Source organism: Nilaparvata lugens, chromosome 4, assembly GCF_014356525.2.
Source record: "Nilaparvata lugens isolate BPH chromosome 4, ASM1435652v1, whole genome shotgun sequence".
Lineage (NCBI taxonomy): Eukaryota > Metazoa > Arthropoda > Insecta > Hemiptera > Delphacidae > Nilaparvata > Nilaparvata lugens.
In genome coordinates, this window is record NC_052507.1 from 16,377,278 (window position 1) to 17,476,191 (window position 1,098,914).

The 1,098,914-nt window shown below is 34.3% G+C and overlaps 12 protein-coding genes, 3 long non-coding RNA genes and 2 other non-coding genes across 30 annotated transcripts; 6 read left to right on the top strand and 11 right to left on the bottom strand.

The window, feature by feature from the left end:
* The first annotated feature begins 135,111 nt into the window (after window positions 1-135,111).
* On the top strand, window positions 135,112-140,390 carry LOC111049183 (DNA mismatch repair protein Mlh3-like). The gene is made up of 5 exons (XM_022335200.2): window positions 135,112-135,174; window positions 136,668-136,771; window positions 137,398-137,525; window positions 138,533-138,686; window positions 140,164-140,390. The coding sequence occupies exons 2-5, from the start codon at window positions 136,685-136,687 to the stop codon at window positions 140,368-140,370; spliced, it is 576 nt and encodes a 191-aa protein (XP_022190892.2). The 5' UTR covers window positions 135,112-135,174; window positions 136,668-136,684; the 3' UTR covers window positions 140,371-140,390.
* Window positions 140,391-152,344: 11,954 nt separating this feature from the next.
* On the top strand, window positions 152,345-156,674 carry LOC120350814 (DNA mismatch repair protein Mlh3-like). The gene is made up of 3 exons (XM_039425695.1): window positions 152,345-154,126; window positions 155,112-155,247; window positions 156,460-156,674. Exons 1-3 carry the CDS (start codon window positions 154,118-154,120, stop codon window positions 156,672-156,674), a joined length of 360 nt encoding a protein of 119 aa, XP_039281629.1. The 5' UTR covers window positions 152,345-154,117.
* Window positions 156,675-157,484: 810 nt separating this feature from the next.
* On the top strand, window positions 157,485-165,387 carry LOC111047612 (DNA mismatch repair protein Mlh3). The gene is made up of 3 exons (XM_039426763.1): window positions 157,485-157,682; window positions 163,077-163,221; window positions 164,576-165,387. The coding sequence occupies exons 1-3, from the start codon at window positions 157,560-157,562 to the stop codon at window positions 164,713-164,715; spliced, it is 408 nt and encodes a 135-aa protein (XP_039282697.1). The 5' UTR covers window positions 157,485-157,559; the 3' UTR covers window positions 164,716-165,387.
* An 11,415-nt stretch (window positions 165,388-176,802) lies between these two features.
* Window positions 176,803-625,505, bottom strand: LOC111048211 (atrial natriuretic peptide receptor 1). 5 transcript variants are annotated; one of them, XM_039426765.1, is made up of 21 exons: window positions 624,833-625,505; window positions 592,210-592,485; window positions 588,441-588,690; window positions 576,482-576,656; window positions 553,999-554,204; window positions 337,672-337,786; window positions 331,774-331,912; window positions 326,539-326,725; window positions 322,777-322,868; window positions 316,569-316,701; window positions 311,093-311,174; window positions 300,140-300,266; window positions 298,232-298,306; window positions 290,670-290,747; window positions 287,492-287,668; window positions 285,250-285,418; window positions 280,641-280,796; window positions 241,188-241,353; window positions 188,876-189,025; window positions 177,885-178,077; window positions 176,803-177,087 (listed from the first exon to the last, which is right to left on the bottom strand). In XM_039426765.1, exons 2-21 carry the CDS (start codon window positions 592,393-592,395, stop codon window positions 176,815-176,817), a joined length of 3,129 nt encoding a protein of 1,042 aa, XP_039282699.1. In that variant the 5' UTR covers window positions 592,396-592,485; window positions 624,833-625,505; the 3' UTR covers window positions 176,803-176,814. The 5 variants fall into 5 exon arrangements, with proteins under 5 accessions (XP_039282699.1, XP_039282698.1, XP_039282702.1 ...); XM_039426764.1 differs by lacking the exons at window positions 553,999-554,204; window positions 576,482-576,656; window positions 588,441-588,690; window positions 592,210-592,485; window positions 624,833-625,505 and adding exons at window positions 385,167-385,562; window positions 410,181-410,912; window positions 517,286-517,493; XM_039426768.1 differs by lacking the exons at window positions 553,999-554,204; window positions 576,482-576,656; window positions 588,441-588,690; window positions 592,210-592,485; window positions 624,833-625,505 and adding exons at window positions 385,167-385,562; window positions 517,286-517,492.
* A 37,533-nt stretch (window positions 625,506-663,038) lies between these two features.
* On the bottom strand, window positions 663,039-720,768 carry LOC111045239 (gastrula zinc finger protein XlCGF57.1-like). 3 transcript variants are annotated; one of them, XM_039426770.1, is made up of 3 exons: window positions 672,437-672,885; window positions 665,730-665,907; window positions 663,039-663,217 (listed from the first exon to the last, which is right to left on the bottom strand). In XM_039426770.1, the coding sequence occupies exons 1-3, from the start codon at window positions 672,446-672,448 to the stop codon at window positions 663,159-663,161; spliced, it is 249 nt and encodes an 82-aa protein (XP_039282704.1). In that variant the 5' UTR covers window positions 672,449-672,885; the 3' UTR covers window positions 663,039-663,158. The 3 variants fall into 3 exon arrangements, with proteins under 3 accessions (XP_039282704.1, XP_022186290.2, XP_039282703.1); XM_022330598.2 differs by lacking the exon at window positions 672,437-672,885 and adding an exon at window positions 720,642-720,768 and having other exon boundaries at window positions 663,039-665,907; XM_039426769.1 differs by having other exon boundaries at window positions 663,039-665,907; window positions 672,437-672,876.
* Window positions 720,769-725,981: 5,213 nt separating this feature from the next.
* Window positions 725,982-787,314, bottom strand: LOC111045236 (KAT8 regulatory NSL complex subunit 1). The gene is given in 12 exon segments (XM_039426772.1): window positions 725,982-729,291; window positions 730,882-731,019; window positions 733,698-733,939; window positions 735,080-735,239; window positions 735,858-735,877; window positions 735,880-735,986; window positions 739,656-739,791; window positions 740,647-740,760; window positions 742,124-742,507; window positions 746,232-746,539; window positions 749,691-749,897; window positions 784,894-787,314. Coding segments are annotated over 12 exon segments (3,354 nt in total). The 5' UTR covers window positions 786,282-787,314; the 3' UTR covers window positions 725,982-729,141.
* LOC120351222 lies at window positions 736,714-736,804 on the bottom strand. The gene has a single exon (XR_005571248.1). It is a non-coding gene; the product is annotated as a small nucleolar RNA SNORD70 (small nucleolar RNA).
* A 5,705-nt stretch (window positions 787,315-793,019) lies between the features above and the next one.
* On the bottom strand, window positions 793,020-797,507 carry LOC120351015. Its single transcript, XR_005571160.1, has 3 exons — window positions 797,206-797,507; window positions 796,259-796,369; window positions 793,020-794,427 (listed from the first exon to the last, which is right to left on the bottom strand). It is a non-coding gene; the product is annotated as an uncharacterized LOC120351015 (long non-coding RNA).
* A 1,661-nt stretch (window positions 797,508-799,168) lies between these two features.
* LOC111045240 (transcription elongation regulator 1) lies at window positions 799,169-839,089 on the bottom strand. 3 transcript variants are annotated; one of them, XM_039426773.1, is made up of 20 exons: window positions 838,793-839,084; window positions 837,591-837,963; window positions 836,528-836,677; window positions 834,947-835,273; window positions 832,809-832,977; window positions 831,477-831,991; window positions 830,592-830,724; window positions 829,245-829,382; window positions 827,809-828,136; window positions 825,614-825,876; window positions 824,067-824,224; window positions 821,315-821,523; window positions 818,499-818,649; window positions 809,398-809,688; window positions 807,168-807,362; window positions 805,180-805,334; window positions 804,073-804,181; window positions 803,522-803,599; window positions 802,557-802,764; window positions 799,169-799,551 (listed from the first exon to the last, which is right to left on the bottom strand). In XM_039426773.1, exons 1-20 carry the CDS (start codon window positions 838,945-838,947, stop codon window positions 799,517-799,519), a joined length of 4,140 nt encoding a protein of 1,379 aa, XP_039282707.1. In that variant the 5' UTR covers window positions 838,948-839,084; the 3' UTR covers window positions 799,169-799,516. The 3 variants fall into 3 exon arrangements, with proteins under 3 accessions (XP_039282707.1, XP_022186291.2, XP_039282708.1); XM_022330599.2 differs by lacking the exon at window positions 838,793-839,084 and adding an exon at window positions 838,615-838,739; XM_039426774.1 differs by lacking the exon at window positions 799,169-799,551 and having other exon boundaries at window positions 800,423-802,764; window positions 838,793-839,089.
* Window positions 839,090-841,369: 2,280 nt separating this feature from the next.
* LOC120351226 lies at window positions 841,370-841,476 on the bottom strand. Its single transcript, XR_005571250.1, has one exon. It is a non-coding gene; the product is annotated as a U6 spliceosomal RNA (small nuclear RNA).
* Window positions 841,477-844,997: 3,521 nt separating this feature from the next.
* On the bottom strand, window positions 844,998-913,789 carry LOC111045241. 2 transcript variants are annotated; one of them, XM_039426775.1, is made up of 9 exons: window positions 913,128-913,789; window positions 860,636-861,239; window positions 858,166-858,402; window positions 856,810-856,925; window positions 855,833-856,001; window positions 854,553-854,703; window positions 852,341-852,584; window positions 850,209-850,397; window positions 844,998-849,304 (listed from the first exon to the last, which is right to left on the bottom strand). In XM_039426775.1, the coding sequence occupies exons 1-9, from the start codon at window positions 913,401-913,403 to the stop codon at window positions 848,054-848,056; spliced, it is 3,237 nt and encodes a 1,078-aa protein (XP_039282709.1). In that variant the 5' UTR covers window positions 913,404-913,789; the 3' UTR covers window positions 844,998-848,053. The 2 variants fall into 2 exon arrangements, with proteins under 2 accessions (XP_039282709.1, XP_039282710.1); XM_039426776.1 differs by lacking the exon at window positions 850,209-850,397.
* Window positions 888,598-909,241, bottom strand: LOC120351017. The gene is made up of 3 exons (XR_005571163.1): window positions 908,868-909,241; window positions 902,943-903,009; window positions 888,598-888,828 (listed from the first exon to the last, which is right to left on the bottom strand). It is a non-coding gene; the product is annotated as an uncharacterized LOC120351017 (long non-coding RNA).
* Window positions 913,790-913,879: 90 nt separating the features above from the next.
* Window positions 913,880-922,308, top strand: LOC120351016. Its single transcript, XR_005571161.1, has 3 exons — window positions 913,880-914,082; window positions 915,398-915,635; window positions 921,621-922,308. It is a non-coding gene; the product is annotated as an uncharacterized LOC120351016 (long non-coding RNA).
* A 2,478-nt stretch (window positions 922,309-924,786) lies between these two features.
* Window positions 924,787-933,623, top strand: LOC111045242 (histidine triad nucleotide-binding protein 3). Its single transcript, XM_022330601.2, has 5 exons — window positions 924,787-925,268; window positions 925,776-925,896; window positions 931,418-931,484; window positions 932,705-932,831; window positions 933,546-933,623. The coding sequence occupies exons 1-5, from the start codon at window positions 925,107-925,109 to the stop codon at window positions 933,570-933,572; spliced, it is 504 nt and encodes a 167-aa protein (XP_022186293.1). The 5' UTR covers window positions 924,787-925,106; the 3' UTR covers window positions 933,573-933,623.
* Window positions 933,624-937,899: 4,276 nt separating this feature from the next.
* On the bottom strand, window positions 937,900-1,031,113 carry LOC111045243 (putative epidermal cell surface receptor). 5 transcript variants are annotated; one of them, XM_039426778.1, is made up of 18 exons: window positions 1,030,723-1,031,036; window positions 968,263-968,543; window positions 966,652-966,871; window positions 964,099-964,231; window positions 961,773-961,903; window positions 960,131-960,448; window positions 958,050-958,272; window positions 956,770-956,981; window positions 953,767-955,284; window positions 952,362-952,418; window positions 951,517-951,640; window positions 950,548-950,741; window positions 949,628-949,782; window positions 948,055-948,223; window positions 946,268-946,487; window positions 944,783-944,892; window positions 944,029-944,234; window positions 937,900-939,725 (listed from the first exon to the last, which is right to left on the bottom strand). In XM_039426778.1, the coding sequence occupies exons 1-18, from the start codon at window positions 1,030,841-1,030,843 to the stop codon at window positions 939,651-939,653; spliced, it is 4,467 nt and encodes a 1,488-aa protein (XP_039282712.1). In that variant the 5' UTR covers window positions 1,030,844-1,031,036; the 3' UTR covers window positions 937,900-939,650. The 5 variants fall into 5 exon arrangements, with proteins under 5 accessions (XP_039282712.1, XP_039282713.1, XP_039282711.1 ...); XM_039426779.1 differs by having other exon boundaries at window positions 944,004-944,234; window positions 949,628-949,785; XM_039426777.1 differs by having other exon boundaries at window positions 949,628-949,785; window positions 1,030,723-1,031,031.
* Window positions 1,031,114-1,036,480: 5,367 nt separating this feature from the next.
* LOC111049860 (beclin-1-like protein) lies at window positions 1,036,481-1,059,317 on the bottom strand. The gene is made up of 9 exons (XM_022336038.2): window positions 1,058,898-1,059,317; window positions 1,058,297-1,058,457; window positions 1,045,860-1,046,011; window positions 1,045,025-1,045,082; window positions 1,043,574-1,043,761; window positions 1,041,530-1,041,803; window positions 1,039,769-1,039,986; window positions 1,038,810-1,038,942; window positions 1,036,481-1,036,699 (listed from the first exon to the last, which is right to left on the bottom strand). Exons 1-8 carry the CDS (start codon window positions 1,059,007-1,059,009, stop codon window positions 1,038,822-1,038,824), a joined length of 1,284 nt encoding a protein of 427 aa, XP_022191730.2. The 5' UTR covers window positions 1,059,010-1,059,317; the 3' UTR covers window positions 1,036,481-1,036,699; window positions 1,038,810-1,038,821.
* Window positions 1,059,318-1,073,980: 14,663 nt separating this feature from the next.
* Window positions 1,073,981-1,094,359, top strand: LOC111049866. Its single transcript, XM_022336044.2, has 3 exons — window positions 1,073,981-1,074,094; window positions 1,075,595-1,075,718; window positions 1,086,072-1,094,359. Exon 3 carries the CDS (start codon window positions 1,086,122-1,086,124, stop codon window positions 1,092,878-1,092,880), a length of 6,759 nt encoding a protein of 2,252 aa, XP_022191736.2. The 5' UTR covers window positions 1,073,981-1,074,094; window positions 1,075,595-1,075,718; window positions 1,086,072-1,086,121; the 3' UTR covers window positions 1,092,881-1,094,359.
* Window positions 1,094,360-1,098,914: the final 4,555 nt, after the last annotated feature.

Below are 1,098,914 nucleotides of genomic sequence, written 5' to 3' on the forward strand. Positions count from 1 at the left end.
ATCATAATATTCTGAAATGATGGTGAATGAAATGACATGGAATTGATGGTTGAATTAGTTGTCCACGCCTCCGAAACAAAGGAGCTGCCTGATTGGTCAATGGGCTGATTAGCCGCCATTTCACCTCTTGGAAGGTCACTCACTACCAATTTGAAGCAAGAAGCTCGAAGACGTCACATCATGTCCAATGGAACTGCTCGTTGAAACTTTGGGGCGTATCTCACGTTAGCATAACTACTCTTATATTTCATACTTTTCTGTCTCATGATTTAGTCCTACCTCTCACCGCTATAATGAAATTATTCCTCTCTAAAATTCTGCAAATGAGCTGATCAGCATATTTTTTAATTAGAAAAAGAATATTCAAAAGTTTATTAAGTCGCGATATAGTGTTCAAGCAATTTAGTTTCTCAATATAGCATATATTATGATTTCGGGAGATAACACTAAGTTTGAAAAAACTTGGTCTAATGGCGCCAAATTGCAGAATCGGGCTCTGCGTACTACTCCGGTCTCCCCCATATAATATTAATTTGGAGAGACCGGGTTTCGATAGCTTCGATCATAATGGGATATTCAATAATTGATCATTCTGAACAAATAATGAGATCTACGATAGAGGACAATGGGATTTAAAGTTATTAAATCGAAAGTTTATCAATTTTTCAAACCTTATTTATGAAAATACTTTTGCAGATCAATTTTGACTTAGTTCGCGCCAAAATTAAGGTAAACATTATCAAACTTATGTCTACAGATTTTGATCCACTGAGTTTGAAACTAGGTGGAAGTGAAAGGTAAATTCCGAATAAGCTCCAGCGGTGCTCTTCATAGCAGTAGTTTGAGATGTAAACAAGGTGAAGAATATTACTGGTTTTTATCAAGACATTCCAGAAATTTTTTTGATGTATCATTGAATAATCCTTCTGCAATCATGAGGTTTTGGTAGAAATCACGTTTCTAAGAGTGAATTTTCAAAACGAGGGACCCTGCGCGTCTGAGAGGGTCAGTCCAGTTCACGATTCCAGAAGAGAAGAACGAAGACATTTACTATCTATATCATTCATTATTATACATCAAGCAGATTTCCAGAGTTTAAATTTGTTACCTTGGCTTACAAATTCAATAGAACGGATCAACAGAAAGACTTGATTTTCAAGACTTGTGTTCATCCTGATCGTTTAAGATTGTTATAATTGAATATCAATCAATCAATCAAATCAATATCTCATTAGAATCTCTAGAATATTTTACAGGATGCAATGAGTACATCATTACAGGTATTCTCCAATATTATGGGCAATCATACAAGATGTGGGTGTCTTGGATGTGGGTATCAGGGCGAGCTCTGTGGACCTAGGTAATGCCCCTATTATTTCTATAAAATAACAGATATCCTATTAAATAGTTAAAACTTCAGTTTTATTGAAAGGATTAAAGCTCAGGCCTGGCTCCATGCAGTGTTTCCGTAGATCTGATACTACAAGCATTACTTTCCTGATTTCCTACCTCCTGACAATGATCAATGCTTGTATTTGCCATTTAATTATTGCAGCGGCATGAAATGTGGGCGATGCGACATATGTGGATGTGACACTGTGGTAGGATATCATTGTGCACAATGCTAATTGACTTGAAACACATTGTCTTAGGACAATGGCGACGGACACGACAGCACTAAGGGATAGTTGAAGGGTCTAAGGGATGGCACAGGGTCGAAGGGCTGTCACTTTGGCCGAATGGTCTCGGGCGTGTTCTGTGATCTTGTTGACAATCTAGGACTAGATCAGGATGCGATATGATTGGCTACATCAATAAAGCATTGCTAAAGGACCTTCAATATTGTATGGACTGAATGTGGTCTCGAAATGATGTAGACCTATTTGAATAATAATTCGAGCATTGCAATTTCCAAGGTTAGATAATGGTATCCTGTATGAAAGAGTATCAGCATTGAATAGCTTGAACTCTCAATAATAAAAGAATTGAATATTTCAAGTACAAAGAATAGTATAATATGGATATTTGAAATAGGATTATGGATTTATACTTTATAATCATATAATATAAAATAGTATTCCAGACTATGTGTGACCTTATCTAAATTTTGGAGAGGAATAGCACAAGGTTACCTTATTTTTTCCTCTCCCTATCATTTTGATAATGTTATTACTGTATGAATCAAAAAAGAGTAAAGTATTAGCATTACATTACTCGAACGCTTCTTGGATAGGCTCTTCATAGCAGATTAAGATAAACAATCATCCTGCAAAGATTGTCGAAAATAATAAGTAGTTTAAATCGAATAAAAATTATTCCCTTACTGCTATAATGCAGAATAATAGTAGTTCAACATAGCCTACCATAGAGTTCGATGGGATTATTCGTCTGAAGAATTGAATTAATTTTGTGCTATGTGAATAGCCTAACTAGCCTAATAGATAAATAAATAATTAGTCAATAAGTGAGAAACATTTTTTTTCCAATTAGATACCTATGCAAACTGTATTCTCATGATAAAGAGTTAGTTGAATTTTTTTACATTGGCTTACAAATACAATAGAACAAATCAACAGAAAGACTTGATTTTCAAGACTTGTGTTCATCCTGATCGTTTAAGATTGTTATAATTGGATATCAATCAATCAAATCAGTATCTCATGAGAATCTCTAGAATATTCTACAGGATTCAATGAGTACATCATTACAGGTATTCTCCAATATTATGGGAAGTCATACAAGATGTGGGTGTCTTGGATGTGGGTATCTGTGGACCTAGGTAATGCCCCTATTATTTCTATAAAATAACAGATATCCTATTAAATAGTTGGAACTTCAGTTTTATTGAAAGGGTTAAAGCTCAGGCCTGAATCCATGCAGTGTTCCTGTAGATCTGAGACTACAAGCAATATTTTCCTGATTTCCTGCTGCCTGACAATGATCAATGCTTGTATTTGCCATTTAATTATTGCAGCGGCATGAAATGTGGGCGATGCGACATATGTGGATGTGACACTGTGGTAGGATATCATTGTGCACAATGCTAATTGACTTGAAACACATTGTCTTAGGACAATGGCGACGGACACGACAGCACTAAGGGATAGTTGAAGGGTCTAAGGGATGGCACAGGGTCGAAGGGCTGTCACTTTGGCCGAATGGTCTCGGGCGTGTTCTGTGATCTTGTTGACAATCTAGGACTAGATCAGGATGCGATCTGATTGGCTACATCAATAAAGCATTGCTAAAGGACCTTCAATATTGTATAGACTGAATGAGGTCTCATTAGGCCTACTTGAATAATAATTCGAGCATTGCAATTTCCAAGTTTAGATAATGGTATCCTGTATGAAAGAGTATCAGCATTGAATAGCTTGAACCCTCAATAATACAAGAATTGAATATTTCAAGTACGAAGAATAGTATAATATGGATATTTGAAATAGGATTATGGATTTATACTTTATAATCATATAATATAAAATAGTATTCCAGACTATGTGTGACCTTATCTAAATTTTGGAGAGGAATAGCACAAGGTTACCTTATTTTTTCCTCTCCCTATCATTTCGATAATGTACTTACTGTATGAATCAAAAAAGAGTAAAGTACTGTATTAGCATTACATTACTCGAACGCTTCTTGGATAGGCTTTTCATAGCAGATTAAGATAAACAATCATCCTGCAAAGATTGTAAAAAATAATAAGTAGTTTGAATCGAATAAAAATTATTCCCTTACTGCTATAATGCAGAATAATAGTAGTTCAACATAGTCTACCATAGAGTTCGATGGGATTATTCGCCTGAAGATTTGAATTAATTTTGTGCTATGTGTCAGAGATTATCAATAGCCTAAAAAATAATAAATAAATAAATAATTAGTCAATAAAGTGAGAAACATTTTTTTACAATTAGATACCTATGCAAACTGTATTCTCATGATAAAGAATTGGTTGAAGTTTTTTACATTCCTGTAAATGTTAAATCAGCAACCACTACAGAAGGACTGTGAAAGATTAGTTTGAGTTATAATTGTAATTGGATTAGTTTTTCAATAGAGAAATATTTCAAAATGAAATAATATATTCTCTATCAGTACTTTACTTCCAATAAGAAGTTATCGCTATCGCATAATGCCAAAGTACAAAACTTGACTTCAGATTCAATATTAATCTATTGCAGAATAAAATACAACATCGGGGCACCGAGCTTCGCTCATTATTCTTATCTATTGAAAAACAGAACATAATTCTCTAAAACGATCGTGTTTATATTTTACAGCTGGCTATACGTCAGCTTATGAATTTCGGGGATGCGATATTTTGATTTTCCACAGACTCATTCGCTCATTCACTTTCTTACTATCCACAGACGAAAAAAGTCTCAGCTGTTTCAGCCAAGGATGAATTATTATCCTTCAATGTCGTTCAGCGAGTTTTCCCAAGGATGAGACCTAGTGCAATCGAATCTTTATATCATAAATCTACTATGTTCCAAATTTCGTGAAAATCGTAATAGTCGTTTTGGAGACCCGTTGAACATAAATAACCAGATATAAATATACATAAATTGCTCGCTAAATATAATAGGATTGGGCTTACGATATATTTTAATTTAGGCACTTCAAATCGGACACTTTCAATTCATATTTTCACATCATTCCTGAGCGTTTCAATGCTCCTTCAAGCAGGTAACACATTTTGCATTCCTAATAGATTTATTTCGATCATCTGCTTCAAAGACTCTGATCCTGAAAGGAGTAAACTGCTTGATTCACATCCAAGAGTGTCGATTCCATACACTTTCACACTTGATTTCGCAATCTCTTCCAACAGTTGATTTCGCCCAGAAGTCAGACATTCTCGGGATGGAAGGTCAGACAATTTTTAATTATCGGAAAGGAAGCTGCTGCTCGGATCGGAAGTCGATATACGAGGGAAGGAATGAAGTTTGGTTGGTTGGCTTGGCTTCCAAGATGTCAAGCTGATCCCGGCCTAATCTTTTTCCCCTTGCTCTCATGACGAACAACTTTCCACATGGCTTGTCTAATTTAATAGCAACCCTTTGTTGCTCGATGCTTGATCTCGGTGACGTCACTCGGTTCAATCGACTTGCAAGAATTTAATATTATGCGACACTCTTTCGCACGGTGGGTATCTTATCCCTTCTTTATTCTTTGGGAAGCTTTAAAATAGCTTACAGGCACTCGTTATAGTAGGATCAAATGATTCGACTCTTCTTATTTTTGAAGAATATCAAGGTGATCATTCTCCCCTGTTCAGGATTGGTAATATTGATGATATAAGGTACCAGACATATTCTGAAGTCGAGTCTTCACAATAAAAGGATGAGATTCAAGCATTAAATATTTCTTGATAATCATATTTCAACCATGTAATAAATATGAATGCTCAAAATTCTATATGATTGCCTACAACTGAGGAAATATACTTTAAATATAATTGAGGATCAATTTCCACATCATGGTATATTTTGAAACTTCTAAATACATTTAGAGATAACTAAAGGATTTCCCGAGAAAAAGAAGAGATGGGATTGACAGTGTTCGATTTATCAACAACATTTCTTGATAGTTTTCAGAACTGAGAAAATATACTTTAAATATAATTGATCAATTCCCACATCATGGTATATTTGAAACTTCTAAATACATTTAGAGACAACTAGAGGATTTCCCAAGGAATAGAAGAGATGAGATTGACCGTGTTTGATTCAACAACATTTCTCGATAGTTTTCAGTATTCAATGACTCTCTCATCATCTCCAGAGACATTTTCCTGTATGATATACGATTGGGCTGAGCAGATTTGATTGATGAAGATTCAATCAATTCTTCAGCTCCGATACCTACAATCCTTCACTTAATAATAGCATTGGATGATAAATATTATTATATGACTTGAAATAGAAAGTATCGATCAGCTTTAAAACCGTCATGGTAGAAATATGTTGATATTTGAAAGGATATGAGAAAATTCTCATCGTCAACTGCGAACCTTCAGCTCATTTCAAAGTATCTCTATGATATCACCTCTCATCATCATCTTCACTTCAGAGATTGCATTTTAAAATAACCTCTTCCGTGAGCTATCTCTTCCACGGCTTTCGCAAATCTAATTGTTTATATATTTCGTAAGGTTTTTTGTGTGAACTACCTCACTGGTAGGTCTCACCCAACCTTATTACAACTTAACAAACTCTTGAATTTAAATATTTTAATCGTACAGCGTAGAGTACAAACAGAAACAGATACAACAGACAATGAACAAAATCTTTCGGATCACGACAGGGTACAGTCATTCCAAACAGCAGGCCTGGGTATTACAAGTTCTGCCTTTTGACGTCTGGTAAGTTGAAGAGAATTACTACTTTGATGACAAACAACAGGTAACAAACAATGACGGGAATGCTGATGAAGAGAGACGCTGTAAGTGACGGCAAGTGCTGAACAGGGTCAAGGAGTTTGGTGAAGCAAGTATTTAATTAGAATTCCATAGAAAGTCCTTTGATTTGTTCGAAATGCGTTCACGCCTGAGCTGTTGGCGTAATTATAACGCAGGCAGGTGAACACAGGAGCGCCGGCTGCTTTTTCGCTGACGTCTGCAACATCTTAAACATGTATTACTGTTTTTAAGGGTGTCTGACATTCAACAAAGGACCTTGCCTTGTTGCAAATGGAAACATTGAACAAAGCTTACCTTGTTCCTTGCCATAACCTCTCCTCATTATTCCTAACAGCGATTCTTGCACTACTCAGTTCCACACGAAAACGGCTCGAACTGCTTCAATAGACGACAAACTTTGACAATACAATTGGTGTGCGCTGGTAAAACAATATATTCTCCAAAAAGTTGTTACACTCACAGTTACCTCAAACAGACCCGGTATTGGCATTACTGCTTATTCAGTGTGTATCCACACCAGCTTTTAAACTTTGTTGGAATATCACTTGAAAATTTTTGATTCAAATAAATAATCCTGTTTCTACAGTAAGCATCGATTTATCCAATAAAAGTATTCCCATCTCAATCATGTGGAGCAGCATTACATGATAATACAAAGTTATCCAAGAACCTCATATTATATTGATAGAAGTATTTTGTGCAGTTATAGAGCAATCTGCTGAAGTAAGATTTTTGGTTCAATGTGATACTTTCTTGACTGCGAACATCCAATCTGAACTTATATTCCCCATTTGAAGGTGACATAATTCATCATCCTTAATTTGAAGAGTAGGCCTATTCAATTTAAATCTTTAAGGACCTGATGAAGGATTCTTCAACACGAATAAGACCATTGCACTCAGAAAAACCTTGACTTCAAATTTTTGGTAGATATAGAGATGAATTTGCGAAAAGTATATTTGTGATTCATGGAAAGAGTTTCAAGCGTCAAATTTTTCCGAGTCATGAAATCGGGAAATCTCATTCACATAAATAAATTCCATCTGAATCCCCTTGATGATCGGATTTCAGAACTCATGAATGAAATGTTACATCAGGATAAACATAGAATGGAAAAAACAGTCTCATTACATGATTGGATCACACTACGTATTATTATATCGGATTTGAATAATCATAGATGAATCACAACATTTGAGAAAAAATCAAGGAAGAATATCAACCAACTCATCATATCATTCCCATAAATTAATTATTCAATCACTTAGTAAATCAGTGAACGTACTTAATTGATGAGGATAATTCTATACTCTGATAGTTTACTTGAAAGTAAGATATTGTGAGTGAGTGAGTTCTTTGTTGTTGGATTTTAGATTACAGATGGATGTTAGAGTTATGGTTTCATATCGCTACCCCATTCAATTACAGTCAACTAATGGTCATTGAAACATTTTGAGATAAAAACTTTAAAAACTGGGAACAAGATTGATTTTCACGAAGCCAAATGTTTCTTATAAATATTGGAAACTGAATGTAAGTTGAAGTTTCTCAACTTTGTAGAGAGTCTAGTTGGAGCACCGGGGGCGGATCATTCATTGATAGTAAATGGAGATATAAAGATCTCAGTAGAAATGTAGCTGGAAGTGTCAGGGAAAGAGGAAAACATTGGATCGAGAAATCGCCAATAGCGCTTGAAGAGGGTTCAGTCACTCAGATTTATTCAAAGTATTTTCGAAAATGGATTTGTGGGTAGAATGGGGGGTCGGAAGAGGGTTTCGCATCAATCACATGAGATTGGGGCTTTTCAAGGAAGGGGTTCATGAAAGGTCGGGAACCCATAGCGAAGTAAACCCGGTTACTCCACGCACAGGCAGTGGTTCGACTCTTTTAAGGCCACGTTACTTCTTGTAGATGAAGGAGCTCTGTCATTTCTCTGAAAACTTTCTCACTGAAACGAAAGAAACACTTTTTAGTGCCGCCGCTCCAAAAGGAGCAATGAGGGAAATAATGATATCCCTTTTTGGAGCTGTACATCTCGTTCGTGCAATGGGGAGGCTTGCCTCTTGCCATAGTCAGTCGTCTGTGGAAAACTGCTTGATTATCTATAACGATTGCATTTCCATGGAAAACTCGGTAATTGAGATATCGCTACTCTCATCATTTATCCTTTATACTATCTACATACTTCTCTATTGGAGTACTCCACTTGCCTGTGCAGGTTTATCACTTTGTATACACTCCAGGAAATCTCTGACTGATGATACCCGATAAAACGAATGAAATTTGTCAATACGTTTTTTCCAGTCATGGCTTGGGTCCAAAACAAACGTTTGATTAAGTTAAGTAGCTTCACAGATTGAGCAATTAACGTCAGCATTACTTAAATTAAGGTTATAAGAATTTGAGTCATAAAATAAGGTTATAAAGTTGAGTCATTTTTATTTACTTAGTATCGTCATAGATAGCCATGGCTATAGCACAAGAGCAAAGAGTTCAGCTGTATATCAGTACCCCGCTCACAGACTGACACTTTTGGAAAAAGGACCATATTATTCGGGACTCAAGCTCTTCAATTGTCTACCTGAAGGAATACGGCTATGTGGTAGTCATAGGTTTTTCTTGTCTTCAATTACTAATGTACTTGTGGAAGCGTGTCCCTATACAATGGAGGAATGTTGTGGTGCCTTCACACTTTGAGTTGATGCAGATGCAGCATACAGCATACAGTTTGCATAGAAAATGTTCATGACATGTTACATGCCACTTGAGCTCTGCTCAGATTTGAGGCTTCACGTAACAAATGACAACAATAATGATAATAATAATAATCCTTTTCCTTTCCTTTTTTTCCTTTTCCTTCGTCCTGGTACCCCCAGAAGAAGGGAGTTTATTATAGAAAATATAACAAACAAAAATGAGAAATACACTTATGAAAAGAAATCTTACAAACAGAACAAATGAAGAATAATAAAAAAAGCAAGAATGACAAAAGATAAGAAGACTCCTTTCAGTGGAAAATTTCAAATATTATAAACCAGACGAAATATAAATTCTCCAAGACCTTTTAAAGAAGGTTTGACTGGAGGAGTCAAGTTCTACATTATATTAAAAAAAACCTTCAAATTGATATAATCAATCAGTGATCCCAAAATAAATAATTTTCAATTCAAATCATATTAAAAGAAAAATAGTTGTCAATCTAATAATAATAATAATAATAATAATAATAATAATAATAATAATAATAATAATAATAATATAATAATAATAATAATAATAATAATAATAATATAATAATAATAATATAATAATAATATAATAATAATATAATAATAATAATAATAATAATAATAATAATAAACGTAATCTCCAGGGAAGATTGAATCTGTTGTGGGGAATGAGAGGTGCCGAATTTATTGGAATTACTCATTCTCTACCACCAGGCTTTTAAGAGCCACAAAGCCTGATGTTGTCCTCCTTGACATCACTTCGAAGACAATGTATGTCATTGAGTTTTCAGCACCAGCTGAGGGTAACATTGTCACCAAAGAGGAGGAAAAACAGACGAAATATCATGACCTACTAATGGAGCTGCGCAGGCTAAACCCAGGCTACTCTGTGAGAATGGTGGTGTTGATTGTAGGTGTACTGGGAGGCATGAGACCTTCATTTTTGGCCAACCTTAGAACGATTCCAGCCTGTGAGAGACCTGCTGCTGTGCTTGCAGGTCAGATGCAGAAGGCTGTCATTCTTGGTTCATTACGTCTACTCAGAGCAAACGATTTAATGGTAACGGACCCAGTATGATTGTTTACCACATGGACATGTGGAGCACTCACTCTGGAAAAATCGCTTGTCACTCTTCCTTGGGGGTCGGAGCCCAGGGAAAGGGTGGTCAAGCAAAACCTCAACAACATAATAATAATAATAATAATAATAATATAATAATAATAATTCATAGAATTTTAGGTGTGCTCTGATTTCTATTCTGTATAATTATAACAAATAGGTTCTACTCTTTGTTTCTGGGAGCTATGAACTACATATCTATTCTCTGTTCTGAATACGTTTTTTTCATTTGTTCCCATTGAAATGTAGTGTTAGTAATGAGTCTTGCAAGACGTGGCAATACATCATAATTTGTGATAAAGAATCAATCAATCAATGAAGAATTCCAATCAAATTGGCTTCACCAAATGTTCATTGGATACATTTTCCTATTTACACTCCTTGGCTTCACCCAATGTACCTAGAATACATGGAAATTGTATTCTAGGTACATTGTCTTCACCCATATTTTAAAATCAGCTGATTAATTAATGCATTTTTGGATGAAACTTATTCACTAAAATAAATTCCCTGAGATATAAAGCCTATGGTCTCATAAGAATTAAGCCCCGCACACACACATCGACTTTTGTTCGTACGATATTTTGCTGTCCTTATGAATTCTATCAGATTGAACAGAACTTGACAAACAGCATCTGTTCAATCTATATATATATATATATATATATATATATAAGCAAAATGGCACTCATTCACATGACTGACTCATTCACTCACTCACTCACTCACTTACTTACTCGCAGAACTAAAAATCTACCGGACCAAAAACGTTCAAATTTGGTAGGTATGTTCAGTTGGCCCTTTAGAGGCGCACTAAGAAATCTTTTGGCGATATTTTAACTCTAAGGGTAATTTTTAAGGGTTTTAAGTTCGTCTTTTAGCATGTATATTCTTCTTATTCCAACATCTTAAAATAATTTAAATTGAAATGACCATACCATATGTTAATATAGGACTATAATTTAGAAAGTATATAACCTCTTCGAAACAGTTGTTCTGGTAACTGAATTAAAAATTTTGTCAGGTTGGCATTAAGTTTAGTAGCTTTACAGATTAATCAATTAACGTCAGCTTTACTTAAGGTTGTAAGAATTTGAGTCATAAAATAAGGTTATGAGGTTATAAAGTTGAGTCATTTTTATTTACTTAGTATTCATAGAATTTTGGGTGTGTTCTGATTCTTATTCTGTATAATTATAACAAATAGGTTCTACTCTTTGTTTCTAGAAGCTATCAACTGATCTGCATATCTATTCTCTGTTCTAAATACGTTTTTTTCATTCGTTTCTATTGTAATGTAGTATTAGTATGCAATGGGTCTTGCAAGACCTGGCAATACATTGTAATTTGTGATAAAGAATCAATCAATCAATAAAGAATCCCAATCAAATTGGCTTCACCAAATGTGCATTGGATACATTTTCCTATTTACACTCCTTGGCTTCACCAAATGTACCTAGAATACATGGGAATTGTATTCTAGGTACATTGTCTCCACCCATATTTTAAAATCAGCTGGTTGATTACTGCATTTGGATGAAACTTATTCACTAAAATGAATTCCCTGTGATATAAAGCCTATGGTCTCATAAGAATTAAGCCCCGCACACACACATCGATCTTTGTTCGTAGGATATTTTGCCGTCCTTATGAATTCTATCAGATTGAACGGAACTTGACAAACAGCATCTGTTTAATGTAATATAATTTTTAAGGACGGCAAAATACCGTACGAACAAAAATCGATGTGTGTGTGTGTGTGTGTGTGTGCGGGGCTTGAGTTGTTATAATTTGTATAAATATCTCTCCATCCCCAACTGGAGCTGGAAAGAGTGCAGGAGCGTTTTGGAAATTCATGTATTTTGTTCTCAAAGGGCTTATTCAACAATGAGATGAAATGATATTCCATCATTCATTCTTACTGATGAATGTTTTATTCAGCTTTCACAATATTATTATAGAGACGTTGATTAAGTTCGAATGTCATCACTTAGTAAGTAAATTCATATTTTTTGTTGCTGGGGAGTCCCTTAGGGAGATACTCCATGATAATGTGAAGATCAAGTGTGGATAATTTTTCAGAATAATACCAGATTGGCAGAGAATGAATGTTTTCTGTGAATATATTTTTTGCGTTTGGATCTTAGTGATGGTCGAGTTGAATGAGAAATCTTTGAACTTTGTTCAAACGTGATTTTATTGACGGAGATAGTAATCAAAAATGTATCCAATTTTCAAAATATTTGAATTCTCTTAATGATACTCATTATTTTGAAAAAATTCAGTGGTCGAGTACGGAGTAATTTCATGTTATTCCTGACAATTAAGTCTCCCTTTATTTTTACAGTTGAGACATCTCAATTAATTTCCTAAAACTAATATTATGACTCTCATGAATTTGAGTTCCGTTCCGTATTCCATTTCCTGTGCAAATGACTGTTGAAGTAGCAAATTGAATATCCGGTCTGAGCAACATTTTTTTTCTCTAATTTATTCTGCAGTGGACACAGTGAGTTTGCATTTCGAACCGTCAGCAGCGAGATAAAAAATAAAATTTCTCTTGTGAATGTTGCTTCAGACATTAATTTTTGAGTAATAAAATGGTTTGTTCTTCCTTGCTGCAGTCACTTTACGCCACTGCCTTTGGATTTCAAGCAGACTTTAACGATCGGACCCTTTTTTATTTTTAATGGTACATCTCAGACTCGCTTCAACCTGTCTGTCAGAGCTTTCTTCTGTCTAAAATGAAGCAATTCTCTCTTCTTGACTCACATAAATACGATCATTGTCATAAAAATCTTCATTCGAATATTATGTTCTGACAGGAAACTTGTGAACTACTGGAGGATTATATTTACTGAAACTTAAAGAAAAACAGGAATTAACACTTCGTGTTGAACGCTGTGTTGATTATCGTATTGATCACAAAGTATTATCATTCAATCATCTAATGCATTTTTGGCAGAAAACTTTGGAATTACTAGAAATTTAAAGCTACTGAAACTTTCAGGAAAACAGGAATCAATTATTATCAATTGATCAAATCCATGATAATATTATTCGTGAACGTTGGGGTAGCTTGTGATTTAGATGATATATTATTTGTGAAAGGAGTTGTAAAAAGTATTTAAACGTTCCCCATTCTTGATTTACTTATTCTATTCCATCCATTGATAAGCGAATAAGGAAGCTCGAAGGAAGCTCTCTTCCTTTGTTCAGTTATCTTTCATTTCCCTCTCTTTTTTTCTTTTCATTCATGACTCATGGATTCATTCCACTGTATGAAAAGTTCACAAAAATGTTTTCGTTTCAACAATGGGAATACAAGAGTTAATGAAATACTGTAATTCGATTAGGAGAGTCATATCCCTTTAGCTTACGCACTATTGTTCAAAATGGAATTTTTCACTATTTCATCACTAGATTGGGAATACGTCCAATCAAATATTTTTACTTGTATAGTGAGTATGGTACGAGTATTATTATTGTAACATTCAAGTCATTCCCCGTACTCATACGCTAATCAGACCGTAGGCATATATTATATTGTATAGCAAGTGTGTCGGAGGAGACAATGTTCATTGTGCAATGCAACTATGCCGGCGGTGAACTTGAGAACAATAGCAATACCTTTGATCAGTATCTTGTCACAAAGCTCAAGTCAGGCAACCGTTGACCCGGCGACGTTTGAGCTGAGAAGTCGACAGTGGATAGAGATCGCATTAAGGAGTAAGTTGGCGCGAAATCTAGAACTACTGTGAACTTTGGTCGTCGCAATCCGTATTGAAATATGGGCGTTAAGTTTCAAATCGGATCTTGATCCTGGTTTCATTGCTTTCTGGTGAGTTTTCTTGTCATAGTTAAGCCTTGAGCTCTGACCCCGTCTGCTGCAAAGCCCGGCTGACTACAACTCCACCAAACTCAGCAACGGTGTCGCCAAACACGATGCTGCGGGGTATCCCAACATCTTTGCCACTTAAATCCGTATAGTTCTCTCACCCACACCTCCGAACACCACACATACACTCACTAAAAGAGAGAAACAAAGAAGTTTGATAGAGGAAAATTATCTTCAATAGTCTCAACTTTGTATTTTCAACTTTACCACAAGATTTTCTATAAGATGGTGAAGATATGATTGACTTAAAAAAATTACAATGCTTTTTATGTAAAAGGAACATTGTAGAATGTTTTAAATCTGTGATCTACTTGTAGATCTACTTGTTCAACACAAGTTAAAGACTGTTCATCTTCTGTTTGAACATCTTACAGCTCAATCTATTCTTCTAACTACTTTTGTTAGATTCTTTTATCCATGATGAAATAATGTACAATTTATCCACCTGTAGCACTGTTCAACTGAATTGAATTCTCAATCTTCTTCTATTTTAATATACTGAGTATGAATAATGAGTTTGAGAAAACCGGAAGGTGTTTTCTTTAGGTAAGGTTGGGTGGGTTGGATTCAACCAAAGCTTTAACAAAAACATATTATTGTTTTTCATAATATAAGAATGAGATTAGTTTTTTCTCATTAGTGTCGGGATGATCCCTTCCATCCTTCTTTTCATTGACTTGTAGAGTAGAAAGTGTGTTGCGAATAGAAAATATTCTTCATGGAAATGCATTTGATGGAGCGAAAATATTGTAGATCCTTCTACACCTATGAATAAATTACGTCTGTGAAGTTGGCCCGGATGATGTCAGCCCTCTCAATGAAAATGTTATAAATCGTTAGTTTAGCGTTAGTTTAGGTTTGTTTTGACAGATTTGACGTTCGTTTAGGTTTCTAAATACCAAATTTGAAAGTTTCAAATTTTCCGGGCCAACTTCACACTAGCCCGGAAATTTTCATAAAATTAGTTGAAAATAGTCTAGATCGTTAGTTTAGCGTTAGTTTAGGTTTGTTTTGACAAATTTGACGTTTGTTTAGGCTTCTGAATACCAAATTTGGAAACTTCAAATTTTCCGGGCCAACTTCACACCAGCCCGGGAAATTCCATAAAATTAGTTCAAAATAGTCTAGATCGTTAGTTTAGCGTTAGTTTAGGTTTGTTTTGACAAATTTGACGTTTGTTTAGATTTCTGAATACCTAATTTGAAAGTTTCAAATTTTCCGGGCCAACTTCACACCAGCCCGGGAATTTTCATAAAATTAGTTGAAAATGATCTAGATCGTTAGTTTATGAATCGTTTATGATCGTTTATTCTGTCTGAATTCATTGTGAATATGGTATAGGTACAAGTATTAGAGCATAGCTCCCTTCAATAGAGATATCTTGGTGTTCAATGTTTAGAATTGAAGTACTTCATCCTTATCTTCGAATAATAAAGAAATATCAAGACATAATCTAGATTCACATAGAACTTAAATATAGTAGGTATATGTAATATCAATAGAATATTGATATTATATTTATGAATAAATTAATATTATCCTAATAAATAATGAAAATCGTTGATTTGCTTTACATCTTATCTGTTAAACAGAATATTCTTAGTATTGTAGAATATCACTGGTATGGAGTACTTAAGCACTCCAAGAAGATCAGAATTTCAAACCATGGGAACTTTTCCAAATGTGAAATACTCTTGCCAAATATGACAATAGCAGTAGGAATAAAACTACAACTAGAACATTTATAAGTAACTATACAGACTGTCAAATATACATTGGAGTATTACTTAACAAAATCAAAATTTATTGTTAATTTATTGAGTATGTGCCAGTACTAAAAGTGAATCAAGCACTCCTAATTAGAAATATACTATTGTTGAAACAGGGCTACCGTTTGCTATTCTAATGAATTGAACATCTTTCATAATCCATTATAGCATTTATTTGAAAATGAAGATTATTGTGAAGTTCACAAATGTTATGCATTATCGAATATTCATGTACGGTAATAAAGCTAATTATTCAACATCAATAATAAGATAATACTACTTTCCAACATTTTTAATATATATTATATATAGATAAATAAATAAGATTTATACAAAATTTAATAATTTTCAAAGATTACTGGAGTTGCTTGTAGCATTAGTATCAGAGAAATGTGTGTCACTACAACCTAATATAATTAATGGTATTTACTTAAATTCATGTCAACATTAATAATCAAATAATAATATTTTTTAACATTTGTAATATGTTTACATAGAAAAATAAATAAGATTTATACAAAAATAAAATACTTTCAAAGTGTACTTGGGTTGTTCATTGCATTATTATCAGAGAATGTTTCACTACCACTTAATGGTATTGACTTAAATTCATGTCAACATTAATAATCAGATAATACTATTTTTCAACATTTGTAATATATATATATATATATATATAATATATATATATATATATATATATATATATATATATATATAGAAAAATAAATAAGATTTATACAAAAATATACAAAAATAAAATAGTTTCAAAGTGTACTGGGGTTGTTCATTGCATTATTATCAGAGCAATTTGTGTCACTATACCACTTAAAATAATTAATGGTATTCACTTACATTCATGTCAATAATTATAATCAGATAATATTATTTTTTAACATTTGTAATATGTATGTACATAGAAAAATAAATAAGATTTATACAAAAATAATATAATTATATATATATATATATATATATATATATATATATATATATATATATATATATATATATATATATATATAATATATATATATATAATATATATACTAGTTTGTATATTATTGATTATCACATCAATAGAAAATCTAATGATCAAAAATACAATAGAACTTCGATAATTCGTAGTAGAGTAGTTCTTCCCCTGACAGAGTAATATATACCGTTAATTGGGGAAACTTGAAACAGTGGGGTAAATTGAAACATTTGGAAATATTTATCTATAATTATTTTTAATTAAATTAATAAATAATTATTGCTTGGTACTGACAGCACTGCAAATGATATTTTTCAAGTAAGACCGCTTGGTATACACTTTGTATGATTGACAATATCTTCTGAAGTTATTAATTAATATAAAAAGAAAGCATTCTTTATTTATTTTCCAAAACCCCAGTGTTATTTTTCCTACCATTCCTGGCAAAACTTCATGTGCAAATCATACTAGAAATTATTGTATCATATTGGTATGAGATGTAACCTAGTCATATATATCTCTTATTCTGTTAATGTGCATTAATTAGAATGAATTAATATGAAAAATGTATATTGAAAAAAATCAATAAGTAAAGTTTCGGGGTAACTTGGAACACATTTCAAGTTCACTTTGTTGATTTTTATCGTTCTATCTGGCCTCAACATTAGTAAGATACCTCCAAGTGTCATATGAGTGACAATAGTGATGAATCTGATGTTATTCATGATAAATATGATGTTGTTCATGATGAATGTGATGATTCTTTGAATCAAAGTGATAAACTGACAAATGATCTCATTGATAATGAATTTGTATTAGTCACACTGATTAATGATGCAAATATGAAAAAGGCAGCATATAAAACATTTGTTGCACAAATTTTCTCTATTGATAAGACTTCTGAAAAACTTTAATTGAAGTATATGCGGAACTCTACATAATATAAAATATATACATTTTTCGTGCAATAGATCACAAAGTTTTTCCAAAAATTGAGTATATTGAACAAATAATATTATTATACAACTAATATTCTGTTTCAAGTTACCTCCTACACATCCAGCTTCATGAAAACTATTTATTTGTATGCGTATTTCAAGTTACCACATATGCTGGTGTGACTTGGAATATGCATAAAAAATTATTATTTCAATTCAAAATAAATTTTTCAACGTATAAACACATTCTTAGGAACATGGCCGATATAATATGTGAATACTATTCTAATAGAAAAAATCATTGTATCAATAATTGCAAAATGTTGAATTAAAAAAATGTTTCAAGTTACCCCTCTTTACGGTACTCATGTACTTTTGATGCAATCTGTCAATTCGGAAATTATTCTTCAACATAGAATAAAAGATGAGGTGCTACTTCCTCATCTTCCTGGCAACATTGAATTCTTGTACTTGGATCGTCGAAAACCTCCCAGGTGTTTTCAGACGTAGGTCTTAGTACGTACGCAATGTAATGCCCTGGTCTATGAGCCACTATTCCAAAGAGACTGTAGCTGTGACTTGAAAATCGGATTTTATTAGGGAGTGACCCTAGAGCAAATGGTTTGTTGGTCCCGTCATCTGTGTTTATTATTGTTGTGTGTGTGTAGAATTCCAAATCAACAATAATTATTGCTTTCATTTGGCAGGTAAGCTCTGTTGGCATGCTACAAGTGAAACATAAGTTTTTAGTTGTTTCTGAGTTGATCATTTCATGCGAAACCTCCTCTTCGCGGCCCACCAATCTCAATGTAACACATAGGCCTTTAATGAGACTGTTCAATCCCTCTGCTAAAAGAACGTTGTTATTCGGCTCAATTGTAACGAATGTTTCTGTTTCCGGTAGAACACACTTCGAATTCTGACAATTCCGTGAAATTTCTACTAAATTTTCATTGTAGAAAAGTTGCCCAACAAGAGTGGAGGCATTGGATAAGCAATTGTATTCAATGGCAACAGTGTTGCCATTGAATACAATTTGATTCTCACTCACTCACACTCTCGTTATCACGCTCTCTCCCTCTCTGAACATCTCCAACATCATTATGAGAAACTTCCTTGTGGCTGAGAAAAATGAAGATGGGGGAATTGACTTCAATCAGAAAACATTGATGAGTTAGTTGATCATTTTTGTAAATTATAATAACACGGATCACATTGGTTTTATTTATAGACTATTATAAGACTTACTAATAGACTATTCATATAATACTTTTCTCCTTGTAAATAAAGAATGGAATGAACTCAAGATCTCACTGCTATTTGTTTTACGAAAGTTATTGTAATATATAATACTTTTCTACTTGTAAATGAAGAATAGAATAATTGATAATAAGTTTTCAATTTTTTGGGTGTCTTCTACTTCTTCTCGATCATTACTGTGTGTACAAATTAAAGTAAGTAACTTCTTTCTTGAAAAATGCGGATTTACAAAAGAGCAAAACACAAGATTTTTTAAAATTAGAATTAGATTTATGCAAAAATTGATACATACCCAGGAAAATAGATTGATGCCCGGTTCGTCAGACTCAGGTTACTTTATTCCTTGGTTAACAAATAAATCAATGAAATAGGATAACATTTTATCACTGGCCTATTTATTCCATTTGTGATTCAGTTAACCAAGGAATAAACTAACTGGAGTCTGACCAACCGGGGATTAAGGTTTCAACTCATCACTATTCTCTAATTAATAGTTCAACTGAATTTATATATATATATAATATATATATATATATATATATTTATTTATTTATTCTATTAAAAGAAGTGCGCTAAGTTGGAAGATTTGATAGACTTATTTACAAAATGTACTAATTTCATTATTTTCACTGGCCATAGAAACGATTACAACATTCAAGTTACGTGATCAGTGAGTTCTTATGTAACTGGAACTCTCATTTTCATCCTTCAATATCAAAATTTTGTGAACTACTGACTCATGTACCAGATTTTCCGATTACTCAATTTTCGAATAGCCATACAAAAATTTCCGTTCAACTTATCGAATGTCCACTGAAACTTCCAGGTCAACATTTGAAGTCCAAAAATTAAAAACCTTATGCTAAACTAACGATCTACACAGTTTTTAACCCATTCCATTGATTTTTGTGGACTGTGGCTGGGGTGTGAAGTTGGCCCGGAAAATTTGAAACTTTCAAATTTGGTATTTAGAAACCTAAACAAATGTCAAATTTGTCAAAACAAATCTAAACTTAAGCTAAACTAACGATCTACACAGTTTTTAACTCATTCCATTGAGAACTGGGGTCTGTGGCTGGGGTGTGAAGCTGGCCCGGACGAAAATTTGTAACGCTAAACTAACGATCTAGACTATTTTGAACTAATTTTATGAAATTTCCCGGGCTGGTGTGAAGTTGGCCCGGAAAATTTGAAGATTCCAAATTTGGTATTCAGAAGCCTAAACAAACGTCAAATTTGTCAGAAAAAACCTAAACTAACGCTAAACTAACGATTTATAACATTTTCATTGAGAGGGCTGACATCATCCGGGTCAACTTCACAGACGTGAATAAATTGGCAATTCATCTCACAAAAATCCTGATAGGGGAGAAATGTTAATCATATTGAGAGGAAAAGACTGAGAAATTGTCAAAAACCACTGATTTATTGATAATTAGAAAGACCGGTTTCGGTTATTACACCATTGTCAATCTCTGATGAACTGAGTTTATCTGATAATCTCTGAGTTTATCGGAGATTGACAATGGTGTAATAACCGAAACCGGTCATTCTAATTATCAATAAATCAGTGGTTTTTGACAATTTCTCAATCTTTTTCATTCAATATGAATAATTACCACAATATCAACTTCTCAACTACACAAAAATTGGAATGTTAATCAATTATTGATCGATCTTCCTATCAATAGTTCATCTAGTAGTGGGGTCCGATGTAATTTAAATGAAAACTGACTATCAAATGAATATAACCTAATTATGTATTTTTTCATCCCAACATATATGGAACACTATAGCAAGCTGTTACCACTAGTTTCAACTGAATTTCTCACTTGAAGAATAGGACCAAACTTCAAAGAATAGATCCAGCACAATTACGTTGTCCGAGTGACCATTCTACGTGAGGTCATTTTTCTCAAGAGATTAAGCCGTGAGTGGTGTAGTGGAGCCGGATGGCAAATGGCCGAATCAAGTGGAGTGGACGCATTTGTCTCGGTGAGTGGGTGGACGGACGGACATCCGTTACAAAGTTTGCCGGACGTACATCACTTTCTTGTGCATCAGCTAGATCTTTAGCCCATCAATTTCAGTCACTTCCCGGGCTGCTCTTGGGAGGAGTTGTTTGAAAGTGTTTACGTAATACTCTCGGGTGTGATCAGGCTTGTCCAAGGGCTGTGAACCACCGCAGAGTCGCGTCTACCACCAGAGGAGAGGCTTCAGCCGCTCTATCCTCCTCCAAGCGTGTGTCTCATTGTCTTCCTCTTCCTCGAAACATAATTTCCTACTACTTCTCCTTTTTCTTAATTTTTCCTCTCCATCTTCTTCTCCTTCTTCTCAGTCCTCCTACTCCTTCTCCTCCTCCTCCTCCTAATCCTCCTCCTCCTCCTAGTCCTCCTCCTCATCCTCCTTCTCCCCCTACTCCTTCTCCTTAAACCCTCCTCCATCTCTTCCACCTCCACTCCTTCTACTCCTCCTGCCTTTTAATTCTCTTCCTTCCCTCTTTTTAATGGGTTATACCCTCGACACATCTAATTTTCTCTTCCCACATTACTTCTCCAAGTACATGACAATTTGAATGACTGCTTTAACGTTCTAAATGCAAACTACAGTATGTGCTCTTCTCTTATAATTTGATCATTTGACTATTGGTTTCGAAGTAATAAAATTGGGTAGGTAAGTCAAACTGATATCTAACAATCGAAGGTCAATTTCACTTGAAGGTTGGAGTAAGGAAATGGAATATAGAAGATTTGAGTAGTGATTGTATTTAATGATACAGTAACATTGAAAAATCCTCCATAGAGAAATACAGTGACTATTCTATAAAAATGATGTTTTAAAAGTGTAGCTTAATAATCTTTTTCATTTACTATTACTTCATCAATCTAATGAGAATCTGATATTTCTTTAGCTACAAAGTCCTTGATGTTTAACTGACCTTCATTATTTTATTGGATTTTTTGTTGTTGTTGACAACAAGCTTCAGGTCTTAAAAAGATCAAGTAATGCTTCCGTGAAATTATATTCTTGATACTCCAATATTTATTCGACGATTATTCTTTTATGCATGATCTTCATAAAAAGCGAATAAGAATAGTGTATTGATGGATGATACAATATTACTGACATTCTTACAAGTATGATATTGAACAGATGACTCTATAGATTGATTTGAACATACAATAGTGAATTTCGAGCATGAAAACATTTTATCCTCAAAGATCCCCAATACGAATCCTGGCAAGAGTAGATGAACCAGTCATAGATGATGACGTTGTAGAGTACGGTTTCAATCAGTTTTTTCGTCTTGATTTTCAACCTGCATTTGATTAAAATATTGAAAACTCAGAATGGAGTGAATGATTCATTGGAATTATGACAGGCATAACGAGAAGCAGCAAAGGTAGTTGGCGCCGGCGTTGCAAGTCGACATAAATCCGCGAAATGGAAGCTGAAAGCGAATGTGATCGTCGCTTAAGTTGAGGTAAAGAGTCACTTTTTTCAAGGCAACCACACACTTTATTCAGCGTTTCATTCGTCCCGCATACAATATTCAACAGTTTTTGCGTTCTATTTTATCTTTCTAGCCGTCTGTGGGGCTCATCCCGCTCGGCCGAGAAAAATTATATGAGGACAACCCGTTGAAGTAGGATAAATGCACTTGGGTGAATTATCCCCGTAATATTTCATGAACTGTTGAAACTTTATCGGGGAAGGTAGTAAATGTCTGGACTGAAGAGCAAGAAAACTCAGCCTCGAAGTGTGTGTGTCATTCCCTCGGATCACATTTTTCACTTTTAGTGTGACAGCTCTCCAGTTTTTCTCTTTAAACCTGTTGCATCTTGATTCAGTTTCTTCCTTATCAATCCGCTTCTTTCCTACTTTCAAATTTCATGACTGGGAATGAATAGTATTGATGCTCAGTCTTGATTATCTTCTTCTTCTTCCTTCATTCAAGGTTTAGGCTCCTGCCTGTTCCGACTCACAACTGTATGATTGTATATCTATCTATCTATTACAGTACGGTTAACTGGAATAATTAAAATAATCAATAATTAGGTTACTCATATTTTATATTTTATAGCCATCTTTTCCTAGGTCTACCTATATCTCTTTTTCCTATAGGGTGGTAGTTAAGGTAGTTAAGAATTTTCAAGGAAATCCTTTCTGTTGGCATTCTGTTGACATGCTCCCTCCACTGGTTGATATGAATGAAAAGTTATATCAAAGTCTTGAACATATCATATTAATCTGATTGGGAGTGTCTGATAGGTTGATAAGTGTTTGATAAGATATTATTAAGACTCATCAATCAACAATAATGAAACTCCAATAATTTTTGTTTCATTAATACTTTTGTTCAATTATGTATTTCACAACCACATTCATCATCAATATACATTATAACAGTTCCAAGCTACTCTCAAGCTCTAAGTTATCATTATCAATCTCAAACGATCTGCAATCACTGATTGGTCATCAAGTTAAGTACTTTGATAAATGATATAGGAGCTATGAAAATAAAATTCAAGAATATCTTTGATTGATTGATGAGGATTTTGATCCCAATACTGAAACAATAATGGAGAGAATATAAAGTTTAATTTTCAAAAATGTCAGGTATCCACGTCCACAATCAAAGGGCGTCATTTCAGACGGTGATTCAAGAGTAGATTGGCTGATTGCTTTGGACCTTAGAAACGCTTAGTATAGTTTGGCCCTAATCCTAATATTCATGATGTGCTTCTGTGATCATTCATCAAATGTGAGTTTACTGGAATCAGTGAGATTTGATGAGTCTCTCACAGTTGTAAACTGATTTGATTCAAATATTCATCTTCAATTGATCAAAGTTCAAACAACAACATTTCCTCAATATTGCAAGTAATTTCAACCATTCAATATCAAAAGTGCAAGCGGTCGTTTTACGACGTAAATACTAGTGTAATGTACCCAGAGAGTATAGAACGTAATTTCTATCCTCACTGAATGTAGCCGATTACTTGACAGGCATTTCCACCGTCGTCGACATTTTTAATTTTTGAACAATGGAAACTCTCGGATTGAGAAAATGCATGTCAAATAATCGGCACACTATATAACACTCCAAAACTTGCCTAATTTGATTTGTGACGGATCGATATGTCTGTCATTCGGCAATGATTATTCAGTGGTGTCTAATTACACATATTGTCTTGCCATCACCAATCGGCTCACCATTAATCATCATCATAATCATAATCATCATCGGATCTTGGATGTGCTTTGACAAGTATCGATTAGCGCTGACTGGCACCAGTTACAAATTAACGTCACCGGTTACTTGAAACCATACAATCAGCCACACGATAATGGACCTCTCCACATCAGATCTATGCTAATACTGTTAATATTCAAAGTTTCTCAAATTCAACTGAAAATAGGCCTAATAATAAGGTTTGATTGTAATCTTGAAAAAAAAATGTAATTTCGTTCTGTCGTGATAAATATTTAATATCGGGGCACCGATCTTCGCTCGTTATTTATCTATTGATAAACAGAACACAATTCTTCACAATGATTGAGGAAGGACTAACAGGCACAGCCCAAAACTGTTTCTCCTCCGAATTTTGATTTATACACTATAAATAGTCCAAAAAGTAGGTAATATTCCATACACTTGAATTCGGGTCCAATTTTCAGTCCAAACATTTGAAAACAGAAAAGTTCTAATTTGGATTGTTTACTAACCAAATTGAATAACAAAATAACACTCAAAACTGTAAAATAATGATTAACTTTGGAAATTATGATATCCTCCTATTTATCCGGCTGTGCCAACAAGTAATATTTATTTTGTTCTATTGTAAAAAACTTAAATTATTCGAATTGTATTGTATAATTTAAATTATAGTAAGTTTTATAATGTAATTTTGTTTTTGGCAAATAAATTATTATTATTATTATTATTATTATTATTTAGAATGACATATTATATCATGTCAGCAAATCAGATCATTTTGATAGAGTCGAATAACATTTTCAGATAATAATTCTCGTTAGATAAGCTGATTGATTACACAGTTGAACATGATCCTGTCTCTCTTCCACACAGGCACACGCTTCGGTTATTGACAGACGATGACATTATCATCTGTTTTTCCAAGTGTGAATAATTATTATCCTTTCATGACCTTCAGCAACTTTTCTCAGAGGTCTCATCTCAGAGATGAGACCTAGTACAATCGAATTTTTATATCACTAACCTACTACGTTCCAAATTTTGTGAAAATCGTTAGAGCCATTTTCAAGATCCGTTGGACATATATAACCATAAATATAAATAACCAAATATAAAAATATATACAGATATTGGTCGCTTAATGTAATAGGATATGAAAAAATCGGATCCATCTAAGTTCACATGCATTAAGGTTTAAAATTTTCTGTGATCGCTATATTACAATAATTGATTATTATCAGAGTCATTAATTTGATTATTCGAAACTTGGAATGTTAGAAGTTTGATTTTTGCAAGCCACTGCAATGGAAGCAATTCAGAGTTTATATTATGTGACCCGTTGTAAAGTTGAAAAATGACTGGTACATACTTTGATCAGTAGAATAAATTATGAGTAGCCAAATTCTCAAATGTATTATTACAAAAATCAAAACCCTAGAACTATTACTAAACCTATAATTTTCAGCTTAAATCTTAGCCACTGAAGGATAGTATTGGATTTTCTAGCTAGGTACTTGAGCTGGCCTCATGAAATAGACAACTCTTCAGCTAATGAGAGTGGGCTACTTGTAGGAAATTACATAATTCCAACCGCTTTCCATTCGAATTCAGCCACGTTTCATTTCATTCCATGTAGAAGATTGTTGGTTTTATTATTTTGTAGCAAGTAACCCGTGTTCCGCAAGGGTCCAATTATTGGAAACTTTAGAAACTGAAAACTTAACGTTCTGAAATCTTGAAGAATTTTAAATAGGCCTATAGCCAGCCTCGGTAAATTAGAAATCAATATGCAAAATTTCAAGTTCATCAGTTCAATTCGTGTATTCCCTATCCCGTAAATGTATAAGCCAGTTCTTTCCTCTATTATATTATAAAGCATTCTGTTAGTGTTTTTCCGGGGGCAAATAGTTTTCTGCTCTGGTTACCAAGTTCAAATTGTCGATTCTGGCGGAGTGCTGGTGGCGGCAACACAAAATATGAATGTTAAAAGGTTTGCACAAGCCCGGCGGTGACGGAGGGGTAAGGATGGAGGTATTAAGAGTGAAGAGCGGTGGAGGGGTAAGTGTCAGCCATCGCCTGATTAATGGCGTGCTGTCAAACCGAATCACATTCTTTGCTATCGCGGATGATTGATTTTATAAAAATATACAAGCAACGATGAAAATCAATAATTCGGCTATTATTCTTTCCGGCGTAATTCCGGTGCTGTGCTTCTTAGAAGCGAGCAGAGAAGCGTCTTGGGCGTGTGACGCGGCCTGCTAATGTCGTTCACTAGGGTGCGAGAGAGAGAAAGAACATAAGGATGAGGGAGAGAGAAAGAGTGACTGATAAAGAGTGAGGGTGTGGAAGGAGGGATGACGGAAACTGTCGAAGAATTTAGAGCAATAGGGAGGAAAGTGGTTTCTCCACAGATATGACGTCACGAAGACAAGAACATAGAAAGAGAGGTTAATACCTTGAAGCTTCTCCAACAATAATATTGCAACTCTCCTCAACCGAAACCCCTCGAAAATACGATGGATCACAAGAGAAAAACTCCAAGAATCTGATAAAACGTTCACGGAGAAGAAATAGTAATAGACGAAACGAGGAGTACAAAAAACAAGCTCATCATTGCCAGAATTCCTTTTCTTTTTTGAAGGTGGTGAATTATTCGTTTCTTTTCCACTTCTTCGCTGCTCTCCAAATTCAGTTCATTCTTTTGTTGGCCGCGTCAGAAGCGAATATTGACTAATGGACTGATGCGTTGATTGATTGTTTTTTGTACCAATTACATCGATGATCTGAATGAGTTGGAGGCACTCCTGGACTTCAATAAACTATAACGGTACAATGGCACAACTCTAAAAGATGATTGAACGGTTGAGGTTTTCTCCTCGTGAATCTTTAAAGAATCTTTTTTAGGCATTATGATTGTATTCCGATTAGAATAAAATTGGGAGGAAATCAAATGATATACCAGAAAGACTGATCTCACAAAACAATGTACCACATATTAATTTATGTTGACTCGTAGAAAAGCTACCGTATATGATGATTCATCTATGAAGGTAGTAAGATAATTATTATTGTGTTTAAATTTCTTCTTGGCCTCCATTTCAGCTATCTTTGGGTTATTCCACATTATTTTAGCTTATATTCCACATTATTTTAGCTTATATTCCAGTTCTCTTTTTGAATTCGATCTTAACCTGGTGATTCCAGGTTTCACAGCTAGAATTGAAAACTTGATGGATTTTGAAGAAAAGTTACTTGGAGTTTATGTTTTGTGAAGCAAGATAGAAAACAATAATCTCATTCAAAACTTTGATGCTTCCTCTAAATTCGAAGCCAATTTATTCGTATTTTGATGAAGTTATGATTGACGTTTTTGTTGAAAGATGGAATATTTTGGGGTTCTAGATGTTTCAAGGGAGGATCGAATCCATCAATCCACATCTCATTATTTATTCCCCTCTGCACACTGTCAATACTGACCCTAAAACCATTCGATTCTTGGATGTTCATGACTTTATAGGTATTTCTATAACATCACACCACAGAAATTTGTTGTTTTAAATCTATCTTTCAATTAATCAGACAGTTGAGAAAGGAGCTTCTTGCACATTCAGGAATTTTTTCCTGATCCCAAGTTTCCATGAGAATGAATCTCTGTTAACATGAAATCTATTTTTGTGAAAGTATGAACTAATGATAATTGGGATATTTGAGTAGGAGGAATACTCCAATCGAATGGTGGTCCTTTATTTAAATCCTAGCTATATTTTTATGGTGAGCCAAATAGCAAAATTTTCAAAATTATTGTCCAGACTAATACTGCAGAATCATTGCACGGACAATTTAGTTGGTTTGGAATTCATAATTCTAAAATGGTCCTTTTTTAGTACCTGATGAATGAGCTATCTACGTATTAGCCTACGTTAAATCAGTTTCAAATGTTGAATGACATAATCAAACCATTCATCAGACATATTCCGGTATTTATTCATTAGATAATCTACTTATCTACTTATCTACTTATCTACTTATCTACTTATCTACTTATCTACTTATCTACTTATCTACTTATCTACTTATCTACTTATCTACTTATCTACTTATCTACTTATCTACTTATCTACTTATCTACTATCTACTTATTTATTGGATAAAAAATACAATATTCCAATTAACTAACTAACTAACTAATATTCCAACTATTTCAACTAACAAAGAGAAACTATCATAATCACTAATTGAAAACTAAAATCCTACCACTTATTTTTCAGGTTATTGTATTGGCTTCAAGTCTCGGATAAATGCACTTTATCAAAATCCTACAAGGTCATGTATTGGAAAATATCCAGATTATTTGAAAAATGATGTGATGATTTGCATTGTTGACAGAGAGGTTACACAAACATGTCAGCAAACATTCAAACAGGATTCAGCTCCTTGAAACACATGTAGAAACACTGCACGATCTTTCTGCATGTTTATCGATCTATCCAATATTTTCACTGGATGATATTCATAAAATAATATGGTTATTCACCTGATCAACTATATTCATTACTTGGTTCACCTAGTTATTATAACAATCATGTAGAATGTAATAGTGGGAATAATAATGATAATTTATTGGAGAAGGACACTATTCATAGGACAGTTTCAATCTACTTGTAAAATAATCGTTGGAGTAGCACTCTGCAGGCTATAAAGAGAGCTGTGCTAGGCAAGGAAAAAAGGTTTTGTGTACTTTTTGACTGGCTGCTCTGCACTGCACACGGGTAATGCGGGCCAGATAATGTCCTGCTGGGACTCTAACTGATATCTGCTAGAACAGGCCTCTCATATTCAACTTCACACGTTCAAGCGAGATTTTCTGTGCCTTCGTTGGGAAATTGTTCACTTTTGCAACCCATATTATACCTAGTGTTTGCACTAGATTTAAACTTTTGCGAATCTGAATACTCATTCTTTAATAGGATACATGAACATTCACTTATTTATAACAAAATTTGATGTTTTGAATGTATTTATTGGATATTTTTTTAGAAAAATTAGGAGAAATACAGGATTTGTATACGAATCAGCGTTATTCATCCTTTCACGTCATCTCCAATACTTCCTCTACACAAAAGCTATGGAGTCTATGCAGAAACTTTGAACGTATGTTGTAAGAATACGGCAGCAAAGTTTACTTGGAATGCCTTACTTGTTCGAAGGCAATAAATAATCGGCAAACTTCATGAAAAGATCTATGACAATGAAATAATACAAGTGAGTCTGTATTCATATTCGGTGACTATGTTCTGTTGATACATGTGCTGCCGTTGCCGTGCTGGCGTATGCAGAATAGTTCCCAACGGAAGATTTTGTTGGTATAATAACTTTGAACAGTTGCACTCCTGGCATGCCTACTTTGAAAGTGCTCCATAATACTTATTTTGAGGGCGCCTACCCTCATAAAGCTAGCAGTAATATTTCTTGATAGTTGGCAAAATTGTTTTCCATACATAAGTTGTTCGCCGAGCTTTGGTGTGAGGCGAAAGATTTATGTTGAGAACCGGTCAAAACTCATGAATGTTGAACTTTCCGCGTCAGTAAATGCTGTAAATCGTTTCTTCCAGCCATTCGACGGCGAACGTTCAGAGTTCATCTTCAGTTTTATGATTTATAGCCGTCAAGATTTTTCTCGGTCGCCCAATCTTCCTCTCAATTCTGAGTTTGAAACTCGGCAAAGTGGCGGAATGGAGAAGAGTGTTTCGGCAGTGATGAAGAGCTTGCCAGCCAAGTGGCCGTGTCAAAATAATAATCACCATCAACCGAAAATCAATCACCCGCGCTGCTGCAGACCACATCTGTGCATCAGAACACATGCAACATACTTCATGATAGAACCTCGAAACATTGACTTGCTCTGATTCCTCACTTTTTACTAAATTCTCATGATTCCATGATAATCATTTACATTTATATCATCATGGATCTCAGAATAGATTGGTTAGTTCTTTCTCATTGAGAGCCCATCTGAACATTGACTATTTGTGTTCATTATTGTTTTATTTTTGTCTCTTCATTTTAATTGTATTATAACTATCGTAAAAGGGTGCACAAGGGAAGATAGGCTTCATAATGTCGATATAAGAAGCGAGCTCAACAAAATCTCCATATGGCAGAAGATTGAAGAAAATCGGCAAAACTGGAAAGATCATGTTGAAATGATGGAGAGCGACAGGATTCCCAGGGCAGTCATGTTGTATAACCTGGTTGGGTGGAGAAGTTTCGGCAGACCCCGTAAAAGATGGATGTGATGGTGAGTTTGAAGTCGGAACATGCAAATTGCCTAATCATTGAAATCGCAGGCTGTCGTATGGGTTTTGAAAAGAAATTTTTGTTAAGATAACGATTTTCTAAAAATATTGAAATAATTTATAAATTATTCATAATCAGTAATATAGAAAACCCTATTACTAATTATTCGGAATTCTCATCTAATGGAATGAATTCAGGAAAAATTCAATAAAACACATTGAATGTTTAGAAATTCATTATTAAAAAAAATATTACCACTTCATAAAATATTATATAGATGACAATATCCTTATTCTAAATTGATGATGGGCCCATATATTTGTTTAATAAAGTCTTTGATGAATCTCAATTCCGGAAAATATAATTTGATCGTCACATTACCTCGGTACCGAGTTACGTCGCTGAGTATTTGGTAATGATGATCCATAAGTGCTTAAAAGAAAACACAGCTTGGCAATTATCTCCTATCTTCCATATCCGTTTCAACCTGTTCCTCGTATGATGCACTTGGAGTCCCTTGTCTCTTAATCATAATTGTGGATTGATATGGCTGAGTAAGCACAAATAAATAAATGCTCTCTTTGTTCTTATTCTTCTTCCTAAATGTTAATATTTATTTGCCATATTATAAAAGAAAGGGAAATGAAATTTGATTCATAATCAAAATTCGTTTCATCCTCGTAGGAAGACGACGACAATATAATATTGTTTTTGGTGTCAATCCAGAAGTATCATTCGATTGATAGAAGTATTATACAAACATGTTAACAAAAAGAAAGAATGTGGGATACCGGAATTACTGCTATATTACAATTAAGAAGACATGAGAGAACGATGGTATTCAGGAAAGATAAACATGAGAATAATTATCATGATATTATAATTCATTTGTAATGAGATTTGAAAGAAGAAAGATTTTAACATAAGAATGAAAGGGGAAGAAATAATCATGAGCTCCTATTCATTGTCTTATAAACATAGCTGATCTCACACGGTTACCAACACCAAAGACCCTATCTGTGAAAAACTATCAATCAAGACTATCTTATTTCCTGTGATCCACTTCGCTAACAACTCTATTTTCCAATTAGCGGAGTATCAAACCCATAGAATAAATAAGAACCAGACTGTTGATGCAGCATGCTGATATAATACCGTATTCTTCCCATTGAAACAGCTAGTATTCTTTTATAATGACTTGTTACAGTGAGTATAGAATGAATACATTATTACATTCATTCATACATTACATTCTATACAAGTATAGTATGTAATGTAATACATTAAATTCTATACTCACTGGTTACAAGTCCATTAAGTACCTATGATTACCAATACTCTAAAAAGATACTGTGAGAACAAACTTGTCTTGATGAACAATTTTAGAAGATCACTTGTTCAACCAAAAAATGCGTGAAGATTAGATATGGAAAAAGCGAAGCATTCTAGGGAATGAAAAGTAGAATTTAAAAATAAATACTACTGATATTTTTTTTATTCGTTGCTACAACTTCCCTGGAAGTTTCTTGAGGATCACTCATAAATATATATGTGTTGGCTGAAGCACCCTTGTTGTTCTTTCTGGTCGGTAGTGCAATCAGAGTTTAGTTGAGCGTAGAAGAGTGCACAAATAATAATACAGTAATACCGTTGTACAAGAACTAGATTGTGGGACAAAAAGCGGCCACGTCGTCATGGTAGCAGTTTGTTGGTCCTAGAATGATCTTCACAGATACGGTTGTTATCGTTTAATTTCATTGCGGCTGGTGAGAGGGGGCTGGGCGACCATGCGAAACTCGTCATCTGCTAGTCTAGCTAGTCTGTGAGCCATCAGTCTACTGCCATGATGCCACCGGCGTTTTCCTCAACGAAAACAGAACCAACGAACGCCTCCTTGAACCACCGTGGGGGGGGGGGTATTCCAACCTCTCCATCACCCTAACCCCCCCCCAACCACCACCCACACTTTTTCCAACTCACCGAAAGACAACCATGGCTGCAAAGAACAAGAGACTCAACATCGTTTTCCAATTAATCCAGCCCACCCGCCAACAGTATAAGACAATTAGGCGAAATCTCATTCCACAAACTTCGTCCACCGATATGATTTTGTTCTAGACCCGTTTTAATAAGCTTGCCTCACTCCTCCGCTTCATCTCGGAGATTGAGAGAAGATATCTTCGGCTCGTGAAAACACAGAAGCGCAGCATCTCTGCAAAGTTTGTTCGGTTCGAATCAAAATTTGATTAGGATCACTTCCTATGTCTGTGTCTATGTTTTATAGGTTATCTACATTTCCCGCTTGATTTTCTCGGAAATCTTCATCGCTCAATCAATTCAGTGCCAAAGTTTGACGTGGAGTTTGAATTATTATTTGATGGAGTTTCGCGTATTAGATCAGAAAGTCTTTATAGAGATCTAATTATTGTTTTTTCCCTTCTTAAGAATTTAAAAAAAATGTAATTATTTCTGCAAAAAGGATACCCACTCGGAACTCAAACTATACTGCCTATAGGATAAACTTAATCATCATTGTCATTATTAGACAAACCACGTTAAAGAATATCGGCAGAAAAGATTCGACTACAAGCTATGTTATATGAACCTCAGTGAAAAGAGATGTAGGAAGACCATTAGAGAGTATACAATAATCACTTGATCAGCACATGAGCAAAGTGCAGTTATAGAATTGTTCAAATGGGAGTTGAAAAGTGGAGAATTTTGTTAATTTGCCAAACATAATACCCTCAGCATTTACTCTCAAGATTTACACGAATAGAGCAGAGTGATTATTGGAATGTATAACACCAATTACAAACTCCAATAATAAAATAGACCAACTTTATGATAGTGTTGAAACTCCTCTATGTTGATTTTTCTCAAAGTTCAGGTTACCAGCGAAACCAAATTTTGAAACTAGTTTGGCCTAGGTTGAACCACTCCATCCTGGTCGTCCCAAGATTAGCTAGTTTAGTTTAGGCTATTAATAGATCAAACCTGTGGTAGGCTAGTTTTCCGTAGTTGTATTTCTGGGCTTTACAAGTATATAATAAATATGTACCGTATATTATATCAACTCGATTTGACTGTCACTGAGTCCTGAATTGGAATTGAAATTTCCGACTACATCAATCATTTCTATCATAGCAGTGAAAATATATGCATGCTCAAAGTGGTCCGTAACTTCTTGATTCAATTGAATAAGATCAACTAAAACTTAATTATTTTCAATTTAGTTCTGTTAACTTTTTGATTCAATTGAATAAGACCAACTCAAACTCAATTATTTTCAATCAAGTTTGCTACAATACAATAACTTTCAATCACTTCCAATTATTAACAATATTGTACGGTTTAACGGTTAACTGCTTCCAATTGCCAAATCAGGAACAAAGTTGTCTCCTGGGACAAGTTTCCTCCCGAGAGTGATTTTCTCCCCTCGGCAGTAATGCGGTTAACAAGGGCGACTCACCACCACCGGTGAGGGAGGCTATATAATATCGCTGTTATTTGCATACCGGTGCAAGTATTTATGTGGGGGCCTTCGGATTAACACCCGAAATAAATTAGTCATAAAAAATTTCGGGAGAGCTCTCCATTTTTATGCGCTAAGGGTGGATTAGCTATGCAAACTGCGTGATCCATCTTTATGATGAGTTTACAGGATGAAGGGATGGGAGGTGGCTAGGAATAAGCATTGTCTGTTGTGCAGTGGTTTTTTCAATGCACTGAATCGGTCTCTTCATGGCAGAGGCAGCAGCCATCATCATACACCAGACATCATTCTTCAAGCGGGTCTCCCTGCATCCGACACGGCGCCCCTACCGGTCGTTGGCGGAACTATCAATCTTCTACCTCCCGTGAGCCCTTCAGCCCTGGACTGGGACCGATTAAAGCTCCCGCTGACAATTGTCGCTGAGGTCGCTCCCCCTTCAATCCCAATTCACGACTATTTGAATCAAGAAGCAGTAGCCATCATATCTTCCCATCCTCCAAGGATCATAATATCTTAATTGATCATGAAGAAAAATTTTAAATGAAGTGGTAATTTAGAAAATGTACAATATTTTAGCCGAAGTTAATTGAATTTTGGTTCTAGTTATTTTTTTCATGTTGGTTGCCATTAAAACTAGTCTTCGATAGTTACTATTAACATAGAGAAACGATAGCATAGATATCCCATGGTATAGGGCGTTTATGTCGCAACTTTTACAGTTATCCCAAGCTGATAGTTCACATAGTTCTTTCCTATGCAGCTGTGTGACGCTGGTAGTCTCTCAAATTGTGCCGTTCATATACTATCACCCTAACAAAACAGTGAAAATTGACAATAATCGACAGTAATCGGCTTGAGATAACAGTAAAAGTTGCAACATAAATTCCCTATACCATGAGATATCTACTTACGCTATTGTTTCTCTATGCTATTAATTTCCATTTCACTATAAATCTTACACGTTGAAAAACTATATGATTCCAGTTATGAAACTTCTTTATTGAAGCATAAAATTATACATTATATTATTGATGTACAATTCTACAATTATTCATTCAAGAACAATGAAGCCCATATGGATACTACCTGTATGTTAAACCTCATTCATATATTTTTTAACAAGAGCATATCCCTCAAACATCAACATTAATTGAGCCTCCAAAAAGAAAGAAATTGAATGTTAAGAAAGATGTTACCAAAGATGTGCCAATCACGTGCCTCAATCTTAAATCAACGATTATCATGAAGGATAGTTTTTGAAACAGGGATTCCCATGTTTAGGCGATTGATCATGAGAGCAAAATCTTAGTCTTACCTTCCTGAATGACATATGTGATGAATTTCTGGACTCTTAAAATTGAAAACGAAATATCTTGTCTTTGTCAAAAAACTGAGGAAATGAGAAGCCTATTGAATAAAACTATGAGTACTCATAATATGAGGGATTTACTGGAACATTAAATAGTGAGGAAAAATTCAGATTAAGCTTTCACTATCCATACCAGTTTTGTCCTGGCAAACAATTCAATCCACTCTTTTGAGTTTCACCTCTCCATATTCTTTTCAATTATATTTTCAATGTTATTTGTTATGGAGAAATACAAATTATTATAGCTTGTTGAATTTTCATAACAGCACAATTGAATGATTCTACATCACTTATACAGTTTTCCCACTTCGACAAGGTTTACTTTTCTGAAGCAACAATGAGCTACACATGTTTCTAGCATGAAGCTGTTGTAATTAGTGGAATTATCGTACGCGGATGCAAACTTTTCTTGAGCTAAAGTAGAAGTAACAGGGAAACGAGACTGCAGACTTGTAGGTGCGTGAGTGTGTGTGTGTGTGTGTGTGTGTGTGGATGAGTAATATGAAGTCTTGGCAACATCTGTAAAAGGCAGCAATGAGCGTGAATTGTATGTGAGTGAGTTGTGGTGTGAGTGATATCCGTGCAAAGTTGTTAAACGTATTCAATCTGGAGTTTAGACGTTTAACTAGAGTTAGTTATTGTTTTGATATGGAGGGAGCAGAGCATAGTAGAGTAGGAATAGTTGGAATGAGAAAAGACTGGCGTGAGTTCCTCGCTCAGTTCCAGGTGAGATATCAAATCTTATTACCCTGAGCGCTTGAAATCTTGATCAAGCTACTTTACTGCACAGTTCATCTGTTTAATAGTAAGCTCCAGTTCTGAGGCGTTAATTGGATTCGAAACATTCGCGGTTATTTTGATCGCCTGGACTTCTCAGTTGATAGCGGGAGAAACTGTTTCAAATAAGAAGTTGAGTGAACATTCGATTCATGTGTGGAATCTATACCTGATCTTTTGAATGATCGCACCTGTTCAGCAGTTTAATTCTGCTGAGATCATGAGGCTATACATAAATATAATATGCACAAGGCTGCACAATACATTATTAATATAGAATGATAATCATGAATGGAAGTGGATGAAATAATTCGAACAAATCAAAACCCATCTATTGTCAAAGACAAATAATCTACTTTACGTAGAGGTCATTGGCCTCGTTATGAGAATTTCTTTATCATATTATGCAATTGAATTTAAAGTAGAGACATAATCATAGATTAGAACTGTAGGCTTCACTGGAAGACTTTAACAATAAAAGTTAATATGTTAGGATAAGAAATAAGAGAGCAAAATTAATGGTGAGTCCTAGTGACTAGTTTTAATAGAAATAATTAAAAAAATTTCATGCAATTATTGAATAAAGATCCTAATGCAAAAACTCTTCAATGAAAATTACAAGCAATAATAACATCAATATTTTTGCACTCTTCTTATTGAAACTGGGATATGAATTATTATTATCAACATCATAAAAACCATCTCCAAGAGGAATTGGTTTCTAATCTTCATATTATCGACCATCGTGAGTGGTCATCGTGATCTTTATTCCCTTCAAACATTTTTTCTTCTATTATTTTTAAATTTCTATTATCATGATCCATACAAATTTTTAAATCTTGCATAAATAATTATACTTTTCAACCTTCATATAAAACTCTTGTATGTGTGTGTTGCTGCTTTCTAATACCATCAAACGTCAAAGTACTGAATTAACCAAACATTTTTTCTCTGCTTGTCACTCCACAACCAAATAAAAGTAGGATAACTGATATTAGAAATGTGATTACATGAGTATATGGATATGATTGATGGAAGGAATACGGGAAGCCCACAATCAAGGTTCAATGATAACAAAGATTTCTGGAAGAAACATTAAGTTTGATGACAAGTACTGCATTAAACTAGTCGATACGAGATGCAAATCAATTCCGGTTTGAGAGCAATTTATTGGTCATCGCACCGTTTATCGTTGGCAACGTAAGGCCATATTTCCAAGGAACGGGTTGGTCGGGCAAATCATAATGGATATTCATATCGGCGCCGCACTTATAGGCTTTAATGCCAGTCGGGGGTTTCTCGGACCCAACATTTTATTCGGGGAATGCGAGGTGGAATCGAGGGTAGTGCCATAATTTAGGGCTTTTGGAGAGGATACCGAGCAACCAAGTTAACGTTTATGTTGGTGTCCGGCGAGCTAAAGACGCGGCATTGAGTGGCTAAGGAGTGGCTCCTTCACTATCTGGTCCAGCCAGGCTCTCTTCCTTGTCAGCACCCTCACTCCTCTCTCCTTTTCCTCTCTCTCACTCCCACCGTTCAGCTCGAATCGAATGCCAGCTTTTCTGTTGACACATTCGACCCTCAGTAAACGACGAGTGTGCTTTGCATATCAAAACTCACTCGCCTCAACCCCTCAGCATCATATTTATCGGTGCCAGCCTTATCGCAACCCGCTTCGGTCAAGGAAGAGTCCATCACATCCTATCTAGTTTCTTGAACTAGTTCTAGTCTTGACCACGAGAGGCTGCTTAAGAATAGGGTTCACTGTTCAGTAATTTATAAATAGTGTTGGGAATAAGGTGAGTTTCATAATTATATTATACTATTTACTCCCAATAAAACATTTGCTCAACTCTTTAGAGCTGGATTCACAAACAAAAGTGGACATCAAAATATATGATTCTCACGAGCTATTCAATTGGGTATTCACTTCCAGCCCGGCCGAGCAAATACGATTCATCTCATAAGAACTTATGGGAATCATCTCTACTGTTCATTGTAACCATTGAGTGTGAATCCAGTTTGAATCACTATTTCGCTCTCATTTGCACAAAACTTGGAAATCCATTATAGAATTATGGTCAGCCCTTTCGGTTGTCAATAATATAACCGAACTTTTTGTGTAGTTGAGAAGTTGATATTGTGGTAATTATTCATATTGAATGAAAAAGACTGAGAAATTGTCAAAAAACCACTGATTTATTGACAATTAGAAAGACCGGTTTCGGTTATTACACCATTGTCAATATCTGATAAACAAGAGATTGAGATTGATCTGAGAGTTTATCAGAGATTGACAATGGTATAATAACCGAAACCGGTCTTTCTAATTATCAATAAATCAGTGGTTTTTTGACAATTTCTCAGTCTTTTTCATTCAATAATCGAATTTGTTCAAAGTGGTTCTGTTTATTAGAGTTCAATAATATCCGATAAAATAATAATGGATTCGATCCATTCAAAAGATATTCTGAGCAGTGTATTTTTATGCTAATTATTTGCTTCCACAACAATACTCGTATTATGAGAATTGAGTATTACATAAAATTAAGGACATAATATTTATTACATTGACATTGTCTTTCATATCAAAACATCACGTATTGGGTAAATTCATGGATTCAGTATTGTACAATATACCAATAACCAAATTCGAGAAAAAATATAAGAGATTTTAAACAGTTGTTCATTGAACAGAGTTCACATAAATTATCCAAAAAAGTTATTATAGCACAATAGTTCCTGAATACGAAATCTAATCATTTAAGCTTTGGAGAGCATGATCGATCATAATTATTTATCTCACTCCACGAGATAAGTATTTGAAATCGAAGGTAATTTTTACTTTTCTTGCCCTATTACCATAAGTAAGGAAAGTACTGCTTTCCGAAAAAAATTAAGGTACCCCAATTTCTAAATTTCTATACGTTTCAAGGTCCCCTGAGTCCAAAAAAGTGGTTTCTGGGTATTGGTCTGTATGTGTGTGGGTGTGTGTATGAGTGTATGTGCGTCTGTGTACACGATATCTCATCTCCCAATTAACGGAATGACTTGAAATTTGGAATGTAAGGCCCTTACAATATAAGGATCCGACACGAACAATTTCGATCAAATGCGATTGATCGATGGCGGCTAAAATGGCGAAAATGTTGTCAAAAACAGGGGTTTTCGCAATTTTCTCGAAAACGGCTCCAACGATTTTGATAAAGTTATACCTGAAATAGTCATCGATAAGCTCTATCAACTGCCACCAGTACCATATCTGTAAAAATTTCAGGAGCTCCGCCCCATCTATGCAAAGTTTGATTTTAGATTCTCAATTATCAGGCTTCAGATACAATTCAAACAAAAAAATTCAGAGAGGGAAAGGATTCACCATGAGAATCTCTACAACTAATGTTCAGTAACATTCTCACCTAAAATTAAAAATAAGCTCGAAATTCGAGAAAATGTGATTATCCAATTGCGAACTGTTGGCAACTGTTGATTCTATTAGATGATTCACTATGAAGAGATAGCACACCTCGTGTGTCTTCAGCGTTATTGCCCTGTCACCAGCTGGCTCAAATCTTTGAATAGTAGACTTGAGATGCGCGGGAACACTAGCGTCAGGTGATCAATTTCCATAACGGCAAGGAAAGTTGTGTGAGTGCGCCACACCAGATTTTTCCCATAGTGCTGTGTGCTATAAAATAGAATCAGTAATAAGGTTCGAGATGTGTGAATCACAAATTTGTTTTATTGAAATCATCGCATTCCATTGTTAATATAGGTTGTCATTTACAGTGCTGGAGAAGCCACGAATACCATATATTGCTGGAAGTTATGCGAAGCATCGGTTTACCATGAATTCGATATTATTCAAATATTATATTATTGCATGCAATAATGATGATTATTATCACATTTCACTCAGTGCCGAAATAATTGCTGTTATCCTTGTACTTTATAATTATTGACTCACCGAAATTATTATCAAACGAGAATCCCAATCAAATGCTGTTAATCACCTCGAAGACTGCAAATATTGACAACAGGGTAAACAGCTAGATGAAAATTCGATGAGCGCTACTGTACAAAATTTATTTGTCAGCCCGTGACTCACCATAGTTTTATAGATACAAAAGGCTATTTTACTTCTGCACCTACGTTTTGTGAATTGATACCCAATATCTAATTGAAGATACAACATTGTTAGTTCAGGAGCGATCAGATGTGAGCTGGTGATCCCTTCCCAGCACAAGCTGCACTTGTTCTTGCTTCATTATTACGCCTGACAGCCACGTCATACAATAAGGAAGATTTCATGTTTTATTAAAACATAATGATGGAAATGGTGCGTGACATTTCTCGCAGAATAAAAAAGACAGTATCTTCTTCTAATTGGAGCGGACGGGCGAAATTTTCAGAGCTTGGAGAAAAAATTTGGAGCTGCTGGAAGTCCAGAAAAAATAATAAGTGTATTCTGGTTGGCAATGGAGTGAGTGGGAGATAGGAAATGGAAGCGAGAGCGATGTTCAGCGCTTCAATGGCTCGTTTGTTGCTTTTCAAATGACTGCCATTTCTTAGAAAGGACTTAATTAGAGAAGTTGGCTGGTCTGAGAGGAGGAGAGGAAGAGACAGCTCCTCCTCACAAGATGCGCTCTGTGGCGGGTGCGGGCGCGCGCGCGTGCTAATTAATTTGAAATAAAATGGAAAAAGGGAAATTGCCACCATCGCCGCCGCTTTTGCTTGAATATGTTCTGCACATCACGCTCAATGAAGCTTGTCTCAGGCGCGGATAGTTCTCATTTATTCCGCTAGGATATCACCCGACTCCGTCCACAACACACCAAGTAATCAAAACCTTCTCAAACAAAATACAGGACTGTACTCTGACTCCGCCAGCAGTCAGCTGAGCGTGTCCAATGCAAATTCTACAATTTAACAATCGTACTCAGTGAACTTTCCGTCCGCTGTTTCCGCCACAGTTTCTCGGCGCCCAGCGATGATATAACAAATCGAAATGATAATAATCTGCAATCATTTGCAAATGAATGAGCGCGTCTTTCCATCACACGCTTCATTGAGTACAATCAAACTTCGTTGATTCAAGTTTTCCAACTCTGTCCCGCGTCGACAGTTGATTACAAATCAGTAATCAATGTTACAACTACTTTTGGTACACAACATTCTCTGTATATTTTGTATTCTTTCACAAAAATTACGTATGAACCTTATTTTCTGGAATTTTCTTTAAACCGATTGTGACTGAGGTTAAAATCCTTTGTTGATGAGGTGAACTTCATGATATGGATCATCAGTCAAATCTAGTAATGATTGTACGAAGCAAGCCGTTTTCATTTGTCTTCAAGATTTCATCCCATAGAGTTTGAAAAAAAAATTGTAAGGTGCATGTGAAGCGGTTTAGGAGACTAGGTAAACTATCTAGTTTTTCTTGTTTGATTCAGAATATATCATCTATATATTATAATATATGGAGCATCAATCAGGACCTCCTATTATAGGAAATAAATCAGGTCCTTCTTCATGAAAGAGGTCCTGATTGATCTCATTCTTAAGTAATTGCAACTTCAAACACAACAGTTCAAACAAACAGATAAACTGGACGGATAAAATTATGCATGAATTATGATATTTTCATTATTAATATTATTTCAGGAAATATGACATACACAAACCTCAAAAAAAGAAACGAGAAAAATCACCTGAACTTGTAAATTCAGCTACACTCTCACGCTCACTTCCATATTTGAGCAGCCTATATTGGGTACCGAGCCTCTATAATCAAGTCTGTGAAGGTTGAAATGGATATTTTTGTCTGAACAAGGTTCAAACTGTGTAACTGTCAATGTTGACTGTAGGCGCCTATGTGGTAGCAGGTAAATAATGATTGGGTCTACGTTGAATGTAGGAGTACTATGAATATAATATAATGACGTAGGTCCTGTATTTGATTCAAAATGTTTACTTTGTACTCTATCTCAAACTGGATAATGAAGTGGTATGAGTTTCCTAGATACTCTACACACTCTACACATTCACTCATATTATACACTCTATATTCACTCTACACATGATAAAAAAATAAGGAATATGACTAGAGTTTATTGTTCATTCTGTCAACAGTCTTGAGATGAGTCCTGAGTGAGGGAAAATCGTAATAAATTAAAAGTTCAAAAGAATCAATTATCTACATCAATCATACTTCTATTCTCCATAGTAAGATTTCTCATGTGACAATTAATAAGTAGGTAGTTCAACTTCTTTAAAATGCGAATGAGATTATAAAACATCATATTAATAACTTGACAGTGTGATTTTTTTAGCTTTGGTTGATGAGTAAATATCATGGGGAGGCTTCCTTCAATATTGAATTACCAACGGAGGTAACTGTGGTGATCTCTTTGAATTGATATTCATTAAACTTATTCCGAATATTTTGTTATGGATATATTATTCACTTTTTTATGTGAAGTGGATTCATTTGTAGATGGATTGTAATATTATTCATATTATTTATAATAATATTGTTATTTGTAATTCATATTCATAATCTATATTCTATATATATATATAAAAGCGAAATGGCACTCACTCACTGACTGACTCACTCACTCACTCACTCACTCACTCACTCACTCGCATAACTTAAAATCTACCGGACCAAAAACGTTCAAACTTGGTAGGTATGTTCAGTTGGCCCTTTGGAGGCGCACTAAGAAATCTTTTGGCAATATTTCAACTCTAAGGGTTGTTTTTAAGGGTTTAAAGTTCGTCTTTTAGCATGTATATTCTTCTTCTCCCAATCTCTTAATTATAATTGAAATTTCCATATCATATGTTACTATAGAACTATAATCTAGATAGAGTACCTCTTCGAAAAAGTTGTTAACTGGCAACTAAATTAATAATTTTGTCAGATTGGCATAAGTTGAGTTGACTTTGTTAGGTTGGCACCAAGTTGAAGATTTAAATGTATTTATCGCGGAAAAATTGATTGGGCACTGCTACTTCAATCCTGGGAATAATATATTTCTAGCCGTCAGGCTCGCTTCGCTCGCCATATCAGTTTAGCCAGACGTTTAGTCTGGACCCCCGACTGGATTGTCCTAACATATGATAAAAATGTTCAAATGAAAAATGCAGGCGAGCGAAGCGAGCCTGCTGATCTCATTCTTTGACGATCCAGTCGGGTAGACGGTTTGGCTAGACGGATATGGCGAGCGAAGCGAGCCTCACGGCTAGTATAGAATATATTCATAGTGTTCAAAATAATTGACCGAACTTAGTGAGGTCTATGTTTTTAACTCGGATTTTCTTTTGTCTGTCTGTATGTAACGCGATTACGGCCAAACGCGTTGATAGGATTCGATGAGATTTGGCAGGAATATTCCTTTTTCAACTGTACGTTGATGTAGACACAAAGTTTTTTTCTTATATTATGCATTTTTAAGGATAATATGAAAAGAAAAGGAATTCCTCCATACTCTGATATCACTATTATTATAATTATATCATCTACTTTGAAGATAGGATCAATCAGACTATAGAATTATTCATAATCAATTAGCTGACAATTGGATCATTCATTGCATGAATTACACAGATTTCTGGCCGTGTCTCTTTCTATAAGGTAGGGTTTCAATATTTTTTATGATGCGTGCCCATCAGTATTAATATTCTCACATCTGAAGAACAAATTTAATAAGTGGTTGAAAATAAGATAAAAATGATAAAATTAACTAAATAATACTGAAGAAATTATAATATTCTTGATTGAAAATGATTAATTTTAAAATAGTTGAGAAATATTCTTATCAGATGGAAAGATTAACACGGAACTGGATAAATTACCATATGGGATAGAAATTCAAACGTGAACTGAGTTTATTAACATAAGTGAGCTTTTTGATCTTGAAGAAAACAAATAACAGTTTTCAAGAGTAAATTATGATTCAACTGTGAATTGTGATTCAACTGAATCAACTAGAACAGGTGAAATCAGATATAGTTGTGGATGAGAAAACTGCGTGAGGTCTACTTCCACACTTCTACTGTTCACAGTAGAAGTACTGAGTTCTACTGTTCACAGAACTACTAGTAATTTAGGATGATGGATCAATGTCATGTATGATATTTCATGAATTGTGAATTTTTTGATTGTGACTGTTCAATTGTAATATGTGATGCGATGTGGAATGAAAAATTATTGACAGGATAATTTTGGTATAGTGATCAATAATCATACAAAATAAAACCCTGAAGCCAACAGACTGATCAATAATGCTGATTTTTGCAAGAGAATTTTGAAAAAGACTGGTGGTGGAAGGGTGGTATTGTGCTCAATGTAGCAACTAAAAGCTTGAACGTGATAGGCCGTTGGTGGGTTTTTTGTAGTAATGAAGACAAATGGTGTAAGAAGGAAGACCTTGATTTACTGCTACAGTCCTGAGGCATCATTCACTTCACACTCTCTATCCAACATTCACTTTCTTAAAATATCTCTCGTTCATTGAACCTTTCTTTTTTACTCTTTTAAGCCTCTTTTACTCTACATCTTCACTTCTTCTACTGAATCAGATTTCGAGTCATGCGTTGCTTGACTTGAAATTATTGAGATGGAGTATTTGGAATGTGGATTAAAGTTAAGTGGTATCAGGGTCAAATAAATAGTATATTTACTCCATATTAAATAGTATCTTTACTGTTAAATAACTACTTTTTTCGGTTTGGTATCTTTATCAATGGTAGTAGACCATTATTATATAAAACCTTCAGATAATAAAGACTCAAGCCCCTATAGTGAGGTCCACGTTATAATGGCAGTATGTGATTTGCAATGGTGTTGCTATCCTTGTCTATCATTCAACAAAGAAAATTTCTTTCACGCATTGCGTTGTTGCCATATCGTTTATCAACAATGTAGAAATTCAACTAATTGACAAAATATCTAATCTCAATCATGAAAATTTATTATTACATCTTCAAAAAATAAATTTTCTTGACAAATAAAATATGATAAACTATTTTCAACAATAGTTAAATTCATCAGATATACCAGTATTAGCTGTTTGGGTGGCGAGCTAAGATCTGGCAACCTTTTTCTCCCATCTCCCCACCCTGCCATTATAGCTTGGACCTCACTATAATTCAAATTATAAATGAGGCTTTTTATTTTCAATCAAAGAGGAACTTTAATGAATGAGAGATCAAATTCAAAGCTAGCTATAACCGCTATGATTCTCTTTGTAGGCTCAATATATTATGTATTATGCTTCCCAAGGTTTTTTTTCAGCACTACAGCCCAATATGTGCTTTGGCCGCCTCCACTACAGCTCTCCACGCTTCTTGGTCGTCTGTTAATTGTCTCCATCCTCTATATCCCATTTTTTGGAGATCGTCTCTAACTTCATCTTTCCATCTTATTCTCGGCCTTCCTATCTTTCTTCTTGAATGTAGCCTCTCTTTGAATATTATTTTAGGCATTCTGTTTTCGTTCATTCTACAGATATGTCCAAACCATCTGAGCCGCTGTGCCTTTATAAATTTCAATATTTCGGCCTTTTATCAATACCACTCCTCTCCTTCTGCAACTGGACCATAAAGGATTTCCTTTCAAAAACGCCTAAATGGTTTTTGTCTTCTTTTGCTAACGTCCAAGATTCACAGCCGTACGTTACAACAGGTCGAATTAGGCTCTCATATATTTTAAGTTTCGTGTTTCTACATATGAGCCTGTTCTTCAAAAGTTTCATGTTAATGAAGTATCCTCTATTTCCAGCCAATACTCTGCTTTATGCTGTAACCCATCTTGTTCTCGTTATTTAGTTCAACCCCCAAGTAGCTGAAGCTCCTTACACCTTGAAAGATTTTATTTCCAATTCGGAGGTTTTGTGAAACTCTTCTTGCTTGACTACTTGATATTTTCATATACATGCTTCCCAAGGTAACTTGTTTTAATTCAATTAACTTTCTATTCTGACCATACTCAACTACTACTACAATATTGGAATAAAATAAATTAACCAGTAGTTACTATGACTATACTAGTACTATACTATTACTACTACTTCTAATACTACATTCAAGTCAGTGATACTACAAACATTCACTTTATATCAGTATACCTTCTTGAATAACAGAGATACTAGGAATTGTTTGCACTGAAAGTATTGGAAAAGGTTGTATAACGTAGAATTTCTACTGTTTCAATGAGAGTATACTCAATAACGCTCATTCATACTTATTTATTCAACTCACAATACCACTATTACTCAATATATTATCAGGAAACTTTCTCAAATATAAGAGGGATATTAGGGAGCGTTTGCACTGAAGGTATCGGTGAAGCTTGTGTAACGTACAGTACAATTTCTACTGCTCCAAAAAGAGTACTTAGGTGATCGGGTTGCCCTAAAGGCAGTGTACTAGATGAACAGGTGAGTTATGGTTGTAGGGCAAAGTAATAGAAATGAGTATCAGCGACTGCCTAGCATTGGTGGAAACGGGTTGAAGTGAAGGGGGTGGAAACGGAGGAGCAAGACGGCTATAGATAGAGGGATGATGGGGTTCGAGCTTATTTATTCCTGGGGGTTCTTGGCAGAAGGCAATTAGTGTAACGGGCTAGTCCCCTCCCCTCCTCATCTTGTAAACCACTACAACCATCCAGCCAATACAGAATACACTGCTCCTTGGCTTGGCGTAGTACTAACCTAAGTCAGTTTCGCCATTCCTTTTACAAGGTAGAAAGATCCCATCGAGCCTCAGAATCGATTATAAGTAATGGAGAATTCGCTCTCATTCTGTATTGCTGATTTGGCTTTTTTTCTTCGTCCTTCTCAGGATTAACTTTGGGTCGCAAAAATTTGAACCGCGCCCTACCCCGCTGAATCAATGAGCAGTAAGTAGGCACTTGACAGGAATGTTGGTGATATTTTTTCTCTGAAAAACACTTCATCTGATGAATATGGTTGGAAAATTGATTTGAGTTGAAAATTTGTTAATCTTATAGGATAAAATCACAGAAAATCATGTATGAATCGTTTTATTCTTATTAATCACAGAACAATACTCATACTTTCATCAGAGAGACCACAGTAATCTGTATGGGGGAATTAACATTGGTAATATATTGTAAGACAGTCTTCATGTGCAAAAATGCGTGACTGAGAAGGATCTTCATTCTTATAATAATACTACGTACAAAATGCCAAGCACATTTTCAGAAACAGGTAACTTTGAAGTAATATGGAATCTTCTAACTCTTTTTTTTGTATTACAGCAGATTGTTTTGTTTTTAATCTTCTGCAATCGCTTCCATTCTGGATTGCTGATTTGGCTTTTTTCTCCCCTAATTCTCCGGATCAACTCTGGGTCGCAAAACTTTGAACCGCGCCCTCCACGCTGAATCAATGAGCAATAAGTAAGCACTTGAGAGGAATTTTGGTGAGATTTTTTCTCTGAAAAACCCATCTCATGAATGAGTTGTAGAATTGATTGATATCTATTACAGTTTTGCCAATTTTGTGTGAATCACAGAGAACTATTATGTATGAGTCGAATAATTTTTGAGCAATTTTCAAACCTTCTTTGAGAGAGAACACTGTAGTCTGTATAGCAGAGGCATTTGTAGAATAGTCTTCATGGGCAAAACTGCTTCAAATGAGCATTCATGTTATACACACATCATGTTAGTTAACATGATTTATGGATTAAGAATAGGGATTTGTTCGAATAAGAAATCAAAAACAAGATCAAATATATTCATTGATCCAATCGTTCATTTATTTATCACATTGTGTACAAATATTCAACATGAAGAAAGGCGCAACAGGCTCGTGCTCGAAATTTATAGTATACAATCCGAATCGCAATGTAGGTTATGGATGTTTTTGATGTTACTTCTCATTATCTTTACAACTTCAATGCAATGAATGAAATTTTCGAATAAGGTGACTGTGAAGGATCTTCATTTTCATAATAATACTATGCACCAGATGCCAAGATATGAATAGCACTATTTTAGAAACAAGTAACGTTGAAGTAATATGAAATCTTCTGACTCTTAATTTTTTTATTACAGCAACATTTTGTTGTATTGTTTCCAATCATCTGACAATCCACACGATCTTCTTTCACACTATTCCTATGTACTATCGTTAAAATCATACTCGATCCCAAACACCAATAAAACATAGATTCTATATTATATTGTTTCTTTCGTCCCTAGAGTCGTTAAATCTAAGGAGAGCTTGATTCATGTTAGATGCGACACCAAATATAAATCAATTTGTAGGATTTGGTCTCTTGCTCATCGTGCACTCTATGTCTCTGATGCGAAATATTTCATCCGCTGATAACAATGGAGTCGATTATTGTTTGTTATATAGCACAGATTTCAATTAAGATAGCAGTTCTTGGTGATTCATTTCTTCAGGCCGAATGAGCACAGGACATGAGCGCTGATAACGTATCACTGCTTTTTTGGACATTGTCTTCGGATCGCCGGAAGACACATCACGAAACACACATTCCCCAAAATACACACATGTTTCCACACACACACACACACAGGTTTCCCAAAACCCACACATACTCAGGCGTCTCCTGCTTCTTGCTCAGTGTGATGACAATACTTTGAACGCCCTATGCTCCGGTAGTCTTTGAAACATCGTATATCAATGTCATCAGTCTCTTAGTCGGTAGGATATCTTCTTCCTCAATCCAAAGATGCGAAGAAACATACTGTGACATGGATAGTCTCGTTCTGTATGAGAATAATAATTATTTATCATGTCAACTACGCGTGAGAAAGAGATCCTTGTTTTTCCCATTCAACTATACTTTTATTTTCGCCTTATCTTCCTTATTCACTCCAAGTATTAGTAGTAGCACAGAGAATAGATATCGTTAATTATTATTACCATTGCATCACTAAATCCATTATTAAATTTATCATTGATAACATTGCATTATTCGTCTCTGGTAGTAGTTACTAGTAGCTACTGGAACTACTCGTATTTGTAGTTATCGAAATTGTTATCTTGATCGAATGTTGTCCTCGGACTCTTGGTTGGAGACCTCTGATCTGAATCATTACGGATCGTATCGAAGAAGATAAATTGTATTTCGGAGTCAGCACGATGATAAGGATAATCAATAATTCATTCCAAATAGTTGACTGTAAATTGATGAAGCTTGATATTCTTGGATTCTCTCCTTAAAAGGAATGAGTTGAATTATATTAATGAAACAGAAATAATTGTTCATTCACAACACTATAATCAAATTCTCAACAGTACAATATAGAATCATAATCGAATATTATTGATAAATGGAGCATTGCTTGTAAATGGTATAAAACGCCATTCAAATATTTACTTTTTTTATCTACAACACTAAGGTCCTGTAGATACGAAAAAACCGAAATATTGACTAGTTATTTGAATTCTGTTAAGATTATAAGAATTGATGTATGGTAAAAAGTTGTTCACCCTTTACAATGCTATAGAGAGCAATGCACCATTCATCAATTATATTATATTATGATTCTAGATTGTACCATAGAGAAACAATAGCATCAACTTACGCTATTGTTTCTCTATGATTGTACTTATTATCTCATGTTCAATGGAAAGTTGTGTAATCACTCTTAATTGCTTCAAAAGTCGAAGATGTAATGCTTGTGAGTACTCATTCAAGGAGAAAATTATTGTTTTGGCATTTGAAATTTCTCAGTGTTTAATGACATTTTCAATAATAATTTTCCTGAGAGCGCAATTAAAGCTCATCAAAAGACTTCATAGAAAACAGTGCTTAATAAATCAAAAATATTCCTTTATGGTGAAAACATAGATTCTTCCAACTCTGATATTGATTCAGAGGGAGAAAGAATGAACTTGAACATAGCAGAGAGAAAATATTGACTCCCCCACTCCAATAATTTCTGTAATAATTTAGGAGGGATTTCATGAAGAGTGTCCCATCAAGGATGATTGTTGCTAAAAATTAAATTTCCAATTTCAACATTTCTCAAAAGTCTGCCAAAGACCAATTTTTTATTTCTCCATGTATCGATTTGGAACGACACTGAGCCTCGTATACTACTTCCTAGAGCAGCAAATCCTCTCATGATTTTCTGCCTCAGTATTTCTTCAAAATAGAAGATGGAAGACAAGCAATGGATGGAATTGATCGCTGTACTATTCCTCAATTACTAGAATGATATTTTTTCATCATATATGATGGTATATTCCCTCAATGAAAGAAGAGTATGCTTTGTATAGTATTAATTATTGTTGTTTTGTTATTCGGAATTGATTGATCATTAATTTAAGTTTCATTATAAATGAATAGTTGCTTTTGCAACTATAGATTGCTCTTGGATAGTAATTATATTAATTATAATGTAATACATTTTTGTTTTTGGAATATTTTAATTTAGTATTTCGCTGCTTTCCAATGTAGCCTATAATAATTTGATGTGTACCGATGTGAACAATAAAACTTGATTTGATATCCTTTACAATTAATTATTCTGAAAAAGATATCAGGAATTCTCTTAATCCCTTATTGAACAGTCATTTGGGATTGAAAACGAAATTCCAGGAATTCTCTCAATTCCTTATTGGGCAGTCATTTGAGAATAAAAACTCCTTTTGTTTGATAATCTATTGTACTGGAATAACCAGGAATATTGAATAGATAATGGCTGAACAGCTCATCCGTCTTCGTCCTTACAGCTGATCCGTGTTCGTCCGAACATTGTGGTTTCGTGATCAGGTAACTCCGGTCTCGAACATCGGGCCCGTCTTCAGCAAACCGCTCCCGGAAGTCGATAATCACCGCTGACTTGCGGTTCGAGATAGGCTCCCGTCATCGGCTCGGCATTATCGAGAAGGTTTCGGGAACACTCTTCAAGTAACCGAGACGGGATTCATCAATTCTCCACCCACAAGGGATGTAATCCAGCGCCTACAAGCTCTGTCAAGTCGAATTACACCGGTACAATGGTTCCTACCTAATCTGTATTCAGTTACTAATACTGTATTGAGTCCCACTCAGCCTCCACGAGCAGCGGATACTGGCTTACAACTACTTACACAATAGATACATCTGTATGAGGCGAATTACCATTCCCACTCATGACTCAATAAATTAGAATAACGGTTGAAACTTACGATTATAACTCACCATATTTCGAAGATTATGAATATCATATATAATAGTAATTCAGTGAAAAATTCACTGTAATGTGAGAAACGATAAAATGTTATAATACATCGAAATTGAAACTTTTCATCATACTGCAACATAAGACTATTTCTCAGTCTGATGTTACAAAGTCTCATGTTGATATGAAATTCTACAGAATTGAAAACATTTTCAGTGTGTTGAGTGATATGCAGAAGCTCGAATTCATGTGCACTCATTTTTCTATGATTAAAATACTGGAGGGATACGAATATCAGGCACTCTGACACCAGACCTGAGCCAGCCAGGTCACTCGATATTACTATTATTATTAGCAGGCAGTTGTGTCTTTTGGAATGAACATTCCCTTAACTAAAATGAGGCTTTATATAATACAGCTTCGTTGTTACACTGTTTGCACTTGAGGCATATTCAAAATGCTCTAGTCTCCTATCAATACTAATGGATAGATTAACGTTTTTTTATGAATTCACTATATTCTGAGCAATATTATTTCTTGTCTTATTATTGTTCTCATGTTCTCTATAAATTTGTAAAAATAAATTTTTTGATATCGATTGTCCCAGTAATGTTTTTGGAAACGCAGACGTATCCTTGAAATCATGTGGATCATGTTCTTCTAGCCACATGCGCTAGAAGAACATGATCCACATGATTTCAAGGATACGTCTGCGTTTCCAAAAACATTACTGTAATAAATCATCATGTTGATTCATTCATTTATCATTTCATAGAATCATTGATATACAATCGACTGTCATTAATAAACTCGTACAGCACCTTAAAGATTTTATTTTCTCAGTAGGAAAGATAATCTTCTCATGAAAGAATATAAGAATATACATTAAAAACTGGAAATGGAAAGCACAAATTCCATTCCACCCTACTTACAATACTTCGTAACAATAATTATAGAAGTCTCATGAGTTGGAAAATGACCAGCTCTGGAATTCAACGGCTTCGAGTTATCAGAATCAAACTCGATGATAATCAACATTAATTAGATGCCCGCAAAACTGTTCGAATCCAAATCCTAAATTCGGCATTAATTGAAGCGTAACTCACGACGAGGAGAAGTTTGCGATGATTTATGGGAGTTAATTGAATCGACGTGAGGTGAGGCGGTTGTTGCGCATACGTGAGAGGAGGCGGCTCAGCAGATGCTGCAGAAACAGTCTGCACGATGGTGTGTGCTGGTGGGGCGATCATGCATGAAAGGAAGGCAGGGTAGATGCTAGCGTCATCCCAGGGTGTTGTGGTGTGCAGAATAGAACGTTTGTAAGGCTGACTTGGCTGTATCGGAAGAGAGCCAGTAATATTATGAATTTCCGCCGGCTGAAGCTAACACGCTCCACTGTGCACGGTCCGGTCCACACGCTAGACTTGGATTTATATTGTAGTTTCAGACTGGCAGAGACAAAAGCGGAGGACTCGTTAGCTCCCAACCTTTATGTCTCGCCATGACCCTCCCAATATTTTTTTTGCACGTTTTCAATGCACTGATATGAAAAAAACCTTGTATGAAAAGGTTCTAGGGTCTGGACTATTCGGTCTAGCACTTCAACTTGAACGCTCACAATGTACAGCCCTAATCCCGTTTGTATGAAACAGAGGAGATAAAATTTTAATTGATGGAGAACACATCGTGTGAAGCGTTGAATATTTTCCGTATGTTTGCATTTCGTACTCATTCTTTGTCTATGAGCTTGATATTTTCTCATCAGTCGATTTGAAATTCTATTCTGTTTTCGATTGAATCAAATTGAGTTACTAGAGGTACCAGAAACTCATTGGATATAGGAAGAAGATCTGGAATATGTTCTCTCAATTCCTCATTCATTGAAATTTTCTATGAACTATGCACAGTATATATGTGTCATTATAAAAGCAATATAAAACTTTAAGTACCCTTCCATTTAAAACATTTTCAACTATAAAATAAATAAAATGTTGCAAATAAAAGCGTACTTCATGTTTTTATATTTATTTTAATAAAGAAGCCCATATACGAAAAGTGATTCTAGTATTTATGTCTTATTTATTGAGTTATAGCAATAACAGTTGAAGTGTTGAATGTGGAAACTCTCTCTCCAATATATTCAAAATCTCTCAAACTTGATAGAGAACTATAGGCATTCCAGTACAGACATTACAAATCATCACTGATGCTCGATGTTGAAGAGTTCTAAAATTCACGTAAGAATTTAGAATTTGAAACATTGGATTATTTCATGTAACAGAGGATTATTTTCCTCTTGATTCTTCTATGCTCTCACTGGAATTAAATTTCATCCTTATTCATCATAGGAATGTACAACAAAAATATGCAACCAGTATGATGGAGAAGGTTCCTCACATGGGCTAATGTCTATGGTTGAGGAGCAAGTTTTTTTATTCTACAAAAAGAATAACTGAACTCACTTCTAGGCAACAAGTGATAGAACTACCTGCTTTTAGTGCTACATTATATGAAAAATTTACAAGAATAGTTGCCTCCTATCTGGGGTTTGATGATTTATTATTCCCTCTTCGAAATAATGCAGTCATGATATTTTTCCCATGATATTGACCAAGTCAAATTTATAATAGGTTCGAATTGGAATAGGTATATATAACTCTCATTTCATAGATATAGTTCGCTTTATGAATATATCTTCATGCAATGTCCATCCAGAGAAATTATTTCTTCTTTATTTCGAATTCAATTATTCTTATCGTGCAAGGTACTCGAATGACGTGTGTATCCCAAGTTGAGCCTGTAAATTTGTCGTCGAAGACGAGCGGAGAGACATCGCTGACAATGGGACAGTAGCAAGGTACCCTTGCCCTCTCCGCTCACCGGGCATCAAATCAAGTCTCTCTGAATGGAGGACAGTCGCAGTTCGATCATAGAGGTCGAGTTGTTGAACAAAGGGTGCGTGTGATGAGCCCTGAGCCCCCCCGGGGAAGGGGGCGCATCAAAGGGCCAAGATAGTGAGTGAGTGAGCTGGAGGGTTGGGGTGATCTTGATTGGCCAAAGCAGAGCTGTTTGGTACGCGCCTCTTGTTGTCCTAATTATACGGCTCTGGGCACTCGTTCTAGTTTTCTTAACTCGTCTCGAGAACGGCGTCGTTAAGGAAGCGCCTCCCCCCCCCCAACAACACACCCCAAAAATCCAACAACATACACGAGGCCCAACCACACCCACACGCAGCTACAACCACTAATCTCCTTTCCTCACAAAACTGCTATAAAACCCTAATTGAATCTCTCGACTCAACTTCCCCTCGTTTCTTGATGTAGCCATCATCCGGCTGCAGCCTCTGCTCCACACTGAACCCTGGCCTATGTAATGAATCGATGAACAACACCACAAGCGTGATTGTTACCAGCATTTTCCAGTACAAAGACTTTTATAGCTCGTCATAAACAACTGGATTGAATAACCTTATTCTGAAGTATCTGTATCAGTTTCATGAGATTTCTTCTAGTTGCTACATACGTATTTAATATAGCCTACTTCTCCAAGTTTGCAATTTAAAATTTTGGAAGAAAAACTGAGAAAGTGATATTTCTTACTGTTTTCTTGAATTGTGACTTTTGCCTATTACTGCATTGTATATGTTATTATCTTATCTTATCTCATCTTAAGAGAGATTATTGCTAACAATAATAATATATTTATTTATTCATTTGCGGATATGATTACAATGATCTATTTGCATCTTCATAACAAGTAAAAGCCATGTTGTCCAACATTTGTGAATAAATGGTCAAATATTAATATCATTGATGATACTGAATGCATTATTCAATAGCTTGTAGCTCCAAGATTAGAGAATACAGTAGTGTGATTTTCAAAATCTTTCTCACAAGCTGAATAGGTTGAAGCTGAAAAATTAATATCAAAACTTTATTGTTGTTATGATTGATGATATCTGATGATAGGACTTATTCATGAATTTTCTTGAAACAGACTGATTCTATCAAAATTCTGATGACTCAATAGTTACAAACCCAGAACAAGACTCTCAGGGAATATTCTGGTTGCACTCGGATGTGGAATCATGAATGAAAGAATATATATCCTCTTTTCGTGTAGTTGAGAAGTTGATATTGTGGTGATTATTCATATTAAAAAAAATACTAAGAAATTGTCAAAAAAGCACAGATTTATTGATAGTTGGAAAGACCGGTTTTGGCTGTTACACCATTGTCAATCTCTGAAAAACTTTATCAGAGATTGAAAATAGTGTAACAACCAAAACCAGTCTTTCTAACTCAATAGATATGTGCTTTTTGACAATTTATTAGTATTTTTATTTTATATATTCTATTTGATTGTTCATAATGAATCCCGTCATGTTTTTAGACCATATATTGAGCAAATTCGAATCTTTTTATGAGAATATGACAATCACTGAGCATCAAATTATGAATAATAATAATAATAATACTCTCATATTATTCCTATTAATACAATCCCCACATGAAGATCACCTATATTCAAAACATTAAACATAAACATCATTAGAAACAAATTGATTTCAATTTATTGTATGAATATATTTCATAAAAGGTTTAACTATTTAACATACTATTCCCATTAATACAATCCCCTTATGAAGATCACAATATCCAAAAAATTGAACTCAAATCATTGAAAACAAATTGATTTCAATTTATTGTATGAATATATTTTATAAAAGGTTTAACAATCTGTTATTCCGAATACTGTTGACATTCTCAGTTCCGTTCGGTAGGAAACATTTTTCTAACATAGAAACAAAGGAATATTATTTCTAGCTTTTGCAGGTAACAAGACTAAAGGTGGAGTGAAGAAATAAACTTGCTTTCCCCGGTAAGCCTGTAAAAGGAACAGGAGTTGCCAAAAGGATTTGCTTCCACCGCAAATTTTCAATCGGAAATGATTGGAAGAAGAGGGCATAAGGCAAGCTCAGGCGGGAGCTCCGTGTATTCTACATTGTTCAACTCCCCTTCCTTCACCTTGTAAGTAAATGTGAGAGCAAATCTTTGTTTAGTTCTTTCGTCTTCTCAGGAAGTGAAACACGACTGAGGTAGAGGAGGGGTGCGGGCTGTGCTAGAAGTCTACACAGAATGTACATTTAAAATATTGGAGTAGGCTGGAATATGGCAGCTTCAAAACCTCCTCGTATCTGGTATACTGTAACAGTCATACGCTGACTCTTTGAGCATATTATTCAGAGTATTCTCTCGCCAGGTTCCCTATCTTTTCTCTTGTTCTTTTAAGGGATGATTGTTCTACCCTTCTGGTACACACACACCCTCCATATCCTTTTTTGAATTGCAGTGCAAAAACAAGCAAAAGCTCATCCCTCGCGCCACCCCTGCCAGGGAAGCCTTTCACTTCTCAGTCTTCACATTCTTCCTGCTGCTGCTGGCATTTGGGAAATACGTTTTTAGCTTGGCAAATGTTTGCACAGGAAGCAATAGTTCATGATGGGAATGAGTTGAAGGTTTCAGCCATCCATAATCGTGATGAGCCCCAAAACAATGCATTTATGTGATTACAACAGATTCTCAGCAAGACAGTTGCAATTGAGACAGTTGCATGGATCAAGCATCTCACAACGAGTATCATTACAACACTTCACTCACATCAGCTACTTTTCAACAAATAATTAAAAACAATCTACAAATCTTGAAGTACCCTTTATTTTTTAAAAACTTTAAAATGTATTTTAACTTGAAAATGACCTAAGCTAGGGTCGAAACTAGTTGTAGAACTATTTAAGTTTCCAAAAATAAAGGGTACTTTAAGATTTGTATTTTTTTATCAATTTGCGAGTATCAATATACTCGTAAGCATAGTTCACAGATAAAAATACAGCATCTGATTGATTCAATATTTTGCTTCTGCTTGCCTACAAGATGTCTATGAATAAACTATGTTCATGATCCATTTATATTGATTATTCTGTAAATAAATATCTGTGATCTGATTTGGGATACATGCGATGATTAGGAATGATTACACACTTGGAAGAAAAACACAAGAAATCGTTCGGCTTGTAAATTCATTCGTCCGCGAAGAAATTAATAGTCAACCGTTCATAATTTGAATTCAGATTACTCCACTGTTACTTTTTCCACAAGAATAAAGCTCAAGCTAACAAAATTTGACTTTTATCAAGCCAATTCCATAGTTTCATCCAAAAAATATTCAGAATGCCTTAATATTGTAAAAAAATATATTATCATGCAGGAGGATTCTTTGAATTCCATTTTTATACCTCAAAACCCAGTAAGACCTTTAGACTTTATCAAATTCCATGACAAGATTCAACTGTAATTGCATAGCTTTAAACTCCACTATACCGTTATTCGGCTCACCTCGACAGTTCAATGTCAAAGAGATTTTGCCATGCTGAGCATGAAATCCTTTGAAAACTCCAAGCTCATGGTGTTCTCAATAATGCAAAAAAACTGAATATATTACATTTTGTGACTATCTCTTCTTCATATTCCGTCTATCTAGACATGTTTTCTTTTTCGAGGACAGGATTCGTTATTAAATTTCTCTGAGATACACTTTATCAATAAAGTACAGTACTTCCAAATGCTTCATACTTAAAGAAAGGTTGTATTTTTCAAATCATCACTCGAAGTGATATTTTTGTAAGAAGAACTAGAAGTTTTGGGAATAGAATACAAGTTTGAGCATTGAATTCATTATCCTCCTTCAATTTCAGATTATTGTGAGATATTGATATGTTGTGTCCATGACACAATATGATAACACAGCTTGACATTGTAAATATGAATCAGAGGAATCATCAATTGACATTCCCTACTCTCATAATTCTACAGGACGCAACATTCATTCGACTTAGTAATCATAGTTTTATTAATTTTTGCAAGATCATCAACTGAAATCAAGAAAGAATATTATCATACATCAATCTCACAGTACTTTCATATCATGGAATTAGAAAGATATATGGTCAAAAATATGCGTACTGAGAGTTAGGCAGTTATAATGGCAGCACAGGTGGTACTTGAGTATGAATATTGGAGTTAATAGACCGACGTGTTGCTTGAATTATGCATGGATATATGAAATGGTCCTTGAGGGAGCCTGAAGAAGGTTAGTCCATCTCGTTTTCACTCAATTGCTTCCTCTTTCTCTGTCACACTCTCACATTCCCCCACTCTCTCCTTTCTCAGAAGGTGAGCTCCTGATTTGCCTTGCATCTATCTTGTGCGTTCCTTCTTCGTTCATAACCAATCCAGATTCCTTAGTAAATCACATTTATTAGCCTCTTACTCAGGATAAGTTGGTATTTCCAACAATATAGAAACTATTCCGAGGTTATGCGAATTGTAGTAACATGAAGAGCAGCTGAACCTACTAGAGAAAATAGTATATGGCTTCTCAATAATAGGGTTTAATATCTATTTCTGAATCAATCTTCATGTTATTATTTTGATAGTATTGACTCTACCGAACTTTTTATAACTTGCGTCACATTGAACTTACAGTGAAGAAGCGACTCAATTTTTTAATTTGTTAAAACCAGTCAAAAAGTGAGAAAATCCATGAAAATCCGTGAAAAAAACCAATGAACCGAATTTGAGAATAGAATACGTTTTGGTCTGCAGCCTATTTTCAATTCTGGTTTTCCATTTCTGTTTTTCATTCTAATCGTAAAGTTTGCTTTTTTAACCTAATGAATGAGTATTTACGCCGTAATAAGCTAGATTTGGTTGTATGGTGAATTCTTTTATTCACTTGAAGAACGAATTTGGGAAATTTTTGAAGTTTATCTTCTTGAAACTCACGTGTCTGTAATGTAAGAGTATCTCACAATTCAAATTTTGAGTTCTGGAACGGCCGTAAAGGCCTCGATGACAACGCTCTATATGCATGGCCAACTCGATCTCCTCACCTGATACAATTTCTAACTTGTGGTTTCATTGGATCGAGCTGGATTAGGTAGCAATACTGACAATATACTTATCTGTGATTGAAAACTTCATAGAGTATGAAATTTAATTTACACAACTTATTAGTAGAATATGAAGTTTTATTTATTTAAATTCCATAAAATATGAAGTTCTTTTTTATAAAGATTTATTGATCGAATATGAAGTTTTATTTTCACAGTAGGCTCTATTTTCATAGCCTACTTATTAAGCTGGAAACTTGAGTGTATAATGCGAAAAATGGTCACCATAATATATTGAACATTAATAAGATACATGATAATTATTATATTTATGATGAATTTCTCCTAGCTGCTTTCTATTTGACATGTAATTTATAACCGTAAATTTGTTATAACAGATATTATAAAGATTCAAACCCCCAATGTTAATTTATAAATTCGTGGTATTCCAATTGGATCACTAAATGATAAATCATTGTGGATAAAGTAGAAACTTCGAGGCCTGCTAATGGATACAACAGCTCTTGAAATTGACCCAACCATGGTGGAACACAAAACAGGCTAATACGAGTCCGAATAACGAGAACCAATCACAGAAAGCCAGTAACGATGTCTGCCTGCGTATATGGGTCGGATAAGAAAACAATGAGCTTTTAAAATTCAACACGACATTGGCGCTCCGCCGTGAGAGGCTGCGCTCTATTTTAGGTTTCCTAACTTGGGCCATTAGAGATGTTAACATATCTGCTTAATGATGCTTCCGGCGAATTGACATTCTGGTCGAATGCTGCTCGGCTCGGAGAAAAGACAAAGAACGTCTCCGGTTGTCTCTCTCGTTTCATCCTCTTCTCTCACCGCGCATCTAGGATAGGAGAAAGGGCAAAGGCCACCAAAACGCGGCGAGTGCTGTGTTTACAAGCTGTATCTGTGTTCGCACTAATGCGTTCGTTCGGTACACTCGCCTACTGCTGAGGAATTTTAACGTGCTTCCCCCACAACCCCCCTCCTGTTTTCTCAGCCCCCTATAAATGCTTTCTTCATCCCTTCCCCTCCTCCACTCATTTCATTCCTTCTCTTAGCTCCTTATTACCACCGTATCACAAGATACTCTAAAAAATTTGAATTTGTCTCGGGAAGCATTATCTTTATATCTCTACAACTTCATCCCACGTTCATTTGCATGCGGTGTGAACGTAGAAACAAATGAATAGCTCCTTGGAGATCGTTGTTGATGGAATATTTCGATGTTATGTAGGTCACGGAGGTTGGAATGAAGATGTAAGTGATTCAGAACAATAATCGAATTATTTGCTTAGAAATACTCAATTTCCTTGATTATTCACACACAGACTCGTTCTAGATGAGGAGTACTATTCTATGAAATTATTGTTAAGTTAACATTTCAAATGTTTGTAGCATATTGCTTTTTGAGAATAGAAACTTGCTCAATCATTCATTCAATTATCTTCTGGAAAACCTGCGTCAATTTTGAACACAATTCGCTTTTGAGAAATTTTGAACGTATAAAACTATACATAATCCCAATAGAAAAACGTTTTCATAACCGGTTTTATTGTTTTTTTACATTATTTTATTTAACAAGTCACAAATGAAAACATGCAAATAACGTTCACATGACATTTCCTTTTAGACGCTTGTAAAGGATCGATGGATACAGAACAACTCAGTTTATAACTCAACTTCCAGAGCTATTTTTTTATCAGGATAGGTTCAATGTCTACTGTCTCCCAATGTCAACCATTCTCAATTATTGTTCCACGTGAAAAGTCCAATAGTTAGTCAGTTCACTCTCAACCTTAGTTGTTCATCATAGTAGTTTCATTATAGTAGTTCATCATAGTTGTAGTTTCATAAGTGATATAAAATTCAATGCAGAGAGGGAACCTAACCTACTTTTGAAACTCATAATTATAGAAATTAATGGAAAATATTTGGGTTGATAATTCTGTTGCCGCTTCAATAATCAATCATAATATGATTTGCGTATTTATGAACTGATAATCAATGAAAACTTGTTGAATTCGACAGAACTTCAGAAAAATTTCAAATTTGGTTCCCATCGATATTATTCACACTATTACTCAATTAATAATTTGAAAGCAGAGAACCCATATCCCCCAGACTGGTAGTGGTGACATTTTTGTGCGATGAAAATATGCGATCGCGGTAATTCAAAGGCGAGCAATAACAGTATAGGCGGGTCGAAGTGTCAGCAAAGTATTTCCGCGTGAATACCGCCGGACTTTGCGATATTTTTAGGCATGTGTTGAATGTGGGAGATGTATGGCAGTGACCACGAAAGATGAGACTAGCGAAAAAACGAGCACCATGCGGAAGTCCCGTACCGACCCGACCCGACCCGACCCGTCCCAGACCGACTATTTCAATGGCCGTACGTTACAAAGTCCGGCAGAATGTGTCATGCAGAGCCGATTTCAAATTAAAACAATAATTTTACTCTACCTCCTCGATCCTCCTGACGCACGCACTCATAAAAACGCGCGTCCGCCCCACCGGAAGTTGGCTCCCTTCCTCTCAACGCTGTTCGGTCGTCCCTTCGGCGAACATAAATTCGCTGATTATTGGACGATAAGTCATTTTCTTTTGCGCAATGTATAACCAATTAAATTCCGCTTCCGTTTGCATTTGTAGCAGCGACTCATCTTTCAATAGCTATGGATTGCTGCGCACCTAGGCAATGGTTTCCATAAGATTGTTCATATCACACGAACAGTTCGTGTTTCTCTAATAATGGATCTCAAAAGAGAATAGAATTGATGTGATGATACAAAAGTCACTTTATTGCTGCATTGTTGAACCTGGGAATCTGATACAGAGAATAGCAGTTGTTGCATATCTATTCTTCGATCCCGTGAGAGCTGATTTTGAATTGAGAAGAGTGATCTCAAATAGACTGTTCTTATTCGTGATCACTCTTCAAGAATCTCCAACTCATTTGGACAATACTCAATTTCTATTGAGCAGTCAATTTTATTCCATTGATAATCCAAAACAGGACATTATCATACTTTCCGATCATCATGATTGGAAGGAACTCTTTCACTCACAATGTGAATTTTTCCGATCTACTACTATACATGATGACTCCTAGAAACTATTTTGATATAGTCTACAATAATGATCAATAACCATTTTCCAACATCAATTTCCTACATAACTCATCATATACCTGAATTACATCCTGTTATCAAATCAGCTATTTATTAGGTGAAGCCAGTGACACAAACATAGATTTTTTGCCGTCCTCATAAATTCAGATTAAACGGAGCTTGAAAAACACATGATGGGTATCTGCACATATCATGTAGTTCATAGGCTATGTTATCATTCTGATACAAGGTCTATAGAAACTATAGGTTTTATAGACCTTGATCTAATAGAATTTATTAGAACTGCAAACAATCGGACGACCAAGGATTGGTGTTTGTGTGTTATTACTGGCTTTATAAGTTCTCATTTCAATTTCAATGTCCAACCAAATCAATATTGATCATGGTTCATAATCTATCGATAGTGATCGTTTATACACTAGAATCCAACTATCATTGGTTCATTCATATCAATCTATGATACAAGAATTATTTCTTAAGTCAATAACATAAATACAGATGAAATCAACTATACATTCTTGAATTAATACCAGTAAAATAGTAATCAAGAAGTAACTTATTCAAGAATCATTTGAAATGTAAGCAGTAAGCACTCAAGATCATACCTCTGTTTCTTGAACATCTCTTTCCAGATAACCTTCAACCTTGTCTGATTCCTCATTTTATTCAAATAGAGGCCAAGTAACGTATTCAAGAATCATTTGAAATGTAAGCAGTAAGCACTCAAGATCATACCTCTCTTTCTTAAACATCTCTTTCCAGATAACCTTAAACCTTGTCTGATTCCTCATTTTATTCAAATAGAGGCCTACTATAGAATAAGGGAGTCAAAGAAGAAACTTATGACTAAAGAACAAGTTATGACTGTGAGCCAGCCATTTCTGGAATTCGAAAAAACGATGACACGGCTCAGGTGGCCTGGCCAACGACTGCAAACTTTGTTTCAATCCAGCTGAACCTCTTCACGGAACTGACAATGTTACGGATAACCGATTCGCACAGAGTTCAAACGCTCGTAAGAGTTCCATTCTGAGCCTGCTCTCGAATCGGCTAAGTTTCTGCTGCTGCTGCTGTAGTGTCGTAAAGAGGGATAAGTGTGAAGAGGCAGACATCACGGGGGGTGTACGGTATCCCCCTCCCTGCTAAGCATCCCTCCCAGTGGCTTAGCCCTTTCCGGAGGAAACTTTGGAAATGTGAAGCGCGAGGAAGTGAGCAGTTGAGCAAGTTGGAATTATTGTCCAGGAAACAATTGACTGTTCGATGTGCTCTCTCGCTCTGGCTGTTTGCATTGCTCATTCCGCGCCACTGAGCAACATAAAGAAGCCAACCGTAAGCTGCCCCTCTAAGGCTTGCCCAATTCCAAGCAATACTGTATATGTTTCCGTATAAACATCGCTGTTCGGCACGAGCCTATGCTATCTCGAGATCTTCCCCTCTGACTCGATTCTCCTCTCTGATATCTCAACATTTCTTGCAGCCCACTCAAACTCTGTTCCTTGTTTAACTCCAAAGTGGTGTGCGGATCTTATAATTTCTTACTTATTTCACCACCATTCACATTCAAGAATGAATAATAATGTAATCTAATCCAATAAGGAACTTGGATATGATAGGATTGTCTGGATTTATAGCACATTTAACTAGCTATATATTATTCTCTCATCAATATTCAAATAGTAACCAATAATCATACAATATAGTACATTCATCTAATAAAGGTATCTATAAAATAACAGTGACTAAGTTTCTACTAGAATGCAATTCGATGGTCACTATGTTTTTTTAATAGAAAATTACTCCTGCATCTATAAAACAGTCACATCATATTTTGAAACTACTCAAAGTGAGAGAGAAGGCTGCAGGAAGAAAGTTTTCTTCCAACCTTCAATTCAATCATTAAAAATTACACAACTTCTAGAAAAGTCCCACACACGTTAAATCACAAAACTATTCCAAATTTGGAATTTATCTTTTGAAAGATTAATAGCTATTAACTTGAAAAAAAAACATATTATTTTGGAATTTTCGTGTGTGAAGATAATTCTGGGAAAGTGTTGTATATAATTCTATTGAAGTCACATTGAAGAATCAGGCTATAAACAATCTATTGTTATGATAATTCAAACCCAAACAATAACAGGAATACTGTAATTCGTTTCAGGCGAATGTAGGCAACCCGCCATACAAGTTCCGGAGATTGAATCTGGGAATATCGGAAAGGAGCCTCTATCATCTGTCAGTGTGTTTGTGAGTTAGTAGATGGAGTTATTGAGTTAGTGGGTCAAGTTAGTGAGTTAATGGGTCAAGCTGTTCTACAAGCTTATTGAGCGCATATCTTGTCACTTGCTGGTAACAGTGATTTGATTTACTTGGCTTCTATATATTATTCTCCATTCCTTATTTAAAATGATTATTATTATGAATGTCTGAATTTATGAGCGTTGCTATGTCAAACGTACTAAGCTGCTAAGGAACTTGTTGTACCAAGATTGTCTCGTACAAATCCAGAAATTCTGGTAGAATATGAAACACCTTTGGACACTCTTATGTCGAACCTTTATCAAACTAAGTTTTATCAAACTTTCCTGTTCCTGTTTTCAATGGTGGTGACTTATATAATGTTCAATAATTTTATATTAATATAACTCCAAAAACTACACATTTCTCATCATTGATGGAACTCTTTTACGGCTAGTTTTTGATTTGGATGACTTCAATGAGGAATTTTTAATAAAAGTTATCAGAAACATCACTCCACATTAATATAATTAGAGCTTTTATCATTGATATTCAACAATAATGGAAAAATATGGTAGAACGTTTTACATTTCTCTTCGGCTTTGGAGGCTTTCAATGTAAAATCCATAAATAGACGGTTTGACAAATCTAAATGAGCTAAAAGCCCTCAACAGCTTTTGGGCAATGACACCAACCTGCCATCGCACTGTGTGAGTCAATACATTAAGCAACGGCAGAAAGCCTCTTTTGGCCAATGACACCATTCGCCCACAACTGAACGACCGTCCAGTTGAGCCATGTACCAATAGATTCCTCATCACCGATATTGATTGTGCCCGTTTGTCAGGCAGATTGTCGTTGTAACGACACGACACGATCCGCTATCCGCCATTGTTTCTGGAGTGTGTCTCGGGCTTCAAGCAAAGTCTGACATTATGTCAGTTGACCCAATTCGAGTCATTGGTCCGACATTACACTAAACTTGCACCGTTTCACCCAACCCATGCACCGCAACACGGCCCAGTAATTTATTGCGGCGCAATTTGGCTCTACAATAATAACGGTGGCTGGACCCTAGCCCATTCACCCTCCCTTCGACCAACCACCCCAACAGCACCAATCACCCTATCCACCTTCAGTTCGGACATTACTACAAGCTTCGAACTTCATTAGCACTCCATAGGCTGGCAATTGAAAACAAGCAATATATCACGCTCCGATGATCATAAACAGTCACCTTTGACACAATCTAGTAGGTGTTTTGTGTTGCAGTCAATGAATGATCGAAATTGTGAAACACTATAAAATTGCTCTCATACAGCAACATCGACCTATTCGCTATTGATGGATTTAATAGCGTTATTCCACGGATCTATTTTTGGGAAGAAACAACTAGAATTTTCTACTTTCTTCAAGATACAAAAACATTTTATTATACTTTTCTCTTTTTCTACGTTTCTATTAAAAAAATATCCAGTTTTATTGATATGTCTAGTAGTCTTCAAATTTCCAATATCTATTCTTATTGATGATTTTCTCAGTGTTTCTGGATGTAAACATATGTATGAAGAATATTTCAAAAGTAAATGTATGTTAATTTATCTTCCAAATAATATCATATTTGCTGAGTTTTATCGATTTCTCTCTCTCTCTCTCTTGATGTTCTAAGCGATCTTTCCTGATAATATCACGTTCCATTGATATAATAATGTACTCTTCGAAAGTATTTTCACCTATTCCCAATTGCATTATAATCATCACTGCTCACTCTACGACGTTTGTAGCAACTGAATCAATAATTTCTATAATGTAGTAAATAAACCTGTGCCAATATTTTTTTGACGGATTTTTGTTCGATAAAAGTTATTACATTTTCTTCAAAACTTCGAAATGTACGTGACAATTTGTTCCACAAAGCTAAAAAGTCTAGGTGAAAAACTTTCTCATCGTGATTTGGACCAGTATGTAACTTACTTGAAAAACGCGTGGTATATTATGTTGAAACAATGTTCATGTCAAATGCAGTCTAGAAAACTTTGAATGAAACGAACACTATCTCCTCTCCATGTCAATTTGAACACGAATCATTTAACATGTTCAGCTTTGCTGAAAGCTCTTTGGAAGGATTCTGTAGAAATGATTGAATCTTCATTCAATATTAATCTTGTTTCAAAAGTGGTTTGACCTTAAGGTGAGCATAATTAAAATTTTTTCAACTCAGTGGTTGTATAACAATGTTACTCAGCAGTGTGAACCTCAAGTGTATTGCACTGTTTTGCGAGAATGATTCTGTGTTCAATCATTCTCACAATGAGTGAATAGACCTACATCATCGAAATGGTAGGGTGAGGAGAAATACCTTGAATATTTTGGGAGAGATAACCTTGTGCTTTTCCTCTCCCAAATTTAGATAAGGTTACACATAGTCCGAAATTGGTTAAGTCTTGTAGTTCTTCACGTCACAAAATTTCAGTCCTTACATATTTTCACAAAGTAGATTATCAAATCTAGTTGCTTCAAAACCAAGTATAGAAGAAATATTTAACATTATTATAACTGAAATGAATTTCAATTTCAATTTTGTTCTAGTACCTATATAAAATATCTTACTCAGCAATATTATAGACTAATCATTCCCAGTCATTATCATTCTTCTAAGCTTGAGATAACAATATCAAACACTTGACATTCCATGAATTTGTAATTTGAGCTCATGTTAAATGATGTAAGTTCATCTGAATTCCACCACCAATCCTAGAACCTCATATGAATTCCAACGCAATCCATTGACCAGCTAGTTGCCACGGTCAGTCCACAACAATAATAGAAGCTGGTTCTTTCGGGCCCGATGATTGGAATGAAGTGATCGGTCCACGGCTAGTTGGGAAACCAATTACGCTAACAGGGCGGCTGCAAGTCGGTGATCTCGGCGAATGGAGCGCATTGTCCTCACAATTGTCTTGACATAACGATCAGTGGTCACACGACCATCCTAACGATCTTCAGTATTGTCTCTTACAGCACTTCCGTGGAATTCGATCGTCAGAGTTGTGAATGTAGTCAGTGGTGAAGAAATGCTTTGGTTAATGAACCGAACCTATAAGTTGTCCAAAATCATAAGCTGAAGCATCTTTACAATTTCAGCTTCTATTATTAGATCATGTTCAGTAGAGTCTTCTTGGAATCAACCCTCAAAGTTGTCTTAAATCATAAGCTAGAGCATCTTTAGAATTTCAGCTTCTATTAATAGATCATGTTCAGTGGAGTCTTCTTGGAATCATCCCTTCAAGTCGTCTAAAATCATAAGCTGAAGCATCTTCAGAATTCCAGCTTCTATTATTGGATTATGTTCAGTGGAGTCTTCTTGGAATTCGTTCTATACATATGTATAGAACTTATTGGAAAGCGTTCTATACATTTGTTTTTACTCCTCAAGATTGATTGGATTCAGATAACCCCTTCCTTCCACTTCAATGAACCTCTCAGAAGGACCTCTCTCACTGACTGAATCTGAGTCAGAGCAGCTTGTGGTTTGAACCCAATTTAATATCACATTGAATGAAATTACCACAATATCAACTTCCCAACTACACAAGAAGTGATATCACATTCTGATAAATGATGAAACATACCATGATATTTGATTCAGAAGTGTCTCAGTTTCTGTTACAGATCAGGAACTGATCTGATATCATTAAAAATTCTTTCGTTTTCTTCTGATATCATGAAAAATTAGATGAACGAATGACTCACTTTGAATTGTAGTTTTTAAATGCACAATAAATTGATAGCTTGCATACAGATAATACAATGTAATTTTTCTTTAGGGCTATATTTCATATTAATGAAAATATTAATCTCAGTACCCTTTTGAATCATTTTGTCACAACATTAATGTCCGAAACATGTTGTGACAAAATAATTTGAAAGGCTACTGAGATTTATATTTTTATTTGGATAATCTAATGTTTACTGTTCAGAAATTCGCTTCATGAGTTGGGTAGTGATTTAGCTCACAAAAATCAACTCTTCTAATGTATGGTCTCACAATCTCAGATTGACTCAAATATGAATCATAGCTGTTCATGAGATTTTGGTTTGAATAATGCAATAGCTCATCTTAAACTCCGATTGGATTGTATACAAAGAACGCCTCCCTTGTATTGATCAAATAAGCATTAAAATAACAGTATCCTGTGATCTTTATTATTCTCTGAAGTGGAGTTGTCATATACGCAGTGTAGGAGAGTAGAAGTATTGTAATAGAAACTCAAAGAATGGTTGCTGTTGGTAAGAACGAACACTTTGTGCGGAATTTATTTGCATGCTGAACTTGGATGATTCAGAGGAACACCAACCACAATCGTACGCACTCATCCATCGAATGAATCCTATAAATTGAATAAATATTCAAACATCATCCAGTTTTTCGCGTCATTATTTCTGCTGCAAAAATGTCATGGAACAGACGACGGAAGGAACAAAGAGACGAGAACTCACGTTTCGGCTGTTAAAATATAAATGATGCCGACCAATGCAGAGGATGTAAACCAGACCAGAACAGAACACGGAAGCCGTGTGGTACACAAGTCGAGCTGGGCTTTGATTTCTGACTTGTATGCAAATGTAGACTGGCTGATGCTGTCCCTTGAATGTCGTTAAAATTTCATGATCACGCCACCTGGCAGGCCACATTTCACACCTTTATTTTTTCGAGAAATAAATGTTCAGAAATCGGAGGCGAGAGACTTTTATAAAGTTCGCAGGAATAGGCTCTCAGCTTACGTCCGACAGGGCTTTCTTCCACACTCGATTTATTAGTCGATGGTCAGTAAAATTTTTCAAAAGGCAGTCTTTTCCTGATGAGAATAATTGATGTCGTCACATAGCGAGAGTTTTCAGGGAAATTTTTTCCTGGCCTTGACTTCGCAAATTTTCATGATTTCCACGTAAACACGCACTCACTCATTCGCTCTAACAGATGCCTAGAAAATTAGATAATGTTCAATATTTGTCACGTTACATACTGGTTGGGTTGTGATGAAAATAAAAGGGTATTTGATATATTTTATTCTGTTTTAATAATCACGTTACTCAATGCAATGCATTGCATAGTTTTAATCAATGGTAAACTTATAATGTTGATGAATAACAACAGATGATTATCAATAAAAAATATATTGGAAGTCATCTCAAAACCATCATTCTGCTTTCCTCTCTCTTGAAATCATATTCATGAACGATTGACTTCCTCAACGGAACTTCCCCAAACTATCAATTATCGGTTGAAACAAGTTGGTTAGAATCGAACAATCCATTTCATATTTGTTGACACATTCCATCGTGAGTGTGATATGAATTTGGGAACAGTGGGGTTGAAATAGTTGTAAACAAGCCAGTTGGCATGATGTTATTGTTGGTGTAATTTGAAGCGAGAGATGCAGCGCTCCGAAAGAATAGATAAACAGCTCTGCATGGCAATCAGGGAAGAGTACAGCTGTGTTATTTCGTTCCGCAAGTAATAATAGGATAGATGCGAAGAAGTTTCAACAAACTTTCACCCAACAATAACTCTTTTTTACGGCCTTTTGCGGTCATTAAACGCACTGTGAATGGCGGCTTTGCGTTTTTATCTGCACTTTAGTCTTCGGAGATTCTGCTCGCAATTGCTTAGTACAAGCTCTAATCCGCCGCCCTAAATCCGATAATGATACTCTCAGTAGCTGATAAGTATTTTGTAGATGGCTAAATAAAAATGCACTTCATATTTCTCGCTGATTGGATCTTCCTAAGTAGGGAAATGAAGAACTTGAAAAATTGCGAAGTAGATGGAAGGACACATTGCCAGGATTTCAACTGGTAGAATTCTTGTGAAAAATCTTCATTAGAAACCAGCAGACTGTAATAGTGTGATATTGAGAGGATAGTATTGTAGTTGTTTTTTTGTGTGTCTTATTTTTCAGGTTTTTGAACTAGGATGAACTTTGATTCGTACTTTCAGATTTTAGTGTAAGAATATTTGACCATGTTCATTGAATTTGCTAACTTGTTGCTTACTTGTCGAAATTAAAGCAATTTTCGTGCATTTTTCAAGTACAGTTTCAATATCTTGTCAAAAAAGCTACTGTATTTGGGAATTGTACGACCATTGACCTTTTTGCAGCTTTGGCTTTTCGACTGGAAGTTATGCTCAACGCTCGTGGAGGGGGAATAATTTTCAGTGAAAGGGCCACTGTTCGAATTGAAACGTAACCGGGAAAACATGTAACGGTGTGCGAGCCTCGGTCCTCTGAATGGACCTGTTTTCCATTCGGGGGGACAAATTGACAAGTTCTCGTTATATCAAAGTTAATTTTGATTTAGTTTGAAGAAGAAACCGATAAAATTAGTAGAAGTAGAACTAGAAGATTAATTGCGAGGGTGAATCAGATTAAAGTATAGAGAGTTTTCTTAAATCTTATGAGAGTGTTTCTAAAGAGTCGAAGTTTAAATTGTACAAATGGTGAGTGCCAAACTTTTGTTGTTTTCGTATTATAGCAAAAAAATTAGTAACATAGAATGACCGAGGCCCGAATTTAGTTGCAGCAAGTTAGCAAATTCCCAAAATGTATAGATTAAAAATTGAATATTCCTTCTGTTCTAAATCAATTACTGGATAACGTTGTTTGAGAATGTTACATGTTACATGCCTTTTATTAATTCGTTTGATTTAGAATTCAATAAACCTGACGTTAAATTATATTAGTATTTTTAATTGAAGTTCCTGGCTCGTACTTACTATAGTTGCTAGAATAGGTGGCAATTAGTTAATGATGATAATCGGTGCATTTGAATGAACGAATCCACTAGAAGCTCCCAACCAATCAAGGATTCAAATACCGGTAGATGGATTGATAGCAGTAAACTTTAGCGAATATTATAGAAGAGAAGAAACAGCCCCCTCCGTTTACAAGACAAAAAAGATGTTGAGAGACGAAGGAAAATATGGTGAGCGGGCTAGAGTCAATAAAATTTAAATTAATCTTGCCATGCCTTAATAAGTTTCTACTATAAACTAACACTTCACTTTGAAATAATTGGAAAAATACAAACAACTTCAATAAACATTGGCTGCACAAATCGGACAAAGGAAGCAACAATTTCGTGTTACTTTGTTGACATTCTTGATCTGATTTGGGGGCGCATTACTATCCCTTGTTTAGATAACAATACGTCACAAAACCTAACAATATCAGTCATTAAATAACAAATTAATCTCAATGCAAAAACTCAAGAGAGAAAAACCCGTTGAACCCAATTTTCGTCGATAATAACCCATATAACCCATTTCATAAATTTCGAATCCCCACTTTTGATTGACATTGTTGATTGAACCTTTTGTTTCACAACACTGCACATTCTTTGATCTGTACGTCGCTTTATCGTCGAGGTTACGGTACCTTGTTTTCGGCGGTGAACTTCACACCAGTTGAATTTGGCTTGACGGCGACGTCATCTTACGTCCCTAGACCTGTCATCTAAACGGGTGTCTTGAAGAGGTGTTACATAAAGTTGCAGAACCAAAGGGGTGGTACATGAAGTTGGTTTGGGGTCACACATAAACCGCTGTAAATAAATATGTATTACAGCATCAATTCCTAGCTCTTCATACAATTCATCAAAAGCTAAAATAGGATCTATTGATTACAGATTATTCGAATTCTCTCATTCTATTTGAATCCTCATTTTATATAGATTTTTACCTCTAAACTACTAATTCTTTGTATCAGAGTTAATGGATCTTCCTTCACAAATAATTCAAAAGTTCTGGTATAATTTAATAATTAGCGTTTAGTTAAAAGCCTTAACGCCATGAGAAAACACAGTCAGAAAAATATAAAACCTTAGCAAGTCTCAAACTTAACATAATATTAAAAATTACATTTCAATTTAAAGACTATCTTTCTGACTTTCATCAATATTATTCTCTACAATAATATATCTTCAGAAACAATAGCTCAGATGTAACTGAAAACTTTCTTCTCTACTTTCTGTACTTCTTTAGAAGAAAATATAATTATCTTCCATCACTAATAAAATCAAAAGGACTATTCTCAATCAATATTATTGACTCCATCAATAACAGGCTTTGTTGATACAAAATTCTGATGGAAGTTTCAGTTAATTAAATTCCCTAAATAATATTTTAATCTTATTTTACGTACCTTAGCAGTTATTTGAAGTAACAATTATTCGTACATGAAGAAGAAACACGATTAAACTCCTCAGGACATGACACTACTAGACAATTTAAACTTTAATAAAAATAAAACTAACTCCTAAATTAACTAATAATATTATAAACTTGCCCAAAAAGGGCGAAACAAGTTAACTACATCTTCACTCTCCTAGCAAAGTGTCCTCCGAAACGTAATCTGGTCTCTTGGCTGGGGAATCGCCCCACTACTGTATTTAGAAACAGGTCTCCTATTGATCGACTGAAAATATGGGAATCATATTTGACCAATCGTCGCGTGGCTTCTAGAGCCTTAGGACCAAATAGTAACTGCAAATCAGTAGTTTGTTATAATATTGTAATATCTTGCTATTTTACTCTTTATCGCACTCTATGTCGCGACAGGGAGGCTAAGTTTGAGAGATAATTTCATAATCTACATTCCTCGACGACTCGGAGCCACAATTTTTAAATATCTATCCTGGAAAACTCGAAATCATGGCCGTTCATCATAGAGAGAGAAAACAATAACTTCGCTAACTCACTTACAATAATAGCTCCAGCCTATTGCGTAATAAATTTACTATTATAACTTGGGAAAAGGCCTGAACTAAAAACATTGCACGGCACTAGATAACAAACTGATAAATTGTTTTGACACTTCTTGATGATAGCGTGATCGGCTGAATTTAACCGTATCTGGAATACAATAAACAAAAGGATAATAGTGATTTTTTTATAATTATTGATTCAGATTGGAATTGATTCCAATCGAATTCACTCTCTATTACTCACAAACAGCATGTAAGTTGAATACTTGGAAGACTTCAGCCACTTTCGAGTGCTTCTTCTTTCCGAATTCTCACGCTAATCTTGCCAAACATTTCAAGAGGCGACCCAGAGCCTTTTCCCCGAGGCGATGTTTGCTTTGCGGGTCAGCCAATCCCTTTCAGACTGTAAATCCCCTGCAAGGGGATCAAGGACAGGCCTGTTGGGTGGGTGCTCTCGAAAATTTGAAATTCGCGGGCTGTCATGGGAGAAAGTGGGCGGTACACAGGAGAGTTTATGAAGTAGAGGACAATTTTATAACAAACAGAGACGGGTCACATTAACGGTGTTATCAGGTAACCGGCGCAGATAAGCTGAATAGCGAGAAGTGGAGGGTTTTGTTATTTTAGTGCCGCTGTAATTCCGGATTCTCCAGTCTCCCGGTTAGCTCAGGGCACTAGCCTTATCTTTGGTGGTGGCTCCAGCTACTCATCCCCCTCCTTCCCTCCCCCATGACCTTAGCTCCTCACCCACTCACCACCACACAGGAATCACAATCCCCCCCTCCCCTCTTACGACCCTTCACCCCTTGGAGGTCGTCGCTTGGCGATAATTACATCGCAGTCTTTATACAACGCGTTCCCATTTTACTGCTTCATCGATAGTGATAACTTCTTCCTTCCTGCTTACCACTCACTCTCTCTCTCTCTTGCTCTTTCCCTCTCACTCTCTAGTCTCCTCACCAGCCAGCCTCCCGACACGTTCATTTTAATTCTACTTTCACCATTACTCGTGCCGATAAAATTTAAAAGCCACACCCGTTGTGTAACGAGGTAATTTCATTAATTTTCAACTTAAACAAAGCGCTGATAACATTGTTAAGATGATTTCGCTGCTCTCCTCTCCGGCATTTCTACAGTGCAGAAAACTTCGTCGGCCTTCTAATTCCTGATAATCCTTTTCAAATTGATATTGTCGGGACCAAGTTTGAAGAGACAAGCGCTGAGATAACGGGAAAAGGAAATGCTTCCGAGGAGGAAAGCTCCATGTAATGGAATGGTGGTTGATTTTTAGACAGAAGCGGAAGGAACAGATTTATATAGAAATTATCTCTCTTTTCTCCAATATGATGTGGTTTCCAGCATTTTTCAAGAGCTTTATAACTACAATCTGTCTCAACACTCCCCTCACTAGCACTCTCTATGAAACCTCCTATGAGTTTCATGATGACGCATCAATAAAAATTTATTTCTTTTATTAAAATAAGAATCTATTTATCCAATTATGACTGAATAATCAATTTGGTTCATAAATTACGTGGATGATAAGAATACGTCTTATTATTGAAAAAATTATCATGTAAATCACTTACATTTGAGACTCATAAAAAGTAATCATCAATCTCATTTATCAATGTCATGAATAAAATAATCAGCATTGTCATATTCTACAAATTGGACTCTTGTAAGCTCGAAGCATGATTTCTCATTTCTCATAGCAACAGATCTTGAGTGGGACCATGAAAAGTCAACTTGGAGAATGATGTTGTTATTCCAACATCTCTACATGCATTAACATTGTGAAGCTCATCTTTTTTTCAAATCAAAATCATCTTTGAATTAGCAAAGCTAAATTGGAATATTATTTGAGACTAATGGACTAATTTTTTCCAAAATACAAAATTATTTTGGCATCAAAGCATCACATTCGGAGAAGTTGTGTGATGTCTGTATTATCTAAAATACAAAATTGCGGCTTCAAAGCATCTCATTCGGAGAAGTTGTGTGATGTCTGTATTATCTCACATGAGTTTTGCAGTAGGAACAATGGAATATCGACCAAGAGCTTTGAGGCTCTCGGCATTTGTATTCATCCATGACCTTCATTTGAAGTCGATCAATTTGATCTGTATATCAATCAGTTGATCTGTATATAAGGCTCTAAAATGATTGATAAAAAACACAATAAACAAGGAGGAATTCCTAACACAAAATTTTCTGAAACCTCCTTAGTGCACAAGTGAGATAACGTACGCTTAGTAGAAACGTAACGATCGTGTAGAACAGCAGATAAAACACATTGCGTGCAATGGTTTCTCTGCTGTATTAGTCTTCAGTGAAGTTTTTGCAGTACGCTACGTGTTGATAATGTCTGCTCATGTACTGTTTTTATCTCAATGTCTTGGCAGACGAAGACTGAGTAGTTTGTCTTGGATTGTTTTTCAAATTATTGCTAATTGCTATGTATTGTTTGATAATGATAGTAGTTGTAGAGCGTCATTTATCAAAGCCTTCGAGTCAATATCATCTATATATCAGGTTCTAGAATTTGGAAACTCGAATTCCTCTACACTATGGTGAATGATTTCTACTAATAGTCTCCAAACTCCGTACCAAGTGGTATCACTATTCGCACATGGACTTTTGAAGAGAGAAAGATGAGTGAATATATGAATGGAGCATTATGAAACGTTTTTATACTGATCTTCCACTTGCAAGAAAATCAATTATAATTAAAAAAAAAAATAGAATGTTAATTATGACTGTAATTACCTGTAAACTTTTCTATCATAATCGACTGTAGTTAGTGATAGTAAAATATTTCTGTTATGATGACGACTATAAAACATATTCAGTTAAATACATGCGGAAATGAAGGATATTATTATAATTATTTAAAATTAAGTTGTGTTTTTGTCAAAAAATAACAAGATTTGATTCAATTTGGTTTCTCAATTAATGGAAACCTCAGTCACCAAAAAACTCAATCTATACCGTTCCTTGAATCACACTCTTGTGAAATTTTACCGTGATACGAACAATTCTTCAGTTCTTGATCCCCCTCCAAGTAAATCTTGTTTGCTGTTGACACTTGAAAAATCAGCAGCGCAATCCAGAAATAACAACGCGCTAATGACATAAAAGTGACTGCGAGCTTGCTAATAGAGCTCACATTCGAAAGAGGTTTTTGCAGCAAGATGCATTAAGACTCCTCTGATGCAAATAATTGATTCAAAGTGGGTTCCTTCAGGATTAAGAGTAGTGGCTGCAGTCCATTAAGGTGAGCTTTTGCCAGTGCGCATGCGCCTAACATCCAAACCAATTAAACTCAAGTGGCTTGTCACAGCTTCTCCTGAATTAGTGAACAGATATTGGCATAATCCCTTACCTCTGCGTTGCATGCATCTAAAGAAAGCTTTTCAACCCACCAAGCCCTTGATACGTTCACCACGGATTGTGATCGTGGTGTTCTTGGAATCACCCCCCCCCACCACCGTTTCGTCAATTCTGCAGAATACAGTAGTCTTCGTTTGTGGTACTTCAAGGCACATACATTAATACCAACACATTTGACTACAGCTTGTAGTTTTCTTCCATGACTCCATACAATCCTTCTCAAAACTCTCTAATCAAACGCCTACCAAATACCAAGCCTGTGATTTGTAAATTATAATGATGCATAGATATGGTTGAATGATGTGTGTTTAATTGTTGAATATTGCGTGGGTACAGCAAGTCAGATATGTATCCTATAAGCTTCTTGGAACTATAGCAATAACACATAGCTGTTGAACTCTTGATTGTGGGTGGAAGATCAGCTTCAATTCGTAACTGATCAGGATATTATAACTTCCAAGAAACAATCTCCAAGTCCATAGAATTTCCTAGAAACAATTATTCCCATAAGGGTTATTACTTGGCTACAGGTTCGAGGGATGCAATTTTCGAAGAAGATTCCAAAGTATCGTACTTGTAGAATAATAGTTATTGCAGTTGTATCATTCATTCTCCTCGGAAACTCTTTTGTGACTATGCAGATACTGTCTACCCTCATAAAAATCAATTTTGAGGACTGTCTTGTTCAACGTGCTAGTGTGAGAATACTTGGAATCATGTATTCAGGATGAGCATGCTCCTGTAAAATATATTTTTTTTTAATGAAGTGGAATATCAAAAAAATCTTAATTCTTATTCAATTCATCTAAAAATTCTCTCAATTCTACATTCTGATTTAATTTCCTAGCTTGTCATCTTGAATTATTCACTTCAGTCTCAAGAAGGTCCGTATAAATTGTTAAGACTAGTCGTTAATCATTCAAAGCTCCCGCAAAACGACTGAAGAATCCACAGAAATCAAGTATATTTGTGAACTGTGGAAGTCACATGGAGAGTCGAAAATATTTATCGGATGATCCTAACCAAGAAACATTGCTCACCTTCCGCTGTTTGTACAAGTGGAGAGGACATTTGTCCCTGAACCTGAGTTTAACGGTCAAAGGGCTAGAGTCAGGATGAGCTAAGAGCCTTTAAATCTTACAAAACAGAGTGGACGGCCGAGAAAAGTGGGAAGGAATTTTCTCACAAGTGCAAGAAAGAGGAACTGAATTGGAAAAGGACGAGAGAAAAGAAATGGTAGACACCAGAAAAGTGGATAGCAGGTGGCCTGCTTGCAACATAGGACACACATTAGCAGATTGAACCGTATATTACCGATACAACATATGAGTGGAGAGACGCTGCTGAGTGCTGCTTTCTGCAGGCTTAGTCGTTAACTTAGCTTAAACTCCAACATAAACTACCGACTAACTTACTGTATTGCTCTCGACGACCGGAAAAACTATCACTATCAGTTACAAGGCGATAACTTGAGTACGCAGTTGCACTACGTTTAAGTATTATTTGCCTTGAGGGTAAGTTGGTTCGAGTATGTACTTACGGTGCTGATGAAATGAATTGTTATGCTTAATGAAAACCATTTCAACACAGAGGTGATTTCGATAATAAGGTTAAATTCGAAATTGGATGAAAGTCTTAGTATTCAATTTGAAAATATCAATTTCGTATTTGTTAATATCTTAAGAAGAAATACAATAGGGCACTTATGTACGATCCTGGAGAAATTAATTATTATGCTGAATGTAAATGAATTCTCAGTTAACGATACATATCTATTCACATTACATGGCTGATTTTTCACAACGTCAAAAGTTGTTTGAAAATTTTGGATTTCAAATTTTAAAAAATATTGATCTCTCATTTGTGTATAATATGTTGAGAATCGAGAAAAAAAGTAGAAACAAAGTAGGCACTCCTACTAGTGTGATACGCTAATATTGATAGAAAATGACAATGCGAACTTTATAGAAACAGATAAAGGAGTTCTTATGGAAGCAAGTGATCAATATTACTAATGCAATAGCGATACAGTACTGATATATCTTTAAAAAGTTGGCTAAATCGAATTTATTCCACATTTTCACATCGCTTCGTATTGTGACACAATCCATGCCTGAGTCATCAATTTTTGTAATGGATTGGCAGTTGCGATCAGTGAGGATAGAATGTCCTAACTCCGCCTAATAAAGAATTTTTTCATTTTATTCCATTTCATTTCATTTCAATGTAAATAGCTAAGGGATTACATTCTATACTCTCTGGTTGCGATAAGAGAAGCCGATCATGAGATTATGACCTTCTATGAGGCTATAAGTTCCAGAAGTGGAAAAACATACTAAAATTCTAAATGTAATTGGTTGAATAAACGATTGATTAAAAGGGACATTATTAAATTGTGAATGATATACGAGGCCTAGACTGTGAAAGTTTGACAATGAGCATCATATTTAAAGAGATATATCTACATAACTTAATCAATTCCTCATCTTCTATAAAATTTCTCATGTTTTTCAAATTTAAGTCTTTCATAAATTTAATTCACACGTCTGTGGATCAAAGGACGATGATAATTGAATATCTCTTTAAAAATTCAGAATGCTTTATAATAACATATTATATCTATATAAAACGATTCATATAATTGAGAGTGTATGAATATTCTTTATTGTAGTTATCCAAGTCTTCTTGAAGAGGACTAGTGAGGAGGAAGTTATGTTGTAAAAAATATTCTCAACATTGATTCAATGACAATAATTTATTGACATAGCACATTTCAAGTTGCCTGATATAAGAGTTTCCGTTCTGTTGGAATAAAGATTGTTTTCCAAAATTTATTTCACTGGTAGTCAGTGTGTTCTCAATGATAAAATTCCTACATCGTTATCACTTCTTACAGTTGAAAAAACGCCAAATCCATTCTCAGACTTATCCATTCACAACACGAAGTTCAGTAATTGAATCTGTTGGGACATGAATATAATATCTTGTTCCGAAGCATTCACAAGTATAATTTCATTTCTCGCGCTAAGTGTGATTGATGCTGAATTGCAAGTGTTGAAGAAATTCTTCGCTCGTTGAGAGCTTATTTCACAATGAATTCTGAGGGAAAGCTCTCCTGAAAATTATTAATGATCTCATTTAACTTTCACACTTCAAAACTCTCACTGCGAAATGATAAATGACAACAAACATGGAGTCCGAAGTTTTTCTTACATTTTTATAGAATGGATTGATAAAACCGATGTCACTGGACGTGGAAAGGGGCACGATGGATGTGTGAGTGCTGCAGATTCAGTATGTCTTCAATATTACTTTTCTCGGGTCGAAAACTTTTGTCATTCCTGGAATTATTAGTCAGCATTGAATAATTGAGAAAACTAGATTGCTTTTTCGTCGTTATAATCATGTGGTCTAGTTTAATATCACATAAGTTCTTGAAACGGTGTTGAGGATATATGACATACTTCAAAGGAAATAATATTGAATATTGGATGAATATGAATATTTATCTTATTTATTTATTCATGGAATCAATTCAATTAATACAATAGAATGATAAAGACGAAACATACATAGTCCAAAACTTCCCTTCTCCCTAATTTTGATGTATCAGAAATTAATATCGGGGCACCGAGCTTCGCTCATTATTTTTCGCCCCACTTGAATGTAATGAGCTGGTTTTCGTGCGTCATATGGAGGCCGAAAATGATTGTTTTCTGACCAGGCCGGTAAAAGTTTTACGGCCCTAGGGCTGTAAAATAACCTTGAAGTCAGCTGATTCTGATTTGATGTGAACGTGTTTACAAAATGGTTTATGAAACGGAATCAGTTTATGCTTCTAGAATTGAATAAGTATTCTGCAATAAGATACTATCATTTTATTTGGATGAATAAAATACAGATAAGATATATATTATAAACTATTTAAATTCGATTTTCAGAGTAGGATAGAACTTCTAACCTAAACTTCCTAAGTTCCAAATTTCGTGGAAATCGTTGGAGCCGTTTTCGAGATCCGTTGAACATAAATAACCAGATATAAATATTCAGAAATTGCTCACTTAATACAATAGGATTTTCATGGTGAATCAGGGAAAACCTCATCATTCTTATACCACCCTTAAAAAGCTCAGTGAATGATAAATAATGACACCATTAAATGAATAGAGCATCTGATTCTTGAATATTCTTGGATTTATTTCAATCCACAGAATTCATTGCTTTAAACCATTCAACTAAAAGCATTGTTGAAGTTATACAAACAAAAAATGTGTCATATAATAAGAAATAAAAGTATATAAAAGAACGCAATCACGAATTACCTGAATATGTAAATCATTGGAGATGTAGGAAATCGGTAAAAATAATCTTGGGAAGAAAGATTTTTCGATTTGCCCAGCAGCCAAGACACGTAAAAAGGAAGACAGATTGAAGAGCGATATTGGCCGGAAAGCTGCAGAGAAGATCGGGAATAAATAATTCGAGAATATTCTTGTCCCACTCGGATTGTTCGATTCCTAGGAAAGAAAGGCCGACTGGGACCAAGATGGAGAAGAGCGGGAAGCGCCAAAGTGAATTATGTTTTCTGCTCTTTCTTCATTTCGTAGAATACGTCATAAACGGAACGCGCACCAGCCTCGAAAATTATGGGATAAAATTTAGTTTGCAAAGTGGCGAAGAATAAGAAGTAGTGCTCTCGCTGGATAGAAAGAGAAAGTGAAAGGGAGGAGAAGGTGGAAAGATAGAATGGGCTGTGAGTGTCGTTGAGATATGGAGGGGTGAAGAGGGGTTGGTATGAGGTGAGGATGATGGAGTGGTCCCGAACCTGAAACGAGAAGATATCCGCACTCTCACCCCAATAACTCCTCTCCTCTCCAGGTTTCAATTTGATTTGGTAAGCGCCGTACATCTTACCCCATCTTCCCCCTGCGTGACCTTCCCCCCACCACATGGTCACTCGGTCACCCCGACCCCAACCTCTTTTTATCTTCTCAGCACTCTCTCCCTCAGCCCCAATCTCCTCTAGTAGAAAAACCTCTTCCGGTCCCCCTTTTCACCTTTATCCACAGCTCCTCGGTTTGGTTTTTATGATTCAGTTCAATCCAATCTGCCCGGATATCCATGCAAACTCTGAAAAGGAAAATCGGAGCATTCATATTTCATTATTTGCCACCCCTCTCTCCCTATTCTTCTCTTCATCCCTCTCCCTCACTCTACTTTTTTCTCCTCAGCGGTCCCATTGAAAAATGTCGACCATCCTAATAATGCCTGGAATTAGTGATGCGACTCAATCTGGCTTGTTTTCTTACAACATTTCGGATTCATGTTGCTTCCTCGCAATTCAAGCTGTTACTATTCAATTATTAGTGTCCTTTGGTTGCAAGAGTGGATACTGAATTTCAATAACCTTCCAACTGAGATTTGGATGACAATGTATTCGCATCCACTTTTGAAATGGAATAATATTTTTGGGATTGTATCATTATTATTGTCCATTAATAACTACATTATTGTTGTGGTTGATCTCATGTCGAGACCACGCCATGTTTAGTTTGATTGGAAATATTCTATCAATCTAATCCATCTAGTGAATTTAACGGCTAGCTTACCATGTAGCTTCAATAATGAACTTATTTTCTCAAAAAATATAGAATTATTCCAGTGGTAATATTCGTCTTAGAGATACATTACTAATTGGATAAGAATGATGATATGATCAAAAGTTTATGAATGATTATGAAAGAATTCTAAATAGTGAGAGTTGAATGAGAATGAGAATGGAACACACTGGTCAATGACAGTATGTGAATGGAAGTAGAAGAATAGACTGCTGCAGTGGAATAATAATTGTTATAGACGTCGGCAGAATATATGGAAGAGATACAATGGAAATGCAAAATAATATTGTATGGGATATTCCATAGTACATTTAAATAGTTAACCCATAGACATTACATCTGCCAAATAACCTTCGCCTAAACAAATTTGACCGACAGAAGGTAATATCAATAAGAGTATCCAGCATTATTCTAGTCTCTGCTCAAAATTTCAGGTACTGTTATTGAACAACAATCGTAATATCAGCCAACTAGCCTTGTTGATTACAATTGCGATGGAACTATAGATCAGAAAACAGAATTTGTCACTGCCACAATTCAGAGAGCGGTACTGATGAAGTGTTAGGGGGGGGGGGGTTGGTTGATGGGGGAGGTTCGACCTCAACATCTCAACAGAGAATATTATGATGATGAACGATGTGCCCAATACTAGCGCTTCCAATTTTCTGTACGTTCATCATCGAAACTACACCGGCTAGTGAGTAATTGAAGCCGTATTCATCTCGAATAATAGGACATGCAGCCAATTTAATATCGGCTTGTGTACAGTCTAAATAACCAGATGATTACAACCGGTCATCCAACCCCCTCGCCATCGCATTCCCACCAACCCTTCAATTTTATTGACTCGGTTCCAATTCAGTTTGTGCAATGACGATTCCTGTATCTTAATTAACAGTCGTAATTGACGGGTATGTACACATGACTCTTGTAAGAGGTGGGTCATTCAGTCGAGCGCTATTATAATAATCCATTATTGTAAACAATCCAGGCCAATCAGTGTATGCAGATTTTATCAATTGATGAACTAGACTGGATTTGTTTACAGCGGCAAACAGTATTTCATAAAGTAAATAGGATCGAGTTTGTTTTGTGAATTGTACGACTCCATTGTTTCGGGGAAGTTCGATTCTCATCTCAGATCAGATTCAGATCATACAAATTACTAAGATTATAATATAAGGTCATTTTACAGAACATCATGTAGATTGTCTGCAACATTCCTTTCTTTTAAACTAAACGTTCGTGCATGTAATTTCGGGAAATTATCATGGAAGATGAAAGCACTTTCAATGAGATTTACGATTTCAAATTCAATAATTCATATAAAGCATATCATCATGTTTATACATTAAAAAAGAACTTTCAAAAACAATGAGCTCAACTCAATGTATGGCAACATACAAAAGTATTTCCCCATACAATGTTTGGTAGCCTCAACCGTGTCACGACCAAAAGATGAATCTCCATACATGAAAAACTAACAGATGATGATTGACCGAGCGAAGTGAGGTCTAAGATTCTAGTCGACGGTTTTGCACTTCTCTTTATGTTCATATTATCTATGTTCCGCATTTACAGCGGAACGAAGCAGTAAATTTTCCTGAAATTTGACAGGTATGTTTGTTTTGAATTTCGCGTTGACGTATACAAGGTTTTATTTGAAATTTACATTTTAAGGATAATAAAAAAGGAAAATAAGTTTCCTTCGAATTCTAATATGACCTTAAAAATCAGACTTTAAAATCTATATAAATAAAAATCGAGCCTCAAATTTTGACATTCAATAACTTTTTATGTGTGCACCGAATTAGATGATTTTTTTTCAGCTGTGTTGGTTATGTTCAGGACCAGGTTTATGGCCTATCAAATTTATAATCCGACCTCAGGACTCTTTACTACGGTCCTTCAAAGTTCACATGTAATCCTTATGGGAGAAGATTTGTGAGCTGGCCACACACAGGAATAAAAATTAGCTGTTATTATCATTGCGTTATACAACAGCCGTCGGTACATAGTAGACAAGAGAGTAGGCTGCTCCATAACCGCCCATGTATTTCATACTGGACGCCCAAACTAAAAACAAAATGACTGTTCTGTGAGTAACCATCCAGCAGTGCGGCCTCAGGTTAAAGACTTACATGCTATAAATACTAAAAATTCAATATTCATATACTAAACTTTTAATATTCATATACTAAAACTTTATTATTTATATACTAAATTGTTAATACTAAATGTTCGAGGAGAATAGAATCACTTTCCAAATAATAAGTAATGAAAAAATACGAACTGCTGCACAACTAACTAAGCACATAGGAAGTCCATATTGAGATATAAATGTAAATACTGATTCTTGGATAATTTTCATAAAAATATAGTGTAATAGTGATGCATCAGATCAAGCTAACGCTAAGCACACCTGAGAAGGCGAGGCTTGGTGATACAAAGTGTTGATCTTATGAAGATTGCCTTATTACACCGTTCATGCCCGTTTCAGTGTGAGTGTTTTCTTCCATTCAAACCAATAAGCTAGAAGCACCTGGATGCAAAATGCCGCATCGCCCCTCCACAGGTGTGCATCCAGCTATAGTTTGTCATGAGATGCGACGGTACGAAGTTCGCCGGGCCAGCTTGTTCATCATGAATCATCTGTCGATTGGATTATTAATTGCATGCAATGACGCATGCAATTAAAATCTCAATGTAACTTGTGTGAAGTTGTGCTCCTGGGGGGGTTATCTCTTATGATAGAGTCCCACGTTATGAAGCTATTATGAGAAGTTGTAGATTGTAATTCCTTCACAGATAATACGATGTTTCTGGTATTTATAAGAGCAGTCTCTAAATTCCCTCTTTTGCGAATAAATTCACAAAAAATTAAGGCCTTCCGGCTCGCAAAATTACTGGGTTCAAACCTCAGCTCTAGCTCAGTGGTAGAAACATGAATTTTATAAATACAAATAATCACCATAAGGTTCAGTGATCGGTAATTGGTAATTCTTACCGCTGCTTCTATGAAGTTCTTGAAGAATACCAGTAAGGAAATTAAAAGAATATTTGATGACTGATTATCAGTAACCATGTACCACTAGAGAATAATCAGGACCAACTATAGTTGTTTCTAGTTGATTCTTAAAACGCTCGTCGTGAATACAAGTATTCACCAATATACCCTTTCAAAATTCCTTAGAACTTACAACGCCAGTTCTTGAAGCTCTCTGGATCCTTATATGATATAACTGGAACCTTATTAATATAATTTCTTAATATACTTGTTCTGGCTGATAAAATGAATATCATCAAAGGATGATAAATATTGAGTGCTCTGAATAAGGTTAATATTATTTGATTCTATGATTTTAAGTGCTGCTAAATATTTGTTGGTACCAAAACAGCTCAAACTATATAACACGAGATGAGTTGGGATATAATAAAAAATTCTATAAGTTTGTATGCTGACATAAAACACAAAATATATTCCCATAAAACAGATATGCATAAATATTCAATATCTCTATAATTCACTTAAATAATCTATTCCTAAAATCTGAATAATTATCACAGGCTTTGCTAACATTCACAATGGTGAGTTTCAAATTCATAAATATATTATTTTTAATACTGGTATTTAGACTTCCAGTCAATACAAAATTCTACCAATAAAAACCTGTTCGGTCTATAAGTTTGATATGATATACTTGATTCAATTAACAAATTTAATAATTAATAAATTAATATTCAAACATGAGATCTCAGGGATTTATATGAATTCGGGCTGTGCATGGAAGTAAGCTTCCTACATATATTAAATAAATTTATAAAATGTTCTTATGGACTATGTGATATTGTTCAACACGTGGTGACTTTTTATTTTAATTCTAATTAATTGGAATAGCGCTTTTTGTTTTAATAATTACCCCCACTGAACGTAGAAAAAATGAGCTCATTTGGTTTGACTTATCACTCACTGACTGAAGTTCTAGATGTTCTCGTGGATTGAATTAATTATTTCCAATAATTAATTAGGTAGGCTCCTTCTCGTCACTGCTGGGCTAACGCGTGATCCAGATTTTTATAAGTTTCTTTCGAATTAAAGCTATTTTTATGGAATCTTTACAATTACGAACTCCTTGACAGCACTGAGTTCACAAATATTAACATTCAACAAACATACATTACATTTAAAAAGGGTTTGGCTTAATAGTTCATTAAAAATTTTTAAAAGGAAGAAGAAAAAACCCTAAACTCCATGTGCATCCTCTCGGGTTGGGATCTTAAGCCAGAAGAAAGAGGTTTTCAGAAAAATTTGCCTCTTCTTAGAATAATTCTGTAAGCTACTCTCTGATTGGCCTTCAATTTAATAGACTCAATACAATTGGTTGCCTTGGGAATCAGGGCTTCCTCGGCTTTATAATAGAAAAAATTAAATAAAAGAAGTTTTTATACAAATATATGGAGTATTTATCTTAAATTGAATTCATAAATAAATCGTAACATGCGATTTTAATAGATAATACATTTAGTTTTTATATGAGTTTTGTATACTCTTGATTTATCATGCTTTTTTGGATTATAATAAATATTCATACAGAAATAATAGTTGTTTGTATTTCTACACATCGACTTCCTTTAGTATACATAATATATCCTTTATGAGTGAATTTTATATGATTCAACCGGTCATATGGGTTGATCGAATAATCAGCTGATTCGTTCAGTATTGGTTCTAATAATTATCGATTTATCCAAGATCGACTAATTCTTTTCAAAACGTAAACAAGTAACTCTAACCTCAATGTTCATGCATTTTATTTATTTATTTTTTTTTTTATAATCCGCCAATAATAATTATGCCGCTTTATAATTTTTTGATCTTACCAATGGGTTCTCATAATTATTAAATCACAATAATACATGTTTTCTTATCGTTGTTGATAATGCTATTACTCCTAATCGCTAATAATACTTGATTTGAGTTGATTTACTCTTTGGATAGGTCTAACCTTCTTTCCAATTTTATAGTTCTATTACATTTCATTGGCTCATTTAAAAATATTTGGTGGTTTCAAATTACCACGTGACACAAAACGCCCTCTGATTTCTGATTTAAAACGACAATTCGAGAATATAATATAAATTTTATGATCCAGTTGGTTTTGGATCAGAAATCATACATGTTACAAAGTCTGCTAATAACTCTACTGAGAATCCTACCTCCTAACAATTCAACAACATATACAACAATAAATAAATTCAATTCAAATACATACGCCTTACATCGGCCAATCTCCTTCTACACACAATACACAATATAAACTATCTCCTCCTCCATACATAATATAAAATTTTTTTCTAATCCACGCTCCGCCCTCAGGCCAGAAGCACATTTGAACGTTGGTGCAAAATCATTGCCAACCTAACAAACTGGTAATTCTCCGACTTGCAGAGTATAACATATTTTCTCCCTCAACATAGAACAGTGACTTGTACATTTTCATTTCATTCTCTTGCAGAAATTGGGCTTTGTTTTCATATAATGGATATTTTTTAAGGATAATCTTTGGTAGGTTTTATCAACAAGAACTTCTTATTCCTCTAATACATTGAGACTTGGGATTAATGCTTTTGGTGGTAACTATGCGGTTTGATCATTTGGCGGATAATTTTAGTGATTTTCTTAATAGTTTATACATAAATAATAATAATATAATATTTTTATAATATCTCTACATGCAATTCACATTTATATGACACTTGATCTTCTTATTCGGGGTATCAACTTTGATGATTTAATAGGCATTGACTACTCTGGTTTTCGTAGTGGACAGCTGGTTTACGTTGGCTTCGGTTTGTCACTTGTCGCCATCTTGATGTCTCTTCCTGCTACATGAAGGTAAGTTGGCTTTTAACATTAGAAGTTATTTATTCTCTTGTTTCATTAATAAGAAAGGTGTTAAAAATGGTTTCTAAATTTTTATTTCTTTATTTTCAGGTGATGTTATTCGAAGTGGATACTCGTCTGCTAATTAAGTTTATTGTTGGCGTTCGTCTGGTATGTATATCTTGTCAGGTAGGCCAATGACGTTTAACCAAAATATTATTGTTTATATCCTTATCGCTTATTGTCCCGATAATACGGCTTGAGATTATAAGTATTTGGCTTTGATTCTGTGAATTGTTTGGCGGCTCTGACGACCGATTCTCCATCAGCTCTCTTATCTTGGATAATTTAGAATATTTGCTTTGTCTATCCTCAACTTTTCTGGGTTTCAAATTGGTTTTGAAAATTTTTGAATTGATTCTCTTAGCATATATCACGCCCTCATTCATCAGTACTTTAATAATATTTTCTTTAATTGCTATCACAGCCATAATAATAATAATATTCACGAAATAAATCAATGTATTTATTGTATTTCTTCCAACATAACCTTTCCATAAACAACAATCGTATAATTCCATTTTCGATAAACAATGTACTATTCCTTTCGATTTTAGTTCACACGTTTTACCCTCCATTATTATATTTGCAACATAATTTTTACCTGACATCATAGTCGTACTAATAGTCATAACAAAATGAATCAGCATAATTGTTAAGCTTGTAACATAACCTCTTGGTGAACAATACACAGATGTTCTTTCCTTCAATGAACAATTCATTCCTTCTTTAAATTTTAATGCACATATTCCATCTTCCAATAGCTTCCTATAATAATTTCTTCCTTTATCATTTTCTAAACCCGTATCCGTTATTACTTTTTCCTTGTTTTTGAGCCTGTTCCTTTTCTTTATTCCGTAGGTGCAATCACGACGGTAAGCGGCTTGCTTGAACCGCGTGTGCTTCGGGTGCATGTTGGTATCATTATCCACTTCATTCTGGTGCCGGTATTCCTCCCTGCATGTTGCCTTCTTTTCCTGGTCGCTTGGTTCCTGTGCCTCTTTTTTGTGGTGTTTGAATTTGGCATGAGGACGGTAACCTCTCTTCCGGGGCCTTCTCTGTCGTTTTTTCCGGTGGGCCTTCCGGTGTTGGACTCTAGGGTTCGCTCCGACGTCGTCCTGCCGGTCACACTTTCGGCTTGCTTTGGTAGCGGTTTGCTCCTTGAACCTAGTGTGCCGCGGGTGAATCCAACGATGCTTGGGTGGTGGCTGCTCAAACCGGGTAGGTTGTGGGGTTATTACATGCTTGCATACAGGTTCGGTGCATGTGGGCGGTATTTCATTTTCAGATTTTACTACCTGTGATTCCTTAATTATTTCTGTGTTGATGCTGTAGATTATTTTCGGTGGTGGGCTGGTTACTGGTGGTAGATCCTCGGAGGGGAATAACAGACTTAATATAGGTTGTTTTTTGCATACCGAAATTTGATGCATGTTTGGCTTCTTTATTTGGTGGCGGGCTGGTGCGGTGGTGGATTTGTTCTGGTGGTTGATTTACTGTAGGTTGTTGTTGGTCTGTTTTTATTGTGCATGCCACTGTATATGATGTATTTGCTCTGTTATTATTTTGATTATTTTCGTCCTGATTCGTGAAATTTATGTCCTGTTTATTATTTCCATTCCAATGATGTCTGTTATCATAATATGTTCCTTTGTGATACCGTTTACTGTTTCGGTATTGAAATCTGTTTCTGTAATTATTTTCAGTGTACTTTGCACTTTGCGCATTTGCTCCAGCGTTTGCAATATAAGTTTTACTATTATAATTTTTTCTGAAATGACTATTATTATTGTTTTTAGATTGAGTAAAATTTCCTGCTTGTCTATTTATATAAATTTGGCTCAGAAGTAGCTGACTGGATACAATGTAAATGTTCTATCAATTCCTCACAACTGGAAATCGAAGATACTGCCAGTGTCATACGAACATTGAAAGGAAGCTTTTTTGATAAGATGTGGACCAGTGATGAATCAGTTAGAGATTCGTCTAACTGATCGTTTCTGCTCATCAGATCTGTTATAAAATCAGTGTAGGATTGTCCATTTCTGCTATCGTAAGTGCATAAAATAATTTCTGACAATGCGTCCATCTGTTTACATTTATTCCAATACTGTTGCAGGAACTGGGAGATGAAGTCCTCCAGGCTGTTGATATCTCGCATCCGGCCCTGGAAAAACATCAGCGGCTCGCCAAGTAGTAGACTGGACAGTTGGAAACGCCACATTAACCAAGAGGTGGGTATCAATTCCTGAATAGCTTTTATTTGATCTATGAATGGTCGGGGTTGCATATGACGGTAGGAATTATCAAATTTTCCAAGACTTTGAAAAAGTTGAGTGCCGTTTACTACTTCATTCGGTGTATACTGCACTCGACTGACTGGGATATTTTCCATGCGTGTTTCTATTCTGGAGACTCGTTCTTCATTTGCGATCCATTTATCATTCATAATTTTCTTATGTGTATTCACTTCATCATACAATCCGGTTAGCTTCAACTGCTGTCCGCCTATAGCATTCTCCAACATGCCGTATCTCTCACTTGATTTTGCCCCCTCCTCCGCTAAATTTGCCATACATGCCTGCACGTTACTTTGTTCCTTGACTATCTCTATTATTTTCTTATTATTCTCCTCCACTTTCGACTCCATCTCGCCCTTATTTTCTAACACCTTTCCCATGACAGTTCCCATGATAGCGGTGCCCAGCTCCTTACCCAATACGTCCACCTGTTTTTCAACTTCCTTTGGTACGTCATCCAACCGTTCATTTATTTGACAGGTGACGTCATCTATACGAGTTTCTAATTTTTTGATGACTGCAGATTGTGTATCTATTTTGGTATCTATTATATTTCTCACTTCCTCCCTGAAGCTAGAAAATTTTTCATCCATAGCTTTGACATCCTGTCTGACTGTTTTGATCTCTTCTTGTAGGACTTTGGCATTTTCTTCCAATTTGTCCTGGATTATTTTGATAGTTTTGCTGTTTTCCCGGGCTGTTTCCGCTCCTTTAGCTTGTCCTGCTAAGAGTTGACTGAACATGAGTTGTATTTCGTTTGTAGACTCATTTGCCATAAGATTGGTAACATAACCGACTGAAGAGTCTAATGTTGTATTGCGTTTTTCCAGGTTGGTGGCGGCTGGTGGTTGACTGGTCACGTCGGATGGCGACTGGGTGGCGGCACTCTCCGTTCCCTCGGCGATGCTTGGAGCGATCTGCGAAGACGCCGGTACCGGGTTGGACGCCCTCACTCCCTCATCTCCCTCAGCCGGACTCTCATCGGAATTAATCGCATCGACGACGTTATCAATCTTCGTAGAAGACAATTGGGCTAAGTTTTGCGGGTCGAAACTGATGGAGCATATGCTGCCTCCCTCTCTCTCTCGTGGGGTCTCCGCGACGTTGTCCTGTGGTTGTTGATTGGCCGGTGTCGTAGTTACATAGTTTTGGGGGTGGTCGCTGAAGTAGGAGATTTGCGAGTTAGCTGGTGACTGGTTCATGGTGACGTTATTATGGAATACTTCGAGTAAATAGCCAAGTGTGTTGCCAAGTCTCAGGAATATTAAAATGGATTCAGTGATAGTGCCTATTCTGGATAAAATTGTGTTGTGTTAAAGTTTCAAGTGTCATGTACATATATTACAAAAAGACCTTCGAGTGCTACAGGTACGCTTATCAACATAGACAGATATGGCTTATAAATTACACTAATATAGTTCTTAAAATTCTAATTAGGGTCTTATCCTCCTGAATAACGATAGTATTATAATGCCTCAAATAACCTATAACCCTGGTCAGCATACAATGTCTAGATTCAAAGATCAAAATCAAAATTTTACTATAGACTTTTATGGAAATTTCCATCCAATTTTCTCTATTATGAGAATTATGTTATCAAACTCGTGTGATACAGTTTGTCTGTATTTATGCAGCTTGAAAAATTTTAATTTGAAGAGCAACTCAATTATTTTAGCCAGAACTTACAATAGATTATCAGATATATCTTGTCGAAACAACTTCAGATTATGTTTCTTGCAGCTTTCAGTTTTATCAATAATTTCATTAATCATTGATAGTAAGATTGAGTAGGTAAGCTTTTCATCACGCTCCACTGGTTGGGTGCCATAGTGTGAAGTTGTGCTCCTGGGGGGGTTATCTCTTATGATAGAGTCCCACGTTATGAAGCTATTATGAGAAGTTGTAGATTGTAATTCCTTCACAGATAATACGATGTTTCTGGTATTATAAGAGCAGTCTCTAAATTCCCTCTTTTGTGAATAAATTCACAAAAATTAAGGCCTTCCGGCTCGCAAAATTACTGGGTTCAAACTCAGCTCTAGCTCAGTGGTAGAAACATGAATTTTATAAATACAAATAATCACCATAAGGTTCAGTGATCGGTAATTGGTAATTCTTACCGCTGCTTCTATGAAGTTCTTGAAGAATACCAGTAAGGAAATAAAAGAATATTTGATGACTGATTATCAGTAACCATGTACCACTAGAGAATAATCAGGACCAACTATAGTTGTTTCTAGTTGATTCTTAAAACGCTCGTCGTGAATACAAGTATTCACCAATATACCCTTTCAAAATTCCTTAGAACTTACAACGCCAGTTCTTGAAGCTCTCTGGATCCTTATATGATATAACTGGAACCTTATTAATATAATTTCTTAATATACTTGTTCTGGCTGATAAAATGAATATCATCAAAGGATGATAAATATTGAGTGCTCTGAATAAGGTTAATATTATTTGATTCTATGATTTTAAGTGCTGCTAAATATTTGTTGGTACCAAAACAGCTCAAACTATATAACACGAGATGAGTTGGGATATAATAAAAAATTCTATAAGTTTGTATGCTGACATAAAACACAAAATATATTCCCATAAAACAGATATGCATAAATATTCAATATCTCTATAATTCACTTAAATAATCTATTCCTAAAATCTGAATAATTATCACAGGCTTTGCTAACATTCACAATGGTGAGTTTCAAATTCATAAATATATTATTTTTAATACTGGTATTTAGACTTCCAGTCAATACAAAATTCTACCAATAAAAACCTGTTCGGTCTATAAGTTTGATATGATATACTTGATTCAATTAACAAATTTAATAATTAATAAATTAATATTCAAACATGAGATCTCAGGGATTTATATGAATTCGGGCTGTGCATGGAAGTAAGCTTCCTACATATATTAAATAAATTTATAAAATGTTCTTATGGACTATGTGATATTGTTCAACACGTGGTGACTTTTTATTTTAATTCTAATTAATTGGAATAGCGCTTTTTGTTTTAATAATTACCCCCACTGAACGTAGAAAAAATGAGCTCATTTGGTTTGACTTATCACTCACTGACTGAAGTTCTAGATGTTCTCGTGGATTGAATTAATTATTTCCAATAATTAATTAGGTAGGCTCCTTCTCGTCACTGCTGGGCTAACGCGTGATCCAGATTTTTATAAGTTTCTTTCGAATTAAAGCTATTTTTATGGGAATCTTTACAATTACGAACTCCTTGACAGCACTGAGTTCACAAATAATTAACATTCAACAAACATACATTACATTTAAAAAAGGGTTTGGCTTAATAGTTCATTAAAAATTTTTAAAAGGAAGAAGAAAAAACCCTAAACTCCATGTGCATCCTCTCGGGTTGGGATCTTAAGCCAGAAGAAAGAGGTTTTCAGAAAAATTTGCCTCTTCTTAGAATAATTCTGTAAGCTACTCTCTGATTGGCCTTCAATTTAATAGACTCAATACAATTGGTTGCCTTGGGAATCAGGGCTTCCTCGGCTTTATAATAGAAAAAATTAAATAAAAGAAGTTTTTATACAAATATATGGAGTATTTATCTTAAATTGAATTCATAAATAAATCGTAACATACGATTTTAATAGATAATACATTTAGTTTTTATATGAGTTTTGTATACTCTTGATTTATCATGCTTTTTTGGATTATAATAAATATTTATACAGAAATAATAGTTGTTTGTATTTCTACACATCGACTTCCTTTAGTATACATAATATATCCTTTATGAGTGAATTTTATATGATTCAACCGGTCATATGGGTTGATCGAATAATCAGCTGATTCGTTCAGTATTGGTTCTAATAATTATCGATTTATCCAAGATCGACTAATTCTTTTCAAAACGTAAACAAGTAACTCTAACCTCAATGTTCATGCATTTTATTTTTATTTTTTTTTTTTTTATAATCCGCCAATAATAATTATGCCGCTTTATAATTTTTTGATCTTACCAATGGGTTCTCATAATTATTAAATCACAATAATACATGTTTTCTTATCGTTGTTGATAATGCTATTACTCCTAATCGCTAATAATACTTGATTTGAGTTGATTTACTCTTTGGATAGGTCTAACCTTCTTTCCAATTTTATAGTTCTATTACATTTCATTGGCTCATTTAAAAATATTTGGTGGTTTCAAATTACCACGTGACACTTGGTAAAAATCAGCTGTCGTGTGGACTATTAATTGCAAGCGATGAGGCATGCAATTGATAATTCAAAGTAGCATATTATTTTTTTCCCGACTTTTCTCTGATTTCTACTCGGTAAGCTTTCGATGATAATAGCATAGTTTTCTACAACGAATTATTGTCGATACAACATCCCAAACAGCCATTAGTTGTTTACACACCGATATGCCGTCAAGCACTGCCGTTAATAATTTGGAGATTATTCAAAATAAGTTCTTGAGTTATCTTTATTCCAAAAAGTATAATACATTTTGTCCAATAGCTTTTTCCACTGAAACTTCGCGGTCAACATTTGAAGTCCTGAAATTAAAAATTAAAGGATCCATTAGAGCATTAATGATATAATATGAAATTCTAAATAATAATGTATATTCAATCCAGATTTCATCAATTCTTAAAATTTCCATGTTCCATGCAATAGACTAAGACTTCTTGGTGAAAAAATTTTGTGAAAAATTATGCTGCTCAATTGATAATTGAATTATTATTTTTGATCTCTACTAACTCTTCTTTTTTCAATTATTTCTTCATTCTTTGTATATACATATTTTTCATACCCCTTCACTAACTTTCCTAAATCTATCTAAAAAATATCGTTCTCTTCTAATCTTATTGGTTATACTGAATCGTTGTGAATATTGAATGGAGTGCGATATCAATTTCTTTTGTTTTTCTTTCTAATATTGCAAAGCTATGTATAACTTTACATCGACACGTCAGGACAGGACATAATTCACTCTGATGGACAGTATTAGAGGAGGCTGTGGTTTTCAACTGCGTGAGGTCTACTATTCACAGAACCATTAGTAGTGTAACAGAATAAGAACTGAAAGGCTATCATCATTTATTCATCAATGCCATATGACAATAAGTCACACATAACTCAGTGTATATGACTAGGATAACAGAAATTCGAATAGTTTCAAGGAGTGATGAGTAACTTGAGGCATGGAATAAGACTAAATCAGACAGATTAATCAATTGATATTCTCCATAATAACATATTATAATATTTTATTTCTTTCAAAATTGTTCCAGTACTTTCATTTGAAAATTAAAAGCCTTCTCCGAAGTATGGATCCGATCATCTGGAAGGAATTATAATCATTATAAATGATGTAAGAGAGAAATCATCAAAGAGAGGAAGAGATGTATAGGGGAAAATAACTAATCATTGATCAGTTATTGAGAGTTTAACAAAGCCTCAACTTAATCTGTGATACAGCCACATAATGTTATGTTTTGTTTTGATGCGCATCCACCACAGAGCCTTGTCCAAACATGAAAAATGAACAGTTGCAAGGAAAAAAGCATTTAACCATTTACCTCCATTATTCTTCGGAGATGTTCCACGATTACAAGAATGAGGAAGACGAATCAGAAGGAGTGGAGACGATGCAACAAAGCGGAAAAATAATAAAGAAGCAGTCACCCTCGATGATAGGTCTTCTCGATCGCGGTGTAACCATATCGTTCTCTCTCCTTTTCTTGTCTCTCTTTCTCCATCATCGTTTGTCAATATTGCTCTTCGATCCCTCGTCTGTTTTTATTATCGTCTTCGTTCGTTCGTTCCTTTCACCAATATTTGCCTTATTTTCATTTCTCCTCCGACGGATTTCCATCATATCATCACTACTTCTCTCTCACTATTCCTCTCACTCATCTGTTCGCAGACTCCAGCTCTCGAACAATGTATTTAGAAATGAAGACTTGAAATTGTGTTTACATTTCGAGAATACATCGCCAATATAATTTTTGGAATGTAGCGTGATGGTGGAACGGTGAAAGCCCTGCGAAAATACATGGATCTCTTCGGGTACATCGCATCCACATAAAAATCAGGCTATGTCATTTCTAATTTGATTCATGCGTAGTCCAGTCTATTCATAATGTTTTTGTTCTTTTAATGTATTTATCACACGTATATGAATTGTATAAATTTATAAAAACAGCTACTGGATTCTGAAATCTGCTCTCTCCAAAAACTAGAAAAACAATATTTAGAAAATTTATTCAGAATTCAGTATCAGAACTTTTCTTGCCGAATATACACTATGGTGAATCCACGTTATAATGGTAGTGGAGGAAGATAGGAGAACAACGTTGCCGATCCTCCGTGTTGTCAATGCCTTCCATAGACGGTAGCTGATACTGGTTTATTGATTTAATATTAACTGTCTATTCTAGTTTAAAATAATCAATTATATTTTATTTAGCAAGAAATTCTATTTTTCAATAATTTCATAATCAATTTCCATAATCAAGATGAAATATTTTGTTAATTAATTATCGATTCTACATTGTTAAAAGACGATCTGGCAACAGAGCAAAGCGAGAAAGAGATAGCGCTATCCGCTTTGTTGAATGATAGACAAGCATAGCGATACCATTGCTAATAAAATACTGCCATTATAACGTGGACCTAACTATAGTAGATACTAACTGGCATATAAGAGGAAAGGATACTTCAATCTATTATTTCTAAATTCGAATCATCATAGAAAGGCGATACTAGTCAACTGAATCCAAAAGTATGAGAGCGTATGGTGAATTTTTTAACAAGGACATTTCAAAGACACCTTGATCTCTCAGTTTCCTCTTCATCGGATTGTATTCACTAGTTTCAACTGGCTGTTCAAGACTTATAGAAACTTCTCCTTGATTTTTTCTTCATAGACAAATATGGAGTAGATGATTAGTTGAAAATCGTTCAAAAGTCAGCAATAAATTAAATGTATAATTGAAAGAAATTTGTCAATTTCAATTTGTCTCGTATTGTCTGTTTCATTCAAGATTCAATCAATTTACGTTGATTTATTAGTATGTCGAAGCACGAGGGTTATCGTATTATCACTTCACCTCATTGAAATTCCAGTATAAATTTCATAAGAAATTTCCATCAAAAATTCCAGTTCCAAAAAATAAATAAAGTAAGATGACCACAACAGTAAGTTGTGGTTATTTACTAAGCTCTAGTTACTAAGCTCCTATCCACTCAGAGAAAACATACCTGAAATCACAAGCGCTCTCACCACAGAAGAATTACAAAATTGCCTTTCCATGCTGCCTGTATGTGTTGACAGAGAATTAGGCCGAAGTGTACTGAAAGCACTCAAAGCAGCAGCGTAGATGACACGAGACAACAAGTTTAGCTGCTGAAAGTGGAGTAGAAGTGGCGATAATATAACGAGATGATCAGACGTGGAAAGATGACGCCGAATGTGTGTACTTTAGTTAAAAGCAACAAGGACACAATTAGTGCTACAGTAGATAGTGTAGAAGGATGGAGAGCTGGTGATGATTATGATGATGATGATGAAGAAGAGGAATAAGAAGAAGAAGATGGAGAAGAAGAAGAAGAAGAAGAAGAAGAAGAAGAAGAAGAAGAAGAAGAAGAAGAAGAAGGATGAGGAGGAGAAGGAGGAGGTGATGCAGGAGGGGGAGAAGAAGGAGGGGAAGGAGGAGAAGGAGGAGGAGAAGAAGAAGAAGAAGAAGGAGGAGGAGGAGGAGGAGGAGGAGGAGGAGAAGGAAGAGTATGAGTAGGAGGAGGAGGAGGAGATGGAGTAGAAGGAGAAGAAGGAGGAGGAGGAAGAGGAGAAGGAGGAGGAGAAGGAGGAGGAGGAGTAGAAGAAGAAGGAGAAGGAGGAGAAGGAGAAGGTGGTGGAGGAGAAGAAGAAGAAGAAGAAGGAGCAGGAGGAGGAGGAGGAAGAGTTTGAGTAGGAGGAGGTGGTGGAGGGAGGAGGAATATGAGTAGGAGGAGGAGGAGGAGGTGTAGGAGGAGGAGAAGGTTGGAGGGGGGAAGGGGAAGAGGTGAAGAAGAAGAAAAAGAAAAAGAAGAAGAAGGAAGAGGAGGAAGATGAAGAGAAGACGAAGAAGAAGCAGAGGAAGATAACGGGCGAGAGATGTTGTGGGTGGGAAGATGATGATGATAATGATGATCATGATTAAGCTGATGAGGCGGAATAAGAGTACCGTACGTGTGGCGTGTTTACCTTTCGTCAGACCATCAAATTGTGGTCTCCCATATGCCTCAGCCCAGGGGGGGTTGACGCAGCACCGATGGAGAGGGGGGGGGAAATGTTAGTAACATAAGCAGCCACTCTCGAAACTTTGTCCAGAAATCAACAGCACCTCCACCCCACACTTCCTTGACACTCAGATGATTCCCCTACAATACCCTTCACACTCGATGCAACCGCATGGAACCATAACGAAACCAAGCATATCAATAAATCATCATTATTACAAAAAAGGTGATTAGTATAAAGGTTAAAGGTGAGTCATTTAATACTTGTATATCGTCTATGGATGTTTTAATAAATCTAATATCCAATAATATTCCTTCTTCATATACTCTGATACATGGGAGAGATTTAGTTTGAAATCTTCACAATGTAATTGATACACTAAAGCCAATATCCCTCTGAAGTGAAGATGAAGTGGAAAAAGTCAATTTCTAATAAAAAAGAAAGAGCTACCTTAATCGATCAGTTCTTAAAGTTCAACAATGACAACATCAGCTGCTCAGAGGTCAGCCACATATTTAGGACCAAAAATTTTCAATAAACTGCCAATAGCTATTAAAGAAACAGTTCCAATCAATTCATTCAAATCGAGAACAAAAAACCGGCTCCTGTCCAATAGAATCAATCATGGAGAACAATTAGTTCTATGAAAAATTTTCCATACTGTTTCATTCTCATTTTCTTCATTATAATGATTTTTTCCCATGAGTATTATAAATATCTATTATGTTAAATTTTTATAAAATTTCTACATCTTAGGTTATCAATTTTCTTTTTTAAATTTGTGTATAGAAATGTGTTTTTTTTAACTTCTAATGACTCGCAAAATGTTTCTTTATTAGAATTTTTAACTTTTGGCATAAAATCTTAAACAATAGCAAAATTAGTGGCATCCCGACACATATTCATATATAGTGGGGGCCACATTCTTTCAGATCAGCAAATAACCAATTGTATTAACACTTTGTAGCTTATATGATTTTTGTAATCATGTCTATAATTTGAATAAACTCCTCTGGTCGAGGGTACAACACGACGACTGGTCGTGTTGTACCCTCGACCAGAGACATTATTATTATTGAAAAATATTTTTTGTCTTAATAACTTAGTAGCCGGAGATCAATTCTGATCTCAAGACTAAAATAGTTACAATTCAAAGCAGAGACTCATTCACTCTTTTCCAGATCAGAGGCTTAGAAACTTACGTACAATATTAGTTGTACCAAGAACTGCTGCTTTCTGCATAATTCTCATATGCCAGTTCTCCAACTGCAGCTGTTCCATTGCTTGTCTCCATTCTTTTGTGACCAGTCCATTGGCAGACACTACTATAGGGATTATCACCACCTTCCTTAATTTATACATATCTTTCAGTTCAACTGACAGGGGCTGGTATTTCCTTCTCTTTTCGGCAATGGTACTCACAAGATTCTCATCAAGGGGCACTGCCACATCAATTATGTAAGCCTGTTTATTCTTTCTGTCAAACAAGACGATGTCTGGCCTGTTAGCCTCCACTGCTCTGTCAGTTGTCATCCCAAAGAAGTCTTCCCTTTTCACCATTCAAGACCATTTCTGGCATAACACTTGTAATAGGGCATCTCACTCGCTATCAACTCATATCTTTTCGCCATTGCCTGATGAACCACTTTGGCCACATTGTTGTGCCGCTGCAAATACTCTTTATTAGCTAGTACAGAGCAGCCACCACAAATATGCTGTATCGATTCTATGGCTTTCCTGCAGAGCCGACAGCTACTATCCACTGTGAGTCCCATCACATATCTTTTGTAAGCTCTAGTGTTGATTACCTGGTCCTGAATGGCAAACATGAAACCTTCAGTCTCACCGAATATTCCACTAGTCTGCAATCATTCAATTGATTCTTTTCTGTCAACACAATCGGAATGAAGTGCTGCAGCAAATCTTCCATGCAGCTCTTTCTGCTTTCACGCTTCCAGCCTCTCTTCTACTGTGCTGGCTGTTAGCTGTTGGACTCCATGTGCCAGCTGCAATGGGCTGTACTCCCTGTCTACCCTGTCTCCATGTCTACCAGACAAACGGCCTTTAGTAGACCACTGTTTGCATTCTGGAAGTATTTCCGCAGTCTGTCTTCCTGTTGACGACACATAGTCTCCAGACTCAAGAGGCCTCTTCCACCAACACCTCTAGGCAGGTAGAGCCTCTGGATTGAGCTACGGAGGTGATGAAGTCTATTCTTTGTCAAAGTTGTTCATACCTTTCTGTCAAACTCTTGCAAAGCTGTATCTGTCCACTTGACTATGCCAAATGTATACATGCCCAGGTATTTATAGCAGATATTTTATTCCTAGAGCTAAGCCCTGTTCTGCATACCTTCTCAAGTCTTTGCACAGTCTTCCTTTAAATTTCTCTTCTTATGACAGTATCAGCTCTGCATAAGAGCTGAGCAAGACCCAAATACTTGTATTCATCTGGCCTGCCTAAACTCTGAATAAGCACTTCCTCAGTCAACTGTATAGCTCCTGATATTTGGCCCTCTCCTGATATTTGGCCTCGTTTCACATGCAGCATTTTACACTTTACCAAACCGAATTCCATACATATTGAATCACTGGAGTTCTTAACAAGCTGGAGCATATTTTTCAACTGGTCTTGGTTGGCAGCATAAACCTTCAGGTCATCCATATAATATATGAGAAATGTGATACCTTCACCTGAGGATTTCTTTTAAGCAAATACCCATAGCCTGAGTCACGGAGCATTCTACTCAATGGGTTTAGAGCCATACAGAACCACAGGGGGCTCAAACTGTCCCCCTGGAATATGCCTCGCCTGATTGGGATACCTTGTGTTCTGTATAATCCACTACCCCATCCCACCTGTAGTGTGGTCGTCCACTGAGTCATCACACCAGACAAGAAGTTCACAATTCCTGGGCTCACTTTATACAGGTCCAGCACATGCCTCAGCCATGAGTAAGGGACTGAGTCAAAAGCTTTTCTATAGTCCACCCAACCTACATATACATTATGGGATCTCTTTCGTACTTGCTGGGAGATTATGCCATCAATCACAAGCAACTCTTAACATCCCTGAGACGCCTTGCGACAGCCATTCTGTCCAGGTGCTAATAGTTCATTATTTGCTAGATGCTCATGGATTTTCGCAGTTAGGACTGATGTAAGCAACTTGTATATTGTTGGCAGGCAGGTGATTGGGCGATAGTCCTTTTTTTGAATTTGAATTTGAATTTATTTCGCCAAAAAAGCACATTACATCATTAAAATAAAATGAAACAAAATGAAAATTTAACTATACAAAACAGAAACAAAATTATAAATTATACTAAATACTTATGTATAATAGATTAAGTAAATAACTTAATAAATAAACTTGACATAGTACAGTAGTAGAAGTGAAATGAAATGTTCAGTTAACTTCATTGTAAAAGCAATTTTTCCTTTTTGGAACTGCCAACATAAGTAACACTTGTGTGTTGGCAGTGAGTCCTTTGGATCAAGTGAGTCTTTCTTCTTTGGCAGCATGTATGTTATTCCCATTGAGAAAACATCTTTGAGTACTTCTGGTTGTTGAATGCTTCCTGGAACAGTTTTGCCAGTACAGGATTATTATTATTATTATTATTAATTTTATTATTATTATTATATTATTATTATTATTATTATTATTATTATTATTATTATTAACGTTAGTTATGTCTACTATCTTTGATTCAAGTTAAGCTTCAGTAATCAATGTTAACTTTCATTATTCATTCTTTTCCGTGATTATTTCAAATTTTGTATTTGGATTGAAATATGAATCAATAAATTATTAAGCTGTACATCAAACAGTGGTGGAATAGTCCTTGAACTTCTTAATGAATCTCTTTTCCCAGATTCACACAATAATTGTTCAAGTCTACAAACTCACCACTCAGGATCAGCTCAACGACTTAATGATTTCATGCCCAATTCATTTAGCAATGAGTGAAGCTGACATTCTGATATGGAAAAATACAAACATTAATAGTTTGTTGAGATTTTATCTCAAGCTGTAAAAACCTGGTCACTGAATGAACTCAGTTGAGCAAATGACACAATAACATGCTAACATTCATGCTTCAGGAGTCAGTCCTGTTCTACAAAGAAAATTCCTGGCAGATATTTTCATAGTTGCGTATTCATGTTTCACATTGGAGTTGGTAAACTACAACCCTCAATTCGGTAGATTGGTATCATAAGCTGCTGCAATTACATCAACTACAGGCTGAATTGAATACCATACACGCGATAAAAATAGCTTTTGCATTGATTATAGTGTAGCTTTATTACTTGGTAGTCCTACAAATCCGCATAAGCCTCAGTAATGGATAACCACCGCATATTTTTGTTGTGTATGCACCAGCATATTAGTTGAACACAAATTGTTCATAATTTTTCAATATTCTATGTGACACGTTGATATACTGGCCTGTTATGAGCAGTGGATGAATTGCAGATTTATGTCAATCTTAAAATGGACAAGAGTATGGGTTGGAAGTAACTATGACGTTACCACGTTGTATGCTCAAATAATATTCAATCACTCATCACACCTCATAGATTATTCTCTATGATACAGTATAGAATCACTGATTAGTGGAATGAAAACCTCTCAAAAACAGGAAATCTGAATGAATAATGAACAAATCTTTCATGTGGCAGATAGTATCATGAAGAGAGATTGATCTTGTATGGTTATTCTATGATAATATTGATATTGACTATAATGAAACCAATAAGCAACGTGATTGGAATAATAATTGTTGTTTTTTTATTTTATTAGATTTCATGATTTGTTCTACTCATACTATTGAAGAACACTATGTGACAAGAAACTTTTGCAATCTGAAAGAAAATTTCACTCATCACGATCATAATGGATGCTTTAATGTTAATATCAATGTGAGAACACAAGGACTGATGTTAGAAGATAGTAAAAGCAGGAAGGTTGTTGAAATTCTCTGGTTAATATGCACCCAAGGAACCAAATAACCATATTGTGATCAAAAGAGACTCTATAGTCTATAAATGATCTTTTTCACTCTATATGAGTCAGTGATTTTCAAGTTTTTATCAATATTGAACATTTTTTGTGTAGTTGAGAAGTTGATATTGTGGTAATTATTCATATTGAATGAAAAAGACTAAGATATTGTCAAAAAACCACTGATTTATCGATAATTTAGAAATCGCTAAACTGATTGCAATAGTGTCTTGTCGAATAGTGTTGTACAGTTTCTTATTATCAATAAATCAGTGATTTTTTGACAATTTCTTAGTCTTTTTCATTCAATATTGAACATTTTGGAGCATGCTTCTAATTGCCTATTTTTCAAAGAGCAGAACACCTGAAGGATTCATGAAATTTGAGGGAACTAGCCCACAGTATTCTTGAAATTGTAGAGGGTTTTAGATTAGTAATTCCCACATCATGAAGTTCCAATGTGAAACTTTTGTTTCAATGTGAAACTCCTGTGGAAGAGTACAAACATTCAAAGTTGAAGATCATTTCTGTTTCCTCTCTTGTTTTTCTTGTCATATAGAATCATTTTTCATACTGTGATGCAAGTATATTATTTCATCAATGAAAATGATAATAGTACTATCACATTCATTTCACTCCATGAATTGTGAATGAGGGAAAAGAAAACTCACTTGTTTCAACTGAAACTGAACTAAAGTCGAATTCCATCTTAAACTCACATTCTGAAGGATCTCCAGCCGAGTGGTAGGGAATGGTATTATTTTCTACCTGTGGAAGTTGTAAAGGAGATTTCACAGTGTCATGAAATATTCAATCCTTGTCGAGAGACTTCTAGCCAAAGTTTGCAGAAGTAAGGCTTTCTGTATTATGCATATTAGTAGTTCGATGCAAGATGCTTGCTAACTCTTCCTCCTTCTCACTCCAGCTCTCCTACTAGCTCTCTCTCTCACGCACTCTCTCACCCTCTCCTCTTCTGCATGTAAGCCCACTGTTTAAACTTTGAAGGAGTCAAACTTCAATACAGTCGAAGATTGCAACTAGTCAGACAGATTGACAATTTGCCAGTCTGTTGTAAAGGAAGTCGTGGATCGCATATCTCACAGCGAATAATAGTATTTTGAGATTACTTTGACTGTGCAAACATTTGATTTGATAAGTAAGCTCAGTTTAAACACATATTACCATTGTTAGATACCTAGTCTTTGTGAGATCATGTCTTGATGAATTCTAATGACATAATAGCTTCCTAAACATAAATTTATTTTATTTATTTGAAGAGAAAAGAAGTGAGTTACAAAGATATACAATATAACAATCATTTTTTTTGCAAAGTTATCCAATGCAGCAGAAGAGCTTAAAAATATGCTGCACACGTCAGTATGGTAACTGAGGTGAAGTAATTTTAATCTTATATAGTAATATGTAAAAATGTGTATGAATTGTATAAAAATAAGATTGATTAAGAACTTTTTTAATATTATAAGCTCGATGAAGAATGTTCCTACTGAAGTCCCAGTATCACGAGTATAATGTATTCCAAGTATTAGTTGTTATATTGAGAATAAAAGTGCATGGATGTTGGAAAAAAACTTATGTGGATTGGGGATAGAGAGACATGATGATAGAAATATAATAATGGAATATGAGCAGGATTTATTATTTCCTCCACTTTCGAGTAAAATTTGAGGAAAGGATAGTTTTGGGTCTTGAGCCTGTTGTTCCTTCCCTAATCAATCATAATGAGTAAAGAATGATATTGTATCTATCAATGTATGAATAGGCTAGAAAAAATAACAATTGATTTGTTCGGCTCTAATTGTTTTGATCAGTTAATTTTTCTTCGTAGTTTTTGCTATAAAATCACCTCTAGAGATTTGAAACTTATAATGTCACAGTTATGTGTTCATGATTTATGATAATCATTCAATGTTCACTGTTGATATTGCAGCTACGTTTATCATTCGCAAAATTTATTATTGTCGGAGGTATTATCATTTATAGAGAGTTGAGATTTCCAATTTCACTCTTTTATAATAAAATTTTGGAACAATCATATTATTTATAGTCTCCATTACACTTGGGTACGAGTGAGTTTATTTCTATCATGTTTGTGACATGTAGTTGTAAACTTTGTAACAGTTTTCTCTTTCTATTCCTCTATTATTGATTACAATTATATTGATTTCAGTCTGTTCAATTTAAGTCCTATCAGATAATGTTTTTTTCATATTTGATAATCATTGATCACAATTTCATATTGATTTCAGTCCATTCAATTTCATTCTATTGAATTTTAGTCTGGTTTATGAACATAATTCGTTTCCTTATTTTCTGATATAGTAGTTCTTAGCTCTTTTAGACTCATCAAGCTTGCTATTGCAGGGAGCAAAAACTGGAAATTACTGTAGTTCATATTATGAATCTGGGTGCATACACTGCTAGCCGAGTTGGTTTGGGACAAGTTGATGATGGAGTGAGATGGGAGTATAGTAGTGCGGTCGCCTAGCTGTATGTTATTTATCGGGTAATGGTAACTCCATGGAAGATGCAGGGGCCACGACCGACCGCTATGAATATTTGCATAATAACGGGGCTGCCTAATGTCTTGGTGGCGGTGGACCTCCCAGCCAGGGGCTTGGCACCCCCCGTTTTTTATGGCATGATAATAGAGGGCTGCTAATATACACCCTCATCCTTCAGACGACACGAACCCTTGGGACCCCACTCCACCCTTCTCCTTGACCGCGTGCCCTCAGATGACTTAGCCACGTCCACTATTAGTCATTTCTGTACACTGCATTCAATGCTCATTTCATACACTGTTTTCATTAGGTATCTTTTACTTATCTTGGTCTACATCATCTAGTCAACTTCCTTTATTTTTCCCGTAAGATCAAAACTTTCATTCCGATTTATATGTATGGTATCTTGACCCTTATCTTGACTGTGTATCCTATAGCATACATTTCATATTAAATTAGCTATTGATAAAAACAATATAAAAACTTGTATTACCCTTTATTGAAAACATAATAATATTTTAACGACTTGTTTCGACCATTGGTCATTCTCAAGTAAACATAAAGACTTATAAAGTAAGTAATGACTTGAAAATGACTAATAGTAGAAACTAGTCGTAAAAATATTTTAAAGTTTTTAATAAAGGTACTACAAGTTTCTATATTGTTTTTATCAATTTGAATAAAGTAGCCCATATAAGTGAAGTGATATTATAAATTAGCTATTTTTAATTCACCTTTACTCCTCCTGAATAATCATCATAGAGTAATATTTGTTTTGAATTATTTTGGTCTCTCATTCATATTGATAAAGATTACACCATAGAAAAAATATAGCATAAGAAGATAGCCTATCCCATGATAGTTTATGTTCCAATTTATTTCCACTGATAACTCAAGCTAATAGTCCTCGTAGTTCTTTCTCGTGAAGCTCTATTATGTGACGTTCTCTCATACTGTGCCGTTCTTAAGGTGCGTACAGATATACGCGCCGCGAACATGTGCAATTCACTTCTAATCAGCTGATGCCAAGCTTTTTATATCTGTATCTTACCGTTTCTGTAAAAATACAGATATAGTCAGCTGATTAAAAGTGAATTGCTCATGTTCGCGGCGCGTATATCTCTACATTAAGGTGCGTACAGATGTACATAACGCGCCGCGAACATGAGTAATTCATTTTTAATCAGCTGACTATATCTGTATTTCCACAGAAACGGTATAAGATATAGATATAAAAAGCTTGGCATTAGCTGATTAAAAGTGAATTGCTCATGTTCGCGGTGCGTATATCTGTACGCACCTTTAACACTCTCACTCAAACAAAACAGTAATAATAGACATCAGCTTCAGTTAACAAGAAATCGGCTTGAAATTTGGAACATGATTACATGAACGACCTACATGGGATATCTTTGTATACTATCCTATCTCTATGATTGGAAGGTGCTAAATTAAATCGACTGAATCAATATGCTGAATATTCATGATATTGTATGGTGAACATTAATCAATCCTCTTATTTCGAGTCGTTCTCTATCTTTCATTATATCAAAGCTCATCGCTCAGAAATAAGAAATACACCGAACACACAATAAGAAAAATCCGTCCTAATCACAACTTCAATTATTAATATCAATGGGAATATAATTTTGTTCTACCCAGTCATTGTTTGAAAATTTCTTCACTCAATACTAGTTCTTCTTCTAGTATACCAACCAATTTTTCTAATCAGATCACATCATTTCTGTTTATCAGGTCAATTCTGCCTCAATACTAGTTCTTCTTCCAGTATACCAACCAATTTTTCTAATCAGATCACATCATTTCTGTTTATCAGGTCAATTCTGCCTCAATACTAGTTCTTCTTCCAGTATACCAACCAATTTTTCTAATCAGATCACATCATTTCTGTTTATCAGGTCAATTCTGCCTTACACTTCTGTTATGCTACTTATCTCTTCCACTACATATCTTCAGAAGTTTTATTTCTCTATCTTACTGGTGACAGAGGTTTATTTATTTATTTTTTCAATTATTCTTCGCATGTTATATATTTACTGTGTAGATGATTAGGTACTTCGAGGAATATGTATATCTTGTTTGTTTTTTTTTTACTAGTGCTCTATTTCTATTTGTGTGAGATTGACAAAGACTTATTCTTTTTTTTAGTTATCAAAATTGAGTGACTGTCTCGTTTATATTATTATGTACAATACTGTAAACTTCAACCACAGCCACTGAAGTTCTCTTGTTTCCTTCATGATACTGTTTCCATATAATAATTGCATTGTAAAAATATTTGTAAAACATGTCAGTGTTGTGAATAAATTTCAACTTCAATTTCTATTGCTCTCTCATTATTTCTCTGTTGATACAGATAATACAATAATAAATTTATCCCTGAAATGTTATATTTCAGAATCCAGGATGAATTTGAACATAGCTAAAACGACATCCTGTCTTTCTTTGTCTATCCAACTCATCTTGATCTCTTTTCCACTGTTGAGAACTATTTTCTCTCACAGTCACTCACACTAATAGTTTTCTCTTCTCAAAAACGTAGTCCCTTGTATATCTTCCACCCTTATCTAGGGTGCATAGCTCTTAATATACTTGACAGAGTGTTAGATAGCACTGGTATCTGCTCAATACACACATGTCCGATGTAATGAGACTCTGCTATCTCTACAGAAACCTCTCTAGAGTCCAGATGCGAGAGTGGAGATGAACATAATTTGCAATTCAAAAATCTGCATGTCCGAGCGTAGTACGCTGATGCAGTGACTCTAATTGAATATGTCTGAATGAAGCAATAATCAGCATGCATCTAGAGCTACATTGTTCATTTCACGAATATCACAGGCACACTACTCGTGATTGTCGCATTGTGGACGCTTCTTTGCAAGTCATGATTCAGACTCCCACGTTGGGAGCTCAACGTACCTCATTTCATATGTGAATCCTTCTCGTCTTCAATATTATCATTCATTTATTTCAAACATCATTCATATTAAATGTCAATTTTCTACTTCCATGTAAATGTGAATGTAGTTGAATAGTACCTTGCTAAATAATATACTGATATTCCACTATCACTTTTATAATTCATTGAACGAGCGTAAGCGAGTTCCTCACCTTTAACTAAAGCCAAAATCGTTGTCCGTCTGTTTGTATGCTCAACTATAATGCACGCTTTGATCAATCAGCTTCAAATTTTGAGCACCAACTTATTCTTTGAACCATTATAGAGACCAAGTTCGTGGACAAACGAAATTGACTTAGTCCTTCGTCCTTTCGTAGACATAATAGGATAATATTGGAAGTGCATACAAAAAATGTAGAAATTTATCATTAGTCACCTGAATTTCCAATCGCATGCATTTATCACAGTTTTCCCCCACATAATTATAACATGAAATCAACAGCTTACGATGTTTGGGAGTTATCACACTAACTGTCCCTTATTAGTGAGCCGATACGTGATTTCAGCTGATCAAGACACATTTTAAAAAAGTTCACATCAACTGACTTTTGCTAATGTCTGTCTGATCGCTGTTGTCTGTAGTTTTATTCATTTTACTAGCCGTTAGGCTCGCTTCGCTCGCCATATCCGTCTAGCCAGGGGGCTCCGCCCCCTGGACCCCCGACTGGATCGTCCAAGAATGAGATCAGCAGGCTCGCGGGCATATGTTAGGACAATCCAGTCGGGGGTCCAGACTAAACGTCTGGCTAAACGGATATTTCCAGGATTGAAGAAGCAGTGCCCAATCAATTTTTCCGTTATAAATGCATTCGAGTCTTCAACTTGGTGCCAACCTAACAGAGTCAACTCAACTTAATGCCAACCTGACATTAGTGGCCAGTTAACAACTGTTTCGAAGAGGTACTCTATCTAGATTATAGTTCTATTATAGTAACATATGATATGGAAATTTCAATTATAATTAAGAGATTGGGAGAAGAAGAATATACATGCTGAAAGACGAACTTTAAACCCTTAAAAATAACCCTTAGAGTTGAAATATTGCCAAAAGATTCCTTAGTGCACCTCTAAAGGGCCAACTGAACATACCTACCAAATTTGAACGTTTTTGGTCCGGTAGATTTTTAGTTCTGCGAGTGAGTGAGTGAGTGAGTCAGTCAGTCAGTGAGTGAGTGAGTGCCATTTCGCTTTTATATTTATAGATGATTTCGAATTTCGACTGTGACTTATTCACCCATACTGAATAAACTATTATTTTATGCATTCACATATTATAATTATCACAAGTTACAAATTTGAAAATAAGTGCAATAGTTCATGAACTCGCTCTCCGACCCGAGGGACTCTCTAGTTATCATCATATCTTAATTCCTCAAGCTGTGAAAAAACAGGTTCCATACCTATCCAGTCAGAGAATTATTCACAATCCATTTCTACCACAGCGAATCATACAAGTGTTGAACATTTTACAAACGATTTATACACTTCTCTCCTCTCATTCTAAATTGGAACTCATAACATGTCTCAATTCTTCTTCGATAGCCTACTTATGATTCTTACAAATTCTTCATCATGAATAGTTATGTCTTTCACTTTTTGTGTAGTTGAGAAGTTGATATTGTGGTGATTATTCATACTCAATAGAAAAGGCTAAACTCCAGTTTATCAAAGATTGACAATGGTGTAATACCCGAAACCGGTTTTCCTAAGTATCAATAAATCTATGGTTTTTTGACAATTTCTTAGACTTTTTTCATTGGATAGTTATGTCTTTGATGAAATGTTTTTCACCTAATTCACAACACAATTTCATTTTTTCCTCTAGTATTGCCATCAAACTTACATACAGTATAAAATATGTTTTCCTCACTTCCACCTTGATTGAATTGTATAGTTTGTTATAATTATTATATTTTAGCTTACATTGTTGAATCAAAGTTTTTCTATTGGAAGTAATAGTATCGTTTTCTGATTTGGTACTCGTCACCAGCACTTAAACTGTGATTTTGCTGGTTTCGCCGAATTAGTATATTATTATGTTGAAAATTATACTTCTTATCCTAAAATATTACATTTTGCAATCTGTATTAATTTGTGAACACTTTTTGTGAGGCAATAAAATTTGATTTGATTTGATTTGATAATTCAACTTATGAGATATCGCGATTGCATCTCTATCAAGCAAATTTTACTGGTAATTTAAATTTCCCTCTAGAGTGTAGATAGTTTCCACGAGGAATGCCAATTAATCGACGCCAATTGCTGCCTGATGAATGACGGGAGGTGATGTTTGATGGCCGGTGTAGGCGATGCTTGTTTTACGCGCCGCTCCGACAGTCATTTGCGGCCATTCACGGCGTTCCTTGAGGCGGTTCCGCTGCGACTCTGGACGTCGGATTTACGGCGGTGGCCGGTTTACGACTCTCCCCGAGGCGCCTGAGGCTTGCCTCACGGTGCGTCCTCGACGCCTCACGGCGCCACATCGCACTCAGCAGCTAGGGTCGTAAATCTCTTACCTCATTTTCTGAACGTGAAGCTGTCCCATCTAGGGCTTCAAGACGCTTTCTCCCAACTGCCTCTACTGTTGTTGTTGATTCTGTAACCGCTTTCGTCTCTGTACAGCTCCCAAGGATGTTGTGCCTTCTCAGCATTGACAACAGTCTCCAACTCACTTGCTCTTATGCCTGTAACTATCACTCCCTCTCACTCACTCTCATGCCTGTAACTATTATCATCACTCATTCCCTCTCACTCTCTCTCATGCCTGTAACTATCATCATCACTCACTCCCTCTCATGCATGTATGCTTTCATCATCACGATTCTGTTCACGGTGTGCTCCGGAACGAGCGCTCAGCATCCGTGAAAATTGCTATATTTTATAACTATATCTCGTTTTATACGTTGGTAACGCCATAAAACTTGTGCCGTGAAATCTACGTCATCTCACACCTCTGGGGGACCAACGCTTGGCGCATGCCACTGACTTGATGTTTATACTGGAGCTATCGTTGTAATATCTTGTGTATGCTTGATGTCAATTTCTGCAAAAATAATCCTCAAAGAAGTGAACAGTAACAGAGGTACTATTACGAGAAAAATGCAGCTTGTCGATTCAGGAACTTTGTGAGAAACGTGATTCAGCAACCATTTCAGGCAGGCTGCTGATTCATTTAAATCATATGCTTTCATCATGTAATCCATAAACTTAGATACTAGTAGTTCTGTGAACAGTAGACCTCGCGCAGTTATAAACCACAGCCTCCTCTTATACTGTCCGTCAGAGTAACTCCTGTCTGTACAGGCGAGATATCGGTGTGAGAACGGCTAATGGCTGTTGGGGTTGGTGTATCAAAAATGCTAAAATCAAAAGCTAATCTCCTTCAAGACATACTGGCAACAGGTCACCCCCAGTTGAAAGCAGAAAAAAGGTCGAGAGGAAATACTATGTTACTTTCAGTGCATTTGATAGTGCATGAAAATTGCATGCAATTGATAGTCCACATGACAGCTGACTTTTTACCAAGTTACATTTAGATATCAATTGCATGCGTCATTACATTCAATGAATAATCCACTCGACAGATGATTTATGATGAATAATTCTGTAGTATGATTTTAACGGAATCATAAGTTCGAAGGAGACTCCTTTTTATTTTGAATTATCCTTAAAATGCAAAATTTCAAAAAACCTTATATACGTCGAGGCGAAATTCAAAAAGGAACATACCTGTCAATTTTAACGGAATCATAAGTTCGAAGGAGACTCCTTTTTATTTTGAATTATCCTTAAAATGCAAAATTTCAAAAAACCTTATATACGTCGAGGCGAAATTCAAAAAGGAACATACCTGTCAAATTTTAACGGAATCATAAGTTCGAAGGAGACTCCTTTTTATTTTGAATTATCCTTAAAATGCAAAATTTCAAAAAACCTTATATACGTCGAGGCGAAATTCAAAAAGGAACATACCTGTCAAATTTCATGGAAATCTATTGCCGCGTTTCGACGTAAATGCGGAACATATAAACAAAAAGAGAAATGCAAAACCGTCGACTTGAATCTTAGCCTCACTTCGTTCGGACGAGAATAGAATTAGTCAACAAAATATTCAATCTCAATTATAAAAATGCATTATTATTTATCACCAGCAGGTCACCCGTGCTCCGCAAGGGTCTATTTTAAAACTTGACCGAGTGGAATCTTGAAGAGTTTGAAGTAGGCCTAGAACCATCCTCGGTTAATTTAAGAATCTATATTCCGAATTTCAAGTTGATTTCAGTCCAGTAGTTTAGACGTGATGATGCGTCAAACATAATTTTCCTATCCCGTACGTGTATAAGCCAGTTCTTTCCTTTATTATAGTATGTATAAATTCTTCAACTTGGCAGTAACATAATAAAGTGACAGAACTCGAATCTTGTTTAGAAACCTTCCTCACATTAATGCTAACCTGCCAAAATTGGACTGGATAATTAATTTAATTGCCAATTTTAACCATCTGTTCCAGAGAGGTAGTCTCTCTAGATTATAGTTCTATATTAACAGTATTGTATGTATTCATGTATCATGAATGAAATTTGAATATCGATTATTATGGAAAATCTAGAAGTAAAATTGAAATTTGGTCTTCGAGGTACACGAGATTTTTAGAATCTATGTGCAAAATTTGGAGATCAAAATCATTCCCGTTTTCCCGGTATGTAATCCACAAGTTGACATGTTTTGATGCAAGCAAACGATTAAACACAATCCTACTCTCTCTCTTATTATATAAAAGATGAGAGTATTCATTTTCTTGTCACATGACATTTATTTGAGCTGTAGTGAGATCCACGTTATAGTGGCAGTGGAGAGAGATAGGGGAACAACGTTGCCGATCCCCTGTCTTCATAATGCCATCTATAGACAGTAGCTGATGCAGGTTTATTGATGTAATATGAAATATTCATCCTCGTCTAAAATAATCAATTATATTTATTAAGCAAGAAATTATTTTTCAATAATTTCATAATGTATTTTCATAATTGAGAGTAAATATTTTGTTAATTAATTATTAATTCTTCATTGTTAAATGACGATCTGGCAACAGAGCAAAGCGAGAAAGAGATAGCGCTATCCGCTTTGTTGAATGATAGACAAGGGTAGCAATACCATTGCTAATCAAACACTGCCACTATAACATGGACCTCACTGTAGAGTTGATCACTATTAACCAGAATCAACAATTATTATCAGATCAGATACGGGGATGACAAATGAGAATATAAATGACAATATATTTGCAATTTGTTATCAATTTTCAGCTTTTCATTTTTCCCGTGTTTTTGGCAAACTCACAAGGTATAGTTTTATGTCGAGCAAAGGCCTCCTTGAATTATATTCTTGGCTGCTGGAGTCAACCGGAAGTGCTGAGCTTGTTGAAACACTTGCAAGCACCACACCACACTGTATACAATCATCTGTGATCGGATCTTATTTTAGTATTTTAATGAGTTCTATGAGGTTCGTGTAATTGGGTTGGAAGGAAAGTTTAGAAGACACCCCGCGTCAGTCTGTTGCCTGGAATTATTATCTGAATCTATAACATCAGCAATCAGCAAATTCAGACGTGGAGTGATCCCGAATGATTACTATGATTACTGATCACTCCCAGACTGATTACTCTGGATTCATTTAATTCATTCTTTGTATTAATCTTCCTGATCCCGGGCGGAGGTGAACCTCAACAACGTAAAGTTTATTACAAGATGGTAACCCCCCAGGAAGATCTTTACAATAAATAGCTTAGGTTTGAATAGTCGGAACTAATTATTGTAGCTGTTCCATCTCTTATTAAGAGGCACTTAAGGTATAATTTCGTATATATTCTCTTATCTAATGAAAAATTCAAAAAGGAACATACCTGTCAAATTTTAACGGAATCATAAGTTCGAAGGAGACTCCTTTTTATTTTGAATTATCCTTAAAATGCTAAATTTCAAAAAACCTTATATACGTCGAGGCGAAATTCAAAAAGGAACATACCTGTCAAATTTTAACGGAATCATAAGTTCGAAGGAGACTCCTTTTTATTTTGAATTATCCTTAAAATGCTAAATTTCAAAAAACCTTATATACGTCGAGGCGAAATTCAAAAAGGAACATACCTGTCAAATTTCATGGAAATCTATTGCCGCGTTTCGACGTAAATGCGGAACATATAAACAAAAAGAGAAATGCAAAACCGTCGACTTGAATCTTAGACCTCACTTCGCTCGGATGAGAATAGAATTAGTCAACAAAATATTCAATCTCAATTATGAAAATGCATTATTATTTATCACCAGCAGGTCACCCGTCCTCCGCAAGGGTCCATTTTAAAACTTGACCGAGTGGAATCTTGAAGAGTTTGAAGTAGGCCGGGAACCATCCTCGGTTAATTTAAGAATCTATATTCCGAATTTCAAGTTGATTTCAGTCCAGTAGTTTAGACGTGATGATGCGTCAAACATAATTTTCCCATCCCGTACGTGTATAAGCCAGTTCTTTCCTTTATTATAGTATGGATAAATTCTTCAACTTGGCAGTAACATAATAAAGTGACAGAACTCGAATCTTGTTTAGAAACCTTCCTCACATTAATGCTAACCTCCCAAAATTGGACTGGATAATTAATTTAATTGCCAATTTTAACCATCTGTTCCAGAGAGGTAGTCTCTCTAGATTATAGTTCTATATTAACAGTATTGTATGTATTCATGTATCATGAATGAAATTTGAATATCGATTATTATGAAAAATCTAGAAGAAAAATTAAAATTTGGTCTTCGAGGTGCACCAGATTTTTTAGAATGTATGTGCAAAATTTGGAGATCAAAATCATTCCCGTTTTCCCGGTATGTAATCCACAAGTTGACATGTTTTGATGCAAGCAAACGATTAAACACAATCCTACTCTCTCTTATTATATAAAAGATGAGAGTATTCATTTTCTTGTCACATGACATTTATTTGAGCTGTAGTGAGATCCACGTTATAGTGGCAGTGGAGAGAGATAGGGGAACAACGTTGCCGATCCCCTGTCTTCATAATGCCATCTATAGACAGTAGCTGATGCAGGTTTATTGATGTAATATGAAATATTCATCCTCGTCTAAAATAATCAATTATATTTTATTAAGCAAGAAATTATTTTTCAATAATTTCATAATGTATTTTCATAATTGAGAGTAAATATTTTGTTAATTAATTATTAATTCTTCATTGTTAAATGACGATCTGGCAACAGAGCAAAGCGAGAAAGAGATAGCGCTATCCGCTTTGTTGAATGATAGACAAGGGTAGCAATACCATTGCTAATCAAACACTGCCACTATAACATGGACCTCACTGTAGAGTTGATCACTATTAACCAGAATCAACAATTATTATCAGATCAGATACGGGGATGACAAATGAGAATATAAATGACAATATATTTGCAATTTGTTATCAATTTTCAGCTTTTCATTTTTCCCGTGTTTTTGGCAAACTCACAAGGTATAGTTTTATGTCGAGCAAAGGCCTCCTTGAATTATATTCTTGGCTGCTGGAGTCAACCGGAAGTGCTGAGCTTGTTGAAACACTTGCAAGCACCACACCACACTGTATACAATCATCTGTGATCGGATCTTATTTTAGTATTTTAATGAGTTCTATGAGGTTCGTGTAATTGGGTTGGAAGGAAAGTTTAGAAGACACCCCGCGTCAGTCTGTTGCCTGGAATTATTATCTGAATCTATAACATCAGCAATCAGCAAATTCAGACGTGGAGTGATCCCGAATGATTACTGATTACTGATATGATTACGAATGATTACTGATCACTCCCAGACTGATTACTCTGGATTCATTTAATTCATTCTTTGTATTAATCTTCCTGATCCCGGGCGGAGGTGAACCTCAACAACGTAAAGTTTATTACAAGATGGTAACCCCCCAGGAAGATCTTTACAATAAATAGCTTAGGTTTGAATAGTCGGAACTAATTATTGTAGCTGTTCCATCTCTTATTAAGAGGCACTTAAGGTATAATTTCGTATATATTCTCTTATCTAATGAAAAATTCAAAAAGCAATAATTGTATTAATTTGAAGTTTGTAAAGATGATTCTTGAATATTTAGAGCCATCGTCGGTGAAGTCCTTTGTAGGCTTTTAAAGAATTTATCTTTGAGAGGCATACATCATAAATAGGGAGGAGATCCGATGTAAACTTTGGTAGTCTTATGATAAGAAGTATTTAGTATTAGTTATATTTAGAATAATATAAGTTGTTAGTACTGTAATAGAGAGCTTTTCTACGTCTCAAACCATATAGTCCAGGCAACGAATGCTCAAATAAAGGTATGGAGAGAAAAGTTTGGAACACAATTTTTAACTCCACAACTCTTTTAATGATAGTTAGAGGATCAACATATCAAAAGTCCTCACCCCTACCCCCTGTGCTAAAGGGGTAGGGGTGGTTTGAAAGTACCATTCTTTAATTTTTCGCATATATCTCCTGTGAAATAGTCGAATTATACATTAAATGAAAGATAATTTAATGCTCTACAATCTAGTAATTAGCACATTCTCGTTTCATCAATTGTTGGAAAGTTATAAGACTTGAAAGAGCGAAAAATGGAAGAAAAACTGGTTTTTTGAAAATGCATCACTTTAGAACATAAATTCCTCGAAAAGTATCGAATTTATCGAAAACCTCTACCAAGCATAACTTGTAGGGAATTTATTGAGCCTCATTTTTATGAAGTTGATTATGTCAATAAAACACATTGCTCCCGAGATATAAGCATGTAAGCAGTAAGTTGAAAATGCAACTTTCAAACCACCCTCATTCCTTCAGCACATGATGTGAGGGTTGGGATTTTTTATATGCTCACCTCCAAACTGGTCTCAACAAAGCTGCAAAGTCGAAAATTGTGTTCCTTGCATTCCCTGCAAATTTCATTGCCAACTGATCTAGTTCAAGTTGCTGAACAGAAAATTTCACTCTCAACTGAAACTGCTGCAACAGTCGTAGAGAAATGCATAAAATAGTGAAAATATACATCAAATTGAAGATAATTTGATGCTCTATCAGCTCATAATAAATACGGATTTTTTTCATCAATCGTTCGAAAATTATAAAGCCGAAAATATTAGAAAAATGGAGATAGAAGTGTTTTTCAAAAAATGTCTCACCTTCAAGATCATATATCTCAGAAACTATAAGAGATGTGGAAAAAATGTGAGGGACAAAACTTGTTGGTAATGTTGTGATCTTCAATTTTGCACGGTACACAAATCTTCATAAGATGCATAGTTTCCTAGATATATGCGGAAAGTTAAAAAATGGTCCTTTCAAACCACCCCCACCCTTTTAGCGCAGGGGGTGGTGGTGAGGACTTTTGATATTTTAATCCTCTAACTATCCTTGAAAGAGCTGTGGAGTTGAAAATTGTGTTCCAAACTTTTCCCTCTATAATCTTTCGTTGACTGGACTAATATTGTTGCTATGTTATGTGATCAATTCTGTCAGATACGCCTCTGTCTGATTTGTCTCATGCATGCCGGAAGGAATAAATGAGTTGAGTCCTCATCTAGAACATAATATACTACCCTACAAGATCAGCAATCAGCAAATTCAGACTTGGAGTGACCCTGCCTCCCAGACTGATTACTCTGGATTTATTTAATTCATTCTTTGCTTCCTGCTCCCGGGCGGAGGTGAACCTCAACAACGTGAAGCTCATTACAAGATGGTAGCCCCCCAGGGAGATCTTTACAATAACTAGCTTAGGTTCGAATAGTCGGAACTAATCATTGTAGCTGTTCCATCTCTCATTAAGATGCACTTACAATATAATTTCTCATATATTCTCTTATTTAATCGAAAATTCCAAAAGCAATATTTGTACTTGAAGTTTGTAAAGATGATTCTTGAATATTTAGAGCCATCGTCGGTGAAGTCCTATGTAGGCTTTACAAGAATTTATCTTTGAGAGGCGTACATCATAAATAATAGGGAGGAGAGATGATGTTCGGTAAACTTTGGTAGTCTTATAATAAGAAGTATTTAGTATTATTTATTATTTAGTACCGTATAATATAAGTTATTAGTACTGTAATAGAGAGATTTTCTACGTTTCAAACCATATAGTCCAGGCAACGAATGCTCAAATAAGGTTATGGAGAGAAAAGTTTGGAACACAATTTTTAACTCCTCAACTCTTTTAAGGATAGTTAGAGGATCAACATATCAAAAGTCCTCACCCCTACCCCATGTGCTAAAGGGGTAGGGTGGTTTTAAAGTAGCATTTTTCAATTTTTCGCATATATCTCGTGTGAAATAGTCGTATTATACATGAAATGAAAGATAATTTGATGCTCTACCATCAAGTAATTAGCACATTCTTGTTTCATTGATTGTTGAAAAGTTATAAGACTTTAAAGAGCGAGAAAACGGAAGAAAAACTGGTTTTTCGAAAATGCATCACCTTAGAACATATAAATATCTCGAAAAGTATCGAAAACCTTTACCAAACATAACTTGTAGGAAATTTATTGAGCTTCATTTTTATGTAGTTGATTATGTCAATAGAACACATTGCTCCCGAGATATAAGCATGTGAGCAATAAGTGTAAAATGCAACTTTCAAACCACCCTCATTCCTTCAGCACATGATGTGATGGTTGGGATTTTGTATATGCTCACCTCCAAACTAGTCTTAACAAAGCTGCAAATTCGAAAATTGTGTTCCGAACATTTCCTCCAAATTTCATTGTTAACTGATCTAGTTCTAGTTGCTGAACAGAAAATTTCAATCTCAACACTAAAACTGCTGCAACAGTCAGTCGTAGGGAAATGCGTAAAATAGTGAAAATATACATCAAATTGAAGATAATTTAATGTTCTATCAGCTCATAATCAACACGGATTTTTTTCATCAATCGTTCGAAAATTATAAGGCCGAAAAGATGAAAAAATTGGAGGCAGAAGTTTTTCAAAAAATGTCTTACCTTCAAGAGCATATATCTCAGAAACTATAAGAGATGTGGAAAAAATGTGAGGGACAAAACTTGTTGGTAATGTTGTGATCTTCAATTTTGCACAGTATACAAATCTTCATAAGATGCATAGTTTCCTAGATATATGCGGAAAATTAAATAATGGTCCTTTCAAACCACCCTAACCCTTTTAGCACAGGGGGTGGTGGAGAGGACTTTTTATATGTTAATCCTCTAACTATCCTTGAAAGAGCTGTGAAGTTGGAAATTGTGTTCAAAACTTTTCTCTCTATAATCTTTCGTTGACTGTACTAATATTGCTGCTATGTTATGTGATCAATTCTGTCAGATACGCCTCTGTCTGATTTGCCTCATGCATGCTGGAAGGAATAGATGAGTTGAGTCCTCATCTAGAACATAATATACTACCCTAAAAGATTTTTGTCCAGAATGGGACGAAATTGCTCTATTGGAGAATATCGAAATTGAGAGTGCTGACGAAGAAAGAGTAAGAGAATTCCTATTCCCATAAATGTATTTCGTATCCTGTCAGTGTAAACGAGTTTAAAATCCTGTCACTGCATAGAAAGCATGGAAACCTACAATTTTATAAAAAAAATTGTGAGCTATTTATTTTTAAGTTTTTAAGTTAATCGCTTATAATAATTCTATTAATCTAATAATAAGTTAATTTTTATCTTGAGCTATTTCGCATCTTAAGTTACTGTGGTAGCTTTATTTCATCACTATCGCCAGACAATAGCTATAGGCTGTTGATTGTCTTTTCTATGCCATTGCCAATAAGCTTGCTCTTTTTAGGCTGCGGACTGCGGATAGACCAAAAGAGCGAATGCTTGTTTTGAATAAAGATTAATAAGAGTCTCGATGAAGTCATCTTGACAGCTCTAAAACCATGAGCACTAACAGTGGATTAATACAGTTTTGGAGACATTATTCATCATACTTTTCATATTCTGGTTGTCTCCACGTGTTCCATGCTCCAGAGTTCGTGCTCTAGCTCTAACCTCAGCATTGGTCTAACGGTGTAACCTCAACATTAAACTTCACATGAACCACAATTATTATATCAACTATCAATCACTTTATGACGAGGAATTTCCTCATCATATTAAATTTGAAAATCCTGTTGAAGGAGCCTCAATAAGAGATTGCTCCTGAACCGCTGATGATAATATTCATCAGAGGGATACGAATTCATACAACAGGTGCTTTCATGATAAGAATTCATGAGGGAAGGATCACCGAATTTCTATAATGGTAGCATGGCTGCAGCATAGCATTCCTTAGGCCCGAATTAATCTGCCGCCGTCCTGCTAGTGGTGAAACTGATTGTACTCAATATTAAATTCTCCAACTCTCGACTCTCTCGAAATGCGAGTCGCTCCCAGATTTTTCCCCACAATTCATGAATAATTCATAGGTTTAATGACATTTTCAAATAACGAGGTATAATACATTATTCCGGTGAAATTTCAGAGCAATCGAATTCATCTATTATTAATGAAATCTGTAGAGGGGCTTCTATTACTTGGTCCACATGCATTCAATCAATTATTAGTAGTTCATGTTAAACAGGAAGGAGGCAATGTCCTCGATATTTGAATTTCTGATGAATACTCGCCCAATAATATTGGTATTTTCCTAAATTTTGTGAATTATGCAGTTTTGGTATGTGGTCTGGTGTTTCTCCCCAAGACCAGCTTGCAAGATCACTCAATGTTATCAAAGTATAAATAACTACGTGAGATACATATCACATCATATTCACGGCAAAGCTCGTCACAATATATGATTTATCTTCTTCTCAAACCCTCACTGCTTACTACTTTACTCTCATAGTTTATTCTATACGGTTTAATTCGACTTTTATCCTATTGTTTTTTTCACTTTCCCTCCAAAATAAATTTGCTTTATGGGGTTTTCCGCCTTCATACCGCCACATCAATCATGTTTATCAATCACCGCCACATCAATCACCGCCACATCTTTCATGTTTACTGCCAAACATATTTCATTATTTTTTTCTCTTTTATTCTGTTTGATCACATTATTTTTTCCTTTCAAAGTAAGTTAATGCTCTCTTCTCTCTACTACATCTTCAAACCTCACTCAGATTCCTATTCTTTCCCCTAAATTATTCTCCTTTGACTTCTATCATTCTACAACATTCTCTTCCATATTTTTCTCAAAAAACTCAAACTCCATCTTCTTATCATTTTCCTCTTCTCAAACCCTCATTTCTTTCTCCCTCACCTTATTTAATCTCCACACAACACGCGCTATCATCTGACTTGTCTTTCTCTCTATGTTTTCTCTCTCCTCTCTCTCCTATTTTGGTAGAGAGTTAGTGGGAAGGATATTTTGAATATTCTTTCCAAAGAATAGACATTGATATGTCCAAAGCTCCGCCAATTTATATAGATGCAAAACAAATATTATCTATAGCTATTATTATTTGTTTTTTCCATATCATATGCAGTTCAAGAATCTGGTGTGGTACACTCACACAACTTTCCTTGCTCACATTTGAAATTACGATCAGACTTCTGTATATGTGTATAATTGTTTTCAGAGTACTTTTTCCTTTGTATAAATTGTGAAATTCGATGTTTTTTTAGTCGTCATTTTTTTAAAGTCGTCAAAACAGCTGTTCTACAGATGAAATATCCCGACTAAGTGTTATTTTTATGAACTGCGCTACTACCTACCTCATGCACGAGAAGGAGGTTACTAAGTCCATTTCTCAAGGATGGGGTGGACCCCCATTATTTTTCCAGAAAGGAGACTCATTCCAGTTGATAGAGCTGATAAATAAATATACAAGGTATTAATTTGAAAAAAATCGGTCAAGTTATTTTTGAGAAAATCGTGAAAAACATTATTTTTTAGTAATTATCCGCTATTTTTCTCAAGAATATTACGGAGCTCCTGCAATTCTCCTAGAAATGAGACTCATGTCAGTTGATAGGGCTTATAATTAGCTATCCATGGTATAAATTTGAAGAAATCCGTAAAAGCCGTTCTCGAGAAAACCGTGAATAACATGGTTTTTTAGTGATTATTCGCAATTTCTCTCAAGAATATTACGGAGCTCCTGCAATTTTCCCAGAAATGAGACTCATGTCAGTTGATAGGGCTTATAGATAGCTATCCATGGTATAAATTTAAAGGAAATCGTTAGAGCCGTTTTCGAGAAAACCGTGAAAAACATGTTTTTTTAGTAATTATCCGCATTTTGTCCGCCATTTTGAATTCAATTTCATTGAATTTCTTATTGTCGGATCCTCATGGAATAATGACCTCAAGTTAAAAATTTCAAGTCAATCGGTTGATTAGGAATGGAGTTATCGTGTTCACACACATACACACACACACAGGCCAACACCCAAAAATCATGTTTTTGGACTCAGGGGACCTTGAAACGTATAGAAAACTTGAAATTAGGGTACCTTAATTTTTTTTGGAAAGCAATACTCTCCTTACCTATGGTAATGGGGCAAGGAAAGTAAAAATCACTTTCTTAGTCTATATTATGTAAATTCATCTATAATTTGGCTGTATTGTAAGCTATTGTATATAAATGTAAAAGTCAGTATATATTGTAATCTACATAAAGTACTCAATTAATCAATCAATCCTTTCTTTAATTACTGTCCAAAACTCTACCACTCTTTCTCTCTCCCTCTCCTCCACTTCCCTTTTTCAAAACCTTACCAACTATTTTTCCTCACATACTCCATTAGCTTCTCCTTCTCCTTCTCCTTCTCCTTCTCCTTCTCCTTCTCCTTCTCCTTCTCCTTCTCCTTCTCCTCCTGACAATCTCTCCACACTCCTCTCTTCTCTCTCCTCTCTCCTCTCTCCTCTCTCCTCTCTCCTCTCTCCTCTCTCCTCGCCCCTCTCCCCGCTATTTATCTGTACTCATTTCTGAGATCTCTCCTCCCCTTCAACTCCCCAACAAAATGCTAACTCTCTCTTTTTTCGCCTTCGTCTGCATTCCTGTGCACTCTTGGTCCACACGAGACGACGATCGTTTCACAAAGACTGCGCGCGCTCTCCGCCCGCCCTTGTAATAATATTATTATTACACGCGCCCACGGATTCTATTCACGGTACTTGATCTGCACAAGGTGGAAGAAACCCTCGTGTATGTGTTTGTGTGAGTGAGGAAGAGCTAGGGGTGCGAAAGAGCGATCTGCGCCGAGAATATTGATGACGTTCAAAATATTTCACCCTGTCGGACGTGAAACGAATGGCAAAATCTTCGGGGCTGTATTTCTTGGTTGCGCTTGAACGTCTACAATCGCTACCGGAAAAGCTTACTGTATCGGCCGAATAAAACAGTACAGAGGTGCCGGTTACCACGTGCTCTTAGTTTAGCTTTCAGTTACTATACAAATACTGTATCAATACTTTATAATAAATTATTCTTCATTCAGTAAAGTACAGTTCGGCTCAACTGTAGACACCTTTAATATTATTGACGCTTTATGAACGTGCTATTTTGAGATTCTTTCCTGCTTATTATTAATCTTTACTATGAATGATTGTATTCTAGAGCTGTTTTGGAATTGAATCATATTTTTTGTGAACTGAGAAGGTAAGTATAGGTTTACACGTCGATGCAATCCAGATATTCAGATTCCTCTCCTCATACAGGAAAAGCCTCTGTGATAGTGTTGCGATGTTTGATGTTCACATACTACTTTCAACTAAATATTTTATGTTGTGAAGTGTTGTGTTCCTTTTCTGGCTCAAAATTTTGCAAAATTACTCAAAAATTTCCAATCTGTAGAGATTTGAGTGAAATATGATTGTTTTTAATCAGTTTTTAAATATCAAAATTCAAAATTTTTAGTTTAGTCTTTAGTTTTGAAGTGGCAATTGGACTTTTTGAAGTGAAAGTGACTTGACCATGTTCAAATGTCTTGAACGAGCTTTGTGAAAATGGGCATCAGTCAAAATTTTGAAGCCTTGTAATACCCCTGTACTCTATTTCACTTTTAATGGTGGTGGAGCTGCTTAAGCCAGTATATACGAGTAATATGACAACACACAATAAATTCCAAGAGAGTTTTATTACGTACAGTTATATTTTCGATTGCAATGGTGATAGCGGTTGTAATAAACTATTACACCCACTATAAATCATGTAACATCCGACTTGATTTGAATAGATTTAGAAAAAGATATAAAAGCGCCATCTCTCAACATGTGACTGGCAAGTACCTCTGTTTGCATGCACAGTATGCTTGAATCGCCCTTTTCAGCGTTCAGAAAATGTGCCAGAGCTGGATATACTATGAGGAATAACCCTTACTACTATACTTCTCTTCAACCTCCTTCTCCTCCTCCTACTCCTTTACTCCTCCTACTTCTTCACCTCCTTCTCTTCCTCATCATCACTCTCCTCCTCCTCCTCCTCCTCCTCCTCCCCCTCCTCCTCCTCCTTCTCCTTGTCCTTGTCTTCCTCATCCTTCTCTTCCTCCTTCTCCAACTCCTCATTCTCATTCTCTTTCTCTCCCTCGTCATCATCCTCCTCTTCCTTCTCATTCACCTACTCCTTTTCCTCCTCCTACTTCTCCTCCTCCTTCTCTTCCTCATCATCATCCTCCTCCTCCTCCTTCTCCTTGTCCTTGCTTCCTCTTCCTCATCTTCCTCTTCCTCCTCCTCATCTTCCTCTTCCTCCTTCTCCTCCTCCTAATTCTCCTTCTCTTCCTCTCCCTCGTCATCCTCCTCCTCCTTCTCCTTCTCTTCCTCCTTCTCCTTCTCTTCCTTTTTCTTCTCCTCAACATCCTTCTGCTTCTCCTCTTACATCTCTACACTCAACTCCTCATCCACCTCATCTTCCTGTTGCTGTTGCTGTTATTGTCTCATACAACTACTTATCTTTCTCCTCCACAATTTTTCATCTCCTTTCAATTCCCCTTCCAATATGGATGAGACAGTTCCACTGTGAATGCGAATTTTCGATTTGCCCTGTTTAAATCGAGCCAATAGACATGGAAGCACTAGCAGGCTCTGGTGGGTTATTTATATTTACGATTGGATTTATGGTCGGCGAAGCGGTTTTGTTCTCAAATTACCGTTTATACGACTTTTCAAGCTATGAGGCTGGCGAATGATCCCACTAGGTGTTTGTCGTGAAGGAGGACAGAGTGATAGAGATGGAGATATGAGTGTTAGTGGGGGTAAGAGAGAGGCGGCAGAATACGAGCTGAGTCGGTAGTTTGATGACTATTGAGACTCATGAATTTGTCCGAGTGACACTGAAAATTAAGACGGGAGTTTAAACTCTCCAGGAGAATCCTCTTACCAGAACCAATTGTGGAAGCTTATAGTAACAATATCAGTGCTCATTATAACTTCTGAGCATTTGTTTTGAAAACTGTACTGGACATAGACTATACAATATAGTTTATACTGGACTTGAACTATTATTATTATTATTAGCGTATGGCTTTGAATGGTGGGGAGACCCAAGGGTAGTTCCACCTCGCCGTATATAGTCCAAAGTTCCCTAATGGGAAACCGGACACTAAGGTTATATAGTGAGCACAATACTTTAAATTCACACTTTTCACTTCGAAATAGAGTTCATTTTGATGTTAAAAAGTCCAAACATATACAAAACCGAAACAAAACACAAAACCACTAAGCCAAATTTGGAAAATATTAAATTTAGACAATAAATTTTGAGCCGAAAATTTATAGCACGTTACAATTTATAGCACGTTACTTGAACTATACAATATACAAAATATCAGTATTATAGTTAGGAATCAATAAGTCAGTTCGGTATTCTCCTATTTTCATCAATATTTGAATGTAAAATATACTTACATTAAAAAAGATATTTGATTGAATAGGATGGAGGATGGAGGAAGACAGGCTACCAAAATTGGTCCTCAACTACCAGCCAGTAGGCAAGAGAGACCGAGGCCGTCCAAGGAAAAGGTGTGCAGATATGGGTTCGGAACAGACAGAGATGCCCAAACCCTGAATGGTAGAAGAAGAAGAAGAAGATTTGAATGTAATTGTAGTGGAGCAGCTTCAATTTCCAATTTGAATTACTTCTTTAGAGATTCAGAGTTCAATAAAGAAATCATCCTACATTTCCTATTATTTTGTTTTCATTATAATTATGTTTGTTCAAATATAATTGGTGATCAATGTTTTTCTCTGCTCTTAGAAAAATTATAGATTCACACCGTCACAAAATGTTCTAGTTTCATGAAATTTCTATAACTGTACCTATAGTTGATAGTTCACATATTGTATCATCAAACTTTGCCTGGAAAGTCACATTCATGTGGCTCAAACTAATAAATTCACTTGTCATCAAAAACCTTCTGATACACATAACAATATATTACTCACTTTCTCGTGGAGCTTAGATTCTGTCAAGGTCGAAAATCTTTCTGCTACTGTGTTTTTCATGGATGCCAAAATTATTGCCTGGGAAAATCTCTATCATCTATTTTTCTTTGAGACTGATTGGGACTTTTGAAACCTACATGCAGATGAAATAATTCAAGTATCATAGTTTACTTTCAATTTGGATTCTCCCAATTCCTTATGAACTCTGTTACTCTTGTTACATTCTATATCCTTGCATACTTTTCCTTTTCTCTCCAATCGACCAAATCAATCAATCAATCAATCATTCGACCAAACTCTTCTTCATCCTTTATCCTAAATCCCTTTCAATCATCATCATCATCATCATCATCTTACGTACAAGGATTAGGTTAATGCCTGCTCCGACTTACAAACAGCTTATTGATATCTATATTTCAATCACTAAATTACGCTATAATATATACAAGTAGTGTATTTATTGCCATCTCTTCCGTGGCCTACCAATAGATCTTTTCCCTTTCAATCATTCCTTTACTATTCCCGTCTACTTCTATAAGAGACTTCAGCCAACATAACTCATTTTGGAGATATTCTTCCGATCCGTTGCCGGTGGATGACCAATTCAAATTCTTCCTGATATTTATGACACAATAGGGATGGCACATTATTAAGCTACGTGCACCTGGATAATATATTTTATCAGACTTTTTGGTATGTGAGGTATTCTCATTCTCCTCTTAGTCCATGAGCAACTATCACTCTACTGCATTTCCTTCACGTACACTCTCTTCTTTGAAAACTCCTGTATTCTCTTTTGGATCTAGATCTGATATGTCATATTCCTCTTCTATCTTCTCATTATTCACTGTACTCCTATTCTGGTCCTTACTTCTTATCGCTTCTATCGTTCACTCCTTATACTTCTTATCACTCCACTATCGCATATCCTCCATACTTTTCTCCCTCTAACCTTACTCAATTTCTCATTCTTTCTCCACTCTCTCACTCTTCCTTTCCATCTATCCGCTCTCATTCAACCTCGATTACCCTCTCTACAGCTCTTCACTCCCTTAAAATATTTTCCCTCTCCATGCACTTTTTTCTGTTCATCTTCAACTTTTATAACTTTTTCCTTCCTCTCCTCCCCTCAAACCTTGTCTTAATAATTTACTCGATTATCTAGATTCTTCGCTCCTCTTCTCATCAGTTTTCCAAGTATCATCATATCTATGAGAATAAAACTTGAAACTTGGAATAGTCACAATCACTTATGGCATGTTCAAACAATGGTTGTGGCATTATCAAGTTTTCATCTATAATTTTAATAAAGGAAATAATAATTGGCTTATACATGTACGCAATAGGAAATTCAAGAATGACGCATCATCACGTCTGAACTATTGGACTGATTAACTTAGAATTTCGCATATTGATTCTTAATTTACCGAGGATTGCTATAGGCCTATTTTAAATTCTTCAAGATCCCAGTCGGTCAAGTTTTCAGTTTGTCAAGTTTTTAATTCAACCCTTATGCAGAGTACGGGTTCCTGTTAGTATTCAATAAATACCGAACACCTTGGTGTACCATATCACCTTCACTACAACACTGAGAATGTAATATTTCTCATCACTCTATCTATCCATCTCCTTCCAGTTGATTGATATTTGCTATTCTATTTTCCAAATTTATTGTTACTTCTCCTCTCCAACTTCTATTTATTTCTCCTACATCTCCCCTCTAACTATTCTTCTTCTTCTTCTTTTCCCCATTTTCTTCTTTTTCTAACTGAGCATTTCATCCTTCATTCTCCTTTTTCAATCTTCTTTATCCTTTTCCACCATGAGCATGGTCCTATGAACAAAAAGACAAGAAAGGGCAAGCGGTGAACTAGTAGGGACGAAGAAGCCGATACGTCGTTGACCCTCCCTCCTTCCTCGTACCCTCTCTGCTCATCCACAGTGCGTAGTCGTACGACCGAGCGAGGTCGTTGGTCGTTACCCGACGATGGATCCCATCTCCGACCTGCAACGCACCAGAGAAAAGTTGCCGACCGGCATAATGTGTCCGGCTGATACATTTTAAAAATCCCCACTTCCCCGCCGCGATCCCTGAATGTCTATGAAGGGTTCACGTGTGTGTGTGTCAAGAAGTAAGAGAGAGAGAGTGAGTGAGGAGTCGGCTCTCGGTGATAAATTCGCCGACTCGGATTGAGAAAGTTGGCGCGCTGACCGGGACCCCTCCCCCCCACCTTCGCCCCCTGAAATCCCCCAGGGGACAACCCTATCGAGTCCCGCTTTACGACTTTCATCTTCGCTCCGCACATAAAGATCACATGCCGAGGAATGAATTTCAACTAGCCTCTTTCTCCCTCCCTCCCAGGCAGAAACCATCTTCAGTTGTCGTCTGATAAGTGGAGTGGCCTCTACACTGCCCCTACTCTTCAACCTCCTACAATCTTTTCCAATCCTGTACACTGCTGCTTCAGTCCTTTACTCACTACTCCTCCTCTTCCAACTCCTCCCACCAACCGAAACTATTCTTCTGTCTGTTCCAATTTATCGATGTGCCCACTGCTGTTTTTCTGACTGCGGACAGTTCACCTAGACCTTTTGCATTTGTTACACATGACTTCTAGTAATCTGGAACAAGAAAACAGTTCGATTCGTGAGGAATAATGATTAGGTGTCAATGTATTCTTCCAATTTGTTAATCCTTTGACTCACGTTCACACTTGATTTATCAACTGAGATTCCAAAAAATTCGGCTACTAATTTGTTGCCAAATTCTTTAGAAGAAAGAAAACCAATGTACCCAGTATACATTGTAATCTAGGTACATTGAAGAAAAATATTCTGTGAATAACATTTTGTTGACAACTCTGGTATATAACGTAGCTACCAGAATATGAATCTCAATAAAAACAGCAGTAAATATTTAACATTTCACATTCAATTCTCTAAATAAATTCAAGTTATCACAAAATTGACATTAGAAACTTGAATAAGAGATTCTTGCTACTGAAAATACTTCACTAAGCTCCATTCCTCATCATTACCTGAACTTTATAGACATAGTATGTCTATTGTTTTCTAGTATCTTCAGGGTCAGTTGCTGGTGAGCCAATATGATTCCACTCATCAAGATTACATTGAAGAATACTTCTCTAGGATTCACACCACGTGTAAATGATGTAAACAATTGTGAATAAGAATAATGATAGCATATTTCTTTTATATTGTGCATGCTGCTCCACACAATTAATTTTCATTAAATTCATAAACTGAAACCCGGTTGCATGAAAGTCTGTCAACTTCTAATCCTGATAAAAATACACGATAACAAAATCAGAAGCCTTCTTCTCAGGGAAACCTTCTCTGGTTTGTTATCGTGGATTTCAATAATGATTTATATTCAATAGGCTTTAGAGCAACCGGGTTTGAGGATTAGAACAATTAACAGGCTCAAGAACTGAATTTTCATAGTATAATATTGAGACACTACGACTGTATAAAAACATTCCATTTAGAACTTCCTCAAACATATAGTCTAAATAAATTGAGATGAAACAGACTTTTACTTTTTCTACTGCTAATTCTGTCCAGGAAAATGGATGTCAGTCGCTTTTGGTAGTTGATGTGTCACCAAAACACGGGTCAAGACGCGCGTTCCACCCACAAGGCGGAGGGAATGCAAATGAGTGCTGAAGTGTTTAATGAACAGGAAACGATGTGCCTAATGCAAATTTCGGGACGAGGGTTTAGGAGACAGAGAGAGGTTAAGAATGAGAGTGAAGCGACAAGCTTCCTGGAAAGTTTTCATTTCACGTTTAGCTTTGTCTTTTTCTGGGGTTTGTCGAGAGTATTCGAATGACGAATGCCGATGTGGAACGGAGTTGTTTCTCCTTGCTACGCCATTAGCGACACCTTGAGGAGGTTCCCTCCTCCCTGTACCTTTGAAACCACCTTGATAAACAATGCATAATGACAAGCGACGCCCGACCAACGCCACTTGCTGTCTTGCTAATTAAATTTGCCCTGCAAGGGTGTATCAGACTGTGAGTTTCCAGTTGTGAGCGGCCGCAGAATGACTTCACAGCCCCGTGGGGTGAACTTTTAATCTCGTTAGGTAAGGGCTTTCTAGTAACGCGAGTCGCGCTCACCTTGTCGTTAGTTACAACCTGCTTTGCTTCTCTTTGTTGCGGCTCTTTTCTCTTCACTCTGCGAATCTCGTCTTTCTTGACCTCATCGTTGTTTAGTTGTTGCCTCTCTTCTCCCGTTCGCTCAAACACCCACCACAAGATAACAATCTGTTGTCAACTGGTATGTGAATGGAGTTTGCTACTCTGCCACTGGAGCTCAATTGCCAATTATTTATTGTTGCTTGTTATGATACTTATTATTTCTCTCAAACATTCAATTTTGTGCACTTCTCTCATAATTATTCCCATCCACATTCATTTCTTGAAATTAGATGGAGATAATACTTTATATTAAGTTTTATTGAATTATTCAGCTGAGAATGATGCTGCTATAGCTATAGCATTCGAAATAATTATATAGTCTATGAGACTATAATTATTTACACTATAGTGTATAGTATTCATCGTGGTTGATGGGAGGGATGATTATGATAATGATGAAAAATGAATGGGTAAAAAACAGTGGAAAGTATCTTTGAAGCTCATAACATAACAATTATTTTTTCGAGCAATATAATATAGTCTTTCAACAATAGAATATGATAGATCTCGGCAAAAAGGGAAAATATGAGTGATTCAGGCCTACTTTATTCCCAACATGAGTTCTCACATCATAGAATACTCGTACAATAAACAGAGAATGTGATAATAAGTCTCATCAATGAAAGAGTTGAGTTAGAAGGAAAACTATTGAATCTAGTGTCATTGTTAAAATCCATGATAGTTTGAATCAGAACATGTTTCCAACATTCTGATGTTATTACCATTGCACGCTTGAAATACGGCACTTTAGGAACCAAAGTCTACCTCCTGGGCATTCTATGGCTTAGAAATCATTGTAAGCTCTGCTGCTGTGAGAAAAGGTCCGTTCATCCGTTATTATATTATTTGAGTATTATAATGACCCCGGGGTTTGCAGGCATTGAAATAGTTTTTCAATGTAGCATGAAAGGGACCGTTCCGTCGTCCGGCTGCAGAACGGGTTTTGATTCATGTTCAGTGTCTCCGCGCGCGTTTGCAAAAGCGCTATAGAAACAAAACGGGCCAACTCCCCCCCCCTCTTCATCACAACGGGTACCCTTTTACCCCCTCGCGTACCCTTCCTGCTAACAATAATGACTTCCGCACGCACCAAGAATGGAGCCCGGGAAATTTATTTTTACTTTATTCGATCTCCTAAATATTAAAGCCTAAAGCCTCCATTCTCCCATTCCAGCGGCACTTATAGGACCTGAACAATCACAGCCCTTTTGATAGAAACATTGTTATTATATATGCGTTCTCCTTGACTGTTGATAAATCAAACCTTTTCAGAAACTTCGGATCCAAAAAATGTGAGCTCAAGCTACAAAAGCATCCTGCTTTACTGAATAGTTTGGGTGACTGTCATAAAAACGCTTAGTTTTTCATGCTTGCAGAACAGCCATTAAAATCCAAAATCTATTACAGTATTGATATTTTTCAATTCAATAAATACGCTTTGTCTTTTTCTCAATAGTCAAATTGAATTATTAGAAAAATATTTTTATTTTATATGCAAAAGAAAATTAGTTACAAACATCATGAATAAGACATAAATTTTATAGATTTATACATCATACAAAACTGAACTGACAAGTGAATTTCTTTTTACACTTTCAACAAAAGAGAAACATTGAGTTTTGGCAGTGAATCATTGGATGCCACTCAAAATAATGAAAATTTTTCTCACATAATGTTCCAAGTAACCGAACTATATTTCTACATGAATAAGGGCAGTTAATGTATGTGTAAATAACAAAATGAAAATAATAGGCTGCTAAATAAGAAGAATAATAGATGTGATATATAAATAATACAAAGTAGAAATGCCCTTTTTTAATCATAGTAAACGAAAAGTATTATTCCCAATGTAATGATATACTTCTAAGAATAAGCAAACTTTTTCCTTTGAAGATTTTGCTCTGAAGTTAATTTTAGAACCCTCAAATCTCTACAAAATCATGAAAAACAGAAAGTATAATTCATATTGTGATGAAACTTTAAAGAATAAGCAAACTTTTCCCTTTAAAGATTTTGCTTCTAATTATATTTCAAAACCTTTAAATCTGTAGAATTATGGTTTGGAACTCATAGAAACAATGATATTCTGAATTATGAACCCATAAAAATAAATATCCACAAGACTGCTCGAGTAGCCTACTTATTTCAATGAAATGACAACAATAGTCATACCAATGGAAATAATAAATTTTTTGAGTAATTATTGTACCTCACCACCCAATTAATCGGACCATGGAGAGGCTCACATTAAAATGGCAGACCTCTTGATTAACATCGATGTTGCTATAGTAAGGTCCACGTTATAATGACAGTGAATAAAGATAGAAGAATAGTGATGCCGATTCTCTGCATTGATTAATCATATTTCTACACTGTCAAAAACTTAATTGGCACCGTTGTGGACCTAGAAAAGGATAGTACCACCGGCTTTGTCGAAAGATAGACAAGGATAGCAAAACCGAAGTTGATCAAATACTGTCATTATAACGTGGACCGCACTATATATTTGTCTATTATTTGACAAAGCAAATGGCACTAAACTTTTCTAGCTCTGAAATGTTGCCAGATCGTAAAAATGTAAAAGTATAATTGATTGGCGAAATTTCAGCTAGTTAACATACAAGATAAATCACAACATTTACATTAACAACCTGATACGGGTTGAGCGAGTTCTCTAACACAGGGAATCACCAGTTTATTGCTGTAATTTGATTTTTTTAGTTGACATTCCACCCACCTGGAGCGCTGAAGAGTAACACATGCGCTTCACGAACCTAAAATATCGAGTCTCGACCTGTATTGACTTTCTAGGCTTTGGCCTCGACTCTCGATCTTGATATCATCGATATCGATATCGATTGATAGAGAAGTGAGTGGAACAGTTTACATTTCGTATTCGTTGGTTTCGTCTCTTGGATTGTCATGAAAAGTGCCGGTATTTGTTTTTTTCTGTAAGTATCCATATTTATTTATTTCATTTGTTTATATTAGTTATTCACCAATATTCCATATTTCACACTACATTTTTCGTAAATATAACAGTATTATTCTTGCTAAATGTTGATAATCTTTGTTACCTATCTGGTTACTAAAATATAGGTTATGTTCTGTGTGTATTGTTTATCCAAAGCATTAATAATTATTTATGAATTATATTGATGTTATTGACTACTTTTTTGTTCTAAGAAAAGTATCAAGTGCATAAAATATCATCGTTCTACATTATTACCGTATTCTTCTCTTGTACTGTTTAAATTGATAATTTTAACATGAAAGTACCCGTTATAGGTCAGTAACGTTTTATATTCATCTAGTAATTTCAAATTTTATAAAAAACTAATTTCCTCTTGTTATGCATGAGTACATCTATGAATTTTTAATTTATGAGTACAGTACCGTACCTAATACCGGTAATCCTATGCTACTTTCAATATATACTTTCCTATTATGTTCGACTAAAGTTCTTTTTGTTTAATATTTCAAAAAACTGTCAAAAGTTTTGAATATATTCGCTTTAAAACTTTAAATAAATGAATTATTCATCATTATGTATTTACTTAAAATTTTATTAAATTTATGCATCCAATATACCTAGGCTATATTTTAAATTTTTAGGTGAACCTAGGTAGGCCTACCTACAACGTTGTAACTTGGGTCTACTTAATACCTTAATACCTTAATACCTTCAGCTTCATCCATTACCCACAATTGTGGGATCGATGGCGTCAAAAAATCAAAACACGTACAAACACATGAAAAAAAAAAACTGTAACAGTTCAGATGGCAGTGATCCAGTGCTCATGCTCTCAATAAAAAATTCAAATTATCACTCATAAATTCGTTCACACTGTAGTATGCCTTTGCACACAGTAGCTTCCGGACGGTTCTCCTGAAGGCGGCCTCATCCAATTGCTTCACACTATTAGGCAGCTTGTTGTAAAATTTCAGGGCTGAAATCCTGTAACTGGCCTGTGATCGGTGGAGGCGTCTCCTGGGGATATCCAACAGCTCACTGCGCCTGGTGTTGTGGCGGTGGATGTCACTACGGGCAGCTAGAGTATGCTGTATCTTCTTGACATACACCAAGCACAGGAGGATGTAATGGCTGAAGACAGTCAGTACACCAAGGCGAGCAAAGATGGGCTTGCAGTGGGCAAGATGATCGCTGTCTGTTATAATTCTTATAGCCCTCTTTTGCAGTCTCAGCACATCAGCAGCCCCCGCTGAATGACCCCACAGAAGCAAGCCATAGGTAATGTGGCAATGGAAGAGCGCATGATACATCATTATCAGGTACTTCTCAGTCACCAGGCCCCTCATCTTGAGCAGCAGAAAGCAAATGCGGGAGAGTCGACTGGTTACTTGCTGTATATGATTGCTGTATATACTACCCATCTTGTACCTGATGCAATTGAATGATATTTTTCCATGCTCTGTTTTTCAGAAAAACACCTCAACATAATGATTTCTAAACTACCACCTGAAATCCAATCAGCTTTTAGAACTGGAATCACGATAACCAGCCTTCCCCACTGTGTGATCGAATTAGTAAGTTTGATTGTGTTGATCATTGTTTAATAAATCATTATAGCCTTATTAATCTTACACTTTGCCAAATTCAAGTTAAAAGTGATAAGAGGAAATATGCAGACTTTTTTACTGATACTCTTATCATTAGCATTAGTAGGCTATATTTAACTTATAAACTTTTGTTTAGTGACTTAGTCTTTCCAGTCACTTTGCAAATTTCATATTAACTTGAAAGGCATATTCAAAACTAATGTTACATGATAGTCTCTGAAAACGTTATAAGTTACCGTACCAAATTACACACTGTTTCTGCCAAAACAATATTGGTAGCGGTCCGTACGTTCAGTGTGCCGCGTGAGTGTGCAGCTTTCAACTTATTCATATTTTGAAAATTATTCCAATTGGTCGTAAATATTGTGAAATGAGTAGATATTAATGGATGCACCATCTTGTGAATGATTGACAGAAGTGGTTGCATGTGAATGCCAGTTACAGTATCAAGTAAAGCCAGACTATTTTAAACAAAGAAATCTCTGTGGGTTTCAGTAATTTATTAGAATTGAAATTACTTAATAGAAGGCTAAGTTAATGAATGATTTAGAACTCAATTGCTACAATTTTGTTAATATAACTTTACTTGTTAGATCCTGAACAGCCTTGATGCTAATGCATCCCATATTGGTGTAAGAATCGACCTAGAAAAATACAATTTGCAAGTGGTGGATAATGGCTGTGGAATCGAACGAGCCCAACTGGAGCTGGTCGGTGAAAGGTAAGATACAATACTCATATTATATTATGTAATCAAAGTGTTAGTATCTCTCTGCAAATTATTTCAGCCAGTCGTGTCAAGAGGATAAACTTATGTAGGTTATTCAATATTTTCTGTTAATTTACTTCACATTAACAGCAATTTCTCGAAAATATACTGATTATTTTTGAAATTAGAACATGATCTATCAATAAATCTGTTCGGATGGACACGTTTAGAAGTAGTTATAAGCGGTCAAGTCATTTTGGTGAGTGTTCAGTGAGACGCAGAATAACGTCGTGGTTAAAGAACCTGAGTGGAGCATTCAACTGCACGTCATAGGACCTCCTCCGAGCAGCAGTTAACAATGTTAGAATTTCCATGATGGTAGCCTACCTCCTCCGTAATGGAGAAGGTGCCTGAAGAAGGAGTCATATCAGAATAATTGAAATTGATCAGGTGCAACCTTGAAACTCTTACACCAGACCTGAGCCAGCCAGGTCACATGGCATTATTATTAATGCTATTACTATGATCAAGCATGGAAACTTATCAGTTTGTGAAATATAAATCTTGATCATTCAACACTAAATCGGGCCTTGATTACTAATAATCTATTCATAATAACTTACACCAACTTTCTCTATCACTACAGTTTTTGTTGACTATTTTCATTTAAGTTATTCATCTATCATACTCCAACGATACACATGCCAATTTTATCAACTTAAAATGATCGCAACAGGGGAAGGCATTGCATAATAGAAATAACAAGGTATAAGCACAGTATTGACATTTCAAATATAAAATTGAAAAAAATATTAGGCAAGCAATAATTCTCTGGCTTAGCAGAGAATAGATAACATCAAACACAGTAAGCATGGTATTGCAGCTTCTGTTATTCTATTCATTTATTTTATGCATTTTTCAATACCTGTTGACATGGCCAGTTGTAAAGTGTTTTTGGCTTAATAAAATTGAATTTTGATTTTGTTACGGTACTGAATTTTTCGCATTCATTTTTCCAGATACATGACGAGTAAATGCTCATCTCTCGCCGATTTAGAGGGCAATGTAAAATACTATGGCTTCAGGGGTGAAGCTGTAGCTAGCATTAAAGATGTTTGCGAGGCAATGGTGCTTATTTCCAGACCGGAAGGTCATTCATCAACTTTCAGCAAGGTATTTATTGTTTGATAGGATGATTTAATAAAATAAGTTTTTATTAATAGGCCTATATTTACTTCTGGAATGATACACGATTATAGCTGTGAGTTTAATGCGAACCGTACTCAGCTTGATTATTGAAATTGAATACGTCCAACTGATGAATATTATAGATTCCAAATAGGCTAATATATTATATACAAAAATAGTTGATATCAATAAATCCAAAATAGTTAATAAAGCTTCCGAATAGTTAATTTTAAAACTATTATAGCTTCCAACTGATGAATAAGAATAATCCATCTGTCGAAGTAATTCGTTTCTGCATTCTTATAGTTGTATTTGAGATAACTAGATAAAATTTGTTATAACTATATTATAAAAATAATAATTCATTTTTAGGTACTACCACATAATTTCTTACTATTATAAGTTGCTACGGAGAGATGTTGTTAGTTCCACATGATTTATTTGAGTTAAACTATAATTTCAATGCACTCGACGCATCATCGTTTAACAGTAGTCTTTTTTGGTTAGACTGAGAAGAATGGATAAAGGAGTCATGTCAGAATCATAGCTGGTCACTTCAGGTATTATCTATTACATATTATGTTGCCACACCTGAAGTGACCAACCAGAATGTCCTTCCATGATCCATTTTACTTGGTATTATAAAAAATACCACTGTTATGATTATGATGCCTTAAGTCCATTGAAACTATAGTTTTGCTCGAATAGATTATGTGGAACTGACAACAACTCTTTCAAATCACCTATATGGAGGTGTTTCACAACATCTCTATTTCTAGTGTAAATTTTAATTTATATCATTTACTTCCTTCATATAACACAAGATCAGCTTGCTTGTGATGACAAGTCTCAAAATCTTCCATTTTCTTCTTGTCTGTACCAAAATGTTTTCTTGTACTGTGTAGCATGTATACCATAATGTTCTGAATAATATATTATACATGTGCCCAAAATATTGTCTTCTCATTTTATTATTGAATACGGTATCCAATCTGATTGAGAGCTGATTTTTCATAAGTCACTGTTTCCCACTTCATGCATAGCTCATACTAAAAGGACATTAAGTCTCGGTCACGTATGATCCAAATAATAATTAATTATTTAATAATTTGTTAAAGTAATTAAAAATTAATTCTCCGCATGTCTTGAAATTACAAAGAAAAGAATATAATTAGCCTTTGTTCTATATGAATCACCAGTTGATATAAAATAAAATGATTATGTACCATAAGAATCACCAGTGAGTTAAATATTGATTCTAAATTGCATAGCCTATTTGAAGTGCAACATTTCTGTTACTGGTTTCTGGTGCTAGCCCTCTCCATCACAAAAAGAAATGAATAATGTTTTATCATTTTTAAAAAAATCATTCAATTTTGTGTGTAATCATTCTCAAACACGTTTTTTCTGAAATAAGCTATCTCAATACAGATAATGTATTTTGCAATGATACTTTTTACAGGTGATGAAAGGTGGATCGGAAATTAATAGCAGAGTGTCAAAAGCAATGCTAAATCGTCCTGGAAATGGTACTACTGTGGCTGTAACGAATCTATTCTACAATCTGCCTGTCAGAAGGCATCGCATGTATAGTGCTATTGAGCTTGAACAGTTGAGACATCAGATGCAAGCTATTGCTTTGATTCATCCAAAGGTATGTGAATTATAGAAACTACCATAAACTGACTTGTTTGTGAGTTACCTCCAATTGGATTAGAACCCCCCCCCCCCCCCAAATACTTCAAGTGACTAAAATAATAATATAATAAAGTTCTATATGCATTTGGCTCATTAGAATTTGTACTTTAACAATAGCCTTGTCGTAGTAATGAAACAATTAAATCTAGTTTGACCATAATATAACATAACTTGAAACATATCAAGTTACAGGACTAAAAATCATAGCAATATTACGAAACTGTTTAATTTGTTGATAATAGTCCTGCTTTTATGCTATACCAACGTGAGGAGAGTCTACTAAATCCTAGGAGAAGGTGTTTGTAATCATACAATACAATAAGGTTGTTCTCAATAAATTAAACATTATTTTCATAGGATAAATTCTACAAAGAAATGTTTTCTTAATTTTGTTTATGCATATTCATTGTTAAATGTAACAGATTTGATAATTTAGTCATAAAAATGAAACAATGAAATCCAGTTTGGCTATAATGTAACATAACCTCAAGCACATCAAGTTACAGGACTAAAAATCATAGCAATAACACGAAACTTTGTTTAATTCATTGATCATTGTCCTGATTTGATACTATATAAAAACTTGAGGAGAGTCTACTACATCCTAGGAGAAGGTGTTCGTAATCATACAATACAATAAGATTGTTCTCAATAAATTAAACATTATTTTCATAGGAAAAATTCCACAAAGGAATGTTTTCTTGATTTTGTTCATGCATATTCATTGTTCAATGAAGGTTTGAACAGATTTGATAATTTAAATACGTGAAGATCACCTTCAGTCTGATCCTTCAGCCGGTTTGAAGGCCAAAAATATTTAATTTTGTAGTATGAGCTATTTCTGTGCTGGTTTCAAGGTTTGATTCTCACATGAGAAATTTGCCTCCAGTCTGGCTAACGGGTCAGACTAGAGACTAATCTCCACGTATAGAAGAGCCTTTTATCTATGAAATAATACTGTAGAAACTTGTTTTGTTCAGTGTACCTCAATGGTACTGACCAACGCCTAATTTCACTTTACTCACAGTATGTTATATTTTTTGTTGCAATACAATCTGCAAATCATGATGATTAAAATGAAAATGCATGTTATATGAAGATCCACTCGTAAAAATTCAAATAAATAATCGATAGTCGTGAAGGAACAGCTTCTAGCCTCCGTAAAGTAGAATTCATGGTTGAAAATTAACCAATTCATTTGTATGAATTACGTTTTGGTGACTGGAATTCATAAGGTAATTTCCCCATAACCGTTTACTTTCTTAAAATGTGGTCACTTGTTTATCTGACAATCTATTTTAGAACTAGCTGGCCCGGCGAACTTCGTACCACCGAATAGTTAATGCATCTCATGACAAACTTTAGCTGGATGCACACCTGAGGAGGCGCGATGCGGCATTCCAGGTGCTTCTTACTTATTGGTTTGAATGGAAGAACTCACACACACTGAATCAGGCATTGCGTGGAACGGTGTGTTAAGGCAATCTCCATAAGATCAACAATTTGTATCACCAAGCCGTGCCTCCTCAGGTGTGCTTGGCCTTCGCTTAATCAGATGCACTATATTTTTATGTAAATTATACAACAATCAGTATATCTCAATATGGACTTCCTATGTGCTTTGTTAGTTGTGCAGCAGTTTGTATTTTTGAATGTGCTGGAATTGAAATTTTGTGAATCAGTAAAAAGTAAATATTTTACTTGTGAATCAGTAGAAAGAGAATAGAAAAACAGATCTACCGACTGTTGGATGACGCAATGATTATAACAGCTGATTTTTATTTCTGTGTGTGGCCAGCTCACAAATCTACTCCTATAAGGATTACATGTAAACTTCGAAGGACCGTAGGAAAGAGTTCTGGAGTCGGATCATAAATTTGATATGCCATAAACCTGCTCCTGAACATAACAAACACAACTAAGAAAAAATAATCAAATTCGGTGCACAAATAAAAAAGTTATTGAATGTCAAAATTTGAGGCTCGATTTTTATTTATATAGATCTTTCAGGTAGACTACTGTAAAATAATCAGTTTTAAAATGGTTTATGGAAACTACTCTATAACTTAGTCTTTTAGAACTTTATTTCATCTCATTACATTTTTATTCATAGATGAATCCAATTTCAAATCCTAGTACATACGGCATGTAGTAAAAAACAGAAAAAATACATTATTGCAAACCAGTGATGAGGAAAACTATTATTTATCCTTTGTTTGAATTTTACTTATGGATTGGTTATTATGCAACTGATGAATTTCTAATGACCTCAATCTTTCTGAAACAGATTCTTCTGGAAATATCAGAAGATTTCCTACAATAGAAGATTATTATCCACTCAGGTAATCTCTATACAATAGGAAACAAGAAATATAGATTTTAAAACATTTTTACTTGAAATTTTGATAAACTGTCGGAATTGAGAGCAGGTATGAAAATATAATTGATCTTTTCATTCAACAATAATTCCTCTTCCTTAACAAAAACTTTATCTTTCAAAATGAACTGTAAAATTGTATTGACTGTGAATTTTTGCGATTTTGTAATGATTATAATAGATTATTCTCCTAATATCTTCTGAAATTTTGACGTTTAGAATTTTAACATGAGTATAATTTGTGTTTAGATTTTTGTTTATATTTGTGTTTTGAAATTAATTAATCTGATAAATTCAAAATTATTATAGTACATTCATTTTTCGGACTCAAAATAGTGTGTGAATTAAGTTATCATTTGCATAACCTCTAGACTGTGCCGTGCTACCAATTTTTCCTTAAACGGTTGGAATAGCATTTAACACCTATCAACCTAAGAATAGTTGTCGGCTCCAATAAAATAGATTCTTGATAAACCGTGAATGGATCTATTGCCTATGAATGAGAAATCCAGTTTTCAGAGCAAATTAACTTATAATCTTCAGATGAAAATACACAAAATACAGAAAGAGAAAATATCTATTAAGCCTAATTATTTCAAGTAACTACGAACTAAAATACTTATCTAGTTTACAGTTGAAACACAGTGGCTATTGGCTTTGACTATACAAACAGCAAATTATGCACAAAAATTTATATAAAACTCAATTTAAAACATTAATAAATTCACTTAAACAGACAATAATTCAGAGCACAAAATTACACAAGCAACAGCCAGCCATTTTTTAGAGAAGAAGGGAAGGGCTGAACAGGAAAAGCAAAGTTGAAAGTCACGAAGCCAACGCCTGTTCAATATCGATCTCCACAGACACGTCATCAAAAAATTATAACTTATAAGTTTAGAATTCACATTCTACATCTGTTCTCAATAAAACTTTATTTTGAAAATGTTATTTTAAATTGTTATATATATCTCGATTTAAATAAACGATTTATTTAGTAATTTGTTAACCCTGCCTCGGTGACACCATGGAACAATGCAACAAACATTTACGATAATAAATTCTCCGTCAAAAAGTTTATCCGTCTATTGATAACTCTGACATTTACTATAAAGTTCCATAGATCTCGAATTGAAGATTCGATTCAAATGTGAGAAGAAAAATGTAATATTACAAATACCCCCCTCTTGACATAAAAAAATTTTACTGTTTGAAAATTTAAAGAAAAAATTTACATTGACCCTAATGAAAATTGTTGAAATTTAAATTTGAGAACAGTAACAATTTTTTCTAGAAAAACATTACATGTCATCCAAAAATATTGAAATATATTATAAAAATTCATCTATAGCGTTTGTTATATGTTTCCAAACAATATCTCAAAATATAGAATATCAATATTACTTTTGATTTAGCTTTATAATTTAACGAAAAATATCTCAACAGAAAGTTTAATATGTAAAGAATAGTTTTTTGAAATTGCACATAAATTTAATAGATAGAAAAATTTAATTTTTATTGCATAAAAAAAAATTTTAGTATGTTGAAATAAAAAAAATTATTATTATTATTATTTTTTTTTTTAAATGAATTGATGAATTGTTACATTTAATTTTCACATAAAATTTCAATAAATCAAAAAATGTTCATTTCTTTCACTATTGATGCGGTTGATTTTATTGATGCACATTTTTGAAAACAGTCCGTTAAGGCACTCAGTATGATTTTCAGTTAAGTGTGACTCCAATGTGATGACGTTAAGTGTTGGGCTGATCTGGATGCACGTAGTGTTGGGCTGATCTGGATGCACGTAGTGTTGAGCTGATACTTGTAGTCGACTGATGCATATCAAACTCGATACAGGTGACATCTCATTTAGCATTGCCTCATGCTTGTAGTAGACGGCTGCACTCCAAATTCAATACAGAGTCACATAAATTTTGTATCATATTTGTAATTATACAATGTACATTTCAGGCTTGAAATGACAATGTAATTCGTTTTTTTTTGTGGAAAAGAGATAGACGCTGCATACAGGATTAATTTAGGTGAGGATTAATTTAGGTAAGGTTTGGTTTTTTGATATTTTCAGCTTTCAAGGTTTAGAGTTCTGCATACAGGAATAATTTAGGAGAGGATTTTTTGAATCAATTCTTTCATGATACTGTGACTGTTCTTCTGAATTCAAAGTTGTGAATGTGAACATGGATGGCCATTACCTCCAGGTAATGCAGTAGTGTTGAAGTTTGAGATACAGAGTCAGCAATAAGCATTGGCATTGCTATTGGTGTATGCTTTGGTGTCGGCTTTGGCATCGGCGTTGATATTGGCATTGGCGTTGGCGTAGCTATTGACATCAGCACAGGCATCGGCGTTGATTTTGGTGTTGGCATCAGCATTGGCGCAGGCATTGGCGTAGCTATTGGCATTGATTTTTGTTGTTGGCATTGGCGCAGATTTTGGCTTCGGCGTAGCTATTGGCATTGGCGCAGGCATTGGCATTGATTTTTGTTGTTGGTATCAGCATTGGCGCAGATTTTGGCATCAGCATTGGCGCAGATATTGGCTTCGGCTCAGGCATCGGCGTAGATATTGGCGTTGACATCAGCACAGGCATCGGCGTAGATTTTGGCGTAGTTATTGGTGTTGACATTGGCGTAGTTATTGGTGTAGGCCGCAGCGTAGATTTTGGCGTAGATATTGGCGTAGTTATGTCACACTAGTTCGAAAATCACCCAAATGTTCTTAACACTCTTCATGGCGTTCACTTGTTACTGATTTCGAGATTCACATGATAACTATTTCAATGTTAATGTCTGTGCTGTACCTGTTATCTTAAAATGCTTATAAACTAAAAAGAAAAACTTGATTAGGCTATCAATACAATCTAATACACATGAAAATTATTTTAAGTATCTATGAAATTGAAATTTGTTAACATCTTATTATACAGTCAGCAATACATAAATTGTGAAATATGGACATATCAATGATAAATTTAAAAAAAAATCATTCATTTTCATCTATTCACTGTTCAAATATCAAATTTTAATCCATTTTTCAAAATAGAAATATAATTTCATAACACCCTGTATCATTATCAAAATTGTAAAAAACATCAGATTATCACAACAAAAAATTTAATTTCAATACATATTTCAATAATTTCAGACAATTGGTCTTCTATTCACAATCATTTCATAATATATCTGCATTTCATTATCATTTAGTATAACATTTCATTTATAGCAAGTTCATTTCACATTTATGATTTATCATTCAGGGTTTCAAAATTATTTAGTTTTAATTTTGTTCAAAAATTGTATAAAAAGCAAGTTATTTAATATTATTAATCATCGTTTGTTGGATACTATAGTTTATTTCGATTTTTCAATGTTCTAAACACAAACTACATTTCATGACAAAACTTTACTATCAATCATTAAACAAGAAACCATTCAAAACATCAATAATATTTTGCTTCAAAGGCAAACAATATTCATCATTTTGCATCTATGGCAATCAACATTATTAATCATTATTTTGCATCTATGGCAATCAACATAAGTAATCAACACAAAAAATATTATCTCATTACTGCCTCTCTAAGTCATAACCTCTGTTATTCCTTCTTTAGGCAATAATGGGTTTCCATCTCAAAAAACAATCACATACCAGCAAAATTCTAATCAACAAACCCCACTAAAAATTCTACATACACTCCAGCATCCATTTCAAACGATAATCAATCATATCAAAATTTATAGAACAAACAGTTTTAAAATTAAAAAAAATCAATTACAAAACACTTATTTCAATTAATAATATAACAAAACGTTTTAAATTAAACCAATTATTTTTTAAAATAATTTAAAATTTAAAGACTGTATAATAAGTATAAACATTTCAAGATTATAATACAAAGACGATCAAGATGAAATATGGGTAAATAAGTTCCCTAAAAAATACAAAAAAGAGAAATAGAAAACTGGGTAAATAAATTCCCTAAAACAATACAAAGAAGAGAAAGATTAATTAGAGCCTATCCTACATGTCAGTACTGAACTTTCATGAGGAAGTATATTTAATAAAATATACTACTATGGAATTTTGTAAATTCCAAGTATGACTCTAATTTGTTATAATTGTGAGCTATCACTCCCACAAAAACAACTGGTGAAGGAAAAAAATGTTGACTATTGTGACTGGGTGGAAAGTTCCTAGATGTCTGTAAGGCAATGTGATAGCAGACTCTAGTATCGGACCACAAAAACAAAAGTATGCAAAAGGTTTTACAAACATTTGTTGTTGCAGTCATAAGGTTTTTATATCGCAAACAAGTAGGTCAGATAATCGAGTCCAACCGTATGTGGTTCACGCCCACACCTCTAAAAAAAATCACACCTACTTGTCTACCAAAAATCCAAAGTATTGGACAGCAAAGAAAAAATAAAATGCAAAATGGGTTAAAAGCCCAGAAGAAAACTATAACCTAATTACATATGGCTTATGGCACAATATGCAATGAAAGATGAGAACATGGGACATAATTGCTCTGAAAACCTAATTACCTAATATGATACCTAAAAAAAAAATAGACATGATTAAAATATGTAATACATGATGAAAAAATATACCGCAAGCAAACAATTATTTACACTACAATGGATAGATTTTGGAAAAGTTAAGTTTTATCAACAAATTAAAGATTAGGAAAATAAGCTACTATTTCAACTTCTAATATTATTTCAGAAAAAATACAAATTTAAATGACTATGGACAAGATTGGTTAAGATATGCTTCATAGAAGAAATTTACTGAATATTACACAAAGACAGGAAAGAATCGAAAATTGAAAAGATTAAGGGCCAAGAAAATAGGCTACAGGAAAGAAAAAAGATACAATTATGGACTCTTACCATACGTAGTATTTACGGTCATTGCTATTCTGAATCCCGGCATGACACAGGATTCCTAATCATTATGTGTTGGGGAATACCCTTTCATCATGTGATTCACAGTCATCATCTTGTAAATAAGCAACTTGAAACAACCTTTGAATACTAACACATCAATGGAGACTTTGCGTTTTGTTTTCTTCAAGAACATGATTTTATTATTCATGGGTTCATTAGTTTCAACCAAGCAGTTTTGCCTACAAAAGTTCGTCATGTTCACTTGAGGGTGCATTGCATACACCTTTTCAATTCTCAGTTGAAAGATGAACTCATCAACTTGACTCAAAGCAACATTCATTTTGTTCACATTATTCCTAACCTCCACAGAAACCTGTCTCATGTAATCATTCACTTTGTTTACTGTTTTCCTAACTTTCGATGTAGTAATCTGATCCATAGAAACATTCGATTTGTTTACTGTTTTCCTAACCTTCAATGTAGCAATAGTACTTTCTTGATAGTTGACTTTCAATGAAGACAACTCCCTACCTACTTCTTTACTCAATTCTACACTTTCACTATGGTTGACTTTTTCAACAACAGTAACTAGGCCTACATTGTCAGAAACTTGAATGAGTTGATCTTGTAACTTAACACTACTATCATCCTGCTTCAATTTGTTTTCATCTTCGTGATTATCTTTCACTGTTTCATTTGCATTTTTCAATAGAAGGTTTATACTAACCTGCTCTAGTCTAATGCTAGTACATTCTTGCTTCATATCATCAAACCTAGCATTTTGATTTTTAAACATTTGGTCTAACTTAGCATTTTGCTTATCAAATTTAGCATTTTGCTCATCAAACTTTTGTGTTAAGAATGCTATAAGATTCAGATCATTATTAATGTTTGCCATTTTGTAATATGCACTGATTCATTAAAACTTGATCTCTCTTGAACCGACTTCCCACTCAGCAACAAACCATTCATAACCTATCAAGATATCTATCCTACTAATAATTTTTATAACCAGGGATTTCATGGTGTACCATTTGGGACATATTTATTTTGTAATTCGGTCCCACCAGGGGTACCATTTGCTGTGCTACCAATTTTTCCTTAAACGGTTGGAATAGCATTTAACACCTATCAACCTAAGAATAGTTGTCGGCTCCAATAAAATAGATTCTTGATAAACCGTGAATGGATCTATTGCCTATGAATGAGAAATCCAGTTTTCAGAGCAAATTAACTTATAATCTTCAGATGAAAATACACAAAATACAGAAAGAGAAAATATCTATTAAGCCTAATTATTTCAAGTAACTACGAACTAAAATACTTATCTAGTTTACAGTTGAAACACAGTGGCTATTGGCTTTGACTATACAAACAGCAAATTATGCACAAAAATTTATATAAAACTCAATTTAAAACATTAATAAATTCACTTAAACAGACAATAATTCAGAGCACAAAATTACACAAGCAACAGCCAGCCATTTTTTAGAGAAGAAGGGAAGGGCTGAACAGGAAAAGCAAAGTTGAAAGTCACGAAGCCAACGCCCTGTTCAATATCGATCTCCACAGACACGTCATCAAAAAATTATAACTTATAAGTTTAGAATTCACATTCTACATCTGTTCTCAATAAAACTTTATTTTGAAAATGTTATTTTAAATTGTTATATATATCTCGATTTAAATAAACGATTTATTTAGTAATTTGTTAACCCTGCCTCGGTGACACCATGGAACAATGCAACAAACATTTACGATAATAAATTCTCCGTCAAAAAGTTTATCCGTCTATTGATAACTCTGACATTTACTATAAAGTTCCATAGATCTCGAATTGAAGATTCGATTCAAATGTGAGAAGAAAAATGTAATATTACAAATGTGTATCTCAAATTAAGGTTTAGACCAGTTTTGGGCGAATGCCCGTTGTTTTTACCTGCATTGTATCTATTGTCGATGAATGAATAAATTGAATGAAATGAAATAAGTCAAACAAAAAATTAACGATTTTAGGTTTAAGGAAAACATTGTAGGATTTGTTGAGAAGAAAGAAGAAAAGTTGAAATCGGTTACTACCGAAATGATTGAAGAAACTCCGAACTCATTGGATGTTGATGTGAACAACGAAATATCTAATCCTGTTAAGAAAATTTGCAAAGGAGCTAAAAATTATAAAATGGACGACGAAAAGGATAAGGAACCCTTTAATACACCTTCCCCTCAAATAGTTCAAAATAATACGCCAATGACTGATGAAAAAATTTCGAATGTGAATAAGAAACGCGATCATAAGCATCTCATGCTTCTTAATAAGAAAATTGATAGAACTATAAAAAAAAGATCCAAACATTCAGAATCTACTGCTGCAAGAATCACCAAAAATAAAATGAATACTTCCTATGAGACCGATGACAAGTTCGTCAGTAATGATGTCACAATCATTGCTAATAGTAAAACAGATAACAATTCCAAGTGTAAATCGTGCGCAGAAAAGGTTCACAAAGAAAACTCTCCAGGCTTACCGTCAGAGTTAGGTAAGGAAGTGAGTTGTATGAGAAGCCCATTATCTCAAGGACATTCAGAGCATATTTTAACTCAATGCAAGTTCGATTTCAGTGCAAAATTTCGGAAAAGAATGAGGCTTGGTTGTGTGGAAACTAACAACTACCGTACTATCCTTCCTGTTGTTAATGCTAAAATTTATGAGACGAATTTCAATGGGTTCAAGCATTTGTCAACAAGGCTGTCATCTGGTGTGCGAATAAGGATAACAGATGTAAGTCAACGTAAAAATAAAACAAAACCTGTAATTATTGGTTCAAAAATGAGAGATACCAAATTATCAAATCATAAAAAGCTGGATGAAGCTCGCCCTAATAAAGTTGTGAAGTTTAATGATGAACTTTGTAACGACGATTTACTGTCAAAACGTCCATATCTTGATGCACCCAAAGGTCTATTCTCAAATAGCAATCACAAGAGAAAGGATAGGACTGATATCATTGAGAAAGATTTCCAGATTGACAATCATCAACCATTTAAAAATCTTGACAATCATCAACCATTTGAAAATCATGACAAACATCAATTCATATTTGATAAAGGGATGAATGCAGAGAAACAACCTCATTTTCGTAGAGAAACGTTCAAAGCAAACAGAAGAGTTTTTGAAAATAATGATTCTATCCTTCAAGAACAGACTGTCTTCGTGAACCATAAAATCGGCCTAGATAATGACAAGGAAGGAATCATAGAAAAATCGGTCAAAGAAAACACTGTTGAGGATTTGTTTTTATCCAGAGCAGCTTTAAAAAGACGTACTCCAATTGGAGGCAGTGTTCAAAAACCTCCTGTAATGCCTTCTCCCCAGAAAAATAAGAATGGAAGGATGCCAGAAAGTTGCAGAATTAAACCTCGTATGTCTCAAGTTGAGAATAATGCTTGCAAAACTGTTGATAATTCCCACAATCTTGGAAATTCGACGAAAAATGTAGGAAGGTTTGAAAATTATATCAATGTTTTTGATGCGCGAGACCCAACTTTTGTTAAGTCATTGCATGATACATTTGGACTCATAGACTCACATGTACCGTGTTTTGTTTCAAATAAGCCAAGTTCCAAATTGGAAGCTATCTCTTGCTTTAGTGATAAAAAAGATTCTTCCAGAACTGTTATCAACCCAGAGAGGTTGGAGATCACTCCTGCTTTTCCCCTCCACAATAACATCACTGATGGAAATAACAATGAAGATCACACAATAATAAATAATGATGTTAGGAGTTTTGAGAATTGTTCTTGTGAGGAAAATGAGATTATTTCGTTCTACAAGCTGAAACGTCATTGTTGTAGAGGAGATAAGGTTTGCGATAAAATATCTACAATCAATGAAAGCAAGAATCTTGCATCTAAAGTTGATGGAGTGAAACTTATACTCACTAATAATTGCAGTCCATCGAATCTAGAACAAGGCCGTTTGGCAGAAAATCATCTTAGACCACCTAATGAAGGAAATAGAGATTCCGAACAAATGATTGTTGACGCTGGAGTGGGAAATGTGGATGTTAGTGATAAATTATTTGTTATTCGAGAAAACACTGACAAAAACGATAGCCAAACAAGTGATGTGAATAGAATACAAGAACAAAATTCCCTGGATAGTTTGCAGGGAGAAAATGATGAATCCATTTGTTCATCTGCCACCCAATACAGAGTGGATCATTCAATTTTGAACAGAATTGGACATTTGAAAACACATCCAATGCATTCAAATTACGATTTCACAAATGAAAATCAGCAATTTAGTTTCTACTTCCAACCAAGAACATCCAACAGTTTCAAAATGTTCGAAAATGTCAATGATTCACAAGAATCATCAGGAGATGGACATCCTTCCCAGAAAGCAGTTGATATTGAAATTCAACTAAGTCATAGCCTTGATAGCTTTCGTTGTGAACGTTTTGATGAATTCTCTCCTGTTTATGGGAATTTTCAAAGAGAAAATGAATTCACTTATAGTGAAAACCAAAAAACGATGAGAGTATCCGAAGTTGAAAACTGTTTAGAAGATGCATGTGAAAATAATATTGAATCTCAAAGTGATTATGTGACGTTTAATTCTCACAATAGAAGTAACTTTTTCCAATTTAACGGTTTTAGTGATAAACGTACAAACATATCAAATTCTCCATTGAAACTTTCTAAAAGTTTGTGTTTGAATAATGATGTCAAAAAATGTGATCAACTTCATGAGAGAATATCAAACTTTCCAATAAGTTATGGAAAGAGCACCAATTCTCAAGAACCATTTGAAAATCGTGATCTCAATGAATGTGTTGCTCCTCATGAAGAGCGTCCAATGAAACTAGATTCTCCATTGGAACCTGTCAATAAAAATAAATCCAGAAATAACAATTCAAAACATCAAGACGTTCGTACTAGTAGTGGTTTGAAATATTCGATGGACAATAGCTTCCCTTTTGAATTAAATCCAATAGTTCATGAAAGTTTAGGAACCAACTCAAAAATAAATAAAGAGAAGGGGGAATTGGATGACCCTGAATTGAACATGGAGTTGTATGAGGTCCCCAAAAATTCTAGATCGAGCAATCTGGAAGGTTCGAAAAAGCATTCCTCACCTCAAACAAAATCAATTTCCCATGACATTTTGGGAAGTGAACTTAGTATAGTACCTAAAATAGACCATGTCACTACTTGTGAAACAAAATCAATTTTTCATGACAGCTCAGAAATCAGCAACAACATCAATCCGATTATTGATGAGAAGAGTAATAAAGAATGTAAAGTGAACTTGAATATTGAGCTGTGTAATACCAATAATAGAATTCCTAGTGCAGGTGAATCAGAATCTCCTAGAAAACTTCTTCCATCACCTCAAACCATCTCAATTTTTCATGGCAGCTCAGAAATCAGTAACAAAATCAGTTCAATAATAGATGATAATAAGACTAGTGGAGTAGAAGTGTGTAATTCTAATGAAGGTGGGTTAGAAATTTGTAAAACTCGACTCACATCTCCTCAAACGGTTTCAATTTTCCACGAAAGTAGCGAAAACACTCACGAAATGAAGTTTTCGACAAGTTCCACTACTGGTGAGGGGAAAATCGGAAATGAGATTGGTTCAGGAAAATCATGTGGTGAAGCTATAAATTCATTCAGTCCTAATACAGGAAATGAGGCGTTCTCACGCTTTTATGAGTTTGATGTAAAATATATTGTGTCTAAGACAAAAATTAACAATAAATCTGCAGTTTCAGAAAGCATTAGAAATTTTGACGGAAAAGAAAAATCAGGAAGTGATGAAATTGATCATTCTACGGATAAACCATTTTCTGAATCTAAGCCTATTGGTGAAGATACACATAACTATTTTGCGAATGCTACTGGGTTTACTTTCGATTATAATACAGATGTAATGAATGTTGGAAGTTTTGATAATAATTATAAAGTTTGTGATGAAAAGAAAGAACAAAAAGGAGCCGATTCCAAATCCAGTGTCAATAACTCAAACTTTCTGGTTAATTTGGCAGGAGCGTACAATTTTCAGCTTACTCCTAGCTCTAAATCGAAAGCGGAAAATGTCCTGCGATTTTTTGATTCCCCAAAAGAAAAACAAACATCTCTGGATTGGGTTGAACAAATATTACCATCAGGCGCGAAAGTTTTCATTCATAAAAGCACTGGAATGTCATCATATGTAGATCCTTATGTTGAGCATAAAAAATTGTTCAATACTTCTGCTAGAAATCCTCTATTACCTCTAGGAATGTCGCCAATACTCATAACGCCCAGCAATTGCACTAATGAAGGTTTACCAGATTTGACAGGTGATCAAAAACAGAACATTTTGGATGTAGCCAAAGAGCAGAAGATATCAACATCGGAAGAAATGGAGAGTTTTTTGAATGAAAAAGGTATTTATGATGCAAATATATTCTGTAGATGTCTTTGATACTTGAATCCTAGTTGAGGGTTGACGATAATTGGTACGTTTGTTAACAAGATCTCAATTAATATCAATAACTAGATCTTGTAATTGGCTCAAAAGTTGGTTTATTCCTCACATATTGGTTATTAGAACTTAGAACTCAGTATGCAATTGAGAGATTGATGCTCACTGATGGATAAGTTTACCTTGTGTCAAGGTGGGTAATCCAGGATTAGAAAAAAGAAATCTCATGAACATTTAGGATCCAGCTAGAAATTTTGATGCATTCAATTCAGTTTTTTCATTGTTAGAGTTCATTCATACATTATTATTTATTCATAGAGTGTATTCATGCAGTAGTAAGCTTGACAAAATACTTGTCACTGAAATGTTTCAACAAATATATTTTTCAGTGGCTACTGTTAGAATCTCACTACTGTTCAGAATCTGGAAGAAGTACCTATATAAATCACCTTATTATGATGTACTGCAGCTTTTATTTTACGGTAAATCAGGGATCTCCAACCTTTTTTAAACAAGAGCCACATTGTTAATTCTTGGGAGGCTTAGAGAGCCAATAACAAGGATGTACGTGGAATTTGACTTGTGAGGGCACACACGACGGGGGATTTGGGGCGTGTAAAATTATTATTTCTCCATTAAAATAATATGAGCAGTTTTAAGTAGGTTCAATTAAAACACAGGAAACAACAAATTCATTTCATTTTAATACAAAGTCCAATTTATTGAGTTTAAAAAGGTCATGAGAAAACTTGAACAAATTTTCTACTCATTTATTATTTTCCGTTGTTTTTCAACTTACTAGTGAGTACTGTAGATTATTTGGAAAATAATATCATTTTCGTTTCTCACATGAAAGTTCGCAAAAGTCTTATTTTCAATTATTCATTGCTATCTATTCTACAAGAATTCATCGGAGCAATGTTTAAATGTGTTTGTTCTTATTACAGGTTATTGGATTATTGGATAACAGATTTATAGTAACAATAATCAATGTGTCTCCGACCGAAACAAAGAAAAATGTTATCACATTATTCGATCAGCACGCTGTCGATGAGAGAATAAGATTTGAGAATCTACTTGACGGTAAATATCATAAATAAATCATAACAATAATATCTTAAAATAACCACTTCCAATATAAAAGTATATTGTTGGTCGTCATATAAATTCATAATATCATATTTTATCTCATTACTCATGCACAGGTAAGTCATGAAACAGCAAAAACAAATCTCCAAGTAAATCATCCAAGTTAGATATAGGTGACTCAACTCATGAAAGGATGCTTAAAATAGACTGGACTCTTATTGTGCATCATCATAATCAGAATCGATAAAAATCATTTGTTGATTGCTCGTTAGTCTATTAGTTGAACTGCTGTAAAATGACGTCATGATATTGTCGCCCAATTCATTCTTTGGTTCTCCTTAAAGGTATAATAGAAGGTCTAAGAAGGCATACATAAGTAGATCTTACTTGGTCTCAAGTCCGTTAGATCACATCATTTCGCTGAGTCTAATTTTAATAGACGTACGAGAATGTGAAGCCAGTTGTCAGTATTTTATTTTAATGGTGATCAGTGAGTATAATAGCAATACTGAACGTTATAATTATATTTTCTTGCTCACTACGAATTGTTTTTCTTTTATGTTAATTAGTAGTTTTAGTTAGTTCTGCATAATCACATTACAAGAGCACTTGGCCCAAACTTTTGTATTCGGTTATTGTAGTTTTGAATTAAAAGTTGAAAAGTCTCCTAATATATAGCAGATGATATCAATACTTGATGACAAATAAATAAAATTATTTCATTGTTGTCCATAGACTAGCCTATATCAGATTTGAAATTGCATTAGTAAACATAGAGGTACCTGAATATAAAGAAAATAAAAATCTCAGTACCCTTTTTTAAAATATTTTATCACAACTATTTAACAAAAAGAATCAGATAATAAAGAGCAAATAGAGAATCATTTTCATGCCGAATCAATAGATGAATTCAAAATCCACTCTGATTTATTTATCACAATAAAATGTTATTTTAGTATTAATAATTTTATTTTGTATTATTCATTAAAAATGTATAACAAAATTGAATTCTTGAAAAAACAATACAAAATATAAATGATTCCTGAAAATAAATCATTGGCCACACTTACCAGTCACTAATGCTCAAAATAAACAATAATGAAAGTGTATCAAATACTCAGTTAATAATATATTTAGTGGCTTGCTTTACTTTTGTCATCTTTTATTGTCACATTGGATAACTGTATCATTTTCCTGTTCACGCAGGCTATAGAAGTCACGATGGTGGCTTCCTCAGTTCGGATTTGGTGTCTCCCATAAGTGTTACAGTCGATCACAATCACATGAAGATCATTGAAGAATTCATCGCCAAATTCGAATTTATCGGATTAAAATTCAAAATTCTTAATAATACGCTAACTGTGACAAGTGTACCGAAATGTCTGTTGAAAAGAGCCGAGAAGGAGGTAAGTAATCTATAAATACAGAGTCTTTACTAATAAATATTCCAGTTTTAACTTTTATAATATGTGTTACGGTCCATTAAATCTATTGGTATGAATAAAGCTGCTATTACACCAAAGTTATTGACATAATGTTTATTTATCCGTCCTTATAGATTCTATTAGATTGAACATAACTTAACATACACATGATGAACATATGTGTTTGTCAAGTTTCGTTCAATCTAATAGAATCTATAAGGACGGAAAAATTAACATTTTGTTAATAACTTTGGTGTAAACGCACCTTTAGGCTACATGTCAAATGTAAGAGCAACTCTATGCTGTTTTATGCTAACAGTACAACTCTGCTAACAGTTTTATTAATAATTTGGTAATCAATTTCTTCCACATCAGATTTATAAGATGGTTAGGTTAGGCTATCAAAAATAATTGATTAGATTTATTCCATTTATTTATTTCTATCATTCTGTTTCATTCGAGACTCATGGACTATATATGTGTTGTGTATCTGCCATACTCTAAATAAATAAAATTTTCTCTCTGATTTATTTATCACAATAAAATGTTATTTTAGTATTAATAATTTTATTTTGTATTATTCATTAAAAATGTATAACAAAATTGAATTCTTGAAAAAAAATACAAAATATAAATGATTCCTGAAAATAAATCATTGGCCACACTTACCAGTCACTAATGCTCAAAATAAACAATAATGAAAGTGTATCAAATACTCAGTTAATAATATATTTAGTGGCTTGCTTTACTTTTGTCATCTTTTATTGTCACATTGGATAACTGTATCATTTTCCTGTTCACGCAGGCTATAGAAGTCACGATGGTGGCTTCCTCAGTTCGGATTTGGTGTCTCCCATAAGTGTTACAGTCGATCACAATCACATGAAGATCATTGAAGAATTCATCGCCAAATTCGAATTTATCGGATTAAAATTCAAAATTCTTAATAATACGCTAACTGTGACAAGTGTACCGAAATGTCTGTTGAAAAGAGCCGAGAAGGAGGTAAGTAATCTATAAATACAGAGTCTTTACTAATAAATATTCCAGTTTCAACTTTTATAATATGTGTTACGGTCCATTAAATCTATTGGTATGAATAAAGCTGCGTTTACACCAAAGTTATTGACATAATGTTTATTTCTCCGTCCTTATAGATTCTATTAGATTGAACATAACTTAACATACACATGATGAACATATGTGTTTGTCAAGTTTCGTTCAATCTAATAGAATCTATAAGGACGGAAAAATTAACATTTTGTTAATAACTTTGGTGTAAACGCACCTTTAGGCTACATGTCAAATGTAAGAGCAACTCTATGCTGTTTTATGCTAACAGTACAACTCTGCTAACAGTTTTATCAAGAATTGTATGTAGCTAGATTCCACATATCAGTATCAGTGTATGTGCCTGGTACAGTGAAAATATTATCCCATTTAGTTATAATGGGACTTTTCTCAATCAACTCGACCAAGCGAGTATGAATTGTCTCATTAAAACTCTTGCAAATAATATTTTCACTGTAGCTGACGCATGCACTGATACTAATATGTGACAATCTAGCTTGAACGTTCAACCAATAGTACTCTGGAAGTTGCATTATTATCGGAGAAAAGTATCCAATCTGCAATCAAAAGATGAAAGCCTAGAGTAGCTCCTTGGCCTGATTATATTCCTTCCTTCATTGTTAAGGGTTGTGGTGAGCTATTAATAAGACCGTTGAAATATTTATTTGACCTGTCACTGAGAAATGGAGTCTTTCCAAGTAGAGTAGATGGAAGGTCTCAAAGATAATACCAATCTTCAAGTCTGGCAGGAGAGATGACATCATGAACTATAGACCAATCAGTATATTGTCTGTCTTTGCTAAGGTTTATGAGAGGGCTCTTTATGATGAGATTCTATGGTATTCACCAGGGGTCTCCAACCTTTTTTAAACAAGAGCCACATTGTTAATTCTTGGGAGGCTTAGAGGGCCAATAACAAGGATGTAAGTGGAATTTGACTTGTGAGGACACACACGACGGGGGATTTGGGGCGTGTAAAATTATTATATTTCCATTAAAATGATATGAGGAGTTTTAAGTAGGTTCAATTAAAACAAGGGAAACAAACAAATTCATTTCATTTTAATACAAAGTCCAATTTATTGAGTTTAAAAAGGTCACGGGAAAACTTGAAAATGCATGAATTTAGCAAGTTCAAGTTCAAAAATGTGTATACATAATATTTTTTCGAAAAATCTGTTGCAATATATGTTGCGGCTCTTGGCGGGCCGGATAAAAACTATTCGCGGGCCGAATGTGGCCCGCGGGCCGTAGGTTGGAGAGCCCTGGTATTCACGACCAATACTGTCTGAAAATCAGCATTTTTTTCTTCCTGGAAGATCTGTTGTAACAAATTTATTGGAGTTTACAGTATCTGCCTCCAATGTACTTGATGCTGGTGGAGAAATGGATGTGATCTATACTGATTCTAGTAAAGCCTTTGACCGTGTTAATCATTGTATATTGTTGAAGAGGCTGTCACAGCTAGGATTTAGTAGTGCTTTGGTTGATTTATTCAGAAGTTACCTGTTTCAAAGAAAAAAATTTTGTAACTGTTCAAGGAAGGGTTTCTCATGCTTATTTCAGTAAGTCTGGTGTCCTCCAGAGTAGCAATCTGGGGCCCCTTTTGTTCTTGCTATTAATAAATGAGTTACCACTTCAGATACCCAACTCCAAGTGCTTGATATTCGCTGACGATATGAAGATCTACAAAGAGGTGAGAGGATTGGATGATTGCTATTCCTTGCAGGCTGATGTTGACAGAGTTGCATTGTGGTGCCATGTCAATAAGCTTGATATCAATGTAAAAAAATGTAAATGTATGACTTTCTCCAGAAAGGTTAACCCAACTCGTTATCCCTACTCAATCAATGGTGTGTGCTTGGAGAGGGTAACAATGTGTAAGGATCTTGGTATTGTATTCAGTTGTACATTGTCCTTTTCAGCACATGTTGATACCATCATTGGCAGAGCGAATAAGCTACTGGGCTTTGTTCTATGCTCAATTGTAGGCCTATTCTTTTTATAACTTATTAGATAAGTTAGATTAGTTTTTATTCTGTATTTATTACTTATGCTCAGATTACTTTCAATTACTTATGCTTTCCTCATACTTTCCTCATACATTTCTTATTTATTTGTGAATTGCATGTACTGTATCTCTCATTTTTATTTCTTTTAGTAACTTACTTTATTCGATTGTAAATGGTAGTGAAGACTGTTTTGGGCTTAATGCCTGTAGTCTTTTTTTGTTCTGTAATAAATAAATAAATATGACTTCACAAATCTCAATAGGCTATATTGTGACCAGCTGCTGCAATTATAGGATCGTGTCCTGATCTCTCTCTGAAGACCGTGATGTATTATGAACATGGATTGAAAAATTATGCTCAAATTAATTAAAATAGTAACAGCTATGGATCGATACACTGGGCACAGCGTATGTGCCGTTCCGAGCGGTACAACACAAAACAGTCAAATGGCACACATCAAGACCATAGTCATATAAAACTGCTTTCTAAAATATTGATGAGTGTGTTTTCAGTTTGTCTTGTTTTCATATTTCCAGTTTACTGTTCACTCTCTCTGAGTAGCTTTTCACTTATTGTTATTTCAATCTTTTTACCATTAAGGTCGATTTCTAACCTTACAACAAGTAAGAAATGGGATAGCCTACTTTGCTTGAGTGGTCGTAGATAAAATAGTGTATACAACAGTTTTATAAGGTCTTATTGTGTTCAATCCTGCTCCTTAATCCGGCGAGGTCAATTGGTAGCGTAGACACGTAATGTAAAGATAGTGTTTTGATGAAGCCACGAATGCAGAATTTGTATGTGGCTAGGTCAGGAGTACGTGGAGGCCATCCTTAGCAAGGCCTGTCATTCTGACCCTTAAGCATCTTATAGACGATGAAAGTAGAGATGGCAAGTGAATAGCGACCAGTGTTTTTTCATTATGTCACCTCTTAACGACCCCTCTTAGAAAAAGAAATATTTTGCCTCTTATCGAAATTTGATTGATTAATTGACTGAACGATCTCTCGGCCGTGTGTTGATGAAAAGGATATTATTTTATATACTTTTCAGATAATCGACAATTATTTGTTGAAATACCGCCGATTTATTAAGTTATATCACAATATTAAGGTGCGTACACATTTACGCGCCGCGAACATGAGCAATTCACTTTTAATCAGCTGATGCCAAGCTTTTTATATATGTATCTTACCGTTTCTGTAAAAATACAGATATAATCAGCTGATTAAAAGTGAATTGCTCATGTTCGCGGCGCGTATATCTGTACGCACCTTTATACTTTCGTTATTCAAATTGCATTCAATCTTCATTCTCATTGATTAATTTTTCATACATTGTCAAATTTGTTGAATAATTAGCCATAGGCCTTCTGTCATTTTATGTAATAGTACTTTACTTAACAAGTCCGGTAACGATAATTTACCGCATAAGTATGATTGTTTCTGCCCGAAACGTAGTTGAGGGCAGAATTATCATACGAATGCGGTAAATACGTTACCGTACAAGTTATGTACAATATTTTTTGTCATACTTATATGAGAAAGAATAATATTGCTAAGAAACAGAAATCATGACCTGCTGCTGCTCGAGCTACTGCATTCTATAAAACATGACCTAGCCCGTAGCGCCTAGTTCATAACAGACAGACCCTTCGAGCTCAAATAAAATAATAAAGGCTCAAATTATAAGATTTCAGATGAGTTCTCATAACTTGAAACTCCTTGAATGAGTTCTTTAATATTTGAGTTAGTATATTAATTACTCAGATGTTATTAGGACTCAGTAGAGTCCTAACATACTCGACTGTAAAGAGAACATGATGATCTCTTTAGTATGCTGTAATGAAAATCACATGTTTTCTTGTTCTGTAAACAGCTGTTTACCGGCTTGATTTAATGCATGGAAAACAGCTGCAATTGAGTAAGTATCACAAAAATTATTGTATGTCAGTAGATATTGTAACACACATAGTCTGAATAAAGAACTCTAATCTAAATTTCTAAATAAAACATCAGTCTGGATGGAATCTGATTGAAATGACGAAATAAAATTCTCCAGTCACCAGTTGTAAATTGCCATCTTAACTGTCCCTGTCTATAAGCCGCTTTACAGACTATTCCAACCAATTCTATCTGATTACAATGTATTCTGTCCGTACATGCGCACTGTTGCCAAAAAATATAACGGTTTGAGTTGCTTTTTCTCTTGATGTAACATTTTCAACTGTAAGTCTAATGTTACAAATATTATAAGTTAAAAATGTGGTATTCATTTGTAAATACCCTGCACTTCAGAGAACATAATCTGAATATTCTGTGTAATAGGCTATCATTGAAGAGACTTGAAATATTGTCAAAAATTTGGCTATCCAAGTCACAGGACCCAATAATGTTTTAAAAAATATTAATATTTCCAATGAATTTCAAAAATGAAAAATCACAAATTGTAGTCGAGCAGAATAAATTTTATTAACTGTTTACTGGGTTCTGTTCCATAGAAGTTTTGTAATTCGGAAACAGATGATATGTCTACAATACGGCTTATCGAGGTGATTATGCTATCAAGCAACATTGTTTATTATACACGTAAGATTATATCTGTAGTTATAGTTGAATTATAGGCATAAAACACTGTTAGATATAAAACTGTTCACGCAACCTAGATTGAACGCACTCTAGATATTAAAGATTTTGTTCACTATTACATTTGACTTTCCCTATTTTTTACTATTTGTAGTATTGGCCACATATAAATTATCGAGTATTTTTGACATACTATCATAGAGAAACAATAGCATAAGTAGATATCCCATGGTATAGGGTGTTCATGTCGTAACTTTGTCTGTTTTCTTAAGCCGATAGTCCACGTAGTTCTTCCCCATACAGCTATGTGACACTGGCAGTCTCTCATATTGTGCCGTTCATACAATCTCACCCAGCCAAACCTTAAAAATCTACAATAATCGACAGTAATCGGCTTGAGATAACAGTAAAAGTTGCGACATAAATGCCCTATACCATGGGATATCTACTTACGCTATTATTTCTCTATGATAGTATGTAGAAATTTGTGTTTTTCCGGGATTTTGAGGTCTCTGTTTTTTTTATATATTATGCCCACACAATACACTTTCTATTCAGAACACCGTCAATCTTGTCTGATTTGCAAAAACAAAATGTTGAAATTGAAAAAAAAAATGAAATCGGTTTTAATAATGCTAATAATTAATTATCTTCAACTTTCATGCAGAAATAAAATTTAAAATATGTTAATTAACTTGTTCTTCATAAAAACGTATTCTGTTCTGTTTCAGTCATCATTGCAGTGTAAAGAACTATTAGAGCAAGGCATCAAAAATCTTCTACACGAACAGATTGAGACTCTGTTGAAAACCGGAGGTGTCGTTCAATCAAAACCAGTCACATTGACTTCTATAATCGCTTATGAAGCGTGCAGAGGTGAATAGTTATACCTATTATCGTTGAACCAAGTACATATTACATCTCTGACAATCAAAATATCTATAAATTTGTTTTATTCGTATAGGGCTACTTAATACTTGATTAATTGAAATACTAGTATTTTTTTTATTTGTGTCCGTAAATAACCTATTATGCATTTTTGTTTTGAAAAAAGAAAAATGAGCACTAGTTAATAAGTTCATAAGTTTGGTCGGTGCCTAGCTCAGCTCCTTTGAGTTTACTATTTTATTATTTACTTTAAATTGATATTTCATGTGAATACTAATTATTATGAGAGAAGAAGGATGACTTATGTCTGCCTTCTTAACACCCTTGAAAATTTATTCATCATTTCAAATTCTATGATTTTCCCCTTCATTACTTTTGAAAATTTATTCAACTCAAACTATACTGAATTAGAATAAGAGATATCAAGTTGGTCGTACACCTATCACTTATTATCAACAATTCGTTTTTTTTTCAATATTTTTTTCAAAGTTTAGTGCTATATTTCAAGTCGTTTCAAAACTTCTTTAGAAAGCAAGATCCTTCAAGCAAATTTCCAGCTGAAAAAGATTCAACAAAATTGTATTGAATAATAATTTCCGTATACATAAAGACAAACATACACAGCAACAGACAGACTTAGGGTTTATCACATTGGATGTGTATATGGGCAATTACACACTTGGTTATCCATGACCAAGCGCGCAGATGAAAACCAAACTATGGAAAGAGCAATAGGGACACACACTCACACTGAACGCTTGCACTTACTGGTTGCGTTCAGTCTGAGCAGCTGCAGACAAGTCACAACGTGTTTCAATGACTCTTTCTAGATTCTGTTCTTCGGCTCAAACATATCTGACGGGTGCACTTGTATATATACGCATTCAATGTGATCATAACTCTATGCAGATAGTCGGGAAAAAATAAACGTCTGCATTCAGATATCAGCAGACATAACAGACAGGCGGACGTATGTGTGCGTTGCCACATTCGAATACCTGGGGATGGATTCTTTCTCCTTCTGACATCATACGTCCGTCTGATGATGTGTGTGTTTGCCTAAAAGGTACTTTACTAATTGGCTCTTGACTTCCTCGAAGTCAAGTGTTAGTGTTGTTGGAGTCAAGGCTTTTGTCAATCGTGTTAAAGACAAGGCTTCATGAGTGTTATGAGTATTCGTGTACAAAATCATTAATTTGTATATCACGTACCGGTACATTATTAAATTTTCGAAAACTACAGCTTTATCAATAATTCATTTGTTGATAATCTTTTTGCAATTTACTTCTAGTTTCCCTAATTAATTGAATGCCCTTTCTCAACCATTTTATGATTTTTACAGGTGCAATAAAATTTGGAGATGCTATTTCATTAACGACAGCTCAGTGTCTGCTGAAGAAACTATCGCAGTGTAGAGCGCCTTATCAATGTGCACATGGCAGACCTGTTTTGGCACCTATTATTGAACTGCCCACAACTTGAAAACTAAATCTATGAGGTATTATGTACTGTATTTCTAATTATCATTTATCAATTCATGTTCGTCAATTTAATGTTCATTTATCTGAGGTAATACTTGTATTAAGTTTAAACATACTATTAAAATATTTTTATTTTCTACTAGAATTATCAGGGGAATGTGATGATATTTATACAATTTTTCTTCGTACAATAGAGGGGATTTTGTTACTGCACGATTTGTCTTTGTTATTCAAAGATGAACGTGTACCGGTATCTTTGTATACACCTTTTTGTAAGAAGACACAACTTGTTACTCGATTCATTCTATTTACAAGTAGGTGATTAATTATTTTCTAACGTACTTGATTCATATTTGTGAGTAATTTATAATTACTCAAGTTCTATTTGTATACTTTTTACTGTCAAGATTAGTATTTTATTTTGTTTATCTTGCAATATTATTTGTTTATCAGATTGCTTCATGACTTCTTAATGAAAATTCATTGTCAGGACGTCAGGACCTATTCAAGGTTGAGTAAAATTGCTTTGATTTTGTTCTCTATGATGAAACTTTTGTCAATAATTCTATTAAAGATACGACTTGTATTTTTTAGTAAATAAGACTGGTTACTCTACTTTAATGGCATTGCAAAATTGCTGATTCATCAAGAGTAAAAAGAATCCCATTCTTTAATGCCAAAAATCAAGCTTGCACTTGTATACATATCATATTTCACATAATATATGCATTCAATGTGATCACACCCTTAGGTTGTCAGTGACTTGATTTATTATGTCTCTTCTGTATAATACGACTTCCAATAATGCTTTATCAACTTATTTGCATTAAAATGAATCAAATTGGTAGTTAAAATATAATTAAATTTTACGGTATGGATATTATTGATGTATGTTTGATTCTTAATATATAGAGAAGCCAAACAGTCTATAATCTTAATTTTCTGGCTGTCTGGATGAAATCTCTAATTATAAAAATATTTCTCAAAAAGTATCAATAATACTGTATCTTCCTACTTTAGTTTCTGTTTGAACCTAATTCATTAACCTAGAACCTAATTCATTGAATATGAGATTCTCTAAAGATTTAGATTTAATGTTATAAAGTGACAAAAATATGTAAATCTCTATAACAATAGGTAGAGTCGTCTCTCTCACAGTAAGACCCGTATTACATTGGACCAGGCTGAGTCGCCAGTAGAACAGTAGAGAGACACCATTGGTGTCCGTGTGTAAAGATTTTTGGGACAGCAATGAGACACCAGTAATGGTGGTCGAGCTGGCGACCGGAGTGGGACACCAACCGGCCACCAAAATGACCGCTATAAAAATTCTTATAGTTAATAGTTCAGATTGGTTAATCGTCGCGACTAGCTTGAACATTTGGTGTCCCAGTGTAATACGAACCTCAACCTAATTTTCTCTCATAATACATCAACAAGATTGATATAAATATTAAATTCATTGAATTTTTGCTTGCTCCAATCATGCTTCCAAAATTGATCATTGTAATTAGATGACAGTATAATATTAGATTAAGGCCCACCGCAAAGTAGACCCACGCTAATCAACGAAAAGCAACCCACGCTGTGGGATGTTTTGTAAACCATTGCTAGGCTTCTCTAGACATCTGTGTAATACATGCAATGGATAATCCACTTGTCAGCTGATTTATTATGATTAATTCTATAGCAATGGTTTACAAAACATCCCACGGCGTGGGTTGCTTTTCGTGGATTAGCATGGGTCTACTTTGAGGCGGGCCAAAGGCTCTATCATATTATACAGTATTAGGTAACTACTATCATTGACTGGACGATGTAACCACAACAAGAAATAATTACTCTCTGTTATAAACAAATATTTTATTAAAATCAAAAACATCAAACTACCTGAACCGAATTCGTGGAATGGTAGGCCATTTAAAGTGCTTTCAAATTATTTTTAAACAACATGATTTGGATTCGTTCTACAAAATGGTTAATAAATAATTTATTATTGGCATGGCGTTTTGCATAAGTGTTTGGGGTACATGAAACTTTTATACAAATATAGCATATACATTATAAAGTTATGATATCTGCGGAATTATTATACTAATAGAACAATAATTGGTGACGTTTTACAATAATTCATTATTTTTCGTGATTACATCAAAAATTTTAGTTTAGAATATGGGACAAATAATACATCTTATGTCAATAGTAACCTGGCTAATGAAATAGGAATTCTAGTTTTGAAATCCGCTTCACGTACTTTATTCATCACGAATAAAATATCTCAAATGAAATACTGTTAATCTAGTTAGAATTGTCTTTAGAACAGTTAAGATACAAGAAGTAATGGATATATTTATTTCGTCTCACTGTGGTATGATAATTTATACTCTAAAATATTTCAATTATAATTACAACAACTTTTCACGGTTCAAAATATTTTACAAAATATCATATTGCTGAAGAAGGTTCAGATCACATTAACTTACACACGCTTATCAACTATTTATTACAATTTTTTCATTATTACAAATTATAACTACTTGTAGGCTTTACTCTGGTCGAACACTGGGTCTGAATCCAATTAATAGAACTCTCGGAAACGAATATACATATAGACAATAATTCAAACATCTTTATATTCTTTTTAATATTTAACGAGGTTTCAACTACATTTTTATAAATAGATTTCTTGGAAATCAATCTTAAGTAGATACGAGTGAATATATTTCTATGCTCTGCCTTATATAAGTCAGTACATCCTATTAACAATACTTTTCATGTGGATGAATATAATAATCTTATCACAATGTCTTCAATCTTCTGCTTGATCCATTGCATTTCAACAGATATTAAACAATTTTAATGGCCGGGACACACATATCCGCACCGAGCCCGTGCCGCGGCACGGCCGAGTGACGGACGTACTACGGCGAGTGAGAAAACAACTGCTTTCAAACATATAGGGACACATACTACCGCACCGCGTCAGCACCGTCACCGTGTTTGTTGCCCGAGCCGTGCCCGCGCCGTCACCGACTAGTTCAGTTTACTTTTTGACGGAGACGGTGCGGGCTCGTGTAACATGGAGAGTGAGAAACTAATTGAAGAGATACGGAATTTTCCAGTTTTGTACGATCAAAGTAATATGGTTGAGCGGAAAAACAAGTTGCACCAAAAGAGAAAGTATATCCAAGTAATAAGTTAAGCCAAAGGGATAATAGACATAATATAATAAATTATAAAATAAACAACAAAAAGTATAAAATAAGGAACCCGTGACTGTGTCTTGAATTTTAAATTTCAAACTTATTACGTTTAGATACATAGGGCAGAAGATAACAATTTTATTGCTGATATATATTCACGATACATGACTGATTGTGGTATTGCTATGCACCGAAATATATACCAGCATTATGATTCTCATCTTCTGTGTCTACAGGTAATTAGTTTAAAATTGAAAAATATAAATTTAAATTGGATGTAACAATCTTTAATAGTGTTATATTATTAACAATAGTTTAACACATTCAGAAATCAGAGCACAGTAGCACTACAGAACTGAGACACTGCTGCCGCTCGGCTGTCGCACGGATATGTGTGTTCTCCTACCATCATCACCGTGTCGCGGACGTAGCTCGGCCGTACCTCGGCTCGGGTTCTGTGCGGTTATATATGTCCCGAGCTTTACTGGTCGGTCTTCTTCTAGTTGAAGATACAATAAAGTGGAAATAACTTTCATGTAGATACAATATTTTTATAAGGAAATTATTTTCAGTGTTCAATTCAATTATAAGAAACACGAATGAAGACTATGTCTAATTTATGTTAGATACATTTTACTTAGCTGCAATTTGTATTTATCTCTTTTCTGTATAGGGCTACTTGTAATATAAATATAAAGAAAAATAAAAATCTCAGTACCCTTTTTGAAATATTTTATCACAACATGTTTCATATCACTTACATGTTTCATTTACTTCATATCAATTGAAAATGGCATCATTGTCCGAAACATGTTGTGATAAAATATTTCAAAAAGGGTACTGAGATTTTTATTTTTCTTTATATTCTGCAATTTGTAATTTAATAGAACGAATTCTTGAAAACAAAGAAAAAACTGCTTTTGATTGTGTAACATACTGTTTTTACAAATACTCTACTGATTTGTTACTATAAACTGATGTATTTCCACAGCACAAACCTAAAATTCTAATCAGTTTTCTGTTTGAAAAATGGTTGACTTTTTATTGGATCAGATAGGACGCGATACAGCCGCTATCAATGATATTAATAACGTATTATCCTAATATTGTTCGCCATATAGGCGAACAATATTTCCAGTGTGATAGTCTATAATTCCATAATAAGGGATTATTCACCAGCTCAAATAACATTTTAAAATCTAAATTTGCTAACAAAAGACTGTCAAATTTTAATCATGATTGAATACCACGATAACCAATCAGAAAAGACGGTTTGAAAATAAGGCTTCTCTGATTGGCTCTCGTGGTATCTAATCACGATTAAAATTTGACGAGCTCTTGTGCTAGATAGGTTCTTATATGATTCAAGCGACAGAGTGATAAGTTGTTTGATCACAAGGCACCCTTGCCCTGCAACAAGCTCACAACCATCTAGAACAATAACGCTTTCTAATTCAATACTGTTGTTGGTCATGTACAATTATCCATATAACACTTGAAGTTTTTTCTACAAAAAACGTATTTCTTATAGTAGAAAACTACAAAATATTCTGTTTTTATCTCAATAATAGCACAATTGCAGCTAAGAAAATGTAGTTCAATGCACGCACAGCCAGATATCAGTGAAACGATTCAATAATATTATATTATCTACAGCATAAATAATAAGCGTAGAAAGAGGTCCGAGGTAATGGCCTTGACGAGTGTTTTTATGCCGAGGTTTCACCTTGCAGTAGGGGTGTGGATGCTGTTACATTGTCGTTAGAATTTTTCGTGGCACTGTTTAACGCAGTCTTAATGTTGCTGATATTGTTCAAGTGTTTGGCAGAGTTATTTACAACAGTGGGGGAGGTGAGAGCGGGAGGGGGGGAAGCGGGGTTATGCTGTGTGCTATTGGCTGTTTGCTGTACTGCCTGTTTCCTCTCACCAAGTAGCCAGTACGTCACCATTACGCCTTTGCCCTGTAAAATTCGAAAAAAAATGAATTTATTCACTCCGTATAAAAAATCACCAAACAAACAGAAAGCATTCCCTAGTGGCTTAATTTGGGAAAGGAACAGTTTTGGGCTTTAAGCCTGTTGTTCCTTTCCCAATCATCATTCATAGTTGAAAATGATATTGTATGTACCAATGTATGAATAAACTCTTGTTCAAACTATCAACTGAAACACATTATAATAAATACGACCGTTTAATAACTGATTAAATGGGTTTATAGTTAGGAGACTCCCCAACAAGAATACTTCGAATATTCTTTCCAAAGAATGGACATTGATATGTCCAAAGCTCCGCCAATTTATGTAGATGCATAACAATATTATCTATTTTATCTATAGTTATTACAAATTGTTTTTTTTTCATATTATATACAGCTCAATAATTATTTTCTTAATTTATATTTTGTAAATTCATCCATAATTTTGCTGTATTGTAAGCTATTGTATATAAGTGTGTATAAGCCAGTATATATTGTAATCTACATAAAAGTAGTCAATCAAACAATCAACTTTGGAGAAAGCGACCCTAAGGCCGATATGTACCATCTCGGTTAGAGTGGAGATAGATCGGCTGTTTGTTTAAACCTAGAAAGAAACACATTATAATAACTAAACCTTCATGTAATTGTGCATTAGTGTTGAACGTTTATGGTGCATATGACCCTAAGATGAAAAGTGGAGTAGAATGGACATAGTACATAATTCCAATTCCAAACAATTACTGAAGAGCACAGCTGAGAAATAGAGAAATGAATTAGGTGGGAAAAATCATGTCATTTCAAGTTTTCACCATGACTTCGTCAGGTGATTATCAAAGTTTTGTCACAAACATTTTAAAAAAGTAAGGATAATGTAGTGGCGGCTCAGTAGGTTTTCTTGGCGATTTGATTTGACTTGTCATGACCAGAGACTATTTATGTAAACTACTTCACAAAAATCGGAAATTCATTATTACATTGTGTACTCCCTGGTCATTACAGGGTTTCCAATTTATCATCAAGAAATGGATTACTAGTGTAGATAGTGGTAGATGTATCCCGAGCTTAATATGGACAAGACGAGCTGCACTTTCTAAATAACCAGCTCCAGGACACCTGAAAAGGTTGTTGCAGTGAAAACCCTGTTATAATGAGTAGATTATTTGGCCTGCAAATAACTTTGCGTTGCCACCTTTAAAGAAGGTTTCTTTGACTTGACCTTGATGCCCAACTGACTATATGGCATCGTGACAACTTGAAGTAGCATTAATGCCCCCACCCAATACCACAAGTCGCCCTGCGCTATGTTGCATGAGGCTAAAAAGGAGGACCCGAGTGCTTTTCATCCTCCTTAGCCACTTTCATATTTTTGTCAATTCTAGGTATAAACTGTTCATATTCACGCCACTTTCTAGAAGTTGAAACTTAGCTTTCAAGCATGTAGGAGTTTTTCTTCTCGGTACAGCCCTCTAAATTAAATTGGTGACTCATGCTCCATACATAGGCTATTGGGAGGTTATCCACGGGACTTTCTTCTTGTTCCTCGTCTTGGACAAAGATTTGAGTGATGTAGAGATTGATATGCTGACAAACAGTTCGTGGAGGTGCACAAAGTGTTTAGCAAATTTTCGTAAACAGCGTTGCTCTAGCGTAGACCTAACACCTGTGAAAAATTTAAATTCGGTTTCCTCTGGGCCTACTACTAATAATCCTAGGGATTCGTTAGATAGTGTTTTGAATAAATTCAAAGAGGAGATTCTGGCAGGTCAGAATAAACTTCAAGAATCACTCAATTCTTGTCATGGAAAACTCGATTCCAGTTCAGCGATGTTGGCCAAGCAGGAGGAGTTGATAAAGAATCAGCAAAAAATCATTGAATCATTGCAGGCTGAAAATGGGACACTCAGGAAGAAGTTAAGTGTTGTGACAATGAAGCTGGACGATTTAGAGCAGTATGGACGTCGTAATACTGTTGAGCTTCACGGTATTCCTTCGGCTCCTGACGAAGATATAATCGGACTGGTGGTGAAAACATGTGAGGCCGTCGGCATGCATGTTACAGCTGATGCGATCGACGCCTGTCACCGGCTGCCAGTGAGGGGACCTCGCAAAGCGACACCACCTATCATTGCCAAATTTGTGAGGCGTACTGACACGCATGCAATATTACAGGGTCGCAAAGTGGTAAAGGGTCTTTCTACAAGACATATTGGACTGCAAGGTGAGCAACGACAAATTTATATAAATCTATCATTAACTGCTCAACGTAGAAAGCTCTTTGCTGAAGCTAGGAATCTCCAGAGACAATTTCAATACAAGTATGTTTGGGTGGATAAATCCGGTTCAATAAAAATCAGAGTAGTACCTGATGGACGTATTTTTTCTATTAATTCAGAAGAGGACCTCAAAGCTTTACCTATCACTGCTCAATGCTAGATTACTCTAACTGTGGTTGTTTCTCTCAAAATTTTTGTTCACTTAATTTCTTACTTCATACTGATAAATTTTTGTTATTTTTGCTCTTCTCTCTCTTTCTCAAACCATTTCATTGGTGACGGTTACTTTTATTTCAATTGTTTATTTACTGTTAAAGCTTAAAATACAGTGTGAGGTTACTTACTCATTTTAGAGTGATCTTATTTTACATTAATTTATGAAGTGCTCATTTATTGTTTATTATAGTGAACTTTATGATATGTTCGATGTGCTGTCGAAAATGTTTGGAATCTTAATTTTTCTCACGGAATTTCATTATTCATTTTTTGTTCTGAATTACTTTTTATAGCTATATCTAGGTTTGTTTTTTCACATTGAGCTATGTATTTATTGTATTGAGCTATGATTTGTTTTGTTCCATATTTTATATAAAGGGATATGATTAATGAGTTGGGTTGAATGTTTTCTCTCTCAAGTGGAATCTGATTATATTGTTATATTATTATCTCTATCAGTACTCTTTTTTTTTCTCAATACAATAAAGGATGCATAGAAAACATATTCTTGCAGAATGAGGTATCATAATGAACTTTATAATCCACCGGATGTGTTATCGGAAATGTGTAGATTCTTAATTCTTTTCACGTTTCTTTTCCTTCGCTTTTTATTTGATTAAATTTCACTATTTATTTTTTTAAATTACTTTTTACAGTTTTATCAATATTTCTGTTTTTTTTTCTACATAATCAGCTTTGATCATTTTGTACCGTGCCAGATTTTATTTATAGGGGTGTGATTAATGAGTTGTGTTTTTTCTCTCTCGAGTCAAATCTATCTACATTGTTATTTGGATTATTACACTTTTTTTCAATACGAATAAGGATGTATAGAAAACATATTTTTGCTAAATGAGATTTTATATACTATGCTTATATGAGTATATTTCACTTTCTGAATAACCAACTCTCAAATACTTTTCTGTTTGATATTCCTTCTATCTTTTGAGTTAGTCGTACAAAATTGTTATAGAACTGTACCGTATTCCGATATTCTTATCGGCAGATAAGCTGCCGGTTGGATTGGAAGTAAATCTTTCGTTTTCTGTGAATGGATAGAATCATGTTTTTCAAGTTAAATTTAACTTACATCCATGAACGATCAAAGAGTTTTTCAAATGTCCGTTTTATTTTCTATCTAATATAATTTTTGCGGCTGAGGATGGCTGTAATAATATCATACTTATATATTTGTCTTTCATTTCTATCTTAGTCTTTTTCTGGGGTATCAATACTCATTTATTTATTTATTTATTTTTATTTATCCTATGTCATGCATTTCTTGTTTGTCTGTGTACTACCAGAATGTCAGGGGACTTCGTACTAAGACCTTAAATCTTCATGAATCTCTTTTGATTGCTAATTATGATTTGATAGTTTTGACTGAGACCTGGCTGCATAGCGGCATACTCACTCAGTTGTGAAATTTTTGATGATCGCTACACTGTCTATCGGAGTGATTGGGGAGGGGGTGATGGTCGTCAGAGGGGAGGTGGAGTGCTAATCGCAGTGAGAAAATCATTGCAGTCTGAGCTTTGTAGTGAGCTTTGCGAGAATAATAATAATTCAAAGGGAAGGTCATTATAAAGAGTTATATAATACCATATTATAGAGAAACCCGGTATATTAATTCATAAAATCTATCTATTCTTATTCTACCAATACAGTACTAGGCTATTTTCGAGTACGGTAGTTCTATTAGAAAATTCCAGCTTTTAGTAAAGAGGAGTCTCTTCAGAAAGAGGGAATTCACCATTCTTCGAAATACAGAAAGAAAGAAAGAAATATTTATTGCCAAAATCATTAAACACAACTTTACAAATGTGAAAAATATAAAAATTTCCATATACAATACATTACAAAAACTTAAAATTAAAATATTTTCCATTTAAACATCGATTATAATATTATCATTGGCGTTACCAGCAAAACTAAATAGTTTGAGCGATGGCAACGAGTAATCAGTCGGCTATAATTAGTGGCTTGAGATTCAGTCGAAAATAGAAAAAATATAATAAAGAAAAAAGAAACATATGGAATGTATGAAAAACTAGAAAAAAAATAATAAAATTTCAATCCGAAAAGAAGAAGTACTAAGAGTGAAATACTAAGAGAGTAGAAAAACTAGAATGAATTCATAATAATTTAAAAACTCAAAAGAAAAAGAGATGATTCATGTAATTATTAATCTACAATTCACTGTACATATGTAATTATAGTAACATTTAGTAACATAATGTAATTCATTTGTAGCATATATGCAATTCCTTTTGTAAGCAAAAAGAGGAAAACAATACAATACAGTACACATGACACAAAAAATAAAACTTAAACTCAGAGAGAGAAAATTAATCTGGGAGTATAGCCCTACTAATAATAAATTCAGAGGAACTGAGGAAGACAGTATATGTACATCAAATTAAATATTTTAGGTATAATATCTTCTGTCTTTATCCAGCTTTCAATTTTTAATTTAAGTGCTTTTGTAGGTTTTCCTGCAATGAAATGTTCTGGCATAAAATTAATAAGCTTTTTTGTTGTATAGTTGAATTGTCTTCTGCATATAGTTAGATCTGTTCGAGGAACAAAGCATCTATTTACTGATCTAAAACTATAATTTGTTGAATGAGGTGTAAAAAGATTTATATGGTTGCTGATATATTTAACAAGATTTCTGATATACAGTTGCCTAACTGACAGAACTCCGAACTCCATAAAAAGTTGCTGGCTAGGGTACCTTCTATGCACTCCTAGTGCTGCCTTGAGTATACTCTTTTGAATAATATTTAGTATTTAACTAAATCATGTTAGATGACTTTTAGATGAGAGATTATCATGATTGAAAAATCTGGTGTGGTACACTCACACAACTTTCCTTGCTCATTGAACTTATTCTTAGAAACGAGAATAATTTAGGGGAATAACTTAATGACGATTGGCGGGAACATAATTATTTGAAACTACGATAAGACTACTCTATATCTATATATAAAAGCGAAATGGCACTCACTGACTGACTGACTGACTGACTCACTCACTCACTCACTCGCATAACTAAAAATCTACCGGACCAAAAACGTTCAAATTTGGTAGGTATGTTCAGTTGGCCCTTTAGAGGCGCACTAAGAAATCTTTTGGCAATATTTTAACCCTAAGGGTTTAAAGTTCGTCTTTTAGCATGTATATTCTTCTTCTCCCAATCTCTTAATAATAATTATTAAGAGATTGGGAAAGAGATTATAATTATTATAATTGAAATTTCCATATCATATGTTACTATAGAACTATAATCTAGATAGAGTACCTCTTCGAAACAGTTGTTAACTGGCAACTAAATTAATAATTTTGTCAGGTTGGCATTAAGTTGAGTTGACTTTGTTAGGTTGGCACCAAGTTGAAGATTTAAAAGCATTTATCGCGGAAAAATTGATTGGGCACTGCTACTTCAATCCTGGGAATATTATATTACTAGCAGTCAGGCTCGCTTCGCTCACCATATCCGTTTAGCCAGACGTTTAGTCTGGACCCCCGACTGGATTGTCCTAACATGATAAAAATGCAGGCGAGCGAAGCGAGCCTGCTAATCTCATCCTTCGGGGGTCCAGGGGGCGGAGCCCCCTGGCTAGACGGATATGGCGAGCGAAGCGAGCCTGACGGCTAGTGTTTATATATAATAATTGTTTGCAGAGTACTTTTTCCTTTGAGTTGATTTTTTAAAAGTCGTCAAAACAGCTGTTCTACAGATGAAATATCTGGACTATGTGTTCTTTTTACAAAGACCTTAAAGAGATGCATCTTTAAGGTCTTTGTCTTTTTATAAACTGCTCTACCTACTTACCTCATGCACGAGAAGGAGGTTGCAAAGTCCATTTCTCAAGGATGGGGTGGACCCCCTATTAGTTTCCCAGGAAAAAGACTCATGCCAGTTGATAGAGCTGATAAATAACTATACAGGGTATGAATTTAAAAAAAAATCGGTCAAGTCATTTTTGAGAAAATCGTGAAAAACATGTTTTTTTTAGTAATTATCCACAGTTTTTCCTCAAGAATAAATATTACGGAGCTCCTGCAATTTCCCCAGAAATGAGACTCATGTCAGTTGATAGGGCTTATAAATAGCTATCTATGGTATAAATTTGAAGAAAATCGTTAGAGCCGTTTTCGAGAAAACCGTGAAAAGCATGGTCTTTAAATAGCTATAATGGGAAGTTGGAATCAAAACTTTCGATGTTTTGTTTTATGAAATGTGTAAATTCTATAGTTACACTCACGTCAAACTTCCTATGATCATTGGTTGAATATAGAGATACTTTCTAGATATGTATAGATATTTCTACATACTATGATTTGTAGATACTACAGAGCTTTCTGGTGTTGTCAGTTCTTTGGACATGGCATTATAAATTATAGGTGGGTACGATTGCACTATTTTATACTTCATGATAAAATGTTCTATCTGTAAAATTACCTTTATCTGGATGTATATATTTTTTCAATAATTGTGTGGTAGTAGTTTGTAAAATTTTACCTGTATGGATACCAATTCGAAGTTTCAACTGGTCTTTCGGTCTGTGCCGAATGCTGAAGCTCTCCACGGCACTTTTCAGAGCGAGTGCCATCCTGGCTATCTCACGGGCATGCAGGTTGCCATTTCGCACTGGCAAACCTGACACCACCATGTAAGCATCACCTATTGTTTCCACCTGCACACATCAGCCAATGTATTTTATTCATCAAATAATAATCACAGACATAATATTCATGCATACAATTGCAAGATATAAATGAAAATACAAATCTCTGTGCCCTTTTTTGAATTATTTTATCACAACATGTTTCGAACATTCGTGCCATGACTTGAAAATCCATCCAATCCTACTGTTTTTTTGTTATTCAAATTATAAGCTGACATGATAATTATTTTTTATTAAAACCTAGCAAATCATAGGTAGGTGAGTAGATGTGTTGAAATCTTCGAGAATGTATTGTGAAGCTTTAATTTTCTGTGAGAGAATATAAACGATCTCAAGAATAGAAAACCAATCAAATGAATACGGGAACGACAAAAATAGAGGATATTTTTGGCATCAGATTTCCAGTTTTTCTTATTATTCCCACTCACTGTAGGCTGTATGAAATCTATACTTATGGGAAATCAAAGGTATTCCCCATGAGTGTTTGCTATAGCGGTACGGTAGAAAGACATCCGCACCACACCATATCGTCGAATGGAGAGGTTATTATGTTAAAATTAAATATAAAAATAAATAATGTAGCCCCTACCAAGAAAGTTAATAAAGAAGTCATTATATTCTATCTTTATCTTAGATTACAGTTCTCTAGTAGGGAAGATGATGGGCTCACAATAATAGAGTAACCTAAATTTTGTAAATTATTTTTTACACCCTTTTGAAAAGTTAGAAAATCAATGTACTAAACATATTTTATTAACCAAAGAAGATATGGTACTATTTGTATTTTTTTAATGATAGTGACTCACCTTATATACATCGAAATTCTCTATAATAGAATCAAAACACGTGTAGAGGTCGTTGAGGAGCTCGACCACTTGTAGAGGTGTGCTCTCGGCTGACAGCGACGTAAACCCGACAATATCACTAAAGTAGATTGTAACATTATCATAAGTTTCAGCAACTACCGATTGGCCCATTATCAGTTGACTTGCAACAGTTCTGCAAATAAAAATGAAACACAATCATTACAATTCAATGGATTAAAATACTTAAACTAGCATTATCGGTCTCTCTCTACCTCATTACCTCTTCATGTACTAAGTACTTAAAATTCGAAAACCTTTGTCTGCAAACTAGCATTATCGTTCATTACCTACCTATCTTATTTGAAAGAGTATTGCTCGTAAATTATAGCAAAATACAAGCTAAACTTACAATTTATTATCATAACCCTATCTGATCCACAAAATTTGATGAACTATGAGGTTTAAAGGGATTTCCACATAGATAAAGCGTAGGTAAAATATTTGAGTCAAGTTTAATGATAAAGCTGTGGCTGTGGATGTGTCTGTTAACATACTGTGAATGAACTTTCCACATACAGCTAGATATGTCAGTTCTCCTTGGAGAAGCTATAAGAACACGATGAATGTAAGAAAAAATCATACAAATCTACTTGAATAAGTGATTTGATTCGAATAAGTTTGGTTAATCGAGCAAATTTGATTAAAATAAGCATAAGGTACCAATTTTCAATCTCTCAAATTTCATTGTACAATCATTTCTGTATCATGATTTCTTAATATTACAAGTGGTACAAATCAATAATTGAGTGTTTCAGTATAATGAATTCACAATTTTTTGTAACATCAATTTCTATTGCAGAAAAAGTTAATTGGAATATTATCACTCAAAAAGTTCTAAAACTTCCATACAATTTGTAACATATTAAATCTGGGTAGATAAAAAGCCCTAACAGAAATAGTAATAGGTCTAAAAATAAAGTAATTGGCTAATATCGCCAAGCAGATAATAACCAAGATTAGATAGCATCAGCTTGTTCTGGCTAAATGGTACAAGAACCTAAAAAGGATTTGAAGGAAGTTTATTGCTCATAAATAGATTATTATATAAAATATTTGAAGATTGAGGTTATGTAGATGTATTCACGGATCGGTGACCTAGAGATCGATCAAACCGAGGAACGTAGAATCTGACCAAAACCCCTTGGCAGAGCTTTATTGCAATCAGATGGTGTGCAACATGAAAAAACACCCGTCCACGTGGCTAATTATTAGGTAGCATGGAATTAATATTAATGTATAGAATATTAACTAGCATGCAAAGAGCATAAATAAAAAACCAAATAAAAATAATTTAATGTATTCAGGAAATAAGAGTTACCAGGCGCATGAATACCGAATAAAATTTGCATGCACCAATAGTAAAACGGCAGTTAATAGGCGGCAACTGTAGGCCAATTCAAAAATATTTATATATATTTATATAAATGTACTAGATTTTGTGTAAAAATTTGTGTAATCTATGTTATCGATATGGCTCGAATGCAAAGAAATTATTAATCATATAATCTAAGCAATATTTTGGCATTTTTTGTAAGATCTATTTGAATTTAATGGCGGAGGATTGGGATATTTAAATTTTATGCTAATTTGAAAGTCGGAAAGAGGATCTGTAAAACTTGAGAAGGAAGAACCAGCACTCGCCAGCCAGATGCCACCATAAGAGGACCCCAAATATTTTAGAGCGAAGTACCTTATTAATAATTTTGTAAAAATTAAAGTTAAAGTAAATTATTAAATTTCTTAAAAGACTTCGTGATGCTATTGTGAAGCAGAAGTCATTTTTCATTTTTAATTAAATTTATAACCCCTTGGAGGAGACGATTCCGGCTACCATATTCCCGGACCACATGGAGTTGGATCGACATCGGCGGCTTACAAGAAGATTTTCGACACGTGAGTGATTAAATTTGAATTTAGTGATGGGCGCCCTAGTGCTTCGAATTAATCTGATGATCAAAGCTAGCTCGCCGAAAGGGTTATTATAAATTGAGAAATTAATAAGAGTAATACTTGCGCAAGTAAAAATTAGTATTAAAGGTATTTAATTGAAAGAAAAATATATAGATCAATATTTTTAGAAATTTCTATTTAATCAAAGAAGTACGAAATCTAGGCTATTAAAACATATGCATATAATATTTAATTTTTTGCAATACAATTTGCGATAATTTATCATAGTTCTAATTCACTAGATGAATGGCTCTACCTATTCCGTCAGGTGCCGAATCTTGCACCCTGAGATGAAAATATATATTCGATACAATAAATCTACTAAATACTAGAGATTTTAATATATATATATATTTGGATTATTAGTGGCTAATTTATCAAGCTGATCTTAAAGCACATATTTTTAATTGAATTGTCCAAGTCGACAAGTATTAGCAAGTGCATATCGCAGCTACATGCAAAAGAATGCATATGATTTTAAGATAAAGGCACATGGTAATGATTCGTGCCATAAATCTAGAATATAAAGTTAGCCTGTGATATTTTATTGATTTCAATTATTGTTCTATTTTTATATTATATTTTTTTATCGCTCTATATATATTTTTTGCCTCGATTGATCTTTGCATTATTTATGTAATATATGTATGAAACTTTCATGGTGTGCAATTTATTTTTTATTCCTCAACTCTATAGTATAAGTATCATTTATATATATATTTATTATTTATTGAATTACAAGAGTTATTGGAGAAGCCCATATCTAGGCCTATCAAGATTTTTTAAGACTGAATACTATTAGAAAACCACGACCTAATTATATTAAATCTCATGCTTTACCGACTGATGCCAAGCAGGAGGCTAATCGTTATTTAAATATAAGAATAACGTGACACAAAGACATGCCGTACCAACGTGGGACTGATGATGAGAGCCAAGCTCATTGAATAATTATTTGAAATTAAGTCAATAACCATATTGAAAATTATAGATAACTTATACGAGTTGTGAGGAAAACTGGCGAAGGGAAATTTGTATTACTTTTTGGGGAATCAATAGCTTTAAATAAAGAGAAATTATATGTTTTAAAGAAAATTTTATATTATTAGTACTGTAGAAAATATATTTTATAGAGAGAGCTATTATATTTTATGGGCCTAAACTGCTAGTCAGAAATCAATGAATAGTATTATTATATTATAAGAGCTTAAGTAATAAATAGGTTACCTGGCTTGTAATGTCCATAGGCCTATCCTCATTTGTGTCCTTATTAATGCCTTGTTGGCCAAAACTTTCACTTTTTTAACAAACACTTGACACTTAATCCATTTTTAAAATATGAGTCTCTTTTCGTCCACGCAAAGTAAGGTAGCAGACACACTGCAGACGGCGATGGTAGCGGAGATCGACGCTGAGGGGGGCGCAATGGAGTCCAACGCCCAGATCTCTTCAATCACCGCCAAGAATCCTGTGAACAGTAATAAACCGTTAAATGTCTCCCAAGAAGCAATAAGAAGGGTTATAGTAGAGGGGATGATCAAGTCATTTTCTAATAGTTTAGAAAAAACAATGACCATGGCAATGAAGGACTTGAAGGCGGAAATGAAGGAAATGCGGGAATCACTGAAGGATACATCGGTAAGAAGGGTAAGGAGACTGCGGAAAGAATAGATAACCTACCAGCACAAAACACTTCACAAATTCATGAAATAGCTACAAACAGGAACAATAGTCAACTTATTTCCATAAATAAACAACAGAATAGTAAATCTACACAAATAGCTCACCTAAATTCTGATATAAATCAAAACAAAGTACAACTTAATTCATTGGAGACAGCCGTTGGAGAACAGCAATTATTTTCATCTGAATTAAATGCCGAAGTAGTAGATAATGAAACAGAAGCTTCTAGTCATTGGAAACAGGCCCAAGAGAAGTTAGTACAACTTGAAAGTCAAATACATCAATTTCCGCACAAGAATATAGAGCCTATTCCCATAGCAACGTTTGATTCACTACACAGTTTCAATGAATTAGGCCGTTTTGACAATACAGACCGCTATCTCCAACCTAAAGAATTTATAGATCAGATAAAACTAGTTCAATCATTAACACCCACCTCTTGGAATTTTTGGCGTCTTCGTTTGACTAGTTTATTGATTGGCGAACCCCTGATGTTCTTTCGGAGTAGAGCCCATGAATTTACATCATTGGATGAGTTTGTAGCTGTCTTCCTGGAACAGTATTGGAGCAGAAGTAAACAGTTGGACGTGCTAGCGGACATCATATCATGCGATTTCAACCCTAACTTAGACGGTGCATGTACCACTTTCGTCACTGCCCTACAGTTTAAAAATTCTCAATTGAGCGAGCCCATTAAGGAATCGGCATTAGCAAGTATTATTTTAAAGAAGCTACCGTATCAAGTTAGAATGGCTCTCGCCACACAACCCATTACTGATTGCAAACAGCTGATAAATCATTTATATGGCATACAGTCTGTGATGGCAATATCAAACCACCGTTCAGACCAGAGATACGCACAAAATCAACATAACTCAAAATTTAATCAGTATAACAGCCAAAATTATGAATCAGTACCATATGATTGCTCACGATCTACCCCTCAATTTAAACGCCGCTATAATCATAATCAAAATAACAGCTGGAATAATAGAAGTTTTCAGAATCGTCAAACAAACCATTATCCACAGCAAACCTATGAAAGAAATTATTATTATGGCCGTGATCGATTTAACACAAATAATGATAACACTCAGAATAATTACGACAAAAATTACAAACCGCCACCTCATCAAATAAGTACAAACTACACATTAGAGCATGCGTCCAGATCAAATCACCAAAAAACACAGAACCCAACACCCAACAACCCGCCACCAGATATGCAGAAAACTACAGCTAATAACCAGGACTATATGATACCCCCGATATAACAAGCACAAGCTCAAATGAAACAAACCAAGAAAAGCAGGATATTTCAACGTCATACACCACATTCAGAAGTGATTTACCGAAAACATTATTAGAAGAACCGAAAATATTAGAAAAACAGATGTTAATACAAGATAAACCACCACCAAAAACCAGCTGTAAGCATCAATCCCTACTGAGCATCCTGTTCCCTACCGAAGACCAATCACCGCCGGAGAACACCAACAGCCACCAGGATCATGCTATAATTAAGGAGTCGGTGAATACAAAACAAATTGAAAATGTATTAGATCCGCGCACCGAACCTACAACCGCTTATCAAGGGACACCACCGAAGCAAACCAAGGACCCCATGGAAGAACGAGAGGACGGCATCCAGGACAAAAGGAGCGACCACCGCAAGGCCCGGAGACGGAGGCGCCCGAGGACACCCGACCGACATCAGGACGAGGAGGACGGCATACGGGAGAAGAAGAAGATGCATCGCAAGGCCCGGAGGCGGAAGAAACGGAGGAACCGCGCGCGCCGATGGAGGCCGCATGCACGGTTCAAACGCCCGAAGAGGACACCGGACCGACACCGAGGAGGACAGGAGCGGACCGACGGCGTGCATCCGCGGCACATACGTTTTAAAGGCTATGATCAGCGATGTGACCGGCAAAATGGGCTAAAGAAATGTGACAAAAACGGATTGAATGAATGTATTAAGAATGGAACCGATAAGACTACTATGGATTCGTGCATGGGCAACAACGAAATGGACTACTTATTGAGATTAATTAAGGATAAACGGTGTTTGAGAAGAATGGAAGCAATAAAAAATAATATTATGAAAGTGAAAGTACCTGGATATTATGCTATTGAAAAGATGATAAATGTTTTGTTATGGTGTTTAATGTTGGTTATGGCTGTGATATTAATAAAATACTGTGTTGTAGATATGAGGGAAAATATTGTATTGTTGGTATTGAAAGAATCTATTATTGATAATTGGAAATTTAATATTATAAAAATGTTTATTGTTGTAAGCCTAATGAGTTATAATGAGCCGAAATCAAGAATATCAGATGAAAATAAGAGGAAAGATGAATTAAGATTACAGGATGAATTGGAAAAGAACAGATTAAAAGAAATTATTATTAAAGGAACAAGGAGTTATTTGAAGAAAGAGTATACCAGATACATGGGCTTTAAATTTGAGAAGGAAAAAATTATCAATTAGGACAGCCTCAACAATCAACAAATGGATAGCAGATAACCCAACCGGCCTATAGTATAGCTACAAGCAGAAAACCAGAAGATACAAGTAAATCACAAAATTTCTACATGCTATATCGTCGAATTTGAAATAATATGATAAGAAATCAAGGAAAACATTATTATCAAACCGATTACTAACCTTCCTTAATAAATTTAATCTTGGTATAGGACCGCGTGGCAACAATCCAATGTTTTAATTCCTTCCAACCGTTAGAAGCCTGCAATAAGAAAAAGAATAATTTTTAAATGTGTAATTAAATTAGCTACATCCACTAAAAAAGGACACAAGCGGGGATAATATATTTAAAATTTGTAAATTACCTTTTTAAGAGAAAAAATTGAGCAGTTAGGTTAATAATTATGAAATTCGACAGCAAATTATGTAGAACCAGTGACCAGCTGGGCAAGGCCACCTGAATCAAATATGTAATGCCTGCAAACATATGATTATGAAAAAGTATGGTAACCCAAAATTGTTATTTATTATTGTTATTTATTATATTTATTAATGTCGATATATTTATTTATATGTTTTATATTTATTACTTTTAATTATGCCACGTTTGTTACCTGAAAAAGACCTAAAGTGAATACCAGCTACCAAAACCAAAGAGCCATTAGCAAAAGAAAGTATTGTACCTGATGTATAGAAAATTATTTATATTAAGACCTAAGAAATACTCTAAGACATAAGCCCAGAAGTTTGTGAATCGACATTATTGTCTAAAAGGAATCATTTGTGAGAATTATGAAATGTGTGTAGTTAGGTTGGTGGCCCTGCAAGCGGCGAATTTAAAAATTACTATGTTTTAAGTGGTGTCAGGAGGAATACGTTTAGAAGTTTATATTTATGATATTTTATGTGTGTTGAGGAGGAGAATTTGTTATTGTATTTGATAAAGGTATAAAGGAGATGCAGCAAATATGTCTGCGAACTGTGATAGAAGTATGAGAGTATAATTTATAAATAAAGTATAGTGTATATCGATGTATTGAAGGGTGGGTTTTCATTAAAAACATTGTGATTCTCAAATATTTTGAATTCAAACCCAGGGGCGCGTGTAACATATTAAATCTGGGTAGATAAAAAGCCCTAACAGAAATAGTAATAGGTCTAAAAATAAAGTAATTGGCTAATATCGCCAAGCAGATAATAACCAAGATTAGATAGCATCAGCTTGTTCTGGCTAAATGGTACAAGAACCTAAAAAGGATTTGAAGGAAGTTTATTGCTCATAAATAGATTATTATATAAAATATTTGAAGATTGAGGTTATGTAGATGTATTCACGGATCGGTGACCTAGAGATCGATCAAACCGAGGAACGTAGAATCTGACCAAAACCCCTTGGCAGAGCTTTATTGCAATCAGATGGTGTGCAACATGAAAAAACACCCGTCCACGTGGCTAATTATTAGGTAGCATGGAATTAATATTAATGTATAGAATATTAACTAGCATGCAAAGAGCATAAATAAAAAACCAAATAAAAATAATTTAATGTATTCAGGAAATAAGAGTTACCAGGCGCATGAATACCGAATAAAATTTGCATGCACCAATAGTAAAACGGCAGTTAATAGGCGGCAACTGTAGGCCAATTCAAAAATATTTATATATATTTATATAAATGTACTAGATTTTGTGTAAAAATTTGTGTAATCTATGTTATCGATATGGCTCGAATGCAAAGAAATTATTAATCATATAATCTAAGCAATATTTTGGCATTTTTTGTAAGATCTATTTGAATTAATGGCGGAGGATTGGGATATTTAAATTTTATGCTAATTTGAAAGTCGGAAAGAGGATCTGTAAAACTTGAGAAGGAAGAACCAGCACTCGCCAGCCAGATGCCACCATAAGAGGACCCCAAATATTTTAGAGCGAAGTACCTTATTAATAATTTTGTAAAAATTAAAGTTAAAGTAAATTATTAAATTTCTTAAAAGACTTCGTGATGCTATTGTGAAGCAGAAGTCATTTTTCATTTTTAATTAAATTTATAACCCCTTGGAGGAGACGATTCCGGCTACCATATTCCCGGACCACATGGAGTTGGATCGACATCGGCGGCTTACAAGAAGATTTTCGACACGTGAGTGATTAAATTTGAATTTAGTGATGGGCGCCCTAGTGCTTCGAATTAATCTGATGATCAAAGCTAGCTCGCCGAAAGGGTTATTATAAATTGAGAAATTAATAAGAGTAATACTTGCGCAAGTAAAAATTAGTATTAAAGGTATTTAATTGAAAGAAAAATATATAGATCAATATTTTTAGAAATTTCTATTTAATCAAAGAAGTACGAAATCTAGGCTATTAAAACATATGCATATAATATTTAATTTTTTGCAATACAATTTGCGATAATTTATCATAGTTCTAATTCACTAGATGAATGGCTCTACCTATTCCGTCAGGTGCCGAATCTTGCACCCTGAGATGAAAATATATATTCGATACAAATAAATCTACTAAATACTAGAGATTTTAATATATATATATATTTGGATTATTAGTGGCTAATTTATCAAGCTGATCTTAAAGCACATATTTTTAATTGAATTGTCCAAGTCGACAAGTATTAGCAAGTGCATATCGCAGCTACATGCAAAAGAATGCATATGATTTTAAGATAAAGGCACATGGTAATGATTCGTGCCATAAATCTAGAATATAAAGTTAGCCTGTGATATTTTATTGATTTCAATTATTGTTCTATTTTTTATATTATATTTTTTATCGCTCTATATATATTTTTTGCCTCGATTGATCTTTGCATTATTTATGTAATATATGTATGAAACTTTCATGGTGTGCAATTTATTTTTTATTCCTCAACTCTATAGTATAAGTATCATTTATATATATATTTATTATTTATTGAATTACAAGAGTTATTGGAGAAGCCCATATCTAGGCCTATCAAGATTTTTTAAGACTGAATACTATTAGAAAACCACGACCTAATTATATCAAATCTCATGCTTTACCGACTGATGCCAAGCAGGAGGCTAATCGTTATTTAAATATAAAGAATAACGTGACAAATTTCATATTTTTCCCTTCCAATTGATACATTCATCACATGTGAATTCCAATAATCACACTGCAATAATCCATTGATCGTACCCTTGGAGTTTTACACTCGAAAACACTCGAGTTCAAATAATAACTAATAATAATACACAAATTAATATTAAAAACATCATCAAACCAGCTCATTGGAACAAATAATACATCTCCTTACTCCTCGATGTGATGCGGCTGTGAGATATTATCAGAACCCTCATACTTTTTCTACACTTGAACAAGATAGAAGAGATTCAGCGTTTGTAATGAGTAGCTCATTAGTGTATAAGATTGTATGATTCATCGAGTACGTGAATTTTATCTATAAGTAGTGTGAGTAGTCCTACTCTGTAAATTTCAAGAATGCAAGCAGGAAAAATAATTTTTGCCTTTTTGAGAATGAACCACTTTCCACCAATGTTGATGATTATTCTTATCGTACCTAGGATTGAATCTAAATGTACATATTGAATGAATCTGGCACGTGCTTTGAATTCAGAATATCACAGTGAAGTGAGTTGCCATGGGAGGTGGTGCGACTTGGGAACGTGAGTATATGGTGCTGTACCAATACTATGCTATGCTGGGCCACCGAATACATTTCACCCTGCTGTCAACAGCACTCCTCCAAATTCCAGTTGACACTATTGTTCACGGCGAATCACGGCTAAGAGACGCTTCGATGGAAAGCTGGTTGCTCATAGTTTATGACAAGTAAATTAAGGTTCCCCAACGTTATGTCTACTAGACCTTACTGAGCGGCTTCTTGAAAAGTGTCGATTTTTGGTTGTAGCATAGTACTCAATAAAAGTCTTAGAACTATATCAATATTAAAATGAATCCAATTAATTTCTCAATATTATTGTAAGTATGTGTGGAATTTATTGATTGCCGCTCTTGAATCTATTGAAAGCTGCTTTGCTTCATCAATAATCCAACACTGTAATCACATCTTTAGAGTTTATTCCCTTGAGTTACCTACTCAATATCTGATCATTACAAATACCACAAAATGAGGAAAGATTGCCCCTTGTGCTAATACTGAATAATTAATGGAAAATATTAATTAATTCACTCACTGACTTGAGAATACTTTTAGATTGTTCGAGATAGGAACCAATTGTGAAAAGCTACTCTGACCATTTACTCTGATCCAAATGCTTCAATGAGATAGTTTCTTATTCTCCACAGAAGAATACATAGTTTGGGATATATCGTTACAACGCAGAAAATGTCATGATAGTTTATATTAAAACTTTATAACATTAGTTCAAGTTTGAAAGGATGAAATTGTTAATAACTAAATATATTATAATTTATCATAGGAAAATTGACTATCACTACTCACTTGGCGAATGACTAATAGCCTACTATTTTTTGTTGTTCTCGCTATACTCGGTAAGATATTAATTATATTAGTTGCTCTATCATGAGGCATGTTTTCGAGGGGTGAAATAATGAATTACTGAACTTTTGAATGGCCTATTTCATTCATGGAGAATTAACAAAGCAAATAACGTAAGTAGAAACACCTCGTAGTTACTTAGAAAATAATAATCCTGGTTATCCTTCTGGATAAAAAATTATACTAATAACTCTTTCACGAAGTAATGTTTTGAGAGGAATTGAATGGAATGTGTCTCATTTGACACAATTATTATCGATTAATTATAAGAAAAAATGTACATACTTGGGTAGAAGTTGGTACAAAAGCTCCTCGCACTTCCGTTTTTCCTCGAGGTAATCTGATGTCCTCTCTTCCACTAGTGTTTCTAGATTGTCTGCATATTGTTCCATACGCGAGAGTAGATTATCGAGGATGTTGTTACTCTCGTTGTCTCTGTAACAAAAGAAAATGGATTTGTTAATTATATTATTTTCTTTCAAAGATGGACGAAAGTATCTTCCATTAGCTATCATTGTTGAGAAGTGAATTCAGTAAAATAGTTAAAGTCGATTGCTATTGAAGTACTATAGAAGTGCTATAGCACTAATAGAAGTGCTATTGAGAATTATTGAATTCAGAAAAAATTGTCATAGAATTGTTGTTTAGCATGAAAGAAACGCGGGTTATACAAATAATGTTCAAGACTGCTCATGTTTTAGAGTAAGATTTAATTTGAAAATTTTATCAATTCACTCAAACAATTCAGTCCTTGTTAGGGTACAGTAGCGTAATTTCAACTTCAAATCCGATAAAAAGTTCTTTGTTGAACAGTTAAATTCATAAAAATTTACAACTTGCGTAGCCAATCCACTTAATCCTCCCTGTTCGATGCATAAATAACTGGAACTATGTCTCCGTTTTACAAACTAGTTTACATTCTAATGGAAGGAATAAATCACGAGTAAATTCGGAGGAAGTTTCTTGCGTTCAAACAACTTTCGCTTCTGCTGGAGACGAATTGTCAGTTCCAAGCAAATTCTCAAGAGCCGAACTTTGGTAATAATGGAAGGCGCCCTCTACTCATTCTATTTCTCGTTCAGAGTTGGCCGCAAAAACCTCTCCTCTCCCTACTCTATTCACAACATTTTAATGCCTCAATTTGTATTAGTGAACTCGGACCGAATCCTATGGAGTAGTTTTCAATACTTTATCTAAGTCATTAGATAAAAATACAATCCATGAATAAAAAACATCTTTCTACTCAAATGACTACAGCCTTTAAGGCCCAGCCACACAAAGCGTTTTTTCAGACATGGAGAGGAAGCTCTCTGATTGACTAATGCTGATTATTATCAACTGATTATTGAATGCCAACCCAATCAGCCAATCGGAGAGCTTCCTCTTCACGTCTGGAAACGCCAGGAAAAACGCTTCGCTTGGCTTGGCCAATAGAACTGTAGTCGACTCGATTCCAATAGATTAGCAGTTTTGTAGCACCTTATCAATATCATTGAATGTGGAATGGAATAAGAAAGCTTCCAATAGTGCTAACATTGGAGTAGCTTACTAGTATTCTTTTATTGTATTATTATTGACTAGCAGGTAACTCGTGCTCCGCAAGGGTATATTTTAAAACTTGACAAACTGAAAACTTGACGTTATGAGATCTTCATTAATTGAAAATAGGCCTATAACCATCCTTGGTTAGTTGAGGATCTATATGTGAAATTTCAAATTAATCAGTCTAGTAGTTCAGATGTGATGATGAGTCGAACATAATTTTCCTATCCGGTACGTGTATAAGCCAGTTCTCTTCTTCATTGTAGTATAGATAACTTGATAACATTATTGAATGGAAATAGAATAGAAAAGCATTCAATAATCCTAAAATAGGAGTACTTGATAGCTTGATATCAATTATTGAATGAAAAAGCATTTCAATAACTGCAAGATTGGAGTGTAAAAAAGACTGTACTACTTGATCTCGGTAACTTGTTGGCTTGAAAGCTACCTTTTATCATAATTGGGCTGAGCTTGGTATTGACTTTGGGCTTGACAGCAATTCGTTTGTGACTTTTGGGAGAATTTAATATGAGACATTTTTTATTACTACGAATAGCACGATTTATTCAGTGAGTTCAGTACAATATCTCAAAGGGGGTGAATTCGATTATACAAGAAGTGGATCGGTATTTCTAATTATTATGATATAATATTGATTAAAATTTATTATCATTCTTGGATACTTATTAGAGAGGCGTAAATGAACGTCTAACAAGGCAGGTAGATACCCTTAGCTTTGCATGTCGAATAGTTGGGATAAATCCAAGCAGTGATAACTTTCCAAGCAGCCTTTTCATAGCAAAGTTTCTCACCAGTTTCGGGGGACACATTTTTCGCCAAAAAGAAAAGGCATAAATTCTACTTTAGTGAAAGGGCATCCTCTGCTCCACTCTGCCCTCGAATCTAGGCGACGACGGATGCTTTGTGACTATGGGCCAAGGGCCCATTGCAATGGCAAAGGCCCATTGTAGTCCCCATCCAAGCCAGCCTGAAATACGAGCCACACTACCAAGTTACCAGCAAACTGGGCCCGACCCCGACAGAGTAAGCGAGATAGTTTGAAAAAGAGACCGAGTGGACGAGAATCGGGGTAGTCGAAATAGTGGTGATAAGGGGTATGTTAAGAGAGAAAGAGAGGGCGAAGAGTGATAAGGAAAACGATAGATATATAAGTGAGAGATTGAGGAAGAGAGAATGAGTGGATGAGAAACGGGGTAGTCCAAATAGTTGAGTAAGAAGGGGTATGATAAGAGAGAGAGAGAGAGACCAATGAGTGATTGGGAAAACGATAGATATACGTGAGAGAGTGTGAAAGAGAGAGTGAGTGGATTCAAAACGAGGTAGTCAAAATAGTGGAATAAGAAGGGTTATGATGAGAGAGAGTGGTGATGAGTGATAAGGAAAACGATAGATATATTAGTGAGAGATTGAGAAAGAGAGAACGCTAAATACAAGGCTAAATAATTACTAGATTAAACAAATAAAATTCAGAAAAAAATATATATGCAATATTACAAACAAGGTAAATAAATATTATTGAAATACAAAAATAATAATCAATGGAGAAAAAATAATAACGAAACCTAAATTATAATTGAGATATGAATAGAAATTAAAGAATAAAACCTGAAAAATAATACAATGTAGCCTAACAGAAGAAGAAGTAGAAAAGAAGAAGAAGAAGAAAAAGAAGAAAAAGAAGAAGAAGAAAAAGAAGAAGAGGAAGAAAGAGAGATAATAAATATTTGATTGTTTTGAGAAAAAGAAAAAGAAAGAAAAACTGGCCGATGAACCATGTACTAGGTCCAGCCACCCTAGGTCCAGAGAGAGAGAGAGGGAGATAGAGAGAGCAATGAGTGATTGGGAAAACGATAGATAATAATAAGTGTAAGAGAACGAGTGGATGAGGAACGGGGTAGCCAAATAGTGGAGTAAGAATTGTGAGAGAGATAGGGTGATAGGTTAAAGATAGATATGAGAGGGTGAATTTGGTTGGTTGCTAAATGTGGACTGGAAAGTTATTCTCCTCTTGTCTCCGACCATTGAATCACGTGTGTTCACGCGTTTCCAATGTCCACTCATTTGAATAATTTGCTCTTCATCAAACTCTTCCTCTCTCCACCTCTCCACACACTCCATCCCTCCATCTCTCTTCCATGCTTCCTCACATTTTGCTCTTTATGAATCTCACTTCAAATTCTATTTGTTCCTCTTCTTCTCTCAATCTCTCAATCGTGGGTCAAGTGGAAGAGGAGGCTCCTATTGAAAATGAAAATGTTCTATTGGCAGAAATATAGAATTACAACATCTTAGAAATACATAATAAAAGCAATACAAATTTTACAACATGGGAAAATACTATTACAAAATAAAATGCAATGCCAATTAAGTATTTGCATCTCGAGGTACTAACCCTGTTTGCCTCAACTTCGCCCACATCACTTGTAATATTCCAAAGTGCAAATAAAATATCTATCTCCTATCTATTGTCACGGCATATTTTCCAATAAAAATAGAAACAGCCTGAATCAAAAGAATTTTGAAAGTAGGCGCCAATCTCTGAGTTCATTATCTCCTATTGCCGATAACAGAGAGCGCTCTTTCCATACAGCTGATAAATTGATCTGCCAAAAACAAAAATATTCTACAGATGATAATATTTTCCTAATTATTGAAAAATTAAGGTAATTCGGAATAAAATAAGGAAATCTGGTGTGGCGCACTCACACAACTTTCCTTGCCGTTATGAAAATTGATCACCTGACGCTAGTGTACTCACGCATCTCAAGTCTACTATTCAAAGATATGAGACAGCTGGTGATAGGTCAACAACACTGGAAACACACGAGGTCTGCTATCTCTTCGTAGTGAATGGTTTAATAGAACCAGCAGCTTGCAATTTAATAATCACATTTTCTGGGATTTCAAGCTCATTTCCAATTTTAGGTGGAAATGTTACTGGACATCAATTGCAGAGATATTCATGCTCAATCTTTTCCACTTGAATTTTCTCGTTTAAATTGTATATGAAGGCTGATAATTGAGAATCTAAAATCAAACTTTGCATAGATGGGGCAAATTTTTATAGATATAGGCCTTGTTGCAATCGATAGAGCTTATCAATGACTATATCAGGTATGAATTTGATCAAAATCGTTGGAGCCGTTTTCGAAAAAATCGTGAAAAACCCTGTTTTTGACAACATTTTCGCCATTTTAGCCGCCATCTTGAATTGCATTTGATCGAAATTGTTCGCGTCGGATCCTTATAGTGTAAGGACCTTACGTTCCAAATTTCAAGTCATTCCGTTAGCCGGGAGATGAGATATCGTGTACACAGACACACATACACTCATACACACACACATACAGACCAATACCCAAAAACCACTTTTTTGGACTCAGGGGACCTTGAAACGTATAGAAATTTAGAAATTGGGGTAGCTTAATTTTTTTCGGAAAGCAATACTTTCCTTACCTATGGTAATAGGGCAAGGAAAGTAATATCAAATTATATTCACCACCCATCCTATTACCCTTCCTTAATTTAGCAATTGAGTGTGACGTCACATCTCGGAAGTGCGGTGAAGAAAAATCTTATCAGTTTTTGTCGGGTATGTGTCGGATCGTGCCGTATGATGATGTGCTGAGAACTGAACGTGCTTCACATGTGAAGGAAAGATAACGCATATACGACGTTGCCGTATCGTGTCGACCGGTCTTATGAGGACTATATATAAAGCGGTGAGTTGATCAATAATATATATTGCCAAATTTTCCTGCATATTCCATCACCACCACATGTATTAACTTAGGCCTATTAATTGATTGAGTTATTCGGAGCAATTATGAAATATAATGAACCTTTTAAAATATAAAAATATGGAGCCAATTTAAATTTATTCAATAAAAATAGGCCGAAGTAGTAGTGGATATTTCTAAATTGGGATTTCAAGATTATAAACCCCAACACTATCTATACCTCATTAAAACCCTCCTAAGCAATCCGCTTGTCGGTTTACAACTCCATTTCTTGCCTCCTCAACATGGAATTAAATATTGATCCCACTGTGATTAAGATGGTGAGACACCTGGAAGAGACGTGCACCAAACTAGTTGGGAAATTTACATGATGGAATGAATTTTGTTCGGTTGTAGAAACTTGATGAATATTACAGTATCACAAATAATATCGAATATAATTAATTCTCATTCGCATGTTGCAAATTAAAATGGATTCAAAGATAGTTACATGAAAATCTAGAGATCTTCTTAACGGAAACAGCTAAAAAGTAAATTGTGAACACGCAAATTGGTTTAACATCATTTATTAATAACATTATTATCGTATTACGATTTTCTAGTATGAGCACTTCCGACTGCTGTTCCCGTTTAATGTTTTCAACTTTTCCTGTTTCACTTGGTTTCTGCATACCCAGGGAACTCATCCTGCAATCTCTCTGAAGATTACCGACTTGAATCTAATTCGAAAAGTACGAAAGTTCAAGAAGGGCATAGGGCTAATATTCGGAGAGTTCTGTCAAACTTTTCCGAACTTATAATCAGTGCAAAAGTGAATGAAATTTGCATTCCCTTGGTTTTACCTGTCCTTCAATCTCTAATTCCAATTACTATTCTTGACTAAAACATTTTTAGGTTGGGTGCCGTAACAGATGTATAGAAGTGGTAGAAGTGAGCTTTATCAGCATTGTGCATCTTAAGCTAACATAACTTTTTGTACAGTGAAGATGACGATAATGTAGAGCAAATTCATCAAGTTATATTTATGGAGAACAATGTTTTCGTTATTCAATAAAAAATTTAGTTTCAAATCTCAATTCAGTTCTTTGAAAAATCTCAATTGGAATTCTTCCATAATATTATCAAAGTTGTATTTGGAATGAGATTATCATACTGACTGCTTCCATAAAGTTTTCTTTTGTCGGTCGTTATGATCAATCATGATGATAATTTTCCTGAGTACAGAGTGGTTATGGCTGAAACTCAAAATCTGTATTTAGTAATATATTTGCTGATTAATAATGAATTACTAGTAAGTACGGTATTCATTGAAGATTCTTTTTTAGTTTAAATTTTATATCCTCATATTGAATCTTGAATTTTTTTAAAAAAGTGATTCAAAAGGTATAGTATAGCATCCGGGATAAATTATTAAGCAGAACTATTATTAACTCCTAAACTCTAGAAAATTGCCAAAAATGGAGTTTCCTTGTTCACTTATCATTGTCAACAGTGAAAAAATGAAGGAAATAGGTTACTCGCTTATCCTTTGTATGCAGAGTCTTCCTTCACAGCAAGATGATGGATTGCCGTACAAGTCATTAAGCGGTGAAAAACTTAGCGTCTCCTCGCAATTTCCATGCAAATTTATAGCTCAGCAGCGGAATACTGAATATTGAGACCATGCTAATAGATTCTCTGACAGAATTGAATCAATAATTGTCATCAGAACCTAATCTCTAAACATTGTCGCTTGGCATATATTGAATATCAAGAGCTGAGCTACATACTGAACAAAAATAGGAATAATGGGACAGACATCGTCGGCCAATTAAGTCAAATAGGTAGCGTTCTCACCATCAAGTCATACAACATGTTTTTATATGCAGATAACAACAGATTGAAAGCAGATAACAATTTGTAAGTATCTATCAATATTGGAAATTTACTCTTATCTATTCGGAAAGATGTATTGGACATAAAAAATATCATAAAATACTGATCTAGATTTTTGATATACGTTTTAGGAGAGCGACTTTAACTGGAGTCGGGGCGGAAACAAAATTGAGCATAGGGGCGCCAAACTGGTACTGTTGCTGTCAGAAATAGTAAATTCATCAAATTTTGCAGTAATAATTTATGCATGGTTTGTAAATTCAATAAAACATACAAATTCGTATCAACTGAGAACTGAATTAATTCCCTTATGAATAGGTAAATCATCACTTGCATAGTACTCGTACCTACTACAAAAACTACTACGTAGGTCTACTTAAAAATAATATACAGAATATTTTACGCCTATTTTATAGGCCTACTTCAGGGCTGCAGTACGTCCCCAACTCTTTTCAAAATCTATTTGGAAGACACCTTGAGAGCATTGAAAAGGAAATGTCAGGGAATGGGAATACCTATGAGAGAGGAGTATCTGTTCACCCTTTGCTTTGCAGATGATCAAGTGGTCATAGCCCAGGATGAGGAAGATCTGAGTTACATGATGCGTAGGCTGAAGGAAGAATACAAGGAGGAAATAAACCTAGACAAGACGGAGTACTTGCAAACAAATAGTGAAGTCACGCAGAATCTCAAAGTAGACGATGACGTTGAAATTAAAGGCACAGATAAATTTAAAAACTTGGGTTATACTATTACGCAAAACGGGGGTACAGATGAAGAAATAAAGAGAAGGCTAGGTCAAACTAGAAGTTGTATAAGACAACTGCATCCCATAATCTGGAGTAAGAGTATCCACAGAAAGACCAAACAGATGATATTCCATACAATAGTCAGAAGCATAATGACATATGGTGCAGAAGTAAGGGGGACGAACAAGCGAAGTAGGGGTAAGATTCTGGCTGTGGAAATGGAGTGTGGGAGAAGGTGTTGCGGGGTCACCAGGTTGGATAGAGTAAGGAATGAAGAGATTAGGAACAGAATGAAAGTTCAATCGGATATAATGAAGTTCATTGAGGACAAGAGACTGGTATAGTATGGGCACGTGAAAAGGGCTAGCGCAAGTAAGTGGATCGGAATTGTGACGGACTGGAGCCCATTGGGTAGACGGAAGCGAGGGAGGCCAAGGGGATCTTGGCGAGACGAGGTGGACGACGCCATGGAGGCTAGAAATTTTACAGATGGGGAGTGGAATGACCGACAAACATGGAAAATCCGACTAAAAGAAGGAAGGCGGTGATTCACCGTAAAATCCTAATATATATTATATAATTATATTTTACGAAGATAATTTTCAATTGCAGTTGCTCAAACTTGCTATTCTCAGGAGACATGTTTCGTTTCCATCTGAGTGCTTTCTTGCAGGTTACAGAATGAAAGTCTTGTCAGATTGTATTAAAATAGTTTCAATAGTGAAAAACTACCATCAGTATCATTTTATAATATCAGTACTGATCTATAACTAGTTCAGTTCTATAGGATAAATAATAAATCAGATAACAATCAATAAAATATACTGATAAAAAATCGTTAACAATCTTCCCCAGTGTGTAGCTTAAATCAGTTTTGTTATTGGTCCTTGTAAGATATACGTCACATACTTGCATTGTTCCAGGGAATATACTTTGATAAGGTTGAGAGAAATCAGTGAAATTCTCATTTTCATGGATATGCGCATGCCAGTAGATGAATGGCAACTGCAATTCACCAGCGTCGTGTGAAGGAAGGGCAAGCAAGTTCAAGCTACTGATATCACGTGAGAGGGCGGGCGTCTCATCGCGCCAGTTTTGAGATTCGGATAGCGTCTGAAATATTCAAGACTCTGAAAAGCGAGTCATCTACTGACAAAGCGCCTTCCTAAATAGTAAACGGTCCAATATAGTGGATGAAAGGCGAGGTGAATTCAGGTGCGCATAAAGCAAAGCAAAGCTGCTACAGTTTGACCTTTCATGAAACAAGAGCTTGAATGAATGACTGGTATTCAGTGTTAGCTGGAGTGCTACAGATGCAAGAGAGGTTGTAATTCAAGCGAAATTTTGTTTCTATTAACATTGTTCATGTAAAGGCTATGTACGTCCAGGAGAAATTGAAATTAAAAACGGGTTCAACCCGAATAATTAATTTTGATAAATGTGTAGTTGTAAAAAAGCTAATTGTTAGCCAATTAGCTTGTGCAGTATGAAAAGAACTCGAGTGTAGCAATGTGAAAAAGTCCCATTGAACTTTTTCCTCTATCTGGAATCGTCAGAATGGAAAAGAAGTCACCAAGTCCAGTGACACGATTAATTATGTTCTATTCTATTTCTTCACGTTTCCGTTAATATATTTGAAAAAGGTTCATCCCCCATACAAATTATTTCCAAGTGTTTGTAGCAGAAATACTCAACATGTATTTTTTTCCAATAATATGTACCTAGCTGAGTACCGTATCCTCTGCATATTCTATACATATGCGTACCGTATTCATGATCTACATGTTTGTAAATGCATGCGTGTATTTTGAAATTTTGTAATCTCTTCAAACTCATGTGAATCATTATACAGTGCTCTTGTATCAAATATTCAAACATGAGATAATGTTGGATATTGTTCTGAACAAAGCTCAGGCTAGAGCTACTAGAGGACTGTAATTTACTATTCAAATAATCAAATACAAACAAGGGGTAAAATTTAATCTTCAATTTTGAGCCAGGTTATTTGTACAGTTAAACTCTGCATTAATGAACAATAAAAAAGTGCAAAAACTCACCAGATTTAATCCAATATTGACTACTTGCCCTTTTAAGCCTTTATTAGGTGTTTTGGTCAGATTCAGGGTGGGATGAAAATCTGGGAATAAGACAGGTCTGGCTTCCGGGCTGTCTTTTCGTTGATTCTGTGTTCAACTTGCAGGCTATGTACTGGGTTTTGAACAAAGCTCAAACTGGATTCTTTATAAATTCAAATCTGATTCAAATTAATTCAATTCAACACTATTTACGCTGTTATATTCATAATTCACACACACTACACTCAAACAATCAATTACAAGGAATTTCTGATCGAAATTACATGACAAAAATACAAACTCGGTCTTCACAACAAGACAACGGGCTGACAAGACAAGACAAACGAATCGACGAAACAAGAATGACAACTAGGATGACAAGGCAAACAGCTGGACGATCTGCGCTGGCGCAAACAAGCCTGCTATTGGCAGAACTGTAGTCTGGGATTTTGGCGCTACGATTCGAATGCTCTGGCCAAACCATACCCCTGCCTCTGAAAAACTATTTTTCAGTCAAGTTACAAAAACTGAAAAACCAAGGAAGGGAAAAATCCAGACATGACAAAAAGAACAAAACACCAACACCAAAAAAACAACACAAAAGAAAAAATGCAACAATCACCACAACTATTGAGTTGGGAGTGGATATAATTTCATTATTACTAGGTCGAACACGGAAACAACGATTACACTTAAAGATACAAATACGAATAATAGAGCGAGCAGACAGTATCCAGAATTTCTGTCTGATCAAGGACAACAATAACGAAGGTCCAGCATGACAGTTCTTCTTGTGATGATAATCAATCAACATCGATACGAAAGCGTCGGATTTTGGTAAGATCATCTGATGACAAGTCTCAAATTCCAGTCCAGCATGAGACAAACGACCGCCGACGCGAATCACACCTTTATCATTTATCAATGAATGGAGACAGGCGATGTAGGCGCATAGAACAATCTTCTCCCTTCTCCAATTGCACAAATCCAGATGAAAAATGTATCTTCTGTACCACTTTACATAGATACCTCTCAGCAACATCGAAATCTGATTCTTCTGATTGGGGTAAGATTCGTAAGAATTTGAGAACAAGAATTACAATTCTCAAAAGATGACCATAATCCGAACAACGACCAATCAATGAATATATTGCATTGCTATTACAATCAGGAGATTTTGTGACTGTCAACACTGACGGTTTTTTCGCCTCCGGTGGATCCACGATCTCTTCCATTTGAGTTCGGACGGGCCAATCGCATTCGTCCTCTGCTATCCATGATGGACCTGAGAGCCACAACAGAAAGTTCACAAGCTCAACTGGTGATAAACCTCTAGACAAACAGTCAGCGGGATTTTCAATTCCGGCAACATGCATCCACTCCTGTATACAAGAATCCTGTATTTTTGCGACGCGATTACCAACAAAAGTTTGCCATTTCGCGGATGGAGCATTAATCCAACACAAGGTGACTGTAGAATCAGAGAGTGCGACAATACGAGACACATGACAACGTTATCTAATAATAGTGACTACTGAATTCATGAGTTCTGCCAACAAGAGTGCCGCACACAACTCCAAACGAGGTATTGAAACAACTTTAGATGGTGCTACTTTGGACTTTGAACACAATAATACAACTCTTGGCTCCTCGCTCTCCTTCTGCGACTTCACGTAGATAACTGCACCATAACCAGACAATGATGCATCACAAAAACCAATCAAACTGATGTGAGAATCCTGAAACAAACCAACATGACGTGGAACAGCAAATTTCAACAATAGAGGCAACTCTTTTTGACAATTCTCCCAAAGAGTGCAGATAGACTCAGGCGGCTTCTCGTCCCAATCCACTCCTAATTTCCACAGTTATGGACAAGACATTTTAGAAATAATGTAATGGTGACAAGAGACCAAGTGGATCATAGATACGAGCCATCACTGACAGAATAGAACGCTTAGTAGTGACGACCTCACCACTCTTGACTGAAAACTGAAACAGATCAGTACTAGGTTGCCAATTCAATCCCAAGATAGCCAAGGAGTTGTCTGCTTCGAAATCCTTGTACGAAAACGATTTCTCTCCTCCGAGAATTTCTCCAACATTGATGGTGAATTTGAAGTCCACTTTGTGAGCGAGAAACCTCCTCCCTCAAACAGCTGCTTGTACTGACGATACAGCTCCGCGGCCTCTGACTCTGTGGCGACAGATGTGACTAAGTCGTCCATGAACATGTCTCTTGGTATTCTCGCCTTGGCTGCTGGAAAACGATTTCATCCTCCTCTACAAGCTGGTGGATGGTGCGAAGCGCCAAATATGGAGAGCTTGAAACACCAAAAACAACACAATTGAGCTGATAAATTTCGATCGGATCCTCCGGCGAAAATCTCCACAATACACGCTGATAACGACGGCAGGAATCCTCCACTAATATCTGTCCATACATTTGTTTACAATGTCGGCAGTTAGTGCGATTGGGAACAAACGAAAATTAACTAACAAAACAAAAATGTCAGTTTGCAATTTGGGACCAGCATGAAGAACCTGGTTCAATGACAAACCGATGATGTTCTGGAACCAGCATCAAATACAATTCGGATGGGCGTGGTAGTGCTGCTTGCTTTCACGATGGCGTGATGCGGTATGTAGTAACCACCTCGGTCTGTCTGATCTGCTACAAACGACATGTGACCCTGACATAGGTAATCGATCAATATTTCATGATATGAAATACAAGTATTGCTGTCAAGCTCTAGTCGTCTCTCCAAAGTCAGCAGTCTGCGTTCGGCGACAGCATACGAATCTCCCAAGCTGCTGGGCGGCTCCGCAAATGACAAGGCAACAACAAAACGACCAGAATTCACACGATGTACAGACTTCCGAAAATTTACCTCACACTCCAACTCTTCCGGTTTCAGTTGACAGCTTGGTGCAGGGCACGATTCCAACTCCCAAAAACGTTCCACAAAACTATCCAACGATGGACTACTAACGAATGGACTACAGATGGCTGTAAAACAATTCGACACATTCGTTGTTGAAGTGAGAATCGGCGCTCTCCCCATCAGAATGTGACCAAAGACACTATTAACAGTCATCAATTCGTGCGATTCACCTATACTAGGACTCCCACGTAGCAAGTGAGGAACTAACTCCGCACCAATGATGCCATCTATTCTACTAGGAAGGTAGAATTTGTCGTCAGCCAGTGTGAGATTTTCAAGATGATGAAGTTTGGATCTGTCGATTTCACAAGAAGGCAACTTGTCGATGATTTTATCTACCACTGTGGCATCCATCGAAAACTTGACGGTAGGATCCAACTTCGACTGAATCGACACACAAGTACGACCTCGAACTTCACTAGTACCACCACCGAATCCACGAACAACGGTTTTCATGGGCTGGAATGGTAGTCTCAAACGCCGACACAATTTGGCTGTAACAAAATGACACTGACTCCCGGTGTCAACCAAGAAACGAACATCACAAAGCTGATCATTACAATCTCGAATATGTGCAGTGACGGTCGACAACACAACGGTCGAATTTTCTACATCGTTGGATGTAGAACAACAACTAATAGGTGATGTGCCACCTGCCTTGGAGTTCGACGAGGACGCAACCCTTCATTGGAACTTGATCTGGAAAAGTGCAATAAAGAATGATGAGATTCTCGACATTGAGCACACTGAGTTTTACTATGACAATCTCTACTCAAATGATCCACATCAAGACAACGAAAACAACAAAACTTTCCTTTAATCAAACAATAACGATCCCAAGGAGTCATTTTCAAGAAACTTGCACAATCTACTAACCGATGACCCGTTTTGAGCACTTCAGACAATTGGGATTTTTACTAGATGCATCGTTAGATGAATCATTAGACTGAACCACAAACACCTTTGATTTATTATCCTTTTTGTGCTCATATTAAACGATTCAGTCTGTTTCTCATCAGAAGGAAGAGTCTTAATTTGCTTTTCAATGAATTTGACATAATCGTATAAGTTGGCATAGCCTTGTCACGGACGGCCGATTCAAAATTTCTACGAGAACTTGGATCCAGCAATCTCAAGCCATGATAGAGGAATATCGAGTCTGACAAATCAGTGAGTCACAATCTCTTCACTGCATTGATTGAACTACAAAACCCATCCAAAATCGCAATACAACCTGCCTTTGATTCTGATTTTATTGGACGAAATTCAAAAATTTGTTTGAAATAGGCATCAACTTGCGCCCGTGGATCGTTATAGCGGGTCAATAATGCCTGCTAAATTATTTGATAATTGTTAGCCAATGGTGGCAAATGACGACAAATATTTGCTGCTTGTCCAGTAAGTCTACTTACAAGATATTGGACCTTCTGCTGATCGTTCAAACTCTTGTTGTCATGTACCAATGCCTTAAATAGTTCATAAAACACCGACCATTGAGTCTGGTTCCCTTCAAATTTCGGTAGGTCGATTTTAGGCAGTACCGACTCGGACACGACCGGCTGTGCACTAGCTGCTGAAGCTGACGAAGATTGAGCAATAGCATCAGTCGCCTCTCTCTGTTTGAGAGTGTTAGCCGCTACTTCAATATACTGAAACAGATCTAGATGTGAGTCGTTGAATGCTACAACATGGTCTTTATTCAACTCAAGTTCCAACTCATTGACCACTAATTCTGTCTTTTCATAATCCGAAATGGTCTGAGACACCCGAGGATACAAGATTGAAAATTGCTCAGCAACTTTTGGATCAGAGACATTTTTAGACAGTTCATAGATTCTTTGCAATCTGGCATACAATTGGTCCAGTTTAGCGCGATGCACCCTGATTTGTTTCTGTAATTTTTCCTCCATCTTGAACTCATACACAAAACAATTCAACCCCGACAATACAAACAACAGACAATAAAACAAGAATGAGTTCAAAACTAGATGGAAGGAAGAATCACGACTAGTAAGTTATCAAAGTTAAACTTCGATTATCAATTCACAAGATAAGTTACTGCTGAAGACAAAACTATATGATTAGATAATGTTCTTCCAACAACTCACAAACAAACGATAACTTGTTGAATTGAACAAACAAAATCATGCTGTGATTAACCTTCACTAACATGTATAACAAAATGGACAATACAAAATTCCAACAAACAAATTCCCGAAAAAGAGCACAATGAGCCTAGTTTCAGGAAAATTACAATTTTAACTGAAATAATTTAATTTCAGACAAATACAAATGACAAGAAACCTTGCTCTAGAACAAGGCTACAACAAACTTAAGTTGAGCATAGATCAGACCATTCTCAACATGCCAACATTGGACAAATACGAAACTGCTTAAATCCAATGTGTGTGAATTAATGCGTATATTTTGAAATTTTGTAATCTCTTCAAACTCATGTGAATCATTATACAGTGCTCTTGTATCAAACATGAGATAATGTTGGATAGAAATTCTCCTTCTATGTTGATAAATGGTTAGTTTATATAATAGAGTTCATCTCCTATCTAAGTGAATGAATTTATTCGCCTATATTATCTACTCAGCTATTTTTCATGTTGTAGATACAGTATTTTTGCAGTACCAGACTTACCAGTTGTTTCATGAGTGTTTGGTAGCATATACTCATGATAGCAATACGTTATGGTCGATCATTCTATCAACAGTTCTGTATTATCAATATTGAATAACACTTCTTTAATCTCATCCACATTTTTTAACTATTCACGGAGCAGCCAGAGTATGTGGAGTGTCATGATTAATCTCCATCACAGGCGAACAAACCGTCTCCTGCCATGAGACCTTTTTCGAAACTCAATTTACCAAGCTGAATGATCTCGATTAGCTTATTTAGCTAGGCCTCTCGAATGGGGAAGAGACTCATTGACGCTCGAACGAAGAGTGACGTTGAAATAGAAGGCGCACGCGTCTAATTCGGTTAGCAAGGCAAAGATTAGAGAGACAATCGGCGTCGTAATCAGTGTTGTACACGCGGCTCCATTCACAATGCAAATTATTTTCTCTCAACGCGCACGAAATTCGAATTTCAACTTGTAGCCGAAGTGTCGCTCGAACGCGAGCATCTATCAATCGACGTTCACGATGACATTGCAATTAGTGAGGAGGAGAATTAGGAAAGGAGAGAAGATACGAGAGAGAGTGAGAGCTTGAGTTCATGAGAGTTAGTGGAACGCGCTCCACCACTCCGCAAATGATTCCAATTTCCAGCGCCATTCACCACCGATAATCAATCTCGCACATAGATTGCAATTCGCTTCTAATTATCATTGCCAATTCCCTTTTGCCTTGCGCTCTCATAAACCCTATCGATTACAACGTCTGAATGCTCTAGCCTAAGGCTTAGCAGGTACTGAATGTCTTTCGGCAACCATTTATACAGCAGTGACCTTTGAGTGCTACATCTCGTATCACCAAACTATAGACCGCATCAGTTTCCTTTCAATTAGCTACGCACAATCCATAGAATATTAAGGGCAAAATCCTGAGAAGAAAATCAAGCAAGAATATCATAACTTTCCTAGTTTTGCGCGTTCTTCATGGAGTCAATGCAAGTAACATGAATGTTTTCAGCGATATTTGTTTGGAAAAATATACTCAACCTAGCTTATTAATTCACGGTATAAATCCAACTAAACTTTTTAACAATTTCACCTACCGCTGCATACATGTGTACGAACACGCGTATTGCGTTTCTCATCAGCTGAAGTTTAGCTTATTATATCTGTATTCGTAGAGAAACACCAAGATACAAATATAATAAGAGTAGCATCAGCTGATAAAAGTGAAATACAATATTGTGGCACTCAAGTCTGTATGCAACTTAGCATGTCTCATACACTATGAGACATCATGAAGACAACTCTACTCTTCTTCTATAGCTGTTCTTGCTGAGAATCTAATAGGTATTTTCATAGAGAGAATACGAGTTTATCACCATGTTGTTAGAAAAAAGAGGCCTGGATGTTGAAACTTTGGATTGCTACCTGTTATGAATCTAAGTTTCCTGCTCCACTTTGGTACTACATGGAATAGCGAATTCAATATTCATGTGTAAAAATTTGTGATTCAAAATAAAATAATATTTGGTCATTCATCAATGAGTTTCAATGATCTACTGTAACCTAATTATTGAATGTATTTCATGAGCACTCTCCTTGTGTTGTAGCCTAATTAGAATCTGAATGATGAGTTTCACCTCTCGGTAACCGAAAAGCGACATGAAACTTTGTGACATGTATGAGAGTGTAGCATCCCAGCCAAATCACACGATACCGTATTTATTATCTCAAGTATCTATCTAGAAAGTGGGGGAAAGTTTAAAGCTTGGGGGAAACATGCTTTATTTAACGTCAGATTTGACGGACGAGCTACATCAATCTTCTGCAAAGGCTGGGAAGGCTTACCAACTTCAAGTCGCTGTTTCTGAACTGGAATTATCCCAGTTATCATTCTGCTAGGGGACCTCCTCACCTGGGCTATCTCAATTATTGATCACTTGGCTTGATTAATTGCAGAGAAGATTTTTTGCTCGTATAGTATCGATTAAGATAATCTTTCTCACGGGAGTTCGCCAATCATCCACGCATTAATTTCTCAATCACATAAATTTTTTTTACTGAGAAACCAGTGAGGTGATCACTAATACAGATGACGTGTATCAATAGAATTTTCTATTTATTAAATAACAAGCCGTCAGGCTCGATTCGCTCGCCATATCCGTCTAGCTAGGGGGCTCCGCCCCCTGGACCCCCGACTGGATCGTCCAAGAATGAGATCAGCAGGCTCGCTTCGCTCGCCTGCATTTTTTATTTGAGCATTTTTATCATACGTTAGGACGATCCAGTCGGGGGTCCAGACTAAACGTCTGGCTAAACGGATATGGCGAGCGAAGCGAACCTAACGGCTAGTAATATAATATTCCCAGGAATAGCTCTGATTGAAGTAGCAGTGCCCAATCAATTTTTCCGCGATAAATGCATTTCAATCTTCAACTTGATGCCAACCTAACAAAGACAACTCAACTTAATGCCAACCTGATAAAATTATTAATTTAGTTACCAGTTAACAACTGTTTCGAAGATGTACTCTCTCTAGATTCTAGTTCTATATTAGCATATGGTATGGACATTTTTCAATTATAATTTTAAGATATTGGAATAAGAAGTATGTACATGCTAAAAGAACTTTAAACCCTTAAAAACCACCCTTAGAGTTAAAATATCCCCAAAAGATTTCTTAGTGCGCCTCTAAAGGGCCAACTGAACATACCTACCAAATTTGAACGTTTTTGGTCCGGTAGATTTTTAGTTCTGCGAGTGAGTGAGTGAATCAGTCAGTCAGTCAGTCAGTGAGTGAGTGCAATTTCGCTTTTATATATATAGATTGTGTCCAATCAGACTATGTTCGCAAACACATGATTTGTTAAAAATATATGTTCCTGAACGTTGTTGCCACAAGCATGTTTGGAAGGACATCCACATCCTTCATGCATACAATGCGGGTTATCTCCTCAATTTCCTTGAGATTCTACTTGTTTTATATAATTCCATCTCAGTTGATGATTGATAGATTATGTATTGAACACAAATCCTCTAGAAATTAGGGAAATTCGATCCCTGTAATAATAATCGGGCATTATCCATTATGAAAGCTTTATGGGCATTACTCCATAATGATAGCTTTCAATTCCAGTTATGATACCGGCAGCCAAAATAATATTATTATGATACATGAAATTACTTTCAAATACAATATAGATCACGAGTAACGGTTCTAGATGATTGAATGATGCTAGAATTGTTTAAGTTTCATGATATTCCAATATACTAATCCATGTCCCAAAGTAATATCGATAAACATTTCATAAATGAAGATTGTAATTGACGTTCTCAAAACAAACAGCATGTTCAACTGTTTCCAATATTACCTGATTATTTAAATTATATTCAATTCCAAACATTCTCTTATTTGGAGAGTCAAAGCAATCACAAACCATATTATAATCGGAGAACCATATGGGATCCTAACAGGATTCCAAAATCAGATTCCCATTTAGTTAGCTACAGGTACACAAAGGCATTGCTGGAGTTGATGAAGATTGTATACGTCACGCTGCATACAAATAAGCACGGGGGACTCAAATGAATACATATATCACATACATTCCCCTGTATATAATGTATTGATGTTACCAATTTCATCAAATTAATACTACTGTATTGGACGTTGATGAGTTTGTATTCTCACTTGGTATTGGAATTCAGCTGAACACTGAGCACATATTGACAGTGCAATGTTGGGCAATTGACGAAATCAATTATGAAATGTGAAGCTCGAATGTTTGTATAACCATTAATACCTGTTGATCGGGATTATGAAGCTGGAATGGAAGTCACAGAGAGAAATTAATTGATCATCATTCATCAAACATTTTCTGTCGCCACTACTCTGCAGAGTCGTCAGTCTTAGTGTGATTGAACGATTACAGGAAGGAACGTTTTCCAATCGGAAGAACTTTTGGTTTTCTATCGAAATTCAAAATCAGAAGTATGTAGCTAAGTGTAATCCAGTTATTTATTTTTCAAGTACAATTTATTGTTATGTGAACTTGAACCTTGTGATATTGTAATTGTTTATCCAAAGAAAAAATAAATGAATTAAATAGGTATCTATTTTTTCTTGGCAAAATTATGATTCATTAAGAACTCTGCTCAATTTCATAATTAGATTTTGATGAACTCTCCACAATATTATAACGGCATAATATTGTTCGACATTTTCTAGCCAGGAACAATACCTACATAATACCACAGAAGATTTTCGAATGTAATAGGGTTTCCTCTGTAATAATTTCACAATGGATGAAATTCTGTACAGAGTTTCTGATTAACAATCACACAATTTAGAACACTCTGGATTCTGATTGATTCTAGGAATAGTATTCCTAATAATCAAGATGGTAAACTAGTACCGACAGTTGCTACATCTGTTACATGAGTTCTCCCACTACTTACAAGTCATCATGCTGTATCATTCATCGTTTTATGATGAATGCAGATTATATTATATATACTGTATATTATTTATATCACAGTGAATATGGACTTCAAGACTCAGTACAATATTGATTCTGAGAATATCATTCTGTATTCTGAGATTGCAGTGCTGCACTATAGAATGAATGGGAGAATCATCTTCACTGGTGAATATTCACCAGTGAATATTGATAGGGCGAACAGATCAAGATAATAGCATCAAACGGTTCACGCTTGCCTATGAATAGACTTCCAGGAATTATCTATCAATTGATTCAGGAATGACAAATGTATATTAAAGCTGTAAGCAGAGCTTATGAGTACTGGTATTGATGTACTAACACAGTTTCAGTCAGGAGTGCTTTGAAGCACTCCATTTGATTCGGTAGCCTAAAGCATAATTCATTATTAATACACGGAGGCTTAGCTTTATAAAGCACGTTTTGATTTGAACCAATCAACGGACTCTGTATTAATTAGCATTTATTAGCCTTGAATCAATATTCTATCAGCTTATGATTTCATGATTCATGAACTCAACGAGACTTAATCCGTGCAACAAAGAGCATCACTAGCTTTCAAGTGCCTTGTTCTAAAACGTTGTATCTAGTACTTATTTTTATTCTAAATGAAAATGAATTTTCAAATATTATAAATGCAGATTCCACTACGTTTTCTAAGTTTTTTTTCAATTCGATATCAGTAAATCCCGTAGGATTGACACTACAGGGATTTTACACTTACTACTTATCGAAAATATATTTTGAAAAATTCGTCAACAAGTTTTCCTTGTAACAACATCTATTTGAAACAATGTCCAGCGTTCAGGAGAAACTTGGAATTATCTCAACCTCATGTAAAATTCTGTTTCGGGGTCCATGAAATTAGATCCGTGTCACAAACTCAGTGGATTGTCATTACTGGAGAGAAATTGTAACCTACACTACTGTGAAAATAACCAGAGCCTTTCAATGAATATCGCTTTATATCACTGAAACTTCTGAAGTATCGCATCAGATCACTGAAACCTCTACTGTCAGAAAGCAAATCAATTAGTGGATGGAATTTTCATTCGTTTGCAGAATTGGATAAAAGAGTTACAATTCACAATTATTCACGTTGTGTAGAAACCCAGAGAGAAATAATAGAGCCGTGTATAGCTACCCAATAATGATTGCCATTCTCAGAATTTGTAACGTGAAGGGAATGCACAACACACTCGATCATGAATCACTGCAGTTGAATATTCGTGATCCAATTTAAAACCAGCAAACAAACTTTATTAATCAACAGGATCCAGTTGAATTCTGTGAAAAATTCAACCAACGTCACTGTCGACTAAAGCATCATCATTCAACGCAAAAAATAAATAATGGTTGGAAAGTTGGGAATAAATGTGGAGATACATCTCTAGTGTGTCACTTTCAGTTGAAATTACTGAGCGTCAGTAGTTGTATGTACCCAAAAAACTAGATGGATTGTTCTTACAGTGTCATTCTGTAATGAATGACCCCACACTGTCAATTCTCCACAAAACGTTACGATTAGTGCTTTCTCTAAATGAGAAGTCGCACAGTTTGGAAAATGTGCATTTGTGAAATATTTCTCTCAAATTTCTTTTCACACCTTAATTTTGGTTGATTATTCTTCACTAATAATTTGTAGATTCTGCATTCTCAATACTGGTTGATCAGTAATCAACTAATTATTTAAAAACTCTGCATCCTACTTTTTGTTTGAAAAAAACGTTGATTATTCGTCTCTGCAACTGCAAATCTCCACCAAATTGAGAAATACATTCAAAATTGTTGACACTACATGTACAATCAGAAGAGAAAAGGCATTGTTCCGACTATGAATATTTTCCGTGTGTCCTCAAAGACAATCATAAGTAATATCAATTCATAGAATATGATAGTGTGCATGATTGATTATACTAAGATGTGACTTCGGCAATGTAATTTTCTCAGACCTCCTTATTCAATATATGATCTTCATTCTTATTTTCCATTTTCTCAGCAATTTATCCTGAATTGTACTTTTTCACAAACCATTCCACCAACTTTCATACTGTGGTTACACAATTCCTCTCATCGCGGTCTCATAATCTCTCATACTTTCCTACTTTAATATTCAGTCTTCAAAAAGTTGAAAATGTGATATTCTTGAACCAGGTTTCAAGTAAGTGTTTTAGTAGCAAGCTTGGATATTGTGCTTCCAACAAGATTGAATCTGCAAAAGCCAACATCAAAGATCACCGCGAGAAGTTACATGAGTTGTTAACGCACGGAAAGGGATGCACGAACAGATAGTATATAAATAGACAACTACACTCTCTCACTCGCTCTTCCTCTCTATTTATCACGCTCGATCACACTGTCTTTCTCACTCACACACATTCTGCACAAGCATCCTTCAAGTCGGTTGTCAGACAGTTTGATTAGATCGAAAGTGTTCCACCTTCCACGTGTTGCATCGTCGCCCCTGGTAGTGATGTGGAAACAAACTTGGTCCAAACTTCAACCACGTGACGCCTCCACTTGCATTGTTCTCTCGTAAAGGAAGGAAACTGGTTGGAAGTCATCAATGACTTGAGTTTTCTTGAGATTCCCAATCATTTTAGCCTGAGTGAGTGGGTGGGATAAATACCTCTCTTTAAGGAGGTAGTGGTAGGATTTTAAATACGAACATACTATCACTGAGATCAATAGAATTCAAACGGTTCTGGATGTTTTTAAAATGAATTACAGGAGTTGTAGTTAGCCTATATCCACAGGAGTTGCATCCGAATAAAATTGTTGAATCTATATGATCATTAAATACCAGTAAAACTGAATTCATCTAGTGAAAGCTAAATTTTAAGCGATTTTGAAAGTGTTGACTATTCGAATTCTATGAGGTTTGAATATTTCGAATCGGTTTTGGAGATTGGCGACCTTGTCGCAAAAATTCTAATTTTTCATAAGTTTTTCAAGCTGAGTTCCAATTTGCGTACCGGTATTGATGTTTTTCATGTGTAAGTAATAGAAAACGAATATGACTTACTCAAATCTAATGTAATGTCTCCATTCAGACTCCAAGTTTCTAAAAAACCTTAGGCCTAAGCTACAAAATGAGCGATGTACAATAAGGAGGAGTCGGCAAAGCTCCTTCATATTTTTGGTGAGTTGTTGAGATGAAATTGATCTCTATATTTGATAAAACTGTGCTGAAAATGATCACAATCAATATGTGAAATGACTTTTGATTGATTGAGAATGGGATATCTTGAATACTTCACCTGTAGGGACATTAATTAATTCTTTTAGTGCATTAAATTCGCACATAGTAGTGGTTCGTGACTTCATTCCATATCACAATTGAATCTCACAATAGAACGAATACCCACTAAATTTAATGGATATTTTATGTCTCATTTGAAACGTATATATGTTGGTTCTCCAAAATTCATCTCGTGACCGTGCGTAATATTATCTATTAGATTAAAAACGTAACTTTTGTATTTAAAATTGGTAAATTATGAGTTTGTATCGAGCTACCTTCCAACTGAATCTCTAACTAGAAAATCAACTCATTGAAAAGTTGCATTAGAATGATAAGAAAAATAATAATTAATCTGTGATTTTATTGTAGATGAAATCCGGAGAGAATATATCATTTTTCGCAACCATTCAGTAGGCCCATAAATAAGAGATTGAATTCTATGAGAAACAAGTCCGGATATCTGAATCGAGTTTAGCATTTTCCGATCATTTTTCCTCAGAGTGATTTAGAATCTAATCTAGTGGAGCCTACAGTTTCTCCATTGACCAATCCACTAACACTGTAGCAAGCGTACCACGCATTTGTGAATCAATCATTCTCGCTTACATTTACAATTGACTACTTGTTCACATGAATCAATCAACAAAACAAGATAATACATCATGCATTGATAAATCAATACATTCTCAGTTCTTGGAACACCTTCTCTGTCTAATACAGGATACAGACTAAAATAGGGTATATGGAGAAATTCCTTAGTATTCCAATGAAAGATTATACAATTGTGACATTTCAATGAATATCTAGATCTGAGTTAGAAGAAACTAAAGTAAATTAATTAAACAGAGTTCAATAATACCGTAGTAGCACGGAGTGTATTAACAATGTTTCTTTTATAAAATCACTCCACTTATATGGGCTACTATATTCAAATTAGTGAAAACAATATAAAAACGTGTAGTACCCTTTTATTGAAATATTTTTAAAACTTTAAAACATTTCAACGACACAAGTTAAGTTTTTTACTTGAAAATGGCCAATGGTCGAAACTAGTTTAATGGTTAATATTTTCAAGTTTTTAGAATATTTTAATAAAAGGGTACTACAAGTTTTTATAATATTGTTTTCATTAATGTCTTTTTTCTGTTTAGTTTCTTTAGTTTCAAGCTTTGTGAGATTTTCAAATGCCAGTACCAGTTGTATTCAACAGCTCAAGCTATTTGAATATATAAGCTCAAATATTTATTTAAAAGCCAGTCTACAGTGGATAGTAGAGTGTCCTAATTGAAAAAACTGAAAATTTCAGATTCATTCCTTGTTCATTCATTGGATGGACTGATTTACTTCGCCTGGGAAAACTGCTCCTGTTAATTTTTTTTTCTCGCAATGACAGAGATCCCAAGAACAATGAAACAAAGCCTTTCCTTGAAGATTAAACGGAGCAGAAGCTAAGCATCCTTCACAAATCGAGAGGAATTCCATCAAATACACTAATTGACTGAGCAAATAACATTCTTTCACTCTAAATTATCAAATGTTTTTCAATTATTGTCATAGGGGTAATAAACAATAGACTTTTGTTCTTGTAGTATGGTGTAATAGGAACATTTTTAATAGGAACCCTCATATCAGTAAACCGTATAAGTTGAACCCTCATATCAGTAAAACGTTTCCATCAAGTCTTTTCAATAATTTGCTGAATATAAAACGATTTAAAAACAGGACTATTACAGGTCAATAAATATCATTATGTCTGCAATAATATATAATTCGAGACTTGAGTATTTTCTATTTTATTCTTTCAATACCTTCTGTACCTACTGGTTCTGCTCTATTCAAACACTCAACAAACTACATTCCTGACCCCGTCTACTTTTGACTGAAATCACTTGGAAATAAATTGCTGGAAGAAAAAAGGTAAACATGGATTGTTTCCAGATTGGAGAGAAGCAGATTGAAGTACTGAGATGTTGAGAGAATTCCAAAGATGGAATGAAATAGGTCCCAATTGTTCGGTGCTGTATCATCACAAGGATATAATTCCTGTTCCCTCTCCCTTCCACCGCAGGTATTCGTGATGATATTCCTGGTATGGCGAGGCCACTAGAGTGGATGAGTTCCGCTGTGATACTGAATGGGAGGTAGTGGGTGTGAGACTTTTCATTAGAGCCCGAGAAGAAAATGTTCCTATTTCACCATACTACAAGAACAAAAGTCTATTGTCTATTACTCCTATCCTGAGTTCGTTCCTCTTTGTCACTGCTTCGCAAAAGTTTTCTTAGTTCTGATAACTCTTGTTTCTCTGATACATCCTCAAATAGTAAGAATGACTATTATTCTAAAATTTATCCGATATTTTTCACTGATATATCAGATAAACATTACAATCATCCTTCACTCGATTAACTCCCCTGACTCAGTCTCATTCAACGAGCATCTAAACAATTAAATACATTTCCCTTCTGATACTGTATTAGGCGAGTTATAGTGATACTTATCGATAGTAAAAACACAAGAATATTGTCTAATATCGCGAATTTATAAATAATAACGGAGCACCGAGCTTCGCTCGTTATTTTTATTTATTGACTAGCCGTCAGGCTCGCTTCGCTCGCCATAACCGTCTAGCCAGGGGGCTCCGCCCCCTGGACCCCCGACTGGATCGTCCAAGAATGAGATCAGCAGGCTCGCTTCGCTCGCCTGCATTTTTCATTTGAAAATTTTTATCATATGTTAGAACAATCCAGTCGGGGGTCCAGACTAAACGTCTGGCTAAACGGATATGGCGAGCGAAGCGAGCCTGACGGCTAGTAATATAATATTCCCAGGATTGAAGTAGCAGTGCCCAATCAATTTTTCCGCGATAAATGCATTTAAATCTTCAACTTGGTGCCAACCTAACAAAGTCAACTCAACTTAATGCCAACCTGACAAAATTATTAACTCAGTTGCCAGTTAACAACTGTTTCGAAGAGGTACTCTATCTAGATTATAGTTCTATAGTAACATATGATATGGAAATTTCAATTATAATTGAGAGATTGGGAGAAGAAGAATATACATGCTAAAAGACGAACTTTAAACCCTTAAAAACAACCCTTAGAGTTAAAATATTGCCAAAAGATTTCTTAGTGCGCCTCTAAAGGGCCAACTGAACATACCTACCAAATTTGAACGTTTTTGGTCCGGTAGATTTTTAGTTATGCGAGTGAGTGAGTCAGTGAGTGAGTGAGTGAGTAAGTGAGTGAGTGAGTGAGTGAGTCAGTCAGTCAGTCAGTGAGTGAGTTCCATTTCGCTTTTATATATATAGATAGATAGATAAACAGAACACAATTCTCTAAAATGATCGTGTTCATATTTCACAGCTGGCTATCTATCATCTTATGAATTTCGGGGATGCGATATGTTGATTTTTCACATACTCACTCGCTCACTCACTTTTTAACTATCCACAGCTGTTTCACCTAAGGATGAAGTATCCTTTCAATGTCGTTCAACGAGTTTTCCCAAGGATGAGACCTAGTGCAATCGAATCTTTATTATAATAAACGTACTATGTTGCAAATTTCGTGACAATCGTTAGAGACGTTCTCGAGATCCGTTAAACATAAATAACCAGATAACCAGATAACCAGATATATAAATACAGAAATTGCTCGCTTAATATAATAGGATTTGTGACATTGAACAATATTCTTGTGTTTTTATTACAATAAAATGTCTTCTAAAGCCTTCTATAAAAGATTTATAAATCAACTGACACTTTTTCACAACTACAACGAAACGTGGGTATTAAACAGAGATTGAATTATTAAGAAATTTGAAATTAACTGAATGAAAAACTGTATCCAAGAACTGAACATTTCTCATAGCTGTATGAATTTCAATACTTTTACTGTTATTACGTGGAACATACTTCAGGTGGTAGCCTACTACTCTACTTCAGGCATTAAATTGGTCTTTTCGCTCCTCAACCACAGACATTGGCCCATTTAAGAAGCCTTCTTCATACTGTTTGTATATTGTGTAAATATATTTTTCGTACACTGCATATGAGCGACGAACAATTAAATTAAATTTCAATTCCAAATCCAATGAAACTGAGGAATTATTTTGATTTAATTCTATTATACATAGCGATTTATAATATCAATGAAAATTCTAAAGGGGATAATATGAAGATTGTATGATCTTCATGAAAACTGATTCAAGAATACAATTGATCAAAATCTATACGATTTCATTTTGACTGGAAACAACTTGATACTATCAAAACCACTGATTTATTAAAACAATAATTGGAATAATAACTTCGGTTGTTACACTATTATCAACTCTTGTAATCTGAAAGCTTCTGCTGCATCGAGCATCAGAATATTATGTGGTGTTGGTGAAGCAAGGACCAAAATAGGTAGTATATAGGAAGTCCTGGTAAAGACCTACAATTGACCATCACCTGTGACCAATAAAGTTTGTTCTCTACTGTCGTTGGCAAAGGCTAGACACGCCTAAGTATACCAACCAAATAGTATGGTCGTGAGAACCGTTTAAAACCAACATAAACCATTCCATCATGTTCATGAATGTATTTTTATTCGTGCATACCTGTTTCGTGAATGATAGCTCAAGTTTGATGGGATAATTCATTTGTCTAAAGAAAACTAATTCAAATGAAGGCAGATTCAGATCACGAGTTCTGTCAATAAGGACAATTAGAAAAATCTCAGTAAATGACAAATCGTCATACGAATCACTTTCACTAGAATAACAATATGTGCTTATGCTTGAGCAATTTTCAGGCTTCGAGAGCTCGAACATTGTGTTAGAATTGGTTTATTATTCACTAGAATTCCGAAAATCCTCTTATTAGCCGAAATGGAGACTATCTGGACTTTCAGTGGCATTCTTTCCGTTGAATTAAAGCGATTCTCTTTCTCTCTCGAGCATCGACTCCCACTTACTCGAATTCTTCCATCGAGATAATGAAAATTCCGGCGTCGATGAAAGTTAGTGGACCAGCATTTTCGAAAATAATGGATTCACCTCTTAAGACCGAGAGGTGAGTCGAATCATTTTTGTTCTAATCATCAGGTCATCGATATATTACGATTATCATCATCATCAACATCACCATCATCATGCATCAACAATACAATCATCAACATCATCTTAAATTGAAACCATAACCTTATTTCAGACTTTTAAAATTTTATCTAAATTTGGGAGAGAAATAGTGCAAGGAGTATCCTTAGTTTTTCTCTCCCAATCAGTGCTACTTTGTAAAAATTATAAATAAATACGTGACACATAGTTCACATTTTACATTATTTGGACTTTATCCAATCCATTACATTCATTATGTAATCCATTTATTTAGATAATAAGACGTTGATGTTGTCCATACCACGTTGACAACATGAACGTCTCATTATTAAAATTATGGAGAAATACTAAAAAATCTCCTCTCATTCAATCAGATTACATTTATTGGCATAAGAACAATTTTGGGCAAAGCCTCTTATGCCATTCCGAATGTTTGAAAATATTTGTGCAATATTTGAGGACCAAATCATTTATTGAATATTCTTGAGATGGTGTCTAGCCAAACACTCTTTGATTGTGCACTAATCAATGACTGAAATCAATCACAATGATTGTAGTGCTGTAGTAGGCCTATAGCTCAAGATCCTCAATATATTATAAAGCTGATAATTAGCTCCTTATAGTGATTATTTGACTTGTACTTGGTTCTAGTAGTATTCAGTATGAATGGTTGAATTGAAACTGATCCTGAATGAAACTAGAATTTTGCTACACTATTAAATGTCTTTAAATAAAATCTCAAGTTTTCATCAATATTCAAGGGTCTGGAACAATTTTAATGAACACTTTCTAAAGGTACTTACGAAAATGATGCAAGAATGATGTCACAGAGATTTAGATATTTGCGCAAATGAATAAAAAATAAGTGATTTATTCCCATTCTCTCTATTTGATATTATTATTTGTACTATCAATGTATCTACGACTACTTACTTAACACCTCTACCTAATACTCAATCCAATATATTCATCTCTCTACCTAGTATTTCATGAAACTCAATAAAACTTTCCTCACTCTAATCAAGTTTCGTTATGTGAATTCACATTTTCACCCATGAAGAGTTTTTTTTCTAACCTCGTCATTCTGTTATTCCACTGCACTCGAAATGCCAATCAACGATAAAAGTTCACCAGCCATTGTTCCATTAGCACTAACGAATGTACCTTCTGAATCTGTATTGAATCTGAGGAAAAAGAGTTTTCAATGATTGTTTTTCCAGGATGATCAATTATTGCTCGTCGAAGCTCCCATTTTCGCCTCAATGGAAAAAGCAGCGCACACAATCTCTCATGCACTTTTCACGCTGTCACCACATTGTTCAACGCAAAAAACATTTCTCCAGCGAATGATTCATGAAGCTATATGCACATTTCCATATAGATTCAACTGAGACCTGCTGAAAAGCTTTTAATCAGCATGACAAGCGTGTATTATTCAAAGGAATATCTCAAATTCCACGTTTCTCCTGAATTCAATATCCAAATTGACAATCGAATTAGCTTACACCCTCAAGCACATAAATGCAACTCATTCAACAATAATTAGTGTCAATTTCATCTTGCATCACAAAATCTATGGAATCGGTATAAAGTAAATAACAGTTCTTCATTAAGAAAAGCTAGTTTATTTTCCACCTTCATCACTCTTCTAACATTTATTCATTTATTTATTATTTGGCTAGAGATAAATCTTTAGAGCTGATAATTAGCTCCCTGAGGTTAATATTTGAGTTAACATGCATCTATCTCTCACGAATCTATACATTGGTAGACTCTGTAACAGATATTCCAGATTTTTCATGAATAAGGTCATTATAATTTCAATTTAGAAATTGATTGAAAAATATACAGCAGACGAGATTTGAATCATAGTAGAGTTAGTTGATTGAATATGAATCATTTGACTAATTTTCCACATTGTTTTTTGTTTTTATGTTGATTTTTTTCAATTATTCTTTTGATCATTATGAAGAGAATATGAGTTTTTCATTGATATTCACTCAATTTTTCCACTCCCAGGAAAGCTGGATTATTTTCCACCTTCATCACTTGTGACATGCATCACGCATTGATCTCTCACGAATCTATCCACGCTATTCACAAAATAGCAATGATAAAAGCAATGATAATCGTTAATTTTTACATCGAATCTACAAGTTCATAGAGCTTTTCCAGACATCTTTTCCATTGAACACTTGAGAATTTTTCTCATAAGAACACTTATCCTCTCTAGAAAGAAGACGAGGAGTCTTTCTCAATCCTCTTAAATTCCGTTTCCCAGTAATTTTAGAATATATTTTAGAATGGATTCACTAAAGCTGAGAAAAACTAGCTAGAAACTGAGTAGACAAAATAATGTTTGAGCTAACAAAATAAATGTATTGCACTCGTTTAAATATTGGATTGTAACGGAGACCACCCTTTTATGTTTTACAATATATCATGTTTGAATTTGATTTTGTTTTTCTAATTATGTGTTTCCCATGATGTTGCAGCTTTTGGGTCCTCACTTTCCTGTTAGCTCCCACTCACCGCCATGAAGTTAGGATAGTGCTGGAAGGGTGCCACTTATATATTATTTTATTCGGATTCAGTTGAACACTCTGTGTTCTGTTCATACTCGTATTTACATAATTACTATGAAACCCATTAGAATGTCATGATGTGATATAATTATGATGAACATCACATACACACAATCCGTTTTCGAGATTATAATCACTCTTATCCGAGAATTTCAATGTTGTTTGCTGATGGGGAGATTTCTGGTTGTTTATGTTAATTATTATGGCTAGACAATGCTAATAACACGAGTTGTGGCTCTGTGAGATCGAGATGCACACAACGAAAGTAGAGCAAGAGAGAAAAGAGCAGAGAATTTTGCGGGCGTAAAACAGTAAAATAGAATTAGCAATGAACGACCATGGATGGACAGCAACCATAATAAACCATATAAACCCGCCACGTTATCTGAGTATCACAGCTATAAGCCAGACCTATCAATTCTCTCATCATCACTGGAAGACTGGACGTGGTGCAACAAAATGGTCCTATAACTCACACCTCCAGCCTAGCTGGAGTACGGTACAATATCGTACAACGTACATCCATAAAATAGGACGGGAGTCGGGAGACTATGAAAAATGAAGTTTTCATCTGAACATCAATTTCGCCAAAAAACTTGCAACATTTCGTTAGAGATATGAAATTGCAACCTGAAAAGGAGGCTCATAATATAATATACTATTTGAATTAACTCTATGAATACACGAAATAATTAAAACATCTCAAACTGTCAATATTCTGCAGAGGAACGTTCAGACTTTTATTAAGTTTTTTATTGCAATACTTGAACGAAATTGAGTTTCTCAGATAAAAATATAGACTTACTACCAGACTCGTGAGAATAATAATACTTATATCTTGCAACACATCATATTATTAATATATAAATACTATATGTTACATTATATTAATAATATATAATATAGTCACTGATAAACGCAATTATATTATATCAAGAAACTTAAAAGACCACTACTTGATCTAAAGTTTCCAGTTTTGATTCTCAAACTACGTATACTGGATCCAGAATATTGAGAACCAACGAATGAAACACAATTTTGTGTATTATACTAGAATAGCCAAGAATTTGTCAAACATCTGGGGATATTATTATTTATTTATTTATTCATCATTTACAAAAAACTTAAGGACAAAGAAACAGACTACAGTCCAAAACTTCTTTTCATCCCAATTTCATAAAATGAATTGTCCAAATAAAGGTTATGTGCGACTTTTCAATTCTCCCTAACTTCCACATTGAAACAGAACACAAACACTTGAAACAATTAATTTTGAATTTAGAAAGATTATGATCCGAATTGATAACAAAATTCCTTCTACCTATCACTCAAAACTGTAAAATGGATATTTAAAATATTTTGTTCCGAAAATTAAAACAATCTTCTTCACTAGAAGCTATTATGTATCCTGACATCTAATATTTTTCGAAGTTATCGTATTTTCAAATTCCCTCCTTTACTTTTAAACAAAGATAAGTGTTTCACTGTGTGTGGGCTGCATTCCACACACTCAAACATGTCTGAGTGACTTGAAATAAATGGTTGAACTTGAAGACAGTACGATATATAGAACCAATACATACACTGTGGAATCTCCACATACCCAAGTTCACAGCTATACAATCCGCCGCCCTAGTAGCAATGCACGTTCTTTGGGCGGTCAGTGTTTTTCTTGAACCTTGATCGCTTGACCTAGTCGAGTTGTTGGAGCTTTTCCAGGGCGTGAAAAACACACGACAACTCTGGAAAAGCCGATAACTGATACTGCACGTGCTTCGGTTGCTGACCAGAACATTATGAATTCACTATTGCAACTTCACAATGCCATCTCGGGCACGGCTTGTGCTGCAAATCACTTGGAAGAGGATGGCGAATCGGTACAAACCCCTACACAGACGCATTCAAACAGCACAACATGCTAGTAGTCTCTTGAGAGTGCACTTCACTAGAGGAGGAGACCTTGAGGAAAGCATATCTGTAGTCTGAATACTGTCTTCAGTCGATACTAGTTCAGTACAAAATCTCATTTAGGGATACTGTCACATAAGCCGCTAAACTTAGGAATACTCAGAGGAATTTGGAAAAATTGATTTCTGTTTCAATACTCTTTCTCAGAACCAGACTGGATAAGCAAACAATAAGGATCAGCATCCGGTGACCTTGCGTGCTTTTTATGACAAATTTAAAGTTGAGAACAAAATTACACTTGGATTCACTGTGAGGTAATATAATTCATATCGTGGAGAAATTAGTTTGTCACCAAATTAACTTTCTTTTATCTCTTTTCTGTATAGGAATACTTGTAATATAAATAGAAAGAAAAATAAAAATCTCAGTACCCTTTTTGAATTATTTAATCACAACATGTTTCAACATGAAAATGGCATCAATGTAGGCCATGGGTGTGCGCTCGTGGTATACACACACACTCAAAATTCGGTGTATTTCATCACAGCTGCCTCTAGTAGCCTAGCGATTCACACTAGCCTTAATATTATGCTTTATTAGTTCTAGGCTGTGATATGAGTCATAATTATTCTCTCTGAATTATTACTTTTCTTGCCCTATTACCACAGTTTTAAGGAAAGTATTGATTTCTGAAAAAAATTCAGGTACCCCTGAGTGTATGTGCGTCTGTGTACACGATATCCATCTCCCAATTATCGGAATGAGTTGAAATTTGGAACTTGAGGTCCTTACAATATAAGGATCCGACACGAACAATTTCGATCTAATGCAATTCAAGATGGCGGCTAAAATGGCGAAAATGTTGTCAAAAACAGGGTTTTTCGCGACTTTCTCGAAAACGGCTCCAACTATTTTGATCAAATTCATACCTAAAATAGTCATTGATAAACTCTATCAACTGCCACAAGTCCCATATCTATAAAAATTCCAGGATCTCCGCCCCATCTATGCAAAGTTTGATCTGAAATTCCCAATTATTAAGCTTCAGATACAATTTAAACAGAAAATTCCAAGTGGAAAAGATGAAGCATGGAAATCTCTACTATTAATGTTCAGTAACATTTTTACCTAAAATTTAAAATAAGCTTGAAATTCGAGAAAATGTTATTATTTCAATTGCAAATTGTGATGAAACGTGCATGCCTTTTCGATAGGATTCGGTGACGTGCATGTCGCTGGCCCGGCCACATTCGAATTTCACCAAACAAACTATGCCAAGATTTACTACCTATTTTCTACTATTTTCTACCTCCAATAACCGATTTTCTACCTCAAAGATAGCAGAGATATTGAATAAACTAAAGTGCCGGGCCAGGGACATGTTAGCCCGGCCATCTCTGAATTTCACCAAACAAACTATGCCAAGATTTACTACTTATTTTCTACTATTTTCTACCTCCAATAACAGATTTTCTACCTCAAGGATAACAGAGATATGAGCAAAAATATAGAAAGGTCAATGACCTCTCAGCCCGGCCATCTTTGAATTTGACCAAACCAAATATGCCAAGATTTACTACCTATTTTCTACTATTTTCTACCTCAAACCAAACTGAAATCTAACAATTCATAACGGAGATATTGGCGAAAATATGTGTAGGTCACGTGCATGTCGCTGGCCCGGCCACATTCGAATTTCACCAAACAAACTATGCCAAGATTTACTACCTATTTTCTACTATTTTCTACCTCAAACCAAACTAAAATCGAATCACGCATAATGGAGATATTGGCTAAAATATGTATAGGTCACGTGCATGTCGCTGGCCCGGCCACATTTGAATTTCACCAAACAAACTATGCCAATATTTACTAAATATTTTCTACTATTTTCTACCTCCAATAACCGATTTTCTACCTCAACCCAAACGGAGTTATAGGGGATTGTAAGTTTTCACCCACCCCCCTCGCCTATCACCACACACGAAAAAACGTTTCTAGCCTTGTTATGATTGAATTTCTGAAAAACTAAATGAGCCAATATGTAGTACACAAGCTCTGCTATCATATTCCACGAAGAACGGAATCGATAGCTCATCACTAGACAAAGTTATTGAGTGTTTAAAGATTACCCCCCCCCCCCTCGTAACAGCATGTCTCTGGCCCGCCACATTCGAATTTAAACAAACCAACTATGCCAAGATTTTCTACCTATTTTCTACTATTCTCTACTTCCAATAAAAGATTATCTACCTCAGCCCAAAGGGAATTATAGGGGATTGTAAGTTTTCACCCACCCCCCTCGCCGTTCACCACACACGAAAACTCGTTTCTAGTCTTGCCATGATTGAATTTCTGAAAAACTAAATGAGCCAATATGTAGTACCCAAGCTCTGCTATCATATTCCACAAAGAACGGAATCGATAGCTCATCACTAGTCAAAGTTATTGAGTGTTTAAAGATTACCCCCCCCCCCCACCCATCGTAACAGCATGTCTCTGGCCCGGCCACATTCGAATTTAAACAAACCAACTATGCCAAGATTTTCTACCTATTTTCTACTATTTTCTACCTCCAATAAAAGATTTTCTACCTCAACTCAAAGGGAATTATAGAGGATTGTAAGTTTTCACCCACCCCCCTCGCCTATCACCACACACGAAAACTCGTTTCTAGTCTTGCCATGATTGAATTTCTGAAAAACTAAATGAGCCAATATGTAGTACACAAGCTGTGCTATCATATTCCACAAAGAACGGAATCGATAGCTCATCACTAGACAAAGTTATTGTGTGTTTAAAGATTACCCCCCCCCCCCTCGTAACAGCATGTCTCTGGCCCGGCCACATTCGAATTTAAACAAACCAACTATGCCAAGATTTTCTACCTATTTTCTACTATTCTCTACTTCCAATAAAAGATTATCTACCTCAGCCCAAAGGGAATTATAGGGGATTGTAAGTTTTCACCCACCCCCCTCGCCTATCACCACACACGAAAACACGTTTCTAGTAATAATTTGTTACTCACACTACTATCTCAACCAAGGAATCTTAGACAGTTTCAAAATTATTTGTAGATTAATTTTGTACCCTGGAACAGTGCCTTGAATATTGGTAGGGAAACTTGGGATAATTGGTAGTTGTTGATTTTAAAAATTAGCATGTATTGAACTATGTTTTGAATCGTTTCTGATGAAATACCATATAACAAATAATAATGTTGGGAAATAAACATAAAACAACTTATTACATAAAAAATGCATTGCAAGACGTACCTTTATTTCATCAATAACTATAATTGAACATAAGATACACTAATTAATATTTGAAATACCTTTATGCAATCAAAACTAATCGTTCACATTTTGCAAACTGAAAGAATAGAGAAATCATCCTAATTTGCAATTGATGGAAATTGCAAACTATGTGAACATATGATACACAAATTAATATTTGAACTACCTTTATGCAATCAAAACTAATCGTTCACATTTTGCAAACTGAAAGAATAGAGAAATCATCCTAATTTGCAATTGATGGTAATCGCAAACTATATGAACATATATGATACACAAATTAATATTTGAACTACCTTTATGCAATCAAAACTAATCGTTCACATTTTGAAAACAGAAAGAATAGAGAAATCATCCTAATTTGCAATGATGGAAATCGCAAACTATATGAACATATGATACACAAATTAATATTTGAACTACCTAGTATAATTATAAATTTGATTCAAGTCAATGAATCAATGTATGTGAGAGTAACGTATTGAAGATTTAATAAAATAATAGAATAAATTTATTTGTTTCAAGCACATATGCTAATACAAACGAGTTGAGTTGAATACAGTCATTACATTCTATGATATCACATTACTGGTATGTCTTAAATCATGCTTTAAATATATATCACAAGTAAGAGTACTTTAGTAAGTATATATGTTCCTAATATACAGAAGAATAGATCTATCACATTCGACAAATTTGAAATTTTAAAATAAAATATCTATCTGTACATTTTCATGTAATAACAATCCCATATCTATCAACCATAGCACTCCCGTATAATATATACCTATACATATGTTATAAACGTGCAATAACAGTTCAACTACAAAAATAATGAATTTTTTGTAAAATTTATCCAATACTACATTTCTCACATACTAGAAAAATACCATTTATAGTAATCAACAATAATAACATTCCAGTTTTAAATATCTACCTATTCCTATTTTATAAACGAAACGAGTAATAACAGTATTAACTTCAACAATAATCAATTCTAGACAAATATATCCAATAATACATTTTTATATAATAATCCGTCACACATACAATAATCTCTTCCAACTATCTTATTTTTAGAGCTCATTCTTTGTGGAATATGATAGCAGAGCTTGTGTACTACATATGGCTCATTTAGTTTTTCAGAAATTCAATCATGGCAAGACTAGAAACGAGTTTTCGTGTGTGGTGATAGGCGAGGGAGGTGGGTGAAAACTTACAATCCTCTATAATTCCCTTTGGGTTGAGGTAGAAAATCTTTTATTGGAGGTAGAAAATAGTAGAAAATAGGTAGAAAATCTTGGCATAGTTGGTTTGTTTAAATTCGAATGTGGCCGGGCCAGAGACATGCTGATACGAGGGGGGGGGGGGTAATCTTTAAACACTCAATAACTTTGTCTAGTGATGAGCTATCGATTCCATTCTTTGTAAAATATGATAGCAGAGCTTGTGTACTACATATTGGCTCATTTAGTTTTTCAGAAATTCAATCATGACAAGGCTAGAAACGTTTTTTCGTGTGTGGTGATTTGCGAGGGGGGTGGGTGAAAACTTACAATCCCCTATAATTCCCTTTGGGTTGAGGTAGAAAATCTTTTATTGGAGGTAGAAAATAGTAGAAAATAGGTAGAAAATCTTGGCATAGTTGGTTTGTTTAAATTCGAATGTGGCCGGGCCAGAGACATGCTGTTACGATGGGTGGGGGGGTAATCTTTAAACACTCAATAACTTTGTCTAGTGATGAGCTATCGATTCCGTTCCTCGTGGAATATGATAGCAGAGCTTGTGTACTACATATTGGCTCATTTAGTTTTTCAGAAATTCAATCATAACAAGGCTAGAAACGTTTTTTCGTGTGTGGTGATGGCGAGGGGGGTGGGTGAAAACTTACAATCCCCTATAACTCCGTTTGGGTTGAGGTAGAAAATCGGTTATTGGAGGTAGAAAATAGTAGAAAATATTTAGTAAATATTGGCATAGTTTGTTTGGTGAAATTCAAATGTGGCCGGGCCAGCGACATGCACGTGACCTATACATATTTTAGCCAATATCTCCATTATGCGTGATTCGATTTTAGTTTGGTTTGAGGTAGAAAATAGTAGAAAATAGGTAGTAAATCTTGGCATAGTTTGTTTGGTTAAATTCGAATGTGGCCGGGCCAGCGACATGCACGTGACCTACACATATTTTCGCCAATATCTCCGTTATGAATTGTTAGATTTCAGTTTGGTTTGAGGTAGAAAATAGTAGAAAATAGGTAGTAAATCTTGGCATATTTGGTTTGGTCAAATTCAAAGATGGCCGGGCTGAGAGGTCATTGACCTTTCTATATTTTTGCTCATATCTCTGTTATCCTTGAGGTAGAAAATCTGTTATTGGAGGTAGAAAATAGTAGAAAATAAGTAGTAAATCTTGGCATAGTTTGTTTGGTGAAATTCAGAGATGGCCGGGCTAACATGTCCGTGGCCCGGCACTTTAGTTTATTCAATATCTCTGCTATCTTTGAGGTAGAAAATCGGTTATTGGAGGTAGAAAATAGTAGAAAATAGGTAGTAAATCTTGGCATAGTTTGTTTGGTGAAATTCGAATGTGGCCGGGCCAGCGACATGCACGTGATTCGGTGGGATCCCGCAACCATGTAGCAGACTGAAGGGTGCAACGCCTCAGTCAACTCGGGTTTCTGGTCGCCAATCAACTAGTCATCCTTTCTAGAGTCATCTTCTCTTATCCAGAGAACAGCAACTAACAGCCTTACAAGCTAAGATGAGCGATTGTGTTTACAAGAAGATACAAATATGTTGCATCTTTAGTGTGTTGACAGTATGTTTCAGGTTGAAAAATACCAATAGTTCTGTGAACAGTAGACCTCACGCAGTATTCTCATCCACAAGTACCTGATTGAAACTATAGACCTTATTGAAATACAGCAATAGACTGGCTTCTCCACACATCTGTGTAATCACTTGTCAGCTGAATTATAATGAATAATTCTAGTCTGATTTTACTCTAATATTGGCGTATGAAGGAGGCTCCTTTTTTCCTTTTATATTATCCTTGAAATGCAAAATTTCCAAAAAAACTTGTATATACGTCGACGTGCAATTAAAAAAGGAACTTACCTGTCAAATTTCATGAAAATCTATTACCGCGTTTCGCCGTAAATGCGCAACATATAAACATATAAATATTAAGAGAAATGCCAAACCGTCGACTTGAATCTTAGACCTCACTTCGCTTGGTCAATAACATTATATTGTCGAATTTACACTCAAGAATATTGGAACATCCTTGTTCGTCGTAGTTGTTTGAATTCCCAACATTTTTCTAAATTGATTTTCAGCATTTTTGTGATTATTGCAGAATACTTCACCATCTAAAATTAAAATCAAATTCTCTACGAAGACGATTTATCCTACCTATCCTTGCACAGATCAACAGACTCAGCAAGAAAATTGCGCATTCAGCCAACTATTTTTCAGATTGGTGGGAAATTTTCTATAAGACCGTTTCAAAGCTACCCCGAGAGGGAAACGGAATTACTTTTGAGATTCAGCACGCTTTCGCTCTCTTTTTCAGCACGCTTTCGATCTCACTTGCTCTCTTGTTTTACGTTCGCGTTCATCAGATTCTCATCACGTCTGCAAGTTTTATAGTTTCTTCTAGACACTGCTGCCAACACACCACTTCTGTGATGAGCTTCTTCCTTCCAGTTTTTCCTTCTTTCTTTCTCCCTTTCCAGATCCATTTCCGTTCCCGAGTCAGAATCCATTGCATCCTTGGCGTTACACCAGTTTATATGCAATACTCATAACCTATTATAAAACACATAAAATTATTGTCATAAATGTCCCATAGTATACGAGAGTATCATCTATCAACACTACACATCATTTTAGATCTCTGTTTGAAGCGAATTACAGTATATAATTTTGAACTTCGAGGAAACAATATATGATACATTATTTGTAGCCAATGATTGTATCAGAGGAAACTACTATAATATGATGTATTCTATGATTGTATTTATATATTCATCTATTTGTATTTGTTGTCACTGTTAACAGAAAATTCTACGCGAACTTCTGAAAAAAAATATTCGAAGAAATGAGAGTCCTATCTCAAATAGACATAACGCATCATTCAGTTCTTGATCTCGAACTATCCAGGTGTGAGCTGAATGTATTGACACCAGAGATACAACAAGTTTATGAGAGAAGAAAATTTCAAAAGAGCTTCTTGGAAAATCCTTCAAAGCCAGGGAGTAAGAAGAATACACTGTAGTTCAATCTCACTGACTCGAAGCTTATAATATGGCCTTGATAACTTTCATGGGAAAAGGAAATTGAATAAGAGTTGCCATTTCGCTGTAGAATATTGAGAGAGTTGAAAGAGTATCCAGTGCAATGTCACTAATTCGATGTGCACATGAACTTGAAAATGTCTCATCAAATACTATAATTAATAGGAGAACACGTAACACGTGTTATTAGTCTAAATTGAAACACATTATATCATTTGAAGCCTTGAGGATACAAAATAAATGAATTTATAGCTTTATATCCGCTAATAACAGGAAATTCCAAACTTTCTTCTGAGAAGAGACTAAGATATCTAGAATGAATCAAGAGGAGAAAAACATCAATTCACACTTTCACGATATGATATCTTTTAAGGATTCAAAATGAGAACAGAAAATAATTTCTGAACCTTCCTTTCTTCAATATTACAAGATAAACAGTGCAACATGAAAGAATTCTTTAATTTTTTTCTCATTTCAACTTTAATATGTATATTGCATGTAATATAATTCAATCACGTAAGCGAGTACAAATACAATTTCAGAAACTCGACAAGCTACAGGATGAAATAATATTTCTGGGATGATCATTTCACTTCTCACCTATAGAAACGGAACAGAGGTGGATTTCACTTGACACGATAGAAAAACCAACTTCTTTCCAAGGAAGGACTTCATCCTTGAGAAACTCTCAAATCCCCTGACGATTGAAAGTCTCCTGGAGAAATATCCACGAGAAATAGTGTCAAGGCAAGCTTAGCCTGGACATTCTTTCCAATTATCTAGCTGGACGTTTCAGACCAACTTGCAATACTGCTCTATGACCCATATTCCAAGCTGTTCTCAAAATATCAGAGTGGATAACACAGTAGTATGTATGAAAATCGACATGAGAAGATTATCACGAGCAAAGTATACATAAAAACTGGAACTGAAATAAATTCAGTTCTACGTTACTCAACAAAGGAATAATATTTTTCTATAATGGATGTAGCAAATATGGAATGACTTTAATATTCTATAATAATTGATTTTTATAAAATTACAGAACCTGGTCCCTGATGATGAAATTATATTTTTAAAACTGGCTCTGTAATATTTCACAATAGAAGCGGTACGTAAAATCAGAGATAAAATATTACTTTTTGAAGAGTATTTTCAGAATATTAATAATTTACATCCTCTATGATAGAATGAATTATCAATTTATCTATACTACTGTAATTGTTCATTGAATGGTTTAATGAAGAGCACAGCAAAATACTATACATTAACCACATTCAATCCATAAAAGTGCAATTTTCAATAACTCATAAATACAGGTATTATATCTGTATAACATGAAAAATATCGGGGATATTTTTGATTTTTTATACTAACTTAGTCCGAAGAGCTCATAAAGTCGATGGTGGAGGTTGCTCAAGTGGATTACATGCTACTATAATTCATTGAGATGCTCGTATATTTGCTGATGGCTTTTAGAAACTTTTAGATTATACGTCAAGAAACTCAGAGACATTGAATATCAAACAACTTTCCACAACTTGATTCTCATTCGAATGCTATTGATTGCTGCATAACGAGTGAATCGAACCGGACCGAGTGATACTAAATTCCACAAGAACTTAATCTGAGAACGTATTGGGAAAGCTCGAAACAAAACTTTGACACGAACTTCAAAGTGATCAGCTGCGTCAACTTCAACTTCGTACTTCGAAGAATTGGTTCAAAGTGAAAGATCAGTTGACGGAAGTTCCTTTTCAAACTTTATCTTTACTCGAGAAGAACTCTCCTGTCACATATCACTCTAAAGTTAAAGACATCTATTATTTATCAATAAACACTACGAATTGATGATCTTTCAATGATAGATTATATTGATGACATCTCTATCATAAAAGCCAGACACTGAATTCAAGACGACTGCCTCTATTGAGACCCTTCCAAATCTATATTTTCTATAGGCGTCAAATCTGTAAAACCGTAGAAACCAATCCGAAAAAAACAATAAAGTACAGTATGTCTATCTATACCAAACGTCAACTGATGCCAGGAAGCCGAACTTATTTATAGTCGAGCAAGCTTGAACAATCCCACAGATATTTTCAATCAATCTATGGTCTTTCCTATCAGGGAGGAATTAATGAGCTGAGAGAATAGTATTCTACCTTCTTCTGATCTGGACTGAGAAGGGAATAATGTTCTTCTAGATGAATTGGATTGATGATCCAACAAATAGTCTGAGATTGACAGTCATCACACTGCAGCTATGTATGTTAAACATTGGAAAAATATAACAGGAAACTGAATCCCTTATTAGTGATTTGTATAATATTTCTTCTATCATCAATACCCATGAGAACTCTATCACTCACGTACATTATATCCGTATATTATTACATACATGCTTACTCCGCTTATTTCAACTTGAAAATGGCCGACGTAGGTCGAAACTAGTCGTTGAATTGTTTTACATTTAAAAAATGTTTTGAATAAAAAGGGTACTACTAGTTTTATACCGTCTTTATTATTGTATAAAAATTTGTTTACTTCTTATCACTGGTTCAATTCTTCAATCATTGGTATATTAATTTGTAACATCTCAAAATTTATATATTCAGGGCTAATTAATCACTTGTTTGTAAAAAAAAATCATTGTACCCATTTTTGAAAATTTTTTATATAAAATAACAAATAAAAACACAAATTGTTTCAAGAACTAGTTTCAATGTTTCACATCAGTTCCAAGCTTTAATTTTTGAGAGAATTTGTGTTGCTTAGCAACAACCCTTCATGTGAAAAATATGCTTATCAGTAAATTATTAGTGAACAATATTCGGATTTTTATAATTCATGTTAAGTCATCCTAGTCATTTCTATAGTAGAATCGCTAGAGACGCTTCCCACTAGAATCACAACCCACTTTCAGAGAGAAGATTCGTCTTCTCTCAGTCTGGGGAACTCGAAAACCAACAGATTATTCAATCAATGAGTTTCAGTCTTGTTCAGGACTTGACTTATTCTCCGATAGAGTTTCCCACTCTGCTCAATTCAAGTTCAAAACAGTTGCACAAGAAACAAATGGCCTTAATAGCGTGTAGCCAACCTATTAGCATCCATTGTTGGGTTAGAGGAGAAGAAATTGTAGCTGATGGTTGGGATTAGATTGGAACTTGGTGGAAGGAAGGAAGGTTTTCCTAATTGGGTTCGGAAACTCTGTCTGCTCTGCTCATCCTGTTGCTTGGCATGCAGTTCAAGACAGCTATTTCCTTCAGCTTTGGTCAGAAGTTCTATCTGGGCTATGAAGCACCATGTTTCAATTTGACCCCTCCCAACAACGGCAACCTCAAAGATAAATTCTATTCGTCAAGACTGTTGCCCACTGAACCAAAGCTCTGCGGGGTTCAAATGTGCACAACTGAATGGAACACTTTGTGTCTTCTATTTCGCAAACTGATTTACATCCGGTTTGAGAACATTCATTCAACCGCAGGGAATTCAATAGCCTTCATCCACTATTGAATAAATTCCATTAGTCAAACTATTCGAATCATCAGATATTCACACTATATTCCGGTACACAAAACAAGGGACATTCTATTAGTCCAAGAATTATGCGGAGAATGTTTGGAAGAGAGGCTATAGTGGAGTCCCAAACTCTGGAGCGATGAATTTTACAAATAAAAAATCATAGCAGTAGGACACCATGGCATTGATTTCATTGGTCAATAATTTTTTACAATTATGCTGTGGATATCAAGCAATGTGTCAATGGTTGAGATTCATGCAAAATTGTGGCAAGTGCCATGTGCCAAGTGCATCTCTATTCAACTATAGAATCAGTCGAATTCCAAGTCTCGTTGAAATATCTTCAAATGGAACAGACTTCAATAGAGAATGTCACATGCAAACCTTCACTACAATAATTTTAGCTTCTCCGATACTTAACAAGTAATAATCAAGACGTTAATGATAAAAATCCGTATTTCTGAATTATAATAAATAGCTTGTTGTAGTACATCCGTGTCTCATTTCATTCCATGCACAGAATTCGAACAATGACTGAGAGTCGAATTGTGACACTACTTGGAATAATGGATCAATATACTCCAAATAATCGTTAATTCTACTTTCCACAAAATAAATTAGCACAAAATTTCACGGTTCAGATATGCTTTTATGGGTCTGGATGGATATAAATCTCTTACAGATTCAATTATGAAATCAAATATGGATATTAGAAACGCGTATTCCTTGATTAAATCCTCTCTTTTTATGTGAAGATTATTTCCTAAGCTCTTTTTAGCGGTTAAAATGTATTCCATGAAAATAACTACATTTGGCAAATGCACCCCTTATGAAGCAATGAAATTAAAGCTAGTCTCGTGCGGATGAGTCCAATATTCATCCAACGAACTTTTCCCCGCTAGAATCAGCTCATCCCCGCAGAAAGTGCAGCTCTGGTCCTGTTAAATATTACAGCCCAGCTTTACTAGTACGGAACGTAATTTGCATTCTGATTGCACTACAGTGTGCATGCGCGAGATCTGATGATGAAGCAATTTGCTCAGGTTCTATGTTCTAACTTTCCACGTAGAGAGAGAATGACGAAGACTAATGTAAAAAGAGAATGAGAGGTAGAAACAAAGATAAAGTTAGGTTGTTAAAGAGAGAGTGGATGAGAGGAAAGAAGAGAAGAGAGAGAGAGAGAGTGTGTGTCTGAGTTGCAGCAATTTGGTTGAAAGAAATTAACGTTTCACTTCTCCCCTTCAATTCTGAGATGTTTTAGAGCAAGAGTTCATTAAATTGTGAATGATATGATAAAATGAACAATGTGCATTTTGAATACTAAGTTGTACACTCACATATAATTTGTATATAGTGGCATTCACTTACAATTTTCTCAAATTGGGGAAATTCAATTATCTATAATCACAGTTTGCATATTTCATGAATTACAATGTACTATAATATGAATGGAAATTCTACTTCTTCTTTGATTCAAGGTTTAGGCTCTTGTCTGTTCCAATGGATGGAAGTTTCAAGTTGAATAGAAGAAGCTTAACAATTATTATTGATCATCAAAATAGCACAGAAAGATTCAATGATTGTTAAGTCCAACATCAATATAAAATAGTTTGTTTAACTAACAAAATGTATTCTCCTCCATCTTCCTCACAAACAATGATAACAAAATCAAATTGATGATCGATTAATGTGTGGAAAAGTATTATCAAACTCACTATAACTGATAACTTGGTACTCTATTCAGGATTTATCATTGAAATTCATTTAGTGTTAACAGTTAATTCTATCACTTGATCAAACTCAACCTCGACTATCCCAGAATCACATTTGCTTCATAAATCACCAAAGAGACTCACTGTGATTGAAATCTATTGATTCAAGTTAAATTCAAATCGATGAAATAATAGATACTGTGGGCTATCATTCACTATTTCTTTATCTGTAGAGAATAGGCAAGATAATACAAATATCGTACACTCATATCATTCACTTTATATATTAACTAATTATTAAAAGTACTTTCACTCATGTGGGACTATCACCTCACACTCACATTACCACATCAATAGCTCAATACAAGGACAAAGCTTACTATTTTATAGGTGAGAGAACTGTGAAAAGCATTGAGCGAAGTTTAGCAGGCCATTTCCTCGCGAGACAACTGCATGTTTTATGCCAGCTAAATTCTATTCAGTCGGTCCAAAGTTATGTGTGGTGGTAGGAATACGATAACGTGTGTACTGCTCCCCAGTTGAATGAAGCTAGAGTTTCCTCTTGAGCGCGGTTGTCATTGTTTATTCCAGGTCTCACTCCCATTTCCTACGTCAAGTTTTCTATCTCACGTGAAATACAATATCCCACCTGATACCGCAAACTCACTAACCTTCCATGAACAACGCTGTTTCCTTTGAAGGAATATGTAATTGAGTTGGCAAATGATCAGCGAAAGTTGATATGACATCTGACATGACTATGTTTATACCACACTGGTTACTAAAGCTGGTACGGTTAGAGTGTTCCTCACAGTTTTTATCGCCTTTTTCAAAATTTTACTTACTATCTATACTTTTCCTATAATGACTTAACTGGAGTTAAACCTCAGTATTTTTTGAAGTAATGTTACTCAGGGGCAACCAAGGAGTATAGAATGAGAATTACAGTCTATTCTCTCCGATTGCAATAGCATGAGAATTTAATATAGGTTTTTGCTATCTACTTCTATGACACAACAGCTTCATATTGGCTCTTAAGAAGGAAATACATGCTAAAAAGAAGAGAATAGAAATCCAATCATTGCCACTCATTGCCACTCATTGCACTGTTAAAACATTATTCATTTATAGTTCTCGAATTCGCTGGTGGTGGCAGCACTTGGTGGGTCAGCTCCCACCAGTAGTCAAACGCCTTGTGAATGGTTGGCATTGGCCACGCCTCTTCCTCTTCATAAAACGCTTCCTATTGGTCCTCCCATTCCCAGTACACTCATTTCCAATCTTGCTACAGATGGCACCACTTCATGGATTTAGACTTTATAGTGAGTCTATTCACTTTGAATTGTGAGCATTGTCTCCTATCATCAAATCAGCTCTGCCAATACGAATGTTAACTTATAATATACATTAAATAGAGTGTTTGATATTCATATTTGATGTTTCTTTCATTCAAAATTTATTTGGATTACAATTTAATAATTAAATGTCATATTGTAACAGTATGAGGAGACTTCTAAGCCTCATTCAGCTGGTCCAATAATACTGTATTCACAAATTCTAATAATTAACTGGAGTTTAGTAGAAGTTTAACTGAGGATCAACTGAGGTTTATTACGATTCAAAGTTGCAATGTTTATAATGTTGCCTCCATCATGAATGGATGTGAATATATCTCCAAATAATTGATCAACCTATGAATCTTGTTTATTCTTGTTGATGAACGCTAATGATAAGTTGAAAATACTAGATAATTATTGAATTCTGAATATTGAAATACTATTAACATTCATTAGAGTTATCTATTATTTATAGAGCAAAAATGATGTAGCCACAATATACATTATGATAATAGTGTTTATTATACAGTTTTCTCAATGATCCTGTACAAAATATATTGCAAAACAATATTTTATGCTACATAAGTAAAACTTCATTCTGTTGCAGATTTCGATTCATACTGGTTTGAGGGAAACTATGAGCAACAATTTTAAATTCCAATGGAATGAGCATCAATACATGAGACAATATTGATGAATGGAAATTATTAATAATTTCTGTGCCCTCCTGATTCCTGGAATCTGAAGTTAGTTAAGTGGATTTAGCTTGAAACTGCATAGTATCAAGGCAAGTGCTGCACGACCTACTTCCATTAACAAAAAAGTTTCAATTTTACAATATAAGCTCTTCCTCTCTTCACAGAATCGAAAATTGGCAAAATTGGAAGGTATTATGATAAATTGTGAGCTGAAAAGAACTTCAGCTCCTGGCTGGAAACTTTTCAATTAGCGTTGACTGTGGAGCAACATAATTCAATAAGCTAGTCATTATTTATTTATTCGCGTGCACGGCAAGAGTAGATTTGAATTTCTGAAAATTGAATTGGAAAATTTGATGAGTTGATGATAAACTGAATGAGAAATCTGTTTTCTCACGTTATCAATCAGATTAGATAGCTATGATTCTATTAATGTGGAGTTCCAACACGACTTGCTAACTTGTAGTAGCTAACAGCGAGAGTAATCTTCTTGTACAGTACATTAAAAGTATTAGTAGAAAAAAATGTATGAGTTTGAATAAATATGCTCATTCTTATACTGTACTAAAATATGAGATTTATAGAGTACTTTATCGATTTTAATATATCATTTAAACTTAAAAAAATTAATTGATTTCATAAAAATTGGAGAGATCCTCATTTAGACCCAGTTATCACTTGATAGTTCTCCATATAGATCAATGATGGTTCTGATCCTTGATAATTCTCATCCTTGTATAGATCAATTCTGGAAATGATAATATTTCTCTGGCTTCTATTAATTGGTGAGGAGTCTCTGACGGAAGCGTTACCTCGCCCAAGTATATAATTCAATGGGACCGACAGTTCAACGTACTTATCCAATAACATGATGAAATCATCCGATAAATCTGTAGAACATCTTGCTTGATATAATATCATCAGTTAACACTGGGGCCTCTCCGATAAGCACAGCTTGATTAGCTCGAAATGTTGTCAACTTACGTTTCTACATTTCCATCTCATAACAGAATAATATCCGTTATTCACATCAACGATTCCATCTCTCAAAATAACCTTTGAGGAGCGAACACTCTCAAACTCTCTCACATCATAACACTGCTGTTATATGTTTAAACAAACAAGTCTATCGTTGTCAATTGTTCCAGGTTGTCAAACAAACTTCTGCTCCAATACGTTGTTACTACAAAGTGAGAGACCTGAATTCGTTGTCACTTATTTTGCTATTTTACAGACGTCATCTTGTTCGAGATAGCTATATGATGCATGATGGAGGTTTATGTATGGAAACAGCCTTTATTTTCTCAATATTATAGAATGACATCAAACTCGACAGGCTGGTAGAACAAAGTGAGTACGTCCACGTCAGACTGCAAACTTGTCCCATTTGTGGTTTCTGTATTCACTCACCAACAGTCACTTGAAGTTTACCAACTTCGCTCTCCTGATTGAAAGTGAATTGAAACTGCATGCATTACGAATTCGCGAGATAAATTTCAAACCAAAACGTATAAGTTTTGAATGGAGGTTCATGCGGCCTGTTTTGAAAGCTGGTTTACCTGAGTTGTTTGACATGTGAATTGTAAATAGGAATGTTTCGATGGAACATGAATTTGATTCAATAGATTTGAATGGGAATCATTTGAATGAAAATCCATTGAAAGTTTCATAGTTTTAATAGCACTCCGTAGAATAGGAAATTTTTAAAAACTCCTTTATAGATGAAAACTAAGTTCTCAATGGACGCGGTTCAAATTTTGAGAACAATGATTGAGAGAAACCTCAATGATTTCACCGTAAAGACTGATTGTTCCGAATTACAAACAACCGTGTTTTGGAAGTTCTATCAATAGGGTAATATTAATTACAGAGGTAACTTGTATCTTTTATTAATCTGTGAGGGATTCAACGTCTATCAAGGATGATCCAAGAGCTCTTTGAAAGCTTAAAGCTTAACAAGGCAACAAATAAGCTTACCGCCTGTCGGTTCATGAGGAACGAGAGATTTCCGAGCTCAGTAATATTCTGACAGTCGAGAGGTTTCCGTTATTACAGCAAACAAAGCTTGATGATCCACTTTTGTTTACACTTGGTTGAATGGGTTTGAACACAGAGCGCGCAGCAAAACACAACATTTCGAAATATACGGTGTTTCTATTCGCGGATTACTCAGGCGTTCCTTGTTAATGTTACCTTGAAGGAAACTGAACAATATAGAATGTGCGCATCCTTCCCCTCATTAAACCACTTTCCTCGCTGGCTTTAGAATTCAGTCCCAAATCATTACACGATTCTAATTCACACATTAATCATGTTATTTGAGAAGTGGTAGCTTATTTTGAATGTAGTTTATACGATGTGATAGGAATGGTTATTCAAATGAAGATTGAATAGAAGGAATCAAGATTCAGTACCGTAATTGATATTTTAAATCTAGGTTGCACTGTGCAATCAAAATTTGGTGGTGATGATATTTTCGAAGATAATAATCGAATGGATTGATGATCATACACGAGTATTTGCGATTCCAGATAATGAACAAATATTCATCATGATTAAGAGCAAAATCCATTTTCATGAAGCAGAGCGTTCTACCCTGATTGACGACTTCATGTGAAATATAGAAGTTCCACGTTTCCCTTATATCATTCTCTCAAACTGAATGACGGATTGAAAATTGATACACATGTCTTGTTGAGAACTTGAGAGGGAGGGATGAAAAATTTTCAATATTTCCCAAAACTTACACTGGGAGACAAGATTTCCCTTGGCTTTTCACAATAACAATGAGACTGAACGTCTAGAATAACTGGTGAGAGAAAGGAGCCTGCTGGTAGTTTCACCGGTTTCAAAGCTTATGACATCCTTTTAGATTGTTGGAGAGATGTAGTGAATATAATAGCATAGAATAACCAATATACATAAAAGGTTTCTGATGATAGCCTATTTCTAATAGGCTATCTATTCTCTGATGATAACCTATATGTTGAAATAATATTGGAATAGTACTCGGAATATAGTGATGCTAATTTTGTTGGCTAATTCAAGTGGAGGAGTACGTTAGTAGTATTTTGTAGAATTTGGATGATCTACTAAAAGAATGCCCCAAGTGGAAAGGGACGAATATGTGGACTGGAGTTGGGATTTTAATTGAGGGCGTCGCCCACCATCGAATGGCAATAATGTATGGACTGCTATTATCCTAGTCGAGCGTTTTCAATTTCCTCTGTTCCAGCAGCGGAATCGATAAGGCGAACGATGAGATGAGCGAACTGTATTAGAAAGGGATGAGAAATCAAGAAGAGAGAATAGGATTGAGATAGAAAGAGAAATAGGAAGTGAATTAAAGTGGGAGCAGATCCTCAAGCAACAAACCAAAACCACAAATCTTCCGAGGACTCAAAATGATGACGAATAGTCGTCATCAAACCCCAGATCATCATTTTATAGTGGACTTTCTTGTTGAGCCGTAATATCTCCCAACTTCCGATAAAGTTTTAGGCCAACTTGGAAATTGGGTCAGGACTATATTCTGCCATCGCCAACTTATTTGTTTGGGACAAGTGGATCATATCAACTGCCATCATATTATCAACTCTATCTGATGAGTATCGGCAATATGGTCATCAATGCATTCCAAACATTTATTAGTTCAATTGTTCAGCTAACCTTCATCATTTGAACAAGAATGAGGATAATTGTTTTTTGATATTAGTTGCTGAAAATTTTCGTGTTAGGAAATTAGATAACCTGATGACCTAGAAATCGGTTCGTTTAGTAGCATCTATCCAGTTTCTCGAATCTGAGAAACTTTTCCTGCATTGAATATTTCCATACATATTTAATTTTCTTCTCTATTTCCCAGTACCAAAAGTTAAAGTTTCTTCTACAACAGAAAAATTAACAATCACGATATTCATAGAAAATCTATTAAATGATAGATTCTCCCTAATTACATAAAAGTTTCCCTTGAAACAATTAAATTCTCGAAGTTTCATATTATTGACATGCAGAATGTTATATTCTTGTTTATTTCATTCTCATAAGTAGTATTACTGATCATTAAGGGATATATTAAGTGATCATTAGTGATAGATCTAATAATTAGAGAAGATTACTGAGCAAACTTCGCCACGTAATCAAACGAAAAGTTCTATTCTATTATAATTTTGTCATGTCACCTGGAATTTCATGGTGAATTGATATTTGAAATACGGTACCGAAAAGCATGATATAGATAGGAAACCTATTCGACAATCTTCTCGTATCACTATTTGGTTACTGTGTGAAATTTGTAAAGTGTAAACTTTTAGCGAAAAAACTTGAAGAACCCAATATATAACCTATAAACTTGAGTGTTGATATGAAATGGCATTGGGATTATAATACGGCAAAGCAGAACATCCAAAAGGATCTCTCTGCCGATAAAAGCCATATGAATGAATAAAACAAAAATTTTGGTTACTGAGAAACCCTTAAATTTATCGACTCATATATCGATACTCAGATTCATTTGTCTCGATTTGAATGATTTCTAAAATGTCTCATACTGCAACCAAAAATTTCTTTTTCAACATAGATTTACAATAATTGTTAAGATTGTCGGATAAGAAGATAATGCTACAAATAAATACCGGATACCGTCAGTGATAAGTCGGATATTGGTATAGGATATCTGAAAATTACGAAATAAAATAATATGATAAATACATAAAATATAATAAAACATGATCTGAGAAGTAATATATAAATTCCTTTCTCAACAATAATTCACATTGAAAAGTGAAAAGTTACTTGTTCTTACTTGTTCAGCTTCCTGATGACGGCTTTGAGAGTGGCAAAGTCGAACCTCTCGGCGGGATCTTCGGCCCAGCACCTGGTCATCAGTGTGGTCACCTCTTCCTCACAGGTCAACTCGCTCGTGCTCGGTCTCATGCATTCTGACCCGTTGCGGATACCCTCCACGATCTCTGCAATCATAAAGAAAGGATCGAAAATTGAATTCATTATCCATCACAATATCAATAGAAGAGTATTACAACTGCCTGAAATATTATAATCTTGAAACGGAAAATGTTCAATACCATAGTAATCAAATGCACCACGAGATAAAACCTCGTTACTTATCAGAGATCAGCATGATGCTCAGGTCATAGTTTAATATATTTCATCCAGTGACCTCCTGTGGAAGGGATATAAAAATTTGTAATTTTTTACTAAAACTCAGTTTCCTAATTGAACGAATTAATAACGAGTCATCAGAGTTGAAGTCGATTATCTGGTGCCGGCAAAGTGATCGTGGATTTCTGAAATGGAATAGAAGCAATGCTTCACCAGCTACCTCTTCAATTCCATTTTGAATCTTCTTGACTCCAGCCCTTCATATTATCAGGTGTCATAATGAAGATTTATCATCAGTACATCATCTATTTCAATTTTTATGTGACTATTCATGTGACTACGGTAGTAAATATTTCAATTGTAATTTTGACCAGGATAATATGTGATAATATTGTGATGTGTTGTCTGTGATTGTGGATTATTCTCAACTTTATAATATATCATGTTTTGACGCGGCCTCTACAAAAATTGTAAAGTAGTGTTTGTCTGTCGCATAAGATTTATTTGAAAATGAAAAAGATTTTATTCATCCAAAAAACAGTACAATAACAGGAAAATCTGTTTCTCATCATCGAAACATAGAAATGTACAGTAATATAATGATCTAACATAATGATGAGGCTCTTTTATAAGAATTAATAAACCAAAAAACACCCCGAGGCCTAGCCTGTTTGGGGTGGTATGAAAATGAATCGATGAAATTGCTCTTGGTTGGTGAAGCCTTGCATAAACATAATAATTGTTGTAGGGTTTGTCAAATGACGCAGTACTACGTTCCACTACGAATTATATTCTTTAATTAATTAATTAATTAATTACGTTCTCGTATTGCCGAGTTTACGAAATGTAGTTTGGAATACATTTCAATGCATACTGCATAGTACCATAGAGAGACAATAGCGTAAGATGCTGGGGCTAATATGGTATGTATTAGTGCTAAAATATGTATTAGTGCTATTAAAATATGATATGTATTCATGCTATTGTTTCTCCATCATAGTACTTTGTAATGCAATGTACATTTTATGGTTTTACTCATCTCGACCACTCAAATTTCAAGGAACAGTGGTTATGAGAAAGGAAATCATGAATTGAAAAGGAGAAAACCATTGGATGAAGCTGTGAATTTGAATCTTCACTCCAATACAAAACAAAGTGGGGAATCAAGTGTTGCCCCAATTTCCTTTTAATTGTATATAGATCTGGTTCAATTCCAGAGTAGCTTAACATCTCTCCAAGGAAAGTATGTTTTGCTAGGAAAATACTGCCTGTCCCAGTTATTATATTTGTTGGAAACTGCACAATTTCAACACAAATCGAGCCTGGAAAGTTATCGAATTGGATGCGGGACTACTCGAAACTCAAGTTGGGCATTGGCAACGTCCGGGTTCAAAAAAGGGTTTATGGATTTGCAGCTACGACTACTGTGGTTGTTTACCACATGATTTTGCGAAGCGGGTCACTGCTTCACTCTGGTCGAGTATCGGCACAGAAAGCTATTCATAATTTATGAGCAGTGGTTACTGAACTTTATCAATATTCCAAGGATCTCGTCTGAACTAAAGTGCCTCTCTACGGAGCATTTCGAAACAGATAACAAAAATACTCTCCGATCCCAGATCGAACTCAACTTCCCCATTCCCCATTACTAATAAACCTACTAAAATTGTCAATTTATACAATTATTCAGTTAATATCATGATAATATTGAGTTTTCAAGTAAATTCTTGTGAAAATAACTTTCACTGATACAAATATTTATATGCTTTGAATTCACAAGTTCTGTATATATGGTACCTTGTCAAGCACACAAGCTGTCTCTTTTTAAGGTTTGCATAAGTCAGTATATAGCTAATTTGATTCAATAAACATTTTTTCCTGTTCTAATTTATTCTTTATTGATTGATTAATACAATAAGTACATCATCAAAATGATAGGGAAATGAGAGGGGAAAATAAGGTAACCTTGTGTTATTCCTCTCCCAAATTTAGATAAGGTTGCACATTTCAATTTCAATTTATTCACAACACACAAAAATACAATGAGTAAAAGCAATATACAACAAAACAATAACAGTAACAATGATATTAACACATTAAAAGACAATATTGCTAAAATGATGTGTGCTGGAAGAAAGAGGAGGAAATTACCTATTGCCAACTATGGTTTCCCCCATGTAATAGGCAGGTAAGGTATAACTGAAAGGGAAGTGGAAGAAGGTAGGTAGATAGGCATGGCTGAGGGAAGGGAAGATAGGATGTGAATTAACGATCCAGGAAACGGTTACAATAATTCAAAGATTGAAAGAATAATTTATTCTTATCCAATTAATGATTTCCTGCTTGATTTTCTTCATAATTTTAGCATTGTTGAGATGATCCGGAATTTTATTGATTATTATAGTTATTCTTAGATGAATAACATAGTCCGAGATAGGGTAAGTCTTGTAGTTGTTCACTACTTCTATAGATGTACTCTCAATTCTACTTTTTCATTTCTACAATCTTCAAAAATCGTACCTCAATGATATTCTTATTAATAAGAGGTGAAAGCTCTCATGCCAGCCGTCATAAGCAGTGTCAAATCGTCAAATCAATGTGATACTTCTTAATATCATCCTACATGTTTTCTGAGTATTTTGTTCCTTGAATATTTTCCAAATATAAAAATTATTTAGGGGCTCCACTTTAGTTCCAAGAATTGAATATCAAAAAATATAAATTGATTGAATATCGATACAAACCCAGGATACCAAGGATGTCAGAATGGATTTTAATATGCAACACTTTGGAAACTGAAGTGATCTAGATGCGAACAAATTTCCAACATTTTTTCCGTTCATTCTTGATGCCTTGGGCTCTCTTCTTAGTACCGTATCGCTAGTGGAAGCTTTTCTTCAATTCTTTATTTAGTCAATCACCGTAGATGAGAATTCCTCAAGGTATGATAAACAACAATGGAAATCATATTCAAAGATTTCAGATGATCAACTATTTGGATAAGGCTACTCGATACCTGGATCCTCATGAACTATCTTAAAATGAAATTATTATCAAAGACTAAATACTTTCAAGTCATATTGGTATACTTCTATACCTTTGGTGTACCTTTTCTATTGAAGACTGATATTCAATTGTAACCTCTTCTATTGAAGACTCATATTCAATTGTAACCCGATAATGTATAACCCAATACGATAATGTAAAGTCATATTATTAATCAATAATTAATATTAATTAATCCGTACACTGAAACGTTTCAACCTAATCATCCCAATGTTAAATTGAAATACAATAACCAGATGTCGGGACAAAACTCATGATTATCCTCTATTGTTCACAATTTTTTACTTTCAAACCTCAAAATTGCAAAGAACAATATCCCAGCTGGGTGTCCTGAAGAGCTCTGTTCTGCAGCAATTTCATTTTTCTCCCAGCACTCTAGTTCCTTTAGTGGTCTGGCACTGACCTGGAATTAACCTCACCAGAGGGAACCCTCTAGAACTAAAGTACATCCATTTCACCGTGCAATATCCAGAACATATTCTCCACTATGCTTCTTAGAACATTTTCAAACATTGAGATGAAAAACAACTTCAAAATATAACTGGCATAATAAATAAATTCACTCGATAATCTCATCTGATTTGACTTTTTGTGTAGTTGAGAAGTTGATATTGTGATAATTATTCATATTGAATGAAAAAGACTAAGAAATTGTCAAAAAACCACAGTTTTATTGATACTTGGAAAGACCGGTTTCGGTTATTACACCATTGTCAATCTCTGATAAACTAAATTGTTTAGTTTATCAGAGATTGACAATGGTGTAATAACCGAAACCGGTCTTTCTAAGTATCAATGAATCTGCGGTTTTTTGACAATTTCTTAGTCTTTTTCATTCATCTGATTTGGTATAGGAATTGTTATTCACAAGAATCCTGCATATAAAATTGAACTAGTATGAACGAAAATAAACTGAAACTTTAAATACAATTTGAATTGTTGTTTTACTCCAGGATAACATTCTCAATTCACATCTTTATTGTCAAAATTTAACAACGTAACAGATCAAAGGTTAATAAATCAAACACTTATCACAAGAGAATGAAATAAAATTAACTACCCAGAACGAAAAAACTTAAAAATTTTTCAGGCACCCCCAGCAAAAGAAAAGTCTTTGACCGCTGATGGGAGCAGTTTTATTTTTTTAGAAAAATGAATGATATTTTTGTATAAATTAGTCATGATATTGTCAAAGTATTCAATAATGCATAAATAATAAGTCACTGAGTTGTCGAAGTGCTCAATGCTTTTTATCCAAAATCATTCATTATGAATAGACCAAACTGTTTGAATGGATGAATGATATTCATGTAAAATTGCTTGGAAATTTCTCAAGTACCTGACTCAAAAGATTATTTCCAATTCAGATACAGTGAATGAACATTGCAATGATATTGACTGTTTTATTTCAATAGAAAGGGAGGATTAATTGATTCCCAATCTTCCCGAATAAATTTCCGAGATTTATCCAAAATCAGTGAGTCGGAACGTGGGCATGAATTTTTACTAGCTGAATTATTTATCTAGTTTTCAAATAAATTAATATCTTCAATGTCTATCACTGGAAATAGAGTATTGATTAGAGCTAAGAAGTTCAAAAGAAATCATTTACTCTTGATAGCGGTCTCCATAAAAGTTAATTAGTTAATTTTCTCTTCCTCTTTCAAACCTTCTTGACTAATTGGAATCATTCAGTCGGTTGAAGAGGGAAAAAATTCGACTTCAAAGGGGAAAATAAGCAATCACGTCTTTTATAATCCCCCATTTATTAAAAACAAAAATATTCTCATATACCTTTTTAGAGAATCGTCATGTGTTCAAATGAAACATAATTCTCTCAATCAATTCAATATTTCAAGAAAATCTCATAATTACTTTCCTTGCCCTATTACCATTGGTAAGGAAAGTATTGCTTTCCGAAAAAAATTAAGTTACCCCAATTTCTAAATTTCTATACGTTTCAAGGTCCCCTGAGTCCAAAAAAGTGGTTTTAGGGTATTGGTCTGTATGTGTGTGTGTGTGTGTGTGTGTGTGTGTGTGTGTGTGTGTGTATGAGTGTATGTGCGTCTGTGTACACGATATCTCATCTCCCAATTAACGGAATGACTTGATATTTGGAACTGAAGGTCCCTACAACATAAGGATCCGACACGAGCAATTTCGATCTAATGCAATTCAAGATGGCGGATAGAATGGTGAAAATGTTGTAAAAAACAGGGTTTTTCGCGATTTTCTCGAAAACAGCTCCAACGATTTTTATCAAATTCATACCCAAAGTAGTCATTGATAAGCTCTATCAACTGCCAAAAATCCCATATCTGTAAAAATTCCAGGAGCTCCGTCCCATCTATACGGAGTTTGATTTTAGGTTCTCAATTATCAGGCTTTAGGTACAATTTAAACAAAAAATTCTTAATGGAAAAGATTGAGCATGAAAATCTCCACAATTAATGTTCAGTAACATTTTCACCTAAAACTCAAAATAAGCTCGAAATCCGAGAAAATGTTATTATTTCAATTGCAAACTGTTGATTCTATTAAATCATTCACTATGAAGAGATAGCAAACTTCGTGTGTCTCCAGCGTTACTGTCCTGTCACCAGCTGGCTTGGATCTTTGAATAGTAGACATGAGATGCGCGGGAACACTAGCGTCAGGTGATCAATTCTCATAACGGCAAGGAAAGTTGTGTGAGTGCGCCACACCAGATTTTTTTGATATTCAACTCTTGAAAGTGTTTTAAAACCGGAAAAACTCAAACCCATAAACATAGTATCGGTTTACCATGAAATGATTCACCACCGAATATAAATTCTTTTGAAAAAATATTAGACACAAATTTAATTTCCCATATAAGGAATATGAGTACAATATCCTATAGGAATAGGAATGCAGTATACAGTAACAAAGATAACGATCTATTTTGAATTACGAACCAATTGATATTGGAGCAGGAACAATAGAGAAATTATTGGAAATTTAGATGATTTATCCAGAAAACTGTACTCTCAGAATTGCTGGGAGGTAATAATAAATGTGAGTAATTCTACTTGAGCGGAAATTCAGATTCAATTAAGCATTTTCCAACAGGGGAATAATAATGGAATGGAAGCGTGGCCCGAGGGTAGAAAAACGTTTCTATCTGAGGCTGACTAAGTTTGTTGGGAACGTAGCAAGTTGTACGTGATTTGTGTCAAGATCAGACTTGGCTTACATTCGCCAGTTTAGAACATTTTAATGCCACGGCATTCTATTCAATGGAACAGTGATTCTGGTTACTCTTGCAACCAAGCATTCACCAACTTAGATAGTTAGGAGATTGATGTATTGCATTCCTTCAGTCGTCCCCAGTGAACACTACTTTGAATCGCCTGACTTGCTGAATGTTTTAGTATTTGAACATCCAGCAAGCAAGTTGGGGAAGAGATTCGATGAACTTTTGAGATTAGAGAGCAATTCCTTCCGTTATTTCAAGGTGAATTGATAATATTCTTGGAAATTTTCTTCGTTTGTAAACATCAAGAAACCCAGAAACATTCAACTGAGGTAATAATGTTTCACCCAAAATGCGTACAGGACTGATATTTCACTAGCCGTAAAACTCGCTTTGCTCGCCTTATCCGTCTGGCTAGGGGGATCCCAAAAAATGGAAAAAATACTGGAAAACGTCGACTCATGTTTATTTTTGGTGTAATATCAAAGCACTCTAGACACATTTTCACACCTTAGCTGAAATTGTTACCTGTGTTGATCCTTTGACGCCTTTGAATTTTTTTATGTTATTTAGTTTGTTCAAGAACAAACTGATAAAACCCAGAAAAATGTTGGAAAACGCTGAAAAACGCAGAAAGCCTGCTGATTTCAGGCCGTTTCATTGGCGTTATTTTGAAACTGAATCCTTCGAATTAGAACATTTCCTGTTCATTTTCACTAGAAAAAACGCAGAGAACGCTGGAAAAGACATATTTTGGGAAAATCTTTAATTTTTTTCTAAATCCGCTCGTAGTGAGGTTCGAGAGTGCCAAGCAATCAAATTTGAACGTTTTTGCTCCATCAGACTTTTATTTCCGTTGATGATTTAGTGAGTGAGTGAAAGCAATTTCGCTTTTATATGAAATATACATCTATGGTGAGGTCCACGTTATAATGATTGATTACGTTGTTTGATTAGCAATAGTTTTGCTATCCTTGTCTATCACTCAACAAAGCAGAAAGCGTTATCTCTTTCTCGCTTTGCTTTGTTGCCAGATCGACTTTAAGCAATGTAAAATTAATAATTAATCAACTAAATATTTCATCTTAATCATAAAAACTCATTACGAAATAATTGAAAAATATAATTTTTCGCTTAATAAGATATAATTGATTATTTTAAACGAGAATGAACAGTTTATATTACATCAATAAACCTGTACCTGCTATCGTCTATAGACGGCATTGACAAGACAGATGATCGGCAACGTTGTTCTGCTATCTTTCTCCACTGTCATTATAACGTGGACCTCACTATACATATGTAAATGAATTCGTATTATTCTGTGAGTGGATGCCCACATAAACCAAACGTTTAAGATATTTCACCTCTCAACATCTCATGACGAGATGTGAATAAATTCAAGTGTGTTCCAAACCACCGGCAAGAGATTTTGAAGCTCATGACTGCCTGTTTCTTTACTGGACTCAAGCAGCCACCCTCTTAACGGGTTGAGATGCTGCCTGACCTATGTGAGATATTAGGTCTCTGACTACTGGGACTGCTGTTCGATGAAAATCATTGACCCCCAGAGAGTTGATAATTATAATCACGGTTTGGTATCAAGTGATTAGATTTTGTGAATCAATAATTGGTAGGCCACAGCAGACGGGAATCGAGTTTAAAAGCTGATTGAAGAGCTTTTATTTGAAGAAGGTAATCCAATTAGTGCCGGTTGTTTAGTGCGTCGGGCCTCAAATTAGATTGACTAGACATAGTGAACTAATAATTGGACTTCTGAGGCTCCAATTTGGTGGAATCGAGTTTCGTGCAAGTTTGGACGTTTGTGTTTGTGTATAGGACGCGCATCACTGTGGTCTGCCTTTATTCCAAACACAGAACTGGAGAAGCATTTCACTTTCAATATTACTAATAACATACAACCAAAAGCAAGGTCAACTGGGAAGAAACATATTTTGAATAAATTTCTTTCTTGAGGGGATTTTCAGACTTGTAACTTACTATTATAACGTTTTTCAATGAATAGTAAGGCTCTTATATCTTTTTCTAAAGTATGTATATAATATTAAATAATGTATGAAGAATCATTGTTGCTTTGCTATATGATCTGAACAATCACCATATTATATTTGAAGATTATTATTTCTTGATCCACTCCGAATTGTGATGCATACATTCTTGTCGGTATAGGAGTGGATAATCGATTTGAGAATCTCCATTCATATTATGACTTGTTGTTGCCTTTATTATACATTGACATATAACTATAAATTTGATATGGGAATCTTGATGTAATCATTCAAATAGAATGTGAACTGAATAATATTGCAGAAATGCGTTTTAAATATTCAATAGAAATTTTCAATATATCAATTCTCCACTTAAACTGTAGATTGATAGTAATATAAATGAGGTGTCTGATAAAAATGTATGGTACTTTTTAGGCATCTACTGTAGGCATGAGAAGAAATCTGTTCTAATCATTAGGAAGTAAATATTTATCATATTAGTTCAATTAATTAATATCAATAAAAACAACTTAACAAAATTTCAATTGGATTACCCGTTCAATTGTATTATCCTTTGCTATCCTTCAATGAGTTTTTCTCACCTTGACAAACTTTCCCCTCTATGTCTATATTATCAGCCACTTTCATCGTGAATAATCTTGTTTTTGTATAACTTCTCAATTGTTCTGAATAATTGCCGTCTATCGACTTTCAAGAGGAAGTTCACGAACTAACTTACTGGATGCTTACTACTGTATTTAAATCATTCTCTCACCTTCAATCTCTGCTTGCTCTTTAATCACCTCCCTCTGTAGAAGAGAATTCGATCACTTCTTCATCTTACCATGTTGTACTTCCACACCCATTTATTATAATCACACTATTTATCATAATCAACCTCCCTCAGACTCTTAACCTTCTGACTCTCCCATTTTTTCAACTCTTAACTTCCACTAAACTTTTTCTTTCTTAGCAGCCGTGGAAATCCAAATAGGCTACCATTTCTCTACAGCCATCCCTCTCCAATATCTCTATTCCTCTCTACTTTCCCTGTCTAATATCCTCTCCAATTCTTTCACACCATCTCTCTCTAGCACTCTGTTCTTCTATCCTTCTTCTCCTCATCCTCTGCATCACCAATCTCGTTGAGTCTCTGTATTGGTGTCCTAGTAATAAAAGCAGCTAGAATCATTACTTGGAGTGCGTAAAGGGCATGGGGACATCAACCTTGGCCACATTCCAATAAATAGGCTACCAACCCTCAAACTTCATGTATATATTTACTGTGTGGCGTATATATCTTTGTGATATATAGATATACAGTAATGAAGGATTTTACACTTTACTCAGTCGTTGTCTGCAGGGTACAAACTTATCCACACAAACCTTACTACCATGTTGTATATATGTACTAGAATAATTTCTTACTATGTGGTATACAGCAATATCTCAATCACCATCTATCTAGTCTACTCCCATAGTCTAGGGTCTAGGCCATAAGACTACGTTGCAAGCTGTTGCAAGAAACCAACTTATGCTATGACATTACCCTATCGAGCAGACGGGAATCTTTTCTTTACACCTCGATTCACATTTATGTCAAGTATTTGCACTCTTTCTTCCCGTGTTGGAGACGGTGTTTATTCAGTGAGTTTTGCTGATTCAGCAACCTTCTGGAAGTGAGAAATGATAGAAGGATTTTACTTTGCAATTTAAAATCATATTCATCGTATTCCGATATTGAATTTTGTTGACTTTATCAGCAATGTTTAAGTTGTGTTCCTAATCCTATTCTTATTCAGATTTTTGAATATAACTATAAGAAATTGAAGTACAAAGTGGTTAAAGAAGATTGACGCTTTGTCGAGTTTGTCAATTGATTCATAGTTTGAATCATCTCAATATATTTCGAACCTGTGTCCTCAAATACAAATATAATTCACATCACAATATTTATATGCCTTAAATCTGTGGATACCTTCCACCAGTGAGCTATTAACTTGTTTTGAAGTAGCTACGGGATAAGATGAATAATAAGATTGATATGGAATGAGATTACTATAATATGCATGTCAGTATACGAATAGAGGTAATACTCATGTAATACTAATTTTTGTCGAGTGATAATTTCCTCATGGGGTAATGTATAAAATGGATGTGAATCCAAATGTTTTCACCAAATTATCCAAATTAAGGTGGAAGTGAACTAGCCTACTTTTTTAAATGAGAGTACGAGTTCGAAGACTCGTTATTAGTTTCCATCTGTGTTGTAGCAAGCGAGTGAGGTAAACTATTAAGAAATATTCCACCAGTAAGAAGTAGAGCGACATTATTGGTGGAACACTCAACGAAATCTTTTGAAATCTATAACCGAGATTGTCACTTAGATGAATGAGAAGGAGTATGGAATCCATAATACTAATATTTTGTTTACAAGGATTGAATAATTCATATTTTCATCAAGAAGGTCGTGGCCCGTGCCCGACATCAGTGTTCATTCAGAGAAGAAACTAATTCAGAGGCAGTCTCATTCCTTCATGAAAAGTGTCAGTTCTTTCTCTATATTTCGAGAAAAATGCGAGCGACAAAAGCAAAGGGCTTGGGAAAATGATTCCCTGGAGGTCTGAGTGAGTGCTCATTAGCCTACAAGCATCAAGCGTCAACTGTCGTCCGCTCTCTCTCTCACTCTCTCCAACTCTGAAATTCCTGCCTCACAATGGAAAAATGCACCTTTCCCAGACAATTTATTTCTATTCCTCAACTAGACGTCTATTTAGAATTGCACAATGAAGTTTATGTGCTTGATAAATGCTTTTCATTTTTTCTAAGCAAAGCATTTCCATTAGAGTTACATTGCTCAACATGAATCATTCCGCTACAAATCATTATGAAAAAAACAATAAAAAGGTCACATAGGAGAGGACTGAGGTTTGTTATGTATTGTATTGTTATTTGGCATTTCAAACATCTGGATACTCAATATTATTTAACAATACAAACATTCACAAGACTAAAATAATATTATTCAACATTTCAATCGCCCTCGAGCTGTTTATTGCTTAAATAAATAGAATTAATTATATTTCGTTCAAAATACAAACAAGCAATGAAATTAGTGAAATGTACTTCAAATTGTATTGAAATACAATGAGAGATTCAATGCTGGTGTATAAAATATTTTTTTTTCGGAAATTAACTAACTTTTTAGTAATCCAAATACTAGAGCAAATACGGTCCAAATATGTTTTTCCCACAGATACATTGAAAAGTGACCATTTCTGCAATGATTGCAGGCCGCAAAGAATCACTTTTCCGCTCAAGTATTACTTTGCGTACTGCAGATTTGAGAATATTTATAGATATTTTACGCAAAATAGTTAGTAGGTTATATGGAGCACCAGTGCAGGAGAATCAAAATTAAGTTGGTAACACTGACTGTGGTCCACGTTATAATATGGCAGTGGAGAACGGCGTTGCGTATTTATTATGTGCCTTAATAATAGTCATTTCAATCCTTACATAAGATAAACCCCCTTCGAGCAGTCAGATAAATTTTTAAATTGAATTACTAACCATTATAATTTGATTATTATTGAAGATTAAATAAATTAAGGTTTTTATTAATGATAAAATTACACAGAAAAACATTTGATGGATTTCAGGGAATTTTACCAATGATTACCCACTTTTCATATTCAATGGTAACTGTAGGAAAAAATTAATGTGAAATACGTGCGCAAAGTTCGTTTGCTGCACTTAAGAAACCATTATTCCGCCCTCGCCTATGGCTCGTGCTTAAAACCTTCAATTGTTAACGTGGGGTCTTGAAAGACCCCATCACTACAAATGTGGGAATTTTTTTCTTGTTCGGTTGGTAGCAGCTCTGGCACTCACAGTACCTTTCTTCTACCTCTAGGCTGTTTAGTTGACAGCCAATCTACTCAGCTCTGCGTGTTTCCTGATTAACTACAAGTGTTCAAAGTCATTGGGGTGTCGCTGGACCCCCATGTTACCATTCACGTGATAGTTCTTGTCAACTACAGGATCATCTTTTCCTACATCTCAAGTAAGTATGAATCATTTTTCTATTCTTAGAATAAAGAATTTTTATTTGTAAAGAATCAACACACATTAGGCCTACATTCTACTTGGATCATGGTGTTAATATTCTAAAAATCCATTTATTTTGTTTGTTGCAGAATGGATCCTGATGCTGATTGCGAGAAGATTCGAAACCTTCTCCAGGAACTTGATGATGATTAGGATGAAGATCCCATCAACATATCTGGTGAAGATTCGGAACCAGATGAAGAAATCCATTCTGAACATGACTCAGTGAGTGAGCAGTCCGATGAAGAGGAAAGTGAAGGTGATTGTGATGGACCAACTTACATAGGTAAAGATAAAGTTACCAAATGGAGGAGGCATAAAATACAAAAGAATGTTAGAACTAGACAGCAGAATATTGTAACGCATTTACCAGGAGTTCGAGCAGAGGGTAGGATGTGCAAAACTCCTCAAGATTGTTTTTTATTGTTCATAGATGATACTTTGATTCAAGAAATAGTTAGGTGTACGAATTTGAAAATTGAAAAAGATGTAGATAAACATGTGAATGATCGTAGTACTTATCCTACAAATATCATAGAAATGAGAGCAGTTTTTGGATTGCTTATCATTTGTGGTCTGGTGAAATCAGGTCATCAAAACTTAGATGATATTTGGAATGCTGAGGAACTTGGGATTGAAATCTGTCATACCACAATGAATCTGAAAAGATTGAGATTTCTACTCAGATACTTGAGGTTTGATGATGTAAATACACGTACTGAGAGAAGACAACATGATAAATTGTCCCCAATCCGAAATATTTTTGAGGAGTTCAATTCGAACTGCAAAAAATATTATTCTGCCTCTGAGTATTGTACTCTGGATGAACAGTTAGTGCCATTTAGAGGACACTGTTCATTTAGAATGTACATTCCGAGTAAGCCAGCTAATTATGGCTTGAAGGTGTTCACTCTGGTGGATGCCAGAACATGGTATGTACTCAACAGTGAGGTCTATGTAGGGAAGCAAAATGATGGGCCCTTCAATGTTTCAAATAGTACAATGGACGTAACAATGCGTCTGACAGTACCAATCCATGGTACAGGTAGAAACTTGACTGTGGACAATTGGTTCACTAGTTTTCCTCTTGCAGACAAATTGTTAGAAAAAAGAGTAACAATGGTAGGGACAGTGAAGAAAAACAAGAAGGAGTTGCCACCAGTTCTACTTTCTAAAAATCGTCCATTGAAATCTTCAATATTTGCATTTCAAGAAAACAAAACTATAGTTTCATATGTTCCCAAAAAAAATAAAAATGTTGTATTGTTATCTGCATGGTCTTGGAAGATGACACAATTGATGAAACAACAGGAGAAGCATCTAAACCAGAAATAATTACTTTCTATAATTTGACAAAACTACAAAAAGAATTAGAGAAGTATAAGAAATATGGGGTGGTAATAATGGGAGATCTCAATGCAAGAGTTGGAGTAGAACTAATCAACAATGTAGTCGGAACTTTTGGTGAAAATGTGAAGAACAGAAATGGAGACAGCCTTAGAGAATTCTCAACTTTTAATGAATTGAAAATTATGAATACTTTCTTCCGGAAGAAAGAAATACACAAGTTTACATGGGTAGCACGTGGAACAAGATCTTTAATAGACTACATGATAGCTAATCAAAATATAGCAAGACAGATTACTGATGTGAATGTGCTCCGTGGCTTCGATATCTTTTCAGACCACTATTTAGTTGTTGGTAAAATTGATTTGTTTACACGATGGAAGAAAACCCATACAAAAAAGGAATCAAACAATACAAATAGAGACGAAGTTTTCAAAGTGTATCTATTAGAGGAAGATAGTATCAGGCATCTCTATCAACAACGCATAAATTCCTACATCCAGGACACTCCAACGGAAGAAGATATTGAGACTGAATGGAACAATATTAAAAATATAATAGTAAGAAGTGCGAATGAGGCTGTTGGTAAGAAAAGGAGATATAGAAGTCGGAAAGGTTTTAAGATTTGGACAAATGAGATAGAGGAAGCAATTAATGAGAAAAATAAAACATACCAGAAATTTTTGGGAAATCAAAATGAACAAAACAGGGCCATATATCGAGTTGCAAGAAATAAAGCCTCAAGATTTGTGAAAAAAGCTCATCAGGAAGCATGGGGAAAATTTATAACAACCATTGAACATGATCTACATGGACGTCAGTCATTGGCATACAAAGTTATGAAAGTTTTGAATAAGAGTGAAAGAGACATGGTGAAAACTGATTGTATTGGAACTGACGAATGGATTAAACATTACAAAGAGCTTTGGTGTGAAGAAGTAGAGCCAAATAGGTTGGAGGCCATATGTGAGAACTGCTGTATTGATCCAATTACAATAGAAGAGCTATTAAATGCCTTGAAAAGCACAAAAAATAGGAAAGCCCCAGGTTTGAATGGGGTAAATATGGAACTGTTGAAGTATGGAGGAATCCTTCTACACCATAGAATACTACATCTTTTCAATATGTGCTGGAAACAACACCAAGTACCAAAAGAGTGGTTGCAATCCCTGGTTATATCCCTATTCAAAAAAGGAAGTAGAGCAGATCCTCAAAATTATAGAGGTATCAGTCTTCTGGATACAACATACAAAGTCTATGCCAGAATTCTAAACAATAGATTGAAAATAATCACTGATGTACTTCTCCTGGAAGAACAGATGGGCTTCCGAAAAGGTAGGTCATGCACTGATGCAGTTTTCGCTTTGAATCAAATTATATCAAAACGAAGAGAATATAATCTAGAGACACACTTAGCTTTTATAGACTTCACAAAGGCTTTTGATTCAGTAAATCGCAACTTACTATGGTCAATTCTGGATTCGAGAGGATATCCCAAGCATATAATTCAATCTTTGCAGAGCCTATATGTAAAAACGACTATACGTTTACAAGTAAAGGACGGTTTGAGTAAGGTCATTGATATAAACAAGGGTGTAAGGCAAGGATGCTGTATATCTCCGACATTATTTAATATTTACGTGGACGACATGTTACGAACATGGAAAAATTTGGCTGACTCAGGTATACAGCTATCAGCCCATACATCTGTTAACTCAATCATGTATGCAGATGACCTTACAATAATTCAAGAGAATGAGGACGCCTTACAGAAAGCGATGTTTATGCTGGACAGAGTTTCTCAGAAATATAATTTAAAGATATCAGCTAAGAAAACAAAATCAATGGCTTTCAAAGGTAAATATCCATCCAGAACCAAGATAGAATTGAATGGGAAGATAATAGAACAGGTGAAAAATTTCAATTATCTTGGCAATGATGTAACCTATGATACAGATAAAGATATTCATAACAAAGTATCAAAGTTCCAACGAATATGTGGCAATATTCATAGAAACCTCAAAAATAAAACAAGGCAGGATACTAGAATCAAATTCTTCAATACCATCGCTGTACCAACGCTGCTTTACGGAAGTGAGAATTGGATCCACACACGTAGAGTAGACAGCAAGATTCAAGCTGCAGAAATGAGGTTTCTAAGAAGTGTGTTTGGCTGCACTAGAGCAGATAGAATCAGAAATGAGGAGATAAGAAGAGCTTTATCTGTTACACCTTTACATGGAAAAATCATTCAAAACAGAATAAATTGGTGCAGTCATTTGAATAGAATGCCTCCTGGACGAATACCTTTGGAGGCTAAATGCTATAAACCTACTGGGAAAAGAGACGTGGGAAGACCGAGGAAAAGATGGGTGCCGGAACAGGTTCTTTAACAAACCTAATCCTTGAAGTGAAGAAGAAGAAGAAGAATTTGACAAAAGGTGGAGTGGATGTGGTAGACAAGTTGTGTGCAACCTACTCAACAGCCAGGAAAACAAACCGCTGGCCTCTCACACTCTTCTTTCGAATTTTAGACATTGCTGCAATAAATAGCTATATTGTATATCAGGGTAACTTCCCCCAGAGTAGAATTTCCCGTAGAAAATTTCTTCAGAGGTTGGGCCTAGACTTAGTTTCAGAACAACTGAAAATGAGGGCTAGTAATAAGCACTTGCCAAAGAAATAAGGGGAAGAGCAGCTAAGAGGGCTAAAATGGATCCTCTAAATGTTCCTGCTGATCCTCAAGCAGGTCCTTCTGCTACTCCTGGATCAAGGTCCAGATGCACTATATGCCCCAGGAAAAAAGATGTGAAGGTAAAGACCTCATGTTTCAAGTGCAAAAAACAAATGTGTATGAAACATATGAATACTGTTTGTGAATCCTGCTTGGAGCATGAGGTTGAGGTATCAGAGGAATCAGAGTAGTGACATTTTTATGAATATTCAGATTGAAAACATTTATATGTAATTTGTGTAATGATATGTAATAACAATTGAAATTAATCGAATTGATGTAATGACATTCTTATCAAGATTAGTATATATTTTTTGTGTTTTCTATGAAGAAATATTGAACTTGTGATAAATATTTTTGTAAAAAGTTGGATTGCTTGTTTTATTATTATTGCTTGAAATGAAGTCATATTTAACTTGAAAATGAATTCTTATTTTCATAATTATTCAGATGAAAAGCATTTATATGTAATAATATGTAAAAACAATTGAAATTAATCAAATTGATGTGATGACATACTTATCAACATTAGGCTAATATAAAACTTTTGTGTTTTCTATGAGGAAATATTGAACTTGTAATAAATATTCTTGTAAAAAGTTAAATTCATTATTATTGCTTGAATAAAAGTCATATTTAACTTGAAAATGAATTCTTATTGAAGCCTTATCACTTTCAAATCCTCAAAAGTTGAATATTCTAAGCAATAAACAAAAATTCTATGGAAATGTGTTGGGGGGCCTAAAAGACCCCACGTTATCAAATTTGTTCCAACTTGCTACGTTACCACTTAAAGGTTTCTTTCGGTGCAGCAAACTGTCACTTTGCGCACTAGTTGCACAAATAACTAATATTAATATTATATTATATTATATTATATTATAATATATTATATTATATTATATTATATTATATTATACTGGGTAAGTGAGCTCATATTTTTTTCGAATATATTGTTTTTATCATTATCAATATCATCCAGTCTCATATTTTGCAAATATAATAATTAATACATCATGAAAGCTGGCATTAGAACCAATAGATTGATTTCAGTCTTCAAAAATTCGCATGTTTGCTTTTCCCCTTTGAATCATAGTGCTGATTTATCTGTTCTTTCTCTCTGTGCAGAGATTATCTATTTTCGCGATGCAGCCTTCATTTTCTCTAAAATTAATGTTATTTTCATAACAGGAATGATGATGCAAATGAAGAATTTGAATAGAAAAAACATAAATCATCAACTAATTGGTTTGAAATGTTAAACTATAGAAATACAATGAAGATGTAAAAGCACCCGAAAACAGTTTTATTGTCTTGTTCTGATACTTGAAACACTTAACCAGACGATTACAAATGGAATGCGATTTGAATAGTACAAGAATCAATAGTGCAAGAGCCAACGCGGGAGAATTGCTCGCTCGCATTTGGAAATCTCAAAGAATAGATGGATATTGAAGCATTCAATTGGTAACAAGCTTCCGGTTGATAGGTAAGAGATTGTTCACATCAGTGGAGTGATGAAAGACATTCACACCGCTTGGGAATGGTTCAATTCAATGCAGCACACAATAGTCTGCAATCCCCTGTGCTCAACTTGTGCATTGTCGGTAGGTATGTTATGCATCGCAACACCTCCAATTGCATCATCAATTGTCAAGGGGTGGTAATTGTAATCGAAGTTTCGCTTTTAAAAAAGATATTTCAGCTTTATCAAATTTTACATGCAATCTGGAATTTTGATATCATAGCGAATGAGATACCAAGGTTTTTTTCTGCAACTGTGATAATGTATCAGTTTTGTTCTGCAATGAGAATATCAAGACTTGTTTCACAACGATTTGGTCCATACATTTTGGAAGAAACACATTTGTAACTCTTGCATCTCAACTCATATTTTCGGTGCATTGAACCCAGGATTTCTCTCGTTTTAATTGCGGATTCTCTCATAGAAATCTCACACACAAGCCTTTTCCAGATTTTGAGGCCTCGATATAAGTATAATAACTTCTAGATTTCTCAAGATTTTTTTTCATTCTACTAAAAAGGAAACGCTATTGATTTATCCCGCTTGATAGAGTGCATTTTTGATCTATTGTCATTTTGGTCAATTTTATGTTTGATTAATCATTTAAGAACGAATTTATAGAAAGGCTATATAGTGATTAGTGAGGCTTGTCTGAATGAACATTACTGGAATGGACGAATGATGAAATCGCAATTTATCATCCCCTAATGATCGTTCAGGGTTGGGAATTCAACCTAAAAAACAGTAACTATGCATTTCCAATGCCAGTGAACCGAATATATATCAACAGTATATATATTAAAAATATATTATAACAGGTAATCAAACAGCTATTCAACAGTTATTCATATTGTTAACAGTACAATTTTTTGCGGGAAATTTATCAAATTCAATGATTTCTCAGTGATTTCCAATAGTACATCGAACATACACTTTATCCACTCAATTCTACTATTGTGCAATTCTATTCCTAGATCGTGAAATCCTCCAAGGACGTCATACACTGTGTATCCGATCTAACAGAAATAAAATGTCTCTCACGGGAGAACATTGTGTAAATAAAGACAAACAGAATGAAGTAGGCAGAAAAAGTAATGGAAGAAGTGTGAGTGGAAGAGTGATGGGTTCAGGAGTAGCAGAAACGTGTTGAAAGTTTCGGATGAAGCCTTGTAACAAGCACTCTAACAAGACCGCTTGACTCGAGTAAACGAGAAAAGGTGTTCACGGTGCACATCCGAACAGAAAATCGTGTTGATCCTTCTCACATTTCAGCCTTCAATGCCATCAAAAATTGAGGAATATCTCATGGCATGATTCATCTGCATTTCAAAGTTATCATAAGAGATGTTAGGATTGATGTCATCCATGAATCAAAAGAAGTATGATCTTTTAGTCTGTGTTGATAGCATAATCGTGAGGAGCTGAGCGTCAGTGACGCGAATGCTGAGACTATCTTGATCAATCAAAAAGTGTTTCAGAAGATGAAACTGATCGTACTCCTTATAAAGGCACATTATTCCAGAACTAAGAACTTTCAAAAGTCACACCGTTACAATATGGAAAAATAAACTTTGGTTAGAATAGGCCCACCGCAAAGTAGACCCACGTCAATCCACGAAAAGCAACCCACGCCGTGAGATGTTTTGTAAACCATTGCTATAGAATTATCCATTATCAATCAGCTGACAAGTGGATTATTCATTGCATGTATTACACAGATGTTTAGAGAAGCCTAGCACTGGTTTACTAAACATCCCACGGCATGGGTTGCTTTTCGTGGATTAGCGTGGGTCTACTTTGCGGCGGGCCTTAAGGTGTGAACAGAACGAGTGGATAGCGGTGCAGCTTTCAGCTTGTATCAATACCACTAATCAGCTGGCAATGGTAAAAACATTGTCATCGAGCTTAAGGCGAGGCCACACGAGCATTTTTTCAGACGAGTCGGCAAGGCAGATAGCTCTCCGATTGTCTGATTATCAGCTGATTCCCAAACGCCAACCAAATCAGTCAATTGGAGAGCTCCCTACTCTACAGACTCATCTGAAAAACACTTCATTTGGTTTCGAATGTTTTTTGACAGCATGATTCAGCAAGGGTAATATTTTTTCCTAGGAACATCGTCAGATTAAAGCGTATTATTAGTCTTCAAATGAAATAATTAGAAACGGGGAATATGATACATACCCCGAAGGTGTAAACGCTCGATTTACATGGTAGTGTTATAATTCAAACTGTAATTAGAGAGATTTCTTGAGACTAATTAATGTGGGGAAAGCTGCGTAGGTGTAGGATGATAGATCTGGTGAGATGCTCTTAGATAATGTTGCTCCATATGTTTATTCCATCTATCCTTCTCATCAAAATCATTATTCTAGGATTGAATAATCAAAGTTTTCAAGAATTGAATAATACGGTTTCAATATTCGTCTTATAAGACTATCCTAATCTCACATTCCCATCCTTTCGACGTTTGAAAAGAATAATTCAATTAGCAATACCATAGCCTACTATAGATAGAGTAAAAGTAAGCCATGGCAATACACATATCAAATGAGGATTGAAAGGTTGAGGGAAGAATAATATTACTAAAAAAGTATTGGCAGGCCATTTGATGGTATAAGAAGATCAGGGAGAATATGGGGGTTGAATGTTTCAAGTCACAACAGTTACTTTTGGGCCTGAACCTGAACCCTAAAATCATCTTGACTCAACTTTACAATGGATGAGTTATGATCATTTGATATTGAATCTCTTCAACAAAATTGTGGATGCGATGAATTCTTTCACCAGCGTCACATAGCTCCACCAAAAACAACTACTAGGACTATCGTATGAGTTAACAATGAAATTTGGAACATAAACGACGTGGGTCCCCTTAAATTTTCAAGTCCTCTTATCATTTGACATTTGAGACTCACTTTTAAAACTCAAAAGAATGGAGTAGCATATCAGTAGAACTTTATAAAAAAGCTTAGATTACAGAAATTAATGTGACCGCGGGTGAAACTATAAGTCCCAACAAACATTCAATTTGAAAGTTTTATTTCTCATGCAAAGTTTCTCTAGCTACAGTTGCAATATGCAATTGGCACAGTAAATGTCATGAATGTGGGTGACTGGTATGCCCCTAAGACACAATAATGAACACGCTTCCCACACTCTATTGATCATTCAACAGTGGGTGGATAAATGATATGACAGGTTAATATACTGTGGAACTAGAATATACTAAGGAGGCTTCAGAATCGTTTATTAGCCTGAAGTAGCATTTCATTAAGATAATATAAATCTCAATCAAGTATCTGATTCATGTACAACAAGTTCGAACTATGGAGCTATGGAGCTTTCCATGCACACGGACTTGTCGTCCAAGCATGGAGTTATTCATTTACTTTTTACTTGTTTTTCATATTAATGTTACAAACTAATGTATCGTCTTTACTTTGTTTTTACATACTATGTAATGTATAAAGTTTTTGAATAAAATGAATTGAATTGAATTGAATCTATTGTTTTTGTCGTGAAGTATAAAAAATTTATCCCAATAAAAACTGATTTTTGTCTTTGCTGCACTCACATAAGCTACTAAGGCTTGAGAGTGGTTTTTGGGAAAGATGATAATGCAAGTTTTGCAGGCCGGGATACAATATTTCCAACTCAGTAATAGTACACATATTTCTACAATTCTATAGTATGTAGTATAAAATCTGCCTAGAATCATTGAATAAGAATTGAAAAAAAAACTAAATCATTCATATCATTGAATAAAACTTGATTTGATTTGATTTGATTTGCCTAGAATAAGTTAGTGAATGAGATCAATGAATAAAATATTTTTCATCTTGAAACGGATAAATATAATGGTACTTCCTATGAAGAAACGTTTAGTATTAGTACTGTACTTATACAGAGTGTCTATAAAAGAGCTCCGGGGTTTAAAAAACTAATATTTTTTCAACTATAAAAGATAGCAAAATTTGATCAATTCCTTTGAAACAAGCAGCTCAAAGAGTTTTACTCATACCAATTGGGAATGTTTCTCTCAACAGTTGGCAGCGCTGCGGAGCGTTGACCTTGAAATGACGTAGCGGCTGCGGCAGGCAGTCAGTGTCGTCTGGGCTGCCGCGCTATGGCGACGCCTCAACAAAAGGCTCAATGTGTTATTTGGCTCATAGAAACTAATTCTGTTTTTACTGTACAAAGAAACTTTCGACGTAGCTATGGTGTTGACCCGCCTACAGACAAAACAATTCGTCAGTGGTTAAGTGCCTTCAAGGAAACAGGAAGTGTTTTGAAGCAAAAGTCGCCGGGTAGGCCGCGTGTGTCTCAAGAGAATGTGGACAGAATCTGAGCTTCATGCACTCGAAGCCCTAAGAAATCGTTAACAAGACGCAGTCTGGAGTTGGGGTTACCAAGATCGACAGTCCATAAGGTAATTCATAAAAGACTTCGTTTAACTGCCTACAAGATTCAACTTTTACACCATATCAAACCGGCAGACAAGGTTAAGAGATTCGACTTTTCTGTTTCCATGCTGGATAAAATTGATGAAGATAATGATTTTTTAAAAAGTGTGGTTTTTAGTGATGAAGCTACTTTTCATGTGAACGGAACTGTAAACAGGCATAATTGCAGAGTTTGGGGTTCAGAGCCGCCCCATGAGTTTATTGAGTACGAACGTGACACGCCCAAAGTGAATGTTTGGTGTGCTCTTATGCATGACAGAGTCATAGGACCCTTCATTTTTGACGAAAGGAATATCAATGGTGATGTCTATTGTGACATGTTAGAGGAGTATGTTTATCCTCAGTTGGATGACATTGAGGCGGAGAAAGGTTTAGTTTATTTCCAACAAGATGGGGCGCCGCCACACTTCAGTTTGCGTGTCCATGAGTCACTGGACGCTCGTTTCGGCAACAGGTGGATTGGAAGGGAAGGACCTATTCCATGGCCACCAAGGAGCCCTGATATGACTCCGTTGGACTTTTTCTTCTGGGGGCATATCAAGAATCTTGTATATGCGGAGAAAATTCGAAATGTTCGCCATCTCAGGGAACGAATAGTGAATTGCGTGGCGTCCGTTCCCCCAGACATGCTCGCCAGGACATGGGAAGAGGTAGAATACCGTTTCGACGTGTGCCGTGCCACTCACGGAGCTCACATTGAACTTTACTAAGTTGTTAAAAAATCTTGAAAATATAGGCTTTCTAATCATGTATAAAACATGTATGTACGTTTTTTAGTTTATTAAAATATTTTGTCTTAAAACCCCGGAGTTCTTTTATAGACACCCTGTAATTTGAAAATACCAGTATATTCACTGTTGAACAAATTTTTATTACTCTACATCCATGATAATTCTACAATATATGAATAGAACAAACATGATTGAAATAGAAAAAGAAACAAAAAATAACCCCGATAAACTATTATTTTAGATTCCGGTATCACTCTCATGAACTAGAAATGGCGACAGGCAACAGAAAACTTGACCACCCGTGAGCTCCATGGTCATGAAAATATAAATCGACCTTGATCACGGCCAAGCAATGAAAGTGAAGCTTTCAAGCGGATTCAGTCTCCCGCAGACCAACTCTATAAGAATGGAAGACAAAATGCAGCAGATAAAACTCCTGTTGCGATGAATCAATATCATGAACAACAAAAATTCTTTGGTAATATACCGCGAGCATGTTCTCGTGAGTCATTTAGATAAAATAAATTATAGGGAATAGATTAATGCTGTGGAAAAGATCATAGTGAAACGTATGGTGATGAAAAACTAGAATGTAGAATTGCTAGTAGATAGAAAAATCTGCAAAGTTCAACACTCTGAAATCGTTTTGAAGTAAATAATTAGAGTTGGTGCTGCATTGATTTATTACATCATTTGAGATCACAAGGGAACCAAAAATTAGATAATTACAACACAGAAATTTATAGCAGCATTTTCAATTAACCAGACAAAATTATAGCACCTATCTTTCATCGTCCATGGTTGTTTTCAAAGATAGCACTAGCTCTCCACCCCTTCCCTACTGCTAACATCTTTTGGGAGAGTTGATGAAACACTTATTTCTCCAGAGTGCAATCTTCTATTTGATGGCGTATTCTGCCATTATAAACCCGGATACCCGGCCACAGAATGCTATTGCTCGCTTTTGAAATGGGTCCGCGGCTTTGTAAGGTGGATTGAGAAATGAAATTGAGTGCACACGCTTTTCATGGTGCTCTATCATATAAATATATATTATACTATACTTTAACACAACGAAGCCACACGCGAGAGGTTATTCCTTTCAAGAGTATACAGTATTAGTAAATTCATATCACCAGGGAACAATGTATCAGAGTTGATGAAATTATTTTCATCAAAACAATAATCTTGTTAACAACCTCCTCATCACCCAGACACAACTTGGAAAACTTTGTTCATCACGCTCTTCATAAAAAGTTTTTTCTCACCCCAAATCGACATCCGACATATAAGCAAAATAATAAATAAACGAAAACTGATCACAACTGGCACTGTGTAGCAGAAAGTGTGTGGAAATATAGGTCATTGTGATATGTTGCAGTTCTTAGCGTAGCTTGCCAACTCAGCAGATTTAGAGTGCAAATTCATGTTGGTCCAGGCGGCTTGTAGTAAGTGCTCGGTGGCACACAGCGCAACTGTTTCATACATTCTATTGGATGCATTATTCACTGGATGTTCGTTTACATTCTACCTGCTACCACACCACCCTCCCCCCTCATCACACAAACCACAACAAGTCCCTAGTCTGCAAACAGTTCTAAAAACGTAATGCATAGAGCTCCTGCACTCTCCAGCATGATTCTTGCACTTTGGTCCCTAGGGATGCACAACTGCATGCTATGCAACTTCGCATCTTAATTGGTGGATTACTGCACTTGTGTAGGCTACTGTGCAATGTGGAGACATTGCTGGCATGTCAAGTAGTGCATGATCTCTGGAAAACGAGTCTTGGTTTCCAAAGATGGAAATATTTGAACTGAATCAATTATGTATAATCATTTATTGAGTATTGGTAACAATATGTGAAAAAATTTTGAAATTTTCTGCGCACATACTTGCCGATTCAAGGCGAATTGCACATCATATTACGTTTATTTGTCCCAGCGCATGTACGAGTATGTATATGAAAGAGAAATAGCGGGAATATCCATAACATCATCATTAACCTTCAAGTCGTGACCCTGGGTCCCAGGGACCCAGGCAATTTTTGTTTTAGTTTATAATTTTGCTTCCGTTTGCTTTACGGTCTATTGTGACCCATGTGAATTTATGTCAGTATACACTTAAACCTGATGTAGAGTGTTGGAGCTCTGTAACTTGTTGCTTTCTTGAAATGACGCTTTTGGGTCCCCGTGACCCAAGGGTCACGACAAACGCAACTTTTTTGTTGTTTTAAAATGCACATTTTCATGCAATAATGATTGGTTTCAAGCAGTCAATATGTACATTTTGAACAGATGCTTCAACAGAGGTTTTAGGAATAATAATATTCATAGTATTCATCACTATAATTTCATAAGTTTTACAAAGATTGTGCAACATTAACTTGAGGGTAGGGTAAAACTACCCCAAGAGTGAACTATTTTCCAATTTTTTCTTATCTTTCCAGTAGTTTTGAATGTAAGATCTATAATAGTATTCATTACTATAATTTTTTGTTCACTTCATATAAAATAATAAACAAACGTTACTCTTCACTACCCTAAAAATACAAGGTTTCATAAACTCATTTTTATAATTGTAATGATGATCAATTCCTGCTTTAAATGATTGCTTGTCGCATTCATCAATAACCCTTTGGCATATTAGAATAATAGAATAACATTATATCTTAATATATATTGGAATATTCAATATGAAAGTAGTTGGTCCCCGGGACCAAGTGTCACAAATAATGTCAGAAAAAATAGGATCACTACTCGAAGGTTAATCTTTCATCTTCAATTGAACTTTAATCTTCCAATGAGATTTATTCATTGAATGGATCTGAAACTATCGATTTTCATTGACCTAAGTCATATATTCTAAACGTAATCAGATTATACGTATATTTGGGAACTACATTGAAATTGTATTTATTTCTACAGGGCTACTTAATGAAAATGTTATTGTGTAGTATCGATAGTACTCAATTACTATTTTCATTCAAGACACGACCTATTCCAGGTATTCATCCCACTATAAAGTGTTCAAATGATTTCATCGAAGATAATAGGAGGGCACTAAAGATTATAGAATATATTTAATGAAAATACCTCAATATTAATAATTGATACAACGAAAAACTTGTTCCAGTTATTGAACAATCATGACACTTACTCTAAAAGTACAGGAAACTTAAGAAGTAAACAATAACTGAGAAAATTTAAGGCATGAACTTGTCAAATTCTATTCAGTAACAAAGACTTTATTTAATTCTGTTTTGATACTGGAATATTTGTTCCAGTTTGGAACTGGAAGTAAACTCTAGAAGATTAGTGAAAGAGGATGAAAAGTTTGAAAGGGTTGCTCAGCTCAATCGATTCATTCTAGCCAACAACATCATCATCATCACCATCATCATGACGATCAAATTCTTGAGTGCAGCAAGATGTTGTTCGTTAATTACATGAATACGAAATTTATTCTGTAACACGATAAAGGAAGCAGAGTGCTACTGTCTCTGTGAGGCACTCAGGCAGTTACCGGCAACTTTGCGATCACAGGAATGGATAAGTAGTACGTTGGGACTCCAATTATCCAGGTTTATGATTGATCTGCTGAACAAAGTAAACGATTATCCAGATTCTGGATCTGGCTTAATCTGGAATTGAATTGGACAGAAAATCCAAGTTTGATCCTAGTGATAACTACCATGGGTACAGTTCTAGTGGTGGTACCCTTCTTAGTGGTGGCATTAGGAAATGAAATTTGGAAAAAGATTCTGCTGTTGAGGGAAGAGGGTGGAAATAGTGAAAAGGAATTAAAATTGTGTATTATGCAATGAAGTGTTTGGAAAGTTTCCAAATAGATGAATTACACATTCATGTGACAATCCCATGTCCTTAAAGATAGATAAAGAAAAAATGACGATAGCAAGGAAATGCATGAATAAGAGGAAGAAGAAGAAGAAGAAGAGGAGGAGCGGAAATAAATCAGAGACAATCTGAAGCCGAATGAGAGATAGGTGGCCGACTTTTGCAAAATGACTAGCGCCAAGTGCAGTGTACTGTAGTGGCTGAAGGAACCACTTATCGCTTCCTAGCTTGGTTACTCATCTCAGTGATCAATGAGGCGGAGTCAAACTGTTCTCCATTTTTCATTATCAATCAGTAGGCTACCGTATGCATGACCAGCAACTGTGACCGGGGACGTTTTACCTTATCCCTCGCGAAATGAAAAAAGTACTCTCTTTATGAATCTTTCAAACAAAATTGAGTTTTTTCTTCATGAAGTAGCATGCGAGCTGACAGGCCTCACTTTTAGTATTCCATCCCTGCTATGCATGATTTATCAAAGCGATACCTTATCATCATGATTTAGTAATGGAGTACGTGTTGCAATAAGAGATTGAGTATTGATTCAATAATTCTGTATGCATTAGAAGAGTCTATTGATTTTTTTATAGACTTACTCACTCATTATACTTCGTCAGTGATAAGAATAAGTGAAGATAAGAATAGTGATAATGACCTTATGATCACGATACGATAGGACACGATATTGGTCATTGAACATTCTCAAACTAAAATATTCAAAAATTATGAGCTCTCTTAGTGGAAATCATCATCATCTATTTTCATGGAGTATTATAGGCTTACTCATGTAAAAGAAATACAGACTCTTCACTAGTATTGATCTCAAATAATCATAGCTCAAGTGTTTACGTTCCTCTAATTTATTTTATCATAATTTTCTCTAATCTACGTTTCTCCAATTTATCGTATTTGAAAACTATAAGATATCTTTTAGTAGAAATCATTATTAATCTCCATCATATAAAAGAAATACAGACTCCACACTAGTATTAATCTCAAGTAGATTATAGCTAAGTGTTTACGATTCTCTAATTTATTTTATCGTAATTTTCTCTAATTCACGTTTCTCTAATTTATCGTATTTGAAAATTATGAGCTATCTTTTAGTAGAAATAATTATCAATTTCCATAGAGTACTCATGTAAAAGAAATACAGACTCCATACTAGTATTACTCTCAAGAAGATTATAGCTCAAGTGTTCACGTTTCTCTAATTTATTTTATCGTAATTTTCTCTAATTTACGTTTCTCTAATTTATCGTATTTGAAAATTATCAACTATTTTTTAGTATAAATCATTATCAATTTTCATGGAGTACTCATGTGAAAGAAATACAGACTCCATACTAGTATTAATTTCAAGTAGATTATAGCTCAAGTGTTTACGTTCCTCTAATTTATTTTCATATTAATGAGCGTTCCTATAACAAATATGTATATAGTATGAATATTTCATCATTGGTGGAAGACGAAACTCATGGTTGCATAATCTGATGTTAAAATTTGAAAATCAAACACCCTTTATCAATTTTATTTCATTTCTCACAACATGTTTTGACTTATCACTCACTTGAAGATGACATTATAAGTCATTCCAATCATCACAATGGAAGTGAGAAGGGTTTGAAGTATATAAAGCCCATTCAATTGTCTAAGCGACATAACAACTAAAGTTTTAGTCATAATCTTGTATGGTAGCCAATATCCAACACAGATTGGAACTGGTAGAGGAAGATTATATTCAACCATTATTTTTAAAACGGCTCAAGGCTTCTGCCCAGGTGAATCGATATGATGAACTGTCTATTCTCTTGATGATGATAGAGTGATGAGTTTCTCTGATAGAAAGATATGGAATGTTTCTCCTCTCAAATTTCCTGGACTATGAAATGTTTCTCTTCTCAAATCTCCTGTACTCTCATACAAACTACATGTAAATTCAATAGTTGCACTACAGAATTGGACTTCACAAATTGCCAAGCTTTCATAATCGTATGAAGTCCAGTTCACAAGGTCAATAGAGTGCAAGCATTGTAAAATGAGCATTGAACCCGTGTAAACGCAGAAGCTACATGTGGCACGGTCGTTTACACAGGCAACGGAATGGCTCATTACACGGCGCATGTGTCCTGGCTCCTGAGTCCACCAAGTAATGGTCCACCAAGTAAAGAAGAAGCAATCCCTGTTACGTCGTATGGCTTAATTACTGCTTGCTTACATGGTAGTGTAGTCTTGCTATGGCTGGACAAACGATGAAATTTTCGAATTGTGTTATAACCTCCATAGCTTGAATGACCTATAGGTGAAATGGAATCATGATGAGCAAACACATAAGAGAAGAATTTCATTTGAAGGAGGGACTTTTTTAAATTTTTCAATTTATTGGACAATGTAGTGTACGGATAGGACTTTATTCCCGGCTTGAAGCTTTGATTCCCTAACACAATGGAGTGAATAGATTGGAAAAGAATGTTGGTGATTGTCAACTATAATGATTATCTGTGAATTCCAGTAGGCCTATGTTCAGTACTGTAGATAATCAATAATTTGTCATGGAAATATAAAGAATAATATTGTTACAATTTTGTTGGTTATAATGAGTGATCGTTCCATCATCGGCTCATCTATGTAATATCATGTTTGTGCCATACTCTGAACTAAGAGTTTCCTATTTTTCTATTCAATATGGATGGATAAAATAATAGGACTCTTATTTCAGAGACACGGTACAAAGATAATAATTCTCTTGATGTCATGCCGTCTCAACAAAATATATTTGAGGATTATTGGAGAAAGGAAAAGGATTATCAGCAGGTATAGGAAAGTATGGGAGTAGAATAAAGTCGAAACAGGTAACTTTCAGCATAATCCTTGAAGGAATACGACGACAGAGAAAAAAATATTGAAGATTCAAGGGACTTTTCTGCTTTACTAGAAGAATATAATTTCAATGGATAAATCGAATTTGAAGCAATTGAAATTGTTTGGAATCCACTAGTTTCTATCAGAATCGATCAGCATTGACTAAGACATCAACAATAAATTATTATTGGCAACTTTTTCTTCCCATTTTTGGAAAAGTTCATTTCCATTTCTCGAAAAAATGAGAGAACTGAACAGTACAGCTTTGTAGCCTACTCATTTTCCAATGTAACTAGTCTATGAGTTTATAATTAGGGGATGATTTTTCACGCATTAGTTTATATTTATGATTAGTAATTTCCCTTTGACTCCAACAAATACGACACTTTGACTTTGAATACAACAAATCATACAGCCAAAGAAAGGAACACTGTATATCGACACATATGTATTCCGAAAACATCATGTATTTCATTTGATCAAATTATAGAAGTGAACCACCTAATCACAATCACAAATTTTATCATTCTATCGTCGGATGAAGACCAACTACTTTCAAATTTCACTCCATAATATGGGACAAATCTAGTTGAATAATGTTAACGCAATGTTGCAAGTAGAAAAACACATCCTTTCTTCAGAACAATACATTATGAAAAGTATAAAAAATTGAAGAGAAGCTGTTACGACTCCACAGATTTTCTTCCAGCACAACTGTGAGGGCATAAGGTGTGGAAAAGTGCATGTTATCACAACACCTATTATTTCTAGTTAAATCAGTGTAGTCAGAGACTTCCTGTGTTGTTGCGAAGGTGATGTGGAAAGTGTACTTATTCAATTATTGGAGAAACAATTCCTTTATCCAGAGAAAGATACTACAATAAGGAAAACAGTCTCTGTTCTGAGTACAAGGGGGGGGGGGAGGAAATGTGTATGTGGTGACATACTCTTTGATGAGGACGCTGCTCCGGCACAGCTGATTTTGGCGCGAATCTGCTCCATTTGGAGGAGGCAGGAGGGGCAGTTGAGCGTGCATCGCACCCGTCGCGGACTCTGACCCGAAGACATCTTCAACTGCTGTCACAACGGCAACACTGCAAAGTGCCAGCACAGCAAAATTCAAATCTGTCACAACGCAGCATTGGCAAACGGTCGGCGAGCGCTCGGCCAAACAAAACCCTCCTCCACTCTGAGACGGTCCGACTGACTACTGACTCACTAGAACGAGTGTGAGCGCAATCAATGCAACACTAGCGCCCCTAGCGGCGCCCCTTCCAACCACAAAAACCACCCTCAAGTAGTATCAGCCCCCTTTCCCACACACTCACAAACGTCAACTCATTTCCACAACCCTGTCAATGTAGTCTCACACAAGCACACTCGATGTAGTCACACACAACAATGAAACTCTGTGAATGTAGTTACGCCAACATCGCACACAGACGCCGACAACTTCAAAAACAAACACAACAATTGTGAGTCAAATGGTGTGTAGTCAGGCGTTAAACGGACAAGTCAATTGCAATTAGATTGTTGTGTTTTGAGAGACGGCTCTCGAACAGGGAAAGGATTTCGTGATACCCAATAGGTGTTGAATTGTGTTCCATTTTCAATTCCTTGTTGCTTCGACCTGTTGACACTGTTACTTTGAAATCACAAATTTAAAGTAAGCATCTATTAAAATTTAATGGAGCTCAAGAATGGAGAGCGAGTCAGAATATTGTGTACAGAGCAGGTTTATTAAGAAATTGTAGAGACATAATTTTTCAATGTAATCACGCCCACTTGTATCACGTAGTACTATTATATTATTCATTCAAAGATCGTAGAACGATATTCATTTATTGGGTTAGCACAAACAATGAAAAGATCGGAAAAGGAAAAACATGCTATTGCCTAAAACTTCTTCAATTTCCCAATTTAGTTTTAAATTGTCCAAATATTATACATAGGTTCATATTCATTTATCATTCCAATATTAATCCCTATTAACTCAATAACAGGATTTTCAAGACTGGAAACTGATAAGGCATTGGATTGTCCAGTAAGAATCTCTTGAAACATAAGTTACTTATGGAATATTGAATATGATTCATTGTATTCAAACTTATTCTATCAAATACTGGGATCAGCTATCGATACTCACATAAAACGACTTGCCAGTTCATAAAAATGAGAGTTCATTGTATGAGGAATTACAACAGCTCAGTTAGTGGATTCTCATGAATTTATTTCCTTCGAATACCGGGTTCATAGAAACCTATTATTTAAAAAAACGTTCTTATGTGAGTTTCCAATCTAATGTTTCCTTACATGACAGTATAAATATATGATTAATATATCAATAGTTTAATATATCATCCACATTGGCTTGGCTTGGTGGAATCGTGTTCTTTGATTGACTGAGTGGGCGATCAAATTTGATTTCATGCTCTCTTACATTGCGTCTATTTTGAAAACTGAGAGGAATCTTATTCTTCTCGAGGTGTTCAAATTCAGGTGAGAAGATACACTGAATAGGAAATCTACTGCCCGAACTCGGACTTCAAAAACGCCGGAAATGTAACGCGTGTGGGAGGATCTACTCAAGATATTCAGAACTTGAACATTCGGCTGCCGTATGATTGTATAGGCTGAAATACATGTGATATTTTTTCTCCAGGGCAGTTTCTCTAGAGTCTGAAGACTGCACAGGCCTACATCGTTTAAAAAATGTACAATAACTGAAGTAAAATAAAAAAAAACAGGGAATGGTAGTCATTCCAACAGAAATGCCACGTTGAACACTGAAGAAATATCGAGAGAGACTACAACAAGAGACAAGAAATATAGGGTTACGCTTATCCTTTATCTATGCTACAAGATAGAATGGAGAGAATGGAGGATGTTTTTGAACAGGTAACATTTTCAAAACAAGATAATCGATAATTTATTGCGTAGCATTCACCTGAGAGTGCAACTGAAATGTATCAATTGTTACATGTGTGTGATTGATTGATGGAGTAACCCGTGGTAAATTTTCCGTTTGAAGTTGGGATTCGTGTAGCCTACACATCACAAATTTGTGAGATTCACTAATTATTGAAGAAAGTTGTACTGCTAGTAGACTTCTTTGTACTTGAATCTTTGATTCCCTAACACAATGGAGTAAATAGATTGGAAAAAAATGATGGTGATTGTCAACTATAATGATTATCTGTGATTTCCAGTAGGCCTATGTTATTCAATGTTCAGTACTGCGGATTATCAATAATTTGCCATGGAAATATAAAGAATAATTATCACAATGTTGTTGGTTTTAGTGAGTGATCGTTTGATCATTGATTTCATCTATGCATCATTGATTAAAGCTCATCTATGAATTATTATGTTTTATTTGTCACGATTTTCACCAGTGTGAAGTTGAAAGAGCATTCACGAGAAGTACTTTGAAAATAGACAGCTAAAGATAAGACTTATTGTGAATATTGTAAATATATTATTGTATTGACTGTACTGAACATGTTTCATCAGCTGCTGTCACAAAACAATATATCATTCAAGGCTAAATACTATGTGTTTGATGCGGTAACTAGATCCACACTCTGTTATGGAGCTCTAGTGTGGGGTGCAAGGATATAATATAAAAATGTAGAAAAGGTCCAACATATTATCTTCATTAAGAAAGTATTCAGCCACCCTGTGTAGGCACCAGACTATCTATACCTTACTCTTGGAAACTGGATGTCTACAACTTCTCTTGTATATAGTGAAATTGCATGAGAAATAGATAATAAGGTGCATGAGAATACTAATTGATCGTTTATTACATCATTGTCAATCTCTGATAAACTAAAACTGAATACAAGAGCAGGAGAATTTATACTAGTAGGCGAGTACTGCTATTTGTCAAGGGCATGAACGCCTGCCATTGACCTAGCTAGACAGTCTCCTCCCATTATAACAGAAACATCACAAAATGGCGGTTCAAGCAACAGACCGACAATGATAACTTAATTTACTCGCAGTACAAAATGAAACCCAAGAAAACAAGTGAAAGATGATAAAACAATTATGAAAATAGAAAAAATATCGACTAATGTAGGCTAACCAGGTTATGATAAAACTAAATTCGTAGTGTTGTATTGGTTGGAATGAATCTGGTCATTTACACTACACTGAGAATTATCCCTAATTACTCTTGTTATTTTTAAAGCATCTGGATCTATGAATATTCTCGAGGCTTTCTATTGTTTGGATACATGAGAGAAGTCCAGATCCAATTTCGTGATGCAACATTTTCATGAGCTAAATACCAGATGGCCCAAAAACCTTGTATTTTCAGTTCATTATTCAGTTTTCAGCTATTCTCCCCAAATCCTGTCATTGGTTGGAAGAAGAAAATCGCTTTCGCGTTTTTGTTTAGATTATGAGATTCTGAATAGAATAAAATCATTCGGAGTTCTGTATCTTCAAAGAGTCCTGAGTTACATTTTTTTTCAAAAATGAGTGAAATTTCAAGAAAAAATAAATTTTGATGAATTTTAGTTTTTAATCAACAATATCTTTCTATTGTCACCATTCGGAGTTATAATTCCAAATCACTCTTGGCGTAATTATGAGCTCTATAAGCTAAGACCAGGTAAAATAATACTCTATTTCATATAGATCTCTAGGTACTCCTGATGACAATGCTTCTTCTATTTTGAACCATCCCAATTTTTAGCTTGAATCATCAACAATGATTTCATGACCTTCACATTGAGATTTTGCATCATGACAAAGTTTCATAAGATCATCTTCTATCTGAACCAACAGTTAGATGCACTCCATTCCAGGATTACCTATTGCAGTGGCTTGCATGAAGGACACGTCAAGGATCAAAATTTCATACACTCATAACTTTCGACACAATTATCGGATCCCCTCGTACCAAAGCTTATTCTTCTCAACTTGTCAAAAACATGCATCATGAGTCGAATTAAGATATTTATTGTTGAATTCATTTCAACTCATATGTCCCTATACAAACAATGAATAATTGCCATATTTAAAGCTGCGTATCTCGAGCAATACTTCAAAATTTAGTCGAGGTTGTGAAGAATTGTCCCCTGTTTCCACTCCAATAGACAATACTTTTGATTTCAATACCATTAGAAAGTTATTGCTGATAAATTATATGGCGTATTTCATTTATTCATTTTCGCGATCGTCATCATCTTACGCGCAAGGATTAGGCTATCGTCTGTTCCGACTTACAAACAGCTTATACAACCGTTATTTAAATATTCAAGTAAGTTATATGAATTTTCATTTCAATTTATTTCCACGTGGCTTTCCAAAATTGATCTTTCACCTTCTGGTCCATAAGCAAGCCACCTGTAGAGGAAGCCTCTCTGCAGACATTCGTTTTATATGTCCCTTCCATAGAATTCGGTATTCTAAAACTTTTTCATTCGAATAGTATATTCCCATCGGATATCGGATATCTTTCGCGATTAACAGTTAATCAAAAGTCTTCAAAACGATTTTGATAAATCGAAAGAGAAGAATGATTGATTTCAAATTGTGAAGAGTTTCATCCTCTGCAAGTTCAGTTGTATTGAATTCATCTTGAACTACTGTTTTCATTATAAAACTGCCGAGACCGTAAAAATCAAGGAACCATCTTCAATTTTTTGATTTTTTTTAATGAATGAAACCTACTCTAGTAACATTCTCTCCATTACTCCAACGATAACCTATAATACATTATCTTGAAACGTCTTGACAAACTGTAAACAATAAGCTGTAGAACGAGTATACCCGATCAGTGTTTTAAAAGCTATGAGAGTTTGAAACTTAGTATTTAGATAGTAATATGATCTTATGAACCTATAGCATTAAATTTGTCAAATCTTGATGTGAAGCGAATGAAGTTATTGATTATGATTGCAGCTGAAAATTAGGTATTTAAATCTATAATGAGATTGTTGAGAGTGTTCAACCTCGTCTCAGGTTAAGAAAAAACCGATATTACAGCCAGAGGTAATGGTGACAAACGGAAGATGTTTTCGATTAAGAACCGAAATTTATCAAAAAATTGATTCTTTCTTGAAAAATTTGTAACTCGGTACTTGTTGAAGATGTATATAGTGAAGTTCTCGTTATAATGACAGTTTAAAAAGATAGGAGAACAACGTTGCCGAACTATAGTCAATGGCTTCTATAGACGGTAGCTGATACAGGTTTATTGATTTGTTTTATTAAGCAAGAAATTATATTTTTCAATAATTTCATAATGAATTTTCATAATCACGTTGAAGTATTTTGTTAATTGATTATCAATTCTACATTGTTGGAAGACGATCTGGCAACAGAGTAAGGTATGAAAGAGATAGGACAATCTGCTTTGTTGAATGATAGACAAGGATAGCAATACCATTGCTAATCAAACACTGCCATTATAACGTGGGACTCTCTATAGCTCCAAATGATTTCATTCTATTCGAAATCATAAAATCAATCATAGAGGTGGGAGTGAATTTTTCTGTCCGATGACTGGATTTGGCAGAAATAGCTGGAAACAGAAAAATAAACAAACTCGAGGTTTCTGGGATACTCTGTAAGGCAATTTTGCATGAGAAAATTGGTTCTCAACTCATTGGTCCAACAATATAATATAATATTAGATATCTAAGCAATATAATGAAAAATCAGATTTACACTATTTATTGCAAGCACCTTTGTATATAGTGATTTTACTACATTCATATACTGAGAAATCATAATGCCATTTGATGAAAAATACCTTGAGAATCTATCAGAAATATTTTTTACTTTCAACCAATTCTGAAATGATTCACCCCCAAGTTTTCAACATTCGAAATGTAAGAATGATAAAAGAAAATTTCAGAAATTTATTTCATAAATGTGAAAAAATAATGTACTATCCACTTGTGCATGTACTTGATACTATCAACATCTGATGACGTTGGCATGCGACAAGAGCAAAGTGAATTTGAAGTAAATGTCACCAGAAATATTTCAAGAGCTACTTGTATGATATGATTGTGTGCTTTGTACTATCACATATCTGTATACTTGGTCCATGGTGCTATGTACACCTACTGATTGAATATTATGTGCCTATGTGCGTTCAATAATATATTATTCACTTCATCAATTTTTGATCACAAACAAAATTATTTCAGCAGGAGGAAGAAACGATTTTTGTCTAAACCTGTTGCTTGCATGTGGTGTTCAGCGTGAAAATCGAACTGAACTGACATTTCAAATAGTTCCAGGGCTTCTAAAGAGATAGCGTTCAAATCGCTGTGAGAAAACCTACTGTGGAATGAAGTTCCAGGATTTTCCGCTAGATCGCTACTTTTTTGAAGTGGGGACAAGGTCTATAAATACAGGTCATGACACTCGTGTTCCTTATGGTGCAGCCATTATGTGGGGTCTTTTTGGCGGTACATTTGAAATATTCAAATCTGCTCATAACAAAATCATGAATTATGCTTTTTAAAAACAATATTCTGGTTCAGATAATATGTAAATTCAGGTTTTCGATTTTTTAATAATGAAATTTCAATAATAAATGGTTCAATAATTCATTTTTTTATTATTAAAAATTGTTCTTATTCTTGCAACATGTTATGATTCATAAGGCATTGGGACAAAAGGCAAACCCCAAAAAGAGTTTTGAAGTTCCCAATCTAAAAATCAACAATTTTCAGTTCCTAGTTGGAATCTAAATATTATCATTCTGTGGGAAGAATTTATTTTGCAATTCAAAGCCAAGCAATATTCCTTGGTCAATATAACAAAATAAAACATCATGTTGTTCAATCTATGATGATAACAGCTGATAAATTTGAAAATTGGTGACTAGAACCCCGCCATAAAATGGCGATTTTGCAATGCATCACGGGATTGAATCATTACCTGTATTTGTAGACTTTGAGTGGAGATTATTCGGAAAACTCACTATGGATCGCATGAGAAAAAATAATGTTGGAACAGAAAAAATACTTTAGATTCATATATATCCAGATACCAGGCATAATCCCTTCTCATAATAGATCGACTAATGATGTTTTCCTCCACCTACTGTCAAAAGTGCTCACTTTACCCCCTGGAACATTATACTAAAGTGCCACTTTTTCGCTCTGGGAAGGAAAAAACAGAAAAACTCTCTAGAGCGTAAAAGTAACTCCATTTAAATAACATGGGGAGCATCTCTATTTTAAAAACTTACATTTGAAATAGATTAGAAGGTTTAATCTCAGATGAGGAAGCATATAGAGTAGTCATTAAATCAACTAAATTCAATACCGTCCTCAACCAGACATTTGATCAATATATGAAATATATGTTTGTATGCTAAATTTATTAAAAACTTCATATCAGTACACTATGAAAATGTATCAATATTTTTTTATATTCCAAGTTATTTAAAATACCAACCAACGGATATTCCTCATTAACTAATCAAATTTGAAACGGGAGCTTCATCATAGTTGTAGTTGAGTCGGCCATTGTTACAACTTTTGCCGACAGAAAGCGCATAGTGCTGTCGGCAGTGAACTCTTACAAGCCAGCTGTTCACTTTTTAGGTTATGTTGTAACACATTGTTACTGGTCACGTAGGGTTTTAAAAATTATTTTATTTGCAGTTATTATAAAAATGTAGGTGGAGGAAAAAAATGTTGTGTATATTACGAGTGAAAAATGCTTATTCTCCCTCAGGGAAATTGTTGCCCTCGGCTTCGCCTCGGGCATCAATCTTCCCCTTCAGGGAGAAAAAGTGGCTTTTTTCACTCTCGATGTACAAATAACTATTTAGAATTATTGGAAGTGTTTTCTATCCAGCTTATAAATATTAAGCTGCGTGCAGATATACGCGCCTCCAACCCGCTCCGCGCACGCTCCGCACTCGTTCCGCCATCGCTCTGCAATCGCTCCGCCCCCGCTACGCAGTCGCTCCGATCATGAACGTTAAGGAAGATGTTAGCTCTTCTCGTGTTCCACTCTTGCTCCCCGGTCGATCATCAATCGAGTCGCTCTGCTCGAGTGACGTTCGGTTGCGGAGCAGAGCGAAAGTCTGTACGCACCTTAAGCCTATCGCTCATAGGCCATCTATCATTCTCTCTGGTTGATCAATGGACATGTCGCAAATAAAAACCGATCATCAATATACAATGGTAGTTACTCTCTTACTAATTCTTGGTGACTTTTCCAGTTCCTACCTTTAGGTGAAAGATTGATATCTCCCATGTAGAAAGGCCCTTGTCTGGTCACAATCTCATGAACAATTATGGCAAACGAATAAACATCCCCTTTCTGCGATCCTTCTGGAGGAGGATGTCTCATCCTTAATAGTTCTGGAGCGGTCCACAGAAGTTCTGGAAGAAATCATTAATCAATATTATTACACATCCTCTACAATGAAACATGAGAGCACATTTTCTCGAGACATTTCTTGTTCTTGCACTAGAATTAATATAGAAATAGAATATAGAGCATATAAATTACTACTGTTCTAAAGAAGAAAATACCTACAACATTATAAGCAACATGAACTAATATAATAAAATTTGCTTTTTGTGTAGTTGAGAAGTTGATCATCATCATCATCATCCATCATGGACTAGGCTTGTAAAGCCTGTTCCGGTGTCCACCGCTTCCTCGGTCTTCCGACGTTGAGAAGTTGATATTGTGGTAATTATTCATATTAATCATACTGATAAAGACCGATTCCAGTTATTACACCATTGTCAATCTCTGATAAACAAAAACTTAATTCATATTCACTAAAATAAACTAAAACTAAGAGTTTTAGTTCATCAGAGATTGACAATGGTGTAATAACCGAAACCGGTCTTTCTAAGTATCAATGAATCTGTGGTTTTTTGACAATTTCTTAGTTTTTTTCATTTAATAATAGAATTTGATTGTTTTATTTGATAGTATAGTTCTGTAATACTGTTCAAAAATGACCGAGAGTTGTTGACAACAGTATTTTTTTTTTCATTTTAAATTAAAAAGGGACGATTTTTCCAGTTGACTATATAGACAGACAGACAAAAGATATTTATTTCAAAAAAATGCACTTTACATACAAAGTAATAATCTTATGTACTCATTATCAATATAAAACAACAACAAAGAATAAAATCAACCTCATGAATACAGTATAAACTATAGTATATCCACATCTATAGTTTATATTTTTGATTCCATTCATTCTCAATTCGTACAAAAATAATAATAAAAATTAACGTGAATATATCCATTGATTTATAGTAAAAATAAACGTGAATACATCCATTGATTTATAGTGAATAGATTCAGCTCTCCACATATCTACAAAAAATGTATGAAGCCTTACGTTCATTAGAATAAATAATGTTCAGTTTCCTATATATTCAAGGATTGAAGGTGGATTATTATCATTGCCATTGTACGGATGCAGCTTCAGAAAAGCTTTGTGTAAATTACAAACCAGCAAGATGCTCTCACACCTCTGAAATCTCAAATCGTTTCGTCTTCGAACATATTCAAATGAGCAGTATAAATTGGGTTATTACATCTGTATCCCGCGACAATAGCGAATCGTCTATTCAGCTCAACTCCTTGCAAAGTTGAACAAAGGCTCCAACTCTGCTTGTAACTTCGGCCATTAAACAATTATACAAATAGGATTTAGACGGTGAAGTCTGCAGTGTGCTGATTTGAGAATCGAATACTCGGAAGATTCTAACTTCGAGAGAGCAAATCCACTCCTATCAATCTGAGTACCTTCCCCGATAATGTTGTGGAATCGTGTTGATTGAGTCACGTGAAACATGTTTACGAAGCATGCTCACCGTAACAGAATCATTTGTAGGATTGGTTTTTTGCTAATTGAATTTTTAAAATGCAATGAATGTTGATTAAACTCAATCCATCTACTCAGTTTCAATCAATTACTTAATTGACCTCAATCAATTATCATTTGGTTATCTGTATGGTCAAAAAATAATAACTTTCATTTGCAACTTGGAAATGAGAGATAGGAGATTAAAACTGAAGATTTTTAGAGTAATGATGAGTTGAAAATAATTGGGAAGAGAAATCTGTTGTCCCAATATGATTGAATAAAATTATAATATCAGTTTAAAATGATGAATAATAGTAATTTTTTATACAGTTGAAATCCTTATAATGTGAACCATATCCAGCAAAGAGTAAGTCCAAAGTAAATTCTGAAAACTCTAGGAAAAGTATACACACAAGATCTACAAATTTCACAAAGCTTCACGAAGTCTACACAATCCATAATTGCAGTGATTTTCCATCGATTTGAATCATTCAGATTCCGAAGGAGGAAACATAAATAAATTATACTGGAATATCGGTTCCATGTGATGTGGAAGGAATCTTTGATCACTATAGTATCTACAGTATTCCAAATTTATATTTCGAGAAACGTATTTCAATGCGTTTCAGAGGAGATGAGTTAATGACAAATTGAATTGCTCATGATTGTCATTAATACGGATTCAATGGAGTGTTTTTCGATGCATATATTTCAAGATTACTTGCACATTTTGTCACAGTGGAGTAATAATTGGAATTATGGTAATTGAACAGAAGTTCTATTATTTTTGTTGAAATATAATATTGGCTGACAACATGATTGCTGTGTGAACTGCAAATCCGTCATCACAGGGAACTATTCCCACTGAAAAGGATCGGGTGAGAGACTCCGAACTCGAAATTTAAATCTGGAATCATGGTTCCCTTATTTTGAAAAAAGTTATATCAAGCTTATGAGATTTTTGAGTACCTAGCTAGAGAGAATCAGTGATATGAAGTATTTCTTTTTCCATCAATGAATTTGAAGATTCCAACAGCATAACCACTAAATAGTGTTTATCTACAGATTTCTCCACAGACTTGGGTTTCGTAACTGGGGAGTTTTAGATTCAGGTTCATAATGACGAAGAAGGCAATTGAATTTCATAACTCATGACTTTTCCGTCCCATTCGCTGAGTCGAAGGAGCATGCTAGGCCTCCATTTGGATTTCATCAGATAAAGTGCCGAGCAAAGAAAGTATCTCTCCTGGGTAAAATCCACGCCAGCTCGGCTACTGGACCATTTACTTACTTTTCTCCGCAGTAAGTAACGTAGAGAGGAAATGACAGAGAAAAAAATAAAAGAGAAAGATATTGCGAGAGAGAAGAAAGCAAACATGTGCGTGTCATCTTGTCTTGAAGATAAAGTCTCGTTCTCTTGTTCAGAGATGCGCTTTTCTAAGTACAGTTGAATTTTGGAATTATTTATTGGCGATTCGAAAGAATCATTCAAATGATATTATGAAATTTGAGTTTATGAGTGATGGAGTTGTGGTGAATTTGAGAAACAAGAATTGTACACCTGAAATATTGACATACCATTATAATGGAGAAGCTTCATAACTTTTCTAGATTAAGTTTAAGTTGAATAAATGAACAATTTTCATGAGTGAATAAAATTGAGAAATACGTAATGGATTTCAACAAGGGATCCAATTTCGCATTATTACTAAATGCCATGGGGAACAATGATGATACTGTGTTCTTATCTGTGTTAGAAGATTGTCAGGGGTTTACTGATGTGTGAAATAGCCAATATTGTATATTTCCAGTGTAAATTCTCCTTGAGGTAATTGTATTTGTGTTTTGATGATGGGATGATGGGGTACATCGTACAATAATTACTAGGTTAGAATAGCACAGGTGCGATTGCAAATTGTGTACAATTCAATCAACGCAGACAATCTTCAATCATAAGTGAAAATATAAATCTGAGTACCCTTATCATTTCGTCACGACATGTTTCGGCTACTAATGCCATTTTCATGACTTGAAAGTGGCATTATAGTAGCCGGAACATGTCGTAACGAAATAATTTTAAAATTGTACTCAGATTTGAATTTTTATTTATATTCAAAAGTAGGACTAAAGAAAATAAGACAATCTTCAATTATTTTTTGCTTTAACACAAATAAACATGTGAAATTATGAGCAAGGTAATAATTAACCGACAATCATTGTGAGGTTACTATGGTGAAAGTTATCAGTTTGTCCTGAATTATTGATAAGAAGTAACAGAAATATTCATACAGGACACCTCATAAATCTAGATTAAACCTTATACTCACTTCTCACATACTAACTCATTCAGTCATCATCATGTGCTAGAAATTTTGGTCCATAATGTATAATAGATTAGCCTCTAGGATGTGAGCACACAGAGAGCGGTTAATGTGTGTAAATTGATAGATATCTGTGTAAATTGAATTTCAATATACTTATGCGAACTCTTACTCACGAACAGACCGACAGGTCCATGTGAGTACAGTTTCAATTATTTTGTGAAATAGTTTAAACATAGATATGATTTTCTTTAAATTAGTACATTTACTTATGTTTTATAAGTCTTTTTTTTGTGAAACAATAAATCAATTCAATTCAATTCAATGCTCAGAGTGGTCTTGTGTTTTGATGATGGGATGATGGGGTCTTGGGAGGATATTAGATAATAATAATTATGTAATATCCATTATCCAAGTGAACAGTCATAATATCTATAATACCTTTCTAAACCTCAGGAATTTGGAACGCCTTACACTCTCTGTGTGCATCAATCACACTTATAATTATATTAGTATTATAAGTATATAATTTATATTATATATTATAACTATTGGTTTGTGTTTGATTCCACTTAATTTTCATCACACACCCTGTGCCCTACTTGCTCAACTAATTTCAGCCAGCAGACTCTTTCTAGACAGGCTAATAAACTCCCCAAATTAGTTGCTACTCACTTCGCCAGAATGCGTAGGAGTCGCTCTGGTCACCAGCGTCGTCCGATTCGCGGAGAGTGCGCAGACCAAAGTCGGCGATTTTCAGCACAAATCGCGAGTCAACAACGCAGTTGGACGATTTCAGGGAGCCGTGCGATCTAATATCGCTACTATGAAGGAAGCACATACCCTAGAAGAGAAAAATAAATATTTTCATCGAAAGAATGCATGAGAATTGAGAGGAATAATACAAGAAATGCATAATGTGATATGCAAATTTAATATAAATAAAAAAGAAGTTGAATATACTGTCATAATATTTACAAGCAAATTATAATCTGAAATTATGATGAGTATGAAATGAAAATAATAGCTTTGGATATTACTCCAATCAATAAACGAATCGGTGTTAATGAGTTACAGCAGAGAATATGGAATGTAACATTGAATACCCTCTGATTTACAAGAGCTACTGGAAATGAGTAGAATGTAGTAAGATGCTTACTGATACAAGAAAATTCAACGAAGTAACGGTATTATTGATATGAGAGCTTGCTCTAAGTTCATGTTGAATGTATTCGAATATCCAAAATAACTCATTCAAGAACAGTTCTAAGAAATACAGGTTGATTATAAAAGGACTTTTCAACTTTGAAAGCACATAAATATTTATTGTCATCACTTACAGAATTGAGAAATGCGTCATTTTGTTACAAAAAACTTCAAGTTTAAGGTATGGGTGTTATTTTGGTGCTATTTGGTGTTATTTTATGTGACAGCCGTTGTTGAAGGTGCGTACAGATATACGCGCCTTGAACATGAGCAATTCACTTTTAATCAGCTGATTATATCTGTATTTTTACAGGAACGGTAAGATACAGATATAAAAAGCTTGTCATCAGCTGATTAAAAGTGAATTGCTCATGTTCGCGGCGCGTAAATCTGCACGCACCTTATTACAACATACATCCCACAAATAATCGGTTTCTTGCCAAACTTGTACTAGCATATCAGGCGTAACTTGTACAACCACAGCAATCCGAATGTGATCCGATTTCAGAGATCATTACGATTGTCTGGTGGAGGCGCAACATGAACCTTATCCTTAATGAAACCTGACAAATAGAAATCCATCGGTTTCAAGTAGGTGTTAAATCCGTTGAGCGAGGAGGCCATGCAATTGGCCCTGCATGGTAAATCCAGTGAATTTGAAAGCAATTGTCTAGAAAATCCCGAACTTCTCTGCATAAATGAGCTGGTGCACAGTCATGCTGAAAGTAGAAGGGCACTTGTTCATCTTGTTCAGCATGACAGTGCACCACCTCATTTCCACGGAGAAGTTCGGGATTTTCTAGACATTCACCTTAAACTTCGCTGGATTATTGGCCACCTCGCTCACCGGATTCAACACCGATGGATTTCTAACTGTTGGGTTCGTTAAGGATGAGGTTTATGTTCCGCCTCTACTGGACAATCTTAATGACCTCCGAAATCAGATCACATTCGGATCGTTGCGGTTGCACAAGTTACGCCTGATATGCTGGTACGAGTGTGGCAAGGAATCGATTATCGGTGGGATGTATGTTGCATTACCAACAGCTGTCACATCGGAACAAAATAACACCCACACCTTAAACTTGGAGTCTTTTGTAACAAAATGACACCTTTCCCAATTCTGTATGTGATTACAATAAAACATTTATGTGCTTTCAAAGTTGTAAAATCCTTTTATAATAACCCTGTATAATTTATAACATGAAATATAATCCTTCCAAAATATCATCACACTTTGATGAGCTGCTGAACAGTTGATCAGATCAACAGAATCCTTATATCCTACTAAAACTATTTTCTTGTTATTTGTGAAATAATATGAGAACTGAATTACAATAAAATAGTAAATTACTATGAAAAACTGAATCCAAAATCATGATTTCTTGATTATTATATATTCACTGTTGGCTTTTTATGAATTCATTTAGAATAATATTTCACTAGATGGTTATGCTTGAAAATAATGAAGGACCTGGATTTAGTGTCGCAGTTTAAAGCGACAGTAATGTTTGGAAAAAGTATCGTTTGTGCCTGAATGCACTTTTCCAGATGAGCACCAGACCTCCAGCCTGTATTTGCTTCTAATCAGTGAGAAACCTTTCAATTGAAAATCTAAACCTTGAAGGAAGACGACGACATCTCAGTTTATAATATATTATGAGTTGAAGAAACTGTATCGATTGGAACTTGACTCTGGATTTATAATAACCTTGACAATGTCGTGCATGAGACTGTATCTGAACATCCAGTCCAACTTGATCTGTTCATTCTCTAGGATGTCCTGTAGACTTCCTTTGGGACAGTACTCAGTGACTAGACAGCAGTCCGGTGGATCTATGCATGCTCCATAGAATCGTACCAAATGATCGTGATGGAGATCTTTCATCTGAAATCACAAAAAACAAGTGTACATTGTATAATAATGAAATCATTTGAATAGAAACCAACATTGATGAGATAAGTCCAACAAATGGATAGAAAAATAAAAATCTCAGTACCCTTTTTTAATTATTTAATCACAACATGTTTTGGACATTGATGCCATTTTCATGTCCGAAACATGTTGTGATTGGATAATTCAAAAAGGGTACTGAGATTTTTATTTTTCTTCCCATTTCTATAAAAAGTAGCCCTATTAATACAGAAAAGAGATAAGTCTAACAAAGTATGGAACACGAGAATATATAGGTACCATTGAACTATACAAAATGAGATTATTATAAATGAAACTATTCAAAATGAGACTATTATAAATGAGGTTATAATTCTTCCAATTTGGTTATACAACACAGCACTAGGGAAAACTACAACTCTGATGTGTTGGCGTATTGTTGCTAAATTGATGGGAACACCATATAATCAATCATCGACCTTCCCTTGGTTCGATTCCCTTTTCGTTTGTTCTTTCCACCCTAGACTCTTAGCATATCAATTGAGAACTACAGACTGAAGACAAATGTTGACATGGACATCATCCAGGATGACAAAAATCTAATTTAGGTTGAAAAATATTTTATCATGACAATTTTGATAATGTTTTTCTTCTTCTTCTTCTTCTTCTTCTTCTTCTTCTTCTTCTTCTTCTTCTTCTTCTTCTTCTTACAATCAAGGATTAGGCTATAGCCTGTTCCGACCCATATTCAGCTGCTATTTACGATTAGTTATGTGTCATAATATTTTATTTTTTGGTAATGAAAAATAGTAATTAGCTATTAGATGAATTGTATCTTCTCATTTCATTCTAACGTTCTTCATGAGAGTATCAGATTCATTCATAGTATTATGTTGTGTGAGTCACACATCGTATCATAGTGTGTCCGTTCTAGTGCTGAACGCAGACTATGTTCGACCTCTATCATTATATACTTATCATTATTATACTTAATTTGCTATGTAATGCTTCATGTGAGTTCTTATTGGAAGAAAGTGGTGAAGACTGGACAACCAAAACTTGATTCTAAAATGAGAAAAGACGCAAACGTGAACTGGGCTCGAGAGTATTCATGTATGACAGTACAAGTTACTATTATAACAATTGTTGTGGGCAGATTATTAGGATAAGAATACTGTAAGGAAAAGAGACATGGGCAACACTGTGAAAACTGAGTGAATATAAAACATTTTCCACCATGAATGAAAGAAAGCTCATAACCAAAATTCAAGAGTGAAAATGTAATTGGGAAAGTTGAGTCCATCAAGTTAAATTACATCGTAGGCAGAGGGAGTGAGGGGGAAGAGCCTCTCAATGGAGTTACCAGTAGTTGAAGTGGAAAAGAAGGAGGAAGTTTTATTCGGGACTCATCATATTTGAACGAGAAGCATGTTGTAACAACAAGGGATGACGTGAAGCAGCTTACCAACTGCTTCAACTTCAACTTCATCAGACTGTCGAATCGTTCAAGTTCAACAAACATGAACAACTATAACGTCATTAACACTTTTTTTATTGGAGGAACACCAAATTTCCTCATTCAACACTGTATTCCTGTTCTTCACATGGAAATAGAGAAATGAATAATATTAAACAAGCATGATCTTACAATCATGAATCAATAATCATCTATTGTTATCTCTTTTTTTTCCTACTGATTGTGTGAATTCCATTTTCAAATGTTTTAGATAGCATATGAACAGTTCTGAATGATTCTTATAAGCTTAGGCCTTTCTGAAAACTTGGTTTCCTGATTATCTTCTTCAGATGAACATAATGTCACGATTTGTAAATATCCAATATCTAATTGTGTTTCATCTGTTAGTATTTCACTGCTAAATTTATTGTGCAATAATTGTGAATGCTATCTTGATCTTAAAATACAAGTTTAGTGTTATCAGAATCGATTTCACAGTATTTATAACGCCTTTCATATTTTTAAATTATATAAGTCTCATAAAATAATATGTTAAATTGACCTACTAGTTATGGATGTTTTTTACTTCATCACACTATGAGGAACTTGTTCATTTTTTCTATACATTATTCCTTAATATTTCCTCATTATTATTGTATGATATTCCTTTCGATAAATTGCTAAATTTTCTCCGGAACACATTATTCAATTCGATTTTTTCTATCTCCCAATTCTCTAGATCCAATATTCTACTTGTTTTCAATCATAATTATAATCATTCTGAGTCTTTTCTTCGTATGGTGATCTTTCTTGAAACTCAAATGTTTTGATCCCTAGAACTTCATGGGTTTGGTAGAATGTATAGTCTTATCAGTGTATTATTATGTGTTACTTTTTTGGTGGGAACCAACAGCTCAAGATTCAGTTTAAACTTAGATTGGACACAGATATGAACATTAATATATATTCTGTATAATTATATAGATCTAGCAACTGGTCAAACACACAAAATTCATCTACTCTTTATTGAGATATTCTCAACTATTTAATATATTCGACCATCCTCTGTTGTTATCATCTATTTTTTTCAGAATGAACATGAAATGCTGAGAACGCAATAGATGTCGAGATTGGCACGTCAGTTCCAGTCATGTCAGCGACAATGAAATAAACTGAAATTTCACTTATTGCGGTCAAATAAACAAACGTACGAGGATTGCGGGCAGTGAGCGGTGGAGCCTTTTCCAATGACGCTTCAAACAATAGTGACAAATTCATGTTCCAATCATTTGACAGTTCTAAAAAATTCTACTATCCATTTTAAAGTTGAATGTTCTGAGGATTCAAATCCACATCACTAGATATGTGGAATTTAAATATCAACTTCAAATTCAAAAATCTGGTTCGTAATATGAATGGACGGGATTTGAATCAGCATCATGAAAAACATTTTATCAAACATGAGGAGAGCGCATTATTCTGTTGAGATAATGACAATGTTTCAGAAATTATACAACATAAATGCATGCAGTGGCTCACCCTTTTCAGTTCCAATAAGAGAGGCCTTGTCAAGTCTATCCTCGACTTGTCTAGAGCCTTGATTGCCACTTTGTTTCCCTGGAACAAAAAATGCAAATTCCATTTGAAACTTTCTCACATTTGAAGCATATTATAATATTTTGGATTATGACGTATTATAAGTTTCGGATATGGGTTTGAAATACATACGGTAATCTATAAACTTAAACTTATGTGTAAGGAAGTGTCATTGGGTAATTCGACATGGCAAAACATTCTGGAGGATCTCTCCATTAATAAAAGCAATGAATAAATAAATACATGGATTTTGAATTGGACTGACTTGATTACCACACATTCATTGAATCGATTTCAGAAATACTGGTTTTGGTTGTTACATAATTTTCAATCTCTAGTTAACTGAAAGCTTAAACATTGATGAGCAGAATATATCAATGAGTGAAGATTCACTATTGGCAGTTGACTGTTGACCAATGAAAGTTGAGCTTGACTGTCATTGGCCGAGACTAAACACGCCAAAGTATTTCAAATATGGTCATGAGAACCGTTGAACAAAAACACTAGTAACTATCAGCCAAAGGAACAGTGTAACAAATCTCGACAATTTGAACTGGTTTTCATTTTCATATGGATATCCACTAAATCAACACAGTAAGATATGGGTTTTATTGAAGCCAATGTTTTCAATATTGGCTGGCTCCCTATATGAACAATTCTCACTGAATCAATATTGAAAACAGCTATTAATGACATAGATAACGAGATATAATTCTTATAGAGTGATGTAATTTGGAATAATAATAAACGATGACTTCAAATTTTCCACATTATTATATATCCTAACTTCACAGATTTAATTACAATCTCAAACGGATAATCATTCATGCTTAGAATAAAAAATTAAAATGAACGTTAAATTACATGCACAACAAAGTCATCTCAGAATTGCTGCAATTTCATAATATTATAAGCTACCAAATTAATTTTCTCGAAAAGACTCCATGAAGTATTGAATTGAGAAAAATACTATCAAGTGGATAATAACAATATCTTATGATTCCTTTCTATGCCTGATATAAATAACAGCATTATTCGCGATAAATCGGAAAGTTGTAATATAAGAATTTATATTCAATAGTAAGTCAAATCATGGAGATAAGAGAGTATGAGCTATCTTTTCCTTTTTGATAAAATGTATTCATACAGGCCTCTATTTATATTAGACCTCTTTCACATGGCAGAATCATGTCTTCTGCAGATATTCGAGCTTAAAAAATTCTTGAGAAGAACAGAAGAAAGCCACATCAGTTCATTATGATACTCCATCTTCTTCTTCTTCTTCTTCTAGTGCGTCTCATATCGGACTTTCGCTATTAGCACATACGCTATGTGGATGATACTCCATGCACACTACTTTTTGCTCTAGCATCTCAAATTCAGGAATGAAAGCAGATAGTGTCGCTCTACACATGACACAGTGGTCAGGACACTAAAATAAAATGTTCTGCTCTTTACACTGAACCATATTAGCGAGCACCAGCAATTCAAACATGGTTATGCAGCATCCGAGTGAGGCAGTAGAGGAGATTCATTTGAGAGAGAAGAGATATGAAAGAGACAGATAGATGGAGAGTGAATGTGTGGAGGCGAGAGAAATAGAGAAGAGTAAATGGATTAGCGAGAATGTTGTGGTTTTTACAAGCCTGGTTGGTGGCGACCTGATAAAATGGCGAATTCCACCGCTGACGCGGTAGCGTGAGATTTTCATTGTGTGAAATTTCAGTAGAGCTAGCAGATGTTGGATATATGTTTACTAAGCGGGATGATGAAGGGGGAGGGTTGGTCGTTCCTGACCGTATTTATAAATTTTGAGATTGTCGTTTACAGAGCCGCGACAGTTGAAAAATTCGGCATCAAATTCTCTCACACTTCTGAAAACTAGAATATTCCATGAATTAATGTACTGTGTGGATATACATCTGAATTTATTCAAATAATATTGATAAACATCTATCTATGATATTTTCATTTAAAATCCTCGAATCACATCATGTGAGTTTGATTTAGAGGGAATGTATGATTCAAAATGAATTGAATAAGAAATATCGTCATGATATACTGAAAATTGTAAGAAATGATGTGTAGTGATAATTAAGTGTAATATTCAACTATAATTTATGGTATCTTAATTCTTCTAAATTCAAAATTTCTAGCATATATGTTTTTGGACGAAAATTGAACTTGAACTTCTTACAGTAGAATCATAGCCTATTTTTTTGAACATTTCATTATCAAAATTTGGGAATGGAATAGTTTTGGGCCAAGCATGTTGTTACTTTCCAATCATATTATGATTGGTGATTGTATACACAAATAAATAAATAAATAAGAAATACTTCGGGGTTATCTTCATGATTAGATATAAATTGGATTCATGATAGCTTCCACCGTTCTGCCAATCTTCGACAAGAAGAAGATTGCAAAGTGCCTGAAACTAGGAATAAGATATGATTCTGTCATGGAATATATTGCCATATGAAGCTTCATGACATCTCCCAAGAGCAAGGAGAATGAAATAATATATTCATTGAAATGAGTTGGGACTTCAGAAGTGAGCGAAATGTATCGATGTGATTCTCTGAATAAGAATGTCTAATATGTGGTAGAATGAGATCTCGGATGGTTCTATCATGTTCATTTTCTCATTCCGGCTTGTTTTTCTTATCATCTTCTTGATAGTAATCTCCTCACTATCTCTACTCCTCCATGTTCACATACTTTAATAATTCAGTTATAATGTTATTCCTTGGTTTGATTAATTCATGCTTTCGATGGGTATATTATGTTTGTTATATTTTTGGAGCTTTTGTTGAGGATGCACATCATGGGTTTAGAAATTGTTTCCATGAAAACTGTGAGTGAATGAACGTGACAGTTCTACATCCTGATAGCAATTATAATAAATAATAAATAAATTGATCACAGTAGAATCATCATAGATTGAACTCTTCAATAAATACTTCATTTTAGAGAGAAATCACTCATATTATTGTACCATGATGAGAGAAGATTTTGACGGGATTTTTTGCACCCCTAGATATCATCTACAGTAATGAACCTGAAGAAGGTTCAGAAAATAATAAAAAACGTCATCAATTTGGAGTGGACATCAGCACCTGCTTCATGACAATTCTCTTTTCCAGCCTTTTTCTCATTTTCTCAACGAAAGTTTCACGGTACTCAAAGAATGTAAGTAAAATAACATTCATAAAAGTTACATATCATTGAGAGGGAAATTCAATTTTATTGCTTCTTTCTTTAGCTCTAGATGTTTTCCTACTGTTATCTTTGATAGCTCTCCCAATGAACAATGAACGCATTGATTTTTTCCACTTTGATCCCAGAATATGAAAATGAATAGTCATGATATCATGGACTGAACTCATCCAGGCTGCTACGACTGAAGTGTGACTAAACTGATACAAGGGGAGATATAAACTTGATTAAACATGAGGGAAAAAGAATAATAACTAGAATAGTTCTAGTTGTCATTCCTACAAAACTCCCCGTGTAGAATTGCCTGTCATGTTCAACTCACATTTCTCAACAGAAAGTTAGTCAAGTCCATGAACATAGGACAATAATTTTCAAATCAATAATGATAGGTTTTGAAAAAGTTCAAATGAAAATTTGGAATGTTCGTTCGAAATCAACAAACAGTTGTTATCTTAAATGACTATTAAAAGCTAATAAAAACAATAATAAATTTGTAGTACCTTTTTATTAAAACATTTTAGAAACTTTAAAACATTTTATCAGGGACTACAAGTTTTCTATTGTTTTTATTAATTTGAATAAATTAGCTCATATAAGTGAAGTGATTCTTTTAAAAGCTGTATATTCTCGAATATAGGTTGTGAATCCTTCACCTAATTTGGAGCTTTGTTATTTCAAATCAAAAAAAATTCTCATGATGTGGAGGAAGACAATACTTTTCCATACTTCGGGAATCATAAACTATCATAAATTCTCCACATAATCTCCTTCCATAGATTTTCCATATTCTTCAACTATATGCGCTTTTCCAATCCATAATCATAACGGCTGCAAATCTTGCATTGAGCTTTAGAACTCAGCTCATCATAGCGATGCGTGACGCCATATCTGCTCATAACTTTGTTACCCGAGCAGTCAACGGTTCGTAAAGTTCAATAAAAGCCCTCTCAAGTTCGCTCATCGCTGCTTGTTCACTAAGATCTTGACGTTCGAATAATAAAGTTGAGTACACCGTGAACACAAACACACTTGATCTCTGGAGCATCTTGACTCCATGCATATCAAAACATAAAACCTCCTCATCACGTAGGAAACAGTCGTTGCAATCATTGGTGGAAGCTGTATTTCAAGCTGCCAGACATAATACTTCAATACGGTGGATATCAATCTAAGTCCTCTTGATAAAATGTAGTGTGGCACAGCAGTGAAGAACAAGGGAGAGGCTTGAGAAAGGCAGAAGAAACACTAGACATATACAATAATTACGAGCTTATTGTAGCAGATACTAATACATAGTTTACCAGCATTGTCTAGTGGAGGATTTTCCTTCAATATCACGATATTCAAGTTTTTCAATATTATATGTTTATGCATAGAAATCAGGAGGAACACAAACTTCAATAATGTAATAATATAACGTTCCCATGCACTAGATTTGTGTAGCAAATCAAGTACATTTCTGATCACATTTACTGTGTAATCACAAATTCCATGAAGAAAATGAGTTTTCTGTGAATTACTAGCACCATGAGCTATTAACTACAGCTGAGTTACAATGATAATACTGAAAGCTCCATTTGAAATCTCCTCTTATTCAATCCCTAGTTTCCCACTTGTAGAGAGTTTTAGTTGGTTGTAGGAGCTGAGTAACGTTGTCTATCTATAAATCTTTGTTCTGTTGGAATAGTTTTGTAAAGAGAGTGGGGTTCAACGTGATATAGTTAATTTTCCTCCATTCGAGAGAATAATGTACTAACAAATTATCATTTGCTATACACGAGATGAATTTTTTCTGAATTGAGAATTGCATGTGGTAGGAAAGCGCGGCATTGTTTGAAAATTGAGATTCCAACTGTCAGTGCAATAATTTTGTTTATATGTTCATCATAACTCATTTCACTTCTCATATATCTTAATCATAGAATATCATAACTCATTTCTCATGAATATCATAACTCATTTCAACTCATAGTTTCCTCAGTTAACTCAGAAGCCAGTGAATCACAATAATATTTTATTTATTTATTCATTTACAATGCAAATAACACTAATGTAATAAAATTGAAAGATAAAATAATAAGGTAGCCCTTGTGCTATTTTTCTTCCTAATTTATAGATGACAAAGTCCAAGATAGAGTTAGAATTTCACGTGTACAATATTTTTATAAAATGTTGGTCCAAAATAAACATTAAAACTATAAATTTTGAATTTAGATGGTTCATTCTCGTTAAAATTGATAAATTAATTAGAATAATAATTGGAAGAAGATGGTTTTTGTTCTCAGAATCAATATGAATAATTTCATTAACTTCATATTAATATGATAAGTCGAATTTCATGTAAAAAAATGACTTTTATATGACTGTCAATTTTCCGTACAGGGAGCTTACATAGTTTATTCCTCAACATCGATAGTAATAACTTGGATAATATGGAAAATTACAGTATTGTTTCTCGACAACACTTCATCCGAATTCATGATATTAGGAGAACTTCATGAGAAACTGGATTCCTCATACGTCCATTTCAGATTCACAATATCAAGTTGATTCAAAATCTCACATCTACATGGTTTTGAATAGTTTTATCTGAACAGATACAGATTGAGAGAGTTGAAGAGGCAGAAGAAGAAACCGTTTGATGTAGAGGCATTAATTTCATAATTATTCATGGAAAGCTGTAGGAGAAAGTTTTCAACAAGTTATAAGACGAGAAGCGTGAATGGTTGGGTGGAAAGGGAAGGGGGATTATCCCCTAGGCTTATCCTCCCCTGAGACATGTCAGTGTTTAATTGAAGAGCTCCCACAGGGCTCAGCGATCTCAAAGAGATTGGGATTGCAACTACAAGGCAGCAGCAACAACAGCCTCCATGATTGCGTTATCATTGCTACACTTGTGATACACTAAACTCACACCGCACATTGATAATAATTAATTTCACACGCACCTGTCGAGGAGACACTAATTACACAACTAAGTAATGACTAAGTGGATTACTTGAGAGCTTTCAGACTGGTGTAACCAATCTGAATTACTGTATCTAAAAAACAGAGTTTCATTGAGAAATAGAGATCAAAGAAGTGTTGATTCAAATTGTGAATTGGGTATTCTTCTCTGTATTACTATTGTATTCAAATACTATTGTAATTCTATTCAAATACTATAATCTCGGTATTACTATTGTATTCTCTCCACAGTTTTGAATCGTATTCTTCTTCACAGTTTCACTGTATGACTTTTGTGAAATAACATGAGTGTCTATCTATCAAGCTATTTGTGTCCGATCAAATCTGTATCCTGATCACAAGACAATGCTTCCTCGAGTCAAATGAATTGAATACAGCCTCCGATATTAATTCCGTTATCCATGAACTCAAAATTCTCAAAAACAATCCATTCAGAATCTCCAAGGACCATCCATTATGAACCATCCCAGTTTGAACAGTTATTGATCAGCTGTTGACTTGAACACGGAACGAGATTTCATTGTTATAGATGCGATTCATGTGAACCTAGTTTAGTGTTAAAAGTAGGTGATGTAGATGGTTCTAAGTTCTACGGGAAATATGCTACATATACCATCTATGTCAAAAATCCTGGACCACGTTTACTCGTTATGTTCGCATTCATTCCAATGTGTTACATTCAGTGTGTGAATGATCATCTGATTCATCTCCTTTTAAACTGAGATGGTTCATAATATGGACCTTAATGCTACTACGGAGTAGAGAATAATAGCCTTCTCATCTCCAGTGGTGTAACTATAACGAATAATTATGAGATTAATAATACTTCTTGGGGATGATGACCCTTTTTCAGGTTCTGGATTGAGTTCAGAGATCCGTGAAAAGAAGACTGCGAACCTCGACGTTGATTTCGCCGATTATTTTAAACTGTAAGATTAATAGTAGATTTTTACATCCAATTCATTGTGAGGGATCCTAGAGAATCATTCCTAATAATTAAATGAAGAATCAATGACTATTAACTATTCTAATGAGACTTCTCACATGAGATATACGAGAATGAAAGAAAAGAATTTGACAACATTTTTATCAATACCCTTTCTGTTATACACTGTTTACTCAAGTCATTCGAACAGAAAAATATCAGTTCAGTGAATTTGATACTCCCTTTCAATCGAATAGCAGTAGATTTAGTGGAGTATGAGATGATTTTAAAAGATAGCAAACCCAATACAATGATGTAGATACACCGTTTCAGTAAAGAGGTAATCATAGATTGAGAAAATAAAAAAATATATGAATAGAAAAAAATAGCAAACCTTATAGAATGCTGTAGGTACAAACTGCTGTCTTCCCGTGTCACAAACACTCATGCCATCTTCCGAAAACACCGTCTGCAAATTAGATTATTTTCATTAGTAAAAACTTCAATTCAACTATTTTTTGAGATTTGAAACTCCCAAATGAATTCCCAAACGAAGCGAACAGAGCTCAACAGAATTGCTAGATTCAAATAATTTCCATAAGTAGTGAATTTTGATGAATTAAATTAAAATCAAGTAGATAGAATTTATGATAAATCGTAAGAGAATCATTATTATTATGAAAGAGCGTCAATTGAACATTCAATACTGGATTATTTGTGAAAACTATTTGAGGGGTAATATTGCTTGAACCAAACAGTGGCTATTGAAATTAGTTACTCAAAAGCAGTAGTATACGGATCAAATGGTAGTACACAAACAATCGCAATCCTGTCTTACTAATTGATTGAATTGTTCCAATCATGGATTGTTCTCAATGGTGAAAGTCCAAGGGGAGGTGGATGATCGACTACAAACAAATGGGATTCAGAGAGTTCAGCTGACACGACATGGAGCCGATCTCTAATAGAGAAACAAACAATAGGACACCGGAGACATTGTATATTGTCAATAATCGGTTCATGAAACCACACAATCACTGTAACCACAGTGGAGACTAACAAGGAACTTAGATGGAACACAATAATATCGAGATATTTGTGTGTCGAGCATAGAGCATGACGTTTCATTACTATGGTAACAAATCAATATTATTATCAGATCATCTTTTAAAATTTCTTGCATGTATACTATAATAATACTTGGGAAGATGAAGTTGTGAAATCATCTCTCAAGTTCTCACATTTATAAAAAGCTATCCTTCTATCTACAAACCTTGATATTCTACAGAAAGATTTATAAAATTATTATAAATTACTGGAATTCATCAAAGGATATTGTGTTTTCAATAACTGAAAAACAAGTGTGCAACTCAAGAGGTTTATTTTTGGATCCAATTAATTATTGCAATCGTTGATTGTCACAATTATTCCAGAATTCGAGAGTTATGAGTGATATGACTGTTTCAAGCTCGAAGATGTATAGAGGAGGAGTTGAATTACTATGATTACTGCCGGAATTTATATTTCGTCTGGTTTATAATTTTTGAAATTTTCCACTGGAAAGGAATTTCCATTATCTTCTGTCATTCTTGCTTTTTTTATTATTCTCAATTTGATTTTTTTGTAAGATTTCTTTCTATAAGTGTATTTTTCATTTTTGTTTGTTATATTTTCTATAATAAACTCCCTTCTTCTGGGGGTACCAGGACGAAGGAAAAAAGAATAAAAGGACATACAATAATATGATACATACAGTTAGGTGAATTTAAACCGATTCTATCATTATGATTGATGCCACATCATGAAAAATTATGATATCTATACAGAGTTCATTTAACAAATTATATTATGTCCAAAATGAGAGTTGTATGGACGTATAAACCTATTTAAAACGTCAATCTCAGCTAATTCGCGATAATTTCAAGTCATGTAGTCCTGAGGTTTCGAGAGCAGCTCCTCTGCGACTCATTCAATAGAGAGGCTAGTTCTATTTTATAATTAATAAATCTTGAAGAGTGTACTTTTTCATCTGTTATCTTAAGTCTGACTATTAATTACAGAAATAAACTTAATTTATCTCAACTCTTATTGAGTTTTTGTGAGAATAACACAATATTATTGTCGTATAATATTATCTGTGTGATATTATGGTCAATTTGAATAATGATAGTATTTGAAAATTCGACTATAATAATATTCTACCTTCAATAATTATGTGTGAATATTCTAATTCAATGAAATAGTGAATTATCTATCATGTTTATCATTCATTCACATTCACAAAAAATAAGGTCCAACTCACCGCTTGACTTGTACGCCTCACAAGACTGTAAACACTACCTCTCAACTTCTCAGATGGTACTTTGACGATTTCACGATAGTATATCCGCCATGTCATAGAAGCAATTTCCGCCTCTAGCTTGTAGTGCCTGCAAAAAACCAACAGCCCTCATCATTCAGTAACTCCATTCTTGGAAATTCAATTGAAGTCAGCAATATAAACAATAAAATAATAGGAAAAAGCTATCGAGAGAGATATGGGACAAAAAGACAGTACACTTTGGAGTACAAAGGACAAATCGTATTAATCTGGTTCGTGACTCGAATAGAGGTAATTGAGTTTTCCACAAGATGATATCATGGTTCAGAAAGGACAGTTCGATAATGGTTTTGTATCGAGGAAAGACATTCTCCCGTGAGGAAACGGTTAGGCCTTAGCGTTCGCCCATCCATTCCATATCAATAAACAACTTTAGATGCTATTGTTGGAGGAAGAAGATGTTTTCAAAGAAATCCTTAAGATTCCAATTACACTTTTACTTCGTTCTGAATGGAATTCACTACACAACAAATATAGAACAGGCCCTGAAGGTTTTATTCTTGAATTATTGGTTCCCATTCTAATCGTACATTGATTTATCCATTTATAGAATTTAGGTATTATTCATCCATCTTGAGGAACATGGATCTATAGAGAAGAACAGGTTCAAACACAAAACTATAGTCCGTACAAAATTACTTCTGAGTTGCAGGAGTATGCAGCACAGAAAAATTGAGGGAGATCAGCCAACTACAGTGATTGATGGAGTCATAGGTAGAAGCGCAGTTGCGAATTTGGCAGTCGTCTGACTACTTTCTGATAGGAAACTTCGCATGTGTAACATGAGCACATGAACAGTCACTATAGTGAGGTCCACGTTATAATGGCAATGGATAAAGATAGAAGAATAGCGATGCCGATTCTCTTCATTAATTAATCATATTTCTACACTGACAAAAACATACCTAGAAAAGGATAGTACCACCGGCTTTGTCGAATGATAGACAAGGATAGCAAAACCAAAGTTGATCAAATACTGTCATTATAACGTGGACCTCACTATAGAAGTTTGAGAAAGCTTCAAAACGGCAACATCGCGCCTCTGTATCGCTCCCGCTGTATGCTTTCTCTCCTGCGCATGTCCATCCTAAGTGAGATGTAATTTTGTACAGAGTATAAAATGTATAGTTCCACGAGACAGATTTTTTTCAATTTGACATTCATTACTTTTGTAGTTCTTCAAATCCATCCACATTCGATCTTGATTTGATGAAGCCCAAAACAAAACATTTTTGTAGCAGACTACACTTGGAAAACATCATGTCCTTGAAATAAATTGAGTGAAGCATTCATGGATCCACTGTACAAACTCTCTTCAGTCACAATTTAATAAGTTGCATCTCAAACGTCCAATGAAGACTTTTAAAATGATGATAAAACCATCAATGCAGTAATAGACTCAGTCAAAAACAAAATACAGTTGAAAGACTATACTCTGTACAAAATTACTTCTTACTTGGGATGGACATGCGCAGCAGAGAAAAGCATACAGCGGGAGGGATACAGAGGTGGATGTTGTCGTTTTGAAGTGGCCAGCGTTCTCCAACTTCTAGTGACTGTTCATGTGCTCATGATACACATGCGAAGTTTCCTGTCTGAAAGCAGTCAGACGACTGACAAATTGGCAACTGCGCTTCCACGTATGACTCTATTAATCACTGTAATTGTCTGATCTCCCTCCAATTCTCTGCGCCGCATATTCTTCCAAGTCAGAAGTAATTTTTGTATGGACTATAGAAGAAAATCTATTGAATAGATTTTGAAGAAATGGTTAAAGCTGATTGCTCAGATTTTTATTCATTTTTGAATAACATTCGATAATAGCAGAGCAAAACGAAAATAGCCACTCAATAACAGTGTATGAATCTGTATTGATGAGATGATATTATATAATTTTTTGTTGATATAATCTTATTCGAAAGTACCAGTAAATCATGAACTGTGCATGAAATTCCACATAGCATTGTGTGATTGAATCAGTAATAATATTAGTGATAGATTGATAGGAAAAAGACAACCAAAAAGTGAGTTTCCCAAACGTGTTGAACTTTGGCAGCAGTCGAATAGTTACCGAGCACGAACCGTCATCAACTGCCGAATATAACTGTACTTTCTGTGGAATAATCTAACAATGAATCCAGCGGCACGTACTGTCAGCCAACTTTGACAACAGCGGCTCAACCAGGGTTCAACAATCAAAGTGCTGAGTTTGTGTTTCAGTTGGTCGAAATTGAAGTTTCAGATCTGGTTTGTAATTGAAACGTTTCAAAGTATAAATGAGCGGTTTGTGGCTGACTATCAGTTGGTGTTGAATGTTTTGCACAGTGGTGATCCCTCCAGCAATTTATACAGTTGTCACATATATGGGTGTGTGCCGAAAGCTATTCCAGCGATTATTTAGCTGTTTACATAGTTAATTAGAATGGTTTCATTTATTTTCTGAGCAGTTGTGAAGGTAGTGTATTGTGGTAGTTACTCATACTGAATAAAAAGACTAGATATTGTCAAATCACAGATTCATAAGGGATTGAGAGAGAATTAAGCCTCAATTTTTCATAGATCTGTGATTTTACAATATCAAGTTTTATTTATTCGTGGCCTGTAGTGGTGAAGTAATTATAGTACATCTGGGTAGTGGATGGTTGATGCGTGCTCTTTAATGATAAGCTGGTCTATATTTGAAAATATAATACAATATTATGCTCAATACTACACTACTTTCTGTCTCCCTATACAGCGCAACAGTACATCATGAACTTCGGCCTCCGTCAGCAAGCCTCTCCACCAATCTCTATCTTCTACCCTAGCTTTCCATCTCCTCCTACTAATGATGCGCACAGCAATCATATTCTTTATCTACCCTGTCTTGAAAACAACATTAAACCTCTACATGTAAACAACTTCCGGCAGCCATGTGCTCTCCATTCTTTCAACATGCCCCAGTCAACTTAGTCTCAGTGACTTTATTAATCTGACAATATCTTCATTCAACAATCTCATTCTAATCCGTCTTTACCAATCAACACCACTCCATTCACAGATCCCATAATGCAATTTACAATCTGCATCTTTCATTGTGATTGTCCACACGTCAGATCCGTATGGGATTAAAACACTACAAATACTAATCTGAACTTAGCATCAAATAGTATAGTTGTAATAGAGAGTTAATTCATATTATTTCAACAAAATATAATTATTGAGGAGGACTACACTATGCTGTATAATTCATTCATGAGAAATTGAATGCTTTACTTGAAATAGATGAATCTATTCAGTAGCAAGTGATGCAAATAGTGAAATCATAGCTTATTTCAATGAAGTAATAGCTTAATTATTAGCTTAATTCATTCATAGCTTAATTCATTCATTGGATTAATGTAAAATATTCAATTTATATTCATGAAAATCTCGAACAAGGATTCAGAGCAATAATATGTCAAGAAATAAAGATTATTCTGGAGTTTATATTTGGACATGTTTATATATGAATAATGAGTTCTCCTGTTTTAGCTTCAATTGCTTTGTTCATCAATATCATAATTGATTTTTTCTTAACTCACCAATCAGTCTAGAAATTGGTTAATGAAACTGTGGAAGGCCTCGAGGTACTTCATCTCGAAATGAATGACAGAAAAATTGGTGAAAAACGTTTCAAAGAAATGAATTGAATTTTTTTTAACAAAACATACGTTTTCCAGTAACACACAGAACCTTGCATTATCCTATTTTCACACATTTCTGACATAATTTCACAGACAATAAACTTCTTTACCTTTGGCTTTCTTCAGCCTGTGCATGCAAAATACAATTGAAATTGTGCGCTGTATAATGTACGAAGGGGTAAATTTATGCAAGCCATTGACTATAAGAAAGACAGCCAGCCATAGACTGTGAAAATTGTAGAATGGGAAAAGGAAAATAGAGAATGAACAATGAAAAAAAGAAAAAAGAACAGTGGAGAAGAGAATGGTGGTAGGTGCGCGTGTGAGAATATGTGTGTGTAGGTAACGGGAGAAGCTAATGGCGAGGAAGAATTCGCTTCCCACCACATCCTGAATTGGATTCAACTCTCCGTGAGAATATTAAAAAACTTCCCTCGCTGTAGGAGAAATTAGAGCTTCGCGTTCGATCATTTGAAACTTGCATTTCAGTTCGTTTACCAATACTGCTTCCCAGCTTGAGATTGAATGCTCGTGTGAATAAAACAACGGTTATGTAGATGATTATTATTAATCATTGTTCAATATTCTTCATTTCCTCAAAAAAATGAATCTATAACATATTCTCACCAACACATTTTCTTACTTCCACAGGAGAAATCGTCGATGTGTTACTTTAGTTGGGCCAAGTCTCAATGTCCAGTCCAAGAACTGTAGTGGTGAAGTTGTATTATAATGATTAGATGGGTAATTTACCATTATTATTATATAATTTATCATTTTTGTTTACAATTTTCTCATCAAGTCAACTCTACATTAGATGAATGATGTAATTTTTCATCATTGTAATCTCTGCTTTCATCACGTGTTGAAAGTCAAATACAATTCTTCAAGTCAAGGATTAGAGTTTGAAATTGAACAGTATTATTACTTCCAGAATATTCATCCATTATTTAGTTACAAACCAAAGCAGTGAGCCAAAACTTTCTTCCTTCCCATATACCATTTCTTCTGGATTCAGTTAATCTAAACTATAGAACATGCCATACAGTATGAACATGTAAAGTAGGCTACCTAAATCTTCGGAGAAAATAATGCCGATTCATCAAAAATATATATCAGAATTATCGAAATCTTTCTAATTCAGCTCCATCATAATCTCATTAGAGGTGGTATGAAAGTTCAGTTTTCATTTCAAATTAAAATTGTTGGAGCCGATGTGTAGCCACGTCTAATAACTTCTTCGTATAATCTCATTTGTGTCTTCCAATTTTTCAACTTCCACCTTGAATTAGGGATGAAAGTTGAAAAATTGGATTTGAGCTTTCAGAAACAATTATTCTGTCCTCACTGATTCAACTAAACTTCTAAGATCATTAAAAATGAGTCCATAGACTAACTTTCTTATGATGCTCCTAATCTTTCCTTGAAACAAGGATGAGATAAGGAAATAATTCTCTCTTGATAAGAAAATAATTGGGGTTGATGGAACTAGTCATAATATCTCATGTTGTATTATTCACAGAAAAAAAGTTGAGGGATTGAGGAGAATCTAATCATAATTAACTCCAAGACTTTCCAACTAACTTTCTGCTCGAATTATTAAAAAAGATAATATATTTTTCCTCTCACTCAACTTTTCCTCACCCACTTCTCAATCAATTCAAGACAACTTTCCAGTAGTTTTTGATTCAATAAAGCTTTAGCACTTCATATTCCAAATTAATAAACGTTATACTGAGAAACTTCAAGTAAGGTGATTCTTTAAGCATATTGATTCTTAAGGAACTTTGAGTGGAATTCCATTCACCCAAGTTGAATATTATATGATTTTTATCTGATGAGTTAAACATGATAAAAAATGTAAGTTGTAACATGTAATCGAGTATGAAGAGCAAACACGTTGAAATTATTCTTTATAAACACTTCAACACTCAGAACTCAGAAGATGCATCAACTTTTAAAGATTTAAAGCCAAACCAAACCCTCCCCCAAGCTCAAAGACGCATCACCTTTGGAGTTGGAAAATCCCCCCCCTTGAATTGGAAACCAAAAAAAAGGATTCGACATTGAGACTTCTCCCCCCCCCACGATAAATTTCAAGGACGCAATCTGCGTTCAAGTCCCCCCTCCACACTGTGGGCACCCCTCTTTGTTTATGATATAAGTTTTTATTCTCATATATCTTAGTATAGGGCTGTGTTAGTATTTTCGTAGTGTGGGATGAATGAAGAATGATGATGAGGGAATAGATAAGAACTCTTATCATCGAGTCAACCAAATATAATATACTTCTTCATTTATGTTCACAATTGGATTACTGTGAGTGCTTTAGTATGAATCAGCTAGCAATTATTTGACACAATTTCGCTCAGAACAGTAAAGTTGATAGAAGCAGCATCAGCATTTCGATCAGCGCGCAAATTTGTAGGATGGAACTTGTCACGAGACAGGGATAAAAGATGATTAATTTGTTACCGGGTTTCCATCCGAGCCATCTCATTAAGCTCTCGGTGGAAAAACTTGACGAGGGATTAAGGACAACCTCTATTACCGGAAAAATGCTTTAAAAAGTGGCAGCGAGAGAAAAATAAGAATTGCTATAGTCGGAGATGATTAATACACGAATTGGCGGCACAGCTCAATTCCCACCCACTTAATTTACTGTAAAATTTTAGTTGGCGGCCCTTCGGCACTGCATCCCCTCACTCCCCCACTCAATCTCTCTCTCTTTCTCCCAACTCTAGAATTTGCAATTTGTTCTTGTGAGCTGGCTGTGAGGATTTCCACTGAAATTGTTCGGCTTGCATGAGAGGATTCATTTGAGAGGAAACCAGCTTGGATGATGGGAATTCTATAACTTGGATGCACGTGAATATTCAGCATCAGCCAGTAACAATGCGTTGTGTAGTTCTGTAATGATTGGGGAAATGTTGACATTCTCTCAGATAACTAGCAACAAGATTCTCATCCAGTCTCCTCGAGGCATTTCATAAGCTCGAGTACTGGGAACCCAGAAAATATGACTCAATACACCGGAAATTGAGTAACATAGTACTCGATTTCAATTAGTTAGAGGTTTAAAAGTATTTCGACATCTCCCAATAACAAGCTGGCAGAGTTCAGAATAGGAGATTGAAATAAATTCAAATATTGCATTGGTTGAGATATTAGGTTTCGAGTTATTTCATCCAATCACAGTGAGGCAGAAACCTCATTACTATAGAACTTACAATTTCGGATCTATCTATACTCCGCAACTCCTCATAGATTTGATCGTGTATTGCAATACTCGAATTATTGTGATATATTCAATGATTTGTGTGGATGCGAAAATTGCAAGCTCAACTTTTCGCAAGCTACAGACATTATAATTCGTTTATTTTTAGTAAACTGGGACTAATTTTTCTTACATTACTCTTAAATCCAGTTCGGGATCTTTATGAGTTCTTAGTTCGAGAGTTGATAAGTATGGTGATAATTTCTTACTGGTACTACTGCATGTGTTTAAAGACGTACAACTAATAACTGAAACTTATTTATGAGAAAATAGAAGATTTGCAAGAAACAAAGAAAAAACTGCAAACAAACTCAACCTGTGGAAATTGATTGAACTCACTGCATAATATGTGAAGTATTTGATCAGATTTTCTCTCAAGATACTAGGAAATACTATTGAGGTCAATGGAACGAGTATATTAGAGCTTCAGTCTAGCATATCTATTGGAAACAAAATTGAGTTACTAGACCACTGTAGACTATTAAAAGAGATGAGAGGTGGAAGAATCTTTGAAAGAATTTGAAATATAGGGAGTTACAGAAGTTAAACTTTACTCACTCTCGCATGTCAGTAGAAATTATTTTCATCCCCCACTTAGTTCATGCAATTTAATATCCTTTGACCTACTGGAACTTTTCTCATATTTCGCTTCTCTTCTTGCTTGAATCCTCCTCATCATGTGAAGATTTATTGCAATAGAAAGACAAGGAAGAATTTCAACTTTAGGTTACCTCCCTATGGGTATGCGTGGTTGATAATACGATCACTATTATTAATACGTTTATGAATGAGGGAGATCTCGTCCTTTGGGTTACCATAACAGCTACAAAAATATCAGTCTTGAAATTCTCAAGTTTCTTCATACATTAATAACTGCGATATGCATCAATAATTATTTCAAAACTTCTCGTTACTCAAGACTATGGAACTAATCTATATTGTATATTGGTATTTTTGGGCTGAGTAGAAGAGGGGGCTCTTATTGCCTCAAATTGCCATAACACTTGTAATATCTTAAAGTTTGATAAATAAAGGCAATCTATCTATAGTTTTGAGATTAGAACAACAACAAATGTTAGATGTAGTTGATCAAGCTAGTCTCAAAAATAATTAATGCAATTTATTCAAGATTTTAGAATATCACAAAAGATGCGAAGAAAAATAATCATAAACGTGGAGAGAGAAAATATGATAATGTTGAATGAAAACTTTTATAATGATTGGATGTGGCATGTGGTATGGGAATTTTTGTATGAAATAATTATATCCAATCTATGGAATAACTCAACTTTTGACTATTAAATCAAATCAAATCAATTTATTTTTAATTTTTTCACAGTATATACAGAGCATGAAATAGCTACGTAAATAATTACAATATAACTAAAATTCACAATCATACCCTAAAGGAAATCATTATTAAAAGGAACTTCAATTTTGAGTGTGGCAATCGTTGCTCTTTCCCAGATGATTCCATGGAATTCATCTGAAATTATTCTAAAACTCATGGAATTCTAAAACTGAGCACAAGCATTTAAACTTTTCAAGTTGAAATGCTTCTTGGGGGGATGCTTCTTAAAATGCTTCTTCTAGTGGAATTTTCATCAATTACATGTCATTACCACTTTCAGGCATAACTTAGCCCTGGATTCTAAATTGGGCCTCCCAACTGGATTGAGCCGAGAAAAGCCGACGGGAAACAGAGCAGTTGATGTATTTCCTGGCTTGAAGTGCTGCCACAAGTTAATTGAAAAGTGCACGAGATAGCGGTTTGCTTTCTTAGGTGATTCGAAAATCACTCGAAGAGTCGGACGCCGGTAATTCGCGTCAGGACATTGATTGATGACGCTCTGGAGCTGCAGGGATTCTGATGCGGAACACGCGACCTACTGGATAATCTGGAAAAGCTTTGCAAGCTCGAAATAGCCTCTGTGAAGCCTCGGAATCTATTACTAGATTCCACTATCATCTAAAACATGGGCCTATATTGGAGGCAATAATATAGAAAACATGGCATAAATGCTACCTTTTCTCACTGGTATGATACAATACTTTAGTACACAATATCGGGGACCGAGCTTCGCTCTGGAGTACAAAAGCATAAAAAATTGATTGCGAAAGAAGAAATTATAATAATATGCATAGTACATACAGAAATCACAGTCGAATTGAGATTAATTCCCAGAGTAATGCAGAAATTTCCCTCACAAAGGCCCGGTTGCGAAAAAGCCGGTAAAATTTTAATCCTGATTAATTTCACGTGAACCAAATCAGAGATCATTTCAAAAAGATCAATCTACTGGAATTAATAAGGATTGAAAATAACCCAGCTTTTTTGCAACCAGCACTAAGTACCTGATTGATTTATTACAAAAGTTCAACAGCTGAGTCATAATTTTGACACAGTCCCACACACATGAACTCGCTTCCATCATCAACAGACGACGAAATAATCATTATCAGCTGTTTTTCCAAGGATGGATAATAGTTATCCTTTCAATGTCCTTCAGCAATTTTTATATTATTATAAACCTACTATATTCTGAATTTCGTGAGAATCGTTAGAGCCGTATTCGAGATCCGGTAAAATACAAACATCTAAACATATAAACAGAAATTGCTCGTTAAATAGTATAGGATAAAATATTGAAATTCCACAACTATTATTATACGCTTACAATAATTTGATTTGAGAATAACAGGTGTCTTTGGAGAATTCCACTGCTCGTTTTTCTTATTGGGTGAGGTTACAATGAATATTAATATTGTGATCGTTCTAAGTGATGTTCTTGAATGCTCCTTGTAATCTATGAGATAAAGTGACGTTCAATACTAGGTGGGAAGAGTATAAAATCTTAAAAAAGTGAGCGATAGCATGGGAAAAGCTTACACAAGTATGTGTATGCTTATTCTGTGGTGATAGATAATAGATGTTTGTGCTAAATTTAAGTATTTTAAGTTTGAGGCCAATTTGTGGCACTGCTTAGTTAAGATTTTTCATCAGTAGGGAATTATTCATAAGTATCACTCCAGCAATAATTTCTCCATCCTGAGAGTTTTCTTATCCTACAAGCATTAGGAATGACATTGCGAGAGGCTATGCAGTTGAAATATGCACTTGGGGATATTACAGTCCCCAGCTATGAGATCGCGTAAAAAGTGGCTTTTTTGATAGATACATCTTATATTTCTTAATTATTTTACGTATAATACTTGGTGAAAAGAGTATAAAAACTTAAAATAGTGAGTGATAGCATAGGAAAAGCTTACAGAAATACGTGTTTGCTTATTCTGTGGTGATCGATATTGGTTGTTTGCGCTCAATTAAAGTATTTTAAGTTTGAGGCCAATTTGTGGCACTGCTTAGTTCAGATTTTTTATCAGTAGGGAATTATCCAAGTATCACTGTAGCAATAATTTCTCCATCCTAAGAGTTTTCTTATCCTACAAGAATTAGGAATAACATTGCGAGAGGCCATGCAGTTGAAATATGCACTTGGGGATATTACAGTCCCCAGCTATGAGATCGCGTAAAAAGTGGCTTTTTTGATAGATACATCTTATATTTCTTAATTATTTTACGTATAATACTTGGTGAAAAGAGTATAAAAACTTAAAATAGTGAGTGATAGCATAGGAAAAGCTTACAGAAATACGTGTTTGCTTATTCTGTGGTGATCGATATTGGTTGTTTGCGCTCAATTAAAGTATTTTAAGTTTGAGGCCAATTTGTGGCACTGCTTAGTTCAGATTTTTTATCAGTAGGGAATTATCCAAGTATCACTGTAGCAATAATTTCTCCATCCTAAGAGTTTTCTTATCCTACAAGAATTAGGAATAACATTGCGAGAGGCCATGCAGTTGAAATATGGTGCAACCAGTATAAACATTCAAAAATAAAATTTCAGTACAGTACACTAACTTATAACTCACCTGTAGATGAACAATAAACCCACAGCCAGGGCAACGACTATTGAGCTCAGGACAATACTAAGTATTGCATAGCCAGTCATCTCTGGAAAATAAATGAGTCCAATCATCAAGAATGAAGTTCACTGTACAAAGTCAAAATGTATTTAGCATTTGAATATGAAAGCTATGAAAAGCTGGGACTACAATCTTTTTCTCGAGTAATGCAGCGATGGGGTTCAACCAAATACAATAAGGAGATTCAAGCAGGACTTTATTTTTACACGATTTTATCAGTTCATAAGTTTGTATCACTGATTCTGCTTAGTTTTATGTTTATTGCCTTCTAGCGTGGCATAGTTCTGATCATCAATGATCAAAATGTAAGCTTTGCGCTGTGTAAAACAATCAAATTTGGTCTTATATCACGGTTTGTAGAAATGAATGGTATAGGGTTCATGAAATGTACACAGTGAACAAATCGATCAACCAAAAGTCAGATAGTCCAGTAGTTGATATTGTAGCTCAAAACCGAGGTTTCAGATTGTCAACTCTATTCATTCAACTACTACATCAAGAGCTCATTTTCAAATTATATACTGTGATTGAGGTGTTACTGGATTTAACATGACTTTGATTGAACTGTGGAATCTAATATGTGTAAACCTTGCATTTCTAACTCCATTAACTAAACTATAAAGCATGATGGAGTGGATACGTGTTCTATAACATACAGCATGCTGATTAATAATTATTATTCTAAACGCTTGGAGAACTCATCAACTCATGGGTCACTGTCGGTGATAATACATTCAAACACCACAAATCACAGCAGATCACTGCTGAATTGATTGTAAATGCCTTGTAATTTGGTAATGATGTTATGACAGTGCATGGATCATTAAGCAACGCCATTCCGTGATCCACAACTGAATGCAATGTTGCACATCACTGCTGTGATTGTGAATTAGATAATTGACAAGCTCGATTGGTTACAAATCAGTCGCAATATGAGCAGCTTAAACGCCAATACAATCAGTGATAATCAGTATTCCATGATTCCGCTGCAGTATTATTCACTAGCAATTTATCTCTTATTCAATAACCCTATCATCATGCTTGAGAATTCATCGACGTCAAGCAACTGAGAATGTGATAAGCCAGTAGAGATATTATGAAATTATCTTACTGAATCTTACTTTTTTACATCATCTACAGAATCTACAATCATTATCATTCCTGAATCCAATTTGAGATTACTAGAATTCTCTCAGAAAGTTAAAAGATTATAATAGCATTTGCGTATTATTCTATTCTGTTCAAACATTAGTTTTAGTATCTTTTTCTGCTTTGATTAAACTGTATACTGTACTTTTTGTTGTGTTAAGGAAACATATTTGGGTCATAACCTGTCGTTTCCGATGTGGTATTGTGAATGAATGAATAAATAAATTGATAAACTCACTGAAAAGTATTTTTGCAATTGCAATGATCTCGTTGAAAATTGATTTCCAGTTTTTCCAAGATTTTTTTTAAATCTACTGCATAAAATTTCAGGCGTAAAACATAGAAGCCACTTGTAGGCTGGAAAATGAATTTCTGTATTGGAAAAGCTCGGGAGATAACTGTTGGCTAAGAAAGTGTTAAGGGAGGAGGGGCATTTTCAATCTTCACTTTCGATTGCTTCACGTCCCCTGGAAACCCATTTCCTCCATCGGGGAGGATTTTGTTCCCCGAAGATGATGAAGAATAACACGGGATGTGGCGCTAAACCCGAGAAAAGGTGATAACCTTCAGTTTGTATTCTTCATCTAACCACTAACTGGAAAATATATCATGTCAATTCTTCATATTTAATGATATACTTATAATTGATTCTTCAAAATTATAGAACAATCGTCTGGTTCTACTTGGCCAAATAATTTTTCGCCCAACTAGATATTTCTGTGGAGTATAACAAAATCATGATTAGTCATTCGAGAATCGACAGAAAGACAGCAAAGCAAAGAGAAAATTGATGAGTGAATAAAAAATTATTATAAGCTCATTCATGGAGATCCAGCGAACAGACTCTGTCATGGAATAGAACAATTCACTAATTTCTATTTATTAATATGATTATTTCTAATTCACAATGGAGATTTTCAGAAAATCAAAACACTTTATTCGAGAAAAAAAATTTAAAACACTAACATATTATATAGTTTTATAGGGAAACAAGAAGAAGTGAAATACTGCATGAGCTTTTACTGAAGCTGACAGGAAAGGAAATGTGGCTATGGAGCATAAGTAAAAACTGCTGGCTGTAATGAAAGGACAACCATTTTTTGAAGAGTAAAAACTTGAATAATTAAAATAGAAATTAAGAGAATCTCTCAAGCTCTAAGAGTGGAAATTATTATCCTGAGAGAAGAAGAGGACTATGATAACTATCATCGTACAGCTTGAGAAACTGATAAGCATTAAACTTGATTCTAATCCCTAACTGAACGAAAAGTTCAACTTCAATACTGGATTCTTCCTAGTTTGGAAGTGGATTCTATTCGGAATTGTTAGTGAATTGAAAATGGATTGTAATCCATTATGATTATATCACAACATGTTGTAGAATTTTCGGGTAAATAGTGTGAACGAATCAACGGTCTCGTCTCTTCAACAGTCCTCAATATCTAGCCCAGAGTCTAGATCAATCTGAACTCTGTATTTTTAGGAAACTTCTTGTAAAAGGCAATGATGAATATTTTCTGTAATTCTGTGACAGGTACTGGTACTGAAAATAACTGGTGAATTTGAGAACAAGAGGGTTTGCCGATGTGATTTATAGAGCTTAAAAAACAGAGTAATAAATTAATCGATAGGCTTCATGTCAAAAAAGATGAGTACGCATGTTACGTTTCACAGCCTTTTATTCGTTTATTGGAATCCAGTTGAGACGATTCTTGAATGTTATGTTCTTTCACTTGTTTTGTACAAAAAGCTATGAAGGTTTTTGAAAAAATCCCTAGAATTATTGAGAAATCAGAGATTGTGGGAAAATGGTGATGTCTGTGCAAACATTTCCAGCTCTGCGGTCAGTAAAATGAAATTATTGAATGTGGGCCACCTTCCTGGCAGAATATTTAGTGGAACGTGAGGAGAAATACGAAATGCTCTTATTTTCATCCCTTCTCAAACTTACGTCTAGCATGGACTACATCATTCATTGCTTCGTACAACCATAGTAGAATAAAAACTAAGAATTATATAATAATTTGATTCAACCAAAACTAACACCAAACTAATATTTACTGCAAAGAGGAAATGAATCAGGTAGGTAAATAGAACAAGATAATGAAACATGGTAGAGATCCGTAGATTAATGCAGGAATAGAATGGAACATTATAAATTTGGCTCGTACTTGATGTAATAGAGTGAGTTGACTTGGAGGATTCAGATTCAGATCCAGATTCAGATTCCTTTATTCATTTGTGTTTAACAAAACATAATTCAACTTACGTTCTAGCGTTAAACATAAATACCAGTAGCGGTAAAATGACATTGTGAATCATATTAAACTGATGAATTCTACAATAATATTGAGCAAGAATAATGATGAAAAATGCAAAAGTTAAGGTACTACTGTAATGTTTCCACATGAAACGGTGAAGTTTGGACCTTAAGAAGTCCATTCTCAGAGAGGGTATCAATGATACCCTCCCCGTAAAAAAAAAGAAAGTTGAAAATTCAAACGAAATATCATGTCTAAGCGAAAAAAAATTAAGATAATGATATGATGAGGAATAAATGATGAGACTGATAGAAGTCAGTAAGTCCTAATTTCCCTATAATTCAACACTTCAATCTATTCAAAATAATCCACTTTCTACTCGTGTGATAAAACTTTTGTGAAATTAGAGGAAAATTCAATTGGACATGAGGTATCAAATGGACAACAAGAGAAAAACAATAGAACTACAAGAGTGCACTCATGAGATTAGCATTGTACTTTTCAACAAGTTGAGTCCTATATTCGAGCAGAAGTGAGGAAGTGAAGAGGTCTATTATAGCACTCATTATTATGCTCTCAGCGTTCCAACAAGTACAAAAGCTCCCTCGCCACTTCCTTAGATCACTTGAAAAAAGTTTTTCACTACAGTAATTCAGGGGTCGTTATAGGATGGAGAGCAGAGCAGTCTCCTGGGAGAGCAATATAATAAAAATGGTAATTTTCTCTATCTAGAGAATCATCATAATCCTCAATATATGACTTTGACTCTTAAATTGCGATTGATAGTTCTGCTGGATCAATTGTGTCATTCATCAATGGTTGATGATTCAGAACACTTCTAAATACTATTAAAATAACTCCCTGAACATAACGATGTGATATGATAATATGGAGAGTGAGAGAATAATAGTCTTCATAATATATGGAGAGCGGACGTCATTTTTTATCATTTATATAAACAATTACTCAACTTAAATTGGTTCGTATGTCATATAGTAGCAGTCGTAGTAATGTTACTCATGAGTCATAGCTCTCACAAAGTCTGATTCAATGTAACTAGAATTCTAGAATGTATTCTAGGTAAACATAATACTAGAATGTATTCTAGGTAGATTGGTCGGAGTGAACTTCATTACCCGAACAATAAAAGAGATTGAATTATCAGGTGGAGAGAATTTCAAAGTCATAGAGCTTGAACTATAAGTAGTGTTTTCAAAATTAGTAGAAATCTCAGGTGAAGAGAATTTCAAAACCATAGAGCTTGAACTATTAGTAGCGTTTTCAAATAAACAAACCTACTTTTGTTTTGGTGCAAACCGCACATCAAGATGGCCAATCTTGGAGACCACATTGACTCACATTAGTTATGCAAGATTTCATTAATTTATATAATTGCTTGTATAATGGAAAATGATAATTCTTGCAGTAAATATGTTGCGTGAATATTGATGTTGTGGAACTTTTCCATAATGGAAGAGACTTGAAATGATGTCAGAAATAAAGTGGATTCAATCTTGCAGTAAATTGTGTAATATCCAACACAAGGATGAGACAAAAAACTACTATTGTTATCTCTATGTGTTGGAGACTTTTTGTTCCAATACAGGGCTTACTCAGTTGGAGAGTGAAGGTAACGAAGTTGAAGAGGGAAGTTGTTTACTGAAAGAAATAAAAAGGAGAAGAGCACTAGTTGGTCATATTCTTCGACATGAGGGACTACCAGAAATGATAATGGAGAGGATGATTGAGGGAAGGAATGCGCGAGGAAGGCCAAGACTGGAATACATAGAGCAACAACTGAAGAAGGATTTGAGATGTTTCAACTACAGTGACCTCAAAAGTATGGCGGATGACAGAGAGGCATGGAGAGTTGCTGCCAAACAGCCCAACGGCTGTTAACCGAAAAAGAAGAACTACAGGGCTTTATAAAAATTATTGTGGAACAGTTTATTGGGTACTTTTTTACGAAATCCAGATCAATTCTAATAGAGGGATGTAAAATAGAAACTCACGTCTGCACAAAGATCCATCGAAGCCACAGTGGGGTGTATCTGGTGGTGGGTCCAGTCTCCCCCCCGCCCAATGTATGCTTGTATGTGGCACGTATTCCAGAGCATGCTTCACTCCTATGTAGTTCGCGACTATCTGCAACAATTTAAAAATAATACAATAAATAAACTTTGGATGAATTCCTATTGCACTTCCCCCACTTCCATACATTCCATTAAAATTATATTATCCGTTACTTACTTCTAGTACTCAACATCTTCTAAAATAGTTCTGAATAGGCAACCAGCTTGGCTAGCCTAAATTTGTCCACGGCCATGCGGAAGAATTCAGCTGATGTTTTCCCGGTTCACTTCCTAAGGTTATGCAGCCTAGATATTCTTCTCCTTCCAGGACCTGTTCTTCTATAGATTTTCCACTGTTCGTAAATATAGTACACTGGAAAGGACTATAGTGAAATGGAAGGTACGTTATCAGGCTGGTTCTGCCAGAGAACTTGAGAATCATTCATTGTTCCAAGCAAACTCAAGGGGATGAAGTTTCGAGGTTATAAACTATGTGGAATAAATCAGTAACTGAGGAGTCAGTACATTACAACATAGGAATCAGATAAATAGATATGAGTAAGTTAATGTAGTCTAAATATAAGAGGTAGATGAGGAAGCTGAATTTCAGCTTTTTAAAAAAAAATTGTGTAACACTTTAAAGCATTGGAAATATTGAAGAGTAATTAACACGTGATAATAATAAGCAGCTCAAGCTGAAATTTCATATTTTAAAGTTGACTGTTGAAATTTAAAATATACTTTAGCAGTTTTGGTAGTAGGAACTATAGTAGAAATATTACAAGAATGAATATGTCATCAAAAAGATGCACTTTGTATTTTGTCACAATAATAAATTCAAATTTCCCAAAGGAGTGCCAAGCTTATTTTTCTCAAGTTCAAGAAGCACAGCGTGCTCTACTTTTACAAAAACAAGAAATTAATTATTCATCTGTCAGCGCTGTCCTATTAGGAGACTGCAGTCTGCAGCTTTTGAAAAATGAGCTTTCAACTCAACCACTACACACAAACTCTTCGAAATGTGTTCAGAGCATGCCCGTGACCACGATCAGTTACCAAGCTAATTGCAATTACGTCTCCTTGCAATAGAAGTTTCAACCAACAAACATTAATCAAACATCTCGAAACTGAACGTAAATGAAAAATTGAATCAACCCACAGTTTTCTGTGATAAAGTTTTTAGAATTTTGAAATTCATTATCAAAAGTTGTGGAGAATAACTTGTTGGTCAAGTGAAAAGTGTATTTCTATTCATAGAAAAATCAAAAGTGATTTCCTGTTAACTTGAGATGGTTTAACGTATTATCAAGGCATGAAAAGGTGTTAAATAACATACGTATTGGATTCAGGCTACAGTAGTTGAAAATAAACCACGACGATAAAATCAAAACATCGATTTCCTGGATCACTGTCAGTTTACTATATCTTTTCGGAATATATATTGAATAGCTCTGGAAAGCAGCATTATGAATAGAAATTGATTGGAGTAATAATGAGATTAATTAAGTGAGTTTTCGATTGACCGACTATAATTCTTGAATAATATATCTATCATTTCCATTCATTGATAAAATTGAGTGTGTTGAAAGGTCAAGATGATTCTGTTTTAATTCTATGAATGGAATTTTTGCATCAAACCTTACCGCATTACACACAAACTACAAGAATAATTAAGTCATTGGCAGAGTTAAAATGGAATTGTATATGGAAATTGTAGCTCTGTGCACTAGTCCAGTACAAGCAAATTGTACGATACAAGTACATCAAATAAATGAATAAATAAACAAGTTACAAAAATCTCCAGGTCGTCGACACAAAATGAGAGCTGAGAGCTTGCACTCATTATCAGCAAAAAACCCTAGTTTCAAAATGCATTTACAGCAGATTAATTTTAGTTTAGCAATAAGGAATGAATGACCGCATCCACTGTTAAACTTGTATTATTTAGCGTTTGGTCACAGTTACAACCTCACACGATGTAGCAGCTGACTCCTTGTATCGCCTTGACTTGATCCTTGCTCTGCGGTCGGGGTTGGACCAATAACACGTAAGGCATTGGCAAATGATAAATGATCGCACCAAATTGCATTTTGTGACGTCATAGCGTGCTATGCTCATGTACAGAGTGGCATCACCCCTGTCCACAGATTATTGCTTCACAATGACGCACTTTTATTCCGATGCAGCATAGAACCATATTATACCAAGCCGAACGACAGAATTTACAAGTGAAAATTGATGAATTTTCAATATTATTTTCAAATTAATGAATCCTCATGCTATTTTACTCACGACTCTTACTTCTCGCAAATAGATATTTTCATTTTTTTCCATTTTCAATCCAATTCTCAATAAATATATTCCAATTTAAATGAATACAAAAATCCATTTGTGTCAATAAACAATTAATTTGTATTGCAATCCTGTGCAATATTCAACAGTGTCAATGAAGGGTCGAGTTACAGGAATATCTATGTTATTGTAATATCTAAAGCAGTTATCATCAATTGAATGATGTTTAAGCTACTCTATCATTGTTATAGGGCGCAATATATTATGCAAAAATGCAGCAACTCTTCAAACTCCAGTTCAAATAATTTGTATTTCAATTTTGTGCAATATTTAACAGTGCCAATGAAGGGTCGAATGTTACTGGAATATCTATGTTATTGTAATATCTGAAGCAGTTGTCATCAATTGAATGATGAATAGGCTACTCTATCATTTATAGAACGAAATAGTATTATGGAAAAATTCAGCAACTCTTCAAACTCCAGTTCAGTACAGGAAAAATTAACCGAACAGAAACCCTTCCTCACAAGGATTTAATAGAATTTTGTGTTGATCCAATAGTTTCACCATATGATGAAGTTCATGACGGATGATGGAATTCTATTACAGTACTGACATTGGTTTTATAGACTAACAAACCACCACTCAAAATCCATCAAACTTTTCAACGCTGCATTTGACGTCCACAACGAGAAGAAACCGACTGCTGCGAACTATTATGGCATTTCAAAATAGGGTCGGTCAAAACTACTCCCGCAGAATCAATTATGCTAAACACAGTCAAAACACATTGCAAATTAATGGGTTTCATCCAGTGTTACGATAAAGTTCTGATAGTAGCATTATTACGTCGCAAATTGGAAAAGCTATCAGTCCAGTTCACAAGGAAACCAACACTCCATTCCACGAACGGAAGTTCTATCATAAACCAACCAACATCTAGTTCATACACTCCACAATGACTATTATTTATTGACAATTGTTCTACGATTTCAACGTTGAGGCTGTAAAATTGTGACCAATATTGGTTATTATTCGAAACTGGAATAAACTTCGCTTGAATTTAAATTCGTAGAAATCAAGATTGATATATCATGAAAGATATCTAGAAATCAAGTATCACATATATTGAATATGATATGACATATCAGACATTATACCTTGATTGACATATCAAGGAATATGATATTCTTAATAGATACATTAAGAGGATATATAGAAAACTGATATCATTGGAAAAATAAATAAATGTGTCCTCAAACTTTCATGCACAGTATTTATTTGCTACTAATTCTGGAATGACTCATTTGAAAGATAACAACCTTAGCCGCCTTAGCCGCTCATATATCTAGGAGTAAAAATGTTGATATGATTGTTATTTAGGATTTCCTCCTTATAGATGACTTAGATATAGTATCCAAATACTAATATAGTTGAAAAAGATCACCAGTGAATTGTTTTTAAATGGGTAGTGCACAATGTTAATCACAAGATCTACAATATATTATTATCAATCAAAGTTCCAAACGTTCTTCCAAATGACTGATAATAAATTATGACTGATAGTTAATGATGTCAAAAGCACAATAAATTTATTATGGAGTTTTCTACCAAAATTACATAGGATCCAGGCTATTAGATAATTGTTCCTTTGAGGTTTGAGATCTAGATTGAAACTGCCAATGTGACAGGAATTGATTTTGCAAACTCAATACAGAAGTTCTAAGAAAGTTCCGAATCAGAAATAGCGTGTAGAATAGTGTATTCAGCTACAGACATTCACTCAACTCCCGCCAGGTGTTCATGAACGAGCAATATTTCGAAGAAGACTTGTGAATGGTTGGTAAAGTAAGTTAGTGAGTTCCCCGTGGAATTTCAATAGAGACTTAAACTTTCCTAAGAATTCGCATGAGATTTAAGTATATGCAAATGCGTCTCGACAATTGGAGTGCGGAAATAAGGTCGTTGAATGACTCTTGGAGAATGAAAAATGGTTATAGCTGAGTCGTATATTGATTGAATGAGCTGAGAATGAAAACATTCAAACTTTAATTCAAGTAACTCTTTTCAAAAAGCTGGAATCCATAGTAGCTCTCTAAAGCAAAATTGGGATTAAAATTCCCCTAATACCACAACTTCTTCATTCAACCATGTCTTATATTCAAAAAACTGCCACTGATTTATTAGTTTTCTTTTATTCTTCTATTGATTCAAAGATACACAATTATTTTTTAAATGATTTGGAAGGAATCAACGCCATTTTTTAGCTACTTTTGAGTTTTCGGTACATATAATATAAATCAACACGATTTTTTTTCAACGAACCAAAGACATTTTTTTTAAATAATTTGGAACGGATCAACAGGCTCAGCTTAAAACTGTGTCTCCCCCGAATAGTCATTAAAATAATCCAGATAATGTTTACTCCACTTTAAAATGTTTTCTAATTTTCCTTCCACTTTAAAAGGTATTGAATATTCAAAAAACACATCGAGAGAAATAATTAATAGTACCTATCAGAATAGCTATATTAGAGTTTTCTCCTATTGTTTTCGGACCTAAGTAAACGTTTTCTATATTTCACGAATATGATTATAACGCTCATTGTGTTTGTTCGATGTATCATACAATATGACTTTTTATCTTTCAAAGTTTATAAGGTACTGATAAATATCTCTCAAAGCTGAAATTTATTGGTCTTTTGTAGGCCTCCTTTGTCCAAGAAAACACTGAATTTGATTGACAAGGCAACAAATACAAAAGTGGGGAAACCGCAAGGAAGAACAACATGGAAACTTCTTATCAACTGAAATACTCTAAACAGTTTGAATGGAGGAACTAGGGGGAAACATGATAAGACTGAACATTCAGTTTTGAGAGAATGATTGAAAAAGTTTCATTCCAATCAACATTCTCAACATTAATGTTAAAACAAAATGTTCTCAACATTTATGTTTTTACAGAATGTTTGTAACTATAGGACTTTCACATTCACACCCTCATTATCAGACAAACATTATCCATCAACCACGCAATGAGCATGGAGCTATTATTGGTTTCTGTTTGTTTAAGTATATCCATAAGAGGATGACTTCAAACGATGTTGTGATTTTTAGTGATTTCAATCAGTCTCTACCAATCGTTATTGATGATTATTGCAGGGAGGAAACAATGATCGAATCCATTAAAGAACTCGAAGTTTACACAAAAAATATATAATATAATAATACTCATGTTTGTTTTTGTAAAGACGAGGAGTAGGCCTATCCAGTGTCAATGAGAAGCCTAACTACTTGTCAAAGCTTCGTGAGCTCACTTGAAGTCTGACTGATACCTGTAATAAAGTGATGACATATTGAATCCTTCAACAACATGAGTCCTTTGAAAGTAGTAAATTCATATTCCAACTTGACATGCTTCCTGGGAAAAATCTCGTCACCGGTAGCCAATAACGAAAATATTGACAGATATTGGATCGCATCCTTTGATCTGACTTCAAACATTGATATTCTGACAAGCATGTGATGCACTTCCTATGTGGAATATGGGAAAGAGATAATATTTGGTAAAACATAAAAGTCAGTGAGAAAGACGAAGGGATAATATACTCGTAGACTGGGAATTATTCCAGGAATTTTCTCTTTGGAATTTCCTCTTCAGAGAACTCAAAACCGATATGAAGCCTTATCAGTACAAACATTTTTTAAGTGGATTTATTCATCAATTTACCCAATCATGCCCAAAGCTGTTTTTCCAATTTATATGACAGTTGAAATGTTATGCATGAAATTGATTCGCGCAATAATGTGGATATGAGGCTAATTGATTGAAATGAATGCTGTTATTGTAGACTTACTCTGAATTCAGATGTTACTGGGTCCATGTCGAGAAGAGAGTAATCAGCAACTCTATCGCCATTTGCATCGATGTTGACATCACCAGTAATTCCTAAAACAGAAGAAGCAATTGATTTTAGAAAGATAATCATCCATCTAATACATTTTTCCAAATTTTTCGATTTTGATCAGATCAGGAAAATTGGATGGCACTCTATTACTTTAGATCAAGGACCAATACTTCTTTCTCTGGGCCACTCTAACAAGTCATTTACAAGTAGAGGAGATATCTTACAAGTAATTCTTTGATCGAGACTTGAATTCTCCAAAAATATGAACAACTTTTTAAATAATTATATTATTCTAATGATGGTCTGCTCAAAAGTCCTAGAGAATGTGTCCATTGAATTAGATAATCACGCTCTGAAGCAAGTTAAAATGTTTAAATATCTTGGAAGAATTATATTAGAAGATGGACAAGATAGACTGTATATAAAGCGCCGAATCAGAAAAACTGAGGGTATGTTTATTAGTGAAAGACAGCTTCTTTCCTAAAATAGTCTAACGTTGGATATAAGAAAGAGACTAATAAAGAGTTGCATTTGGAGTATAGCTCTCTATGGGTCTGAAACGTGGACTATTGGTAAGGCTGAGGAAAAGACTCTAAATGCTTTTGAAGTGTGGTGTTGGTGGCGAAGGCTCGAAATGAAATGGACTGACTGAATTACGGAAGAGGAGGTTTTCCTGAAGGCAGAAGAAAAGAGATCTCTTCTGGATTTTCTCAGAGAAAGTCGACATTCTTGGATTGGACACATTAAAAGACACGAAACATTGACGTCAAGTATTCTGGAAAGTACAGTTGATTGACAAAGGGGTCGTGGAAGGCCCCGGCTACAGCATTTAAGACAAATGACGAAGGATCTGGGTGATTTGAGCTATGTAAAATGGAAGAGTGAAGCAATGGACAGAATTAGATAGAAGGCTGTCAACCAATCAAACGATAGCGCTGAAAGAAGAAGATATTATTGTTATTAATAATTAATTCCCATATCCTTCCGATATAAAGATCCTATTTACTATAACTGAATCAATAATCTATATGGTAAATAAACGGAACATCCATAAGATAGATGACATCGTTATTGAATGTAATGATTATAAACAAGTCCATGTCCATCAATAATTTTGATGAGTTAGAAGAAGTTATTATAGGCTAGTATAAACTTCATAAACTGAGTTCTCCAATCAGGAGAAGGGGAAAAGCGATGAAATGGAGGTGGAGCAGAAACACATTTAAGGCATAATGAAGTAGTGGAGAGAATTCAATAAGGAACTGAGAACGGGATTTGGAAAAAGGAACGACGATATAAGGTCATGTGTGGAAAATGAGAGTTGAGAGAGTCGAGGAATACCGGAAAATGCGGAAAAGGTCGGGAAAGCGTATTATGAAAGTCGTGTAGTGGGTGAGTTCGGTTCATGAACAAGATGCTTCGGGTTTATTGTACGAGCACTTAACAAGTATGTGAGCTTCAAAATGAAAGGGCTAGAATAGATGGTTGAGGGGAATGTTAGATGAAAACTAAAAACGGACATCTGATTCACAAAAGACTCTCTCTAAGCTCTGGCTCGAATGGGGCTGACAGTGCTAAATATCTCTCGCACTCTGTTTTAACTCTGACTTCAAAAAGTTCCGTAGTTGTCTCAGGAAGCTATAAAAACTTTCAACATGTGTATTCGAAAAAATAATTTATAAACTTGCCTTTTATTTCATTTCCGACCAATCTAGGAGAAATATGGAAGATAGTAAAACGATTAACATGAAAAAGAAGAACCTAGAACTCGAACTAGAAACTACTGGATGAAAGAGAAAAGTCGGTAAAAACTTATTAATTGGTTTTAGAAAGAGATCTTCCACAACCTGTTTCAACCTGCGTTGAAGTTATTATGAATGCAGTAATTAAAGACGAGAAAATGGAAGTTCCATTCAGGAATCATGAATATTTTGGAATATGAACAATTCAATTCTTCTTCCTTTTTTGTTTCATGCACTCGTGAATTTTTCTCTGTTTGAGGCTTAAATATTGTAGAAGGTAGAATAATATCATATTATTATAAGATGATCCACATCATCTTCGATAAGACTTATGGTGAAATTGAAGTGACTGAATGTCAGAGATGAGAATGAACAATATATTATATGTTAGATAGTGGAGCATTGTTATTGGTGCAAGTTTTGAGATAAATTTTCCAAGATACTCCTAGAAGCAATATTTTTCACACTTGCTTCCTCACTGAACGTAGAACAAACACATAAAAAATGCATCGCTGAAACGCTAGATCCAATAAAGCTGAGCAAAATGTTTATCCACTGCAAAGTTGAGCATTCTACTCGTTGCGCAGGTAGTACACGAATATTGTCCGTGGGGATTTTCAAAGTTTTCCATTCTCTATAACTGAAAACACGCCATGAACCGGGTGAGAAAACTACTATTCAGCTATAGTCTAGCGTTTTATTGCTCTTCGGGATATTGAAGGTTGCATGGGTCGAGATGGGACCAGTAGTGAGATGTTTTCAGAGGTATTCCAGTAACATGTCGAAAGAAGTATTTATTGGTTGAGGAAGAGCGTAGATAAATCATACACAATCACATATATGAACGATGTATATATGTATGTTCACTCACGTATAATCAATCATCTAGGACGGTTTTACTATCTACAATAGGCATACTAGGAATGTTTTACTATCTAATAGGTACGATCTACTCTAGAGCGTACCTATTCAGATTTATTATATCTTACGACTGAGTAAACTCTATAAAAATTGATTTATACTATTGAAAATATTTGTGTAGTCTACAGTGATATTGCAGAGAACATGATAGGATTGTTGATGGAATGATTGGAAATTGGTAGTAGAAAACTGGAGCTTCAGGACGATGAAAACTAGGCTGAGGTACTGGCCTCTATGGTGTTCGATACAATGAGAATTCACCACATCAAGGAATTCGGGATATTTCTTTACACTAATCAGATGATTCTTTCAAAAATGGAGTCGTGAAAAATACTTGGAACCAAGTAGAATTGTAAATTTTATTATGCTCAACTCCCCAAGTTGTTTCACACTAAACTGGAAACCACACCATTTATTTATTCAACCTACGTTTTGTCTTTTCCTTCTGAATTCTCCAAAAACGTATATTATACGCCTTATAGTTGTAGCTGTACTTATGAGTATAACAGCGAGTGATTTCATGGTTTTCAAAGGCTTCAAATTTTCTTAAATAACTCAAAAATTATCAACTTTGCAGTGACTATCCAGTTGGATATTCTATTGTTTGTTTTCCACTTCACTTAAATGTTCTATTTTCCATATTTATTGAAAATTTTCTGATTTCAGATTAACACAATTAAGTGTTGGGAAGCAATTGAATGAACTCCAATATGAATATAGTTTTAGTAAGAATATATATTATAGTATACTAGTTCACCGGTTGGAAGTTGAAACATAACTTATATATATGTAGCATAATTGTATTCCTGTCCTTTTCTCTCCCTGTTTTCCCTTCTCCTATTTTATCATTCAGTGTTCTACTATCTTCCTTGTCACCAATCTTTTTCTTCAGCCTTCTCCTGTTCCCTTTTTAACTATTCGTGAATAGTTTTGAACTGGCCAGTTTTGAGCTGAGCCGCTGAACATGTTGTTGTCTCCCGATCCTAATATGTGCATGATTTTTAAATGTATTGAGGCACAAAAATTGTGTGAGTTAAGTGTTTCTCACCTGGAATGGTTCTATTCCACATGCGCTGCGTGATGAGCTGACCGTCAGCCTGCGTTCCGCCGAGACGCAGAGTTTCGTTGAGCGCCAGTGAGTAGAGCAGAACCGCATCATAGAACGCAGTCACAAACGTAGACACCGACTCGTTGCCAAACGTCAGGTTGTACTTCTCCTCTGCTAAACGCTTCACCTGCAAACATCACACCAAAATTTTTCAACTTGATTAAAAATTATATCAGTCAGGCTCGCTTCGCTCGCCATATTCGTCTAGCCAGGGGGCTCCGCCCTTTGGACCCCCGACTGGATCGTCCAAGAATGGGATCAGCAGCTGCATTTTTCATTTGAGCATTTTTATCATATGTTAGGACGATCCAGTCGGGGGTCCAGACTAAACGTCTGGCTAAACGGATATGGCGAGCGAAGCGAGCCTGACGGCTATTCCCAGGAATAGCTCTGATTGAAGTAGCAGTGCCTAATCAATTTTTCCGCGATGCATTTCAATCTTCAACTTGGTGCCAACCTAACAGAGTCAAATCAACTTAATTCCAACCTGACAAAATTATTAATTTAGTTACCAGTTAACAACTGTTTCGAAGAGGTACACTCTCTAGATTATAGTTCTATATTAACATATGGTATGGACATTTTTCAATTATAATTAAGAGAATAAGAAGAATATACATTCTAAAAGACGAACTTTAAACCCTTAAAAACTACCCTTAGAGTAAAAATATTGCCAAAAGATTTCTTAGTGCGCCTCTAAAGGGCCAACTGAACATACCTACCAAATTTGAACGTTTTTGGTCCGGTAGATTTTTAGTTCCGCGAGTGAGTGAGTGAGTGAGTAAGTCAGTCAGTCAGTCAGGGAGTGAGTGCCATTTCGCTTTTATATATATAGATACGAAATATGATATAGTATTTTAATAGGGCCACTTGATTGTACAATTATAGAAGAAAACATTTTTTTTATATACACGACTAGTTTTGACATTTAATGTTTCTCTTCTCAAAAAAAGTTCAATTTATATGGATAAGTAGTTTTTTTAAATACTTGAGAATGACATGTCGGAAATAGTCGTGTATAATTTTAAATAAATATTCAAAGAGTACTAGTTATTTTCTATGGATAATGATGGAGATGATTAAGCTTGGTAGTGGATGGTGGAATGGTTTTTCGGATGGATACCGAAAAATTGAGAATGAATAACGTTGAACAACATTCATCAGAGGATGCAAATACACACATGAGACAATACTTATAATTATACTTATACTTATACTTATAGGCTACTAAACCTGTCAAACATTATTGTGATAGTATGGTGAAGATTCCATGAGGATATGGAAAGTTACTTCCTGTTACAGTAATAAGACTGGTTTGACTATCTGTAAAAATAGCCATAGAAGCCTTATATAGAGACTGCAATGACACCTTTGAAATCCGTTCAAGCAATAAGATTGCTTGAAATAATTCTAATCAATAAGATTGAATTGCTTCATTCATCACAAGGTTAAATTTTCGTCAAGATTCTCTACTCTACATGATAATGTGAATCAGAAATTTTCCTGGAAGATTTCAAAAGGCATAAACTAGAGAATTATTACTCTACACTATTAATCAATGATGAGAGATGCATTTTATACAGTAGGTCTGAATGTGGATAGTATTTTTATATTGATATGAAAAGGAAGAGTTTATAACATATCAATCCACTCCCATCCTCGAAAAAGCATGTGGAAGAGAGAAGGGGACATTTTTTCAATCAGGAGACATTTTTTTGGAACGAAAACTCGAAATTATTATTTCAAATTGGAACAGGTTCCACCATAAAGTATATTATCATGATATATATTCCATCATATGTTATCATTATATAGTTGAATATTATGTTACGGCTATCCATCGACTCACGTCGATTGACTATTTGATACGATTGTGGAATTGAATCCATTAATTTGAACGGATTCTATATCAAATTCAAATTCAAATCTTTCCTCAAAATTCAAATTCAAATTTTATCCATCAAAGAATACATATTTACAAAATTATACTGTAACAATGATAAATATGAAGAATATACTCCCTGCGTGGATGATTTGTGCGTGTGCAGGGAGGAGTAGAACTGAATCGGACACTTAAAATACACTGGTTTGAATTGATGAAATTATGCTACTTGAACATAGTTTGGAATATTGAAATATGAAAAAATATATATTTATATGATATTGTGTGGGCGGGAAAAAAATTAACAATAATTGTTGAATAAATTCAGTTTCTGTCAATTTTTCCAATAATCTGGAATTATATTTTTTGGAAGTGTCCATTGGTTACTGATAAGATAAGCTCTCCCACGGATGACTTCTTTACTCAAGTCATATGTACAAATTATGTGCAATGCGTAACCTCCTGATTGAATACAATTCATTGTAAATCAAATCATGTTAACTTTTATTCTGAAAATCGATTCTACACTTTTCAAATGTGTTGTTAAAATTGAAGTTTCAGCATGGAATGGTCAGAATAACAGTACAGCTGAAGTGGAAGCGCCTGGGAAATTCAGCCCATCATCTCGAGTAGGTGTTGAAGGGTATAAAAAGAGACAGAATGGTGTTGGAGATTATAAATAAGGCTGAGGAACTTGGAAAAGTGTCGGAAAGGGGGAGTAGAGAAAGGGGTGAAGGAGAAAAGACAATCCGTTACGTTTTGTCACCGATGAGAGGAGAGCAGATGTTACAACGCTGAAAATAATTACAACAGCGAAAGGAAACAGCCTGAATTGAGAGACAGTTCACAGTTCTGAACGAGCCTCTCGGAGATGTTTGATCATTTACAAAGTTCACATTTTCAGAGTCGCTGCTTCTTCTTTTTTCGCGTCGACGAACAAAAGATTTCTGTTTGTTGCACGGTGAGATTCATTCTGTCGAAAAAATGTACGCACACAGGGGACTTTATTTGTAAACAGAAAATCCGCTGCTACTTATAACACGTTATATTTTTATCTGAGCATGCTCTAAATTACAAATCTTCATCAAAATTATCTCGGATGTCAGCTCGCCGTGTTCCTTCCTCAATTCATTATCTCCCCTGTTTTCACGCTCTTTTTATCTTAGTTTCGAAGAGTATTATTATTCTCTGATATTCTTGAAGTTTTGCAAAAGGCATGTACACGATTATGTAGCCTCGAGTGAACAGTGTTCACTCGAATTGCATTTTCCCACTACAAACATGAATGATATTTTTAATTGGTTAATGTGTCAGAAAAATCAGTGATCGTTTTGTGTTAAAAATTTCTCTGGTTCATTAATTTGATAATATGATTGATAATCCCATCCAAGATTACAGTAGTAAACATGAACAAATATAAAATAGATATCTGCATAAAATCAAAACTGCTAATGGTATTTGATATAGGAAATATGGTTTTAAATGGTGGGCTACATTCATGAACCTTCACAGCCTTCTATTTATCCATAAATTATTGTTCGCATTATCAAATTGAGAAAATATTTAGTCATTACTAATTGATATAGGATTATTCTCACTGAATTTTCGATCAGGATTATTACTCGTTGTAGAACAGTAATACGAATTGTTGCTTCGAGTCACTCACTCGTTTTTTTCACCATATCTCCAAAACCAAATGATCAATCAATATTTTCGATCTATTTTTTTAAGAGCATTATATTCTCTACAATTTTCATCCCCTAAACGTTTTTCTATCTCCAATAGGAAGCGAATTATAACTCGTCGGAAATTGGTAATTTTTTCAACATTGCGAAAAATCGCTAAATCCATGTTTTTCCTTTTCACTTCTTATAAAGTCGTATGTGGTATTTTTTGATCGTGTTTTAGAGTATTACTAAGATGTTAATACAATCACCAATGATAGAGTTGAAACAAATAAGGTATATTTTAGGGTAATGATTTAATTTATGAGACTCATGTTTTGGCGCTAACTGTCGTTGGGTGAATTCAGACTGAATGCTAATTGCTAAAAACGGCCATTGTTGGGAATAGAATTGTGCACGTTATACAGTGTTATAGTGTAAAAATTATCAAGTAGGCTACTTACTAGAGTAGATTTCATGAAATAGTCCAGTTGAGGATTATAATGACTATTTGACTGGGTTATCTACTTTTCCATAACAATAAAATTCATGAGTCATCACTGAATCATTTAGACCCATCACTGAATCCTAAGCAATCCACGATAGACTTCTTCGAATAAGGAATATGAAATAATCTCTTAACTCCAAATAGGAGCATGAGGTTAACCCAGCCCACAAAAGAATTCCAATCCCTCTAGAAAGTATAACCAGGACCGTCGTGAAGTGAGGGATTCTGCGACAGCCTTATATATTTTTATAAGGAGCCACGCTTCATGTAGGCGTATGATAAATGTGAATGCGCAACTTTCTCTTCCACAAAATATTCTATTCCAGACCGAGTTTAACCGAATATGAACCATCTTGACTTGACTTAAACGCCATTGGATTGAACCAAAAATGCAACCTCCTTTCACAAAGTAAATAAAATATCATGTAACTGTAAAGTAAATCAGACTTTATCGTGTGTAATATAGTCAATATAGTCTCTATTTTGAAACACTAATTTGATTGCATTTGAAAAATCAATAATTACATTTCAAAATCCAGGTTTTCTCTCTGGCATGGAATTGCCATTTTCCTTCCTCATTTAACTACTGGTTGTTTCTGACAATTGGTACTTGAAATGAGAGATAGTTAATTAAGGTGAAATTAAGAAATTGAGGAATTCCACAACATCTCTATTTCTAGTGTTGATCGGATAGTCATTTATTTTACAATATTCACCATTTCCAAACATCAACGCTTTCCTCTCTTGTCTAATGTCTCAATGGAGAAAGTCACTGAGAAAAACGTGGAGGCTGTGGATCCGTACCTGAATTTCTAGAAATCGTCCAGTGCCAACATATATTTCAGTGATAAGAGTTAATCTCATTTTATAATTTTCCATAGCTTTTCTCTGTCTTTAAGATTTCAAAAATGTTCCAATAAAGCGTTTATAAAGTTGGAACCATGTTCAAACATTCAGAGAGATGAGAGAATTTTTCCAGGAAATCGGTGATGACACTCTCAGCGATCATGGAAATAGAGAGAGATGCATTCTTATAACACGAAAAAGATCGAGTAAACGGTTTAATAATTCAGGATGAGAAGGAGAACAGTTAGAGAAGCGATGAATTTTTGATTACTCACTTCTAACGAGAAGTTCAAGTAGGCCTCATTTGTAGGGGTTCTCGACGTGATTGTTAGGAGCGCTGTGTACGCTTTCTTGGCTCTCTCGTTGCGCTCCACCGTGTCGTTCTTCACATTCCACGGAGTCGCCGAATTTCCGCTGAAAATAATAAAGCAGATATGAATTTCATCGATTGGGAACTCAACAAGATAATCGGTTGGTTTGACAGCTGATTTCCTCTTTATGTTGCACATTGTTATATTGCTTAGCTAATCGCTGAAAGTTATGTTTTGAAGTATAATAATATGCTTTAAAAGCTTGTTAGAGTTTGGGAATAGGTAGAATAGTCACCTCCAGGGTTGGAGAACTTGCTGAAAAACTTACTGTTGTATTGTAATCTTTGAAACCCGCAACTTCTAATTATACACAGTTATTGAAATAGCTAAATATTCCTTTCACAAGTAAAATTATTTGATAGCACGTTTCATTGGGGATCCTATTTGAAATAAAAGATTACTCTATCACTTTAATATTTTTGTCCCTCATATGAATTTCAAACTCATTTTTTTAAAAGAGAAGGTGGTCATGTAATACATGATTTCAATACAGAGTTCCAAGAGCAAATGAATGCCAAAAACCGCATATTGATATCTCAACCCGTATCATTTCGTTGATCTAAAAGTTGTAAATTATGTTTTATAGCTAAAATCATGAGTTGGCGCATATTATGAATGAATAAATCGAAAAACTGTTGTAATTGCATGCAATGAGTTCTTCAGCTGATTAAATGATAAATTAAAACAATTTTTTTCTTATGCACTTCCAATGTTATCTGTTATATCCTGAAGAAGGACGAAGGAGTGAGTCGTTGTCCAACGAGCTTGGCCTGTAAATGCTTCGAAGAATAGGTGTTAAAAATTTGAAGCTGATTGATCAATTCTCTCTAATGTTATTGCAAAACATACAAACAGACTGACAACGACTTTGGCCTTCAGTAAGTCAAAAGTTAAAACTCGCTAACGCTCGTTCAACAAGAGACTTGAAACTCATATGAACTAATTCTGGACTCAATACTGGAATACTGCACCATAGAGCTATTCACAAATATCGAAACATATTACAAATATTTGGACATAGGCCACAAAATTAAGACATAATAACCAACTAGTTGTATTGTGAGTGATGCTCTGGTATTTCTCAATAGTAATAGAAGTGATGTTTATTAAATAGTGTTGACAACATTTTCTCGAGTTTATTCATTAGTCACGTAATTTTCGAAATTTTCCACCTCGTACCTCGTATAAGTTTGAGTAGATAGATTTTTTTATTTATATTTAAGAGTAGCCCTGAAGGAAAAAAGACAAGTTTGAATAGGTTTGGACAGAAACATGTATACCTAGTTTATCAAGTCAACTGTGTATTTTACATTAGTAAAATGATTCATTAGTAAATGATTAGTAAAATTATTGGAAGCCATGTAGTCTGATTTGACAATTATATTGATTCAAGTTATGAATAAAATCTACTTGATCTTGTGAAAACTACTTATTTATTGGAACTATATCATACTACTTTCGGTTATTGATACCCATCAAATAAAACTGAGAGCATTAACATTGGGTAGCAGAATAGATGAAGCACTACGATTGACCATTAGCTGTTGACAAAATGGAGGTTCAGCTCTACTGTCATTGGCCGAGATGATAGTGTGGGTGAAAACCTGTGATTGGCCATTCGCTATTGACGAAATGGAGTTTCAGCTCGACTGGCATTGGCCGAGACTAGCCAGTTGCAAGAACTTGGGCGATCTAGTCTCGGCCAATCTCAGTCGAGCTCAACCTTCATTTAGTCAACAGCTAATGCTTTACTCATACTTCAAATTTTGCTGCTCAATGTTTAAGCTTTGATTTGACTTGATAATGGTGTAACAAAAAACAATATCTCAGACTGTTTGAATTAGTTATTGGTTCTGACAATATCGAGTTGTTTTCATTCAATATCGCTTTCATTAACAACATCACCTTCAATAATTTTCTTTTAATTCACTTTTCAATAACTCAACATCAATTTCTAGGATTATTGCTATTATCATTGTTGCTGTTAATTTCAATTTAATTATTATTTTCTTTCAAATCCTATAGATGATTATCAATTATTATTACTCTTTGATGAATTATGATGTTTTATCAATATTCTCAATATGAGGTAAATTGATTTTTTGTTGTTCTGATTGGTAATTGAATTGTGATATGCGATATTCAGCTCTAGTAGGCTTCAGCCTGGTAACATTTGTATTGATAAAAATGTCTTGATTAACTATCATAACACAGAAATTCATCGATTGGAGACTGAGTTAAGAATTCATGTAAAACATAAATAATGAACATGAGGAATTGGACTACTCTTTAAGGAAATGAAAAGGGGAATTTTCTGCATATATTTCTAGACTCAAAATTTTATTCAAAGTGAAGCAACATAACCTATGTTTTAGACACACTTCTATCAAAATTCGGAAAGGGAACAGTTTTGGGCTAGGCCCGTTGGTCGTTTCCTGATCATATATTTATTTGCTTTGTGTATTAGGAAGTATGAATAAATAAATACATTAATTTTCATTCAGGTCCAATATCTAAAATTCACCACTATGCAGCCCGAAACTGTGAGATGTATACAGTGGAGTTCCAACATTGCAAAAGAAGGATTTAGTAATTGTGGATGCTATAAAGTAAAGTCTCCAAGCATTTGCAAGGGAAGAAAGAATACAGAATTATCCTTATTTCTCTCCATTGCAGAAAAAAGAAGGAAAATTGAACTGGCCGAATTTCAAGTGGAAACGAAGCAAGCCCAGCTGAGTCCTTATGAATATCTCATAGATGTACTAGTAAAGACTGCCGCAGCGGAAAAGCTTAGGATTCCCTTGCCCTGACAAGGCCAGAGGCATTTAGGAGTTTCCTGCTCTCTTTTATGCCCTTTCCAACAACAACGGTCGAACATTTAACGATCAAGCTAAAGGATTTATGAACTTCCTATTGAAAGGGCACCCACAATTGTGTGCTGTGGTCTGGTTTACGTGTACACCAACATGAAAATCTCTCTCCTCTAAGATTGAATTTATTAGTTAACCTTGAAAGAGTAGATGAGAAAAGGTACTTATTGTTGAATGGTTTTTTCGCATGAGTTTGTGAGTGATAACAACATTATCTGAAAACTCACAGAACAATAATAATTATTATAAGTTTTTCCTATTATCAGTTCAGTAATGTTACCAGGTAGTGTAGGCATGGGTGTAGGCTAGAAAATAGTGTTGATGACAAAAGAGGTTTCCTCATGACAAATACAAAACGACTTGCTTGTTAAGTTATTCATTTATATTTATCCATTCATTCCTATGTTATTCATCCATCAAAAGGTTTTCATTCAACGTTGTATTCAACTCTAAATGTGTATCAGAGATCGAAATGTAAAAGTAACTTGAACAATCAGTAAGTACGGCAAAATTAGGCATAAAATTGAAATATTGCGTCCCTAAACATCGATGGAAACTGTAAATTGGAAATCAAGCAGAAAATTGTGATTTGATCGCCACTGGAGATATCACATAATCAGATTGAAATTTCACTTGATATGTGAATATCATAATATTCACGAAAACTATTAATTATCTACAAAAACCAATTTTTTCCCATAGAAACTTCATTCTGTGTTCTAGATTGAGGATGAATTTGTAGACCATCCATCTTCCAGCTTCAATACGGTATCAATATAATTCTTGAGGTAAACAAATGCTATTCGATGTATAAAGGACACCTTCATTAAAATTGAAAATGTTTATCAAGAATGTTAATCTAAGGGAAGTTACCTCACCCTTACCCATATGAGTACGGATCAGTTATCATGCTGTTAGTTTCAATTTGAAGCACCAGCCTCAATCCATACAACAGAATGAATGCACAGATATTTAGATATTTAGATTCAAGTATCAAATCGAATACTATTAATCACGGTCTATTCAGTTGCATGTCAATAATCCAAGCATTCTTGTGAGATACAGTTGCCTTCCTGGACATGATTGTATGCCCTATATAAATTTGGCATAACCATTATGCCCTATCCAACCTAGAGCCCTGAGCCCAGATAAGGCGAGCTGAGGCCAGCTTCCATTCAATAATTATTATTATCAAGCTAGAATGTTTGCTTTATATAATATAACTTAGCTCCCATCCACATAATATTGCGAACGATGCAATATTATTATTGACACTATTTGGATGATTATATTATCCACGATACGACACAGGGGCCACTGATTTAAAACAGTGTATGAGGTTTGATTGTGATTGTAGAATACTGATTCTCGTTGTATGTTGACGTTGAAAGGACAACTCAAAGGATGTGATACAGACCATACAACCATTTCACATAAACTACACTACATGAAGATGTATGATGTTGAGTTGTATTGTGCTGAACATGTTCTGCATACGTGGAAGGTGCTTTCATCCATCAGTATGAATGGCTTGTACAGTAGGGGATCGTACTCATGAGTAATATGAGAGAGTATGCTGAACCTGTACTCAGATTTATGAATGAAAAATGAGCAAACTCTGAATGGAAACGATCTGAATGGAGCTGTGTGTGAGAGGAAATGGGATGTTAATGAAAAGATCTATTTGAATTGAATCAAATTCAAAAACTTCCCTCATTTATTAAGTTTGGGCCAAACTGGTACCTGGAAATAATTATCTCATTTTGAAGAGACTCAATCCCGTATCCATCAAGAATGGGCCAATGGTACCTGGAAATAATTATCTAATTTTGAAGAGACTCAAGATACCAATAATACTTTTCGTGTAGTTGAGAAGTTGATATTGTGGTAATTATTCATAATTAATAAAAAATACTAAGAAATTGTCAAAAAACCACAGATTTATTGATACTTAGAAAGACCGGTTTCGGTTGTTACAACATTGTCAATCTCTGATAAACTAAAACTAAATACAAAAGCAGCAGAATTTATACTAGGAGGCGAGTACTGCCAATGGCAGGCGTTCATGCCCTTGACCAATAGCAGTACTCGCCTACTAGTATAAATTCTGCTGCTTTTGTATTTAATTTTAGTTTTCAGAGATTGACAATGGTGTTAAACAACCGAAATCGGTCTTTAATCAATAAATCTGTGGTTTTTGACAATTTCCTAGTATATATTTTTTTTAATACCAATAATACGTGGAACATTCATTATTGTGCTAATCAAGAATCATGTTTCTATAATGTTTAATGGCTGATAAAAATTCTTATTATCATTCAATTGAATAATTATTATATAATTTTTGCAATTAAAAACAAATTAATTCTCGACATTCATACAATGAGTTCACTGCAATGAAACGCAATGCGCAAACACTGCAATGAAGTACGTTATAATAGACGAGTATTTCTTCCAAACATGACAACATGGGCTATGAATATTTTAATATTCAATATTTCAAAAATGTTTGTTATATTCCATCCAGAAACGTCACACGGTTAGTACGTTAAATAGACGAGTATTTCTTCTAAACATGACAACATGGGCTATGAATATTTTAATATTCAATATTCAATATTCCAATAATGTTTGTTTTATTCCATCCAGAAAAGTCACACAGTTAGAGAGTATAGAATCAACTTTCATCATTTTAATAACAATCTACAATTAAACTCAATTTACTTTCTTCAAAAATTTCTCTATTCCAAGAATTATTATTAGAAGCTTTCAAATACATCTCTTGCATCTATTCAATTTTAACAATAAAACATCCTCATCAAACTGAGTGAGTTTCATTAGGACAAACATAGCGATTCAATAAAACTGTATAGTAATGCACCTTGCAATATCGATAAAATAACAGAGAATAGTGATAGGGAAGTCTACTCACGTATCAAAGAGTTCAATGTTGAAGAACACATATTCTCCGCTGTCAATCATCTTGAGCTCTTCAGCGGCGAGCATGATTTCTCGAACCGTCAGAGGATTGGCACACAGCACGACAACTGCAACAAAAAAAACAATATTTTTAAAATATACAACAATTATTGATCATTTGAATCTAATAATAATAATAATCAAATTATTTAAATTTGGGAGAGGAATAGCACAAGGTTACCTTATTTTTCCTCTACCTATCATTTTTATTATATACTTATTATATGAATCAATCAATCAATAAACAACGTCTTGAATCACAGGGATAACATTTTGAAATATTATGATGAATCAAATTGACCACAGTGTTTAAACAATGCAAACAGGGAAACAAAAATTAAAGGGAAACGAGAAATGTTTTCAGTTTGTTCTAGTGACCATGTGTGTAATAGGAAACAGTTATTTCGATGGTTTAAAAGACAACATCCCGCTTGGGGATGTTTATCTGAGAATTCCATTCTAACGAAAGATTGATGAAAGTTGAAAAATTGTTATGGGACAACAACACGATGTTCTCTTTCATGCTCACGTTTCGTGTTATTTTTGGGGCAATGTTTTCTCTGCTGCTCGTACCTATGTGTTGTTCAAGATAACCAAGGGATGCAAGTTGTCAAATAATCACAACATGACGATCAAAAAGGTATTTTTCGTTTGCATGAGTCTCTGCAGCCTCTCTCCAACACAATCCTCTCTTTTTCTTTCCTTATTTCGTGGTTGAATGGTAGGTTGGTCATTACAGTCCAAACTTCACCACGTCATGGAATAAAAAAGTCATTATTTCCTCACAAGCTCTCTCTTTCTCTTTTTCACACTCTCTTACTCTCAATTTCTCTCACACACACCCTCACTCACTCTTTCTCTCTTTAGTCATTATTTTATGTTCTTCTTCGATCTCTCACTCACAAGCTCATTCTTTCTTTTTTACTCCCTCTCTGGCTGTCGTGCATGGAATGCACTTCCTGTTTCTATCAGGTCCATCGAGAGCCGAGCGAGCTTCATCCTGACTTTTAAAAAAACATCTTTTGGAACAAATGACTACTTACTTTTACTTTTTCATGTCCGGTCTTTCAAATTTTTCCAGCCCAGAAGTGGGCCAGGTCCTCCGCAACTGCATTCCCTCTCCAGAGGTCGTCATTCGTGCAGTGAACAGGGCACAGTGGGCACTGTGTGAGGTGGTCGATGTCCTGTGCCTCTCCGCAGTCACAGTAGATATCGTCCTCCGCTAAGTAGCCCCACCTCGCTAGGTTGGTCTTCACAGGGGCCACGCCAGTTCTTATCCTATTTAGCGCCCTCCAGGATTTCCATGGCAGACTGGTTCCAGTGGTCTCAGGATCCCGGAGTGGGTACCAGTCTGGAGGTTCTGGCTGTGTGAACCTCATGAAACTTCTCCTGGATTTGAGTCGGCTGCGCGATGGCTCCAGCTGACCGTGCATCACGTGCCTCTCATCGAAGGTCTGTTTGAACCTCTCCAAGTATTCGTGGTTGGCTCTTCTGATCTTGGGAGTGTTCATTCCTGCAGCCCTGTAGAGTTTGTCGATGGGAGTTGGTTTCATGCAGCCGGTTGCAATGCGACACGTCTCGTTAAGGGATGTATCAACCTTCTTTGTGTGGGCTGACCGACACCAGACGGGGTAGGCGTATTCCCCAACAGAGAAGCAGAGAGCCTTTCCTGATGTCAGGAGCACGCTGGGATTTGCTCCCCATTGGCTGCTGCATAGCTTCCTGATGATGTTGTTCCTGGAGTTGACTTTTGATGATGTATTCTGACAGTGCTGTTTGTATGTCAAAGTTCGGTCCAGGGTCACGCCAAGATATTTTGGTGAGTCGGTGTGTTCCAGGGCCTTGCCCTCCCAGGTAACGTTCAGTCTTCTCCTAGCCTCCCTGGATCTTAGGTGGAAGGCGCATACCTGTGTTTTCCCTGGGTTTGGTTTAAGGTGACTCTCCTTGTAGTAGGTTGATATTTCCTCCAATGCATGAGTCAGTCTTTGTTCCACTCCTTCAAAAGAACGATCTCTGACCAATATAGCCAGATCATCGGCGTACAGGAAGTGGAGAGCATTGGGTGTGATGGGCTGGTCATTTGTGTAGACATTGAAGAGCAGCGGTGCCAAAACGCTCCCTTGGGGTAGACCGTTCTTCTGGATTCTCCAACGACTCTTTTTTCCATTCAAGCAGACATAGAATCGTCGGTTCTGAAGGAGGGTACGGATGGTACTTGTGAGGTGCTTGTCTCCCGTCATCTTGTAAACCCTGGAGAGCAAAAGATTATGGTTGACCGTGTCATATGCTGCTGTTAGGTCTATTAGAGCCATGCCTGTGACGACACCTTCCTCAAACCCATTCTCAATTTGCTCAGTGAGGTTCAATATCTGGCTTGTACAAGATTTACCTGGCCGGAATCCTGCCTGCTGTGGGATGAGCCTCCCCTCATAGAACCGCACGACGCGCTGAAAAATCACACGCTCATAGAGCTTGAAAAGATGGCACAGAAGTGAAATTGGCTGGTAGCTGGAGTCAGAGTCTTGAGGTTTACCTGGTTTCAGAAGTGCGATGACCTTTGCTTTCCTCCAGGCTTTGGGGAGGGACAGCGATGACAGGCAGCTATTAAAAAGGTTTAGGAGCCAATTTTTAGCCCCAGTTCCAAATTGTTTGATTTGTTCGGTGCAGATGTCATCCTCTCCTGCAGCCTTCCCATTCTTCAGTTGGGTTATTCAGATGGGTTCCTCCAGTAACTTGGGGTCTGGCTGTTCTTGTTGCTCCATTTTGAACTTCTTTGCTCGGCCCTCTGTCTTTCCATTCAGGAGCAGCCGGTGTGCAACTTGGTTTGCTGTTACCTTACCAGAGTGTGGAGTTGTTCCTTTGTCGCCACTGAGTCTTTTCAGCAGGTTCCATGCAATCTTGCTGCTATGTGTCATGTCCATGCCTTCGAGGGTCTCAATCCACTTGGCTTGTCTGGCTTCACTTGTCATCCACATGATTTCTTCTCCAAGTGCAATGGTGTCATCGTTGAATGGGTCCTCCTCATAGCGTTGCTGGTACTCAGTAAGTGCATCCTTCATTTCAGTGGTTGCGCCCGGGATGTATCGTTGTCTGCATCCTCGTGGGATGTGCTTGCATGACACCTCTCTTAGGCACTGCACAAACCTGTCATAGTTCTGCGGAGTTGGTGGGATTTCAGCCACAGCCTGGTCCAGGTCTTTGGCAAAAGCGTTCCAGCAAGCCTTTCTGAAGTTGAAGCGCCTCCTATAAGGTATAACATGTGTCTTCACAGCAGAGTAAACTTTGATGCCAATGGGTCGATGCTGGCTCCTTGGGATGGGATCATACACAACTCTTTCACACTCAGCTGACACTCTACTTGTGACAAAACACAGGTCTGGGTTGTAGCCACGCCTCCAGGCACGGCTGTTGAAGGAGTGTGGGAGTTTGTGGTCGTGCAGTAGAGATAGGTTGTTCGTCTCAGCCCACTCTTCTAATTTGTGTCCATTTGGGTCTGTGTTGTCGTAGCCCCAAGAGGTGGAGTGGCAGTTGAAATCTCCAACCACAAACTGGATCTTTTGAGCATGAAAGTTGTTTGTTGGTTCAAGAGAGAGGTCCCTGCTGGGTGGCTTGTAGATGGATGACACAGTACAGTTGCTGAGTTCTACTGTGATGAATTCTATGTCGTCTTGTTGTTTTGTGTCAGTGGATGTGATGGTGAAATCGCTTCTGGTGAACATAGCACTGCCGTAGGCTTTGTGTGGAATCTCAGCAACTAGAGTCATTCCCTGAATTCGAGGTCGGGCACTGTTTTCGTCCCTGTGTGTTTCTTGTAGGCACAGTACATCTATTTTCTGTTCACTGCATAGTAATGCTAAAATATCCTCTTTAGATCTAGATAAGCCTTCAACATTAAAGCTTACTATCGTCAAAAATGGGCCTGATGTTCTGTTGTGCATTTATTTGAAAGTCCGGTGGTAGAAGGATTGGCCGTCACTATATAAGTGACGTTTCCAGGGGACGCCGGCAAAAAACTTTTCGTATATAGCTTGGTAATTGCTTTTTGCTCGCGTGGAGGCTCCTTCTATGTCCCCCGGAACAAATGACTGAAGCTGTACAGCCCTAGAACTATCACATGACAACCATCCCTCACCCATCCCACCAGTACAAACCTATAAACCTGTTATAGAATAAATTGTATTTATTGTATATTCTATTAACTCATATTATTTTAATTATCCACTGCATACTGCTGTATATTATTGAAAGTTGATTACCCTGATCTACTTTCAGCCTACTCCATTTTAATAATTAATGATTTGATCTTACTTATATAATTATTTCACTTTGATTTTCTGTTTTTTCTCTTAAATCCTCATATAATTTAAAACTTTTACAATATTTTCATTTTTAAATAAATCCTTAGTTGAATTAATGAAATTAACGTTTTGGTAGAGAGTTAGTGGGAAGGATACTTCGAATATTCTTTCCGAAGAATGGGCATTGATATGTCCAAAGCTCCGCCAATTTATGTAGATGCATTACAATATTATCTATTTTATCTATAGTTATTACAAATTGCTTTTCTCATATCATATACAGCTCAATAATTATTTCCTAAATTTATATTTTGTAAATTCATCTATAATTCTTGTGTATTGTAAGCTATTGTATATAAGTGTATAAGCCAGTATATATTGTAATCTACATAAATAAAGTACTCAATCAATCAATCAATTTCACACTCTCTTACTCTCAATACTCACACACATACACTCTCACTCACTCTTTCTCTGTTCAGTCATTATTTTATGTTCTTATTCGATCTCTCACGCACAAACTCTTTTTTTGTTTCTCTCTCTCTAACTCTTTTCCACACTCTTTCATACTCTATTACTTTAAATTTCTCACACACAAACACACACACACTCTCACTCGCTCCTTCTCTCTTAAGTCATTATTTTATGTTCTTCTTCGATCTCTCACTCACAAGCTCTCTCTTTCTTTTTTCTCCCTCTCCAACTCTTTTCCACACTCTTTCAAACTCTGTTACTATCAATTTCTCACACACACACTCCCACTCTCTCTTTCTCTCCCCTTCCTTCCCTTTTCCCCCCGATTGTTTGTTAATGGAAATTATATTCTATCACCGTATATTCATTTAATTTTCACGAATCAGCAACTACTTGGTGAAACACCGGCTATTTATGTAATCGCATTACAATAATTCAAATATCGAGATTCAAATTGCATTACATTTTCTTTTCAATGGGCAATTCTCCTCATTGAGCTTGACCATCCATTGAAGCTCGGTTGACAAATCAAGGCACCATTATATACAGTATAATTCAGTACAGACAATCATTGCATTAGAGGGTACTCTCATAAAATCAGTTATATTGTATAAGAGTGTGAAATATACGTTACTCCTATGGGAGTCAAATCATACATATTGAATATAAACCAGTCAGAAAGAAGTAGTTACTTATTATTGTCTGGAACTTTTTTGATCTGAATATGCATTAAATCATTTTATAAATTTATATGAGACATTTCCTGCCTTATAATGATTATTTTTACTAATATCACTTCTACTTTATACAATCTCTCATTATCATTTATTTTGCAAGAAATTGATATTAATTGTATAGTTGAATATAGAATGTTGGTTGTTCCAGGTAATTGAAAATCAATAGATCATGAACCTGAATTGCAGATTACAAAGAAAAATTACTTGAAGCTGTAGAGCTGTGATAGTTATGTGGAAGGTGATCCAGGTTTGAAGGAATTACTACTTTCAATCCTTATGAAGAAGTTGCTGCCGGTGTAGTTTGAGACAGCCAGAGTTAGTTCACTCGAGATTGCAGGTATTCTGTTAGAGAGCCTGTGGAATTCTCAGAAGAGATAATGAATTCATGGTTCTATTTATCTTGTCCACCAATAAATAAAAGAATCCAAAAACTTGATGCACTAGTTGGAGTTTCAGATCCGGAATGATTACTTCGAAAACAGGAAATTGACAGGAATTATATGAGATCGAACAGCTTTGAGAGTATGTATAATATAATAATTTCATTATATTCCCCAGTCATATGGAGCTCTTTCATGTAAGAGTTGTCTGGAAGCTGGTGGTCAGAATGTACTTTCAACTTTTAACTTGAATTTACGCTATCAAAGCACTTCTCGTTCTCATCTTTTTGGTTGTTTCCAACTCTCAACCACAACGGTAGCTTTTCAAGCAAGAGCCGATGTTGGTTCACTTCTCTATATCTTGCTTTACTTGGCTTTCAAACACTTCAGAGATTACACGGTCAATCCCACTTGAGTTCCATTTACTTTGGAATGCTTCCACTCGTCAGCTAATCAAAAGTTTCGACTTGGATTTTGCAGAACGATTCAAAATCATTGAGAATCGAAATCACAATATTCAAAACACTCTACTACAATTACTTCTAGTTCGTTGGATTCAGCTAAATCCTATTTGCATGGAAAGTCGGATTTTGCTGAATACATTGAACTCTGGTGATTGTAATAGTGATTAAGAATGAAAAACCTTTAAACCTTCTAGTGATTTTGAATGACTAACCTTCAATGACTTATTTTTGGGATGAATTTTATTTTATACCATGCTACTTTATAATATCAGAGTTTCAGGATCGCTATGAATCCCATATTAGCTAGAATTCCGTAAACTAGCTGGAAGATAACGATTGTATAATCTGATCAAGGAAGATATTTATATACTAGATCTATCTTATTTATTGAATAACTAACCTTTAAATGACTTATATTTTGAATAACTTTTATTTTATACCAGGCTACTTTATAATATCAAAGTTTCAGGATCGCTATGGATCCCATATTTGGCTAATTATTTTTTGTAGAATTCTAAATTGAAGATCGTATTGGGGATAGAACTTAACGCTGTATTCCATGTTAAAGAGATTCATACGGCAGAAACTGGATGCTAAGAATTATTATATTCATTACGTCTCGAAGAGTTGAATATCTGGAAAAATTCATGAAGTTTCAATTGTGAAGAAATTGGATGAGATAGAAGTCTGTCAAAGCCTAGAAAATACTCGTATTTATACCAAAATGAATTCCAGTAATTTTATAATACTTCGAATATGAGCTTCGAAGTACTAATAAAATGAAGCATTCAGGAGAGCGAATAAAATCTATACCACAGCGACAATATTATGAGAAAATATGCGGAGAACATTGGTTTGATGGAGAGGATATTGAAAATGAGGCACGCTTTTGAGAGATTTTAATTATAGTGAGTGAGTGATCTTTCATGTCTGCAGCACTAATTTTCCTAGAATCGCGGGTTATTAACAATTCTAAGGTCAGTGCAAATGTATAGTTCAAAATCTTTCACTATTCACAGGACTATATCCAATACCAAGGAAAATATTAACTTTCAATATATTATTATGAGCTTACTAAAAATCATTGATTTAAAAATCATTATTTTATTTCTGATTAGTCTAATGCCGATAAATGATATAAGTGTTCTATCTGTCTGCTTCCTTTATCCATTGCTATTTCGACAATTTTATCCTTATCGTTCGATTCACTACATTGCTACTATAATGATTTGAGGGTCACCTCTTCTTTTGCGTCTACATTTCACATTTCACAGGAGAGCATCCATTTTAATTGCATATGTTTTCAAGTTTATCAAGCTATACCCTTAATTATTTTAATCTAAATGGATGATATAATTACTAGTTTTTATTCTGATGCGTTGGCATTCAACAATGCTATGTGTCATAGTGGATCACTCTTTATAATGCACCAGAATATTAGGAGTATCAGTAGGAATTTTGATTCGTTCATATCATTTGTAAGCACGTTGTATACTAAGCCCGATGTGATAGTTCTGACTGAAGCTTGGTTAAAGGAGGGCGATGATAGTCTTTATCAGTTGGATGGCTATCAATCGTTATCGGTGGCCGGCCGCACACGGGCTGGTGGCATCGTTGTAATCTATTCTAAAGATAAGCCTCTCACTTGTAAACAAACAAATGTTCTTATCGAAGGAGCTGACTCTTTAATGTTCGACTTGCTGTTGGGAGAGTCTGTTTACTGTACTATTCTGGCTATCTACAGGTGGCATAGTCAACCTGTTGCTGACTTCCTCAATAGTTTTTCGAGCGTAATAGCTGGAATAGGTACTAATCGTACCGCAATATGCGTAGGTGATTTCAATATTGATTTGAACTTGGATAATGAGATAGTTGATAGATATAAGAGTATTTTTAGTGGCAACGGTTTTGAGAATATGATTAACTTAAATACGAGAGTGACAGACACCACTTCCAGTTGTATTGATCACTTATTATTCAGAAGTAATAAGCCACTTATGAATGAGGCCTTTGTAATTGATCCTCAAATAACTGACCATCGAAGCATTGGTTGTTTATTGGCATGCACTTATGAGCATACTACCCACAATGTCAGTGATGAGAGAGTAATTGTTGATTACAATATATTGTTAAATATCCTTACTGGGGAGTCGTGGTCGTCCGTGTACTCGGCTGATTGTTGTAATAAATCATTTGACTCTTTTATTAAAATACTGAATGATTCAATTGCTGAGAGTAAAGTAACTCTTGCTCGTCCTAGTGATCGCCGCTTGAAGAAACTGAAACCTTGGATGACGGATGGGTTATGTCTGGCAATATTGAATAGAGATAAGCTAAGGAAAAAAGTATCAAGGTCGCCTGACGATGCTCGACTTCGGCTTCAATATAATAATTTCAAGCGCAAAATTGATCTTTGGATTAAGGAAACAAAGGAAAGATACTACAGTAGGCTGTTTGAGAAGGTCAAGGATAATTCCAGAGCTCAGTGGAGGGTCATTAACTCTTTAGCTGGCAATAATAAGGCGAAAAATTGTGTAAAGAGTCTCCAGATTAATGGTAAAACTGTTGACGACCCAAAAGTTATTGCTGAACAATTCAATGAGTATTTTGTTAATGTGCCTAATTCATTGTCGACTTCCCTTATTGCTCCCAGTATAGACCAAAAGGAAGCATATGATAGAGTTTTTAATGCAAATCACGTTTCAAATTCTTTCTTTTGGTCTCCAGTATCTTGTGAAGAAGTAGAATTAATTATCTCAAGACTGAAAGGAGGTACAGCGACAGGTGATGATGGTATTTCTACAGCTCTCGTCAAGACAATTTCACATGTTATTTCTCCTGTGCTGGCTTACATTTTCAACAAATCATTCGCAGAGGGCATTTTTCCACAAAATATGAAAATCGCTAGAGTTGTTCCCATCTTCAAGAAGGGACAAGCTGCTTCGATTGGCAATTACCGACCAATATCTTTGTTGTCAGTTTTTTCAAAGGTGTTTGAAAAAATTGTAAAATTTAGATTGATTAATTTCATGGATAAGCTGAATGTGATTTCTGATGTCCAATTTGGTTTTAGGGAAGGTCTGAGCACTGAGATGGCCCTTCGGAGGTTCATGATGCTGGTTCATAATAGTTTGAACTCTAATGATAAAAACCGAGTCACAGGTGTCTTTCTTGATATAAGAAAGGCATTTGACACTGTTAATCATGATATTCTCCTCAGGAAGATGGAAAGGGTTGGAATAAGAGGACTGGTACATAAGTGGTTTGCATCGTATCTGGAAGAAAGGCATCAATATGTTTTCCTCAATGGTCAAAAAAGTTCACTGAGGAAAATTAATAGTGGAGTACCACAAGGTTCGGTCCTTGGGCCAATATTGTTTCTTATCTTCATTAATGATCTGTACTCTTCATCATTCAAAGGAGAGTTTACAGCTTTTGCGGATGATACGGCCCTAACCTACGGTGAAAAAACAACTCAATTGCTGATGGAGAGTGCTACTTACGATGTTAAAATGCTGTCATTGTGGTTCACGTGTAATAGGCTAAGTCTGAATATTGAAAAGTCTGTAATTGTTAATTTTTCACTGTCTCAAGGTTTTCAAATGCTCACTCCCATTAAATATCATTCAATTGATTGTCAGGGGCGGCTAAATGATTGTCCTTGTAGCAGTTTTCCACAAACGGATGTTGTAAAATATTTAGGTTTAATGGTCGATGAAAAGCTCAGTTTTAAGCAGCACATCCTATCTCTCAAAAACTATTTATACATGTTCATGCGCAAATTCTATTTTTTGAGATCTCTGTGTCCATTGAGTGTCATGAGGCAGATTTATTTTGCATTTGTGCACTCCAGACTAAACTATGCTATTACTTGTTGGGGTAGTACTTATCATACTCATGTGAAGCCGCTATCTGGATTACAGAAGTCTTTTGTAAGAATAATGATGAAGAAAACAAGATTGCATGAATCCTTTCCTCTCTTTTTAAATTTAAATATTCTGCCACTTAGATATATGTACGTTTTTAGAGTTTTGCAGATGTTCTTTAATAGGAGTGGCAATGCTGGCGCAGTCGTGGATACTATGCGGTCTTCATCGCGACATGGTAATAGAGCTCAATTGCCAAGACCAAGATCCACCATGTTCCAAAAATCTTTCTTGTTCTTAGGTCCAAAATTCTTCAAAAATTTGCCTGACAATGTAAGATCTTGCCAATCGTACCCCTTGTACAGTAGATTGATCAGAGAGTGGCTATTCGGTCTTCTTCCGGAGGCGGTCGAAGCTATGTTTTTTGTTGTTCAGTGAGAGATCACATTTCTCAAATTCTAAAAGTTATTTTAATTACTATTTTCTCTGTTGTTAGCTTTCATCTTATTCTTTATTTGTTGTATGACTTTTATTTTTGTTTATCAATGCCTTGTTTTTCATTTCCTAGTTATAATTACTGGATACATTATGTAAGGAATTCAATAAATAGAATGATTTTTTTTTTACTATAAGAGAGTTTCTAGGGTCTGCAGCAACTCCTCCATGCGTACAGGGAAGCTTCCCTTGCATGAGAGTATTTATTGTCAAGACAATTAAATGTATATAATATTCATAATTGTATTATTTTTATTATTATTAGTTTATGCTCTAGATGATTAAGTATTATTTTGTATGCATTGTTTTTGGCAATAAAATTTATTATTATTATATTATTATTATTTATATCTTGGTACATGAAGGACTCAGGTCCCGTATCGGACAAAATTTGCTCTCATTCACAAAGAAATTATCTGTCGCACGACGTAAGTCTGAACGCTTTGAAGGATTTTGAGATCCTCAAAAGGATTTGAGAAAGTCCTCAAATAAGACCTCCTCCGTTTGTAATGCAGTGTTTCTGTTTACTGTAGTAGAATATTATCTGTAATTAATACTAAGCAGCAAAGGAAACTCTTGGCTATGACAGAAGAAATTTGCTCCGAGACATTCTGACAACTACGAGTACCTGAGACCAATATTTCGTTATCCCAATAATTTTTTGGTTGTGATAACTTGAAGTACTCTTATTAAAATAATTATGGATCGCCCCCACAATATATCTCTCACTGGAAGATAAAAAGTTGAAGATTCAATTAAAAACAAAAAATTTATCAATATTTAAAATATTCAGTGTCTGTGAGTTATTATAATGTGGGAGAGATACGGGTTCCTTCAACATTATCCATCAACATTATCATTTTAATTATATCAAAATGTTTTAAAACTCTTTTACCATTCCTTATCAACACATAACGTGATATAGTCGGAGAGTATAGAGTGTATTTCATGCATAGTTCATCCTATACTCTCTGTATAATATAGTCACAGATTCAAGACTCAAGACTAAATACTCTTCTACTTCTTATCACCAAATAACGGAATATAATCAGAAAGGATAGGATGGATTCAATGTAGAGTTCATTCTATACTCTCTAGATAATATAATCATAGATTCGAAAGTCAAGATTCCATACTACTACTCCTTATCAGGAAATAACGGGATAAAATCACTTTATCAAAGAGTATAGGAAGTATTTTAAGTAGAGTTCGTTCTGAATAATATAGTTCAGTCCCAAATTATCAATTATTTTCGGGGATCTTCAGATATTTTCCTATGAAAATCCAAGAAGCAATCACTTTGATTATCACTGATTCATAGCTGGTGCAATGATGTCATCATCATCAAGGTTTTACAACACGTATTGGTAATTCATGGAACGCGTTATGTGTTATTGTTGTTCAGCCATGCAATCATCTGCTGTCCATGTCACGAATTCGGCAACCATGCAATCATCTGCTGTCCATGTCACGAATTCGGCAACCATGCACTCACACACTGAAGCATCTCATTGTTCCACTCTCACATCCATGTTTGCCACAGCATGTGATCTCCCTGTAATCCTGGCCGCCCTATTGATGTTGGGCGTATCTCATTGTGTCCTTTGCTCAAAACACAGCCGTAAAATTTCTGCAAGATCATCTCAATATGGAGCTCTTCTTAGAGCAAACCGATTTCCTTCATTGACTATTATGTTCGCCCTTTATCTTTCAATAGCCTCAAAAGAAGCATTAAACTGACATAAAAACAAATTCTCTAGGAGGCTGCATATTTGTGTGTATATGTGCACACAATCATGCACATTAAATAATTGTATTCTTCGACCTTTAAATCACTGCGACACCATACACTGATATTTATAATAGCCTCAAATTAAAATAACAGGTTAACTGTAAAAAACACAATCATTTCAACTTTTCATGTTGAATTATCCTTGGGCTCGACAAAACCCGTGTGAAATCCTTTATTTCATACCAGATTCTATGAATATTTTCATCGGATTCTTATACCATACCCTCACAATAATCAACTATTATAATATTACAAGAGTGTATCATGGAATTGCTTGCAAAGTCATAATTGAAAAAAAGTGGTCGAATTATCTACTGGACTGAAGAACGATACTTATTTTTTCTCAAGTGAATAATTTTCAAAAGATTGGAGTTTCTACATTCAAAAGTACATTCGACTGGTTCAATACCTACAACTTTCAATGATGTTATTTTACTATATAGCTCGTTTACTGTGATTGCATTATTCGTTTACAACAGTGGTACAGGCTACAGGCTACATAAGAAGAGAAAAAAATGAGTTGTAACTAATAGAAGCTAGTTGCAACGTAACTCAGTAGAAGGAGCTCTATCCTTACTGGATACTGTCATCTAACGGAAGACTTCATAAATAGATTATCCATCATTGGCCAACCAGGAGAGGGTGAATGAAGCTCCAAGGGGCTTCTGTAGGCGTGATCTTCAGAATATGTAACTCTACTTTACCTTATTCTGCTGTATCTGAATTTAATTGTAACCTGTATCTAATTCGTGAATGGCTCATAGCTCTTATTATTGACCCTGTTCAATTATGCCAGAGACTTGTATCGGCTATCATCCAATTTTTTCCCATGTTTTTCGAAGTTGACTGTTCCAGATCTAGCTTGTGTCTCTTCTTATCCTCTTTTCTACCAATCTATCATTTTTCGGGCTTCATTGATTATCAGCGTTCTTCCTGCTTCTTCTATCTCTAAATCAGCTATATTGTACCATCTCAATCTCTCCTGTGCTATAATTGAGCAATCCTATTCATATTGTTACGTCTCAATATACCTTTTTGTATAACTTCAACTTTTTTCTTCTGGGATGTTGCTAGATTAAGTTCAATATCACATATAAATCTGATATCGATTCATAAAGCAGATAAAACACCTTCTACATGAAGTAGCTTGTGTGAGTAAGATATATGATGATACTACCATGACATACCATTGCATTGAATGAAATCATTAATAAAGGGTGAGTAATCCATGTCATAACTCATAAGTCACTTTATACTTTCCAAGTAAAATGCAGCTCTCAAAAAGTAATATAAATTCTCACTCAATCATGGAAGCATATTGAATTCATAAGGGAAGGTTCAAACGAGAATTGATGGATCAAATACTGAATAGTGGCAGAGTGAGCACATTGCAGGATATATGGACCCGTACTTGGGATACGTGATATGAGTCAACTGTATAGCTTTCGCTGGCCAGGTTAGCCGAGTCTGCTAGCATAGCCAGGTTGTGGATTCGAATCCAGTTGGTAGACATGAATGAATTTTCCCATCATCTCATCAATCACCAACGTACTTTTCATTACCCAAGCACAAGTAGAAAGCCCATGAGGCCATCATTTACAGTGAAGGAAAAATGAAATAAGATGACACTTCTGAAAAATATCTGCATAAACTGAGTGGAGTATTTAATATAGTAGGGTACGGGCATAGAGGAAAATTAAAAAAATATTATATATATCCTCTATGGAACAGTCTACTACTAGAGTGAGTTTTGAATAAAAAAGTCGTATACTTTTGATGTTGTTGGATGATTGATATGTAAGGATGAATCCAAGTTTGGATTAGGAGAGGAATCAGATTCATTATCACGATCAACCGATTATTACCAACTGATGAATCAACGCGAAAGGTTTTTTCTTTGTGGAATAAATTTGAATTTGAATGTATCATAAATCATGATAAGAATTTCCATATCTCTGCCAACTGTTCAAGAGTGATTGACAAATTTGTTATAATTTTGTTTAAGAAAATCTTCAAAACAGGATAAATGAGATACAACTTGCTTAGTGCATGCGTTGGATACTTTTAGCCAAGTTGTAATGAAAAATACAGCTATTAAAGCTAATGGATTTACATATATTAAGCTCGAGAAGAATATTGAGAAGGGGATAAAAAAATATCTTATCATGGTTTGGTGTTGGTAACATTGGTGATATTATCCAAACCTTGACAAATATTCATAGAAAATGATCAATAATAATCCTCCAATTCCACTTTGAAGTGATATCCAGCTCACCTTTATCTTGATTGAAAAATAGGTTTCGATGGAATAAAGTTTAAACTACTTATCAACTTTGTTTCCGTAGGATTCAAACTTATCAACTGAGTCAATTGAGAGTGTCTATCTGATGGATAAAATTATAAACTATTTGATTAAAAATTTGCACATTTTTGAAAGTTCTAATTAAATTTGATTAGAAGTTGAAATATTAAATAATATTGTCTCCCCATATTCAAGATTGGATTAAAAACAAAAATATCATTCCTGAATGCAAGAGAAAATTCTCTGTTTGTGCACAGAGATCAGAGAATCGAGAACGGAATATTTTTGCAATACTCGGGCACCGTAATTCTATTACCGTATTGGGAATTCAATTTATGATCAGAAACATTGGAGTATCATCAAAAAAAATTCTTGGTGAATACAAAACTCAATTTTTGAATATAGAGATGTTCTTACTCCGTTCAAATGAATTTCAAATGGAACATAACAACACTGACCACACTCCTACACACTTAATTTTATCAAACCAACTGAAAAAATCTGGTGTGGTACACTCACACAACTTTCCTTGCTCATTGATCTATAAGCCTCATTAACGAGGATAATTTAGGGAATAACATTATGCCGATTGGCGGTTAAATAATTAAAACTACGATTATACTATTGTGATTGTGTTCAGAGTACATTCTCCCCTGTTTGATTTATAAAATTTGAGGATTTTTCAAAAGTTGTCAAAACAGCTGTTCTACAATAGTACTTTACGTCACAAGTCCGGTAACGATAGTTTACCGCATAAGTATGATTGTTTCTGCCCGAAACGTAGTTGAGAATTATCATACGAATGCGGTAAATACGTTACCGTACAAACTACGTACAATATTTTTTGTCATACTTTTCTCAGAAAGAATAATATTTCTGAGAAACAGTAACCATTACTTTACCTGCTGCTGTTCAAGTTATTGTATTCTATAAACATGACCTAGCCCATAGCTCCTAGATCATAACAGACCCATCTAGCTCAAATAGAATAATAAAGGCCAATTTTAAAAAATGTCAGATGAGTTCCTATAACCTGAAACTTATTAGATGAGTTCTAATAATATTTGAGTTATTCTATTAGTTACTAAGATATTATTAACTCACTCACTTCTTCTCACTAAAGTTCTCAACAATAAGAAGTTTAAATTATTGTTACCAATATAACAACTGAAGACTATAACGCTAAGACTATATAGCTATTATTTGAATCAATTTGAATGTTCCAATTTCGGAACTGGGAAACATACTCGACTGTAAAGAAAACCATATGATCTCTTTACAGTATAGTATGCTGTAATGAAAATCACATGTTTTCTTGTTCTGCAAACAGCTGTTTACCGGTTTGATTTGATGCATGGAAGACAGCTGCATTTGAGTAAGTATGACAAAAATAAAATATCGACATGTGTTCTTTTGAATAAACTGCTCTACCTACCTACCTCACGCACGAGAAAGAGGTTACAAAATAAATTTCTCAAGGATGGAGTGGACCCCCTGTTAATATCTAAGGGAGGAGACTCATGCCAGTTAATAGAGCTGATATATAAACTATACAAAGTATGAATTTGAAAAAATCGGTCAAGCCATTTTTGAGAAAATCGTGACAGAAATTTAACAAAATTCATTTTTCTCAGGAATATTACGGTGCTCCTGCAATTTTCTCAGAAATGAGACTCATGTCAGTTGATAGGGCTTATAAATAGCTATCTAGGGTATAAATTTGAAGAAAATCGTTAGAGCCGTTTTCGAGAAAACCGTAAAAAACATGGTTTTTTAGAGATTTTCCGCCATTTTTCTCAAGAATATTACGCAGCTCCTGCAATTTTCCCAGAAATGAGACTCATGTCAGTTGATAGGGCTTATAAATAGCTATCTTGGGTATAAACTTGAAGGAAATCGTTAGAGCCGTTTTCGATAAAACCGTGAAAAACATGGTTTTTTAGCCATTATCCGCCATTTTCAATTGAATTTTATTGAATTTCCTATTGTCGGATCCTCATGGTATAAGGACCTTAAGTTTAAAATTTCAAGTCAATCGGTTAATTGGGAATGGAGTTATCGTGTTCACAGACACACACACACACACACACACACACACACCACACACACACACACACACACACCACACACACACACACACACACACACACACACACAGACGAACACCCAAAAATCATGTTTTTGGACTCAGGGGACCTTGAAACGTATATAAAACATGAAATTGGGGCACCTTAAATTTTTTGGAAAGCAATACTTTCCTTACCTATGGTAATAGGGCAAGGAAAGTAGAAAGGGAATCATCAAAAGCACTATTTTTCTAAGGTAAGTAGCAAGTAGCACCAATCTCTATCAATTGACAAAATTCAATAGAGCACAACAATACTATCCATTTCAAGCCTACTTTCAGTCTTCATCGTTGATGTTCATTACCTGCTGTGATACAGTGATAAAAATTAGTTTTTCAATATTCTTCAATTTCAATAGTAATTCATGCACATGTTCATGCTACTTGCCGAAAGAATTCGGAAATTGTTCTATGGAATCCATGTCTGTCTATCATCCATTGTTACTCATGAATTGTAAATGAGTCATAGAATACACAAACAAGGCTTCTATCAAAACTACATTAATCGGCTGGATGTCACTAATTGCCCTTGAATAATATTCAAGGGTTATTGTATGTTCCTATTGATCATATTATGCTCAAGAGGAACACACATCAAAAATGTCCATCATTATCAAACCGAATCCGAACTGATCTGATTGTCATATTAATGAATAAATTACAGGTAGCAAAGATTTCTGCACATGGTTTCTGATATTAAATGTGAATTAATATCCTACTGTGCGTCTCCCTAAATAGTTTAACAATATCCCTCACGTTCTAGTGAACGATTTATAATCATCATCCATTCACTTATAGACCTACAGGCTGTGGATTCTTAGAAAAATAGCTCCTCCTTCTCCTTTTGAGGAGAAATAATACTTCAAAAACGTTAAGAAAGCCGAGACCGTTCAATGATGGAGCGTTCAACGAAACGAAACAATAATCATACAACAATCACTTATTGACAAAAACCCTGATAGCTGTCTCTTTGTTTCCTGTTGTCGGTGGAGTAAGTGGGATTTTGTAGAAGAAACCGAGTAGTCTGGCAATCCCACATCCCACAGTTCTCACACGACACCCGGTGAGGGAATCCACAGAGCAATACAAAGAGGATATTCCATCAAATCGAATTTCTCGGTTCTCTCAGTCACTCTCTCTCAAACACACTTATTCCCTGTCTGTATCTCTTTCTCATGATCTCACACACACTCTCAACTCTCACCACCTCTCACTCTATCAAACACATCTCCAACTCTTACACACTCACTCTCTGACAATCCCTTACAAACACTTTCAATCTCTCTCAAATATACTCTTCCTCTCTCACGTGCTCACAGTAGGCACCATCATCACTCACTCCGTCACTCTCTTTCTCTCTCTTTCCCTTTCACAATCTCTCTCTCTCTCTCGATAAGACGTGCACGTCTCAGCTCAGAGACCCCCCTCACCACCAGAGAAAGGCCCCTGCACACGGTAAGTGAACCACCACACACGGCACACGGCACACGGCACATTGGGCAGAACGTGTGCAGGTTGTAGGCTACCTCACCTTGTCTGCTCTTGGTACATTTCCAAATTCCCCTCACGACAATTCTGTGCAAACACAATCGACTGGGTACACCCCCTCCACCCCTCGCCACCAACACTCCATCCCTATCTGTCTCGTCAGGCACAAAGTGTACTGTATTTATCTCGAGATTCAGTTGACTGCTATGCTCACAACAAGCGGACCTGATTTGATTCGTTGGATACGTTGTTATTATAAGTTAAATGAGTATTGCTGATTGATAGATGGTTCATTTGAAATAATCAATGATGATATGTTGATGGCTTTTTCATGGTGGGACTTTTTTCCGAGTATTGTTAACTACATATGATAGGACTATTTATATATTTTTGTTTCACAAAGGCTTATAATTCATTTCTTAGTCCTACTTACTGGATACAATCATCATTAGTAGGTTGGGAGTTCGATAATAAAATTAATTTTTCAACTATAAGATAGTTTCTCAGGTCTGCAGCACTCCTCCATGCGTACAGAGAAGCTTCCCTTGCATGATGAAAATATTTTCAAAAGAATAAAAAAAAATATAAAGAATATTAGTAGCAGATAGAAATTCCAAAGTAATTTGTACTTCAAGCTGATCAATTTTATAAAGTATAATAGCAAAGGTTAGCCTAATTGATGTGAATAGGGAAATAACAAAATTCTTTTTCCTCCACCTACTGTCTAAAGTGCTTACTTTACTCCCTGGAACATAATACTAAAGTGTCACTTTTTCTCTCTCGGGACGAAAAAACAGAAAAACTCCCAAGAGCGTGAAAGTAACTCCATTTAAATAACATGGGGAGCATCTCTATTTTAATAACTCACATTTGAAATAATGTTAGGTCTAAGCTCAGATGAGGAAGCATTATAGAGTAGTCGCTAAACCAAATAAATTCAATACCTCAACCAGACATTTGATCAATATATGAAATTTATGTTTGTGTGCTAAAATTATTACAAACTTCATATCAGTATACTAAAAAAATGTATAATTTTTTTTCATATTCCATGTTATTTAAGATACCTACCAACTGATATTCCTATTTAACCAATCAAATTTGAAACGGGAACTTCATCATAGTAATATTGTAGTTGAGGCGTTGTTGTTGCAACTTTTGCCGACAGATAGCGCATAGTACTGTCGGCGGAGAACTGTGATTACAAGCCAGCACAGCTGTTTACTTTTATGTTGTAGCACATTGTTTGGTCACGTAAGTATTTAATAGTTATTTGTATATCTAGAGTGAAAAGTACGACTTTTTCTCCCTGAGGGAAAAGTTTGAAGCCCGAGGCGAAGCCGAGGGCAACAATTTTCCTGAGGGAGAAAAAGTATTTTTCGCTCGTGATGTACACAATATTTTTCCTCCATCTACATTTTTTTATAGAAACTGCAAATTAAATCATTCTAATAACTTACGTATTGGTGACAATGTTTCCTAACAACATAACCTAAAAACTAAAACCTAAAAACCGGTCGTCTGATAGGCACTGCTGATTGCGCTATCTATCGGCCAAAGTTGTAACAATCATATCAGCTGAGCTACCAAAAATGGCTGACTCAGATGGCTGACGCGGTTCAGATTTGAATTGCAGAATGCAGATCAAAAATATTTGTTGGCTGGTATTTTGAATAGAATAAAATATTTTAAAAATTGTATAAATTTTTATCGTCTACCAATATTAAGAATATAATATCATACAAACATATATTTCATGAGTTGATCAAATTTCTGGTTGTGGTATTGAATTCAGTTGACTCAATGACAGACACCTCTATTACGCTTTCTCATCTGAGCTTAGACCTTCTAACCTATTACCATGTAAGTTTTTTAAATAGAGATGCTTCCCATGTTATTTAAATGGAGTCACTTTTACTCCCTAGGGAGTTTTTCTGTTTTTTACTACCTAGAGCGAAAAAGTGACACTTTAGTATTATGTTTCAGGGAGTAAAGTAAGTACTTTAGACAGTAGGTGGAGGAAAAAATTATTTTATTTGCAGTTTTTATAAAAATGTAAGTGGAGGAAAAATGTTGAGTATATCACGAGTGAAAAATGTTTTTTCTCCCTCAGGAAAATTGTTGCGGCTTCGCCTCGGGCTTCAAACTTTTCCCTCAGGGAGAAACAACAGTACTTTCCACTCTAGATATACAAATAACTATTGTTAGTCTAATTGTTTCTCTACCAATCGTATTTTACTATCAGTTTCACTTGCACAAAATTTGTTCGAAAATGTTATGTCATTACCAATTATTATTAGAGCAATAGATACAGAACTATTCAACAGCCAGTTTCGGCCTACGAAATTCACCAACTCTCTAAAAAGCTGGATTTATTGACTTGAGAACTTCGTTGACGTTTAAGTAGATAATTTGGTTCCTTTTGTTGGAAATCTGATAATCTCCATTCAAATCTTGTTATTCTATTCTTATTTGAACAAAAAATGGATTTGTCTATATCAGAGATAATCATTTTCAGGTTATTGGAGTATTTTCAGTTATCGTATATATAGGCTATGATAGTTTGACACCTTGTGAGACCAGACACCCCGGTCAAGACAAACATACATACAAATTACAAACAGTCATACTCTGTGAGGTTCGATACTACAAATTGAAAGGAAAATTGACTACAAAATTAAGAGTCGGTATATTCAAGTTTGACCAAATATCAATTTATATTCTTTGTTTCCGTATTCTAATTTGATCAGATCAGTCCAGAGAAAACATTTAATCTCGTATCACTTGGAATCAAATAAAGAATCAGGCTCTAAAAATATTCAAGAATAGAATTCCTGGTGAATGGATGGAGTCGAGAGACTGCCTTTTTTTAGAAAATACGGGCAATATCTATATTATCAGTCAATTTCACGATATTTTAGAATAAATTAGGGGCTTGGCATGAGTCCCTCAACAATAGAAAAATCCGAACCAATTTTGCAGAAGAATAACAAATATGCACAAGTGGAAGTATGGCCACTACCTCCTCAACTGACTCACTACCTCAAGACTGAGAAATATTGCTCGGAGGTAGATTTTATTTTTGCGACTTGACGGTTGTGAAATATATCTATAGAATTGAAAAAACAGGATTGGAAATGGGTTTTAGGTGCCGACAGCTGGAAGGCTGGAATAAATTGAATTTTGGCTCACGATGGCTCGCCTTTTTTCTTATTCATTTTCCTCTTCACCTTCTTATCCGCCCTTCTTCTCAGCTTGCTTCCGCGACAAGAAGAAGCTGGAAATGCTTCAACACTGAATGGGCTCACCTATTATCAGAGATTCAGAGCGGCTCCGTCTTATTTTCGATGGAGGATTATTTTCGATTATCCATAAGCAATGAGGCTCAGATGAAATTCGAGGTCACGATCCGCTTCTCTGAATTATCATATTCCTTATAGCAGTGACAGAAACCTCTCTACTGTTCTCTACGACAACATCATTTGTCTTCTCATGATATAGATTGGCCATTTGGATTGACACTATTTTCGCTATTCATGAATCATAATACTACATCTCGTGAGCTTTACTGATGATACCAATTTCAAGCATAGAAAATTGCCAATTTTGTCATCCTAATGCAATTTCTTGAGCGAATTGTGATATTGAAGAATTGAAAGCAATTTTGAAAGACAAGGAAAATTTTCCATTCATCATTCATCACCAGATCAAGACTTCCATTCCACATTGTGAAGTTATGGGGAATTATAATCAATATAAAATTTGGTATTAATAGTTATTATTAAACGAAAATTCAAATTAAATGCTGTAAATCACCCCGAAGACTTCTGCTACTGCATATATTGATCACAGGATAGACAGCTAATTTTCATCTGTATTTGGTATTAGTGAGTCCGTATGTGCTATGTTTTCAAAAATACGTGCATCTGCATTATAAAACTCCTCACACTACTCCAGATACAGTAGCTCAGTTCCAAACAGTATCAATCGTATCATAGGTTTCGTGAGATGTACTATTGAACCAGTCCTACATTATTGAGTCAAATAATACAGTAATAATTATATCGTCTTGCTGCTGGTAGAGTTGAAATCGCTCATGTATGAACAAAAATCATTCAAGCTGCATGTTCTGAACAAATCGTATGGCTACGGACGGGCATTGACGCATGAGGAGAAAAAATGCAATGTGAATCAAAAATTCAGTCTCTGATAAGGTACATAGGAAGAGGGCCACTTTCAAGTCAACTGTGAAATTGAATAGAGTCTTGTTTCGTGATCAAAATAGAGCTGTTGGATATTAATTAGGTGAAGTTCACCTTTTCCAGAGTGGTCTTTGGTTCAAGCGATATAAATGTCTACTTATTGAACAATTTATTTCTGATAACTCTGAAGTGGCCTTAACAATAGCCTAAATATGACTTGAAAATGAATAATAATATGAAGATAGGAAATGTATTTACTACTTGTGAATATTATTTTATACGCAAACCATATTCAATCATTGATTCCTAGGTTCGTAGGTCTATAATCAAAAATGACTGATCGAATTATTTTCCCTTGAAGTATGATATCGTTTTCTTTAATATGAATTAACATTATTAGTTTTTGAATTTTTCATATAGAACAGTTTTTTTGAACGCATACATTCCCAGCTCCTAAAGATTCCATATTCGTTTGATTCTTTCCAGAGACGACATACAGCTTTTAAGAACACCTGAACCATATATACCATAAACTGAGTACCTATATAGATTCAGTAGAATTACGGTTTTACGGTAGTACTGTATTTGCATTCAAGATTTTTCCTCTCGAGAATATTTTCAGGAGGTTCAAAAGCTTGAGAGTCACACGCATATTGAATGTATAATTCATGGTTGGAGACAGTTGTGAACCCTACCAAACACAGTCAAGCCATCAATTAAGCCTTTTGACTTCAGGAGCTCCCAAAGTCGGGCAACAGTTAAAATCACAACTCCGTCCGCGCAACATGTCTCATGTCGCTCGAGTTTTCGTTCCCAGACCTGAATATTTTATGACAAATCTCTCTTCATCAGATATGTGCAGAATTATCCCTCCATGCTGTGATTTTCTCAGCGAAAAAATGAATTATATAAGCGGACTCCTGAAACGTTCAATGAAGTTAACGGGCTGCGCTTTGAGTTGGCACCAAGAAAAAGCGAGACTTCCCCCTTCTAGAGTACAATCTAATAGAGGCAGCTGATGAATATGCATAAGGTGTTGGAGCTAGCATCTACAACGGCATGGAATCAGCTAATTCATGTTACAAATTCTACTCAATGGTCGACAGAATTCATCAACAGTTCTGTCAGTAATGTTAGGCGAATTCCTGGAATTGCATGACCTACTTCCAGATCGGTCAACAAATGCCAATAATTACGTATGGGAAACAGTGTTGATTCATGCATGCTCATCTCACAGAAGTTGAAAAGATAGAAAAAATTGTGTTATTCATGAAAAATCACTGTCTTCAGAGGGTAGTAAATAGATTATCATGGACAATTTCAGTACCCAGCACCTGAAAAATAGCCCATATGCAATAGAATAATCAAGAGAAAGAGAACAGAGGAACATATATTTCAGGTTATAGTGGATTGAGTTCAAATGTATTATTATTTCTTATAATTTATTAGTGGAGGTAGAGAGGACTCGACCTAGAAGATAGTCCAGGCGCTGGCTTACATTGAGCATACATGAGAGAGGCAGAGAATTTGACTTCGGATTATTGTTAGGGGGTCTTTAGTGTATATGAAACTCGATGTCGTCACGTCCCAGGGTGGTCGACAGCTTGGGGGGGAGGGGGGTAAGTTGTAAAAAACGCGCGTTTATAAAATCACCTGTCCTGCAGTTACTATTCATAGTACAGCTTTTAATTTTTTCTCAATATTATGTACACATAACTGGCTTTCAATGTGGTCCTATACATTTTTGCGATAAACCGCATAGTTTTTCCGTAAAAAAATAAAATATCTCGAAAAATGTATTTTTTTATTATGGACTTTTTGTTATTTCTCGAATATTCAAGTAATTAGCCGACTTAGAGGAAAAGGCTCCCAATAAACGTCGTAGGCCGTTTCTTGCTGAATCCAATGATATATATAGTTTGAGAGTTACGATCATTGATGCGGTGGTGGGAGGGGGATAAGTAGCACTGTTACGCTGCGGCGCGGTCCTCCCCCATGATTAATGCGCGTAATGGCCTGTCTATCGCATCGCTCCTACTAGTCTATGCATTCAAATTATGTATTTCAGGAACGCTATCTTATGTATTTTCGGTCGCTGAACACGATTTTTCAACTCTCAAGCCCTTATAATTGATAATTCTCATCATAATATACTAATTATGGTCAAAATTACAAACTTCATCTCATTATCATTATTTATGATTACATTGTAATGATAAACCATCCGGTTAGGAATCCTAATGTGTTTCTCAGTCGATAAAAAACTGATATTCCATTAGGAGAGAATAATTATTCGATTTAGTTCAATGATCACGTTGGAATTGCGAAAGTCAAGTAATGGAGTAAGTTAAACAAATAATATAGGCTACCCCCATTTAGAGCACCGTGTAACAGGAGTAAAATATTTTCTTTATATAAATTTACAGTTGAAGCACAAATAATGCCAATTACTCCCATGTGATATGACTAAATATTTGATTACAAAGGAAATACAACTCTAAAGCTGCGTTTACACCAGAGTTATTAACGAGATGTTAATATAACTTAATCTTTATAGATTCTATTAGATTGAACATAACTTATCATACATATGATGGACATATGTGTTTGACAAGTTCCGTTCAATCTAATAGAATCTATAGAGATTAAGTTATTAACATTCAATCTAATAGAATATTCTATAAAGATTAAGTTATTAACATTTTGTTGATAACTTTGGTGTAAACGCAGCTTTATCAACTGATTTCTGTAACTTATATCTACGAATAGATACTTTTCATCTGGCTGAGTTTGACTGATTGTCTTGGGGTGGTACTTGAATGAAAGTGGAATGAGAGATATCTTTGTTGAATTTAAAATATTTGGAGAGAATACTGTTGGAAATCTATTGAGGGGAGATCAGTATAATTAAGGTGTGAGAGCAAGCAATCAATTCAATGAAACAACTACAAGGACTCATGAACGGTTCAAATATGATAGATTGTCAAAGTATATTTGAAAGAAGTCAGGAGCTATTTGTGGAGTTTTTTAGAATCAAAATCTATGACTACTTGAAATTTATGACTGATTATTGTAACATAGCTTAAATTATCTTAAATTGTATTCATGCTCATAAGGAAGGACTCTGGTACTGCACATAGAAACTGTACGAGAAAAGATCCCATACTTTTTTCATTCAATCACACAAACTATGTTATAAAGTCTGTGTTATATCTAGAAAATATGAAAAAATACCCATAGAAGTAGAAAATAATTTCCAATAAGGAAACATTAGATCTATACAGTCAATCCATTGACTCTCTGTCAAATGAAACCTTTGGAGCAAACCCTCATTCGATCATCCAAAACTGAGTGATTGGAATAGCTAGTTCTTCAAGGCTTTCCTAAAATGGCTGCTACTATTTAAATAAATCTTCCATCAAAGATATTCTGTTCAAGTATGTTGACATTATTATGGATATCACTGGAGATTGTGAAGAAAGTCATCTAATGAAGTAAAACAAGAATAATGGGAGGTGAGAATGATTTCCAGAAGCATAATCTTCTCAAGAGAACATAACATATTTTCTTCAAGACTCTGATGGACAACAGAATCTGCATAATGTTATCAATGGTCTGGAAGCAAGTGAAGAAGTATGTGATTCTCTTTTGAACGTATAGAAAGAAATAGTTATTCGGTCTCCAACGATTTTTATCTGAACATAGTTGTGGCAAATTATAAAAAGTGTATTCTCACCTATAAAAAGAAACAGAGTTCTTTCATTCTCCACGATGCAATCAAACAAAAATCCTAGTCTTAGTTAATTCTAGAACAAAAAGATCTGATCTCTGTATTTTTACTGGGTAGCTGTTCAAAAATAATTCAGCATTGAAGTTTTAGTGCAGCATGCATTTCTACAATAACCGCAATCTCTGCCAACATCTGATGGATATTTGAAAAAAAACTCTTAATCTCACTTGGCCCATAAAATTGTAAGTGAAACTAGTTGTGGATTTGACTAAATCCCTAAATATCGTTGACAAATTCGCATAATGATGATATGGCTCTCCTGAATTCAACTCCTACTTCACTTTTCAAAACTTCAATACGCTGCAAGATTATGGTAACTTTGTGATGAGAAGAGTGTCACGTTATTCTTTATATTTAAATACCGATTAGCCTCCTGCTTGGCATCAGTCGGTAAAGCATGAGATTTGGTATAATTAGGTCGTGGTTTTCTAATAGTATTCAGTCTTAAAAAATCTTGATAGGCCTAGATATGGGCTTCTCCTATAACTCTTGTAATTCAATAAATAATAAATATATATATAAATGATACTTATACTATAGTGTTGAGGAATAAAAAATAAATTGCACACCATGAAAGTTTCATACATATATTACACAAATAATGCAAAGATCAATCGAGGCAAAAAATATATATATAGAGCGATAAAAAATATAATATAAAAATAGAACAATAATTGAAATCAATAAAAATATCACAGGCTAACTTTATATTCTAGATTTATGGCACGAATCATTACCATGTGCCTTTATCTTAAAATCATATGCATTCTGTTGCATGTAGCTGCGATATGCACTTGCTAATACTTGTCGACTTGGTTAATTCAATCAAAAAATATGTGCTCTAAGATCAGCTTGATAAATTAGCCACTAATAATCCAAATATATATTTATATATTAAAATCTCTAGTATTTAGTAGATTTATTTGTATCTAATATACATTTTTATCTCAGGGTGCAAGATTCGGCACCTGACGGAATAGGTAGAGCCATTCATCTAGTGAATTAGAACTATAATAAATTATCGCAAATTGTATTGCAAAAAATTAAATATTGTATGCATATGTTTTAATAGCCTAGATTTCGTACTTCTTTGATTTAATAGAATTTCTAAAATATTGATCTATATTTTGCTTTCAAATAAATACCTTTAATACTAATTTTACTTGCGCAAGTATTACTCTTATTAATTTCTCAATTTATAATAAAACCCTTTCGGCGAGCTAGCTTTGATCATCAGATTAATTCGAAGCACTAGGGCGCCCATCACTAAATTCAAATTTAATCACTCACGTGTCGAAAATCTTCTTGTAAGCCGCCGATGTCGATCCAACTCCATGTGGTCCGGGAATATGGTAGCCGGAATCGTCTCCTCTAAGGGGTTATAAATTTAATTAAAAATGAAAAATGACTTCTGCTTCACAATAGCATCACGAAGTCTTTTAAGAAATTTAATAATTTACTTTAACTTTAACTTTTACAAAATCATTAGTAAGGTACTTCGCTCTAAAATATTTGGGGTCCTCTTATGGTGGCATTTGGCTGGCGAGTGCTGGTTCTTCCTTCTCAAGTTTTACAGATCCTCTTTCCGACTTTCAAATTAGCATAAAAATTTAAATATCTTAGTCCTCCGCCATTTAGGTTCAAATAGATCTTACAAAAAATACCAAAATATTGCTTAAATTATATGATTAATAATTTCTTTGCATTCGAGCCATATCGATAACATAGATTACACAAATTTTAACACTTATGCCCGGTTTCTCAGTCGTTCAATAAACAACGCTATAGCTATTGATTCAATAACTTTATCAATTCAATAAATTTTTATTGGTTCCTTAAACATATTTATAGAATCCATAGCAATTCATCTGTTTAATGAATCTGGCAGCATGGCATGATTCCAAACCGACCACTTTCGTAAACAAACTTTATATGGTAGCCATGGTAACCAACTGAATCCTGTTTGTTTATTCCTTGCTGCTTGTTGTGAAGTTCAAGTTGAAGGTTTTTTCCTACGTTAATGATATTTTTTCAAGTTATTATTATAATTATGGCAGAGAAACGAGACCGGGGCAAGAATTTTGCAGAGGTTGAAAAAGAACAATTACTAGAGATCTGCCTAAAGTATAAAAATGTGATAGAAAATAAAAAGACACATAAATATTCAATAGAAGATAAAAGCAAGGCATGGGATGCAGTGAGAGAAGAATATAATTCTATTCAAATCTAACTCAAACACTCCATCATCTGAACTGCTGCTGTACCTAATTATATCTAGATCCATTTCAATATATTAAAATAACAGAACATCGAACACAAAACATTCCAACATAACCTTTAAACAAAATTATCGATTCGATATAAATAATTATTATTATAGGCTGGATTTTGGCACTATTTCGTTCAATAAACAAATCTATAGCTTATCCCATATGATTGTGATTAGGCGTACGGTAGTCAAAGAAGAAGAAGAAACAACGCTATAGCTATTGATTCAATAACTTTATCCAATCAATAAATTTTTATTGGTTTCTCAAACATATTCATAGAATCCATAGCTATGGAACGATTTATCTGTTCAATGAATCTGGCAACATGGCATGATCCAAAACTAGCACTTTCGTAGACAAACTTTATACATGGTTCCTATGGTAACCAACCAAATCTTGGATGTTTATTCCATGCTTCCTGTTGTGAGGTAATTTCCTACAGTACTGACATCTTTTGGCTGATGTCTCCAAAACAAGATGGCTGACACCAAATGAGGGCTATCAATGCTAAATATAGTGCAACTTTGATTCTGTTTTGTTTTTAAAATACTGGTGATCTACACTAATTTTAATTTTATTTTGTAATTTAATTTTTCTAACTTAATTTTTTGATTGCCACCAAAAATTTTAGAAATTTATCCATTCCATAAATATTTATAGGCTGGATTTTGGCACTATAGTTTATCGATAGATTTATAGATTCAATAAGTTTAAGGAACGTTCTAGAAACGCAATTTTCATATTTATCGGTTCAATAAAGTTATTGAATGGATAAACAGCTTATGGAACGACTGAGAAACCAGGCATATGGTGTTTATCGAGAGATTTAAGGATTCAATAAGTTTAGGGAGTGTTCTAGAAACGCATTTCTCATGTTTATCGATTCAATAAAGTTATTGAATGGATAAACAGTTTATGGAACGACTGAGAAACCGGGCAAAAATCTAGTACATTTATATAAATATATAGAAATATTTTTGAACTGGCCTACAGTTGCCGCCTATTAACTGCCGTTTTACTATTGGTGCATGCAAATTTTATTCGGTATTCATGCGCCTGGTAACTCTTATTTCCTGAATACATTAAATTATTTTTATTTGGTTTTTTATTTATGCTCTTTGCATGCTAGTTAATATTCTATACATTAATATTAATTCCATGCTACCTAATAATTAGCCACGTGGACGGGTGTTTTTTCATATTGCACACCATCTGATTGCAATAAAGCTCTGCCAAGGGGTTTTGGTCAGATTCTACGTTCCTCGGTTGATCGATCTCTAGGTCACCGATCCGTGAATACATGTACATAACCTCAATCTTCAAATATTTATATAATAATCTATTTATGAGCAATAAACTTCCTTCAAATCCTTTTTAGGTTCTTGTACCATTTAGCCAGAATAAGCTGATGCTATCTAATCTTAGTTATTATCTATTTGGCGATATTAGCCAGTTACTTTATTTCAGACCTATTACTGTTTCTGTTAGGGCTTTTTGTCTACCCAGATTTAATATGTTACAAGAGTTATGAAAATTCTCAATAAAGATGGAGTGATACAGGTGCACATAGCTTTTCATGTCTATGGTCTAAAATCAAACAAAGGTAGTGAACATATTAGAAGCAGCAGAGTAAAAGAATCACTCCAATAATATGCTCTCCAAACCATCGAGACTTGATTTCTAAATCTGTGGCAGAGATTTATTAATGTGACATGCAAGAATCTATAAAGGAATAATCCATACGTTAGCTACGTGCAGGAATACATAAATTCATTCATTTGTGGATAAAATTACAAATCATATAAATATGTTTGGGAATGAATAACAGGCATAGCCCAAAACTATTCGAATCCCAAATTTTGATACTGAATAACTTGTTACCATTTCAAAACAGTCTACCAAAAACAGTCTACAAAACGGGAATACCATAATGGATGAATCAATCAAAAGTTGGTGAAATATCATTATAATAATACTGTTAGAAATAATATGGATGAATATTTAAATTTTCATTTCATTTTGATTTGACACATACGGTATCTATTATTATATTCGATATAATTTCTCAAAAGTTCACGACAAACTGAAGATTCACGAAAGATTAACATTTTCATACTAAACATAATCATTATGATGATGAATGAATGATTAATTCCATTTCCACCATGAAGAACTAAGAAATTCCACAAATATTTCTTGGAAATTAACTGACCACTATATCAAGTAAGTGTGGCCAGTGTGCAATTAATAATATAATTTAGCCTGCAGCGCATCACAATAAATTAATTTGAGATAAAAACAATAGAACATAAACATATATGAATATTATCTTTATTCTATCCTAATATATTTCTTGAAACCCAAGTTTCGTTCATTTCAAACAGTCATTTCTTAGTTTCCTTGCAGAATGAGATGAAGTTTCTAATTTTGACCATAATTAGTACATTATGATGAGAATTATCAATTATTAAGGCTTGAGAGTTAAAAAATCGTGTTCAGCGACCGAAATACATAAGATAGCGTTCCTGAAATACATAATTTGAATGCATAGACTAGTAGGAGCGATGCGATAGACAGGCCATTACGCGCATTAATCATGGGGGAGGACCGCGCCGCAGCGTAACAGTGCTACTTATCCCCCTCCCACCGCCGCATCTATGATCGTAACCCTCAAACTATATATATCATTGGATTCAGGAAGAAACGGCCTACAACGTTTATTGGGAGCCTTTTCCTCTAAGTCGGCTAATCACTTGAATATTCGAGAAATAACAAAAAGTCCATAATAAAAAAATACATTTTTCGAGATATTTTATTTTTTTACGGAAAAACTATGCGGTTTATCGCAAAAATGTATAGGACCACATTGAAAGCCAGTTATGTGTACATAATATTGAGAAAAAATTAAAAGCTGTACTATGAATAGTAACTGCAGGACAGGCGATTTTATAAACGCGCGTTTTTTACAACTTACCCCCTCCCCCCCAAGCTGTCGACCACCCTGGGACGTGACGACATCGAGTTTCATATACACTAAAGACCCCCTAACAATAATCCGAAGTCAAATTCTCTGCCTCTCTCATGTATGCTCAATGTAAGCCAGCGCCTGGACTAAGAGGATATTTTTGGTTGGAATGTTGACGATTTTCATTGTAAGCCTTCAATTTCCTTTTTGAACATCATTTTATATGTAGGTACTCCTACTCACCGATTTTCATTTGAATTGCTCAATGAATCATTGGTTTCACAAACTATGTAGATGACTTCTGAGAGTTCTCATCGATTGGATCGATAGGGATCCAAATATCTGATGTATCTGTGGTAAGTGAGTAACTATATATTCAAGTTTCCTATTCTCCGACTCCATTTTTCAGCAATTTTGTCTTTTGACCGATCCAGTATAATAGTTTATTATCAAGATTATTCTTCTTTTGGTCAACAGCCGTTGAGCTGGTTGGCAGCAACTCTCTGTCATCCGCCATCCTTTCTACATCACTGTAGTTGGCACATCTCAGATCCTTCTTAAGTTGTTCCATGTACTCCAGCCTTGACCATCCACGCGCATTTCTTCCCTCAGTCAGATCAAGATTAAAATTGATCAAAATACATGACAATATTGATGCTGGAATACGTATCATATCGATTAAACTATGCTTCCTCAATATTGTTAACGAAATTCTAAATTTAACGATCATAATACATAGTGACACCGAATAGCGGGACTTTTAAAAACGCCATAAGACATTAGTGGGAAGGGCAAAAATGATTTTATTCAAACTAATGTAGAGTTCAAGACTTGCCAATTGAGAATTATCAATAACATCTATCACTTTTTGACAAATACTTCTTCAAGATGCCTTCCTCCTGCACGAATACACTCTTGGAATCTGTGTTGAGATTTCTGAACGATTGCTGCAACATTTCATCTGAAATATTGTTAATTTTATTTTGAATTGTCTGTTATGATTCAACCACAGTTATTGGTCAAGTTGTGAGAACGTTTTATTTGGGATAGCTCCACAAACACAAAATTACATGTGGACAGATCATGGGACCGAGAAACGCAGATGATGCAGCGATCAATGAGGAATCATCAATACAGATTTCAAGAATGGATTCGTTCAGGATGAAGCCATCTTAAAGAAGTAACTGTCAAAAAGTGATAGATGCTATAAATAATTCTCTAATGGCAAGTCTTGAACTTTACATAAGTTTGAATAAAATCATTTTTGCCCTTAACACTAATGTTTTATGGCGTTTTTAAAAGTTCCCGTTATTCTGTGTCACTCTGTATTTGATAAACTTGTTTTATTAGTAGTCACTCATCACTCACTTTGTGAATTTATCAATTGGAATCTGAATAATTTATTTGGCTTCCAAATAAATATCCTAGAGATCCAAGATCCCTCATCAAATGTATTCTACTGACTGCCAAGTTTATTCCACTGTGTTCGAATTGAAGCTTTTTAAAATTTTATCCCACATACAAATAATTCCTCTCATAGATTCATTCATCGATGCTCTCTACTTTGTAACTCAGCTTGAACCTAGAGTTCTAATGTTACATCAGAGACAAATAATCTAGGTATCTTCAAACGGTATCTTCACTCTACGGTTACATTCTATACTCTCTGAACCACATTCAATTTACAAGAACTAGATTGCAACTCGTCTCCAATAATATCATACTATTGGAATACCCATTTCCATGACGTTTCCTTTCCTCATTCCAGAGAGTATGTGTGCCATGTGTTGGCGCATGCGCACAATGGGATGAAAACAATGAGACTTGCCGGCAGCCACAGTGCCACAACTTTGCGTCAAGTATCAAATTGAATTTCTTGTTTTGACGACTAAACACGCTCGTGGACTGGATTGCGGATTATCATCACTCGCTGGCTCTGACTGATGAAATACTATTGTGGTAGTGATATATGCTGTGGTAGTGATATACGCTGTGATAGCGATATATGCTGTGATAATGGATCAGCCACGTTATTTGCATGAGCCGAGGCGACACATGTGAAAACTAATTTGCGGCCATTTCACATGCATAAATGTATATGCAAAACAATTCACAGACTGCACCGGATGTCCGATTCTAATTACTGAGAAATGATGGCTGCGATGAAACAATTCTTTGATGATTGCGATGAAAATAATCTCTGGATAATTTTCCTGCTCTAAATATTATTGATGTGGAATAGAACAATTTTCAATTACTGTATAATGTTTTTCTGGGATTCCTTATCAACCATTATTGAATTTGAATCAAATTTCAGTTGGCTTATCGAATAAGTATCAAACATTAGGTCAAAATTCATATAATTATATCATATATGCATCATTAAATTTGAATCACTCTGAGTTGCACAAAAGCTTGTTCAGTTCCAATCACTATTAAATATCATGAGAACCAATCAGAAAAAGCAGACTTCTCTGATTGGTTTTCGTAGTATTCAATCACTATTGAAAGTTAACAGACTGTTGTGTAACCAGGTGTGAAAATGCTCAATCGTTTTTTGCTTGATCGATCTTCTCTTCAACTCTCAATCTTTCAACTTGTTCTTTTCAAACTTAACATTTATATTCGAATACATTTTCCATGGAACTCTGGAATTTAAGATATTATGGACAATCTTCAGAGCTTCCTAAGCTCAAATAATTTGTTCAGATTGATCAGTGAGATGAAATCGAAACTACGATAATATTATATGAACATATGATTATTATTTAACGAAAATCCTAAATGAATGCTGTATATCACCCCGGAGACTTCTGCTACTGCAGACATTGACAACAGGGTTAACAGCTAGATGGAAATTCGATGAGAACTACTATTCAAAAATTAGTTGCCAGCCCGGGAATCGAACCCGGTACCTCCCAATCAAATGACCGGGTTCGATTCCCGGGCTGGCAACTAATTTTTGAATAGTAGTTCTCATCGAATATCCATCTAGCTGTTAACCCTGTTGTCAATGTCTGCAGTAGCAGAAGTCTCCGGGGTGATATACAGCATTTATTTAGGATTTCCGTTAAATAATAATCATATATAAATTAGCATTTGAATAAATGCATTCTCTATTTATTTCCATCTGTATATATGAACATGTTTCTGGATTTGGCCTGGTAAAATTATGATCCAATGGCAATTCATTCAACCATTGAATTTATTGATTCTCTTCAGTAGTGCATCTCCTAGATAGTGGAAACAAAGGAACTCCAAACAAGAAACTCAGAATAGAATTAGTAGAATGACTGACATCATCAATGGAGAGACATAAAAACTTCTATTTTTGATTGATCAATTATCTTTCATCAAGTCTTCGTTGAATATTTCTCAATTAATTGACATAAATACTCATTTCTTCATCTTCTGTCAGTAATGAATTTCTGATGGAATGAAGAATTCCTATTTCAACCATATCCTGTCTCGAAATTATTTTATCCCCAAAACAGAACAGAATGACATTCGTCCAATATAATTTTCATTCAACATCCATTATGAAGTAAGAGATCAAGTCTAGCATCTAGTTGCAACTCAAACATTACAAATTCAGTTTACCAAAATCAAAAAATGAAATTGAAAATGAGTTGAAATATCAAACTCACCCTTGGCGACATTATACGCTGTATGTACAGCTCCACCTGTGGAGAGAATCCCCACTAATATTGTATATTGAGTTTTTCAGATAGAAAATTACTAGGAAACTACTGTGAAAAATATTAAATTTCGAATGAAAACTTTGTGTAACTCATGCCTTGCATCTACAAAAAGCTCAAGCTCGAAAGGGAGTTGACATGTGTAGTTTTAATGATTGAATTCCGATATAAAGATAGACTCTCAAATGAAGAAGTGTAATATACTCAAATTATCAGTCTTATTTGTATGAAGAATACCTGCTATTTCAAACAGAGCGTTCAAACATTGTGTGGAATTATCAATTCGACCTTCAGCATACGAGTTCCCTCAGAAAAATATTAAATCATGTTCATGATCCTTTCCATTGCCTAAAACTTTTTTGGAAATCGGTTAATAATAATGAAAGAAAGCGTAGTATTGAGGGGGAACAAGCTTTATATATTCCCCCTAATCTTCTGTATCAATCTTTCTCTGCACATTTATTAGGTATTGACACAGAATGACTAGAATCGACTAACATTCACTACCGGTGTCTACTAGGTATTTACTGAAGGTTTGACACAGGATGTCTAGAATCGACTAACATTCACTACCAGTATCTAATAGGTATTTACTGAAGGTTTTTCAACTCCAAACATAATATTGTCAATATTCAACTTTTCAAACTTATGACATCTTAACACTTATCAAGATATGCTAGTATTTTTATCATATTTAGAACACACATATCATACGACCAAACATAATATAATACTCTATGTATTTGTAGTTTCTATTTTTCAATGATACGACAGAGCGTAGGTTTACGATGTTAGATGGATTCCTAAGAAGCTATCCACTATTGAACCTTTCTCAAGTTCACATTGAACGTGATAACTTACAACTTTCTTCATGTTATTTGGGCTTAATATTGTAACATTCAGTAATCCAAACTTGAGTCGACACCAATTTATCATATCAGCAATTTGTATCTTGCCTCCTCAATTTGTATTGGTTTACATGATAAATTTGTAAGCGTGACCATAATTATGCAGCACAATTTTATTCACAAAGAAGGATGAATTGCAGTTTTACTATGTTTACTTTTTTCTCTAGTTTACAACATAGTAGGCTCGTTTCAGTCCCCATTCTTCGAGTTTTTGATACAGAAATAGCATGACTCCTGGATTCAATACATGGAGCAATGTAGAGTAGCAAACTTTCATGATCAACTTTTCTTAGCACAGTAACTGTCTGACTCCATTTATTTTCTTCCATGGACCGAGAAATGTTCTTTCAAGTTGAAGTGTATAAAGAAGAGAAGCCATCCAAGTGTACTCGTGCAAACTGAAAGAAGCCCACTCCATAGAAGTTGAGACTTCTCAGAGTGGAAGAGATTAATAGTAAGAGACTCAACCTGTTGATTCTCTTTCTTAGCTCCTCTCGAGAATTACTGTTGCATAATGGGGGTATTAGCAACCAGATACAATTCTGGTGAAAATAAATTACTTCAGCAGTAGGTTTCATCTGTAATCTATCATGGAACTTGGTGTTCTCTCTGATGTAGAAGTTCTTTGCTATTAATCCCAGAAGTCGGAAGCTGGAAGTTAGTAAGTCGGACGTTCAAAAGAAGTACGACCAGTCTATACGTGCCTTGGAAATGAGGATTAATTTTATTAATTCGTAGTAAATTCTAGTTACGTAGAGTTGAGAGACGTTGGCTACTTGAATCTTTATCATGTCAATACAATATTAAATATATTATAATTAGAAGTATTAGTATACAATATTACTAGTAGTTCAGAGAACTGTACAATTCGCCACACTCACTAAAATCACTACTGACACACGCCCGCCTATTCACACACAAACTCACATACAAATTGGATTTAGAGTATGATGATATAAATGCAATAGGATCGGTGGTGGACGCTGAGAAATAGAAGTTCTTTACATTTTTTGAGCTAGGATGCACGGTTAAAGAGAAAATTGAATATCTGAAACTTGAAATGGGTCTTTGGGGGGGGGAGGGGTAATGATTGAATGATAAAAATTTTTCAACATGTAATGTATGAAATAAGACCGCCTTGGAGCGCTGGAAAATAAAAGTTTCTTACACTTTTGAGCAGGGATGCACAGCTAAAGAGATTAAAAATCTGAAACTTGGATTGGGACTTCGAAAAAATCGAATTCCAAAAATTAGAAAAAATTTTCAACATGTGATACATGAAATAATACCGCTTTGAAGAGCTGAGAAGAATGAGCCTAATTTGAACCTGATCTGATAAATTATTGAAAAGTTAGGTTGATTTTTAGGGTAAAATTTCTGAATAAAGGGCCGCCATCTAGGAACGGGGATGAATTTGAAAATTCTGAATACATACGTTTCTGCGCCTTGTTTCAAAGTACTTGTATACCAAATTTCATCCAAATCAGATCATAACTGCGGTACAAACAAACAAACAGACAAAAGCCAATTGACTCGAAACATAGAATTCGCTTCGCTCATTCAATAATATTGTATAGAATAATAGTAACGATTGAATAGAAATGGAATATTCTACACTTCACGTGGAAGAGATGCAAAAACAACGGAGAGTTCAAATATCCTAAATTAAAAGAAATACAATTTACAAAGCACGAAAAGTAATTCTGACAATTATTGTGAGCAAAGCATGCATATCAAGTGCACATGAAAAACAAACTCAATCCAATCAAAACCAATATTACAATGAGATGTTCTAATGAGCATGTAAATATTGCATTCAATAGACAGAGATCCAGAAGAATATGATATATTATCACAATTCTTGTATTGGAATTAACGGGTTAAGCCTGATTACCACATATCAGTGACACAGGAAATGATCGGCAAATATAATTTCCATGAGCTCTGATTGGACTTTTCCCACTCAGCACGGCCGAGCGAGTATGAATAGTCCGATTAGAACTTATGAGAGTAATATTCTTAGTGTACTGGTCACTTTCACTGTCACTGATATGTGCGAATTCAGCTTGAAAGTGTGATGAAGTGACCAAAAAGCATGCACATGCAACACCCACAAAAGAAACAAGCACAAGCTAAAAGTAGTAAGCTACTCACTTCTGGCTTTTTCAGACAGTTTAATCAGTATCTCTTTGAAATCATCGTAGTCAGCATCGTCACTGAAACTTTCATGGAAGTTGTCCTTCTTGTTGAGCGCGGCAAACACTTTTTTGAGTGTGAAATAGCACTTGGAATGTCCCTGCAGTTTTCTGCGATCTGTGTCGTAGAAGACGAGGCCAACAATCGACCATCCGAAGAGTTTGAGCACATTGTGGACCATTTCACTGATCAAACTGTAGCTTCCGGCCATTCGAGTCAGGGTGACGAAGTCCACTTTCTTGTCGAAGTAGTCCATTTGGGCGGCCGTAGTGAGCACAGGCGTGCCCCAGATGCCCGCGTAGCCCGCCACCTGGTTCACCACGTAGTCGCAGGTGGGGCCCAGGAACGCATCTGTTGCACAATGGCACGCACTCAGTTGTTATCGAATAGTTGTGGGAAGGGGGATTGGGATCAGGTGCCAAATCATGCCAATCATCAGTGGACGGGAATCAGACAAGCAGGGGACGTCTGCTTGTGTCAATGGTGTGGTAAAATTAAGGTTCCTAGCTTCCCAACCCAATAAACTCTATTTTTACTTTCCTTGCCCTACTACCATAGGTAAGGAAAGTATTGCTTTCCAAAAAAAATTAAGGTACCCAAATTTCAAGTTTTCTATACGTTTCAAGGTCCCCTGAGTCCAAAAACATGATTTTTGGGTGTTGGTCTGTGTGTGTGTGTGTGTGTGTGTGTGTATGTGTGTATGTGTGTATGTCTGTGAACACGATAACTCCATTCCTAATCAACCGAATGACTTGAAATTTTAAACTTAACGTCCTTATACCATGAGGACCCGACAATAAGAAATTCAATGAAATTCAATTCAAGATGGCGGAAAAAATGGCGGATAATTACTAAAAAACCATGTTTTCCACGGTTTTCTCGAAAACGGCTCTAACGATTTTTTTCAAATTTATACCATGGATAGCTATTTATAAGCCCTATCAACTGACATGAGTCTCATTTCTTGTATTGGAATTAACGGGTTAAGCCTGATTACCACATATCAGTGACACAGGAAATGATCGGCAAATATAATTTCCATGAGTTCTGATTGGGCTTCTCCCACTCAGCACGGCCGAGCAAGTATGAATAGTCCGATTAGAACTGATGGGAGTAATATTCTTAATGTACTGGTCACTTTCACTGTCACTGATATGTGCGAATTCAGCTTGAAAGTGTGATGAAGTGACCAAAAAGCATGCACATGCAACACCCACAAAAGAAACAAGCACAAGCTAAAAGTAGTAAGCTACTCACTTCTGGCTTTTTCAGACAGTTTAATCAGTATCTCTTTGAAATCATCGTAGTCGGCATCGTCACTGAAACTTTCATGAAAGTTGTCCTTCTTGTTGAGCGCGGCGAACACTTTTTTGAGTGTGAAATAGCACTTGGAATGTCCTTGCAGTTTTCTGCGATCTGTGTCGTAGAAGACGAGTCCGACAATCGACCATCCGAAGAGTTTGAGCACATTGTGGACCATTTCACTGATCAGACTGTAGCTGCCGGCCATTCGGGTCAGGGTGACGAAGTCCACCTTCTTGTCGAAGTAGTCCATTTGGGCGGCAGTAGTGAGCACGGGCGTGCCCCAGATGCCCGCGTAGCCCGCCACCTGGTTCACCACGTAGTCGCAGGTGGGGCCCAGGAACGCATCTGTTGCACAATGGCACGCACTCAGTTGTTATCGAATAGTTGTGGGAAGGGGGATAGGTATCAGGTGCCAAATCATGCCAATCATCAGGGGACGGGAATCAGACAAGCAGGGGACGTCTGCTTGTGTCAATGGTGTGGAAAAATTAAGGTTGCCAACTTCCCAATCCAATAAACTCTATTTTCCTCTGTAGCTCCGTAAACTTGATCGCCCACATTATATAAAACTTAGAGATCAAAGTTCTTTTTTTAAAGTATATCCTTTATGAAAATTATTTCCCAAGTACGGTAGCCTAACAAAAACCGCGAAGAATTGATTGCCTATCTCTGTAACTATTATCATAGAGGAAAAATACTATTTCTTGTATCCTTGAAGGTATCCTCTTAAATCTGCTATTATATTCCAATTTCAGTTCTGTAAACTGAACCTACAATTACATAGTATTGATACGAGCTCAAATCTATAGCAATTGGTATAAATGTCATGAAAGTCATAAAATACATTATTATTACTAGTTAAATTTGACTGATAGTGACTTGTACGAGTATCGTATATAATAGGGGCCCAGTTCAGGGGCTTATATTACAGGGGCTTCTCCTTCTCTAATTGGTTAGACTGAGAATTTCAAAGTGATACTTGTTCTTATAGTTGATATTTCTATAACATGATATTATGGTTCTATTATTACATGTTTAATCTTGATGTTTCTTATTATTGAGTGATATATCAAATGATCATTAATGACGGATGGGAATCAATCGCATGAATGTGAAATTTTAATTTAATGAAATATCCTAATAATGCGATCATGTTATCACAGTAATTATTTGTATGAATCTGTGAGATTCTACAATAATGATAGCTTGAGAGGAAGTGAACAAAAATCAAACTAAGCAGCATCAAGTCGCTAAGATAAGTTAGAGATGTTGATGAGATAATTTTCATATATTGTACTTTTATCGTACTTGACAATATTCCAAATTCACTTCAATATTCTTTCTCTCCCATCCTCCTATTTCATCAGTGATATTCCAATCTTCCATCGGCTTCCAATCGGTTCATCAATTAGAATGCCTCCAATACATGAATATTAATACACCGGATAAGGGAATATATTTAATAAGTTCGATTCAATGTAGAATGCCATTCGATCTTATCTATCGCGGCATCGCGGCAGTAGAAGCTCTTGTACTGCTTTGAAAGTTCATCAGCTGCTGCGCTCTATTAGTAAAGTGGGGTACTATTCTGGTAATTCACTCAGCTCCGAATGGAACCTGTTAGGCGAGTCACGGCAATACCTACTATTACTTCAGGCCCCACAACTAATTAATGACGTCATAACATGTAGATTGATTCTTCCTAGATCATAGTAGTTTCTACTAGCTTATCAATGTAACTTTTGTTACTGTATTGATTTTTTATTGGATGGAATACTATTTAAATTTCAGATTAAAGACACTTGTATTTTAATAAATATAGATTTTATTGAAATAAAAACACTTTATCCCACAAATGCAATAATTTAACCATACTTTCAGCTTGATAGACATATAGGCCTACTTGATTCAGTGATAGAGCTATTGATAAATTCATCTCAACCAATAATACTTAATAATAGCCTGTATCGGAGTCGAAGGAGAGGTAAATCAAAGATAAACCAAATTTGATATAATTCTTTTTTAGGAAAGAGGCTCCCACAAACTTGATCACAATAAATCTGTAGTACAAAGAAACCCACCAGGAGATGTTTTTCAGTTAGGTAAAACCTTTAATATTATGATGTTATGGACAGTTCCAACATTTTGCATTTACTTTTCAATTTATTAGTTTAAATGTTCTTTCACACACTTTATTCACACTGTTCTTCCACACTCTAATTACACTGTTATTTCACATTGTATTTACACTGTTCTTTCACAATTCAATTAAATTTTCCACTCACACTTTATTTACACTGTTCTTCTACACTTCATGTAAACCGTTGTTTTGGAGAATTAAAGTTCTTTCTTCTTATCGCTCGTATCCATTTTTGTTTCAAAGTTTCATCTCTCGAAAAAGAAAATACCGTTTTAAATTTTAAAACCGTACGTAAACTTTTGGAATATTGTTATAATTCCCGCTACAATTAGGTACACAACAGTATCCCATGATTTAAAACCCCAAATTCATTATTACTTTTCACAAACAAATATTAGAAGAATGATAAACAAACCATATTCATTGAAATGGAAGACCATGAAAATTGAATTTGTAATTCCAATTTTGTTGATTACCATATCAGATGTGATAGCAAGCATCAGCGCTCTTATTTCGCTTGCTAAACGCCAGTAGATCATCGATGATCTACATGTGATGACGTCATAGTTTATTAGAGATCGGTTGTGAGGCCTGAAGTAATAGTAGGTATTGGTCACGGCCAATAAGATTTTCTACATGATAATAGAGTGATGATATTTCTTTTCAATCTATCAATTCGTAGTTTATCTCATTATACTATTATATAACATAACTTATTTCCATTTATTCATTCTCTTTTCTAAGAGTATCATTATGATTTTACTCAACTGGTCACTTCTCAAATTCATCGATTCCTTAGGTTTTCATTAAAGTTCAATACCGATTAACCATTCATTTCAACCATACATAATCCATTTCAATGCTTTTGAAATGTTTGTTCCTTTTTATCATATCTGTTTAGTATTATCATTCATGTCCAAATAAGAACAACGTAGATAATGCAGTAATATTTGTCACGTGGTAAATTAATACCACCAAATATTTTAAAATGAACCAATGAAATATAATAGAACTATAAAATTGGAAAGAAGGTTAGACCTAGTCAAAGGATAAATCAACTCAAATCAAGTATTATTAGCGATTAGGAGTAATAGCATTATCAACAATGATAAGAAAACATGTATAATTGTGATTTAATAATTATGAGAACCCATTGGTAAGATCAAAAAATTATAAAGCGGCTTACTTATTATTGGCGGATTATAAAAATAAAATGCTTGAACATTGAGGTTAGAGTTATTTGTTTACATTTTGAAAAGAATTAGTCGATCTTGGATAAATCGATAATTATTAGAATCAATACTGAGCGAACCAGCTGATTATTCGATCAACCCATATGACAGGTTGAATTATATAAAATTTACTCATAAAGGATATATTATGTATACTAAAGGAAGTCGATGTGTAGAAATACGAACACCCATTATTTTTGTATAAATATTTATTATAATCTAAAAAAGCATGATAAATCAAGAGTATACAAAACTCATATAAAGACTGAATGTATTAACATCGCATGTTAGGATTTATTTATGAAATCAATTTAAGATAAACACTCCATACATTTGTATAAAAATTCTTTTTCATTTAATTTTTTCTATTACAAAGCCGAGGAAGCCCTGATTCCCAAGGCAACCAATTGTATTGAGTCTATTAAATTGAAGGCCAATCAGAGAGTAGCTTACAGAATAAATTATTCGTAGAAGAAACAAATTTTTCTAAAAACCTCCTTCTTCTGGCTTAAGATCCCGCCCTGAGAGGATGCACATGGAGTTTAGGGTTCTTTCTTCCTCTTTTTAAAATTTTAAAACTATTAAGCCAAACCCTTTTTTAAATGTAAAGTATTTGTATTAAATGTCAATTATCTGTGAACTCAGTGCTGTCAAAGAGTTCGTAATTTGTAAAGATTCCCATAAAAATAGCTTTAATTCGAGAGAAACTTATAAAAATCTGGATCACGCGTTAGCCCAGCAGTGACGAAAAGGAGCCTACCTAATTAATTATTGGAAATAATTAATTCAATCCACGAGACCATCTAGAACTTCAGTTCAGTGAGTGATAAGTCGATCGAGCTCGTTTTTTCTACGTTCAGTGGGGTAATTAATAAAAAAGCGCTATTCAAATTAACTTGAATTAAATTAAAAAATCACCACGTGTTGAATAATATCACATAGTTCATAAGAACATTTTATAAATTTATTTAATATATGTAGGAAGCTTACTTCCACGCACGGCCCGAATTCATACAAATCCCTGAGATCTCATGTTTGAATATTAATTTATTAATTATAAATTTGTTAATTGAACCAAGTATAGTATGTCAAACCTATAGACCGAACAGGTTTTTATTTGCAGAATTTTGTATTGATTGGAAGTCTAAGTACCAGTATTAAATATAATATATTTATGAATTTGAAACTCACTATTGTGAATATTAGCAAAGCCTGTGATAATTATTCAGATTTTAGAAATAGATTATTTAAGTGAATTATAGATATATTGAATATTTTATGCACATATTTTTCATGGGAATATATTTTGTATTTTATGTCAGCATACAAATCGTAGAAATTTATTTTATCCTAGTTCATCTCGTGATATACAGTTTGAGCTGTTTTAATATCAACAAATATTTAGCAGCACTTAAAATTATTGAATCAAGTAATATTAACCTTATTCAGAGCACTCAATATTTATCATCCTTTGATGATATTCATTTTATCAACCAGAACAAGTATATTGAAAAATTATATTAATAAGGTTCCAGTTATATCATATAAGGATCCAGAGAGCTTCAAGAACTGGCGTTGTAAGTTCTAAGGAGTTTTGAAAGGGTATATTGGTGAATACTTGTATTCACGACGAGCGTTTTAAGAATCAACTAGAAACAACTATAGTTGGTCCTTATTATTCTCTAGTGATGCATGGTTACTGATAATCAGTCATCAAATATTCTTTTAATTTCCTCACTGGTATTCTTCAAGAACTTCACAGAAGCAGCGGTAAGAATTATCAATCACTGGTCATTGAACCTTATGGTAATTACTTATATTTGGAATATTCGTGCATCTACCACTGAGCTAGAGCTGAGGTTTGAACCCAGTAATTTTGCGAGCCGGACGGCCTTAATTTTTTGTGAATTTATTCGCAAAAGAGGGAATTTAGAGACTGCTCTTATAAATACTAATATCATCGCTCTATCATGAGAGGTAACCCTCCAAGGGCACAGAGCACAATCTCACATATTGAATTACCATTTTAATAAAAACCTCTTAACTATTTTTAAAAAATCCTTACCTAATACTATTCTCGATACTAAGAAAATTTTACTTGATTCTTCAGTGATGGAGAGATAAAATGCTTCACTGGAATTTATTCCATGGGATTTGATCATGTTTCACTACTCGATCATATTTCATGGAAGAAAAAAGCAATAAGTATGATGTTTATACGAATACTTAATCAATACGTGATCATTAATAAGATTAATAGAGAAACTTCAGAATAGATACAACCAACGAGAGACGAGTAGAGAAATCCAGTAGTTAGGAGTATTTCGATAAACCTACAGAGCATCATAAACAGACCGTAGCTTCCCGGAATACTTGGAATGTTATAGTTAGATGCTGGCTCAACCCGGATTAGATGGATACTGTACTACTATATGTCTATGCTGGACACAATGTGATTCGACAAGGCTTTGTCCTCCATCGTTTAGTTGTTGATAGAACTATCACGATCAAGTGGCTCAAGTTCTATCCTGATGATGAGTCAGTGGAGCATTCTGGAACAAGCATTATTCAGGGATGATGAGCTTCGAACAGATAACAACCAATCTCAATAGAATCACTGGACAGTAATGCTTAATGCCTACAGCTTCTCACTCACTGGCTGCGGTTCGAGTGGTGACCAGTAGATAATGAGTCCCATTAAGAGCGACCAATGATAGTAGTAGGGAAATTCGGATAAACGGCAGTTCTGTAAACCTCAACCTGTTGTATTGATAAAACCTCGAGCTGTTGTTCTGATGTTTATTGAACAATGTAGAGTCGGCCAATACGCCTATCTACGAGTTGATAATCTTGCATGAGTGGTTCTCGAATTGAAAGATGCAACAATACATACAAGATACAACAACTATTATATTTTGATACATTGAGATGCTGTTATTCTTTTTTAAAAAATAATAATTTTCATCTTAAATACGGAACGATGGAATATTTTTACTCAATCTTGATGAAGATTTGACATAAGATCAATACATATATTCCACATCATTTTTAGTATATCAATTCACAACAAGAATTTAAACTTATAATCTATTTTATAATTCTTACAGGAGCAGAAGTACATTAAACTATTGGAGAGGTGATATTCTGACGATAAAGCTTCCACCACAATTACTCTTGACATCCACGTCTACCACTTCTACTTGATGCTTCTTCAGGAATTGAAAATCTACATGTTAAATGGAATTTTACAGCTTCTATTCTTTTAGCCTGAAGTCTACCCTTGCATCCTTTATGCGGTGTACAACAGACACAAGACAAAAGTATTGAAACATCTCCAGTAAGATATGATATTATTTGTATCAAGAAACATCGAGAGATCAAAAAGTACATGGTTGAAGAATCACTGGCACATCTCCATTGCTGAAAGCTGGAGTTTCAATTGAAGTGCGGTACTACCGCTTATTTTTTATTACCACAGTATTATTAAGAGCTTAATAATGAGATCTTAGATATAATAATAATTAGGATGGAATCAGAAGAATGAAACTTTTAACACGCTTACAATTTTCTACATTTTCATTTTTACAGTTAATTATTACAAAAAGAACTTTTACACTAAAAGTAGATAAATAATGTTCGAAACAAAAAACATGATTTCTGTTTATCAAATTCCCTCCTTTTCCTCTGTCCCAACGCTCTAACCATCTCAACATCAGCCTACTTCGCAGGTTTGCTAGAGGAGAAGCAAGTTACTTTCCTTTACTGATTTTGTGTACAAATTTCAATATGTCTACTCCGCGATCCTCCTTGAGTTTGTTTCAACCCCATTGTTAGCCTACAGGTGATATAAAAATACTCACATGAAATACAACGTACATGGAAGGTGATCGATGATGAATAATTTGACGTGATTATTTATCAATGCGCGTCCCATTCCTTCTGATGAGGGTTGGATGATATAGTAGTACTGGAGTAGTAACATTTCTTCATTCACCATTACTATTCTTGTAGATGTGTAATGTTGACTATTTGATTAGTCTATGGTGGAAGGAAGTAGGCCATACAACCATGGATGGCAATCGGCAATTCACCATAACTTTTCTCTTAGATGTGTAAAATGTTGACTATTTAATTAGTCTACGGTAGTAAGGAGTAGGCTATACATGGATGACAATCGAAGGAGGTCCAATTCTGCTTCTAATACTAAAGTTCTAAGATCTACGAAATAATTTGAGAGATAGTAGTTAGGAAGAATCAAACTCATTCCAGTTAGCAAGAGAACACAAAGCACCCAAACATAGAAGGAGGAGGTTGGACTTACTACGAGCACTCTCGGCCACACGCCGCAGCAGATCCTTGAACTCTTCGCGGGTGGCGTTGTCGGTGAAGCTGCGATGGAACATGTTCTTCTTCTCACCGAGCGCCACAAACACGCCGTGCAGCGAGAAGAAGCACTTGGAGTGGCCCTTGAGCGAGTTGAACTCGTGGTCCTGGTAGAGCAGGGCCGACACCGACCAGCCGAACTTGAGCAGCACATCGCGGACCATCTCGCTGACGAGGCCGTAGCTGCCGGACATGCGGGTCAGCGTCTTGAACTCCTCCTTGTGCGAGAAGTACTCGACTTGCGCCGTCGAGGTGAGCACGGGAATGCCCCACACCGCCGCGTATCTGCCCACCGGTGCCACCACGTACTCGCAGATCGGGCCCAGGAACGCATCTGCAGCAACCGACAACGCCACACCACTTTTAGACTCATTGGACACTCACTTTTAAACATTTTTTAGACACCATTTGCCACTAAATTTTCAACTAATGCGAAAAAGACTAGTCAACTACATCAATATTATTAGTCTATTAATTTTTAGTTGATATGAGCAGTTCTACCAAAAAGGGACCTTCACAATATAGTTTCACAGAGGGATACTTGATAGATGAAGGAACTAGTGAGAAAATGACAGATCAACTACTGGGCATCAAAATAATTAGTCTATTGATTTATAGGTGATATGAAAAATTCTATCAAGCTGTGGTTTCCTAAGAAAGCGGTGCCTAATGAATGTTTACCGAAAAGGTTCCTCCACCCTATAGCTTTTTATAGGGATTTCTTGATTGATAGGGAAACTAGTGGGAGGAAATGAGAAAACGACTACATCGAAATTGGCCTTATAATTGATAAGATGAGGTGAGAAATTCTATGATCCTGAACAAAACTTCACCGTAAAGGGACCTTAGCCCTATAGCTTCTCAGAGGGAAGTTTTGATTTTGAGAAGTTCTATGAGCCCAATGAGACTCCGACTGGAAAGGGACCTTTAGCTTCCCAGGGGGATTCCACGTTTAATAAAAAGGAAATTCATTATACAAACAATGCAAATTATAAAATAAGAATATTATGTACTCGAACACAGTTTCAATAACAACAGTAAAAAACAATGTGATGAATACACTAATGAGCTGAATAACTTCTACAAAAATGGGCAAATGCCTGTGCGCAAACCTGAGTTACGAGTTCAGATTTCAACAAAGAGGAAGGAAACAATTTTGATGCAATCAGGAGCTTATTCAGAGTATTGTTACTACTTTTAGTAAACTATTGAACAGCTGAAAAATGAGATTATTAATACTTCAAATAGCGGTAGTGATTTTAGAATCGAATGTCATCGTATGTCAAGTTGATAAAAACGTTTACTAAAGATATAATAAAATGTGAGGGAACTTTCACAAGTGAGAAATTTTAAATTCAATTATTAGACGAAAGGATGATGGTAAACAAACGGTCAGAATGCATTAAAAGGGATGTAGGACTTTCATGAATAGAATACTGGTATCCACTAGATGTCTCATCATGGAACTTCTTCATTAATGGAGTGCATTATTCATCATAAAGGAAGTAGACACAGTTAAAGGTTTCAATTTGATAATGAAATACAGTTGATACTCCACACAGTGTACAAGACGAAGATTCTACAGTAAGAGAATTGAGGATTTTTTTTTAACATTAATTAGTATTGAATAACTGTTTGGTAGAAAATTTGAAATAGAACCTCATATATTATGGAAATCCCTTTATGAAATAAATGGATTCAATATCCACCCATTTGTACTACATTATTATTTTCAATAATTCTATATTCAAATTCCCTGCATAGCACTGCGGAGGGAACAAAATATTTTTCCACAGCCCTATCGGAAATCAATATCTGCTCCAATTTCAGGTGTGCGGATAAAGGTCCGTGAAACGTGATACAATTACAAACTCTAGATTTAATCCCTATGAATATTCTGATCGAATAAATCCACATCAAATCATGATTAGATGAGTCGTGCGAGGTTTGAAAGTTCGGGTCTTCATTATAATATAATTATTGTATATTCGACAGTATCTATGAATGTACTATACTATATATAGTACTACAGAATACAATAGTATTCAGTATATGTAATATACTGAATACTAGATGATGAACACTATTATAAATTAATGATGAATGAACAGATGAACTGGCAACATCACTAGATGTTGAACAGATATAACATAATGTACTGAATAGATTTGAAACGATTAAAGGAACAGCTAAGGAAATTCAAATAATATTAATATTATTTTTTTGTCAAGATGATTCTTCAGACCTGGTCAATCTGTTTTTGTCTAGACGATATTGATCTCTTCCCCATCAGATACACCACAACACATGCCGAACTCCCCTTCTCACATTTTTTTATATAGAAAAAAAATTATTTATAATCCATTCACGAAAAATTCCACTTTCATTTTTTCCTGAATGTCATCATTATCTCCAATAATTATTCTCTATTTTTCGCTATATGCATATATTCCCATGAGTTCATTTTGTTTTTTCTCTACTTTATCTGTATGTTGCTTTGCTATTCTCTCTGTTGCTCATAAAATAACTCGTTTTCAACGTAGATTGCATATTTTTGGGTAAATTCCCATTGCAATCAGTTCATTATCGTATTCTGAATTGAAAGTAAATAATTTTCTCCTTCAGCAAGGCACAGGTAACTCAGCAAATTAATAATAAAAGACTCATTTTCAACGCAGGTTATACGCACATTCTCACAATTTCTCATTCTCATGGCTACAGAGACAATATTAGGAAAAGAACAAATTTGGCCTTCTTATTCTATGTCGACTTTGAACCACCAGAGAGGATATTATTTTGTCACATCTCGTCTCATTTTCCACCTCACTATATTATGCTTTTCTTTTCTCCGCTCGAGAAAAACTGCTCGAAAAAACTGGAATTGTTCCCAGACCTCGAAAGCTGGTTCTGTTTCATTGTTGAAATATAACAAAAGAATTTAGTCTGCTCCATCACAGCATTTTACAGCAGCTTAGAATGGCACAAATTATATTCTGATTATAGTTTTCATCTGTACCGGATTTTGAATTCATTCAATTATAAATTATAATAGCCTCAATATTTCTCAAAAACGACCTTAGGATAATTATGGATGCCCGTTTAATCTTCTCATTTTGAATAAACGTCTTTCAAGATCAAATGTAAAACTGCAGTTTTCTGGTATATTTTTATGTTATTTTCTTCATACAGATATTCCAATATGTAGCGAGCTGTTCATTCCTGAACTGCTACAGTAAGTACATTAAAATTTTCCTCTCGACCCTGATTCTTGAGTGAAATTCCTATGTGAATTAAAATATTCAACTTAATTAAGGATGTACATCATTGTCATAAAAATGTTCATTCTTCATTCATGAAGTTCCTGTAACAAATATGAATAAAACTATGAGTAGTATTTCTTCAAAAGGCTCCAAAGATGCTCAACATTGGTGAAGAAACTTCAAAGTGAAGCAGAGCTATTCAAATCTGATCCTCAATGTCCCAAAAACTACCTTCATCAGAAATCTTGTGAATTTTCATTTTTCATAGATTCTAACAAAGACCCTATAGTTTCTCGAAAGCCAAGAAGCTTATACGGTATGTTCAGGTTGGAAGCATACAGAACCGAGAATAAACAAACATCAATTTGTTATTAGATGTTCGCGAAGCTTCTCTGCGTTAAATGTGTTTGAGTTCAAAGTTTAGTTTGTAAGATGAGAGTTTACATTGGAAAATGAGCAAACCACTATGTTATCTCCCACCAGTTGTTATCTGCACAGCTGTTTGAAACTGTAACTTGCGAAAGGTATGAATGGTTCACCATAATCAACATAGCAAGACCCGAGAAAATGGTGCAGATGTACGAACCAATATCAAAAATATTATGACAAACCATCATCTGGAAATTTTATTTTAAGAGTATTCCAATTTTATTCTATTCAATCTTATTGGACCAACTTTTAAGCACTTTTTGAGGAATGTGAACTAATGCGTTAAGCTGCGTTTACACCAAATTTATACTCAAAATGTTTATTTTTCAAATGTTTAGATTCTATTAGATTGAAATTTACTTATCATACACATGATGTGCACATATATATATATATATATATATATATATATAATATATATATATATATATATATATATATATATATTATATATATATATAAAAAATAGTTTTATATATATATATATTTTAATATATATTTATAATTATATAATATATATATATATAATATATATATATATATATATATATATATATATATATATATATATATAATATATATATATAATATATATATATATATATATATATATATATATATGTGCACATCATGTGTATGATAAGTAAATTTCAATCTAATTAAACGGAGCTTGACAAACATATATATATATATATATATATATATATATAATGATCTTACTTCGCACATTAATGAATAATTGACGAAAGATTTTTATTTACTTTAGAAAATCGATTTTTAATGTCAATTATAATATAAATAATCTCAATAACTTAAACTGTACAAATATGAACATTCAATGATAGTTTGATAAACAACATTAGTAAATTATTAACAAGTCATATGGTTCATATGATTAGAAAGAAGAAGCGTGAATGTAGAGCAACCAGCTTCTTACATCTCCCCCCCTTGAACGAGAAACTTCCTCGAAGGTGTCAATTTGCTTGAGTGACAGATGATTGGTTCACTCCCATTGATTCCGCAGGCCACTTCATACATTGAGTTTGATATTCTTCTTATAATGGGGAACGGTCCACTTCTAACTTCATCTAATTTATTTCTATTCAACTTGTTCCCTTTTTCTATATACACTAGTTCTTTTTCCTTGAAACCATATATTCTTCTGTTCTTATCACATCTCAGTTTGTTCCGTTTGTGGTTTAAATTGGAATTTTTTATTGCTTCTTCTCTGTCTATTTGTAAGTTTCGTTTTTTTCTCAGTTGTGATGGTATTATTTCCAAATCCTCTCCCAATAGCAGATATCTTGGTGTAAATTTAGTAGTGCTATGGATTGTCTTGTTGTATTCTGATGTGCAACTTTCCGCTATTTTCGACCACGTCTGCGTTCTTCCTTCTGGACTATTCACTTTGCATCTAATACGATTCACCAATGTCTGGTTTAACCGCTCATTAAGACCATTTGATTGTGGGCAATCTACCGATGTGAACACCATTGTAACACCTTTTTCGAGTAGGTAATCTCTAAACTTTTTTGATTTGATAGACGCATATTGATCAGCTAATAGGATCTTGACAGAATGGTTTTGTAAGATAGGATCTAGCAAACGAATGTATTCTTAGTAGTTTGACCGCTAGAGCTTGAAGTGAATGCATATCTAGAGAAGTGATCGACCAATATGTGTAGGTATCGTTTTGTTGAGTTGTTTCCACCAAACCCTCCAACAGTATCTATCGACATGATCTCATACGGTTCACTAGCTGGACCCAATTGTGAAAGTAATCCTATTGAGCGACCTCTTCTTGTTTTATTCTTCTTACATATATGACACGAATCACAATAGCGCTTGACCATTTCATCCATGTTGGAAAAGTAGTAATGTGGACGTATGTGTAATAGTGTGTGGTGAGTTCCAATATGTCCTAGTTGAAAATGAATTTTCTCAATCAATTCTTTACCCTTTTCTTGAGAAAGGAAGATTCTTTTGTTTCCTTTCATACATTTGTAGAATATTTCCTCTTTATATTCAACATTCCTATTATTCATTATTGCTTCTTTGTTTTTTTCTTGATCGTCTTTTATTTCTTGTATAGATATCAAATTCACAACTGTTAAAATGTCTTCATTTCCTTCAAAGTGCTCTAAAACTGGATTTCTTGATAAAGTATCTGCTTCAACATTTCCTTTTCCTCGGCTATATATCAATGTGAAATCATATTGCGATAGGTAGTATACAAGATCTCCCAATTCTTCATCGGTTCGTGCTTTCACTCTAAGATTCTCCAATGGTTTGTGGTCTGTGATCACTGTAAACTTCCGTCCTATCAACCAATATTGCCAATACATAATTGCCTCTTTTATAGCCATACATTCCAGATAAATAGCTTTTTTCTTCTTTTGAGCAGGGCTCAGTTTTTTTGAAAAATATGCTACTGGATGAAGCTCATTATTTTCTTTTGGTTGTTTCAGTACAGCTCCAAATCCCTCTCCACTGGCATCGGTGAAAATGAATACTGGTTTTTCATAATCATAAATTTGTAATACGGGACTAGAACATAAGTATTTCTTCACGTTTTGGAAAGCTTTATCACATGTCTCTGACCAGATAAAAGGTATGTCCTTCCTCAGTAGATTGTGTAAGGTTCTAGAACTTTCACTGCATTCTCTATGTATTTATAATAGAAATTTATTTTCCCCAAAAACTGGCGTACATTCTTCTTGGTTTTCGGTTGTGGGAAATTTTCAATTGCTTTGAGATTGTCAGTGAGTGGACGGACTGAGTTATTTTCAATTATGTGTCCCAAATATTTAATTGAACTCCTTGCAAAGTTACATTTTTCCAATTCCAGCTTGAACCCTTCTTTATAAACCGCATCAAGTACGAGGTTTATATGTTTCAAGTGTTCCTCAAATGTCTTTGAAAATATTAAAATATCATCAATGTAGCAAGTACAAAAATCAGTCAACTTATTTTTTTGTAAAGTGTTACCCAATATTCTTTGAAAAATTGCAGGCGCGGTCTTCAAACCAAATGGTATCCGTAACCATTGATAATGGCCTTCGTGGGTCCCAAATGCAGTTTTCATTCTGTCTTCTTTTTTTATTGGTATTGTCCAGAATGCTGAATTAACATCAAGTACTGTGTACCATTTACAATTACCAGCCTTCACTGTTATATCTGCTATTCTTGGGAATGGTTGTGGCTCTGGTATTACAATTTTGTTCAGTTCCCGGAAGTCAATACATAGCCGTGATTTTTTTTTCTTCTCGTTTGAAGGCAAGTGTAACAGGAGATGCAAATGGTGAAGTTGAATATTCAATCAATCCTGCCTCTAAAAGTTTTGAAATTTGTTGTTCTATTTCTTTTTTATCTGGGATACACGTTCTGTATGGCTTCTTAATAATATATCTATCTTCTGAAAGTTTGATTTCTGCCTCTGCATGTTTTACCTCACCTACATCATATTTGTGTTTTGCAAATAGTGATTCATAACCTTCAATCAGCCTTGTTATTGTTTGTCTCTTTTCAGTATCAAGATAATTCAGATTGCTTTCCATATTTACAGAAAAGACAGATGACTCATAATTCAATCTTTCAACATCTGTTTTGTCATCAACCTTCTGTAAAATTTCTAAATTTTCATTCTGTATCAATTTAAACTTTTTTATTGCATCCAATCCAAGAAGTAAGTCATAAGAGAAATTATTGTTCTTCACAACATATACATCTAATATTTCTTCGATTTTATTGATTTTCATTGGAATTTTGGCCCGGCGATTTGTAAAATTCACACCACTAATAGTTCGAAAAAGGTTATGGTCGTTCATAAGTTATGTCTTCAGCTCATCAACAATTTTCTGATTTATTAGAGTGATATTTGAGCCACTGTCATAAACCCCTTTTACAATCTTCTTTTTATCAACTAGTACATTAACTGTAATCAATGGAATGAACTTACACGCCGGCTTATTCAGTTTTTTGAGTTATCAACATCGAGTGTATTTTCCTCACAGGTTCTGAAATTCACTGTTTTATTTCTATTCCTACAGATCTCTGCAGGATGAAAGCGATTTGGTTTTCCCAAGGCTGTACATACAGAACAAGGAGTCTTCTTTCTTCTTATCTCTTCCATCTTTGTTGAGTCTTTTTTCTGGCTATTTATATGACTATGTCCGTTTGAGTTTGTGAATGAATCATATTTTTGAATCTCATTCATCAGATCTTCTGTGGTCTCGATATTTTCCTTATCTAATCTATTCAGAATATGAACTGGTAGTCCCACAACAATATGTGAGATTCTAGATTCATCTGTCATAGTTCTCTCACATTCAAGCAATAATCGTTCCTTCTTCAAAGCATAATCAAGCATAGATCCAAAATTTTCAATGTATTTGAATGAATATGCATATCTCACATTTGACCAGCCTTTATTAGAAAAAGTTTGGAGAAATGTTTTTGACCACAAATTCCAATTTTTCAATCCTAATTTATATTTGTTGGAAGTATACCAATCTTCAGAACTCCCTTCTAAAAATAGTCTTAAACATGTTATTTTTTCTTCATCGTTGTGGATATTGTAACGGATACATTCTTTCTCAAAATCTTCCAGCCAGAATTTTGCATTTTGTCCAATTTTCCCCGAGAATTTTTCCAAAACAAATTTCCTATCAATATCAATTGAAAATTCACTCTTACCTTTTTTCGGCATGTTGAACAAAAAATCGATTTATAATGATCTTACTTCGCACATTAATGAATAATTGACGAAAGATTTTCATTTACTTTAGAAAATCGATTTTTAATGTCAATTATAATATAAATAATCTCAATAACTTAAACTGTACAAATATGAACATTCAATGATAGTTTGATAAACAACATTAGTAAATTATTAACAAGTCATATGGTTCATATGATTAGAAAGAAGAAGCGTGAATGTAGAGCAACCAGCTTCTTACATATATATATATATATATATTATATATATATATATATATATATATATAATATATATATATATATGTTTGTAAAGCTCCGTTTAATCTGATAGAATCTTTAAAGACAGAAACATAAACATTTTTAAATAATTTTGGTGTAAACGCAGCCCTAGTAAGGCACTGTCTGTTAACACTGAAGCCTATTCAGAGGTTTTAATTTAGTAAAATTAGGGTAGAAATGGTTTGATTTGTTGATTTTTGTAGAAATTGTTGACAGATTGTTTTTGTTCTCTCAAAATAATTCAAGATCAACTGTTCTTCTGCTGTTAAACCAATGAATGAATGATACATTAATTTGTATTATGAAGCTGTGATCTATTGATTGGAAATGTTCGAAAATGAATATATAGGCCAACTCACCATTTTATTGATCAAGATTTCTAATTAAAATCAGGAAAGGGAATATTTCCGGTTTGGAACATATTTCTTCTAAATATCGCTAAACTATTCAGTCATCTATTGTCGTCAATTGAAATTATGATTTGTAATTGTATGATACCGGATGCCTCCATCAACATGGATTTTTCATTAATTCTGAAAGCCACCCAATCAGATGATAGCTTCGTTTTTTGATGGAAGAGTTTTGTATGGATAATGGAATCTGTTGTTTCCTAAAGCTTTTCGAACTTCACTCTCTATGAAGTCCTACAAGAACAAACCAGTCGACTGTTGGTTGACGTGAATACTTTTATCGGATTATTCAATCGAATCTTGCTTTGACATCACTCAATAAACGTGACATTCAGTTTCTGACTTTTTATCGATGAATATCACTAATCAGAACAAGTGCTCTCCGTCCCTGTTCGTTTTCAGGTGGAGTCCCTGTTCGGTGGCCAACAAAGCCTCACAATATTATTGGTCGACGGTTCTAAACCACACAATGACAGCTCACAAATTGAATCAGACCAAAAACAAAACTGAGACCAATGTCAATTTTTAAAAGAGGATTGTTTCCTATAAATACCTTTGACTTGTCCCAATTATTATTACGCTCCATTTCAGACAGGAAGAGTTTGGGCTTGTTTCTTCTTTCATCGATTGAATATATATTTTGAACCACTTAAAACTCCACAATTCATGAGAGAAGAATTCATCAATCTACATGATATTGACGACTTCCTAAAAGCTCTTCAAAGTTGCATTCCAGAAAATTTTAAAATTTCATTTAATCGTCATCATTTCAAACAGTTTTGTTCCTGTATCTTACCATACGAAGTTGCATACAATAGAACAAAATTCCAAATAAATTAAAATTATTCAGTTCACATCATCAATAAAAGATTCAAGCAAAAATAATTTTTAAATTAGACTAGTTTCGTTTGTAAAACAATAAAAATTGATTGGATGGTAAATCTATATTTTGAATTGCATTGATGAGCACCTCCATTGATAGAACTGGTGGTTATTTTTTTGGAACATGAAATTTCAATATGCTTAGGCTCAACTCACACTTACGTGACTCAGGTCGAGAAGAGACTCGACTCTAGTCGAGAGCATGTGTTTTCAAATGGTGACAGTCGCGGAGACTAGAGTCGACTGGTCTGATTATCACCATTTGGAAGCACATGCTCTCGACTAGAGTCGACTCGACTGAGTTGAGCCAGGTTAGAATCGGTTGTACAGTGTCGCTCTACGCTTTCCACAGGTCAAAAATTCTCCAATGCAAATTATGTTATTGTTAAGCCCGGTTTCACAGAGCTTGGTCTAGTCATTCACAACGGGTGCATTGGGATCTACTCGGTTTGACCATGTTCAAAAGTCTTGACTGAGCTTGATGCTACTAATTTAGTATGATATACCATATCATGTCAACAAATCAGATTATTTTTTTCAAGTCGATTAAAATTATTTCTAGTTAATTTTTCTCGAGAGAAAAGCTGATTGATGGCAAATAAAGAATTTTTCATTTTCAAATAGTTGACCGAGCTAAGTGAGGTCTAAGATTCAAGTCGACGGTTTGGCATTTCTCTTAATGTTTGAATGTTTAAATGTTTAAATGTGTAAATGTTTAAATGTTTAAATGTTTAAATGTTTAAATGTTTAAATGTTTAAATGTTTGAATGTTTGAATGTTTAAATGTTTAAATGTTTAAATGTTTAAATGTTTAAATGTTTAAATGTTTGAATGTTTAAATGTTTAAATGTTTAAATGTTTAAATGTTTGAATGTTTAAATGTTTAAATGTTTAAATGTTTGAATGTTTAAATGTTTAAATGTTTAAATGTTTAAATGTTTAAATGTTTAAATGTTAAATGTTTAAATGTTTAAATGTTTAAATGTTTAAATGTTTAAATGTTTAAATGTTAAATGTTTAAATGTTTAAATGTTTAATGTTTAAATGTTTAATGTTTAAATGTTTAAATGTTTAAATGTTTAAATGTTTAAATGTTTAAATGTTTAAATGTTTAATGTTTAAATGTTTAAATGTTTAAATGTTTAAATGTTTAAATGTTTAAATGTTTAAATGTTTAAATGTTAAATGTTTAAATGTTAAATGTTTAAATGTTTAAATGTTTAATGTTTAAATGTTTAATGTTAAATGTTTAAATGTTAAATGTTTAAATGTTTAAATGTTTAAATGTTAAATGTTTAAATGTTTAATGTTTAAATGTTTAATGTTTAAATGTTTAAATGTTAAATGTTTAAATGTTTAAATGTTTAAATGTTTAAATGTTTAAATGTTTAAATGTTTAAATGTTTAAATGTTTAAATGTTTAAATGTTTAAATGTTTAAATGTTTAAATGTTTAAATTTTAAATGTTTAAATGTTTAAATGTTTAAATGTTTAAATGTTTAAATGTTTAAATGTTTAAATGTTTAAATGTTTAAATGTTTATTTATGTTTGTATGTTTTTATGTTGCGCATTCACGGCGAAACGCAGTAATAGATTTTCATGAAATTTCAAAACATCGAACATCTTGGAAATGTATCTTTCCATTAACGTTAGTGGACATTTGACTATAATGCTACCCATTCAAAAACATCGAACATCTTGAAAATTGTATCTTTCCATCAACGTTGTAGACAGTTGCAGCCAGACCTGATAACAGCGCTCACACTGACATTCCGGGACGACACGTCACGGTACGATATAGGACAGAAAGCTCTATGTTTTTTAGGATTTTTTCTAGAAAATTATTAATTAATTTTTGAGACAACATAACAACAGGTCAATGTACTGAGCGTGAGGTCTACTGTTCACAGAACTACTAGTTTAACAGCTGAACATAATTCTGTCTCTCTTCCATACAACACTCTCATCTTTTGTTATCGACAGACGACGCAATCACCATCTGTTTTACCAAGGATGAATAATATCCTTGAATAATAATGCTCAAAATTTCGTGAAAAAAGTTAGAACCGTTTTCGAGATCCGTTGAACATAAATAACCAGATATAAATATACAGAAATTGCTCGCTTGATATAATAGGATACTTGGGTGAAATCGGGCATTAATGTTTGTTTACGTTACGTTAATTATTTACATGGAACAATTTCAATAATCATCTGCTTCATCATAATTAATTTACTGCTCTAGCAGCTACCATCTGCTCAGAGCTTAATCTTCCGAATGTAATGAATCAAACTCACGTATCAGCTGTATTTCTACTTTTTATCGGATTATGGAGGTTATTGTATGTTACGTGAGTTTTATAAACGAGTTTGTTTCACATCTTTTATATGGCGCGTAGTCAGTTCTCCTATTCAAAGCTATAAATTAAAATAGGTAAATTGCATAAAAAGTAATAATGGACTATACGCGTATTTCAATGCTAACGAAATCATGGGCGAGAATGATAAGTAAAAGTGAGCCGAATGTTATCGGTATGTGTGGTGTTATGATTGGACTACTTCCAATGATTTTTGGCAAGAAAAACGGATCAAAATTCATAATTGAAGGTTTGGATATTGTTTGGCATTCGGAAATGGAAGGTTATCCAGTAGAGATGAGAAAAACTGTTAAATTTGTGGTGATTTTGTCAATTTTTACAATGGGACTAACGTACCATTTGTATCTGCTCAGTCATGCTTTTTTGTTGTACGCGCTGTGGAGTGTAAAGAGGTCTTGGGCGATACCTTGGTTGGGTTTGTGTTTCTTGAGGTGCATAGTGATTGAGCTTCTCGAATGTTTCACGGGGTGTGCGATATGTTCTTTATATGGTGAGCTGAAGCCGGCTTGTTTATTTTTTGTTACTGGAAAAGGAATCAATCTAGCATTCTCATTATTCCTGTGGTTCCAGGTTTTCGAGTTCTACTTGTCAGATCCCGACAATCCCAACAATGTGGTAGAGCGAAGAGTCTCACAACGTTCCACAGACTCTGTGTTGGCCGATGCGTTGTATGATTGGTTCATCAAAGAGGCGGAGACTTGTGAGAGATTCGACAGCGACACGGCTGTTGATGAGGATGTAAGAAGGTTTGAAGAACGTCTAGCCTATCGGGCAAGACAAGTTCTCAACATGTCACCAAAGGAACTCATCGCTTACGAGAAGGGAATGCGGGAGACTATGAAAGAGACTCCCAGAACTTCTCAAAGCTCAACTCAAACTGATGAACAAATATCGCAAAGTGATAGCATCGATTTTAAACTGCCTGAAGAAAACCGCAAGACTGATCCACTAATGAAATTCCCTTACATTACTACTACTTCCAATACAAGTAACGAAGATTTTTTTGATGCAGAATTTGATTCCTTGGTTGAGGACGTTGCTATGGGAACAAGGAATGTGGAGGTGCAAACCAATGTTCAGATTCCGTCACAAATTTCAGTGCCATCGGTTTTAGATGATGACAGCATCAGCCTTTCGATAGAGGACTTGTAGATTATAGGGCTTCATACACCTGAAGTATTGCCAAGAAATTCATTTTTTTAATAATAAAATCAAGTAGTTCTGTGAAATCCACTATATATCTAGTTATACTTGAAAATATTATTTTATGAATTTTAGAACGATATCTATGCTTTAAAGAATGAATATATCTGGAAAGATAATCCACATAAATGTATCTTTTGTTTTTTCATTTTCAATAAAAAGAATTACAGAATAATAGAAATACATTTTGATAATTCATACAATCGAGGGGATTCATTGTTGTCTCAGTTAGAGCTTATAGTGTTCAAATTAGTGGGATGGATTCAATACTATGATACTTGAATCATTATTTGATTGAAAAAAGTACAATGAAAATGATGGAATGGAAAAAAGTTCATGTGAACATGAGTGCTTGTAGTTGGGAACTGGTAATTCGCTCGGTACTGTGGACGAAAATCAAAACACGGGAAATAAAATAGCGTAGAATTCCAAACCATCAAAGCAGCATTTCAATGATTTTACAATCCCGTATAGTTGAAAAATCTGAACAACAGAGGCAAAACTTCAAAGCGTTCCATTTTTCAAAGCATACGTGTCAAATTAACAGCACAAAAGTCAACTGAGGGGTATTTCACTATCCTGTAATAGAGGGTAACACCGTTTCACAGTTCCCAATTACTACGAGTATTTCGACCCGTGAAGGAATTTTACAGGTGAAGTATTGCTCTGTCTCTATAGGAGATTTTAGAGATTTGGAATCATCCAAATTGCAACAAAAAGCACTCTTGTTAGGTAAGAGCAGGAGCACACAACAAATCAAGAACTGATTTTTCAGTTCATTGATGGCGATAAAAATAATATAATAATTATTATAAGTTCCAATTGTTCAATAGCAGAGGTCTGGTATAGTGTGGTAATATAATATAATTTCCATTTATTTATTGAATTATCCAGAATTGCAAGATGGTAGCACGATGTAAAAGATAGTGTTATAAGTAATATTCAACAATAAACTGAAACCAAATGAAGCAGAAATGCAGCATATTAAGAAGATTCAAATTAAAATTCATTTATTTGCCATAAAATAATACAGATTGATAAAATAAATATTCTAACTTACAAAATGGCACTATCGGCAAAGAAAACCTGTGCGCCGGCATTGAGTTCGAACAACTAGGTACAGCAAACATGTCAATAGAAAGGAAAAGAGCTTTCAAACCACTAGAATAAATAAAATTATGGAAACCAGGTCACATCTCAATACTTACAAACGATAAGACAAAGTAACAAAATCACAAGCAAGTGACAAACTCAAAAAGACCAATTCAAGGAAGCCATGGCAATAATATTTTTTTAAATTTATAACACAAGAATGAAATACTACATAATGTATATATATAATTTAAAATGAACATTTATCCTAATCCAATATGATGAATTTATTAACAGAAAAATTAAACGTCGTCTATATAACAGCAAGATCATTGGAAAAAGTTGAGGGTAAGATAAACCAAAGCCCCGTTTCTTGGAGAGTTGTAAAGTAATGTGAATTTATTTGATATTACGGTTTTATGCGAATAAAGCTGAATATCTGAAATATCACTGAGAAAGTTGTCTCACATACAGAAAGTTGGAACAGACTCACACACAGCAAAGACAACAGCAGATTGCAAACGCTAAGACTTTCTTCGCACTGACAGATTCCAACAAAGCACACAATCAATGGCCGATAGACAAATAACGTTGATAGGGGTAAATAAATCGGACCTAATGAAACTCCATGGATTGAGTTCCAAGACAAAGCTGAATAACAAGTGAAAACAAACAGCAACGCAGTTGGATTCAGACTGAATCAATAGATTCTTCAAATCACTGATTAGTTGGAAGCCCTCCCCCCCTCATCACTCCGACATCCAGAGCCTGAAAACACCATCGAAATACCCTTCTCTCTCGAACTTGTTTGAGCTCCACAACATACCCTTCTGTTTCAGTCGTTCATAACAGAATAACGCTCACAAGTATTTTTCAAATGGAATTTAATGTGGAAAATACTAATTATAAACAATCTAATTTCCAATATCACTAATTATTCTCGGTGGAAGAAGTTTATCGAGAGCTGAGATCAAATAGAACAATGAACAGATTTGATGTAACAAATGAATCATAGATTGATGTGATCGATAGGTAATGCATATTATAATATAATTATCATGGTGATTATACATTATGAATTGTCAATCCAACTTGTCAGTGTCAGTTGTATTATGGAAACCACAACAAAATACAAACATTTTCATTCCATAGATCTATAGGACTACTATGTAAAGTACATGATCTATTTAATGAAATATCATTGAATAGAACGAAAAATATTTCTTAATGGTTGTTGATTGTTGGAAATTTGATTAAATCATTATGGATATGGGGTATTACATCCTAACGTATGTATAAATTATTATTAAATATTTTAAAAGAATTATTTTATGCTAATAATAATTTATACTCCAAGTTAGGATGATATACTCCATATCCACAATGATTAGATCGGATTTTCAGTCATCAACAATCATCAAGTAATGCTTTTCCGTTCTATTCAATGAGCATTTCTTGTATTTAGCATTGTATAGAATATAGATCTATGGAATAAAAATAGTTTTATTTTGTTGTATTTTTCATAATTCAACTGGTATAAATTTCTATTGTCGTACATTTTATACTAGTACGTATATTTAAAGATCATAACATAGAAATATCGTACATTTTAAAATATTGGCATTTTATAAGTATTATTATCTTATCATTGTCATAAATCATGGATCATAACGTATGAACTAGTCACTATAATTGACAGCTGAATCATTATAATTTAGTTTCATATAGGAATAATGATTATACTTTGCTGCATCAGAATGAATGTCTCTTGTCTTCATGTAGTATGATTCCAAAATGACGTATATAATAATTCATCTTAAACCATAATCGAGAGAAGCGAAAAATACCACACAATCCTATCAAAATTGATGGGATTCTAAAAACTAGATTGCACTGAACCATGAACCTGTCCTATACTGGAATCAATTTGTACGATTGGAATCTGCTTTTTGATAGACCATGCTCCAGGAGACGATCAGCCAATCAAACCACAATACAGCCAACGGAATCTACGCGTCTATATTGCTGCTTTTAATTAACCAATTCCACACGGAACACCATAAGCCTGATAGAATATTGCCGGAATCATAAGAGCCCTTGGTTGAACAGACGCTAATATCACAACTCACCCCCTTATCCAGGCGCTTCCTTTCCAGAACGGACACCAAAAGGGCAGACCGCTCCTGGAATGGTGTCTTAGGGGGGTTCGACACCCATCTAATTTGATCACGTCTTTTGGGGGCTTGCAGGAGCACTCAAGGTGCATGCTTCGGATTGTCAGCCGACTCCCAATCTACCAGATTGCTAAATTAGCCTACCTCAAGTGTTGTGTTACTGGATTACCTTTCTGGCGATCGTGTTTCTGGGTAAAACTCAGGTTTCTACGAAATATGGATTATTATGAGTATATGTAATTTCAAAATTATCACTGTATTTCAAAAGCATATCCTGTAGCTTCTCACTCCAATACAAGCTCTTCCCTACCTTGAACCTGAGCATTTCAGATCATTTAAATTCAAAAATTTCAGATTAAACTTTGATGTGTCATATACTGCGGGATCGTTGCTCCCTTAATGCAGTTTAATAATTATGACGAACAAGAAAAGTGGAGTAAAAAGAGAATTAAGAAATAATTGCTATTAAACGAAAATCCTAATTGAATTCTGTAATTAAATTTATCGATAAACATATTGAACAAATGCAATTCCTAATTTATTTACATCTGTAGAGAATTGAGATATATCTCATCAAACCTCAAATCTATTTTGTAGAGAACTAGAGTTTGTGATATATTATAACATTGTAAACTCATTCATAAGTTCAAAATATAGTTGGAATTTATATTCTGTAGATTTAAGCTTTCCTTGTGAACTCGGTGGAATCACCCGATGCAGATGAACGTGTCGTAACTTCAAAAATGTGTTCAACGTTGCCTAAAAATTAGATCCTCACATTCAGAATCGAGTCTTCTAATGTTAATCTATAATACATTGATAGATACAATATCATTCTCAACTATGAATGATTGGGAAAGGAACAACAGGCTTAAAGCCTAAAACTGTTTCTTTCCTAAATTTGGAAAAAAATTGCTCAAAAAAGGTTATGTTCATCACTTTATTAGTTTTGTTCAAGTTTTAGCCCAAAATATATATAAACTAGGAATTTACAATTAAGATAGGTTGAAAACCAAATTAAATAACAATATATCACTAACTAAATCATCAATACGCTATTCATCACATCACGCTAAGGCCCGTTTTCTAGGACATTCATTAGATCCAATGGACCATTATACCTGTAGATTTAATAGGTATAGGCATGGGTATGAGATTTTATAAGTTGACCTATAGCTCTTTTGAAGCTATAAATTGAAAGGTGCATTGGAATTTATGAGTGTCCTAGAAACCGGGCCTAAATAAATTGAAATTGTTTTTGAAGTTTCCCCAAAGTAGAGAGAAATCCACTTCAGGTCAAATTCTATTTTTTCACATTATCTTGTATTATTTCCCTTCAATGAATCATCAAATATCCCTTTTCGGTATACATGATGACAGTTGTTAATAAATTCATCGATAAACATGAGCTACAATGTTTCTGAAACCGGGTGCTAAACTTGAGTGAATCCTAAAGGAAATGCCTAATTGACCGAGGGAAGTGAGGTCTAAGATTCAAGTCGACGGTTTGGCATTTCTCTTAATGTTTAAATGTTTGAATGTTTAAATGTTTGAATGTTTGAATGTTTGAATGTTTGAATGTTTGAATGTTTGAATGTGTGAATGTTTGAATGTTTGAATGTTTGAATGTTTGAATGTTTGAATGTTTGAATGTTTAAATGTTTGAATGTTTATATGTTGGGCATTTACGGCGAAACACGGTAATAGATTTTCATGAAATTTGACAGGTATGTTCCTTTTTTAATTGCGCGTCGACGTATATACAAGGTTTTTTGGGAATTTTGCATTTCAAGGATAATATAAATGGAAAAAGGAGCCTCCTTCATACGTCAATATTAGAGTAAAAATCAGACTATGGAATTATTCATCATAAATCAGCTGACAAGTGATTACACAGATGTGTGGAGAAGCCAGTCTATTGCTGTATTTCCATAAGTTTCAATCAGGTACTTGTGGTTGAGAATACTGCGTGAGGTCTACTGTTCACAGAACTACTAGAATTATTTATAGTGGTGACATTTCCACGAAAAACAAAGTTGAGGACATAATGTGTGCATGTATCAAGAATCCAATATTTGGACTTCGGCTTAGCTGGAGCTTGCGTTGATCAAAAACAACAAGCTGAACGTCGCTCTCCAGGACCTGGCAAGAAACAGGAAAACTGTTCGAGATACTAGAACCCACAGTAACTATATAACCAAGAACCGAGTACTTGGTGTTGTGAAAATTGAGGGATGAAATATTCATTCATTTATTGGCACAGCAAACAATACAATAGTCGCAAAAGATAAAAATGATAAAATTTCGAACGGATACTGATGTCAAAGCACGGTGGGTATTCATTGGAAAACGCAAGGTACCTAAAATACATGTGGAACTAGAGTTTTTCCCACTCTGTTTATTACGAGCTTAGCTATTTAGCTTCAGCTTGGGTCAATACTAGTAGTTCTGTGAACAGTAGACCTCGCGCTCAATAAGTAACATTGACCTGTTGCTATGTTTTCTCAAAAATTAATAAATAATTTATCAATTTAAAATGTCTAGAAAAAATTCTAAATAAACATAGAGCTTTCTGTCGTACCGTGACGTGTCGTCCTGGGATGTGAGTCTGGCTGCAACTGTCTACAACGTTGATGGAAAGATACATTTAAAAGATGTTCGATGTTTTTGAACGGGTAGTAATATAGTCCACTAGACAGCTGATTTATGATGAATAATTCTAAAGTCTTATTTTTACGGTAATATTGGCGTTCAAAGGAGACTCCTTTTCCTTTTGTTTATCCTTAAAATGCAAAATTTCAAAAAACCGTATGTATACGTCGACGCGATATTCAAAAAGGAACATACCTGTCAAATTTCATGAAAATATATTGCTACGTTTCGCTGTAAATGCGGGACATAAAAACATAAATATAAAAATTCAGAGAAATGCAAAACCGTCGACTTGAATCTTAGACCTCACTTCGCTCGGTCAATAATATTCAATGATCTGTGATATTATTTGTGTAACGGAATTTGTTATGTGAATGTTGTCTTTGAATAAAACTTTATTTGATTGATATAATCCAATATTGTTTTGTCATGGAGAATCTTTTGGGCCAAACCGAAATTCCACACGAAGACACGAATAATTTCTCAGACTCAGCGGATTCTTAGCATCTACTGGTCCGTCCATGTAGATCTCCAAATCTGAGTTGTTTTAGTTCCAAATCCGATAAACCTGGAATATACTGGACTATAAAATAATTGGATAAGGTAGAGCACAATGAATTCTCTTTCATTGGATTTCTTGGATCAAGTTCTCGAAACTGAGTTCTCTATTGATTCATAATATTTCTATCAGAAGATTCACAGATGAATATAATTGAATCAACGCTTTTGAAAAGCACCGAAAGGGTCTAGAGATAGACTCACAGTGGGCAGTTCTGAAAGCTTTCAATAGCTTTTCCCTCTTATCAGTGCAAAGCAGATTCTACTTCCAATTACTCTTTTTCGAGAGTGAGTGATATCACCTGGTTTCTTTGAAATTCTATATTCCCAATCTATGGGATCATATTCATAACATGCTGTGATAGACTGTATATTTCACTCGATACACTAATATACTGTGATAATAATATAGACTGTACATTGAACTAGATGCAAGTTATGATTATAAATCATAATCTATAAATCAATGTTTCAATCGTAGTCTCCGTTATTCCTCCTCTATATTTTTAAATTTGCTTTAGGTATGAGTAAAAAGGATTTTCATGAACTCTCATGAGAATTAAGTTTTTGAACGAAGAGCCATCTATTCCTGTTCAGACTACTGTAATTTTCCTCTGCCTCTGAGTCCAGAATTTTCATTGCTCCAGCCTATTTATTGCTCCAGTCTACACTATCTGTTCTCACCAGTTATCCGATTTTAGAATGTTTCCATCGTCCAGTAAAGCTGTTCCATTTTCAGATATCAAAAGCTATTTATGAACGCACATTTGGCTTTCCCAGTGCCCAATCGACAAGAATATGCTTCTCCAAACCCTTCTGCACTTCTGGTGGAAACGGACTTTTAAAATAGGATAGTGTGGATGTGGATCAAGCCTCGAAATATCCTTTCGGAAGCATTTGGTTTTCTCAAATCGGTAACATGAGTCGGTACTCACTCACTGAGTCACTCAACACATCCACTTTGAGAACATTGTTCCAGAAAAATCATGCAAAATAAAACTAACATTACATAATTCTCTATAAAAGGGCACTCTTCATTTGTACAAGATTTTTATTACATTCATGTTACCGACTGAGATCTTCAAACGGTTGATCGCAAAATAAATTTATCAAAAACATCATTTGAAGCTCTACATACTTTGCAAACTTGACTTCTGTCTGGAGTTGTGTATGTTAATGTTTGAGGTTACCTAAACTATCTGGTGGTCTTAATGGATTATTCACTCTACTCTAAAATAACTGAGTGAGATTTAAGACGATATCCACAATCAGCCAATTATAATTTTGTATACCTTTAAAAATTTTGTTTCTATCTTCAATAAGTTTTTGTAAACCCTGAATCCCTCATAACTCATTACAACAGCTACCAATTTTCTTCACAAATCCTATAAAAAGTGGCTGTAAGTCAGTGTTATCAAAGCCGAAGACAATTTCCGATAAAATCACAGGCTTTTCAAAGCCATGGAGCAGATATATTGGAGTGAGCCTACACTAAGGAATCAATTAATTCTAATCCTTTCCCGCCGCAAGCTTTTTTCGTTAGTGGATTTCATCCCCGTCTTTGTCAGATCATCTCTTCAAAAGAACCAATCAACCACTGCGGGAACTAATCACTGCACTATACATGTAGGAGAGATATAGATATAAAGAAGGGGTTGAACGATCCAATTTCCTCTATGCATGTACAAATTTTTATTCAGTCCCTCCATCAATTTCTTTCCCTCAAAGGAAGTAATAGAGTTGCAGTGATTGTTCCTCTATCCCTGAAGGTTCATTATTGGTGTATTTGATTACTATTTGATTCAAAATAGCTGTGATTGAAACTTTTACACATTTTACTAGGAAACTTTTCATGTTGTCCAAAGGATTCTACAATCCAAATCCATTATTCTATGATACTTCTCTCATGTTAACACATCTGCATGTCAATAGAATTCAAAAACTATTGAATAAGTAATTTATATTATGTGATTGAAACAGTTATATTTTATCTCCATTACAGAATAGATATTCAATCCTGCTACTGGTAATTGATGATATAATCTATTCCACTTGAAGATGAGAAGGTAGGCCTTCTTTTAGAATTGACTATATTATTTCTTGATATAATATTTTCTCATTATAACCCATTATAACAATAATTTTCTGTAAGAATTGACAATGCTGCATATGGTTATCTACAATCTAATATGATTTAAAGTATCAAGTATTCTTGTGTAAAGGGGTAGAAAATCCAAGTACAGTTGATTTAGAAAATTGAGGGTGGAGTTTTAAGGAGAGAAGTTTTCAATTTTTCACTAATTTTGGATATCCGATGCGGTTAATTTTTCTAGAATATAATGCCTACATTAGCATTTATACATTATAACGAATATGAAAAACTGATGATTGGCATGATAAATACAACAAACTGGGATTGGATAAGTAAATACATAAATAAGTTAAAATACCCACCAAGATATTGTCACGATCTCAAGCTAAGAGATTGAACAACTAATATGTATAATTTAGTACGAAATTTAAAATTATACACATAATTATTCATTCCATATGTGATGAATAATGTATATATTCAATAGAATGAATATATTTTCAGAACAGTGACAGAACTTACATGAAAAAATATGAATTTATCATAGTAGAGGTTGATGGTTGATGGTGAGTCACTAAATAATCACCAAATCCCGTGAGAGAAGTAGAACAGTTGAATGATGGGTTTCAATGGACCGGGAGTGAATTGTTTGAGAAGAAAAGAGAAAGATAATTGTATTTGAATAGTTAAATCTCTCTGTGATTGGACGGTAGTGATGTTGTGGTAGATATTCATATTCAATAAAAACTACTTGATAATGTATTGTAAATATCAATAATTCATTTAAACAATTTCAGATACTAGTTCTGGTTGTTGAATCACTATCAATCTCTAGTTTGTAGCTGTTAAAAAACTTGAACATTGAGCAATAGAATAAACAGTATGGGTAAAGCCCTACGATTGGACATTAACTGTTGACAAAATGGAGGTTGAGCTCTACTGACATTGGCTGAGACTAGACATTCCGAGTACTTGGACGTGTCTAGTCTCGGCCAATGTAGAGCCCAAACTTCATTGGTCGAATGGCTAATCATCAATTATATGGCTATCACCAGAAGGGCTTCACCAATTATAATATTCTGCTGCTGAATATTCTAGCTTTTACTTTACTAGAGATTGATAATGATGTAATAACCGAATCACAATAGTATCTCAAATTATTCTAATAAATCTGTAGTTTTAACAATATCAAGTTGTTCTCATTCGAAAAGTTCAAGATATAAGTAGCAAAATGTATTCGGGTGGGTACTAACTAGTTCTTAACAGGTTTTATTTTTCTCCTACTGAAACCATCCTGATTTAATTTGATTTTCTCTATATGTGAACAGTGACAATACCTTGGACATTCAGTTAAGAATGAAAGATAGTTTCAAATTCAATTCAATAACATGGAGCGAAATGCAAAACATATTCACAAAATGAGTTTCAGAAACTGTATTGGAAATTTTTGTGCCTAAGAAAGTGAATTATCACGTTTTTTGTGAATTGATCGCTCAGTAGTATATCTCCTCTTAGGAGATAAGAATAAAATGAAAATTGGTGTGCCAAAAATCATATTATGAACAATAGAAATCATTACAAAAAAGTATGCTCTTTTCTGGTAACCAACCCCAGCTCCAGATTTGATGTTCCTTTGAATATATAATCAGACACTTGACAAGAATATTATAATACTATTTTAGGACCATTCATTTAATCTTGAATATTAATAATGTCTCCTTGTCAAGTGAATAGATGGTAAATCTTGTCTGATATAATAGTCCATCTCGATATTATTTTAAAATTCTGAAATTATTCGAAACGTGTTTAGAAATTCAGTATATTCTGTGAATGAGGCGAATGAATCTGATCATTGTACACATATTATTGTAAAGTTACAATGCTCAAATAATCACAAATTTACTCATAACGGTTGTTAAGATTCTTGATAGAGATTTCAATAATAAATTATCCACGAGACTGGTGCTTTTGAGAATTTTGATCCTGTTAATTTAAAAACAAGATGAAAGATATTCATCAACATTTTTTCGACATCAGTGCTTGGAAGACTAAAGGAGAACCTCTATTTACCATATTTAGCGAAGAAGATTGCTTGTTACAAATACATTGATGACAATAAAAAGTGGTCAAGCTCGTATGAACGTGATCTGATAACTAATAAGTTATCATCAGATAAGATTTATATTTAGGGTGGCAATAAATATAGCGATGAAGAGAGAGTTGGATTCCAAATTTTGGTCAATAAATTCTGTTCATGATGTCGTATAAAGTCACAAAACCCAACATAATTATACATACTTGACCTCTTACTCTGAGATTGACAATAATTTTGCAATATTTTTAAGAAACATTATTCGACTGATACAAACAATAAATTATACAGGGTGAGGATAGAGAACAAGTTGAATTGGATCAACTCAATCGTATTAAGGACATGAAAAATGTGCAAATTCTCTTCCTCTTGGAAGATTTTCAAGATTGAGAGGACATGCAAGAATGGAAGATAATTAATAATTCGAGATGAGATGGTATATTAGAATACCAATACTACTTATTGATATTGACCTTTCTTCACTGATTGGATATAATGTTATTGCTCTAATCAGATAGCAATATTAATGCAATACTTATCTATCGTATTACTGATGACTTCAGCTATGAGTTGGCATGAATAATTAGAGGGACGTATTTATTCAACCAAAACTTCATGGTAAATCGCTAGTCTCACAAGCAGTTCACAATACTAGTTATGAACACTCAGTCTACTTTATGATTTTTGGCACACCAGTAGATGAAACCCTCATCAAATAATGACATAATTACCTGCAATTTCGTTGAGTTCGAACGATGCCAGTCCACCGATAGTAGACGAGCAATTCGAATTTCTCTCATATAGTTCGAAATCCCACCCGGGTAGGGTTCCTGTCCGATTGTTTGTCACAGATTTGACTGCAAGATCTATGGATGGTAAGATAAGCCGCAGCGGTTGCTCGTGGTCTGGTATGTCCGGGGCTATGATCGCTAGTCTAACTATGCCTTTTTCCCGCTTTTTCTGTATTGCTGTGGTTGCATCACTGCTGCACAGGTTAGTCAACATGAGGAAAATAATGAGTGAACGATTGGTGTTTCGGCATCGCTTTTTGAGGTAAAAATAGCGAGAACATAACGTTCCCCACAGCAATCCCAAAGATCTCTGGAGATCTTTGTGGAGTGATTCCGTGAAATTGTTGAGTTGACTAGTTCTTGGCAAAACCTGTTCTCCCTTATCATCCCCTCCCATGCCAGTGACACAAGAGTGACCAACTCTTCCACACACTTCCCTATCCTTCATCACTGATTCTAGTTCCCCCAATCCCAAAAATGAGCACTCAACTTTCCGTCACTATCAAATCGAACCACAGGATCTACAAATCACAGATCAACCTAACCCATTTCGTCACCCGACGTTTTCCTCGCAAAAAATGCGTATCCGAATGCTAGAAATTGCGCACCCGACGATTTTCCACACATATCACATCACGAACGGTCACATGTTCTATCCATATTCGACACCACCTGTGAACAAAATGTTGTGTCAAAATTGTTGGGAAAGTTCTCAAAAAATGGAAAGAGAAAGAGATGGACTTACTCTTGAGGATAGTCAGAGAGATATGTAGTGCAATAGTAACATGCATTGCCATGAAATTATCGTGATTATCATGAGTTTCTATGAGAATACGTGAAATATCATGCCAAAAGGAAAGTCAACTCCAAAGCTATGAGGTTTTTGAAATATTCAATACATGGAGACTTCATGCAAAAATCTTCATGCCAAGCATAATAATACTATATTTTCAAATTTCATCGTACTAGAACTAAATTATTTAACATATTAAGGGAACCAATAAATAATAATAAATCATTGAACTCTCTCACATACGATGTACACTCCATCGGTTTTCAGAGTACAGTTAATATCATGATATTACTTCTCACTCTTGAACTCCCTGTCTTCACAATTCAAATTCATGCTCAGCTATTGAGTATTTGGCCAGTAATGGAATGACCAAATCAAGCAGGACAATAATTATGTTAATCGAAAGGAAAGATGTAATCGGAAAATGTATCTTTTCGCACTAGTCCACATCATCTGAACCTATGTGAAAATTATTGAGCTTCATGAGCAGCTTCTTTGCCTTCAACCAAATCCAATTCCTTCCATTTCAATTCTTGATTGCTTTATAATATTTATGTGATTACAATTATTGATAATAGAGCCTCTGAACCTTCATTAACGATTTATATGGTTTTCATGGTCATGGAAATGGTGTTAGAGTTCTATGAGGAACACAATCTATGGATATATTTGATTCTGGGAGAAATATATCTCCAGAAAGAATCATGCTTGTCACATTCCCCCTACAAAAGGTTTACTGTCACGAAAAATTAAATGTGTACGATCAACAATAATCTGTGTGGAAAGCTTCAAACGTAACTCACAGTTGGACCACTTAAACAATGCCCGATGAAAAATATGGTGTGCTATGTGAGGTTATAAAAGAGGAACGTGCTTTTTCACGGTTTGTGGAGTGGGGTGATGATGCGTTCATAATGTTCCATTTTTCGAGATAATCCATCTTAGCGGTACAACATTCACTCTGGGAAAATAAGTGGTGCTTGATTTTGTGGAGTCTGGTAGCCATGATGGTGTTTGATAAAAGGCTGTTGGAAAACAAAAAAAATATATGGGGTCAAATTTTGAAAAGTCGACTTCATTTTTCAGGAAGGAAAAGGCAAAACACTCCCAACTACTGAATTTAACCGAGTTTTGAAAGCTTTTCGCATAGGATTGCATAGGATTGTTTAAGTGGATTTTCATGATTTTAATTGAAAAAGAATAATATTGGTTGGAGTCCAGATAAAACGAGGTCAATAATTCCGATGATTGTATCAATACTGAACAACAGTTGTACAGTGGAACATAGATTAATTGGAGTAATTGTTGCATAGCAGTGTCTGGATAACTGATAATCCATTTCAACTCAATTCCATCCCCGGCCAACAGTATCTAGAGTACGTGTTGTATGTAATATGAATTGGACAAAGGTATTATTCTTTCTCATTGTAGTGAAAATACACACCTTGTTGTGTAATTCAACTGGAGTTTAAATTAAATTGTATTATATCACCCAGCAGATGTTCAGATGTCCGGATAACCTGTCATCCAATGATGCACTATTGTAGAAAATCAGCGGAAAAATCAAATGCATATTCTGCATTCTCACAATGAGTAAATCATTTGAGTGATCGAGGGGAAAAATGAGATAATCTTGTGCTATTCCTCTCCCAAATTTAGATAAAACTAGCAGGTAACTCGTGCTCCACAAGGGTCTATTTTAAAACTTTGCAAACTGAAAACTTGACGCAATGAAATCTTGGAATATGGAAAATATGTCTATGACCATCCTCGGTTAAATTAAGAATCTTCATGCAAGATTTCAAGCCAATCAGTCTAGTAGTTCAGACGTGATGATGCGTCAAACATAATTTTCCTATCCCGTACGTGTATAAGCCAGTTTTTTCCTTCATTATAGTATAGATTACACAAAATAGGAAAATATAATGTCTATATCTTCATATAATATCTATTCATATACTTATTTATATAATATCTATATTATTATAAAGAAAATGTCATCACTTATCAGTTAGTGTCTAGTCTCTAGAAGATTTGAGATTTACTCGTATTTTTTAGATAGTTTTTTGAGTCATCAACTCCACTGATGAAGGATTTTTCAAATTTATCGCAAAATTTCACAAATTAATGGGAGATCCACCGACATTATAATGAAGTACTGTGCTACTTGAATTACATGAGTTGCAGTTGATTGAATAATGTTATCAAATCTAAATTGTAATTTACATGTAAACGCTGATAGTATAAGTGATTGCTACTGGTACTTGCACCACTACTTCTACCACTTGTACACGTTCAAGGAAATAAAACAGAACATCAAATCCTATATTATTTTTACCAATCTGGAATTATGCATTCTTGGTCTTGTTTAGCCTTCAATACTATGTATTCAATACTTGTGTATTCTCAATACTATGGAATGTATTATATTCATCAAGCAGAGAAGAATCCCATCAATAATAACATGATATCTCCTCATACCTTGAATCTTCTTCCAGAATCCTTCATAACTTAGCGTTTAAGAGCAAGAGAATTCATGCAACTAGAGCTGTTTCCCGATAAAAATTCCAAATTTATGACGAATATTTGCTGTGGGAAATGCGCGATAAAATGTTTTGCACATTTTTCATTGGCTGCTCAGTTATTCGGACAGAAGGAGGTGATAAAGTGTAGCTCGGCAAGAGAAAAGTGGATTCCTGGAGATGACTGAGTTCTCATCTGGGATTAGTTCTGGTGCGCATACAAATTGAGATGACAGCCGCAGTGTTAATGGGCACAAGCGCCTAGCTATTACGAGTCCATGATGAACAGAGGCTGCTAACGATAAGGAAGGAATCCATGAAGAAGAGAGGCTTGAAGAATAGGGAAGAAGGTGGTGAAGAAGAGAGATAGGTGAGGTGAATATGATAGGATAGAAGATAGGGGAGCAGAGAGGGAGAGAAAAGGAAAAATGTGCAAAAGATGAAGACGATTGAGAAGAAGGAAAAGGAGAATTAGAGGAAGGGATAGAGGAACTGGATATATGGATTGAGGAGGAGATGAGGAACAACTGAATTGTGAGAGAGATTTAGGAAGAAGGAAAACAGTGTGTGAAGCTGTAGAGGAGGTGAATAAGGAGATGAGCACGATGCAAAGATGAATAGATTCAGACGATGGAAGAGAGTCCAAAGTTAATAAACGAAAGGATGGGGTAGGAGATAGTGAGGAGGCGAATATAAATAACAAAAAGACGATAGGCAAAATGATGAAGAGTGAGAGAGAGTGTAAGAGATAGAAAATACGATTAGGGAACGGAAGAGAGAACTTCTGATGTTTTGGGAAAATGAAGGAGTGCTCGAAGAAAATTCTATAAGGAGGAAGATAGGTACAAAAATAGATGGAAAAGTATTGAGGGAAGAAGTTAGAGGAGATTATATAAGCAAAGTTTGAAAAGGAGAAAAAACTGAGTAGAGTAATGGAATGATAAATGAGAGATGGTGCTAAAATAGAGAAGAAGATGCAGAAAAGATTAGACAAGAAGGCAGATATTTGTGGGGGAGAATAAGGATGAGGAAAAAGGGGTGCGGAAGATGGAGGAAGGAGAAAGATACAAAAAAGGTTGTTCAAACGATAACCACAAAGAAGGAAGATAAGAAAAGATGACAAGGAAGGCGATTGAGAGGAAAAAGAGAAAATTAGGTTGGAGAAGAAGAATGATAAGGGAGAAAAGAGAACTGAGGAGGAAGAGAAAGAGGAATATTGATAGATGCAGCGCGGAATATCTTACGAGCATCTTCCAAATTAATGTTTTGATCACGTATACATGCCTGTCTTCTTGGCCTATAAATTTATTATAATTCTGTGCAACTATGGGCACAAGAGGAATATGATAATACAATGCGAATGATAATACAGTCATGGACTGAATTATATTGTATTCTCCCTACAGAATCATGGTAATTAATTGGTAGAGTAGATTAATGGTGGGAGTAGCCTATGGTCCATTCAGTATTTTCTAGTGAACTCTTTGTTGAAGAGTATCGAAATCTATTATTACTTTATTATTGATATGGTGACAATTCAATCTGTTACTATTGAATTTCTATAATATCGTGAAGCAGAAACATTTGAATGAAAATCTGTTTTGTTTTTCAATTTTTTGATTTGAGAATGCTGAAATCTTAGCCCACATCCTATATACTGTACATTTCATATATAAATATTCTATTAAATGGTCATCTAACTATTGAATATTAGTTACAACGAACATCTCTGTGGAGCTACCTCAGTAGAAATGTGAGTAAACCAAGTGTAGAATGCATTATTGTTGGCAGAGTTCAAAATTCAAAAGTCAGCTACCATGATTCGCCTTTGTCCAAGAGTCCATTCATGTGAATTTACATGAATTGATATGAATACAATACATGTGAATTGCGATTGGTATGGGTTGGTATCGTGTTTGGAATATCATTGAGATAGCTCTTGAGCAACACATTACATTGAGGAAGAACAGTAGTAATTAAGATGAAATAAAAACACATAGATGTTGTCAGTTTTCTACACTTTAATTTGGTACACGACCATGGTTTCGTGACCACACAGGTCACATTTTCAAGCTGACTAAAACTAAAACGGACATATTGGGCTGTTCAAAATAATACATGGTAGCCAACTTAACCTAAAGAAATAAAATAGCCTACTAAATAATTTGATGCATTGAGACAATAATAAATGGTGAGTTTCATAATCTAATAATGTTTAAAAATTCCAAAATATATTTTAGTAGAATTGAATAAATATATTAATCTATGAAACTAATCAAAAAGAAAGAATAATCATGTAGCCTAAGTAAGTTTGAAAGTTGGGAAACAGCTGAGAGGAGTGAATGTAGTCTGTTTACCATTCCAATCAAAATTGTAAATATAACCTATTCTATGAATTTAGGATCGAAGTTAATGAATTCCCACAGTTAGATTAATGGAAAACACAAAGAACTTGAAAATTAAAAGAACTAACCCTATAAATAATTAAGTAGAATTGAATAAATATATTAATCTATGAAACTAATCAGAAAGAATAATCATGTAGCCTAAGTAAGTTGGAAGTTAGGGAACAGCTGAGAGGGGTGAATGTAGTCTGTTTACCATTCCAATTAAAATTGTAAATATAACCTATTTCAATGAATGTGAGATTGAAATGAAAGAATCCTTATAGTTAAAGTAATTAAAAACATAAAGAACTTGAAAATTAAAAGAACTAATCCTATAAATAATTTTAATCTCAAGATAAGTCAAAAAGATAAGTCATATTAAAAACTGTGAAGCTGATATTTTAGGAAATGTGGTTTGATGGTCTAATTGAATAAATTGAATGGATGGCAAATGAATGAATGATTATGCTAGCTCTAATCACACTATAACCTGAATGACTAAGAAGTACATAAATTTTCCAACTACAAGTACATATTTATTCTACAGCAGATCTTAAGTTATCAGAAAAAATTAATCCTACTATTGTGTGTTGTACAGTTATTGTTGTGAGGTGACTATTGTGTTTGCTTAGTTACTTCTTAAAACCATTTTACTAATGTAGCAGTTAACAAATTCCAACTGTTCGTTAAGGTTGTCACTGTTTGGACATCCAATGATTTTTGGATTTCCATTGCTTCTAAAATATTCAAAAGCCTTCCTTTTTCGCATACATGTAGAATGTTCACATCTTTGGTGTGATCAAAGCTGTGTCCTGCCGTGATTAAGTGCTCTGCAAATTTGGATGTGTCCTTCTTGTGCTCCCATGCTGTTTTGTGCTCTAAGATCCTGATTCTGAATTTTCTTCCTGTCTGACCTACATATTGGGCATTGCACTCCCTACACTTCAACAGATACACTCCACTTTTATCCCATTTTTCAATTTTGTCTTTTGACATGTTCAACAGTTTGTGTAGAGTTGGAATGGTTTTGAAGGCCACTCTAAAACCATTCCTTCTAAGTAGCCTTCCTATCTTCTCTGAAACTAATCCTAAATATGGTATTGTGATCCATTTTACTTCATCCTGTGGGTTTGAACTTGTGTATATTTCTTTCAGTATCTTCTGGTTTTTCTTCTTTTGGAGTAATCTAATTATGAACCTATTGTTGTATCCATTGTTCTCTGCAATTTTTAGGATGGTGTCCAGTTCTGTTTTGAAATCTGTGTGATCTAATGGGATGTGTATTAGTCTGTCTAGCATTGAATGGAATGCTGCTGATTTATGTGATTGTGGATGGCAAGATGAGTTTGGTATAACTGTGTCCGTGCTCGTAGGTTTTCTGAATATTGCAAATTTGTGTTTTCCTTCTTGTTCACTAATAGTCAAGTCCAGGTAGTTGATGGAGTTGTTGACACCCACTTCTTTTGTAAACTTGATGTTTTGGTGGATGTTGTTGATAAAGTTGTGGAATAGATCTAGTTGTCTATTTGATCCATTCCATAAGCAAAGAACATCATCTACATACCGAAACCAGTACCCTATGTAGTTTCTGAAACGTGGAGCATTGAGGATTTCTTTTTCAAATTTGTCCATGAATATTTCCGCTAACAGTGGTGAAAGAGGTGAGCCCATAGCTAGTCCTTGTTTTTGTTGATAAATATGGCCATTGAACTTGAAAAAATTTTGGTTGGTGCAAACTTCCATGAGTGTCACTAATTCGTGGATCTGATCTGGGTTGATAGGTGAGTTTTCTAGGATAGTCTTGGCCTGTTCAATGCTTTCCTGTACAGGGACACTAGTAAATAAATTCTTTACATCAAATGAGACTATGGTGGAATTCGGTGGGAAATTCAACTTGGATAGTTTTTCTGTAAGTTCAACTGAGTTTTTAACACTATATTGTGGTTTGAATGCTGTGTAGTTTCGGAACAGACTGTTTATCTTGAATGAGAGTTTGTGGGTAGGTGAACCTATGAAGGAAACCACAGGTCTATTGTAGCTAAAAATGCAGTTAATAAAGCTAAGAAGTTTTGGATTATTTCTGAAAGGAAACATTGGTTCAAAGTTAGAGACTCTCTTAGTTTTTACTTGTATGTGCTTCATTCACAACTCACTTGGAAACTACACAAAATAGAATGGGATCACTTAGATAGTAAAGTGCGGGACTATTGCTTTATAAATCTCAACAAAAAGACCAGGATTCAAGAAAAGAAACTGTTCAATCTTGGGAAAAAAGAACCTCCACAAACCATAGTGCCAGTGTACAACAACTGTGATTTTCAATTTGCCGACAGAGTAGTCAATTTATCCAACACAAAATTCCACAAAAATGAAATAGAACTGTTAGGCAAAGGCAAAAAGTTTTGTGTGGAAAAAACTAACAGGGACAACCTACAGATACTTGCTGCTCACCTGGACAAAAGTGAAGAAGTCAACCACAACAAACTTTTGAGTAACCAGTGCATCGAAATTCTCAGTAAAACCAAAACCAACACACCACACAAAAAGAACAATAACTGTAGTGTCATCATCAAGAAAATTGAAGATAAAGTGAAAGAGTCTAACCTAGTTCTTACAAAATCAGACAAAGGAAACACAACTGTCATTTTGAAAAAAGAGGACTATGTGGAGAAAGTTGAAAACTTTATATCAGAAAACAACTTTGAGAATCTAGACAGAGACCCAACTGAAAAATACAACACAACAGTAAGATCCAAAGTGAATGGAAGCAGAATTTTAGGCAATACATGGGACAGAAGAAAACTAATCAACATGAACCCCCTGACACCTCGACTATTTGGTCTTCCCAAGTTACACAAGGCAGGAGCTCCTATAAGACCTGTGGTTTCCTTCATAGGTTCACCTACCCACAAACTCTCATTCAAGATAAACAGTCTGTTCCGAAACTACACAGCATTCAAACCACAATATAGTGTTAAAAACTCAGTTGAACTTACAGAAAAACTATCCAAGTTGAATTTCCCACCGAATTCCACCATAGTCTCATTTGATGTAAAGAATTTATTTACTAGTGTCCCTGTACAGGAAAGCATTGAACAGGCCAAGACTATCCTAGAAAACTCACCTATCAACCCAGATCAGATCCACGAATTAGTGACACTCATGGAAGTTTGCACCAACCAAAATTTTTTCAAGTTCAATGGCCATATTTATCAACAAAAACAAGGACTAGCTATGGGCTCACCTCTTTCACCACTGTTAGCGGAAATATTCATGGACAAATTTGAAAAAGAAATCCTCAATGCTCCACGTTTCAGAAACTACATAGGGTACTGGTTTCGGTATGTAGATGATGTTCTTTGCTTATGGAATGGATCAAATAGACAACTAGATCTATTCCACAACTTTATCAACAACATCCACCAAAACATCAAGTTTACAAAAGAAGTGGGTGTCAACAACTCCATCAACTACCTGGACTTAACTATTAGTGAACAAGAAGGAAAACACAAATTTGCAATATTCAGAAAACCTACGAGCACGGACACAGTTATACCAAACTCATCTTGCCATCCACAATCACATAAATCAGCAGCATTCCATTCAATGCTAGACAGACTAATACACATCCCATTAGATCACACAGATTTCAAAACAGAACTGGACACCATCCTAAAAATTGCAGAGAACAATGGTTACAACAATAGGTTCATAATTAGATTACTCCAAAAGAAGAAAAACCAGAAGATACTGAAAGAAATATACACAAGTTCAAACCCACAGGATGAAGTAAAATGGATCACAATACCATATTTAGGATTAGTTTCAGAGAAGATAGGAAGGCTACTTAGAAGGAATGGTTTTAGAGTGGCCTTCAAAACCATTCCAACTCTACACAAACTGTTGAACATGTCAAAAGACAAAATTGAAAAATGGGATAAAAGTGGAGTGTATCTGTTGAAGTGTGGGGAGTGCAATGCCCAATATGTAGGTCAGACAGGAAGAAAATTCAGAATCAGGATCTTAGAGCACAAAACAGCATGGGAGCACAAGAAGGACACATCCAAATTTGCAGAGCACCTAATCACGGCAGGACACAGCTTTGATCACACCAAAGATGTGAACATTCTACATGTATGCGAAAAAGGAAGGCTTTTGAATATTTTAGAAGCAATGGAAATCCAAAAAATCATTGGATGTCCAAACAGTGACAACCTTAACGAACAGTTGGAATTTGTTAACTGCTACATTAGTAAAATGGTTTTAAGAAGTAACTAAGCAAACACAATAGTCACCTCACAACAATAACTGTACAACACACAATAGTAGGATTAAATTTTTTCTGATAACTTAAGATCTGCTGTAGAATAAATATTGTACTTGTAGTTGGAAAATTTATGTACTTCTTAGTCATTCAGGTTATAGTGTGATTAGAGCTAGCATAATCATTCATTCATTTGCCATCCATTCAATTTATTCAATTAGACCATCAAACCACATTTCCTAAAATATCAGCTTCACAGTTTTTAATATGACTTATCTTTTTGACTTATCTTGAGATTAAAATTATTTATAGGATTAGTTCTTTTAATTTTCAAGTTCTTTATGTTTTTAATTACTTTAACTATAAGGATTCTTTCATTTCAATCTCACATTCATTGAAATAGGTTATATTTACAATTTTAATTGGAATGGTAAACAGACTACATTCACCCCTCTCAGCTGTTCCCTAACTTCCAACTTACTTAGGCTACATGATTATTCTTTCTGATTAGTTTCATAGATTAATATATTTATTCAATTCTACTTAATTATTTATAGGGTTAGTTCTTTTAATTTTCAAGTTCTTTGTGTTTTCCATTAACCTAACTGTGGGAATTCTTTAACTTCGATCCTAAATTCATAGAAATAGGTTATATTTACAATTTTGATTGGAATGGTAAACAGACTACATTCACTCCTCTCAGCTGTTTCCCAACTTTCAAACTTACTTAGGCTACATGATTATTCTTTCTTTTTGATTAGTTTCATAGATTAATATATTTATTCAATTCTACTAAAATATATTTTTAAACATTATTAGATTATGAAACTCACCATTTATTATTGTCTCAATGCATCAAATTATTTAGTAGGCTATTTTATTTCTTTAGGTTAAGTTGGCTACCATGTATTATTTTGAACAGCCCAATATGTCCGTTTTAGTTTTAGTCAGCTTGAAAATGTGACCTGTGTGGTCACGAAACCATGGTCGTGTACCAAATTAAAGTGTAGAAAACTGACAACATCTATGTGTTTTTATTTCATCATGGAACGTTTCTACAACATCGACCACAACTCAGTTGAAGTTTTAAAAAGTGCAAGTCAAGCACAACAAGTCAAATTATATTGTAAGTTGAAAGAGAAGTTTGGTGTTGCAGAGAGGAACATATGGTTCAATACAAAGTGTTTAAAAGGAAATCTAACCCCCAAGTATGTATCCATTAGAACAAACAACAAGTCTATTGTAGCTAAAAATGCAGTTAATAAAGCTAAGAAGTTTTGGATTATTTCTGAAAGGAAACATTGGTTCAAAGTTAGAGACTCTCTTAGTTTTTACTTGTATGTGCTTCATTCACAACTCACTTGGAAACTACACAAAATAGAATGGGATCACTTAGATAGTAAAGTGCGGGACTATTGCTTTATAAATCTCAACAAAAAGACCAGGATTCAAGAAAAGAAACTGTTCAATCTTGGGAAAAAAAAAAAAAAAGAACCTCCACAAACCATAGTGCCAGTGTACAACAACTGTGATTTTCAATTTGCCGACAGAGTAGTCAATTTATCCAACACAAAATTCCACAAAAATGAAATAGAACTGTTAGGCAAAGGCAAAAAGTTTTGTGTGGAAAAAACTAACAGGGACAACCTACAGATACTTGCTGCTCACCTGGACAAAAGTGAAGAAGTCAACCACAACAAACTTTTGAGTAACCAGTGCATCGAAATTCTCAGTAAAACCAAAACCAACACACCACACAAAAAGAACAATAACTGTAGTGTCATCATCAAGAAAATTGAAGATAAAGTGAAAGAGTCTAACCTAGTTCTTACAAAATCAGACAAAGGAAACACAACTGTCATTTTGAAAAAAGAGGACTATGTGGAGAAAGTTGAAAACTTTATATCAGAAAACAACTTTGAGAATCTAGACAGAGACCCAACTGAAAAATACAACACAACAGTAAGATCCAAAGTGAATGGAAGCAGAATTTTAGGCAATACATGGGACAGAAGAAAACTAATCAACATGAACCCCCTGACACCTCGACTATTTGGTCTTCCCAAGTTACACAAGGCAGGAGCTCCTATAAGACCTGTGGTTTCCTTCATAGGTTCACCTACCCACAAACTCTCATTCAAGATAAACAGTCTGTTCCGAAACTACACAGCATTCAAACCACAATATAGTGTTAAAAACTCAGTTGAACTTACAGAAAAACTATCCAAGTTGAATTTCCCACCGAATTCCACCATAGTCTCATTTGATGTAAAGAATTTATTTACTAGTGTCCCTGTACAGGAAAGCATTGAACAGGCCAAGACTATCCTAGAAAACTCACCTATCAACCCAGATCAGATCCACGAATTAGTGACACTCATGGAAGTTTGCACCAACCAAAATTTTTTCAAGTTCAATGGCCATATTTATCAACAAAAACAAGGACTAGCTATGGGCTCACCTCTTTCACCACTGTTAGCGGAAATATTCATGGACAAATTTGAAAAAGAAATCCTCAATGCTCCACGTTTCAGAAACTACATAGGGTACTGGTTTCGGTATGTAGATGATGTTCTTTGCTTATGGAATGGATCAAATAGACAACTAGATCTATTCCACAACTTTATCAACAACATCCACCAAAACATCAAGTTTACAAAAGAAGTGGGTGTCAACAACTCCATCAACTACCTGGACTTAACTATTAGTGAACAAGAAGGAAAACACAAATTTGCAATATTCAGAAAACCTACGAGCACGGACACAGTTATACCAAACTCATCTTGCCATCCACAATCACATAAATCAGCAGCATTCCATTCAATGCTAGACAGACTAATACACATCCCATTAGATCACACAGATTTCAAAACAGAACTGGACACCATCCTAAAAATTGCAGAGAACAATGGTTACAACAATAGGTTCATAATTAGATTACTCCAAAAGAAGAAAAACCAGAAGATACTGAAAGAAATATACACAAGTTCAAACCCACAGGATGAAGTAAAATGGATCACAATACCATATTTAGGATTAGTTTCAGAGAAGATAGGAAGGCTACTTAGAAGGAATGGTTTTAGAGTGGCCTTCAAAACCATTCCAACTCTACACAAACTGTTGAACATGTCAAAAGACAAAATTGAAAAATGGGATAAAAGTGGAGTGTATCTGTTGAAGTGTGGGGAGTGCAATGCCCAATATGTAGGTCAGACAGGAAGAAAATTCAGAATCAGGATCTTAGAGCACAAAACAGCATGGGAGCACAAGAAGGACACATCCAAATTTGCAGAGCACCTAATCACGGCAGGACACAGCTTTGATCACACCAAAGATGTGAACATTCTACATGTATGCGAAAAAGGAAGGCTTTTGAATATTTTAGAAGCAATGGAAATCCAAAAAATCATTGGATGTCCAAACAGTGACAACCTTAACGAACAGTTGGAATTTGTTAACTGCTACATTAGTAAAATGGTTTTAAGAAGTAACTAAGCAAACACAATAGTCACCTCACAACAATAACTGTACAACACACAATAGTAGGATTAAATTTTTTCTGATAACTTAAGATCTGCTGTAGAATAAATATTGTACTTGTAGTTGGAAAATTTATGTACTTCTTAGTCATTCAGGTTATAGTGTGATTAGAGCTAGCATAATCATTCATTCATTTGCCATCCATTCAATTTATTCAATTAGACCATCAAACCACATTTCCTAAAATATCAGCTTCACAGTTTTTAATATGACTTATCTTTTTGACTTATCTTGAGATTAAAATTATTTATAGGATTAGTTCTTTTAATTTTCAAGTTCTTTATGTTTTTAATTACTTTAACTATAAGGATTCTTTCATTTCAATCTCACATTCATTGAAATAGGTTATATTTACAATTTTAATTGGAATGGTAAACAGACTACATTCACCCCTCTCAGCTGTTCCCTAACTTCCAACTTACTTAGGCTACATGATTATTCTTTCTGATTAGTTTCATAGATTAATATATTTATTCAATTCTACTTAATTATTTATAGGGTTAGTTCTTTTAATTTTCAAGTTCTTTGTGTTTTCCATTAATCTAACTGTGGGAATTCTTTAACTTCGATCCTAAATTCATAGAAATAGGTTATATTTACAATTTTGATTGGAATGGTAAACAGACTACATTCACTCCTCTCAGCTGTTTCCCAACTTTCAAACTTACTTAGGCTACATGATTATTCTTTCTTTTTGATTAGTTTCATAGATTAATATATTTATTCAATTCTACTAAAATATATTTTTAAACATTATTAGATTATGAAACTCACCATTTATTATTGTCTCAATGCATCAAATTATTTAGTAGGCTATTTTATTTCTTTAGGTTAAGTTGGCTACCATGTATTATTTTGAACAGCCCAATATGTCCGTTTTAGTTTTAGTCAGCTTGAAAATGTGACCTGTGTGGTCACGAAACCATGGTCGTGTACCAAATTAAAGTGTAGAAAACTGACAACATCTATGTGTTTTTATTTCATCATGGAACGTTTCTACAACATCGACCACAACTCAGTTGAAGTTTTAAAAAGTGCAAGTCAAGCACAACAAGTCAAATTATATTGTAAGTTGAAAGAGAAGTTTGGTGTTGCAGAGAGGAACATATGGTTCAATACAAAGTGTTTAAAAGGAAATCTAACCCCCAAGTATGTATCCATTAGAACAAACAACAAGTCTATTGTAGCTAAAAATGCAGTTAATAAAGCTAAGAAGTTTTGGATTATTTCTGAAAGGAAACATTGGTTCAAAGTTAGAGACTCTCTTAGTTTTTACTTGTATGTGCTTCATTCACAACTCACTTGGAAACTACACAAAATAGAATGGGATCACTTAGATAGTAAAGTGCGGGACTATTGCTTTATAAATCTCAACAAAAAGACCAGGATTCAAGAAAAGAAACTGTTCAATCTTGGGAAAAAAAAAAAGAACCTCCACAAACCATAGTGCCAGTGTACAACAACTGTGATTTTCAATTTGCCGACAGAGTAGTCAATTTATCCAACACAAAATTCCACAAAAATGAAATAGAACTGTTAGGCAAAGGCAAAAAGTTTTGTGTGGAAAAAACTAACAGGGACAACCTACAGATACTTGCTGCTCACCTGGACAAAAGTGAAGAAGTCAACCACAACAAACTTTTGAGTAACCAGTGCATCGAAATTCTCAGTAAAACCAAAACCAACACACCACACAAAAAGAACAATAACTGTAGTGTCATCATCAAGAAAATTGAAGATAAAGTGAAAGAGTCTAACCTAGTTCTTACAAAATCAGACAAAGGAAACACAACTGTCATTTTGAAAAAAGAGGACTATGTGGAGAAAGTTGAAAACTTTATATCAGAAAACAACTTTGAGAATCTAGACAGAGACCCAACTGAAAAATACAACACAACAGTAAGATCCAAAGTGAATGGAAGCAGAATTTTAGGCAATACATGGGACAGAAGAAAACTAATCAACATGAACCCCCTGACACCTCGACTATTTGGTCTTCCCAAGTTACACAAGGCAGGAGCTCCTATAAGACCTGTGGTTTCCTTCATAGGTTCACCTACCCACAAACTCTCATTCAAGATAAACAGTCTGTTCCGAAACTACACAGCATTCAAACCACAATATAGTGTTAAAAACTCAGTTGAACTTACAGAAAAACTATCCAAGTTGAATTTCCCACCGAATTCCACCATAGTCTCATTTGATGTAAATAATTTATTTACTAGTGTCCCTGTACAGGAAAGCATTGAACAGGCCAAGACTATCCTAGAAAACTCACCTATCAACCCAGATCAGATCCACGAATTAGTGACACTCATGGAAGTTTGCACCAACCAAAATTTTTTCAAGTTCAATGGCCATATTTATCAACAAAAACAAGGACTAGCTATGGGCTCACCTCTTTCACCACTGTTAGCGGAAATATTCATGGACAAATTTGAAAAAGAAATCCTCAATGCTCCACGTTTCAGAAACTACATAGGGTACTGGTTTCGGTATGTAGATGATGTTCTTTGCTTATGGAATGGATCAAATAGACAACTAGATCTATTCCACAACTTTATCAACAACATCCACCAAAACATCAAGTTTACAAAAGAAGTGGGTGTCAACAACTCCATCAACTACCTGGACTTAACTATTAGTGAACAAGAAGGAAAACACAAATTTGCAATATTCAGAAAACCTACGAGCACGGACACAGTTATACCAAACTCATCTTGCCATCCACAATCACATAAATCAGCAGCATTCCATTCAATGCTAGACAGACTAATACACATCCCATTAGATCACACAGATTTCAAAACAGAACTGGACACCATCCTAAAAATTGCAGAGAACAATGGTTACAACAATAGGTTCATAATTAGATTACTCCAAAAGAAGAAAAACCAGAAGATACTGAAAGAAATATACACAAGTTCAAACCCACAGGATGAAGTAAAATGGATCACAATACCATATTTAGGATTAGTTTCAGAGAAGATAGGAAGGCTACTTAGAAGGAATGGTTTTAGAGTGGCCTTCAAAACCATTCCAACTCTACACAAACTGTTGAACATGTCAAAAGACAAAATTGAAAAATGGGATAAAAGTGGAGTGTATCTGTTGAAGTGTGGGGAGTGCAATGCCCAATATGTAGGTCAGACAGGAAGAAAATTCAGAATCAGGATCTTAGAGCACAAAACAGCATGGGAGCACAAGAAGGACACATCCAAATTTGCAGAGCACCTAATCACGGCAGGACACAGCTTTGATCACACCAAAGATGTGAACATTCTACATGTATGCGAAAAAGGAAGGCTTTTGAATATTTTAGAAGCAATGGAAATCCAAAAAATCATTGGATGTCCAAACAGTGACAACCTTAACGAACAGTTGGAATTTGTTAACTGCTACATTAGTAAAATGGTTTTAAGAAGTAACTAAGCAAACACAATAGTCACCTCACAACAATAACTGTACAACACACAATAGTAGGATTAAATTTTTTCTGATAACTTAAGATCTGCTGTAGAATAAATATTGTACTTGTAGTTGGAAAATTTATGTACTTCTTAGTCATTCAGGTTATAGTGTGATTAGAGCTAGCATAATCATTCATTCATTTGCCATCCATTCAATTTATTCAATTAGACCATCAAACCACATTTCCTAAAATATCAGCTTCACAGTTTTTAATATGACTTATCTTTTTGACTTATCTTGAGATTAAAATTATTTATAGGATTAGTTCTTTTAATTTTCAAGTTCTTTATGTTTTTAATTACTTTAACTATAAGGATTCTTTCATTTCAATCTCACATTCATTGAAATAGGTTATATTTACAATTTTAATTGGAATGGTAAACAGACTACATTCACCCCTCTCAGCTGTTCCCTAACTTCCAACTTACTTAGGCTACATGATTATTCTTTCTGATTAGTTTCATAGATTAATATATTTATTCAATTCTACTTAATTATTTATAGGGTTAGTTCTTTTAATTTTCAAGTTCTTTGTGTTTTCCATTAATCTAACTGTGGGAATTCTTTAACTTCGATCCTAAATTCATAGAAATAGGTTATATTTACAATTTTGATTGGAATGGTAAACAGACTACATTCACTCCTCTCAGCTGTTTCCCAACTTTCCGGCTGGCGATCGTGTGATCAAGCCGTAAATGTGTGTTTACTTATTGTGTATTTATAGTTTAATGGAGAATAAAAGCATTTTTCTATTCTATTCTATTCTATTCCATGAATCTTGAGTGAGCTCAGATCAAGAAGAAACAATTTGTGTAAATAATAATAGTAGTACTGAAATAAAAATTATCTTGAAGAATGCTCAAATTCCGGGAAAAAATTGAAGATTAATTTACATTGGACTCATTTGAGAACAAACTTTCCAATTGGTGTGTAAGTGAGAAAATCCTCAGAAATCTGTAAATAGTCTTTTAAAAATATTAAAAACTGTTCCAAATCTTGATAGCTTGCCAGACGACGTTCATACTCTACTTAAAACGCCTAGATGTACTGCAGTTCGGACCTTAATGAGTGGATAATACATATATTTAGGTATTGAAAATGGATTGAAGAGTATTTTGAAGTCTTTTCAGGTTTCTAATAATAGAACAGAGCTCAAACTGCTTTTTAATATTGATGGGCTGCCTGTATCTAAAAATTCAGGTGGTCAAATGTGGCGACAGCTTACAATAATTCGGTCAATAAAAGAGTTCACCGGTTTTTGTGGTAGTTATGGCAATGATAAACCCAGTGATAGCAATGAGTTCATGAGGAAATTGGTAGAAGAGTTGAACTGTTTATTTGAAAATGGGTTTTATTGAATGATTTATTTTTCAAAATGAATCATCTTGGGTTTGTGTGTGACATGCCAGCTAAAGCCTTTGTTTTACAAATCAAGGGACACACGGGTTATTACTCGTGTACTCGGTTCACAATGGAAGGAGAAAGTGTAAATAAGAGAGTGTGCTTTATAGATTCAAACTGCTCAAGTAAGACCCAAGAAAGGTTTTGTTCATTGAGCAAAGAAAAACATCACATTGGTGCAACAGTACTGACATTGTTGAACCATATTGATTTAATTCCAAGTTTCAGCTTACACTATAAGCACTCAGTTTGTTTAGGAGTTGTAAAAAAATTATCCTTTTGTGGCTCAAGGGTGAACTAAGATATAGACACAGCTCAAACCAACCTAATCAATGATATTCATAACATTCATTTTTCCTTTGAAGAAGTTTGAAGTGGAAGTTCAATTAATTATGACATCCTTAACAAATTTCCTCACTTCTTGAACAATCGAATTCATGACTTATTTTGGAGTGACGAAATTATTAATTACCTTTTACTTTCCTTGCCCTATATGTAAGGAAAGTATATTGCTTTCCGAAAAAAATTAAGGTACCCCAATTTCTAAATTTCTATACGTTTCAAGGTCCCCTGAGTCCAAAAAAGTGGTTTTTGGGTATTGGTCTGTATGTGTGTGTGTGTGTGTGTGTGTGTGTGTATGAGTGTATGTGCGTCTGTGTACACGATATCTCATCTCCCAATTAACGGAATGACTTGAAATTTGAAACTTAAGGTCCTTCCCTTATAAGGATCCGACACGAACAATTTCGATCAAATCCAATTCAAGATGGCGGCTAAAATAGCGAAAATGTTGTCAAAAACAGGGTTTTTTGCGATTTTCTCGAAAACGGCTTCAACGATTTTGATCAAATTCATACCTAAAATAGTAATTGATAAGCTCTATCAACTGCCACAAGTCCCATATCTGTAAAAATTTCAGGAGCTCCGCCCCATCAATGCAAAGTGTGATTTTAGATTCCCAATTATCAGGCTTCATATACAATTTAAACAAAAAAAAAATTCAAGTGGAAAAGATTGAGCATAAAAATTTCTACAATTAATGTTCAGTGACATTTTCACCAAAAATTGGGAAATAAGCTCGAAATTCGAGAAAATGTGTTCATTCAATAATGCAAACGGTTGGCAACTGTTGATTCTATTAAATCATTCACTATGAAGAGATAGCAGACTTTGTGTGTCTCCAACGTTATTGTCCTGCCACCAGCTGGCAGATCTTTGAATAGTAGACTTGAGATGCGCGTGTACACTAGCGTAAGGTGATCAATTCTCATAACGGCAAGGAAAGTTGTGTGAGTGCGCCACACCAGATTTTTTTATTATGTTTTCCCTTCTCAACGCTTTGTTTCGAAAAAACTTTATAACCATGTCTCTGTGCCACCTAATACATGAAATTTGTCAAATTAGAACATGTCAACGAAGACACAACTCAAACAAGCCAGATCTGATTAGTCTGACTTTTTGAAGCCTCGTCACTGGTGAAAGCCTTCAAGGTCATCTCATGTGAGATAAAGCCTCCTTTGTCAAGGTAAAGGTGAACAAAACTAAAAATAGGTTGTGGGCACCTTGAACCCTCGCGTGCCTCGGCTGAGTAAATGCATAGCGACAATGTGTAACCGGCGGGAAGGAAGTCATTCTGCTCTGAATGAAAGTGCTGTAATGAAAGGTAAAGACAGCAACAGCTATGTGGCCTCTACTGCGCCTAGACCGCGAGCTAGCAATCGTGCTAAGAATGATCATGAGCCACATAGACACATAGATAACACTGCCGCATAGCATGAGCTTTCCTGGATTCTTTCTTCGTGCAGTTGATTGGATTTGTGAGCTCATTCGGAATCCTAATTGACACCTTTAATAGTGTCTGAGCATATTTGAAACTGTAATTGGCAATAACAATAGTGTAACATATGGATAAGAGCTGGAATCTTAAAAGGATATAATTCTAACTACAATCTAATAAGGATATAATTCTATGAGGGTTGTTACTGTGATTCGTCAGTAATGTTAGCTGCATTCCATCTAAGTTATTTGTGAAACTGAGTATGCTCTTCCAATAAATGAATACAAATTCACAAGTTAACAATTAAATTTGGTTGATAATTATTGGTTGTTATAAAAAATATATATTATATTATAATATGATATAATGTTCTCCTCCAAAAACTATCATTATATCAAACAAATTTAATTGTTAATTTGTGAATTTGTATTCATTTAACAGCATTCAATCCAATTCGATTTGATACTATTCTATTCTAGAAGAAGATCAAACAAAATAGAGCTGAAAATGGTCAGTCAATCAAGCAACGTCACTGGTGCAAGTGAGCAAATAAAATAAACTCTAGAACATAAATCTTGAGTAAAAGTTTTGAGCAATTCGAAATGACTGATTTCAAATATGTAGCCGGAGACTCAAATCGATATAGCAATTTTGACTTGAACAACTTTGATGAGTTTCATCAATAGAGATACTTTGGGAGAGACTTAGCAATGCTTCTTATATATTTATAAAATAATATTATACTCGTAGTACCCTTTTTTCAAGTTTTTATTATAAAATAACAGAATAAAAACACAAATTGAAGCAACTAGTTTCGATGTTTCACATCATCTTCAGGTTTTAAAGATAAATTTAAATAATAAGAATGAAATTTTATTTTTAAAACCTTGAGATGATGTGATACATCGAAGCTAGTTGTTTTAATTTATGCCTCTCATATGATTTTCCATATTTAATAATATCAAAAAGACATATGATAATAATATCAATATTTAATAATAACAATATTTAATAAGAATTGTTATTATCTTATCATGAACGATTAACTTAATCATGATAGATGTTCATGGAACATGTAGCTAAACAGTAATATAGCTTAGAGGTTCTCACATGGTGGGGGGTCAGCAATGTTGCGAGGGTGTCTTATTTCAGAGGGGGGCAAGATTCCTTGGGATATTAGGAGAGGGTGCGTCATTGGGCTTGGGGGTGATCAACATCAAATGAAATAGGTCACCGATTTCCGTATTGATGAATCAATTATTATATTCAAGTTCTGATAAATCAGGTTTAATTCCGAGTTAGAAATTGAATTGTATTTTATAATATGAGTGTTCTCCCTGAATATGAACTACTTTGAGGAATGATATCAAGAACATGATATCTTCAATTCAACTGCACTGCAAATAGAAGCTTCCAAATAATCTGTACCGAATTGAGTCAGCCAGAATTGTATGGAATTGAGGTTGGTTTATGTGCTCAATCGACATAATTCCAGCAGTCCCACATCTGCAGCTCAATCAGCACGAGCCTCCCATGTTTCCTGGCCGGATTGATCCAAATCTAGACGAGTTTTGCAGAGCTAGAAATCATACTGGTGCTGAGCCATGATTGGAACTGATGTGGAGCAGCAATTAGATGTTGCTGGATGACGTTTATGAATTGTAACCACATGGTACGAACCGCACAGATCTAGTTTTGCTGCGAGGGCGGGCGCAGCGTGGGTGTGGACGTGCGTGATTTGCACGACAGAGAGAGAGAAGATTAAAGTAATTTCTCAACCGGTCTCGAATTAATTACAGGGATAAGAAAATTGCCGCCAGCAATTGTTCGAGTTTGCTGGGCGCACTGTGATGATGAAATCGCGCCCGTTTTCAATTGAAAGGAACCGCGCCGCGCCAATGCAGACTGCTGGGCGCCCCAGAACACCCCCCCCCCTCTCACCATACCCACCGTCAGACATAAGGTTAACATGCAGTTGGAGGCGACGTTGCCAAATGTGGCTTATCTCTTGGGTATTCACATTCACATCAGCTACAGCAAAGCACTCACACCATTTCTGTAATAACAATGTAATGCAGCAGTGAAACGGAATTTATAAATCTCATAGGGTACTTCTATTATGTTATCATGTTAGTTGGTATGACTGCATTATTATAGTTGGGGAGAATGAATCTGTTCTACCATCCGTTTATGATGAGAAGCTAATGGTCATATACTCACCATCTACGTTTAACGCTTATATACGATTACATGTAGTATGATGGTATTTATTATAATGTATTTTTTCTCTAGGACTACTTTTAATATGAATGAAAATATACATCTCAGTACCCAGTACCCTTTTAAATTATTTTATCACATAAAATAATTTATGTGTTTATATGATTTATATTTTTATTTATTATAATATGTATCATTCGCGGTTCAAACCAAAAGCTAATCTATCTCCCTTTGAAACGAGATGGTTCATGTAGGCGAATGAGTATGGAAATATAAGTGAAAAAACACAATAAGAAAATCAACTCAAAAAAAAGAATAATGAACAAAATTGAAGAACATTAACTTTGTATGAAAATTTGGGAGAGGAATGGGTCAGGCTTAGCCTAGTTTTTCCTCTATGTTCATAATTATTATATTATGATTATAGTGTTTTATATAATAAGTGAGTGAAATAAATAAAATAAATATTCAAACTCATCTAAGAGGTATCAGGAAACAAAGGTTACTCATGTAAATGGAGACAAACATAAAGCCTACTCATTTGATGGGTTACATGTTCATTTACATAACTCATTCCAGTTATGACTTGAGACAGTTGCAGTTGAATTTTTTTTTACATTATTCACCGCTAGAAAAGGTCGCTATGTCACTAAAGATGAAATTCTTGAAACTCGGACCAAGTCAAATCCTGACAACAACAGAACAACAATACTCCTGACAAAAAAAATTTAGTTGAGGAAAACTTCAAGCAAGTGTCATTTTGCACAGTGAAAGTTTAAACTGAATTGAATCAGGTCATTCACATTAAAGCAAATGAAACTAAACGTAGATTCAATCCAGTTAAATTCTTTTCTAACGTGAGGACTGAGAGTACCTTTATGAATTGAGTACTATTCACAGGGAGTACTTTCGGAACTGAGTGTACATCTGATATGCGTGATTAGATATGGTTCTGACTGCAACGACACTAACTCTCCTTATATCCATGATTCATACTCAATCCAGTATCATGAAAGATCATGGATGGCTATTTTGTTACTATCCAGAGGTTAGTTCACAATAATGATCAATCCAATGCAAACGGCAATGACTGAATAAGATGATATAAAATGGTGTCAGAATTTTCAGATCTCACCAAATTGATTTAGGGCCTCTAACATTGTTGAAAAAGAAGACTGTTGAAGACTGTTGAAAAAGACGAGGCGCTATCAAATTATGATAGAAGAAGTCTTATGAAATTTATATTGTTATTATCTCATCTTATAAACGACGCAGAAGTACTGTAATTATAAAAGTGGGAAACATGTAATAGGTAGTAATGCGGTTTGCAAATAGAAATGAGGGCCTCATTCATCAGAGATCAGCAAGATTTCTTTTGTTTGGATCGTTATATTTAGACCACGCCTTATGTTTGTGATACGACTTTTCATGACTCTATTATAGATAATGCGGTTTTTGTAGTACTGTGCAAATAAAACTGAAATATAAAAAAATCACAACTTCAGCCAGTGCATGCCGTTATGATTCATAAATAGGACAATATATACTGACTACTCTTCTATTTCTCTTTTAATAAAGTATGAAAATTTCTCATTATTATTATTATATTTGGAATTGAATCTACAGAAGTCAGGAGCACAAATCACTCTAGTTCAGATTCGACTGACTGAGCTCGCAAAATTTTGTGAAGAACAATAATATTTCTGCCTCGATTCCTCCACAATAACGTAGCCTCAAATATGGGAAGAAATTCTGTGAAAAGGCAGGCTTGTAAAATTGCCACTCAAAGTCCAATTCCAAGATAGCTGTTTCACGTAGGTTAATAACATATTACGGAGGCGGAAAAGATGTGGAGAAGAGATTCCAGCCTTTGCAACAATAAGAGTATCTCACAAACGTAGATATCACGACTTAGCTGCGGTGGAATGCAACAAAAGAGCCTCACAGCCTTGCAGATTACAAAGCCAAGAATTCACAGCCAGAAAGAAAGAGTCTTTATTCTTGCTCATCCTCTTTTATATTTCTCAAAGAATCCACCCTTTCAAAGCAATGCAATATCTATGAGGTTTTAATGAACTTCGATAGGGCTTGTACAAAATTCTTCAAAAGAAATGGTGGATTGTAAAGTTTTATTCCAGTAATAATTCAAGAGCAAATCTGTGGAACGGTACTGTTCTGAACTGAAAGTCTGAAACGCATGGTTTTATCACAAAATAAGAGAAAACTTTTCCTTACTCTGTGAATTTATTGTTCTGCTGTCGAAGACCCAATGAATGTATGATCGAGGACAGAATAAGTCTTGGAAATATCCAGTATTTTTTAAACTTTTGTTTTGTAATGATGATGTTTCGTATCCTACGGACATACCAAGTAGCCTATTACTTATTCTATTCGAGTTCGAAGATCAAGCACCATTTACACGATATTTGATCTCAAATACTTTGAATCAAAGTCAGTTCTATTCAGTCCGTTCCTAACGCCATGGGAAATAAAAAAATTCTAAGGAATAAATTAAGAAAAAGTCACGTAATAGTGTAGTATTATTAGTATAGTTATAGTAAAACAATATTGTATTCAGTATACTACATCATTAAATAATTATTAAAAATTAATATTTTTCACAGGAGCATGCTTTCGTGTGTGCTCACACATCATCAGCTGTAGGTAACAGTAAAGTTACAGGAAGTAGAAAGATTCCAACTTAACAAAAACAAAAGCAAGAGCTACTTGATCATTCTGACTAATTATCATTCCTATTTTTAATTTATGATTTTAATTTTAATTCTAATTTATATTCTTAATTCTAACAAAATTATTAGAAATAATATGATTTCGGCCTACTTTTTATGAAAAACTTTTTACTCATTATAAAACTAACAAAAAGAAAAGCAAGAGCCACTCGATCATTGTAATTGATTGTTAATTCTAATTTTCTTAATTTCAACAAATTATTTGGAATTACATGAATATTTCATATGAAAAAAAAATATAATAAAAATAAATAGGTGTAAGGCAGTAAAATAGGTTATCTAAGTTAAAAAGATTTCATAGTGGAAATTTGTAATAAAATGAAGAAAATTGTGAAATATCATCATCACTGTTGGAAATACTTATCAAGAATCCTACAAAACTACTCAAATTGGGTTAACTACCTAGTCTAATGTTTTCTTCTTGAATGTTCAATAAACTAATTTTTTTCCCAACATGTTTAGATTTGGTTTGGTTTATTCTAGATGGTCTTGAACTAACCTACTTATGTTACAGGGGAATATGTTAATATGATCATTGAGGCTTGTTATTGAACTGTCTTTCTCTATTTTTTGAATTTCTACTGTAGCCTGCTTTGTAATATTTAATAACCTATATATTCAATAAACTATTTTACTGCCTTACACCTATTTATTTTTATTATAATTTTTTTCATATGAAATATTCATGTAATTCCAAATAATTTGTTGGAATTAAGAAAATTAGAATTAACAATCAATTACAATGATCAAGTGGCTCTTGCTTTTTTTTTTTGTTAGTTTTATAATGAGTAAAAAGTTTTTCATAAAAAGTAGGCCGAAATCATATAATTTCTAATAATTTTAATAGAATTAAGAATATAAATTAGAATTAAAATTAAAATATAAATTAAAAATAGGAATGATAATTAGTCAGAATGATCAAGTAGCTCTTGCTTTTGTTTTTAAGTTGGAATCTTTCTACTTCCTGTAACTTTACTGTAACCTACAGCTGATGATGTGTGAGCACACACGAAAGCATGCTCCTGTAAAAAATATTAATTTTTAATTTTTATTTAATTAAAGTGGATTTTTGACAACGTTCTAAGTCTATTCAATTAAATAATTAGCTGGATGTTATTCAGAATAGGCTATATAACCCAAAAGTTTATTTAATTTATGTGGTTTTTATAGTACGATATAAATGTGTGAGCTGAGTCAGAGAGAACTTCTATACTTTAAATGGATTGTTTATTCTGTTTATTTTATTGTTCATATTAGATTGTTCATTATGAGGCTGAGTCTATTCCTCAACGATAAATACTATCTCACTTTTCCCTCTCCAATGCTACAGTGCATCATGGAAGTTAAACTCCAACTTCAAGCCTCTTCACCATTTCTATCCGCTACTACTCTCATTCTCTCTCACTCAATCCTTGCCATCCCATGATACCGTGATGCCATCAAGCCGATTCATACTCGAATTGAGTGAACACTTGAAGTTTCTTTATCCCCATTATTCCTATTATTCCATTACTCCATGATGGATTTGCCATTATTCCATGATGAAATGATTTCATCCATTCATCGTATACTACTTTAAAAACAACTTACTATCAACAAATACAGTCAGTCAGTCCTTCCGAGGTTCTGTCATATCCAGAATAAATGGAATTAGGGGACGCTGGAGTGGAATGCGGCAAGAATTGAAACCCAGTGAACCTTGATGAAGAAAGAGGTAAGCTGAAAACCGATTGAGAAAGCGAATCGTCGTAGAATGGAAAGAGAGAAATGTGAAGCCATTCTAGACCAGCATAGTTCAAGAAGAAGGAGCACAGATCAAGCATTTTTGGAATGGAAATTCGTTTGGTTGAGCGGGCACACATGCCTAGATTCTCATGACCCCCCAGCCGCGTCCCTTGCAAACCATTGACATTCGGCCCCAAATAAAGACAAGAAATATCGAACTACCCTTGTAAGATTGTTCCAAGAGATCTTCAGATATTCCCCATTTGTCCGAAGGAAAACCGAGATCCTGTTACAATTTGTCTATTCATGTTTGCAAATTCGAAAATATGCCCTGCTTTTCCCGATGGAAGTCATATTTCTCGACAAGATCTCCAATATTTCAAGTGATCCTTCACGATTCTCAATAATATTATCACCAGTCTTCCATTCCTCCTTGTTTCTTAGTCCAACGCTCTCTAGGACTAAAAAATGATGCATCTTACAGAGATGAATTCTACATCCCAATAATTTTGAAATATGATAGATATATTTTTTGCAAATCTCTGGTAGGATTTGTCAATCTCAATCATAAAAATGTTTGAATAAATCTGTTACAGATTCACAAACGTATTATTATATTGTGCAAAATACATGGTTTTATTCTAGATGAATCCCACATCGATATCGACTTGAAATACTTGTCATGAAATAAAACAAAAACTGTAAATGTATTTTTCGTCTGATTATTCAAATCTTCTCAATTCCAGAGATTTTCAGAGGTTTGATGTTTTTTGGACAGAATTTATTCTAGAATTATTCTACACTCTGACAGCATTTCTCATTAATAACATCGATGCGTCTCATTCAATAAAAGCTGACTGTTTGAAGTGAAACATCTCACTGCAGTGACTGACTGGGAAATAGAATATGGAATGATGTGATTATTACTTATTTTCCACAGAGACTATAGATGTATAGGACCGATAAAATATCTTCGTTAATGTATTGATAAATTGCATATTTCTTCAGTGTATAGAATGCAATGCCATTTGTGTATAAATGGCATTCGTTGTTGTAACATCCAAATAAATTTGACACATAGATAATTTGGCACTCCTCTGTAATTCACTCCTTCATAGAAACTCCTAAGCTCGTTATTCAACTCACAAGCTTGATAAAGGGATTCATTCATTCTCGTTACAAAGTAACTCAAAAATAAACAATTCTGCCCAGCCGTTGAATGAATGATTTAGAGAGTTCAACTCAGCTACACAGGAACCCAATTTGACTCATCATTGAACATACATACACATTACAGGGTAACCAGCACCCTGCCATTAGAGCAGCATCAATCTCCCTGGTTCATAAATTCCTGTTTCACAACAATCACATTTCCATTAATGTCCATGATTTCAGTCCAAACCATAATTGTCCTATAATCGCGATCATTATCCTGATCCGACAATCAATTACATGCCATTCTGACCAGGTCACTAATTATTCTACGTGTCAGTGTAAACATCGAATTAATTCCCACTCTAGAAATCGTTCATGCAAATGACACGTAACAGATAATAATATCGTATTAGCACATGATGTTTATCATTGTATTGTTAATCCTACTTTGATTTATAAGGAGGGATGAAGTTATTACCATACAGCAGGGGTCTCATATCAGTAAAGATAATCATTGTTAAAATTCATAACAATGACTTCACTCATAAATTTATTTCATGCTTACAATCTATCACACTCTATCATTGTTTTTTCATCAGCTCTATTCACTAAATCTGTACAAAAATATGTGTAATCTGAATTAAATAGAATCATGATGTATTATTTTATTGGACTGAGAGGTCTGCATGAACCTCTACAACCAAGATTCAAATTCAATGTAAGTTTAACTATATTAATATAACTTTTGTAAATTGATTTTTATTTGTGTTCCACCTTCCTTCGGGTAAGGGTTGCCGAGAACAAACTGATCAAACTCTTAACCCCACCCTAAAAAAAATCAAATCAAATTGTATTGCCTCAAAATAATACACAAAACTGATACATATTATATTTTTAAAAAAATCATTGGAAGTATAAATATTACATAATGATCAAATTTCTTCAAATTAATTGGCATTACCACCAAAACCTTATTGGTTTATGTGCTGGCGACAAATAACTAAACAGTTCGAAAATTGGAAACGAATATCGTACAGTTCTTAGGCCTTTAACTAAGATGACTAAGATGACTTCATTGTTTTTATTTGTGACTTGTGTTAGATAACATAAAGATTTGTGTCGTAGCGCTATACGCTAAATAAATAAATATATTAATATACATTCATCCTCTCACAATAATATTGTACTTGATTATACGTCGTAAGAATATAAAGCAGACCATTGAAAAATAATATGACAGCAATAATAATTGAAAATCAGTGTGCGTAAACTGTAACGTAATTGACAGAAATAAAACTAACGTAATTAGAAAGAGTTGGATAGATTTCAAAAAGTGTGAAATAAATTGTAATAAAGTAGGCCAATAGCAACGTTAGTAGACAAACTTGTCTATTAACTCTGTCTACTAACTTTGGGCCAATAGAGTGCATACGAGTGCATAATGACCTTGAATGATCAAGGCATCATATCAAGTGCATAATGACCATTGTGCTACAGTTTACTACTGTTTTTTAATGCAATATAGTAGACTTGACTATGAACCACCAACTTATTGAATATTTACTAATTTTAATGAACATTTTAATAGGAGTTTTGAAACATTTGACAAGTAGGCTTATGAATCTGGGATATCTGGGATAAATGTGTAATTGATGATTTGCATCGCGGTAATCTCAGATTTGTAGAACAGGAGTGGAAATATCATAGTATATTGAGAAGTTTCGATGGAGGGTAGATTCATACAATACTAGCTCTCAACAAAATTTGATTTTACTCAAAATCTGCTATTGGTGAAAATGAAAATTTACGAATTCTGCGGGTTTCACTGGAAAATGCTCATCATGAGTGATGAGGAATGCGAAATCTGGTCGTTAATGACAAATCATTACGGAAAAAGTAATTCGAATTCCAGGACAGATATTCAATATTTAATGGAAACCAGAATAAATTTTGGTTGTCTGATCCACATTGTAATCGGACGTTTCAAACGGTGGAATCTGATGAGCGAATGTATTATATTTTTGCTGTGCAATGCTCATTGGAGAAAATCATGGCAAAAAGCAATAATTTACATTTTCCTCGCTTGTGTTTTAATGAAGGAGGTTCGCTTTCCTTCTACTGCTCTCCTCTTCCATATTCATACGAATGAAAGTTTTTCAGCTGGAAAGAAACTGTTGGGAAAACTGTGGTTGAGGAAAAACCTTCATCACGAACGGTTGATGAAGAAGAAGTAGAGAGAAGGTCTCATTCGAGAGAATCACTCCGAAAAAAATCTACTGCATTTCTGTCACCACTAGCAACAATAAAAGGTTGGGTTTGAATATTTGAAGTTTGAACCTGCTTGAATGAATATTCTCGAATAGGATGAACAATAATTTTCAGGAATTCAAGAGAAAGTGTGAAACTGACACAGGTGCCCACTCATAAGCTACTGAAATACAACTTATAATATACGCAAAAGGAACCTTTGTGGAGACAAATTTTGAATTTTTTTCATTTTTTGTGTAGTTGAGAAGTTGATATTGTGGTAATTATTCATATTGAATAAAAAAGACTAAGAACTTGTCAAAAAACCACTGATTTTGTGGTCTGAAATCAGTGGTTTTTTGACAAGTTCTTAGTCTTTTTCATTCAATTTTGAAAATGATAATTTACCTCAGAAAATAAGATTGGAAATTGATCTGACCCAAATAAAGCTGTAAGAGCTAGCAAGAGAGTGCAATGTTTTGAATCGGAAACATGAAGATATTTATGATTTTTCACATCAAACAACTGTAACATATTGTACCTACAACAATATACAAATAATACCTACATCCAACAAGATAATTATCATATAGTTATTCAAAGCAATGAAGTATTATAATTTAAGCAATTTCAACGTTATCTTGCCTGTTATAGGGACCTGACGTGATGGAATAGGAATGGCAAAATGGATCACAATTAGCTCTAGGAGTGGAGCAAATAGTGTTAGCTATTTTATGATCGGTTAAGAACTTTAGAAACCCTCGGTAAGTGAGCACTTGGGAAGCTCATTAAAAGAATCAGTAAAAAGATTTTGTGATAAGTCGTGAGAGCTTACAAGAATACCATTATTTAAAATCTTGGAAATATTGTTCGCGTGCACCATTGGTGGTTTACGTGGATACCAGTTATCTTACTCCAACATTGGTAATAAACTGCTCGTCAAGTCAATCGATACTTTAGTCACAAACTAAATATTTTTTCACAAGAAAAGATAGCACTCAGATTATACAGCTTGGTAAGTAGACGGGAATTGGCAAGTTGTCCTAATACACTCAAACCTATCTACTTGTTGCAGGAAGTTTGTGAGAAAAGAAGATGAGCCCCTTCAATTGCGCAGGTAGGCAACTGGGTTAGCCAATAACCATGCCAGTAGTTGACCTTGAGAGAAGTTGTGAGTCATTACGCTAAACATCACTGCCATTTAATTACTTTTTATCAATTACTTTCTACCAATTTTCCTACTACATAGTACACTCCCAGGAAGATCCTTCTCGAATCCTTTTGAATACTACAAAAAACAATATTGGTTTTAGAAAGTCATGAAACAGAACATCTATTTATCTGAGAGAGCTCCATTCACTATCACATCTGCATGGAGAAGTCCAACATTATTGCATAGTTCTTCGCTGTAAATGAAAAATGTGATTATTAGAACTCAGAAATTTATTCTTGTACCTGATCCTTCATAATTATGTTGACGATTCAGATCTTCTCATCAAAAATGTTGCAAAATAATCTACTAAAAATTTTACGAATCTCTCTCAGCCTCATAAGTTACAATCCAACATGATTTTACACGAGTGTATGGTATAAAATTTGCAGAACAAATGAGAGAGTCTTTGAAACTATTTTAACGTAGAATAAGTGATGGTGCAACAGCAATAATAGCTGTATAAAAATCATAAAGCTCAGAATTACATTCTTTATTTGATTGGTTCACGTGCAAATGGACGATAGAGTTTCCTAGAATAATACATTAGTTGATGATTCTTATAGAAACGGATAAAATTCAATGTTGAGAATTTGAGGTAAGCTATCCCCGATCACACAGCCTTGAAAAACAAAATCAATGAGTCCAGACACCTGGAAAATTCACAAAAGAGTTTCTTAGAAAAAGCGAGCCAGGTTTTTCAAGCAGCCTCGCTGAATATCAATATTGAGATTGCTTCAGTATCAATGAAAATTGATAAAAATGAGCACGTGGAACGCATCACAGTTGAGTAAGCTATCGGTATCGGCAACTGACTTTCTATTCAGAAACAACATTTCACGTTGATGGAGGTTGTAACAGAGGGCTGGCGAGCTGTGTGGTTTTACGGTTGCGGTTTTTTCACTGAGTGTGTGAGTGTGAGTGTGAATATGTGTGATTGTGTATGAGTGTGAGTGTGTGGACGAGTGTTTCTCACGTCAGTGAATCCATCGATACCAGCTCGACGGTGTCGGATAACAAGATCAGAAACCTGGTCACATTCAAATTACAATGGTAGTTCTCTCCTATCGACACAAGAAGTATTCTATTCAAATCACTCACTTCCATCGACTTTCTACCTTCCGTCATTCGTCTATCGTAGCTTGGCAGGGGTCGATAGGGATCGGAAATCGTTTTTCCACATTCGAAAGTACTTGTTCCTACCTATCCTTGAAAATGCGGAACCCAGTATTTGGAGCCCCTGTGTCGGGAGGACATACTCGTATTGAGAAGAAAAGGAAATCTGAATCATCAATTTTCGAAAGTCGATGTTTTATTTTAAAATTCTCCTATCATTAAGAAAAGCGAAAGACCAAAAAGAAATGACTATTTAATGGAATACACACAGGCATGAGAGTTTCTTCCAAGAGTACATGCCAGTCAGAGAGGAGTAAATTGTAATCTCAACTTATGAAAATGACAAACAATATATCTGCTTATTTTGTAGTCAATTTAATAATATGCTAGTGTTGTGTGAACGTATAAATATGCGAGATAGACAAATTTTCAAAAAATAAAAATCTATTTCTGGTTTCACCAAACAAGGTCGGTCAAAACATTTGAGCATAATCATCCGGGTACGCTCTTCACAAATGTGCACTGGATTTATCAATAGAAAAAAATGGTTTCATATTCATTTATCACCAACTCACACTCTCACAATCTTTGGTTCTTTTATAATGGTATTCTATATTTTATTGAACATTATCATGAGTTTTTTTTCATTTATTGACATTATTGTTATTCGGTATTGTAAACCGTACCTGATATGACCGAGCTTGGTGGAACCGGGTACTATTCTAGTGAATACAGCAATACTCAATCAAAATGAGCAGCAAGCAAAGTTCAAGGAGCAGCATCGAACTTTTATTAAAAGAATACCTTATTCTCAGAAATGGAATTAAAGGATAGAAATATTAAACAGTATCACTCTTACATTACAGTATCACAGAATTATTCCTTCATTCTCTCATTGGCTATCCTATTATTTTCAGCAAATGTGGACTTTCCAAGTCTACTTTTGTTCAAATGCTTTCCTATAACAGAAGCGTACTACAATCTAGAATCAACTGATCATTATTACACAAGTACTCCAAAACAATTCCGAGTTGATTTCCTTATTCTGAACAGAATCATTATGTCCATAAGTTTACAGTGCGTTTACAGGAATGAACGAGATTTGTCAGATTTGATTTGAATTCTGATTTGAATCTGATCAAATACTGGCATCTGTGTCACTCCTGGGAAATGATCAGCGTCATTATTTGTTATACCGTCTTCATCAATTGAGATACCACAACTTCTGCAAACAAGACGACGATGGAGGCATAATCTTGGAATGTGATTGAGGAAAGCGAATTTACACTCAACTATTGATTGCCTTCATCAGCACAGTGAGGTGACAAAAACGAGAGACATCAAAGCTGAGTACAATTTTCCGGCAGTGAATGAGATCGTCGAAACTTCGCCGCAGCGCCGTTAATGCTATTTACAAAACTCTGAAAAGACGTCTCTGAAGTTGCTTAACAAAGTGAAACTCCAATATTCTTGGTTGGATGCATGTCAAAGAAATGGCAGACGATGCCAAGCCATACTGCAACCTCCCAACCCACAGCGAGGAATGATGCTGCTCCAAACAACTCCATTCCACATGCATTGCTCTTCAACCAAATAAAGAGAAAGGGATCTGGAAGGTATAAGCTTCTAGTGCGGTTCATCGTTATTTACTTATAGAGAGTCCCATAACCCCCTGGAAATACCTTCAAGTATTGTACTCAGTCGAATAATGAAAAACGCTTCTTTGAATATGATTAATGAAATAAATAAGTTGGGAGATAAACAATGCTGAAGAATGCACATTCCTTAACAAATGTATAATTCTCCAATTTTAATGGCTAAGTACAAAAAATGTATGGTATTCGAATGCCAGTATGATGTTCATTCGAATTGAGACTATAATTTACTCAACTCACTCGAATTTGTAGAGATATTATTACAATCTTATCTCAATCCACATCTCACCCACAAAATGAAAAATTGGCAACCTTGGGTGAGACTTAATATTATCACAACCATCTTTTAAAATGGATAATTTTGATACAATCATGATTCCAGACGAATATTCTCAGCAACAGTACCAGCAATATTTTATCAACAGTTTTTATTTCTATCAAATCTCATCACTCATTTTTTAATGATATAAAACAATATTTTTCATTTATTAATTGATATTGAATCATAATCATGAAGAAAAGCTAGTTGAGATAGCGTACTCTATCTTTTCCCTAAGCTATTATCTGTCTCTTAAAACTTGACAGCCAATACATTTATTTAAAATTATTCTGTCTCCAAACAATGAATCCATTTCTCATGATATTTTTTATCTATGCTATCAATCTATCTCCCAAATTTGATACAAATTTTAGTCAATACAGTCATTCAGAATATTATTCTTTGTCCAGTCAACACACATCTTCCAGGAATATTCACTCTTGAAAAACATTAGTCTAAACTCATTAACAATTAATAACTCATTTTCAGATCAAGTTTGATTGATCTTTGAATTCAAGATCACCACAACTCGAACGCTCCCGGCTACAATGAACCCTTTGAGTTGCCACCCAATGAACCCTACCAACAATGGATAGCGATGAGGGTGAGCAATATCCGACACAAAACCTGACTTGATCTAGCACCTCTCCTCGCTCGTGAGTGAACTGTTGACGATATTGACAGGCCATCGTGATGGATTAATGCCGAATTGAGGCGGAAGTGTGGACCGGCGGGGTGGTGTAACAAGTGGGAGACCGCTTTCAAGCTGTCTCTGTCATAATTTATCATCCCTGTTGAGGTTACTTTACTTAGAATGCCGCCTTTTTCCAACAGTCATGCTGATCGCGGGTAACAGCGTGCTGAAGAGCTGCTCGGCTTTAATTCATTTATCGCTATTAAATGCATTTTGCGAGAAAGGAAATGTGTTGTAGGGTTATCGATCCTCAATTGAATAGGAAGTCGAGTTCTGGGATGAACCTCGGTTCAGCCATATAATAATTGTATTATATTGTGTTCATTTTGATACGAATATAAATAAAATTTGATGCTGTACCTGAAATTTCTAGGTAGGTTTAACAATTTTCCAACATGTATAGCAATATGTATATTCAAAATGCCAATATTATTTTCTTCTACTCCAATCATTCATAAGATACATTTTTCTATCAGTCAGATTCAGTATCATTGTCTCCTCCCCCCCCCACCGATACAGAATAGTTCAAAAGAAAAAAGGTCAGTCGTCATTTTCAACACGGATTACCCTTTTCCGAGACGCCCAAGGTTTGTTGTTACCAACAACCCCCCCCCCCCACCCAAGAATTTCAAAGAAGCAATCTTGCGTCCAAACCTCAACCCCCCCCCCTGAGTTACATAAATTTTATTCAATTGATATTTGGAAGTTGAATTCTAATATTTTAACTTTCAGAGACTGATAGGCTTGTTTGATGTATTTGATGATATTCTTAAATATAGCTGTTTCTGAGACCACTAAACTCAGCGTCATCTATTTATAGCTGTTATTGGTGTGAGAGTGATGCAATCGTGATTCGAGATTTATTGATGCTTCATACTAAAAACAGCTTTGGTGAGTCAATGCAGCCTAGCCATAAATACAGTCTTATATAGTTGATCTAGAAGAAGATTCTATCCCCACTCTGTTTGACATATATTCTATCCTACCTCACCTCATCACGCATCATCACAGTAATATTCCGAAAGTATCATTGGAATGAGTAGTTTTGAAAAATGATTTTACCACAACACAGAGAGGAACGAACTAGAAAATGACGAAAGAAATTGGAATGAAGGGTGACTGCCTGAGGACAGCTTTACTAACTTTTCTTATCTGAGGTTCTCTTTTATTTATAATTGAGTGGTTATGATTTCATTAGCATTTAAAAATTAGTAGTTGAATTAAATGTCCTGAATAACTTCCCAGTGCTTCAGATGTGGTGCTATCCGTCACATAATAATCCCTCTGATCGCCTGCATACAAATCTCATGTGAGCATAAGCTTGGTACAGCAAGAAAAAAATATGTATAAAATATTATTCGTTGAGATTCTAACCTTATCGGGAAAACAGCATGGAACATATCCTATCAGTATTCTATTCTTGTATTGGTTATCATGTATTCAAGTTCAATCAACCAGACATCAAAGTTGAATATTACATCTGAATACGAAATAGATACGAATTAATCAACATAATGAAGATTAAATTTTCATTGAATGACTACTCTTCTCATTCAAATTAATCTGATTAAATATTCGTACAAACAAGGCTACATGCCCTGGACGCATCCGCTGTTTTCCACCAATACTTGGACATTTAATGAGTGGTGATCCAATTCCGGAAAATTTTCACCAAAACCCACCAAATGAATTTCAATCAAAAGTGTTCCGCTGTACTGCGCTAGAAACGCAAAAAAAAAATGATTAATGCTTTCAATGTCCGTTCGCATAAAACGCAGAAACCATTTAAGTTCAGTTTTCCGTGATCGAATTGCTGTTTACAAAGGCCGGTTGATCGGTGGTGTTTTGTATACATAAATCGGCTGCTACAGTACGGATTCCGCTCATAGAATCAGTAGACCGTAATCCGGATCGATATTTAGCGTATCATGGTGATAATTTTGATATAATGAGATGATCCTGTATGGAATCGTGTTATGAACTGCAGCATATGGAATAATTTGCGAGGTTAAAGTGAAATGAATCACTGGGCTAACATCAGAATCACTGATATTTTTAGAGCTCAGTGAAATGGATGGTCTTTAGAGTCAGTAAATATAATATATTTCCTATTTCTCACACAGTATGACAGTATTTCCAATAAGCAAATGCATAATTGACAAAAATTATATATGGATGAATTCTTCTTGAATTAATCTCAACAATGTGAAAACTATTTTCCCATTTATCCTTATTTAAAGTTCAGACTTCCTCAATGACATTATAACTTTGTATCATGAGAAAAGTGACTTTATAACTAAATAAGGAAAGTGGAAGTTTCAGGTTTGCAGTGTTTAGCTGTGTGCTGTTGTAACATCGCAGCTTATACGTTTTGATTCAACCTGTTATCCTGATGTCCCCAACACTAAGTTCAAGATAGATACTCTAACTCAATGTTTCCCGAACATTAGGACTACAGCAAGGTGGAACAGCTTCCGAGACAAAAATACTCACCAACAGAAATCATACCAAATCTAATAGTTTAAATAGTTGGCAAGTATTAAGTGACTATAGACTAAGTGACCAAGTGATCACTGACTACAGGACTAAGTGACTAGTTACTAAGTGACTATAAGCTATTATGTGACTATAAGACATTATAAACTATGTGATTATCCCATCTACTACAACTACCAATAAACAATTTGAACCTACTTTGATAACGTACATTGTGAAATAGTAATATTCTTCAATCAAACACATTGATTACTGTGATGATCAAAACACTTCACTCAAATGGGCTTCTTTTGTACAAATTAATAAAAACAATATGAGAACTTGTAGTACCCTATTTGAAGAATAATAATTTTATTTTAAAGAATAAAGGGTACTACAAGTTTTCATATTGTTTTTTATTAATTTTTGATGATTAATTTTATTCATTATAATAAATCGCTGTAGATATTTCTTTGCCGATTTCAATTCCTAAGGAAAAATCTCTTATCAGGGGAAGCGATACAAAAAGATTTCTTGCTTTTATAGGCTCAGAGAGGAACACCATCAGCTAATCCTTACCCGAAGAAGAGAAAGGCCGGTCAGCCTACCTTCTAATTAGTCCTAAAAAGTTAATTTATTTTCCTTGATACTCCAAAACAGAGAGGGGAGTTGATGATAGCGGAAAGTGCCTTTTAGAACGTGGAGAGCTTTTGCATGTACCTTTTTTAGTAGGATGAGAATTGAAAGTGATGCCTGGTAGAAGAGGTTCTAACGTGCTGATGATGATGTAAATACCAGGTTCAAATTGCATGAATCTACAAAAGTTTTCAACGAGTTGTAGGATTGAAGGGAAAGATTATTATTTGACACGATCACAAACTCAATTGATTTATTTTATCAGGAATCCCTGTCGATTGGTTTAAGATCCAGCATCATTGTAAGCTTACATCAAGCATGAGTAGCTATTGTTCTGCCATGACTAATGAAATATAGCACACAAGTATCAGCCAACATTCTTATAGGACTTTCATGCTGCGCCGCTTAGTACATAGTGAAACCTATTTATCTCTTTCCTGTATAGGGCTACTTGTAATATAAATATAAAGAAAATAAAAATATCAGTACCCTTTTTTTTAATATTTTATCACAACATGTTTCGGAATTATCACTTGGAAATGGCATAAATGACCGAAACATGTTGTGATAAAATATTTTAAAAAAAGGGTACTGAGATTTTTATTTTCTTTATATTTATAGTGAAACCTCCTTATAGTGTTCATTTCAACACAAGTTTCTACAGTTAAGCCCCGCACACACACAAATCAAATCAAATCAAATTGGTTTTTATTACACATGATTTCAGGGTACAAATATTCATATCATACAACAACTTTACATCTTCTGCAACCAAACAATCATAAATAAAACTTACAGTTGAAGACATCGATTTTTGTTTGTATGATATTTTGTAGTCCTTATGAATTCTATCAGATTAAACGGAACTTGACAAACATCATCTGCTTGAAATAATCTGTTCTATCTAGTAGAATTTATAAGGACGGCAAAATACCGTACGAACAAAAATTGATGTGTGTGTGCGGAGCATATCGAGATATAATGTAGAGTGTGAACACTTTACAACTTTATTATACTCTCTGGAGCCTTCAGATTGGATCGCTCTCTTCTTCCAGTCTGACAACTGTTTCTCTGGTGGATAAATCGAGTCTGGATTGGAATCTGATTATTTGAAAAATGAATTGAATCTGCTATGGAAATATTATGAACAAAGGACGAATCTCAAAAGTTGAATGTCCCAATAATAATAACACCTTACAATTTTAAGTAGAATCCTATTATATTAAGCGAGCAATTTCTGTATATCTGTTTATATTTTTATATCCGGTTATTTTTATATCTGGTTATTCATGTTCAACGAATCTTGAAAACGGCTCTAACGATTTTCAAGAAAATTGGAACATGGTAGGTTTTTATGATATAAAAATTCGATTGCACTAGGTTTCATCATTGGGAAAACTCGCTGAACGACATTAAAAGGATAATTCATACTTGGCTGAAACAGCTGAGACTCTCGTCGTCTGTGGATGGTAAAAAGTGAGCGAGTGATTCTGTGGAAAATCAAAATATCGCATCCCCGAAATTCATAAGCTGACGTATAGCTAGCTGTAGAATATAAACACGATTATTTTAGAGAATTGTGTTCTGTTTATCAATAAATAAAAAAATCTGGTGTGGCGTACCCACACAACTTTCCTTGCCGTTATGAAAATTGATCACCTGACGCTAGTGTTCCCGCGCATCTCAAGTCTACTATTCAAAGATTTGAGCCCGCTTGTGACAGGGCAATAACGCTGGAGACACACATGAGGTCTGCTATCTCTTAATAGTGAATGATATAATAGAATCAACAATAATTTGCAATTGAATAATCACATTTTCTCAATTTAAAGCTTATTTTCAATTCTAGGTGGAAATGTTACTAAACATTAATTGTAGAGATTTTCATGCTCTATCTACTCCATTTGATTTTTATGTTTAAATTGTATCTGAAGCCTGATAATTGGGAATCTGAAATCGAACTTTACATTGATGGGGCGGAGCTCCTGAAATTTTTACAGATATGGGACTTGTGGCAGTTGATAGAGCTTATCGATGACTATTTTAGGTATGAATTTGATCAGAATCGTTGGAGCCGTTTCTGAGAAAATCACGAAAAACCCTGTTTTTGACAGCATTTTCGCCATTTTAGCCGCCATCTTGAATTGCATTTGATCGAAATTGTTCGTGTCGGATCCTTATAGTGAAAGGACTTTAAGTTCCAAATTTCAAGTCATTCCGTTAATTGGGAGATGAGATATCGTGTACACAGACGCACATACACCGTAATGGAATAGATGAATATGGTTCAATTTAGAATTTATCACTGTGAAACGATGGAATGCTGAAATGAACTCAACAATCAACAGCTGCAATTCAAAAAATTGGAGAATCATAACAATAAATTAATGAGAAGAGACGCAAAACGAAGTGGCACCAGAATGATCGGTCCAGATGCAATTTGGTGGAATTGGTGATGAGTCATGATTGAGTTGCAGTAATAGCAAGAGTCCTTCTGAGTACTAATGAAGTAGCTCCACTGTACTAAGAGAATGGTGCAAGCACCAATTGCAATGCATTACAAATGGCCAGAGAGTGAGAGAGAGAATTCAGAGAGAGGGAAGTGCAATCAAGCAGGCCACCAAGGGATTCGAGCATCATCACCCTCATTTCACTCCTCCTCCTCCTACTTCTCCACCACCTCCTCACCCTCACAACAACGCCTTCCTCCTGTCATGGTAATGCACTGATATATTAGGTTATTCAACTTAAAGCCAGTTGCGTACCACACGTCAGTCAATCAGGCTACTTAATCAGCTGGCGGCATCACAATGCTCTTCAATCCAATGCTACGAAACGCCTCAACAACTATCTACTAGCTAATATCAACTGGAGTGCTTCAGTTGTCAGGCAATTTCGGTTTAATTTTCAATTAAGGCTACTCCAATCCAATAAATTGGAAATCGCATTGTCAGAAAATTGGTCGAGGACCAAGACAAAAAATTTACATAGTCTCATGTCTAGATGTATATACTCATTATAGATCATTCTTTTCATTTTTTCACGCTAAGCTTGAAATAATGGATGTCTTTGTTAGCTTTGTATCAATGGAGATCATTGTAAGGAATCTACAAGACTTAGTGCCAGTTGCACAAAAGCCGGTTGAGTTATAATCGTGATTAGTTCCACGAGACCAAATCAGAGAAGGCTTTTTTGAAAAGATGACATCATGAAATTAATCACGATTAGAGTTGCATAAAAGCCGGTCAAATTATAATCGTGATTAGTTCCACGAGACCCAATCGGAGAAGGATTTTTTGAAAAGATGACACCATGAAATTAACCACGATTAGAATTTAACCAGCTTTTGTGCAACCGGGCCTTAATATGAACAGTTGCTTCATAATATGAACTATTGTAATACTGACTTTTAAATATATTGTATTACTGTACAAATATTTCAAGTTGGAGAGTTCAAGTAATACCTACTATTACTAGTAATAGGTATTGGTTCAAGTAACTCATCTTCTGTATAATGACTCATTTTTTCTTCAATTTTCATGAGTTCTTCTACTTGTTTTTTGAAATTGAATTCTCAAAAAATACAAAAGACACAAAGTTACAAATTCAACGAAATGCTTAGACAAAAAGCGTCCAATAGTGAGAGCTTATTCCCAATCTGCAAGATGAAAAAACATATTTTTTATTTATTTATTTTCCCCCATGAGAAATAGAGATCGAACAAACAAATATTTCTCACTAGTACACTATCTATTTTCGAGAGGAATCTAATGGATGAGCGAGAGGCACAAGTAGAAATTGGCCGTTGCCTGGCAAGTATCTTCCCAAAACAGCCCACAAATGATAACAACCAGACCATGATCCAATTTGAGATGATGAGTGCGTGTGTGTTTTTGGTGAAACCTGTCCTCGAAGAGAGAGATGAATCAAGAGAGAGAGAGAGTGTGTGAGTGCGAGTGTGGGATCTAGGGAGAGTGGAAGTAGATGCGAGAGATAAAGCGTCCATTGCATCCCAACGGACGCCATTAAACAAACGACAGAACGCGCTCGTCCCGTCCACACTGATTTCGACGTTGATGGCGTCCATTGTTGTCACTGGCAGCACTTGGTTGCCTGGCAACGGCGGATTTCCCAGCCGAAATTTAAATTTGATTCAATATCGCCACTTAACACACGATAAACGTTGGCCGGCCGCGAGAAAACCTCCTCAAAATGTGTCACTCGAATCATTTCTCTCTTTCGCTGAGTATTGCCAGATTTTCTCTCAACAGCAAACGAAAATCACCCTGACGGAATTATTCTCGAGCCCGAAAGCATCATTCTAACAATAAGCTTGAATCCACTCCAAGGTTGCGGCTTTGTTAGTTGGGAAGATATCACAGAGGAATCTGGAGAGACATTTCCATCAAATTGGAAAACATTAATTATCACATGTCGTAGAGTGTGGTTCAGCACGTGTTGCATCTCTACATTCACTTCAATTCGATGAAAATGCTTGTGATACAGGTGAATGGTATATGTATTTCATTCATCTCTTGTACCTTGATGATAATAATTCAACCGTATACCATCCAAACTTGGTGTGAAACGAGCATAGCGTTCTTGTTTCTATACGTTTCATTCATTACGTTAAAATTTCGATCCTCCTTTCATCTCGGTCCTTTCAATTTTTTCATGCATGAATGTAGACTAGGTTCACACATGAAAGATTGCTATAGAGGGATTGATACCTCAATATTACTACGTTCTTATACACCTGTAGTATTCCTTTTCATTCTCCTACTAATGAAATCGTTCCATATTGCGTTTTATCAGGATATCTCATTGTTAATACTCATCATCAGTAATCAGCATGACTATCTTTTCAGCAAAAATCTTCTCCTTAATAAATTATGTCATGCAAGTTTCAAGAATATAAGTAAAGATACATGTTACTCTATTTTCATGCAAGAACTCTCCCCTATTCACAGACGTTATAGTCTTCTTGGGGGAATTCCACGCCATCTATATAGGCTTACTAGCATTAATGTAATAATGTATCATTTTCTATTTCAATTGATGTATTCTATTTATAATAATTGAATTCATGAAATTTTACATTTTTTTGAAATGCAATGTGGGAAGTAAATTGATTTGATTTGATTTGATACACTCCATCTAGTTTCTAATGGGTCGAATTTCTTGGTCAGTTATGAAAAACAGTCATTATCAACAGTGAGTATTAATAATATTAATTATTATACTATATAATAATTATCCAGTGACCTGGCTGGCTCAGATCTGGTTTCAGAGTTTTCAGGAGATATTTACGGTAAGTATTAAGAAGTATTAATGATGAGCAGTGAGAGATTCAGTCGTGAATAGCCGATATTCAAGAATTAAAAACATATTTTCACTGTTTAGTTCTAAGAATGGTGTTCAGTTTCGAATTGATTTCATTTCTTCATCATTATGGTTAGAACTTTGTAACCTTTCTTTCTTTGTGGAATGCAATATTGACTTTTAAATGAACATGCTTGTGTAAAATAATACTTTACAAGGTGGGAAACTATCAGTTTTGAAAGGTGTTCCCTACATCAATACATTCATGTTTATTTTAGTAACAGAAATATTGGGACAAAAGCTTTGATAAGAAATTAATTGTACTTGGAATCCAAAATGAACTATGGGAACCAATCAAATAGGCAAGTGCTCCTAAAATAGTCCAGCTTATAGTATCTAGCATTTAGTATATAGGATCTCTTACAGTAACGACTAAATTGGGACTAGTATTTAGAATTCTATTTAGTAATGAGAGAGATAATAGTATGGTTTATTGTTTTAACCTTGTTTTGTCTCACTCCCATTGGAACACATATATTTTAATCCTCAGGACAAGTTATCTATCTCAGTCTATCCCCGACAGGCACAATACCCGTTACACCTTCCCAATTGTTCAGCACGAAATTCTTTTATAACTTAATTCGGCTAAACAATTGTACAATTCATTCAAGCACATAATTCGCGCTGAGAGGGAATTAAAAAGTGAAAGTACACGTAGGTTACCGAGAAGAATAGAATGTTATTACGAAATTAGCGGTTATCTGAAAGGCCAACACTGACATTAGTCTAACGACGGAAGAAAAAGCCTAATTCAGTCAGTATCTTATACACTTTGATAATGTGAAAAGAGCCGAAAGCTGACTTGATAAAGGGCATTGTTTTCTGAATAGTAACCGCTGAAAAACAAAACCGGCTTATTCAATTAGTGTTCAATTTTGAGCAAAGAAAGGAACCCGTTTCTGGCGCTTATGCTTATCCCAATTCAATCTAACCGGCTCACACAGCGAATTATGCCAACAGAAATGAATGATTTAATCTAACAAATTGGCCTACACAACGGTTGATTAGGCGTGGGCTGCGTGATATACTGAGGTTTTGAGGGTTTTAAATAGAGTTCTAAGCCGGTGAAAGACCTGTCATTTCAAGGAGAAGACGGCTGACATTGATAAAGACTTGCTTTCATCTGCTAAGCTTTTGGTTTTACACGATTTTCAGGCCATATTAATATAATAATCAACAAATATTCTATGTTCCCGCCTTGGAAAGTATGTTTGACGATGATTATAATTTACTTAATATGATAGCTCTTCATTTTTAGGGCCGGTCTCCGAGCTCGGGATTTAGCTAAGTCCTAGACTTTAAACAGCTGGAAAATTGGTTTTCCAAAACGGGGCGTAGTCGCAGTCATTGTCATAGTCACATTTGAATTGAATTTCGAAAACTAGAAAATTGAACACAGAATAAAATAAAGAGAAAATAGTGTAAAGTTTCAGCTATGTTGAATTACTTAGGAATGTCTAATTTCGTCAAGGAAAAACGTTCCGAATTTATAGAAATGAGAAAATAAAAACTACAACTACTGTTATAGCTGTGTCCAGCTGTTTAAAGTCTGGGACTTAGCTAAATCCCGAGCTCGGAAACCGGCCCTTTATCTCAAGAGTTGGTTTTCCAACAGTGATCCCCTTCCTGCTATTTCCAGCAGATGACCTCTGAGGTGTCTACCTCCCCATGCACCTAGCATGTACATATTTTCTTCGAACATACAATTGAATCCACCAATTTGGGTTGTGAATTGATAAAGCTATTTTCATTTCGTACTCATTTATATGGTGATTTTTTAAGACTTCTAGCGAGATTATTGTATAGTTAAAATGACATTAAAAATCGCATGGATGATTTCCAACCTCCAATAGGAGAAGGAACCAGAAAAAGAAGAAGTAAAAATGCTGATGGAAACAATGTTCAACTGAATGATTGAATATTTTTTCTCATATTTACAATAATTGATTAATTTCTTCAATTCATTAGGATTGATATTCTCTATTGATCTGGAATTACAGGTTTGTTCCCACGGGAAATCGGTTCTAATTCAAGTTACAACCAACTAATTTCGGATGTTAGTGGGTTAGCAACAACTCCAAGAGTGTATATTACAAATCCAAAACGTGTATTGAGATGCTGTCCACTCCTTTACAGCTCAATCATTCAAAACAATCCACGGTTAATTCTGTGACAATATTGTGATTCCAACATACGAGCATACTTCTCTGAATAGGAAGACTTTACAAGTTTGCTGCCATTGTTAGTTGTTACCACCATTGTATCTTGAAACACAAGTTTGAGAGCTGCAGGTGTAAAATGCCGGTGAACAATGGATCCGGTGTTGATTAAGCAAAGTGGATTACACAGAATCAATCGAGCGAGGTGATGAATGAGAATGGGAAGTTGAGAATAGTTAGTAATTAAAACATTAATTAAACTTAGCACTTCCTTCTCTCCCGCCAATCCTTACAACGACACCCTCAGATGTGATTTGACTTTCGAGTTTGTGTGAGTGAGTCGCAGAACATCCGCTAGAATTTGAGGAAACTCTAATCTATTTCTTCGTTGCTGGCTCGCCTGGAGGCAAACTGCATCGTGACAGTTTTATCATTATCATCATTCATACACATCCAAGTTGTCTGGGCATTGGTATCTCTATTGTTCCTTCAAAACTGACAATGTTCCATTACAGAATCTTTTCTGTAGTACTTCCCCGAGGTAGTACAAACAAATATAAGCGTATTTGTCAGAACTTGGGAAAGAATACTATTCAACTTGGTACATTATAGAATAGAATCTTCTTCCAAAATTTCCACTTCCATGACAATATATTGTAAGTTGTTGTAGTTATTGTGACACTGAATGAATATCAATTGATTGGAATTTATATTGGATATAATTTTCAATTTATTTTAATTCATTTGAAGATAGTCTCTTCCAAAGCCACCAATCATATTTTTTAAGACAATGTTGGGTAGTATTCCAATGGCTTGAAAAGATTTTGAATTCAATCTAGTTGTCCATATTCAAAAAGAACCGAGTTTGAATGAACCGTGAAGAAACTTCCTCCGAATCAATAACAACAATAAATTTCTGTGTGAGAAATACTCGTCTTATTTCCACAATATCGGACTCTATAGCTTCGCCTCTTTCATGCAATAATTCTACTCAGAAATGTTAACAAGAACCGACTGAATGAATGAACTCTTTTCATGTCAAGCTCCTCCTGTTTCTTCTTCCACTGAGGCAAAAAGATGCAAGAAAGATTTTGAAATTTTTCTCGTAGATTTGCACTGATTCATTTGAGAGTTTATCATTATTATAACTCATCTCACAGCTTGTAGTTCCCAGTTTTAATCATTATCATTTGTGTAAATAAAAATCGAGCCTCAAATTTTGACATTCAATAACTTTTTTATGTGTGCACCGAATTGTTGAATTTTTTTAGTTGTGTTCGTTATGTTCAGGACCAGGTTAATGGCCAATCAAATTCATAATCCAACTTCAGGACTCTTTCCTACAGTCCTTCAAAGTTTACATGCAATCTTTATGAGAGCAGGCCACACACAGAAATAAGAATCAGCTGTAATAATCATTGCGTCATCCGACAGCCGTCGGTAGATATAGTTGCCAAGAGTGTGTGCTGCTGCATAGCCGCCCATGTATCTTATTCTAAACGCACCGACTAAAAACAAAATGACTGTTCTGTGTGTAACCATCCAGCAGTGCGGCCTCAGGTTAGACTTACATGCTCTAAAGACATTGATCTGTTTCGAATAGTTGTGCTGTTTCTGGTAATTAGAATTAATTGATTTTTAGTAAATTATTATAAAATATATATAACTGAGCACAAAGGAAGTCCATATTAAGATATAAATGTGAATAATGATTGTTGGATAATTTTCATAAAAATATAGTGATGCATCAGATTAAGCTAAGGCTAAGCACACCTGAGGAGGCGCGGCTTGGTGATACAAAGTGTTGATCTTATGGAGATTGCCTTATTACACCGTTCCACGCCATGCCCGATTCAGTGTGTGTGAGTTCTTCCATTCAAACCAGTAAACAAGAAGCACCTGGATGCAAAATGCTGCATTGCGCTTCCTCAGGTGTGCATCAAGCTAAAGTTTGTCATGAGATGCATTAACTTTTTGCCGGTACGAAGTTCGCCGGGCCAGCTAGTTGTATATATTTTGCATTTCACAATTGACATCTTATAAACCTTCTTTTTTTAAAACTAAACTGATTTCAATTGAATATAATTTATTCTTATCAAGTATGCAAAGTCCATTCACATCACCTTGTTTTTCAACAGGTCAAAAACCTGTTGATACTTACCTGTTGTATAATTTGTACATGACTTTAATTAATTGGATGAGACTGACAGTTTATTTGCAGCCGATTCAAGTACCCACATCCAATGGGATTACTTTGTTGCATCGTACACGACGACAACACCCACACAACACATCAGCATAACACACATTCACACCACTTTTTGCATTCAGTATTCATTGATTCAGCCGGCAACCATTTGCAAAGAGTAAAAGAGTGTTGTTGACTTTGTCATGAGTACGTTGACGTCTGGGAAGGTTGAGAACAAACATTTGAAATTGTAATGTCATTTGGTAGGTGAAACCGACAAGACGTACACTATTCTAAAAATTCAAAGATAAGAAAGACTGTGGAATAACAACGGAAGGAACGAGATAAAAGCAGTTGGAAGAGAATGAAAGTCTGTAGAAACAAAATATGGGGACAGTTCTGTTGATGTTTCAGCCCCAGTGACATAAAAGAAATGTTCAAATTATCAACTCCACCACAAATTTCGCGTATTTTTTACAGTGTATATGATGATAAATTTGTCGAGCACGTGACATACAGTCCGCAGAGCGTCTCCGGATGTTGTGTGTGTTGCTTGCAAAATGATGGCGCAGACTATTTGTCCGGTTGTTATATGATCGGAGAGTCGGTGTGGGAATTCCCAGGTGGTTGATGGAGCATTGTCGCCCGACATGACGACAACGATCCACTCCAATGTTGTCATATCAATGTCATCAGTCGTCCAGCAACTTTGCTCGAATTGTAGTGCATAAGCTTTTGTCTTACGAACAATAGATAGAGTGGTATATTGACCACTACTTCATGTAAAGTACGTGAATGTCCCTATAAATGTGAGTGAATGTGCCTCCGATATATCAAATATTTAATTTATGAGGGGCTACTCAAAATTCCAAATGAACTATAAGGGCCGGTTACCGAGCTCGGGATTTAGCTAAGTTCTAGACTTCAAACAACTGGAGTCAGAAAATTGGCTTTCCGAAACGGGACGTAGTCGCAATTTTATGACAATCTTTATTTTCTGATTCCTATAATTGGAAACGTTTTTCCCTGACGAAATTAAACATCCATAAATAATTCAAAAAAGCTGAAACTTTACACTAGTTTTCTAGTTTTTCAAAATTTAATTTAAACGTAACTATTACTATGACTGCGACTACGCCCTGTTTTAGAAAGCCAATTTTCTGACTCCAGCTGTTTAAAATCTAGAAATTAGCTAAATCCCGAACTCGGAAACCGGCCCTGAATGATTTATCCATCATCAGTAATAGATATATATTGTTTATATTTCGAAGCAGAATACAATAGAACTCCAATGAGAATTCAGTGAAATTGGAACTCAGAATGTGATTATTATGTGTAACTAAAATGTTGAATTGTGAATTATTATTGAATAGAGAAACTAATGTATAAGTATTGTATTAAAAGACACTAATCAATAAAAGAAGAGACACGCGCCTTTTATTTCGAAGAAGGAAAAAATCAATATAGGTTCACCTCTTCACCGTCGTGGAATAGCCATTCAAATAATGATTTTATTCAGCGATAAACAAATAGAGTGAGATCAACCAACACGCCAGTCTTAAAAATAACAGAGCGGCCGCTATATTTCTCATTTTGCAGCACTTTGTGACGTTACTTCAAGAAGAATAAACTTTTATGTTCTCACCGTCGTAAATCCGGACACTTTTCTTATATATATAAAAAAACTGAATGAATCAAGCTTTCCCGCCGGAGAAATGTCTACGGCGTGTGACATTCGCAATTTTTCGTGTGTCGTTTAGTCGATACTTTTCATCCTCTGAAAACTAATCCAACTTTTTTTAATCAAAGTCTTCAGATATCGTTGAAGGCGCGGAAATTAGACGGTGAGAATTTCTCCAGTGAAGATTTGAAACTTTCCAAGTCCAAAGTTGGGGAATCGGTTGACGATGGCTGTGATAATCTGTCTCGAACAATCACCCCTCGTTTTATGAAAACTTCACTTTTGGAAAAACGAATATCAAAATAAATTAATAGGAATTGTGATGGAGAGTGAGTTATGATTTACAGTTTTTTGAATTACTTCACAGGTGGCAATGCATGCACTTTCTCTTGCCAAGGAAGGGACCTCCTCTCCCCCGCTGCACTTACAAAAGTAACTACAATCAAAAAGGTTTGAAAAAAAATCAAACTATGTTTGGTAAGGTTTGAATCAAACTATGTTAACTAAGGTTTGAATCAAAAATTGTGAAACTATGTTACTACAACCTCTGTTTAGAATCTCATTCAAAGTTGTAAGGGAATACAAATAAAAACTTTATTTGACCATTGCTAAATTACCTAATCTCAATTTCCTGATGGACTTCACGCACACACCCCTTCACTCGACAAATAGTAGCATCGCTGCTTCGGCAGACAACTCGACAACCCCGACCAAGAACATTTTTTCCGAGATTTCAATAACCCGACTGTCAGTTTGAATGTCAGAGTTCAACCACTCTCATCCAATGAAGAACTGAAAAGAGAAGGAAATTTGATCCAAATACATGGCAGCTCAGAACAAAATTGAAATAGAGAACCAGGATTCAAAGACGAGGTTATAACCATTCTGAGAAATTGGAGCAGAATTTCATCCAATTTTTCTGTTCAAAATTTTCAAGTTTATTCCAATATTATTGAAACTTTCGGATTGTTTAGTATTATTTCCGGCTCTTATCAACCCTTCGAAATTCAAAATTCATCAGTCATATCTCGAATACGTATTCTCTGAGTGTTAATCTTTGGTGAAAACAGAAATTTTAATCTTAACCTCACTTTGGACTATTTATGTGCCAAAATCAAGGAATTGAAGAAGTTTTGGGCAATTGCCTGTTTCTCTTTCCAAATATCGTGTTTGTGACTGTTCTGATAAATAAATAATAATAAATAAATCCTTAAGTTCTAGTAATATCAAATCCCAGTATTTTTCTAGTCATATCAAATTGATGAGTATTATTCATGGGTAAGTTGTGCAAGGAGTGAATGATGGAACCAATATTAATGTTTGAGTTTGAAACTGAAGTGAAACTTGCAAGATCGATAAACTGATCAAAGACAATAATTTTCAAACTTATTGCGTACCCTATAAATTTTTGTTCAATCCCAAGTCAAAGTATAGCCACAGTATAGCTCGAATTATCCACAGTACTTGTAAAACTAGCCACAGTAATCATGCAATAAAATATACTTGTACTGCTGAGCAGCTTTAAAAAGTTTAGTCAGGATGTTTAAATAATAAGTCATTGGAAGGACGGATGTATTACTGTTGTATTTTTCAAATATAATACATTGTGGATTATAGAGAATAGTATAAACACAAATTATCTATGATTCCGAATCTATTATTATAACAATCTCAGAACTACTTGGGTCATGAATGAATGAGCTGAAGTTTTATAGTTTCTTCTTGATTTCCAGTTTTTGTGCACGATTTATTGTGAAATGGAAATTAATGGTTTGTCTCTGTGGCTAGTTTTAATGGCAAGATTGGAAAATATTAATTAGTGAGACTCATCAAGAATTAATGTTCTGAAAAAATGTATCAATGTCACAACTGATTTGAATCGGGTCGAATTGAAATGCAATTCATACTTGAACTAACCTACTGACTGAGAAAAGAATTATTGAAAATTGAATAAATCAAGTGATTAAGGTTGGTTAAGAACGTTGACAAGTGCAATATTGATGGCTTGCTTGTGTTTCGGTCACCCTTGAATTGATATTTTGGAGCATAATAGTGAATGACAATACGCGAGAACAATGGAGATCAATGGTGGCAGTGACCCATTTGTGTCTCGATTGTTGAATGAGTCTATTTTCAACTCAGTCGTCGATTTCACGCCTGGTCCAACACAATTTTGCGCTTCTGACAAATCTTTCGGAAGTTTTCAAAATATTTTTGGAACGTATGGAGTTGGATGGCGATACTCTTGTCAAACAATTTAAAAAATCGGACATGCGCTTGACAAGTTCCTGATTTGAATTCCACTTTCTATTTTCAAGATACTCTTTTGAAAGTTCTAAGAATTCGAAATATTGTTTATGGCAATATAGCAACCATAATTCTGGAAAATTAATGACATCCGCCTTTTTTTGAGAAAAGAAGTGAGAAAAACGACAAGTTCCATCTTGGTAGTCTATTAAGAGTTACTCGTATTAGAGAGAATAGAATACTATTCTATTCTATATGGATATTCGTTTGTCTCTGCTTCAATTTTGAAGCTGATGCATCATTTTATTATCTCAACAATTAATTATTAAAAGCCATAATAGAATTCTTGAGATATAATTCATTCATTTATTGTATAAAACACTATAATCATAATACAATTATGACATTGGAGGAGAAATTAGGCTGAGCCTGTACTATTTCTCTCCAAAAATTTTGATAAAATTTTAATGATGTCCAAAAGTTAAGGTTATGTAATCACACACTGCTTTGTCACTTGATTTTCGGTCCAGGAATAATGATTTGAAAATTTTGAATTTTGAACATAATGAAAAATATCAACACTTAATTATTGGTGGATTAATTGGAAATCTGAGAACTTTCGAGTTTTTCGAATTTTGGTTGATACTCTCTCATCTTCCTCTATTCAAATTTCTAATATTCCGCGATGATGTCAGCGTCACAAAAATATCCCAAGTAATATCTGTTTGTTAAACGACAATCATAAAAATGAATTATGATTGATGGCAACAACTATTACTTCTTGAAAAAGGCTCACGCACATTCGACAATAAAACAGCACACACATGTGACCTTGTAAGCCTCGTGTCAATGGTATGCAACATTCACTTTACAAAGAGTGTTTATTTTTAGTGCATGACACCTTTCCAGAAAGAGATTCCCAGGCGTTAATGTTTCATTGTACGAGAACAATAATCTAACAAGGTGTATTCGAGGCGATTTTTTCGATAATAATTGTTTTGTAAGGTCGCCGAACCTCATCAGCCACACCCTGGTGCAATTCTTCGGGCCCATTAGACTGTGGGTGGGTGGGTACTATAGTTGAGACAATAATAAGTTTGGCGCTAGATTAATATTGTGTATTGTGCACGAGCTCTTTAGGAGGAAGAAGTGGGAAATGGAGTCGGCAGAGGAGGATATGAAGGTGTGGGAGTGGGTTGATTCGATGGGTGAAGAGTGAACAATTTTGAGGAGGAAATCAGTTGCTCCTTAGCAATATGCATCAATACTTTTCCGTCCAGTGACAAATCTGTTTTATCCCAAAAAAATTATAGATACGATTGGTAAGATTCTCGAGTTTATGATTCTATGAAGCTTCAGTAGGGATTAGAACTAGAAGACTCACAAAAGTTTATAAAATCCTAAACAATAGTTCATAGTAATTAAATTTGTATTACACATTCTTGAATTCATTGATGCCTGAGATTATTCGATTCAGTTAGGCTATTTTTCCCCTATCTACTATAAAAAGGTGCCATCAGTTAAGTTATGTTTCAAGTTAATCGAAAATAACAGATTTTTGTAATGTCAAATCATGGAAGCAATCAACATCATTAACAGAAGACTTTTTATTCAACTCAACTGCTCATTCCTCCAATATGAGGAGGGTTAATATTTTATATACTATATTGATATTTATTATTTATTATTATTATTATTATATATTTTATATTATATTTATTATTTATATTTATCAATATTCATTATTTATTATTTATATTATTCATATCAATATTTTTTATATCACACATAACTCATGTCTACCATAAATTATTCAATGTATTTCAAGTAGTTAATTAAATATATATTTATTTGTGAAAAAATGAGTTGCTCATTCAAAACATGTTCAATGAAATAAATTGATACGAGATAAATTTGAATTTTTCTGAAACTATTATTTGCTAGAGTCATGAAGACTAACAATAATACCACACAGTGGTATATAATACAATGAGTATTTACAGAAAAATTTCAATCTCGTTGAATTCATGAGAATTTTGTTTTATGTTTCCACTTGTTGGAAACGTGATTTGAAACCTAACCTATCTGATATTAATTGATCGTTCCATCTCGAATTCCATTACCAACAAATGTGAACGTATCCACAATATTTCTATCTTCAATTTTCAGTCGCAGATGTTGAGGCAGCAATAGCTGCAATTGTAGAAGCCGGATTCAAGCAGCAATACAAGCAAGCAGGGAGAGTAGCTGTTGGGCGACTGCCGACTGGTGAGATTTTATCGCTTCAGCCTCGACCTTAGCAGCAGCTTTGTCGACTCAACGACTCCATTCGACATCTGGTCGGTCGGACGACGCTGCTTCAAATGTGCTCGTTATGTCAGTGCGCAGGCGAACCAACCGATTCTGCACTAATACGGCGATTTTCATGCCGAGAAAACCGCCATTTGACAAGAAATTATCTCTGTTTGCAAATATTGCCAGCCAGGAAACAGATATTGCCAGCGAACTGCAATATTGATATAATTTATCTTGACACATTGCAAACTCTTCTTACTTGTTACATCCAATCATATGTGCATATTTTTCTATTCATGAATCTGTATTTTTTGTGAATTTTGTTTTGTTATTTCAAGGGGAATACAAAATATTTGAAGTAACTTATAAAACTTGGTCTGTTTATCGTCGTAGCATGACTGAATAGTATTTAGAAGAAACATATTGAAAGTATTTACTCCTATACTGAAAGTATGCTGTACAGATTCTAAATCATAGTTCCCATTCCTATCGAATCCAGTTTCCAATGACTCTTCAAATACTAGATTCTCGAAGAGTGGGAGTTTAAACTTATTCTTGAACATGGGGACTGACATGGAATTATTTTTTGTGTCACTTTAAATGTTGGCCGTACATATTTTAGAAATTTTCTATCCATCAAAAATTGTGTGTATAAAAATAGATTCGCATAAAATATAAATTTGATGTTTGGAAATATTATTTGAAGAATAATACAGATTAGATTTATCAGTTTCGAGATTGATGACGGCTCGAGATGGCTCTAAACATGGAAAGAAGTAATGTAGAGGACGTCATAATTTTGGCACTGTTGATGATCGCAATAATATTATGTTAACCTATAACAAAATTTGAATACAATAATGACGCCAATCAATTATATTTTTATGAACTACCTTGAAAATATTATTAGTCAAAGTCATTTACTTATGAATATTCAAAAATTAATTTACATAATATGAAAACAGTTATTATTATTGATGAATAACGTGGATCTGCATCTGCTCAGTTTAAACATACAATAACGATGGAAAAACCAAATATCCATGTTTCTCTATGGTTCACAATTTGTTAAGCTTCTCGCTTCAACACAGAATCGCTCGCTAATCAATGTGATATCCTATTTATAAAACTAGCGAAGGGTCAAAGTTTAAACTTACACAGCTCAGATATTTGGAATTTTGTTAACTTTAATCGCTACACCCTTCATGTGCTTCCACTGCGGATTACAAGAAACAGTCCTAGAACCAGGAAATATTTTGTCCTAGAACTAGATCGAGAAATATTTGGATAGCAAATTCTATCTTCTTATTAATCTAAAATAGCATCAGATGTTTGGAATTTATTAACTTTAATCGCTACACCCTTCATGTGCTTCCACTGCGGATTACAAGAAACAGTCCTAGAACCAGGAAATATCTAGTCCTAGAACTAGATCTAGAAATATTTGAATAGCAAATTCTATCTTCTTATTACAATAATCCTATTCTTATGATCTAAAATAGCATCATGTATGTACAATTTTCCGAAAACATTCTTATCATACAGGTAAATTATGTTAGTAGGTTATTCCTACTGAATTCCAAAATATATCCAAGCAAAACAGTAGCAGCATGAGTAAAAGCATCGATCTTTGCCCTTGAACAACACAATCAACTCTGCAATTCTAATGCTACAAAATCTGACAACCATTAAGAGCTGCGCCATCAAAGACATTGGGAACGACCAATCGTAACGGCCTCGGGCCTCCTATCAATCCTATCGATGTGTTGGGAATGTCTTTCCAATACTGCTCAGGCAGCGATTTAAAGCACATCCAAACATTGAAACTTTCTCCATAATGGATTTTCTGGCATCAAATGGATTTAATGACATTTAAAACTACTCGGCTCTACTGAGGCATATAATTGCTGTTGAAACTGATTCCTGGTTCCAGTAAGGAACTATGTAATTATTTATTATTGTTCTATTGTTTATTTGTTCTCAATGTTAATTTTTCCAATTTTTGTCCTGTCGAATACTTATAAATTCATATATTACTCTTCAATACTTGGCGATTGATCTCATTTTTTACGACTTTTGTGAAATAGTTCAAGCATCCAAAAGTAATACTAATATCATAATGTGAATTTAACTCGATTTAACTTGCTCACTCTATTTGCGGATATAACAAACATTTCTCCTTCACAAGCTTCTGCGAACAATGCTTTTCGAAAAAGCAGATTCTCTTGAATTTCGAGAGTCTGGTGATATTTCAGTCAGACCTGATGCCTGCATTCGTCTCATTTGTCAGTTTAACCAGAGATGATATATAGTTTTCGTTTCTCTATAGTTTAACATAATACACTCTACGTAAATAGAATATCACGATAATAGTTTATTATTCTCTGGCAGTTGAAGCCATGTAATATGCTTATTCTATGCTAGAGCATAATGTCAGTAGAATTTGTTTGCAGTCCTTGATGATAACGGCAACTGTTGATAATATCCTCCTGCCTGGTGACACTGTTGCTTGTTAGCGGGAGTCTTTTAATGGCACATCAAAGCACGACTGGTGGTAATGTGCAGGATGCAGGGATCTATAGCAATCTCCAGTCGACGAAATGAAGCCATCATCACTTGGTCTTATCGATCGTTGTGCGAAATGAGACACTCACATTTGTAATAAGAGTCGCTCTTCTAATGGCTCAGAGTGTGAGCAGAGCAGAGCAGATAATACAAGCGTCACTCTCAACACCTGTTAGCTTTTACGGCCGCAGTTTCAGGCTGATGATGCTCCAACTTCATTCTCGATATTCGGTCTACTCCTCGATACTTAAAGTTGAAGGTGGTTACTACATTTTGTTTCCAAGTATCCAATTTCTTCTACCACATCGGAATGGGTTATAAATTTTTTAGTATTACGTAACAAATTCTGGATCACCGGAGAGGAAATTGAAGAGTTTCTTGAAGACTGTGGAAAGATTGAAAAAGTTCGACAATAATGCTTCCACTCTATGATATAATTAACTAAATGTCAAACTCTGTTTTGAAAATACGATTGTGATTAATCTACTTTGGGATTTTGACTATTTTATCGTATTTTTCTCAAGATGATGAAAGCGCAGTGAGATGAAAGTTCACTAATAATTAAAAGCCATGAACTCTACGGGAGACAGGATTTTGTTTAAAACTTACTGAAGAAAATATTGAATTACGCATGAATAGTATCAGGATGATATAACCAGGAGTTGATTATTATAATAAATTGATTGAGTATTATTTTGTATATTATATTGTTTTCGGCAATAAAGTTTATTATTATTATTTTAACATTTTCTGCAATACATACACAAAGTCAACACGTGAGTCATACTCTTTTGTGACTTGGCCTTCTTATGGCGTAGAAAATTCCTTTCACGAATAGTGAGCTAACTGATAGAGAGTGACATTTGTGAGGTGACATATATTGACATTTTCAAAGGAAACTTACAAGAGCTGAACTGCTTCTTGATGAAGCATTACACATGATTGAAAACAGCACGATAACTCGTGCCTTGGTCGATCACGTCGTATCAGCTTCTTCACAGTTTACCTGTTCAAAACAGCTTCAAGTTGTCAAGCAAATTGTTGCTTGCAACGTAACAATGTCTCCAATTCCAGGACCCATTCTTGACAATCGAATAATATTATTACATCGTTTATCATGTGATTCATTATGAAGGATGCATTATTGTTTCAGTAGCGTGATAAATCTGAATCACCATGATTTAATCCCGAAGAATAAATTTGCTATGTAATGAACTTCATGATAGATGATTTTACTTGGGTACGCAATACATTATTAATTATTATAATATGATAACTTATTATTTTCGAATAAAAATGTTGATAGAGTAAACAAGAATACTTTGATAGTTTTCTCAGATTGGTGAATATAGGCTGATCTGAACTGATTTTCAATTGAAGAGTAGGCTCAAATTGAGCAGTATAGTGATGTCTCTTTAGATCGATATTTCGACTGATTACAATACTTTTTGGAGAGAAAAAAATTCACAGTTGGCTGAAATCAATTTAGGAATAAAACGGTGGAAGATGAAAAGTTTCATATTGATAATATTGAATCAAAAACATTGGCAATACTGTAGTTATTTTTATCGACAAAATTTACTTAAATATCATACCCTTCTTCCAACAAATCGACAAAAAAAACATGAAATATCAACAAAACAGATTTATTTGAAAATCAGCATCCAATTTCATGACCTAGTTAGAGACTTTTGGAGGCCAAATCTAACGGTTCAAACAAATGAATTCAATAACACGCAATCAAGAAGTAAGTTAGAACTTTTATCTTGCGGCTCACTTCTTTTTGAGGAAAAGTAGTGTTGATTGCAAGAGAAGAAATGTATATTTTGGGAAATGGAGGACAAATTACATCAAATACTGGATGCCGCTCATTCATCAAGTTCTCTCACTCACTTTTCTCTCTGATTACTCTCTTTTTTATTTATCTCTCACGAAGTTTTCTTTCTCTTCTTTCTACACCTCTCATCCGATTGCCTTTCTCCTTCTTCTCTATTTCTCACTCAATTTATTTTCTCATTTTCTCTTTCTCTCACTAAATTTACTTTCTCCTTTTCTAGTCTCTCACTCCTTTTGCGTCTGTTTCTAGACACAATTTATTCATCAATTAGTGAGACACCTTGAGACTGAGAGCAGAGGACCGGTATAGTGACAGAAGATAACAGCAGAGCATCTCGAAAACAAAGCCGTCTCACCGCGGGCGTCTCACGTGTTCTTCTTGTTCTTATTCTTGTTCCCGTTCTTGTTTTTATTTTTGTTCCCGTTTTGTTGTTCTTGTTCTGGAATCGGCCCCGGCTCCTCTGTCATTATGAAACACCTGTTCTCCAACCGAGGCGTTCACCGCTCGGTTCACTTGCCTAGGCAGAGGAGGCTGGGTGTCAAAATTATGCAAGATGCAAGAACACACGCCACAGCCGCGGGTTCTGTCTTATTTATAGAGAAGAGTGAAGACTGGCAAATGAGGTGACCATCAGGTGTTTTTTCTCACTTGTAGAGAAAAGAAAGAACGCCTTCAGTCATATTTATATTATAATATAGATTACAGATGAAAATTAATTAAAATTACAGATAAGTGAAGACCAAAATCAATTCTACTTTAAATTTATCTTAACTTTTTGTTAAAGATGATGCCAGGTTTGATGGACTCCAGGTTTGTATCTTGATTATGAAAAGGATGATGATAAGAGATGAGAAACCCTATCGCTTTATGTGGGCTCCGAACTATTGAGAAGCGAAATTGAAGCACATGAAAAATTATATTCTAGTGAAGCCGGTTCAAGCTGTCAACTGTTCAACAGGAGCATGTCTTTTCAACTTGTCTGAATGCCTTCGCTATCTCATGTACAACTTATCTCAATAGCTTGAATCATTCGATTGGTAGGCAGGCAGCTTTCCATCGTTTTCTGTCCAGAGCTTAACTTTTCAGTTGGATGTAGCCCTGGGTTCCTTGATCCTTGGTAACTTGCTTCAGATATTGTAACCGGGGTCTTCCACGAGCCCTTTGTCCAATTATCATACCTTCCAGTATTCTTAACGTGATTTCGTTGTGTCTGAATACATGGCTAAACCTGGAATGCCACCTTTCTTTTAAAATACGCAGAAGAGATCGCTTCTCCTCAACCCTTTGAAATACTTCCTCATTAGTTATTTTATCAGTCCATCCCAATTAGTCTGAACTCGCATCAACTTCAATTCCCTGTTCACAATATTTTTTGCAAACTCTCTAGGAAAGAGAAAATAGAGAACATAAATACCGACCAGCGATAATGTCCAAGTATTTTTTCCCAGTGATGGATTACATAGAACTGCACTTCCACTTCCAACAGGGAAACCATTTTTCGGAACATTACAGCTTAATTTCGAATCACTTTGTTTCAGATTCACGCTCAACAAAAACACACATTTATTCACGGCAAACGTAGAATAGAACATATACGTTGACATGCACCGGAGGACAAGTTAAATGTACCGATAAATAGCGAGAGAGAATCTCTCGGACTCGCAACATCTGTGCTCAAAAGTTAACGATCCAGTCTCCTGTCCTTCGAGCTCTCTGACCCATCCATTAGCCTTGCAACCGATATCTTTCTCACTCACGACTTCACACTAACCCATTTCCTTCTCTGTCTTTCTCTTTTCTGACGATTCCTCTTAGCTGGCATTACTTCAATTCCCCCCATTTCCTCATTTCAAGTACGCCACACTCGGTCCCATGAAGCGCTACTTAGTTTCAGTTCATTTCTTAGGACGTTTTGGATCGAAAGTAAATAGCAGTGGAGTTTGCATAGGAGAGGAGGTGCAAATTCTATTAAATTCCTCAAATTTTGAAAAACTTGTCAATCTCTGTATTGGTCATCCAAATTCGTATTCGATTTAATAAACCATTTCCGGAATATACATTAGTAGCAGAGAGAACTTATACGTTTGTATAGATTGTTTGAAGATTGTCTTATTCTATGGCATAAATTATGGTATAATTGCATAGAATTCAACAACAGGAGTAGTTGAAAATATACTTTATGGTTATCGAGACTGAAGGATTGCTGGAGTATTCAAATTATCGAACTAGAATATATTCAATAATATTTTGAAACCATAAAACTTTCACTGATCAAGATTTTAGTTAGTGGAAGAAGTCTGTACTCATAGATAGCCATAATACAGATATTTTTTCCTGAGCGTGTATTATTGGAGAGAGTATGGTTATGATCTTGATAGTCAGAACTCAAGAGTCATTGCAGATAAACTTATATGTGAACTTAAGTAGTCGAAAAATGGTTAAGAATTATCAATAAATCACTAGTTGGATAATGCTAAAAAGTTTTAATTCTCCATTTGAGATTGATCAGATTGAGCTAATATTAATATGTTAGGAGAGAAGAAATCATTGCTGGCGATAATAGTAGGTGAGAAAGACATCAATAGTTGAGTGGATAGAATGTGGTTTCGACAGATTTTATCGCCTAGTCGTTGCTCTACTCCAGAAAAAGGCCACTGAATTGTAATTTCAAATCAAGCCTTGCCAGTCGATTTTTGGGGCGATCCAAGTATTAGCTCATGCAAACCAGAGTTGCTTTATTCAAATCTATTCCGTGATTAGCAAGTCTCGACAGCTGAATAATTCCTTGAAAATTCAATAAACTCGGAGCAGTCCATCGATTCGCTCAGAAGTCAAGACTGATCAAACGACCTGGAATGAAAATATGTAATCATACTCATCATTTTTGATGCCTATCTTTTCATAATATCAAAGCAATATTGCGAGCATCTGGAATTGAATGTTATTACATTTTTTCAGATAACCCACGTCTTCGAGTCTCTGAATCCTTAGAAAAGGATGGAATGAATGTATAAAAACTGTACTTGAGGCAGGATTTGGATGTGATTTTTAACATTTCTCATTCAGTTATTGGAAGATATTGTTAGTGAAATATGTTTATATTCTAGAATCTTATAACCGAGTGTTGCATGAAGTGAGATTCAAATAAATTGGAATTGAGAGTTTTCTATGCGAGATATTCACTAGAATTTGATGATAGCTTAACACGCTGTAGGAATAGCTTTGATCAGTTCTTCTTTCTTATCTCGTCCTTTTTCCTCATTCCAATTCAGCCCCGTTGTGATTCGAATAAATGTCATCTTTCATGGCAATTGCTTGAACTTAGCATTCAAGAAGAGTAATGACTTTTCGTAGAAAGTATAAGAGCCTTTTCTTCCCAGGGCAAAACTTCACGAAACTCAAAGGTGGAGAACTTCGAATCAAGTTGAACTTGGTCTGCTTGAGCTCTGTTTGAGTTCGTGCTCAAATAGTACACATGACTTGAGTTGCAACTCCAAAGAGGAAACTTCAAACAGAATTTAAGTGCTGATCTACTTTTGTGCTCTTTGGCAACTTGTATTTGCTTTTAGAAGCAAATGGACCCATGAATTAGATTCTGCTGTGATTGTGATGAATAGCAGAAGTTTGGGAAAGTTATCAAGCTTCGAGAAAAAGGTGAGAAATTGTTTGTCTACCACCCCTCCATGCAAAGCTCCTTCAAGCTCTGTAAGTCCAATTTGACTAACGCCTTTTACTGCACTCTCTAGTGCAATCCTATATGGAAAGTGGAGGTTAATTTTAGAGTGAGTGGATATAATGTAGGTTCATTTAATTAAAAATAATAATAATATTGAGTGACCAGGCTGGCTCAGGTCTGGTGTCAGATTTTTCAGGTTGCAACTAACCAATTTCAGGGCCTCAGACATGACCTAACGACTGCTTTTTAGGTAGCCGGGACCAACAACTTAACGTGTCCTTCCGAAACACGGACATAAAAAATAGGACCTAATCAATTCACAACAGTTTTAGAATGGTACAGAAATTCCGTTTTCAAAAAATTTATTGAATAAAGTGTTTCTTATATTGAAGAAAACAATATTGTTTTTAAGAGTTTAATTAATAAGTTTCAGTATTTCTATAATGATTGACAACACATTCTCAGTGTCAAATTTGAGTTCTAAATTAACACTTGGTAACAGAGTTTTACATTCAATTACAGAATCAAGAAGGTTTTCTCAATAATTTAACGAGTGAGTTGTTTTTCAAAGGTGGTTTGCACTTCATTTGTTTATCGTTCAAATATTTTTTTAAGCTGTGATCATATTGATACCATACAAAAACTTCTACCCTCTCGCATAGATACCAATTCAAATCAACAATAAGTGAGCGCTTTTATTACAGGGGAGAGAATGTTACACATTAAGCTAAGCTGTTTTTTAAGCTGTGATCATCATTTAAGTACTCGATTTCCAAAAACTTTTACCCTCTAGCTCAAACACCGATTCAAATCAATAATAAGTGAGCGCTTTTATCATAGCGGAGAGAACGTTTCACATTTATTAGTCGTTCATTAATTATCATGAATTATATCATGTTATCTAGAGAGCTGGCACATAAATTCAAATGAAACTTGGTATGTGAGCTTGGCAGCAATAACCCCACAAGAGGCAGCCGGCCGGCACTATATTGACGCAGTTTCAAACATAAATGAGGCCTTGGCTTTACAGGCATCAAGGCGCTACTCAACTTCTATATAGAGCAATATATTCAGCAGTATATCTACTCAATTACTTTATATTACTGGGCAGAGGAATGGATCGTTACGTGTGCTTGTGTGCAATCTACTCATTTTGACTACAATATTTCATTTGGTTAGCATCATTATTGTTTGAACTCTTTCACTAGTTGTAAACTCTTTTGTATGAGGTTTCATAAGTGATACTGCATTAATGGGATCTCCGGGAAAGTTTGCTGGTAAAGTCTACTAAAAACGTACGCAAACTATGAATTGTTACTTCTCAGAATAAAAAGTTTGTTCTAACGAGAACATGAGTTTTTAAGAATAATTTTACCACCCATGAAGCCAGATCGATTCTTGGACGTTCGATTTTTTGCCGTCCTTATTAAGCCAGTTGCAGACACATCGATTTTTGGACGTACGATTTTTCGCCTTCACAAAAAATGATGTCAAAAAAATGATGTCAAGTTCCGTTTAATCTGACAAAATACATAAGGACGGCAAAAATTCCTACGTCCAAAAATCGATGTGTGTAACTGGCTCAACTTGTAACTTATTATTGAACGAAAACTTAACTTATTAACAGATACATGATCACATCATAATATGTATGTCAAGTTATGTTCAATCCAATACAATTAATAATTATGGCGAAAAATCATACGTCCAAAAATCTACTTGTGTGTGACTAAACTGAGAGAAGCTTGATCACATATTAGTGCATGATCGATTAATGGTAATGATTCATTCAAAGTATTAAGCTAACCTTCAAAATTCAAAATTTTCAAATTATTCCTGGACCGAAAATCAAGTGACAAAGGAGTTTGTGATTTCATAAACTTAACCTTTGGTGAACATAAACATTCTTTCAAAATTTTTGGAGAGAAATAGTACAGGCTCAGCCTAGTTGTTCCTCCAATGTCATAATTATATTATGATTATAGTGTGTTTATTTATTTATTTATTCATGGAGACAACAGGTAAAAAACCCATTTTGCCTCCTCCACACTTTACAATAATTTCCAACATAATACAATTTTCAATAAAAAGAAGATAGAAGAATGAAATAAGACGTGAAATATTATAAATATACAGTCGTATATAGAATAATAAAAATACATTAACCGAATTCAATAAGAAAAAATGCACACATAACTCAGTAAACTATAATCATTACTAGTATATGGACAAGAGGAAAAAAGTGTCTGTGTAATGTACTACCACTAGCCTTTATGAGGATAATTGAATAAAAGAAATGCAAGCGCAAATCACGAAATGATGGACCACATACTACAAGACTAAATCATATGAAATCCTTCGGAATTTGGAGAGGGTGAACCAGAAGATGTCCAAGTGCTCTGAATAAGTATTGAAAATTCTTTGAGCTCTACTTAAAGGAAAGTTATAATGTCTTACCGTTCTGGAGCGAGAAATATGAAATGAAAATCCAGAACGACGAGCAATGGTATTTATATATATATGTTAATTTTAGAAAGCAGGTAGGAAGAATCAATTTTATTATTTAACAGATTGTACAGAAAAACAAGTAATTTAACATCACGTCTTACTTTCAGTGATTTAATATTGAACATACTTGATTCATTGTTGTACAATGAATGAATGAATAAATAAATAAATTCTTTGAAAAAGAAAAATCAGATAGAATTTGAATATATTTTAACTTCCCTTGATATTAGCCTCTAAACTTCTCACGTACCTGTAGCCAATCGTGTTTAGTGTGTATTACCCTCAGAAAAAATAAATTAAATGTACAACGCAGTTAATTTCAGTAAGCAATATAGCTAAGGTACATGGCAGATGTATTTAGTTCAGATGATGGACAGGAACTTAGTTCAATTCATCTTTTTTCAGTCAGAGTTCGATAAATTTCAGCCCAGGAACTTTAAACTTCAGCTACAGTTCACTCTATCAAGTGCACATTAAATATTCTCCCGACTGAAAGTCAATTTCCTTTGCTGTAAAGTTGCCTATGTAAAAGTTTCGAAAGTTAATTAACTGGACTGGGATGTAGGGAGAATTAACACTTGGTTGACGAGACAGTTTTATCTCTCACGTTAAAAAGAGAATTTTCCCCAAAACCATTTCATTTTTCTTCACCTGAAATATCCTTCTCATGATGTTCGAGTGAGTATCACATATTATAACGTATCATATCCCGTACTCATTTTCTCTATAGAGCTACTGAAACTATTATTGAAACGCAATAAAAGGTGTACTTAATAACTTTGGTGTTTCAATATACCCCGTAATTTTATAGAGTCTTCACTGATCTGAACAATTTTTTTCAATTCTCATGAATTATTAATCAAACCAAATGCTTCAGAATCAGGAATCTACCATAAGCTTTCAAGTTCATTACACAAATTAATTTCATTGCTCGACAGAATAAAATACTTATTTCAATTCAAAATTATATCACTATCATCAAGAAATTGGGGCAAGTGCCCATAACTTCCTAAATTCCAATGATTTGCTAGACTAACCTAATGCAATCCATGCAAAGGGTTATAACATTAATTTTCAATGAAAAACTTTCTTTTTTCAAAACGATGGGACAGGCCCATGATTATTAATACGAGAGCAAGATAAAAAATGTGATAGAAATTCATCAATAATTCAGTTGCGAACGTAAATAGAATACAGCCCTGTTTGTTTGAAGGGATGAACTTACAGGAGACAGTAATGACAATGTAACAAATGGCCGACCAGCTCTGAGAGCTTCTTTCCACAAAAGAAAGAGAATGGACCAAGAGAGGATTAAGCCGACGAGGCAAAATTGGCTGACTACATGCTGCCGAAACCCAGCATTAGATTAGGCTGTGATGGACGCCACTAGTCTTTTCCTCATCCTCCTCCTCTTCCTCCTCATCATCCTTCACCTCATCAACCTCCTCCACCATCACTTCATCATCCTTCTCCGCCATCTCCTCATCGTCCTACGGCGGAAATCCAATAGACTATAGACGATCACTAAAAGTAAACTCAATCTCTTCTTCTTGGCTCGGTTTTTCTCTTTCGGACAGTCTACTTTTGGACATTCTTCTACTGGCGGGCATTCTCAAGGAAGTGCGCTGGACATTGTTCGGTCAAGTGAAGAAAACAGAGTTTGAATTATAACTGGAGTAGTTGAATATAATATGTATTTTACAAAGGCCACCACGATGATAGAATAAATTCTCTTTGTCTATCGTACTACTCAGATTTATATACAGTATTTGTCAATACTCTTTATATATAGTTGTATACAGCCATTGAGTAAGGAAACTAATATACTTCATCTCTGATACTACTAACACCTACCCATTCTCAAGAGTATTTGAAGTTTAAATGATAAAAGGAAAATAATCAGAATACTTTTTGGTTGCTTGAAAAATTATATATTTTTTCATCTGAGAATGAAACAATTCAGCTGAATTGACGAAGACAATGGAGTTGATTTCACACAATGAAGTGGGAAGCTCTCATACTACCACAACTCAGATTATGAGGATCGAATAAGAAGATTAAGATTGATTTGTTTTGAAAAAATGTTCAGAATGTTGAAAATTTAAAAGTGGAACTGGAAATAGCTGTTAGACAGTAAGCAAAATTCTCATGTGAGGAAGATATGACGGAAGGCTAGATTAATGTAGAAGTGGAAGACGTTCCTTAATGTCCCTGGTTCAGAGGTGCCCAGTTAAAAGGTACTTTCAATAGCTTGAAAGCAAGGAGCAAGTTTCGTTAAGACGAGACTTGTTAGAAGATAACTATACCCACCAGAAAGTTACTATAGCTATTCTAGTTCATAATCCGATGTATGTCCCGTTCAAATCAGCGTAGTGTAGATTTCACTATTGGGAGATACAACAGCTATGTCTTCCAAAGACATATTTCAGAGTAGCATACCTGAATGTGAAGCAAGCAATGTTGAAGCTACTAATGCTGTCTCGACATAAACTCGTAAAGCATTATATTGAAAATATAAAAATTAGATATTTGGACAGACAAGTAGCTCATGTAAGCTACAAGTAAATGAGGAACATTTCCCTGACTACTTGATTTTCAGCTTCCCCCACTTTGTGGGAATACACACAATACAAGTTTTTAACAGTGATAAATTCAAACATGAACCATGTATCAGAATAATATTGGAAAATATGAAAGTCAGATTATGAGTTCGAAGTAAACCACAATGAAGATGTGAAACAAATTATTCAAGTCTGGGGGGAGTAAGAGCTTCGGCAATCCCCAGGCTTTGTTTCATCCAAGTTTGAAACATTTATCGGTTTCCCAGGGCTGGTCGACCACAATTCCCAACTCATCAAACTCGAATTTGCAGTATTAGAAGATGATCAAAGGAATAATTAACCGATGTTCAACCGAAACCAAACTGTAGATTGAATTTCATGGGATCACACAACACTGACAACGACTCATCAAATCAACAAGCTATTCGAATCAGTGCTCGATTTTATTCAATTTCAATTTTTTTCGAGCAATAATGTCGCAATTTTAAAGAATTTTATTATTATAAACTATTGTTGAATTCCCTTGATCTTCTCCATTATCGAATTTGATGAATAAATGACAACATAGTTATCATTTTTCCAAACTTAGAAGATGATCATGAAGAAGATTGAGAATCATTGTTTTTAGTTGTTGGAGAATTAATTACACAAATGATTAAAACCAGTATGACTGCAATACATAATTTTTGTGATATTTATCCATTTATTGATACAATCAATAAACTGTTACAATATCATCCGGGTATAGAATCTCCTTGCATTTTTTCGAGTGACAAAAAATCACATGAATGAAAGATATCAAGCGTTTTCAAGATTTTATATCTAGTATTTTTCTCTCTGGCTAAATGGTAGCCTACCGTATACCAAACAATTCTAAGATTATGGCTTTTATTTTTGATAATGCGTATTACTTGAACAATAATTATCATGTTCCTTTCTTGAAATTCAAGATGATTTTGAATACTCTTATTATACTTGTAGTGAACTGATCTTGAAGGTAGTTGAGCCACATGGCCGAAAGATCCATAGGATGAATGATGATTGTGAGCCTTACTACCGGTAGTAATGAGTCTCCTGGCACCTCTCTACAGCCAGAATCTTCCCAATTACCTGGCCGAGTCATCATTTACACTACTTGACAGTGAGCAAGAGGTCGTTACATTGTTTCCAAGGTGATTTCATGATACAACTAACAACATTCCATCGTTGCTCTGATGGTGTATGATAGTTGAAACTTAAGAAAATTCTGTAAAGAGCTTTTATCTGTTTTTAAGCTTTTTTAGTTCTTTCAGGCGATGAATGTGATTCTCCATCTCTGTTTTTTAGGAGATAATCCTACTGATATTAATTTTTTATTATCCTGTTATTGGCAACAACAGTTTTAAAAACGAATTAACATTTTTTTTAAATATTAAGTAGCCTATCGTGTTTGAGATTAGATATACATTCATTGTTTATATTCATATAATTCATTTATGCAGACTAAATAGTTTCTAATCAAATGCAATTGAAATAGATTGGCTTCATTGAGATCCTCTCAAGTACTTGAGCATCACAGCGAAAGCATGATAAGAGTTCTAAAAGAATCCAATTGTTGTTTGGTAGCCCACCTAAAGCTGTAGGTACACACATCTTCCACAATTAAGCCTATCATTCTTCCATTGCCAATGCAAAAACTTTTGAATTTTTTAGCATCTTCCTCAACTCAGAGTCATCTCTAATTCTTGGATTTTCATAATTGAAACTCCAATTCAATGTTTCTGGAAACAAATATGTTTGTTGTGATGCCAAGACAATGAGGCAAGATATGTAAGGCGTGAGATTACTTGATTAGTTCGTGGAATGAAAGGAGTATAGATTTTGGCAACAAGTGAATGACAGCTCAATCAAGCATCACTGGCTTATAATGTACGATTGTGGTGATAAGAACGCCTCGCCTACACAATTGAGCCTCTAGTCGAAAACAATGGAAGGCCTTAATCTTCCGGCACACGATTTCGAGTGGTTTTATGAAGGCACGCACTGTTCATCACAGCTCCTGGCACGAACATGATCAATTTATCAAACTCCGCTCACAGCCTGGTGGATTCCTACAGCTACAAATTCTACTGTACACAACTACCTAAAGTTACAAGGTAGTAAGTTTCAAAATAAAGAATTCTTTGAGTGAATAGTCTAAATTCTAAGAGGGTTAAAATCGTTTTCCAATTTTTTTGCTGCTACATAGATTTTCAAGTTTCATAAAATTAAATCCTCATTCATAAAGTAAATTCATATGGCTTTTGATGATGCGGGAATGTCCCACCTCAACTGAATGCTCATTATATAATGTATGCCATCAATGAGCCCTACGACAGCCTAAAATAGACCTAATAATGAGCCTAATCACTCCCGTACTTAGGCTAGACACGTTAAGCCGTTGGTCTCACCTACCTAAAAAGTAGTCGTCAGGTCATGTTAGATGCTCTGAAATTGACCAGTTGCGACCTGAAAACTCTGACACCAGACCTGAGCCAGCCAGGTCACTAGATATTATTATTATATCTATGCAGGGGACTTTCACACACTTGTGGATCTTCACAATCTTGTCAATAAACGTGAACTTCAAAAGAATTTAGATTTCTATGACTGTTCACACTATGATTAGGTTATTTTTATCTTTGAACCTATATTTTACATAATTGCTACTGTATCTATCACCAATATCTGTAATTAATAGTTGATTCACTCTTGTCTGATGATACGATAATAAGTTGCCTGTCAAAGTAAATATTTCTGTTATTTGCCTGATAATGTATAGGATTTGGTAATTTACCTAACAAGGCTATCCTATTCTAGCTGTCTGGTTAACAGTAGAGTTTGTAGAGTTTTTTTTTTATCTAATGAGAAACAAAAATATTCTCGCAATTGACACAAAGACGCCAAACGCCTTGATAAATTTCGATAAAATTAAGCAGGAATATTTATTTGTAGATTGCGTGTAAGATTTTGTGTAATAGTTCAGAATGTATTGGTAATGTGAACTGCCAGTGTGCCACCTTCAGGTATCTAAAAATCAACGACAATCAATGACAAGTGTGTGGAAGTCCCCACCACCGTATGTACATATTTTCCAAATGGATTATATTGGGAACACTATGACAATCTTGAAATAATTGAGAAAATAATTTTGGAAAATGGAAATATTTTGTCAAAATTTATAATTTTGGAATATTTGTCAATGGAAAACCTCATCAAAGACTGAACAGAAAAGACCTTTATCAAAAACCTTGTTCAACAAAGATTTGGGAATTCAGAATAAGTACATCTTACATTATCCTAAAACGTTCAGGTTCTTGTCAACCTACACGAGGAAGGAGACAAGGAATGACGAGGAGAGGAGATTACAGGAGAGAGCTGGAGACACAAAATAGGCTTTCAGTTCGATTAGCAGTGGCTGGGGGTGCTCAGGCACCTCTCAACATCTTAATTAGGTGCTCACTAACGTGCATTATGAAATTTACAACAATGGCCCCCTTGTTTGTGAATAATTTCATTACAGGTAATTTGGGTATGCGCACGCACGCACACACTCGCACGAACGTTTGTCGTGCAAACAGCTGTTGAATTTCAGAAGCGGAGATTAGCGGAGATTGATAAAGGACATGAGCTTGATTGACAGGTTATTATGTAGACATAAAATTCAATCATATTGGGATGACCTTTGTTGAGAGATCATTCATCAATCAGTAAAAGCTCAAAGCTCTGGTAGACGAGAATAATTCTCATCAAAATAGAAATAGTCTGAAATACGATATACTGTGATTTATTTGTAAAAAACTCATAACTATCCAGTAGTTATCCAGTAGTTATAGGAGAGACACTCTATAATCGAACTAAATCATTCACGCAACAATATTGAACGCAATGATACCTTGAATAACATGGAATAGATGAGTCACTATCACTTGACAAGTGTTTGTATAATACTGTACTGTTTTATCTACTGTTTAGATATACAGTACTGTACACTTGTACTGCTTGCTACATGTGCTGAATAATGTACTGCAGTGTCCCAAAGGCTGGGTTTCAAAGAGTTTTGTTGGAATCAGAACTTGCATCAACGCAAATGATGCGACAATAATTGCAAGATGGAATGCAAAATTCAACCCGAAATCAGAACCAAAAATGATATTGCCACGAGAACAATTTTCACCCTTCAAAGCATGGAAATTACTATTGATGAAGAATTACCTTAAAATACTGAAATTCAATTTTTGAACCAGGCAACAAGCATCAAGCGTTCAATACGTTTATGTGGTGGTGTGATTACCACTTGCCAAACGTGTGCAATGATTGGTATGTTACGTACGCTACTCTTGACAAAGTCAGTCAACCTTCATGTAAGCAAATGCGCATTTGTTTGCATTATTGTTGACAACAGTTGACTGATAGATGGAGTGCAGAACATTCAAACAATTCTCGTTTTAGAAGATTTTTTATAAACGATGTCCTGCGTCAATATTTTGCCTTCTACTTGTATTATCATTTTCATTATTAGAAGTTAACATTTCATCTATTTTTCTAGCGTTTTCTGGAATAAATCTTGTCTCAAATTGAGACGCAACGCGATGCGACGTGACATTACTTGACATTTGTGACGTGACGTGAGTCTGCTAGATGAGTTAATATCATTTATATGATCGTATCATAATTTTCACACGTGATAGATTCGTCTCAATGTGAACATTGTTCACATTCTGTTCATAATATTATGATATTAACTTATCTAGCAGATCCACGTCACTTCATGTCACGTCACGTCGCGTCTCAATTTGCGACAAACCTGAAAGTCAATTTAATTACAACTTATTTTCAATACAGTGAGATAGTCTTCTCCAATGCTGGAATTGAAATTATGTAAATTTATGTAAACTTATGTTTAGCAAGTTGTTCGACACCATACTGAATAATGATGACTTCATTTTATGATGGCGTTCATCATACAATTTTTATGCGAAAAGGAAACCATAAAATTTTACTTATTCACTGAGTATGTTTTCGGATGACTTAGAATCAATTCTCATTATGTTGTTTCCGGCTGGTTATGAAAAATTTTGTTTTTATATCTGGTTATTTTTATATCTGGCTATTTTTATATCTGGCTATTTTTATATCTGGTTATTTATGTTTTACGGATCTCGAAAACGACTTTTTTCAAAACAAATTTTCACGAAATTTGGAACATAGTAGGTTTATGATATAAAAGATTCCATTGCACTAGGTCTCATTCATTGAAAACTTGCTGAACGACATTAAAAGGAAAATTCATCCTTGGATAACATATGATAATTTCGTCGTCTCTCGATAACAGAAGATGCGTGTGCCTGTGTGGGAGAGAGACAGAATTATTTCCAGCCGTGTAATCATAATCAATCAGCGAGAAATTTTTATCTAGCTATATAATTTAATTGATTTGATCAACATAATCTGATTTGTTGACATGACATGATAATCCTCCTAAACTAGAGTATATCATAATTTTTAAAGTTGATCATTATTTGACAATTTCAAGTGATTAGTGAGTGTTATTTTGATATTCAATTTGGTTTGTATATTATAATCTAAATTATAAATGTTTTGTTTTGAAATGTTTGATCAGAAAATTGAACCTGAATTCAAGTGTATGGAACATAACCTACTTTCTGGACTATTTATAGTGTATAAATCAAAATTCGGGAAAGAAACAGTTTTGGGCTGTACCTGTTAGTACATCCCCAATCAGGCTAAGTTTTACCGCGCGAGCGAACTCTGTATCTCAGCTAATTTTGGAGATATCTATTCAATTTTTTTTCAAATGAAAGAGGATAACAAAATAAAACTGGGAAGCACAAATTTTATCAAAAAATTCAAATTTTTACACTAAATATAAAACTTTGAAAACTTACCTTTTTTGAAGAACGAACCAATGCCATATTAACAAAACTTAGGTTAGTTACTTGGTAATATGGTTAAATATTCATATAATATGGTAAATTATAAATGTACTATGGTATTAGGAATTGAATCATAAACATATTTGATAGTTTTAGTTTTAAAAATACGATTTCTAATAATCTATTGTAAATGTCCTGGTCAGACTTAGTTGACAATTGACATTGATATGCATTGTGCGTGTGTTTACAATCGACCCATCGATTTACGAAATGATCGACATATTCTAGTTCCGCAGAACAGAATAGAAATTTTATATAAATTATTGTTTATAAATAATTATTTATATATTAATTGTAATTGGAAATTGATTAATTAAATTATTTATTATTTTAATCATTTTTTATTATTAAATCTAAAAGATTATTATTATTATTATTGTTTGTTGCACAACCAAAAACACAAGGCATCCCTGAATTGGTGGAAATTTTCAATTTCAATTGCAGTTTCGCAAAAAGTGAGTATATAAAGTGATTATGGCTGAAGAAAAGATGAATCTTATAGTTCTAAGTGATTGGGGAAGGAGAAATGATAGGACATTGATTGAAAAATGCATGGATTGGGTAATTTTAAAAAGATATATTGAGTGCCCGAATTGTGGAAGCAGAATGAATCTGCGAAAAAACAAAGTGTCATTGGATGGGTACAAATGGGAGTGCACAAAATTTGTAGTTAATGGAAAGCAAAAAAGGAAACGATGCCGATACTCAATGAGCTTAAGGAAAAACAGTTTTCTCGAAAAATCATTTCTTCCATTATGGAAAATTTTAGGATTAGACTATTTATGGTCCAAAAACGTGTCATCAAAAGTGATTTGTGAGGAGTTGAAATTATCATGTAAAACTGTTGTAGATTGGAGTTCTTTTTGTCGAGAAGTGACATTTGATGCTGTACATGTTAGAAAACAAAGAATTGGTGGTGAAGGTAGAAAGGTGTAGATTGATGAAAGTAAGTTTGGTAGAAGGAAATATAATAGAGGCCGCCTCATTGAAGGACAATGGGTTTTTGGGGGAGTAGATGAGGAGTCAGGTGACACCTTCATGGTTGCTGTAGAAGACAGAACATCCGAGACATTGGTACCAATTATAAAAGAATACATTTTGCCTGGTACAACCATTGTTTCCGATTTTTGGAGGGCCTATGATTGCTTAAAAGACGAGGGCTATGAGCATCTGAAGGTGAACCACAAAATTAATTTTGTGGATCCTGACTCGGGTGCTCATACGAATAAAATTGAGGCCTCTTGGAGTGCGGCAAAATCAAGTTTGCCGCGATATCATAGGAAAAAAGCGTTTTTTCCTGGATATTTATCAAAATACCTTTTCTTTAAATCATGCAAAATAAGAAAGGTGAACTCATTCATTGAATTCTGCAAAGAAGCGGGAAAACTTTATGATCCTGCCAGAAAAAATTACAATGATGAGGAAATAAGTGATGATGAGAATGAAGACTTGGAGGATGATATTGGAATGATTTGAATGAGGTATGCTTGATTTTTTGATATTTTGAGTAATATGATTGATATTATTTTATAACTTATTGATGAGATGATGTTTACAATAATTAATTAAGAAACGTATACAACAAAAAAACATTGAAGTGGAATAATAATTTTTTTTTTTACCTTCTAACACCTACAAAACTAACTATTTCTATATTCTACAGACATAGCCTACAACAACAGCCTACAGCCTTAGCCTATAACAACAGCAAAGGGCAAATTTAGAATACTAGCTTACCCGGCGAACTTTGTACCGCCAAAAAGTCAATGTATCTCATGTCACACTTGACTTTATTTGGTGAATCATGAAATTTATCTGACAATCAATATTTTCATTCAAGTACATCTCAATACAGACTTCCTATGTGCTTAGTCATGCAGCATTTATCATCCCAAAAACATATTCTTCTCATTGAATTGGTATTAATATCTGTCAGTAAAGTGTTGATTTAAAAAAAAAAATAGATAGGTAAGGTTAGGTTAAATTAGATTGGGTTGGATTAGGTTAGGTTAGGTTAGGTTTTAGGTTTGATTTTAAGTAAACGCCATATCATACTTTATATCAGTTTTGCAGCTCTTTTATAAAAACGTGATACTAACCTGACCAAAACAAAATTAATCAAACCTACCTACCCAAATCTAATTAAAACAAACCAAACCTAACCTATTTACCTTAACCCAATCCAATAAAAATATATCTAACCTTATAAAAAACAAAATCAAACCGAAAAAAATCAATTAAAAAATAAATAATCTGAAACAACCAACCTTAACCTAATCAACATAATCAACATCAACAACCTAACCAAAGCCTACCTGATGAAGACTGAGCAAGTGTGAGGTGAGTTAAGGTTAGGAGAAGCTTGGATTAGAAAAAGATTGGATTAGAAGAATCTTAGGTTAGGAGAGACTTTGGTTGGAAGAAGCTTGGGTTAGAAAAGGATTAGGTTAGGAGAGGCTTATGTTAGGAGGAGCATGGGTTGGGGGAAATTTAGATTGGTAAAATATACAGTTAGGAGAAGCTTGGATTAGGAGAAGCTAAGGTTGGAAGAAGCTTAGGTTAGGAGATACTTTGGTTAGGAGAAGCTTAGGTTAGGTTAGGTTAGATTGGGTTAGGATAGGTTAGGTTTGGTTTGGTTTGGATTAGTTTAGGTTGGAATTAATTAGGTTAGGTTAGATTAAGTTTGATTTGGTTAGGTTAGGTCTTATTTGATACAGTTAGGTTGAGTTAGATTAGGTTAGGTTATGATTGTTTAGATTGGGTTAGGTTTTGTTTAGATTTGAATAGGTTTGGTTAGGTTAGGTTGGTTTAGGTTGGGTCAGGTTAGGTTAGGTTTGGTTAGGTTAGGTTAGGTTAGGTTGACTTGAGTTAGACAAAGGTTTTGTTTGAATTAGCTTTGTTTAGGTTAGAATTGGTTAGGTTAAGTTGAATTTGGTTTGATTAGGTTAGGTCTGATTTGATACGGTTAGGTTGGGTTAGGTTAAGTTAGGTTAGAATTGATTAGGTTGGGTTAGGTTTTGTTTAGGTTTTGTTAGGTTGGTTTAGGTTAGGTCAGGTTCGGCTAGGTTAGGTTCGGTTAGGTTAGGTTTGGTTTAATTGGATGAGCTTGGATTGAGTATAGGATAGGTTAGGTTTGGTTTGGTTGGGTTAGGATAGGTAAGCTTGGTTTGAGTTAAGGTTAGGTTTGTCAGATTTGTTTTAAACAGGATAAGGCTTGGGTTAAGGTCTAATTTGGGTTGTTTTTCTGCTAGGTTGGGTTGGGTTAGCTTAGGATGATTTGGGTTGTATCAGGTTGTCTTAGGTTAAGTTAATTAGTGATTTTGTTTGGACTAGTTGTTTACTAGTATTAAATTGTATTGGGTGAGGTTGGATTAAGTTAGGTTTTTGTTGGGTAGTTTTGTAACTAGGTTATATTGATTTGTATTGGGTTAGGTCAGGTTAGATGCTAGACTAATTTTCAAGCTCATGTTTGAATTGAGTGATTACATTTATTTTTATTAATCACATAATATTATGTGAACTCATGAATCTACAGGGATTACTCTTATGATTTTTTCACATTGTTCTGTTTCAGGAGTTTTCAAGGCTTGTTCTGTAAGAAATTCCCAGGGGCTCAGTCATTTATAATTTGATAGACCCCCTAAAATTAAATGTCTATGTAAAGTTCTGAAGTAGGTCGATTCAAATTCTCTCTTGCCATTGCCTTTCTTTCAAAATATAAGCTTTTAACTAGCAATTCAATTACCAATAACATAATTCAAACAAATCCACTCAACATTTCTAATTTTTTGAGTTGAAGATAAAGTTCAGTTAGGTTTAGTATTCATTTGGTTAGGTACTCTTCTCTTATTACAGCATTGCCTGGTATGCTCAATAAAAATTCTCAAATTATTATTTATGAATGTAATACTTAATGAATAGGGTACAGTTGTATGTGTATGTAAGGAAACAAATCATTAAAATCCTCCTTATAACAATATTTTATGTAGGCCTATTGTTTTCAAAAAATGTTATAGGGTAATCAATGTTCTGGTAACTATATGATATTTGACAGATGTTCAGTTTTGTTAAGTTAGGGTTAAGTTTGTTAAGATTAGGCATTACTTCCTTATTTGTAGCATAATCTCATGTAAATAACATTATTCAATGAATTAATATTTGGATAAATGCATTTTATAACAGCTCACCAATTAACAAATTGTGTTAGTTATCCATATTGAATAAAAATATTATAATATATGTTGTCTAACGACAACAACTTGATTATTTTTATTGATAATCGATATTCACAATGAGTGAGGTGAATGAAGCATATATGTTCAAAATAAAAATATAAAAATAAATAAGAACCTAGTATACATGAATGTCTAACTCGTTTTCGGCAGTGACAAAAAAAACTAACCGAACCGAATTGTACTGTATATGTGTGAAACTAGCCTTATTTTTGCAATTCAATTTCTCACTTTTCAGTAGTAGGCACCAAATGATCATAGCAGAGAATAACCTAATTTTCCAATCTATCCTAAAATTTCCACTTTTCTCCTGTAAGCTCATTGAATAGTCATATCGTTGTTAAACTTTCTTTCTTAAAGCATAGGCTATAGTCCAGAATTAATTTGGCATACCTAACTTTTTACACAAGATCATTTCATTTTTTTAATTATAACTATTCAAAATTATCTTTTGTTTATAATAATAATTTCCCAATACATAGGCCTATACTTCGATCTTTTTCTTTGCAATCCATTTAAATCCTCATTTGAAGCTGATACAATGATAGAACATTCCCAATCCATGCATGAAAATCAATTGTATTCAACTGCCGTACTCTACTCACTAAAGAACCACTGGTTAGTATTGAAACAGTGCTATTGTGTAATTTTCTTATATAGACTATTCATAATCATTAATTATAAAAATAATACGGAGCAGTACGTTATTCTTTTATTTATTTATTCAACAATGACAAGAACAAGTCCAAGTCATTATAATCCTAATAAGAGATAGCCTAAATAGCAAAAAGTGACGCATTCCATGCAATGTATTAGCAAACGCTGATATTGTAATGTGGCCCTCCTATACGGTTATAGTAATATTGGTTTTATAAATAAATAACTTGTTACATAATACTAGCATTCTCCATTAAAAAATAATAATTATATTATTACATGCATTTGTTTCATGTTACTATTAAAATCCATAATATAAGGTAGTTACTGTAAATTATGTTCGGTATTTCTGTGGTAGGTCATTAAAACTAAACGTTTGTGATACTCCACTATTAAATAAAAATAAAATGATCAAGTAGCTTTACTGGACTAAATTGAATACCAATTATTAAACGTTTTAAAATAAAAACTAAAAAACGTATATTTTCTAAAAAAGTATTTCATTTAATAAAGTTACGTAATATTTATAAATATTGTTTTGAATGTGTACTCTTCCAGGTCAGATGACAGGTATCCAACCTTAGAATAGAAAAGAATCTTGAAAAATATTCAAGACTAAAAATCGGGGGAACCCCAACTGTTCGATGGGAGAGCCGATCGACAGTAAACAGAGATGGCCTTGAAGTTCCTAGCGTTCCACAATTCCACTATGAATACTTTGAAGTAATGCGCATGCGCTGGATCGACCAATAGAATTTACACGCGCGACTAGCCATTACATTTCAAAATTGCTAATACTTTGAAGTAATGCGCGTGCGCTGGATCGACCAATAGAATTTACATGCGCGACTAGCCACTACATTTTAAAGCCTAGGTTTCTCTTGACGTAATCACGCAAAAGTCTGCTGCAGCTATTGCTAGGGAAGTGTTTTCTCTGACTTCACGCGCGCAATCTCTGTAATTCCCTCTGCGTCGCGCACTCAAGAATTTTACTAGTAATTCAATTGTTCCAAAAAATAATAATGCTAATAGGTTTCAAATCAAATCATTTATTTGCCATACAACAAATACATATTCAAAACGAATAAAAGAGAATGCATAATTTTATAAACAAAAGTATAAAATAATAAAACAGAAAGTAAGCATAAATAATACCAAAATCATAATTAGATACTTTTCATTAACTGTTTTGATCAATTTTTCATAATTTTTACTTCAGTTCTTGAACTTGAATTTTTTCTAGGGGAGAGGAATAAACAATTTTCCCAAATATTCAGGGATGTATCTCCCCTGTTAACGATGGAAATTAGGCTACCCCCATTTATCATAACCGGGAAATTTTAAGGGTAGAAGAAGCTGCTGGTGCATTGTTTAAGGATATGAACTACTATAGGTGGCCATACTTGTCTTCTCAACCACATACTTGAAACTCAATAAACTATGATCAACTCTGAAAAAATATAAGCTACATTGAATTTCTTCAAAATAATAGATGGTGAAAAGTAACAAAATTGACTCACTTTAAAGTGCTATCTTTTTATTTTCATGCTATCTCAGTCCATATATATATACTAGACCATTCACTGTCTAGCTTATAATTTCATAATTATCATTGTGCTATTCTCTCATCTCCTAGATATTTGTTCGACTCATACAATATAAAGAAAGCTAACTAAGTAGTTGCTGAATGGGCCACGAAATAAATGTAGGTCTCATTTCGCTGGGGGGGGGGGATACATCCTCATATCCCCCCTGGATATGCCACTGACACAACAGCACAGGACAGAATTTACTCTGATGGACAGTATTAGAGGAGGCTGTGGTTTATAACTGCGCGAGGTCTACTATTCACAGAACAGTACCTCATAAAACAAAATGTATTGAAAGCCTAAAATATTCCCTAAACTTGGTATCTTTATCAAACAGATGCTGGTAATCACAATTATAGAAAACCCTTCTTATCCCCAGTCAATAAAAAGTTCAATGGGTTTTCATTTACAAAATTCATTAATAGATCATTAGCTACAGCAACATGTTGGACATCTATGTTGCCTATGACTGAAAATATAATCGCGCGCTGCGAGGTTGCTGTCAGAGAAAACACCCGCTTTTTTATCACACACGCGTGATTTTCGCGTATCACGGTTGACAGAACCCACAATAACGCTGCGTGGTTCAGAGAAACCTAAACTTAAAATAATTGCTAATACTTTGAAGCAATGCACATGCGCTGGATCGATCAATCGAATTTACAAAAATTGCTAATATTCTCAAGCATGAGCAACGATCAACAAGAACTTATTATGTTAACATATATTATGTTATGTTATTATATGTGTAGACTTGGTTTGACCGAAGTATAATACTAGTAGTTCTGTGAACAGTAGACCTCGCGCAGTTTTATAAACCACAGCCTCCTCATATACTGTCCATCAGAGTAAATTCTATCCTGTCGTGTCGTGTCGGCAAGATATCGGTGTGAAAACGGCTAATGGCTGTTCGGGTTGGTGTATCAAAAATGCTAACATCAAAAGCTAATCTCCTTGAAGACATACTGGCAACAGGACAGCCCGAGTTCAAAGCAGAGAAAATTTGAGAGCCAATACTATGGTATTTTAGTTATTAATTGCATGCGTTATTGCACGCAATCAATAGTTCATTTAATAGTGCATAAAAATTGCATTCAATGAGGCATGCAATCAATAGTCTACACAGCTGCTGATTTCTTTCCCAAGCTACATTGAGATATGCGTCATGGCATGCAATTTATTATAATCCACTCGACAGCTGATTTATGATGAATAATTCTATAGTCTGATATTTACTCTAATATATTGGCGTACGAAGGAGGCTCCTTTTTCCTTTTATATTATCCTTGAAATTTCCAAAAACCTTGTATATACATCGACGCGCAATTTGAAAAGGAATATCTGTCAAATTGCATGAAAATCTATTACCGCGTTTCACCGTTTAAACATAATTACATAACATTTAAACATAAAGAGAAATGCCAAACCGTCGACTTGAATCTTAGACCTCACTTTGCTCGTCAATTGATAGACCTGCAGTTTTACTTATGCTAGGATCGAAATTTCAGTTGGGTTCCCAACCACGGTGACGTGATTATGCAGCTCATAATTTTCTGAGCTGGCCTATGAGATCCTACGTTTATTCATTTATTCAACGATGATTTAATCGATGATATTAATCGAACAACAGCTGTTTTTCTTCAATTTACATTGATATATTAAATTGCTTGCGTCATTGCATGCAATTTATAATCCTCTCGACAGCTGATCTATGATGAATAATATTCTAGTGTGATTTTTACTCTAATATTGGTGTATGAAGGATGCGCCTATTCCATTTATATTATCCTTGAAATGCAAAATTTCCAAAAGCCTTGTATATACGTTGACCCACAACTTAAAAAGGTACCTGTCAAATTTCATGAAAATCTTTTACCGCGTTTCGCCGTAAATGCGGAACATAATTATAAACATAAAGAGAAATGCAAAACCGTCGACTTAAATCTTAGACCTCACTTTGCTCGGTCAATTATGTTCCTATATATTGTTTATTATATATTATTTACTACATCTATATAGGCCTATTGCTATACAGTTTATACAAGCACACCATATTCAAATTGCTATACAGTCGAGCCTCTCTATAACAAGCCACCACTTAATAAATTCTTCTAAGCAACAAATATTTTTACCTTGTCCCATGACATTTCAGAATTTTGGCTCCTTATTTTCTTCTATAACGAATTTTGGACCTCTCAACTACAAAGTTATCTCTCTTCACTTCAACATACAAAATGTAGTGTGAATAAGAAGCCAACAGTCAGAATTGTTTAGTTTCAGCAGAAAGGTCAATAAACTAAAAATAATGACAAGTTCAGGTAGGGAGAAGATAGGATGGTAAACAGTGAATAGAGTTTGAAACACATGTTGGAAATTGAATGCAAGTTACTGGAAATAGAATTTCAAAAACCTGTCATTCGTAGAACAGGCAGGTAGACAGGACTTTCCCATCCTTCTGCTTTTGTCACACATTTCAATTCTTAGAGCTGATGATGATGATGATGATGATGATGATGACTGTGACGAATCTGAAGAGAAGAATCCGTCAGATCAAGAAGTTCTACAAGCTTTCAAAATTATCAGGCGAGGATTACAACTAAAAATAGTGTAGACTACCAGACAACATTTTCAACTGTTTGAATAGAGATGTGAGTCATTTATTGAACGTGATGTTTTACTCAAATGCAAAATTTAACCGAAAATTACTCACTTTTCCAAGTAAAACGTTAGAAAATGGAAAAATTGAGTCATTATAGTAACTATTTATAGTAAAGTTATTGACAAAATTACTTCTTATTCTCTTATCCGATTTCCCATGGAATAATGTGTTCTATATCCTGTATACACTGTATAAAATATGAATAAGGAAGAGAGTTCCGTAGTTTAGTATAAGATATTTCAGAGAACTTTAAATTTAATTTTTTTCCTACTCACACTGGCGATCAAGAGTCATCTCACGCCAGTGGTTTTTTCCCTTACCATCTACTATCAAATTATTGAATTGTATTATCATGCTGAACTTTATTTGAATTCTGCATTATGTATTTATGTGTCTGTGTGAAGTATTTAATATCTTTTATAGATTCATAAATAAAGTGATATTGAATATTTTTCATATTGGTCTCATTCGATGGAGCCCATTCCTATACTATTCTCATAATTTGTCTCAAAAAATTCAACCGTGAGAGACTTTAAAAGTTTTCAAATTTGGCAGGCCAGCTCCACTACGTCCAGATTGGAAAAAAGTGTGAATCAATGAAAACAATTCTGGGCTTCAGTTCTATACCATTTTCATAGTTTGGGATCAAAAATCATGCTGTCAGCGGAGGAGAAGGATGTAGGTAATGAGGTCCTTTGCTGCCCCAGGTAAGAATTATTGAAGGAAACTGTGATGAGAATTTATGAATCAAGTCTTCAGCTATCACATTAAACTTTCATAATTTGGGCTCAACTAAGATGCTGCCAGAAGACGGAATGGTTGTAAGTAGCCAGGTCCTTTGCAGCCTCCAGAGAAGAACTATTTTTAAAATATGATGAATTCCAATAGGATAACGCATCATGCCATCATATTACGTTCATCCATCATATTACCTCATAATTTCCGCTCGACAAGTACATGATACGCTCTCAACAGAAGTTAGCACGTCTGCGAAGTTGGCCCGGATGATGTCAGCCCTCTCAATGAAAGTGTTATAAATCATTAGTTTAGCATTAGTTTAGGTTTGTTTTAACAAATTTGACGTTTGTTTGGGTTTCTAAATACCAAATTTGAAAGTTTCAAATTTTCCGGGCCAACTTCACACTAGCCCGGAAATTTTCACAAAATTAGTTGAAAATAGTCTAGATCGTTGGTTTAAGTTTGTTTTGACAAATTTGACGTTTGTTTAGGTTTCTGAATACCAAATTTTTGGAAACTTCAAATTTTCCGGGCCAACTTCACACCAGCCTGGGAATTTTCATAAAATTAGTTGAAAATAGTCTAGATCGTTAGTTTAGCGTTAGTTTAGGTATGTTTTGACAAATTTGACATTTATTTAGGTTTCTAAATATCAAATTTGGAAGTTTCAAATTTTCGTCCGGGCCAACTTCACACCCTAGCCACAGACTACATTAATCAATGGAATTGGTTGAAAACTGTATAGATCGTTAGTTTAGCTTATAATAGATAAGATTTTAGCATATAATAAGGTTTAGACTAATAGATTGGAACCCACCAGTCATGTAAGTGGCTTCTTATACATTCATATCTCCTATTGTAACAGTCATGAAAGCGTTTCTATTGTACTGCTGAGGTGAATAGGATTTTTATTAGAAGTTGGCAGTGCATTCTTTCAAAATCATTTTTTTCCATTATATCAATGGAACTATTGCTCATATCTATCAGGAACTATAGAACTATTGTGTCTGCATCCAGAACTATCGTTTTCTAATGTACTTCTGACAAATGTACTGCTAACTTCACACTGACCAATAGTGTCTGTAATCTTGTTATTCTTCAATAGGCTTAATTACAGCATTATAATATAGCATTATGACTATTCAACATTGAAGAATATTATCTACCTCTAAACAGAGTATTAAAATATGCTTATTATTACAATTATCTGTACTTCTATAAATGAGTGTGAGTGAAATATAATATTGACTGCAGAAAATTTTCTTCATAATAATATCGATTGAGAAATTCACCAGGAATGAGTTTTTTCACGTGGTTTAATAACCTGAATAGTTGAAACATAATATATATATCGAAAGTGGGCTTTATAATAATATATATATATATATATATATATATATATATAATATATATATATATATATATATATATTATAGGCTGACGTGAGACCGGCTAGTCGATGGGTGAAGATGTCAAAAACAAATGCCATAATGGAGATACAAGTCACATGTCATGGTCTCGAATAAAGAGAAGCAGACATAGAGCGAATGGCGCCGAAATGAATACCCTACTCTTCAAACAAAAAAGTAGAAAGGGCACTCCGTGCTACGAGCATGGTCATGCTAATCAGTGTTGTCTTGTGGACAGTGTTGGGGAAGGCCAAGCAGGTTAATAAATTCGTCAGTGTCCACAACGATAAAGATGACTTTTGGCGCACTAATGCAACAATATGAGCACAGACGCTAATAAGGGGCATACGTCTGAAAGAATTCTGTCTCTGAATCCAACCAACCATATACTAATGTACCATAGCTAATATTTTTCTATTTGAAACAGTCTACATTATTTCAAAGATTTTCAATAGAAGGGTTCCCAAGAATTTTGTAGAAAGAAAGCCGACAGTTGGTGACAATGTTGAGGAATGGAGAAAGAAGAAGGATGCACTTGTAAAAATCTCTGTATGTCCGCCACCAGCAGTACCTGCATTCAGATGAATTCAACATAAAATATAGCATTTATTCAGCATTTATAATAGTTGCGATTCAAAGTTCTATCAAAATTATATAAAAAACCGCGGTTTTCTCAAAAACCACTCCAACAATTTTGATCAAGCTCATAATATAAATTGACATTGGTAAGATCATCACCTGCCACAAGTGCCATATCTGTGAAGGTGCGTACATATATACGCGCCGCGAACATGAACAATTCACTTTTAATCAGCTGACTATATCTGTATTTTCACAGAAACAGATAGATACAGATATAAAAAGCTTGGCATCAGCTGTTTCGGATGGACACGTTAAGTCATCGGTCCAGGCTGCCTAAAAAGCAGTCGTTAGGTCATGTCAGAGGCCCTGAAATTGATCAGTTGCGACCTGAAAACTCTGTCACCAGACCTGAGCCAGCCAGGTAACTCGACATTATTATTATTATTAGCTGATTAAAAGTGAATTGCTCATGTTCGCTGCGCGTATATCTGTACGCACCTTAAGAATTGCAGGTGCTCCGCCTTATCCATGTAAATTTTTATTTTCCATTTCTAATTTCTGAGCGAGCCGAAGGTGAGCAAAGCTCTTATACATGAAATTGTTATTATTTGTTGGGATACTCCTCCTAGACCGTTCGACCAATGGTCATGAAATTTTGCAGTGATATTAAGTTGGACACGGTGACTGCTACTAGCAAATAATATTCTTTATCCGACTTCAGGACTTCTTATTGATTTTTAATAAATTCAGGAAGGTTATTGTGTTATCTTTATTTGAAAAAGTATGAAACATTTTGTCCAATATCCTTTTCCACTGAAACTTCGAGGTCAACATTTGAAGTCCAAGACTTAAAAACCAGAAAATCCTTTAAGCCACGTTTACACCAAAGTTGTTAACAAAATGCTAATAACTCAATCCTTATAGATTCTATTAGATTGAACGGAACTTGACAAACTCATATGATCATCATGTGTAACTATGATAAGTTATGTTCAATCTGATGAAATCTATAAGGATTAAGTTATCAAGATATTGTTAATAACTTTGGTGTAAACGCAGCTTAAGAGCATTTAATTTATTATATGGAATTCTAAATAATAATATTCATGCCAGATTTCAGCAATTTGAAAAATTGCCATGTTCCATGCAATAGAAAAAGACTTCTTGGTGAAAAAAATCTTGTGAAAAATTATGCTGCTCAATTGATGATTAAATTATTATTTTTGAGCTCTACCAACTCTTTCTTCTTTCAACTGTTTCTTATTTCTTTGTATAAACATATTTTTCATACCCCTTTTTATACCCCTTCACTAACTTACCTGAATCTAACTAAAATACTGTTCTCTTCTAATCTTATTAGTTATACTGAATCGTTGAGAATATTTAATTAAGTTCGTTATTATTTTCTTCTGTTTTCCTTTTTAATTGTAAAACTATAATTATTATATAACTACACGGACACGGACACGTAAGGACAGGACATAATTCACTCTGATGGACAGTATTACAAGAGGCTGTGGTTTTGAACTGCGCGAGGTCTACTGTTCATTGAACTACTAGTCAGCTGATCAATTTCAAAATAATAATACATCACAATGTGGTAGGTTAAATCCAAATTCATATCACATATGGATTTCAAATCATAGTCCTAAACCGAGGTTTATTGTGATAGTGGTTTATTACAATAAGGCTTTGAGCCAAGTTTGCTCAAACCTCTGTTCACACGACACCAACTTTAACACAAACCTTTATTATAAACTAAACCATATATAAATATTCTATATTAAGTCTTTGAAGTGTTTATAAACTTGAGATGAATTATAGTAACTCAAGCCTCCTCCTCCTCCTCCTACTCCTTCTCCTTCTTGACCTCCTCCATCACCTCCTCAACCCTCCACCTACTCCTCCTCCTCCCCCAACTACTCCTCCTTCACCTCCTCATCAACCCCTCCTTCTCCCCCACCTACTCCTCCCCACCCTTCTCTTCCTCCTCCTCCTCACCCTACTCTTCCTCCTCCTCTAACTATTCCCCCTCCTCCTCAACTCCTCCTCTCACTCTTCTACCTTCTCCTTCCCCTCCTCCTCTTCCTCCTCCTCCTCGCCCACCTACTCCTCCTGCATTACAGATCTGACTCGACTAAAGTTATAAAAATTATAATGTACAGCAGACAGCATTGGAATATTCAAGAAATAGATTGAGAGTCATAAGAAAATATGATTGGACTAATGTGAATAATAGTGCTTACTATTTAATTTATAAAATCTATCACTTTATTTTTTAATCACACAATAATTATAATACAACTTGGATAAAATATAAAAATGAAAAATATAAATGAATGTTTAAATATAGATTGAAATACAAACCTCAGTACCCTTTTAAATTATTTTATCACAACATGATTCAGATTGTTTGAAAATGAATCTGAATGTTTCAGACTTGAAAATGGCATTTAATGTACGAATCATGTTGTGATAAAATAATTTAAAAGAGTACTGAGATTTGTATTTCTATTTATATTACAAAAAGCCCTAAAGAAAAAGACAAATGAGTGTTTATATGTGATTGAGAAACTACTAGACCAATAAATTATTATGAAAGTTTGGGAATATGTTGTGTGAATAAGTCTTAAGTCTAGTAACACACACATCAATTTTTGAACTTTTTTATGCCATCCTAATAAATTTGATTAAATTGAACAAAATTTGACAAACATATATTATGATGTGATCATGAGTTTGTCAAGCTCCTGGTAGAGATTATAAGGACGAAAAAAAATTGTTCATTCAAAAATTGATGTGTGTGTAGTTAGACTTTGGACGTTCGATAAAAACTTGTTAGAATTTTTATTGTACAACCAAAACTTGAAGTAGCTTTTAGACACATTGATTCTATATCGTGGACGTGCGTTTTCAATTATTTGCTCCAGCTGCTTGCCAGCAGTAACATATTGCCATTTAAAAGCCAAAACATAAACTCCTACACTTTTTCTTTTACCTTTGAACCAAATAAAATACAATTTATTAGGTCATGTTTATTTATGACTCGACTGCCTGTGTATCAGCCTGCAATGTAAACGCAATGCTGTGACAACGTCCCATGTTCATGAACATCACAAAGTCCTACTTTTGTTTCTGTTTGTCTGGTAGGAATATGCAGTCGAAGATGTGAGACACTCCCTAAAGTAGGAACTTTGAATAATTTTACCCATTGAATAGTCAATATTGTAAATAAGGATATTTATTTAAAAAAACTCTTATTTTTCTGAAATACAAAAGTTTTTCAAGTTGCCCGATTTGAAAAAAATGTCATAATTAGTTTGTGGTTTATTTCTGGTTCAAAATTTTTCTTAATAACTCAATATCTTCAAGTTTTGAGAGTTTATTGAATGTCATCATTCTATTATATTCGGTTTTTAATCAAATAAAAATTTTTAGTTTTATTTCTGGATTGAAAAAATAACTCAAATCAATTCAAGAGGATAGCATAACCTATCATTTTTATTCATTCATAACTCCACCTTCATTGTATTATCATTCATCTCATCATCATCATCACCTAGGCTTACAATACTTCTACAAAGTCGCCTTTGTAAAATAATAAATAATCAATATTATTGATTGATAAATTAACAGGATTGGCTCGTCAAGTGCTTCAAAGGCCTAGAAATCTTTCTAGTTTGATCACCGTATGACTTGTTTATCAATAATCACCTCGGTCGGTCTTCTAAAGCTGCGTTTATACCAAAGTTATTAACAAAATGTTTATTTTTCCGTCATTATAGATTCTATTAGATTAAACGGATCTTGACAAACACATAGGCACATCATTTGTATGATAAGCTACAGTATGTTCAATCTAATAGAATCTATGAGGAAGGAAAAATAAACATTTTGTTAATAACTTTGGTGTAGACGCAGCTTTAGCTAGCCACTGAAAAGCCTTCCAACGGATACCACCAAATAGTAGCAAAACTGCCTTAAATATTACTAAGAATATTTCTGATATGAATTATGGAGTTGTCTGATACTTTTATTTAGGATGAAACTTTCATTACACATAGGATGTCTAATCTGGCAAGTCAAGCAGTTTATTCAGATCCAGTTATTGCAGATTCGGCTCATAGTTTCCAATACCGTACCTATGATTGACTCTTATTGGTAGAGATACGGTATATTTAACTTTGAATATCATATTTTTACCCTTTTGAAAATGAATATTTTTACAAATTTTGAATTTTATTTGGGAAGCTGTCAATTGTAATTAGGAATTGTGAATTGTAATTGAGAAATAGTAAGATGTAAGTTACTTGGGAATTGTTAATTGAAGATTAGAAAATAATCCACTTGTCCAACGTCATATTCCATACTTGCATTCTTTGCATGAATTTTAATTCATGAACAAGATCAACTGGATTTTCAATCAGATTTCTTAATTAAAACAGAAACTTCTGACTAACAAATCTTATTACCGCATCTCAAATTAAATTCATACTTTCTCAAATACCATTTACTATTCTTAATATTACATGATGTGATAACTTCTAAAATACAAATATCTATTCTCAATTATTACAATTGATACTTTCTTGAAATTTAAAAAGGTATAGATTATTACAAGTCTGGTATAGGTAATACCTACACATTTATAATCAATTCAACCAGATTTTAGCTAATACTTAGCCGTGATAAAAAATAACCATTTAATAACAATAATAATGCTTTTATTAAATCAAGAGCTTTTACAAACACAATGTTGAATTAATACAATATAAAATACCTTTAAATAATAACTTATCCACTGAGTAAACTGAATTCCATTCAATCACAACAATACATGAAAAAGGATTGTCTGTTTCATTGTTAAATCATGACTAAGTGCCAAAAGCCGGTTAAATTTTAATCGTGATTAATTCCAGGAGAGCCTATCAGAAAACCGTCTTATAAAAAATGCCTTTTCTGATTGGTTCTCGTGAAATTAATCACGGTTAAAATTTAGCCGGCTTCTGTGCAACTAACGTTAATTAGAAATTATTAATATAAAATTTATCAAACAAATATGAGAAAAATAACATTGTAACAAATCATCTGTCTGTAATAATCATTTTAGTAAAAATAGAATATTGCTATTACCCGATCTCATTCTTTACCTATTCTTCCAGTTTTTTTTTAATAATGCAATGTTTCCAAATACCGGTAACATTGCCTATTAAAATTACGCCAAAGATAAGGCTAAAAACAGCGTTTTGAAGTGCATTATTGCATTTCAAAAATTACACAAAGTACATCTAATTGAAATTTTGTGAAGTTTATAACAAGATAAGCAATGCAATTATTACTGATAAGAATGTACTAGAATAATAATGTTTTAACAAAGTGAAACCGGTGATTAGGTTAGTGATTAGTTTCCATAATGGGCCTACATTTTTAATTCATAATAAATTATTTTAAGTTGCTGTACTACTAACAAAGAATCTACTTTATTATTGTAGCTACAATAAATACAGCCTATCTAAATAATCTTCTACATAATTTATTTTATACATTAATACAAATAAATGTGAAAATGATTCAAACTTTTCTTTTAGCTAGCTCTACGTAACGTATTAAATATATATTGTTTTAAATTATTTTCATATAAGTATGTTAAGTTTTAAATCAGTTAGCCTACCTTTGATTTGTAACTTGAAGTGAGTTCAAATAATAATAAATAAATAAAATGTGAACGCACTGTAAGCATGTAAGCAATAAACAGTGTTAACATAACCTTTAAACCGAGAAGTGTAAAGCTTTTACAGAGTGGAAACGTGGAACGATCCTATCGTTCCACTCAAGTTTATCTTTGTTTACATTTTTGACTGTCGACAAGCTCTCCAGTCGAACAGTTTATACCCACCCTAAAAATCAATACGGAGTAAAAATATCGATATCTTCTACTGTCGACACTTGACATTATCGGCTCGGCTTGGCTGTAATTGAACAATGAATGAAGTGAAACCATAACCTCAATCTTCTAACAAGAAGCCCTATAAAAACAAAAAAAAACAGTTAAAAATATTATTTTTGTATAAATTTGAAAGTGTCGGGGCATTGATTTATAATAATAATAATGCAATATATTTTCGAAGTGATCTGGTTGGAATTCATAAATATATGATGTAGATTACTGTTTGACAATTCTTCAAAAAAGGTGAGTTTTCAAAGTTTCATATTTAGAGTAAAAATTTGATTTTTTGGTAAAATTTGGGCTTCCCAGTTTCATTTTGTTATCCTCTTTCATTTAAAAAAAATTGAGTAGATATCTCTAAAAATAGCTGAGATACAGAGTTCGCTCGCGCGGTAAAATTTTTTCAAATGTTTGATCAGAAAATTGAACCTGAATTCAAGTGTATGGAACATAACCTACTTTCTGGACTATTTATAGTGTATAAATCAAAATTCGGGAAAGAAACAGTTTTGGGCTGTACCTGTTAGTACATCCCCAATCATTTTGAAGAATTGTGTTCGGTTTATCAAAAGTCAGTAAATGAATAATGAGCGAAGCTCGGTGCCCCGATATTAAGGTATAAGTTATTAACACTTTGTTAATAACTCTGGTGTAAACGCATCTTTACAGTAAACGTCAGTTGCTCTTCGATAATATTGCACTGTATGGTCTACGGTGATTACAGATTTTCATCCAATATCTAATTGAAAATAAATTAAAATACTAAAAGAATTCGTAATCTCAAACTATTTTTAAGTGTCTATATTTTCTAAGTTACTGGAATGATTTCAACTCCTAGCTGATGTCATTCACAGCGTATATTGAACTACCTTTTTTCATGCAAGAACTTCGAATGGGTTTGATAATGCAATTTCGGATACTTGTGTTTAGTGTTCTCATTGCAGGTTTCCACCAGTTTTCACCGGAAAGGCATTAATTTGAGCTACAAACATTTTCACGCGTCTTTAGCACCGTAAATGAAAGAACTTATTGGGAGAATCGAACAAGCACATTGAGGGTCCCCTTCCCGTTCTCTTTTCTGTCAAATCTAGAACGATGCTATTCTCTGGGGAGTCTTCAACGTGACGGCTGCCCGATAAAAGCCGACAACAATCACTCCCGAAGGTGGACTTTGTGGGAGGAGGGGGTATTGTTGGCAGGGGGGCCTTCCACTCACTACAACCAATAGAAATGTTTACTTGATCGATTTTCTTCTAAATAATACGTCCGATCGAGAGGGAAAGGAGCATACGAACTGGAGAACATTCTTCAACAGAAAAGCAAATGAAGTGGAGAGATGGACAGATGTGGGGGAATGTGGACTTTGTTATTTTCAAAAACTGGTAATCGATTTTTTCATTTTTAATAATCTAATAACTCTAATAATCGACTCTGTGCTCAATGCACATTTTTTACAAAATGTTTTATAACAGAAACTTCTAAACAGTGTGGACTGTAGAGGAATCAATAGATGATTTCATTGGAAGAAATTAGCGAAAGAATGGGATTAATATAGTAAACACTGTATTTGCTGAGAATGTATCCTACATTATTACTCTATGCATCATAATGTATTCAGATAAGCATCTGAAGCCCTATTGAACAAAAGCTCCTTTCAGACTTTGATTGAGGTTGATAATGATGTAAAATTATTTTCAATCACTGATCTTGTCTTGTGGCTCGATTGTCATCTATTATCATCTGTCACAGTATAGATCAGAACAAACATAATTTTTTGAACCACTTGAATGGAAGATTCGATTTCTGATTAAAAATTATACCGATGTTAAGACTATTAAATATTTGATGGCTATAAATGTTCAAATATCTATGCCCTGACATAATATGATCATACATATGACAGTGTAAATGAGTCTTCATACTTCTGTAAATGGATTTTTCAGGATGTAATCTTGGAAATTATATGGAGGTGAGATGATGGTTTGATGAGGTGATGGGAGACATGGTAATAAAATATGAAAACCAAAGTTTTTAGAAGAGTCCAAGACATGCGGATGGGATTTGAAGCTCACATAATATAATCTCAGTTAGTGGAGATGGCCTCCAGAAGTCCCGTCCAACGGAGTACGGTACGTTCATACTTATCTCTGAACTATTAGCTATTACGTTTTGATTCTAATGTCATAAACCTATTACTGGAAGAGTTTGGATAATAGAGCCACTCAAATATTACTGAGGAGTTGGATGATTAAGAATTATGGTGTGATTTTAATTCAATGATTACTTTATTATACTTATTGGAATTGGCCATGGATCAGAACAGCCTGAATTATTAAAACCGAAAACACTCTAATAGGGGAGAAACACAGAGAAGTACAATCGAACAATCACATTCTCAGATGAGGAGTACTTTAGTCTAGTAGCCTACTAAAGTTGAACTAGGTTTCGAGAAACTCCTCTCCTGTTGAGTTCAGATTACGCAAATCATGAGTTACACTAGCAATTCTTTCCTAGGAATGATTCAAACTGTTGTTCGTCGAAAAATTATCTCCAGTTTCTCAACACATAATTATGGACTCTTGGATGGTTAAGTACAAGGTGCATTCTTGTTATACGGGTTGAGGCCCCTCCCAGCGAATCATACATGCAAAGTTTCTCTCATAGGTGGAGCCCAGTTTGTTTACATTAGCTCATAATGATGAGTTGGGAAAGCAAATGAGTTCATTGCAATGACACAGACCTATTTCCAATAATATGTGATCTTGACATTTCTGGTGTTCGTAACTAATAACGTCAGTTTTTTATCGGCATTTGTTCAGGCTACATTATCATAACCAAAAGAAAAACAAAATAATGGATAAAACTGACGAGAATATGAAGTTATTTTGAAGTAAAGTTTCAAAAATGAAATTAAGTAGGAGCTTATAGTTCATTATTTCAATTTGCAAACCTTGAAGAAAATTAATTCAATTGAAACAATATTGAAGATAGTATCGTATTGAAAACGGTGTCAACAGCATAAATTGATGTTCTTACTGGTTATCAATTCATAGTTAAACCAGGAATTCCACAAGGACTACGTTCGTTGTTTTCAACAAGATCCGTTATTAATTGAGATAAATGTCTTCAAGACTCTCTACTACGATGTATTTAGTACACATAGCTGCATGAACAGATTCTCAACTAATCTGAACTCTTAATCCCATATGACCAGATACATACTAGATGAATCCATTACTCAAATGAAACATGTATAATTTCCAACAAAGATATCATCGCCCATGCAGGGGATTGTGAGTGCGTGTGTCTACATTATCGATGATATTTGCATTAAACTATGCGCTAGTAGAACTGGCAAATATCGTACGCAATAAATCAAGGAGACATTGTCACCTACTGCCGGAGCCCACTATAAATTTCCTGTGTTGTGATATTTATAAAGATCTGAATGAGAGTTGGAGCCCGACCAAAAGATATAATCGTATATAAGCTGTTAAGAAGCAAAAATACTGGTAGCGACCACTATTGGTTTGGCCGAATGCAAAATCTGCAACCGGAAACTCGCTTTTTACACCTCTGAGTGCTTTTCGTCATCTTATTTTACAAGCTGGCAGAAAATTGAGTGGCTGACAAATAGAACGAGAAATGTACGGGACTGAAGCAGGAGCCAAACACAACAAGCATCATTTATTTTTTTATCCAATTCCAACTAATAATTAAAACTGGCAGAAATCATAAATAGTTTGTTAATTTTGTGTGATTCAAGATGATCTGTGTGTAGAACCAAAGAAACAAGGCAGCGTTTTAGAAGTCTCAGATGATTCATTTTACTACTAAGTAATTTTTCAGGCAAAAGCAATAAATTGAAAGAAATGTGTGCATATATTATTCCAAAACTCTAGGATTATAATTGCCTACAAATAACACTCATATACCAAGTCTATGATTAAGTTAGGGATATTTTTTATTGTAGTGCATTCCCTGGTCCTCTGTGTGCACAGAATCTTGCAGAGAGATTGAATATTTAAATTTTTCACAGAAAAAATGAAATACGGAGGTTGGTCTCATGGATTTATTGTTGCTTGGAATCATATATTTGAAACAAACACGGCCCCCATTATGAAATTATTATCTTTGCCATTGATACAAACACTAAAATTCCAATAATTTATCCGCTGAACGAATAAAAATTATTTCTTCACGGGTACGTCACATTACTTCAGGTTGTAACTTTTTGAAAAAATTCAGCCCAAATGCGTTATGCGTCAGTCAATAACATGCGTTGTAGGCTCTTAATCAATAATATTGATGAATTTATAATAAAATACAAGAATGTTGGTTCCGATTTGTTTGTTCAGTTTATGAATCTCTGGATTTTGACATTATCAAAAATATCGCAGTATGAATTTCTCTACTGTTCTTGTTAATTTGGAATTATTTAAAACCTTGACATAGAAAGACTTTTTATCACATAGCATATTCAACTAGTACGTGTTATCATGGATGAATAATGTATAGAATTGATCTCAAATTTTCCTCTGTTGTGTTATACTGACCTAGAGAATAACGTGACTCTTGTCAGTTCCGAGATTTGTTCTTCAAGTGGTTGAAATTGTTAAATTTCCTGTTAAGTACTCATTGAGATCGTAAATGCATGGATGATTTGCTATTTGAACGTCTGTGCCGACGATGAATGTTTTAGAAAACATTCGTCGAGATCTAAGATTAACTATGCAAGACATGGAAGTTGAAGAAGAATAGAACAAATTGGCCATTCAAAAAACTTCAACAAGTCTGACAGGTGAGAGAGTGCCGAAACTTGGCAACATCTTCTCTTTGTTTAGGTGCCTGACCAGTGAGTAACTAGGCTATATTTAGCAACATCCATGTCCAAGTTAACATGAACAGGATTCACAACTGATGCAAGTCAAAAATAATATGGTGGTTGGTAATTTGCTAGCTGGTGAAATATCAACATTCTAAAAAAATTTGAAACAATTTATTCAATATAAGTGGATAATTTTAAGTGATAAAGAGTCATAATCGTATATATATATATATATATATATATATATATATATAAAATCGAAATGGCACTCACTCACTGACTGACTGACTCACTCGCAGAACTAAAAATCTACCGGACCAAAAACGTTCAAATTTGGTAGGCATGTTCAGTTGGCACTTTGAAGGCGTACTTAGAAATCTTTTGGCAATATTTTAACTCTAAGGGTTGTTTTTAAGGGTTTAAAGTTCGTCTTTTAGCATGTATACTCTTCTTATTCTCTTAATTATAATTGAAAAATGTCCATACCATATGTTAATATAGAACTATAATCTAGAGAGAGTACCTCTTCGAAACAGTTGTTAACTGGTAACTAAATTAATAATTTTGTCAGGTTGGCATTAAGTTGAGTTGACTTTGTTAGGTTGGCACCAAGTTGAAGATTGAAATGCATTTATCGCGGTAAAATTGATTGGGCTCTGCTACTCCAATCAGTGCTATTCCTGGGAATATTATATTACTAGCCGTCAGGCTCGCTTCGCTCACTATATCCGTTTAGCCAGACGTTTAGTCTGTACCCCCGACTAGATCGTCCTAACATATGATAAAAATGCTCAAACGAAAAATGCAGGCGAGCAAAGCGAGCCTGCTGATCTCATTCTTGGACGATCCAGTCGGGGGTCCAGGGGGCGGAGCCCCCTGGCTAGACGGATACGGCGAGCGAAGCGAGCCTGACGGCTAGTAATATAATATAGCTACAACCACAGATCTAACCTTCAAACCACTAACTCAGTGTATGCTACACCAAAATGGTTCATGTTAATGGTATAATACGACAAAAGACACTAGTTCATATTGTATTACTAAATTATCGTCATCGATTCAAATAGTAGGTATTATAATAAGTTGGAATATTTCGGAAAACTGAAGCAAAGTTTGAACAATGAAATTCAATCAAACTTCATGCTTCCAACAAAAGCAAATCCATTATATGCAAATTTATACAAGCTGCTATTTCTAACCGAGTGAAAACTTCATTAATTAATTGAAAATTATTGATGAAGCATTTGACAGCAATGTAATTTGTTTTCATTACTCCAGTCAGATGCCCAAAATTAAGTCAATACCAGACCAGACGACCAATATTTACTTCAGAGTCCGAAATCAATGGCTAACCTACTCCTGAATGCTCCAAACAGATATATTCACAAATGTTTATTTTACAAAGCAAATAGAATATAATGAGGACACGATGTACCAATTATCACCATGTTGGTTTGAAGCCAATGATGCTTCCAATTAGAATAAATATGAAACGTATATTTACAATGATTCCAACCTCAATTCAATAAATGCCAATATCATCATCTTTAGCATCAGATTATAGCACTTAACTAGGGACTTTTGGGAATAATTCACTACTGAATATAGTTATCATTGAACTCAAATATTCATGGAAGATTTCTAGTTATATTGAATTGAAACGACTTGATATTGTCAAATCCATTATGTTTTTGAACTATTTGATATACTAGTTTCTAATTCAACAAAACTGTCAATCTATAGATAACTAAAAGCTTAGACATTGAGCACCGGGCTATACAGTATGGGTGAAGCCCAACGATTGGCCATTAGCTGATGACCAATGAAGGTTGAGCATACCTGCCATTGGCCGAGACTAGACACGCCCCAGTATTCCAAGTACAGTAATTTCGTTTCCTATAATATTTCATAAAGATGGATATCCACCATAACATCATCTTCACAAAAACGCAAAGCATTCTTATTCATATTTGATTCATTTATACATGCAAGAAATTAAGTAGTTGATTCGGAAGCATAAAGGGAAATGGAACTGAGAATAGGAAGGGAAAAGGGAATTAATCATTGAGACTACTTGATCGGATGCTATTGGGCTTGGTCCAAGACCTGGAAAAAATTAATGAGTATAGGCTGAAAAGACTTACTAGTTCATCGGATTATTAAATCCTGGGTGACATGATGACATATGTCTATAGGATTTCAAAATCAGATATTCTCTTAGAAAAAATCAGGAGCAGGGTGGCTCTTGAAAAATTAAGCTATTAATCAGGGGATTACAAACACCGCAGTGGGAAACTGCGTCCAAGTGCCTATCCTAATTGATTGATGTTTATTAGATGGGTATCTCAAGCTAATAAATCCCACGATTGGTTTTTTGAATTTTCTAGATTTATAGCAGATGAATATATGATTATCAGAGTATTCTCAGCAGTGAGAATATAACCTATCTTTCAGAAATCTAACCATTTACAGTATAAAATTTTGGAGTAGAACAGTTTTAGGTTACGCCTGTTGATCTCGCCCTGTCATAATGATATATTACGATTTGTTTATGTATTGACGAATGAATAAATGATGACATTATGTAGTGATTCAATTGATGGATTATCAGGATATTTTTCAAAATTGAATTCATTCATAAGATATTAATAGTACTGATTCACACTCCTTGAAGCTTGAGGAATGGATACAACATAATATCCCTTGCATGGATAGGTTTAGCTCCATTGGAAGAAAGCACCAATGGTCTCACTCAATTTTTATTTGTTATTTTCTCGAATTTGGAGTTGTCAATTAATGTAACGGTAAATGAAAATCAACAGAATAAAATTCATTTCCTGAGTAACAAAGGATAATTCCAACTTTAAAATCCCTGAAGCTATTTAAAGTCTATACTCCGTACAAAATTACTTCTGACTTGGTAGGGATATGCGCAGCAGAGAAGGCATACAGAGGTAGGGATACAACGGCGGTGATGTTACCGTTCTGAACCGGCTTAATTTCAAGTGAGTATTCAAGCGCTCATGTTAAACTCACGGAGTTTCCTCTCTGAAAGCCTTCAGTCGACTGACTCTAATCGACAAATTGGCAACTACGCTTCTACCTTTGTCTCTATCCATCACAGTAATTGGCTGATCTCCCTCCATTTCTCTGCGCCGCATATTCCTCCAAGTCAAAAGTTATTTTGTACGGAGTATAATTCTAGTGTCAAAATTAATACTGTAATGGATAATTAGTACTCCTCGGTCCTACTAGCGATAGACCAGTTTTGCTGAGTGCTAGATTACACTCTCAACTTCGAATTTCTAATTACATGGTGAACTATTCAATTATTTCATCCTCTTATAATTGTAAGAGATAACAATCTCAAGTATATCATCTCATATGAACATGGTTCGATGCTGATACCTGATAGTTATACAGATATCCATGGTACAGTGATCGACTCCAATGACGAGCATTGAAATTTGTGGAGTAGATAAACAGTACTCTACAGTAATACTGTAATTGAGCAGAATCGCCTTTTGGAACATCACCCAGCACTCCAAAACGTATCGAATGAAGTCAAGTTTGGTTATTAAGTAAGTAAGTTAACACCATTTGTAAGTTTGTCAAGCTTCATTATACATTGTAGGAAAGTTAGTCGACTGCCTAGTGTTAGGCAAGTGTGTGCTTACGGTCGATGAACAATTCAAAGTTTGACGGCAAAATTGCACATAATCTGCTTACATGCATATCCAATTATGAAAATTATTGGAGGGATTTGATCCCATCAATCTCGATTTTGTTACCAGGTTTGAGACACGTCGTCTGAATACCCTGAGGCTATTCAGTTGCGCACAAGAGACAGTCGATATTGTCTCAAATAATGTGAAAGTGATGAAATTGGGTCAGTGTTGATTTTTCACGCCTTTGATCGCACAAACCACAGTTGACTCCAATCGAGGTGATAAGAAGCCATTCAAGAGCGTTCCAAATCAGAAACCCATATTCAATCTTGGTTACTATCTGTATTTTATTCAGTTCACACTAATATTTCTAGAGTTTGACGGCTTAACCTAATCGGCATAATATTGACGTATTGTGGTGATGTTGAGTTGAGTTTATTGAGATTTATTGCACTGGAGAATTATCCATTTTATCTTATTTCTTGTTGTGTACTCATAACTTCAAATACTTGAAATGAGTTGATGAGAAAATTGTTCACAAACTGAAAAATGAAGCTATTTAGAGCTGAGATAGAAAGCCTAAAAAGAGGTGATGGTAATATTATGTAGTTCTATTATTTTTTATGAATGGTCTATGTTAGTATCTATTATGAATCTAATTATGAATCGGTTGAAAAATTGAAGAGTTTAAGAAGCTGCAGGATCTATTAGTCACAGAAACAAAAACCTCTATAAATTCATTCTAAAATTCTATTTGCAATTCCAACAAATGATTACAGAACAATAGTTGCTATGAATCACTGAATAAAAATTATGTACTCATTTTGAGAAGCTCAAAGTTTTCAGGCTTAAACAGTCGTGAAATGAAGATTCATTACAATTTCATTGATTTCACTGATAACAACAGAGGCTAAATATTGTAAGTTCTAAAAATAGCTCCAAAATTGATTGCACTGAACTAACTATCTGGTAAAAATCATCAGAGAGAACAGAGAGAGAGGAAGAGTGATGATGTGAGCTTATGAGAGAGTGTGCGAGGAGGAAGAAGAGAGGGACTAGCAAGTGCAATTTATTCAAAATTACCGTGCCGCACTGTTTTGAGAGCAAGCTGTTGAGATTCGGCTGTTCAATTATTGGCATGTTGCATAGAGCTCGACGTGAGGTGTAATAGAAATGGCTCATTACTACAATGGTTGCTAACTTTTAGCCGAATGTGACTTGCAATTTAAAGCGAATTATCAATGAGAACTCATAGTTCAATGTTGCAAATACTGATCATAAACAAAAATTCACAGAAACAGTTTTCACAACATGTGGCATAAGCTTATGCTTATGCTCAGTTTGAAATAGGTATTTCATTGAAGTAGGTATTGAGTGACATCAATAATGTAGATCCTACATTGTTGGATAATTGAATTAGATAAAAAGTAGTGGTTCATAAAATGGGACACAAGAGTCTTCTTTATCATCCAAATTCAATGAACTTATAATATAAAATTAAATATAGTCAATTTTTAAAGAATTCCAGGAATGATCTGATTGACATAGGCCTAAAGAAATATTTTTTGTAATAGTAGTTGAAAATTATAAGATAAGAAAAATTTATTGAAGAAACTGTGTACCTACACAGAGAAGATTTATGCTATGTTTCCATTTTTATACGAGGTCCATTGAAGTAGGTATTGAGTGACATCAATAATATAGATCCTACATTGTTTCACATTGTTTACATAATTGATTCAGATAAAAAGGAGTGGTTCATGATATAGTTATAGAACACAATAGTCTTCTTTATCATCCAAATTCAATGAACTCATAATATAACATTAAATATAGTCAATTTTTAACGAATTCTAGGAATGATCCAATGATAGACATAGGCCTAAAGTAATATTTTTTGTAATAGTAGTTGAAAGTTATAAGATAAGAAAAATTGTATGAAACTGTGTACCTATCACAGATTCACACAATATAAACCCTGAAATGAAATAACCTGCGATTGATAAGATGATTGCGAACTCTGTAGAAAAAGTTTCCTGTTTTATAAGGTATCGACAACTATGACTAATGATGAATCAAGCAGACTAGCTGAGCATATTTTCAAATGCTCCATGTATAAATACTCTAATGAATGAGTCATAACTTTATTGAAGAATTCTCATTGAAAGGCGTGAGCACTGTTGTTTTACGTGTTGGAGTTTATTTCTACATGATTCTACTTCAAATAGTAAATTAGTTGGAAATGGGAGAGGTCTTGGCAACCAACTGATACTGCGCCCCACCTAATTTAGAGACAAAACGTCCACTAATTGTGAGAAAAGGTAAGTAGAATCAAATTGAGGAAAATATTCAAATTATTTTCTGAAGTGAAATGAAATTTAAATGATATTCTCTATCAGGTGAAGTTTCTAGTGCTAATAGAATTCCATTCTATATTTCAAACCTATATCACCAACGATTTCAGAGATCAGAAGAAGCCAAACAGTTTTATTATTTTGTATTCTAGTACCACGGATTACTGTCATGTAAATAAGATCACTCATTATTTGCAGCTCCTGGGTGGGAATTGCGTAACAGCCAGCTATTAATTACAAAAATAATTTATCGGCGATCGCTGTACGGCAACCTATCATTATAAATTAACCTACTATTCGCCGGTCTAATTCAAATCTGGTTTTTTGCCTCCGTGAAGATAGTGTATTAGACCAACATGATTCTCACCTAATCCTGAATCCTCACTGATACGATTGGCAGTCTATCAGTCTGATTGAATATTCAGTGAGTCGTAGAACTAGTGACGAATGCATGCGATAAATATTCATCAATGTTAAGTCAGTAGGCGTCTCGAGATAAGCATGTACTCTACATATATGCTCATTCTAAAAAAAGAAAACTTGTTGTGGGAATTGATAGAGTCCTCGAAAAGAAATAGAACAACGGATGTTAGCTGGTTGACTAGATAACAAATATTGGTCAGAATAATACCATAGAATAAGCATGGGGATGTGCATGTGTACGCTTTTCTATGATAATAGCAACATTTGAAGTCATAAACACACGTATGTCCTTTTCTGTTGAATGCCAAGATGTTCACAATACTAGAAAGATTATATTTGGAGTGAGGCATAGTTAAATCCTACATGCAACGATGCAACCCATACAAATAGTATTGTAGGTTTCCGTAGAACAATAAAGACACGCGTATATGAAAATGAGCATTGAAAAACACTGTGTAAAGCTGCGTTTACACCAAAGTCAATAACAAAATGTTAATAACTTAATCCTTATAGATTCTATTAGATTGAACATAACTCATCATACACATGATGAACATATGTGTTTGTCTAGTTCCGTTCAATCTAATACAATCTATAAGTATTAAGTTATTAACATTATGTTAATAATTTTGGTGTAAACCCAGCTTAATACTTTTCATATTAGCTGTGAAGACTTTAAAACTTTTAATCTTCAAGGAATGTGAAACCCTCGACTATTTGCTTTCAGTTTTTCTCTGATTAATGTATGAATTCATTAATAAATGCAGTTTTTCATAATCAAAACATGTTTCAACGAGTTTCTTACAGTTAACCGCACGAAAATAGTCCGATGATAATCGGAACAGATGAGTGCAACGTTGCCAGATAAGTGTTGAACCGCAGCTCATTATAAATTAAATGACAATTAATTAATATTTTTATAATACACTTGAGAATTGGCAACGTCTATGGTTGCGCGAGGGGTGAGGAGGGACTCATCTGTTCCAATTTCCATCGGACTATTTTCTTGCTTTCAACTATAGCAGTAAAGGAGAATATAACAATCACAGAGGAACGGGACAATACAATATTATCACAAATTATTTCAATACTTAGTAAAATTTATGTATTTAGGGCTACCTATTTTTTATTTATAAAATAGAATTATAGTACCCTTTTTGAGTAATGAAATAATAGTAAAAAAATATAAATTATAACAACTAGTTTCAGTATTGACACCGTCTTCAGGTTTAAAAAAAATATATAGTAATTTGATACTATACCAATTAATCTAAAAGGCAGGTGAATGAGCAGCTTGAAAATTTAAAACCCAATGAAGGGAAAATGGTAGCTGTTATTGATCTATGACATAATTGGTCCATGGACAGTTGGACCTAATTGGTCTGTAATCTACAATAGAAAAAATCCTAGAATTTACATAACTTAGTCTGAACAAGAGTTATTGGAGATAATAGATTGGTATCCAGCCTGCAGGTAGATTAACCAATATAATCTACTATAGTTTATTAGCTAAATCGATCAAGGTGGGTTTGTTATTATTCGAAAATATTACTAAAACAATCTCAAGAAACAAGGGATGGAACTATAATCTAACTAATAACGAGCTTATTAATATTGAAACAAAGCCCATATCAGGTAGTCAAAACGTTGAAAGCTTGTTCAGCCTTTATTTCGAATCGTACAAGGATGCGTTTTCTCTACTCCCAAACTCAATTCTCTGATAAGGGAGATTCATTAATAAAGATTCAATTTATGGGTTTTCGTAGAACATAAAGATGAAGGGAGATGAAGATTATATTAATTATAGTCGTTGATCAACCTCAAGATTTCTTATACAATAACCACAGAAGAATTATCAACAAAACAGATTTACAAAATCAATTTGAACTTCCACAAATTCATTAGACATGAGCATAGCTCATCAATTAATTTTTTCTAAATTCTAGCATGCTTTTAAATTTGAATAGTCGTTGCTTGACTAAGATGAAATTGGGATAGTTTATTGTCTTATTAATGGGATCTTATGTCATTATATTATGTTCTGCATGAATATTCATATAATGATGAGAACAGCTCAGTGAGACTCTTTGGAATAATATTCCAAAATTTTAATGACTCTCATAATCTAATGAGATTACCCAACATTAATCATCTGGAGAATTTTTTTTTTTTAGTATTCTCACGTCAGAATTCAACTTTGGAATTAGTTTCAGAGAGACTAATTTGGTGAAAACGACATCGGTTTCGGTCTCCTAGTAGATGAAAGGGATAGCCAACTCCAGTTTGTAATTGGAAAAGTTCTCTAATCGCACCTTTCCGCAAAGAAAAGGAAGTGAGTGAATTAAAGAATCCCACTTTTCTCATTTTTCTCTTGATGAGTTTTTTGTTGTTTCTGCTTCCAACGAAATAAATGGAGAAAAAAACCATTGTTTATTCTATAATTCCTTCGAATCAGACTGATCATGAACTTCAATGATATATATTGAATTCTCTCGGATTAATCTGAGAATGATTATTTTCAATAAGTTTGAAAAACTTTCACTTTCCAGGAATAATTTCGTTATATGCAGGTTATCATTGTGATATACAGTATAATATAAGCCAGAAGAATCAATTTGTACGAATGAAATGTGAGTAAAATCAATTCAGGAAAATTCAATAATTTGGCTTAGATTAATCTGAATTAGCCACTTAATAAAATCTGGTTTACTAGTTAACTAATAAGAGTCGTTTCAATACTATTGATCTTGAACTCGCCTCATACCAAAATGTTTGAAAACCATGCAATAGCAGGAAGATTATTGTTCCTACAAAGTTTTGTCTCTCAGCAGTTTGCATGCGAACCGAACGGAATTCGAAAATGTTGACAAAAATCTTGTAATTCATGTTCTTCATGTATTGAGAAGCGAGCTTTCCAGTTCCATTCTACGAGAATTATAATGTTTTTCGCAGAAAGATTGTTAGAAATTATCAAGTATCTCAAAACGGAGATTTGCTTGAAAGAAGAAAGTTATGATATTCTAAGAAAGTCTTTCATTGATGATTTTTGAGAGTATGAGAGGTGGAGTATGATAATCAATATTTTTGGGTGATTTATCATGAATTTCAATTTATTATTCAACGAATTTAATACTTCGGATCCCAATTGGAAGATATGATTTGCATGGTCAAAGCATCCAAGATTTATCTTCAGAACCACAACTCATGGGTGCCTCTCGACAGAATTTCGCTAATCAACTGTATTTAACTACATTCCCATTCCATGGTTGATTTGAAACATGATTGGATTCTCCAGTTAGCTTAAAAAATGTATTTGATGGGAAAAATATCGTTCTAAAACATATGATACATTGGCAATAGTAGATACTGTATATTATGTAGTCTTAGCTTGGGCATAATAATAATTTAAAATGAAAATTGAACATTAAAACCATCACTATTTCCAAGTTTGTCATTGAAAGTAAATAACGATGAATATAACGAAACACGTGCTGCATGCAATAAATCTCATTGTATAATAATTCTTATTATCGGTTATATCCAATATGTTTAGTCTTGAAGAGTCTCCATTCGTCCCAATACATAGAGTTTTCAGTTTGTCATGTTATTAGAAGCCTATGACAGGCTTTCATTTCGTATTTCAGTACGCCAAGTTCTCATTTCGTCAAGTTTTCAGTAAGTCGATTTTTCAGTTCCTCAAGGCTTCAGTATATCAAATTTTAATTGGTAAAGTCTTATTCAGTCCATCATGAACATGCATTTTGCACTCTTAATATCAATAAATTTGAATTATCGTTTGAAGTGTGGTTATTAAACGAATAAATAGCAAATTAAAATCAAATCTCACATGCCAGGCAAGCCATATAGGGTGAAATTTAGGATAAAGTTCACTTTCAAATACTTTTGAATTTTAAATCTAGAATCATTTACGAAAATAACATTTCCAACGTTTAACAGGAGAAAATTCATAGACAATTTTCCACAAAAATTAAAATTTTGTAGAGCCTTACTCATTATAACATTGAATTGTATAATTTCATAACAATATTATTCAAATTTTATATAATAATTCAGCGTATCCAGGCGTTCAGTGCAGTTTTTGATGGTACTCTCTGGGAAGAGACTCTCACAGTTACTTGATCTACAAGTCACTTGGAACTTTGAGGAAAAGTTCTTATCTCTTCAAAAGAGCCAAAGAAATATTATTTATATTTTTTAAATAGATAATGCTCGTCTTTTCTTCTTAAAAATCTCAAGTCTTGAGGTGATGGAATTAAAGCTTCATAATCAATAATAAGTTTTATTACAACTAAGAGCCAGATAAATATACATTGATGAATGAATTATAAGTATGATTACTTCCAGATATATTATGTAGTCATTCCATAACAATAAAATCGATACGTCATAATTTCTTAAATAATGATTCCCTGTGAAATGTATATAGAATTTGCAATTCATCTCTATTCGATCAATTAAAATTGAAAGTGAACTTCTAGTACTGTATAAGTTTCTTTGCTTTACTTACAATTTGTTATCTTCTTTGCAAGGATAGTTTTTTTTAGAAAACTGTCCGGGGCCTGAAAAACTAACAAATACTCTCAACGATGTCCAGTTCACTAGAAACTTGTAACAATGTTTTTTTTTCTAAATTTGCATCACACGCGTCAAATAGGTTGATCGACTACAGGCCGATAAGCTAGCAGCAACACGGCGCGCAAAGAACTGAGCGGGGCTCAGTTATCAGTTTGCGCGTTCTACCGCCGTCAGCTAAGTTGGTGACGTCACCAGGACCTATGGCGCATGCGCAAGCATGGTCAAGGAGACCCACTACACATGCACTGAGTTCACCGGACCGCTACGACTAATTACAACCATTTGGAGATGGAAGTATGCGCGAATTATTAAGGGGCGCATTCTGCTTGACAGAGCTCTTCAAATTTTCCTCTTTTTTTATTAATTAATCTCCCACAGATGGAATTTATCACGATGGCAATGAAAAAACTCTGATTGTCAAATCAACTGAGCCGAACATCTGTTCCGAACATTTTTTACGGCTCTATAATAGGAATGGCGCTGTCTTTCTTCTTCAATCACCCATGCTGTCCTTTTCTCACCTCCTTCCTTCTCTAACTTATTGCTGTCCGTTCTGTTTTCGTTGCATAAATAATGGTCCAGTTCCCTTCTTCCTCTTCCACTCATCACTATCACATTTCCATGCTGGGCGGATTTTGCAAATTAGAGTAGTTGTCTTGAAAGAAGTTCAAGGATTTCTAGAGCAAAGTCAATTTATCGAATTCATTTTCAAGAATAAGCATCTGTTATAATATCCAATTACTAGTAAAATTGGGGAATTTGAATCCTCGGTACACTTAAATCTTCTGAGATATGACAATTGGCATATATGAGTATCATTCCAAAGCTTCTGAATAAGATCATGGAGATCAAATATGTTATTTGAAATTACTGAATATTCTCCCAAGACTCCACCTACATATTTTCCGATCATATTAGATGTACTCTTCACAGCTAAGTACAGTGGATAAGTGATTTTGTATAAATTCAGGAGTCAAGCTTCACAATGAAGATCAAGTATGTACTATAAAATTAGTGAATATTATTCCCACGACTCCACCTACATATTTTCCGATAATATGTGATGAACTCTTCAGCTAAGTACAGTGTCACCAACATGTGATCTTGCTGTTGAAACTTATTTTTGGAGGTATGTTTAGAGTGGGATGAAAATATTCTGGGAAGAATCTTCTTCTCAGAGCGGAGGAGGAATGGGTGACCCACAGGAAATGAGAAGCTGCTCCTCTTCCAGTGCATCAAGATACAGAGTATTTCAGCTGACTGGTGAACCCGGAGACGAGGCATTAAAAAGGTATTAGTCGGAAGACGACGACGCTCATAAAATGTCGCATTTCTTGTTGAACTCATATCGCCGGCTTTACGATGGGTAATACCTCCAATGCTCAACGTACTTAACGTTTTGCTGCTATTTCTGTCGCTTACCGCATTGTGACATAGTGACCGGAAATAATCGGCGTAGATTAAAAAAATGTTGTCAGTTGAATGAATTTATTACAGTTTCACAAATAGTGACACAACAAAACTATGTTGTCTATTGTTGCTTGACATAGAGTGTTCACTCCTCTGAATTTCAAAAAAAAATCACGATGGTTCATCGTGTTCTGAGCATAAGAGATGAATGAACCTGTTGTAATGAATGAATAAACACATTACAGGTGATTAAACACAGGTTCATTAATGTATCACCATAATCTAGCTTATTACCGAACCACAAGCCTGGGAGCTTCAAAACAATGGTTCAGAACCCACCAAAAACGACATTCTCTCTCATAAAGTTAACTCTTCACAGCAAAAGCCTAAAATTCGAATGAATATCTTCCTCAGCAGGAATAGTGTGATCAATTTTGATTTAATTGGCAGTATAAGACACATTGTAGTTACCAAAAAAGGTGATTTTTTAACAGGGAAGTTGAATTTTGGTCACTGGTGTACAAGACCAGAATTTACTGAGCTAAAAATAAGGGCCGTTTGCACAGTCAACTGCATTTAATCATCTGATGGCAAAAATTCAAAATGAACTACATTATAACAAACGGTACCTGATATGGAGTTAATCCCTTCAAAAATGAAATTCAGTTCAAAATGACACTGTACAAACAGAACTAAGACGTCAATATCTTGATATTTTATGATAGCGATTTTGAGTCTGGGGGCTTACTAGTTGATCCATTTTACAACAATGAATAATTCTCGATTTTCCAATACCGTACAGAAAGTATTCGGGAAGCTTGAACAACTCAATCGAACATTCATAATACGAGCTCCATGGTGAATCGTAGATTTCACTACTCAAACAATTGAAATTACATTTTTAATTTGAAGAGCTCTTGTGAAAGAAATACAATGGAAAATACAAGGAAACACAGTTCTTCAATGCGTTTTATCTCAAGCTACTGCAGACACTTGGAGCTGTTTCCACTGTTCTATTTTATGGAAATATCAGATTATAAATAGGAAGAATTGCCGAAACACTCGTCTATAAATCCGTCATGGCGACGCAGGCTGCACCAGCTAGACAAATAACCGAAAGGGACAAAGTCGCTGCTAAGCTTCCGCTGCCTATATTTCCAGCGTTTTATATTTGACACTTTCCCCTGCTTGAGCTTAAATAATGGCATGATCTACACCATAACCATAACTTATTCCTCCAAAACTTGCAAACAATCCAAGCATGAATGTCGAGGGGAAATCGTTTGTAGCAATCATTCTCCCACTATTTTTGAACTGCGACCTTTTTATGATAGAACACAGATGGTGAGATTGCTGATAACATCAGAAAAATACATAATATTTATTAGCAGGAGTTTCATCTCCATAAAGTTCAGTAATTATTTTTGAAGTAATACCAATTATTTCAAACCGAGAATGATAATTTGATACTGACAGAGAAGTTCAACACACAACATTTTCTACAACTCTACAAAATTAAACCGCACTTCAAGTTTGATTAGTTCGAGTAATGCTTCTCTCACCATGGAGTTCATATCCATGTGGACTTGTGATCCTTTTAATCAAAATGATTCAAAATTGTTTCATAATTGAATGATCTCCATGATGTTTTGAATATGTTCCAATAAATTTTTATGATTGGTGGTTTGTTACGAGCTTTTCCATGATATATGGTACTTCAATATTATTTCAATTAACCTATAACGATCTGCTCTATTAATACTTGATAATATGCTTCACTAAAACCTTTTAATCGGAAAACCAAGGTACAGCCATATTTCAAATTGTGATTATAGAGATTCAGGTTATGAACTGTGGTGCATCCTGCACTTAGATTGATTGCCGTCTATGAATATTGAATTCATTTTATTTATTGATTTGTTTACTCGCAAACATGAATAACAAAAAGTACATTTTAAGAATATAATCAAAATAAGATTACTTTTTACAAAATTATAATATTAAATATGTGAAGAGTCAGGTTGATGGAAAGAGGCTAATGAAGCTCCTCAAGAGCGAAACGCATTCCACATTTATCAACTAATAAAGTGAGATTGTTCAAATATTTTCTTTGAAACAGAAGTTGTAGCTTCAACAGAGTTACAATAAATCAAGTCCACATTCCAAGTGAAACATGAACGCATTGATTTGAGTACTATAGAGTGAGTTGTAGCCTACATGTGTGATAAATTTGCTCTCAATACTACTTATATTCATGAAAATAACTCATTAATATGGAAATAAATGCAATATACAAATTTTATTACTAATATTACTTTATAATAATTACATCAAATATCCAATGAAAGTTATATAGCCTGTTTTTGGACAATTTCTATATCTAAATTTGGGAAAGGAACAGTTTTGGGCTTTAAGCCTGTTGTTCCTTTCCCAATCATTCATGGCTGAGAATTGTATTGTATGAATCAATGTATAAATAAATAAATGGAACTACGGACTTCTGCTACTGCAAATGATGACCGAAAATCTAAATAGCCGAAGGAAATTTGAAGAATGAAAATAATAGATTAACACTATCAAATAGTACATTAGAAATACGCTATTAAAAATACCACTACCAGAGATGACAGAAATAATCTGTCTTCACTTTAATATTTATTATAATATATTTTATTATATATATTATTTGTCATATTCATTATAAGTATTTTTCTTTTAATTATATTTATTATAATATTTCTTTACTGTATGCTACTACTTGGAAATCTCACACTCAATCTAGTCTTCTAGTGAATTTAGTCTCCTTGATGGGAATTAGCTGAATACGTAACAATACAGTCTCATTGTTCCAATACATGTTTTTGTAATTATCGCGGTTCCATTCAAACTGACACGACAAACCCTTCCGATTCCAATTTCGGCGTCTATCTCTCCAGAATAGTGCATCCAATAGGGACGCGAGTGAATGGGAACTGAGAAGACATGCATTGTAGAAGCCATTTCCGAGACGAACAACTCCGCCTCGGAGAACTTTACTTGCTGCATCATCCAACCACCAACTCCCTCCCAACTATTGGAAAAGTGAATGCCGAGCTACGAAAGTAGTGCCAAAAGAAAATGCGAAAGCTAAAGAAAAGTCTGTTTTCTCGAAAAGACGATGCCTGCAGACATGGCAACAATGGGATCCATCCCATCGATCCTCTCCAACGGAGATTTTCCGTCTTCACTTTATAAGATACACGCCATTGCAATGTTTTCTGATATTTCGCAGGTTTTCACTATCATACGCAGAAACTTTTGGGCACATTGTTTGCATGGAAAACTTATGTGAGGGATCAACATATTTTTGTGCTGTGACGGTCTATTTCTTCTATAACTCTGGAGCACATCGGAACTTATCATTTGTTGATGGTCTCAATTTCCAAAAAAAATTGGGAATCAATGTTTAATTGAATCGATTGCTTTACTACAAATTCATATTTCTTCTACAACTATGAAAAAATTACAAATTCTACGAAACAAGAATTGTAAACAAGAAATTGGAATTGTACGTTAAACTAAATAAATTGTCAAAAATGACTGTTATACAATATTATTAGAGTAATAGTAGGAAATCCTTTGGAATGAGAACAAAAAATATATATCTGGCAATGATTCAATGATTGAGCCGGTCATGACGTATGGGTCAGAAAAGTGGTGTGTGGACACATTAACTTCTCAAAAACTTCTTCCAGCGGAAATGATATACTGGAGGAGGAGTTTAGGATTGACGTTGCTGGATTTCTGGTATGCTGTGCTGTAGAGAAGGATGAAGCTCCCTTTTCTGATAATATGCTCCATTCAAGTTGTAGTCTTGCCTACTTTGAATCTTCTATTTTTTCCAATTTTCCCAACAATTGGACATGCTTTTCGACAAAGATATTGGAAGACATAATGGGTTTATATGGGTTCGCATTGTGGTACTAAAATACTACTCATTCATGAAGGTTATGTTAAGAGAAGAATATTGGATGTTTTCTCATTTCCCCCAAATGATGTCGCTTGGAAAAACAGCTCAAGGGTCGACAATGGGAGCAAATTCTTTAATGCAGTTTGTCTCTTCGACTGCGCTCTCATTAGTGAGAAACGCTTGTTACCTAAACATGCTTCAGAACAGTTGAAACAATTTTTCAAACTCCTTCTCTCACTCAGTACTCTCTTACACATAGCTGAATGACTTGAAAAATTTTCTCTTTCTTTCCCATTCATCATTCCATTACCGGTAATTTAGTTATTCACTTAATCACGCTTTTTCTCCTCTCCTATTCTGTTATCAACTATTTTGGGAATGAGAACTTCAACTGAATTTCAGAATTTTCACTGTATCCACATTGGTTTTCAAATATATTTCATGAAATGATGCCTGTTGCCTATTGAATTTGATCTTGTGATCAACAAGAGATCATTAAAATTATATTTAGTTAAACGTGATTTGGAAAGTACACTGTCAGTTTCCATAGGTATTTATAGAGGTATAAATACGTATACAGGTCATTTTTCTTCAAGGCTACTTCTAATAGAAAAGAAATACAAATACAAATCTCAAATCTCAACCCTTTCAAATTATTTTGTTACAACATGTTTCAAGACTTGAGAATGACTTTAATGTCCAAAACATGTTGTGCCAAATTTTTCTAAAGAGTACTGAGATATATTTTTACTTATATATATTTTCTATATTGTACTTATATAGGTATTTATAGAGTTCCACTTTCCAATACATATGAAATGAGTAATGGATAGGCTAATCGTTTGGTGAAAGGCATCAAAATAAAGGAAACGAAATGAAGAACTAAGAAACTAGTCCAAGAAAAATACTTGATTTCTCAAATCTCATTATAAAATAATATTCGTACCATAAGATAAAATAAGCTGTTTTGGATTCGGATTAAGGTGTTGGCACATTTATTTAGAAAAATACTTGATTTCTCAAATCTCATTATAAAATAATATTCGTACCATAAGATAAAATAAGCTGTTTTGGATTCGGATTAAGGTGTTGGCACATTTATTTACCAACTTCAATCGTGAAAACATTCACGATATTAAACGAGTATGATGAAAATAATGTTAATATAGTTAGCTGAACTCTCTTGCTCTCTCGTTCCATTGATTCGACTAGCTTTACTATGAGCTATCTATCGTACAAGCCGCATCCCTCTCAGAGTCCATCTGATTTCCAAGTCAATTGGATCTGTGACACGAGTCGCTCTCCTTCGGTTGACATTTGATCTCTTATTCGCAATTATTTGCAAGTCGATGTGTTTGTTCTCTGCCGCCGCAAAAATGGTTGTGACAGTGTTACTATTCAGATTAAGCCCACCATCCACTTCAAACTGTCTTGTTGTATCTTCTTTATCGACTGAATTTTATGCTGTTGGTTCTCCTTCAGACGTTTATCGATCTATTTTTGTATCGAGCAATTCAATGCTTATGCACTTTTTCTATCCAGACATGTATCGATCTATTTTGGTATCGCTTTATTCAACGATCAATGCAAAACTTGTGTAGGCACGAATATTAAGTACTAGAGTTCACAGACTCTTAATGCATATGAGGTTATTGTAAAATGCATACAGTATGACACGTGTATATTTGAATTCTGCTACACAACGTTGAATATCAGGTACATGAACGTATACCTGATAAATGCTAACTACAATATTCATAGACAATTGAGAAGCTTGTACAAAGAATTGTACAAATAAATTGATAATGCACATGAATTCCTTGTGTTATTCCAAAACATGATAACCTAATGCATTCTACATGTACAATGCAGCCTCACATTCAATATCACATGCTGCATGTGTTTGAAAGTTCTATTATTGGATCGTAAAGTTTAACAGATTGAACACTCTCCTATATCAAATAACTTTATAGCATATGAACTGGATTATTTTTATAGTTGATCAATTGAAACAATATCATTCATTACTATGATAAGAACAATGCTTACAATTCTCCAGCTAACAACATTCATTTCTGGATATTATGAACGGAAGAATCAAACTGATGAAAACGTTAAAATGTAAGAAAGACTCAATCCGTTGCCCTGACCAAATTACCAATTATTATGTTTGAATCACTGTACGTGGAATTTTGTTGTGAAATTGAATCAGAATGATTGCGGCTAATCTCAATAATAAACAATTTCATTTCATTATGGAATAACGCAGAATCATGTGAAGGATCTATTATATTATTAAACAATGAAAGTGTTGGATATAACGGAATCACAATAAAATTAATCTCAATAGAGCAGTCTCACTCACCTCTCTCCTTCCAGCTCTTGGAACGATAATAACTTACCTGTAACAGAAATTAATTTTCATAATCACATTTTTCTCTCTGATGCACACTGGATTGATGTAGCTATTTATCATTCAAGATAAACAGATCAAAAATATTTTAATAATTTACAAAATCAGTAGTGAATATCCTCATCCTCCCCATCTACAGTGGAAATATTTTATCGTTTTATTCAATGCTCCCCGGAATATTTTGACACAAAAACAGTCTACATTGGTACAATATCATGATAAGGCCCGTATGCAGATACTCGGTTTGAACAGAGAAATGTCAACTGTTCGTTGAACTCCATATAAAACACTTTATGATAAATTCAACCATATCTACAAGTAAACGTGGTGTAGCGTTTAATGTAGATGCTGCATATGGCCCCAACTTCACATTGAACTATCAAATTGATCATATTATTTCTTGGAAGAGTCGGTGGATAGACTAGCTTTCATATCCGAAAATTACTTTCTAACCCTCTCACACCGCACTCAAATCTCTAGACGACCACAGAAGTTGAACGGTCTTACAATTTCTTATTCTGAATTTCGAATGGAGAAAGAATAAATCATTCATGAGTATCTATCTTAGAATAGACTCTTATGATTTTTTAATGATGAACCAACCACCTAGCCGCAGGCTAAGAGAAATAAAGTAGAAACGCACTTCATCCTGATAAGGGATAAGACACACTTAACCTTTGAGAACAGCCCACGCACCCACTTCGAACGTGATCTGGGTTTCTTAGCGTTTTTCGCCTGTTACATATTGAGAAAACCATTCGGTAAACTGTGCGAATCTGAGAGTGGAGACCCAGTCGAGTAGAAGGGAAATGGTATGGAAATAGATGTCTCTAAAATAGTAAAATGAGTTTATAATATTTTTAAAATACATGAACTCAGGGCTACTTTCTTTATTTATAAAATAGAGTTATAGTACCCTTTAAAATCAATAGAATAATAAAACAAGAATACTAATTGTATTAATTGTTGAGTTTATAATGATAGGTTGAGTTTGAGACAGAACTAATTTTCACTATACTTTTCCTATGTATTGATATTACTTTTACTTTGCATAACATGGATAACAACTAATGTTATTGTTGTCTCTTGTCTGTATTGCAGTGAAAGTAGATATTCATATTGAATTAAACCACTTGAAATTTTTCACAAGCTCTTAAATAATCGCTAATGAATATGACATTTTAATAATCGATTTTATTGTTCACATTGCTTGTATCAGAACAGCTGATTCATATATTATTATACAATCAAGGAATCATTAGTGAAAGAACTTCCATGTCCATTCCTATCTGATTAATGGATCACCCATATTTACAATGCAAGGACAATAGTTTCAGTTGTTACACCATCAAAAATCTAGAATCAAGAGGTTGAATCTAAAATTCACACTTTCTTCAGAAATTTTGTGGAACTTATCCATGATAAGTTGAGAAAGTGATTACACAAGTATTGTCAAATCCACAAAAATAAGTTTATTTAAAACAAAACCAGACTCGAGTTTGAACGCCATATTTGGCATTATCTTCAGTAAAAACTCATTTTTGTAGATTTGTCAATATTTGTCAATATTAACAAGAACTTTTTCTTCTCAAGATTAAATCTAATTTGCTAGCTATATTATCTTTAATGGTTTAAAGGCTAAAACTAGTTTCTAGAGAAATTTTGACATACAATAACTTGGAAATTCATTCATTTTAAAATTCATTTGTCTTCAAATTAATTCATTTCAATTTCAAAGTGATCAAGAGTACCATTGATACTAGAATATACAAATGTACAAACCGTGGGAGTCTCTATTCAAAATCTTAATTCATTTTGTGAAGAGGTAAGCAGGATATTGACAATTAAGCAGGGAACCCACTATGCCGTCACCGTCAGGCGCCGTCCGGCACCGACCGTCACCGTCAGTCGCCGCCTTCACCGTCATTTTTCCGGCGATAACCCACTTGCCCGTCTGGTTAGCTCCGTCAGAAACCGGAGCTAACCAGAAGAAATGCATCAGTTGCGATGGAGAGTTCATCAGACGAGGAATTGCTAGTAATAGCCGCAGCATGTGCTGACTTTTAAGACAACTGCTAACTTTTCCCGAGTCCCTGGGATCAAGACCTTTAATTTGAGCCCTTTCCCATCATCGTGTGATTTGTCAAACGGCCAAAACTTTGATTTCATAATTTCGCTTACAGAATAATATTTGTAAATAACTTACCTGACATGGTATCAAACTTTTCTGAGATTTCCTGCCAAGCATTATCTTTCCTGTTGTCGTAATAACTATTATCACTAGTATTATACTCTCTAATAGCCTCTATCAACATTTCGTCCGTACTCATCGCTCACAGAACAAAGGCGCACTACAACAAAACACTGGCGATTTGACTTCACTGATATAGTGAAATCCACGTTATAATGGCAGTGGAAAAGGATAGGAGAACAGCGTTGCTGATTCTCTGCCTTGCCAGATTATATTTTCTACATTGTTAAATAACGATCTGGTAGCTTTGCGGAGCTAGAAAAGTATAGCGCTATCTGCTTTGTCAAATGATAGACAAGGATAGCAAGTCCAATGTTGATCAAATACTGACATTATAACGTGGACCGCACTATAGTTGAATGTCGACTGGAAGAATGTTAAAAAAACAGACTGGCTATCCGTCAAGAATGCCCCAAACAGCAATGGTTGTCGACGGTGACTGACGGACACGGTCGTGGCCGGTGTCGGACGGGTATAGTGGGTTGCCGTTCGTTTAAAGCAATGCAAAGCAATGTTGCCGGTACGCAACGGTGACGGTCGGTGCCGGACGGCGCCTGACGGTGACGGCATAGTGGTTTCCCTGCTTTAGTGTAAACATCTTATTCAAGACACTGATCTCAGTTACTTTGCAATAGCGATAACAATTGTACCTCAGGGCCGTTTGCACAGTCAAAGCTTAAACTGAATTTAATCAGCTGGTGGCTTAAACTCAAAATGTAACACATTATAGCTTGATACGGATTTAATCCAGTTTAAAATAAAATTTGGTTCAAACTGTCACTGTGCAAACGGCCCTTAATCAGATAGGATTAATAACAGAGCTGATTCTTCTGTATAATTATAGTTCATCCCAGTTGTTGTGACTCAGCACTAGTTTTATGTCAGAAAAAGGTGAACATTGAGAGCTGAACACAACACGTACTTTATAACACCTTTACAACCATTACACCACTTTGCCACGAATTATGTCTACACTGGGACCTATTGCAGATACCAGCTAGTTGGGGAGAAAATGATGAAACCATGGTTCAGTCAATTTAGTGGCTATTGATCGCAGCTAAGGGCTGATGGCTGCTATACCACCTTCTCACCACATCCTCATCATGTGATCCGTCTAAATATTTCTCAGGAGGACGACCCATTTCACTCACTTTTATTCGTTCTCTCCCTCACACACTCTATCTACACTAGCGAACATGCTCACGCACGCATTTTGACCGACTTGTTTTTCCGTTTCTTCTCGCCGGAATCCATCAGTCTCTGTCTGGATCACTGGTCGATTCCTGTCTCTCTCACTGACTCTCTCTCTGTCTGGATCGCTGGTCGATTTCTGTCTCTGTCTCTCTCTGGATTATCGGTCAATTCCTGTCTCTCCCACATCCGTCCTGCTCCCACCCTCCTATACTTTTCGTCCTCTTCTCCTTCCTGCTGCACCTCATACGTCCACTTCTCCCTCACTCTCTATCCACTTATCATCTGCCCCCATCCTCACACTCTTCGCACTTTTCTCTCTCCTGCTGTACCTCATGCGTCAACTTTTCTCTCACTCTCCGACCAACTATCATTTGCCTCTTTTCCCACCTCCAGCTACTCCAACCCCCTTTCAATAGTCACTTTCAGCATCCCTTTCAACGACACCTCCCTTCCACCACATCATTCAACTCAGACCCATGTAGATTTATTTAACCCTTTTACCTCTTGCAAGACATTTTCATATAGATTTCATCTCATGATTTCTCCCAGTATTCCCCCACTTTCTCTTCTTTCTCCTCCTCCTTTTTCATCTTTGTTGGTCTGGTATTTTCCCCTTCTTTCTTCAACATTCATGGATGATTTTATTTCATTTTTTATTCATAATTTAATCTCTATAAATTTTCAATTTTAACATTATCCTCTCATATCTTGCTTTTTTCCTTCTTCTGTTATTCTCCTTTTCCCTCTTCTTCTCGTCATTTCTATTGCAGTATTATTCTGCTTTCTATTCTTCCTTCGCTTCCCTCTCAATCCGAGTGTGCCTTCTACTCCACCTTCATGTATTTCATTATTATTTCATTTTCATATTTTTCATTATTATTTTCCTCCTTTCAGCGTTCTTCTTCCACCCCTCTTTTCATTCTCCTTATATTCATTATACCACTACTTGCCACCTTCGTATCCATTAAAAAATCGTTGATAATTGAATAATTTATTCATGTTATATTATATTACCTTATTCATTTCATTCTATTATTATATGATAATTGTTTCCTTCCTTCTCGACCTTCTGTTTTTCCTTTTTCTCCCTGTTTTACTACTTCTCTTCAACCACCAAATCCTATTCCTCCTCCACATCCACCTTTCCCTTCTCCATCAAATTCTTGTTCCTCTTCTCTTCGTACTTTTCATTTTTCTTCTTCTTCTTGTCCTCAATCTTTTACCTCATCAACTACTGCATATTCTTCTCCGTCATATCCTCTTACTCTTTATCTTACTCCTCTACATCCCCCTCTTCTCTCTGACTTTTTCATCTTCTCCCTCTCTTCATCTTCCTCCTCCACATTATTTCCCTTTTCATCCACTACCTACCTCATTTCCTACTTCTTTCACTCGTCCTACTCTTCCCGTCCCTTCTACAACCCCTCATCAGCCTCCACCTTGACCTACTTCTTCTTCTTCTTCTTCTTTTTCTTCTTTTTCTTCTTCTCCTTCTCCTTCTTCTTTTTCTTCTTCTTTTTCCTCTTCTTCTTCTTTCTTTTCCTCCTGTTATTCTGCTCCTCCTTATCCTTGTCAGTATCCTTCATCGTGTTCTCTCTCTTTTCCTGATTCCCTTTTTTCTGCTGCCATCGCTGGAAGGAATTGCTCGACATGGTCACGTATCATCACTTCCGTTTCCCCTCTCACTCACACCCATCACCTCAGTCCACATTCACTTCCCTGACAACCCACGGGTCATATAATATCTTATTCCATGATGTTTTCTCAGAACTTTTTCTCAAGGACGATGCTTTTATCTAGTTCCGATCCACTTGATTTTATCAGTTTTCATCTTTGTTTTTCTTTGAGTGCCCCTTTGTTTTCATTCATTTTCATCAGTCAATATTGTGATCATCTTTCAAATGTACATTCTCATGAATTATTAGTTCATTGATATGTGAGTATATAAGATTGGTTGTCCAGTTGAGTTCTGATATTGTACTACATCTTACTGCATTGAACTTTCTACCTCCAAGAATCATTATTACAAGTCTGAAACCACAAGAAAAATATATCCCTGTTCAAATTTGCCGCTGCATCATTATTTAATATTTTATCAATTTATGCCACTGTTTTATTTGATTTTTATCTAAGGTTCTAGTACAAGCAATTCTTTCGAAAATCCAAGGAATTACGCCGCTATTTCCACATTTTTCACTTTAGACCCAAAATTCCAAATATGAAACCCGCCAATGTATGGCCGCTAACCATTGTTTTCGTTTGAATAAGAAAATTATTACAGTGTCTTTCGTTAGTATAGAATTTTGCATAATTCGTTCAATATTAATATAAGAAAGTATATAGTTGACATGGTGATACATTCATTTCTACTGGACTCCTCTACTGAGGAATCACTTTCGTGTATTTCTACTGACTTTACAATAATATTATCTCCTTATGAAAACTGACTATCCTTCATGAATAATCAATTTTAGTTACATTTTAGTCTCTCGAATGATCAAAGGAATGGCCGTTATCGAATGTTATAGAATTTGAAGCCACTCCCATGTTTTGTATGGAAACGTTAATCTCTGAGTCCTGGCTGCCCGAAAATAGTCGTGTGTCTTGTCAGAGGCCTGTGGTGTTAGTTGACTGTTGAAAATAGTTAACAGTGACCTAAAATAATTTTTAAAAGATTATCTCACTCCAAACATGAATCTCTGAACAAATTTGAACACTATGATCTATAATGATGATGGTTGCTAGAATAGTATTTGCTTGGGGACATTAAGTACGGGAATATGTCTTCACCAAGTTATCAGCTCTGTTGATTGAATGCATCACACGTTGATGAATGAATACAACTATTTTTTAAAATATATGAATTCAGAGCTACTTTCTTGTATTTATAAAATAGCATTATAGTAAACTTTGAAAATTAATAAAATAATAAAACAAGAATACAAGTTATAACGTAACTACGAGTTTCTGTGATCACACCATTTATTTTTATATACTGACGATGGTGTGATCACTGAAACTAGTAGTTACGTTACAATTTGTATTCTTGTTTTATTGATTTTATTGGGTTCTATTCTATGAATACAACTATTTCAACACTCTGAAATGAGTGAAAACACCTTTCAAATAAGCTTTCAGTATTGCTAAATTTTTTCTAATTTCCCAACTCAATCTCAATATTAATAATCTATACTGTTGTAATATTAATCACTAGTAATCATACAATACATCATCAAAATGATAGGGAGAGGAAAAATAAGGTAACCTTGTGCTATTCCTCTCCCAAATTTAGATAGGGTTACACATAGTCCGAAATAGTTTAATAGGTCTTGTAATTCTTCACTTCACATAATTTTCAGTTTTTAAATATGTTCACAAAGTAAATTTTCAAATTTGGATGCTTCAAAACCTAAAATAGAACAGATATTTCACATTATTATCACTCAAATATTAAATATTCACATATTGGAGAAATAATTTTTAATCTTTCAACTCAAACCAATTTTTTGGCTTACAAAAATTCAACACATTTCCCAACACAAACTATCTATCAACACAGTCAAGTTTCAAAATCGAATTTGTAGGTCTAGAAGCTTCTTGACATTCGAATTCAAATAAAAGCCAAATTCCTGATGAGTCATCATAAGGCAGTATGATTCCCAGCCTCACCCGCATAAAGTTGGTTACGTTCTCTGAGAGAAGCCTACCACGAGTAGCAGTGGAGCTGGAGGCGTGGGGTTAAGGGTACCAAACATTTCAATTAAAGCTAATCCAATCTTGCCGCAGGCGTCGGCAAAATTTAGCGTGATTTTGTGTCTTGATTGATGAGCTGACGCCAATGGATCAATACACTGCTTCCCATGATTCAATGATGACACAGCACTGATGATTGCAGCGCATCATCCCACGTTAGGCTGTCAGCCGAAACTTCATCAGACGGGATTGTCGGCTTATAAGTTCAGAAGACAACTTCATGTATGATAATAGTAGGGAGATAGGAACGTCACATGAGTGTCACATGTTTGGAATAAATCCGTTAATGATGGAACTTGTGTGGAGAGGAGGATAAGTAGATTAACGGAAATATAGTTATAATAATTTAGCAAACTTTACGAAATTCCACTAAGAGACTTTCTATTGTCGCTCATAAATCAATCATTGTGACTTGAGAAATATAGTAGTATTAGTCTCCAATTCGAAAATTACTTTTTCATATATTGGTGATTGATTTACTCAATCCAACATCACTTTCCAAGTTTGTGCAAGGAACGAAAACAGACTGATCTGTTCATTGAAATGAGTTCTCTCCAGTGATAAATAATTTGGAAGTTCGATTTATAAGTTTTCCCTAAATGTTTAATAATTGAATTTTGAATATGAATATCAACTGTATGGAAAAGTTGAATTCATAGCATAGTTATAAACAATAATATTCTTGTGTAATGTTGATTATTGAGGTTTGATGGCTTCAAAAACCGAAAATACCAAAATTACTAAAAATATGGAAAATTGATTATTTTAGGTAGAAAATGATGAATCTGCTTTTCTGATTGAAAATTTCAGAGTCTTTCAAATTTTGAAAACTATGACAGTGTTTCAAATTTTGGAAGCTATGGCTACTGTATATACAAAAATCTGGTGTGGCGCACTCACACAACTTTCCTTGCCGTTATGAAAATTGATCACCTGACGCTAGTGTTCCCGCGCATCTCAAGTCTACTATTCAAAGATTTGAGCCAGCTGGTGACAGGGCAATAACGCTGGAGACACACATGAGGTCTGCTATCTCTTCATAGTGAATGATTTAATAGAATCAACAATAATTTGCAATTGAATAATCACATTTTCTCGAATTTAAAGCTTATTTTCAATTTCAGGTGAAAATGTTACTGAACCTTAATTGTAGAGATTTTCATGCTCAATCTACTCCACTTGATTTTTTTCGTTTCAATTATATCTGAAGCCTGATAATTGGGAATCTATCTGCATTGATGGGGCGAAGCTCCTGAAATTTTTACAGATATGAGACTTGTGGCAGTTGATAGAGCTTATCGATGACTATTTTAGGTATGAATTTGATCAAATCGTTGGAGCCGTTTTCGAAAAAATTGCAAAAAACCCTGTTTTTGACAACATTTTTGCCATTTTAGCCGCCATTTTGAATTGCATCAGATCGAAATTGTTCGTGTCGGATACTTATATCGTAAGGACCTTAAGTTCCAAATTTCAAGTCATTCCGTTGATTGGGAGATGAGATATCGTGTACACAGACGCACATACACTCATACACACACACACACACACACATACAGACCAATACCCAAAACCACTTATTTGGACTCAGGGGACCTTGAAACATATAGAAATTTAGAAATTGGGTTACCTTAATTTTTTTCGGAAAGCAATACTTTCCTTACCTATAGTAATATGGCAAGTAAAGTAAAATACATACTTCAGTACATTGTTGTCTATACTGGGTTGAAAATTGTTAACTTTGTTCTAGTTTTATCCGTCATTGATAAGATATACATCAATACATTTTTTTTCTATACTGGGCTTAGAATTGTCAAATTTGAATCTAGAATTCAATCAGAGGCTACTGCAATTCAATGTTAACAACACAACTTTTTCTAATGTTCCAGAAATTGTCTATTAAAACTCAATTTTTTTCATATAAATGTTGCATAATCACTATGAGCATTATATGAGTTGTTCTGTTATATTGTAATATAGTTGTTATATTACATTCATAGTTGTTTAGGATTTATAGTTGTTATATTGTTCTTTCACATTCAGATTTCATTCATCTATAGTTTCTTATCATATACTAGTTTTTTATCATATGCTAAGCCTTACTTATCATATACTAATCATCATACTAGTTTCTTCCAGTTTTCAGAACAAGAGTATCTTCTACAGTCTACAATTCTTTTCTCCTGAAGATTGATATCTGGGAGTTTTCTGTTTGTGATAGTTTGGAAGCAAAATGATTGTGCTTTGGAAACACCGGTCCTAGGACAATGGGCGGAAACATACTTCGGTACGCCGAACGGAACTTGTATAGGCTGAGAACTTGGCTACTGTCCATGGTTTGTGATTGATTTTCTCAATCCAACATTACTTTCTAAGTTTGTGCAAGGAACGAAAACAGACTGATCTGTTCATTGAAGCGAGTTCTCTCCAGTGATAAATAATTCGGAAGTTCGATTTGAAAGTTTTCCCTATAAGTTTACTGATTGGATTTTGAATATGAATATCAACAGTACGGAAAAGTTGAATACATTGCCTAGTTGATACATTTACAATTTTGATTATTGGAGTTTAATGGCTCTGGATTAACTATGCCGACAGATGCCAAAACAGAACTTGAGAATTGATTATAGATTGAAGAATCATAAATATGCTTTTGTGATTGAAAACGAGTTTTTTTTTTTTAATTTTAGAAACTAAGGTGATACGATTTGGTGCTCAATGCTAGAGTTTGAGAAGAGCTTATATATAAGTAGATAGTATATATAAGAGAATAAAGTATAAGAATAACTGACATTAACTGGATAATAAGAAACAATAAGAAAGAATCACTGGAATTTTTTGGGAAGTAAATGTCATAGTAATATAATGACTTATAATTTATATTGCTTCATGTCTCAAGTAGTAATGATTATTTAGAGGAATTGGAAATGATTATTGGAACCAAAAATAAGTGTTTTTGATAATTAAAAAGTGCAGCATCAATAGGAAGAAATACACTGCCATCCCATGAATTTCCCAAAATGACATTCAAAATTCATTGCGGAGGTGAGAAAGCTAGCTTTGGTGTTGAACTGTTTATAGAGAATGTGATCTTATAATTCTCGTTTATGAAGTTCAATTTTTCAGAAAAATAGGAGAATTTTATACTAAAGATAATTATGGGATAAACTCAAGTGAAATTCTATTTTTTTTTTCATATTCGTCGGAAAATTATTATCTTTTGATGATGACAATAACAAGGTCGGAAAATGTGGATAGGGCTTATCTAAGTACCGTACTTTTCATTTCCATGAAATAGCATTCTCATGATATCCGGTGAGAACGGACGGAACAACAGAATCCCCTGGGTGGGCACTTTTCAACTTTTCCTCTCAATACAACACGGGTCGGTCGAAAGCCCCTGTAAGCCCTTGATTAAAAAATTTCCCCCGGAGATGAAGTAGTGCTATAGCCTTGCTCTTCATCATGACAACGGTATTACTCACAACCGACTATTTTCAAAGACTCATTTCTCTTTCCACTCGTCGAATATTGGATGAACATCAGTAGCGAATCAACATGTTTTGTATGCGAGCAGTAAGTTCTCAGTTATTTCGGGTTCAAGGCTGTATCATAAAAACCACGTTTACTATTAAGACTTATGTGTTGCATATACATCAGTGCAATTATATAGTCCTATTTTGATAGGTCAGAAATAAATCAGCTCAAAATTAATCATTCCATTAGGATTATTGAAAACAATATTGAAAATGGCCAAGGTAGGCCGAAACCAGTTCTTTGAAATGTTTTAAAGTTTGAAATTTTACAAATAGAAAGGGTACTTCATGTTCTTATATTGTTCTATTAATTTATTTAAGTAGCACATACAAGTGAAGCTATTTCATTTCATTAGCTACAATAGTTCAGTAGGTTGCTTGTCATTTCTCTCTCTTTTTCTTCTCTTTCTCTTTATAGGGTTGTGTGGCAGAGAGGACCAGGAGTCCTAACTCCGCCCTAATAAAGGCATATAATCAATCAATCCCCCATTCTTTCCTTTTTCTATTCGCTCTCTTTCACTCCATACTTTTATAGGGAATGTGCAGTCAGCGGTCAGAATGTGTTTGGGCACTCACAGATTGAACGTAACAAAGTGAACGTCCGTGACGTCATCACCAGTGATGCCATTTCGCTCTCACTAGCAGTCGACATTACGTTCCTGAATGAAGGAGTGGAATTCAAATTCACTACAGTATCCTAAGAAAAATTCAACCAAAACACTACTGTATGTTAATGAAATACATATTTCTATACTATAATTCCATTCTAATTATTGATATTGAAAGATTGGGCTAGAGCAATGATTGTACGAACTATCATTCATCAAGATACAGTCATCTTGAATGAATAATCTCTGTCAAATTGGTTCTAGCAAACACATCGTCTCAATCATTCATTCTAATGTTTTGACTTTTGATTTTCTAAATTTTGTTTTAATGACAAAGACAATATGGTTGATAGATAAAGATATATTTTTTAAATACTTGAAACCACTAATAACTTTGAACCTCCGTCACTTAGCATAGCAAACATATCAACACTGTTCATTTTCTCACTCATGGTGACAGCCTGAAAGAGTCAATATGTGCTAATTATCGAAATGTTGATGGGGTGGTGTGATTTTTGAAAAAACGGGGGATTCCCCCGTTTACAAACTGGCCTCGATTATCTGACCTTCACTTCTATCCGACCCTCACAATGTGCAGAATGTAGTTACAGACAAATTTTATAGTATTTTGCCCACGTCTGAGTATGTGGAGTGATAGACAAACAACAATTTTAAAATATATTTCATCACTTAATGTTGACTGATTAATTAACAAATTGATAATGTGTTAATTAACACATTAACGTATGTGATTCAAATCAGTTGAATCAAAATTTCACACATACAGAGTTTTTCTAAAATATACTGTCGACATACTTCATGAGTTATATCCTTACATCAATGTAAAGGAAAAAATACTTGTTAACATTGGTATTAAAATGCTTTGTTGCCGAGGTAATGACGACAGAAGATTGCATGTTTTTCTACAATTTTATAATCTTATTATTTTGTTGCGGCCTCATGAGTCATGAGTCATTAACTGAGAAATTGGATGAAACCTTTTAGAAATATGCAACTACAATGGTTGATGAAATTTTTTAAAAAAAATATGCCGCATGCTTGATTTTCAAATTTAGAAGGGATATACTTAGGATACTTATTGTTCAACGGTAGGCCGAATCGAAGAAATTGTAGATAATTTGATTTTGCAGGGGTTTGTTTCTAAAGCATTTTATCAGTTTCTTCAATAAGACTTCTGAAGGTTAGATATGATTATTGTGGAAGTGTTCTTCATCATTATTTTCCATCACAATTGAAAATAAAAAGACAAACTCAAATACAATATAGTAAGTCTCATAACATCTCAATAAATATCATCTTATTAAGTAGAAAATTATATTATAACCTATTTCGGACTATTTTTTGTAACCTTATCTAAATTTGGGAGAGGGATAGCACAAGGTTACCTTATTTTTTTGTCCCTATCATTTTAATGATGTACTTATTGTATGAATCAATAAAGAATAAATTAAAAACTCAGGAACTTGAAGTGCAAATTTCTAGGGAGAAAACATGAAGAACCGAACACGTAACCTATTAACTTGAGTGTTGATAGGAAATTACATCGGGGAATACGGCAAGGCAGAACATCCGAAAGAATCTTTCTGTCGATAAAAGCCATAAGGATGAATAAATAAATAAATAAAATAAAGAATAAATGACATGAGATTTTAGCCACCCAACAGCTACAGCAAGTGAGTACCTGTTTAGTGAGCTTAATGTTTTAACTGTACATAAAAAATTTAATCATCTACATAAATAAACATAATATGAATCTTTTTAGCCTGCGTGTTTCACCTTATAGCCTCCGTCCCTCATCTATTACTTTTCAAATTACAGACACTGTTTTATCAATTTGTAGAAAACAATTTTTATATCAGGTATCAAAGCTCATCAATGTTATTCCTAACCATTTTATCACTAGTAAATTTAATAGGAAACTGCTAATTGAAATTCATACATGGATAATCCCAAACCATGTAATTTCCTCGTACCTTAGTATAAAGAGACTTCTCATGTTTTTATGTAATTTTCAACTATTCTTTACTTTTCCGTATGCCTCCACTCTGCTCTTTCCCTTCCCTTCCTCAGCCACTTTTTCTCTTCCCTATTTCTTAATAATATCCCATTATTTTTTCTTCTACTGTTAAGCATTGAACACTCAGCCTCTGCGCTCAGGTTCCTCGAACCTTGCAGGTACTTCCCGTTTTTAATATAGTTATGTATAATCCTATTTACACATATCAAAAAATAATGTGTTCAGTGATGACTATTCATTTGTATTTCTAGTAAGTTTTTTGTGTGCCTCTGGTCGCGCGTTCCCTGGTATCTTGTGCCCATAGGCACCTACTGGGCCTATTATGAATCAAACTGGGCCTATTATGAATCAAACACTGTATTAATTTAGCCTTCAATGATGACAGTTTGAAGTGAATCAATCTAGAGCATGGTTATAAGAGAAATTCAAGTCTCGCGCTACCTTTTAGACAAATACGGAACCTCTTCTACAAGCTTCCGAGCTCTCACACCAGATAGCAGGAGCGTACGAAAACGAATTTCCCGCCCTTGAACGCGCGGTAATTTCAAGGATAGAATAACAATGGTAAGTTACGTCATACTATAGGACTTATTTTATCTGTGGTTACGTGGAACGATATATTATTTTGATGGGCCTAATTTTTGTAGTGGATTACTACAGACCAACTCAGACCAATGTATAATAGTTTTAAGTTAAGTAAATGAAAATGAATATTCCCTATTTAAAACCTATTTTAATAAACGTCAGTTCCAAGATGGACAAAAAATATTTGAATCACCCATCAGTGTAAATACCAATTTTTTCTACTTTTATTACTCAAAGACCATTACTCCAAACAGCCAAAATCCAAGAACTGCTCGACCCCTGTTTCTATCGTCTCAATCAATAGAGTGCTAATCGCCACGTATCTCTTTACATAGTTGAAGTATAGAAAAAAATGTTGAAGCCTTTGCTAACTAAACTCCATGGTTGAAGAGAGCTAATTTCTACGAAGCTGAAAAACTCTAGTGATTCACCGGTCCATAGTGTGTGAGAAGTCTGTCAAACGCATAATATTAGTATAGTAGTGTCATGCAAACGACGATTCAAGCACTTAGTTCCGGTTGCACAAAAACCGGATGTTAACCGTGATTAATTCCACGAGAACCAATCAGAGAAGCCGTCTTATGAAAAAAGCATTCAGTGATTGGTTCTCGTAAAATTATTCACGATTAAAATCTAGTCTCAATCTTGTAACGTCCAAGCTCTATATTGCAAATACATTCTAAGAATATTCACTCTGGTAGGCTTGGACCCCATATAATAGGAATACTGGATTTCTAGCATAGACTAAAGCTGCACTTACAGCACCTTTATGATATTAAGAAATGATGCAGACCTATGGAAAACCTAATAACATCCAAGTGCAGCAGTACATCAAATTAGTAGTAGTGACATACACCACTGCGTTTCATAGAAATGTTTCTAGACTTTGATGAACATCTTAGCTGGGAAAAATCTTATTATCGAAACAGTGATAGATATTTATTTAATACGACATAATTTCCAATACTATCTCGAAATCACTGAGTTCCAAACTCTGGATCTAATAGATTATTGGACTTTTAACTATTCTTACTGAAAAAGTCAATAATCAATCAATTTACAAAATGCTTCTTGTATCAAATCACCTTTGGCGCATCACGCTCTAGTTTATACAATAGTAATAAAATACATCTGAAAATTAAATTGCAAGTACCCTTTTTTGAAGCTTTCATTTACAACATGTTTCAAATGACATCGAAATTTTCAAACGTTTTTAAAACGTTCGCAATATGTTTCCATCTTTAATTTTTAATTTCTAGATAAATAAGAGTAGGTGTAGCCTTCACCAAAAACTTAATTTAATATAGTAGGGTATAGTAATAGTACATGAAGTTTTGATGAAGAAATACCAGCTAAATGTATATCACTGAAGTCTTCCACAATATTGTGGACATTAGCTTTTAATGAAGTCTCAAAAGCTTTTCAAAAGTCTCACTTTCATATTGACGCTTGGTTGAATCAGTAAGCCTTAGTAAACTGGTCGATGAGAGCATTATTGGCCCACGAAGATTATTTTGGGGATGCATCACGGTGAAGTTTTGGTGACAGTTTGAGAGGGTTGCGAAAATGAGAGTTTTTGAGAGAGAGAGAGGGAGTGAGAGGGAGAGAGAGAGTGAATTGAGCTAGGAGCTTTTGGTGTTGATGGCGATAAATTGATCGCAATCACTCATGATTGGATGATTGCCGCACCAATGACCATGCACGTTACTATCCGAAAAAATTGGAAAGTTTCCAGTAGAAATGATGATGCTTTATTCAACAAGGCTGTTTCACTTGAGAGCTTGAAATTGCTATGATATAGCGATAGAAATTATGTTTGATTGAATAGCAACTCAACATTCAATTTATTCTTCATAATGAATTATGAAGTATTGATACGTATTGAACAATCCAAAAATGTGTTTTTTTCTGAGAGCTTCGGAAATTGTAATCTATTCTCATTGTTATGGATGGATTTTTCAAATACATATATTGTATCGTAAGCTTCAAAAATTGAGAGCGTACGTTGCATTAGAGAATAATTAGAGGATTTTTATGGATGTGGGTATACTACTGGTTATCTGAATTGTGTGGTTGATGCAATTAATTCTCGATACAATGCTTAGAATCCAATTGTATACGTTGGAAAATAATTTAATAATATTACACTAGCAATATACTTAAATGAATAAATGCACCTGGTAGCTACTTCGTGATTATTCAACCGATTCAAAAGCTTATTTTTTATTATAAACAGATTGAAACCTATAGATGGAAATACTACTTCTCTAGTTTTTGCAGAAATGATAAAAAATCATTTTCAATCACTAAAAATCCCGGACCAGGAACTTTCATAACACTCAGTATATTCCCCTGACACACGATGAGTAATGGTAATATCAGGCGTATTCACAGAAATTTAATTGGTCACCTATTTATGGAAGATGAGCGCTTGATAATATTCCACCATTAAAGAATAAGAGCGAAAGAAGCTTGTTAAAGCTAAATCCTGGTCTTGAAAGTCCGAAAACACACGAAAAGATTTCTACACGATTTTGTCCCGGAAAAAAATCACAAAACGACGTTATTAGACGTTCTAAAATAGTTCTCAACAACAGAATATTGGAATAGGTATTACATTTCAAATATTTGGGATGTGATATTACATACGAGGAAGACCACGACTTGAATGCAAAAATTAACAGATTCCAGTACATATGCGGAACAATCAACAGAACTCTCAAAAATAAAGCCCGAAAAGAGACGAAGCTCAAATTTTATAAAGTAATGGCCGTCCCTACACTTTTGTATGGCTCTGAAACCTGGGTACCAAAGAGAAGGGAATGGAGCAGGCTACAGGCGGCTGAAATGAGATTTTTAAGGTCAGTGAAGGGATGCACCAAAGAGGACAGGCTTTATAATATCGATATCCGTAGAGAGCTCAATGTGATCTCTATACCTCAACGAGTTGATGAGAATCGACAACAGTGGAGAGAACACGTTGAGAGAATGGGAAACGGAAGAATCCCCAAAGCTGTCATTGCTTACAAGCCAGAAGGGAGGAGAAGTATTGGCAGACCAAGAAAAAGGTGGGAGAATGTTTGAAGGTGGAACAGGTATTAATGCCTACCCCTGTAAGAAGACGTTATTAGACAAATCCTGGGAGAATATACGCCTATTTTAGTATGCAATGGAGTATACATAATACTTACAACACATCTAACACTCAACTAACTGATAGGACAGAACACTTGCATATATACTTGTAATTAAAAAGAAGCACTTTAAAAATTCAAATACTTGTAACTGTCTATAATATGACTATTCACATATTATGCTAAGCAGTTATTACTGGATACAAGGAAGGACTGGAAGAATTTCCTATAAGGAAGCACATCGCAAACAGAAAATATCGGCAATGTTTTTTGTTTCAGTGAAGGAAGCAGGAAGCAGTTTCTGTAACTCTCACCCAATTGAACACTCTCCTCAACAACTTGCTCATCAACGGAAACATGCCTGAAGCCAAAAATGTTCCATGAAATCGTTCCCACCATCAGCTTTTATCGTTTTATTCCAATAAAGAAAACGGATAGTTCAATAAGTTTGAGCCGTCATCGTTGTTCGTTGTTACCGGAACAGCCCACCAGCCGGCAGAAGGCAGAACTCATTTCGGAATTTCAATTCGGATTCTCAGTTCAGCAGAAGTTTCTATTTGCCGGATTCCAATTGGGAGATGCAGCCAAGAACGTGATGTTTATCTGCAAACAGGAAGAGGGTAGAAGAGCAGGGGCGAAGAGGAGAAGCAATGACGATTACTGTCTGTCTGCTTGACAGCCACTCCTAGATTCTCTCTTCATCCCTTCACACTCACCTATCTCTCTCATTCCTCTCTCTCTTCATCACTCTCTCACCATCACTCAATCTCTCATGCCCATTCGATCTCTCCCACTCCCTTATCTTCACTCTCTTTCTCACACACATTCACTCCTTTTCACTCTATCTTACTTTTGTTCTCCTCCACCTTTCCCTCTTTACCACAGATCATCTCTCTTAAAGAATCAACCCTTCATCTAACCTTTCAACTTTCTCTTCGTTTGTTACTTTCACCTCTCCACACTCTCTTTGTTTTTTCCTCTCTTTTTCCCTGGACTTCATCCCCTCTCACAACCAGTTTTCTCTTTTATTCTCTTTTCCCTTCATTTTCTCAAATTTATTTTCTTCCCTTTCATTTATTCAAAATATGTACCTTGATTTCCCATTGAACCATATCCCTTCGGTTTATCTTCTTCCAATATACTGTATTTCGTTTCTTTTCGTCTCCCTCTTACATTATCAATTGTACTCTTGTTTCTAAAAATTTCCCGAAGTCTTACCTGTCTCTCATCAAGTGAAGATTCTTCAAATGGAGTAGAGATTCTTCTGCCTTCAGTTGCATTTACCCTTGTTTGTCGAATATTATTATTATTTACCTTGTCATGCATTCATTTCCTTTCTTCTAGATTTCCCTCCCTTTTTAACATCCCAACCTTCTTTCTCCTTTCAACCTTTTTTCTGATTTAGTAATCTCTGTTCACTTTATTGTATCCTTCTTACTTTTCCTTCTCATATGTTTCCACAATCTGCACCTTCCATGACTTTCACCTCCAATTCTACTTTAATTTGTTCTCTAGATTCTCTCCTCTTCAACAATATCTCTCTCCTCTTCAACACTATCTCTCTCCTCTCCACGTTCCAGAATCTCACCATTCCCAAACTCAAAATCATTATCCCGCCACTTTTTCCTCCGTTCTATGTTTCCTTTCCAGATTCGTCTATTCTTATTTTATCGAGGAGAAAAAGAGTTTGAAGCTTTTTTCCAAGCTTAAGAGAGAATAAAGATCTCTTTATTCTTTCATCGGCCTCATTTCGATATCAATGTATCGGTCTTGAAGAAACCGCAAACACACAAGAAAAACGGAAGCCGGATAGCTCCTATTTTGGGCATAGTCCCAGTATGATTGAACACTAAATAATTTAACAATCTAATTGTATAATAATACAATTTTTTTACATTCCTTACCAGCCTTTTTCAATCATTTTGATTCATTCTTCCATTGTCTTTAAAATTCAATTCCTCAATCTCATTCTTCTGAATTCATGCAAGGTGGGGAATGAAGCGTGATCTCTTTTCCAACTCGATTGTGGGAAAGTTTAATCAGAGGATTGTTCCTTTTCCTCCTTTTTCTCTGATACTGACTGCCATTCTTCACCTAGTCCACCATTTTCTTATTCCATTCGTATTTTTAATCGGCTTCCAAACCGCTTTCCGTGTTCGTGCTCTCGTTATCTCCACTCACTTATTCACCACCCACTCGATGCCTTGATCCCTTCCTTTTCGCTTTCCTTTTTTTCACTTTATTCCTTCTTTTTCATTTTTCCATTCTTTTCCAGTGTTTAGCTCTCTCACTTACTCAATCTTCCACCCTCTCTCACTCTCTCTCATACTCTCTTCCTCCCCACTCCATCCCTCTCTCTCACACACCCTCATCCACCTCACTCTCTCTTCCCCCACTCTCAAACACTCACACTCTCTATCTCTTTCTCGCTTTCCCTCTCACACATTCTCTTCCCAACACTCATTTACACGCTTTCTTCCCCCTCACTCTTACACACTCCTCACTCTCTTTCGCTCTCTCACTTTCTCCTCTCTGTCTCTTTTTTTCTCTCTCTCTCTCTCGTTCTCGCACTTTCTTCTCTTTCTCATTCACTCCTCTCTATCTATGTCTCACAATCTCTCTCACCCACTTCTCATTGTTACTCTCTTACTGTTTATCTCTTCCTGCATCTTCCTCTCCCACTGCTTCTCACTGTACAAACTACTTATTCACTCACCCAATGCTCCCACTCTTTATGTTTATCCCACTCGGAAATATCAGTCTTAAAAGCCAACCTTCCCCTCCTCCTCATCGTCAGATTGTTCACTTGCTCTTCTTAAATTCAATTCTTGCTTTTTCTCTCTTTCTTGTAAATCACTATTAACCACCAATTACTTTTTCCATTGATTGATTTCTCTGTCTCCTCTTCTATACTACAGTAAGTATACTCTCATCTATTCAGCTCTCCAGCTCACATAACTTGCATAATGACTAATAACTTGAATATTTTCATTCCTCTTCATAAAACCGTTCCTATCTTTCACTTTTCTTCATCATCTGACTGCACTATCGCCGTTTCTCAATTTTAGAATTATCACATTCAGATAGATGTTTGTGTCTCTGTCTCTGTTACGCCAATATATCCCGGCCTTTTCTCTGTTATGTATATGATTTGTTCCTTAGCCGTTTTTGAAGCGCTAAACACCATTTTTTTATATTTTCTAATATTTTTTTCGTGTGACTTGAAGTTTCCAGCTTTTGTGAGTTTTTCTTTGTCTTTCAATCACTACAGATTTCTCTATTGCTCAGGTTTGATCTTTATCTTTCTTGAAGCAAAATACATCATTTTTCCAAAATAAATAGAAATAAACATCTCAGTATCCTTTTTTTGAATTATTTGCCATTGCCATGCCTTTTCCAATAGAATAATTCAAAAAAGGGTACTGAGATTTTTATTTAAATTTTATCAGAACATGTTTCAACATTCATGCCATTTCCAATGGCAAATAATTCAAAAAATGGGTACTGAGATTCTTATTTCTATTTATATCACAAGTAGCCCTAAACAGGAAAGAGACAATCATTTTTCCATTTTATAAAATGTTTTCTCCGTATTTTTCTCAGCACTATGATCGAGCTATCGCTCAATTTCCTAGCATCCTTCTTCTTAAAAAACACTCCAACCACTTCCATCGATGTTGTAACGGTATAGACTATAATTCACTATATCAACTTCTATACTCTATATATAATATACACTCTATATATATTATGTATACACTATAATCCAGCATCCAGCTATCTCTCAATTTCTTAGCATGCTTCACTGTCTGTCAGTGACTTTAAATTCCAAGTGCGTTTCCAATGTGCCGGTGTACATGTGGAGGTCTGATACAAGTTGGTGAGGCGAGAAATCGAGAAACGTTGAAATGAGTGAGTGAGCAGAGCAGGGTGAGAAAGGCTGATAGGATTGAGACGCTCATCTCGTAGCTCTAGCTGTGAACCGAATTCCATCCGGAATGCTTAATTACATCTATTCAATTTGATCATAATTAATCATCCTATTTCCTGTGACGGTTGTTGCATTTGCAGGAAGTTCCGGAAGGAGGGAAATCATTCCTAAAATTTGTCAACTTATTCCTCTATCAAGGAATATGACATGAATGAAGAGTCGAATAAGAGAATACTATAAGAACGTGAAATATTCGGCTACATAGTGCGTATTAGAAAACACCTTGATATTGAAATCAAATGTCTCATATTGTTATCGTAACAGTTAAATGTTACTTCATATGAGCTATAACCCAAACTATTTATTTATCAATTCATGCAAGTAGAAATTATCGTAAAGGTTTTGGAAGAACAGCAGGATGAAACTAGAAATGTTTACCGAATTTGATAAAAATAGAAGAAGATGAACAATGTAAAAAAACTATTCATAAACAAGACTCATTAACTACAAAAATTTGAAATTTAGTAGATAATTTATTTATTTATCTATTCATAGACAATAGATACAATGCAGGTAAAAACAACAGGCATTCGCCCAAAACTGCTTTAAGCCTTAATTTGGAATACACAGTCTAGAGGTTATGTAAATGATAACTTAATTCACACACTATTTTGAGTCCAAAAAATGTATGTACTACAATAATTTTGAATTTATCAGATTAATTAATTTCAAAATAAAAATCCTTACAAAAATCTTCCTTTACAATCACAAAAATAAAATCATATAAGATAGAATTAGATCTATAGCCCCCATAAGATATTTGCAATTAAAATCTCTGAAATATTGAAAAATATTATTCCATGTTCATTGAAGAATTGGATCATTCTCACAAGAACTGTTATGATTCTATATTCTAGTAATAAATAAATAAATTATTTCAAAAGAAAGGAAACAAGATAATATTATTTGATTCCTCATCCACTACCGTTCATAACATCATCCGTATACACCATATTACATATTATCTTTGCGCTCTGATTGGTCGGTTCGAATCTGGTGTGAACAGAGAGATTTGATAGGATAAAATGCTGAAACCAAGACAGTGCGGCTCGGTGTGTGAAGATGCACCTGAATCAACAGAAATCTGCTCCGTCCAAGTCCGTAGGACATCTCCTCTCTCCCTCCTCACAGGATTACTGGTGGCATAGCCCATCTTGTAGGCCTCCTCTTTCTCTCTTTCTCATCTCTCTCCCGTTACAAACATCCCTTTGGCTCTCCAACCTCTCCAAAATTCATTTTCTCAATCATCAACGACTAACAATGTTGTTAGTAAAAGTGACATCGTTCCCTCACGATTATGTTTCACTCGATTTCTCTTTAACCATACCCTTCTTTTCCATCATTTTTCGCTTCTCAACTCTTTTCTCTTCTTACTTTTGGTCTCTCTTCTCCTCTCATTGAACCCTGTTTTCCTATATGTGATATTATTTCTCTCGAATCCCTCACATATTTTCTCTCCTTTCACGAAATCAACCTCTTCTCACTCCTCTGTCGAGTTCTTTCTCTTTCCGTTCTTCCTAATTTCTAATCTTTTATTCCATTTTTCTTCATCTCCTTCTCAACACCCTGTATCTCAATCTATAATATTTTTTCTCTCGATTTCCTTATATCTTTCATATCCTTTCCAAAAATCTATCTCTTCTTACCTCTCTGTCGAGCTCTTTCTCTTCCCGTTTTTCCACTTGTCTCATCCTCTTTCCTCCAAGTTTTCACCCTCTTTTTTCTCGTATTATTCCTACAGCCTTTTTCCTATGAGATGAAGGAATTCTCATTTTCTCTTTGATTGTAGCCTCTCTTTTACCTGCTTTGTTTATCTTTTTCCCTCTATAACTTAGAGTTCATTTTCTTTCTACCACCATCTCCTTCTACCTCAAACTCCAATTTTTCAGGCCAATCTCCTCCTTCCGTTGTTCAGATTGTAAAATACACATACGAGTATTATTAATGGGATGAGCTAGAGTCGTTCTAACGACGATCTGAACACTAAATCTCATCTCATTATTTCGGCTTTCATTCTTCCACGCTTCGACCTCTGATCGTCCCACGTTCTCATTATTTTATTCAAATTTTGCTTATTAAGTAAGGAACGTGCTATTCTGTCCATAATGTGAACAATATTCTTGAAAATCTTCCAGAGTTTGACATTGGTGGTACTGTCCCTTATATTATACCTTCTATAGCCTGTTCTGATTTCTACGAAAAAAAAATTTCTGGAAGATGACCTTCTATACTGGAATTTCTATTTGAAATTGTAATCCAAATGATAATTTTCTTTGATGAAAGGTCGATCGATAGAAGATAATTAGCTTCTTAGACCAACGTTTTTTAGCTAAATTTTTATTCTTCACACGTTTCCATGAATAGTAAAGGAGTATACAACGATAACAATGGAAAATGAAACGAAACTAATGACAAAAAGAATCAAAAAACCAACTCTTGTAGAACTTTAAAAGATGCATTAATAAAGCAAATACATTCTATTGTTAAAAATTTTCCAATGGATTCTATATTCCATGTAAAGTATCAAATAGATCAAAATTATCATTATTGTTCGATATGGGTCATAAACTATTGATTTTCCACCAACAGTTTTTGTACAAAGCACTGATAAGAGAATAAGAGCTTTTGGGTATTCTCAACAACTGCTAGGTTAACACTGAGGATTAATTCAACATCCATTTTAGTATTTTAGAGCTGCTACCCAACTATTATACATGGAGTTTAGAATTAAAGAATATTTTTAAGTTAATTTCAGTTTTGTAGCTGAGAATGAATTATGAATGATGAAATTACAAACATTTTTTTTTCCTTATACGACGAACAATAGTTGTTTTTGGTACTGGTCAGATACGGACTGGTTATTTGCATCCTATTCCAATTCCGGGAATATTGATGAATGAATGAATAAACTGTAAGCACCCGTCATGCAATAAAATTCGAACATGAATGATTATTATCAATCTGATAGCGTTTTGTTGCCTGGAAAGTGTTGTTGATTATTATTGGACTGGAACAAAGTGACGGCATCGACAACATGATTGGAGTTGACAGCGCTCGGTCAATAAGTTGTTCAATTTCGACTGTATGAATTTCATTTTCTTGTCGTGTCACTTTGACGTGATCTATGAGAGGTGTCGGCCTGGCTTAGGTTATTATTTGGCCGAGGTGCCTGTGATACAGAACGGGTGTTTGTGTAGGCTACACTCAGCCGCTGATCAATAACCAAATTGTTGGCCGCTGGCATGTAGGTACTGACTTTGAACAAGGCAAGTAATAAGCTTCACATGTCAGGTGATTTTCTGATTGCTTCAAGTTCAGTCTCGATTTAACACCATGCGATGAAATTCCGTCGCAGTTACGCGAAGTTGGCTGTCTCTGATATTGAAACTTTGATACGAATTCAACAACTTAGTTGAGAAGCCTTTAATAATATAACCTTACAATAACTAATATTTATTGTTGACATTATGGGTTGAATTATACAGATTGAAAGTTCTAAATTAGCCAGATCGGAATTGACTTAAAACAATTAAAAACGTCTATCAAGTGTGTTCAAATCTATCAACGTGGTTCATATTAATTTTTCTTATGTAATGTACCTGCGATTTGATAAACCTCAATAATCATATTCTTATAGCGTTTTATTGATGGGTACCTCTAAAGCTGGGTTTTCGTAAATGCCATCGTCCACCACGACAGGGTGAGGATCTCAGATTGGGTAGATTTCAATTCGTCTGAATAATCTAAAAGATTATGTTCAATTATGTTTTAATGTGGGAGGTTGAGTTTATACTTTAAGATGGCAATATGTTGATATTATTTGAATGTTTTGATTCTTGAACAATAAACACAAATATAATGAAAAGTAATTTGATCAGCTGTTTCAGCACAATTGAAATTTGGACAATGTAAAGGTCAACAATGCTTGTCATCGTCGACTGCGGAAGTTTACGCACAAACGAAAATTCACCTTAATGGGGTTTTCTGATATAAATATTCCAACAATCAATGAACCTCACGACTCACGACTGTTATATTTCAGCCGAGACTTACAGTTTTCACGTGGCCATTAACTGAGCTTCTATAAACGTTTGCGTTCGTAGATGGTTCGTCCTGAGCGAAAATGACTACGAATAGGTTTTGGTATAGCGATAATGTTTATGAATACGAATACGACTATGAATAGGACAGTAAGTAAAAAGCCATCTCCTTATTTTCGTTCTAGCCTGATAACATTATTTACAAATGAGATTTTGAAAATACAATTGAAATACAAGTGGTGCAATCTAACAGCGTTTTAGCACCGTGTGCTATTTTGCAATTGCAATTTTTTTCAGAATAGTATTTCATCGTTGAAAACTTAGCAATCATTGAAAAATCATGAGGTTTTGATAGAAGTTTCATTGTTCACGGATAAATATAAAAAGCGAGCAGCGCTTTTCACTGCACACTTGAAGTCTGGTTCAATTGAATTTTTCTGATGCATTATTGATATTATTCTTATCCCACCTAAATAAAATTTATACAGGTGTCTTGAAAAACTGTCACTTCACGTGCATCTTTTCCAAGTGTGGTACTTGAGAGAAGTGGATTCGTTGATCGATTTACGAGCAGTGGTGCGAAAATTCCATGCCTATGGTCCCTAGATCCCCTTGTAGACCCCCCCCCCCCTACTTGAACCCTCTTGCCCGAATGAGATATCTGCCACCTTGGGCACTCAGCATGACGGGGGGCTGGGAGGCTAGGGCATCACAATTTACATTTTTTGGGACGTTGGATGGCGGATTCAGTGAGACGTGATTGATGCGTCGCCCTGCCATCAGCTGTGAAGAGTTTTATCTCTATGTAAATTATTAGGCCCAAACGAAAACAGAATTCGATTTCTATAACGTTACGCAGGCAAAGGTGCGTGGAAATCTGTCATAGAGCTTTGTGGCGATGGAATTTAGTTTTGATTGATTTGGTTTTCCAAATTGGTTTCATTAGATTTTCCTTCCAAAGCAACAGAATAAGAATTCAATGATCGGAATAGTTTAGATGATATAAATAAAAATATAAATCTCAGTACCCTTTTAAGTACAGAGATTTATATTTCTATTTATATTGAACGCAACCCTAAAGAAAAAGTATGGTTTAGACTTTAGACGATATATGAACAAGAAATCAATCAAATCAGCTATCAAATCTATTGAGACAAAATTTGATCAATTGAAACGAAAACCAACCTATTGTAAATTTTGTTTTTAAATCATAAACTACGAGTAGTATGATCGTTTTCAAACTGATAAGAAAGTACGAACTCTCATTTACAGGAATTGAATCATTAACTGAAATATATTTGTTGTTTTTTTTTTGTACAGTTGAATGCAGAATGCCTTTCTTCGATAATATAAGGCTAATCAAAAAGACTCTATTGGAAAAGAATATAACCTTCATACAAACATTTTCTGTAAATGGTGATGATCCCTCCTTGTTTTAGCATTCTATTGGTACAGAAAACAAAATTACAATCCTTCAGAGTATTCTGTACATATTTCTCTGTAACCTCGATCAGGTTTCTAGTATACCTTAATATAAATTAAATGTATAATATTTCTGAAAAGATCAATGTATTATCAATTGATCGCACTCTATTCTGAATCAAGCATAATCAACATTCTCATTATATTGGTTAAGAAATTATGATTAAAAGTATGAGTAAAAAGTAGATAGATTATTACAAATATGAACGGATGTGCTCCACATAACTACAAACGTACAATTCATAGAATTCAAACTGTCTATAAAATGTGATCACTATTATGATATTCACATTGAAAAATTTTATTCACTTATTAATGTTGGGAGATGGAAAAATATGAGTACAGAAATGCCCCATCAATTTTAAGAGGAGAGCAAAAACAATTACAAGTCAAAAATCAATCACATCACAATACTTTACAGTAAACGCATCCAGTATTATTGGGAAAACTCTTTAAACTACTTACTTTATTGAATTTACACGGAATTCATCCCACAAATATACCTGATATAATAGATCAGAATTTCAGTATTACTGTAAAATCATTGTATGATGAACTTTCAATATTGTTACTGTCACTGTTCATTATCAGTATTAAACACCATGAAATGAAACTCCTTTGTGATTTTCATCTGCAATTGAATGATTACTTCAAAGCCTATTAGAAACTCCAACCAGTCAAATCCACAATAAATTCAGTCATGAATTAATTATCATCACATTCGAAATCATATAACTGATGAATGATGTGCGAATGTTCGGGCTTCAAACTGCATATATTTAAACGACAACGGATAAGCGGATGCAGAACTATATCTATATCTAAATTATATGATCTAACTACAGCTCTATCTATGTCTAAAACTAGATCGGTTCGCCTATCTGGAATCCAATTAATGTCATGATGCAAAGCAAATTTCCATTATCGCAGATTGCTCCAAACAAGTCAAGCGCATTATTTGATATAAAAGCGATTATTTTGGTAGACCAGGCCTTTTGGTCATTTGAGGCGAATGGAGTCTAATCTCCAATCGATTCGCTGACATGAATCATTCCTGATTTCAATCCATACTATAAACATGTTGGAAGGATTAGGATATACAAAACTCCGAATTTCTGGCAAAGAACGTTTATGATAGTATTATCTGAATCAACTGGATACAATTTTATTATGTGACAAAACCTTCGGTACTGACCCAACTAACTCGAGAATCCGGATAACCCGGATCAATTCTTGTGAAAAAAATAAGACATCAAACCTGTCATTATTACTATACACAATTATTATTGAACTGACTAATGAGCAATTGTAATTGTAAATTATGTCATCTGGAAAAGTAAGGAAATGTGAAACCGTCATTCAACGATGGTTGGATTCAAATGGGGTTTACTGACCCTGAACTTATCTGGCAACGGGCCATAGCTAACTCTCTAGAACAACAAAAGCTTAGGCCGCTGTGTTTTTCACCTATTAACTTTAGTGAAAACCAATTCAATTTTTCATAGTTGAATGCATACAGTCTCTATATGGGGATAAAAACATTGAATTTTCTGAATGGAGATTACTTATTTATAGGATCTTTTACGCATTATGAACAACTCCCAAGTCTGTCCTAACCAAGGACACTTTCGTTGCCTAGCAACCACAACATGAACCAATCAGAATCGTTAAACCAACTATAGTATTTTAATCATCCCGAACGGTTCACCAGATCGAGTCTTACTGAAGATGCTCTTCCAATATTTTACTACTTGTTCACTCCTCAGAATGTGAGGTAAATTTTACCGTTTAACATAGATTCTCGTTCACTCGCAAAGGTTTGGTTCAGGCTCTAATTTACTTGATAAATTATATTGGAAACACAAAAACCCTTTTTCTAGTTTTTCTGATCGAAATTGGTCAACACTCACTAACTATTATTTTTTTCTACACAGTTAGAACATTTCAACATATATCAATTAATTTTTGTGATAGAATTGCATACGTTTTTATTTATATACCAATTCGTCATTACTGCCACATGAACCCATAATAGTGATGAATGTTGGCAATAGGTTAATGAATGAATGAGTGAGTAATATTAAAGTATATGATTAAGTATTGAGTAAAGAAACGTTCAATTTAAAGAGTCGGATTTTTATTTTATTCACAGTCTGTCAGTTCTTTACATTTAAAAATGTAAAGTATGTTTTATCAATAGGACATGCCGTATTTTGTATAAAGAAGTTATTCTAAGGAAATTCGTACAGTGAAAAACTCACTAGAAAACTGATATCCGATTTCCCTGCGCAGATCCTCGTGGATGGCTTCCTTGGAGCTGTTCTCGAAGTTGTAGTAGCGGAAGGTGAACTTGTCCCTGTCGAGGTACTCCACCAGGGAACCCATCATCAGTTTGCACGTGTGCTTGCCGGAAACGTGTTCACAACCGTCTTTCTCATACATTAGCATCACTTTCGTCCACTTGTACCTGAAAAACAACCATCACTTCCATTTTAGCACGCGAAAATGATCGACTATTCTAAAATACAGAACGAGCCGTACAAATACAATGCTATTCTTATAAATACAATACTACGACAAAATCGTAGAATGATTGAGGAAGGCTAAAACAAGCTAACCCTGATCTCATCCCTGAATTTCGATGATGTGGAGCCCAATGAAAACTCAAGTATTGACTTCTGAGTATTGTGAGCTATAACTTTAGGCAATACCCGATATCATTTTTGCTATGGACATTTCAAATAGTTTTATTTTCATTTTATTTTTTCATTTATTTAGTGTTTGAATATATGAATATTCCATTCCAAATAGTGTTTTGTGTTTCTGAAGATACTGCAGTTTAAATCCTGCCAGTGCTCTATTTCCAGACTAGTTAAATCTAATCCAATCCTGTTAGGAGATAATAAGGAACAATTTCAGCATTTTCCCATCTCCGAGTCGGCTTTCCAGCATGATTAATTGCATTGGGCCACCTACATGAACTGAAAACGAACAAGACCGCAAGCCAATCTTCACAACAGCGTGTAATAAATTATCCGGTCTCTTCGGTCTAGTTATTTATTGAATTATACAATCCTCATGTCATTCATAGGATTTCGCCGATTAGGATTTAGTAAATTATTTCGCAGTAAATCTCGTGACTACAAAGTGGTTTATTCGATGTCTTTCGTAGCTTTCAGTTTTTTCCTAGTTTTCATTTTTCCGAGCACTGACTAATACAAATGATAACCCATTCACTTATCTTCTTGCTTCCACAAGGAACTACAGGATGCTAATTATTGGAAATTGGTATAGTACTTTATGTGTCTAAACAATAGCCACCTCTAATACAAGGCCCCGGCCTATGATATTGAAACGTCGCAGCGTAGGCCTAGAATCTAATACATGATTGGTGAAAAAGATCAGCTGGTATTTTTAAAAATATTTTTCACCAATCATGTATTAGATTTTAGGCCTACACTGCGACGTTGCAATATCGTAGGCCGGGGCCTTGTATTAGAGGTGGCTATGTCTAAACTCATTATTTGATGACTATGGGCATGATACATCACAGATGATAGTCTCTTGAATATTTACAGAACAGGATACAAGTTGATAGATTCTTATTCGCTCAAGTTTAATAACCTTACCTCCTTGTTGGAGAAGGTGCCTGAAGAATAAGATGGTGTACAGATTCTCAACTAAGAATGGGAAAAAAACATTTGCCCATTTATTCATTTAAGTTTATTGCAAAATTTCTTTGTACATTAGCTCATTTCGAGCAGCTCTAGTAGCACCTAATCAGTTCATTTTTGCTTATCAATGAATGTAGATTTTATTAAAAGTTAAAGATTATTGACTGACATGAATACCACAGAAAATAAGATGAAGTTGGAGTTTATATGATCTTATTCAAGGGTGCCCACGGGTGGGGGGTTAAGCTGAATTTCTCTTAAAATTATAGGAATGGTGTGCGTTCATTGGCTTGCGAGGGTGGTTTCGAGCACCCCTGTCTTATTGAAATTCTAAAATTGGATATACATTCAAGCTTGAGCCAAATCAACTAACAGATAGTAAAGAGCTGTAGAAGCATGACCAAGTGCAGAGTGTTCGGAATAATCCTGGAACTGCTCATTCATTAATATCTCATCTACTACTTCTACAGACAAGACTATACAAAGAATTAGGCTATGAAAAATAAAGTTTTCGCTACACTGCACAGAAAACTTACAATTTCTGGACATTTTCTAAGTTGGAAGGATACCGTTCTACGAACAGTGTAAATAAAAACAGCTGATCTCAATTTGAGCCCGGAAAAGTGAAGGTCACTTTCGATGCCCGTCCCGAAAGTGGTCACTTTACGATAACTTCCAGTTTCAGTGTATTTTAAATGGGAGAATTAATCATTGTGCTCGACGAGAGATGCCCTGGTCCCTACAGTTGCTCGTCGTGCTCTGCCTACAGATGGCATTGGTAATCAATGAATGAGATACTAGTACAACTTATCACTGAACAATATAATATTAATGGTAGTAGGGCAAGAGGTGTGACTTGAATATGGTTGAAGCTCCAACATATCTTTCTCAATATCTAGAAATCTAGCTTAACTGAATTCATTTAAAATGAAAATAAAACGACTCAATATAATCTACTACGTCATTTAATAATCAATTATTTTCTAGGAAACCATTAAATACAAATTGCAACATTCATTCAAAGTCTTCCTGTAACTTAGAAAGCTACTTTTCCTCATACATCGTTTCTGATTGTGAGAAACTTTTGCAAGAAACTAAACTAACTAATCTAACAAACTCCTCAAAGTTTTGTGTTTGTTGCTGAATTTCCCATTTTATCGTCGTTTGAGTTCAGTTTGTTTCTCAGTTGATTGCTCATTCACTATTTTATTGATCTGGTTGATGAGGAGACCGTATTTATACCCATACAAGAATCTATGTTCTACTTTCGAACGAATTGAAGAAACTGTTGCAGTTCAAGTTGACAATGAAATTTGAGATGAGTTTTCGAGTACAAGTTTCTCGCATTTTCCATTATTACTAATGAAACTACATACTAAGAACACAGAATACATAACAATGAGTGTTCTTTACTCCTTGCTAAGAATATAAAACAGTCTCAGTATTCCTGTTGTGATGTAGACGAGAACTTATATTACAAGCGAAATTTGTGAAGTTCAACAATAAGTTGATGAGTGACTGAACTTCAAAACATCTTCCACTTCATCATTGCTTCAAAACGTAAATATATGAAACTTACAAACTTCAAGTACAGCTGAGTATACAATGTTCTTATTCCAATAAGTTGGCGAGTGTGATCAACAGAATAGAACAGGGAAATTAAGATTATTAAGATCTATTAGGGTGGGCACACACCAGTTAGTCAAGACAAGACTAGACACGATTAGTCACAATACTTCACATAGTTTCTTACAAGTAGTTCTGTGAACAGTAGACCTCGCGCTCAGTAAGTTACATTGACCTGTTGTTATGTTTCTCAAACATTAATAAATAATTTATCAATTTAGAATGTCTAGAGAAAATCCTAAATGAACATAGAGCTTTCTGTCCTATCGTACCGTGAAGTGTCGTCCCGGAATGTGAGTGTGAGCGCTGTTATCAGGTCTGGCTGCAACTGTCTACAACGTTGATGGAAAGATACATTTTCGAGATGTTCGATGTTTTTGGACTATAATAATAGTCCACTAGACAGTTGATTTATGATGAATAATAATTCTAAAGTCTGATTTTTACGGCAATATTGGCGTTCAAAGGAGACTCCTTTTCCTTTTGTATTATCCTTAAAATGCAAAATTTCAAAAACCATATGTATACGTCGACGCGAAATTCAAAAAGGAACATACCTGTCAAATTTCATGAAAATCTATTGCTGCGTTTTGCTGTAAATGCGGAACATAGAAACATAAATGTTTCGTATTTAGTATTATTATATATTGTAGCTTGAGAGTCCTAGCTAATTCATATAATGTAATTTTGCCGCCAGCCCTCAACTGGTTTGTATTGGTTACTTGTGGTTGCGCAGTAACCCTTTCTTTGTAATCTAGCGCATGTTCAGTGGAAGTGTCACCCCGGCTTTCCATTCATATGAAGTGATCGCTATGAGAAGCTTTTAATCCTCTGTCGTAAAAACCGCTCTTGATAGATCCGCTCCACAATATTCTTATCTTATTATTATCAGTATTGTGGAAAACCTCATTTAATTCTTATTTTTCTTATGATATATTATTATACCGGCCGTGAAAATCGTAACTCATACTTCAACTCCTTACCGCAATTATTGTTCCACCTCATTTCCGACTCTTTACCTCAAAATTGTGAAATACCTAAGTGTAAAATCTGACAATGCATTTATTGGAACGGTTCCACTTGTTACTCGTTCCGCTACTACGTAGACATCATGTCGTCATTTTGTCTGTCTGCGCTGACCAGTGACGTCACAGTCGGTTCTAAGACACTGCTTTAGTCAAGTTGGTTTTCTATACTTCTATTCGTACTTTTTCGTCGGATTATTTGCCGTTGCAATTTTAATATTTATACTATTCGATTTTTTGGAATTTAATCTTGTCTTTAGGCATCTTACTTTCTAGATACTTGTTACTTTTTCACCATGCGTTTGCAAACGCTTTACCTACGTTTCAAACACATCTGGCATCTTGCTTCTTTCATCAAGCATTGTAGCGTCTTTTTGTCTTTTGCAATGGTTCTTAGTCAAGAGCGCATTTACGCTTTTGGTCTAAACCTTTTATCCACTTTCATCGGACCTACGAAACGTTTTTAAAGGTGAATTATTCTTCGAATAAATTCGTTTGTTCTATTCTTCAATTGTGATTCAATTATTCATCGATTTCTTCGCATATTTGCTCTGATAAACTTTGCTAAGTTCACGACCTCGTGTGGGCGTTCATTGCTATTTATTTGATCTACAGAACGTTTTTAAAGTGTGAATTATTCTACAAATTAATTCATTTATTCTATTCTTCAATTGTGATTAAATTATTCATCGATTGCTTCGCATATTACTCTGATAAACTTTGTCAAAAATTACAACCTCGTGTGAGCTTCAATTGCCATTCTTCTAACTATTGGCTTCACCTCATGTAACTTAAACTTTAGAATTCATCATCTCTACCGTTTGGTAATCATTCTAAAAATTCCACAACTTGAAAGTTGGATTATTCATTTGGGATTCTACATGCTCCAGCCTGAATTTCCACTGGGGGATTCGCCTGCTGTGGTGGACGTTTCCATTCTTGTCATCGCATGGCCAGATCACATCATCGCTTGCTGATGTCCTGTTCCTGTGGGTATTGCGGAGTCATTGCCTGTCTGCCTGGCTGCATCTCCTCTTCAAAATTTTATTCAGGTTACGTAAATCGTTCTATTCAATTTTCATTTATGTATGTATCATAATTGATTTATTGATGTCTATCTTGACATTCAATTCACTGAGGCCACTTAATTCACGCCTATTAATTCATTGGATTTGACAGCTACCCTTGGCTTTACAAGTGATTTTCTGAGGCCACTGTCGCCTATTAATCGTTCTAATTGATGTCTATCTTGACACTCAATTCATTGAAGGCCCATGTCGCCTATATTCAACCTGGACAATCTTCACATTGTATTTATTAGCTACCCTTAGCTCTTAAGTGATATTTTAAGGCCAGTGACGCCTATTAATTTGTTTTATTAATGTCTATCTTGACATTCAATTCACTGAGGCCACCGACGCCTATTAATTCATTGGATTTGACAGCTACCCTTGGCTTTACAAGTGATTCACTAAGGCCACCGACGCCTATTAATTCATTGTATTTAACAGCTACCCTTGGCTTTACAAGTGATTTTCTGAGGCCACTGACGCCTATATAATTGTATTCAATAGTAGCAACTATTCATTGGATTTGACAGCTACCCTTGGCTTTACAAGTGATTTTCTAAGGCCACTGACGCCTAATTATCGTACGATTGATATCTACTTGACATTTAATTTACTGAAGGCCTATGCCGCATATATTTTTATGTATTCTACTTGTTGAGCACTATTTACAGCTCATTGTCATTTGTTATTATTCCTTTTGTACTATTGAATGTCTATCTTGACATTCAAATTCACTGAGGCCACTGATGCCTATTAATTGCTCAATTGATATCTTCTTGACATTCAAATCACTGAAGGCCTATGCCGCATATATTTTTATGTATTTTACTTGTTGAGCATTATTTACAGCTTATTGTCATTTTTTAATCATTAATATTGAACCTTACAGCAATAACTTTCATTATAGCACTCAATTTATATTCATTTCAGGTATCATTAATATTACCTTTTCGTTTATTGTCAGACTTCAATGATCATTAATGTCATTGACCTAATCTCATTTAAATTTTGTATTTCTCTAACGTGTTATCATGTTGTAATTATCCCAAGATATTTGACTCAATCTACTTACAATTGTTTTTGTATGTGGCCATCTGCCTATTATTATTTTATTGATCCCAAGATATTATTTGACTCAATCTACTTACAATTGTTTTTGTATGTGGCCATCTGCCTATTATTATCTTATTATTATTATTAAATCTTATCTTGTTGATTCATTTAGTCTTTTATTGGCGTACTTACCACAATTCAAGCTATCAGTATTTTTATGCACAGAATTCAAAGATTTATTTGTAGGTATTCATACCAACTATCATTCACAGTCCACTGCCCTGACCTTGGATTCTGTCATAAAAATTGGTCCTCCGGCCCGTTCATTTTTGATCTAGTGTTACCTAGGATAATTGTTAATTTTTATCACCCATTTCTTGGTCCATTGAACCTTAGGGTTCCAGTGACCATGTGCCTAATAGTCTAGCTTGACGCCAATGATTAGGTCCCACTCTAGAGTATATTTTATTCCATTGTACCTTTGTATGTTTATATTGTTTAATATTAAGCATTCACACACTTGTTTCAAATTTTCAGTACTGGCTGCAACTCAAAGCACGCTGCGACGTGTATGCACCAGCTATCAACTATCTTGTACCCTGAGAGACTGAACCACACTGAACTGGTCACAGACGGTTATTGCGCATTGAGAAAACAACACACGGCAAACTACACCACCTTGCGAGCTCGCTACTTGACTCGCCGCACAGCAAGCTTGATACAACTTGCCTCAAACGCACAGGCGTGCCTCTCTGCATACTGGACCAGCGCCCAAAGTTGCTTATTGGCGCAGCAATCGCATTGCTACAGTGCAGCATCGTTTCGTTCACTCAGGTTTTTCTGTTAGTTTTTAAGCATGTCCGATCATTAGGAAGATTCACTTCCTGAGCCTTCTGCTCTTTTCAATGCAAGAGACAATTTACACCAGGAAATAGATTGGTTCATAACCAGCTATAACGATTATGTTGTGGACACTGAAGCCACTTATTATCAATTATTGACTGTCAAAAACGAACTAGGTTCACTTAGAATTAAGTATGATAAAATACAAGAACAGCTATGGAATTCAGAGTTGCAAGCACAAGACACTTCAACTCATTTTGAGATACTTAATAAGTTTATCTCCATTACCTCTAAGGCAAACGCTGCATTAACTGCTTTTGAAAGCAGACAACGCAACAATGAGGCCACTGCTGGTGCTTCCCAGCGGCCAACATCTCAAAACTCACATTTGGCAAATTTTCAGTTGCCTCAGATTCCGCTTCCACGCTTCAATGGGGAGCTTTCAAAATGGCAAGCATTCTCAAGTGCTTTTACCAATATTATTGGTAATCAAGATAATATTAATGACTCATTGAAATTTTTCTATCTTCGTCAATCACTCAGTGGTGAAGCTCTTGCTAGAGTGGAACACATTGAAGCTGACGAAAATGGTTTTCAGCTTGCATGGAACCTCTTAAGGGAGAGGTATGACAATAAGAGATTAATTGCTGCCAGGCACGTCACGGCAATTGAATCTCCGCCTACCATAAAGCGTAACTGTCTGCAATCATTACAGGCATTCATTGACTTTTGCAAGTCCCACATTACCGCGCTCGAAGCGCTTCAACTTGGAGTCCAAATCAAGGACTTATTATACATGCACAAAATGTTGTTGCAGTTGGATACTGCTACTGTTCGAGAATGGGAAAAGAGTGTTGGTATACACGACATTCCCACCATTGATAAATTTTGGAATTTTTTGGAATCACAATGCAAAATCATGGACGCTGTTGCTTCAAGCTCAGCTAACCATCATCAAGGAATGTACAGCAAAGTACATCCAACTCGGTTGGTGCTCATAGCAAGCCGAAGTTCAATCAAAATCAATCGAATGTTCAAGCTAGGATGCAGGTTACTACCTCTTCTATGTCACCTTGTAGTTTTTGTAATTCTGTTGGTCATTTTCCAAATCATTGTAATGAATTATTGAAGTTGCAGGTTACTGATCGTTGGAATGCTGTCCGTGACAAAAGGTTATGTTATAATTGCCTCAAGCCTTTTGCACCCAATCATGTTAGTTCGGACAAATCGTGTACACTTTGTGGCAAGAGTCACCACACTGTTCTTCATAGGTCGTATCCTCAATCACGAGACACTCAGCCTACTTCTAAGGATAAGGTAACTTCAAATGTTATTCATTCTCAATCCTTTGCTCCCTCCAAGGGTAAGAATGCTGTTTTGAATTCCGTCATGGTTCAGAATGCGGAAACAACTAAGCAAGCTGTTTCTCATGCAGAACAGCCTCAGAAGAACTCTCATGTCACAATGAGCTCCACTTCGTCTCTGTGTTTGCAACAGCAATCAACTGTCGCCTTGTTACCTACTGCCGAAGTTTTGGTTCAATCTTCTAGTGGGGAATTTATTAAAGCAACCGCGCTTTTAGATTCTTGCTCTGATTGTAATTTGATGTCAACTAGGTTGGCTGAAAAATTGTCGCTTGTTACTTTGCATTCGGACACTTTGATTCATAGTGTAGGTGAGAATAAGACCAAATCATCTATCTCTCATTTGGTTTGCTTGTCTTCATCTGATCGTTCGTGATCGGTTGAAGAAAATTGTATTGTAGTTGATAGCATATCATCTAATGTTCCTAGTGTGAACATCAATCTCTCCAAAATTTCAATTCCTGTTGAACTCAAATTAGCGGATCCATTGTTTGATCAATCTAAACCTGTAGATTTGTTACTTGGTGCTGGCATATTCGCATCTATACTTCAGCCTGGTAAATTATATCTAGCTCAAAATGCTCCCATTCTTCAGAAAACCAGTCTAGGTTGGGTCATATTTGGTTCTTGTAAAGCTATTCGTCCTATTGCAGCACCTCGTTCGTGCCTCCCCGCTTCACCTGTGGCCGCTCCCCGTAGGGTCATGTCAATTTTTTTAACTTCAAATGATGTCTCTCATCAGTTAGAGAAATCAGCTCAGGTATCAGTTCAGGAAATCAGTTCTCAATCAGTTCAGGTATTAGCTACCACTTCTTCTCATAATGATGTTATCTCAGGTATAATCAATAGTTGCTCCACCTATCACAAAATTGTTCGTACAACAGCATATGTTCTACGGTTCATTCATAATTGTAGAAAACAAAATTCAGTCACTCCGCGCTTTGGTCAATTAGCTATCTCTGAAATTTCAGAAGCTGAAAATTGTATCTTCAAATCTATTCAAGAAGAAGCTTTCTCTGCTGAACTTAAAGCATTGCGTCAAAATCAGGAGCTATTGCCTAATAGTTCTATTAAAGCCTTGTCACCATTCATTCACTCAGATTCTCTGCTCAGAGTTGGTGGACGTTTGCAAAATGCAAATGCTTCCTTTGATTACAAACATCAAATATTGTTGCCTAGCAATCACAAATTCACTCGTGCATTGATTGTTGCTCACCATCGTCGTCTAAGTCATGCTGGGGTGCAGGCCACCATGGCCAGTGTAAGACAACGATTTAGGTTTCCCTCCACCCGTCGCACCATCAAAAGTGTATTGCGGCATTGCATATTGTGTTTTCACCTTTCGGCTCCTCGTTCTGAGCAAATCATGGGTAGTTTACCAGCGGCCCGCGTTCAGGCTAATTTTCCCTTTTACAATTGTGGTTTGGATTACGCCGGTCCTATTTCCATTCATGTAGGCGGCCCCAAATCTCGTACTTTTTCTAAAGCATACTTGTCGCTGTTTGTGTGTATGGTAACTCGTGCCGTTCATATTGAAACTGTCTCGGAACTTACCTCCAAGGCAATTATTGCCGCTCTGATTCGGTTTTCTGCTCGTCGGGGCATTCCGCATTCCATTTTTTCGGACGCCACAATTTTCGTTGGTGCCAACAATGAGCTACGTGAGCTCCACGAATTTTTGTCCTCTGATCGTCTCAAATCAGATATTCATGACACTATGTCTGTACTCAACATCCAATGGCACTTCATTCCCCCTCGGGCTCCGCACTTCGGTGGACTCTGGGAGAATGCAGTAAAAAACTTCAAACGCATATTCCGTGTAGTCACATTCAACAAGGTATTTAACTTTGAAGAAACCTGTACTCTTGCTGCTCAGGTCGAAGCCATCTTGAATTCGCGCCCTCTTGTTCTCTTGTCGGAAGATCCACATGATCTTGCCTACTTGTCTCCAGGTCATTTTTTGATTGGACGTCCACTTACATCATTACCCTTCTTGCCGCCTAACACCAAACACATTGATCATCGTTCACGTTGGTATTAACTTGCTGTTTCTATCCAGGAGCTTTGGGATAGATGGTCTCGTGAATATTTAACCACTCTTCAGAAAAAAGGCAAATGGATAACAGTTGTGAAAATTTGAAGGTCGGTATGGTTGTCATCTTGAAGGATCCTGGTTCCGCGCAGTCCACTTGGGAGCTGGCGCGCATTACTGAAGTTCATCCCGGTAAGGACGACAACGTTCGAGTTGTCACTGTTCTCACTCCCTCCGGCACTTTTAAGAGAGCTATTTCGAGTTTAGCACCTCTTCCCATTGATGAGGATTCTAGTTAATCCCCTTGCTCTTATGGTTCATTTTGTATTTTTTAGGTTTCATTGTTTTTTCCCCTGGTTCTCACATGGGGCCCAGTTTTCAACTTCCAATTGCCTTGCCAGATTTTACATATTTCTTACTTTTTCTTATTGTGCCATACCCCCGTATGACACAAGGGGCCCAGTTTATGTAAAATCTGACAAAGCATTTATTGGAACGGTTCCACTTGTTACTCATTCCGCTACTACGTAGACATCATGTCGTCATTTTGTCTGTCTGCGCTGACCAGTGACGTCACAGTCGGTTCTAAGACACTGCTTTAGTTAAGTTGGTTTTCTATACTTCTATTCGTACTTTTTCGTCGGATTATTTGCCATTGCAATTTTAATATTTATACTATTCGATTTTTTGGAATTTAATCTTGTCTTTAGGCATCTTACTTTCTAGATACTTGTTACTTTTTCACCATGCGTTTGCAAACGCTTTACCTATGTTTCAAACACATCCAGCATCTTGCTTCTTTCATCGAGCATTGTAGCATCTTTTTGTCTTTTGCAATGGTTCTTAGTCAAGAGCGCATTTACGCTTTTGGTCTAAACCTTTTATCCACTTTCATCGGACCTACGAAACGTTTTTAAAGGTGAATTATTCTTCGAATTAATTCGTTTGTTCTATTCTTCAATTGTGATTCAATTATTCATCGATTTCTTCACTCATTTACTCTGATAAACTTTTGATAAACTTTGTCAAAAATTACAACCTCGTGTCGGCGTTCATCGCTATTTATTTAATCTACAGAACGTTTTTAAAGTGTGAATTATTCTACAAATTAATTCATTTATTCTATTCTTCAATTGTGATTCAATTATTCATCGATTGCTTCGCATATTTGCTCTGATAAACTTTGCTAAGTTCACGACCTCGTGTGGGCGTTCATTGCTATTTATTTGATCTACAGAACGTTTTTAAAGTGTGAATTATTCTACAAATTAATTCATTTATTCTATTCTTCAATTGTGATTAAATTATTCATCGATTGCTTCGCATATTACTCTGATAAACTTTGTCAAAAATTACAACCTCGTGTGAGCTTCAATTGCCATTCTTCTAACTATTGGCTTCACCTCGTGTAACTCAAACTTTCAAATTCATCATCTCTACCGTTTGGAAATCATTCTAAAAATTCCACAACTTGAAAGTTGGATTATTCATTTGGGATTCTACATGCTCCAGCCTACATTTCCACTGGGGGATTCGCCTGCTGTGGTGGACGTTTCCATTCTTGTCATCGCATGGCCAGATCACATCATCGCTTGCTGATGTCCTGTTCCTGTGGGTATTGCGGAGTCATTGCCTGTCTGCCTGGCTGCATCTCCTCTTCAAAATTTTATTCAGGTTACGTAAATCGTTCTATTCAATTTTCATTTATGTATGTATCATAATTGATTTATTAATGTCTATCTTGACATTCGATTCTGAGGCCACTGACGCCTACTTATTGTTTTATTATGTCTATCTTGACATTCAAAGGAGACTCCTTTTCCTTTTGTATTATCCTTAAAATGCAAAATTTAAAAAACATATGTATACGTCGACGCGAAATTCAAAAAGGAACATACCTGTCAAATTTCATGAAAATCTATTGCTGCGTTTTGCTGTGAATGCGGAACATAGAAACATAAATGTTTCGTATTTAGTATTATTATATATTGTAGCTTGAGAGTCCTAGCTAATTCATATAATGTAATTTTGCCGCCAGCCCTCAACTGGTTTCTATTGGTTACTTGTGGTTGCGCAGTAACCCTTTCTTTGTAATCTAGCGCATGTTCAGTGGAAGTGTTACCCCGGCTTTCCATTCGTATGAAGTGATCGCTACAAGAAGCTTCTAATCAATCCTCTGTCGTAAAAACCGCTCCACAATATTATTTTCTTATTATCAGTTTTGTGGAAAACTTCATTTAATTCTTATTTTTCTTATGATATATTATTATACCAGCCGTGAAAATCATAACTCATACCTCAACTCCTTACCGCCATTATTGTTCCACCTCATTTCCGACTCTTTACCTCAAAATAGTGAAATACCTAAGAGTGTTACAAGACATTCATCATCGACGCGACGTGTGGCCACACCAACGAGTCAACGCTTCAATTACGTATGGTGAAAAAGAACAATATCAAGATATTTAGATTCATTTATCAATTTCATTGTTATTTATCCTCGCATCGCGTTTTGTGGTATCCTCACCCCTTCCTCTGGTTCACCATTTTAATACAGTCTTATTCTACTACTCTTCTTATTTCCTTAATATCCTCAATCTCGAACAATAAATATAAACATAGAGAGAAATGCAAAACCGTCGACTTGAATCTTAGACCTCACTTCGCTCGGTCAATGAGCACACACCGATTGGTCATTGCAATTCGATATGTCTTCATAAGCAACTATGTGAAGTATTGTGACATGGATGGAATTTATAAGATATAGTAATCTGAAATTTTGAGAGGGGGCTTCCTGGGAAAACTGGAGGGATATACGCTATTAAATATACCCCCAATGTAAATTTACCACCAAAATTGATTCAAGAACAATCCTAGACCTCTATGTTGACCCAATAATACCTGAGGTTTACGACACCAAATGAAAATCCTGAATCTACACCTATACAGCAAGCTGATGATTTTTGCTCAAGAGAAAAATTGATGAAATTTCGAGTAGTCTTTCAGTCTTAGTACCGGTTGCACAAAAGCCGGTTATATTTCAATCGTGATTTATTCCACGAAAACCAATCAGAGAAGCCGTCTTATCAAAAAGGCCTTCTCTGATTGATTCTTGTGGAATTAATCACGGTTAAAATTAAACAGGCTGTTGTGCAGCCTACAAAAGAATCCTACAAAAGGTATTCAACAACAAATGATAAGTTATAAAACCAAATGAGTTTATTATCAATAACCGTTTATAAATAAATGGAGTTTTAAGCTCCATAAATTCATTCAAATTCATAAGCTTCATAAATAGCATACGAATAACGGGAAAAATCAATATCAGCTAGCCGATCGATACTCAAAATGAATATCAATCAAGGTGAGTTCTCATTTCAATACAAAGTGATTCTGCTGGTTTGTGCCTACAAACGAAAGTAATTACATGGTGCACATAAATCAACCCACCACTTACTGGTGAATTCATTTCACGAATCTGTTTAATTAAATACTGGGTAATTGCGTATTTCCAAACCAATATCAAAGACAAACTTCAAAGATAATGAGCAAGGTTTGTTGGGTATTATTGAGTGTTTCTCTCCATTTCCGATGTCTAGATTAATAAACATAATGAGATTGTATTCAATATTCAATGTATCTATCAATATCAGAAGCATCATTGTTGATTATCTCAATACAATTTGAATGGAAAGTTAGATATTGTGTGGAAAAACTGCATTGGAAAGTCGAAGAAGAGCTGATTCAAAATTATTATTGCTGGTCAAAGATGAAATTATACAGTATATGACAAATAGTTTCCCAATATTGTTTCACCTTGGAACGTAGAGTAACAATCAGTATGCATCCACATTCTCTTATTCTCATCAGCAATATTACTTCTGGGATAAAATCAACAAGGTAATCCGTTCACAGTTATAAGTCATTTTTCATCGTCAAAAGGATCTTGAAATTTTTCTGCTCTTGAAACTTAGTATTAGGTAAATTCAGCTACAGAAGAGGGAAGAAGCAATAAGGAAGCGAGAGACAGGAGAGGAATTGAGATGTTTGATAATTGTGGATGTAAATAGCATCACAGTAAAATTGTAATTCAGCACACAATAACTCATGTAGAATTGGAAACCAAATTGTATGGTATGCTCTGTTCTAGAACACTAATGCTCAGGAAATAGACAACCCTCTATGTTCTGTTAGCATCCAACTGGAAGCTGTTAGCAGAGTCATTCGATGTCCTGATGCTGATCGATGGCTGGTGAATGGTTGTATCACTCAAACATGACGTCACACCCACACTCAATATTGCTCATTAATATTATTACCTCACTTGATTACTTGGAGCGGATCATTCGCAAACCACCAGTAACTAGTATGAGGAAGCGTTCAGGTATAATAACATTGAATATAATAGCTTTCCAAGTTGAATCAACCACACATCATAGAGATGTAATTGTCTCAATCGTAAAGACATCACTATTCACTACGGTCCAGTGGTGAACAAAAGACTCAATTCAAAACTGTCAAGCCTTTACTGGTTTAAAAAGTCTTCATTCATTAGTAAGGGTAGTTTATGATAAAATATTGCTGTGTACAAGTAACAACTGTAAGCAAGATGTGCCTTCACCGAATATGTAAGGGTGGGAAAATGAAAAACAAGAAAAGATCGTACAGGTTTTTGATATTAAAACAAAACAATAAATTATTTATCACAACATTAGAATTATAATTAGAAATTACGAAATAATAATAAATAGATGAATATTTCAAGGGCTACTCGCTTTGCTGCTAGTGAGGTTTCAATTGTTGTGGTTTTGAAAAATTTGAGAATAATGACTCAGTAGTCACCTATCTTTATGAAAATGGCTTCCCACTTTGGCATCCACTGGTAGAAACGCGACGTTAATTATTAATTAAAAATCAAAATAACTGATCTAATGAAGTGGGTTCAGATCCCCTCTTATTCAATAATACAATTCTCTTTAACTGCCCGAACTGTGACAGGAAAACTGTATTATAAAACAAGTATTATAAAACTGTATTATAAAACTTTACTCACAGTCCTATCGAACGAGCTCACACACCTGACACACTCCAAAAGTAAAATTTTGGGTATTAAATATAACTCAGTCAATGCCAAACATGAAGCCATTTCAAATACATATTTTTATCAGTCGCACAAGCGGCACGTTTGTTATCAAAAACAAAAGAGAAGCTACATTAATTTTGACAACAAATGAAATAAACAATCTTTCTGTCGATGACAAAAATTGTTCAAAGACAAAAACACTGTTCATTGAACTTTTCTAAATTAAAACTCTAAAATCCTGATCAATATGAGATAAATATATGATTCATATATATGTCCAATATGACCAGGTGACACAACACTATGGACATGGTTTATGGACATGTAAGATTTATTTATAAGCATGTTAAAGTTGTTCATGAACATAAAAGTTTTTTTTAAACATCTAAATTTGGCATTTAAAATTGAAAATCTACTTTGTGAAAACCATTAAGGACTAAAAATTTTGTGAAGAGAAGACTTAACCTATTTCGGACTATGTGTAGCCTTATCTGAATTTGGGAGAGGAATAGCATGAGGATACCTTATTTTTTTCTCTCCCTATCAGGTATTTATTGTATGAATCAATGAAGGATAAAGAATTTTAGATTACGTCCTTAGAACTCCAGTTATGGAGTATAAGACCAGTCAGGTCAATCAGCTGGTGGCTTGAACTCAAAATGTGACACATTATAACAAATGAGATTTGATACGGATTTGATCCAGTTTAAAATGAAATTTAGTCTAAACTGTCACTGTGCAAATGGCCCTAAGTTTGCACAATTCAGCATTAACTAAGTGAATCAAACCTAGTCTTGGTTAGAACTCAAAGGGGCGGTTTCCGAGCTCGGGATTTAGCTAAGTCCTAGACTTTAAACAGCTAGAGACAGACAATTGGCTTTCCAAAACGGGGCGTAGTCGCAGTTTTTATAACAGTAGTCGCAGTTTTCATTTTCTCATTTCTATAATTGGAAACGTTTTTCCTTGACGGAATTAAACATTCCTAAATAATTTAAAATAGTTGAAACTTTACACTATTTTCTTTTGTGTTCAATTTTCTAGTTTTTCGAAATTTAATTCAAATGTGACTATGAATACGCCCCGTTTCGGAAAGCCAATTTTCTGACTCCAGCTGTTCAAAGTCTAGAACTTAGCCAAATCCCGAGCTCGGAAACCGGGCCTTAAATACTCTATCAACTATATATTTTTTCAAAAATTAAATAATTTGATGATTTGAAAGTCTTCAAAAAATTTGAAAATTATTATCAAACTACCATTACTTTCAAGGAGTTATTCATCTCATGCTTTTCAAAGAGAAAATTATAGCATAAACCTACCTGTTGAAGTTTTTCGTAAGATTTTGGTTTGCAAGTTGATGAGTTTTTCACGTTTTCAAGTAAATGATTCGGATAGCAGTGTGTGTACAGACTGTAGCAATGGTGCATACTACAGATTTGAATGGATATTGTAAAAATATTAAAGCTAACTATCATTGGAGAATCAAATAAGCAAGACATGATGAATGTAATATTGTACAATAATAATAATTGTGTTTTATTCATTATTGAAAACGAAGGTGCTGAACGAGTATATCTTTCCTGGATACTGAACAACAGTGTTAAACAATAACTATACATATTTTACATACATATAGACTGTACGGTATAAATAAAAATAGAAATCTAAGTCTAGGTATCCTTTTTAAAATTGTTTACTCACAACATGATATATGATTATATAATGGCATTATATAGCTGAAACATGTTGTGAACAATTCTAAAAAGGGTACTCAGATTTCTATTTCCATTTATATTCAAGAGTAGCCCTAACGGAAAAGAGACAGACTGTACGGTATATACAGAAACCTGATAAAGTATGGGACAAAGGTAAGTGTAAATTAATGACCATCCGATTCTTCTTGATGAAAAAGAATAGAAGTTGATTGGACATTCCAATAGCATTTTACGGAAGAAGACAATAATTCCATTTCACCCTCCCAGCATCCCTTCTGACCATTGGATGAGATAGAAATTAATAAAAACCAAATGACTGTACGTGTATTCCAAGAATATTGCAGAGCTCTACGATATTCGAATGAACAGATCGAAATATTCAGATCACAGGAATAAATTATTTGAAGAATTCAGTCTAAACAAACCGTTCTTGATAATTCATCATCAAGCTGGATTCCCACACACCAGTGACAGTGAAAATGATCGGTACAAAGGAAATATTATCCTCATAAGTTCAAATGAGACTATTCATAGTCGATAGGCCTTGCTGAGTGGAAACAGCCCAATTAGAACTCATGGAAATTATATTTTCACTGTGCCGGTCGCGTTCACTGTCACTGATGTGTGGGACTCCAGCTTGAAAGAACATGTTCAATTCCACATTCCATATGGTTGTGAATGCATTTCACATTCCGGGAAAATGTAGCTCAATTCTTTTTAGCATTCACATAACTGAGCACTCGGAAATCAACTACAGAATCTCTATCATACATGCTGATCAATTTCTGAGAAAACGGATGGGTTCACGATATCCTGCATTCTGCTTGCAAAGGAAATTGCGAATTGGCTGACTATCTGAGAACTGTAACGCAGCAAAGTCCAATATGCAGCTCAGTGCGATGTAGCTCGCACTTACTGTTATTATCTCTGACATTGTGAAACTATAATCAATGTGAAACTTGACTTCAAATCTCTATTTGCCTCACAGGCTTCATTTTAACTTTAATAGGGTTGTCAGTAGTACACTGTGGTAGTTAATAGAAAGCCAATGTAGGATTTCAGTATTCATTATGATGTGACAAAATTCAACCTTTCACAACCTCAAATTCTCATTAATGAAAATCATTCGAATATGTAATTGTATTATATTGTAATTGAATAACACTTTTCAACGGTTCAACAATATGATTCTATTCTCATCATACATACAGTAAGTTCTGATTTACGAAATAAATATGATGATAATAATAATAATATCGTGTGACCTGGCTGGCTCAGGTCTGGTGTCAGAGTTTTCAGGTCGCAACTGATCAATGTCAGGGCCTCTGACATGACCTAACGACTGCTTTTTAGACAGCCGGGATCATGATACTACATGTTACATTACTAAGAGGTGCATCAAGCTACACCAAATTTCATCCAATGGCTTGAGGCACTGAATTTAACTGTGTGACTTTTACTTTGTAAAGAATATGATGAGATGTGCTCTATCTCATACGATACATATATAAATATTACATGTTAGATTTTCTTTGTTCTATGGCTACTAATACTATGTTTTTTGATTATTAAAAGACCTTAATATTTCAAACCGGTGGAAATAAATTATACTTGTAGAGCATGTAGTATGTGCACTTGAAATGTCATACCCTCTAAATCATCAATTTCTTTACATTCTAAAATGATCATTATATGCGTTTTTCATATTATCACGCAAACTTCACACACATGAACGAGTAAGCTTCCAAACTCATGTAAATCGATTCAGATAAGCATGGAAATGTCCATGTAGCCTATCTTGTAGCAATGCAGTACCAACCCATGAGCATAACAAGCAGGCATTTGTAACAAGGCCTCAAGGGTTCAGCCTCATATTTCTATGTGGGTCCTACAAGAGGATTCCTCTCACGCCATTTGCATCATAGCAGCATATCCATATCCATCTCAATCCGAAGATAAGCGTGAACTGACCATTACATGACATTGTCTTTTAGATCTAAGCATGAGGAACAAAAAGCTCTTTCTATTTCTTCATTTTTTTAATTTGCCTTTTCAATCTTACAATTTATAAAGCACAGCATTCTCCAAATGTAAAGCATTATAATATGGTAGACAACTTAGAAGGAAATCTACAGTAAAATAGGTCGAATGAAGATCTTCGTAAAATAGATTTACTATTCGAAACAAGTACTAAACTAATATATATTAAACTGATAAATACATGTATTGTATCTCTCATTTTTATTTCTTTTAGTAACTTACTTTATTCGATTGTAAATGGTAGTGAAGACTGTTTTGGGCTTAATGCCTGTAGTCTGTAATAGTTGTTCTGTAATATTCTTGGTCCTTAAAGAAGTTCATAACATTATTCAAATGAGTACCTCTTTCGAGAAGGAGATGTGGTCTCTATACCTAGAAGAAATATGTATTGACTGCTTTTGAGTTCTTGATCATAATTTTTTCATTTTCCATAATCCATTATTCCCTGCTATTTTCCCGATCTTCATCCCCCTTTTTCATTACATATCTTCTACAATAAGATTTCCAATATCTCCATGATCTTAATTCTTTAATTCAGATTCAAAAACGTTTTAAACATTCCCATTGTTTCAATTTCCCGATATTCCAGGATTCCATCATTCTTTTACCTTGATTTTAATTTATAATTTTCCATAATATAATAAAGCATTTTCGTAATACCCATGATTTTATATATTCTTATTTATCGTAATCTAAGGTCCAGTAACACCTTTTCTTCATTTCCAGAACCCAAACCTTACGATATTCATCTTCCAAGCCTTGTGAAAATTATATAGTTGAAAATTAAATTCTGTTGTCGTCGTCGTCGCCGCCTAATAATAGTGTAATATACCATCCGTAGTGTAATATAACATGTAATAGTGAATATGCCATCCTTGGTCGCCGCCGTCATGCGAATATTGCAGTATTGTACACAAAACTTATTACTCCATATTCCATGTTTTTCATTCATTTATACTACGGAATGATATGGAAATCCACCATCACATAGGAGCACCATCACCCGTACCCATAAGTTACATCTGGATGAATTCTCGCTTTTCAAACAAGTTAAGCTAGTTTACCAATTACCCACAGACTACGCAGCACTTTGATACTCCCTGATGACACACAGAACGAACAGAACGGCCATCATATTTCCGTTTCACTTATCCAGGAGGAATTTTTGTAACTCGATTGGAAATTGAGTTTGGGCCGGACTAGAAGCCGGAATCACGGCTTGTTACACTGACACTGGTGGCTGGTGGCGCGGTATAAAAGCTCTTCCACGAGTCTAACTTCGTTAACGGTCCACGTTTGCGAGATGCCGGTCCTCTTCCTTTGCAGATCAAAAGCCTACCTGCATCCGGAAAACATATCTCAATAATACTTGGCGAGGGTGATGCACCCTCCAAACAATAACTGAATTACTTCCAACAGAGGAAGGATGTTTGAGCAACTTTGTGGATTCAGCTCTCAATTTCACTGATTTTGTTGAGTAACAGTCTACGTGATGGACTGGCTGGTTGATCAAGATGGGGAAACTTCAAACCTTCAAACATTGCATTCAATGCTATTCGAAGGCAGAAGTTTCCAACTTGCAATAAGTATGGAGATTGCTCGTCCGAGCGCTAGTGGAGATATTTTTGAAGTTGGCATCTTCGTAAGTTTGTATAGACTACTTCAATTTGTATGATGGGTTCTAGCTACTCTTGATGACTGATTCAATAATACTATTATTTTGAATCATGATAATACTAATATAGAAGGATTACTTGATATCAATTAATAGATTGTCTTATCTTGATTAAGATAAGATTAGGGTTGTGTGGCAGAGAGGAGTCCTAACTCCGCCCTAATGAAGGCATTTAATCAATCAATCCTAGTTTGAAAAAATGTTGATCTCTTTGACTTATTCACGATCCTACTAATAATTGAATTATGAATATTCGATAATAATTGATTATAATAATTATGGCTTTCACAGGTAAACATCCAACCCGGTCAAAAATTATGATTGACAACAAAGCTCTAGAACAAGTGTCGAAATATACATATTTAGGATGCGACATCAGTTATAGTGAAGATTTGGATATCGAGAAAAAGATTGGAAAATTTCAAGTGGTATGTGGCAATATTAGCAGAACCTTGGGGAAGCAAGCACGGAGAGAAACTATAATGAAATTTTATAGAATAATGGCTGCTCCAGTCCTCCTCTACGGAAGTGAGTCGTGGGTTACAACTAAACCCCTAGAGAGTAGAGTGCAGGCGGCGGAGATGCGATTCCTCCGGAGAACCAAGGGCTGCGATAGAAGGGACCACATCAGAAATGATGATATCCGAGCAGAGCTAGGAATTTACAGCTTGTTGGAAAAAATCACACAATACCGGAAGCAGTGGAAAGAATGCCGGCAGAAAGGCTTCCACTACAGATATTGAATTATAAACCGACAGGAAAAAGATCTATTGGTAGGCCACGGAAGAGATGGCAATAAATGCACTACTTGTATATATTATAGCGTAATTTTTTAATAATTGAAATATAGATACTAATAAGCTGTTTGTAAGTCGGAACAGGCATTAACCTAATCCTTGTACGTAAGATGATGATGGTGAAATAATCGAACTGAAATGAATGCATAATAATGAATCAAATTGGAATGTTTTTGTGACCTATGTTGTTTCTCAAATGACCCGTTCAATTTGCTTGTCATTTTTGTATTTTAAAAACTCTATATAAGGCTAGTTCTAAATTATTGTAGTGTGGATAGTTGCCACCCAATCAACGAGATTAGGGTTGCTTGTCCTTTGCGGTTGGGAATGCTTGTCACCTATCCAATCTGACTTGTTTAGATATCATAATTGATATTTTCCCACATCCTAATCCATATAATTTTTTCTACATCATAATTGATAAATATTAATTGATTTTTCATTTTTCGATGTATTTATTCAACAAAGACAAATGCCCATATTCATAAAATGATTGGAAATGAAAAAAACAGGCTTATAGCGTTCACTGTCCCATTCCCAAATTTTGATTGGAAATTATTCCATAAGAGGTTATGATTCTTCAACACTTTCAAATACAAATATTCTTGGTCCTGAATAAATTCATAATTGAAATAATGTATAACTCATATTGGATTTCAACTCTCTTTCTCTACTATATCCAAAATTATAAATAATCAATATAATTACCATCGTTGAAAATAATAATTACTGATAATAGCGGTTACTTACTCGTCTAGAAGTGCGATGAGGAACATGGCCATGTCTCTGAAGCTGAGAAGGCCGACTCTGACCATGAGATGGTATTCACCCTCGCAGTCTGTTTTGTTGCCGGAGAAGTCAAACGTCATTGCTCCAGTGGTCAGCAACGGTGTGCCCCAGAATTTTATCATCCGAGCAACAGGTGCTGTAAGCATACCGGTACATTAAGACTTTCATCATTAACTTTTTGCGAAATATCAAACATTAAAAAACCATTAGATTCCCAAGATTCCAATAAAAAGTTTATTTGCATTAACTTCGACCAACTATTTTTTTTCAGAAGAATAAATGTTTTTCAACGTTACAAAACTTGTATGGTCCTATGAGATACTTTTGACACGACGAGAAACAGACTACCAAACTTCAAACTCTGTTATTGTTATTGAGATGGACACCACTGTCCAAACTTCGCACGTCAACAAATGGAAAGGTCACTCTATATTATTCTACTCCCGAGCGGCTATGCAATAATTTTGTAGAACGTCAACTCTTACAATTCCATGTCAGAATTGATTTCTCACGGGCTCTATTTCTCATCCATTTCCAAGAAAATTATGAGAAATCAATGTGCTTTTTTACGGGAGTTTAATTCAAAATGTTGTTGAACTGATTTTCGAGCATTTAAAAATTATCGTGACTGAAGAAAATCTAGTATTCACTTGCAGTAATATTAATATCGCTCAAAACTTCATTGTAGAATTTTGACTGTGACGAAATAAAGTAAAAGTCTTTATGTTGAAGTCAACTATCCTATTCTCTCCGACGAGCGGATGTTTGTGGAACTCTATACTTTCACAAATCAATGTTGAAAGTATTTTTTCTCACAAGCTACATTTCTCTTCTTTTTCAAAAGAAAAGAAAAATAAATCAAGGAACTATTTACTCTAGTTTGATCAGACTCTTATTCTAAAAGGATGAAGCTCTTATTGCATATCAATAAACTGTAAGACATTTGGAACGAAAATGTATCAGAATTCAATTATTTAATTGTTGAATTTTCTGCTGTCTTCAATTTCATGGCAGACTGTTTGACTTGACCATCAATTTTGCCCAACAAAGAATTGAAATAGCACGGTTCACTGAATTGAAAACTCCCCTATTATGTACCTAAATTACTTTGGGTATCTTTTCTCGTCTCCTTTAAAGTTTTTCTCTTCTTGCATCTTTTATCCCCAATTTCGTCTCTCTACTTTTCATCCGAAACTCGGATATCTCGGTCCAACGAGCGTGGATAATGTGGTTTCAAGAGAATCCTCTTATATTGAATCAAGTCAAGTTCAGTATACAGTGGAGAAGCATTCACGAAAGCACTTCCATTTTATAGGAAATCCTCTCCAGCGAGAAGGGACGGAGTAAGAACAAATAACTGCGGCATAGGAAAGAATTCTTGTGTTTGTATTTCACATACAGTAAGAGAACTATGGTCAAATTGATTCCATTATATTTATTTTCAAACTTTATTGAAAACTTTATTATCATTGGTGGGCACTTGAAAGATTGAGTGGAGTTATAATAAAGTTCCCTCTTTTATTGTGAAAAATAATTTAAAATAACATATCATATGAAAAACGACGAGCTTGAAAATACATGTAGAATCCGAAACATTTGGATATTTTAGAGAGAATTTCTATACATTGCTTTCTTCCGATATTAGTAGTACTTGATAAGTTTTTATTATTCTAGCAACTGGACAAGTTCTCAATATTCATGATCAAATCTATATTGCATAATTCTCTCATCTCATACGACTTTTTCAAGTATTTACTCTTGACTGAGATATTTTCCGTAGTACATGGAAACCCTACACTGATAAAACCCTCAACAAATAAGTATTAAGAAAAGATAAATTTCACACTTTTTGTGTAGTTGAGAAGTTGATATTGTGGTAATTATTCATATTGAATGAAAGACTAAGAAATTGTCAAAAAACCACTGATTTATTGATAATTAGAAAGACCGGTTTCGGTTATTACACCATTGTAAAATCTCTGATAAACTGAAAATACATACAAGAGCAGCAGAATTTATACTAGTAGGCGAGTACTGCTATTGGTCAAGGGCATGAACGCCTGCCATTGGCCCAGCTAGACAGTCTCCTCCCTCTCAACGGTTTGACAAAATGGCGGCTTAAGCAACAGAATCGCCATGATATCAAAATTTACTTTCAGTACAAAATAAGAACCAAGAAAACAAGTTAGTGTGAAATAAGATAATAAAACAAATATGTAAATGGAAAACTATTGACTAATGGATGTATGCTTACAATTTTATGATAAAACTAAATTAGTCGTGTTGTATTGGTTGAAATGAATCTGGTCATTTAAACTATACTGGGAATTTTCCTTAATTACTCTTGTTATTTCTAAAGCCTCTAGAATATTCAAAGATCTGCCTTTGTTATTAACATGCGGAAACTCAACATTCTCCTTAACTGTGAACTTGTGATAATTTGTTATCAAATGTTCTGCAAAGTTAGATTCCCCATTTTGTTTATTCCAATCTCTGATGTGTTCTTTAATTCTACTTTTGAAACTTCTACCAGTTTGACCCACATAACAATCATTATAATCATCACATTTAAGTTTGTAAACCCCACTTTTATCCCAAATATCAATTATTTTGTCTTTACTCCAGCTAAATAGACTATTTAAAATCGATTTGGTCTTGAAAGCAACATGAAATCCATTCCTCTTCAATTCCCTACCTATCTTATCAGATACAAGGCTTGAATATGGGATTGTTATCTTCTCCTCACAGTTTGAGCCTACAAAGCTAGAATTGATTGAAATTTGTCTATTAATTTTACTCAATAATCTGTCCACCATACTTTCTGCTCTATAGACCATGCTATTGAAAGCAGCAAGTTTGTGAGAAATAGGATGACAAGAATGAAGAGGAATGATAACATGAGTATGGGTTGGTTTTCTGAAAATAGAAAACTTGTGAAAACCAGTGCTATGATCTATTCTTGAATCTAGAAAATTCAATACACAATCCTGTTCTACCTCTACAGTGAATTTTATACACTGATGTAATCCATTCAGATAGGAAAGAAAATTGTCTAGTTGTCTGTTACTTCCTTTCCATAAGCAAATAATATCATCAACATATCGCAACCAGTAAACAATTTTATCTTTGAAATTACTATTTTCAATAATTCTACTTTCCAACATATCCATAAATAATTCAGCTAGGAGTGGTGAGAGGGGTGACCCCATTGCCAACTCCTCTCTTTGTTCAAAAAATCTATTGTTGAATTTGAAATAATTATGCTGAGTGCATAACTTCATCACTCCTATCAGTTCTTCTCTGAGTATATGATCATTGATAGAGGCTTTCATAATTTCCTCAGCTCTTTCAAGACTTTCTCCCACCGGAATGTTAGTAAATAAATTAGTAACATCAAATGACACAAGTTTATGAGATGATAGAACAGGAATATGTTTTATATTGTTGACCAACTCCAATGAATTTTTAATACTAAATTTTGGTTGAACACCTGTTAATGACCGAAAGGTGCTATTCAGTTTGTGAGTTAGAGCAGGGGGAATTAACAAAAGATACCACTGGTCTTATAGGAACATTAGTTTTGTGTAATTTAGGTTGACCGAAAAGTCTAGGTGGATATGGATTCATAACTGTTAGATACTTAGTTTCTCTCTTATTAAATAATTTGGTGGTGGTAGTCAACTTATTTCTGATCAAGCTATTGATTTTGGTGGTGGGATTGGAGTTAATCTCAATAAAATTGTTATCTGCAATAAAATGGTTTACCTTACTTAAATATTCGTCCTTATCCATTATTACTGTAGTGCATCCTTTGTCAGCTTTCAAAATCATCAGGTAATCATCTTCTTCTTTAAACTCTTCATGATATCTGCCGTTTTTGTGATCTCTGGTCGAAGTTCCCTTGTCTTTTCTTGAAGAATTATGTCAGCACATCTGTTAGTATTTTGTTCTTTGAGGCTTCCCAATTGCTATCAATGCTGCATGCTAGTCGTTCAAGTTGTTGGTTATCCAAACAGCTATGACTACTGTATTTGTTACCTCGTCCTAGTAACTCTGTCTCTGAGGATGAAAATTGGACTTGTGAAAAATTAGCTACCCTATCAGCAAACTTCTAATTATCAATAAATCAGTGGTTTTTTTTGACAATTTCTCAGTATTTTTCATTCAATAAATTTCACGGTACGAGTACTTTTTTTAATATGTGAAGTTGTATGAATCACTATATATTTTAAGATGAGTTTTGTACCTTGATAGAATCTTACTGCGGTTTGGACAATTCTAAAAGAAATTTGAGTGTCTTAAAAGAATTATTATAGAGATCCAAGTACGTCTCTCAGTTATTTTTAGAGGATTCCACAGGATTTGAATTTATTTCCAGCTTTTTTATCCATGTTTTCATCCATCTACTCCTTCAACAATCTAGACTATATACAGCGTCATGGCCATTACAATATTAATATTAAATCCCACTGGATTGTCAGAGAATTTGAAAACCGACAGCTCAAAACAGCACTGCGTTATTTTTGTCACTGTTGAAAATCCTCGTTATTATCTGGTATGTTTCTTCAACAATACTGTTTTTTCAATCTGCGAAAGTACAATAAACTCACAGTTTCTTCTTCAGCTATAAACTTTCCATGAGTTAAGATTTCTCTATTGTTCTGTTTTTAACTCTACCAAGAACGTAAAGATGAAGATGAGGTTTCCTATCAACTGACCATCATTCATTGCTCACAACAATCGAATAATTTGTATCTTCCTTTATATGCTTGATGTTTCTGTTAAATAACTCATTCGGATTTAATCATCACAAACCTGCAATTGGAATACAGTAATAATAATTGGATAAGAAAGTTCAGGATAATTTTCTTCATTCACTCGTATAATTTTGAAACTATTCACAATTTTTTGGAACTATTCACAGCTTTTCTGAAAAATTATCATCTTCTCCAAATACTCCTTTCCGATTACAAAGTTTGCATTTATAAATGTATATTTCGTTCTCAATAATGAAACCATATTGATATGATATGAACTTGATAATGAACATTTGATTGGGGCTATAATATTGCTCAATACGTCATTCATCCACCTAATAAGTTATCAATTCAATAAATATTATGAATAATGCGGAACATCAAATAATTTTTGAAAATTGTCAAGAGAGAAGTTCTAATCATGTGTGTAGAACTCCACCAACCATTCTGGATCTGAGAAGATCCAAGCGATGTGTTATGAAATTCCTATGACGATCATTTTCTCTGACAGAAAACTTGATTTATTATTCTAGGGACGTTTTCTCCACTTTAACAAGGTCTTCCTCTTTACTCCTATTTCCGGATCCTCTATATATGTCTTCTTCGCTAAGATATATGCTCCTATCGATGGGAAAAGTTTCCTATCATACCGCAGATATTCTATAGATTCACAAATATTTCGCTCATAAAAGATATGAACGTATGGTTCCCCGAATTTGAATAGTAAGCCAGTATTTATGAACTAAGCTTTGACTGAAGTTCACCTTGGTTCTGAAAACGGATTCATATCGATTCCACATGCAAAATAATAGAATCGTGCATATTCATAAGACTGGTGGCATGCCAGGCTACAAAACATCATCTTCAAATTATCAGATTAATACTTGTGAGTTGTCTTCGAGAGAACTTGTTAATTCTAAAGGGGAGAACAGTTGAATATTCATTCAATGAGACATGAGAAAACCAAATTTTCCATATGCAAGTAAATGAAATGGCACCGTTGCATAGTTATTGTGAACAAATATTGCACTTATTTTGATGTGATAGTACCCAGGAGAAAGGAGAGATTTCCGCAAATGCATGGAGACGCTTTCTGAAATAAGCCTTTAAAAAATCTTTATTGGGCGGAGTTAGGACTTCCAAGTCATTTTTACCACTCAACCTCGAGACTTTACTACATCTCTTCAGTAGTTTACGATTGCTATGAGTAATGTCCTGATCTTCCAAGATGGTATTTTGAGGGAGTATTTCAAGACTCAAATGTATAAAACTGAACCCGTACATGGTCCAAAAAAGCGATAGAGTGGAAAGTCGCTCAGTTCAATCGTCAACTGTAGAAGAGATTGGAGGCTAGAAACAGAAGGCGTCTACACATTTGTCAGTTCAATCACCTTATCAGTGTTGATTCAGTGAGCCAATAAATGAGAAAATATTAAAATAAAATTAAAATATTTCGAAGTAGATGGAAAGCGCACATAGACAGAATTCCAACCGGTAGAATCCCTGTAAAAGCACCCAACTATAAACCAGCAGGTAAGAGAGACGTTGGAAGACCATGGAAAAGGTGGTCTCAAGATTATAAAATTAAATTTTAATTATATTTTTGATAAATTTTAATTCCGAAGGCTATTTTTTATAGACCGAAACAGGCAGTCATGCCTATACCGTGAAAGTCAGAAGAGTGTTGATTCAATTAATTGAAATTGTCCTTCTAACACATGGAAGTGAAATTGCATATTCGATGAAACTTATTTTTGCCAATAAATCATATTTTTTCAACCTAGAATAGTGAAGTGTTGTTAGTTTGAAATATATTCGTCTGCCGTGGTGCAACTGTAACATACTCAACTCTGTAACTTATTCGTTGAGAAGGTATAACAGTAATTATTCTATGGAGTTATGATATTTCTGTATTTTTGACTCTGATGAGTAAGGAATAATGAATGATAGATTATATTACTTGATTACTTGATTATATTTCTGTATTCTTCGATTTCATAATCAAGTCAGGAAACTGCATGATTCACTTCAACTCTCCTGAATTTCAGAATTATCAAATGAGCAGCATATGTTGACGCACTTAACGTACATTGCAGTGATCCACTTGATGCTTATCTATTATTATTACCTGTAGTGCTTCCACAGGCCATGGGTTTTCAATAGATAACATAAACTCAATAACCAAGGTTAAGCCAACGGTATTGATCCGATAGAGCTTAAGCCTACCACTACAGTTTAAATTGTGGCTTGACGTGCTCTTATCGTTGACACTGGCCTTTTCAAACGTTTTAATAATTTAGACAGTGAGATAAGTATATGCACACATCGGATTCAATCTATAAATAGAATATCATACTTCTCCTCATAATTGGGAACAATTTTATTGAGGCTTAATCAAGAACAGTTTTTATAACGGTGATCATATACATTACAAAAGAGCAATAACTACTGTAGCAATCATTATTCATTTATCTATGTATAGACAGTAAATGATTCAGGTAATATTATACTTAGGTATAATAGACAATACATACAATTTCAGGTAAGAACAACATGTATTTGCACAAAACCGCATAAAACCATAATTTTAAATTACAGTCTAGAGGGAGGTTATAAAATAGTTTGATGATTTGATTATGCAGATTACTGCTTCAAAATGAGCTTCAAACTCGAGCTGCAAGTTTTCAATGAGCTTCAATCTCAAGTTGAATGATAGACCATAGTTTATAAGTGTTGCAAGCTGTGCAGAGAGCACTTCTTGTGAACTGTGCTTCAGAGAGACCGTAATATTGAAAAGACAGGAAGGAGTTTCAGGTATTCAAGTATAAAACAGATTGAACACATAAGGAGAGAATCCACAATTGAAGATGAAAGCGAAAGAATGGATTCCGCTATCCCAACAATTAAGAGACAACCCTCTTGAAACAATACAACTCGGTACACACTCGATTTCAGAATTGACATTCTACAAAGAAGAGATTGAACAATTGAATCGTAATAAAGATGAAAATTCAAAAAAGGAAAATTAATCTTTTTTTGATGTTAATGAATAAAAAATCACAGTAGGTGAGATAATCCACAATATTAGTGACGTGAGCAAACGTAGCATTTGCCTCATCCTAATGACTGTGAGGAAACCCTCTTGGAACAAACAGTACAACTCGGTACACACTTGATTCCAGAAGTGACATTCTGCAAAGAACAAACCACTTACTAAAAGCGTTGCTAGCTCTGCACCTGAGTGTTGATTAATTGAAGTGAATTCACGTCTCAGACTATACTATGAGAGTTTGAGTTGGTTCAAGGGCTCACAAAGGAGCTTCGGCTAGGCTAAATCAATCAACTTAGCACACTGTTTGTCCTCCACGTCGCCCGCCATTGTTGGAGTGAGCCTTGTCATCGCTATATACATCGTCACACTTGTAGCTTGTAGCCTCGGTGACAACTTTTTTCCAAAAACAACTATTGAGACGGTGGAGACTTCGACACTTCTCCAAATAATTAATCGAATAGTTGGAAAGATTCCAATATCGAACCCTGGACTACGTGGGAGAGGAATATCAAATTTATGAAACGATCTCCGGAAGGATAATACTTTGCAGAAGTTACTGGAAAGTTTGTAGAGTTTGAAGAAGGGAAGATCAGGAAGATGAAACATTTTCGAGCTATTCAATTCCGATCTCATCAGCCACCAGACCTGCTCCGCTGGCAGGGAGATTTCCAGATGAAGTGACAAATATCCCTACAAAATTCCCTGATGTAGTGAGAGGTGAAATTTCCCTTTCGATCCAAACCTGTTGAAATTAAATTTTGGGAGTGGTTTGTGTCCATGATATTTGGCCCTGCAGTAATACGATACCTCTCCAAATAATTAATTGGTTTGTTGCCTAATTGAACGATTCCCAGAAACGAATTCGAATATTTTCGGTGTGAAAATATAGATGCAGTAGCACCCATTTCACGTGTTCTTGATAAGTGAGTATGAGTTTCTAAAGTTGGATTCTAGCGGAAATCATCATTTTAGGTTAGGATATAATGATAGAAGGTGTATGAGATACAAAGGACAATAATGAAAGTCGAACATTCTTATTTTGAGATGCACTCAGATCTAATTGGTATTCTACTCCATAGCGTAATATTCTGTCGAGCCATACGGCCGTATCTATGAACGATTCTTGAGAGCCAACCTAGCAGGGAACGAACTTGTCGCCTAGCAAAAACGTGATTTATTTATTTATTGATAGACAATAGATACACTCCAGGTCAACCAACCAAAACGATTTCAGCCCATGATTACTGAACAGCCAAGAGTTCTTTTTCATTAAACACTTTCTGTGCAGTATTATGTACTCGTTCATACATACAATAATATCCTAAATCATTATGTTTTATTTTATCCATAAATAGACAACTATTTTCTCGATGAATTCTCACCTATAACAACATGAGATTCAATAGAGTTTGATCGATATTTTGGTGGATTCAAGGTATTTTCTCTAACAACAGTACTCAACAATGCTCTTTCCATATGAAGTCATTATTTTGTTAATATTCATAAGCAGGAAAAAGTATTTCAAAAGGTGCATTGTTCAATATAATTTTCTAATAATTCATTTGAAAGGGATAATTCCACGAGATTTTCGTAACTCCACGTTCAAGTCTTCCTCACAGGACGAGAGATTTAACGTTATTACGGCTGGCAGAGTTTCCAGCTTGAGAATCGTATATCGTGTATTGCGGGTTGCTGTAATTGGCTTTGCAGGGGCACCTTGTTCAACGTTAATGGCGAGCTCTGACTAGAGGAATTACATCAGTCTATTACAAGTGGTCGGAAACCAAAACGAATGGTGAAGGAAGCAATTAATTCGTTGCTTCAGAATAATGAGTGAGGACTAGTTTCCTCATCAAAAGAGTTCATCGTAGCAGTTTAACTATGATTGTTACAATTATGAAAAGCAGTAGCTTTACCATTGTTCCTGGTCCGTCCAATTAGTTATTCTGAAACGTAGAGCACAGAATCTAATTACATTTTCAATGAAGGATATTTTCTCTGGTGAATGAGAGTTTTCTTTTTCGAGTAATGCTTATTCTAATTAAATCATCATTCACGCACAATATATTATCATGCACAGGCTATATGATATGAGATCCTATTTTTTGACAATCTATGGGTTTAGAAAACTTATGAATGATTCTCTTTGAGAAAATCGATTATCAGCGCACTTACCTTTCTTCAGGAAAATATTTTATCATTATTCAAAAAACGTTTTATAATTTTGATAGGCGAGCGTTTATCCATCATAAAAACGTAGCATTTAGTGTGATGTTTGGATGGAATTATACTCGCCTTTCACTTTCCAAGATGTTTTTCTTGGAAGCATATCCCAAACGAAACTTGAGATAGTGAACTACATTTGTAAAGTGTTCTTCATTCACATCATGTTTCCCATTCAAATCACTCTCACAATTTTGCCTTTTCCGTTCACGTTACCAACGGTAAGGCTCATACAGTACATAGGAAACATACAATCTTCTTCCACAGAAGAAAAGATGAAATTTGGCTAGTGGTTTATCAAAACTAAATTCTTTGATACAAGAAATATTTACATGCTGTTGACTATGGTAGCTATTCAAGATTGATTGAGATAAGGTAGAATACTTTTCATTTTGAAATTGTAGTCTCTGTATGATTGCTGTGCTTGAAATCTGTGTTGGAGATTTCTCACTGATATGAGCTGAGATATGGTGCATTCATTCCCAAATTCTCTGCTTTCATACATCAACAGTTATTGGTCCAGTTGTGAACACTTTTTGATTTGAGATAGCTCCACAAAAATCATAGATAGACAAATTTGTTGATCTAGGGGCAAGCAAACGTTGCCGACTCGAGAGATGACACGGTCAACAAAAATATTAGTCATTAATTCTCAATCTATGAGAAGCTATCACTAAAGACCTTCTGACTTGTGTGCTTGCTTGCTGATACCAGAGAAAACTTCTATAATGATGCTGTATTTGTATTCTGTGCTGATACTTCTGCATTCTGTGATTCTTAGTGAATCCTCCAGTCTTTCAAATTATTTTCTTCCACCTGGTCCTATTTTCCCATCCCATCATTGCCCTCCTTCATCCCATCTTTTCATACCAAAGGATAGTGTACAGTGTAAACTATCCTATCAGACTATATACTATCCTTGTTTCATACCTACTCTCTATTCACTTTTGCTGATACCTTTTTCACCCACTCAAGGATTGAAGGTTTTCCTAGTACATGGATAACTACAGTTGAAACCCCCCTTCAATCCTCCCCTTTCTTCCAGAACAGTTCTTGATCTAGTATATTTTGCTTGCTGTTATTTTTTGCATGTATTCATTTCTATATTTGTGGGGCTGAGAATATTTGAGAGCCTGGTCCTCCATGAACACAGCGGAATTGTTTCGTAACCAACGTCTGGAAGCGGACAGGCACATGTCCGCATATGCATAAGAAGAATTTTCTACGTATGAATGAATGAAATGAATGAAATGAATGAAATGAATGAAATGAATGAAATGAATGAAATGAATGAAATGAATGAAATGAATGAAATGAATGAAATGAATGAAATGAATGAAATGAATGAAATGAATGAAATGAATGAAATGAATGAAATTAATGAAATTAATTTAATTAATACCAGCCGCGCAGTTTGCAATGTCGCATTGCCAGAGCAACTGTGTACCTAATATTCCATGACAACAAAAAAAATTTATTGAATATTTGAGAAAATGTTTTGGTTGAGAAACGTTGGTCGTAAGAGCTAACAGTGTTCAATAACAATTATTTTCATTTTTTACTCTTATTTCAACAGATAACTAATTGGAATGTGAAGTTAGGATCCCATCCTTTCATACCTACCACCTATTTACTTTTCCTGATACCATTTTCACCTTCTCAAGTCTCAAGGATTGAAGGTTTTCCCAGTACATGGATAACCATAGTTGGAAAACCCTTCAATCCTCCCCCCCCTTTTTTTTGCACCACTATTATTTTATTTGTTTTATTGTGATTTTTTATGTTGTTGTTGTTTGTTTTGCATCTGTTCATTTGCTCTAATCTTGTATATGTGTGTGAAAAAATAAATGAATTGAAATTAATATTTAAATATAGGAATGAGACTGACCCACACTGTACTCGCAAGCGGGTCCGAAGAAGACGTGCACGCGGTCTTTTGCATAGGCCTTTACGGCGCGGTGCTGCGCATGCTCGGCCTCACAGCGGTCGTCACCCGGGATGAAGCGGAAGTGATGCCCCCCGGCCAGCAAACCCTTTTGGTGCACCGCCGCCACCCCTACCTCAAGCGCCGCCATCACTTTTGCCAGCGACAGGTCGTATTTGCGCCAATCCGCTGGCAGGATAACCGCCGCTCGTACCTGTAGACAATGCAAAATTAGTGTAAAATTCTATAATAATTATGAAAATGCAGTGTAAAATGCAAGTATCATATGAAAGTGTAGTAAAAAATTCAGGTATCATATGAAAGTGTAGTGTAAAATGCAGGTATAATAATATTATCAAAGTGTAGTGTAAATTGAGTGTGAAAAGATTTAAACGTATCGAATAGAGTATAAATTTTCATTTGAAGTTTGAATAAAATATTCAATTACAATGAAACAAGTAATATTTGTCTCAGACATTATATAAAATATCAAAGTTTATAAATATAAAGAAAAATGAAAATCTTAGTACCCTTTTTGAAATATTTTATCACAACATGTTTTGGACATTGATGCAATTTTCAAGTGATATCAAAGTTTATTTCTAAGTATCGAGTCAAGTGAATCAGCGATTGATCTTTTCAGTACAACAATTTAAACTAGACATCTCAATAAAAATACTTGAAGCTGTTAAAAACCCTACGCGACGTATTCATAGATGATCACGCAGTCGGGTGCACACTTATCATCCAGTGTTCCGATCCCACTCCGATCTCATCATGGATTACAGCTTCCTCAACCCTACCATCCCACGTAAATATTGGAAATGAGTGAGATCGGAACGATGCAAGACAGGTGTGGCTCTGCCTTAAATCGTTTTTACCCGAGCAAGCTGTTTCAAGGTAGAGCGAAATATTAATGAACAGTGTAATGGAAAACTTGAATCAAGTACCTCTAGCGTATTTCACTAGTTAACAACACAAGAATATTCATTGCCATTTAGCGTATTCTACAAGTTGAGACAAACAGAAATCACTGCCATTAGAAAAATGGATTTCCCTTTAGCTACCCTTAAACTCAATAATCTCTTCTTTTTTCCAGTAATAATAACTCTTGATCATGTTTAAAACCTGGGCCTCCGCCATCACTTTTGCCAGCGACAGGTCGTATTTGCGCCAATCCGCTGGCAGGATAACCGCCGCTCGTACCTGTAGACAATGCAAAATTAGTGTAAAATTCTATAATAATTATGAAAATGCAGTGTAAAATGCAAGTATCATATGAAAGTGTAGTAAAAAATTCAGGTATCATATGAAAGTGTAGTGTAAAATGCAGGTATAATAATATTATCAAAGTGTAGTGTAAATTGAGTGTGAAAAGATTTAAACGTATCGAATAGAGTATAAATTTTCATTTGAAGTTTGAATAAAATATTCAATTACAATGAAACAAGTAATATTTGTCTCAGACATTATATAAAATATCAAAGTTTATAAATATAAAGAAAAATGAAAATCTTAGTACCCTTTTTGAAATATTTTATCACAACATGTTTTGGACATTGATGCAATTTTCAAGTGATATCAAAGTTTATTTCTAAGTATCGAGTCAAGTGAATCAGCGATTGATCTTTTCAGTACAACAATTTAAACTAGACATCTCAATAAAAATACTTGAAGCTGTTAAAAACCCTACGCGACGTCTTCATAGATGATCACGCAGTCGGGTGCACACTTATCATCCAGTGTTCCGATCCCACTCCGATCTCATCATGGATTACAGCTTCCTCAACCCTACCATCCCACGTAAATATTGGAAATGAGTGAGATCGGAACGATGCAAGACAGGTGTGGCTCTGCCTTAAATCGTTTTTACCCGAGCAAGCTGTTTCAAGGTAGAGCGAAATATTAATGAACAGTGTAATGGAAAACTTGAATCAAGTACCTCTAGCGTATTTCACTAGTTAACAACACAAGAATATTCATTGCCATTTAGCGTATTCTACAAGTTGAGACAAACAGAAATCACTGCCATTAGAAAAATGGATTTCCCTTTAGCTACCCTTAAACTCAATAATCTCTTCTTTTTTCCAGTAATAATAACTCTTGATCATGTTTAAAACCTGGGCCTCATTAAGGTATGACAACCCCACAAAAGTATGAACACGAAACGCTTCATGATCAGTGAGGCCTGTGCTTTACTTGAAAAATTAGGTATGTGGATCCGGCTAGTGAATTCGAAAAAACCAGTGGAATTTTTAAAACTGTATCAGTGATAATTGAGGCAAAAGACGAATCACGTCATGTATTGTGATTGTTCAAATTGATAGGAGTGAGTCATTTTCATTTACTTCAGCAATAAATCGGTATAATCAATCATAACACATACAATTTGATTGTAGTGAGTACACTTCTATGAACAGACTCAATTTAAGTTAAAATTTTTCAATTGTTATATGATTATTCTTGAAATCACATTGATCTTTTTGCAAAGATCCATTGAACTAGTTTGAAATTCCATTTAGCAAAAATTCAACTTGAAAATCGCTTAGCCAATTGGTATGCGCTCAATCCTACAAGAAAGTCTGCTGCATCAATTTTATTCCATCAAAAACTACATTCGACATAGTGAGTGCAGGATTCACCAGAACGGACAAATTTTCAACGTTGTTAGCGAAAGAAATTGCTCTGTTTCAAAATTCCATTTCAATTGCATTCACCGCTCGCCACAACTGTTTTTTGAATCCGAATGATTGCATGAATTCAACCGTTATCTCCGAATGAGCTGCTAACAGTGATGGGATAGCAATTGCTATTCAGCTACTTAATGTCACTGGAAGTTTGGAAGAAATTTGCTACAAATGTCATCAAGAAGGCGATGGATCAGAGTAATTTAATTGAGAAATAATAATAATAGATTTTGTGTTAAATTATTTTTCACAAATAACATTAACTTATCATTTTTTAATAGCATAAACCATCATCAGATACTTCGTTCAATAACTCACATATTCTTTTGCCAAGCTTCAATACAGTCCACAAGTACACTCACAGTATCAGTGAACTGACCTAATCATCGATTCTACACATAACCTCTCCTGATTGGATTTTTTACTGGATTCGAACACTAGGTATTGTTTAGAGACAGGGACAGACAAAGAAGAGATAGGGCATTCCCCATTCCGTGCATCTCAGGAATTAATAATATTAAACAAGAATATTGATTTATTTTGAAAAAAAGAGATTAAATTGAAATACAAATATTTTCATGCTTATAGTAGTTTGTTATTATTTACATGGTAAATTAACAAGGAACTAATAATTAAAATATAGACCTATAACACATTGATTTGTGAAGCTACTTTTGTACGCTAGAGCAGGAAAGTGATACTTAAGCGCTATTATTAGTTGGAAGTTCTGAATGTTTTAACTGAGTTTCATTTATAATCTTTGTTATAAACTTATTTCAAGTGCGTGATTTTAAGAGTGATTTGATGAGTTGATCAACCGTTCAAGCCACAGACGGGATTCGAACCCACAAGTTAGGCACGCTGATCTGAGAGCTAAAACTCTCAACCACTGGACCAACCCGGCCGGTCGGATCTATATCATCTATATAAAGATAACTGATGGAAAAGCTTTTACTTGTGTGTGTTTGGAAGAAGATCTAGTTTTAACTAGATGCTTCAATCTAAACTAAACTAACTATTGTAACTTGATTTTACAAACATCTGACCTCCTTGCTCCTGTCGAGCAGCTCGCTCTGCCTGGTATCGACCAGTTCTGGCAGCCTGGTCTGCTCGTATTGACAGCGTGCCTCCGGCTGAGGTGGCCTGGCATGGCGGTGCCAGTTGGCATTGGCGGGGCCAGCAGCCAATAGCAGCAGCAGCAGAGTGCAGACCAACAGCAAGGTCAAGGTCATTGCCCCTCCCCACCTTGATCACGAGGAAGCATCGCCCACCTCCCCCCACATCCACCAATCACACCACTGCATCACACTCCACCGACAATTCTGAAATCAAACAATTAAATTATTATCAAAGACATATGAAGCAGGTACAAAGTAAAATAATGTCATTAATACTGTATTATTTTGTTTTTCATTATACCCGTAAGTTTCCTTTTTTCCCCTCTTACTCCTCCCCTTCTTCTTTCTCATCTTATGAGTTCCTCCTCCTTCTCCTCCATCCCCTACTCCTCCTTATTTTCTTCCTGCTACTCCTTCTTTTCCTCCTCATCCTCCTCCTTCTCCTCCTCATGCTCCTTCTCCTCCACAAACTCCAAAACTTCTCCTCTCTCTCCGGCTACTCCAGCTTCTCTTCCTCATCCTCTTCCTCCTCCCACTCTTTCTTCTTCTTCCCCTTTTCCTACTACTTCTGTTTCTCCTCCTTCTCCTTCTCCTCTTCCTCTCATAGTTATTGAAAGATGTACCTCTTCAATTATTTCTTTGCTTACTTCTATATTCTCCTATTTCTCATCTTTCCTTCACTTCCTATACTTGCTTCTGATAATCCTATTTCTAATTTCCTCTTTTAATCTTGTAGTTGCTTCTTTACAAGCATTTTCACCCTCTTTTCTTGATAGTTCCCTTAATCATCTTACAGGCCGCTACTATCCTACTGGCCTATATATTCATATGATAGTAATATTCTGTTTGGCAAAGGGGTAGGGTTTGTTTAATTAATTGGTCACCAAAATGAAATCATAGACAGACGTCAAGCATTATACATCAAATAGGAATATCGAAGTCCGAAAATAATAATACTGTAACTTCAATAAGGCTAATGACATTCATTTTGGATGGCAGTTCTGTACATTGCAGAATGCAATAAGAGCAGCTGCAATTAATCAATTTTTCATTCTACACCTATCCTCTCCACCGTATACTATTCTGCACAAAGTACGGGATACATTGAAACAGCCTGTACTCTGGCAATTCTGCGGCTCAGTAAAATCACGAATTTAATGAAAATGGTAGATTTGATGGCACGAAATCATTGGAAATGAGAGAGTATTTTTGTTCTGTTCAAAAAACCTCGAAATCAATAGAAATGAGCGTATATTTTTGTCCTCTTCTGTACTGCTACAGTAAAAATCGTTCAATATATTCTGCAGTTGAGGAGATGGATCAGAAGTTGAAAGGGACGATTAGGAGGGGATTTTGTATCTGATCAGAATCGTATCAGTGGCGGCTCGTCCTATGTGTTCAATGGTTCATTGAACCCCCAGAATTGAATCAACTTCCTATACAATGATGAATTTGCAACTCAAATAATTATATTTCTATTTTATACTCATTAAATTACATCACAACATTTTTCATCTACGTAAACTTAATGTCGATGTTTTGCGGCCGGTGCCTGAGAGCCCGGAGTGGCTTGTTTGAAACAGCACCGAATGGAATGACGATGGAATGGTGGAGATGGAAAGCAATGTTCATTTCCCGATGTGAACCCAGAAACAGGGCTGGGTATGGTAGTGGAACGGAGGAGGGGAATCGGTTTCCTAGCACGGATTTGGTTCACAATCCTGAGTGAACCAAGTTTGCACGAGTTCATCCGAGAGTAGCCGAACCTAGCCGAGGCAAGTGAAGCATTCGGTAAACCTCGGAATGAATCGTGAGTATTCGTGATACGGATACAGTGCCATCTTGAACTTGCTTATAACCAATAAATTTAAATTTGGTGGCAGTAAACAGTAAAAAAGCGGTAAACAAGAAGTAGCCTAAGCGTGACAGTTTTGAGGTTATACGGTATGGTTACGGGTATACACTGTTTACAGTTGTGATAGATCTCACTGCATTTTTCGTTATATAAATTTGTTTTGTGTGTAGAAGAATATAGTAATTTCTAGTGTGTTTTGTGTATTCGTGAGTATTTCTAGTGTGTTCATTTTCTTTTAGTGAGAGTGTGAATATAATTTATTGTGTTACCGTAACAGCATTTTGATGAAGAAATATGAATAAGGTTCAGTAGTCTATTTGTTAAATACAAACAATATTAATATTGAGGGTAGGTGTAAAATAAAACATAATGGTGACCAACTCTCGAAGTAAAAATCAAACAAGAAAAATATGAACAGGACAAAAAATTTATATTTGTAGAAAATAAGCTCAACCTTTCGGGTGTAATTATTATCGATCACGTTTACACTTGATTATGCGCAATACTCTATATCCTATTGACCTTTCTCTCCAATAGATCATGAGGTTGAACCCCCAAGCTAGAAGATCACGAGCCGCTACTGAATCGTATGCGCTAAATTGTAACTCATATAATATTACTACCACTAATTCCCGCGACTATAGGCCTGTCGGTTCCAATGCTGTATATCTCTCTTACTGAAATCGATTCATTGATAATTCAAGTAATTATATTCAGATTTCCATGGAATGCTGAATAATTGGATGTGATGATTATCGGTTCTTTTCTGTAGAGAACTGCATGCCTCAAACTATATTAAAAAGAACCGTATGCGCTAAAATGTAACCCATATAATATTACAATCACGAATTTCAGTGTGTATTGTTTCTCTATAGAAAAGAACCAATAATCATCACATCCATTACTTCAAGACCTCCATTTATATCAAGACCTTCGATTATTATGAGACTCGGCTACTTTCACATAGAGTATCATCTGAAATTGAGGTTTCAGTGGAATAATTCACTAAAACAAGGAGTATGAAAAAAGCGAAAAACATGTTATCGCTTGTTAAGAGTATCGAGGAACGAGAATAATAATCAAATCAATTGAAAGGTGAATGGGAAAATTGTAATTTCATTTGAAAGATTGATATTGAATAGAATTTGAGTGAATGATACAGGAGCTCTATAATAGCCATTTTTCAGAGAGTAAATAACAAAGCTTCATTCTAGAGAGCATGAAAATAATATGCTGTGATTGTGGATTTGATGAACTATATCAATGGTTTTAAAATTCCCTCATAGACCGTGAATTTGTTTAAAAATACTATTTCATTCAAATTACTCGTACATTACTATCATTTTTCTGAAAAGTAGAGAAGCACGTGGGAAGGAGGAATAAAATGTTATATTCTATAGAAAGTTCTCATGAATAGAAGATAATATTATGCTTATTATAGTGCTCCAAAGAGCGCTACATTGAACTACATTGAAATGGATCTGGGATATTCATGATTCAACAGTAGAAATTATGATTATTGGATGTAGAGCAGCTTTGTTACAAGTAATGGTGCCCGAACTTGCCAGATTTTACAAATTTCATGAATTTAATATAATGTCTTAAGCAGAACTGGACAAAAACAGAGAGGAATATGGATATTCGTTTGTCTCTGACAGAAGTGAAAACTCCTGAAAGCAAAAGATTAAAATCAGAGTGATATTCAATTCATCATCCATTATTAGTATTTTATATAGATTGATGATATTTTCATATTGAAGTAAATTATCAGCTTTCTATTATTTTCCCCTGCGAACAGCAGTTATTTCAAAACCACCAGCTCGGATGAAAAAGAAGTGGTCTCTTCATTCCCTTTAAAAGATTGGCCGCTTCAATTGCGCTTCAGTAACTGACGGTTGTGTGCTTCAAAGTAAATTCCTGGGGGCGTGGAACCCAAATGAGTCTGTTGATCAATTATTCATAATCATTATGATGCTTCTCATTTTCAAATCAAAAATAATTCTTTCTGATGAGAAAGGAAAAGCTTTAGATAAAGTTTAAAGGCAGTAAGTTTGATGATCATACATTTCCACTGTTCTGTCAACTTACAATTTTGCCTGTTAGGTTCCTATAGGGGTTTGTCATTGTTCTTCAATATAAGTGGAAATAGAGGCGTGACAATTGATTACTGTAAGCCTGTTACCGCACTTCGACAGACCAGGCGGACTGCGGCTTCCCAAGTCAGATGTCCTAAACCCAATTGCACTATTTTTCGTAAAACGTTCATTTTCCTGGCACCAAGATGTTTTAATACTTTGCCGCTTGAGGTCAATAATGCCATTGCTGCATGTAATTGTGGGAATAAGATAAGGAGATAAAATTTGGCTTTCGTCGCTCACTCCCGAAGCTCTAGAGTTTTTGTTCCTAATTATTGTTTGATCCCTCTATTTTTCTCTCCATTCTGTTAACTTTGCATTCTGTTAACTTCCTTTCTCCTTCCTCCTCTTTATTTTTTCCTGTATTTTCCCTGCTCTTCTTACCGTTTTTTTTTTTGCATCATAAATCAATAAATTAATCTTTTCACACAATTTGAATCTCTATTTTGTTTTTTTAATTATTTTCTTTTGCTTTCTCTAATTTGCACAATATCTTTAATAATTAAATACTAATTTCCTATTTTGATTACAGCCCGAAAATGTTTTAATTTTTTTTTATCTCTCTATTTCTTTTTTCAGTCCATTCTATTGCTTTAGTAAAAAAGTGTGTTAGTCTCCCTCCAGCGGTCCGTAAGTTGCATCTTACGTGCTGGATTGTATTTTTCTCAATAAGTAGTATTATATAATTTGGTTTGTGATTCGTTACTATGCAGTTCTGTATATTATAAACTTGTTTATTTGTTTTTGATATGCATGTACTTTACATTTTCTTGTATTGAGCTTATTGAGAATAAAACTTCATACATTCATTCATAAAATGCAATATAATTTGTTTTGACAGTGATATTGTAGCTACGACACAAAATGATATTGACTGTCTTTATTGTTGTTAAGGTGATGTTGTGGTAGATATCTTTATTGAATTAAAATGACCAAATACTGTATTGTAGAAACCACTGATTTGTTTAAACAATTTCAGATACTAATTCCAGGTTCGTACACCATTATCAATATCTAGTAAACTGAAAGCTTCAAAATTAAACAGCAGAATTTATAGAATTGGGGAAACTCTACGATTGGCCATTAGCTAATGACAAATTAGTCCAGGCGCTGGCTTACATTGAGCATACATGAGAGAGGCAGAGAATTTGACTTCGGATTATTGTTAGGGGGTCTTTAGTGTATATGAAACTCGATGTCGTCACGTCCCAGGGTGGTCGACAGCTTGGTGAGGAGGGGGGTAAGTTGTAAAAAACGCGCGTTTATAAAATCGCCTGTCCTGCAGTTACTATTCATAGTACAGCTTTTAATTTTTTCTCAATATCATGTACACATAACTGGCTTTCAATGTGGTCCCATACATTTTTGCGATAAACCGCATAGTTTTTCCGTAAAAAAATAAAATATCTCGAAAAATGTATTTTTTTATTATGGACTTTTTGTTATTTCTCGAATATTCAAGTAATTAGCCGACTTAGAGGAAAAGGCTCCCAATAAACGTTGTAGGCCGTTTCTTGCTGAATCCAATGATATATATAGTTTGGGGGTTACGATCATAGATGCGGCGGTGGGAGGGGGATAAGTAGCACTGTTACACTGCGGCGCGGTCCTCCCCCATGATTAATGCGCGTAATGGCCTGTCTATCGCATCGCTCCTACTAGTCTATGCATTCAAATTATGTATTTCAGGAACGCTATCTTATGTATTTTCGGTCGCTGAACACGATTTTTCAACTCTCAAGCCTTAATAATTGATAATTCTCATCATAATATACTAATTATGGTCAAAATTACAAACTTCATCTCATTATCATTATTAATGTTTACATTGTAATGATAAACCATCCTGTTAGGAATCCTATATGTGTTTCTCAGTCGATAAAAAACTGATATTCCATTAAGAGAGAATAATTATTCGATTTAGTTCAATGATCACTTTGGAATTGCGAAAGTCAAGTAATGGAGTAAGTTAAACAAATAATATAGGCTACCCCATATAGAGCACAGTGTAACAGGAGTAAAATATTTTCTTAATATAAATTTACAGTTGAAGCACAAATAATGCCAATTACTCATATGTGATATGACTAAATATTTGATTACAAAGGAAATACAACTCTAAAGCTGCGTTTACACCAAAGTTATTAAGGAGATGTTAATATAACTTAATCTTTATAGATTCTATTAGATTGAACATAACTTATCATACATATGATGGACATATGTGTTTGCCAAGTTCCGTTCAATCTAATAGAATCTATAAAGATTAAGTTATTAACATTTTGTTAATAACTTTGGCGTAAACGCAGCTTTATCAACTGATTTCTGTAACTTATATCTAAGAATAGATACTTTTCATCTGGCTGAGTTTGACTGATTGTCTTGGGGTGGTACTTGAATGAAAGTGGAATGAGAAATATCTTTGTTGAATTTGAAATATTTGGAGAGAATTCTGTTGGAAATCTATTGAGGGGAGATCAGTATAATTAAGGTGTGAGAGCAAGCAATCAATTCAATGAGACAACTACAAGGACTCATGAACGTTTCAAATATGAGAGATTGTCAAAGTATATTTGAAAGAAGTCAGGAGCTATTTGTGGAGTTTTTTTAGAATCAAAATCAATGACTACTTGAAATTTATGATTGATTATTATAACATAGTTTAAATTATCTTAAATTGTATTCATGCTCATAAGGAAGGACTCTGGTATTGCACATAGAAACTGTACGAGAAAAGATCCCATACTTTTTTCATTCAATCACACAAACTATGTTATAAAGTCTGTGTTATATCTAGAAAATATAAAAAAATACCCATAGAAGTAGAAAATAATTTCCAATAAGGAAACATTAACTCTATACAGTCAATACATTGACTCTCTATCAAATGAAACCATGAAAATTTAATAAATGTGACAACCGATCATGCTTTGGAGCAAACCCTCATTCGATCATCCATAACTGAGTGATTGGAATAGCTAGTTCTTCAAAGGCTTTCCTAAAATGGCTGCTACTATATAAATAAATCTTCCATCAAAGATATTCTGTTCAAGTATGTTGACATCATTATGGATATCACTGGAGATTGTGAAGAAAGTCATCTAATGAAGTAAACAAGAATAATGAGAGATGAGAATGATTTCCAGAAGCATAATCTTCTCAAGAGAACATAACATTTTTCTTCAAGACTCTGATGGACAACAGAATCTGCATAATGTTATCAATGGTCTGGAAGCAAGTGAAGAAGTGTGTGATTCTCTTTTGAACGTATAGAAAGAAATAGTTATTCAGTCTCCAACGATTTTTATCTGAACATAGTTGTGGCAAATTGTAAAAGTGTATTCTCACTTATAAAATGAAACAGAGTTCTTTCATTCTCCACAATGCAATCATACAAGAATCCTAGTCTTAGTTAATTCTAGAACAAAAAAATCTTATCTCTGTATTTTTACTATGTAGCTGTTTAAAGATAATTCAGCATTGAAGTTTTAGTGCAGCATGCATTTCTACAATAACCGCAATCTCTGTCAACATCTGATTGATATTTGAAAAAAAACTCTTAATCTTACTTGGCCCATGAAATTGTAAGTGAAACTAGTTGTGGATTTGACTAAATCCCTAAATATCGTTGACAAATTCGCATAATGATGACATGGCTCTCCTGAATTCAACTCCTACTTCACTTTTCAAAACTTCAATACGCTGCAAGATTATGGAAACTTTGTGATGAGAAGAGTTATGAAAATTCTCAATAAAGATGGAGTGATACAGGTAGACTTAGCTTTTCATGTCTATGGTCTAAAATCAAACAAAGGTAGTGAACATATTAGAAGCAACAGAGTAAAAGAATCACTCCAATAATATGCTCTCCAAACCATCGAGACTTGATTTCTAAATCTGTGGCAGAGATCTATTAATGTGACATGCAAGAATCTATAAAGGAATAATCCATACGTTAGCTACGTGCAGGAATACATACATTCATTTATTCATTTGTGGATAAAATTACAAATCATATAAATATGTTTGGGAAAGAATAACAGGCATGGCCCAAAACTATTCGAATCCCAAATTTTGATACTGAATAACTTATTACCGTTTCAAAACAGTCTGAACGGGAATACCATAATGGATGAATCAATCAAAAGTTAGTGAAATATCATCATAATAATACTGTTGGAAATAATATGAATGAATATTTAAATTTTCATTTCATTTTGATTTGACACATATCTATTATTATATTGGATATAATTTCTCAAAAGTTCACGACAAACTGAAGATTCACGAAAGATTAACATTTTCAAACTAAACATAATCATTATGATAATGAATGAATGATGAATTCCATTTCCACCATGAAGGACTAAGAAATTCCACAAATATTTCTTGGAAATTAACTGACCACTATATCAAGTAAGCGTGGCCAGTGTGCAATTTTCTAAATTATAATATAATTTAGCCTGCAGCGCATCACAATAAATTAATTTGAGATAAAAACAATGGAACATAAACATATATAAATATTATCTTTATTCTAGTCTAATATATTTCTTGAAACCCAAGTTTCGTTTATTTCAGTCATTTCTTAGTTTCCTTGCAGAATGAGATGAAGTTTGTAATTTTGACCATAATTAGTATATTATGATGAGAATTATCAATTATTAAGGCTTGAGAGTTGAAAAATCGTGTTCAGCGACCGAAAATACATAAGATAGCGTTCCTGAAATACATAATTTGAATGCATAGACTAGTAGGAGCGATGCGATAGACAGGCCATTACGCGCATTAATCATGGGGGAGGACCGCGCCGCAGTGTAACAGTGCTACTTATCCCCCTCCCACCGCCGCATCTATGATCGTAACCCCCAAACTATATATATCATTGGATTCAGCAAGAAACGGCCTACAACGTTTATTGGGAGCCTTTTCCTCTAAGTCGGCTAATTACTTAAATATTCGAGAAATAACAAAAAGTCCATAATAAAAAAATACATTTTTCGAGATATTTTATTTTTTTACGGTAAAACTATGCGGTTTATCGCAAAAATGTATGGGACCACATTGAAAGCCAGTTATGTGTACATGATATTGAGAAAAAATTAAAAGCTTTACTATGAATAGTAACTGCAGGACAGGCGATTTTATAAACGCGCGTTTTTTACAACTTACCCCCCTCCCCCCCAAGCTGTCGACCACCCTGGGACGTGACGACATCGAGTTTCATATACACTAAAGACCCCCTAACAATAATCCGAAGTCAAATTCTCTGCCTCTCTCATGTATGCTCAATGTAAGCCAGCGCCTGGACTAAATGGAGGCTGAGCTCTACTGTCATTGGCCGAGACTGTGATGACGGTTTTCTTAATCATATTTGGAATACTTGGACGTGTCTAATCTCTGCCAATGACAGTAGAGCTCAACATTCATTGGTCGACAGCTAAGGGCCAATCGAAGGACTTCGATTCTATAAAATTATTCTGATGCTCAATGTTCAAGCTTCCAGTCTTCTTGAGATTGATAATGGTATAACAACCGAAACTAGTATCTCAAATTGTTTGAATAATGTTGTGCTTTTGACAACATTAAGTGCTCTTTCAAAATTGAAATTGTTTTCCAACAAGCAATGTATTCCTCGTATTCAAGTAACTCATTGGTCGAAGAAAAAACAACAAAACCCTATACCATCATTGTAAACCTAGGCGGCATGGTTTTGATTTTCAAGAGAGTAGGTTGTTCTAGATACAGTATAAAAATAGATCTTAACGATAAAAATCACAAACTTCTCAATTTAAAATTATAGAAGTTACGTACAACAAAAGTCACTTATACATACGATCAAACTTAGTTACGGTACATAAGATTATAATGCACTTTCACCAAGTACTGTGAAGTATTTTGGCTCCTATGTATTTAGTGGCAAAACCTTGAAACAGAAGCAGAACATCACTTTATACGTAACAGGGTAGGTAATGATTAACGCAATTTATGCGTGACACTGAAGGGCTGCTACAGCTTTCCCATAATACCGTGGCTAACCCCAACCTTTTGTGTTGAAGTTCTGGAGTCCCTAATCACAGATCACTCATGTGAAATCAGATTAGGCTGAGCAGGCAAAGACGGTCGTTAAAAGGATGAAAGTTATTTACCGCCACATGTTGTGACGGTGGATCAGATTCTATTTCAACAACCTTGTTCAGTAGTCTGCACTGATTTAGATTGTTACATGCAGATAGAATGTGAAAAGGTCACATGTAATCACAACATGGAATTTAAGTATCTCGCTACCGTATTCTCTACACTATTAAAAACATTTTTTTTATGTTTGTTATCTTCAAAGTCCATTAGCATTTTGAATATTATGTTATTAATATTGGAATATTATTGATAATGAAGAAGAAAATAGGTCGCCCTACAATCTCAAGCCTATTCCAGACAGCGACATTTTTCACAGTCATCTTGAATGTATCTTGCAGTTCTCTATTTGGGATGGTAATAACCAAAAGGCCAAACAAAAGATCTTATCACAAACAAAACTAAAACCTCTACATTTGAACATCCAAACTCATTCAACCATAATTTGTATCAATATTAAGCCTATATAGTCGACTAGCTTGATGCTATAACATGCTGTGTGATTTTCAACGTATGAGTTGCCTGAGTAGTCGAAATAGTCGACCAACCTGATTCTATAACTAACTTGCAGTGAAATTTCCAAATTGAGCATGTAGCCTACTGTGTACATATTCGTATTTGCCCAGTCGAATATTCCAACTCTCCTTGATAGCACTACTGACGCAGTTCTTCCGCGCTATTTGCGTTGAATTCAGGAGGGAAAATGAGAAAAAGGAATTGCTGATACAGCAAACATTGTCGCTATTCAGATGTCAATCACATTCGTATGCTGCTTGCTTCGTGGGCCATCAATCTGAAGGCGTTGGATGCGACACGAATTCAATCGCCTGTCAACTTTAACGAGCTAAATCAATAGATTTGCATCAATTTGTCAGCCTGCTTGTCTTTATAACTTTCTCTCTTCTGTTGCCGTCACTTGATACGTTTTATTGATGCCAAAGCTTCGACAAAGAAGTTATAGCAGATTAAGATTATTTTATTCTTTGATAGAAGAATAAATCGTCACTATCATTATTTAAGAAATGTATAAAAATTCCAATTCTTGAATGTCAACGAATCAATCATTCATATACAAGTGAATTTAACATTCCGCTTCAAAATACATTAGGGTAGAACCAGAGATAAACAAAATTACGCTTATCCTTTCTCTATGGTAGAGCTCACATGATTCAATTAAATACTTGTAGTTCTGAATTTCTCTCGAGTTTCTCAGCTCATCCAATCTAGAACAATAAAAGTGTAGGAATAGAAGGAAGTTGAATGATAAGAATGCTTTAAGATTGTATCTAGCGCGACGTGCGTTGAGTAAGAGCGTTGGGAAGTTTTATTGGGAGTTTGATTTGATTTGATTATGAGAAACACCCATTCTTTCCTATTGATATTATTTTTATGTGCGATGTTTGAATTCCATTTCCCTCTTTACTGAAGGAAAGGTGACCTGTTTCACTCCCTTCCGCAGTAGTTCCATTAAGCAACCCCCGTCCTTTACGATAATTATGCATCCTATGCATAGTATGTACATACTATGCATTCTATACATATCCTATGTACTATGTACAGTACACTAAAACTCAGTTGATTCAGTCCATGAGATAAGGGTCATCACGGCTGAGCGAATTAACGAATAAACCGTTTTTGTCAAATTCTAGAAGTGTCAAATAAACGCATTCCGTTTTTTCAGTACAGAACCTGCAATACAGGAGCGCATTGCGGTTGCGATTCTTTGCAGTAGGCGTTTATATTTACGCCAAAAATAGTTTTCTTATTATATAGCTCAACTGTCGCAGATCGCGTTCAACTTACTTTTTTTTAATTATTGGGGATAGTCCGGCATATGTGAATCTACCATATATTTTGATGAAGTCCAAGCACTCTATTTGTATTAGACAACTGTTACCGTTACCGCTGGGTCAATCGCTACCAACATTCTTGCTACAAAAAAATATATTACTCTATTATTCAATTGATAAAACATTTCCTACAAAGCATCTAATCATAGCTTCCACTGATAATAGAACTAAAATTCAAGTAATTAAAACGTTCTTTTAATCTGCAGTACACCACACCACTGCTATCCTAATACTAATATTCAAAGCAGTTTTTCCACATAAATACTGATCAATTACTCCACCAATACGTACAGACTCTTGAGTCTACAATACTTTTTTTTTTTTTTTTTTTTTTTTAAGATTACGTCCTAAAGACTCCAGTCATGGAGTATAAGACAAGTCATGTTATTACATAATAATTCTAACACTAAGTAGTTCAACCTAGTTTAGGTTTGAAAGGAATTCTTGTACACTATAAAAAGCTCTATCAACTAAATATTTTTTAATTTGTTTTTTGAAAATCTTCAAATCATCATTACTTTTCAAGATTTGAGGTAGCTTGTTATAAAATTTCCTACCAATATAATCTGGTTTTTGTTCAAATAACCTACTATTGTGACCCATTATATGATAATCTGCTCTGTTTCGCGTATTATACTCATGAACATCTGAATTCTGGATCACTTGTCAACATCTCCTATCATATTTAAGTAATAATGTATGAATAGTATTTAAGTAATACTACTATTGTAGTATTATATATACTACTAAGTAATATTTAAGTAATACGATGATTCAACATTATTACTTTAATACAATAGGAAATGTTGACCAGTATTGTAGACTTAAGAGAGTTTGTACGTATTGGTGGATTAATTAATCAGCATTTGTGTGGAAAAACACACTTTGAATTCGTATTGAAATCGCAGTGGTTTGGTGTACTCCAGATTAGAGTAACTAACAACCAGAGTACAACAGGTTACTGCTGTGTGTTAAATCCATAATAAACACACCTGTGTACCGTCTCACATGAGAATGTGTGCGGCTCATTTATTCGCGTGACGGCGGCGGCATCGAAGAAAGTCTTTACTTGACAAGCGAGCGAACTAGCAGATGTGAGCTGCGGCCTCCTCCGCTTACCGCCTCCACCGCCCCAATGACAAATGACCATCGAAAACAAAGCTGCTTGAAAGCCGCTTCAGCAACGGTGTTGAAATTAAGATCGACTCTGCTTCCACGCAGGCGGCGGCGATACAGCAAGTAGAAAAGGATTTGCCAGGCTCCAACATTAATCACTTTTTATAAGGCAAGCGTTTTAAAAAGAAATGCACGCGCTACCAACAACGCCAGAAAGCCAACCTAACCTAACCTGTGCCTGGAGCTGCACGCTTGTGGCGGCCAACAGAAATCATTTTCCCTCTCGCATAAATCAGGAGCAGCACTAACATCACCCCACCCGAATTATTACTCGATGACAATGATTTATTGTCCACAACTCAATGATATTCACTGTGTTAGAAATTCATAAACAGAGGCCTTTCCATTACTTTCTCGTGTAGTGAATAAATTTGCCTTCAAGGCAAACACTAACCGTTAGCATTTGATAAGATATTAAAGGGGATGAAGAGTGTGAGATGAAAACTTGATCTTGATTCATCAAGAATTAATCTGTCATAACTAGCATTTCATTTAAACGAGAATGGTAGGTACTTTGCTCTATTTTTCGTTGATTAGCCAAATATCAACTCTTATAATTGTGGCTCTTGGAGAATCGCGATTCTCAAGTATATTTTACTATTGTTCTCATCAGAATAATATTAATTGTTAGTTTTTAATAGATGTTACTTTCCTCTGTCTATCTGTACTTTGTCTGCGTGTTTGTTTGTTCCCTGTAGACTTGAAAACTACTTGACAGTACGGCATGAAAATTTGGGAATATGTTATGTGAATATTGGGAATGGTTTCTGACCAGAAATTTTGATAGGGGGGTTAATAATGATTATTTATTAATCCATTTTACAGACCTATGTTTTCGTACCTGCCGGTCAAGCGGCTACCGTAGAACGGAAAGATGATCATGATTCTAGATCATGTTGTGATAATATGATTTAGCATCTAAAGTTACCAGCTGTAATAAACAGGTCACCAGTGCTTTTTACCGTAGTTTGGAGTTAGTGATGTGTAGTTGATTGGTACGAGGCTGTAGATAATGGCTCCTTAGAAGACCTATAAATAATTGATCAGTCCCTATCATTTAGAACCTGGAAAATGTTGGAAAAATTTATTCACCTCATGAGAGAGAGTTGTTCATATTGCAAAATTAATCACTGAAGAATGACAGAATAATTTACAATTTATTTGAATTCAGCTCATTTTAAAATGGAAGATGGGAAGATTATGGAATTCTGCGTGATTCATCGTATATCGCATATTTCTTGGACCATCTATTGACAATCAACAACTACGAACGCATTAAATTTATCTTTGAAACACTGATTTAACCTAATTTTTTTTAATTCAACACTTTACTGATAGATATTACTACCAATTGATTGAGAAGAATGTGTTTTCGGAACAATAAATGCTGCATGACTAAGCACATCGGAAGTCCGTAATGATATGTAAATGAAAATATTGATTGTCAGATAAATTTCATGATTCACCAAATAAAGTCAAGTATGAAATGAGATACATTGACTTTTTGGCGGTACGAAGTTCGCCGGACCAGCTAGTTATTAATATTAGCGAATCATTCATTCCTAGAGGGAATAGAATTATTAAGAAATCAAAAATCACGAAGCATAATGCATTATCTCAATACACTGTATTGCCTAGGGGTGGTAAATTCCACCCCAGAGTACAGCTACTGGTTGAGTTTTATAAGATTCGGATAAAATTTATAAGAAGGGATTCTTCCCTTCTAATTCAAACATTCTCACACTAAATCCATCTTTTATCTTTTGAAAGAAGAGCTTATATTAAATAAACGACTATTCATTGTTACAAATAATATTCCCAATTTACTGTGAGAGCCTCCCAGATATCCTTAGCTAAAGATAAAAGAATTAATAATAGAGGCATAATAGAATGCCTCTTAATAGAATGCCTCTGGCTTTGATAAATTCCACATTCTGGAAAATCAAATTCCTATAATGCATCTGCTATTCAATAACTTGCTCTCAATAAAGTTCTTGTATTGTCATTTTGAAAGGGTCCTCAAACTCGTTTTTCAATAGACTACGCAGCATATTGAAGTGTATGAAGCCGGGAACAACTTTGTAATTGAAGTGGACAATGGAGCTTTTGTATCTCTTGATCATATTTAATCTCATCGCTTTTTTCAAGAGTCTCCTATCTGGAGAGTGAGATATTAATTTACAAAGTCAAGATATTGGATGACTCTGCCCTTTATGTTCATGCCACTTGAGATTCAGAGATGGCAACTTTGAAGGGATGAGATGGGAGAAATTTATTTTTCGAAAGAGTTTCAATTTCTAAAGAATTTTGTCAAGGATCCTCCATAAATTTTCTCGATCCTTAATATGACTTCTGATATAGGTACTGATGGTGTTATCTCCGTAATATTGTGTATAAATTTTCTATTGATGGATTCATTAAATTTTCATATTGTATTTCCATTACACTTTGAAATGTATAATCTGAATAAATATTGGAATTTTCAAGCAATGACTTAGATCTCGAGCTTCTTCAATCATTATTTAGCATCTCATGATGACTTCCATCATTTTCATAGTCTCTAAGTAGTTTATCAAGGCTACATTATTCCATCTTATTGCGTCTCTCAATTCATCTCCTGGACTTCCCTTGAGGTTTTCGTCTCTTTTCTGCCTTTTTAACAAAGTAATTATCTCCTTGCAAGATAAATGTCGTTTCTTCCTGCTTCTACCCTCTGATAGCACTTATAATTACTGGAGCACCCTTCCACTAAAACACTATTGTCTGCTGCCTTCCTCTAATGAGTAGCTCTCTGTTTCAGCTTTGCACTTCGTGCTTCTACTCTCACCACAAAACCAGATCTGTAAGTACCTACCAGACATGATGCCAAGTGACCATGGAACACGCAATATAATGGAGACTGTAAGGGCTTCCAAAAATGAAATTCAACGGATGAGCAAGAGATCGGATATTACTACTATATACTTAATATACTTGATATACTTAACTACTTGATTTACTTAACTACTTGATGTACTTGATATACTTAATATACTTGGAAATTCTCCATAGCCTACCTTAAGAAAACAGATTGGTAACTCACATCTCACCACTGAAGTCTTCTTTTTCTTCTTCTTCTTCTTCTTCTTCTTCTTCTTCTTCTTCTTCTTCTTCTTCTTCTTCTTCTTATTCTTATTCAAAGACCACTAAAGTAGCATTCATGAATACAGGTAATATTATCATATAATACATTCATACGTTCATCAATATTCTTGCTCATTAATTTATGTAGTACAGGTTAACAATCAGATGAATAGGACTCACCTCTAAGCCGGTATCATTTCATTTAGGACTGCATTAATTGTAATAGAAGGAGGAATGGAGTATTAAGAGGCCTTTGAAATGTCATGTTATGACACATGTTCATAGTGTTATGACACATGTTCATAGTGTTATGACACATGTTCATAGTGTTATAACACATGATCATAGTGTTATGACACATGATCATAGTGTTATGACACATGTTCATAGTGTTATGACACATGTTCATAGTGTTATGACACATGATCATAGTGTTATGACACATGTTCATAGTGTTATGACACATGTTCATAGTGTTATGACACATGTTCATAGTGTTATGACACATGTTCATAGTGTTATGACACATGTTCATAGTGTTATGACACATGTTCATAGTGTTATGACACATGTTCATAGTGTTATGACACATGTTCATAGTGTTATGACACATGTTCATAGTGTTATGACACAAGTCTAGTAAGAAGTCTCATTTCTAGTTAGCAATAACCACTGAAGAATGGATTGATTTTAGGTTCGATAAAAGCATGGTAGTCAAAATAGCACAGTCAATTTCATGTATTAACTTGTCAGCTAATACGAGAACACCCGAAGTGACACTCTCACTGATTAGAATTTAGAAACTTGACGGCGAATTTCGTGGAAAGACATATTTCATATAAATTGTTATGAATATTCATGAAGTTATAACATTTCTTGTGGGTTGTGGGATCAAATCGGATATTGCTGTACGTAGCACATGATAACACGTTTGGAACTTGATAAAGCTCCAAAGCTGCTGTAAAATGAAAATTCAGCTTCCTTAGGTTATTAATATTTATGTCAAGAAGTGTGGGATATCGTATAGGTCTGCATTATTTTCATGTTCATGGTCTGCATAACGTTTTTAGAATTGGAATACAGGTATACACACTTCAGCAGTTCAGCAACTGTACTTTGAAATTCATGGAGAAATATCTGATGTGCTTCAAGCTTTGAATCGGAGCCTCCAAGTAGGAATCATTCTCGGAATAAATTGTATTTTATTTCATCTAAGTGAGCGTATCTTCTTACATTTTAGTATATTGGTCATAAATATAATATAATTGGAATATCATATAATTGAATTATAATATAAATTCTAATTGATATCAAGATTCCTACACAGTGCTCCCAAGGAATAGAATCAGTTTTATGCAATAATTTATTATCTTCTCAATGGTAAGTTTGACCTCTCATCTGACAAATACATAGAATTGTATGGATAAAAACGGACTCCATTTAACATATCTTATTTTCGAACATAATCAACTCTACTACAATTTTTCCTCTCTAATAATTATCTAAATAGCAACTGGGAAAAAATAATTTAAGTTTCTTTGAAAAATGAGTATGTAGAACCTATTCCAAATCCTCCATACTTCATTGCCCAACCATCTATAATATCATTTATCTCTCATTATTGCAGCATTCATCCAAGTTTAACTAATCGTGTGACTTGGCTGGCTCAGGTCTGGTGTCAGATTTTTCAGGTCGTAGCTGATCAATTTCAGGGCCTCTGACATGACCTAACGACTGCTTCTTAGGCAGCCGGGACCGACGGCTTAACGTGTCCATCCGAAACACGGGAGTGGCCCGAGATAAAAATATCTTGCCCGGTTTTAACTCATGTCAATATCGGCGTCATCCTTGGCAGAAGAACACTCAGTGATATTTTTCATAAATGAGAGATGAATAAGATTCTTTCCCAATCAGATTTATTCCATGTTGATCACGATCACTTATGGATCGGACAAAGCCATCTTCTGCATCATACTAGAGAATCAATCCATCATGTGATTATAAACCTGCATGTACCTAGATCTCAATCTAGATTAGTTAGAATTAGAAACGTTGCTTCCTTAGTCAGGTTCCACACTGTAATATTCACAATATCACTAATGTCACTAATGTCACTAACTGAGCGGGACGTGTGCGAATCATGGCTGCCAGTGATCAGTGATGTTGAGAACACACACTCTTCGCTCCCCAGACGAATGCCAAATGCTTCAGATTAAATTTAATTAATGTCTCGCGAGGGAATTGAACTGGAAGTTTGAAGAGACAAATTAACTTGCAGCGTTCAATTAATAATTGTCGCGATCGTGATTCCTGCAACTTGCTGGCAAACTTGAAATGGAGATCAAAGATATGAAAATTCTCGACGAACACTTGGAAAGTACTCGCAAAAGCAACTCTGATTTCCTCTGATCATTATTGGACTCCTATACTCAAATTGATTAGAATTATTGTGTATTGAAAGAGCAAATGAAACTAGCCTTCTTCATGTGTTCGAATGAATTTCATTTCTTCAGATGTAGTATTCATTTTTGGAGATTGGAGTAAGAGCCGGATTTAGCAATTTGGCGCCCCTAGGCCCAACATCAGTTAGAGTTACTCTCCTAGAACATATTTTAATGTTTTGCGCTCCAGCTCCTATCAAACTATCAATGCTAAGCAATCTATCAATGTTATTAGTAATCGCATATTGTCCCATTCTCTACTTCATCCTCACAATCTTCAATCATGACATATGGATCTGTACAAAGCTATTTCCTCCAGTACTATGTACATGTTTTTACTTTCCTGGCCCTATTACCATAGGTAAGGAAAGTATAATACTTTGGTTTCAAGCAATAATTGCTTTCCAAAAAAATTTAAGGTACCCTAATTTCATGTTTTCTATACGTTTCAAGGTCCCCTGAGTCCAAAAACATGATTTTTGGGTGTTGGTCTGTGTGTGTGTGTGTGTGTGTTTGTGTGTATGTGTGTGTGTGTGTGTGAGTGTGTGTGTGTGTGTCTGTGAACACGACAACTCCATTCCTAATTAACCGATTGACTTGAAATTTTAAACTTAAGGTCCTTATACCATGAGGATCTGACTCCGACAATGAGAAATTCAATAAAATTCAATTCAAAATGGCGGAAAAAATAGTGGATAATGACTAAAAAACTATGTTTTTCACGGTTTTCTCGAAAACGGCTCAAACGATTTTCTTCAAATTCATACCCTAGATAGCTATTTATAAGCCCTATCAACTGACATGAGTCTAATTTCTGGGAAAATTGCAGGAGCTCCGTAATATTCTTGAGAAAAATGGCGGATAATTACTAAAAAACCATGTTTCTCACGATTTTCTCAAAAATGACTTTTTCAAATTCATACCCTGTATAGTTATATATCAGCTCTATTAACTAGCATGAGTCTCCTCCCTGAGAAACTAACAGGGGGTCCACCCCATCCTTGAGAAATTTACTTTGTAACCTCCTTCTCGTGCTTGAGGTAGGTGGGTAGAGCAGTTTATTCAAAAGAACACACGTCGATATTTTATTTGTAGAACAGCTGTTTTGACAACTTTAAAAAAATTCTCAAATTTCATAATTCAAACAAAGGAAAATGTACTCTGGAAACAATAACAATAGTATAATCGTCGTTTTAATAAAATTATTTAGCCGCCAATCGGCATAATGTTATTCCCCTAGATTATCCTCGTTTAACAATGAGGCTTATAGATCAATGAGCAAGGAGAGTTGTGTGAGTGTACCACACTAGATTTTTTGATTATATCTTCTGATATCTCCAGTAGAAAGTTCACGAGTGGAACACTTACACTAGTGAATGCCCGTGTTATCGGATGGGCACGTTAAACTGTCGGTCCCGGCTGAAGTATGACAGTCGTAAGGCCCATTGACGGCTCAAATTATATATTCAGACGGTGGGACCTTTCCGCAAGGGACTCCCCACCAACAAAAGCCATACGAATTTACTTTTTACTAGTGAATGAATAAGAAAATGCGAGGAGCAAGGAGCAAGAAAAATGCTATTCCACAAATCCATTATAAATCAGCTCGTAGGTGGAAGCAGAAGCAGCAAAATTTGTCTCCGTCCCTATTTATATTGAGACCTTATTCGCTAAAAAAGAGGATTTGTCAAGCTTGTATAATATTCAGTTTGTCCTTCTCCCTACACTGAAAATGACATCCTTCAAATGCTGAGGAAACGACTCATATTTTTCATGTGTTTTTCAAGTGTCCAATTCTCTTCCAACAAACACCATCCTTCACGAATCTGGATCGAACACGTGTTACATCTTGAACAAAATGCGAGTTTTCAAACATAACATTATTGTATAGATTGATTCAACTGTGTGAATTATGATAGTAATTCGAATTTCACTTTTTCTATCTTTGCTCTCATTATTGTATCCCAGACTACAATATCGCAATATATAGAGAGATTACATCAATTTATTCAAAATAATTTATTAAGATTTCAAGTTCAACTGCATATCAAAAATACTCATTTTATCGAGAACAAACGCTCTCAACACTCAAATATTCCTTTTAACAACTTTTCACTCAAGAGACAACCATGAGATCAACAAATTCGACAATCATTTATTATTCATAATCTCTTCCTTGTTTTCCTTTCATGAATTCTTCATGATTCCGACAACCGCGAATTTCCTCTGCACCTGCGAAAAATTCATTCGACAGTTTCCCACGCTTTTTTATTATTCTCTTCTACAGATTAGATTGGAACCAGGTTATAGTGCGTAACTCAACTTTGTGCATTTATTTCTACAAACATAGTTAAGTTAAAGGGAAGAAAATATTGTTTCAACCCAGAGAGAGTCAACATGTTACCCTAAATACAGTAAGTTTCTTTGCCCTTGGTCTTTTAGTCCGAAACTCTTGTGCTTTTTTTCATTGGAAGAGCATCGAATAATTCAAATCGTTGAAGCTGGTGAAAGTGAAAGCTTAAAATTTCCAGTCACACATAACATAACAAAAAATAGGTTATAGAGGTTATACCAGTCACAGAATGATTATATAGACAATAATATCACGATTCATAATTTCGATTGATTTTGTTTCATCTATGATAATCATGATTGTTAATCAGTAAACGAGAACATGACTTCTTGGAAAACTACAGAATTCGGGAAATTGAATAATGTCTATTTGGAGATTTCTCCTGTTGTTGTTTTCACAAAGTATTTAAGGCTGTATTCTGGGCCAACCAACCACAATCCAAAGGGGGAATAGAATGAATCAGAATGACTGAGTTAAAATTATAAAGGATAGAATAAAATAAAAATTATACTGGAGAAAAGCGGACTTATGGATCCTTAGTGTAAGCAATTTAACTTAGATTAGAATCAATCAAATACAAACTAATGATTCAACTTAAATTTGGAAATTCATTTTAGAATTCAAATTTCTAATCCAGGGCTATCAACCAGCAATTGAGATTCATTTTCGTATGAAGATAGATTAAGTTAGTCTATATTTTTAAGAGAGTAAATACTCATAACAGAGGTAGTTTTTTTATTTTGAGGGTAGGATAACATAACTTGAATCCCTTGAATTTTCAATTGTCTACATTGTGAAGTCTGTCAACATGTTTTATCAATGAAAACTGTTCTTATTTTTATTCCGTCATCGATCCAAACTACTTGAGAGCGAATGCAAACATTGTTCTAAGTGATCACGACATGTGTTCGACAGAGCCTACCCACTCGAGGTGGATTAATTGATAACTTCCAAATATACAAACCTGATAAAACGCTCTCGACTTTTGCACACTTTTCAGAAATAGACATACAAAAATCTTGTTTTACGAGTGCATTTTTTTGTTTCAGTAAGTTCGACCTTAATATTATTAATAGAAGCCAATAGCAACCAGTTCAGTGGATTTCTGTCAGTTATTCATTGACATTGCTGAAACGCATATTCTGAAGTGAGGTTCGATAAATCTACCGATAACAACTTTGACACTCTTATTAACTTCAATTGCGATGGAAATAGATGCCTGTGCTATTCCGGGTGATTGTCGTTCATATTTTGAGAGCACAGTGATGGAAAGTGTCAGTACTTCATGAAAAAAATGATTTATTGTGTTGTACTTGGACCACTTGAGTGTAATACTCCTGGGGTTGCGGTTATTTAAAATAATTTCCGATATTGTTTCAACATTCATTTTTTGCATAACTTACTGGTGCAGGTTTTTTGTTGTTTTCTAAATGGTATGAAAGATTATTGAGTAGTATATTACATGACTACCATTCTATTTCGACCATTCATTGTTCAAAAAATTCTATTATTTGAACTGAGAATTTTGTGGAAATCTAGAAGACATAATCTCATTTCGGACTTTTTATGTTACCTAAATTTGGGAGAGAAATAGTACAAGATATTCTCAGTTTTTCTCTCCTGATCTGTGCTTCATTGTGAAAAAAAAATTGAATTTACTGACATATACTTGTTCTAGAATAACTCCATTCCTATACTCTAATAACCTTGAATTTACTCATACAGTAGGAGTGAACACATGATGTGATAATATTTATTGACTATTTTTGACAGAAAAGTCTAATGAGTATAGAGGAGAATATTTTCACAGTCATAGATTTAATTCTGGGACAAGAAGCCAAAAACATAAATTACCACTTTGCCATCATATTAGAGATCAGATAGATGAGTTCATGCCCAATTTCTTTTGAAGAGAAAATTCAGAATTGATTGATGCATTTTATTGATTCAATCAATGTTATTATTCCTCTGCAGACTTCGACACAGCTATTCTGCTCCGCTCCAAGATCGATATTGTGAATCAGTATTCAGTAATTGAATACTTTTATGGAAAGTTCATGGAATATGAAACTCATCCCTCCATCAACAATTATTATTGATGGGGTGCCTGATAGGATAATAAAATCATATAACATGTCCCAGGCCCATACAGATAATGAAGGTCTGGAATATTCAATCAATGATTGGCAATAATGAACCCTGTCAAAGTTACATGGTTCATAGTCCTGCTCTACTTTACATTAAAAGCTGGGTTTCAATAGCAGTGATAGAGCAACTATATGGATAGTGATAGTGATATAATGATAGTGGATAGTGATATAGCAGTGATATGGAGCAACTCAATTCATTTAGCATTGGAAAGAACATGATGGAATAATAATATAATAAATTTCATTTTCGATCAGATATAAAATACAAATAAGTGAATATTTATCCCAACAAGTAAGGCTTGTTATTTATTAAATCTTACTTATTCATTAGATCTCAAATGTGGTTCTCTTTTTTTAGAAGAAGAACGAATAAGAACAGCGCCAATTGAAGTTTGAGAAGTACATTAGTTTATTACGAGAGAATGAAAATGAAATTATGTCTTTCGATTATTCAACCGATTGAGTACAGGATAGGAAACAAAGGAGAGAGAGAGATAGGGCTAATGTTAGTTTCATTGATCGATGATATCAATTCTACTTGGAGAGAATACAGTTCGGGTGAATGTTGAATAATGTGAAGTGTGAACTGAAATAGGAGAGAAACAGCGAGCCGCATGTGTGTAAGAGTGAATAATTGAATCGAAATGAGTGGAAGTGAATAAATCAAGAATAAGTGATAAGAGATGGAAAATTAGCATTTGAAAGAGAGGGAAAACGGGAAGCAGAGGATGCGAAGCTGACGTTTGGATGGGATGGCTAGTATATTCCTTTTCAATCTGATGGTGGAGAGAGGACCGTGAATGGAATCGAGGGGAAGAGAGAGGGAATTGAGGGAGAGAGGGAAGGGATGGCCGAGTGTACAGAGTAAAACTGTAGAAAATAATGGAAAAGAGGAAAAAAGGTATTTGATGAGAAAAATAAGACATAGGAGGGAAAAGTGATGGAAAATTATGAGAAGGACAACGAGGAGACGGTGGAGGGGAAGAAGGAGAAGTATAAGGAGTACGAGGAAAAGAAGAAGAAAATGGAGAGTGGAACATGAAGAGGAAAGGAGTATGAGACGGATGAGGGGGTGATAATGGAGAATAGAAGGAGGAAGAGAAAAGGAGTATGATAAGGGAGATAACGTTCTCCCTTCATTATAAGGTATAACATTCTAGCGTTAAAAATAATTACCAGTAAGAGTAGAATAACATGATGAATCATAAACAGACTGAAGAATTTTACAATAATATTGAGCAAAGAGATATGATGAAATATGCGAATTGAATTACTGTAATGTTCTCACATGAAACGGTGAAGTTAGGACCTTTGGATGTCCATTCTTAGAAAGGTCAAGAAGAAGGAGAAAGGTGGAAGTAGAAGAATGAATAGGAGGATGAAAAGAAAAAAAGGAGTTTTCAATATTGCAATTATCATATTATCAGAGGAATCATGAGATGAGGTGGGGGAGGAGGAAAAAACTAGGAGGAAAAAGAGTGAGAAGAGTTGGGTTGTCATCACATCGTGGAGGGGATGAGGAAATAATTGAGAGAAGAATGAGTAGTGAGAGGAGAAGAAGAGGTGTTGAGAGAAGATGAAGAAGGAAAGATGTTTTGAAGGTTAAGGAGTTGACCAAGCTGTAGCAGAAGAAAGAGAAGAAGGTCTAATGCTCGATAAGGAGTGAGAGGTTTAGCTGGATAGAGCGATGGAGAGAAGGGGATGGAGAACGAATAGGAGGAAAATGAGTACTAGATGAAGGGAGAGAGTATTGTGAATAGAGTGTGTGAGAAATGTGAAAATTAGATGAGAATCGGAGGGAGAATGAAGAGAATGACTGCATGAAACTGATTATCAGTCACCCTTTGTAAGTTGGTGACTGCAAGTAGGACAGTAGACAGTTTCAAATGGCCAGTGCTTTTGTAAGCGTAATATTGCGCCAATTCAGTGCTTTTCATTCAAAGGGCGCTGACGGAGTTTTCGAGCCCTAGCCCAAGCCTAGTTAGTTGTCAACAACTATTCCAAACCATGTGATGTGATCCGCTTAGCAGAGATTGCAGTCTAGCGCCTAGCGCCAATTTCACATCAGATATCATCATGAGCTTCACATCATCGATCAATCATCATCACATTCATCGCAATCATCATCATTCAGCGCCTTTGCCAAATTTCGGGTAGCTCAGCCACTCAAAGGCTCTCCCTCAAGCAATTATCATTCGCCATGTATGCTGAGTTGCTGACCCTAACGTCTTCTAAGTTCAAAGCTCTTCTGAATCAGAGATGAAATTTCGTTTATGGAGTGGTGTGTGCAGTCTCGATACAAGTGTGACGTTAGGGTATAACTGTGTCTTTACAGGGTATGTGATTTGAATTCGAATTAATGTTAGGTGCAGTATCAGTGGCATCATAGAATTGAGAGAGAGAAAGAAATAATTTGATTCAAGTGAAAGAGTGAAACGACTCTGGGTTCAAAATAGAACCATACAGTCAAATATTGTTAATTTGATGGCTATATTATGAAAAGATTTGTTCGAAAATAGTGCAAGAAAATCATAATTATTAGTCAATCAGAAGAGGACAAGAAGTGATTAATTCGAATGTATGAAGAATTAACGTCTCTTGCTTAAGAAATTTGTTAGGTAGAATAAATAAGTCAGATTAATTTTTTTAAATGGAAAATTCAAATCTCTGGTTCAACTTTATTATGAATCAGATGCAAGCCACCAGGTTCTAAATCATTGAAGATTTTGTTAGTCCTACGATTGGCCATCTACCGACATCTAAAAACACCTAACTTTTAGCTCCAACCATAATCACCAACTAAATTGACGTCACATTGATATTTCGCACAATGATATAAGTTGATCGATTATGTTCTATGAGAATCACTCGTTAGATGCTCTTCATTTCAGTATTTCCTAGAAGAGAGGCGCGCACATAAGGACACCTCAAGGATCAAAATTTCACACTCATAACTTTTGACACAATACTCAGATCTCATCGTACTAAACTTCCTTCTTCTCAGCTCGTCAAGGCGGTTGAAAATCATGCATCATAAGTCAAATTCGGTCGAAAAATGGGAAATAAACTTTTGGGTGTACTCAAGCTCATATTCCAATACACAAAAAATTGGCCAATTTCTATATTCAAAGCTGCATATCTTGTGAAATACTCCAGATAAAATTTAGTGCGAAAAGACGGTCTGCGAGATCGATGACAACCACTCCCAAATAAATAATATACTCGTACATGTTTGGAATTTTGTCAAGCAATTCTTAATGATTTCCATCTATCATCATTTTTTAATGTTATCAAATAAAGTAATCTATCAAGTTTTACAACAATCCTCCTGTTCCTGTTTTCGTTCAACTCTCACTTAAGATACTCTCAAGTAGACAATAATTTCAAGAACCTCTCCTACATTTGACTCATTGTAATTCCTTGTAATACCAGAAATAAAGTAAGCCTATTTAAGATAAAAATATTGAGTCATATTGACTTGTTATGTCACGAGGTAGACAAATGCATAGAGGAAGTCATCATACAATGAGGCGATGATCTATTGCAGAATCAGTATGAATGTAAAAAATATTGCACATAAAGAGGCAAGTCATAAGAAACCAGAACTAGGTGCATCCTACAAATAGTTTTTCACTCAGTTCTAATTTTTTTTCAATAATCATATATTTTCCTTGGAACAAAAATTAATGATGATTGGAAAATATAAAATTCATAGTTAAATAGCTTTGTAAATTATTCTATTTTTTCAAACAATGCACTGGAAAATTTTCAATGCTATTGACCATATAATAGTATTGATATCGATTGTTGTAATTATTGAGTAATATTTTATATTCAGTCTCTTATCTGCGGGATAAAGTATTTTTGTTAGCTAAAATTCTCGAAAATTATTTGCTTTACTGGAGTGATCCAAAGGAAAAGTACCTCCTGTCAGCAATGTTATCAATGACAGGCAGCTTGATAAGAAAGGCGAACTTCTACACACGATAACATATATTCAAATAGCTGCACACTTTTTCAAAGTGGACAGTCGAAATGTTTGATTCACTGCTCACTTCTTATTAGTGGAATATTAAAAATGCAAGGCTATACTATTGAAACTGCAATCTATTGGAAATTTGAGTCCAGCCACAATGTTTTAATAGTGACGTTTACATGGATTGAAACAAGTATTAACGCTTTTCATTTTTTATCAATGGAGTATAATCATTACGTCATCATTACAATCAAGATTACTTTCTAAGGACTCCAGTTATGGAGTATAAGAAATATCTACTATTACTCGTAGTAAGTAATAGTAGGTATTGGTATAAGACAAGTCAGGTCAATAATTTTACATAATACATAATTCAACACAACATCCAACATCCGTTCACTCTCCAAGTGAACGGTCAGTACTTTGAAAATGTAGACACTTTCAAGTATTTAGGCGTTGTCATTTCTGAAGAAAATACAAAGTAACAGAAATACAGAATAGGCTAAACCTTGCAAACAGATGTTTCTATGCATGCAACAAACGCATGTCCTCAAAATTGTTATCACAAACTACGAAAATTATACTATATATAAAACCATTATCAGTCCAATATTGCTCTACGGTGCTGAGACAAGGAAGTTAGATAGAAGGGAGGAAAGGAAATTGATTGTATTTGAGAACAAGGTCCTTAGAAAATCTATGGACCTATAAATGAGGGAGGAGAGTGGAGGAAGAGACACAACAGAGAAATTCGAGACCTTTATAGGGAGCCAGATGTAGTATGCGAGTTCAAGTGTAGAAGGATCAGATGGGCTGGGCATGTTTTGAGAAGAAAAGAGGACAGCAATCTCAATCAAGTGTTGAAAATAAATCCGGAAGGACGACGACCGAGAGGAAGACCACGACGGAAATGGTGGAGTCAAGTGAAGGCCGATATGGAGAGATTTGGAGCAACCGAGGAAGACGCGGAGAATCGAGAGAGGTGGAGAGGCTTTGTTGTTGCGGCTAAATATCTACTTAGATATGTATGGTCATGACAGTAAGTAAGTAAGTAATCTAGACAACAAAACCTAGTATTGATTTGAAAGAAACTCTTGTCCACTATAAAATACTCTATCAACTAAATATTTTTTTGAAGATCTTGAACATGATGATTCGATTGCGAGATCTCACCCCATTAATAATTATAAATTTATGAAATCACTATTAAACTGTTCCACTGTCTAATCCATACTATATTAAACTGTTTTACCGTTTAATCCATTCTGTATTATCCTGATTTATTCTATTATATGCTGTCTTCAACTGAACAGCAGGCTACGACAGTTGTGCTCTGTTGAATAATCAACCACACCAGATCCAGATGCATGTCTATTGAAGCAAATCGACTTTGGATTGAAGCTCTTCTGTATTAAAAAAAACAAATTGCAACAAAAATCTTCTACATCCGATTCAAATATTGTAATACCGCAATCCGTTACTAACAGCCCTAATTACTTAAGTCATGAAAGCCAACAAATCCAACTTTGCGATTTGTTAAAAACTGAGCCATGATCTAGGCAACATTTTCAAAAAAAATCAGCGAACTTTGTAGCTGCAAAATATAATATCACAAAGGCTTAACCGCTTATTGGAAAGCAATCAACGTCACCAATACCAGTGAAAGGGCGAGGGAGAGGAAGCGCATGATTAGTGAGAGAGAGAGAGAGAGAGAGAGAGAAGAAGCTCCATAAGCTTAGTGAGAGTTTTCATCCCTAGATAAACAAGACAGCAGAGCCGGAAAACTCGGTTGGAAAACTGGGAGCCGTATGAAGAATATAGAGTGATTCGATTACGGAACCACCCACCTTCCAAACCAAATTAATGTTATGTGTTTAACACAATAATACTCTGTTTTGAGATAAAAGATCATAACACAGTCAAGATTCGACGCAGGTGAGAAAGGCTGATTGTACAAAATTATGAAGTCACTGGAATTAGTATTTTACAAGAAAAATTAAGTGAAATATTTCACATTAAAACACTTAGTTATAGTTTTCTTGTTATTTGAAACGTTCGAATTCTATGACCTCAAGCATAGCAAGCTATGAATTCGAGGATTAGAATGAAAGAGTTGAACTTTCTCCATTTGGTACAGAAATTCAATTTCTCCCGATACCTCTCTTCAACTTATAATTCATTCAGGTTTTTTCTCACTAGCTGTTTGCATCTGGAAATGTATTATTTAATTAGTTCTAAAATAATGTATTTCTAATTAATAAAAACAATATAAAAACTTGTATTACCCTTTATTAAAAACTTTAAAATATTTTAACGACTAGTTTCGATCATATTCAGGTCATTTTCAAGGTCTCCTATGGTCGAAACTAGTCGTTAAAATATTTTAAAGTTTTTTTATTGAGGATTCTACAAGTTTTTATCAATTTGAACAAAAGTAGCCCATATAAGTGATTTTATGTAATTCTATATGTTCAGATACAGTAAATGAAAGCATACGAAGAAACTCATACCATACCAATGTTAACATGGAGATAAGTAGAATACATTGTATAATTCGAATATTATTTAATAAATTGGTCATGATGATACATTGCATAATGGGAGATATAATAAAGTATTTGGTTGATATTTTTTGGCACTTCAACGAAGATCAAACAAGCATTATCGTGGACTAGATATAAAGGGATATAGGTGGACTGCTTGGGACGTGGGATTTCCTGAAGGATGTGTTATATCTTAAGCTTTTAGCTTGTGCATGGAAATGGAAAGTGCTTGGGTGATTTGATGATCAAGCGTCCATGCCTGAAGGTCCAATGAATGAAACTATTCAAGTGACTTATATTTCAATGTTTTTTGTTTTCCCTCTTACCGTATTGATGATTGCCAAACGATATTTCCTACCATATGTGCAAAGATGAAGCAAATTCAAATTCTTATTGTATTCTACGAGTAATTATAACTAAAGTGAAAACATTGTATTCTAATAGCCGCTTGGCCATGTGAATCAGAGAATCATTCACTCTAGAGACTAGGTAAAAAAAGAAGATTGTTGAATAGAGTTTCAATTTTATCACAGTAATGAAAAGATAATGCACTACTGTAATCTGTAATACACTGAGATACATCATTATCTCACGACTCTTTTCACATCTTTTTCATGAATCCCATTGATAAAATGGAAGAGAACATTTTCCGAGTAAGAATCTTATCAAAGATTTTGCTTGAGGTATCTTTTCATGATCGGACTTTGCAAGATGATCAAAAGCTGATGTGAATGACGGAGAGAAGAGAAGCTCCCTTGTGAGACATGACAGAATAAAAAAAATTTTACCATCTTTACAGTCAAAGCACGACTTTCCCAACTCACATAAGCAACTCCCCTCAATTTTCCTGTTTACTTGCAAAATATAAACGAATTACGCATTAGTCTTCACAAATCTTGAAATATTCTAGCACTTTGTCATGATTATCTGACAGCATTTTCTTATCTTCAAATAAACACGTATTGAACGCTGATTGATTTGCATAGCAGTGTAATACATAATATTGTTGATGCACTAATGAACTTTACAATTTCTGTTCCCACTTATTTGGGCTTTTTGGGACTCTTAGGACCTGATTAATCAATATTGCCCCTGAGCCAATATTTTTTTAACCCCGACTCTAGTTGGAGTTACACTCCAAAAAAATGAAAGCCTATTATTTTTATTGCTTGAACACCGTAAAACGTTAAAACTTCTCAATTATTGTATTATTTTTAAGAATAAACTAGTTGACTAGAATTCTAGAGGAGCTTAATATTCTACCGGAGAAAGGCAGAACTAACTCCAGAGACCAAAAAGATATGGGAGTGAAGTATAGTAATGTAAGCCACGCCTCAAATTCAACGAGCAGCTTCATTGGTCAATGACTTGCATAAGACATTCTCAGACTGATTGGTAGTGAGCTGTGAAGGTAAAATGGCGGCTGATCAACCCATTGACCAATCAGACAGCTTCAGAAAATAAGAATGTAATGGGAGGGTTATTCATTTATTACAAGTACAACTGAACTACAGAGGTTGCATATTCAGTTTGGAGGCGAAGCTGTGAGTTCAGAGAGTTGCTTTTCACCAGTTTATATTTGCGTTTTTCTAAAGGATTTTATCAGAGTTTTCAAGTAGACTTTCATTTATTTACCATTTATTCAGTAGACTTGTAAAAGGTTGGATATTATGAATGCTGTGAACAATTTCTACATAATATTTATCTGAATTTAAAAAAAAACTAAATACGATTATTCTCATAACATCTGTACCCTATATCGCAAATGTCAATCATCTCTCCATATAGGAAAATACATATCCCTTTCCAATTTCATAGACAGAAATTTTTGCAACACTCAAACTATGATGTTAATGTATAGCAAAGTATCTAGAATAAATTCTAGAATGTATTCTAGGTACATTGATATGTAGCTTGAAAATTTCAAGTAATCAGGTGATTGAATCGAGTTTGGCAGTCCACTTTTGAGAGTTTGACCCAAACTTACTCACAAAATGAATTGTTGGAAACTCAAAAAATATTGCTTCCTGGGATGCTAAAAAATAGTTTCCCAAAAATCATTTAGTCCAATAAACTCCAAAATCATAATTAGCCTGTTTTCCAGTCAATTTTAAAATATGTTGAGTTACGGCTATTCCTTTCTAATTGTAGTAGATTAGAGAATCATTCGATCACAAGAAGATATCACTAAAATATCTCTCTTGTCGTGCGCCTCCTGAGCTTGTTCCCAGGCCTGATATTGGGAAATCCAGCACTGCAGACCCTTGGCATTTTTCATAGAAATTTATGAGTTCTCCAATCCACAAGCCGGTGACTTCGAGGTGTGCAACCATAAAACATGCTACAAGCATGCAGCTTATCTTTAAAATTGATGAAATGCCGGTTATAGTTGAGGCATCAATCACTTATAGCTAGTAGAGCGTTTATTGCAAGAGTAATGGAAGGTATGATGACGAATAATGATCTTTCTCCTCTACCACAGGCATAAGCCCCAAACAAATCTAATATAATTATAATATAATCTAATATAATTACTATATTATAATATTATGATTATTATATTGTATCAATCTCATTGAAAGGTATACATATCTAGACTATGAACACCATATAAATGTCCTTGTATCAAAAACGTTAATGACAATTTCATTCAACAAAAAAACGTTAATTCTTTTCAACTATAGCCCATTTGTTTACATTTTTTATTCTTTATCTATCACGAAATGTTAAGCTATTACTATTATAGCTAATCGTATGTATGCTAAGCAGTTATTGAGAACTGAAAGCGGTTGAAAAATATTTTTAAAATGTTACCTTGATAAGCTAATGTCTATTTCATCGTTTATCCAGACAGCAATAATCCAAACTGATAACCGCACACAAACAACTAACTCTAACGCACTCAGAACATTCACAGCTTCAATCAATTATTCTTATTTATAAATATATGAGCAATTAATAAAATGGGACGATTAATGGAGCAACGGTTCTATTCTATCCAAACTGATAGTCAAACACAAACAACCGACTCAACTCAAAACAGAAAGGAGTTCACGACGCTTTTTCAAAATTGAATAGAATAAGGTGAAACTTATATGAAAAATTATTCATAAACTGGATTTTCAGATGTTATTTATAAAACTATAATAAGTCAAAGGATAACAATTTTGAGTACAGTTATGTCAATTCACAAAATTATACTTTGAAAAGTACAGTTATGTTGATTCACAGAATTATACTTTGAACAACCTCTATTCTTGTTGATGAATGTGCAGCTATGTCAATTTACAAATATTATTATTCTTAGGGTATTTTTCTCTCGACAAAACCAAGTTAATCTGAATGACAGCTGATGTCAATTGACAATCAATTTTGGATGATGTGAAATATTTAAACTCAGATACGCGTAGCACGTTTCGCGATAAACGTTAGCGCCGCGACGCTGGTTCAAGTCACGCGTCCGGTTTTCAACTGAGGCGTCGTTTGGTCGGTCTGCGTTCCGCGGCGACGCAAGGCGTCTCTTCACAGCTCTGTGATAACGGACGCTCTCTACTATCACTCACTCTTCCCTCCTCCGACGCTCTTTCATCCATCCTCTTCCATCTCTTTTCACCCTTTCAGACGAATCCTTTTGGACGGCCGACAATCAGTGACAGTGACGAGTCTGTCCGCCAGACTGTTGAAACGTGATCTTGTTGCTTTTCCAGAAGTGAACGCTAAACTAGCTCTACTTGAGATCAAGTTACAGTAGTCGAATCAAGTATACATTGGATATTAAGGATGAAGTTTCTTATTTCCAAATATAAATAAATAATTTATATCTTAATGATAAATTGTGGTGTTGTCCAACGAGCTTCACTCAATCAATAGTTTATTTTTCCTTCATACAATGCATACATGAATGTCTATGATTACATAAATACAATTTACAATTAACAAAATAAGTTAAAAGTAAAATGGTATTATTATTAAATACGGAAAGTCCCTGAAAAGGTTAAAAACCTGAGCGCAGGGGCCGAGTGTTACTAAAAACTAAACTATTTCTAAGATGAATAAAATTGGTGGATTAACATCTAAATTTGAAAAAATGCAAAGAAGGAAAGTAAAAAAAGGTAAGAAAATACGAGATAATAAAATAAAAAAGCAGACATTCTTGAATGATTGTGAACCTATCATAGTTACAATATTACAAGAAATCACTTATCCCAGGATGTGAAGAAGCAATCCATGAATCTATCTCTCTTAGAAGTCTTCCATTCAAATTATCTGTTATATATCAGGTATCACATTTATAAGCTCACGAACAATATAATCAAACTGTCTTCCACAAATGGATAGAACTGCATTGTGTGGTTCAAAGGTAATGGTTGAGGGACGGAGATTGTAAGGCGATATATGGAGGTTGAAAAGTTCTCTATGTTTATTTATGTAAATAATTTAATTATTTATATACAGCTGCTCAACCGTCAATACATTCAATTCATTAAAGATACTGTCTCTTGGTGATCGTTTAGGTTTGCTCAAACTGGCCTTTAATAATGCTTTTTGGATGATGAGTATCTTATTGAAGTGAGTCGTATAAGATGCACCCCAAATTTTTATAACATACTGGAGAAGAGATTGAATGTAGACAGAATAAACCATAGCCACCTCTAATACAAAGCCCCGGCCTACGATATTGCAACGTCGCAGTGTAGGCCTAGAAAATACATGATTGGTGAAAAAGATCAGCTGGTATTTTTTAAAATCTTTTTCACTAAAAATCATCTATTAGATTCTAGGCCTACACTGCGACGTTGCAACATCGTAGGCCGGGGCCTTGTATTAGAGGTGGCTATGAATAAACCAATTTTGAAACGGCTATGTTACCCAACCTGCTGATATTATAGAATTTGTTTATCCAGTGCTTGAGTTTATCACAAAGTTTATATTTATGTGAATATCCCATCGCAAAAGCTGATCAACTGTAACGCCTAGATATTTAAAATAATTTTCTCTTTTCAATTTTTAGCAGCCACAGCTATCGTTCGAGATTGAAAGAGTACAGTTTAAATCATGAATATGAATGTGGTCTAGATTAAGTGGTTGGCCAACCATATTGGGAAAGAAGGTCATGAAGCTTTTATTCGAATTAAGTGTGAGAATGTGCTCATCTAACCAGGTCTTAACAGTCTTCAATCCCGAATCTGCAGTTTTCTTCACCTCCTCCCAAGACAAAATATGAGTTCAGATGAGTAAACACTAAAGCGGTATCATCCGCAAAATCGAGTGCCACACAATTTTTCAATTCAAGTTTGATTAAATCATTAATATATAGAAGAAAGAGAATCAGAGATGAAACAGTTCCTTGAGGAAGACCGTAATCATTTGAATGTTTAAACTAGTTTTATTTTCTATAGTAAGGATTTGGTATCTATTTGTTGAATAACTGCCAAATAATTTGAGGGGTATACCGCCTATGCCAATCTTTTCTATCTTTTTTAGTAATTTGGAATGTGGGATTTTATCAAAAGCTTTGGCTAGATCCAGGAAGGTAGCTATTGTTTTTTTTTTTTTTCAGTGAAGTTATTTGAAATTGTTTGGGTTAAGAGGGTTATAGAATCAATTGTACTTTTGTTTGTCTGAAATCCATATTGGTTTTTATGAATGACATTATGTTGAAGTAGGTAAAAAACTAGCCGGGACTTGATCAATTTTTCAATTAGTTTAGAGTTACCACTCAGCAGACTGATTGGGCGGTAGTTTGTTGGGTCTTTATAATTACCAGACTTATGTAGCGGTATAATATTTGCCAACTTCAAACTAACAGGAAAGCAGCCTTCCAAAAAACAACGGTTAATTATTTCTGATAAGGGTTTTACAATGTGAGGCTGGATAATTTTCAAACATTTATTGCTTATTCTGTCATTTCTCGCAGCAGAGTTATCATTTAGAGAGCTTAATAACAGAAGATATTTCAATTTCAGTGGTAGGTGTTGGGAAAAAAGAGACATGATCTCTTATAGATGAATCCCTAAACTTAATTCCGCAGATGAGATGGGATTTTCGCTTTTCAATTTTTCAGCATAGTTCTTACCTACGTCGGCGGAGTGGAGATTCAAAATATCAGCATCAATGTTGGGAGGAGTCGATTTTCGTTTTAGTCCAGGCGCTGGCTTACATTGAGCATACATGAGAGAGGCAGAGAATTTGACTTCGGATTATTGTTAGGGGGTCTTTAGTGTATATGAAACTCGATGTCGTCACGTCCCAGGGTGGTCGACAGATTGGGGGGAGGGGGGTAAGTTGTAAAAAACGCGCGCTTATAAAATCGCCTGTCCTGCAGTTACTATTCATAGTACAGCTTTAACTTTTTTCTCAATATTATGTACTTATAACTGGCTTTCAATGTGGTCCTCTACATTTTTGCGATAAACCGCATAGTTTTTCCGCAAAAAAATAAAATATCTCGAAAAATGTATTTTTTTATTATGGACTTTTTGTTATTTCTTGAATATTAAAGTCGTTAGCCGACTTAGAGGAAAAGGTTCCCAATAAACGTTGTAGGCCGTTTCTTCCTGAATTCAATGATATAGTTTGGGGGTTACGATCATAGATGCGGCGGTGGGAGGGGGATAAGTAGCACTGTTACGCTGCGGCGCGGTCCTCCCCCATGATTAATGCGCGTAGTGGCCTGTCTATCGCATCGCTCCTACATTCATTCAAATTGTGTATTTCAGAAACGCTATATTATGTATTTTCGGTCGCTGAACACGATTTTTCAACTCTCAAGCCTCAATAATTGATAATTCTCATCATAATATACAAATTATGGTCAAATTACAAACTTCATCTCATTATCATTATTTATGATTACATTGTAATAATAAACCATCTTGTTTCTTGTTAGGAATCCTATTTGTGTTTCTCAGTCGATAAAAAACTAATATCTCATAAAGAGAGAATAATTATTCGATTTAGTTCAATGATCACTTTGGAATTGCGAAAGTCAAGTAATGGAGTAAGTTTAACAAATAATATAGGCTACCCCATATAGAGCACCGTGTAACAGGAGTAAAATATTTCCTCAATATAAATTTACAATTGAAGCACGAATATCTTATTTATTCATTTATTTATTCCAAGAAAACATAGGCTCACAGACAAACTCCAGTACGAGCCTTAATGACATAGATGATAGTATAACATTACAATTAACATACAAAAAAGAAAAAAAAATAATAATATCGCACTTCATAAAATCACGATTCAGTATATAACTAATAAGATTAGAAGAGAACGATTTTTTGGTTAGAGTCCGGAAAGTTAGTAAAGGGGTATAGGATGAAAGATACATATAGAAAAAAGAAACATTTGAAGAAAGAGAGTTAGTAGAGCTCAAAAATAATAATTTATTCATCAATTGAGCAGCATAAGCATAATCTTCCACAAGATCTCTTGAATATATTGTAGCGGTCATAGAAGGGATCAAGGAATGGGTTTAGTCTATTGTACAATCTCATTGTTCTATTTAGGTAGGAATTGAAATGGTGAGCGGTTCTGACAAACGGTATTTGAAATAGCATATTTTAAGCCTTGGTCTTTTGCATGGAACATGAAAATTTAACAATTTGATTAAATCTGGCATGAATGTATTATTATTTAGAATTTCATATAATAACATTAATGCTCTAATGGACTTTCTGGTTTTCAATTTTTGGACTTTAAATGTTGACCTTAAGGTTTCAGTGGAAAAAGCTATTGGACAAAATATATTGTACTTTTTAAATAGAGATATAATGCCAAATACTCCCATGTTATATGACTAAATATTTGAATATAGAGGAAATACAACTCTAAAGCTTCGTTTTCACCAAATTTATTAACGAGATGTTAATAACTTAATCTTTATAGATTCTATTTGATTGAACATAATTTATCATACACATGATGAACGTATGTGTTTGTCAAGTTCCATTCAATCTAATAAAGATTAAGTTATCAACATTATGCTAATAACTTTGGTGTAAACGCAGCTTCATCAACTGATTTCTGTAACTTATATCTACGAATAGATACGTTTCATCTGGCTGAGTTTGACTGATTGTCTTGGGGTGGTACTTGAATGGAAGTGGAATGGGAGTTATCTTTGTTGAATCTGAAATATTTGGAGATAATACTGTTGGAAATCCATTGAGGGGAGATTAGTCTAATTAAGGTGTGAGAGCAAGCTATCAATTCAATGAAACAACTACAAAGAAGGACTCATGAACGGACTCATGTCAAAGTATATTTGAAAGAAGTCAGGAGCTATATGTGGAGTTTTTTTAGAATCACAATGCAAAATCAATGACTACTTGAAATTTATGACTGATTATTGTAACATAGTTTAAATTATCTTGAATTGTATTCGTGCTCATAAGGAACGACTCTGGTATTGCACATAGAAACTGTACGATAAAAGACCCATACTTTTTTCATTCAATCACACAAACCATGTTATGGAGTCTATGTTAAATCTAGAAAAAAAATACCCACAGAAGTAGAAAATCATTTCCAATAAGGAAACATTAACTTTAGACAGTCAATACATTGACTCTCTGACAAAAGGAAATCTTGAAAATTGAATAATGTGACAACCGATCATGCTTTGGAGCAACCCTCATTCGATCATCTAAAACTCATAGGTGAGTGATTGGAATAGCTGGTTCTTCAAAGGCTTTCCTAAAATGGCTGATACTATATAAATAAATCTTAGTATGTTGACATCATTATGGGATATCACTGGAGATTGTGAAGAAAGATATCGAAGGAAGTAAAACAAGAATAATGAGAGATAAGAATGATTTCCAGGAGCATAACCTTCTCACGAGAACATTACATTTTTCTTCAAGACTCTGATGGACAACAGAATCTTCATAATGTTATCAATGGTCTGGAAGCAAGTGAAGAAGTGTGTGATTCTCTTTTGAATGTATAAAGAAATAGTTATTCGGTCTTCAACGATTTTTATCTGAACATATTTGTGGCAAATTGTACGAGTGAAAGTGTATTCTCACCTATAAAAAGAAACAGAGTTCTGTAATTCTCCACGATGCAATCAAACAAAAAATCCTAGTCTTAGTTCATTCTAGAACAAAAAGATCTGATCTCTGTATTTTTACTAGGTAGCTGTTTAAATATAATTCAGCATTGAAGTTTTAGTGCAGCATGCATTTCTACAATAACCGCAATCTCTGTCAACATCTGATGGATATTTGAAAAAAAAACGCTTAATCTCACTTGGCCCATGAAATAATTACAGTAGTGAAACTAGTTGTGGATTTGACTAGATCCTTAAATATCGTTGACAAATTCGCATAATGATGACATGGCTCTCCTGAATTCAACTCCTACTTCACTTTTCAAAACTTTCAATACGCTGCAAGATTATGGAAACTTTGTGATGAGAAGAGTTATGAAAATTCTCAATGAAGATGGAGTGATACAGGTGGACATAGTTTTTCATGTCTATAGTCTAAATTCAAACAAAGGTAGTGAACATACTAGAAGCAGCAGAGTAAAAGAATCACTCCAATAATATGCTCTCCAAACCATCGAGACTTGATTTTTAAATCTGTGGCAGAGATTTATTAATGTAACATGCAATAATCTATAAAGGAATAATCCATACGTTAGCTACCGTACGTGCAGATATACATCCATTCATTCATTTGTGGATTAAATTATAAATCATATAAATATGTTTGGAAAAGATTAACAGGCATGGCCCAAAACTATTCTATTCCCAAATTTTGATACTGAATAACTTGTTACCATTTCAAAACAGTCTGAACGGGGATACCATAATGGATGAATCAATCAAAAGTTAGTGAAATATCATTATAATAATACTGTTAGAAATAATTTGAATGAATATTTAAATTTTCATTTCATTTTGATTTGACACATATCTATTATTATATTGGATATACTTTCTCGAAAGTTCACGACAAACTGAAGATTCACGAAAGTTTAACATTTTCATTATAAACATAATTATTATGATAATGAATGGATGATGAATTCAATTTCCACCATAAAGAACTAAGAAATTTCACAAACATTTCTTGGAAATTAACTGACCACTATATCAAGTAAGCGTGGCCAGTGTGTAATTAATAATGTAGCCTGAAGCGCAACACAATAAATTAATCTATATATATAAAAGCGAAATGGCACTCACTCACTGACTGACTCACTCACTCACTCACTCACTCACTCGCAGAACTAAAAATCTACCGGACCAAAAAAGTTCAAATTTGGTAGGTATGTTCAGTTGGCCCTTTAGAGGCGCACTAAGAAATCGTTTGGCAATATTTTAACTCTAAGGGTTGTTTTAAGGGTTTAAAGTTTGTCTTTTAGCATGTATATTCTTCTTCTCCCAATCTTTTAATTATAATAGGTATTGAAATTTCCATATCATATGTTACTATAGAACTATAATCTAGATAGAGTACCTCTTCGAAACAGTTGTTAACTGGCAACTAAATTAATAATTTTTTTCAGGTTGGCATTAAGTTGAGTTGAATTTGTTAGGTTGGCATCAAGTTGAAGATTTAAATGCATTTATCGCGAAAAAATTGATTCGGCACTGCTACGTCAATCCTGGGAATATTATATTACAAACCGTCAGACTCGCTTCGCTCGCCATATCCGTTTAGCCAGACGTTTAGTCTGGACCCCCGACTGGATTGTCCTAACATATGATAAAAATGCTCAAATGAAAAATACAGGCGAGCGAAGCGAGCCTGCTGATCTCATCCCTGGACGATCCAGTCGGGGGTCCAGGGGGCGGAGCCCCCTGGCTAGATGGATATGGCGAGCGAAGCGAGCCTGACGGCTAGTTTAAAATAAAAACAATAAAACATAAACACATATGAATATTATCATTTTCTATCTTAATATATTTCTTGAAACCCAAGTTTCGTTTATTTCAAACAGTCATTTCTTAGTTTCCGCCGCATCTATGATCGTAACCCCCAAACTATATATATCATTGAATTCAGGAAGAAACGGCCTACAACGTTTATTGGGAACCTTTTCCTCTAAGTCGGCTAACGACTTTAATATTCAAGAAATAACAAAAAGTCCATAATAAAAAAATACATTTTTCGAGATATTTTATTTTTTTGCGGAAAAACTATGCGGTTTATCGCAAAAATGTAGAGGACCACATTGAAAGCCAGTTATAAGTACATAATATTGAGAAAAAAGTTAAAGCTGTACTATGAATAGTAACTGCAGGACAGGCGATTTTATAAGCGCGCGTTTTTTACAACTTACCCCCCTCCCCCCAATCTGTCGACCACCCTGGGACGTGACGACATCGAGTTTCATATACACTAAAGACCCCCTAACAATAATCCGAAGTCAAATTCTCTGCCTCTCTCATGTATGCTCAATGTAAGCCAGCGCCTGGACTATTTTCTTCCCAACATCTCATTCAACGTGTCCCAGACTCTCTTGACATCATTTTTATTTTGGCTAATTTTGTTTTTATAATAATCACATTTACTATGTTTCAATAATTTATTCAGCATAGTATTCCTGTAAGCGATAAATCCATTTTTTAAAATAGCATTAAAAGGTTGCTTTGAGAGGCTTTTAAATAATTTATCACGTTTAGTAATTGACAAAACAAGACCCCTGGTGATCCAGGGTTTTAATGATTGAAACTTATGCGGAATATGTACTTTAACAGTTGCTTGTTCAATGTGACGTGTTATCTTGTCGTTGAAAGAAAGCGATTGATTGTTTACATGTAAGTTTGGGTTACGCACATCTTCCCAATTCTCCTCCCCAATAGATAAAAGTAATTTATTATAGTCAATTTACTTATAAGAATGGACAGGTTCAGCGGCTTTAAGAAAATAAATTGAAAGATCAACATGAATACTAATACAAAAATGGTCAGTAATGCTTGTTTTGATAATTGAGCTATTACATTATCAGGATTAAAAGTAGAGTTTTTTAAAAAATATATGATCAATGCATGATTCTGTGCTGCCATAAACTCTGTTAGGCTTATTAATATAAGACTTCAAACCATTTAAGAATAGAGTGCTAAAATAATCGCTGGAAATGGTGTTATTATCATTTAAGTGAATATTGATGTCACCTGCAAAGATGATATTAGCTCTATTTCTAAGAGATAGCAAACATTCATCTGAGGTGTTCAGAAACGTATCTACATTCGATGCAGGCGATTTATAAACAGCGATAATTTTTATCTTATCTTTTACTCCTGGAATTTATACATCCAAGCAGACAGAGCTTCAGTAATCACACAAGTCAACTCGTCTACGATTAAGATGTTTTTGGAAAATATACAGACTCCGTCACATTTGTTAATATTTTACCTAACTTATTAATGAATATCCGTTAAAGCTAAAATTGAAATAATCATCATCAACCACCCATGTTTTGGTCAGAATAATTATATGGAAATCAACTGAGCAATTACTAATTATATAGGAAAAATCGTCAAAGTTTTCATTCAAGCTTCTAATATTTAGGTGAATTATATTAAGAAAGGAATTAATAATCTATCACCAAACAACTCTGTCTTGCACTGGAAAATATCCTCTACTTCGATCGTATTGTAACATTCAAGGGAAATCTGCTCATCAAAATCGGTTTCTAGAATCATGAAAAAGAAAAAAGAAAAGATCCTAAAACAACGAGACTGAAAAAGGTATAGAAGATGAAATAAGAAAATGAATTAAGAGATTATTGAAACGATTATTGAAACTTGACCTGTAACAATGATCGAAGAATTCGTGTTCAAAATATGAAACTGATTGATCAATTCTCTCTAAAGTTCTTGTCGAACATACAAACAGACAGAAAACGACTTTGGGCTCTAGTAAGTCAAAAGTGAGAACTTCGCTAACGCTCATTGTCGCTAACGCTCATCAGCTGCATGGAATGAACTGAAATTAATAATGGGAACGTAGCTCATTGATTACAATTACATGAAATTTCACAATGTTATGTCTTCTATTCTAAAAAAATAGTTTTCACCAGTCATCAGACTCTTTTATTTACTCCGTTCATTATAATTATCAAACTTCGAATCTTTTAATTTTAAGTTTCCATATATATGATATTTATTATCTAAAAAAATATAAGGATATTTTGATACTCCCTGTGCCTTAATTCATGATTATTATTTTTGGCATTTTTCTTAGCTGTAATTTATTCAATGTACTTATATAAAAGTGAGATGGCACTCATTCATCAGTGGAATTGGAAAATTTTTAGGGATGTTTTTAATTTGGTACACAGGATCACCCTTTTAATCGTGCGAAAATGATGAAAAAAAGGATTGAGTGCTAGCAATATTCATGATTAGTAAAGCTATGAAAATCTAAATCTAGAATCTGAATCTAGATCATTTTCAAAAACTTTTTAAATTTGATTCACAGTATAAAACTTTTCATTGTGCAAAAATTATACATGAAGGATGGAGTGCTGTCAATTCAAGTTTCTCAATGGCTGTGAGAATCTAAATCAAATACGCTACTTTATTTAACAATATGTTCAATATTATTATTGCAGTTTACAGCCCTTCCGTGTGGACCAACCAACACAATCTTGAAATGAATGGCCAGAAACAGTTCAACAGTTCTGTTTTAGATTGTAGTTGATTGAAGGGTTTTCTCTTAGCAAAGTTTTCGAAATCTTCGTAATCCTAGCGGAGTTGCACTGATCAATGAATCGGATTCGAGCGAAGTAATGGGCCTCTTTCGAACAAAGAGAAGAAAATGCGTCTGAATTATGGGAAAGGGATGAAAGAGGAACTGGTGTGAGTGCAGAAAAGGAGAGAGAGGAAGTAAAATATGTCGAACAGCTTGGTGGAGTGAAAGAAAGGAAGGAAATGGCGCTTAGAAAAGAAAATGTAATTGCTGGTATTGGCTTGCAACTTCAACACGATCACTACTTCTTCTTTCGCCGCTAAGAAGCTATAGCTGCTCTTTCGACGAAAATGGTTTGAATGACTTCTCCGATTGAGGAGCCATAAACAACCCTGTCAAATATTCATCTTTCGAAAAAATCATTTAGTACCTACGAGATGCATTTTTGAAATGTGGAATTCACAGCAGTTTTTTCAAGAGAATTTAGAGTCATATGTCATATACATATTGAGAGCTAATTTGAACTCTCAAATCACAGAAAAATACCTAGAGCAATTTGGCAGAAGAGATCTTCACTCAAAATGCAAATCCTTGCCAAAGGCTATCATGACTTAAGTTTCGAGTCCAATAACTTTGATAAGAGATGAACCAATAATTCTATAAAGTTGTTCCTTTCTTGCAAATGAATCAAGATAATGCAATAGTTTATGTAATAAATTTATCAATTATTTGGATTATTTTCGATGTATCCTATACTATTAAACGAGCAATTTCTGTTTATATGTTTGTATTCCACCGGATCTCGAAAACGGCTCTAACGATTCTCACGAAATTCAGAACATAGTAGGTTTATAATATAATGATTCGATTGCACTAGGTCTCATCCCTGGGAAAACTCGCTGAAGGACATTAAAAGGATAATTATTATCCATCCTTAGAAAAAAGCTGATAGTAATTATTTCGTCGTCTGTTGGTGATGGAAGTGAGTGAGCGAGTTCATTGTGTGGTGGACTGTGTCAAAATTATGACTCAGCTGTTGAACTTTAGTAATCATTCAATCAGGTACTTAGTGCCGGTTGCAAAAAAGCCGGGTTATTTTCAATCCTGATTAATTCCAATAGATTTTTTTTTTTGAAATGGTCTTCTCTGATTTGGTTCACGTGAAATTAATCAAGATTAAAGTTCAACCGGCTTTTGTGCAACCAGGCCTTTGTGAGAGAAATTTTTGCATTCCTCTGGGAATTAATCTCAATTTACTTTGATTAGATAGAACATTTCTGTATGAACTATGAATGTTAATATAATTTCTTCTTTCGTAATAAATTGTTTATGCCTATGTGCTCCAGAGCGATCTCGGTCCCCGATATTTTACATTATAAAATACATTTTAAATATCCTAGGGTATTCTTATTCTTTACAGTACTAGAATTATTCTTTTATGGATGATTTATCATTTCTAAATATTCATGCTCGAAGCTATACATTTCAACAGCAATAAAAAGGATGTTTCAGGTTTGGAATTGGTGTTGGTGTCGGGTAGGCATGGAGGAGGTGTGGGATGGAAAATGTGCTGACAAGAGACAGAATCAAGAGGGAACGACCACCATAGAAAGACGACTACAATAATTTGCATTTGAATTGTCAGCTGAATCGGGCTTGCAACGACAAGTGGTGAAATATTCTCATAAAGATTCGCTGCTTTATCGCCGGCTCTCGAACAGGGTCAAGCAGATGCAAGAGGATCTCATTCTCATCACAACACAGGATGGATAAACCATTTTCAAAAGATGTGAACAGGATTATTATTTTGTGTGAGATAATTAAGTTTTGTCACAGCTCTTATTGCAAATTATCATAATAATCGAACACTAGAGCAGTATTGTACTTTTTTGAAAAAGTTTATGATATAGTTCTCCATTTTAATGAAGAAATAGAGGTTTGTCAGTGCACATAAGGGCCAACCCACACGAAGTTTTTTTCAGGCGTTTTCAGACCAGTAAGCTCTCCGATTGTCTGATTGGATAGCGTTCGGGAATCATCTTATAGACAGCCAATAGGAGAGCTTCCTGCGGAACTACCCTGCCGACTCGTCTGAATACGCCAGAAAAAACGCGTTGTGTCTTAGTGGCCAGCCTAAAAGACTAAACGTCATACACAATAATATTATTATAGCCTACCAAAATAACTCTACTTGTAGATTCAAAAGAAAGAACCATTGTACTTGTAACGTCCTTTTGGGGTTACATGTGCCCAGCTGGCAGTAGTCGGTAGAGCAAATGAGATTTGAATATTTTTTATATTTTTGCACCTGCTGGAATAAAAATACCATATGGTTCTTACCAGCTCTTCAAGGAGCTTATATAAAATTCTGCTATCAGTTACTGCAAACTGCTGCCGCTTTATCAATCTGCAATCCTTACCGTTGCTTTGATTAACTCCACAATTATAGATGCTGAAGATATAGATAAAATATAAGGGTTCTAAAATATTGCACAAGACAATATGGTATCGACACCAATCCAACTCGCTACGATCTGACAAAGGGGTCAGCAGTGTGAGATAATACCGAGTGTGATCAAAGACGGTATTTGATTAGAATTCCTTATACTTTCTACTGATTTGTAGTACTGCTTCGACTTAATTCTATGACCCTGTGTTTCAGTCAATTAGATTTCACTAATTATGTTGAACCATTTAAACAAGTCTTGAGAACGTAATATTTCTGAAGATTTAATAATCAATGCTGTATATTGCTGATTCATCCAACACATTCGCTGAAGAATATAGTTGGTTGATAATTTTATTAATTTGTCAATAACAATAAAATAGGTATGCTAGTACAAGAATGGTCATGCATGAAGACAGGATTATAAATAAAAGGTGCACCATTTAAAAAATAAATTATATAATTTACACAAATATAGATCCAACAAGCAATAATAAAACATGAAACGATTAATATAAAAACAATATGAGAAAGTATGCAAGAAGAAAATATCACAGATAGCTCACTTAAAAAACTTACTATAGCATCGATTAAATAATTCTCGTATTTTCCTATCAGCATATATTATATATATTTATATGGCTTGCTTTTGCTTGTCGAATGAAATTCATAATTCCACATTGCAATAATATCAAAAATTAAATATATTTAACTCTCAGGGTTTGAGTTTGGCCGTCAGTGGAATTTAGATGAAATAAATTATCTTGGGAGTTGTGAGCTTCTGGTAATTCTTTTATATATTACTGATATTAAAAAATATCAGATGAGCATATATAATGAATTAAATATCGATAAATATTAGTTCTGTGAATACTTAAACATTTAGTTCTCATCAATGTTCTTAATAAGACTTTCCCTTATTTTTAATTAATTGTGCAAATAAGTCTGAATCAAGCTTGATTTCTAATTATGACCCTCGACAAGCTAGCTTTATTTATATTCACAAATTCGTAGCAGAGAGGATCCTCTAAATATTTATAACTCACATGCAAAGATTTTCCCCAAATTTAAAGATGTGGCATGGATTTCTCCTCGTGTCCTGTGCCTTATTTCTGGTGGGCTGATGTCGTCCTCTCCAGTAGGGAAATAATTAATTTAATAACTCTTGTCATACAACGAATTCACTGAGTTATGGTAATTTACTATAATTGTAATTCAAAATTTAAATTTTGGTATAATATTTTAAAATAAGGGTTCAGTCTATGGATCTCAATTTTGGCTGATGACTCTGGTGACTGACCCCTGGCAAGCAAGTGAAAGATCTCGCTTTCACATTTTCTTATGATACTTCCATTTTCTGAATTTGCATAGTTGCTACTATTGGTGGATTTGAACAAATCCCCAATGACTTAATTTGACTCTATCAAATAGTTCGCAATACAAAGACATAAATACTCAATTATACATAGACATTTTCACATTTGAATTTGATCCCATGCTAGTTACGATTATACATAAATTTTACAATAATTGTATATTTTTATAATTTTAAAAAAGATCACGTGGTGACTTTTTGAAATATATATTTTTAGCGCCTACTAAATACTGGATTCTGATTGGTGCATCACCAGTTTTTGTACAAAATGTGCTATTGTATTACTGCGCTTAATAAAAACTATATCCCATTTCCTTTTCATTTTTATTATATTTTTATAAGCTTGTCTGCTTGTATACACACAATAAATATTGTTATATGTTTTCAAACGTTTATGTCCCTTATTTAGCATGCTAGAATTTACAAAACCCCTTTGTCCTCCCTTTATTGAGTACTGTATACTTGCAATTATTTTGCTGGAAAGTATCTGACAGAATTTCATATGTATAGCTTGACCGCTGTTGATGTTGCCGACAAGCTCTATTACCAAAGAACCTAACCTCAATACTTTATTGTTTTCATTATATAATTGAAAAATCTGGTGTAGTACACTCACACAACTTTCCTTGCTCATTGAACGGTGAGCCTCATTCTTAAACGAGAATAATTTAGAGGAATAACATAATGACGATTGGCGGCAACATATTTGAAACTACGACCAGACTGCTGTATTTGTGTATATATAATTGTTTTCAGAGTACTTTTTCCTTTGTGAAAATTGTGAAATTCGATGATTTTTTTAAAGTCGTCGAAACAGCCGTTCTACAGATGAAATATCTCGACTATGTGTTCTTTTTATAAACTGCTCTACCTAACTACCTCATGCACGAGAAGGAGTTTACAAAGTCCATTTCTCAAGGATGGGTTGGACCCCATTAGTTTCCAAAGAAAAAGACTCATGCCAGTTGATAGAGCTGATAAATAACTATATAGGGTATGAATTTGAAATGAATCAGTCATCATTTTTGAGAAAATCGTGAAAAACATGGTTTTTTAGTAATTATCCGCCATTTTTCTCAAGAATATTACGGAGCTCCTGCAATTTTCCCAGAAATGAGACTCACGTCAGTTGATAAGGCTTATAAATAGCTATCCATGGTATAAATTTGAAGAAAATCGTTAGAGCCGTTTTTGAGAAAATCATGAAAAACATAGTTTTGTAACTATCCGCCATTTTTCTCAAGAATATTACGGAGCTCCTGCAATTTTCTAAGAAATGAGACTCATGTCAGTTGATAAGGCTTATAAATAGCTATCCATGGTATAAATTTGAAGAAAATCGTTAGAACAGTTTTCGAGAAAACCGTGAAAAACATGGTTTTTTAGAAATTATCCGCCATTTCTCCCGCCATCTTGAATTGAATTTTATTGAATTTCTTATTGTCGGGTCCTCATGGTATAAGGACCTTAAGTTTAAAATTTCAAGTCAATCGGTTAATTAGGAATGGAGTTATCGTGATCACAGACATACACACACACACAGACCAATACCCAAAAATCATGTTTTTGGACTCAGGGGACCTTGAAACGTATAGAAAACTTGAAATTGGAGTACCTTAATTTTTATGGAAAGCAATACTTTCCTTACTTATGTTAGTAGGGCAAGGAAAGTAAAAATGACTTCCATTTTCGTATTGTTGCAAATAATCATAGCCTTTAGAGTCGTTATTAAATCTCTATTATCAGTCGTTTTATCTCTATTATTTGACTGATAATATAACTGATGATAAAAGTTTCTGGTTTCTTTCCATGAGACTTAATAGTTGATTTTAACAAATGAATTTGATGTGTGCCAAAATGCACCGTTATATACTACAGTAACTATATATCATTGTATAACAATTCAGTTGCTTCGGAATTAATTTCTGAAATGGCCCTTTTTCAGGACCATTTTGGTACTGGAATTGTAATTGGTGACTGGACTACGGTAGATACTATACGAAGTACAAATGCTAGTACTATGTACAGTAACTATATAACCATATGGTTAAATCGAGCTAGCCAATCAAAAGCGTGACAGTAAATTGCCATATTGTGGTTATATAGCTACTGTACAAGCATTTGTACTTTATCTACCGTAGTCCAGTCACCAAGTACCGGTTCTGAAAAAGGGCTATTTCAGGAATTAATTACGAAGCAACTGAATTTCTGTATAATATATTGGAGTATTATATTTGTATATATTTTGGAATATTGGACAATAGATTCTACACAAACCTATAGCAGAGTCTTATCGACTTATTATACGGTTGATTGCGTCTCCTCGTCTCCTCATACAATATAGCTGAACTTAGGTTTCAATAATTACACTCTTGACCTACCTCTATAATTGAATTTTATTCAAAAACGACTACTATAGTATTAATATAGTGTAGTACTATTCCCAGGAAATTTTAAAATGTGGAATTAGCCTAGAGTTCTTTTTCCGCTAGATGTGGAACAAATAACTCTTTCATCTCACATGGATGTTTCATTAAAATTGCAATGTTCTTAAGCATACTTTAGGTAAAAGCTGCCCTCATGAAATATGGACATGCAGAGCACGCCGTTCTAAGTGATGAATTTAGAGTTCAGGGAATCTTGTTATAGGTAGCCCAGTCAACGAAGTGTTATAGAGGAAAAAGTTTGGAAGACAATTTTTGACGCCGCAGTTCTGTTAAGGGTAGTAAGGAGGTAAACATATCAAAAGTCTCCACCCATACCCCCTGTGCTAAGGGGGTGGGGGTGGTTCAAAGATACCATTTTTTTGTTTCTCACATATAACTAAAAAATTATGCATTTTACAGACATGACTATTCTATAAGAAATTAAAGCTTACTTAATTTCCTACAATATTGATCTAACAACTTTTTCTATATCTCTTTCACTTTTCGAGATATCCGCTCTAAAAGATGTGACATTTTTGAAAAAAAAACACATTTTCCTTAAATTTTTGCTATTTTTGCTCTTATAACTTTTTGAATATCGATGGGAAAAATCCATGCTGATCATGAACTTATAGAGTATCAAATGCTCTTCAATTTGATGTTTGAAGTTTACGCACATCCCCACGACTGTTGCAGCAGCTTCAGTGTTGAGTGTGAAATCTTCAGTTATGAAAAAATAGAACTATTGACAAAGGAATTTGGAGAGAATATTTTGAACACAATCTTTGACTTCGCTGCTTTGTTGGAACCAGTTAGGGGGTGGACATATCAAACGTCCTCATCCCCACCCCTTGTGCTAAAGGGATGAGGGTAGTTTAAAAGTTGCATTTTCCAATGTTTTGCTTACACGCTCATATCTTGATAAAAATGCGTTCAGCCGACATGACTAACTATTCAGAAATGAAGCTTGAAAAATTCTCTACAATATTTGTTCTGTGGTGATTTGTGATATCTCCAACAGTTTTCGAGATATAAGCTCTTAAAAGTGTGAAATTGGTTTAATAACAGCTTTTAATCCTATTTTTTGACGTCTCAAATTAGTTAATGAGATACTCAGTCCCATTTGCAAATATTTGGTTGAGCGACTACGGTAATCCCTTGACACAAGCATTTATTTATTTATTCATTTTCATTGCTTGGAGAGATGAACCAATTTTTTCTCCAAAAAACTTTGTTATTACAGTTATGCATTCAATATCCTTTAAATCTTCAAATTTATATTCCTATGCGTTTCATTCAAGTACAGGACTCTGTTAATGTATTAAATTCAAATACTAAAAATCTGGTGTGGTACACTCACACAACTTTCCTTGCTCATCATATTCGAAACTACGATCAGACTTTTGTATATGTGTATATATAATTGTTTTCAGAGTACTTTTTCCTTTGTGTAAATTGTGAAATTCAATGATTTTTTTAGTCGTCATTTTTTTAAAGTCGTCAAAACAGCTGTTCTACAGATGAAATATCTCGACTATGTGTTCTTTTTATGAACTGCTCTACCTACCTACCTCATGCACGAGAAGGAGGTTACAAAGTACATTTCTCAAGGATGGGGTGGACCCCCCATTAGTTTCCCAGAAAGGAGACTCATGCCAGTTAATAGAGCTGATAAATAACTATACAGAGTATGAATTTGAAAAAAATCGGTCAAGTTATTTAGAAAAAATCGTGAAAAACATGGTTTTTTAGTAATTATCCGCCATTTTTCTCAAGAATATTACGGAGCTCCTGAAATTTTCCCAGAAATGAGACTCATGCCAGTTAATAGAGCTGATAAATAACTATACAGAGTATGAATTTGAAAAAAATCGGTCAAGTTATTTAGAAAAAATCGTGAAAAACATGGTTTTTTTAGTAATTATCCGCCATTTTTCTCAAGAATATTACGGAGCTCCTGCAATTTTCCAAGGAAAAAACTCATGTCATTTGATAGGACTTATGAATAGCTACCCATGGCTTGAATTTGAAGAAAATCGTTTGAACCGTTTTCGAGAAAACCGTGAAAAACCTGGTTTTTGGTCATTATCCGCCATTTTTCTCAAGAATATTACGGAGCTCATGGAATTTTCCCAGAAATGAGACTCATGCCAGTTGATAGTGCTTATGAATATCTATCCATGGTATGAATTTGAAGTAAATCGTTAGAGCAGTTTTCGAGAAAACGGTGAAAAACATGGATTTTTAGTCATTATCCGCCATTTTTCTCAAGAATATTACGGAGCTCCTGAAATTTTCCCTGAAATGAAACTTATGCCAGTTGATAGGGCTTAAAAATAGCTATCCATGGTATAAATTTGAAGAAAATCGTTGGAGCCGTTTTCGAGAAAACCGTGAAAAACATGGTTTTTTAGTCATTTTCCGCCATTTTTCTCAAGAATATTACGGAGCTCCTGAAATTTTCCCAGAAATGAGACTTATGCAAGTTGATAGGGCTTATAAATAGCTATCCATGATATAAATTTGAAGAAAATCGTTTGAACCGTTTTCGAGAAAAACGTGAAAAACATGGTTTTTTAGTAATTATCCGCCATTTTTTCCGCCATCTTGGATTGAATTTTATTGAATTTCTTATTGTCGGGTCCTCATGGTATAGGGACCTTAAGTTTAAAATTTCAAGTCGATCGGTTAATTAGGAATGGAGTTATCGTGTTCACAGACATACACACACACACACACATACACACACACACACACATACACACATACACACACACAGACCAATACCCAAAAATCATGTTTTTGGACTCAGGGGACCTTGAAACGTATAGAAAACTTGAAATTGGGGTACCTTAATTTTTTTTGGAAAGCAATACTTTCCTTACCTATGGTAGTAGGGCAAGGAAAGTAAAAATGTGAAAAGTTCATGAACTTTACTATTTATAAATGTAATTTGATTTGATTGTAACCATTACTGACATTTAAATAATCATCAATCATTAATAATTGATTAGGTATAGCCTACTACTGGGTAGTTTTGTACTCTTATTTATTGTATTCAATTTTACTCTTAGATTTGTCAGAATGATATTCATGTTTTTACCACGATATATTTTCATTACTTTGTTTCAAAAACGTTTTCATGAATATTTTTAGAAAATTCTGTTTTCTGGAGAAGCGTGAAAGAGTAGGAGCGTTAAGCTTCCTGAAAGAATACATAAGCTACAACTTTACTTTCACCTTGGAACTTGATTGACTTAACAAACAGCATCAACCCAGCGTCACTTTGAAAACAATAACTTCTATTCTCTCAAAAACTTTGTCGTATCTTCCAGTTCTTGTTATTTATCTCAAAATTTGCCGCTAGATTGAAATATATTTACACGAACAATGATGATGTTCCGTTGTTGCAACTCTTTCACACTTCAATTAACTTACTCCATGCTCAGGCCTCTCCATTAAGTTGACGACGCCACTTGCGAGCAACAAAATATCTGTCGGAAAATTGAGAAAATATTTCTTGCAAGAGGACAACACTTTGTCAAACGTTATATCATTTCATCACCAACTTCCTTGCATTATAAATTATTGTTTTTGTGTTTCAGTAGAAAGCCCTAGAAGAGTGTATAGGTACTGTATATATACAACATTCAACAATATTCAACTTATAACATTGATTAGATGACAATTTGCAACACTTTTATGGCATTTCTAAAATTCATATTTGCTGCGGATTAATGTTTTTAAATTGAAAAAAATCCAATAAAAAACATTTTTCAAAATTAGAAATCAAAGTGTGTGTGTTGAAAAAGATGTATTGAACTGATTGCTTCAATAAATTCCAAGTAGGTCTATCTGTCCACTGTTCGGATAGACTACAGTAATGTAACTTTATTAACGATTTCTATACGATTTTAGGCATACATAAATATACAATGATTGGCATATATTCCTTGGTCATATGTCATAAGCACTCAAGTCCAAAACTGTAGTTTTGAGAAAATGGAGTACAAAGTTATCTTGTATGTTCAAACATAATTTTCAAGAATATTTTTGATCCTATCACAATGAAACTTACAAAGTAGGTTCAAGATAAACTTATTCATGATTCTATTATTCCAAAGTGATGAAAAAATAAAAACTACTGATTCAATTATGACTTGAAAATAATATATATGACATAATTGGAATTGAGTCATTTTACCAAATGATACTTTACACTATCCAAACAGCAAGCATCTTTCACATTTTCAAACTAACTACAGTAGAGTGTTTATAGTAGTAAAGTGTTTAAGCATAGATTCCCTTTGTTTTAAAACTAAATTTAAATTCTCATTAAAGTTTTGAGTAACTTATAATTTGCAGTAGACGTCTGACTTATAAAAAAAATTGAATCTACAATCCAATACATCAAAAAAGCTTACAAATAAAATTTATTTCATTTTAAATTTAGAGTTGCTTGTCTATGATGTTGGACGATTGGTAGCGAGCTGCGACTTAGGTCTATGCAGCAATGACCTAACATTTGCAATCTGAAATCTGAGACAAAATCTAAATTACTAAAGTTCTGATACTCCAATTCTGTCCCTTTGTGATGAGGTATGAAAGACAGTATATTATATCCACTCACACCAATACAGCCAGACCCTGTACTGAGTACCAATTGATGTCAATCATAGAGTTGGAGGCCTATTTCAGTGGGCTTGGTATGCTTCCAGCTCAGTAAGACAAACTCACTCCTCTTCAAATTATTCAAAAATATTCGCCCCATCCTTAGGAACCCCTTAGAAGTAGGACATTTAGATTTGATTTTGGAGTCAGCACACTTTCTAGATTAAGGATAGGGTTTCAGCAAATCTATAGATCTAGCTCAGGTCTCGCATCAAACACGGTTTGTTTGAATGCACCAACAGACCTGAAATACCGTATTCAAGACCTGATTTGAGTGAAAGACAGCAATGACATCCACCAATGCAGCCAGACCCAGGGGTGGTTGTTAACTGTCGATCACTTGGAGCTAGGATCTCAATTAGCAGGTTGGTCATACTGATTTGAAGGTCCACTCTGTCTCTCTCCCCAAAAACCAACATATTTTCCCCGAATCTTCCCTGTCTAGGTCTGTTGGAGGCATATTTTATTGTATTTTCTATTGTGTTTTTGTGTACATATCATGTAAATTAAAGGCTAGGCTCGAGGCTCCAATTGAGCTGGGTAAACACATTTATATACTTTTAAGAATGTTAAATTATTGTTTCAATCATTGTAATCGTTTATTGTTTTTTATCATGTGTAACTGTTTTCAGTGAGTTTTATATGTATACTAATAAAAATTTTCTAGGTCCGTCCACTTTTTAAACTCTGGTACATACTATTAAAAAATGTAAACCTGTTTTTAGTTGTAAGCTTCGAATTTGAAGATTTATTCCAAGGTTATTCATCACAATTCTATATATAACAAATGAGGTACAAGATTTTGATAATCGTATTAAGTGTATGTCCCATCTGTTCATTCCCCATTACATTATTTATATTTATATGACAATACATTATTCCAATGTCTATCAAAATTTACTTCTCATAGACCATTGAAAACTTATCTTGTGTATTCCTTCCCAGGTATTTTCTAATTTGCATTTCTTTTTCAAAAGCCCTATTATTTGATAGCATATTCTACGAGAATTCTGTTGCCTAAAGACTTCTAGTAGGCTACGTTGTTGGATAATATGATGATCAAGAAATAATATACCAAATGTTTAAAGAATAAATAGAAGCTTTGCAATTCCATTTTTTAACAATCCTAGTGGAGATGCTAATAATTGTTATTCTTTGCACATGAAAATCTCTACAATTAATGTTCAGTAACATTTTCACCTAAAATTGAAAATAAGCTCGAAATTCGAGAAAATGTGATTATCCAATTGTAAACTGTTGATTCTATTAAATCATTCACTATGAAGAGATAGCAGACCTCGTATGTCTCCAGCGTTATTGTCCTGTCACCAGCTGGCTTAGATCTTTGTTTATAAGAAGAGTTGAGATGCGCGTGAGCACTAGCGTCAGGTGATCAATTTTCATAACGGCAAGGAAAGTTGTGTGAGTGCGCCACACCAGATTCATTTTTGGTGAAGCTATATATATGACGCTGGTAGTCTCTCATAGGCTACTGTACCGTTCTTATACTCCCAACAACACACTAATAATAGACAGTAGTCGACAGTAATTGGCTTGAAATTTTGAACATAAACAACCTATACAAAAGGATATCTGCTTGTGCTATCTTTTCTCTATGATAATATGCAAGATCTGAGGAACATTATGGAAAGTATTGTGGAAAGCAGTAAAACATTTATGCCCCGTTCTACCAACCTTGATGAAATATAGCCTAGCCATGGTCAATTAGATTATAGTCAAAATTTGATCACTCGTTCAAACATACAACTGTTCCACCAACCTCGGGATTGATCAAAACTCCGTCGGTCAAATCTGAACATGGTCAACTCTTGTAGCTGTACTTTTCTGAAGTTGGCCAACATGTTTGCTGGCTTGCTATTGACTACATCTGATTTTGATGGATGAAAATTACTGAGATATTGTAATTATTCAAATGATGCTAATGAATTAATAATTATTATTAAACGAAAATCCAAATATAGTTAATATGGCAGCACCCCATGATACTTAATATCAGTTTTGCTGCTCATATTCAGAGGGTAATTTGCGCTGAATGCCCTTTTTACTTTACCGTCAGGCCGTCAAAAATTCAGATTACTGTATTTTTCAGATTACTTATTTTTCTTTATATCCATTATTTCGGGGCGGGCCCCTCAGGCCCCCTTTTTATATACGCCCCTGGCACAGACGTTTTGTATAGTCAAACATCTATAAAAATGTATTATAATATTAATATTTCAAATATTATATATATATATATATATATATATATATATATATATATTATATATATATAATATATCGTATTGCTTGAAGTTGAAGGTGCATATATATTTTGTCGATCATGATTTAAATTTCTAATTACGAAGAAATGTCTAGGTTTTCTACCCACGCCTTAGCGTGGTCCGTCATATTGAAAATATCTTCAAATGTTCCATTGAAGGCTCTGGGGCATGCATTTATTAAGTGGTCGATGTTCTGCACAGCAGCACCACAGTCACAAGCTGGAGAATCAACCCATCCCCATTTGTGTAGCAGGTCAGCGCATCTGCCATGCCCAGTAATTAGGTGATTTCGATGAAGCCAGGTGCGGCGAGGTAGCTCAAAAACATTGAGTCTCAATGTTTGATCCTCAGGCTTGAAAAGTGCTCTCAAAATACATTCCTCCCCACTCTCTTTTCCAGTTGCCTGATTGGCTGAATGAGCAGTCTGATAGCTCTTTAGCTAACTGCCAAGGGGGCTTTCTTGAAGGAAGTCTTCCTGTGTGTGCTTCTATATATTGATGAATGGGGAGATGTGGTTTTCCCTGCAGAGTTGACCATGTTCTCAGTAAAGCACTCATTCTTCTTATGTGTGAGGGGACAATGTTGCTTAGAACCGGCAGCCATTCCACTGGAGTATTAACCTTTATTTTAGCCTTTTTTTAAGGTTATTTTAACCTTTATTTTGAATGTGACATAACCTAAAAATGTTCAAGAAAAATAATACAAGCATTGCCTTGGAATTCATATTCCAATCTGAATGTTATTAATCAATGTCATATACAACATATTAGTATAAAAATAATTCATATTATTATTCCAGTTTTTATTTTCAAAACAAATACGTTTTCAAACTCAATAGCCTAATGAAATTTTTATTCCAAAATCACTGGTTACGATTAATAATGGAATAACATAAAATGAAATGTTTATTCATTCACCTTTTAAAGGGTTTTCTTTGAATAGGCCTACAAAGGAGTCAAAACGTATTTTTACAAAATAGTTTGAAGAGCATGCTCATTTGAATTATCCCGCTGCAATCAGCTGTTTCCGTTTTGCTATAATGCCAACAATACAACAGCAAAATATTGTGAATTACCCTCATGTTTACTTCATTAGAGTACTGGACTCAAATAAGTCGAGAACTTTATAGACCCCGGAGTTAATAAGATAAAATCGTGACTCAGAAGGTCAATTTGAACCCGAACACTTATTTTAGTCCTGGACTCTGTAAGTCCAGAGCTTATAGATCCCAAGCTCGGAAACAGGCCCTAAAAGAAACAATGACAGGAGATAAAATGTCGAATTTAATGGAGCAGAAGTGTGTTCATTTGTGAGGCTTCACTCTCCAAAAGTAGACATCAAAGATATTTTTGAGATTAGTCTCAATGTAGAGATCTGGGGTTAAATACTTGAGTAAGAATGTTGTGCCACAATGTTTTTCCTGTGTTGATATATGAGGTAGAAACATGGACACTGACAGAAGGTGTTATGAGGCATATGAGATGTGGCTGTATAGGAGGATGTTGAGGGTATCATGGTGTACTATTAGAAAATTGTATGACAAAATAGACCGAACTAATAATTCGATCATATTAACCATTTTTTAATAGCAATTTAAATTTTGCCGCTTGGCGGTAAAGTAAGCAGTGTCCTACCATGATTTGTATTCATGATCTATTAATGTTGTATTGTTTTTAAAGATATTTTGAGAAGGATGTAGTAGAGAAACAAACTAATAAACAATTTAAATAATACTTTATTAATAATAACAAGTTTCAATACATTGAATTTGTAATTATAAACACTTGATTACTTGATAGAGTGCTGTAGTATCTTGTTCTATGTTGTATGATCTAGGAACTTTGGGACTGTGGCTCCTTCTTCTTTTAATAAATGGCTTCTTTCTGAAACATTATGTATTATCTTGTGTATTAAAATTATGAATTTATATTGTTTGAAACAAGTTTTAATAGGTGAATTGTGTCTTAAAGAATAGTAAATTAATGTTGAATAGTGTTAAAAAAGTAAATTCATGAATTTCTATCTAAATAATATCAAAAACAGAAAGAAGCCTAAAAATAGAGTTACATGAGTAGAGAAGCACATTGTTGTATTTTATTGAAAAATTAGAAATTACTCAGAATTTGTGCATAGAACATCATTATTCAAATTAATAATTAATATTTCGTAATATAAATGCAGAATTTCTTACTCAAGAGTTGTAGGATTAAGATATATAATGAAATTTAATATGAACTTGCAAATTAATTCTCAATAAATTGAAAATGGATTTGTTTGCAATTGATTTCATTTATACCTGTTTGATTCAACAATTTAGAACTCAATTGACAATTGGCAATTTATAAATTTAGTTGACAGAGTTGAGCAGTAGATTATTGGTCAAGAGTTTGAAACTAATGAGCAATAGTCTCTAAAAGCTGAATTCTGAAGAGTAATCCTTTCAACCACAGTGGACTTACAAATAGTAACTTTACTAAAAAGAAATGAACGGTTACAAATGGTACACCTGGTGGGATTCCAATTTTTCAAATAGATTTCAATAAACAATTTCATGAATTTCAATGTATTTAAGGTAAGATTGTTGAATTTTAGGTTAGTTTGTAAAGTTGAATTTTAGTTTATCAAGGAGGCACTGGCAGCTGTGAAGTCAAATTAAAAACCGTTCCGTACTAAGAATGTAGTTTTAAAATAATTTTCGCGTATTCATCATATTACCATTTTATTTCGTAATCTGAACATACTCTTTAACGTCTGTACAAAAAAGTTTTTGATCAATAGTGAGTTTTATGTTGAAATTATCAGTGAATACAAACTATACCAAGATAACCTGCAAATACGTTGAACATTAAACTCGGGTGAGATCTATGCATGCATTACTGATAAATTTATTCTAAATTGAGAAAATACTAAAGTCTGAAACTTTAAAGCAAATATCCAATCCAAATTGAAATATTTCTTGTAAAATTGGATCCTATGTAAAATATTGCACATTATGACGTAGCATCAACATGCAGTATTCTGTTCTAACATATCAGTGCAGGCATCTCAACTCGTTAAAATATTTTGGTATAATATTGGATAGCTTTCAAAAAATATCATATCAAATAAACTTAAAAGACTACTCTTGATAGGTAGATTTGCATCGTATTTTAATAATATCTTTGTCTTTTAACTAAATTTTGATTAGTAAAAATAAAAATTGTCATAAACTGAGTGATAGAATTTCAGCGTATGAATTCTCAGGGTCTACAAAAATCATTTTATGCTGCAATCAAACAAACCTTGTATTATATGTTAGGATAAACTTTATTTGTAAAATTCAAGTTGAATATAAGAATTCTTATTATTGGGAGGTTAGTTATACAGGTATTCAAACCTATATTATTGAAATGAAACCGAAGTATCAGAGACTTCAGAGTAGAAAGTCAATTACAGCCCTCACCACAATAGACATAACTAAAGCATTACATCCAAAATCAATGCAAGATACAACCGGAACATGAAAGAACAAGTTGAGGATAGTCAAGTTAATTTACAAATTCAATTTAAATGCAAAAAATGTAACTTGCCAGTTCTGGAAAATCATAGGGCTGTTACATGCGAATGCAATGACAATGCTTGGTACCACATAACTTGTGTTAATATTCCAATGGAGCAATACGATTTGACAAGGGGGGTGGATCAGGGACAGGCTTGGATATGCGATACATGTAAGGAATGAAATAAAGAAGTTTCAATTCAGCAAACGATTGATGATAGTGACTTTCAACTAACAAATGACAATCCAGATATTGGAAATGAAAAAGTTAGGACGGACTGTAACTCATTACAGCAGACAAGCAAGACAAAAGCCAGTACAAACTCTAAATTGGAGTCAGGCATGATTAACATAAACAATGAACACATTACCAGACCAAACTCTATGACAAATAGTCAAAGTAAACAAACAGATATGATAATAAAACTCCTATTGGACGACATCTCTGAACTTAGAGATGAAATTAATATCTTAAAGAGAGAAAGCATTAGACTATTGAATGTTGTAGTTAAAAAAATGGATGTAATATATAAGCATGAAAATATCATCTATGACTTCTCACAGGGAATTCACCCAGAGCAAACCTGAACTAAAAGGAAAGAAATTGAACAGGAGACGAGAACCTTGATTTATCATGGAAATGGAACTAAGGAGGATAAGACAAGTGAAGACTTACAGGTAAATGGTGAGACGGAACCAAGGTTACAAATGGAAAAACTATTACTTCTAATGAAGAGAGAAATGTTATGGATTTCTTGATAATGGGAGATTCTTTGATAAGAGACGCACCAAGCATTATAGAAGACAGTACTACTCAGGAAATCAAAGTGGAAATAATCCCAGGTGCAAGAATGCAAGATGTCAGTAAAAGATTAAAACACAAACAGACTCTACCTAAAAAAGTACTTTTAAATGTAGGCTCAAATAACATCTAATGAATCAAAGACACCCAATCAGGTGATGAGGCCACTCTGGTACACCATTGAGGCAAACAGCAAGAGATTCCCTGATACAAGATTTTATGTCAACTCAATTCCAATTCGAAACGACTGTAATGAGAGATTTATCCATGATACAAACGATGCCTTGAGATTTATGTGCCATCAACTAAATGCAACATATGTGGACAACTCAAGACTCCTGACTAGAGACCACCTGAAATGGGACGGAGTCCATCTAAACTGGGAAGGATCAAAGATACTAACAAAAAGCATGATAGGAGCACTCGGGGTCATGTTAAACCAGAAAGGACACCCAAACGGAAAAATAGCCTCAATCACGCCTCACCCAAGCTAAATCAAGTTTTGCAAGCAAATACAGGGAAAAGTCATGGAAGCCATACTGAATACGCAAATATCAAAACAAATAAAAATAACAATACACAAAAAAGATCTAATATGAAAATTATGTTTTTGAATGCACGATGCATATTTAACAAAATAGAAATGATAGAATCAATATTGCATGATGGGAGGTGTGACATTGTATGCATAGCGGAAACCTGGTTAAATGATGTGAAAATGAAGAAATTTAAAATTGAACATTATAATGTATCTGCTGAATTTCACAGGAGGAAAAAAATCGGAGGTGGTTTAGCAATACTAAACTCGGTTTCCAGCATTACAAAGTTGAGTCCTATAATAAAACTGAATGAGATCTCAACTGAGGAAGTATTTGAATGTTGCGGAGCTCTCGTGAAGTGCAGTAAGTTTAAATTCATATTATTAAATAAATATAGGCCACCTCATCGGACAAACTTCAATCATTTTATGGAACTGTTGGAGATTAACATCGAAATGATCAAAAATAACTATTGCGATCTACAAATTGTGATATGTGGTGACTTAAATATTGACAATTTGGTGGATGATTTTAACAAGGAAATTTTTAATGATTTACTAATGTCACGTAATCTTCAAATCACTTTTAAACATCATACAAGAGTAAATACAAGAACTGATCGTCACAGCCAACTTGATTATTTCATAACAGACAATCCAAACCAGTATTACACAATTGAGTTATTGCCACCAATTCTTTCTGATCACGACATTATTGTTCTAAATCTTAATATAGCAACATACAGAGTAACGAAAAAAACCGAGAAGAGGAGATTTACAAGACCACAGCAGGACCTATTCAAGTATTTATTGGCAGTTCAAGATTTGAAGGTTGGTTTCCATGAAAGTGTTGAAGATAGTTTTAATCACTTTTACTTGACTTTTCTATCGACTTTTGACAATTGCTTCCCAAAATTAATATTCAAAGACAAAGACAATTCACATGTTAAATGGGTTAAACAGGAAATTCTTGAAGCACAGGAGCATTTGAAAGACATGTACTGGCATGCTAGGTATGAAAGAACATTGAACTCTAAAGAGAATTACAGAAGCACTAATAATACTTAAATCTACTAAATGAAACATAAAGAAAGTTCTATAAATTTAAGATTGATAGCGCTAAAAATGTTAGCAAGGTCTCCTGGTCCTTCATAAGAAATTTAACATGTGATGAAACTGTAAATAGTTGTAATATAGATTTAAAAAGAAGTGACGAACTCATTACAAACCTGGCAATCGTGGCTAATATGTTTAATGATTATTTCATATCTGAAATTGAAAAATTGACTTGTCGGGGTGGACAGAAATTGAGTGTGATTGACAGTGAGATGCAGGGGAATGATTTTACTTTGTAACTTAGGCCGGTGACTAAGGATGAGATAGCAAACATAATTGTTCAAATTGGTTCAAAGACTAGTGCGGGGGTGGATGAGGTGCCTTGTAATTTGTTGAGTGTCTGTATAGACACTATAGTGGAGCCATTGACATGTATTGTGAATAAATCATTTGAGCAGGGCGTCTTTCCAAGTGCAATTAAAACATCTAAAGTGGTTCCAATATATAAGACTGGTGATAAAAGTAAAGTTAAAAATTTTAGACCAGTGTCAATACTCGAAGTTACTCGAAGATCTTTGAAATTGCCTTCTTAAAACGACTCATTCCATATCTAGAGAAAAGGAAATTACTAAATAACAGACAATTCGAATTCCAGAAAAACAAAAATACAATGGATGCCATATTTGACTTGTTAATACGAATATATGAAAATCTGGACGAAGTGGGTGAACAGATAGTATCTTTTATGACATGACAAAGGCATTTGATCTTCTATCTCATGTAAACCTTTTGAATAAATTATCAAGAATGGGAATTAAAGGAAAACCTCTGAAATGTATAACCACTTACCTGGAAAATAGAAGGCAAATTGTCAGTATAAGACATTCAGGACATGATGGTATGACTCGAACTTATAAATCCACCATTTCGATAGCGATAAACACTGGGGTTCCGCAGGGGTCGAACTTATGTTGTGATTAAAGACTTGAACCAAGGATGTTATGAACTTGAAGAGATAAAAACAGGGAAAATTTTAAAAGTCAATAAGTACATGATGAAGAAATATTATCATAAAGATGATTAATAAGTCTCCATAAAGTAGTTTCCATAAAGCCACAATAGTACATTTTCTTACAAGTTGCTTATAGATTGGTGAAATCTATAAGTAAATAAGATGAAAAACTTATGTAACTGTTCCTTTAACAATTATTGCAGTATTTAATTTTTATTCTGAAATAAATTGATGAAATGATAAATATTTTGATGGTGATCAATAGCAACATTTTGATGAAGAAAATGAAATTTAAAATTAATATTAAAGAATTTTAGTCTGGAAAAATTAATGTGGCAAAGAGTTGTATAGCTTGTTGTATTAGTCTTGTTAGCTTGAAAATTAGTTGCCTTGTATTAGTTGATGGATGAGGCACCATTATTGCTTATAGAGGAAATAATTATTGTGTATTATTGCCTAAAGAAGCGGTAATGTGTTAGTTATTTTTTTTAATAAGAGATCCTGACCTATAGACGTCAAAATCAGGGATGCTCATTAATATTTGTTATGTATGATTCATTTTGTGTTAGGAAATGTTTTGTCATGATTGTTAAGTTTGTGTAGGAAATACAACAGTGTATATGACTTGATGCAACATATTCTGAAAGCTATAAAGTAACAAATTTTGTTTGAAGTTAAATTTAAATTCTTAAATTAATTGAATAATAATGTTTGATAATGACATATGTTCATGTATAGGTCATTGATTATGAAATTTTTATGTATTATTGAAATTCAACCCACAAATAATGGAAAAATTAGATTGATTTGAAATAATTCATGAAATGCTATTGATCACAAATTTTCTATTTAATTATCTATTTCAATTATTTGTTCAAAATTATTTGTCTTATGATCTTATTAATTTTAAAGTGGATACATTCATGGAATTATAATGAATTCATGGTTTATTTTGTTTGAAATATTACTGACTATATATGTCAGAAAGTAAAGTAATCATAATTAAAATGAATACCAATTCTATTGATTAAATTGGAACGGTAATTTTTATTTAAAAGATTTGCCTTAACATTTTTATGAAATATGCTCTTGAATGCTCTTAAAATGAAAGTGGATTAATAGTGCAGTGAATGATATAAAAGTGAATGATATCTTCAAATCTTCGAAACTCTACGACAACAAATTGCTGAAGAAATAATAAACGGTAGTAGTAAAGAACATTCTCCGCAGAACTTCAAGCTGAGATGTGGCATAATTCAATGTCACAACGCAAAGATGTACCACTCCACAACATAGAGATGTTCCAGTTCTACTCATTTCATATACCATTCGACAACAAGGGTGTTCCAGAACTTGAAGTCACATGAACTTCAAGATTCTGCATTGCAAGAAACCTTTACCTTAAAATTACCTTACCTAACAAGTTATTCCTTTCTAATTACTGGCTACAATGAATCCATTCTAGTAACTCACTCCGTTCCTTAAGTTAATTCATTCAACTTTTTCCACTTGCATATCTCCGCAGAACTTCAAGCTGAGATGGGGCGTAATTCAATTTCACAACGCAAAGATGTATCACTCCACAATATAGAGATGTTCCAGTTCTACTCATTTCATATACCATTCGACAACAAGAGTGTTCCAGAATCTATAGTCACATGAACTTCAAGATTTTGCATTGCAAGAAACCTTTACCTTAAAATTACCTTACCTAACAAGCTAATCCTTTCTAATTACTGGCTACAATGAATCCATTCTAGTAACTCACTCCGTTCTTTAAGTTAATTCCTTCAACTTTTTCCACTTTCATAAAATGCACCTTCAACTACAACTACAAATAGAGTGCTATCTAAAAGTGTATGGAAAAGTAAAAGCACGAATTGAAATGAATTATCTCTGTAACCATTAATCGGAAAAAATCTATCATATGTCATTCGATTCGTTACATTATGGACTAAAATATTAGTCGTATTCATTTCCTCAATAAATCAAACAGTTTCCTTGATAAAATAATATATATGTAAAAATTGAGGGGGTTTGTGATTTGATTTTTTTGTTTTCTCCGATTAACCTCGAAACAAGTAGTTCTAAAGAAAAATGAGCCAAATAATTAATGTAGCCACTCTCATTGCAAATCCATTGATGTATATTGTTATGTATTTGCGATTCAATTTGACGCTGTGGAAGGGGAAACAGTCGACGCGGAACGGCGCGGCTGACTCTCTTAGCCATAGTAAACAGCAAACTGGAAATCAATTATCTCTGTAACCATTAATCGGAAAAAATCTATCATATGTCATTCGATTCGTTACATTATGGACTAAAATATTAGTCGTATTCATTTCCTCAATAAATCAAACAGTTTCCTTGATAAAATAATATATATGTAAAAATTGAGGGTGTTTGTGATTTGATTTTTTTGTTTTCTCCGATTAACTTCGAAGCAAATAATCTAAAGAAAATTAGACAAATAATTAATGTAGCCACATTCATTGCGAATCCATTGATTTATATTGTTATTCATTTGCGATTCGATTTGACGCTGTGGAAGGGGAAACAGTCGACGCGGTATGGCGTGGCTGACTCTCTTCACCATAGTAAACAGTAAAATACAGTAGTAGGCCTACTGCTTTCTAAGTTGCATCTTATTCACACTATGGCGCTCGAAACAATCAATTTTTTCTATTGATTTGATATGCGATGAAATTAATTTTTCACATTTTATTTCTCTAAATTCTCTAAAATCATTTTGTTGTTATAGATCTGCTAAATTATGAATTCTATGACAGACAAAGATATTGTTTGCAACCGATAAAATATTCATACTATTACATAATATAATACATATTTAAAATATGTGTGTATGATCATAATTCTATGCTAAAATTTATCATAAGCTATGTCAAAAACTGAGATAAATCATAGATTACAATAGTGTTAACAGTGGCAATTTCCTGAAAAATCATAGCGTGCAGTGTTTGCTGTTTTCTACAGTTAATATTCTTCAGGCCAGGTTGATAATATACCTCCAGTTGAGCCAAATATATATGACGGCTGAGGCATAAAAAAATTATACATTGGGCTTGTTGAGTCGAAACTTTCTATGATTCTCTCTGTAAAGTAGCTTATCTTCCGTTCTTACTAGTTGAATTTAGATTATTTAGACAGTCCAATATGAAAATTCAGTAGATTCTAAAGATGAAAGCCATGCAAACATACAAATTAAGGAAGAGTAAGCATGCATAAAAGGTAGGAAAATCATGAAAGTGTTTCACATTTAACCACAAAGTACCCTACCGTATAAGATTAATTGAAAGACGATTCATCATCTTTTATTATTTTTGTTAACATATCGATGTTTCACCTCCACTCGCATCTTGTCATTCACTATACAAGGTTGGCAGAAGCTTTTCTTTATGTCGATTAATGTTGATTGAAATTGATTTTGATTAGGGCACCAAAAGAATAGATCATTTTCTATTTGAAGCATTCAAATTGAATCTATCGAACATGATTTCTTATGACTTAGCATTCACAGATTTAGTTGGGTGAAGCTATTTGAAAAATGTACCTGATTATCAATTCCATGGTTTTTATACCATTCTAGTTCATTGTGATCATTGAAGGGTTGAAGTGATGAGTTAGTTCAAGTGAATTCTAGTACACAAGTATATTGTGCTTATGATTGGCTCTTCTTTATTTTCTATGTTTTGCTCCAGTAGAGAAAATTTAAAATGTTGGTTTTACATTCCATAAGCTTTATAAATAATATAAATTTGATAAGTCCAATATTAAATTAATCGATGTTGACTTTCATTGTATTGCTTTGTATCAATGTTACTTGCACTGTTTGCAATTCATCACTATTCTCTCAAGAATTAGTTTTCTATGAATTTCATGATCTGAAAATTGAAATTCAAATGCTATTTGGATGACTTTCACATTCCACTGGTTTTTTTTTTTCAATAATTGTTACGTTGAAGAGTGAGGCAATTGAATCCATTTGGAAGTAAAAGGAAATCACAGTGCGATTTGAACAGTGGATAGTAACTTTGAAATTCAGTTGCTCAATTCATTACGGCTTGATACTATCATTTATAATAAATTATAGTTGATCAGAAATATGGATTGTCTATAATGTTTATATTTCAGTTTGACCAATCATCTATCACAGTCTCGCTTTCATTCATAAACATGATAATCCTAAATAAGTTGGTTACCTTAAAGATGTAGCTTATCTTACGTCGAACAATGTACAATATAAACAGTTTTCATTAAATTACTATTATGATAATCATTGGAATTTCTGCCTGTGATTGAGAAAAAGTCATTTTATGAGCCTTGAAATTCATACCTAGGAAAAGTTGCATTATTACTAGAAATTTTGTTATTTTTACTATTTATTATAGGTACTGTACATTGATTTTTGTGATTATAGAGATCAACTACTTTATTCTGAATCAGGATAAGGATAAATAGGGAAATTGTGAGATGGGGATAACATCCATAGTTACATAGCATCAATTTGAAAGCTCTGATAATAATGATTTGAACGGAACTGCGATTCTGGCTTGGTATTGCCTCTTCATGTTCAGTGAGAATAGTAAGCTTCAGAATAATTCGTTCTCACTATATGTGATAATATTTGGTAACATTTGTTAATATTTGAACCGAATGTGCAACAAATTAATCTAATTTCAGCTTGAAAAGTTTTTTGTTCACGTGATCTGATGATATTCATTCCATTATCAAGTGTTTAAATTATAAAGAGTGATGAAACAAGTTAAAACACAAAAAAAGCTACGAAAATAAATTTTGAATCTTCATTTTTCACAAAATAAGGATGAGAAGAAGGAGTCGGACACATAATATATCATGAAACTTCGTTGAAAAACATCAATATCTGAAACTAGATTTATCAAATTGTGTTACCTCTGACTCCTATGGAGAAGGCACACTTCAAATTGATATAATAAATTCTGTGAGAAAACAGCGAAATCCTGATTTTTATCATGAGCATGTTTAAATCATGAAAATTGTAATATTTTTTAAGAGTATTGAAAAGTGAAAATCTATATACAGCGCATGTCAAAACAATAGACAAAATTGATTGTTTCGAGCAACATACTGTAAATGAGATGCAATGTAGACAGCTGTATTATTCTGTTTACTATGGTGAAGGGAGTCAGCCGCGTCGGCTGTTTCCCCTTCCACAGCGTCAACTTGAATCGCAAATACATAATAATATACATCAATGGATTCGCAATGGATGTGGCTACAATAATTATTCGTCACATTGTTCTTTAAAACTACTTGCTTCGAAGTTAATCGGAGAAAACAAAAAAATCAAATCGAAAAACCCCTAAATTTTTACATTATACTATTTTATTAAGGAAACTGTTCGATTTATTGAGGAAATGAATTCGACTAATAATGTAGTCCTTAGTTTGACGAAACGAATGGCACATGATAGATCTTTTTCCGATTAATGGTTACAGAGATAATTGATTTCCAGTTTGCTGTTTACTATGGCTAAGAGAGTCAGCCGTGCTGTTCCGCGTCGACTGTTTCCCCTTCCACGGCGTCAAATCGAATCGCAAATACATAACAATATACATCAATGGATTTGCAATAAGAGTGGCTACATTAATTATTCGGCTCATTTTTCTTTAAAACTACTTGCTTCGAAGTTAATCGAAGAAAACAAAAAAATCAAATCGCAAACCCCCTAAATTTTTACATATATATTATTTTATCAAGAAAACTGTTAATTTTATTGAAAAAATGAATGGAACTAATATTGTAGTCCATAATGTAACGAATCGAATGGCATATAATAGAGCTGTTTCCGATCAATGGGTACAGAGATAATTGATTCTCCGTGGTGACCTGCATTTTTCAACTTTGAGGGGTGCTAGGGGGGAAAGCTCCAAGGGGATTTCTTGGGACTTTTGGGAGAATGACCCTCTGGGAGGGTTCTATCGATGGTAGAAGATTCAGCTTTTATTTAATTTTCGGATCGAAAAAACCTTTATTGACTGGGCTAACAAGTGATCTACAAGTTGCTGCTATAGTATTTGATCTTCAATGAAGAAATATCAAAAATAATCACTCCTAAAGATTTAGAAGCACTATGAAAGAATAAGATGTTTGCGGCGTAAACAAATTTGTGACTATAAGTATCTTTGATGTCAATTGGTGGCCTCATTTCCATGGTACTTCTTCAAGGTAGCTGATGATGTCCAAAAATGAGATGTAGTCTGCAAGAACTTCCAGAGTTCTGTACTACTACCATCTTCGTAACATATGGATGAGAAACATTCTTCGTCATCATTATTATCGTCGATCATTCTATTGTTGGAAAACTAATTTCATGCTAACCTCAACATTCAAGTTAACTGTGTCATAGAAATTTTCGTCGCATAAACAATCATCGTCCTATCTTCAAACTAATCTTCATTTCATTAGCATATTTCATAAATTTTGATGTTTTATTAAATGAATCTATCCACAAAACATCACTAACTTGTTTTCTGATATATGATTTTTATATATGTTTTGTATTTTGAAATATTATATTTTTGATGTATTCTCTTCTATATTAGCTTATCATATGATAAATGTTTGATTCAAAATATACTATTATATCATTTACTTATGAAAATTTGCTTTGATGAATTTTAATTCAAGAATATATTATTATGTATTCTTATTTGACTTGAAGAAAATACTTTTATGTCATTTACTTATATTTGACAAATTCATGATTTCTACAATATTATCTATTCATTATTATCTGATATGTTAAATGGTTGCTTTGATGAATTTGATGTAATCGTCTTATATTTTTAACAGACAATTTATCTTAATATATCTAGGTTATATATCACACTTACATGTCATATGAATACTTTTAAATAATAGATCTGCTTTTATATAAATACACTTATAAAAAAATTAATTTTTTTTTTTTGCAAAATTGAAAATAATTTTTTTTGTCATTGAAGGAGGGCATTTTTAATATTAGAAAATTGTATGACAAAATAGACCGAACTAATAATTCGATCATATCAACCATTTTTCAATAGCAATTTTAATTTTGCCACTTGGTAAAGTAAGCAGTGTAGCCAACCATGATTTGTATTCATGATCTATTAATGTTGTATTGTTTTTAAATATATTTTGAGAAGGATGTAGTAAAGAAACAAACTAATAAACAATTTAAATGATACTTTATTAATAATAACAAGTTTCAATACATTGAATTTGTAATAATTATAAACACTTGATTACTTGATCGAGTGCTGTAGTATCTTGTTCTATGTTGTATGATCTAGGAACTTTTGGACTGGCTCTTTCTTCTTTTGATATGGCTTCTTTCTGAAACATTATGTATTATCTTGTTTGTTAAAATTATGAATTTATATTGTTTGAAACAAGTTTTAATAGGTGAATTGTGTCTTAAAGAATAGTAAATTAATGTTGAATAGTGTTGAAAAAGTAAATTCATGAATTTCTATCTAAAATATCAAAAACAGAAAGAAGCCTAAAAATAGAGTTACGTGAGTAGAGAAGCACATTGTAGAATTTTATTGAATTGTAGAAATTACTCAGAATTTGTGCATAGAACATCATTATTCAAATTAATAATTCATATTTCGTAATATAAATTCAGAATTTCTTACTTAAGAGTTGTAGGATTAAGAACTTGCAAATTGATTCTCAATAAATTAAAAATGTATTTGTTTGCAATTGATTTTATCTATTACCCGTTTGATTCAACAATTTAGAACTCAATTGACAATTTACAAATTTAGTTGCCAGAGTTGAGCAGTAGATTATTGGTCAAGAGTTTGAAACTCATGAGCAATAGTCTCCAAAAGCTGAATTCTGAAGAGTAATCCTTTCAACCACAGTGGAGTTACAAATAGTAACTTTACTAAAAAGAAATGAAAGGTTACAATGGATGGATCTAGTACTGATATCGAAATTATTACAAGAATCAGAGCTGCTGAATAGTATATAAGCATTTTCATGTCTGAAAAATGAGTCTGGTTTTCCGCAAATACCACAGACTTTTTTGTGCAGCTGTGGATAGAGTAAGGCTAACCACAATGGTAGCCAATGACAGGCACATAAAGAGAGGTAGCCGATGACAGGCACATGAAGAGAGGTAGCAAACGACAGGCACATAAAGAGCGGTAGCCAACGACAGGCAAATGAAGAGAGATAGCCAACGACAGGCACATAAAGAGCGGTAGCCAACGACAGGCAAATGAAGAGAGATAGCCAACGACAGTCACATGTAGAGAGAATGGAGCAATGCTATTGAACTGTGATCAGGATCAATCTCCCGTGTGTGATGAGATTTTATTTCCATGTAGCTTTGTGGACACAAAAAACACAGCTCAAGGGTCAAATCCAGTGTGTGTCTTCAGATGTCTACTAAAAGTTGATTTCTGTGTTGCTTTGTAATCACAGAGATCACAGCTGAAGGGTCTTTCTCCTGTGTGTGTCCTTAGATGAGAGATGAGATGTGATTTTTGTTTTGCTTTGTAGTCACACAAATCACAGCTGAAGGGTCTTTCACATTTGTGTGTCCTTAGATGAGTGCTGAGATCTGATTTCTGTGTTGCTTTGTAGTCACACAAATCACAGCTGAAGGGTCTTTCTCCTGTGTGTGTCCTTAGATGAGAGATGAGATGTGATTTTTGTTTTGCTTTGTAGTCACACAAATCACAGCTGAAGGGTCTTTGTCCGGTGTGTGTCCTTAGATGAATGATGAGATCTGATTTCCGTGTTGTTTTGTAGTTACAAAAATCACAGCTGAAGGGTCTTTCACCTTTGTGTGTCCTTAGATGAATGATGAGTTCTGATTTCCGTGTTGTTTTGTAGTCACACAAATCACAGCTGAAGGGTCTTTCAACTTTGTGTGTCCTTAGATGAGAGATGAGATGTGATTTTTGTTTTGCTTTGTAGTCACACAAATCACAGCTGAAGGGTCTTTGTCCGGTGTGTGTCCTTAGATGAATGATGAGATCTGATTTCCGTGTTGTTTTGTGATCACAAAAATCACAGCTGAAGGGTCTTTCTCCTGTGTGTCTCCTTAGATGACAGATGAGATTTGATTTTTGTTTTGCTTTGTAGTCACACAAATCACAGCTGAATGGTGTTTCTCCTATGTGTGTCCTTAGATGAGTGATAAGACTTGTTTTCCATTTTGTTTTGAAGTTACAGAATTTGCAAGCATGTTTTCCAGCTGTGTGTGCTCTACAATGAAGATTCAATTCTCTAGTGTTGTTGAATGCTGCACCACATAACTGACACTTTGTTAACTCACTATCACTTGCTGCATCAATCACATTCTTCCTTGCATTTTCGATCAGTAAGTCGACCTCATTGCAAATTTCTTCAGAATCTTTCATCATAGTGTTTTCAGGAGCTACGTTAACAGATCTATGGGAGCTTGAACCCTCTTGTTCTTCAAAGTATGGTATACACAGTCCAGATGATACAATTCCACTTTCATAATTCTCAGATACTAAATCAGAATAAATATCTTCTATTTGCATCAACGTATCTGAATGGTCTGTTTTGAAAGATATGTGTTCCTCCTTAACTTCTTCAGTTTCAACTTTTATATTTTCAAGAACAGAGGGGTCAGAATGCAGTCTATCTGAGGAGAGAGAAAAGATGCTTTCAATCTGCAGACAGGTGTCACTTTCTTGCTTTATTTCTCCACTTCTCACTTCAACTTCTACTCCAAGTTGTTGGTCTTCTTCTTCTTCGTCTTCTTCAATTAGTTCCTCTGGTTTGATCTGAATTATTTCAATGGGATGTTTGGAGTAATTGTGGTCCAAGTATACACTTTGATTATCAACATTGAGTTGGATGTGATACTTATCTTCAATGGTGTCTTGATGTTGATCTTGTTCATGGATTGGCCAATCACAGTTGTCCATGTCAGGTCCTTGATGTTGTGAATTAAGCATTGACCTTGAGTTATCTTGACCTTGACCATCCAAGTAGTCTGGCTGCATCTGGACTGGACAGGATCCACTGTGGTTTCCATACTGTTCTTCCTGTAAACAAGTCAGTGGCTGAGTTAGTCACATTTTCAATGTTAGACACTTGAATTCAATTCAAGTCTTTCAACATTAGTGTAAAATGTGCAATTTGAAAAACATGTTCAACATCTACAAATCTTGAAGAAGGGTCTGGTGGATTCAAGTTTCTGTTCTTGTAAACTTGACTTCAAGTTTGCAAAATACGTTCATTTTATACAAAATTTGAATTCAAGTAACTTAACTAATGTGAATCCTACTCGAGGGTTTGCTTTAACCAAAGATTGTTTAAACTTGACTTCATCAACTTCAAACCAAGTGCTTCTGATTCTGACTTTCCCCACGATTACTAGGAGGTAGACCCTGAAACACTACTGTGAAGTTTGCAGTGCAGATTGAACCTAATAATCATAACCTCATCTGTAATATTGTAAAGGGAGGAATTGGCTTATACATGCATGGAATAGGAAATAGGCTAATGACGCAATGAAATAGTGATTGACACATCATCACTAATGAACTGATCAACTTGCAGTTTCACATTATTAAGCTACAGAATTTGACAATAGTTATGGTTAAACAGGTATTTTTTGTTCTTATTAATTAATCAATTCGTATTTTATAATTTAAAACAGATTCATTCAATTTGTGATTGAGAGTTAACACAACAAAAGAAGCCCAACCAAACAGAGCTTTCTCCAAGTGAGGCACTGGTAGGGATCCCAGGGGTCTGTGGTTGAAAAAGAGCACACTTTTGAGGAAAAATAGAGGAATCCTGAAATGAGTTTTTAGGACTTCTAAGTGAACCTCCAGCAACTTTATAACAACTAGAATTGTCTTAATTTAGTACTAGATATCATAATATTAAAAAAAAAACATATTAATATGATTTTTCCAAGTATTGGACATTTTAAAATAAATGTTTGTCTAATCTATCTATAAGCTTTTCAAAGTTTCACATGAAGCTATTTTATTAAAACAAATTAATCTTGGTAAATTGTAATATTATCATTAAGCTCATTTATTTTGGAAATGCTCCAGAAATATTTTTTTCAAGAATGCAGTGATTCCACTTAAAAATTTTTTTAGGCTCTATTGAAATCACATCCATTTGATTCATGGAATCATGGTGCAGTAGCAGAATATTTTTTAAAAGAAACATGGAATAATACTTAACATGAATCTTTTACAATTTATTTACAAAATAAATTTATTTAAGAAATAAAATAAATTAATCACAATATTTCTAGCTACAATATTATTAACAAATAGCTTATAATTTAATGCTCTTAACCCTAGAATTACAACTATTCAAGAAATGAAATAAATTATCTACAATATTTACAAATAGCTTATTATAATGTAATGCTTTTAACCCTAGAATTACCACTATTCTGAATAACATATAAAGATAAACCTTATAAATATAAATAGACTAGCCGTCAGGCTCGCTTCGCTTGCCATATCCGTCTAGCCAGTCTGGACTGGTCAGGCGAGCCGTCTGGACCCCCGACTGGATCGTCCAAAAATGGGATCAGCGGGCATGCTTCGCTCGCCTGCATTTTTCATTTGAGCATGCTTCATTCCATCAGAAAGTCAAAGTGCTGAGAAAACGCGGAAAAGCTGAGAAAAACGTTGGAAAACGCTGTTTTTGGGCATATCTTTGATTATATATTAACCCTTTCTAGGCCAATTTTATATTATTTTTTTTGAAAAAATTCATTAGCCTACTCCTAAAATAGTTCATTATTGACCCATACAACTTCAAAAATATGTTTCATCCATTTTCTTTTCTGGAAAATGGGGAAAAGCTACATGATTCCAGATGGAATCAGTGGTCTTCCAGCTTCATTCATTATACATGTACTGAATTAGAGTGTAATATAGTAAATATGTTTTGAAATATTGGGATGGTATGTTCATATTCACCCCATTTTGAACCAAATTTCAAATTAACGTGCTTTTAAATTATCTATAAGAATCCATTAAATATTATATTATATTCACAATAAATGTTCACAAGACTGCAATTTGGATACACTAGTGTTATAACTTGAGGTTCAATCCAGAACACAGAAATGCTTTTTTGGAATTTCTTATATTTTTGTAGAATATTTATAATTATGATAAATCTATTCACATATCATTTAGATATTTAGATATTCATCTGGATTCAATGCTGCTATGTCTGCATCAATGATAAACCATTGCTTATGTAAATATCATCAAGTAAAATACAGTCAATAGCGGTGTTGTTTTTTTGCAACTAATGAAGAAGAGTATATTTTATTATATCAGTAATTATTCACTAGTAAGAAGAAAATAATTGCCTTTAGTTCTACTGTAATGAGTGGTGTTTCTTACATTCTGAAATTCAGAATGATATTGATATCAGTCAAATATCATTTCAAATTGCCTACTTCCATCATCCGCCAATATCTCCATAAATCGTTCATAAGTGGAACGCTGTTATCACTAACCTATATGTTATGCAGTGATTAAATTTCTTTTATGTGAATTATGATAATCATTACACATGAGACATAAGTTATTCTTGATTACTTATCAACTTTGGACATGATGATAAGTATGCACAATACTAAACTTCAAAGTTTATTATGAACTAGCCTAAGTTGATAATTAGAAAAAAAAATAGATTGTAAGATAATTTGAACTGTAGCATGTTGAATCTTTCAAATACGAAAATAGTTTGAATTGAAGAATAAATAAGAGGGAATAGTTTTGATACATTTGTTTCAAGAGTAGGCCCTGGTTGCCTCACTACTGAAACCAGTAGCTCCGATTAGGCCAGTGACTCCAGTTGGAATCATGTGATATTTTATTCAAAACCTCTCCGAATTAGAGTAGAATATTCAAACTAGCCTCATGGAGTTTCTCGTGAAGATGTTCCAACGTGCCTGAAATTTTCCTGATAAATAATATTCAATAGGAATCAATAAATATTTTTGGTAAAACTGCTAGTTGATTCAGCTGCTTCCAGTCATGAACATAACCAACAAACATCACATTGCCTACGAATTTCAGTTCAGAAGCTCTGTAGCGGTAGTGAGCTCTGGTGACAGAGACTTGAACTAATCATCTTGATTCCAAAAGGCATCATTGGACTGAAACGACGACTATAGGAGACAAGAATATAACATGACTCCAGATGGAATCATGGGACCAGAAAGGGTTAAAGTTACCTCATCACAAAATTTTTAGACCCTTGCTATAAACCTCTGTACAAAATTTGAAAATTAAATTTTTACATTTGAACATTATTACTTGATGAAAGAACTGAGAAAACGCAAAAAAGGTAATTTTGGGCGTATCTTTGGCGTTATTTCAAATTCCTTCTAAAACAACATTATTACACCCCAGCTGAGCTTCTGTACTAAATTTGAACAATTTCTGTTCATTTGTTCTCAATAAATCTGAGAAAAAGCAAAAAAACGCTGGAAAACACTATTTTTGGGTGTATCTTTAACGTTATTGCTAATTCCTTCTAACAAAACATTATTACACCCTAGCTAAGCTTCTGTACTAAATTTGAACATTTTCTGTTCATTTGTTCTCGATGAAGCTGAGAAAACGCTAAAAACTCTGGAAAAATGCAGATTTTGGGCGTATCTTTGGAAATTTTTCCAAATCCGTTCTTAGTGCGCCTCTAAAGGGCCAACTGAACATACCTACCAAATTTGAACGTTTTTGGTCTGGTAGATTTTTAGTTCTGCGAGTGAGTCAGTCAGTCAGTGAGTGAGTGCCATTTTGTTTTTATATATAAATCCTATTATTTGGACAAAAATATAGTTGAATTTTTTCGATAAAGTGATAAACCCAGACATATTAGCATTTTGCCAAAAATCCTCCCGGGCACTTTTCAAGTGCTCAAAAAGAGGACACATCTGGGATCCCTAGTCACTGGCATAATATTGTTAGGTTATGGGGTCAACATTAGGCTGAGAAATATCAACATTTATAAATATTACAGATATTAACTTAATTCTGACAAAATAATAAATAATTATTCTATATTTTTATGTTTCCTAGATAAAGGAGATTGCATTTCAAAATACAAAATTTGGTACAAGTTTAGAACGGATGCATCAGGTATTTAAAAAGATATACCTACTTAGTCTACTCTATTCCTTATAAAACTTATGGATTTGATTATGTGATATTTTGTTTAACTTGGAACAACATTATTTTCTTTGCATTTCAAATATACCTTCTAATATACATTCTAAAATTAACGTTCTTCACTAATCAAGGTTATGTATGGTTTTGATTATGTTTTCCAGAATGTTTTTTCTCATATCACTAAACTGATTGGACAATCATGTGGTTGCCTTAATCAAAATTTTAAAAAAATTAGGAAAATTCAAATTATAACACCATTTTGTATGTAATTTTATGATCTTTTTAGATTTGGTGTAAAAAAGACCGACTTCCCTGGCTAAGTTCCAGTTTAAGAGAAGATAATGATTGTGAGGAGCGCAATCAGTGCATCCACTATTTCTTTGAGGCGGTGGTGAATTATTATTATTATTATTCATGGCGCTTAGTTGTGTATATGTGAGCTTCATTGAAACTCACACAACATGCCACCTGTCAATTACATATATTTTTTACATACAAGATTGGTTTTATTTAATACATTTTCCAATATATTAATTTTCTTAAAACCAATATGTCTAAACTACCAGACAAGGACCTCATTCCCTCTTCAACACTATAGGGACAACTCTTGAATAGTGTATCACTTATTTTATTTTTGAATACTTTCAAATTAGTCTCCGTTTTTTCAAATCGTTTTTCAAAGAGTTATATATTTTTATGCCTGAATATAAGGCTCCCTTCTCATAGGTGGTAAGTCTGTGCTTGGGCAAATAAAGATTGTTGTTACGCTGAGGAAACCTGTGAATGGGATGGTTGTCAGCAATTATCTCACTATTTCTTTTCATGTACATTCAAAATGTCAACCATATATAAAGCCGGAAGGGTTAAAAGGTTGAGTCTGCAAAATATGGGCCTGCAAGAGTCTCTCCTCCCAGAGTGAGTTAAATTCCTAATCACTCTTTTTTGGATTTTAAAAATGTTTAATGCGCCAGTGGAGGAGCCCCAAAAAATTATGCCATACCTTATAATTGAAAGGAAGTATCCATGTTATAATAAAAGCCCTGTCTTTAAATTTATAATTGTTGAAACTGTACGAATGGCGTAAATAGCACAACAGAGTCTTTGCTGTAATTTCTGTAGGTAGTCTTCCCATTCCAAATTATGTTGCACAAGCAAGCTAAGAAACTTAGCTGAGTCTACATTTTCAACCCCATCACCCCCACCAGCGTGCACACCATCGCTATCATTCCTTCTTATCCTAAAGTGAACAATTTTAATTTTCAGAGGGTTCAAAACCAAACCATTATTTCTAAACCCAATATTTAATTTCTCCCTAATTCCTTGTAATGTGAGATGAGCAGTGGAACAATTCTTCTCTCTGACAATGATTGTGACATCATCTGCATAGGGATATTATGCTCTATAATTATGCTCTATAGTGAGGTCTATATTAAAATGGCAGTGGAGAAAGGTTCCGAGAACAACGTTGCCGATCCTCTGTCTTGTCAATGCCTTCTATAGACGATAGCTGATACAGTTTTATTGTTCATTCTCGTTTAAAATAATCAATTTTATTTTATTAAGCAAGAAATTAAAAATTAGTTTCATTGGATTCCTCGTCAAATTTTACATAAGATTGCACTAGTTTAAAACATATTGTTGCCATAAAAAAATTATTAAAAATAAAAATTTTGAACTTTCCGCCATGTTTTTTCAGCTAATCCTTGGAAATCGACAACAATGTTATAAATGGTTGATCTCGTCTTGACCTCCTCTATCGATCTATGTAGGTCTCAATGCTAGATTCATAAACTAAAGTGCCCCCAATCCTATATTGTTGGAAGATGATTTGGCAACAGAGCAAAGCGTGAGAGAGATAGAGCTATCCGCTTTGTTGAATGATAGACGGGGATAGCAATATCATTGCTAAACAAACACTGCCATTATAACGTGGACCTCACTATAATAATAGTAAGGTTTGGTTGGGATTGATTTGGTGAGATTAGCTTTTCCTTTTGCATTGGAGTTTTGAGTGTTAAACAGTGGATTGAAGTTGTCTCAAAATATTTTTTTGAAGTGTTTAAAAAAATAGTAAAAATTGATGTGTCCGTTCTGAATAATTACCAACAATTTTTCCCAGGGCATAGCATATATATATATATATATATATATATATATATATATTATGGATTACCTCATTATCAACCAGTCATAAATAATAAGTTTTCTGTTATTAGTAGGCTACTGTAGCATAGTGCTTTGAATGCTTTTAATTCATCATAAATAAATAAGTAAACTTTAATTATTAGAACTCCTAAAAATATTAGAAATTAACGAAATTAATTGGTTTTACAGGTTATGTTAGTCGGACTTGGTTTTTGATTTTCATACAACTATTCAACATAATAATATGAATTGGGCTACTTACTTCTAAATTCATTGCAGTTGAAATGATATCATTAATTCATTTTTAATTTTAAATACTAAAAGAGCAATAGCATTCAAAATTTATCTAAATGGACAAATACTCAAATACCAGGAAATTTAATACTTTTTCCTATGAATAGTAGAGATGTGTCGTTCGGTCATGACCCGTTCGAATTGAACGGGTCATTTAGGTGAACGAGTGATCCGGATCACATTTATTCAAAAAACCCGTTCATTTGACCCGTTCATCAACTGGGGTCAACCCCTGTTTTTACTGTCTTTACACATCAACTGTGGTGGGCCTCTTTTTTTTTTTTTTTGCTTGTTTATAGGAAAGCTATAGAAAATTAACCGTTCAATTGAACGGGTCTTTTTGAACGGGTCGCGGCAGTGAACGTGAACGACTGACCCGAATCAGTAAATTGATCCGAACTTCCCATCTCTAATGAATAGGTTTTATGTTTTGATCTCGATTAAGTCGGCCCAGACGGTATAGCCAGTATCAACAGTATACATACAGTACGGAAACTTGGCTATACCCTGACGCCAAAATCCGCCATCTTGTTAGGAAGCGCCGCATTGTAATAGTATTGATGGTAGGTACGGATCACTTTAATGATCCGGATCATATGATCTCGTTCACTGCCACGAGCCAATCAGAAGACCAGGATTGGAACTTCCCAAGGTCACGTGACGTGTTTAGTATTGGGGTCATGTAAAAAGCATTGGTTAGATGGGCGTTTGATTACAAGTTTCCATTCTGTATCTATTCTGTGGTATAGCGCCAAACTGGGTTGATGACAAAGTGGGTGGACGACAAACAGGGTCATTTTTTTCGACCGCATCTGTCGCCTCATGACACGACAAATGCGGTCTCGTCAGGAATGTGGCAATACATATCGAGATTCTTTTATCGATACATTGTACTTTATCGATATAGTATAGCTTTAAATAAGGCAAAAAATTTGTTGTAGTTGTAGCCTACAAACTGATTAACTTGTGTCTCGTAATTTGAATTTGAATCTTTAATTTGTGTTCATGATTTTGAATTCTATTTTACAATTGGATTCAAATGACAAGAATCAACAAAATGAACTTGAGACTCAGTGTTAATAATGTGGTTTAAGGTAACAGGCTATTATCAACAATAACCTAATTTTATGGAAATTGTTGAGTTCTAGTATTAATGTTTAAGTTCTACTCATTGTTTCAGTATTTTATATTTAAAATGCCGTTTGCATAGTATAGGCCTATGACAGTATTTGATCAACTTTGGTTTTGCTATCCTTGTCTATCATTCGACATAGCCGGTGGTACTATCCTTTTCTAGGTCCACACCGATGCCAATTATGTTTTTGACAGTGTAGAAATATAATTAATTACTATTACACACAGTTCAAATTTAATAAAAATGCTATTTATTTGATTTAAATTTATATTTGGCTTTTTGTTTATTGTTTTATTGAAATCCTGTAAATTATTACATTATGTAAAATTTGTGTTAATGTAATTGGTACAATTCTTTTGATTTATTTAATAAAATTATCAATTCAAACTTTATTAGGATGTCAAAACATTATCTTGTTAATATACTGAATCTAATTCAACTAGTTATCTAAACAAATGATATCATTATGAGGGAAGCAATAACTCCACAAGAACGATTGGCTCTAACTTTGAGATTCTTGGCATTAGGCGATTCATTTGTTGGTTTCCAATATCTATTCTGAATCTCAAAAAAAGAAAATTTCTACAATAATTCCAGAAGTTTTGATGACCTAATCAAAGCACTTAACACTGTCTCACAAAATTGACAGTCTTCTTCAAGGAAATTAGCCATAAATCGAATCAAATACTAAATTGCTGCCCATTTTAAACTAACTCTGCTCATACACATGACAAAACAAGATTCTCCAAAAGATTAGCTTCAAGATTTACCTTTAAGGGAATACTAGTTCAAAGTTTGAATAAATCTCTCTATAGATATAGATATAGCCTAGCTATCTAAAACGTATAATATCATATTGAAGATTACAATTTTAATTAACAACTCTGATTGATAACATGAAACAAACACAAGATGATTTGATAGCCACAGTAAAATAATATTTGAGCTATAGGTACTTTCTTGTAGGAACCCTGTAGAGAAGCTTTTTTCACTCAAATTATGCAGTTCTGAATTTGTTAATCATGATACAAATTATATACTCCATGCATGTTTCTATTTAAATATTTGACAATCCACATATCCTACAAAATTACAAAAATCCTACAATTCACAATTAGTTATTGGATCACAATTTGATTTGTCATTCATCAACCTAATTCATTGGAATTAGGTTATGACGCCTTCAATGTTTACGTTTTGCCTCACCCGTATGGCAAAATCGCGTCCACACGTACATTCAATGCTCGCCCGAGGCGCCTTTGAGCACGCCAAAATACCGACAGGGTTCCGGTTCGCCCACATGCCTCAGCGAACAGCGTCCACACGTGCGAATGCAAGCCCATACACGTAAACGGTGTACACACGTACGTTTGCCTCGGGTGAGCATACGTGTATGGGCTTGCATTCGCACGTGTGGACACTGTTCGCTGAGGCATGTGGGCGAACCGGAACCCTGTCGGTATTTTGGCGTGCTCAAAGGCGCCTCGGGCGAGCATTGAATGTACGTGTGGACGCGATTTTGCCATATGGGTGAGGCAAAATGTAAACATTGAAGGCGTCATAACCTAATTCCAATGAATTAGGTTAATAAATGACAAATCAAATTGTGATCCAATAACTAATTGTAAATTGTAGGATTTTTGTAATTTTGTAGGATATGTGGATTGTCAAATATTTAAATAAAAACATGCATGGAATATATAATTTGTATCATGATTAACAAATTTAGAACTGCATAATTTAAGTGAAAAAAGCTTCTCTGAAGGATTCCTACAAGAAAGTATAGCTCAAATATTATTTTACTGTGGCTATCAAATCATCTTGTGTTTGTTTCATGTTATCAATCAGAGTTGTTAATTAAAATTGTAATCTTCAATATGATATTATACGTTTTAGATAGCTAGGCTATCTATAGAGAGATTTATTCAAACTTTGAACTAGTATTCCCTTAAAGGTAAATCCTGAAGCTAATCTTTTGGAGAATCTTGTTTTGTCATGTGTATGAGCAGAGTTAGTTTAAAATGGGCAGCAATTTAGTATTTGATTCAATTTATGGCTAATTTCCATAAAGAAGACTGTCAATTTTGTGAGACAGTGTTAAGTGCTTTGATTAGGTCATCAAAACTTCTGGAATTATTGTAGGAATTTTCTTTTTTTGAGATTCAGAATAGATATTGGAAACCAACAAATGAATCGCCTAATGTCAAGAATCTCAAAGTTAGAGCCAATCGTTCTTGTGGAGTTATTGATTCCCTCATGATGATATCATTACTGTTTAGATAACTAGTTGAATTAGATTCAGTAGCCTATATTAACAAGATAATGTTTTGACAACCTAATAAAGTTTGAACTGTCAATCTTATGCCAAGTAGCACTTTATTTCCTTACTTCAACCTACAATCGTTCAACCCACCAACATCGTTTGTCAAGTTTTATTTTTGATGTTATTATATAAGTCATTGAAATAAAATGATACTGCTGCAATTTGTGATCTTCAATGATGGAATGACGCCATTGTTGTCATGTGGAAAATCTACATCTACCATGTCTTCGTGTCGTCTGCAAATCAGATAGCTTTTTGAATGCCGAGGCAAACGTGGATCGCGTCCACAAGGACGTACAGTGAATGTTGAGGCATATGTACATACGATTGTTCGCGCGAATCTGTACGGACGTGTGTACAAGGCTGTATGCTCACCCGAGGCAAACGTACGTGTGTACACCGTTTAATATAAATGCTGTGGCTACAGTTACGGTAACCGTAGCTCCAGTTCGCGGTCCGGTAAACATTTGCGCATGCGCGGCTACTGCTATTTACATGTGCATTGTAGTGTTGGTGGTTTTGGGTCACATGTTTATGATTTCCAAGTAGCCTATCGTTTCAATCATGAAGTTTACATCCTTCCAGGATTTGATAAAATATAGTAGTGAAAAAGAAAAAACAATTTTACATGATAAGCTTTTATAATAATGATGAATTTTAAGTACAAATGTACACATAAGTATCTACAAATGTACTCATGGTGGTGTGATGAAAAGTATGTCAAAGTGACATAGACCAAAAAAAAGTAAGTTTAAGGAAAAAGCTATGCGAAGAGCCTTTAAACAAATCATTATAGGCTCAAGCTATTTATTACCAAAACTCCCGATTTTTTTCATGGTTTGGAGGGGGGTGTGGGGAGATTCTTTACTCGAAACCCCAAAAGATAGATTAGGAAACAACTTCAGAAGTCATACTTTCAGTTTCAGTTGGTGTTCAATTTTCAGCTGCTCTAATATTATTATGCTTTATTCAGATATGTTAGACCATACATCCGCATATATACCTACTAAGCTTACGGTAAGCTCCGGTAATAAGTGCTGTGACGAACGAAGTTTGTTGGGGAATGCATAAACGAAGTCATAATTTTACCGGAACGCGAACTGGAGCTACGGTTACCATAACTGTAGCCACTGCGTAATATAAAAATAAACATGTATATAATAAACATGTAAAAATAAACATAATAAAGCGAGGTCGCCGGAGTTCCATCTGCCCAAAGACAGAAATCTGCATCTGCCCTGAAAGCCGCCACTCACCAAAAAAATTGTCAGTTTTTACGGACGCCACAAAAGTGGAACAGTGAAAGACAAACTGGGTCTATTCCTATTTTACATCTATCATTTTTTGGCAGCACTGAACCTGTATTCCTCTTAGTTTGTAGTAACATTAGAAAGGCTGAAAATTAAATAGGCCTATTAAAAGTGTTTTATAGGTGTTATCATTAGTTTTAGTGATATTCTTAAATTGGGGAATTCCATCATATTCAGGGACTCAATAAATTTATGAAAACATAATGCTAATATCATTTTTTCTTACATCTCCTTCTAGTATCTAACTGTATTGGAAACAGAACTAAGATATTTATAGGCTCTGATCAGAGAAGGTGGTCGATTTGAGTTATCTATTTAATAGGTGTGAAGTAGTGTTCCTGGGGGGGTTATCTCTTATGATAGAGTCCCACGTTATGAAGCTATTGTGAGAAGTTGTGGATTGTAATTCCTTCACAGATAATACGATGTTTCTGGTATTTGTAAGAGCAGTCTCTAAATTCCCTCTTTTGCGAATAAATTCACAAAAAATTAAGGCCTTCCGGCTCGCAAAATTACTGGGTTCAAACCTCAGCTCTAGCTCAGTGGTAGAAACATGAATTTTATAAGTACAAATAATCACCATAAGGTTCAAGGACCAGGTATTGATAATTCTTACCGCTGCTTCTATGAAGTTCTTGAAGAATACCAGTAAGGAAATTAAAAGAATATTTGATGACTGATTATCAGTAACCATGTACCACTAGAGAATAATCAGGACCAACTATAGTTGTTTCTAGTTGATTCTTAAAACGCTCGTCGTGAATACAAGTATTCACCAATATACCCTTTCAAAATTCCTTAGAACTTACAACGCCAGTTCTTGAAGCTCTCTGGATCCTTATATGATATAACTGGAACCTTATTAATATAATTTCTTAATATACTTGTTCTGGCTGATAAAATGAATATCATCAAAGGATGATAAATATTGAGTGCTTTGAATAAGGTTAATATAATTGATTCAATAATTTTAAATGCTGCTAGATATTTGTTGGTACCAAAACAGCTCAAACTATATAACACGAGATGAACTAGGATAAAATAAATTTCTACGATTTGTATGCTGACATAAAACACAAAATATATTCCCACAAAAAAGATGTGCATAAGATATTCGATAAATCTATAATTCACTTAAATAATCTACTTTTAAAATCTGAATAATTATCACAGGCTTTGCTAATATTCACAATAATGAGTTTCAAATTCATAAATATATTATATTTAATACTGGTACTTAGACTTCCAATCAATACAAAATTCTACCAATAAAAACCTGTTCGGTCTATAAGTTTGATATGATATACTTGGTTCAATTACAAAATTAATATTTAATAAATTAATATTCAAACATGAGATCTCAGGGCTTTTAATATGAATTCGGGCAGTGCATGGAAGTAAGCTTCCTACATATAATAAATAAATTTATAAAATGTTCTTGTGAACTAAGTGATATTGTTCAACACGTGGTGACTCTTAATTTAATTCAAATTAATTGGAATAGCGCTTTTTTATTAATTATTACTCCACTGAACGTAGAAAAAATGAGCTCATTTGGTTTGACTTATCACTCACTGACTGAAGTTCTGGATGTTCTCGTGGATTGAATTAATTATTTCCAATAATTAATTAGGTAGGCTCCTTTTCGTCACTGCTGGGCTAACGCGTGATCCAGATTTTTATAAGTTTCTTTCGAATTAAAGCTATTTTTATGGGAATCTTTACAATTACGAACTCCTTGACAGCACTGAGTTCACAAACAATTAACATTCAACAAACATACATTACATTTAAAAAAGGGTTTGGCTTAATAATTCATTAAAAATTTTTAAAAGGAATAAGAAAAGACCCTAGACTCCATGTGTATCCTCTCGGGTTGGGATCTTAAGCCAGAAGAAGGAGGTTTTTAGAAAAACTTGCCTCTTCCTAGAATAATTCTGTAAGCTACTCTCTGATTGGCCTTCAATTTAATAGACTCAATACAATTGGTTGCCTTGGGAATCAGGGCTTCCTCGGCTTTACAATAGAAAAAATTAAATAAAAGAAGTTTTTATACAAATATATGGAGTGTTTATCTTAAATTGAATTCATAAATAAATCGTAACATACGATTTTAATAGATAATACATTTAGTTTTTATATGAGTTTTGTATACTCTTGATTTATCATGCTTTTTTAGATTATAACAAATGTTTATACAGAAATAATAGTTATTTGTATTTCTACACATCGACTTCCTTTAGTATACATAATATATCCTTTATGAGTGAATTTTATATGATTCAACCGGTCATATGGGTTGATCGAATAATCAGCTGATTCGTTCAGTATTGGTTCTAATAATTATCGATTTATCCAAGATCGACTAATTCTTTTCAAAACGTAAACAAGTAACTCTAACCTCAATGTTCATGCATTTTATTTTTTTTTTTGTAATCCGCCAATAATAATTATGCCGCTTTATAATTTTTTGATCTTACCAATGGGTTCTCATAATTATTAAATCACAATAATACATGTTTTCTTATCGTTGTTGATAATGCTATTACTCCTAATCGCTAATAATACTTGATTTGAGTTGATTTACTCTTTGGATAGGTCTAACCTTCTTTCCAATTTTATAGTTCTATTACATTTTATTGGCTCATTTAAAAATATTTGGTGGTTTCAAATTACCACGTGACACAAAACACCCTCTGATTTCTGATTTAAAACGACAATTCGAGAATATAATATAAATTTTATGATCCAGTTGGTTTTGGATCAGAAATCATACATGTTACAAAGTCTGCTAATAACTCTACTGAGAATCTTACCTCCTAACAATTCAACAACATATACAACAATAAATAAATTCAATTCAAATACATACGCCTTACATCGGCCAATCTCCTTCTACACACAATACACAATATAAACTATCTCCTCCTCCATACATAATATAAATCTTTTTTCTAATCCACGCTCTGCCCTCAGGCCAGAAGCACATTTGAATGTTGGTGCAAAATCATTGCCAACCTAACAAACTGATAATTCTCCGACTTGCAGAGTATAACATATTTTCTCCCTCAACATAGAACAGTGACTTGTACATTTTCATTTCATTCTCTTGCAGAAATTGGGCTTTGTTTTCATATAATGGATATTTTTAAGGATAATCTTTGGTAGGTTTTATCAACAAGAACTTCTTATTCCTCTAATACATTGAGACTTGGGATTAATGCTTTTGGTGGTAACTATGCGGTTTGATCATTTGGCGGATAATTTTAGTGATTTTCTTAATAGCTTATACATAAATAATAATAATATAATATCTTTATAATATCTCTACATGCAATTCACATTTATATGACACTTGATCTTCTCTTATTCGGGGTATCAACTTAGATGATTTAATAGGCACTGATCATTCTGGTCCTCGTAGTGAACAGCTGATCCTTGGATGTTTGAGTGTTTTCATTGATATCTTCTTGTATTTTTTTAGTCACTCCCTCCAAGGCTTGGCTGAGCAAGAGTTTAAATTCATTTATAGAATCGTTTGCTATGAAGTTTGTAGTATATCCGACTGAAGAATTTAATGTGGTGTTGCCTTTTCCTAGATTGGTGGTTGCGGATGGCGGTTGACTGGCGATATCGGATGGCGATTGGGTGGCGGCACTCTCCGTTCCCTCGGCGGCGCTTGGGGCGATCTGCGAAGACGCCGGTACCGGGTTGGACGCCCTCACTCCCTCATCTCCCTCAGCCGGACTCTCATCGGAATTAATCGCATCGACGACGTTATCAATCTTCGTAGAAGACAATTGGGCTAAGTTTTGCGGGTCGAAACTGATGGAGCATATGCTGCCTCCCTCTCTCTCTCGTGGGGTCTCCGCTGCATCGTCCTGGGGCTGTTGATTTGCCGGTGTCGTGGCTACATAGTTTTGGGGATGTTCGCTGAAGTAGGAAATTTGCGAGTTAGCCGGCGACTGGTTCATGGTGACGTTATTATGGAATACTTCGAGTAAATAGCCAAGTGTGTTGCCAAGTCTCAGGAATATTAAAATGGATTCAGTGATAGTGCCTAGTCTGGATAAAATTGTGTTGTGTTGAAGTTTCAAGTGTCATGTACATATATTACAAAAAGACCTTCTAGTGCTACAGGTACGCTTATCAACATAGACAGATATGGCTTACAAATTACACTAATATAGTTCTTAAAATTTTAATTAGGGTCTTATCCTCCTGAATAACGATAGTATTATAATGCCTCAAATAACCTATAACCCTGGTCAGCATACAATGTCTAGATTCAAAGATCAAAATCAAATTTTTACTATAACTTTTATGGAAATTTCCATCCAATTTTCTCTATTATGAGAATTATGTTATCAAACTCGTGTGATACAGTTTGTCTGTATTTATGCAGCTTGAAAAATTTTAATTTGAAGAGCAACTCAATTATTTTAGCCAGAACTTACAATAGATTATCAGATATATCTTGTCGAAACAACTTCAGATTATGTTTCTTGCAGCTTTCAGTTTTATCAATAATTTCATTAATCATTGATAGTAAGATTGAGTAGGTAAGCTTTTCATCATGCTCCACTGGTTGGGTGCCATTGTGTGAAGTTGTGCTCCTGGGGGGGTTATCTCTTATGATAGAGTCCCACGTTATGAAGCTATTGTGAGAAGTTGTGGATTGCAATTCCTTCACAGATAATACGATGTTTCTGGTATTTATAAGAGCAGTCTCTAAATTCCCTCTTTTGCGAATAAATTCACAAAAAATTAAGGCCTTCCGGCTCGCAAAATTACTGGGTTCAAACCTCAGCTCTAGCTCAGTGGTAGAAACATGAATTTTATAAATACAAATAATCACCATAAGGTTCAAGGACCAGGTATTGATAATTCTTACCGCTGCTTCTATGAAGTTCTTGAAGAATACCAGTAAGGAAATTAAAAGAATATTTGATGACTGATTATCAGTAACCATGTACCACTAGAGAATAATCAGGACCAACTATAGTTGTTTCTAGTTGATTCTTAAAACGCTCGTCGTGAATACAAGTATTCACCAATATACCCTTTCAAAATTCCTTAGAACTTACAACGCCAGTTCTTGAAGCTCTCTGGATCCTTATATGATATAACTGGAACCTTATTAATATAATTTCTTAATATACTTGTTCTGGCTGATAAAATGAATATCATCAAAGGATGATAAATATTGAGTGCTTTGAATAAGGTTAATATAATTGATTCAATAATTTTAAATGCTGCTAGATATTTGTTGGTACCAAAACAGCTCAAACTATATAACACGAGATGAACTAGGATAAAATAAATTTCTACGATTTGTATGCTGACATAAAACACAAAATATATTCCCACAAAAAAGATGTGCATAAGATATTCGATAAATCTATAATTCACTTAAATAATCTACTTTTAAAATCTGAATAATTATCACAGGCTTTGCTAATATTCACAATAATGAGTTTCAAATTCATAAATATATTATATTTAATACTGGTACTTAGACTTCCAATCAATACAAAATTCTACCAATAAAAACCTGTTCGGTCTATAAGTTTGATATGATATACTTGGTTCAATTACAAAATTAATATTTAATAAATTAATATTCAAACATGAGATCTCAGGGCTTTTAATATGAATTCGGGCAGTGCATGGAAGTAAGCTTCCTACATATAATAAATAAATTTATAAAATGTTCTTGTGAACTAAGTGATATTGTTCAACACGTGGTGACTCTTAATTTTAATTCAAATTAATTGGAATAGCGCTTTTTTATTAATTATTACCCCACTGAACGTAGAAAAAATGAGCTCATTTGGTTTGACTTATCACTCACTGACTGAAGTTCTGGATGTTCTCGTGGATTGAATTAATTATTTCCAATAATTAATTAGGTAGGCTCCTTTTCGTCACTGCTGGGCTAACGCGTGATCCAGATTTTTATAAGTTTCTTTCGAATTAAAGCTATTTTTATGGGAATCTTTACAATTACGAACTCCTTGACAGCACTGAGTTCACAAACAATTAACATTCAACAAACATACATTACATTTAAAAAAGGGTTTGGCTTAATAATTCATTAAAAATTTTTAAAAGGAATAAGAAAAGACCCTAGACTCCATGTGCATCCTCTCGGGTTGGGATCTTAAGCCAGAAGAAGGAGGTTTTTAGAAAAACTTGCCTCTTCCTAGAATAATTCTGTAAGCTACTCTCTGATTGGCCTTCAATTTAATAGACTCAATACAATTGGTTGCCTTGGGAATCAGGGCTTCCTCGGCTTTACAATAGAAAAAATTAAATAAAAGAAGTTTTTATACAAATATATGGAGTGTTTATCTTAAATTGAATTCATAAATAAATCGTAACATACGATTTTAATAGATAATACATTTAGTTTTTATATGAGTTTTGTATACTCTTGATTTATCATGCTTTTTTAGATTATAACAAATGTTTATACAGAAATAATAGTTATTTGTATTTCTACACATCGACTTCCTTTAGTATACATAATATATCCTTTATGAGTGAATTTTATATGATTCAACCGGTCATATGGGTTGATCGAATAATCAGCTGATTCGTTCAGTATTGGTTCTAATAATTATCGATTTATCCAAGATCGACTAATTCTTTTCAAAACGTAAACAAGTAACTCTAACCTCAATGTTCATGCATTTTATTTTATTTTTTTGTAATCCGCCAATAATAATTATGCCGCTTTATAATTTTTTGATCTTACCAATGGGTTCTCATAATTATTAAATCACAATAATACATGTTTTCTTATCGTTGTTGATAATGCTATTACTCCTAATCGCTAATAATACTTGATTTGAGTTGATTTACTCTTTGGATAGGTCTAACCTTCTTTCCAATTTTATAGTTCTATTACATTTTATTGGCTCATTTAAAAATATTTGGTGGTTTCAAATTACCACATGACATAGGTCAGTAATTCTAATATTATTAATGATCATCATCCTGGCTCTACTCAATAGAAAAATTCTATTGACCGAGCCGTTGACATTGAGTGACCAGATACTCGAAATTGATAGTTCAATATGATGGATGAAATTGAATACTATTTATTACTTATACAAACGTTAATATTATATTGAAATGAAATTATTATTTGTATTAATTATTTTTTGAAAGAGTAAGGATACTTTAATAAATTACCACTTTCAACTAGTTGGAAAACGTTGCCTATGTTTGGTCAATAGAATTTTTTGCGTGGATTTCCATGAGTAAACCAAGCTTGTCATGTGCGTGAAATGACCTATAGTGAGGTCCACGTTATAATGGCAGTGTGTGACTTGCAATGGTGTTGCTATCTTTGTCTATCGTTCAACAATGCAGATGGCACTATCTCTCTCACGCATTGCGATGTTGCCACATCGTTCATCAACAATGTAGAAATTCAACCAATTGACAAAATACTTAATCTCGATCATGAAAATTTATTATCACATCTTTAAAAAATATATTTTCTTGACAGATAAAATATTGTTAACTATTTTCAACAACAATGAACAGTTAAATTCATCAGATATACCAGTATCAGCTGGCAAGGCTGAGATCTGACAACCCTTTTCTCCTATCTTCCTACACTGCCATTATAACGTGGACCTCACTATAGTTTGTCGTTGTCCCAGTTTGACGAAATAGCCCAATTCGTCCGAATTTTTTGGTTGTGATGGTTTTAAGGGCTGGCGATACTCTGCGACCCCATAAAGCGCTCATTTTCGATCAAACATGTCTGTACAATTCAATGGATACTGTATGGGCCAAGCCATTTGAATCGACCACGCTCACCCACGGCCATCTAGTGCGCCACTGCCATCAGCCGCTCTAAGATCGCTTAGTTCTATATGTAGTTGGCACTGTTCTCCCTTTTTTCCCCCGCCTTTTTGCTTACCAGCTCTCTTCCGACTTGTAACTGCTTGAGGAAGCTTGGTGCCCTGACGCTTCTCGGTTGTTTCTCCTTTTAAAAAAGTCATAAATGTATTACCGCTTCGCTTGTTTGAATTTAAACTACTACCGCAACTAGTTGGGAAAAGTTATTGTTAGAGTACTCCACTAAATATCTAGAGTTGGATCTTCTTTGTGTAATCTCTTCGCCACAACATGGGCCCATGTATTTATCATCGCCAGTGCAAGTGAATCCTGATTATCTGAACATGTTACCGCCTACCAGAACGAGGAGACCACTCTTACAGTCCACTGCGAACCCGCCATACCCGAATGAGACGCCATTAAAGGTAACAATTTTATTTTCTGAGCTACTAAGTAACGTGTTTAGCCGCCAACCTCATTGGCTCTAACACAAAACCTGATCCTCCGCGGCCACATATGAAACCTGGTCCACCACAGCCAAATGTTGGAGGAAAAGCGACCTACGAATAGTGAAAACGCTCATTTCAATTTTTTCTGAGAGATTCTTTGTGAGTTTTCTTGGAAAATTGTAAATTTTCGATTCGGACGCTTTAGACCACCATCTTGTATCGAAATCTGAAAACATCGATTAGTGACTAATGATATCGACTATCGAGCTGTTAACTATCAAACTTTTACACCCAGTTCGACATAACCTAAAAAGTTTTTTTTTTGGTTTTGAACTTCAGTGCCTAACAGTCAGCTACAAACTTTTACCGCTAACTGTGTGTTTTCTTACCGCTAAACATAGTGAATTACCGCCTATCTTTTATTAATTGTGAACATTGATCTACAAACTATTGATTTTGAACATTGATCTTGAACTATTTCTTGTTAAATATGAACTTTTTCGGCCATTAACTTAAACTGTTCTGACCGCTAATCTGAACTTTTTCGGTTGTAAATTTCAATCTGGTAACCTATTTTTCTATTTCTGTATGATTATTCATAACAACCATGGTGTCAAATTTTCCATTATTGAATAAGCTAAGAAGATTGCACCAATCGATATCTTCTCTAGCTGATAAGTACAATGAACAAGTACCTATGATTTGTAGTGAATTTTATTTTGGTCTGGATAAAAAATGTGATAAATTAATGGGTGAATATGAGGCAACAGATAAAGAGTCGCTATCTGAGGAAGTTATCTTGGAGTTTGCTGAACTGCAAATCCAATTCCAAACCAGATTTGATAGTATCAAGCTGGTTCATACCATTCCTAAACCTGCTGTTACCGCTAACGAACTGCCAATTAATAATTTTGTGAAACCTCAGTTGCAGATACCTACATTTTCAGGCGAACCTCATGAATGGAATGTTTTCAAAAATTTTTTTGATGCTGCTGTTCACACCAGTAAAGACTATTCCAGTGAGGCCAAATACCATCTTCTAACTTCATATTTAAGTGGTGACGCTTTGACCTTGGTTCAAAATTACGCCAACACCGCTGAATGCTGCCTATGACAGCTTGCACAAACGATACAACAATATCCGGTATCAAGCATATAGCTTATATAATAAATTCGATACCTTTGTTCCTTCTACTACTCTGGCTGAAACTTTGAAAAAATTTTCTATCGAGCTCAACTCAGCCAAATGATCGCTATTTAACATGAACCTGAACCAAGCTGATTTTTTGATTACCATGATGTGCATTCGCAAACTACCACTTTCTGTCCGCACCAAATTTGAAGAATCCGTACCAGATGATCAAGTTCCCACCTTTGACCATTTATTGAGTTTTGTGGCTAGTCAAGAAAAATCTCTGGAAGTGACCGCACTAACCCGCAAATATGACCAAGTAATTAGCGCCAGCATTGAATATGTAGATCCCGTTTCTGTTAAAGCTGAACCTAGCACAAGTAATTATCAACAGAGAAAGCAGCCCTTCTCTTCAACTAAAACTGGGTATCCAATCAGTGGTGGCATTTGTGTTCTTTGTTCAGAAGGACATCAATTGTATAGATGCGACATTTTCAAAAGAGAATCAGTATCCAAACGCAATCAAATTGTGAAGCAACACAAAAGGTGCTTTGTTTGCCTAGGGTCTCACCTGAAAGCAAATTGCAACTCAACGATTTGCTGCAAGAACTGCCGCTCTAATCACCATCATACGCTACTGTGCAATAACGCTAACAATCTTCAATCATTACTTTTTAAAGAACAACGCTCTGAACATCGATTTGCTGAACCGCACCACTGCAACCGATAGAGACTAAAGAAATACTATCAACTCGCCATTGGAGACATTGCAACCAAATGATGCAATTCTTCTGGAGCCAATGGTCAAAAGAATATCTATGCACACTAATGAACCGCACAAAATGGAAGGTTACTGAAAGAAACTTACAGATTGATGATTTGGTTGTAGTCAAATCAATCAACACCTCGCCGCTAAGCTGGCCGCTAGGCAGAATTGTAGCGCTGCACCCTGGCAAAGATGGACTTGTCAGAATAGCGACAATCAAATGCGCCTCTGGTAATATTGTGAGAGACCTAAGTAAAATTCACTGCCTCATTTAGAACAATCTCTAACTATGTTATTGTAAATAGTTTGGTTTTACCCGCACAACCTGTGACTGTCCGCATCGCTTCGTTATCGCCGCCTTGTGTTATCCACTCTGCTGCAACATCCTGATGACCACACCACTGTTTGCTGCTTTGCTCCACTTAGCTGTTTTGATGACCGCACCTCTGTTGACGCTTCGCTCCATTTCTATGACCGCACCACAGTTCATGTCTACGCGCATTCCGCAACTTGTGCTGTGCCGCCCCGCTTGTCTTCACATCACGCTCCCGTGTTCACACCACATCGCTCTGGACTTCTCCGCTCACTGTATTCAAGACCGCAGACCCATCGCCATCTAGTTATTGCCGACCGCCCTGCCGCAATGTACAGTGTTTGTTGCTGCTTCACATGATTTAAAAACTGTTCGTTTTTGGGGGGGAGTATGTATGGGCCAAGCCATTTGAATCGACAGCGCTCACCCACGGCCATCTAGCGCACCACTGCCATCAGCCACTCTAAGATCGCTTAGTTCTATATGTAGTTGGCACTGTTCTCCCTTTTTTCCCCCGCCTTTTTGCTTACCAGCTCTCTTCCGACTTGTAACTGCTTGAGGAAGCTTGGTGCCCTGACGCTTCTCGGTTGTTTCTCCTTTTAAAAAAGTCATAAATGTATTACCGCTTCGCTTGTTTGAATTTAAACTACTACCGCGACTAGTTAGGAAAAGTTATTGTTAGAGTACTCCGCTAAATATCTAGAGTTGGATCTTCTTTGTGTAATCTCTTCGCCACAACATGGGCCCATGTATTTATCATCGCCAGTGCAAGTGAATCCTGATTATCTGAACGTGTTACCGCCTACCAGAACGAGGAGACCGCTCTTACAGTCCACCTCGAACCCACCATACCCAAACGAGACGCCATTAAAGGTAACAATTTTATTTTCTGAGCTACTAAGTAACGTGTTTAGCCGCCAACCTCATTGGCTCTAACAGATACTCATAACAGCACAACTAAAATAAACATAAAAATATGGTAATAATATCTATATATATATAAAAGTGAAATGGCACTCACTCACTCACAGAACTAAAAATCTACCGGATCAAAAACATTCAAATTTGGTACAGGTATGTTCAGTTGGCCCTTTAGAGGCGCACTAAGAATGGATTAGGTAAAACTTCCAAAGATACGCCCAAAATCTGTGTTTTTCAAGCATTTTCTCAGCTTTATCGAGAACAAATGAACAGAAAATGTTCAAATTTAGTACAGAAGCTCAGCTAGGGTGTAATAATGTTGTGTTAGAAGGAATTTGCAATAACGTTAAAGATACACCCAAAATTAGCATTTTTCCAGGGTTTTTTTTTGCTTTTTCTCAGAAATATCGAGAACAAAAGAACAGAAATTGTTCAAATTTAGTACAGAAGCTCAGCTAGGGTGGTTTTTCCATCGTCTTTCTCAGCTTTTCTGCGTTTTCTCAGTACTTTGAATTTCTGATGGAATGAAGCATGCTCAAATGAAAAATTCAGGCGAGCGAAGCAAGCCTGCTGATCTCATTTTTGGACGATCCAGTCGTCGGGGGTCCGGGGAGCTCCACCTCCCTAGATGGATTTGGCGAGCAAAGCGAGCCTGACGGCTAGACATAATATAATGATGTATATTATGGTACTAGTGAGTTTATTCTTCTTAAAGAATAATTCTTTTTGTTATTCATTTACTGTTCAAATTTAATAAAAATGCTATTTATTTGATTTAAATTTATATTTGGCTTTTTGTTTATTGTTTTATTGAAATCCTGTAAATTATGTAAATTAGCATTATGTAAAATTTGTGTTAATGTAATTGGTACAATTCTTTTGATTTATTTAATAAAATTATCAATTATTTTATCTTTTAAATAGTTTTATTATTTTGTATTTTAAAATTTTACTATTGGAAACTTTTAACTTTGTTGTGTTGGCATCTAACCTGCAAACATTATTTTGAAATTATCAATGATACATCGACAAATGAACTTTGGACTATTGATATTCATCTATTTTATTTAGTATCAATCTTTTGTTCAGTCTTGAATGTCTTGAAAGTTCAGCACTAAATTCAATTTTTTTTTAAGTAACATTATAAATTCCCCTCCTCCAGTATAGGAAGTTTAGACTACTGAAATTTTTAGGAGTATAAAATATCTTCAAACATACAACATTTATAAAAAAACATCTCAAACATGTGAAATTAATATTAGATTTTTTGTGATACCATAAAAATTTCAAAAACACTTTATATTTCACTTTATTCTATTTCTTCACTTCACTATTTTTATTTCACTTTTTCTTGTTGACACTATTTGATGTGAAGATTGGCGTAATAATTGGTAAATAGTAAATCAGGCTCTAGAAGTTCTAGTTGCCATCTATTCTGCTACTCTCCTCATCATGGGGTTGCTGCTCAAAGTTGTGGCCATCTGCTGCTCCCATGCTTCCACATCTGCTTCGAACTTATAGTCACATGTCAACTTGTAGAAGTGAACATTTTTCATGAAATATAAGCATTGACTCGCTTATGTTGAAAATTAGGCATATACTTTGCTTATCTTGACGATATGTGCAAGAGGTAAAAAGAGTTGAAAGGATATATTTTTTAGGAAGGATTTGAATAACTTGAATAGGATTTATTTTGTTGTAGATTATTTTAGAAGGGATAAATTTCAAGGTTAGGTAAAATTTTAGTTAAAGGTTACTTGCAATCAGTTCTTGAAGTTCTCAGTTGACTTATTGTTTCAATTCAATGTTCAAAAGTTCTTGACTGTTCATTCATCTTGAATTTGTAGTGCATTTTGTGCAAAAGGTAAATTTTTTGAAAGGATCGACTTCAAGGAATGAATGAGTTATTTGGAAAGGAATAATTATTGAGTATTCAAGATAGGAATAATTTTAAGGTAAGGTGAATATTTGGTAAAGGTAGCTTACAATGCATGAAGATCTTGAAGGTCAGTGACTATAAGTTCAATGACTTTATCAGGTATATGAGCTGCATCTTTGGAATTTGTGATGTCTCCATGGGTAGATCCGGAAGAAGACCTCAGCTTGAAGTTCTGCGATGATATGCTATCTTTACTATTACCAATTATTTCTTAAAGATCTCTCCTCATTGGAACTAATTAATTTTGAAGATTCATTATTTTTTCTTGATGTTATTTTATTACGTTCCACCTCTTCATTCATGACACAATACTTTATTTTATCAAACCAAACCTTTTTCAATGCACTATATGATTTAAAAATATAAATTTCATCGCACTAATATGTTCACTTACTCAGATAAGAATTAATTAACCATATTCCTATATTTCAACCATCATAAAATTAATTACAAGGTGAGTCAGTACAATGAAATCAATCGTAGAATAAGAATAAGGCTAGTATAGAGTGATATAGGCTAGTATAGGGTGAGTCATTAAAAAAATGAATTTCAATTGATTGCTTCTTAATACTTATTTGATGAGTAAAAAAATATTATTTGTTGAATTGAAAAGTGTGTTTATTTATTTTAAATCTTGCATTTTATTATTTCCCATAACAAAATTATTTTCATCCCTTTGAAACCATTATTTATTTGATAATAATTCATTGAATTTAATTAAGTTTTTAAACTAAGTATTTTAAGTAATATAAGAATCCTCTGCATAAAGTTCAGTCACATCCAAGTGTAATCGGAAACATTCCTTCAAAAAAATCATTAAGAAGACATTAAATATACTTCATTGCACTTGGCTAGATATCCTAATATATAGGCACTCCACACACCATTCCTCACCAATTTAATTGTGATAAAACAGAATATACTCTCCTACAAATAATCTAATCTTTTCTCAGATATAAAATTCAAGTCAATGCCATTTTTATAATGTTTATGCTTTGCAATACATTAATAACTTGTCAACCATCTCTCCTAATTTATGTTTCTAATATTATGGTTCTGTGGTGATTTGTTATATCTCCAACAGTTTTCGAGATATACGCTCTTAAATGTGTAAAATTGTTAAAATAACAGATTTTAATCTTATTTTTTGATGTTTCAGGGCCTACAACTCTTCAATAATGCATCGTAGATTTGTAGAGCTTTTGTTTTCTCTTCAATTTGATGTATTATTTCACTATTCAATGTTTTCCTTCTATTGATATAGCAGATTCTAGGTGGGGGTGAAATTTTAATTTTGTCACAATTGATCACTTGACAATGAAATTTAAGTCTGGAACATCTGGTACACAATTTTTGACTTTGTAGCTTAATGGAGACTAGTTGGGAGGTAGACATAGCAAAAATACGCATCTCTAGCCCGTCTATTGAAGGTGTGGGACTGCTAAGTTGACACTTGTTGCAGAGTTGAAAAATTCACCCCCAACATTGAATCTGCTATAACAATAGAAGGAAAACATTGAATAGTGAAATAATACATCAAATTGCTATTTTTGCTCTTATAACTTTTTTAATATCGATGGGAAAAATCCATGCTGATCATGAGCTTATAGAGCATCAAATTCTCTTCAATTTGATGTATAATTATTTCACACGTTTACGCACATCCCCACGACTGTTGCAGCAGCTTCAGTGTTGAGTGTGAGATATTCAGTTATGCGAAAATAGCCAATTGACAAAGGAATTTGGAGAGAATGTTTTAAACACAATTTTTGACCTCGCAGTTTTGTTGGGACCAGTTTGAAGTCCCCATCCCTACCCTTCTCATAAACCACTGAAAACTTATCTTGTGTATTCCTTCCCAGGTATTATCTAATTTGCATTTCTTTTTCAAAAGCCCTATTATTTGATAGCATATTCTATGCGAATTCTGTTGCCTAAAGAGTTCTAGTAGGCTACGTTGTTGGATAATATTAATGATGATTAAGAAATAATATACCAAATGTTTAAAAAATAGATAGGAGCTTTGCAATTCCATTTTTTAACAATCCTAGTGGAGATGCTAATAATTGTTATTCTTTGCACATAATAGGGAAATGTACCTAGTAGATTTAGTCAACATATATCATTGATAGAATTTCAATTTGAGAATTGGTTAGAAATAGGAATATATTTTTCCTACAGTTACCTTGAAAAGTTACCATTCCTGCACAGAACACAAAGAATCACTTTTCCGCTCTAGTGCGCAAAGTATTACTTTGCATAGCCTACTCTTAATACTTTGCGTATTATCTTGCAGCCATCCCAATCAGCTGTTGACATTGTTGGTGTGTATTTTAAATGCGAATTTTTTCTATCTATATTTTTTCTGATTTTCAAATAAATAAAAATGAGAACTAATTAAATTATACATTTTGAATATTATTAATTATTCATTATTTCGAATAATATTTTTTCATTCATAAATTTATTGGTTGAAAAATTACCTATTTAGAAATTAAGATTTACTCAAAATTATTCATTTTTTTAATTAATTGCATTAATTCAATTTTTAATTTGAATGATTGATCAATTATTAATTTTCAATTTGATTATCAAGTTTAAAAGAAATTAAAGTTGTTACTAATAACAAAATTATACAGACAAACATTTGATGGATTTCAGCCATCATTTTACCCATAATCAACCACTTCTCATATTCAATGGTGACCGTAGGAAAAATTTAATGTGAAATACGTGAGCAAAGTTCCTCTGCTGCACTCAAGAAACCATTCCGCCCTCGCCTACGGCTCGTGCGTAAACGTTTCTTTCAATGCAGCAAACTGTCACTTTGCGCACTAGTTGCACAAATAACAATTATAAAGCTCAGATGTTACATTTGATACGAAAATATAAATCGAATAATTACCACACATACTGGAAAAGTTGAAAAGAGTCAAAATTAAAATGTGCTTCAATCCCTCAAATCAAGTTTCATTTTTCAAATAAAAATAATTTGAAGCAATTTGTAAGTTTCAGCTTGACCATGCTCCAAAAACATTCTATTTTCTCTTCAAAATTAAGAGTTTTTATCGTTTTTTCCAGATTCTGAAAATTATATTCCCCGAGAATCTGGTATATCTCAGTAGCTGAAACATCCCTTACCTCTCTCTATATATTCCTAGCATCGATGGCGGAGTAAGGTGTCAACGCATTGCATCCAAAATACTTTTGGAAAAAAACTTGAAGAGGTGAGAATCTCTCGTCAGGACATCTAAGAATTTACTATCCTAACAACAGTCACTGTGAACGTTGCTTTATACTAGCTTACCTTGTTAAATATACTCTATACAATATACACCTATATTTTTGTACTGTGCTGTATAAACTGGAATAGTGAAATTTTTGAGGGTGAGACTGTTGATTGACAAACTTTGCGACAATTTTCCATCACTATGGTACATATAAAATTAAAAAATATTCAAATTAAATTTATTTGCCATAGAAATACAATCAGTGATGCTTCTGAGTTTTAGATGAAATAGAGAATAAAGTTATTTTACACAATAAAATTATTCTAAGGAATTGAGACATATGAAGAAAACAGTTGAGTTGATTCATTTCATATTCTGCATTGGAACACTTGTGAAATAACGGACCTTACGTTAAACAAAAGTTATACCGATATCAAAATATGTGTATAGTGTGACGGTCCTTTTTGGGATTATAATAATGCCCCCAGTTGGTGACATCACAAATAAGATAAATCTTGTATGGAGTCCTCGGTGTACAGATTTGTAAACTGAAAATGCGTAATTGTACGCTATGAGGACACCAGTCTGAGTGGATCAATACAAAATTTAATACAATCGTCCAAATATCAGGAGGCATAAATTCTCGCACACCCTTGATTCGTCTAATGAATGATTTTATTGATAATAATGTTTTTCAAAAGTAGATGAGGCAGTGTAGCAATCGCTAGACACTAAATACGGATATCTTATAACTATTACCTGTGATGAAATGGTAGATAAAACCAGACAGGTCGAGCACAAACCTCTATGCATATAATTTACAGGACTGTATCTCTAATAAATTCTGAAGGACTTTGATGGGTTCAACAGACCAAGTGTCGTTCAGAAAATATTTCGAGAACAGATTCTTTTTGAACTTTATGCTCTATTGTATGGAATACAATACGTTTGGCTGCATCTGCTCGGTGGTAGAAAATTCGCTCCCGAGTTGAAGTTGGCCACAGGCAAAAGCTGATGTATTAGCAGATAAGGACAGAGAATAGGTGATCTCGATCCGACCCCCTCTTAATACTTCCACTTGAATCTGTTCCTTTATCCAGATCTGGATCAATTATTTCTATGATCGTCCTTGATCGGCTCCTAACAAGACCTGACTTGCCAGCCACAAAGGTTGAAGGGCTTAAGAAATAATCGAATTCAGAAAACGAATTACTAAATTTGAAATAATGTATAATGAATTATGATAAGTAACAAAACAGTGCAGTCTGAGACTTTGATTAGCAGGTTTCAAATAATTTAGTGTCAACAGAATTATTAGGCTTGTGCTATGATGATGTGATAGATATCATGCACGTTTCTACAGATTTTAAATTATTACTAGTGGAAATTTAATTTCTAAAATAATAAAAAATAGTTTACAGAATTTGAGACTCAATCAAGGTCGTAGTCCTGTCAGCAGAGGACAGTTAATCAATCACAAAAAAATATAATTCTATATCAGTCTTATTTCTAGGAACTTAATACTTCTAAAACGCTTGTCGGCATGGTCATTAATTTAATGCAAAAAAAAAAGACTAAAAAAATTTCCATACTGTACTTTTTTCGAAGTGAAGGGTGGGGCCCCATAAATAAAAATATAATGTTGTTTCTTTAAATAAATTTATATGATCGGTGGCTCGTCCAGGCTTTGGTCTTCAGCACGTGGGGAATTTTAAAATTAATTATCTCCTTCACCAATTGAATAATGGACAATTAAATTTGAATTTCCAGAAAACATAAATTGACAAATAATTTAGAAATATAATAAATAATTTCGCCTAAGATATTGGCTCAATTAAAATACATAAAAAATTTAAGGAACAAGGATTGCACTAACAGGTCTTATGATTACTTTTAACAAGGGTCTTTACGGTGAAGGATTAAAGTGTCTTTAAGGGAGTGTCTCTTGCTCCTATAAGCTTTCAGCTAAAACGGTTCCGTTGTAATTAATTTGCATAAAAACTTTTTCATTGGCAGAACGAGTATGATGTAGGCATTACGTCTTTGCTTACAATAAATAAACTTAAATTATGCGATTTTATCGATTAATCAACTTTCTCTATCTTTTCCCTTGTACATGTGCTACCAAAAATATTATAAGACTAATTTGGTTGCTGATAACAGATCAGACTGTAACATTTGAATGCTCATCCCTTTTGGGGTTATTTATCTGACTTGTGATTGGCTTAGACTGGCCACAGAGATTCATACATCATCAATCTTGTTTATAACAATTATGGTTAATATTCTTCATAAAATTTTTTTCTTATTATTATCAAATCTAAGAAATAAATATTGCTGCTCTTATCAATAACAATACTTGTGGCATGACCTTGTTCGTTATAACATGCAATTATAATGTACTTTTCAATTAATAAATAATTTTAACAATAATAAATACTGTATTTTTTTGACATTCTTATCCTTTTTCACAATAGTACTTAATATTTTGGAAATAATTATAATTTCATTGATCTCAAACATAGAGTCGGTAGTACAAAGTAGTTCAAATTATGGAGTTGTGTATCAAAAGTTAAGATCATACTGTATCATATTGTGTTGACTGCGTTCAAAACAGCTGACCAGTAATGTTTAAAAAAAAACTATAACCTCTAAATTTGATGGTTAACTTCATAAGATCTATAATTTAGTAATTGACCGAGCGAAGTGAGGTCTAAGATTCAAGTCGTCGGTTTGGCATTTCTCTTAGGCCGGTTACAGAGCTCGACCGACCGTCAGTGCGTACGTCGTTCGCGCTTGTCTTTTCCATAGATATTCCTTGTATCCGTACAGAGCAGGACTGACGGCACGCTTGCGCACGGTCAGGACCATGCGTGTTATACAGCGTACGAAGACCATCGGTCGAGCTCGTGCGCATCTGTTCCATCGGTCGACTGATGCGCTATTGAAACAAATACTGTAGAAGCTTTCAGAGCTGTACTGATCAGTAGAGCTGCGTACACATATACGCGCTTCCAACCAGCACCGAGCACGCTCCGCCCTCGTACCTCCATCGAAACAGTAGCAGCTCGACTGTCGAGCCGGTCGGTTGTTTTTCGGTTGCTGTCCTGCTGTTATCGCTTCAGATAAGAACACTAGTCATTGTCACTGTCAATAAAGTGAGTTATACGATTTCGATGAATAAATTCTTCAATAATAATGCAAAAATGTGCTTGTTCAAGTTGCAATAATATTGTGGGTGAGGGAAAAGTTTCGCTTCGTTGTGCTGATTGTAAATCAATATATCACTACAGTTGTGCTAATATAAGTGAAACTAATTTTAAAAAATTATCGAAAGAAAATAAAGCAAAGTGGAAGTGTTCAGTCTGCAAAGCTGGTGGTAAACAGTGCACTAAAAAAAATGGATGAGCAAATATTAGCAGAAATCAAAAACATTATAAGGGAAGAAATAAGAAGCAGTATGGGCCTGGAGGTGCAATCTCTTAGAGAAGAACTAAATAAGATGAATACTAACATGGTGGAATTCGGGAAATCGGTAGATATGTTCTCGGCTAAGATTGATGATTATACGCGTACAATTGAAACTTTTAAAAAGGAACATGTGGAATTGAAAAAAACTAATGCCATTCTTCAGATGAATTTAAGTGAAGTGCAATCTAGATTATGCGAATTGGAACAATATACGCGTAGGAACAATATTGAAATACATGGTGTGCCTTTAACAAAGAATGAAAATATATACGAAATTATAGACTCAACCGCTAGGGCATTAAAAATTGAATATCGGAAGGAAGACATCAATGCCGCACATCGCCTTGCTTTGGGTAAACATGGGATACCTCCTATAATTATATCTTTTCATAGTAGGGTGACCAAGGACAATTGGATAAGCTGCTTTAAAGAGCATCGCGAAGAAATAAAAAAGTCTAAGAATGATCCAAAAGCCAACTTCCGTTCAACTAGTATAAATAATAATCTTACTGATGTCCCAGTGTTCATAAACGAGAATTTATCCCCACATAATAAGAAACTACTGTACGAGACCAAACAGTTTATAAAGAAGAACAATTTCAAGTTTGCATGGACGAGAGGTGGAAAAATCTACATTAGAAGGGATGAAAACACCAGAGCGATAAGAATCCTGAATGTGAATCACCTACAAGAGTTCTCCAACAATGAAGTAAACCTGAATGTGAATCACCTACAAGAGTTTTCCAACAATGAGGTAAACCAGGAAATATAAACTTATTCAGATAATACTCATAGTTTAATTTTCTATAAATATGAACAGTTTTAACGAATTGTGTGAGGCTTTAGGAGAGGATGTGTATGCGACAGGAGTAATAGACGATTATATGAATTACAATCTACACTGTACTAATGGATTAAGTTCTATAAACTACCTGAATCTTCTGCACATGAATATTCGAAGTATTTATAAAAATTTTGATGAGTTTACTGTATGTCTCAATAACTTTAAATTGTCATTCGACATTATAATTCTTACGGAAACTTGGTATTCTGGTAATAAACCTATTGATTCCTATATGGATGAATATAAACTATTTAATAGGCAAACAAAATTGAACAAATGTGATAGTCTTTGCATGTTTGTAAAAAATAAATATAATGTAAATGTGGTGGAGTGTGAATTGGAGGAAGCTAATGCGCTGAGTGTAGTGATCGAATTAGATAAGGGTTTGATTATACAAATCATTGCAATATATAGGTCCCCTAATAGTAACACTGAGGTCTTTAACAATAGCTTAAATAATTATTTGAATACGCTTCCTAATGATAAAGATATTGTAGTTATTGGAGACATAAATATTGACTTGTTGAGCATGGATAATGAAGTACTCGAGTATATAAGTGTAATGAATTGTAATGGATTTAGTTCACTAATTAACAAGCCAACTAGAATATCCGATAATAAACACTCTTGTATTGATCATATATTTCTCAGAAGCAAACCAAGTTAAATCGAACCGAAAGCCGCTAATATCTTTAAAACAAACATCACTGATCACTTTGCGACCACACTTCACTTAAAAGTTGATGGTATAACATCCTCAAAATCCCCGTCACAGTCATTAGCTAAACTTACTAAAATTAATATGAGTAAACTTAAAGAATATCTGAATCAAGAAGAATGGAAAGCTCTGTATGATGATAATGCCATATACACAAATATTGATCCAATGGTTGAAAAATTTACTAATACACTTACACATTATATACACCTTTCTACAACCGAGATAAAATTGAGACATAAGAAGAAACCGCTTAAACCATGGATTACACAGGGGCTGATTGAATCTATTAATAAACGAGATAAAATTGCTAGGCAATTGAAAAAGGAACCATTTAACACCGTTTTGAAAAATCAATTTAAGACTCATAGGAATCTCTTCAATAATTTGATATATAAAACAAAGTATGATTATTACAAAAATAGAATCAATGAGTGCGGAAATAATACTAAGAAACTATGGTCCCATATTAATGAACTTCTGAATAAGAAAGGAAACTCAGATGATGACATGCAATTAAAAGCTCACGAATTGAATGAATATTTTGTAAATGTTGGAAAAACTCATGCAGATAAAATACCTAAATATGACAACAACCAGTCCTCATTTCAATTTGAATACAAGAAAGACAACTCAAGATTGAATGACTCATTTTCATTAAGACCTGTAAATGAAACTGAAGTAAAAAACGCAATACTTAGTCTAAAGAATAACACCAGTCCGGGTATTGACGGTATCAAAAGTAAAACTCTAAAGGAAATAGCCGACTTTGTCTCTGAACCACTCACTTTTATTGTAAATAGATGTTTTAAGGAGGGTATTTTTCCATCTTTATTTAAAATAGCCAAGATAAAACCTCTCTTTAAGTCAGGTGATAAGAAGCTACCGGAAAACTATAGACCAATTAGTATGGTGAGTTCATTAACTAAAATAATGGAGAAGCTAATAAAAAGACAAATTATGGAATTCTTAGAGTCACATAAGATAATTGAAGATCATCAATTTGGATTTCAAAATAATAAGAGTACTAACGATGCTTTAATTCAGTTCTCGAACGCTGTGGCAGATCATTTAAATAAAGGAAAGAAAACTCTTGCTATCTTTATTGATTTGGCCAAGGCCTATGATACAGTATCTCATGAGCGCCTATTATGTAAACTAGAAAGTGTTGGAATCAGAGGAACTACATTAAAATTATTTGATAGTTACCTTTCACGTAGGGCACAGATTCTAACTATTAATGACTCAGTTAGTGAAGTTATCAATGACTCTCCTACTGGCTACAGCCTACCTCAAGGTACAGTCTTATCACCAATCCTATTTTTGCTGTATGTAAATGAATTGTTGAAATTGGATCTGAGCGGGGGCGAGGTGTTTTCTTTTGCAGATGATACTGTTCTCTTGTTTTGCGGTGAAACATGGCACCAAGTGTATGGAGCCGCCTCAAGAGGCATCTCCTTACTAAAGAAATGGCTGGATATGAACTCACTAAGTTTGAATATTAAAAAAACAAAATATATTGCATTTTCAAGAAATATAACTGGCCAGGAAGATACGGCATGTAAACTGAAATTGCATATTAATTGTAATGAATTTGATGTTAATACTGGTTGTTGTGATTGCCCCGAAATTGAAAGAACGAGTCACTTGAAATATTTGGGTGTTATAATTGAGCAGGGATTTAAATGGAAGAAACACATAGATTACCTTTGTGATAGATTGAGGTTTGTATCTTATAAATTTTACAAACTAAGATCGATCCTTCGGCTACCAATGCTGAGAATGGTGTACTTCGCTCTGGTGCAATCATTGCTACAATATGGTTTGGTGGTTTGGGGAGGTACGTTCGATACGCATGTAGCTCCTTTATTTAGAGTGCAAAAAATGATAATAAAAACAATATTGAATAAACCAACCATTTATCCCTCAATGAGTGCTTTCAAGGATATTAGAGTCATGACAGTAAGACAAATGTATGTTTTGAGCGTGATTAAATATTTTTGTAGATACAATTTTAATTTTATGCAATTAAATAATGAAAATCATAGGACTAGGTATAATTTGTACAAATTCGCATCATATGTTTCAAGCCTAACACTTATTCGTAAGCAATTAATTTATATAGCTCCAAAACTAATAAATTCTATTCCACCCGGGCTTATCATAGAACTACCTTCCAAAAGTGTACCAAGGAATATTAAGAAATGGATAACTGAGAGTCATTATTTTGATTTGTATATTGTGTTGATAATTTATTTTACATCCATTGTAATTGTACTACTATTCTGCTAAATTTAAGAGTCTCGATACATAGCTTGATTAATTCTCTTAGAATATAAGTTGTAATTTATTTATGTTATTTTGTATACATCTTTTTTTTTTTGTTTTAATTAGATGTGGATGACCGAAGTTTGACAATATGCTACTCCTACTGGCGAACAAGTGATTTTCACTTATGCCAGTGGTTTCATTTCCACCTCTTGTACCATTTTGTTGATAGAATGTAAGTAAACTAGATTAAGGTACATTATCCTAAATTTTGTAATTGTTGAATTTTGTGGAGGAAATAAATTTGATTGATTTGATTTGATTGATTGATTTGAACCACAGTCGCTCCGCCCACGCACCCATCATGAACGTTACGGAAGATGTTAGATCTTCTCGCGTTCCCCGGTCGAACCATTGTTGCTCCCCGGTCGATCATCAATCGCTCTGCTGGAGTGACGTTCGGTTGCGGAGCAGAGCGAAAGTCTGTACGCACCTTAGCCCGATCGCAACATAACCAATGTTCTGACACCTCTGCCCGACAATCAGCTGATATTGAATTGAATAGCATAATGAGTGAATTCAATTAATAGTGTCATATTTGAATTCAGAGTTTTTCTATACTCTGAATAGAAATTCAATCATTTCTAAAATTTTTATTGAAAAAATCATATATTATTAATATTATCTACATTTATTTGAACCGTAGCTTAAAATGACTGCAAGTATTCCCAATGGTGATACAAGCTCGAAATAACTCATCAAAATTTCTGATGAACATTCTGAGGTAGTTGAAAAATGTATCTTCACCCCAAGAAATGATGTATATAATGGTACTAAATTCACTTTGAAATGCTCTTTGAGCGACTATCGGGTGAACTTGATATCTACGTCTTTTAATCTTTCGTTTACGAAGATAATAAGCTGCAATAACAATCTGTAAAGGCGTCCATTTTGTGAGTCAGAAAAACTGATGTATGGTCAGGATGGTGCATACGCACCGACCGTCGGTCGAGCTCTGAATGTGTAAAACTGATTGATCGATGCGTACAGTCAGGATGGTACATACGCCCTGACGGTCGGTCGAGCTCTGTAACCGGCCTTAATTTTTAAATGTTTATATGTTGCGCATTTACGGCGAAACGTGGTAATAGATTTTCATGAAATTTGACAGGTATGTTCCTTTTTTAATTGCGCGTCGACGAATATACAAGGTTTTTGGAAATTTTGCATTTCAAGGATAATATAAAAGGAAAAAGGAGCCTCCTTCATACGCCAATATTAGAGTAAAAATCAGACTATAGAATTATACATCATAAATCAGCTGACAAGTGATTACACAGATGTGTGGAGAAGCCAGTCTATTGCTGTATTTCCATATAAGGTCTAAAGTTTCAATCAGGTACTTGTGGATGAGAATACTTTGTAAGGTCTACTGTTCACAGAACTACTAGTAAATTTTATTTTCAATAAATATTTATTATTATTATTTTACAAAGGCGACTTTCTAGAAGTATTTTAAGCCTAGGTGATGATGATGAGATGAATGATAATACAATGACTTGTGATTGGCTTAGACTGGCCACAGAGATTCATACATCAAGTTATGAATGTATAAAAATTATAGGTTATGCTATCCACTTGAATTGATTTGAGTCCACTTTTCAGTCCAGAAATAATCTTTTTTAAAGAATGTACAATACATAACGGTGCTCCTATCTCAGCCCCAGCTGTTGATAAACGAGCCTTATCGCTCAGCAGATAACCGTACATCTGACGGTCCTTTCAACTATCATGACAATAACAATTCCTTCCTCACTCACTTTGTTGATTTTATAGTTTTTACACAAAAAAATTAATCACAATATGTACATTTCTTTCATGCAATGGGAAAGTTTGAATAACATTCGATAAGCTGATGCTACAGTGATATATAATATACCGATAATATCATAGAGAAACGATAGCATTAGAGAATATACCATGCTTTGTAGAATTCATTCAGTTTGGAAGTTTTGCATCAAATTATGGAGTTGTGTATCAAGTTGAGGTCATACTGTATCATATTGTGTTGTAACTGTATCATATGTGCTGATACTGTATCATATTCTGTTGATACTGTATCATATTCTGTTAATACTGTATCATATTCTGTTGATACTTTATGATATTCTGTCTATTCTATGTGATTCTTATCCGATTTACTTTGCTAGAGTGATTTTAATTCTACCTCCTATGCGAAGTAAGTTAGTAAATTTCATTTCTGAAAAATCTCTTATGTGCAGTTATAATTCCATTGGAGGTTTTGTTACACAAATTCTTGAAAATTGAATTGCAAAAATCTCCTATGTGCTCAAATGACTATATAGGAGGTTTTCATCATTCAAATATCTTTGTATTCAATTTCGAAAAATCTCCTATGTGCAGACATTGTCACATGGGAGATTGTTCCATTCAAAAGACTTACAGGAACTCACACATAGGAGGTTCAACACAAACTCTTAGTCACATGGGAGATTTCCGGCATCTTTTGTCAGCTACTTCCACTTCGATTTCGCTACCTGTTGTGTGTACAGAAACATGATTGTTTAGTTTATTATTTATTAATTTAGTAATCAATTTATTAATTCAAGCCTTCTAAATTCAAAATTTATAGTTTTCATGTTTATTTTGGACTAGAATTTTGTGAAAATTGTACACGTGAAATATTCTAACCTCATCTTGGACTGTGTCACCTACAAATTTGGAAGAAAAATAGCACAAGGACTACCTTATTATTTTATCTACCAATGTTATTACATTAGTCTCACTTGGATTGCAAATAAATGAAAATAAATAAATAGTTGAAAAATTATATTGTTGTTACTCAAATTCACTTCTACAAGGATATTTTGAAGGTAAGTCCGACTTAAAGTACCTCTTTTTTCATAACTTACTTGTTTCCTTCTCTGTAACCTGACAATTAGTATTAATTTTCTAACCTTAAAATCCAACCATTCCTTCTGTCTTCAAGTTGAACTTACGATTTGCAAAAAAATGAATACAAATCAGTTCTTTGAAGAATTAATATTAGGCTAAATGTACGATTGAGTGGCAATTGAAAAGTACCTTAGCTCCATGATGAATTTCTCTCTAGTGAGAAATTATTTCTTCACAATGAAATGATTCCAGTTCTAAATCGTCACACTTTGTTTGAGCATGAAACAGACTTGATAATTATTTTGTCAGTAAATCAGAATATTACATATTGGTATTGATTATTATATTATAGAATCGACTTTATGGAATAAATTGATTGATACAACTCATAACTCAGTAAATAAAAATAGCAAGCCAAGTCGATAGCAGCCTGAATTATAATGCCAACTATTTGGGCATCTATGTATTATCTAGTAATATCAGATCTCAATGTTTCTGAAATGAGGTAAAATTCATTCTAAATACCAGTGATAAACTGTGTCCTAAATGTGACTTTTGTCTGTTTCAGATTGGACATAGAAATTGAAATAAGGTTGATGAGTGGACAGCAATAGTATCTAAGATGAACAACAAATGCTGGTAAGAAACTATAAAAAATCAGTTGTATATTGAATGTATTTATGTTGTATTTGTGCAAAATGCTGTATTATTATAATCTGCTTTTCTCGTTCCAGATTAGGAGTAGAGCGGGAAAAATACTGAATCTAGTATTGGCAAGTGCAAGATTCAAACAAACCCAGAAGTCTACCTGGAGTCTATGCCAGACTCCTGGCACAGAGCCTACTCCCGACACAGAGTCTACTCCTGACACAGAGTCTTCTCCAGACACAGAGTCTACTCCTGACACAGAGTCTATTCCTAGCACAGAGACTACTCCTGGCAAAGAGTCTACTCCTGACACAGAGTCTAGTTCTGGCACAGAGTCTACTCCTGGCACAGAGTCTACCCCTGACATAGAGTCTAGTCCTAGCACAGAGACTACTCTTGAGAAGGAATCTACCCCTGGCACAGAGTCTACCCCTGGCACAGAGACTACTCCTGGCACAGAGTCTACTCCTGACACAGAGTCTACCCCTGGCACAGAGACTACTCCTGGAACAGAGTCTACTCTTGAGAAGGAATCTACCCCTGGCACAGTCTACTCTTGAGAAGGAATCTACCCCTGGCACAGAGTCTACTCCTGACACAGTCTATTCCTGGCACAGAGACTACTCCTGGCACAGAGTCTACTCCTGACACAGAGTCTACCCCTGGCACAGAGACTCCTCCTGGCACAGAGTCTACTCTTGGAAAGGAATCTACCCCTGGCACAGAGACTACTCCTGGCACAGAGTCTATTCTTGAGAAGGAATCTACCCCTGGCACAGAGTCTACTCCTGACACAGAGTCTACCCCTGGCACAGAGACTACTCCTGGAACAGAGTCTACTCTTGAGAAGGAATCTACCCCTGGCACAGTCTACTCTTGAGAAGGAATCTACCCCTGGCACAGAGTCTACTCCTGACACAGTCTATTCCTGGCACAGAGACTACTCCTGGCACAGAGTCTACTCCTGACACAGAGTCTACCCCTGGCACAGAGACTCCTCCTGGCACAGAGTCTACTCTTGGAAAGGAATCTACCCCTGGCACAGAGACTACTCCTGGCACAGAGTCTGGTATTGTCTGGTATGGTATTGTAAATGAAAATTATGAAAATACATTTGAAATTCTCTGTGATGAAATACTTGAGAGTGGCACAATAATTGATGACTATAATAGTATTGTAATTACAACAGAAGATTGTTTTCTCAAAGAAAATGGAGGCTCTTTGATCATTGAAGAGGATAATACTGTTATTGGGAACTTCCAAGAAGACAATACTGTAATTGAGAACTCCCAAGAAGATAATATTGCTATTGAAGAAAACCAACCTGAAATATCTGATAATAGGACCGTTACATTCTCAAACAGTCGTAAAAGTAGAAAAGAAGCTCAAATGAATCGAGTTAAAGGTGTTATGTATGTTGGCTATTGTAAAGATGGAAATAGAAATCTCCAAAAAGTTTCCAGAATGGGTAGAAAAATGAAAGAAAGATGCTCACATACAGAGTTGACAAAAAAGAATAAGCTTAGTTTTTTTGTGTGCTGATGTGACTGAAATTGATAGGCAGAGAGAATTTGATTATTTCTGGGGATTGGAGACATAGGCTGAAAAAAAATGTTATGTGAGAGGTCTAGTGAGCAATTCATAGGAGAAGGAAGGAGACTCTACTAAAAAAGGCAGAGAATAATGATAATAGTGATAATGATGATGATGATGATGATGATGATGATGACGATAATGATGATGAAGAGATTGTTGCCAAAAAGAGAATGAGGAAAAATTCTGGAAACATTATACTTTTTCCCAAACATGATGGTGAAAAAAATCGCGTTTGTCGGAAGTTTCTAATCAATTCCCTTGCTATTGGAGAGGATTCATATAAGCGATGGGTGAAAAGAAAATCAAATCAAGTTGATGAGCAGAAAAAAAAATGTGTCCAAACAACTTCCACCTAGGAAAAACAAGAAATTGGATGATGTTTCCAGTGTTAAGGATTGGCTTAGTCTTCTGCCAAAAGTTCCAAGTCACTACTGTAGAAAATCATCGAAAAAAATGTATGTTGAATCCGTATTTCGATCCACATCACACATGTTTTGCACTTATCAGAAGTGGTGTCAAGAGCAAAATCACCTTCCTGCATATCTCACTTTATTTAAAACTATTTTGAAGGACGAAAATATATCCATTCATGCTCCAAGAAAAGACCAGTGTGATGTTTGTTGTGGGTTCAATTCCAGACAACATCTACCAGAACCATCTGAAAAGAAAGGATGCTGCAAGGAAAGAGAAAAACGTTGCTAAGGAGTTGGCTAAAAATAGCAATGGAGATTTTTTGGTAATTACAATGGATTTGCAAAGTGTTCTCTTAGCTCCAAAAACACTTGCATCAGCAATGTACTATAAACAGAAACTACAAGTGCATAATTTCACCATCTATGGTCTCAACAATGGTAATGTGACACTTTATGTATGGCATGAGGGACAAGGAGGAGTATCAGCAAATTAATTCACCTCTTGTATCATAGATTTCCTGGAAAACTCTACTTCGAAACGTGTAATGCTCATTTCTAATGGTTGCAACGCACAAAACAGAAACAAAGTACTGGCTAGTGCACTCCATGACTTCAGTATTAGTAAAAACATTGAAATAGAGCAACTGTTCCTTCAAAAAGGGCACAGAATGATGGAAGCAGACAGTGTACATGCGACACTTGAAAAATATTTCATCCCACCTATCAATTCACCAATGGACTACATTGCAAGGATGCGACAGGCAAGGCCAAAACAGCCTTACGATGTTAAGGTTCTAGACCACAGATTATTCAAAAACTTTGAAGCCCAAGAATCAACCTAGTATCACTCAGACCAGGACATAGATCGGGAGATCCAGTTGTGACTGACATTTATTTATTTATACGTGGATACAATAACAAATCATATAAATATGATTGGGAAGGAACAACAGGCTTGGCCCAAAACTATTCCATTCCCAAATTTTGATTACATGTCCAAAAAATAGGTTATGTTTCTTCTGTAAGAAGTTCAAGCTCAACTTTCGTCCAAAAATAAATATGAGGCTGAAATTCAAACCAGATGGAAAAATGTATTATAAGATAGACTTTGAAAAAGAATGGGAAGTATTGCCACAGAGGCGAACAGCAGCAGCTGCTGCCTCCCCCCTCATACATCCAAAACCTCTCTACAAAGAGCCACTAAAAATAAACGAATCCAAGTTCGAGATCTTCAATCTCTAAAAACAATGATAGAGAAAAATCATCGTTCATCCTATGATAATCTAGCATACAAACCTGACAACAGGAAAAAATGAAATCAAAATAGGTGCACAGAATATACTTCCCATTCTTGTTCAACAGATTTGATATAGAAATATGATCATCTAAAGTTTGAAAAATTATGTTTAAACTTGATAAAAATCACTTTTAAATGGAAATAGAAGTACTCACATAGTAGTAACTAGTTTCGACCTGTTGTGGTGGTCATCATCAGACTGAACAGTGAACTCTGCTCAAGGTTATGGTGTGGAAGGTGGTTGGAGGAAAGGGTGGGGAAACACACACCACAACAGGTCAAAACTAGTTACTACTATGTAAGTACTTCTATTTTCATTTAAAAGTGATTTTTATCAAGTTTAAATTTATAAGTGGAAAAAAGAATGGATTCACAACATCAGAAAAATTATGCTTTGACTTTCATGATTTTGATTTATATTCTGCAGAATCCTTATATGATTATTATTTTTACATGTTTTTCTTATTGAGGCTATTCTTCATAATTATTGCAATGAGTTTCTATGTTACAATATGGAACTATTATTAACATTTGAATTTCATGATCAATCTATACTGCTATTATTTCCTTGAATAATCCAAACTTTTTAAAAATTTTTATTCATGTACTCTTATAATTTTTCATGTTTATGAAGAAGTATTCTATTATTTGATGCTTAAGCACTACAATATGAGCACCTAATGTATATTATGTAATTACTAATTATTTAGTAAGATTATATTGATAAACTACACAATACAGTTATGATTATTTCTATGACTTTCCATTTATTGAAGCTATTCTTCATTCCAAAAGTTTTTATATTAGCTTCAAAATATGGAACTGTATTTTGTATTTTAGTTTGCACCAATAATTTAGAATAATAGATAATGAAATAATGTACTTGCTTTCTAATTTTTTCATTCAGTTTCTAAAGCAATTTTTCAGTTTTTATTATTATTATTTGATATTTTTTATTACTTTCTATTATTTCCTATTCATGTGCTTTTTGGACTCTTATTATTTTTTGTGTGTATGGAAAAGTATTCTATTATTCGATGCTTGAGCACTACAATATGAGTACCTAATCTATGTTATCTAATTACTAATTGTTAGTAAGAATACTGTAAGGGGGCAAATAAGACTGGAATGTGGTGTTAAAGAAAGAGTGTAGAGCTATGTCTACCTTGGATCCACTATGAATGAACAATTTCATTTATTTATACATTCTTAGATACAATAGGCCTATCATTCCTTACTAAATATGAATAATTGGAAAAAGAGCAACAGGCTTGAAGCCCAAATTTTGATAGAGATAGTCCAAAGAAGGTTATGTTCATCACTTCATAAGTTTTGATCAATCTTAAGTACAAAATATATGAAAACTATAAACTTGGAATTTAGATAAGTTTAAAAACAAATCAAATCAAATATTTCACAATATCATCACTGATAACTGGAAAATGCTGTAATAATATTAATTGCATCCACAAATAAATAAAAAACAATATCGAAAAAATCTCGGCCGGTTTCCGAGCTTGACATTTAGCTAAGTTCTAGACTTTAACTGGCTACTCTACAACTAGCGGTTGTTTTTGTCTGAACTGGCACGCCAAATTCGGCATGTTTGCAGAGGTTCATTTGAATAATTGTAGGAATATATCCAAAGCACATAAAATAATGTATCATGCATCATTTCTCTTAGAAAATCCCAAAGAATAATAATATGTGGAAATATAACTCACCAAAAAAATAATTTTGTCATATGATCCAATGTCCGAAATTTGAAATCCATTTGATTTTTTTTTTCAATTTTCAATCGCTCATAAGTATTTTGCACTGAACACCACACAGATTCCAGAATACCTAAAATACTCCTTAGGGTCATCTACATTTATAATATGTAAATTTATAACCAGTAAAATTGCATAATACAAGACTTATACCCAAAAATATGTCATATGGGTAACTTAAAAAATCACATAACTCTCATTTTTGGGTCTAGAGCATTCAATACCCAAGTACTGTCCAAACTATCACTTGAATAAATTACTAAAATACTTCTTAGAGTAATCTACATTTATAATATGTAAAGTTATATCTGTAATATTGCATAATAAAAGAGTTATAACAACATAACTACAAAAGTACCTAACCTCTATCTTTTGGGTATAAGCTTTCAGTAATATTAACCTCAGTATTGTCTAAACTATCACTTGAAAGAATCACTATAATCATTATCATTATCTAAATCTAATAAATCACACAAAAGTATATAAATTGCTGTTTATAATCTACTTGATTTTATATTAGACAATGTTATTTTTATCACTAGCCGCTCGGCCTAGTAAACACAGCTGGGTGGTAGCATTCTACAAAAACAAAATTCCATCGAGCTAGATCTAGTCTAGTTTTCATCACCGTGCTTTACAGAAACTACTGAATCAAATGGTATAATTTCCAAAGAAATCCAACAGATGGCAGCCGAGTTATAAACAGTTGTTTTAAGGAATCTGGCTAGAGATGGATGCCACACATGCCTCGCAGAACAGAGTCTCAAGCCAGAGAGCTGCCAGCTCTAGGTCTTTCTCCTGTGTGTGTCCTTAGATGAGAGATGAGATGTGATTTTTGTTTTGCTTTGTAGTCACAAAAATCACAGTTGAAGGGTCTTTCACCTTTGTGTGTCCTTAGATGAATGATGAGATCTGATTTCCGTGTTGCTTTGTGATCACAAAAATCACAGCTGAAGGGTCTTTCTCCTGTGTGTGTCCTTAGATGAGAGATGAGATTTGATTTTTGTTTTGCTTTGTAGTCACACAAATCACAGCTGAAGGGTCTTTCACCTTTGTGTGTCCTTAGATGAATGATGAGATGTGATTTTTGTTTTGCTGTGTAGTCACACAAATCACAGCTGAAGGGTCTTTGTCCGGTGTGTGTCCTTAGATGAATGATGAGATCTGATTTCCGTGTTGTTTTGTGATCACAAAAATCACAGCTGAAGGGTCTTTCTCCTGTGTGTGTCCTTAGATGAGAGATGAGATGTGATTTTTGTTTTGCTTTGTAGTCACAAAAATCACAGTTGAAGGGTCTTTCACCTTTGTGTGTCCTTAGATGAATGATGAGATCTGATTTCCGTGTTGCTTTGTGATCACAAAAATCACAGCTGAAGGGTCTTTCTCCTGTGTGTGTCCTTAGATGAGAGATGAGATTTGATTTTTGTTTTGCTTTGTAGTCACACAAATCACAGCTGAAGGGTCTTTCACCTTTGTGTGTCCTTAGATGAATGATGAGATGTGATTTTTGTTTTGCTGTGTAGTCACACAAATCACAGCTGAAGGGTCTTTGTCCGGTGTGTGTCCTTAGATGAATGATGAGATCTGATTTCCGTGTTGTTTTGTGATCACAAAAATCACAGCTGAAGGGTCTTTCTCCTGTGTGTCTCCTTAGATGACAGATGAGATTTGATTTTTGTTTTGCTTTGTAGTCACACAAATCACAGCTGAATGGTGTTTCTCCTATGTGTGTCCTTAGATGAGTGATAAGACTTGTTTTCCATTTTGTTTTGAAGTTACAGAATTTGCAAGCATGTTTTCCAGCTGTGTGTGCTCTACAATGAAGATTCAATTCTCTAGTGTTGTTGAATGCTGCACCACATAACTGACACTTTGTTAACTCACTATCACTTGCTGCATCAATCACATTCTTCCTTGCATTTTCGATTAGTAAGTCAACCTCATTGCAAATTTCTTCAGAATCTTTCATCATAGTGTTTTCAGGAGCTACGTTAACAGATCTATGGGAGCTTGAACCCTCTTGTTCTTCAAAGTATGGTATACACAGTCCAGATGATACAATTCCACTTTCATAATTCTCAGATACTAAATCAGAATAAATATCTTCTATTTGCATCAACGTATCTGAATGGTCTGTTTTGAAAGATATGTGTTCCTCCTTAACTTCTTCAGTTTCAACTTTTATATGTTCAAGAACAGAGGGGTCAGAATGCAGTCTATCTGAGGAGAGAGAAAAGATGCTTTCAATCTGCAGACAGGTGTCACTTTCTTGCTTTATTTCTCCACTTCTCACTTCAACTTCTACTCCAAGTTGTTGGTCTTCTTCTTCTTCGTCTTCTTCAATTAGTTCCTCTGGTTTGATCTGAATTATTTCAATGGGATGTTTGGAGTAATTGTGGTCCAAGTATACACTTTGATTATCAACATTGAGTTGGATGTGATACTTATCTTCAATGGTGTCTTGATGTTGATCTGGTTCATGGATTGGCCAATCACAGTTGTCCATGTCAGGTCCTTGATGTTGTGAATTAGGCATTGACCTTGAGTTATCTTGACCTTGACCATCCAAGTAGTCTGGCTGCATCTGGACTGGACTGGATCCACTGTGGTTTCCATACTGTTCTTCCTGTAAACAAGTCAGTGGCTGAGTTAGTCACATTTTCAATGTTAGACACTTGAATTCAATTCAAGTCTTTCAACATTAGTGTAAAATGGGCAATTTGAAAAACATGTCAACATCTACAAATCTTGAAGAAGGGTCTGGTGGATTCAAGTTTCTGTTCTTGTAAACTTGACTTCAAGTTTGCAAAATACATTCATTTTATACAAAATTTGAATTCAAATAACTTGACTAATGTGAATCCTACTCGAGGGTTTGCTTTAACCAAATATTGTTTAAACTTGACTTCATCAACTTCAAACCAAGTGCTTCTGATTCCGACTTTCCCCACGATTACTATGAGGTAGACCCTGAAACACTACTGTGAAGTTTGCAGTGCAGATTGAACCTAATAATCATAACCTCATCTGTAATATTGTAAAGGGAGGAATTGGCTTATACATGCATGGAATAGGAAATAAGCTAATCACACAATGAAATAGTGATTGAAACATCATCACTATAGTTTGTGTAAAACAAGATGAGACTTGGCCCTCCATCCGAAGAAATTACAGCGTTGCCAAATCGTGTAAAATTGCAACTTTCTCAAATTTCCAATTCAACGTCAGAATTGGATATGGAGTATCATCCCCGATATCCTAGTAGTGCTAAAAAGTTTCAGGGTTGAAGGATTAAAAGGAAATCTAACTTTTATGATAAAATTGGAAACATCGCGAAAATTTGTTTTTCTTTTGAATATCACTTCTCTCAGAATCATGTAGTGTCGTAATGCGTAATAATTTTATATCAAATGAACGGGGAGACTGTCTCCTTTCTATTAGTCTCTGGATCATTTTTATCCGACCCATAGATATTTTTTAATTAATAATTATGTTTGTCAATGTCGAGACATTTCGAGCAGAAAACATGTAATTTTCGGAATGTTGGAAATTTTTTTGTTTCAAAAGATAAGTGGGTGGTGAATGCGAGGAAGTTTCTCAGTAATAATTGAAATTATTTTTTCAATTGTCAGAAGTAGTCGGAAGATCGTATTTTGGTCTCAAAGGAATTTTAAAGTTAGAAGGATGGCTGCATGGTATGCATTGTGTACCAAATTGTATGCTAAAGGCTGGCAATTTACAGGATTATTTGACTGAATTATTTCAAACGCAAGCAGCTGATTGCCTCTAGAAAGGCTGTAATGAAACACCGCTTGGATTATTCAAGGCGAGGTTGTCATGTTCACTATTTATGATCATCTGGCTTGCAGTTGCTGAATTTTTCAATTGTTCTGTATTAGTCCAGTCAATATAGACATAAAAAAGGGGGTGTGCTTGCAATTTATATTGTAGTTCTATTTATTTAATATATTATTTGGGTACATAAGAGAAGTCCAGAACCAATTTCTTCATGCAAAATTTCCTTGTGCTAGATACGGAGTGGCCCAAAAACCTCGTATTTTCGGCTCATTTTCCAGTTTTCAGCTATTTCTGCCAAATCTCTTAATCGGACAGAAAAATTTGCTCCCGCCTTTTTTCTAGAATATGAAATTCTGAATAAAATGAGATCATTCGTAACTCTCTATCTTCAATGAGTACTGAGTTATGATCTTTCAAAAATGAGTGAAATTTGAAGAGAAAATCAATTTTTGATGAATTTTAGATTTTGATCAACAATATCTTTCGATTGTTACCATTTAGTTGTATAATTCAATGCTCCTTGTATTGTGAAAAACACCTAATTTTCAGCTTCAACTATCATCACCAACTACATAGTTTTCACATTGATATTTCGCACAATGACATAAGTTCTTAAGATTATTTTCTATGAGAATCACCCGTTAGATGCACTTCATTTCAGTATTTCCTAGTGGTGAGGCGCGCTTAAGGACACCTCAAGGATCAAAATTTCAAACACTTATAACTTCTGACACAATGCTCAGATTTCATCGTACTACACTTCATTCTTCTCGGCTCGTCAAGGCGGTCCAAAATCATGCATCATAAGTCTAATTCGGTCAAAAAGTGGAAAATTTATTGTTGAGTGTACTAAAGCACACTTCAATACACAAAAAATGGTCAATTTCTATATTCAAAGCTGCATGTCTTTTGAAGTACTTCTGATAAAATTTCTAAATCTAGTGAAGATGTGAAAATTGTCCCCCTCTACTCGCTCCAATAAATAATACTTCCAATTCCAATACCATTCGAAAGTTACAGAAGATTTCAAAAATGGCGATTTCAGTTTTTACATTTTTTCCGTGATTTTACTGTTGATCAAGAGTTTCTCAAACGAGTCTGATACATCATAGAAACCCTCGATTGATTCCAAATTGTGAATAAATTCAACCTCTACGAGCTCAGTTGTCTAAAATCCATCTTGAATAACTCTTCCCTATCATAGTACTGCCAAAACCGTTAATATGATAAAAATATCTACAATTTCCGGATTTTTTCCAAAAATCAAATCTCACTCGCTTTGAATATAGAAATTGGCCATTTTTTGTATATTGGAATATGGGCTTTAGTACACTCAACAATAAATTTTCCACTTTTTGACCGAATTTGACTTATGATGCATGATTTTGGACCGCCTTGACGAGCCGAGAAGAATGAAATGTAGTACTATGAAATCCGAGCATTGTGTCAGAAGTTAAAAGTGTTTGAAATTTTGATCCTTGAGGTGTCCTTAAGCGCGCCTCTCCACTAGGAAATACTGAAATGAAATGCATCTAACGGGTGATTCTCATAGAAAATAATGTGAAATATGTCATTGTGTGAAATATCAATGTGAAGACTATGTAGTTGGTGATGATAGTTGAAGTTGAAAATTATGTGTTTTTCACAATACAAGGAGCATTGTTGTTAGGTGTACCTGGAAATCTATATGAGATAGAGCGCTCTACCTGATCTCAGATTGTAGAGCACAAAAATACGCCCAGAGGGATATTGAATTATACATCTAAATGGTAACAATCGGAAGATATTGTTGATCAAAATCTAAAATTCATCAAAAATTGATTTTCTCTTCAAATTTCACTCATTTTTGAAAGATCATAACTCAGTACTCATTGAAGAAAGAGAGTTACGAATGATCTCATTTTATTCAGAATTTCATATTCTAGAAAAAAGGCGAGATCAAATTTTTCTGTCCGATTAAGAGATTTGGCAGAAATAGCTGAAAACTGGAAAATGAGCCGAAAATACGAGGTTTTTGGGCCAACCTGTATCTAGCACAAGGAAATTTTGCATGAAGAAATTGGTTCTGGACTTCTCTTATGTACCCAAATAATACATTAAAAAATCAGAACTACAATATAAATTGCATGCACCAATGTATCCTAGTGACTGGACTATATTTCGAATTTGTTGATCCCAGCTATTGATAGCATATGGTGGTGGTACACCATTCAGCCGCTATCATCAACTTTGAAACTCCTGAGAGGCCAAAATATGGTCTTCCGAGTACGTTTGACGGTTGGGAAAATAATTTCAATTATTTCTGAGAAATTTTCTCGCTTCCACCACCTACTTATCTTTTGAAACAAAAAAGTTTCTAGAATGTCGAAAATTTCATGTTTTCTGCTCGAAATGTCTCGACATTGACAAACATAATTATTAATTAAAAAATAACTATGGGTCGAATAAAAATTATCCATATACTAATAGAAAGGAGACAGTCTCCCCGTTCATTTGATATAAAATTATTACGCATTACGACACTACATGATTCTGAGAGAAGTGATATTCAAAAGAAAAACAAATTTTCGCGATGTTTCCAATTTTATCATAAAAGTTAGATTTTCTTTTAATCCTTCAACCCTGATGCTTTTTTAGCACTACTAGGATATCGGGGATGATATTATACATCCAATTCTGATGTTGAATTGGAAATTTGTGAAAGTTGCAATTTTACACAATTTTGCAACCCTGTAATTTCTTCGGATGGAGGGCCAAGAATCAACTTGTTTTACACAAACTATAATGAACTAATCAACTGCAATTTCACATTATCAAGCTACAGAATTTGACACTGTTATGGCTATATAGGTTCTTATTAATCAATCAATTTTTATTTTATAATTAAAAACAGATTCATTCAATTTGTGGTTGAGAGTTAACACAACAAAAGAAGCCCAACCAAACAGAGCTTTCTCCAAGTGAGGCACTGGTAGGTATCCCAGGGGTCTGTGGTTGAAAAAGAGCACACTTTTGAGAAAAAATAGAGGATTCCTGAAATGAGTTTTTAGGACTTCTAAGTGAACATCCAACAACTTTATAACAACTAGAATTGTCTTAATTTAGTACTACATAGATATCAAAAAATTAAAAAAAAGCATATCAATATGATTTTTCCAAGTATTGGAAATTTTAAAATAAATGTTTGTCTACTCTATCTATAAGCTTTTCAAAGTTTCACATGAAACTATTTTATTAAAACTTTCAAATTGATCTTGATGAATTGTAATATTATCATTAAACTCATTTATTTTGGAAATGCTTCAGAAATAATTTATTTAAGAATGCAGTGATTCCACTTATGGAGAAAATTTTATAGGCTCATTATCTACAATATTTATAAATAGCTTATTATAATTTAATGCTTTTAACCCTAGAATTACAACTATTCTGATTAACATATAAAGATAAACCTTATAAATAAAAATGGACTAGCCGTCAGGCACGGTTCGCTCGCCATATCCGACTATCCAGGGGGCTCCGCCCCCTGGACCCCTGACTGGATCGTCCAAAAATGGGATAAGGGGGCTCGCTTAGCTCGCCTGCATTTTTCATTTGAGCATGCTTCATTCCATCAGAAAGTCAAAGTACTGAGGAGACGCAGAAAAGCTGAGAAAAACGTTGGGAAAACACTGATTTTGGGCGTATCTTTGATTAAATATTAAAGTCATCTCATCAAGAAATTTTTAGATCCTAGCTATACCTCTGTACCAATTTTGAACATTTTCTGTCTATTACTTGATGAAAGAACTGAGAAAACGCAAAAAACGCTAATTTTGGGCTTATCTTTGGCGTTATTTCAAGTTCCTTCTAAAACAAGATTATTACACCCCAGCTGAGCTTCTGTACTAAATTTGAACATTTTATGTTCATTTGTTCTCGATAAAGCTGAGAAAACGCTAAAAACATGCAGATTTTGGGCGTATCTTTGGAAATTTTTCCAAATCCGTTCTTAGTGCGCCTTTAAAGGGCCAACTTAACATACCTAACAAATTTGAACGTTTTTGGTCCAGTAGATTTTTAGTTCTGCGAGTGAGTCAGTAAGTCAGTGAGGGAGTGAGTGCCATTTCACTTTTATATATAAATCTTATTATTTGGACAAAAAAAATGTAGTTAAATTTTTTTGATAAAGTGATAAACCCGGACATTTTAGCATTTTGCTAAAAATCCTCCTGGACGCTTTTCAAGTGCACAAAAAGAGGACACGTCTGGGATCCCTAGTCACTGGCACAATATTGTTAGGTTACGGGGTCAACATTAGGCTGAAAAATTTCAACATTAAGAAATATTACATATACAGGGAGCAGCAAAATGATCTGACGGTTTTTGCTGCCGCGCTGTCGAGCAAGTGAGTGGTGGGGGTTGGTGGAGATAGCGGCGTTTCAGAGCCTACGTGCGGACATTTTAGTAGCCATGGAGCAGTGGTCGGCTGAGCACCGCGCGTTCGTTGTGGAAGCATATTTTAAAAGTGGCGATAGTGTTGTTGCTGTTCAGCGGCAGTTCCGCGGACGTTTTAATGTGGGTCCGAGAGGGAAAGTTCCAACTCGAAACACCATTTTGCTGTGGGTGGATAACTCTAGAGCTACCGGTTCGGCATTAAAATGGTAATCAACGGGCCGTCCAAGGTCAGCCCGGACGCCAGAGAACGTCGAGAGAGTGATGGAAGCTGCGGAAGCCAGTCCTCGGCGGCCTGCATGCAAACAAGCTGCTGCTCTGCGCATGTCTGACCGCTCGGTAAGAAGAATATTACGGTACGACCTGCACTTTCATCAGTACAAAATGGCTATCGTGCAACAGTTGAAGCCCACTGATTATGCAAAGTGCAACGCATTTTCAGAGCAAATGATTAATTTGCTTACAGATGACAAAATCTTCATTATGAGCGATGAAGCGCATTTTCATTTGGATGGATATGTGAATAAACAGAATTTCCGCTATTGGTCGGCAAAAAATCGAGAAGAACTGCATGAACGTTCCCTTCATAGTCGCAAGGTCACTGTGAGGTGTGGCGTTACAAAACATTGTGTTATAGGCCCATACTTTTTTGAATAAAACGGTCAAACTGAAACCATCAACTCACAACGATACCTGACTATGTTGAAAAACTTTCTTATCCCCAAACTACGCAGAAAACGCTTAAACCACAGCAGAAGTTGGTTCCAGCAGGATGGGGCAACTGCCCACACAGCCTATGAGGTAATGAACTTCTTTTAAGAAGCAAGTTTTATGGCCGAGTCATCTCGCGTTTCGGGGACATTGCATGGCCATCTCACTCCCCGGATCTCAGCATTTGTGACTTTTTATTGTGGGGACTGCTGAAATTAAGAGTTTACACAAACAAACCCCGCACATTGGATGACCTGAAGGAAGCCATACGTCAAGAAATATCCAACCTTTCTCCTGCAATGTTAGGGAAAGTGTTTGACAATTTCAGTGCAAGATTGGAAGAATGCATGGCCCAAGATAATCACCATTTGAAAGATGTCATCTTCGAATCTTAAACGGATAACATAAACATTTCTTTGGTTATTTTTATAAATGTTCATAAATAGCAATCTGTAATATGCAATAAAACCCTTTGTGTCTCTTAAAACTATTAAGTTATTTACATTTTAAAACCGTCAGATCATTTTGCCGCTCCCTGTTTTAACTAAATTCTGACAAAATAATAAATAATTATTCAATATTTTGATGTTTCCTAGACAAAGGAGATTGCATTTCAAAATACAAAATTTGGTACAAGTTTAGAACGGACGCATCAAGTATTTAAAAAGATATACTTACACTATTCTTTATAAAACTTATGGATTTGATTATGTGATGATATTTTGTTTAACTTGGAACAACATTATTTTCTTTGCATTTCAAATATACCTTTTGATATACATTCTAAAATTAACGTTCTTCACTCATAAAGGCTATGTATGGTTTTGATTATGTTTTCCAGAATGTTTTTTCTCATATCACTAAACTAATTGGACAATCATGTGGTTGCCTTGATCAAAATTTCAAAAAAAAAATTGGAAAATTCAAATTATAACACCATTCTGTATGTAATTTTATGATCTTTTTAGATTTGGTGTAAAAAAGGCCGACTTCCCTGGCTAAGTCCCAGTTTAAGAGATGATAATGATTGTGAGGAGCGAAATCAGCGCATCCACTATTTCTTTGAGACGGCGGAGAGTTCTATGTCCCCACACACTAGCAGGTTACGCAGATTATGCACTATAGTGAGGTCCACATTATAATGGCAGTGGAGAAAGATAGGAGAACAACGTTGCCGATCCTCTGTCTTGTCAATGCGTTCTATAGGCCTAGACGATAGCTGATACAGTTTTATTGATGTAATATTAACTGTTCATTTTCGTTTAAAAAAATCAATTTTATTTTATTACGCAAGAAATTATATTTTTCAATGATTCCATAATGAATTTTCATAATCAAAATAGAACATTTTGTTAGTTAATTATTAATCCTACATTGTTGGAAGATGATTTGGCAACAGAGCAAAGTGAGAGATAGTGCTATCCGCTTTTTTGAATGATAGACAAGGATAGCAATAACATTGCTAAACAAACACTAAGGTTTGGTTGGGATGGGTTTGGTGAGATTTTCCTTTTGCATAGGAGTTTTGAGTGTAAAACAGTGGATTGACAGTTGTCACAAAATATTTATTTGAAGTGTTTAAAAAAATAGTAAAAATTAATGTGTCCGTTCTGAATAATTATCAAAAAATTTTCCCAGGGCAAAGCATTTTATTATGTATTACCTCATTAACAGCCAGTCATAAATAATAAGCTTTCTGTTATTAGTAGACTACTGTAGCATAGTGCTTTTAATGCGTTAAATTCATCAGAAATAAATAAGTAAACTTTTATTATTGGAACTCGTTTGAAAAATATTAGAAATTAACGAAATAATAACGAAATGTTATTGGTTTTACAGGTTATGTTAGTCGGACTTGGTTCTTGATTTTCATACAACTATTTAACATAATAATATGAAGTTGGCTACTTACTTCTAAATCCATTGCAGTTGAAATAATATCATTAATATATTTTTAATTTTAAATACTAAAGGGGCAATAGTATTCAAAATTTATCTAAATGGACAAATACTGTACCAGGAAATACTTTCACAGAGTAGGTACAGAATTGAAACTTGTAATCAAACGCCTATCTAACCAATTCGTTTTACGTGACGCAAATACTAGACACGTCACGTGACCTTGAGAAGGTCCAATCCTGGTCTTCTGATTGTCTCGTGCAGTGAATGAGATCGATTGATCCGGATCATTAGAGTGATCCGAACCTACCATCAATACTATTACAATGCAGCGCCACAGTATACATACACTTTGGAAACTTGGCTAGTACCCTGACGCCAAAACCCGCCATCTTGTTAGGAAGAGCCGCATTGTAATAGTAATAAATAGTATTGATGGTAGGTTCGGATCACTTAAATGATCCGGATCAATTGATATCATTCACTGTCACGAGCCAATCAGAAGACCAGGATTGGAACTTCCCAGGGTCACGTGACGTGTTTAGTATTGTCGTCATGTAAAAAGCATTGGTTAGATGGGCGATTGATTACAAGTTTCCATTCTGTACTTATTCTGTGTTAGGGTACTAGCCAAGTTTCCATACTGTATGTATACTGTGATACTTTTTCCTATGAATAGGTCTTGATCTTGATCTCGATTATAATTATGCATTATTATTTTCATCATAGAGAAACAATGGTTATCTTCAGGGATACTTTTGAGTCACTTACTCGGGTGCGTAGGGTCCCAATTGACAGAATCCCAAACGACCGAAAAGATATATTTCCCCAAACGGCCGAAAACTACTTTTTTCCTAATTGGCAGAACGCTTTCTGTCATTTGCGACAAACTAGAGAAACTTTCTGTCGTTTGGGAAACCTATCACTTTCGGTCGTTTGGGACTCTCAACACTTTCTGTCGTTTGGGACTCTCACCACTTTCGACTCAATGCAACAAACAACGTTTTCTGTCGACTGGGAAAATTCTTAAAAGATTTCTGTCATTTGGGATTTGGCTGAATGAGAAAGTTCCAGTTTCAATATTTTATTAATTCTGCCAATTGGAAAAAAGTAGTTTTCGGCCGTTTGGGAAAATATAGCGTTTCGGTCGTTTGGGAATCTGTCAATTGGCATGCCACCCTCGGGTGACCCAGAGCCGAACAAGATGGCGGCTGACCTGGGGCAGACTAATGTTAAAAACACTATAACTAAACGCAGCATATTGTCATTTCAAAGCAAAAACCTAACCCTTTAACCTCCCCTTTAATATTTAAAGCATTAATAAACATAAATCTTGGTAAAAACCTGTAATCCCTTCCAGCATATTGCAATTTCAAAGCATACTCCTAACCCCCTAACCTATATTTTCACCTTTGAAATATCAAAAACCAAAATCTACCTGTACCTTAGCCCTTTCTAGCATATTGCAATTTTAAAGCAAAAACCTAACCTACTCTTATAAAACATTATTAAATATAACTTGAAAAAACCCAACCCCTAACCCTTTTACATTTAATACCTTGGATTTCAAAGCAAAGTCCCAACCCCCTAACATATCCTTTCACCTTTGAAACAACAAAAAACACAACTCTACCTGGACTCTAGCCTTTTCTAGCATATTGCAATTTCAAAGCGAAACCCTAACCTATTCTTATGAAACATTATTGAATATAACCTAAATAAAACTTAACCCTTAACCCTATTTTGTCAATTAGTTGGATTTCTTCATTGTTGATAAATAAATGATTGTTGAACGGAAACGAAATTCAGCCAACTGGGAGAATTGGTCGTTTTAAAAAATTCATTGCACGGAATTTGAATCGCCAGAACCTTCTAGAGTTGAAGAATAGATTGAAACTTGAGAATTGGGCTGATGTGTACAGTGAAAATGATATTCACAAGAAATATGATACCTTTGTCAAACTATTCTTGTATCACTTTGATATTTCGTGTCCTTTCAAAGAGAAAAAGATCTACCACAATAAGATAAAATGGATTGGTGAGAAAATTACAAATCTTAAGATTAATATGGTAAACCGTTATGAGGAATGGAAAGTAGACAAAACAACTGAAAATAATATATACTACTTAAGCAAGCTAAAAGATTGTATAAAACAAATGTTGCACTTTCTAGAGCTTGTTGTTATAACAGAAGAATAGAAGAGGCCAGTACGGTAAATCTAAAGAGTTTTGGAAAGTAGTAAACAAATTTATGGGAAAGGGTCAGAAAAAAGTTGATTTTGAGGAATGAGGACGAGACTGTTGAAAATCCTAAAAAGATAGCAGAGATTATGAATACACATTTTGTTAACATTGCAGAATCAATTGGTGATAGAATAGAGGGTGGAAAGAGGGCGCAAAGTGTGAAAGAGCCTGAAGTACAAAGTAGAATACTGAATTTTGTTGAAATAGATGAATCCACCCTCAAACACATAATCTCTCATTTTTCGCAAAAATCTTTATATGGTTTGGATGGAATTAGTATGAAGGTGGTAAAATTCTGTGTAGAAGAAATAGACTCGCCTTTGTTACACTTGATAAATTCTTCAATAAAACAAGGAATTTGTCCTGATGGCTGTAAAACAGCAAGACTCAAACCTCTTTTTAAAAGTAGGGACAAAACTGATTTGAATAACTATCGGCCAATCTCTCTCCTTCCAGTTATTTCTAAGATATTGGAGAGAGCCATTTGTAATCAGCTTATAGATTACCTGGAGGATAACGACATTCTTTGTAATAAGCAATATGGTTTCCGCAGATCCAAGTCTACCAAATTGTTACTAATAGATTTCCTCAACTACTGTATTGATGCGATTGAGTCGGGAGAGGCGGTAATCACTTGTTTTGCCGACCTCTCCAAGGCTTTTGACTGTGTAAATGTAGATCTGTTAATGAATAAACTCAGACTTTATGGTTTTGGGGGCTCTGCATTAAAATGGATGGATTCGTATATGACAAACAGGTATCAAGTCACAGAGATTCAACATGGAACTAAAAATAAAATTCACACGATCAAAGCCTAAATTAATTGTTTCTGGGGTCCCTCAGGGTTCTATTCTGGGCCACTTGTTGTTCTTGATCTATGTGAATGATGTTGCAGGGTCGGTTCCCATTGAGAATCTGTATGTTTTTGCAGATGATACGAATCTGGTGACAAGAAGCCAAAACTTGAAAATTGGAAATTGAATCCTCTGATAAGATGAATAGTCTGTGCCAATATTTTGCAAATAATAAATTGATGTTGAATGCCTCAAAAACAAATTATATGTGTCTACAAACCCATCAAAGTAGGAGGTTAAGACACAATGAAACACCTAAATTATTCATTGGAGAGTCGGAATTGGTAATCAAGAGCTCAACGGACTTCTTAGGAGTGGAACTAGAGGAAGGGCTGGGTTGGGGGGAACAATTGGGCTGTTCTCAAACAATGTAGAGCAACAAAAGCTGTAAAATTTTCGCTTAGAGAGCATAGCCTGCATGGACTTGTAATGAAGAAAAATTTTTTTGGCAACTTTTTGGCATCAGTATTGACTGATTCAAGATTATTAAAACAATGTTCATTAATTTGTTGATTATAAAAACTTAATATAAGGTTTTTAATGTTATAATGTTCATATTATAATTTTTAAGTCAACACTGATGTTAATTTATTTTGAATTTTCTTCACCTGGAGATGGGAGTAAGTCCTGGAATTTATCAGTTTTTTCAATTGATTTTAATTGTTTTATAATGTTAAAGGTTTATTGTATTTTGAAAAGAAGTAAAAGATCTTTTTGAAAAAGCTGTAGGCTAGGTACTATTCCCTCATTTGTATTATTTCTATATTAAACCGATTACTGTAATTTATTTATTACTGCCTGATGAATAATTGGTCCCTTTAATAATTGTGATTTTTATAGTAACTGCTGCTCTGATGTCCAGTATTACAAAAAAACTTTGAAAATTCGAAATCACAACTTTAATATTACGATTAATGTTGCCCAAGCCGCAAAAATTGCTGAGTACAAATTGACGTCGCTCGACAGTGAGACGCTGTCGATACGCACAAGTGTGCACTGAACTGAATAACTGGCTGCCGGCGTAGAATCGCCCCACTCGTAGAAACGCAACTGACTAGCGTCGCAAATGTGCAACGAGCCTAACTTATTTGTAAATAGCACAAAACTTGCATTAGCACGTGAATGTAAAAAAATGAAAACGAACTCAACTTTCTCCAATGGGAGATTACAAAACATAGTCTATATTCACATATATTTGCATTTACGTTCATTATTTTATTTCCATTCACGGAACGGAACGTAACGCACAGTCTGACTTCAACCACGGCAGCAGCAGAAGTGAGCCCGGCTGTAGCTCTGTTCAAGCGAAAGGGTGGCTATGGTAGCGGTAGGAGGAGGAGTAGAGCTCAGCCAACCTCTCAGGATGGAGCGGGGAGGAGAGGTGGAAGCACAATAACCAAACACTAAACTCAGGATTCCCGCCAAAAAGCAGGCAAAATCCACCACTAACTTAACTTTCTAAAGCCGTGTCCACACTGAACAATAATGTTCTACAAACATGTTTCTTGAAAAAGTTTGGGCAAATTTTATTATGCTAGACAAACAATGTTTGCCCGTGCCCAGTGTGGACGCGTCAACAAACAAAATATTTGTAGTGGGAAGAACAAGTTTTATGTTTTACAGCTGTGAACACTGAAAATGTTTGGAAAAAAAGTAATTTTTTGTTTGACAAACAATGATTGTACAAACTTTTTAGAATGTTTGTCCCTGAGCTCGTCAACAAACATGTTTGCCGAGCATTTGATCAGTGTGGGCACGGCTTTAGAAGTAACGCCTAACGACATCCAATATAAGACACTCAGGTGAAAGTGAAATACTCAGGTCCGGTTGCACAAAAGCCTGTTAAATTTTAATCATGATTTAATTCCACGATCACAAATCAGAAAAGTTTCTCTGATTGACTCTCGTTGCATTTAATCGGGATTAAAAGTTAACAGCCTTTTGGGCAACCCGGTGTCAGACTGCAGGATACTAAGCTCATTATTGCATAATATGATTCAGAACTAAGTGTCTTCAACAGTCGTGAATGTGAATCCCGGCATATGGTTTCACCAATAACAATGTCAAAAGTCTTTGTGTCCGAACTGACTGTAATCGAAAAATTGGTTATCCACCAGTACACTCACAGGATAATCAGTGACCTTAAATAATAAATTAAAACATTTTTGTTGGTTTAGTTTTTGAAAAAATTATTATTAAAGAAATGATATTGATTTTATATTTTATTTGGATAAAGGTAATAAAAACCAATGGGATTCGAGTGTTGAATATTTTATTCATGAACAAATTTATTTTTTCTCGTTTTCTCTTTGAATTTGAAATGATGGTAACATTTTAACATATACGTTTAGTTCATTATGTATTTTATCATCAAAGTTTCTGTTTTTATAAATCAATACAAACTTCCATCTTTCGTAATATTGTAATGGGTCAGTCTTACTAACATGAAGATTACATAAACAATATAGTATTATATCATAGATTTTCTTATTATTAACAGTTAACAAAAAATATACAGTAGGCACACACTATTTTATGATAATCTATAGATATTCTAATCACTTACACTTCCATAAGAAAAGTGCTCATAATATCAATCGCTATTGTATTTTTTTCAATTTCCGACAGATAAAAAACAAATAATTACGACATAGACGAAAAATTAAATACAATAATTGGATGTCGATTAAAAATGTCGTTATTTACAAAGAAATTTTACAGAGATTATTAAATCTAACAGTTGAACCTTCCATTCGTGAGGCAGCGCACCTTATCTGCATTTAAGAAATATTGTTTTTTATCATACTTAAAGATTAAAATAAAATATTTAAAAAAATCGAGAAGTATCAAGAAGATTGATGGCTAAGCATACATTTCAGTCGAAAAATTTAGAAAAGTGAATACATAACCTTGTTTTGAAAACGTTCATCAAAATTTGGAAGAGACAGTTGTAGGCTCAGCCTGACGCCTCTCCCAATGGTATTGTATTTCAAGATGTGTGACTTATTGCATGAATAAATGTGAACAAGATCGAGCTAAAAAAGGTTGGTTTATACTGAAGGAGAAATTATTAATAATTATTACTGAACAACTCATAAAGAATAAATTTGATAAATCATTATTTGAAAATAATTGAAGCCTTCAATTATTTTCTAGGCGTGGAGAAATTAAATACTTCCCACAGAGGCAATGAGTACGATTATTCTTATTGAACTCATAAAACGTATTAATGTTTTAGGAAACTATAATTTAAAAGAATGTTGTATTTTCAAGTTTTATTCTCAGATTCTTACAAATAAGTAATAGTTATAAAATAATCACCAACAGGAAGGAGAGCTACTTATAAAAAATTGAAAATTATGTTCTGTAAAATGAATGTGTATCACACAGGATGGCGATTCCATCAACTCAGCACTCATTTTTGAACATGTTAATTTACTAGGTTTTCTAATGGCTTTATATGTACAGCCTAGTCAGTAGCAGAAGGAATGACTTCTTCATTAATATAATGTACTTTTCATGTCCAAACCATACTCGTTTGTAATAACTATACAATATTCTCCGAACAAATGAAGTTTTAAACGAAAAACAAAAATTCAACGCGAAGAAAACAAGATTTAATAGCAGAATAACAAGAAATTAAAAACGAAAATTTACAACAATTGTTAAAAATCACACTTTAAGTGGATAAGTCAACTAATTCATGGCAATTAGTTTCAAAATTATACTCTATTTCCAACTGAATTTATCTTTATTCAACATAGTAACCAAAATTAATTTATATCTTGCTACAACCTTCACTTGAAAAGAATGTAAATTTATGAATTTCACATTGATAAAAAATAAGAAATTATTAAAAGTATTCACCAGTTTTGAATTGATAATAGAACTATGGTTCAAAGATTTTTTAAAAACTCAATTTAAGTAACTAAAATAAAATATTACACTTATTTTCCAACGTCAGTTGAATAAAACGTAATCAAAACGTAAATCAATTTAATGTATGTTTGTGAATTAATGGATAAATATGTTATCTAAATAATGGTTCTAGATAAGAATTAAAAACAGAGAAACTGCACAAGATTGATAATTTTTAAATAATAGCATCTTTTTTATTGACTAACGAATATGATAATGCCCAGAAGTAGCAAGCAGACACCTGCTACAAAAAACTGGCTATTAATATCAACAAGCGGTTTAGTGAGGAATATAGTCTATGGAAAAATAATACGATGACGAAAAATGATACAGTTTTACCTTATGTAATTCAGGATTAAGTTACTAGGAACTCAACAAAATTTGTTCTATTCATAAGAACTACAATGACTTTTGCAATAAGAAGCAAATGAAACGAATTAGATTAAAAGCGTCTATGTCAAAGATGCAATGAATTAGTGAACAGGTACAAACATCTTAGAATTCTAGACATAAATTGACAATTTCTGTATGTTCAATTTTTATACAGCAAACAATGTAAACTCTTAAATCATTATGAACTCCACTAATCGAGGAAGTAATTTTATCGATTAAAATACATAATTATAGTCTATGAAACAAAAATATTTTAGGAGCTCTCAAAAATAGATCGATTTATAATTATTTAGATATTACCGTATGTTACTTTATGCTTACTTGAAAATAAAAATTGCGTAGCCTACATTTTATATTTCAATTTAAACAGAATTTAAAAATAAAAAATATATTACCGCTATCACCATTATGCAAATTTAGGCCTACATATACTGCACCACTTGAAGCAGATTTTTAAAGAAAAGAAAAAACACCACTACACTGCATGGTATTTTACATCACATTACTTCAAAAAATAGATTCTATTCAAATAGATGTTATTTACACATTTCAGTTGCTAGACTACAATATCCAACTGGTTGTGCATAGAATAAATAGTGAAATAAACATCTCAAGAGTTCACAATAAGATTACTGATAACTTTGGAATTGGATTATTAGTCTATGTTACAAAAACTTACTGTAAGAATGTAGGTTTTTTAGATTTTTCAATATACTTTCATAAATAGAATAATAAAAACGAAACTTATTCAATAACTTTTTCTTGTTAAAGAGTTGAAGTTGAATTGAACCCAATAATTATAAATATTTTATTGATAAAAACTTTGGAGAAGTCAGATGGTCGCTCTAATCTTAATAATTATTCTTACTTGATAGACTTTGCTGTATTACGATTTATGAGGCAGTTTGCCAGAAAAACAATACTACCGATCACAGTTTTTAAAACAACATGTAAATAACGCACTTACATATTCTGAGAAATTATTTCAAATTCAATTGCCAAATAAAAAACGTGGCTTTATTCTTTCAAGCCGATTACGCCAAAGAGTAAACAATATAAACAACGCTATAAAAATAATAAAAAAAAAATATTAGAAATGTAAGTCTATGTACAAGAGGAGCCCTTGGAGGGAGCCTGGGAGGGGACAAAGGTCCACTCGGGGTCGTTGGGGTCCTCCTCGGGAGCAGACTCGGTCGTGTCACTCATCGCCGGTGACTGCGGCGCTCGCTCGCTCCCGCCAAACTCCGAGTCCAACTACAAAATCAATACAAAACTACTTCATTCCTATTCCCAAATATTCCTCAATATGACCAAAAAATCACAAATTAAATATATCTAATAAATAATTAGGATGATGGATTCATTGTGATTTAATGTAACAAGATCGAATGCAATTTGCTATTTGTTTCAAAGTAGTCAGGATCACAACACCTGTTATACAGCGTTTCGATCAGACCAAGGATGACAACGACCTAGAATGCTGCATGTCACAAAATGTTCGTCATGTCAACTGACCTACCACCACACAGAAATATCCACACTGAATGGCAGGTGTAACCCCCAGGCAGCCAACGCTTTATATACAGTCATGTAAAAATGCATGGCACGAACATACAAAAGAACTACTTGAAAAAAAACATCTGAACAATAACTATCACCAACCAAGATCTTACTAGAATCATGTGATCAAATTTTCAGCAGCCCACACTGGCTACGCCTGTCATGCAGCCATTATAACTATTTATAACTCATTATTGAGTTTGCTTTTACAAGGACCAGCTCAATTGATAATTTTATACATTTATATTGATTTATTTCAAATAGTTTTATCTATAACACATGACAAGTTCGACAAATTTCCACGTGAGCACTTTTTGTTGCACATAAAATATCTAGACGATATTTAATTCCACACCATACATTATCGATCTGGGGTGATTTCCTGAATTACGGCTTCAATTCTTCGTTTTAGTTCATTCATATTACATAACTTCCTTGCATACAACTTATTTTTCATGGCCATACTCTAAAACGAAAACGTCTTTAACGGTAATAACCGATTATCTACTTTTGTGAAACCACAGAACGCACATAGCTTTCTCCTGACGCTCTGTCACCCCACACTATTGGGCCGACTGTGTCACCCCCACCATTGAGTCGACTGTGTTTCAATAAAGGTCATTACAAATTATTATAGAAGCTACACCAATGTTTGTCACAAAAATAGGCGCGCTACTACTATTTTTTATTCACCTATGAAATGTGTTCAATAATTTTGTTCATTCTGTACATCTTACAATCAGTATTTCACAACTAGTCTTAATCAATTATTAGCTAAACTTGAGTCATTAAGTATTAGCTAAACTTGAGTAATTGCTGTTTAAAAGAACTAGAAGATTGCTCAGTGAATAGGTAAGAGCCACAGTCCAGTCTGCTAACATTCTACAGTAGGCCTACTAAAAGACGACTAAATTATGTTTGCAATAAGTATCTATTATGTATGATACATAATGTTTCTTTTCTGTGAAAATTTAAAAATGAGTTTCAACCTTCTTTAACCTCAAAATTGTTCCAGCAATCAGTTTTTTACTTAAATATGTGTGACGCTAGTTCGCCTCCATGGTGCACATTGGGTAACGCTAAATCATATAGCACTAGCTCTGACTGGTGTTCAGACAAACCTATGTTCTCCTGACCAAAAACTATCAACATCTTGAAGAGATTAAAAAATATAGTATTTGTAGTCATTTGAGACTCATGAGCTTTATATGTGTTGTGTATCTGTCATGCGCTAAATAAATAATAAATAATAACGTAAGATACAATTTATTTTCAATGTAGTACCTCAGAATCTTTTCGAAGAGGCGATGTGGCGTCACTGTTGGTGATAGGAAGAAAAGGATGATCTGTGGGCATGTCCTTCAACATTTGCTCATAGACATCATCCGAGAGAGGAAACACTCTCCTTTCGTACGGCATCACCTATCACAACACATACGAAAATCAATTATTTTCAAAATTATAACTTGATCAGAACCTAATACTTGCTTGGTTGTATCGCTCCAAGAGGCCTCGATAAAAGTTTTGGCCTTGGCCCTTGAAACACTGAAACAGCGCAGGGAAAGCTGGGGCTGAAATTCTCACTCATATATTATACAGAGTCAGACAGTGAATCGGGCGAATTTGAAATAAATGTTAGAAATCAATCAAGTTGTTAACAAAACTTTTGTTCTTATCACCGTGATCTACACAGAAAAGCATTATCATTTTATTTACAATATTGTTCTTGTTTTTTTTTTTAAATTACGTCCGCAAGTATATGTCCTCTCGCCTGGCATTCGTGGAGGCGCTTCCGGAAATTGTTCATGACGTCCCGCAACATTATTGTTGCGGCATTTGTGCAATCTGCCGACGGATGTTCTCTTTCAATTGAGCCAATGTCGTCGGCAGTTGCTCGTAGACTTTCCCCCACAAAAAGAAATAGCAGGCCGAAAGATCAGGTGAACGAGGGGGCCATGAAATCGTTCCATTCCGAGAGATCAAACGATTCGAAAAAACGTCATCAAGAAGACGCATACTGACTCGGGCTGTATGGGTTGTTGTCCCGTCTTGTTGAAATAACATGTACTGCGGAAAGAAAAATGTGCGCAACATTTCTGAATACCGCTCAGCAGTCACAGTAACAGCTAGTTCACGGTCATTTAAAAAAAAACTATGGTCCGATAATGCCTGATAAAGACATAGTACACCAAACAGTAACCTTAGTTGAATTTAGCGGTTGTTGATGGAGTTGCCGATGATTGATGTCTGGTGAAAGTGTGACTCGTCACTCATCCACAAAGGCGAGAGAAGGACGTCACCTTGCCGACTCAATTTTCAAGAAATGAACAATATTGTAAATGAAATAATAATGCTTTTCTATATATGTTAAGATGAACAGTTTTGTTAACAATAAATTAAATCGATTTTCAACAGTTATTTAAAAATCGCCCGATTCACTGCAGGACCTGTATAATACCTTTCTCTAAGGCTAGGCACACACCAGTTAGTAAGACAAGACAATACATGATCAGTCACAATACTTCACATAGTTGCTTATGCAATGACTAATCAGTGTGGGTTGCGTCATAAGCCACTATGTGAAGTATTGTGTCTGATCATGTCTTGACCAACTGGTGTGTGCCTAGCCTAAGTGCGCACACTGTCCGAAAATGAGCATAGAATAGGAACGTTTTCTTGGAGGCGAGAAATAGACTACCAACTTCCTTAGAAAAAATTCAGTGATCAGTCGCAAACAAGGGAAGGCCAAGGACCAGAACTATTGAAATTCGATGCCAAGATAGTATTGTAGAATTGAAGTATTCATGCTATAATATTCAAGTAATATTCACTGTACTATTCGTGTTAAATTTCTTTCAGTAAAATTTCCATCCCGAACCGTCTTCAATGATAGGTTACTGTAAACATGGATATTAAAAAATTAAAGAAACTAATTTTTTGATAAATTCATTAATAGTTAATTCTTCAATCTGAATTTTTGGAGATTTTAACTATCAAGCCATCACATGTTTCCAAAACTTTAAAAGCATTGTTGAAACCTTGGATTCATCGTCAAATGACTTCAAAACTTCGCATTTGATGATAACTATATTCGCTCTGGAGCAAATATTATATTGTTTACTTTTATAAAAAACAACACTTTGGATCACAAGTATTGAACGGTCAAAGGAGAAGTACTCGGAAAAACTGAATTCTCCCAATGTTATTGGTTAATTGTTGAATCAACCTCTAAGTAACACACTGGTAAATAATATTTGAATGATCCCATAAACCAAGTTAGACTGTAATGAAAAGCACTTCAGAGGTAGTGACGAACAACTAACATCATAAGTATTCAAGGTTGAATATTGTATACATCATTAGTGCTTATGAATGAAAAAAAAAAATACTTGTGAGACCAAAATTACTAGATTGCTCAGGATATAATAACTTAATAATGAACAGTTAATTTTTTGTTTTCAATTATAGTTAATAACATTATGCTGTGTTCACTCACGCGTATATGATTCAATATGTAATCGTATCAGGGTTGAGTAGCCTAATAATAATAGTATCAAATGAACTGCTGTTTGCTCAGGTTTGGTGTCAGAGTTTTCAGGACCAATCTGATCAACTTCAGGGCCTCTGATATGACCTAACACTTTTTAGGCAGCAGGGACCGACGTCTAACGTGTCCATCCGAAATACGGGAGTGGCCCGAGGGAAACATCTTGTCCAGTCTAAGATTCGAGCCCGGGCCTCTGAATTATAAGCCAGCACCTAATTCACGAGTACTTCAGGGTACGGCTTCGGATTGAGTGTTGTAGGCTATAATATACATATTATATTCTAAATGCCTACTTTTAGTTATTAAGATTTGAAGCTTTTTCCAATTTAGATTTCTCTTCTATCACAACGGTCTACAGTAAATCACTATTTTTACTCTATTATCCAATATATATATTTTTTAATATTGATTTTTCGATGAAATGTACAAATTTATTGATTTGTTTAAATTGATTATCTTTTTGCTATGATTGATTATCTCACTTATCTGATTGATCGATTCTATTGGTCTATTCCATTCTATTGAATGTTCAATTAGTCTATTCGTGAATTACCTCGACATTGTCGGGCGTGTTGGGCCGAGTGTCGTCTTTCTCTTTGGCGGGCGGCATGGCGAGGCGGGACAGCGAAACGGTACGACGACGACCGGGCCCGGTGGCAGTGGGGGCGGGCGGTGCCTCGGGGTCGGGAGGCGGAGCCGCCGACAGCGGAGTGACGGGCGGTGAGGTTATTGGTGAGCCACCTCCACCGCCCCCGCCACCATCTTTCGTCTCCACTGTGCTCGGAGACATCGGATCTGCAATACACATTAGTCAGCAACATTCAAAGGTCAAGGTCACACTTACACCACTTTAAATGTTGGATTCAAAGAATTTGAATAATCATTCTGTACAAATACAAATTAAACATAATCAAAAATGTAAGAACTTTGCAGAACACAGAAATTTCAACTAAAGTGAGGTCCACAATGTAATGGCAGTATTTGATTAACATTGGTTCAATTAACCTATCTTTCTCCACTTTCATTATAACGTGGACCTCACTATAGAATTCAAATATTCACACAGACAACTCAGAATATTACAAGATATTTCAAAGTAAGAAGTTGATGTAGAAAAATCTAGATTTTTCCAGGGTAGAATAATGGATGTGATGAATAATTTAAACGAGCACTTCAGAGGTAGTGACGAACAACCAGCATCACGGTTTTGATTCAAATTTGGAGAAGGAATGCATCATTAGTACTCATACCACGATCATTTCTACACGCGTTATGAACTTGGCATAATCAACATAATATCTCGGTGCACATCAGATACTTCGTTGAGAATAATTTACAAATCAGTTAAAAATAAATAAAATTAAACATAACCTACATTTCGGACAATTGTATTCTAAATAATTGGAAAATTACAATTTTGGGAGGAAACCTGTTGTACGTTTCATAAAGTATTATCGCACGAGATCAAATAAACAGAAAAAAAACAACTTGGTCATTCTACATTGATAGATGATTGCATTGAATGGGCCATGAAGTTTGTATTGAATTAATTCATCTACTTGCAACAATGTCACTCGACTGATGATACAATCTAAGAAGTGCCGTCGCACTAAGACGCCTATCGTCAATAATTCATCTAGACTTGCGGATTTGTGAAGTAAGAATGACAGTGGAGGTGGATAATTGCTTTATTAATTTTAATAATTATCATTTCAGAATTTACCATGTGAGGAGTATTCTTCATGTTATTTTACATTTTACCAGGTGAATTTCATATAATTTTCTAGTTCATCAGGAGTATTTCTTCATGTTATTTTATAATTTATCAGGTGAGGAGTATTCTTCATAGCATTTTCTAATTTACCAGGAGTATTCTTTACATTATTTTCTAATTTACCAGGAGAAGAGTATTCTTCATATTATTTTCTTATTTACCAGGAGTATTGGCGCCACTACTTTCAGCTCGACTGTCCGTCCTCCGGTGTCTGCCTCTCATACTATTTGGCAATTTCAGGTACGTTGAAAATTTCTTCTTCTCGGCCACCTCGCATCTATCATGCCTCTCAATCATAGTCTCCTCACTTATGTCTTCCGTCTGCAGCACAACAAAATGACCCATTAGTCAACTAACAACAACCAAACTATCTTACAATACTTCAAACATAATACAGTAAACAAGAGAAACTGCATGTTGAGGAAGCCTTCACTTATTCAGATAATCTCTAATCATCCTCTTACATTGTTAGCAGCAACTAATCCAAAGCATATCCTACCAAAACTCTGACACTTTCGAGAGAAAGTTAATTGGGTCTTAGAAATACTACCTAATTAATAGTAAACGAATTTAAATAGCAATCTACTTTATGGTGCTTTAATGGTCATATAGCCTTATTTCTCAAGTCAAAAATCAATCACGTATCGAAGAAAAAAACAATCCGCATCGAAACAGCTATGCACAGCAGCACTGTTGCACGTTTGAGGTTATGTTCATGGACTCGGTATGTTTGTTTTCAATTTTCAACAACAAGTTTGTTTTTTCAATTAATATGACAGAGTACGAGACCCTTGTACAATAAAATTTAGTTCCCAGCTTTGATGGATAAAACACTGTTGTTTTAAACAATAATTTGTGTATGTAATCTTTATTACTCTGTTTATATATTGTAATTTGTCATGATGATGAATTGAATTAAATTAAATTAAATTTACTTACATCACTATCATGACTAGTTACTTGGGCGTTAAAATTTCCTTGTACTGCAACTTTTCTAATCTCGTTGCTGACGCAACACTGTAAGGTATGACAATATTGTCAATGTCGTAGGAATTTTCTCTCTTTCTCCTGAAAATGACAAAACATGAATATTAGATAAGATACCATATATCAATCATAAATTTAAAAAACTATTGAAGTACCTATTTGTAATATAATAAAAATGTACTAATAAATTCAACCTAATGGAATTCAATCTCTTATTAGAGTAAAGGTAATTTGGAAGTGATACCTTTCACTGTGATACAATGATACCATTTGGAAGTAATGGAACAATAATGATTGAAACCGGTACAGAAAGTTGAAGTAAGCATTGCGAAAGTTTTCAACTTTATTATTTGAAGAAATTGAAGATAATCCACAGTATCAATCATGATCTCGTAAATACATTTAAACACAGTGTGAGACTTTGGAACAGCGGTGAATTGAAATAGATCGAGAATAATAAAAATTACTTCAAATTACTGAATAATGGTTTGCTAGTAGCACTTCAGAGGTAGTGACGAACAACTTACAAATCATGGATTTATTCAAAGTTGTATTTTATGCATCATTAGTGCTCTATTACGCTAAATTGACAATAACTTGTATTCAATTCATCATATAATTTCAATGGATGCTATGAAAAACAGAATGAGGAGACTAGAAAGCTTGTAGTTTATTCGTATGGAAAATCTAAACCAAAATTACCATGGTCAGGTTACCATATTAGGTATAATAAAAATTAGAATAATATAATCATAAAATATCTAGTATTTTAAATTAAATCCAAAACTCCAAAACATGTAAAATTGGAATAAATGAGAACTTCAGAGGTAGTGACGAATAACCAAGAATCATTACATAAGTTCAGGGTTAAATTTTATGCATCATTAGTGCTCATTTATCAAGAACAACTAAACTATCATTTAACCTGACTACAATACCATAAGAGAATCCCAAACCTTCCTAAATATAAATGCAATGAAATAAATTAATAAAAATCAACTTGATTGACGATCCCTGAAATTCTATCAAATATTAGATAGAATTCACAGTTCATAAATTACGTACGTGAATGATATTCGTAAATGACGAACTATTAAATCAACATGAAAGAAGAATAATCGAGCATTATTTTAAATGTAAGTTTCATGAAACATTCAAGACAACGCCTGTAGACTACCTATCTAGCATAATAATTATCTTTACTTGACTGATAAGGGAAACGAAACATCCATGATTATTCCAATTTATTGTACGTGAAGATTTTAGTTGATTTGAAATAAGCACTTCAGAGGTAGTGACGAAAACCAAAATCACATAAGTTAAAATCAAGGTTGAATTGAATACATCATTAGTGCTTATTGGGTATTTAAATGGTAAAAACGCATTGTTTACATTGCAAAAATACAATACAGAGTTTGAATTTTCAACTTGTTCAAGGTGAGGCAGACCGATAAAGCAGTTTGTTTCGATTTTCACATCATCCGTGACACGATTTGAAAATTTGCATGTGTTTAATTTTTGTTTATTATTCAACCCAATTTTAGTCAAAATTTTCTGGACCGGTGCACATCGTGGTTTGCCGTTCGCGCTTGTTACGAAAACAATTGTTATTGCTAAACAACGAGCTCCTTATCTGCTTTTCGGTCCTGGGTTCGGCAGTTGGATGGAGATAACTGATAGTTCAATAAGAACAGAGACGCATGGTCGTTTCAGATCCATTACAACTCCAGAATATGTGCAGAGGGTGAGAACAGCAGTTTAACTATCAACGGAACGTTAGTCTCGACGGTTAAGAAATTCTGTTGCATTGGTGATCTCAAACTGTAATTTCAAAAGGATTTTAAATTTGAATTTGATGTTCTAACCACGTGGCGGACCTCTCATAATGGTCAAGTGGGCCGGGCCTACCTAAATGAAACACTAAAGTACATTTTAAAATGCTGTAGTTTATGTGGTTTAATAGTTATTATTCAATAAAATACAATATAAATTAATTTTGAACAGTCAAATGGAGAAAACTCTCGTTGAAATACCATGCAAATCACCCGTGGCCGTCGTGGAATACGTACGAGTTCAATGATGGCCACGAATCATTACGTAGCACATTCAAGGGCCCCAGAATTCAGGCTATTCTTGCTCTCATAAGAACGTATTGGTAAGGCAACGCAAGCCGGCGGCGCTGGACTGGCTGGGAGCAATTCATCGGTGTACGGAGCAAGTGGGCCCGTTTGAGCTTGCCCATTGGACGTTGATTCACACTATTCTCACTTGGACTGCTGAGCGCTAGTATAGCTTTGTTTACATCCCATCTTGTGAATTGCATCCGAATTGGCATACAGGTTGTTCTATCATTTTATAAAGTAATAAGTTAATACTTTTAGCTACTTTTGTGCTAATATTTGCTTTATTAATTAGTTTAGCTATAATCCAATTTTTAACGTAGCGGTTTTGCATAGTTTTTGACGCGTCGGCGGCTCGGGCAATGTAATCTAATGGAGCCACCCACACGCTGGATAGTACTGACCAAAGACGACTTTTATTGGTGCCCTTATTGATGAAGTTTATGCCAAAATTCGCGACTTGTGTGCAAGAGCTACTCAGAACTTCAGAGCTTGTCTCAACAAATGTATTGATGCTAATGACTGCCATCTTCAGGACATTATTTTCAAAACCAAATCTATTCTTCTTCTGGTGCCTATCCGTTAACGAATGTTGGCAATCATTCTGGCAATGATTAAGGCTGTGCAAAGGATAAAAATAAACTTTCTACTCATGATATTTTTCAAAGTTTTTCGATTTGTATATCATTAACCTATCAAAATGAAAAAGTTTTCTCAGGAAAACATTTTTTTCCAATCATTACTTTTTGAGATATGAGCGCATCAAGTTTAAATTTTTGGGACAGAACATATCAAATTCGGTAAGAGATAAATCCATGAGATTTAGAGGATAGATTCTTTATGGTATTGTTTATCTAGTAAAATAAAAATTTTCTGAAAATATCGATTTTTGAAAAAGTTATTCAATTTACCAAAAATAATTCAAATAAAAGTTATTTTTGGTTATTTTTAGTAAATTGAAAATTGATATTTTCAGAAAATTTTTGTTTTAGTAGATCAACAATACCATGAAGAATCTATCCTCTAAATCTCATGGATTTATTTCTTACCGAATTTGAAATGTTCAGTCCCAAAAATTTAAACTTAAGGCGCTCATATCTCAAAAAGTAATGATCGGGAAAAAAATTTCCTGAAAAAACTTTTCATTTTGATAGCTTGATGATATACAAATCGAAGAAGTTTGAAAAATATCACGAGTAAAAAGTTTATTTTTAGCCTTTGCACAGCCTTAACTTGTTGACAGCTGCTCTGAAGAGTTCGGGGGTGGACACTCCAAACCAAGTTCTTAAAATCTTCGACCAAGATATACGCCTCCGACCAACGCCTCTCGTGCCAACAACTTTCCCTTATAGTACACATTTCAGCAGTTTGTATTTCGTTTCATTCCTCATTATGTGTCCTACATACTCCAATTTTCGTTTTTTAATAGTGTACATTATCTCAGTCTTCTGAAAGATGCTATTATTTTACCGATTCGGAAAAAAAATTCTCTAAACATTCTGAGTCACTTTTATAGCTTCTTAAAACTGCTTAATCGGTTCTGCCGCCATATTATACTCCTCACTGTTACCATATTGGATTTTTTTTGAAAAAGAAACAAAGTTGGTTAACTTTGAATAAGTGGGGTTACCTGGTGTACTCCTTGCTGCCAGCACTGGTAGGCGTTGGGGAGGGTGCGGGTGATGCATGGTTGCTGTTCAGCACATTTGAGCCAGGCACCATTTTATAATAGTCATCCAGGCCGTCCAACTCATCTGTTTCATTGTCTGAAACAGAACACGTATTTTATCATTTTATCGTGGGAAGAAATAGAGACAAGAGTACTGGTAAAAGTTTCAAATACCCTAATAACAATAATTGAGAATGAGTGGATTTTCGAGTTCGAAATCTCAATGTACAATATTGCTAATGTTTACATGATCTCAATTTGGACTTACAATATTGCAATTTAGGAACATAAAGAAAATGCATACAGTAATGTTTTAGTAGTAGGCCTAGTAAAGTTTGAAGATGTTTCCAACTTTTTCTGTTATAAATACAGCTATAAGGGAATTGAGGTTATAATACGTTTTGAACATCCAATACCAATAAATGTATATCTATTTAATTTACTGTAGTATCTATTTTACTTTCCTTGGGTATAACTATGTACTATAATATGAACTATCACGAACCAATTACTGGTAAATTGTACACAAGCTTTAAACTGGAAATTGATGTATCGAATATTTGAAAAAGTTCAAATCAACTTCAACTGTTTGCTCAAGTTACAATATTGTATAATCACTGCAGATATTCTATCAAATCAATTATCATTTTTCAATAACTTCAATAACTGTCCTTTACAGCGTAACCTATACTGTAGTTGGAGACTGTCACAAGGAAATTGGACGTGCTCGCAAACAAACGCAAATTCTAAGAAATTACTGAGCTACTCGATAACACAGACATGCTGCACAACTCGAAACAGTAAAGTGATCGACAGATGTCTGAAGCAGAGTTTTCAAACTTTATTAAAACTTTCAATGAAACTTGAATTCTTTCAATTACAAAATTCTCAAAGAGTTCAATCGACAGTGTTTGACAAATTTAATTAACTGTTAGCAATTGGTTGTTCTTACCTGGAACCCTGGGAACCCGCTTTCTATGATTTATTCGATTGATTGGGCGGTAGTTGGGATCTCGGAGAGATTTCGCCTTTCTGCCTCGTGCTAGTTTTAGTTTCTTCTTGATTTCTGAAACACACATTTCATACATGGATAACTTGGTGGAGCACTTATAAAAAAGCTCGAGATTCTGTGAGCAATCTTTAAAAGACTGACATGATAATGGAATACACGATCCCATAAAGTGAAAACATTGATTAATAGAATGCCGTTTTATACGTAATTACAAATACATTGATTCGATAGTCTAAAACACGTTAATGTGATGTTTTAATTGTGATTCATTATCTATATAACGTCATACCAATCAACGAAAGTATTATTTAAATGTGATAGGATGTTTAGGGAATGTTTGGGACCAGCAATTGGCACAGGATACAAAGCTTGTTGATTTAGAGCGTTATCGTCTCCTGTGAGAGAAGAATGCTTTGAAAAGGTTCCGCTACACCCATATATTCTCCACAATCAATTCCCAATTAATATTTTTTATCAAAACAATACTATTATAATATTATTATTAATAATAATAATAGACTAATATTATTAAAAATATTATTCAATTATCAAAATAATATTATTTAGGTAAGAAAGTAACATTGCTGCTAGAATAAATATAATGTCCATTATAAATAATTACGGGATCCTTATCAAACAAAACAAAAAAAGTTCAATGACGGAATACATCCCTCATATCCACAATTAAGACTATTCAGATCACCTTTCTTAGGCCCAATTGCGTTCTCTAGATACGCATTTCTAAATATTATTTAAAAGTATACTCTAAAACTAGAAGAGAGTTACAGTGAGGTTCACATAATGAGTCAGTAGAAATGATCATACGTCACAGTTTACAAGTTAATTTCTTCCTACTGCCTTCTATTATGTAGATAGATAATAATAGTAGATAGCTGTGATTCGAGAAATCTTGATACAACAGATATAATATTGTTGATAATGATAGATTATAAGTCAAATATATTATATTCGCAAAGGAAATTATATATTTTCATAATTAAATAATAGATATTCGTATATAATTTGATATAGAATATACTGGTATGTAGTTCATTATACTCCATTGCCTACAACCTACTTGTAACCTACTTACCAACGATGCTGCGATAGTAAAGAATGAAGCTATCTTCTGCTTTTTCACTAGCTTACAAGGTTAGCAAACCAATATTCATCAGTGCTGAATTAATAGTGTGAATCTCCATTAGATATTATTAACTTGTACTCTCACCTGTACATTAACTCATCTTGATCATTTTTTGTTAATTGGAAGTTGGTAATTTGGATTTAATGGTATAGTATTTTTACAAACAGGTCGATGTCATTCACAGCCAATCAGGTAGCGACCTGCGAGCCGATAGGATCGTATCTGGATGGCAGACGGCTCTGTGAAACCACTTGCCGTTATAGAGATACTCACTTTTTGAGAGTGCGTTGGCAGTGGATTTCTCGAGTCCGCGGGTGTACTTCCTGCGCCGGGTGGAAGGGGGCGGTGGCTGTTGCGGCTGTTGTTCGGAGGAGGACGAGTTGGTGAGGAGAGTGGAGGAGGAGCAGGAGGAGGAGGTGGACGATGTGGAGGATGAGGTGGTGGGAAAGAGGGTAGCGATGCCGCCTCCCGGTGGCCTCTTCAGCTTGTGATGCCGCCTCTCAGCCAGGTTGCCACCCCCGTCCAGGGCTCCACCGCTGCCACCGCCTCCGTGCACAGACTCCATTGCTCGCAACAGCTTGATGCTGCTCCGCATCGCCTTCTGCTGCCAGTCCGGGTTCTTCATCAGCGCCTCGAAATGGATACTTTGAGACACATCTGCAACAACACCACATCAACATTTTTTCTATTATTTTATTTTTCTTTTTTTCATTTGTATCTGTACAATTTTTATTGTTAGGGAGACATATTTGGGGATACCCGTTGTCTCCATTGTGAATGAATAAATAGATAAGCATTAAACCTAGTAAATTGATAAGTATGTTGTGTTGAAAAATATTAATTATTCATCGCCACAAATTCATACGGCACAGAAACCATTTTCACAACAAGTAAATTGATCAGTACTATGTAAGTCAAGTCAAGTAAGGATAATTAATTGATTTGTCACAAATTCATAGATACCGTTCGATTTTAAAAAGCAATTACAATACACCTTATTATGAGTTTTATCATTCTGTTTAAGTGGCGAAGTTTGAACATTGTTCTCTGCGCAACAATATATCTTGTATGATGCACAAGTAAAGCAAAAAATGACAAAAATCTGGTGTGGCGCACTCACACAACTTTCCTCGCCGTTATGAAAATTGATCACCTGACGCTAGTGTTCCCGCGCATCTCAAGTCTACTATTCAAAGATCTGAGCCAGCTGGTGACAGGACAATAACCCTGGATACACATGAGGTCCGCTATCTATTCATAGTGAATGATTTAATAGAATCAACAGTTGCCAACAGTTTGCAATTGAATAATCACATTTTCTCAAATTTCAAGCTTATTTTCAATTTAGGTGAAAATGTTACTGGACATTAATTGAAGAGATTTTCATGCTCAATCTTTTCCACTCGAAATTTTTCGATTAAATTATATCTGAGACCTGATAATTGAAAATCTAAACTAAAACTTTGCATTGATGGGGCGGAGCTCCTGAAATTGCTACGGATATGGGACTTGTGGCAGTTGATATAGCTTATCAATGACTATTTTAGGTATGAATTTAATCAAAATCGTTGGAGCCATTTTCGAGAAAATCGCGAAAACCCCTGTTTTTGACAATATTTTCGCCATTTTAGCCGCCATCTTGAATTGCATTTGATCGAAATTGTTCGCGTCGGATCATTATAGTGTAAGGACCTCAAGTTCCAAATTTCAAGTCATTCCGTTGATTGGGAGATGAGATATCGTGTACACAGACGCACATACACTCATACACACGCACACAATCAATCAATCAATAGTTTATTTTTTTTTTTCCTTCATACAATGCATACATGAATGTATAATTACATGAATACAATTGACAATTAACAATATAAGTAAAAGTAAAATAATATTATTATTAAATACGGAAAGTCCCTGAAAAGGTTAAAAAAACCTGAGCGCAGGGGCCGAGTGTTATTACTAAAACAAAATTATTTCTAAGATAAATAAAATTGGTGGATTCCTATTAACATCTAAATTTGAAAAAATACAAAGAAGGAAAGTAAAAAAAGTAAGAAAATACGAGATAATAAAATAAAAAAGCAGACATTCTTGAATGATTGTGAACTTATCCTAGTTACAATATTACAAGAAATCACTTATCCTAGGATGTGAAGAAGCAATCCATAAATCTATCTCTCTCAGAAGTCTTCCATTCAAATTATCTGTTATAAAAAAGTAGGTATCACATTTATAAGCTTATGAACAATATAATCAAACTGTCTTCTACAAATGGATAGAACTGCATTGTGTGGTTCAAAGGTAATGGTTGAGGGACGGAGATTGTAAGGCGATATACGGAGGTTGAAAAGTTCTCTATGTTTATTAATGTAAATAATCAAATTCTTTATATACAGCTGCTCAACCGTCAATACATTCAATTCAATAAAAATACTGTCACTTGGAAATCGTTTAGGTTTGCCCAAAATTGCCTTTAATAATGCTTTTTGGATGGTGAATATCTTATTGAAGTGATTCGAATAAGATGCACCCCAAATTTTTATACCATACTGAAGATGAGATTGAATGTAGGCAAAGTAAACTAATTTTGAAACGGCTATGTTACCCAACCTGCTGATATTATAAAATTTGTTTATCCAGTGCTTGAGTTTATTACAAAGCTTATCTATGTGAATATCCCATCGCAAATGCTGATCAACTATAACGCCTAGATATTTAAAATAATTTTCTCTTTTCAATTTTGAGCAGCCATAGCTATCGTTCGAGATTGAAAGAATACAGTTTAAATCATGAATATAAAAACACACACACACACATACAGACCAATACCCAAAAACCACTTTTTTGGACTCAGGGGACCTTGAAACGTATAGAAATTTAGAATTTGGGGTACCTTAATTTTTTTCGGAAAGCAATACTTTCCTTACCTATGGTAATAGGGCAAGGAAAGTAAAAACGTAGCCTATATTCATAGGATATAATACTGATTTTAATGCCACGTGGAGTATAGACTGTAAGTTGTAAGCTATTGATTGATTCATTCAACTCATTGACAAATCCAAATACCCCTTTATTAGGTGGTCTATTAGACAAATAATAATGGTAATGTTGTGGAATCAATTCTATGGTATATGAATATCCACTTTCAGCAAATAGCTATTAAATGATGAACTGAGAATGGAAGATACGCTACTGTATTTACAATGTCTACTTTCCAAGATATATATATATATATAACAATAACTGTATGTTATAACGCAAACTATTTAAAAACTATTGTACCGAGTTTCAGTAATTATTGTGGGTGCACATTATAATGATGAATACAAGTGGGATAAGTCCAATTAGAACTAATGGGAATTATATTTTCACTGTGCCGGTCACGTTCACTGATACAGACATGTGGGAATCCAGCCCGGCTGAGCGAGTAAGAATAATACCATAAAAACTTCATAAGTCCCATAGGGATGGGCCACTAACGTCAAGACAAGTAGTGTGTAAACACATGTCGTCATACATCGTTGTCACAGCGAAAAGCTTCAAACAAGACTTTTCAAGATTTGATATTTATATATTTCCTAGATGTTTTGTTGTTTATTTTTCTTCGCTACTCTGAGGTTAAATATCAGAGAGTTGTTCCACTCATACAATACCAGATATAGACAAAACCTCAGAGACAGTCATCGAACTAGTATGTATAAGAGGGGGGTAAAGAGTGCAGGAGCTCGGCTTTATAATTCATTGCCAACACGCGTTGAGGCTCTTACAGATGAAAAGTTTAGAATTAAGGTGAGGGAGGAGTTGTTGCAGGTTTGTCCTTATTCCAGTGAGGAATTCTTCTTGCATTATGAAATGCAAAGATTGGCAACTTAGATTATAATTGACAAATCCGTATACCCCTTAGTCAGTGGGATGAAAAATAAAAATGAAATGTAATTATTCTTGTATCATTATAATTTGTGATTTTCAGTGGTTTATTTATTGTTATTGGTTGTTCATTTCATGTAAGAAGCCTCTTGTTGATGACAAAACATGCATTATGAACATGTATGTGTACATATATTCATGTATGCATGTATGTGTACATACATGTTCATCATGCATGTTCTAACGTTCGCTAGCGGCCAGCCTAAGTTTTCTTTCTAGCGTCTAATGATTGTTAAGATTTAAGGCGGATATCCACATATCAGTATCAGTCAGTAACCGGTACAGTGAAATTTTAGTTTTTGATATTTAATAATTTGGTTTTCAAATAATTCCCATGAGTTTTAATGGGACTATTCACTCTGCCTGGCCAAGCGAGTATAAATTTATGGGAATGATATTCCCAATTTAGCGGACACAGATATACTGATAAATGGGATTGGGCCTTTATGCTCACCGGAAGGAAACGAGAGCACGGGATGGAAGGCGGGATCGAGCATGGCTATCCGCTCGTTGACGGACATGAGGTCGTGATGCGGGTGGGCGGACGGCGTGGGACGCGGGGGGTCGCACATGATGCAGGGCGTCTGCGGCGGCACCTGACAGCCGCACCGAACCGTCGTCGGTCGCGCGCTCTTCTTGCCGCGCACACCCGCGCCGTCCGCGTGCACCAGCTTGCGTTTGCCAAACACCGACCGAACCAGAGGCCGCGTGCGACTCGATCCCCCGCTACCCCCCGCTGATAAGTCACTGCTGCCGCCACCGCTGTAACAAAAATCATTAAAAATAAACTAAATGAAACAATAATCAACTATAGAAAGATTTCTCAGTATTATTATGCATATATATTTTATGTATTTTTGCCATAAAACATGAAATAGGATTAGATTTGATTAAATTATCAACATATCCAAATACCCTTTCCATGAGTAGAATAATAATAATAAATACTGTATCTATTGGACAAAGCAAACAAATGCAATATTCAGAAAAAGGAGGCTACTGCAGAAACCTTCTATTTATTAATTTTGTCTCAAATTAGTACAAATATACAATAACAATATAAAATGTGAATAATTTCAATATTCAATTGAATTTTAAACAATATTCAATTTAAAAAATGGACAAGATATGACAATATACAATATCAAGAATGACAAATATACAATAACAATATAAAATGTGAATAATTTCAATATTCAATTAAATTTTAAATAATTTACACTGGAATAAGGTTACTGTAGCAGAAATGAGGTACCACAGAAGAGCAATAGGAAAGACAAGACACGATAGATGGCGAAATGAGAGAGTGAGAGGAGAAGTGGGAAGAAGAGCACTGATGGAAGACATAAAAGAAAGGCAACTCAAATGGTTTGGACACCTCACTAGAATGCAAGAATGTCGCCCAGTAAAGGAAGTGGTGGAGGCTAGGAGGGAAGGAAAGAGACGGAGAGGTAGACCTACGATGAACTGGGAAGGCTATCTGGAGGAATTGGGAGAGAGAGAGGCAAGACAATGAGAGATATGAGAAGAATGGCTGAGGATAGGACTGCATGGAGGAGATGGACCGAGGCTGGTACCCCTACGCTGTAACGGCAGAGGGGGTCAAGAAAAAGAAGAAGAATTCTTTATTCTTTATTCTTTATTGATTGATATAATAAGTATACATCATATAAATGATAGGGAGAGGAAAAATAAGGTAACCTTGTGCTATTCCTCTCCCCAATTTAGATATGGTTACACAAGTCCGAAATAGGTTAAGTATTGTAGCTCTTCACTTCGCAAAATTTTCAGACCACTAATAATATGTTCACAAAGTAAATTTTCAAATTTAGATGCTTCAAAACAAAAAATAGAACAGATATTTCACATTATTATCAAACAATAATTTTAAACAATATTCAATTTAAAAAATGGACAACTATGACAACTTGAAAACAAATAGTGATTTTCTTCTATAAAAATACATATAAAACTAAAGTTTTGAATGAATTCATTCATCAAAAATTGAAAGAAATGGCGAGAGAGGTAACAAAACCAAAAGAAAACTTTTTAGCGTCAGTATAAAGAACAATCAGAAATCTTTATGATGAAGAAATGAAATTATAATTATTCAGAAATTGACAATGTAAATTATTAAAGTGACAATGGTAATAGATTGTTCAGTCACAATAAAACGCTTGAAGTTTCAACGGTCTTTTCAATCGCGCTTTATCTCGTGAAAAATCTTCTTTATCAATAAACAGAAATGAATGTAAGCTTATGATTATTTATTCATCAAAAGACGTTGTACATACAAAAAGCATAACATACCACAAAAACAGTATCCATTTAGCTTTTTTTTAATCCTTCCTAGTCCTTAGCTGAATCTGTGAATCAATTTCAAATATTTCTAGTCCTAGCTTCAAAAATTGAAAAAAAATCTTGGTATTTAGGCTTTTGCGTTAATAATAAGAAGAATCATCGAAAGAGATACAGATCTCATAGCTTTATGAGGGTGCCAAACCCTTGGAAAGGGATTCTCAAACCCAAAAATGATAAGCTAGCAGAGTCGGCTTGAATGGTTCATCCGAACATGAGTAGCAAGCAAGCGCTAGTCTTTCATCAGAGCGATTAGATACCAGAGTAAGACCACAGAGCCAACCACTTCACTAAATTTTCATAAGCCTCTATAATGAGAATCACTTAAACTGTCATTATTCCTTAAGAGTAACATCAACAATACCATTCATCCTGTGTTGACCGTTTGAAGTGGGACTCTGTAGTCTCAAGTTGCAGCTTCTGCTGTTGCGAATGCGAAGGTGATGTTTTAGTAGATAACCATATTCAATGATAACAACTTAATATCAACACATTATTTTTGTCACTCAACATCGACATACAGTCATTTATTCGTTGTAAAAAAACTATTTGATTACTTAAGACTAGCACTTTCGGGCTTCATAAACTAATTCTCAACGCTCATTATGAGATGCAACGTAACAATACAATAAATCTTCAACGATTTAAATTTAAAATCAATAACACGTCCATATACGCCCGCCTTTCATAGGTGAATGATTGAGAATAAGTTAATGAAACTCGAATCGCTAAAGTCTGATTATAATAATAAAATAAAGTCTGAGTAAACTAATAGTTTAATGCAGTACATAAAATAGATGACTACATAATAATTATTAAAAATATCTAATTAAAGCTATATGAATAAAACTACTTCTATTCTACTATTCGATTCCCGGTGTGGGCACAATTTTAGGATAGTTGCATTCTTCAAATTTCCTTCTGCTATTTAGTTCTTTGGTCAATATTTGCAATAGCAGAAGTCCTTAGTTCTGTTTATATAGCTTTCATTGGATATTTGAAATAATTATTATACCGTATAATATTGTAACAGTTGGTTAGCTGCAATTTCTAATAACATCTTCCATAAATGACTGCATGTCGGTGTTAAATTGGCAAAATAATGTGTAAATAATTACAGTTCGGAATGGATCATGAAACCATCGACTTTATATTGTAAAAAGCATTTAGGGCCGGTTTCCAACCTCGGGATTTAGCTAAGTTCTAGTCTTTAAACAGCTGGAGTCAGAAAATTGGCTTTCCGAAATGGTGCGTAGTCACAGTAAAACGACTTACGTTTTTTAAATTTAATTAAATTTCGAAAACTAGAAAATTGAACACAGAATAAAATAAAGAGAAAATAGTGTAAAGTTTCAGCTATCTTGAATTATTTAGGAATGTTTCATTTCGTCAAGGAAAAACGTTTCCAATTGTGAAAATAAAGATTATCTATCATAAAAACTGCGACTACGCCCCGTTTCGGAAAGTTAATTTTTTGACTCCATCTGTTCAAAGTCTGGAACTTAGCTAAATCCCGAGCTCGGAAACCGGCCCCTTAGTTGTTGTGATAGCTGACCTGTGATAGCCGTTGACAACAATGGCCTCGTCAGTGGGCTCGGGCCCCAGCAGCCTGACCTCTCCCTTGGCGAGACGCAGCCCCGCCTGGGCGTCCGACATCTTCTTGATGCGGTAGTCCAGATCCCAGATCTGCGCCTGCATCCACCCCCACCGACTTGCCACCTCCGCCCTCTCCACTGCCCACCGCCATGCTGCTCGCTTCGAGCTACACAACAACAACAATACATCATTATTACAACATACGGTATATACCAATATGATAAACTATTAATATTTCATTTCAATCATACCAATAGCCTTCAATCATTTGACGTAGCCTATTACAATTAAGCTTGTTCAACGGCAATAAAAATATTCTTATTCAATATAATACATCATTAAACATTTCATTTCAATCATAGAAAATTTAACCGTTTCTATAACACAACACAAAAATAACAGAAGATTATCTCCCTATATCTAAGTAAAATGGAAGATCAGATAGAGACTTCTTTGAATGATTTCTTCATCAGATTATATTATGATGAAGTTTAGACAGTATATGTTGACTTTGACACTCAACCACGAATACTATTCAAACATAATATGGATACAGAAAATAAAGCCTTCAGACCAAGTCTGAGCGCTAAGCTTGACAGAAAACCATTAATAGATGTTTTCATTGAATCATGGCAAATTTATTAATTTGCATCAAAATACCAAAAATGTGCACACAAAGGTTACATAATACAGATAATAATATTCAAACGCCAAACATTCGTGTAGGTAGAATCGAATGATAAAATGAATTCATTGAGTGATAAAAAAACATTCATAATACACAATGGATATAACAAACATAAAATCATAATTATGAACTGTATGGCAAATCGCAGACGCAGTCAGTCAAAAGTAGTTATGTGCAAGGGCCTGGGTTGAATCAATATTTTTCAATTTTTCATAATGCTTGTAACTTGTTGAAAAAGGAATATTATTCATTATAGAGCTATACAGATGATGAAAAAGAGAATATAATATGTTGGTTTGAATGCCAATGCAATTATGTAATTCATTGTTAGTTGATCAACACCTAAATTCTCTAGAATGATTTTTCAAATTTCTATCAAAGATTTCATTTCAACAATATTTGGCAAGCTCCTCAATGAATTCTGGAGAAACTCACGCCTATTAGATCCAAAATGATCATCGAAAAAAAACATGTCAATATGCAGAGCTATACAATGCAAGTAGGCCTACTCAACAGAAATAGAAAAGTTACGCAGGAGACACAAGTGCAGAATCGCTGAATGCCAACTGGCAGGTTGCTGGCTTGCTGCTACACAACTGACTATCACCGCAACATGTGCGTCCCCAACAACAGATGATCTAGAAAGAGAGGGGAGCTACATCACGTGTGTGGGAGTGAGTGATAGTGGGCGGCAAGTTGTGATAGAATGAGGATAAGGGAGAAAGACAGAGAGGGATGAGAGAGCGAGTCGTGACAGTGACCTTGAGTATCCACGGAGAAGGCGCGCGAACTGAGAGGCAAGTTCCCCTCTTTATTGTTAGTTCTAATTTACATCAAGTTCTATCGTGTTCCACTCTAGGATAATGGCGAATTAATCGAATGCCTTCATTGTATAGAATTGTCTCACATGTTGCTGCTTTTGCTATTTTGCAACATATTGGTACGAAGAACCAGGTTTTAGCGAGTACCACTCTTACGATCCACTCCAGGATTCTCTATTCAACAATCTACAAATGCATTTCATATATAAATCACAAGAAAGAATGAGTTTTCATCTTAGTGCGATTTGTTACTGCTTGTTCAAATATTACAAACATGTCACATTATTATTCAAGAATTACTATTCCAAATGTCAATTTGGCGAAATTTAAACGGCAATTTCCTCGTTTTCGCTTCACTGTCCATCATTGATTGTTGGAATATAAACATCATGTAGAACAAAAATAATGGTATGAAGTATAATTATATATTAATGATTCGCAGCATTAAATTGAATCATCGCATAATTTCGGTTTCCTAAGTCTCAAAATTTCCCCATTTCTAAAAATTACTCATCTTTCCAGTAGATTTCATTTTTTTGGGAGATTTCTACTTCATATCGAATAAAATTCAGCGGTTTTCTCGGAAAACACTAAATCCGTTAAGCAGTTCACAACCGTTACTAAAGAATATACATTACGGCAAAGACCAGTTATCAAAAACTACAGTAACAGTAGTTCTAGTTCAACTTGAAAGAATACTAGCTGAACATTCTGGTGATAGTAACACGTGAGTACCAAACAGCTACAGTGGCTTTCACTTCGGTTCATAAGTTATGAGACTAGCCATAACTGCAACGAAAGTACATTTTCGTACACCACTTACCAATCAGGCGATAACGACTGTGTAGAATCAAATTTAGTACATGGTAGACAATGGAAAATGAATAGGAGAGATTATTGACAACTTGACTACTGCTAAAGCTATTGTACCAGCTTTTCAAAGCATTACAAATTCATTTATGCAAACTAAACGTTCTTACATTATTTAGATGGAATCTATAGCTACAGAATTATAATAATGATTATAGTAAGTTAGCTTCTTCATTTCGGACATATAATTGGACTCAAATTCTCACAAATTCTTAGCAGTGAAATTATAAACTATCTTTAGGAAATTTCACTATTCATCAAATTTGGGAGTAGAGCAGTTTTGAGCTAGGCTTGTTGCTCTCGCCCAGTCACATCTATATACTGATTTGTGATTGTAGTGATGATTAAAAGAATGAATAACGAATGAAGTTTTCACAGCCATAAATTCATTGAAATATCAACATTTTCGTAAGCATTTTATAGCCATGCATCTATTAAAATATCCAGTTCAACGACGGACAATGAATACAATACTGTAATTAGATTAGATTCGATCTTTATTCCTAGTTCATATAAAATCAACGTTCATCAACCTAATATAAGATATAATCTTGTCTGGAACATGGCTATAGAGGTTTAGAAACCCTTTATAAAATTCTAGATTGAAAGGATTGAGAGAAACAAGACACCTCTTTATCTAGCGGAGTAAGACGGATCAGTGTCGGTAGAGCAACAACGACAATAGCAATAGGACGGACAATGGGCCACCACAATAAGGCGAAATGCAATTTTCAACGGTAGTCCTTCCAAGGCTGGCCGCCGAAAAGACCTTGCCTTGCAGCTTGGAAACCTACACCACTTTCCACATCTGATGCAATCGTCTTTTAGAAGATATCTGACTAGTTCAAAACCAGTCCATGACAAAATAGTTTTGAATTTTCAGAGCTTATTCTTATGGGAACAGACGAGACCAATAATTACAAGGATTCATACCACAAATACAATATTGATATAAGTACTGGTTATAATAGAATAATATTTCGTATAGAATATACCTATATTGAGATCCACATTATAATGGCAGTTGGAGAAAGATAGGAGAGCAACGTTGCCGATCCTCAGTCTTATCAGTGCCTTCTATAGACGGTAGCTGATACAGATTTATTAATGTAATATTAACTGTTCATTCTCGTTCAAGATAAAACAGTTATTTTTATTACGAAATTATATTTTTAAATAATTTATTAATGAATTCTAATAAGGATAAAATATTTTGTAAATTGATAGTTATTAATTCTACATTGCTAAAAGATGATCTGGCAACAGAGCAAGAGATAGCGTTATCCGCCTTGTTGAATGATAGACAAGGATAGAAATACCATTGCTAATCAAACACTGCGATTATAACGTGGACCTCACTATAGTGTTATTATTAAACTAGATATAAAAATAGAAATGCTGTACTTAATAATATAGTAATACCAATTAGCTCTCAATGCAAATCAATGAGTAATTCAAGCATGTTATAACTTGAATACAGTTGAAAGCCAACAATATAGATGATTTCAATTCTATTGTTCACCAATATAAATCATGATTCAATATCCTGTATTCATGATCAATTATATATGATGAGTGGTATGTTGTTTCACAGATTTAATATCGTGAATTAAAGTTAGAGTAAACAACATTTAGTATTTGTAGGCCCCCACATGAACTTCTCAAAAGCAACTGAATTGCTGCTTCTATTTTCCTTGGCAGCCGCCTCTCAGCAAGGTATAATTCTCCCAATAAGCTCACTTGAGTGAGAAATAATTGTCAATCAAGTATAATCAGAAGAAACGAAACAGCAATGATTGTCGAGTACAATCAAGAGGAACGAATACACCAATTGAACAAGCCGAAAAGTGATGTAATCCGCTGTAGCGAATAGTGTTCATTGTGGAGTGCCCCGAATGCGCGAGTGTGTGCGTTGCCGGGGTGATGCAATGGATCTTCCCGTTGCCTAGCAACGGCCCTTTTCCAGGAAAGGGTTAACCCACTTTACGTAATGCCGCGTACATGCGGAACCTAGCTAGACCTACATGAGCCTCAAATTCAAAAATCATAACCCGATGAAATTCATCAACGGTAAAGAATGCTGAGGGAAAGCAGTAAAATTTGAACAACTAAAAGATGATGTAAATAGGAAAAGTCAAATTCATCTGAATGAGTTCAACAATATACTGTTCTACTATTCATGACTTGTTGATAATGCAGTTGAGAAATTCCCAATAATTGAATCCCCAATTCCCAAATAATGAATTTTTCATTACCAAAAGCATAGATTGAAAGAATGATACATCATGTATCAAAATAGCAAAACTGTATTGAGAGAACATCGTTATGATGGATACATTCTTGTTCAGCTACAATTGGGACCTGAAGCAGTTTGAAATATGTAATCATAGAAGCTATTGAAAACGGCAAAATAATCCATTCCAAACACCATAGAAGCATTGAAAAATGGTATAACTTACTAATTTTGTAATCACTCTACCCTTGAAACAAAAATTCAAGCAATTCATTCTCATTTGCATGAATTTCTTCATTTGCAATTCAAATTCGTAGATTCATTTGCATTCACTGAAAAGATCTAGGTTATTACAATCAAAGGAACGAGTTGAAGGAATGAAAGTTATTGAAATGATGACTAATAACATGATAAATTGACATAATTAGTTTCATTGATTCGTCAATACTGTTTGTGCAGAAAATATAATAAAAAATGGATGTCTGATTTGAATAACAGAAATGCCATCCAAATGAAACTTATAACAATGTTATTGACCAAGTACATACAATAGTACGAAAACTCGGAATGAAAATGTATAGGTATACTACAGTTTATTTTTATTTATATCTTGTATCTTTATTCAGGAGTACTTCAACCAAGTACACAAATAAATGTAATGGAAAGCGATTTGGTTTCGTGTTCGCCTGGTCGTGCTGATAAGCAAGCTATCGATAAGTTGAATCAAGTTACATAAGCCTGCCACTCCCTTTGTAAGGGTGACTCCCTTACTCCCTAAATACCATTCACGAGTTTAAAAATCGCTTACCGGTGGTTCAGAGCCCACGTAAAGCTGTAGGTCCGTCCACTCATCTCTCATCACCTGGTAGATATGAATCTGGGAAGGATATTCTAAGTATTCTTTCCAAAGAATGGACGACATTGGAATGTTCAAAGCTCCGCCAATTTATGTAGATACAAAACAATATGATATTCAATAAGATATAACTAGGATAAATAATATTGTAACTAGGATAAGTTCACAATCATTCAAGAATGTCTGCTTTTTTATTTTTTTATCTCGTATTTTCTTACTTTTTTTTACTTTCCTTCTTTGTAATTTTTTTCAAATTAAGATGTTAATAGGAATCCGCCAATTTTATTTATCTTAGAAATAATTTTCTTTTTATTAACTCTCGGCCCCTGCGCTCAGGTTTTTAACCTTTTCAGGGACTTTCCGTATTTAATAATAATACTATTTTACTTTTAACTCATTTTGTTAATTGCCAATTCTATTTATGTAATTATAGACATTCATGTATGCATTGTATGAAGGAAAAATAAACTATTGATTGATTGATTGAATATTATAGTATTTCAAGGAATTTCTAAATTGCATTTTCTTTATCATGAACGGTTCAATAATTACAAGTACAATTTCAATTTATATTATATAAATTCAATCTGAACTGTATTGTAAGCTTCCATATTAGAGATTATAGAAATATATTAGCCAGTTTATATTGTTATCTGCATAAATAATAAAGCAATCACCCAAGCAAAAGCCTGATTTAAAATTATTCAATTGATACCAGATGTGGGCCACACCAAATAGTACCTCAATTGATAATTCAACTTCCAAAAAACACGAGAAATGGGATTTTTTGGATCTGAATTTGGAATCAGTTTCAGAATAGGCAGAGCAACCAGCAACGGGAAGAGATGTTGCGTCATCCCAGCGTCACACGCGGTCAATGTACGAGATCACACACTCACAAACGCGCATGCGCACAAGCCAGCAGCCCAACTTCCAAATAGGAATAAATGTGGGCTCTCACTCACACACTACCACATCTCATTTTCTCTTGCTTTCATATCTCACTTCCACCAAGGTTCACAGCTTGCAATTCAAATGAATGACACAGACCTACGTGGAGTCTGTTCAGGAATAATTGACTCTCTTGACAAAGATTTATTGCTACATTCTTGTTAGCTAATTATGGACAAACTATAAACTAATGAACAAATAAAATTCACATATAAAAAGATTAAAGTAGAAACTGCATTTTATTGATAATGTTTTTGTGAACAAAAATTGTAACTCGTTTTTAAAAATAGGCAAGAAGTGAGTGATGGATATGCATGCGTACGATATAATAAATATAAAAAATTATCAACCAGTGAAATGAAAAATCTTTTTGGTACATTTGTCGGTCCAAAGATTGGGGAATCGTCCATTAAATTATTGGACTTCTAAATCAAAGAATTTTATGAAAAAAATTTAGAAAGAATAAGAACAAATTTTTAATTTTATAAATGGGATCCACTGGAAGAAATGCAAACTTGATATGTTTGATTCTCACCATTAGTTCTACAACAGCACTGAGCCATTTCTCTAAATTTACTAGAGAAAACTAGGGATATAGAAGATGCGAAACTCAATAGCAATAAGAAAATAATAACAAATAAGAGAACAAGCTGTAAGTTAAAATGTTCTTTTGCTGTTATAAGTTAATATTGGAAAAAAATTGTATTGGAAAAGCTGTGAGTGATAATATGCTATTGCTGTGTTGTGATATTGGAAAATAAAATGCCGTACTCAACTGACAAATAACTTTCTGAAATTTTCATTACAAGGCAACTAATCAAATCATTTCAAAATTATTATTGACTCACTTATGATCATTCTTTCAATGATATGGATTGGAATTCAAGCGTGCATTAAATAGTTCACTAAATAATGACACATTCCGGGTGAATTCATGCTATGCAAAGAACGACAAGAACTCGTCGACATCTGGTGCACATGCGGACAAATACAACTTCTCTAATATTGAATAGGAATTTGAAGGAGGAATGCATTGGAAGCTGTGGGATGAGATGTAGTGATATCTGTCACATTGTAGTATCCCCACAAAAATACGGTTTATTCAATTTCAGATTAACAATAGAAAAATTCCGATAACCTCATATATTCATCAAAGTTATGCAATTGGAATAAAATTGTTCAATACAGATACTTCAATTATTGGACTTGATTTAGAGAGAAAACTGAGAGGAACCACGCTATAAATAACACTGTGGTTCAAATATTATTGACATCAATATAAGGTCTATTGAGTCTATTGTTCTCTATAGATCATTTCTTCAACGATTAATGCTTGTATGATCAAATTTGAAACATGCTTCAAAATTTATAAAACAATTATTCTATTCTTATAGATCTGGATATTCCGAGTTATGTGATGACCCAGAATCAAAAACTGCTTAAAACAGGAAGAATTGCTACAGTCGTACCGTTGCAACAAACTAACTTTAAAAGGTATACAACGCAATAAAATTGGTTTCATCAACATTATAGTCACATAAAATTTGTATGGTAGATCTCTTGCAAAAACCAGATCTTTGATTCAATTATTGAATTAGAATTCCAAACAGCACTTCATCCAAGAGAGATTTCTTAACACATATAAGAAATTACAGTTTAATTTAATAACGTCAACCCTATTTGAACTGGAAAGATGCAATTGAAAAACGGTTCAGTACTCGATATTGAGCAACATTGACTTAGGTCATAGCTGATTAGCTACTTGTATGCAGTAGCAATATGAATCATTACAATAGTCATCATCATTGTCATTACATTCCCTTCGAGCAACTACAACAGAGCATACTTGTTTCTATAATGCCGGCTGAGTAAACACCATTACAAAACTAGCAGTGAATATTCAATCAAGAATGAGTAGCTTCAAGCTGAACAAAGCGATCGATACGCTTTGAATTACGTATTTCCTTGTTCAACAAATCAATACAACCCTCACAGACCAAGGCGGTTGCTCCTCAATGCCAACATATACACGCTAGAACGTCTATTCAATGAAATTTGTAATCCATGTAATCGATTGAGGTTGAATCTCTGAACAAGCAATGATCATTGAACAGTTCAGAGATTGAATAGGCAAATGAATAAATGAATAGTCAATACTGTATTGAATGTATAGTATAGACTTACAAGGGACTAATTTAAGATCAGTTTATTCACTCAAGTATTATAGATAATACAAAATAATTTCAAAAAATCGGAATAATATAGATTTATATTAAGTTTTTTCAACTCGACAGCTATCGTAGATAAGTTGCAAACCTGGTCACTTAGAAATGATATTAGAATTAAGCTCACATGATCTAATCTCAAAACAGCTTTTCCTTGAAACGTCCACTTCATGGTCCATTCTATGAAAACTTTCATTCTGTCTGTAGAAAATAGTATATTACGCTACAAGCACAGAAAGTTAGTGTTATATTTTATCCGAATACCGTAAACACCTTTCTGAGAGAGTCGCTTACGATATTTTTCGCCACACTACCAGTATAGCTGACGCCAAAAAGTTAGGCGGTTTCGTGGGTCCATGTTAGCGGCCGGAAAGGGTACTCTTTCCGGCCTTAGCTGAAAGAAACCGGTTTCTTATGTCAGACGAGAGTCGTCTGCAAACAATGTCTTTCAAATCTATGTAGGGACTGGAAAACAGCTGCTTTCTGTGCAGTGTGGCAAAAAATGCTTATTAATAATAAGCATTATAACAAATTGTAAATCATAGAATCATTATAAATTCATAATTCATAATAAATGAATGACATTCATTAATCAATAAGGTATATTAGAAGTGTTTACAATGTTGTTTTTTTTTAATAAGAGCATAAATAGAATAGATTCTTTTTCTGAGTTTAAAACTGAGTATCATTCATAAATCAATAGATGATAAGGAACAGTAAACTCATCCGAATAATTCAATTATTGAAAATATCTTGTACAACAAGATAACACAGTATTTTCAACACGCAATTTTCAAATATCCCAGTTTAAAAATCCACCAGTTGTTTTCAAGTAATTAAAAAAGTACAGTCATGTAATACACATTTTTGCTGAACATACTAAACTGGGTTATCGCATTTTCCGAGGGAAAGATAAGAGAGGCTCGATAGCTGGTTCCACCAGTTCAGTACAGTACAGCAACCAGCCCATGTTGTACAGTATTGTGTTCTGTGTATTGCAGAGTGGGCAAATGAAGGGGGCCACGAAAGGGGGTGAGAAATACATGCGCAGTAATGGGTGCGCTATACATCTATTTGCCGGTGCACTTGGACTCGGGACATGAACGAGATGAGATGAGTTCTCTGCACGACTAGAGCCGCAAAGCTCGCATTGTAGCATTTTACAGGGGAAAGGACGTTGATTGCTTTGCCGAATCCACACGAGACAACCTTGAAAATTGACAAAAGTAACTGGAATTGCAAGCTCCAATATAATAATAGTTTTATCAGAAATAACGTGTATTATTCAAGAGGTAAGCTTTGGGTTGAAAACAAGACATTGATACAGGCAGACTACATTCCCCTAAATTAATAATCAATCATTGAAAAGCAAGGACTAAGAATCTCCAATCACAAATCACAGAACAGAAAAAACTTCCCTTCATAATAAAATACTCAACAACAAATACTTTAAAAAGCTCTACATAGCCTATATATCTGTAACGACCACAAGCTTCTTGGTTGATATAACACTTTCAAATCCGCAATATACTCCTGGACTAATATATAAATTCTCAAGTACGCTTAATGACTTGATAATATTTTTTTTACACATACATACACATACACATTACATACCGTATTTCAATTTGTACGAAACTTAATTATGAATGGCCGACGAAAGCATTTGAAATGCATAAAAATTCGTAGAATTGAGCACGTTCCAAGAGTGGCTGCGCTTGTAAACGAAGATGTAGACAACCAGGTTGACCTTTATTTGGTACATTCATACAACAAATAGCTGACAAAAGTCAATAAATCACACAGAGATTAGTGACGAGGTCAACAAATGAATGTGTTGATTAAATAAACACCATTTCAATGTTAACAATAAAGTATTATAGAATAACTTATTAACGTTTCAATTAATAATTCAACAATCCTTTATTACTCCTTATTCACTGCTCCTTACGAATGTGAAATGTGATTCAATCGATTGGGAGAAACTCAATTATGTTCGCAATACTCGATCTTTGAATGAGATTTTAGTTAGATGGCACTGAACAAAATACAAAGCAAAAATAATGTTTTCCGAAAGCATGAAGAAACTAAGTAGTCAAGACTTACAAGCTTAAAGAAAATATGTGAATAAATAGTCGAAACAGGTAGGTACCCTACTTTTGGAAGAAGACAAAAGAATCTCAAACGACGACAAGATAAATTTATAAACGCTTTCAAGATAAATTTAAAATGGAACAATAAGTTTAAGTTTGTATCAAATACATTTTGGACTAGGACAGTAGGACACATCCTCTTAGTTGGAGTAGGACCATGGAACAATATGCAGGGCAGGTTTTTTTAGGGAATTGCTAATTTTACGTCTAGTGACTAGTTTCAGTTGGAAGCCAATTTTTCAGTTATCAAAAATGGGTGACCGACAGACACAAACCTATGCTCAAACGAATGATTCCATAGGATAAATAAACATATTATATAACATCACCAAATAACAACAAAAGTTCTTGAACGGGATAAAACTATTGAAATAAATCAACAAAATTTCATCTCATCACAAATCAACTTCAGAAGCTGTTACTCTAGGAATAACTTCTTTGGACAAATGTAATCTGCACAGGCTAGAATAAGCTTTAATGTTGTTTTACTGCTTACAGATAGCTGTGATCTGTGATTATTCTCTCACACACCTCACTAGCTGAGTGATGCAAAGCTTTGTAAAGTGGCAGGGCTGGTCGGTTTTAGCCCATCACGTGGTGAGGTCGGCTTTAAAAAGCGCGCCGCTTGGCCAATCGCCATGCTAGGTTAAAAGACTCCCTCAAGCACAAAGTATTTTTGAAGCCCATGTGCTCATCAAACTGTACATTACACAGGCTTAAAGATATTACTCGTTTTGAGCCGCTCCAAACGTTACATTCTACCCGAGTCTATGATCTGATAAAAAAATGGAAAAAATGATTATATCAAGAAAGCTGACCACGTCTTGAAGCAAATGAGAAATCGAAACCTAAACCAGATCACTTCCCTACATTAAATAAAAATCTTCTAATTGATTTATAACAAGTTCAGCAAAATGCGAAACTTCTTTGCAAAAATGAAATGTGTATCATTTTTACTTTATTTTTTCTGAATCTACATGACAGAGGACATTTTAATTTCAGAAGAAGTGAAGGTCAATAAACAAGAGCACGCCTATTCCCACACGTTTTCCATCTCGCTTGACCCTCTTAACATTTAGTTACACAAGAGTTCATTGACCTATCCGAATTTCAATACACTTCTGGTAGTGAAGTATCTGCTCCATAGGTCAAGTTAGGGCAATCTCTCACTACAGATCACTCTATGAACAACTCATATCATTATCTCCATCAATCACTCTATCACAATCAATCGTACTCTAGGTCTTCATATAGTTAATTGCACAGCCCAATACTTCAGGTATCTATGGGGGAACTGTAAACTTCATGTTTTACAAAAAAAAAAAACTTGAAAGGTGAAAGATTAGTCAATCCCATATGGAACGATCTTAGGAGTCTATTTCATTTCTAATAAAAACGGATGGAGAACGAGAGTTTGGAAAAGCTGGAATAGTTTGTATTCCTGTATAACTTTTAAATTTCAACTTATTAGAATATCTGCCAATACCACTGTACAGTCTTATTGACAATCTAATGCCTATCTGACACCTGAAAAATAATACATGTATAATATAATAAAAAAGTATTGAATCTCAATTAATTTTTATATTATATACTACCCACATTACAAAAATTCATTAATGTTCTCATGCAACAAAAGTATTGCAGAGTACAATCTAAAAATGGTATCGACACTCAAAATATTCATTCAATTAAATATCTGAATTCAACATAAAAAGAAAAGACAATGAATAAAACAATCTCAAAAAATAAGAAAGACACCCTATGTAAAAACCCAGACTGCAGAAGAGTATTTTGTGGAGAAGAACTAGGTTCTAACCAGAGAGCTACAAATTGAAAACCAAAAATTGACTAAATCGTATAGTTTGGCGGGAAAATTGAAATCTACCAAAGCTAGCAGCAAATTGCGCAATAGCGGCAAGTCGAATAAACCAAACCGCGACCTCACATCCCCCCCCCGTTCTGATACGACTCCCCACCTAATCAGTGAGCCCCCCTCCATTCCACACAAATTGTCTTAGTGGGACACGACACACCACACACAATGCAGTTCAGCTTGTTGTCACCGTACATCACTACCCAACACGTGACCTCATCACAAACTTACTCCCTTCTATACATACACTTTTCAAAGGTTATTCACACCTACAGCTACTCATGTCACTTAATGTGTTTTACACAAGAATCAGTGGATAAGACATCCCCTCCCTATAGTTGAAGAAAATTGCCACTACAATTAGGTGGAAATAGATTTAAAAAAATAGTCAAGAGATCAGCTATTGGGATATTCAATTAGAATGAACTATATACTTATTTTATTAATCGGTTACTGGCTCATTTTAAATTTAATCGCGTAGAAGAGGGATCATTCAAGATAATAAGAGATTAGTATCATATTTTCTGCGTTTAAATTGAAGTCTGAAATGAATGAGTTCAAGCAGTTCAGTTATATATTTTATATTGTGATATGAAAAGTAATTTCGACAAAGATTTATCAAAATTAATCGGATAGCGAAACCAACATGTGATGGTAGTCAATTCTAAACATGAGATTGGATAGAAATACCGATTACTTTCTTTCCTTATCAATTTTTACTTTCCTTGCCCTATTACCATAGGTAAGGAAAGTATTGCTTTCCGAAAAAATTAAGGTACCCCAATTTCTAAATTTATATATATATATAGTGTATGTGCGTCTGTGTACACGATATCCCATCTCCCATTCAACAGAATGACTTGAAATTTGGAACTTAAGGTCCTTACAATATAAGGATCCGACACGAACAATTTCGATCAAATGCAATTCAAGATGGCGGCTAAAATGGAGAAAATGTTGTCAAAAACAGGGTTTTTCGCGATTTTCTCGAAAACGGCTCCAACGATTTTGATTAAATTCATACCTAAAATAGTTATTTATAAGCTCTATCAACTGCCACAAGTCCCATATCTGTAAAAATTTCAGGAGCTCCGCCCCATCTATGCAAAGTTTGATTTTAGATTCCCAATTATCAGGCTTCAGATACAATTTAAACAAAACATTTCGAGTGGAAAAGATTGAGCATGAAAATCTCTACAATTAATGTTCAGCAACATTTTCACCTAAAATTGAAAATAAGCTCGAAATTCGAGAAAATGTGATTATCCAATTGCAAACTGTTGGCAACTGTTGATTCTATTAAATCATTCACTATGGAGAGATAGCAGACCTCGTATGTCTCCAGCGTTATTGTCCTGTCACCAGCTGGCAGATCTTTGTTTATAAGTAGACTTGAGATGCACGAGAACACTAGCCTCAGGTGATCAATTCTCATAACGGCAAGGAAAGTTGTGTGAGTGCGCCACACCAGATTTTTAACTTCCAAATTCAAATGTTAGAGAGTTAAACGATAGCAAAAAAAATGTAACAGGATATGAAGATAAAAGCCCGTCAAAACATTGGATAGGCTACAAATTCAATACAAAATCGCAATTTATTTCAGAATTGATGAAAATAATTATTTTAATTCGATTTTACGCAAAATAGACAAAATAATCATTTCAATTCTTCAATTATGAATGTGCAAATATTCAACTGTACGCTCATAACTGTATTAAATTAATATTAACAATACATTCGGTTTCTCATTTTAGAACAATAATTTGGAATTACCTTTGACTGAAATGTTGTATGAAACTGAGAGCATTGTCAACATTAAAGCCAGAAGCATTGCTCAAATTCATTAATCTAGAATATTTATTGATATTTTACTAAATGGAAAATGAATGGTGAGGTCTCTCTTTGGCTTTTTGTTAGAGAATTATTATTATTATTATTCTGAACAAGTTCAGGACAAAAAATTACAATTGCTACTTCTAACTCTATTCTACCCATACATGCTTGCTAACTTGCAAAATGGTAAAGGTCGTTATTAAGTGCAATAGAACATGCGGTGTAAATTGCGTGCAGTAATCACGGCAGCAGATTAGTGCAAAAATTACAGAAAACTATCACGCAAAAGCAGAAATTATCAGACTTCAAGTTTTCCATGGAGAACATTCTTTTCAGCAGGTAACTACTGAAGACTGAGGAGACATTTCAACAAACTACAACATGGGGCGTGGCTGGTATAGAATAAATCCTCACACTACAGATGATGATTGTATTGATTTTCGAAAATCATTGCCAGTATAACCGAACAATTGACCTGCATTCAGTAAAAGATACTTGCCGAATTTTCTCAGATTGCTTCCAACACTCGCTTTAATACTTTAATTAAAACTCAATTAGCAATTAAATTAAAAATAATAGAGATGCCTACCGGAGTAATTTCTACTTACTAGTCACTAAACAATGAACAACAATTCTATAAGAAGCAGAATTCAATTCCAAATCGTCTCTATCATCTGGCAATGAAAATCAAGGGAAATTGTCACTAAACACAAAACATAGGTCAAAACTAGGTCTAAGAATTTCACTCTAAAGCAATAACGTCACTGATATATCCTTTTTATGACCTAATGTCACATTCATCATAGTTTAACGGGGTAGTTAATTTATTCTGTAAAGTAATGCACTCATTACAGTCATAGCTTTCACGATAAAGAACAATATTTATGTAATCGAATTGCTGCATTCTTCTATTGCTTATCTACTGCAAACATCAACTCATAGTTGATACTAATTATAGACCTACATCGAGAGAAATTTTCAACCACGAAGACAATCAAACTATCTCTATTCAAATTTGGTCAAACTATATAAAGTTGAATTTATAGTTTATGGAATCAAAAATAAAATTCCGGTGGCATTCTTCAAACATTAAATTGGTAACGATGACACGATGCCTAACATCAATTGGTACTCAAATTAACACTAATAATCACATTAGTCTGACAATTTCAAACCCAATCACAAATACAATTGAAAACTATGAAAGGAAAGCTACCAAATAAAATGAGTGAGCTAGTTAAAAATTACGATTACTTAAGTCAAACCATGTCCTTGCAGCATTCTAGACAGACTTCCCTGACAAGTTATAGGCCTAGACTTACTCTACACGCTATTCATGCAAGACGGATATAGAGTGCAGTCTGTGTTCACTAAACTGTCATAAATGAGAATGGATTCCTCCTATTAAGGAGGAACCTGATAATAAAAACCCTTGAACTAACATTACTGAATCAATTTCAAATGAAAATAAAGATTGAGATAAAAATGAAAAAACCGACTCAAACTGAAACAAAATGAAATTAAATTAATGATCCTCTAGGAATAGAATAAGAAGAATAAACAATGGTATCAGGAAAATGAGATTCTTCTAGTCAAGACAAGTCGATCCTTCCATTATGAATTGTTTACACAGTAGTATGTAATAAATTGAGATGCTGATCATAAAGATATGTAGGCCTACGTTTGAAAAAAATGAATAAGAGGAAGTAATGAATCATATCTCAATTTATGAATAAATTATCATTGCGTACTTCAAAACTATCTTGTTTCGTGGAAAGATCGGCCCAGTTAATTAATTAGAAGATAAAAAATTGCACTAAAAAGTTTACTATCAACGCCACAGAAGAAAAAATCCAACTCTACAGTCGACAAAGTATTTTAACAGTCTTTATGACCTTTTGAAAATACTATGTAGTTCACATTCAGCAATTGGCTATAAATCACATTCCATCTATACCAGTGGGCTTCTATGAATTCTTCAAAATAGCTCCAACTCCAGTATTTAGAATAACTAAAACGAATTGACAGTCTGGGAGATAAGAAATGCAACAAATAAAGTAGATCACGATAAAATAACGAGGTTCAGCTAGTATGCAGAAGATAATTAACCCACATTATCAATGCTTGAAAATGTATGATGTAGATTTAGTACTTATACAGCACTTACCCAGTGAAATCAAGCTAGGATTCTTTCTAGACCACATTCTTCAGAAACTATGTTTACGTATGATTAAAAAATATAAATATAAGAGAGAATACTGAATGCTAAAAGATTGTAAGGCATTCCAATAATTTGAAAACAAGCTCAATGATTAAATGCTCATCAATTAATAGAACGAGATGCAAGTTCAGAAACTTTTGAGATGTAATTCAGACATTCAAGAAAATGCACAATGTAAATAACATTTTTAAGCTTCTGATCAAAGTTGAAAGTTTAACTGCAGAGAAGTAGAATTGGGACAATGGTACATAGCATTTCTGTGGTGGTAGAAAATATATAAAAACATCAATGGTGAATAGTACACAGAAATAACAGCATAATTGCGAAGCACTACACAATTTAAGTCGCAGACGTTCGATATTATCAGAATGGCAACAACTTGGGTTTACAAAGGAGTGGGTGTCTGAAAAGAGAATTATCCTGTTTGTTATCCACATTCCACGCCATTAATTCCAAAAGAATATAGTAAGCCAACAAGCAGGAATATAATTATTTGTCCTTCCAAAATAGTTTTCTATTTCTATTTCTACAAAATCTACAGAAAATCCTTCACATAAGTATCTAATGTCTAAAATTAAATGTTAAGATACCAAGTATGACGTGCAATATATTTCTGAATTGAATAAAATATTATTAGTTTGATATAAGTATTAAACTAATTCCAACCAAAATCATCTTATCATCTTATCTACAACTAGCTAATCAAATATTGTTATACTATTTTTTACTCGAGGACATATTTTCTGAGATCCCTGTAATCAAAAAAATTAAAATCATAAATCCTCAACTCTTCATTCGATTGTTTATTGGACAATTTATTCGTTAGTTAATTTGACAATTCCCCGGCAGTAACAAGTAGACACAATTATTATTGTTTACAACCATCTTTATTTTGGATATTATTCCAGTACTGTATTCAAGTTTAGAGAACATACTACTACGTATTATGCATTGACATGGCATGGTGATACAGATTCGTGGGTCTCCAACACTTTCCTTATTCCCGATCGTTGCAACTGATAACACCGACACGCATAGATAATGATAGAAATAAACCGGGTTATTCCATTTTGCTAGTCCAGGATTAGACACAATAATACACTTTATAGTTCAGGACACATTTTGAACTCTAGCAGGCATGACAAATTCAAATGTGAGTGCTAATTCAATTGAAAGCTTTCACGCATAATGAATTTAGCGAGATAATAATATGATAGTTAAATGCACACAGGATTATTTACTGTCGGATTTTGATTGGTTCAGTACAGTTGATCTGTTGGATGAGAATTTAATTAAGGTTTAAATGATTTAAGGTTCATTAAATTATATGCATAGAGTTGAAGGAGCCGTAATAGAAAATAATAATGGATGCAACCAAATTTATTTTGAAAAAGCTATTCCAATTTTGTATGACTACTAATCATTGACTGGTGGAAATACTGTAAAAGCAGTATCGGAATTTCTAGAGAATATAGAATAATATGATCCTCAAAAAACATAATTTAGAATAGAAACTTTAATTTTATAAAAAGTGGTTTTGCTAGAGAGCTCTTTGAGCTCAAACTCAAATAAATAAGATCCTTCAAGTTCAATAATCTTGAAATTGAAAACAATTTGTAGCATCTAAATATATCGTAATTTAGGACTATTTGTGTTCAAAATAGTGGGAAGGGGGACACAAGAGCCTAGAGTAGGTCATCGACTGAACATGGATTTTAGTTGCAAACACTCACTCCATCTTTGCAAACCCAGCTCACCGAATTCTGACGAAATCACCAATTTACAAAGCAACGAATAGTTTCCTACAGAATTTCAGCAGTCACGTGAGTTCTTTGACCCGTCACGTGATCCAGCTCGGTTACCAGCGAGGACCTTCGAAACGAAGCGCTAAAAAATCAGCATCCAATCATTACTCACTCAAACACTTTCTCTTTGTGCGGCGACGACACCAATCAAAGCTGTTATTCATTCCAGTTCTTTGTTCGCCAAATATTGCCAAAATACTAACCATCAATCTTGATTAGCTCAAAAGGTATTGTGGCTGGAGGTTAACTTACTATCGGCGTTCTCATAAAAAACTACGTCACAAAGGATGAGACAAAGAGAACTAATATTTTCTAGTGGAATCCATATGAACGAAAAATTATAATTTAATGAACAGTATTTTCGTCGACATGGAACATTCTCGAATTACAGTAGTAGAAACCCCCCTCTCCCCTATAGACAAGTAAGCTTCTCAAAACTGTAGGAAAAATCGCCAAAGAAAAGTTGAATAGGTAGAGATATACTGTATTTACAAAAAAATCCCTTAATTTTAAAATTACTCACAGCAATAAGACAAGTATAAAATTCGATTAGTATAACAATCGTGATGACTTCTAAAGAGTCCTTGGTAGGTATTGTATAATCAGTGCATTACTTCAAGAGATTCATATATTGACATATCGTATTTTTGAATGAAGAATAAAAATGAAAATTTCCGCTCATTGGCATTAACAATTAATTATTATTGGAATGTAGAAAAAAATTATTAGTGATAATTTGAAAAAGACGTCTTTATTTTTGAGGAAATACTTTGAATGATATGAATAATATCTTATAAATCTCATAATATTTTGTGGAGCATTCAATCAAAGGAAATGAAATTACAAAATTACTTCTAGAATTGGGATAAATTCAACGGGAAAGGGGAAGGGAAGAACCTTGGTTTAATCACAAATTCCAACACACTAGTTCGGGCGATATTTCGCATTCATTGAATTTTATACAACACCAATTGCATAAATACACCAATTGCATCGGATCTATAGTGGATAACTGAGGTAGTAAATACACATACTACCAAACAATTCGACTTTCATTAATACTGTATATTGAGAGGAGCTACTTATGATAGATTCAAAAATCACCCTCAATATTGATCAAGTGGAAATGAAAGATCCTCATTCCTGCATCCTCCATTACAAGTAGGCAGGCGCACTAGAGGCGAGAATAGAGAACCTTCCCGCATTTAATAAATACTCCAATCGCCCGCATCAACTAAGGCGCACTACATTGTAATGGATGGGTGTGAGGGAGGGGTGAGGAGAGAAGGAGGGCTGCTACACACAACGTGGACAGTTTGGCATTTAGCCTAGAATCTCGTTTCACAGGAAATTCCGCTTATAAAACTCGTCCAAGATCTATCGATTGATGGGAAAAGCAACTAATTCTGCTTAGATTCGCTATTTTAAAATGTAACAAAATCAAGATAGAATTTAGTTATATTTGAATAACACTGAATAGGAATTTTACTCAAACAAGTGACAATTATTGATACAAGAAGAAAGCTGAAGTGAATACCTCAGAGATTTGCTCTGATTCATTTGGGTCGACTCAACAATATGAAAGTATTCTGAATGAGTGACTGAGCTTAGTTGGGTAATATAATCGTAACTAGTCATTACAATAATGATCAGCTTACTACCGTTCTAGCCCTACAAATAAGTTTCTTTTATAAGCCAGTGACACTGGCATCTTAAAAAATCTGTCGGAAAAATATGAATTGGCCCAAGTTAGTGACAGTCACTGGCATCTCAAAATAGTTTGACGGAAAAATATGAATTGGCCAGTCACATGATGTGTGAGACAATTTAGTTAAGGAAATGAGACGACATTGTTGAAATTGATCAAGGACCCTTTAAACTTTATCTAAATGGAGAAATTGGGTAGGAACCAAATTTAATATAAGATGAAAGCAATTTTCGGACAGATCAATAGGATGGAAAGGAAATGGCACAGATAGTAGTTTATAAAAGAATAAATGAAAGGGGTGTGTCACAGTCATAGAAGATAACGATGTTAGCGTGTGAAGAACACGTTGCAACCGAGATAGATTGTTCCCAGACAGAGATAGAGATAGTGAATGAGTGGGTGGTGAGAGAGAGTACATCAAGACAACATCCGGATTCTGCTGTGGGGTTTCATCATTATTTGTTGAGCACCAGATACACCCAACAGAGACACAGGGCAGATGTTACACTACTTACAATAAACAACAAAAATTAAAGAGCCAATATTTCAACACACAAGAACAGACACTCTTGGAGCATGAAAACTGAAGGAGATAAAAACCTGAGAACTTAATACCAAGATAACTTAATATATTCTTATCAAGATAACTTGAAAGATGCATCTATGACAATAAATAGTACTTGAGAAGTTGGATAGAACAAGTTGAGCAGCTAAATCTAACCTTAGTTCTCGATTACAGGAATTAAGACGGAGTTATGCCCTTGAAGATTAGTAATATATAATGGTACAGGGGCTTGGTCAACATCAAAGATGTAATCGCTCAGCCCACATGGTACTAAGAGTAATATACTTCTTTCAAGTAGTTTACTATGAATACTCAGCCGAAGCATCTCAACTCAAATTACTACTAGAAAATTATTATTAATCCGTAGACATAGAACTCGAATAGACTACATTCTGCAATAGTAATATTGTAAAACTAGTCAAAACTTTTTATGGTCTTCAGCAAATTATTGGATTCAATGATTATTTGAATTAAATTTTATTAGTCTACTAGAGAATGTATGAACTAAATGAATAGCATTTCATCAAGATCTTTCAAATAAGGATATTGCTTTAGAATACAATACCACCTTTCAATCATTAATGCGATTAAGTGTTTATTGAAAAGAACTAGTACGTAACATAATAATGCAGTTATAAATTATAAATTGAGGAGAACGTTGCTGCAGGAATGTTAAAAGATGTTCACTACTTTCGATTATTTTGTTGAAAAACTAGAGATTTGAATATCAACGTGCTCCTACAGAACCGCATAATTTCAACACTACTTATATTTACAGCGCTTACATCGATTAAAATAGATAAGAGAAAAAAGCACAATGTAAACAACTGCATCTATTAGTATTACATAATAACGGAGTACATAGTTTTCTCTAGCTCTCAACTATTCAGTTTAATAAATGGTAGGTAATTTGGATAGACAACGTAAGCTTCTCCAATCACAAAGTATGGGGTCCTTTAAATCGACTCATCGCATCACATCGCATAGATCACGTCTTGCAACATCCCCAGTGGCGATGGGAAACGACAATAATAAAAAGCACAATGCACTTACAATTACTTGACAGAACCTGGAACATCACGCGGCTCCGCGACAGATAGAGGATGATGAATTTGCCGGCGTGAGAAAAAGAAAAACACTGCCGTGAAGGAGAAGAAAAAGAAGGAGATAATGGAAGAGGCGGCGAACAAACAGAGACGGAATGAGATCAATGAGAGAACGAACGACGCATTCGGGGCCGGGTAGATGTGGCAACGTCGCAGAGGGCGAGGGGACAGTGTTGCCATTTTGTGCAGCGCCCGATCGCATGTTCAGCCTCTGCGCTGCCGAAACGATGCCTGGCGTATGCACGGCATACTCTGTCTAAATAATATGGATTAAATCTGCAAACCCACAACACCATGTGTGTCCTATTCACACTGAGCACATGTTATCAATTAAAATCTGGACAATCGAATAAGCAATAAACATTAACCGAATTTAAGCTTGAAATTGAATGACTACAACAACCAATAGCATCATTACTAGAAGCAAAACAAAGAATATTTGCAAAAGCTTCATGTAGAGCTTCATAATAAATTCTCATAAAATCAACCAAAGGAATATAATGGACTGATGTATGGAAATAAAAGTATCAAGCAAGGCAAATTATATAGCATAATGAAGGAACTCCCTATATGCAGCAAAGACAGCTCAGACATAACATAATAGCATACAATTGTATCTTGAGAACACAAATTTGAAAAATAGACGTATTTTCAAATTGTAATATAAAGTACCTACAGTATAGTCGATACACTATACAGTATTTTCAATAGTAATATTTATAATACTGAAGTAGAAGTCCTTATCATAGTGCCATGGACTGTTAAATACATTGAATGACCCATCAGCAGATATGGAAAAGTAGAGGTCATGCCAGATGCCCTAAAATTAATCAGTTGCGACCTGAAGCCTCTGGCACCAGACCTGAGCCAGCCAGCCAGGACACTCGATAGTATTATCATAATGAAAACGTAGAGATTTTCCCTAAGAATAGCAAATAAATTGAAATGATATTGAACAAAAACTCTCTAACGTTTGAAAAAATATCAAGGTGCTTAGAATCGACAAGGAAACCTAAGAATAATTTTAAAAAACGTGATGATAAAACGTTAATAATAATGGGAAATTGTGGAAACATCCCTAGAAATTGCAAATTACAGAACAATGAAAAATCTATAGCCTACAGTAAGTGTAATACGTATAGAATAGTAATAGTGAATTCTACGCATTTTATCATGAAAAAGCCATGAACAGCCTGTGTACTGAGAATTAATCTTCTTAATCTGTGATTCAAGACAGAAAGGAAGTGTATATGGTGGTTTAATTACTAATTCAATAGAAAAGGAAGTGGAGAAACAAGATATAGAAAGTTAATTATTTTCATAATAATTGTACTGAAATTATTCTACAATTAATTATTGTACTATGGTATTATAAATATGTAATTAAGCTATAGATTAACTTTAAATTGAATATTTTTACTACATCAATAGGTTCAAAAACCAATAATTCAAGCATGCAATATTTTAAAAAAGGAGTATAGAACTCATATAACTAATAAATGAAATGTATTTTCATCATATAATACTAGAATCAAATTTCAAACTATTGGAATTATTTCGGGGAATGATCAAAATACACGTTACTACTCATGATTACTACATTCAATCTCAAAAAAGACTTTCAAAAAAAAAATACTTTTAATAATATATTCAACAGTTCTTATTATTTTTTGAAATTGCATTTTCAAAAATTGATATGTTCCACCAGTAATGTAATTTTGAAATTTGTCAAGCACAGAATGTATATTCACTCTTCTTCTTAGGGCTAACTACTGATTATTGAAACACAAGGAAAATTATCAAGTACCCTTCATTTTATTGCAACACTAAACTGAATATTAAAATACATGAACTGCCAAATAAATGAATAATAAAATACTAATAACTATAAAACAAATGAATTATGAAGGAATATTAGCGCATTAAAAATAACTTTTCATATTCAGTAATACTCAATACTGGCACCAATATTCATTAGCAGTAATGAGAACGATTCTCTCTTATCTCGAATTTGTAGATAAAAACTCAATAAATCACTGGCATGAATACTTCAGATAATGGAGTAGAGGCGTTATCGAACTAAATTTTGAAAAATATGGGAAGAGCTCATTCGAAATAGAAACCCACCAGAATAATAAAACTAGGCTAAGATATACAGAGTGATTCATAATTATGGTAAAATAATTCATTACGTGATAGTAGAGGTAAAAATAAGAAAAGAAGTTCTTATAAACATATATCCATAAACGCTTCATTAGCGAGCTATACAGGGTGAAAGATTTCGCCCGGAATTCAGTTCCTCTGGTGAAATACACCGATGCTGAATTGTTTGGGGACTAGTTTTTGAAAAACTTATGCTGGATTCATATGGAAAAATAGCTAAAAAATTGAATAAAACTAGTCTGAATGCTGTAGTGTGAGTAATTTTTGAGAAAAAAGTTGAAATATACAAAAAATCTACGTAGAAAAACACAGACTTCTACGTTTGATGCCCAATAACTTTCTTTAATGACCAGTAAACAAATAATTTTTCGCAATAAAAATTGTAGAGAATTTAATTCTGAAAAGAATTATGTAAGCTGTGTAAACTGAATTTGAATTAAAGTTGAATAAAATGCATTCTTTTGTAGTACATTACACCACAAAAATTTGCTGTTTTATGAGGAGAGAACTAATTTATAACTCATAAGTTGTAGCTGATTGCAAATAAAATAATCGTTTTTTTATTAAAAGTTTTTTTATATGAAAGTAGCATATCTGAATGACATTAAACTTATACCAAAAGACTAGTGGATTATGCCATTAAGCCTGGGAGGAAGCTCGAACAGAAGTAGATGATCTCCTATGATTCCTGCCCAAATGTTTACTGAAAACTGATGTTGTGGAAGATTAGGATTGATGGCATGAGGATTCTCAGCTGCCCAAATATGTTGGTTGTGGACGTTAATGATAGCTGTTCTTGTAAAGTGTGCCTCGTCAGTAAATAAAACGGTTGTTAAAAAGTTTGGGTAAACAAGTTTTACTAAAAACCATCGGCAAATACCAGCACGGGGAATACAGTCTCTTGGCAATAGAATATGAACTTTCTGGAGATGGTATGGATGTAATTTTTGCTATTTTAGTTTCCTCCAAATAATAGATTGATTGACATTAAACTGCACTGACAATTCTCTTATGCTCTTCTCTGGATATTCATAAATTGCATTAAGAACTTGTTCTTCTAAGTCAACAGTCATAGTAGATCGGGGTCTGCCTGCATAAATGTGCTCTTTGGATATCAAAGAATCTGTTTCAGACAGACGTTGATGAATAGTGGCAAAAAACCTTGAACTTGGACATATTCGGTTAGGAAAGTTCTCTTGATACAAACGTCTTGCTTCAGTACTATTACAGTAGTGTCCCACTCAATACATTAAATGCATGTCAGCTAATTCGGAGTATGAATAATGTCTAAGATTACCTGCCATTTTTTAAAAAGTTAACAATTAACACAAAAGCAAAGTGGAATGGTTACAAATAACTGGTTAATAGATTAAACAAAAAACACAGCGCGGCTACTGTAGGCCTAACTTACAGTTTGTTTTTTTTTTTTGTTCAACAGTGAGCTAAAATATTTCTGAAAATAATTTTCAGCTGATAATTTCTTTTAAATATTTTCTTATTTAAAACAAAATAAATCAGTTGTTATTAAAATCCATGTTCTATTTGCAATCAGCTACAACCTATGAGTTATTAGTTCTCTCCTCACAAAACAGCAAATTTTTGTGGTGTAATGTACTACATAAGAATACATTTTATCCAACATTTATTCAAATTCAGTTTACACGGCTTACATAATTCTTTTCAGAATTAAATTCTCTACAATTTTTATTGCGAAAAATTATTTGTTTACTGGTCATTAAAGAAAGTTATTGGGCATCAAACGTAGAAGTCTGTGTTTTTCTACTTAGATTTTTTGTATATTTCAACTTTTTTCTCAAAAACTACTCACACTACAGCTTCCAGACTAGTTATATTCAATTTTTCAGATATTTTTCCATAAATTAATCCAGCATAAGTTTTTCAAAAACTAGTCCCCAAACAATTCAGCATCGGTGTATTTCACCAGAGGAACTGAATTCCGGGCAAAATCTTTCATCCTGTATGCTAATGAAGCGTTTATGGATATATGTTTATAAGAACTTTTTTTCTTACTTTTACCTCTACTATCACGCATTAAATTATTTTACCATAATTATGAATCACCCTGTAGATTATTTAAATACATCCATAGTAAATAAAAATATTTCAATATAAATCAATTATACTGGAGTCGTAAATTTTACTAAACGATGAAGCACTCAATCATCTCGCACACATTTTATCGCGAAAAGTTTTATTCAAAGATCTAACATAATTTTTGAATTATTTTTTTTCAACTATCTAAAGGTGCGTACAGATTTACGCGCCGCGAACATGAGCAATAATCACTTTTAATCAGCTGATGCCAAGCTTTTTATATCTATATCTTACCAATTCTGTAAAAATACAGATATAATCAGCTGATTAAAAGTGAATTGCTCATGTTCGTGGCGCGTATATACATACGCACCTTTACACTTATATAAGAAAATTTGTTCAGAAATATTTTTCATAAGAAAAAAATGGAATTTACTTAATTTTAGGAATTAGGCCTACTTGATCAATATAAATAATTATATTAATTATTCTGGTGAATTATAAATTACTTAATAAAAACTTTATATCTTTATGATAACATAAAGATAGAATAATAGAAAAGTATAATATAAATTTCTATAGCAATTAATTTATAATTCACCAGAATATATTATTAATTATTTTCATTGATCAAAATCTGAAAGTGACATGCTACTACTTCTAATACCTTCTTTGTGATGAAACAGAACGACGATAAAAAGGCGGGAAGTGGTGAGTCATCCACTATCATAGAGTATAGAGCCATGATAGAGGATGGCACTAAAAAACATAGATACGTATATTGATGATAGTGGTTGGTAGCGCGCATGTGCTATACAATCTGGTTGACTGCACAATAAGTGACGCTCTGATGCATTCAGTTCGAAAAGCTATAGTCAGTGAACGGTTCTGGTGCGAAAAATTACAACACAATGTTCAACAGAATGATCAGAAAATTGAGAACTACTCTACTCAAAAAGCTTGCCACTAAAACCCTGAGAATAAATACAGAATTTGTGTATGCTGATTATCAACTATTATCAACTTTATTATAAAATAAAAAATAACAGGCGGAATGAAAAACTTTATTTTATTACTGTACTGAACAACAATGAAAAGCTGCACAATAGTGCATTTAGTGAAGAGGATATTCATCTGTACAAAAATCAACGAAATCAATTTATATTGATTCGCAATCAAGCAAGCAATGTAAGGAACCGGGGATCATGCCACTCACCAAGAAAATAATTAAAGTAAGTTACTGATTCTGGTATAAGGACCGTGAAGAAAATAAATACCAGGAAGATAAATCGATAGTAGAATGGAATAATAGTAGATTGAAATTAAAGCTCAATCGTTACAAAACAATAGGACCAAGAAGGGTCACTGATAAGTTGAACATAATGAAGAAATCGACGTCAAGTCTCACCCACTATTGAGGGCGGTGATAACATGCTGTTAACTTTTTGATATTTAATTTTCAAGTTTCAGCATTCATTATTTTCGAATCAATTCATTGATCATGATCTACACTAAAAGGATGTTGTTTTAAGAGATTGATAAAAGAAAGCATTTCATTCATGTATCTAAATCCTTGATGTACATCGATCAAAATTTTGTAAAATAAATGGTGATAATGCAATATACTTAATTTAGGATTACTCACTATATAAATGAATGTATAATCATTCTAGGGCTAGGAAGATGCTTGGAATTTTCAAATTCTATATTTCTCATTTAATCTAGTGAACAGATAGGCTACATAACAAATTAATTGTAAATTATTTCTAAATAATTTTCTAGTGAACAGAATGAATTAATTTTGAATCATTTCTAAATTATATGAAGACAATTTATTATTAATGTGTTCAATTCAAAATAATTTAGGGATAAGAAGTAAAGAGAAAATTACAGGGAATGGTCAACTCGACATCAAATCAACAGATAACGCAAACGAAAATAAGCGATTTCATACTTATAAAGTTCAATCTTGTTCAGTGCATAATGTTAGACACCATTTTATTCCAAATTACACGAATTCTCCAAATTAGAATTGATTCATAACAACCATATCAAGGCACAACAGTCGCTTCATAAAAAATAATGAAAATCTGCATTGTATTTCACTGCATAATTTGAATGACTGCCATCTAAAATCTAGATTGTAACTTATCACTGTCTATAAAAAGCTCTTCAAATTATATATGATTTGGAACTGTAATGAGCAAATGAAAAATTATATTAAACGTGGAAATGATTCTAGCTCTGTACAATTATTGGAGTCTCTATACCATCCTTTAATGGCTTATACAATGAATTTGAAAAATGATCAAACCAAGACAACGCCTAAACAATATAATTAATGATGTCACCCACTTTCCACAGAGAACTCTTTTAGCCATGTCGATTCTGAAACCTGTTTACGAAAACTATCAAATGCAATATTGTTTTGAAGCATTCTACTACCCACGTTGCTAACAGTAGTATAGAATAAGAATTTAGTTCTATACTCGCTGGTTGCTAAGCCCCTCTACGTACAACGAAGTGCTTAACTGCTTATTATCTCATTGTGCAGAATAATGTTGAATGAATAGTTTAGAATCTGTGTAAGATGATGCCTTGAAACTCCCCATAAAAAGGGTTGCAATTTTCTACTGGAAGTTCAATTTCCTTCTTGAATCTGAACATGTAATTAAATTCAAACTACGATAATCGTTTTAAACAACCTATCAAGTCAACATTAGATAAGAGAGGAGATAGGAATGCTGTAGACTTCAAAATAGAATCACGAAAAATGTAATCTATAAAAAAAGTCTAATGCTTCACAGATTTCAAGAGAATTACAAACCCCGATTATATTAATACTTTTCATAGCGAAGACTATTTTCCGACACTTCAAACATTTTTCAACAATAGAGTATAGTAGGTTAATTCTAGGGAAACAAAGAGCAATTGTTTATGATCTTATTTACAATAAAATAAAATTTCAAACAGATATAGACACAATAATTATCCTTATGAAAAAGCAGTTGAAAATTTAGCGATGAACAGCTTTCGGCCTTGAAGTATGACTCAGAATGATTAAACTGAACTGTGTTGAATAACAAAAGTGTACAACAGATATGATTGGGGAATGGATAGAGCTGACTTGAAACTTGAAGTTGCTCAATTAAAAAAATCTGGTGTGGCGCACTCAAACAACTTTCCTTGCCGTTATGAAGATTAATCACCTGACGCTAGTGTACACGCGCATCTCAAGAATACTATTCAAAGATTTGAGCCAGCTGGTGACAGGACAATAACGCTGGAGACACACGAGGTCTGCTATCTCTTCATAGTGAATGATATAATAGAATCAACAGTTGCGAACAGTTTGCAATTAAATAATCACATTTTATCGAATTTCGAGCTTATTTTCAATTTTAGGTGAAAATGTTACTCAACATTAATTGAAGAGATTTTCATGCTCAATCTTTTCCACCTGAAATTTTTTGTTCAAATTGTATCTGAAGCCTGATAATTGGGAATCTGAAATCAAACTTTGCATAGATGAGGCGAAGCTCTTGAAATTTCTACAGATATGAGACTTGTGGCAGTTGGTAGAGCTTATCAATGACTTTGTTAGGTATAAATTTGATCAAAATCGTTGGAGCCGTTTTCGATAAAATCGAGAAAAACCCTGTTTTTGACAACATTTTTGCCATTTTAGCCGCCATCTTGAATTGCATTTGATTGAAATTGTTCGTTTCGGATCCTTATATTTTAAGGACCTTAAGTTCCAAATTTCAAGTAGTTCCGTTAATTGTGAGGCTGATATCGTGTACACAGACGCACATACACTCATACATACAGACCAATACCCAAAAACCACTTTTTTGGACACAGGGGGCCTTGAAACGTATAGAAATTTAGGTACCTTAATTTTTTTCGGAAAGCAATACTATGGTAATAGGGCAAGGAAAGTAAAAACTCGCGATGATTTGGATAAGGGTAGTTCACTCCTAGATAGTTCACGTTCAGAGATAATCTTGTATCTTTATAATAACTCATTAATTATTAATTGAAAGTCATTGTTAGAAATTATGATTAGTATTGTGAAAAATAATTACCTGTAATATTCTGGAAAGTAGAATACACTATAATATACAATACACTGATTTCTATGTAATATTTGAAAATATAAATTGGAAATTAAACCAATCAATTCGACTTCTACTGTCCTGCAATTACATCCACATAATTCCAAGCATTTTCAGAGACTAAGGTACAAACATAAATTTGATTTTGAAACTTAACTTTTCTGAATCAACTGACTAAGCATACATATCTGGAATACCAACAAGATTTCGCATATTATTCTAAAAATAGCAAGTAATTCAAGCAAACTCTCTTAATTTATGCAAATATTTCAAGGACAATGATAGCAGTTCTGCCACATTTTGTTGTTCGTTCCTTCAATGACTAGACTATTGCGGGAAAAATACCACACCGTATAATAAGAAATTTCCACGGAGCCCATTGTCCTTCCTCACAAACATTTTCAGACAACACACTACTTGACCAGTGAACCAACCCTCTCTGAAACAAAGATCTATGTTGCAAAGCAGCTAGAATAGCTTTATTGAGCAGGATTTACAATTCATTTTTGTTGCATCATGACGACTAGCACATGATTAATGCCAGTGTCCCCACATCTTTTTCCCATTTACATAAAATCATTCAAAACCCTTGAAACCCCAGTACAGGAATACTTAGGAGAGAGTAAAACTAGACATACTAAACCATCCCATTGTCAACTTTTCAACAAATCAATAACCGTCAAAACCACGAATTTCAAAAATGGTACGCTTTTCTCCAGTTCGGAGAGCAAATTCGTCGCCGTATGGTGGTGCGAAAACCAGTTTTCCGTACCTGGTTCTTCCGGTTTCCGTCAGTCACAGAGATATAGAGAAAGAGTGAGTGAGAGAGTAAGCGACAGAGCATGGTGTGTCAACCGGGAACCGGCCGGCTCATTACTGCCTTCGGGGCGAGTGACTGAGGAGGACGATCTCCAGCAAGGAGGAGGTCACCGCTCTGCGACACCAGCCGCAGCCGCAGCCGCAGACGACAACAATGGTCGTCACCCTGGAACGACCTCACCCTCCGCTCGCTCGCTCACCTTCTTTCCAAACAAAGCATCATTCTGCTCTGCTCGCCTTACAAAACACTATCAGCCATTGTTCACAACTCGGCCAAAAATAGTTTTTTCAAGCTCTGATAACTCATTATTTCATCAAGATGAATAACAAAAGTTTTAGAGGACACTTAGATGAACCATTGTAACGTCAAATAAGAGATAACGGCGAACAGCAAATTTAAGGAAAATAAAATGAATGGTGAATTGAAATGAGAGTTGGCATAAATATCGGGTTGCTATAATAGTCTATACGTTTTACAGTGAACCCCTGGTTTAATTGACCGAGCGAAGTGAGGTCCAAGATTCACGTCGACGGTTTTGCATTTCTCTTTATGTTTATATTTATGTTCCGCATTTACAGCGAAACGCGGCGATAGATTTTCATGAAATTTGACCGGTATGTTCCTTTTTCAATTTCGCGGCGACGTATACATAAGGTTTTTTTTTTAAATTTTGCGTCTTAAGGAAAATACAAAAGTAAAAGGAGTCTTCTTCTAACTCCAATATTACCGTAAAATCAGACTATAGAATTATTTATCATAAATCAGCTGTCTAGTGGATTATTATTCATAAATCAGCTGTCGAGTGGATTATTAATTGCATGCAATTAATATCTCAATGTAACTTGGTAAAAAAACAGGTGTTGTGTGGAATATTAATTGCATGCCTCAATGCATGCAATTTTTATGCACTATTGATTCCATGCAATAGCGCATGCAATTAATAACTTGAATAACATAGTATTGTCTCTCGACCTTTCTCTGCTTTCAACACGGGCTGACCTGTTGCCAGTATGTCTTGTAGAAGATTCGCTTTTGATGTTAGCATTTCTGATACACCAACCCCAACAGCCATTAGCCGCTTTCACACAGATATCTCGCAGACACGACATACAGACAGGATTTACTCTGATGGACAGTATAAGAGGAGGCTGTGGTTTATAACTGCGCGAGGTCTACTGTTCACAGAACTATTAGTTATGAAGTTTCAAGGACACAAGACAGAAAGAAGTGGAACATTTAACATGTGGGATTGGTTAAGAGCAGATCAACTTCTACAGTAATGATATAGGCCTACGAGTACGTTCAAGAAATTTCGAAATAAATACTTTCAGTACATTAAAGAAGTCGTAATGGACTAGACAGGAGTATAAAAGAAAACTTAAATCAACTATTAAAAGCATCAACTTATTAATTGTTGCACACCTACCCTTCCAGGATTCATTCAACAAGGAAACTTTCGCATTAATCAACAACCAATCATGAGAAAAGCCACCAAATGGCTGGTTCGTAGAACTAACTTTGCATATACATTGTGATACAGGAAAAAAGTTACCAAAACACTAGACGTGCACAGCAAGACAAAGTATGAAATAAATGTAAACATCCATTGTGTATACAGCTTATTCCGTTCTTACAGGTACATACATTCTAAGAAAAAGTTTAGCGACTTTACAGTATTAATTCAATGTTAACCGATAATAACTATTCCTATTACCTGATCTGATGGCCAAAACAAATCAAAAGAAAAAATATATTTAAAAATGTTTACAACTCTTAAAACAGAAGTTTTCAATCACAACCTTTGAATGAATATCCAATGCAACAAATTTATATAAATGAGATTAATTCATGCGTGTATTACAGTCTACCCTATAACTACCATGAACATCATCTAGCTACACAGAAAAGCTTTCCCTACAAGCAAAATTGATGAATTTTCCGCTGGTTCGGTCAGTCTATAGGCTTTATTTTGTATGACGCATCACTATAGGGGTTGCATAATCATAGAATAGTATGCACATTGTCAGGTGAGTGTGTGTCACACAGTACACTTGCCCAGCAATAATATGAGTGGGTGTGAGCAGGACAGCTTGAGAGTGAGTGAGATCGACCAGGGGTTGTCCAAGTGGATGTGGGGGGGGGAGCAAAGGGGGAATATCGATCCAGATGATAAGCTGAGGGGTGAGGGATGTGGGGGTGGGAGGTGGTGGTGTGAGCCCGGGCTCCACCTTTGCAGTGTGGTAGTAGTTAATACGACTTTCAAACGACTACACCGGTTTGCGCAACTTTTCTCCAACTCAATTTCCCAGCCAACAAACTTTTCAACACATTTACAATGAGGCGCACAACATTTTATCAAATTTGTTTGAACAAATAACAATCTTTAGGAACAATTAAGATTGAATTACGGTCATAGATGATCTGAGTTCTTTGGAATAAATTGATAAACAAATTATATCAATTTATTTTGACACATAATACTTAGAAACAACAGATACACGTAATTCAATTTGTTTCCATATTATGGAAGGTATGGGCCCACAGTTATGGGGATAGATTTTCAACTATTTAGGATATTTTTTTAGGTCGAAAATGAACGAATGATTTATTGGAGTAATTAAAGTAACATTCAATACTTCAGAATACTTCATAATTATCAGAAGAAGCATTAATTGGTAGTTTTCGAGTATTAAAGTTCTACAATCGACTGAACAGAATCCATGAATAGGACAGGATTATTTTTTCATTGGAACGAAACTAAAAAATGCAACTAAATAGTGCTACCGGTACAATACTTGCCAAAAAAATAATAGTGTATTAGCTTATATGAATATTAAAGGCTAATTGATTATTCAATTGTCTCTTTTCTGTTTAGGGCTACTTGTAATATAAATATAAATACAATCTCAGTACCTTTTTTGAATCATTTTATCACAACATGTTTCAACATTCATGCCATTTTCAAGTGATTTTTTTATTTACTTCAATTCACTTGAAAATGGCATGAATGTTGAAACCTGTTGATAAAATAATTCAAAAAAGGGTACTGAGAATTGTATTTCAATAATTATTTGATTATTCAAGTACAATTGATTATTCCAATAAAATAAACTTTAGTGAATTTTCAGCTTTGAAAAAATTGAAGATACAACTATTTTAATAATATTGCAGTTAGAAAATTATCTATAGATAATGATATTAGAAAATGATGACCCATTTACAAAAGAAATTAAAATATCTATACTAACTTTATAAAATTAATCTTTAATTAAGTTGAATTCCTCCCAGACAGGCATGACTCCAAGATGTCAAATCTTCCTAATACTGTAATCGAAATCCTACAAAAAATGGTATAGATGGATAACTTGGATGATTAAATTCGGTTTTCGTCTGAAACCAGAGTATTATAGGTAGTTTATTTATTGTAATGTTTCAAGTAATCACAGTTTTTAATCCCATATAATCATGATATTCATCTCAACTGTATGATCATAACATCCATCTCAACCGAACAATTAGAATAGAAATAGCTCGAAACAACTTTTCAAACAGAAAAACCAAGTTTTTACTTCTTCAATCTCAGAGATATTTTCTTTGCTATTCCATTCCATTACCTAATTGAAATTCAACAATGTGTCAGGTACAAATCTTTGTCACGGAAAAAAGTTTTACAACACTTTCAACAAAGTACTACAGTACAATTATATAGTGCAGCACTCTTCAAGGTCACCAGTGAGGGAACGAGTTTCTAAATTTCAACTTAAAATAAGTTATCTGCAATATATTCAAGACTTTCTTTAGGCTATTTACCAAGCAATGAAGCAAAAAAAGAATAACTACACCTTGATTATGATGAAAAATGCACAATCAGAATTGAGGAGACTTTAAAATTCCTACAGCTCCTGCTTGGGTACATCTATCTGTATTTCTATTTAAAAAAAGCAATCTACCATTCATTAGATATTAGAAACAAACTAAAAATATTGAGTTGAAGCACTATATTAATAAGCTTGTCATTAATAATATTAATTTGAAAATTTTAAATTAGAAATAGATGAATAAAAATTTAAAAATTGAATCAATTGGAAAACTCACATAGTAAGTTGCTGCTGATGTTGATTGTTGTAAGACTGCATCTCATCACAGCTTTCGCCACCCGAGCTGCTGGCAGTGGCGTCAGAATCAAATCCATCTTCAATAGATTTCAACTGATACTGTAGATTTCCGGCAGTTGTTTCCACATCATTGCGCACCTTATCACTCAACTTGGGAAGCACAGATCCTGTCAGAGCATTATTCTTCAAACCATTAGCACTATTCACCGAGCTGCTACTAGCGATGTCCTTGGAGCCTGAACCGAAGTACCGGTATGACTTCGAATGCCTATGCGCTGCTAAAGCTTGCTGTTGTGACGCCTGATCTAATCTTCGCATAAGCAATCTAATGTCATTGACAGTTTTTCGTTTGTTTATTTTATCACTACTTGCACTGGCTGTTGAGTGCTGACGACCCGCAGTTGATTCAGGAGTGGAGACAATTTTACTCAGATGTTCCAGAACGCCGGTTACTTCTTCACTAGCTTGTTTGCCGATTTCCCTTGCTTGAATTTTGCGCAGTCTCCTCATTAGTCGATCTAATTTCCTTTCGATGTGATGGTGTTTCTTTTCAACATCTTCCAACTTTTCTGTTATCATAGTTTCTTTATTAACAGAAACAAGTCCATTGTCGCCTAGATTTTCATCCACGCAAATGTTCATTACATCAACATCATTGAAAAGTTCCTTTTCAAAATTACCAAGACTACTGGTAATGTCAGCAGTATCAGCAATAGGGAATAAGTTCTCACCTTCATTACTTGGGCCTGGATCCATTGCACAAATATCTGCTTCGCCATCTGTTCCAGTTGATTCCATACTTTTAATAACTTGAAGTATTTCATCGACATTTTGAAAATTTTTGAACAACTGATCAACATCAGTTGAACAACAAGTCTTATCTTTCATATAGTTTAATGATTCTGCTTCAGATTTATTTAAACCCATGTTTCCATCCAAGTCCCCCATAGATGGGCTACTATTGTTCATCATAAAACCACCGATATGAAGCAAGACACTATCCGAGGCCTCTCTTTCGTCCTCTCGGGTATCTATCCTTTCCTTAAAAGTTTCCTGAGTTTGAAATTTTATCTTTGGTTTGTTCAAGGAACCATTACTTAATTCTAATATTCTATGTTCAGTTGTGTTGAGATGATGAAATACGTCAGTTTTAACGGAATCACCATTCACACGTGTAGAGCCTTTAATGCAGTCACCGTTGAGCAGACCATTCACATGTTTTCCATTAGTTATCTTATTCACAATGATAGTTGATTCCGATGAAACTGTTCTAGGTGAAGAATTCAAGTTCTGAGTCTGCCTGGCATCAGTCAAAGCTGGTGCCATGTCAACATTTAGGCGCCTCAGGGAGGCAAATCGTGGTCCCATTCATTCATGAGGAAGTGGGACCATTTCAGTCTCCAAATTCCACAGAAAGATACAGATAAAAATTCATCCAAGGACAATTCATACAATGAAAAATATTTTTCAATAGTTCATTTCAATATTTCAACATTCTATAAAGAATTGTTCATTACCGGTAACAGAAATAAACCGATAGCAGATAATAACCTCAACCTTTCAATCAAAATCCTCACGTATTTACACATATTCCACAAAATCGGCGCAAATTTTCAAAATAATGAATCCATTAGCACACAACTATCATAATAACTCACTGAAAGAGCACACGAAACATGAGTAATATCAAGAAATATTAGCAATAACGATCTGCGTTGTCTTTACCATTCCGTATCGTTACACATCCGGAGTAGCGATGAAACTAACGCATTTTGGAATGCGATAACCATAAAAGAAGTACTCACACACACTATACTTGAAGAAAAACACAACTCAATGTCAGATTACAAGAATTAAAACGTGTTAAATATTTATTGAAAAGTTTTGAAAGTTATTTTTCAAATTTCAGAACACGTGATGATAGAAACCCACTACTCAAACGAGCCAAACTATGCGTAGAACCATTGCACCACTCAAAAAAGTAATTCGCTTGTTTCTCGCGTTGTATCAGGATAATAAAGATGAATGAACAATACTAAGACGTTATGTATTTATTATGGATTGTAAATTAATTAGAATGTTTCGAATTCAATTATAACAATGGCGGAATACGATAAATCTTTGAACTGTTCTTTGCTAAACTCACTGAACAACGTTCACAATCGGCGAGGAACAGCCCAACTACGATTTTAGACTATACACAGTATGTCAATTGACTAGTTGAAATCTTTCTGATCAGAAAAACTCAGTTTAAAATTAAAAAAGAACCTTTTGGTTGAAGAAAATAATAAAACAAAAATTAATTTTATATAATCGTGAATTTTAACACCGATTTATTATAATAAATTATAACTGATGCACTTAATAACATAGTTGCTTGCTTGACTATTTGGCAAGCACGACATCGATGCTTGAAGCACGCACTGCGTTTGCGCAGAAGAAAACCGGGACTACTACTACTCCCTCCTTTTAGTATCTAATAATTCAAATAACTCAAAATTAGAATTGAAGAATTAAACATTTAACTACATGAAATAGTAAATAAGTATGTTTGGAATATGACCAGGAATAGACATTCATTATATTCTTGTAATAAAAAAATCCATCAAGCTTTGAGAACTAGCAAACTGGGGCGTAGTCGCAGCAAAGAGAACAGTTAGGAACAGTTCGCGGGAACAGACTGCGCATGCTGCTTGGTTCTAGTTTTCAAACATTCGTGCTGTCTGCACGGCAAGCCTGCTGTCAAGCTCACAATTATTCACAATCGCTATATTTCTTGTTTTGTAGCAGTTTCGTTTCAATTAAAAAACAGGTAATAACTTCGAATAAATGACAATAAATTTTCATCCTTTCCTACTCTAATACCATCTTGAAATTATTGATTCATTTATTCATAGCAAAATTGACATTACTATGAATGACATAACCTTTTGGATCGGTTATTACAAACTTTGCAGGTTATGTATACATTTTTACTAAAAACAGTAATAAATTACCTATTTTATTTTTAAATTTCTTACAAGACATTGTAATAAATAAATTATTTTTTAAAACATTCACCAATTTTACCCACAAAAAGTACCATAACTTTAAATTTTTTTAGATGTCAGATTGATAATGAACTGTCAAATTGAATAATATATAACCTGGCGTTGTAAAATGTTGATCTAATAAAATTTGAACTATCTAATCATTAAAATTTACGTTTTATATGAAGTATAGAACAGAACTTTTTATGTTAAAACACATTTACTTATTTTTTATTTCAAACTTTGGTCTCTGTTGAAAAGGTTGGAAAGTAGGCTACGGTATGAAATATAATATAAAACCAGTGATATACTGTAGTCTACTCTTAGATATCTCAGCTTATAAGCCCTTACTCGATTAAAAAGAGAGCGGTCAGGCGTTCTACGTTCTCGTTCTTACTTAGGTCAAGCGTTCTAGTTCAATTGAAGAAAAACAAGATACTATCAGATAGAGAGCTAGTAACTGTAGCTTCAGTATCAGTTCAATTTACAGTTTTCAGGAGATAGGTATTACCTGAATTACCTTCCTCTTCACCAATACCAGCAATGTCGGATGGGTTGCGTCAAGAGTTTAAAATATATAACTTTTCACATTTTCAACTATCGAGATGGCAGTAGCCTACACGTCAGACAAGGTCTACCAAGTCGTTAAGAAAAAATTCCTGAATGGAAAAAAAAGGGTTTCTCCTAAGCCAACACTTGAGTCTCAGGTTGAATGCTGGTGTGTTCAACATCTTCAAATCCCCCGGCAGCCTATTGAATATCCGCAAGGCCAATGCAGGAAATGCATCACGGGTCTTTGACAAGCGACGGTATGGCACATCTATGAGACCTCGACTTCTAGTGTCGTGACCATGGAAGTCACTCCTTGTGTTGAGCTTTTCAATATTTGCTCGCACATACACAGCACACAAGTAAATGTAATGACTGTAGATGGTCATTACACCTGTGGATTGGAAGAGAGGTCGACAATGATCCAGAAATCCACTAAAGGTAATAATGCGGATGGCCCTCTTTTGCAGCTTGAAGACATCTTCACATGCAGAAGCATGACCCTACAGCAGCAGTCCATAGCTCAGGATGCTATGAAAAAGCGCATGGTACACTACCAGCAAGTAGGGCCTGCTCACCAACTGCGTCAACTTCCTAAGCAAGTAGGTGACTCGTGACAACCTCTTACAGATGCCCTCACTATGGCACTCCCACGTGAGCCGTGGATCGATGGTGAATCCAAGGAGAGACACACTGTGAGCACTGATGGCCTGACTGCGACTCAGTGTATAAACCAATCTTTGTGTCTTTTCCACATTCAGTAGCAACTTATTTGCTTCCAACCACCCTCCAGCAGCATCAAACAGCAAATCAGCCTCCTGCTGTACCTGGGCCGGAAGAAATCAATGTGGTATCGTCAGCAAACTTCAGTGCCCTACCCTCAAGATCAAGGTCATTGATTGCAATCAAAAACAATACAGGTCCCAGAACCGAGCCCTGAGGGACACCATGATTTATAGACAGAGCCCTTGAATTTGCACCTCCAATGGATATGACCTGTATTCGATCCTTCAAGTATGATTTGAGAGCCCGGAGAACAGCTCCACCCACACCATATCGCTCGATCTTGCCAATCACTATTTCATGAGATACGCAGTCAAATGCTTTACTCAGGTCACATAATGTCAGAGATAGGCAGTTGGTTCCCTCGAAAGCTTCCTGAATCCTCTCGACAAGCTCAGCAACTGCTGTCACGGTCGACCTATTCTTTCTGAAACCATGTTGAAGATCAGAGAAAAGCTCACTAGTCTCGAAGAACTCCACCAGCTGCATCTTCATTACCGTCTCAAAGATCTTGGCAAACACTGGAATTGCAGATATAGGTCTGTAGCTATTCATGGTTTCTCCTTTCTTATAGATAGGTACTGTGCGCGCAGTTTTCAACAAATCAGGGAAAATTCCAGCCCTCAAACACTTCTTTATAATCTCACACAAAGGTAAGTTGTACATACAGAACACTATATTTATAGAAGGCAAGGTGATATTACCTGCCCTACACCAAACTGGCACGTACCCATTATTGTTACCCCATGAGGAATCAAGCTTTCAACCGACCACCACAGAGCGTTCGTGAGATGGATATTGGAGGTTTCCGTGAGCTCCTTCTAGAGAAACTACTAAATACTAAGATAAATTATTCTCTACGGCTAGGCGCACACCAGTTAGTCAAGACAAGATCAGACACGTTAAGAGAGGACTAGATAAACGACATCTTGGAACAACTTTGAGATTTTCAAAACCAGATGAAATAGGACTGAAAATGATACGAACATTTTCAAGTTAATCTGTCCTGAGAGTCTAGTTAAACACTTCGAATTTTGGACGTATCGGTAAGATTTTTTGCCGTCCTTATAAATTGTATTAGTATAAACATAACTGTGCAAAAGAATGATGCGTTTATGTGTATGCTATGTTCCGTTTAACTTAGCATACACATGAACACATCATTTGTTTGCAATGTTATGTTTATTCTAATCTGGTAGATTTCATAAGGACGACAAAAATCGATGTGTGTAACTGGCTATAGTGTTCTCAGAATCAGGCAGTTTTCAAGCCGCTGCCAACTTATTAATTACCATGACGAGGTACATATGTGCTTAAAACTTCAAATCAATCCAGGAATAAAAAACTTATTAAAACTAACTAAAATTGAAAAATCTCAAAATAAATGGGAAATCGCTTCAGTGGTTCGAAGATTAATAACCTAACCGGAAGCAATATGTTGAAATAAAGCACCATAAACAAACCAACACAAATTCTCTCACCGGACCGTAAATGAAGGCGTTCTTCAGGGATCAATACTGGGACCACTACTGTCCCTAGTATATATCAATGATCCCCCAAGTGAAATAGACAGTGGCAAAAATTTCATACTTATAGCGAACGATAAATGGTCAGGCTCATGGTGAGGCGGAGGTCAAACTCTTTGGTTTTGTGATGGATCCCACTCTATCATGGGATCGACATATTGGCATGCTGTGCAATCGACTAGCCAGGGTGACGTTTTTGATGCGGAAGCTGAAGCAACATGTGCCTGCCAACTACTTAATTACAGCCTACCATGGGCTGTTTCATAGTCATATAAGCTACGGAATAGTACTATGGGGCCATGCGGGTAGCTGTGAAAGGATTCTCCTTCTGCAGAAGAAAGTTCTTCGTGTCATCACGACATCGCATTACCTGGAGCACTGCCGGCCAATCTTCAAACGTCTGAAAATACTGACAGTGTACAGTCAGTACATGTATAGCTCCCTACGGCTCCTAAGGAGTGAGGCTCATGCCTACCAGGAGAGGGGCCAGCTGCACCACCACAATACCAGGAGACGGGGCAACATTGACCTGTCCTACTCCAGACTACAAAAAGCACACGAATGCTACCCCTTACGGATGCTAAAATTTTTCAACAGACTGCCAATTTGTGTTCGTGAGCTGGAATATGGGAAGTTTTGTAGGCTGGTACGTGAAAAACTCATCAACTACCTTCTCTACTCATTGAAAGAGATGATGAGACCAGTGGACTTGTAGACCAGTTTGTGATTATTTCATGATTTAGTATGGCAGTCCACCTACAGAGCCACACGAAACAACCTATCTGCAGCCATCTCTAGTTATTTGTGTATTGATTGTTTTATATTTTGACGAAGTCTGTCTGGCGACTGCCGGTCATGGACTGAATATACTGAATTACTGACAATACTAATTCCACACAAAAATTAGGATGCATCTCACAATCTAATGCTATTACAATTTAAACCAACAACTAATAGTGCTGCTGGCAGTGGCGGCGATATGGACCCCCCGGCGCGGGGGGGGGGGCGAAGGGGCCCTTAACGAGTGAGGCAAAATAATGAAGAGTTTTGATATAATTTTTTTATGTAAATCAAGAACCATAGAGTGTAGCAAAAGTAGAATAAATTATTAAATAAGTTCTAAATATTGTATCTATTTACATAGCTACTATCACTATATATTATATGAATAGATCAGTCTTTAAAAAAAAATAAATTCATAAGAAGAGACAACTCCTATTATTATGGACGTTATTATTATGGATCATTACGAATAATTGAACACAAAATGCTTAAATTATATGATGAGATGCCGTAAACTACACTACACTCTTTCATACTCCATATGTTGGTTTTCATATCGGTGTACGATAGGTAGAAATGTAAAAATGTGTAAAAAGAATAGTGTTTAAAGGGGCCCCACAAAAATTCTCGCGGGGGGGGGGGCAAATCCTTAGCTCCGCCACTGGCTGCAGGTATCACTAATAATCAAATCACGACAGCCACCCGGACGCGATTCTTGGTATCATCGTCGACCGATTATCCTAGAGGCTTCACATAGAACAGCTCTGTAAAAAAATGTCGTCTGCAGTATATGTAATTCGAAGACTGAACAATATCCTGGGAGAGAAAACAGCGTTTATTGCTTACCATGCCATACTTGCCTCTCACTTGTGTTATGGCGTTGTAGCATGAGGACCAGCTCCACAAGTACACGTTGCCAAAGTGCCCATGATACAAGGAAGAGCACTGAGAACCATACTGGGAGTAAACACAATGTAAACTGTTTCAAAAAACAAAAACTAATCACAGCAATTTCCCTACACATACTCAAGTCAACAGTCGTCTTGGCAAGAAAAGCAAAACCTCCACTAAGAGGTGACAGGCTTGGGAAGAATACAAGAAATGATAAGGACATGGATTTCCTTAAGCACCGCCTCACAACATTCAAGAATTTCCTATGATATGCTGGAGTCTACTTTTACAACTTACTGCCGGAGGTTTGAAGGCTATTGAGGAAGATCCTTTTTTTTGCCAAAGCACTCAAGCGCTACCTAATCGAAGACTCTACTATACCATAGCTGAGTATGTGCAGGAACATACCTGCAGTCACATGGCGGGACGAATAATGGATCACGAGTGCTGACGTGAACTCCACCGAAGGGAAGACACTTTGGCAATTCCCCTGTCACTGGACTGCGGCGAAGCTGAGACAAGTAACGGGTAAGTAACTCAGACAGAAAATAAGCAATGAGGAAAGAGGGATTATATTTGAAAGTAATAAAATTAATTCAAAAATAATTATAATGCCTTAACGACACTTTACTGACAACTTGCATGTTCGGAACATTATTTGGAGCCTCCCACAATTCCCAAATGTTGGTGTGGACCAGAGAAGTAAAAAAGAGTTTACAACCAAAGTTGATTTATTGAAGAAGTTCCACTTTCCCAAGTAGAGATACAGATATCGTATTAATACCAATACATGAAAAAATTTATTGATAATTAATTACAAATTTCCAGATCTAAATGTTATTCTACTCTTTCATTACATTGCACGTAATTAGTGGTTCGCATCACAACATCATCATCATACTTGGAGCATTGTCGCCCGCTGTTCAGGAAGCTGGGAATACTAACTGTATAATAAGCACCCTTGTGCTTCTGAAAGGCCAACTTAACACACTCCAAGCAAGAGGCCAGATCCACAACTAGACGGTGAGACAACATTCAATTCAATTCAATTTTTCTTCCGTCTGAGACCAGTGTATATACTGGATAGACATTGTCGATTTATAAAACTCAAAAGTTCAAATATTTACAGTTATCTCAAGATGGCCGATCAAAGAGACTGACAAAGTTTGCAATCTCCACCTCATTTAAGGAATAGAGTGGGAGGTTACCACTTCTAATCAGTTTCTCTCGCAGCACTTTCTTGAACACTTTTTCCTCCAACTCTCGCACCTGCAGTAGAAGTTTATTGAAAATTTTCAATGTGCGCATTGGATAGCAGGTGTGCAGCTTTACCAATTTAGAGTAGAAAAGGTCGATGTTGTCTATCCCTCTAGTTGAGTAGTTTGGATCTGGCCTCTTGCTTGGAGTGTGTGAAGTTGGCCTTTCAGAAGCACAAGGGAGCTCAGCACATATTGACTGAAGACAGTGAGTATTCCCAGCCTCCTGAACAGCGGGCGACAATGCTTCAAGTATGGCGAAGATGTTATGATGCGAACCGCTCTCTTCTGTAGAAGGAGAATCCTCTGACATCCACTTGCATTACCCCAAAGTACAATACCATAGTTGATATGGCTACCGTGGTATGCAGTCACAAGGTAATTCTTTGGAACATGACTTCTTAGTCACAAGGTAATTCTTTGGAACATGACTTCTTAATTTCCGCATCAGATATGTCACTTAGGAAAGTCGGTTACATATCATATCGATGTGCTGGTCCCATGTTAGTGATGAGTCTACCAAGAATCCAAGGAGCTTAACCTCAGGCCCACCAAAAGGAGGCAGACCAAGTCTCAGGCAGCACAGAACATGTTGTCTCTTCTCTCCATTTATACTCAGTCTGTTAGCTCTAAACCATGAGCTCGCCTCCTCCAGTAGTTCAGCAGACCTCAGCACAGCCAATGGACGATCTTCATCCTGTGCAATGAGAGCATTCGAGTGCATTGACCTTCCCTACTCTAAATTAGCTAAGCTGCACACTTGCTACCCAATGCGCGCATTAAATATTTTCAATAGACTTCCACTGCAGGTGCATGAGCTGGATGAAAAGTGTTCAAAAAGTGCTCTGAGAGAAACTGATTAACCTCCCTCTCTATTCCTTCAATGAGGAGGAGATTGTGAGCTCTTTCAGTGCTAATGTAAATATTTGAACTTCTGTGTTTTATTAAACGACTATGTCTATCCAGTATATGCACTGGTCACAGACGGAAGAAGAAGAATTGAATTTAAATACCACACTCAAAACCAAAACAATCCAGACAATCACATTCTACTTTATGGTAAGACGACGGAATCCTTGTCAAATACTATTTCAGATAAATTTAGACCGGCTTTCTTTTCACTCCCACTATAATACAAATTATATAAATTAAATTGAAGGACCATATAAATATAAATTGAAGGACGATCGAGATTAGTCCTAACCAGCCGGCCCTACATGAAAGTCAGTTGGAGAAAAAGTTCCTAAAAAGTCGAACAATTATTGCTCTTCAGCAGATAAATTTTGTAAAGGAACCACATAAACAATAATTTAAAATAAATTACTATACAACATAATAACAGACACCTTTCCAAGAATAATTGAAAATAATTCTGAAAACTTCAGGTATTCATCCTCCCAAAAATACATAAGTTACCAAACTTTGACGAACCTCTTTCAAAAAAAAAAAACACCCAGAATGAAAAATTCCATTTCATGAATTCCACATTTCTATTGTATAGGGCAGGAAGTTCTCCGATTGGCTGATTTTTAACAGCTGATTCCCGACCGTCAATCAGTCAATCGGAGAACTTCCTACACTGTCGACTTGTCCGCCGCCAGTGCAAAAACGCTTCATTTGGCTTGGCCCTAAGGATCTCTATAAAAATTTAATAAGTACCCATTCTGACTTTTAGAAAATTATGTCGTAACCCACATGATTAGTCAAGTTTGGGCGCGTTTTAAGCACTGACTGGCTTTCCCTGGTGAGCTGAAGATAGGCCCCAGTGCCTTGAAACTTACACAGGGACATGAATAATTCATGGCATTATAGTCAAGGCATTTAAGAAATGCTGTAGGAGATAGAACATTATGATGGGACTTAAATTTTAAAAATCAAGTTTAATTTTAATAGTGAAAAGTATGGATATGAAACAGAGTAATTATGATGAGATTCTAAAATTAGTAAAATAAGATCAAAACTATAATATTCTTATATTTCATAACATCAGGTCATCAATACTAAATTTTCTTGAAAATTGAGCGTTATAATTAGATAAGTTCCTTGCCTAAAACAATGCCTGTGAGATTTTTTGACCCCTCACCAAGACATAATTCAGTTAGGTCTATGGTAGGAAAATATAGATTTTTGTTGGATAACATGTAGCACCATAGCCGAAGACAATGAATTTGACAATTGATTTATTAAATGACATTGTTTCTTTTATCTTGTCGACTTTACAGCTCTAAATTTTAATAATACTTTTACAAATTCAATAATTTATATTTCATGTGCATTCAACCAATGTGTGCTAATTAATGTATACCTCATCAAAATGTTACTAGAGTTTTGGTTCTTCTCATTTGTATTACCCATAATCCTTATCAAAGAGGTGTGTCTTTTTACTTACAGCAATTAATTTAAAATTTGAAACTGGATACTTACGGTACTATTTACTATTGACCTTCTAAAATGGCAATACAACGACCAGATATTAATTGAATACTTACTTCAGAAAATTTGCCCAATAAAATATCCAAAATACTTACTGTAGGAAAGTTATCCGATAAGGTATCCAAAGTATGAAATTTTGTATCCATTTTTAAGGTATCCAAAGTGTGAAATTTTGTACCGTATTCATTTTTGCACTCACTAAACACCTGGAAATAAAATGTTGTGTAAATACCAAAATGTGTATAGAATAATAATGCAAATTCAATAATACTTGTAAATGCATGAATGAAAAAATACGGATTGAAACTTTATAATAAAAACGTTCGTTGATAAGGTAGATATTACTTATTTTGTCTGTGATCTAAGACAATTGAGACTTGCCACTATCAATTTCATTGTCTGTTTCCCTGATATTGTATGCCATATATTTTATATCTGAAAAGTGTCCAAATGGGGAAGAGGAGGGTTTATTTCATTTTTTGTCACCCATATTCTTGCCCAAATTTTTAGTATTTTTTTTTTTAATTTTCATTTTTAGTATTCAGCATGAAAATATATTCTTCATTTTACACTTTTAAATACAAGAGAAACATGAAAAATAGGTCTCCAATATCATTATAGTAACCTTTACGCGCAAATTCGCATCTATTTGGTACCGTACGCGAAGTTGATTAGGAAATTTAAGGAAAACATTCATTATTTAAAGTGTTTAATAACATAACTCTAATAATTTAAATATCATTTATTAAAAGTATTAATATTTAAAAATAAATTTAATATTTTGTCATTCACATTAAAATTGATACTAGTGTAGCTCGGATTTGATGATGGTGTTTGAATCAAATTATCTTGACAACAGACTCACTAACTATTTTTTTCCAAGTTTCATTGATCTTTTTCTAAAAGAAAGACTAACTCTAGTTAGTTGAGGATTAAAATTCATTGAAATATTGTAAATAATAAAAACTTGATCTGAATAAACTTTTTTCTGACAAGTGACAAGAAGAGTGGTAAAGTGATAATGATATCAAACAAAACTTACCACACTTATCACTCACTGATATTTTTTCTAAACCACTACACACTTATTTTATAATCAAAAACACAAATTATAATAATTATTTTATCACGGTATCACTACAACATAACCATACAAGAACTACTTGACAAAATTATATGGACTATCCGCGGATCTGCGTACATGATACATGAAAGGTGATGTTGATGTACACAGCTGACAAGACGGCATGCGCCGTGCCATTCCGTTGAAAAACGAGAGGCTAAAATTACAAACAAGTTCTACTATCAGCGCTTCACTGGATGTTTTGTCAACTACAATACCAAAATTCCTTATTGTAAAATTATTTAAAAAATAGTTCTGGACAATAATAATATAGTGCAAATCAAAAACTAAATATTATTCTTAACCTAACCAACTTTTATTTAATCAAATTACCCACCACCGTAAATGATTAACCAAGGACCCTGTTTGCATGTTTAGCCGTTTGTCAATGATGCCATTCATATCGACCGGCGCATGCTCTCAAGTTGATCATGTAAACTCACCATTCGCAAAGCCAACTCGATTGTCATTTTGTCATTACATACGGCACTTTATCTTCTCTTCTACATTCACCTTAATAAAAAGTAAATTCTATTTTTGAATACTATTTGCTTTTTACAGTTAATACTTATAATTATTTCGAGTACATAACATACAAACACAATAAACTGACAAAATTGTTCATTGACAGACTAGACCTAATATAAAAACTGCATCATACGAATTAGAAGAGCCACCATTAGGGGGATTTATTGTACAGTAATAATTGTAATATTTTTCAAGGATTTTACATTGTAATAAGTCAATATGAATCTGAAAACATTAATTTATTTCTGCTCTTCAAATAAAACCAAGTAAATAGAGCAAGCTTCTACCCCAATTGAAATTTCTTTTATCTATTTCTTTTTTTCAATTTCTTTCAGAATAGTAGTTATTGCAGTCCATTTTTGCACAGGTCCACCGATCATGGGTTTGCTTCATGAAGAGAAGCAATCCCATTGCCCACATACAATTATTTATAAAGCCAATATCTAGTTGGCGAATATAAATTATCATTGATAATTTATGCTAGTGCTGAGCATCTGAGCTACTAGAAACAGAATTACCGGCACCTTAAGAGCCTACGGAGCCATAATTCCATATAATAGCATCAACACAAGCACTATTATAGCCTACTCAAACACTATTCTTCATAATTATATACAGATTAGCTATCTTGTGGATTGTATAAATTAATGTAAGGATTTATGGAAAATCCATGATAGCTGCTTCAAGTATTGTCCAAGATAGCTGTTGCTTCAAGTGGGAATAGCATAGATCCAATAAAACCCGGTAGTTCCTTTTATTGTCGGTTATCACACATCTGTGTACAGCGGCAGCGCTTCATTTCATATAAAGCCAAACCGGCAATCAAATAATGAAATTCTCGAAATTTATAACACTCTCGACGAGATGAGCTTTGGATTGCATTTAGACCCCCCATACACAATCATCGGCCTTCAGAATGGCCGGCCGGACTGAAGCCGATTATTTCTCATGTGTGGACCAAGCCACAAGACAAACACAGCAATAGCCCATAAAATAATGAAATTACCTAGTTATTATGGGCTATTCATATGATGGTCTTATTGTTCTCTATGATTGTGTGGACGAGCCTTTAGGACAGAGACAAACGAGGCGTTTTTTCAGGCAAGTTGGCACGGCACGACAAGAAAGGAAGCTCTCCGATCAGCTGATTCCCGATACGCCGACCCGATAAATCAATCGGACAGCTTCCTGTCTTGCCGACTCGTCTAAAAAAACGTCTCGTGTGTCTTGGCCAGTTAGATAGTAGCATGCAATGATGCAATACTGAGTTCAGCTCGTGAGAGTTGGACTACTTGTACTCAATTAATATAAACTAATTAGATTTCGACAATATTAAGTAATGTACACAATTATTTGGAATTTATTTTATTATACTTTTATAATAAAATGATTAATTATTTTTACCTTACTCCAGATATTTTCGTTTGAAATTCTAAACATCTCACAGTCTCTTCATACAGTAATTAATGATCTAATACTTGTGGTAATTATAACTCCTTATAATATTATAATAATGTTGGTTCATCACCAAAACACAACTTTGGAATTGAGTCAATTTTCATTATCCAACTATAGTAGGTACTCTAGTAGTATCACACATGGCTTGAAACAACGCACAGAATCGACATCATGCAAATCACCTCCCATCAGTGAGCATTTAGCAAACTCATTGGCGTTATCACAGTATCAGGCCTACCTAGTTTCAACTGTGCAACTCTCCTTGATTTTTAAATAAACCTGAAACGGAATTAAAGTGGACACATAAGGAGAGTGGATTATATCCTTTCACTTCAGTAAGAATCAATGAGTTTAGATATGAAAAATCAACTAGTTTTTTAAATCAGTACTGTAAGCTATTGGAAAATATTTCTCCATAGATTCAATATACTCTTAATAAAACAAGTTGAGACTTGGAACAAAATCTCCGTTTTGCCAAATTGTGGGATATTTCAAAATTCTCATGCAAGCCCTTATGACTGAAAATATTGAACTTAATAACTCTGCATTGACTGTGCACTCAAATTGAATATATCAATCATAAGGGGTCGTCTGAAAAGATTGAAATTTCGCACAATTTGGTAACACGGATATTTTGCCAAGTCTAGCTTTTTTGTTCAGATTTACAATAGACTTTCATTTATGGGTTTCTTGCAGTTTTAAAAATAGGAATAGCATGTGACTTAACACAATAAATTTTATATAAAAAAGAGGAATAATCGAATTACCTAGATTTTAACATACAGTTTGAGTCAGTTTGCAAGAATTTATTTCCTTATATTCAATATTTTACTAAAAACATAGATAAAAAGAACAAAAGTAAATATAATAATTGCATGAATTTAGAGCTTGAGATAATGTCTTTGGTGCGTTTTCCACTATTATGATAAAATACGTAAACCATCATAAGAAACATTGCCTCTTAGATATGGGTGGTACCGGTTAAATCAAATAGCCGGGGTTGGACCAAAACTAGCAAACCGGTCATCGGTCTCGAAGGCGGATGAGGAGAAATCCCAACGGCGGAGAGGGCGGAAGAGCCTAGAGCGTTAGCCCGAATTGAACCCAGAGTAGGTTACGCTTTGAACGCTGTAGTGGAAGCAAGTAACTAGGAAATGGTAACTCTAAAAAAAGGACCCTGGTCCTCCAGGTTGGGGAGGTATAACAGTATAGTTACGCAACCTCAAGATGCCTCGGAATGGGACCGATTCCCAATGGGAATATTTTTCTGCCGATTAAAATATAATTTATTATTTTAAGCAAATATTACATGAGATATACCGGTGTCAGATACCCTCTAGAAATCAGACAAGGCAGAGAATTGGCTACACTGTTCTCCTATCTTTCTCCACTGCCATTATAGCGTAGACCTCACTATAGTTCTCACTGACGCGATCGCGATACTATTATTAATGAAGTCGCATCGCGTATCGTAGCACACTATACAGCGGGAACTTCTTCTACAATACTTACAGTTTTCAAATCATGCATTTATTAATATAACCATATTCTAATCAAGCCTCAAATGGGTGGTTTGATTAGAAGACAAATTCACAAAGCTGGTTACTGTAGCCCGAGGTAAGCAACTCATGATTCTCCTACTGATTGAAGTATCATTTTCAAAAGTATAGCTTATCCTTCATTTGTCTCTTCAATACAACGAAATCCAAGGGGAAGGTGAAATAAATATAATTAATTATTTCAAAACATTTTTCCATGAGAAATGATAAAATATTATATAATAAACAATGTTATGACAATACTACTGAGGAATGATTGATTACTGTGATATAAAGAAATTTTCTATATTAAATAATAAAAAGTTAGATAATTTTTCGACAAAACTTGAAAACTAGCCTTTTTATAAGTTTGAATAGGTTCATTCAAATCTTCAACTTTAAATCAATTTATTGGTATGTAGACTTTTGTAATAACCAACATTGGTAATATTGTCGATTTCAACAAAATACTCTAAATTCGACTTTGATATAATTTTTTTCGATTACAGACTTGAGATGAAACCCTAATATAATAAAACATCAATTAGTTTTTACATGCATTATAAATAAAAAAATCAATTGAATATTGTATCCAATTACATAATTTATTGCCAGAGCAATGTTTCTACAAAATTCAAAATCAGTGTATTTTATAAAAATGAACAAAACAGTTAAACTAACGTACAGAATTCCATAGATGACGATTCATGAGATAAGTGAGAGAATACTTATTTTATGATCAATGAATATACTGTATTATATTTTTAATAGTGTATACAGAGACCTTACTAGGATTGTCCAACTTACATAAAATTTGCACTGATAATTATAAATCTGTCTTTAAAGTAGTTAATCAATCAATGATAGGAATAGTACTCAACTCAAAGCTTCATATAATACGAATGAGAAGGTTGGCTTTTCTTCATTCAAATACAACAGATCTAAAATACTGAGCAGATATATTATAGCGAAATGTTCCAACTACAGATTGGAGGAAAATTCAGTCAGTATATTAAAAATAAACTTTCCAGTACAACCTTTAGCATACCAAAGATCAGTATCATGTCACATGTTCATCAGGTTTTGATGAATGGGCATGGTGGAGGAATGAACATTTATTTCAAAACTTCCAAGTGGAATTTTGTAATATGAAACATTTCCAACTACGCAAAGAAAATACTAATGATAGTTGATTAACAAGAAAATACTGTGGATGAGAGTATATGACTAAGTATATTCAATATTTAGTCCTTTTATCTATTTCCGGTGAAAATCCTACTAATTTTTATAAAAACTAAAAAGAGCGGCATCACAAAACCCGAAAATATCTTGGGCTGCCATCACAAATTTGATTTTTTTTTCAAATTCATAATTTATAAATCTATGAGAGATAGATTATCTTAATATAAGCGAGATTGAATTAGAATAGTTGACATATTTTTATGTCATGTCAAAGAGAAGAGTTTAATGAGAATCTGAGACAACATGATATTTTTGATGCCAGTCAATTATAAGACATATTTTTTACTTCTGTCTGCGTCAGATACTGTACTTACAAATCAAGGTATTGCTATTTATCTATATTAACCTTGCTTACAAAACACAAGGAGCCACTGAATCATCACAATTTCTTGATAACTTTACGGAACACTATTTTGATTTCCAGTACTTGGGAAACATGGATTTACGCCTATCAGAGTTTTTAGATATTTAGGAAGAAATCCGTTCAATCGTTGTTGGACCTACGTGATGGCTCGGAGGCGGTGGGAGGGGGAGGCGGACCTCTCTTCTCCAAGTCCTCCAGGTAAGCCATCACCAGCTTCGTCCTTTCCTCGGGAACGTGATCGAGCACCAAGTACCGTCGGTCCTTTTTCAGAATTTCTTCAAACTCTTTCATGTGCGACTCGTTTTCTTGCACCATACTCAGTGATTTGTGATTGATTAATTTGGTTTCCTGTAACAAACAATATAAGTAATGTATTTATCCAGTTTGAACTCACCTACAAATGGCTGAAGGATTTTAGCAAATTAATTAGTTATCTGCATTATTGAAAATAGCAAACCAGTTATTTTTTCCATACTGACTAGTCAAAAAATATTACATATTCACTAAAAATGTTTTTCATTACTTTGTATATCATTGGAAATTTATTTTTGATTGTGATTTTTTTGTGTTTTGGATTCTTTTATGTATATTGATTGTATTGTGTTACTTGGAATAAAAATTGATTGATTGAATAACACATACAAAATTTTAAAACTTACATATTTTGTAGATTAAATTGAGCAGTGGTTTGTTGAGATTAATTATAAAAAAATATCATATTATATGATTATTTTGCAAAATTGTTCCATTCACGTTCTAGGTTCTTTTAGGATTAGCTATACCGTATTGAAAACTTTCGAAGAATATCTCTTTTTTGTGACATTACCTTAGAGTGAAAGTGAAGATAGAGGTTTTGTGAAATTAAAATTATCTTATTCTTGTATTTTATGAATGCACCAATATAAGTAAAAACAAATAAAGAACCATTTCCACTATTTTTACTATTTTATATACACAACATCCCAATATGGAAAAAATGAGATGAAAGACCTATTATGTTTAGCAAAATAGCAATTATTATAACCCTAAACAAAAATAAATAAATAATATTTCTAAATATATTACCACCTAAATTCAGTTTCCAATAAGTATTGATAGGCATTACCTGTAATAATTCCCTGATTTCTGTTTTTGCTAATATCATTTTATCTTTGATATATTCTTTGAATTCTCTCTCACATTTCTGAAACAAAAATTAAAATTAGTAGAAAAAATGCTACACTATCTCATGATTCATTATTGACAAAGCCTAGGTTCAGCTAATGCTAGTGAATATTCATGAACATTAATTTTTGAAAAAAGAACGAATAATGTTTAATTCGTGAACAAAATCACTTTAGCTCATTCTAATTAATAAGCGATCAATTGGTACAATTAGTAGCACAGAGTCAAGTAAGTTGATGTTTTTTGTTTGAAAACTTGAACAAATAAGAAATTATTCTCTTGGTTCTCAATTTCCGCACAAAATCCAAGAGTAATTGCAGTTTTCTATTATGTTCAAGTATCTAAACCCCATCATATCAAAAAACATTGAATTTATCATTCATAATTGAAAATTTAACATAAGAGAAAACTAAATCTTGAACAATATTGTACCTTTATCATAACATACCAATTCACAACATAATAATTTTTATATAATTTTTATTCACTCACCCTATCACTAGACGAAAATTTGCTATAGCGTGGATCATCTTTTATAAGCTTCCTGACTTCTTTCCAAGAGCTAGATAACGTCACTTCTGCTGTTTCATTCAATAATTCCCTAGAAAAAATCAAACATAAAATTAATTAATGAACACTCAAGAATACACGATATATCTGAGAAACTACTAGATTGATAAGATCTGACATCAGCTCTTTCAGTATTAAGTTTGGGAATATCATTACTTAGGTAAAAGACCTAAGCTCAAACTGTGCAGGATAATATTATTGGAATAAACCCAATTATTATCTACATTATTCTTCAAACTGGTCATTAGCTATCAACAAACGAGTACATATCTTTGAAAATTCACTTTTGGTGCACCGACCCAGCTAATTTTTTTTCAAATATGAAGTTTGTAAGAATTGATGTCAGTGAATAAATAAGATATTATGCCATTCTCAATTTCAACAATTCTGTCTTTTGAAAATTACATGGAAACTCAATTGAAGAATAAATTATAAAAGAAGACAGCTCAGTGGTATAAATTGAGATTTTATCAATTTCCAAGGGAATAGTTGGAACGTATTTAAATAAAATTGAAATATCAGAGGCTGAAATTTAAAAAAAATCATTAAGCCTAGTTTACACATCGCCAATTGGCGAGACAGTTGTCTTTGGACAATTTATTGTCATCACGTGGTTGCGGATTGTCGGAGGCCAGGCCAGTTAAACGAGAAGATGTTTGTACGCGGCCAACTATTGGCACTTCAGTTGACAGCTAAACATGGCCGAGTTCTCGTCATCTGTTGTGACTGAACTGGCAAAAACAAGACAGCGCTACTGGCCTACACCGTTCACACGGCGCCAATTTTCGCGACAACTGAGATTCCGAGTGGTGGGGGGCTCGCTGGGCCCAATTTACTGTCCATAGTCTACTCCTGGAGACAGTTGAATTTCGGGCCAATTGTCGGGCCAGTTGGCAAGACAATTGGCCTGAAGTGTTTATACGAAGACAATAATTTAATGCCAGTCAGTTGCCTTATGACAATTGTCTCGCCAATCGGCATCGTATAAACTAGGCTTAAATTTGCTATTTCGGATTTAAATTTACGTACCTAAACTTTTCTTTCTTCTTTTTTGATAACTGCTCAATATGTTCATTGAACAACTTTTCTTTTTCGTCACGATCTAGAAGTTCAGCTAGCTCCCACCGATGATCTTTGCGCAACTGACGTTTCGCTTCCCTCCATGCCAATTCCGAGTTTCGTACCTGCAACGACAAATTTTTACTGTGAATAAAAATTAAACAATAGAATTTTAAATTTAATGATTGCACACGGTGCACAAATGTTTTTAAAAATATATAAGATTTAAAATGGGGAAGTTAGATATGGAATAATAATAATTTTCTTTTGGAACCAATCAACTTCTAATTCATAGAAATTATTTCAAGAGTCTTATTTTGATTCACAAGTTTCATCAATCGAAAATACAAGGTTGTCAGCCAAATAAAATCAAAGATAACATCTAAAATCGAAATCACGTTTCAGCATTTAGGCTTCATTAGATTGGATTGATTTATTTAATTGTATTTTTATCAGGATAATTATTATTATAATAAATAAGCAATCAAATATTTTAAAAGCTTGAATTTTTTTTACACTGTATTATTGGTACTCTAGCATTGTAAATATAATTTTATTCCATGTGACTATAGTAAGATTGTATTGTTTGACAAAGCCTACTGCATTTCTGTATCTGTTTAATGGCTAATAAAGATTCGTATAGACATTTCTTTATTCACATTTTAGACACTTTAACAAATGAATGGCCAATGTCATATATAATAAATACAAAATTTCAAGCATATCCGAGAATTGTAAATTGAGGTTAAAAGTGTGATAGTCCATCTTCTCTACTCATAAACTAATAAACTAACTCTAATAAACATAAAAATGTATAGTACAACCTTATCATTGTAACATAATATTCCCGTACTTGGAACTATTTTTTTTTTTTATTTTTTTTTTTAAAGATTACGTCCTAAAGACTCCAGTCATGGAGTATAAGACAAGTCATGTTATTACATAATAATTCTAACACTAAGTAGTTCAACCTAGTTTAGGTTTGAAAGGAATTCTTGTACACTATAAAAAGCTCTATCAACTAAATATTTTTTAATTTGTTTTTTGAAAATCTTCAAATCATCATTACTTTTCAAGATTTGAGGTAGCTTGTTATAAAATTTCCTACCAATATAATCTGGTTTTTGCTCAAATAACCTACTATTGTGACCCATTATATGATAATCTGCTCTGTTTCGCGTATTATACTCATGAACATCTGAATTCTGGATCACACCACTCGTTTTCACATGCATTACAACTTCATATACATACAAAGATGGCACAGTTAATAGACCAAGCTTTTTAAATAAAGGCCTACAAGAGTCTAACCTATTCACTTTCTTTATACATCTGAGTGCCTTCTTTTGAATCTTAAACACCCTGTCCATATTTTGTTGAGATGAATTACCCCATACTAAAATAGCATACCTAATATGAGATAGTATAAGTCCATGGTAAGCAGTTAACAGTAGTTTTTTATCATTCAGCCTAGCAAGCTGCCGCAGGACAAATACCCCAGATGATATCTTATTACATATCCTCTCAATGTAAGGATGCCATGTTAATTTCCTGTCCAATAAAATTCCCAAGAATGCTACTTTCTCTTCTTGGTCTAATTCATTTTCCTCTACAAACACATTTATTTCTCTATCCTCTACTGAATTATATTTACTTTTGAATTGTAGGAATTGACATTTCTTACTATTTATTGTTAATTGCCTTTGCTTCAAGAATTGGACAATTGACTGTACTCCAGTAAAAGCATTTATTTCTAGACTATCTAATAAATAATTGTTAAAGATAAGCGATGTGTCATCATTAGAATCTTTTCCTTACACATTAACTTTTAATTTCTCACTTAAATCATCATCATCATCATCATCATCTCAATTGATTTGAGAATCATATCGGAGAGTGGAACTGTCACAATAGTTGTAATAAAATAATAACTATTAAATATCTGTATCATGTATTACCAGATCGGCAAGCAGTGCGTTGAAATGCTGTACAGCCTCGTCGTGTTTGTGCAGCTCTCTCTCGTTGTCTCTCTCACGCAGATGTACGGCCAATGTGCGCTGCACTTCCTTCTCTCTCTCCCTCAGGCTGGCCTCCACTCGTGCCGCCTTCTCCAGTTCCTTCTCTTTCTCCTGGTCTATTTCCGACTCTCCTTCCTGCAAAACAACACAAAACGGTTCTTCATTTATCAAATTGCAATTTCATTTTCGGTCCCCCTAATAAATATGCGCACTTAATTTGAAAATCATTCATTCACTAGTGCCTATATCTTGTACGATCTAACACTATTAATGATATTTATACCACATCATCGTGATAGCGCACTCCAACTCTAATTACTTTTAAGTCTGTGAGATATTACTTTTAGCACGGCTCTTTCTCGAAGACGGAGAGGTCCGATGCTCTACCCTCCACTAATCACTCCCACTACCTAGCAGCATTCTAACGCGTCGCGCCAACACTCCCCTCCAGCTATTGCCTGGCATTGTTCCAAAATTGTTTACTGGTCAGCAGGTATATTGGTTTGTGTGATTACGGAGATGTGTTCATCACAATAACATGAAACGAAATGACACGGCGCATCCAATTGTGCGCAGGATGACCATCTCTGTCTATGCTACAAACTGTGCAAGGAGAAATGGGCTTCTCCTCTTCATGTTGAAAGTAATATCTCACAGACTTTAGATGAAATGAAATGAAATGAAAAAATTCTTTAGTAAGATGCTAGTACCAGTAACAATTATGACTGAAACCCACTATACAACAAGTGGTCGTGGTTGTTTCCATTCAAAGCAACCGTCCGACAAATGAAGTTTGAGATTGTTATAAAACTACTAGTAGTTCTGTGAACAGCAGACCTCACGCAGTATTCTCATCCACAAGTACCTGATTGGAACTATAGACCTTATGGAAATACAGCAATAGACTGGCTTCTCCACACATCTGTGTAATCACTTGTCAGCTGATTTATGATAAATAATTCTATAGTCTGATTTTTACTCTAATATTGGCGTATGAAGGAGGCTCCTTTTTCCTTTTATATTATCCTTGAAATGCAAAATTTCCGAACCTTGTATATACGTCGACGCGCAATTAAAAAAGGAACATACCTGTCAAATTTCATGAAAATCTATTACCGCGTTTCGCCGTAAATGCGCAACATATAAACATTCAAACATTTAATCATTTAACATTTAAACATTCAAACATTAAGAGAAATGCCAAACCGTCAACTTGAATCTTAGACCTCACTTCGCTCGGTCAATGATATTCAATTATGATGTACTTTACAGTTAGATAAAACATATAATTTCTAAATATTAATTTTTGTAATAATTATTTTTCAGATAACTAGTTTATTAGTCTTCTAAATCTTTCAAAAATTTGAATTTGATTTATTTATTTGTGGGATATTTAAGGAGGAAGGCATACAAGTTTAATTATAAATTATCTGTATTCCATGGATTTGAAGACAATTTTGTAGATAAGAATCTAAATCAAATTATAGGAAATTCTTTATAAAATTATTTATAGGAAATTCGCTAAATTCAGCATGAAATAAATGAATGGATTAGAATAAATGCTCATTTCAAATTATCTAATCCCAGTTTAATTTTTATCATTGATAGGGCTTTCATTATACATTTTCGAATGATTGTATTGAGATCATTACATTATTTAATCTTATTTTGAGATCATTGATCAAGTTGTATTTAATTTATCCCTTTGGAATGGTTAGGCTATGATTCAGTTCCACAGTTCTACTCTATTTATAGACATATTGATCTTCCTTTCAATTTATTTTGCATTATAGTTTGTAGTATAATCCTTTTGTTTTGTTTATTATTCAACGATTGTTTTTGGAACTCATAAGTTGAGTTGAACTCATAATTCATGATCAATCTCCATAAAATTGGTGCACGACTAGAAACGATAAAACAATTCAATTCAATTGTATAATATTAACGTACCTTTCATTATTTTGATATGAAAGGTTCGCTATTGGTTAGTCGGTTATGGAAACAGTTCGCTATTGTATATTATAATTCTAGTCTTATTTTCATTATTATTACTTTTACTTTTCTGTTATCTAAAAGATTATTTTTCTTTACTTTGCAACTATTGTTAAAGAGAATAAGTTTCAATGGGTTTGAGCTTACAAACAATTGACTTATAAAAACAGTGAATTACCTCGCTCTCTCTTTCTCCCTCGGCTTTGGGCTCTTTTTCGGATGCTCGTGCACGACTTCCACTGCGCTCCTTACGGTCGCGATCCTTGCGCTCCCTGTCCTTCTCCTTCTCGCGTTTGCGCTCCTCCTTCAGCGCTTTGAGGTACTCGCGGAACCAGTCCTCGCGCGTATTACTCGAGTCGACACTCTTGTAGCGCGCGTCCGAGTCGATTTTCTTCTTCACCTCTTGCCAGCGCGAGTGCCTATCTATGTCCGCCTGCTCGCGAAGCAACGCCAAGAAATCGCGTTTTACCTGCGATAGACAAACAAACCACAGTTAGAGAGACCGGCGCACCGTGCGTGTAACACACAAATCCATCCCGACACTCAGACAACAATCACTAAGCTGACTAATAAAACACAAGAGTGTCGGGGCAATCACAAACAAACTATTCAAACAGCTTTCAGCTACAGCAGCTACTGGAAAAAAAGAGATTCAATTAGTTGATGGAGGAGACATCACAATGAGTCACCTAGAATTCATTAAATAGTTTTATTTTACAAAACAAAACATGACCTGGATGATGAAACTTTGAAACATTTATATTTGGAACAAATACGAGTCAACAAAAAAAACGTTGAGATTAAAACTTTGAAGCCGATTCCTGATCAAACTCCAAATCAACGAATATAATAATAAAGTTTCAACAGATTACAATACAACTTACAATCTATTCTGTGAAATAATGATTCATTTATGATTAACAATACTAGAACATTTAACTTGTCTTTAATCTGAATACAATCATTGTTGTAAATTGATATCTAAAAATGTTTTAAAATCCTCAGAGCATGAATATTTTGATTGGAATTCATTGATGCCTATTCCATATTTTGTTCAAACGTTCCAGGTTTGGATTGAGCTTGACGTTTCAGAGCACTGGCATTCAGAAGTGCCATGCTCTTTCAACTCCTTCAAGTAATTTATTACTTAAAACACTTGCATGATATGAAATTGTACACAGACCATTCACGAGGATATTTAGTTAGTTTTAATATGCCCGTGATTGATTGAATCAATATCAGTAACTGATCAACATGAATAGTTTATACAATAAAGAAAAGCAATTGAAAAATGAACAACAAATTTGTTGAATGTGTAACATATAATATGAAATCACTGAAAAAAAACTAAATTAATATAAAAGCAAGTATGAAAATATCATGAGTAATTTTAGCCATTCATGATAAAATAATAATGATACCGTAGAATAAATTACATTCAATTTATGAGGGCTAATAAGTTATATTATGGATAATCTTCATATTCTAAATAAACATGAAATGAAGATTTTTGTCTTTTTTCTTCATTTAAGCCCACTATTAATAAGTGAGTTTGGATTCTATAGTTTATTCATCCAAGATTTTATTTCTATTTTTAAAATACACATATAGCCTACATACACATAGTACAAAACACATAAATAATCAACAGATTTGAATAATTCAGTACAAGATCGATCCATCTGTTTCATACTAGAGACAGATCATAATATATTTGAGAGACGGAGAAAACAATTACGCATCATTTTGATACTCAACACCTCTCAACATTCTCAACAATTAATTTCCTTGTCATAAAGATTTCAACTGGGAAGAGGAAATCAACATAGTTTGATAAACTTCATTGAGTTCAAAGTACTATTTGAACATTATAAACGTATCAATTCATTTTGTATGTCAAACGTATAATGTGGTCAAATTACATATTGGATTAATAAATGACAATTCTGTTCGAAGTAGTCATCACTAAATCCATTGTATTATGATTTGAAAACTTTTCTCTCAATATTAAAAGAGTCAAGTCTAACACATAGCAAAAATATATATCTTCTGCTGTTAATTAACCAACTTATTGCGATAATCATTGATTAATAAAGTTTCTTTGAATTATTATTTGTGAAATAGGCATTGTTACGATATAATAAGTCATCATTTTCTAAAGATAGTAATTAAATAAATGATCCAAAACAGAATAGTTAAATCGGTACAAATACAGAGTAATAGATAATATTCAGTCTTGTACTTGTATAATAGAGTACACGACAGCCAAAATGGAAATCAAAAGCTGATATTCATCAATTCTTGATCCATTATTCATGCCATGAGAAAGGCGGCCAAAAATAATGGATAAATATAGTGACAAGTTCATCACTATTGTTTGCAATTACTGTTTTAATAACAACTTTTCTTTAGTTTACAATTTCTTTGTTACATATAATGTGTGATACAATAGACACAAATAAATTAAGGCATGCATTACTAGACTTTAACATCAAATAAGGCGTTGAAATAATAATAGAATTATGGAAAACACGCCGTTTCTATTTTCCACAGACAACGTTCAGAAATTCGAATTGATTTTGATATCGTCATATTAAAATAAGTGATAATTATAGCAATTATTTGAATTATTATTCCAATTGATTATATATTTTGTTCTCATAGCGAGTGAACACCAACATGAGTCAATGTTAAACAAATTGAGAACTGATTACAAGTAGTATTAAAATTAAAACAAAGCGTTGAATAACCAGTGGTGGCTCATGTACAATTAAGAAACGAGATATTTTGAATTTATTTTGTGTTTTTATAGTTAAATTTGGACTAAATAAGAATAATGTTGAAAGATTTCATTAGAAAAAACGTTTTATTTGTAAAAAGATCTAAATTCCTATGAAATCTGGAGGAAAATTGTGTTAAATTCAAATTAATTACAGATCAAGAGAATTTTATTTTATAACTCAATAAATCAGAGAACGATTAATTGATCTAATTATTTAATGAATTCAAGAAAGAAATATTATCTTGTACACAGTTTCATCCCAAGATAATTCATATGCTTCAGCTACTCTACAGCTTTAAAACACTAGCATAATCTTAACTTGAAATAATAGAGAAATCTCAGATATTTTGGCACAGTAATTAGCATAATGTCCTAGTTTCAGATGCATTAAAGTAATTGAAAAAATCTGAAAATGTTTCAAATCTTGGCATGTTCTAAGATCAAAAATCACTTGATAAATTAACATATCTTTATGGAAAAACTATAATGAATAATTCTGTCCACCATTAGAACCATGGAAAGCAGAAAGTGGAACTTTGTTTCAAACAAAGCAAGCAATTGAATTTGGTTTAAAAACGAAGCATGTGAAAATTGAAACAAGTTTATAACTTTTCTCAGGCCATACAGTATTATCGACAAATGAAGCAATCACTAACTGATTTCAGAACAGTAATGAAAGTCGAGTTATGTTGGCAGAAATAATTTTTTTACGGAATTTTATGGAACGATACACGCAAAAATTATTGTTACTAATAAAAATCGAATTTTTATATAACAATAATCATGTTCACAATCCACCACTGGCTAAGCTTTGCAAGATAATTTACTGGTTGACAGTAAGTAATTATTGAAAACTTGAAGTGTTATAGTTTAGTTTGAATGTGATGTTGAATATACCATGAAAGAATGGTACCGATCGTGAAGCAAAGGCCGCCAGACGAAGTCCTCCGACATTGACACGACTCAGACACGACAGATGTGCAGACGTCACTTGAAAGTCAATATATAGACAGTGGTTAAAGCCAGACATCACCAACTCATACATCTTGGTCTGATTATTTTCTAGCAAATCTACCATGCCGGCCCACACCTCATTCCTATGTCGTCATATTCATTACTTCCTTCATTCATTATTAATTATTCAATTTCATTGGTTATTTATAGTAAAATTGTACATTAATTTATGGGCCGATATGGGAAAAATCCTAACAAGGCAGCGCAATATAAAACTTGCTTCTTGAATAAAATCACCAATTGATTCAGTAATGGATCAGCAATAATTTGAATGAGAAACTATCAAACCGAACTAATCAAATACACCACGCACACTATTCGAGAAATCATTGTATACATGACAATATTATTTGCATGTATAAAATTGCATGATCACTGATTCCCACATAAGCTGTGACTTGTGAGTGGGTAATGCGGTGAGGGGTAACACAGATGAATGCCAGACAGAACGGGAATCGAACCCACGACCCGTGCACAAATAGAAGACTCAAGTAGCGACGTTCCTAACCACTAAGCTACGCTGACTCGCCAAAATTTTTACAAATGCTCCAACAATATTTAAACAAACATTAGATATCAATTGAGGGATTTTCAACTCTTGGTTAATAAATGTTGAGTGGAATTCACAATTCCTGATCTATCTCTACAAAATAGGTGCGCGATATATTTGACTAGGAACGGTAGAAAAATTTTTATTTGTATTATGAATTCTGAAAACTTTAATATTTACTTTGTGAAAAATCAATATTTCAATCTACAGTAGTTCAATAGATTATACTTCATGTTTAACAAACATTAAAGAACATGCACAAAGTTTTTCTGTAATGGGGTCATTTTTAAATCAAAAAGGAAAATCATATCATTGTTAATACTCGACATGATGAAGCTTGAAACGTTTTTAAACAAAGCGGGAAGTTAGTTATCTGTAACGGATTGATGAACTTTAATGCAAAATATCTCTCTGGCAAAAACATTCTAGTAATAAAAACACTTTCTACCAAAATTAAAAGTGCCAAAGTGCGATAATTTCATGTTAAGATGATCCTTCACCTGTCTCAAAAGCAACGTGACTCTTGTAGTTAGTAATTTAGGTTCAACACTTATGGGGGACCTGCATGTAAAAACTGCACTACAAGGGAATAACGATATGAACAGCTTTTAATGTTGAGCAACATTGTATATAAAAATATACATTATCATGGAGATTCCAAAAAAATTTATACTTTAAACAATTGACAGAAGAAGTTTCAGTTTCCATAAATACGTTGTTTTCCCTCTATAACCAGTATCAGTTCAACAATCTGATTTCTGATAACTAACTCCCACCGTATTTCAAGAATTTTTTTGTAAAATTGTTCAAGATGAGTGCAAACACTCATCCACCAATTGGAAGAGGAATAAGCAACTTTTGTCATAATTTACAAGAACCATCTGAATAAGCATTCAAAACAGACCAAATTCGAATTCAAATAATGTTTTCCATTAAGACCCTCAGCAATCAGCATGGAAAGTTATTTCTTTCAAACTGAATATTTTTCCATTTATGAGTTTTACAGAAGTTTACTAATAGGAACGACAAATTGAAAAAGACATTCTGTGAAACACCAATATTTTCAAACATATTATATTTAAATCTGTTGAAGCAGTAAACGACTTTTTTATTTTATTGCAATTGAAAAAATATATTTTGAATCAGTTTTTTTTAATTCGGGGTTTTAATTGAAGGAGAATACAACAATTTTGAATGGAAATTAGATATCCAACATAATCTAAAACTGGATCACTCAAATGAGAATCAACATTGATGATACGACAGATTTCAAGACAGCCATTTCAATGGTATAAAATTAAGTGATCCTGCATTATTTTAATATCCTGTTCTACGACTGTTTTTTTTTTCTTATTTCTGGGAAATTTTCGGTAAAAATTCATTTAAAATAAAAAAATTCAAAGCGCTATCCAAAAGTTCCCAAACTGTAATTGAATAAAACAAAAATTTGTTCATTTTAATTCAGAAAATATCTCTATTCCAAAAAGTATGAAAAATTTAAAATTTAATGACGATATTTTAAGGTAGGACAGATATTATAATGTCATAAGTTAGATATAAGAATGGAAGATGAGTCAATGGGAAAAAGCAATGTACCTAGAATACATTTATACAATGGTATTCTAGGTACCTTGGGAAAAAGCATAATGACGTTCATCGATAAAATAATTGTATTATTCCTTTACCATAAACAAAAATAAGGACAATTTTATAGAATTTTCAATGATGATGATTTTTGTCCTCGATTCTAAATGTTATATTTCTGTTTATTAGGGAACTTTCGAATAGCACCTCATACTACTACTATTTTCTCTAATTCAAAAAATCGAAATTTCCTCACAATTTGTTCGGCTAACTTGAGCCTATAATATTCTACAGGACCTCCTTCGGCTATCTTCAGCCTATAGAATAGAAGTAATAAGGAGGAGATTGTAATGTTGTCGTAAAGAGAAAGATAAAACTTAATAACTCATGTTGAAGTGGATACTTACTGAGCAGGGGTGGCATTGACCTACTGCTCGAAACTCAACTGTTAAGTGTTACGAGTAGCTAAGACTTGACAATAGTTGATAGAAGCCTACAGCATGTAGTAATACATGCATCAAACACATATCAACACTGTCTTCGGAGTAGTTAAGCTTGACCGCAACTGTTTTAAAAGAAACTGAAATAAAATGAACATAAAGGTTACAACAAATTATCATCACATGTTTCAGCGCGACAGCATTCATTTCAGCATCATGGACGTCTGCCGAAAAATTTGGAATCAATTGAATAATTATAATACTTCTATCTACGTACTCTCAATCGATTGAATATTAAAAAACTGAATTCAGCGGCAAATTCTAATGGTTTACATTATAAATTCTAAATGCTTGTATTGCACAATCGATTGAGTATTAGTTTAATTGTTTTGTCCAATTAATCAAATGTTTGTACAATGGTGAGATCTATTATCATCATCGAAAACCAATGAAATGTCTTCAAGAATTGCTCTCATCAGATCAAATCCTTCGATACTTTAGTAGCATCAAAATACTTTAGTATATTATTCGTTAAGTAGAAACTGGCACGTTCATTGCAATGTACCTTACTAGAAGATTCATCAACTTTATTAAAGTTCTATACTTGGACTGAAGCGCAACCTTCTAATTCTAGCTAGTTAATTTCAGTATATTCCATATTTTTCAAGTAAATAGTTATTAGTCAATCACCAATTTTTTCTCAAGTTTGATGACATTTTATTTGAGATTATCACAATGAGGAGAACTTAATTTACACATCAATTATATGGTGCAAAAATAATTCAAGTTCGAGAAGATGTGAGCATTATTGCCAAGATTTCAATACAGAATTGGAATGAAATAGATTTCGTTAACAAACAAGAATATTCGAACTTGATATACGAATGGGAATCATTTGGCGAACAACTTACTAGCCTTTCATAGTATTCAGGAATATACTATTGATTTTTTTGAATAAAATTTTTTTTCATGATGTTGATCATCTCGAAAATCAAGTAAAATTTGAGACAGAAGAATTAATTTTCATTCATTTAAAAGCTTTTATTGGAAAGTAAGGAACTTACAGTGAATGCATAGCTGGAGAACAATTATGTTGAATTTTTATTGTAGTTTCAATAGAGACACTCATAATCGTAACGTCTACTGAATATGATTAGTATAAATTATTGTGGAGCCTAGTATACACCAAAGAACTCACCAGAATACTTTCAAAGAATAAATCAGAATATGATATAAAGTGAAGAAATGATCATTCATACAATAGAGATGTGAATATATTAAAAAAACAATAGTATCTTCTAGAATACTTGTAAATACAGTAAGAGTCCTACATAATTCTAATGAATACTCAAGATTTGCTAATCACAATCTAACATCAGTATGTCCATCTTCTTTTTAAAAAACAGACCTAATGATTGTTCATCCTGAATTCTAAATATACTATAATATAAATTTATTGTTAAATGATTTCACCTGTAGACATAGAAAACAAATTATGAACAAAAATATTCCCTTGTATCTGAAAACAAAGAGAAAGAAAAACATGTGATACTAAAATTCATTGAGTCTAGTCACCAAGTATGAACCAATCTGAAACGTTCATAAAATAACATTGCAAATTTCTATTGTCATACAAAACCTGATTGACCACTCCGGAAACTCCCCGTAAACAGAAATCTTGAAAGTATAAAACAAATTTAAAAATATCAATAATTTCTTATAAAAATTAAATTGAATTTTTTAAGATATCAATTCTGATATCAACAAGTAATATGCACAATAAAAAGTTTAATTTTCTCAAATCAATAATACTGTGCAAAAAATAGCATTCAATATAAATAAAATTATTGATAATTTGAGAATGAAGTTCTAAAAAACATTTTTTCCGAAAACCACAAAGGTAGGGAGTATACAAATCGTATTAGGATCTGCAAGATATTCCAAAGCAATCAATGGATTTGTATGACAAAATATTTGACCAAATAAAATAAATATTCAACTCTAAATCGGTGCATAATGAAGTACCAATAACGAACCATCTATCAAGATACTTTCCAAAATTACCATAATATATATTCAAATGTCACAGAATATTTTTATAGACAGTAAAGTCTATTTTCAAACCCTAAACTTGGTCATTGATTATTATGACAAAGTTGGAACAATATCTGCTAATTCACCCCATAAAATTATAATGCTGCAAAACTCAGTAAACATAATTATTTGAGAGTAGGTAAAACTGAAATCTCAAGCAATTGCATGAAGAAATCATTCAATCAAGTAATTTGTCATTTCTTTATAAATACTATCAACATAGCACAATTTTTCCTTCATTTTCATTTTGTGATGAAACATCACACATTATTGGACAATTTGAACCAGCTTTTAGAAGTGATTCAATTTTATTAAAATACACACAATTAGGTGATATCATAAATATGTTTTCGTTAACTAACAACTTATCATCTAAAAAAATCATATCAAAAACATCATCGTGGTATAAAATCAAATAGCATATTTCCGTGATGCATATATTTATAGAATAGCTTAATGAATTGAGGTGATGATATAACCCATGTTTTTCCTTGATCAACGACTCATCATCATGGTCAATTACTTAATGGTCATGGTTACTCAATTGATAATCATGATGGTATAAAATTAAACATCATATCTCCTCGTATGTTCATAATTGATTCCTTTGTTCAACCAACAATTGATTGTTTTCAACCAACACTCATCAAGTAATTAAAAAATAGTCAATCAATCATGTAATGTCTAGCATGAACTTTACTATTATGATTCAATATATTACTGAAAAGAAGGATCGTAGAATGTAAACTTGTTAAATGGTTCATCATCGGTCTTCCAAAGATCCCACGAGAAATAGCATGCCAGATACGACCTACCTGATCACGGCGCAATGCTTTCTCGTCTTTCTCTCGCTTTCTAACTTCCAGCAGATACTCATTGAACAGACTCTCCCTCTCTCTCATCTTCTCAATGTTCTTGAAGCGGTCGTCTTTGCTAAATTTCTGCGCGAAGTCACCGAAAGATGATCTGCAACAGAGAATTAATAATTAAAGTATGAAACAACAAGATATTCATGTGATTCATCGGAACTTTTTTATTAAGAAATGGATATTTTGATCTCCTTTCCTGTTCGAAAAGCTTGAGTTGGTTGGGAAAAATTTAATGGGTTTTCGATTGTCTTAAATTTTATAAACCTAAAAGTATATTTACGTCATCAAATTTGCTACAAATCATGCTAAATTCAGTTTCAGGTTGGAAGAAAGCGAAAGATAGAACGTAAAGTACTTGTAAGAAATTTCAAAATGACTATACTTTCAAAATTGTTACAACTCTTCAAACAATAAAACTATATCCTATGGAGCCCAAAAGGTACAAACAACCCTACCAATATATTGAAATTTCGTCAAATTAGACTTTTCATTTATTATGTGCCTTGTAATTAATAGAAACATCCTATTGCAATAAGTATCTTATTGTTTTTTGTTTGTAATGTGTTTTTGGATAAATAATAATTTAATGTCATATAATTTTCTTGTATTCAGAGGGAAGACGATATCTAAACAGCTCAATATTGGTTGTTACTTGTTGGTCAACTCATTATTCATTGTTCCAAGCCATGTAGAAAAACTTATGAACCAATAATGAAGACATTAGTTTATGTCAAGGAAAGTTCTTCCAGAAATAGAATTAGAATGTTTTTAACATTTAGATCTAGGTTAAAATACACATTCGCTCAGATTAGTTGTGAATTAAAAATTTGACAAACTGAAAACTTCAGGTAGGCCTACTGAAAACCCGACAAACAATAAACTTGATGAATTGAGAACTTGATAAAATAAGAACTTGATTTTCTGAAAAATTGACTTATTCAGAAAAGTCAATTCAAAAAGTTTTTCACTTTTTCAACAAGCTGAAAACTTAATAAAATTGAGCTTGTAAACTTCAACTGAAAACACGACGAATTGAAATTTGCATGATTGGGCAATAACAGCTGTTATTCAAGGTCATTTTCTTTTCCGCCCTAGAGCCGAAAGTAAACATAAGACCGAAAGTAGACATTTTTGGGCCTCCAGCTGAACTCGTCAGAAACTGACCTCATTCGATCTCCATGAGGTCCGAAAATAGATCATCAAGGTGCGTACAGACATTTGCGCCAAGAATAGCTGATGCTTTTCTTATTATATCTAAAACCGTGTCCAAACTGACCAAATGTTCTACAAACATGTTTGTTGAAAACGTTTGGGCAAATTTTATTATGTTTGACAAACAATGTTTGCCCGAGGCCAGTGTGGACGCGTCACCAAACAAAATATTTGTAGTAGGAAGAACAGGTTTTATGTTTTGCAGCTGTGAACACTGAAAATGTTTGGAAAAACATTAATTTTTTGTACAATGATTGTACAAACTTTTTAAAATGTTTGTCCCTGAGCTCCTCAACAAACATGTTTGCCGAAAATGTATTTCGAACATTTGTTCAGTGTAGACACGGCTTTATTTGTACAGATGGATTAGTTGCTGGTTCATAATTATTCAGAGACTCGGGTTCAAATCCCGTCCCGGGAAAGTTATTTTTCTCGGGTCACTCCCGTGTTTCGAATGGACACGTTGAGTCGTCGGTCCCGGCTGCCTAAAAACCAGTCGTTAGGTCATGTCAGAGGCCCTGAAATTGATCAGTTGCGACCTGAAAACTGACACCAGATCTGAGCCAGCCAGGTCACTCGATATATTTATTTGTACAGAAACAGTACGATATAGTTATGAGCATAGCATCAGCTGATGACAACTTCTTGTTGATTGCCAATGCCATCTGTAGGTAAACTGTAAGGACCAAGGTCCCTCTCATCGTACACAATTAATACTCCCATTTAAAATACACTGAAACTGGAAGTGATCGAAAAGGGAACACTTTTGGGGCGGGTATCGCGACTGACCTTGACATTTCCGGGTTTAAATTAAGATCAGCTGTTTTTATTTACACTCTTCGTAAAATAGTCCAGGCGACGAATGCTCAAAAAAGGTATAAAGGTTTGGAACACAATTTTCGACCCCGCTACTATATTAAGGATAGTTGGGGCAAACAGCAAACATATCAAAAGTCCTCAGCCCTGCCCCCTGTGCTAAGAGGGTGGGGTGGTTTGAAAGTACCATTTTTTTGCATATATCTAGCATATTGCAACAATATGCGTCTTTCGGACATTTTTATCGAATAAAAAAATTATAGCTTACAAATTAGCCTACAAGTTTCATCTGTAACATTTTTCCATATTCAATCATTCAGAATTACACAACTTACAGAAAAGTACCACAAGCTTACGCCCAAAACTGTTCCAATTCTAATTTTTACAACAGTCCAAATTTAGCTAGGTTATGTGTCACTTGACATTCTTCAATTACACACTCAATTTACAATTCAAAACACACAAAAATCGTTTTTAAATTAAAAAAAAATTCTAAATGAAATTAAATAAATCGCAATTAATTAGAAAATCTCTCATAGTTTTCTAGATATTTGCTCTAGAAAGGGGTAGGGGCGAGGACTTTTGATATTATGTTCACCCCCTAATTATCCTTAAAAGAGCTGCAGGGTAAAAAATTGTGTTCCAAACTTTTCCCTCTATAATCTTTCATTGACTGGACTAAAACAGTATCTTTGCAAGCTATAAAACGTGAGGGTGGTGTAGCGACTACTCACTTTCCATGCAGGTTGGCCTCTTCCATGAGTTTGCGGAACTCGTCCTTTCGCTCCTTCATCTTGTTGCGCTTCTCGCGTCGCTCCTCCTCGGCGCGCTCCTTCACGTACTTCTCGAACACCTGTTTGCGCTCCTTGGAGGTCAGCAGCAGGTAGCGCGGGTCGAACACGATCTTGTGCAGCTCCTTCTCCCACGTGCTGAATGCCGAAACCTGAAAGCGAATTGAATTGAATTAAGTTTATTCCGTCAAAATTATACATGATTGTAACATTTTGAACAGGGCACAAAAAAAATCAGCTGATAGTTGCAGTGATAGTAGTTTTGATTTTTCTGCTCAAAAATTTCAAGTTTATTTCAATATTATTGAAACTTTCGGATTGTTTAAGTGTTATTTCCGGCTCTTATCAACCCTTCGAAATTCAAAATTCATCAGTCATATCTCGAATACGTATTCTCTGAGTGTTAATCTTTGGTGAAAACAGAAATTTTAAACTTAACCTCACTTTGGACTATTTATGTGCCAAAATCGAAGTTTTGGGCAATTGCCTGTTTCTCTTTCCAAATATAGTGTTTGTGACTGTTCTAATAAATAAATAAGTAAATAAATAATGCTTGCAGCACAAACATAACAACAGTGTAAATTAAAACTCAAGACATCATGACATTTGGAGTAATATAATAAGTATATATAATAATTATATTGGAATTGAAATTTATTTGCCAAATAATTTTCCAAACATTTCTACAATCACAGAATAATAACAGTAATAAAATTACAAACTTTTAGAAGTATACAGTACCATGCAATAACAAGATTATGTGATAATATTAAGCAAAGTAATAAAATTTTGGTTCTACTGGCAAAAGTAACACTTGAGCGCCAGTAAGAAAGATTGGTATTTATAAATATTGATATTGATATAAATACATTGTTTTAGGCTATGTCTGAGTACAATTGCACTGCTTCGCACCAACACATAAACTCCTCACTATTACAATCAAGCTCTACAATCATTTACTTACAACAAAATATTCGTGGTTTAAGAAGTATAAGGAATCAGGAGTGTCATTCATATGTGCAATATTTCAAATGTGCGAGTATCCTATTTAATTTTTTTGTTTTTTTTTTGTGGTTATTATCCAAAATTATTGAAGCAATAATATCAACATAATTTCCATTTAAAAGTCAAAACCCTCCTTGACCTCTTTCCTTTAACCTTTAAATATGCGAGATTTCAATTTGTCTAGTGTATGAACAATAGTTCTGTTCAAATAGGTTTTAAAGGTTAAAGGAAAGAGATCAAGACCTAATTGAACAGAACCATTGTTCATTCACTAGACAATTTGAAATCTCGCAGATCTGAGGCAATCCAAGAAATTAATATTAATTTCATTTAAGTTCTAGAATCATTTACCACAAAATATTCGCGGTTTGATGGCCGAGGAATTCAAGAAGAATATTCAGATTTTTCTAATAAAAGAGTGAGTGCTACTATGATGTGATTATGTGCTGAATATTTAAATTGAAATTTCGACTTGGATTGTATGTGATTGTTGACATTGTATTGTGATGTGCTATTTTTATTGTTGATTATTTCATGATGATTCTATTTTGACGTGACCGACACAAATTGTTGACTATTAATAGAAATAGAGTATTCAAATCTATCCTAACTAATCATCCACCTACAGTGGCCAGCAACAAGTATAGCATACATTTCTTCGCTAAAGTCGTTGATATGGATTTGATACATGTAGAACACAACTTTACTCAATTCTAATAAGTTTGGTAAAAATGGAAGGATTGAGCCTTCGTATTATTGAAATAATTTGACGTGAAATGAAAATTTTGAAATGACTTGACGTAATTGAAAATTCTGAGCATATAAAAATAGATCGGTACTGATGATTAATTTACAATCACAGTCCTCTGATGGTATTCAAAGTGTGATACTAAGTAATGATATACTTTCATGATCCAATAACTTTACTTCACTTTTAAGGTCAAATTAAAGACTGGAATTCAAGGACTCAGGTTGGTCCAGACAATAAAACTTATAATCACTTATTCAAAAATTTACGATACAAATGACACTGATATCATAACATTGATAGATAGAATGATACGGCAATCCTTGAGCTATTTTTCTTCCAAATTTAGATGATGGCACAGTCCAAGATAAGGTTAGTTTTTCACAGCCTACAGTACCTATACAATTTTGATTTAAAATAAACATGGAAACTTTTTTTTTTAATTTAGATGGCTTAGATCAATAAATGAATTGAAAATATTTCACTCAATTACCACTTGAAACTATATAATATGAGTTACTTATCAGTTTTAAAATTATAAAGCAAACCTAAAAAGTCAAAGATAAATGAGGAATTTTGTGAATGTGATTCCAGATTTAGATTATAAATCTCAAATTTGTATCTTAATAACAATATTCCTCACTGATGTACATTTTTACGCGATTCAAGTACGTTTTGTTGAAACAGGGATCATAAGTTTGAGTGTGTGGGTTGGTCTTCAAGGTAACATAAAATTTATAGAACTACAGTGAAATGAGTTGAATGAAAAGAATGTGCTGAAATTTAATGAATGGAATATGAATAAGACATAGAACGACAGTAAAATGAGTTGAAGACGATGAGCTGAAATGTAGGTAATGAAACATGAATAAGAATTAATCTTTATTAAACGAAATTTCACATTAATAGAACATGAAAAAAATGAACGAAAATGTGACTTACATCCTTTTCGGCGAGCATTTCTCGGAATGACTTGATGCGCGACTCGAGTGGCACAATGGCTCTCTCCCTCGCCGCCCGCACCTCCGCCTCCATAGCGGCCTCCTTCCCTATGTCGATCTGCGCCTTTTTCTCCACCTTCGGAGCCTCTTCCTTTGCCTCTGCTCACACAAAACACAATGCAAAATATTCATTTCAACATCTAATATTTACTTCAACATTTCAATAAATCTTGATATACATCAAAAATGTTAAAAGTAGAATGTAAGTGAGGATATAGTAAGAATATAGTGAGGTTCAGGTTATAAAATCAGCATCTGATTAACATTGCTTTACTATTTATTTTGTCATTAGACAAAACAGATAGCTATATCCTTTTCTAACTCCGAATTGTTGCATTCAAATCACTCAAGACTTCAATAAATCTGAAAATATACTAAAAAAATGTAAGGAAAAAAGTAAATTATTTTCTTTAATTTAATGTAGGATTTGAGTGAGTATATAAATGAAAAATATAATATAGATGTAGAGAGAATTATAGTGAGATTCAAGCAGGTCCTTACATTATGACCTCCTAAACATGGCTGTGTAGGACGTCCTGATTCAAGTTATTCAGGTACAATATCAATATTGATGATTCTTGTTAATAATGAACAATTTTTTTGTCATGAAAAAGTATTTTCCCAAGATTCAATAAACAATTTTCCCAACTTATATTAGATATTTTGTTAATAATATTTCTTCATAGCGTAAAATCGATGAGTTGGCAACGTCGTGGAGTTGGAAAATATAAAGCTATTTGCTTTGTTCAATGATAGATAAGAATAGCTAAACCAATACTAAGAGCTGTCTTAATAACATGAATGTTAGGGTGTGATCCGTGGTCCAGTGGATAGAGTGCTTGCGTAGCAGCATAGAGGTCCCGGGTTCAAACCCTCTCAATATCAAAATTTTTTTAAACAGATCACTCCCGTGTTATCGGATGGGAACGATAAACTGTCGGTCCCGGCTGAAGTATGACAGTCGTAAGGCCCATTGACGGCTTAAATTATATATTCAGGCGGTGGGACCTTCCCGCAAGGGACTCCCCACCAACAAAAGCCATACGAATTTACTTTTACTTATTTACTTTTACTAGGGTGTGATCACATTAGATGCGTGTATGTGCAAGTGCAAGCTTGGTTATGCATGACGAAGCGTGCAGATGAGAAACAAAATCTGGGAAGAGCAATAGGAACGAGTATTCCTAAAAACACTCACTAATAGCTTGCACTTGCAGGTTGCGTTGAGTGTGAGCAGCAACATGCAAGTCACAACATGTTTCAATGGCACTTTTCAATTTTTGTTTTTCGGCTCATGCATGATTCGACTTGCACTTATACGCATTCAATGTGATCACACCCTCACTATAGTGGGATGTGGGCCTTCAGTGTGTGATGTTGGGAAAGGATAGGACTATTTGTTTTATCTGATGACAGACTAGAATAGAAAACCCAATTCTAGTGCTCACTATAGTGGGATGTAGGCCTTTAGTGTGCAGTGAAGTGTACCTTTGGAGGGCGAATCCATCTTCATCTTCTTGTTGGGCGTGCTGTCATTATCGGTGGTGGCTGCAGCCTCCCGCTTGACACCCGCCTCACCTGCCGTTGCAGCCGCCTGCTGCTGCTGCTGCTGTTGAATCAACTCAGGCGGCGTGTTGAGCATCTTGTCCACGTCACCACGACCCACCAGCTCCTCGGGCCGCTCCCACACCGACGTGCGTGACGACGGATTGTAGAAGAACACACGGCCGTCGCCCGTCCACACTACGCACCTGTAAACACATTCATTCATACACACTAATCAATCAGTTAATAATAAATACATGGATAACAATTTGTATAAAAAGGGATGGAAAGGTGAGACATACTAAAACAAAGCAGAACACAAAGGGGGAGGAAATGAGAGTGAAAATTGATAGATTGATTGAGTACTTTATTTATGTAGATTACAATATATACTGGCTTGTACACTTATATATAATAGCTTACAATACAGCAAAATTATAGATGAATTTACATAATATAGACTAAGAAAATAATTATTGAACTGTATATGATATGAAAAACCAATTTGTAATATAATAACTATACATAATTATATTGTTATGCATCTACATAAATTGGCGGAGCTTTGGACATATCAATGTCCATTCTTCGGAAAGAATATTAAAAATATCCTACCCACTAACTCTCTACCAAAGAAAGAGAGAAAAAATCACAACACGGATAAGCAAGCAGGAAAAAAGAATAGAAAATTGAGAGCAAATGAAATAGGAACAAAAAAAAAGGCAAGGAAGAGAAACAAGAAAATGTAAGATGAAATTATACATTTGCATGGACAATTATTGTATTGTCTAGTCATAACGAGACACAGACCAGGTCATTCAGATGGCTATGCAGGAAATTGGACTATTTTTAATGTTGGTGCAATTCAAATCCAAAAATGTTATTCTTTACTCATTTCTGGATTTAATGCGCACCATTACCTAATGGAAATTACCATCAGACAGAGCCAACCTGCATCACCCAAGTTATAATTAACAATAATACTGTAATCAACTTGTTAAAAAATAGTTCAAGGGCCCCATTACAGTCATATGTAAGACAAAATAATATATAATCGCATAGATATGGTAACAGTTTCGGGCTTGAGTATTTTTCAACTCTTTCCACAAGTGACTGTACAGTCCGGTTTGCCTATCGGCGTAGAGCTATCAGACTACAATACTACCGTACCCGTTCAAAAACATAGGACATTTTTGAAAACGTATCTTTCCATAAGCAACAGCTGATGCTCTCTTGTACCTTCTCCAAAGTAACGTGTTGCATCCGAAAAGATACACAAGGAGCTGTTTGGAGTTACGTCATTTTAGCCCACCACAGTTTCCAGTCCGGGTCCTGTAGCTTTGCCTACCGGCTTATACTTGAAAATTTTCAGTAGAAGCCTGTCAGCTGACATTCGCTCAACATGCTTTTTCCATTGTTGGTGATACGGTACGTTGCAACTCTCTCATTCATGAAGAATCTCTGTGTTTATGGAGCTTCCGTCAAGGATGCTCTGTAAGGAGCTTCCTCCATCTAGGGATCTAGGGTTTCTGAAGTCTGATGTTTTTATTAAATGAAAAAGACAAAGGAATTGTCAAAAAACCACAGATTTATTGATACTTAGAAAGACCGGTTTCGGTTATTACACCATATAATTGTCAATCTCTGATATACCTCTCTGATGAGTTTAACCGAAACCGGTATTTCTAAGTATCAATAAATCTGTGGTTTTTTGACAATTTCTTTGTCTTTTTCATTTAATATGAATAATTACCACAATATCAACTTCTCAACTACACAAAAAGTCTGATGTTTTTGCAAAGCCGTGTATATATTTATAAAATAACATCATATTACCTTTCTTGATAAGTTTTAAAAATAAAATAACGGATTAAAAACACAAAAGCCGTGTATATTAACCTGCGAACCATACCTTGCCTACATGCCGTTTCAAAGTCACGGAGGCAAAGCTACGGGACGCCTACTGTACTTATTGTAATTTTCTTTTGCTAATAATGATGCCCACATGAGCTCTAGAATTGTGCATGGGTAATGACACGGATGATGAAGATGGCAAGTGAGTGGGGTGGCTCGTTGGAGTAAGTGATAACGCGCCAGTCTAATAATAATCAAATAAATGAATAAATATAGTAACTGACCAAGGTGTACCGGGCACCGGGGTGCTAGAGATGGGCTTCGACTTGTCCTGCTGCTTCTGCAATTCTCGTGCCTTCTCCTCTTCCTCCTCGCGCTTCTTCTTGGCGGCGATTTCCGCCTGCGACTCAGCTTCCGCCTTCCGCTTCCGCTCTGCCGACTGCTGCGAGTCATCGTCACTGTCGCCGCCTCCTCCGCTTCCGCTTCCGCCGCTGCCGTTCGTCAGCTGCGTCTGCTGCTTGCTGCCCTTCTGCTCGTCGTCGCTGTCCGAACTGTCCGACCGGTCGCCGCCAGCTGCTGCACCGCTGTTGGCCGAAGCGGCCGCACCGCCACCTGCACAAAACATCCCACATTCAATAAATCAATACAATCAATAAAAACTAGAATCTAGCTAATAGCAACTAGTGATTAGTTCTACAGATAGCATCATTGAAACACAATAATAAAAGCATAAAGTACCCTTTATTTAAAATATTTTAAAAGAACAACTAGTTTCAACCTTTGGCCATTTTAATTGAAAAGTCTAGAATTAAGCATTTGCTTAGAAATGAATTAGGCTCAACTCACACTTACGCGACTCAGGTCGGGAAGAGACTCGACTCTAGTCGAGAGCATGTGTTTTTAAATGGTGACGTCGCGGAGACTAGAATCGGCTAGTCTGAGTGTCAGCATTTGAACACATGCTCTCGACTAGAGTCGAGTCTCTTCTCGACCTGTGTCGCCTAAGTGTGAGTTGAGCCTTAGAATCAGCAATTGCTAGCGTTTATTCAATCAACCTAAAAACACCAAATCATCAGCACATTAACAAAGAATCTAGAACTCTGTTTTAGAGGTTGATAATGGTGTAGCATCCGAAGCTAATATTTCATATTATTACCGTAAACTAGTGGTTTTGACAATATAAAGTCATTTTCATTCAATATTGATATCTACTGAGAAAGCAACTTTACTACAAACCATCAATTTAAAAGAATGATAACATAAAATTCACGCTAAATGATTAATATTTTGACTCTATACATGATTAAACCAGTTTATCACTGACAGAGAGTCCAGGAAGAGAAAAGTACATGAATAATCAGCTTTTTAACGTGATTGCTTTTTTCAACTCCTCTCCAATTCGTAAAAATTCTCTCAAAAATGTCCATGGCATGGTATAATGGGATAGATTAATGAGAAATGAAAATTGCTGCGAATTATTTAACTTGCTTCTGATACAATGCTAAGAATTCTTGTACACGAAAAGACAACCCTAACGGCTAACGACTAGAATAAAATTATTCGCTTCAAATTATTAATTCTGTACAAAACATTCAGTGGTACTTTGGTACAATAAATCAGTTCAATGATTTTAAAATTACAAAGAAAATTGATGAGTAAAATCATTGAATACGATTCAAGTGGATAATCATTAGAAATGTAGCGGAAACAAGAAATATACCTGAATTATTATTAGTGACAGATGTTATACTAGGCGACGCTGAGCCGACGTTTTTGGCCAAATTGCCAACTGTGGAGGCAGCACTGATTACGGCCGAAGGCATTGTGGACACGCCCTGAGCAGCGGCTAGCTTGGCAGCTGCAACAACAATTCAATCTATTACATTCTTCGTAGGTTACTCAGTTGCAATTTTCATGGTTAACATTTGAATATTCAAAGATCATTGAAAAAATGGAACAATTCCACAGTATTGCATAGTATTTGGGAAGAAACACTAAACTAAAACTGAATGAAATAAGAGTGGTAAATATCAACAGAAAACATAACAGGAAATATCAACATACAATAGAATCAATATCAACATACAATAATTCTTTTCCATTCGCTATGTGTATTGTTGATGAAATAGGCCTGACAGCAAGCAACTCTCCTCTAAGCTCTGGACTTGTTCAATCAAGAATTGAGTCCTGTAATGTAGTAAAAGTCCAACATACAATATACAAATCATTTAATCATTCAGAATTACACAACTTCAAGTATCACAGGTTCAAGTCTAAAACGGTTTCAATTCTAATGTATAAAACAGCTCAAATGAATCAATTACTTGACATAACAAATTATCCATGTTAAGTGTGTGTGAGCTTTCCTCATAGCTTACATTAAAGGACTTGCAAATGCTTTAAAACATTTCTCAGAATGAAAACAAACTGATATCTGATGATAATTTAAAACCGTGATTGGATATTAAGGGCCGGTTCCCGAGCTCAGGATTTAGCTAAGTTCTAGACTTTAAACAGCTGGAGTCAGAAAATTGGCTTTCCGAAACGGGGCGCAGTCGCAGTCCACGTTAAATTTCGAAAAAATAAGAAATTAAACACATCATAAAATAAAGTGAAAATAGTGTTTCAGCTATTTAATTATTTAGGAATATTTCATTTCGTCAAGAAAAAACGTTTCCAATTATAGAAATGAGAAAATAAAGACTATTTTGCTGCTACTAGACTATTTACTTCGATTGCGTTTTGGAAAGCCAATTTTCTGACTCCAGCTGTTTAAAGTCTAGAACTTAGCTAAATCCCGAGCTCGGAAACCGGCCCTAAATCCTGACTGCCTTTCAAAATCCAAAACTAGTTAATTCAACATGGTCTTCAGAGTTCAGCTGAGCGCGACTTGGTCGTGTGTATGCACCTTAATAACAAAATTAATTTTAGAAATATAACTCTTTATTCAAGAACTCTTTCTTTTCAAGTTACAAAATGTTTTTTCTACGTGTTGAATTATCAATGTTCTGGACTTTCTAGGATATGATATATATATATATATATTATAATGCAGGTAATGACTTACTCTCAAGATCTTTGAGTGGTTGAGGCTTCTCCCAGACAGATTCGCCTGCCTTGGCATTGTAGTAATACATGCGTCCGTCAGGCGCCTTGTGCTCGGTCCACTCAGCTGCTTTCGCTACTATGTCCGGGTCAATCTGGCATGAAAAACAAATTCAATCACTTGACACCAGAAATTGTTTTATATATACTAAAATAAAATCAAATTTTGGCGAATTCGATCGGTATAGAATCTGGGTTGAATAATATCTTTTCATCTAGACCAGGGAACCCTATCTCTTCCATAAAAGGTAATTTGATTAATAATTAATAAAATCCTTCCATAATCCTGTAATTTGGAAGTAACTTTTACACTAGACGTGTTCAGTGTTTCAGTGCACAGCCCTTTGTAATTATTTTATAATAAAGTTGGGTGGGAGCTTTATATATCAGCTTGTTTAAAAATGTTCAAGTAACTTTCTTATGAACATGATTTCAAAATTAGGTATTATACAGTTTTTTCCATTCCTTATTACCTATGAACAGTCTGAAATCATGGTTTATTGTTTTCTTTTGAATTGGTAAACATTTTATAAGGCATTGTGCTTTACTTTCTCTTAATTTGTATTGTATTGTGTTTGTGAGAAATAAAATTCAACTTGACTGATTTGTTAAGACAATATGACTAGACAACGTTAACAAGGAAGAGAAACCGGGATCATAAGACTCTAACAACTAAGATATAGAGACAAAAGCGCCCGATAAAATTATGTTCTTCAAACTTTATTGAACCTATTCAAACATTTTCCAAAATATTCCTTAAACCATTAAAATTATCTTACAACTCTAAAACCATCTTCATAGAAAAATAGAGACATTATCAAATACAGACTGTTTGTAGGTTTTATACCTGAGGTGCAGCAGGTTCATCAGACTGCTGAGAGCTGGGAGCGTTGGAGGCGGGAACGGCGGCAGCCGAGAGGGTGGCAGACTGCGAAATGGAGGCGGGCTGCGATGCGACCACACCCGGGGGCGGCACTAGCTGTTGCGGGGGCGGCATCTGCTGACCCATCATCTGAGGTGGCATGCCCCAAGGTGCAGGACCAGGGGGGCCGAAACCAGGGTACCCGCTACCGGGAGGGAATCCAGGGGGCGGCATGCCAAAGGGAGGCGGACCTCCGAAAGGAGGCGGTGCCCCGAAGGGAGGCGGCATGCCTGGGGGCGGACCCATCATGCCTGGAGGCGGCTGCATTGTGTTGGGCAGATGGCCGGGGGGCATGCCCATTGCGGGTGGCCCTCCCATGTTGGGTGGTGGCATCATGCCCAGGTTGGGTGGAGCACCTAGTGGTCCCCCCATGGGTGGCACCAGTGGGGGTGCTGTGCCCAGAAGACTGCTGATTGAGGCTGATGACACCGGTGCTGTCACTGAAATACAACATCATTTATATAATATAATCTGAAATAACTTAAACTACATCTATACTAACTATAACTCTGAAAATCAAAATCTTTTATTGTGCCAAGAACCATTCCTCCTCGCAAGCTTTTACTAATGAGGAATACCGAGCTGTGTGTTTTTGTTATCTTATTGCTTGTGATTGTAATAAATATTTGAATCTGAATAAAAAAATCAAATTTGAAAGCAGATACAATCGAAAAAACTGTGTTAATAATCATCTCATAACATTACTCCATTCAAGTTGCTTTGCGGGAACTGAACTCAGACAAAGAACTAAAAATTATTCTCCTGATCGGTTAGTCTAATTACACTCATCATTCTACTTTAGTACAACAGTGGAACCTCGATATAGTAACCCAGTTATAGGACATTTCTTCTGTAGTCCCTTAAAGCGTACATATAATTTATATGGCACCCAACGATAACCATATATAACTTATGTAACTTAACGTCTGTATGTTAAAAATATCTCTACATAGTACATTATGTTGGCCTAGAGCCCCTAAATATTACCTTTTTCAGGAAGGAACCGATAAACCTCTTATCTACATTACAAGTGTGCAGAACCCCTTAATAGTACACAAACCCCTTCATAGTACATTACCCACGAATCCCGTCCGTCCTGTCCTAACCCCGTCATTATACATTGTTGTTTGCCGGGCCCCTATATAGTAGGGGCATGTACATTACCCCGAATTAGTACAGACCTCGTCCCTTGAGATGTACTTTATCAAGGTTCCGTTGCATTTAGCATTTTTAGTTGAAAAACATATCAAGGCTTACCAGCTGAGCTAGTATTAGTGGTTGACGTTGAAGTGTTATGTGACGCAGACTCAGTTGAGTTGTCATTGTCAGATTGATTAGCAGTCGAAGCAGTGGCAGTGCTATTTGTTGTTGTCCCACTCGTTGAAGTTTGAGAGTTCATTCCGACCACTTGAGCCATCGCTTCAACCTGCAAACAAAAATCAAACCACTTCAGTAACAAGTATGAAATCCTTTTACCATAAGAATGCATGAGAAAACTTCACCATAAGAAATCCTATGAGTAATCAATCTATAAATTTGGAAGAAAAATAGCACAAGGACTACCTTATTATTTTGTCTACCAATGTTATTACATTAGTGTCATTTGCATTGTAAATAAATAATCCTATACAGTACTATTAAACAAGCAACTTCTGTCTATATGTTTAGATGTTTGTATTTCACCGGATCTCGAAAATGGCTCTAACGATTCTCACGAAATTCAGAACATAGTAGGTTTATAATATAAAGATTCAACTGCACTAGGTCTCATGCCTGGGAAAACTCGCAGAAGGACTTTAAAAGGATAATTATTATTCATCCTTGGAAAAACAGCTGATAATAATTATTTCGTCGTCTGTTGGTGATGGAAGTGAGTGAGCGAGTTCATGTGTGTGGGACTGTGTCAAAATTATGACTCAGCTGTTGAACTTTTGTAATCATTCAATCAGGTACTTAGTGCCGGTTGCAAAAAAGCCGGGTTATTTTCAATCCTGATTAATTCCAGTAGATCCATCTTTTTGAAATGGTCTTCTCTGATTTGGTTCACGTGAAGTTAATCAGGATTAAAATTTAACCGGCTTTTGTGCAACTGGGCCTTTGTGAGGGAAATTTTTGCATTCCTCTGGGAATTAATCTCAATTTACTGTGATTAGATAGAACATTTCTGTATAAATGTTATTATAATTTCTCCTTTCGTAATAATTTTTTATGCTTTTGTACTCCAGAGCGAAGCTCGGTCCCCGATATTGCATGAGTAAACTTCGAAAAATTCACGTTTCGACTTGTCGACTTGATATAAAATATGAATGATTCACTTGGGCTAGTTACACACACGTCGATTTTTAGACATACAATTTTTTGCCGTCCTTATATAAATTCTATAAGATCAAACAGATGATGTTTGATTATTTCCGTTTAATCTGATAGCATCCATAAGGACGGCAAAAGATCGAACGTCCAAAAATCAATATGTGTGTAACTAAATTCAAAATTCAAATTCAAATTTTATTTATTCAAACTCACAATATTCACATTCAGAATCAATAAGAAAAACAATACACACAGCTCAGTAAGATAAAAAATTATTAATGGAAGATTAATAAAATAAATACTGGTATGCTTTATTAGAAATACGGTAAATTTGTGAATTGGAATAAAAAATACTACCTGCTGGAAGTATACAATACTTCACGTTTGCAAGCAGGAATGAATATCACTTCAACTAATTTTAAATGCATGAATAAAAGGAGAAAGAAAAAGAAGAGAGAAAGAAAAGACTAGCAACCATTCACTCTCACATTCACTCAACCTTGCACACTTTCCAATAACAGCTCATCTTACTAATGCTTATTGCCAGCCACCAAAATTACATTTAAAATACGAAATAACATTAAATAAGGATTCTAAATAATCAGGCATAAGACCTCTGAGCCATCTAAGAATTCTTTTTTTGAAAACAAGTTGATTTTGAACCCTCTTGATTTCAATTGGGATGTTATTAAAAAACTTGGGGCCAAGAAATACAAACGATTTCTGGAAACAAGTGGTATACGATTTGGGAAGTCTCAGTAAATCAGCTGTCACTCTCCTAGTTTGATAGCTGGGAACATCCCAACTAGCTCAACAAGTCGAACAGGAAAACATTAGGCTATAGAGTTCAGTAGTTGACAATGATAACAGCTAAGGCGTTGAAAAATGTTCAAAGGATCTTCAAGGAATTGTTAGCAGATGAGCAAGCAGAGTATGCAATCCAAAAGTTGACATGTTTTGATGCGAACAAACGAACAAACACAACCCTACTCTCTCGTATTATATAGATTCATCCAACCTTGAGACAACTCAAAGACTTCAAAGAAAATTGAAAGACCGAATGAAAAGAGTGTACTGAGACTGACCTGCTCCTGTAGCAATATTTTGACGCCGGTGCCTTCCGGTTTGGTCCAGGTGGTCTCCCGCGTTCTGGCATTGTAGAAGTACGACTTGCCTTCCGACGCCTTCGTCTCCACCCAAATCTCGCCGCCGCCTCCACCGGGTCCTCCGAAATCCGGTGCGCCGCCTCCGCTGGGGGCGGCAGTCGGCGGGGGGATGTTGGTGGGTGGCATTGCGCCTGGGGGTGGCATGTTGGGGGGCGGCATACTCATCGGTCCCGAAGGCGGCGGTCCGTTCATGTTCGGAGGCGGCATATTAGTTCCAGGCATTCCGGGTAAGGGCATTCCGGGATTCTAATCAACAATTTGTCACATTTCTATTAATAATGGAGAGAATTCAATAGTTTCATAGGTAATGCAAAACAATTATTCGAACAACAGACATCTCTAGTACGATGCCCGACCCCTGGAAAATGGGAACGTTGCATCAAGGTCTATAGGTAGTGGTCAAGACACCAATGTCAATTTTGGAGTGGGACTCAATATGTTATTGTATCAAAATATACTATTTATACTATAATTAGGCTATACTCTTTATACTAACATATTGGCTGTTTATCAGCTCAGGCTAACAGCAAGTAAACAAATTTTTCAACAAGCGACAAAATGGCCACGTGCTCTTGACCTCTTTCTATAGACTTCGGTTGCATAGCTAGATTCAGTCAGCTGGAGAAGAAAACTTGTTAGCTTATATATATAATAATAATATTATGTACCATTCATATTATTGTTCAAAGACAGAATAATACTCATTTTCATTCATCCATGAAAAAAAGATTATGCCAAGAACTTCAAATAATATTTGAAGACACATTGTTCATAATTTAAATTAGTATAAAATATCGTAAAATCTTTTTAAAATAATATAAATTAATAAGAGTATATGCCTGGACGTATGAATAGTTATGAATGTGTTGGGTCTCTATTTCTATATTATTCTAGAGTACAAAATATGAAGCACCTATTTGAGTTAATTTTCAAAGAAATTTATTAATTCATTCAATCACAAGCACGACAAAATAACTTAGTTCATGAGGTGGAATCTGAATTTTACAAAATCCCTCTATGACACTAATTGAGAGTTCCTCAGATCGGTCAGATTTGAATTTGTTTTGCCTATGAAATTAGACAGACATAACCCAAAATGTTATCTTTAATTACGTTTTAAAGGTAAGAGGAAAGGTTAGGGTTTTCACTTTTAAAAGACAATCTGTTGATTTTAACATATTATTCGAAATGTTTTGATAATAAACACAACAAAATTGAAATACTGGTAAATTTGAGATACGCCCAACTAATACACAAGAAACCCCTTCAATTAATGAGTTACCGTACTAGAAAAATGAAATATTAATATTTTTATATTAGAGCACAGCCACATACCTCCAAATTCAAATTTATTTATTCATAAAAAATGTACAAATAGTGCAACAAATAGCACTACTATTTTGATCACACCTACCTATTTTGAAGGTATCCACAATAAAATAACCCTCAAATTTTTCCTTAAATGCTTGTATACCAACATACCTTTTCTCAAGTACATACCTGCATTAGAGGAGGGGGTCCGGATCCATGAGGAGGTGGAGGGCCGCCCATGCCAGGGGGAGGTCCAAACGGGGGGCCGGGAGGAGGTCCCATGCCCATTGGCCCCCCACCACCACCACCACTACCGGGGGGTCCCATCATATGTGGAGGCTGCAAAATAATACATCATATTTTATATTTTAATATTCAAATATTTAATTTTAGAAATTTCTAGTACCCTTGTTATAGTTTTATATGAAACACGGCTAGTTTCGCACACTTATACCATTCTCAAGTCTTGACTTGAATATATAAAACTATTACAAGGGTACTAGCTATTTCTATAATTAAATTATAGAAATAAAATTCAATTTCTATCTTTTTTACGCTTCCAACATGACTGGACTCTCAACACAAGAATGGAAAGTACCCCACATGGTTCAGTCCCAACACTTGAAGCGTCAAACGCATTGATAGTTTATTCAAAATAGTACTATAATCAATTTTGCCAGCACTAAGATTTAAATGGACAATAAAAATACAATGTGGGATCTTCAACAACAAAAATATTGTTTCATTCAAGTCTCAAGCGATAATGTTTGTACTAGACTGGCCACCAACTATAGGACATGCATGATGAACATGTGTGTGAACACCCTGCAAAAATGTGTACAAACATGTTCACTCAGTCATCAGCAAGAGGCTTTACAAAAAACAGATGTTTGATAGCAGCTTCTGACATGAAATAAAAATAAATAAACCACTGAAAAATTACAAATTATGGTGATACAAGAATAATTAAACCTCAAATAGAGCAGCAAAGAAATGAACAACAAAAAACGTGATACAAAAGCCTAACCTTAAAATGTTGTTCGAAAACTTTTGCTATGATGACATGTGTGTGTACACACATGTTCATCAATTCATGCATGTTCTGTTGTTAGTGGTCAGCCTAGCAGATAATATATGTTTAAATGAGCAATTAACTGAAAATTTCAAATCCTTAATAAAAGATCTAAGAATAAATCAAATGCATCATAATAAAATAATTTCAAAATATTAGAATTAGTATTGCAAGCCTCACCATTCCTCCGGGAGGACCATCCATCATGTGTGGAGGAGGCGGTGGCCCGCCACGGGGTCCAGGGGGCCCGCCCATTGGGCCCCAGTTGGGGTCGAAAGGCGGCGGTCCTCCCCTGAACCTGGGTCCACGCGGTCCGCCAAAGTGATGTCCCGGAGGGCCTCCCCGAAAGCCTTGGTGGCCTCTGGGTCCAAAACCTCCGCGGCCCCGGAACCTGGGGCCCCCATGCGGACCTCCCGGGCCTCCTCCATGAGGCGGTCCACCGTAATTATTGTCATAGTCGTAGTCCTCTCTGTCACCCCCTCCGCGGTGACCCCCACGGTCTCCCCTGTGTCCCCCGTAGTCCATGTGTCCTCCACGGCCTCCTCGTCCACCCCTACAATAACAGACAAATTTGTTACACAATTTATTATTTGTATAAAAAGGAATATAGGAATATTAAAACACTTCACTTGAATGGGTTACTTTTGTTTTATTAAGGAACATATAACTTTTCACTTAAAAAAGACCTATCATGTTTCATATAAAAAATATATCATATGCAGATATGTATTTAAAATTCACAATAACGCTGCTTTAGGTTGGCTACCAACCGACAGGACACACTAACGAGTGTGTTCAACATGTGTGTACACACATTTCCTCATATATTGTTGTGTCATCACAGCAAACAAAATTTATCAAGTGTAGATTTTTGTTCATTTGGGCTATTATTTTTCATGTTCAAGTTACACATTATGAAGATGTGATCAGAAATTTATTTCTGGTATTCATTATAAGAGGGCTAGTCTTAACTTGAATACTTAACCTGTCAATCAAATAATTCAGACATGAAATTCAATTTTGTTGGAATAATTGTAAAACTAAACACTATACGCAACGCCGCAATCTAACTCAACCAATTTGGTGGAAATCTAGTTATAAGTTATGCCGGAACTGTTTAGTGGAAGTAACAGTGAACTAGAGTAATTTTAAAAATGTTTCATGCACTATGAGAAAAATTGTTTTAATTTTCATCGACAATCACTAGTATTATTATAAAATTTTACACCACACGCAACGCCGCAACCTAACCAATTTTGTGGAATTGTTTCACTGGTTCAAATATCCCACATTCTTGCAAGAAAAAGTTATAATTGGATATAATCTTTAATTTACAGCATTTAGAAGAGACTGCCTAAATTAATGTGATCAAAATAGATTACCTGAACATCATTCCGCCCCTTCCTCGCGCTTTATGCATTGGCCTGTTATCTCTTTCTCGGTAGTCGTCATAATCATCTTCATCGTCCATTTCATTGGGTCCCTCATTATCAAAATCATTATCTGGCGAAGCTGAATCTTCGATAGAGTTTGACATTGTCTTATCAGAACAATCTTCACTAAGTAAAAATTATTAATTGATAGAACATAGAGTTACGGTAACTTGCACTCAAAGATAAAGTTAAAATGGCCACTTTCCTTCACTTCAGAATTCAGTGAAGCCACAACCAGTGCCCAGTGAATATATACAACAGCAGCACATGCACACAATGGTAACGAAATCTAGTAATCATCAAGAATTATACAAAGCAAGCAAATAAATTATAATAATACTTACTAGTTGTAAATAATCATGGAATTGAATGTTATAATTTTTATAATTTCTTTATTGAATATGTCAAAAATGAAAAGCAAATAATAATTAAAACAATTTTTTTGCGGTACGGTACTTATTATGATGGTGGCAGTAGTTTCCATTCTAGCTTGGCGGGAACTTTTCAAACTGTTTAACTATTTATTATAATATTTTCTTCTATTATTATTTCTTTCCTTTGTAATATTATTACAATAATTGGGTCGTCTATTTAAAAATCAGATAAATCACACAATCGATTCGTTTAGGAAACTTTGAAAAAAATTAAGCTCTATTGCGTATTTATTAATTTTATTTGCCCAAGATGTAGGTATCTGGTTTTGAAAATGGACGGCTAAATTGTAAGTTCTTATAGCAGAGTTTACAGAGGATTTCATTCAATAAGAATAGGCAAAATTAAATTGCTATGCCCATGATTGATCAATCCTTATTTGAATTGAAATCATCACAGTGAGAAATTTATATTCCTTGATAAGTTTAATCGGTTCAAAGTGACAGAAAAACACGTTATCGTACAGTACCTATATTTCATACACCTATTTTATATCATATCGTACCTATTTTCATACAGAGAAGATACCGTTTGTTTAAAGATATAATTCATCTCTTTATTATTCATTTCTTTCTTGATAATGAAAAAGTATTATTTTAAAAATGTTATCTGTCAACACATGAAATAGAAAAAAATCAATTCATATTTCTATTATTTGTAACTTATTCTATTCATCCTAATAATCATTCAGTTCATTAGCCTTTTAGTCCAAGTAATGAATGCTCAAAAAGGGTATAGAGGGAAATGATTGGAAGACAATTTTTGACAACACAGTTGTGTCACAGACACCCCCTTCAAATGTCATTGCCAAACGATCAATTGTTGCAGCAATGAAATTTTCATCCCCTACATTGAAGCTACTATAACAATGAAAGGAAAAACTTTGAATTAGTGAAATAATACATCATTTCAAAGAGAATTTAATGCTCTGCAGCCTACGATAAGATCATAACATTTTAATGATGCATTATTGGAGAGTTATAAGCCCTGAAAGAGCAAAACATTGAATAAAAACCTGTTATTTTATCAACAAATAAACACCTTCAAGAGCGAATATCTCGGGAACTGTTGGGAATATTACAAAATTCCACTGAACAAAAAGTGTGGAGAATTCATCAAGATCTTTTTTGAATAGTGTTAGTTACCGTATGTCGGTTGAACGCATTGTTCTCAATATATGAGTGTGGAAGCAAAACGCTGAAATTGGCAACTTTTAAACCACCCTCATACCCTTAGCACATGAGTTAGGAATGGGGTCTTTTGATATGTTCTCCTCCTAACTAGTCTCAACAAACCTGCAAAGTCAAAAAATTTGTTTAAAATATTCCCTCCAAATTTCTTTGTCAATTGGTCTACTGTATTGTTGCAAAAATGGAGATTTCACACTCAACACTAAAGCTGCTGCAAAAGGTGTGGGAAAATTCGTAAAAGTATGAAATTATACATCAAATTGAAGAGAATTTAATTCTCTATAAGCTAATAATCAATATGGATTTTTCCCATCGATTTTTAAGAAATTATAAGAGCAAAAATGAAAAAAATTAGTGGCAAAAGTGTTTTTTCCAAAAATGTCACACCTTCAAGAGCAGATATCTCGAAAACTAGAGGAGATATAAAACAAGTTGTAGAATGAATATTGTAGGAAATTATGTAAGCTTTAATTTGTTATATGACAGTCAAGTCCTTAGGATACATAGTTTTTGAGTTATGCGAGAAACCAAAAAATAGTACCTTTGAACCACCCCCACCCCCTTAGCACAGGAGGTAGGGGTGGGGACTTTTGGTATGTTTACCTCCTTACTACCCTCAACAAAACTGCTGGGTCAAAAATTGTCTCCTCAACTTTTCCCTCTATAACCTTTTCTTGACTGGACTATTTCCATTTATTTTTCTTTACAATCCCTATAGGCCTAGCCTATAGAGTTGTAGCGCAGTAGGCATACTAGCTTGGAGGATGTTATAGATATGACAATTTCCCGTAAATAAAAAATAATTGATCAGAAGTCAAAATAATACATTTTATAATAATTATTATACTGCTAGAAGTTTTAAAAATATTCAAAGATAATAAAAATTTTTGTATGAAGTTGACAAAAAAATGTGGAACGCTTCACGATTTTGCGTGTCATCCTTGCGCAGGGGCCATGCTAATCTTCTCTGTATCGTTCCAATTTTAGTATATGTACTGCCGAAGCAAGTACGAAAAGTGTTGGTTCGAAACCGGTATATATGTGTACCACAAATCCATGATTCAAGCTGAGAACACAGTGAAATTATGGCTCACTTAACATGACTTTATAAAGTGATTCACAATGAATTTTGTACATAAACTCAAATTAATCGGCGATGAAATGCTTTTTCTAATTCACTGATAGGTTTCCAATGCCAAAAAATCATTAGTTTTTTGTTAAAAATAATCAGAAGTTGCTTAACTCTCGGCAAAATAATACTGATTAGATCAACGCTTCTTGATAGTAGTTCTCTTACAAACCGCTAGAGCGCAGCTGCTCCGATGTTGACAGAGGCGCCAATAACATTCATCATTCAAACTTAACATGACTATTGGAATACAATACCGAGATGATTGTTTCTTGTTATAAATGTAATACAGTTATTTATTTAAATTAATTATTGATAGTTGGTATATCCATGGTATTTCCTACTTTTTATTGTAATTAACTTATAAACTTCTTTCAATAACAATTAATTTGACTACAAACTACTGGGCAATTGATAATTATTACGTATTATTTTCTGTAAATAAAAGTAGGTAGGCCTAATCAATTTTCATAATTTCTTATCTCAGCTTCATCAAACTTCAATTGAAAGTCATCAGTTCATTTATAGATGATTCAGAAAAAATCTCATTTGAGGCTCTAGACAGTAAGCATGAATGTCTACAGATGGAAATCAGAAATTGATTTTTTTTATAAGCTCTCATAGAATTTCCTTGTTGTTCTCACCGTTATAAATATTTGCAGTAGGACAGTAGCAGAAGTCTTCAGGGGGATTGACAGCATTGGTCGTTTTAGTCCTTTTGCGCCTCGCGTTATTATATGATCACAGGCTATACAGCGTCAAGGAAATTTGCTTGGAATGAATGAGTATTTTTTATTTGGTACCAGTAAGAATGACATGGCATTGAGAAAGATTTATTTAATAGGTCAAGGAAATTTGCTTGGAATGAATGTATTTTTATCATTTTTTATTTGGTACCAGTAAGCATGACATGGCATTGAGAAAGATTTATTTAATATTATTACTTGGTATTTTTCTTTTCAAGATTATTGTTTTTTACACAAAAAGTCATTGCAATCGATCTTGCAAATACGCATCATGTCTAGATATGAGTGGTTGACACAATAGTTATAATAGAATCACATCTTTCACTTATCACAGAGAAAGAAATGTGCTTTTATTTTGTGCACTTATTCAACTGTATAACGGTGTAATTGGCTTCCAATTACGTTATTCTGAGTATTCAACAGCATTGACTGGAAATACCGTATGTAATTGGCTAAGTGACTTTAATTACTGCTGTGATCATTTGGACACGCAAGGCGCAAAAGGGGTCGAAATTCTTCTCTCTCTAACATACAGTAATATCATTAACGTTCTTCTTCTATCAAATATATATCCTGCAATAACTTGTCAATACTTGAAGAATGAAGCTAGAAATAATGTCCAGGGAATTCTCGTTGAATCCCCTTTTACCCAGAGTTGATACTGGTGAGAATATAACGTGAGAATGTATTAATTGATTAATAAAAAAGATAAAAACCTATATCAATCCTCGGTCAATTCAGAATCTTTATGTAAAATAAAGTTAAGGGTAAGCAGTTCATACTCCAACCTTCAAGAGTATTTATCCCGTACCTAAATGTATAAGCCAAACCCCTCCTTTATAATATTATTGAAGATAGAATAAGAGTCATATTTATTGCCACCATAAATTCCATTCAACGAAGGGTTATCGATATAGAGGGAAATGTTAAAAGGAATGGGGTGGTCAAAAGTAAAATTTTTTTCTCACGTATAAAATCTCTGGAACTACCTAAATGTCTTAAGGACATGATTAGTCTATACAAAATCAAAGATCACGAAATTTTCTACAACTTTCATCTGTCAACGTTTTCTACAATTTCCGATATATCATCTCCAGTGTGAAATTGAAAAAAAAAAAAAAATATATATATATATATATATATATATATTTCTAAGACCTTGTTGTAATTGCTCTTTTTGAACTTATAACTTGTAAATGAAAAAAATCCATGCTGATTATGAACTTATAGGAGAGCATTAAAGTTTCTCCAATCGTCCAATGTAATGTATAATTCCACTATTTTATTCACGCATTCCCCTACGATTGTTGCAGTAGTAGTACAGTGTTGAGTGTGAAATCTTTAGTTTTGCAACAATAATTCAATAATTGACAAAGGAATTTGGAGGGAATGTTTGGAACACAGTTTTTGACTTTGCAGCTTTGTTGGAACTATAGTTGGAAGATGGATGGAAATATCCAAAAGTCTCCACCCTACCCCTAGTGCTAAAGAGATGAGTGTGGTTTAGAAGTTAAATTTTTTATTTTCTTCTTACACAATAATTATTATGGCTAGTACGAAAGAACCGGCGTTCCACCAAAATGACGAGTCATACAAAAATGAATTTTTCCTCCAGTTACCTTGAAAAGTTATTCCTGCACTGATTACAGAACGCAAAGAATTACTTTTCCGCTCTAGTGCGCAAAGTATTACTTTGCGTACTCTTAATACTTTGCGTATTATCTTGCAGCCATCCCAATCAGCTGTTGACAGTGTTGGCGTGTATTTTGAATGCGAATTTGTTCTATTTATATTTTTTCTGATTTTCATATGAATAAAAATGATAACTCAACATTTTGAATATTATTAATTATTCCAAATAATATTTTTTCATTTATAAATTGATTGGTTGAAAAATTATTTAGAAATTAAGATTTACTCAAAATTATTCAAATTTTTAATTTGAATGAATTATCGATTATTAATTTTCAATTGGATTATCAAGTTTAAAATAAATTAAAGTTGTTATTAATAACAAAATTATACAGACAAACAGATGGATCTCAGCCATCATTTTACCCATAATCAACCACTTCTCATATTCAATGAAACTGTAGGAAAAATTTGTAGGGAAATAAGTGCGCAAAGTTCCTCTGCTGCACTCAAGAAACCATTTCGCCCTCGCCTTCGGCTCGTGTGTAAACGTTTCTTTCGGTGCAACAAACTGTCACTTTGCGCACTAGTTGCACAAATAACTATCGTATATTTCTAACATATTTTGAGATATCCACTCTTAAAAATAAAAAGTTTTTGAAGAACTTTTTTCGAAGTTTCAACTGCGTAAAAAATGCAACTTGCATTTTCAAATGAAAATGAAAAGGTCGCTTCTGAAATCCTCATATACACGAAAACACATAATATCTAGTTTATTATTTTTTATACGGGATGCATTAGGGTAGGCACACACCAGTTAGTCAAGACACGACTAGTCACGATTAGTCACAATACTTCACATAGTTGCTTATGAAGCAGCACACACCGATTAGTCATTGCAATTAGACATGTATTCATAAGCAACTATGTGAAGTATTAGGACTAAACGTGTCTTGTCTTGACTAACTGGTGTGTGCCTAGCCTTAGTCTAATGAACAAGGGATCTCTAGAAGTAAAAGACAAGAAACGTTATGGTTGTCTTTTATTATAAAAGTATAAGATTTACATCAATGAACTAATCATTCAAAAATTCAAGAGTTTCACAGTCATTTAATAGTACGCAACTGATGGGAACAAACATCAGCATAATACGTTATTACCTAACTTATAGAACATCAATTTATACTATCTTTAGCCTACAATCAAAGTAGAATAAATTAAACACAATAGAAGACAGTCTGAATTACTTGTATTTTACATCAAGTTGGCATGATAATATTGTGCTAATTTCAGATGACTGAATATGAATTAACGAATAAATAAGATGATTGAAAAACATGGAAAGAAATAACATAGATAAATTAATTAAAGTTCTGTTTGAATTTTCAGATTACTGAAACACGTTCTTTGAATAGATATGCCTGAATAATGGTATCAAGATAAATTATATCAGAAAAGTGTAGAGGAGAGATTAAATTGATGAAATTTAACTGTTGCTAGAACAAGATGCGTAATAGAAGGTCTTGTCTCACAAATTGTGATTTACTCTAGTTAGCATGAAGCCTATATAATTTGAATTGATCAAAAGAATTTCCAATTTTTTCTCATTACTTGGAGAAAAATCTCATCTTAATAATTGCATCCATGGAATGTTGAACGAATATAGGATTGTTCTAGTTTCATGATTAATTATTTGGCATAATGAGAATTCGTGATCTATGCCAATTTCATATCAGATTCATCCACTGGTATTAATTTGAGATTTATTAAATATATGATCATAGGAATTCAATCATGTTTGATGTAATAATATGATAGGAATTCAATCATGTTTGATATACTAATGTGATGAACTAATAAGGTACGTTATAAATTCTTAAACGAATACCTGTACACCAGCTCTATAAGAGACAAGCAAAAGATGAAAAATAGTGTGGCAAATTGAGTTATATGCATATTATTAAAACTTTTGAAAACATACATTTTGTGCCTTATTACTGAATTTTGTGACAAAAATATTTCTGAATATCACTTACAGACTTCATTCTATCAACGGTTAGGTAATATAATTCAAGAATATTTGAAAATAAATCAAGCATTGATATAGAAAGTAGTAGAAAGATTAGAGAGGACTAGAAAGTCCTAACTGCGGCCAATAAAGAATATTTTCATTTAATGTTATTTAAAGTGTACCATAGTGTCTATCGTGTAAGATTAATCTAGTATAGCTTACAGTACTTGCATTGAAATATAATTCGAACAGGAATAATAATAGGCAAGATACAGACAGACATCCAAGTACCGGTACATACAGAAAAGTTTAATTTGAGAATTCAAGTTTTCTCTTGAAAATATAATTCGATCATCTCATGAGAAGAAAGTGAATGGCGTGGATATAATGTAATATTGAAACTGTCACTTTCCATCTTCAAAATTAGCCTAGAAGTCATCAATACTCATTTATTTATTAACATGGCTTCATTGAGAAATCTCTGTTTGGATTTGAGTTATGAAATTTAACTTTTATTTGAAGAGACATGTAAGGAATGTTAGTACCTATTGAAAAAATCAAATGTTTATAATCCAGTAAACTTATAAACTGTCTCTGTTATTTGTCACTCAGAATTATCAATCATCAAATATAAATTTACTTAAACTAAATACGAAAAATCACAATAATTACACTATACTAAAATTCTTAATATCCCTATTAAATCTATCTGTTACTTAGAAAATTTGCTACACACTAATTATACAACAAGAGTGTTGTATATAATTATAATTACACATTTAGTTGAAGATATAATTCGTATTATAATTAATTTATAATCTACAATATTCACTACATAATATCTTATTCTTCAATTATTATTAATCCATATCATATATAATAAATATACATGATGATAATATATTGAATTTACAATCATTTTGTACCGTACAAATATTATTCTAATCGAAAGAACTCATGGAGTTCATAAATAATCAAACTACTGTATATAGTAATATCGTTCTATCACAACTGAGGAGTAACTCGAAAGGCTGGGCGGGATGTTCAACTAGAGCAATTGCAAAGGTATATCTATAGATAATGGTATGGCACATGGGTATCTGTTAGTACACAATCTTATTTACAGTGGATGGATTAATATGAAAAAATCTAGAAAATGGTCACAATTTCAATTATGAAGCCTGCTTCAATGGAACTTAATCATTTAAATCAATTGAAATCATTCATCAAATTAACTTCTGATTCCGATCATGAGAAAATATGAAATTTATAAGCTGTGGTAATAATTGATAGTTGGACAGTAATTCAAACTCATTTATACGTTTGAAAATCAAAGAGAGATGATACACTGAATGTGATAAACAATTATTTTCAGGAGCTTCTATAGATTATTGAGTTGGGTACAATAGTTTAAAACGGATTCATTTCATTATCATAATATCATGATTCTGTAGTACATTGTAGTTACACTTGAATAAATATGATTTATTGATACCATGGACAGCAAAAGCTAGGACATATTGAAAAAGATATTTAATATTGCTACCTAGTTGTTTCAGTGGCGTAAAATTAGTTATTACTGTTGATATTCAAATGAAATGATGAAAATTGTTGTGTAAGTGGGAAGGGAATTGTTAGTTTATCCCGGTTGTATACTACAAATCAAGTCTATTGTTGAGTTGTACATCTGTCTACAAGTCTAGTGTGATTATGAAAGTGTAGTTTATATGAACATTGATGAGATCTTCAATAAAACGTTTTTGATTTTTGAACAAGACCTAATGGAATGTTACAATAGTGTATTATAATATTACTTTATTAAATTAAGTATCGAAGGCAAAGTATTGGACAATAAAAACTTGATGTGATGATAAGTTTAAAAAGTAATTTCTAATATGGTTTATTAGAAATTGCAGTTGAACAACTGCTGGAACAGTCATTGGATATTCGAATTGATTATCATTTCAAATTATCAACATAATTAATAATAATAATTACGCCACTGAATAACTGCCATACACTGGAATTTCATACAAAGAATAAGCTATTAGTAGAGAGGTGATTGGAGGGTCACTTGGAGGTGGGGGTCGAATTGTTGGCGACAAGCGTAATGGAAGTGGAGCCATCCTGCAGGAGGCGAGGGAAGTTCTCGGGGAGGGGATCAGCTGATGCAGCTGACGTCAGCTGACGGCAGTAGAGCTCCTTGTAGAGCTGCAGCTGTTGTGCAGGTCCGAAGACCGACTGCGCAGCTGTCGATGTGGCTGGAAGAAGGTTGTTGAACAGAGCCGACAGGTAGAACGAGTCTAGAGCCGTCGCAGTCGAGGGAGACACCATTGAAGGTGTCTTGAAGTTGGCAAACTGCATCGGGAAGTTGTTGGTGATTTGTTGTGATGCTGTGTTGGTAGTTGACTTTTTGCCCCCCGACTTCCTTCGGTTGTTGTTGGTGGAGAGGGAGACGTTGGGAATGACGAGGGAAGACTGATACAGGTTGGGCGAGTGTGACGGTTGTTTGGTGTTGCCTAGCAACTGGGGCGATCGTGACGCCTCCACGTGGCCGTTGCTGAAACTATGCGCAGGAGCAGGACTCGACTTCTTCCTCCTGTGCGAGGTGGGGGCGTGTGGGGCGGGAAGGGGACTGCTGACGGGTGCCGGGGGCAGACCACTCATCTTGCTCGGCACAAGAGTTATCTCCAAGTTAGACCCGATCTGGTGACAGTTGGGCAGCACACTTTTCGTTGACGATCTGCCACCACTTTCACTAACACCTTTCATCCTCAAATCCAGCACTTCCTCGGCCACAGGTCGTTTGATGGTCGGTTGAATTATGTCTTTAGGATTTCCGTAGATTGTGCGCTTTGCCCAGGGTGACGCGGGGGGCGAGGGGTACAGTCGTTGCTGCGGCCCGTTCTTATCGATAATACTGTTGGCTTTGTTCGACGCACCGTTGCTGGTGTGCGCGGAGGGAGGGGCGAACATGGCTGGGAGATCAGGTGTGACCATGATGGAGATTTTCGACCTGGTTCGGTCGGGCGACGACGTTTTCGACCTTGAATCAATCATCTTCGACCTACTTATCTCGGGGATATTCAAGCAGGCCCGATTCATCTCGGGCACCCTAATACTGGCTTTGTTTTCGGACGAAGAGTCTGTGATGGAGGTGTCGGGAACCGAATGCCGGATGACCGAGGGTCGTCCCTCTTCACCCCCACCCGACGAAGAGCTGACTGCAGTCGATGACGTCACAGGTGTCACTTCCAGGCCGCCTTCCTTCAGGATTTCCAGTTTCTGCTTTTTCAGTGTAGGTTGCACAGAAACGTTTCCCTGAAAAACAAACTAACATTAGAAATAAATCAACGCGAAGCACATCATATATTAATATATATAAGAAAAACAGTAGCAGCATTGAGTTGATAAAGAAGAGCAGCATAGAGTTGATTATCAATAGCAGCATAGAGTAGATTGGGTACTTTGATAGTATTAAAAGGATATGAGAAAATACAATAAAATAATATGGTTCAAGAATTTTTCCAGTGTTATTCCAGGGATCTAGTGGGTCCCACTGTCATCTTTCAGATGTAATTTTTTCAATAATTTTTTTGTGATGGTTTAAATGCAATTTTTTATTTTTATTTCAATTATTTTTTTGGAGATATTGTCCTAGGTACTGTATAAAAAATTAGAGTTACTGCAGTTTTCAACAGAAAACAGCATTTCAGAGATTCATTTTGCATTTTATCAGAGATTTGTTACAGGAATAAAACATTTCATATTTATATTTATAAACTGACAAAATAATTTAATTCTAGTTTTCTACCATTTCTAGCATTGACAGAAGTGATCAAACAGAATTATCTTTGATTGAGACATTATTATTTCTATCAAAATCAAATAACTCTTCATTTAAGTATGTCCAAATTTCTCATTTATCACAACCTGCGAATAAGGAGAGATTAGTTTGAAACGCATTGATTTCATAAATTCTTGCTTGATGATAATATTATAACTGCATTAGGGAATGAAATAATTTGTTGATTTTTTATTAGAGGTGATTACACCTTTTGACAATCTTGATGACAAGAAAAATAAATTTTGAAGCATAAGTAATGATTTTAGCGAAATTTAAAATTAGCATAATTTGAAACTAGCAATATGTATTATTTTATAAGCAGAATTGTAAGCGTTGAAGAAAAGCTGAATGAAAGCGTAACATCGTTTGAGAACTTACTTTGGTAGGTGACTGAGAATCTTCAGAGCAGAGGTCAATCAGCTCTGAAGAGAGGTCGGGTTTAGAAGAAAGATTTGAACTGTTGGAAACTGGAATATTCTCTTTTCCACCACCAGCATCCACTAGCATCTTTTCGGGTTTCAATCTAATGCCTCTAAGTGATGTTATTTTATTCGATAATCGTTTCTCCTGTAGAAAATAATTCACATTAAATTCAACAGGTAAACTTAGCGGCTATCATATTATTTTTAAGATATACTAAATTGAGACAGGGTTGTAATTAATAATCAATATTTTGTATTCAGTTAGATATTATTTTATTTGCATTGAACGAGTTTTTGATACCAGAAACTTATTATAGAAAGCTGATTCATGCTATTTGTTTCTGTAGACTTTCCTTTTCTCCTGTAAAAATTGAACAGAAGACTTTGGAATCACTATGAACTTCTCAGATTTGATAATTGGGAGATAAACTCATGAAGGCCAAGCCCTCTAATGTTATCTGTTATGAGATTCGAAGTAATATCTCACGGAGCCCATCTAAAAGTGTTGGCTTTAAACATATTTTTTTCTCAACATTGTTCCCTTTACATGCGCAGAAACATGAGTTTTCATAACACTATCACAAAAAGTTGAATTGATGACATTTATAGTATCAAAAGTCTATTTTATGTACGATACCCAAAAAATAAAGAACTTCATTAAAAAATTCCTCAACAAGAATCTTGATTCCAGTGAGACAAGAGGACGAAAATCATTACAGTGAGAGAGAGTTTGGAATATTAAAACTCCAAGATCATTGTGAGGATTTTTTTCTAAAAATGGGAAAAAGCTTCATTCAACTGGCAGAAAACCCATTTAGAGAACCGATTAGTTTTTGGGACTAAGTATAAACTACAAAAAATATGAAAGTGTGAGTTTGTATATTCTTTCTCTGTTTTGGGATTGCTCACAATATTGCAATTGGAAGCAATACATTATGCATATACAGTCTATCTGCTGATCCTAAAGCTAGTGGAATGACTGGTTGTTTGAAACATATAGTGGCATTAGAGAACAGAAAGAAATTATAAGTTATAATAATATGAATAAGTCGTAAAGGTACAGAAGAGCCAACAAACATGAGAAAATAGATAAGTAGACTAGTATACTACGATTCTACTATAGAATCACATCACACAACAAAAACCTCCAATATAGGAAGTCCTGACATATCACACCATTACAGAAAAAAAAAATTTCCAGATATCAATCAAAAACACAGATTAAAGTTGAAAATTTCAATCAAAATAAGATTAAAATTGACACAAGTGAATATTTTGATAAAATAAAAATGAAATCCGCTGTCATGTCATGCTCTACCTATTATTTATACAGAACTAGGAAGTTTCAGTGTTCATGTCATCATCATCGTTACCATTAGTCAAGTTTACTTGAATTCAAGTTTTTAACCCTCAAAAGTATATAATATTATAAATAAAAAAAAAGCTAATTAATCTCAATTTTTTTTCTTACTATTCATACTTTTCTGTTTAGTTGTTTTTATACATTTTTCCATTTGTAGGTTGGATTGTACCTTCAAGTTGAATACGCCCCTTCAGTTTACGATATTTTGACTCAAAAAAAAAAGAAACTGATTGACTGAAAATATATAATTATATTTATATATTATACAGTTTTTGTACAACCCCCCCACCAATTTTCAAGTAAGAAGACTTTTACAACAAAGACAACTGGACCCTGTTAAGGTGCATTTTCGTTTATGCGTAAATTTCCGCAGTCGACGACGGCATGCATTGTTGACATTCATATCGTCCAAATTTCAAGTGTGCTAAAACAGCTGATCAAATAACTTTTCATTATTTGTGTTTATTATTCAAGAATTAAACATTTCTAATAATATCAACATATTATTGCCATTGAAATCTACCCAATGTGAGATCCTCACCCTGTCGTGGTCGACGACGGCATTTTCGGACAAACGAAAACCCAGCTCAACATGAGAAAATACAAGCTGATATTTTAGAGATTTCCTATTCTAATAACCAGCTGATTACTATTAGTTTATATTTACTCATGCAATAGGCCGCCCCTGGAGTAAAACTGGTGAGAAGGTGGTGGTGTATGCCTACCTTATCGGTTTTACTGGGGGGCAGATTGGGTGTGATGGTGACCGAAGGCGTGATGCTAACGGATGAGCTGAGGTTGAGCGAGGTCATGATGTCACGCGAGGTGACTGGAGTCGCCGCCCCAGAAGAGACGCCACTCGTCGAGGCAGAGCACGTTGCGGCCGAAGAACTCTCTCCGCTCGCTTTGCTCTTCACTTTGCTGGTCACGTGGTTGCCGCCGTGTTGCCTTTCGTAGGGCAGTAGTAACCTGTACCATAAATACATCAAGATTATTAATCAGAGCGTTCATAAGAGTACCCTCGACATTTCAGGTGATGGACCTGTCGCAATGTTGAACCATAGAGAAAATACAGCTTAAGAAGATATCAAATGGTATAGGTAGTTTAAGTTCCAAGTTTTAAACTGATTTCTTGTTAACTCAAGCCGATCACTGTCGACTAATGTATATTATTATTATTATTATGGTCAGGTAAGAGTGTAAGAACGACTCAGTATGAGAGACTATCAGTCATATAGCTTCACGAAAAAGAATTACTAGGACTATCGGCTGGAGTCAACAGTAAAAGTTGGAACATAAACACCCTACCTACCATGGGATTTCTTTTCTATGGTTGAACGTAATGAAATGAACCCAATTCTTATTTAAAATCATCATCTCAAAACAAAGAAAATATGGTGTGTAATAGTATTTGTCATTCGATTTTCTGGTATTTTTTACAAAAGGGTTTGAAACATGAATAATTTTTGAATTGTTTGTGCTAAATTGCGTACTGACTTATGCGCCACGAACCCACGCATTCATCAGCTGATGCTATGCTTATTATATCTGTATTTGTACAGAAACAGTAAGATACAAATATAATAGGTGTAGCATCAGCTGATGGAAAGTGATGCGCCGAGTGTTCGTGGCGCATGAGTTTGGACGCATCATTACACAAACAATACAAAGATGACTCATGATTCAAACACTTTTGTTCATAATACCAACAACTCGAATGACGAATACTATTGCACACCATCTTATCTTTGTTTTGATGATGATTCTTAATAAGACTTGGGTCGTTCTAATTGGGATTAGTTCCGGTAGTTATGCTATTATTGTAAAAGGAAGCGAAGAAAGAAATCAAGATTCGTGCTTGAACAAGATATTGAAGGTGCAAAATTGAAAATGAAATTTCAGTAGACAATCTCATTCATTTCACGATTAATAACTTGAAGATTGTCATTTCTAATAGCTTAATAAAAAAAGTTACTTGATTATATCAAGGTAATTTCTAATAAAAACATATTTATTAGTACCATGGGTATTCTTGACCGACATAGGCCTAATCTAATCTAATGTTGCTAAATTTTGGGATTTAGGGGATGGTGACTCACACCATTTACTATATTCACACTTCCATAGTTTCTTTAAAATTGAACACCTATTGAATTTCTTATTACTGATAAACTAAAAAGGCGTGTTGTTCTGTCAGAATTATTCCGTGTGGATCTCAATTGTTTGGGCTACTCAAAATATGTAGCAGCTTTAATGAATGAATGAATTCGCAGCTTCCCATACTACTGTGCATTCCAGCATTATTAGCTTGTAAGACGACATAAAATTTATTCCAAGATAATTAAATTGAAAATTATTCACTTTAATAATGTGAATTGTGGAGGATATCATTAAGTTAATGTGAAAAATAATCAAGGTCTTGGTCCAAGCCAAAGTAGATAGATATATCTATAGATTTATCTGTCTACCTCCAAGTCTAACAAATCCATGTCCCTTGACTTACACATTAAAAATGAACACAAATACAGCTATTCAATAAGTACCTATTATACTAGGGCTACTTGATTGTTCAATTATAGAAAATAACTAGTACCCTTGTAATATTTTTTTCAAAACTAAGCACTATATTTATATTTAAAAAAATATTTCTATATTTTTAAGAAATATTTGATAATTAATTCAACATTCCGAAACTAGTTGTTAATGTATTATATTTCAAATTTAAAAAGGGTACTATTGAATTATTTTTCAACTAATATATTATTATGTGTATAATTGGAAAAACAAGGGTACTAATTATTTTCTATAACTCAAAGCTATTTGAATTTGAAAAGATAGCTGAGATCAGGTAAAATTGCTAAGCTCATTTCTGTGCATAAATGCATTCAGCCGTCCTCTATGGGATGGCAGGGTGGCAAAAGGTGAAATTGATCGAACCTTTCGTAATGTCTGCGGGAGATGGTGGCAGCACTAGTGCTGTTCTGGTCGCCTCCCAACTCCTCATAGACATACTTCCACATGCGGCCTGCCGTCACCGCGTCGTATCCGCCCAGGTTCTGAACTTTATGGTAAAACGAATAGAGATCAACTGCAACAACAACAACATTTGTTAACGAGATGCAATTACAGTACAACTTTTTAAAAATCAATTAGGGTTCGAATAGTATAAGAATCAAGTTGAAGTATTGAACTTCTTGAATCATCAATAACTGCTATAATTATTTTCATTAAAATTGAACACTAAAATGCAAACTTGCAGACAAATGTAATTGTGAAAAATTTAAAATACATGGAATCTATCCTAATTATGATCATTAATTGCATGTTTATCAAGCTACTGATCGATGATGTGGTGGTATCAGTCGTCCGACTGTTTTGGCAGTTACACCATTCTATATGTAATGAAAAGGGTCACAATAAAGCATTCTTGACATTTTTCATGAAAGTTACAGTTCTCTTGTAACTTTTATTTAAAACTAAAATGTCCGTCATTCTGGACTGTATGATCTAACTAACTATTTATTTTCAATTAATTAGGTTTTAACCAAAGTAAGAACAATTCCGAATATGAACCCAATCGGTCAAACTGGTCTTGAGATATAAAATATTTTGTAAAAAATACCAAATGGCAGATACCTGGTAAATGAAACGTTTTAGAAAATGTTATTCTTGATTTTATTATAATTTTGATCCATGAAACATTCAACAGAGTTTGGCACTCACATATTATACACTCTGTATAATAATTTTAACTTGTTCAGAATAGATAAAAGCGTTCTATTCCAGATTGAATGAAAAATTGGAAAACCAAGAGTTATAATACTAGTAAGTGACAATATTCAGTTTAAAAATATGTTCGAATTTGAAAATACGGTGAATCAAAGTTTTTACATTAAAAATGTATTAGTTAAAGATCGGTTGAATTTACTCAACTAATTTGTCATTTTGCTTGTAAATATGTCTTGGGCTATCGTTTGTAAAGATTGAGATGAGACCTAGTTTCCGTAATTTTATTTATTTTAGTGGTTTGAATAAGCTAATTTTTTCTATTAAAATGTTTGCTATACGTAGTTGTTTGAACTCACTGCCGGCGCACAAGTAGTTCTTTGCCGGTAGTGCCATTTTGTAAGTTAGAATATTTATTTTATCAATCTGTATTATTTTATGGCAAAATAAATGAATTTGAATTTACATAGATACAGAACGAATCTACTCACTTTCTTTGAAGCCAATACTGGGTATCCTGGTGATGGGATTATTTTTTCCTTTCATGAAAGCAAACAGCTTATCAAGGAACTCTTTCTCTTGTATTGTGCCAGTACCACGCGTACTTCTTCTGGGACTCAGACCATTCCGACTCTTCTCCAACGGGTAGCTCACTTTAGTCTGCAAAATGCGTTTTGTTAGAAAATATATTCAAATAATTGATGAGCATAATTCACAAATACCACATAAGCATAATTAAGTATATTTCTCAAACACTTAGTACAATAATAGGCTACTATAAATCATTAACTTACTACCTAAGTTAAATTTAGTTAGAAATAGAACTTCTGTAACTAGATTTTATAATTGACAAGTCACCAATAAGTGATGTAATGGGAAAATGTATTAGATAAATACTATAAACTAAATGGGAAAGAGAGATTCTTCCAAATAACAATGAACTAAAATTCAAGTCTTAATACAAAAAATACAATAGAGTCCTTATAAAACGAATCACTTGTTTAAAATATTTATTTTGTTTGCATTTGACCATACTCTTACATGTGGCAATGTAAAAGAAACCCTATTATTATAGTATTGTGGCTACCCCATTACAATGAGTGTTTCTTTTAGTCCCTCCACCTATTCGAGTTTTTCTAAAAAATATGATAGCATTTGCATTTCAAAAAGAGTATTTTCAGTATTTCAGTATTTTCAGTTTTTCTACATTTCATCATGCTTTAGCATTCTTGATCTCAGTCTTCAGATTCAATAAATTGATTTGGTAGCTTTCCATCTTTGCATGCTTATTATAGATTAGTGACTTCTCTTCCGTTGAAATTCTAATTTTGAAATTTAACCCTTGAAATGTAACTTACAACTATGTCTGATATATTTTATAACTGATGAAATTGTGTTGAACAATTCATATAATTTATATTTGTCTTATAAGACAAATAAATGGTACCCATGATATAATAGTACTGACCTTTGTGGAAGAAGCAGAAGCCGTTGATTGTGATGACTCGGATTCGCATTCGGAGCCTTCAGGCGTGTTGCTGTAGATCTTTCTCTTTTTCCGAGGTCTTCCTTTCAGCTTTGGTGCTGAAAATGTAATTAAACTAACATTATTGATTCCTTGGTAATACACGTGTTCTATGAAAAATGGACCAATACAGCGTACATCAACTGATGAGAAAGTGGATTTCTGAAGTGGATTTACTAAATGAAATTAAAATAACAACAACAGGCACACATAGGGTATGAATTTATTATTTAAACATTGGAGAATAACGGGCATTAGAAAACAATAACAAATATTATATCCTTTTTTAGATAATTTATAGAGAAATGTTGAATGCATCAGGGGCCAAAATTCCCTCTTCTCCTTCAGGGAGATAGTCCTAGCCACTACAATCGAACCAGGAGATGGCTTGTTGCTGACAATTTGAAAAGTAATACTGAAAATGCGTAGATCTGAAATGTTTAGTGTAAAACCAGAATAGCCAACCGAGAGTCTTTATCACTAAACCGCAGCCACTTGCAAAACTGTGCTAATGAGAATGGTTTGTGTACCTATGTCTATGGTTGGTCTTTTGTAGCATCATGTTGATTAGTAGCCACCTCCTGGCAATAACAACTAACGGTCTGTATTATATATTCATTCTTTTCCATTATTAATTAAACATGAAATTCAAAAACTCAATACCATACATAGCCTTGACATAAGAGTTAGTTTCTTCAGTCTGATGATGATGATGATGATTGTTTCAGGGAGAACGATCGTCACTGCTAATTGTAAGTGCATTTTCAACTTCATGAGTGTTTTTAAATTCGAGTCGTTTATAGTCATAGTGGATCATAATATGAGTTTAATTATCATGAAATATTATCAATAAATTTAATATCTGAATGTATTTAATTCTAGACGTTTATACAGTAATAGCAAATAATAATATGAGTTTTATTATCATGAAATATTATCAATAAATTTTATATCTGAATGTATTCAATTCTAGACGTTTATACAGTAATAGCAAATCATAATATGAGTTTTATTATCATGAAATATTATCAATCTGAATATACGGAAATTCTATTCGTTTATACAGTAATAGCAAAACATAATATGAATTAAATTTTCATGAAATATTATCAATACATATCTGAAAGTATCAAATTCTAGTCGTTTATACAGTCTTAGCAAAATCATAATATGAGTTTTGTTGTAATGGATTATTATCAATACATATCTGAATGTATTAAATTCTAACCACCTGTCTAAATATGAATTTTAGTAACCTCCTGATGGGACTACTATAGAAGTGAGTAGCGAATTTCTTACCGAGATGGTTGCATAGCAGCTCGTGACCCTCCAGGTCGGGGTAGTCGAAGGTGTCCTTGCAGAAGAGGACGCGCGTGTTGCGACAGGGCAGCGTGAATCCGCCCAGCGCGACGACCAGCGCCGTTCGCAGCCATTTGTTGTGCACTCCCTCCAGTCGCTTGAGCAGGCCGCGGTAGCGACAGTAGCGCGGGAAGCTCAGCACCACTACGCCGATGCTTGTCTCCCAGTGCACTGAGTCTGCAACGCAACCCATCAATCAAAACTTGACTACACTTGAAACTGTACAGTATAAAACCCAACTGCTATTAAAGTTGCCAGACCACTCGAACTATGAAATACAATAGCTATAGATATATTATACATATTCATAGATATTATATATTTATAAAATAGGATTAATAAAATAAGTCTTCAAGAAGAATACTTGACCTGGTATCAAGACTACCAAGAATAAATTTTAGCTTCTTTTCTAACTCTTTTGTATACCTAGGCCCAAAACTCTTCAACGCTATACCACATGCTGGTAGAAGAACTAGAACTTGGAAAGAATTCTCAACAATAATTAAAGACTGGCTATTCCAATATCAAGATATAGAAAACTTTTTTTCAATTCTATCCTGAAAATCATACACTGTTTCAGCTACCGGTACAATGCCATGTATTTATACTCCATAAATTCCCAAACTTTTTGTACTTTGTGATTTATATTTCCACTTAGCTCATATTTTTCTTATTAAGTTATAGTTTTGTTTTAATATTACAAAATTCAACACTGCGCTTCTGCTTTGTTTTTCTAAATAAATTTTTATAGCTGTTCTTGCACATTATATGCACATTTGTACCGCAATGGCCGAAAATACTTTGCTTAGATTTTTTGAAATAGCAACTATATAATATTCGAAATATGTAATTATAATATATGATACTGGCAGCGCCTATAAACAATTGCTGTCAGTTTAATTCTAAGATAAAATATTGTAATTTTTTGTTTGTATAAGAACAATGAGAATAAATTTCATTTTTATTTTCATATAATAAGAATACAAATTATAACTACTAGTTTTGGTGATCACATCATCGTCAGTAGTATGATCGCCGAAACTATTAGTTATAATTTGTATTCTTATTATATCATTCTATTAATTCTATTTTATCAATACAAGAAAGTAGCCCTGAATTCATACATTTTAAGAAGATATTATATAATAGACATTTATTTAGCTATATTTGTTGAAAGTGGACACGCTTACAAATTTTGCTTGTCTTTTTTCTCTTCCTCTCCCATTCTTCACTTTTTCTCTCTCTACCCTTCATTCTCATTTTTATTCCCTCTACCAGCCTATCACATGGAAAACTAAAGTTGGCTGGGTATTTAGTGTTATCTAAATTTGAGAGAGGAATAGCACAAGGCTACCTTATTTTTCCTCTCCCTGTCATATTGATAATGTAATTATTGTATAAATGAATGAATAAAGAACTTTTTCTCTATCTTTCTATAAAGCACACCCCACCATGAACGCAAGGAAGTTTGTTTCTTTGTATTTTATTAGAATTTTGTATTTTGATTGTATTGTAATATTGTATATAGAGTTTTATTGTTTTTGTATTGAATTTGAAAAAAAGTTTTGGATAATGCTTGCTTTTTCATTGCCTTGTGTTGTAATGCTTGTGTTTAAAAAGATATATGAATTTCAAAAATGATTAATTCGTTACAAATTTTTATAAAAATGGCAATTTATAAAAATATCTCAATTGAAAACATGAAACACACCAGAAACTCCCCTACTTAAAGTATAAGAAAAAATAATTCAATATTGGAAAATATTTTGTGTGGTCCACAGACTGTGAGTAGATAATTCTTGCCTTGGTCTTGCTACTTCTGCTGCTTACTGCTTTTGGTATGTTTCATTGCATGCTTCTGCGTTTTTGACTTGTAACTACAAGTTCTATTGATAATGGTTGACATGTCTTTATTATTGTTTTTTGACTTGTTCACTTGTGAACATGCCTATAGTGATGTCCACGTTATAATGACAGTGGATAAAGATAGGAGAACAGCGTTGCCGTTTGTCTGCCTTGATTAATTACATTTCTACATTGTTAAAAACGGACTTGGCAACGTTGCGGAGCTAGAAAAGGATAGATCTATCGGTTTTGTCGAATAATAGAAAAGAATAGCAACTCAAATGTTAATCGAATACTGCCATTATAACGTGGCAGTATATATAGCCCTACAGTGTGTTCACGCTATGTACAGGAACACTTTATAAATATAATTATTTGAATTATGTTCATTACTATTTAATGTTGACAGATCGAGAAACGTTGGAAAGTGTCAACAGTGAAATATTACCAATGAGCTGAAGCAGGATCTCCAACTTACAGTAAATCCTGTGATTTAATGATTTAATTGAATAATGATTATTGTCCTGTATTTAGTTTATAGGAAATCCTGGCTGAAGTCACATACCCAAGAGCTGCTTCTCCTTGTCGACATCGTCCATCTCGATGGCGGTGCAGTCGTTGAGCAGTTGCGGCCGTCGCACGCGGTCCAGACGCAGCTTGCCACTGCCGCTTGCGGTTGCACTGCCGCTTCCGCTGGTGCTAGCGGTTGCGGCTGCACTGGTGCTAGCGGTTGCGGTTCTACTGGTGCTAGCGGTTGCAGCTGCACTGGTGCTAGCGGTTGCGGTTTTACTGGTGCTAGCGGTTGCAGCTGCACTGGTGCTAGCGGTTGCGGTTCTACTGGTGCTAGCGGTTGCAGCTGCACTGGTGCTAGCGGTTGCGGTTCTACTGGTGCTAGCAGTTGCGGCTGCACTAGTGCTAGCGGTTGCGGTTGCACTGGTGCTTGCGGTAGCGGTTGCGGCTGCACTGGTGCTTGCGGTTGCGGCTCCACTGGTGCTAGCGGTTGCGGCTGCGCTGGTGCTAGCGGTTGAGGTACCGCTGCCGCTTGCGGTTGAGATGCCGCAGTCGGCCGCAGCATGCCCCCAGCTCCAGTCGGAAGCCGCGTCCGCCAGACAAGTGAGCAGGTCCTCCACTCGCAGCACCACCTTCTCAGTGATTGCCAGCACTTCATCCTACAAACAAAATCAAAATCAAATCAATTTTTTCCCAATTTTCACACAATATACATGATATAATATAATTAAAATGAATCAACAACAATCATATACATACATAATCAAAATCAAATCAATTTTCCCCCATTTTCACACAATACAGATGATACAATTAATATAATGAAAATACAATCAACAACAATCATTATATCGATAAATAATACAATCAATAACACAACATTATCTCACACCATCAAATCCAGTGTAGGTAACAATAAAGGACACAACTGACGAGAAACAGAACAATTAGATAAGTAGTAAGGCTATAGCACAGAGTAGAGAAGCACTACTGGTATGCTTATTCCGTGGCTATAGTAACGAATGTAAAATTTTAGGATTGTGCGAAGTTTTACTTCCGTATGTTCAGCCATTATTCCGACAAAAAATATTAAGTGAGAATACAAAATGGCGGTAATAAACAGTAATAGCTGACGTTTAGGAAAAGACTATTCAAGACTGTCAATCATTATGAATTTACATAAATAATAAAAATTTGTCTACAACACCAATAAATATCCCCGATTCAGAAAAATTATACGTAGTTTTCAAGTTGAATATAGAACTTACTACATAACTTACTATTGCTAAAAATTGTAAATTACATTTATTCTGGAAAAAATGTAAGTGAAATAAAGAGCATACTTTTACAAATGCAAAGTTGATGCCACATTTTTGATTATAGCTTTCTCTAAAATTTTCATTTATGAGGATGATTTTTGTTTAAAAGTTCAGTAAAGCTTTAAATGGAATTTAAAAATCAATATAGAATTTTACATTGCATTTCAAACTTGAGAATGAAACTGAAATTAGAATTTGAAATACCAGGTTACGAACAATCTAATATTAGCTTCATTTGTTTTCTTAAATTTATTTTCCTAAGAGGAAAATGTTTCTGAAAGGAAAAATACACAATAGTGTTCTTTATGTACCGTAATCGTTTGTGATATTATTTATCAAAGGGAACGATGCTTCAAAAAATTAGATCTATATTCATTCAATAATAGACCAGAAATTGATAACTGAATGTTAAATGTAAAACAATATTTTCTCATGTGAAATATCATGACTCCAAACAATATTAAGAAAGTTTTCAAGGTTTGAAGGCTATTAGTTAGCGGATGCAACATAATGAAGGCCCGACTATACTCTGACCTTCTCAGACGGAAGTTTTTTTTTCAATAATAAAACTACCAAGATAGCCAGCCTTCTTTGACTATCTGAATCAGTGTAAAAGAAATTATAATCTTTTAAATTACAATATATTCAACATAATAATCTTTATCTCGAATGAATATTGGAAAAATCTTAGCTCTTTTTGTTCAAGTAGCTCAATTATATTATAGTTCATGAATATACAAATATAAATGAAATATAATAACGGTACAATTAATAGTTTTCGTTTTTGTAGGACTCTCAATGGTAGAAAATTTTGTACTGTACAGAAAAAGAATTAATAGTTAAAAGTTTTCGTTTTTGTATAACTCTCAATGGCTAAAGATTCATGTACTGTACAATAAAAGAATTAATTCATACAGTACTAGAACAAAATTCATCATACAAAAATTGTAGCTTGTATTCATAAACTGGGTTGAATTGATAAATTTTTTATGTTTTATTATCTTCATACTGTGAGATTTTTGCAAAAAATAAATTAAAAAAGGTTGTAGCTACATCCAAATTCATTAACTTTTAAAGTAGGCTATGTGATTGTAATCATGTATATAGTTGTATCAAATCAAATCTAATTTTATTGCCTTACAAAAAGTGTTCACAAATAAATACAGATTACAAAATGTAATATTTTAGAATAAAAAGTCTAATTTTTAGCATAATAATATACTAATTGGGCGAAACCAGCAAAACCACATAGCTTGAGTGCCGGTGACGAGTACCAAAACAGAAAACGATACTACCTATTACTTCCAATAGAAAAACTTTGATTCAACAAGGTAAGCTAAACTATAATAATTATAACTATACAATTCAATCAAGGTAAAAGTGGGGAAACATATTTTATACTGTATGTAAGTTTGATGGCAATACTAAAGACATGAATAGACATGGATTATGTAAATATGTATATAAAAATGACATTGATTCAGTCACTTGGAATGTGGGGAAAAGACGAACAGAAGTATGAGTGCTCAACTTTCCAAAGATTCATAATGAAACAGAATCAATGACTCAGAATAGATAGAGTTGTCATCGTAACAGCTCATGCTGTCATAAAATATTTTCATTTATCACGTTCTCAACTTTGAATAGTAATTATACAAAGATAGAAGCTCAATGAATGCAAGACAGATGATGCAATATCTTGAAGAGGAATTTCACTAGTAATATGTATTCAGTAAAAGTCGAACTAAAAAACTATACTGTACCAGAAATAGAAAAGTAATTTCAGCAAAAGATAAGATAACAGTAAAACATTATTATAGTATAGTCATAGTTTACAACACAATAGGCCTACTATGAAATTTGAAGATAAGCCGTAGTGAGAGAAATAACTTTCAAATGCTTTGAACAGAGCTGGTGCTAGACCACATCATTGTCTTATTCTTTTTATTATAGCCATGTTGAAATTGAACATAGATTAGGATAATTGGCTCTTGATACTTGTTGAGTTAGTATTGAAATAATATCAGAGTAGATACTTCAAGGTAACGTTTTTCACTTGATTAAAACAGTAATTAAATTTTGGGACTTCCAGAATAATTATTATCAGATCAACTCGATTGAAACCAAACAATGGTATCGCAAAAAAAAACAATGGGATTTTCCCATTGATATTACCAAATTTGAAACAACAATAACTGAATTGCAATAGTTAATTTTAATGTATTACTCAATACGCTTACTCTACAGTCAAATCTTTTGGAAAGTCGTTCACTGTCTTGTCACTTGGATAGAAAATAGAATAACGATATAAGTTTTATACTACCTACATCATAATTATTAATTATTTAGATATTAAATAATTGAATAATTCTAATTAAATCATAATTAATAAATCATTGTAGAATACTATCAAGTGATTAACCATTAATAATTTTATTGATGGATCTTTAGGACATTAGGAGATACGCCGTTATGCATGCTGGACCAAGAACCGTGTCAATTTAACGCAGCAGACGACTAGCTTTAAAAAACGTTATATTCAAGGCTCAGGAATAGAAAGCTATTCTGGACGCGATACAAACATCTGCCTCATAATGCATTCTCAGTGCATTCAGCTCCAGATGTCAAAAGAGATATTAAATGAAACATCAGATAAAATTAAATTTTTATATTTCACCATTATTGTATTATCATCATTAACACTGTTTATTACCAGTAACATGGTAATGGATTGTAAGTAGTAAGTAGTAAAGCTGAATATAGTTGTAATTTACTACTGTATTCAATTTTATGTAATCTTATAAACAGTGAAGGCCATGGAGTAGGCAGTAGAGTGTATGTAATGACTTTATAGGGAACACTAGTTTAAATTCATTGATTCCTAGAAGGATGAAGCAATGTTCTTTCAAATAAAGGTACTGCAATTATTTCTTTTGTTTAATAACTTCCTACATCCATAACTAGTCGAAATTCACTTTGAACTGTTTATTCAGTTTTATTTTTTAATTATTATTATTATTATTTATTGTATTATTAGAAAATTTATATTTTGATGAAACTAATTAATTAATTATGTGATTGTAGTTTTACTTCTTCATATTCTTTTTCATTACCATAATCACCATCATTATCATTATCATTATTATCATCATCATCATCATCATCATCATCATCACCTTCTCTTTTTCTTCTTCTTCTTCTTCTTCTTCCACCTGTTCCACCCCTGATTCGCCACCTCATTATTCTCTACCGTTTCTTCCAAATTATTGAATAGAAAATACTGTAATAGTTTCTCCCCATCTATTCGCCATTCAAGTGAACTGCAATTACAACAGTACAGTTGTTTCAACTTTACAGATTGAGTGTTTTCCTGCTGGAAAATAATTTCAATTCAAAAAGGATTCACAGGACACAAAGCATTGAATGGCTGATTGCTTGTGCAAATCCAAAGTGGAGATAGGAATAAAAGCAAGCGAGGGAGAGAAAAAATAGTAGTAGGGTTGGCGTGTGCATTTGTGTGTTGAGGGGGGAGCTGACAAAGAGAAAGAGACAGAGAGAGAAAGATGGAACAGAAGAGAGAAAAGATGGAAGAGAGAGATGCAATCTTCTCCCACAGCGAGAACGCAGAAGCTCAGCAGGAGCCTTTAGAAGAGAGTTTTTGCAAGGTAGCTCTGGAAAGCCAGAGATTCACTTCAAAGCTCAACAAAAATAACTACTTGCCTGCACTCTGCATTCTTTCATATACTTTCGGTTTAGCTGTAGTGCATATCTTAGTTAGCTTCATTGCATATTTATCCCCAAAAATTCCATTTTTATATTTTTAGAAAGCCCCGGAGATTTGGAGTACATTAGTTGGTAAAAGTGGAGGGCCGTTATCCTTATCAATCAACATTACAAAAATATTTAATGATTTGTCCTTTTGTAATATAATCAGCGACCACATAATACAAAATAATATAGTAAGAACAAATCAAATCAAATTTTATTGCCTTACAAAAAGTGTTCACAAATAAATACAAATTACAAAATGTAATATTTTAGAATAAGAAGTATAATTTTTAGCATAATATTATACTAATTCGGCGAAACCAGCAAAACTACAGTTTGAGTGCTGGTGACCATAGAACATAGTACAATATATAGACTAAATAGTACAAATATATTTGTACTATTTGATCGCTGAATACACTACAGTATTATAATTATTCGGAGATACGTAATAAATTATTTATTGAATGATTAATAGATAATTGAAATTTACAAAGTGGGACGTTTTGGTGACAGCTAATTAAAAATGTTATTTATTCTAATGAATAAATTGAAAATATTTTCAACAGTAATATTAAGGATTTTGTTATTTTGATTATACATTTTACATTATTTGAATATCCAAGTCGATAACTAATGAATCATCCCCGTTGAAGAAAAGTTACAAAATATATAGACAATTAAATAATGAACATTATAATAATCAATGGTTATACAATTTGTGCCGAGCACACTTTAAAATTCAACCTTTTTCAAGTAAGTAGGCGATCTATATGTAATTTAAGAGGGGATTTAATATGTAATAGTATAGAGTGAATGACAGATTTGTCTATGGTAATGGGTAGGAACCATTCATTATACGCTAGTTATCGAAACAGTTTTCTATCTTTTTCTAGTTGAACGAACATGACATCTAGACTCAAGATAGTTTCCCAGGATAGATATTTAAAATTATGGCTCCCAGCCATCGGGGAATGTAGATAATAGAATAATTTCTCCAAGTCAATCAAAATGTCGCGAAATGGAGTGAGATAAGCCACAGGATTGCCAAGTATTGTGTTTTAACGAGATGTGCAATATGTAATTCCCACGCAGGTTAGAAGTGCAATCACAAATTTTATGTAGATATACAGATTACAGCAGAATAGGTGACATTTTGAGATTTAACTTTCAAGTAATTCGTCTGGTGAACATTTCTCCCAATCATATTAGGGTAGGGGATACTTTCATTCTATACTTTTGTCATCTTACAATATTTTCAATTATCTGTGCTCTATGATTTATTTATTGGAAACACATTAGGCTATTATTGAAATAAGTAAACGTCCATTGCAGACCCATCATAATTCAGACACATAGTGTTTGGAGCCTGGAGGCCGTATTCAAGCATTGAGACCCACATGTATAAGTAGTACTTGAGTGGAATAATTAGGAAGACGGCCATCGGGCCATTGGTCGTGGGACGGACCCATCTCATTACAATATTGTGTAATTAACTTATACCGAATGCTAATTTATGTTAATTGGTACTTAGGCGTTAGTATTCAGTTTCTAAAAGTGACCAAAAATGAAATGATATGTTCTTAAAGTTATGAATTGAAATAACATGAGGTTTTGAGGATCCTGTTAGGTTGAAGTTTAATATGGGAATCTCTTCATTAGAATGAAATCAGCAAATTAATCATAAATTTATGATCTGATGCCTTGGATTCATTTTTAGTAGTTGATTTTCTTCTAAATCTTCTAGTTTTCAAATTAAGGTCGTGATCAACACAAAGTTGTATATGAATTGAAAAGTTGTATATGAATATGAAATTTGGTGAGAGAGTTGGGATTATTGTAATACAGTAAGCCTTAGAAAAAAGCACTTCACTAGTGTGGGCTACTTTTGTACAAATTAATAAAAACTTGTAGTACCCTTTATTAAAAGGGTAATCGTTAAAATATTTTAAAGTTTTTAATAATAAAGGGTACTACAAGTTTTTATATTGTTTTTATTAATTAGTAAGCCTTACTTTATATTATGTTCTCGACAGTGTAAGAAAATGTTTCGTGAAGGTCTCCTAGCAAAAACTTTAATAATCATTAGTTTATTGACATTCATCTACTTGGCAGTAAATTTAAAGAGCTTATCAAACGAGTGAAAGTGTCGTCTTCTACAATAAGAATACAATTTTTAGATTGCTTTTTTGATGTATATGGGATGTATATATTCACTTTTGAAACGATGGCGTTGAATGCTTTAAAGTGCATTTGTATTAGATTATAAGGATAGAAGAAAGATTGATTAAATTTGAAGAAAGAGTTCAACGCTGAAAGGGCATCCAACTTTCAGGCGCCCTTCAGTGCAATATCAAAATGGACGAAGGGCAATTCAATTGGAATGCGCATGCGCTTGAATGAAAGAGTGAGTAAGAGAGAAGAATAGTATGTGTGAGATGGAAGAGTAGGTGCCCATTTCCATATGCAGCCTGCTTGGAAAAAAATTGTGGAGCGCATTGTTGTGTTCATGTTCTGTTCTAAAACTGGTTTCAAGTTAGCTCTTGACTATGCTTTATTTAGCCACCACGTTAGCTATCTAATCAAAATGCACTCTAGTATTTAAATCCAGCACATGAGTGAGGAGGGTTGTCGCGTGGCGATTCACTGAATGGTGAAGGGTGGTGGTACTGGCTAAAAATATTTCAGTCATAACTCTGCCTCTATTTTCATTATGATCCACCCCTCAGTAAGCGACACGAGCCAGCACCCTTTCACCCCCCCTACCCCAAACACGCTTATATAGGGGTAGTTGATTCATACAGCTGCCAAAAAAGGAAGTACTCTTTTCTTCTGCTAAAATGACCTACATCCTAATAACTTGAGTACAATCAGGGTTTACGAGTCAGTTTTCTCTCAAACTGCCACAATTGTAATTGGATTTTAAATTTATTCAAATACCTGCATCATGATAATGTAAATATTCATGCTCTGTACAGTTTTCAGTTTTAACCTCCATTCTAAATAGTGTGATACAGCATCCACATTTTCCAGTCTTGAAAAGCTTACAATATTTTTAATCAAACAAATGCTGACAAATTTTGCTTGCTATGCAATTGGAATTGAATAAAATAATTTCTATGGGCTGAAATGGTATTGATGGTGAATATTATCTAGTGAAACAAAATTTTAAATTATATTTTTATCTTTGAAGACTATCATAAATAGCGTATAGTATCTGTTATTTTTTCTATTTTCTGATACTCAATTTTTTCTGTGATCTCACACATAGATGTAATCTTTTGCCTAGTGATGCCACTCGTAACCAGTTTGATTGAAAAATGTTATCAGTGTAGCAAAGCATATTGGTGTCTTTCCCTCAAATCATGATTAATATACGCTATAGGAAATTATTAATGTTGAAAGACTATGAAACTATGCTATTTAAGCGGTGAAAGTGCTTGAGAAATGTGAAATGTTGAGGTTGATAAAGACTATCGTATTACTGAGAAGTTATTGTAGAATAGAATAAAATAAATGTGAATGTTGAAATGATTTGCAAAATTTAAATGTCAGTTATCTCTATAAAATTCATTTTTGATTGATTGTATCTCTTTTGTTAGTTATCTGAATAAGACACTGTAAATATCCAGAGTTGCCTGGTATAATCTCATAATCACGATACAGCCATAGAATCGTCAGCATAATATTGTTGGCTACCACCAATGACAATGTAATTATATTTTATTTGTCTTCGATAAAATGAGATTCATTTCAAAATGTCAGTATTCCATATATGAATAAAAGTGAAAGTTCCCATCTAACCAATGTACATTAGTTTAGAGATGATCTCACTGTAGCAATCTACTATCTGCTGCCCGTTCTGTATTCAAATATTTGTCCAAGGAAGAAAACATAAATAATATATACTTGTACATGAGATTTATTCCATTATAATATAGATAACCTAAGGTTAATCTACACTGGATTAGTTTTTCTCATCTCATCACATGCAACTTATTGGAAGAGTTTTTAAATACAGAGCATGGCAGGTTGTTAGGAAATATTTTAAAAGGGATAGATTGAATCTATTCTATCAAGAATATCTCTTCTATCAAGATTATTATAAGTATTTTAGTAAATTGACTGTTAGTTAGTATTTCTCATCTTGTTCTGACTACAGGAACGTTAAAGGTTGAACTGGAGTCGAGAAAGATCTGGATATTGTGAGAAAATCTGACTAAGAAATTTAAGTAGTGAGACGTCAAGCGGCTGCTTTCAGGCAGTAAGGAAGGTGATTGATGGATGTTGGATTAAATTTTCTTGTACAGCACTCCCATTACCTCGACTCGTCCATTTATAAAATATTATCACTGAGAAACGACCAGCAAGGAGCGTGATTAAGATATTCACGACGGAGTTCTTTCTATACTGTTTTTTTTTTTAGTTTCACAGTTTTCCATTTGGGGACGACTTTTTTATTGAATGAATAAACACAGAAGAATATCAACAACACTGGTATATGTATTTTTTTCTACGATCTAACTGAATTAAATAAATTGCTATCGATCTAATCGATCTATCTTAATTATTAAATTCTTAAATCTTCATATTAATTAAAACTTTTACAATATTTTCATTTTTGAATAAATCCTTAGTTGAATTAATGAAATTAACGTTTTGGTAGAGAGTTAGTGGGAAGGATACTTCGAATATTCTTTCCGAAGAATGGACATATTGTCCAAAGCTCCGCCAATTTATGTAGATGCATAACAATATTATCTATTTTATCTATAGTTATTACAGATTGCTTTTTTTCATATCATATACAGCTCAATAATTATGTTCTTAATTTATATTTTGTAAATTCATCTATAATTTTGCTGTATTGTAAGCTATTGTATATGAGTGTATGAGCCACATAAATAATATATATTGGAATCTATATAAATAGAGTACTCAATCAATCAATCAATTATTCATTTTGTTATGAATGCTGACGTTACTCAAATGATTATTACATAATATTGCGACATACTTCTCAATTGAATAGGCACTGAATAACAATTTGATCTGAATGACATTTTTACTGAGCCACAATTTGTATCAACCTGAATTCTATGTGAAATTCATTTAAAATAAATAATTGTTTGAGAAAAGGGAATTTCAAATAGTCTGAACGACAAACATAGAAATGACGAATCAGAAGCATTTGCTTAATTCTGAACGATGATTAATTGCCTCATGAAGTTTTCGAGTTCAATTGGTACTCGAGATACGGATTCTGGTAGAATAGAGAATTTCCCATTAAACAAATAACTTTGGGAGAGGAGAGATAGCTAGCGAGCGAGAGAGAGAGAGAAAGAGATTGCCAGCAGTGAATAGGTTGGCTTTCCTGGAAAACCAGGCTGACCTAATTCTTGACGTGAATTAATTGAATACCAAACTTCATCACAGATTCTTGGAAACGCTTTGGACAGAATAGATTTTGCTGTAGTAGGGATGAGACATGAGACTGCACTGAGTACACACCCAACGGTATTAATTTGAGGTGAAACTCGAAACTCGCTCATGTAACCAAACAAGCTCGTTTCAGGAAAATTGTTAGATTGAATATGTTACTCACTCTCTTATTTGCTGTCAAAATATTTCCAATTCCATGAACAAATAAAAACCGCACCCACGTTCACAATAATTTCCATTATCATTATTGAATGGATCGACAGTAAATTTTAGTACAGTAATAAATGAATAACTTCTTTTTCAAGAGTTCTGAGAGATGTTGCATACTATAGAACCATGATAGATTATAATAGTTAATTAATTGTGTACAAAAATGTTTATTTTTGTGCACTAGATATAGCATTTTATTTTTTATAATCAAACTGTCAACAAAATGAGAAAATATGTCTAGCACTGACAAATTATGACTAGTATGACAAAGTATGACTACGAAAATTCCAAATGCTCGAAATAAAATCTGGTGTGGCGCACTCACACAACTTTCCTTGCCGTTATGAAGATTGATCACCTGACGCTAGTGTACACGCGCATCTCAAGTCTACTATTCAAAGATCTGCCAGCTGGTGACAGGACAATAACGCTGGAAACACACGAAGTCTGCTATCTTTTCATAGTGAATGATTTAATAGAATCAACAGTTGCCAACAGTTTGCATTATTGAATAATCACATTTTCTCGAATTTGGAGCTTATTTTCAATTTTAGGTGGAAATGTCACTGAACATTAATTGTAGAGATTTTTATGCTCAATCTTTTCCACTTGAAATTTTTGTTTAAATTGTATCTGAAGCCTGATAATTGGGAATCTAAAATCACACTTTGCATTGATGGGGCGGAGCTCCTGAAATTTTTACAGATATGAGACTTGTGGCAGTTGATAGAGCTTATCAATGACTATTCTAGGTATAAATTTAATCAAAATCTTTGGAGCCGTTTTCGAGAGAATCGCGAAAAACCCTGTCTTTGACAACATTTTCGCCATTTTAGCCGCCATCTTGAATTGGATTTGTTCGAAATTGTTCGTGTCGGATCCTTATAGGGGTTCCAAATTTCAAGTCATTCCGTTAATTGAGAGATGAGATATCGTGTACACAGACGCACACACACACACACACACACACACACACACACACACACACACACACACACACACACACACACACACACACACACACACACACACACACACACACACACATACAGACCAATACCCAAAAAACACTTTTTTGGACTCAGGGGACTTGAAACGTATAGAAATTGGGGTACCTTAATTTTTCTCGGAAAGCAATACTTTCCTTACCTATGGTAATAGGGCAAGGAAAGTAGAAATAAAAAAAGTGGAAAAACCATTTCAAACTGTTGTTATATTTTAAATAATTGTATTGTTATCGTTGAACTTTTACATTTGATTTCACATCATATTAATTCATTAAAGAATAAATGCAGTTTCAAGAACAATTTCGTGAAAATCTTGGTGAAGTGGTTATTGAAGGTAACAATAACAATAATCTATAAAATTACAATTGAAGAATTACGAATCCATGACATATTTGATGATTGTAGAAAAAATTTTATAATAAATATCAGTTAACAACGATTTCTTTAGTTTACCAAGTTAAACATTTTTTTACATTATTTAATACATAAAAGTAAACATGGAATAATAATAACATATTCCATTGGTTAGAGCAGAGTGATGAGTTAAATTAAATGAAATGATAGATCTGAATCTTGTTGGATTTGTTTTTTATATATCTCGTACTGTAGCTTTGGAAAGCCAAATTGGTCACGACATTGAAATGGAAATTGAGGAGAAAAACTAGAATTTTGAAGTGTATCAAATTCATAAACAAATATGAAATATAATTAGTTCATCATAAGAATAATTTAATTATAGAAATTGAAGAGTTTATTCAACTAGGAGTTGTTGAAATGATTTGGTAGAAGTACTTTGATGAGTTTGATCTATTGGTTCACTTGAGTCGCTTCACTATTTGAGAAGAAATGAAGTCGGAAAAAGCGATTCGCAGGAATGGGTCTCCTACATCCCCCCACCCCCCAAACATCAATAGCCGCCCGAATCGATAGGAAGATAGCATTAGGTGGAAGAGCTTTTCACGGCTATTCACTTACATTTCCTTTTATCGCAGATAGCTCTCAACAAGCAACCCTATCTACAAATTTCAACAATTAGTGCGAATTACCACTAAAAAAATAAATAAATTTCTCAAGTATCTACTAATTGGTTTATCTCATACGTGAATAGCTCTCTTCATAATCACAATTGTTATTATCAATACAGTTTAATCGAATGACGAATATTTATTAATTTACGTTATTAATTATTGGGAAAACCCTATTTGGAAGCAATAAATGAAAATTATTAATTTTGCTTCCATCATACAATAGAAGTACAGTATACAAAATATAGTACGGTACCCTCAAATTGTAGGATAATCATTCTATAAAAAGTAGGTCTGATAAATTAATTGATTTGACATTCAAAAGATACTTTCTTAGTTGATTATCAATTCAATTGTCAGTATTATTGAACCCTAAACGCTTATTGAACCAGTTTGGATAAAGTAAAAATGTTCAAATAGTAATGAAATTCTCCCTAGTTTTTGTGATTTACGTATGAAATATCATACAATATACATTACGTATGATTTACAGAATGAGAAGTATCAATTCGGGGCTACATTTGTCAGTTAACTGCTAGACAGTTAGACCATTTATTACGCTAGTCTTATTGATTGCTTTGTTGAAAGTATGTTCTTAGTATAGGCCTACGTAGTTCAACCTCAACGATTTAGTTATGCCAGTTAATATGATGGTTCATAATAGATAGTAAATTTGATTTATGATTTAAGTTAATTTTTCATAACCATAATGCCATTTTTTAACAATTCTTATTCTACTTTAGGACTAAGTCAATACTGGAAATCAAATTTAACCAAAGATAATACAAAAGGTTATAATTATAATTAATTTTGTATTGGATTTGTACAATGATGGTTAACCATAAAGTAATTCTTAGCTCGACAAGAATTTTAATTAGGTCTTCTTCAAAAGAGAAAAATAAAGTTAGTTGGAGGAAATCCTGGAATTTTTGGAGATTAAATATAGTCGAATATATTCGTAATTGAAACAAGAGCAAAATTTAAATTTCAAACATTCTTGATTAAACAAATCGAAATAATTATTGCGGAATGGCAACACTTTAAATCGTTTCTATTCTGGGATCAATTTCAGAATTGATATTACAGTATAACATCAGATTGGGTCCAGCGGCATTGGAGCGGATCTCTAGTTGATAGGACAGTAAGAATCATCGTCATCAAAGTCAGTGACCAGCTTTATATGAATAAGAAAAATAAGAGAAGTAGCTCACAAGAACAACGTCTTTAGGGTCTTTGTCCTCCAAACAGGAACCCAGATGAAGGGTGGAGGAGGAGACGGAGGAGGGAGAGGGGAAGCTGAGAAGGAGATACAAAGTGAGAGAAAAGAAAATGAAAAAGAAGAAGGAGTAAAGGAGGAGGAGGAGGAGCAATTCCACCGCTATGTACGTTTTCACCTGTTTCCATTTCCAAGTAACCTTCTATTCTATCACAGATCACAGAGCAGACATCGTTCAGTCAACAGTCAACAGCACGATGCACGAACACCAGACAAACTGTTCAGTCGGCACGGTTCAACCACTAGCCAAATCAACACCTGTTATGCAAATTACACTTTCAGAACCTTGAAGAAGAATATTACCTACTCGATAATCATAAAATGAGTTAATAAGTAGGAAAATACGTTACAAAATTTTCATTGTTGAAAAACAAGGATTTCAATTATTGATAATATTGATTATGCATATTTTTTAATTATTTTTTTATTGCGAATCCAGAATTTTTATCAACTACTCTCAAAGTAGTTCCATTGTTAAGATTGATTATGCATATTTTTCTACATTTTTTTCTCATTTCGAATCCATAATTTATCAACTACTCTGAAAGTAGTTTTACCCATTCTTAAAATTGATTATGCATATTTTTCTATATATTTTTTAAATGTTGAATCCAGAATTTATCAACTACTCGCAGTAGTTTTTATCCATATGTTTCCAAATTACAGTCAGAGGGTATAGAATGTAATATTACATTACAATGATTACAGTAAAGTAAGAACCCGAGGAAAAATGTTGGCAATAATAGCTAAGTCACTTGTATAAAGCTTAAAATTCAATGATTTTTTATTGTACAAGATCATCAATTTAAATTTCACCAATAAGAGTTATTTTGATTCAAGTTATTAAATAACGGTTGCAATAGTTCATCAATTATTCATTTCTAATGTTTATTATGTAAGAATGTTTCATTATTTTGTTAATATAGTTATAACAGCAACTGTATGGGTGAAAATAATTATTGAAAGTTACACCAAAATAGATTAGAATTCTAATCTCTAAGATGAACATTATTATCAATAATTTCTCTTATTTGAAGCATGTAGCACAGTTATAATAATAGATACAAGTTCATTGAACTCCACGCCCTACTCATTGATTTCAAATAATTGGCATTAGATAACGTACAAGAGATGTGATAATAAGAGCAGGTGATAAAAGTCAACTGTTATTCCATATTCTAGATAGCTGATTCCCTTCAATACTATGCGATCAAAAATAGGATAAGGAGTTTAAATATAGATTCTATTTTTCCATGATACGATGCAAAGTAGGAAATGAAGCTACTAGAAAATAAATTGTCTCATTCCTATGAATAAATACATCGTGAAGATAAGGAATACTGTCAGTAGATTGATAGATCACAGATTGAAAATTAATATATCAATGGTTAAACGGTATAATTATAATTTAGCGTTGTGCATTACTAAATAAATGTGATATCCAGTTTCTCAACCTTCAAAATTCACAGTTTCTGTTGTTTTTGAGTGAAAAAGGACTAAATTTCAGAAAAGTGGAATCATAACCTCATTTCGGATTTTTAAAATAATATTTTCTAAATTTAGGAGAGATAGTACAAGGAGTATCCTTAGTTTTTCTCTCCCAATCAGTGCTTTCTTGTAAAAATTAGAATAATAAATAAATAATATCGTACTAAATTTTCAGAAAAAGCTAACATATTCAAAACGCAATATAGGAAGTCAACTGATAGAATAATAACAATAGATAAGAGAATATCTTTAAGATTTTGTTTGAAAAACAATGAAACATTTACATTAGATAGTAAATCATAGTGTAATAAATATTTTCTAAGATTAAAATTATTATCAAGCCCGAAAGTGGAAAATATCTCATTCTCATTCAGCTCTGAATAAATGAGTGGTCGAATCAATTTTTATTGATGAAAACGACTTATCATCAATTATGAAAAGGAAATAAAACTACTTATCTATTATGAAAACGACTTGGTATTGTCAAAACTCTTCATTGGTTATTGTCTAACGGTTCCCGGGACCATATTTGGAACACTTGGCGTGTCTTGTCTCGGCCAATGACAGTAGAACTCAGCATTTCTTGGTAAACAGCTTCTGACCAATCGTAGGGCTTCAACCACACTATATTCTGCTGCTCAATGATGAAAGTGTCAGTTGACTAGAGATTGATTATTGTGTAACAACCGAGAATAGTATTATCTCAAATTATAAATATCAACAGTTCATATAAAGTTTTAGATAAATAAGTGATTGTGGCAACCAGAATATTTTATTCATCATTATTATAAACTAGATCACTTCCAGAACCACAAGAAATATTTTAAATGTGATAGTAATGTTGGCTGAACAATAGCCATTAGTGGGAATACTCGGAAGACCCGGGGTTTTCACAAATAATTCTTGATGATTTAAGGCTGTTTTTGAGAAGGACTTTCTAAAGCTTCAGTGTCGGATCACGTTGGAAAAAGATTTTTCACTTTTTGAAGAATGACGCTCCACCAGCAAGACGACTGCGATGTTGCCACATCGTGCCCGAACATTAATTCAGGGGAATCCTTTTATTCTCACCATGTCAAAAGGACCCATTCGCTTTTCCTTTCTCAACAAACACGACACACTCGAGGCCATTTTACCAGTGGGTCTCCGAATTGAGAGGGATTGGTACTTTTCTCCACAAAATAATGTTTGTTTCAATCAAGTGTTGGAATTTCAATAAAAAATATGTCAGTTATTTGTGAGATTTTTACTATCAAGTGTGTCTGTTACAACAAACATTAAAAAAATTTTTTTTTTAATCTTCATAACCACAGTTACTGAGGTTGAATACATTTGCGAATAGTTTTGAAATTTATTTGCCAAAATTAATGTATGCATTTGAAATTGAAATATCCGTAATCTTCTTGTACGTACATGGTTGGATTGACTGATTGATTGTATTAGGTACGTGGCCTATGATTGATTTGTATTAATCATATCAACTCTACTGGAGAAATCTTTGAATTACAGAAATGATTTTTAAGAAGTTGCTGGATTAAGATTATCTTTAATTTAAATTTGCTACATACAAAAATAAAAATTTTGCTACATATGACATTCGTTCAAAAGAAACTTCCACGAAACATATAAAAGCATGTTCCTTTTCAAAAATATTATCTTGGTCGGAAATTATAATAAACCATTGTGATGACGGAATACCAAAAATGTAATAGAAAAACAAATTATCAAAGAATAGTTTTTACTGTTAGCTCAATTTGACGTCACAAGACATAACTTACTAGCTTCTCCACGGACAACATCATCAGGAGCTATAGAGTGAAAGTAGGTTCTAAATAATAATTGCAGGCAGCCATGAGAATACTATCAACGGACAAATGTTCAAATATCTTCAAGAAGATAGTTTCTCATCACGTTTCATTTCTTGAGTAGCAATTATTATTATATTTATCAACACCGTGAATCGGCAATATGCCTTTTAAAATTACGGTTGGTAGCTTCAGTAGCATAATTACTATAAAAATAGGTTTAGAATCCTACAGAACTAACATGTTCAATGCGATTAAACTTGTCACTGAAACCACATGGTAACTATATGTTTCAGCTTTAAAAAAACTATCATATTCCGTTATGCAAAGAATAGATGTGTTATTCATTAGAGTCAATAAGTTTTATCGTATTTACCAATTCGAGCTTTAGTTAAAAAGTATCATATTCAGTTTTGAAGAGAATGTTTCACTGGAGTTTGGAAAGCTATGAATAGGTTTTAGGCCTACCTCTGAATAGTTTGTCATCTTGATTCGAAAGAGTCACCATAACCATCATGACATGATCCTTACCTGAAAAACAAATTAATATTAATAACATTTTATGAATAATACAGTAGTTCAAGTGTAGTTGAAATGATTATGCATTATTTAAATGTAGTTCAATTATTAATAGTTTACAATATTAATACCATTGATATGACTTACACGTTTTATTAGATTTAATCTAATAAATTTAATTTCATATTGTGATTACTATAAAATTAATTTTGGATCTATCAAATATTGAAAAAAAATTCAATTTGAATTGTTTCAAACTTCATTATCGGAGTCCTTGATACAAGCATAAATACAATTTTCTAAAGTTGTGTCAAAAAGCAGATAGCAGTAAAGAGTTGAGGGGAGAAGGAGCAAAGAGAGAGAGAGAGAGAGAGGGAGATTAATCGAGAATGATTCGCTCTCTCATGGTGTAGGTTTGATTTTCAGTTAGCTTACATGGAATGGGAAATAGGGTCGGAAGCAGCGTTCTGTGTTCCCTATTGTATATAAAGTTATGTTGTAATGGGAGTGAAAAGCTGAAACCCCACACTGGCCCGGTGATGTGAGAGAGATAGCAAATGGATCAATAAGACCATCAGGGTCGGGGGGTTGAGAAGGGAGAGGTGGCTTCATCTAACTGAAACTAAGCTTTTACAGGGATTCATCCACAAGTACTTCAATCAGAATAAGTACTTGTCCGACCATTTCAATCGAATTCAAACTTTACAATTATGACACAAGTTTAATTAGCTTAAAATGTGCATGGTTTGGAAGCCACTTAAAATATTGATAGTACGACCACTGTGATACCAAAATATAGCTCAAATTAGAGGGTACGATTAATTGCAAGTCTACCTAAGTATTACAGAAATTTTAATACTATGGTAATACATATTCGTCTATTTTTAATAAATTCATCAAAAATATTTGTATTGGAAAATGAAGAAATTTGAAAGAATTGATATGAATAGAATTTTCAATTACCAATCGGGAAAAAATGGAAATTCAACACTACCTCCTTACCTCAAGAAAAATATACTGTATATTACCAGAGTGAAGATACCTTTAAATTTGATTTTTGTCTTTGATATTACTGAAGATAAATTTCCATTTTCAATTTTTGCGCAATAATATTTCACATTTTGAGGAATTTTAATTAATGATAAATCATTTGAATAACATACAATAAAATTCTCCACTTGGGACAAAGAAATTCATAGCAGCCTTTTTCTCCGGTTTCTATCAGTATGAAAAGAGGTTATATAACACAAGATGAATTGATGAATGAACAATGAAGTCGATAAAAATCGAATTTGAATTGATTTTAATAGCTAGTCACTACTGAATATTATTTGTCAACTCTACAAAAGCAGGAATAAAGATCAAGAAGGTAAACAACTTTCAACATAATATATATTCACAGTATATTTAGAGAATGCATTGCAATTGAATTATGAATTTATTCTAATAAAAGAAACGTTTTAATAGCCTATTGAAGAATTGTTTTCTTTATCGCAAAAGCAATTTATCTTTTTTCCACTTTTTGATACTAAAGCAAATCGGAATACTGCTTCAATTGATAACATTATCAATCATATCCTTGAAAACAAATTATGTGCTTATATGAAATAATCAATTTGAAATTATGATTCCCGAAGGAATAATTAAATTTATTGGTACAGATAGATAATTATCAACCCATCCCTTCTCACTCGGCTCAGTCCATTATTTTTTCCAATTCCCCAAGTAGAATCATTCATTATCCCAAGAGAACTTATCAATATCAAATGCTGATTCTTCTTCAATGAAGAAAGTATCTTCTCAGAATGATATTAAAATTTATTCACCAGAAGACGACCATGTGGGAAGAGGCAAATAAACTTGTTGATGCGGGTACACAGTCATGCATTCCACGTAGGTAGACTTCCAATTAAATAGTTGTGCCACATGGTGCTCCATAGTGCATAGGGCAGGATGAAATTCGTCAAAATATCAACGAAGAACTAACAAGAAAAGGATAGATAGGTGGTCAATTTCTGTAATGAATATTTCATTTTAAGCTGGGATAATAATTGTACCGATTAATTGTATTGGAATTTTTCGTTTGAGAAGCGAGCACATGTGCGTCCACCATTATACCTCGTACCTGAACCTATATTTATACCTATACCTCGTTGTTGTTCACAGACAAGCGATGGAAACCAGTTCTAGTGGACGCTCGCTATATGTGAGAGCAAGCGTCTAGTTTATTTAGTTGGCTACATTATCACGTTCATCCGACTCTCATACAAAAAACAACACACCGGCTAAACCTGGTCGGTACTTGAACTGTTATGCACACTCTTTACAATGCCATTGCGGCAGGTACGTTTAATGAATTTCATTATTTTGTGCGAAGCTGTCTCTTGTGAAGAGCGAGAGCGATAAGGAAGGAGATAGAAATGTGGGAAGACAAAGAGGAAAACCAAGGAGATATGGCACGATAAATGGTAGATCGTAGATTAATGTTGGGTACAGGAAGATGGAAAAGAACAACAAGAAAGTGATGAACATAGGTCAAGAGGAGGTGCAATTGATAGATAAAATAAAGACAAGAGATCAATGAAGTGCGATTAAAAGGATTAATGAGGGAGAAGCATGAAGAGAAACTAGTATAAGCAAGAAAACAGGGAATGCGTTTAAAGGTGAAATGAGAGATGGAAAAAAGAAGAATAATGAAAAATCGACAGCAGCAACACAGTCCAGAAAAGTTAATTTCATTTCATAAATAGAAACGTTGTTAAATGGATACTACATAAAACATAAAAATGACAAAAAATATTCCTGTAAATAATGAAACTAGTAAGAAATTATACTAGGTGACCTACACCTAGATTTACCATGAAAACGCATTGCGATTTTTGTCAAGACAATAAATTCAAACCCCACTATGAAAACCTTACAAGAATAGCAATATGTCAGACCTTGATAGTGGTGGAATGTTTCAAAAAATCTAAAATTTCATCAACATATATAAAGTAAAATATACCATAATTATACAACCACCGAATCAAACAACTCCAGGGGGGAGTGGGCGCTATGCAATACGGGGTAAATTGAACTAAGCTCAAATCAAACCCAGGTAATAATTATTATAAATGCAGTACGGAATATATGCATAGGGAAAAGATGGATGTTTTTTCTTCTCTATGATATAGGCTGAACCAGCATTAAAACAATATTTTTTTGGACAGATCCATAAAAAAAACTATCTTAATTAAAGTACCTATAAGTTTTTTTTTGACAGAACATTACCAAAATTGCTGAAATAAAGAAATGGCAAAAATCCCAACAGTGAGAATGCTTAAAATCTAAAGAAATAGACTGAAGGGAATACTGAATTCAATAAACATGGAACAGTATCCGACGTTAGTGATAGCCCCAGAGAGTTTAGAATGTTATATTTAAATTACATTCTATAATCTCTGGATGGTTCCCGAAAGGTGAAATGTGCTGAGTTTGAGATTTGTTTTTCAGATTTCCGCTCCGAGTTGCGTGCAAGTGCCAGTGCAGAAGAAGCATGTTTGCGCGTCGCAGTAATGACCAGGTCGTTATGAATGCAGGCAGCCTTTGTTAAATCTCTTCCTTTGCCATACTACCACAACAGTATTCGCGGCAAATAATTCAACTGCAATGCAATCTAGTGTACAATAGACCGATTTGGAATGATGAACTCAGTAGCAGAGAGATGGAAAGAGAGGGAGGGTGATTAGATTGGGTTTGTACTCTGAGAGAGACAGAACGAGTGTGAGAGAGTGCCAACTCGTCTAGTGTGTTCCAGTAGATCTATTTGTATGCTAGGAGTACATGCTACATGGAACTACAGTTGACAGCCGAAATGCCTTGGGGCTTTTTGCTTCAGTTGACAGTACACATTAGCAAACTTCCACATCAACATGTAATGCCACTAATCCCTTCTCACTGTGCAATGAACTGGTATTGCCACATACAAAGGATAACAAATTTAAATTTGAAACTACATTGGTCATGATATGAAGAGGAGATAGAGCTCTGTTTGTGCAACAGATAGGTGGGGTGGAGGTGGAGACTGGCAAGTTGAATATAAATCTGGTGGATCAACATGTATGTCGTTCAATTGTTTTTATTGGTTGGTTCAGATAGGTGGGGTGGAGGTGGAGACTGGCAAGTTGAATATAAATCTGGTGGATCAACATGTATGTCGTTCAATTGTTTTTATTGGTTGATTCAGTTGTGAACTTAGAAGAGTAGACAAAACCATGAAGTTTTTGTGTTGAAGTGACGGGGGTGTGGAGTTAGCTAGATATCAATTCAATTTTTTATTTCTCCAAAAAACAAAATAAAATTTTACAATATATATTATGATAATAAAATATATACAAATCAAACAGGAAATATCCACCTTAAATTAAAAAGTAAGTGTCAAAATCTTTCACTTATGAGGAACTAGTTGCGGTTGTTACATCATTATCTATACTCACGTATACTAGAGAAACTAGCGGAGCTGGTGAATATTGTTGATTATTTTCATATAGCAGAAAAAATTATTACAATATGAAAGAAGAACTGCCTCAACTAAAAAATTGACCTTTCCTAACAATAGTTTCATGAAAAACTTGGAAATTATCTGTATTGTACTCCTCAGGATATTCAAGAACAATGTCTAGTTATTTCAATAAATAGAAGGTTTCACAATTTCAATACATGTATTCCATTGACTATTATCATAGAGAAAGGATAAGCGTAAGCGAAAACCTATTTGTTTGTCTCTATTATTTGTTGCTATTACTTAAAAAACTTATCACGCTTCCTCAAAGTATATACAGTATTTAATTAAAGTCCAGTCAATAATTTTAAAATACTGTATACTATAATATAAATAATGGAGTATTAGAAGTTTAGAACTACTGTTAAGATGTGTTGTGTTCTAACAGCATGAAATCATCTACGAATGGATGTTATTATCTTCGCAAAAACACTCTTAACAGTCTTATTAGAAAAGTATGAAGGTAAGATAAACTTTTCTTGTGAGGCCAGTGATTTACAGTATCTGCTCCTAGGACCAGAGAAAACTTCTGTAATAAATTGTTTATTTCGTGCTAGGACCTAGGACAACATATCAGCGAATGCATGCAGTTGCAGCGTGAGGATTGTCAAAATAGTCAACCATCATGCAGCATGCACCACCAATTGCAGTGTAGACTCAGATCTAAATTAACGTCTCCAATTGCCGTTTCCGTCCCAACACACATTTAGATCGTCGACCTTCATATAAAAGATAAACGGTTGCACCCGCTTACTCTCTCTTGCCTCAAATAAAAGATAAACGGTTGCACCCGCTTACTCTCTCTTGCCTCAAATACTGTTCATCTTATCTCTCTCAGTGACACCATAGGCTGAGTGAACTTAGGCTTAGTAAAGGTTAGATCTGTGGTGACACCCTCACTGTCTCGTACTTAAAACTAACAACTTCTGCTTAAAATTTCAATTTAATGAAGTTATTGTGATTCGGTGAATTGAAGTAGAGTAATTTACTTTATTTTTTGTTACTTTAATTTGTTAATTTTTTCCAATACTACAGGAATTTAAGGTCAATAGCATTGAGTGCTCTCCGCATCCTTTAAATACGTTTTTTCATCTTATTTATTCTACCTTATACTTATTCTATTGTTTTATCATTTATTGTAAAAATCTTCAACTGTTATTGTTACTATAATGCAGTTCACGGAACTCATTCCCCACACCCAGACTTGATGTCTTTGTGGTGAATATTCACTATGTCCATATTTTGTAAAAAAAATACAGTATACAAATCGATTAGGTCTAATGTATTGAAGAGTAAACTTCGTAGTGTAAGAATATTTAAGAGTACAGTATTGAAGAGTCGAGTGTAGGAATAGTATTGAGAGAGTACTGTAATGTATATTCAACTTATGATAGTACTTTGAAGTACTTAGATGAACTTTGAAGATAGCAATTGATGGTGATTCAGTGAATTAAAGTACGGAGTACCTATATGTTTATTACACTATTTTGAAGAAGAAAACTCACTTGTATCAGAACTCTTCAGTTCAATATAACTTATTGGAAATTTCATTTGAATCATTATTATGAAAAATATTATTTCATTTAAAATTCTAAAATCAGACAAAATAAAAACAAAATTCTAGATCGAGAAATTTTTCTAGCATCGTGGAGCACAAGTAACACGGAATCAATTCAAAAGTAATTCCCGAATCAATTTAATAGAAGATAGACTTATCATTCATTTAATTATCTAAAAAAAGAACTAGGTATCATAGAAAATACTACTTATTCAATATGCAATCATAGAAAATACTACTTATTCAATTGAATTTTATCTATAATTTTTTTAAATGAAATTTGAAAATTGTCAGCAGATTAAAATTTTAATGAGATTGTGCACTATAAAAACTACATTATTATAATACAGTAATCAATTTGAAAATACATTTGATTTTTTCAGTGACACCAAAACGGATCAATTATTTATTTTTATTGCAACAAGCTGATAAGAGTACATGTGAACAATGCTGGTCCGGAATTGACAAATGACTGATTTGAATAGGTTGGATGATAACAAGAATCCCATTAAAAATTAAATCCATTCATTGAACTGAAGCTATAGTCTGAAGCAGCATTGAAGTAATTTCCACTCAAGGTTATATTATAGAAGTAACGCCAAAAGCGATCGATTATCACGGATAAGCTTCAGTTTCCATTCGTGAACGAATTGTTCCGTTTCTCTTTAATTGCATCTATTGCATTTCTTATCCATAATAATTTACAAAGTATATCCAACAAAAATAAACTCATGAACTTTAAATTATTCATTAGAATGAAAATTCTATCAATACTGTTCCAGTTAAAATGAGAGCAAACTTGAATTGATCAATAATGATCAATTATTATCGCAACAGAAGAGGTTGAACAAAATATTCAATGTCATTTTATATTCAATAAATCACATCATATTTATTCAGTATTGTGTTAGCTCAGAACTACACTGGCCACAATAAATTATATTATTTGTTTTATTTATTTATTGGTTGAAATGACCATTTTTATCATCAATAATTCAATTTTTTTAAAGAATTACACGTAGGTACGCAGTATTAATTGCAGTACTGTACTTGAGCAGTTGAAACACAACCAAAATGACAAGGATAGTTGAAAACAACAGGCGTGATAAGAGTTGTATAACTTGGTTGATCTCTCATGGCTTGTCTACAAGGAAACTTCATTGTTCCAACTAGGTACCACATTTTATTCGTTGCATTTATCATTCCATCTCAAGGTGGGAGGTCACGAATAGATTTAAAAAAAGAAAAAGAAAGAAGATACATCGGTGTGACTGCTGTGTAATTAACACTTCAAGGCTCTTCAAGAGTGGCTCCTAACTAATTGGTTATTCTGTCACAAAAATGGAGAGTAAATTTTTGTAACTTATTGCAGTTAACTTAACTCAACAAGCTTTGAAATTGAAAATTGAACTAAATTAGTTAGACAGAAAAAGAAAAAATATTCAAGACAAAATGAAGTACTTGACACGCTCTTTTCCTGGTTATAGACACAAATAACGAAAATTTGAAATATTCGCACATTTGAGATATTGCACATATGAATGACACCCCCGTAATCAATGTCTTTCTCATCAATCAGTATTTTAATATTATTAGGCAATAAATAATAATACTAGAAAAACATTTTACAGAATATTGGAATTTTCTCTATAGATGGATAAGAACAACAAATAGCAGTTATGTAATGATGACACTGCATAATAACTATAATGTAGGCTACAATGAATTGAATATGGATAGAGCATAAAATAAAGTGAAAAGATTTATACGAAATACGAATACAGTAATATTAATAGGAATACTAAATGTAATAATAATAGTGTAATATATGCCATACAAAAAACATTCAAATTCATAAAATTCCCACAAAAAGGTATACTTTCTGTTCACAAAAAATATATTTCTACTTCTAGAAATCTGTCGATAATAGATTAGGATCATCAGCAGCAAGCAATTCATCCCAGCTGAAACTGGATCCTTTTTCTACCTGAGAGAAGCGTCCACTGTAGAAACCAGGCTGCTATAACATATAATGAGATTCCAACGATAAAAGACTTGGTATCCGACCTTGTGAGAGTGCAGTATAGTCGTGAAATGTACCGAAGCGTGAAGGTTTCCACTAGAAGTTTGGATATCTTTTCAAAGTAGCTGTCGAGTAGGAATCTTGCAATATATTTCGGTAAATAATGATGCATTAATCCCCCGTTGACAGTAAGGTTGATAAAATTGAAGGATATTTGTAATTTATTTATGTACCTGTTTTTATCGGTAAAGATTAAAATAACTCTCCATTTAGGAATGTGTTGTGTAAATTGGAATAGGAACAGTTTTGGGCTTGAGCCCGTTTACTCTTTCGCAAGTGATTGTACTTATTGTAATAAATTAATGAATTATGGATGTTATTGTCAAAAAAATTGTGGATTAAATCATAAATCAGTCACGTATTATCCACGGGGATTGGGAACAAGACATTAGTATTTGACAGAGGTTGAGTCATATAATGGTCATGGTAGTCTAATACTACAGGAAAAAATCATGGTCAAATCAAAGAATCCTATAAAGAAAAATCCTATAAAGAAAACTGTAGTTCCACCTCAGCATTGTTATTGCGAAATGGATCTATTCTTGAAAATATGTAGATCATTTTACATGTGATACTTTTAAAACATTCATTCATCATCAAGTATAATTACTGCTATTTTATTGAAAGTATATTTTGTACTAGCTTCAAAATGAAAAATGGAAAAATATCGACCCCTTGAACAATAAAAGGAAAAATCATAATTTTCAATCAATACTTTTTGAACAATAGAAAAAATATTAAACTGATTGTTCTTTCTAATATTGAGTCCATTATGATGTTACGAATTTTCTCTATATAAAAATCTTATTCAGAAACAGTGAACCCATTCATAATTTCTGCCAAGATATTGCTGAAAGGAACCGATAGCTTTTCTTCAGGTTATAGGTGAAAACTATCAAACCTTTTGGAGAAAATTTGGTAGCACGGAACCATATAATAACCAAACAAGACTAATCAAATTTATGAACTTCTGAAAACAGTTCCACTTTGAATTCCAAATACCAAATAAAAAATGTATTCTCTATCAAATTGGATGAAGAATAATTTCCCTCCAAAAATGTATTTTTCATCAAATTTGATGAAGAATAATTTCCCTATTTGTATAATCGAGACTGTTAGATTCTAACCATTTTTGAATAAAAATATATTTGAAGAAAAAAGGGATGTTCAATAATGTTTCAATACATTCACCAAACTATGAACATGTACTATTCTCATGTAATGTTGATGATTTGATTTATGGTATAAAAATAGCAAGACAGTAGTTGGAAGACGATTATTTTTCGGGTCAATGTCATATCAGTACTCAGCACTCAGCAGTTTAGTACAGGCTGAATTATTGTCCGTTGCCTTGCCAACCAACGTTGCGCTACTGCCGCTGCTTATTTTTCATTGCAAATCTGTTTTCTAGCTCCACAACAACAACAACAAAAGAAAGGAGGATAGAATCTGGCTGAGGCTGTTGCACATTCGAGTCTGCCGGATCCTAATTTATCAATTCACCTTGAAATTCGCCACGATTGTGTGTGAATGCTCTTGAACAGTTCTTGAATGCATAAGAGCAAGCAAGCCGTAATAATTTACAGTCGTTGACGAAGTATTGGAGAATTTAATGAGTGCAATTATTAGAAGGATGAAATATGATTCTAAAGAACCAAAATAATATACGGTATCATTAAAAACGTGATATTGGAATTAGAAAGTTATAGAGTTGGTTTTAAATTTATCCAATACCGATTCCAATATTTAAGATTAATATCCATGATTAATTTGTTTAAGCTGCGTTTACACAAAAGTTACCAACAAAATGTTAATAACTTGATCCTTATAGATTCTATTGGATTGAACATAACTTATCATACACATGATGAACATAAATGTTTGTAAAGTTCCGTTCAATCTAATAGAATCTATAATGATTGAGTTATTAACATTTTGTTAATAACTTTGGTGTAAACCCAGCTTTATAGAGTTGGTTTTAAATTTATCCAATACAGTTCCCAATGTTTAAGATTAATATCCATGATTAATTTGTTTTTTGTGAGTTGAGTTACCTTTTATTTTCATTTTTTTCTACTTAACTTCCTTTCAACTTTGGTGGAGATGTTGTAAAGAACGTGGAAAGTTTGAATTCGTATTTATTTAAAATTGACGCTACTTACGGCATTATGATAATCTTATTACTTGAATGCTTCAATCTCTTACCTGTAACAAGAAGAAAGAACAAAATTAGATAAGTAATTTGGTGAGCAAAAGAATTGTTGAATCAATGTTAATAGAATTGGCCACAATTTCACGTATGTTTGTTGTTTATTTCTTTTCACAATTCTAAATACTATGAATTAGAAAAATTGAATTATGAAATGTTGTAAGCTATACGAATTTGTATTAGATCGCCGAAAAAGTGTAGAAAAAAGTTGCATGAGTTATAAAGTTGTGTACGGACTTATGCGCCACGAACACGCGCGTTTCACTTTTCATCAGCTAATGCTATGCTTATTATACCTGTATCTCACTGTTCCCGTACAAATGAAGATATAATAAACCCAACATCAACTGATGAAAAGCGAAAAGAGCGTACCGTATTCGTAATGCTCAAGAGGAAAACGTCTGTATCTTTCATCTTGTGTTCAGTCACGTTCGATACATTTCAGAAATATTAAGTCATACACGGATCGATGAATGGATTACGTAATTCACATCTAGATAGAAAATTATGAAAATACATTTCCAAGAAGCAATATCAACTTTGCTAACCAATAGAAATATGACATCATTAAATTTGCTAATTTATAATGGAAAATCCATGTTAGAAATAATCAAGGAACTATGGTTGACAGGGATCATCAAGCATTTTTGCATACCAGTTTGTGATATTGATTGATATGAATAGAATTTCTTGAAAACACAATAGCTTATACAAAATTTTTTAGTAGCTTATCTAAGTTTTTGCATAATAATAACGGATTTTCCAAAATGATTCTTCACTTGACAAAAAATTGCAACTGAGCAGACTGATTAATGATGATGATTAATAATATTTAGGTCACGTTAAACGAAAACTCTAATCAATTGTGCAATTAAAAAATGAATAAATGCAATATCATTCAATTATATCTGAAAAATAATCTTTGTCAATTAGCTATCAATATTTGAGAAGTGAAACCGTTACTTTATTTTACTTTATTTCAGTAAAGACGACAATGAATTTGTTAGATCAAAATTGGAGGTTGGTCACATTTTTTATTATAAAATGATCTATTGTGTAAAACAATAATTATTGGAAAGGAAAATATTTGAAAATTAATATCAGAGATAGATGACAAAATGTAAATTCGTATTAGACCATTTACAATTCATGAGTGTAATAACATGAATCATCACACATTATTACACCATTATGAGATTATATGGTAATATGAAGCCCAATTTATTGTTGGTTTTAGAGGAAAAGAGAATGGTAGAATAATTTTAAACTAGATACAAAGATTGGGCTCTAGTGCATTAATAGTTCTAAATCAATTGATTAATTAACAATAAGAATAATTATTATTAACGTGAGAAATTGCTCGTAATCTTTCCCGTTCAAAGAACATAATCCAGTACTTCAGTACAGTACGTGTAATTGTAGGCTATAATGAAACCGATAAAAGATATTTCCTATCACTAATGATAGTAAGTGAGTACTACAGTGCTATGAATGAACGTACAGTGTTGGCTGCTGCAAGTTATATGGCATAGCATTCCAATTTTTATCTCCAACTGTCGAGTCTTATCACACGCTATTTTAACCTTTCAAAATTATTGTGCTTTTTAGTTGTCTGTAACCGTTATTTTAAAAAAAGCGATATAATGCATTTTGAATTCCAAGTTAACGGTTTGTCAAGTTTATCAGTAAAGTTGTAATGTTACTGAACAATTGAACAAAATAGCAACGATTTCGTTCACTCGTTCCAAACAATAATTCGACAACATGGGGACAGTAGCATTACAGCAAGTAGCATAAATTTTAGAACAATTAAATTGGATTGCAATTTTAAACACATATTGAATACTGATTGATTTTTTTTCTTAGAGTGATGCCCAGACAAACTCCAGGCTTGTGCATGTGTGATAGGAAGAATAATGATGAGTGGAGCTTAAGGTGGGTTCCAAACCACCGGGAAGAGATTCTTCAACTCATAAACTATATTTTGGAGAGTATGGAATGTAACATGCTACTATACTACCCTCTAAGTAGCAGGCGCATAGATCAATTGATCGATGGCTTTTCATCACGACCAAAATATGTTCTATTTATTTGTATATTTTTTACAATATATTAATGCTCATTCAAAAATTGAAAAACTATACATTTTGATTCGAGCAATTCAATGCCAATCATTCGAAATTTCAGAAAATAGTTCGAGATATCTATAAATACGCCACTGCTTCTAAGTACTGTAAAGAAGTTGAATAGCTGTGCATTCGAAGTTTCGGTTTTTGCACAGTTATACGAAAGCAGTTTGCAACGAACAAGCAAATCCCTGTAAAGAGAATACTCAAGTGCCTCTAGTTTATAATTAACGACAACACCAAGTGGAAAAGGACAAAAAATGTATCTCATTCCACCAACATCAACATCACAAGTCGAGGGAGTTCAACATCGTAAAGTAAGAATGCACAGTGCGCCGAGCAGGGAAAGAAGGGAAGAATAGGTCGTTACTTGAGTTGGGACAGGGAGAAATTTATTTCCCTCCGTCCTAGTTACCGGGAAATATTTTCTCGTTATGAATGTGAAAACTCTTTTGCCATTACTTGTTAGCCCTGCTGCGAGAAGGGTGGGGGGAGATGGAGAAAGGAGAAGATGCATGAATAAAGAAGGAGAGGGGAATTATGAGAACAGACTAGGCGAGAAAGGGGAGGAAGAAAAGGAGAGGAAGGGAAGGAAAGGAAGGATACGAAGAAGGAAAGGAGATAGAGAGTATGAAAGTAGGAGTTGGAGGAGGAGGTAACCATGAGGTTGACTAAAATACGAATATTTTAGCAGCTCAAATGGGGGTGGTAAACAATTTAGAGATAGTAAACCAGACTAGGCTTTTTTGTTCTAAGAAGGCCACTCACCAATCTATCTAATGACGATATCCATACTTCCTGTGAGACCTTCCTTCTCCGATTTCTTCATGCAAGCTCAGATATAAACGTGGGAAGAATATAATATGGTGAAGAGGGAGAAGAGTGATTTTTATGCTTCAAGTCAACGTTTGTCTCTAGATGAGTCAAAAGGGACTATGAGATTTTAATACAAGTGAAAAAACATTATAGAGTTTACAAACAGATTAACAATATTTAGAAATTGAATTTTATCTAATACCACGTCCCATTAGATAGTTCAGTACTGCTCGCTAATATTCATCTCCGTAAAAATCCAGTGCACTGATCATAGTCTAATCATAATCCAGTACAATAGTCATAGCCACAATACTGCATAAAATATGAAGTTTCATCAATAAATAATAGCTCTATAGTTTACAAAACGTTCTATGAATAGAATATATTATAATGAATGAAAAAGGGAACTGCATTGAAATTATGAAAGTTTAAGTTGAATTATATTGTTATAATTATATTACATAATTATATAATATTATACTGTTCACTACATTATCAAAGCGTCAATTTTGTACGTTTCTCCAGTTTTTTTCGTGCGTGTCAGGTAATTCTATATGCCAACATTTGAATAGTAATCCACTGTTCCAACAGCTATGTCATTGAAAATGAAAAGGTCATGTATTGTGAATGCTGGAGCAAGAAACCATTTTAAGAGGTCATCTTTGGAAACACAAACGGTATTTTTAATCAATTTCTTTTCCCGTCTTATTCGCACTTCTCCACCTTTGAACAGGTTCTGGATCAGCGAGACCCAAGAAATTTAAATTTTCATAAGTTTTCGATTTTTTATTCAGGTTTAGTTTTTAGAAAATTATATCGATTAGAAAAGAGAGACAAGTTTATATGCAATCAAGACTAGTTGGGGAAGAGGAAGTTGGTGCTCGAGTATACCCTGGTGAACCTCACTGTCAAACTCATTAGAGACGATGGCTGTTGGAGAGGGGTGAGGGTGAAATAGAATAGAACAGAACAGACAGTTCGATAATCGATTTTGTAGCTTCATAAGCAGTGAGCCCGCACCATGTCTCTCTGTATTGACGGATCCAACACGAGTTTCGGAGTAATGATTCAGCACTGACACCACAATGCACCGTGACTCAACACTCTACACACAATAATTATTCTGAACAGCTGCATTGACAGAAACACGATGCACATCATGAGCACAATTAATGCACATTGTGGATGATGTGAAATGTGCATGCAAATACAATAATTACAAAATAAAAAGTGATCTTGGATGAGTACATACGAATACAAAATATATGAGTGCACAATTTTTTGAAGACAATAATATTATTTGGTGCAGCAGCATATACATCAGGACATACATTAATGGACATTATGATTTGATCATGAGGAATCATAATAGAATTTTACGTTTTACGGGTAATATTCTGTGAGTATACGTAAAACATAAAAGTCATTAGTTTTTTTAAGCCTATACGAGTCCTAAATAGAGAGTTTATAGTCATAGAACTATTTTGGAGGCATACATTTGGTATTCTCCATTCTTAATTTTTACAAAAAAATTATCTCTGTAATTATTGATAATTATTATCTGAATTATTGGGAGAGAAAAATAAAAATAAGTAAATTAATAGAAATGAATGAAGTGATATAAAACCATTCCTGCAAACTATACAAGTTACATTGTCACAGGAAACTTTTAGAGAGATTTAGCTCGATAAAATCAGAGACGAATAATGCAATAACGGTATCTTTTCTCTAAGATAAAATTTAACAATATTATTCATAATGGATAGATGCTTGTAGTTGATCACAAATCACAATAAGGAGCCACATTTTTACTTTCCGTGCCCTATTACCATAGGTAAGGAAAGTATTGCTTTCCGAAAAAAATTAAGGTATCCCAGTTTCTAAATTTCTATACGTTTCAAGGTCCCCTGAGTCCAAAAAAGTGGTTTTTGGGTATTGGTCTGTATGTGAGAGAGTGTGTGTGTGTGTGTGTGTGTGTGTTTTGTGTGTGTGTGCGCGTCTGTGTACACGATATCTCATCTCCCAATCAACAGAATGACTTGAAATTTGGAACTTAAGGTCCTTACACTATAAGGATCCGACACGAACAATTTCCATCAAATGCAAATCAAGATGGCGGCTAAAATGGCGGAAATGTTGTCAAAAACAGAGGTTTTCGCGATTTTCTCAAAAACGGCTCCAACGATTTTGATCAAATCCATACCTGAAAAAGTCATTGATAAGCTCTATCGACTGCCACAAGTCTCATATCTGTAAAAATTTTCAGGAGCACCGCCCTATCTATGCAAAGTTTGATTTCAGATTCCCAATTATCAGGCTTCAGATACAATTTAAACAAAAAAAATCAAGTGGAGAAGATTCAGCATGAAAATCTCTACAATCTATGTTCAGTAACATTTTCACCTAAAATTGAAAATAAGCTCAAAATGCGAGAAAATAAGATTATTCAATTGAAAACTGTTGGCAACTGTTGATTCTATCAAATCATTCACTATGAAGAGATAGCAGACTTCGTGTGTCTGCAGCGCTATTGTCCTGTCACCAGCTGTCTCAGATCTTAGAATAGTAGATTTGATAAGCGCGGGAACACTAGCGTCGGAACACTAGCGTCAATTGATCAATTTTCATAACGGCAAGGAAAGTTGTGTGAGTGCGCCATACCAGATTTTTATAAAATGTTTTAGAAGATGCGATTGGTCGAGACCAAGGATAGTACAGTACATTATTATAGGTTTACTAGTCTATCTACTAGCATTGGGTCGAGACTAGACACTTCATCATGTTCTCACATTTATAAGCTTTCCATGATAGAATTGTAATTAACAATAATATTCATTCTATAAAATATATTATAATAATATATGTGAAATTAGTAATAATATGGTGAGACCTTGGAGAGTGATAGTTTTTTTAATAATATTATCTACTAAAACTTTAGTCTGCCCTGTATTTTAAACACATTCAAAGTGAATAATATTGCTATAGAAAAATACTTGGAGGTAAACCAAAACAAATATAATCCAACAAGTAAAATAAATTAATCTTCAATGATAATAAATGTTGATTGAATAGTAATATCAATACAGTATTAAAAAAATAAAAGTATTACAGTATCTGGAAGCGGAAGTTAAGAGAATAAATCATGTTCAAAGTAATGTATTTTTTAAATTAAATTAGGCACTTTAATTATTTCAAAAAAACATCTTATTCTAATTTGGTTTGAGCTGTCAATAGAAAATAAATGAGGACTTTATACTCAAACTAACTGAGGTTTGAATGAGTAGGAATATCTCATTTCAATTATAAAACTCCAAAGATCAACAGCTAAAGTAATAAAATCCTACCAGATTGGTGAAGCAAGTCAAATTACAAAATAATTATAATGTTAGTAGAGGCAAAGTTGGTTTCAAGCAGAAGTGAATAAAATAGAAATGCAGAGGTCCAGGTTGGAAGGATTGAAACTGGGATGGGACAGACATTAATTTAAGCGAAATGTTAAAGTTTGTGTTACAATGGGGGGCAGGTTGCTAAAACGTGGGAGGGGGGCGACAGTGAATGATGAGGGAAGAAGGAACAAGAGAAAGCCGAAGATGGGGGTATATAATGAGAGAGAATGAAATACAGAGAGAAAGAGAGTGTGATCCACCCACCAGACCATTGTACAGATCGATACGTAATATTTCCCTTCCTGCTTTTGCTATTGCTGCCGCTTCTAATACCAGCACAAATACAGCTGGGGTGAAAATATTCCCCTCTTTTGCTAGAAGAAGAAGAAGCATCGCGTGACAGGATGTTAATAGTGCATGTTTATTGGTAAGTGAAAAGGGTGCCTTCAACTGCCTTTGCCTCAAGCTGATCATTTTGTTAGTTCAGAAATAGACTCAACTTGAAAGAAATCGGCCTACTCTACATTATAATAATATCTATCTCAATTGAATAGATATAGAGACCTTGAAATCTATTTATTTCAACCATTTACAAATTTTATGCAGACACAAAATATTTTGTAAACTCTCCTTGAATACTTGATAAATAAATCAAGAGATTATCATTGATCATCTATCGATTTAATCTATTTTTGAATTATATTTAATTAACTCCAAGTTACAATGTATTTGTAGATTGCTATTGAAATAATGACATAAGTGATAATATTTAGTGTTATATTTAGTGATCATATTTATATAATGATATAAGTAATAATTTATAATTTTATATATTAATTTGATATGCGTTCAAGTTTGAAATGACTTGACAGACTTTTTTCATTAAATACACAGTATTTGAAATGATTACCAAACGCGATAATTTTTTCTAGTGTATGAAATAGAAAACATAGGTTTTATTAATTTCAAAAAGATAAACTATCATGATAATGTAATAATTTAATAAGTATGTATAAAATAACAGGTTATAAAATTGTAGTAGGCCTTATCCATTAAACTTGCTACGGTATTGAATAAATAAATGTATCAATTATTGCGCATTAAACCCACATAAATGGGTTACTAAGTCATAAAGATAGGGGTTTTCAATTTCACAATCTGAAGAAACAAAATTAAAAACTATGAATTCTTTATTATCAGAATCACTCACTTCACATTAGTGGTGTACTAGTAATTTACTGATTCAGTAAATTAAAGCTGCAAACCACAAATTTGTCGTAAAACTAAACACCATAAATAATGCTATCCATATAATGTAGTTGAATTTGCTACACTAGTAGATGAGAAAATGAGAAGTATGGGAAAGCCATCCTTCAGAGCGATCAGATACCGGTCATAAACTTGGTTTCTGAGTGGGGCTAAAGATGTATATTTTTATTGCGGTTGAAACCCATAAAAGTTGGGAGCTGCTGGCAGCTGAGTGGGTGTGATAAGGCGAATAATATGTGATAAAAAGAGACAGCAACATGTTATTTTATCAGTGGTCAAGGTTAGTACTGGACCTCAAAGTTGAAAGTTTCCAAAAATGAGGTAATTTGCATGAAATGAAGACAATATCATTACTATTACTCCTCAGAAAACAATTATTACTACTTTATCACCATTTGTTAGAACTATTTCTGAACAAGTGAATATTATAAGTTAAGAAGCTGAAAGTTTACATTATTACATCACTGAACATTACTAAACCTAACCACCCGTCACTTCTTTACACCAATATACTTAATTCCATCAGAAAATACTCTATTTAATTATGAGAAAATTTTATGTTGGTACCTCAAATGCAGATATTACGAATTTCAATACTGGAACGCCTATGCATATTCACGAATAACATGTTGCCAAATAAGAACAAACTCCCATGCAGGTCTCAAAATAATGCGAGTTACAGTATTTGTATTTAAATACTGTCTATCAATATCCTGGAACACTCAATCAATTTTTTAGAATGTTACAGTAGATTTAAAAATTCTGCAAAACTGTTAGCAGCATATTATTTCTTACATATTTTGCAGGTAGCACGTGACTACCAATGTCGGAATACTAATCACTGTGATACGTTGATTTTAAAACTACTGTTACGCAAGTCTCAAAGAGCTTTGTACTGTATACTAAGTTTTTATAGAACGATAACATCTATGATAACAATAATGATTGTTCTTTCCATTCAACCATAAATTATGAATTCCAAAATAGTTATAAATGTAATCTACTGTGGTGTACTCGTATGCTATATTTTTATAAAAATATAATACTAATCCACGTATCTGTACAATGATGAATGATCTTTCAATTAATTCATAGATTATTAATTTATTCATTGAAAAATATCATTAAATGGTTAAACAAGTAAATAAAAATTCAAACAAATTGAAATCATTAAAATAATGTTAATAAATCGCAATAGAATCATTCAAAACATTTTCCTTGTTCAATTATGGCAAAAATGAAGTTGAATTGTTAAAGATAGTAAAGATAAAGTTAATTGAAATAACGCGAATTTATTCTATCAATGATCAATCCATTGAATAGATTAATGAATTAGTTTTTAAAACGAAAGTTTGATGTAGTCATCCAATTAATTTGTCCATTTGATGGAATTGATTAAGTCACTCTAGTGTGCAAACAGCAAAGCAAGGCAGCTCAGTGATCAAGACAGCTATCGAAGCGAATCGGTTCAATACAACATAGCACACGAGCTGAAGCAAATGCATGTCAATAGCTTTATGAGCAATTCATTCTGAAAAGCCAGTTGATTGGAAGTTGCAAAGGACAGGAGCCTGAGGGGTGGAGGGTTGAGAGGGGGTGGTAGGAAACTGCAGAGAAGTAGAATCGGGTTCAAGCGCTTGCTTGCCCCTATTTTCGAAAATGAAACACAATTTCGGGCTGCCTTCAACGGCACGTTCTGCATCCACCAATACACGTTAAATCCAGCACGCGTGTGCGCACAACATTTGACACCGCCCACCAGGTAACCCTACTCAACAGTACCCCCCCCCCCAACCAAACACCGTAGCAAGAATATAAATGGTTTTAGTTCAACTATGTATTATTAATTTATTGCTAATTCCTCACTCTCTCTCTGATCAGTCGAGATATAAAATCAATTACATCACAACCATACATCCTTCTTCTTCTGCTCCTCACAATACCAAAAATCACAATCATATCATTGAATGACAACATAAAATCTCATAAAATAGACGAATTCTCCATGGTACTAAAATTTTTCATGGTCACTCTGCTAATATTGACTTGAGTAGAGAATTTTCAATTTGCACAGAAATGATAGATACAAAAATGCCTTTATTTTTACACATTAAACATTTCAAGTGATGTGGGCGAAGTTGAGGCAATAAGAGCCCCCTCTTCCACTTGACTGATATGCAGGGATCGTTCAACATATATATCTACTTGTAGGGGATAACATAGATATTTCTACATGATAGGACGTTAACGAATGAGAGAAATAATTAAACAAAGCGGTTATAACATGGCGGTTATAGAATTAAACATGTGAGTGCCCATTGGACCAAAAGCTTTAAAGCTAGCACCATATTATGGTAGAAATGTAATACAGTTTTATGTTGCTGATATTGTATACTTGAATTTTTAGTTTATTATTGAGATATTGAGTGGGCTATTACAGGATTATAGGGCATGGCGAATTCAATTAGTCTACATTATCATAAAATTTAAGAGACAAATGATAGATATAGTATTTGAAATGGAGCTGAATAAATTATAGGAATGGAGTCTATTATAGGACAACAGAACTCAGCTGCAATTGAATGGGAAATGTGAACTGAACTGAGAGGGAAGTAAAATGGCAGAAAGAGAAAATTTAATTGTCTCTTTATTCGTATCAACTCTCTCATTCACAAACTCTCTATCTCTTTCGCTCACGCACTGCATCCTATCTCACTCTCTTTTCTTCATTCTGACATTCAAATACAGCCCATATAAAGTTAGGCTAGAATAAAGTCCATACAATAATAATACCGATCATTTTAGCATTTTTGTTAGGTAATAATAATTTTATTTCTACATCTTCTTCAATTCCACGACTGATTTTTGTCTACAGATATAAAATGATATACACATGAGGTCAATGACAAAATTTTAAAATTATGGTGAGAGTGTCCACTGAAATGGCGTTGGCCCAATTAGAGCTGTATGAGATTAATTTTACTTTTACGATGACATATTTGGTGATTCAACTGAAGTAATAAGTGACTTGCATAAAGAAAAATAATTCAAAATATGATTCAAGAAGATTGAAATGATAAATAACGATAAAAAATATGAAACTCAAAGTACTGTTCCCAGTAAATTAATTCCACATCACGATTCCTGACAAAAACAGTAGGCTGAATTCAGGGAGATGGATGAATTTTTTATCTCCTTGTTGCTGTCTATGATTCCCTTATAAGTCTCAAGACTTGTGCATCGGTGATTGGAAGGATGATAATGATGGATAAAAGAATTCTCAAAATTAATTGGTTCTGAATCACTAGGACGTGATTTCAAAGCTCTTAATCTTCTTAAGATCTTGATTAAGCTCTTATTGATAATTAGCGCAGTTGGACTGAATAAGCGGCCCTAGTGACTTATCTAATCTGTCACTTATCCGTGAGTAATTCAACCTGAAAGATTTGAAGTAAAGCTGACTGGATCATTTATTTCATCATTTTTATAGAAAATTGTATACGGTACATCATTTCTAATTAGCCTATCAAGTTTTTAAAATTTCAACCCCACTAAAATTAATTGCAGTTTCATCAACATTAGAGAGTAGTATAGTATACTGACACACTTTCTGTCGTGTTTAATTGAAATTTAAATCAATTCTTGCTAATCAACAAGATGCAACTCATAACATAATTTGGAATAGAATAGAATGGCCTATAGTAATAGAGGTGAGTATGTCAAGTACAGATAAGTATTGATGACTTAAGTATCATAGTCATAACTATCAAATTCTGTTAAGTCATTTCAGATGAAAAAATGTTGAAAGAATTTCCAATCAAATGTCAACAATGGCGAGGACAAAAGATGAATAAAATGATGATGATGCAGCCACTATGACTCTCCATCGATGTTGTGACCGTGAATCTAAATTTAAATGTTTTTTGGCAGACTAACCAGAAAGTCATTATCCCCATCAGCTTCGCATACAGATTATTCTACAGTTATTCCGGAAGGAAATTCGCGAATATGAAAAGTAACCCAATCCAATCATAATATTTCTCATCATTATCCCATATTTCAATAATTATTTTTAAGTCTCCTCCCGTACCAACTAGATCATAGTAAGGAAAGCAATTATTCAATGAATGTTTCAGTTCATACATTCTAAACTTTTGAATCTATAAAAGAACAACAAAATTTGTGGTAGTCTGCGTACAGCGTTTTGAACAAGGTATTTGAATTGCTGATTTCTTCCTCTTCCACTACCTGTCATGCAATTTATAATTAATTTTCACATTAATTTTGGATATTGCTACAGCATACAATAGTGGTAAGCCCCCGAAGTGGAAACTTATTTATCAGGAAACTGGCAATCGTCTAACTCTATTTTTTCCATGAGATTGTTTCTGGGCCAGGACTAATAAGGAAAACTTATAAAAAAAACTTAAAACTTATAAACTTAAACTCAAAACATTCACTTATAAGGAAAACAATATTATTGTTTTCGTGAACAAATTATTCGAAAAAATATAATTTATTATTGTGAATGTGATAATTTTATACCTCTACAATTACATTCTTTAAAATCACCTACCAGGGGCTCGGAAGCCACCTGAATCTATCTGCAGGTGTTTCAAGTTTTCAAAATCATTCCAATTAAGCACCTTCAGGTTAACCACCACTCATGTACAAGTACAACTCATGTAACCTTCATTAGCCAAAAATATTGACGAAATCTTTGTTTGTCAGTCTATATAATCTGGTTATGATAGTCGATATTTCATCTAGATAAAAGCAAGGTGAAAAATAGTGCAATAATAAAGATGCACTGGCTAAATTCATACAATATCATTGTTATTTCGAAACCTCATCTCAAGAAACAAATTCAGTATGAGCTGCTTGATCGAATTTGAAAAAGTATTGGAAGGACACTCAACTGAGCAAATGTACACAATAACCTGCTCCAGAACTGCAATGAAACGCATTAGAACAGCAAGACACGAATAGAAGAGAGAAGATAGGAAAGAGAGGAAGAGAATGAGAGAGAAAAACTAAGAGTGAGCCTTGGAGATTTGGTAGCGCGCCAAAATTATTTTGCCGTCTGCTATGCTCGTAAGCTCCAGTCATCTCTCTCTTCTCTCCACTTTTCTTATTCTCTCTCTCGCTCACTTCCCCAATCGACTATTCAGTCACGTTCTACTTATACCAACCAATATCGACGCTATCCATTCAACCCCAATAGGGGAGACAAATGAGTTTACCAGGAAACAGCTCAGATGAACGCGTATGCAAATTAGCTATTCCTCTCTATCCAACTCCTACACACCATAATCTTTCTCTCATTCTTTCATATAAAGTAAGAGGTGAACGATAAAATTGATTATAAAAGTAAGTAAATATTACTATATAATATTCATCCAATAGTTCTGAAATTCAATAATTCCTAGCCATCAATTTGATGATATGAAGGGTGGAATGTGGGAACTTTGGTCAATAATTATATAATCTATTGTCAATAATATATTCAATAATAAACTAATTTTATACATATACGATATTTTATTATGTTATTGTATTGTTCTCTTAGTTTATATTGAATTTTATTATACTTTTGACTTTGTTATACATTGTAACAATGTTTCAACAATAAAAGAAATTTAAATTTGATACATTGTTATTCAAATAAACTATATTAGTACTACATGAGAATGTGAACATTGGATACGGTGCTGGAGAAACAGCAAAAATAATAAACAGAAGAAAGGAAAAAATGATAAATATGATATTTTTTCGAGTACAATCAACTAATTGACATTCAAAAAACATTATGTCACTCGACTGTATGAAATAGTTATAGCCCGTGATAATAGTTAATAGCCCGTTTCAAGATAAAATAAGCCTATAATGTTTCAAATTCATATTGAGTATATGACATTTTTCCGAGTATAATCAACTAATTGACATTATAGAAACATTATGCCATTAATTTGACCTTATGAAATCGCCGTGATCATGGTTGACAATCAATTGCCTGTTGCAAGATAAAATAGGGCTAGGCCTTTTTTTTGTGTATTAGTGAATTTGACATTCAATATTCTAGATAGTAGGTTCTCGATTGGAAACAAGTAGGCCTAGTGTAAGTTCATCTTTTGGAAAATATTAAAAAGCAAGATGTACACAGTAATGTGACTAACAGAGTTCCAAAGTCATAAATTTAACTCTCCATTACAAATTCAAGTCGTGTGTGCGGCGAGATGACAGAGAGAGGAAGGGGGGAATTAAAGGTTGGCTAAAAGGGACCGGACGGGATTGTTGGGGGGGGGGGTTGAAGCGGGATTGTAGGGAGTTGGGAAGGGAATCGCGTTGCCATATCAACGCATTTCGTGAAAGGCGGAGCAAAGACTGAACTAAAGCGAGAAGCGACTCTTGCATCTATATCAGATTCTAAAGCCTTCTGCCCTTCACTTTGATACAGTGTACACGCTACACGAATTATAACCAAAGAGTACTTTAACAGACCAGACTACTTACAATATTGCATCCACATTCAGGGCACCAGCAAATTGTAGTAAAGACTGACGACGAATTTCATCCTTACCTGAAAAAATATACATCAATAAATTATATTGAATCAAACAATATCGACACTTTTTCAATTACAAATAAAATTGCTTATTGCACAAACACAACTACATAATATAAAATTTAAAATTTTAGATTAAAAATAACATTTTTTATATATACCATCCATGTGTCGATGTAGCCTCGATTAGAAATGAGTATTAAAAAACACAGGTGTGACAATAACTATGTAAGTAATATTTAACATGGCTACTTGAATGTTCAATTATTATAGAAAATAAATAGCAGTTACCCTTTTTATATGTTTCATGTTTATATGAAAAATATAAAAAGGGTACTAGTAGTTTTCAATAATAATGAATATACATAATATATAATGCGAGAAGGATAAAAAATCATTGAATTCCATTAATTGTAGATATTTTTGCTGAAACATTTTCTAATTCAGTTTTATACATAACCGTTATGTAATTTTTAGAGATAATCGTCTTGTAAAAGGATTAAAAAATATTCTGATCATAGACAACAAAACTGTTCCAATTAAGCTTTGATGATTATTTACAAGTACAGTAATTATGAGAATTAACCATTAATAATAAAATAATGATAATATAACTTTGATAATGATAACGTGCATTACGCTACATTGTTGAAGCGAGAATATGACCTCCGCTAGACCAGTACATTTTTATTGCCAGTGTAAAGGAAGTTCAGTCATTTTTTGGCAGTAACAAGTCTTTTATATGCGGCATACTTTCCTCTCTTTTCAAGCTAACAATTTACAGTATTTCGATCTCGCTCACCAGCCGATGGCTGGTTTCTTTGTCCAATATTACAACTCTCACAAATTCACTGTTTCTCTCTCGATAACCGGTTCCCAAGCTGCTTGAGAAGAGCTGAAATTATTTCAACCTTCACTTGTCTGACTCATTATTTCATTCGAATCATTGGCCTCATTCCGACGAATTATTCGTTTTTTATTATAAGAAAAGTCTTTTGCTTTTCCCTAGTCGAATTTATAAAAAATTGCCATTAGCATTGGCAAACGTTCAAAATTCTATGTACAATAGTTATTCTAACTGCGTCTTTGTCTTGTGGGTTCAATAAATTTTATAAGGTTTTTCATTGAGCAATAACAAAGAAATCGTAAATTACTGTATTGCATTCTCTGACAACTGTTGCAATACACTATACACAATGCGAGAATATTTAATATAAATCAATAATATTAATAGTATTATTAGAATATTGATATTATATAATGCAATTAGTTTTTTTAATTTTAATTAATTAAAATCAATGTTAAAATTATCAGAATTGATTCATGGTTGAAAAGAGATAAGCTGAGGAAAAATGTATAAGAATGTCGCCAGTTCTATTTTTAAATACTGAATAATAGACTACTGTACCGTCAAACCAGCTAACTTGGGACAGTTTTCAACTTTGACTTGAAATTCAGTTCCTTTATTACTTTAATAGTGTATTTCTCCTGTGCTCAAAACTTAGGTCTTTAATATTATTTCAAATATATACATTAAATTTCATTATTATTCCAAACTGTTCTGAAAAAAATTAAAAAATATTGTGTCCCAAGTTACCCGCAGAGGTTGGGTAACTTGGGACACTAATATGATTTGCCTGTAATTAATGGTGATTTGAGTGTCATATTTTTGTTTTTTATTCTGTTTTTAACCATCAAAATTCAAAATTCTTAGTTTTCGTTGTTTTTTTTTTAGTGAAAATGGACTAAATTTTAGAAAAGTGAAACCATAACCCTATCTCGGACTTTTAAAATGTTATCTAAATTTGGGAGAAAAGTGGTACAAGGAGTATCCTTAGTTTTTCTCTCCCAATAAGTGCTACTTTGTAAAAATTATAAATAAATAAATAAAATAAAAATAAATTAATTAAACAATTGAGTCGTTGAAGGCTAACTTCGAACATTAGATTTTGAATAATAAGTTCATATTCATAATAAAAATACTTTAACTGTAAAATAATTGAATAATTGATAAAATAATTGTGTGTAATAATTGAGTGTTCACAATAGAAGTTATTAAAGGCTCAATTTCTAGGTTGGAAAATAGTAGATTGTTATGACTGTTAAAAAAGTATCTAAGCTGTTAATCAAAATAATGTTCAAAACGTTATTAAATATTGTCAATGATGTGTTCCCAACAAATCCACAATTGCCAGAACTCGGAATGAATTGCACAGACAGTTGGTAAGTTGGAATTGGAGGGAAGGGGTTAAACTGTCCCAAGTTAGCCGGTTTTACGGTACTGTATTTCGTAATTTTTTTAAAATCCTGATTCAATTTTACACATCAGTGAAATGAAGTAATTGAGGAGATCTCAATTCAATTCAATTTCTTTATTCCAATATAAAAAACTGTACAAAATAAAATAGAATCATCGTGATATCTCTTTATGATAATCCCACCATGGAACAGTTTTATGAGGAAATTGAGTGTTTTTATATAATTGAGTGTTTATATCTGCCTTTAAAAATGTCACTGCAATCAAATAGGTTATACATTTATTTGAAACAATTTATTTTAATAATCAGCATTCAATTAAGAATACGTCACTAAAATAAAAATTACCTTCACCATGAATGCTATAATATTGTACATTTTTTACTCCTGTAAATTAATAGTGAATATCATAGAGAAAAGTACCGTTAATACTTGTACAGTATTTTAAGATACGTGTATTGTGCCAGTATATTACTATTATACGTATCTGGTATCATGCTGATAAACGCATAATTCTTCTTGATAAGATTGCTAAAACAAACTGGAAATTTAAAATTTAATAAACGTTCAACGTGATATCATTCTGACAAACATTTCAAATAATAATAAATTGTAAGATAAGGTTGATTTGGAAGTTGGTTTATACAATGTGAATAAATCACTGTTAAAATGGATATAGATTGCAGTAATTGAGAACTCTTTTCCTTTCAAAGGTCACTCTTTAAATGCTGAGCAGCTCTATTGTTTATTGAGATGCCTCTCACTTCACACCAGTTCCCTATAAATAGACTACTTACAAGAAACTATAAATAGAGAGACTCTCGGTCAATGGACATCTTCCTTTTTTTGCCAAAAACCACTCTATTTAGAGTTATTTTTATAAAATATTATCAGACCAAAAATAGGAATATTCCAAGTCAAATAGTTATAAATAGTCTGAGGCCCGGTTGCACAAAAGCCGGTTAAATTTTAAACGTGATTAATATCACGAGAACCAATCAGAGAAGACGTTTTTGAAAAAACGGCTTCTCTGATTGGTCTCGTGGAATTGATCAAGATTAAAATTTAACCGGCTTCTGTGCAACTGACACTAAATAAGTTTAACATAAAATTCAGTAGGCTAAATACTGTAGTAAACATTTCATACAAATTCAAATACCTGTAAAAAAATCCTTAATATTCTGATTAAATTTATTTTTGAAACGTTTCTTGAGCATCAATTACAGTAAGTGTTATTTACAAATTGCAAAATTTAACGTAACATGTTAAATACTGTATGGAGCAGGAGAACAATTTTACTCATCTCTTATTAATAGCAGTGGTCAACATAACAACAAAGACAAATATAATCGACTCTGTCTTGATAAATTATTATGACATAAATAATTATTATTGATCAATAAATAATAAGTTAGTTGAATTAAAATTATCCACAAGCCTTCTTAAAAAACATTCACAACAATAATACGAAATACCATTCATCTGTAGTCTAGCTGAAGCGTTGGAAGTTCTAAATGTTTTAGTAGGAATGAGAAAACATTAAGTACAAAATAGTGATAAGTCCAAGCATTGTACAACCAATACATTTATGAATTTTCCTCATAGAAGAGTTACAATATAATTATTCGTTTTTTATTGCTTGAGCAGGAAAAACCAATTCCCGTAGCAAATTGGAATATTCCAGATAGTTTTTCCTTGTTTTTACAGTACAATATTAATATCAATCAAAGAATTTCATTGGACTGCCACGATAAACTTCGTATGCAGACAAGCACTTGGAGAATTGCCCGACTCATTATAAAGCCAACTCTCAAAACAAAATAAATAACATCTCATTTGTACATATTTATAGGTTGCTTTCCCTTAGCCGATTTAGTGCCATGATAATATTTAATCACGATACCCAATGACGTTATTGAATCACCATTATAATCATCAATTATCTCACAAGTAAAAAACTTAGTTTTTCCAATTATGTTTCTACAACTAGGCTTACAAAATAATTGATTATTAACCAGTTTAGCGGGATTAATATCATTCAGCTAAAATAAGTTTAGAAAGGCTATTTCCGTCCGTGTATAATTTCAAGACGAGGCTTTGGAATTTCCGAATTGATATGAGTAATACAAGAAAAATCAGAGCAATGACCTTCGAGTGAGAAAGCCTAGATTTTGAAAGCTATCTAGAGAAATGCTATGCAAAATTATAATAAATGAAAGTAGCTGTTGTGAAAAGAAAAATATTTTACGATACGAGTTTATATCCATTGTATAAAATATTTGATAGTCTTCACTCATACCAAATGAACATTAGTCATCAATGATCACTAAAGTAAGAATTTATTGTAGGCCTATTACAAATCATTTTATTGTAGGTTGATACTGTAACATTAATTTTCATTGGTGATCATTTAGGCTTCGTAAAAATGTATCTTGGGACTTGGAATTATATTATAGTATAAAATTATCTTTAGAATGTTATGAGGTATAATGGTACAAGAATATCTAAAATTAACGTTTTTCTACTATTCAATTCTTAAAAGTTAGACAAGTGTAGACAAGTATTATAGTATTGTACAACAAAACTTGAATAAATTCAAATTTGATTTGAATAATTCTAAAATTAGAAAAAAATGATTAGCAGGCTAGGCAAAAACACAGTACCAATGATTGGGTGAAAAATATGCAGTTTGAACAATCTAAAAATAAACTTCAGTGTAGGTGAAAGCAACAGAAACCATTCATAGGCCATGTGGTATTGTACTGAGTCACGTCCTACATTAGTTTATCAGTTTTCGTCCCATTATTTTCTTAATTCTGCAATGTATTATAATAAAATGTTATTCATTGGAACGTCTACTCAATGATTGAAAAGAAAAGAAATAGAAGGACATCTTTTCAGACTCAATGCCTGACAGTTGTTCTTGTATTCTAGTGAAAAAGAGGGTCTCTTCCCCCAAAAAAGTTTTTGTTTGGGCTGTAGACTTAACAATATTCAAAAGAATCTGCTGTCTTTTTTCCACACCCAAGCGACCTACTATAACAACTATAATTCGAAAACTAAAGCAGCTATTTCACATTTTCACTAGTAGTCAAAAACGTGAAGACTTTTCAATCGAAATCACAGATGAATTATTATTCATTTGATCATAATTTGTGAAATATATTTAGATGATTTTTTATTTATCAATCTATTCATGGTCTGCTTCATATCAATTTTTCCAGAAGTTTTTTTTATTTAAACTATTTTAATCTTGTTAATTATTCTTGGGTTTTTTCGGCCTGTCATCAAAACTTTTGAATTAAAAATTGATAATTTATTGTACCATTTTCTTCAAGCAGAACACTTTGGTCTGAATAAATATTTCGACATTCTGACTAAAAATGTGTCCAAATAGCCTACAGAAATAGAGGAAGTTTCCAACGATTGTCTGATTTTTTTATATTCATTTTATTTGTTACCGTAGCGTTTTTAATCAAGAAATCAAAATGAAAAAAAAAATACAAGCGAATAAATATCAAGTTATAAAACTAGTACAGACTGAATAATACAGCATGTTGAACAGATTACTAAAAGTATTTATAAAATACTATAGTAAAAACTATTCAGTTAGTTACACTATCAGTATTCAAGCAACACGAGGCCAAGAACTAAGAATCCACCACCAAATTCCAACCAGCTCAGTACGCGATACTGAAACTAGTTTTCACACACGCGTACACACCCACACGAGCTCCTAACTTCTACAACTACAGGCCAACTAAATGAGAAGTTGAAAATGGCTTCCCGTAGTAACAGAATTCGTTATCAACTTTGTCGACTTTCGAACTTGCCGGCTCTAGAAACCGATAAATCTTACTTCTTTACTGCAAAATAATCTTCAAATAACACGGAAATTATCACGAGAGAAGCTGACCTCATGACAATAAAGATTTAAAGAAGTATGTTCACAAATCTCAGCAGAATTGAGTCTGATTGTTTAAAATCACCAATAATTATTCTCTTCTGTCTACAAAAATTGAGCAACAAACTTGAGATAATCGTAAAAAACAAGATTACTACTGTTGTTACGTATAGCTGGATAGCTGCATTCAATTTTCCAATTATACTTAATCTCAGCTAGTTGGAAAACCGCAGTTAATATAATGATAATTACAAACAGTAGGACAAATATGATATAATTATTTAACTTTTACCTTTTAATAATTTTTATAATGATATTGTAGCCTATCAATAATGACAATAATCATAGTGTGATATAATATAAATCTTTAATTGAAATAAAAGTGGATCCAGGCAATAAATTACATTATATTTTTCAAACATGATATGAATCATTACGTTCAATATCTACATAACAGTCATTTATTTACATAAAATGTAGTTAGATCTGACAAGGTGTTAATAAATAGTATCTTATAATGTAACCTTCCGCAGTAAAATATTGCATTTTCAATAATTGACAGTACAATTTGCTATAGAAATAACATACTGAATTTGAACTCGTACAAAACAACAATTTACTTAGAGGCGACAAAATTTTATTGACTCCTCAACCCAATCAAAGTGATGAGTCACGCGATAAAAGTTCAAAAATATGACGAACATGTGAAATCGATAGCCAATTCCAGGGAATTCAATTGCCAAAATTCAAAGGAAATACTTTTAGGCTTATAAAAGAGCATTAAGCAGCAGACGGCCCTACGGGAAATTTATTGGATCCAGATCTGGAAACGAATTGGATGAGGTTGCCAGTGGATACCTAGGCTGTGAGGGTGGGTGATGAGAGAGAAAGAGAGAGAGAGTGAGTGGGTGAGTGAGGGAGATTCTAGCGAACAATCGTGATGCAAGGGTGAGCGGGACGAGGCTAGAATGTGAGAGTGAGTGAGAAGAAACATAGAAATCGATTTCACTCGAAACAAAATTCAGTCAGACCACTCTTGTTGAGAAAAGTATCTACTCTTTGTTGAAGAGCCTACAATCATCAGTTTATATCGTAATCAAATGGATCTATCCTCTTCATCCTTGTAGCATAATGTTGCATTCGTAAAAATGTACACAATACCGTACTATAAATTTTCCGTAATGAACAAAGCATTTCTCGGTAATTGAGGGTTCTAGATGGGCATTTGCTAAGCAAATTATAAAATTGCAACAAGAAGCACGAACCTAGACATAGCCTATTTCCAATAATTATAAATCTTATCTCCTATTTTTTAAAAATCAAGACAATTCACCGCGACTACATACCCGTGAATTTAAAAACGTTTAATCACATTTCATACTAGTATCTGGTTAAGTTTTTCCGAAAGTTCATGATTACAAAGATTGAAATGCGTGATAGATTTTACTTCTAAAAATGACTTCTTTTACTTCCTAAAAATGGGATATTCTTGGCTCACTGTTTTGGCATTTTTCCCAGCCATCTTGAATCCAAAAAATTGGGATGATTAATACCAAATAAATTATATTCCTTTTTTATTATCGAAATACTTTCAAGCGATGCTCTGGCTGGCTAAACATTAATTTATTGACAATGAATTCAATATAGTAATAAATTGTAAGTAATTAAATGTACCGTATTCTTAAGAATGAATTGTGTTTACTGTGTGAAGATAATCCTTAATTAATAATCAATTACATAGCTTTTATTAAATAGTTTTTCAAGGAATATATGTAATTTTTCATAAAATTATGGGTTAAGATTTAATGAGCGATTCTAGTAGCTCAATTAAAATCTAATCAAGAATCTAGACATTCACGTGGTGAATGTGAAAAAATAAAATCCTCAAAACAGGGAATTTAAAAAATCCACTCTCAAGTAATTTCATAAAATGAAATAATTTTAAAGAGCGCAGATTCACTGGAATCTATTCGATGACAAGAAAGTAATGGCGGCCAACCAGAATTGAATGAATTATTTAAAACTGCTCGAAGCTCCCAAGCTGGAATATTATTTCTGAACACGAGTAGAGTGACTGTTTCGAAGAGTAGTGTCTATGCTCCGTGTAGCGTAGCCAGTTCATTCTTCTCACTTTATTCGCTTTCTCTCTCTCTCAAGCATTCACTCACACTCACACACCTACTCCTATCTCTCTCACTATCTCTTTGTGTGTGTGAGGTGGGTTGGCTTGAATGCATACTTTCGATGCCCTAAACACCTAAACCGGTCGGAGAAAATCAAATTTAGATTGCGGTTACTTTATATAGCTAGGCATTTTAAATCCTAAATGTAGATAAATTTAATACACTGTTTTCTATATAACATGATGGCACAAACTGTATTTGACCCAACACTATTTTAATTAAACACATTATAATCTCAATCAGTAAATTATATATGCATAGAATGTAAGTTTTAATATTACGGTATTCCTAATTAGTCAATTCTATAATACTAAAATTTTGTCATCAGTAATAATAACATCTATGAACAGTGAGATTGTATTATTATTTATCAACTTTATAGCCAATAAATTATTACGACTAGTGATACTTTTGATGAAATAAACATTTATTTATTCGAAGGATACATACAAACATTACTGATTACGTTATCGAATAATCACCTACAAATAGAAACACAATAGTTTTGGTATATAAGTGGGTCGATTCATAGAGGGAGAGAGACCGAAATATCCAATTCGATATGAAAGGAGTAGGGAGGGCTAAATCCCCTATCTACAGCACTAGAGACTAGCCCCTCCAACGCGTCATAGTAGTATTCATCAGAGAGCAATAATTGGAAAATGGTCCCCTACTCCTTACCCACCCCGCTCCCGCTCACACCAACACGTCAATTGCAAACAACATGGAAACAAAGCGAATCTGATTTTCCTAGCTTGGATCACTCAATCACAATAGAAATAATAAGTTACTTATTATTATAGCAGCTATAGGCTAAATAATTTCTGATTTAAATGTATTCAATATCTAAAAAATGATGCTAGTCGAGTTTGGGAATGGAGAGGTATTTTACGTGATAGAATTTCGATACCGTACTGTATTCCGATAGTAAATTGATCTTTTTGACAAAATTGCTTCATTAAATACGAATATTAGCGCAGTAAAGTAACCTGTGAAGAATAGCAGACCAAACCAGGCTTAAAAATGCTGTGAGCATTCTCCAAGGCCAGCAGGTTTTTCTTAAAAAGTATCTATAACGTTACAAAGTGAAACGGCCATGTTCAAGCTAAACTAATTTCATTTCCAGCCAAGTAACTTATTGCAAAATATTTCAGTCATAGAGTGTTCGAAATCAAATTGCTTTTAAAGCTTTCCGCCATCATGAAATCCAAATAATATGAACCCTAATCATAAAATTCAAAGCGTGAGATGACATTTGAATAAAATGCTATTAAAAAGTAATTAATAGAAAGGCAAATTGCTTAAAATGATAATTTACTGGGATCAAATTTAGACAACTTAAATTAAGAAAAAATATTGTAAAAAACAGAGATTAGATTAGTTTTGAGCAATGCAATATCGATTACTCAAGACAAAATTTTGATGACTGCATCAATCTTATACAATAGGGAGCCTTCTTTGAAATTCATTTAAAATTTGCGTTACGTAATCATTCATTCCAGAAATGTATGCAAATTTTTAATATTAAAAGGATAAAAAAATATAATTTATTTAAATAACAGTTTACTCATTGATATTATACAAATAATAAGTATATATAATATTTTTAATCCGTTTATTTGTAGATAAGAAATAAAATTGTAAGCTGAAATACAAAAAAAAACATTTTCTATTAAATCTGAAATTTAATACAGCATAATTAAATATTGAAATTATTACATTATTCAATACGCAATATAGCAAAAATAACTTAAAAATTTTAAATTAATTTATTTGAAAAATTTACCAACCTCTCCATGGAAATCCTGCCTGCCATCCGGGGTGTTTTCTGGAAGAATGTATAATCGAAGACTTGCTAGAGTTTGTTCGGTGTTTTTGTCCTCCCACAGTAATTGAAGCTCCCCAATGCTAATCAAGTCATTATCACTCCACATTTTTACAAAAAAGAATTCACTAAGTGCCAAAATATTGGCTTTTCCATTTTTTCTATATTTGAATGCTTTGTAAAATGTATAAGGCCCATGTTGGCCGCAAGGTACTCCTATTAATTTATAATCTGTGGCCATTATGAGCCTGATTAGTAATTATAGAATTGGAGAACTATTTAAAAAATATGAAGATAATCCAATCATTTTTACCGGAGGATGATGTTTTTGAAACGGCATGATAGCTCGACGCACTTTTACTTGCAGGGTTATAATAGCTCACGCACAATAGGCCTACACACAAAGATAGGAACAGATTCAGCGATAGCAAGTGTCAATACGAAAATGGAAATAATTACAGACATGTGCTTCTGAAATTAAAAACCTTTGCACAGAATCGTTCATTAAATAATTAAACATCACTTGACAAATTTTTACAGCGAATCTCACATAAAAAATTGAATAAATTAAGAGAAATCTCGGAGTATACACAAACAACACGCCACTGGCATATCCACTTTGTATTTACTCTAATTATGTGACGTCACCGATACTCTTCTATACCCATAATGCTTTGAAGCAAAATAACTATTGTGGAGGGGGCATTGGAATACTAATGGCGACTGTCATAACGAGCAGTGAACAACACGAACAGTAGTTTAGGTTATGAAACCAATGTGCTTATTCACAGTGAATACACTTGATAATCTGTATCTCTCCCATTGTCTTAATCAATATTTTGGATAAAATGATGAGCGTACGGTTAATAAACAACTCTCTTATTCGTTTTGTGTTGAGTAACCTGATTATTAAACCAGAGGTAAGTCATTTTGTTTAGATAACCTAACTTTAGCAGGCCAGTTTGATCAATAAAAGTAATATTTACTTTTTGTATGAATGTAAGTGTAATGTTTGATGTTTTCATGTGTGATATAGAATTAATATTAAATTTTAATTTGAAGAGCATTACATAATTTAAATGCTCTTTGGTAAGGTAATGTTGTTTGGGTACCAAAATATTATTTTATATTTACGTGAACTATGGGCAGTTTGTTATTACTTTTTCGTAATTACTGTACCTAGGGCACTGTAAAAACAGTTTTATGTTTTTATAGTGCCTTAACTGTACTTATTTCATACTCATGCCGTAAAGTTTTATAATTTTAAGGCAATTTTTACTAAGACAGTAAAATTTGATTTGGGTAGTAGGCTAGAAATGAAGCTGTCATTCTACTCTTGAAGTTACAATCGAGTCGAGTAGACTATTTACTTTTAAATACCAATCAAGAATCAATATTTTTAAGGGAATTAATTACCCTAATGCTAAAATGAGTTGGGCCAAATCCCTTAAATAAGTTGTTATTGCTTTATACCCAACCATTCAAATAATTATGACTATTATTTTCACAGGATTCATCTGTAGAATAGTAAAACTAAAAAAATATAATGAATGGAATATTTCTTCTACTATGATTTATTGTAGGAGAGTTTTATGGCCAGTTTGGCCAATGGGTTCTAATTGATCAAAGCACACATACTGTGAGTAAATGTGCTTGTTTCCCGTCTACTAATTTTAATACCAACAGATATTTTCAATGTACTGTCTTATGTTTGTCAAAACATAAATATAGTAGACCTATTATACTATATTAAAACATGTTCTACAATCATGGTTGTATTACCGTACTACTGTCTATGTTAGGGTGTGATCAATCACATTGGATGCGTGCGTATATGTGCAAGTGCAAGCTTCGTTATGCATGAAAAACATGCAGATGAGAAACAAAATCTGGGAAGAGTATATAAAGGAACACTCACACTGAAAGCTTGCACTTGCTAGTTGCGTTCAGTGTAAACAGCTACATGCTAGTCAACATGTGTTTTAATGACACTTTAAACAGATTTTGTTTCTTGGCTCATGCATGGTTTGATGTACACTTGCACGTATATGCACTTAATGTGATCACTTGTTACTGTTCTTGTGTTTGTCCTCCTGACAGTCACACCCTTATGAGATGTCTAGTCTTGTATGCGCTAGAGACTAGAACATAGCTAAATAAATTTCGCTTCAACTTTGTTTTTATTTATACTCATTCCCATCACTCATATAAGATCTGGTTCGCATTGTTTTTCAGTTGCTCTACTCTGGCATAGCAGAAATGAGAACGGATGCTCGCTAGCTAAGCACACCAACAGGTGTTGCTTGGTGTAAGAAGGCATTATGGTACTGGAAGCGCCTTCGTCACAAGTACCGACAGACGTTGGCCATCATTTTGTGGGTTATGGCTAGGGATGACAATCCCATGATTTCGGGATTGCCAAATTTCTATCTCGGGATTGGTTCCGGGATTGAGAAAAAAAAGTTTTAGAAAGGTAAATTTTTTTACGGTACCGTATAGTTTTTCAATCGTCTTAGAGATTTTATCATAAATAGTGTGTTATTGATTCGCCAGAACTGGATTCTTCCAATTACTCATGTATACTTGTGTTGATTTGTACACTATACTGTACATTATTTGCTTTCTGAGCTGATAGTGGTTATGGTGAAGTGGATTCCCACTTTTTCGGTCAAGTCGACTTGTACACTAATAATAATATTATACAAATTTCATATTGCTTTTATTGGTGGGGAATTCCTGACAGAAGTTCCACCTCGCTTGAATATATATGATTTAAGACCGGTTGCAGACGAACCACTATCGCATGTGGGATGTGGGACCGACATACCATAGAACAATACGACTAACGCAGAGAGTCTTTCACACTACATCTGAGAAAACGCTCATTAGTGCGATTGTGGTACAGAAGCTAGGGGTAGCGTGGTGCTCAAACCAGTGGTAGCCTACCACAATCGCAAGGAAAATAATCGCTACCACATTACGCAACGCCATGTAGAAGTATCAGTGCCACCGCAATGCCTGCCAATGAATTCCATATATGTGCTGCGTTTGTGGTACCACAGAAGGAAAATAGTAGCTCCCACATCCCACATGCGATAGTGGTTCGTCTGCAACCAGCCTAAGCCGTCAATAGGCCTTACGACTGTCATACTTCAGCCGGGACTGACAGTTTAACGTGCCCATCCGATAACACGGGTGACCTGATCAAAAACTTTTGGTGATGAGCGGGTTTGAACCGGGGATCTCTAGGCTGCTACGCAAGCTCTATATCCACCAGACCACGGATCCCTCCACTAGTACATTGTCATACTCCACTATCACTGAAGTGTACATTGTCAGCTATCGTTATAACAACAACTATAAACTAAATACTATACAGGTACCAGTGGCCAAAGTTCAGCTGTGGAGTTCTTGAAAAGTTGTATTTTGAAAGAGAGGTTAGACTTGACAGTGTGAAATCCATGTAAACACTATACTGTACACTGGATCTGAGGATGTTGAAATTTAGCTGATATAAAATTTAGTCAGGACTAGCAGGTAACCCGTGCTCCGCAAGGGTCTATTGATAAACTGGAAACTTGATCTACTGAAATCTTGAAGAATTCAAAATAGGGTTATATTATAACCATCCTCGGTAAATTAAGATTATATTTTAAAAATTTCAAGGTAATCAGTTCAGTAGTTCTGAGTTTTGAATGAATGAATGAATGAATTTATTTTGCCAAAAAACAAAATACAAAAAAGCTTTACAAAAAATAAATATAAGTATATGCTACTGCACTTAAATCAAGATACATACATTTATTTAATTGGATATAATAACGAAATGATATCCTTTACATTACAAACAATAGTTTTAAAATGAAGATTCAATTTATGATCACATGCATAAGTACAGTAGGTGAGGCAAAAACACCGGCAAAAGGAAGATTCCTTGTGCGCCAGTGTGAGTCGTAAATCAGCTTAATCAGGGATGTAATATATAAACTTGAATCTAGCGTATGAAGTGTTCGAAAATATAATTTATAATATGAAGTTGATTAGTGTATAAAAGTCAACGATTGGAAATAATTCAAGTTTAGCCATGCCTCTATGGCTCTTTTTCTGTGTTTATTATTTCGGAAATTATTAAGTGGAAATTCACTTTCTAGTATATTTATGAATTTACTGCTAATGTAGTAAAGTTGCCTTCTAAGAAGAGCTGAGTTGGTGTTATATATTTCATATTTTCTTATTGTATTAGGTCTAAGATTATAATTTATGTCATCGGCTAGAGGGAAATTATGCTCGTATTTGAAACTGTAATTTGTTATGCAACTAAGATATAACTATCGTATAGTTTTAACATCAAATTCACTGAACAAAATCTTACTATCATAAGTTCTAGGTTTCTTTAAAATTGTCTTTATGATGAATTTTTGTATTAGAAAAAGGTTTTTAATATGGGTATCGAAAGTCCCACCCCAAACTATTAAACCATATCGCATTAGGGATTCTACTAGTGCCGTATATACCTGTTTGCATTCTGAGAAAGATAGCACATTTTTCAGTTTATAAAATTTATAAGATAGGTATTTTAGTCTCTTACATAGGAAGTTAACATGGATGTCCCATTCACTCATCGATCCATATACCAAGATATTTGAGGTTTGATTTCCTATTAATAACAGGGCAGGAACATCTATTAATGTTTGGTTGATTTATTGAAGAACAGTTTGAATGGATTTTTAACTTATATTGATTGTTAGGTTTACCCTCTCTATTTGCTGAAAAAGCTATGTAATTGGTTTTTTCTACATTTAAACTCAAAGCATTAGAGTCCATCCAGTTCTTCACAATTTTCATATCTTGCTCTGCAACAATGAAAGTATCATTCCAATTATTTTCTGAAAATATAATCACTGAATCATCAGCAAAAGATGAAATTCTCCCATTCTTTAGCTTAATATTTAGCAAATCATTTACATAAAGAATGAAAAATATTGGTGAAAGAACAGTTCCCTGGGGCAGGCCGTAAGATGACAGTTTCTCTATACTTTTATTGTTATTTATTGTTAAAATTTGGAATCTATCTTCCAAGTAACTTCTTATAAACTTTAATGAATGACCTCTGAAACCATACTTCTCCAATTTGTTGCAAATTTTATCATGTGGTATGGTATCGAAAGCCTTAGATAAATCCATGAAGACTGCAAGTGGTTTTTTCTTGGAATTTAACATATCTGTTACATTGTTTACAAAATACACTAGCGCATCCTCAGTACTTTTATTAGGTTGGAAACCATATTGGTTTTCATTAATAATGTTATTTTTTTGTATCAACTTCATTATTCGTTTTTTAAATAATTTTTCAAATATTTTGGCAAGGTTGCTAATTAAGCTTATTGGTCTATAGTTACCTGGATTATTTTTATCACCTTTTTTAAGAATCGGTTTAATGTTTGCTATTTTGAATGAATCAGGAAATACAGCTGTTTCAAAACATTTATTTACAATGTAAGAGAGGGGTTCAGCTATTAGATCTGCTATTTGCTTTAGAGCTCTATTATTAGAGTTGATGATGCGTCATTCGTGAATTTTCTATCGCGTACATATAGAGCCTAAGCCAATTATTTCTTTTGTTATATTAGGCCTATAGATGCTAGAAGTGAATTTTATCCAAATTTTCGTTGTTGGTTATCCACATTGTTTTCACTATTATTATTACTATCGTATTTCATAAAACTTTTAAGTAAAAAAACACATTCTTAGGTGTGGCAACGACCGTTTCGTGCAGGTTAAATACTTCAGTTCCTGTTTGGCTTCAAAATGTGCAATACGAGTACGAAACAGTCGTCGCCACACCTAAGAATGTGAGTTTTTTTCACTTCAATGTTTTATGAAATACGATAGTTACAAATTTTATTCGTGAATTTTTATCTTGCAGGCTATAATCCACAAAATAGCAGAAAAAGAAACTCAATAGGCTACATTCAAACAACTATCAATAAGCAGATTCTGCAGAGTGTCATAGCCCACATTGATCTGAATCCTCTTTTAGCCACACTGGTTTTAGGCTCATTGGTGCCTTCAATTAGCCTATTATGTAACTAAATAGCCTATGCATATGAAGTCCATATCTTGTCATATATTCGATCCACACACTCTATTCTGTGCACTTCTATGGTCACCGGTGTATAGAAAGTGATCTTAAATTGAAAATGGATCAATCTTTTTGGAACGAAATTGAAATTTATTTATCTTCCATAATGACCAAATTGAATAGAAGAAAATGGAATTTTGTGCAATAGACATCTACCCTCACTGAATTGTTTATTTTGTAATGATTTCGATTGTCATTCAATCATATTATAATTATTGGGTTAAAAAATAGCTGAACAGTACCAGAGACAAGAAATATAGAATATAGAGACAATAAATATTCTTATGCTTATCCTTAATCTATGACAGTACTCTACATTTCCAAAAAAATATTGAATTGAAATTTATTTCAACAATCAATAAAATGCATTATGCTGATCTGATGATTGAAATGATGAGAATGAACAAAGAAAAATGTCATTCTACTTCCAAGTAAAACAGAAACTAATACTTATGTTTAGAGTAGAATTGCTAAATGCATACAGCATTCTGAGAAATTCATAACGAATATTACGAATGGTGTCCATCCTGGCGACTTCAATGCTATTGCGCTAAAAATAATAATGATACATTTCTGATATTGACTGATACTATTACAGGACAATAGAACATAGCGAAGTTTGTACTTGTTTGTACTACTTTATGAATTCGTTCTATAAAGTCGTCTCCTTCAAGAGAGCCGGAGCCGTCAGGAAGCTGCTTTGTGATAAAGCATATTATAGCGTAAATGAATTTGTGAGTGATGATCTGAACTTTTTTTAAAAAGTGGTCACTGTTTTATCTGCCATCTGAATAGTTTTTATGTTATTGTGTATATTGATTAATCTCTATGACGCCATCGATCCTACAAGTGTGGGTAATGGATGAAGCAGAAGGTATTAAAGGTCTTGGGCGTTATTGGGCTTTGCCTGTTGCACTCACCTATATGTCATTTTAAATACATTTTTCATTTGTACAATTATGAATTATTAAGAGCAAATCTGTTCAAATAATATTTTGTGAATCAATTTACAATGTTATTGTTATTAGAGCTAACTTGACGTTTCACCGGAGATTTTCGACTGGGGACCGTTTCACAAAGCTACAAGCATTGTTTCGGACAAGTACTTGAGACAAGTTGAGAGCTACTTCGCGTTTCAGAAAAAAAATGTTACAAGTTCCACGTTAAAAGTTTACAATGTTAACATTTTAACCACCTGACGAAATATATGTTTCATTCTTATTAAATTTCAAGTTTATTAGAAAACAATTCACTGGAAAAAGTGGGCAACAAGAGATAAGAATAAGAATACTGTAATTTTATTCCTTCAATGCACAGCAATGCTATCGGAAATGTCAATCGACAATAACACCGTACATAACTTCAGGTTTCAATCTCACAACAGTTAAATTCACACAATACAACAATCTATCTAGACAAGGTGCCTTTCAACAAAATAAAGAATATACATCAAACAGGATAAAGTCATATAAAATAATTGAATATATTATTATTAAATAATAAAATAAAGAATACATAAAAAAATAACAATAAAAATATTGAGAACACTTATAGTCCAGTCACGCAATGCATGCAATTTATACTGTAGTTCTGATTTTTTAATATATTATTTGGGTACATAAGAGAAGCCCAAAACCAATTTCTTCATGGGAAATTTCCTTGTGCTAGATACAGGGTGGCCAAAAACCTCGTATTTTCGGTTCATTTTCCAGTTTTCAGCTATTTGTGCCAAATCTCGTTATAGGACAGAAAAAAATGTTCTCGCATTTTTTTAGATTATAAAATTCTGAATAAAATGAGACCATTTGGAACTCTCTATCTCCAATGAGTACTGACTTATGATTTTTCAAAAATGTGTAAAATTTGAAGAAAAAAATCAATTTTGATGAATTTTAGTTTTTGATCAACAATATCTTCCGATTGTTACCATTTAGATGTATAATTCAAAATCTCTCTGGTCGTATTTTTGTGATCTACAATCTGAGATTAGGTAGAGGGCTCTATCTAATATAGATTTCCAGGTACACCTGACAACAATTCTCCTTGTATTGTGTAAAACTCCTAGATTTTGAAAGACAGGAGAGTCAGATGACGGGAAGGACGTAGCTTTCAAATGTTGTATATTGGGAGAGTTTCGGGTACATAAACTGTGATTTTCCGTTTGTATTTCAGTACTGAAAGACGCATGACTAACATCGAAAAAGGCTCTCACAAAATTTCGACAGCCGGTTGACTGTTTGTATATAATTGAAAACAATGATATTTATAGCCTAATAGTTGAATATTTTAAGATCATTGAAAACAATTTTTTTACAGAAAAACAGACAGTGAACAATAGGAAACAAACTGGGTCGGCAGGAGGACTGGAATGAATTGGGCAATATTGGCCGGGAGGGACACTATGGTGCTGTCTGATGTGGGGATCACCGAGACCTGACACCTGGAGTGAGCACTGAGGCCGAATCTTCTCTATCTGCCATTGCCCTAGCTGCTCCAGCCAAGATAATTTTGGCCGCCACCGCATCTGTAAATGCTTCAGCCATGCCTGTATTTGCTTAGGATGCAGCACGGGTCTTAGGATGGGATTGGAGTATCGAGTGAGCTTCCTGTATAGTCAATCTGAGAGCTTCCTGTTCGACTGAAAATAAGCAAACGCCTCGTGTGGCTTGGTCCTTATTGGTAGTTGCTAACACTGTTATTTTTATTCTATAACTGCTAGGCTAGGATTGGAGTTTTGTCATTCGTCATGAAAGACAGAAGTATCAATAAATCTGTGGTTTTTTGACAATTTCTTACTCTTTTTCATTCAAGACAAAAGTTTCTTTATTTCAAAAAATTCATTTAACAAAATAAAACATGCTTTGCTCAATAAATTATTGTAATACAAAAAAAACTTAATAACCATTGTGTTACAACATCATCCTAGAACCTAAAATACCGTATGTAAATGAAAATAAATGTTAAATTGTCTAAAATAAATGAAAGTGTTGATTTAAATTTTAAATTCAAGTATGTAAATTTTATTGTGGCTTAGGTTTCAAGGAAAACGATTAGAAACATAATTATATTTAAGGAAATGAGCACAATGAATAATATGAAAATGGGCTGGATGTCTGTGCGCAGACCAGAAAATATATATTTCCTTATTTATATAGGAAATATGATTCAGATCTAATGATCTAATGAAGAGTCCTCATAATAATAGTTCACATATATAATAATAGTTAGACACTTTTGTTGACACCATAGCCTACTCCGCAAGTGCCATTTTATACCCTACTTTATTATAATTGATTTTACTGATAGCCGAAAATAAATTGGAAACAGTGCGGAGGTAGAAGTGACACCACTGCTTATTGGGCTACGTTCAGCCATGTAGGTAGGGATCCTCCCCTGATGGAATTGAATGTGGGAAAAGTAGACGGGTATTTTCACAAAATTGTCTAGTAAGGAGGCGAATTCGTTATAAAAGTCTGCAAATCTTGAAAATGGGGGTAGAATTGAAAGGGCCCCATAGTCAATTTACTGATGAATTGTTGGGAGTCGTTCCAGAAGTGGTTTGTCATTCCGAAGAAAATTTATGATATATGTACCTGCTATAAATTTGTATTGTCTTGCTTTTAAAAATTATAACATACATACATAAAAGATATTCACTCACTTGTTTTTATTTTGCAACATGTACTTTTATTCAACTTGATAGAAGAAGACTTGAGCAAAAAATATGTCTCCATAAAATTTCAAATAAATCAAATCAATTTCTAAAAGCTTGAGTCAGTTAGTATTTACAATTTTCAACTTAATTTTTATTGTGTACTCAACACAATAACTATATCAATATTTGACATAATTCAACTTGAAGTTGCTTATAATCTGACACTAGACAATAGTATCAGTAACTAATTGTTACTGAGGTAAACAACTATTGCAAATAATAATTTATGACCCCATATTTTTTATCAATTCTCTGATAACTTTTGTAGTACTTTTATATACGGCAACAAACGTTTGTAGTACGGTAACTAGCGTATTTGAGTACACTATTTCTATCAGAGGTGTCCTTGTTACTAGGGATATTCACAATCTTATCCAGCTAGGTTGAGCTATTTGATAACTTGAGTCTTATGATATTTTACAGCTAAATCAACATGATATTATTTAAATCGCAAAAACCGCTCCACTCCCAAATTTTATAAATTTGGAGGAGGTAGAGGTAAAAGGTCAAGATAGAGGTTTACCGGAAGGCTTGCCTCGACCTTCTCACCAGGAGGAAGCTTGTTAAAGAATTTCAGAGCTGAAATCCCGTAACTGGCCTGCGATCGGTGGAGGCATCTCCTGGGGATATCCAACAGTTCACGGTGCCTGGTGTTGTGGTAGTGAATGTCACTTACGGGCAGCCAGAGTATGCCGTATCCTCTTGACATACACCAAGCATAGGAGGAGGTAATGGCTGATGACCGTCTGTAGGCTACACCAAGGCGAGCAAAGATGGGCTTGCAGTGGGCAAAATGGTCGCTGCCTATTCTCAGCCCTCTTTTGCAGCCCCAGGCGAGTGACCCCACATGAGCATTATTACCATAGGTAATGACTCAATGTGAGAGAGCGTGGTACATCATCACAATATACCTCTCCAGTCACCCGGCTCCTCATCTCGAGCAGCAAGAAGAAAATGCGGGAGAGTCTATGACTACTCCAGCTGTATTTTCAGTCCAATACAAACCCCAGCAGCTTCACAGGATCCTGAGGGTCACGCAGTTCTCGTGACAAGCCGCAGATAACCCTTTGAGATTATCCTCCATTCAGCTGGAGATTAGCAAGTAAAATACCAGGAAAACATAGATTACAAGTATTTTATAGCTAGGTACGGTAACTAGATAAATAAATCTAGCTATCAAAAATATGGTAGGTGCTGTTTTGAAGTGTATGGTAGCCTAAATGTGCATTTTTCTGCAGGCCTACGGTATGTGCTGTCTTCTTATTCAAAGACTTGGGTCTAAGCGATATGGATTGAACATTTACAGTAGGCTTAATAATTAGATAATAATTATTCATACAAAAAATACTGTACAATATTATTATTTCAAAAAAATGAAAGTGTAATAAAAAATGATTGTGATTTAATGAAAGCCTAAACCTAAATAAACATTATTTATACTTTAAATAAAGTATTACAGTTCTAAAAAACTCTTATAAACAGTCTGAGGCCCGGTTGCACAACAGCCGGTTAAATTTTAACCGTGATTAATTCCACGAGAACCAATCAGAGAAGCCGTAATTTAAAAAACGCCTTCTCTGATTGGTTCTCGTAAAATCAATCACGATTAAAATTTAACCGGCACAAAGACTCAATAGAGTCTCCGTCGGTAGCGTAGTTCGGGCAAGAGAGGAGAGACCACATCACCAACACCGGTTCAAAATCAAATCGAAAATGAAATAATCGATGTCTACATAATATCGAGAGGCAAAGATCGATACTTTTCAAAATCGAAACTCATCCCAAGTTTTTTGGTTATGTGAGTTAAGAGTTGATCTTGATTTGATAACTTGTGAACAAAGTAGGACAACAACCAACAAGTGCTTTAATTGTGGTAGCAATTTGAGTTTGATTACTCTTGTTTTTTTAAATATCCAAACAGTATTTAATTTATTTCTAATTTTGGGGTTCAAGTTTTATTTGATTAGTGTATATTGGCGTAGATTAGGCATTATATATTTCTAGCTCTGCTGTTAGTTGTCTGGTTAACTATTACCCTGCTTCCTGCTTTAACTGTATTTTATTATTATGCTCAACCGACAAGTTAAATGAGTATAATTTCTTTTCGCCAGTTAAAATTATTAAAAGTTTTGAGCTTAACCATCAACAAATTTACAATGGCAACCGCTGTTGAAAGTACTGAGGCCGTCAGTTCTTGTATATTTTGCCAAATTATTAAAGAGAATGATCCAAATAAACTAATTTATGAGGTAAGTGATGGGTTTTTGAACAGAATTTGAGTTCTTTAGACACTCATTGTGTATTTTCAGCTTTGAAATTTGCGTTCCACACTTTACGTGCAGGTTCAAGAACTAGGCAAGTAGTTGACTAAATAAATAGAATATACTTTCAAATCAAATCATTAAAAATTATAATTATTTCCAATCACATTATACCAATCAAACAATTACATTAATTATATTTTAATTTTGTTACATGGAAATCTCAATATATAGCCTATAAGCTATAAGTAGCCTATATAGCCTATAAGTTTATAGAATTACATTCTTTTGTGGGTCCTATTTATATTGATGAGTTGACTTATATTTCATTGTGTTCATTGCATTATAATTAATTGTTTTGCGTGAAGATTTATTTAAAAATTATTGTGTGAGTGTTATGTTGATCTTATATATTCTAAAGATATGCTAACCAATTTGCTCTTTAGGCTAAAGGTCATGGAGGTATAGAATAATAATATATTCTCTTTGATACAGGATGAAGAATTAGTATCCTTTGCAGACATCAAACCAGCTTCTAAATGCCATTACTTGATTGTACCAAGAAAACACATAAAGGATGCTAAAGATCTGAAGACACCAGATGATAAAGTTCTTGGTAAGAATTTTAAGCTATGGGTTTAGTATTTTAAGTCCATAATGTGATTACAAAAACCACAAGAACACGTCAATAAATAAAAATAAACAAGAAAGCTAATATAATAACTAGTCAAAACAAAAAAGGAAGAAATGTGAATTCACCAGGGTGTTGTTCAACATAAAGAACTCACTAATGGAATACAAAAGGATCTCCTCAGCGCGCCGTAAAGTCGCATAGTCAACAGGTCTCTTGCTGCTTATGGAAGCTTCTTAAAGAGTCTTGTTGATAGCATGATAGGTTGGCAAGGCCAGTTTGTGTCCTGCTCAGCCTTTGATAAGGTACATCCAACATATGGCTCCCTCCTGTATGATACGCATGAAAACTCTGTCTGGTGGCAAGCTCATCCACATTTGCATGGGTTCTGCAAAGAGGATTTATACTTATGCTTTTATCAGGCCCAGCTCAGTAATAAAATACACAAATAACAACAAATAGACAAACTAATGAATAAAACGTAAATATAGGGTTTATAATGTTCAACATAAATATGTCTCGTCGGGTTTTCTTCATTTTTGGGAGGTCAAATGCCAAGCTCTCCCACAAACCCCCAGCCATGACATGGCACGCTCATCCGCCAGGTGAACACCCCTGAGTCCCCCTTCATAGGAATACAGTGGGCAGTCTTCCACCAAGTGCTGCATCGTCTGCACATCTCCACATGTGCAGTGGGGGTCAGTGGCTATGCCCCAAGTAGTCTGTGCTTGAGCACACCTGCCTGCAGATGTACGAAAGCGATACAACCAGCACCAAAGTTTCCTCTTCAAATCCATTCCTGGCCAAGGCACAGATGGGTCTTCCACCAACGTCTTATTCTTAATGTTGACCTGAAACCATTCCTGCCGCCACAATTTCTTAATATCTTGTTTCTCAACTTCCGCCAGTCGGAGATAATGCCTAGACCTCAATCTTTTAAAGGGTGGATTAAGCATATCCTTCATTAGTGGGTAGGGAGCTCTTGCCTGGAGGATAAGCGATTCATCAACTGATAAGTCCTCTCTTTTCTTCTCAATGCTGGTGGAACAATGTTGCATAGGACAGGCAACCACTCAGTTTCAGTGGGTCTTATGGTACCACTTATTTTTCTCATAGTCTCATTCAGGGTGATGTCTATTTTCTTAGTATGAGTGCTGTGCTCCCATACTGATGAACAATATTCTGCTGCACTATATACTAGTGCCAGGCTAGATTTTTTTTTAGGCCTTCACACTACATTCCCAGTTTGTACCAGCCAACTTACTTATAATGTTGTTCCTAGTCTTCAGTTTGTTCTTGAGGCTCTCAAGATGTTGTCGAAAGGTTAGAGTTCTATCCAGCTTTACTCCCAAGTAGCGAGGGGCCTCACATTGATTTACATCACAGAAGACAAGATTGAGTTGACGATTAGCCTCTGTTATTAAGATGGAATGCCGTGCTCAGTGTCTTAGCTGGATTTGGCCTAAGTTTCCAGTCATCAAAATACTTCCTTAGAACACTCAGGTCATTGTTCAGTTCTCTCTCCAACAATTCGAATAAATAAATAGATTTTATTGTCGTAGACCAATATAGGTAATTGACAAAGTCATAGTAATACAATTACAAAATAATAGAGTCAAAGCAATAGTTTAAAGTCACAAAGTAGAATAAATTACATAAAGTAGAATCGAAAAACTCTGCCAAACAATAGAAAGGTCTGCCAAACAATAGAAAGGTCTTAAAACCAGCCACTCAAAAAAGTAAGTTTTAAAAATAACAATATTTTCACAACATTTGATATCCAATGGCAACTTAGTATACATTCTCAAGCCTATGCTGTCATAGTGTTTCATGCTTATGACAAGACGTTGATATGGAATATCAATGAGGTCTTTTTTCCTGGAGTTATAAGCATGAATATTGGATATTTTATTCAAGCTATGGAGATTCTTTCTAGTGTGGATGATTACTTGAAATATATAGAGATTTATGACAGTCAATATTTTTGTTTTTTTGAAAAGAGGTCGACAGTGATCTAGATACCCTGCACCTGTCAATATTCTAATAGCCTTTTTCTGCAAAAGCAAGACCTTATTGATGTGGCACCTGTTTCCATATACTAAAATTCCGTATGAAATTATGCTTTGAAAAAAAAAACAAAATATGAGTTACTGAGGTATTTTTCCGGTACAAGATTCTTCAACTGCCTTAACAGATAGATAACCCTAGATAACCTAGCAGAAACGAAATTTATGTGGGGTTCCCAGGTCAACCTGTGATCAAACATTAAGCCCAAAAACTTTAAACTATTGTTATTGTTGTGTGTTTAGTCCCTGAGACCAAATGTCATAAGCTGAGTTTTATCCTCGTTTAGTTTGAAGCCATTCGCTGTGAACCACTTGGAAGCTTCCGCCAAGGTATCAGCTGTCATGTAAAGTGTGTGCATCTGAATGAGAATTAAGAAAAGTGGTGTCATCAGCATACAATACAGTCTTGCTGTTGATTGTGAGAGGAAGATCATTTATCATCAATACAAAGAGGAGTGGTCCCAATATTGATCCTTGGGGGACAACGTACTTTACTTTAGCAAGATCGGATCTCTTATTTCCTTCACGAACAACTTGCTGGCGATCGCCAAGGTACGATCTAAAAAGACTAAGGCTCCTTCCACTGATTCCATAATAAGCTATTTTTTCAAGCAGTAGGCGTCAGTAGTGGATCTTCCCTTCACAAAACCAAATTGATGCTCAGACAGTACCCCAAGATTTACTAAGTATTCATACACCTGTATATACATGACAATCTCTAGAACCTTGGAGAAGACAGGTGCTATTTGGATGGGTCTATAACTGGAAGGTTCCTCTTTTGAGCCCTTCTTATGAACGGGAATAACTTTGGAGACTTTTAATACATCGGGGAAAACACCCTGTGTAATTCACCTGTTTATACAAATGGTCACTACTGGCACTACAGAGTGAGCAATAGTTTTGAGAAGACAGCTTGATAGACCATAGAAATCTTCACTCTTCGAAACTTTAAGATTATGAACCACTTTAAAAATCATCTCTTGACTCACCTCATGAGAAAAAAATAAGCTATTTTGCACTTTATTGACATTATCATTGAGCAATGCACTGGCTGTAATTGATGGATTGTTTATCTTCTCGTGCACATCATCTACTGACTGAATGAAATAATTATTAAGTTTGTTTGGTTCAGGAGTAGATAAGTTTACAACATTCTTGTTGAAGGATAAAGTTTTGATAATTTGCCATGCCTTCTTACATTTGTTATTAGAAGATTCAATGATTGATGCAACAGAATCCCTCTTGGCTTCATCCAATGGATTTCTGTACAGTGCTCTGCATCTAAGATAAAGTGTTTCCGAATGTTCGGTTTTTTGTTATTTGAAGTTTTCATGTAAGATAGTGAGTAGAATCTTAATCTTACTAAGTTCAGGTGTGTACCAGTCAGCCTTACTTTTGAAATTCTTTCTATTATTAACTTGGGAAACTTTTCTCTACAGGTCTTTCTAGGGATAGTTAGATTGAAATAATATAAAACTGTATTGAGGAAAGATTCGAATATATCACTTGCATCTGACTTTTCCATGACAGCACTCCAATTCACTAAATTTAGAGACCGATTAAATTGTAGTAATTTACCTTTAGTAACAGGTCTTGAAGTAATAGTGACAAAATCGTTAGAACTAGACTCAACAGAACCACAGGGCACACATATCGTGACACAATCATGATCAGAGTAGGAAAATCCTATAACACTTGAATTTGTCATATCAGGTTGAACGTTTGAAAAAATATTATCGAGACAGGCTTGGTCTCTCGTGGGCAGAGTATTGAAAATACGATGATTAAATTGTTGGTCCCTGGGCTATAAGAGCAATGTCATCAGCATAGATGAACTTACGTGCCCTGGTGTTTGGAATGTCTGCAGTGTAGAGATTGAAAAGCAAGGGTGACAACACTGAACCCTGAGGTAGTCCATTCTGTAAATACCTCAAGGAACTCTCTTTTCCCCCATGCCTCACTCTAAATGTTCGGTCACTCAAAAGAGCTCTAAAGAGACTCACCAACTTTCTGCATTTCAGAGTTTGTGTCATCTGTGTGAGTAGCCCGGCCTCCCATACTGTGTCATAAGCTGAGCTTAAGTCCAACAAAAAAAAACAGCGCCTGACTTCAATTTCTTTTCAAATCCTACTCAATGGATGTGGCAACTGATAACACCTGCTCTTCACAGCTTCTACCTTCTCTGAAGCCTGCCTGTTCAACTGGAAGATTCTCTTCCACTCTACCACTTATCCTTAACAGGATAATCCTTTCAAAGAGTTTATGTGTGACTGACAGGAGAGATATAGGTCTATAGTTAGATGGGCCTTCCTTATCCTTCCCTGGCTTCAGTACAGCAACAACTTTTGATTTCTCCACATTGCTGTGAACAATTGAGACAGCCAATAGATTGCATGTGGGCCTAGGTGTTTGATAAATTCCGGCAGTACACCATCAGCTCGGTGCTTTCTCACACTTGATTCTCTTTATTGCTTCAATTATTCCTCCAGAAGGAATTGGGTCCACAAATGTACTCTCACAACACTCATTCAGTGCTCTTCTGAGACGCCTTTTCATTGCATGCAAAGAGGATGAAAAATATAGAGAGCAAATACTGTAAGTATTTACTCTTTAACAAAGAGATGACGGCAGTAAGCCAGTCTTATCAGCCCTACAGATGACTCGCAAGGCTTGAACCAGGCCTTACAACAGGATGCTCTGAAAGAATGCGATGTAGCATACCTTAAGGTAGCTCATGGAAACACTACCTCTCAACCCTCTCAGTTGCAGGACTACCCTCCTCAGTCTACAGCAAACCATGCTAGCTCCATGACTGCATTCTGTCCGGGATCAAGCCAAGCAGCTTCATCGGAGAAGACTCTTATTCCTCTCCATTTCTGAGGCTGAACACAATTGTCTGTGTTTTATCCTCATTGAGGAGGGAGAGGTTTGCGAAGAGCCAGTTTGTTGCTAACACCCTGGTTTCAAGCATAGCTGCCCTCAACTACTCAGTACTGCAGCCCTTGTCAAAGAAGGTCGTGTTGTCAGCATAGCAGACAGTCGTTCTGACATCCACGCATGCAAAATCATTTACTGAAATCAGAAAAAACAGAGAACCCTTGGGCACTTCACAGTCATGGCAATCTATAATCTGCGAAAGCATGGCATTGGCCAGCATCGCCTGTCTGCGGCTTTTTTAAAATATAAATAGGATCCCCGAATAGGATCAAACTTCTGTCAAATTATTCTTGTAACACGAATATTAAGCTGTTTCCATATTTTTCAACAACTCTGTATATTAGGTCAACTACTTAATAATATTCATAGCTTGCTTTAAGGAATGAGTTATTCAGAATTATTGTTTACCTATAACTTATATAACTTATTTTGAACTTGATAGGCTATGCTCCGAAAATGTCATTTCACTGGACATCTTATACATCATCATCATTCTTTTTCAGTTGAAAAAATGGTTGAAGTTGCGAAAAGGATCTTAGTCGAGAAGAACTGTGACCTCACGGATGCAAGGTAATTAAGAAATGCTAGAATATGATTCAATATATTAAACGATACATTTATCATTGATATATTATACTTTTTCAAGTTTACGCTTAATTTTGATTCACATTTCATGATTTTTCTGTGTTATCAAGCTCATAACAATAATGGGGTCTCCCTGGCGTCTTCAAATACTGTAGAAAAAATATTTATGTAGGCTATAAAGCGATTCCCTAGAGCCTAGACTGAACAATGAACATCATATTTACTCAAGAACTATTACTACTTCTATTATTATCTGAGAACTATTATCATCTTAATAGAAACTGGAATCATGTTGCATTACGGTATATAATTTTTATGTTTCTGCAGTGAGTATGTCGTCATGAGTGGAAACTTACAGATAGGTTGGTGGTCGCCACCATTTAAAAATGCATTCCAGAAAGGAGAAGGGTCTTTTAATGAGTAAAGTCACGTGGTATCCAAGAACAAAGAGCACAGTAGTGCTTTGCCTGTTTTCCTTTCCCGATCATTTTCTTTTTCATGATTTGTGACTGTTAATATATTATGGAATAAAATAAACAGAGTAATAGGAGGAACCTTTTGAATCTTTATGGAAAAATACCCAGTGGCTAGGTAACATGACCCCTTCTCATTCTCCAAACCCGGTACTGATTAAACCCAAAAATTATATTTTAATAGTTTTACTTCTCCTTCATTACGATTGGCCTAGCTGACCAAGATAGCCGAGACGACTAAGGCGTTGCACCCTTCAGTCTGCTAGCGCTACCTGGTCGTGGGTTCGAATCCGGCTGTAGGCATTTCATAAAATCACCCAATCTCAAGCTAAAAGCTCATATGGGCATCATTTGCAATAAGAAAAATGATCACAATAATACGTCATTCTAACATAGACATGCAGTCAAGTTGAAACCATAAAGTACTCAAGTCAATAAGTTTACTAAATGGTTAATTTGATCAAATAATTGATTGCATGTCGGCATTTGATTGACAAAAAATGTGTTAATACATTCGGAATGGTTCAAGAATCATTACCTATAATCTTATCTTTCATATGCATGTATGCATCTTTTATCATTATATTTTATTCATTATCTTACCGTTTTACTTATATTACTACAAAAGTAAACATTTGTTGAAGTTTCTCATAGCGCAATATGTTATGATAAAAAAAATAATTCGATGCCATATAGCCTATATATTTATGCTTGTGAATTTTCTATTGATAGGTTCGGATTTCACTGGCCACCTTTCCACACTGTATCTCATCTCCATCTGCATGCTATTAGCCCAGCCAGCGAAATGGGCATGATTGCCAAAATGATCTTTCGACCAGACTCATTCTGGTTTGTCTCGGTGAGTCAAGTATTATGGTAAAATCACTTCTCTTATATGGGCCACTTTTTTCGAATTAATAAAAACAATATAAAACATGTAGTACTCTTTTTTGTAGACATTTTAACTTGAAAATTGCCAAAGTAGGTCAAAACTAGTCGTTGAAATCTTTTAAATAAAAAGGGTACCTACTACAAGTTTTATATTGTTTTTAATATTATGGTATTAGTATTTATGGTAAATATACACATTACCATTTATTATAATCAATCATTGATTTCTAAATATATGGATCTAATTCACAGTATTTCAACAATGACTTGAGAAAAGATATCTCATAGACTTGACTAATTGCAAATAAACATTCTTGAAAATATTACTTCATCTTGCCTTCAAAATTATTGGATCCACAAAACTAATTAATAATGAAGAAACAAATAAACCTAGGTAAAGAAAACTACTATCTTTATTATAAATTGTCTCGTGTATTCCTCTGTACAAGCTTAAAATTTGTTTTGAATAATTTTATAATTAAATGCACTTTCAAAGCAATGCAATATTATATAAATGACTTCTATAGTGCGAATACTGAAATAAAATAATTTGATTTCGATTATTCTCAAAAATATTTTCTTGGGTATTTTTAATAAATTAACATTAGTGTACATTATTTACTTTTATAATTATTCCTTGATGCTCTTTCCATCTTATAATTCTGTGACTTGTATTTTTCAGCCAGATTATGTGATCTCTCGTTTGTAAAGCGGGGCCCGTACGTACATGACCAACCTGGCTGTCAACTCTAGTTGCTGTGAAAACCTCTTAGACACCATTCCCATTCCCAGTGAGAGCAACCCTCAAATTAAATACTAGTGAACTCTCCCATGTCATTATACTTATTATACTCACAAATATTATTCTCATTAGTATTAAATTTTGTGGGTTATATATTAGAGAAGTAAATATATTTTAGAGAAGTCTTGATGTATTGTGATATTTAATATGACATTTTATGATATGATATTAATTTGTCATCTTGTTTTAGGGTTACTTGGTTAATTTCTATATTGATGTTAGCTTGGTGATATATTTTTATGAGTTAATAAATTGATTATTTTAAAATGTGCGTCTTTAAATTCATTTATATGATAGATAATGCAATTAAATAATATAGCTACTTATCAACATTTGGTGAATTGTATTTTTACCATTGGGAATGTATAAGTACATTAACTTCAATTTATATTTTCACCATTGTGAATTACTATTTCATCAGTGTGTTTAAATACAATCCACCTAGGCTTGGTTGATGTTTTATGGCGGCTTATTCACTGAGGAGAATGGTATTTATTTTATCAGGGAATTTTGCTAGGAAATCAAAAATTGAAAAAGTCTTACGAGGTGGTGGATATTCTTGAAGATTTTCTTGAGAACTATTTCAAACTACAAGATATATTTTTAACTCCTATTATTTGAACAGAGGTTTAAAAAATTATTCTAATCGGTTGGATTTTATTTTTACTTTTCTTGCCCTATTACCATAGGTAAGGAAAGTATTGCTTTCCAAAAAAAATTAAGGTACCTCAATTTCCAAATTTCTATACGTTTCAAGGTCCCCTGAGTCCAAAAAAGTGGCTTTTGGGTATTGGTCTGTATGTGTATGTGTGTGTGTGTGTGTGTGTGTGTGTGTGTGCGTATGAGTGTATGTGCGTCTGTGTACATGATATCTCATCTCTAAATTAACGGAATGACTTAAAATTTGGAACTTGAGGTCCTTTCAGTATAAGGATCCGACACGAACAATTTCGATCAAATGCAATTCAAAATGGCGAAAATGTTGTCAAAAACAGGGTTTCTCGCGATTTTCTCGAAAACGGCTCCAACGATTTTGATCAAATTTATACCTAAAATAGTCATTGATAAGCTCTATGAATTGCCACAAGTCCCATGTCTGTACAAATTCCAGGAGCTCTGCCCCATCTATGCAAAGTTTGATTTTAGATTCCCAATTATCAGGCTTTAGATACAATTTAAACAAAAAATTTTTAGTGGAAAAGATCAAGCATAAAGGTCTCTACAAATAATGTTCAGTAACATTTTCACCTTAAATTGAAAATAAGCTCGAAGTTCGAGAAAATAAGATTATTAAATTGCAAACTGTTGGCAACTGTTGATTCTATTGAATCATTCGCTATGGAGAGATAGCAGACATCGTGTGTCTGCAGCGTTATTGTCTTGTCACCAGCTGGCTTAGATCTTTGAATAGTAGACTTGAGATGCGCGAGAACAGTAGCGTCAGTTGATCAATTTTCAAGGAACGGCATAACGGCAAGGAAAGTTGTGTGAGTGCGCCACACCAGATTTTTTAATTTTAATTGAAACCTGCAGTCTACTCAAGAATAATAATTCTAAAACCCAATACTCCTGTGTTATGCGATACAATACCAGAGTGTACAGTATTATGTACTTTTTTTCACTAGTCCTTGAGCATCTCTAATTTTAGAAGCTTTCTCTTTAGCAAGATCATTTTACTTTTATTAGTGTAATCAATCAGAATTTATAAAAAAAACACAAATATTGATGAATAGTATATTATTTTTAAGGACATCATTACTTTAATTTTGCTTTATTAATTTTAGCTGTTCAATTCAACCTTGAGTCAAATTTTGAACGTTTCTCCAAACCATAATAATGTTATGTTAGATTCAACAACTATTACTGTAATCGGAATTGACAAAACACAAATATTGATCATAAGTATATAATTTTGTAAGGAAAACAATACTTTTTGTTATAAAATTTTGATCTTCACCTTAACCTGGAGTGTTTCATATTTTGGACGTTTTCCTCAACCATAATCTGTTATGTGACATTTAGCGAAACTGTGCTGCATGGTGTCAACGATCCCTTCATATCAAGCGTAATCTTGATCTGCTGATTCAGCAATAGCTCCATCTTGCCATCGTTCATGCCCATGGTGACGCCTGGAGCCACGTCATCGTCGGGACATTCCATTTGCTCTTTCTTGGGCGGCGGGCAACTTTGGGCTGGTTGCCCACAATTTTGGATGGGTTGCCCACATCCTTGTTGCTGTTCTCCTCCCGACTTAGCTTTTATCTTTTTTGTTGTCGGGCCTCCTATTGCATCCATTACTTTATGCTGATCGTTTACAAAGTCATCGTGACAACAGACCCAATTTGATTGCGCCATTTCAACTAGAATTTAGCTCAAACTTGATGACGAGAAATTTTAAATCAAACTAGTAAATTTTGTGTCCAAAATTATAAATGGAGTTACTTGTTGTTCTTAGTGATTATTTATGTGAGTGAACATATGGGAATAATAAATCATCAAAACTTCTATTCAATAGACCTACTGTTCTACCATCACATTCCAATCAGCTGAAAGTAAATAAATGAAAGTGAATGAATAAAATATTGGCTTGTACCAAGGAAGGTTTTCGTTAATGCAACCGCGGCTAACGACAAAAAAATAGAATACCATTGATTTTTATGGGGTGTTCGCAGATTTTCATTCTGACAGTGCGTGACACTTTGAATTTTAAGCCCATTGAGTGATAATTTACGTTTCTTCCACTTTTTTATCACCTATTTGGTTGTCCGAAACCCACCTAAAATAATTAAATACCTTTATTTCCTACAGCATAATAAAAAATATGGTGTGGCGCACTTACACAACTTTCCTTGCCGTTATGAAAATTGATCACCTGACGCTAGTGTTCACGCGCATCTCAAGTCTACTATTCAAAGATTTGAGCCAGCTGGTGACAGGACAATAACGCTGGAGACACACGAGGTCCGCTATCTCTTCATAGTGAATGATTTAATAGAATCAACAATAATTTGCAATTGAATAATCACATTTTCTCGAATTTAGAGCTTATTTTCAATTTAAAGTGAAAATGTTACTGAATATTAATTGTAGAGATTTTCATTCTCAATCTTTTCCATTTGGATTTTTTTGTTTAAATTGTATCTAAAGCCTGATAATTGGGAATCTAAAATCAAACTTTGCATAGATGGGGCAGAGCTCCTGGAATTTTTACAGAAACGAGACTTGTGGCAGTTTATGCCACATCAGAGCTTATCAATGACTATTTCAAGTATAAATTTGATCAAAATCGTTGGAGCAAAAACAATTTTTTTGGACTCAGGGGACCTTGAAACGTATAGAAATTTGGAAATTGGGGTACCTTAATTTTTTTCAAAAAGCAATACTTTCCTTACCTATGGTAATAGGGCAAGGAAAGTAAAAAGGTGCGGTGGAACTACAAAAGTTCCACCATAAGAAGGACAAAATAAAGATTCTCTATAGTCTTTCCCAGAAGGGACAGTTATTCCGTTTCAATATATAACCTGAGAGTTACATCTCATAACATTTATAATATTAACTATTCAGATTTGACAATAGTGCGAAGACAATTGGGGTATCTTAGCTCAAAAATAATAAATATAATGCCAAATGCATTGTCAGAATATCTTTCTAATAGGGGTAGACAGAGGATGGAACAGATAAATAAGTGGGTGATACAAAAATTTTTCTTCGACATCAGTCAAATATTATAATTACTAGACTAGTAATTTATTGTTAACTTCGATTTTTTTGTAGCTTTGATTATTAGTAAATAAATTTTTTATATTGTCTAACAGCTGATACTCTCACTCAGCGGTCAGGGTTTTGCCCTTGCTGGGTGGTGCCATGTAATTTTAATTTATTTGTAAAATAGCATAATATATTATTATAATCTAGAATATTTCTTTTGTAAGTTTTTTATTTTGTATTTTGTTTTTATGGGCAATAAAGATGTTAAAAAAAAGTAATATCCAAGAATAAAGTATAATAACCAACCATACAGAAATATCACTGGTTCACAGCGTACCTGTATGATTTCTCTATGATAATATCTATTCTCCTCCTTTTCACAATAAAATAGTAATAATCGCAAGTAGATAATTTTCTATTTAATGATTGAAATTCAATTAATCTGCTCCTTTTACCTTTGCTCTCAAAGTTGAAATATTAAAATAATTTTAATTGGATGTAGGATAACTTAAAATAATTAAACTGATTATTCGTATAAACATAATTTAATCTCCATTTATATTTACAGGATTTTTTATTCACAATTTATAATTAGTTATAATCATTTCTAAGTCGGACATTACTTTTCGTGAGTGGATTGGAAAACATATACCAAAATATACTCAAATAATAAAGCTTCATAAAAATAGATTTGAATTTTATCAGAATACAAATTATTGACAGATACACATATATTATTATTGGGTTATAACTCCAAATTTCCCCCCAAATTTGAGCATGATTTTTTCTAAGTAAATAGTCTTCTTGATAACATATTTTGTATAATCAACATGGAGTGAATAATTTAGTCTTTGAGCCAGTGATTAGTTTTAGGAACATGAATGTACACTTCCCTTACTGTGGACCACTCTTTAATCCAGCTTCAATACATTATTGTAGACAATGTCTATCTTTACAAAATATGATATCACTTGGGACAAAAATATATTATTCAATTTTTTGAATTCCATATTTCAAAATTCGTTGTGCTGCATTTGGACTTCAGTATCCAAAGAAACCCCAGATTATAAACTAATCTAAAACACCTATTTATATATTTACACATTACAAAAGTATAAAATAATGAAATTAGTTACACTAGATCTATATATACACATTTGTAGCAGTTCTCTATAAATAATAGAAAAGAACGTTTTTCTTGTAAGCGATAGTAATTTGCAATTAGAGTTTGTTTCAAGATTATAATTATTTTAACTTTGGCAGGATCTATTTGTCACCTTCAATAGTGTTCATTTCACAATGTTGTTAAATACATATTCATAAACATTCGTCTGTGTGATTTTTATGCATGTTATGTTTATGTTTACATGTTATGTTTATGTTGCGCAATAATGTCTTGAATTGAGAGTCGGCTTGTGAGAGATTTCGGTTTGAAGGAATGTTCTTTTCTAGGAGAATCTCAGATTCAAAAGTAAAATTATTTGATGTCACACTGGGTTATTATTTAAAAAGTTTCTTTTAGCTACAATATACATGATATTATTCACCGGAAAAAACATTTCAACAGTTATTTATCAAATAATTACTGATTTCTTTATTAGAAAAAATGGTTCAATTTATGTTTATGCTACTATATTGTACAATTTATGTTCAATTGTATTGAGTTTAGTGAAGAGTAAAAGTAATTTTATGTATTGTGGTCTTTGATGAAATTTTCAACTTCATAATTTTTTTCAAATGTATGCTTCTACTACCCTCAAGCTTGTATGTTTTTTGTCCAGGGTCCAGTTTCTTGGACATTATTTAGGAGTCCTGTCACACAAAAAGGCAATCTACACTTTGGACTTACTAATTTATTACCAGGACGCATGTTATGCACAAATCCAACGTTTAGGCCTATATAGCATATTCCAGCATTTCATGTCATGTTTTATACACATTTTTTCCATGGAATTTTTGATACCCAAAATCATTCTCCAAGCAAACTCTCATAATACACATTTGCTTAAATTATTGATGATTCCAATTATTATAGCTGAAAGAGTTTTGGATGTTAAGATTCACACTAGCTTATTGAGAATAGTATAAATATATTGAAATCAACTAAGTGTCGAAGTGGTTCTTGGATTCGTTCAATCGAGATACCAGACTAGTAAGGCACTCAGTATTTAGATAGACTGCATTTGATTAGCATGCAGTTGATTGAGTGTTGAAAGCAAATCGATGCTTGGAAAATGCAGCCTTTGGCGAAGTAGGACTTTCACGTTTCCACGGCATTCATTGTGGTATGCTCAGATTAACATTCATTGTAGACATCTCAGTTCTCCCGTTTGCGGTGTCGTTTTCACAAGTCTGAAAATATCAAGGTTGATTCAGATGGTTTTGTCAAGAAAATGATGAAGTATGTCCTACTTATTGGTAAAAACCATTCAAATAAAAATCAATAACCATCCGTCAATATGAAACTCAAGTGATGGATCATATGAAAATATATCTCATTAATCTAAAAAAAAATCTATAAAACAAACAGTAAATTATTGACGCTTGATCGGAGGCTGCAGTTTTTAAAATTCTCCCATGACTTCTTGGGCAGGATATCTGGATATTCAATATCTATAACTAGGGATGTATTGTTTCTATGCATGCAACAAACTTATGTTCTCAAAATTGTTATCACATACTAAGAAAATTAAAATCTATAAAACAATTATCAGTCCAATATTGCTCTATGGTGCTGAGACATGGAAGTTAGATAGAAGGGAGAAAAGGAAATTGATTGTATTCTAGAACAAGGTCCTTAGCAAAATCTATGGGCCTATAAATGAGGGAGGAGAGTGGAGGAAGAGACACAACAGAGAACTTCGAGACCTTTATAATAGGGAGCCAGATTCAGTATGCGAGTTCAAGTGTGGAAGGATCAGATGGGCTAAGCATGTTTTGAGAAGAAAAGAGGACAGCAATCTCAATCAAGTGTTGAAAAGAAATCCAGAAGGACGACGGCCGAGAGGAAGACCACGACGGAAATGGTGGAGTCAAGTGAAGGCCGATATGGAGAGAATTGGAGCAACCGAGGAGGTCGCGGAGAATCGAGAGAGGTGGAGGGGCTTTGTTGGTGTGGCTAAATATCTACTTAGATATGTATGGCCATGGCAGTAAGTAAGGGATGTATTGTAATTATGGAATAGCCCAGATAATCTTTTAAATTTGAGCACTATATTTTTAAATAGTCCAACTGTAAGCGCTTTGTAGTTTCACAATTCGACGATAAAATAGTTTTTACATTCCTTATTATTGATATTAGAAATTATTGTAAGATAAAGTGATTGGATTGAGTGCATGTTATAAATCCTACTGTATTCTATCAAGCGGGCAACAAATGAATTTTATGAATAAAATAATTATATAGTATTTGAATTAGAATATGAAGTAGTCACAACCAATTGTTACATATCTGGATAACGTTTTTCTTATTGATGATGATGCTCACTCAAGTTTAAACTTGGGAAATGGAGCAATAATGATGGAAAATGAGAGATGACTTGAAATATGACACTTTACGGTAACATAAAATACAATAGGCTACAATGAGATAGAATATCAATGAAATCACTTCACTTATATGGGCTACTTTATTCAAATTAATAAAAGCAATATAAAACTTGTAGTACCCTTTTATTAAAACATTTTAACGACTAATTTTGACCTACTTTGGCCATTTTCAAGTTGAAATATATTAAGTATTGTAATATTACATTTTTTCTCACATTTGAATCGAATCTTCAATTCGAGATCTATGAAACTTTATAGTAAATATCAGAGTCATCAATAGACGGACAAACTTTTCGACGGAGAATTTTTTTATCGTAAATGATTGTTGCATTGTTCCATGGTGTCACCGGGGCTGAGAAACAGAATAAATAGTTTATTTAAATAGAGAATATATATGAAAGTTTAAAATAACAGTTTCAAAATAAAGTTTTATTGAGAACAGATGTAGGGTGTGAATTCTAAACTTGTAGTTTATAATTTTTTTGGTGACGTGTCTGTAAAATCTATACCGAACAAGGCGTTGGCTCTGTGACTTGTAACTTAGGTTTTTCCTGTTCTGCCTCTCTAGAAAAATGGCTGGCTACTTGTGTTGTTCTAAAATTTTGCTCTGAATCATTTTCGTTTATTAATGTTTTAAATTGAGTTTTAAACAAATTTTAGTGTTCTATTTTGTTCGTAATTTGCTATTTGTGTATTCAAGCCAATAGCCACTGTTTTTCAACTGTAAAACTAGATAAGTATTTTAGTTCGTAGTTACTCTAAAAAATTAGGCTTATAAGATATAGTTCTTTGTGTATTTGTATAAATTCATCTGAAGATTATAAGTTCATTTGCTCTGAAAACTGGATTTCTCATTCATAGGCGATAGATCCATTCACAATTTATCAAGAATCTATTACATTGGAGCCGACAACTATCCTTAGGTTAATAGGTGTTAAATGCTATTCCAACCGTTTAAGGAAAAATTGGTAGCACGGCAGTATATGTATAGTTAAAACAACAAGTTTTATATTGTTTTTATTAATATCAATGAACAATGAAATGGAATACTTATCTATTAACAAAGGAGATGGTACACTCATGATATCTGAAGTACTTTTGGATTCATCCACGCATGCATCTAATTACAAATGAATTAAATTTCAAAGTAGATTTTTTCAAAAACATTACCATTATTTTATTCACTATCCCAGTTACTAGGCCCTCATTTCTTCTAGGGTCTGGAAGGGACGTCTGAGTTATGGAAGGGACGATATTAGTGAATTATTGGTTGGCTTCTGAACTATCGAATAGTGGTTTTTGAGAGTCCATGATTTGCGCCAGCTTTTCTATCTTCTGATCGCAAGAGGTCAGAAGGACCTTATCACTGTGATTGGATGAATTATTACGAGCGCCTTTCTCCACGTTCGAATTCCACTAGTATGTTGAAATAGTTATTTGTGCAACTAGTGCGCAAAGTGACAGTTTGCTGCACCGAAAGAAACGTTTACGCCCGAGCCGTAGGCTTCTTGAGTGCAGCAGAGGAACTTTGCGCACGTATTTCACATTTTATTTTTCCTACAGTTACCATTGAATATGAAAAGTGAGTAATTATGGGTAAAATTCGCTGAAATGCATCAAATGTTTTTCTGTGTAATTTTATTATTGATAAATAAAATTGAATAATGTAGTAGTAAATGAATGAAGGGGCGGCTGTGGCACTGATGTGGTGGCTGTCCTCGAACTCGGTGTCCTTGATATTATTATAACGTGCACCTCACTATACCACAGTCATTCTTACCAACTTCATTTTTGTTTTCGTGCACTAATCCTCCATATAACCCACCAACTATTTTGCGTTGTCATGTTGCAAATCTGGAGTGCAGAAAACATTTTTCCCGCACTAGAGCGTAAAAGTGATTCTTTGCGTTCTGTAATCAGTGCAGCAATGGCCACTTTCCAATGTAACTGTAGGGAAAAGTATTTGATAGGTTGCTACTAACTGTTTCATGGGCCCGGTTACACAAAAGTGCGTTCAATTTTAACAGTGATTGATTTCCACGAGAACTAATCAGAGAAGACTTATTTAAGAAGAAAAGGCTTTTCTGTTTGGTTCTCTTGGGCTCGTGGCCTTTCAATTGGCTTACCATTAAAATTTAACATACTTTTGTTACAGGGGCATGATGTTTTTTACTAATAGAAACTGTAGCTTATAACTACTGCAGTTTAGCTTTGAGTTTGCTAGCAGCCTATTATCACAGATTAAATAAGTAATTACTTCCTTTATGATATTATTGTGTGCTCAAAGTGAAATGATGTGGTCCATTTCTCTTAATAACAGTACTAAACAAGAAATGTATAATATATCCCTTATATTTACCATTAATTTTTATTATAATTCATTTACCCCTTAATTTATTCCATATTCCTTGATATATTATTAAGGCTGTTCGGTAAACTTTTCATTATTTAAATTGGATAATCATTTTCAATATAATTGTTAAGATCATTATAAGAGTGAGAAAAAGTGCCAACCGAAATTTTTAAGTGGTCTAATAAGCGAGTTATGGGCTGTTGAAGTGCTAACTTTCCAGATTCCGTTTTCTTTCCAGATCATAAACGGTTTCGACTATATTATTAGAACTTCTCTTAAAATTTCAAAAAATGTATCTTTCCAAACTAAAACATTTTATTCCCCATATCGTTCATAAATAAAAAAGTAACATTTTTTGTAAATTCGATAACTTGTTTATTTTGGCATTAATCGCGAAAAACGCATATTAGAACAAAGCCAATGATATACTGAATGTATTAAAAAAAACTCCAATGGAATTTGGAAACCGTTTATGATTTGGAAAGGAAACAGAGTTTAGCACTTTAACAACCCATAACTCGCTTATTAGACCACTTAAAAATGTCGGTTGCCACTTTTTCTCACTCTTATAATGATCTTAACAATTATATTGAAAAAGATTATCCAATTTAAATAAAAATGAAAAGGTGAACCTTGACGATTTACATTCTCGACCAAGCTCATGACAACATTTCTAAGAGAGCAGAGCATGCGCTTTCTAAAACAACATGTTTGTGAATATAGCATACCCATTGTTTCTTGCTGGATTTCTACCTTGTAAGAGGGATTGTCGTAGGCGGCCGACTGCACTTTGCGTGTGTTGGCAGCAGTGATGGGCGCCTTGTTGTGGCCGTGCTTCTTGGCCAGAATCAGCAGCAGAATCAGCACCGCCACTATGGCCAGTGCTGCCAATATTGACACCGCTATCAATGGACCGTAGTAGTCGTTCGCTTCCACTAACGGCATACCTTCCAGTTTACCTAGATACGCACAGAAAACATTATTCATTTAATACAATTCCACTAACGGCATTATTGATTCATACAATATTATTATTCTTTATTAATGGCATACCCTCCAGTTTACCTGCATACACACAACAAATTATTCAATTAATAAACAGGTCAATGTCTGAAGATTACTTCAACTATAGGTTTCATTAGTTCTAGAATGATAATTTATTACTGAATTTGAACCACAATTCATAAATAGATCAATGTCTGTAGATTCCTTCAAATATAGGTTTCATTAGTTCTAGAATTATATTTATTACTGAGTTGGAACCTGAGAAAATTAATTACTTTGATTTCAACGTTTCTTGCAAATTGAAGTACTGAATCTACAAAATATTTCCTTACAATCCAATGACTCTGTATGGATCCCAACCACAAGAGGTGATCAAGATGATCATATCCAATGAAATTTGCACATCGTTGATATTTGAAATCTTATAAAAGAATTTACCTTACCTACACAGCATTCTAATTAAATTAGAAATCTTTATTGAGAGAATTTCGGTAAAATTTACCTGGATGAGCATCATCCACTGCCGCAGGTCCTAATTTCGTTGTGAAGTCTTTCACGTTGCTCTTCTTTATACGTCCATTTGTTAGGTATGCTTCTAGCCATATTCGGTACCTACAATAACACAACATTAATTAATGATTTTATTCTGAAAGCTATATGAAAATAAAGGAACAAAGAATATAATATTTTCTTATTTATCTGCACTATATACGGATATACCTATCAACAAATAAAACTCAAGTATCAAAGATTCATGGATAACATGGATGTAAATGGATGATATACCGTACGTTGTGACTGGATAATTTGGGACTACGGTTCGGGTCCATACTTGGATGATTGACAAAACTGAACACAGAACAAAGGCGTTAAACAAAATTCATTAAATAATCCACATAATCTACTTTTAAGTTGAATTGGAAGATTTCGGTTTTAAAATATTTGAGTTATAAAATTTATCGGTGTTTTATATAAATTGGAAAATAATATGGATAGGAATATAAAATAATTTATTAAGGCTGTTCGGAACACCTTTTTATTTTTATTTAAATTGGATAATATTTTTCAATATAATTGTTAAGATCATTATAAGAGTGAGAAAAAGTGGCAACTGAAATTTTTAAGAGGTCTAATAAGCGAGCTATGGGTTGTTGAAGTTCTAAACTTCGTTTTCTTTCCAGTTCATGAACGGTCAACGTTAGTAGACGTTCTGTCTACTAACTTTGATGAACGGTTTCCATAGAGTTTTTTTTTAATACATTCAGTATATCATTGGCTTTGTTCTAATAATATGCGGTTTTTCGCGATTAATGCCAAAATAAACAAGTTATCGAATTTACAAAAAATGTTACCGGTACTTTTTTATTTATGAACAATATGGGGAATAAAATTTTTTAGTTTGGAAAGATACATCTTTTGAATTTCTAATAATATAGAAGTTCTAATAATACAGTCGCAACCGTTTATCTGGAAAGAAACCGGAATCTGACTTCAATAACAACCCATAACTCGCTTATTAGACCACTTAAAAATTTCAGTTGCCACTTTTTCTCACTCTTATAATGATCTCAACAATTATATTAAAAAATATTATCCAATTTAAATAATAAAAAAGTGTACCGAACAGTCTTAATAGATAGACCTATCTATCAAAAATTGTTTTCAATATTTTTTTATAATAATTACCCTTACAATAATAAATTATGTGTTTTTGTATATTAATAAATTAATTTTTATTTCATTTAATCAAAAATGATTTGATTGAAGACTAAGGCTTTTATACACGCGATCAAATTTTCATGAAACTTAGCTAAGAATGTTGTCAAATCTTGGATAAAACTTTTTAGGTAGGCTAATTTATTTTCTATACTTTGAATTGCTTTTTAAACAGCTATTAATAATTTTTAAGCTGTATTTTCAATGTTGAAATATTTCAGTTGAAGAATATCAGAAGTTGTAGCCTATACAGGTTTCACTGAAAGCCTACCTGGTGTTTGGTTTGAGCCCCTTGATCAACGTGCTCGGCGGCGAATCTCGTTTAGCTACTTTGAAGTTGTTGAAGTCCTCCCTGCCGCCTTCGCTTTGGTAGATCGCTCTGAAGATGTTGACAAACTTGTCTTCGGGATATGGCACTCCTGACCAGCTCAGCTCCACTGATGACGCCTTGATGTGATGCACATCTAAGCTCAGCTCGAACTTGTACGGATCTGAAAAAGAAAAGCAGATTGTCTCAATTCAATCTGAAAAATAAAGCGGTCTCAATTTTTGTCCATATTCAAAATGGACTTGTATCACCAAAAAAGCGCCTACGGTACCAATCAATTCTGGCCACAGTTGTTGGTTAGTACCAAAATTTGTATTTGTATTTTTTTTGGATTGTTATCTTGTGTAATAGAGAGTTAAGTGCAAGAGAGGGCCGACTGCGTCCTAACTTAGTCATAGTAATTGTGAAGTCTAATAATTCGCAATGAATTCTTAAGTGTGATGAATAAGCAATATCACTATAGCTCTGCTCAATATTGTACAAATCTACAAATAAATTAACTATACTCGGTATTACTGATGTATTACTACTACCATAGAGAAACAATAGCGTAAGTAGATATCCCATGGTATAGGGCGTTTGTGTCGCAACTTTTACTGTTATCTCAAGCCGATTACTGTCGATTATTGTCGATTTTTACTGTTTTTTGGGGGTAAAAGTGTATGAACGGCACAATATGAGAGACTACCAGCGCCATAAAGCTTCACAGGAAAGAACTACGTGGACTATCAGCTTGAGATAACAGTAAACGTTGCTACATAAACGCCCTATACCATGGGATATCTACTTATGCTATTGTTTCTCTATGCTACTACTCTAACGCTACCGCGAGAGGGCTACATAATTTGTGTAAAGCACATGAAGATTTGAAGAATCATACTCTGGCTCTTTGATCTACATCTACAAATATACAGAATAATATTTTCTCTCCCTGCCAAAAAGATGATCTGCTGCCACATAATCAATACAAGTGCCGAACCATGTATAAATTATCGTGAAATGATTGGAGAGTCCTGTATCATCATTTTGATGTGGTTGGACATTTTTACTAAAATCCCAGAAGTATTAATTTTTTCGTTTTACTTTTTAGATGGGATGGTGATAATGATGATCATCATGATGGACATTGATGGTGATGATGGTAGTAATTTTTAAGGATGATACGCTTGAGACAGTTTTATCATCATCATCATCATCATCATCATCATCATCATCATCATCATCATCATCATCTTCACTTCAGAGATAAGGTTTATTAATTAACCTGTTCCGGTACCCATCTCTTTCTTGGCCTTCCTACATCTCTTTTTCCAGTAGGTCTATAGTTTTGGACTTCAAGTGGCATTCTATTCAAATGATTGCACTAGTTGCGTTTATTTTGTAGAATTCTTTCATGCAGAGGAGCAACCGATAAAAACAGTTTTATATAAGTATTTCTTATTCTATCTATTCTAGTGTAGTAACATACACTCCTTAGAAACCTCATTTCTGCATCTTCATTTCGGCTTTCCTTTTAACAGTTTTATAAAAGTAAAATATTTTTGTATTATTGGGAAATTCATTAATGAATAGCCTATTATATAGTTATAATTACCATTTTCGATTGCAGTTGACATATGCCTGTTGTAGATACATACGCCTGAGACCAATATCTGACAATTTTATAAATTCAAATACTTCATCATTATTGGATAATTCAATTCATTAATAAATATAGTATAGTTTTTTACCATTTTCGATAGCAGTTGACAGCTGAAGCACATTGGTAGCTGTCAGTTCAGTAGTTTGTCCTGGGAAAGGAATGAAGAAGATTCCCACCTCGTAATGTGAGTCAGGTTTCAGGCCTTCCAACACATAACTGGTCACAGCTCTATGAATCAGTGGTGTTGCTGCATACACCTGAAAAGTTCACAGTTTATTGTTATCAACGTTCACTTCTGATAAATTATAATACAAATAAATAAGGATGGCAACACTGTTAAAACTCATAAAAAATATTGATAACTTGCAAAATAAAATTTTATTCCTTCAAAAAACATGGTAGATAAAATTTATGGAAAAATTGTGGATTTGAGTGAAATTTTCAATATTTTTAGCAATTGTGTAGGAAGATTTTTGTTTGAATTCGTATTTGGAAATTGATCAATCTGATAAATTCAAAATTGTAGTAGATACATTTTTACTTTCCTTGACCTATTACCATAGGTAAGGAAAGTATTGCTTTCCGAAAAAAAGTAAAAAAGTACCCCAATTTCTAAATTTCTATACGTTTCAAGGTCCCCTGAGTTTGGACTCAAAATTGTGAGCGAATTAATTTATCATTTAAGTTACGTAAGTAACATAACCTTGTGTATTCCAAATTAAGGTTTGAAGCAGTTTTGGGCAAATGCCTGTTGTTTTTACCTGGATTGTATTTGCATATGAATAAATAAATAAATAAATTTGGAGAATGACCTATCAATATATACTTTGAGACACTGTGGAACTTAAAATATTCTTACTATTAAAACTATTTTGCTAGAAATTACTTTATACATAACAATGAATGATTCTGTACATATCACAATAATTGGCTTTATTAAATACGGTAACAATGATCTCCTCTATGAAAAAAGTTGTGAAAATGAAAAATACCAAGAAGAAATACTGTAACTCATTAATTCTGGAGAAAGTGCTGTCTATAGTTTTGAAAATTCAATGCATCCTGACATATTATGAAAGATGGCAGTAAATGAGAGAAAGCTTGAATTAGAAAAAAACTAATTACTAGTCCTGTACCCTAATATTATTTTATTTCTCCGTTTTTAAACTATTTTTAGCGAAATAAATTTTCAACTCATTAATTCTGGGCAGAAAGTGCTGTCTATATTTTAGAAAATGCAATGCATCCTGACATATTTATGAAAGATTGCAGTAAATGAGAGATAGCTTGAATTAGAAAAAAACTAATTACTAGTCCTGTACCCTAATATTATTTTATTTCTCAGTTTTTGAACTATTTTTAGTCTAATTTTAGACTGTAGTGTCGTTAAAAATAGTTCAAAAACGAATTATTACTTGCAGTTCGTCATGGATAGTAAAATAGATGAGTATTTTATTTCTATTTCAAGTAGTCCTATCAAAATACTTTATAGGAAAATACTATAAAATCACAAATGCAAATATTATTGATAAGTAAGTACTCATTTGATAAAGTGCCTATTATAAAAAATCCTATAGTTATCCTAAACATTTTTCAAAAAGTTGAATTCATGTTTTGTATCAAATTTTCTAGTCTTCATTGAATTTATATTTGAAATGTACCTTTCCATCTACTTCCTTGTAGCGCAACTGTACTCCGTCAATGAATTGTAGTTCAAAATCAGTGAATTTCCTCCAAACGAGTCGAGCCCATGTCGAGTTCAACTCAGCAATCTGCAGTTCTGGCTGGACAGGAATCATGGGTGGTAGAGTGGTTGCTGCTGCAAAATGAAAAATTCAGTAAATATTTATGAAGTTTTACTATTTACTGAATAGAGAAATTCAAGTCTTAATTCAAAGTGTTTAATACCTAATTAAATTCCAATTACGTGAATTGCTGTTCCTCTAAATGGAATCATCATAGAATTGGAAGGATTGAAAGGTACATTTATGACCTCTAAGGAATCATTGAAATACAATTTGTCAAGTCTCACATCATTGACCAATATTGAAGTCGAAAACCCATTGAATAATCATAGTTGATACAGTAAAGTGAACTGTATTAAGCCCTTCGATGTTGAAAACTTGTTTTGTACAACTGCCTTCATCAAAAATAATAATGATTAGTCATTGGCGAAGCATTCAAGTAAGCATATATGGTAATTAGGTACATATTAATTGAATTTGATGTGGGTCTATTAGTGATAATCCTAGAACAATACATAAATACATAATATTATCAAGTGTCGTCAAGTTATAATGCGGAGTAAGTTATTTACTGTATCTCAACATTCAACTTAGAAATGTCCATTTATTCAAACAAGGTATATATTTTTTTAATGTTGAAGTATCTAGTACTGTGTATTGTATAGTGTTATAGAATTCAACTATTTATAGAAGTATTCTAATATCAATAACTCAATTAATTATTAATTATTCTAACTTGATGGGTTTTATAACTTGGCTCATATGATGAAATATTAATTTTAATGACTATTTAAAATTATAATAAATTAATATTAATTATTTTTAAGTACCGGTACCTGAAGACGGCGTTTTCACAGTAAGAATTTTGCTAGCTGGTGAATTCTCTAAATCCCTTAGAATGACTGAGATCTTGATTTTGTAGGAGGTATCCGGCTGGAGATTTCCTAGCGAGAATTCCAATTCCGGAGTGGCTATCAGATCGTTGGGTGGAGCCAGTACTTGCTGCTCCCAGGTCGCGGGATCGCTATTTCTGTAATTGACATAAAAACATTCAAATTTTTAGCTTTGAAGATGTATGAAATATGATGTTATAACAACTTAATTATTGAATCATTAATAAGATATAAATACGATGTTATTATTGCATTATCGATTGTTATAGATCACATTATTTTTATATTTATCATAAATATATTATACTATATACGATTCTTAAAAATGTAAAATAATCAAAAACACAGTGTATGGTACTTGTTCTTACTGTATCAAATCATTGGGACTTTGTAAGTAAGAAATAAATTATATGAACAATACAGTAAATAATTTATTTTTCTGTTGAAATATCAGTCTGGAATTCAAAATAAATTCATTTTATATTGGCTTCATCTTTAGAGCAATAATACACAGGATTTCCTGATAAATTCATTATACATAGTTAAGAGGAAAGATGAAGTTGAAGATAAAATCAAAAGTTTATTTTTATCATTGATCATGAGCTAATGTCCAATTTATAGAGGTCGGTATAGATATACGAATACCTATTATATAGGCTACTTGTACATGATACTACAATACTGGTACTACTACTATTACTACTACTTTCAATTCTATAAAAAATTGATTTTTCAATGTTTTATAAATATTATTTTTTTGATTTGTTTTTGATACAATTTTTATAAACCTGTTTAATATATTATGCCTATTATTGTATTGATACTCTGGTAATGATATTGTACAAATATGTAAAAAATATTATATTCAGAGTAGTTGAAGTGGGAAAATTCTGAAAAATTGCTTCTACTTACTGTTTATCAGCGGTGTAACGAAGCTCAACCCGGCCATGGAGACCCACAAGAACAGAGGGCACGGAGAACACCAATCTCACTGTCGACTCATCAATCGCTTCCAATGTATGCACCTTTATTTCATCTGTGAAAAATAAATGTACAAAATTATTCATCAAATCCAAATCTGTACTTATTTTGGAATACCATTTGGAAGATAAAATTGGATTAAAAATATAAGTTCTCATTCATTATTTAAGAGATTTTCAACTTCGAACTCGTGAAACCCATCAATTCCTTGTGTTCCAATTTCCAATCAATTGAATTCCAGTTCATTAATTATCGTATTCCAATCAATCTAGCCCAGTATATCTTTTCAATGTAGTTGAAATAAATGTGTTAATGTCAAATAGTAGTGTTAATAGAAATTAACATTTCTATTGTATCTGACCTTATTTTTAATTTGTTCAAAAAGTGAATAAGTATTCGAGTGGTTTCCTGATATCCTGTGTTTCCCTAGTATCTCACATTCCAATATTATTCAGTCTTTTTCTGAGAAGACTCCTATTCCAATAGTAGATAATAACTTCATCATAGCACAATAGTTGTTTTAAAATTCTTTATTTTATTTTAGTGTTTTAAACAAGTTTTGAATTTCTTATTTGAATGTTATTTATAGAAATTCGGGAGATTAACAGTGTTGGGCTGGGCTTATTGTTTCTCTTCCAATCATTGCAACAAGTGAAATGATTTGGTCTTTTATAAATAAATGAATATTTAACTATACGTACGGTATGAATAAGTCAATAATCAGGCTTACACAACAAGAAAGGCATATGATCATTAAAATTGAATGGTGGACTTACTTGGATCCTGAGCAGAGTTCTGTGTGAATCCTGGCGGAAGATGTTGAGGGTTGAAGCCTAAAAATTAAGATAGACGCATAAAATAAAATAAAAATAGAATCATATCTTCACATTTAGGATCTGAATCTATTTTTCTCCGTTTTGTGCTTGATCAATTTTGAGAGTAACAATAAATTAGTTTAACCGATCTTTTGTTCATTGCAAATTAACGTGTTACAAATAATTTTTAATGTATCATTCATATATTATTAAAGTTTTTTGAAACTGTTAAAAATTTACAGCACCAATAAAATTGAAACTTTATTTGTACTCAGGATAATAATCTCATTAGCTTAGATACCGGACATTCCAAAAAATATTAAAAAATGAAATTATCAGCTCATCCTTCAGACAAATTGAATGAATCTATAATATTTATCTTAAACATATGAAATTAATAGTAACATTTTTATTTACAAAGCAAATTACGGTGTAGTAAACTACTAATTATTAGCAAAGATAATACAACGAAATAAGAGTGTTAAATTTGGCAGCCTTCTTTGTTATTATAAGAAAGCTACTGTAGTAGTGAAAGCACCGGTATATTGGTATAAATAATATAATATATACATATCGCAGTTCCTAGTACATTTATCGAGCGGAAGATATAATACACTGCTGGGAGTTACTTTTACCGTTTTACCATCCAGTTATCTACCGTACCGTACCACTGAAAGGGAAAAATCAAATTGAGAAATAATAAATAGATTGAAGAGTACATTTTCACCTGAAAGAAAAAGGGTCTGTTAGAAGCTTCATGCACATAATAGAATTAGAGGATTAGTCGAATCAGAAATAGTTATCATAAGTCTCACCCAATTCTGTTACAATAGTTTTTGACCTTACTCAAGTTATACTGTCTATTTATTATTTCAAATTCGAATGAAAAATGGTCTGAGTTTCATAAAAATACTGTCAAAAGTATTTGTATGTAGGCCTATTCATTGGCAGAAACTTGAAATCTGTTCAAAAGATATTTTCATAGTTCATTAATGAAAAATTTCTTAGTCATGAGGTTGCCAATAAATCTATTTTAATTTCAACAGAAGAAACTTAATAAAATACACATATAACTTCTAGTAGTAGCCTTTGAGAAACCAATGATGTACTTATTATCCACAAGTAGGATTGTTGAATAGTATCATTCGTCTGTCAGTTATGTTTTCAATGATTTAAAAAAAACTCACGATCATTAATGAGTGCATTAAAATTTAGCTAGATATTTTTACACAAAATTGGGTATACTTTGAGTTGATTGGTCAGTAGGTAAGCAGCTCCCCATGCATATGTGATGACAAACTACTCGAGAGAAGAGTGCTGTAGGATAGTTACTAGAAGGCTATGATTGAGTTCCATTGGCTAGTACCTTGCAATGAAGAGTTTTGGGAGAGTTGATGTCCAAGTAATATTGGTGAGTTAGAGTGTTGCGGTTGCAGGTCGGAGGGGTGGGGGTGCAGGATGGGGATTGGTCTGATTGGGTGTTCATTGACGGGTCTCTGCTGCACAAAGCCGTGTTGTGGGGGAGTATGCACAAACTGCTGACGACGTTTCTCCTCTTGCTGTCGAATGTGAGTCAGTATTTCCTCCACTCTCAAGTTGGGATTTGATGGAATGCTGGGGCTGTGAATGTGAATTGTGGGCCCAGGCTTTTGCGAACCATGTTGGTTGACAATGTACTGTCCCTTATCACCTGGCAGTTTATCTTGATGCTCCACAACAAACACATCTTGCGGGTTGAAGTAGTGGTTGTTGTTTTGCACTGCATCACCTGGATGCTGGTATTGGTTTTGCTGTTGGATGATGTGGAAAATCTCCTCAGGAGGCAAATGAGATGGCTTATTTTGTGCGTTGTTGTGATTCTGTGGTAGATTCTGTAAGTGGGTCAACAGTTCATCGGGTGGAAAATGGCCATCAAACACATGACTTGGTTTCCTACCAAATGGTAACAAATCCTGTGAAGGAGTTCCCACATCTTTCATTTTCTGCTGTTTGTCATGAGTGACAAATGGATTCTGAGGATTTGATATGGGGAATGCATTGCCTTGAGGGTGTTTAACATTTGGATTTGGCTGCAAATGCTGTTGATTGATGAAATGGATAGGACCTGGATGAATGTAGTGTTGATTTTGATGATCAATCTCTCCATTATGGAACTGATCAGGAGATTTATTACCATGCTCTACAAACAACGGGCCATTGTGTGGTGGAACATTGTTCCCTTTAGTTGAGTGAGGCTTCTTTTGGTTGTAATCTGATTCAGGCTTGAGTGGCTTTCTTGGATCTTGGTCTATATCATGGCTTATCTGCTCTGACTCATCAGGGAAAGTGGACCAAAGTATTTGATGGTGTTTATGTTCTTTGCCTGGTTTTGTTGGCTTGAGAGCACCAGGGGGAAGAATGGGATGATGGATGACACCTTCATTATTGTTCGGAAACACATCTTCATATGCTGAATCAGAGATTTCACTAGGTTTGGACTCTTCCTGTACTGGTTTCATGTTATGCATTGTTTTATTCAATACTTCAGCCATGTGCATGGCATTCTCTTTAGCAGCTTGTTTATCAATATGGAAAGGCCAAATAGTGTCTTCTATCAAATGCTCATAGTTATGATCAGGCTGTGTCTTCATCTTTGCCACCCCACTTTTATTTGCCTTCTCTTGAAGGTGCTGGATACTGAAAGGACCTGGGAAAAAGTCTTTCTTATGTGCTTGTTGGTCTTTAGTGGTCTTGGACTTATCCAACATCATAGTCTTGGAAGGATTATCTGGATTATAAGGACCAAGGAAAGGGTGCTGGTCAATAGTCGTTGTATTTGTCATGTCATTCTGTCTGTCTTTTGAAAGAGTCTCATTTTTCATAAGTCTCTCGTCTCCTTTTTGCCCTGAAATATTAAAATGTCTTAATAGTAGATGTCAAGTTCTGTAAGAGTATTTTGTCAAATTCTTTGATTAGCATTAGGATGTTTGTGATCCAGCATTAAAAAGCACAGGTGAACAAGAAGTTATTCATATCAGTTATAGGCTAGATGTGAATTACCTATTTTCCAATATTAGCATCTCGGAGTGAATTTTCAATACAAAGAGAATTTGAAAAATGAAATAATTGAAAGTATCAAAAAATATTATGGATGAATTGAAAAAGAATTAGCAATTCTGTTTTTGATGATTGCTGATTGCTGATGATGTTAGTCACATTAGTCAAAAAGTTGAGCATGAAAATTCCCAGTGCTTAAATTCCATCTGAATGGATTGATACAGTGCTGATCCTCATTTAAACGTGACACACTGGTTTCATAATCTGCTAATTTATAGAAATTCAATTCTACCTGAGTAGGGAAGAAAATGGAAGATACAATGTAACTTTACCAATTTTAAAAACGCTTCAGTTTTATCATTTACCAGCCTGACAATCATACCAATTTTGAGTTGCAAAATAAAATAATTTTCATGATTGGAGTGAGATAGTGTATTGTGTTAGAATTTGAACACAATGAACTTAATTGTTGAAATGATTTTTGCAAATTTTCAAAAATAGCATGCCACTCTTGATGAATTGTGAAGTGAATGAAAGGAAAGAATTTAGAAGAGATGTACCATTGACTTAATATTTTTTGAGAGAATGATTCGCATATCCATATAAATGTAGTTACATTCATAGCATGACTATTGCAGGCATAGTAGGTATCAATAGATTTAGGCACCAAACATAAATTTTAGTGATTTATGATCATAAGAATCCATGATTAGCCTAACTGATGAGATTTCAAAAAAATAAGATTTGAAAGCATTTTTGAAGAAATGCCTAGTCTGGTCAAAAATGTATAGCCTAGGGCCAAAACGGAATCGTCGGGTATGCTTGATTGTTAACTGGCCAACTCCATTTTTGACCAAAACAAGATTCGGGTAAGCGTCAGTTAAAGCTCTTCTAAATAGAAATGAAGTATGTATTCATAAAAATTTAGTTTTTATTTATTTGAATTTATTGAACATGCGTCAGCAGGTTCTCAATTTTGACTTACTATTGTAAATATTGACAACAGGATTAACAGCTAAATGGAAAATCGATGAGAACTACTATTCAAAAATTATTTGCCAGCCCGGGAATCGAATAGTTTTTGGATAGTACAGTATCTCTCATCAAATTTCCATTTAGCTGTTAACCCTGTTGTCAATATTTGCAGTAGCAGAAGTCTTCGGGGGTGATTTACAACATTCAATTTGGATTTTCGTTTAATGATAATTATTCATTAATTAGCATTTAAAAAAGTGCAATTTCTCATTAATTTCCACCTTTTGAGTGAATTATGAAGACAGTAAAGAAACGACCAAAAAGCAGATGTGAATAATGTTGATTATTGTGGCCTCACCATGAGGATGCTGAGGACAGAGCCAGTAGAGACAGCAGTCCTCGCCAGGGGGGTGCGTGAGGATGGCTTGCTCGGGCATGCAGGGCAGGTCAGCAGGGGGGTTGGCGGGTACAGGGGGGCAGGCAGCGTGACACGTGACGTTGCCCATCTCGCAGAAACACCGCTGCTCACAGCCCGTCAGCTTTGTCGGAATGTCTGCCCAGTTCGGGAATCTGTTTTATTAGAAGAAGAAAATAGAGAAAATTGTGTCAAAAGTATTGAAAAAGTGATTATCAACGAATTTAACGAGTGATGAATGTACGAGTTGTTATTTTACTGTTAGAGTTGTTTACTGTTAGAAAGAGGATTTATGCATAATACAATCCCAAACATGATTTATATACAAAACAATGGTAAACTTGAGTTGCACATGGTCAATATTGTTTGGATACTGGCACAGTCGGAAAATCTGTTCGTCGAATAGAATTTGATTTTGAATTTAGAAATGAATAAACGTGGGTGTATTGAAATTTATTTTCAAATTCCATAGACTTTATCAATAGATATATGCGTGAAATGTTTCTCAATCGCAAGAAGTAGCCAATTTTGTTAGAGTATACGGTGTTGAAGGCCACAACTCAGACTCAGAATCTATAGACCATTAGCATAGCCACCTCTAATACCTGTATTAGAGGTGGCTATGCCATTAGACCTATTAATTTGGAATGTTTCGAGGGCACAATTTCTTTCAATTTGATGTGAAGTTTTTATAACCTTATAATAATAAAAATGAGCCCATTTAGTGATTGATAAGATTCTTTGCACTGTCAACGTTAGAAATCTTTCTGTTGGAGGTGAATTGCAGTTGTTAAATAGTGATAAATATTTTATTTCAGTCTAATTATCAATATGTTTATTTTCATAATTTCAATGTCAGTTTATTGTCAGAATGTCATCATCATTATCAAACTCAAGACGAGTAATTTTTGACAAACTATCTCTAGTTCTCTAGTATTAAAAATCCATCATTCAATTTGAGAATAAATGATCTCCAATCATGCCATATAAGGAATAAATAATACTCAGTCACATTTACCCTCCCTTGGAAAGATTTCACTCCAAATACTCTACTTTTATCTCTTTCTCTTCTAATCTTTTAGATACGGTACATGGTTGAATATCGATGTAAAATCAACATTATGATTGTATATTTTTTATGATTGATGATTAAAACAACGATTTTCAAACATTAAGAATAGAGAATTTAAATTTAAGATTAAAAGTAGAGTATGGCTTCTTACGATTCTCCAGCATAGATGCACGAGCCGTTATCCTTGCATCGCACAGTTTCCGGGCAGCAATTGGGTGGATTGGGGACGAAGTTGGAGGGCTGCGTCTCCCATGCCAGACAGTGAGGGTCCAGAACATCCAGGCCGAAATCAGTCGGGCATTCTATCGTGGCACATTCCACTCCTGTTTTGCTGCATATGCAGAATGCACTACAACCGTCGTGAAATTCGTCGCCTGAATTTACAAAGATGATGTGAATCAGATAGGGAAACCAGATAGGGAAATGTATGTTGAGATGTATCAGAAACCTACTGAATTGTAGGGAAAAATGTAAGGAAATCAATCGAGCTGTACACATGGTGCTTCTTGAAACAGAATAGATAAAGCCATAATCGATTTTTAAGTAAATCTATGTTTCCCATCAAATCAATTAGAATTTATAATTTTAGATTCCCAAACACTTCAACTTTAATCACAGATTCAAATAGATTATGGACTGTGCTTCTACCACTACCTTCTAGCATATATTAAATATTAAATCAGAGAGTGAGACAGGAAAACAGTCTCATTTGTTATTTGTATGATAACATGATTTATTGGTACATTTCTATTCCATGTAGATCATAAATCATTAGGTTCTTCTCTAATGAAAAAAAAAATAAAAATGATTCTAATTCCTATTTATGGAATATGAACTCTCTTGATATTTCCACTTTTTTATGACTGCATAAATTTTGAGATTAAATCATAACATTAATTATATGATTATTTTTATATCATTATTGTTATTTGAGAATGGAAACGAATATAGTTCATACTTTGTCGTCGGATGAACTTTATTTTTCCTTTCAACACTCTTAAGTTAGTTAAAGAGAATATTGTTTGGTTTTAAGGATAATTCACACGAGAAAATAATATATAACGCGCTTTTTCGCTGGCAGAAGTACATTAGTGTATGTGCCTAAAGATGTGTAAATTATATAATTCTAGGAAAAATACAGGTATTTTTCAAGATTTTGAGAAAATATCATTTTTTGATTATCTTATTGTTTTGAGCAGTAGGTAGGTTTGAGTGAATTGGTTTATGTGTGCTGCATATTTTACGGTTGAGCTGCAAGTCTGAATTCGATAAAAGATACGTCTATTAGATAATCAGATCCAATTATTATTATTATTATTATGTTTGTTTCTGTCCATAATGTGAACCACATTGGATGGGCACAGATAGACAAGTCATTAAAAATGAAAGAATAAGCATGCACTCAAGGCAAGAGCAGGCATCAAGTAAAATACCGCTCCAAAGCAGCACTTTCACAACTGAAAAACTCATTCAGCGCATAAAACGGGTGATCCTCAAGGAACAGCCTCAACTTTCTCCTCAGGCTTGCCAGTGGCAGAGTCCCCGCTGTAATGGGTAGCTTGTTGATGATCTTTCCCACCATGTAAGCCGAACTAACCTGAGTTCTTCCAAGCCTGCAATACGGGAGGTCGAGCCTATTCCTATTACGGGTATTATGCCCATGGACATCACCCCTTGTAGGCAGGACACCCACCTCCCCAACTGCCCCAATCACAGACCTGAAAATGAAGAGGCCAACACCACAGTCAAAATACGCTGCTTAACAAAGAGTGGCCTACAAGGGGCTAGGTATCCAGCACCACACAGAATTCTCACAGCCTTTTTTTTGTAGCAGCAAGACAGCCCCCACCTCAGCAGCTCAACCCCAGAGTGTGATGCCATATGACATCACACTGTGGAAGAACGCATGGTAGCTCATACGGAGATATGCCTCGGGAACACAGCTCTTCAGGTTCCTCAGCAGAAACAGGACTCTGTTCAACCTGCAGCAGACACTCTATATATGCTCCCTCCAAGAAAGTTTCCTATCAAGATGGAAGCCCAAGAGCTTTACAGGAGGGAACTCATACTGCATCCCATTCCTAAGGCTGAAGACAATGGTTTGTGTCTTTTCACTGTTTAAGGTAAACCGGTTAGCAGCAATGCTACAATAATTATTGTTGTTGGCCAATCATAGTAGAATTGATTAATTTTATCTGTACTAACTTAAAATGGATAATAAATCCCACAAACCTCTTGTGTAGTTCTTTCCCTTGTACTCGCAGGTGCTTCCAACCTTCTTCATGATAGGCAGAGTGACAGAGACAGCATTACTAGTTTTGCCATCTATTTTCACCCTGATGTGATAGGTTTTGCCGGGCTCCAAGCCCAAGACAGTGCTTCCCTGGGTAGCCATAGCTGGCCTCCATGTTGTGTCATCCTCACTCACCTCCACGCTCCAGTTTTTGCCCGACAATTTCATAGACGAGTTCAGTTTCACCGATGTACTGTTCACTGCGATTGCTGATAATAGCTGAAACTCTCCCATCTCTTCTGAACCATCCTCAGGTCCTGGAAAATGAAAGCAATATGCTATATATGACCCAAATCTTCATAATATATTATATTGTTTTATATATCTTTATATAATAACTTACATCATTGAAATGGAATACTGTACAATTCATAAATTGATATTTTCATAATATTTGATTACTGTACAGTAATTCACAACATTTCAAGAATTGGAGTAGAAAAAGAAAGAGAAACAATAAGGAAAACGTGAGTATAATACACTATTTTTGAAATAGTAGAAATTTACTCTTTGATTAGTAATGGTAGTTTCACAATGGTGTGTTGGCATATTTGGATCAACTCCGAATGAGAGCCAAAACTGTATGCAGAGAGGTCGCCACTAACATACAATGAGTAAATAAAAAATGATAATTTAAAATTTAAAAATAGTAATCATTACTTATTAACTTACTTAATAATTCATAATTGTCTCTAACCATCAAGTGGATGGAATGAAAATGTCTACGTTCAAGTTTCCGAAATAGTAGATAGTTCAAATATTGATGAATTCAATAAATAATTTGCAGTATTTTATTATTGATAAACATAAAAATTTATCCATTTATTATTCATTAATTTCTCAACTTATTTATAATAAAATATTTTATCATGACATGACAATAATTGGTAGAGGAACAAAAAACATTTTCAAGAACTGTAATAGATAATAATATCTTTAGTCTAAAATAATGTGTTCTTTTGTATAGAAGTTTAAGTACAATATAAAACATGAAGTAGACCACCCTTTTAATCATTGGAGAGTGTTTTGATATCTTTATTGAAATCCAAGTATTGATTCATTAATTCCTGTAAATAAATGTAATGTTACTTGCCTTACGTTAGTTAACCAAAGAGTTGAGTTTTAAACATTTTAAAACTTTAAACAATTTCATCAACTAGTTTCGGCCTACTTTGGCTATTTTCAAGTTTCATTAAGTTTAAAGTGTTAAAAATGTTTCAAATGAAAAGACTACTTCATAATTGAATTGTTTTTATTAGTTTTAATCAAGTAGCCCATACAAAAGTGATTTTAAGTGTAAGTACCTACGTCTTGTTGTTAGGTGACTGTAATGGATTGAAAAGTTGAACAAGATTTTGTCTAAATAATCTTTACCTTTTAGATGGTATTAAATTTGATTGAATGGAATAGCTACGTTATATTTAATTATTGAATTTGATTATTAATTCATTAGAAAATGAATTCCATACCAGTAGAAGATAGTCTGGTATGAGAAACTTGAAATAGCTATAGAATGAATATTTGTTGAGATAATTCAATAATGACTACAAATTATGTCCACTTCTTGCATACAATGCTTACCAGTAGATCCTGGCTTTGTGACATCATGATCTTGCACGCTGACGTCACACAAGACAACCGTGCAACACGGATCAGACGAGTCAGGCACCGCCACACAACTGTCCGAAGTCGTGTTCTTCACTGGTTCACATCTGAAATTAAAATGTTCAATTAGTAATCAGTAATAATAAATTTCAAACGCCAAAAAATGAATGGAAATGTGTTATTTTCTGCTTACAAATTTCTGTTTACACATTGTGTTAAAAGTGAATAAATCTGCAATAGGCCTATATGTGAAACAACAATCGATGATAAGATTTTAAGGGCCGGTTTCCGAGCTCGGGATTTAGCTAAGTTTTAGACTTTAAACAGCTAGAGTCAGAAAATTGGCTTTTCGAAACGGGGCGTGGTTGTAGTCATTGTCAAAGTCACGTTTAAATTAAATTTCGAAAAACTATGAAATTGAACACAAAATAAAATAAAGAGAAAGTAGTGTAGAGTTTCAGCTATTTTAAATTATTTAGGAATGTTTCATATCGTCAAGGAAAAACATTTCCAATTATAGAAATGAGAAAATAAAGATTTATTTTGCTGCAACTATTTACTGCGACTACGCCCCGTTTTGGAAAGCCAATTTTCTGACTCCAGCTATTTAAAGTCTAGAACTTACCTGCATCCCGAGCTCGGAATCCGGCCCTTAGTTATCACAACCACCTGTTTATAATTGAACTTATCTTATTCTTCGAATGTGGGCATACAGTTGAAAAGAAAAGACTAGAAGTTTGTCACAACCGTCTTTCTATCACAATCGTATTTGAAAAATATATCTTTAATCCTCATTTTTGTCAAATTATTCTACAAACTTAATCAAATCTATATTTATAAGACATCATCTACATTGATCTACACATTCTGAATTCACTATACCATCATAACCATCAAACAAGGCAGAGAAACACGAACTTTTATAAATAGTACCAAGGATGAACACTACATTTGTACAAAGAAACTACATATTGGGACCAAAAATTTACAATTCAATACCAAGTAACATTAGAGAAGAATTTTATAGACACAAGTTCAAGAAAAGTTTATTTTCCTGGTTAGTTGATATTGGAGTAGGAAATTGTGAAATTTAGTTAGACTGTAAATATTTAAACTATTCATTCTTCATTCTTTTCCTATACTAGTTTTTATTTTTTTTTTTAAATCAACTTTCTAATTATTTAGAGTAGACCTCGCGCTCAGTGAGTTACATTGACCTGTTGTTATGTTTTTTTTTCAAAAATTAATAAAAAATTCATCAATTAAAAATGTCTAGAAAAAATCCTAAATAAACATAGAGCTTTCTGTCCTATATCGTACCGTGACGTGTCGTCCCGGAATGTGAGTGTGAGCGCTGTTATCAGGTCTGGCTGCAACTGGCTACAACGTTGATGGAAAGATACAATTTTCAAGATGTTCTATGTTTTTGAACGGGTAGTATTATCGTCCACTAGACAGCTGATTTATGATGAATAATTCTATAGTCTGATTTTTACGGTAATATTGGCGTATGAAGGAGGCTCCTTTTTCCTTTTATATTATCCTTGAAATGCAAAATTTCCAAAAACCTTGTATATACGTCGACGCGCAATTTAAAAATGAACATACCTGTCAAATTCCATGAAAATCTATTACCGCGTTTCGCCGTAAATGCGCAACATGAAAACATTTAAAAATTCAAACATTTAAACATTAAGAGAAATGCCAAACCGTCGACTTGAATCTTAGACCTCTCTTCGATCGGTCAATTACTAATTTCATAATTTTATTTGTATTATCATTTCATACTGATTTCAATATGAAAAAAACTTTAATCCTATATCACTGAATGAAGTTTGTAAATAGTAATTATAACAAGCAACTAATAACTTATACCCCAACACATATCATTTATAGTGGAGTGTATATTAAATTTATTCATTGAATTATCTATGCCTATTAAGAAATTATTCAATGCATAAAACTGCTTTGTTTTATTTGTATTAACTTTTATAGTATTCAAATTTATATTGTAATTGTTTTTGATGAATAATCTTCGATTTGATTTTTGATTTGACTACGGTACATACAATTTTTCAATCAAATAGAAATCAGGCTATAAAGCATGCTTTCGTTATTATGTCATGACTATAACTGAACAATGTTGTGTTGTTGTTGCATGTTGATACAGAGGCGGCAGAGGCGGCAGCGGAAGGCAGAGAAAGAGCTCCAAACTCTTCCTGCCGAATTGTTTGCAGAAGAATCGCCATTCTCCTATCAAGAGATGAGAAGACAAAAACTTGAATAAATTAGTTATACTTGCCTTGGTTTACAAGAGACGTGAAGCGTATCTTCGCATGTGCAGGTGGCTTCACAAGCATCATTGAACGTCTCACCGACTTTGTAAGTCTCATTCTTGTAATTGCATTTGTTGTTCATTTTTGGACTTTCACCTTCTGAAAAAAACAAGAGCTTATAACTACTTCCTTTTGTATTAGCGGCGCAAAAGAAAAGCTCCACATTCCACTGAATCAACAAGGAAATTTGAGTGAACAGTAATAATGAAAAAGCAAATTTATCTCTCAAACTATCTACATCTCAAACCAACAAATTAATAGCTTCTACATAAGTAGGCTGCTGTAGAAGAATTGCCAAAAAATAATATAGTCGTTGTATTACGCAATACAGTAATTCAATTGAAAGCATGATAAGTCAGTATTATCATAGAGAAACGATAGCATAAGTAGATATCCCATGGTATAGGGCGTTTATGTCGCAACTTTTACTGTTATCCCAAGCCGATAGTTCACGTAGTTATTTCCTATGTAGCTGTGTGACGCTGGTAGTCTCTCAAATTGTGCCGATCATACACTATCGCCCCAACAAAAAAGTGAAAACTGACAATAGTCGACAGTAATCGGCTTGAGATAACAGTAAAAGTTGCGACATAAATTCCCTATACCATGGGATATCTACTTACGCTATTGTTTCTCTATGGTATTATTCTCATTCATCTATTGCAGATCTAGAGAGCTCATAAAAGGCAAGTCAGTTCCTTTTTAGAACTATTCAGAGGACAGTATGTTAGCCACAGCCATCCATTCTTAATTGCAGCCATTAATAAATAATTGTAACGTGAAAAATAATCTTACAGAGACTGACTTATGAAAATAGCCCTGATATTACGAGAAACATTGGAAACTCTCTTACATTTGCCATAGATGTACCTTGCTCTTCAAGCTAGCAACTCTCTATATTCAGCGACTAGCCGACTAGAACTACTGATCTAGCCTAGAAAGGTTTTCCTTGAGTTATATTGAACCTACCTACAGTAAGTAGGTATCCAATGTTCCTCTCCAATTTTTTTGCAGGAGGTTTTGGAAACCGTACATAATTTTCGAATTATGCACTCCATAATTCTTCAATCCTTGTGATCTTTAAAATTCAAAATCAATACTGTACTGAATCAAGGTAGACCGGTAGACTGGATGTTTAGAAAAAGTTAAAATAAATTAAAAGCTAAGGCTAAGGCTAACAAAGGATAATTGAAATAAAAAGTAAAATTGACAATATTCAAGTAGGAACTTCAGTATGTTGTTGTATTGTGGAAAAGAATGGAGAATGTTAATATACTCTTACTGACATAAAGTTTAAAATCATAAATTTTCATTTCCATAATGTGTTAAAAAACTGAAGTTTCGTGATGATAACAAAGTAAATGTAAGCCTACTTGTGTGAAATAAGAATTTCTATGTTCACCTGCAACTGAAAGCGGCAAAAGTGATCAATTTGTCCGAGTTATTTGGATTCTAAAGAATCGTAAGTTGAGAGTGATCTCATTTTTCATTGGATTAACAGCGATAAGATCAACGAACTGCAATTATTCTCATCATCATGAAAATTACGTCTGCATGACCTTCTTACTAACTCGTGAGAAAACGGCACACCAGTCAGTGCACAGGTAGCGTTATTACTGAGATAGTGGTGAAGGCTACTCAGGTATTCATAGCTGAGTATATAGAGAATGTCTTCAACTTTGCCACCGGATGCTCATTTTATTTTGATCAACTTGTTTACTTTTTATGATGAAGCTGAAATCAATGTAGGTCCTGGATCAGTATTGCACATGAGATGGTTAACTACTTTTTTATAGATAAAATACATTTGAGGTGCCTGCCAACATTATTAATATTGTAACTTACTAGAGTCTCCGAGAATTAATTTTGATTCAGTTTCGTGTCAAATGGGTACTATTCTCCAAATACCGTGTCATGATTGATTTATCTCCACTCCAGTGCTCCTGCTTCTTATTATCCTTACATGCAAAATTTTACCAGGCGAAGTTCATAGTAGAGACTAAATTGATGTCTTTTCTAGGATTCCATTGATCCTTGTATTGATCGTGATTGAAAAAAATGATATGTCTTCAATAAATATTTAAGGTTTATATATTGAACAATTAACAACTCTTTAAGATTCTGTGAAACACTTTTGACACTTAGTTGTATGTAGATTTATCAATCTTTGATTTATTCATTTATTCATCTGCCGATTGATTTGAGTGTTCAAAAATCACTACGATTGTGTGTAGATTGTGTGCCAAATCATACTTTTGATTTTGTTTTCCATTTACTGTAGAATTTTTGTGATTTTCAGGGGGCAGCTATTGCTTGTTTTGTTGAGAACGACGTCGATAATCTTATCAGATACGCCTCCTCGACGTTTACAATTTGTTGAGAATGTTCAAGCTTTTGATTTGACACACAGTTATGGAAATGGAATTTGACAGACTATAATTATAATTACCTAACTAACATCAGTATTGTTCTTTTAATTTTTTGATGAATTATTAGCTTATTGTGGGCTGAGGACTGACCTGGTTTGTCGGGACAGTGCATGAGCACACAGCAAGGGTCGTGGTCGGAGGGCATCTGATGACAGGCACTGTCGGGCTGTGGTCGCACGTAGGGCGCGACACACGCGGCACGTGGCCGACACGACACGCCCCCATCTTCGCACGTGCACGTCTCGTCGCAGCTGCGTTCGAACGTCTCACCCGGCATGCATCGGCTCATGTTGCTCATCGATTTGTTCTCCTAAACAAAGAATATGGTAATATGTCAATTGAATGAAAGCTAGCAATTGCTAGTTCTTAAAGGTCATTTTCAAGCCAATGTAGGATTCGAGTCAGCTGAATTATCTTATTTGTATAGCTAGATCCAATGTACCTAGAATACATGCATTCTAGGTACCTTGGCTAGAACCAATGACTAGTTGCTAGTCACTAGATCCTAGTTTTTATTCAATTGACCCAATGCTTCTCCGTAATAGAACACACATTTAGTTTAGAACAAAGTCAAATCTAAATACACCACTGTAGTTATATTATAGGTATCATAGTTATAGAAAATGATATGATACTTGACGTGTCCTTAAAACGTATTTCATTTTAATTTCAAATCACCACCTATTGACCTAAATCAGTATAGAACGAGGGGCACGTCATATTGACTGAGTAGAGCATTTTCTTAGATTACTTCGTCAATTGAAGTGAATCTTAATGAAACAATTATGGGCACTGATCGTAGTTTTAACCTTATTTCATCTTAGCAAACTCACACAGGAGCAAGCATATGTCTCAGACAGACAGAGGAAAATCGCACCCCAGATGTTAGAATGCTGCAACTCACACAGTCTGTCTGCATATGTCTGCAGACGTTTGATTTGTTAGGGATTGGTGAAAATGAACTAGGGAGAAGCTAATCAAAGGTTAGAGACTGGGTATAGGGATTAGGTTTTTGAAAGGAAATTATGCTGGTATTATTTGAAAATTTTAGAATTAAACTGTATCCACTGGACCTTCTGAAAGCAACAGAAACTTGATGAAATGAATACTGGACGTACTAAAGTTGCCTACCCGGACTGATTCTTGATCAACTCACATCATCTCCTTGGATAGTTGTCAACCATTCCTGAAAGCAACAGGAACTGATGAAATGAATACTGGACGTACTGAAGCTGCCAACCCGGACTGATTCTCGATCAACTGAGATCTCGATGAAGTGACTGTGAAGGACATTGCATCTCCTTGGATAGTTGATAACCATTCGGGTCCATAAACGACTGAGTTTCACTTCACTCGCTCGCGTCATGTTGTCATCCCGTCTTCTTGATTCCTCCTTACAAAGTTGTCAACTTGTAGGTGGCAACCGATCATCTCAAAAACCTATACTTTATCGAACAACATTACAGTTATGTTGTGAGTGATGTGGTACTTTTCCATAATGAAAACACAAATTTAAATGGTCAACCACTCATGTATATATTGTCAACCTGGTTCTGTATATATTATAATAATTTATAATAATAAAAAGTGGTTGACAATTTAAATTTTGTTTTCATTCTTTATCGAATAATATCACGGTCAACAATTATTGTTTTCACAATAATTTCTAGTAATGCTACTAATATTCTGGAGTGTACTCACATCAATTTCGTCTTCCATGTCATCGTCCATGGAGACATCATCGAGAGGCGGCTCGGTGAGGTTGAGGGCGCGGCTCTTGGGACTCGGACTGTGGTCCACCATGCCGGATGTGGGAGAAGGGGTGGGGGTGGTTGGTGCAGTGGGGGCAGCAGAGGGCACCGCAGCTGTTAATGTTGAGTTGGGAGGATCGGGCGGTGGCCCTGGCGAGGGACTTGTTGCACTCTCCGTCATTAGAGCCGCCTCCGTGCTGGCTGATGTCGAGACTGTAGACGTTGAGTTATCTAAAAACGAAAAAAATCAAATTATTACATTTGGTATAATATTTACAATTTTATTTAGTTATTTCTGTAACGATATCATCACAACTTTAAATTGTTGTAACAATATAAAACCATGTTTGTTATAAAATATAAAGTATAAGGCTATTCGATTAGAGTACCTCTACAAGCTGAAGATTGTTGAGCTTCTGGATAAAGGAATAAAGAGGTGGGTAACCCTAATGCCTAATCCATGAATTAAATATAAAGAGAATATAGAGTATGAAATTCAATATATCCAGTTATCAGAAATGTTGTAGGATAACAGTTGTCGCACAATGAATTCAAAATAGAAATACAATTTAGAGTATTATTATATTATAGAGTATTAGAAATAGAATATAGAGTATAAAATTCAATACATCCAGTTATCAGAAATGTTATAGGATAACAATATTGTCGCACAATGAATTCAAAATAGAAATACAATATTATATTATATTTCTCTACTTGCACTATTAGTATAAAACTGAAAACTTCGATGCTCATCTGATGATGGTCAGTAGTATGTTGGTTTTAAAGTTTTCAAAATACAATTGAAACAGAATGTTAAGTAGGAGTAGTTGTGTTGAAGTATTCTAAGCTGTATTGTATATAGTTAAATAGAATTGATCCACCTTGACCTGAACTTATATACCAGAGTATAGAAGCCCATCGTAAGTAGTCCGATTAATCTATGAACGAATTTTGTAAAATTCTCACGATCCAACAGTTTGCAAAATGCAGTAATATTTCTTTTACTAGGCTATATTGAGAAGGTTTTGACTGTTGATTCTTGAGGTACTATCTGCTATATGAAATTTGCTGAATCTGCTACTGATGCTAGTGCTGGTTCTTCTACTTCCCAGAGAGCTGTTCTATTGATAGAGACTATTGCAGTGATAGCTATATTGTATGTGATCGTACCATGTTTACATTACTACAAGTAATTACACATTTGAATTTATCGTGAGAGCCGTTCACCCCTTCTATTACAGTAGTACAGTATTATTTGCTAACAGAACGTGGGATTTTCATGATTCACTGCAATTACCTTCAGGTGTACCGTACTGCCTCAACGGCATCTCAATAAGCCAATCCCTCTGTGAACTTATCAATCGTTTCAACCTGAACAAGACAAATCATAATGAACTTTTTTTTCATGTAAACTATTACAGTTGAACAATTTACTCACGCTATTCAATGAACAGTTGAGTTATAACTTGGGATTCGGAATCATTAATTCAACTAATAATTTTCGATCAACTTCGAGAAATTTAATTAATCTACTGATAATTCTATATAATTTCATATCGTGGCTCGACGAATAAGAGTAACTTTTACTCTCACTTTAAACATGGTCCGTCAATATATCTATATTTAGAAAAGAAGAATTTTATGAATTGGAATTTATCTATTTTTGGAATTATGCTTTTGTAAAAAAGTAATATCAAGGATTAATAGACTAGACTAGGACTAGACCAATGTAGAGCTATAGAGCTCGATAGCTAGAGCTGTACACCTAGAGACACTTTTCCATCGTCATTGAGAATAGACAGCATAAGAAGATATGCCATGCTATAGGGCGTTTATGTTCCAAATTTTTCAAGCCGATAGTCCAAGTTGAAAGTATATCTTTTTAGTGAAGCTATGAGACGCTGGTTGTCTCTCATACTGTGCCATTTTCTCTCACCCGGCCAAAACAGTAATAATAGACAGTATTCGATAGTAATTGGCTTTGAATTTGGAACATAAACATACCATGGGATATCTTCTTAGGCTATCTTTTCTCTATGGTTACAGTATGTGAATTATGTAAGACTATAAAGTGTAGTGTAGTAAACTAAAAAATAAGAAAAAAACTCAGTGATCTCCGATTGACCCGGATTCTTGTTTTGTTGTCCAACCCGTTCAACTGTTGGCCTCCAAATAGCACTCTGAATAAGGATCCATTCAAGAACCGAATGAGCGGCAGCCATTTGTTGAAAAGACGACCAATTGATTGTTGATTTACATAGAAGATTGAATCCTGCTGTCGCAGTCCACTGCATTTGTAAGCTGAGAAAGAGATAACCTTCGTCTGTGGTGCATACTTATCACCAGTAGATTACTTGAACCGGTAGCCTAGATAGTAAATTTGTTACTCCGAATATTTGTTTTTCAGTTACAGTTCTTGGCTGTCAATCATCGTATGTCCTAGATTTCCAAGTGCATTTGATGGACCACCAAAGAAAAATGTAAAGAGTCACAATGCAAGACAATACTTTTCAATTTTTCATGCAAGAATGACGTTTTCATTGAGAAAAGGTTCACAATGCAATGGGTAACGCAAGAAACGTTCTTTTAGGTTTCTTCATGTATTGTACGTTAGTCTTGGTTGGGAAAATAACTGCAGCATAACATTGTAGGCTAATGTAGGAAATGTGCCTTTCTATGTATGTGTTTGAGAATATCTATCAGAATGTGTTTGCATGTTTTCTAGTAGATTTCACAGTTTTTCTTGAAAAAATAATATTACAGTACATAGACCTCTCGCCTTGTGTTGAAAAATAGATAGTACAGGTACCACAACTAAATATCCAACCAGGTCTAAAATATTGTGATTGACAACAAAATATTAGAGCAAGTATCACGATACACATATTTGGGATGCTAAATCAGTTATGAAGAAGAATTGGACATTGAAAAGAAAATTGGAAAATTTCAAGCGGTATGTGGCAGTATCAGCAGAACCTTGGGGAAGGAAAGTGAGGAGAAATACCATAATGAAATTTCATAGAATATTGACTGCTCCTGTCCTCCTCTACGGAAGTGAGTCGTGGGTTACAACGAAACCACTTCGAGAGAGTAGAGTGCAGGCGGCAGAGATGCGATTCCTCCGCAGAACCAAGGGCTGATCATTTTAGAAATGAAGACATCTGATCTGAGCTGTCAATATTCAATTTTAATGAAAAAGTTGTGGAATACCGAATTCAATGGAAGGCTTATATAAAAAGAATGTCTGCAGAAAGGCTTCCCCTTCAAGTATTAAATAATTATAGATCAGAAGGTAAAAGATCAATTGGAAGGCCACGTAAGAAATGGCAATAAATGACATGTATGAATGTTAATTTTTAAAACTCTTTTCAACTCACTAACTACTGTATAAGATGTTTGCAAGTCGGAACAGGCAATAGCCTAATCCTTGCAAGTGAGATGGTGATGATGATGATGATGATGATGTACCACGATAATACATGAATAGACCTATAATATAGGTCAATTTCAACAGTGAATATCAGGATTAGATCGTTATAGTACGTGAAAATAGGATTACTGTATAGAACTCATCATTTCTTGTGGAGAATGGAATTAAATGACAACATTTTCATTTTAGATGAAGGGCTCCCATATATGGCAAAATTCATCTCAGATTCTTGCTATTATTGAATACGGTATGTGTCTTTATGGTGCAAATATAAGCTTTTTATTCTCATTGTATTTTACAGAGATGTTTTTGATATATTTTTATATCATGTTGTTATAGGATGGCTTCTACGCTTCAGACACATTGTACACGAATGGAGAATTTAAGGACAGAAAATAAAAAATGGCCGAACATTGATAGGCTAGGTGTGAAAAAGAATAATGTTGACATTTTTTAGTGAGACAATAGTAATAAAATTTAAATCTGTAGAGAAAAGCCTTTATCGCCGCTTGCGCATGCTAAAACAAGCAACACTTGCATATAAAAACAAGCGAGACAAATTTTGAAATCAGCTATAACTGATGAGTCTCTCTGTTTCAGAAGAAAAGCTGACCGAAGAAATTGAAGACAAATTTCCCTCTTTCAATCAAGTGTCACGATAAGCAGTCACGACGCGATTAAATATCTCCGTGGGAAATAGCACCAACGCTATCTTGGCTTGTTATCGCACATTATCAATTCATCATCAAATGATGATGCGCCAATCATTGACACTTACCTTCTAAAGAAAATTGTCATTATAGTGATTATAGTACAGTATACTGTACTATTGTCATGGAATAGCATAGATACGGTAAAACTTGGGCATGAGTAGAAAGTAGGATACGGGCTTCACATAACATTCGCAGTACATTAACGTCTTTACGTTGACGAACTTTTCCAATTATTGACTGATATTATTCATTACGATAATAATAAATCTTCAACTTTAGTTAGGAGCTCGTAAAGCCTTAATGTTTTTATACATTTAAATGGATTACTACGACCAAGACATGTTCAAGCGAATGGGACAATCGCTCAACTATGGTTGAGGATGCTAATTTTATTACCAATTGACATGGAAATGTTAAATTCTTCATGTGAATGTTATTTTAGATTCTTCAATAACAATATGAGTTGAAAAGAGTTTATCAGTCTATTTAAAGTAAGTAATGGATCCATTTTTAAACTACAGCAAAATGAAAATCTGGCAGGCACAAAAAATATTTATCAGATCTTTTTTAACATTTCAGAAGAATTGTTAATTTCAATTTTACAAATGTGTTTGAGAGATGCTGAATTCGTTTCGCCCCCTTTTCAACCTCTCCTGACATCAGACAGAACGACAAAGGTGACTGTAGCTTCTGATAACATGGTTAGACGGTTATACTCTCCCGGAGCAATGATTGAATGCAGACCAGAATTGGACTATCCTTTATGTAAATAAACTTGACTTATATCACCAGATAAACAACTACATAATCAAACTAGGCTAGGGAATCCGTTTTTCTGTACAGTTATCTCCTCTCAAAAGTCTATAAGTTGAGTTTCACCACCCATACTGAGAGACAAAATAAAATAGTTCCGACAATAATTGCAAAGTTGTGAGTACTACGGTAGCAACTTTATGGCTTTATGCTTCTGCATGCTTCTCAAGAGTACAAGCTATTGCACTTTACGGCTTCTGCGCTTAATCAACGTGAAATCCAAAAAAGGTATTCTCGTGACTGAGGCAGTATTTTATGGTGGAGGCCCTATAGACCTCCCGACAGATAGGCTCTCTTCTGGTGAAGAAGATGATGAAAATAGTGCGGTTTGCACAATTCTTGCCATAGACAATCGATTGTAATAGAATTTCATTATAATTTGGGCTATGTTACCATGTGAGGTAGGTACTACCATAGCCTACATTCTGAAAATTACCGCCCACCTGATTGCTGTTCTATTCTGCATCTAACCCATTCTATCAAAATTTTTGGAGAGAAATATTACAGGCTCAGCCTAGGTTTTCCTTCAAAGTCATAATATTATTTTATGAATGTAGTATTTTGTACAATAGATGAATAAATACAATAAATAAATAAATGATTTCCATGTAAGAACAAGTGAAGAAGTTGTCATTTCATTGGAAACGTTGTCATTCATCTTTGGCGATTTATTTCCCGTTAAGAGAAAAAAGATACCTTAATTTTATTTCTATTTCAATTCTCTTCAATATGCTTCCGCTGAGAGGCTGAGACCCCTGGAAGAGGACCTCATTTTGGTTGAAATTTGTGAATTTGGTTTGAATAGCAGAGGAAACTTGTGATAATAACTATGAGTAATAACTTGTAAGAGTAAGTAATAATAACTTTAATTCGTTAGATTATAAAATATCAACATGTGTGTCACTGAATAACTCATTTCCCTATAAATCATTCCCTAGAGCAACCACACCATTTGCAGATGAGATGATTTGTGATAGTGAGATCTAGCTCATTTGCAGATAGTGAAAAGTAATGGATTTTAAATTAATTTCAATTGTTGGTAGTATCTATTATCAGATAACTACTTCCAACCATTAAATTATAGAACCATGTAAGGCATTAATGAACTACTTCACTGGTAACCGCTAATCTCTGTATCATCCTAAACTTCGTTCTATCAATAAATTGACCTTGATAGTGAAATTGAGTGAGGAAAACGGGACTTTCTTCTCAAGATACTCATCTGCATGTAATTATTTTGTATAAGGTTCAAGAGAACTTGAAACAAAAGCGTAAGTTGCAATTAGATGTATTGTCTCAATGTGAAACCAATCGACCTAATTCACACTGTTTAAAAATGTTTGGCTAGATAATTATCAATTGGCAATATCATTTTCATTTTGAAAGTGAAACTTAACATATAAATAGCACATGTGAAAGAGCTTTACTCTCACTTTCTACTCTCCATAAGTTCTGCAAGAGGAAAGATCGTTTAGAATATTTTTTGTTAATGAAATTTAGTTTAGAACTATTGAAAATTCCCAATTGTGAACATTAAATGGTTTAGGAGCTCATTTTTCAATTCACGATAGAAGTCAAAATTAGAGTGGAAGGTATTCTTCATTTCAATTCATTAACAGTAACATATTCGAGTTGATCATTCATTCATTTTCTTTCAATTTGTGCTAGAAATACTATCTTGATTCACATTAGACCCAATTTAATTGCAATTTTCTTCAAATGGAAATTCAATTTCTTTTCAAAGCAACAGAATATTGTTCACAATCATGATATGAATCTGTAATTTTTAATCTCAATTCAGTAAACTCCTCTTACTACTGTCCCTTTCTTTCCAACCTCCATTCTGCATTTGGGTCATTTTATTTCGTAATTCCAATGTAACAAAATTGATTCATTTTATTGTTGGAATGCATAATTTTTCATCATAGAATTTTTCATAGTAGAAATCTTTGATTTTAAATCATTTGCTTTCTACATATAAAAATAATTGATATGTATTTATATCTGACAAAGGGTTAACATAGATAAGTATTGAGGAGGCCAGGGCTCGATTTGGGCTGTAGCGCCATCGAAGAAGAAGAAGATTTAGGTATATCTAACATAAGAGAAAAATAATTTGCTTTAGAAAAGATTATAATAGAATTACCATCATCATCCTCAGTAAAAAAATTATATTTGAAGACTTGACGAAGTTTCACCATAAGGGTCACCAAATACCCCTCTTCCACTCAACCATGTAGAAATAGGAGACCCCTTTCCTATACATGTATGATTACTTATGATATGCATTTTCTTAGCTATTAAAAGAGGTTTAGCTGTCGAATTTGAAAGGGGAGATATTTGCTATCTCTCTCATAGTAGTTTAGTCAGCTGATATTTCAGAAAAGTCCCTATCTCCAAAACTCTATCTATTGAATGCTGTTCCAGCTTTCCAGAGGCAGACAACTTCCTGTCGAAAAGTCACTCAGGAATTCCAATTCCAACTACAAAATACACATGACAGGTGAATCGAATGACTTGTAAATAATGTTTCCACAATCTCTGACGTCTCATTCATCCAGGCGAACACACACTCATGTCAACTGAGAGAACGTCTATTCGTGGAAGTGGATGGATAGTCGTCCATTCATCCATTCATTAGGTTATACATGCTTCATTTTACCTGAGAAGGAGAGTATCGGTCTGTATTCTTTTTAATGGCCGGATGTGCTGAAGAAGTAATATGCCAGACTGACACACCCTGCGAGGTGAAGATGGCTTTTCCGAAATTGGTAGAAAATGACAAAGCGTTTGGCGCCGTCTATTCTCTGCATTCTTACCTGAAACATGACAAAAACACAACAATCAGTATACTTACTTGTTTCCTAAACAATATTCATGAATGAATGATCTTTGTCTCGAACATCAGTAGAATAGAGCTACAGTACAAAGGTAGCTAAACAATATCATAGAGAAAAGATGGAGAGAATGGTATTTATTCATATATTTATCTATGACAATATCCACAATGTCTACATGTCATTATGACTTGATTGTAATGGAATGTTCGAATTATTATAGTAAAGAGACAAATAATTATTTAAAAGATCAGAAAATAGCATAGAATTGGTACAAAACTATAAGATTCAATAGCCAATTTAATATAATGTAGCCTACCGTAGTGAAGTGCGATACAGAATACTCAGAATTGCATACTCAGAACTCAGATCTGGAGTATTATGGGATGGGAAAAGAATATTATCCTAGAAAATTTAATTTTTATAAATCGTTGGTTGAGGTTTTTTGACAAATTTGACGTTTGTTTAAGCTTCAATCTAGATACTAGATCTGGGAGTAGCGACAAAATTGAATTGTTATAAATCGGTTGTTGTGGTTTTTTGACAAATTTGACGTTTGTTTTAAGCTTCAATCTAGATACTAGATCTGGGAGTAGCGACAAAATTGAATTGTCGGTTGTTGTGGGTTTTTGACAAATTTGACGTTTGTTTAAGCTTCAATCTAGATACTAGATCTGGGAGTAGCGACAAAATTGAATTGTTATAAATCGGTTGTTGTGGTTTTTTGACAAATTTGACGTTTGTTTAAGCTTCAATCTAGATACTAGATCTGGGAGTAGCGACAAAATTGAAATGTCGGTTGTTGTGGGTTTTTGACAAATTTGACGTTTGTTTAAGCTTCAATCTAGATACTAGATCTGGGAGTAGCGACAAAATTGAATTGTTATTAATCGGTTGTTGTGGTTTTTTGACAAATTTGACGTTTGTTTAAGCTTCAATCTTGATACTAGATCTGGAAGTAACGACCAATTTCAAACCAGTTCGCGAGTTTTGCAAAATATTGCTAAAAATTATATGGATCGTTAAATTATCGTTAGTTTGGTTGTTTTGACAAATTTGCTACTAAAACCTTCATAGTAAAAGCCCCTTCAATTTCATTGGTTCAAACAAAAATATTGGCCCATAGATTGCTGCATTCTATTGAAGGAATACGGTACTACGGCAAACAAATCCCTCCTCCCACACTTCGACTAATCACAAGCCTCTTCGTAATAGACACCACTTCACTCTCATTGGTCGTTTACAAATGAGTCAGACGCCATTTTGTAGGACGGAACAATTCCAACCAATGATAGTCGTAGTAGTGGTCATGATGCAGCAGTCTATGGGACAATATTTTAGTTCAGACTGGTGAAATTAAAGGGGTTTTTACTATGAAGGTGTTAGAAGCCAATTTGTCAAAACAAACCTAAATAACTAACGATCAATATAATTTTTAAAATTTTTTTGAAAAACGTGTGCCTTGGTGTGAAATTAGCCCATACTAATCATTGTAACTTCCGAGTGTAGAGTCTAGAAACTAGAACAAACGTCAAGATTGTCAAAAAATCTAAAATAACGATTTATAACATTATATTTTTCAATAATTATTAAATACGAAAATAAAAATTACATTTTCTAGGCTGTTATCAACTTATTGCCGGCCAACTTATGCCAATAGCATAAGGTACTGGAGTATTATATTAAATCTATTTACATTTGATACACTGAAGCAGTCTTTAAAGCAAGTGCAATGCTCAAAGCATTATTTTATGACACAAGTTTGAACGGAATTCTTTCATTTTCACTTTTTTCTTACATTTTTGTAGTTTAGACTATTCTCGCGCCTTCTCAAAGTATGAAAAATGTTGGGTTTCTTGAAGCAGCAACTTGATCTTACTTGAATTTTGTTCATGATACTTTAGCCTTCCAATTCAACATCATTCCACATTAAGAAATATTGTATTCGAGGTTTCTTCTCATGCTGGACTCTACTTTTGTCAAAGTGAAATGTCAATAATTGCAGATATAAAGTCTTCATTGACAGGTAGCGCTAAAATTATTACCACCATGTAAGTATCTAGGTTTTTTCGTTCAGTACAGGTTGAGAACTATGGGTCTATTGAATGAGTATGTAATGTCTACTTATTCGTGACTTCCATTCTGTGACCATAGATTTTAATTTCCTCTCCTTCCATCTCTTTCACCAACACACTTTCTCTCTTTCTCTCTCCCTTGGTGTGGACGGATGAGGTGAGAATTACATGGAGCCTTCCAGCATGGTGCTCTTTCCTTTTCATTTTACACAGCTGGGTCGATGAACTTGGCTCAAAGAACATCCACGGCTTATACACCTGAGCCTCCGACCATTGCTCTAGTCGTGGCACTATTCACCATCACCACATTCTCTCGCCGCCCCGAACAATAATGACTGCCGAATCGATAGGATAGGTCGGTCTAATGTCTAATTGGAAAGTCTCGCGGAGACTGCAAACAAATTGGAAGCCGCTCATTCAGAAGTCAATTTCGATGGTTTGGCAATAATTTATTTGAATTAAAATATTTGAATTGATTTGAGGATTATCAATTTCAATTGTCAGTATAGGAGTAAAACTCATGCAATATTACATTCTACATTGAGTCTCCCTCGTTCATGAATTCCAATATAATTTGGCCCGGTTGTACAAAAGTCCGTTGAATTTTAACCGTAATTAATGTCACGAGAAACAATCAGAGAAGGCCTTTTTGATAAGACAGCTTTTCTGATTGGTTCTTGTGGAATTAATCTCGATTAAAATTTAATCGGCTTTTGTGCAACCGGCACAAAATGAACAGCGAGGTCATTACACCTCCTAGATACTTGTGTTTCAAGGTGAGTATAGTATATCATCAATACTTGAAATCATTTAAGTAAGGAATCCTAGTTTGAAAGTCTACAAAAATCTATATAAATCATCCACCAATTTATGGTGTCAGGAATGAAAATGGAGAGGAACATTAACTATTTTTTTATTAATTTTTTTAAAACTAATTTATAAATAACTGTGAATTGAGACGTTTTTAATTGAGAGGAATGAAGAAGTTTTGTTTGTTGTAGATTCTACAAGCAGACGGTTAATACATTCAAAATATATTATCTATTAGATAAAATCCTTGAACTCTTTCTTTCTATTAACGAACACCGATTTCTCACCGACACGTCACCCAATGTCCAATATCCCACCATTGGGCGACAGTCGGTACTCCAACCCAATCAGCCAATCAGAAGACATTCTAGGTGTCGTGTTGATGTGGAAAATTACTAATTTGTGTAAGAGCTTTTCATTCTGAATTTGTATTCTAATGAAAGTTGTAAGAAAGTTTCATTGAAGCTTGCTGTATGTACAACAAACTTTTTGGAATAAAAATCATCCTAAAGAAGAAATTGGAAAACCTTTCCTCTGTCTGACTCATGCATTCGGTCATCATTGATTTGGTAAGCAGCTGCTTGGAAAGACTGTCACATATTTCATGTTCTCCATAACGTATTCATAGACTCTTCACCTTGTCTCATGACTCTTCAGCACTGGAAGTCACGTCATACAATATCCGTCTTGATGTAACCACTACACTGGGACTGGGGGATCCCCAGTAGTGTGATTCATATTCGCCATTCGTCAGGTCATTTAAAATTATTGAAAACATATAAAAACTAGATGAAGTATTTTGAATTTCTGAGAGTAAGTGAAAATTCTTTACAAACCTCTTAGTCTATCAGTGGTTCTCAGTAATATAGAATGAACATTAGAACATCAAAACCCAAACGTAATATAGCCTCTTTTCTATCTTTTGACCTCTACCTTCTGGCTACTATCTACCGTCTTCTATCTTATACTCTTCTTTTCATTCCTATCCTTACACTAACCAAAGTAAACCCCTCACTTATGTACGATTACAGGCAGCTACACGAAAGTATTCGGTGATTGGAGTACAGGAGTTGACCTATGAAGTTACTCGAAGATCGTTAGGAAATTGGGCGGAACAAGACAACAATGATCACACAAAAATTGATGATGATGATGATGATGATAATGATGATAATGATGAAGATGAAGAAGAAGAAGAAGAAGAAGAAGAAGAAGAAGAAGACGAAGAAATGGGTGAGGAAGAGGCAAAACGTGGCCGTTGAGAGTACGCAACACACAATGGACCGATGAAGTTGAGAAAGAAACGCCCGTATGTAGTAAGCTGTAAGCTGTGCCAGGAACAATGCTATAGCAGCAGAGACTCCTTACAAGCGCTGCTGATATCCCATTATTATCCACTGCAGCAGCAGAAGGCGAAGAAGTCAGCTTACATTTACGAAACGGTCTCCCAACCTCATTCCTGCCCTGTGTTGTCAGCCTCTCCCTATAGAGCGATAGAAACAGATAAACGCGAATCGTGTGCGGTAGAATAGAAAGAAAGCAGGAGAGTGAGAAAATGGAGAAGGAGAGTGGAAGAGCGAGAGAGAGGGTCACAAAGAGGGGGATTGTGTGTGAGTGGAGTAGATAGAAAAACAGTGCGTGTAAAATTAACCAAAAGAGTGTACAGTAAGAACGATAAGGATGGGAGATTCAGAGACACATGCGTGAGAGAGAAAGACATTCTAAAGAACGTGAAAACAAAGTGAGAGATCTTTAAAGAGTGATAAAGAAAGCGAGAGAACTACTCACCTTAGGTAGGCCTACTGTGTGATAGAGTCAATGAGCTTAAAAATCCAACCCAAACATGATCAACTGTTTTTCCTAACAATTTGCAAAACACCGAAAGAAATTCTCTCAACAATGTCACCAAAATTTCTCCATCACCCAACAAAAAATTAATTGAATTTTCAGGTTGTTATGTGGCCAGAATATTCTAACCTGGATAATACACAATAAAAAATTATGGGAATTATAATTACTGTCTGAGCATCGCTTACAAAATATTATATCTTTTGCTTGTTGACCAAACAAAATTACGATTACGATGTAACAGATTAGGCAATCCACTCCGAACCTCTCCTCAATTTTTTAATAGCCACATCAAAGACGTCTGCTATTAGGACTATTAGGAATAGTGATCATCTCCCAATATAAGAAATACGATACGATATTGAATAATAATTATAGAGTACTTTTAGAATAGCAATGTTATGAATGAATACATAATAGACGTATAAATATTGAATAGAAATGAAGATATTTGGAGTTATTGAGTTACCGAGTCAATAGAAATAGTTAATAATGTTACAAACAAAACTGTTTTAATGATATTTTATGAATGAGCTGTTGTGTCTTCCTATTTAATAACTATAATGATAGTGTTTTGCTCAAATGTTTAGAAGCACCATTTTTTATCGTTGTTAGGACAGTGAGCCAAAAGTTGGTAATCTATCGAAAAATAAATAGTTTCATGATATTAATTCCGATATCGAGAATAGAGATAATAGTAGTGTGCTACAAGGAAGAGTCTGACATTTTGCGAAGCATTCCAGCGATGCATTATTACAAAGAAGAAGAAAATAGGCTATAAAAGTAATGGATATGATTGAAGTAATGCGGCTAGTGCTTGCCATTTACTGTGAAAAGAAAGTGGGATAGACACTAATCTCCTGAAAGAAAGGAAACCATAGGAAAACGTAATTAAGTGTTGAAAGTTATGGGAAGAAGACCTAAGATTCTTTCAGTGGAATACTGATATTTAATTAACTTAGACTGTTATAAAATTGAGAAGTAATTTCAAAAGATCGTTTTTTCTCTATAGAAAAAATGAACATGATATTAAATTAAGAAGTATGAATTGGAGATGAGAATTGTGTTAAGTGTCAATTAGCCGGACAATTATCTCGATCACTGAAAGAAATCACTTGACAGAAATATTGCTGAAATAGTTCTACAGCTGAATGTTTCCTGTGACATAATTTCAAAGTAATGCGGGTTGCATAGCCTACTCCATCCTTCACTTACTTCTCACCCGATTACTGTTATTGTGATAGAAAAGCGATATCCCAATTCAATCTCCAATCACAACTTAGCACTTCCTGAGTGACTGATCTACTCAATAACCGTCACCCACTCAGATATTAACGTCTCCATCTTACCGTTAAAATTATTGTTCCGCTAAGAATATTTCAATTGGTTTCCTCACTCAATATCACTGTATAGATTAGGTTTAGCTGGATTATGAAATTATACTAAAGCTGTGAAATAGTTAGCTGCTAAGAGTGAAGGAGCTGACATACTTTCTCTGTTGAATTTGAGGCAAGATTTAAGTGTTCTTTAAGATTTAAATTGGAGAATATAGATGGAGTTTCAATGATGAATGTACAAATTTTCGTATTTGGATTGTTTAAAATTCTCACATATTTATAGTCAGAGTATTAATAGAAGAGAGAATGATACAACCAATTTTCAATATTTCATTATTGGAATTTCTAAAAATATTTCTTGCTACGCCTCCCTACGTATTAGCATTATATTGGAGATCCATCCTCCAAGGTCAAAATAAAGGCATTTATTCTATACTATACCATACTATAGTATTCTTTACTTAACTGTACTATACTTAACTATTCTAACTTAACTTATTCCGTACTCGACTATAAATTCCACGTTCAATGTCAGTGGGGTAGTCCTGAAATCAATTGCAACTTTTTTGAAATTTGTTTCTCAAATAAGCATTCCGCACATCAGTGCGAAACGCGTGACGGTGACGAGAGAATTTCAAATCCTTAGTTGAATGGTTAAAATTGTTTCGCTCCAGTCGCATATCATGGATATTATGAGAGGTTAATGAAAGTCGCACTAACAAATAAAATATTTCATATCATGCTCGATAATGCTCGAAAGAGCTTGCATATGAGTTGTTATTTATTGAAATATTCTAATAAATAAATAAATGAAGCGTTATTACTATTGTTCCATAAAAATATGAACATTTGAATTATATGATTTTGATACATAAAATTTTTAAAAAATGTCTTCACACATTTCTGTGAAAGTCTGAAAGTTTGTTACGTTTCACATCTCAATGCAATCGAGAAACTTACAAATCCTTCATGACTCAAGATGACAGACAGACAGTCAGTCCAATCTGAATTGGAACAGGATTTACGTTGTTTCTCAACAAACTGTTGCCCAATACGCCAATCACAACGAGCTAAAATTATTCACGTTCACAATGAGCGCTTGACCTGAAGCAGAATAGCGAATTTGGTGTGTTTGTCTAACATAAGTAGGTGACGTAGGTATCATAATATATTCTTGTGATAGGTGTTGCAATGAGCCGGCTAACTACGCACTCTCACACGACGAGGTTGGTGATTCCCCGCTGTTGGTTGATTCAACTCGGTCAATGCCAAACGGTGGGTGTTTCCTGATCAATAACGAGGGGATAAATTTCCTTCCTCATTAATTGTAGGATGTTATAGAATGTCTAGATGCTAGAGGGCGTATAGAAGAAATGCATCATGCTTTGTGCTAAAACATAAAATAATCCACAACGAAAGAATTTACTTAAAATGCATAGGAATTATAAAATATCAATTCAGAGTGGAATTCAAATGAAATTATATCAATGAGAATATCAACCTTGTGAGAAATATCAATGACATCCATTTATCAAACATGAAGATCTATCAAATTCATAAAACCTTATTCTACGTGATATTTTTCTATTACATTATGAAGAATTTAGATTTTTTAAAAAGTAATTTGACTGCAATCTAACACTTTGGTAAAGGAACCATTCAGTTCTAGTTTGAATTAAACTCCTAGAATATAGATTACTAGGAGCTCCGCCCCCTGGACCCCCGACTGGATCGTCCAACAATGAGATCAGCAGGCTAGCTTCGCTCGCCTGCATTTTTCATTTGAGCATTTTTATCATATGTTAGGACAATCCAGTCGGGGGTTCAGACTAAACGTCTGGCTAAACGGATATGGCGAGCGAAGCGAGCCTGACGGCTAGTAATATAATATTCCCAGGATTGAAGTAGCAGTGCCCAATCAATTATTTTTCCGCGATAAATGCATTTAAATCTTCAACTTGGTGCCAACCCAACAAAGTCAACTCAACTTAATGCCAACCTGACAAAATTATTAATTTAGTTGCCAGTTAACAACTGTTTCGAAGAGGTACTCTATCTAGAATATAGTTCTATAGTAACATATGATATGGAAATTTCAATTATAATTAAGAGATTGAGAGAAGAAGAATATACATGCTAAAAGACGAACTTTAAACCCTTAAAAACAACCCTTAGAGTTGAAATATTGCCAAAAGATTTCTTAGTGCGCCTCTAAAGGGCCAACTGAACATATCTACCAAATTTGAACGTTTTTGGTCCGGTAGATTTTTAGTTATGCGAGTGAGTGAGTGAGTGAGTGAGTGAGTGAGTGCCATTTCGCTTTTATATATAGATGACAAAAGTCGTATGCCTTGAAGTACTTCAATTCTGAGGTAATAGCTGAAGACTGCCCATCTCTGTATTTATTTTCAAATCAAAAAGTTTCTGGTTACTCACTTGTTTAGAAAAAGTTTTCTAATCAGCTTTCTTCTAGTTTTATAGTATCTAACTTAGACAAAATAAATATGATGCTGTAAATATTTCAAGTACAAGATAAAAGAAAACAAATAAAAAGTACAAAAAGAAAATAAGTTGCAGGTGAAATGAAAACTGGAGGGTTTGAAACCACAACGAATATCATAAAACAAACATATATAATGACAGTATTAATAATACATTATAAGTACAGGATACAGAATTATTATGACTTGTAAGAAGTATAGAGTTTTCTTACTTCTTTGGAAGAAGTGGGTTTTTCAAAATATCGATATCCATTTGTCATTCTTATCTAGCAGAATAAATCAAGTTTTTCTTCTTGATCGTATAAAATATCAAAATCCATTCACAATTTTTCCACAGTAAAATATCTATAGCCTATTAAAGCATGTTTGTATTTCCGACTTTTTCAAGCGATTCTACTGTTACTCCTTAATTGATGGTGAAAAAATGCAGACAACTACGGTCGAGTGGGTGTGCTACCGCTCCATTGGATGGGTAAACCGACTTCAATGACTGGCATCTATTGTGAGCTGGGCTAATTCACATAACGGACCGCTGGCGACTTCATCCGAAGGACTTGAAGACAGTAACAGATAGATAATTGCCACTGCGATCCTCATCTATTCAGCAGTCAACTTAAATAGTCGACTCACAATCCGGAGAAAGTCTCAGCTAAGCAGCTAATAACATCATTGAAGTTCACCTGAAGAGAGTGAATGCACAATTATAATTGCACTTCCTTGCATAGTGGCACACTCGCATATTCACTTCAATGTCAAAGGTTCACAAAATATCTCGTCGCACTATCACAACTCAACTATTAATCAAATTACGGGTTATTTACTATAGGGGTCATGAGTGTTTTTAATCGGGGAAATGAGGACGAAAATGGAGATTTTAAACAATTGTTAAAGATTGCTCAAGGTAACTACGAACAGTTTTACTATTTCTACCAAAATCCCTGCAAATCATAAAATATTGTAACCTACTGGAATATCGAGAATTGATATTGTGCAGTTGTCATGGAAGTTCATGGCTGTTGACGGTGAAAGTTGGTTGCATTCTGCAATGCACTTGACACATAGGAACGAGTTGCATTGAAAAGAAAGGTTATTGCAAATCGATCACAATTTGCTTTCTCCACAGACCATTGCGAAATAATTTAGTGCAATGCTTGAGCATTATCTGCAGTCTGTGACGAAAGTTTTCTGTTTTATTTTTATGACAACTTCAAATTCTTTCCAAAAGATTTTTGTAAAAAGGATTCCTAATTAAACAATGATTAAATTCTCAAATGTGAATAAATCAATACAGTTAGTGTAACAGAAGTTGAATATTTTTCATGAATAGTAGTGAATATCACATTTTTGTTTTTCTCATTCACTGTGAACTTTATATTTGGAGAGATGTGAATTGAAAGATTGTCACTTTCAAAGTCCAATATTGACCAAGCAAAACTGATAAACAAGACATGCCCTCTAAGTCACACAATTATGTAGCAGGTTAATTAACTTAGCAGTAATTTCGTCCATAAATTAGATACATTCACTGAAATCATTTTTATTTCATCATCATCAATAGCATAGTTTTTATTTGTTTTGTGGACCATCCACTTTTACACTGCATACTGCTAACGGAAGCAGTAAGCTATGAGTTTTTGTTCTTCAGCTAGGACAACACTCCTTCACTCCAGAGTGGGAAAAAATAGTTTTGATTTTTATATTCTGTGTATATTATGAAATTATCTTTCAAATTAAAAAACAAAACTTTCTACGGATGGATTTGATATAGTTTGTTGATTTCTGTACTCCGTATTATATCCTTGTGTTTATCCTAGCCCTATATAATGATACAAATAAACTGGCAAAAACATTTAATATGTTATTCGTTTGATGTTTGTTGATTCACGTCCTGGCTAATTTCATAATTTTTGAAAAAAATAGTTTCTAAAGGAAAGGATTACTCTGTTTTCAGTGGTTACAACTCATGACAAATGGATTAGAATAATGAATTGCGTTCCACACTGAAAGTGACTATAGGCTTAAAGCAGAAGTACTTCTGTTTAGAGGTACTTGAGACGTTGAGACGACACACGACAGACGACAAGTGAGGAAAGATGGCAAGAAGCAATATTTCGAAATTGGAAGCAGCTTGTGTGGTCGGTACCGCATCCTGACTGACTCACCTAGTCTATTCCGGCTACCTTCAATAATCCGACCAATCCTTTTCCTTTCTAATGACCATCCTTCGCACCTGACGCTCGGTGGTGTCCTCAATTGCGTTATCCTTCTTCTTCTTATTTTTTCCGATACCTCACTTTTTCCTATCTCTTCTCAATACTTGAAATATCTGTATACATTCCCTCTCAACTTGCAAAAAGTGCTATAATTTACCAACAATTCTGGAATATCTATATCTTCTTCTGCTCTTCTATCTCTCTTTTACACACATTCTCGCATTCTTTCTCATTTTACAACTTTTATTATTCTATTTTATCTTTGACTTTTCGTTTATCCTTGATTGCACCCTTAGTGCTTTATCTTAAACTCTTCATGCTTAATTTGAAGTCTCCTTAGAACGATCTTAGTCAAGCAGACTCTGGTTGCTTAGCAACCAATAACAGAAACCAATCAGAACGATTGGTTACTGTTTCAACGATTTCAATTAATCCATATTTCTAACCCATAGCTAGTTACACACACTTCGATTTTTGGACGTACGATTTTTTGCCATCCTTATAATTTCTATTAGGTTAGACATAAATTGACAACAGATGATAATTATGTTCATGTGTTTGTCAAGTTTTGTTTGATATGGTAGTTGTAATAAAAAACGTCAAAAATCCAACGTCCAAAAATCGATGTGTGTAAATGGCTTTTTGTTGAAGGTTATAGTTAGGTTGCATGCTTAAACCAACTACGATAACTCACTAAAAATCAATAATCAAAGTGAGTAACAAGTCAACTATATAGTGATGAAAAGCTAATTGATAATAAAATAGTGATGAAAAATCAATCTGATAAAAATTGCAATTAGATACTTAAGAATCCCACAAGCATCCTGGTTATATTCCAAGAGGAAACTTATACTGAGAGTAATTGTAAACAAGTATTTCAACATTCAACAATCTTGATCATAACCACTTCTCAAGTCGCGTGCTTCAAGTTAACATAAAGAACAATGCACACGTGTTGAAGTTTTTCAACTAAGAGATAATTAATTCATCCAGTCTTGTCACGACTTCAATTCGAATCATTTATACATGAAATGACCAATGATAGTTATGAGACAGCTGTCATAATGAGTGATCATCTACTACATTTTCCGGTACTGGATTTAAACCTATGCATGAGAACATAACATAGTACTTAAAGATTGAAAGGCAGAAAAATTTATATAATGAAAATTATTGAAAATATTAATCAAGCTTGAGAGTAGATCTACAGTGAGTGTCGTATGTAATACAACATGTTTACCTTGTAGTTTTTTGTTGTGCATATAAGAAACCTCAATGAGTAATCAGTGGTGATAAAACAAGTAGTGAGTATGGAAATTTTCGCGCCATCATTTGACTGACAGTCATGATGCTTGCAGTTGTATCATCCCGACTCCCCCGACCATTCATCACGTTGTAATCGTGCACAGGATTAACAAGCTGATGGAGCTTGGTTCACAAAGCACAGCCTATCTGCAGTACCTACAGCAATAAATTCATAGATCGTTTCGTAACTAGTGGTTGGAAAGGATGAAATTTATTTCAAGAGATGATGTTCATCCAATAGATGACCAACTGTGGAATCATAAAAATAGTAAGGTAGTTTATATTAGATGGAGATAGTTTTGAATTAAGATAAAACATTTTAATGATGCAAACAAATGAGAGGCCTTTGCGAATAAAAAACCGATACCAGTGGTAAAAAAACTGATAATACAGCGAAGGTTTCCCGGATAACGAGTAATCACAACAGAATTCAACAAAAAACACTAATGGTAAATTTATCTATGATTTCATGATATTCTATTAGGGAAATCATTAGATTTTTTTCAACCAACTGCATGCTGGGAAACGATCATCATTAATATTTTTTGAAAGAGAACATAACAAACAAGACCTGGATTTATTCATATAATTATAAAACCATAGAAGTTCTAAGAGCAAGTTAGGATTAGCATTTCTTCAGCTAGGAACACAACTCGAATTCCTTAAAAGCCATCCTCATCTGTTGTAAACCACGTATACTTTAAGTTAATTCATCAAAGGAAATCCATGTAAGTGGCAGCTTAGTATGTCCATTATTCTACCTCATCACATTATATACTACAAATGTTACACCATATAATAAATAGCTCATGAGTTCACAACCGACATGTCTATATTTATGGGAAGGAAACTAGTTCAATCCGATCTTAGCGATATGAGAGAAGTTTCAAAACAGTTGAAAGGTCATGCAGGAAAAACGTACTCGGGTGATATTGTGATTAGTTGCACATGAATGAATTTCTACAACCGACTGCCCATGCTGTAAACCTCAATCAAAGTCAATACTGTTATTGTATCTAATATTTCTATTGTGAATAATATTAAAGATAGATCACTTACTTGTCCAATCTAATAGACACATATTATATCTACAGATTTCTTTTTAATACCAACTTACACATAACACATTTTATTTATCTACAGTATATATTTCTAGTCTACATGTCTATTCATGAATGAAGATTAACTAAATACAATCCTAGCAACTAGCATGCATAACAAACACTCTGCTGTAACTGTATCTGTAACATGAATAGAGCAATAAATCGAAATCGTTGTCGGAGATTATTTGAGCAAATTGATCGACTTTCGCCTCTCGGCAGAACAGCTAGGAGGATCGCAAACGTGACCAATTCAGTGGCGCGTATCACCCATCACCAACAAATCCTCAAATTTAAGCCGTGAAATTGACAAGAATCTTCGCACTTTCTGATTACATGTACAGAAACACACACAGTTTTCTAAGGAAAGGTGAATTTAGTGATAGAGAGTGTTATTGGAGGAATAGAGTAGGAGTTAACAGGCAGCACAAGATTATGATCATGGTTTTATAATATCACAGAGACGTAGGTGAAATAGAATAGTTTTTATTAGTAAGTAGCAAAGATAATAATATAATTGATGAACCGATCTTCGTTATTTTTCGAATGCCAAGACATTTTCTGTGTTTGTGGCGTCGAATTCCGTCTCTGACATTGATTCTACAGTATAATATTATTATTATATTATATTATGACATTGATATTATTATATTACTACAGTATAAATGATTTATAGAAGTAGATAAAAATTGATAAAATACACGCCTCGCTAGAAGTAGTAATCTCTTTTCATGAATCATTTAAATATTGACAGAATACTTGTAGGAAAACGTTTGTTTCTTGTTTATGGGTGTTGAAAAACTGATGTTTTTGCGAAGAAAGATGTTTACGTAAGTTTTATACTTTTACGTAGGTGAAGGTTGATGATGTTTTGAATAGTTTACACATGCTCCTAATATGTTTGATGTTGATACAGCTCCAGGAGAACTCTAAACCACTGTCAGTGATTATGAAGCACATACTTAGCAGAAATTTGAATGTAGAGGTTGTACCTGACTGCACGGTTTATAGTGCACTTCCCAAAGTTCTTTAGTTCAATATTTTGCTCAGTCTCTTAATAGTTTCCGTACAGTCCCCGTAAAACTCCCGTTCCTAGAATTGAGATTGACAGTTTACGATCCCTGCATCTTAATTCATAGAAAACGAACTCAGGATACAAGTACAATATTTACATATCAATTTCGCATCTATCAATCGAAACTCCCTTGACCCCGTGAACACAAACTAATGATTATATTATTAGATTCATACTATGCATATAATCTGGGGCGATTTTGAAGAACAGAATTTTACTTAGGTACCACAAACATCAGTGTTTGAACAGCACTAGCCAAAACTTTAAAGAAAAGCAATAATATCACAACAATGGAATCACTTTCATTCCTCATGGGTCTTAAAACTCCCGTTCCTAGAATTGAGACTGGCAGTTTACGATCTCTGTATCTCAATAAATTCATAGAAAACGATCTCAGGATACAAGTACAATTTACACATCAATTTCGCATCTATATCGATTAGAGATCAATACTTTTGAGGGAGGTTGGAAACTCCCTTGTCCCAGTAAACACAAACTAATGATTATATTATTAGATTCATACTATGCATATAATCTGGGACGATTTTGAAGAACAGAATTCCACTTATGTATCACTAACATCAATGTTTGAACAGCACTAGCCAAAACTTTCAAGAAAAGCAATAATACCACAACAATGGAATCACTTTCATTCGTCATGGGTCTTCACATGTTGGCAAAGCATCCGCTCTTTTCTGTTCGCTTGCTATGAAATAATGATAATTCAACAATTCAGGGAATCGACCAAGCACAACACACATTGTTCAGGCCAACATCATTTCTGAAGTGACAAGTAAAGAGTTGAATAACAAAGCTGATAACACATTTACAATGGAATACTGTTACACGCATCCTTTGATCCTTTTCACAAAGTGCCCACCGCATTATAAAATATTGTAATCGGTTAACGGGGCTGTAATCTGCTGTTAAAATGCCAAATTGAGCTGAGCATGTGCTCTGAAGAGTGTAACTTTGAGCATAGTAGGAAAATGAACAGTTTTTCAGTGGTTATACATGTTGGTCAACAATATGTATTCAATTTTTTATAACAAAATGAGGTACATCAGAGTGCAGTGAACGGAAGCAGATCACACATTGTGTGGCCAGAAATTATCCCGAGAAAAAATCGGGCTAATGCTTGCACAAAAATGAATTACTATACGAAATTTTTATAGAACTGGTCATGGATAGATCCAATTAGATTATTTCATTGACCTGATTTATATTGAAAACTTAATCTATTGCTTATCGTGCACACATAGAGATGTTGATGATCTTAAGACCACATTGGTTTATGAGTGGGTCTATTATGTGATTCTTTTCATTCCAGGTGGATAGTCAATTTAAAAAAAACACATGCATTGGTGCATACTTGAATGCAAGTGAAAATCAAAAGGAATTTCTTGGAATACGAAATTTTATTCATTCATGCAATTCTTTACAACTGAGAATAATGGCATTTCTATGCAGGATAATATGAGCCTAATAGCTTCCCCGACCACAGTATAATATCACAAAAAAGTCGCGGAATCATCCTTACGTTTCAATGCTGTACAATTATGATGCACTGATACTACCAAATTCCTTCAAACCTACAACTAATCATACAATTTCCTCATTTCAAGTATAATTTCAGAAATATGTGGGAAAATAAATTATGAATGGAATAGCTTTGAATTACAATTTCAGTGGTGATTAAGATTTTAGTAGCAGTGAGTAGTGGGTAGTTATCTGGCAGTGCGGAGAGATCTGTAAAAGAAATGATGTTTAAGCTATTGTTTCCTTCTTCTTCTGTGAGGAAAATACTGGATGCTGCGATCAAATGGCAGCAAAGTGTTGTATGCAGATACAAGAAGTGAAAGCCAATATCCCGTAGACATTCGAGCTGGAATAAACTTTCGCCTGCGATAACAGCTCAACTTTCGGGCGAGGTTGACGTGGGCTTACACACACACACGCAAGGGTGCACCCACGGGCGCGTCAATCTCAACAATGAACTGATTCCACAATTAAAATGTTGCATAATGTTATCGTGTAGATAGTATTGCGATTATATTATGTCAATAGAAACTTACTCATACATCTTGATGTGTAATAGTAATCTTGAATCATCTGAGTACAAAAGAATGGAAAGGAAGAGCAATGAGCTGATACCGTTGATCACTGATTTGATTCTTTGTCGTGGTTGATCAGAAACAACAGGAATAGAAGGAAGATAGATCCTGATATGATAGAAAGGATTAGGAAAATAGGAAGTGCAGTAGATTTTGAGGAAGAGGACCAACCAAAGTGGCGAAATGAAGAGATATATCGACCAATGACGCTCTGATTAAAGGAGACCAAATATATATATCAGATTGGTATAAAATTATATCAATATTCATAACAAATTGGTATAAAGCCAATGCAAAGTACAAATAAGAAAGGATAAATTACCGTGGAGGATCACCCTAAGAAGAGTTAATAATTTTTTCATCATGAGTTTGTAAAAATGAACCCATGAGCTTGTATCAAGATTTTATCCAACATATTATTATTGATTAAGATAACATAGTGATGATCTCGGAGTGGAATTATTTTAGAAATGTGATTGAATACGATTAAATTTCTTGAAAATACCTATTTCATTTCAATTATACTTCTATAAAAACCTCTAAGTTACTAGATCTACTTCTAGACCTTTGAATAGTAAATGAAGCAAGTAAAATTATTTCTACAAATTATCATCATAGATTGGAAATAGGTTATAACTATTAGGGACCTATTCGTGTCCCTGTTTCTTCACTTTCAATATTATTACCATTGGGAAGATTTGAGTGGAACTTGTCCTACTTATATGGAAGGAAAAAGAATGTGTTCCCTTCAAAACCCGATTACATAATACCGAGTAATTTGCCATTCTGGATTTGAAGCTGTAAAACTAACTCTGCCACAATGAAATTGTCGGTTTAAGACTGGGAAACCCCACTTTACACATTCATTTGTCATGTGAAACTGTATAGTTGAAATAGAATCAATTAAAATTCCAGTTCTCAACTTTCCATAAGAAAACCTGTTACATTTTGAACTTGACTTGAAAAACCTTGCAATGATTTGCGATTCATGATATATTTATATTAGGTAATGTTCAAAATACTGTGAAAATAAGCTACTACTCAATCATGTACAAATGGGATTATGTGTAGTTCTACAATATACCAGTGATGTTTAAAAGGATTTGACCCATTGGAAGGGTGACCATTTGAGCCAACTCCTCTGAAAATGATTCATTGGTTGAAAAATCGCTTCCAGGTGGTTCAAAACCTACCTAAAACTCTAGGTCCACTCATCTCTCATTATCAACCTTCTCATCACCCAAGCACACGCTCATGTGGGCATCACCCTCAGGAAAAAATAAACTTTATATATTTATTTTCATGTGAATAGTTATTATAAAGCATTTCCTCTTATTAACTCTTAATGTTCACTTTTTAAAACTAAAATCTGCCCAAGAGAACAATAAATAATTGAAAGAATGATAGCAAAGGAAAGGAAGACAAATTTGAAGTGTGATGAATGCGAATGCTCAGCTGCTTGTGGTTAGATAAATAAATAAACGGTTGATGCAGTTTATGCTCAGCATTCAGCAGTGAGCAGCAGCAGTAGGCGTGAAATAATCGGCGCTTGACGAGCCGTTACAAAGCAAACGACGCGCTTTCTGTGCTGGTTCTGCTGGTTCCCGCGCGCGGCAACTGAAGCCATTTTAAATGTGCGGCTCAGTCCAAACTCGAAACAATCGCCGTCATTAGGTCGTGTGTTGAGATAACAGTAACTCACCGCACCGTTCTCAACTTCCGAAGCACACTTTTCTATTTGGGTCACATTGTGTAACACCTCCGAAAGACCACTCTTTACTTTCTGGCCGGAGAGGACGGTGGGAAAATTTAATGCGGACTGTAAAAAAGGTTGAAGAGCTAAACTGAACTAGAACTGTATTCAATGAATGCTCTCTGCTATCCATGTATGGAAGTCCTTGGCCTCCTGAAGATGCCATTCTAGTTTGCTCCATTTTCAAATTATTCTATCATTGTCACTTATTGTATGTATATTTTACCCAATTCATCCATTTTGCTTAGGATGATTACAACATGAGTCCTAGGCTTCTGCGTTGGTGATGAAAATAATGATTTTAAGAGACATGATAATGTACCCCACTTGAAAGAAGGTACGCCTGAAGGCTTACTCGAACCAACCAGTTGTAAATTTTTATTTATTTATTTTTCAAGGGCAACTCTTCACGAGTATTTTTAAACACAGGTGATAATGATGAGGGGATGAATGACAATGCACTTGTAATAAATTGCACAAATACACTTGTAATAATTGAAATTATTCAACCATTATAATCAATTCAAATATGGAGACTTCGTAGACTATTATTTTCGAATTTGGATAGTTCGAAGTTGAAGTGGGAAATTTTGGACTAGAGGAGAAATTTAAATTACACAATTTGTTGAATTATGGAATTTCCTATATTATTAATTAAATGCTACTTTGAAGTTTTACAAAGAAAATCTTCGACAAGAGAAACTTCCTCCTCTGATGCTCAATTCAACTCTAAATCAAATATGCATTTGAAAAATATCTTACATACTATTGCCATTTTATCATCACTTATTAAAGATGACCTATTATATCTACTCTACTGAATCATCCAGACTGATTTATATGTTGTATAAACCAAAGATATCTTCAATAAACATGACAGATGAAAAATATCTTCAAGTAACAAATTAAAACCAATAAAACTTGATTTGGAGACAATTTAAAATTACAGCGTCCATTCAACTTGAATTCAAAAACAGATATTTTCACTTAAATCTTGAAGTTCAAGGCAAAATGGCAAAAACATAGAAGCGTATTCACAAGGTCTGATTCTCGAGACAAAAAACGTATCAAACCGCATGAAACCACTGTTCAGTAAGAAACAAAATAATAATTTATGTAACTTCTGATTAGCGTCGTTAATCAATTACCGTACGTATTAATTTCTTGATATTATCAAAAAACTGAAAAATTCAATGCGAATCCAGTTTTTAAGAAACGTTGTGAAAGGTTTTGAAACTTTGTTCCAATACGATATTGCCTATTAATAAAAGCTCAATAAAGCAAAGTAAACAAAGAATAATAACAAACAAACCAGATCTCCTACAAAAGTGTCATCTGTGACTCATCAATGTATAATTTATGCAGACAACAAGGAAATAGATGGCAAATAAGTCGTGGCAACATAACTGAACGTAACCCACTCAATCCCACGTTCGTTTCAGCCTTGACATTTCTGCATGTTGCTCATCACCAGCTCTGCTCTTTGTACGCTACTCCTTATTTGAAAGGTAACATTTTTAATAACCTTTCATTCTCACAAGTCACTCGAAATGATAAGATAACAAATCAGGCTGTAGTTTATAGTCAAAAATACAAAAAGTCTGCTAGAAATCGATTGGAATGTAGGAGTGTTCTTCAAAATCCATGAGCAATTTGCCATTTGAGAAACAATAACTCTCCAATAACTTGACCATACTCCACGCCAAATAGCTTCTAGCTTCGAAACTATTCCTCTACACTTGAATTAAGAAATTTGTGCATTTGAACAGTTTGAAGAAGGTAGAGTTCATTATGCCGTGTCAATACAAAACTTAAATTATTCAGAAAAAAGTTAACCTAGGAGTTGGGGGTAGGCGTTAGTGAGTTTTTTCCTAATGCCGCCATTTATCGGCCGACACTCTGAATTCTCCTCTGATTGGCTAATTCTCACCAACAGCTCACTCTCAGCCAATCGGAGAACAGTAGTTCTGAGTGTCGGCCGACAATCGGTAGGTATGTAAACGGTCATTGGTAGTGAATAGATTCCTCTTCTGTGTCAATCGAAATTCTATTCTATCAGCAGCAGCCACTGGGAAAGTGGTCACTTTATTTCCAAGGAAATTAGTTTTGAATGTAATTTTCTATAGAGAGGAAAATGATTAATTTACTCTTTATTCAGTTGTATATTCTATGAAATCCTGTATATTTAACATTATAGCTTATAGGTTCCAGGATGAAAGCAGTTTGCAACACTGATGCATATATATCACATTTTAAAGAATTTTTCCAAATCTCTCATCACATCTGACCATAAATAGTAACCTGACGATTTTCAATTGAATAATGGCATCCGGAAAGAGGTCTTGACCGACTTTTCATAATTCACGGAACGGCTTAGCGCGCATTGAGTTTGCCGGCAGTCAGTCGTTATTACTGAGATCATTTTGAGTGAGAGGTAGGGGGCGTTTGGGGGGGTCAAGGGGGGACTGCAGCTGTGGAGAATGCAGCAGAGCATAGCCGAACAACTGCAAATGCGCGCGCAACGCAGTCGCAGACGTCTGCACACGGACACAATCTGTGCTTAGCGACCACAACACCGAACCACGAAATGTGGGTTAATTAAGGTCTCTGCTTCATACCGCTATTCACTTATTACCCCAAGATATTAAGCTCGTTGCACTGTAATTATTGCACGGCATAAATTATGCAGATCTGCATGTTCATGGCATTCTTCTGTCGTTCACTGTAAACAGTTTCCACGGATGACTGCCTGTACAAGGTCATGCTGGGGAATCTGGATTGATGTCGTTGTGGTGATTCCTACTTCGTGTATTGCGGTGATCCTGGATTGCTCCCCTTGGAAGGATGAACTTTTCAGGGCAAGTTGGTGATGGGGAAAGTGATGGATCGTGTCATAAGAAAAACATTTCAGACTGTTATTGTTTCAGAAAACGTTATTCAGATGGAAATTACTGAGATATTGCAATTATTCAAATGCTAATGAATGAATAATTATTATTAAACGAAAATCCAAATTAAATGTTGCAATTCACCCCGAAGACTTCTGCTACTGCAAATATTGACAAAAGGGTATACAGCTAGATAAAAATTCGATGAGCTCTACTATTCCAAAATTATTTGTCAACCCAGTACCTCCTAATTGTCGGTCAGGAATGCTTACCCTTACACCAAACTGACAATCTCTGGATAGCAGCGCCCATTTTATACGAAGCCATAGCGGCCAGCCAGTCTACAGATGGAAATTACTGATATAGTGCAATTATTCAAATGCTAATGAATGAATTACAGCATTTAATTTGGATTTTCGTTTAATAATAATTATTGAAACGTTATTGTTTCAGGAAAACGTAGAAGTCTTGCACGAAGGGAAGAGCTAACAGTAGGATGTGCATACAATAGACACGCATTAAGGCATAGAGAAATACAACCATACAACCATTCTTTATGATAGAAAGGAATGAACGTAAGTGATAAACCTGTTTCTATAGTTACGTCCAGATCTCTGAGCAGAAGTTTCAGTTTTTCTTTCCAATAGTGAAAAATGAAAAACTTACAACTTACTTAGCAGTGAACGCAAACTATAATAGCAACTCAATTTTGTTGAGGATAAAGCTACAAGGATGATTTCCAGACCTGTTGTGAAGGCTATTTGGATAGATGGACGCTTGCAAATTGAATGTTATATCAACTAATACTCCAATCTTCTTATGAATTTAGCAATGGTTGCATTGGAATGGTGTATCTATTAGTTGACTACATAGTTGGCTGTTTATTCACTATATTAGCTGCTGAGAATATTGGTTGCTGAGAATTTGAAGAATACTGAAGTATGTGTCTCTGTGTGCTGATGTTATCAGCAAACTTTGAAAGACATTTTTAGACCGTCATAAATATTAGAAATAGTTTATTACCACGGTATTGGCAAATTGGTTTCGCACAATACACAAATTTACTTTGCACTTAGAACCTCAAAGTAGTGACATGAATAGCCTTCAGTTTTCAAAATTTTTACCGTAATAGTTAAACATTTCATGCAAACTATCTCTATAAGTATTGAAAACAGCTTTATACTATCGAAGCTACTATTTTCCAAGGTAGTTCTACCGTTATCAATTTCTAGTAAACTGAAAGAAACATTGAACAGCAGGATATTATAGGTAATATTGGTGAAACCCTACAATTAGCCATTAGCTGTTGACCAATGAAGGTTGAGCTCTTCTGTCATTTTCCGATACTTCACATGGTTAAATATTCGAAAAAATATATGACAATAAGAACTGTGAAACAACAACGGAGAGAATCTTAGTAACTACTGGAGGTATTGAAATTGTTCAATAATTCAGTGGTTTTCACATTCTTTATGGAATCAACACATCATAATATCAATTGATCGGACTATCAATATTCTTTATTGATGGAGGAGGGTAGGAATCTCTATGAACAATCCTCACCAACGACAGAAATCAATTAATTTATTTGTTCATTTATTCATTCAATTTTTTTTAGAAACACAAAGAATGATTCTCGAGATGAATAGAAATACTACATAGCACAGTGAAGCAAATCATAAAAATCTAGATTGTTTATCCTATGATGAAAGCATGAGAAGTTCTTATTTATTTCGGAATGAGGCCGAATGGGTATGGAGTCGATGATTGAAGTGTTTATTTTTTTATGGAATGAAAAAGACTGAGAAATTGTCAAAAACCCACTGAAGTGTTCTGATTGAAGTGTTTATCATCACAGCATGTCCATTGAATATGATTGGATGAGACAAACAGAAATGATAAACGAATGAACGCATTTAACTTTCCAATGTCAAAAAAAAAAACAACAAAGATCGTGTCAGATTCCCATGACCTCCATAATTTCTGATTCATAATGGATAAACACTGATAAATAAAATAATAATTATATCCCTAAAAATCAGAATAAACTGACGAAACAAAAAGCTCAAGTTGAAAACTAGAACTCAAGTTGAGTCAAGATGTAGAAGCACTGAAGCTTGAAGTAAGAAATCTTAAAGGTTTTATTTTCATTCTTTATTCATGATTAGAAAGAAATTGAGTTTTTTATTGAAATCCTTTCTGTCAGTCTATAATAACTAGTGACCACCTGGGTTGGAGAACTCACTCAAGAACTGTTGTATTGTAATCTTTTTTAAAATGTTGTAAAACTTTTTTCTTTTGCACTTTCAATGTTATTTTATAAACTAAAAAATGACAAAGGAGTGAGTCAATTTTTCTCCATCACCTTTTAAATTTTTTGAAGAATACATGTTCAAAATTTGAAGCCGATTGATCAATTCTTTCAGTTATTGTAGAACATACATACAAACAAACGGACAGTAAGTCCGTGAATAAGTAGGAACTCGCTAACGCTCGTTCAGTTATTTCTTCAGTCCTCATTCAATAAAAAAGTCCTAGTAAACATAACGAACTGGCTTCTACGCCTAAACTAGCTTTGAATTTGTTCTAGCTAGAGATAGTTGGATGGTTGGTGGTTAGTAGGTAGACTACGACTGTTTAGTATATAAATCAGCTTCCAGGTGAAGGTTCTTCTATATTATTTTTATAGGTTAACTGGCTATCGGCTTCATCGGCCCCATCGGCCCTACCTGCTTGTTCTCTTCGTTTTGTTCCTTTCACTGTTGGTTCGCATTTCACTCGGTGGAATAATCACGATAAGAAAGCGACTCAGACTCAGACGCAAATCGAGCGACTTTCCAATCGACTGGCACTCTACATATGTGCGTGGATTATGGACCAAATTGCATTGTAATAGCCTGCTTTTCACACACATCTACGAGAAGAATATTGGAAAATTCCTCAAATTATTTGGGAAGATATTGCATATTTTATCCGTTTCACCTTGTCTTTGAAGTGGGAACACAAGAAAAATAAGATCATCAAAGTCGCATCAGTAAGGACATCATTCATGACGCACCTACCAGGGGAAATGATTAGGGGCGAGAAATTCAAATTAAAATTCACATTTATTTATTCCACACTCATAAATACATATACATAAATCAAACAAAGCTCAACATGACAATACAATCCAACCAAAGTGTAATAATAATAAACGGTAAGTGAAAAAGTATAGTACGCCGATAAATAAAGCGAATAAAGGACGTATGAATCCATACGAAATAAGATAGTTACCGAAGAATGGTAAAGAAGAATACGGAATAATGGATAGAACAATAAGTGATGAGAACATGATGATTTCCAATTTTTCAATTAAAAAGTATGATTAGAAAATTGGAATTCCAAATTAGCAAGAATAGAACGAATGAAATTCATTTATGATTAGAAAATTGGAATGCTAAATTAGCAAGGATAAAACGAATGAAATTCAGTAATAGTGAGTTGAAAATCAAAGCAAGAGAACTGAAACCAATCACGATCGAAATCGGAACTAGGACCACACCAATTCTTTCTCATTAATTGATAATTTAATTAGTCTGTTGTAATTTCTAATCCTGATGGTAGAAGGGGTAGGGATAGCAATAGTTTTTGGGAACTGGTTGATGCACCTATTCTAGTTTGATAAATTGAAACAAATCATTCTGATTCATTTGGCCTTTGGAGTAACTGTATCCTAACATTGAAATAAGTCAAAACATAATTATTATATTAGGTAGAATGTTGAACGTATTCTAAATCCTGCCAGGAGTCGATACTGTACTCTACATACAGGTAGAGTAGAAACTTCAACGTTTCCAAAATCTACATCCTGGTACTTATAGTGTATATTTTTCAAGTCTACCTCAAATATTTTGTCCTTATTATTGTGAAGATAGTAAAATCACAAGCAAGTCTCAAGTTTATCTCTTCCATTAAAAACAACAATAGACTCTCTAATGAGGTAGTGGATTGATCTTTCCAAATAAATGACCAGAAAGAAAATAATTCGTGCCATTATTCTAGAATAATCGAGCTATCAGCATCACAGGAACAGTTCTACCGGTAAAAAGTATGATATTTCAGCTTTTGAGAGAAATGGTCTCACCATCATCCTACTTCATTTCATAGCATCAATCTTCCACTTTTTGTGATCGTTATTAGAAAGTATCATGCCACACTTTAAAACCCAATGCTTCTCTCCTATTTCTGGCTTCAACTTTGGGTCCTCATTCACATTATTTTTATCAGAATAATATCACGAGTTATCCTTGAGAGACGGTTTCACTTTTTCTACTTGAAATAAACATTGTCGAGAATATCATTTTAAATTATAAACAAATTTAATCAAAAAAATCAACTCCTCAATCCAATGAGGATTATTGACTCGCATCGTATGTAGTATAAACATTAGTCTAGACTCTTTGTTCTCTCAAAAACCTCTTGAAAGCATAATCATGTTTGCTATAGGATACGTTATAATTAATTTATATCAGTATTCCATCCATTGGTTTGTAGATTGAACAAATAAGTAACCTTTAATAAAGTTTATACAATCAGGAAATCTGAAGACCAGAACGGAAATGAAAATAATACCATGCCCGCATACGATAAACTGGACATGGTAACATTATTTTTATTTTCTAGTTGATTGATTTTACTTTTGAAACTGTAAACGCATTAACTTTCACGCTTACTTACTTTGAAAAAGATGGAACTTATCTTGGCCATGACCACAATGTTTTTTGTATTCCAATATTTAATTCAATTGAGAAAAAATAAAGTATGTAGCTTGAAGAGTAGCTTCGCTCACCTTCACCTACTAGGCATAACTGTACAAGGCTGACTAAAAATGGATACTATCCGAAAAAAATCGGGAATATAATATCACTAGACCACGTATCCAATTATTGTTTTGGAATGTATGGTAACATTATTTTCCCTAGCAGAAACATACGTTTTGAGAGTGATTCTGGAGAGATTTCAAAGCTCTTCTCAAACTCCAAAATCCTGAACTAAACTGGTTGACTAAATTTACACTTTTTGTAACTAACTTTCTACTTGCAGGTGTGCAAATATTTCTTTGAATGACTGAATATGCAAAAGTATTACTAAACAACTATTTCAATGAATGAGAAATGTCTGTTTGAATCCATTAAGATTAAACTTGAATATAAGCTCTTCAACCAGTTACATCTGCTATCTTGCATATTATGAAGAATTAAGAATATGAAGATGTACTTGATTTCACCAAGTAACAACATCAATATATCGTTACAACTGAGAAATACATTTTAATGTAGTCGTACTTATCAGTCAGGGGAAGGTTATCTATACATACCTACTTGGTTTCATAAGTCTGCATGAACTAAGATAAACTCACGTTCCAAAAATCTTACATAACTGGGTAATTTACTCCATGTGCATGCTACATAAGAATTAAATTTCAAAATAATATTTTTTTTTTAATAATCGTGTAAGGTACTATATCATCAAAACATCCTATTCTATCATCTTCGCAAATAATCCATTCCTGTAACTTTCACTCAAAAGTATCCAGAATAAGAGTTCTAGCGAAAACTACATGTCATAACCGATGAAAAAAGCAAGATACAAAATAAACACGTAACTCGAGTAATCTCCATAGCTAGACATCGATAAAGCAACCAATCAGCCTTCATCGAATCTGCGGAATTCACGATTTTTCCCAACAATTTCGCTATTTTCAGATTCACTGATTGCAGCTGCGTTCTTTCATTGACGGTGATCTAACACTGATACTGTACTCAATATTTGGCCCGCATTCACTCTTTATCCATATTCTAGTTTCTTAGTACAGTGTATGTCCTGATCAGGCGTACAGTTATTATACAAATTTATGAAGAATTATATAAATTTAGTTTATTGGAATAAAGGCAAACAAATACTGTTCAGCGAAACATTTTTCAATCTTTATGCAGAAAATACTCCAGGAAGAATTTTTTTGTGATTTTCATAAAACTATGAGTTTTATGATCTCAAAGGATTGACCAAAGACTGACAAGAATCGACTCGGTTGGTGTAATCAGTGGCACCTAATGGTGGCACCCAATGAATCCAGATTACAATAATTATTGTAGTATCTAGATTATTGATTATTTTGGTAACCCCTATAAGTGAGTCTAGTATTAACATTAAAATCTAAAAAAATAAGTTTATTATTATCTTCCAATTTACAACCTTACTGCAAATCTTAGCTACAGTACATAAGAACTATTCAATAACCGTCGGCTATTTGAACTGCTAGGGTCAATCAGCGAATACAATCAAAATCGATTGTCAAATTTTATCAAGAAGACAACTAGTAATGATGAAACTCATGTTGGCTATCATTCAAAAAGCGAATGAGAATTTGGCAAGAAAAAAAGGATAAGATGATATCAAGTGATGCTCTATTCATGAGAGACAATTTTAGTAGCCGATATTATTAAGAACTAAGCCTGGAGCGTTTTTTACTGAATAAAGGTTTGGTCAATAAATCAAAGAGCATAATAAGGTTGAACTTCATTAATTTGGTAATACTTGAGAGTATGAAGCAGATGAATAGAGCTAAGAAAAGGTGATGAACAATGATCCTTGCTCTTCGTAGATTGTTCAAAGTACTAAAGGAGTATCACAACACATTCCCTCACATTCTCGTACACCTATCGCGCAGATTCTCTCTCTCTCACTCTTTTTTTATCACATTCTCTCCTCTTTATTCTAAACTCTTCTCCATCAACGTCCACGTGCCTCTAAAATACATTTTTTACAAGATACAAAATTGAAAAGAGAGAATATGATATGAGATATGTTGGTGGATGTGTGAAGAATTTTAGTAGCTTATTAAGTGATTTTCCATCCAAGGTTATTGTATTCGCAAATCATAATATTAGGTAAGCCTTCTTCAAGCTGGTCCTGCATGAGTCAAGAATGCTTAGATTTAATTGCATTCAATTACCATTTCAAGTACTCCAATCTCTAGAGGTCATGTACCTGGACTTCGTGAAGAAATCACTTGGAATTTGGACTGAATTTTTTTTAAAAGAATTTATACTAAAAAATAACACTGATGCTAGTCATATCCATTAAATCATTGGCGGTGAACTATACTAGTGGACTTTATACCTACGCTCGTACGAGTGAATTAGCAGACTTTTACTTTTTCGGAGGATGAATATTACAAATAAGTTGGAATTATAGATTCCTTGTTATAAGATCCAGTATATTCAGATGTGAGATTGTCTGATAAAAAATCTTCGGATTCGGATATTATCACCCTATACTCTTCCTATACTAGGTTTCCAGGATATTTTGAGAAAATAAAAATTCTAAGCAGACGGATTCTACTGAAAGAACTTGCATTGTTTTGCATTATTATTCATCGACAGTGAGTTGTATCATAGAGAAACAATAGCTTAAGTAGATATCCCATGGTATAGGGCGTTTATGTCGCAACTTCTACTGTTATCTCAAGCCGGTAGTCCACGAATTCTTTCCCAAAAAGGTGTGTGACGCTGGTAGTCTCTCATATTGTGCCGTTCATACACTCTCACCCCAACAAAACAGTAAAAATCTACAATAATCGATAGTAATCGACTTGAGATAACAGTAAAAGTTGCGACATAAACACCCTATACCATGGGATATCTACTTACGCTATTGTTTCTCTATGGTTGTATAGAAACTTCAGTTTCTATGAAGCAGGAGAAGAGGAATGTGAATGAAACTGTACTACAACAGTAGTAGTATAGTAAAAATATAGGTAGAGATGGAGTTGAGTTAAACTCCTGTCTATATATTACTTTAGAGTTGATCAATATGTTATGTTGTCCTTCAATGCCACAGATCATTGCCAAGATTGAAATCGATGTGATAGCTTGCCAGTAAACTGTCACTTTTAGATTATGTAAACTTACTGAACGGTTTTGGAATTCCCAATAGAAACTAAGTTGACAAGAATGGATATTGAGAATTATCGATAAATTGAGGATATGAAGTTTGGTGTACATGCTTTGCAATGTGGATGACTAAGACTGAAGAAAATCACTTTATGAAGAAAAATTCATCATAATAATCCGATATAAGTAATAAGTTGTTAATAAGTCCACTTATCGGTCGGAAATAAATTTAAAAGCTTTTTCGGAACCATCAACATTTTACAGATTTGTATGAGTGAGAATGTTGGGTTCAATATTAATTGATGTGTAACACAATTGGATACTTCAATTAAGGTATTTGAAAGTACTACATCCTCATACTTCTCCTCCTCCTACTCCTCCTCCTCCTACTCCTCCTCCTCCTCCTCCTCCTCCTCCTCCTCCTCATCTCCTTTTTCTTTTCTGGTCATCATCTCAAATTCTCAGATCAGTTTATTCAGACTCAGTTTGTTGCCGTTTGTGACTATTCAATGAACGTCTTACCAAACCAGGCTCTCAGATTACGCAGCCATAAGATTCCCATGGGTTTTCCCACCAACACTTCATTTTCCCTAAAATTCCCAGCAGCATTGTATGCAGTGAACCATACCTGTTGGCATTTCGTAGTATAACCAAAAATATTGAAGCTCAGACCATAGTAGTTTCGTTAACTGCAATTCGAAATTTAACGTTATTTATTGCAAAATGAAAACAATATTCACAGTATAAATACAATCATATTTTATACATTCTTGAAACAATTCGAATGTAAAACATGTTACTTGAAGGTTGAACAATAGTTTTGTTATTTTCAGCTTTTGTGTATTCAGAATGATGTGTTTTCAGTACGAAGGTACAGTAGTTTGGGGTATTGGAGTATGTTGGCGGAAACTGAGCCGGTGAGTAGAGCAGAGCAAAGTTTGCCGCTTTGCTGCTAGGAGGACAGAGTCAGAAGAGGCCTCCTCTATACTCTATCTAGTCAGTCGACCGTCCTTCGAATTCCGACTCCGACCCACCTGTGACCTTCGGCCGCCTGCGGACATGGACACCGACCCGACCCGACACGACACGACCCGCACCGGCCAACGAAAACGAAACGGAAACACACTCGACCGTAGTTCGCGCCCTCTTGCTACAACAAAACCGGTCCCACGACACAATATACAACAAAAGTAGCCTATATATATATATATACTGTTTGTATTTATCTTCCTGTATATTTGTGGATATATAGGTACAGTTGCAAGGATCTCAGTTGCTCGGACTCGGAACTCGGACATAGCACCCTGGTGGTTCTTTGCTCTGAACTGCAACAACTCTCCTCTTCAGGCTGAGCTCAGAATCGCCAGAGTACACAAATAGCTGAGTACAAATATGAACAAATATAACCCAACTAAGCAAGTGGAACCTTCCATTTAGTTTACTGCAAGTTGAGAACTTGCAAAATGATACAGTATTGGTTTTGAGATTGGTTAGAAACTTTGGAACTAAAGATGGTATCAGAATGTAGGAACTTAAAACTTGAAATTTTAATTTTAGGACTTACGATTTTAATTCTGAGAACTCAACAACTTGGGGACTGGTGCTTTGAATGTCCCTATAGAGAAGTGGATAACTCACCAATCTTGCTTTCGAATATGAGTGTGCAGCAATCATACCTGTTGAAAAAACAAAACATAATGAATGCGTTCAATGGTACAAATTAGTAACAAAATTTACAAAAATAATTTAATTTTGATGAATAATAGAATTATCAATCAATTGTCACAATTAAGTGTAGAGAGGAATGTCGGTTTCTACACAAATCTGTTCATCTTCTGTTCAGTCTGGTAATAGGAAACATGAAATTTGGGAGTAAGAGTGTTCCAGAAATAGGAGTGTGTTATGTTTACCAGTATACGCTAATCTGTAGTTTAATAAATGAAGTTCAAGAGAGTATTGATTGATAGTGTTGAAATTGATGAATCAACAATAATTTTCAATGACATTGGTGAATATTGATAAATAAAATTAATTTTAATAAATAATTGATTCGATGAATAATATTGTTCCACGTAGAATAATCAATTGAATTGAAATGAAAAATTGATGTTCTTACAAAAAAAGTTTACACTAAAAGTTTATCCTTCAACTTCAGACAGTTCTAGGTAACCTATTTAGAAATATGCAATGCAAGTTCTTCAAGCAAGCAAGAAACTTGAAGACTATTGACTGTGTACTAAAATCTGCCACGGCAATTCGTTATTCATTGTCTCCTCTTGACTGCTTCATTAAGGCTAATTCTACATTCAAATTCTTGAAAGAAGGTAGCTGATTGGCTAAGAAGGTTTAGCATTTCGAAAAGAGTGCGAATGAATGCGAAAAAAGGAAATGGATTTCGAGCAATCAGTAACAAAATTCACTTGTGATTATGCAACTTATTTTTCTAATTGAATACGAATAGAAAACCTTATTTTAAACACACGATAGTCTAATAAATACTGAATGTGAATCTGTAATTCACGGATGGAAGCATAGGTTTGTAGCATGTTTATGTTCACGTTCTACAGACCGTGATGACAACGTGATTCCAAAAAACAATGCCGGACCAATTGAATGGGTATTGGAAATATGAATATAAATCATCTCATTACCTTTCTATTTGGAAAATGATCACCTTAATTACAGAAAGATTAAACAACAAATAAAGAACGTTTTAGAGGAACGAGGCATCACTCTTCTGCAGACTGCTCTCATGCTCTGAGAATAGAGGTATTAAGTAGAGAAAGTGACAAGTTATTCTAATTACGTATGCTTTCATTATTAATCGTGTAAAAAGCATTGGTGAGAGGGCTGACCGGATGAAACTCTGGGATATGGGCTTCTGGTGGGTTCTACCGTTCTACCTCACTATCAGAACTGAACAACACTCTCAAAATTAAGTTTTGTAGGAAGGTAGAAGAATGAAGAAGAAGAAGAATATAATATAGTACTAGTACTCGCACCATATACCTGTGTATTTTAATCATATTATATAGTTAAGTACTGATATTGAAAGAATATAGCTCAAGCGGGGAGAAAGAACCAAAAGAAAGAGTCACGTGAAAAAGCCAGAAAACTGGATAAGGTGAAACTGGGGTGGGATCGCGCGTGACGGAATGGCAACGTATATTGTGTGTATGTGTAAGAGAGAGGAAGAATGAGAGAGGCAATGAGAGAGACATAGAGTGATAATAAAAATAAGACCGCGTACTATCACCCGGCTTCTAGCTTCGACTTCGACTTAGCCTCAGAAAAGGAAGGATATGACTTTCTTTCCTTCTCTGTTACTTAGCGCAGTACTGGGTACTCTCTCGAATTTATAAGAGTTGAAAGTCACTAACTTTTTGAATAATTGATTGAGAGTAATGTACATTGTTTTTGTTACCTTTGTTCAGTGGTCGCTGTGTCATGAACTGATGAAAAAGGTAAGGAAAATAATAGAATGTGAACTCATCATATTTATCTAGAAATTGTATTTTGTTGAAATTCTTTTTTGCACGTGAGCTCGAGACCAATTTGATTTGTTTGCACGGAAATTTCCAATAAATCAGCTAGAGTTTTATCAGTTATTAGAGCATTTTTCCAGCTTATATCCCCCAATATTACTTATTAAATTCATCCATTCCATGAAAATACCGTACAGATTATCAAATAACCTTGTACTCTTCCCAACAAGAAAGATTGAAACTAGAATAAATCATAGGATTTGCATGTTCTTATGAAATTTCGTTTTTCCATTTATCGTATTACAAAAACAGAACCTTCCCTTGTTTAATCAATTTACGCTCAAAAACAAATAATCATTGCTATTCATGAGAAGTTATGCAATGCTCCTTTATACAGCTATACAGTAAAGTTACAGCTTTGAAAAGATATAGATTGACGTATCCACACAGAAGATTCGAAGAGATAAGCACCACCCATAAAGGTCAGCAGCTGTTTGTCAAAATTGAAAATTTAGGCCCATTTGCACAAAAGCCGGTTAAATTTTTATCGTGATTAAACGAGAGCCAATCAGAGAAGGTTATTCCGAAAAATAGCCTTCTCTGATTGGTTCTCGTGAAATTAATCAAGATTAAAATTTAACCGGCATTTTTGCAACCGGGACTTAGGCTTTCAGTACTTCTCCATATTGGATTCTCAATTATCATCAGCCTATGCTTACAGAGATCATTTCTCTTATAATAAATGGTGGCTAAAGCTGTGTTTTCGTAACGGGCAGAAGCAGAATCGATTGCAGCGCACCCAGGCGGGCAGAAACAGTAACATTCAAAGAACTAGTTCTTTGACATGAATTTTGCTTTATGTGTTATGGGTAATGAACTTTTTGGGTTGTCCAAAAGGTAATTCTGAAATGATTATTGGAGATTTAATTCAATAAAGTGAATTAATTGCTTTTTAAAACTCAGATAACTTTTCCACAATTATTAGTTACTTCAATAATTATGCAAAATTCTATGCTTTATAGGCATGTCAATCTAAGAGTTAACTTTTCATTTCCTATGCTTGAAATTTGTAAGGGTAAATTATTTGAAGTAACTGATTGTATTTCATTATTAATAAGATATTATTATAATTATTTTATTAACTAGAATCAATTGCCTTCAGAGTCAATGCATGTTCTTTGAATCACATCGTTTATAGGTAGGCCTACCTACTATGAGTACCGTATTCAACTTCAAAGGCCTATTGAAGCTCTATCGAAAAAAAAATCAATAAATAAATAATAAATAAGTGCTTTAATTTTGGCATTTTTGGAATCTATGGGTATATTACACCAAGGGATATCAATATTGTAAACGTTTTTTAGGCAATTTTATTTTAGCAGTCCCCTTTTTGATCATTGGATGGGTACGGTCCCGGCTGATATACAATCATGTATAAGAATCGTGAGGCCAATTGACTGCCTAAATCAATATGCCTTCTCAGGCAATGTTCAATTAGGGACTCTTCACCAGTAAAAGCTATACGAATATTGGAAATTATTATTATAGATTAACACATATGACATGTACAAAGTGTATTCAAACAGGCGAACTAATTCTAATAATTATTGTTGAGATAACTATATCTTGCTTTAATAAACGAGTTCTGTTATGGTACTTTAAATAACACATAGCCTATTTTAAAATGGATGAATATTTATTAATTATAGAAGGTAACTAGTACCCTTGTGATATTCCAAAATGAAACATGATTAGTTTCGACATTTTCAATAAGGACTCTCTTGACAATGACATAATTAGAAACTGGTCATGCTTATTTTGAATATTTTAGGGTAGGCCTACTAGTTATTTTCTACAATTAACCATTAAAGTTGCCCTATTAAAATTAATACTTTATTAGGGTATTAATTAGAATTAGAGTAGCCTTTCAAACTCCTTATTCACTATAATGTTCTAAAAGCTTATCAATTTTAATCAAAACCTTGGAAATATAGCCTAGAAGGTAGAATTGAAAGTGATTATATTTGATGTGGCTTGGAACATCATATTTTCAACTTTTGCTTAAGTTATTTTTCATATTCAAAGAATTATTACCCCTTCAATGCAGTAAATAAGTACTATTACTTAATTCTTAATACAATACATAATAATTGTGATACCCTATTTTATATCCAATTCAAGTCTATTATTTAACTACGTGTTACCTATAGCATTTGCCAGTCAGCAATGTTAAATAATTTTATTAGTTCCAAAAAAGCAGAAGACATACAGAACCAATAAAGTTGTTAATAAGAGTTGGATGCTTTTGGGTTAAATATAGATTTAAAAATCCCTCAAGTATAAACAATAAAAACATATTTTATTAATTTCATGTCACTTGCTGTTTTCTTCAAAACTACCTGAATTGAAGCAGTTAGCAGGAGCGATCAGAAAAAGAGATATTATTATGAATAACATGAAATAAACACATCAAGATGTACTGAAAAAATGAATATATTTCTTAGATTAGTCCATCTCTTTCTTCTGTAGGCTACTACATCATACATGAATCATATCCATGGAATATTATCATAGTTGATTTTCTTTGTCATCCTCTACTTCTGGCTGGTACATCACTAGGCCTGAAATCAAAAAGTTATAGATAATTTATTATTCATTATAAAAAAAAACTTTGCAAAGTGAATTCTGAAATTGATTGTAATCTGTATAAGTTTTTAATTATATTTCTTGGGAAGGAACCCTCCAATAATGACAAAGTAATATTATATGAGAAATTCCAATAAACCAACATTCAGTTGAATTATTATTAGCATCAATCTGTTAGTTGTGTAATTCTGAATGATTGAATAAATAAATCTCCATGCAGGAATTGGGATTAATCAGTGTGCCCCTAGATCAAAAGAACTTGTTGGTGAACAATATATTTTTGGATACCATGAACAATTATTTATTTATTTCTGTGGTCAGTAGGCCTACTTCTCGACCGTTTGGTTTACTTAACTCTTCCAAAATGTACTGCATAAAGTAATTTTTAGTTCTACATTTAGAGAAACAAGTTTAATGAAACAAATGGAAATAATCAATAAATTAATTGCTTAATCTGAAATGATGATTATCTACAACATTATAAGTAGAACTAAGTGATTTGAAAATGAATACCAAACTGCAAATACATAAATCTCTCTCAGAACAATGTGGGTATTTCATCCATGAATTTAATCATAAATTTTAAAAGGTGGAATGACTGTCATTAAAAGCTATTATTCAGTGTTTTCTACCAGCACTTGCTGGGTGAATTTTTGAAGTCATCTATTCATAGTTCTAATGTATGGTCATTTATAAAGTCATCATCCACTCAAGATCAAGATGGACAGTTGAGAAGAGTGTTTTAAAAACAATTTTAACATCAAATTATTGATGTAATGTTATCACATTATTAGATAATGTTACATAAATTATTTATTTATGGAAGGAATCCCAAATATTATGAATAACTCTATTCCCTGAATGATAAGTGAATACATTGTTTTTTAAGCACTCTTCTCAACTGTCCATCTTGATCTCATGTGGTTTCAGGTAGTTTCGAAATATTACGATTTCCTGTAAGCTATTAATGATTTCAAAATTCAGTCAGTTTTTCTATTATTTTAGTCACGTACCATAGTTAAATCTTACTACAGTATTTGAATATCTACCATCAAATCGATAATAAAACATTGAAGTGGATAAACCTTTTTAAAAAATGGGAAACTGTATAAAATGACATCGCCTATATAAAGTTTAAAAAATGAGTGGAATTTTATCTTACCTAACTAACTTATTCTAAGTATAGGTTCCAAAGAATTGTTTCATCCTGGTCAACAAAAAAGAATTCATATGCATTTCCTTTGAGCACATTCTCTTCAATATTTTGTTTGTAAATGGTACCTGAAAAAAGAAACATAATCTTTCAGCATATTCATTTTGGAGATAATGTGAAGTTAATCGTCAATGATAAGACATAGTTTGGACTTTGAATAAATTAGAAGTGAACTGGGCCTCAATAAACTATTTACATTAGATATAAATACTATAAGTATATACTTACATTCATAGCACATAACAGAAAACACTTTAAAGTTTTATAATATGAATTAAAACAGGTGACACACAACATAGATAGATTAAAAACACTGAAAAACTTACATTACACTCTCTGCTCGGTTGAGAATGGCGACACAGTTCATTAAAAATTTCCGATTATAATGTAAGTTTTTCAGTGTTTTTAATCTATCTATGTTGTGTGTCTCCTGTTTTAATTTATACTATTCACATTGATATACCTGGCATCACGCAATATATCGATCAATAGAGCATGAATAAGTTTTTCAAATACATTACTATTGTAGTTTAAATGAGTTTGGTAGCAATGGTCAACCAGAAAAATAGTACCTATTTTATATTTTTCCAATGGCAGTCTTTCAATATTCAATTACACTGACTCTGATCAAGTTATAACAATCTATTTATATTGTTTCCAAGTGATTTTGAATTATAAATTAAGAGAAGATTAATTCATAGATAGGTACCAAAGACAAAGTAAATGTTTTAATAGTCAGGTTAGTTTTGTTATTATATTGATAAACTATGGGTTTACAATATTTTGAGGTGCAACAAGGATAATGGAAGTTTAGGACTTAGTATGTAATGAAATACTTCTAAGTCAAATTATGATATTATTTTTAATAAATCTGTTTGTGAAAACTACTAGCTCACTAGCTGCATTATAAAAATGTATTTTGTGATTAGGCCAACTTACTGAAAGTGTAAAAGATTGTTAGCATGAAATGCTAAATGTTATCTTGGTTGAATAATGTTTTGAATCTGATTATTTAATGTTAATCTAATCAATCAATCTTGAATGAGTTTAAATCTAATCAGTTGATTAGATTTCTCTCTTTCTTGTGATAATTCTCTACCATACACAAACTAGCTAGTCTATGATTTACATTATTATTAAATACTACAAATTAAACATTAAAAAAAGAAATAAATAAACTTTTGTCAACTTCTAACCTCTTGAAAAATGAAAAAGATAGCAATTTAGGCCTAGAGACTAGGTTATTAAAGGCCTACTACAGTGGGCTACCTGAATAAAAATTGTAAACATGCTAGTAGGCTACTCATAAAATTTATATCAAATAATTGTGTACGGTAAATCTAGCCTACTTTATTATGAGAAATTTAAGTGTACTTACTTGAATCCTCTATTAAATCAGCAATTTCTAACCATATTCTATTTTTCAAATAGGTAATTCGTTGTGCAGGTCTGGAAAGTACAAAACTTTGAACTTCGAAAATTTCACGCCTTTCTGTTGTAAATCCATTTTCAATTTCTCTTGTAAAAATTATAAGAATAAAGAAACCAATAGAAATATTTTATACCTCAATTTTCCACTGCAAATTAATTTCACAGTGTAATAGTAGCAATCCGAAATCTGACAACCAATATCAAAACAAACCATCCAACAATATTAAAGATTGAGGTTAAAAAGAACATGGCGTCTGATCCACAGAAAGATTTTTCTGCTGGTGTCACGTGATCAGAGCAGAAAAGTGATTCGAAGCTGTCTGTTCTCGTCGACAGAATCCCGAAATTAGTTCTTTTTCGACAAAACGGTTCACGAGCAGTGATCGGTCGAAGCAAAATAGCATTGTGTTGATAGGCCTTATAAAGAACGGCAAGATGAACGACAGTTCGTCTCTGATTTGAACAGTTCTTTTTTTCTGCTCAACTTTCTGCCGATGGGTGAATACTCCCATAAGAACCAATGTTAATTTAAAGTGAATTCTGTCGTCTGCCCGTTACGAAAACACACCTTTAGTGCAGAAACTTGAATCTATATATCTACATTAAGTATGGTCTACATTAATAATGAAGAAATTCTTTCCTATCTCCGCCTTTCTCCTTCAAGAAGTCATCAAGAATCAATACACATAATGATACACTTCCTATGTAGCCTTTCTTTTTCATATATTCATATCTGTAGTACGGTCCGTATAAGAATTGACACGAGTTTGTAAGTGTAGCATGGTAAAACTCATTAAAAGCATGTCGTTTCTTACAACGACCCGCGACTCTCAAATCTCGTCAACCGTAACTAGTGATACTCGATTGATTCATGACTCTGTAAACATTGCTTCGTGTCAGTGAAGCAAGAACAAATCAACAATAATTGCAAATTATGAATACAATGCGACGACGACAGCGATCCTGCCAATGATTGATATCCACGCGTGTTTCGTCGAATCAGGTTTCAGTTCAGAGAGACAATCCCTTTCAAATCTAGTTGCTGTTGTCCGCTATAATGCGGCAAATCTGTAACAAATGCTGCTACTTCTAATCTGTCTGCAGAACAAAGAGGTCATCATATTGAAGATTTCTCCTCGGATCTTATTTTCCACCATTACGGTGGCTACACTCGTCCGTTGTTGGACGTCTCATAGACACGCCAAGAAAGAAAACACGATCTCAACTGAGATTATATGGAGCTGTGCTCCAAAGAATTGAGGTTTGCTAAGATGATAAAACACTGCAACTGGAAATTTAGATCATGGAGTAAGTGTGAGTGATTGCAATGCAATTTCCAAACACTAATCGATGGAATCTCCTACACAACATAATTGATGATTGGGAGTAGATAAGATACAGCAGCCTGTAGAGATGGTTAAGTTACTCACTTAGTCCCAACTGAGAACGTCCTATATCTTTTCTTCATTCAGTCATTTTTTGTTTTCTTCTTATGATTTTGATATGAACATGATATTTCTGCTGATTTTGGCGGTTGCAGACACAAATTTCTTTTCATCCTCGATTTGGAAGAGCATGTTGATACATCAATTAAGTCATACATCACATGCTTGATACCATCAGGTTTAAGAATTCATTAGAGAAGTACTGTGTTCTTGGAGATTTTTTTTCATAAACACTAATTTCACAGATAGGGGAATAGATTTTTTTAAAAACTTTTAGCAATACAGTGAAGAGCGTCTGCATTATAAGACAAGAGGACTTGCATACTCTCAGATTTTGACACATGTTTAGATTGACGATTTCATACTATTCTTCTAATCTTCTTCATATTTTATATGAAATATTGAGGATGAGTTTGAAATCGCAATTATCCAACTTATAAATATAATTCCTTATCATATTTATACTTAACTGCTTGATATAAGAAAATGAAAGATGGTATTGAATATTACAAAGCGTCTTGGTAAAAGCTGTAGTATAACATACCACAAGAACATCACTTACATCGCTTGTCGCTTTGCTCAGATTTTTATCATATGATACTTAATGAATGAGTGATTATCAAGTTTTTATGAGGTGATAAAACACAATCCAGATTGGTAATTGTTGATACCTACACTATTATTATATCATCATGAGCTAACAGGTGAGGAAATGGTGACCGAAGTCATGGAAGTCCTTGGTTGGACTCTGTCTTGTGTGATTATTTCAGGTAATTCTGATTAATATCAAACATCTCGTGAAGGATACAACGTTTTCCACCGGTAATCTGGTGATTATGTGAGAAGTATTTTTGGAGAAGCTGACTCCAAGAGGTTCAAGGACTGTCGTTTCAGCGTCCCTCGGATAATTAAGTATGCTAATTTATTCGGAAAGCATTAGTCATAAAAAATGGCAACAATGAGAGGATAAGGATCATGACTGAAGGACTCGTCATCAGACTGCGGTCTTCAGATGCAAATGAGCAGACCTCAACCAAGAAGACTTGAAAACTACGCTCGAGAACGCGTCTAATTACTTTTTCACAGCCGAGGCAATATATTCGAGTAACACGACAGCTCAATGACACCGAAAAAGAGCTCCACTGCTAATAATAATTGTGAGAATGGTTCTTCATTGAAGACACACCTACTGCCACCGGAAGACCAATTCCTCTCAAAAAATTAATGGGATTTCTGGTAGGCCTGAGTTGAATGAATCTTGAATTCTCATCACAGAATTCCATTAAACAAGAAAGTTTGAATACTCATAAGTATTTATCTACTATACTAATATATATGTCCAATCATCTCCTAGGGTTTCAGCTTGATTCGATGATGTCTAGAAGAATAGATTCAAATTTGGCAGACGACCAACAGGTCATGTCATGAAATAATAAATATTTTTGTAATTATCAAATTACTATTGATTGTCATGTTACTTTTTTCTTGTAATAGATTCAAATCAGATCCAGAGATCCATACTTCATGATAACAAGTCATTCTTTTACATGCTATTCACCAGAATTTGCTTTCTGAATGTGGTAACATTTCATGCTAGATTGCATGGAATTTTCAAGTGAGAGTTTCGTAGGTTAGATTATCCGGAAGGAGATATAGTGCATTTCCTTCGGGAGGAATCATTACCGTCTGTTAGTAGCGCTCATTATCATACAGGAAGAAAATTATGGTAACTGAATGAAAAATACTGGGAGTTCATCGAGTGTAACGTAATGCATAATGTGTTGTACATGTTCTTAGTTTTCATGGTATCCTTCCATTTCCCTGCAGTGAAGGTTTCAGATAATATAATCTTCCACTCATCACGATGAACTTTATTACTTATCATCTAGAGTAAGGTTGTACCGTATGCTTTCAAGGCATTCGCATTACATTCGTGTTTACATTAGTATTGGATGTTTCTTGTTCTATTTTTCTACCGTAATTTGCAGTGAAGGTTTCAAATGAGATAATCTTCAACTTCAACTCATATATCTTATCTAATTCAAGTGATTTTATAACCAGTCATCAAAATATAATTTACTTTTCGATGCTCCAATGTTTCGTAGGATATTGTTTTACTGGTTTAGGATATCTTGTTATCCTATTGAACTTATTGGACTACTATTTAAGACTACTTGGAGTATGTTAGACTTGTTTAGGATGTTGTTACTACTACTTGTTACAATACTAGATACAAGATGATAATGTTATAATACGGTACAGATTTATTAGATTATTCTATTGTCATTAGATTAAACTATCAAATTATGTGAATCATTCAATATTTTGGAGCACATTCCAAGATGTTGATGCAGGTAGTTGATGCAATATCTAAATATTCAATAGAGCAATCCTTGCTTCAAATCTATCAAAGTCTAGAATACTTGTCTGTGATAATATTGATTACGGAAATGCAATTCCTAATCATTTACATACAACTGCGGAATACAAAAGATACACTTTCTATTACTCTGGTAACGATATTTCTATAACTCAGGTATGCGTCAACATAATTATCTATCTTCTCAACACTCCAATAAACATTTCTATGACTCCGATAAACATATATAATAATTCAAGCCTGCTTGTGAAGATACTTTCTTTGATGAGTTTCTTTCCGAATCTAATCAGTTTAGCTTGTGGAACAAACAGCGTTCAGAGGAGAAAAATAGAGCAATTAGCATGCAAATCCTCGTGAGAATAGGTCCTTGAAATGTATCGAACAAAATAGAACAATCATCAAAATCCACCTAATTTTACATATTATTCTGAAAACAAGAAGACTTCACTCTTCCTCATTTTCCTACAAAACCATCAATACTCTGATTCTGTTACCATCAATAATCTGCTATGGTTTTCAAGAAATCTGTTTGAAAAGAAAGCAGCTTCATTGAAAATTTTCAGCTACAGAATATTCATATCGATAGTTTAAATACCTCTAGTAACCTAACAGAACATTCACGAATCAGACCATTCTTCACGATTTGCAAATGCAGTTTACACCCAAACATCCTGAAGCTTTGAAAATTGTTTGATGATTGTGTAGCGGTGATTATGTTTTACTTCATGCTAGTTGGTACAGTCTACGTCGCATCACTTATTATGCTTTTTCCACACAGTCATCCTCGTTTAGGATTGTCACGTGCAGCTTAGAGAACCGTTGAGCAGCTCCATTGCATTAAGTTACGTCGCCAACCAACAAAAGACGCGACTCAATTCAGAACGCGCGTTCGCGGATTTCCTACAGTTGCAGAACTTTTCATCATCGTCTTGATGGTTTCCTTTGCTTCGTATTCTTTATCTCGGTTTCCGTTCTCCATTCTCTTTGTCCACAGAGAGGGAGAGGAGGAATCCTCCTCCTCAGACAGCAGTGACACGTTGCTTTTGGCAGTGTTCCTATTTTGCAAACTGATGATGATGAGAATGCGGAACCGCGCAAAGTCCATCCGTGACCATCATTCGCCAGCCGACGTTCGTCACGTGATCAGATCCTGCCAGACGGTCGAATAGAACGATCAGAAAGATAGATGAGAGAGGGTGAATGGAAAAAACGTTCCAGAGAAAGAAATAATCTGTACAACCGAGGGAAATTGTGAAATGTATTTTGTTGGTATTGGTAGAGAATTTCATCATAGCATTTCAGCAAGCATGTTTTCCCTGGTTACGATATTTCAGTAAATATTCCTCCTTTGGTTTGAAATACAAAATTTGTAACATATTGATTACAATATTAAAAAACACATATAAGTATGAAAGATTCTTATGAATTCTGGTTCGTAAAATAATTACCTATTTTGATTGGAAATGTATTAGAAAATATAAATAAGCCTTATGAGTCTTATTAATTATCAATGCTATGTAAGCTTTAATTGATAAAATCTCTTCACTTATATGGGTAAATTTAAAAGGGTACTACAAGTTTTATATTTTTCAATTATTAAACCTTAATTGATATTCTTGTCAATTTAAGTATATTGATATTTGGTATGAAAGTAGTGTTGAAGATAGTGCGTGCCAACAATTATATAACTGGAGTAAGTACAAAACAAAGAACTCGTAGCCTCCTCTCACTTTCAATAAAATTTAACCTCTGTTCAAGTTCACATCTCATTCAAGAAGTTTGAGTTAATATTTGCACACTCATAATTTGCTGTCCATAAACAGTGACCAACATCCAGTAGTCACATATCAATAAATTATCCGAATTTATTATAAATAATTTCATTGAACAGAGTTTTTTTTGGAAATGAATTTTTCATGAAGAAATTTCAAAGGCAAGATTACGAATGTATTCCAAACTTAAAATGAAAGTTTTATTGTGCATTACATGATGAGTGGATTTTGAATTCTTAATTTGAAGCTCAGTTTTTGCAGGACGGACACAGAAATGTCTCCCGTCTACTTAGGTCAAAGAAGTTATGGACTATTTGGATGTTTCGAATTCTTTTATTGGCCTATGAGTGCAAATGCATAATTATATATATTAAACAGAGATTAATTGTTCGCCACAAGAGTGTATTCGTACGATATGATGAATCTGGCTAATCTGGGATCTGATGAATCTGAATATACAGATAAATCTGTTTATATAGGCTAGAAATTCGTTGAAGATAAAAGTAATATGGCTCAAGATTTTTAATGAACAATAGTGATATGAAATAGAACAGATAGGTGGCCAAGTAGGATAATTATCGTCAACTCGTTGTGAAGTACCAATAAAAATGAAGTGGGGAATTTTCGTTTAAGGCTCTGAGAGTGCACATCTGTGTTGATTCTGGATCGGTTCAATAAATCATTGATAATTTTTTATGATAATCAAAGATCTTTTAAGAAGAAAATAATTGAAAGCTCCATTATCCTCTAACTACCACTCCAGGAGGTAAACAGACGCTTATCACAAATAAGCTGCATGTGACAAAAAACACTGAGAAATCCGGTTTGGTACTTCTTGGCTCAAAATAAAAGTAAACATATGAAAGGAATCAGTCTTGAAGTGCTGCGACCGACCGCTACTTCCAACATATATGAAGGTCATTGCCGATTAAAAGCCAACATTCACTAGCAGAAATGACGAAGATGGAAATTGAAACTTTCTCTTTCTCCTAAAGGATGCCAGATCGTGAAAATGAAAGTTTCGAGAACTTTCGAAACTTGTACTGCAGCAAACATCAATGCCATCAATGGAAGGCAGCCCGATGATGATTGGTTTCTCAAATCTATTCATGTGAATCATTGATTGCTTCAATTTGGTGTCAGACAATTATATAATAAATCAAACTACACAATAATGAGCAACATATAATTGGAGCTATTGTATTCATATTTACAAATTACAAATATATGTATAAAGGAGAAGACAAGCAGTGATCAGTACCACAGAATGAAGTTACTATACACTATAATAATCGTCCAAATTAATTATAAAAAATCACAACCATTATAAAAAGGAAGTAGTTGCATTCAACTGCATTGAACAGGAATGCTTTAGTAGAATTTCGGTGAAAATTAGGAATTCAACTTTATCTATACTAGAACAATCCTAGTAGTCCATTCCTAGTTTCCTAATAGGACCAGTTATCATGTGTCCAATTCATAACTATACTCTTAGGCCCCACCTCATACCATACCTTATTAACTCATAACTATAAAAAAGTGAAAAATAAGATTTTACTACTGTAATATAAAGAGTATTTATTGGTAACTTGGACCCAAAACTTGATTGATATAATGCAAAATGGTTTTTTGTTTGACGCATATCTCAGCCATTTGAATTCATTTTCCTCTAAGAAACGCTAAAACAAGGTTGAGTATAAGGGGATATTACGTGGTCCAGTATATAGTGGTCTATAGTAATAGTAGCCTATAATAGTATCCGTGGTCCAGTATAGTGAGTGATCCATGGTCTAGTAGAAATAGTGCTTGCTTTAAGAAATAGGTCTTGGGTTGAAACCTGGATACTAAGTTACGAACAAAAGTTTTTAGCCTGGTCACTTCCGTTTTGGCACGTTAAAATCCCGGTCGCGGCTGAAATATGAAAGTCGTAAGGCCCATTGACAGCTTAAATAATATCTTCAGGTGAGGTGGGACCTTCACGCAAGGCACTCCCCTCCAACGGAAAGCCATACAAAATTTACTTCAGTAGCCTACGTTTCATGGAATTCACTTGGAATAAGTTATCAATCTTTAAATTAAGATAAATTGTTCCTAATGTCCCTGAATTGTTTGTGGAATGTTGCACATACAATTTCACCAGCAAATAATTTTCATTTTTTTTAAACTGAATTAATTTTCAAACTATTATGAAAAACACTGTGGATTACTTTAGCTTCATTTCAACATTCCACTGAATAACTTTCATACAAAATAAGAGCCAATAACTATTATTAGCATGAGAGTAGCATACGAATGAAATTCATTTCGAGTACTTCCTCCAACGAATAATTCTTTCAGATTTAGATCCTCTGCTATCAAATTATCTCTCCTGTAGTACTCCGTTACTTGGAACCGCAATGCAATCACGAATACCATCTCCCAGCATCTGAAAGTCTTCTCTCGCTTTTACCGTCGGAGGACAGAATCCATTCAAGTGATATATTGTGATTCTCTAACCGTTAACGTCTTAATTCTCCTTCGATTCAAAATACTGAAGACTAAAAACAGAATCAACACAAATCTAGCTGTTGCAGTAGCAGAAGTCTTCGGGGTGATTTACAGTATTTAGTTATGATTTCCGTTTAATAATAATGATCAACACAATTGGTTGAAATCGATAGATTGAAAGGAGATGAGTTCTCGATTACTCGATATCTCAACAAACGAGGATATTTTGTCATGTCTAGCTTCTAGTTCAGAAATCCCTAATTTGAAATTTACCATTCGATTATTATTAGAATAAACTAAACCCATGTAGCTTACTGCATCGTTTTTGCTTGTTTTCAAAACAAACAATTTTCCTTTTCTTGCAAAATTTTGGTGGAAAAACTAGTCTATCAATTGAATCAAAGTTTTCCAACAATATTTTTTCCGAGTAGATCGTTGAAATATTGGAATACAGTCTCTCATATAAGGAGATTGCTCGATAATTGGATAGAATGGGAATGAATGAACTAGCAAGTTCAGAGCTTTCACATTAAAACAATGAGCAAACAATTCCCAAATATATCATGTGAAATAGGATACCTAGTCGACTTGCAGCGATTTACACTTTTATTGGAATAATTATTTATGCAACTCATCAAGAAAACCGAAAACAATAAAATAAATCACTCGTCTAACCAATTTATACGTTGCTACTGCTGTCTGACATCTTGATCTTTTGAGAATTTGCAATGGGAGAAGATTAAACAGAGAGAATGATATAGAATGTAACATTTTACATTTTATATACTCTCTGAGCTTGATTGGAGTTTTATACAAGTAAGCAAAAAATAGATGTTTTTGCAAAAATTGAAAATGAAATTTTGAAATTTCGAAAAAAGTTTATACTTAATGGATATAGCGAAATCCAAATATTTGAGCCATATACTGTAGGCTACTTTGTAACTGGAGAGGGAGGTATTACGTAATTGAAAACGTTTGGGAAGAAGATTACTGTTTAATTATCATTGCATCGTAACTTTTAACATAATTATAGCGTAAATATCATTTCGTTGTTCTCTTGCTTGTCAAATTCCATATTCGATGTCATGTGAATAGCCTCAGTGAAAAAAATAGGGAGACATACTACTATCTCACTCTCAACTGAAAAATTTACTTGAGAATGGGTTGTGAACTAAGCAAACAATTAGACCTGTTACAACTGAAAACCAGAATGGTATAATAAGCAACACAGAGTTGAACCTTTGATTACCACTGCTCTTCACTGCACAGTGATATTCACTTTACACTGTCAGCACTACTTATAAATAACAGCAGTGTTCTCCATTTAACCAACGCTGACAGATCAAAGTGAACCTGAGTACAGTTTGCGATTTTCACATCCTCCCTTAATTGGAATCACAGTGATTAGTGAGACAAAGTACGGACACCCAAATCGGCTCACAGTTTCACCTCAATGAACTGTGTTATTTCAGCAGTCCGTTAGTTATACGTCGAATTTTTCCACGAGTAAATACAATAGTAGACTCAAGTAACGGGTGTAATTATTTCGTTCGCCTCTGGAGTCTCGAAGTGTCGCGAGGCGCGACTGTTGTGTTGTTTTGCGTTCATCAACACAAACAGAATCGCGTAGCTCGATAGTTGGAAGTTTGAGAGCCTCGCATCTTCTCTTACCTCCATTTAAACCTCCAACAACTCCTACATCTGTAGTACGCCTCTATCATCACCATCACCTGAGTTCTACTCATAGTACTCAGTAGCTCAACTCACACAGTGGTTGACAGCGGTTTGAAACGTTGACGGCCTCACTATTGTTCCTTCTGCTCCCATTGATAATTAATTTCAATTTTCTTCCTGCTGATAATAATGACTCCGCACGTAACTGAGTTTGATAGGTGCATAACACAGTTATGTAAATGTTTCATGTCAGGTGAATGAAAAGGGATCACAAGAGAGGTGTATCTAATTATAGTTTAATAATAAACTACTTATTATATTAGCTCAAACTATTTGATAGATTTACAGCGGATCCATCATGGATTTCTCAATGTTTTCCATTTTTAGCTTTATTTATTTATCTATTTATTTATTTATAAATTGACACAAAGAATATCATTCTCAACTATGACTGTAGGTACTATTTTACAGTTCCATTTATAAGTCAATAATTTTGTAAAATGGAAACAGTTACTTACTTACAGTATTATTAAAGAGGATAAGAATAGAGTATTTCTATTTTCTTTGGTAGTATTAAGTGTGTGCACTCACTAAGCAGTAGGCAAGAATTATTTTCCGCGCCTTTCCATGCTTTTCTATTAGAAAAAGTGTATACTTTTCACACTAGTTGACAGTAGCTGCACTGTTTCGCAATACTTCTTGATACAGTAGTTTATATCAATGTACATAGAACACATGAATGTATTCTAGGTACATTGATTTATATGAAATGGGTCCTAATGAGTTTTCTCATCACCTATGTACTACAATAAAATTAATAAATGATCTTACTAATTTAATTACCAATTTCAATAAATTTATTGTTATCCCTAATCGCACTACAATCAAAACTAGACAGCAACTGGGAAGCGATTCATTGGTGCATAAATAATATGCAAGTGATCAATTAGATTCAATTCAAGTGTTCATCATTTTTTCATACCTCAATAATTGAGACATGAGAAAGGAAGACACTCTCCTCATAAGAGCACATCTCTGATAGATTTTTTCCAATAACTAAATATTTTTGTAACCAGAAAATGAATGATTCTATTCAGCAACGCTTGAAGACTCCAATATAATTAAATAGGAACTACTTATGTTAATAAATGACAATTAGGTATTGATTTAAAAAACTAGGTAACAATAATACAAAGAATTTCTGGAATAATGATATTTATTGATATGGCAATATTGCTGTTTTGTAAATTATTGCAATAATTAAAATACAGAGTTCATGAGAACAGATCTCTGAGCGAATTTGAACAGAGTAACAATTTTGAACAATGGGAAGAGTGAGCAGTCATTGATAGCAGCGGTGAAATCGTCTGTAAAATCGTTAGGATTGCAACAAGTAGAGTGCACGAGCAAGCAAATTAATCTCATTAAATTCGCGAACAGAGAATGCATCAGATGAAAGTGATCTAATCGAGTGGAAAATTGGGAAATTCTAATTGTCTGTTCTTTCTCGTCCACATCTTGGAGTACTTCCTCCAGGAAACTTGGTGATCCACTTTGTCATTGAGAAATTCTCCTGAGGGATCAGGGAAATTGACTAATTCAACACTCAGTTCAACCCAAAATATTTATAAGTTGATACAATATTTCTTTATTATAATAACAATAGCATCGTTCTGTCTTTGGTTGTGTTCATTGTTTAGTTTCCCAATCCTGTGTCTATTTAATTTATCAAGTGCGAACATGTAATTAATTCCCTACTCTCTATATAAACTACGTTATTACTGCTTAAACCACAAATTGATCATTCAACAGTAACAGAATATAGATTACATTCAACATTTAGCCACGATAGATTCTAATACACGAATGATTCTAATGTCATCTGATAAATTATATGCCATTTACTAAACGAAAGTGTAGAGTCACGCTAGCTTTTAAAAATAGATTAGCCTCTACTTATCATTAATGAAGTGAATCCTTGGACCAACCATTCATCGGCTAATGAATGTCGAAGCCATGGAGTCAGTTTGGAAGGACTGGTCTAAGCTACAGTAACTATATTACTGTTTGGGTAATATAGTTACTGTAGTCTAAGCAAGTAATCGACGATTATACTCGAATTAATGGACCTTGTGTATTGGAACAGTTCAAACACATGAGTTTCATAAATAATATAACTGAGAATCAAACTAGAATAGCTTTCAGTATATAAGATTATACCTTATAAGTACAATACGAGTAGCTCATAGTAACTAAGCAATCGAGTTGCGATTTAAGCCAGTAATCAAGTATTAGATGCTTCTTTTTGATTATATTCTCAACTAACATTCATTACGTCATCATCAACAACATTTTGAATTTGCTGACTCAATTACTCGGATTTGATCACTGCTCTAGAGTTTGGATGCTTTGATGTGAGTCTTCCAACTCACAGAAAGACTGGTCCTGAGCTCCATCTTAAGGTTGAGGTGATTGTAAAAGATGGAAAAAGAAGCCTCCATGCTGCAAGTATGTGGAAACAGAAATTGCAAGGTCTGCTAGTGAGTCTGTAAACTCTCTGGTTTCCAGCACATCCTTTCTTGAATAATATTTGTAGAGATGATTTACTTAGAAGAAGATAGAACCTTTGAGAGAAGATTTTTTCCTCTCAATAGGAATGATTAATTTATACTGAATTCACTTTCACATCTATTCATTTCATAAAACATCTATCCATTTCATGTCTATTTATTTCATAAACCACATTGAATTTACATTGTCACACTTGGACCAATAATTGTATTCCACAAAGAGTAATATGAGCGCAGAATACTAGCTGTGCTGTAATAACCACTTTCGATAATATTTATTTCATTTAAAAGATTTTCATAGTTTCATTCCATTTGAACTAATCTTTCGAAACATTCGAGACTGGAATACATCTTCGTTCTGAAACATCAAATCATATAGAAGTCAGAAGATATGAGACATGAGCAAACGAGGTCAATCCTAGTTCCCATCTACTGTGGGTTTGTGAGTAATTAGGATCCAGCCTACTACAGGACTACAGGTGTTCGAGCCATTGTAATATTATGAAGGGGAGAACGTCGCTGTTGAAGCCCCGTCAAGACTTCCGAAGCCCGGTGTAACAAAGACGGAGGATAAGGGATAACAAAGAAGGATAACAAACAAGGGGAGGAGAAATACGGATCACTGTATGAAAGCAGAGAACAAGCTAGGAGAAAGAATTGTTCCATCCACTATCCTCCACCGCAGCAACTAGTCCTACTTATCCGCTCTCCATGAAAGTTCACGAAGCGTTCATTTCTCTCCTCTTTCTGAAATCGTATATCACTAATGCTAATATCTCAACCTCAAATCTCAACTCACAGCTTGCGGTGATAAATCGAATTATTTGTAGAAATTAAATGCCGGAAACCACAGTGATCACCAATGTTTAGTTTGCTTCTTTATGCAGAGACCGTTCATCGAAATGGATTAATGATGCTTGAAAGTTACAATCAATGAATTATGATTGGTGATGTTATTGAAATCTAGGAACCAGTTGGAAGAAATGTTAAAGTTTTGAATAAAACAGGAATCGCTGGTAGTAAGAGCTCACCATTGAAAAGCCTAGGTTACGTTACCAGTAATAAAAAAGTTTAGAATCTGAACATATATTTTGAAAAAAATAATAATTGTAGAAAAGATCTCTTTGTTTTAAAAGAATTCCTAGTTTGTCATGGAACAGACTCCTATTTTAGTTTATAAACAGGCTCCTATTATTTGGTTTATAAACAGGCTCCATTAATAATGGAAAAAATAGTGGAGAAGGGAAGTGAGCAAAATTATATAATAATGCAAGGCAAATTAAAAATTCTCTTATCCTTGTTTCGGTGACATGACGCTCAGACTTGTGAAGTGGCGCTAAAAGAAAACTGCCTTCCTTCTTGAAGACTTAACATAATTTGAGGATCATATCTGAGAAGCGATACTTTCAACAGGTTTTCACCGAAGAAAATGATATTTGCTGCGAATCTATAATAAATTGGATGGAATGAATTACTATATAAATTTAGTAGTAATTTTGTTACTACTAATTTGTCTTATCAAATTTCACGGAAGACAATGATTGATCAGTGACGTTTCCAGGACAAATATAGAATATTAAGTGCGTCCTAATGGCCTCCTGTCACTAAACAAGAAACGACATTATCGATTGTAATATTATTATGTTTCCAATACTGAATACTGTAATCTCATAATATATGAAAGCTCACTTCATTTTTACTTGTCCCCAACAATAAACTACATTGTCGATTGGAATACAGTATCATTTTACTTTCGATTCTAATATGTACTGTAATTTCATAATCTGTAAGCTTATTTCATAGTTACTTAATCTTATTAAGATTTTATCTCCATTCTTACTTCTCAATCTCGATCCTCTATTATATGCTGATAAGGGAACTTCAGTTGTTCAATTTTCTCACGTGATTGTTTACAGTGCAGTGGAGAGGGGTCTGTAAGGCTGTACTGGAACTCTCCCAAAACCACTCGATAGTACTACTTCTACAATAAAACCATAAGTTATCGAGGCAATTGCTGGCAATGCAGCAACCGAAATTTATAGCTGGATGTTGTGTAAAGTAGGATCGGAGCCACGGAGCCATTCGAAAAAACCAGTTTCAAAGTCCAGAACAGAAAGAGAAAGAAGGCCGAAACCAAGATGTGCCGAAGAAGGTGGGCGTTCAATTCCTGCCAGTCTGTATATACGCTGTTGGGGGATTTGCATGAGAATTCACTGATCATCGTTCTTCCAATCGGATATTGTTGGAGTGAATACTGAAATATAAGTAATAAGCACTTTGGTGTTATCTAATTTGTGACCGTGACTGTCAGCTTCACTCTTGTGGATTCTCATATCACTTTTAAAGACGCTCAATTAGTTTTGGGTTATGAAGTTTACACTGTATTTATCTAATGTAGAAAATATATTATGCGCCTTATTTTTTTAACTGTAGTATTTTTGATGAGATTGGAAATAGGGAACCAAAAATCGTTTTGAGTAATACTTCCCTCTTATTTGCTTGCCTCGCCAACCAAATTTACTAACCAGAGGTAGGTAACTAATTCTTTTTCTAGGGTTATTGGTGTAATTAATTATTTCCTTTTTGAACTATACCTATTTTGGAAGAGATTAGCAGTAAGACTCAGGAAAAATATTAACCATGATTTTATATTACAAATATAATTACATAACAAGAAAACAAAGATATTGTCAAATTTCACTAAAAATTTATTAAAAACTTTAAAAAAGAACCATGGTTTCACGTAGTTAACCAACACATCATCAGCTGTATGGTTCCGTTTTAAAGTTTTTAATAAATTTTTAGTGAAATTTGACAATATCTTTGTTTTCTTATTATGGAGAGATTTCACAACATCACCATCAATTCTACTAATATAATTACATAAAATAAAATGAATTATAAAAAAAATTTAATTTAATTTAATTACTTTATATTCAATAAAACAATATTTTCCTCTGTTATTCCTTGTCTTTTCATTGATCACTAATGACCAGTTTACAGATGAGACGTAGCCCAAGCACAACAACCTACAATATAATTATTATTGATAATGCTTACAACTTTACAGTGTTAACGAAGAAGAGAAATCGTACGGTATATTATTTAAGCATTAACAGAAAGTTCGAGTCTTCTTGCCTAATCTTAAACATTGCAATTTACTCGTGACATTGACATTACTAAATAAACCACTTCTCAGCAATGAGGGACGTAGAGGGATTACAACAGTAAGCTCTTATGTTTTCTGTTTATTCCCGAAAATAGTGAAAACTCTTCTCAGGAAAATCTCTCAAAACAATGTTCACCACGACCAAATTAAACTATTTTCTGTGATTGGTTCTACCATTATTTCCATATATACTGTAATACCTTGATTCTAATGAGGCAAAAGTTATAATAAAACAACTAGAGGAATCTTTCAACTTTCCATATCTCCCATTAGTGGGGATGGAAAGACGTCCACTCTTGTATTCATAGGAAATTCTATAATCTTCAGCTAAGAAACCCATTTTCCTATCATCTTCATTATCTGCATTAATCAGGGTTGTCCCCCCCCAAGGAACGCACACCTCCGCCTAAAATTCAAAACAATGAGCTTCTACCCCCCTCCCACACTTTAACCGATTTTTTGGACCCCCCACAATATTACGACACCCGGTCGTGTGTTAATGGGAAGGATATTTTATATCCTAAGAGAATCGACAATTATTTCTTGAAACACCGCCGATTTATGAAGTTACATCACATCATTATATTATCGTTATTTTAATTGCATTCAATCTTTATTCTCATTGATTAATTATTTATACTTTGTAAAATTCTTTGAATAACTAGCATTATCGTCATTTAATGTAAATTAGTGTATAAGCCAGTAATTATTGTAACATACATAAATAAAGAAATCTAATCTAATCTAATATTTGATTTCGATTCCTCCCAAGAACAAGAATTTCAAGGACTCAGTCTGCGGCCACCCCCCCCCCGTGGGCACCCCTACAGTAATAATTATTGTATTATTTCATTGTTTAATCAAGGGAGTTGAATCTTCTTCATTTACACAACTCCACAACTTGTAGGCCTATTCCACAACACTGAACAGAACAGTGATCACATTGTACAATCTTTCTTGAAGATGGTTATAAGATTATTATTATTATTTAAGATATATTATATATTTATTTTATATAGAATAAGCTGAATCGAATTGAGTATAGTCTATTCATAGTAGGCTCACACCATCCTCAGTTCGAGGGTATAGTCAAGTGTCAAGTATTCTCATTTAGAGGTAATCTTATTCAACAATAGTATTCTTATCATTTTCATTTCAAGTATTCTTGCCCCATGAGAGGATTATATTGCCAAGATAGCTTCAACAACTCTTTCTTCTTCAACAACTATAATATTCCTGCGTAAGAAAGGGACTTTCTTGAACTTTTTACTGTGTCTGAACATGTTCTACATTATTTCTTTTCCTATGGTCTCTTACAGAAGTTCCAAGTGATACGAGTTTTTTCAGTTGTGCAGTGAGATGGCTAGTGCTAAGTGTGGTGCCTACCTGAGCTAATGGTGGTGTCCATAGGCACCGCCTGTCCATGACACCGGACGACTGCAGCCACCAGAAGGCCGAGCACCACCAGCGTAATCCTCAACACTTGAGCAGCGGCGCACATTATCATCACAACAAACGTTCACAAAAAACGCGACAAAACAGACAGGTAACTGTGGCCAGCATACGGCTTGGCTAGCGCGTTGCGGTCGCGAGTTCAACTAAAACTGCCGGTGGCTGAGAACTCCAGAGGACCGAGAAAGAACTCTTGAAACGCTCCCTCCAGCCGCGTGAACTTTCTTACCGAAACTCCGCCATCTTGTGGCACATACCGACACTACCTGAGGAATTCTTCTAGCCTGTTTTCTCTGTTTTATTCCGACACTCTCTCTCCTCTTCTACCCGCAACGCAACCCTGTAGTTGTCGGCAACTCCTTTCTATGCTTGTTTTCTTCTTCCACTTCTTTGTCCTTTCGTTCCTCTTTGCAGGACGAAGCTCTTCTTTCTTGCACACCTTGATCTTCTAGGATGGTAAGGAGATGGTATATTGTAGCCTATGTAGATAAATGGTAAGTATACAGTGGACCGTCTAAAATTTAAATGGTATATTTAACTTAGAAACCCACTACAGGTAGGAAGCCTAAGAATAAATCTAACCAAATCGATCCAATACTTTTTATACTTATCAATGGTTGAAGGCTTGAAGCTCAGCATCATTAACTTCAAGACAAAACTCTTCCACTCTTACCTTCTCTCTCTGTCGGACTAAGGACGTCCTTTTCTTTCATTGCAGTAAGTAGACTAGTAAGAATGAAGTCAAATCAATTTAATTTATTCAAATAACAATATTATATATTTGTTGAAGAACAGTATTTTCTTTTTTGAATGAAAGTCTCTTCCCTTCCTCAACATGTTGACCACTCACGAACTGAGGAGGATGGTGTAGCCAATAGAGTAGCCTAGGCTATTATTAATATGTCCTACAGTTTATTCTCATCACTAGTTTACTCTGAAAAAAATGAACAGAAAAAACATAATAAATAAGAATTGAATACTTCAGTGGGCCTAGAATACTATTCTAGAATCAAAGAATGTTCTGATAGCCTATATTGAAATTTTAATTCTTCAAAATTGAATTCTCCTCTCTTTCACACCATTTTCTTCTCTCTTAGTTATGACGATATGAAATCCTAAAATGAATTTATTTTAATTTTTGATTTATTTTTTGTGGGCTACTTGATGGTATTTGATTGTAATAACTATATAGTATCCTACCGTTGAACTCTTTATTTGGACACTCGAGAGAAGCATTAATTGCCAAAACCGGTCGTGTCTTAAAAAAATTATAAAAGGATACTGTAGGTAGACAGGTCTTTAACAATAAAAAATATCTTTTACAATTTATTGCAATTTAACCATTAATTCTTTACAATAATAGTACCGGTACTAAGTGAAGTATAGAAAGTTGAATATGCCTAGTAGAACATAATATATACCCTAAGAAACAAAAAGAGTGAAGTATAAATTCATCAAATTCTTAAGCTTCCTAATTATTTACTGTATAACTATACCACATCCTGCTTGAATTCTACACACCACCTTTCTCTTAATTTTCTCCTCATCTTCTTCTTACAATTTTCTGCTTCACTTATATCACTGCTATTTTCTATCAGTACGTACTACGGTTTACTATGCCAGCCAGCAATGTTAATTTCCCTCTCTCACTCACACTCTCTCTCATTCTCATACTCTCTCACTCACTATTTTTCTCTCTCACCCGAACGTGTGTTGATGGGAAGGATATTATTTTATATCCTTTCGACAAAATTATTTGTTATAACACCGCCGATTTATGAAGTTACATCACAATATTATATTAACGTTATTCTAATTGCATTCAATCTTTATTCTCATTGATTAATTTTTTTATACATTGTAAATTTCGTTGAATAATTAGCATTACCGTCATTTAATGTAGATTAGTGTATAAGCCAGCAAGTAAATATTGTAACAAACATAAATAAAGAGCTTCAATCTAATCTAATCTATCTCTGTCTCTTTCATCCTATCTCTCTCTTCAACTCTTTTCTGCTCTCTGTAACCATGCACTTCCCTCCTCTACGCTATCGTCGATATAAGAAGTAACACGAGTTTATATGAGCATCAAGCTAAATCATCGAATACTGTCGCTTCTACCCGAGTTCCCGAGTGTGATGACTTGTTCTGATGCAATTGTTGGCACACCACGGAAACGTCCCTGGATAGCTTTGGATAGCCTACTAATTTCTAATAAACTGGGCTACTTCTCGTGGTATGCCGACTATATCACTACCTCCGTAAACAACTCCGTGTTTACGGAGGTAGTGACTATATTCGCAGTTCCCCACTCCAAGCTGACCGCTGCTCAAGCAAAACATAGCTGAAAACTAATGAGAGTTTGCTATGGTCCATGTCCATACAATTTATTCAATTCAATATATTCTATTCTATTCAATTTATTGTAAAATTCAGTATTAGGATGGACTCCCACCAGCGAGCAAGTTATACATTTGCTGGTGGTTATTTTCATTATAATTAATTCATTACCGTATAAAACAACTTCAGACTTGGAGGAATATGCGGAGCAGAAAAAAGTAAGGATACAGAGGCGGCAATGTTGCCGTGCTAAAGTGGACAGCGTTCTGTAGTCTTCAGTGAGTGTTCAACTGCTCATGATTCGCGAACCGGTACGTAGTTTCCTCTCTGAAAGTACTGAGTCGACTGAGTCTGATCGACAACTTGGCAACTGCGCTTCTTTCTATGACTCTATTCATCACTATAATTGGCTGATCCCTCTTCATTTCTCTGCTCCGCATATTCCTCCAAGTCGGAGGTTGTTTTGAATAAAATGGACTATAAATTAGTTATTATGTTACAAGGTACGATTAAAAAGATACCGTGAATAGGTACCTAGATTATTTGACTCTGGTACGATACTGAGTGTAATTCCTCTAAAGCTAGATTCAATCTACTCTAAACGTGTAAATCTCCCAATCATTTTTTCACTTCTCCATAATTTTAATGCACCTCTTTCCTTCTTTATCATATTAGTTCAATGAATTCGTTCATAATTTCAGCTATGATAATTTTCACTCGCTTTCGATACAATCCCACATTCCAAATTACTAAAAAAGATAGAAAAGATTGGCATACGCGGTATACCCCTCAAATTATTTGGCAGTTATTTAAAAAATAGATACCAAATCCTTACTATAGAAAATAAAACTAGTTTTGAACCGTTAAATGATTACGGTCTTCCTCAAGGAACTGTTTATCTCCGATTCTCTTACTTCTATATATTAATGATTTAATCAAACTTGAATTGAAAAACTGTGTGACACTCGCTTTGCGGATGATACCGCTTTAGTGTTTACCGGACTGTCTTGGGAGGAGGTGAAGGAAACTGCAGAGTCGGGATTGAAGACTGTTAAGACCTGGTTAGATGAGCACATTCTCACACTTAATTCGAATAAAAGCGTCTTCATGACCTTCTCTCCCAACCACTTGATCTAGATCACATTCATATTCATTATTTAAACAGTACTCTTTCAATCTCGAACGATAGCTGTGGCTGCTCTATATTCAATCTCATCTCCAGTATGGTATAAAAATTTGGGATACATCTTATTCGAATCACTTCAATAAGATATTCACCATCCAAAAAGCATTATTAAACACAATTTTGGGAAACCTAAACGATTTCCAAGTGACAGTATTTTCATTGAATTGAATGTATTAACGGTTGAGCAGCTGTGTATAAAGAATTTAATTATTTACATTAATAAACATAGAGAACTTTTCAACCTCCGTATATCGCCTTACAATCTCCGTCCCTCAACCATTACTTTTGAACCACACAATGCAGTTCTATCCATTTGTAGAAGACAGTTTGATTATATTGTTCATAAGCTTATAAATGTGATACCTGCTCTTTTTATAACAGATAATTTGAATGGAAGACTTCTGAGAGAGATAGATTTATGGATTGCTTCTTCACATCCTAGGATAAGTGATTTCTTGTAATATTGTAACTAGGATAAGTTCACAATCATTCAAGAATGTCTGCTTTTTATTTTATTTTATCATCTCGTATTTTCTTACTTTTTCTACTTTCCTTCTTTGTAATTTTTTTCAAATTTAGATGTTAATAGGAATCCACCTATTTTATTTATCTTAGAAATAACTTTGTTTTTAGTAACACTCGGCCCCTGCGCTCAGGTTTTTAACCTTTTCAGGGACTTTCCGTATTTAATAATAATACTATTCTACTTTTAACTTATTTTGTTAATTGTCAATTGTATTTATGTAACTATAGACATCCATGTATGCATTGTATGAAGAAAAATAAACTATTGATTGATTTCAATATTCTCTCTAGCTTTTTATTTTTAATAAGATAGGTTTCATCAATTAAAAATTTTATTCTCATTTACTAGTACTGTATAAATCTCAGTTTTTCTCTCTCGTTTTACAATAATGTTCTTTTCTGTGTTAAATAAACTGGAGTAATATTCTTTTTCCTTTGCCGATTAAGTTATCATAATTATTTCACCAGATATTCATATCCTTCTTCTATTAGTTCCATTGGAGTGATCCGTGGTCTAGTGGATAGAGTGCTTGCGTAGCAGCATAGAGATCCCGGGTTCAAACCCTCTTAATACAAAAAGTTTTTTAACCAGATCCCTCCCGTGTTATCGGATGGGCACGTTTTTGTCGGTCCCGGCTGAAGTATGACAGTCGTAAGAGCCCATTGACAGCTCAAATTATATATTCAGGCGGTGGGACCTTCCCACAAGGGACTCCCCACCAACAAAAGCCATACGAATTTACTTTTATTAGTTCCATTCAACTTGATATTTTTTAAATGAATGTTTCATCATTCATACTGCAAATTATTTCTAAAACTCTTTCCATTAATTTGTATTTTTACTAATAATATTTATGCATATACTTAATTACTTATTACAATTTGTAATAATTTTTATTTTATTGGCCAATGTTCTAATGAGGTTTTACCACTTATGCAAATGAAATGATTACCTTATGTTGTAGCCTATATACCTTTACTATTTGTCTTTATGTAGCATATTTTTATTTGGTGAAATGCGAAGTGTATAAGTATGTGGAACAGAATAATAGTCTCAATACAAGAATTGATCTAGACAATAATGTCTAGACTTGACATATTCTAAAAGACTATTAATCATATTGCAGTGTGCTTTAATATTATAATTATGTGAGAATGGATTGTGCTCTAGTGTTCAAACCAAGCTTTATCCTCTTAGTTGAGTAAAACTCAAAACGTGTTAAGTTATGTCCATTTTAATTTATATTTTTTCTCATGAGTAGCTTCTGGAGTAATGTATTTGAAATAGAGTGTATCTTTAATCTGTGGAAGTTATTAAAAACATGAATATATTTCTACTTTATTGTTTTTTGTTGTCCTGAAAAACTTTTGGATGTGACAAAACACGGTTTGATTGTTACCTCCTCATTATATTCGAAAAGATAATGAGTTGTTTAGTCCAACAGACTAAGAGCCTGGACACACAGAGAGCGATCTGCGGGCAAGACAGCGATCAGAGCGGTCTTAGGTACGGTATCTATATCTATATCCTCCTACTCTATATCCCAGAGAGATTGTTCTCTCTGTGTTCAGGACCTAAGAACTATTTTTTTTAAAGATAGGCATATTCAAAGGCACAATATTTATTGAAAATACATGACATTCTGGTAAACTGGTATATTATTTATTTGAGTCAAAATTTAGTTGATATAGGAAGTAATTTACAAACGTACACGATTTACAAGTTCAACTGAATAACAACAATTAATATACATAACAAAACTTCAACTAGAATAACCTGATGAAAGTACAATGAATCAGTCTAAATTTCATGGTGTAAGTGTAATAGAAAAATTGCAAATTGATGTCAATCCAAGACACCTGAAACAAGAGATAAAACGTTTAGTATGGAACAAATAAAGGTTCGAACCCACTAGAACGTATCATACCATGACCGTGCCCGTACCGACACATGCAAAAAAATATTCTTTGCATCATTTGATATGTAATGCACCCATTAGACCGTTCCGTCACCGGCCAAGCACGGAGCGTGCCATGCACGTCCAGGTCAACATTTGTCAGCCAGTATATTTTGTCTGTGACGGAACGCTCCTTGCATGGCACGTGACGCCTGCAAACCCCGTTGTAACCGCGTATGCACCGCGTTGGTAACCAGTTCACCGCTACATTCACTTGCTAACTGACGCGTTCCCAACAACTTCTGACCGGGCATCATACGCGTATCATACGCGTATCATACCCGTATCATACGCGTACCATACGCGTAATGTACTGGCATAGACCGCTGTTGATCCGGTGTAGTGGGCATAGTTGTTATTTTACGTGCCTGGCATGGTCTGACACGGTCCGTGTCTGATACGTTCTAGTGGGTTCGAACCTTAACACAAGATAAGATTTTCTTTTCAAACATTTCACGCAGAATCTGTCGCAAGTCACAGACTATTTTATTGATTAACTTCAATATAGATCAATAGCAGACCATAGATAATAATACATAAATGTAGGTACATGATTTCTCTGACATTTTATGGACATACATGATTTCATAAGATTTTCATTGGACGAAAGTGTAGTTCAATTTTCTTCGTTTAGTAGGTGAAATACGGTCAATAATTACGAAAATATGACTGAGAGAAGGTTACTTGTAATTAAATGAGACCCTCGAGGTCAATATGGGCGATTACCAAATGTTTGTAATCTATGTGCTTGTTTTGTTGAACAAAGAATTCGAATTCGAAAAAAATAATTGTTGATTTTATCCATTAAAAAACGGTCAAATGGTCTGGGTGCTTGAGTATTACTTTCATCATATAATTAATTGAACTTAGAAAAAAACGATAAATAATTGTCATTGAATCATAGAAAATGAATAATTGCAATATCATGAGTCATTCCAAAATATGCATGATGTTCTATTCTCAATATTTAATAAAATATTATATGAAAATATGGGTAAATGATAGTTTATTAGAATTGATTTCTCAGAGGAAACTGATAATATATTTTTCCTCCACCTCTTACTTTAATCCCTGGAACATAATACTAAAGAGTCACTTTTTCGATCTCGGGAGGAAAAACAGGAAAACTCCCTAGAGTGTGAAGTAACTCCATTTAAATAACATGGGAAGCATCTCTATTTTAAAAATGTACATTTCAAATAGGTTAGAAGGTCTAAGCTCAGATGAGGAAGCATATAGAGTAGTCATTAAAATAACTAAATTCAATACCTCAACCAGACATTTGATCAATATATGAAATTTATGTTTGTATGCTAAAATTATTAAAAACTTCACATCACTATACTAGAAAAATGTATAAATTATTTTTTATCCCATGTTATTCAAAATACCAGCCAACGAATATTCCTCATTAATTAATCAAATTTGAAACGGGAACATCATCATAGCAGTAGTTGTGGCGGCCATTGTTGTTACAACTTTTGTCGACAGATAGCGCACTGCGCTGTCGGCGGAGAACTGTGATTACAAGCCAGCTGTTTCTGTTTACTTTTTAGATTATGTTTTAACATAAAGTTTGGTCAAGTACGTTTTTGAAAATTATTTCATTTGCAGTTTTTATAAAAATGTAGGTGGAGGAAAAATGTTGTGTATATCACGAGTGAAAAATGTTTTTTCTCTCTCAGGAAAATTGTTGTCCTCGGCTTAGAAAATGAATGATTGCAATATCTCATGAGTCATTCCAAATATGCATGATGTTCTATTCTCAATATTTAATAAAATATTGATAAAAATATGGGTAAATGATAGTTTATTAGAATTGATTTCTCAGAGGAAACTAATAATATATTTTTCACACTATTTATCAGAGTTGGGTTATAAGAGAATGTCTCTCGCCATAAGAATATGCTACCGGTTATCCAGTTCTTTTCTGTTAGAATTGGTTTCTCAGAGGAAACTGATAATATATTTTTTACACTATCAGTGTTGGGTTATGAAAGAATGTCTCTCACCATAAGAATATGCTACCGGTTATCCAGTTGATTTTTGTCGAATTGAGAGCACACGTAAGCCAAAGCCCACTTCAGATTGGTCAACAGAAATTTCAGTGCTTTTGTCCACTGCTCTTCCGAATTGAATTGTGTTCTGAAAAAAGGAAATAATTATAAATTTGACACTAGGCCACTAGGCAGCATAACTGTGAAACAACATGCATTATTAATACTGTATTACCAATTGATTATATGTTGTATTGTAAATATAAAAATATTAAATATTAAAAATGTATACAGACTAATTATTATTGAACTAAAATTCTAATTAAATGTTCATTTATTCATTTTTTTATTCACAAATCATAATTAAAATATGATTGGGAGAAGACAACGGGCATAGCCCAAAACTGTCTTCTCCCAAATTTTTACAAATAAAAGTTTCAAAAAAGAAAGATTTCACTTTTCACTTCAAAAAGTCCAATTTACACTTCAGAACTAATGACTGAACTAAAATTTTTAAATTTTGTTATTTTAAAACTAATTAACAACAAAAATATTTCACTCAAATCTCTACAAATTGGAAATTTTTAAGTAATTTTACAAAATTTTGAGCCAGAAAAAAAATCATGGTTGGGTTGTTTTTTTCATATACCCTCGTATATTCCAGTATTGTCCTTTAAACAATCTGTATACCGATGGAAATAAATTAGAAATTGCATTTGTTGGAATGCTAATTAATGAATAGCCTAATTATTATGAAAAGAAAATTCTAATTAAATGTTGTAAATCAACCCGATGACTTCTGCTACTGCAAATATTAACGTGGACTTCACTATAGAAAAGGATATCACAATAATTGTAGCGAGTTATTATTGAGAAATTGTTTAAACTTGTTTATGCAAACAATAATAATCAAGTTTATAATTATTTCTGAATCCCAAATTGCAACATTCAAAATCAAGCACAGTCTAACTTACTTGATGGGATAAGAATGTTTGGAGTGAGCGTAGTCCTCGATTTTGCCGTTGTCCATCTTGTAGGGTATCTTGAACGTCGAGTCTCCCTTCTCCACTTCCTCCTTAAACTGATTAAGGCAGTCGAGGAACGCCACCATCGCTGCGTCGAACTTTGTGTCCCACAGGAATCTGAATCCGCCATAACCAAACAGAGGTAGGTCTTTTTGTTCAGCAAGAACCTGAGAATTAATAGTAAAAAAATGAATTACTGAAGGGAAAATTATCAAGGGAATACAAGGACTACCTTATTATTTTATCTACCAATGTTATTACATTAGTCTCATTTGCATTGTGAATAAATGAAATGAATATCATTATATAGAGCTGCGTATAGACTTTTGAACCACGAACACGCGTATTTTGCTTCATATCAGCTGATTATATACGTATTTGTACAGAAACGGTGAGATACAGATAAGCTTAGCATTATGTGATGGAGAGCGTAAAATGGGCGTGTTCGTGGCGAATACGTCTGTACGCAGCTTAGCACGAAATGTTAAATAATAATTAGGTGAAGTTGTTTTGATACTCAGACACTAGGAAGAGGAAAGCCAAGAGCTTATCTGGTGATTTATTCATTAACATATAACTTCTCCTCATTACTTCTCTATTAATCGCAGTCAAGTGACGTCATCCAAATTCAAAAGAATTAGTGTTTCTAAATCATCAGGTTATCTGCCTCACCCGTTATAATGGTGTTACTGATAATGTTGATAATTAATCAATATGAAAGTGATGTTTGGCTTTCAATGACTCCTGGTTTTACAAGGACAATTCATCCAAAACTAGCCAAATCTATGCATACTCCATGTACTAATCTACTTTTCTTGTGTATATTAAAAAAATTATTTGAATTAGAAATTTTCAATAATGTTTTTTCGAACATTGGTTTACCTTATGAGGGATTGGGTAAGTTCTGGGAACACGGTAAGTGGTGAATTGTTCCAGTTGTAAATATTGTTCCATGTCACGTGACATTAAATCACGTGACTGGTGCAAGACTGCTTGTTCCCATGGAACGCCACTTCAAAATCTTTGGTTGAAGCTTTTGGCGCGCACTTTTAAAGTTAATTTCCCCCAGTGTTGTTTACTAGCTACGTAGATGAACAAAGACTGCTGTACAAACTTACCTTCTAGAGAAGTGTGCACTTCTTCCACTTCAACACTCTCAAATATTCTATGAAGAAGAAATCATTTAAAGAATGGTTATCAAACATTATTTCGTTGATTTATTGGTTATGTATTATGTGGCTATGCTATGGTAGACCAACTGTCTACAAATTTAGATACCATAAATATGTATGGTCATATTCAAGTACATTGTACAAACAATACCTGCTAGCCACCCCTGTACATGAATATGTACTTGATACATACCGTATTGATTATTTTTATTCTATCCTTATATACCTTGGATGAACCTAGGTCTACCTCATAGGAGGTTCAATCATATTTTATCGACCAATCAGAACTGTACGATGTGCTAGATTGTGAATGCAGCGCGGTCACAGTGCGAGGCAGGATTTATTTACCGGTAACTAGATTTTGGAACATTTACTGTGAGAATGGCGGAACTTTTTATCGGTAAATTCTAGCTGGAACAATTTACCGTGTTCCCAGAACCTACACATTGATTTATTTCTTAGAAATATTGATATATGAATGAATTTCTTTCTATGAAATATTGGTATAGCTTGATGTAGGAATGATTGATTGGTCTACCTTTATATAGGAATGGTTTCCGTAGGGCACCAGCCGGTACTTGTCGAAGGTGAGATTGATTTTGCGGGCGAGTGCGGTGAGTAGCAGGGCGGTCTGGCCCCAGGCGGCGTTGATCTCGCTCCACTCGACAGGGGCGCTGGGCAGCCGCCCCAGGCGCAGGTTGTTGATGGTGCCAAAATGGCCGCTGTGCCAGATGTGGAACGTCGCGTTGAACACATTTGTCTTCTTCAACTTCTCCAGGTGCGCTTCCGCGTACGCCAGCTGGCACTTCAAACTGCCAAAAACACAACACAATCTCAAAATCAAATCAAATTCATTCACAAGCCAGCAAAATTTCAGCAAGAAAATATATAGAGTGCGGCATCATAACTTCCTTTTTCAAAGCTTTATAAAACGCATTGTAAGAGTCAGAAAAGTTTTATTTCATTTTCAAAATGTAAGTATGGAAGAGTATTCGAAGAGTATATATATATATATATAATGGAGGTGATGTTCCCCACTCTGGATACACTTAAAAGTACCTATTTATAGTATGGGATATAATATTTGATACCTATATTCTAGCATAGGAATTTTTAGCAAAAATTTCAAGTTGATTCATCAATATAATGTTGTATAATAAATTTATTACTAAACTAGCATTTCTTGAGTTTTCAAAGTTATATGTATTAACGTTGAATATGTAGGTTTGCTTTTTTGTAGATTTTGACCTTTTTGTTTGTTTACAATTTCATACTTTTCCTTTTTCTTTTAAGATTAAGAAATCAATAAGATTCATTAACCAAATAAGATTTGTTTTTTAGTTTCTCATCCAAGCAGGTTCTGTAACCTTTGGGTCATTATCCACAAAATGTTAATTATAGAAATTATTACACTGTAGACTAAGATTCATTCGAGCATTTTCAAGTGAGTGTTGGAATGTATATGCTTATGCTAAGGGTACATTAAATGAATGTAATAATTTATAATGAATATATTATGTCTTATGATGGATAATAAACTTGATTTGATTTGATATCAGCCTTTCAAGCATTGCCGGCTTAACTCTGGCAATTTCCACCTATATGTTGTTCTTCAAGCCTTGGAGGGTCTTCGGACGGTTCATATAGACTTATATATTTTGGATTCCAAAAAAAACATTAAAAAATTACACTGGGGCAAATCAGGAGATCGAGCTGGACATTTAATTGCAAATCGCCTCTAATTGTTGAGATGAGGCATTCTGGGAAGTATTCCTTCGAAACAGCCATTTTGCAAATCAAATTATATCCATCTTGTATGGATGGAAATGAACGTCTTCGTGAAGGACCGTCCTCACAGAACGATCAGAGAGTCTAAGGGCAGGCGCATGTTTGCGTGCTGAACGCCTTGGCGATTACAAAATTGAAGCGCTCACTGTTTCGATGTTCTCACGTGTTCCAAAGGCCGTTGGACTTTAGATCTTCGATTTTTTACTACCTATTTTTTCTAAATGTAGTAGCCCACGAAACAATTGATTTCCGGTCTGGAACACTGGCCAATAGGGCTAAATTAAACCGATTCCGAAAGGCGCGCTGTGCTGCAACAACTGAACAGCCACTCGAAAAGTAGGCCTCAACGGCGAGCGCAAGCTACGCGCTGTTCAAATGCATAACGGCGGCTGACCTGTGCAACAACAAACTTTAAAACCACCCTCTCGAATGTGACTATTAACACTCCGCTATGTCATCAACTAACTGCATAGTAAGCAATTCAAAAAAGGAAATTATGATGCCGCATCCTGTACATACAAACAAAATTGTAAATTGTATGCATTGGAGTTGAAGCTCTTAAGAATTATGGTTATAACTACAATTAAAAAAAGAATGGAATGGAAATTATAACATAACGCTATGTCATCAACTAACTGCATAGTAAGCAATTCAAAAAAGGAAATTATGATGCCGCATCCTGTACATACAAACAAAATTGTAAATTGTATGCATTGGAGTTGAAGCTCTTAAGAATTACGGTTATAACTAAAATTAAAAAAAGAATGGAATGGAAATTTGAACATATTCGTTACCTTTCCAGTTCGTCTTCTGTGATCATATATTCTCTTCTGTGTTTACTATATTCTCTCCAATATCTGTCTTCTTCTTTTTCCAATCGCTCCTTCTCCTTTCCTTGTTCCTCTATATCTCTTTCCATTGCTTTCTCTTCTTGCTGCAAGGCGGCGAGTTCATCCATCAACCTTCCTTCTTCAGCGAGCAACTAAAAGGAAACAACATAATAATTATTATAAATTACCAATAATTTAAGAATCAACTATGGTTATTCACAGTCGTGAGAATTTGAAAATGGTGAATTCAATTATATTGGATCTAAAAGAGCATTTAGTAAATTTATTTTCTATTTAGATCGATCAAGTGACTTGACCGATATAAAATAACCATGAATCAAATTGGTTCATATGAAATAATTGAATATTACATTGATTTTCAGGATTAATTGTTGTAGGGGACTTGCTGAATTATTCGATAATCTATCATATCGATGCGTACACGAATAAAAATAGCTTCAACACTATCGAATATTGAATAATATGTTATCAAATAATTCATAAACTAAAGATGAAGTTTATGTTTAGACTTTGGAATATTTTCATCAAGAATTTATTCATCACAAAAATTCAGCAATCAAAGGTCTGAAATCGATACGGGTTACACAGTGAAGTATTTCATTCACGTATATCATGTATCATTATTTATTTACATTGAAAATATACAGAAATCAAATGAATGATCGGGAAAGGGTTAACAGGCTCAGTCCAAAACTGTCCGTTCCCCAAATTGTAATATGAATAGTTCCAAAAGGTGGTAGGTTATGCTTCTTCATTTTTCTTGAAAAGCTTTTTTCACTTTTCTTGGATTAGCTTGAAACTAAATCTAGGAAATGAAAAGATAAAGTACAACTGAAATTCTAATGTAATACTATTCTGTAATAATATTGATAAACGTTTGAAAAACTGATGACAGTCATTGAGAATGGTGTAAACTGTGCCAAATTGAATGCATTATGTACTAAAACAAACCCCGTTATATAGGTCAAAATGTTATTCTTTATTTCTTACAACAAGTAGATAATTAAAATATTATAGTGAGAGGAAAAATGAGGTAACCTTGTGCTATTCCTTTCCCTAATTTAGATAAGGTTACATACAAAAATAGTATTGTTATTCTCAAATACATATGTATGTTATAGCAGGTTGGAAACGTGTGAATGTGAACTAACTAAAGATGAATGGTAGCACAACTTCAAGATATTTTGGTAGAATAACAGCTTGGGTTTGATTGATGGATGGAATATTGGATATGAAATCTGGCAGTGAAAAATTCGAACAAATCGTAGCTAGAGGCTGTGAGTCAGAACTAGTTGTATTAGAATTAAATTGTACCATTGTAGTCAATAAGTAATAGTTCAGACAAGGTTAGAGACAGTTCGCTATCAGAGGAGAATTTGAAATTTCTAACTTACATTTTTTAGTTCGTTATTCAGTTCTTCAATGCCTTCTTCAGCGCTCTCACTTTCCAGCCTAAAATCAAACATGGAAGAGTAGAAATTAATAATAGACCAAAGGCACAATGTCAATAATAAACTAGAAACACCATGTCCAAGAAGTTGACGATTGGAAACCCAGTCAATAATTTTATAGCTTGAAACTAAATCTAGGGATTGATACTGTAAAGTACAACCTAAATTCTAATAACGTATAATAATGCACACTACAGACCTCTATACATTCAATTGAAAGAAGACTGGTTAAGTCTTCAGTAGCAAACGTTTATTTGTTACACATTTTTCAGCGTTATCAATACTAACTGTGATTATTTATGAAAGTAAAATAATAATTATTTTAGATTCTAATGTCTTCGTGAAACTTACTTTCATTTCCAGTAACAACCTACTTTAACATCGAGATTACTTCAAAATATTTTTTTAATTTTTACGCTGGATGCAATCAGAGACCAAGCAAATAGCTTCCTTTTTCTAATCTGTGTTAAAACTCAATTCTTAATAAAATAAGAATAATTATTTTTTTAATGTATCTTGAATTCTACCTACTTTAGGTAGGACCTACAACCATATTACCATAGAATAAAATTCAAGTAAGTTCTAGCAATCTCAATGAATCAATAATAAAATAACTCAATCTCTATAAAGTAAAACCATAGAATAAGAATAGAGAACTTTGTAGTGTACATAGTAAATGGAAACATTGCACATATAACTTTTCCATCCAATAAAAACTCCTGATTAATCACAAACGCTAATAATTTCAAGTCTATAGGCTACTATTGGTGCCACTTACTTTTTCAAAAATTTACTGTAGAGTGACCACTCATCTTCGGTGAGTTTCAACTGTTCGTCCATGAGATCGAGCATCGCATCTGTGCATTCCTCGCAAAGCGGGTGATCGATCTCAGAATTTCCCGAAACCAAATCAAAAAGCCCGGCTGTCACCTGAAAAATATCACACAATAACACTTATAGTAAACATTTGAGGGCTCAACCTGTCCTATTAAGGGCTCTCTCTCTCTCTCTCATCTATGTATAATAAATCATTCCATGTATCAGCTTGCCGGATCTGGAATCTGTTGCCTCCAAGCCTCCAACTGTGAAGAGTATTGGCGATCGAGCTCTGTTTGGCATGGCAGTATTGAATTGGCTGGGATCTGGTGGCGCAGATTAGGCTTGGGTCGGGTTCAGCTTTATTTTTATTGTCTATTTACATTGTATCAATCTACATGAATTTAACTCATTTCCATCTTTTATGCAACTACAGATACAAAAATATTTCATCTTAATATATTGTTTTATAATAATTATTATACTTTGTAAAATCTTTATTTTTAGGGTTGTTTTGTGTGCATGTGTGAGTGAATGGCAACTTGATTAGATCTTCATCTCTTCATTTCTGATAGGTTTTCCTATAGATTTATCTAGTGGAATTTGAAATATTGTTTCCAATTGTATAAATAAATAAAGTTTAAAATTCTCTTTTATTATATGTTATTGTATTTTGATTAATAGTTTTATTAACTTATATTAATCTTATGTAATCTTATTACATAATATGTAATCTATTTTTCCTGTTCTTATGTAAATTTGTCTTCTTTTGTAAAGGGTTGTGTGGCAGAGAGGACCAGGAGTCCTGATTCCGCCCTAATAAAGGCATATAATCAATCAATCAATCTCTCTCTCTCTCTCTCTCTCTCTCTCTCTCTCAGTAATAAGGAGCGCGAAGGTCTGCTCTGTGCAATGTATCAGATAAGGTAGCTGGTAGCTGTGAGGAGAAGGTGTTGAAGAATAATGCATTTTTTCAAACGCGTTAAACATAGTGGAGCGACGAAGGTAGGGTAGAAGGAAGCGAAGTCATTCAGACGAAGCTACTCCTAACTTTTGTCGATTGACTATTTTTGGACTCCAATGATGTGTACACGTATAAATAAATAATAAATGAAAAATAATATTAATCTTTTGTCTGTTCATCTTCAATTACTTTGGTTGAACGTAAAAATATTGAAATTCTTGGATAAATTAAATTATTTCTTAGTATTGAATTTCATTTTTTTCTTGTGTTACGTGGCTAAGCAAAATTATTTAGTTGTAAACTAAGAAGAAATTTACATTGAATTAAGAGAAACATTAACAATAGGATTAAGAGTAAGTGAAAGAACATGCCCTCTGTGTGTTGGGGGAGCTTTTAGTCGAACATCGGACTCAACAATTAGTTGAAAACCAGAATCCACGTCCACAGTATCCCTGCTTGTCGTAGGAGGCAACTTAGAGAGACCCCCTTTCCAAAGGCCTATTTCTCCTTCAGACTGTGCAAAGGCTAAATAGGCTTATCATGTCAAACGTCTTTTAAAGATTGCTCACAGAATCTTGAGCTTTTTTATAAGTGCTCCACCAAGTTATCCATGTATGAAATGTGTGTTTCAGAAATCAAGAAGAAACTAAAACTAGCACGAGTCAGAAAGGCGAAATCTCTCCGAGATCCCAACTACCGCCCAATCAATCGAATAAATCATAGAAAGAGGGTTCCCAGGGTTCCAGGTAAGAACAACTAATTGCTAACAGTTAATTAAATTTGTCAAACACTGTCGATTGAACTCTTTGAGAATTTTGTAATTGAAAGAATTCAAGTTTCATTGAAAGTTTTAATAAAGTTTGAAAACTCTGCTTCAGACATCTGTCGATCACTTTACTGTTTCGAGTTGTGCAGCATGTCTGTGTTATCGAGTAGCTCAGTAATTTCTTAGTATTTGCGTTTGTTTGCGAGCACGTCCAATTTCCTTGTGACAGTCTCCAACTACAGTAGCCTATAGGTTACGCTGTAAAGGACAGTTATTGAAGTTATTGAAAAACGATAATTGATTTGATAGAATATCTGCAGTGATTATACAATATTGTAACTTGAGCAAATAGTTGAAGTTGATTTGAACTTTTTCAAATATTCGATACATCAATTTCCAGTTTAAAGCTTGTGTACAGTTTACCAGTAATTGGTTCGTGATAGTTCATATTATAGTACATAGTTATACCCAAGGAAAGTAAAATAGATACTACAGTAAATTAAATAGTTATACATTTATTGGTATTGGATGTTCAAAACGTATTATAACCTCAATTCCCTTATAGCTGTATTTATAACAGAAAAAGTTGAAAACATCTTCAAACTTTACTAGGCCTACTACTAAAACATTACTGTATGCATTTTCTTTATGTTCCTAAATTGCAATATTGTAAGTCCAAATTGAGATCATGTAAACATTAGCAATATTGTACATTGAGATTTCGAACTCGAAAAATCCACTCATTCTCAATTATTGTTATTAGGCTATTTGAAACTTTTACCAGTACTCTTGTCTCTATTTCTTCCCACGATAAAATGATAAAATACGTGTTCTGTTTCAGACAATGAAACAGATGAGTTGGACGGCCTGGATGACTATTATAAAATGGTGCCTGGCTCAAATGTGCTGAACAGCAACCATGCATCACCCGCACCCTCCCCAACGCCTACCAGTGCTGGCAGCAAGGAGTACACCAGGTAACCCCACTTATTCAAAGTTAACCAACTTTGTTTCTTTTTCAAAAAAAATCCAATATGGTAACAGTGAGGAGTATAATATGGCGGCAGAACCGATTAAGCAGTTTTAAGAAGCTATAAAAGTGACTCAGAATGTTTAGAGAATTTTTTTTCCGAATCGGTAAAATAATAGCATCTTTCAGAAGACTGAGATAATGTACACTATTAAAAAACGAAAATTGGAGTATGTAGGACACATAGGCTAATGAGGAATGAAACTAAATGCAAACTGCTGAAATGTGTACTATAAGGGAAAGTTGTTGGCACGAGAGGCGTTGGTCGGAGGCGTATATCTTGGTCGAAGATTTTAAGAACTTGGTTTGGAGTGTCCACCCCCGAACTCTTCAGAGCAGCTGTCAACAAGTTAAGGCTGTGCAAAGGCTAAAAATAAACTTTATATATATATATATATATATATATATATATATATATATATATATATATATATATATATATATATATAGTAGGGTACCTACGCTTTAAGGCCTAGGCCGGAAAGAAATATATATATATATATATATATATATATATATATATAATAATAATAATTGTTTACTAAGCACTTCCGAAAGCAGAAGTGGAAGGTCATAGCTCTGGCAAATCTGAGGTAATCTGAATATCAGGAAATTGTACTAGTATTTTTATTTTTTATTCTGATTTGTCTAAATAACCTGAAAGATTATGTTCAATTATGTGGGAGGTTGAGTTTATACTTTTTTATTCTTTCAAATAACAATAAAATGATATTATTATAAATGTTTTAATTATTGAATAATGAACACAAATAATGAAATGTTTTTTGATCAGCTGTTTTTTGATCACCGTTCTTAGTTTCATGTTAGCGGCTGGAAAGGGTACCTACTCTTTACGGCCTAGGCCGGAAAGAAACCTGTTCTGACGTCAGACGAGAGTCGTCTGCAAACAATGTCTTTCAGATCTACGTAGGGACTGGAAAACAGCTGCTTTCTGTGCAGTGTGGCAAAAAATAAACTTTCTACTCGTGATATTTTTCCAAGTTTTTTGATTTGCATATCATAAAGCTATCAAAATGAAAAAGTTTTCTCAGGAAAACATTTTTTTCTGAACATTACTTTTTGAGATATGAGCGACTGAAGTTTAAATTTTTGTGACAGAAAATTTCAAATTCGGTACGATATGAATTCATGAGATTTAGATGATGGATTCTTCATGGTATTTTTGATCTAGTAAAACAAAAATTTTCTGAAAATATCAATTTTTGAAAAAGTTATTCAATTTACCAAAAACAACTCAAATAAAATTTATTTTTGGTTATTCTTAGTAAATTGAATGGCTATCTTAAAAATTGATATTTTCAGAATTTTTTTGTTTTACTAGATCAACAATACCATGAAGAATCTATCCTCTAAATCTCATGGATTTATCTCTTATCGAATTTAAAATGTTCTGTCCCAAAAATTCAAACTTCAGTCGCTCATATCTCAAAAAGTAATGATCGGAAAAAAATGTTTTCCTAAGAAAACTTTTTCATTTAATAGCTTGATGATATACACATCGAAAAACTTAGAAAAATATCACGAATAGAAAGTTTATTTTCCTACAGTTACGTTGAAAAGTGGCCATTGCTGCACTGATTACAGAACGCAAAGAATCACTTTTCCGCTCTAGTGCGGGAAAAATTTTGCTGCACAACAGATTTGCAACATGGCAACGCAAAATACTTAGTAGGTTATATGGAGCAACAGTGCAGCAAAATCAAAATGAAGTTGGTAACAGTGGGCTGCTATAGTGAGCAGAGGTGCAACGAAGGACAACGAGCAAATTATTACTATTATATATTATAACCAAGGACAACATTTTTATTCAATTTGACAATAAATAAAGGTTTTTATCAATAATAAAATTACACAGAAAAACATTTGATGCATTTCAGGCTATTTTACCCATAATTACCCACTTTTCATATTCAATGGTAACTGTAGGAAAAACTTAATGTGAAATACGTGCGCAAAGTTCCTCTGCTGCACTCAACAAACCATTCCGCCCTCGCCTACGGCTCGGGCGTAAACGTTTCTTTCGGTGCAGCAAACTGTCACTTTGCGCACTAGTTGCACAAATAACTATTTTAGCCTTTGCACAGCCTTTTTCCATCGACTTAGCTGTGTGCCACTCTTTCTTTATTTTTCTATCCGACGGCCCATCTTGGCCCTATTTTTACTTCTTCTTAGACCAACCCAAGGTGTGATGTGGACCGTGCTGATGGGTGGTGCTTTTATAAGGTGTCTCTAACTACAGGCGCCCTCCTGTAGTATTCAGCCTTACCTGGACATGCGGGGCTCTGTCTGGGTCGACTCTACTTTCATAGATGTTTGTGGGAACGACATGAAAAAACATAAAACCAAAGGCAACTCTAGAAGTTGCCTTGCCTTCAAAACCATCGGGATCTGCCCCATCAGGGCAGGTTCCTCAATCTGGAATGGGTGCTTCAGGAGCACAGGAGGTTCCGTTGCACTCTTATGTAGAGGCTATCAATATTGAGAAGACTTCTACTGATCACGACAAGGATGAGGTAAGCTCAATCACACCATTTCAACTGGAGAGGGAGGATGATGTCCAAAAAAGCAAAAATCCGCAGGAATGCCTGAGGATGCAATAGAGCAACCAAACAGTTTGCGGGTGGAGAGACCAAACCTCACCACTGCTCAAAGAAGGGCGACCATTCAAGCAAAACTTCTTGAGAGAGGTGAAGCTTTTGACCCTGCAAAGTTTCGGAGGGGAAAAAACAAAAACCCAAGAGACCAAAGATGGGTGAAACTCCAGGTACAAATGTGGGTCAAAAGGCTGAGTCGAGGGAGGCCAGACGCCAGGCGCCCTAGAGGGGATTTGGCGACCCCTCACGCAAAATACTTAGTAGGTTATATGGAGCAACAGTGCAGCAAAATCAAAATGAAGTTGGTAACAGTGGGCTGCTATAGTGAGCAGAGGTGCAACGAAGGACAACGAGCAAATTATTACTATTATATATATATATATATATATTTTTTTTTTTTTTTAAGATTACGTCCTAAAGACTCCAGTCATGGAGTATAAGACAAGTCATGTTATTACATAATAATTCTAACACTAAGTAGTTCAACCTAGTTTAGGTTTGAAAGGAATTCTTGTACACTATAAAAAGCTTTATCAACTAAATATTTTTTCATTTGTTTTTGAAAATCTTCAAATCATCATTACTTTTCAAGATTTGAGGTAGCTTGTTATAAAATTTCCTACCAATATAATCTGGTTTTTGTTCAAATAACCTACTATTGTGACCCATTATATGATAATCTGCTCTGTTTCGCGTATTATACTCATGAACATCTGAATTCTGGATCACACCACTCGTTTTCACATGCATTACAACTTCATATACATACAAAGATGGCACAGTTAATAGACCAAGCTTTTTAAATAAAGGCCTACAAGAGTCTAACCTATTCACTTTCTCTATACATCTGAGTGCCTTCTTTTGAATCTTAAACACTCTGTCCATATTTTGTTGAGATGAATTACCCCATACTAAAATAGCATACCTAATATGAGATAGTATAAGTCCATGGTAAGCAGTTAACAGTAGTTTTTTATCATTCAGCCTAGCAAGCTGCCGCAGGACAAATACCCCAGATGATATCTTATTACATATCCTCTCAATGTAAGGATGCCATGTTAATTTCCTGTCCAATAAAATTCCCAAGAATGCTACTTTCTCTTCTTGGTCTAATTCATTTTCCTCTACAAACACATTTATTTCTCTATCCTCTACTGAATTATATTTACTTTTGAATTGTAGGAATTGACATTTCTTACTATTTATTGTTAATTGCCTTTGCTTCAAGAATTGGACAATTGACTGTACTCCAGTAAAAGCATTTATTTCTAGACTATCTAATAAATAATTGTTAAAGATAAGCGATGTGTCATCAGCAAACAACAGAGCTCTGTGATCTTTTAACTCTTTTGGTAATTGGTTCACATACAACAGAAACAGTAAGGGACCCAGAATTGAGCCTTGAGGTACTCCAGCCTGGACCTCCAGTTTTTGAGATTTAATTTTTACTATTTCATTCCCATCCACCTTGGTAAGCTCAACACACTGGTTTCTACCTATGAGATATGATTCAAACCATTTTAGTTCTATACCATTCACACCTACAGTTTTTAGTATTTCCAATAATATTCTATGGTTCACACAATCAAAAGCTTTGGATAAATCAAGAAATATTGCGGCTGCCTTCTCACCTGAATCTATTATATCTATTAGTCTTTCAACAAGGGATACTATTGCAGTCTTAGTAGATTTCCCTTTCTGGAACCCATGCTGTTCATCACATATGAAATTAATTTCTTCCAGGTGCATCAATAACCTATTTAAAACTACTCTTTCAAAAATTTTACTTATTACATTTAGAATACTAATGGGTCTATAATTTTCAACTCTTTCAGAATCACCGCTCTTGAAAATTGGCAAAATTTTTCCTTGTTTCAGATCATCAGGGAAAATACCCTGCTCTAGTGAAGTATTAAGGAGATGCAATAAAGGGTCCAGTAATTCATTTTCACATTCTTTTAAAATTTTGCTTGAGACCCCATCCAATCCTACTGTTTTTTTGTTATTCAAATTTTTTATTATTCTTGACAACTCATCTCTTGATAATGGATGAAATTTAAATACCTTTTCAATTGGCTCAGCATTTAATGTAGTTGTATTATAAGTATTAGTGTTCAGTGACTTTTGGAGATTATATGCAACCTGTTGATAATATTTATTGAAAAAGTTACAAATGTCTATACTATCATCCATATAATTTCCATGTTCATCGATTATCCTAGGGACATTAGTAACTGTATCTTTTTGAGCTGCTCTCCTATTTCTATTAATTACCTCCCAAACAGCAGAGTTAAAATTGGTACTAGTTGTTAATATTTCAGCTGTTTTCTTACACTTAGCTTTCCTCACTTCTTTTGCATAGTTTTTCTTTAGACATTTGTATTTGACCTCACTCGGAACATCCCTCACTAATTTAAATTCCTCATAAGCTTCCCTAACAATATTTCTTTGAGTAAGAATATCTTCAGTTATCCATTCATCTACTTTGTTTAATTTACTTTTTACTTTGACTTTTTTTATCGGACAGCATACACTAATGTGAAATCTTAGAGTATCAATGAATTGCTTATATTTGTAATTTAGGTTACAACTGTTATAAACACTACTCCAATTTTCTTGAAGCAGTTCCTGCTTCAAACAATTTATATTTCCTAGCTCATATTGCTGAATTTCTTTCACAAAAGTTTTTTTTCTGCTTGGATTCTGGCCCTGCAACTTAACATCTAAAATTTGATAGTTATGATCTGATAGATCTGAGCTACCTAACCTGACATTACAACCTTCTATATTTGTGAGGATATTATCAATAATTGTCTGTGAAGTTCGAGTTACTCTTGTATATTCGTGGACCTTAATTTCTAAATTATTCATATTAATAATATCTCTAATATCCTCTGTCATTTTATCCTGCCTGGCAAAATCGGTATTGAAATCTCCTACTACTATAACATTTGTGAAACGAGCGGTTGTAATTTCCAAAAGTGTATGGAGCAGCTCACAAAATTTTTGCCAGTCTCCATTTGGTGACCTATAGATACCTAACACTGCTACCTCAAATCGATCATCAATTTTTAACCTTAGTCCCGTCACCTCTAAATCCATCTCAACAGAAAATCTCTTAACAAAATCCAGTTCATAAGTTTGGGTATGTTTAGCATTGCTAGTGAATATACATACACCACCACTTCTATGAGCTATTCTACAAAATTCTGATCTCAGTGAATAGCCTGGAATCCTAACTTGATTTATTTCCTTTATTTTTAAGCCATGCTCTGTGAAAATAACAATGTCAGGATCCTCCTGTTTAAGAAATACTTCTAATCTGTCAATTTTGTTGCGAAGATACTGAATATTTTGATGATAAATACTAAAAACCTTACCATCTTGTGCTACTCTATCTCTAGCATTTGTAGCTATTTCCCTTTCCCTGTTTTGAGCCAATTTACTAAAAAATCGTTATTTGTTTTTTTGACTGTTTTTAAACCAGAGGATTGCAAACGGCTTTCAATCAGCTCTGCCAATCTATTACAAAAGATTACTTTGCCAGATCGATTTAGATGCAACCCATGATTAGTGAAGTTATGTCTTTTCAGCCTTTCATTTAGAAAACAAATCCCCAGTTGTTTAGAATTCTTATTTTTAGGCTGTTGATTGTATTATGGATTGATTTGTTTGTCGAATTGATTGCTTCATTTAATTCTGGCCTATCAAACCTATTAGGAATAGTACTTATTATTAAGTTTGTTTTTTTGCTGAGTGGCACAATTTCCTTGATTTTTTCTGTTACTTGAGGAAGATGATTCAAGTTAGGTTCATTTATATTATTTGAGCCACCCAGTACAATTAGATAGTCATTTTCATCAAAGTCTTTAGTTTGTTCCCTAGCTGACTCTACAACTGCATTAATTGATGCACTTGGCTTGAAAAAACATTGGACATCAAATTTATTTTTTAATCTTTTATCAAGGAGATCACTGCAATCACGTCCATGACTGGACGTCAGTAGCAGAACTCTCCCTTTCCTATCTTTATTTCCCTCAGCTATATTTTTGGTTGCTGTCTTCAAAACCTCACTGTACGTTTTATTTCGACCATTTTCAGAGCATTTCCCATCATTTAGGTTAGATTCTATTTTTTTGCATTTGGACGGAGGTTCTATCATACATTTAGTATTATCAAATTTAGATTTTAGTTTCTTTATTTCCTCCGACATTAGACTACATTGATTTTTTAGATTTAGTATTTCTTTTTTATGGTCTTCATCTTGTAATTTTATAATCAGTTCCAAAGATTTAATTTCTTCTACCATCCCTAACCTTTCTTCCTCAGACGTTTTTAGAGTTACTTCTAATTGGTTTTTTAAGTTAGTGTGGCTACTTTGTAGTTGAGCAACTTTTTCGGCTAAAGTAGTTTGAAGAACTGGGGTTTTTGGTTTTGGCGTTTTTGAATTTTGGTTTTGGGAACGCGTAAGTACTCCCGCTATGTTTACATTTCTATTATTAACCTTCGGTGTTCTACTTGAGCTCATCTTCCTATCTAAGAAATTAAATTACTTGCAATAATAATAATTGATTTATAAATGATAGGATTTTAATTTGGTTATAATTTTAGGCAAGTAAACTATCTATGTTTATTTTTAAATCTCGAAAACCTAACCTCAAACTAACCTCTAAACGGTGTTTGGCTTATTAAAATAGAATTAAGAATTGAAATCTAAAACAAAATGATAAAACGTGATCAAGAAACAATTAATAATGAAATAAACACAAAATTTGTACTTATCCGTGACTATTTATAACACAAAATCTTCCAAAACCCAGGAGCGAAATTATGTAGGACTTTCATTCACAACCTCTCAAGGTCAATTCCTTCTCTTTTCAACAAAGGACAACATTTTATAACCAAGGACAACATTTTTATTCAATTTGACAATAAATTAAGGTTTTTATCAATAATAAAATTACACAGAAAAACATTTGATGCATTTCAGGCTATTTTACCCATAATTACCCACTTTTCATATTCAATGGTAACTGTAGGAAAAACTTTATGTGAAATACGTGCGCAAAGTTCCTCTGCTGCACTCAACAAACCATTCCGCCCTCGCCTACGGCTCGGGCGTAAACGTTTCTTTCGGTGCAGCAAACTGTCACTTTGCGCACTAGTTGCACAAATAACTATTTTAGCCTTTGCACAGCCTTTTTCCATCGAATTAGCTGTGTGCCACTCTTTCTTTATTTTTCTATCCGACGGCCCATCTTGGCCCTATTTTTACTTCTTCTTAGACCAACCCAAGGTGTGATGTGGACCGTGCTGATGGGTGGTGCTTTTATAAGGTGTCTCTAACTACAGGCGCCCTCCTGTAGTATTCAGCCTTACCTGGACATGCGGGGCTCTGTCTGGGTCGACTCTACTTTCATAGCTGTTTGTGGGAACGACATGAAAAAGCATAAAACCAAAGGCAACTCTAGAAGTTGCCTTGCCTTCAAAACCATCGGGATCTGCCCCATCAGGGCAGGTTCCTCAATCTGGAATGGGTGCTTCAGGAACACAGGAGGTTCCGTTGCACTCTTATGTAGAGGCTATCAATATTGAGAAGACTTCTACTGATCACGACAAGGATGAGGTAAGCTCAATCACACCATTTCAACTGGAGAGGGAGGATGATGTCCAAAAAAGCAAAAATCCGCAGGAATGCCTGAGGATGCAATAGAGCAACCAAACAGTTTGCGGGTGGAGAGACCAAACCTCACCACTGCTCAAAGAAGGGCGACCATTCAAGCAAAACTTCTTGAGAGAGGTGAAGCTTTTGACCCTGCAAAGTTTCGGAGGGGAAAAAATAAAAACCCAAGAGACCAAAGATGGGTGAAACTCCAGGCACAAATGTGGGTCAAAAGGCTGAGTCAAGGGAGGCCAGACGCCAGGCGCCCTAGAGGGGATTTGGCGACCCCTCCCTCAGCGGTAAGACCTACAAAAAAGGCCAGAAATGGAACTCATGTAGGTCTCGAGGACCAATCAGTCTGAAGAGACTGTCAAGCATATCATACTGGATTGCGAGAGACTAAGGGCAAGGAGAAGGGCTCTGTCTGGCTACCAGATGATTAATGGGGTGTAATATAGGTAAAAACTCCTGGATCTTGTTAAGGGCACAGGTATGCCCAACTAACGTACTTGGGACACACAATAAGCTCAGGATGACGTGTAAGGTTCTTTGAACCTTTGGATCCTTGAAACATAATTGAAAGAATAAAAGAAAACTGCGAGGAATTCACACATCAAGGAAGAGGAAGCGGCAGGAATAAAATATAATTTTAGGCTAAGACTCTGCCAAAAACATTTTTTCAAGTAAACTAAAGTTGAAAAAGAAAATGTAGCCTATAACTAATTTATGTTAACCTACACAAATTGAGTGGAATAGTTTTATGTAATGCAATATTACCTATCAAATAAAATACAGTATTATTAAATTTGAAGCATTCAAGTTACTCTAGTATTAGGTGATGTTATTGATAATATTAATCCACGAACTAAGCTACAAAGTTGAAGTATTCTTTATTCCACCAAATTTCAATTGTAACATTAAGTCCTGAAGGCACTCTAAAATTTCAGGAATGCAACTACAAGAACTAGCCTATATACCGGTATACATTATTTGAATGTAGGGGTGAGTTCCGGGTAGGGTAAACACGTCTGATATCTACTATGTTCTATCTGCTAGCCTATGAATGTAATTTAATATAGTAGAGCTTGATACATCTAAGATTAAAGGAAACAAAAAATTGAACAGTTAATTTTACAGGGTACCAAGTGAACCCATACCGTAGTCGCATAATAAATACCTTCTGATCAATACACGTAAATCAACACACATCTATTTAGAAGTCATTTCTCTATTCAGAAAAATAACGTGAACTTATAGTAAGCCCATATAATATTTTTTCTAATAATCAAACGTTAATGACTCACTACTCAAATTACGTAACATACTGCAATTGCGATTCTTAATTAAAATTGAAGAAATTACCTTCATTTTGTGACTGAAAGTGCCAGTTTCACCCTCACCACCAACCAATGTGAAATCATTGGTCCCATTGCCTGACTCTCCAAGTCTTGAAGCAGGAATGAGGTGATCTAAACTAGCTGCTTGCGACTCCAAATCGACATCTGTACTTGCATAGATTGGCACTGAAATTTGATTAAAATTAGTTTGGTGACATTGCTTTCTAAATTATTTATGGTTTGTTCTTTGTAGATCATATTTGAACTATATTATTTTCAAGCACATTGATCTTCTGTGTAATAAATTAGTTGGAAATAAAGGTCTAACTGGATTAAAGAATACCGTATCTATCAAACTTTTCCTTATTTGTATTTATATGTTATGAAAGGCAAACTACCACAAAAGCTATAGTACTTATAAGTACTAAGCTTGTGTTTAATAGAAATAATATATTATAGCCTAATGCAATAAATACTTTTTGTAGGAAAAATAGCTCTAATCAAACTATTCTTAATCACATGCTGCAATATTCTAAACATTTTGTTAGATATAAACAGGATTGTTATTTTTACAACAAATAATATTAAAGTCAAACTTTATATTACAATCAGGTTACTGTACTTACAAGATAATTCTGCCAAAGTATGTTCTCCCAAGCTATTGAATGATGTATGAAGTTTCAAAGGTTGGGAACAGCTTTGGCATACGTAATGAACATCAATTCTATTATCAACCATTGTAAAGACAAAAATCTGTTGAATAGGCTATGCGACTTAAGTACAAAAACACAAGTTAATCAAAACAGTCAACAAGAGGGTGGCCTAGATTTTAGTTATTGTAAAGAAACTGGGGTTGAAGAATTATTAAAGTGCACACTATATTTACATAACAAATTAACAATTAAATTATTCTGTAGCTGTCAACTTAAAAATAATCTAAACTAAATATATTTATTTTCTTAAAACACTAGATTGTGGTTGTTCTGGTTGAAAACTGTCCAGAAATAAAAATTTTTGTTTCGTCTGTCTGCTTTTATAACAGTGCCTCATGAATTGGAATTTACACTTTCACTCAGCTGACTTTTTTGAAACCTTCCAACATGTCTGGACGCAAAAAATTAGAAATCTACCGATTCTACGTCCTGAAACTTTTCTAGAATAATGAGTCACACAGAGCTACAGGTGAGCATTCTGTTAACCATGAGAGTGAATTTGTTGCAAATGTATAAGGTAGTGAAAAAGGGTCGTTTGGGGGAATTAAATCTGAACACGCAACATTTTTTGTGCATTAGAGTATTGGAAAACTCAATTAAATACAAACAATTTAACCCACTATAGTGAGGTCCACGTTATACTGGTAGGGAAGAAAGACAGAAAAACAATGTTGCCAATCCTCATTCTTCTCAATGCCTTTCATAGACGGTAGCTGATACAGGTTTATTGATGTGATATCAACTGCTCATTATCCTTTGGAATAATGAATTATATTTTATTAAGCAATAAATAATATTTTTCAATAATTTCATAATTAAGATGAAATATTTTGTTAATTAATTATTAATTTTACATTGTTTAAAGACAATCTGGCAACAGAACAAAGTGACAAAGAGATAGCGCTATCCTCTTTGTTGAATGATATACAAAGATAGCAATACCATTGCTAATCAAACACTGCCATTATAACGTGGATCTCACTATAGCCCTGCAGCTTTTTACAACGATTTTTTATCCAAAAACCACACATTTTTGGCTCCTCTTGCAGTTCTTTGAGTTTTTTGCCAAATTGAGCCATCTGAGATGTCTGTGCATCTGTGTACACGATATCTCATCTCCCAATTAACGGAATGACTTGAAATTTGGAACTTAAGGTCCTTACAATATAAGGATCTGACACGAACAATTTCGATCAAATGCGATTCAAGATGGCGGCTAGAATACAGAAAATATTTTCAAAAACAGGGTTTTTCGCGATTTTTTTCAAAAACGGCTCCAATGATTTCGATTAAATTTATACCTAGAATATTCATTGATAAGCTCCATAAACTGTCACAAGTCCCATATCTGTAAAAATTTCAGGAGCTCCGCCCCACCTATGCAAAATTCGATTTTAGATTCCCAATTATCAGACTTCAGATACAATTCAAACAAGAAAATTTGAGCAGAAAAGATTGAGCATGAAAATCTCTACAATTAATGTTCAGTAAAATTTTCACTTAAAATTGAAATAATATCAAAATTCGAGAAAATGTGAATATCCAATTAAAACTGTAAGTTGGCAACTCTTGATTCTATCAAATGATTCACTATGAAGAGATAGCAGACCTTGTATGTCTCCAGCGTTATTTTCCTGTCACCAGCTGGCTCAGATCTTTGTTTATAAGTAGACTTGAGATGCGCGTAAACACTAGCGTCAGGTGATCAATATTCATGAATATTCATTGATAAGCTCCATAAACTCTCACAAGTCCCATATCTGTAAAAATTTCAGGAGCTCCGCCCCATCTATGCAAAGTTTGATTTTAGATTCCCAATTATCAGACTTCAGATACAATTTAAACAAAAAAAAATTGTGTGGAAAAGATTGAGCATGAAAATCTCTACAATTGATGTTTAGTAAAATTTTCACCTAAAATTGAAAATAATATCAAAATTCAAGAAAATGTGAATATCCAATTGAAACTGTAAGTTGGCAACTCTTGATTCTATCAAATGATTCACTATGAAGAGATAGCAGACCTCATATGTCTCCAGTGTTATTTTTTCTGTCACCAGCTGGCTCAGATCTTTGTTTATAAGTAGACTTGAGATGTGCGTGAACACTAGCATCAGGTGATCAATTTTCATATCGACAAGGAAGTTGTGTGAGTGCGCCACACCAGATTTTTTTGTTAATAACATTAAGAATAAAATGGTATAATTTAAAGCTCTCTATCTTCATTGAGTGCTAAGTTACAATTTTTCAAAAATGAGACAAATTTTCGGAAATTTCGTTTTCAATCAACTAAATCTTACAATTTCTACAATAATTTAAATCCATGATTCAAAATCCCTCTGGGCATAATATTGTGCTCTACAACCTGTGACCAGGTAGACTGTTCTACCTCAAAAAGATTTCTAAGTACACCCAATAAAAAATTGCCTTGCATTTGACTCAATTGGTTTCTATGTATCCACCTGTTGGTGGTAGTATTACTTAAATAGGCATTACATTGGGTAGATTAAGGCCCAGTTGCATTACAGCCGGTTGAATTTTAATTGTGATTAATTTCACGAGAACCAATCAGAGAAGGCGTTTTAGAAAAGACAGCTTCTCTAATTGGTTCTCTTTCTCATGTAATTGGTCACGGTTAAAATTAAACCAGCTGTATCGTCACAAGTCCTGTAACGATAATTTACCGCATAAGTATGATTGTTTCTGCCCGAAGTGTGGTTGAGGACAGAATTATCATACGAATGCGGTGTACAAGTTACATACAATATTTTTTGTCATATTTATCTGAGAAAAAATAATATTGCTGAGAAACAGAAACCATTACCTGCTTATGATCGAGTTACTGCATTTTAGAAACATGACCTAGCCCATAGCGCCTAGTTCATAACAGACAGACAGACCCATCAAGCTCAAATAAAATAATAAAGGCCTATATTATAAGATTTCAGATGAGTTCTTATAACTTGAAACTTCTTAGATGAGTTCTTAAAATTATTTGAGTTATTATATTAACATAGGACTATATTAACTATAGAACTAGGAAACATATTCGACTGTAAAGAAAACATAATATGATCTCTTTACAGTATAGTATGCTGTAATGAAAATCACATGTTTTCTGTTCTGCAAACAGCTGTTTACCTGTTTGATTCAATGCATGGAAAACAGCTGCAATTTAGTAAGTATGACAAAATAGTATATTTCGCACCTAGGGCCGAAAATGAGATATTTCCGGCTCGAAATCTGTTTTTAAGTCCGAGGCCGTAGGCCGAGGACTAGAAAAGATTGAGAGCCGGAAATGCATTTTTGCCCATGGTGCGAACGCTATTTTTCGCCACACCAAAAAAAAACCTTACCAATATATAAGAAATTAAAAAATAAATAAAATTCAAACAGCCTATTTTGATAGTTTGAATCTTGGTTATGACAACTTTTACTGTCAATTAATTTCAATATTACTAATTAATAATTTACAATAGTGACCATATTTTCATACTATTAATATTAGGCACGAGCATTGCGCCCAGTGCAATATATCATGGATAGATGGATGAATAGAATTTTCATTACTATTTTGAAATAATGTGATGAAAAAATTAATATAATTGCATATTTCACAGTTTTGTCTCAAAATATATCTAAAAAATTGATTGAAATTTAAATTACGGTAACTAATATAAAAAATAGGTAATAAAAGTCTAAATTCATCAACAAAAAAAGAAGTCATTGACTGAGATTCGAACCTAGATCATGTTTGCTATACTCTGAGCTTTGAGATGTACTACTCCTTTACGCTCTCGGCCATTGCATACTTTTCAAAATAAGGGCCTGACTGATAACACTTAGCATACACGTAGGCCTAATACTGTACACTGTAAACTGGACTTTTAAAAAAGTTTACTTCACTCCTAAAATGCGTACAAAATACTTTGGCTCATGACTTATATTATTAAAATTAATATCATTATCTTTCTCACAATAAAATTTTCACTCTGAATTACCTAAGTCAGGTAACATATGTAGACTACTATAATAATAAAGTGTAAGTTATAGCGGCAAATTTGAAGCCGGTTTGCCGGCATTTTCACAACAAAATATTGCTCTGAAAATAGTTAAATCATAGAGAAAACATTTGAAGATTCAATCTTGAGTGGGCCTAATGTTTTCTCTATATGGTTTAATATTGAAGAAAAATTATCTAAAAGTTTTAATAATGAATTACGAAAAAATTACTAGGAATTTTTCAGTCAAGGCTGAGTTTCACCAGTAGGCTTACCTTAAACTTCAGATCTCTGCTGTATTTTCTTATTATTATTGTTGATTGTATTGCATTAAGAAGTGGAATTCGATAATAAAAAAGAAACAATTATTACTCTACCTCACTTTTAAATATTGATACAACTATTATACTTTGATTTCAAAATCGATTCTTCACTTTTAAATACCGTACTTGCGATATGTACCTTTCTGACAATGGACAATGCAGCCAACATTATATTGTTGAGGCTATGGAGATATCATCGTATTCTATTGTTTGATATCAAAAACACAATAATAAATATTAAATTATGAAACAGTAATTTATAAAATATATTATAGACATAATACCGCGATTCACGATACATAATTATATAGATTATTACAGTCGTTATGAGATTATCTCTCTATGATTTTTGTGAGATCGGACACGATCAGCTGTTATTCAAGGTCATTTTACAGCCCTAGGGCCGTAAAGTTTTACTGGCCTGGAAATACATTTTCGCCACACTTGGATGTAATGAGCTGGTTTACGTGCATCATATGGAGGCCGAAAGTGATTGTTTTCTGACCAGGCCGGTAAAATTTTTACGGCCCTAGGGCTGTAAAATAACCTTGAAGTCAGCTGATTCTGATTTGATGTGAACGTGTTTACAAAATAGTTTATGAAACGGAATCAGTTTATGCTTCTAGAATTGAATAAAGTATTTTGCAATAAGATACTATCATTTTATTTGGATGAATGAAATACAAATGAGATATTATAAACTATTCAAATTCAATTTTCAGAGTATAATAGAATCTAACCTCAAAACTCCTAGTACTGCGTTTATCACGGAACATGGTGGAGAAACGGAATCATTTTATGCTTCTAGAATTCAATAAAGCATTCTGCAATGATATACTATCATTTTATTTGGATGAATAAAATACAGATAATATATATTATAAACTATTCAAATAATGATTATAGTATTCTATACAATAAATAAATAAAATAAAAAAAATAAAAAAAAATTCGATTTTCAGAGTAGGATAGAACTTCTAACCTGAACTTCCGTTGACATTCAGATTGGCCAAATTTCAAGTGCTAAAACAGCTGATCAAAAACTTTTCATTATTTTTGTTTGTTATTCAATAATTAAAACATTTATAATAAAATCATCTTATTGTCATTTGGAAGAATAAAAAGTATAAACTCAACCTCTTACATAATTGAACATAATCTTTTTGATTATTTAGACAAATCATAATAAAAAATAAAAATACTTGGACAATTTCCTGATATTCAGATTACCTCAGATTTGCTAGAGCTATCACCTTCCACTTTTGCTTTCGGAAGTGCTTATAATTGACAACTATTCTTATAAATATATTGTTTATTTTTCTGTGTGGCGAAAAATAACGTTCTCACCATGGGAAAAAATGTTTTTCGCCCCACTTGGATGTAATGAGCTGGTTTTCGTGCGTCATATGGAGGCCGAAAATGATTGTTTTCTGACCAGGCCGGTAAAAGTTTTACGGCCCTAGGGCTGTAAAATAACCTTGAAGTCAGCTGATTCTGATTTGATGTGAACGTGTTTACAAAATGGAATCAGTTTATGCTTCTAGAATTGAATAAGTATTCTGCAATAAGATACTATCATTTTATTTGGATGAATGAAAAACAGATAAGATATATACCATATTATAAACTATTCAAATTCGATTTTCAGAGTAGGATAGAACTTCTAACCTAAACTCCCGAAGTCGACGACAACAAGCATTGTTGACATCCAGATTGGCCAAATTTCAAGTGTGCTAAAACAGCTGATCAAAAACTTTTCATTATTTGTGTTTATTATTCAAGAATCAAAAAATTTATAATAATATCATCTTATTGTCATTTGGAAGAATAAAAAGTATAAATTCAACCTCTTACATAATTGAACATAATCTTTTAGGTTATTTAGACAAATCAGAATAAAAAATAAAAATACTTGGACAATTTCCTGATATTCAGATTACCTCAGATTTTCTTGAGCTATGACCTTCCACTTTTGCTTTTGGAAGTGCTTATAATAGACAATTATTCTATTATATATATTGTTTATTTTTCTGTGTAGCGAAAAATAACGTTCTCACCATGGGAAAAAATGTTTTTCCGGCTCTCAATCTTTTCTAGTCCTCGGCCTACGGCCTCGGACTTGAAAACCGATTTCGAGCCAGAAAAGTCTCATTTTCGGCCCTAGGTGCGAAATATACTATTTCATAACATAATGAGAATGAGAATGATAAACCAGTAGTTCTGTGAACAGTAGACCTCGCGCAGTTATTAACCACAGCCTCCTCTTATACTGTCCATCAGAGTAAATCCAGTCTGTAGGTCGTGTCAGCAAGATATTGGTGTGAAAACGGCTAATGGCTGTTGGGGTTGATGTATCAGAAATGCTAACATCAAAAGCTTATCTTTAACAAGACATAGGCCTACTGGCAACAGGTCAACCCGAGTTGAATGCAGAGTTGAGAGACAATACTATCTTATTTTAGTTATTAACTAGCATAAACCCGTGCTCTGCAATGATCTATTTTAAAACTTGACAAACTGAAAACTTGACATAATGAAATTTTGAAGAATTGAAAATAGGCCTATAACCATCCTTGGGTAATTAAGAATCTACATGCAAAATTGCTAGTTAGTTTCAGTCCAGTAGCTTAGACGTGATGATGTGTCAAACATAATTTTCCTATCCCGTACGTGTATAAGCCAGCTTTTTACTTTCTTCAATGTTGTTGTCCATCACGAACTGCTTATTATCAAATCACTTTTTGCTTTTAGAAAAAACGACTAGCAGTCAGATATTTCACAATAAATGAATAAATCACTCACTGGACAACAAGATCTTTTGGCAGTTCCGCCATCTTCTTGGTTGTACCTTAAATCACTTTTTCCTTTTAGAAATAGTACAACCAAGAAGATGGCGGAACTGCCGAAAGATCTCGTTGTCCAGTGAGTGATTTATTCATTTATTGTAAAATATCTGACTGCTAGTCTTTTTACTTTATTATAGACATAGTTAACGACTGCAAGAGATAGGACTGTGGAACAGAATAGTGGTGAAACTATGATAGCGCCAGAAGTGTCTCAAACACAATAGTAGGTTACTACATGAGATTTTTGATAATGATTTGAAAAAAAATGTTAAAACAACAGAAATGAAAGTTGTCAACCTTATCATTCTACCTCCATTTAGAGAGACTTCTGTTTGAGCCGAATGTAAATCTACATACATAAAAATGAATGTCTGTGTGTTTGTATGTTTGTATGTTCCCTATAGACTTGAAAACTACTTGACATAACGGCATGAAACTTTGGGAATATGTTGTGTGAATATTGGGGATGGTTTCTGAAGAGAAATTTTAATAGGGGGGGGGGGATAATAATTATTATTTATTAATCCATTTTACAGACCTATGTTTTCGAAATTGTCGACAAAGCAGCTACCGAAGAACAGAAAGATGATCATGATTCAAGATCATAATTATTGTGTGATAATATGATTGAGCATCTGAAGTTACCAGCTGTATTATGAACATGTCACCCTGTGATAAATTGTGTACTGGTATTAAAACGGTAATTTGGAGTTGAAGTTAGCGTAGTTGATTGCTACAAGCTGTAGATAAGGTTCCTTAGAAGACCTATAAAATAATTATTATCACTCCCCTATCATTGAAAAACTGGAAAATGTTGGAAAAAAGTATCCACCTCATGAAAGAGAGTTGTTCATATTGCATCCATTAATTACTGAAGAATGAAAGAATAATTGAAATATTTTGGAATTTAGCTTAGCTTATATTCATTCTAACATGGGAGATGGAAAGAATATGGAATTCTGTGTGATTCATCGTACATCGCATATTTCCTGGACCATCTATTGACAATTAACAACTATGAAAACATTGAATTCATTCCTGAAACACTGATTTAACCTATCTATTTTTATTTTTTTCAATTTAATACTTTACTGATAGATATTACTACCAATTGATTGAGTAGAATATGTTTTTGGAATAATGAATGCTGCATGACTAAGCATATAGGGATAGGAAGTCCGTATTGAGATGTAAATAAAAATATTGATTGTCAGATGAATTTCATGATTCACCAAATAAAGTCAAGTGTGACATGGGGTACATTGACCTTTTGGCGGTACGAAGTTCGCCGGGTAGGCTAGTTGTAAATAAAGCTTTATTATTAATAGTCAATGCTGAAAAAAGACAGGCTCAATCACCAGGAATACTATAAATTCTATGAGGGACTAGTAAGCCATCAATTTTGAGTATTTCAATCACTTTCACAACACTGGATCACTTTTGAACACTGGATACATTATGGACAATCATTGAATCAATACGTTTCAGTGATTCAATTCAATTCAAAAAAAATTGCTTGGTTGCCTGTAAAGTCAGTATACGGGCGAAAGTTTTACGTGACAACGACTTTGAGTGGTAAAATAATTTTAATGTGAATATTCATTCGTATAGTAGGAAGAAGGATGAAATAATAGTAACAATTTAAAACATTTATTTATACAAAGAATTATATTTAAAACATTAATTTATACAAAGAATCTCGCACTGAACCACAACATTGTGATTACTACAACATAACCTATTCACTTATGCATGATTATGTGATTATGCATTATTGTGATTACTACAACATAGCCTAATCACTTATTCACCTAAGCAGGCGCAGTCGCATAAGATTGCTTGCGGCGCCTGCACAGGTTGACTGCTCCGTTTCACTCTCTCTCCAGGTGAATGCCTTCGGGTTGCTCACCACTGCTCCTATTCGTGCTCTTTCCAGACGACCGTGAACCGAAACGAACCCTTTCACTCGCTCTCATTGTGAGCGCATAATGTGGGAACGTAACGCAGTTTCTTGAAGTGTCACCCAGCAAACCAATTTATAAGACGTTGTGATGTCAATATGTATGAAACTTATTAGCTACAGAATAAAAAACTTTTGATTGCAGTGACCCCGGCTGCTACAATAATATGAATAACCATTTGGATCAAATATAAGGAATTACTCACATATCTCATCAACTCGTACTTTTTATTCACAAAATATTAAAAAACTATTCAAAAGTTATATTGAATGAACTCACAGCTAAGGTTTGCCTTTTTCTGGCCGTGCTACAAATAAATGTAGGTATATGTGCGACATTTTTTTGTAATCTTGTTGTCTATTAAGAAAGTTTTCAATGTGATTTTTGATGGCAATAGAATTTGAATTATTTTGAAAAAAGAATTATCATCAAACTCCTAACCAAAGAAAATCTCTGTTCTCTGTTCTGATCAGAATGTATGAGACTCCATACAGCTGACAGAAGGCGCGAACTGAATTGGCCAAGAATACAACAATGAAACACACACGTGGCTCGATTTACGAAAAATTAATTTGATCAGCTGATTGATAAGATTATTTTAAGCTTTCCAATGATTACAACATATGTTAGAATATCATGTGTCAATTATCTCAGTTTCATAGGGCGTTCACCTTACCATGTCCCCAACCTTACTTAATAGGATCCTTTTTCATCCTTTGAAATCCTTAGAGGCAAAATATCTCAAAATCTGTTCTTAGTGCACGTCTAGCATGTTTGAAGAATATTTGTGCAAAGTTTTAAGTCTGTAGGACAATCAGTTTTAGCTGTAGTGTGTTTTTACATTAAAAATTTCGAAAAAACCCTCTCCTGAACACCCCTGTGCTCCTGATCAGAATTTTTCTGTTTCAGCTGTTTCACATTCACCATTATAAATTATACAGAGTTTTTGAAAATAAAAATATTTATTGATTACCAAAACAATACTATTACGGTATTATATTAATGATAATAATTAATAATTAAAACAATACTTTTATTATATCAATAATAATAATATTTATCAATTATCAGAACAATATTATTGAGGTTGAGTGGAATCAGGTAGAAAGCAATAATAGAACAGATGTTCTTTTTTGAATTTCTATCATATTATTTTGTTTTTTTTGTTATTTCCAATTATTACAACATATGTTAGAATATCACATGTCAATAAATAAATTATCTCATTCCCATATGGCACTCACCTTACCATGTTCATAACCTTACTTAATAGGATCCTTTTTCATCCTTTGAAACCCTTAGAGGCAAAATATCTCAAAATCAGTTCTTAGTGCGCGTCTAGCATGTTTGAAGAATATTTGTGCAAAGTTTCAAGTCTGTAGGACAATTGAGGGGCCTAGATGCAAAAGTCACACTCTCCACTTTTCCAAATTTTTGGGAAACCGCAAAAAACTGTTTCATGATGATAAAATAAGGATATTGTTGCAAGTTTTTTTTCAAGCAAAGCTTGAAACCATACCAACTACTCGCACAAAGCTTCAATAAGTTGTTGAATTAGATAAAACAGGAATTTAACTTCAAAATACACAAAGTGTGAGTTTTGTAGCAAAATTTGGTTAAATGTGAATTTTGAAGCAAACTTACATGGAGAATGTAAGTTTTGTATCAAAATAGATGGGATACAACACTAGAACCAAGAAAAATAAATCGCAAGTGATTTGTGATAACATTCTTACCAGGAGGAATAACCATGAAAAAATAAACAAGAGTATTTTCATACATGTTTAATACATAGTAGTAGAAATAAGAATGACATGAAAAATAATGATCAATGTATGACATCAAACATTGATGTAATTTATTTCCTGAAATGGCTCACATGTTGGCTCTTCATCTTCATCAACAGCTCCATCAATATTTTCTCTATAGAAAATCAACTCTTTATTTTGCCTCCACTGATCATTGTAGTGTTTTTCCAACAAATTATTCACATCGTCCTTTTTTGTTTGTTTTAATGAGTTAGATTTTGGAATGATGAGTGGTTCCATATTGAATATCACCATGTTTTTTGCAGCATTTCGCTTCCACTTATCAAGAGATATTTTCTTCTCTCTAGTCATTCCAGTAGAAATCTTGACTTGTTCTTCCATTGAATTCCTTACTACTTGGATATTGAACTAATTCAAAATAATAATATAACAAATTGAAGTGGACGATCAAAACAAATGAATCTAACCAACAAAAGTGCAGACCGGAACAGAGCACTGAGAGCAATGAACTGAGCACACCCATGATGCTTTGCAACCTTCAGATGCCCTGTGATTGGCTTAACTGGAGAGTGTGAGTTTTGCTGCAAAACATCGACTGGTAAATGTGACTTTTGATCCAAATCGTGATTTTCAATACAATTTTTAGGTCTGTAAAAGTGAGTTTTGCTACAAAACAACCAGACAGTCTGATTCCCCTTTAAAATACGAACACAGCCATATAAAAAACTCAATTTCTCAAAAAAATGGAGAATGTGACTTTTGCATCTAGGCCCCTCAATTAGTTTGAGCTGTAGTGTGATTTTACATCAAAATTTTCGAAAAATGCCCTCTCCTGGACCCCATTGTGCTTCTGATCGAAATTTTTCTGCATAGATCTAATTTTTTTTCGTAGCTGAACAAAAAAGTTCCTCATGACTTTGCTGTGGAATGAGCGGTTAAAAAGTACACAATTTTTGGGGGGCCCCAGCTCCCTCAGGGGGGCGAATTTCTGAAAATCCTTTCTTAGTGGATGTTTTGAGGGTACCATAAACAATTGTGCAAAATTTCAAGTTTTTAGGCTCAGTAGTTTGGGCTGTGGTGTGATTTCAGTCTGTCGGGGCTTAGCCTTTTATAGATATAGAGATTGCATGCGCTATTGCATGTAATCAATAGTGCATAAAAATTGCATGCAATTAACAGTCCACAAAACACCTGATTTTTACCAAGTTACATTGGGGTATAAGTTGTTCGACCGGATCGGCTCTCGCATCAAACAGTAGATGTTCCCCCGTTAACATTGAGATATTAGTTGCATGCATTGATGTATGCAATTAATAATCCACTCGACAGCTGATTTATGATAAATAATTCTATAGTCTAATTTTTACAAAATTTCAAGAAACACCTCGACGCGAAATTCAAAAAGAAACATACCTGTTAAATTTCATGAAAATTCATTGCCGCGTTTCGTTGTGAATGTGGAACATAAAATATAAACATAAAGAGAAATGCAAAACCGTCCACCTGAATCTTAGACCTCACTTCGCTCGGTCAAATATTTCCTTTATTTATCATATTTCAACACTGTCAAGGAACGCTCTCTCAGGAGTCTCAGCTATTATAAAAAAGTGAATTCTACTAAATTCATAAAGCAATTGAACAATAATTTATTTTGATATTCACGATTGCAGTACACTTTTCAAATATCTGACTAATGTATACGTTTCATTCAATCAATTACAGCTTTTAAAAAAATATTTTGTCCAGACTAGCTGGGCTCTGAAGCAGCTAAAAAAGTTTGTTCACGTTCTGTGAATAAGTTGAAAAAAGCTTTAAGAAAAGCATTACAAGCCACAAAAAAAGTAAAATTCAGAGCTACTGTATTCAATGAGAGAAAACACATAGATTAATGGGATGAAATAAATACTTATTGCTTCGTTTATTGTTATTCATATTTGTTAAGTTTTATTTCAACAAAGGGAAACTTTGAAGTTTCGTACAAACTTGAATGAATTCCTGTCAAGCTCAGCTTCATGATGCAATTCTGTATTAACATAAGTGATCGTAATTTCTGAAGTTTGATAGCTTAATGTGCTGTTATTCGTGATATTATATGAAAATTACATTTATAATGCTAGATGACCATAATGGTTGTATTATTCATGTTATTCATTTATTACACTAATAAATGCGCAATCCACTTTTGGATAAATACGTATATAGAAGTTAACCTATCAAGTCAAGTTGGCTTGTTTGGGATACAAGATCATTAACTTACGGTTAGCTATTATTTGATAATAAAAAGTCAATATTAATGTACTTGGTAGAAACAAAATTGTCGCACATTATTATGTGCCGCTTATTCAGTATTGCGACCTCAAATTAATAATAACTATAGATGAGGTCATGACAAGTTCATAAATATGTATTGAGCTACCTAATGCTATCTATTTCTAAAAATGAGCAAAAATTGAACATCTCTACAATTTGAATAATATTTAACAGCTTCAATGGGTACTATATTAAAAATAAATTGTATGTCAATTTGACGAAAAATCCAAGAATTTCTGGTTTTAACCTTGATCCGATCGCGCCTTTTACTCACACCTCCGCTTGCGCAGCGTCAATTTTGTCGTAATTTATTTTCCAATGTTGATTCATTCTTGAAGTATGTAAGACATTATTCTTATGCTACTGATTACAAATACTAGTCAATATTTAAGTTGTTTTAGGCGTATAATTCCTTATTTTCTCATAATCATCAAGCTTATAATGACCTAAAATACCGTATAATATCAATGTAGTTCATCCAATGTATCTCAAAACCTTTAAAGTGCTTAAGCTGGTATTATAATTTAATTGTTTTGTATTTAATTTATATTATTATACAGAGTGAGTCATATGTATTACTATAGGAACCCTTCAATAAATTGGAGACTGTTGTAGATATAATACTGTAACTTCCAGGATAAGTTATTGGTCAAATAATCTACCTTTTGACGTACAACTGAATTTCAACCCCTCATAAAGGGGGTGACTTTGGGGCTGTAACTCGAATATTTTAAATGTAAACACTCATTGTGTTGTTCATAATTTAATTTAATTTTTAAAGGCTATTTTGAAACAAGAAAGATGGCATCGACAAAAATGATCAATGATACTTGTATCCAAAATGGCGGCTGATTGAATTTTTAGTTTTTAAAAAAATGAGGGGTTGTAACTCGAATATTTTGAACGTAAGCACCCATTTAAAAATTTTTGTCGTTGCTTTGTAAATTTAACTTTTTTCGAATATTACCGTGAGACTCTTTTTGTACGATCTCAATAGAGAATCAATGGGCCCGTTCTGTGTACATGGAATGTGGTAAATTGTCCGATTCACAATTTACCAGGTAAAAAGTTCCGCGTTCCATGGGAAGAGTTTTGACAGATTCTGTACCAGAAACTAGTTCAAGTTCCAAAATCCTGCCCCACAGTCGAAGCGTGGTAAATTGTCCAACCTGGTACAGTTCCAACTATCTGAGCTCTCATTGGTCGATTATTGTAGTCTGCTTGCTTCTCTACGCATGCGCTGATAATTTGTTTACCATAGCATAGCCATAGAATACATAACCAACAATATGATGTTTGATAACCATTTATTAAATGAATTTTTCTCTATAGATAATTTTAGAGTAATGGAATACAAGAAATGCACACTTTTCTAGACGTCAAGTTTGTAAAACAGCCTTTCTTCATTCACGCTGCTAGTAAACGACACATTTTAGTGTAAATCAACTTTATATATACGCGCCAAAAGCTTGAACCAACGATTAAATGGCGTTCCATGGGAACATTTTGCACTAGTCACGTGATGGAACAATTTACGATTGGAACTGGAACAATTTACTGTACACAGAACGTACACATTATGTCAATGTGGGTGATATTCTTTCACTCCTATCTAAATATCTTGATTGTAACTGTTTCAACATTTGTAAATGTTTGATGATGTTATGAATTCTGTAGAAAATAACATTAAAATGAATAAATTTTTTAATTTAATAAAATGAAAATCAAACAAAAATTATCTCTATCTGTGTATTGAAGACAATTCTTGACTTAATGTTGGTTTTATAATTTGTATTTCTATTTTTGGTTGGCAGTTGACATCAAGGGTTGGTCGCTCACTTCCATAGGAATCGTGGAACATGTCCCGGCGACCAGAGATCACAATTCCATCTTCACTCTTGGTACGGAAGCACCATTTGAAATACAGTGAATCCTTAGTTGCTCAATTTTCGTTCAAGTTTTGAGATATTTATTTAGATTTATATTTAGCCATAAAATTATTCTAAATCCAACTTTCCAATGAAGTTTTTTACGGGTTCGTATAACACTTCTATTCTGCAGCCGAATGCATGCGACATTAACTTGATATTACGAGGGTTGTCTCAAAAGAAAGTTACATTTTTTTCTTGTACATGGGAGGAAAAGGCTGAAATTTTCAGGGAACTTTCTTCCATGTTTGGTAAAATTTTCATGAGGCTATCATTATTCTTTCGTCAGTGACAAGCAATCCAATATTACAGTAAATCATTGAGCTACACTTACTTCTACCGCCGATTACAAAATAAATGGAGTCATCCGTTTTTTAACGGGGAAGAATAAAGTGCAACTGAAATTCACCGCGAGTTGTGTGATGTTTGTGGCTGATTTCAACATTTGGAGAGAGTTGCTGCTAATGATTTTTTTGAACCGTAAGGCTACAGTCGGTGTCTTTGACAATGTTTGGGGCAAGTGGCGTAGATGGACGGCCGCTATGTTGTTTGCTATTATACTTCCTGAAACAGAGGATTTGCCCACAAGGAGCAAGTGGCCTTGACATAATGTCGTCTCTATACACACCACACAACTCGGATGTCACCACGTATTTGCAATCGGCGGTAGAAGTGAGTGTAGCTCCACATTGGATTGCTCCTAACTGACTAATGAATCACGGTAAACTCATGAAAATTTTACAGTTCTGCCACTAAACCTGGAAGAAGAAAGTTCCCAGAGAATTTCAGCCTTTTCCTCCCATGTACAAGATTAAATACAAGAATAGTGCAACTTAATCTTGAGACAACCCTCGTTTATATCATGACGTAACACTTGTCAAAAATCAAAAGTTTGATACTTCTATTAAAAAAATTAGGTTAAATAGTATAGGCTTTCTGTATTTCATCTTATTTTCCCTTTGTTTATTTTGATGCATTGTTGAACAATTATTATCCATATGGTATGTACTGTATTACCGGTACTATTGATTTTTGATATCAATGAAAATAAAAGAAATTTCTCCTTGAGATTGAATTTTAGATCCATTTGAATGTTATAAGCACGCTGCACACAGGAACATTAGAAGCTGCTACTGTTACTACAGCTACGGCTAGCAGGGCTCCTAGCTACTAAGGGAACACGGAATTGAAAATGTTTGGATCTTTAATATGCATGGCATTTCCAATTCCGTATTCCCGTACAGCTAGTGAAAGCTATATTGTCCCCGTGCTCAAGATGCTATAAATAGGTTTTATACTGAATTTGATTTATCGTCGTGCCTTAATAGAATTATAAATATTCTGTGCTGTGAATCTCCGAATATCTTTCATTACATTTTGTAAACTGTCATTAATATTTTATTTGTCATTTTTAGTCTTGATACCGTACAGAAAAAAATGTAGCTTTTTAAAATTTGTTCAAATTATTTGCAGGTTATTTCATAATTGGAGAAGATTAACCTACTTCCTTGGATTTCAATTGGAGAATAGCTGACATCCAGCAGAACATAGAAACCTTTGCAAGAATTCTCAGTATTTCCTGCTTAGTGTTGAAAAGGTAACTTATGCGAAATGTGAAGATTCTTGATAGGTGACACTTAATTGTCACATTCTCTATAAATTCATATTTTAGGAAACTATCTATTCCCCAAACATAATGGCTATTCTTGAATGTTCACCGGGTTTTATACTGTTTAATGGTACTATTCATTCATCACAACAAAGTATTATTTGATCCTCATGAATATTGAGATTTTCAATTAGTACCCTTCCTTTGTATTTGCTAAAATTTTGAGAAATCGTTTCACGATGTCATTAAGACCAGTTAGACGCAAAACAATGCCCGTAAATCTCGCTGATGATTACGAAATTGACGTTAAAATTGATGAAAGTAGTTCACGAGGTAGTAGGAAAAAACAACCAAAATCAAGCAAGCAGCGAAAAAAGACAAGTGGCATTTGGAGGTACTTCAAGTTGGTCGTAAACAATAAGTACGAATGTGTTCTCTGCTCTGGCAGATTGAACTATGTTGGGAACAGTACATCCAATTTCTACAGACACTTGCGTTTAAAGCATCCTTCAGAATCTGCATCACCCAAAAAAAGGAAACGAAATAGTCATTTAGAACGCTATGCCGACCCTGATATTATAATACTTTCTCCTCATCCCAGTGTTGAACAAGATCAAGAAGAGATGCAAGAGGATTTAGAAGAATTGTCGAAAGTACCATTAAACCAAAGTAATAGGCATTCCTCAGTGCCTCTTTCACGTTTACAAAAACCAACTGAGAACGTTGTAATAGAATTCGAAGGGGAGAATGAATCTAATTCGGTAGGAAAAAACGAGGAAAAGACCTGCTCAAAGGAAGTGGCAACATTAAAAGCTCATGATACAAGCTACGATGCTAGTCAGCCTTGGAGATTCTTTGATATATCAAGTGGAAATGCAGCTTGTAGGCTTTGTTTTCGTTCTCTAATTTATAAGTCGGTTGACGATTTACATGTTTTGTTGGACCATCTTGAGTCAGAGCATTCTGTTTCTCTTCACAAGCCTGATTCGGCTGAAATGGTTATCAGGGAAGAAGGTTGCGAATCAAGCAGAAGCAGCACACAAGTAGAAGCCTCTTCCAACTGCGCTAAAAATCTAGGAAGAAAATTTGAAATGTATTACAGAACTCGAAATAATCATTCAGCAACTTGTAAAATTTGTTTGAGACCGGTGTGTTACAACAGAAAAACACTCATTTCTCATCTGTACAAGGAACATAAAAAAGTATTTTCAAAAAAGTATCCAACATATTGGCATTTAGCAAGGTTCTTCAGTAATAATTCTTCAACGTTAGTATCGACCAAAGTAAAATTCTCCTCTGATGAACGTTCACCCACTCAACAAAATATGACGGACGTTTCTGGTCCCTCTGAACCATCTCGGAAATGTTTGTCGTATAGTCAGAATTTTGCAGGAAACTTTTTGAATATTGATGGGAACAAAGCAAAGTGCATGTTCTGTTCCAAATGCTTGTCCTTTTCAGGAGATACAAGTATTCTTGAGAAGCATATTCTTGAAGATCATAAAACAGCTTTTGTACAAAAGATTTTGGAAGAGATGGTGTTTACTAATACAAATACTAGTGAAAATGCAACAGGCAAGCGTGCAATCGACGTATCTGCTAGAAGTGAAACGCAGAAATTATTGAACGAGGATGTTTTATCATACTTTAAGCCACTGGGGAATCATCAATTTGAATGTAAACTCTGCTCTAAATTGTTGAGTTTGGAGAACGATGAGAGTCTCAATCAATTAGCCGAACATGTTTGGTGTACACATATGAGTAAGACATTCCGATCGATTGTGTTCCTCCAGTCTTATGGTATCTCATGTACAAGTAAAGAAGAAGACCATTCAAATTCTGAAAGCACTACTTGTCAGAAGAGTGAAAAACAGCTCCATAGTGCAATATTGAGAACAATCAAGTGGGTTAAACCTGTAGGTAAATTGAGCGACGTATGGAAATATTTTCTCACTGCAGATCCCAAATTGGCCCTACCTTATGCTAAATGTAGGTTGTGTAACCATGTTCTCTCAATTAAATCATTAAACACCAGTAACTTGGCCCGACATTTAAATACGAAACACAATGGTGTGCTTCAAGTCAATTTGAATATGCTTTATGAAAATGGGCGAATGTTTTCTATTAGTAATAGGAGGAGAATTGCAACCAACTATTTGAGAAAAGAACTTCGTAAATCCGTGAAGAAAAAGTGTGTTCCTAAAGTTTTGCCAAATAAGAATTCATCTCGTATCAAATGCAAACTTTGTTGTGAGTATCTTTCCCATTCCGATCGTGAAACGTGTGCAAAACACATGAAAGAACAACATATAAATACCTATAATATGGGAGTAACGTTTGAACAATACAAGGAAAATCAAATGACCATTATGACTATAAAAGAAAAGGCAGATGAACTGGAATCATGTTCGAAATTGAGAGAAACAGCTCTGAAAGATGATTCTCATTTGATTACTTTTTTTTGTAAATCGGCATCCAGCTATGCAAAATGCAAACTTTGTAGAAAACTCATTTCGAAAAGTATACATTGTCGTCATAGAGTGCCAATGATTTTTTCCGTTTCTTCTAGTATCAAGTCCTTGAAAAAATTGAAGAAATCGCCCACTGATGGTAGAAAATCAGTTAAGATTTCCTCTCGTATTTATTGTAGTTCTTTGAACATAGTCAAGAATTATTGTGATATTTGTTTGAAGAACCCTATGAGTTTGATTTGTCGATGCGTACTAAGAAGGCAATTTGTCATACCAAATTTGTTGTATTCAAAACCAAATGAAAATTGCTTGAGCACACTTTATCTCCAGGATATGCCAAAATCTGAGAGGCAAGTTTATGCAATATTGTTATCCATTAATAACTTTGAAAAATCGTGTTGTCTCTTGTGCCCAAAAGTATTACAGGGCTCAAACTTACGATCATGCTTGGATAATTTCTGGTTCAAACATAGATTTCTGGTAAAAACGTTTATCAAGTTGAGTAAATCAGTTGAAAAGAAAAGAAGATTGATTGATGAAGTTGAGGCTAAAGCATATTTTGATACTCCATTGGGCCTGAAGTGGCAACGTCCAATTGAAACTAGCGCTAATAGTGAACAGCCCACAATGACCGTGAACTTTGTTAGTGCCAGTCAACCATCGGCAAGCGAAAATTCTGTATCCTGTTTTGAAGAAATTCCTGAAAGTCTCTCATCTAGTTTTAATGTCATGAGTGAAAGAGACACAGCAACTACTTTTGATTTTAACAATGAGAATCCCTCATCGAACTTGGCTGTTGTTGATGAGAATCAAACTTTGATTTTGGATGCTATTAGCATTGGAAATTCGAGCTTGAATGCTGGCACTGGGAAAACACATTCGTCAATGTTGGCCATTGCTAGTAAAGATCAAGACTTGAATGAATCTAGAGAAGTGGAAATAATTCCGGAAAATAAGCAACCTACTCATGGAAAGCGTCGTAACGTGAGTCTTATATGGAAGTTTTTCACTAGAGTTGGTGCAAATACAGCTTATTGTAATGCTTGTGGACGAATTGCAAAAACTTCCACTTTAAATAACTTGAAAAGACATTTGATAAATAAGCATCCCAGGCTTGCTCAGTTATTAAAACAAGAAATATTCAGAAATCGTTCATCATTAAGCATAAAGAGTACTATAAATGAAACGGATGGTAGATGGATGCATTATAAAAAGTTGAATGATGAATGGGCCGAATGCAACAATTGTAAACGGCTAATTGCAATAAAGAATGGATGCACCTCTAATCTGGTCAGACATCTGAGATCCAAGAAATGTGTTAATAAAGAATCTGACAAAGAATTTTTATTTCAATTGGCAAACGAACCTACTGTTGCTACGAAAAAGTCGGGCAACATTTGGCATTACTTTCAAAGGAAGTCTGTCGATAACGCACTGTGTATCATGTGCCAACAAGTTATTTCTATAAAGAACAATAACATAAGCAATTTATCTCGTCATCTGCGAACTATCCATAAAGTGTACATTGTCCCAAATTCGAAAGTTAATCCTCAAGTGATAGATCTTCCAGCTGCACCAGACTTGACTACTGTCAAATATAAATATATTTTAGATGAAGATTTGAATATTACAGAAGTTGCTAACAACGACTCTCAAACTTTTATCAAAACAGCCATCGTTGAGTCTGGTAATCAAAACAGCTGTGAAAACTTTCTGCTTGAAGAGACCTTTCCGTCTTATATTGCTGAAGAAGTAGTTGGTGTTCTCGAACCTATTCAGACAAACGAGTCTGATGATCAGGATAATACCAATCTGGATAATTTGATGAAAAAAGTGCATCGAAGTCCATCATGGCAGTATTTCACGAAGCTGCCCGATGCTAGAGTCAAGTGTACACTGTGCGATGTGACTCTAGCATTCAAAAGTAGCAAATGCATCAACAACTTGTCACGGCATCTGAAGACGAAGCACGCTTCTGCAATCGGATCAGCCTTTTCTGAGCCAAACAACGACAAATGTATTATATACGTTCATGATGCCAACCAAACTCAACCACCCGTTAAAACAATAAGCCGAAAACGAAAAACCAGTTTTCTGTGGAATTATTTCACCCGTTCTGAAAACTGTAAAGTTACTTGTCGAATTTGCCAAAAAGATTTATCCTACAAGTCTTCGCCTATTACTAATTTACGTCGACATCTTGAAGTAAAACATTCGAATGTTCTAAATGAGGCCTTGATTAATTCACAGAACATTTCATGAATGAATTGAGTAGTTACATAATATTTTGTGTTTCGCGGAATCCAATAAACATCCATTTTTGTTTGCTGATTATGTCCGATTTACCTCAGATTAGTTCATTTTAAGTAGGTATTGTTCTCTCATTATCGAAACAAACGATCGTTGTGCAAGTAATATTCACCCATCATTAGAATGTGTCCATATTACTCTCATACAACAAAACTCAAAGTGTGAATGTCTGATGAGAAACTTTAATTAAGATTAAATACAAAATCTATTCTAATACAAATTTGTCGTTCATTTGGAGCACAGCTTATGTTGAAATGTGACTTTGATTCTGTTTATTTGAATTACAAATTAATTTGTTGAGCCAGCTATAGATTTTACTCGTTTGTAAAATTGAAATTGCTAATATTTTCTTATGTGAAACTTATCAACTAAGTTACTTATTAAAAAACAAGTCGATTGTTCAACACGTTCAGTTTCTTCTAGTATTTGAATGTTAAACACTATTATATTCTACAGATGGAAGGAAATTACTGAGATATTGCATTTATTCAGATGGTAATAAATTAATAATTATTATTAAACGAAAATCCAAATTAAATGCTGTGAATCACCCCGAAGACTTCTGCTACGGTACTGCAAATATTGACAACAGGGTAAACAGCTAGATGGAAATTCGATGAGCGCTACTATTCAAAAATTATTTGTCACCCCGAGAAACGAACCCGGTACCTCCTAATTGGCGGTCAGGGATACCCGTACACCAAACTGACAATCTCTGGATAGTAGCCCGGGCTGACAAATAATTTTTGAATAGTAGCGCTCATCGAATTTCCATCTAGCTGTTTACCCTGTTGTCAATATTTGCAGTAGCAGAAGTCTTCGGGGTGATTCACAGCATTTATTTTGGATTGTCGTGTAATAATAATTACTATTATATTCATTTCGATAAATAAAACATACGTAATGTTATGAATTTCATGAAAATTCAAGGTAGAAAAAAATTTCGGCAAATAAAGTTATTACATTGTTTTATTAAATATGAATTTGAGTATTGAAAAATAGTTTTTTTATAGTAAAGATGTAGGTAATTAAAACCAACATTAATGGTATGATGATGATTGTTATTCATCGACCGTAAGGGTTTCAACTTGAAAAGATCAATTATTTGAGTATTTTTATCAATTGCATTATTAGTTTATGCAAGAAAATTGTTTATGGCTTTCTTTCAATAGCATTTAATTTTGTCAGAATATCAGTATATAATATATTTACTATTTCATGTTCTACTCATAATATTCAATGATATATGTTATTTAGTCACCTTTATACTCTACTTACTCATATTTATTGCGTTATTTATTTAAAATATTGTCCCTTTACAATCTTAATTCAACAGTTGTAAGATAAAATTTTGTTGTGGCGCAACCTTGCCTCATAAAATAACCTATTAGTACAGTAGTAGAGTTATTTTTTACCACTAAGGATTTTTTAACCCATTAGATGTAAATAAAATGTTTACTTTTGTTTGAATTGTTACATATTTTATAAATTTAAAAACATGTTTCTGTATAAAAATAAAAAATATTTTGAAAGCAGTAACTGTTTTTGGTTTTGAATAACCTTCAAATGTGTAACTGTACTAGTTGTTAATTCTGTATAGATGATAAGACTTCACATAAGGAATCTTGAAAGTCAACATTTGTAATCCGTTTTTACTGGCTAAAATTTTATTGATGCTGTGGTCCAAATGAACGCTTCATTTTAGTATAAAAAAGTTTTTCACTAAACTTGAATTTGTGTATAAAGTGTTTATTATTCTAAGTTAGTAGTAGTAATTATTTTTAAAAACTTTACTGATAGTATGAATATTGTCTTTTTTATTATTTATTTTTCAGCAGTTTTAACAATTTTTTTAATATCAATAGAAATTATCCAGTGAAGTTTGTCGAACCAAACGTAATCACTCCAGGCAATGGCAATATGAGCCTGCTATTAACTAATAAAAAATCAATTGAATTATTATTCTATTGTATAATTTATTGTCTTCCAAAGACAGCGGGTTCTCTGCTGTAAAAACAGTGGAATAAATCAAAATAATAGATAATGAATATAATGATAAAAATAATAACAATAGATAATGATAATGCTTCTATTCTACCCTCCTTGTGTTGGAGTTGCGAATCAAACTGTAAATATATGTTATTGATTTGATTATTCACTATTTTTCATGGAAATAACTGTTTAATTATCCCCAAATATGATTCGTCAACTTTATCAAAATTATCTAATTCAATTGACATTACAAACGAAAATTATTGCAACTAGGTAATTCTCTATTAAAATTTAAACCAAATAATATATTTACATATTTATTCAATAAGTCATATTGAGATATTTACTTCATTTTTATTTATCATACTATTAAAATTTTTAAGTTGAAAATCTTTTTTGAAAAATTTCTAAACATTAGTTCTAAATTAAATGCATATGAATGAGAATGCTCTCATAGTAATAATAGTAATGCTCAATACAGTAAATTTGTTTTAAATTTGTCCCTTGTATTACAGATAGAATGAATAGTAAAAATAATATATCAAGGATCGGTGGCACCAAGGCCTGTTAAATTTTAATCGTGATTAGATGCCACAGCAACCAATCAGAGAAGCCTTCTTTTCGAAAAAGCTTCTTCTGATTGGTTCTCGTGACCGTGACATTTAATCATGCTTAAAATTTAACAGGTTTTTGTGCAACCGGGCATAAACCTTGAATCAAGGCATATTGACATTTTCTTTTGGAAAATTCAATCCTGTAGATACACTAGTTTACAAATGTTGACTTATCTTGAACTGAAAAAAAAACAATTTCGGCCCCACATGCGACGGAAAACCAGACTCAAGGAAAATGTCAAAGTGTAGATGAAGAAATGTTTGAATTTTGATGTGATGCCGCCTTGAAGCATACTATGTCCAGAAACAGTCACCATAGGGTATTCGCAATGTTGGAGTTAGCTGGCTAAGTCGAGCTATTCGCTAACTCCTGCAGTCTGTGTTAACTCAATGCTATAATAGTACGCTATAGTAGAAAAAAAAATTGCAGACGAGATAGCAGATAGTGCAGGTTTGAGTCCGCTAACTCTGTTAAAACGGCAGCCATATTTGTTTTGGTCATATTTGGTAGCAAAATTGAGGTTATAAACTTTGAGTTACACAAATTATCCGCTTGTAACACTATTGCAGTTAGCTTATAGCAGTCGGTTTTGGATGGGGCGTTCACAATCCAGAGTTATCAAATAGCACTTGTGAATACCCCTAAAGAAGCTGTTGCTTTCTCATACGTCACGGTGACAATGAAATCGACATAACTACCCTCTCAAACAATATACTTTGAGGTTTAATCAGCTCAAAATCTAGTCAGAATTTATCTCGCTACTAATGTGAATCCCTGAATTTGGGAGTATGTGAAAGATTAGAAATAGTGATTTTCGATCAATTAACATGAGACTGTTTGGGAGGTGGACGAAATGTGAAAACTGAGGGTTGATAGATGAAACTGGTAAGGCAGCAGGTCAACAAAAATAACCGAACATGAAGCTTATCGTCGGAGCAATCCATGTATTATGTTGAATCCAAACAAGCGCAATTATAGTAATAGCTATTTTAGTCCAGTCAATATAGACATGAAAAAGGGGGGTGTGCTTGCAATTTATATTGTAGTTCTGATTTTTAAAAATATTATTTGGATACATGAGAGAAGTCCAGAACCAAATTCTTCATGCAAAATTTCCTTGTGCTATATATACAGGGTGACCCAAAAACCTCGTATTTTCCGGTTCATTTTCTAGTTTTCAGCTATTTCCGCCAAATCCAGTGATCGGAAAGAAAAATTTGCTTTCGCCTTTTTTTAAAATAAAAATAACGAAAATATGAGGTTTTTGGGCCACTCTGTATATAGCACAAGGAGATTTTGCATGAAGAATTTGATTCTGGACTTCTCTCATGAATCCAAATAAAATATCTTGGAAAACCAATATATATTGTATATAAATTTTATATTTAAAATAATATATATTGTAGTTTTGTTAATCAGAAGTACAATATAAATTGCAAGCACCAATTATGTAGATAGTGACTGTACTATTTGTAGTATAGTCTGTAGGCCTAGCTGCTGAACATGACAATTCCAACAATGGTCGCATACTAGGTTTGGTTAGTCCGAGTTGCCAACGTTGCTTTTGTCTGAATTGAATAATTTGATAGTTGGTCCTCCATCGAAGAAATAACAGTGTTGCCAAATTGTGTAAAATTGCGACCTTCTCAAATTTCCAATATAACCACAAAACTATATGTATAGTATGATCCACAATATTCCAGTAGAGCTAAAAAAGTTTCAGGGTTGGAGGGTAAAAGTAGGCGCACACAGATCGTCATCGGACGGACGGCACGCATCGGACGATTAGATTTGATGCATTGTTTTCAATCCGCATCGTACAGGCATGCGCACTCCAATTGAAAACAATGCATCAAATCTAATCGTCCGATGCGTGCCGTCCGTCCGATGACAATCTGTGTGCGCCTACCTTTAGGAGGAAATTGAAATTTTGTTCAAATTGAAAACAAAAATGTTCTTTTCTTTTGAATATTACTTCTCAGACATACTAATTATGGGATGTAATAAGTAGGATTTGTGTAGTATCAACATAACTGAGAGCATGTCTCATTTCTCTCCTGGGAGAGCTGTCTGGACCATTTTTTCCGACCGATTGGCTATGTATGAGCATCTACTGATCTGCACTCGGTCGGATAATCGAAAAAATAGGAAATCAGGCCACAATTCTACACGTGAATTTCAAGGGCAAAGTATATAAAAGCCCATTTATAATTTAGTATAGATTTATTGTGGTATTTTGTGTTCAGTTGTTGTGAAATGAACTCTATTATCATAAATATCAGTAAATTATTTGAGGAAATCTACAAGTAATAATTTAGTTGACTTTGATTTGCGGAAACCATATTGTTTATTGCAAAGAATTTCATTTTCATTGCTTTCCATAATAGTCCAGTCAACGAAAGGTTATAGAGGGTAAACACTATTAGAACACTAGTTTAGAACACTATTTTTCATCCCGCAGCTCTTTTTAGTATAGGGGAAAAACATATCAAAAGCCCACACAAGTAAGTATCATTACCAGTCCGGACTATATAATCTATCAGCTAACTGCAAATGATTCTCTCTAATATCTTAGTCTACTTACACAAAGATCGATTTTTGGACGTACGATTTCTTGCCGTCCAGATAGATGTTTGTAAAGTTATGTTCAATCTAAAAAAAAATTGAAAGGATGGCAAAAATCTTATGTCCACAAAATCGATGTGTGTGTAACTATACTTGGATCTAAGATCGGTTACAGAGAGATTGATTGATAATTGTTGAATCAGTTTTGTCCCCACTTTTAGAAAGATGCTTGAGTCTGGCTGTTTTACACCAATCAGGGCAAATTCCTTGTTTTATAGAACTTTCAGTAGATTATTTCATACACTGTAGATTCAGTTAATATTCTCTATTTGCAATCATTATGATGTGTTAGCCGCTATACATTTTAATAGCAGTTGCTCTTTTTCAGGTAAACTGATCCGTTTGACGATGTTGTTGGATGCGTCTTGAGCTGTCATCATGGAGGAAAGCAGTGCCACGGATCCATTGGACATTCAGAAGGAGGAAGATGAAAGCCCATCCTTTGAACAACTCTCGGAAAAAGGTAATTCAAGCACTCAACTTGATCCAGATGACTGTTCAAGTACACACAAAGGGGACAAATCTTCTAGCGATATTTCATTGAGTGTTGGTGATGTAAACCTTCCATCCTCGTCAAAATTGTCAACCGACCAGAAAAAGGATTCGACTGAATCCGCCAACGCAGACAATGATTTGCAACGGAATAGTTCAACTAACAACACAAGAGTGAGTTCGGCTCCTGCTTCTCAAAATGGAAATAATGATCAAAACATTGAAGAGAGTCTTAAAACAGATTCAGAAAATGATAAAGATGTAAATTCAGATAAAAGCCGGGGCTCTTTTTATCAAGAATCAGCTGAAGATCATGAAGAATCAACAGATAATGTTTTTGAGGAATCAGATAATGTTCATGAGAAATCAGGTAATGTTCTGGAAGAATCAGAAAATGTTGTAGAAGAATTTTTAACTTTGAAAATGCCGCAGGACACATCTTCAAACTCGTGTGATGAAAGTTCAAAATCCACAACTGTAGAAGATCGAAACTCTCTTAAAGTCTCTTCTGAAAACTCAGGAAGAAACGAAGATGCAAATACATCAAATGATGATATAGCTAGTCAGCTCTTATTTGGAAATGATGATATTGAGGCATATAAAAAGTCATCGTCCAATTTTGAAGAAAATGAAAAAAGTAAAAATGATTATATTGTCCCTCAAAATAACCAAAAAAAAGGTAGAATTTCAGATAATTCTACAGAAGATTCCAGTGCAGCAACTACTAATGTGGAGAGAGATATGTGTGCGTTATTTTCTGAGTTAGCTGAAAGTGACAAACGTGAAACTCCGATTACAAGTAAAAATAAAAGCAATAAAACGGCGAATGAAAAACAAAACTGTTCTAAAACTATTGGATCGGAAGTTGGAGATGCAATCTCTCCTAAAGGTAAAGTGTCTGGATCGAATGCTCTATTAGAGGATGAAAATACTGACTTTAACACTAATCGGATAGAAATAAAGGAAGAAATCGAATCAATTGAGAACGATAATAGTATGCCGGGTTTTGATAATGATGATACCTACTCTTCAGACCATCTGCAAGAAAGTTTAATTGAAGCGTGCAAACGAGAATGCTCTGTTGTTCTTGAAAGATGTGACGCATCTTTGTTGAATGACACCAATCCTTATCAGTCTGACATGAAAATAGTATCTGTAGAGTCTCTATCTTCTATGAATTACGATAAAAAACATGGCATTGTTTGGTCGTATTTTATTAAAAAGACGCCTACATTGGCAGAGTGTAAGATTTGTGGTCGAGCTTTACTGCATAAGAGATTGTCTAATCTAACTCGACACTTGCAGACAGTCCATGACCATGAGAAGAGAAATCCTGAATTGGATAAGCCTTCAGTGAAGCCCGGCCGGGAATCTACTAATTTCAAGAAAATCAAAGATCACACCTTTAAAAATCAGCCTTTAAATTATTTCTCATTTATCAACTCACAAACGGCTAGGTGTAAATTGTGCTTTCAATATATGCCATACAGATGTCTAGATGATCTTCAAATTCTAAAATCGCATTTACTCCATAAACACGGTGAAGAAGAGCTCGCAGACAAAGTCCAAAAGAAGCCTGCTAGAAACATCAAAGCTGTCGCAGATGAAGAAGAAAAAGAAGAGGAGGAAGATGAGGAAGATGGAGACGATGAAGATAAAGATAAGGATTACGAAGGTGAGTCGAACGGAGAAACTTCCGATGTTGGTGAAAATGTTAGTGAAAGAAAGCCTCGCCAACGTACCTGGTCGTATTTCACAAAATTGGAAAGAGGCTTGGCTCAGTGTAACGAATGCCTCAAGTGCTTTTCATACAGCAGTGGAAATTTACAGAGCCTTACAAGGCATCTGAGAATGTCACACAATGCTAAAAGGTCTGCCAATCAATCTAGCCAGAAGTCGGCTCCACCTCAAAAGAGGCAAAAGCTCGAATTGCCGAAGAAAGCTGAACAAAAGCTTGAATTGCCGAAGAAAGCTAAACACAGGTTCATATTGCCGAAGAAAGCTGAATCAAACTCCCAATCTACTAACAAAACTAATTCACAGACTATCACTTCAACTACATCGCCAACTGGACAACAATTTTTGAAGTACTATTCATTTTTAAGATCCGAAAATGCGTTGTGTAAGAGATGCAACACGAAAGTATCCTACAATAACAAGAACACAAAGAGTTTGCTCGACCATTATAACCAATGTTCTGCCCAACCGCAATTGGATGATGTGACTAAAAAGAATGCTAAGCCTGGTCGACCAAGAAAGATCTTGAAAGACGAAAGTATTAGGGACCCTGATTTTGTGACACCAGATATTCTTGAAAATGATGAACATCCTTATCCAAACAAGCATAAAACACAACTGATGGCAGCCGTACAATTGTCGCCTAAAGACAAAGATTGGAAACACTTCAAGAAAATAAATGGCTTTTGGGCAAGATGTGTGCACTGTTCAAAGACAGTTAGTCACAGAGGTGATTCATCGCAAATAGAGCACCATCTGAAGATTTGCAACAAATATGCCGCCAGCCTGGATGCCAGCTTGGATGATATTCCTTTGAATTTCCGGCTCAAGAATCAAACCAAGCCTTATACATTGGGTGACTGTTACTATCGTAAAAAACTTGAATACAATCTTAGTGAAATAAGGAGATTTTTCAGGAGGTTGAGTGATGATAGATTGATGTGTAAGCTGTGTTTGAAAAATATCCAATGTAGCGACACTCTAACTGAGATATTGATGTCTCATATTCTACAAGAGCATGTTAGAAAACTTTTCAAACCAAAAGCAGGCTCCAATGAAGGAAACCTGCCAGAAACAAGTGAGAGTCCAGTGTGCACAACGCCACCCAATAACACCAACGCCACCCTGATGTCGTCGCCGCCTCAATCCAATGTTCGTCCGTTATCCATACAAAAGGTGCAGGCTCAGTCAACGCCACTGCCCACTAGGAGAAGAAGGGCTGCTGCTGCTAAACCCAATGTCCCAATAGCCAAACTCCAGCCAAATGCAGATAAGAATGAGGATCAAATTCTATCCAAATGCAGCTTCACCTTGAAATATTACCTCGAATTCTCTGCCAACCGGCAGCAATGTAAGCTCTGCAATAAACAGTTTGTTGGTAACAAATCAGCAAATTTGATGTTTCTCTCACAACATCTGCTTGACTGTCATTTGGGTAAAGTTATTGATGATGAAACGCGTTTATCAAATTCGGAAGAAAATGATCAGAGAAAAGCTATAATGAGGTGTACAAGGCGTAGAATTGTCAATCAATTTTCAAAAATTGACGGTACAAAAGTGTCATGCAAAATGTGTACTATTCATCTTGAAAAAAATGATTTTGAAACTATGAAGACTCATTTATTGACAAAACATCAAGACTATCTGAAAACTATTTTGAAAGAAGTCAAAAGAATTGAGAATTACAAGTGCTCAGATATGAGAACACTCAAGAGACTACTGACTATACGCAAAAAGCGTAACTTGCAAGCCAAATGTTCATTGTGCTCCCGTGAAGTTTATTATAGAATAGGAAATACCAAACCACTTCGCAATCATTTATTGAAATTGCACAAAAAAACAATTGGTAAAAGCTCAGTTTCTAAAGTTAGTGTGTGGAAACATTTCACAAAACAGGATGTATTGAAAAGCAAGTGTGAAATTTGTTACAAGTTCATCTCAACAAAAGTTCATTGTAATCACAAAGTTCCAAAATTGGTTAGCTTATCAACTGGGTTGAGATTGAAAAAAGATACAACCAAGTCAGAACCTGAAAACAAATCAACTGAGCTCACATTGAAAAACTCAAGTTCAAGTACACAAGACTCAATTAAGAAACAGTGTTACTACTTTTCCGCTTTGAAACGGTATAATAACGTATGCATATTCTGTTCACCATCTCTAAAAAATGCAAACAAAATAATTTGTAAAATCGCATGTCGTTTTAACCATGGGAATGAATATATTAACTGGCTATACAAAAATGATCCAGTGGATCAAACATTTATTACAGCCAATCAAACCGATTGTCCCCAGAAAACACTTTCACTCCTAGAGATGTTTGACGAACTCAAAAATAAGAAAATGAATTCTATCAAGTTGTGCTATTCCGAATTTTCAAACAAATATCATTGCAATCTCTGCTGTGAGAGTATAAGTGCAAACTATCTGAGATTCAGTTTGCATTTCGACCATGCACTAGTGAAACACAAAGGGTTGCTGAGTATGCACAGAGCTATCAAAGGAGCTATCAACGCAGCAGCAGCTGATCGGCCAACTGCGAGTGCGCGGCCTCAACCACCGCAAACCACCAAATCACCCATGCAAACCACCAAATCACCCATGCAAACACCGTCGCCAAAAAATACAAAATTAGTCAAAGTAAAACTATGGCAACACTTCAAAGTGGTTGGATCAGAATTGGCGAGCTGCAATTTCTGTAAGTTGAACTTCAAATACTCATCTAAAAACGTTGACACTTTGGCCAGTCATCTACGAGCAATGCATCTAAGTGACCTTCTGAAACTGAGCAATAAGAGTCAACCGTATCATCAGCCACTGAAAAACACCACTCCTAGAAACGCCCTGCAAAACACCACTCCTAGAAACGCCCTGCAAAACACCACTCCTAGAAACGCCCTGCAAAGCACCACTCCTAGTAATGCCTTCACCACTAGTAGTAGTACTGATGAAAGTGTGAAATATGCTAACACCTGGAAGTATTTCACTGAGATTGATAAAGGAGCCAAGTGCAAGCTGTGTGCAAAACAGTTTCTTTTCAGCGATAAAACTCACGTGGCTCCCTTGACCAGGCATCTCCAAACAGTACACAAAATCACGCCGGCAGTAGGAGTATCGAGCCCTGTCCCGCTCCCGGTCCCGGTCCCGACCCAGAATAAAGTGACCTCTGAGCAGCCGACACTCGCACAGACAAAATGGGCGTGGCAGCATTTCGAGAAAGACGGGTCGCGACCTCAAACAGCCAAATGCAAGCTGTGCTTAATCTATTGCAGTTGTACAGCTGAAGATGGCGATCTTTCGGTCGTTCTGCTCAAACACCTTCGCATCGTTCATAACAAGTGGCTGGTCAATGTTGGAAATAAACTAATGCAAAACAATATGACACCAAAAAGATCAGCTGATACTGAGGTGGCAGTCAAACAACCTCAGAAGAAAGTCAAGTTCGACGATGAAATCAGTGAAGACAACAACAACTCACCCTCACCCCCTCCCAACCCCTCGCCAGCCAAGTCCAACCCCTCACCAACCAAGTCCATCCCCTCCTCCTCGCCTGCCCCTTCTGTTTCAAGCGATCAATTATCAGAAGTTTCGAAGAAAGCAACATTAACTACTCCCAAAGCCAAAGCCAAGAAATCGTTGAAACATTTCCAAGACCTAGAAAAAACGAAGACCAAGAAGAGCTTAGTTTGGACTTATTTCACACCAATTGACGGTCAGCCTGATTTCTCAAGGTGTAATGTTTGCTCGAAAAGTATATCCAGTAAATTTGGTATCAGCATTTTACGAACACATCTGCGTGTCAAACATAATATCCTGATTGTCAACATGAATCAATACTCTGAATTGAAAAAAACCATAGGTGACACCGCAGCAGCCGTCAATCTTGCAGATGTCAATCCGGCTGGAAAAATAAATACCACTTTGCCATCCGGTGATGGGCAAGTCAGTCCACTCAAAGCCGATCAAAAGATGTTGAATGAAAACATCACTACTCCAACCAATACAACTTCAACTTCATTGGAGTCGAAATTTGAGAAGAGACATCCTGTTTGGTCTTACTTCAAACAAGAGAAAAATAGTAATCTGTTGAAGTGCAATCTGTGCTCAGTTTACCTGTCATGCAAGAGTGGGCAAATAAGTGGCTTGCAAAACCATCTAAGTGCAAAGCATAACATTGTGTTTTTAGAAGGTTTCGAAGGATTGAAGCCACCGGCGTCTGGAGGAGAAAAAAGTTCGCCTGTCAAGGCATCCTTGCCCACCAATCCAACAATTGAAAAGTCCCCGGTTGAAAAACCGAAACCACTCCAGGAATCTCCAAAAACGGCAAAAGAACTGTATGAAACGACCTCTGTCGAAGAATCTGTCGTCGATAATGAAGTGTTTTATACGTCAGAAGACAATCTGGTGACGGTGACCCCTAGACTCGACTCAGGCGCAGTGCATTATGAAATCGTGGAAACGACTGAGATTCCCGAAGTGGAATCGGCCGACATTGTGAAGGTGATCAGTGATTTGCTACCCAATTACAGTGTGGGTATTTCGGATGACGTGAATGCCACAGAAATATCGCCACAAGAATCCGAGTTGATTTCGAACATAGTGACTTCGCTGGGTGAGCAGGGCGCCACCTCCGAAGAAGGCGTTCACCTGGACGGTGACCAGGTGAAGAGCATAGCAGTCCTGACCGGTGAGACGCAGGATGCCTCCTTGACGTGGGACTTCTACGTCAAATTGTCCGACAATAAGGTCAAGTGCGACGTCTGCTCTCAGGTGCTCACCTATGACAGCGATGAAGCGCCAAATCTAGCTGAACATGTTCAGCTCAACCATCCTGCCGAACTGGCGCAGTACAAACTTTCTAGGTTAGGATTCAGTGATTCATGTATTATAGTAGTCAAAAACTCATAATTATTCTTCTTCATTCACCTTATGATTTTATTGTGAATGAAAGATTAACATGTTCACATTGGTGTTCTTGATTGAAGGACGGATCATATAAATCCACCACCAAGTATTTTCACTATTGTCAATCAGATTCACTTGAATTATATATCAAGCTTGAAATTAACTTCAAGTGAAATTAGATCTTAGCTCATACGTTTAGTGATTCCACAATTACAAGAGCAAATGAATTTTTTATATATTGATGATATGGAAATTTATTTTACTTGTAAGAAAATAAATGAGTTATTATCTTTCTTATTGAAAGAATTGAAAATAATATATCAAAAAGTGTATTATGTTTGGAATATTCATTGTATAAAAGTGCTAGTAGTTCAACATAAACTTTGTGATTATTTACTTTTGACTTATGAACTATATCCTAGATTAGGAAAGTAACGCTGTTTCAATATTGTTAAAATAAGCTAATGTGGTAGTATATATGTTGAATTCAGGACATCTTAGCCAAGAAAAATTAAATTTTAATAATGTTGAACTTTTAGTTTACTAGATTTCTTATTTATTAGTAAACTTGGAATTTATTATTTATAACTCTTTGCTAATTAGTAACCGTAAAATTTGTAAATGTTTCATCACAAATATTGTCCGATTGGAATTACTGTATGTATTTAAATTGCAGACTAATGTCTCTTATATTGTGTTATATATAGAGTGTTTTCAAACTCCCTACCAATATTATAGGACATTGTTCCTGGGTACGAAACATATCCGAATATCATTTTTAAACTGTCCGAAAGTCCTTAGTTACTCACACAGCCGCAATTTTGTTTTTTTTCTGTTAGCTCTGTCTTGTTGTCATAATAATAATTGTGCAAGGTCTCATTTCCATATGAGACCTCAGCATTATTGAGGAAAACTAGTAAGTGAAAAACCCCAAAATGGTGGTTGTGTGAGTAACTAAGGATTTTCGAACAGTTTAAAAATAATATTTAGATATGTTTCTTACCCAGTAACAATTCCCTAGAATATTGGTAGGGAGTTTGGAAAAAGTCTGTATAGGGCTATGGAATAAGCATTTCCTTATACTTTTTTCCACTGATGGCGAAATGGATTTATCCATAAACCTAAAACACTCAAAGATTTAATTGCAATCAGCCTGAAATTCAGTAGTTGAATATGAATTGAAATTAATTGCTTCTTGATTAATTACATTGCAATACATATTTTATCAAAAATGTAGAGTATAAGAAAGATAGCATGAGGTTCACTTACCCGGTGAATGGCAATATATAAGAATAAAAATGTTTACCATACAAATGCTGATAACATTGTATAATACTATTACACGACTTGAGAAATAATGATAATTTGACATCCATTTCAATTTTGTACATAATTTACTTACTGCAATGTCTTCTGCAGAGTTTGATTTCAAATTTGTGTATTTTTGAAGAATAATAAATATAGAAGTTTTAATTAAAAATATCTATTATTATTATTTGACACCTATTATCATTTATTTGATTGACTTTTTTTGTAATTTCATAAATATTTGTAAGAATTATGTTTTAAAATATCATATTATATTAATACAGAGATAGAATATATGAAATTCAGAACTATCATGCATTCTCTATAGTTGAATTAAAAGATCTTCCGACTTGGGAGGGATATGCGAAATAAAGAAAAAGTAGGGATACAACGGCCGCGATGTTTCTGTGCTATAGCGGACAGCGTTTTTTTAGTTTTTATACTCTGTGCAAAATAACTTTTGACTTGGGATAGACATGCGCAGCAGAGAAGGCTTAGAGCGGTAGGGATACGACTCCGGCGATGTTGCCGTCTTGAACTGGCCAGCGTTCTCTAATTTCTAGTGTGTATTCAAGCGCTCATGTTAAACTTACGAAGTTTCCTCTCTGCAAGCACTGATTCGCCTGATTCTAATCGACAAATTGGCAACTGCGCTTCCACCTATGACTCTAGATCCATCACTGTAATTGGCTGATCTCCCTCCGTTTCTCTGCGCCGCATATTCCTCCAAGTTAGAAGTAATTTTGTACGGATTATAGTGATTGTTCAATATCTCATGATACGCGTACCTAGTTTCTTCTCTGAAAGCACTGCATCGACTGAGCCTGTTTTGTCAACTTGGCAAACGTGCTTGTCTTTATGACTATTCATCACTGTAATTGGCTGAACCGGTTCTCTATTTCTCTGCTCCGCATATCCCTTCCAGTTGAAAGTTGTTTCAACTCTACTATAGATAAAATAATCATGATTTTGTTTATTTGTTCCATTCAAGCTGAGTCCAGGTTGATAATTTGAAGAAGAAATTATTTACTACGCATATGCAGCAGATATCTATTTTCTCTTATTGTCAGCCAGGACTGACCAAATCGAGTAAGTTGGTGGTCGTTTACATCGAACTACAGGGGATTTTTAGGGCACTAATTTCTATTTGAAGCAAGTACTTTGCATTTACATCAATTTATTGATGTTAGGTAACCAAACCAAGGATTTAAGTCAAAAATGAGCTGATTTGTATGACCTGTGTTTATTAATATTGACAAATGGTGTTGAAATGGCAGTCAGTGGTCAAGAGCTATTGTAGTGAACTGTCTGTAGTAGGCTTTGTGTTATACCTGCCTGTCATCTAGTCTTAACAAAAAATCCGTCTATTCATACCTACCTGCTGAACCTATTATGTAGCAAATAGCTACTGCAATGACGCATCAGGAAACAATTGACAATATAAATAATGCACTACAGCTTGTGTAGAACTGCAATTCTAAGGCCCGGTTGCACAACAGCCGGTTAAATTTTAACCGTGATTAATTGCATGAGGCGTTTCTTAAAAGACAGATTCTCTGGTTCTCATGGAATTAATCACGGTTAAAATTTAACCGGCTGTTGTGCAACCGGCACGTGTTGAATCAGGGCTGCCAACTGTAAATATCTGTAGTGAATGAAAACTACTTGATATTGACAAATCTTTCATTAGCTGAGATGAGACACGCTCAAGTATTCCAAAATACTAAATTGACCACGGACAGAACTAAACAGAGACTCAGTTGCTCTGCGACTCGGCTTGCTGGTCGGCCAGTGATTGAGTATCGAGAATCTTCAAAAAGTGAAGTTTAGATTTGAGGTGGAATGAATAGCATAAACTAAAGCAAGCATAAGTTCAATTATCAAAAAAGCTCAATTAAAGTTCAATTATTTTTTTAATTTATGAAAATTTTAAGCTGGATTTACTTACAACAGTGACAGTGAAAATATAATAACCACGAGTTCTTCCACTGTTCCCACTCAGCCTGGTCTAGTGAGTAGGGATAATACCATCACAACTTGTGAGATTTATATTTTCACTGCCACTGTTGTCTGCGAATCCAGCTTTATAATACAATTTTAACTTGAAGGTCGCAAATGAGTCGAATAGCAAATGGAAATCTGTCAATGAGCAAGACAAGCGACTCAAGTCGTAAAATAAGAGACTGCTGGAGTCGTACAATTTGTGTCACACTAGTGAGAGTACGGCCTAAATGGTCATAACATTATATAATAGCTATTTATGTATTAAGAGCGTAATGCGCGACTTTATCGCTCGCGTAAAAGTTAATTTGTTGATAATTTTGCAAGAGCGATAAAGAAGCATTACGCGCGAATTACATACAAAATTTTTTCTACAACTGCCCAAACCTGTTAAATTACTTATATCTGGTACAATTATCGACGTTTTGGTTAAGATCTGACCTACTTTTGGCGAGCTGTGCTTATCATCAGCTGATTAGCGAGCGATAAGAAACTCTTCTGTGCATGCGCGAATGATTAACGAGCGTAAAGAAAATCTACTGCGCATGTGCAGATGGTTAGCGAGTGAAAAAGTAGATTCTCCTCAGAAATAAGCTGTTTTACGAGGAGAATTGAGAGTATGTAAATTCTTTTTTCCTCCACCTACTGTCTAAAGTACTTACTTTACTCCCTGAAACATAATACTAAAGTGTCACTTTTTCGCTCTAGGTAGTAAAAAACAGAAAAACTCCCTAGGGAGTAAAAGTGACTCCATTTAAATAACATGGGAAGCATCTCTATTTTAAAACTTACATGGTAATAGGTTAGAAGGTCTAAGCTCAGATGAGAAAGCGTAATAGAGGTGCCTGTCATTGAGTCAACTGAATTCAATACCACAACCAGAAATTTGATCAACTCATGAAATATATGTTTGTATGATATTATATTCTTAATATTAGTAGACGATAAAAATTTATACAATTTTAAAAATATTTTATTCTATTCAAAATACCAGCCAACAAATATTTTTGATCTGCATTCTGCAATTCAAATCTGAAACGCGTGATCTGGAGTCAGCCATTTTTGGTAGCCCAGCTGATATAATTGTTACACTTGGCCGATAGATAGCGCAATCAGCAGTGCCTATCAGACGACCGGTTTTTAGGTTTTAGATTTTAGGTTATGTTGTTAGGAAACATTGTCACCAATACGTAAGTTATTAGAATGATTTAATTTGCAGTTTCTATAAAAAAATGTAGATGGAGGAAAAATGTTGTGTACATCACGAGCGAAAAATACTTTTTCTCCCTCAGGAAAATTGTTGCCCTCGGCTTTGCCTCGGGCTTCAAACTTTTTCCCTCAGGGAGAAAAAGTCGTACTTTTCACTCTAGATATACAAATAACTATTTTACACGCAGTTATATGAAAAGGATTTTCATCCAATATGAATATCTACCACAATCATAACAATGCTATTTGTAAAACTCAGAATTGAAAATATGGATGGCAACGTTCTATTAAGCCGGCCCATAGTCCTGCAATATTAATGTACAATAAAGGGTGGTTATAAAAAGGACTTTACAACTTTGAAAGCACATAAGTATTTATTTTAATTACAGAATTGAGAAAGGTGTCATTTTGTTACAAAACACTGTGGGTGTTTGGTTTGATTGCCTGGTAGAGGCGGAACATGAACCTTATCCTTTATGAAACCCCACAGGAAGAAATCCATCGGTTTTATGTATGTCGCATTACCAACGGCTGTCAAATCGAACCAAAATAAAACCCACATCTTAATCTTGTAGTGTTTTGTAACAAAATGAAACCTTTCTCAATTCTGTAAGTCATTTCTATAAAAATATATAATACATAAATATATGTGCTTTTAAAGTTGTAAAGTCCTTTTATAACCATTCTGTATAGTATTGATGTAGATGTAGACTAGCCCTACATGGGTACTAATCATGTGAACACGGTTGCCATGGTTTTGGCAACAAACTGTTTATGAAAAGATAACAAGTACAGTGAGTTTTACAACACATTTACAACAGTATCATAATAATATGCTATCTTTTCTCTATGACAGTACCTAGACCTAACACTATTAGGTACTTAATAATAATAGGTAGGTAGGTATAATAGTATATTATATGATGTTTATTACATCATTTTAAAGGCCTTTTTAAACCAAGAAAGATGACATCAATAAAAATGCTCTATGATACTTTTATCCATTTTTATAAAAATGCTCTATGATACATCTATCCAAAATGGCGGCTGACTAAAGTTTTAGTTTTTAAATAAATAATTGATAAAGCTCAATCAGCTGCCATTTTGGATAAAAGTATCATGGAACATTTTTTTTGATGTCATACTTTTCGTTTTGAAAAGGCCTTTAAAATGATGTATCACACGATGGGTGTTTACATTTAAAATATTCGAGTAACAACCCCTAAGTCACCCATTTATGAGGGGTTGAAATTCAGAGGTGCTTCAAAAGGTAGAGTATTTGACCAATAACTTATCCTAAAAGTTACAGTATTATATCTAAAACAGTCTCCAAGTTATTGAAGGGTTCCCATACATATATGACACTCTGTATAAACGATTTATAAGACTTGTTGCGAAGCAAGTTTTTGGTAATTTGACGATTCTACAGACTGGATCCAACTATTCCAATATTGGTTAATAGGAAAAGACCTATAATCAAAGTCTTGCTTCTTGGCACATCTTGGATCCATCTTCAGTT

Excerpts from the sequence above, each read along its gene's own strand:
- LOC111049183 (XM_022335200.2), top strand. The coding sequence starts at position 136,685 with ATGATTTCTAAACTACCACCTGAAATCCAATCAGCTTTTAGAACTGGA. Across the intron at positions 137,526-138,532 it reads CTGGAGCTGGTCGGTGAAAG|ATACATGACGAGTAAATGCT; the intron begins GTAAGATACAAT and ends TCATTTTTCCAG. Across the intron at positions 138,687-140,163 it reads ATTCATCAACTTTCAGCAAG|GTGATGAAAGGTGGATCGGA; the intron begins GTATTTATTGTT and ends TACTTTTTACAG.
- LOC120350814 (XM_039425695.1), top strand. Across the intron at positions 155,248-156,459 it reads ATTTGAGAATCTACTTGACG|GCTATAGAAGTCACGATGGT; the intron begins GTAAATATCATA and ends CTGTTCACGCAG.
- LOC111047612 (XM_039426763.1), top strand. The coding sequence starts at position 157,560 with ATGAAGATCATTGAAGAATTCATCGCCAAATTCGAATTTATCGGATTA. Across the intron at positions 157,683-163,076 it reads TGAAAAGAGCCGAGAAGGAG|TCATCATTGCAGTGTAAAGA; the intron begins GTAAGTAATCTA and ends GTTCTGTTTCAG. Across the intron at positions 163,222-164,575 it reads CGCTTATGAAGCGTGCAGAG|GTGCAATAAAATTTGGAGAT; the intron begins GTGAATAGTTAT and ends TGATTTTTACAG.
- LOC111048211 (XM_039426764.1), bottom strand. The coding sequence starts at position 410,688 with ATGAAGGATAGGGAAGTGTGTGGAAGAGTTGGTCACTCTTGTGTCACT. Across the intron at positions 322,869-326,538 it reads GTGGAATAGAACCATTCCAG|GAATTACTGGTGATGTCAAC; the intron begins GTGAGAAACACT and ends CTTCTGTTTTAG. Across the intron at positions 189,026-241,187 it reads GTCATCAGGAAGCTGAACAA|AGACAACGAGAGTAACAACA; the intron begins GTAAGAACAAGT and ends CTTTTGTTACAG.
- LOC111045240 (XM_039426773.1), bottom strand. The coding sequence starts at position 838,947 with ATGTCAAACTCTATCGAAGATTCAGCTTCGCCAGATAATGATTTTGAT. Across the intron at positions 837,964-838,792 it reads AGGGGCGGAATGATGTTCAG|GGGTGGACGAGGAGGCCGTG; the intron begins GTAATCTATTTT and ends CTGTTATTGTAG. Across the intron at positions 829,383-830,591 it reads ACCACTCAAAGATCTTGAGA|CTGCCAAGCTAGCCGCTGCT; the intron begins GTAAGTCATTAC and ends TTGTTGTTGCAG.
- LOC111045241 (XM_039426775.1), bottom strand. The coding sequence starts at position 913,403 with ATGGCCACAGATTATAAATTAATAGGAGTACCTTGCGGCCAACATGGG. Across the intron at positions 861,240-913,127 it reads GGCAGGATTTCCATGGAGAG|GATGAAGTGCTGGCAATCAC; the intron begins GTTGGTAAATTT and ends TTTTGTTTGTAG. Across the intron at positions 850,398-852,340 it reads CCCCCAGTAAAACCGATAAG|GAGAAACGATTATCGAATAA; the intron begins GTAGGCATACAC and ends TATTTTCTACAG.
- LOC111045242 (XM_022330601.2), top strand. The coding sequence starts at position 925,107 with ATGAGTATAATTTCTTTTCGCCAGTTAAAATTATTAAAAGTTTTGAGC. Across the intron at positions 925,897-931,417 it reads ACCAGATGATAAAGTTCTTG|TTGAAAAAATGGTTGAAGTT; the intron begins GTAAGAATTTTA and ends ATTCTTTTTCAG. Across the intron at positions 932,832-933,545 it reads ACTCATTCTGGTTTGTCTCG|CCAGATTATGTGATCTCTCG; the intron begins GTGAGTCAAGTA and ends TGTATTTTTCAG.
- LOC111045243 (XM_039426777.1), bottom strand. The coding sequence starts at position 1,030,843 with ATGATAATGTGCGCCGCTGCTCAAGTGTTGAGGATTACGCTGGTGGTG. Across the intron at positions 966,872-968,262 it reads ACATGGAAGACGAAATTGAT|GAGAACAAATCGATGAGCAA; the intron begins GTGAGTACACTC and ends TTCTTTGTTTAG. Across the intron at positions 946,488-948,054 it reads GTCAACTGCTATCGAAAATG|ATCCGTACAAGTTCGAGCTG; the intron begins GTAAAAAACTAT and ends TTTCTTTTTCAG.
- LOC111049860 (XM_022336038.2), bottom strand. The coding sequence starts at position 1,059,009 with ATGGTTGATAATAGAATTGATGTTCATTACGTATGCCAAAGCTGTTCC. Across the intron at positions 1,041,804-1,043,573 it reads ACAGAAGACGAACTGGAAAG|TTTGAAGTGCCAGCTGGCGT; the intron begins GTAACGAATATG and ends TGTTTTTGGCAG. Across the intron at positions 1,038,943-1,039,768 it reads AAACATTCTTATCCCATCAA|AACACAATTCAATTCGGAAG; the intron begins GTAAGTTAGACT and ends TCCTTTTTTCAG.
- LOC111049866 (XM_022336044.2), top strand. The coding sequence starts at position 1,086,122 with ATGGAGGAAAGCAGTGCCACGGATCCATTGGACATTCAGAAGGAGGAA.